The sequence below is a fragment of the Pleurodeles waltl genome, chromosome 3_1 (genome assembly GCF_031143425.1).
Source record: "Pleurodeles waltl isolate 20211129_DDA chromosome 3_1, aPleWal1.hap1.20221129, whole genome shotgun sequence".
Classification (NCBI taxonomy): Eukaryota; Metazoa; Chordata; class Amphibia; order Caudata; family Salamandridae; genus Pleurodeles; species Pleurodeles waltl.
In genome coordinates, this window is record NC_090440.1 from 1,608,414,402 (window position 1) to 1,609,567,834 (window position 1,153,433).

The 1,153,433-nt window shown below is 45.2% G+C and overlaps 1 protein-coding gene across 1 annotated transcript; it reads left to right on the forward strand.

Annotated features, from left to right (window-relative positions):
- The first annotated feature begins 29,826 nt into the window (after nt 1-29,826).
- Nucleotides 29,827-775,292, forward strand: LOC138285386 (sodium channel protein type 2 subunit alpha-like). Its single transcript, XM_069225255.1, has 27 exons — nt 29,827-29,957; nt 132,060-132,375; nt 136,420-136,538; nt 202,763-202,852; nt 233,413-233,541; nt 244,244-244,335; nt 245,381-245,653; nt 293,272-293,335; nt 294,461-294,602; nt 316,912-317,118; nt 335,103-335,405; nt 348,658-348,999; nt 365,593-365,725; nt 366,926-367,164; nt 380,845-381,018; nt 423,683-424,039; nt 446,347-446,826; nt 501,142-501,271; nt 529,052-529,206; nt 595,336-595,509; nt 622,901-623,023; nt 650,574-650,855; nt 670,886-670,939; nt 682,779-682,916; nt 711,259-711,363; nt 740,985-741,255; nt 771,524-775,292. Exons 2-27 carry the CDS (start codon nt 132,112-132,114, stop codon nt 772,717-772,719), a joined length of 6,036 nt encoding a protein of 2,011 aa, XP_069081356.1. The 5' UTR covers nt 29,827-29,957; nt 132,060-132,111; the 3' UTR covers nt 772,720-775,292.
- Nucleotides 775,293-1,153,433: the final 378,141 nt, after the last annotated feature.

Consider the following 1,153,433-nt stretch of genomic DNA (forward strand, 5'->3'; position numbering starts at 1 on the left):
CTGTTTTCCACCTCCGTAGGTGTTCAAATTGCTGTACTCTCTCTGCTTGCTCCACTGATACCAGCCATGATGTGGGAGCTGGACAGGAGCTCCACCAAGACCTGTCGACTTTGGAATCCAGCAAGCTCCTCCCTCATCAGCTCCCCATTTTAAACAAAGTATCTCTTCAGGTGAACCATTTGAAACCAAAAAATACTATAGCACTACATCAACTATAACATTTAGAACCCCCTACAAGAACACGATGTGAAAGTGAGTAGAATAATATAAACAGTGATACAAATACTGTAATATTCCCTCAAAAAAGGCACTTTCAACTGTTGCTAAAAGGTAACCATTGTGAATTAGGGAATATCATATATTATGGCAATATATCATCAGTAGTATATGGCATCTACATCCAAAAAGATATTGGAAACTACAAGCTAAAGTGCAGCCTGGAAGAAAAATACCATATTCACCTAGGCAACATCAATCCAGGCCAAACTATATCCCAGTAGGCGTTAACCCTTAAAATCCTATGAGATACCAAATATGATAGCCTTGTATGGACCATAATGTTTGGTATCTCCCAAAGGAAACAGGTGTGAAATCACATGGTATGATATAAAAAGTCCACAAAGATTTTGCAATCTATGGAATAAAAAGGAAATTCTACTGATCTGTGGCTTAATTTTACTCCTTGAAAGAAGGGCGTACCATATATTATAGCAGCATACCAGCCATAATATTTGGCATCCCCATACAAAACAGTATGGGAAAACACAAGAACAGGTGTAATGTGGCCATTCTACAATACTATATTAACACAGCCAACCTAAGGCCATGCCAAATTGTATTGTTCTAAGTGTTAACTCTTGAAACCCAGGTGATAGTGAATATGATAGCCCTGTATCAGGCATTATATTTGGCTGGCGTACCCTAGAAGAACTGGATGTGAAAGCTCATTGAATCGTGTTGTATCACACCCAAAAAAAACCATGCTAGAGTTCTTAAGGTGAACGAGCATTAAAGGTGACTTTAGATTTAGATTTTTATTGTCACATTTGCAGACCATTCAAAGACAGAGGTCAAATGTCAGTCTAGTCTTCTGACAAATTGCTGCTTATTCTTTTAATATGGAGGCTGGTGTTTTCTTTCTTTTACTGCAAATTGTGCTGATTTTGTACAGTCTACTATGTGACATTCTTGCTGGCGTAAAAGGAAAGACTGTAGGATGTCATTTTCTTCTAACACACAACAAAATTAAAATATCTATAACTCAACTGTACAAATATTTCGAAATGAATAAAGAATTAGGAAAGCACAAGTGAAAGGCGTTTTTAATTCAGGATTTATAAGGATCAAAACAAATCAAGACACTTTACTCAATGGTGTGAAGAAAACAAATATTGGCTGAAACTCAATTTTCACACATTATTGTTTGTGTGCAATACAGTTTTATCAGTAAAACTGCTTCTGTGCAAATCTAGTTGTCATTTCAATGGGGAATGTGCTGTCTGTAAATGACAGTGAGCTACTACATCATGCTTCATTAATATATCTGTGACAGGGTCATCCAAAATGCACCACTAGGCACATTCCACACCTGTACCACACTCCTGCTGAATTGGTGTGGCTCATGTGCGATGCTTGCTCCTTGTGTGACGCTTGAATTTTTCAGAATCCCTATGTGTTCAGTGATGTAACATTGAAGGCAGCACCCCAGTCTGAAAATTGTTCCAGCACCACTCAACGTGTGGAATTATATAAAAAGTGCATAAAGATACTGTTGTATCCTCCAAGAGAAAAGGTAGTTCCACTGGTCTGTGGCTAGAAAGGAACCCCTGAAAAGTAGGGGATACAAGATATTATAGCAATATATCAACTGGAAATTACAAGAAAGAATTTGGCAGAAAAAACTGTATTCACCCAGCCGACAAACAATCTGGTCAAATACTATCATAGTAAGTCTTAACAAATGAAAACTGTTGGCTACCACAAAATATAGCCCTGCATGGATGAATATATTTGTGATGTGAAAACATGACATAAGATTATGTTAAACTGTATCCAAGTAAGAGTTAACCGTGAAACCTAGGAGATACCAAATATGATAGCCCCTTATGCTCCATTATATTTGGTATACCCCATAATATAAAAATGTTGTAATAACATTGTAATCTCCATTTAAATAAAAGGCAACTTGAACTGGCTTATGGCTAAAAGATAACCATTAAAAAGTAGCAGATACAAGATACTACAGCAAAGCATGAAATATTATATTTGATATTCCCATAGAAAAGGGCACTGGAAAACACAAGGAAGAGCAGATGTTTGGCAGAAAAACACTATGGGGGTCATTCTGACCCCCGCGGGCGGCAGAAGCCGCCCGCCTGGCGGGAACCGCCAGAAGACCGTACCGCGGTCAAAAGACCGCGGCGGTCATTCTGATTTTCCCGCTGGGCTGGCGGGCGACCGCCAAAAGGCCGCACGCCCGCCCAGCGGGAAAGCCCCAGCAACGAGGATGCCGGCTCCGAATGGAGCCAGCGGAGTTGCTGGTGTGCGACGGGTGCAGTTGCACCCGTCGCGATTTTCAGTGTCTGCCAAGCGGACACTGAAAATCTCAATGGGGCCCTGTTCGGGGGCCCCTGCAGTGCCCATGCCAGTGGCATGGGCACTGCAGGGGCCCCCTGGGGCCCCACGACACCCGTTCCTGCCATCCTGTTTCTGGCGGTGAAAACCGCCAGAAACAGGATGGCGGGAAGGGGGTCGGAATCCCCATGGCGGCGCTGCTTGCAGCGCCGCCGTGGAGGATTCCCTGGGGCCGCGGGAAACCGGCGGGAAACCGCCGGTTTCCCTTTTCTGACCGCGGCTGTACCGCCGCGGTCAGAATGGCCCCAGAAGCACCGCCAGCCTGTTGGCGGTGCTTCCGCGGTCGTTGGCCCTGGCGGTCCATGACCGCCAGGGTCAGAATGACCCCCTATATTTGCTAGCCAATATACCTCTATGTCAAACTTTATACAAGTAAAAGTTAATCTTTAAAAATAATGGATTATCAAATATTAGAGCACCAAATGGGTCATCATATTTAGTATGTCCCTGAAATACAGGATATGCGAGATGTATTTATAGAAATAGTGATATGCAGAGCTTACCAGCAAAGAATTTATGACCGGATCTCCTCCTAAACTTTTTTCGCCTGTCATCTCCTGAACACAAACATTCAGAAATATTCTCAAGAAATTCCCATGCAGAAATGGCCATGAGCCATGCAGAAATGGATACATCGCTATGAAATTTGACTTTCAGAATTGATAAGAACACTCAAGAGTTAGCCAAGAGAACTGGACACAATATAGTGGAGCTGGCCTCTTGAATTTGAAATAACAGTGGTGACCTCTAGAACTGGCCGTAATAAGGCGATATATCCTCCAACACTCTCCACAATATTCCAGATGCGACTTTTAGAACTGGACACAATGTACCAGAATTTGGTTTTAAAACTGGTCACCGTACTCCAGATGAGACCTCCAGATCTGAACACAATATAAATGAGGGCTTCTCTACTGAACACATTTCAGATGTGTTCGACGAACCTGAACAAAATACTACGGTTCACGCTTTACCAGTGATTTGCATGCCATAGATCGGTATTATAAATATTGTATGGCTCCCTGTTTTCCGTTTTTACTGATTATTACAGAGAAATACAGACAGAAACAAAGTGTTTCATGTCTGTATTTATTTTTTTAAATAGAAAAATACAGAAAAATCTCTTTCTTTTGAGTGACTTTCCATACTATTTTCATCTGTTCCAAGCCCACTGCTAGGCAGATAGATGGCATGAAGAGTTAAAAACAAGATGAGATGTCCTTACATTGCAACATATGTCAACATGCATTTGTAGTATAGGGCCTTATTTATACTTTTTGGTGCAAAACTGCACTAAGGCAGTTTTGCCCCAAAAAGTTTTGCACCGGCTTGCACCATTTTTTAGCACCAGCTGGGCACCATATTTATGGAATGGTGCAAGCCGGTGCAAAGGGTAGGCTAGCTTAAAAAAAAATGACGTTAGGCAGTTTTGAGTCAAAATAAATGATTCTGACCAGATTAACATAATTTTTTGATGCTAAGGGGCATATTTATACTCTGTTTGCACTGAATTAGTGTCATTTTTTTTTACTCTAATTCAGTGCAAAACTAACTCCATATTTATACTTTGGTGCTAGACCCGTCTAGCACCAAATTTATGGAGTTAAAGTCATTTTTTGGAAGTGGAAACCTACCTTGCCTTAATGAGATGCAAGGTAGGCGTTCCCGTGCAAAAAAATGACTCTATGGCCTTAACACCATATTTATACTCCCATGTAAAAATGGTGCAAGGGAGGGAGGAGGGGTCAAAAAATGGGGCAAAGTTTGCTTTGCCCCATTTTTTAAGACCTGGGTCAGGGCAGGTGTTAGGGGACCTGTGGCCCTATTTCCATGGTGGAACACCATGGAATAAGCCCAGAGGTGCCCTCCCTAGGCCCTAGGGGCACCCCCACCCACACTAGAGGGACTGCGAGGATGGGGGACCCCATCCCAGGTAAGTACAGGTAAGTGCATTTTATTTTTGAAAGTGCCATAGGGGGCCCTGAAATGGGCCCCCATACATGGCACTGGGTGCAATGGCCATGCCCAGGGGAACCCTGTCCTCTGTGCTGGCCACTGGGGTGGTGGACATGACTCCTGCCTTTTCTAAGGCAGGAGTCATGTGGCATGGTAGGTTTAGCACCATAAAATGATGCTAATCTGGTCATTTTTTTTTACTCTAACCTGCCTAAAGCCATTTTTTGGTGCTAAACCCTCTTCTTCCATACTGCCAGCCCCACCCGACTAAAGTCATTTTTTAAAACTCTAGCCTACCCTTTGCACCGGCTTGCACCATTCCATAAATATGGTGCCCGGCTGGTGCACAGAAATGGTGCAAGCCGGTGCTAAACTTTTTGGTGCAAAACTGAGTTAGTGCAGTTTTGCAGCAAAAAGTATAAATAAGGGCCAATATTTTGTAAGTTTGCGCCACTTTTGTGTCATAAAATGACGTTAATGCGGTGCAAAAAAAGTTTAAATCAGGGCCTTGGTGCTAGATGGGTCTAGCACCAAAGTATAAATATGGAGTTAGTTTTTCACCGAATTAGAGTTAAAAAAAATGACACTAATTCGGTGCAAACAGAGTATAAATATGCCGCAGAGTATAAATATGCCCCTAAATATGGCGTTAAGGCCATAGAGTAATTTTTTGCACGGGAACGCCTACCTTGCATCTCATTGAGGCAAAGTAGGTCTCCACTTTCAAAAAATGACTTTAACTCCATAAATTTGGTGCTAGAGGGATCTAGCACCAAAGTATAAATATGGAGTTAGTTTTGCACCGAATTAGAGTAAAAAAAAATGACACTAATTCGGTGCAAACAGAGTATAAATATGCCCCATAATGCCTATGTTTACCTGCAGGTGGATTGTTATGTTAGATTAAGCTGCTTAATTCACTAAAACACAACAGGAGTCAAAGTATAGGCACATGTTTATTAGTTAAATAAATGTGGAAATATACCATTTTACACCTTCATTCACAGAACACAAAATAAATCTGCATAAATACTGATAAGATGGGCAAAAAATTAATATGGATAAACACAGACGGAAATGTTAAAAACATAAATACCATAAAACTGGGAGCCTTAATTATAAACCCCCTCTTATACAGGTAGTAAAACGCCATTTTTATGTGTAGTGACACATCGTGTGCATCATGCAGTCCTACTAAATGCATGAGAACACGCAAATCCGCTATAAGCTAATCATTAAAGTATACCCATTGACCCATTCATTCTAAATGGCGCCCGAACCTGATGAAAATCGAAGTACTTCGCAATCTTGCAGTTAGGTTGCGCTATATAAATAAGACAACCAGATCACCTGGAAAAGCGCTTTAGGCATTTACGTTAACTAAATAAAATATTTCATCACACGTTCTTCTAGATGTCTCCATTGCCACACCATATTACTTATCCACTTTAAATTCCTGCAAAATCTGGAATATTAAATGCTACAGGACAAGGAAAGAGAGTGATGTACCTAGTGGTGGTTCTAGACTAGCTGCCAAACCAAGCAGAAGAAGTATCTACCGACAAAACCCAATGACAGGTCAAGTCTAAGGATTTATTAATTTTTATGTTTTTTCAAATGTAAACGTTTCTCCTTTAATTTATCATGCACGTCACTTGGCGCCTAAGCAACTGCATAGTTCCTCTTTATTATGTAAGGGTGTCTACTGACAATAACTATTTTGTGAATGACTGAAGTTTGCGCAGTTGCTCCTCGAGAAGTATGATTCTCTGCGAGTTATTGAAGAATTTGCATTTTTAGCCACAACAGAACAGTGCTTGCTGCGATTTTTCAGCCCTTACTATCAAGCTTAAAAGAGAAACTACACGTCTTAGAATGTAAGGAGGTCTAGGCTAAAAAGTGAAAACTCCGGTCACACATAAAATACAGATGCTTGGTTATAGTGTTGCCATCAGAAAAAAAATCTATTTATTTTAACCGTTGCTATTCCGTGAGGGCTAACAAAGGAGGTAGGTGAAAAAAACAATTTGTTTAAAATTATTACTATTCATTTATATCATTGCAACCCCTCATTCAGCTTTCATAAACATTTAGCATTTATTTACAGAGACATTCAATACTTCGTGATTTTGCTATTTAAGATATTTTTTCATACATAAAAATAACAGGCTTTCATTGCTTTTGTATTTTTTTATATTGGTGCAGCCATAACAATATAGGGTACACTGTAAAACATCAGTTAGGTGGCAACATTAGTATTGAATGAACATATTGAAACATGAATTGCTGTTACACTTTCTGTACCAATTAAATGTTTGTTGATAAAACATCATCTCTTGATCTTTCTCTTTCCCTTTGTTCCTCGTCCTTTATTTTTTGTGCCCTTTAGACTATGTTTTTTTCCTTCTCGTCGTCTTCATCATTCGTTCCTTTCTTCTCCTTCACTGTCTTTAATTCGTGTTATTTCATTATTTAATTCCATTTACTTCGACTAATAATTTTCCTTCATTTTACTCTTTCTTTGTCACGCAGCCTCTGTTTACTTTCCGTTTGGTATCATACAGAATTGTGTATCCAGTAATTAATATATGCTGAAGGGGGTGGGGTGGCACGCGCGGGTGAGGAGGGACTGTGGGGCTGCTGGGGGGATAGTAATAAAATAAAAAAATAAAAAACTATTTTAAAACTTACCTTGGCTGCTGCGCTTCACGACGCTCCTCTGCTGGCTGGAGGCAGGCGCAGGCTCCCAGCCTGCCCTGCGGCCAATTCAAAGCAGCATCAGGATTGCCTGGGACTGCACAGCCGGGCTGCTCCCGGGCAGACTGGGAGCCTGTGCAGGCTCGATCCAGCCCAGCAACAGTGTTGCTGGGCTGGAGATAGCCCTGTGCACATGTGTGTTTGGCCGGCCCGAGACAGGCAGTTAAACACACATGAGCTCTGAGGGGGAGTGCTGGGCACTCCCCCAGCACTCCCCCTCAGAGCACGTCACCCCCGTGGCCCCACCCCTTTACAAGAAAACAATAACAAATACTGTTTGTTATCATTTCCTTGTACAGGTTTTGCAGCTGTCGTGGTGGTGGGGGGTGATGCTCCTCTGCCCTCATGGAGGAGCTGCCCCTGTATTACTTACTGGCACTCTTCATTACTCTGGACCTTAGTCCTACTAGTCACAGTCAAAACTGTTTAAGAAGTACCCACCTTCCTGAGACAGTCCTTTATTCACACAAACTAAACATATGCAAGTCTTTCTTCGGTGTTTATGCCAGTAACCATAAGGCCGTCCTCCTAGTCACAGTCAAAACGGCATAAGGATATACAAAATACTCTTTCATGCAATTCCTCAAATATTTACAACACAACTAACAAGCTTTTACAAAGTAAACAAATGAAACAAAGTTTAATTTAACACTTCCTAAGAGACTTTAACTCTTTAGACCCAAAATTAAGAATGTCTCCAAATTCTAATCAATAATGTTTAACAAATGTATTTGTGGATGCCCATGCTGCTGTCCTGCAAAGTTTCACCAAGGGAATACCATTCACCTCAGCCCACGTTGCAACTACCCCTCTTGTAAACTTCCAATGTATTCTACCTGGGACTGGCAATTTTCTGACTGCATAACCTTTAGAAATAGATTGTCTCTTGATAGCCCGTCGGGAATGCGGTGGACTAAGCCTTCCCTCGATCGAACACTATTCGTACGCGTTACATCTTTCACAAATGGCCCTCCTACTCCCGACTGTAATAACCCCGCCGCTATGGGTGGACGTAGAACGAGCCCTTACAGGGGCCCCCTACGGCCTCCAGCTATTATACGATACGAGCCAAAAATGCCCCGACCCACCAATCCTATGATAGGAGCCATGAAGAAAACCTGGCAGCGGGTACATCGGCTCCTTAAGATAGACCCCCACTTACATGACAGGGCTCCGTTATGGGGCAACAAAGGGTTCCAAATCGGAGGGAAAACTATTACCTGGAAGGATTGGGGTCAACGAGGCATCAGACGAGTGGACCAACTTATATCAGGGGAAACCTGGAAACCTTTTAGGGACCTACAGGTGGAATTCAACCTCCCCGAATACCACTCATGGCGTTACCTCCAACTCAGACATTGTCTTAAACAGAGACTAGGTGCCCTTCCCAGACATCTCCCGCGCTCTCCTATACTACACTATCTAGAGACATGGGGGAAGATGAAGGGTGCGATATCGGGACTCCAAGCATTGCTGAATCGCCACCTCTTCTCACTCCCACTCCTGACTTCCCTCAAAAACAAATGGCAGACGCACCTACAAACTGAATATGACCTGGAGGACTGGACTGACCTGATCGAAGCCAGGGACCGCGGAGCACGCGAGGCTCGTCTGAAATTTTGCCTCTTTAAGACACTACATGATTGGTATTGGACCCCACAAAAATTACATATGGCAAGACTTCTCCCCCATGCAAACTGCTGGAGGTGCCCACACACACACTGCGACTTACTCCATATCCTACACGATTGCGCAGCCGTACAACCTTTTTGGAGAACAGTGGAAACACCCTCCGAGAATCCCTACCCCTCCCACCACTCCTCACCCCATCTCTTCTATTGCTACACGACATGGGAGAACTCCATAAGATCACACGAACTCAAAGTAGACTCCTACACACCGCGCTAGCAACGGCCAAATTATGCATCCTTAGACACTGGCGTGCACCGACCGTCCCCTCCCATGATGAATGGTTGACAGCAATGTACCAAGCAGCCACACACGAACGACTTATCTATAGCTTATAGGACAGAACGGAGGTGTTTCTCCAGACCTGGTCACCCTTCATCTCCGGACACTAGGACCAGATTACCCCTAGAGAACTCCACAAAATACCACGTAGTGGGAATATACCATTCCTGCTATCATACCCATGCAGGTACATCCACCCACACCTAACACACCATCCCTCCCCTCCTGGACTCAGATGACCCCCCCCCCCAACCCCCCCAGTAGAAAGGTAGAAAGCTACCGTATAACCTATGATAAAAACCGCTGCTCACTATCCACTATTCATTGACCTTTTTGGCATAACCTATTCCATTATTCATATCCCAATCCTTATACATACTATTGCTGTTCATACCACCGTGTCATTCCCCGATCCATTCCCCCCCCCACCACACCCCCCTGCCCCAAAACATCTTATAACACTTTATAGTATGGCTCTATTTCTCTCTTCATATGGAAGCAGCCACTATAATGATTTGCCTTTTGAATTCACACGGTCCCCTCCCCTTGGTCACTATCGCTATCACTATCACTACTAATATCACTACTAATGTTAACATCATTATTATTACAGTGATTTTTATTGTTACTATCGTTGCCACTTCCTTATTCTTCTTCTGCCTATTAGACACCATGGACACTAATACAATCCATATATATGCCCTCTCTCCCCTTACCCCTTCCATACCCTCCCTCCCTACTCTACATTTTCTATACACTTAGATTCCTACCCAGACACCTCTCCCCCTCACCCGCCACCCCCCCTTCCTCCCCCGTTCTCATAACCCACACTAATCACTACTTTTCTTTATATCCCTCAATACACTTCTAATGGTCTCCCACTACCCTTGACCGTATCCCACCCTTATCACAAAACATTATGACTCACACTCTTTAAATGGACTAGCAGCATATTCCAGGGAGACTCAAGGAGATGGCAAATGGGACACCTGGTTAGTATTGACCACGACTGTTATTACAGTAGAATTGTATAACGAGGACATCATGGAGCAAATGGATCCTTGTTTTTTTTTTTTTTTTTTTTTTTTTTGTTCTCTCTCTTTTTTGTTCTCTCCCTCTTCTTTTATAAGTTGGTTTCATTGAATCGTTTACCATATCTCTGATTGTATATGCATTATTATAAGAAAAAAGCCACAACTATGGCAAATGGCATAGCAATAGACAAGAGAGATATAAAATAACAATTGTACATGTATGATGCCTAGTAAAAACAGACATGTGTATTGATAATGACTCATAGAATGTAAAACTGTACTTGTTATCTTCCCTATGAGAAAACCTGATTGGAAACAGAAATGGCTTAGGTTAACAGACTCTTCACTATACTATGTAATATGATGCAATTATCAATAAAAAAATACAACACAAAAAAAGAAATAGATTGTCTCCCTTAGGGGAGCTATTCATGTTTTTTACCTGTACTGGCCAAAAGAAACAAAGAGAGAATCTGATTTCTTAAAATCTCTTTTCTCTCCAAATAAATAAAGAGATATCTCCTCACATCCAGACAGCTTGGAACTTTGTCTCCTTCTTCAGAATAGTCGACTGGAAGAACAATCCATTGATCTAAATGAAAGTTAGTTTGGAGCTGAGGTTTAAATTTGGGATGCAATTTAAGAATTATCCTCCCTTCTAAAAATCTGATGTATGGGTGGGATGAAATATCAGCCCCTGAGATCCCCAAATCTCCTTGCTAAGGTGACTCTTACTAGAAAAAACAGTTTAGCACATGTTGGACCTGGCCCTTTTTGCAGGTTCATACCCAAACTTTTTGCTTCCTTTATCCTATTTTTCCTGACCAGTTTTTTTGTTGGTTTTAGGACTCTGGGCTCTTTACCACTGCAAACCAGTGCTAAAGTGCATATGCTCTCTGTGATTGGTGATTGGTTTATCCATGATTGGCATATCTGATTTACTATTAAGAACCAAGTAAAGTGCACTAGAGGTGCCCAGGGCCTGCAAATCAAATGCTACTAGTGGGCCTGCAGCACTGATTGTGCCACCCATATGTGTAGCCCTGTAAACATGTCTCAGATCTGCCACTGCAGTGTATGTGTGTGCAGTCTTGCACTGCCAATTCGACCTGGCCAGTGTACCCACTAACCACGCCCAAACCTTCCCTTTTCATACATGTAAGGCACCCCTACGGTAGGCCCCAGGTAGCCCCATGGCCAGGTTGCAGTGTATGTGAAAGGTAGGACATGTAGTGTTGTGTTTGATATGTCCTAACAGTGAAATACTGCCAAATTCGTTTTTCACTAGTTCAAGGCCAATCTCTCTCATATGTTACCATGGGGACTGCCTTTAAATAACCTTTAAGTGAGGTTTCCTTTGCAGAGCAGATAGACATATGGAGCTTGGTGTTTCTGAACTCACAATTTAAAAATACAACTTTTGGTAAAGTTAGTTTTTAAACTGTCAGTTTGAAAATGCCACTTTTAGAAAGTGGGAAGTTTCTTGCTTAAACCATTCTGTGACTCTGTCTGCTTGTGTATTCCCTGTCTGGGTCAGACTGACAGTTGGGCTGTGAATCTTCACTAGACCGTGACACAAAGAGGGCTGGTGTGCAGCCTGCATATCCTGATGAGCCATGTGGACTAGAGTGGACGGAGGAGTGGTCACTTAGACGTGAATGGGCTGTGTCTGCCCTTACACAAGCAAGTCTCCAACCCACTTGTGCATCTCTGGGGCCAGGCCTGAGCAAGGCAGGATCTTGCAAACAGCAGAAACTTTCCTTTGAGGTTTGGCTGCTTCAAAGGCAGAAAGGGGTATAAGTAGTAGACCCAAAACCCCAGATGTTTAGATAACTTCTGGAACCAAGAGGAGCCTCTGTCAAGGAGAAGAGCTGAAGAGCTGGAGGAGGAGTACTGCCCCTTTTGCCTGTGACTGTGCTTTGCTGGGTTGGCTTGCAGTTGCTGCTTTTGCCTGAAAGAGGACAAAGACTGGACTTTGTGGTATATTCCTGCTTGTGAAGAATCTCCAAGGGCTGGGTTTGAGCTTGCCTTCTGTTTTGAAGTCTCAGGGCCATCAAAGACTTCTTCTTCCAGCACTTGGACTCTCTGCTGAGACTCCTGCCCTGCCAAGTGGTGCCTTATTCTGTCCCTGGGCCCTTGTGAGGTGAAGCTGGCAGAACAAGGATTGAAATCCACACATAGAACACTGTGCGGGCAAAATTTAGATGCACCACCTGCAACGCAACTGAAAAACAACGCACCACCAGCTTCGCGGCTAAAGTCGATGCTCCACCTGTATCGTGGCTAGGGGTTGATGCATCACGGCTGAAGCAACAATGCTACTCCCGCTTGCGGCTGCTGATAACAACGCAAACCTCACGCAGTGCGGTTTTCCGACACCGTGCGGCCGGATTTCTTATGCATCATCACTGGACATCAAAAATCAACCCAAGCCGGTGCAGATCCGAGGTGCCCCATCCAGAACTCAACGCATTACTCTCTTGCAGGAGAGGAAAACGGCGCAAGGTATACCAGACCGAAGAAAAAACGACACACTACCTCACTTGCGAGTAAGGAATCGATACATCGCTGACTTTTTTGATGCACACTCACCCATGAGTCTTTATTTTTTACGCAAACCAGGTACTTTGTGTAACAACAACATTCCCATTGTTGTCTATGGAGTAAGACTCTTATTCTTTTGAAATGTCATATCTTGACTTGTGTATGTTGGATTTTTGTCGTTTTGGACTTGATTGATTTAGATAAATATTACCTATTTCTCTAAACTGTTGTGATGTCAATTTTGTCATATTTCATTGTATTACTGTGTGTGTTGGTTCAAATACTTTACACAGTGTCTCTGGTATAAGTCTGACTGCTTGTGCTAAGCTACCAAAGGGGTGAGCTGGGGTTATCATAGGTGTGTATCTCCATTACCCTGAGTAAAGTGAGGGACCCTGCTTGCCAACCAGAGATCCCATTTCTAACAAGCACTGGAAACTGGCTAACTGTAAAACACAAGGGGATACTGTTATAAAACTTCAAAAAATGTAGATAAATCACAAGGGAGCACTTTTGATGAACCGTTTTTTAAGCCTAAAATGTTCAATTAATCTTTTGACCAGAGGAATAACCTTACAGAAAACAGTCATGGACTCCTCTCAGTGGTTGACCTCTGGGCTGCAAGAAAGCAATGAGAGTCCTGTTTTTGAAAGACATCCTTCAAAAACTCAAGAAATTTAAAGGAACAAGAAGAGGTGATTATGTTTCTCACATAACACCACTTCTCAAAATTACTTCAAAGATTTGAGTATGATGAGTAATCTTCTCAACTCATGAATGGATGTTACAATATCTTTAGAGTGACCTAAACCTTGTAATCCCCTACACTCCACTTCCAAGCTAACAGATTTAAAACCTGCAGAGCCTTGGGAATTAAGGGAGAGTTCCTGATTGGAGTATGAAACAGTGAGAACCGAATACATAGTTGTTCAACTAATTGTAACAGATTTGAGAACAATGCTCTTCTTGACCAGAACAAAGCTACTCGGATTAACCACACTTTCTTCTCCCAAAACTTCTGAAGTACCTTTAGCAGAAGGGGAATGGGAGAAAATGCATACAATTGCCAGTCAGCCACATGAAGACCAGACCATCTGTTTCTTGTACTTGAAATTCACTCATCCCTCTACAAAAATGAGGGAGCAGAGCATTTGACATGGATGCTAAAAGATCCAGTCACAGAAGAATGAATGTCTCCACCACCAGCTGAAACGCTTGCTAATCCAGATGAAAGTTAAGCAGGGAAGCTGCATTTATGCTTAAGCTGTCTGCCTGATGATTCTCTTGACCCACTTTATACATCTCTGAGAGGGAGACAAGATGTACTTCTACCCAAAGAAATATTGTCTGAGCCAGGCTGCTATTGATTATATTCTGGTCCCCCCCCTTGTCTGCTTATGCTACCTGATTGTCCTCAGTTGCTTTTTATGAAAGGAGCAAGGAACTGAAGGGCCTGCCCTACTGCTGAAAGTTCCCTCCAATTTGACAAATGATGGACCTCTTCTTGGGTCTAACAGTGTTTCACCTACATCTCCTCGAAGGTTGCGCCCCAAACCCTCTAACTTCTGTCTAATGTTATTACTAGCTGGATTATAGGGACAAGGAATACTTTCTTCAACAGGCAGTCTGCATTCAACCACCACCAGAGATTTTGAAGTAACACCTGGGACAACTGCCACCATCACACCAAACTCCATTGAATCTGGAGACCAATGGTCTAACAGGTGGTGAACTAGCGGTTTGAGGTGGAGGCGACCCCATGGGACTATTGTTGTACTATCCGCCATTATACATTGGACCCTCAAAAACATCCCTACAGGGTCTTCCTGGCAAGACAGGAGGCCCTCAAGGTCTCTTGCAACATCTGTGTATTTGTCTCAGGCAGAAAACCTCAGACTCTTGCCATATCAAAAGTGACTCTTTGCTGGGAAGGAATTAGATGTGGTTTAATTCCAGAATGCAGCCTAGTTTAGACAGACACTCCAACACTCTTGCTGTATCTGACTGAGCCTTAGAAAGGCAAGGAAAAATTCATCTTGGTAATACATTATTATACCCTCTGAATGTAATTTGGGTACAACAGGTGACATTACCTTCGTGAACACGTTCAGAGGCGTTGATAATATGAATGAAAGAGCTCTGAACTAAAAATGTTGACCTCCGACTGCAAATCTCAACAGGATCTGGCTATTCCTATGAATAGGGCGTGAAAGTTAGCATCTTGGAAATCCAGGGTCATTAAAAAATCTCCCTCTGTAATCATTGAAATGACTGATCTAGCCATATCAAATCCAAAAGTGGCTGAAGAAATCTGTCTGATTCTGTAACCAGAGCCAAAATTGCAAACACCTAGTGCTTCCTTTGCAGATATATTGCTTTGATTAATTCCCCTTTCACAACCAGATTTGAAATGCTTTTTATAAGGTACTCTATTTTTCATTCCATTGCTTTGGATTCTATAGAATATCAATATTTTGTACTACTCTGAGTACTCATTTGTCTCTGATCAATTTATTCCATGCTTCATAGTGGTTGGAAATACTTTATCCCACCATCTCCACTTGATAGTTAGGATTTAGGAGCCTCATTTATTAGCCTGAGACTGCAGAGGTAGCTGCTGGGATTCATTTGGCAGTAGAGCTCCCCAACCTCAGGCTCGGCCTAGAAAATGACATTTTGGCTGCTGAGAAAACCTACTTAAATGCCTTTACATGAAAAACGTCTTTTGCAGAAAAAAGCCCTAAAAGGTTGACGGGTCTTTTTTTTGCATATGCAGTCCTGTGGATAAAATCATTAGGTTGTGCCCCAAGAAGCTTTTGCCCCGTAAAAAGGTAAATGATGAATGAGAGCTCACTGCTCAGCAGCATCGAACTTCCACATCTTGAGACATGCCACTCTCCTCGCTGTTATGGAGGTGCCTGCAGCAGTAATGACAATGATATGGGGTCAAAAGTAGTATCCAACAGATATTGTACCAGCAACTTCATATTACCTAAAATCCCTGTCAGATACTTTTCATCCAGCAGACAGTCAAACACAGACTGGAAACGTTTAAGCAGCCTCTGTTCAACACATTTTGCATTCAAACTGGTTCTAACTGAAAAATTTGATGCATTGTACTAACTTTTTAAAACACTACTTTTTTTATCTGCAGGATCATTCAGAAGGGGGAGCTAAGAGGAGAAGGATGCCGTACTGGATAGTACTGAATTCACTTTAGGCACATAAGGAAAGTCACATTTAAAGTTCTATAATGAACATCTTTTTGATCAAAAGAAAGGACAATCCATCTTGTTGCACCCTTTCAGCACTAAGGCCTCATTACGAATCTGGTGGTCTCATGACCACCAGGTTCACAGTGGCGGACGGACGACCACTAATGCAGCGGTCCGAATGCTATATTGCGAGTGCTGCAGTTGCATCGCGGTTGGACTGCCAGCACTGCCAGGATTAGTCGCCCCGGCGGTCGTGGGCACTTGACATGGACAGTGCAGGGCCCCCCCTGGCCAGCACCAAGGGGGACACTGCACTCTCTGCTTTGCAGACAGTGAACATTACAGGGGTGCTGGTGCACCCTGCGCACTACAACATTGCCGCCATCTCTATTATGAGCCAGACACAATGATGTAGACCGTTTCCCGCTGGGTCAGCAGGTGGAAACAGAGGTTTCCGCCTGCTGACCCAGCGGGAAACTCGTAATGGGTCCGGCAGGGAGGCAGCCACAATGAAGGCAACCTCCCCTTCGGGATTTCAGTGGATGGGCTTTTCCATCTGCGGAAATCGTAATAAGGCCCTATTTTTTAATATGACTTGAAAATGTACCTGGTCTGCTCTTTTGGGCACATAGGGGGTCATTACAAGCTTCCGCCTGCCAAGCGGTAACTGCCGTGCGGCCGCCAATGCGGCCGCACTCCCGCGGACCCCATTACGACATCCCCCCTGGGCCGGCGGGCGCAAACCAAGTTTACGCCCGCCGGCCCAGCGGGGATGAGGCCGCAACATAGGAGCCGGCTCCTAATGGAGCCGGCGGTGTTGCGGCCGTGCGACGGGTGCAGTAGCAGCCGTCGCACTTTTCACTGTCTGCCATGCAGACAGTGAAAAGCTGCTCGGGGCCCTGTTAGGGTGCCCCTGCACTGCCCATGCCAGTGGCATGGGCAGTGCAGGGGCCCCCAGGGGCCCCAGGACACCTCTTACCGCCAGCCTCTTCCTGGTGGTGCAAACCGGCAGAAACAGGCTGGCGGTAGGGGGGTCATAATCCCCAGGGCAGCGCTGCTTGCAGCGCTGCCCTGGCGGATTATCACCGCCGGGGCTAAAACGGCGGGAAACCGCCGGCCCCGGCGGTGCGACCGCGGCGCTACTGCCGCGGTCGTAATACGGGTCTCCGTACCGCCAGCCTGTTGGCGGTACGGATGCCACATTACCCCTGGCGGCCTCTGACCGCCAGGGTCGTAATGACCCCCATAGTGTGTACAGAAATATTCTTATGAATCCTACACCAGAGGATTAAAACTTAGTATCACTCTAAAGTTCACTAACATTTGCTGAAAATGTGCACCTTGCACATATTTTCCCTTTAAGCTGCTATCTTGATCCTCCTTATTTGTGAGGTTTAGCATTTTTAGTTGGAGTTTCATTCAAGGCGAGGACACAGCTTTCTGAATCATACATTGTAAGTCACTCCTGGAAAGAATAGTTACTTTCTCTTGTTTGTGGTATCTTTTCTGAGTACAACTAGCGTGTTCACTGTTAGCAGAAGAATGCTTAGCAGTGAACCTACTGATTCAAGGGGTTTCTTTATTAACCAAGTCTCGTCTTGCAAGACCAGTCAATAGAAAACCCCTTGAGTGCCCAGTCTCATACCTTTGCATGAAGGTGCATCTCCCCCACTGTGAAGGGGAGCACTACAGACATCTGCAACACCGCCCACATTTAAACCCCCATATCCCAGTCCAGCACATGATCTTAGGGTGCAGGTACATTACTGCATTTAATTAAGCGCTCACTAGAGAGAAATGCTAAAAGTAAGAATACTTTGGGCAAACACATACTTAGGAAAGACACTAGGCAGTGTTTATACAATTACTTACTGTCTGTGGAATCCTGCTGAAGGCAGAGGAAAATTACTTCTGTTTGTTTAGTATGTGTCAATCAAAGACTAGCTAAGGGAGGCGGGGGCTTTTCATGCTGTTTTGACTGTGATGGGGAGGACAGGTTCAGGGATAATGCTAGGGAGGAATTTATTTTCCAAAGATAACACAATTCCATTGGGATACTCAATATTACACAAAACTCATAGTCAAACAAAGGGTGTAACCCAGGATCCCGTAGACCTCACAGTATGGAGGAGCCCCCAGACTTTCCAACACTAGAGGAAGCCTCTTGCACCCACTGTGGAGTGAGTGCCACTGGCATAATGGCATGGTAGATCCAAACAAACAGCAATTTCTACAGCTTGACTTTTGAGAAACGGCAGCACACAAATATTCCCCAACAGAAAGAAACACAGGGCCTGATTTAAGAATCTGGATGCAGCGCCACTTTTCTAGCGCCCCTTAGTGCCCCCACTAACGCCACCATGTATGGGCCATATCTAAGATACGGTGCGCCATCGCGGTATTTAGGGAAACTAGCGTCAACATTTTTTACACTAGTTCGGAGCTTTGCAGGATTAGCGTCAAACATTTTGATACTAATTCTGCAAAGCCCATTGAGGCCCATTGTCACCAATGGTGTGCCTCCTGTTAACACCTGCTATGAAAATTCTTTGTGACATTTTTTTGGCCCCGCTAATGGGGGAACTGCTGCAGGCATAATGTAGCACAAAGGATTACAAAGTGGTGTGATGCATGCCTTGCGCCACTTTGTAAATTTGGTGCAGTGATTTTGGCTTTGTTGGGCCACATTAACGTAAAACAATATTACACTAACGTGGTGCAAGGAGGTGCTAGGGGCTTTAAATCTGCCCCAAAGTTGCAATTTGTAACATATGTTGCTGGCTGGGAGGAATGGCATCCAAGTGTCTCCATTTAAAAAAAATGAGCAAGTCAGAAGAGAAAGAAACATGCAAGAGGGTAGAAAGGAGGCAACCAGGAGAGGTCCCAGCAGCAGGTGAAATGGCAGAGGATTAGGCCACTTCAAAGAGATTGGTTAAAAAGAAAAGGTGAGAAAAAGACAGCTGTGTACACAAAGGTGTATTGAATTGAGAGAATGAGTGAGAGATAGAGAATTAGAGGGAACAACAGCAGAAATAAGAGAGTGAAAGACAATGGAGAGGGCAAAGAACACCAGTGCAAAGATAAAGCAAGAAAGAAACAGGCCATAACGAGGGAGTTACGGGACAGATTGGCTTTGAAAGAGAAAGGGGAGAAAAAGGCAGCTTAAAAAGAGATTGAGAGAAAAAAGTAAACAGATAACACAGTCCTTGGAGACAAGATGATACTGATAAATAGAGAAGACATTCAGAAGTAGGCTACCATAATAGGGATGAGAGGCAGCATGGTATATCAACCATTGGTGCATCAGATGGAGTGGCAAGAGGTCTCAGGGCTGGAAGACCCACAGGGTCACAGTAATAGCTATTTTTAGTGCTCAAAGCTCAAAGATTACACAGGGGTTTTCCTCTGCTTTTATTTGTGCCAGTGGTACACTTGCTATATCATTGAGGGCAGAGGAGAGGGGAGAAGATAGGTAATGCATTTTCAATAACAGTAAGACTTCAATTACGAGTGATATGTTAATTCTGATGGATCCGGTGACTGACGTTACCGGGCCTTCTGGAATTAGAAAGTGGGATTTTACATGGAGATTTTGACTACTAAAAGCTGGAAACAGTGGGAAACCATGCAGAAATTAGTATATGTACAGAAATTCCTGCACGTTATTCTCTAAAGATTTGTAATTCTCGTTATTTCTCCATCCCTGAAATTACCAGGACCGCTGGCGATGATAATTCTTGGCAGGGAAATCATGGGGATTATTCTGAGCAACTCGTAGAAGGCAAGGGGCACCTTTATCAAGACAGTGCACAGTGAGGCAAACCTGCACAAATTCTCGAAACAGTATTTAGTTTCCAGTGAAAAGTTGTTTTAACTGGCAAGCAGACCTTAAAGTAATGTAAATAATGCTCTACACTGATTTCCCCTGCTTTGCTGAGAAGTTCAAGCAGCCAGTGTATTTCAGGGATTAAATATTAAAATAAGTTATTTATTGTGGGCAATATGTTTAATAGCATGTATGTGTGTGTATGTGTTAAACTTGGCATTCTTTGTGTGGTTTCCCCTAACTTTATCTCTTCTGATTTCCTGCTTTGTTGCTTCATTTTTGCTGGCTTTAGGACTCCAGTCACTCTACCATTGCTAACCAGTGCTAAAGTGCATGTGCTCTCTCCTTAAAAGATGGTAACACTGACTTTATCCACAATTACCATACTTCATTTACTTATAATTCCCTCGTAAAGTGCACTACATGTGCCTCGGGCCTGTAAATTAAATGCTACTTGTGGGCCTTTAGCACTATTTGTGCCACCCACCTCAGTTGCCCCATTAAACATTCTCAGGCCTGCCATTGTACAGCCGGTGTGTGCAGTTTTACACTGTCAGGTCGACCTGGCAGAATACCCCATTTGCTAGGCCCAAACCTTTCCTTTTTTGCATGTAAGTCATCCCTATGGTAGGCTCTGGACATCCCAGAGAGCAGGCTGCAGTGTATTTAAAAGGCAGGACATGTAATAACGCCAAACAGGATAATTAAGCGGAGGACGACCTGACAGCTATTCCAGAAATAGACCTGGCACCTGAGTGTTAGCCAGACACTGCAGGGTGAACCAAGAGATAAACCCGGGGCACTTTAAGTGTGGAAATAGTGCCAAGGCAGGAAGTTCACGCGATCAGGCTGCTGGTAGGAGGCCAAAATCCAGGGGTGCCATGCAGCCAAAGATATAATCTTCATCCAATCCCATCTATGAGCCAAGCCCTTCTGGACTACTTCTGTCATTTGCATCAAGACAGGGCAAAGGACTCTCTAAAGTGGGGAGGAATGTAGGGCCAGATGTAGGTAGGGAAAAATTAGCGAGTCGGAAATTGCGAGTCGATGCGACTCGCAATTTCCGACTCGCTAAATGTAATGCAAGAAGAAAATGCGACTTCAATTTGCGACTCGCAAATGAAGTCGCACCGCAGATAGTGAGTCCACTGTTTGCGAGGTCGCTTTTTGTGACCGCGCTAAAAACGGACACGCAATTTGTGAGTGGGTGTCGCAAATTGCGATTGTGCTGCAAATTGAATGCAGGTGCTGCAGAACACTCTGGAAAACACTTCCTGGCACATGATGATGACATCACAGCCAGGAAGTTTACAAATACACCTGGGAGGAGGGAGGACCACACCCATTTAAACAGCAGAACTGCAAACTGAAAGAACAGCAGCTACCATGGCAGAGACACCAAGGAAGCGGAAACTCAAGTTTGCTGAGAAAGAGCTGGAGGTGTTGACCGATGAGTGTTGTCAGCACCATGACCAACTGTTTGGAAGGGCAGCCCTCACCGTGCCAGAGGTGGAGAAAAAAAGACTATGGATGGACATCCAAGAAAAAGTGAACTCCCTGGGTGTCAGCCACCGGAGCATCGAAGAACTCAAAAAAAGGTGGTATGACCTGCGCTCCCGGACCAAGGAGAGGGTGGGAGAGCGGCTCTGGGCGATGAGAGGCAATGGAGGGGGACTGTCTACATTACCACCACCCACACCCCTGGAGGAAAGGGTAGAGGAGACCCTTGAGCCTGAGGCAATATGCGGGATGGGAGAGCTGGACATATCTGAGCCAAGACCATCAACCGGTGAGTACCATGAGACATGCATGTACCCTCATTAATGCCATACCCCCACCCACCTTGTACACAGGAGCATGCACAACCAAAATAGCTCCATTTCAGATTAGCAATCACCAGAATGGTGCATTATGGGCAATGTAGTCAAGTAGGCAGTGTATAGGCAACAGTTTATTAGGAAGATGACAACAGATAGTAGATACTGACAGTGTGTTCCCTATGTCCCACAGGTCTCCCGCAAGACACACCCACCAGCCAAAGCAGCCAGGGGCCACTGGTCAGCCATCAGCCAACAGAGGCATCAGGACCAGCCACCACAGCGACCTGCACCACCAACACCCTGTCCCCTCATGAGACACCAGTTGGCATACTGGTGTGTGATCCTGCACCAGGTCCCAGCCACAGTGCCACGGTAGACGTAACGGAGCCTCCACTGCGTCGCAGGCGACGTGGAAATTTATCATCACAGCGGCAGGCAGAGTCAGGGGACGCCTCCATGTCATGTGCTGAGGCCACACTCCTACGGGGTCAGCGCCTGCAAACACAAGAGATCAGGAGGATTACAGGGGCATTGCGGCGCATGGAGCGCAATCAAGGCAACAGCATGCAGCTTGTGCATACAGAGTTGCAACAAATAAATACACACATGGGCGACCTTGCACTCTCCATGTGTCAACTTGTGGCTGGACTCCTCACGCAGACAGGGTGCACGGCGTAGGGACAGGCAGCTACTAAACCGCCTGGACAGAATGTCAGCATCCATAGTAAGGCTGGCCGTGAACACTACTGGTCTTTCTAGGCGCACGGTCAGCCTCCAAGTGGACATGGGCCACTTTGCCAGTGACGTGGCACATGGACTGGGCCGTCTCAGCCATGCTGTTGACTTAATGGAGGCACGGCAGGTGGCCAGGGGCGCGGGCGACACGCCGCAAGATAGCGAGCTGGCCTCCACTGTCAGCAGTGTCTCTGCCAGTGACACCAGGGTGCTGCGCAGTGGAAGCGCAAGGCAGGGCACTGCTGACCCCCCAAGTACCAGCCATGCTGTCCGAGGCCGGCGTAGGGTTTGAGCTCCACACTGTCCTGGGGTTGGGGCACATGAAGTAAATGTGTCCCATGCCAGGTGGACTTTGACAGCCCCTGAATAGTTCACAATGTATATAGTTTTTTGTTTGCACTAATTAAATCACTTGTTCTTTCCACTTCATACCTGGACTCTTTGTGTGTGACATTAGTGAGTATGGTGACAGTTAGCACGTACCCTCCAAAGTATTGGTTTGCAATGTGTTCCCGTCTCAGTCTGCCTTGATTTGCGATGCTTCTATCCCTATGATGGCGATGTGGTAGCTCTTGCTCTTCATCCTCCGAATCAGGGTTTTCAGGGGTGAGAGGTAGCCCACGTCTGGTGGCAATGTTGTGCAGTATAGCGCATGCGACAACGATCTTGAAAGCTGTAATTGGGGTATACTGGAGGGCACCTCCACTTCTGTGGAGACATCTGAATCTTGCTTTCAGCAGTCCAAAGGTCCGTTCAATGTTATTCCTGGTCCTCTTATGTGCACTGTTGTATCGCCTCTCTGTCTCATTGCTGGGTGTTAAGAACGGGGTAAGTATCCATGGTCGTAGTGCATATGCACTGTCACCTGTTTGGCAAAACATGTACAATGTTAGCTGGGCATGGATGGTTTCCACATTGACCTGTGTGTATGTCTGTAAGGTGTATTCAGCTATACCTAGGAGGTATCCGTCTCCAAACTCCCCACGTTCTAGGCGTTGGTGTATCCCACTGTGCCTAAAAATGTAGGAGTCATAACTACTCCCTGGAAATTTGGCAACCATGTCAGTGATGACATAATGGGCGTCACAAACAACCTGAATATTGAGTGAGTGTGTACACTTCCTATTGCAGAACAGATATTCCACGTTTGCAGGAGGGCATATTTGTATATGTGTCCCGTCTACACACCCTATGACATGGGGGAAGTTGGCAATCCTGTAAAATTCCAACTTGGTGCTGTTGATTTCTGCCTCATTCCTGGGTAGGTATATGTATCTGGACATGTGTGTGAGTAAGGCGTCTAGGAATGCCCTAAAGAACCGTGAGAGTGCACTTTGGGATACCCCACCTGCCACAGCAATGACCCCCTGATAGCTACCCGAGGCCAAGAGGTGCAGTGAGCAGAGCACTTGCACATGCGTAGGGATGGCGCAGCCGTGCACAGTCTGAGTTGTAGCTGTGGTTTGAGTAATTCTATTAAATCTAGTATAGCTGCACTGCTGAGTCAATATTAGTCATAAATCTCCTCCTCTGTTTGTTGGAAAAGTGTCTGCCTGGTTCTGTATATCTTCTCCTGTCTCTGGCTCCTCCTCCTCCTCTGCTGTTCGGCGTGGGCTCTCCTCCTCATTCCTATCACATATATCTCCGCCATCTTGAGTAACCCAGATGCCTTCTGGGTCTCCTTTTATACTTTGGTACTGGTTACCACCTGCTCTGAGTTAGTGGTAAATTGGAAGTGCAAAATGGGCTTTTTGCGACTAGTTGCAATTTGCGAGTTGCTATTGCATATGGTTTGCGACTCGCAAATTGCGACTTCCTATTTGCGGGTTGCAAAATGGGGTCGCAAAATTTGCGAGTTGGTAATGGCTCGCGTCGCTTTTTGCGAGTCGGAAATGGGATTTTTGCATCCCATTTCCGATTTTGCGGGGTCGCAAATTGCGATTCAGGCCATTTGCGAATCGCAAAAGTTTCCTACATCTGGCCCGTAGTGAGCTTCCTGGCTCATATGCTCTTTTGAATGCATCAAGCACCCCAAAGGTCACAGCTGAGGGAGTTAATTAACTGACAGATGACCGCCAGGGTCACTCCCACATACCACCATATGTGTGCAGCTTGTGTTTATGAGAACTGTGCTAGTGCAGGGTGTTAGTGCACCACAGCAGGTTCTTGGGGCAACCAAGACATTTTTCTCACTGTGCTAATACTTCTTGCACCATAATTGTTGATGTTGTTCAAATTATTTCAAAGTCCAAGAATAAAAAGAACGAGACAACACTGGATGCTGGGTGAGTTTTAAGCGCTGATAAGGAAACCAACATGCAAGCCACATACACATATGGTAGTACTGAAATGTTGTCAGTAATGTACATGCTACAGCCCACAAAAGACACAAGCATATAGTATATGCATTTAAACTCTAACGATACTACTATGCCAGTGGATGTTGCAGCATCCACCATTCAAAAGAAGGAATCACTTTCTCCTTAAACACTGTCTCCAGTACCATTGAACGGCTGGCCAGTACACACAGAGCCAGCTAGATAAGTAAGGGGCACGTTTAGGACACATAACTGCTGGCTGTTTTGCTTATTTCAGATACAAGTGCCAGTTGGAATATCTGCTCATAGCAAACAGAAATACTCAGGGCCCAGGCAGTGGGGAGGACAAAGAGCTTACCCTGGGAGTTGTTTAAATCCAACAGACAAGCCTGAAATTAGTTATATTAAAATTGGAGCTACTGGTGAGACCAGTGAGGATGAGCTGTTATGGGAACTCAGGGGAGTAGAATTAACTCCTATAAATGAAACTATGCTGGAGACGCGATTTGTGATATCTCATTTAGGCCTATTGAAAAATGAGAATGCCCCTCCTGGAGTACCGTCACTAGACCCCCTGCCCCACCCCAGACAGTTAAGCCTTGGCAGTCTGAGCCTGAGTCTGGTGTTACAGACTCTCCCTCTCTCGCTTCAATTTACAATTTCCTCCAACTCCACAGGGAGGAGTATAAGAAGGATTCTCTGGCTGTACAGACTTTCTACCTAAAAACACAGATGCTATTGTAAAAAATGTCTAACAACACGGATGTACTATACGGTTGCTTGAATGACATAGGATCTCAGTCTGCTAGTTTGGTGAAGTCAACATAAGCTATTCAAAACCACATGAGTCACCATGAAGGTAGACTACAAGTCAAGTCTCAAAAGTTGGAAGACATTGAAAATTGATGCAGTGAAATAATCTATGCATGTTGGGGATTCCGGAAGGGAATGAGGGGGATGACCTTAGAAGGTACATTGTTTATTTATCTCAGCAGTCATTCCCTCAACTCAGAGACTGAGCTATTGATTGTCAGATATAGAAAGCAAACAGATTTCCCTACTGCAAGCCAAATAAGGGTCAGGCAGCCCAGTGCCCTCATGCCAATCTGATTTTTGTGGAGAGTTTCATGTTTAGGCAGCATTTATTTTAGCTGGCTCGTCCAAGTAAGCCAGTTAAACCCTGTAGTGTCAAGTTCTTTGTCAGGTCTGACTTTTGTTGGGAGACAGTAGAGTGTGTTTGATGCCTACAGGAGTCCATTTCATATTTTCAGATGCTTGGCATGACTTTCTCCCTATTAGAGCCTGCTAATTTGAAGGTATGCTTTAATGGCCAAACAATTTACTGTCAAGATCCAGGGTAAGCGCACGACCTGCTAAAACAATGGGGGGAACTTAATGCTGAGTTAACTGTCCTTCAGTTCTGTTTGCACCTTGTGTTTGAATCATTAAGGGTTGAGCTTAGGAAAATCAGTTGCTGTTGCTTCAAACTTACACATGTCCTTTTCTGGCTACAATTGACTTAACAATGTGTCAGTAAAGGGCACATTACTTGTATGTGTGGATTCCTGTTAGAATGTTTCTTTTGTTTTCCTTTTCCTTTTTTCTATCTGAAGTTGATTTAATCTTCTTTTGCCTACTTTTTGCTCTTTAATTGCACTTGGGAAATCAGGCTGGGCATATTCATGTTTTTTGATGCATGTAATTTCCTTGGAGGGGCTCTGTTGTCAGCCGTGCTGCAATTCAACATAATGGGGGGTATTTGTGTGGGCTTACACTGTAGATTTCAAGGTCCTGCTTGGGAGAGTAGGATAGGAATAGGAATACACGTTGGTTGGTGGAGGAGAGCTAGGATGTGTGTCTTAGGAGGGTTGGTTGGTATGATGCTCGAGGAGCTATATGACGTGTTGGGTCAAAGTACAATAATTCTGGGGAGGCAGCAGGGGTATTTTGGGTTAAAAGGAAAATGTATAGCATCAATCAAGCCACTTGTGTTAATCGTGATGCTAAGTGTAGAAAAAAAATAGTTGACTGCTGATAGATCATTTTTTTTTTTTAAACGTAACCAGAAAGAGCACATAGTACCTGGAACATCAATGGTGTGCGCTTCGCTGCTAAGATTAGCTACATTAGAGATGAATTAAGCACTCCGAACCCCCATCTTCTCTGGATTCTGGAGAATCGTCTTACTATCAGAGAACATCATTAACTGAGTAGTTTAGGTTATTATACTCTTGCTGCAACCAAGATTGATGTCCAAAGAGGGGGGTGGCATTATTATTGAGGTGGAAGGAATGGGTTGCTCATCAGGTTAAGTTGGATAGGTCGGGGAGGTGGCTAATCACTTGTATAGGGAATGGTACCTTACAGATAATGATATGTGTGATTTAGACCGCAAATACAGATGAACCCACAAAGTTCAAACTTCTTCTTGGTGAGCTTAGTATGTGGCAGGATCCAGTTCTCATGTGTGGGGACTTTCACCTCATTATTTACCCAGGGGTAGATTCAACAACATTTTTTAATCAAGTCAGTGGTGCATGAGAAAGTACAGGGCAGCTATGAAACAAATTCTTGCAACGCATGCTCTTTGTGATGTCTGTGACTTGTCAATGAAATGAACTTGGTTTCACGTCAATGAAATGAACTTGGTTTCACTTTTCATTTCATTCTGCATGGGACATGCTCTAGTACATAGATGTTCTTCGCAAGTCAAAGTACTGCACCCGCTGTGACTATTATTTCAAATCCTATGAAAATATTGGAGCATAACCCATTGTCGCTATATGTCAAGTGAAGTCCTTTGGTTAGTCGCATCGAGGGTGCTGCAAGGCTGTTCGGGAAAGCTCAGAATATAAATTGAATATGGACAAGAAAGTAATAGCTAATGTCTATCTGGAAAATCCTGATGTTCAATATGTTACATCAGGTGGGTATCTGTGTGTTCATATCTCCTTTATTATGGAAACCATTATCACTCAATTATGAGGCACTACACAAGGAACCCCTTTCTATATTTAGAAACTGGGATAGACTAGATTTAGGCAAAATCATTAGTCTGGGATAGACTAGATTTAGGCAAAATCAGTAGATGTAACGTTATCAAGATGGTTATCTTAACACGGTATGTCTACTTGTTTATGTCTATTCCCTTGTATCTCTATAGGAGGTTTTTCAAAAAGGTTGAAAGAAGCTGGCAGAAATGTATATGGTAATTTAAAAAAACATTGATGTGCCATAGGATATATGCAACTTCCTTTTAGTGAGGAGGAGTTTGCACTTCCAACTCTTTGGAACTATTATATCTCCGCGTTTATTTTTGGACATTTGGAAATCGTTGGGTCAGGGAAATGAGACTTGAGTGTTTCAGCCTATTTCAAACACGTGCTGTTCAAGACTCTTCGGGTATATCATAAGATCTAGCAAGATATCTGATCCACTTGTCATATACCATTGTTTAATCAATGTACGTCTCTCGGATATAATCCTAATTTTCCACCATTTTACCAGGACTGCTACTTGAGGTGTTAGCGTGGATCACAATTCTTGACCTTGGGTCAGCTTTTTAGAAATTGAGATCTCCTGTCATTTCAGGAGACAAGTAATAAATATTGACTACCCAAAATTCGATCCTTTTATTACTTACAACTAAGAGAATTTGTATCACGTCTTTCTTCCAAAGAAATTAGTATGGATGGGAATGAATGTCTACAGACCTTTTAAGTATCAAGGTACTGTTTCATTCATACTTTTTATTTAATATCGGTGTGTCTGATAAATAGGACAAATACATTTGAGTTCTTGTCTGTAAACTGCTCACATAATATGCATTCCAATGTTTCTGTCGCTGAAATAAGACGTACTAATCTGATTGCTAACACCTTTCCAGGCTCCTTTAAAATCGTGTGACCTATACTACACACCATACCAGTTCCGAAATTGATATAAGAGGCCATCGGGCTGTTTTCGTTGTAGCAAGCCTAGTTCAAGCACTGTACATATCGTCGCAACTTGTGATATTATTGTTCAGTACTGGTGCGAAGTTTTTGTACTTATCAATCAATTGCTGAAGACAACTGCTATGTTCAATCCTAAAACTGTTTGATGGGGTTATGTGTCTGATGTTTCATCTGATGTTGTTGGGGCCTTTTTCTTGGCTATAACAATTGAAAGATTGATGATAGCTCAGATATTGCTTCAGAGGGAAGCTCCAGATCCTTTATCTTGGTGGTAGAAGTTTGTATTCCTTTGTGAGTTAGAATTGGCGGTCATACAAAATCACCCTAGGCGCAGTAATCTAAGAAACGTCTGGGGCTCTGTGAGACAGGAACTTTCAGATCGCACACCTGATGATACATCAGAAATATGAAGGAATATGGTTGTTAAGTGCTGTTATTGATTTTCTCATGTATTGTGGTCAATGGATTTCGCTTTCGGATTGTATTTATACTAGTGTGATGGTGTAATATTTGTGTTTTATGCTACGTTCCCTTCCAGTTATTTATATTGGTGTATTGCAATTGCTTCATTGAAGTGATATATCTTTTTAATTTTAGAAAATGTGCTTTACACGAATCGCACTAGAAGAGGCCAGCCTGGTTTAAAAGCGGAGCAGGAAGAAGGGGATGAGGGAAACAAGATGATCCTGAAACTTCTCTTGCACATGAAGACCAAAACTCTTTACTAACTAACTCCGGAGCCTGTGGGTATTTGCAGACTCAGTGATAGCTTAGCTCCATGAGGACTTATATGAGGAATTAAAAGATATCAATCGAAAACTACATCTTCTCAAATGTACTAAATGGGAGAGTATCCATACCTTTTAGAAACACTTACTTCATATCGTTTGGTTTATTCTACCATCTTTCAGTAGGTGGCGCTCCTATGCAATACGTTGTTTTACTTTTTTTTCAAATCGGTCTGGTATATTAGCTACCATAGGGTGAGTCTCAGAAAATGAAAAGGAGAAGATTCAGGAGAGGTCTCTTTGTTTTGTTTGCTTTTACGTACTGAGAATGAATTAAATAACGTGTCCGTCCTTCGCCGCGGGCGATCACAAGAACAGCCTTCATTCAACAGAGCACTGAGGCCTTACAGCCCTGAACACCGGTCTTTCCTGTGATGAGATTCCGCAGCCCCCGTGTGAGCAGGTAAGATGGTATGGCACTGCATTTCACATCATGGTGTATCTGCTGCGTTACTGCCCATCTTCACGTGTCAACCCGCACTGAATACTGCAGCTGCTGACAGAAGAAAAGGGCTAAGGTATTCTTTAATACAAAAAAAAAACGATTGGGTTTTACAAACCCTGATTACCGTATTATATACATCATTGCTTTAAGAAAATCGCACTGATGCTGTACCTTTCTGATTAAACCGCGACCTTGGCTCAATAGCGCTTGCTTTGCTCTCTACGTGTTGCAGTTGTTTTTTAATGTTAATCCTTTCGTGTTCTTGTTCTGCTGCTGGTGCTCTGTTGATTTTCCTTGCTCAGTCCCAGGTGGAATGGTAGAGCTGGTGCGTGTCTGCTGATAGCCTTCCCAGCGCTTTATAATTAGCACATTGTACTGTACTTCTGCGGAGTCAAGCGGCGGCGGAAAGCTTTCTTTCCCATCATCATGCGGCAGATTTGCAGCTTTGCTCTGCACAGCGACGAGGCGGCTCGTTCCAGTTCAAATGCTACATTCTCCAAGCCCTTGGCCGGGGTTTCTTACAGTAGGTGCGAGGAGGCCCTCCTTCACTCTCGTCCTGCCCTGTCATGTGCTGCCGTTCTGACCAAGCAGTATTTTTTCTTTAACAACCCTTAACCTCCACGAGAGACTGTACTCTCTGGATATCCAGCGAAGCGTGATTTCATGCCTCTTTTACATTAATTAGGCTTCTCTCTGGACCAACTACCAACTGTCGCTCTTGGTTACAGAGTTCGCCAACTGGGGACTACGAAAGCTAACGTTCGTCCAGTTCAGTGTTTTTGGTATTTTGAGCCATTAAAAGCTGAATGTTTTTAATTTGTGTGTGGTCGGGTCAGAAAACGTCCAGTATTTGATAAACAGAATAATAATATTTAAATTGCCGAAAAGAACCTTTCACCATGACAGGGCCTTTTCTATACAGCCACTGCCCCTCAATACAAAGGTTCTGTACTGAGTGGCAGACATGGAGGTACAGCTGGAGTACGTCGTGGGATCTTTTGAAAGGTCATCAGCAATGCTCCGGAAGTAATACGAACACCTTGATATATGAGCTGTTTGCTTTGGGCATATTTAAACACCTTTGTTTTGAGTGAAAGGTTATGCGGACTAAAAATAAAACAAAAATCGCTTGCACGGTCAAATATGATTCTGCGTTGCTGAGTGCACTTCTTTAAAAGAGGGTCTGTAGAGTAAATTTGCCAAATCCAATAAATTAATGGAGTGAATGTGCTAATGAAGTGCGAATCCCGAAGCTTGTCTCCAACAATTCAATTCTGTACTGTTCACGTTTTGAAAATGGGAATATTTACAAAACCCGTTTTTCGCACAAATGGGGATTTCCCCTAATAGGGCGTTTTCACAAAAATGGGAAAGAATTATGCACGTGTGTTCTGCAAAAGGGCGCCTTCCCCAGCTCACCAACGGCGAATGGCTGTTGGGCACCCCACGCCTGAAGCGTATTATGTTGCACCCATTCAATTTTTGTGAAATGAATTGCAGCGTCCATACTTAAGTGCAAGCCTTAGAATGTGAGGCTTACACTATCAGTGTGGAGCCGTCCCTGTGTCCGGCATGAGCAGAACTCCACAGTTCAGAGCAGGGGCTTGCATGTTTTACGTGGTGACCCTAAACACCTTTCTGCACAGTCAGCCCTTTGAGTGAGCTCCTGCATATTCATATGACCCTTCGGGACCATGCAGCCTGTTTCATATAACCTATCTCCAGCCAAGAAGAGACAGAAATCGTGAGAAAAAAACTTAAAAAAAAAACCCTTACTGAATCTTAAATTCATAGAAACATGCTTCCATTTTCTTACGATAATGGCATTACTCCTAGTCCTACTCCCTCGCCTTCCTTTTAACCAATGAGGCCTCCCGCCTCCCCTCTAGACCCTCCCTTCCCCTTTCAAAACCCCCCCCCACCCTTATCCCCTCCTGTACAAAAACCAAGCCCAAGCTGCAACTCGGACAGTCCGTACCGGGAGGGTGGGAGGGAACGGAAAAGGAAGGCGAGGGAGTAGGACTAGGAGTAATGCCATTATCGTAAGAAAATGGAAGCATTACCTCCCGTCCCTCCCTCGCCTTCCTTTTAACCAATGAGACATAGCAAGAAAACACACAGGAGACGGACATCGAGTTGCAAGACCTTTATTTAATATCCTGCACCAAGAACATCCCAAACATTATCTCATAGAGGATAAGACCCGGTGACCTAACACCGACTCCAAACTACCCAAGTCCGACAGCCTATAATGACGCACAAACGTCGAAGGAGAAGCCCAAGTGGCGGCCCTGCAAATTTCCACCACGGAAGTCCCCTGAAGCTCCGCCACCGTAGCCGCCATGCCTCTGGTAGATCTCCCCTGAATCCCTTGAGGAGGAACCACCTCTTTCAAGGAATAGGCCAACAGAATTAAAGATCGAACCCACCGACTCAAGGAAGCCGTGGAAGGTTTCTCACCTTTGCGAGCCGGACCAAAATTAACAAACAGTGAATCCCCTTTACGAAAAGGAGCCACCACCCGCAGATACTCCAACAAAACCCTGCGCACATCCAACGAATGCAAACGGACCTCCTCCCTTGAGGAGGGATTCGGACAAAATGAAGGAAGGATGACCTCCTGCCGGGAATGGAACGAAGAATTGACTTTAGGAATAAAGGAAGGTACCGGAACCAGAACCACCCGATCGTGAAAAATCTTACAAAAAGGAAAGGAACAAGCCAATGCCCCCAATTCCCCCAACCGACGAGCCGAAGTAATGGCTACCAAAAAGAATGTCTTCAAAGATAGATGGCGCAAATCACAGTCCCCCAAAGGTTCAAAAGGGGGCTCCGTCAACACATCCAAAACCAAGGACAGATCCCATGAAGGAAAAGAACGTACCGGGCGAGGAAATAAATTAACAAGCCCTTGAAAAAATCTCAGCATCAAGCGCCCTTCATCCTGAAGATTACGCCATGGTCCTCTGAATGCCTGAATAGCCGCCCACTGCACCCGAAGAGATGCCACTGACAACCCTAAATGAGCACCGTCCTGCAGGAACTGCATCACCTCAAAGATAGAAGCGCAGGTAGGATCTAATTCACGACTTAAGCACCATGACGAAAACACCTTCCACTGTCTACCATAAGAAAGTAAAGTGGAACGTCTCCTCGAAGCCAGCAATGTAGAACTCAAAGCTACCGGCACCCCCAGACCTGTCAATCCCCGTCGTTCAACTTCCAGGCCGTCAAGTGTAACCTTCTCAATGACCCCAATGGGAGGCAGGGAAACTCCAGGGGAGACGGACAAAGAGGCAGAGGCCACATCCTCCCGTCCGCCATCAGCCTCAACAAGGGGAACCAATTCGCCCTCAGCCAAAGTGGCGCAATTAGGACAACCCTGGACCCCAGATCCCTCACACGTAACAGAAACGCCCTGAGTAGTTGAAAAGGAGGGAATGCATACAAAAGGCCTTGCGGCCAAGGACATGACATCCCGTCCACCTCCCATGCTTGGGGACATCGAAACCGGGAGCAGAAGCGATCCACTTTCGCATTCCCTACTGACGCAAACACATCCAGCACTGGAAGACCCCAAAGCCGAACCAGATGCTGAAACAGAGACTTCCGGAGAGAGAAAAGTTGAGAGGAAGGAATCACTCTGCTCAGCCGATCCGCCCGAACATTCACCACCCCCCGAATGTACGTAGCCCTGAGAGAAGGAACCCACTCCTGAGCCCACACAAAAATCTCCCTGACTAGATTGAACAGAGCCCTTGACCTGGTCCCTCCTTGCCGATTGACATAAGCCTTGGCCACTAAGTTGTCTGTGCGAACCAGAACCGCCGAACCCCTCAGGGAATCCTGAAAATGGACCAGAGCCAGGAATACTGCCCGTAATTCGCGCCAATTCGACGACCGACTCGCCTCCCGATGGGACCAAAACCCCTGAATCTGAGCCGACCCCATCCATGCCCCCCAACCGGAGAGGCTGGCATCCGTCGTCACCACCACGGGTCTCAGAGGCGATAAAGAAACCCCTATCCTCAGGTGGTCTGCATCCAACCACCATTGCAACTCTCTGTGAATCAATCCGGACCCTGGAACCCTGTCCTTCAGAGAACCGGACCCTGGTGTCCACCTTCTCAAGAACCATGTCATCAAGCACAGGAGATGGAAACGTGCCCAAGGAACCAGAAATATCACCGACGCCAAATGACCCTGCAGACGCAACCATAGAAGAGCTCGGGGAGCAGACTGCAACAATACCTTCTTTACCAAAGCCTGTAGGACACCCAACCGTTTTTCTGACACAGTCACCAACCCAAGAAGAGTCTGAAACCGAGCTCCCAGAAAAACCAGATCCTGGGACGGCACTAAGTCTGACTTCTCCCAATTGATTAAAAACCCGTGGTTTTGCAGGACCCCCAGAACATGGACCACCTGCTTCTGCAAAAGGTCTCGTGATTGGGCATGAATCAAAATGTCGTCTAGATAAGGATGCAGAAATACCCCTTCTGAATGAAGCAAAGCCACTAGAGGAGCCAGCACCTTTGTGAAAATTCGAGGAGAAGATTTTAGACCGAAAGGCAGAACGCAAAACTGATAATGGTCCTGACCCACAGCAAACCTCAGGAACTTTTGAGAGGATCTTGCCACCGGTACGTGTAGGTAAGCATCCTGCAGATCCAGTGACACCAGAAAGTCCCCGTGTCTGACCAATGGAAAAATAGTCTGAATGGACAGCATGCGGAAATGCACTGTCCTGATCCAGGTATTCACCTCCTTTAGATTGAGCACCGGCCGAAATCCCCCTGAAACTTTCTGCACAAGAAACAAGACCGAATAAGTGCCCTGACCCCGCTCGTCTAGCGGAACGTGGGAAATGGCCCCCTTGACCAGTAAGTCCCGCACTCCGTCCAATAATGCTCTTCTCCGTGACCCCTCTGAAGGCAGAGGTGTGGGACGTACCCCTGAATCTGGAGGAACCACCACAAAATCTATGACATAACCATTGGCCACAATGTCTAGTACCCAATGATCGTTTACACTGTCCTTCCAAGCCGAAAGAAAGTGACTCAGTCTTCCCCCAACCGGCCCTCTGCCAGGCCCACAGTGATTGTCAGGACCCCTTCTTGAAACCACCCCGGGTCGCAGGAGCAGACTTCTTAGGTGAAAAACGCGGCTGAAAACGCCGTTTCCTAAATGAAAAGGATTTAGCATCCCTAGTAGGAGAAGATCTGGAATGTTTCTTCCACCCTTTACTCGAAGAAGAACCCCCTTTATAAGGTAAGGCATGCTTCCGTTCCTTAAAAGCCTTGGAAAGCATGGATGGCAATTGTTCTCCAAACAAGGTACGACCTTCAAATGGCAGTCTCAACAAGGCCGCCTTTTCCCCCGGATCAGCCTTCCAGGAACGCAACCAGAGGGACCTACGAGCCCCAATCAAAGACCCAGATGCCAGAGCCGAAGTACGGACCACATCCGAAGACACATCAGCCAACAATCTGGCCTGCTGCTCCATACCAGCCAGGAGCTCCGAACATTCCGCCCCTTCCTGTACAGCCACCGCCAGTTTATCAAAGTCTTGAACCAATGACTGTGACGCATATGCAGAATAAATCCCTGCCCTCAGCGCCAGATTTTCCGCAGCAAAAGCCCTCTTAAGACCCGAATCCACTTTACGGTCAGTGGCATCCGTAGGCACACAATCCTCCGGATTGACTGCCGTTTTGCCAATCAGAGTAGCCAAAATAGAGTCCAGGCGTACTGAAGGAGGCAAAACCTCCTCACCCTCAAGTAAGTAAAGTTTCTGAAGGAATCGTGGAACCTGAGCCTTATCCACATCCTTCCACTCACGAAACACCATATCCCTCACAGGTCCCTGAAAAGGCATGGCAAACTTTGAAGGTGTCTTATATTGAGGAAATAAATGAGAATCCGAGTCTGCAGGTTGAAACACTGGGAAACCCAAATTGTCCCGAACATGTGCCATCACTTCCCACATATCTTCTCTGGAAACATATTTCCCACCAGATGACGTCGATGGGGCCTCATCCTCACTCTCCGATGAGGATTTCCTAGTTGCTACCGATGAATGCTCACATTTAGACTGACCAGTCCTGGCCACGCCTGCTTGTAGTGCCCTGGTCACCGCCACCTCAATCATATCCTGAACCTCCTCTCTGGACATGAGGGGAGTACCCCTGCCAGGTACCTGTGAGTTCTCCGGCGTAGTAATGCTAGCCTCACCCCCCTCCTCCTCCGAGGAAGAAGAGATAATCCTACGTCTCTTTGCTGGAACTTTAGGCATGGTAAACAAATAATCACTGACTGGAACCCCAAAAAACTACCCTCTATATAGGCACCTGGTCCTCCCCCCAATCAGGGCTCCACCAATCCCTAAAGAGGTCACCTATTTCATCAAAATACATAAAAACCACGGGCCGAACGCCCGTCCTACCTGAGAGCATCTCAGAGTTGAAGTCCCTCGGTTCCCCGCGGCTCCGCGGCGCTGAAACCCGGAAATCAACGTCCCAGCCACAGAGGGCCGGCTGACCCCGTCAGCCGGCCTCCAGGCCACGCCTCTCGAGCAACCATGCTGCTCGTTCAAGACTCGACCCAGCCGTAGCACTCCTCGCGGAGCTCCGCGTCCCGAGGAGTGCCTCCATCGACGACCTCCAGGCCCCGCCGTGCAGGTAAGAAAAAGGGAAAGAAAACCGTCTAGCGTGGGCTAGACAAAAGAACAGGAGGGGATAAGGGTGGGGGGGGTTTTTGAAAGGGGAAGGGAGGGTCTAGAGGGGAGGCGGGAGGCCTCATTGGTTAAAAGGAAGGCGAGGGAGGGACGGGAGGTAATGTGTCTTACTTACTCCAGCTAAATACCACGAAGCCACAACAGGGCGTTGCATATTTACAAACTCTGCACAAAGTTGTTGAATGCATCTTTGAGTAGTTCACCCTAGTGTAAGATTGGGTATATCTGGCCCATTGTGCTTAAGTGTGTGAAGCCCAAGTCCCCTGGGATTTTTTGCTACATGATAACATCCTTTCATTAAATTGGAACAGAGGTTAAATGCGTGCTCATTGGAAGCAACTTCTTAACAGAAGTTAAAGAATTTTGAAATGTAAATGTAATCCAAAATTTGGAAGCAGTTCCTTGGCTGAAAATTCAAAATATACTCTTGTGAGGCATGATCGAGTAATAATAGTTATAACACGCGTGTTTGCAACCTCAGTTGTCAGGACACATCCCAGTGGAAAGACGCCTCTGTTGCGAAAGCATTGACAACCATTGACGTCGGTATTAGCTCTGGATTGTTAAAGGGACCCCGGGTACAAAACCACTTTTTTTTTTTTTCCAACACCTTGAACACAACACATAAGCAGGTCATGGAATATGCACTGTAGTTTCCCACCTGTACCTGATTTGATGTAAATACACATAAGTGTGTGTGCACGCACTCTCGTGCGCACACGTGTGTGCACGCACACAGATTACCACACCCGGGCAACGTCACCCTCATAAGTAAACACTCACTTTCGCTTCCAAATCCTCGTAGTGAATACATTCACAATTTAAAAATATGTTAAAAATACGAATTAAGACTACAAGATAAAACAGTAAGATCACGTAAAATCAACTTTTCCAACACTTTTAGCTTTCTTGATCAGTTTCTTTTTATTTGCCGGTGGAATATGATAAACTCAAGGACATTAACAAAGCTCCAGTTTCGGATAAACAAAATGATAATATCAGTAGTATGAACACATATTCAAATTATCACAGCATAGAAGGTGTTATTCTGCTATTTCTACTTCATCGTCACTTTGCATCATGGATGTACGGTTGTCCAATTTGGACATATAATGTTAGATCCACAGAACAAACGTTAGTTGCACAATTATTTAAAATGTGATTATTTACAGTTAAAATATAGAAACATACGAAATATTTACATAATTTGTTACACTTCAAGGAAGTTAATAAAAATGTCATACTGAATAACAAGACCATTTAGTGAGACTTATCTTCCTCTTTATCTTCAAACTCAGGTGTCACTCAAGTTGAAATGAACATTACCATAATCTGGTAAAAACGGATGAAAACTAAATGGTATAAGTTGATTCAATGATTTTCAAAAAAGCAACACATGCGCTAAGGGATCCATAGAGTTGCGACATAATCAGAAAACCTTTATCTGCTGGGCAAGCACTGCCACGTTCCAAACGCATTAGTGAGTTGATATTTTAGCCTGATTTACGCAATTTCGCATTTTGTTCGGATATTTCAATATTTTATCCTGGCTAATTAAAGGTTCTATTGTTCACAAAATCAATAGTATATTTTTTGCCAATGATCATAAATCAGCCTTAATTGACAGCTTCTGTCCTGCAATCTTTTTTGATAACCAGTTTATTAATTTTGAGATATTAACAGTTTTGTTTGCCAAGACATCCTAAGAACCCTTTCATACGCATGCAGAAGAACATACTTAATCAGTGAGACTGATAGCTCGAAGATCATAATGGTCCATCTAATTCCCCCATAATAATTCATTCTTGCTGGGGGAGCCCCGTGCCACGTAGATAGGTGCCGCTAAGGTCAGGTCACACACCAGTACATCCCTGTGCGTCTTTAAATTGGTGCGGGCAAGGTTGCCGCTTTCCATTTCCAAACAGTCTCCCTTTTGGCTATCATCACAGCTATCTCGATGAAGAACCCTTCTCCCCTCGTAGTACGAAGGCCGTACAATATCCCACGTAGGGCTTCTGTGGGTGTCAATGTAATCACATGTTCCAGGACTCGGGCCTGGGAGGACGTTATCCATTTCCAAAATTCAGCAATCAATGTGCATGACTATGCCTGAATCTAAAAAATATGAATCTGACTATGTCATGTGGAAAAGTACACTGCAATCCGAGAGGGTCATTTAGAGATTGGCGAATATGGAGCATCTGCCAGTAGAGTTGATACCCCATCTGACAACCTTATGGGTCCCTATCCAATTTCGAGGTAGAGGAACCACAGGAATTCTGACAGTGGTGCCTCAGTCACCTTCACAAGTGGAAATCCTTTGCCTGGTTCTTCTCCCACCATTGGACTGCCTTGTCACAGTGCTGATAGCACTGCCCTGTTTAGGAGAGGGCAGCCATAACAGGACTTGCCTGCTCAGAGCTGCAATGCAAGTTATGGTGGCACGGAGCCAGAAAGGACCCCTACTCACGGAGAAAACTGCACATCAGGCTTTGGGAGTTTGTGGAATACAACAATTATAATAATACTTCTGAAGTGGTATATATCAATAATAGGATTGTAGTATGGCATCTGCATCTACAATAGAAACATCACAAATCATTTGTTACCATACACAAATAATTTGTTTCAAATAATGTCCCTTGGTTATGCAACATTTCCTGATGCCCAAGGATAATGGAAGCCCGTGGAAAACAAAGGCTGATATAGTTTTTGGGATATCTATATCTAAGTGTTGAAGTGAAGGCTGGTCGATATACAGGCGAAACTGCTCGGTAGTCCGAGAGTAAGAATGCTTCCACATTTCAAAATTAAGCTGGTCAAATACTTTGGAGAAGTTAACAAATGAAGTGTGGTGGGGTAGCACGGCCCTGGCTCCATAGTCCCTCCTTTAAGGATGCTCAATGCTACTGCACTGTCCATTGGTGACAATCAGTGGTGGAAGCCTATCTGGGCAACCAGGAAAAGTAAGTTTATTTATTTATTTATTTATTTATTTATTTATTTATTTAATATTTATAGAGCACAAGTGATAACACAATATGGCATCCTGGCACTGACGGAACATATTGCCAAGAGGAAAAGCTTGAGTAGGTTGATAGAAATTGAGTTTCCAACATACATAAGATGGGCAGTAGTACATATAGAAAGCCAGTGAAGATGTCTGATGTGGCTGGATACATGAGAGAAAGCAGGAATATTTCAAAATAAGCTATGCCACAGCATGTATCGTTTGAAGGCGTTGTAGAAGATCATCAGCAATGCCATGATGCAGAGCTGTACAGTGGTCCAACCAAAATGTAATCCTGCTATGTGCTACTGTTTTTCTAACAGCCAGTGGAAACCAGGAAACATTTTTCAGAGCATTCTTAGGTTGAAAAAGCAGCACATGATAACTATGGTTACTTGTTTTTCCATGGAGAGATGATTATCAGTCACTACTCTCAAGTTGTCCCAATAGATGAATCTCTGCCTAACAAAAGGACCTCTGTCTATATGAGAAGTGAGTTCGAAACAGCTTCTCATCCTAAAGGATGTAACTGCAGACAGACACAGGTGAAAGTTAACTTGAATTGTAGCAATAACTTGAAAAGTAGACACTAATATTTGATGGTGATTGGCATATGACACTATGTCAAGGCTGAAAGAATGTATCAGAGGCGTAAAAAGCTGAACATATATGTTGAAGATGGTGAGACTGATTGTGGCGCATTGAGCGACTCCACAGGAGATGCTGTACAATCTGACAGAAACGGGGTTAGTGAAATGGCTGGAGAGCCTGAAAACTTTAAGAATTGAGTTTCAAAGAGCTGTTCCTCATCTAGGGTGCAACTGCGGAAATCCGAAGACAAAGGTTAGCTTCATTAGTGGCAGTTTGTGAGAAGTAGACAGTATTAGTTGAATGTTATTAGCATATGGTACTATGTGGATCATACCAGAGGGACAAAAGGCTGGATGTGTACATTAAAAATGGTGAGACTGCATGTGGATCCTTGAGAGACTTCATAAGAGATGGCTATAGTCTCAGCTTGAAACAGGGTCAGTGAAATGGCTTGGGCGCATGAGGATAGAAAAACACATTTATTTTAATGGCTTCAAACAGGACCCGGATAGAAAAAGGCAATGAAAGAGAATAGGAGGGAGACTGGGTTGGAGGCCACAGAAGAATCAGATAGGATCAGGGCAGCAGAACTTTCCTGATCCAGAATAATACAAAAGCTAGTAGTAGCAGCCAGTAAGGCAGACTGCATATTGAAAGAGGTCCAGAAACCAGACTGATTAGAATAAAGAGGCTTATGTTGTTCTACATAATTAGCTGTTTGTTGACCACTTTCATTACCAGTTTGGTGGGGGAAAGTAAAGCTGAAGTAGGCCTTTAGGTTTTGTAGGGTCCACAGGATTAGCACTCAGTTTTTTCAGTAAATGAGACATGGAACTATTGTCGGGAATGTTGGTGGAGTTAAGTGAAAAGTTACACAGATTAATAAGAACAGGGCCAATAACGTAAAAACGTAGAGGTAAGATGTGTGAAGAAAAAGGATTCCTTGGGGAACTTGGTTTCATAATACGAGAAATTATCTGGATCTCATAAAGAAGAGTTGTGGTTAATTCCGAAAAGGAGGTAAGATTGGGAGAGTATTTAGAAAGTTGTGGGTGTTCAAGATGCAGTTGGGGATTAAAACCTTCTTGAATGTTGGCAATCTTATTTGAAAAATAGGCACACAGTGATGAACATAGTGCTTGTGTGGGGTGAATGGAGTTATTGCAGGCTTTGGGCTACAAGAAGCTTTCAAGTATGCCAAATATGTCTGTGGAAGGATTGTAAGCATAACCTAATGTCTAAAGTAGCAAGTGCTCTGATGGAATGAAGGTATTCCTTAATGGCAGCTTTGTTTATCAGTGTCAAAGTAGGAATATCTCCACGGCCTTTCATAGGATTTAAAATGAAGCGTTTTTCTCTGAGCTCTTAGAGTATGAAGGGGAAGTGGGAGACTTGGAAAATGTTTTACAAGATTTCGCTGACTCAGTACTTTTTAAGGCATTGGTGATCCAGCTGGAATAATTATCCATGGAGCTGGCAGTATCAGAGTTGGTCTCCGGAAAGCATACCTCACCAGGCATGACTCGCTAGACCAATGTTGAGAATGAGAAGGACTTCTAGGAAGTCCTGTTGACCGACCATCATGTATGGACCTTAGAAATGGATAGCATAGTTGTCAGTGCTAGCCAAAAGCATGGATTCAAGCACTGTACTTGCCAAGATGGTTCAGCAGATGGCCCTCTACATGTGTGGGTTTGGTTACAAGTTAGAGCAGGGCAGATGGTACCATGTCTTGTAAAACAAATGTCATATCTAAATCCTGGCTTCTACGTTCAGTCCAATTTTGTAATTCAGCAACAACATCTTGAAAAACAGCTTAACATGGAGTCACAACCTAAATACATGTCATCTGATCTCTTGATTACTAGAGTCTACATCTTTTAACAATTGGTACTGAAAGCTCCTTCTCTAATCATTTGGAGTCAGTCCTGAGGACCACCAGTAACAATTCCGCTTTACTATATTAACTAAAAGACCAATAGGTGCCTTAGTAACAGAGGGCTTGGTTCTGTGACTAAGCCCACCAGTCTGAGCTTCTGTAGCCATGAGCATGGGTAATTTGTGAGTCCCCATATTTGAAACAGACATCGAGTCTTTTTATCAGGTATTCATGTGCATAAATCAGAGGTTAAAAGTGATTACCAGCCTTCTTTTCATAAATCCAAGTGAAACTAACTTCAGAATATCTTGGGATTTAGTGGAATTAACATCCTCAGTCATAGCTTCCATGTTTCCGTGTGCGTAATCTGCTTTTAAAAACTTCATTAAACTCTTCAGGTTTTATTTCTGATTTTTTAAAGATGTTATAGGCACATGTAGTGGTGTTCTATAGTCAATTCTAACATAGTTATTCATTAAGCAATTCTTCTGAGTATGATATTCTGAAGGACAGGACACTGTTTTGTTTCTCTTAGTCTATGTTTATGTGAGGGTGCATGAAATATTTTCATTACACTTTCATAGTAAAGAAAATCTGAGAGATATCAGTTTTGGAGAAGTTGGACCAAGTTTACATACTTTGACCAAGAGGTTGCAGGTGAAGTAGAATTGGGACCTGTAACCATAATTAGATTTACTCGCTCCATTATGTCCAAAGGTGCGTCACTGTGGATTAAGAAATTGTCAGAACCTGCACTTACTCTCACATTGCCCTGGTAGATGTGATGGGAGGTGTTGCAGAAAGTAATAATAGAAGAGGCAGTGTTAGCCAGAGGACCTCAGAGGGGCAATAGCACACAACTCCAGGCAAGGCAGCATGTCACTCCCGCCAATGCCTTGCAGAACTGGGAAGCATATGAGGGAGAGGCAGGGCGTAGGGTCTTTTTACGTGGGGAAGGGATCAAGAGGGCAGAACATCCAAATGAGGGGGTGGGGCACACCTTAGGGTGAGGCCAGACTATGTGCCATTGACCACATTTGTTTGTGGAGTGGTAACCAATAATTAGAGGCTCAAGCTCTTTGGTACAGATGAAGGGGATGCCAGACAGAGAACAGTGGGCCTGCCATTTGGCACTGACATTTCTGCTCCCGTTGACCTCAGAGGTTTATTGTGACATCAAAAAACGCTTTGACAGTGCACCAGAAAGCCTACTGGGACTCCCCATTATTTAAAATGTGCACAGTTCGTGTTTGTATAGATTCATTAAGGTAAAATACTCTATATTTGTCATATTAGTAGATCAGACTTGAATACATAAATGTCATTCAAACACGCGGACACCCTTTCTTGTGCACACAAATAATTGTTGGGTACTGTTAGAATTATTGAACTATTAAGGTTTAACTTTTTCCTCTATAAAACTCCTCCACACAGAATCTGCAAATTAGATGTAAAATGCTCCCTTTGGCTGCTTTCCCTCCAAAGCTTCACCAAGCCAGACCTGAAAAGAAGCACACAACAGTTGCAGTAAGAAGCACAAAACTTGGCACAATCACAATATGTACCTCAGTGTTTTGGGTCCCTGTTTTGAGTGATACTTTAATTCTCAGAGATGTTGGTTTTCCCAGATTTGCTCTTTATAGCTATGGTAACCGTAAGCATTGGACCCTACCTGTCTTTCTCCCCAACAGCTCCCAAGGTGAGGCAAGTGGCCTAACAATAACCCTGAAATTGCAATTTCTCCTGTACACTCCCTACTACTCAAACCATCTCTCACTTTTACTACTCCAATTAGCACAAGTGTTTGTGATATGAAGTTAATGAGTCCAAATCTATTATGTCAACTTGGCTTTGATATGAAGTACATATGAAAAGCTATTATACCTTAAAAATCCAAAAGTAAATAATACTTGGTCCTACACAAACCTGACTATTAGTTGAGTTTCTGTGTTTGCAGGGAATGGTGGGACACTATGTACAGGGGGTATTGAAGGATGAAAGTTATACTCTGATGTTTGGAGGTGTGGCTCCAGAATATTGAGTCCGGGATATCGTGGGGGCACTAATATTATGGACATATTGTCGAGGGACAAAATACCAAAAGTATTTATAGATTTTCTGTACCAAACTCCAGACATATGCATATATCTTCAATGCACATAGATTTGGATTTAAAAATAGTAGATTTACACTTCCAATTGCGCACTTACCTTTCAGTACTTTTTCTCTTGATATTTTGACCACAAGGTTAGTGTGTCACGATATTTCTGTGCTCGATATCCAAGAGTACAATCATTTTGGAGGTATGGCTCAAGGTTAGCTATGGGTTTGTGGTGTTTTGAGGCTATAGCAGGATACTAGTATAGAATGTAGATGTTTATGATTAGTGTAAGGTGCCAGATTTTTAGGATTTTTGATCCATGAACCCGATTTGGGACAATTTGGTTGCGGGGATCGTAGGACAACCAGATGTGTTATGTAAAGGTTGTAGTGGCAGGACATCTAGGTACAGGGCATTTTGGGGCTTGGAGAGTGGCTGGACATTTAGGTATGGACTATTTAGGGGTGGGATTGTTGTAGGACAACCATGTTTGGGACCGTGTGGGAATAACAGCATGAAACTCAGTAAAGACTTAAGTTATTGGAGTCATGCCCACTACCTTTCATATTTTGCTGTGCAGACGAGGTGATAGGATTCTAGGCATTGGCTTTTTTAGAAGCTTGGAGAGCGTAGCACAGATTGCATCGGGAGTGGACATAAGCCTAGTACTGCTGTTCTTGGATCGGCTTATGCTTTAGGATGTCACCACAAAGGGATGTATAACAAAATCTATTACTGTTTATATAAAGTATATCTTTTGGAAAGTGATGCATTCTGCTAGAATAGTCAACATCTTTTTAAGTCTGAAAACTATTAAAACCTTTGCGTTGTCATACTGCTTAATTTGCTAACCCATGCTGTAATAACCCAAAGGGTCTAATTAAAGTAGCATGCTGGCTCTAATAGAAAGACACTTTTGAGATATAGAAGGACACATGCTCATTTTATTGGCTGTTTTAGGATCATGCTTTTGTAATTAGGCACATCATTTGTATTCATAGACTGTCTTTGTGAGGTTAGGCGATACTTTCCTATATTTATTGTTACCGCCTTTGAATAATCACACCCAATCTGCTTTTCCAAGTGGGGGGGCTTTATAGAGCTGTTCATTAAGAAAAACACAATTATCCTAAATCGAAAGGGTGTGTAACATTGGTGTGAATACTTATTATCAAAGAGCCTAATTTTGACCCTGGTGAGAAGCCCATTATCCATCAGGGTCACCTCCTCTCCACCTCGGCCTTACTAATACCTTGCCACATTACGAAATCACCTTCATCCCTGGGGAGATCTCTGTATCTTCAGAGCAGTTATCACCACGGCATGTACCTTTCCTCCCATGGAGCAGGAATTTTGGTACCTGTAGATGTAATTTATTTTCAGATGAAAGAATAACAGTGTAAGAATTGGATTATTATTTGGAGTGCACAACTTCCCACTTCAAGGAATAATCACAACCCTTGTCACTATGAACTATCCAAATCACTCAATTAACATGCGCTCAGCCACCTGGTAGCTGTGGCACAGAGCAGACAGGCGTAACGCAGGGTAATGTTAAGTATTTATGCAGTGCAGAAATAGTAATACATTCAAAATGCAAAACAATGAAAATCAATAACTGAATTGTAATAACAGAGTAAACTTTAGAAAAATGAATCCAAAATGAAAAAAAACACTAAGCATAACTGGAGATATGATTTTTTAAAGTTCTAATTTGGCATAGCCGCCACAGTCACTAGGAGCACAGGTTTGAATACCCCAAGCAGGTTTGTCCCAGTCAAATAGTTTACCTTCTGACTATTAAGCCCTAATCTACAACAACTACACTGCTAAAGCCCCTACTACCCCACGGGTGGTGTGTACAGACTCACAGGGTAACATCCAGAAGCAAACATCAGGGTCCAGTGCAGTTCCATTTGCCACTGGTCAGCTGGGTACTTCTGGGAAAAGGCCTCTTGCAGCTTGTTGTCTATCTACAACCACACTTGACGTCAGCCAACTGACCCTAGGAGTCCACTTCCCTGTCCTGGATACAAGAGGGAGCGGGTCCAATCTTTTAGGGCTCCTCTCAGATCAAACAGTAGGTCCAGTCCACTTCCTATCTTCTGCAGTTTCAGGTAGTGTTCTGTTGTGGGTTCCTGGAGATGCCACAGTTATACCTGGCACGAACTAGTGGTTAGTGGTGGCTTCTGGCTCCTCCCTAATCAATGCAGTAAAACTTCCCAGGCCCTTACATATCTACTTATGTAATAGTTCATGTTTGCCTTACTGCAAAAGAACCCAAAATGCAATATATGGGGGCAAATCCAAGATGGTGAAGCCTTCGGCCGCATTCAACTTGGACTCTATGGTCCGGGTGTGTGTGTTGAGAGTGTACTATGCTAATCCTAATGCCCTCCCACATCTAGCACCAAAATCCAATTTGAGGCAGGCATTGTACCCTCAACAAACCCAGAGACAAAAGTCTTGTAGGACAAAAACAGGATCCTCCAGTAACCAGACAGTGAATACTTAACAACTTATTCTCTCCTTTTTAATTGTGTTGCAAGTATTACATGTGGCTCAAAAGACCTGTCAATTTGGATTTGATATTGTAGTGTCAAAAAGGATGCCCACAATCCAACCTTCATATTCTGAGGAGTTTAGAGGAGTCATCTCTGTCTCTTCAGTGCAGCCTATATTGTGTCCTGGGAGTCTTTTACACATATTTCTTGTCAGAGCACAGGCTGGGAGTTGGCAGAGGCTAATGCTAATTAGGTTTCAGATGGCTCAAGGAGTTGAAGGTACATTTCTAAATGTTATTTTTCCTTAATATGTTTTTTTTATCCAACCTCAGCATTGAATTGGATTTTAATAGTTATTGAAACATAATAGTGGTTTAAATATTTTTCTAGCTTGTGCCATTATAGAGATGCAGTATTAGCTTTTAATCTGCACTCTGGTTTTGTACATAGGACAACTAGGTCTTTTGGGCTTTTTCCCTGTAGAGACATGATCATATTATTAAGCTACAAGTTCACTTTCAAATCCCATGTACACTATCTTATGGGTTACAAGGCCTATACAGGGGTAACTCACTAATATTAAATAGGGAACTTTTTACCTGTCAAAAGGGTATATGTTGATAGGTCATAGCGCATGTTTTGCACTGTTCCCATTAGGCTACACAGGGTACACCTGAAGCCCTGTTTGCCGTGTCACACCAGTGCATAGCACAATAAGTGCTACAATCTACAGGAAACAATTAACGTCCTGGCGCTGGGAGCATTTTGTTTACCAAACACTAGGGTCTTATAGGCAAGTTAAATATACCATTTAGGACTGTGCCAATTCAACCATGTTTAAAAGGGGACAATAGGCACTGTACTACAGGTTTTGCAGGAGTAAACTCCACAGAGTTCTCAGATCAGCAAAAATATAGGGTCCAGCAAAAGGTGAAAAATCCAGGATGACCATGCAGAAAAGATGGATTTTCTACAATCAGAATTATAGAAACGTATTGCTCTGCTTCAAAGTATAGCTCATCTCATCTGTCATGAGGAATTGGGTCTCTAATACTAAGTAGACAGTTTACACATGTAGCATGACTTTAATATAGATTTCTGTTTGGTCAAATTCTTCTGCACCACTAACACAGGCGGATATCTGTCCACTGCCCAGATGGTCTTACTTTCCAAAGAACAGAACATCTCCCACACCCAAGGCCTTTGTCTCAGCTGTGGGAGTAAATTCAAACCTTATTCAGCTTCTGGGTGACAGTTAGAAGCTCATGCAAATGGGCTTCTAAAGGTTTTAGGCAAGTAAAAGATGTTTTTAAGTACCCTTTGCAGAATATTTATGACAAATCCAACTTTACCAATGAATTGGGTTTGAATTAAATATTTTAAAAAGCCCAAGAATTAACTTTGTTGCTGTTTCCTAGGTGGAGGTAACATTTCAACATTTAGTATCACCTTTAGTATCACCTCCCAGTGCTTTCATTTGGAACAGCTAACCTTGCTACAGTGAAGACAGTTTTTAATGCCTTTTACTGAATAGACATGTTTAACATTAAACCTTTACATGACCTACTTTTAAATTCCACGCACCTTGCCTCTTAAACATTTAAGGCCTCCTTAGGGGTGGCCTATTAATATTTACGAAGAGGGGTTAGGCCTGTCAAAAAGGGTTATTTTGACGGGTTGATTGCAATTTTAAAAATGCACATACAGGCTACAGTGATAGGCCTGCAATCATGTTTTGCACTGTCACTCTTGTGATGGCACAATATGTGCTGCAGTCTGCTAGTGACGTAACATACAGGCCATGGGTACACTTAGGTATGTCAATTATTCCAATTAGGAGTTTAGCAATTTCAGCATGTTTTATGGGTCAGAGCACATGTACTGGGCCTGGTTAGCTAAGTCCCAGTGCACAGTGTCGAAAAACAGCATTATCAGTCCAAAATAAAGGGGGGTGATCATGCAAACAAGGCATTTTCCTACACCTTTTAGGCTAAATAGTATTTTTATTTGCCAGATGTTATTTTGTGTACATTTGTAGTTTTCTGATGGTGTTCCAGATGGTTGCCTAGTGAGAGAGCTCAATACAGTTGGCTTATGTTGGTTATAGTGAATATCCTATATATACTAAGCGTTGTATGCCTGATGGGTTTACTGAAGAAAGTTAGGTTCAAAGCCATAGGACTGATCTGTGAAGAGTTATGGCAAAGGGAGTGGGCCTGACTTAATTACTATGGAAACATTTGTTAAAGTCAGTAGGCCTCTGAGTGTGTACGACACTGTTTTACAGGCTGTAGGAAGGTTTGTGGAGCATGTAATCCACAGATTACAAGTAGTAGCGATGGACTTTGGTACACAGCTCTGAAAAGCTCTAGAAGTAGACACTTTTCAGTCTTAAAATCCTTCTTAGGGTTTTTAGGGAGGGATTGTATATCATTTCTCCAAATGTAATTTTGTATGTATGTAGCATTTTATATCTGTGTGAATTATGGTTGCCACCTTATGCTCAATTCAGTAGGTCTGTATTAGTAATTGTGTCAAGCCAGTGGTAAAGGCTATAGGTATTATTCTTTTATTGGGAAAAGGTAGATCAGGCATGTCAGGTTCCAAAGATTTAGGCCCTCATTTCGACCTCAGTGGTCTTTTGGAAAGACCGCTGAGGTACCGCCGTGCTGAAGACCGCCAGTGCAGGCGGTTTTCCGCGCAGCGTATTATGACTGCTGGCAGCCCTCCGTCCTTTTTCGGACGGAGAGCTACCAGCAGCCATACTGGCGGTCGGCAGGGAAGTGGAGGCTGCTCCACCGCCACGTCATCAGAACACCGCCCACCGAATCACGTCCCATGATTCGGCGTGGCGGTGTTCTGGTGATGGGGTGCTGGCGGCAGAGCAGCCCCCATGGATCCCGTTCCCTCCCGGAGGATCACTGGACCAGGTAAGGTGATCGTCCGTTAGGGGAGGGGGATGAGGGGGTGTTGTGTGCTGTGTGCGTGCATGGGGGTGTGAGTGTTTAGAGGGGGGTGTGTGAGTGCATGTATGAATGCAGGGCGTGTTGTGTGTTTGGAAATGTGTGCATGTCTGTCTGTTGGTTTGTCTGTGAGTATGTGTGAGTGAATGTCTGTATGTATGTGTGCGTGTATGACTGTGTGTGTCTGTTGGAATGTTTGTTAGTATGTGTGCGGGTACGTGTGGTGGTGGTGTCTGTGTGCATGAAGGGGGGTGTGTGTCGATGTTGGGGGGGTGTGGAGGGGGTCCTGCCACCTTTGGGGGGGTGGTAGGGGTGTCAGGGGTGTGGGGGGGAGGACTCCGGGGTGGGGAGGGGGTGGGGGAGACCCCTATCAGTGCCAGGGAAGGAATTCCCTGGCACTGATAGTGCTTACCGCCATGGATTTCGGGGCAGTACAAAACCCCACGAAATCAAGGCGGTATGCAGGGTCGTGATACCGCCGGCGGTGTTGTGACAGCCGCTGGTCTGGAGACCGAAGTCTCCAGCCCAGCAGTCGTTACCACTCTGGCGGCTGGAGTGGAGAAATGGTGGTTTAGCTTGGCGGTCACCGCCATGCTTGTAATGCCATTTTTTTTCCGGCCGGCCTGTTGGTGGTATTACCGCCATTTCTCCACCGACCGCCTGGGGTGTAATGAGGGCCTTAATCTGTTTATAATTCAAAGTTATGACAAGGCTAACATGTCTGACTTACTTATTGTGAAAAGCATGTGTGAAAGGCAAACAGTTTGTAAGGGTGGATTGTTAATACACTGTTCTAAAGCCTGGCTACATGTATTTCGTGCATGGAATCCCCATTATAACCATAAGATACAACAGTTTTCGTGTTGATGATCAACTCAAAGAAACGGTGCGAAGAATATTTGAACCATGCTATTCCTTATTCAGACCCTTTAGGAGGCATTTTTATATTGTTTAGACATTGTAATTCTGTACATATTTGTAATTGTGTTGGTGTATATTTGAAGATTGACTTGTGTGAAAATGTAAGCTCATTTCAGTAGGGTTGAGTTGTATATGATGACAAGCCAGTGATAAAGGCTATATGCCTCATTGGTCCATTGGGAAAAGTTATTTCAGATGCAAAATGTCAGATCTTTTTATCATAAAAAGTTAAAACTAAGGCAGTAGGCAAATTTAATGTATTATTAAACACATATGTTAAAGTAAACAGGCCTATAATGGTGTATTGTTATTGTACATTTTTGTTGCATGAAATTTCAGAGGTTACCTTTGTAGTTATAGTTTTTTTTAAGTGATTACAGCATTAGATAAACCACAGAGGGAGATGATTTGCACTATAATAAATCTTATTATACTCCATTCAGAAGATCTGACAGGCTTAGTTTTCTGCCAGTATCTTGTAATGAAAAACGTAATATTTATATACAAATGGCAAACACCATGGGGCAAACACAGACCTTGAGTGTTTGTTGGCGTTTGCCCCACGGTGAAATGTCTGCAAATCATATACATGCATACCGTACAAACATACATACATACATACCTAAATACATAAATACATACATATGTATATACAAAAAGGGGTTTTGGGTCATCCATTTTCTGCCTTTGGTCATCTGTGAGTGACATTTTCACTCTGCATCTGTCTAGAAGAGCATACTGCATGTGTTAATGGATCAGTCCACTTCAGCCATTAACTCTTCTGCCCTGTGAGTGGTGGCATTTGTCTGATCACATATTCACACTGCCTGAAAATGAGTGTGCTTCAGTGTCAGGGCTGGTTGGTCGCCCTGCAGTTTTCCATTTTCTCCTTTTCTCTTTTTATAGGTATCCTTTAATTTATTTTCTCCCCTTCTTTTAATTTTCATTTTCAGAGCATACTACAACTTCCAGAACAGGGCTAACAGGCTCCTTGTTTGGCACTCATTTAATCTTCAGTGCTCCTCCTCCTTTAGGGCCACTGCCTCTAAACTAGGCAACCTTCACAAAATGGTCTTGTCAATAGTGTATCATTTTTTTACCATTAGGAGATGGCCAATAAGTTGGTTATAAATGTGGCTTCCATGCAGAAACTTTAAAAGATTGATACACAATGTACAATACAATTGCAAGATGGCCACACACTGCCAAGGTTCATTTTATTTGTTATCGTAAGCATATGTCCACCATGCAGCAGCATGTTTTCTTTTTTCTAATTGTATTCTTTTAACTTATCTCACATATGTTGTTGAGTTCATGTTTTATTGTGGTTTTGTAAATAAGTGAATGCAAAAATTAATCAGCGGCTTGATGAACGAAAGTATGAGTGTGAGGATGTGTGACAGAGTACATTTGTGATGACCCATTAAGTGACTAGACCTCATCAGTGTTTGAAGAGGCACTTTAATTTATAAGCCAGACCTGTTGGTATTACCAGTGCTTGTTTAGAGGCTTTGGTTTGTAATCATAATGCCTCTTGAACAGGAGTTGTTAAGTGATTTTTTTATGTTTTTAGTAATATATGAGTAGCCAAGAATTATGTTCCTTTAATTATTGTTTTCTATCAATTTCTTTACTATTTGTATGGTATCCATTGACCCTTGCTTACAGGACCTGCCGGGCATAGGGCATGGCCTTTTGCATCAAACCACAATACATGCTTGGCATGGCCAGCAAGTGCTGAGTAGACAGTGTGTCTTTCAGTCCTGTCCTGGGCCAAGAACAAATACATGTGCCTGTGCTCATAGGTCTCTTTTCTTGCCCCCTATTAGCCCAATCTGCAGTGCCTGCTCAGAACATCCTGTTCATGCTTTGTAATCAAAGACTGTACTATGCAGCTGCACTATGTATGTATGGATGGCAAGCAGGTTCTGAGTGCAAGTTGTTGATTTTAGCAATGCTTTGCTTATCACACTTGTCCGTGACAGTGGCCATCATGCTCTGTCCACATGGCTCTGTCCTTAACCCCTTCCTGCAGTGACTACTAGGAACAGCCTTTTTTTTTAATGAGTGTGCATTACATGCTTCTGATATCCCATCTGCAACACCAGCTAGCTGGACCAGGCATTTAATTCTTAGTGACCATAGAGTAGGCTTTCAGACACACACATTGCTTAATACCTCTGTCCACAATGAAGATGGTCTTTTGATCTGCGTGGAGGCATATGGTTTGACCTTTGGCCAGAACGTGCCCACTACCGTTATCATGATGCCATAGAGTACAGTTATGGTTAGCAGCCACGGGGCTAATGACATGGCTGCAGTAATACACAATACTCAGTACCACAGTCCTCAGGACCCCTTGTCATGGATATCAACCATGCTCAGCAGGCACCACATAGAGTTTTAATTCTCATGTCATCATCAGACAAAACATCTGATCTCTTTAAGAGAGCAAGAGCTTGCTGTGATTGACACATTTGGATGGTGAGCAGATGCTCTTGATTTCTAAAAAAACCCTCTCTTTTCAGTATAAATACACACACAGAAACTAGCCATTGCTACCAACTTTCACCTGCATTCCAGTATTCCCATCAAAAACATGTAATTCCTCAGTCTGGTGTTTGTTCTCGTGCACCAGCTTTGGCCCACACTTTCTGTCACAACTCTGCCATTTTTTTTGTCTCTGAAAGCCTACCTTCAAACTCCTCAAGTGATACTTCATTATGCAGCCGGATTGGTGTTGGATTGAAGGACATTGTATCCCTTAGTAGCAGCCATGATATTGATAGTCTCTTTAGAGTATTTCAAATGCACGTAATTTGTCACTGTTACTCCCTCATACTTTACCAATAAATTATAGCTCACTTGTGGTTCGAGCAGCCCAATTTTAGGAGTGTGTCAAACTCCATCTGGGTCCAGTCTGATGTATAATAGTGTGGAATTTCCTTATCTCTATGCAAATCACAATCCCTAATTTGACGTGTTTTAGGGGACATATTAAATCCTTTTTTGGTTAGTCTTTTTAGCTTCAATTGTCTCACGTTGTGTCTATCTTGCTGCTATAGTGTTGCATTTCTAGTCCTGGCTTGACAGCTCAGTAGCCCTGCCCCTAAAAATCTGACCCCCTACCCGTCCTAAATACAAAATTACTCCGCCCCCCACCCACCCCTAAAAACTGTCCTCTTGATGCTACTCCACTGAGCTACTTTTCCTCACCTCTGAGTATGCTTGACACCAGTTAGTCCTAAACTGCACAAACAATAGAGAAATGCAGAGCTTTAAGTGGGCAGGTTGTGCTGGGTCTAATGCCCGCCAATAAATAAAAATTGATAAAAACACTGATGGATTTTCCAACAATGACTGTAAAAACCCTTAAGGTATTCCTTGTAAGCAGTGCCGTTTCACCGTCAGGTTTTACTTTATCCCGCATTTTCTAGGAGTATTCGTTTTTTTGAAGATAGTGTGTTTCTGTAGACCTGGCTTGACAGCTCAGTAGTGGACAGAACTCTGGTAATCACCAGAAAAGACAAATCAGTTTAAAGCATTACAGAGAGAAGGGTGTTGGGTGCACCCACATATTGGTTCTGCAGATGGATGGATGATGGAACAACACATGCCCCCACCATGCATGCCTGAACAACTCGTTCAGAACAACGACTGTATTGTTTCCACGAATGCCTTTACCACGCCTGCCTTTACAACAATTTTATAAAGGCATGCCTAGTAAAGAGATGTGTGGAACAGCATGCTTGGTTTTTGCATGCCACCCACCCTATAAACACTACTAGCCCAAACCCCCCTCCCGCCCTAAACACAACTACCCCGACCCCCCACCCACACAATAAAACTACCCGACCCCCATCTGCCCCAAAAATAAAACCACCGACCCCCGCCCTCCCACAAACTACCCCGATACCCCCACCCACCCTGAGCCCTAAAACCTACCCCAACCCTCACCCACCCTAAAAACAACTGACCCGACCCCTAAAAATTAAAAGATAAAACTACCCCACCCCTAAAAACAAAATTATGCCGACCCCCTACCCATGAAAACCTGACCCCCTACCCGTCCTAAATACAAAATTACTCAGACCCCCCCACCCGCCCCTAAAAACTAAATTACCCCGACCACCCACCCCGCCTTAAAAACCATAGTACCCGACCCGAAACCCCTGCCCTAAAACAAAACCACCACGACCCACCACCCCTGCCCCTTAAAAAAAAAAAAAAAAAACTACCCCACTTCTAAAAACTGCTGCAGCCTTAAAAACGACCCCTAATCCTCTCCCATCCTCACTTACCTGACGGTGTGTCACCCCGACCCTCCACCAGCCCCTAAAAACAAAATTACCCTGACCCCCCACCCTTCCCCTGAAAACCTGTCCCCCCACCTGCCTTAAATACTAAATTACCCGACCCCCCCACCCCGCCCCTAGAAACAAAATTACCCCGGCCCCTAAAAACCCACCCCCCACCCACCCTAAATACAAAATTACCCCAACCCATCACTGTTCCTAAAAACAAAATTACCCCAACCCCCCACCCCACCCCTATAAACCCACCCCCTCACCCTCCCTAAATCCAAAATTAACCCAATCCCCCACCCGCCCTAAAAACCCACCCCCAACCCACCCTAAATCCAAAATTACCCGACCCCCCACCCCGCCCCTAAAAACAAAATTATCCCGACCCCCACCTGCCCTAAATGCAAAATTACTCCGACCCCCACCCCGCCCCTAAAAACCTGACCCCCCACCTGCTCTAAATACAAAATTACTCCAACCCACCACCCCTGCCCCTAAAAACCCACCGTAAATACAAAATCACCCCAACCCCTGCCCCTAAAAACAAAATTTGCCTGCCCCCACCCCATCCCTAAAAACCAACCCCCCACCCGCCCTAAATACAAAATTACCCCGACCACCCCACCCTCGCCCCTGAAAACAAAATTACCTCAACCCCCACCCTAAAAACAAAACTACCCTAAAAACTACCCCCATGCCCACTTACCTGACCGTGTCCTCTCCCAATGCTGACTCCATTTTTCTCTGGCTTAACCACACATGTGCGTTGTTCAGCATTTGCGTGGTTAAGGCAGTGAAAAGGGGAGTCGTTGTTCCGGTAAGCGTGGTGACGGCATAGAGGTAAATGCGTCTTGTTGCATTTGCCGCGTTGTAAGTGATGTTTCCCCTGCAAATTACATTTGATAGGGCATAATATGTATGATCCTGCTGAAAAAAACGTTGGTTGAGAGTAATATGTATGCTTCTGCTGAAAAGGGTAGGTTGCACTGCCATTACTTTGTGAGTGGTTTCCCCTTAATTAATTGAGATGGCCACTGCTTCAAATATAATGACGCAGGGGCATGTGAACCATAATGAGAACTCGTCACAGAGAGAGTCAGAGATTGTCTTTTATGTTTCAGCCCCACTCGCCACACATGAGGGGCTGGTGTAAAGGAATTCTGTGGGTTGGTAGGGGTGATGTACTATATTATCTCTTCCCAGCTGATACCCCCATTGACATGTCATCTGCTGTTCTTGTCCTCTTGATGCTGCTCCACTGAGCTACTTTTCCTCAACTCTGAGTATGCTTTACACTAGTTAGTTGTAAACTGCACAAACAATAGAGAAATGCAGAGCTTTAAGTGGGCAGGTTGTGCTGGGTCTCATGCCCGTCAATAAATAAAAATTGACAAAAATAATGATAGATTTTCCAACAATTACTGTAAAAACCCCTAAGGTATTCCTTGTAAGCAGTGCCGTTTCACCTTCAGGTTTTACTTTATCCCGCAATTTCTAGGAGTATTCGTTTTTTCGAAGATAGTGTGTTTCTGTAGGTTTTTTCACGCAACGTATGACTCTTGTTTAGTGCATACTACGAACTGAGTCGCCTATATGTGTCAGAGTTCAGGTTGTGGGTGTTTATAATGGTGCACCATTGAGTGCTCTGAATTTGAAGCACAAAGCTGTGCGAGTTTCTCGCAGTGACTCTCAGTGGTAAATGTGTACTGCATAAGAAAGCGCTGTGAAGAGAAGCACAGAAGTAACTGATACACTCCACAAATGACTATCCCTTCCATAGACCTTAGTATTGCTCAAATCAGTCTCGTATTTTCGGATCTGAAAACATTTTCCATTGTATTTATTCAAAGTTGTTATTTTCTTATTTATTTGATCTGATATTGCTAACCAGCACTGGCAAGCCCAATAGGCTGTTTGCTGTTTATTGTAGTTTGACATCTCCGAATGCCATAGCAGAAAATTCACAGAGAGGCACTCAAATACTGGTCAGGTAGCAGGGTTTTAGTTTACATGTTTTAAACCACACCCTTAATTACATAGGCCAGTGTTCCCAACCTGTGGTCCGGAGACCCCTGGGGGTCCGCGGAGCCTCCTCAGGGGGTCCGCGATTACTTAGAAAATTTAATAATTTTAACAAATTAGGTCCCCAGCTTTCAGTAATGACTCAGTCTGGGGTCCCCGGATTCCAATCATGATTCAGTGGGGGTCCCCGGGTTCTAGAATTGATAAAGTGGGGGTCCACAGAAGTCAAAAGGTTGGGAACCACTGACATAGGCCATAGCCCTTGGAAAGGATTCCAAGCCATGCTTCTTTGGCCTTGTACCTCTTAAAGACCACTCCACCGCCTCAAATACTTCCTCACACTTAAAGCACTGGCGAAATGGATACACATCCGCAACTGTTGGCACAATTCACTCAGTTTAGAGGACAGCGCTTCTTTTTATTTAAACAAACTCAAAAGCGCCATAAGTTAGGTAACTGAAAGGTCTGGGAACAACAAGCAACGCACAGAGAGGAAAACAGAGAGAAACTGGCAATAAAAGCACGCATAACTACTTCGGGAAGGAGGGACAGACACTTCCTGGGGAACAACAATTTTAACTGCGTGTAGCTTAAAGCCCACAATAATTGGCTAAACATGCTGTACTGCAGCACAGAACTCCACGGAAAATGTTCAGTTCTAAACCCACTCTCTGCAGCTCTGAATCCCCATTCCCCCTTCATAAATTGGGTAATGTTTGGGCAGACTTCCCTATAATCATTAGAGACCATTATATTGTGCAGGAGGGGGTCTTCAAACCTCTCAAAGAAACAGCGACTGAGGCTGCTGAAGGGACTGGGACACAGATTTAAAAAATACTGTAGCTAAACAATCAACTAACTCTGTGGGTCTGTTAATTTCCAACCCCTGCATAAACCCCTGTTTGCACAGGGATCGGAATTATGAGTTGAGTGTTATTTAACACATTGATATTTATAGGATGCATTAAATACCTCAAACCTGCTGAAATTTAACAGGGGAACTTCTATGGTATGTATTGTATCATGTGGATTTTGGTGTGTTAAATACCAAATCCTCAGTGGTTAATTTGAGTCAGCTGGGGGGGGGCAGCAACTATTTTTGAGGGCCGGCACTGCATCAGGCAATTACCGCGAGTCAAAGACACTAATGGGAAAGACTGAGTAAGAGAATGACGGAAAAGTGCCACAAAGGGAGAACAAAAAAAGCTGTAAGAGTGAGGTGAAGGGGGCAGGGCATGGGTGTAAATGGATTTAGGAGGCCCTAAGTGGCTTTAGGATTATGCTGCCTCAGTATTCTGTGTTCCCACATTTAAATACAGCAGCCACGTGTTTCACAGGAGAGCCTTAAGCACTGCCACGTTTGTTTTTATTTACAAATTAACCACTGAAAATCCTTATGTTATTCCCCAAAAACTTGTAATAGGTGTTATTTATCACATATAGTAAATATTGTTCCTAGTGGTATTGTTATTTAATACGTGTGATAAATAGCACCTATAGTCGTAATCTGGCCCTATTAGACTAGTTACTTTAGTCTTCGTTGTGTTCTTTCAATCCTAGGAATTGTAGTCTCATTTTTCTCAGTCTAGAACCAGAACTGTAAGTCTCAGAGTTCTATGATAAAAAAACACAAGTCTGGACTAACTAGTCACGCATGGACCTAGGACATTTGACAGCTGTGAAAGTGATGCACATGGACCAAGCTGCTTTTGGTGATCTGGTAACCACAGTGTTCACAAGAACGAGCAGTTGTTGCGGTACTAATGTATACTTTTCTCGGATACATTCATACAGTTTTCCACATTATTTCTTTGGCTAATTTTCAAAGTCACTGATCTGGCTATGGTCAGAAAAGTTGATCTGCCCTGCAAAATCCCCCTCGTGCAAACTCGTGCTAAGACCGCTCTGCCACTGCGTCCTGCTTCTCTGCCTGGCAGCCCTTCACTACATCTGGATGAGGGCTTATTTCCGTTGTGCTGGCTCTGTCCTTCCCTAATTGAAATGAGTTGCACACTTGGTTAATGAGACAACATAGAGCTGCACACACCGCTCAGGTATCACATACACATGCAGATTCCCAGTAGGGTTGCCACCGTTTTTAGAAAAAAATACTGGGCTTTCGTTTACCTTTTGCATTCTGGAACAGCAAAGAGCTGGTACATAAAAAATAATTTGTGTACAATTGACAGGATTCCTTTGTTACATGGCAATTATCCCACTGCTTTAATAATCATTCTGAAATGATTTAGACAGTTCTCAAATACTTATCAACAGATTGCTTTATTTGTTTGCTGTCTAAGGGACATATTTAAGAACCTCTAGCGCCACCGGAGCGTCACTTTTAGTGCACTGCACCGTATTTACAAGGTGGCATTAAGCCACTTTTTGTGGCTTAACACCACCATGTAAATACGGCCCCTTCACATGCAGCACTTTGCATGGAAGGGGCATGCAATGGGTGTTGCTGTGGGTGCACCACAGCAACATTCATTGCATTTTGAAGCTTTTGAGTCAAAATCTAACGCCACCCCGGGGATGGCGTTAGCATTGCTCAACGAGGAGAAATGCTTTTATTTTTCCTCGCTTTTTGCAGAAAGAGCAAATCAACTTTTAAGATTATTTTGTGCAGGAAGGTGTTCCTTCATGCACAAAAACAATCTCCCCCTCAACGCAGCCATCCTTGCACTCGGGTGCAAGGGTTGCTGCGTTGGTGCACAAATGCAAAAACAACAGAAGATGGATGGAATACAGAACAAATCAAACATTCACCCCCAGTCACAGATCTGGGTTTAATCTATCAGTTTTTTTGCTTGCCATGCCATTCCAGCTCAGACCCAGCCATTTGCAAATCAGTCTTGACCCTGTTCCCCATGGGAACAGTCCAGCCCAAACTGCCAGGCCAGGTCTTCCCTGGACCAGAAACTAGCATCCTGGGACCGGTTTCAGGGTATCACCCTTCATCAGCCAGGCAAGCTTGAATCTGGTGGCCTAGCGTTGGCGCACAGCAGCCCATTTAGCGCCGCCGCAGGGGGAAGCACAGGGGTGTGCCATAGTCTAGTAAATACGGCGCATCCCTGTGTTTTGAAAATGATGGTGCACGACGCTGCCAAATTTGGTGCTGCAACACGTGCCATAATGTTCTCTTAAATCTGGCCCTTAGTTTTATGCTTTAGAAGGCGGAAAAAACAGATTTTCCACTGCTTTTTCCAATACTTTAACTAGACTTAATAATCAAGGCCAGGCCAGTGAATAACATCCATATGGCAATTCTTATTCCCAGAGCCCAGGGGTTCAACACAGGCCCTTACAGTCATACATGCCAATAGACACAATTCAGGCAGGAGACTTACGATTTTGTAAGCCAAAAAGGGTATTTGTTTATCTGTCTCCCGCTTAAAATTGACTCTCCTACAATGTTAGCCAATTGTGAAAATATATTCCACCTCGATTTTATTTTGTACATCTCCCACTTCTCAGTTTGAAAGTGTTGCCATGTATGTCTTCAGCCCCTGCAACAGAGGGGGCTCCCCGATCTTCAGGGACCCCCCCCCCCAACCCATCAGTGGCCTCCATTCAGGCCAAGGTCAAAGGATATCAGTGAGATATGTGAGGCTCAGGGGCCCCTCCTCACATTCTGTTATTTTGTGTTATGCCACTGGCAGAACTCACTCTCGCCATTCTACCTGCTGCCTGGCATGAATTTGGGTTATTTTGGCTGCCTTTTGGGAGGCAGTGAGCCCGAATGAGTGCATCTGCACTTTTCATCTGAGATTCTGCGGTGCCGTCTGAGTTGTAGAGTAATGACCCCACTTAATGCGTACTTTGTGTGTGTATCTGTTAAGTAAGGGTGGTGCCCAACATAAAAGTAGCCATTTTGGGTAGCTAATTGAATATTAATGTTTTAGGGAGTAGATGGATAAGGCAAGGAGTCCATGGTATGGAATGCACTGGTTAAGGAAGAGAGTTTCCCGTCCCCACTTCAGTGCACAGCACAAAGTGTCTCATATTTTACAGTTTTCCTCGTAGATTAAGATACTTTTCTTTTAAGTTGGTCGAGCTAAAATTGCCCGTTCACATTTGAAAATCCCCATATTCTTCTGCCTATGCCTCGTTTCTGTCATTAAATCCTTTTTTTAAAAGCTATTCGAAAACGCTTGAAAAAGTCATTCTCTGAGTACCGAAGCGCAGAGATGCTGTAACAATGAACGATTATGCGCTTTGCAAATAGAAATTAGTGTTCCATTTTTTCTTAAAACATGATTTAGGAACAGACTGAAAGAAACCGTGGTTCTGCAGAGTATTAAACGTTTACAAAGATCATGTTGCACAGCTCAATGCCTCGAGGAATGTAATCCTTTTTATTTGGTGGGAGGGTGGCAGTAATGCTTGGAGGGTTTCATTTGGTATTATTGAGTACTCTGGTTTGTTGCAAATAAGAGTTTTCCGAGGTACAGCTAAAACAAGACATACAATAAAAGGCGTCTCTAACAGGGAAGAAGCGCCTGCCAGCAGGGGTGATGTGGTTTTTACCGAAATTTGGTGAATTCCAACAACAGTGCGGCTGAGTGCATGATTTGTGTGTACTGTAAGTTCATGTTGAGTAGGGTGCATGTATGTGTGCAGAAAGTGATCTGCCTCTGACTATGGAGTCGGTTGCGCCTTTATCAATGCAGTGCGATCAGCGTGTTTGATATGAAAGCAGGGGAGTGCATGCTGGCGTGAGAGCAGGGTGAGCAGTGTGGCTTTGATAGTGCAGGGTGTAGTACTCTAGACAAGTTGGCATTGCCAGAACTTGTTTCTATATTTAACATGATATTATTGTACTACGAACTGTGAACTGTTAAGTTAATATATTTATGTTTTATTTGTACATATTTTGGGCCTGCTTCACAAAGGAACAAAAGTCTAACTTTATGACTTTTCATTATTCAGAAAGGTAAGATACAAGTTGCATCTTTACGTCTGTCTTTGGGGCGGAATCATTGAACTCCAAGTTCTAAATCCACATATCTCGAAAAATCTACTCACCCACTTGCTGTGGTGAGTTATATTTGAACAGGTTGAGATATTTTTAGGACCTACTCACCCCTTCTGGGGAGTTGACAAAGAACAGGTGTTCTGTTCAGTCAGAAAGTGAAAAAGACGCCTTTAGTATTCTTGTCACATTTGCTCTGTGTTCAGAGACAGAAGTCAAAAGTCAGTTTGTCTTTTTTCATTCCACTGCAGAGTTTCAGGATTTTGTAAGGTGACCTGTCTGACCTGCTGTAAAAAGTGTCAAATGAAAGACTGTGTGGGTTTTTCCAACCCACAACATTTAAATAACTAAGTCAACTGTACAAATATTTCAAAATAGATGTCAGTAGCTGTGAAAGACCATTTTTTTGTTCTTCAGTGTGATGAATTTTTTTTTTTAATAGGATGAAAACAAAAAAGAACACTTTACTTGGTGATGTGCAAATGCTAAATATGTTTTCTGAAACCCAGTTTTCACAGATTATTAATCCACTACATAGTTTTATCAGTAAAGCTGCAAGTTAGTGGGAAGGTTTGTGGACATTTCTTGGAAATTTACTGCCTGTAAATCACAGTGTACTACCACATCATGCCTTCGTAATATTTTTATTAAAAGTGTTTAAACATAAACTGGGAAACACTTTTGCCCTGGTGGCAATACTATTAGTAAACTAAGACAAATCATGGATAATGTGTACCCTATAAGTGGACTAGATTCTTAATATACATGGAGCAAACATATGTCTATTTAATCAAACAAAATAGGTTTTTTGTACAGCAGAAATTCTGAACTCACTGAAGGTGCATTCATATGCAAAGATGAAGGAAAAGGTGACTCTGAAAAATAGAATATTTGCCTAGGATCACAAAGTTGGAAACCCGTTTACGGGTCAAGTACATTACAGTTAGGTCAAGTAGATTATTCAAGTTACTCAACCTGCGGGTCTAGTAACAATTTTATGATTTTTTGAGGCCTGATCCACTCTTGCTTTGCCTCTTACATCTTCATGTCCTAAGATGACTTTGTCATCACATTGGTGGTGCTACAAAAACTACCTGTCAGCTGTCCAGCAAGCAGGACCAAGGTGGGATAGAGAATCAGAATATTGCCACATTGTCTGGCATTCTTGACTTATTAAAACTCAAGAGACTTTCCCCAAAGCAAAGATGTAACTTGACTGCTGGTGACTGGCGGCAGGACTATGAGCCCCAGAGTGGCTGAGGGGAGAAAGGAGGCAGTAGTCCATTGCTGTACCAGCTGGCCACTTTAAAAATACAGTTTCCCTCTTTTAGCGTGGTCCAGGCTTTCTGTTGCTGGTGACTGGGGGCAGGACTACGAGCCCCAGAGTGCCTGAGGGGAGGAGGGAGTCCATTGCTTCCCCAGTCGGGCACTTTAAAAATACTGCTTCCCTCCCGCAGTGCCGGATGCCTTTTCTATTGCTGGTGACTGGAGGCAGGACTACAAGCGCCAGAGTGCCTGAGGGAAGGAGGCCAAAATCCATTCCTGTGCCAGTCGGGCACTTTAAAAATATGGCTTCCTTGCAGCAGCACGGGCATACTTCCTGTTGCTGGTAACTGGGGGCAAGACTACAAGCCCCAGAATGCCTATGAGAAGTAAAAATGGGGGAGTCCATCACTGTGCCAGTCGGGTGCTTCAAAAATGCTGCTTCCCTCCCCCAGCGTGGGAAGCGCATGGGATGTGCCAGGAGCTTTCCCTGGTGAAAACCAGGCCAAGAGCGGGCCTGTCTGCACCATTCTGCAGCTGGCTGAGGCTGGGCCATCCATCTTGACCTCTCCATTTGCCTCCATATAACAAGTTATCTGATCTCTAACAAACAATTTGCCCTGAAGGTAAGACTGAATGAGGGAAAGGAAGTCCAAAGTGTATCATCCAAGGTGCGCCTGCTAACTGCCACCATCACAAGTTTTCTCACAACTGCTATGGGAGCACTCATCAGTGAAATTAAGTGTGTGGACGAGAGGTTGGGGCCAGGAAAAAAGCTCTGTTAGCAAACTCGATTGCTGGTACCTTGGAGGGCCCCTCCACAGCAAGTCTCATTGTGAATAATGAAGTTGTCCCTGTAGATTCTAATCCATGTGTTTTAATGGCAACCTAGTGACTGAACCTAATAATACCCAGAATAATTGTAATGATAATAAAAGCCCTCCCCCACCAAAGGAAGTTAAGGATAATGCTAAATCTACTGCGACTTGTACTAAAAAACTAGCCACCAAGGGATTACAATGTGGGTCAATGCATGCATTGTGCCACTTTGTAAATATGGCGCAGCAAATTTGGCCTCGTTGGGCAACATTAGCTCCATAACAAATGACTCTAATGTGGCGAAACAGGCGCTAGGCCCTCTTAAATCTGGGCCCAAAATTCCAGCTCTGAGGATCATCTTATTGCCAATGTCATGTATTAAAGCCACAACAAATTTACAGTCAGCAATACAAGACCAACTACTTGTGTACTTTACAAAGTATTTGCTGCAGGTACTTGTTTATGTATTCTATCAATAGGACAGCTGTGAATAAATTCTTGGGAATACGTTCCACCTATGATCATTTTGTTCTGATTATAATAAAGTCTGCTTTGTCCAAAGATATCAAATTAAAGTAAATCTTAATTTGCCTGTGACATTAAATAGGCTCTGTTCAAGACAGTTTAAAGTCAGTAATTACTTCTAGGAAACATCACTGCAACTGCTTTATTTTCTCACAGATTAAACATTTAGGCTCAAATTTATGAAAAATGATGCACAACTGCACGAGCGCAGTTGTGCGTCAAAATTTTTAACGCAAGCTAACGTCATTCCCTAGTGCCATCCGTGCCCCATATTTAAAAAATGACGCACAATGGCACTAAGGAATGGTTAGCATAAAAAAAATGCTGCTAACCATTGAGACATGCCTTAAGGGAAAAATGGCGCTAATGCTGCAAAAGTGGCGCTAGACTGTTTTGCGGCACGTATTTATCATGCAAAACGGGTTAGCGCCATTTTGTACTGCGTAGCTTAAAAAAACAACGCACAAGCAAGAAAAACACAAATTGAAACACAAGACAGAGAACTCAGGCCAGGAGAGACCCCCTCCATTCACCCAACTACCAGCCAGGAGGGTCCAGCAAAGTCTCAGGAGAAGGAGAAGAGGAAGCACAAATATTACTTTAGTGAGGAGAAGAATGACATCCTGGTCAGAGAAGTGATGGAATACCAATACCAGCTCTTCGTCACCTCCAACTTGTCAGTCGGTCCTGCCTTCTGCGCTGCCTCTGTGTCTGCTGTGGTGTTGTTTGGAGTTGCTGCGGTGGTGGTGGTGGGGCGTGTTGTCATCGCTGACGACTGCGGCGTGTGCCAAGCTGGAGCAGTAACACTTCCATGTTGTCCTGGAGGTTGCAAATGCTCCTTCTGTGTGTTTTCCTTAAGTGATTGTGTGTGGGACTCTTTTTAACGGCTGGTCTGACCAGGCATTAAAATTTGATGCTAATCGGCCTTTGCATACTTTTTTGGGTCCGCTTCCTTAGTGTGCATTGTTTTTGCGTAGGGAGGGAAATATGGCGATGGAGAGCTGGAGACATTTTTGGAAGGGAATGCCTACCTTGCATATCATCGTCTCAATATGACGCAAGGTGGGTTGGTGCTCCCAAAAAATGACACAAACTCCAATATTTTGATGCTAGATGGGTCTAGCGTCAAAATATAAATGTGGAGTTAAGTTAGAGACGCTTAGCGGCGCTTTTGCATCAAAAAAATGATCTGTTAGCTGACATGTTCAGGTACAGCTTTAAAATCATGAACAGTGCTTCAATGACAGCCATAAACTAGAATGTATGAATTTCGAATTAGGGGGTTTACACCTGAGAGAGGTGTCTTTGTTTATTTGTGTCATTCTACTAAAATCAATTTATATCAACCTATAACCCTGCATTTTTTAGGTATGCCGCACATGTCCTCAAACACCAATTGTAAAGATGTATGTAGAAGGCCTCTTGGGGTTTGTTTAAGCAGAACTGTATCTCTCTCAGTTGACTATGTGTGACAGGGGGGTTTGTAGATGGATATGCTCATGCAATTGAGACCTATTGAAGGGGTATGTGCATTGAGGATTATTCCTAGATCATGGGACTCACAACTGGGCAGGCACGGCTCCTCCGTTAGGGCGGAGGAGCATTGCCCCCGGCAGCAGCAGCCGCTGCAAATGCTTTAACAAACGAAAAAATTATTAAACCATGTTTATTATCGTTTAGTTTGTTGAAGGGGCAGGGCACTGGGGATGATGTTGATGAGGGGTGTGCACTGTGCATGTATATTTGGTTGGCCGTCTCAGGCCAGCCAAACATTCATGCGCAGTAGGCTCTCTCCAGCCCAGCAACACAGTTGCCGGGCTGGAGAGAGCAGCCACAGGCTCCCAGTCTGCCTGAGAGCACCCTGGCTGGGTGCTCCCAGACAATCCTAAAGCTGCTTTGGGCAGCGTCAGGGTTGATTGCAGGGCAGGCTGGGAGTCTGTGCCTGCAGTGCAGGAGAGGAGCGGCACGGCGGCTGCGGCAGAGAAGCAGGTAAGTGATTTGTTTTTAATTAATTTGCCCCCATCACCCTCCCACCTGCACCCCCCACGCCGCCCCGCCCCAATAAAGCCCCACGAGCCGCTCTCGCAACGTGGTGTGGATATATTCAATGTAAAAAAAAACACCTTCTGCGTTCCTGTTCTGTTGAAAATCAGGCATGTTATTCTCTTCAAATAATGTACAAATGGGCCACTAAGTTAAAAACAGTTTCCTGTAGGGAACACTTGCCAAAAACCAGCTGAAAGATCTGCCATGACATGGATGCCAGCCCTCACATGATTTGTTGCTGAAAGTGTTTTCACAACGTCAGTAGGTGCACTTTGGGTAACAAGGGTGCAACAATGTGGCAATATTTTAAAATGTGGGACGTGGTATGCCACAGCTGTAGGTAAGGCTTCCACCATCCCAAGAAGATAGCAGAATACCTGCTAGGTTTTGTTAAATACCCCCTTTGTATGTTCGGGTCAGAACCATTTCTGAAAAGGATTTGTACTGCTCTGGTCATGGGATACAGTGTTTAGTTTCCTCATCCTTTTTATGCTAAGTACCATCTTCTCCTACCTCTTCCCTAAATATGAGCGCATTTACTTGAAATAGCTTTATCATTTGGTCACTACAGGTCTATCCTGAAACAGCTGCTGGTTCTGGATATTGGAATTTATAGTAATATATACATGCTTCTCCATTATTTTCTCTAAATGGACATTAACCATTTCAACCAGCTGTATGGGTTTACATTGGCTTGCGGGTGGTGTCAGAGGTGTCTATCTATTACACAAGCGGGTATTTCTTTTTCTAAGACTTTTCCTTAAGTAAAGTACTGACTTCATGGTATCTATTTCTTGAAGTCCTTTCTCTACTAGCTCTCTGTGTTAACCCTTTATCATACGGACTGCGTCTGTTTTTTCTTCTGTGTGAAAGTTATCTATTATCTGGCTTTCTGTGAATGTGGAGCTTTAAACTTCCCTCCGAGTACCAATAACAGGCTATATATGAAATTGTGACCTCACTGTGATGTTAATTTTATAAAGCATGACTACTACCCAAAAGGGTGTCCTGACGCTGAGAATGCTAGCAGAGCAGAGAGAGTAATATAGAGGGAGAAAAGTGGCATATCTGGACTAAATTGGGTAATATTACAGATTCTTATGTGATATTATAGAGCCTAATCATTTTTGAAAAGCCAGTCTTTTAAGGTCTTTCTGAATTTGAGAAGGGTGGGTGTGAACTGTAAAGCCACTGAGAGCTTATTCTAAAGCTTTCATGTAGTCACTGCTAAGGATTTACCCCTTGTGTAAACATAGTTTGTAGCGAGGAACCATTAGCACATTAGCTGTACTTGATTGTACATTTCGAGCTGGAATGTATTGATGGAACTTCTCTATCAAATAATCAGGGTCCCTTAGGTAGATAGTCTTATAGACTAGACAGAACAATTTAAACATCACCCTTTTGCTCACTAGCAACCAATGAACAGCTTTGAGTGCACCAGTTGAAGATGAAGAGCGTGGCCAACCAAGTGCTAACCTGGCAGACACATTCTGTATTCTTTGTTGTTTCTTCAAAGGCACTGCATCAAGGCCTAAGAACAGTGAGTTACAATAGACCAGGTGTCTCAAGACTGTCACCTGGATCCTTACCCAGTGAACTGACTGGGGAAGGAGGGGCAACATCTTTGTCAGGTGCTTTAAAATGAAGAAGCACATGGATGCATAGTGATTAAGCCGACTGTCTAAAAAGAGCTCTGGGTCCAGATGTATCTCTAGGTTTTTTACCATTTTTGCAGGTGATGGGGATGAGGTCCAGGAATTGGACCAAATGTCTTGTGACATAGTATCAGTGATAACCCGGATGTCCCACCCACAGCAATTCAGTTTTGTCTGAGTAGAATTTGAGTGAATTCAAAAGTAATCACTCTGATGCTGCAGCCATATACTGGTGAAATGGGTCAAGTGGGTTTACTTCATGCCAAAAAGCCATTCGTCTATTAAAGTGAAGGATAACTGGTACACTATAATATGCGGGAAAGTACAGCAGCATCACATCCCCACATTGGTAAGGCAACCAAGAAATCAGCAATTGAAAGTCTGAATGTCTCTTCAGACTATGTTTGTGTATCTATATTATGCAAACACCCAACAAATGCGTCAGTCAAAACCATAGGCTTTATTTGATTTCTTGACCAATAGAGTGTCAACTCCTTCTTGAAGCTCATTTTCCTTTAGGGGCTGTGAAGGCTATAACAAGCGTTGGTTTCAATGAGCTAGGGAGGGATGCAACAGCAGGCAACCTGATACCTATTTAAATATCATATATTTCTATCACCCTTCCCAATTATGGGAAGCTAGAAGTCGTTTGACTCTTCATCCTTTTTCTCTAATCTTTCTATATCACTTTAATAGTAATGGAATTATAGGGTGATCATCCGATGCTCCTTCAGACATCTGACTTGTTCTCATTTTGTCTGTTTCAGTACACATACATGGAACTTAAAAATTAAATCACCAAGGCAGTAAGCATAAATTGCTATATTACTGCAGTCACAACTGTTGTTCCTTTTGATGTAATCTGATTTTTAACTTTAACTTGAGCCTGCAACTTTACAAATGTACTCTCCCTTTATGTGAAAATGTGGTAGATGCCACTGGTTCACCCATTGCTGCCTTCAGTGAGACAAGTGAATGTGAATGAGTAGTACATCTGGGATTAAATGTGGACTATTTGTTTAACCATTGAAGAGTTCCTACCAGTACCTTAGGTGTTGCTGTTTTCAGCTTAGTCACTGAAGTATGTAAAGATCTTGTGCGATGAATTTCAGACCGCATAACACCCATGAGATTGTTGTTTGTGACAAGGATCTCCTGATAATATTTACATGCTACATGCAAGCCAGGTGTGATTGTATGTAACTTGAGGGACGCTAACTGGTTCTTCTGACAGAGTTGTCTGACTCATAACACTCTGAATCTGGATGAGTCTAACCCATCGTAGAGATGAGTTAGAGATACTTGTCAGTTCTTTGTTTCTTTCAAGGGACACTGACACACATTATCACTTTGAAGCTAAGGATGCCTAACTGGATGTGCTGTCCCCTAAATAGGTGGGTTCATGACCTTTACTTCATCACTTCCTCAGCAGACACAAATCTTGGGAGCACAGACACAAACTGTCGCCATCAGAGCTTCATCTTCTTTGGAAGCTTTGACCTCACAAGTAAATTTGTCAACACTTTACAATTTGATAATCACTCTGCATTCTCCCTAGTGTTAGACACATAAAGCATTACTTACTGAATGAAGGCATAGAAAAAATTAATAGAATCATCAAAAGTAGGGATATTAAGTCCAAGGTAATTTCAGGCTATTGTTTGTTGGTGCCTACTTTAGTAAGGGGTGAGAATGCGTACTGGTGTTCCCACACACCTCTGGGAGGTACAGGAAGCCACAAATGATGTAGATGTTTAGTGTGCTCTGAATTGGTCATGGCCACATTCTTCTGCTAGTGCTTCCTGCTCTATTTCTGACACAACCCTGGAAACCTCCACTCCTAGGCAGCCTCTTCTACAGTTTGATCTAGTGTGGTCTTTAACAATTTAATAATAATGATGTAAAGTAACTGCAAATGGCTAGAATTTGTATTTATAGGAGATCTGGTGACAATTCTGCTGTGCATTCCACACTGCCTACATCCGTGCCATGTAGGGAAATACTGATGGCAAAATATATTAAAATCTAGTTGCTCTTGTATGTTTTCGGTATACAAGTAATTTTTGAGGGCAGGACTAGCAAATTGCATGCAGCAAACTATGGCTTTCATGTTAATAAATCCTTCGTTATTAATTAATTATTGGATTTCAGCTGTGGGATTGTGCATCTGTAGTTGTAGGTAAGGCGAGGTAGAATATCCAGAAGTGTATATTACAAAACCTGCAGTGAGTGTATTTAGTCTTCAGTACTTCTTTTTTGCTATTTTTGGTAGCCATTTGTTGAATTAAATTCCATCGTAACTATTCCTCAGTCAACTCATGATAATCTTTGAGTGTCCATTGGACCTGCTATGATCCTGAGGAATGACTGATATAGATGCTATGGCTTAATTTTTACAGTTCCTTGTAGATGATTATTTGCGCTACTGAACTTAATGGGTGCAGCGGTGATCACTCGGATGCTTGGTCAACAAAGCCATGAAGGTACATACTCATTTGAGCATTAGGCCATGCTACGTCAAATATGGAGAAAGGAATAATAAAGTTTATGTGATAAACTCATAGGAAAAAAGTGGCAATCCCATCACTGAGAAAGAATCTCAAATGTTTCACACTCACTGGGGCTTATTGAAGATGCAAGTGCTCCACGGCCCACAAGAACCTTAAAGGGAACCCATTTTAGGTAAATGTGATCAATTGTACTACCTTCCTAATGTTTGATAACATTCTCAGACTGATAAAACACCTTCAGCATGTTATAACCGTCTTTTAATAACTATGCTTTCCAAGATGAGAGTCTTATGCCTTTTAGAGGTTGCGGGCAAATGAAATAGCTCACAGACCACAGAAAAAAAAAATTGAATATGTTTTTTGTAGAAATATGTGCAAGCGAAGTTTCAGTTTGCCATTGCAACTCATCTTGTTCCTATGGAAGCAGAACCTCTGGAATTTCTTAACTGAATGGAAGAGAAGTATGCGTCTGCATTGAAGTGGGTGGGGTCTAAAAAATGTAATCCATTATAACATTATTTTTAACGGTCTACAAAATGCCATATGTCAGAAGAGCCTACTTAAATTGTGGGCTACACGGTTTTACTGGAAGTTAGTGGAAAGGCATTTACTTCAGGCAGGGAAAAGAGTGTTAATTCAGATGCTGTTACAGTCATTAAACAAAAGAACACTACATGTTCTGAAAATTAGACGACATAGAAAATAACATAAAGTATAAGCATATTTAAGACATTATGGGGGTCATTCTGACCCTGGCGGTCATGGACCGCCAGGGCCAACGACCGCGGGAGCACCGCCAACAGGCTGGCGGTGCTCCCATGGGCATTCTGACCGCGGCGGTACAGCCGCGGTCAGAAACGGGAAACCAGCGGTGTCCCGCCGGTTTCCCGCTGCCCATGGGAATCCTCCATGGCGGCGCTGCAGGCAGCGCCGCCATGGGGATTCCGACCCCCTTACCGCCAGCCTGGTTCTGGCGGTTTTGACCGCCAGAACCTGGCTGGCGGTAACGGGTGTCGCGGGGCCCCCTAACAGGGCCCCACCAAGATTTTCAGTGTCTGCCAAGCAGACACTGAAAATCGCGACCTTTTGACTGCTCTGGACCCCACTTAAATTGATTACTGGAAACTGGGGACCACACCAAATAATTATTAGAATCCGGGGACCCCTCCACCCCCCACTGCACCACTACTGGACGCATGGGACCCAGCATAACCACCCAGCATAACCTATTTCAATCATTTGAACCACAAAACAATACACAAATGCTGCAATATTTTATTTAATTCACAAATATAAAATATATAAATTTATATAATATAACAATATAATAATAATAATTTTAGTGGGAAGTAAGAGCTTTTCTAAATCCAAATTAAGGCAACCCATCGCCCGTACTAGATTCTGTTTGATGCACTTGCACTATCATATGAATCAATTGTAGGATACAAACTTAATTTTTTTGCGTCCAATTTGAAATTTCTTTACATTTACAGAACGTTGTACAACTTTCAATTTTGCTTGTTTATTTATACACACTTTATTAATCTGTAAAAAATATGAAATTGTTTAAGAGTCACGCCCCCTACGAGCAGCTTTGCGGACCCCTAGGGATCCCGGGACTACAGGTAAAGACCCATTCACGTAGTCAATGATTATTTGCCAACATTTCAGAGAATATAATTGGCAAGCAAGCCTTGAAAGTTTCACATAGTACCAAGTTGTTTTCATAATCTATTACTTGATGCTCACTTACCTTGTACAATCAACTAACATATGTCTGGGGGTACCTTTATCTTGTTCACACCAAATGCCTAAACACAAGAAACCCAAGTTGACTCTCTGTCAAATATTGTCAATGCTTCTTTATGAACCTTCCTATTCAACTTTTAGTCCTTCAGAAATCACCACCCTTTCTACATTGAACCATTCTAATTAGGTTGCCCAAGATCAGCAATTCAAGATTTATAAAGAAAATATCACAATTCATCACTGCAACCAAAGTTAACAACCAAAGGCTACCTACCCAGTACTAAATCACTTCAAACCTGTGTTGTACAGTGCAGCACACATTCAATGAGTGAAATTTAAAAAAAGAATCTCCAACTTTGCGCCTGCCTTAAGAAGATGTTATTTATTGTAACTGATAACACGTCCCGCCCTATGTAATTTACTTAGTCTGGGACTCGTTTTAGGCCAATGAATCTTTTGACCCTGATTGGAGACTCCTTAAGACAAGATAACTAATCAACATGACTATCAATAGATCAATAACCTCATCAATGTTCACAACAGCAAATCAATCAAATTGGTTAGTGACATTAATGAAAACCGAAACACCCCATGACCTTTCAGTCATGAATAACCACTCAAAATTTAGTAAGATTTATGGTATTTTATTCCCTATTGATTACACTCTACTAGCACATTTATTAGTCTCAATACCAGAAAACACATTAGCTCTGTCACAATATGGCAACTCGAATAAGATTTCATCAAAGCAAAGATCATAAACATTAGAACAAAGCACGACATCAACATGGATTAACTTTAGCAGAGTATCATTAGCACATTATTCAACAAAGCATCGATTCAGTCATTTGTCTATTTGCGTCCGTTTAGTGAACCCCTTAACTAGCTCGAATTAGCATTGGCATGTTGGGCTTCATGCAAAACTATTTAGCAACACAAATTTAGAAAACATCTGACTATGGTCTTTATCAAAAGAAGCAGTTGGTACCTAGAAAGAAAAGGCAAACAGACAATTACAATTTCATCATCATATAGTTACCCTCCGTAATGGGTCAGCATACAGAGTCAGTCTTCGTCCTCAGGACATCAGTTGATTCGCCATCAGCCAGGAAACTCAGCAAAGTTCAGCAAGACAGGTAATAAAGAACACTTCCCTCATAAGGAGGAAAAAGTATGAAATGGGCTAAACAAGGGTAAGGATGGTTTGAAGATTCAAACAGCAAAGTCTTTAAGACAGAGTGACAAAGTGGCTAGGTGCTAGCAAAGATTGGCACGTAATGGCTGATTTCTCCTTGTGACACAGTGTTATATTAATCTTGTTATACAGTCTCCTAATTTCCAATTGGGCAAATTTTGGTGCATCATTTTCTCCAACCAATAAGTGGGTTGTCACCTCACTAGGGGGCATATTTATACTCCGTTTGCGCCAAATTTGCGTCGTTTCTTTCGACGCAAATTCGGCGCAAAACTAACGCCATATTTATACTTTGGCGTTAGACGCGTCTAGCGCCAAAGTATGAGGAATGAGCGACATTTTTTTGCGTGAACGCCTTCCTTGCGTTAATGAGATGCAAGGTAGACGTTCCCGTCCAAAAAAATGACTGCGACACAAATGCGTCGTATTTATACTCCCGGGCAAAAATCACGCCCAGGAGTGGGCGGGGCAAAAAAACCCGCATTTGCGCCTCTTTTTAACGCCTGCGTTAAGGGACCTGTGGGCTCAAAATGAGCCCACAGCTGCCCTCCCATGCCCCCAGGGACCCCCCCTGCCACCCTTGCCCACCCCAGGAGGACACCCAAGGATGGAGGGACCCATCCCAGGGACATTGAGGTAAGTTCAGGTAAGTATAATTTTTTTTTTTTTATATTTTTTATTTTGGCATAGGGGGGCCTGATTTGTGCCCCCCTACATGCCTCAATGCCCAATGACCATGCACAGGGGACATAAGTCCCCTGGGCATGGCCATTGGGCAAGGGGGCATGACTCCTGTCTTTACTAAGACAGGAGTCATGTAAATGGCGTCTGGGCGTCGTTAAAAATGGCGCAAATCGGGTGGAGGCGATTTTTTTGCCTCAACCTGACTTGCCCCATTTTAAGACGCCCTAACGCCATTTTTCCCAACGCCGGCGCTGCCTGGTGAAAGTGTTTTTTTTCCACGCACACCAGGCAGCGCCGGTCTGCTAGCGCCGGCTAACGCCATTCAATAAATACGCGCCTGCATGGTGCTTCAGAATGGCGTTAGCCGGCGCTAAACTTTTTGACGCTAAACTGCGTTAGCGCAGTTTAGCGTCAAAAAGTATAAATACGGGCCCAGGATTTTCACTTTAGTACAGTTCTCACGTAGTTCATTGGCTCCTGTAATTGACGTCTCCAACGGGTAGAATGTCAGGTACAAACTTTTATTCTCGCAGGCTCAGTCAGTAGTCCCATTGTCTTTACCAGTTCAGGCGACCTTGTACCTGTTGCAAGTTTACACTGTTGCATTCAGCAAGAATGTTTCCTTGAGCAAGTCGGGTTTCATGAGAAAGAATTTACTACGGTTACACACATCTTCTAGCTTCTGGAAAAGTACGGCTACATGTCCTTCAGCAAGTCAGCACATTGTACGTTAGAAAAACACATTTAATATGAGACCGCCAGCTAGGCCCCGACTCATGCTAACTAAGGACTAGTAATTAATTTTAGCAAAATCTTAACATGTAACTCTTAATACTAATACAAAACCACACATTAGTACATCAATAATTCATTATTAGTTAATTTCATTTATCATCGTATACATTGATGGCCACTCCCCATGGGCACATTTCAATCGCCTGTGTTAAAAGCACATTAAAACATTTTCTATGCAACATCATTATACATTAATTTGCAAACATTTCATGTTAAATTTTGATTATAATAACTACACTCCAACAATACAAAGTCAGGTCTGACATTGTTTGTAAATCTGTTTTTCATTAAAAAAATTTTTAACTCCCAAGTACCATCCTTGGAGTGCCCCCTTGATGCAAAGTGTTTGCACCATGTCTAAGAAGGGACTCTCACTCTAGTCAGGGTAAGGGAGTCACACAGCTAAGATAACCTTTGCTCACCCCCTTGGTAGCTTGGCTTAAGCAGTTAGGCTTATCTCAGAGGCAATGTGTAGAATGTTTGTACACACACACACACACACACACACACACAGAGTAACACAGTGAAAACACTACAAAAGTACTCCAAACCAGTTTAGAAAAGTAGCCAATATTTATCTGAGTAAAAAAGGACCAAACCAACAAAAATCCAACAAACCCGAGTAAAGATACGAATTTTCAAAGATTTAGGGCCAGATTTATACTTTTTGACGCAAAACTGGTTAGCGCTGACTAGCGCCATTTTTAACGCCACTCGGGCATCAAATTTATACTATGACGCTGGGTGGCGCAAAAAAATGTTTAAAGTAATTTTTCCCCTCTTTAACCATTGCGCCTTGTCGTAAGTCAAAATTACGTAGACGGAGGAAAAATGACTCTAATCTGGTTTATGACATAAACATGTCGCAAAAAGGAAATGTACCATTTTTGCCCGCAGTAGCTTCAAAAACAGACGCTAACCGAGAGAACAGTGCAAAGGAGCCCCAAAATGGATCTAGGAAGCCAGGAGAGATCCCAGGGAGACCCCATTCAACCAGGAACCAGCCAGGAGGAGACAGACAAGACCCAGGGGAGGGAGAAGAAAAAGAGGAAGTGTTGTTTCAGCGCAGAGGAGCATGATATACTGGTGAGAAATGACGGAGCACCCACATCAGATCTTCATAATCTCTAAATTACCAATTGGAAGGAGAGAGGTAATCTGGCAGCAGATTGTGGATAAGATCAACAGTGTGGCAGAGGTTAAGAGAACTGTGACTGAGTGCAAGAAACACTGGATGACTGCAAAAGAAGGACAAAGAAAAAAATGGCATGGAACAGGAAGGCAGCACTGCAAGCTTGAGGTGAGAGTCCAGCACCTCAAGAGGACTTGGAAGAGATGGGGGAGATGGTTGCAGCAGTCATCCCGGAGGAAATCGTCACAGGAATACAAGGACAGGGCAGCGCAGAATACCAGGAAACACCACAAATGCAGGGTAAGTTGCATGGGGGAAATATATGCTCAAATGTCATGTGCAAGAAGGGGGAGGCACATAGGACTCACACAATGCATATCAAAGGAGCTCAGAGGGACACAATGAACATTAAGCAAGTTGCACCATGCCAACGTAAGCTACACATGTACCTACGCCTTGGTAGCGCCATGCACCATTGACACATACACAACCTAGACATATTTAGAACACCACGCTAAATACCTACATGTACAAATGCAGAACATGGGATGGATGGCATGTATAATCACTGTGCCACTGGTTGTGACATAAATAGCAAACAGTACGTCACAACTGTCACAGGCTGAGCCCACAACTATTCTGACACAACCATGTCAGACACATGGGAATGGGGAAATAAACACACACATACAACACATGGGGTATGGCTGTGAACACAATGGCAGATAATTCCACATCAACGGGTGCATGGGCAAGCCCGGTGTTCATAAGACTGCCAGTGGAGTGTACCCTTTGCACTTGGCAGGAAGAGTCACACGTTGGGATGGCGACTGGAAATCTGTCTGCACATGGTAGCTCTGTGGGGCACTTAGTAAACATTTTTGATGGATCAAAAAGAGTCAGTGCCAATTTTGGCCTGCTTTAGGTGTAACAGGACATGCTGCACTCAGCCCTGCAAATCAGGCAGTGGAAAGGGCAAAGGGCCAAGGTATGGGAACCCCTGCACTGCCCATGCCAAGTGCATGGGCTATGCAGGGGCATCCAGGGGCACACCGCACCACATCACCAACACCAGCAAAGGCTGGTGGAAATGTGGAAAAAGACCTGGAGGGTAGTGTTGAACGTATCACTACTCTGGTGTCATAGGACAGATGCCATAGCCAGTCTGCAAGCTGATGGTAACCTGCCATGTCCAGGCCATTGGCCCATGGGGCATTCCACATTGACAACAGTTGCCACTACCACCTGTGCTGTTGGGGGTGGTCAATTACACAGTGGCAGTCAGTTGCTCCTTGGACTGATGTTCATGAAATTTGAACTTGCTTCAGGCCCTGACCTAAGTACAACTCCTGTGAAATGGCTATGTCCATAGACACATTTAACATCAGGCACTGTCACATACAGAATGATGTACACAGCAGAAAGTTCATACCCATTCTGCCCATCCCTGGGTTCAACCCTGTGCTTGTGTCACATGAGATGACCTGTCACCATGCTGCACTCATGTATCATAGTGCAAGGAGGGCTTTATTGAGGAGGAGGACATAGGTGTTTAGTAAGGCAAACAACCTACACAGACAGGAGTTGAAACTGAACTCTGCCAGGTCCATGAGTGCTATGCAATATATCACACAAACACAAATGACAACATGAGGAGCCATCAATGGCAACAAGAGCACAGTGTTGCGCCAATGCCATCCCTGGGGTGGTCCAAGGTCTCAGCACAGCATAGGTGTATGTGAAACATGTAAAACTGTGACAGGTGAAGAATGCCATGTGTGGTGCTGTAGCATGAGCACGGCAATACTCATTGCAAGGCCTCACCATGCAAATGGATGCAAAGGGAGGGTTGAACATGAAAAGACGGTGTCAAGCCACAAAAAGGATAGACAAAATACTTAATAGAAATGACTCAGCCAATTGTGCCAACTGGGCTTCCATTCATTTGACATGCATATGGGGCATAGGGCTGTAGACTGCAGCTTTGATGTACTGGAACAATCCTTTAGAACTAAGGGGCGCATGATGGGCCCCTAGCGTCACAGGAGCGTCACTTCCAGAGACGCTCTATGGCGCTAAGCACTGCGTCACATTGACAAGGTAGCGTTAAGCCACTTTTTGTGGCTTAATGTCACTTTGTAAATACGACCCTCCTGATCATCACTGTGCGTGGAAGGTGGTACAACGGGTGTTGCTGTGTGCGTGCCACAGCAAGACCCATTACATTTTGATGCTGGCTCAGATAAATGGAACATCGTCAACTTGAGGTAGGGCCAAAACTCTAATGCCAGCCACAGGGGTGGCATTAGCAGGGTGCAACGAGGAGGAATACATTTATACCTCCTCCTTTTCTGCTTTTCCAATGTGTGCTGCATTCTGCAGCATGTCTAGGAAGAGCAAAATGCCAGAAATGATTGTTTATGAGCGTGAAGGTGTCTCTTCCTGCATATAAACAATCATATGTAAATGACAATTTAGCTCTTCTGTGTGTGCTGCATTCTACAGCTCACTCAGAAGTGCCAAAGCGGCATTAGTGATTTTTATTGCGCAGTAAGGGACACCTTCACGCACAGTCACTCCCCTCAACGCATATATTCTTGAACAATGGTGCAAGGATGCCAACGTTGACACTGTCAGCTGAATCTTGCACCAGTGTAGGGGACAACACAGGGGTGCCCCGTATTCATTTGCATGCAGTGCATCCTTGTGTTACCAAAGTGACGCTGTGCGGCACTGACTATTTCTGCACAGCACTGTGCTGCACCACTTTTACATAAATATGGCCCTAATATGACAATGAGAATCAAATATCAAGTCAGTGACGTGACTTGTCAACTGCCACAACACAGATAGACTGATTGTACACCATCTCATTGTAGAGGATGATGGCTCTGCTATGGATCTGCCTGTCCTGGAGTACCCTGATGACCTGGATGACCAGCTGGCAACTGCCAGCCAAGAGATCCTTGGAGAAGTCCTTGTAAACTTGCAGATACCACCTCCAGTTGCAAGGAGGAGTACTGAAGTAGCACACATCCCACAGGCCCCACTTAGCACACCAATAGTACGACCTGCCAGCACTGACACAGCAGAGGTCTCCGAGGACCCAGGCACCAGCTTTGAGAGAACAGTGGTAGGAGTCCAGCAGGAGCTGGCCAAGGAGGTGCAGGTGGGGATGCAAATCAAAATGACTGTCACCTACAAATTTGTTGTTCCCACCACCTGTGCCTCAGGGGGTATGGCCATGCAGATCATCATCTCAACTTTCCAGGTCATCCACAATGCATGTCTACTCATACATGGAGTCAGGGAGTGGATCATATGTTAGGTGATGACAAAAATGAAGCTGGTATCCATAGGCCTATCACTTCTGCATTAATGTGTCCAGGTGTAGACACCCATCAATACCTGATCAGCCAATACCATTCCTCACACACCCATAACCATGCCAGCACACAATTGGACTTGACCTGCATGCACACCTATTACATTCCATATAAGTGTCACGTAAGTGGAGTACAAATTTAGTGGCACCATGCTGGGGGACAATTGCCCACCCAGTCCTACATGTACATTACAATACAGGGATGCACCAATTTGTATACAAAATGATGCATCACTGTGTTGTGAGAATGACGATGTGTTCCAGTGCCATTATTTACACAACGGTGCACATCTAAGCCACATATGGGCCTACATGTGGCTGGTAATCACATGTTTACAAAATGCTGCCCATTGAGTGCCACAAGCCTCACATGATATGACTCTCTGCACGTGCATGGGGAACCACTTCAATGTGACACAGCGTCACCATCCAGCCTACTTTGATTTCTAATCATTTTATAGCTCATCACTTCTACCATTGGGTGCAACACTCATAACTCACTCACACAAAACACTTCAACACTACACAGGACAGACAAAATCACACTTACTGGATACATCTGGGTCCTCAAATCTTGCCACTTCGCCTATGGTGTAGTGGGCAGGTCCACCTGAAAGATATGGATGGAAAACCATGGTTTGTATCATATCACTGTCACTACTAGTGGACAACATATAGCAGTGTGTACTATTTCAGATGAGTGAGGAAATTATCCAGGTTGTGGACAGTGCAACAGACACACCACTGCAAACTCACTATGAGACTGACACTCAGGTGAGTGAGAGCCACACATCTGCACTCTTACACTGGGCTTGAGACTCATGTAGTGCTACACCCTGCAACACCCGTTTGTGGCCAATCTGTAGAAGATGGAACTCCATTGAATGAGTGGGAGTTGGGTGACAGTTACATGACATTACCCTTGTGCTCTGCAAGACAACTGACTCAGGTATTCTGGCTTGTCCTGCAAAGCACACAGAGGCACTTTGTGGATGACAAGCATTGAGTAATCCATGACTGATGTGCCACAGTTGGCTGATGGCATTAAATACCCCAATACCAGTGCTCCCTAAGGCGGGTATGCCCCCTTTGTAAACATAATGGCACGTATGATGCATGTGTAAATCTGACAATGTTGCACCATACACAGATTGTCGTAATTTGTTATCACAATCCACTTACATATGGTATGCTGGCGGTGTCTTGGCTTATCATACATGACATAATGCTGTGGCACAGATATTGCCATGGCCCCTGAAATGCGTGACTGAGTGATGGATGTGCATGACTTACCTAACATCTGACTTGCATTGGTAAAATTGTAGGATATGTGAAGCCCATGTCTATACTGACACAGTGACACTTCATTCTGGTTGCATGCAACCTGTCCACAAGCATTGCATGCAGCACGCCAACACATCTGCTACTGTCATTCAAGTGCGGTGAACAGTAATTATTTTGCCAATGGGGGCTCACCAACAGGACCACCAATCACCACATCAAGATGGTCCAGAAGATCCTGCTCCCTGGCCACCAGATCAACCCAGAGATGCTTGAGCTGGTGGTCATTGCGACTGCTGTGGTACACCCTCTTCAGGTGGTAGAGCACCTTGCCCCACCGCAGCCGCCTCGCCTCCGTCCGGTAGCCCTGGATCAAACAGCCACCCATCTCCAACATCAATGGGAGGTAGTGGGCTACCAGCCACATGAAGCCTCCCAGCTCCTCCTCCCCCATTCTGGTCTGCCTCCCCCTGCCTGACATTGCTCTGAGGTACAGGTTGAAAAAGAAAAATGTAGTAGAAATAAACAGAAATAAGGAAAGGAAACTTAAGACCCAAAAAATAACTAACCCAACTAACCCACCTATACAACTAACCCAGAAAGACACCCCACAGCACAGGTACAAGGTAAAATACAGTTGAAACACAAAATCACAGACACTGGGATAAATAACAATCAAATAAAACAGAAAACACAACAGGATATCCGATTACATCACTTCCTGTGTCCTTGCATCACGTTTGCTGTTATGCGTTGATTTTGTTGACTCATCTGATATTTGCGTGAGTTTTTCTGACGCATTACTTGCGCGCGTCTTTTTACATTGACACATTACCTTTATGCATCTATTTTACAGTAAATCAGCATTGCGATGCATGCCAAGGTGTAAATCACGCTATGGGTCCAGGGGTCGTGTACTTTGCGTTTGCAGATATTTTCGACACATTTGCGTCATTTTCTTTGACTCAATTCCTGAATCAGTGATTTTGTCAATTGATAATGGATGCACCCTGTATCAACATAATAATTGAATGGGCTGGGCTGCAGCTTGGCATTTTGTGTATGGCCACGTGTGGTAGTCCATTGAGCAATGTGATTTGTGTGTGATTGGTCTGTTACACCAATGTGTGTGTTACAGAATCAACAGCATGCAAATGTATACATGTCATTCATATGTATGTATGTGTGACAATAGTGTATCCACATACGTATGGCACTCAGTACTAGGCAATATTCATGGTCTGTGATGGTGAATTGTGTTCACTTATGTGCTGTGTGTAGTTGTCTTACAGTGCATCACATTTCAGACGACATGCACAGCTCAGGCATTGTTGATGATGGCTGATGAAAGCAATCTTGCAAATGTTACCTGACAAATGTCTCCATATGTTCCTCTAGAGTATATGGATGACTTGTAAGTGGAATACACGCATGTTGGACATGTGTACATATTTGTTACATACTGTAATTGACACACTGCCTACATTCCAACCATATAATGAATTGAACCCAATAGACAGTTGAAAATCATAACATTTTGCATTGTGATAAAAATTATTTTGTGGTGGACCTGTAGCCCTAAATGCATATGTTCTCATCCATTCTGATGTGCATTCCACAGACGTGTCCATCCAAAGTGTGAGGTTATGTGTACCTTGTGATAGGATTGGACCCCATGGTAGTGGCAGGAGTGATTTCCGTGGATGTACTGCGCAGGATCCATTTCTCCCGTCGCTTGTCATACTTGGGCTAATCATGTTGAGCATTGTCACCAATGATTTCCCCCTCTTGTCACACATGCTTCATGCAGCCATTGCAACTCTCACACTGAGTTGTGCTAGTGGTCCGTGCAAACATTACAGTCTCACCATATTTTGACATCCACTGCCTCATGTGTGGCCTCCTTGTTTACCTCCTATTTGGACATGTTGTTGTTGTGTGTGATGAGCTATTGTTGTACAAGTTGGCAATGTGGATGTAATGCATATGTTGAGGCCCACAGACCTTGTCCTACAGTTGTCACATTCAAGTGATGAGCCTAATTGTGATGTGCGTGATGGTAACAGTTCACTCTCATGCTTCACATGTGATGTTGTTACAGTAATCTTCAGATTAATTAATGTTTGTGACATGCTCCTTGATGTTAGACTCCTAATTCTAAAGTATATTTTTAAGAGATTGAAGACGCCAAAGCCCAATTATGTGAATACGTGAGGTGTTTATTGACAAAATCTACAAGGTGAGTTATGTGATTATTAAGTGAAGAAGATATCAATAATGTGCAGTCTGCAGTGCATCCCAGCAGCTGTGTTGTTCTGTTCCCCCTCATTTTCTTCTCCACCATCCTCCTCCTCTTCCTCAGCATGTCATCTACCTGCTCATATAAGGGGACATTCATCCGCACACATATGTTGTGCAGGATGGCACATGTCATGATTATCGTGCAGACGATGTGTGGGCCATGTAGGAGGCTGCCTCCTGTGATGTCCAGGCACCTGAATCTGTCCTCTCTACAATAGCCTGTGTCCTCCGATGTCCCTCATTATATGCACGCTCTGCTGCTGTGCTTGGGTTGGGAAATGGGGCCATAATCCATGGCTGTATGTCATAGCCCTGATCTGCTGCAAAAGATTAAAGGTTTAATTTGTTGTTAGGGCTTGCAACAGGTATGTCATGTAGCATGGCAGTTGATATTAAGAGCTGGTTCTGGCTCATATGTATTTGTGGTTTGGTGTGAGTTCTTATTCTTGTGTAATCTTTCCTCAGCACTAAGATGTTGGACATGACAATCTTGTGTTTGGCTCACCTGGAACATATGATTTGGATTTCACACTGATGGTCATTATGTATGTACTATGCGTTGTGTAGTGCACCTTTTTATCAGTGTGCTATCACTAGAGAGGACATGACACATCCTCACAACACAATAGGGTCAAATGTGGTGGCATCATGGTAGCACTAGAGCCTGGACATCCCATCCCTTTTGACATGTGTCATTGAAGATGAGGTGTGACACTTAGGGCCTTTGAAATTGATTAGTGAGGATGCACTGCATGTCTCCGAAATTGTCTGCACTGTCCGGTAACATTTCAACTATGCAAGAATGCCCCATGCGTAACTTGTTACTTGGCAACCCTTTGTTGTCCCCTGCGCCAGTTGCTTATGTGCAGCCATGCACGAACACTACCTACCCTGCACCAGGATACTTTGCTTGTTGTCTTGTGGAGGTGGAAATATCTGTGCAGGGCGGTAAACCACCCTTTACATATGCTTTTTGAATGGCCAATTGGCTCTTTCTGTGTGTGCAGCAGTGTGCAGCATGCATTTATGTCACATTCATCTGAATTCATAGCACAGACCACTTCCTTTTTGCAACCAGCATACAGCACCCCTGGTGTGATATTTGTTGTTGGCACTTTCTCAGGTTTTAGGGGACAGCTACATGTGAGTCTGCATAATTATGCCATGTATCTTGTGGTGACAGACCTGCAGTGAGAAACAGTGCACACACCTTCCATGCTACATACATCATGGGAGGGTGGCCAATTTACAATGTGACTTCAAGTCATTATGAAATGGTCATCTGCCAATATGTACATACCGTGCTGGTCATGACTATGGAACTGTGGGCTATTACATTGTTCCCTTGGTGTTCCTGAGTGGCAGCTAATGTTTTTGTCAGCCATGAGGTGTTCAAGGGTGTGTATCCCATTGTCACAGTATGATCAACATAACTAGCAGTGCCTTTCCAATCTTCCTAAACATTAATGTGCATTTATTCTGTTGACACATGCACAGTGCAGGCTATGGGATGGAGCTCAGCTCAGATCAGCTACTTAGCAAATGTGTCCCTTGGCAGTGGCCAGTGATGTCCTGTTTTCTCCTACTGGGTCCCACTATGACATCCATGATCTGCACTGTCTGACTGTGTCTCTGCCCTGTGTTAGGCCATTTATTGTGTCTGGAACAGATATGATGGTGTTGTGAGTCAGTGAGCGTTGCATGTGAGATTGCACTACAGTAGGTTTGGTACCACTTCTGACACATCTGGCACATGGTATGTGATGGGCATTGATCTTGTATTCGTCTGTGTGTGAGGCAATGCATCAGGTAGATGTCTCTCACACTACAGGTAAGTTAGGTATGTGTTAATGAGATGCAGTTGATATAGGCACACGTTGTGTGGTGGTTGATATTTGTTCTGGCAGTGATTTGCACGGCATGACTTGAGGCATCTGTGCCTATTTGGAAGTCACATTACATGGGCATGGTGTATGCCTTTGACATTTCTGTGCTCGTCTTTCTTTGGTGTAGTGTGTGTGATGTGTATGTAGCGGGCATCCTGGTGGCACTTGTAGTGGTCTGTGTAGTTCTGCTGTTTTCAAAGGGTACATGTCTGCACCTGTCCTTCCTGTGGTGTGCCTGTCAAGTTGTGGGTGTTTTAGGTAAATGTGGGTGTATGTATTAGTGTTGTGCACTGATTGTGCTGTACTGCAGCATGGTGCATATGTGTTATCACCTGCACATGTGTGTTACCCTGGCCATATGTTACTGTAGTGGTGTGTCTTGTGAGTCCGACAGGGTTGGTGTGTTGTGTGTACATTACTAGATTTGTTGACTTACCAACAAGTAGGTCATTTCCAAATTGTTCATCCTGGAACTGTTCATTGATCCTGCTGTGCCTGAATATGTAGGCATCATGGACACTCCCAGGATACTTGGCCAAAATGTTTATGAATTTTCTGCAGTGGTCCACTACGCCCTGCACATTAATGGAATGCGTGTGCTTGCAATTCCAGTATAAGTGCTCTGTTGCTGCAGGTGGTACAAGCCCGACCTTGGTGCAGTTATTTGCACCTAGCACATGCGGAAAGCCATGGATTTGATAGAACTCCTGTTTGTTCTCCTGCTCCTTTTGCTGGGTGTTGGGGAAGCTGATGTGGCGGGGTGTCAGGGAGATGATAGAATCTAACACCTTTGGCAGGAATGCAGAGAACCATGGTTGTGAGACACCAGCAACCAGTACACCCATTGTTTGGAAGGAACCACTTGCCAGCATGTGCAGGACAGCAAGCAGCTTGGTCATAGGTGGTATGTTGTGTGGGGTCCACAGGCTGGCTGCAATTTGTGGCTCAGTGTGGTGCAGCAGGTGTAGTATGGCTTGCCGGTTGAGTCTGTAGGTCCTAATAATGTCCAGGTCCCTGAGGCCAAGAAGGGTTGCCCTAGTTCTGAAGAGCCTCTCCTGCCTTCTGTGTTGCCTTTATGGGGTGCATTGTCATGGTGGTGTGTGCAGTAGTTGTTGCTATCCTCTGCGCCATCAAGAAATCAGTATCACCTCCATCTTCTCCTGTAGGTTGTAATGTTGCTTCTGTGTGTTCTTCTTAAGTAGTGGTGTGTTTGCCTCATTATAACAGCTGCCCTGACCCAGGCATTACATTTCGAACTTCATTTTTTTGGGTCCGCCTCCCACCTGTGCGTCATTTTTGCTGCGGTGGTTAAATATGGCACTACGGTGTTTGAGTCATTTTTTGGATGGGAACTACTGCCTTGCATCTCGTTGATGCAAGGAGGTTTGACGCATCCCAAAAATGACGTTAACACCAAACCTTTGACGCTAGATGGGTCTAGCGTCAAAATATAACTTTGGCATTGGGTTTGAGCTGAATTAGCAAAAAAAAGAATTACGCTAATTCAGCGCAAAGCAAGTATAATTATAAAGCAAGTATAATTATGCCCCTAAATGTGGTATAGCACTTAGGAACACAATACCTCAAATTAGGGCTATCAAAACGGCTTTACAGTGTTGCTTCCAACATACTGGCACCACCCACAAGTGAGTGCAGTCGACCATGAAGTCGTGTAGACACCGGTTACAATACCTTGGAAAATGATGAGGAAACAAAGACATTGCAAGAGTCGAGTATGTGAGGCATCACTGGAGCCAGTGTGGCGTTGGTTCCTTCCTGCCACCGGGGAGGTGAGGCATTGGTTCCTTAATGTTAGGCTGGGGAGGTGAGGCGTTGGTTCCTTGTGGTTGCAGATGATGTGATGCAGCATTGTTAGTGAGTCGGCGGTTCCTAACGACAAGGAGGGTGTTGATGAATCCAGCAGGTTAAGACTCGAGGCGTCAACTTTGCAATGTCACAAGCACACCACGGGGCCAAAGAAGCTGTGGCAGAGTCTGGTGCCACAGAAGTCAGTGACAACACTCTGGACTCACTCTGTGGCAGGACTTCAGAGGTGCTGCAGCAGCATCGGGCCTGCGTTGTAGGTCGCGTTTGTTACACTCAGTGGGGACCACAGCTCTGGTGCAGGCACCGGTGCAGGGTCAGAGCATGGCGCGGGTTCCGAAGTTATTCTGGAAGTCAATGCACCACTTTTTTCCTTTTTGTTTGGGAATAACCCTGCAAAAAGGGCCAGGTCCAACACAACCCCTGTCCAGCCTAAAGCGAGGATAGATCAATCAATACCTTGATGGACTTCCCTGCTTATGACTATAGAAAATGAACCCTGGCCCACAGGAGCAGGGACACATTCCAGTTCTATGCCTTTCTGAACCCAGTTGGATTCCTCTGTCCATAATCTCAGGCCCCACTAAGCTAACCCATGGGGAATCCTTCTCCTCACCTGTGCGGCACCTAACCTTACTTAGCTCACAGATGTAACCCAGTAAGTGGACAGTACCACTTGGCCAGCGTAGTGGTGTGGCCCATTCCACCATCTTGGTGTGCCTCCTGTCCCCCACCCAAGGGCAGCTCTGTCCACAAGGACAGCAGGTCAAGGTGACCAGAGCCAGCTTTCAGTGATGAGAGCCAGGCCTCAGCCCTTCCAGGGGTCTCTAACGTCTGTGGTTTCTGAGCATGGGGGTGCTAGCCCCTGGTGACTGGCACCCTTTGTCCACTCTCCCTCCCACCAGTTTAGCGTTGGTATCCTGAGACTGGTCCTCCAGGGCAGGTTCTGTACCCTTAAGGAAAATAGGAGTCAGGAGTGAATCCATCCCCATCTTCTCCCCTTCTCAGGGCTCTGTACCCTCCTTTTGGGAGTGGTCCCCCAGAGTCCAGAACTGTCAGGGCGCTTCTGGCAGCCGTCCTGCACAATTCTTCCACCAGTTCAAGAGTGCTATCCTGCAACTGTCCCTCAACCCCGGGTGTACACTCTTAAACTGAGCATGTGCTTGGCAAGCCAGGGCTTCCAGGGGAGTAAAACCACCCCCCCCCAGGAAAGATATTATGCATGTGTTTTGTGAGAGTCTATCTAGCAGTGGTCTCCCAACCCCTGTTCCTTTGACGTAGCATGAAGCCCTCCCGGGCTGCAAGTGGTGTCACTAGGTTCATTCCTTGGGTGCTCTGACATTAGAGCGGGCAACCCCTGACCCACTGGTCCTCCCACTTGTGACTGTCTCCCCCTCTAACTTCTCTATCTGGGCTTCTGCACTCTCCTCTCCAGAGTGATGCTGCCACACACCATAACTGATGTGACACTTGTGACAACGGTCCCCCCACGTTCTCCTGACACTATGGGACTCTCATCAGTGGATGGTCTCCTGGTACAGACCACATCCCCCTGCCAGTGCCCTTTCTGGGAGCAATCCAAGCACTGGGGCTGAAGATAGGGCATCCTGGGCTTTCTCCCACTCCCACCCCTTCTACTACTCCTGAAAATGATGTGGGACCCTTCTCTCCCCTACTACACTAGGACCTGTCTGGGTCACTGCAACTCTCTCCCTCACTCTGTTGGGGAAAACCTAAGCCATTCTCTTTGGGATCACTCCCCAGTGCCATCCCAGACACTCTAGCACTCACCCGGAGGTCTGCCTCCAGTGCAAGCTCCCTGGGGTCAGCAGAGAACTCACACTCCACCAAGTGTTGGCATATCTCTGGAAAACTGTGACTGAACATATTCTCTCCAGCAATCAAATGGCACAGGCCCTCAAATGTGTTAACCATAATACCCTTAACCCAACCATCCAGTGCCTTGAAAAAGTACCCCACATCATTTCCCATCTGGTGTGACAGTATCTGACTGCCCTTCAAACTCAACCTACCCTCCTCTGGGGTGACTCCATACTCCCTAGTCAGGGCTTCCTCCATGGAGGTACACCTCTGTCTGTTACTCCCTTCTAGAGGCAGTAGAATGTCCCTTCCACAACTAGGACTATGACTTCCCATAGCAGTTCCCCAATCCTCCTCAGGGACCCTGCACACCTCTAGAGCTCCCTCATATGCCTGTTCCCACTGGTGTATGTCTCCTCCTCCTTGGATAGCAAGTCTCTGAGTATGTGGACCTTTTCTTCAGTACTGGACATGGTACTTTCACTGCCACCATCTGAGATGAACTCAGCCGTCCGGGCTTCCAAGTCCAGCTGTCTTAACTTCAGCTCATGAGCTGAAAGAGTCATTCTCATTTCTTCCAAAGCTGCTTTTCTTCCTTGCTTTAACCTGAGCTTTACAAGCTGCAATTTGAGCTTCCTGGCTCTCTGTCTATTCTCCAGCTCCTCTGGAGACAGACCTGGAGAAAAAACACTGCTGCTTGCCCCGGAAGGTGCCTTCTTCCCAGGCAGATTCTGATCCACAGAATCACCATGCAGACTTTTCTCCTCTCTATCCACAATAGCATTCTCCTCATCTGTGTGCTCACCAACCTTATTTGCTGACAACCAGGCCCTCAGCGCCTTTTGCCGCTCCTCGTTCCTAGTGAGTCCCTTAATAGGACATTTGAGCTCCTTGCAGAACTTTTTGAGCTGAGGTACCAAATAGGTCTCTAACCTGTCCTGCTCTATCACCAAATCCTCAACTGTAGCTCACCAGACTGAGATATGATTGCAATTAAACTCACAAGTTGCACAGAAAGAAAAATCAAACCAGTATGTTTGGGTGTAATGGTCTGAGATATTGAAGTAGTGTACACCAATCACTGTATGTAAAGTACAAATACAAGTCCTAGCACACCGCTGCCACCAATGTTAGAAATGGGGTCTCTAGTTGGCAGTAGTTTACACCGTGTCCACGTAGGGAACCTTACTCTAGTCGGGGTAAAGGAGTCACACTGCTGTGATAACCACTGCTAATGCCCTTGGTAGCTTGGACAAGCACTTATGCTTATCGCAGAGGCAATGTGAAAATTATTTGTACTCACACACACACAGTAACATGGTGAATACACTACAAAAGAACTCCACATCAGTTTAGAAAAATAGCCAATATTTATCTGAGTAAAAGAAGACCAAAACAATAAAATCCAACATACACAAGTAATGAAATGCATTTTCAAAGATTAAGGGGGTCATTCTGACCTTGGCGGTCCCATGGCGGAGTGCGGCGGAAGCACCGACAACAGGCTGGCGGTGCTTCCTGGGCGATTCTGACGGCGGCGGTAAAGCCGCGGTCGGAAAAGGGGAGCCGGCGGTTTCCCGCTGGCCCAGGGAACCCGCCATGGCGGCGCTGCTTGCATCACCGCCATGGGGATTCCGACCCCCTTCCCGCCAGCCTGTTTCCGCCAGAACCAGGATGGCGGGAACGGGTGCCGTGGGGCCCCTGGGGGCCCCTGCACTGCCCATGCCACTGGCACTGGCATGGGCAGTGCAGGGGCCCCCTAACAGGGCCCCACAAAGATTTCCACTGTCTGCTGTGCAGACAGTGAAAATCGCGACGGGTGCCACTGCACCCGTCGCACCCCTTCAACTCCGCCGGCTCCATTCCGAGCCGGCTTCATTGTTGAAGGGGCTGTCCCGCTGGGCCGGCCGGCGGTCTTTTGGCGGTCGCCCGCCGGCCCAGCGGGTAAGCCGGAATGGCCGCTGCGATCTTTTGACCGCGGAGCGGTCTTTCGGCGGGAACCGCTTGGCGGGCGGCGACAGCCGACCGCCGCGGTCAGAATGACCGCCTAAATGTAGTATAATGCTTAGAAATACAATAGCTCCAATTGGGGGCTATCAAAATGCCTTGACAGAGTCGCTTCCTATAGTCTGGTGCCACACGCAAGGGAGTGCGGCCGGCCATGGAGTTGTGTAGACCCCAGTTATAGTTCCTTGGAAAACGCCACTGGGGAGGTGAGGCATCAGTTTCTTCCTGTTAGGCAGGGGAGGTGAGGCGTCGGTTCCTTACGGTTACAGAGGAGGTGATGCGGCGTTGGCAGTGAAGCTGTGGTTCCTTATTACAAGGCAGGGTCAATTAATCCAGCAGGTCAAGACGTGGGGCATTGACTTCACAGTGTCACGATCACACCACAGGGCCACAGGTGCTACTGCAGAGTTGGGTACCATGGATGTCGGTGACACAGCTCTCTGGACTCACAGTGTGGTGGGACTTCAGTGGCATTGTCGCGGTGTCGGGCCCAGGATGTAGGTCACAATTATTGTTCTCAGCTTGGACAATAGCACCAGTTCAGGCAGCGGTGCGGGGTTAGAGAGCGGTGCCTGTTCCGAAGTTGTCCTGAAAGTCATTGTACTAGTTTCTTTCTTGTTGCACCAGAACTCACTCCCAAGGACCCAGAAACTTGATTTGGCACCACTTGGCAACTCAGGACTCTCACCAAGAGAGCCCAAGCGCTGGCAGGTGAAGACTTCTTAACAGGAGGCAAACTCAGTCCGAGCCCTTGGAGAACCTTTGGAAGCAGGATGTAGAAAGCCATATCCAGTCCTTTTACTCCTAGGACAGAAGCAGCAAACAGCAGGCCAGCCAAACAAAGCAGCAGACTGGGTGGCAGTCCTTCCTACAGCATCCAGCTTTTCTTTCTGGCAGAATTTCCTCAGTCCAGAAGGATTGTTACTATTTGGAGTTAGAGGTCCAGTACTTATACCCATTTCTGTCTTTGAAGTAGGCAAACTTCAAAGAGAAGTCTTTGTAGTGCACAAGACCTGGCCTTTCTCTGCCCTGGCCCCAGACACACTCCAGGAGGTTGGAGACTGCTTTGTGTGAGGACAAGCAGAACCCTATTCAGGTGCAAGTGTGAGCTTCTCCCACCACTCTAGCTCAGGAAAACACGTCAGCCTTTTGATGGGTTATCAGGATATGCAGGGCACACCTCAGCTCCCTTTGTGTGAATGTCTAGAGGGAATGCAAAAACAGCCAAACTGTCATCCTGTTCTAAATATGTATTCAGCAGACAGGCAGAGGCGCAGAATGGTTAAGCATAGAAATGCCCACTTTCTAAAAGAGGCTTTTTCAAACTCACAGTTCAAAAACCAACTTCACTAAAAGGTGTATTTTTAAATTGTGATTTCAGAAACTCTAAACACCATATCTCTATCAGTTCCCAATGGGAAATTACACTTAAAAAAAAATACTTCAAGGCAATCCCCATGTTACCTTATGGGAGAGATGGACCTTACAATAGTGAAAAATGGAATTAGTAGTATTTTACTATCAGGACATGTAAAACACACCAGTACATGCCTTACCTTTTAAATGTACTGCACCCTGCCCATGGGGCTGCTTTGGCCATAATCTAAGGGTGATTTACAGGCAATAAAAGGGAAGGTTTGGGACTGGCAAGTTGGTGCACTTGCCAGGTCGACATGGCAGTTTCAAACTGCACACACAGACCTGACACATGTTTGCAGGGCTACTCATGCGGGTGGCACAATCAGTGCTGCAGGTCCACTAGTAGCATTTGATTTAGAGGGCCTGGGCACACATAGTGCACTTTACTATGGATTTACTATTAAATCAAACTTGCCAGTCATGGATAAACCAATTCTCAGTACAATTTAGACAATGAGTATATTCACTTTAGCAATGGCTATCAGTGGTAAAGTGCCCACAGTCCTAAAGCCAACAAAACAGGTCAGAAAAAGTAGGAGGAAGAAGGCAAAATGTCTGGGGATAATCCTGGCCACGTCAAAACAAAGTATCACAAAATGCTAATTGCATTCCTTTAAGGGTAACTTTCCGGTGCAAAAAGAGGTTTTGCACTACAAAGTAAATACTGTTACCTAGACTTTGCGCTACTTTATGTTACTTTGTGGAACTTTGTGCCAGCAGAGAGTATCGATAAACTTTTTTCTGATGGAGCTTTCAAAACACCCTTTTGAAGCAAGTCTATTCATTTCAATCTTGGGTATCCTCGATATCTACTTCGTTTTTCCTCCTGACACCCTGACCCTGTCTTCTTCCAGAAATATTTTTCAGCTCCACCTCATGACTGAAGTCATTCATACCTACTAATGTTGTTTTTGCCAGTGTATAGTGCTTACCATATGCCCTTGTGTTCCCTTCAACTTAGTCAATAGTCACTTAGTCAATACACTAAGCGTGAGTAAAATTGGAAACTGCAACCTCTTACTAGTTGTTCTATCACTCTTCTCCTGTTCCCTCTTTGACAAAGTCATTAACTTCATTACTCAGGTTTTCTTTATACTATCTAGGCAAACTCCAAGCCTGCCATTTTGTCACCAAATCATGGCGGATGTCTGCAAAAAGCAAACTGACCCTCCTCTTCAAGACTGTCAAGGATCTATGACTTTTCAGAGTGGGAAGATTTACAAGTATGGCAGTGAAATCTACTTCAATACCATCTGTTTTAATTTTGAGAGGCAAGCCTCCAGTGAACCCCTCATGCTACATATCTTCAGCCACCCCAGGCTCATTGACCCCCCCTTACATTTGCCCTGTTTGATTTAATGAGTTGGGGCATACCAGAGCAGGGTTAATTGTGACAGGCTGTGCAGTCACAGAAGGTGTCAGAGACACAGATACAATGCCTTGTTCAGATTCCATAGTTCACCTGTCTTGTTGCCCTTCTACTTCTCCAGTCCATTTTTTGCTAGCTTTTAAATATGATGGGGTTGCCCCCGTTCTCTCACCTCATCTCTTTTATCACTGTTGTGCCATGAAGCTGCCTTTAGTACTAGTGCATTTTTATTTTAGTGCTGGAGGATCCAGCAGTGTGTTAACTGACAGGGACAAGCTAATGGTTAGATAACCACATGCTCCATAGCCCATCTGCATTCGTACCCGAAATACTTAACCGCTGCTCATAGCACACTGCCTATGCTGTGCCACTCAAACCTCATTGCACCTCAAGCCGTATTGAGCCATGTCCTGATTCCTGCTGGGACCTCTCAACTAGAACTCACTCCCAGCAGTGTTGTAAGCTACCGCCTTGTACCACATTTCTAGAACAATATAAAATCATACTTTCTCAAAACTGAACTTCCCACTCAATCAGTCCCAACCCCGAGCTTCCTCTTCTACCCTTTCCAAATACAGAAAGTTTCATTGGAACCAATGTATCAATGGTACAAAGATTGTGTATAAATTAAGGACAGATTTGGAAAGACTGTTGCCCTCACTACAACCCTGGCGGTCGGTGATAAAGTGGCGGTAATACCGCCAACAGTCTGGTGGTAATTACCGCCAAATTATGACCATGGCGGTGAGAACTCAGATAGACAGGCACTTTACCACACCGACCGCCAGGGCGGAAATAACAGCCACCACGGCGGTAGCTGCCTACAGCCAGGCGGAATTTCCCGCCCACCGTATTAAGACCCTTCAATCCTCCACCTTTTCTGGGGCGGTACCAATGACATCAAAAGCCTCGGGGAAACAGACCTTAGAAGTGAAAGGACTCACCATTGGAGACACAGGGAACAACCACGCCTCCATGGGGCCCGAGCTGCATGTATTTCCATTGATTTTCTACGTGATGCTCCACCACAAACACCAACGCCGGCAAAGACGACAAAGGTGAGTACAGCTGCCTAGCATGCAAGGGAGAGGGGGTGGAAAAAGAGAGTGACACACACACACACAATCAGATGCAGTAATAAACCATATATACCCCATACCTCAGATGAATAACGCAAGGACAAAACAAATTTACTAAAGTGAGAGTAATAACACAGTATAAATAAGAAATACGCAATGTAACTAGTATATACAAATGTACATTTCAAGGGACACTGCCCAGTCCTCAGTGTGCAGGAGCCAAAGGCCAAAGTCCAAGGCCCCACTTGTCACCTGCATCAACACAGAGAGAAGACTGCAGGGACATCGGTTGGAAAATAGGCAGGCACTCAGGGGGACAGGGGACGGGGGCACATCAGCCGGCAGATGGAACAACACCACTGGTTCTGGAGGGGGCAACATGGCCTGTGCTTGGTCCTGGGGAGTGCAAGGCCACAGTCTCTCAAGTGGGTGACTTGCCCACTTGCTCTGGAGGGGGCAGTATGCCCTGTGCTTGGTCCTGGGGAGAGCAAGTCCACAGTCTCTCAAGTGGGTGTCTTACCCAGTGGTTCTGGAGGGGGCATTGTGCCATGTGCTCTTGATCCTGGGGAGGCTGGGGTAGGTGGGTGTCTTACCCACTGGTTCTGGAGGGGCATCACGCCCTGTACTCTTGATCCTGGGGAGGCTGGTGATAGTGGGTGTCTTACCCACTGGTTCTGGAGAGGGCATCATGCTCTGTGCTCTTGATCCTGGGGAGTGCAAGGTCACAGTCTCTCAGGTGGGTGTCATACCCACTGGATTTGCTGGAGGCAGGCCGCACAGCAGGCCATGGATGCAGGAATACATACCATCCGCCGGCGGTGATGGCTGCCCAGTGGTGGTAGTGGTGCTGCTGCTGCTGGTGGGGGGAGGCTCCAGCCCATCCCTGCAGCCTCAGACAGCTGCCCACTGGTGGTGTTGTTGCTTCTGATGCTTGTGCGGGGAGGCTCCAGTCCATTCCCTGCAGCCTCGGACGACTGTCCACTGATGGTTGGTGGTGGGGGCTCCATCTGATTCCATGCACCAGGCCCCATGTCCTTCCTGCTGGTGCTGGCTCCTTATCCTTCCTGGCAACAGCTGGCTCCTTGCCCTTCCTGGCAGCAGCTGGGGCTGGCTCCTTGCCCTTCCTGGCAGCAGCTGGGGATGGCTCCTTGCCCTTCCTGGCAGCAGATGGGGCTGGCTCCTTGGTCTTTCGGGCCGTAGCTGGGGCAGACACCCTTTCCTTGAGGCTGCCTGATGCAGGCTCCTTCACCCTCTGGACATGTGACCTGGATCCTTTCCCCCACAAGTGGGTGTGGAGACTTCTGGGCCCGTGGACTGGTTGGCTGAGGTGCTTGCCTGGGTGTTTGCCACCATGGCCAGACGTGAAGGGTGGGGGGGAGAGGTAGGGAAGAGGTCAGTGGTGGAGAGGAAAAGCTGCTTAGGGACATTGGGGCGGGAGGAGGGAGAAGATTTGGGAGTGGAGGAAGAAGGAGTGGTTGTGGGAGGTGTCTGCTGAGTTTGGGTGCAAGTGCATGGGCTGGATGCTGTTGTGAGGTGGATGGCTGTTGGGTGAGTGCTTGTGTTTGTGTACTTTGGGATGGGAGGGGACAGACACAGTGGGAGAGGACACGGGACGTGTGCATGGCTGTTGTGGAGGTGTCTGCCAGTGAGGTGTGTGTTCTGCTAGGTGTGGTGGTGATGCTGGTAGTGGGTGAGGATGTAGTGCATGCAGGTGTGAGTGTAGACGGAACTGGGAAGGAGGTGGGGGAGGAGAAGGGGGACACAGTGGAAATTGGAATGTTGGTATGTCTGCATCTGGATGGTGTTTGTGTGAGTGCCTGTGGGATGAAGTGTAGTGCTTGTGTTTGCCTGTGCCACTCTTGTGGGTTGTCTTGTGTGCATGCTCGTCTGCCTGTGTGCTTGGGTGGGTTGGGGTTGAGGGGAATGGGATTGGGAAGAGAAAGTTGGAGGGGGGAGAGTGGAAACAGGGACAATGGCTGCAATCAGAGAGGAAGCCAGAGCCTGGATTAATCTCTGTTGGGCCACCAAGCCAGTGTGAATGCCCTCCAGGAATGCATTAGTCTGTTGCATTTGGGGGGGCAGCTCCTGGATGGCTTTTACAATGGTTGACTGCTCTACAGAGATGGATCTCAGGAGGTCAAAAGCCTCCTGACTCAGGGCAGCAGGGCTAACTGGGGCAGGACTTGAGGTCCTTGGGGCGAGGGAGATGTCCACCATCCTGGGTCAGCCGGCACGGGCAACTCGATGAGTGGCTGCTGGGAGGGTGGTGCTGGTATGGGGGTGGCAGCTGTACCTGTAGCCACCGTTGGCATACACACCACTCTCACACACAGGGAACAGCCCTACGCACTATGCACTGCCACTTATATTGCTAGCCACCAAGGCATGGGGAAGGGCACACACCACCAAATGCAGCACACCTGGGACCCACGCAGCCCTGACCAGTAATGGGTGCCTATGAGCTAGGTAGCAGGATTATCACTTCAGAACCCTGGCCACCATGGGACATACTATGCAATGTCAGGCCTGGGCTAGGGGAACCCCCTACCCGGATACCACCCTACCATGCGTAAGTTGTAATGATGGGAACTGTACTCACCCCCTTGTGGCTGCTATGATGCCCTCATGTGCCCATCCAGCTCAGGATAGCCCCCCCCAGTATGCAGGACATCAGGGGGGTCAGGGTTCGAAGGGCACCCCTTCCTCATTGGGAGGCCATCCCCAGCTGGGCCTCTGCCGTCTTCTGTGCCCAGCGTCTCAGGTCCTCTCACCGTTTCCGACAATGGGTGCTCCGCCTGCCATAGACCCCCAGGGTCCGCACCTCTTTGGCAATGGCACGCCATATTCCCTTCTTTTGATGGGCGCTGACCTGCAGAGGAAATACACACAGGAAAATGGTATCAGTCAGACAGTCCTGCCTGTTATACTTATGGCCCACCATACCACTTCACATCACAATTTGCACACACATGGCCCAGCACATGACCAATATGCCGCCCAGAGGACATCCACCCACCCCTCTTACACGAGGCCTTCACACACCCCTCCATGCATTCATGCCACATGCATTGTACCCACAATGTACTCACCTGTTGGTCTGGAGGCCCATACAGCAGTCCATACTGGGGTGGGACCCCATCCACCAGTCGTTCCTACTCCTCAGAAGTGAAGGCTAGGGCCCTTTCCCCATCACATGAGCCATGGTAGGTTCCAGACACAGGTCACAGCAGCACATGCAGTGTAGGTCCTCTCCTGTTGAAGGTCAGGTAGCAAGTGAAGGATAAGATAGAAAATGGTGGTCACGTCCGCGGCGGTGCATACCGTCACCGGAGTACAGCACCATAGGCCACTGTAACCCATAGGGCCCAATGTTAACCAGTGAGGAGTTGCACGCCGGTTCATGACCGCCTCCTGCAACGGCGCACAACGTCAGCAGAATTACCTCACTTCCACCTGTCCCTCCACAAAGGACAGGCGGATGCCGTTTCGGGGGGTGGGGCAGGCCCTGGAAAATAACTGTGTCACAGTTTGAATTTGGACATACAGGACAATTCCCACTTACCCATTACAAATTGACATCATGCATTGTACTGTTGTGGCTCCAATGTTCAGTTTGTGACCGTCTCATCACTCTTTTGTCCCTTAGACTGCTACCAAAGCAGATGAATGGAAGATGGAGACATACCCCCGTGTACAGACCCCTGGTGGACTTGGCAACAGTGGAGGACAGGGACATTATCCTCACTTACAGACTTGACATGGCCACAATCACAGAGATGTGTGCTCAATTGGAGCCTGACCTGATATCTGCTATCCATCACCTCACTGGGATCCCCCCTCTTGTGCAAGTTCTATCTGTGCTCCATTTCCTGACAACTGGTTCTTTCCAAGTGACAGTGGGCTTGGCAGCAGGAACGTCACAGCCAATGTTCTCAATAGAACTGACCAGAGTGTTGTCTGCCCTGATTAAACACATGTGCAGCTACATTGTTTTCCCCCAAGTGGAGGATTTGGCCACAGTGAAGGCTGATTTCTATGCAATGGGACATATCCCCAACATAATTAGGGTGACTGATGGAACTCATATTGCATTTGTCCCCCCCGACAGAAATAACAGGTGTTCAGAAATCGTAACAGTTTCCATTCCATGAATGTACAGATGTTGTGCTTGGCGGACCAATACATCTCCCATGTCAATGCAAAGTATCTTGGGTCGATGCATGATGCCTTTGTCCTGAGGAATAGCAGCATCCCAAATGTGATAGCCCAATTACAGAGGCACAGGGTGTGGCTAATAGGTCAATCAATCAATCAGTCTATTTGTAGAGCGCACTACCACCCGAGAGGGTCTCAAGGCACTGAGGGGGGAGAGGGGTGCTGCTACTGCTCAAATAGCCAGGTTTTGAGCCACTTCCTGAAAGTCAGCAGGCCTTCGGTCTGTCGCAGGGGCAAGGGAAGGGTGTTCCAGGTCTTGGTGGCGAGGTGGCAGAAGGATCTGCCACCGGTGTTCGCTCTTTGGATGCAGGGGACGGTGGCAAGGGCGAGGTCGGCTGAGCGGAGTTGGTGGGATCGGGTGTAGAAGGTGAGTCATCTGTTGAGGTAGGCTGGACCCGTGTTGTGGAGCACCTTGTGTGCGTGGGTGAGGAGCTTGAAGGTTATCCTTTTGCTGATGGGGAGCCAGTGCAGGTCTCTCAGAAGGGGTGTGATGTGGCTGTGACGGTGGGCATCGAAGATCAGGCATGCGGAGGCGTTTTGTATGCGTTGCAGTCATTTGAGGAGTTTGACCGGGGCTCCTGCATAGAGGGCGTTTCTGTAGTCAAGTTTGCTGCTGACGAGGGCTTGGGTGACTGTCCTTTTTGTACCTGTGGGGATCCATCTGTAGATCTTGCGGAGGGTGTTGAAGCAGGATGAGGTGACGGCGCTCACTTGCTTGGTCATGGAGAGAGTTGAGTCGAGGATGACGCCCAGGTTGTGTGCTTGGTTGGTGGGTGTTGGGACTGCTTCCTGAGCGGTCGGCCACCAGGAGTCGTCCCAGGCTGAGGTTTTGGCGCCGAGGATGAGGACCTCTGGCTTGTCTGAGTTCAATTTCAGTTTGCTGTTTCTCATCCATTTGGCGACGGCCTTTATTCCTTCGTGGAGGTTGGTTTTGGCGGTGAGGGGGTCCTTGGTGAGGGAGAGAATCAGTTGGGTGTCGTCGGCATAGGAGATGATGCTGAGGTTGTGTAGCCGAGCGACGTGGGTGAGCGGGGCCATGTAGATGTTGAATAGTGTAGGGCTGAGAGATGATCATTGGGGAACGCCACAGATGATCTTGGAGGCTTCGGAGCGGTAAGGGGGTGGCAGACGCTCTGGGTTCCGCTGGAGAGGAAGGAGGTGGTCCACTCTAGAGCTTTGTCACGGATCCCTACGTTGTGGAGACGTGTGCGTAGGATGTGGTGACAGACGGTGTTGAAGGCGGCCGAGAGGTCCAGCAGGATGAGGGCCGCGGTTTCGCCGTTGTCGAGCAAGGCCCTGATGTCATCGGTGGCGGCGATGAGGGCAGTTTTGGTGCTGTGGTTGCTGCAGAACCCTGACTGGGATGGTTCCAGGGTGTTGTTTTCTTCGAGGTAGTCAGTTGTCTGTTGACGATCTTCTCGATGACCTTGGCCGTGAATGGGAGATGGGACGGAAGTTCTTGAGGTCTCTCAGGTACGTCATGGGTTTTTTGAGTAGGGGTTTGATCTCAGCATGCTTCCAGCTCTTGGGGTAGGTCGCGATCTAGAAGGAGATGTTGATGACTTTGCGGAGGTGGGGTGCAATGGTGGCGCTTGCTTTGTTAAAGATGTGGTGCGGGCATGGGTCTGACGGAGATCCAGAGTGGATAGTGCTCATGGTTTCAATTGTGTCGTCTTCGTTCACGTTGGCCCAGACGAGCAGGGGGTCGTAGCTGAAGGTGGGTGGAGAGTCTGAGGAGCCGGTGATTGGCGGGGTGGTCTGGCTGTTGAGGCTGTCATGGATGTCTGTGATCTTGTGGTGGAAGAAGGCGGCGAGGGAGTTGCACAGGTCTTCTGAAGGTGGGATGTCGTTTGTGCTGGAGCTGGGGTTGGAAAGTTCATTCACGATGTTGAAGAGCTCCTTTCTGTTGTGTGTGTTGTTGTCCAGGCGGTCTTTGAAGGCAGTTTTCTTGGCAGTTCTGATGAGGTGATGGTGATTGCGGATGGTGTACTTGAAGGCGGTTTGGTTGTCCGGTGTCTGTTCGAGGAGCCATTTTCCCTCCCGTTTCCAGCAGGTTTGCTTGGAGGCTTGAAGGTCCGAGGTGAACCAGCTGGCTTTCTTGTTGGCACTTCTGTCTGAAGGTTTATTGAGCGGGGCGAGTCTGTTGGCGCAGTCGTCGATCCAGCGCCAGAGGTTGCAGGCAGCGAGCTCGGAATTGGTGGGTTCGGTGGGTGGTTTTCGGGCGAGGCTGGTGTTCAGCTGGTCTTGGCTGATTTTGCTCCATTTGCGGCGGGGGATCTGTTTGGGGTGGTGGTGCGTGGTGGGTTTCTGGAAGGTGAAGTGGATGCAGAGGTGGTCGGTCCATGGGAGTTCGGTGGTGTCGCTGAAGATGACGTGGGGGCTAGCGGAGAAGATGGGGTCCAGCGTGTGGCCAGCGGAGTGTGTTGGGGTAGTGACGAGTTGTATGAGTCTGAGGGTGGCGAGGTTGTCAATTAGGGTGGTGGAGTTGGGGTTGTTGTTATTCTCCAGGTGAAAGTTCAGATCGCCGAGGAGGACGTAGTCGGCAGAGGCTAGGGCATGCCTGCTGACGAGGTCGGCGATGGAGTCACAGAACTGAGGCTATGGTCCGGGGGATCTGTAGATGAGGGTTCCTCTGAGGGTGGTGTTGGGGATGGTGTGGATCTGGAACTGCAGGTGTTCGGTGGTGCTGAGGATGCCGTCGGTACGGGTCGTGACCCTAGTGGTGTTCTTGTGGACGATGGCGATTCCGCCTCCGACTCCGTTGGTGCGATCCCTGCGGGTGATCTTGTAGCCATCCGGAATGGCTATGGCGATGTCTGGGGCCGAGGAGGTGTTCATCCAGGTCTCAGTCAGGAAGGCGATGTTCGGGGTGGAGGTGTCAAGCAGGTCCCAGAGTTCAACGGCGTGTTTGCGTGCGGAGTGGGTGTTTAGTAGGATGCATTGGAGGTAGTTGCGGTCAGGTTCAGCAGAAGATTTGGCGATTTTGAGGCTGGTGAGGCTGCAGTTCTGGCAGGTGAAGGGTCCTTGGGTGTGCTCAGGGGAGGCCAGGAAGCAGGCGTGTGCTCGTCCGGTGTTGAGTGCGTGGAGGGTGCTGGCGGTGTAATGACATTGCTGGCCGTGGTGGTCTTGGGGACCAGGGTTCCTGTCGCTGGGCACGGTCCAGGCGCGGACGGGTGCAGACGGGCTTGCCTCTGGCGCAGCAGCAGGCGCCATTAAGAAGGGGAGGTTGGAGGGAGGAGCAGCTGGGAGGAGGGAAGGGTGGATCAATGGGAGCATGATAGGGGCGGGGCCGCAGGGGACTCAGTGCAGGGACGGGAACTGGCAAGAGCCGGAGGGGGAAACAAAGGCAGCAAGAACAGCAGAGAAAACAAAGCGGGCACAAAAGAGGGCACAATTACAATCAGAGGTCAGAACGAATTTCGATATGCAGCAAACGAAATACAGAGCAAGTACAGAAAATGGTAGAAGCTCCTACCACAAAGGGCAGCGGCAGCGAGGCAGCAAGGACAGGGTCAAGGACGCGAGGGCAGAATGGAGGCTCTGCCCGACGTGAGGAGTCTTTCCTGCCCTTAAGGCAGGTCAGGGGTCACTCATCGCGCCGCGCAGCGGCTGCCATTAGGAAGGGGAGGTGGGAGGGAGGAGCAGCTGGGAGGAGGGAGGGTTGGACCAGTGGCAGCGTAAGGGGGCGGGGTCGAAGGGGACGCAGCGGCAGGGACGGGAACCGGCAAGAGCCGGAGGGGGAAACAAAGTCATCAAGAACAGCGGAGAAAACGAAGCAGGGCACAAAAGAGGGCACAATTACAATAGAATCACAGGTCAGAACGAATTTCGATATGCAGCAAACGAAATACAGAGCAAGTACAGAAAATGCTAGAAGCTCCTACCACAAACAGCAGCGGCAGCGAGGCAGCGAGGCAGCTAGGCAGCAAGGACAGGGTCAGGGACACGAGGGCAGAATGGAGTCTCCGCCCGACACGAGGAGTCGTTCCTGGCCTTAAGGCAGGTCAGGGGTCACTAGGTCATAGGTGAGCCCTGGATCTCACCCAGTAGATGTTGGTGTATGGGTATGATGGGAGCCATATGGGATAGTGGTGGCCTAATGTTGTCCCTCGATATTTGCAGGTGACTCTGGATACCTCAACCTATCATGGCTACTGACCCCTGTGAGGAATGCTAGGACAAGGGCAGAAGAACGTTACAATGAGGCACATGGGCGAACAAGAAGGATAATCGAAAGAACCTTTGGCCTCCTGAAGGCCAGGTTCAGGTGCCTCCATCTAACTGGTGGATCCCTGTGCTACTCACCCAAGAAGGTCTGCCAGATAATCGTGGCATGCTGCATGTTGCACATCCTTGCCTTGAGACGCATGTGCCTTTTCTGCAGGAGGAGGAGGCTGGAGATGTCCGTGTGGCAGCAGTGAACCCTGTGGACAGTGAGGGTGAGGAGGCAGAGGATAAGGATGAGGACAACAGAACAGCAGTGATACAACAATACTTCCAATGACACACAGGTAAGACAGTGTTACTTCACATTTCATTGTCATTATTTAGGATAACTTTGACACTGGCATGCTGTTATTTCCCACTTCCGTGCCCACTTACTGTACCCTTTGGCAATTCATTTTGCAGATATTGGTGCCCCACTATCACTCCTGGTGTGATCACTGCAGGAAACTACAGGTCTTACCTATGTGGACAATTACTGTACAGCTGAATTGCAATGTTTGAACCTGGCTAAACAAATACATATTTTAAAAATTTAACATACACCATACTTGTATTTTCACAAAGTGTGTTTATTGAAGTACTATGAAGAAGAGGGGCTATTGCATTGGGATGGGGTGATGATAGAGGAAAGTCCAGGGTATTGTTTGAGTCTACTTGTAGCACAGGTGCATTGTCCAAGGGAACATAGGAAGGGGAGCAATGGCAGTTCAAGGTGGACAGGGTGACAGAGTGGGGCACAAGGGTGACATTTAGGAGAGTCTCATTTCCTGGCGGGGTCTTGGCAATAGTTTTTGGCTTCTGCCTGGATCGCAGAGAACATTTGCGGGGTGGTTCACCTTCTGCAGGGGGAGGGGTGCTGATGGCCTGTTGGTCCTGTGGCGGGGCCTCCTGTCCACTAGCAGCAGCGGAGGTGGAAGGCAGTTCTGATGTCTGGCTGTTGTGAGACTGCCTTCCTCATAATGTTGGCCATGTCAGCCAGCACCCCTGCAATGGCTACCAGGGTGGTGTTGATGGCCTGCAAGTCCTCCCTGATCCCCTGTTACTGTCCCTCTTGCAGCCACCTGTTCTACTGCACATTGTCCAGGATCTGGCCCATCGTATCCTGGGAATGATGGTAGGGTCCCAGGATCTTGGTGAGTGCCTCCTGGAGAGTCGGTTCCCTGAGCCTGTCCTCCCCCTGGTGCACAGCAGCCCTCCCAGTTTCCCTGTTGCCCTGTGCCTCTGTCCCTTGAACTGTGTGCCCACTGCCACTGACCCTTGGTCCCCGATTGTCTTGGGTATGAGGTGTGGCCTAGGGTCCCTGTAGAGGGGGATACACTGCTGATTGACATGTCCGGGGGACAGAGGTATGGGTTCGCTGGGTGGGTGCTGTGGTGGTGTTTCCAGAAGGGGGAGGCTCTGTGGTGGTGTGTCACTGTGCCTGGATAACCGACTGTCCAGAGGTCCCTGATGGGCCAGGTTGGTCATCCAGATCCAGGTGACCAGAGTTGCTGTCATCGCTGTGGGCCTCTTCAGTTGGGGGACTGGATAGTGCTGGCACCTCTTCTCTGGTGACATTGGCTGGGATAACTGTGGGGATGTAAATGATGGTTATTATTTCTGTGTGTGACATATTGTGCATCAGTGGGTTGCCCTATTTGGTTGTATTTGCCCTGGCAGCTTTCACTTGTGTAAGTTGGTATGCAGTGGGCTAGCTGATTCTCTCTAGTGTGCATGCTTTGGTGATAGGTGTCCATGCAGGGATGTGCCTGGTGTCCATGCATTGGTAGAGCATGAAGGGCTTGGCATTGGGATAGGTGAGATGTGATGGTGGGGTCTGTGGGAGGTGGTGGAGTGATGGGAGTGATAGTGAGGGTGAGGTTGGGGGTATGTGATGGCATGCAGGTAGGGGGTGTAATATTAGTATAGAGTTGATTTACCAGAGTCCAGTCCTCCTCCTACTCCGTCCAGGCCCTCAGGATGCAGTATGGCCAAGACTTGCTCCTCCAATGTTGTTAGTTGTGGGGGAGGAGGTGGGGGTCCACCGCCAGTCTCCTGTACAGCGAGTTGGTGTCTTGCTGCAATGGAACGCACCTTCCCCCATAGGTCGTTCCACCTCTTCTTGATATCATCCTTTGTTCTGGGGTGCTGTCCCACGGCGTTGACCCTGTCCACGATCCTCCGCCATAGCTCCATCTTCCTTGCAATGGAGATCTGTTGCACCTGTGCTCCAAATAGCTGTGGCTCTAGCCTGATGATTTCCTCCACCATGACCCTTAGCTCCTCCTCTGAGAATCGGGGGTGTCTTTGTGGTGCCATGGGTGTTGTGTGAGGTGTGTAGGTAAGGGTGTGTAGGGTAATGTGTTGGGGTGTGTGATGTGGCGTGCATGAGTGGTGTATAGGTGTGAGTGGTATGTGGCTCTGGTTGTATGAGTGGTCTTGCTGTCCCTCTCTGGTGGCAATTATTTGTGATGGTAAAGGGTTGTGGGTAATGTGTGTGTGTGTTTTACAGTGGTGTGGGTGTGTCGTATGTGTATGGGTGTCAGATGTGTGTAGTTTGAATTGTCCAATGTAGTGTTGTTTTGTTGGTGTGTGTGTATTTTGAGCGCAGCGGTATGTAACGCCTATGGTTTACCACGGTTGAATGTCTGCCGTGGTGATTCGTGGGTCATAATGTGATGGGCGTAGTTCTGTTGGCGTAAGGGTGTGGGTTTGATACCGCCAGTTTATCACTGACATTTGGTGTGGCGGACTTGTGTCTGTGGACTGAATAGTGACGGATTGGTGTGTGTGTGTCATAATATGGTGAACGGATATCAGCTGCCGTGGCGGTATGTTGGCAGCAGTCAGCATGGCGGTAAGTGGCATTTACCATCAATGTCATAATGAGAGCCTCTGTGCTTCAAAACTTTCAACAAATTGTTTTTCTTATAATTAGTGTTTTTAAATGTTCATTCATCCAAAGTATGTCATGCATAAGTGATGGTTTGGCATCCTTTATTCAGTTTTTAATGCAAACAAATCTACTCAAATTTAATTTTTTCATTTCTGCGTTGCCCATATATAGTATTCAAGTGAAAAAGAATTCCAGTAATAAGATGGACATGGAAATCTCTGAAACTTTCTTATGTTATTCTTATCACTACATTTTTTAAAATATGTAGATAAACGTTGATTTATGTCATGCACATCATCAAGAGCAAGATACTTATATAAAATGCGTTATGCTTCATACCTTAAATTGAAGCAGGCTTTGATATTAAAATGATCACATCTGTGCCTATTTTGTGGAACATAAGGAGTAGCAGAAAAGTAGGTTATTCACAGGTGTTACACAATAATGAACTTGTGTAAAACAAGGATTTCAATTATTTAGTTAAATTACAAATTATAATTATAATATTATAATTATGAATTAATAATTATGTATGGATTTTAGTTGATCGCCATTAAGAGGCACATAGTATAGGTAATATCTTAAAGGAAGGGCACTGGAATTTAACCACAGATGTTCAGTAGCAAGATAGATTAGCAATATGTTGTGGCTTGCATACTCATGAAGGAACAAATGGGCAAAACAGCTGAGGCAAGAAAGAGTGCCAAGATAACCATTGGCTAACGTTCAACTTATGTATCCTTTTACAAGTAGAAAGTGGAGGCTTAAGGCCAATGGCTAGAAATACATTTTCCACTGAAGTATGCAAAGGAGTGATAGATGGAATGCTTGAGCCAATCTCAGCCACTGGTAGTTAGGCTGCATCCAAGTCCATCATTACTGTGCACACCATGCCACCTCAGTTTTGACCCAGCCATATAAAAAATCAATATTGGCCCTGCTCCAATAGGAACAGTCCAGCTAGATCTGCCAGGCCAAGTCCTCTCTGAACCATAACACAAGCAACCTAAGACCTGTTTTGCACTTATTAGGGCCCATCAGTCAGTTATAGCTTGGTTTCAATGGTACAATGGTGCAGGACCCCCATTTGGGCATACTCGTCTTACATAGGGTGTCGCACTGAAATATACAAAAAAGTGATGGATGCAATGCTCAAATTATTTTCAGACACTGGCAATTACTCAATTTGCATCCAAGTCCTAGTCCATTGTTATTATGCACACCATTCCACCTCCGTGTCGACCCAATCATATCGCTTTTGGCCCTGCTTAAATAGGAATAGTCCAGCCCAACCTGTCAGGAGAGGTCCTCTCTAAACCACAATAGAAGCAACCCAAGACCCGTTCTCCCTTATTAGAGCTCATCAGCCCGGTATAGCTTGGTTTCAATGGCACAATGTGCACTGGACCCATGGGCATCAGGGCACGCTACACGAAGAGACCAAAAAGATGTTTATAAAGTAGGCTCAAGATATTACTACCCCACCTGGTCCAACACAGCACCGTTCACATCAACCCTACTAAGCAGTTCATGTGATAGAAGGCCTTAAAAGACAACCACGTGAGCTCATTTATTTATAAAATTAATATCCAAATTGTGTCCCCATTTAGATCTACAGTGGTTACTCTGAAAAAAGCAATTCAACACATCTGTTAATTGTTTTAACAGGATCAAGCACATTGAATGTCATAGTTTCCAATGTAAGTAGTCTTCAAAACTATGAAAAAGTAACCGGGATAAATGTCTGTATTATTTGCATATAATCTTTATTATACCTTTATGCTTACATTATTTCAAAAGATTAATTAATCAGTGCTTTTCTGTAAACAAAACCCATTTTCAGTCAGACAAAGCCTGCTATACTTTACTGGCATCTTCACCCAAGGTTGCTTTGTTATTTTTCTAGACATCTTATTCTGATCTGGGCTTGAGGGAAAGGGGTCACCAGTTTGCGGTGATTAACAGAAATTCTAGTCTAAAATCTGTCTGCAGGACTTTGCCATGAATACATTTCAAGTGTATAGTGTCACTGTTGGACTTGGTCCTCTCTGTAGAGTCACTCCCAAACGTCTTGCCTTCACCCTCCTGTTTTCTGAACCCATTTTATTGGCTTTTAGATCTATGTGAACTTTATCATTGCTAATCAGTACTAAGGAGCTTGTGCTCTCTACTTCAAACATCGTAAAATTGGCTTACAACAAATTGGCACATTCGATTTACTTGTGACTCCCTAGTAAAGTGGTACCACATGTGCCCAGTGCCTGAAACTGAGATGTCACTAGTGGTCTTGTAACACTGACTGCCACCAGTCTCAGTCCTGCCATCGCAACCTGTGTCTGCAGTTTTAAACTGTCATTTTGACCCAGCAAAATAAACCTTTTACCAGATCAAACCCTCCATTTTACTACATTTAAGACATCCCTAGTGTAGGTCCTAAATGCAGGATGCAGTGTATTTGTGGATTGCTCCTAGACCGTGAGACAAAGGGGTAAGGAGGTTTGCAGAATGGGCTATCTCTGACTAGATGAGCGGGACGGGGAGTGGCTGTCACCTACCACACTTGCACATCACAAAGACTCAGGTCAATACACCCAAAAGGGTTTTGACACTAGTCGTGTGTGTTGCACTTCTACCTTATTACCCGAGTTAAAGGGTCTGGACCTGCATCTTGATCCCAGGACCACCAGAGTGACTCCAAGTGCTTTTTGGATGGCCTCCTGATTAGAGCCTCAGGGACAGAAAAAGTTCTAACCATCTTGAACCCAACACCTGGACTCTACTTACTGTCAGCCTTGCCCTCCAAGTGGTGCCACCCTAGTCCTGATCCCTTGGAAGTTGACCTGAAAGTTCTCTGCCAGACCAGCAGTGATCACAGCAGAACTGAGGCAGTGCAACACATCACCTCGCAGCCCAGCATCGGAACCGCTCTGTGGTGTATCCTCAACGCAGGACCCCACAGCTCCTCAGAACCACTGATGCACGATGTTCTTGACGCAAGTCTTTACCGCTGTATGACACACCTCGACGCAGGTCTTTACATTGCAGCCCTGCAGCTAGTTGGAACTGGTGCTGCATGACTCACCTCAACGCAAGTCTTCGCTTCAAAGCCCTACAGCTCTTGGAACCACTGCTGCGTGATGCATCCTTGATGCAGTATCTTGGGATGTTCCACAAACCAAGATTTAAGGTACTTTGTTCAGTGGACCTATCTTGGTCACTTACCTGGCCCGAGCTCTATCACTGGTGACTTGTACTTGTGACTTTGTCCTGGTCTGGCAAGCCCAGATAAGCACACTTGGTGTTTTGTGCTTTTAGGCACTATTTTTATTCTAACCTTTAAAATCACATATCTCTGGTTCTATTGATTGGACTTTTGTAGTTTTGGTGTCAAATAATTTATTAAAATATACTCTATATTACTAGATTGGTCTAGGATTTTTATTCTGTTGTGTTTTCACTTTATTACTGTTTGACATGCTGTATAAATACTTTACACATTGCCTCTAAGTTAAGCCTGACTTCTTTTGAGCCACGTTACCAGAGAATTAAGCACAGGTTATTTTGGGGATTACTTGTGACATCACCCTGACAGGAATTGTGAAGGTGCTTCACCCCTTCAACTAACAACCCAAATTCTCACAGTCACCCTTTCAGAAAATGCTTTACACATTTCAACCTCCTGTGTGGGTGGTTAGGCAGAGTCTTTACCTGGACTGGGGTGGGATGTCCATGCGCCTTTTCTTGAAGAAACAACACAGATAATAAAATCTTATTTGGCACAGTTAGTTTTTATAAGTCAAAGAAACTACTTGTGATTGCACGTGTGTTGTCTGGTGGTGCCCACCTCTACGAGGTTTAAGGTTTAACCTAGTTTTGTACAGGATTTGCAAGTGGCTTTTGTGAAGAACAGACTGGAGCTATTAGATTTTAGCATTTGCATATATGGTAAAGAAATATGAATTAGAGCCCATATTTAAGGGCAATTGGCGTAGGGCACCAAAGCAAGTCTTCTTGCTGTGCTGCCCTATGCCAATTTGAACGGGCAGGAATGCACCTTATTTTTGAAATACAGTGCAGTCCAGTCCTTTCCCCCTGCGCTGGCACACAAATGGCTGCCTAGAATCAACACAGGCACCCTTTCACCATGGTTTCTGCATTGCATGCAGGATTGTTTTTGTGCAGGAAGTTGCCCCTTCCCGCACAAAAACAATCCAGAAAGGTGTTTTCCTCTTTCTATGTGTGCGAAATAATGCAGCACACATGGAAAGAGGAAAAAACGTGGAGTAATAAAAATATTTCTTCTTGTTACGCCACCCCTGGGGAGGTGTAAGGTTTTGGCGCTGCCCCCAGGTTACATCAGTAAGTAAATCTGGGGCTGGGTCAAAATCGAGGGGTGTTGAAAACCCACTGTAACACCCATGGAGCGCCCCCTGGTGCAGATTAAGGCAGCGCAGCAAGTTGCACTCCTTTGCCTTACTCCATATCTATGAGGCCATGAAAAGCCACACAAAGTGGCTTTGCAAAGTGGCTTTGCGTGGCCTCATAGATATGGTTGAAAGGCTTGCACCGCTGGAGCGCCAAAAAAAGTGACGCTGAGGTGGCACAAGCCTCTCATAAATATGCCCCTCGGTGTTCATTTGAAGGCGATATCTTGATTGATGTCAGCAGAAATCTGCTGTTTCACTGAAACATTTGGTGTGACTGTTTGGGTGTCTTCATGTAAACAAATTGTAGAGGGGATTACAAATGTCATACAACAATTCGGTCCTCATTTCAAATAAAGGTTCAGATATTGTTTTTTCCTCACGGTCGGATTTTAATAAATGAAGAATCTGAAATGTGTTGGTGTCCTAAAATCATATGAAGCTCTCCATGTCAGTCTAGCGCTTGCACATCGAAGAAGGCAACTGTGTTTTTGATGACCCTGGAAGAAGCTAAATGGGGACCCCATCACATATTCAGAAGATAGGTGAACACCCATTCAACTAAATATGCAGCCAGATATATTTAGCTGTGCTTCTTCGCTGACTGAGAATTAACAGACATATGGAATGTCGGTTTTGCGCGCTTGGCAGTATGGGACTTAAAGTATAAATGCATGATTCCACCTTAAAATGGCAATGGATGTGATATCTGACTACTTAACCATATCTTATATGAAAAAAGGAAAATATGGGTCCTGTTCTCTCTTTCTTTTTCAGCTTTTGGCTCAAAGACGCCGCTGGGCATTAGCACACTTTATGAATTGTATTTCAGTTCATTTCACTTCATGAATCTCTGTCCTGGGAAATAAATGTCCCAGGTGATAATTCTAATCTATTATTTTCTGGTACAGTGGATGAAGGATTTAGGATATATGGTTTCCTTTAGCACCAAAACATATTTGAGCAATTGGGCTGCATTACAAGTTAAAATCTAAACAGATTAAGTATTCCCATCACATTATAATGACGCTTTATTGCGTAACAGATCTGAAAACAACAGTTACTGTATAACCATGTTTAACAGATGTGGCAGTAAAAAAGAAGTAGTAAATTATAATACCCTAAGCCAATAATTAGCAAGAAAATGCACATATTAACAGAGAGCATTAAGTGTAAATATATCGTTGAATATGAATAAGGAATATTCATTGCATAGTGTATGGTTCCTTGTTTGATTTTCCTGAGGAGGCTTACAAACTAGTATTGAATGTGCATCAACAGGACAAGGGAAGACTACAACGACTGACTAAGGAATAGGGTTTCTGCAATAATAGAAACGAGAAAGCAATGGCTTAGTCTTGATTTATTTTAACCTTTTCCTACACAGCAATTAATGCACACTTGCAGTTACTGTGTTGTGCATTTTGAAGTATTTGTCAAGTACTGCTAGCATTCTTATTATTTGTTGGAAATGGACCTTCCTGCAGGGTTAGTCCCAAACTTTTTGTCTTCCTCCCTCTATTTTTCTGACCTTCTTTTTGTTAGCTTTAGGACTCTGTGCACGTTACCACTGCTAATCAGTGCCAAAGTGCATGTGCTGTCTCCCCTAAAACATGGTATGTGAGTGGCTTACCTGTTTGGCATACTTAACTTACCTGTAAGTCCCTTTTAAAGTGGTATACCATATACCCAGGACCTGTAAATTAAATGCTTCTAGTGGGCCGGCAGCGCTGATTGCGCCAACCATAGAAGTAGCCTTTCAAATCTGTCTCAGGCCTGCCACTGCAGTGCCTGCATGAGCAGTTTACTGCCACATTGACTTGGCATTTCAGACTACTTGCAAAGGCCTAAACTCCCCTTTTTACTATACCTAAGTCACCCATAAGGTAGGCCGTAGGAAGCCCTATGGATAGGGTGCCGTATAGGTAAAAAGGTAAGACATATACTTTTATGTTTTACATATCTTAGTAGTGACAAACATCCTATTTCATTTTTCTCTACTGTGAGGGATGCTCCTCTCACAGGTTAGCATTGGGAATTCCCTTATATACTTTTAAATGGCAATTTCTGTTCTGAAAGGAGTAGCGTTGGCATGTTTAATATTTTTGGAATGGTGGTGAGAAATCCTGCTTACTGGGGTAGTTCGACATTTCATTACTATTTTAGAAATGTCACTTTTAGAAAATGGGCATTTCTCTCTGCTTATAACCATGTCCTTCGCAGACTGACTCCAATCCACGTGTAGGGCAGACTGACAGCTACACTTTGTGCATACTTTCTAGACTGCCACAACACAGGAGGGGCTGGATGTGACAGCAGATACATCTGCATACAGATTGTTTTCCTGGGCTGGGAGAGGCCCTTCGCATCTTACATGTCAATAGGTTGGGTCCGACCCTCACACAAAGGGCTGATTAAGTCCCTACTGATGTCGGGAGCTAGGGCTGGGTTGAAAGGGAAGAAGAATATTACAGTAGTTCAATCAATGTAATATTTAAGAGTAGATGAGATTTTTGGCTATTTTGAAAAGAATAAGTGAGCATATCATCAGTTTGTTCTGGATTTTCAAGTATGCTGGAGACCTGTGGTGGAAAATAAGGCTTCAGTCTTCATGGATGGATTGAAGTGAACCTCAAGGTCTTTGTCCAAATTACTTTTCATGGTTCTCCCACGGTTTCTAGCGCATGGCATGGCCAGACCTAACTTCATAGGTTTGAAGAGATTGTTTGCCCTTGTGATAGCTCTGTTCTGTGTTGAGATTTTCTTTACCTAAATGGTAATAAAATTCTTTGCAGTTCCGTTTTATACCGTTTGAGCCAGATGTATCAAACTATTTTGAATTCACAAACGGTGCAAATTGCAAAATTCCACCTTTTGCGAATGCAAAATAGCCTTTCACGATTTATGAAAGGCATTCGCAGTGCAATTTTAAGGAATCACTAAGATAGTGATTCCCTAAAATTGCGATTCAATTTTGTGAATCGCAAATTGTGATTCCCTAAATAGGAAATCACAAATAGGCAATACCTATTTGCGATTACCTATGCACATGTATCTTGCATTTCCTAAATGCAAATTGTGCATTTAGGACACGCAATTACCACCAACTTGGTGGTCACCATGAGCCATTTAAAAAATTGCATTGAACATACATTTCAGTGCACACATGCTCATATGGCATGTTGCGCTTCACATGTGCACATTATTTTGGGGGGTGCATCAAAGGGGGCCTTAGGCCCCCAGCACCCTTGAATTTGCATTACCAAAGTTGTGAATTCCTAAAAGGAATTTGCATATTAGGAAATGCAAAACAATTCGTACCTGAAGGCCCATAGGGATGAATTGAGTCCCATTCCCTAACAGCGATTCCCTAAAAGCGGTTGAGAATTTTAAGAAATCCCTATTAGGAAATCACTATTTTCTTACATATTATTTTGCATTTCTCTAATGGCAAATTCTTAAAATTTGTTATTTAGGAAACGCTAAACTGTACTTTGATACATCTGGCCCTTAATTTTTTGATTGCATGATAGTTCTGTTTGCGATACATTTTCTTTCACAATCTTGCTGAAGGTTTGATCTGCATCCCATTAAAAAAATAGATCAGAGTACGTATTTTACATTTTTAAAATGTCATCTGTTTTTTGTAAGTATACATTTTTGAGTCTATCAGTTATTGTGTATGTTTGGTTAGTGATGCATATAAGTGCACAGTTCCAGTGTATATGCTGGTGCTTAGTATCTTTTGTGTTATGGAGTTGTTTTTCTTTACTGTGAGTGAGTTAGATGACTGTCTGGGATGTCAACTGTTAGTATTTGTGAAGTGTCTACTTTACTGATGTAATTTATCTTTTAAGATAGGTAAATAGTGTTTGATAGTCAGTAATGCACTTACTTCCTGTTGTGGTTTTGTGGCAGGCTATAAATATGCATTCTTTGCATGAGTATGGAATAGATAAGTGAATGTGTACCGTTTGTAGTAGTGCTTTATTGTTGATATGACAGTCTGTAGTACAGTCTGTAGTACCTATTTATTTTATAATGACTGTTATGGAGTTTTTGACATGTTGTTACTTAGAATTGATATTAGGACACTGATTATAGCTTTGTCAGTGTTTTTGAGCTCTGCACAAACCCCTGTTTGTGCAGGGTTCAGTTTTCTGAGTTGGGTGGAATTTCTGCACCTGGTAATTATCGGGTGTGTGACATATCTCATTCTTCATTAAACTTCAGCAGATCTAGCCTGCCTGAATTTAACAGGGGAGAAATGTACAGTATATACTGTACCTTGTTGATTTTGGTGCCATAGCTTCCAAACTTTGAAAGTCCTGACCTACAAACTCAGAATACATGCTACTTAATACAGATAAATAAAGTACCCAGTGGTTGTGTTATTTAGCAGGCGTGATAAATAGTATCTATTCCTCTGACTAAGTTGGAATCAGGACTTTAGTATTACTATTGTGCAGTCTTCAACAACATACATTATACTTTTTAATGAAGCGGTGGATAAATGTTAGACCTGGCAGCTCTTGGTGTGGTTTCCCTGTACTTGTTGCTTCTGACCACCTGTTTTTGGACCCTGTGCTTTAATTTGCTTTTGCTGGTTTTGATACTCTGGGCACTTTACCACTACTAACCAGTGCTAAGGTGCAAGTGCTCTCTGTTTAAAGGATATTGGTAATTGGTTTTCCAAGATTGGCACATTTGATTTATTGGTAGGTCCCTAGAAAGGTGCACTAGGGGTGCCCAGGGCCTGTAAACCAAATGCTACTAGTGGACCTGCAGCACTGATTGTGCCACCCACATGAGTAGCCCTGCAAACATGTCTCAGACCTGCCACTGCAGTGTCTGTGTGTGCAGTTGTGCACTGTCAATTCGACCTGGCAAGTGTGCCCACTTGCCAGGCTCAAACCTTCGCTTTTACAACATGTAAGTCACTGCTACAGCAGTCCCTAGGTAGCCCCATGGTCAGGGTGCAGTGTATTTAAAAGGTAGTTCATGTACTGGTGTGTTTTCATGTCCTGGTAGTGAAATACTGCCATATTTTGTTTTCACTATTGCAAGGCCTATCTTTTCCAAAGGTTAACCTGGAGACTGCCTTTAAATATCCTTTAAGACCAGTTCGCCATTGGGAGCAAATAGAGACATGGAGTTTGGGGTCTTTGAACTCACAATTTAAAAATAATTTTTTTGGTAGAGTTGGTTTTTAGATTGTCTGTTAGAAAGTGGGCATTTTCTTGCCTAACCATTCTGTGCCACTGCCTGCCTGTTAAATCCATGTCAGGGTCAGAATGACCGTTGGGCTGTTTGTGACACGAAGGGAGCTGAGGAGTATCCCGCATATCCTGATGAGTCTCTTCGGCTAGAGTGGGGAGGGTTTTAGATTACTTCTGGATCAAGAGGAACCTCTGCCAAGGAGAAGAGCTGGAGGAGAAGTACTGCATATTTGCCTGTGAGTGTGCTTTGCTGTGTTGGCCTGTGGTTGCTGCTTCTAGCTAAGAGAGGGCAAAGACTGGACCTTGCTGTGTTTTCCTGCTTGTGAAGTGTCTCCAAGGGCTTGGACTGAGCTTACCCCCTGTACTGAAGTCTCAGGGCCATCGAAGACTTCCTCTGCCAGCACCTGGACTCTCTTGCTGAGACTCCTACTCTGCCAAGTGGTGCCCAATCCAGTCCTGGGCCCTTGAAAGAAGAAGCTGGTGGAACCAAGACTGGAATCCACGAGCAGGAACCGAGCGTGAGCAAAATCAACTGAACACCTGCTTCGCAGCTGAGAACTCAACGCACCACCTGCATGGCAGCTGGGAAATGGACGCAACACCCGCTTGAGGCTGCCAAAATCGATACATCACCCACGCAGCAAGGCTCTTCACCACCGTGCGCCAGGATTTCGCATGCATAGTCGCTGGGAGTCAAAACCACAGTGAACCTGTGCAGATCCAAAGTTGCCCGTACAAAAATTGATGTGTTGCTCTTCTGCGGGAGAGAAAAATGGTGCATCGCTTACCTGACCGGAGAAGAAATGACACACAGCCTCACTTGCGAGTCAGGAATCGACGTATCGCAGATTTTTCTGACACACAGTCACCCGTGCAGCTTTATTTTTAACCCAAACCAGGTACTTTGTGTAAAAACAATGCATCCATTGATTTCAATGGATTAAGACTCTTTTTAACTTTAAAAATCCATAACTTTTGTTGTGTATGTTGGATGTTGTCGTTTTGGTCTTGTTTGATTTAGATTAATATTGGCCATTTTTCTAAATTGTTTTGTATCCCTTTTGTAGTGTTTTCACTGTATTACTATGTGTGTTGGTACAAATACTTTACACATTTCTTTTGAGATAAGCCTGACTACTTGTGCCAAGCTATCAAGGGGTGAGCAGGGGTTATTTGAGCTATGTATCTCCACTATAAAGTATTCCACTCTACGCAACTACACTCTATACCACCGAACTCTACCTTATTTAACTATATGCCACTCCACTGTACCCCACCCCACTGTACACTATTCCACTGCACCCTATTCAGAGGAAGCTATTCCACAGTACCCTATTTCACTCTGCACCACTCTGCACCACTGCATTGCACACCACTTCACTGTATACTATTCCAGTGTACACCAATGCAGCGTATGCCACTCCACTGTAAGCTTGCTACTACACTCTACACTCAACCTCATTCAACTCTATGCCACTACACTGCACCCATTCCACTGTATGCTGCCCCACTGTATGCTATTACAATATAAACTACTACACTGCACCCTTCTCCACTCTCTGCCAGTCTATGCCACTGTACTGTTCAGTCTATGTCATTTCACTGTACGCCACTATGCTCTATGGTAGTACATTGTACCTTACTCCACTGTATACCCCTTCACTCTTTATGACTCCACTCTACCGTGCTCCACTGTATGCTGTTCTACTGTAAGCAACTCCACACCACTACAGTGTACAAGGCTCCATTATACTCTATTTCACTCTACACCACTTCAATGTCCACCACTCCACTTCACGCTACTCCACTGTATCCCACTCTAGTATACAGTGCTCCACTTTAGGTTACTCCCCTGTACACTACTTAACTCTACATTATTTCACTCTGTGCCAGTCTACTCTACCCCACTCCAATTTATACATCACCACTGTATGCTATTACATTGTAAGCTTCCATGTCCTTAGGACATGTGCAACACTCTCTGAATGAAGAGCATAACCTGTGATTACAACTTGCACCTAGTTCCTTGCCTTATGGCTATGTGCAGTAGGATACTCAGGCTCTTGGCAGGCTCTTGGCAGGCTCTTGGCAGAGGACATGGATTGTGGCTATATGGACCTATGAGGACTCTTTCTAATAGATCCTTATGCACCTGACCATATGCTGTGTACAGTGGTCTGAGACTCCAGGAAGTGGTGTACAACCATGATCTACAACTAGTCCCTGCTCCTCCGAACTGGCTTTGCATGGCCTTCAGATTGCATTCCAGATCAAAACTGGTTCTCAAACTGAAGAAGTCCTCGAATCTGTGGGCTCTGGGAACAGATGCACTGTGTGCACGGTTGAACCAAAGGTTGACTATTTCCAGGTACCTTGGCTAGGCAGCTCTTTGGAAAGGTGATTAAATACAGCACACGCCTGAAGGCCACCAGTTTTCCCAACTGATCCAGGGACAGGCAAACTAAACAGAGTGTGTAGCCGAAGGCCACACCCTTTGTGCTCTGGTTAGGTAAATTGGAGACAAAAAAAAATGATCCTGTGCCCAGAGGCTTTGCAGAATGGCTATCAGCCATGCCCCAGGTCCTTTATGGGCATAGAATTGAGTGCTGGTTATGGTCAAAGGGTATGCAATGTGGATGTGATTTATTGCAGCTTTAGTCACATCTTGTGCGATCTGGCTGTTGTGGCAGTGGGCTTAGACACTCATGGATTTTTTCCAAAAGTGTGGCCTAAGACCAAAATATTGGCCCTGCATTCAGAATCCTGGGAAAATGTTTGTTTTTTCGAGGGCAAGTGAGGATGTAGTGAGCAAGTCCTGACCTGGGTGCCCAGACTGTACAGTAGAAGGAAGGAAAACACCCCTTTCCTGATGTCATCATGCATATTTTAATAACCAGGCTTGGAAATACATATACAGATGTGTGCTTTGGACTATACATTTAAACTTAAGATGCCAAAATTGGTGTGAATTATTTTTTAGACTGTGAAAAATAAAATAAAGTGAAGTTGGCATGAATAGTGGCCACAGATTGTGCCTGAAAGCCATACTTTGTGTGTGATTGGCATGATCTCTGGCCACACCAGTTGTCAGGTGGGCATGGCCACAGGCTGTATCGAGTAGGCACTCAGGGTGAAGTAGAAGGCTCAATGTCACTCTCAATGCCGATTGGACCAGTCTCAGGCAGAGGACAATGGACATTTGGAGGAGTGGTTGTTATGGGATGTGGTCGACGTTCATTCCCAGTACTCACTGAGTACAACCTCAAGCTGTACAAATGCAGAGTGGACTGGGGTTAGCAACCACTGATAGAATGGGTGGTAGGTGCACATCACTGTCGAGGATATGCTCCATGCTCTTTTGGTACAGGCAGATGCTACAACAATTAGGCACTGGGGCATGGTGTAACAAATACATAGAGAGGGTCAAGTTTACACTCTGGTGTTCATTTTGACTTCGGCGGTCTTTGCAAAAGACCGCAGAAGCAGTGGGCGCCAAACGACTGCCATATTACAACGTTGTACTGGCAGTCATCCACCTGGCGACAGGAATCTCCATTCCTGCCACTGGCAGACCCCCCCTCACAACCACACACCTACGTTGAAGCACCCTGCTCACTCATGCATTCACTAACATACACCCCCACACACTGGCACCCAAACACGCTCAGATACACCCATTTACTCACACACACGCACTCAGACAAATACACTTGCATGCACGCACTCAAACTGACACCCCTCTTCCCCCTCGACATACACTCACTCGCACACACATACACAACAGACTCGAAATGAGGGCCTCTGTGTCCACTGGACTTTTCCAAAGGCATTATAAAGTGGGCACTTTGGTACAGGTAGCATACACAGGAAATGACAAAAAGTGACACTTTGATCATCACCCATCGCCTACACAGTGTCAGTTATTTGTGATTAGTGGACACAGTGTGCAGCAGTAGTCCCTGAAATGTTCACTCTGACATAGCCTAACAGAGCAGTGGGGATGGCCATGGGCCGTGTTCAGCAGTCAGATGGCATGGCAGTTGGCTGTACTCTTTGGCCAATGGGAATGACTGTAGACTATCCCCAAAGCATATTGTGCAAAAATAGTAAGCATGCTGAAAACACAGGTTGAAGATGTAGAGCGAACTGAGTCAGAGGTGGTTGGCACGTCATATGGTCAAAAACATTTCCTGCATCTACAATGCTTGACCATAGACCTTGCTTTCCTGTGACCATGTGGTGAAATAGGGGCAAAGGTGTTGACCAAAGTCATGCCTTGTGTAATCTGCAAAAATAACAGTTGATGGACGGAATGTAGACCAAATCAAACATTCACCCCCAGCCACAGACCTGGGTATAATCCACCAGTTTTGTTGCTCACCTTGCCATTCCAGTTTTGGCCCAGCCATATGCAAACCAGTCTTGACCCTGTTCCCCATGGGAGCAGTCCAGCCCGAACTGCCAAGCCAGGTCCTCCCTGGACCAGAAACAAGCATCCTGGGACTGGTTTCAGGGTATCACCCCTCTTCAGCCAGGCTAGTTTGAATCTAGTGGCATAGTGAGTACGGGACCCACGTCTAGGTATACCCTTCCCACTTTAGGCAACAAATGCAAAAAGAAGTGTAATCTGGGCACAGGAAAGCAGTATCTGGCAAACAGCTAGTCAAACATCATTCCCTATGCCCACTGACCACTGCCACAAGTTTTGACTAATGGGAAGTGGTCAAAGAATAGTTGACTGAAGTGCCGCTGCTATGCCATGTGCCTCCTGGAAAAGACTTGAGGCTATGCACACAGGACAGATCCTTCAGCGGTATCAAGCACTAGTGTGTAGGCATAACAGGCAATAGCTGTCGGGGTAGTGAGCATGTCATACCCACAATGCAAGACTGAATGTCACACTCTACGCTAAATAAAGCTTGGATAACCTAGATAAAATTTATTTTCATGGTGCAAAAGGCTTACCACCAATTTGACAGAACATCTGCGTTCATCTCCTTATGTTGTATCAGCAAGTAGGCTCCTAAGTTCAGCTCATCCATGCCCACTCAAAATCACGAGAATCTGTAAAAGTCAATTGAAAGCAGGACTTTCTTAGTGCTCATGGCTCAACCTTGCAGTTTTCTTTTCCTTCTACTTAACTGCTTGAGGCTCATTTGTTCTGTAGAAAAAAGGCTGAAGGATCAGCCTTTCCCAAATTGACAGAAAATGTATGTTTTGTGGTGGATGACCAGCTCTCTATAAAGCACTGAGAGACAATATGTGGAACACACAACGCTCGAGAAATGATTAATGGACAATATAACATGAAATGACGAAGTGGAAATTGATGTAAGGGTAGCATGTAAAGGTCAGGGCAGTTATCGTTCGTAAATATTTTTTTTGCCCCAAAAAATATACAAATTACAAAGCTTACTCGCGGCTGTGAGAGAAGTGAATAAATCCACACAAACAAGCACAAAGAATGAACACGTTTTATATATGAAAAACAGACGGTATTTGATTTATTCATGAATTTCCTCAATTTAGAATTGGTGAAGGGTGGCTGCCGATGTGAATAATTGTGCACATACATATGTGTGAATAAACTGCAAACCTACCCAACGAAGTTACATCTGTAAGTTCTTAACTTCTGCATGGAAATTGTAGCACCCTTCCTTTAGTTTGGGACCAATTGGGGCAGTTATTTAAGAGGATCTTTTTGGTTGAAGTTGTGAAAGGGGGTGAAGTGATAGAAAACTGAGGAGGGTGCTGAAGGATGGATTTAAGTTATTTTTCTGGATCATCAGGGTTATATTGCTGGTGTATTTTGCCTGTTGGCATGTGGAGGTAGCTAATCACCTCTAGGTGCAAGTGCTCTGACTCATTAATACGGAAAATAATGTATTAAACCCTAATTAACATACCTGACCTTTTAAAAAGACATGGTAAATTTGCTGGGAAAGATGTTCTCTAGGCATAAAAATCAAAAATTACATGCGGGCTACAATGTGAATGATCACCACCCAAATGAGCGACTTTAAATACATGGCAGCGAGCGGATATCAGAATACACCTTTGTGATGTGTTTAAAGCCTGCATCTAATATTAAGACACTAGTGAAATCTGCCTTGGAATTCAAAGTGTCTAGGTACATAATGTATAGAGGAAAGGCTTGCTACACACGAGGCAGACATTTTTCTACATTAACAGAACTTAATCATGCTTTCATAATGTGAAGGCTGCGGCCCTTCTCATCAGGCTGTTTTAAACATAGAAATATATGTAAACAGATTGAGCTAGAAACATCATAATTCCATCTTTACAGCGATGTAATACGTATTGCAAAACAATTATTGGGGGACATAGATCTGTAGTATAAATGTCCCATATGTGATCGTAGAAAATTGTGGCATTTCTGCTACATGGACTTAGGCTAAGGTGATTGAATCAAGCAAGCCTGTGGCCTTTGGGGTCCTTGTAAGGCAATAGGTTAGGAACTTTTTTTAGAACCAAGAGTTTTGGTCTTGCAGAAACTGAGCTATGACTATATAAATGCTCTGGAGCATGTTTGCAAATTGTATTTAGTAGTATGTTAATTAGTACTACAGTAGTATTACTCACTAATACAAACTGCTACTCACAAACCTATCTGCAGAGGTCTCGGCCTCTCCTGTATTTTCGGTGTGGGGATCTCCATCAATGTAACGGAGATCTCCACACACATGGATATACGCTTCAATAGTAAATATGGGAGGGCTTGGGGATGGGGATGGAAAATGGGAAATGTTTACTATTATATGAAAGGTGTTTTAGAGAGGAGTGAAAATGGGTTTGGGGAGGGGCAAGGTGGGGTTTAAAGTGGGACATACTAATGTAAGTACCAACGCACCATTGCTATTCTACACTTCTAAAGTCATGAAGTCACTGTGACCCAAAAGGTTACTAAACAATAATAAATGTCCTCTAACCCAGGCTTCGAGTAGGTCTAGAGCCCTGAAACCGGTCCTAGGATGCTTGTTTCCAGTCCAGGGAGGACCTGGCTTGGCAGTTCGGGCTGGACTGTTCCCATGAGGAATAGGGTCAAGACTGATTTGCATATGGCTGGGTCCAAACTGGGGTGGCATGGTGAGCAAAAGAACGATGGATTAAACCCAGATCTGTGACTGGGATGAGTGTTTGCATTGTTCAGTACTCCGTCCATCATCCCGTTTGTGTTGCTAGAACCACTCATGGCCAATAACAGGTATTGCAACTCATTCCCCTGGAAATTAACGGAGACAGGGACTTAAATTATTCCAACATTTAACATATAAGCAGTTATAGTTAAAGTTAGTTCAAGTAACTATAACACGCCCTAAGGTAACTATAACTCGCACTCCCACCATGGACATTTTTTTCTTCAGTAGTTTGACAGCTAATGTTTCATTGATGTTTTTATTAACATTTTAAAAGTTGTCATGAGTGCTGTAATATCTGGGGTAATTAGCAGTGCATGGCGAGGATGTGAGTTATAGTTACCTTAGGGCGTGAGTTATAGCTACTTGAAATGAGTGTCAGAGTGCATCTATGAGTGAATGAATTACTGTGTGAAGGAGTCTGAAAATGTTTTGTTTCAGCATTATTTGTGAATTAGTCGTCACATTTTATGGGACGGGCCGCACTGAGCATTGCAATGTTTTTGCAAATACTGCGCATAATAAAAAAATCCTTTAAAACTCACAATTTTACCCTCATATCATCCCCTTGGGTCAGGGTACCTCCACCCTGACCCCTTACACCACTTTTTAATTTATTTGTCAGCCCCGGGGACTGTGTCCCCAAACCTAAAACAGTGACCGCAACTTTCTGCTCAGGTTGCGTCCAGCCAATCACAGCATACCTAGTGGCGTGTGCATTCGTGATTTCCCCCCCGAGCATCGTGAATTCGTTATGATGGATCCGTGGCCGTAGATATAAACATTTATTTTCCCCTTCATTACCTTGAAAACTGTTGAACTGATTTACACCAAATAAAAACAAAAAGCACAATCTGCAGAACAAAATCTAGCTTATCTCCAGATTTGGTGTAATTCCGTCCAGCGGTTCAGGCTGTAGTCGTGTTCAATTCTCCTATGGGTATTAACATGGGAAATGCACTTTTTTGACTCCCCCCTTTCTTTTCCCCGCTTGACTGATCACCCTGAAACTCTTCATATGCAACAAGACTCACCGGCACACTTTTCGAAACATTTGGTGAAGATTCGTCAAACGATGACCTACTGGTGACTGCCAGCAGGTTTGATATGAATGCAGTTAGATATATACACGCACATATATGATTTAGAAATTGAGGAATTGAGGGATGGAGGACAGTATGTCAAGGTGGCAGAGGACAGGACCTCTGCCACCCTGAGATTCCGGCCAGCACAATGGTTCCCTTCAAGGTATGAAAGGCTGATTATAATGGCTCTTCACCAATACTTTTTTGTTTTCCAGAAAGCAGAAGTTGTTTCTAAAAAAACAAAAAAATATTGACCCCCCCGCCACCCACCTTAGGAGTTTTCTCTTGTGGTGTTAGAGTCATTATTGTTTTTTCCTGTCCCTTACCAGCAGGCTTTTCCAAGCGGTGGCGGAAAGACAAATAAAATATCACATCGTCTTCTCTAAATAAAGTGGGTGAATTGATGGGTTTACTTCCATACCTCCTGCTCTGTCATGCTGTTTTAGCAAACTTTCCATGAACGTAACTAATAGGGGCTTCTCCAGCGGAAATATTACGGTCCGTCCCTCTCTAAATGAGACAGGCATACCACAACACTCTAAATCAGCAGTTAAATATTTCATAATTTTATATTTTTTAATGTAATACTTAATACATTCTTCAAAATCATTTCAACTATTTTAAAAACATTTTAATGCAAAGGTAAATTATCTTTAATTCATATAAAGTACACAACTTCAAATGTAATTTCTAAAAAATAATTCAATATTAAATGTTAGTGAAGGTGTTTTTGATAAACAAAATATACATATTACTCATTATATTTATATTATATTAGAAACATTTAATTGGATGAGTTAACTTACTGCAACATTTTATTTAATTAGTGCTGGATCAAGAAAACATTTACAAATGGCAGAGATATCTGCCAATGTGTGAAAAGTTACTGTCAGTAAGTTTACCCTTGTTAAATTCTGTTTTAGAAATCTCCAACTTCCGATTTCTGGGGTAGAGAACTATAGGCCTCCAGATATGTGTAAACATTCCATCAGAAATGGTGAATAGTGAAAACATGTAGACATACATAAGTGCAAGAGTATATTTACATGTGAGTAAACCTACACATGTAAATTTACCTTTGAGAATAGGAACAAGAGAGCATTCGCAAGGATCTACCAGACAAGATGAGCTAACAAAGATCCCCTTCACTTTACAATGACCAGGTGGGGGGGGGGGGGCATGATGCATGTCTCCCTTAAGACATCTGGGACATAGCACTCAGGGTGGTGAAGCAGGGGTGTTCATCTGGAGGGAATAACATGAAGGAATTAACACATTAGTCTTTAGACCCAACTGCTCGCCCCCACCACACATACACTGCTTGTGTAGTCCTATAATTTGTATCTCCCATATCTTGTAAATCATATTGCTATGCAATAAGGAGAGAAAAGAAACAGGAGAAGGAGTCTGCTTGCTGCCTTAGAGAATAATGAGGCCTTGCAGCCTAGATGTGCAAAGTTGTTTTCAAAGTGTCAGGCCAGATGTCTTCTTGAGGTCCAAAAAATAAAATCTAGGACATGATTGACCATGATGGAAGAAATCATCAAACCAGTTGGACCAATTCATCAAATCTCATTCAATCTGGCACTTGTCTAGTCTGCTTAGGTTGTACAGAAGTCTGTATCCGCCCCTCCACATTCATAGGTGAAGCTTGGATCCCCAAGAATAGGTCCTCAACTTCTAGGACTACTGGGAGTTTCCATAAAGGACTTTTGCAACTTTTTAAAAAGTTTCCACTGGACATTTTGGCTGTGGCCTTGTAGCAGAGAAGTTCAGAAGTCTGTCACCCAGAATTCGTGACTGGGGTCAGCCCTAAAATTCTGGAAATTTGGAAGCATTGGATTGAACTAACTTGCATCGTATCATACTCTTCTTCTGCTCGGGCAGCTTGTGAGGCAGAGCAGTTTGGTGGTAGATGATTTTCATATTCATCGACAAAATTGCATTCATTTTTAATAATGCAAATATATTAATATTGACCTTGGCTTCCACAGTGGCTTCCATTGCCAGGTTTTTCAATAAGAATTCAAAATGTCTGATTCTGTTTGGCAAATAGCCATTGTTATATCATTTTTAACTATTCATTCTAAATGCTTGTAAGTATTTAAGTCTTCTAAGTAATTGCCTCTGTCCCAGCTGTCAGCTTGTGTGAAGCAGAGCAGTTTGCTGATAACTGATTATCGTTTTTGGTGCAATAATGGCCTCCAATGTCAATTTTTTGATAATACAAGTAAATTAACATGGATTTTGTTTTTCACATTTGTTTCCGCGGCCGCATTGTGCATTTTCAGTAAAAAGTCATAACGTATGATTCCTTTGAACAGCAGTAGGTAAACATTACCTATTTTTAATAAACTGCTTTGGGTATTTTACAGTTTGATTCTTGCTTTTAATCTTCTTTGGGTGCTGGTAAAATGCTTTACATGTATTTTCTCTGAGAGAGGCCTGTGACTTTCAGCCACTGCTACCTGGTTTGATCAGAGGCTTCCTCACTGAAAACTTCTTTTTACCCCTTAGAGACTTAGAGCCTGATTATAAGTTTGGCGGGTGGACAATCGGCCTGCCAGACCCGTGGGGAGGAGACCGCACCCTAGGAATGTGCACTCTTTGCTGTAGCACACAGTGCGCATCCCGAGGGTGTTGAGCATGGGGGCCCCTGCAATGCCCACGACATGGTCTTGGGCAGTGCAGGGGCCTCCCTGTGGCCCCCAGCACTGCCTTTATGCCAGCCTTTTTATGTCATAGGTCCCGCCATGAAAAGGCGGAAAGGGAAGTTGTGATCAGCACGGCAGTGCTGAACTGAGCACCGCCGTCGCTGACCATGACTTAGACCGCCGCCAACCCATCAGGTTTCCCTGATTCTGGTGATGGCAGGGGTCCGACTGCCAGGGTCCTAATCTGGGGGTCAGACCACAAGGAGTGCAGCAGTCCGACCTCTACTATGAGTTTGGCGGTCACAAGACCGGCAAACTCGTAATTAGGCCCATAATTTTTTTATGGGTGCTCATCCATGGATCTTCCCCTAGATAATAATCTTGGTTCTTAGAACTCCGATCGCCAAGCAAAAAATAGGATTCCTGAAATGTTTATGTTGGATCACCTTTCATATTTTATGGATAAGGGATTCTTATTTTATTAGAAGTGCTCCATGCCCCATGCAAAATAATCACCAGGATTTTCATGCTGCCTTTTGTGTTAGAGTGACAGGAGCAGTTTCCATCTTCCTGAGGCTCAGGAAAACTGATGGTATTCCCTGATTTCTAGGGTAGGTGAGACGTTGGCTTCCAGCAACTCTGACTGGTTGACCCAACAACCATCCTTCCACCTGAGCAGGCTTGTAAAATCAGTTGGCAAATATCACTGTCTGATCCTTACATGTCAAGGATTTGGCAAGCCACCCGCAGTGCAGGGCAACGTTTAGGCATTTGGCTGGCAAATTACTGTTAAAGCATTCATATCACATAATTATTTCTATTATATTTACATCAGTAAAGCTACAGGTGTAAGCTGCTTTCCTTAGAACTTTGTACACAGTACAGTCGAGTTTTATTTCTAGATTTGTTAAATGATTTCTTCCCAGATGAAATCATGGAATTTCTTTAAACAGTAAATTGCAGTGCATAGATTAAGGGGGTCATTCTGACCCTGGCGGCCGGTGGCCGCCAGGGCCACCGACCACGGGAGCACCGCCAACAGGCTGGCGGTGCTCCCACGAGCATTCTGACCGCGGCGGTTCAGCCGCGGTCAGAAGCGGAAAGTCGGCAGTCTCCCGCCGACTTTCCGCTGCTCGGGGGAATCCTCCATGGCGGCGGAGTGCGCTCCACCGCCATGAGGATTCAGACACCCCCTACCGCCATCCTGTTCATGGCGTGAAACCCGCCATGAACAGGATGGCGGTAGGGGGTGCCGCGGGGCCCCTGGGGGCCCCTGCAGTGCCCATGCCAACGGCATGGGCACTGCAGGGGCCCCCGTAAGAGGGCCCCAAAAAGTATTTCAGTGTCTGCTTTGCAGACACTGAAATACGCGACGGGTGCAACTGCACCCGTCGCACCCCTGCAACTACGCCGGCTCAATTCTGAGCCGCCGTCCTCGTTGCAGAGGCATTTCCTCTGGGCCGGCGGGCGCTCTTTTGGAGAGCGCCCGCCGGCCCAGAGGAAATGTGTGAATGGCCGCCGCGGTCTTTTGACCGCGGTGCGGTCATTTGGCGGCGGGACTATGGCGGACGGCGGCCGTCCGCCATAGTCAGAATCAGGCCCTAAATGTCTTTGTAAGCAGGACTGTAACAAAGTGCAATACATGGGTGAATTGCAGATGACCCTAATGCCTGTGTGTTTATACACTTAGGGTTTGATTATCAGTTTGGCTGTCTTGCGATCACCAAACTTGCGGTGGCAGTCAGAGCGACACACTCCTGGCAGTCTGACTGCCAGATTACGACCCTTGCGGTCGGACCACCACGGGATCACCACCACTGCCAGAATTAGGGATGCTGATCACAACTTCCTTTTCTGCCAGCCTTTTAATGGTGGAGTTCCCACCATGAAGAGGCTGATGGAAAGGCAGTGGTGGGGTCCACAAGGGGGGTGCCCTACACTGCACACAACCATTTGTGGGCAGTGCAGGGGTCCCCCTGCCCAGCACCATCGGAATGTGCACTGTCTGCACATTCTGAGGGAGTGCACATTCTGAGGGAGCTGAGGGCACCCTCTGTGCAGCAGCATTGGCCTCTGCCCCCCTGAGGATCCGAGGCCAATGGCGCTGCACTGTTTCCACCGACTTGACCAGCATAAACCTCCTAATATGGAGGTTTCCGCCAGTCAGCCAGGTGGAAACATTGTAATTGGGCTGGGGGGAGACCTCCACCTCTGCTGTGGTCTCCTCATCAGGCTCTTTGATTTTTCCACTATGCCCATCACATTTTCAAACTGTGTATTATATTTGCAGGGTTTGCACTCCCTGTTTTGATTAATTGGCTTGTTTAATTATTTGATCCATTAATTGATAACGTTATTTATTAAACAGTTATTATTTATTTGATACGTTTGTTTACTAAATGAGTTTTAGTTTGGGGAAGATATAAATCGATTAATTCTTTGGTGTGCTTTCTTTATGCAGTTGTGTTACTATCTTGTATTAATTTACTTTTGCTTTTTTGAGGACTGTATAGCCATTCCTCTTTCCAATAGAGGGATTAATGATGCCCACTACCTTCAGAGGGCTTTCAGTACTTTACATTTCAGGGATCAGTCGAACAAATAATTAATTGAATAGCTGCAATATCTATTTTACTTTTTGTGTACAGCCCGTCACTAGGAAGTCACAGACAAGTACAATCTCAGTATTTAATGTATATTAGCTACATTAAAGTTGGCTATTGTCAACTATGTATGTGAAATTCTGCTGTAATGATGTAGGCAGTGTAATTGTTCTGAACACTAAAGTCCCAATGATTCGTATGCCAATCTCTACATTTTTTGTGCTTTTTGGATTCAATTACAGGCATTAGCTTAGAAAATAAATGATTAGAATAGATTCTGTTTTGAAACAGATGACCAAGGTTTGCTAAAAATTTGACAGGAAAGTTAATAGTTAGGCCCACCAGACAGTCTTCCAGAGCTTGAAGATGTTCTAAAATGGTACTTTTCTACTTCACATGGATGGTGCTATCTGATTGCTCGCTAGCAACTTTAACTGGCAATTAGCAATGTTCATGAGTTAAAAATACTTTTCTCATCTTGCAGCTCCTACTTTACTCAGCTGATGAAAGGCAGCGTTTATGCAAATTTGAAGCAGAGAAGTAGGCTAATATTTCATATATTTTTTTCTAAAAGAAAAGCAATGACAAATATTTGTGGTATGAGGAGAATGGGCCTTTCTATGACAGTACGAATTATTTCGTCATGCAAGGAAGTTCCCATATGTAGATGCATTTTAGTAGACACGACACAGTAATCAGACTCAGTAGAATTGTGGCAAAGGTAACGGATATTTCAATTGCTGACATGTTTACTGCTGTCATTAATATTCATCATTATTTTATTACAGAACACAATAACTTAACATCTCGAAATTCTAAATGTTTTTGTTCAGTCCTTTATGTTTTATTACTTACTTTCTATTAATCTGAAGCTGCTGAACTATCCATAGAACCATTACATGTCTTTCATTATTAACATAAAGCTCATATTTTTAACATGTCACATGTTCTCTTCCTTTATATACTGACTGATGTATTGAGGTTGTATGCCATCTCTCTCTTTCTCGAGTTAAAGAAATTTAAGTCATTCTGATCAGGAATCATATCTCGTCCGCTGTGACTTTTGTCATAAAACGTGTGTTTGTATATGTGTGTGTTTTGAGTAGCTCATATGCAAATTTAAATCTTGAGAAGACAAGCTGTATATTTTATTTTCATTTGTGACAATATCCCTGATGTAAGCCTTAATTTATATTTTCTAAGAACCAGGGATTTCTTGAATAAGACTTGGTGGAAGTAAGGTAGAAAAGGAGTCTTCTGTAACCAGAGTCCTTCTCCCTTTGGTGCTCCGATGGAATGTCTTGCAATCCTCCTTGGTTTACCCACAATGTACCCTGTAAACTGCAAGGTTACACACTAAATGCAGTGAAAATCTCAGTGGGAGCAAAGGCAGTTTTCAACACTGATTCTGGTCAGCAATACTATAACAAGGGAATTCTACTCAGAACATACTCACACTGCTCTCTTAGTTTGGTATCCTGTTGTCAATAGAATGCTGGTCCTTGGATCTGAAGCAGATGTACTTTGATTGTATATATGCTATTAGAGCAATTGGAGGATATCTTGCTCCTTCCTTTACTACTCCCTCAAAGGTTCCTAGAGGTTGTCTGTAGTCCTAGAGACTAGTGTTCATTTGTTGTAAAGAGATTGATTTTCTCTAGCAAAGTACAGCAGATCTCTGCATCTTGTAATGGAATGGGATATTAGATTTGTTACAGTCCTTAACCCCCAAAGGAATATCAACATTTACATCAAGTCAGTGATACGGTCAGAAAAGAGGAGAGTCTGAATTAGCTTTCGAGTCTCACTTTATTTCTACTAGGTGGCAGTGATCACCCTAACAAGAGAGCAAAGAAACTGCATGGAGCAGTTGCTGGTTCAAACTATAGGCACATAGCGGAACAAGATAAGCCCCAAACCCATCAAGATGACTGCCCTAGCATCCCGTCATAAGCAATGGGAAGTAGTCAGGGAAGAAAGGGAGCTCCAGGGAGAGCTAGACTATAATCGTAAAAAGCATTTACTCCTGCACTGTCTCCACATGCACACAATATCTTCACATAAAGAAAACCACTTACTGTGGGAAGAGTAGCTATAGTGGCCACCACCTGAAAAGAGACCCTGGGACAATCATCACACAAATACTGTACTACTTTCAAAAGCAGGGTCCTTGCCCATATTCAAGTTAAACCTTCAGCAAAAATAAGAGGTACTATGGGAAGATGGAACTATCACAACCTATCTAATGTTTAGGCGTGTTACCTTGGGAGCTCATAGTTTCTACATCCCATGTGATTCCATGATGACATCTCTTGCAATGTCTCTTGAGCACAAAAATAGTAATGTTGCTGGCGACCATTTATAAAATTGCATGAGCCTGAAATGTATAATTGGCATTGTGATACTGCTTGTTTTTATAGGTGAATAGCTTTCACACTGCAGATAATCCTGGAGACTCTCTTAGTGCTTAAAAAAATAGCTTAAGAGATAAAAATGTCAAGTTGATATTAGGTGCAGTGCTTCACATGGTTTGGAGCTCCCAAATGTGGAATACAAGCACTTATTGCTTACTAGAGGACTGCTGCCTGCACTTATTAGCACATTGGCAAAATGTGAAAAGTGATGGTTCTTGCATTATATAAGATTTGCTTAGAACGGAATAACTGCTGATTGTGTTCAGGTAATATTGAAACTAATTGTTTACAGCTCCACCTACAGAACATGCATGCCATTATAAGTTAGATATAGAATTAAAATGATACATTAATATGCTGCAATAATTTGATCAGGCAAGTGTCCTTTGTGGATTTCTGTAACTAATATGATTGTGTCTTCTCCTTTTGTTAGTGTTTTGTTATGAAAGGAGCAAAGCCATAATTAACAAGTGCAGGATGAAAAGATGGCGCAGCCACGGCTTGTACCACCAGGACCTGACAGCTTCCGCTACTTTACCAGAGAGTCTCTTGCGGCGATCGAGAAGCACATTGCCGAAGACAAAGCAAAGAAACCCAAACAGAATGAAAGACCTGATGATGAAGATGGCCCAAAGCCAAATAGTGACTTGGAAGCAGGGAAATCACTGCCATTTATTTATGGAGATATACCTCAAGGAATGGTTTCCACGCCCTTGGTGGACCTGGATCCCTACTACAGCAATCAGAAAGTGAGTGCTAGAAATAGCTTCCAATAAATGTGTTGTTGAGTGCTTAACAAATGGGTTCAAAAGGTGTGTTTGAGAAATTAACACAATTTCACCAAAAGTGTTATTAATAATTTGAAGCAATGTTCTAATTACATTTGATTAAAATATTTTTTCTTGTTTTTATTGTATAATTTTCATACTTTGCAAGCTATATTTTTACTAGTTACATGATCCATTCAAGGGGACTAATTTAGAGTTTGGCGGATGGGTTACTCCATCACAAAAAAGACATGTATCCTGTTGGTCTTATTACAAGAAAGGATATAATGCACATGTAATAAGACAAACAAGATAGCAGTCACATTTATGACAGAGTAACCAGTCCACCATTGACTTCAACATTGAATCAGGCCTTTAGTCAATTTTTACTTTCCTTTTTACATGCACAACATATGTTATATCAACAGAACAAAAATATTTTGATTATTTATATATTGTATACATTTTAACAGTTCAAATCTTGTCTCTACATTGGTACAGCAGTGACAGGTACACACACAGCATGTGATACAAAGATTCGCAATATAGGAAGACAGAAAACTGCCCACAATATATTTACAGTCTTGGGGTCATATTTATACTTTGTTTGCGCCGGATTTGTGTCATTTTTTTAATGCAAATCCAGAGCAAACTTAACTCCATATTTATACTTTGGCGCTAGACCCGTCTAGCGCCAAATTTAGGGGGTTTCAGTTATTTTTTTACTGTGGAAATCTACCTTGCGTTAATGAGATGCAAGGTAGGCATTCCAGGGCAAAAAATAACTCTAAGGCCTTTGTGCCTTATTTATACTCCTGTGCAAAAATTACACCTGGGATGGGGAGGGCCTTAAAAAATGACTCTAAACCAGTTTAGAGTAATTTTTTAACGCCTGGGCCAGGGCAGGCGTTAAAGGACCTGCGGGCTCATTTCCATGATCTCTGACCATGGAAGCAGTCCACTGGTGCCCTTCCCTGCCCCCAGGGACACCCCTTGCCACCCTTGCCCACCCCTGGAGGACACCCATGGATGGGGGGTCCCATCTACGGTAAGTAGAGGTAAGTATTTTTGTTTTATTTTTTTAAGTGGCATACATGCCATTGTGCCCAATGGCCATGCCCAGGGGACAGGGTCCCCTGGGCTTGGCCATTGGGCGGGGGGCATGACTCCTGTCTTTGCTAAGACAGGAGTCATTTCCATGGGGTTTGTGCATCAAAAAATGACGCTAGTCAGGTTTGAGTCAATATTTTTTACTCTAACCTGACTTGCACCATTCTTTGATGCACAACCACCATTCTTCCCTATGCCTCAGCTGCCCGGTTAGAGTAATTTATTTTGATGCTAACCAGGCCGCAGCGCCGACTAACATCATTCCATAAATAAGGCGCCCGGCTGGTGCGTTGGAATGGCGTTAGCCAGCTGTAAACTTTTTGACGCAAATCTGCGCTAGCGTTGATTTGCGTCAAAAAGTATAAATATGGGCCTTGGTATTTTAATCTGCGGAACTCACACAAGCCATGCATCAATCTTGCCCCGACTTGTGCATTATGAATGCTTTCTAAATCTTCCTGTTTATTAAGTAATTTGTTTTCTCCATTTTCCATCCAAATGTACTTCTCCCATACACAATCACTGTCGCCTGCAAGCCACTATCCCTGTGATGGCATTCAATCATAGTGAGTTGTAATTTGTGACTTACCGGTGGATATTGATGAGGTAACTTGGATTGGGACCCACTATATTTCAAAATTGAACCGACCTGCTATTACATAGATCGGTCGTCAAAATTCCTTTCTATTCACAAAAAATCTGTGTGCTATTTGTGACCACTTTTTACAAATGCTAATCTCACACATCAGGCCCAAAATTCTATAGTAAAAGTATCTCAATTTTTCAGTCACTTTTAGTTTACAGGGCATGACTGATACCTCAACATCACCTCCTCAGAACATTTCTGGACATGGGAAGAAACACCCTGAAGGACAAAGGCCCTTCCTCACTAAAAGAGGAAAGTCTACCCAAGGGCTTTTGACTCATGCTGGCACCCGGGGAAAGGAACTGCTCCACTTATACTCTACATTACAGAGCATGATTTCTACCTGCTGCTTTTGGCCGGTGGAATTGTGCTTGGGTTTTACTACATCTGGTAATACTGGGTGTAATACTGGATGTAGAAAAATGTAGACATTTATAATCCAGTTTTAGCCAGAAATGGTCATTCACTGTTGGCATGATAATTACTGCTTCACTATAACATGCAATTTCAAAGGGTTCCAGGACTTTTCAAAACAGGGCATTCACTGACCCGTGTTTTAAGCAATGTCTGTTATTTAGTAAATTCCCCAAATGTGAATAACTTGCACAGTTCACTCATAGATATTTTTGCCAGTTTTTTCAGGTACCACCTAAAATAAAATGACAAGGGGTCAGTCTCTTCTCCTCTCCGCAGCCTGCGCCCCCAAATTGAGTCCTTTTTCCTTTTTACCTGGGTTTTTCTACAGATGTTCTTCCCTCCTGTCTCTCCGATGGGATACATTTTCTTTAAGGTTCTGCTATTGGCCCTTCCCGTCCCTGTTCTTCCCCCAGGTTAAAGAGCTGACTCTCTCTCTGTTGCCATTTTGATAGATGTGGACCCCATCTCCACTGCCTAGGAGTACTTGTTCCCACTTCTAGGAGCTCCCGGCTCGGCGTGGCAATACTCCATCCCCGTCATCACAGAGGATTTGCCTCCCGCTCTATACTCCTCTCTTCTGTCAACATACTCCCACCACTCAACTATCAGCAGGCCCTATCAGAACTATAGCGTCCTGAGGCAGCTTGCTTTGGGAGTGACTGTCTTCATCTGCCACCTACGCACAGATGCAGACCCTTTAACTGTTGCAAAGCTGCCAACTTCTTCCCTGCCTTATCCAGTCTGGTCATGGAAAGGACTTCAGATGCAGCTGCCCTAACTTGTCTTCTTTCCATCTTCACCAGCCTGATCCTGGATGCAAGTCCACCATCTCCCAAAAGTGCTGATCCCTTGCTGCAGACAGCAATCACAAGTGTGACAGTACAGTGTGCCCCTTATCGTTGACCATCCACGCTGCATGGCTCAGCCCCTCAATTTCTCGCTGAACCTTGCCTGGACGACATCCAGCGCCTAAGTTCGCACACCACCTAATATCTGTTTGGGCCCCCTCGCTCTACCCTAGATTCCTTTCTGTTCACTCTACTTAACCTTTATTTTGGGCCACTTCTGTTTTTGTGTTTAGGGATTAGTGACGTCACACCCTTTGTCTTTTCTAAGGATACTCAACATTAATCTTTTTCTTTTTTTACCTCTGTCTCCCGTTTGTGTCAATAGTTTTTTTCTTAACTGGTTGCCTTCGGACCCCTTTTAGTTTATTTTTAGTTTACGGGGTTCCCTCTGCCCCCACCTGACTCCACTTCTCTCTTTTTCTTATTTTGCTACCAGCATCTGCAGTGGTGTCTAATTCCACGACGTGGTGCGGGTGGGAAAAAGAGCGCATGCAGCAGTCTGCATACTGTTTGGAAAGAATAGGGAGCGGAAGTAAATATTTCAGAAACTCTTCTACATTCTCACACACTCAATAGTCTCTGTTATTATGTGTTAATGCCGTAGCCTACTGCTCTACCAGCAAATATCACATAGCTCCTGTGGTTTAACAGTATTTGAAATGAAATGGAAGCATATGTTGGTAAGTAATTAAATGTATTTACTGTAAGAGTGTATGCTGCTCAGGCCTGGAACAGCACAGATTATCGTGAATTAATTTGTTTGGCTGCCATAACTAGACCGATCTTTTGCAATCTGCATTGCAGCATATTGCTCAGTCCAACATGTCATTAATCTGTGCCAAAATGAGCGTGTCTCTAGGGTCCTTTAGAAATGTAAATGGACTGCTGCTCATACTGCTTATCACACAAGTTACATATAGTTTCGTGCTGTGAAGAATGAAGATTGTTTAGTTTGACGATTCTGGCTCTTTCTAAATGTTGTTTTATCTTATGCTTGCTTTACAGACATTTATAGTATTAAACAGAGGGAAGGCAATCTTCCGCTTCAGTGCCACTTCTGCCTTGTACATTTTAAATCCTTTCAATCCGGTTAGAAAAGTAGCTATTAAAATTTTGGTACATTCATATCCTTTTCAAGTATTTGGCATTAAATGTGTGTGTATTACAGTGCATATTTTACGTGAAAGAAATTACGTTTTGCATATGCTACATTTGTTCATGTATTTAAAAATGTAGTGTTTGTATGTTCTATATTCCTTGGCAAGCCTGATTCCTTACTTCATGTTTTGCACACTGGATCTACTTAGTGGTGAATGTCATCTTGGTGCATTGCTTTTAAATCACACCAGCTGCCAGGTCTCACAACAATGAGTCAAAACAATGTAACATCCTAAGTGTACTGTACCATGTACACTTTACAAGACTGCTGGAGAGGTAGGAGTTTAAAAAGATTTACTCTAGAGGTGACCCTCTCGACGAGAAGCATCAGTTACACCCATAAAAATCAAACGATGACCTTCTGCAAGAAAGAAGTGTATATGCTTTTTTGGAATACCCTTCAGCTGAGCTCAGCCCGAATTTATTCAATATTTTATAATTTCAATGAAGTTGATATAATTTAATTCACCACTGGGCTTTTCAGCCTGCTAGAACTATGTGCTGCAAATATGAGTTAAAAAGCACTTTCCATCCACATTTATAATTTAATGTCTTATTATATTTTATTTAGATGGCGATATGTCCTCTCACAGAGGCTGCTTGGAAAGCATGCAAAATCTGAAATCACTCATCAGGTTTTAGAAGAATGCTAACCTATTACTCAACAGCATGCACTGTCCTCAAATACAGTTTCTGATTACATCAAAATGTAGCTTCTACTGTAAAAACATCTAATTCACCAAAAATAACTATTGCATAAAATATATTGATTGTCACCTGCACCTTGACCTTTCAATAGGTTTTAAAAGATAGGTTTCAAAACATGGCAATATGGCTTAATGATTTTACAGCTGCCACTGACGTGCAGTGATCTGTGAATAACATCATCAAGTCCTGACAAGGTTAACTCAGCCTCCAAGATTCCCAGGTTGGTAATTCCAGTCTACTATCCATACAGATTCTTTTGTCAGCCTAGCAGGGCACCTGAACACAATCATCTGCTTTATCACACTGATCAGCAGCTTTGGAAATAGAAATGTATTTTCTTTTATGCACATCACATACATGTAGTTGGACCACCAGACTTGTGTCTTAACCAGTCTAGGCCAACATCAGAAGATAAATTTGTCACATCAACAGTCTATTTAGGTGCATGTATGTACATTCATTTGGCACAATAAAAAGATGAAATTGGTTGAATATCTGTCTGACCAATTGTAACATAATCAACATTACCTAAAGTTTCCTAAATATTGCTTAAATTTCTCCATAAATTTCGTGTTCTTCCTTTATTGATTCCTAAAGTCTTTTTTCAGTTTATTTATTCTGCTGTAAATATGGGGATATAAAAAATAGGTTGTGCCAACAGATTTCTGAAAGTCTTACTATTGCAGGGTGGTTTAACTCTTTCTGACTTTAAATTGTATTATTTGGCATCACTTGGTGAATACGTTGCCCATGCACTAATCCCGTGTTACGACTTAAGGCCTCTACATACATTATTCCTGCAATAATTCTTAGTAAGGATTTTCTATGTTTAACTGATCAAGTTTACTTCGCAAACACTCAAATTTAAAACTCGTCGGAGGTTTTATGCATGCATTATTTACCTGGGTAAGATACTTTGAGGTTACAAATACACCATGTGTACTAAACTATGGGAACGTGTTACCATCTAAGTTTGAGTTAAGGATTTCTGTACAACTCCTTGGTATTTAATTTCCTTGCAGTACATGGGACAGCTACATAATAATAGCAATTTACCTTGTTTTGGAACCTTCTGTTAAAAATAAAACGCAACACACCAAGAACCTAAAAGTCCAATCAGCATTTATTGCAAAATAAACAAGCAGCGCAGCAAAATGCCAATGACAATTTGTCATTTCAACTGACCAGGGCTCTCGCTAAAAAACAGTCAGTTGGAGCACAGAGCTAAAGTTCATAGAAAATCAACCTAGTATAAATGTTTTCTCCCAATACAGGTCAATGAAGCTTAATCAAATGACAGAAACGTGTTTGTTTCAGAGAAAAATATCTAATGTATGTGTGGCAAGATCCTCCCTCTGAAGAAGCAGTGAATGGCCTTGAGGGGAAGATATCATTCATTTTTTTTTCCAAGTCTTTTTATTGAACATGGTGAGATTTGGCAGAACAGTTGGCCACCCAAGTGGGTGGGCATGTACATACATATATATTTACTTATACAGTAAAACAGTAAAACAGACATGGGTTTACTGTGTGGTAGTGTGTCAAAAGAACTGTGCCACATAAGTAGCGATCACTGTGGTTACATTTCGTGTGGGGTGGTAAGATTTAACCCTTCTCTTCTTAAGGGACATATGGATGCATTTAATTATGTATATATGCCTGCATACATTGGGTACTCATTGGTGCCTCATTTTGCATCACTAAACATGGTAAGGAAATATGTCAGTCGGGGGATGCCCTGGTCTTGGCCCAGTCAACACCTTTTATGGGGGAGCAATGTCATAAATAGTGATCCGTGTGTACGGCGGCTTCTACTGCCCCTTTTAACGTAGCAAGCAAGACATGTAAGTGATTCCTATCAGGGTACAGACAACCCGAGGATAGAGGGGAGTCATTTGACTGTCTAATACCATGTGGTATATACGCAATTCAAGGTGGGTGGGTGTCATTTTTGGCCTCCATGGTGACAATAACAGCGTCCCAAATTTCAGACCCTCCCTGGGTTAATCCCCTGTATTGTAGCTGATGTAATGTGTGCGCCTCTGCGTAGGAGCATTGTATCAGGTCACGCAACCAGTCCCGGAGTATGTGGAGCATTCCAGTGAGTCCCTATTAGGTGCTTAAACACTATGAAGGCCAAATCAATAAACCTGTGTAACTGTTTATCCCCTTTGGCATGATGGCGTAGGCCTAGCAGGCATAATTCTGTTTCCGTATGTAGCGTATAATCTGTAATATCGGCTATGGTGTCAGTAATGCGTTGCCATGCTATGACTAGTGGGGGACACGCCCATACCATGTGGTAAAAATCTGCTGATGGCTGTGCACATCTAGGACACACCAAGTCCAAGCCAGGGTACATTTGTTTTATGCGGGCTGGAGACAAATAAGAGTGATGCACGTAATTGAACTGAGTGTAGTGAAGTCTGGTGTTGCGAGAAACATTTTTGACAGCGGATAATGCCGCCGTCCAGGCGTCTTGCGACAAGGGAGAGGGGAGCACCTCATCCCATCTGGCTTTGGTGCGCATCAGTTCGGGGCATACCTGAGCTAATAATATCGAGTATAATCTTGAGATTGCGCCCCTTGTGTTTCCAATCAAAAGAATCAATGTGGGCAATTGTGATTATTGTGGTTCAGCGCTACCCTGTTCCCACGTGGCTCCCAACAAGTGTTTGATTGCGCAGTATGTGATGAAGGTGCCGGCCTGAATCCCCACTGTCATCATAAGTTCGTCGAAGGACCTCAGTGTAGAGCCCCCATAGAGCTCACCTGAGTTTGCAAGGCCCGTTTCGCGCCACGGAGACACGTCATGATGCTTTATTAGAGCTTGGGCCCTAGGCAACTGAGTCCGTGGGAGCACAGGAGAATATGGCATTGGGGCACCTCTACCATGGACATATCGCTGCCAGCACAACTTTGCAGCTTCCAGTAAAATGGAGCCATGCGGTGGAGGGTGTGAGCCATCCAGCAGCCAAGTGAGCACCGAGAGCGGTGCCAGCATCTCTATTATCGCTGTACACTCCACTGAAGGGGTCTCACGAGCCATGAGGCCGGCCATTGTAACTGGGCTCCTGCATAATACAATTCGAAATTGGGCATGCCCAGTCCTCCTTTCAACTGTGGGTATTGCGTTATGGACAGCGCCACTCTGCGCCTGTCCCTGCCCCATAGTAAGTCAGTCATTATGGATTGTAAGGCCTTGAAAAAAGAGCGAGGCAGGGTAATCGGGAGCGCTGTAAAATAGTATAAAAATCTTGGGAGGATGAGCATTTTTGCGATGGGCATCCGCCCCATAGGTGACAGAGAGAGAGCTACCCAAAATGGTAAAGAGCCTCGAACTGAGTGAAGAACCCTGTCTATGTTGCCCTCTCTGAGGTCATCTATAGAATGATAGATCTGTATGCCCAAATACTTAAAAATGGTGTGGCACCACAGTAGTTGATAATTTGGAAGAACCGAGCGGAGCTCCAATGGTACAGGGAAGAGAGGAAAGATGCAAGATTTAGAACAGTTGACTCGTAGGCCAGATATGGTTGCAAAAGTGTTGAGTGTTTCCATTACCTCGACCATGGAAGTAGTATGATTACACAAATATATCAGAGCGTCATCCGCATACAGAGAGATAATATGATGTGTATTAAGTTCCAGGATCCCCCATGTAGCTGCCTGCGTGCGCAGCTTGGCCGCAAGCGGCTCCATGGCGATTGCAAAGAGTAGGGGAGACAGCAGACACCCCTGTCTGGTGCCTCTACATATTGGGAAGGCCTCCGAGATAACTTGCCCTGTTTTCACACGGGCCATGGGCTTAGCATACAATGTCTTAATCCATTGAATGTATCCAGCCCCAAATCCCATCGCTTCTAGCGTGCCGATAAGAAAGTCCCAGCTCAGCGTATCAAACGCCTTTTCTATATCCAGGGACAAGGCCACTGCATTGGTAGGGGACTCAGAGTTGGTGCTGTGTATTATACGAAGTAATCTTCTAATATTTAGGAAGGTGTTTCTACCAGGTATAAACCCTGTTTGATCCTCATGGATCAGATGCGGAAAAAAGGAAGACGTCTGTTGGCTAAAATTTTCCCCAACAACTTACAGTCTGTGTTGAGCAGGGAGAGGGGGCGATATGATCGGACATCTAGGGGGTCGCGGCCAGGCTTTGGGAGCACAACTATAAGGGCCTCATTCATCGAGTCAGGTAATTGCGCCCTATCATATGCCTCATTGAACACTTGAAGCAGCGGCTGTAGGAGATGATTGGTTTGAGATGTCAGATATTCCACTGGTAGGCCATCTGAACCAGGTGCCTTGTTGCGGGCCATCTGTGATAGCGCTGAGCGGATTTCCTCTGTACTAATTGGACCATCTAATGCGTCAGCCTGCTCAGGCTGTAAGCGTCTCTGAGGAGCTGACACTGAAAAACCAGCCATCTGCGCTGCAGGTGGAGGAGGAATGGATGAGTATAGGGACCGATAGTAATTGTAAAAGGCATCATTGATTTCTACCTGTGAATTTACTATCCGCCCTGAAATTAACTGGATTGCTCCTATGGGTGAGGGTTGAGAGGACTGTCGGACAAGCCAGGCCAGTAAGAGGCCTACCCTATCTCCCTCTGCATATTTACGTGTCATATAGTGTCTATAAACATGTTTGCTCAATCTAGTATCCGCTTCTCTGTGACTTGCCCTCAGTGATTGTAGCTCCTCTACTGTCATCTCATTGCTTGCCACTGCGATCTCCGCCTCACGCAACCGGGACTCCAGACCCGCAGTCTCCCTTATCAACACCCGTCGGACCCCCATCGAGGCAGCCATACAGTGGCCTCGAACCACCACCTTGTGGGTGTCCCATTCAATAGCACGGGTAGACGCTGTGTTATAATTTATAGAGAAGTAAGTGGATAGACACTGGGCAAGTTCAGTACAAAAGGGGGGGCAGACAGTGCTTCTACCTGTAGGCGCCACGTAGGGATCCGTGTGCGCGGCTTACCCCAAACCAGTACTGCATGTAGAGGGCTATGATCTGATATAGTGTGAGCCAGGTAGTCCGACGCATGGATTTTTTGTATTACAGCCGGCAATGTGAGAATCATGTCTATCCTGGTGTGTAGAGCGAGGACGGGGAGTAAAAGGAATATTCGTGCTGTGTCGGATGCCGCAGTTGCCAAACATCACACATACCGTTTGTCGACTTCCAGGTAGTCAGCTTGCGCAAGATACGACTGCTCGGGCAGTCGGGCGTGGTGGAAAGGACCTATCTATGTGGACGTCCATGACACAGTTAAAGTCTCCACCCCAGATGCTGCTATCTACTGCTGGATCTTGGACCAGTCCTGTTGATAATGTGTATAGAAAACCAGGTTGATTAGTGTTGGGAGCATACAGCGCCACTAGTGCCAGTGGTGCACCATCCAGGCTTCCCTCCACTACCACATATCTGCCATCAGGATCAATCCGTGTGCTAGTGACCACATAGGGCACCCCCGGAGTGATCCAGATCGCTACCCCATGAGCAAAAGATGAGGATACCGTGCCTAACAATTGCCCCTTCCAATTTGTCCGAGTTTTATCCAGAGTAGCGTCCGACAGGTGTGTTTCCTGAAGCATGGCAAAATGTACCTGGTGACGTTTTAAGTAGGCGTGTATGCGCTGCCCCCTACAAGGATTCGCCACCCCCCTTACATTCCATGTAAGCACGTTATATCTTGGAGTATGCGATTTTCCATACACAGTCATGGAAATATGGGAAGGTAGAATGGTGGGGGAGTGCAGAGATCCCAACCCACGATGACCATAAGGATTACCTGGAGCATCCTACCCCAGACACGCTCGCCCCCAAGAGCCCACAGCATACTCGCCACCCACTAGGATAAGTGTAATGTGTGGCATTGATGTAATAGTCCCATGTAAAAACAGAGGTATAACCCCATTGAAGAAAAATAAGAGAAACAACAACACTAATAAACAATAGCACTGAGTGTGCAAACACAAAACAATTCCTGCAAGCAGGCATAAGTTCGATAAGGTCCATATGGAATGGGGCATGGATGATGTAGGCCAGCTTTAGAGGTGCACATTCCCAGCCCAACGGATGGACTTACTCAACCCGCCTCACAGTGCGCCAACAGGGGAGGCCCCAGGGCGTGCCCCACTCTCCACACTCCTCATCTCTGTCAGATCTCCAATGGCACCTCCGGCCAGCCGCGTGGAAGTCTCAGGGACTCAGTACATACACAGTCAGCTAAATATAGGTGCGAGTCAAATGTCATCTGCCGAACGCGGGGTGAGAAGCGGACCCAGGAGGGAGTCTTCAGAGTCAGAATGAGATTCATTCTCAGGTTCGGTATCACCTTGCTCTAATGTCTCCGCTGGAGGATCGGCCACAAATCGCGTCATCTCACGTAGTAGCCGAGAGCGCTCCTCCGCAACCTGCTCCACAGTTGGTGTGAACCTTGAACGCGGCCGGCGTCTGCGTTTCTCCTTGGGGGACGACCATCCCTCCTCCGAGTTTTCCGAGCGTGTAGACCGGGCAAGACCCTTGGCGTGGAGCCAGGTCCAGGCATCATCTGGAGAGGTGAAGATATGCACCTTGGGCCCGTCCTGTACACGTAGTTTGGCAGGGAACAAGAGCGCATATTTGAAGTTATGTTCACAAAGGCGCTCTTTCACCTGGTAGAAGGAACTACGTTTCTTCTGGACTTCCACAGTGAAGTCTGGATAAGCTGTGGTTGATGCATTCTCAAATTGCCGTGGTCCCAACTTGCAAAACATTTGAAGTATGAGGTCTCTGTTCCGATAATTAAGCAACCTGGCTATTATGGGGCGCAGATGTGCTCCCAGTGGTGGTGGTCGGCCCAGGACTCTGTGAGCACGTTCAATCGAAAATCATTTTGGGATTTTGTCCCGTAAGACAGTCTCTGCCAGCCATTTTTCTACAAACAGTTCGGCAAAAGGGCCCTAGGCTCTCTCTGGGAACCCCACCAGGCGGATATTTTTCCATCTTGATCTACCTTCGGCATCATCGGCTCTGCGCTTCAGCCCATCCACCTCTGATGACAAACGTAGTACCTTTTCTTGTAACATTTGGACCGTTGGGGCCAGCCCAACCAGGTCCTTCTCCGCATCCGAGACCGGGTCTGCCAGCACGCGTTGGTCAGCCCTGAGTAGCCCGACATCCGCCACTACTTCTCCGATCTTTGATTCCAGGGTGGTCTTGGTTTCCACAATGGCCTGCAACACTCTCTCAAACTACGAAGTATGGTTGCGCAAAGTGAGCTCCATCAGCTGCAACGCCTGGATAGTCGCATCCTGCTCCTTAGTTGGGGCATCTGGAGCGTCCATAGCCCCGAGGGTGCTTTCGCCATCTTTGGCTTGCCCATTTTGCCCCCACAGCAGCAAAAGAGGCTGCTAGGGGAGAGCCTTCTGATGAAAACCGCCCGGATTGCATCCCTGTAGATCAATGACGTGGGAAAGAGATCATCCGGCGCTCAGGTTTTTAACTGACCACCCACAACAGCAACAGGTTTCCGCATCCATGTATCTACACTTTATTCCACTTGGTATCCCCATGGCATGTGGTGGTAAATGCAAACCACAGGATGTAGAGTTCAACTGTTCCTGCGAAGGCAAATGGAGGCGCCCAGCACTTTTTCTGCTGCTCCTTATGTTGGAGGCAAACTTTGTCCGTAGTGGGGACAGATGTTATGCCCCTCCTCGTAGGCTCAGGTAGCATAGGGGCCCAGGGCCGCACTCGTTCAGGCCAGAGACCCGGCCACTATGTAGGTTTTATCTGATCCTATGTCTTGTGGTGCGATGCTGTAGCGCGGCACCTCCGCGTTATTAGTTTCTTCCTAGCATCGTGCGTACAGCGGCCCCAAAAGGGAGCGCACCCATCTACAGGCCCCCAGGACCAATGGCAACGGGGTGGCGTGGCCCGATGTGCGCCGCCGACCAGCCGCTCACAGTGCACAGTACCTTCACACGGCCGCGCGCAGCCTGCTCAAGCCCGCCCACGACCCGGACTGGGTAAGCTCACAAAGGCTTGCGGCCGTGCCCCAGGCCTCAACTCCATCCGGTCCGATTCGGGACAAGCGCCCCTTTGCTCGGCCTTCTTAAGCGTTCACGTGCCGATCACAGCCAAGGCACCCCCAACTGCGCCAGGTCTGCGGGGAGACATGTGACCCGACGACATGGATCCGGGATCACTTATTAGCAGGAGATTTTGTACCGCCGGGATCGGACCTGCAGATTATGCAGCCACTCCGGTCGCCATCTTGGCCATGCCCCCGGAAGATATCATTCATATGTATAATAATAATACTAGCCTGATTATTCTCACAAAATCCCCCTTCCATTTGAAAACATGGTAACTTCATTGGGAAAGGTGCACAGTTCTACCCGGAGGCTTATGGCTTCTTGGCCTACTAGAGTTATGAAAAGTAACAAGCGTGTTCAGTGCCACAGAAAGCCCCGAGCTAATTTATGGTAACATCCATACATGATTCAAACATTTGTGCTGTATGTGCAATTATTAAAACAACCATATATGAGGGTACATTTGCATTGTACAGCCAACATTACATTCATTTTCATAGCCCTACCTTTCTTCAAAGAGGAGAAAGGGCAATTTACTATAGTTCAGTAAAATCTAAACTCACTATTTCCTTATCATTATATCTTTCCTCACCACCATGGAAAGAAGAATGCGAGAAAGGGTTGGCAGTGGCATTATTTCTGCAAGTGCATTGGATGATGCACAATATTAGCGTAATAGTATATATGGAATAACCCCGATCTGAACAATACTAATAATGGATCCAAATATATATACCTCAAGGGTAGAAAACTTCCCTCAACCGTTTCCAGAACCTGTAATTTCTTTACACTCTCTGTAATATTATCTATTTTCTCTTGCATGCCAAGGATAATGTTGGGAAGATGAGCGCCGCATTCGTTCACTACAATTGCACAAACACCCCTTTGACTGCTAAGAGAAAATCTAAAACCATTCTGTTTTCGATCAGCATCTTGGTGTGGGCATCTAACAATTATGTCACCAATCCTAAATCTATTATCATGGATTTTGCTATTTTCTCTAATATTTCAGCATTTCTTCTGATCTCCTCTAAAGCAGTAGTCATTAACTAAAGCTGAAAAGAACCTAGAGCTTAATGAAACAGCTCACCTGTCCCTCTTTTACTCCAAAGTGTTGATCATCAACATGCTTTATGGCTGTAATGATGTACCCTCAATAACAAGTCTCAATCCATTGTAAAGCCAGCCAGGGGCATTCTTGTGATCCACAAAGGAACTATGCATGTTCTCCTTGAGGGTGGCTTTGGAGATACAGTAGTCTGCGGGGAAGGTACTATTCAAAAGGAGGTTGCTTCAAAGAAATGCATCCCACTTTTAAGTCACATTTGCTGTGTGCAAAAACGTACTAGATACATTCGCTCCTTGGTACTCACAAATAAGTCCTTGCTTGGTCATTGCAAGAGTCACATCTGTCATTTTATGGTTGAAAGAGTTATTGAACGTTTCAAGGGCATGGGAAAGAACATGGGGAAATGCTAGCACACTCTGGCAATTTATGCCCAAAGTGGAAAAGCTGAAGGCAAGTGTCATTTAAACTGATGGGCACTTCCACCAAAGGGATGGTCTCTCTCATATTACCAGGCATGTGTGTGCATATCCAACAGGAGTAAAAGTTAATGGTCTGCTTCCACTTTTCCAGGAGCAATGAACAGAAATTAACATTGTAAGCAGAGCTGCAGCTCTATGTAAGGGAAGGTGCAGTACAGTTTGGTTTGGGAATAATTTCCCATTCTGCAACAAGGATGCACCCCCCTTGCCAGAGGTTCAAAGCAGCAAGGAAGATAGCAGGCCACTCCTAGAGGGAGATTTGGTATCCAGGAGGAGGCTTCCTAACTCAGATAGACGTAGTAGTGATGAGAGGCTGTGGGGCAGCATACATCATGTGGTAGTGAAGAAGGTGAGGAAGGTGAGCACAGAGACTTTTAACCACCTGCAGGTGAGGAAACTACTGCAGAAACAGTTTAAGTAAATGATGTGGGACCAGGCATAGGCCATGTTGTAGCAGCAGGAACACCATTGTCTCTATGAGGAGTGATTAGTTTGCATTGGGAAGAGTGGTCCAAGTTGCCAAGCCACAACAAAATAAACAGCCGATTTTGTGATGAGCAGAATTTGGTATGGTCCATGTCTGCGGTGCTATAGTGCTGCCTTCATCATATATATATATGTGTGTACATATATATATAATAATAATTGGGCATTCTTGGGCATAAGGCTTTTCTGTGAGCAGATAGAGTCCTCCTTGCACTGATCTAGAGTAACAGATCTTCATCTTTACAGGTTCTCTCAAGGAGATGAATCACACATCATTGGCCCCTGTGGACCACCATGTGGCCAGTACCTGTGAAACTAATACTGTTAAATCAGTGGACATTGCAACCGGCTTTTCAGCACAGCTCAAGCTTTGACATAATAATCCAGGTATCTGGAGTACAAAACACAATGCAATTTACTTTTCATAGTACATCTGACTAATACGTTTGTCAGAGAAGTAGGACTAAGCATAAAAAGTGTTTATCACTAATGGGTCAACAGAGATGGACAATGGGCCAGTAATGTAGTCGGGAACTCTTTGACTGAAAATACTGACTGCATCTATTTTCATGACTCAGAGAGGTAAAGAAGGGACTTCAGATGTGTTTAGTGCGAAACAGCATGCTTCCATGTCTATAAGGAAAGTGGTCCATTTACCGTTAAAGGAGCTTCCGATCTACAGGTTTCAAGGGATGCCTAACACATTTGGAGCCTCTTGGGCTGTCCTGAAATTCGGGGTAAAGGTTCTGAGTGATTTGCTGATACACAGATTAATCTCGGAGTCCTGGCACATTAGAGGCAGTGTTCGGACATTCTTGTTTCCAGTGCTTTTGCTGACTACATGCCAAGCAGCATACTACTAAGCCTGGGTCCTCTTCTCAACCCGTTTCATTTTCTCTTCCAATTCCCCCACATCCCTTGCCTTCCCATCTTTGTTGATCCTCTCACCCCAACCCTTTTAATAACTTACTGCATATTTTGTCCACATTTTCTTTCTTTTTCTTCATTTTTCTCCTGTTTTGCAGTACAGTGGTTCACAACTAACTCTGCTAGCTTCTTAGTGTGTCAGACAGCATATATGGTAGTCAATTGATTCTTAACATTTGGCAACAGTTCCTGAACAAACCCAGGACATACAGCTCACTGAGCCTTCAGCACCAGATGAGCTGGAACCAAAACATGTGTCAAACACTCCACTTAGTCTGTTCAAATAATCAGCTGGCATCTCACCTTAGTTTCCTTAAAATTAGAAAATTAAGTCCATTCAATTTTCACACTGCATATCTCCAGATTCGTGTTTAACAGTGCATCCTTCTCTGCATTCAACTCCACATCACTCTCACGGGCCACTCTCAGCCATGGCGCATTCCCCATCAGTCTTTCTCCCACTTTATTTGGCACTAGCAATCACAATAACTAATTCACATTTTCTCAATTGGGTCTGTACACCTCAATTACACTCTGCAGTTCCCCCCTAATGTGAGTTGGATGTTTCTAAATGTTGGGGAATTGTTTTTTATGCTCATTAGTTCAGAGGCTGTTCTAAGAAAAGTTGATTATAACTCTGCCACTTGCTTCTGGGAAGTCCCTCAGAAGTCTAAGGGTGGAAGAGGTTTGACCCTCATCATCAGCATCACTTGAATAGATACAAGAGAAAATCCTTTGAGACAGCTGTTCTACAGTTTGTCTCAAGATTTCAAGAGTAATAGTAGGACTTCACTCTCATCAATCCCCTTGCCCCAGGTAAATAGTAGAATCAGCCTCTGACCTGGTCCCTTTGCTGTCAGCCAAACGCATCATATCACAATGCTCGTTGTACATTATTTCCTTGCGCTCCAGTCACGGGCAGTCTCACAGGCACTGCACTGTTTCCAGGTGCAACACTTGCTACACCCCTAGCTCCTTTGGTCACCATGGGGAACATGTCTAACAGATCCTTTTCCCTCTAGTCCTCTCTTTCTTTCTCTTCTTCCTTTGGTTCAGTGATATAGATAAATAGATATAGAGGCAGCAGAGCAATATCAGAGCAAGCGGTGACTCTGTCCCTAAGGTGGATAATTTGATATTCTGGCTTTTCCTGAGTATCTTTCTTACTCCAGACCTAGGATTCATGTTTTCAGTTTTGTGTCTCCTTGTGCCATTGTAAGAGCGGCCACTGTTTGGCATCTATTCTAATCTTGTGGTCTCTCAGTTTATTCTGCAACAGATAATCCTCCTATGCCATAGGTATCATGCCCTGGAAAGGATTTCTTTCAGTGCTCACTAGTAAGTCCCACCCTCTCTCTTAAGAATTTGCACATGCATTTGCCATTTTTTTGTACATAGTATGAGCTGAAGTCCCTTTAAGGGGGGACTCACTACCTTTAGACTATCCAGGTCCTATGGTGATTCATTATAAGCCACTTACACTCAGGTAAAAGGGAAAGTGTCTGTGGGTCTTGTGCCCACCAATCGCCTTGTGGAGGGCATAGGAACAGAAATTGAATAAATACTGGCTGGATAAAAACCCCTGTCCCTTGGACATTGGTGAAATTCTTACTTTGGTCATGGGAATATGGAAACTACCAGAACTGCCAATAAAGGTGATATGGGCAAACTGGTTTATGTTTGTGGACTGTTCATTGAATTGTATTCAAATATTGGATGGGCAGCAAGTGACCTGAATTGGTAATAGTACTTTTTCACATCCACATTAGGCAGTATTGCTCACTACTTATCTTTATTATTCTCACTGTACTCTAAGATGAATAATGCATTTTATGTTGGGTAATATCATTTAAATGTTGTGTAGCATCTTCTTTGTAGCACTTGATTCTGCTTGAGGACATTTTCTGCTGAACTCATTATGTACCCATATATTCCAATGAAAAGGAAAAAAATGGTCTAGGATGCAGCCTAAAATATGCTGACATAGAAATTGGCTACTTTTCAAATGGAGCATGATCAACAGAAGCAGCCAATATAACTTGTTATCCATTGATTGTGAATGTGGACTAGTCAATTCATTTTGTAACATATATTATTTTTATAAAATATTGATGAAGCTCACTACGAAATCTGCTATGGTGTGTTAAAAGAGGGATTGTTTCTGAATATAGTCTTTGGATGCAGCGGTGGAAGAAATTTATTTTGGATTACATTTGTTTACAACCATGTCACATGTTAAATATGCTTATTTAGATTTTCTGTTTGCTATTATGATAGACTTAGCTCCTCTACAACTTGGTGGTGGACAATCCAACCCATGTTAGGGACAGGATACATTATGTTGGAGTTAAACACTGAAAGTTAGGGAACCCGATGGTGGACCCACAGTCTTTTCTGCTGCTAGAATGTCTGCTACCAGGGTTAACCCAAATAAGATGGACCGAGAAGAATTAGCCATTTTTGTGGGAATTATCCTATACTACCTTCCTCTAAGCAAGGCAGTTCATCTTCTTTTTGGGGTATTTAAATGATTATAGTTTCATGTACTGCAAATAGTTGTAGTCCTTTTACCTACTTGAGATATCAAGATGCATTTCTGATTTGAGTCTGTGTTTTCACAGAAAGGTTTGTAGACAGTTTGAGAAATATTTTTATTGTGTAATATGGGAGGCCTTCATTATGAGACACTTGTAATTCCCTACAGGGCTGGTTATTGTCCCTACTGGGAATTATGAGGTCTGGAACGTTGCTGAGGACTGGTCATGTTTTCCCCAGAGTTTCGGATGATAGAAGCAACCAAAATTTCTGGGGGAGGAGAACGAGGCATTATCTAGAGAATCAGACCCGGAGTTACAGATTTCCCAGTAATATCTCTTTTTTCAAAGGATTCTTATGATTCAACTTTTAATTCCTGTTTATTTTACATTTATTTCCAGAGTTAATGGTAAACCCCTGTATTTTTAACACTGTGGCTGTTAAATTAATACTCGCCACACCGAGGCACTTGTAATTAGGCTTTAAGATGTATGCGGAGGCCCAAAAAATAATTCAAAATACTATAGAATGGGCTTTATTTCTTTCAAAATTTGTAAATACTGCGAATCAAAAATAATGCATTCATTCTCACATTAACATGTTCATGCATTATGAATGACAAAATACTGTTATTTCCTTTCCTTACAATTACACAGCCTGTAGTTGTCATTTAACTCAATGTTGGCACGTCTTTAACTTTCATATTTTTCCAGTGGTGGCACAGAGGGTCGCTGGACACTCTTTCATGCCTGGCTATTTGATGTCTCCCTTTCATCGTCAATCCATGTTCCTAAGGTCACATTTTGATCTGATCTAACATACCCTTTGGTAAGCGAGTTGCAACGCAGGCTAGGTTTTGAATTCGCTTTTTCTCCTGCAAGCAATTAGTTTTAAATCACTACAGGAAGGGCAGATCATCACCTCTTGATCAGAACATGACAAAATGGTTGAAAACCGGAAATACATTGTTTTATTTTACTGTCTCCTACAGGCAAAGCATAGAGTGAAATGTTGTTGACAGCAATGTAGCTGTGTCGCTTTCCAACTTAAATACTAAATATGGATTTCTCCTCACACAAATTAAGCCTGACCGCTAATGCAACAGCTGATCAAAAGCGGGACAGTGGTTTTGCAATGTGCCTGGTTGGGAACATTATCTATGACTAAGCTCCGACTGCAACCTTTGCTACTCTGAGCTTCCTTAAAAAAGTATCTGTTAAGGAGATATGTTTTTATAATTGAAGGGCCTTACTTGGAACATGACAGATATCCTGCCCTATCTAGGGAAATGACTCAAAATTGTTGACAGCATCCCTTCCACCAAACTCTGACTCCCGATTCAAGGCGAGTGAAATAGGTTCACCACAATAAAGGCAATTCTTCCTCACTCAGTAGCAAAATATAAGTGGAGAATACGGCCCAGATTTATGGTGGCCTAGCGCCATTCCAACGCCACATTAACGTCATTTTTTGGAAATGGCATGTTGGAATTTTGGCATTGGAAGGCCAAAAATGCCACGCCATATTTACAAAGTGGCGCAATGCTTGCATTGTGCCACTTCGTAACCTCTTGCACCACATTATGCCTGCGCCAGGCAAAATGTATGCAAGGGGGGGGCGTTCTGGCGCTCGGGGGACATAAAAATGGGACAAAGGAATCATCTACGAGATTCCTTTGCGCCATTTTTATCAGAATTTTTTTATGCCTCCTAAGTGCAGATGTTAAAAACAGCCTCTCATTGTGTTCAATGGGCCACTGGGTGCTTTGCAGGATTTGCGTCATAATTTGTGACGCTACTCCTGCAAAGCGCCAGACTAGCGCCCAAAATTATGCCGCTAGTCCACCTGACTACCACCATGGTGTCCCGTATTTTAAATACCGCGCATAGATGGTGGCGTAAGGGAGGCGCTAAGGGGTGCAAGAAAAGTGTCACTGCACTAAATCTGGGCCTAAATGCGTTAATAATTAGGCTCTAATTAAATGCAGGAAAGTAATGCTGTATTTGTCTCACCTGGTACATTCCAAGTAACATAATAGAAATTTGAACACAACACCAATATTGACAGAGACACATTCCTAACTCTCTATTACAGCTTTCAGACCTTACATTGCCTATCTGGTTGAAGGTGGTGGGCACTGCAATCATTTTTGTGAACTGGGACTTATTTGTAATTACAGATGAGTACCAAGAGCAGGAGAGAAAAAGGCAGAAGGAAGGAGGATGGAAATCATAGGAAATCAGTGACAGAGAGGGAAAGCAGATAAAAAGAAAAAGGGCCGGATCGCAAAATATTGCTAGTCTTTAGGTCCAAGACATTATTATTGGCATTTAGATCAGTGAAACAGGCGAACAAGTCCTGAAAATAACAATCCTCCACCCAACAAAACCCTCCTCCCTCAGGCCTGTCCATCTTTCACAATTTGTAAAATATATAGTAAGTGAGAAAACAGCATTAATATTGTTGGTATAATAAAGGCTGGGAAGGAAAATACTAGAGGGTGCATGAAACAGTCTACATCTGAGAGGTATTTCCTGTAAATGGGCAGATAGAGTAGTAATATGTCTCTATTTTGGATTCTTCTAAAATTGTCAGGACTCTGAGTCGATTCAGGCATGTCAACTCCTTATAGTCTGAAGTGAAAAAGTCCAGTAACAGCCACCATAGATTCACACTCACACACATTCTTCAGTAGTGCCCATAGTCTCACTGGTGACTTTTTCCATAACCAGAACTCACCATAGCCTCTCAAACCAACGAAGTTCAGCTAGGGGTACTGGCTGACCCAGAGGGACAGGATAGATTTTTTGGCAGCTAAGAGCAGATGCAAGAATAAACACAGGGGATACATCTTGTCATCTGGCAGACCCATAAGAATAATCACAGGGCATCTGATGACGTCATCCCCCTGTGATCTGCTGGATGCTGATAAGAACAGATTCCCAGAAGGTACCAATGACTGGGCAGGACTCTAACAAGTGCAGCAATGTTCCTCTTCCCCACAACTTCACAAGCAGTGTGGGTACCTTCCAGTCTTCATTTTAACTTGGTGGCTAGGAGTATAGTATGGGAAACACACAGGACGACGACTCCGGAACAACGATTACGTTGACAACGCAAGCGTAATCACGCTTGCGTGAACAAAGACTTACTTTTTCTCTGCCTTAACCACGCATGTGCTGAACAATGGATGGTTAAGGCATAGAAAAAGAGAGCGTATCGGGAGAGGACATGGTAAGGTAAGTGGGGCTGGGGGTAGTTTTTAGGGGTAGGGGAGGGTAGGTTATTTTTTTTAGGGGCAGAGGTGGGTGGTCAAAGTAATTTTGTTTTTAGGGCGGGACTGGGTAGTATGGTTTTTTATGGGAGGTGGGTCGGGGTAATTTTATTTTTGGGGGTAGGGTTGGTTGTGTTTAGGGCAGATGGAGGGTCAGGGAAAGTTTTAGGGCTCAGGGTGGGTGGGGGTATCGAGGTAGTTGTTTTTGGGGGGTGGTGGTGTTGGGGTAGTTTTGTTTTTATGGGTGGCGGTCAGGGTAGTTTGGTTTCTAGGGTGGGGTGGTGGGTTGGGGTAGTTTGGTTTTTAGGCCTGGGTGAGGGATGGGGTAGATTGTTTTTTAGGAGCGGGGGTGGTGTGGTCGGGTATTTTTGTTTTAAGAGGTGGGGGGTCAGGCTAGTTTGGTTTTTAGGGTGGGGTTTGGAGGGTGGGGTAGTTTGGTGTTTAGGGGCAGGGGAGGCGGTTTGGGGTAGTTTTTTTTATAGGGCTAGGGGTTGGGGTAATTTTGTTTTTAGGGCAGGGGGGTGGGGTAGTTTGATATTTAGGAGTGGGGTAGTTTTATTTTTGGGGGTGGGGTTGGTTGTTTTTAGGGCGGCTGGGCGGCGGGAAAAGGTTTTAGGGCTCAGGGTGGGTGGGGTAGTTGTTTTTAGGGGCAGGGGTAGGGGGTCAGGGTAGTTTTGTTTTTAGGGGTGAGGGGTTGGGGTAGTTTGGTTTTTAGGTCGGGTTGGAGGGTGTAGGAGGCTGGCCTGGTTTGTAGTGGGTACCTTCGGTACTTACACCTTACACCAGGTCCAGGTATCCCTTATTAGTGAAATGTAGTAGTGTTCCAGCAGCTATAGCAGATCAGCTTAGGCTGAACTAGGAGACATGCAAAGCTCCTGCAATACCACTTATAGTCACACAGTACTTATACACAAGTAAAGACAATACTCAGTGTTACCAAAAATAAAGGTAGTTTATTTGGGTGACACAGAACCAGAAATATCTTAGAGGCAATACTCCTTCTGGAGGTAAGTATTATACATAATATATACACTAGACACCAAAATAAGGTAAGTAATTAGACATAGGATAGTGCGAAAAATAGGAAATGCTATAGAATGCAATGGGAGAAAATAGGTCTAGGAGCAACACAATGCATATACTAAGAAAGTGGAATGCGAATGACGAATTCCCCCCTAGACAAGTGTAGTGTGTGCAGAATCACTGGGAGAGTAAGAATTCAGTAAAGGTAAGTAAATTACCCCACCCCAGAGCCCAGAAAAGCAGGAGTAAAGTACTGCAAGTTTCCTTAGGACATACTGCAAGTCGTGATTAGAGTTATTGCAAGAACCAACCAAGTCTGCAAACAACAAATGGTGGATTCCTGGACCTGAAGACCTGCAAAGGAAGGCGACCAAGTCCAGAAGTCGAAAGAAGTTCCAGGAAGGACAGGAGCCCCTGCCAACCCAGAAGAGGGTGCAAAAGAAGAGTCCCCGGTTGGATGAAGACTGCAGAAATGCACCCTAGGAAGGTCCCAACGGGTTTCTGCATGATGCAAAGGATGTCCCACGTCGTGAAGTTGGATGCAGGCGAGTTCTGGTGCTGGATTCCTCCAATAAGCCTTGGTTCCGGCAAAGTCGCGTTTTGCGTCAAGTAGGCACTATCTGGACCCAGGAGGGACGTAGAGACGTCCACTCAGTGTGAGGAGGAAGAGGGGCATCTCAGCACTTCAGAGAGCCCTGAGAGCACCAGATAGCACCCACGGGAGTCCAAGGACACGGGGACAAAGGAGGTGCAAAATGCAGTTGGTGCAGCACTACAAAGGGAGGTCCCAAGCCACTGGAGAACAACTCAGCGAGTTGAGCATCGCAAGACAGAGTGCTGAGGACCTGGGTCAGGCTGTGCACAAAGGAATTTTGCAAATAGTGCACAGAGGCTTCAGGAGGTGAAGAAGACGCTGTGCACAGGGGTACTGTCGTTCAGGGGGAAGGCAAGGTCTTACCTCCTCCAAATTGGTACAGCAGGACCTCAGGACAGCCTGGTTGATGGGGTCCACCCTCTTTGTTCCAAGGAGCACGTTCGTCACCAGGAGAGGAATTCAAGAGAACCGGTCATTGATGTAGAAGGTGCCTGCATGAGCAGGGGAGTGACTCCGTCACCCCACAGGAGATTTCTTTGGTCCTTCTGGTGCACGGTGAAGACAGCGAGTCCTCAGAGCATGCACACCGTGGAAACTGTTGCAGTTGCTGGCTGGAGCAGAAGTTGCAGAGTAAAAGTATCCCTTGTGGATACTTTGTTGCTGTTACAGTGGTTCCTGGAGCAGGCTGCGGTTGATCTGAGTTCAAAGGATGAAGCAGTAGTTGCAGAGGATTCCTGCTGGAAACTTGCAAGTAGAATCTGAAGAGAACCCACAGGAGAGACCCTAAATAGCCCTGGGAGGGTGTTTGGCTACCTTATCAGGTATGGACCTATCCAGAGGGGTCTCTGGCCTCACCTGCTGGCACTGGCCACTCAGAGGCCTCCAGAGTGTCCCCACACCTTGCAAAGCAAGATGGCTGAAGTCTGGGACACACTGTAGGAGCTCTGGGCACCACCCCTAGGGTGGTGATGTACAGGGGATTGGTCACTCCCCTTTCCTTTGTCCAGTTTCGCGCCAGAGCAGGGACAAGGGGTCCCTGGACTGGTGTAGACTGGCTTATGCAAGGAGGGCACCATCTGTGCCCTTCAAAGCATTTGCAGAAACTGGCAGAGGCTACCCTCCCCAGCCTGTAACACCTATTTCCAAAGGGAGAGGGTGTAACACCCTGCTCCCAAAGGAAATGCTTTGTTCTGCCTTCCTGGGACTGAGCTGCCCAGACCCCAGGGGGGCAGAACCCTGTCTGTGAGGTGGCAGCAGCTGTAGCTGCAGTGCAAGCCTCAGAAAGCTGGTTTGGCAGTACTGGGGGTCCATGGTGGAGCCCCCAGGAGTCATGGAATTGGCTCCCTAATACCAAATTTGGAATGGGGGGACAATTACATGATCTTAGACACCTTACATGGCCATATTCTGGGTTACAATTGTGAAGCTGCATATGGGTATTGACCTATATGTAGTGCACGGGTGTAATGGTATCCCCGCACTCACAAAGTTCCGGGAATTGGCCCTGAACTATGTGGGGGCACCTTTGCTAGTGAAAGGGTGTCCTCACACTTAGTACCTTTGCATCTAACCTTCAGTAAATGAAGGTTGGACATATAGGTGACTTATAAGTTACTTAAGTGCAGTGAAAATGGCTGTGAAACAAGGTGTGCATTATTTCACGCAGGCTGCTGTGGCAGTCCTGTGAAAGGGTTTGTCTGAGCTCCTTATGGGTGGCAAAAGAAATGCTGCAGCCCATAAGGATCTCCTGGAACACCAATGCCCTGGGTACCTAGGTACCATGTACTAGGGGCTTATAAGGGGTGTCCAGTGTGCCAAATGAAATTGGTAAATAACGTCACTAGCCTATAGTGACAAATTTAAAAGCAGAGAGAGCATAAGTACTGAAGTTCTGATTAGCAAAGCCTAAGTGACACAGTTAAGCACTATACAGACACACACATAAGGCCATACACTATGAGCACTGGGGTCCTGACCAGCAGGATCCCAGTGAGACAGGCAAAAACATACTGACATACAGGTAAAAAGGGGATAACATGCCAAGAAAGATGGTACTTTCCTACAGGGGGTCGGGTAGCTTAGTTTTTAGGGGTGGGAGTTAGGGTAATTTTGTTTTTGGGAGGCAAAACAAATGCTGCAGCCCATAAGGATCTCCTGGAACCCCAATGCCCTGGGTACCTACGTACCATATACTAGGGATTTACAAGGGGGTCCAGTGTGCCAATTGAAATTGGTAAATAAAGTCACTAGCCTATAGTGACAAATTTAAAAGCGGAGAGAGCATAAGCACTGAAGTTCTGATTAGCAGAGCATCAGTAACACAGTTAAGCACTATACAGACACACACATTAGGCCATAAACTATGAGCCCTGGGGACCTGACCAGCAGGATCGCAGTGAGACAGGCAGAAACATACTGACATACAGGTAAAAATAGGGGTAACATGCCATGAAAGATGGTACTTTCCTACAGGGGGTCGAGGTAGTTTGGTTTTTAGGGGTGGGGGGTCATGTTAATTTTGTTTTTGGGAGTGGGGTAGTTTTATTTTTGGGGTGAGGTCGGTTGTTTTTAGGGTGGGTGGGGGGCGGGGAAAGGTTTTAGGGCTCAGGGTGGGTGGGGGTATCGGGGTAGTTGTTTTTAGGGGCAGGGGTGAGGGGTTGGGGTAGTTTTGTTTTTAGGGGTGAGGTGTTGGGGTAGTTTGGTTTTTAGGTCGGGTCGGGATAGTTTGGTTTTTAGGGGTGGGGGTTGGGGTAATTTAGTTTTTAGGGGTGGGGTGGGGGTCAGGGTAGTTTGGTTTTTAGGGGTGGGGGGTCGGGGTAATTTTGTTTTTAGGGGCGGGGCAGTTTCATTTTTGGGTGTGTGGGTCAGTTGTTTTTAGGGTGGTGGCGGGTCGGGGAATGTTTTAGTGCTCAGGGTGGGTGGGGGTATTGAGATAGTTGTTTTTAGGAGTGGGGTAGGGGGGTCAGGGTAGTTTTGTTTTTAGGGGTGGGGGTTGGGGTAGTTTGGTGTTTAGGGTGGGGCTTGGGATGGGGTAGTTTTGTTTTCAGGGGCAGAGGTGGGTCGGGATATGTTTCAGGGCTCAGGGTGGATGGGGGTATTGGGGTAGTTTTTTGGGGGGGTGGGGTGGGGGTTGGGGTAGGTTTGTTTTTAGGGGCGGGGGTTGGGGTCCAGGGTAGTTTTTTTTCCAGGGGTGGGATGGGTTGGGGTAGTTTTGATTTTAGGGTGTGTGGGGTGTGGTTGTTTTTAGGGCGGGTGGGGGTTTGGGGAAGGTTTTAGGGCTCAGGGTGGGAGGTGTTAGGGTACTTTTGTTTTTAGGGGTGGGGGTTGGGGGATCAGGGTCATACTGTTTTTAGGGTGGGTGAGGGGGGTCAGGGTAGTTATGTTTTTCGGGCGGGAGGGGACGGTGGCATGCTAGAACGAAAATTCATTGTAAAGACATGTGTGGTAAAGGCGTCCGTGGTAACATCGCGTTCATTGTTCTGACCGCGTTGTTCAGGCATGTGTGGGTCACAAATTAGTTGTTCCATCATACAATCGTATAGTACCACTGGTAGAGAATCTTAGCCAATGTTTCCCTTCCCCCTGTGTGTTGTGTGACATGATATGTGCAGATAAGTAGGTTGTCCAAGGCTATGCCTGTAGCCTTTTCTCAGGCCTGTAGAAAAGAAAATCTATGGGTGTGGCCCTTGATGTTTAGCATATTATAGATCTTAGATGGGTTGTGGGTATCGTCAGTGCAATGGAGTAGGTATCTCTCAAAGGGGGTGAGTGCTTGGGGAGCATCCTCCCAGATCTCTGGGGAGAGGGCCCAGTGCCACAGCCGGAGGAAGTGAAATCTCTTTGTATCCAGTTGGCCATATTCAAGCTGAAGCTGGTCAAAAGGTTTAATGGAGCCCCCTCGAAGATATCTCACAGCGATTTGCGGCATTTTGCACCACCCCCCAGTAGATACGTCTTATAGGGTTGTCTTTCCAGGCCTGGAGAATAGTTGATAGTTTATAGTCTGCCACTTTTTTGCTGGTGAGCAGAAGTATTAGCCTGGGTACTTGGGAGATTTAGGACAACATTGGTCTTCTTGAAGGAGGTAGGTCTCCTAGATCAAACCTATATCTGCAGATCACTTAACCCAGAGCACCTTTTAAGTGGATTATTGAGCCCCAGTTAAGTGGATTATTGAGCCCCAGTACATTGTGTGTGGTTATTTTAAGTGGAGGCAAGACAGGGCATGGTCTATAGGATGAGATGTGAAAAAGCATGATGCCAAGCTATGAGATTTGGGGGGCAAATATGAGTGGACCAAAATCCCTCCTTTCCTAAAGCAGCCCAGATCTCACAAATCCCCAACAAAACCAACAAAAAAGCAACCTAACTATTAGTGTCACTTTGGGCCAGATTTACAAGAAACTGGTGCATCAGTACTGATGCGCCAGTTTGCTTGCATCGCTGTGCCCCACCTAGTAACACCATGTGTGCGCCATATTTATAATACTGAATACATGAAATGAGGCAAAACCCCATAGCCCATGGACCTGGGTAATTAAATAAAGTAAAGTAACAGTGGTCCTAAGGGGGAAGTAAGACCCTTGTCTTCTGCAAAAAATATTTAAAACATTTTTTGAATAAAGTATAAATAATTTATAATAAACTTCTCCTCTGAGTATAGTTATTTCGACAATTCATACCTTTTATTTAATAAATCCATCTTCATTGCAAATAAAAACAGTCAACTCAGTATATTCAGGTGCTCCTATTGTGACGGCTTAGTGAAAGTGAATTGTGTGAAAAAGTGCTGAGGTGCTTTATACAATATATACACAAGGTGTGGGTAAAAAACAAGGTTTTGTGATCTTCTATTGGACCCTTTTTCTTTATGGTGTCTAGAAGTCACTGTTTATCTCTACAGTAATCCACAACATCAATATGTGGACGTTTTGACCCATATATAAAGACAAATCGATAAGGGTCTTCATCAGGACTGATAGTCTTTATATATGTACCACCTACAATAAGTAAGTAAGAAAACCTCCATTAGTCACTGTTCTAAAGTGTCTAATTTAGATTTGTGCTAAAGGTGGTTCTTACTCCCACCCATGACTAGATACAGTCAGATGTATTTACTTACCCACCAATCAGTCAGTATTGGTTTATTCAATGTGATTGTCTTGAGGATCTCTCTAATTTCTAGTTGCTGTTATTTTAACAACAGCCTTTTCCTCCTACGTGGAGAAACAAAAAACTTCATATATTGACTCTCTCATGGAGAAAAATCCCTTATACTGATAAAGATTATATCTTCAGAAAGATCTTTAATTAAACGTAACTCACCGTGAGCCATTAATTTTATCTGCTCATCACTTGTATGCAGTGTCTCTTCACATGATCTAAAAAACAAATATCAAATGCTGTTCTTAGGCCTGTGTGATTTACTTAAATAAAAACAATTATTTTTAAGAATTCTTTATTTTCGGGACTATGGGGGACACTGGCTTTATTTCATCGCGCCGCAACAACAGAGCTTATGCCGCGCGTAATTTACACCAGTATACCAATATCGAAGTACTTCACTTCCAACGGCACTATATATTTGAAGTTTGTTAGGACTGCTCATATAATTAAAGAGCCTACAGTACAAGTGAACTTGCCCCCCAATTCACAACGAAACAAAACTTACTTGTTTTGACGCAACGGAGGATGCCCCCTTGCATACATTATGTCTGACATAGGCATAATGTGGCACAAGGGGTCGCAAAGTGGCGAGATGCATTGATTGCGCCACATTGCACTTTATAAAAAATGGCATGATGAAAATTACCTCAATGAGCCACATTAGCGTCAAGTGGGGGAGGAGAGGAGGGACTCCCTACTTCCTGAGCTTGTGGCAGTGCCATTCTCCAACACTCCAGGATCTTTTCCTTGGTAGCGTTTCCACACTGTGGATGGCAGTGCACTTTCCTTCATTCAGGCTGGCTGGTCTAGGGAGGTCTGTCTGGGTTCCCTTTCCTGCTTATGGGTGATGCAAATCTAAGATGTTACAAGCCTCCTGCAGAGATACAGTCACCCATTTACAGCCCTGCCACCCAAAGCGGAGGCAAAAAGTATGGCCCCACCGGTAAGATTGGCTATGTATGTGTAGAAATTAGGTCACAGGGCAGAAAACCCGGCATTTAGCTAGAGTAATGGGGGAACATCCTCAAAGATCTGGAGCTCACAGCCATCGTAGCAAATAGGGTTTCCTCACCTACACGCCACTAGCATGGCTTCCTTGTTTGAGTAGTTATGGAAACAAACCAGAATATCCACTGGGGAGATGGGCCTCCCACTTGATGGCCCAGCTCTGTGCGCTTGGTCAATTCGAAGTCGCTCTAATCCCAAGTCACCTAGTAGGGTCTCCACAGGGCCCTGGCTAAAGTCCCTACTCACCTTGCCTTGCTTGCCAGTGGGGCTTCCCCTGATAAGGAATTTAGAACACCGAGACCGGTTTTCAAGGTCTTCCTGTTTCTCATGTAGGACAATGACTTGCTTACTCAGGTCTGTGATCTGTGTTTTGTATTTTTCTAGGTCCAGGCATCGCTTACCTTGGGTTTCCTCAAGGGAGTCCACTCAGTTGCCGAGATCACCCACCTCTTTACACACCTAGGATAGTCCATGTTGGAGATCTGCTCGGAAGGCACTGATGTCATTTTTGAGCTCAGGGAAGAGTTGCATCACAAAGGTCTTGGTCAGCTGTTCATCGTCAGCGATGGGGGTGGTGGGCAATGCCTCCCCTGCCCTAGCCTTAGGCAACGGTGCCTTAGTGGCTCCTTCATCTGGCTTCTCAGAGGCTGCTTGTAGCATACCATTGATCGTGCTCTCCTTTCTTGCCTTGCCGCTTGCCATGGCGAGGGGGTTTAAACACTGGTGATGACTAACTGAACATAGGGCATCGATCAACTTAGCATCCAAAGGGTTTTCTCTGATGACCCTCAGTCCCACAGGTGGGGCAGATGATCTGCCAGACAGAAGCCAAGCAGGGTATCACTGTGGTGCCCCCCACATGCTTATGGCCTCGTATCTGTAGAGCAGTGCCTTAAGAGCCCGGAATACAGGAACCGCCAAGATGCCCTCCCCAGGGGTGGACCAGTGATGTGGTTGCCCCAGAAATCTGCTCTGAAGGGGGGAAGGTGCCAGCAGTCCACTGGACTTACTGTTCACTCAGTGAGGGAGGGTCTCAAAGGGACAGTCCCAAGGAAGTCCAGTCCTTGATACACCCACTGAAGACTCCCTGGCACTCACCCCTCTTACAGTTTCACAACATGCCATTTCTGGAGGGCCAAAAGTAAAAGGAAGAGTGTCCAGCTGGCCCCCTAGCGTCACCATGCTCAGCCTAGGCCCCATGGGTGATGGCTCCCATTCAGTTTGGGCGCGTCACATCTCAACAGACTATCCTTCAGGCAGTGTCCCTCAGTGGCATGGGGCTGCAGCATGGATGAGTTTGGGGCCGACTGCAGGAGCTCTTCACCTCATGTAAGAGGTGAGGCCCACCTGGGTACTCACTGAGGTCAACATTATGCGAGGCCGGGTGGTGGCATTTTAGGTGGGCTCTCAGGCCCCGCTGATCTGGTGAGTGGCACCCCCACGGGAGTCCATGGCACCGCCTTCCCTCACATGGATGCTGCTGGGGGCTCACCGCATGGGGGTGAACTGGGTAGGCCCAATATTGCCAGTTTTTAGGTTGATAAAATAGGGCAGCTGCAGCTCTTCAGCCACTGAAGTCACCAGTGAGCTTAAAACTGAGGCCTCTCATTCTTTAGAGTCCTCAAAGTCATTCTAGTTTGCCATGTGAGTGAATTCCCAGGTCTTTCTACCTAAGGTAATGTGCATACAAGCAGGGTCCAACAGTCCAAAAGTAAGGTCCCAGCATCATAGCCTGGGCCTGAGAGCAAGGAACTTCTTGTGTCTGATCCCAGTAGCCAACGAGTAATCCGCTGCAAAGGTCCTCAAAGGGGAATGGGAATGGTGGCTGCTTTGCCACAAGAGGATGACTCTAACATGCTGGTGACGTTTAAGGCAATCAATTATTGGTCTTGGTGGCTGGCTGGGGGCTTTGGAGCATGATAGTACCCTGTGAGGCAGTTGAAACTCAAGGGGTTCAGTGAGGTGAATGTCCAGTAGCTTAGGGATAAAGCCCCCTAAAAAAGATAGTGTGTTTTTGCTCTTTGCCCCTACAGTGACTCCAAAGATGCAAATATTGTGTCATCGGGACCTGTCTCCTGTGGCCACAACCTGATGGATGTGAAAGTTAATGTCTCGGTTACAGTCCGGTTGAGCCACAAATTGCATGTGCGCGTGCTACATTCAATGATCAAGAGTATACCTACATACGTTTGAAAGGGGGTCCCTCTTAGTCGCAGTGACTTAACTTCTGTGGTGAGATCAGTCATTTTTCCATCCACAGTGGAGAGGGTGGCCCAAGTGAGGCTGAGGGGTTAAGCAGGGCTGGCTGAAGATTTGGAGTGTGGTACTGCTTCCAAAAAAAGTCATTGTCGGGTCGCCGGTTTAGGCTGCAGCATGTGGGGTACTTCCACTGGCAGGTGGGAGGCCTATGAATCCCTAGAGGAGCAGCTGAACCTGGAGGCCACCCGGGCATCCTAAAGTGGTTGAGGTCCGGGTCTCAGAGCAGCAGTTCACTCACCGCAACCTGTCCTATGGGTGTGTGGGAAGATGGACATCCACTGCTCATCCCCTGATAGCACTAACCGCTTTCCAGCTGGTGTCAGATGGAGGAAGGAGCAAGGACATATTGGGGCATACAGGCAACAATCTTCTCTTGTTGCTAAGCAACCCCCACCACACTGTCACACTGTTGTCCAGTTGAGGGGGGTGATGTGATTTGCAAGTTGGCCAACAAAAGTTAAGAGCTAGGGCTGTGGGCAGGAAAGTCTCAAGTTCACCATGATGTAAGAATGTAGGAGAGGGTGGGAGCCCCAAAATGCAGTTTGCTGTGAAGCGGAGCCTCCCCCAAGGCTCAAAATCAGTTTGGGCAAGGCCTGTGGGGAGGAAAATGTGGATCATGGACTTTCCGAGTAAGGTGCTAAGCTCAGGGTGTAGCTGCCTCTGGGAATGGCCCAAACCCTGGTAGTGCTGTGGGGACGTCATGGCAGGCCAGAGAGGCTGCACTGGTCTCAGTGTATGCTTCGCGGACCGGCATCCCTTGGTATCAGAACAATGATGTCTCCTGAGTTCGGGCGGCTTCTGTCAGAGTCCAGTTGGGCAAGCGACTTCACTCGCTGTCGGCTCGGCATGGAAGGGCTTTGGCAATCTATTGATTTCTTCCTTCAGAGCACGCACGTTTGGTGCTGGCTTCAGGAATCAAGAGATCTCACACTTGCCTGTGGAGGGTCCTCATGAGTGGCGCAACACCCCCTCAGGCAGAGGAGACCAGGTCACCTCCTAGTTTCATAGACAAGGGAGTTCGGGGAGCAGTGCCAGACAGGAGCTTTAGAAAAATGTGGTCATCTTGGTCAGTACTTAGCCCTCATGAGCAATTTACTTCTGCAGCCCCCACTGGGACATTTAACTTTCAGTACTATCAAATAAATAAATTCAGCAGTGCAATGTGTGTTCTTTAGAATACATCATAGAACGAAAACAGAAAAATGCACATTTTTAAACAACTTTAAAAAAAATCATGTTTCATTAGTATCATTACACTAAAAATAATATTTCAAACACAATCTTCATTTCTGTGATTTCCATGAAGGACAGTGCTTATTAAGTGATCATAAGTTAAAACTAATTGAGAAATATAATGAGTAACTGAAGCCAATTATATAGTTAATGTTGGGTATATGGTCCATATAACAGAGGTGGGCATTACCGCTATTGTTTTTTAAGTCTCTTTTGTGTGAAACTCCCTGTGATTTTAGCAATACTTTTTTCTCTTTGAGATAGATAATATACTTCACTTATGTCAATTATTTTGATGATATCATGATCAACATCATGTGGCATCACATCTGGGGATTCAGGGTCAAGGCAGTTTTCTTAAATCTCCCCCATTACAGTTCCAGCCCCTTTGCAGGTACACGCTTCAGTTCCACGTCTCCAGACTATTAAAAAGAACAGAACGTAAATTGGGACCTGCTGCCACCCTGAATGTGTGGCAAAGATAAACTTATTTTAATGAATTTAAATGGCGCATTTTCGACTCTCCGAGAGTCGACCAAGAGGATAATTTAAAAGTCTAAAATGTGAGCATTTTCTTTTGTGAGTCAAATGTTCTCAGAGTCCTGGCATGATTCAATTAACCTGCTCAGTGGATTGCCGCTGTCCACATACACTGGAGCTTTTGATAGCCACATAACAAAAGAAATGAAATCATCGAGAAAAAGCCTTGCAGAACAACTTTCTTTCTAATTTGTTAAAAAGTGACAATTTATCTCCGCGTTGTCTGTTCCCAAGCTGCCTGTTTTACGACAAAGGTCAGTTCCCACAATAGAAGCTGTGGATGGGGCAAAAGATGTAGAAAACTGCCAAACATATCAAGATGCCGCACATTTTCACACACACCCACACACTCCGACACCGTTTGCTGATATGCTGATATAAAATACTTGGCCTTTCACTCTTAAAATAGTGTATTTGTAAGCTATTGGAAGAAGGGAATTTTCAAGGGCTTCATGGAAAAGGCCTGCAAACAAACCGTTTTTGACTCGGAGCGCCTGTTTTCCTAGTCTGCCATTTTCGCGAGGCTCCTCACAAGAAATTCTGTCAAAAATCTGGTACTTACGTTGAAGGGAGCCGAATCACCCTCTCTGCCCCTCTCCTCAAGATTGGAAAAGGTCCTTCCGGTTCTCTATACAAGAAGAAGGGTCTTGGGATACATGATGTTGCAACTGCATGCTCTACCTGCATTTAGATCAGTAAAAATATTTTGTCAGATTGTTGGAGATTGAAGCTCTCACAGTGGAGGTTTTTCTACAATGATGTGTTATTAGTACTGAGGTTATGATAAGTGGGGCCACATAAGTGGGGAAACGCGCATATTCTAAATAGCGCTTACTTCGCTTTTTGACCTGCTGGCCTCTACAGGTAGAAGCTACTATTAGCTACGATTTCCAGCCAGCAGAAGATTCTGCCTATCATGGATCAGCTTCCATAACAGGGCAGTAGATTCTTCCCTTTTATATCATCTGGCCGGAGGAGTACATAGTAGGTTGCCAAGTGCATAAATTAGCAAGCTCATCGAACAAACAGGTATTGTAATTGTATTAGCCTGTGTATTTTAAAAACAAGGAATCGTAGTAAATTTGTAATCTTAATTAATTTGTCTGTGATGTGGTTGTGGATCTGTATCTATTCAAGAGCATCAATATCAATAGGACAGTAAATTATAAAGACATTAAAATGTTAATGTCCTTGTGACTTAAGGTTGCAACAAAGATAGGGCTTTGTTGCTGAAGCCCACGTCAAACTCATACAGTTATTTAATCTTCAAAGCTTGTAGAATCAGTGGTTCATAAAGCAGGCGTGATGAAATGAATTGAAATGGTTCCAAGTGGCTAAGGTTTCAAATGAATTACTATATTTTTCAACTAATTAAAAAAAAAGCTTCTTAATTGACACAGCAAAAAGACTATTTGGACAGCTCTCAGTAGCAAACATTCGAGGGCGAGACCCCGAGTAACCAAGGTTAATTGTTTTATATTAAGATATACCAAGAGCAACTTCAACAAGCACACTTGCAAAATGTGAATATTTTGGAACGTTACAAAAATGTCCACGCACACTGGGCCTGAATCACAAAACCTTGATCTCTCTCTATTCAAGTATGGATTGGAGAAAACAGTCACAGAAATAACTGAACAAGCACATTCACAAATGTGCTTGTGTGTCCATATCTGTGTGTATGTAAACTGAGTACACATACCTGTCATGCCTCAATTAAAAAAAAACCTACTGCCTTCCAGTACAGCCCTCATTTATAGCGAACTTCACCATCACACTAGCCTGCGAAGGCCAGAACTATTGCCTTTGCAAATGCTTGTTTTCCTATGTCACTAAATCAGGTGCAAAAACCAAGTGCTAATCGAGCACAACCAGTAACTCCACAGTGGAATTTTAGCACCTGATTTTGAACTCAACCTTGAAAGACCCTTAACCTATAAGCTATAACTACAACTTCATCTAGCACAGACAGTAATAATGTATAATCTTTGGCAGTGCTTAATTTGTAAATAAAAAAGTGCTGGTGCCCAAAGCTCTCCTTTGAGACGCGGGGCTGCTGCAATTAAATATGCAAGCACAGAATACTGAGGCAGCATAATTTTAACATCATCTTGGGCCCCTTTAATCTGTTTACAGCCACTCCCTACCCCTTCAGTTCACTCTTGCAGCATTCTGCTATCTCCCTTTGTGACACTTTCTAGTTTTTTTCTTCCTACGTCTTTCCCATATGTGTCTTTTGCTCGCAGTGAATGCTTGACGCAGAAAAAAAAGTGGCTGCCCTGACAAATAAGTGACAGTGCCCGCACCGTAAACCACCTGCTCAAATTAAGCACTGATCTTAGGTTGTCTTGTGAGACCATACATAGATAAGACCAATAACAAGAGGGGAAAAGTTACACACAAATTAAAAAGCTATGTATTTCCAGATCTAATAAAAGTGAAGTTGAAAAAAGACAGTAATAGGGATGAAAAATAATCAATAAAGAAATGAATACGGCCCCTGATACTCATCCTAAAATATGGGAAACCCAGCAATAGGGCAGGCCAAAAGAATAATATTTCAGAAACTTCTGAAAGGCGCTGTAAGCCAGACTTATGGACGTCAAAACGTCACTCAGGGGCATCCCTGTCTTATCCTTTGGGACTCATGGCCTCAGTTGTGACAAAATTAGAGCCAAAAACACACGTCTCTGCATTCCTTATTTTCAGGCTGTTTTTCTTTATGCTAACAGTGAATAATATTATATTGTTAACTAGTGTAATAAAAAATGGAGCACATTTAGCTTGAATGGGACCTTTAGTGGCAGCTGTAGCCAATAAAATGTTTTTAAATGTATGTTCTGAGTACGCTTGTGGGTGAGAGTGTTTTTGTTTGCTAGAGTGCATGTATGCGTGAGCATTTGTCTATATGTGTTCATGGCTGTGTGAGTGAACGTAAGAGACTTAGGCCCATATTTATACATTTCTTGCGCTGCATTTGCGTCACTTTTTGATGCAAAAGCGGTGCAAACTGACAAAATACAATTATATTTTGTACGTTCACACCGCTTTTGCATAAAAAATTACGCACATGCGCCACAAACAAATTATAAATATGGGCCTTAGTGACAGGTAGTGAGTGAGATAGTGGCTCAAAGTTACTATTCTTTGATGTCGGCAAAACTGCACCAAAGATGCTGCTCTGTCTTGCGCTAAAGAGAGAGAACAATGCACCATATCTATTAATATATGATGCATTGTTTCTCTTCCTGTGCTCTGGTGCACTTGAGACAACCATGCAACAACACACACATCCTTACGCCATAGTGCAAGGGTGTGTGCATTCTCTGAAGCATAGGTTTTGCACTGAAAGGAGTCCCTTCCAGTACAAAAACTATGCTTTGGGGCTTTTCCCACATTGTATGTGTACTGCGTAATGTAACACATAGGCAAAGTTGGAAAAACAAGGAGAAATTAAAACATTTCTCCTCAATATGCCTGCCTCAAGGAGTGATAAGATTGTGATGTAAAATCCTCTGTACTAGTGTTTATAGATGGGGCTTCACTTCAAAACTCATGGGCTTTTGTATGGTAACGCCCATGCACAACCCATGGAACTCCCACGTAATACAAAATAATGCAAGGCAGTGCATAGCACAAAATTGTGTTTCTTTGGAAAACTGTGTAACGCAAAAGAGGATTTACGGTGATTCTAATTTCAACGCTAGAACTTTGCACTGGGTTTGCATAAAAAATGTACACAAACATGGTGCAAAGAATTAGTAAACCTGAGCCTGAGTTTCACTAAATGTGAGTGAGGTGAAGAGCGAGTGTGAGTGCAAGTGAGTGAGGATGAATAATGGTAAGTGGGTGTAAGAGAGAGTGAGTGTGATGTTAGGGTCATGTGACATGCCTTCTGGGAAAGGTTAGGGTAAAGGATCATACAAAATCACTTCCTTTAATATCACTAAGGTCAAAGGGTATTTGTTATCACTTCCGCTACCCCAGGCATTCTGATGAATTGATGCCCATCGCCATACTTGGAGAGCATAACATGGAAACCTTTGAAAATACACCTAAAGATTGCATTACATTGTCTGACTGACAGGATAGCAGTGAAAATTGTCAGTACACATGCAAGACAGCTCCAGAAATTAATTCTAGTTTTCGGTTTAGTAGTAGTGTACAGAATAATGTGTAACAGACTACAGCTGCATCAGATTTCTTAAAACTGAACTAGGGGCCAGATGTAGGAAATAATCAAATTGCGACTTGCAATTTGCGAGTCTGTGCGACTCGCAAATTGCAAGTCGCAATTTGACATGCAGAAAGGTGTCTCAGACACCTTCTGCAACTCGCAATGGGGTCGCAAAGACCCACCTCATAAATATTCATGAGGTGGGTCGCAAATTGCGGCCCCATTGCGAGTATGGGCACTCGCTAACATGGAGGCCTGCTGACGTCAGCAGGCCTCCATGTTAGCGACCTGCTTGTCAATAAAGCAGTTTTTTTTTTTTTGAAGTGTAGCCCGTTTTCCCTAAGGGAAAACGAGCTGCACTACAAAAAAAAAACGAAACCTATAGTTTCGGATTTTTCAGGGCATGGAGTGGTCCTTTGGACCACTCCCTGCCCTGAAAAAATATTTTTGGGTGCAATCACAAACTGTAAGGGGTCCCATGGGGACCCCTTCCAATTTGCGATTGGGTTACCATCCACTTGAAGTGGATGGTAACTGCGATGCCATTTGCGACCGCATATGCGGTCGCAAATGGTATTGCATCCCAATGCGACTCGCAAATAGGAAGGGAACACCCCTTCCTATTTGCGAGTCTGAAATGCATTTTGCGAGTCGGTAACGACTCGCAAAATGCATTTCTGCATTGGGATACGCGTTTTGCGACTCGCAAACGGCAAATTTTGCCGTTTGCGATCGCAAAACATTTCGTACATCTGGCCCTAGATGTTTAAAAATGTCAGTTCAATCTGAGACCATAATCGCTAAACAAATAAACGTAGTACTGGAACTCAATTTACAACTTGGGCAATCCAGGAATATGTTGGGTCTGCAAACCTTGAAATTGTGAAATGAGAACTAAGCCTTACATGTAGTGGTGCATCACATGGAACCTATGAACAGGGACATAGAAATGGACGTTATTTTCTGATTGCTAAAGGTATATTGCAAACAATAGCTCCTGTGTGGCTATCAGTAAAATATCTGGTTTTTGAAAACACTATGGGGGTCATTCTAACCCTGGCGGTCGACGACCGCCAGGGCTAAAATGACGGGAGCACCGCCAACAGGCTGGCGGTGCTCCAATGGGCATTCTGTCAGAAAGGGGAAACCGGCGGTGTCCCGCTAGTTTCCCGCTGCCCTGGGGAATCCTCCATGGCGGCGCTGCAGGCAGCGCCGCCATGGGGATTCCGACCCCCTTACCGCCAGCCTGGTTCTGGCGGTTTTGACCGCCAGAACCTGGCTGGCGGTAACGGGTGTCGTGGGGCCCCTGGGGGCCCCTGCAGTGCCCATGCCAATGGCATGGGCACTGCAGGGGCCCCCTAACAGGGCCCCACTAAGATTTTCAGTGTCTGCATAGCAGACACTGAAAATCGCGACGGGTGCAACTGCACCCGTCGCACCCTTCCCACTCCGCCGGCTCCATTCGGAGTCGGCATCCTCGTGGGAAGGGGTTTCCCGCTGGGCGGGCGGGCGGCCTTCTGGCGGTCACCCACCCAGCGGGAAACTCAGAATAACTGCGGCGGTCTTATGACCGCGCAGCGGTATTCTGGCGGTTCCTGTTTGGCTGGCGGCGCCCGCCGCCAGCCAAACTTGGAATCACCCCCTATATTTTTTTTCTTAATCCTGTTCCTCTCTCCTTAACAGAAAATGAGAATTAGAGAGCTCTTTGAAACACTGTGTGATTAGACAGACCATTAAGCAGATAGAGGACCACGCAGCATTTAAACTGGAACCCTTAAGTTTCAAAAAGACAAGATCAACAGCACAACATGAACTCTTATATTTCTGTTTGAGAGCAATGAGTAACTTTCTATTAAATTTTATGAAAATATATCAGATAATTTTTCATGTGGCTGGAAAATCACCTCCACCAGCTTTACATATAACACATCATGCGCTGCAGTGCTTGTGCATTGCTGGTAGCTCAACTCAGTAACTTCATAGTCATCATCAATCAACACAAGACTACACAACCAAACAATAACAGCATTCCACAGTTTATTCCTTCCACCAGTACTCAAAAAGAATAACTGTTAAGTTCAAGGTTTGCTTTGAAGATCATCTTTATCATTCATGACTCAATCATGGATCAGGCTACTCGCCTTCTCGCTTTGACATAGACATAGATTAACAATATCTTTTCTCAAGATTCCCATGGCATACCATATTCCTTCCAGTCACCCAATACGTCCAGAGCAAAAATAAGTTGAAAGGAAGATGGGAGAGTCAGAAAACCGTTAATCCAAAACTACTCAATCATCTACAGAGAAATGTCGGGCCCAGAGCACTATTCCTTTGAATGACTGTCAGCCAAATGTTATACCAACCAGTCTCTGTGCTTTTCTACATAAAATGGATTGCCACTGCTTGAGTCAAAAGATCAAGAAACCCTCATTTAGCAGATACAGCCTTGGGCTTTTATTGTCCCTAAGCCTTGAACTGTAAGTGTAAACCTGTCAGCCTCTCTCCTGGACGGATTGCAACCTGGTAAACTTCCACTTAAAAGCTGAGCTTACCATCAAACGCAGGGGTACTCCTGAGTGGACCTCCTTTCTCACATACACAAACTTGAAATTCACTGATTCTAATTTTCATATGCAAACTTTCAAAACAACAAAGCTTTCATTCATGAAAAACCCCAAAGTTAACTTTGAGCATCTGGAAATATGTCACTGCAGCTAGACTGCATACCCACATGCAACATAAACACAACTATCAAGGGCAAAAAATCACAAAGAGCTGGTGCACCACTAAACTCCAGTAATTTAAATAAAGCAATGGCGATCATGAAAGTATGTGAATAAGACCCGCTATGTCCTGCTGAGAGCACTGTCCATCAGATAAAATGTAGAGGCTACAAGGCTGCTTGCACATGAACTAATGAAGTATTTCTCTCTTTTTATTAGCAGATTTTGGGTACAGAAAATGCAGCATGTATTAACCATTGTCAAATAAATTAAAAAGGAAAAGTGTATATTTAAAATAGCATAACTATTGGTTTGGACTGTTATGTTGCTTTTATCAGTCAAATTGAAATAAACTGCTTTGACTGGTCGTGGGTGAAAATACTAATCACTCAAAATTGTAGATGCCCATGAAGTTCTCTTTTTCATTATCTCATGATGTCTTTCCTGCAAACTTTGAATAAACCTAAGATAATGACAACAGTGTTAAGCTGTATATTGGTGCTACTCACTGAAGATTCTTAGTATCAGCTCACCAATTGACATGTAGCAAATAACGTCTACCGGGTTTGTAGCATGACCCCTTCTGGTTATTCAGCTACCAAAGTAGTGTGTTTTTGGCAACATTGAAGGGAAACATTGGTCTGTAGTGCTCTCATGCATGTTAAGTGTACAGAAAGACTAAGGGGGTCATTCCTAGATTGGCGGGCGGCCAAGCGGGAACCGCCAGAAGACCGTACCGCGGTCAAAAGACCGCGGCGGTCATTCTGAGTTTCGCACTGGGCTGCGGGTGACCGCCAGAAGGCCGCCCGCCCGCCCAGCGGGAAACCCCCTTCCACAAGGATGCTGGCTCCGAATGGAGCCGGCGGAGTGGAAGGGGTGCAACGGGTGCAGTTGCACCCGTCGCGATTTTCAGTGTCTGCCACGCAGACACTGAAAATCTATGTGGGGCCCTGTTAGGGGGCCCCTGCAGTGCCCATGCCATTGGCATGGGCACTGCAGGGGCCCCCAGGGGCCCCACGACACCCGTTACCGCCAGCCAGGTTCTGGCGGTGAAAACCAGGCTGGCGGGAAGGGGGTCGGAATCCCCATGGCGGCGCTGCTTGCAGCGCCGCCGTGGAGGATTCCTTTACCGCCGCGGTCAGAATGCCCCCGGAAGCACCGCCAGCCTGTTGGCGGTGCTTCCTCCGTCACCTACCCTGGCGGTCATAGACCGCCAGGGTAGGAATGACCCCCTAAGTTAAGAAGACATGTTATCCTTTAAAAAAAACTCTTCTTAGTTCTTCTAATACAATACATAATCCAACAAAGGGAGCAAAGAGGGATAAGGAAGTTAGGGCACTCCCCACCCAAAAACTTGATTAACTCCAAATATTTGTGTGTTTGTTGGAAATTTGTGGTTGCACAAGTCTACTTAAAAATTCGATTTAGACTGTTGTCAGTCAACATCTTTAGCAATTCTCAAACTGAGTCCAAAGTCCACAGTGTTCTGAGGAGACACCTTACACCACTTAGGGCCTGATTTTGAGGGTCATCCTGTCTGCCGAACTTCCGAAGGGGAGGCTGCCCCCAAACTGGCTACCTCCCTGCCGGGCCCATTACAACTTTCCTGCAGGGCTGATGGACAGAAACCAAGGTTGCCACCTGACAGCGCAGCGGGAAAGTGGGGGGCAGCATTGTTGCCGGCTCATAGCAATCCTGCCGCCCACAGGGTGCATAGCAGACAGTGAGCATTGCAAGGGTGCTGGGCAGGGGTATCTCTGCACTGCTCATGGCAAGTGCATTGCAGTGCAGGGGCCCCCTGTGGCCCCTGCACCTGTTCTCTGCCAGCATTTTCATGGCATTGAAACCAGCATGAAAAGGCTGGCAGAGAACCATTTGTAATCAGCAAGGCAGCGCTGACTTCAGCACTGCCCTGGCTGATTGCGACCTCCGCTCACGTCAGCCTGTCAGAATTGACGATCCCAGTGGAGACGGTGGTAGGTTGGCGGGGTTGCCTGCTAACCACGCAAAGTGGCGGTTGGACTGCCGCAACAGCGGCGGTCTGACAGCCACCGCAAGTGTGGCAGTTAGAGGACTGCCACACTCGTAATCAGGCCCTTAGTGTGTCCTGTTCTCATCATTGCTACCTACCCCAGCACAAAGTTGATTGTCTTTTCCCAGCTGTCCAGGTTTCTAGGACTTTTGTGTCTCTTCTAATACCATCACAAACAATCTTACAAAATGGTTGCTGAAATCAGAGAGCCTGCAGTAGCACTGCAGTTCATGTGAGGCCAAGATCAATTGGTATAATTCCAAGGGTAACTCTAATCAGCTTACAAAACAGATGCTGAAAATGTGGTCTTTTAAAATCATAAATTCCTGAATGTATGCCAATATTATGGATAGCCCATTCAATCAATAAACAAATTGTACCCAAGGCAGACTGCACTGCAGTAAAAAAACGGAAGGGGAAAGTTGAGTGTCTGCAGATCAGCCACACACATTATATATGTGTATTTTGTAATATTGAACTATATGTCAGATACTACCTTGTTACAGCACGATATTTGCTTCACATGGCTCTGCGAATCACAGCAGATGATACCGGAAATACTGCATTAAAACATCAGTGCGTGCTGAAAACCTTGATATTTCTTCAATTTTTAACAATTGCATCCCTGGGCCAAAATTAAATGAGGGGCATTACTGAGCCCCTAGGACAAAGGGAACTGTATGCACAGTAGCTGGAAATGGAGTTACTACAACACCTTGTAGGATTTCCTTGGGCCCATATGAATGACAATACCAGTAAGTAAAGTTTTCTGAAGACGGATAATGAAATGGAAGTAGGTAATACCATTAAAAGACGAAGGGCCTCATTACGACTTTGGCGGTCCCAACATGGGCCTGCCCAAGCTGTGGCGAGTATGGCACCATAATGCCCGTGGCACCCCGTCATATTACAATGTTTCCGCCAAGCTGATCATCGGGAACATTGTACTAGGACATTCACTCCGGGCTGATTGGTGGGGACAGTCCTTTGGTATTGGCCTCAGCTCCCTTCAATACCGTAGCACCCCAGCACCTTTGGAATGTGCACTGTCTGCAAAGTAGAAAGTGTGCATTCCAATGGTGCTTGACAGGGGGGCCTCTGCAGTGCCCACCCCATAGGCATGGGCGGTGCAGGGGCTCCCCTGTAGCCCCCAGCACTGGCTTATCGCTTGCCTTTCCATGGCGGGGTCCCCACCATGGAAAGGATGCCAGTAAGTGGAATTGTGATCAGCATGGCGGCTCTGAGTTTAGTGCCGCCATGGTTGAGAGCAACCCCAACTGCCGTCAGCTCGTTGGGAACCATGTTTCCGGCGGTGACAGCAATCCCCTGGCGGACTGACTGCCAGGGTCATAATGTGGCAGGGCTGCTTGGAGTGCAGCGTTCCAACGGGCACTGTGAGTCTGACTGTCCTTGGACCGCCAGACACATAATGACTCCTCCAAAGTAACTTGGAAAGAATTATTGTCAGTGGTGATACAGGGCGAGTAATTATTTTTTCAATAATTGAGTACAATCACTAATGAAAGGATTTATCTTTGAACCACACATTTGCGTGTACTGACTTGACCATATGTGTAAAATGGACACATTGTGCTGTCAGTGTTACATTGGGGCCTTCCAACGAGGTAAAGCTTGTTTCATTCTATTGAGCAAAGCCAACCACAAATAGTGTGCATCCTCAAAGCATTCCCTATGTAAACTAAAAACATCCTGATAAAAAAAAAAAATGATTAACAAACATGCAGTAGGGGTCTGGTATAGAGTTTTCACCCAAGCAATACACTTACTAGGATTCTGTGTCTGGTCATTACATTCCACACAAATACACCTCTAGCAAGTCAAATCACTTTCTGCTATGTGTCACCAATCAAGCAAGTAGTGTATGAACAAATATGCATGTCCCATACACCTAGACTGGTATAACCCTAGAGCAAGGAGAAATAATTCCTGTAAATTTACACTGGAGATAGGGAAAAGAGAGGCAGACAGTTGAATAAGGCTTTAATGCACAGTGTGTTCTTCAAGGCAGTGGCTCAGCTCAATGGTAGAAATCTTAGCAGGAGGGGAACCAAGATGAATTGAGCAACTGGAGATGGGCAGCTAGAAAGTAAACACAAGTTAACCAAGTAGTAGAATCCTAATTCAAGGATATGAAAAAACTAAACAACGATGCAATAAATCTAAAGCTGAGTGCTAGCTCTCAAAAGCAGGAACCTTACAACACAACGTTGCTAGGAAATGTTGAGTTTCTTCTGACTCTGCATATATTGACTTGACTTGGAAAGACTCCTCTGACCTTTGTGAGTGCATTGTTCCACCCTGCTAGTGTGTTTTAGCTGCCACAGGCCCAGGTGTCCACACTCTCTATTGAGATCTGAGGCAAAAGAATCTATGACTTTCCCCCTTCCGAATTTGGCCTTCACTGCACCAAATATGGACCTTTTGCGAGATAACTGACTGTACACTCCCTGAAGGTTACCCTCTCAAAGATAAGGTTGAGAGTTTGCATGGAAATGTGTGATAGAAAGCGAACACTAAGTTGGGGGCACGGACAATTGTTGGTGTGTTCCTTGATGTGCTACATCATATCTCTTCCAGTTAATGAGATACTGTAACTGACCCCATAGGACTGGTGAGTCTAGTATACCCTCCACGTCATACTCCTTTGCATCCTCATCTACTACTCCAAGATTTGGATTATGAGCAACTGCATGGATTGGCTTTTGTCTTGAGAAATGCAATTGTGGATGCATATGCCATGACTCAGGAAGTCTAACTCAACTGCTGCAGTCCTGCTCTACTCTCCCAGTTATTACAAAGGACCTTAAAGACTTGAGAGCAAACTTAGAATAGATATTGGGGAGAGTAAGATGCTTGGAAGAGAGCTAGACTGAATCTCCTTTTTGATTTAAAGTGCTGGTTGTTTGTGTCAATCTGCACATTTCTTCTGGTCAAGTTTAGCCTTTTGCAGATGACAAGTTCCAGACTTTTGGACGTAAAATCTCATAAGAGCACCAGTACTTGAGGATGGAGGTACATAATCTTGTATGAATGCCATACATACAAAAAAGCTGAAAACTCAACTGCACAATGCAACATTATTATACCTAAGTTCTGAAATAGCAATCCATTTGTCCTAACCTTTCATGAAAAAAACATTGAATATATTTTTGATATCTTGATTCACTCTAGCAGTTTATACATCTGTCTGTAGATGTTGATTAGTGTATTTAGAATTGACTGGTAACAGTTCATTCTAAAATCTTGATATAAACTGTGCCACTCTATAATCTATAGTAATGATGTCAGAGAGTCTATCACTAACTCTGGGCCTGATTTAGAGTTTGGGGGAGGGGTTGCTCCATCACAAACATGACGGCTATCCCATCAGCAGTGTTACCATCTCCATTGGCTATAATGGGATCGTAATATGACGAACTGCATATCCGTCATGTTTGTGACGGACTAACACCCTCTGCCAAACTCTAAATCAGGCCCTCCGTCTTTAAAGACTAACCTGGCTGATTTACAGCTGATGGGAGCTTTTTGATTAGTGTAAAATGGGCGATGTTTGTGAGAATATCCACTACCACTAATAAAGTGGTAAGACTACTGAAAGGAGGAAGTTCCACAATGAAGTCTATCGAGAATGAGACCATTCTATGCGGGTACTGGAAGAGGTTGCAGTATACTTATTCTGGTCTGTCTTGGCTTTATCACTTGTGGCATGTATGTGCTCTTCCACCCGTATTTGTATATTTGGCAACCTAAATATATGTGTTGGCAAATCCTCTATGCTTGTCACTCTTGGGCATCCTGATACTGGTGTAATTGACGTAAGGTAATCCGTTTTTCTTGTATTATTATCAGTTTGTGTACAGAAAGCTGTGGGAACGTAAGAGCAATTATTTATGAAAATCTTGTAAGCCAGTAATCTCGTATGTCCAAACTTTAGCATCCACCTGTTGTCGAGGTTGACGTACCTCTTGTAATGTCTACATAGCTTGCCTGTTGACTATGCAATGCTGCTAAAATAAACTGCATCTGGTTATTTCTGTCTAGAAAGACCTTCTCCCTTCCCATGTGTATTCCTAGGTCCATATATAATATCATAGATGATTCGAGAGAAGAACAAAGGCAATCTAGTATTTCTTGCATATACAATTTTAAAGATTGGAGGAACCCATGCGTATGTGATCTGTTCATGCTAAAAACTTAGATATGCCTTCATCTAACTAATATCTTCAAAGGGAAAACAGGCCCTTTTTAGCCAATGACTTTCTATGATAAATCAGATATTTCCTTTTATGACTGTTCTTATCGGTGCCGGATGAAGACTGGTTTGCATACGGCTGGGTCCAAACTGAGGTGTCACGGTGGGCAAAAGAATGATTGGTTGGAATGGTACCCCGAGCTATTGTCAGTGGTTAGCATTATCTCCCGTCCCTACCTCGGCTTTCTTAAACACTAGTGAGGCCCCTGGCCTCCCCTAGATCCCTCTCTTCCCAATATAAAACCCACCCCTGCCCCCCCCCACCCCTAACCCATCCTATTCTTTTTGGTCTCACCCAAGACTCACCTCTTTGGATCCTCCATGGCGGGGCATGGGGGTCTTCGGTTCCTGGATAGTGGTGGGGTGTGGTGCTCCTGGGGGCAGATTCCCAGCTGGACAGCATCTTCCTGGGACAGTGTGGCTCTCCCGGCGGACACTGCCTGACAGAGTCAGGCGGCTCTCAGGTGTCTGAGGCTGAGCTTCCGGGCCAGGCCATCTCTACATGGCAGGATGCAACTCTGGCAGCATTTTCTTGGAATGTGGTACAGTAAGAACTAGGTTTTCTGCCATTTTTAATGGCCGTGACACTTGAGCTGGTGTTTTTCGATTGGTGCATGTTTTTTTTTATTTAAAAAGGGGTCTCTGTTGTTTTGGGGCATTTCCTGACTGTTATGGAGGGGAAACGCTCTGCGAAGCGGCAACATGTTCTGTCCACCACTTCTTCCTCAGCGGAAGAAGAGGTTGCGGCCCCACAGAAGAGATCTCGGGACTCTTGGACTGCTTGGCAGGTCTTTCACCTCTCATGGCCAAGAGAGAAAGTTCAGGAGATGAGTGAGGTGGAAGTATCGAGGGCTCCGCAAACTTGTTTGGCGCAGCCTAGGAAGTCCTTTGGTTCTCACGTAGTAGAGGCTGCTGCGGAGTCCTCTTCCTCTGGTTGTGAGGCTCCATCTACCTCCTCTGGCGGAAAGTATGTTTCCATGGAGGAGATGTGGGTCATTATAGCTCATGTTCATGAGAACCTGGGGTTTCATTCCTTTCAGTTTTTGGTGATGGACTCTACATTGTTTCTACAGCATGTTACTCCTTCTCACTTTACCATGCCTTTCCAGGGTCCCGTCAAGGATATGCTTTTTCGAGAGTGGAAGGAGGTGGATAAGGTTCAGGTCCCTCGGCTTCTTCAGAAGTGATATTTGTTGGAGGGAGAGGAAGCTTTTCCTCATTCTGTGATGCTCGATTCCAAAAGGGCTACTTTAATTGGAAAAACAGCTGTCAATCCTGGGGACTGTACCCCGGCTTATGCTAACGATAGGACTCTGAGTTTAAGAGAGCTTTTGCTGCAGAAAATGTGGCTCTGAGGGCTTTTATGTTCTCTGCTTATTCTGCACAGTCCTTGGTGCAAGACTTTCATAAGCTGGCGGTCCAGAAGGAGTTGGAATGCTCGGACTTGTTGGCAGTGATGGAACAGCAGGCGAGGTTGCTTGCTGACATTTCATCTGATGTTCTTCGCAGCTCTGCCCTGGCGTCTGGGGCTTTGATTGTTGCTCACCTTTCCCTGTGGTTGTGGCACTGGAAGGCAGACCCTGGGAGAATGCCACTCTCATGCAGATTGCATTTGAGGGTCAGGTGCTCTTTGGGGACCAGTAGCTGGTCATACTCTCTAAGGCTCTTAAGGAGAGGAAACATGCTTTGCCTGATAAATGGGGTTCCTCGTGGGCAAGGGTTGGAAAAAGTTTTATAAAACCTCCCCTCACTTTGACTCCAGATCTTCATCCCCTAGGAAAAGGAGGTTTCAGGCCCGTTTTCCTCCCAAACGTGCTGGTCAGGATCGAAAGGGGGCCTCTAAGAAGGGCTCCTAACTGTCATGGTGCCGGGGGTGCCTTGCCAGTTGGGGGGAGGCTGCATCATTTCCTTCACGTATGGCTGCAGGATGTTTCAGACCAGTGGGTTCTGAACATTGTGTGAAATGGCTTCACTATAGAGTTTGACCAGACTCCTCCAGATACTGGTGTTCAGCTGACCCTGCTTGCGGTCTCCGGTGTAAAACGATTGGCTCTTCTTAATGGAGTTGGGGACTTGTTGGTAAAAGGGGCCATTTCCAGGGTGCCGGTGGTAGAAAAAGGACAAGGAACCTATTTGGTCTTGTTTCTGGTTCAGAAGGTGTCAGGGTTTTTTTGCCCTATGCTGGATCTCAAGTGGGTCAATTCTTGGGTCAAGACTGTTTATTTCTGAATATTGACTATTCACGCCATTATTCCATTCATTGGTCTAGGCAATTTTTTGGCATCCATGAATGCCTATCATCAAGTCCCTGTAGCTCTACCATCTCAAGAAATTCCTCCGGTTTGCGGTAGGGGACGAACATTTCCAATGCTGTGCTGTTCCCTTTGGGCTCAAATCCTCTCCCCGGGTGTTAACAAAGGTGTTGGCTCCTCTGATAGCACTACTTCATGCAAAGGGGTGTTCATGCATCCTTACCTGGGCAAAATCTTGGTTTAAGCCTCAGACGTGGCCCAGTTGCAGGTCCATGTGTCCAGGATTTAACAGGTCATGCAGGAGCACAGATGTTTGATCAACTGGGATAAGTCAGAATTAGAACCCCCTCAGAGCCTGGTGTTCATCAGGGCTCGCTTTCTGCCTCAGGAAGTGTTGATGGCCTTATCAGAGAGGCATTTGCTCATCCTGTACGGGCTGGTTCTGTCTTTTCTGGCTCAGTCGGCTCCCAGAGCTCAGGATTGGTTGAGGGTGTAGGGTCTTTTGGCATTGGTTGTGTTTCTGGTTACATGGGCCAATTTTCCAACTCCAATGTGCAGAAAACTGTTCTGGTGGTTGGAGACAGCTCATCTGGTCACAGGGATTCTCCTCTCTCCCAAAGTTCCTGTGATTCTCACAACGGACACCTGTCTTTTCGGGTGGGGCGCTTGGCTCGGTTCAGAGCAGGTTCTGGGGTTCTGGTCTCTCCGGGAGTCTTGGAGGTTCTCAAATTGGAGGGAGTTGCAGACTGTCCTGATAGCTCTGGTTCACTTTCAGGGGTTCCTGCAGGGGAAAGCAGTGCTAGTGTGGCCGACAACCCTGTCCCCAAGGCATACTTCAATAGGCAGGAGGGTACCAGGCCCTGTCTCTGATGTGGCTTGTGCGAGCCATTTTCTTGTGGGCTCAGGTTTAGGTTCTGCCCCTGCAAGCTCTGTCCATTTGTGCGTGGACAATGTACGGGTGGATCTTTTGAGCAGGAAAATTCCATCCTCCAGGAACTTAGCCCTGAATCCGTCTCTGTTCAATATGCTGATACGGAGGTGGGGCCTTCCAGTGGTGGATCAGTTTGCTTCCCCCGGGGATGCAAAGTAGGGAGGGTCTGTTCCCAGGGTCGTTGTCCTCTGGCCTGGGAGGTGGACGGGTTGACCTGTCGCTGATCTCGGGGTCTTCTTTATGCCTTTGCTCCCTTTCTGTTGATTCGGTTTTCCTGGTGCGAGTCAAGAAATAGGGGGCTCAAGTGATTTTGGTTCCTCCACGTTGGCCTCGGGCAAATTGGTTCCCTTGTCTGCTGTTGTTGAAGTGCGAGCCGGAGTGGATGCTTCCAGAACAGCAGTCTCCTCTGGTTTTTCCAAGTCTGTCTCTGGGCTCCTTGAGGTGGCTGCATTTGACGGCCTGGTGGTTGAACAGAGTGGTCTGATGGATTCCGGAGACACTTGCTGTCGCTTTGCAGGCCTCTTGGAAGTCGTCCACTCTGCTTTCTTAAGCCAGGCATTGGAGAGTCATTTCTTCTTGGAGACTGGAGAAACAAGTGGATCTTACGATAGCCTCTTTGTTTTTGGTGATGCAGTTTCTGAAGGATGGGGCCAGCATGGGTTTGTCAGCGCCCACATTGTGGGTGCAATGGCTGGCGATTCAGGTGGTCCTTGGTGGAATTTGAAGAATGAGGGTGGACTGATGCAGAGGTTTTTATAGGTTTTTTCAAGGTCGGGGGAATCTCCTCACTGGACTGGTGCAGTCTTTCCCTAGTTGGAATCTTCACTTAGTGTTGGATATTTTGACTGTTCCTCTGATCGAACCTCTGGAGAGTGTTGATTTGAAGCTTTTGGCCTTTAAAACCTGCTTTTTGTTGGCCATTACATCTGTCAGACTTTTGGGGAAAATGGGGCTTTATCCTGTAAGTTCCCTATCTACAAGGTCTTTCCAGATAGGATTGTACTGGTTCCGGTTCTGCCTTTCATCTCTAAGGTCAATTCCTCCTTCCATGTGAGTCAGGTAGTGATCTTCCCTGCATTTTGTCCTGAGCCTTCCTTGGAGGAGGACCACGGATTGCATTGTTTGGATGTGAGGCGAACTTTGCTATGGTACCTGGATGTTGTTAAGTCCTTTCATAAGGAAGACTCTTTGTTTGTTAACTTTGGACCTGCAAAGTGTGGGGAGAAACCTTTGACTGCTACTCTGAGTAGGTGGATCTGGTCTCTGGTCCTGTTGGCTTATGAAGTGAAGGCGGTGATTCCTCTTCAAGAGGTTCAGGGATGGTCCACTTGTGGTATGTCGGCCATGGTTGCTAAATTGCAGAGGGTTTCTGTGGTTGAGATTTGTAGGGCTGTGACTTGGTTTACTCCCTATACCTTTGTCTGCCACTATCGGATTGCTGAGTTGGAACGTTTAGATACTGTGTTAGGTAACACGGTTGTGTCCTCTATGAAGGACTAGAGTGCCTTTTGTGTCAGTTCCCTGAGCTTCATCAAAGTTTTGTTGATTGTAACTCAGTTGTCTGTTCTGTTTTATTTGCTATGTCTCATTGTGTTTAAGGAAGGCGAGGAAGGGACGGGAGGTAATGCTACCATTACTTACAGATAATGTAATTACTCCTAGTCCTACTCCCTTGCCTTCCTTACAGTTCCCTCCAGCCCTTCTAGTATGAGACAACTGAGGTTCTGGTTGGCTTGTTTACGTGCAAGAGGGGGTAAGGGTGGGGGGTGCTTTATGTTGGGAAGGCCAGGGGCCTCATTGGTGTTTAAGGAACATGAGGGAGTAGGATTAGGAATAATGCCATTGTCAGTAAGTAATGGAACCATTTGAAAGCATTCCGCCCATCACCTTTTGCATGTTTGTTTCAATTTTAGAAAACTGCAGCTACGCTAGATAGTTTATCAAAGAAAATGCAGGAACATATGAATCTGCTGTGAAATTGGATGGAGAGCTATGTGAATATGTCAGTGTTCTACTTTAATATTGACTCAAGAACACAATTGGTGTGAAAGTATTGAAATGTTCAGAACATTGTTGGACTTAATATCAAAGGCAAGAATATTTTATTTTATTTTGTAAAGAAATATGGTTGTATTTGATATCATTTTATTTAATATTGTACATAATATCTGTTTGAGTTTTAGTGTTTTATTACTTTGAGTGTTATTATTATTATATTGTTAATTATTGAATTATTTTATTGGGTTTTTTTTTTATTTGGAAAAATATTTACAGTATTTTTATTTTATTAAGTTTGTGGTTTTTTTTTAGCTTTTCGTGTAGGTGATTAGGGTGGGAAGTGTCCTAAATAATATTACTTTTGTATTGTTAATCTAATTATGAATTTTCATGTGGCTAATTAGATTATGGTGCAACTTGCAAATTTTTCATGTAACATTTTGATTATTTGTTTATTTTCTTAAAGCCATTTCCAATTATAAGTTTAATTAGCATTTTGTGCAATGTTAGTGCATTTTATATACTATGGAATATTAGGATTTGTTTAATATTATTTTGTATCTTTCTGGTGGGTTGTTAGGTTTGGAAGACAAGGTGGGAAGTGTTTTAAAGTATATATTTTCACAATTGTTAATTGGCTTAATATGAGTAATTGGTTAATTTGTTTTTTACTTATGGAAATAATGTAATTAATTTATACAAGGAAAGGTTTTGATGATTTGGATATTCTTTAATAGTTTGATTACCTACATTAAGGAATATTTGTAATTATTATGTTTTTGTTCATGTATAAAAAACTATAATGTAATTATTTTCAATTTTTACAATTATTTTGGTAAGTTGTTGGTTTGGTAAGGAAGTTGGGTAGGGTGCAGTTTTGAGTATAGTTTCATTTATTTAATGTATTTATTAAGTAGACATAGTTTATTATCATACTTTTGACTTGAAATATCTTACAAAACATTTGTAATTTGTGTTCAGTTTTAGAATTTTATTTCATATTTATAATTTCAATAGGTAATATTTTCATAATACATTTTGATCATTCATATATTTATAATGCACATATTTAATATCTTATTTTTTTATTTTTTTTCTGAAGTAAATTCAAACGTTTTATTTTTTATATTTAATAAAAATATTACTTTTGCAATATGTTTGATAATTTAGTAATTAAACTGATTGCAATATTTTTATTTCAATATTTACATGGGTTTTGTGTATATTTAATTAGTTAGGTTGTATGTATTTTTTTTTTCTTTTCAGTGTCTAAAGGAAATGTAACTAATTCACAGCCCTATATTTGTTTATTGATGATTTGCTGGAATGGGAATAGTAACTCTGAACCCTATAAAGTCCACCAACTTCCTACTGCTTCAGGCTATTTTTATAATAGGGTACTAGTATACAAAGCTATCGACAGTAAAGTTACATGTTAATGGTGTTCCTCTTGAGGAATCACACATTTAGGTATTTAGGGCCCGATTTATATTTAGGTGGGTGGCCCGTTTCCCCAACAGGGCGACATTTCTCCCTAATGGAAATGCTGCCTACCTAATTTAGAAATGACCACCATCAGCCCTGTACCAAACCAGTTTCTTTTTTATTTTCAAAAGAAAATCTAAACACAGGATTTCCTTTTTGAAAACAGAAAGGAAAATGCTCCCCTCGCCATGGGAGTCATAAAGATTTTCCTGGAGGTGACAGACAGTGAAAAGTGACCTTTCATTCCACCTACCTAAATCAGGGGGACGGAATTAAAGGTTTGTCTCCATGCCCCTTACTCCACAGGGCCCTCAGAGGGGTTTAATTACAACAGAAGCAGAGTAACCTCTGCCGTGAATAAACCTATGGTTCTCCTGCATTTAAATCAAGCAGGCTGGCCACTATGTTGGTCGGAAGGGAACACTGTTGCCATTGCTGTAATTCAACCTTTAAATAATGTGTGCAAATCTAACGCTTACAAAGTGAATAACACCATTAGAAATTAATTTGTTAAATGAGACAAACATTACTTAACATTTGTGACAAGGGCAGTGCTTGTAACATGATGGTCTTGCTGTCACCGAACTTGTATCAGAGTATACACAATCTACATACCAGGCATCATTTTTGGGAGTAGGACTTGTAATAGGCAATTATCATCACCCAATAAATAACCGAAGCCCGAACTGTTGAATTTTATAGGGTGCAATTTTGAACGACATCGCGGAGACTTCTAATGAGAGTGATTTTGCAAGAGTGGCACAAGTGTAAAATATACTGGGCTGTACGATATAGTGTAGTGCAGGCAGTGAATCGCCTTCTTCTTCCAACAATTTACTTCCAAACGCCACCACACCACACCCCACTGAAACACTGATAGCTTGCCCCTCCCCTCAGAATTTTCCTAAACTCTCCAAAGCTCTCATTAGCTCCTTTAATAGATACTGCTCATCAACAACACTCCTCTCTCTCCAAAGGCCTAACTACAGCCCACACAGAGATTGCAGAGCTATTTATACTGCCGCGCTATAGCAATTTTGCAAAAAAGAAAACGAATGTGTGATTTCAACCCTGTGTAAACATTTTAATGAAATCCTTTGGGTAAAATTAATACAGTGAAAAGGTATAATGTGCTAAAATCTAAAATATAGTTCACTGGCATTCTTGCTCTTCAATCACCTCTATGTTTAGTTAGGTCTCTAAAGCAGTTGTTCCAAGCTTTACTTTTTGTTTATTCATTGTGACATCTGCTGAAAAGGAGTGAACTCATTAGAGCTGAAAATTAAGGCAAACACTCTTATGCTTTGCTGGTTTTCCTGCAAGAGACCCTCGTAAGATTCGTGTACTTGAAATGTTCTGCTTGTCAAAAAAACGATTTGTGATGGGCTGTTTGTGGGAGGGGTGTAAAGCATCTTTATTTTGCCCAAATAGTGTATTGCAAAATAATATTGCTGAAATATTGTCATAATATGGAGGCTTTAGACGAATCTCACTGGCATAGGTAAAAAAACAACTACAGCAACGTAGTATCAGGAGCAAAAACAATACTTGTCCAAAAATGTTCTGGTGCAGATTTTTCACACAAAATGTATACAAAGAAATTAAATTTGTGTGAAAGAAACACGCCCATTTTTAGGGAATAAGAACTTACATATCATATACAATACACCAGTTCAGATACCAGCTGGGGCACCCCTAGTATCTGAAGTACACAGTTTTTCATTTTCTCCAATTATGCGATCCTCCAATTGAATTGTCACTCTATCCATTATCTACAGATTTTCAGGAGTCGAAAAATCGTGCTAAAAATTGATAAATTGTTTCCCATGCACTTAACACTTTTTTATAGTTCGACAAAAAAAATGATTAGTACCCCCAAAGCAGTATAATTTCACTGCATGACAAATCAGTGGCACTTCATATCTGTAAAGCGTAGTGATAACTATGCAGATTTAAATATCGAAAACATGGCGACATGTTGTTTGTGCCTGTGCTTCCCCATTTAATCCAAAATTTGAGGTAGTGTCACAAAAACCGATTGCAATACTCACGTGGAAATCATAGGTTACCACAACTGACCTGGCGAGTGAAGATGAGGGTTCTTGGTATTGCGTAAATGATGGACAAACTAAACATTTACATTAACTAGTATTTTTTTTAATTTGTTTTTTGATTGCTTGACCATCGTTTCTTGCCTTTGTTCCATCCTCTACCTTGCTACCATGATTTCTTTTTTTTTTTTGTTGCTTTATTTTACATATTGCGAATACAAATTTTCCGAGTTATTCACATGAGACAGAATGGTGGTTACAACAGAAAACAAAGAGTATCCCAACTGTTTGCATTCTTATCTGGCTTGAAGAAAGCTCTGGGTCCTGTTATAAGACAATTAGCACCCAGAAATGGTTGCTATCTGCCTTATTGTGAATGTTATGTTAATTAATAATTAGGAGCTTATTTACCAGCCCCGTGGTGCTGGGCGGCGCATCAAGTGCTTTGCTGGGCCGCCCTGCGCCAAGGGGAAAGGGCAGACCTGTGGCTTTGCGAGACCTTGTAAATATGGGATGGCAGACTGCTTAAAAAAAATGACGCTTTGGTGGCGCAGTGTGCGGATAGGACCCGTAAATAAGGGCCCTCAGTCTGTTGCTCAGACCTTTTCTTTATCTGATGCAGCAGAGGTCTCAGGGGAAGCTAAAGGACCGTCCATCGAAGATTGTGTCTCGTTATTCAATTATATGCTTCAGAGTGGATTTATTTTGCAGCCACAACCAGACGCTAGGCGTCAAACAGCCTTACCGAATATTTGAAATGGCAGATATCATTGAATAGAAAAAAAGGTTTAACTGGTTCATATGTTTAGAAGTTACTCCATTTCAAATATTATTATTACTGTAAAGCATCTTGAGTGCGTGGAACACTTGATTTTCTGCTACTTATGCATGAGTTCCATAAGAGAAAGATTGTGAAAAACTGGTGCAGCTCTATAATAAAACCTGCAAGATGTAAGTAAGGCCTAGCATTGTTCTGTCATTATATCCCATTTTAAGAGAAGGTATACCTTTGGAAGTTAGAATGGATAATAAATATTAGACCTGCGTGGTAGTTCTAATGTGTGATTTTGGAGTTGGTATCCCAGAATTGTTTTCTGGTTAAGTGCACTCCTAGGCTACTAAGAAGTCTCGTTTGCTATAGTGTAGCGTTTGTGGACACTATTGTGCTATTTTTAAGGACTTACTGGCAGTAAATAGGACGTATGTACTGCTAAGGGTCACTAGTCTGCAACGTTGCTGTAATGAAGGACTTAAACAAGATAGAAGAGATGCTTGAAAAGAACAACTGTCTGCCCACAGATCCATTACATTACGCCTTTGCACCTTTAGTTGAATCTTTTGGCGCCTGCATATCAGGTCTAAACTCAGAATGGCAAATAGATATTGAATGCAGAAGAGAGACTTCCACAAATGGAGGTCTAGGAGGAGAAACTGCCCTCCTACCAAAGAAATATGCATTTGAAGAAATAATGTCGATACATTTATCTGGCTCAGAGGTCAGTTAATTAGCCCAGGGGCTTCCAAGCACTTCGGTGATGAGAATAGAAGAATAGGGTTTAGATGTTCAAAGCAGCAGCAGCTATAAGGAAATGCGTTTCTCAGCAGATTCCAGTCCATATTGCCATGGTAATTGTAAACGTTAGGACAAAGGATTTTCAGTATTTGATTAAGGGCAGCAACCAAGCCCTCAAATCATAATTATGGAAAAAACCCATCTCAGAGACACATCATTTTTGCATGATCGACATTTCATAGATAGGACCAATTGAAAAAGTTACGAATTTCGTCGTTTGTAATCCATGGAACGAGTGCTTCTGACTTGCACTCTTCTCCTTTATTTGAGGAAATTCCTTCTTACATTTTTGGCCCTTAGACTGCATCTCAGGATTGTCTCAAAAGCAATATAAGCACAGTTCGAATAGCGAGATAAACAATAGGACTGTATAACCGTATGTGCATTTATGGTAGATACATTAAGTGGAAAATGAATTTAAATGAAATATGACATTTCTAATATGTTTTCATAATACTTTAGCCTTGAGCTTGTCTGAAAATGTTATCTTTTGCATTGTAAACTTATTAACATTTTGTGGCTGCTTAAAGGATTTTTGTGGCATTAAAAATGAGGGTAAAATAAAACAACATTTGATTTACAATAAAATGTTGCTTTGATAATATGTAGTAAGACTTTGGGCTTAACATTTTTAATGAATCAAACATATATGTATGATCTTATAAGAGACATGACGTCATATCCACAACTCAAAATCTGAATTCTGAGACAAATCTCTATATTCTAAATAAATTTATAAATGTAATGGATTGAAACCCTCGTCAGGTTGTAGGGTTTGTATTCCATGTTGGAGTGGTAGTTGGAATACATGTGATGCCTACAGTTAGTATGCTGGACATGGCAGCATTGAGAATATGGATTATCCCTCACTTCCTATCCTAGTAGAATGGGCAAAGGCCTAAATGCACATTAGAGGGCGGAAGTGAACTCTTGTGCATATCGGATTGCCCCTGCTTCCGTTGAAAATGGCATTTTATTTGGTACATTCTGTAACTTATTGATGAACACGGAGATACATTTGTTTTCAGAAATATGCCAACTGTCAACAAAGTGCAAATGACAAATCTGATAGAGACTCCTAGTTGCAGATTCCTTGCCTTTGAATTTCCCCCAGGCATCAGACTGGATCAGATTTTTCTTTGAGCAGTACCCTTCCCTGCCATCAGGTGGCATCGGGCAATCCACGTCCATCGTTGGCATCGTGGTTGCGTGATGATGTCGTGGTCATATGTAGGTGGCACCCTGGCACGCTGACGTCAGTTCTTTTCTTTCAGTGCCAGCCTACACACAGATCTGGAAAAAAGCAACCCTCAATAGTTTTTTGAATTACTTTTCAAAGTTTTGTTAAAGTTTTTGACCACCTGGTGCATCAAGATGTCATCACTGAAGACTGGATTCAACCCATGTGACTCCTGTCACTGTATGATTTTGGTGATGAGTCCGCACCCCGTTTGCTTGTGGTGCCTGTAGCGCGACCACAACCCGAAGTCGGGCTCATAGTGCTGGGCCATGAACTCGAAGGATTTGAGGGAGCAGTACATAAAGCTCATGGTGGCCCGGTGCTCAGCTCTGTGTCACTTTTGGTCTCGCTTGAGAGGGAGGACACAAAACCGCTTGTGGAGCCATCACCATTCGTCCTCGACCCACTCCAAATTGCCAGGACATTCGGATCACAAAAAAAAGAAGTCGAAGAAGAAGAAACGTTCTTCGATTTCACCCCATTGCTCAGATGAGGCAATGCTGGAGGAGCATCTTTGCTCTAGGTCTCCATCCTCTGAACCTGCTTTTGGGTCAGCTCCACACCTCCCTGAGTTTCCAAGAGCTGGAGCCACCCCACCCTGATCAGGGAGTTTTATGAGGCCATGCACTTCATATTTGGGCAGTCTGATCCTCCTGTGACGCCTTCTGGCTCATTAGGGTGGGTATGGGCCCCCTCGAGTTCCACAGCAGCGGCTTTGGCCTCGGCTCTGGAAGACATCCCAGGATCTGTTACTGGATCCAAGCTGTTACCAGTCTTGCTATTGTGACCTTCCCTGGCCCCAGTACAGAAGCTGACACTCCCGACGTCAGTCAGGCCCGTGGTGGATTTTGACCCTATGCTGATTCCTTACTCCGAGCTGGAATGACGTTGCCTTACGCTGATTCCAACTTTTATAGGGATCTCACTCTCCAGGTTGGATTCTGACCCTTATGCCTAATGGTATGAGTTTGGTGAGAGTTTGGAGGGGTCGCTGGACCCTTTGGAATACCAGCTACATCGTGCTGATGTAGACTGGGCTCAGGAGTTGGGTGAAACCAGTGGTCTTGACACCTCCTCTGATGCTGGCATGCTTTCTCTCCTTACCATGGCTACAGAGGTGGGAGCCTCATATTCAGTGGTGGTGAGAAGAGTGACTGAGATCCTGGGCCTCGAGCTATCTTCCACGGCTGTCAGGACTAACCTCCTGTCTGAGGTGCTTCAGCCTGGGGCTTCTATGTCTGAACCCCTTTTGTCCTTCAATTAAGCTCTCACTGATGTCCTGCTGGGGACATGGTCTAAACCTAGCACAGGGGCTCCTGTCAACAGGACTATTGCCCGCTGCCATAGGCCTGTGCTTAAAGACCTTACATTCCTGACCCAACATCCTAAGCCTGATAATTAGGTCATCCCGGCTTCTTTCTCTTCTGTCACATTCCCTTCTGCATCCCCGGACAGGGAATCAAAATGACTGGACCAACTTGGGAAGAAGTTATTCTCTTCCTGCAGTCTGGCGTTGCAGTCTGTGAACACCGCATGTCCTTTGGGCTGCTACGTCCATACTTTACAGGATACAGTACTGCAGGTACTGCCACAGGTCCCGAAGGAGGCCCGACAATTCTTTCCCAAGCTGTTGCTGATGGGAGGAGTACAGCCAAGTTCACAATACATTGGGGCTGGATAGGACTGACTCACTATGTAGATCGGTTGTGTAAATGGTGGCCGTACGGCGCCATGCTTGGTTGAGGACTTCTGGCTTTTTGGGGGATCTCCAGCAATTGCTTATGGACATGCCCTTCGATGGCACACGTATCTTCGGGGACAAAGCGGACTCAGTGCTCAAGCACCTTAAGGATTCCTCGGCTACAGCTTGGTCCCCTGAACTTGCAGCTGCTCTTTGCCTCCCTCAGTCTGCTTTTTGCTCCTTATGAGCTATGGAAGGGGCACCCAACCAGGTCCATTTTCCTCCAGCCATGTGCCATGCAAGCTGCCCAGCCTCTGTGTGGACGAGGACTCAGGATCCAACGTTCCTGTGGATCAGGGAGCAAGCTGTTGGCCCAGTCAACCATGCCCCCACTGCAGCCTACAAACCTTCCTAGTCCGTCGCTCCATCACGGACCAGTTGGGGGCAGGATTCACCATCACCTGCCCCTCTGGGAATCCATCATGACGGACAGGTGGGTTTTGCAAACTGTCCGAAAGAGTTACTCCCTCCCCTTCTAGACTAACCATCCGGCTATACCACCATCCTATGATCGGATGAAGGAGGATCACTTGGCACTGCTCTGTGAGGAAGTTACGCTCTCTTTGCCAAGGGAGCCATAAATATGGTCCCTGTGCCAAAGTAGGCCGTAGTTGTTATTCCTGCTACTTTCTGGTGCCCAGAAAGGAAAAGGGGCCCGCCCTATCCTAGACCTCAAGTCCCTCAATCTCTTCCTCAGAAAGGAGAAGTTCCAAATGCTCACTCTGGCTCAGGTTCTATCTGCCCGGGAACTGGAGACTGGATGTTAGTGTTGGACTTGCCGGACACCTACTTTCATATTCCTGTACTGCCTGCCCACAGATGTTGCTTGTATGCGTAGTAGGTCACGAGCACTTCCAGTGTACTGTGCTACCCTTTGGCCTTACCAGTGCCTCTCAGGTGTCCAAAAAAGTGATGAAGGTGGTCGCAGCTCATCTACGCCAGCTAGAGGGTTCAGTCTTCCCCTACCTCGTCGACTGGCTGTTGAAGACGGGCTTGCCCCAACGCTTTTTTTAACCACGACTCCGTTATTTTGTGCCTTAACTACGTATGTTCTGAACAACGAACATGCGTGGTTAAGGTACAAAGAAGGGAGTTGGCGAAGGAGGACGACGCAGGTGACAAGGGGTCGACTAAGGTAAGTGGTGGGTTTAGGTTTTGGGGAGGGGGTGGGGTTGGGGGGGTGGGGCGTTTTTGGTTTTGGGGAGGGGGTGGGGGGTTAGGGGGTTTTAGGTTTTGGGGTGGGGCCGGGGGGGTGGGGCGTTTTTGGTTTTGGGGAGGGGGTGAGGGGTCAGGGGGTTTTAGGTTTTGGGGTGGGGTTGGGGGGGTGGGGCGTTTTTGGTTTTGGGGAGGGGGTGGGGGGTTAGGAGGTTTTAGGTTTTGGGGTGGGTTTGGGGGGGTGGGGCGTTTTGGTTTTGGGGAGGGGTGGGGGGTCAGGGGGTTTTGGGGTGTGGGTGGGGGGGGTGGGGCGTTTTTGGTTTTGGGGAGGGGGTGGGGGTTAGGGGGTTTTAGGTTTTGTGGTGGGGTTAGGGGGGTGGGGTGAGGGATGTAGGGTGAATGGTGCCTATTACTAATGCTTTTATCAGGAATGCCTTTACAACGAAATATCGTTGTTAAGGCATTCGTGGTAAAATCATTAGTAGTAAGAACGAGGTCGGTATTCCGACCTCGTTGTTAAGGCAGTAGTTATTTTTAAAGTCGGTGTTCCTTCGTACAATCGTGGGGAGAGCTTTGTTTAGATCTGTTTGCCTCCACAGAGAACATGCAATGTCAGCTGTTTTGCACATTGGAGTTTCCAAGGTGCCACTTGCTCAGCAACGCTTTTCGTCTTGAGTGGAACTCAGGCCTCCTATACGTCTTTCCGCTAATACCCCTTCTGCCCAGATTTCTCAAGAATGACTGGGCCAAGTAATTCTTGCGGCTCAAGACTGGGCACGTAGTGTATGGTATCCCAAGCTTCTGAGCATGGCCATCAATCCTCTGCCTCTTTGGGAGGATCTTCTGTTGCAGCAGCAGGGAATGGTTTTCCACCCGAACCTGTGAAGTCTCCACTTTCTTGCATGGAGATTGACAGCTTTCAACCTTCTGCCTGAAGTCTGTAATGTTATCTTGGCAGCCAGGCATTCCTCCACCAAAATGGTATACCCCTGTTGTTGGAATACATTTGTGGCATGATGCACCAACAAGTCTGTTGATCCCCGTTCTGTACCTCTGTCTGAGGTTCTATTGTTTATACTCTCTCTTGCCCAGCAGGACTCTGCTTTGACCACCTATAAGGGTTATCTGTTTGCCATCTCTGCTTTTCTCAGACTACCTGGTCAAACCTCCTTGTTTAAATCTCCATTGTTGGGAGAGTATTCAAAGGTCTTAGCCACATGGTTCTGCCTACGCCGTTCATTATGCCACAGTGGGATTTGAATCTGGTACTCACTTTCCTCATGTATGTTCCTTTTGAGCCTCTTCCTAATTGTCCTCTTCAGCTTCTTTCTTTAAAAACAGGCTTACTTGTATCCATCACCTTTGCACATAGAGTGCATGAGCTGCAAGCTCTTTCTTCGAAGCCACCCTTTATCTCTGTCCATCCTGACAAAGTGGTACTCCATAACAGGCCCTCTTTCCTACCCAAAGTGATCACATCTTTTCATGTAGGCCAATCCATCATCTTGCCTTCTTTTTACACCCCCCCACATCCTTCTCTTAAAAAGGAGGGACTCTGCTGTCTAGATCCAAAAAGAGCATTGGTGTTCTACCTTAATCGTACCAAAGACCTGTTGTTGGATATGTGGGTACAAAGAAAGAAGGGGTTGTGCAGAAAAGGACCATCTCTAGATGAGTTGTTCTCTGCATCTAAAAGTGCTATGCTTTGGCTAAGGAGCAACCCTGAGGGTTTGCATGCTCACTCCATCAGAGCAACTGCTGCAATCACTGCATTAGCATGCAGAGTTCCAGTCTTGAACATCTGCCAGGCAGCAACATGGGTGTCCCTGCACACATTCACTAAATACTGCTGCCTGGACAATCAGGTCAGCCAAGATGGCTACTTTGGCTGTTCGGTCCTGCAGGACTTCTTTGTATGATCTTAGTTCGCAGACCCACCTCCAGGGATGGTATTGCTTGGGTATCTATTCTATGGTAAGGAATCTGCAACTAGAAGTCTCTGTCAGATGAACAAGTGACTTACCTTCGGTATGGTAGAGACATATTCTAGTTGCAGATTCCTTACCGACCCACCCGTCCTCCTTGCTCTGTGAACTGATTCTAGGGACATGGATTTCCCCTTTTTAGGGCCCTAGTTCTGGCGCACCAGGATCAGTGTTCTTCATTGCTCTGCACTTCTGGCATGGAAGGTTGTGAAAAGACACTGACGTCAGCATGCCCGGGTGGCACCCGTATTGAACCATGATGTAATCACGGCAACCGCAACGCCAACGACAGATGAGGACTTGACCAACACCACCAGACAGCACACAAGGGTACTACATGAAGGAAAATCTCTGGATCCAGTCTGTCACATGGGAGAAATTCTAAGGTAAGGAATCTGCAACTAGAATATTTCTCTACCAGATAGTTTGTTACCAAAGGTAAGTAACTTGTTCGACAGGCTGTTGAATTCTGTGAATTAGATAAAAATGTTTACACTTAGACAATGTATTATGTGTTATAACATCAAATGTATGTTGCCACAACACGAATAATGATGTTAACAATAATAATTAATCAATTAATGTGGCACACATTATTAACTGAATAATCAGTAGGTGCTTGAGCACTGGCATTTGTTATTAATTACTATCCTTGTAAGAGAAAAGTGTCTACAGTTCAATATTCTGTTTAAATAAGCTAAATCCAATCACTATGCATTGATCTTTCGGAAGGATGTCCTGCTAAACATTATAAGTTGCCAGTCAGTAGGATGTAAGCATAGTTGAATTATATAAATTTCGATCAGACCACCAGTAGGATTACCCACATATTGATTAAATAGAAAAATCAATTTGGGCCCTGGGACAATGCTATTCTAATTTTGAGTCCTAATACTGAAACCTCTTCTATCTCTGAAACTGAAGTTGAAGTATACTTGTTTACTCTAAACATGTATAAGTCACAGCCATGTCAGACTAATGCATAATGTCCACAAAATGTGATATGGATAAACTGTCAGCACTCTAAGACTTAAAAGTAGCAAAACATTTTTGTACCTTTGTTATCTTGAAATTGCATTTGCGTTTGACACAGCATACCAATTAGACCACACACACAATTTTTTGTAAAAGATCAGGCACGAGATTGTCATTATAACGTGACCATCTATTACTGACTTATTTTCAATTTTTGTGTTAATTAAACATTTCCTTTAACTGGTTTCTTTCTGATTGTTCCTGATTATCATATTGATTGGTTAAATGTATAAATTACACCTATCGTTAAACATCTGTAGGCACTGCAATACTTATAAAGAATACTGAATTGTAACTCTACTCTCTGCATTCTTTGTTGACTCCTAAATGCCATATCAATTGTACTGTTATTTTATAAAAATAGGTAATTACCTGCAGGTTTTGGAGGGCAATATAAGCAATCCTGAAACACCGCATGAAAGGATTAAAAGTTGGCAATTCATCCTTTCCTGTAAATACAAAACTTTACCATTTAGATCCCTTTGTCAGCGATTCTTATAAACAGCCTTTTTTATGAATTCAATAGTAGCTATGTTGCTACTGTTTAATACTAGTCTTTGAGATTTAGTTTAGGACACCAATGGCACCTTATAAGAGCTAACTCCAAAGAGCTTCTAGATATGCTTGCTTTTTTGTCTTGAGTTGTAAATGGGAGGATAATCTGAATAAATGATTAATGTGGATACCATGCTGGAAAGTAACCAGCTATTTACAAATAGCGGTGCTTATCCAGCCTGAAGTAGACTCAAAAGAGTCATGTAGGGCCTGACTCCAATAGAGCTGGTAATCCCATTTTCAGCCAAAATGGTGTTCTAACTGCCTCTGTATTTATGGTCACACATCCAGCTGTTTTGTTTTGCCCTCAAGAGTATCCTGGTGCTGAGCTTTGCCTATGGTAGGTTGATTAAATCAGGTCTTCAGCTTCTTGTTGAATTCTAGTATTCTAATAAGTTGCTTGATGATTCCGATGTGGAGTGTGTTTCCATATTCCGAATTGCTAGTGACTAGGGCATGATTGACAGTTTTCCTAGTGTTGCTTAGGAGCCATTTGAAGATCTTCTTCAGCATCTTCAGGTAGTAGAAGCAGGAAGCAGTGTTGGCATTGACTTGTGCAGTCATGTCCAGTTTGCTGTCAATGAATATTCTGAGGTTCCTGAAGTAGGTGCTGAGTGTGGGTGTGGGTTCTAGATCAACCAGCCAACCGTTGCAGTCCCATGTTGAAGTGCTGTTGCTGAAGATCACTAATTCTATCTTGTCTGTGTTGAGCTTCAGACATTGGTGTTCATCCAAATAGCAACTTCTGTCATGCAGGCAGTGAGCTTGGTTCTTGTGCTTAGGGTCTTGTCTGGGAAGGGGAGTATGAGCTGCGTGTTGTTGGCATAGGAGAGGATGTTGATGTCATGTGCCTGGATGTCATTGGCCCGAAGCATCATATATGCATTGAAGTGGCTGAGACTGAGCAAAGAATCTTGAAGTACTGCTTAGATAAGTTTACAGGAGCAAGGTAAGGTGCCAGACTGACAGCTTGTGTTCCATCTGCTAAGAAGGAGCAGATACACCAGTGAGCGGATCCCTGAATGTTAATCTCATGCAAGCACTTGATAAGTATGGAGCCTGTGTCAAATGCTACAGAGAGGTCCAGGAGAATGAGGGCCATGGTGTCGCCTCAGCCAAGGATCATGTGGATGTTGTCTGTGATGATGATGACTGCTGTTTCTGTAGGCAGCTGGACCTGAATCTAGACTGTGTGGTGTTGAGGAGCGGGTGGTTTCTGTGGTGGTTGGTGAGACACTGGTTGAATAGTTTCTTTAAGACCTTTGCCGGGTTTGGTAGGAAGAGATAGGTCTGTAGTTGGAAAGCGAGGTTACTTGAGCAGGGGCATGGCAGTGATATGTTTCCAGATGTCCAGGAATGTGACTGAGTGGATGGAGGCTTTGAGGATGCATGTTAGTGCTTCGCTGATTGGTAGGAGTCCTTTGGTGAAAGTGTGGTGCGGCCATGGTTCATATAGGGCACTGAGTGGGTGATCTTTATGGTAGCAGTGATTTTGATGGTGCTGATGGCGGGTCTGTTTTTCGGCAATGATGGGAAGTTGAGTAGTGACAGAGTCCAGTTGAGGGGCGAAGTTAGGGTACATAGAAGACATTTTGTCACAGAGGAATTCCGAGAGCTTACTGCAAAGGTTTTATGAGGGTATGATGTTGCTGGTGACAGGAAGTACGGTGAAATCTTTGACGATGGCAAAGATTTATTTGCTGCTGTTAGCACTTACTTCAAGCTGATCTGCATGAGCTGTGCACTTGGTGTTCCCTATCTGGTAGTGGATGTGTCTTAGGGCTGATTTGAACGTGTCTTTTCTTTGGTGACCTGACTTGTTCTCCATTTGTGATCCAGTTACTTGATCCAGTTACTTGCAGTGGCATTTCATCAGACGGAGTTCCTCTGCGTACCAGCTGGCCTGTGGGCAGGCCCTTGCCTTTGAGTTACATTTGAGGGGAACCACGATGTTGGTGCATGTGGTGTTGCGACTATTGTGGTACTGGATGACTTTCAGAAAGTTGCTTGTATGCTCAGGCCATTGGGCTGAGAGGGTGGAAGCTCACTCCTAATCTGTGATGCTTTTTCAGCTTCAGCGGTTGGTTACAGTGGTGGTAAGTCTGTGGTCATGCGGAATGGATATGCTGAAACTAACATGCAAATGGTCTGCCCAGGTCATAGTTACTGGCTTATCAACTGTGATATTGCTAATTGAGGAGAAAATCGGGTCCAATAGGTGTCCAGCAGTGTGGGTGGATTCCGTATTATTCTGGATGAGGTTTCCAAGATTTTACACACGGACCTTAGAGTTTGGGTTAGAGCAGTCTTCTAGGTGAAAGTTAAGGTCTCCAAGAAGGTAACCAAGGAGGATGAAGGTGCTGGTGTTGATAAAGAGAGTGCAATGAAGTCCAGGATGACAATGGAGTAATTGGTACGTGGGCTCTCTCCAAACAGAAGTTGGCTGTAATGCATATTTTGAACGTGAGGTGTTCTGTGTAGCTTGTGGGGTGTGTCTATATAGGTGGTGCAGCTGATGGTATCTTTGTATATGATGGTGACTCCATCGTCAGGCTTGTGCTGACAGTCTAGCGTGGAATCTTGTAGTCAGCAGGGATGGCTGTTGTGATGTCTGGTTCAGAGGTTGGGTTTACCCAGGTTTCAGTAAGAAAGAGCAGATCCGGAGCATGGTTGTGACCAAAAGGAGAAGGCCCTGTCTCTTTTTGGTGTGTTTTATGTGTGAATGGGTGTTGAGAAGCATGCATGCTAGTGTGGCACGTTGCATGGGTAGTGTTTGGTCTGTGTGAATGGGTTGCTGGTTAGTGTGAGTATGAGCGAGTTGAGTGCCAGGTATGGTTGGGGCTGGAGCAGTGGTGGGTGTAGGGTGTGGGTGAGGTATAAGACCTTTCAGGAGGGAGGTGTGAACTTTCCTGCAAAAACCGGATGCACATGTGCCCTGGAAATTGCCAGAATTTAAGGCAAAACATGGAGAAAGCAGTGATGTAACACCTCATTCCCCAATTTAGACTCCATTCTAGGTGTGAAAATTCATAATGGTCTGGTAAAAGATAGATAATACCAAACAATTTTGTGTGTGGCTTTACCATGTCTTATCAGTGGGCCACTTTTAATCAACCCTGTAGGATTTTCCATTGCACCCCTTACAGAACAATGTTGTGTACCTGCCTTTTCAAGCCTGTAAATAAACAAAAAATGGTCATTGTTAGACCTGGCAGCTCTTGGTGTGGTTTCCCCTGTCTTCTCGCTTCTGACCTCCTTTGCTGAATTTCGTTTTTGCTTTTTTTTTTAGGACTCTGGGCATTCTACCATTGCTGACCAGTGTTAGAATACAAGTGCTCCCTGTGTAAATTATATTGGTGATTTGTTTATGATTAGCATAGTTGATTTACTAGTAACTCACAAGTATAGTGCCTGAAATCAAATGCTGCTAGTGGGCCTGCAGCACCGATTGTACCAATAACATGAGGTGCCCTACAATCATGTCTCAGGCCTGCCATTTCAGTGCCTGTGTGTGAAGTTTACAACTGCCAGGTCAACCTGTCAAGTGCACTCACTTACCAGACCCAAACGTTACCTTTTATTGCCTTTAAGTTACCCCTAAGGTAGGCCCAAGGTAGCCCCATGGGCAGAGCTCAGTGTATTCAAACGGTAGGACATGTACTGGTGTGTTTTACATGTCCTGATAGTGAAAAACTACTAATTTCATCTTTCTCTATTGCAAGACCTATCTTTCCAGTAGGGTAACATGAGGATTGACTTGAAATATATGTTAAGTGTAAATTCCCATTCGGAGCAGATAGAGATGTGGTGTTCGGGTCTCTCAGCTCAGCATTTAAAAAAACATATTTTGATGAAGTTGGTTTTGAATTGCAAGTTTGAAAATGCCACTTTTAGAAAGTGGGAGTTTTCTTGCTTAACCATTCTGTGCCTCTGCCTATCTGCTGAATACACCTCTTGGTCAGGATGACAGTTGGGATGTTTGTGCATTCACTCTATACATTCACACAAAGGGAGCTGATGTGTGCCATGCATATGTGGATGGCCCATCACCAGGATAATGAATCTTCCTGAGGTAGAGTTTGCTTTGTTATGCTGGCCTGCTGCTTCTGTTCTAGGAGTGAAAGGATTGGATTCTACTTTACTGCTTCCCAAGGTTCTCCAAGGGCTTGAACTGAGCTTGCCTCCTGTTAATATGTTTAGGGCCATAAAAGACTTCATCTGCCAGTATGTGGGCTCTCTTGCTGAGAGTCCTGACTTGCCAAGTGGTGCCATATCCTGTTCCTGGGGCCCATGGGAGTGAGTTCTGGTGCAACCAGGAATAAACTGCTACAACAACTTCCAGAACAACTTCGGAACTGGTGCTGCTCCCAACTCAGCACCACTGCGTGAAACGGAGTTGTGGTCCCCGCTGAGTGCAACGAGTGTGACATTCAAGGCAGGCCCGATGCCTCCACCATGCCTCTGGAGTTCTGCCACAGTGTGAGTTCACAAAGGTGTGTCCCAGACCTCTGACTCCGTCGCAGCACCTGTGGCCCCGTGATGTAATCGGGACACAGCAAAATTGATGCCTCACACCTTGAACTGCTGAGTTCATCTACCCTGCCTTGTTGTAATGGACCAATACCTCACCATCAATGGGGTATCATCTCCCCTGCAACCGTAAGGAACCAACGGCTCACCTCCCCTGTGGCAGTCAGGAATCGACAGCATCCGGCTCTAATGACGTCTCACCTCCCCAACATCATGCAACATCTTTGTTTCCTCATTGTTTTCCAAGGTACTGTAACCGATGTATACATTACTCCATAGCCGTACCGCTCTTCCTCGTGGTTGGCACCAGACTGTTGGGAGCAACTTTGTCAAGCCATTTTGATAGCCCCAGTTGGAGCTATTGTGTTTCTAAGCGCTAAACTACATTTAATCTTTTACAATTTGTATCTTTACTTGAGTATGTTGGATTTTTGTCGTTTTGGTCTTGTTTTACTCAAATATTGGTCATTTTTGTAACATGGTGTGGAGTCCTTTTATAGTGCTTTTACTGTGTTACTGTGTGTGCGTGTGTGTACAAATACTTTAAACATTGCCTCTGAGATTAGCCAGACTGCTAGTTCCAAGGTACCAAGGGGGTGAGCAGGGGATATCTTAGCCATGTGACTCCCTTACACTGACTAGAGTGAGGGTCCCTACTTGGACAGGGGCAAACCACTGCCAGCTAGAGACCCCATTTCCAACAGTCATTATGGTATACGCTTTGTTTTGGCTAGATGTTGTTGGAGGAGGTGCCTTATAAATGATACTTACTCCTGAGTTTTGACCAAGATAAATTGAGCTTTGATAATATTTAAGAATGTGCAGGAATTATATTTTCATGTTTACAGATATTGAATGAAAATGTATAAATGTGCCTATTTCAGATAGGTAACATAGAAGTAAAACTGAATTTGAAACATTGCATTTGTAATGCTTATTTGAATGCTACAAAATTATGGCTGTTGTACAGGTATGCATGTTGTGCTTTCAGGGAGCTACAAGATATTACAAAATGTACATATCATTTTGCCAATATTTTCCTTGACTAAAGTCCACATTATTCAGCATGCTCATCATGTGCACTATTTTAACCAACTGTTTTTTTATGACCATGATTAACCCACCGGAATGGACCAAGAATGTAGAGTAAGTGAACAAATTACTACAACTGCAAAAAGACTAACATGCTTTTTCTGTTCTACAGTTTAAAATGTACTTAAGTATTTCTCGTTCTTTTAGTATAGTTAGTTTTATTTTTATCATATCTTAATGTAAATGATTTACAATACAGGACAAGGGTCATTGAACATGAAAATTGGGTGAAAATATGGAAAACATTTCACGATGTTCACTTCAGGCAATTCCAAGGGTACATCTCATGTGCATACTGAACAGTGCATAAACTACCTGTGGAATTGTTCACGGCAAGATGGGACAGCAAAGAACATCCTGGCAGCAATATTTTAATCATACCCCTGATGACACCTCCAACAACCCCATATCTTTTCAAGTTTGTGGAGACAGCAATGACTTTAATCTATGGATTTTTTTGGGTCCCGAGACTTATCTAAGTCTTTGCTCCACTGTTTAAATGATGGCGGATGGGGCATTCCTCATAACTAATCAATGCTTCGCCAAGCCACAACAAGGCCCACAGTCCAAAACAGTTTTTGATACCTGGGCCAATATTTATACTGTTTGACGCAAGCCATTCCAATGCGCCAGCCGGGCGTCATATCTAAGGAATTACGGTAGCCGGCGCTGCGGCCTGGTTAGCGTGAAAATAAATGTCTCTAACCGGGCAGCGGAGGCGTAGGGAAGACTGGGGGTTGTGCGTCAAAGAATGGTGCAAGTCAGGTTAGAGTAAAAAAAAATTACTCTAACCTGACTAGCGGAATCTTTTGACGCACAACCCCCATAGAAATGACTCCTGTCTTAGCAAAGATGGGAGTCATGCCCCCCTGCCCAATGGCCATGCCCAGGGGACTTCTGTCCCCTGGGCATGGCCATTGAGCACAGTGGCATGTAGGGGGGCCCAAGTTAGGCCCCCCTATACCACCTAAAAAAAAAAATACTTACCTCTACTTACCGTAGATGTGTAGCCCCATCCATGGGTGTCCTCCAGGGGTGTGCAAAGGTGGCAGGGGGTGTCCCTGGGGGCAGGGAAGGGCACCTGTGGACTGCTTCCATGGTCAGAGACCATGGAAATGAGCCCACAGGTCCCTTAACGCCTGCCCAGGCATGAAAAAATGGCGCAAGTTCAGCTGGGTGCCATTTTTTAAGGCCCGCCTCCTCCTGTGCGTCAAAATGAAGTGGGAGGATAAATAAGTTGCACATGTCTTAGAGTCATTGTTTGCATGGGAACGCCTACCTTGCATGTCATTAGTGCAAGGTAGATTTTAATGTACAAAAAATTACTCAAACTCCATTACTTTGGCGCTGGACGGTTCTAGCGCCAAAGTATAAATGTGGAGTTAAGTTTGCGCCGAACTTGCGTAAAAACAAATGATGGAAATCCAGCGCAAACAGAGTATAAATATGGGCCCTGGTGCTTTTTTTCTCTCCCGTATTCCAAGGACCCATAGGCCCGCATTTATACTTTTTTAGTGCCGCATTTGCATCATTTTTTGACGCAAAAGCGGCGCAAACCTGCAAAATTCAATGGTATTTTGTAACTTTGCGCTGCAAACTTTGCTAGTGCAGATTTGCATCAAAAAGTTTACAGCCGGCTAACGCCTTTCCAACGCGCCAGCCGGGCGCCTTATTTATGGAACAACGTTAGCCAGCACTGCGGCCTGGTTAGCGTCAAATTAAATGACTCTAACCGGGCAGCTGAGGCGTAGGGAAGAATGGGGTTTGTGTGTCAAAGAATGGTGCAAGTCAGGTTAGAGTAAAAAATATTGACTCAAACCTGGCTAGCGTCATTTTATGAGGCACAGCTCCCATGGAAATTACTTTGCTAAGACTCCTGTCTTAGCAAAGACAGGAGTCTTGCCCCCCTGCTCGACCCCGGCATTAAAAAATGACTCTAAACTGGTTTTTAAGGCCCTCCTTCTCCCATGTGCCATTTTTGAAGGGGAATATAAATAAGGTGCAAAGGCCTTTGAGTAATTTTTTGCCCTGGAACGTCTATCTTGCATCTCAATAACGCAAGGTAGGTTTCCACAGCAAAAAAATGACTCAAACTCCATAAAGTTTGCGCCGGATTTGCGTAAAAACAAATGCGTCATTTATTTTTGCGCAAATTCGGCGCAAACCTAACTCCATATTTATACTTTGGCGCTAGACCTGTCTAGCGCCAAAGTTATGGAGTTTGAGTCATTTTTTGTATGTGAAAACCTACCTTGCGCTAATAACATGCAAGGTAGGTGCCACTGGATTCAAGCTAGCCTGGCTGATGAAGGGTGATACCCTGAAACCAGTCCCAGGATGCTTGTTTCCAGTCCTGGGAGGACCTGGCCTAGCAGTTCGGGCTGGACTGTTCTCATGAGGAGCAGGGTCAAGACTGATTTTCATATGGCTGGGTCCAAACTGGGGTGGCATGGTGAGCAAAAGAACGATGGATTAAACCCAGATCTGTGACTGGGAGTGAGTGTTTGCATTGTTCAGCACTCGTCCATCATTCTTTTGTGTTGCTATTATTACTCATGATCTGTAAAGAATCAGAAAGCAGAAGAAATTTTAGGAAAACTTGCAGCAAAAATAAAAAAATAGACAACTCTTCTTTCAGCAGTTCAGTTTCACTTCCAGGATACCTTGTCAAAATTGGTTAGCAGCTTTGTCAAAATTAGGTTTCAAAAAGTCAACTCAAGTTATCAATGTCTTTTCCGGTTACTTTCAACAGTCTCTTTCTCAAAAAAATGTATCTTCAGATTGTTCCATCAGTTAAGTTCTTCAGCATCCTTCAGATGCCAAAATACTGACCCGGAACTTCTCTATCAAAACAGAAAGACAAAAACTCTTGCTGCCATTCATTTGTAGTTGCATACACCCATTCAGGACCTGCATATCTTCAACTTGCTATTCTCTTTCTTTTCAATTTTCAATCACCATTCAGTTCTCCTTCACTTAGATCTTCTCTCCTCGTTGTATCTATTTTTTCTTCGATTGTTGGTTCAACAACCACCTCTTTCCCTTTCTCCACTTGTGACTCTGGCCACTTATCTCCTTTCAGTGAACCCTTTGTCAGCGTTCTCTTCAGAGTCAAACTTGAATTTTTTCCTTGTTCTGTGGTGTTTTCTCTTGACGGACCTGCAACTGGTTCAGGAAGAGTCAGATCACATTGCTTTGATCCACCTCAACTGCTTCCCTTTGTGGGTCCTGTCAAGTGTGTTTCTCATTGACATCAACACTAAAGGTAATGCATCAGGCCATTTCAAAATAGTGGACGCACACATCTTTGCAACTCATGACTTCAATGTACCATTCATCTGTTCCACTAGTCCTGATGCTTCAGGGCGGTAACTACAATGCAACTTCTGCTTAATGTTCAATGCTGTACAAAGTAATTTAATTACTTCATTGTTGAAGTGACTTCCCCTATCTGATTCTAAAGAGATCGGAAACCCGAAATGCGGTATCAGTTCCTTAAGCAGCAGTTTCGCTACTGTCATTCCTTCGTGTAGGGTACGCTTCAATCCCGTGACTAAAGATGCATACAATCACCAACACAAATCTCAAACCTCCACACACAGGCATCTCAATAAAATCCATCTGCATTCTGCTGAATGGATCTCCTGCTCTTCCAATATGGCTCAAATTAACCACTGTCCCTTTCCCTGCGTTTAGCTGTTGGCAAATGACAAATCAATGGCAAACTGCTTCAGCAACATGTCTAAACTTTGGGTTGAACCAATCAATTTTGAATAAACAAATCATTTCATTCCTCCCAATATGTGCTTGACCATGATAGTACCTCGCCATTTGAGACACAGACTATTTGGCAAAACCAACTGACCCTCTTCTGAAACCCACAATTCATCTTGTCTTTGCACACATTTCATTTTGCTCCATGAACGTTTTTCCTCCCTGTCAGCATTATTCTGCAATGCTTTTAATTCTTCCAAAGTTACAATTATTTTCAATGCATAGCTTGTACAAGTTTTGTCTTCTTCAGTTAACAGTTCCCGCTTCTCTTTGAACGATATACAGTTCAATGTGCAAAACCTTGCGACTTGATCAGCATATCCATTTCCCAATGATACATAGTCCTGCGACTTCAGATGTGCTCTGCATTTCACCACGGCAATCTTTTCAGGCATTTGAATAGCATGTAACAATTCTTTAATCCTCCCACCATTTCTTACTGGTGAACCAGAAGAGGTCAGGAAACCTCTCTGTGACCACAACCGACCAAAATCATGGACTATTCAAAATCCGTACTGGCTATCCGTATAGATTGTAACTTTTAGCTGAGCAGAAAGATGGCATGCTCTAGTAAGGGCTACCAGTTCCGCTACTTGGGCAGAATACACTCCTTGAAGCCAAGAAGCTTCCAAGGTACCTGAAATTGTGCACAGCGCATATCCTGCTCTTAGTGTCCCTGTATTGTCTCGCAGACAGGAACCAACAACAAATATAATTTGGTAATTTTCTTCCAATCGGTTATGTGTAATGTCAGGTCTTGGTTTTGTGCACAAATCAGTTACTTCAAGACAATCATGCTCAGTATCTTCCTCTTTTTAAATGTCAGCATTTTCACTTGGACGTAAGGTTGCTGGGTTCAGCACTGTACATCTTTTCAATGATACATTTGTTGACCCTAGAATACTTGTTTCATATCTAGTCAACCTTGCACCATTCAAGTATTGGGTTTTTGTCCTTGTCAGTAGAATCTCAATGGAGTGAGGGACCATTACAGTCAGGGGATGTCCCATCACAATGCCTTCACACTGTGTAAGACTATGATCAACTGCGGCAACTGCACACAAACAACCTGGTAAGGCTGCTGCAACTGGGTCCAAAGTAGCTGAAAAATATGCTACTGGGCGGTTTACACCTCCATGGACCTTTGTCAAGACAGTCAAAGAGCATGCATCACGCTGATGACAAAGCAATGTGAACGGTTTTGTGTAATCAGGCACACCCAATGCTGGAGCCCTTCACAAACTCTCTCTCAATTCAGTGAACGCTTTCATTTCATCCTCGTCTAACACTATGGGATCAGTGACTTTCTTATGAGTCAGCTTCTGCAATGGTCCTGAAATGACTGAGAAATGTGGAATCCATTGGCGACAATAGCCCACCATCCCCCAAAACATCCTGACATCTCTTTGTGCAGTCGGGGGATTTATCTGCAATATGGGTGTAATCCTTTCTCTGGATATCTTTCTTGAACATAGGGAAAAACTCAGTCAAAGGGTACTCCTCATTTGTAGTTTCACTCTCTACCTCTGGGGCTTGTTCCTCTTCATCATCACTATTCGTCTGAATCTCTTTCCATTATTTGAACAAGTATTCAAACACCTTGTTTTACATAGCAAGTCTCTTCCACGTAGGGATACCGGACTTGAATCGCAGACTACACATTTATTCAATCCCTGAAAATTGCCAACCTCCACTTGAACTGGATCTGTAATCGGGTTTGTCAAATACTGGTTCGCTACTCACACAACCTCAACTGTTCTTCCCGGAAGGGGCAAATTTTGAACTTCTGAGCTTCTTACTGTAGAGTGTGTAGCTCCCGTGTCAACCAAAAATTAACCTATCCCATAACCTTTCCCTTCACATAGGGTCCTCTTTGATCTACTTCTCAGGAGGTCACAAGCACACATGGCTCCTTTTCCAAACTGTCACTCGTACATTCATCATTTATTCCATTCTCACTATGTAACTATTTCTGTTCTGCCGCAGACCTGTGACCTGCTGAGAAAGCATCGTCTGTTGCTGCTCCATCGGCGCTTGAGGTATTTGAATTTGCTGTCTAGGTACCATGGGAACCTGCTGTTGTATCGGCTGCAACTGTGATACTTGTGCACAGGGCATTTGCACCTGCTGCATGGGCTGAAAATTCTGCATTTGATTCACATTATTCAAAAAAATTGGATTAGGACCTCTCACTCTCGGTTGTCTCATATTCTGGAATAAATTGATGTAATTACTCTGGTGAACAACACCTGCCTGCACCATCATTGGACACTCCCGTTTCCAATGTCCAACGACTCTGGAAATATGACATGGCAATAGCTTCTTCATTCCCTTCACATCATTCTGAACCACTACAGTATTCAAGTCTGGACCGCAATTCATATTGTCTCCATAACCTCTACCTCTCATCTGAGGCTGAAACATCATGTTTCCCTGCTGCTGTTGTGGTAACTGCTGTGAAACATTCCCTTGCACTCCTGTATGAGCGGCCTTGATCTGCATCACCATCGCCTTTTCTTTCACCTTTTTCTGCTTCAACTCATTCTCATCACTACAGTATTTTGCATACTGCAACACCTCACCAATCGGCTTTGCTTGCCAGAAAATCAAATGACTCTTAATCATCTAACTAATTTCAGGTCTTAATCTTTCCACAAATCTAAACACAAAGTGAAACGTCTTTCACCTCAATTGTCTCTGTTCCACTGTAATGCTTGAATGCCTACAACAATCTCTCATAATACACATGTTTCGACTTCTTTGCTTCCTGAGCTGCCCTCTCAATCCTCTGCCAATCAATATTCTTGGGTGAAATTCTCAATTTCAAAAACTCAATCACCTTATAGTAATATTTAATTACCTCTGGAGATGGTGCACCTGTATTCTTGTCTATCTCTGGTTCACTTGTTGGCCAATCTACACTCCTCTTACATTTGATCCGCAAGTCAGCTGGAACCACTATCTCTAGTAATGTGTTTAAGTCCTCCCACAAACACTTCGCAAGTTTCACAAACCTGTCCGTCTGCTGATACCATTCTACTGCCATTTCTCTCAATTTCAGATAATCATTTGTAAATGACAGAATGTCACTTCTGCTCCAAGGGACATGAACACAATTTCCCCCTGGAATCTTTCTCATTGGTAAAATCTCTACCGGATCTTTATCCTGCTGCACATTTTCAGTCAGCTCCAGAGAATCCATTTTTCTCTTCTCTCTTTTCTTTACCCACCTGCCTTCCCATTTGTCTAATGCTCCCCAGGTCTGAGCACTTTGAAGCAATTCTGTGGTGTGCCTTCATCCTGGCAGATCTCATGTGTTCAAAATCTTTCACCTCAAAATCTAATCTGTAACTCCTTTTCAAATGCTTGGTTTTCTCTATTTCTATGCCATACTTCTCCCCCAAGTCTGCTAATCTTTGATGCACCTTGCTCACTTCTCTTGTAATCTTTAGGGCACAAATATCTCAATTGTGCCTCTGTGTAGGATTCTAACCTATTCAGCCTCATAGTTTCTTCAATGAGTTCAACTGCCTCCATCTCCATGCTTAGCCTAGCAAAATTCAAATACTCCTCTCCTTTAGGGGCACTCTGTGGGGTATTCAGCTTGTCTAACCATTCAGTTAATTGCTGAGCTGTCAGTCCTTGTAACGAAATGTTACTTGCTTGGACGGGTGGCACCTGCTGTGCAATTGCATTTGGAGTCTGCTGTATCAATAATTTCAAGCTCTGACGAACTTTTGGCCCTGTCCTGTATCTGGAAGTGCTACAAATGGACTAAGGCCTAACAATGATCTTGATCCGTCAAAAGTCTGTCCCACAGGAGAGATTACCTGGACATGTTCATTATGTCCTCCCCTCTTTAGGTTCTGGGGCATTGCTCCTTGTTCACCTACAGTCGGGTCCTTTAGAGCAAATAATGGTACAGTTGGACCAACAGTAATAGGTAGTGATATAGCATCTGGGGCTGCTCTGTCTCCTACGCTTTGTGGGAGAGTAAATCCCATATTCTGATTCATCATCGGAGTCACATCCAACTGTGTTCCTGTCACTGGAGTAAATCTTGGCATTACCTGCACCTGTACTTGGGACAATATATTTGGAGTTGGCTCAGTCTGAACCAATATCAGTCTCTGAAAGACCTGTTCCATTTGTACCACTAAGTTCGAATTCGTTTCCATAATGGACACATCAGGATAAATTCTCTGCACCTTTAGTGGTTGCATCTGGGTCTGCACTGCAGGAGTGGTAGGCACATTAATACTACTTTGCACCGCATTCTGTGTCAGGTTAGCATTAACCTGCACCGAACTCCCTGTCCCATTAACCTGTGTCAGAGCTGTCTGCTCAACACTGGTACTTGGGCCGCTCTCATGTACTGTATATGGTGGTGGTCAATCTCTCAATAGCTGTGTAATAAACTCATCATCGTCCGATTCCTCCTCTACGGTTGAAGACTTTCTAGCCTCCTTATCCTCAGATGGACTTTTACTAGTTTTCCTAGTAGCTTTCTTTCCCTCCTTCTCATTCTCTTACGTAATTGCCGGAAGCAACTTAATTCCGTGCAAAGTCTCCATTCTCCATGCTTTCTGAACACAGTCCCATCTAGCCTCCGCTAGAGTCTTTTCTGCCTTTCTCATCCTTCTGCCAAATTTCTGGTGCTGTCTGGCTACCAACTCCCAAATCGCTAATACCTCAAACTGTGCTGGTCTCGGAAGGGGCTTTGATTCATATCGCACCATCCGTAAATGCTCCAAAACCCTCAAATTGAACACCCCATTTGTAGGAAACAATATGCTCCCATCTTTCTCTGTAAATTTCCACCATTGCTTTATCCAAAGACATGGCGCGACACCCTTCTCTTCCATTACAATGTTAGCCAGTGTACCTTCTGGCGGTGTAGCCTCACCTACACTCGCTGTAATGTACATATCTCCCCTTTCGGCCCTTTTTAATGCTTTGAAAAACTTCATCTTTTCGACCTTTTTTCAATTTCAAATCAAATCAAGAAATGACTTTTAATCCCAAGATTCCTTTCATCTACGTTCTCAATCAATTGCCTCTCACGGACGGCTGCCAATCCATGTGCGACCTTTCTCACTAACCAACCTATCCCAGCGCGGCTCCAATGACATCACACTCACACATACTGCTGCTGACAAAGTCTTGCGGCTTGTCCTCCTTCTCTCCAATTCACACAAACTAATGCAAATATTGCGAGCATTAATCAAAAATCAAAAACAAATCTGCTGGTTTACTATAGGAAAGATAACACAATCGCTTCAGAAACATTACGAATTTTTCACTGATGGCTCTTTCCGCACTTACAGCTACTCCTTCTTTCTCGGTCTCTCACATTTGCAAGCAAAATTCGACCCGCAACTGATCAATGGGTCTGTCCTGGTGCACATAGAACTCGCCAATTCTCAGTCCAAATTTTCTTACTCTCACTTGAGCTCACACTCCAACTTGTTGACTATGCCTGATCTAACTACTAAACCAGACATTTTACAACATATAACCAAGTGTCTCATACACTTTTCAATATACTCTAGAGTCTTAGACCACACAGAGTCGGTACATCAACAACCACGTGGACAATTTGTTAGCACAAAGCGCTACACTCACGTGAAGTTCGACAACTTCCCTGCTCTCACACTGTGGAGTATGCACACTCCTATTACAACTTCATTTGGAGTACACAAACTCCCTAAAGCCCTTACAAACCTCACAATTCACCTGCGATTTGCATAAGCTGTACAAGCGCAACTTATTTCACTCACTCCATCACTAGAACGCCGGAAACATCCTCAAACACCTATTAGCAGGATCCAGGATTTGGGAAAGTCATTTCTTGCCTTAAGGGAACATCATCTTTTCTCCAATTATCATTACTGAAAAATGAAATCCAAATCTCAATAATAATGAACTCTCAAAGGACCACCTCATCAAGCTGCTACCATCTCTTGGACCACCGTACCAGGCTCTTAGGGAAATGACCCTTCACCTCTCTTACCAACATTGTTTGTCTATACCGGACGTCTATGGTAAGCTCTTAAGGAGACAAACCATCAGTCTGCTACCATCTCTGTTAGTGAGTCTCACCTTAATAAGTAAACTTACAAGGGGACGCAAATAGGTCGTTGAACCTTTTGACTCGCAATTAAGATGTTCTTACCATAGATCCAACACATAATCAATAATCAATACACAATAATCAATAATCATTAGCAATCAATAACATCCATAATCAATGGAGTCAGTAATTGTCACACACCATGACCTTTCAGTCATGAATAACCACACCTTTTAGTAAAAGTTTAGAATATTTATTTCCCTACATTAACAGTGCCAAAGTCATGTAGATTAACCTCAAATTCAAATAAAACACATACAGAAACAGTATTGTTGTCCAAATGCAAATTTAATCAAAGCTTGAACTACAACACATTCTAAGGTTATGGGTCAAATCAATAACAAAGTCAGCTGGGTCAACGTTATAACATACATGTAATTCAGCAGAGAAATTAATCAAGTATAAGTCCCTGTTATCGTAAGTCATTAGTGAGAATCCTTAACTATTATCAAATTAGCATCAGCATGTTGGGCTTCATGCAAAACAATTTAGTATCACAAATTTGGAAAATCATCTAACTATGGCTCTATCAAAACAGTGCAGTTGGTAGCTAGAACGAAAAATCAAATATGCATAACAATCACAGTTTGGGTATACCTATCCTCAGGGTGGATCAGCAAAGCAGAATCAGTATTCGTCCTCAGGACATCAGTCGATCAGTAAACCATCAGGCTTCAGCATCAGAATTTAAAAAGGCAAAGTCTTTAAGCATTTAAGTTAAGCACGTCTCTAGTAAAGACGCATAAGGAAATTAATAACCTTTCGGTCAGGAAAATGGGCAGTAAGCTCTCTTCTCTCAGAATGAGCTCTCCTCCTTCTTTGCAGTGTCGTTAAGTTAAAGTCACCTAAACAACCCCCCCAATCCCTATTGGTCAGTTAATCATATGTTCACACTCTGTCCAATAAAACTAATATCCCAAATCTATGAATTCTTCTATTACTCCGTTCTCATGTTGGTGCTTGGTTCATCTTGCGATGTCCTCATCATCCGGCTTGTTAGGTAACAATATTGTTGCAGCTTCTACTCTAGTCAGTATCTTCATTGTTCTTGTCCTGGGAAAGTCAGTCTCACACACATTACACATTATAGCATTGGTGGTAAAACCGCCTACCACCGTGGCGACGGCCGCCAAAAGACCATTGCCGCAGCTACCAGCCGTCTGCCCTAATATGACCACCAGACGGATTTCCACCACAAGAATGGCAGAAATCCGGGTGTGGCCATACTGGCGGATGGTGGTAAGGTGGCACTGCTACCACCAGCAGCTCTATGCCAGTAGACTGCCGCCAGCCATATTACGACAAATAATACGGCCTGGTGCTGTTCTGCTGGAGGGCGCTGCTGGCAGTAGCAGCCCCCGTCCCGTCTCCTGCCGAAGGACCCCCTGGATCCAGGTAAGTCAGGTCTCCGACAGGGAAGGGGGGTGTTGTGTGTGTGTGTGTGTGGGGGTGTGTGTGCATGTATGTGTGTGTGTAGATGCGGTTGTATGTTGAGTGTTGAATGCATATGTGCATGTACGGACATGTGTGTGCATGTATGTTGTGAAATGTGAATGAGTGTATGTTTGGAAGTGTGTGCGGATGTGTCTGTCATTGAATGTATGCATGCGTGTATGTATGTGTGAATGAGTGTGTGTATGCGTGTGTGTGTATGTGTATGTGTGTGTGAAGGGGGCGTGGATGTGGGGGAGGGGGTGGGGATTTGGAGTGGTGGGGGAGCGTGGGGGTAACCGGAGAGGTAGAGGGGGTTAACTGAAGAGGTGGGGGGGATTCCCTGTCACTGATATGGCCTACCGCCATGGTTTTGCTGGTGTTACGAACACCATGAAAACCATGGCGGTAGGTGGGGGTCATAATCCTGCAGGCGGCACAATGGTGGCCAGCGTGCTGGAGATGGATATCTTCAGCCTGGCGGCTGTTACCCCCGTGGCAATCGGAGTGGTACATTGGCGGGTTAGCTTCAGCCAACCCGCCAATGTCATAATGTGGCGGTAGTACCGCCAGCCTGCTTGCGGTACTACCGCCGCATTATCGCCAACCGCCGGGGTCATAATGACCCCCAAAACGTTGCATTAGCAAGAACATCATCTCCTAGCCGTCGGTTCACACAAAAAGCTTCCTTTATGAGCACATTTAAACAATACAATAGAAATTTCACAGTTTAACTCACTTGGTCAACATTTTATTAAACACTAAGGAAAACGGCTTTACATGAGGCCTGGCAAATAGGGCAAAACACTCGCTAAGTTAAGGCCTGCAATTAATAAAGCTAAAGCTGAATTCATAACCCTTAATATGACATACTACTGCATTAGTCTAATATATTCAACATTTCATATAATTTCATCATTAATTTAGTACACTTTGTTAACATTGGTAATCACATTTTCAAATGCGTGCATTATTTTTCTAAATTTTTATATTTTTCTACATAAACTTATTATTCAAAAAACATAAACACTCATTAATAATTTTTATTCAGAACACCTGCGCTAGCACCACCTCCCATATAGGACGCAGGTTACCCCATCGGCCCCATCCACAACAGATTGTGTCCCACTGATGGCTCCTCCTAAGGCGCAAACACTCAGCCATTGATAGCTATCAGTTTGGCAGCCCATCAATGCTTTATGTTCTAGAAGGTGATGCCTCCATTGTAAACCCCCGCAATCGCTCATTCAAGGTGATTCTATGAGTTTCATCATTCCACAGGAATAGCCTTAATTTCCTGTCCACATTTTGAAAGAATTCCTTTGGTACATGGTATGACATGTTTTGTAGTAGAAGGATGAACACAATAATTCAAAACAAGGCCACCCTGCGCTTCAGAGAGAGTGCTAAATGTTTCCAGTAACATAATTCATCTTTAACCTTGGAAAGGATAGTATATAGGTTCTCCATAAAGAAAACTGTGTGGGCTTTCGTAATATACATAAATGTCGTTGTAGTATTTAAGTGGTGAGCCGTACAGCCGTTTTTGAGTCGGAGCTAGTATTTTAAACCTAATTCCGATCTATAAGATTTCACAAAGAGCCCATGAAGTCACCTTAAAGTGAGTGAAATGTCAATCGCTGTCCCTCATTGAAAAGCAAGCTGTATTTCCGCCTGCAAAGTGTAAACCAGAACTGCCTTCCCTGCCTTTCACTAACCTGCTCCCTATTGGACGGGCACAATTATCGTCTTTTTTGGGGCAGCACATTAACTGTGATAGGTCTGCACCTGGTGCACCTATTTAAAAGTGGCTGCTTCCTGTACAACCGCGGTGTGCTTTTTCAAGAAAACGTGACTGTTCCCTTTAAAATAAAGCGATGATGAGAAGATGACCCTTGGAGCTGCACGGTTTGAAGGGAAAATGTGAAATCCCGAAAGTAAACAGGAAAACCAATGCATGGAAGTGGGGTTTAGCAATGACGCATGTAGTTTTTAAAAATAACATCAGTCAGCCTTTGCCCTGAGGTTAAAATTCCTAATAATACAAAATATATTATTTTATACTAGGTAAACAAAGGAGCAGTGGCTCAGGAGGAGATGCCACAACAACAGGCTTTATCTTGTTCTTATGTAAAGCAATTGCATTTCATACAAAAGTCTGGGGCATTAAGTCAGCAAACGACCTGTCACAATAAATGTTACTTTGACTCTTTTAGTGCCATATAAGGCATAACTTATTTTAGCCAGCTTTCATGTGCCATTGGACGTTTTACAAATCTAATTCGATTGACTGGAGAGAGAGTGGCACTGTAATTAAGATTCAAATTCTGATTAGCATAATACTAGTTCCCTGGTAGTTTGCAAGGGATACTAAAAGGTTTTCCATACGTTTTTAATGTGGGAAGGAACACATTCAAAGTAATAATATTTTTCTGCTGAATAGCACTGTTAGCCCCTTTGACTCCCTTAACAGTTTTTTTCATTATACTCTGACATGCAAAACATTAAAGAATAGTGAAACATAACTTTTTAAAACAAAGCAGCTCAATGGTTTGCTCTTCCCTTCCCATTTCTTGATGTGAATGCGAATCATTCTAATGTATTCAGTGATTAAAAACAATGATTGAGTTTGAAGGCGTTCAGTTCTCATCCATGGGTTAAGTTCTCTGTGACGTGTCCAGAACATACAAGAAAAGAAAGAGATCAAGGTATATAAGGACACAATTGCGGACGTCTGGTAGTTATCGGTTTTACATTATGGGGCTGCAGTGCTTAGGGCTGACACTAGGGTGTAAGGAATCAATTACTTTACCTAGATTCTTCATCTAGGCTTCTTCTCCTTAGTCCCTGTCAACAGTTATTTCAAGTTAGAGGGGAGAGGAGGTGCACAGACTAACTATCCCAAGCATCAGTTTCTGAATTCTATGCTGCGTCCTCCCCGAGAGTCTTGAATCCATCTCGTGCAGCACCTATATATCAAGGCCAAGATTTACTAAGGTGTCATGTAAGGACAACACAAGTCCTTACCTGTTATTTACTAAACCACACAAGGTTCGATTTGTGCCACCTTGAGTGAGTTTGCAAAGAAAAAAGAAATGCAAAGCAGCCCCTTGTTTTGCATTTCGTTACAGTACACCTGGGAGGTAGTCCAATGCATTCACCCATGGTTTTTGGTGCACTCCTAGGTTTACTAAAGGTAATAAACCTGGGAATGTGTCAAAATATTACGGATTCCCCAGTGAGGCGTAACAAGGAGAAATATCTTTATTTCATTATTACAGAATGCATCACGCATAGAAAGAGGAAAATGCCTATAAGGATTGTTTTTGTGGAGGAACGTATCCTGTCCCTTACTAAAACAATCATAGCCATAAGGCATTTTTCTAGATATGAGAAGCATTGTAAAACAAAAGCAGCACGAGGCCACAGTTGTGTGCAATTTATTTCCTGCCCATTTTTCTGGCAGGAAAAATTGTGTCAGGTTGTTCTACACCCAGTAACTCTAGGTACAGAAATCCCTAACCACTAAAAGTCAGATGGAACCACTAATAATCAGGTGCCTGACTTGTAATCAAGCCATTGAACTATAGTGACTCATAATAAGTGCAGACTCATCCTAGCACCTAGTATAATGGCCTGAAATGCAGTCCAATGACCGCTGCCTCCAAACTGTGCATAGACTATCACTTTGTAAACCATGGAAACAATTTACGGAGAAAAAAACGAAAGAAGCAAAAGCTTAAAAGGAGGGATTGGTAGCTAGACAGAGGCAACTTAGATGACTGAGAAGTCACCTGGTTAAAAGTCCGAAATTGTGGCAAACAGTATTACCAGAGTAATTGTTACCTAGCTCTGCTACCTAAGTGATCTTGAGAGTTAATGCAACAAGCAGTTTTTGTATTAGAAAGCAATATCTAGTCCACAAACAACGTAATTGTTCACCAAGTCATATACTATTCTCTCTCCCTAGAGTTAACCTAGTCACTCCTATCCACCGTAATTAAAGCTTCAATCTTATTCCAGATATTACTCACACCAGTAAATGATGGTCTTTTTGGTGTGCAGTGAAAGTAGCTTGGCAATCAGGTGTATGAGCAACTGCCTCAGAGAGTAGACAATTCCCATGCAAGTTTAAGGCATGGTTGTACCAGCACACTTTCATTGCAGGCATGGAAAGTGAAAGGTATAGAAGACAGACTCAGTTCACAGCAGAACAGGGATAACGTGAAGTGAGTGGGCAGGTGAACCTAGAACAATAAAAGAAATTCAAGACAGGTTACAAGACTTCAAAAACGAATACAGAAAATTTGGGCAGACATGGATGCAGGTCATAGGCCATGGAGTTACTGGGCAAGGCAAGGGAATCCATGAAAGTTGAAGAAGGTACATTCTGCCCCATGGTTATAAGGTAGGTGGGCGGTTGGGCAAACAGCCAGATCTGGACAACATGAGATAGATAGATAGATACCTGCCCCAGATTAGTTTCTACTGGAGCTCAGTCTGATTGACCAAGTATTACCCTTTGGTCTCTGTGCCATAAGCATGATCTAGGCTGTGCACCTCTGTGCAATTTAAGGGACATCGATTATCATTCCTGTGCCCCCCAATGAATTGCATGGGGATGTCATTACGTCCTCTTAATGATGTACTGCTGTTGCCACTTTTGTAAGTGCAGGAGACCTTATATTGCTCCACCCACCCACACAAAGTACTCCTGAAATGGCAAGCGTGGAACAAAGTAGGTAGGGATTATGATTGTACACCCCAAACACTGATGATTACAGTGACTAATGAAGAAGCTTATTCGGCTTCTGTTTGATATCAAATCATAAGAAACAATAGGGTGTTTCAATTAAAAAATATTTAACTTCAAATCATAAATCATGGGTGTTAGAAACTGGGTCTTTAGTTGTCAGAAGTATGCACCCTGCCCAAGTAGGGACCAGAATCCTAGCCAGGGTAAGTCAAAACACAACCTATATTTTTCTGTGCTCATCCTCTGGTAGCTTGGCACAGATCAGGCAGGCTTAACTTAGAAGGCGATGTGTAAAATATTTGAGCAACAGCTCATACAGTAACACAGTGAAAACACCACAAAAAGTACTCCACACCAGTTTAGAATAATAGATAATGTTTTATCTCAATAAAACAAGACAAAAACAACAAAGTCCAGTATACACAGGTCAAGATATCACTTTTTAGGGGTGTAAGTAAGTCTTAATGCATAGGAATCAATGGATTTATCTCTTTAGCACAAAGTACTAGTGATGCATCAAAAGCAAACATGATGTGGGCCGCATAGGAGGTGAGGCACCGGAAAGCAAAGCGATGCACCGATGTTTCCGGCGCAGCGGAGGTTGTGAATCGATTTGTCCCTCGCAGGAAAGGCGCTGTGTTGATTTCAGGACACACACACTTGGTTTCCTACTGCGGTGTTGGGTTGATGACAAATTGACCCCCAGGGATGATGCCTGGAAAATCCAGACACACTGTTATGATGGAACTGTAGTGAACAGGCACTGCCTCGATTCTGCTGGTGCTGCATTGATTTTACCTCAGCAGGGCAGGCGCTGCATCGATGTTTCAGCTGCAGCACATTGAGGCATGGATTGTCTCTTTAAGTTGAAGTCTTTGATGGCCCTGAGACTTCTTAACAGGAGTCAAGCTGACCAGCCCTTGGAGATCACTTGTGGTGGGAAGGCAACGTCCTTCCAGAAGAGTCAGGGAGTAGCAGGCAGCAGTGCAACAAGCAGAAGAGCAGTCCTTCCAGAAAAGCAGTCCAGTTAATTCCTTTGGGCAGCACTGCAGTCCCTCTGACAGAGTAAACTTGGAGGTCCAGAACTGTCTGACATAAGGGGTCACAGACCCAGTATAAACACCCAAATGTGCCTTTGAAGTGGAAGAAACTTCAAAGAGTGGTTTTGAAGTGCACTAGTTCCCCATTCAACCCAGGCCTGTCTGTCAGGAGATAAGTGGGGGGTTATCAGTCCTTTGTGTGGAGTCAGGCATGTCGCCTTTGAAGTGTAAGTGAGATCCCCTCAACCCTCTCTGCCCAGGAACACCCATCAGTATGCAGATGAATGCAGATGCAGCTGAGTGTCCTGTGTTTATGGCTGGTTGGGTGGAATGCACAATGGGATTTGTCAACCATCACAGGCCAGATGTGGATTGGAGACAGGCTATAAGGCACAGAGAGCAGTAAGTGCAGAGAAATGCCTACGTTTTAAAAGTGGCATATTTAAAATAGTAATGTTAAATCCAACTTCACCAATAAGCGGTATTTCCCACTACCATTCCAACCATACAAACATGACCATGCCACTCCTTTCAGATCAGAAATTACCACTTAAAAGTATATAAGGGAATTTCCAATGCTGGCCTATAGTGAAAAATGACTTTGGGAGTTTTTCACTACCAGGACATGTAAAACTTACAAGTACATGTCCTGCCTTTAACTTACATAGCACCCTATCCTATGGGCTACCTAGGCCCTCCTTTAGGGGTGACTTATGTGTAATAAAAAGGGACGTTTAAGGCTTGGCAATTACTTTTAAATGCCAAGTCAAAGTAGCATTGAAACTGCACACAAAGGCCTTGCAATGGTCGGCCTGCAACATGGTTAAGGGACTACTTATGTGGGTTGCACAATCAGTGCTGCAGGCCCAATAGCAGCATTTAATTTACAGCCCAAACAAGGGACTTATAGGTGAATTAAATGTGCCCATTGAGTAGTAGCCAAGTTACTATGTAGGGGGGCGAGCACAATCACTTTAGCAATGGTCAGCAGTGGTAAAGTGCACAGAGTCCTAAAACCAGCAAAAACAAGATCAGAAAAATAGAGGAAGACAGGCAAAAGGTTGGGGGAAGACCACCCTAAGGCTGTGAGGTCTAACAATGGGAATGAATTAAATTAAAAATATCACCCCGTTTTTAAACATGAAGAATATGAATTTTGATCAAATGTATGTAATGTTCAACCAATCCTCCCCTATAGGTCCTCCACTTGAATGGTGTTTAAGTGACTCTTTCATCTATTCTCTACCAAACTATTTGTCATCCTTACATCCAGCAATCAAAGTCTAAAAATATTTATAGACAAAAGAAAACTAAGCCTATGAATGTTTTCCTGGAATGTTTTGGAATGTTTTCCCAACACCCCAAATAAGTATAAGCTGCATAAGCTTTTAGGATTATGTATGCAGGACTCCAATAGAGATCATGTGTTGAGACTGAAGCAAAGGTGTTACACAGGTGCAGGATTCTGAAGTTGATAACGCGTCCGGCCTTATGTAATTTACTTAGTCTGGGACTCGTTTTAGGCCGATTAATCTTTTGACCCTGATTGGAGACACCTTAAGACGAGATAACTAATCAGCATATCAATCAATAAATAAATAGTCTCATCAATATTCACAGCAGCAAATTAATCCAATTAGTTAATGACATTAATAAGAATCAAAACTCACCATGACCTTTCAGCCATTAATAACAAGATGAATTTAATGAGGTTTATGAGATTTATTCCCTATTGATTACAATCTACAAGCAAGTTTATTAGTCTCAACATCAGAAAACACATCAACAATGTTATAATGTGGCAACTCAAATAAGATTTGAGCATAGCGAAGATTATAAACATTAGAACAAAACACGGCATCAACATGTATCTATTTAGCAGAGTATCATTAGCGCATCTATTCAACACAGCAAAGATTCACTAATTTTGTCTGTTTGCACCCAAGATTAGTGAACTCCTTGACTAACCTCGAATTAGCATCGGCATTTTGGGCCTCATGCAAAACAATTTAGTAACATAAACTTGGAAAACGTCTGACTATAGTCTCTGTCAAAAGCAGTTGGTACCTAGAAAGGAAAGGCAAGCAGACAATTACAATTTCATTATCATGTAGTTATTCTCCGTAATGGGTCAGCATACAGAGTCAGTCTTCGTCCTCAGGACAGTAGTCGATTCGCCATCAGCCAGGATAGAACAGCAAGTCTCAGAAACTAGGGCAAAAAGGTTCTTCCCTCTTAAGGAGGAGAAGAAAAGGATACCGGGCAAGACAAGGTGAGGATGGTTTGAAGAATCAAAGCAGCAAAGGTAAAGACGGAATGCCAGAGTAACAACAGGGGTGTCCCTCTAACGGCTGATGTCTCCTTGTGACCCGACGTTAAATTGAATTTGCCAGACAAGTCTCTAATTTTCCATTGTTCAGTATTTGGTGCACCACTATCTCTATCCAATGGTTAAGTGGTCACCTTACTAGAATTTTCACCTAAGACAGTTCTCATACAGTTCATTGGCTCCTGTGATTTACATCTTCATCGGATGAGATGGCAGGTAGGAAAAGTTACACACACGGATTCAGTCAGTAGCTCCATTGTCTTTACCAGTTCAGGCGACCTTGTACCTGTTGCGAATTACACTGTTGCATTCAACAAGAATGTCTCCTTGAGCAAGTCGGGTCTCATGAGAAAGAATTTACTACAGTTACACACATCTCTAACTTCTGGAAAAGTACAGCTTTACGTCCTTCAGGAAGACAGCACATTGCACGTTAGAAAAACACATTCAATATGAGACCAGGCAGCTAGGCCCAGACTCTTGCTGTCTAAGGCCTAATGATTTATTCAGCAAAACCTTAACACAATGCTAAAACAGAATCATATATTAGTACATTAATAATTAATTATTATCAATTTCATTAATCATCGTATACATTAGTGGCCACTCCCCGTGGGCACATTTCAAGTGCGTACATTAGAAACATATTAATGTGTTTTCTATGCAGCTTCATTACACATTATTGCAAGCAGTTCATGTTAATTTCTAATTATAAAGCTACGCGCTAACAAATTCTTGAGAAAGAACTCAAAAGATCAAAAACGCCTTCAAATAGCTACAGAAATTAAAGCTGTTGCTACTGAGCAACCTAATCAGAAATGTCTGACCTCAAATGGCAAGCATGGAAATTAGGCTTTACTCATCACAGGCGAGTGCAACTTTAAGGCATGATTTTAATGAGCAGAAATATGGCTGCAGCAGTCCAGTTAGACTAAGGCAATTTATTTTAAATCTAACACTCCCTAGGTTCAGCCAGAGATAAGAGAGGGATTGAAAAAGGCAAGTAAGAACTCTGGGTGAAGGATGATTTAGGAGAAGAGCAAGTCAAATGGATCAACAGTGGGATTAAGGGGTCAGCATATAGGCATAGGTTGTGTACGAGATGAAGGAGAAAAATCGAAAATTTGACTAGATGATATAAGAAATTTAAAAAATGGTCAGTGGGGACTTTGACAGTGTATTGGATGTGAACGTGGACCGCTCCTTTCCTACTCTCCCTCGTACAATGGCCCTATCTAATGCCCAGAGCTAACCGCCTGGCCTAAGTACTGGAGAGTAGCTGATATATACGGAGAACCCATTATGCACATACTAGAGTTTACTCCTTCTACTCCAGCCCCTACAACCTGCACTTCTGGATAGACCGCCTAGTAAGCAGACCAGACATTCTCCCCCATATAGCCTATATAGATTACTTAGGATGCACCCACTCAGACCATAATCCCCAGCACTTACTCTTGAACTGCACCCTCCGCTATACCTACCTGGTGACTGCAACCAACAGCCCTACATGGCCCCTGTTTCGGTCCTCTCTAGGAATGGCAACAAACTAATACTTTTACCTTAATGCCACACAACTTTGTCCTGTTTACTAGAATGAGACACTTTTAAGTCGTCATTAGGGGTAATAGTTTAGGATTCATGTGGAATGCAAGAAGAGCACTCGACAGGGACATCTCCCGCATCAAACGGAACCTGTTGAGCCTTGAGTCATGAGCTCTTCTACCTCCGGAATGCAGGGAGAGACTCCTCTCAGCACAGCGCAGGCATGCAACACTCCTAGAATGCTTACAATGCCTCAGTTATGCTGCACACATAGCCAAGACTCATGCTGAGTCAGATAAAACAGGCTCACTTCTAGCATGGCTTAGTCACCAAGAGCATCCTAGGCATCCCATACTGGCCATTCGCTCATCCACAGGCACCCTTCTTCATACACAGACAGTGATCCACCTCAAAATGACAAGATATTACACCTTCATGTACGCCTCAACTGTGTTGTCCGGTCCGGATACCATTGACTCCTTTCTCACCTCTACACTCCATAACCCCTGACCAACAACTCAAGCTGGATTATGCCATTACAGCACTTGAGATCCAGGAGTCCATACGCGCCCTTTCCACACTAATGACCTCAGGGCCGGACGGTCTCCAGTCTAAGTTCTATAAAGCATACTAACCGTTCCTGGCTCCCCACTTTCTGACTCTATATAATGAGGCACTTCAATCTGCCTGCCTACTACCCTTGCTTCACGAGGCACTACTCATCTCTCTACCCAAATAAAACCGCAGTCCCTCTGTCCTGGGCTCCTATCGCCCCCTCGCATTGCTCAACACAAACTGTAAAATAAAATATTGGCAAAACTGTTGGCAGACCACCTGGCCTCTCTGGTGCCCATGCTTATACATTCAAACCAAAATGGGTTTGTTCCAACATGGAACACTTCACTTAATTTTTGGAGTCTCTTTAGGGTAATGGAAAATGCTCCCTGTGTCTGGCCATGCTCTGGATGTTTATTAGTAGACTTGGAGAAGGCGTTTGATTTCTTAGAATGGGAATGTTTATCCACGGTCCTGTTTCTCTATGCACTGGGGCCCAGATTTGTTAACCTGTAGAAATTACTCTATACCAGGCCTACAGTACAGGTAAAGACCAGCTCTTTGATAGCCGACTCAGTTGCAATACATAGAGGCAACCAACAGGGATGTCCTTTATCCCCCTTACAGTTTGCTTTGGCCATTGAACCGCTAGCGTTTGCCCTCGTACATACAGACAGACTTGGGGCAAACCATTGGGAAATGGATTACACGCCATATCACTTTATGCCGATGACTTACTTTTATATCTACGCAACATACACAAGATTCCTTCAGATGTATTATTCCATCGGTTTGCCATGATCTCTAGACTCAGGGTGAACTGGTCAAAATCATGTCTCTTTGATACCACTGTCCCTGACCCTACTTATCATCTTGAAGGCGCCCATTTGGTCTAACAGACATAGACATTCCGATACCTAGGTATCTGCATTTATCGTGACCCTGTTGACCTGTTTGTTGCTAACCTCACCTGCACTATGCCATCGATTTGTGCACAATCTGCCTTCTGGAAATCATTCCTGCTCTCGGTTGCTAGGTGTGTGGCCCTCATTAGGATGGACATGCTACCCCACCTGTTATATTTGTTTGCCACCCTTCCCCTGTATATCCCAAAACCCTTTGTCTGTACACTCAACAAACTGACAAGAGACCTAATTTGGTATAGCATGAGATGTAGTATAGCGTTTCACAAATTACAATTACCAACTGCTGAGGGCGGACTCACAGTGCCAAACTTTGAGCAGTACTACCCATCCTTACAATTGTAATGGATGTCCAAATGGCTGTCTGGTTTACACTTATCAGACACTGCCACAACACCAGCTTTGAGCCACTTACATGTTCTGCATCTGTTTCATCTGTGTGCCAGATGTCAGACCCCATATCCTGTGCTAATCCACTTGGCAACATCAATGCTTCAAGCGTATGTTCCTAATTACCAACAGTGTCCAGCCCTATGCCCCTGTGCTGCAGCTACTGGGCAACGTTAGGGGTGCTCAAATTACCTCTGCCAGGGAACTTGCCACCTGGCATGAAATCGGTCTACATATACTGGGGGGCCTTTACAGAGATGGCTCCCTTGTACCATTTGACCCCCTAACGACTGAAGGACTCCCGTCTATCCATTTCCTTCTTCATAAAAAAGCCATTGTCGAGACATTTGATGCATGCTGGGATGGCATGTAGCAAGAACACCTAATACATCTCACCGTTCATATCTCTGTGTCATGGACACTGCCCGTTGCCTGGTCCGCTGGTTGCCAGAATCAATGCACACAGACGCTGCTGCGTCATTGACCCTATTGCTCTGGCACTGGGAAACTGACTTAGGCCGCTTCTTCATGGATGCGGAATGGAAGGCCATGGTGAAATATCCTTTCCTTATACCGTGCAACACACATTCTGCATTATACAATGTTATTCACTACACAGGGCCTGTCATACTGTGGAAAAAGTAAATCGCTCTTTTCAATGAACTTACGCTACCTGTCTCTGCTGCACACTCCCTAATGCTGGTTTAGTGCTTTAGTGCCATGCTATGGGACTTCCCCTCCCTTCACCATTACTGGTAGGATGTAGCCTTAAAGCTGGCACTCTGTGCAGGGAGGTCAATGTCCCATATGTGGGAGGCCTGCTTGCCAATCCTCATTCACCGAGATAAGAAGTATCCTCCTTGCAAAACTCCTGATAAACCATGGGTGGCGATCTTTAACGGCACCTGCGCTACCCGCTTGGACACTTTCCATGCAGACATGGGCTTGAGCAGAAGATGCTGCATTGCACAGGGAAGACACACAGGGCATACGCAAATAACTGCTTGCCACCAGCTGGGACGCTGTCATGGCCGACTTCCAAGTGGACTCAATGCCTACTGCCACACCACCCGAACTGCCCACATCTCCAGCACCCATGCCTCCAATGCCTGCTACACTCCCACCAGGCCCTATGCAGTGTCTGCAACACCTGCCGCCCCCCCCCGAGACTGTTCCACTGTGATAAAGTACTTTTTAATACACCCTCTTGTTTATCTATTAAAGACTACTGGTGTATAACACTTCTCCTACATTTGTCCAGTAACTGTGCAGATCCTTTTGTTGACACTCCTTAACTGGGAACATTCTCCCTACCTGTTTATTACCCTGTATCGTTTCTGTTTTCTATCATGTACATTGAATCTCCTGCTCCTAATACTGATGCCTTTTTGCTGATGCTATTGTGCTTCACGTGAAGCATGAGCTTCTCTCATGTAACTATAATGAGTATTGTGTGTACATTTAGAAATGCAACAAATAGAAAGATTCAAACTAAAAAAATGAGGAATTTGAAAACGATACGTCTAATGGTGGTAATAATCAAGGAAAAGTAAGATGGAAAGTCACTGGCAGTGACATTAGACAGAGTAATGATGAGATAGGAGCTGAAGGAGCAAGCTACTGGTGATGGTAGATACAGGGTGAGAAAATAAAGAAGATCCTGGCCATTATAAATCTCAGTAGCTTCCCATGACTGAGATCTATGGAGTTACATACCAGCAACACTAAGCCACAGTGGTTTAAGTTTGTTTAAACATATTTCACCTTATAATTCCAAAATTACCACCAGTCCGCAGTGAACAGTTAGGATTTTTAAAAACCAATAATTGCCCAAAACTCACCTGTTGCTCTCACCATCATCCAAGTGCCAACTTTCCTTCAGTGAAGCCATTGATCTGCCGGTGCCATAGGAAAAGGAAGTCAGAAAAGGCCACCAGCCCTTTACCACCTCCTCTATCTCTTATCCTCCACCACTTCCACCCTTAACACCACCACATTCACACTCTCCACAACACTCTCAGGGTGATTCTTTAGACATTACACCTGAGGGTCCCCACGCTCATTTGTAGGTGGGCATGGAACAGGGGATGATACATGCGGTACCACACCTCCATCTCCTGATCCTTAGACAGCATAAAATATTGACCCCCAAGGGGACATTGATCCTGAATTATACCCTGCTAGACCTTCTCCTCCTAATGACTCCACCTTATGTCAAGAGCTTATTGGCTCAACATATCATGACGTCAAACTGCACAAATATCCTCTGAAGAGAATTTCCTCTTCGAGACTCTCTACAACACATAGGGCAAACCAATATCTCCCTGTGCTTAGAGGTATGCTGCAACAGGTTTTTAAACACCCTGCAAGAGTTATAATTATCACTCCCAGAGTCAACAAAAAATACAAAGCCTCTCCATCTGACCCTATTCACATCAGGGGACAAATTCCACCATCTTACTAGTCATTACTAATGCTTTTATGAAGGCTCATTCTCAAGCTACCAGTGATGCTCCACCTCCTGACAAGGAGAGTAAACTGATGCCTCTGTTAAGAGGGTAGCATGGCAGTCCGCCAATCATTGGCATATTGTTAACTCTATGGAGCTGCTGGCATGATGTGACCATGCCCACTGAGACAAAAAGGAAGAACTCCTCTAATACCAATGGGAGCACAAAAAGAGAGGGCAACAGCTTGTTGCAGAAGGCAAGTTGATTCCCATCACTTCTATCCTTTGTGCGTTGGATACAGCCTCTGTTAGGGGTATCAATATTAGCACATTACTGTGGGGCCATGCTTGGCTCTGCATATCTGGCTTTAAGCCTGAGGTCCAACAAACCCTATTGAACATCCCTTTTGACAGGAAACATCTTTTTGGGTCCCTGGTTGACTCAACCCTAGAAAAACTGAAAAAAATATACTGAGACTGTAAAAGCTATAAGTGCAGTTCAAACACCTATTCCTTGTGGCTTCTTTTGCTGCTCCATCTACAGAGCGTGCTTCAAAACCACAGCCTCAGAAGCCTCTAGCTCATATCAATCTGGACAGGGTCACCACTCCTCTCCCTGAGGTTACCATAGAGGCTCCTATAGGGGCAACAATGCCAGGGGTGGAGGCAAAGGCACTTCCCTACGTGGTGCTATAACCACCTCAAAACAGTGACTTTCTTCTTCTTTCCCCCGAACCTTTAACACCAGTCGGGAGATGATTATGGGATTTTCTCCCCACATGGAAGTCAATAATATCAGACCAGTGGGTGTTGTATAGTATCCAACATGTTTATTGTCTGGGGCTCATTACTACACCTCCAAACATTCCACCCCACACTCAAAGAATCTCTCTGGAACACCAAACACTGCTCAAACAGGAAGTTCAAGCTCTCCTGCTCCAAGGAGCTATAGAACCTGTCCTTCTATAACATCAAAGGTCAGGAGCATATACCCTAAACTTCCTAATCCCCCAAAAGGACAGATCTTTAAGGCCAATCTTAGTTCTAAGGCCTTTAATTCTTTCAGCACTTTCATATGATCACTCTTCAAGGCGTGATCCCACTTCTCCAACAAAGTGACATCCTCTCAGCCCTAGACTTACAGGACGCATATTTTCACATTCTCATAAATCCAGCACATTGCAAATACCTCAGATTTGTGATAGCAGGCAACCATTACTAATTCAAAGTCCTTCCATTCGGGGTGACTACTGCACCTCAAATATTCACCAAATGCCTGGCAGTGGTAGCAGCACATTTATTGAGACAAAACATCATTTTCTTTTCCCGTATCTCGGCAAATGGCTTTTCAAAGCCAGCACTCTCCCTCTATGTCAACAGCACACTCAAACTACAACAGATCTGCTCTATCAACTAGGCTTGACTATCAATTTTCAGAAATTTCATCTTCAACCTTTACAGATTCAATCATTTCTGGAGTATATTCTAAACCCACATCTGGGATTAGCCTATCCCAATGTAGCACGAATATAACATTTTCAAACTCTACTACCATGCTTGCAAGCCAGTCAAAGACTGACAGTCAGAACTGTCATGTGTCTACTGTGTATGATGGCCTCATGCATCATCACAGTGCCACATGCATGTCTACAAATGCGTCCACTGCAGGAATGTCTAGCACAAGCAGTGGCCTCAGTCAGAGGGTCAATTAGAGGATGTAGTGTTGATAGACAGCTGCAGTCATTTCTCTGTGCAGTGGTGGAAACTTACAACCTGTTAAAAAGGGCATCCTTTCATCAACCCTGTTCCACTCACCATCCTGACAGTTGGTGCCTCACAGACAAGCTGTGGTATTTAGGTACAAAATCTCCGGGACACCAAGCACCAGAGTCCCCACATCAACTACCTAGAGCTTGAAGCTGTTCACCTTACGTTGAAAGCGTTCACACTGCACCTGATGGGCAAGGTTCTGTTAGTCCGGACTAACAAATGACAACCATGTACTATTTACAAAAACGGGGGGGATGCACTCTCTATAGTTATTGCGCCTATCGCAGACCATTTGGCATTGGACTCTCCATCACAGCATTCATCTTTTTGTGGGATACCTTGCCAGAACTCACAACTTTGCAGACCTCCTCAGCAGAATGCAGCAACAAGCCATGAGTGGGAACTCCACCCCGAATCCTACTTCCTTATTTCCAAAAGTGTGGGATTTCCACAAATAGTTCTGTTCGCAACTGCAGACAATGCAAAATGCCCAAACTTTTCCTCAAGGTTCAAACACCCGCTATCCAAGGGCAATGCTCTATGGATGAACTGATCATGGATGTTTGCCTACGCTCTTCTGCCTCTCCCTCTTCTTCCATTTCTGGTTCAAAAGCTCAGGCAAACATTCCTTACACTAATACTAGTGTCTCCCACATGGGCCTGACAGCCCTGGTTCACAACATTACTAGACCTGTCAGTAGTTCCTCACAAGAAGCTTCCCCTCAACCTGGACCTTATCACTCGGTACCATGGAGAAATCAGGAACCCAAATCCCAGGGAAGTCAACTTAGCAATTTGACTCCTGAGGTTATGGAATTCTCAGTCTCCCACCTGAATGTATGACCATTCTCAAAGAAGCTCACAAGCCTACTACTTGAGCATGCTGTGCGGCTAAATGGAAAAGATATGTTTGTTACTGTCATAATAAAAGAATCAATCTATTTAATACAACAACAGAAGACATTGGCCTAATTGAAGAAAAGTGGTGCTGCACCCAGTGCAGTGTCACTTTCCTTGCGCCCCTTAGCGCCCTCCTAACGCCACCATGTGTGTGCCACATCCAAGATACGGTGCACCATGGCAGTAGTTAGGGGACCTAGCGTCACAATCTTTGACGCTAGTTTAAAGCTTTGCAGGACTATCGTCAAAAATTGTGATGCTAATCCTGCAAAGCTCATTGAGGCCCCCTGACACAACAATGGTATGACTCCTTTTAATGCCTGCTATGAGCAGGCATTAAAAGTGCCGAACAAAATGATACAAAGAAATCTCTTAGATTTATTTGCTCCATTTTTTCTGCCCCCCTAATGGGGGAACACCCACTTTGCATACATTATGCCTGGCGCAGGCATAATGTGGCACAAAGGGTTGTATGCGTTGCTCCACTTTGTAAATCTGGTGCAATGATTTTGGCCTCCTTGGGCCACATTAGCGTAAAAGAAACGAGACCCATTGTTTCTGACCTACTACCTCTACAGCGCTCTGCCCTTGCATTCACATCCATACACTTACATCTGGCAGCAGTGGATGCCTATCTCCAAAATAGACAACACCTGTCTTTATTTAAGCTACCAGTCATCAAAGCCTTTATGGAAGGTCTTAAAAAAGTGATTGCACTGTGGGTTCCTCCAGCACCTGAATGGAATCTTAACATTGTTCTAACCAGACTTATGGGTCCACCATTTGAACCACTACATAATTGCTTCCTTCAGTTTCTGTCTTGGAAGATCGTCTTTTTAACTGCAATCACTTCACTCAGTTGTGTCAGTGCACTCAAGGCACTAACCTTAGAAGAACCTTTATTCCAGCTACACAAGGATAGAGTAGTCCTTCGCACAAAACCAAAATTCCTTCCAAGGGTGGTCTCCCATTTCTACCTTAATCAGTCAGTGGAGTGCCTGTATTCTTTTCTCACCCAGACTCAGTTGTGAAAAGGGCTCTCCATACATTAGACGGTAAGTGAGCTCTTGTGTACTACATTGACAGAACTAAGGATTTCACAAAACCAAACAACTTTTTGTTGCTTTTTTGCCTCCTCACAAGGGAAAGCCCATTTCCAAATCAGCCATTGCTAGGTGAATGTATACAGACATGTTACCTTAAAACAAAAAGGATCTTATCTACACCTCCTAGGCCATGTTCTACTTATAAAATAGGGGCTTCCATGGCTTTCCTGGGCAATATCCCTATAGCTGATATATGTAAAGCAGCTACATGGTCTACATCACAAACCTTCACTAACCATTATTGAGTAGATGTTCTAGCATGCTAACACGCTAATGTAGGCCAGGCAGTGCTAGGGACACTTTTTCAAACAACTGCAACACCCATAGGTTAGCCACCATTTTTGGGGGGAACTGCTTTACAGTCCATGCAAAGCATGTGTATCTACAGCCACACATGCCATCAAACAGAAAATGATACTTACCCAGTAAACACCTGTTTGTGGCATGTAGTGCTGCAGATTCTTATGTGCCCACCCCTCTCCCTGGACACCTGTGGCCGCTTCAGTTTCCTGCACCTTATCATTTGCATGGACAGCTCTTTACTTACATGTACTTTATGCTCCATTTTCACCTGCCTGCATGGAAACAACCTAACAATGGAATTCATGGCCATGCACATTATCACCAAGGGGAAAAGTCACTCTACCTCATGACTTGAAATACTTTTTCGAAGAAAAACAATTTGCACGCATCTATATCCACCCCTAAATGGCAGGAGTATGCAAGCCATGTGAATCTATAGCACTACATGCCACAAACAGATACTTAATGGGTAAGTAACATTTTCCTTATCATAACTTTTATTCAGCAGAGTGTGGTCAGTAATGAAAAATCCTTCAGTCATTCGCCAAAGGCAAAAAATAGTTTGTTTTCATGATCATGTTGGTTGCTAAGCAGATTTTCAGTCTGTTAATTGGCAGATGCTGTCAGAAAAGAGTAAAATGTCCTACCTATGGAATGAAATGCTTTAATTCAGATTCACCTCTCAAAAATGTAAAGCCTTTTCCAGCAAATATATTGTTTCTTTCTTGATTTTTATGTGCATTTCAACATTTAGAATATATCTTATGTTATATTTGTCATGAACTGAATTTAGTTGTTCCGCAGTAGCTATTACGTTCACGATTTTTCTTTAGTTTTTTTTTTATCTTTTGATCACCCCCGTCCTCCTACCGTTTCGCTCCTTTGGTTTCCTATTGCTTTTGTTATAATGTGTGTCTTTTATTTTTTTTAAATGTTCCTTATTTCTGTATTGTTAATGGGCCTGACTCGAGTATCATTGTGTGCGCTTTATTGCGATGTACTCATGTCAGCACTTTTTTAAAATATTTTAACCGTGAACTACTTATTTCCTTATACGTTGGAACGATGTTTGAGCTGTGTGCTTGGTTGTTCTTATGTTTGCATTTACAAACGTTTGCCAAAATAATGCTTTTTGTCTTCTCTAACCTGTTACTTAAATTAAAGCAGGAACATGGATCCGATTAACTGTTTCATGGTTCCTTTTTTTTAGGTACACATTCACTGGAATCTATACCTTTGAATCACTTGTTAAGATTCTAGCTAGGGGCTTCTGTTTAGAAAAGTTTACTTTCCTTCGAGATCCATGGAATTGGCTCGATTTCAGTGTCATTTTGATGGCGTAAGTATCATAAAATATAAAGTAACACACAGTAGAATTTTCTTTTTGACCCAGTTGCAGTAGCAAATAACAGTTCTATATTTGTATGGCTACTTGGAGGCATAAGGAGGATTTTAGTTCAGCTTTAGAAAAGATGATTTTTCTGTTTTTATTTTTATAATACAATTTTAGTCTTGAGCTGCCACATTAATAATTGCTTCATGTTGCTCAGTGATTGGCATGCATTGATGCATAATATACATCAGTAAGATGGATAGTGTGAGGGAGCACAGTGCATGACGTTATAAAGGCGGAGGAAACCAAAGGCAGTTGCTGAAGGAAAACTAAGCATTATCATGATTGCATTGATAATGGTTTTTATGCAGGAGGAGGAAGGGGAAACAAGTCTTCGCGGACGGGTATGTAGTGTCCACAGTAGAAAAGTTAGAGCTACTGAATTGAAAGTGAAAATGAAACATTCTGAACACGAAATGTATTTATTTCTAGAACAGAGGGATAATCAGCAAAAACCCTATTTTACAACACTTTTCTTCGCAATATTTTCATATTTTGAGGCTTAATTTGCCATGGCGTTTTTCAATTTGGGTGTATTTCAAGGATCTTGGCTTACTCACCCAGTTTCTTTGGCATAATTACCCGTGGATGATATAGCGAATCCTAACATATAATTTAAGAAGGAGTCTGTATGGCACTCTGAGAGTGTGGGCTTTGTGGATGAATTTCATCTGTGCTTTGAATAAGCAAGCTTCTTTGATACTGGGACAGTATATTGGGACAGTATCTAACAATTCAGTGAGCAAGAAGTTTTCCTGTCCATCTGGAAAAGGATGAGCCTAGGTGGATGCCTAGATACTAAGTGCCAAGCGATAGAGTTTCATCTTCTAAAGAGCAGTAAGTTGTCACCAGTTAGTGTGGGACTTTTTCTAAACTGCACTTAGGAAATGTGCGTTGGTTTTTAGAATCCACAGTATTAGTTGCAATTTGAGCGGCAGGAGATGAGGTTATCCCGGGCCATTATCCACAACCAAAACCAGCATTTGGCATTTTATATTTAAGGTATATCAGTTTGAGTTAATTGTGTGGAGATCAGCTTTAGAAAAGAAAGACCAGTAGCGAAAAAATGGAGCGTTGTAAATGCCTCAGCGGACAGGCAGTCAGAGTGAAGGACTTTCTTTGTCTTAGAAATTAAATAAACCATGGCCAGCATCTTTTGGGTCTGGTTAGATGTGGTGGAGGGCCTCATGAGTGACAACAACAATGGCCACAACGAGTTCAGGAACATTGGTGATCTTTGAAGGTGATTTAGGGAGCATAAACTACTTGCATAGCGGCCATTTTGATATTTCAGTTAGTCGGAAACGACTGTCAAATTGTATCATGTTGCTCATTAAGGTTTGGAAACCATGACTATACTGCTCACTTTAGTACATTTCTCAGCAATAAGGTGATTGATATTGGAGACCTTTGCAAAGTAGTGAGTACCCGACCTCTCAAAATGTGCCTACTTGGATGCATGTGGCAAAAACATTTATCTCCGCTGCTTGTTTTATAAAAAAGCTAGTGGAAAGGAACATAGCCGCAGGAGTGACTAGGTGATGACTCAGTGAAATGTAGATAGAAAACCTATTTTACACTGACTAAAGAAAATTGTGTCATGGATGCTATGCCATCAACATTTGCAGCAATATTCATTTTCAAAGTAAACAGAGTTTATGTATGTTTTATATCTTTATGGTTGTTGTAATGTTAAATGAGCTACTGATGGCCAGATAAATTTAAAATGAACTGGAAAGTACAGCATGAAATGGTGCCACTGTTGCTTGAGAATGGTAATTTTATGCCTGTCTTTTTGTTCATCTGAATTAAAGGCATGCACCTATCATCATCAGAAGAATGTCTTGAGGCAGTGCCTCACAGAGCATGCAGGCTTTGCACATTTTGAGCATGTTAAGCATGATGTGTCAGGCAATGTTACATATAGTGATTTGGGAAAAAATCGTTGTCTTTAAGCTAACTTCTTCAATGCTTGTCTCCACATTTTCTTGAAACTTTCAACACACAGTAGGTTCCTATTTACATTTTTCCATATTAGGAGTCTTTCAGTGTAGGTGTACTCTAAGGATATGGATGCTAAGTGAAAGAATGGTGCATGCTGATGGCATATGAAGAAACACTCTCCGTGTGCATGGACTTTAGACTTTGACAGGTCCTTCAATTTATTTGACCTATTCTTATCATTGTGGTGGTTCTCGGTGGAGATCTGCGTTTAACTCATAAGTGCACTTTGTAATTGAGTACTCTAGGTTTGGCAGTTAGTGGAGTAAGTTACAATCCTAATAGGAAGAAATACTTAGCACCACTATTCATTTGCTTGGAACGTTCAAGGTAGCTGTTATGCCCTTTGTGAAATGCCGTGTTCTTATTGATTCCATTGTTGCTGGCAGGCAAGGTGATAGACCTTTTCAAAAGTATGCTCCACTAGCAAATCTGGGTATCTAACATGCATCTAATATGCATTGTTTGAAGAGTCTGTATTCCTTGATAGTATTCTGCAAGGGATATCTGTGATATGCTCCTAGATACAACACAGATGTACCCTTGATATACCATGGAATGAGAAATGTTTTTTTTTGTGTGATCCTCATGAGCAATACAGTATCTCTCTTCTGTCAATCTATGACACACCGATTTGTAACTCAACATATTCATCTAGGCGTAAGTGATAGAGCTGATGTCACATTTTCATTTACCCTCATTGAGTTCTATGATCGGCACAGCTCTTCTTTAGGCGAAGTGTCTTTTAGGTGGTAGGATGTCACACAGATGTACAGTGTAATTCCCGTCTTTGTACATTCACCTCTTGGTCTGTGTTTAGCAGGAACTGGCAATTGGATCTAAGATCTTAACACAATGGGCGTGACTGAGTATGAGCTATTTGTGTCTCATCATGTGGCCAGATTCAGCCACAAAACGGAAATTGTGGTTATAATGTGTAAAATCGGTGCAAAAATGCATGTGCACTTAATTTACTAATTTCGTGTTACAAATCAGAGACCAAAATTTCCTGAGAACACATCATAAGTAGTATTTGTGTTGCTAAGGTTTTGGCTGTTTTTAGCATCGAGGTCTGAATTGTATTGCTTTTTTAGCGATGTCTTCATTTTTATAAAATGTGAACTGCCTTGTGATATTAATATGTGAACTTGTAATTCAATCTTAAAACTTTAGATTGCCTTGAAATGTTTTTTTATTTAGACCTGACGCAGCATTTATTCTGAAACTGACAATGTTTCTATTTGTCTCAATGACTGCTCTTCCAAAATAACTTGATTTTGTTTTACTTGTGCTAATATGTTACGCAGTAACCAGCGAGGCAGCATTTTGGATTCTTTATATTCCGTTCCGTTAATAACAAAATTGGCATTCTAACAATGTGCTTAAATATCTGGCATATCTTAGAAAGCCAGTTATCATGTAAAAATCCAGCCTAGTTTTACTGATCTATGTTAATGGTCAATGTACCTTCTTTGTCACTTTACAATTATTGCTAGCAGTACGTTAAACAACCTTTTTTTTCCATAAACAAGTTCCATGTAAACTGCTGTTTGCCACAGCTGCATACATAAAACTTCCAACACTTACGTAAATCAAATTGGAAAAAAAAGATGAAGCAGGAACATATAATACCCATCTCCTGATTTTTTTATCTTCTCAGTCTGAAATCGCATTCAATACTTTTGGCCTCTTATGGCTGACTTAGAGCTGAGTGCATGTTGCCCCCTACTTTACTACTAACTAGGCTTTAGCTGTTAAGGATGAATGCAAAATACTCAATGAGATAATAAAACTTGCAGAATTAATGCAAAAAACTATTTGAGCATGAAATGGCCTAGTTTTTTGCTCCATGCTGTAAATCAAATACTCTTGCCAGGAGCTTTGTGTCGGCAGCAATTGAACATCAAAATATAACAGGTAATTTTAGCACCAGGATCCAAGTGTCCTTATTTGAGTGTCTTGTTTATGGAACTGTTTTTCTTGTGGAGCTATAAGGTTAGGTTCTGTGTATGATTGCCAAGAAGATTCACTGTAGAGTATGGCAACACAATATGGGTACACTATACTATAATGTCTATATTTTTGTAAAATACGTGTACTGCCTTATGACTGCTTAAGAGCACTTTCCAGCGAGTTGAGAAGACTGCTGGCAAACCAATGTCACATCTTCGAAGAGCCTTTGAAATTCATCCCCATCATCGAGTTGCGGCTGTGTGCCACAGGACCCTTCGTATTCAGTTTCTAATGCATCTTCACACAGTGGAAGAAACACCATGCCAAGTTTCAGGGTGTGCCTGATGTTTATTGTAATATTTTCTCACAAGACCGCCCATTCAGATAGGATACTCAGCAGACATCGCCACAACTAAAAAAACTGCTCTCTTCATTTTGAAATGAGAAAACTTCTGTTACAAGTGACATGCTTGAAGCAGTAGAAGCGCCTTCACAGTTCCTTCTGCTGGCATCCGTGATGAGGAACACAGTTACCAGTGTACGTAGGTTGGCACACTGTGAAAAATGTGAGATATCTAGCCACTGGCAAAGACTGACCAGGAAGTCAAGATCATTAAATATACCCACTGACATTGGTGCAAAGTCCAGAGTTAAAGAGCAGAGTGGACCACAAACTTGGAGTGCAACTCCACTCTACAATCTCAGCTGGACAGGATGCTGCATCACACCACTAGGAAACATTGCTAGTGTGGGAAATGGGGTCACTGGTTGGCAGTCAGTTTGCACTCTGTCCAAGCAGGGACCCTTACTTTAGTCAGGGTAAGTGAGTTACACTCCTAAGACAACCCCTGCTCACTCCCTTGGTAGCTTGGCACAAGCAGCAAGGCTTATCTCAAAGGCAATGTGTAAAGTATTTGTACCAACACACACAGTAATACAGTGAAAACACTACAAAATGGACACAAAACCAGTTTAGAAAAATAGGTCATATTTATCTAAATCCAACTACCAAAATGACAAAAATCCAATATACACATGACAGGATATGAATTTTCAAAGTAAAAAGAGTCTTACTCCATAGAAAACAATGGAAATGTTGATTTTACACAAAGTACCTGTGTTGAGTTAAAAATTAAGGCGAACAGGCGAGCGTGCATCGGAAAAGTCAGTGTTGTGTCGATTCCTCCTTACTCGCAAGTGAGGCCATGCGTTGTTTTTTTTCTGGTTGGGTAGTTGCTGCATCATTTTCCTCTCCCGCAAGAGAGCGATGTATCAATTTCTGGACAGGGCACCTCGGATCCGTGCAGGGTCACAATGACTTTGACGCACAGCGATGATTTGTGAGAACTCCGCTCACATGGTGTTAGAAAACCACGCTGCATGGGGTTTGCATGGTTATCAGCAGCTGCAAGAGGGTGTTGCATCATTTCTCCAGCCCTGATGCATCAATCTCCCAGCTGTGATGCATGTGGGGTGTTGATTTCAGCCTATAAGCGGGTGGCGCGTTTTTTTAGCCACATTGCAGGTGGTGCATCGAAATTTTCCCCACACGGCTTCCTGTGCGTGGATTTCTATACTTTTTCTATTAGCTGCACCTTTCAAGGGCCCAGGGACTGGATGGGGCACCACATGGCAGGGCAGGAGTCTCACCAGAGAGGCCAGGTACTAGCAGGGGAAGTATTTGAAGGTCCTGAGACTTCAAAACAGGAGGCAAGCTCAATCCAAGCCCTTGGAGATTCTTCTCAAGCAGGAATATACCTCTAAGTCCAGTCTTTGTTCCCTTTCAGAGACAGAAGCAGCAACTGTGGCATAGCCCAACAAAGCACAGTCACAGGCAGGGGCAGCACTCCTCCTCAGCTCTTCTCCTTGACAGAGGTTACTCTGGAATCCAGAAGTAAACTAAAAATCTGGGCTTTTAGGTCCACTACTTATACCTCTTTCTGCATTTGAAGCAGACAGACTTCAAAGGAAAGTCCCTATTGTTCACAAGATCCTGTCTGGCCCCAGACACACACCAAGGGGCTGGAGACTGCATTGTGTGAGGGCAGGCACAGTTCATTCAGATGTAAGTGACCACTCCTCCCACCACTCTAGCTCAGATGGCTCATTAGGATATGCAGGCAACACACTAGCTTCATTTCTGTCACTGGCTAGAGGGGATTCACAAACAGCCCATCTGTCTGTCTGACCCAGGCAGGGGATACACAAGTAGGCAGAGTCACAGAATGGTTTCAGCAAGAAAATGGCCACTTTCAAAAAGTGGCATTTTCAAACTAACAATCTAAAAACTACCTTCACTAAAAGATGTATTTTTGAATTGTGAGTTCAGAGACCCCAAACTCCAGATCTCTGTCTGCTCTGAAAGGGAAACTGTACTTTAAGGATATTTAAAGGCAGTCGTCTTGTTAAGCTATGAGAGGGATAGGCCTTGCAACAGTAAAAAACGAATTTGACAGTAGTTCACTGTTAGGACATGTAAAACACATCAGTGCATGTCCCCCCCTTAACTTACACTGTACCCTGCCTATGGGGCAACTTACCTTAGGGGTGCCTTATATGTATAAAAAGGGAAGGTTTGGGCCTGGCAAGTGGATACACTTGCCAGGTCGAATTGGCAGTTTAAAACTGCGCACACACACACACACACACACTGCAGTGGCAGGTCTGAGCCATGTTTACAGGACTACTCATGTGGGTGGTACAAACAGTGCTGCAGGCCCACTAGTATCATTTGATTTACAGGCCCTAGGCACCTCTAGTTCACTTTACTAGGGACTTACTATTAAATCAAATATGCCAATCATGGAAAAAAGCCATTCACACATACAATTTACACAGGGACCACTTTCATTTTAGCACTGGCCAGCAGTGGTAAAGTGCCCAGAGTACCAAAAACAGTAAAAACAGAGGCCAGCACACAGTCAAAACAGGGGAAGCAGAGGCAAAAAAAAAGGGGAGATCACACCAAGTATGCTAGGTCTAACAGCCAGCAGTGCTCTTAAGTTAGACTAGAGAATGATGTCTTGTGGGAAAGATCAAAATACTAAGAGCTGGTTAGACAAGACTATACATACTTATCACAAAAGCTAAATATTATAAAGAATTTTCATGCATCTGGAGTAATCAATGTGTGGTCCAACAGTGATGTGAGATGCACACATCAGTGATCCAAGTAGAAATGACCTTGAATCCTACTTACATAAAGCCGTTCTACCAGGAACACTGGGACTTTTGTGCCTACAAATTACCCTCCCACACACTTGCATGAACTTACATTACAAGAGATACCAGAATTTTTGTACACAGATTTTAGTCCAAATGATAAAAACGTAAAAGAGAAATGCCGATTTGTCCCATGTAATCACTAAAATCTCTAGAGAGGCCACAGATGTATGTTGAAGTAGGTGCTCCAACCCAACTGTGGATTTATCATCTAGAACATTTCCAACTTCAAAAAGCAGAGTTCTCACATTGCGAACAATGGGGACCCTTTCGCAACTGCTTCATATTCCTTAGAAGTCATGCACACGGGATTCATCAAGATGGCAGAAGCTGAGAGAACAAGATAGCGTATATCCCTCAGGAAGCTTGGTACCCCAATGGAGGGCAGCAAAATCAGCATGATTTTTGAGCTGATGATTGCGAATTTCTGTTCAACCTGTGACATTACAAAATGTGTTTCAATTTCATAATTTAGCTCCATGCACCATTGCAAAGAGAAACCAGCCTATTAAAATCTGACTTAAGCCACACTTCTGAGTATGCCCAGACATGACTCAGAGAGCTCACTGTCCAAAGAACCTCTGCTTAATTTCACTGATAAGGCCAAATAAGGCTGAAAATTGTCTTGGGATAGTTGTAACTTGTGATTCCCTGGAAAAGGTAAGTGAAATAGCAATTCAAACGTAACTGTCTATTTGGGGAATGATATGTGTTTATTTGCATACGGTCAGTCCCTGTAATGCACAGTCACGAAAAATATAATGAACTAGAATGCAGCGCAAATTCGCTCTCAGTGGCTGAGATTAATTCAAACTTTTTGTTGTCTTTTCTTTTTCAAACTGTAGAGGGACATTTTGAGTATTTTGGAGGAGATAAGGATTGTCTAATCACAAAACTTGATGGCCTTTTAAGGTTCAACCCTCATCCTGCTCCAGTCACCAAATAATGCAGGGGAAATATCAACATCCTACTTGCCAATGATTTACATCTTCCCTGCCTGAAATGAAACAGTTTAACTTATCAAGAAAGAGATTTGCTTCAGGGATCATTCGTAAACACCTTATGAGGATAACTCCACCACATATAGTTGCTAAAGTCCAACAAATGTCTGAATGGCATACTCGCGTACTATGCCCTCTCTGAGGAATCATTATTGTTTAGATGTACTTCACTGGTGCTTCCTCTTAAGTTTTTCTCCTGCATCTCCAGGTACAGCTGTTGCATGCCTCACTATTAATGTCAGTTGACCATTGAATGGTTGACTCAGTCCTGGAGATGAATGAGCATATACATTGATAAACATCTTACCTAGCAGGGACAGTATCTATTGCTGTCTCAGGGCAAGAACTTTAAAGATGTTTTATGTGACCAACCTATCCTTGGGCAGTGGGATCTCACTTGATGTTTTTAGGTCCACTCTGGTGGTCCAGATGTTAAAGCACTAGATTGTTGTCTATTCTTGTGCAATAGCACCAATCCTGGGTTTGCTCAGTCACAGTTTTTATTGGTTCTATAAGATTCTAATTCCTTCACAAAAGATGAAGTGCTTGACGAACCATAGGAAGTGAACCAAAATAAAGGCTGATGTGTAAGGACTATACTTTAATCCTGAGCTGAATCTGTCATCCTGACCTCATGACGGATACTTAGTCCCTGAAACATTAACCTGATTGACTTTAGTCGTATGTTTCGCATAACACCTTCTCTGTGCACCAGATCATGTGCTCACCTGAGCTTGATGATTTTTTAGAACTGTAGGTGATCCTACTGGTGTAATGTCCATGGAAGTGGTGCTCTCACTCAGCATGGTGTCTTTCTCTGCTCCTCAAAAATATTAGGTTTTGAAATAGGTCAATGATTAATATAGGCAGCAGTGGTGTTATGCTTGCATGGCATGAACAGTACCCACCACTCTCTCACTTAGCTTAGACCTGCTCCAAGTCCTGAGTATGCTTGAGTAGGTTGAAACTCGAAAGGCTGTGTGCTGACTGTGTAAGGCAAATATTGCTCTCCAGGAAGTGTGTTTCCACAATTCCTGGGCTTGTCCACAGACTTGGTTCATCAACTAATGGAAGGCAGTGTTGATCTCTATAGCATTTCTCAAGCGTGGTCAGCTAGTAAACATTGTGCTCTGAGGCCTGTGCAAGCCAGAGCTACTTTATTCCAGAGCTGAGTATGCCTGCTTTTGCAAGATGTCTTTGGCAAAATGGTGCATCTGCTTTAGCATGGTGCTCAAGTATACCTGATGGACGGTAGATCTCAGATGTTTGCATAACTTCTGTTGAGCAGTTTTCATCCACTTTCATGGAGCACCTCTTGAGAAGTTGTGTGTTCCTTTACACGTGGCACAGTTCATTTGATCTTATGGTGGTCCATCCCAAGAAGGCCAACAAGATACTGTGTCCACCACAGAAGAAGTACTGGGATACCTTAACATGCATTCAGATCCATCCACTTCAGCGTGTCAAACGACAACTAAAACAGTAATGAAGATAAATAAAGAAGCTTACTCATATGCAACAAGAACAACAGGGGATCTCCTATTGAACAATTGTACATAGAACATTTAGCTAGTTGAAAGCAATAGGGTGTCTGACAAGTTTGCCTCACTATCATTGTTTAAGAATATGTATGGTGTGGAAATAAATTAGATTGTTTCTTTCATTTGTCATGGGGAGAACCTGATAGGCCTGTGTTTTTCCTAGAATGGGTGGAAATAAACAAAATATGAGGACTCAACAGGTAGTCAGAGAAGTAATGATGTAGGCCCAGATTTATCAGGTCTTTGCATTGTCTTTGCGTTGTGCAGGGTGACGCAAGGATAATACAAAGGTTTCAGTAATGTCTACAAAGCCATGCATGGGGCTATTCGCGCCATCCTGTCTGGCTTTGCGAAGAGGTGTAATGCTTCATCACGGCTTGCGCTGATTTACGTTACATTTCAAGCTGGGAGGCATTCCATGGATAGAGAATGAGCATTCCCATTTAAATGAGCTAGTACACCAGGAATGTGTCAAAATGCTAAGCCTTCCCCAGTGAGGTGTAGCAAGGAGAAATATCTTGATTTCTCCTTATTATTTATTCTTTTCACATGCACTGCATTCTATGGTCCACATAAAAAGAGGAAAATGCCACTAAGGATTGTTTTTGTGTAGAAGGCCTGCAAAAATGCTCCACATCCTTGTAAATTTGCAGCATGTCTCCTCTCTCCCTTTCACACAATACAGCCACTACATGTTCTTATGTGACTAAACTTAGCATTCATTCATGAAAAACAGGTGAAGTATATAACTTACTTTGAATGTTTTTAAGGTGTTTTAATAGAAATTATTCTTTTTCGCTTATAGTTCCTACTGACTGTTAGTAATAAACTAATTTGTGAGCATAACTAATTAATCTTGACACCACGTCAACGTAGATAAAGCTAATGTCTGTTGTGATAATTCTGAACAATTGTAATTTAATTCTACAGGTATGTAACAGAATTTGTAAACCTAGGCAATGTTTCAGCTCTTCGAACTTTCAGAGTATTAAGAGCTTTGAAAACTATTTCTGTGATTCCAGGTAAGAAGTAGTGATTGGTGTGAGGTGTTAAATACATGTCTACGTCCAACTGTTTTCTTGTGTCCTCCTGCCATTGTGTTTGTGAGTGAAACTGTCTGTTACATACACAATATTTTTGCAGAGGTTTTGGACCAGGGCAATGTGACATCGACAAGAACATTCGGGGTTCTTTCTCCGAGCATTGAAAACAAAATTTGGCATTCCAGGTGAGAGCCAGATTAAAACTTTGAGCTGACCCTTGTAAGCTTACAAATGGCCACTAACATATGAACGCAAACGTAGAAATACAAGCCGTTGTATTTCCAGCTGGCCTCAAAAATGAACTAATGCTTGCATGAAATACTACAATTGTCATCCTCTCTTATGGCTTGCAGCTTTGGATGTTAAGTGTGTTTTTTGCACTTTCTACATACAAAGCTCATTACCATTTTGGGGTTAACTAGTGCTAAGAATCATACCAGCAAGGTCAGTGACGTAGTCTGCCATCAAACGAGGCACGTCCGAATAAAATATGACTTCACTTTTGGCATTCAAATTATGACGTCATTGAAATGGCGCCTTGCATGCCTTTATTGATACTTGATTGTGTTCACCATTTAAGAGGATGACTAAAAATAACAGCATGGGATTGAAAATGACATTCCGGGTCGATTTAAAAAAAAAAAAAAAAAAAAAGAAACAGGAAGTATGTCACAAAAGCATAACAGATTACAATGCGTTTTGGGCCCTTACAGTAAGCTGCACCCTACTAACAGTACAAACTATAGATAGCAGAGCATGGACAATCAGCACAATTGCTATGTGAACGCGACGACTTCCTCCCATAGTGCTCATGTCCCGACTGAATGAACCAATTGCTTGCCTTTTCCTTATAGCTTTTTGGAGTGTGTGCCGTTCGTTTTCAGCGTTTGTCAATATTTTTTTTTAACATTTACGTGAACTGAATCAGTGATGCTGCTGCATGATATTTTGGAGCAATTTTTTTTTTTTTTACCTTTCTAACTCACGTCCTTTCGGAATACCTAAATGTGCGTTCTCTTTCTAGGGTTGAAGACTATCGTGGGAGCCTTGATTCAGTCAGTGAAGAAGCTCTCCGATGTCATGATTCTGACTGTGTTTTGTCTCAGTGTATTTGCCCTAATAGGACTGCAACTGTTTATGGGCAACTTGAGAAATAAATGTCTACAGTGGCCTCCAGGCGATGACGCTTATGAAACGAACGTGACTTCCTATTTTAATGCGACAATGGAAGCAAATGGTACAATTTACAATAGGACAGTGAGGACATTTAACTGGAACGAGTATGCAAGTGATCCAAGTAAGTAATGGTAACACAACTGCTACGATAGTACATATCCTGTTTTAATAATGTAAACATCTGACGAGGAAAAACACTATTCTGTGCCATACATCAGACTGTCGATCACAAAGTTTAATGTTTTTTTCTGTAAAAATGGCTCTTCAGTCCATAGGGTTCTGAAGGACAAATCAATTTCGCTGAACTCTTCAGCATCTTTTTTTCATACTGAAGAAGTAATTTAGGGTTAGGCTGGTGACTCCTGGAGGCGGAGGACCACCTTCAAACTGAGGGATCCCCATCTGTCTGCTGGGGAACTCTCTGCCTTCAGTACATCTAACAGATGCACTGAAGGCAGAGCTGCCTTATATTTTTCACACGCTCTGCATTCTGTTTTTGTTTTCCAGAAACAAACTCCCACTCGCAGATCAGTTCCAGTGATGTTGGGACCGAAAAGCCTTAGATGGCAAACACATGCAGGGAAATCCAAATGAAGGTAGCCCTGACCCAAATGGACTGAAGTGAGAGTCACTCTGACCCTATATCCGATGGCCCCTTAGGTGAATAGTGTTTGCTGTCAGAGGCAACTGTGACTCGACAGGAAGAAACGCTACAGTTCCAGCAACTCATAATGGGCAACATCACTGTGAAGTTGGTGGACGAGACATTTGTCATATTTTGGTGATGCCCCACATCTGGAAACCTCTAAATGACCATCCAGATTCCTTTTTGTCAAGAGGAGTTGTCAATCTTGCTCCTCCTCCAGATTACGGATAAAATGAATTGAAGAAACGCCAACTTTTTTCTAAATGCTCATTTAGCCTAGTAAAAGGTGGCTAACCCTTTATAGCACAATAATTATGGCCAGTCTACCCATCCATTCATCCATCCACCCATCTGTTAATCCATCCATTATTACTATCATTGCTGAGACCACCCTTTCACAACACTTAACTGTTAGGGCTTGATTTAAGTCTTGGTGAAGAGAAACACTCCGTCACAAACATGCCTGATATCCAGTCCGCAGTATTACGATTCCATTATCTCCTATGGGGATCATAATATGGCGGACTGGATATCTGTCACATTTGTGATGGAGTATTTCCTCCGCCAAGACCTAAATCAGGCCCTTAGTCTCTTTAAAAAGGAAAGTTCCATTGTTTAAGACATGGGAATTCAATGTTTCAACAAATCTCGAACCTGCATTTTTAGAAGACCCAATGGAGAAGGTTAACACTGTTCATTTGATGGTCTCCTATTATGGGCAAGGAGGTGTAGGCCTATTTTAGATCTCAGACAGATCATTCATATCTGTGTTCATCAGCATAATATGCAGTCTTAGAGTTCTTTAGCCTCATGATCTGAAAGTTAGAATTGAGTGCAAGATAAAATGCCCTTCACAATGTCTTCATTGTACTGGTTCAATATAATTTTAACATTTCAATGCATTAGAAGTCACAGGATACTTTCAGATATCACTTATCACAGCACAAATATAATTCCAGGTGTGCCTGCCTTATCACTGGTGTTAGACTATGTGGATTTGTAAAAACTGACCCCACTTTTGTTGTGGTCCCCTCATTTGGCCTGTCTGATTTTGCTGGTTATGACCCTGTGCGCCTTACCACTACTAAACAGTAGCAAGCCCCTGTGCTTCGACTTAAAACCTATTGTGTACAGTGCAGCTTTCTGTTTGGTTTATTTAACTTCCCTATATGTCTATTATAAATGCTGGCTAAAATACATCTATGATATGGAAGTTTAAATGTTGTATTTGGGTTACAGTATGTATTTCCACCTCCCGTATATTTGCCAAAAGTATATGCGCGCAGGGAGCATCATTGTACCCTGGCTGGGCTGAAGTTTAAATGCTCTGCAGAGCCATGTGTCACGAGAAATTTCATTTTCCATGTAGGACAAGTCTGTTTTTATATCTTCATAGGTCACCCCCTAAAGTGTGCCTTGCAATTCTACATTGCACAGTTCTAATGCGTAAAAATAGTGCACAATACATGTTGGCTTTAGTGTGTTCTCACAGTGAAATAAAATCTGGAAGCTATTTTACAGTGAAGGCTTTACTAGAATGTTCACTGAACAAGTATAGATAGGATTAACATCTGTATTTCCTAACACTACCTGGGAAAATGCTAGAAAAATGATTCCAGTTTTTCTTGCTAAAGTTTAAAATTTTTATTCAATGATGAGATCCATTCTGGAATAACCTAGGTAGAAGAGTAACTTTATAAAAATGTACTGTGTGCTGCCTGAGGCAACTGACCTAAAACCAGAGTTGTCACTTGTCTGTTTCAGAGCTGAAATGCCCATACTTGACTAGGAAGTGTTAATGACCCTGGCTCAGAATACAATAGCCTGACTCTGAGTCCAGGAAGAGTGGATGAGTGCTATTTGCCAACCACTTGATAGGCATTAGCTATCTGGGAGTGGACCAGGTCGGGTGGCAGAAACAGAAGAAGCCTTAGAATTATGGGGGTCATTCTGACCCCTGGCGGTCGACGACCACGGAAGCACCGCCAACAGGCTGGCGGTGCTTATTGGTCGCCCAGCCGGGTCCGGCGGTTTCCCGCCGGATTACCCCTGGCTGGGAGAATCCTCCATGGCGGCGCTGCTTGCAGCGCCGCCATGGGGATTCCGACCCCCTTCCCGCCAGCCTGTTTCTGGCGGTTTTCACCGCCAGAACCAGGATGGCGGGAACGGGTGTCGTGGGGCCCCTGGGGGCCCCTGCACTGCCCATGCCACTGGCATGGGCAGTGCAGGGGCCCCCTAACAGGGCCCCAGAAAGATTTTCACTGTCTGCATTGCAGACAGTGAAAATCGCGACGGGTGCAACTGCACCCGTCGCACCCATGCAACTCCGCCGGCTCCATTCGGAGCCGGCTTCATTGTTGCAGGGCCTTTCCCGCTGGGCCGGCGGGAGCTCCTTTGGCGGGTTGCCCGCCGGCCCAGCGGGAAAGCCAGAATGGCCTCCGCGGTCTTTTGACCGCGGAGCGGCCAAGTGGCGGTTCCCGTTTGGCGGAATGAGGGCCTATGTCTGTTTACTTAGAAATGCCAGTCAAGGTGTTTTCTGTTTATTCCCAAGAGCCTCCTAGACTACAAAACTCCAGTCACAGAAGGGGAGAGAACCCGTTTGGACCCTGTCAGATGGGGGGAGAGCTCATCTAAATAGGGGTTTGGTAAAGGAGCTTAAGACAGCCTGCCTGGTAGCCAAATAGGGTTTGCCAAATTCAAAAAAGGCTCCTGGTGAGTTTCACAGTAAGGCAAAGAGGAAGTGGTCAAAAGGAGGTGGGGTACTAATAGAAAATATGGAGGAATGTGTGACAGATTTTCTCCAGTCAGTGGCTAATGCACAGGATAACCAGGCACATTTTACACCACCTCCTTAGAACATTCCTGGACCTGGTAAGACTCCACCTGACCAAAAAAGTCCCTGCTGGAAGAAAAAAGGCCCCCTAATTTCTCCAGGCACCCAGGGACTGGAGTTGCTGTCCAAGTATGGTGTCCTGTCTACCTGCTTCAGGGAGACAAAAAGCATATGGACTCCTGGCTCTAAGAATGCCTATCTGACTATCAAGGACTGGAAATTGCATGATGTGAGCATGAGGGACTCTCCAATTAGGACACCCTAATTTTACTTCAATAGAATTCCATGAATCGGAGACAATGTTAAACTTCAGTTTCATGAGAAAAAGAGTGCCCGGGATTAGGCACTTCCCAACACATGAAAAAGATCAGAAATTCAGTCAATTAAGTAAATGACCCACTCAGTCACTGAGTTCTAGATCACTGGAGTAGCTTACAAAAACTTTCAAAATTCGGTACAAGTTAATGACCATGTAGACCCCTCGCAAACAGAACATTACACAGAAATGCACCAAATAAACATTTTGAAAGTCCCAGGTGAATAGCAAACCCAGGAGAGAAATGAATAGCATCTCTAACAGAACAGGCACATTTCTGACTCACCACCAGATTCGAAGATTTTATATATTATTTTTGCATATGAAATTAGCAGACTGCAGATTCATAATTGTATGATCGAAAATGTTACATTCATAGCAAATCCAAGCATACGGCTACATGTACAAAGGTAAGTGTTTGCAATTACCAAATAGCAAATTTTTGTGATTCGCTGTTTGGTAATCACAAAGACTGTTGGACTTTTGCTTTTGCAGGGTCATCCCCAGACTTTTTTGCCTCCTGCCTCCTATATTTTTCTGACATGTTGCTGTTGGCTTTTCAACTCTGAGCACTTTACCACTGCTAACCAGTGCTAAAGTGCATATGCTCTCCTGTTTAAATTGTATGTAAGTGGTTTATCCATGATTGGCATATTTGATTTACTAGTAAGTCCCTAGTAAGGTGCACTAGAGGTGCCAGGGCCTGTAAATCAAATGCTACTAGTGGGCCTGCAGCACTGGTTGTGCCACCCACATAAGTAGCTCTGTAATCATGTCTCAGACCTGCCCTTGCAGTGTCTGTATGTGTATTTTTACACTGTAAATTCGACTTGGCAAGTGTACCCACTTGCCAGGCCTAAACCTTCCCTTTCCTTACATGTAAGGCACCCCTAAGGTAGGCCCTAGGTAGCCCCAAGGGCAGGGTGCAGTGTATGGATAAGGTAGGACATATAGTAATGTGGTTTATATGTCCTAACAGTGAAATACTACCAATTTCGTTTTCACTGTTGCAAGGTCTGTCTCTCTCATAGGATAATATGGGGGCTACCTTTAAATATGATTAAAGTGTAGATTCCCCCAGAGAGTAGATGGACATGTGGAGTTTGGGATCCCTGAACTCACAATTTAAAAATACACCTTTTAGTAAGGTCGATTTTAAGATTGTGAGTTTGGAAATGCCACTTTTAGAAAGTGAGCATTTTCTTGCTTAAACCATTCTGTGACTCTGCCTTGTTTGTGGATTCCCTGTCTGGGTCAGTTTGACAGTTGGGTTGTTTTTCACCTCACACCAGACAGTGACACAAAGGGAGCTGGGGTGTGATCTGCATTTCCTGATTAGCCATCTCTGCTAGGAGGGAGGGGTGGAGTGGTCACTCTCATCTGAAAGGACTGTGCCTGCCTCTGACAATGCTGTCTCCAACCCCCTGGTGTGTGTCTGAGGCCTTGCCTGGGCAAGGCAGGATTTCACAAGAAGGTGTGAGTCCCCTTTGAAGAAAGGTGACTTCAAAGACTAAAATGGGTATAAGAAGGGCACCCAAACTTACAAACTTTAGAAACACTTCTGGAATCAAGGGGAACCTCTGCCTGGAGAAGAGCTGATCGCTGAGGAACAAGTGCTGCCCTGCCTGTGACTGTGCTTTGTGGAGCTTTCCTGCAGTGCTGCTTCTGCCAGAGTAAGAGGGCAAAGACTGGACTTTGTGTGCCTTCCATCTTGAAGAAGAAATCTCCAAGGGCTTGATGTAGAGCTTGCCTCCTGTTATTGAAGTCTCAGGGATAGCAAAGACTTCTTCCTGCCAGCACCTAGAGTCTCTGGAGAGACCCCTACTCTGCTCTGTGGTGCCCTTCCAGTTCCTGGGACCCTGAAAGGAGAGGCTGGCAGCCTAAGGACAAAAATACACGCACCGAGCGCCGTGCGGAGAAAAGATCGACGCGAATCCGATCGCGGCTGAGAAAACGACGCGACGCCGGCTCCGCAGCGGAGAAACGACGCCGCAGGAAACGCGACCGGAGAATCGACGCCCGGAGCAGGAGAAACGACGCGCAGCATCGCTGACGAAGGCTGAGAGATCGCAACCTGCGCCGCGGGACTTTCGGACCGTCGCGTGGCTGGCTTTTTCGACGCGCACCGCCGTGCCGAGCTGTTTTCGACGCATATAACCGTGCAGGGTTATTTTCGACGCACACCGCCCGTGCGGGGTTATTTTTGACGCAAACCAGGTACATTTACACGCTAGCAGCGCTAGTGTGTTGTTACAACTACCTAAAGACTCTTTTTATTTTAAACCTTTAAAAAAATCATAACTTGACTTGTGTATGTTGGATTTTTGTCGTTTTGGTCTTGTTTTGTCTAGATAAATATTTCCTATTTTTCTAAACTGGTGTTGTGTCATTTTGTAGTGTTTTCATTAAGTTACTGTGTGTGTTGGTACAAATACTTTACGCCCAGCACTCTGAGGTTAAGCCTACTGCTCTGCCAAGCTACCAAGGGGGTAAGCAGGGGTTAGCTGAGGGTGATTCTCTTTTATCCTAACTAGAGTGCGGGTCCTTGCTTGAACAGGGGGTAACCTGACTGTCAACCAAAGACCCCATTTCTAACATTGGTGACCAGCGGTCGGGATTTGGACTTGTATTTGTACTTGACATACAGTAATTAAGTGTACACTACTGTTTTGATCTCAGACCACTACGTGACCACATACTACTTGTTTGGTGATCTTTTGATTTTTCTCTTAAGGACTCTTTTTATTCTACTTCCATGATTTTGCTGATCCCTTGACTGATTCTTTTTTCATTGGGAAATTATTTTCTGCCTTTGGAACTTTGCACTTGTGACCATCATGTCTCAATCTGGAGATGCAACAGCTGGAGCTGTGTTTGAAATGGAGAAACTGAAGGAGTACTCAGTTGCTCAATTGAAACAGTTCCTTAAAGATCTTGACTGTCCCACTGAGAGCTCCACCAGGGAGGGGGAGCTGCAACAGGCACAGAGGGCTTGGGTGACAATCAAGAAGGCTGGAGGGCACACAGAGGAGGAGAATATGGGTGGGGAAGTGCAGAGGATACACAGTGGTGTAGTGGAGGAACCTGTTACGCCTGGGGGGAGGGTCCCCAGGAGGGATGGCAGGGTGTCACCCAAGGGTCTGACTCCTGAAGAGTTACAGGACAGACAGGCAGAGAGGGAGTACCAATGGGAGCTGAAAAAGCTCGATTGGGAGTTGGAAGAAAGGAGGAGGAACTTAGAGATTAAAAAAATGATTTATGCTTACGAGCTTAAATTGAAAGAGCTGGAAGTCATGAGGGCTGAGTCCAGCTGGAATGGTGGCAGCAACAATTGTATATCCAGTGATGCTGCAGAAGTGCACATGCCCAGAGAGGTGGTGCCCTACTTGAAGGAGGGAGTTAACACACGCCAGGAGGTTCAGGGGTATGAGGTAGCTCCAGTGATGCACAGGGTCCCTGAGGTGGATTGGGGAACTGGCATGGGGAGTCATATTCCTACTGGTGGGAGGGACACTCTACTGACTCTAGGTGAGAGTGACAGGGAGAGGGGTTCCCCCCAGGTAGAAGTCCTGGTTATGGAGTGTGAAGACATCCCAGAAGAGTGTGGGTTGAGTGTCAGGGACAGTCAGGTACTGTCTCACCAGTCTCAGGAGGGTGATGTGGGGTGCTTTTTCAAAGCAGAGTCACTGGATGGTTGGGTGAAGGGTACTTTGGTTAATTCATGTGAGGGGCTGAGTGATGTAATTGCTGGAGAGCATATGTCTAGTCCTTATTTTCCAGAGCTATGCCAACACCAGGTGGAGTGTGAGTTCTCTGACCCCAGGGAGCTTACAATGGAGGCAGACTTCTGGGTGAGTACCAGAGAGTCTGAAGAGGCATTTGGGGGTGCTCCTGAGAGGAGTGGTCTAGGTAGTTCCCAACCAGGTGAGGTAGGGAAGGATTGTAGTGTCCCAGGTAGGTCCCAGTGTAGTGGGATGGGTGAGGGACCCCATGTCCAGTCTCAGAGGAGAGGGAATGGGGATGGGTTGAGGCCCAAGGTGCCCGAGATCCGGTCCCAGGTCCTGGAGGGTTCCCTGCGGGAACCCCAGGAGGGGAGCCTAGCCTGTACCATAGGGCCATCTGTTGAGGGAGACCCCACAGTGTCAGGAGAACTTGGGGGGGCGGCTGTAGCCAGCGTCCCACCAGTTCTGGTGTCTGGCAGTACCACTCCTAGTGAGGGGGTGCAGAAGTCCAGACAGAGGGTTGAGAGGGGGTTGCGGACCCCAGTGGAGAACCTGGAGGGTCAGGGGTCAGCTCTGAGAGCAGAGCCCCCCATGAATGACCTTGGTGAGACCATTTCTGGGCTGGGGGGAATCCAGACTCTGTCAGATGGGCAGAGGTCAGGAGACCTGCGCCAGCCAGACTCTTGTGTGGCCCTTCGGGACAGTGTGTCCCTTGAGGGGGGTAAGTGTGCCCCCCTGGAAGTCCTGGTGTGCCAGGCAATGGTTCAACCGCAGGGTGGCGACTCTGGGTTGAATAATCAGGTTCAGGGGGTAAACTCTGACCTGATGGGGGGTAAGTGTGCTCCCAAAGAAGTCCTGGTGTGCCAGGCAATGGTTCAACCGCAGGGTGGTGACTCTGGGTTGAATAATCAGGTTCAGGGGGTAAACTCTGACCTGATGGGGGGTAAGTGTGCTCCCAAGGAAGTCCTGGTGTGCCAGGCAGTGGTTCAACCGCAGGGTGGTGACCCTAGGTTGGATGACCAGGTTCAGAGGGTAAACTCTGACCTGGTAGGGGGTAGGTATGCCCCACAGGAAGTCCTGGGTTGCCAGGCAGTGATCCAGTCTGTGGGTACAGACCCTGGATTGGGAGGCCAGGTTAAGGGTGTCTCCCCTGACCTGGAGGAAGGGGCTACTGCTAACAGTGCCCCTACCATGTTGTCTTCTGGGGGGGCCACTCCTAGTTGGGTGGTTCAGGACCCCAGAAGAGAGGGCAGGGGGAGGGAAGCCTCACCCCTGGCCCTGGTCCAACCTGAAGGTACAGACCCCAGGTTGGAGGATCAGTTGCAGGTTAACATCCCTGCACTGATGGAAGAATTGTGCAGGACTGCTTCTACAAGCACCCTGACAGTTTTTGACTCTGGGGGTGCCGCTTCTGCAGGGAGGGTACAGAGCCCCAGAGGGGAGGACCAGGGTCAGGTTGTCATCCCTGACCTGGTGGAAGAGAGAGTGGTCAAAGGGTGCCAGGCACCTGGGGCTACCACCCCCCACTCTCCACAGTCACAGTGGTTAGAGAGGCCTGAGGTCGGGCTCTCATCCCTGACAGTTGTCTGGGGCCACTGTGGCTTGCTGTCCTGGTGGACAGAGTTGCCCCTGGGGGGGGGAGGACGAGAGTCACACCCCGGGGGTGGAGTGGGCAACACCACTGTGTTGGCCCTGGTGGTACTATCTGCCCATTGCAATACATCTGTGAGCAAAGTAAAGTTAGGTGTTGCACAGATGGTGTCTGTAGATGTGGAGAAGGGTTCCCCATGGGTTAGCTTAGTGGGCCCTGAGAGTATGGACAGAGGGATCCAACTGGAGTCAGGAAGGCGTAGAACTGAAACATGCCCCTGCTGTTGTGGGCCTGGGTCCCTGTTCTATCGCCCCAATCAGGGAAGTACATCAAGGTATTGATTGTTCTCCCCTGGCTTTAGGCTGGTAGGGGGTCGTGTTGGACTTTTGCTTTTGCAGGGTCATCCCCAGACTTTTTTGCCTCCTGCCTCCTATATTTTTCTGACATGTTGCTGTTGGCTTTTCAACTCTGAGCACTTTACCACTGCTAACCAGTGCTAAAGTGCATATGCTCTCCTGTTTAAATTGTATGTAAGTGGTTTATCCATGATTGGCATATTTGATTTACTAGTAAGTCCCTAGTAAGGTGCACTAGAGGTGCCAGGGCCTGTAAATCAAATGCTACTAGTGGGCCTGCAGCACTGGTTGTGCCACCCACATAAGTAGCTCTGTAATCATGTCTCAGACCTGCCCTTGCAGTGTCTGTATGTGTATTTTTACACTGTAAATTCGACTTGGCAAGTGTACCCACTTGCCAGGCCTAAACCTTCCCTTTCCTTACATGTAAGGCACCCCTAAGGTAGGCCCTAGGTAGCCCCAAGGGCAGGGTGCAGTGTATGGATAAGGTAGGACATATAGTAATGTGGTTTATATGTCCTAACAGTGAAATACTACCAATTTCGTTTTCACTGTTGCAAGGTCTGTCTCTCTCATAGGATAATATGGGGGCTACCTTTAAATATGATTAAAGTGTAGATTCCCCCAGAGAGTAGATGGACATGTGGAGTTTGGGATCCCTGAACTCACAATTTAAAAATACACCTTTTAGTAAGGTCGATTTTAAGATTGTGAGTTTGGAAATGCCACTTTTAGAAAGTGAGCATTTTCTTGCTTAAACCATTCTGTGACTCTGCCTTGTTTGTGGATTCCCTGTCTGGGTCAGTTTGACAGTTGGGTTGTTTTTCACCTCACACCAGACAGTGACACAAAGGGAGCTGGGGTGTGATCTGCATTTCCTGATTAGCCATCTCTGCTAGGAGGGAGGGGTGGAGTGGTCACTCTCATCTGAAAGGACTGTGCCTGCCTCTGACAATGCTGTCTCCAACCCCCTGGTGTGTGTCTGAGGCCTTGCCTGGGCAAGGCAGGATTTCACAAGAAGGTGTGAGTCCCCTTTGAAGAAAGGTGACTTCAAAGACTAAAATGGGTATAAGAAGGGCACCCAAACTTACAAACTTTAGAAACACTTCTGGAATCAAGGGGAACCTCTGCCTGGAGAAGAGCTGATCGCTGAGGAACAAGTGCTGCCCTGCCTGTGACTGTGCTTTGTGGAGCTTTCCTGCAGTGCTGCTTCTGCCAGAGTAAGAGGGCAAAGACTGGACTTTGTGTGCCTTCCATCTTGAAGAAGAAATCTCCAAGGGCTTGATGTAGAGCTTGCCTCCTGTTATTGAAGTCTCAGGGATAGCAAAGACTTCTTCCTGCCAGCACCTGGAGTCTCTGGAGAGACCCCTACTCTGCTCTGTGGTGCCCTTCCAGTTCCTGGGACCCTGAAAGGAGAGGCTGGCAGCCTAAGGACAAAAATACACGCACCGAGCGCCGTGCGGAGAAAAGATCGACGCGAATCCGATCGCGGCTGAGAAAACGACGCGACGCCGGCTCCGCAGCGGAGAAACGACGCCGCAGGAAACGCGACCGGAGAATCGACGCCCGGAGCAGGAGAAACGACGCGCAGCATCGCTGACGAAGGCTGAGAGATCGCAACCTGCGCCGCGGGACTTTCGGACCGTCGCGTGGCTGGCTTTTTCGACGCGCACCGCCGTGCCGAGCTGTTTTCGACGCATATAACCGTGCAGGGTTATTTTCGACGCACACCGCCCGTGCGGGGTTATTTTTGACGCAAACCAGGTACATTTACACGCTAGCAGCGCTAGTGTGTTGTTACAACTACCTAAAGACTCTTTTTATTTTAAACCTTTAAAAAAATCATAACTTGACTTGTGTATGTTGGATTTTTGTCGTTTTGGTCTTGTTTTGTCTAGATAAATATTTCCTATTTTTCTAAACTGGTGTTGTGTCATTTTGTAGTGTTTTCATTAAGTTACTGTGTGTGTTGGTACAAATACTTTACGCCCAGCACTCTGAGGTTAAGCCTACTGCTCTGCCAAGCTACCAAGGGGGTAAGCAGGGGTTAGCTGAGGGTGATTCTCTTTTATCCTAACTAGAGTGCGGGTCCTTGCTTGAACAGGGGGTAACCTGACTGTCAACCAAAGACCCCATTTCTAACAAAGACCCTTGCACAAATGTGTGTTTTACACATTTTGTGAGTCCCAGTGGGCTGCATATAGACCTACCTCATGAATATTATTGAGGTAGGTCTCGGTTTTGCGACCTATTGGGAATCGCAAACATTACAATAATGGCGGCCTGCTGGGGTCAGCAGACCACCATGTCTGTGATTGCTTTTCAATAAAGTAATTTTTTTATTTATTTTAAATGTAGTCTGTTTTCCATAAAGGAAAACGGTATGAGTTTAAAAAACAAAAATAATGAAAAGATTATTTTTCATTTTTTAGGAGAAGGCAGTGGTTGGTGGGACCAAGGCCAGGTCTTAAAAAATGTATTAACATGCATTCTTAACAGGGAAGGGGTCCCTTGGGGACCCCTGCCCATTTGTGAATGGGTTAAAACCTACTTGAAATAGGTGGTAAAACGCAAATGTTTTTCAACTGCATTTCAGTCACAAAACACTCTTACATACCACTGCAACTCGGTATTAGGAAGGGACGCCCTAAACACGGCCCTTCCTAATACCGAATTACAAACCCAATTTGTGATTTGGGAATAGGTTACCAATTCACAAATAAGGCCTTGCAGATTTCAAAAAGCCTTTCTGCATTTGCAAACGGGTCGATTCTGCAAATTTCCCCATTTGCAAACACAAAAACACTTTGTATGTGTGGCCCATTGTTAGAAATGGGGTTCCTGGTTGGCTAGGGTATGCACCTAAGCCAGGCAGAACCCACCCACTCTAATCAGGACAAGGGAGTTACACATCCAAGATAACCCTGCTCACCCCCTTGGTAGCTTGGCAGGAGTGGTCAGGCCTATCCCAGATGCAATGTGTAAAGAGTTTGTACAACACACACAACACCTGGCGTACTATCCCCACCACAAAGAAATCACAACACCAAGTTATATGAAAATAAACTGTATTGTACACAACATAATTATTAGACCAAACACAACATGTCAGTAATATCCTGCTACTCAAGCAGTTGTCAGAACATTACACAATAGTTACTCTGCAGAACCAGCAGTAGTCACACATAACACACAAGTTACTTATTATTCTGCAACATAAGCAGTAGTCAGGAATCACATTACCCGTCCACTTCTCCTTCATGAAACCCCCCATCCACCACCAACAACACACTACACCCTACCGCAAGTGGAACAAGATCTCCAAGAACACCTGATCGCCAACCTCACACAAGCTCCACCTCCCATCACCAACGATCCCAACACCGCCGCCCACAACCTCACACAATGGCTAACAACCTGCACAGACTCCCTTGCCCCATTGAAAATTAACAACAACACCCGCACCGTCAAGACCGCCCCCTGGTTCACTACAGAACTCCAAGCCTCCAAACGAGAATGCCGTAAAATTGAGAAAGCCTGGCGCCAAGAACCCTCAATGAGCAACTTCTCCGCCCTCAAAACAGCCATGCACAAACACCACCAACTCATCCGGACCACCAAACGGTCCTTATACAAAGAATGCATAGGCATCAACACACACAACAGCAAGGAACTCTTTGCCATCGTCAAAGAACTCACCAAACCCAAATCCAGCACCATCGACCCTCCACACTCCCAAAACCTCTGCAACTCCCTCTCCAACTACTTTCACCTCAAAATCGCAGACATATACACAGCATCAGCACCCACAATCACCACCACAGACACAAACAACAACACAACACCCTCCCACGCCAACCAACTACACACCTGGACCCCCACCAACGACGAAGAAATCGGCAAAACTATGAATTCCATCCACTCAGGCTTCCCTACAGACCTCTGCCCCCACCACATTTTCAACAAGGCCAGCCAAATCATCGCTCCCCAGCTCCGCGCCGTCATCAACAGTTCCTTCGACACCGCAACCTTCCCAGACATTTGGAAGCATGCCGAAGTCAACGCTCTTCTCAAAAAACCCAAAGCAGACCCGGAAGACCTCCTGAACTACCATCCCATCTCTCTTCTCCTCTTCCCCGCAAAGGTCGCTGAGAAGATAGTCAACGCCCAACTGTCTCACTTCTTAGAAGAAAACAACATACTCAATGCCTCCCAGTCTGGATTCCGCAAGAACCACAGCACTGAGACCACCCTCATCGCCTGCACAGACAACATCAGGACCAGAGTGGACAAGGGCGAAACCGTCGCCCTCATCCTCCTAGACCTCTCTCGCAGCATTCAACACTGTATGCCACCATACTCTCCATGCACACCTTTTTGATGCCGGAATTTGACACAAGGCCCTGGACTGGCTCATCCCCTTCCTCGCCGAAAGGACCCAAAGTGTTCGCCTCCCTCCCTTCGGTTCTCCAGCCACCAAGATCATCTGCGGGGTCCCCCAAGGATCCTCCCTCAGCCCCACCCTCTTCAACATCTACATGGCCCCTCTCGCCAACATCCTCCGCCCCCACAGTATCACCAGTATCTCATACGCAGACGATACCCAGCTCAGCATCTCCTTCACCTGGAACCCAGCCACCGCCAAGATAAACCTGCACGCCGGACTCCTCGACATCGCCAAATGGATGACAGCAAGCCACCTCAAACTAAACTCAAACAAAACAGAAATCATCATCTTCGGCCCCAACAAGATGGCCCACCACCCTCGGACCACCCCCAACGCCTACCGCCCACCGCCCACGCACACAACCTTGGCATCGTTCTAGACTCATCGTCCAGCAAATCAACACCATATCATCCTCCTGCTTCAACACCCTTCACATGCTACACAAGACTTTCAAATGGATTACTTTAGAAACAAGAATGGTCACCCACGCCCTCATCATCAGCAGACTAGACTACGGCAACGCCCTCTATGCAGGGACCACAGCCAAGCCGTCTCATCCTCAACCTCCCTCGCCACAAACACATATCCACCCACCTCAGATCCCTACACTGGCTGCCCATCAACAAAAGGATCATTTTCAAACTCCTCGTCCATGCTCACAAAGCCCTCCATGACACTGGACCGGCCTACCTCAACGAACGAGTAAACTTCCACATACCAACTCGACAGCTCTGCTCCACCGAGCTCGCCCTCGCTACAGTCCCCTGCATCCAACGCACCACCTCTGGCGTCAGATCCTTCTCCCACCTCGCCGCCAAGACCTGGAACTCCCTCCCCACCAACCTACGCAAGACCCAGGACCTCCTAACCTTCAGAAAACACCTTAAAACATGGCTTTGTGAGCAGTAACCGGCATCCCCCCCACAGCACCTTGAGACCCTACCGGGTGAGTAGTGGGCTTAAGAAATTATTTGATTGATTGATTGATTACTAAATAAATGCACTTGTCATAGAAATATCATAAATGGCCATACCAGGAACATTATAAAACATGTGGTAAGTCATGAAAACATATCAGCAGGGAATGTCCATAAAAGGAACATCAGCAATCATATATGGTACATCATCAGAAGAGACAGAAAAACGTATGAATCCATAATGTCCATATTAGGAACAATTGAAATCATCTGTCCACAAAACGAGTACCTGTTTAGTGATGTAATGGCACCTCTAGTGCCGCGAAGAACAAGGGGCTCCCGGCGCTCCCTCTGCTCCACAGGGGCCTCACGCTGACATTAGGCGGGAGGGGACAGCACGCACCCCCTTCGGTGTATATATTGGGCCCCTCCTGGGGCCTGCGATCTCTGCTCCCCCACAACTGGCCCTCCAGAGGGGGGGCCAAAGCCAGCACAACACTATGGGGCCCAAACAGTAGAGGCCTCACCTGACTCTTGCGGGGTCCTAAAACAACAAGAAAGGACCTCGTCGTGCGGGGAGCCTCTGGTGAGGCTTCCACCCCGCATGTGTCCTGCAAAGGGCAATTTGGAGCTCTTTAGGGGCAGGGGGGAGCCTCCGATGAGGCTTCCTACCCCCTGCCCATCCACACAGCAGCAAATTGGGCCTGGGGGCAGGGAGCCTCCGAGAAGACTTCCTTTCCTGCCCGGCTTCAACAACTTCAGGAAGGCCGGCCCGGGCCGCAGCGGTGAGCAGGCACCAAAGTAGATACCTGCTTGTGCCCGGGGGTGCTCCTCGGAGCATACTTCACCCCGGAGGCACGGTAGGAGCGTGCTCGCTCCTTTCTCGATTTCAGTGGTGCCCCAGGGGTCCCAGGGGTAGCACGACTCTGGTGCCCTTGCAAAACAAAGCCTGGTCGCGGTGGTGAATCCCTTGACAACAACGCTTTCTTGAGCGCTGGGGGCAATTTTACAGCACCTGGTTCACGCCAGTGATTCTTTACATTGGAAAAACGCTTTCAAACCGCTAACCAAATAACGCAGAAGCTCTCACCTGGTGCTAGGGGCATGAAGAAAGGCACTCTCAAGGCACTATGCCCATTGACAGAAAAGCGCTTCTTGTGCGCTTAAACAGTGGGATCTCACAGGTTGCAGAGTCAGGGGCCACAGCACCTAGCCTTTGGGGAACAACAGTACAAAGGAAGCAGAGGGCAGCAGGGCCCAGAAGCAGGCCAGCACAAAGTCAATGCAGGCAGTTGGCGGTTCCTCCACATGACCAAGCAGGTGACAGGTCAGCACAGAAGCAGAAGTCCATGGCGGTTCCTGGTGAGTCCCTCCAGCAGCATTCTGTGTCCAGTTCCAAAATGTCACCAAATAGTGGGGAAAAATCCCCTGTACTTATACTCAGATTTGCCATGTTGTAACAAAGAAGGGGAAAGGAGGCTCCAACCAGTTACAACTGGTTCCAGGATTGCCCCCTCTCTCCTCCTCACGCACAGGCTCCAAACATCAGTTCAGAATAAACAACTCTTTTGTGTGAGGCCAGGGCACAGCCTTTACAGATGCATGTGTGCCCCGCATCCCCCTTCTCTCAGCCTAGGAAGACTATTCTAAATGCAGATGCATCTCTGTAACACCTCCACCCTCCCTGTGTACAGGCTGTCTGAAAAGTACGCACAAAGCCCAATATCACTCTGCCCAGACATGGATTGGAGTCAAGCTGCAAAACACCAGAGTCATAAGCCCAGAGAAATACTAATTTTCTAAAAAATGACATTTCAATAATAGTAATAAAAAATCCACTTACACCAGTAAGCAGCATTTCTCACTACCATTTACAAACATACCAAACATGCCTACGCTACCTCTCATAAATCGTGCAATACCCCCTAGACATATGCTTGAGACAGGTTTGAAAGGCTACTTCAGTGGGTGGTGCAATCAGCTCTGCAGGCCCACTGGTAGAATTTAATTTACAGGCCCTGGGTATAGAGATACTACTGTACAAGGGACTTGCAGGTAAATTAAATATCCCAATTAGGTATAAGCCAATCATACCAACTTTAAAAGGGAGCGCACCTGCACTTTAGCACTGATCAGCAGAGCTACAGCCAACAACAAGAGGTCAGACAAAAATAGGAGGAAGGAGGCAAAAAGTCAGGGGATGAACCTACCAAAAGGGCCTGGTCCAACACCCATAGTCTCATAAAACATCATATTGCCTTAGAATCTAAGCACTATTCCACTACATGAATAATTATTCTGCCTCCTCTATGCTAATGTCGCATGGAGATAGTGACACAAGCTTGATAAATGAGCAACAAAAAACTATTGTGAATCTATTATGACTGAATAGGGTACAGTGAGCTAACAGAAGGACTTGAAATGTAGTCTCAGTTTCTGACTGACCCTGGGAAAGTTAATTTAAAACTATATGAACAATATGATTCATCCAGCAGTTCATATACTTTTGAATGGAAGTTATGTGGTACTGAACAAACAAAGCTGTTGCGGTATAAGACCAGGAATTGCCTACAGAATTGCAGTCTCTAAGATTGTAACATGTTGCGGACATGTTTCCCCCCCCGCCTCCACACAAGAGATAGGAGCAGCAGAAATGTGGCCTCACATTGATACTTCTAATGTAAATTATGACAAGCTGAGCAGACTAAAGATGCTACTGTTCCAGAAACAAGTTATGTTAACATCAGCTAGAAAGACGTATGCTCTCCAGATAGGAAGATCGTCAGCCGAGATACAATCCCTATTAAATACTAACTTCCCCAAGCACCTTGGATAGCTGGTATCCAGAATATTCAATGCTTCAAGCACTACAGGGATTGTGCACTTCTTTAAGGCTGTCGGGTCTGGATTCATATCCATCTTCCAGACTCTCTTTGGAGTCATTCCTTCAGCCATTCATTCACTCTTTTCAATTGTGTTTGGCAGTTTTTCAGTGATTTTGGTATTGATCGTCAGGATACTGCTGCTGTTGTTCCTGATACCCAGTGGTTGTGCCTTCCCATCTAAGATGAGTGATGGAGCTACTACCGCCTGTCCAAGTGTGCCGTGATCGCATGGTACAGTTCTTTGGTGCGCTGTTGTTGGAAGATTTGAAGTATGATTGGTCACAGTCATTCCAACCAGTCTTATGGCGTGTGCAACCAGTCTTTCATTGCCCCTGGTGCCTCTTTGAACATCTTCCTTCGGTGTGCCTTGCTGTTTCTCCAGTGCCTCCTGTGGACCAAGAACTGATGATGTTCCCGATGAGGGTTCATTCACGATCATGCCCCATGAGACTGACGCTGATTCGCAAGGCCACTTATGAGCCACCTTTGGTGGACTAGCTGGCTCCCTTAGGCACTTTGGGTGGTGCTGGTCTTGTGGGAGATCCCTGGTGTGAGGCTACTGCACACTACTGCTCCGTAGATCCATCTGCCATACTGTCATCGATCTAACATCTGACAATATAATTTCCTTTCTAGATGCTGTTCCTTTTGATGGCTTCCAAGACATTCTTCAAGATCATTGCTAGTGTTAAATGAATTTGACCATTGGCTAATTCCAAAGTTTCAAAGTTTTGCCAACATTGTCTTCAACTTTGGCCTGCTGTGGGTGTCATGGTCAACATTTTGGGGGTCATTATGACCCCGGCGGAAGGCAGTAAAATGAAGAAAAGTACTGCCAACAGGCTGGCGGTACTTTTTCCCATATTACTACATTGTCAGTGTACCACACCATCCACCACAGTGGTAACAACTGCCGGGCTGGAGACTTCAGTCTCCAGCCAGGCGGCCATCACTAGCCTGCCTGCAGGATTATGACTCTGCCTACCGCCATGGTTTTCGTGGCAACCTTACCGCCACGAAAACCATGGCAGTAGGCACCATCAGTGACAGGGAATTCCTTCCCTGTCACTGATAAGGGTCTTCCCTGCCCCCCTCCCTCCCCTCAGGTTTGCCCCCATCCCCTCCTCTCCAGACCCCCATGACATACATGCACCTTCACTCACCAACATGCACATGCACACACACACTGATACTCACATTCATCCACTCATGCATACATCCATTCACACACACTGACATACATACATGCACACACACACACAACACAAATACACACACTCACACATTCATACACACTCACACAGACAACACGCATCACACATCAGCATTCATGCACACATAGACCTACTCACACACCCACACACACACACACAACACCCCCTCCCCTGCCGGAGCACCTGATTTACCTTTTGTGAGGGGGTCCTCAGGCAGGAGACGGTACTGGCACTGCTGCCAGCAGCAGCGTCCGCCAGCAGAACACCGCCAGGCCGTATCATGGGTAATGATACGGTCTGCGGCGGTCTACTGGTGTGGCGCTGCTGCTGGAAGGAGCGCCACCTTACCGCCGGCATGACCACAGCCGGATTTCCTCCATCCTTCTGGCAGAAATCCAGCTATGGTCATAATCCAGCTGACAGCTGGTAGCGACGGCGACGGTCTTTTGGTGGCCTTCGCCGTGGCGGTAGGCAGTATATACCACCAATGTTATAATGTGGGCCTTTGTCTCTTTGTATGTTTTAGCGATTTTACATTTTTTAAATAGATTTTATTAGTTTTTAATCTTTTAGCTTGTTTTCGTCCAGAGCATTTTAGCTTGGGTTCATGCACCTTCTCTGGCATCATTTTAATGGGGTCATACTTGTTCTGGCAATGAGCAGGGTGTAGTGGATCCTATTTGGTTTTATTGGGAATCAGGAGATAGCTTAGCCTTCTGGCTTTCAGGCCAGTGCCCCCGTCATCTTGTAACTTTTACCTACCTAGCCTGCTCTGTTTTAGCACATTTATTTCTTCCAAGATAGCTGCTATACTTGTAGTTAGGAAGATGTTTTAATTTCACGTTATCAGTGCCACTCTGTGAAGGCGTCACTATCAGCCTCAAAGGTAAGCATTATACGTAGGTATTCACATCATGTACTTTCCCACTTACGTGTGACAGTAACATAATGTACCTTTTGTTTATATGATTGCCAACCCTAGCATGCCTTCTTATCTATTGTTTGGGAACATACCTTTATCAGAGGTCCTACAAGATCTATATAAATACATCTCACGCAGACAGGGTTTTCAGAGGGATTCCTACCAGATGCCATCAACGCTATCTACACTACTCGTTGCCTTGATACAGACCCAGCCTTCGTGTCCCCAGGGAGTCTGATCTAGAGAACTCATTCCAAGGAAACAAGGGTTGGCGGGCTCTTCCCATGGACATGGTACTGGCAGATTAGGTTTAGCACACATGGCTCGCTTTAGGTTAGAGATTAGGTGTATCGTGCTAGGGTTTTAGGGCTCATTTCATATTTCATGTTAATGCAAGATAGTGGAGGTCTTTATATTCACAGCTCTAATTTTCACAATTTTGTTTCTTGCATTGTTCATTATCCTAATCATTGCAGTCCATGCATTTTACAATAGATTGCAGGCTTGTTAATAAAAGCTATTGAAAACTTTACTGCATCTCCTTCATTACCTGTGTATGACTGAGACTTGTTGCTCATGTAAGAAAAGAGTAATCTCTGTTTAACTCAACTCCCCTGAGAAGTCACACTATCGAGTCCATGTGTAAAGCCTGCCACAAATCACCTTTTACAGTTTTTTTGGGTGAGGCACTGCTTGTCAGCCGGTAGGGCCGGGCCGACAATGTCGACTTGTTGTAGGATTGGCCTACTCGCCTACAACCAAAAGTGCTGTCATCTGTAAAACAGCAGTCTTGCCTACAGCAAGAGTCCAACTAAGACACCAACATGAACCTTGCTTCTACGAATGCTGCAAAATAATAAACAGTGACGTGAATGAGGGGGGAAGTGACAATAAGTGTGAGAAGGGTGACATCCGTTTAGAAAAATATGGCTTCCATGCCCAAATTGGGGCCAATTTAAAGGTCAGGAAAAACGCATATTTGCATATCATAGAAAATTTGTTCTAAAAGTAACAGTACTAAATGAGTGTGTATATGTGCAATCAAGTAAGAACCTTTATTCTGCATATTGTTAATGATGCACAAAAATATAAATGCACAAAAATCTTTTACAAGGACACCTGGCTGGAGAGAGACCTAGGCCCTCATTACGACTCTGGCGGTCGGTGATAAAGTGGCGGTAATAGTGCCAACAGGCCGGCGGAAATAAATATGAAATTGTGACCACGGCGGAATCCGCTCAGATAGACAGCCACTTTAACACACTGACCACCAGGGCGAAACCAACAGGCACCACAGCGGTAACTGCCTACAGTCAGACGGAAGACAATGTTCCGCCCACTGTATAATGAGACACCAATCCGCCACCTTTTCCTGGGCAGTACAAGCAACATCAAAAGCCTGGCGTAAACAGAACACAGAAGGGAAAGGACTCACCTGTGGAGACTCAGGGAAGAACGACACCGCCATGGAGCCCGAGTTGCATGTGTTCCCCATGCTCTTCTACCGTCTGCTCTATTACGAACACCAATGCCACAGTGAGTACTGCCGCTTAGCACACAGGGGAGAGGGGGGGGGAAAGAGAGTGACACACACATGCAACACACACACACCCAAGACCATACACACAAACAGATGCAGTAGCATTACATATTTACCTCCTACCCCTCAGGAATAATGCAAGGACAAAAATAATTGATTAAAGTGAGAGTAATAAGATAAAATAGGATAAATATGTGCATCCAAATCAAAAAGTACATACATATTTACAAATGTAGGAACACTTCCCAGTCCTCAATGTCCGTGGGCCACAGGGGCACATCACATAGTCCAACTCCACACCTTACTCCTGCAACAATACAGAGAGAACACTGTAGGAGCATCAAGTCGAAAATAGCCAGCACCTCGGATGGATGTGGAATGGGGGGGCACCTCAGCCAGAAGATGGTACAACGCCACTGGTCCTGGAGGGGCCAACATGCCTTGTGCTTGATCCTTGGGAGTGCAAGGCCACAGTCTCTCAAGTGGGTGACTTGCCCACTGGCTCTGGAGGGGGGAAACATGCCCTGTGCTTGATCCTGGGGAGTGCAAGGCCACAGTCTCTCAAGTTGGTGATTTGCCCACTGCTTGGTCCTGGGGAGAGCAAGGCCACAGTCTCTCAAGTGGGTGACTTCTTTCATTGGTTCTGGAGGGGGCATTGTGGCCAGTGAGCTTCATCCTGTAGAGGATGGGGAGTGGATGGCTTCTCCAATGGTTCTGGAGGGGGCATTGTGCCCAGTGAGCCTCACCCTGTGGAGGATGGGGTGAGTAGATGGCTTCTCCACTGGTTCTGGAGGGGGCGCTGTGCCCAGTGAGCTTCATCCTGGGAAGGATGGGGTGAGTGGATGGCTTTTTCCACTGCTTCTGGATAGGGCATTGTGCCCTTTGAGCTTCATCCTGTGGAGGATGGGGTGAGTAGATGGCTTCTCCACTGGTTCTGTAGGGGGCATTGTGCCCAGTGAGCTTCATCCTGGGGAGGAGGGGGTGAGTGAATGGCTTCTTCCACATGGTTCTGGAGGGGGCATTGTGCCCAGTGAGCTTCACCCTGGGGAGGATGGGGTGAGTGGATGGCTTCTTCCACTACTTCTGGAGGGGGCATTGTGCCCAGTGAGCTTCATCATGTGGAGGATGGAGTGAGTGGATGACTTCTCCACTGGTTCTGGAGGGGGCATCATGCCCTTTGATGCAGATGTTGGGGAGTGCAAGATCACAGTCTCTCACCTGGGTGTCAGACCCACAGGATTTGCAGGGGCCAGGCCGCACAACAGCCCATGGAAGTAGGACTACACACTGTCTGCCTGCAATGATGGCTGGTCAGTGATGGCAGTGATGGCAGTGGTGCTGCTAATGGTGGAGCTGGCAGTGGTGGGGGAGGCTCCCGCCCATCCCCTGCAGCCTTGGATGGCTGAACCACCATGGTTGGTGGTGGGGGCTCTGACTGAGTCCCAGCACCAGGCCTCTTGTCCTTTTTGCCTGCTGGTGCAGGCCCCTTACCCTTCCTGCCAACACCTGGGGATGGCTCTTTGCTCCTTTTGGCAGGAGCTGGGTACTGCTTCATGCCCTTCCTTTCATCAGCCATGGATTGCTCCTTGCCCTTCCTTTTAGCAGCTGGGGGTGCCTCTTTGCCCTTCCTTGCAGCAGCAATGTCTTAGGGACGTTGGGGTGGGAAGAGGGAGATGGTTTGGGAGTGGAGGAACAGGGAGTGGTTGTAGGAGGTGTCAGTCTGCTGTGTTTGGGTGCAGGTGTATGGGCTGGATGCTGTTGTGAAGTGGATGGCTGCTGGGTGTCTGAGTGCTTGCGTTTGTTTACTTTGGGAGGAGGGGGCACAGACACAGTGGGAGAGGACATAGGGGACATGTGCATGGAAGTGGGGGTTGTGACTGCCAGTGAAGGGCGAGTGCTGTTAGGTGTGCTGGTGATGCGGGTAGTGGATGAGGCTGTAGTGCATGCATGTGTGACTGGAGACAAAACTGGGAGGGAGGTGGACGAGGAGGAGGAGGGGGCCACAGTGGAGGCAGTGGATGTTAGTATGTCTGATTCTGAATGGTGTTTGTGTGAGTGCCTGTGTGATGAAGTGTGGTGCTTGTGTTTGCCATGTCCACTCATGTGTGTTGACCTGGGTGCATGCTGGTCTGACTGTGTGCTTGGGATAGGTTGGGGTTGAGGGGAATGGGATTGGGTAGAGGAAGTTGGAGGGGGGAGGCTGGAAACAGGGACAATGTCTGCCATCAGAGAGGAGGTCAGAGCCTGGATTGATCTATGTTGGGCCACCATGCTGGTGTGATTGCCCTCTAGGGATGCATTTGTTTGTTGCATTTGGGCTGCCAGCCCCTGGATGGCATTCACAATGGTTGACTGCCCAACAGAGATGGATCACAGGAGGTCAATAGCCTCCTCACTCAGGGCAGCAGGGCTAACTGGGGCAGGGCCTGAGGTGCCTGGGGCGAAGGAGATGCCTACCCTCCTGGGTAAGCGGGCACAGGAAACTCACTGAGGGGCTGCTGGGAGGGCGGTGCTGGCACAGGGTTTGGCGGCTGTACCAGTAGATGGGGTGGGCACAGAAGTGTCCACCACCACCAGGGAGCTCCCATCGAAGGAGGTATCCGTGCCCGAACTGTCCCCTCCTGTCTCCACTGTGGTGCTCCCCTCGCACTCCATCCCAGTGGTGCCCTCACCTTTGGTGGATTCGGCCTCCTGGATCCTGTGGGATGCAGCTCCCTCCATCGCCGGTGCATCTGCTCCTCCACCAGATGATACTAATGCACATAAGGACAGGATGACAAAACAAAAAGGGGGGGAGACACAAAGGATACACTTGGTCAATGGCACCAACAACGCCACCGTTGGCATACACAACACACTCACACTCACACACAGGGAACAGCCCTACGCACCAGGCAATGCAATACCAGTCACAATGCTAGTCACCAGGCCATGGATAGGGACACCTAACGCCAATTGCAGTATACCTGAGACCCACAGACCCCTGCCCAGTAGTGGATGCCTACTAGCTAGATTGGAGTACTTTCACATCAGAACCCTGCCCAACATGGGACCAACCCTGCAATACCAGTCCTGGCCTAGTGGCACCCACAGGGCTCACACCCCCCACCTGGATCCCACCCTACCAGGCGCAAGTTGTATATTGGGGCACTGTTCTCACCACCTTGTGGCTACTGTGATGCCCCCAAGCGCCCATCCAACTCCGGATAGGCCACAGCCAGTATGCCGGCCATCAGGGGGGTCAGGGATCGATGGGCACCCCTTCCTCGTTGGGAGGACATTCCCAGCTGGGCCTCCGCCATCTTCCATGCCCAGCGTCTCAGGTCCTCCCACCGTTTCCAACCGTAGGTGCTCCGCCTGCCATAGACCCTCAGGGTCTGCATGTCCTTGGCGATGGCACGCCATATACCATTCTTTTGATGGGCGCTGACCTGCAGGGAAATGGACACAGGGAAAGGTATTAGTCTGACCGTCCTGCCTGTTACACTCATGGCCCACCATGCCCCTTCCCATCCCCATTAGCACAGACATGGCCACCATACATGCTGCACGCTGCCTAGGGCCCATCCACCACCCACCCCCCCACGTGAGACCTTCACACACAGCACTCCATGCATTCACGCACCATACATCGTACTCACGGTGTACTCACCTGTTGGTCTGGAGGACCATACAGCATTAGGTATTGGGGTAAGACCCCATCCACCAGTCTCTCCAACTCCACTGAGGTGAAGGCAGGGGCCCTTTCCCCAGTCACACGAACCATGGTCAGTTCCAGACACAGGTCACAGCAGCACATGCAGTGTAGGTCCTCTCCTGTTGAAGGTCAGGAAGCAAGTGAGTGAACACATAGAAAATGGTGGTGACGTCCGCAGTGGTGCATACCGTCACAGCTGGCGTACATCGCCAATGGCCACTGTACCCCATAGGGTCCAATGCTAACCAATGAAGAGTTGCACAGTGGTTTTCGACCGCCTCCCGCAAAGGTGCACAACGCCAGCGGAATTACCTCATTTCCACCTGTCCCTCCATACATGACAGGCAGACGCCATTTCAGGGAGGGGGAGGCCATGGATCCTAACTGCGTCACAGTTAAAAAATACACCATTTGGACATCTCCAACAAAATATTGTTACAATCACAACATGCATTGAACTGTAGTGGTTGGAACTAAGAGATAATGACCAGCTGATCACTATTTTACCCCATAGTTTGCAACTGCTGCGGATGAATAGGAGATGGAGACATCCCCCCGTGTACAGACCCCTGGTGGCCTTGGCAACAATGGAGGACAGGCACATTATCCTCACATATAGACTTGACAGGGCCACAATCACGGAGCTGTGTGCCCAATTGGAGCCTGACCTAATCTCTGCTATCCGTCACCCCACCGGGATCCCCCCTCTTGTGCAAGTGCTATCACTGCTCCATTTCCTGGCAACTGGCACCGTCCAAGTGACAGTGGGCTTGGCAGCGGGAATGTCTCAGACAATGTTCTCAATAGTGCTGAGTGTTGTCTGCCCTGATTAAACATATGTGCAGCTACATCGTTTTCCTCCAGGTGGAGGATTTGGCCACAGTGAAAGCTGATTTCTATGCAATGGGACGTATCCCCAACATAATTGGGCCTATCAATGGAACACATATTGCAATTGTCCCCCCCCCGCCCGGCGAAATGAACAGGTGTTTAGAAATCAAAAGAGCTTTCACTCCATGAATGTGCAGATGGTGTGTTTGGCGGACCAGTACATCTCCCACGTCAATGCAAAGTATCCTGGGTCTGTGCATGATGCCTTTATCCTGAGGAATAGCAGCATCCTAAATGTGATGGCTCAACTCCAGAGGCACAGGGTGTGGCTAATAGGTGAGCCCTGGTTCCCACCCAGTATATGTTGGTGTATGGGTATGGTGTGGGCCCTAACGGTTAGTGTGTGGCTAACAGTTGTCCCTCAATATTTGCAGGTGACTCTGTTTACCCCAACCTCCCATGGCTACTAAGCCCTGTGAGGAATCCCAGGACAAGGGCAGAGGAACGTTACAATGAGGCACATGGGCGAACAAGAAGAATTATAGATAGGACCTTTGGCCTCCTGAATGCCAGGTTTTGTTGCATCCATCTAACAGGTGGATCCCTTTGCTACTCACCCAAGAAGGTCTGCCAGATCATCATGGCACGCTGTATGTTGCACAACCTTGCCTTGCGTCGCAAGGTGCCTTTTTTGCAGGAGGAGGAGGCTGGAGATGGGTGTGTGGCAGCAGTGGACCCTGTGGACAGTGAGGATGAGGATGAGGACAACAGAAGTGCAATAATTTGTCAATACTTCCAATGACACACAGGTAAGACAGTGTAACTTCACATTTAATTGACAGCTTTGTGTTTGGCATTGTCACTGGGAGTCGGTGTATATAGCCACTCACTGTACCCTTTGGCATCTCGATTTGCAGGTATTTGTGCCCCACTATCGCTCCTGGTGTGTTGACTGCAGCCAACTACAGGTCTTCCCTATGTATACATTGCAATATTTAAACCTGGATAAACGAATACATACTTAAATCATTTGACATACTCCATACTTGTATTTTTTCAAAGGGTGTTTATTTAAGTGCTAAAAAGTAGAGGGGGTAGTGGAATGGGCTGGGTTGATGATGGAGGAAAGTCCAGGATAGACTCCAGTCTATTTGTATCACAGGTACATTGTCCAAGGGGGCATAGGAAGGGGAGCCATGACAGTTCAAGGTGGACAGGTTGACAGAGTGGAACATAATGGTGACAATCAGGAGAGTCTTATTTCCTGGTGGGGGTTTGGGCAATAGTCTCTGGCTTCTGCCTGGATCACAGGGAACGTTTGCGGGATGGTTCTCCTTCTGCAGGGGGAGGGGTGCTGGTGGCCTGTTGGCCCTGCGGCGGGGCCTCCTGTCCACTAGCGGCAGCAGAGGTGGAGGGCTGTTCATCGGTTTAGCTAGTGTCAGGGGTCCGGTGGTGTGCCACTGCCTCCCTCATAGTGTTGGCCATGTCTGCCAGCACCCCTGCACTGGAGACCAGGGAGGTGTTGATGTCCTTCAAATCCTCCCTGATCCCCAGGTACTGTCCTTCCTGCAGCCGCATGTTCTCCTGCAACTTGTCCAGTATCTGGCCCAGCATATCCTGGGAATGTTGGTATGCTCCCAGGATCGTGCTGAGTGCTTCCCGGAAAGTCGGTTCCCTGGGCCTGTCCTCCCCCTGTCACACAGCAGTCCTCCCAGCTTCCCTGTTGTCCTGTGCCTCTGTCCCCTGAACAGTGTGCCCACTGCCACTGACCCCAGGTTCCTGATTGTTCTGAGTTTGTGCGGTAGCCTGGAGTCCCTGTAGTGGTGGCACACTGCTAATTGACGTGCCCTGGGGACAGAGGTATGGGCCTGCTTGGTGGGTGCTGTGGTGGTGTTTTCTGAGGGGGGAGACTGTGGTGGTGTGCAACTGTGCCTGGGTAACCGACTGTCCGGAGATCCCTGATGGCCGAGGTTGGTCATCCAGGAGACCAGAGCTGCTGTCATCACTATGGGCCTCTTCTGGGGGGGACTGGATGTTGGTGGCACCTCTTCTCCGGTGACAGTAGCTGGGGTACCTGTCGGGATATAAATGCAGTGTTATTGTTTCTGCATGTGACATATTGTGCATGGGTGTGTTGCCCTCCGTGGTTGTTGTTGCCCTGGCACATTTGCCTCTGTGTGAGTTGCTATTTGGTGGGCTAGGTGAGTCTCTCCAGGGTGAATGCAGTGGTGATAGGTGACCATACAGGTCTGTGAGGGGTGTCCATGCATTGGTGTTGCATGCAGGGCTTGGTATTGGGATGAGTGGGTTGTGATGGTGGGGTATGTGGGAGGTGGTGAAGTGATGGGAGTGAGGGCAAGGGTGGGGGTTTGTGATAGCATGCAGGTAGGGGGGTTGATAGTAATAGAGATTTGACTTACCAAAGTCCAGTCCTCCTCCTACTCCTGCCAGGCCCTCAGGATGCATGATTGCCAGGACTTGATCCTCCATGTTGTTAGTTGTGGGGGAGGAGGTGGGCGTCCACCGCCAGTCCTCTGTACAGCTAGTTAATGTCTTGCTGACACGGAACGCACCTTCCCCCGTAGGTCGTTCCACCTCTTCCTGATGACATGCCTAGTTCTGGGGTGCTGTCCCACGGCATTGACCCTGTACACGATTCTCTACCATAGCTCCATCTTTCTAGCAATGGGTGTCGCCGCACCTGTGCTCCAAATAGCTGTGTCTCTACCCGGATGATTTCCTCCACTATGACCCTTATCTCCTCCTCTGAGAACCTGGGGTGTTGTTGTGGTGCCATGGGTGTAGTGTGAGTGGTATGGGTGAGGGTGTGTGGGGTGATGTGTTTAGGTGTGTGATGTAAGGTGCGTGGATGGTGTTATATGGCTCTGGTTGTATAGGTGCTCTTGCTATATCTCTCTCTTGTCGCAATTATTTCTAGTCGTAAAGGGATACAGGTAGTGTGGGTGTGTGTTTTATAGTGGTGTAGGTGTGGTGTGTGTATGTGTGTCTGGTGTGTGTAGTTGTCCAATGTGGTGTAGTTTTGTTTGAGTGTGTGTATTTTGAGCACGGCAGTATGTACACCAATGGTTGGCGGTTATCTCCCACTGCGGTATTATGTTGGAGGCAGTCGGCATGGCGGTAAGTGGGATTTATCACAATGTCATAATGAGGGCCCTAGTACCTAGGAATCTGCCCTGAGAAGTTAGGGTATGCTATGGCCAGATGGAATTTTCCTAGCAGTTAGGGAAAAATGTGACATTTTTCCACAAAGACATGGGTGCTGATGCTTGCCCGGGAAGGTTGCACTCAAGTCAGGTGTTGGACGTGGCCCTTTCACAGCGTTCTTCCCCAGAATTTTTGCCTCCTTATTTTTCTGACCTTTGTTGGCTGACATTATGACTCGGAGCACTTTATCACTGCTAATCAGTGCTAAAGTGCATGTGCTCTCCCTTGTAAAATTGGTTTGATTGGCTTATACCTAATTGGCACATTTAATTTACGTATAAGTTCCTTGTAAAGTGGTATCCCTATACCCAGGGCCTGTAGCGCTGCCACTAGTGGGCCTGCAGCGCTGCTTGCGCCACCCACTAAAGTAGAGTTTCAAACCTATCACAGGCCTGCTAGCACAGGGCCTGTGTGCGAAGTTCTCTGCCACAGGGACCTGGCATCTAAAGTTACTTTCCAGGCCCAGAACTCCCCTTTTACCACATGTAAGTCAACCCTAAGGTAAGCCCTAGCTAGCCCTATGGGCCAGGAACCATGTATGTAGAAGGCGGACCATGTGCCAGGTTGCGTGGCCTGTCCTGGTAGTGACAAACAGCCTAAATTGGTGTCTCACTGCTGTGAGTGCTGCCTTCTCATAGGATTACATTAGAAATGCCCTGCCTTATGTGTAAGGGATACTGTCTGATTTATGAGGGGTAGCGTAGGCATGTTTGGTACGGTTGTAATGGTGGTAGGAAATGCTGCTTACTGGTGTAGGTTTATTTTTTATTACTATTACAGAAATGCCACTTCTAGAAAATGAGCATTTCTCTGTGCTTATGACTCTGGTGTTTTGCAACTTGACTCAAGTCCACGCTTGGGCAGACTGACAGTTGGGGCTTTGTGCATACTTTTCAGACAGCCTGTACACTGGGAGGGTGGAGGTGTCACATAGGTGCGTCTGCATATTGTATGGTCTTTCTGGGCTGAGAGAAGGGAGAGGCGGAGCACACCTGCATTTGTAAAATCTGAACCCTTGGCCTCGCACAATAGGGTTGTTTACTCCCCACTGATGTTTGGAGCCTGTGCTGGAGGAGAGAAGGGGCACTTCCAGAACCAGTTGTAACTTGTTGAAACCCCCCTCTCCTCCTCATTGTAAGAGATTTTGCAAACTGAGTATAAGTACAGGGGAATTTTCCCCACAATTTGGACATTCTTGGGACTCCATAAGACACTTCCTAGAGAAGAAACTGGAACCAGAACCTGCATCCTGCCAAGAAGAACTACCTGGCTGCTCAAAGGACTCACCTGTCTGCTTTCTGTGAAGGACTACTGCCTTGCTGTTGCCCTGCTGCCTTGCTGCTCTCTGGCTGTGGTGAAGAAGTTCTCTCTAAGGGCTTGGATAGAGCTTGTCTCCTGTTCCCTGAAGTCTCAGAACCAAAAAGACTTCATCTCTACAAGAAGGACTCCTTGTGCGGCAAAATTCAAAGCACAGCCTGCCAGAAACAACAGTGAAAAATTTCCTGCATGCCGAACTGGAACGATGCAACCCGACTTCGCATCAAGAAGATTGATGCAGCGCCAGCGTTTTGACCAGAAATTCACTGCACGGCCCACCGGATCGAAGCACAGCCGAGCTGGGACGACGCAGCCCGACTTCCAGTGTAGTAGAAAATTCAACGCAACGCCCACCAAATCGAATGCGGCTACTGTGACTTTGTCCTGCCAGCACAGGAAATCCACACATCGTTCCCGGGGCATCTAAAAACCCGTCCCTGCGTGAAAACGAAATGACGAATAGCCTTGTGCGGCCCGAGAAATTGACGCACACCCCTTTATCTCCACGCATCTCTTCCTCTGTGGTTCTTTGCAGAGATTTTGCACGCGAACCAAGTACTTTGTGCTTGAAAGAGACTTTGATTGCTTTTAAGAGACTTAAGACACTTTTTAGCACTTTTACAGTGATATCTGAACATATACTTATTGTATATTTATTGTTTTGACCTGCATCTTATCAGATAAATATTATATATTTTTCTGAACACTGTGTGGTGTATGCTTGTGGTGCTATATGGTGTTATTGTATGATTTATTGCGCAAATACTTTACACATTGCCTTCTAAGTTAAGCCTGACTGCTCAGTGCCCAGCTACCAGACGGGGGGCACAGGATCATTTGGATTGTGTGTGACTTACCCTGACTAGAGTGAGGGTCCTTGCTTGGTCAGTGGGTAACATGACTGCCAACCAAAGACCCCATTTCTAACAGCATGCAAAAGACCAACTTTTTCCTCCTCTGAGCTTTTTGAAGTGCTGAAAAAAACAGATTCAGTAAGACCTGTCGGTAAAGAAATCATGTAATTGCTGCCTGGCTACAGCTTCCAATATTGCCCCGCTGGACGATTTCAGCTCCCAAAAAATGCCAAAGGCCTAAAATCCGGCTTTGACTCACTTAGAGTTCTTGGTGCCAAATCAACAGCTTCAGTAGGAGCTTGACATATCTTACTTCAAAGGACCATCACCATCCATACCCCTGCCTGCTAGGAGAGTTGGACCTCCATTTCAGATACTAGGGGCTTGATTTAGAGTTCAGTGTACAGGTGAGAAGTGCCCCTCAATATAATGCACTTGTAAAACGGCAGATGGGGCTTTTGTGACAGAGTAACCCATCTGCTGAATCTCAAAACACACACTAAGTCTGAAGTCAAAAACATTAAACAGCAAATCTCGTGTATCTGACCTCCACTCCATCTTGGTCAGCCTGAAATAGCGCCAGAGTCCCATTAACCCCAAACTGTTGTTTTCAATTTCGCTGTTCTTGTTGTAGGAACTATTTCCCCTGCTTTAAAAAATCCATTCCTATGGTTCCCTTAACTTATTTCAATTGTTTTGGTGCTTTTTGGCTGATTACATTTTTCTAAATCGGTTTGGGAATTATATTGTGTTGTGTTCTCTAGTTCAACGTTGTTAGTACTGCTTTAGCTTAGCGCACACTTCTCTGTAGATGTTTAGAAAAAACAGCTCAACTTCAGGAAATAAACACCATACATAGCCCCCAATTTAAACTTGATGTAGACACTAACTATGCAGGCCAAAACCATGCCACCACTGGACCAAAAATAATGGAATTCAATAATAGGGAAGGCTGGCGTTAGCTAGAGATTGACTGAGCTTTGGTATTAAGAAATGCATATATCCAGGTTGAAAGAGCTGTTAGTAGGAGAGAAACTGATGAGCCATCAGTGCCCCAAGTATGAAGCAAAAAGAAACCCACAGGTTGAGATAGAATATGGTGCTACTCTTCTCAGTTCCCTCCATCCAGAGGGCAAAGAAACAAAAAACCCTCAGGTCCAATGGACTGTGAGGAAATGAATGCAGAATATCAGCAGCAGGTAACAAAAAAGGTAAGATCCCCATCTTCTGTTGAGTAGCCAAGTGCAGGAAAATTGTCCCCCACAATGTGGCACTAGACAAAAAGATGTACTGTGCATGACTGCTCCTATCCCCAGTCACGAAATGAATCATCATCTTTGATAAGACTACACTGATAACTCTGGGATTGTGGACAGTCATGTGACATTTCCTTGCCCATGTTTGGTGTTTTCTGAATGTCTTTTTTTTAGGATAATTGACGCTCACTTTTCATTGAAAGTTTAACTAAAACTCTTGTTTGTAGACTTGTAATGCTCACATATTATTTTACATTGTTTGCAAGACTCCTGGAATGAGAAATTGTCGATATTCATTAATCCATTGTCCATTGCTTCACCTATCTAATAAGTTCCATAATTATTGACAATCAAGGGAATTCTACCATTTGCTAGCTTGTTCTCACATCCCACATGCCCTATGTAAATGCCTCAGTCTACTAATGCTGCCATTAGTACAAGACCTGCAGTTGCTTTGGCTTATCTACTGGCTGCACATTTTGAAAAGTTGCTGAAGAGGTGAGCCTTATAGACTCCCTACCTCATTTACCTTCCTGTGCAAATCTAGGTCTTCCACCCTTTTAGGAACTAATAGAGCAATAACTTTATCATAATGGGATTGCATTTACTTCTGGCCTTGCATTTTGTGTAGCTCTTCCACTGACTTGAAATAACTATTATTCAGTAGGCAGAGATTTTTATTAAACACATTTTTTATTATATTTTCAGTTATTAAATGATTATATAATCTTAGTGTGATACAACATTTTCAGCACAATGGCTTAGCCTATTCAACTCTTGTTAAGTACACTACTGTGCTGGGTCCTTAAGAGCTCGCCATCCTCCCCCCATCCTTAACCACCCCAACTTCTCCCCCCGAGTGAGTCAAAATTCATGGTGCGGGATGAACATTGTGCAGTGAGGTCACGTGTGCACTGCCATCCCTTGTGTGAGGCAGTATCATGTTCCTACTCAGCAGGGATGTCTGCTGTCAGGTGCGATGTGGTTGGGTTTTCTCAGTTTGTCTCTCCTTGAGGGGTCAGGGCAATCGGGGTCACCTCTTCCATGGCTTCCATTACCATGTCCCACCCCTTGCTACCTCTAGGGATCCCATCCTTCTTTTGGTCTCCCTGAGGAGGGCATCCACCTCGCATCTAGCCCATTTTTCCAATTCCCTTTTCCATTGAGATGTCCTTGGGCCTGTCAGGTTTTTCCAGGTCATGGCAATCTCCCTCTTGGCCAAGACATAGGCCAGGTCCTGGAATCTGCTAGTGACCTTTGTTTTGGACATATGTGGGAACCATCTGATTAAGCAATGGCCCATTGTACAGGAAATCACGCAGTCCAATGCTCTTGCCACTGACTGGCTCACCTCTTCCCAGAACATCCCTAGTGTTGGGCAATCCCAAAACATGTGTTTGAATTCTGCACTGAGCAGCCCACACCTAGGGCATTTCGTTCCGTCCGTGCTGAAATGCCTATTAATCTGACCGGGGGTTAAATAAGCTTAATGCAACACATAAAAGTTAACATGCTTGAATCTGGCATTTCTAGTTATCCTGGGGAAGCCCTCCAATATTTGCTCCCCAGCCTTGTTAGGGATAGTGGCACCCAGATCTCCTTCCCATTTTAGTCTAAGTTGGGCTAATCGGAGAGTCTTATCTGACCATATTCTGCCATATAAATTTATCACCGCTTTTATCTTACCCGTCGAGGTCATCAGAATGGTACAAGTTGTCTGTTTTGGGGGCACCCCTAATCCCACCCACCAGTGACGCCGAATACCGGCAAAAAGTGACCCCCGGTAGATCAAACTCCACTCTGAGGCCATCTAATGTTGTCATTGTTCCTTCCTTAAACAGGGTACCCACTGTTTGCACCCCCGCCACATCCCAGGCTTGGAGCCCCTCCCAGTTACCCCTATGCGGTAGCATCTATATGGACGACCGGGTAAGGTCTGGGGAGTAGGGGGTCTTTAACTTAGTTTTGCATAAGCAGCTTGTCCAACATTGAATCATGATTTTCAATTCAGGAGAGTCACCCGCCATGTTGTTTCGAATCCCCAATAGCACTGACGTCCCTGGAGTCACTTCCGGTCCCGTCCCATCTGATGAGCGCGTTATATCTGAGTTTTGATCCGATCCTGAATGCTCCATCTCCTCACCCACCGCCAAGGGGAAGCCGGGGTCTGGTCTACTGAGAGAGGCCATCGCTTCCATTACCTTTTGGCGTTCTCTTTGCACCTCTTTGTTGGAAGGAGCCGTTAATTTGTGGTTCATGCTATGTCAGGATCTCCTTTAGTGCCATGGATGCGGGTCTCCTGTGAGATGGTTCTCTTCTGGTGAAGACCGAGAGTCTATCCACTGCCATACTTCTTCTGCTGTGGTAAAGAACTGTGCGCCCCCTTGGCCATCACCCTCAGTTTTGCTGGGAACATCATTCCATAATGTATCCCCATTTGCCGCAGTTTTTGTTTAGCATCTCGAAAAGTGGCCCTCTGTTTCTGTACTTCCAACGAAAAGTCTGGAAAAATACAGACCGTGCGATTGTCCATTGTACAGTCGTCGTTCCTCCTGTCCCAATAATGCAGCAAACAAGCTATAACCGGCCTTGGAGAGGCCCCCAGGGCTGGAACCCTATGCGCTCTCTCGAGTGCGAAGAAGGGTGAGAGCCCATCCTCCGCGACTTCCTCTTTAAGCCAGCACTATAGAAACTCCACCTTGTTATTCTTTTCAATACGCTCTGGTAAGCCAATCACACTGATATTGTTTCGTCAGGAACAATTTTCAGTGTCCTTTGCTCGTATTTCCAGGTTGCGAATTTGCTTCTCCATCTTGCTCATAGTCTTGTTTGTGTCACTAAGCTTTGGCAGGATCTCTTTGACTTGTTTTTCAGCTGTAGACACTTTTGTGGCCAAGCTACGATGGTCGTCCCTGAGTATAGTTAAGTCTGTGGTCAGGGCATCAATTTTCCCTTCCAATACTCCATGGGAGGCTGTTATGGCTTGTAAAATGTGCTGAAAGGTGGGGTCCCCAGTCCCTTCCACAGGGTGGGTGTTCTTGGTTCCTCGTGGCCCTGTCATGGCGTTTATCGTAGTGTTGTCTTTCACTTCTGCATCTTTCTTGCAGATTACTTTTCCCATATCTGGGTCTCTGTCATCCCATGCTGTCCTTTTCGACAGTGAAGGCCAAGTCAGTTGAAGGTAAGGAAGCAACAAACTCCTCACCTGTTAGCGATTCTCCAGGCCCTCAAGATCCTAGAGGTTTCCTAGCTGCTTCTCCACTAGTCTTGTGGTTTATGGAGTCATCCTTCTTAGGCGCGGTCCAGGATCCCCACCTGCCGCATCTCTCCTGTGACTGCGCTGTGGTGGGCTCACAATGCTCCTCACGCACAACTCCTTCCCCTGGGCAATGTACTGGTCGGAGCCCAGTGGCCCCCACTCATAGGCGCCAGCCATCTTCCCGGGCTCTCTGCGGCCCTCGCAGCTCTAGTGAATCCAGGCAGGCCTCCTATTGCCGCTTGTGCTGGGGTCTCATCTGTTATGCAGCATCCGAAGCACTGTGATCCATCCACCCTCACCTCTGAGGTGGCATTGCTGCACGTTATTCAGGGCCAGGGTCAGAGATCACCTCTCCTCCCCACCCCTCTCGGCGCCCTGTTCTGACTTGGAACCCGGTCCCCTTCCCAGAGGGCCGGATGCTGTTTCTCAGGATTGCTACTGTCGTTAGGGCCTGCCCGCTGCTCAGCACCTCCGTTCACCGTCACCACAGGGAGGCGTAAGGCCCTCCCCGGCTCCTCACACTCCGCAACCTCCACGGGGCACCTCGCCAGTCCAAGCTGTCTTCTGCCCTCCACCACGCCCTGGGTACTCTCTGTCCGACGAGGCAAGATATCCACAGTTGGCGCTTTGTGCATTTTCACTGAAAGCTTTAAACCTGCATATCTCTGGTTCTGCTGATTTGGATTTTTTTTAATTAAGTCTTGGGTCCATGTGGCCTGCTCTGCTGGCACCACCCCATCACCACAACACTGCCATGCCGATTACAAAGTTGTAATACAGCGGGTGGTGTTGTGATGACTTGGCGGTGCCAGTGGAGCAACCTCCACTAGGCCGCCGACTGACAGTATGGCTGCTGGCGGCTCTCCGCCCAGTTTATGTTGGAGAGCTGCCACGATGATAATATGGCATGGTTTTAGAACCTACATGTGTATCCTGGAGAAACATGGTGCAAGTCATTTTTCACCTAGAGAAGTGCAGCAGTTGCAGAGAGGCTAATCTATCCACACTCTGTGATGCATTCTTCCTATTGCAGAACCACCGTCTTAGGGTGGTGGCTGCTCCTGGGATATAAATGAGACCGTACTGGGACAGATGAGCAGATGAGTGGCTACTCAAGAAAGTTGTTTCATTTTTTTGTCTCTTCTCACTCCATCTGTTTTGGGCTGCAGAACATAGCTCCATACAGATTTTATTAGATAAAGGTGACAGTCATATTCTCTTTCCTTCACTATCATTAGTTATAGTATTTTAGTTTCAATACTTCAATTCAAAACGATGCTACAGGTTTGAAATCAAGTTGGTCCCAAATTTCTAGCTGGGAGCTACATGGAGGGTACAGTGTTGGATTGTGTGCTTTCAGACTGCTGCTCTCTGGAAAAAAAGCACATGGTAGGGAGTGATGTGAAAACTCCTGGTGAGGTTTGAAGTTGTTGAGCACAGGCCCCAGTAAGGCATACGAGATAGGAAAACCAACCTAGGGGGTTTCTCCAATATTTGCCCTTTTTCTCCTGTGGCAATATCCACCAGGTTATATCATCTTTTGACCCCATTTATGCAGGCCTATTTTAAGAGCCTGAAAACCCGCGTCTGAGCCTCAAAATCCTGAACACTGCTCTTTTCACAGCAGTCCATAGCCCCATTTCATTGCAAGACTTCCCAAGGTGATGATACTATATCACGATTACTTGAGTTGAATGTTATCTTTTCATATACTCTTCAGCCCATGAGTTACTTTTGTTGAACAACCCCTGGAAGATCACGGAATTTTATGTGCAGTCATTCCAATGAAGAGTAAGAAGGATAGAGGGCCTGACAAGAAATCAAAAATAGGAATGGTTAGCATCTCAAAGGATGGGACACTTGTGTCTTGGTGCTTAGTCATGATTTCCCCTCCAGTTCTTCTCTTTCTGTGATCATAGTCAGTGCCTACTTTCAGTTTTCCCAGCCCACACTCCAAATCACAGAACATCAGCCCTTGTAAATGTTTGATTTTGACCACTTTCCAGATTCTGATGCATTCCTAGGTTCTCTGGAGTAAAAATGATGAACTACCACCTCAGATGATTGACTTAAACTTGAGGGAGAGAGGCACCAGAGAGTCCCCGATGTTTTATGAAAAATGTAATTTTACTAACAGGCCTCTGTAATCTATGCCAATCAATACCATATTATATCCCAGTTATCTACTGCAGTTTTCTACTGATCAAGTTATTTGCTCAGATCTGGGTGCTTTTTCCCCCTCATCTGGTCTTGAGAAACATTTCCATCTCTATGATTTTGATATGCACCAGAATAGTTTGTTAAATTTGGGGAAGTTTAGGCAATGGCATAAGAAGCCACAGAAGCATTTCTCAACTTTCACGATCATTGAGAAAATGAGTCAGAAGTGGAAGACCCAAAGACTGATTTTTGCACTGCATTGAATTTTCCTGAACAGGTGCATAATGACCTGTTTGCTGCCTAAAAGGTAAACTGATCATACTTCTCGTCAGTATGCAACATGTGATTTTAGTATGGTTTCTCCCATATAAAGTCATTTAATTCACATGACAGAAAGTAAGATAATAAGCCCAGAAGCAACTTTCTCTTTCAACATACCAGATGAACTGTGCTAAGTGCCTTGTTTAGCCATTACCTTCTATACCCATTAAAATAGTGTCCTCTTGATTTGCATTTTTTACACATTGTAATGATATTTGTGTTTTGACCACTGACTCCACGTTGCACTTAGCCTACCAGGGCACCGTCATATTAGTGACAACCAACTTAATTTTTGCCTATTGACTTTATTTTAGCATTAGCCACTGCCATGTTAAAAGCTGCAAGGATTTTTCCATGCCCATGTTATACAATATGCTTTTTGCTCATGTTTTTATTCTGCATGTCTGTGTGTTGTTTCTCACCAAGGGCTTAGGCTGATAAGATTGTACTAGGGTAATGTTTATGTCACAGCAGGGAACGGTTTTGTTTTGAGAGAGGACATCTTGGGATCTTGGCCAGTTCCAACATGTTCTTTTCAGAACTGACCAGAAGTAGCCAGCATTGTTGAATAATAAACTTACAGAGTGGGAGGGGGTTTCTAGAATTCTTGACTCTGGTTTGTTTAAAGTATTTAAGAGGCCAAGACCAGATGGACCGGAGAGTGACTCAGATCTCGGACATGCTCAGGACGCTGAGGTGTGTCATCTTCCCCTTGTAGATAATTGATCTCTCTCTCCACGATCGATTCTGGGATCTGGCAGTCTGATGCTGATAAGGAAGGAGATGACGCAGATTTACCCATGCCTCATGGTGATACATTTTTATGCATTTTTAATTCTAATCTGCTTTGCATTGTGACATATATATATATATATATATATATATATATATATATATATATATACATATATATATATATATATATATATATATATATATATATATGATGTGTATATTGCAGTGGGGAATCATTTGTACATGTTTTTATTTCATTGATTTGACCATTTTTAAATGTGTGCTTTCCTCCACGGACCTTGCAGAGTGGTTTAATAAATGTATTTCTCAGACTAAGAGATGCATTCCAGAGATTTTTTTGTCAGTGCATGAGTGTTTCATCTTGGTCCGTAGTGAAGCAAAACACTTGTTGTGATTTTTCAAAATTGGGAACTTTATTTTTGTATCTTTACTTTTCATTATGCCTGTTACTTTAGTATCATGTAAATCTTTCAGATTCTTGTATGAAACACCAACAAGGGCAAATATTTTGGAAACAAATCTTGGTGCTGGAAATGCATGATAGAGTTTACCTGATCGTACTATGACTTTGCAAGGCATTCCTACACCATTGACTTTCCAAGGACTTTCAGCACCTACATAAGCCACTTGAAACATTCAATATGCGTGTATCTTTTCTCAAGGTGTGCAATATCCCTCCGAGGCTGACTAGATTCTCTAGAATTAAATTATACCGAAGTATTAACATTATCCACAAAGGAGTTCCATCAGCATTTTGACATTTTGTTTTGTTCTCCACTGCCATACATTATGGGAAATAGAATACACCTGTTTTTTATTTCCCATGTCTAAAACCTGTTTGAATCGTTATCCCTATTACTGTCCATGTTGAAATAGTCTTGCTTGTCCTTCTTCATGATTTTATTGGTTTCTAGTTAAAAATCCTAGTGATTATGTGAGATACCCTCTTTTGAAAACATAGGCTGCCAACATACCGTCGCCGTGGCTACCAACTGTCCATGCCATCATGACCGTAGCTGGAATTCCACCAGAAGGCTGGCGGAATACCAGCTACGGTCATGGCAGCGGACGGAGGGGCGTTGCTGCCAGCAGGAGAGCCACGCCAGCAAAACACCGCCTACCGTTTCATGTTCCATGACACAGCCTGGCGGTGTTTTGCTGGCGGACACAGCAGCGACGCTTCCCGTCTCCTACCGGAGGACCCCCTGCAAGCAGGTAAGTTGGGTTCTCCGACAGGAGAGGGAGGTGGGAATGTGCGTGTGTGGGGGGTGTGTGTGAATGTGTGTGAATGCGTGCATGCATGTGTAATGTGTGTGTGTATGAGTGGGTGCTGTGTGCCTGGATGTATGTTCGTGAGTGTTGCTGTGAGTGTGTATGAATGTCTGTATGCGTGGGTGAATGTGTGTATGCGTGTGTATGGGTGTGTATGTATATGTGTGTATGTGTGTATATGTGGAGGAGGACTCTGGGGAGGCGGAGGGTGGTGGGGGAGACCCCTATCAGTGCCAGGGAAGGAATTCCCTGGCACTAATAGTGCCTACCGCCATGGTTTCCGTGGCAGTACAGAAACCACGGAAAACATGGCTGTAGGTGGGGTCAAAATGCCATGGGCGGCCTAGTGACAGCCGCTGGGCTGGAGATGGAAGTCTCCAGCCCTGCGGTTGTTACCGCCATGGCGATCGGTGTGTTGACTTGGTGATTTGGCTTTGGCCAAACCGCCAATGTCATAATTGTGGAGGAAGGTACCGCCAGCCTGTTGGCAGTAATACCTCCACTGTAGCACCGGCCGCCGAGGTCGTAATGACCCCCATAGTGTTCTTTATCTATTATCAATTCTACTCCTCTGCAGGGTGAAGTGTCCCACTCCGCCCGCCTTGGCCATCACCCTCAGTTTTGCTGGGAACATCATTCCATAATGTATCCCCATTTGCCGCAGTTTTTGTTTAGCGTCTCGAAAAGTGGCCCTCTGTTTCTGTACTTCCAACGAAAAAAGTCTGGAAAAATACAGACCGAGCGATTGTCCATTGTACAGTCGTCGTTCCTCCTGTCCCTATAATGCAGCAAACAAGCTATAACCGGCCTTGGAGAGGCCCCCAGGGCTGGAACCCTATGCGCTCTCTCGAGTGCGAAGAAGGGTGAGAGCCCATCCTCCGCGACTTCCTCTTTAAGCCAGCACTATAGAAACTCCACCTTGTTATTCTTTTCAATACGCTCTGGTAAGCCAATCACACTGATATTGTTTCGTCTGGAACAATTTTCAGCGTCCTCTGCTCGTATTTCCAGGTTGCGAATTTGCTTCTCCATCTTGCTTATAGTCTTGTTTGTGTCACTAAGCTTTGGCAGGATCTCTTTGACTTGTTTTTCAGCTGTAGACACTTTTGTGGCCAAGCTACGATGGTCGTCCCTGAGTATAGTTAAGTCTGTGGTCAGGGCATCAATTTTCCCTTCCAATACTCCATGGGAGGCTGTTATGGCTTGTAAAATGTGCTGAAAGGTGGGGTCCCCAGTCCCTTCCACAGGGTGGGTGTTCTTGGTTCCTCGTGGCCTGTCATGGCGTTTATCGTAGTGTTGTCTTTCCCTTCTGCATCTTTCTTGCAGATTACTTTTCCCATATCTGGGTCTCTGTCATCCCATGCTGTCCTTTTCGACAGTGAAGGCCAAGTCAGTTGAAGGTAAGGAAGCAACAAACTCCTCACCTGTTAGCGATTCTCCAGGCCCTCAAGATCCTAGAGGTTTCCTAGCTGCTTCTCCACTAGTCTTGTGGTTTATGGAGTCATCCTTCTTAGGCGCGGTCCAGGATCCCCACCTGCCGCATCTCTCCTGTGACTGCGCTGTGGTGGGCTCACAATGCTCCTCACGCACAACTCCTTCCCCTGGGCAATGTACTGGTCGGAGCCCAGTGGCCCCCACTCATAGGCGCCAGCCATCTTCCCGGGCTCTCTGCGGCCCTCGCAGCTCTAGTGAATCCAGGCAGGCCTCCTATTGCCGCTTGTGCTGGGGTCTCATCTGTTATGCAGCATCCGAAGCACTGTGATCCATCCACCCTCACCTCTGAGGTGGCATTGCTGCATGTTATTCAGGGCCAGGGTCAGAGATCACCTCTCCTCCCCACCCCTCTCGGCGCCCTGTACTGACTTGGAACCCGGTCCCCTTCCCAGAGGGCCGGATGCTGTTTCTCAGGATTGCTACTGTCGTTAGGGCCTGCCCGCTGCTCAGCACCTCCGTTCACCGTCACCACAGGGAGGCGTAAGGCCCGCCCCGGCTCCTCACACTCCGCAACCTCCACGGGGCACCTCGCCAGTCCAAGCTGTCTTCTGCCCTCCACCACGCCCTAGGTTCTCTCTGTCCGACGAGGCAAGATATCCACAGTTGGCGCTTTGTGCATTTTCACTGAAAGCTTTAAACCTGCATATCTCTGGTTCTGCTGATTTGGATTTTTTTTAATTAAGTCTTGGGTCCATGTGGCCTGCTCTGCTGGCACCACCCCATCACCACAACACTGCCATGCCGATTACAAAGTTGTAATACAGCGGGTGGTGTTGTGATGACTTGGCGGTGCCAGTGGAGCAACCTCCACTAGGCCGCCGACTGACAGTATGGCTGCTGGCGGCTCTCCGCCCAGTTTATGTTGGAGAGCTGCCACGATGATAATATGGCATGGTTTTAGAACCTACATGTGTATCCTGGAGAAACATGGTGCAAGTCATTTTTCACCTAGAGAAGTGAAGCAGTTGCAGAGAGGCTAATCTATCCACACTCTGTGATGCATTCTTCCTATTGCAGAACCACCGTCTTAGGGTGGTGGCTGCTCCTGGGATATAAATGAGACCGTACTGGGACAGATGAGCAGATGAGTGGCTACTCAAGAAGGTTGTTTCATGTTTTTGTCTCTTCTCACTCCATCTGTTTTGGGCTGCAGAACATAGCTCCATACAGATTTTATTAGATAAAGGTGACAGTCATATTCTCTTTCCTTCACTATCATTAGTTATAGTATTTAGGTTCAATACTTCAATTCAAAACGATGCTACAGGTTTGAAATCAAGTTGGTCCCAAATTTCTAGTTGGGAGCTACATGGAGGGTACAGTGTTGGATTGTGTGCTTTCAGACTGCTGCTCTCTGGAAAAAAAGCACATGGTAGGGAGTGATGTGAAAACTCCTGGTGAGGTTTGAAGTTGTTGAGCACAGGCCCCAGTAAGGCATACGAGATAGGAAAACCAACCTAGGGGGTTTCTCCAATATTTGCCCTTTTTCTCCTGTGGCAATATCCACCAGGTTATATCATCTTTTGACCCCATTTATGCAGGCCTATTTTAAGAACCTGAAAACCTGCATCTGAGCCTCAAAATCCTGAACACTGCTCTTTTCACAGCAGTCCAAAGCCCCATTTCATTGCAAGACTTCCCAATGTGATGATACTATATCACGGTTACTTGAGTTGAATGTTATCTTTTCATATACTCTTCAGCCCATGAGTTACTTTTGTTGAACAACCCCTGGAAGATCACGGAATTTTATGTGCAGTCATTCCAATGAAGAGTAAGAAGGATAGAGGGCCTGACAAGAAATCAAAAATAGGAATGGTTAGCATCTCAAAGGATGGGGCACTTGTGTCTTGGTGCTTAGTCATGATTTCCCCTCCAGTTCTTCTCTTTCTGTGATCATAGTCAGTGCCTACTTTCAGTTTTCCCAGCCCACACTCCAAATCACAGAACATCAGCCTTTGTAAATGTTTGATTTTGACCACTTTCCAGATTCTGATGCATTCCTAGGTTCTCTGGAGTAAAAATGATGAACTACCACCTCAGATGATTGACTTAAACTTGAGGGAGAGAGGCACCAGAGAGTCCCCGATGTTTTATGAAAAATGTAATTTTACTAACAGGCCTCTGTAATCTATGCCAATCAATACCATATTATATCCCAGTTATCTACTGCAGTTTTCTACTGATCAAGTTATTTGCTCAGATCTGGGTGCTTTTTCCCCCTCATCTGGTCTTGAGAAACATTTCCATCTCTATGATTTTGATATGCACCAGAATAGTTTGTTAAATTTGGGGAAGTTTAGGTAATGGCATAAGAAGCCACAGAAGCATTTCTCAACTTTCACGATCATTGAGAAAATGAGTTAGAAGTGGAAGACCCAAAGACTGATTTTTGCACTGCATTGAATTTTCCTGAACAGGTGCATAATGACCTGTTTGCTGCCTAACAGGTAAACTGATCATACTTCTCGTCAGTATGCAACATGTGATTTTAGTATGGTTTCTCCCATATAAAGTCATTTAATTCACATGACAGAAAGTAAGATAATAAGCCCAGAAGCAACTTTCTCTTTCAACATACCAGATGAACTGTGCTAAGTGCCTTGTTTAGCCATTACCTTCTATACCCATTAAAATAGTGTCCTCTTGATTTGCATTTTTTACACATTGTAATGATATTTGTGTTTTGACCACTGACTCCACGTTGCACTTAGCCTACCAGGGCACCGTCATATTAGTGACAACCAACTTAATTTTTGCCTATTGACTTTATTTTAGCATTAGCCACTGCCATGTTAAAAGCTGCAAGGATTTTTCCATGCCCATGTTATACAATATGCTTTTTGCTCATGTTTTTATTCTGCATGTCTGTGTGTTGTTTCTCACCAAGGGCTTAGGCTGATAAGATTGTACTAGGGTAATGTTTATGTCACAGCAGGGAACGGTTTTGTTTTGAGAGAGGACATCTTGGGATCTTGGCCAGTTCCAACATGTTCTTTTCAGAACTGACCAGAAGTAGCCAGCATTGTTGAATAATAAACTTACAGAGTGGGAGGGGGTTTCTAGAATTCTTGACTCTGGTTTGTTTAAAGTATTTAAGAGGCCAAGACCAGATGGACCGGAGAGTGACTCAGATCTCGGACATGCTCAGGACGCTGAGGTGTGTCATCTTCCCCTTGTAGATAATTGATCTCTCTCTCCACGATCGATTCTGGGATCTGGCAGTCTGATGCTGATAAGGAAGGAGATGACGCAGATTTACCCATGCCTCATGGTGATACATTTGTATGCATTTTTAATTCTAATCTGCTTTGCATTGTGACATATATATATATATATACATATATATATATGATGTGTATATTGCAGTGGAGAATCATTTGTACATGTTTTTATTTCATTGCTTTGACCATTTTTAAATGTGTGCTTTCCTCCACGGACCTTGCAGAGTGGTTTAATAAATGTATTTCTCAGACTAAGAGATGCATTCCAGAGATTTTTTTGTCAGTGCATGAGTGTTTCATCTTGGTCCGTAGTGAAGCAAAACACTTGTTGTGATTTTTCAAAATTGGGAACTTTATTTTTGTATCTTTACTTTTCATTATGCCTGTTACTTTAGTATCATGTAAATCTTTCAGATTCTTGTATGAAACACCAACAAGGGCAAATATTTTGGAAACAAATCTTGGTGCTGGAAATGCATGATAGAGTTTACCTGATCGTACTATGACTTTGCAAGGCATTCCTACACCATTGACTATCCAAGGACTTTCAGCACCTACATAAGCGACTTGAAACATTCAATATGCGTGTATCTTTTCTCAAGGTGTGCAATATCCCTCCGAGGCTGACTAGATTCTCTAGAATTAAATTATACCGAAGTATTAACATTATCCACTAAGGAGTTCCATCAGCATTTTGACATTTTGTTTTGATCTCCACTGCCATACATTATGGGAAATAGAATACACCTGTTTTTTATTTCCCATGTCTAAAACCTGTTTGAATCGTTATCCCTATTACTGTCCATGTTGAAATAGTCTTGCTTGTCCTTCTTCATGATTTTATTGGTTTCTAGTTAACAATTCTAGTGATTATGTGAGATACCCTCTTTTGAAAACATAGGCTGCCAACATACCGTCGCCGTGGCTACCAACTGTCCATGCCATCATGACCGTAGCCAGAATTCCACCAGAAGGCTGGCGGAATTCCAGCTACGGTCATGGCAGCGGACGGAGGGGCGTTGCTGCCAGCAGGAGAGCCACGCCAGCAAAACACCGCCTACCGTTTCATGTTCCATGACACAGCCTGGTGGTGTTTTGCTGGTGGACACAGCAGCGACGCTTCCCGTCTCCTACCGGAGGACCCCCTGCAAGCAGGTAAGTTGGGTTCTCCGACAGGAGAGGGAGGTGGGAATGTGCGTGTGTGGGGGTGTGTGTGTGAATGTGTGTGAATGCGTGCATGCATGTGTAATGTGTGTGTATGAGTGGGTGCTGTGTGCCTGGATGTATGTTTGTGAGTGTTGCTGTGAGTGTGTATGAATGTCTGTATGCGTGGGTGAATGTGTGTATGCGTGTGTATGGGTGTGTATGTATATGTGTGTATGTGTGTATATGTGGAGGAGGACTCTGGGGAGGCGGAGGGTGGCGGGGGAGACCCCTATCAGTGCCAGGGAAGGAATTCCCTGGCACTAATAGTGCCTACCGCCATGGTTTCCGTGGCAGTACAGAAACCACGGAAAACATGGCTGTAGGTGGGGTCAAAATGCCATGGGCGGCCTAGTGACAGCCGCTGGGCTGGAGATGGAAGTCTCCAGCCCTGCGGTTGTTACCGCCATGGCGATCGGTGTGTTGACTTGGTGATTTGGCTTTGGCCAAACCGCCAATGTCATAATTGTGGAGGAAGGTACCACCAGCCTGTTGGCAGTAATACCTCCACTGTAGCACCGGCCGCCGAGGTCGTAATGACCCCCATAGTGTTCTTTATCTATTATCAATTCTACTCCTCTGCAGGGTGAAGTGTCCCACTCAGTTTAGTTTCCAAAGGAAAGCTAAAAGCATCCTCAGAAAATGATAGTTCAGACATGGTTAAGTAGAAACTATTTCCACCTGGGCGGTGACTTCCTCATCTCAGAGTCCTTAGTTACTTTGAGTTTATTCTTGGATTCTTAATCTCAGAGTGGTTAATGTCTAAATCCTATCTATTTTTAATATACTTATTGGCAATATATTTGGGAATTCTGAACATATTTTTGAATATAATTTCTTTTATATTATATTTTTTAATTAATGTTTGGGGGAATATACACATGCACAGCTCTATTCATTAAACTAATCCATTCCTTAGTCACTCAAAAACCCACCATTTCTATTTTATTTACTGCTCCCTATTTTTCATTTATACTTTCTTCTTTCTGTGACCCTATTCCCTTACTCTTACAGTTATCTGGATTTTTGGTTCCATTATGTTTTGCTGCACAGTTTAATAACCGCAAATATTCTTAAATCCTGAAATCCGTAAACCAAGTACTACATATCTGAGCATTTCCACAATGATCTAATCATTAAACTGGTGTTGTGATAGAAGTTAGACATTTAAAAATACAGAGAGGGAATCTGTCTAAATATAAGGTCGATTGTTTTGCTCAGGGTGTGGTGGTCCTGTATTTCAGCCTGGATTTTCATATTAAGAGTAAATATCTGTTATTCTGGAGTTACTATGTGGTGAATGAATAAAATACACTTGTCTTTAGAAACGAAAGGCAACATGTATGAATAGGTGTTAAACTTGGAAAATGTGTTCGTAAACATAGACTGAGAAAAGTAAACCACAACTGCAACATTTTGACGAGAATCACTCAGTATATTAGTTCCTTTTGATCGGTTGTCTATCTTTCATTTCCCTTTAGGCCATTTTTACATTTTGGAAGGACAAAAGGATGCTCTTCTCTGTGGAAATAGCACAGATGCTGGGTAAGGACCATTTCAAGTACCGTATGCTGAATTATTGGTAGCACCATAGGAGGGGTATGCTCAACAAAATATTAAAACATTTACAAGTTAACTTTGGCTTTTTCTCTCAACATCGTGTATTTGTTTAAATATTTGGTAAATTTTCAAATGTATTACCTCATTTGAGTTTTCATTTTGAATGGTATCACCTGCCATTCATTGCTATTAAAAAAAAATTTCTTATTAGATTCTGACCACTTAAATTTTAGTGCAATGAGACAACTATATTTAATTGACACTTATGTTAAAGAACGCTCATTATGAATTTGGCTTCTGTTTCTTGTGCCTTCGGAGTGGCTATTACAATTTCTGATTCCCAGATACCCTTTGATAGGTGAGAGGGAAGACCCCAGTGGACCTTTAAAATGTGACTGTTCATGTTTGGTGCTAATAAGTTAGTGAAATTGTCTGCATGATGTAAATGAGAGTGTTGTTTTGTTTTGTAAACCTTAGTGAACCAGATGTATCTGTGCTAACCAATTCACAGAAATGAAATGACAATTCCCAAGTACCCTTACTTAGAGTAGTCGACTGTCACCCCCCAAACAGTTTATGAAAATATTATTTTGTTATACATTTGCATGTTTGTGGCTGTGTAGAAGGAGGAGCACAATCTCAGTTGCATTGTGTGTGAGTTTTCACATCACTGACCAGAGGTTCCCGTAGGGACCAACATAAAGGTAAATGTTGCCTTCTTTTTTATAATTTAGAGTGACCAGAAAGTTTACACATCAGGCATATGCTGGGAGTATGAAGAGGTAACCACACTTTCAAAAACAATACAGTTAAGAAATAAAGACATCAAAAATTCAAAGCAAGTTGTTGTAAGTAGCATAAGATTGTATTAACTATTTGCCATAAAATACAGTGGCTATGATAGAAACTGCAGGCGTTACTAAAAGATATACAGCATCTCCATTGAAACTAATGACAAAAACCTAAAAATCTCGAACACTTGCAAAGTCCACATGTAACATTTCAATGCCATTAAAGGCTAAAATGGGGCTGAGCCATGAGTGCATGCATTGGGATTGCAGTGGAAGCAGAAATAGTATTTGAATATGAGCTTTTTCTCTTGTTTTCTAGTCAATGTCCAGAGGGATATGTCTGTGTGAAAGCTGGCAGAAACCCCAATTATGGCTACACAAGCTTTGACACATTCAGTTGGGCTTTCTTGTCCTTATTTCGATTGATGACTCAGGACTACTGGGAGAACCTTTATCAACTAGTAAGCAATCTTTTAACTATTCTTTTATGGTGTTAGTTGTTTAATGAATGAACACATAATTGCAAACAGAACAATTTAAGAATAAAATGCAGCTATACCAGCTAAGGGCTGATTTTAAGTTTGGTGAACAGAGAGCATTGCATTTTGAGAAACCTCTGATCACCAAACCTAGAGCTGTCAACCAGCTATGGAGACAACTCTTAACATTAAAAAGAACCCCCATCATAGGGGTTCCTATTAATGTAAATGTTTGACAGATGGCTCATCAAAATTTTACAGAGGTTTATATTTTTCAAAAACAAACTCCCAAAGCAGGAATATGTTACTGTAAAATGTAAACATAATGGCTCCCATGCCATGGGTGGCTTGTCCCATGATGTGTGGGGGTCATATTTTTTCATTGTGGCTCAATGTGGTAAAATCCGGTGGTGACAGACAGGTCGACAAAAGCACGTTCTCTGTCTGAGGATTGTGTCAGCAAACGAGTCAGAGTAAACTTTGTCATCGACATACTTTTGGTCCGACAGCCGCTAAAAAAAGGGGGCGGACCAACTAGATAGCAGAAAGGGTGCTTTGTCCCCATTGTAATGGAGGACCTTCTCTGCCAAACTCTAAATTTTCTAAATACTGCTAGGTCTGTGTTAGGATTTGTGTTGCTTAAATTCATAGTTAGGAGAATGGGGAGGAAGTGGGATTCTGGAGTGTAATGAAATAAAATTGGAATGTTTACATGAATTTTTGATGGCAGTTCCTCTGATGTTTCCTTCCTGCTGGTTGTGTACTAAATCTTAAATTAATATGTTTTATTTGCTTGTCAAACTCAACTGGTTTTCACTGGCAAAAAGTTTGTCGACATGATTTGCCTCAAGAAACCCGTTTCCTTCGGCTGCTCTGTTAAAGGTTTAGCAGAAACTGCTGCCTTCCTTACAGTGCTCATCATTGCTTTCAAGTCGGGCGTGTAGAAACATTTGGACTTTTGTGGTGTATGCTGTCGATTATGCTCTGGTGCTGTTGAGGAGACTCATGATGTGTGACAACCAGGTTGCCCAGCCTACACTGCAGCTCGGCAGCCCCTCACGACAATGGGCTCAGTGGAAAGTAGTTGCTTCACGCCCCTGAGGGACATTGACACATGGCACTCACTACGTGGCAGCATGGCATAAATAAATTGCCTCCACCATTTTGGATTGGGCCTTAGCTCTCTGTGCTTATACAGTGAGTTGTAATGGCATTAAACACATACTAAGCAGCAGATAAACATAATGAGGTAACACACCACCATCTTGTTTTGGATTTTCTCTGCACACTTTTATGAGAGAAATATGTGATGGTTACGGCCATGCGGTAGAGACATGCAAATACAAAAAAGGTTACTAAACTGTCAAACTTTAGCTCTTGATAAATGGTAAGACTTCCATATATCCTGACCCAACCTGGTATTTGTCTGTAATCTGTAACTATCGTACCTCCATCCTCTTAGTATAATATATTTTTTGTGAAAATCTTACCCTAGAAATCGATAAAATAACTTTTGGATACTTTATATACTTTTGAAAAGATTATTTTGGTATCTTTCAGTTCAGCAAAGTGTTGTGCCTCCTTCTGACTTCTTTAACCGAGGTATCTCAGAGTTGGATGGGTGCGAGGGAAGGGAGTTTTGAGTTCTAGCTGGATGCGATAGAAGGACCTGTTTGTGCACAAAATAAAAAGTGTGCTTTTCTGTAACATTGCTTAGGCCCAGAAGGCAGAACATTTCGAACGCATTACCTAGAGAAACTATATTGGGAGAGTGGGAGGCAGTGGATGAGTTGCTTCAGCAATAAAGATTTTGGATATTTGGTTCATGCCATGAAAGAACGTTTTTAGGGAAAGACCCATGGTGTTTTTTCTCAAAATTGTTTATTGGTAGGTAAAACTAAGTGTGGCAGGATCATCAAATACATTATATAATGATAGGAGATCAGGTGATATTTGACATATATATAGTGTGCGAAGGCAATAAGCAGTTAGTAAAACACAAGAGCGGTGGCAGATTGGTATATGATTAAATCATCCATCATATAGTGCACTGCAGTACAAATGAAAAGGAACAAAAAGTCACAACAGCAACAGGAGAAAACAATAACAGGTCAATACAGTCAGCCGGCAGGTCGACACCAGAATCAGTGGCCTAATGTAGCTCGAAGTGTGTGCCTCTCCCTCTAAGACAGTAGGTGACTGGTGCTAGTAGCAAGGCTTTGGTAGAGGGATCAATCAAAGAGTTACAAGGCCCTTAGTTTCAGTGGGTTGAAGCAGGAAAACTCCAGATGTGTCAGATATTGGAGCAGTGAGCACCATATAGTCTGGAATTTGGGCTCAGTCCAAGTTAAATTGTGAGAGAGATGATCCATCAGCAGGACATGCCACAGGCAATAAAATCACTGAGCTATGGGGAGATTCTTTTCCATGCCAATTTCATGAGTTGCCGTGCTGCATGAAAAATGCAACTGATAAGCTTCCAATCAACATGGGTCATCACTTCTAAGTTGAGGGGCCAGATGCCAAAGATGACCATGAGGTAGGAGACAGGGAACGGTAGCCTCACAGTGGTTTTGATGTGACCTAAGGTCTCCTTCCAGTATTTAGTGATGAGGCTGCAAGGCCAACATACATTGCAAAAATCCCCCACTGGCAGCCCGCAATGCCAACAAAGGGAAGAGTAGAGGGGTAGATAGTGGTGAGGCGGGCTGCAGTATAATGTCATGGGAACATACGCTTGTATGATGTTTCCCTAAGAGCTATGCTGCGATATCTTCTAGGTATATCCTTTGACAAGGCCTCCTATGACAAGGACTGAAATGCCTTTTGTGGTAGTAGCTTGCCAAGTAGCCTGGCATGATTCAGTAGAAGAGGACACTGAGTGTTGGAGTGTTTGGTATGTGTTAGTGATGAGCCAGAGTACCATTATATGCACTCTCTAGCTTCTTAAAAGGAGTATAGGGTCAAACAACTCCAGGATAAACAGAGGGGTGTAGCACCCAATGTTGCAGCTAGCAATATTGCAGTCTTACAGTCTCCGGTAGGTTGTAGTCAACCGTGTACAGGTCAAAGGACTTTAGGGAGAACCCTGCAAAGAGATCAAGTAACGTTCTACATTCACCCTCCCTCCAGCTGGGAAAGGACTGCGGTGACAATGCAGGTGCAAAGTCAGGATTACAGGCAATGTGTTTGTTAAGATAGGGTAATGTGGTAAGTCCTATTTGAAGCACCAGTTTATCCTGTATATCAAGCACCATTTTAGTGGAGGTAGCAAAGTAGGCACTGCATGGTCAGGAATGCTTTGGTAACCAGGCTAGAACCCACAGAGGTTGACAGGCTACGGCCCTGTCCCTGTTGAATCAGTGTTTTTGACTCTCGCACATTACCCATTCAGAGATGTATCATGAAATGGGTAGCTCACTAATACTCAAGGAGATTAGGGCAGGCCAATCCACCCCTGTCCCGAGGTTGTGTCAGTAATGTATTAGCAATCGGCAATCACTTCCCGTTCCAGATGAAAGAACAGATGTCCTATTGTAAGTGCATGATATCATCCTGCAGGATCGGAGTGGGTAGGGTCTAAAAGAGATAGAGAGCCTGTTGGAGTACATTCATTTTTATAACATTAATTCGGCCCAGTGAACAGACGTGGAAGGGCTTCCATTGCCTAAGGTCTATTAAGATGGAATGGCAGAGATGTGGTCAGTTAGCACATGTTCAAGATGCAAGCGTGGGGGTAAGATTGAGACCCAGGTACCTGATCTTATCTGAGGACCATTGAAACAGTGCCAAGCTTTGCAAAGCAGGGATGACTTTATTGGTGACACTCAGGTTGATTGTGCACGATTTGAGCATGTTGATCTTAAAGCCCAAAATTGCCTCAAAAGCGGTCACACAAGCAACAACAGCTGGAAAGGAAACTGTAGGCTGCGAGATAGTGAGCTAAAGGTCATTGGCAAACATACTGATCTTGTGGTCCCGATCGCAAAACAGGATGCTTATAATATCCTCTGTGTGGAGGATGGTGATGACTAGAGGCTCCACCACAAGAGCAATAATGGGAGACCCTGCTGCCGACCCCTCTGAATAGCTATGGGTGCTGTATGTTGTCTGTTGACATGAATTAAAGCTGTCAGTGCTACTTAGGAGGCTGTAATTTTAGTAACCATGCCTGTTCCCAACCCCACCTCGATAACTTCCGCTTTGAGAAAACACCACTTGACCCTATCAAAGGCCTTCACCGCGTCAAGCGAAAGGAGGCATGCTGGGATATGGTAGCAGTGAGACATTTCAACAAGATGAGCTATACAGCATACATTGCTTGCCCCCTTCCTGTGTGGATAAAGCACACCTGGTCAGGATCAATAAGGCCTGGAAGGTACCTTTATAGTCTCATAGCAAGATCTTGGTGAATATTTTTGCGTCCATTTTAAGAGGCGCTATGGGGCAGTAAGAGAAGTAACAAGAAACGGGGTCCTAGCCTTGGTTTGAGAATGAGAGCTATCTTCCCTGCTGCCATAGAAGGCATAAGGCCTATATCTTGAGTAAGAGAGTTATATAGCTGTAGAAGTTGATCCCGCAGATGTGGGGGAAACACCCCATAGAAGAGGACAGGGAGTCCGTCTGGTCCCAGCATCTTGCCAAGCTGGAGGGCCTGTACAGCACTGTGAATTTCAGCAAGAGTGATTGGGACGTCAAGGAGTTCCGTGTGTTGGGGATGAAGAAGTTTCCACTCACAGTGCCTCAGGTATTATTGAAGGGGAATGCCTTCACAATCATAAAGGGCTTGATAATAATCATGAAACACCCATTGCTTGTCCTGTTCAGTGATTGCCCATCTTGAGTCCCCAGTCTGAAGTTTTGAAATATGTGCTCCGGCCTGTACCTGGCGTAGCCTTTGAGCTCAGGGCATACCCACCTTTTTGCCTCCCTCGTAGTATTTTTGCTGTAGTGTCAAAAGGATGCATTCAGCCCTAGTGGTTCTTTGAGCCCTCAGTTGGCCAAGCAAGATAGCAAGATAGCAAGTTGTCTTTGTTGTGGTATGAGGTGGCAACTTGGTTTCCATTAAATGGGTCTCCCTCCCAATGGCAATAGTTATAGGAGATTGCACTCCCAGACAGTAGTCTTAAAACCATCTCATGTGTTGAGCGGTGTATCCGGCAAGGAGTTTAAAGCAAAACACTTAATGATCCCTTTACAAATTTTAGCCACGTCTTCCAGATCTCGAAGGAGTCGCTGGTGTAAACACCTGTGCAGTGAACTCTTACGAGAAGGGGTGGTGTCAGACCAGAACATTACTATGTGGGCACGGCCAGAGATAGAGATGTCAGAGATCTCCACCATGACTAAGTTGCGGAGGAGGGAGTGAGTGATCAGGACGTGGTCCATGCGAGAGTAGGATACGTTGACATGTGAATAAAATGAGTAGTTTTGTGTCTGGATGTTTATAGCGCCAAACGTCAATGAACCCCAAATGCACAATATTCCTCTTAAGCGGGGCTGACAGACCTCCTGCACCCTGATAGGTGACCACATTCCTGTCCAGCTGTGGGTTTCACACCAAGTTAAAGTCGCCACTGATAATAATATCTCCTTCCATCCCAGCTAACTGCTTGCGCAGGACGCATCAAAGAAAGGAATCTTGTGTGGAATTTAGAGCATAAATGTTGAGAAGGTTGAGCTGTTGCTTGTCCCTGAGCATATGGAGTGTCAGAAAACAGACCTCCCTATCCCTCTCCTTTTAGTGTACGCCCAATAGGTATCAGGTATTTCGAGTGTTCCAAGCCAATGTCTGTCCGCCCCCCCAGAAGGTGGGTCTCCTGGAGGAGGACAACAATGATATCATGTTGTAGTATGTACCCCAGACCTGCTTGTGCTTATTTGAGGAGTTAAGGCCACAGATATTAATGGAGAGCAGTCTAGTGCCTGTTAGTAATGTTACGGTTTGTGTGAGCGGGGAGCTGCCACATAATGTACCAACAACATCGGAGAGGTGAAGTATGGAAAAAGAGAGATGGAGGCCTGACCCCTCTATACCCCCCAGCAGCTGTTTGAAAAAATGAGGAGTTTGTCCACCCTCAAAAGCAGGGTGGGCTGACATGCTGGTTGAGTAGGTAGGAGTGGCATTCTATCATCTGCATGGTTCGACTGCAGCAGTTACTGGCACTGGCTGATCAGAAAGTAAGAACACAGACAACTAAATAAAGAAAACAGACCAACAGGGCCCAACTGTTTCATCTGCTTCCTGCAGAAACCGGCACTGACATGCGCAGAACCAGCTGGAGGAGTCACCATCCTGGGGTGTAAATCTTGGGGAACTGACCATCAGATGAAGTATGAGTTTCAATGTGGGAAGCAAGTTTGATGGTCTCGCTTGACCCCACGGCCCAGCACATCCGTAGTCCATGATAGCAAGAGTCATGGTGGTTCCAGCCTTGGAATAAGGATGCATGTTTGTGAGTTATGGCTGCCACTGTTACAGAGAGCCTGAGATAGATGGAACTGGAAATGGGTCTTTCCCCATATTTCGTATGTGCTGTATAATATCACGTTTGGTTTTCCTTAACAAGGCCTTGGTCTGTTGTTTATCTGGTCACTGGGGTTTCACCATGGTGCAGGTGGACCACAGTTTATCTCTGGATGACCTGCGAGGTAGAGTAGTGTCTCCGTCTCATGGGTCGGCAGCAAGTCCTAGCTGTTGTTTGGCCTCAGTCAAGGAGCGCAGTGAGCATCATCTGCCCCCCCCAGATATACAGAAGGGCAAAGGGATGACCCCATTGGTATCGAATGTCTATTTCCCTAACTTTGTCTGTGAAATATCATCACCTGCGTAAAGTGACAGGGGAGAGGTCCTGATAGAGCTAAATGGTGTGGCCCTAAAACATCAGGTCTGTCTTGCTCTTGGATGCCCATAGGATGGCTTATTTCTCTGTGAAGCAGTGCACTCATGTCAGGATATCTGGTGCTGAATCTGGGTGCCACAGAGCTGACCCCACAGGGTGCGCTCTATCCAGGACCCGGGGAGGTCCTCCTTGTCACCTTGGATCATATGCAGAAGCGCAGCAGTAAATGTCATGATGTTTTTACCTTCCACCCTTTGGGGGCCTCCCTTTGCCTATATTGTTTTGATGGCTCTGATATTCCAGGTCCTCCTGATTGGTTTGTAATTTTATCTGCTGCTCCTCGAGTGCGGAAACTCGATGCTACAGGATCTCCTGATCTTCCAGGTCGTCCACACACCCTCCTATCTCAGAGACATCTCTCTGAATGCCTTAATGGCATGTTTTAAAGTCTGTCTCAAGGGAGTATTTCAGAGCAATCTCCTGCAGGCAGTGGTCCATGTAGCCTTGTGATATAGGCACCGTAGCTGCACTCCCCGGTGCAGGTGCTGAAGAAGAGTCTGTTGTTTCAGAGTCCGTGGTGGGGAGTTTGCTCCATAGGATGATCACGGATTGTCCCTGGCAGATTTATTGTGTGACATGATAACCAAGAGTACGGGGTCAGGCGCACGAGACTCAGGTCTTCTCCACACTACCCTCCAGCCTCCCCATCAAGCATGCAATTCGGAGCCAATCTGGGTAGGCTCTGCCCGGTTCAGGGGGGTCCAGAAGAAGTGACAGGCGAGGGGAGGGTGTGCTCATCCCACTTGAGGGTAAATTAATCACCCCTAAGTGTCATGGGTAGAAGAGGAGAGAGGTCCATGATACAGGGCTGCCGCTTGTGGTCAGGAGCACGCCAGAGAACCCAAATAACCACATATGTTCACTTACTTTCAAATTTAAAATGTCCTTCTCCTTTACATATTGTGTGGGCCACACCTCTCTCATTTATTCACTTTATTGTGTAGTCTACTATCAACTGCCCTTCAACTATACAGAATCAGATGATACAAATATCATTAGTTTGAGAATTTCTAAATCTCCTAATGGGAACATGTTTGCTCTCCTCTGACATCTTTAACTTTCCATTTGTTTATAATAAACCCATAGCAGGAAGGCATATATAGTCTCACACTGGTGGTTGGTAACATACAGGAGTCACAATACTATATATTTTGCAAGGCTGTACAAAAACCTTCTGGAAATGAACAAATTAACTATAGCTCAGCATTTGCTTAGTTTTTGCTTGCCTCAGCATTTATAAAACTTTTACACTAACTCGTAGTGCAGGTATTTTTGTGTGAATAAACTTAATAGCCCAGATGGGCATGGAGTTTTCTCTATTCATTTGGATGCAACTGATGGATTACCCTTCCTGGGACTACCTAAATAGGGAAGGGTGCTATCAATGTGACTTGGCAGCTTAGTGACAGATAATTCACCCAATCAAACGTTTCCACCACTGAAGCCAGCTGAGGTTCTACCGCTGGAAAGCCTGTGTTTTGCACACCCCTAAAAGAGGCAGGCAACCAGCCATGCTAATTTATGTTAGGGCTCATATTTTGCCAAATTCTATATGACCTGGAGTCTTTTCTTAGGTTTAGGAAGTGTGAGCCTGAGGGCACTCTATTGATTGCCTCCAAGCTTTCAGCTGTGAATTAGTACTGCATACAATCTCCATATATTTTGCCATATTCTTAAAGGCCTTTATAGAACAAACATGGGCAAATGTAAGACACTCCTTACGTTTTGTCAGCAAAGTGAAAGATTCTTCATTCAGTGGTCTAATGTCACATTGGATGCAGAGTCTCAATACACAAATGTACCTCAAGAGGGGGACCTCAAAGTCATCCAAATCTGTAAAGAGAGTAAAGACAAACTAAACATATTATTTCAGAATCAAACTATTTAAAAGTTAAAACATTTGGTTTGTTGAATCAAGAAAGAGGTAGTCAGTGGTGGCTGGTAATTTGAGTAGGCAGAGAGGGACAGACTGCACACACAGATATACTCACATCCATCTACATGCACACTCACTCACACCCATACGTTCACAAACATGAACACATACACCCACCATTCACAAGCACATGCTCATGCCCACACCCATTCACAGCACACATACACACTCACTCACACACACACACATTAATACATATACATTCATATATGCCCACACTTAACTTTACAAAACAAATACTGGGCTGTAGCAGTGATCTAGGGTGGTGGGGGGGAAGTCTCAGTGGTTCCTGGAGGATTGAGACTGCTGTCTGACTTTGTTATGAGCCAGCGAATGAGAGGAATTGTCAGTCCTTTACTACTGACCCTATCCCACTCTGTGACAAGTAAATATCACATTGGATGTGGAGCCTTTATACACAAATGTACCTCCAGAGGGGAACCTCAAAGTCAATAAGATTTGTCATGAGAGCAATGTCAAACTAACTATATTGTTTCAGAATCAAGCTATTTAAAAGTTCAAATGTTTAGTTTGTTGGAACAAAGGAGGAGGTAGTGGCAGCTGGTAATTTGAGCAGGAGGAGGTAGAGGCAGACAAACAACACATGCACACACATATGTACTCACACTCACACATCTATGTGCACACTCACTCACACCCAACATTCACATACATGCACATATACATCCACCATTCACAAGCACATACCCATGCCCACACCCATTTACAGCACACACACACACTAATACACATACATTCATATATGCACAAACCAAATGTAGGAAGTTGACTCTGTATATACTATCTCAAAGTGAGAGATAGTGTGCACAGAGTCCAAGGGTTCCACTTAGAGGCTGATAGTGGCAAAATTAGATAATACTAATTCTCTATTTTGTGGTAGTGTGGTCGAGCAATAGGCTTATCAGAGGGAGTGTTAAGCATTTGTTGTACACACACAGGCAATAAACGAGGAACATACACTCAAAGACTTAACTCCAGGCCAATAGGTTTTTTATATGGAAAAATATATTTTCTTAATTTATTTTTAGAACCACAAGATTCAAATTTGAGGTAAGTACATAAAATGCAAGGTAGTTCTCACAGGTCAGTATAGAACTTTGATTTAAAACAGTAGTACACACAGTTTTGATTTAAATGGCAATTAGCTATTTTAAAAGTGGACACACTCATCAACAATTCCTGGGTAGGTAGGTTTTGGTTAGTTTCTCAGGAAAGTAAAGCACTTACACAGTCAATCTCCTGGGCATAGGCAGCCCATCATTGGGGGTTCAAGGCAACACCAAGGTCGCCACACCAGCAACACAGGGCCGGTCAGGTGCAGATATCAAAGGAGGGCCCAAAACACATAGGCGCCTATGGAGAACAGGGGTGCTCCGGTTCCAGTCTGCTAGCAGGTAAGTAACTGCATCCTTGGGAAGCAGACCAGGGGGGGGGTTGTAGAGCGCTGGGGGGGACACACACAGGCACACAAAACATACACTCAGCGGCACAGGGCCAGCCACCGATTGGGCTAGGATGTGGGCCACCTGCTGGTCACTCCTGCACTGGTAGGTGGTTCCTCTCGGTCATGGGAGCTGGGGGTGCAGTGCTTGGTCCAGGCGTCCGGTACCTTTGTTACCAGGCAGTCGCGGTCAGGGGGAGCCTCTGTATCCTCTCTGCAGGCGTCACTATGGGGGTGTAGGGGGGTTGACTCAGGGTGTCCACGTTGTTGGAGTCGCCTGGGAGTCCTCTCTGCAGTGTTTGTTGTCCTGAACTCAAGCCGGGGGCGTCGGGTGCAGAGTGTGAAGACTCATGCTTCTGACGGGAAGTGAGGGTCTCTTTAAAGTTGCTTCTTTGTTGCAATTTTGTTGCTGTTTCTGGACAGAGCCGTTGTCCTCAGGAGGTTCTTGGTCCTTTAGGTGCAGCTCAGTCTTCTGAGTCCTCAGAGGTCGCTGGTCCTGCTGGATGAGTCACTGTGCAGGTTCTTTGAGTCTGTAGACAGGCTGGTAGGGCTGGGGCCAAGTCAGTTGTTGTCTCCGTCTTCTCCCTCGGGGGCTTTCAGGTCAGCAGTCCTTCTTCTTGTTGTTGGTTGCAGGAATCTGATTTCCTGGGTTCAAGGTTGCCCCTAAATACTGAATTTAGGGGTGTGTTTAGGTCTGGTGGTATTAGCCAATGGACACTGTCCTTGAGGTTGGCTACACCCTCCTTGTGCCTCCTCCCTAAGGGGAGGGGGGCACATCCCTATTCCTATTGGGGGAATCCTCCCAAACCAAGATGGAGGATTTCTAAAGGCAGGGGTCACCTCAGCTCCTGAGCACCTTAGGGGCTGTCCTGACTGGTAGGTGACTCCTCCTTGTTTTTCTCATTATCTCCTCTGGGGTCAGAAACTCATCTCAGTTGCAGGCTGGTTCAGACCAGTCAGTCCTGCACTGACGGATTGGGTATAATACAGGGGGTATCTCTAAGATGTCCTCTGTGTGCATTTGTTAATAAATCCAGCACTGGCATCAGTGTGGGTTTATTATTCTGAGAGGTTTGATACCAAACTTCCCAGTATTCAGTGTAGCCATTATGGAGATGTGGAGTTCGTTCTGACAAGCTCCCAGACCATATACTTAATATGGTCACCCTGCACCAATGTTCAAAAATGGATTTAAACATTGAAGGGGTAAATTGCTCATGCAGCTATGCCTTCACATGTGTTATAGTGCACCCTGCCTTAGGGATGTAGGGCCTGCTAGAGGGGTGACTTACCTATGCCACAGGCATTATTTTGTGTGCATGGCATCCTGAGGGGATGCCATGTCGACTTTGCCTTTTTCTCCCCACCAACACACACAATCTGCAATGGCAGTGTGCATGTGTTAGGTGAGGGGTCCCTTAGGGTGGCACAACACATGCTGCAGCCCTTAAGGACCTTCCCTGGTCACAGGGCCCTTGGTACCACTGGTACCTTTTACAAGGGACTTATCTGTGTGCCAGGGGTGTGCCAATTGTGGAAACAATGGTACATGTTTAGTGAAAGAACACTGGTGCCGGGGCCTGGTTAGCAGGGTCTCAGCACACTTCTCAGTCAAGTCAGCATCAATATCAGGCAAAAAGTGGGGGGTAACTGCAACAGGGAGCCATTTTCCTACACCAGACATTAAACAAAACTTACTGGACTGCACCAGTGATCTGTGGTGGATCGGGCGGTCTTGGTGGTTTCTGGAGGATTGGGACTTTCGTCTCCTATCACTGACTGACCTTTTTATGGTTCAGCAACACAAAAGGATGATGAAGGGAGAGCTGAAACTTTTCAAACACTCTCTCCCCATTCACAGATCTGGGTGTAATCCATTGTTCTTTTGCTCACCATGCAACCCAGTTTGGACCCAGCCCTGTGCCAGATCCTCCCTGGACTAGAAGCAAGCATCCTGGGACTGGTTTTGGGGTATCACCCCTCATCAGCTAGGCTAGCTTGAATGCAGTGGTACAGTGAGCAAGGGACCCATGTCTGGGCATACCCTGCCACTTACGGCAATTTTAGCAACACAAAAGGATGATGGACGGAGTGCTGAAACTTTTTAAACACTCGGCCCCAGTCACAGATCTGGGTTGAATTTATTGTTCTTTTGCTCTTCATGCCACCCCAGTTTGGTTCAGCCAATGAGAGCAATTAGCAGTCCTTTTCCTCATCAGAGTGGGATGGTGTCAGTGAAACTACTTAGCCCATCCACTCTGTGGCGAGCATCACTGATGAACAGTCGTCCCTGGGCATTTCAGACCTTAAAACTGAAGCAACCAGGTCCAAATTGATCAGTGACGCAACCCCTTGTCATGAGGGGGGGACATCCAAGCTCTTTCCAGGCTGAGGAGGTAACACCCATACAGCTGTGAGATCTTCATCCCAGCAAAGTTTAGCAGAGGCGATCAGGCACCTGAGCATTTAGTGCATGTATATTGCCTAGTTGTCTGACCTCAACATGAAGAGTGTCTGTCAGGCTGACCTTTCCTCAGACACTCATCATGTTTGCAAAATGGTATGGGGTGTTTGTACGTATCAATTTTTGACATGCAGCGGAAGGTGGAACCCAATAGAGCAGTGCCAAATATTTGGACCGGATTTGCTAAAAATTATACAGGGTAGCACTGTATGAAAATCTTCAGCACTGCAATGCGTGAAAAGTAAAACATTGTGAGGAGCCATAGTTATAGAGTTGTGGATGTGATGTCATTATAGATGCTTGTCCAACACCATTGTTGAGTGGTGCATTGCATGAGTTTGTACTGAAGGGACACCCTCCAGTCTTTGTGTGCATTAAAATGTGAACAAGCTACTCTGCTGTAGTCAATGCATCCTCCTTTTCTCAGGCACAGGTAGGAATGATGAATCTGGGAGTATATTTGTGTGCCTAAGTTAGGCAAACACAGGACTGACTATAAGAAAATGTTTACTGAATCCTCCCTTCCAGTGTTGTAAGTACTTCTAAGGCTTCTTGTTAAGCATTTTAGCAATGGCAGAGGTGTCCGCATATGGTTCCTGTAAAGCATCTCCTGCGGGAGCAATGTTGTCTGTTCTACACTCAAACTTGACTCAAACTCATAATGACATGGACATTCAGAGTTATCTGCAGAATCTTGGAACACTTCTCATATTAAGAGATGCAAGTCTGTCCCAGTCAAAATTCTCTTTCTATGTGGATGTCAATACCTCTTGTTGTGACGCAGAGATTCTTAGCAATGCAAATGATATAAATGGCTGGTTGTCTGCTCATATCTATAGGACCTTTTCATCAAGTTCTTGTGAACTTGGCTTTAATAGGTGTAAACTGTTACACAGCTGTTCTTGAATGAATCCTTACTTCCATTATTTGCTTGTAGTGCCTCACCAATTGGTCACTCAGCCTTCTTCTTTTTTTATCTTTATTTAATAGGTATTAAAAATCATTATACACCTAGTTGAATAAATAGAACTGTTTAGAAAAATCTAGATTTTAAAAGGCTGATTAAAAAGCGGTACTTAGCATGTAAATCTTTCAGAGTTTTGTCCAAAAAGCAAACAGAAAATAAAAAAGGGAGAACCTTTTTAATCATATAATGAGTGTATGTAACCCTGAATTACTTTTCAATGTGAAATGTTTTTGATTTATAAAGTGCAATGTAGAAAAATAAAAATGAGATAGTACAGTCAAGCTTTTGCTGCCAGCATATGAATGGCATGCCCAATGAATTTCACAAATTTACAGTTCAGCTGCTTGAGATGGCCATTCAGATTGTGGATTATTGGTTACCTGCAAAGTCCTATGTTCAAAGTAGTGATGTTAGGTCATAGAGACATTTTGCAAGCCTCACTTAGGATGGACATGCAGATAGTATGTGGCAAATGGCTTTGTTTTTGGACCTACAGAGTCTGTCATTTGGAGTTAACCAAACCATTTCACATTTAGGTGTTAATTCCTTTGTTGGGAAGTCAACCATTCTACATGGCAAGCGTGAGTTTCAGGTGGTCAGAAAATTTAATATTCAAGCATGTTTACTGAGTTATGTTTTTGTATGTGTTTAAACCCATCCAGATGTGGGGTTTACTACTGAGCTTGTCCTGCAGGTAAGAAATGACTTTTAGAGATTTATTTACTATTGTTTTAACACTCTGAGTTGTTGGCAATCCCCACAAGGTGTTCAATGGGAACACATCTAGTGTTGACTTTAGAAACATTTGCCTCATAATGTGGGTGATGGATCTAGTAATCTGAACCAAAATTAGATTTCTTAAAATGTATTTTAGAGCACCTCACAATTTTTTACAGATTTTAAGAAAGATCCTTTGGTGAACAAATTGTTGTTTTAACAAAGTGAACTCTGAGTGAACATGGGATTGAGACATAATTTACTAAACATAAATAGCTGTCTGTATAGGTTAGCGTATAAAGCGTGCTACATCTTGGCATCTCTCCCTCAAAGGATTTGAGATCCATAGGTTAGTAAGTGTAGTAGTTTGCTATTTACGACTTAAAAAAGGGGCTCCAATGATAGACTGTGGAATTTACTTTGTAACATTCTGAAAGTGAATATCAAAGATCTTGTCATTGCTTTTAAAGATAGAAGTTGGTCAGAAAGTTACCTTGTCTGTCCTTGATCACACTGAGGTAAGCAATTTTCTCCTTTACGTCGCAACTACCTATTTCTTTTTAAATTGAAGGCCACAGAACATCAATTTTGTGTTCTTGACGTTTATCTACATTCTGTTTGTTTTAATATAAATTGTGACAGAAGTAATTAACCTCTGGAGACTAATCAGTGTTTTACTCAGTAAAACAATGGGCCGTATTTATACTCTGGTTGCGCCGAATTTGCGTCGTTTTTTTCGACGCAAATTCGACGCTAAACTAACGCCAACTAACGCCATATTTATACTATGGCGTTAGACGCTTCGGGCGCCAAAGTGCCCGGAGTGAGCGTCATTTTTTAGCGTGAACCCCTTCCTTGCGTTAATGAGATGCAAGGGAGGCGTTCCCGTCTAAAAAAATGACTCCCAGGCCTTTACGTGGTATTTATACTCCCGGGCAAAAATGACGCCCGGGAGTGGGCGTGGCCAAAATCGGCGCATTTGCGCCGCTTTTTAACGCCTGGGTCAGGGATGGCGTTAAGGGACAAGTGGGCTCAAAATGAGCCCACAGTGCCCTCCCCTGCCCCCAGGGACCCCCCCTGCCACCCCTGCCCACCCCAGGAGGACACCCAAGGATGGAGGGACCCATCCCAGTGAAGTACAGGTAAGTTCAGGTAAGTATAATTTTTGTTATTTTTCAATTTTTTTTTGTGGCATAGGGGGGCCTTATTTGTGCCCCCCTACATGCCACTATGCCCAATGACCATGCCCAGGGTTAGCCATTGACACAGGAATTTTATCTGCATTCAGTGCCTTGGCACTCTTATTTTATTGTGTTTAAGTGAATATTTATTGACATCGGGGACTTTGCACCATCGGTCCATGTTCAGAGGCCGTGGTTGCAAAGACACATAAGGGAATTTTTCAATACCCTCCCCTTTCCCTTGGGACACCCTATATTAAAGTGCGACCATTAGTGGGGACCCCCTCCTCTCTTATGCTTGAATAAGATTGTATTCAATTTTGTAGACAGTTGCCATTTTTACCCCTCCTTCCTGGCACAGACACAGCTGCCATCTTGGAGGTCAGCAGTCTAGCTGCTGACTCTCCCTGACTTACTTAAACCCGGCGATGCAGCGGATGCGCAGCGTAATCTCCACATCGAGAGTATCAGGCGACAGTTTCTAGGTTAGCCATTGACACAGGAATTTTATCTGTATTCGGTGCCTTGGCACTCTTATTTTATCGTGTTTTAGTGAGTATTTATTGGCGTCAGGGACTTTGCACCATTGGTCCGTGTTCAGAGGCCGTGGGTGAAAAGACACATAAGGGATTTTTTCAATACCCTCCCCTTCCTCCCCTTTCCCGTGGGACACTGTATATTAAAGTGCGACCATTAGTGGGCACCCCCTCCTCTCCTATGCTTGAATAAGACTGTATTCGATTTTGTAGACAGTTGCCATTTCTACCCCTCCTTCGTGGCACTGACACGCCCGCTATCTTGGTGGTCAGCGGTCTAGCTGCTGACTCTCCCTGACTTACTTAAACCAGGCGATGCAGCAGACGTGCAGCAGAATCTCCACATCGACAGGATCAGGTGACAGTTTCTAGGTTAGCCATTGAAACAGAAATTTTATCCGTATTCAGTGACTTGGCACTCTTATTTTATCGTGTTTTAGTGAGTATTTATTGACATCTGGGACTTTGCACCATCAGTCCGTGTTTAGAGGCCATGGGTTCAAAGACACATAAAGGGTTTTTTCAATACCTACCCCTTCCCTCCCTTTCCCTTGGGACACCCTATATAAAAGTGAACCCATTAGTGGGGACCTCTTCCTCTCCTATGCTTGAATAAGATTGTATTTGATTTTGTAGATGGTTGCCATTTCTACCCCTCCTTCGTGGCACAGACACAGCTGCCATCTTGGTGGTCAGCGGTCTAGTTGCTGACTCTCCCTGACTTACTTAAACCCAGCGATGCAGCAGACGCGCAGCAGAATCTCCACATCGACAGTATCAGGTGACAGTTTCTAGGTTAGCTATTGACACAGGAATTTTATCTGTATTCAGTGCCTTGGCACTCTTATTTTATCATGTTTTAGTGAGTATTTATTGACATCAGGGACTTTGCACCATCGGTCCATGTTTAGAGGCCTTGGGTGCAAAGACACATAAGGGATTTCTTCAATACCCTCTCCTTCCTCCCATTTCCCTTGGGATACCCTATATTAAAGTGTGACCATTAGTGGGGACCCCCTCCTCTCCTATGCTTGAATAAGATTGTATTACATTTTGTAGACGGTTGCCATTTCTACCCCTCCTTCCTGGCACAGTCACGGCCTCCATCTTGGAGGTCAGCAGTCTAGCTGCTGACTCTCCCTGACCTACTTAAACCCGGCAAACCGGCAGACGCGCGCAGCGAGCACTCCAAAGGCACGCCTAAGGCAAGCCCATCTGCACCCGTCTGCACCCTTCCGTGCCAGAGCAGGCCAGGGGCCAGCCTCTTTGCCCATTTCAGCACAGACAGGATAGTATATGATGCTGAGTTTCTTCATTCATGTAGATTAGCCCTGCCAGAGACTTATTAGGACTGGGGGGAGCCCATGGGAGTCACTCCTCCACTCACTGAAAGTCAGAGACACTCACAGGCAGGTCCACAGAACACCTCCTTGCTTGCTCGGCATCAGAAAGCGTTGGCAACCATGCTGCTCTTGGCAAACTGTAGATCTTTAGTGGCTCATAAATTAGATATAAACCTTCTTTTGAGCACGCAGAGACCCACAGTATTATTCCTGACAGAGACTTGGCTCCATGAGGACCCAGGCCAGATGTGGCGCTGGTCCTGCCTTGCGATTATTTAATAATGAGGCTAGATATACCCTCAGGGAAAGGGGAGGGGGAATTTCCATCATTTTTAGGGACACGGTCAGGGTTACCTCCTGCCCCCTTCAACTCCCTGACTGTGAGAGCATGTTCTTTTCTATTCTTTTAGACCCTCATTATACCTTCTCTGGGGCCCTAATATATTGTCCCCCTGGCCCTGTACAACACTTCTTAGAAGCTCTCACTGAGAACGTTGCTGATTTAATCTGCACTAGACCTAATTTTACGATCCTTGGGGATTTTAATATTTATGCAGAAATTCCAGATAATGCGGCAGCCAAAAGCCTCTTAGCTGACATGAAGGCATTAGATCTTACTCAATTGATCAGAGGGCCCTCCCATAACAAAGGGCACACCATTGACCTTGTTTTTAGCAACATAGTTGACTTTACTGCCCTACCCCCTTAGCCTGGTCAGACCACAGGTTAATCTCTTTGAATATCACCACCATAAAACCAGCCAATACCTCCCAAACCACATCCCAACCATATAGGTGTTGGCATTCGCTAAACGCTAAACGCTAAACGCCGAGGAGTGGATTGGCATCTTAGAGAATTCCAAACCTGCCCTTAATGGAAACATGGCTGACTCTCTAGAAGCACTCAATAAATGGATCACCAATAGCCTGGACGGGATGGTAATTGGAAAAAAGGGCCCCCTGGTTCTCCACTCATCTTCAATCACTAAAAAGAGACTGCAGACGCTTGAAAAGGAAATGGAGGAAATCCTATGACATCCTACTTAAAGAAGATTATAGGGCGGCCATCAGACTGTTTCATGTAGAAATTAAAGCAGCACAAAGTGCCTATTATGCGGTCAAAGTAGAACAGACCGCTATTAAAGAAATGTTCCGTATATTAAAGGAAATTGTATGCCCACACACTCAAACTGAAGACTTAGAAGCTTCCTTCTAACACAGCAATGAGCTAGGCTTCTTCTTAAATCTCAGACATCTACTCAGGTTTTCCAACTCAGTTGCATAACTCCCAAGAGGTAAGCGTGCAATATGTTGGGGACACTGTGAGCCTAGCAAGGATTCCGCCTCTTTCCTTAGAAACAACATCGCCATTACTGAGCACGCTTAAATCCGGATCTCCCTTAGATCCTGCACCTCCATCAATCTTAGTCCGAGGAGCGCCAACAATAGTCTCCATCCTGACCGATCTGTTGAATCAGTCACTGGCCAGCAGCTCCTTCCATGCAGAGTGGAAGCATGCAATCATAAAGCCTCTGCTCAAGAAACCCAACCTAGATCCATCTGTACTAAATAACTATAGACCCACCTCGATGCTGCCAACCTTTGCTAAGATTCTTGAAAAACATGCCAACACTCATATTTCCACCTTTCTGGAAGATAACCACATTCTTCATCCTTCCCAGATGGGTTTTAGACCCTCTCATAGTACAGAGTCAGCCTTGATCGGAGTTACGGAAGAAATCAGGAAGCAACTAGACCAGGAAATGGTCTCTGCAATCGTGCTCCTTGATCTCAGTTCTGCCTTCGACTCCGTGGACCATAGTATCCTACTCTGCAGAATGAGCGAAACTGGTGTCATAGGGCATGCCGTAAAGTGGTTCACTGAGTTCTTAGATGCAAGATCCTTCCAGGTACTCAATTGCTCCTTCTACTCCAGTCGTTTCAAGAGCCACTGGGGAGTGCTGCAGGGCTCATCTTTGAGCCCTACGCTATTTAACATTTATATGCTACCATTTTAGATAATGGAGCCATATGGCCTCTCACTGATATTTTACACAGATGTCACTCAGCTGGTGGTATCCTTCTCCACCTCGCATAACTCCTTTGATTCTTGGCTTTCCCATGTACCTATAGGCAGTCTCCAATTGGATGTCGGAGTGTAAACTCAAGCTGAATGGAGACAAAACAGAGGTCATGATCATGGGTCATCACTCCCATCCAAACCTAGTGACACCCATTTTGCACTTGTTAGGAGATCTTCCACTGCCCAACAGTCACATTACCAGCTGACCATGGACTATCAGGCAAAGAAAATATCTTCCACCTGTTTTGGGATATTTAGACTCCTTAGGAAAGTCTTTAAAGTACTCCCATTCATTGCAAAGAAACTTCTTGTACAGGCATTAATCATTTCACGTCTGGACTACGGGAACGCCCTGTTTTTAGGGTCCCCAACTTATGTCAAAAAATAAATTGCAGGTTGTTCAGAATACGGCTGCTCGTCTTCTCTTCAACTTTCCCAGGCACCATTCGGCCAAACATGCCCTTTTAGCTTTACACTGGCTCCCATTGGAACAACAATTAACGTTCAAGGCACTCAGTTGTATTCATAGAGCTCTTTATGTCAAAGGCCTTCCGTACTTGCGTACTCTGGCTACTTTTCATAAGCCAGTCAGACTTCTTAGGTCATCAGCAGCAGCATTAGCAGAGATTCCGCCAATAAAAAAGGCTAAATGGGGCGTAAGATCTATGGCCTATCTCGGAGCCAAACTTTGGAACTCCCTACCTATTTCCCTTCGGCAAACCTGCCACGAATTATCTTTTCATCTGCTTTTTAAAATATGGCTTTACTAATACCTGTTCCCCTATGCTTAGTTGTTGGTAGAATTCTATGTAGCGCTGGGAGGCCTCAGGGTAGCTATGCGTTCTATAATATAACACAACATAACATGGGGGCCCCTGCATTGCCCATGCCAAGTGCCCCCTGCACCCCAACTCCGCCAGCCTTTGCATGGCGGTGCTACTGCCATGTAATCGCTGGTGGAGAAGGGACTCGTAATCCCCAGGCTACCCCTGATGGATTAGGACCGGCAGCACCGCTAACCCCTCCAGTAAAGGAGAAGCGGCAGTCCGACTGCCAATGCGGGCCTGGCGGTCTTAAGACTGCCAGGATCGTAATGAGGCCTTAACTCTCTAGGTAAGTCTTGTTAGAAAACTAGCAGTATCTCAACAGCATGTCTTTCAATTTATGGATGTCTAAAAGGCAATCTTTAGTTCTTTTATTTTTCCATGAACCAAAATGTTCTTATCAACGTTGATGTCAACGTTTCAGCGAAATCTGGCTTCATGTATTCATCAAGATATACATTAAATTGCTGCTTCATTTAAAACATTAATCTTTCATTCTTTGTATTTATATATGGTGTTTCCTATCAAATCAAGTTATTCAAATCCTCTCTTGATTTTTTTGGGGTTTGCTTGCTCTTTATAATTTCTTCAATTCTATTCCTCTGTTTATTGTGTAGTGATATTCCTTGATTTACTTATGGGTCTTGTCTATCCATGTTACTCCATTTATACACCAATTATGGTATCATTAAAATCGTTATTCATTTTACTTCTTTCATTTGATGGTATTCAATACAGTTTTCTTTGAAAACATGCCTTTGGTGCCAAATTAGGTCCAATAATGCTTCTTGTTTTTATTTTATTCACATGTGTATAAGCTTGACAAAATTAAGGAGAGAAGGAATTTGATAACATGTCAATGTACTCTCACTTCCAGCAAATATTATTCAAGATAAGCTATTTCATTATGTTATTTGTTGTGAATCTCCTACAAAACTATATCACCTAGTCTTGCAGCCTATATCTGTATTATTGGACACATGGCTTTGAGAACAGCAATGAATGCATGTTTACTTCCTTTGGTAAACTTATATTCACCCCATCTGCTTCCCTTTTCCTTTCTCCTTGTTTCTTCTCTACACTTGCACTAGTTGTACTACAATCTGTTCTGGTTCCGTGGCTACCTTAATTCAATTCCATTCTTGGTTTTACCAATAACAATCTTCCTCACAGTCTATGGATGATATTGAGTACTATTTGATGCTATTTGTTGTTTTTGAATGATTTATTTATTTGTCTTACATTGCAAGTTATAATGAGAAAGGGTTAGAATCTCTGTTGCAGACTTATGTTTTATAATTAGGGAAACTCACTTTGATAGGGCACTATATAATGAAGATGAAAGCAGAAGACCCTCAAGAATAGTTGACTGATTCCCTCAACCCCATGAAAACTAGACAGCCTATGCTTAAAGTGAGATTGCTTAGGAAGTGGCTGTCTGTATTAAGCCCAGTACTGAGCTTTCTGGGGATTAATGGAGAATGAAAAATGTTAAATATGTGATCAAAGTTTCATAGCACACGTAGCACATATAGCTCTACACTGTAACAAGCCTATGCTACCGGGAAATGAAGTATTTGACTTGCGTTTAAGGCATGGGTGTTGGCACATAATTGAGCCTTGCCATTGTTCAGTGCTTCAAAGGTTGTAAAGGGAAATTCTATAAATTCTAAAATTAATATTTTGACAGCAAATTGAGATCTTACCAATCAAGTCTAACAACACCTCACAACCATACATAAACCTAGGCCATTGTAGTTTTGTGACACTGGAGCAAAGTTTAAATCTCTCAACTACTTGCTTTGCTTCCACATGAAGAGAAGTTTGCATTTCAAACAGAATGCTTGAAAAAATAACCTTGGACGTCTCTCCCACAGACTCTTCGCGCTGCTGGCAAAACCTACATGATATTTTTTGTACTGGTCATTTTTCTGGGCTCATTCTATCTGGTGAACTTGATCCTGGCTGTGGTTGCCATGGCTTATGAGGAACAAAATCAGGCTACATTAGAAGAAGCAGAACAAAAAGAGACAGAATTTCAACAGATGATGGAACAATTAAAAAAGCAACAAGAAGAAGCACAGGTACGGAGATGTTGAGATGAAGATGTGGAGGCATGATTCAGTTATTGTATGTGTGTTTGTTCTCCAAGGCTGTGTTTGTATTGTATATGACTATTCTTCACAGTTAAGGGTGTCACATATCGACATGTCTTGCTTTCTCTGATGTGTGTGACTAGTTGACTGCAGTGCCCTCTCTGTGTAGTCTAATATACAAAAACTGTCTATATGATTAGACTACCAACCATGTATAAAAGCAATACAAACATATCCATTGAAAGTGCTATGTTGTTATGTCATGTGTATTTGTAAAGCGCACTACCACCCGCAAGGGTGGTCAAATCTTACGGAGCATGCGGAGGGTGAGGAAGCAGGCAGGGGAGACTTCGTTGATCTGGTTCTTCATGTTGAGTTTGTTGTCAAGGATGATTTCACTTTAGCCTTTTTGGAAGGTTTTGCAATGCACTGAATATTTTGTCCCTTTTCAATAACCCTGCCGTGTTTAGTTATTTTTGTTTAACCTTGACAAGGAGTAGGAAAGGGATTTAATGGCAATGATAATAGTGATACCGCCTTCCTGTTTAACTTTTCGAAATTATGTTTTGGTGCAACACACCCTACAAGATTGATAATGCCTGTAATACCTCATGAAATTAGTGTTGTCACTTTTGTTGGCTTCGGTCATGGTGTATGTAATGCTATTTATGTTATCTTGAGTGGCAAATTAATAGGTTCATTTACTAGGTGTACCTAGATAGTTTCTCATTATGACCATCATCTTTAGCACTTCATGCTTTACTCCCCTCTGCAAATCTGTTACCTTCACCTGTGAAAGAGAAGGGAGGGTTATCACAATATGCCTGCTTTGCTTCAGTGGCCAACCACCTTATCACTTCTCCTTTTCACTCCCGTATCAGAACCTAATACACTTTCCTCCGAAAAAGAAAGGAAGGTTGCTAGAATACATCTGGATTTCTGAATGACCAATCCCCAAATGACTGAGAGCTCTCTTAAAAACATATCACCAAACTAATCTCCTCCAAGTTCCTTTCACTCCACTATCCTGTAGATGGTGGAAACCTGTTTTATATGTGTTCTGTCAATTCTCAGTGGAAAATTCATTATGGCTAGCTCAGGATCGCTGCCTGTGGGCCAAGACCCTGTTAACGGTGAGGCACTACTAGGGTCCATCGGAAGCCTATGCATAAATCTGTGCAGACAGGGGTAATATCCACCCATTGAAATCTAGAGTAATGGTCTCTGGAGCGCAGGACAGGTCAATGTAGCTTTATGGTGGACCAATCCTATCATGTGGCCTACACACCCTGGAACTGACAAACTGATATAATGTCAATTCTACTACTGTAGGCATTCTGGGTACATATTTCCTCCAGCTCATACTCTCAATTGAGCATTTTGAAAAATTAGAGCGAGTCGAATGTAACTGTCTCTTATGAAGATCCACGAGGTTATGGAGTACTTAATTAAGCCACCATCAGAAGACAAGGACCCCAAAAGAATTTACAAGTAAATACTTTACATGCAGCTGCAACTGTATAACCGTTACGGTATTTAGAAAGAAGAGCATAAAATTGTGACTACCAGTCCGACGATTCGTCTGGCTGATAATTTTATTGTTTTATACCATTACCAGCAGTTTATAGTGACACACTCATTTGAGATACATGATTCTTTTAGTAGCAGGGGGCTGGTCAGAAACCTACAGAGTTAAGCATAGTTCTTGATGTAACACAGATTGCCCTGCTGACAGAGGATACCCTGAGCTCTAAAACAATTTACTAATCAGGGTCCAGATCATCTAGGAGAAGAAGGGTGTACTTTGGTCACTGGTTTGTACTATAGCACACAGAGTCTACATCCCTGCCTTGCGCTGGTAAACATTCATGTTCTTGAGTGGCATATCCCAACACTGTGTGTGAAGAGAAATGTCTTGTTGTGTGTATAAGGCTGTAGTTATGTTCTTCAATGTACTTTTAATTAGTTATCAATTAAGATGTGCACATCTTTGTCAAATTAGGAGCTGTCCCATGCAATAGTGGTGGAGCCCAGGATGAGGATCTCCGTCTTGTCCGAGTTGAGCTTAAGGCAGCTGTCTCTCATGTATTATTGACGTGGGCTCCTCTAACTTTTTGCCTTCTGACCTCCTGTGTTGTTAACCTGTTTTTCTGCCCTTTAAGGATCTGTACACTGCTGAAGTGCAGGTTCTTTGCCCTTTAAAACATGATAACATTGGCTTCTTCACAATTGGCATACTTAATTCACTTGTAAGTCCCTAGTCAAGTGCGCTACATGTGCTGAGGGCCTGTCAACTAAATGCTATTAGTTAGTGGGTCTGCAGCACTGATTGTGGCATCCACTAGCGTAGCCTTTGAAAAATGTCTCAGGACTGCTGCTGCAGGACTGGTTTGCAGTTTTAGGCTGACGTTTTGACCTCGCAAGTGCATCCACTTCCCATGCCAAACCCTTCCTTTTTATTACAAGTAAGTCAACCCTAAGTTAGGCCCAATTTAGCACCAGGGACAGGGTGCCGTATATTCAAAAAGTTGGACATGTACTTTTAAGTCTAACATGTCCAGGTACTGAAAAACTGAAAAATTTGTTTTTTCACTCTTCCAAGCCTATCTTTCCCATAGGATAATATTTGAGTTGCCTTAAAAAAACTTTGAAGTCTATCTTCCAAATAGGAGAAGATCGAAATATGGAGTTTGGTGTCCCTGGACTCACCATTTAAAATCACAACTTACAGTGAAGTCAGATTTTTAACTGTTAGTCTCAAAATGCCACTTTTAGAAAACTGGCATTTTTTACATTGACCATTCTGTGCCCCCATTCTGTGCCTCTCCAAGTCCATGAATGCACATCTGGGGTAGATGACAGCTGGGATCTGAGCATTCGCATTAGACAGGCACACATTGTCAACTGTCCGCTTTCCTCGGAATCTGCATGCTGCTCAACAAGAGGCCCACCTCCAGGCACCACCAACTCAGAGGGCTATTATAGCATTTAGTTTTCGAATTGCCAGGTGAGGGGAAGGGAAATTAGGAAGGGGACTGCAGGGCAGGAGATCTGAAAAATAAAACGTTAAAACAACATACAAACAACATTCATACAGAGAAAACTTTGTTTTGAATTATGGCTCGCCGGGTCATCTAACGTCTTTTTTGTGTCAGCAAGGACTGTTTCCTTATATGTGATAATATCCTTCCTTTCTTTAAGATAAATTAATAATTATTGGTAAATACAACTCTAAATGCCAGAACTAAACATGTTGCGGCCGCCTTGGCCAAGCGCAATCTCACACAGAAAATATTGCTTCCCAACTACGAGTTTCAAAACACAAAGTTTCACTGCAAAGATAATGTTTTCACTCTTTTCACAAGATGTCCCAAATTGCAACAGTATCAACTGATACAACTACTTTAATGTTTGAAACATAAACACTTTTCTTAATTGTATCTAGTAACAAAACAATGTCTGCAGACAAGATTCCAAAAAGTTAGATACATTCTGAAAAGAAAGGCTTTCCCCAAATTACCTTACTGTTACGAGTACGACCTACTCGTTTGTACCTGCCTTTCACTTGGGCAGTGAAAAGGAGACGCCTCTGCAAGAACAAGGCAAAACGAAAATCCGGATCCCGAAGGAAAAAACTATCTGGTCCCCTTCTCCGGAACCAAAAGTATCCAAGGACCTGCTCGAGATCAAACCCCAAATAGTGAGCACGTTTCCAGGATGTGGCTGGCTTTTATAGACCTGCCACATCCCAAGATGCCCGCCACCTATGGAATCCTAGGAGATGAAGTCCTCACCTTCAGGATGAGTTATACTGAAAGTTACCACATTGGTTCTTTGTGACATAAGAACATCACGTGCACCAATGTCCCAACCCCGCAGTCTCATGAGTTTTGCCACATAGAGGTCTTCTTCTGATGGCGTGTCTGTAAACACAAGAGGGGACCATCAGAGGAACAAGAGAAGCGCCAAAGGTCTGTGGCACAGTTAGGGGCATTAGCATATTGATGGCCCATCATCACGCTGAGTAGAAGGGAGGAATTGACACTTCCCTCCGAATCGGCCGGTGCCTCTTTTCACACAAAGGGCTGCATACCCCCTGCGTAGTGTCTAGAGCCAGAGAGGGCAAGGAAGGGACCCTGGGAACTTTAAAGCAAGATCTGGAAGTTTCCCCAGCCTTCCAGCCTCTGGGCACCAAGGTATAAATGCTGGACCACAAATCCCACAAATTTAGCACACTACTGGGACAAGGACACGCTGCCAGGAAGAAGATGTTTTGGGATTTCAGGAGGGACTGCCACTCTGCAGTGCCCTGTGTCTAGGCCTGCTGCCAATACTTCTGCCCTCCAGGAGAAGGACTGGCTGCCCTGACTGTCCTGTCCCACCAAGAGGCTCCAAGGGCTTTTTGGCTTGCCCCAAGATTTTCTGCGAGATCCCCAGGACATCAAGGACCTCACGTCCCCTTCTCCTCCTGCTTGCTGTGAATTTCAAACCAGGAGCGTGCCTGGACGCTGAGAAGAACTCAATGTAGGGCATCTCCCCACCTTAATCATGCACACACAACTGGAGAGATTGTGCCAGGTGAATAATCCTCTCAGAGGCTGCCACAGGCTGCCAAGTTTACTTTGTAGATCAGATTTCCAATAGCTTGGGAAACTACTTAAGCACAGCTTCACTATCTCACCCAATGAGTGGTGACCCATGACCCCCACCTGCACGACTTCAGGACTTGCTGTGTGTTGGACCTGGCTTTTTGACAGGGACATCCCCAAACTTTTTGCCTCCTTCCTCCTATTTTTTCTGACCTGTTGTGTTTGGCTTTTGACCTCTGGGCACTTTACCACTGCTAACCAGTGCTAAAGTGCATATGCTCTCTGTGTAAATTGTACTACTGATTGGTTTATCCATGATTGACTATTTAATTTACTTGTAAGTCCCTGGTAGAGTGCACTACATGTGCCTAGGGCAGGTAGATTAAATGCTACTAGTGGGCCTGCAGCACTGGTTGTGCCACCCACCTCAGTAGCCCCTTAACCCTGTCTCAGGCCTGCCATTGCAAGGCCTGTGTGTGCAGTTTCACTGCCACTTCGACTTGGCATTTAAAAGTACTTGCCAAGCCTAGAACTCCCCTTTTACTACTTGTAAGTCATCCCTAATGTGTGCCCTAGGTAACCCCTAGAGCAGGGTGCTGTGTAGGTAAAAGGCAGGACATGTACCTGGGTAGTTATATGTCCTAGTAGTGTAAAACTCTTAAATTCGTTTTTACACTACTGTGAGGCCTGCTCCCTTCATAGGCTAACATTGGGGCTGCCCTCATACACTGTTGAAGTGGCAGCTGCTGATCTGAAAGGAGCAGGAAGGTCATGTTTAGTATGGCCAGAATGGTAATACAAAATCCTGCTGACTGGTGAAGTCGGATTTAATATTACTATTCTAGAAATGCCACTTTTAGAAAGTGAGCATTTCTTTGCACTAAAATCTTGTTGTGCCCTTCAATCCACGTCTGGCTAGGTTTAGTTGACGGCTCCTTGTGCATTCACTCAGACACACCCCAAACACAGGGTACTCAGCCTCACTTGCATACATCTGCATTTTGAATGGGTCTTCCTGGGCTGGGAGGGTGGAGGGCCTGCCCTCACACAAAGGACTACCACACCCCCTACTGGGACTCTGGCAGACAGGATTGAACTGAAAGGGGGCTTGGTGCATTTCTTAGAGACTCTTTGAAGTCACCCCTACTTCAAAGGCACAACTTAGTATAAAACAGGGCCTCTGCCCTACCTCATCAGACACTTGCTGGAGAAGAAACCTGAACCAGAAACTACATCCTGCCAAGAAGAACTGCCTGGCTGCTCAAAGGACTCACCTTCTGCTTTTCTACAAAGGACTGCTGCCTTGTTGTTGGCCTGCTGCCTTGCTGAACTCTTGACTGGCTGTAAAAGTGCTCTCCAAGGGCTTGGATAGAGCTTGCCTCCTGTTCCCTGAAGTCTCAGGACCAAAAAGACTTCACTCTTCCTCTTGGACGCTCCGTGCGCCGAACTTTTCGACGCACAGCTTGTTCCGCGGCAAGAAAAACGCCGCACACCGACGCTGATCAACGCGACGCCTTCGGGACGACCGAAACTTTGACGCACGGCCTCGCAAGGACAACGCCGCCCGACTTCCCGGGAGAAATCGACCCGACGCCTGCCGTGAGATCGAAACTTTGACGCACGGCCTCGCAAGGACAACGCCGCCCGGCTTCCCAGGAGAAATCGACGCGACGCCTGCCGTGAGATCAAAACTTTGACGCACGGCCTCGCAAGGACAACGCCGCCCGACTCCGCAGGAGAAATCGACGCAACTCCTGCCGTGAGATCAAAACTTTGATGCACGGCCTCGCAAGGACAACGCCGCCTGACTCCGCAGGAGAAATCGACGCGACGCCTGCCGTGAGATCGAAACTTCGACGCACAGCCCCGCAGAACGACGCGCAGCCGGAAAACAAGCAGGAAAATCCACGCACAGACCCGGGACATGTGGTAATCCCCGCGACCCACAGAAAGAGACTGTCCGCACACTGGAAAACGACGCTCGACTTCCCCGCGTGGAAAATAACGACGCAAGTCCGTGTGTGCTGGGGAGAAATCGACGCACACACCCTTTTTCCACGCATCTCTTCCTTTGTGGCCCTCTGAGGAGATTTTCCACCAGAAACCAGGTACTTTGTGTTTGAAAGAGACTCTGTTTACTTTCTAAAGACCTAAGACACTTATATCACTTTTCGGTGATATCTTTACAAATTCATATTGCAACTTTGATCGTTTTGACCTGAAGATACCCAGATAAATATTATATATTTTTCTAAACACTGTGTGGTGTATTTTTGGGGTGTTATGCTATGGTGTTGTATGATTTATTGCACAAATGCTTTACACATTGCCTTCTAAGTTAAGCCTGACTGCTCGTGCCAAGCTACCGGAGGGTGAGCACAGGCTGATTTTGGATTGTGTGTGACTTACCCTGACTAGAGTGAGGGTTCTTGCTTGGACAGAGGGCAACCTGACTGCCAACCAAAAACCCCATTTCTAACACTGTGCAATAAGAGGGCTGTGCTCCCCACTTTGCAATCCTGAGCACGCCCGCAAATTTCCCCCATGCAGACCGGCACACATCGGCTGTACTCTCTGCCTGCCAGCGCTGCTGCAGGACTCACCAGGCCTTTTTGCGCCCAGCCACTGTACAACATCTTCTGCTCCAGTTGGCCAGTGCTCACTGCTCAGGCAGCCTGCCCACCTTACCGTCACATAGGATCACCACCAACAAGGCCAGGGCTACAAGGAGAGCGCCTTCCATTACATTCCAGGAAAAGCTTCACACATCTGATGCATTTCACCTAAAAAAAGTGCCCGCAGCTCTTTGGCCCAAAGCCCTGTCAACAGCATCATTGTCCCGGGCAGTGCCAGGCTCACCAAAGGAGTCTGCAACTTGAACACGGGGGAAGCACACACATTTTTCTGACCCCATAGGGAACTCTACAGAATTATTTCGTGATTTTTGTGGCATCTAGGCCCAGAAACCTAGTGGATCAGATTCACTCACAAACCCCTACTCCTTTATGATTAATTGGATTTTTGTCATATAGGTCTTAACTTAACCAAATATATATCTTATATTGTGTAGTCTTTTTGTGGTGTCATTCACTGTGTTGTGTTAAAGTGCTGCACAAATGCTTTACATATTGCCTTCAAGGTAAAGCTTCCTTGCTCTGTGCCAAGGTACCAGGTGGTGAACACAGGTGAATCCGCATCGACTTATTGAGTGCTAAATAAGAGGGGGAGACACCCCCTACTTACTGAGGCTGGGCCACTGAAACCTCATTCCTAAGATGGCGACCACTGAAGAGGAGGTCCTTGCTGAACAGTAGTGTTCTGGCCTGTACATATTCTTTGGGCCTGAGAACTGGTCGTGACTGAAGCAAGGAGGTGCTGTGCTGCATCCCTGTACCTGACCGTCACGCTATGCGGGCACGTGTGGAGTGCAGCTTCGTGTGGGGGCCCTCTGCACCTTGCCATGGTAAGCTCCAGTGGTGCCAGTTGCAGGGCCCTCACTACGGCATCACACACAACAAAGGAGCTGTTGCCATCAGTGACCAAGAAGTGCACGCAGAGGTGCCCTGGGGCCGAGCTGAAGGTAAATGGGGCCCCACATTGTGGTGAACAGAGGCGCAAGCAGAGCCCCCACTGGACCCTCGATTGCTGGAGTAGTATGGACAATGAAGTGGACCGATGATCTGCGCCCCTGGTGGAGAGGCTGCTGGCTGGGGTGGCCTGATGATCTGGCAGCCTGCAGTGCTCATATGGCACAAAGGCAACACAGGATCCTGGGAAAGGAAAGTGTTTGGCCACAGCTGGAGGAGGGCAGCTGGCTTGGCCTGTTGATGTGGTGGCAGGCAGGGCCCATTACCCAAGATTAGGGCAGATGATGCATGGAGAACTGACTGGGCTTTGCAATGTCAGATTGTACATATCTGCTGCAGGGGAGACTGCTGCACATCAGGGGATGGGGCCTCAGCACTCCTGCATCCCCGAATAAATATACGAAGGATACAAAGGATTCAAGAACCAAAACGTGCACCACTTCCCACCAGCACCACCACAGACCTTAAACCGTGCCAAACCCTAAACCATTGGGCCCCCATAACCACAGAAGACACAACGAAACTCATGAACTTCATCTACTCAGGGGCACACTCAGACCTGTGCCCACATCACATCTTCAACCTGGCCAGTGCCACAATCGCACCAGAACTCTTCCAGATTATCAACCATTCCATAGAGACCACCAACTTTCCATCTGACTGGAAGCACGCAGAGATCAACCCCCTCCTAAAAAACACCTCTGCTACCCAAGGGAATTAAAGAGCTACAGACCCATCTCTCTGCTCCTCTTCCCAGAAAGGTAACGGAAAAGGCCATCAACCTGCAACTCACAGAATTCCTCAAGGCAAACCAGATCCTAGACCCCTCCCAGTCCAGTTTCAGAAGCAACCACAGCACCGAAACAGCCCTCCTGGCAGCCACCGACGACATCCATGGCATACTGATCTACGGAGACACTGTTGCCCTCATCCTCCTCAACCTCTCTGCTGTGTTCAACACAGTTTCCCACTCTACCCTGTACACCAGACTCCACGACGCCAACATCCGCTGTAATGCACTGGAATGGATCTGATCCTTCCTCACAGGAAAAACCCAAAGTCAGAATCCAGCCATTCACCTTGTCGCCCAAAGAAACATGCTGCAGAGTCTCTAAGCCCAATACTCTTCAACATTTACATGGTCCCGCTCGCTAAAATGGTCAGACATCACAGACTAAACATCGTCTCCTACGCTGACGATACCCAACTGATCCTCTCTTTGACTGATGAGCCATCAACAGCCAAGAGAAATTTCCACAATGACATGAGAACAATCGCCACCTGAATGGATCCCAGCTGCCTCATGCCTAACTCAGACAAGACAGAGATCCTCATACTCGTCTCCACCCCCTCTGCCTGGAACAACTTCTGAAGGCCAACCGTCCTAGGAAATGCTCCCACTTCCACTGATCATACTAGCAATCTGGGCATCATCTTGGACTCCATGCTTTCCATGACCCGTCAAGTCAACGCTGTCTCATCCTCATGCTTTCACATCCTGCGCCTCCTTTCGAAAGATTTTCAAGTAGGTCCCCACTGAGACAAGAAGGACGGTCACCAATGCACTTGTCAGCAGCAAACTGGACAATGGCAACACATTCTATGCCAGCATCACAAAGAAAGCTCTAACAAGACCTCTAAGAATCCAGAACGCAGCAGCCATACTCATCCTGGTTATCCTCCACCACAGCCACATCTCTGCCCACTTCAGAGACCTGCATTGGCTCACGGTCGACAAATGCATCACTTACAAGCTACTGACCCACACGTACAAGGCAATGCACAACCACAGCCTGACCTTCTACATCCCAACCAGAGAGCTCCGATCCTCCTAACTTGCCCTTGCTGCCATCCCCAGAATCAGGAAGAGCACAGCTGGGGGCAGATCCTTCTCTTGGCTCCCAGCACAGACCTGGAACAGGCTCCCTCTCAACCTCAGACAGGCTGCCTCATTGAAGCAGTTCAGGAAAGACCTCAAGACCTGGCTCTTCAACTGAGCTGCACACCCACAGCAGCGCCTTGAGACCCCGCAGGTGATAAATCACACTCCATACATCTCAGATTGAACTATGGGATCTGCAGACAGAAGACAGAAGAGGTGCTTGGGTCCCCACAAGACTGGGCTGGCGGTGTGTGTGTGGGCCACATGGGATCCAGCTTTCTGGACAGAGATTGGTACACCTGCCCTATTTTGACTGTTGTGACTGGTGTTATTAACCTAGGCTGAGAAGGCGCCCAAAGTGGCAGCTACTAGGTGTCAAGGGTGAAGACCATGTGAGATTAGCATTGAGGTTGTTTTTAACCACTGGGCCTGTCCCGTTCTGTGGGCCAAGTGGCTGAAGGAGTGCCAGTCTAGCATCACCTGAGGAGCAGTGCAGGCAATGGGGGGGGGTGCTACCCTCCACCTAGCCCCCACTATAATGCTGAATTGAGTCTGCCAGGTGAAGACTGAAGTGATCTCAGGGGGAACAGGAGGTGCAAAGTGTGAGCCACCCTCCTGTTTGTGGGCATTGGGTTGCCCAAAGAGTGCTACAGAGACCAATGACTGAAGCAAGTGCAGATAAGCTCCAGATAGAATAGGGAAAGACATAGGTTCTAAAGCTGCATAGGTGAATATAATTGACCAATACACTGTCCCAGGCCCTGGTCCACAAGGACCAATGGAGGAGGAGCATCACAGTCTGGAACCCTGAAGCACAGGCGGTAGCTACAGCCAAAATCTTGGCAGCTATACAAAGCACCAGAGCTGTACTGGAATCTAAGATGGACAACTTAACAATTGATGTTATTCATCTGTGCTTGGACTTGTGTAAGGTGGCCAAGTGAGTTACAGGTACCGAGGTCGACATCACCATCCTTAAACAGGAACTCAAGATTCTCCCGGCCACTGTGATGGGCTTCAAGTGCAGTGCCTCACAAATGGAGGACCGCCTGAAGGACAAGGAGGGCCATTCTAGGCAAAATAACATATGCCTCATTGGCTTTCTGGAGCGAGTGGAGGGTTCCTCTACGAAACTATTCCTGGAGGACTGGATTGTAAACACTCTTAAATCCAAATGTCTCTCCAAAGTTTTCATGATCGAGTGTACACACCGGGCTTTTGCAGTGGAAACATAGCCTGCCACGCTCCCCCAGGCCTATATTGCCCTCATGTTTAACTATAGATATTGGAATGCAATCCTCCAGCATGTGCACACTCACAGCCTCCTGAGGTCCAAAGAAAAACAAATACTTAATTTTCCAGGCTATTCTCATAGATAGTAGGATCTTCGAAAGACGTTTATGGCAATTAAAAAAACTGCTTTCAGAGCATCACATTAAATATAGTCTCATGTATCCAGAAAGCTTAGAATACATCAAAATGGCAGGGTTCAATTCTTCTAAATGCCCCAGAACATGGTGGCCTGGTTTGAATCGCTGGACATCAGAAGGGTGCGTCAGTCAACAGAGGGGAGAGAACAAAGACAGTGGGGACTGGGCCACTCTGATGGAAATAAGGCAAAGTTGCAGAATCCCTTTAAGACTCTTGATGGGGCTGTTGGCAGACGCATCCTGGTTTGCCTGGATGGGACAATACTGAACGAGACCACAGATATGCTGACCCAGAACTCCTTTTCCCAGACTCGAAAAGTGCCTGACATGCTGAGTGAGAGCACAGATGCTTGGTGAACAACGGCCAAATAAATGTTTATGCCCCAAATGTTGATGATGGCACATTCTTTGGTAGTGTGCTTGCAGCTCAAAACAGAAGTGTTAATGGCAGGGGACTTTAACTGTGTGTTGGACCATGAGCTAGAGAGATCCCACCTGCATCACAAAAATAAACCTAATATGACATTAGTCCTTGCACAGAAACAGACATGGATTGGTTTGGTTGACATTTCCCATTTTCCATACACCAAAGGGTATTAATGCTACACCCCTGCATCGGGTACACATAGTAGACTTGATTACATCCTAGTATAATCCATGGCAGTACAGAGGGTAATGGATACATTCTATTTGGGACGATACATCTCAGATCACTGTCCTCTATTACTTACGTACTTGCTCTATCTGACCCCACCTACAATGGCGTCTTCGGGTGGAGGCATTGACATACCCAGTATTTCTGAACACAATAAGGGAAGCTGTTGATCAATATTTTGACACTAACTGGGACAGTGTGAGCTGAAGGGCTATAGAGTGGGATGCAACGAAGGTCGTATGTGTATGTCTACATTGGTGAGTATACATCAAACACTGGAGAGGGAATTGACACAGGGTGAGATGCCATTGGCGACTTTAGAGCAGGCACCGTCTGAAGCACTGGGAGCAATTACTGAATTGGATAGATAGAGACATCCGGTATGCGAGCTGTAAGACCAGTTGGGTAAACATGTTCGAGCTACAAGCAGTCATAGACTGAATATGGAGAAGGGCAAATTATCTAAGGGATGTGTACACAGCGCCATTCAGTAGAGACCAGCACACACTCCCTAGCTGCTTGGCGGGACTACCACTGACACGATTAACCTAAGAGGACCGTGTGACACTGAGGACCACGTTAACCAAACAAAAACTACTGGGAGCTATCAACGCAATAAAAACTGCTAAGTCACCTGGAGGGAATGGGCTACCAGCAGAGCCTTATAAAGCTTTTTTGTTACTCTAATAGACAAACTCCTGCTAGTGTATGCGTAGGCCTTGGAGAGAGGCATACTCCTTGGCACTATGACGGGAGGCCTCATTGTACTGATCCCAATACCAGTAGGTGTTGGATGCAGTGGGGCTGGGTCACAATTACATAAAGTGAGTCAAACTGTTATATGAATGTCCAATCGTGACACAGTGGCCATTATGTTTCATCTGAAATTTTTCTACACTGGGGCATGCAGCAGTGTTGCCCATTGTCACCCCTGCTGGTCTCCATAGTGATGAAATCCCTGGTGTGCCATCTCTGACATGATCTAATGGGGTGGGGCATATGGATGGATTACACAGAGCATATAGACAAGCTCTAATTGGATGACACGATGATCTATCTCTGTCAACCCCACCTGGCAACCCCCGATCTTGCTAAACGTCATGCAAGAATTTAGAGAACTCTTAGGCCTTCTGATTAATAAAGCTAAGTCGGCTTTGTTCCCAATAGGATTGTTGGGAGTGGTGCCAATTGACCAACTGCCAGTGACTGGTATTCTGTGGAAGGCAGATAAAGTCAGATATTTGGGTGTCTACATCATGCATGGGTCACAACAAACCCACAAGTTAACTCTAGGCCATCAATAGAGATCTTGAACACATTGCACCTGTCCTAATGGATAAGATAGCCCTTATTAAAATTGTCGAACTGATCAGATGATTATACGTCCTGCAACGTGCCATTTATGAGATCCCTCATCAGGTCTTTAGGGACTTAGATTGGCTTCTAGTGCAGCTCCTGTGGGCTGGGAAGTGGTGTAGGATTGGGTTGGCTCCCCTTAAAAGATAATGGGATGAGGAAGGTATGGAGGTTCCAAACTTGGAGCTCTGTTATCTAGCTGCCCACCTCCAGCATGCAATTCACTGGCTAGAGTGTGAGGAAAACTTGCAGGGGTCACTGCTAGCTGGTTCCCACAATGGATACCTATTGGTGGGCCCCTGATGAGGGGCAGAAATATCCCAGACACAATAGGCTGACATGCTGTCTGTGGGACAGAACTGTGAGACGGGTGATATAACAGGTACCGTATGCTCTGGATCTACACAAATGGATATCACATCCCTTTGCTCAAAACGCCCAAATGAGGTCGACTGATAAATGGCGAGAGAATGGCGGTATTATATTATCTGACTCATACCCAGAGAACTGCTTCATTTCCATGCAAGACTCCTTTGAGTCATTCTGACTTGGACATAGGCAATTTTGCAATATGCAAAGCTAGCCGTCACTACCAGACAACTTTGGCCATCCTCTCCTGAGGCCCCAGAACCCACACAGGCAATGTCGATTATGCCTAGCTGAGACACGTAAGCAGATAACTCACCTGTATAGAGCACTGCGAATGAATAGGCAGATAGCGCCAATCCGCGTAGAAGAGGCATGGCAGAGGGCTAGTGTTGAGCCCATTACCTCTAAGGAATGAAGGAAAGTATGTGGCGTGATAAGAGGTGTTTCCCTCAATGCACGTTTTAAACTGATACAATGTAAGTAAGTTCCCCTGTGTTCTCAAACAGTGCCTGATAGGTTTACTTCTGGAAAATCCCAAGAAAAAGTTGAGCAGGAACTTCACGGTTTTGAGGTTGATAGTAGCTAAACAAAGTATAGCAATAGATTGATTGAGTGCTAGACCCTTCACAATTGGCTTCAGGCTTGGAGGAATGACTTTGTAGAATGAGCAGTGGCAGAGGAGGCACATATGCCACACACTAGAAGTGACAATAGGGTGATGAATGATCTGCTTTCACGGGGGGCAATGATGCACACGGACGTTGACGCCGCTATTGGAGAATACCATGCACACTTGAGTACAGGATCCGCATGTTAAGTGAAAAATGGTACCAGCAGACTAGAACAGACACTGTCTACAAACACTCTATAAACTCCACAGATCAGGTCACATAGTGTACCACTTGTGTAGCCTTGTTAGGGTTGTTCTTTATGCTTAAAGTCCAACTGTGTATGGGAGGATGGGAAGGGGTGAAGGTGTCATTCTGGGCACACAAACTCTGATTTCAATGTTTCTACGGACTATTAATGAACAATTATTAATATCTTTGTCGAGTACCTGTCAATCTACACAGGATAGCAGGAGATTCAACTGGGATTGATACATGATGTGTGAAGACAAAAAAGGTACTCCGTTGTTAGTGAATCCTTGCCACTTCTAATAATATTGTGTGTTGGTCGCAATTGATGAAATGCTAATACAAACAATTTAAAAAAAAGGTAAAATTAGTGCCCAATAATGTAATTTGATGGGAGTTTCAAAATCATAGTACAATGTAATGAAATGTGAAAAACCCATTGCGCTTAAGGCCACTGTTTATCAGGACCAGCAGCTTAAGGTGACCTAATTACTAGACAGGAGATTGTTATACATTTGAAACAACTCTCATCTGGACCATGACACAAGCATACCTTAGTGTATGTCTGTCTTGTTTGGTGTGATAACTTACCCTTGCTCTTTTTTGAGTGTCAGGCTTGCATGTGTAAGTTTGTTCTTTTAACTTGTTCATTAATAAACTGTATTTGAACACTGTAAATGAATCAGTGTTAGAACAGATACAGTTTTAAAGTTTGGGTTGTCTGTACCCATACACTAATGATTCATGGAAAACTATTTGTTTCTAATAAAATCCATAGAGACTTTTAGCCAGGACTAAACACTCAAAAGGCTGTCCTACTTGTTATTAAGCCAGAAAAAAAGACAGTATATATTTATTTTATCATTTACTTTTTGTTTTTAGGTAAGGTGCTTAAGTTGTGTGACTTGTTTTTATTACAGGTGGGATTTGTGGTTCTATTCTGGGATCCACAAAGATGTATGAACAAAAGAGAACATTTTCCGAAATGATTTTAATGTTTATGATAGATTGTATGTAAAGATTTACAAATTGATTGTATAAAACAAACATAGATATTTCTTTGTACACAGTAGTATAGAGTTTATGTTTTTCAAATAAGTGGCATTATATGGCATATGAGTGGAGAAATTACTGTCTTGGTGCATTCTCATTTGTGCCGAGTGAGTAAACCTAATCCCAGTTTAGTTAGGTGCACAAAAGGGAATCTCTTTTTTGTGTGGATCTGGATTGACCCTGTCCATTTTGACAGTCTAGGTTGCCTCTTCCGGTTTGTGGGGCTATTCTTTATTAAGATACTCTCTGTAACATGTTCTGAAGTGAAGTACTTTCTTTCATTGAGGTGGCTTTGGAAAGATAAAATAAGTTTGGTTAAATGACAATAAACCATCAACTGGATGAAAACTGGAACAATGGAAAAATGTTTATAACTTAAGTGCAGATCACATCAATTATTGATGGTTGTAAATGGTCTTGCGCAGTCAACCTGGATTTTTTTTTTGTGATTGACATTGATATCCATTTATCCAGAAGGATATATTCTAAAACAAATAATACATTTCACACATATATAGGGACTTATGGAGGCAGCAATTATATTTATTTATTTTCTTTCCATAAAACTTGTGTAACCGCTGTGCTCAGGAAAGGGTGGTACTGTGTTTTATGTTACAAAAAGCATAGAATATGCTTTCTCATTACAATTTGAAAATCAACACACAAAATAATGAGAGAGTTATTTTGATTGTCCACTTGCTAGAAACCTTAAACTACGTCCAAATCTTCACAAACAAATAGTATATTGGTGGTAGCCGATAGATAAGAATGGTAATTGAACCATGCAAATTTGGTGCAAACGCTGAACTCCGCTATGTCCACTTGGGTGGACATTTTTCTTGAACTGATGCTGAAATCACAGATTCAATAACATTTCATGTAAGTAAAGCAGATTGTGCCCCATGATAATGACAGAGAGGAGTAAATCATGAAGGTTTATTAGCAAATAAGTAAAGTGACAATTTTAAATCAAATTAATTAGGCATAAATACGTTCCATCTTAATATGGCATGTATGAATATAATCCAGGTAATTCAAATTGGCGAATACAAGTACACATTATTAAAGACAGCATTTGCAATATAAGGTTAAATTCAGTTCCCATAAAAGCAAACACTTTAATGCTAAGCAAAGGTTGTTCGTGTGTCAGGGAGATTAGAAGCAACATATGTCAGCAAATATAGCATTGAAGAAGACCCAAATGGAGGTTCTGATTAGAATGAAAATGAATATGCTTGCTCTCAAAATTGACTCCAGGAACAAAAATCATAAGGAGCATTTGGTCTCACAAGAGGGAAAAAAGACGTCTACCTGCAAAGGTGGAGAAGGGCAAGTTTCCCAGCTAACTAACAGGCTTAATACAGTTAAAAATTAGATTTCATTCAAGTAATACATTCTACAAGTTCCCACCAAGTAAGAACCAATGAAAAATCAGCGCTCCCTCTGTATGCGGTATCGGCCTCCTTCTCACAAATAAGACAGTGCCAACTTCTTCAATTGCCTTGACATTAACAATATCACACAATATTCACTTCCTCTGCATCTCCTCTCATGCAGGTGTTAAGAAACATCGTTAAATTAATCAGTGAAAGCAAATATGACTTTTGTGCAGTAAGCTAACAGAATACAATTTTAAATTAGAACAAAGGGACTCCTCTGCCTGTAACAAAAACGAATTAGGCGCACCAAGCAGAAATGCAACGCTTACTTTCCAAAATGGAGCTAGGTCCCTAGGCCCACTCTTGTCAATGTTAAAATGACTATATCCTGTGTATAGTTAAACAAACATATAAATCACTCAGTTGTCTAAATCTAAGTGTAAAATAACATGTGTTCTCACGTAAGTAATGGTTATGCGTGATATAAGTTAACATTTTCTTAAGCTCAAATAAATGGTGGTGATTCTGGGTCATCATGGGCAACAGCATATCTTCAGCGAAGTGTAAAGGTGTGTAGGAAAGATTGGATATATTTCGTCTTTTTACAGCCTCAAAATGTTTACAATTGGTACTAGAAGTCAGAAAGAGTCCATTGGTAAAAACATTTCTATCTCAAATACATTTGTTTACATAGCCTTTACTTTACTTAAATCTTTCAACTTCCTAGCACATAATGCCCCACTATGAGCAAAAAAGTGAACAGACTCCTGCAGTGCTGTTAATTCTAAAAAATATTTTATCTTATGATGTTGCAGGCACTTGCAGCTGCAGCTGCAGAAGCATCAGCTGAGTCAAGAGACTTCCTTGAGGACAGGGAATTAGAACGACTTTCAGAGACGTCTTCCGAAAGGTCGAAACTGAGCACAAAAAGTGCAAAAGAAAGAAGAAATAGAAGAAAGAAAAGAAAACAAATAGAACAGTCTGATGGAGAAGAGAAAGGGGACAACGAAAAGTTCTACAAATCTGAGTCTGAGGACAGTATCAGAAGAAAAGGCTACCATCTTTCCATTGATGAAAATCAAATAGAATATGAAAATAAATACTCTTCTTGCAACCAGGTACCATAGATCCTCATCAGATAAAACCAATGGACGATTAAAACTTGGTAAAGTCTGTGAAAATATGAATAACATGTTTATGTTATAACTTGAATGAAAATAAAGGTTTTGATTTTCAAGCCACTGCAATACTTTTTCTGAACATACAAAGGCTGTGAGAGTGTCCTGTTGCTATATTGATCCTCTCCTCCTGGGAATTGCTGATACTGGGAGCCCCAGAAGTTATAGGGGAAAGGGATGATTTGGACAACCATGTGCAGAAATTGGACTTCCGATGGCCGATATCTGCTTTTTAAGTGGCATTTTTGTGGCATTTCTTGTGGAAACCCCCCTTTAAAGCTCTAGACATACAGGGGGTCATGGACCGCCAGGGCCGGGGACCACGGAAGCACCGCCAACAGGCTGGCGGTTCTTCCAGGGCCATTCTGACCGCGGCGGTAAAGCCGCGGTCAGAAAAGGGGAACCGGCAGTTTCCCGCCGGTTTTCCCCTGGCCCAGGGAATCCTCCATGGCGGCGCTGCTTGCAGTGCCGCCATGGGGATTCTGACCCCCTTCCCGCCACCCTGTTTCTGGCAGTTCTTACCGCCAGGAACAGGATGGCGGGAACGGGTGTCGTGGGGCCCCTGGGGGCCCCATGAAGATTTTCACTGTCTGCTTTGCAGACAGGGAAAATCGCGACGGGTGCAACTGCACCCGTCGCACCCCTGCAACTCCGCCGGCTCCATTCGGAGCCGGCTTCCTCGTTGCAAGGCCTTTCCCACTGGGCCGGCGGGCGCCCTTTTGGCGGTCGCCCGCCGGCCCAGCGGGAAAGCCAGAATGGCTTCCGCGGTCTCCTGACCGCAGAGCGGCCATTTGGCGGTGACCGCATGGCGGGCGGCGGTCAGAATGACCGCCACAGTGTTCTCAACTAAACTTTTTATTTCAAAGGGACCTGTAACTTCTATTAGTGGCCCCTTTGGGAGTATCAGGCATTTGTAATGAGGGCATGACACTGGTCTCTATAATATACCTCTGTTTCTGTTTTTTTGTCGTTAAGTAAGCATTTTATTGTTTTCCCATGATGGTGGCTTGAATGCATAGTGTGTGCAAGGGGCAATTACCTGATGGTAATTTCTTCTTAAATGTTTATTATTTCTATAAGAGCAATGTTGCTTGGAACAGGAGGGGCTGCTCAATGTACTTTCTGAAATGCCAGTCAATCAGCAGTTTGTTGTGCCATCATAAGGAGGAAAATGAAATCAAAACTTGGCTGTCAAGTATGCAACACCCTTATGAAAATATAATTTCAATCTCTGTTTTCGTTTATTAGATGTGGGAGTTCAAAACTTTGAAATTTTTCTGCAATGGATAAACTATTGGGGTAATTAAACGTCCTGATTGAAGACAAAAGGAAGGATGAGAGGGTGGAACTCCAGAAGAAAAGACCTGCCCTTAACATAAACCTGCGCAGAGTACTTTTGTCCAGCCAAACTCCCTATGGTGCCTGGACGTAACTTGTGGTAGCTTCAGCGCAATGGCATTCAGGGGTGGAAAGTAAGGGTTGAGCTTTGTCCTCAATGTCACAGTTGAAAACATGCACAACTTTGAGTTTCTCTTATGGAAGTGACTTGGGAAGGTAATATTGTCAAACAGCACTCTGGCAAGAAAAGAACTACATCACACTCTAGGAAAGGAAGGAGGTAGTGAGTGAGAAATTGTGGTGGATAGATTCATGTTGAGGTCCCAGACAGGGAGAACCAGTGAAAATGACCCCACCCTAAATAGGACAGGATGACTCCTCATTATGCCATGGCAGTCCAGTGGCAGACCAACCACCAGGTCAAGGGTTTACAGGGGCAAAGCCAGCTGATGCTCTCATCGTGGAAACCCTGCAGTTCACCGACCTCTGAATGTGGCAGGGTACCACGAGGTTGGAAGTCGGGGCATCTGACATTTTTTGACAGACTTTTAAACAATGTCCATAAGCTGCAGTGGAGTGCTAGACCCTTCATTGCAACCTATTTTCTCAGGCTTAGATGACCTGCAAATTGAAAATATCTTGCATCAAAGATAGCCTTCTGTCAACTGGAAGAATCCCCACCTAACTAGTTTGCTAGAAAGGACTTTTGCGGCTTCCTTCCAATGAAGGAAGCCCCCAACAACTTTATTCATGCCCTACTCTGAAGATTCCAGGTGAATACCATGTGGGAATAATTGTTTTATCTTAAAATGTTAATTTTTCAGGACATTTTAAAGTGAGGAAATATTTATGGAATCCAGGAATGAACCAGGAGAATATATCTAGCAAACGTTCAGCCTTGTTAACTAAAGCCACTTGTTAAATATAGCCACACAGGCTTTTGCCTCTTGGAACTTTTTTTCTAGTGTGTAAAAAGTGGTGACTGAGGTACAGCATGGTCTCATTGACCACATGGAACCCACCGTCCTTGGGTTCCGTCCTTGATATTGTCTAACAAGACCATTTAAAGCTCTAAAAAGCTTTCAAAGCTCAAGCCTGTGAAAAATAGGTTTTCAACACATTTAGCCCTGATAGGTATTTTACTTTTGCACACGCCTTTTTCTGGATCTCTGCTGTGAGTTAGACCCACTAACTGCATCTCACTCACTTTATGCTGTGGGGAAATGTTTTTGACTGCTAACCACCAGTACCCACCTTTTAAATCCAGGTCTACTTCTGCACAATTAGGATAAGAGGCTGTGAGCTGGTTGCACATGACCATGCATGCAGAGTGAGTGGGACTAACTGTCTAACGCAGCGCTTTGTTCTATTTTTAGTTCTCAAAATCTGAGGATGATTTTGCTTGTTTGCAGAGGCTGCTCCGATATGGAGGATGGGCGTCATCTCCCTGCCAGCAGCAGCCGTTGAAAACCTTTTACAATATAAACTATGGTTTTATTTTAAAAGGGGCAGGACCACGGGCAATGACAGGGATGGAAGGGGAGTGCACAGCACTCCCCCTTAATGCATGTGTATGTTTGGCCTGCAGGTTCGGGACGGCCAAACACATGCGCACAGGGCTCCCTCCAACCTGGCACTGTGTTGCTGGGCTGGAGAGAGCAGCCAGAGGCTTCCACTCTGCCTCAGAGCACTAAGCCAGGGCACGCCGACCAATCCTAATGCTGCTATCAGGCTGCCAGCAGCATGAAAGCAATGTTAGGATTGGCTGCATGGTAGGCCAGGATCCTGTGCCTGCAAGTACTCGAGCCAGAGGAGCAGAGAGGTGCAGCGTGGCGAGGAAGGTGTGTTTTTATTAAAAAACATTTTGGGGTCATCCCGCCTGCCATGCACCGCCCTGCCCCTTCCTGCCCCCCGCACAAGCCTCAACTACTTGTTTGTAGATCTGAAAACAGTGGACAAATATTGGAATATTATCCATGAAAAAACAGACAACTTGCAAACAAATGTTTGCTTGATTTATTCCATTTAGTTGTCTTGTATCTTTTAACAGTGCCATTACTCTCACATACTCCAGGGGGTCTCTGCTTCTAGCTAAGAGTGTAATATTTTAAATGGCCCACACACAGCTCATAATTTCTGCCCCCATTAATAGGGATAGCATACCTCAATAAAATTATGCTAGGCCTTTATGTGGATGAATAGCTGATGCATTCCATATGTGAGTAATAGGTAGGACAGGACTCCACCAGTATTGGTTTACTCATCAAGCAAAGAAAGTCCCACCTTGTTCGATACCCCAATGTGAAATGGACAGTTGCTCAAACAGGTGCCCGTTTGGACAGAATGCGCTCTGATCCAAAAGTAAGGAATTGCCTATGTTAATTATAAGCATCTTTGTCTTCTGAAATTATATTTTGATGAGGGTTTAATTTTTGATCCCTTTAAGCTTTGAAGGCAGCAGCTGTCCCTTTGAGTCTGACAAAATTTATGTTAACCTAATGCAACATTATCTCTGCCTCATGAAATTATTGTTTCTCTGTGGACTTGCCCATACAAAATCCTAGCTGAGGATCCAAGTTGTTCTGTCATCTCCTACAGATATTTACATTGATGCTGTGGTGATCAGTGAGGATTGCCCCTAAGACAGTGTTCTGCTCATGGGCACAGGTCCCCAACTAGAATAAACTAATTATATTCCATGTGCTGCAGGTGTTCACTTAAGTGCCTTAGGAGTGTGCAGCTGTGCAAGAAAATGACAAGCTTGTAATCAAATTGTAGATCAAAACAGAATGCAGTTAAGGTTAGACTGTTAGATCTGCTCCCAAGGGAAGCAAAATGTATTGGCTGTGTTTGCAAAATACAGGCTATAAAACTCTGGTACAGAACTTCAGCTGAGTGTTCTGCTCTTCGGTGAATTATTGTCTTTCCTAGAACAACATTTGCTATGAAAGGGAGTCATAGTACCTGCCTGAAAATCTATGTGGCACTGTGATATTTTGATATACAAGTTACTTAACTTTGGCAAACCTCTGTCTGGTCGATACTCTATCTAACTGCAGATTCATCACCTTATAATATCTGAAGAATTTTGTAGCAGTGCACCCATGCTCAGATAGGGGGGCACTGTGTATATCACCCTTAGGCACTGATGTCATTTTCTTGTCATTAACCTTTCCTCTCCCTCAAATGGGGAGCATGAGTAACTGTTGGTAACAGTGTGCTGGTTACTAATGTGAGACCTATGCAGATCTTAAAAAAAAGATCTTAAAAAAAGGTCTGTCCACACAATGGGGAGAAGGGAACAATTTTAAACTGGAATTGTGGGCTATTTGTTATTCCACAAGAGCCAACTTGAAAGGACCAGTTTGAGGCCTTTGTTTGGTCCTGTGGGCAATGATGGGACCAAATAAAATACCTCCCACACATTTGCCATTTCAAACTAAATTGCCGAAAATGCCAGTCCCACACTGGGTGGGAGGGCTGTGGGAAATCTGTGGTTAGAGCATCCATTATGAACAGCAATTTGTTCTTTAGCTGGATACTTCTAACTACAGAGTCCTCACCATAGAACAGATGCCAAATCAGTACCTTCCAAAGGAGGGTCTGTGAAGTGGACTCAAGCCAGAACGTTTTGCGGAATCCAGCAGGCAAAGTGTCCCTTCCAGCAGCTGTGATTGTGAGTGCAGCAGTGCTTCATGATTATATCTACTGACACCCACATCAAAGTCTGGCAGCTATCAAGGGCAGACACTCCTCACACCGATGCAGTCCTCTTTTGCACAGCCTTCCTTTTCATTGTTCCAGAAACTACACAAAAATCTCAACACCCACCAGATGGCCTTTTGTATTATCAGTGTAAAAGCCTAATAGTCTCTTGTGGTCCAACCAATGGAGTCAATCCTCCTCTTACAAGGGGTGGGTGGGAGCAAGGAACACTGGCTGAGTAAGCAATGGCCAAATAAGGAAAGGAGTCTCAACTTTATGTAAGAAGGCCATCCAAGTCCTCAGCACCAGTTTGTCTGGAAAGAAGATGATGCAGAGCAGTTGCTCCCTCTTGTGATGAACTGATGTGATCCTAATGAGAACTGAGGCCAACGGGGTTGACAAATAACCTTGTTCAGTGTGTGCTGCAAGGCCTTGCTACAATGAAAACAAACCAAGTGAAAGGTTGTCTGACTGCTTTGCCTGGAAGGGGTTAGTGTCCTGTACATTCCACCAGGATACAAATGTATCCAGGCACCCAGAGAAGATTGATTTAATTGTGGGGGGTTGTATTGCTACAAGGATGACATCCACCACTTTGTATGGCAAGGCTGATGCTCATGCTCAGGAGTTCCAGGTACCATACTATCCTGGCCCAACTGTGAAAATTAGGATCACTTGGGACTGAACAACCTTGAACTTCTTCATGCCTGGGGAATGAGTGGTAGTGGTGGAAAGGCATTTAGGAATCCCTTTTTCCATTCCAGCTGCAATGCATCTCCTAACTAAAGATTGCGGAGACTCCAATGTGCAGACTGCACATTCTCAACTGTGGCAAAAAGATCAAGCCAGGGCTTTCCCCTCGGGTCAAATAAGCCCTGCGCCCCTTAAGATTATAGTTGCCACTCATGATCTGCTGGATGACAGCTACTCAGTTCATCCACTCTGACATTCGGGGACTCTATCAGGTGTTTGGAAACCAGGAAGAGGTTATTGTGTTCCAGCACCTCTAAAGCCAGAGAACCCCCTGCATTAGGGTCTATGACTTCACTCTGCTCTGCTTGTTCTAATACCATGTGGCAGTACTATTGTCCATAAGAACCTGAATCTGCCCCACCCCTGACCGATAGCAGGAAAGCCTTCAGTGCCAAACTGATGTCGAGCCTACCTTCCACTGGAGACCATAGGTCTCTGACCTCCTCACATAGTGGGATTGTTTTTCAGTAGTCTCGTAGTCATTGCAGAAGGTGGAAAAGCCTTGAACTCCACTGTGTCCAGGAATTACCAAATTAATGGAAGCCTCTGGGATGGGACTAGCTGGGGCTTCACCTTGTTTATGTACACCCGAAGAATGTTAGGAATACTGCTGTTGTTCAGATGTGGTCCACTACTGCCTTTGGCAAGAGCACCTTGAGCTGCCAATCGTTGAGTTAGGAAAACACTAGAACTCCCGGCCTGCATAGATGGGCAGTGACCACTGCCATCACTTTTGTCGGACCCAGAGGAATGTCTGTAGAACTGCAGAATGGGTGTATAAAAATATGCATCCTACACATCCCAGGTCACCATCTGGTCTCCTGGGACAGAGAGGAAAGAATCTGAGCCAATGTGATCACTTTGAATTAGTCCTTCTGCAGAAAGGCATTCAGCTGGGAAAGGTCCAAGCTAGGTCTGATGCCTTCATTCTTTTTGGGGATATGGAAATAGAGGGAATAAGATCCCCAGCCATTCCTCCAATTCATTACCCACTCTGTGGCACTCTTGAGGAGGAACATGCATATTTCCCCCTGCAGGATGGACAAATGCATCTCCAAAACGTGTTCTGGTATGGGAGGAATATTGGGTGGGGAGGATAGAAAAGGTAATGCTTAGACTTTTTGAACAATCTGCAAGACCCATCTTTTGGACATGGTGGCTCGTCACCCTGAGAAGTGTTGAATCCTGCCCCTCACTGTTTGGCCATGCGCGGTTATGTACCGGTGTAGCAGGGGAAGTGGAATTGGAGGACCGATGACACTGTTGGCCTGGATACTCTGCAAATTCAACATCAGTGACCCTGAAAGGACAAAGCTACTTGCTGCATTACTTAAATACATTTGGCTGTCATTGCTTTTATTCCAGACCCCTGAAGTAGCTCCCAATTTTGTGGAACTATTTGGGAAATTGCTTTCCATGCATCACAACCCTGAGGAAGTGCTATAGCGCTAATATCTTTTAAGAGTACAAGAGCAGGTTGATCTCATCCGTGCATATCTAGGATGACTGGTACCGACCGCCCTGCCAGCTCAGTCCGTGCTATCCAAGCCTGCACGGATGATATAGATTGCAGTGTTCTGTCTGTCCTGCACTGCCTAAGCCAAAGGTGCTATGGGACTGCTTGCAAGATGCTGCTTGGGAAAGTGTGTATGTAAGTCTGCCCAACAAACTGAATGCATATATAAACCTTGGTGCCAGAATGGCATAGAGAAGCATTTACTTGGCACAGGTATCAGTCATTTTGGAATGTCTATCCGTGCGATTGAACATAAATGAATCAAGTTTAATTTTAGTGGATGAAGCCTGTACAATGAGTCTTTTTGCAGTCGGGTACCAGCCTAAATCGCCTTTCCATCTCCCGACTGACAGGTAGGCAAGAACATGGTCTCAGCCAGTGTAGGAAAGTCCTCCTTTTTGCCCTGGTCACCCCCACACTTTTTGGACAGGTACTGGTGGTTACTGACTCTTGGATGTGCTCTGGGCACTGCTTACCAGTCCCAGGGCCAGTGCTCTGTGTAAAGTCAACCTACCTATAAGTCCCTAGTATATGGTAGGGCATGTAGGTTTAGGGACCACAGCATAGGTATTGCACCCATAGGTGCACTGCTGAGGTGACCAGTGTCTTTTTAAAGGCAGGCCTGCCTTGCTGGCTGCTTTTAAATTAAAGTTATATGCAACAGGCTGGTGGTGCTACATGGGCAATCCGCGGTCAGAAAAGGGCAACCGGCGGTTTCCCGCCGGTTTACCCCTGCCCAAGGGAATCCTCCATGGCGGCGCTGCTTGCAGTGCCGCCATGGGGATTCCGACCCCCTTCCCGCCATCCCTCCCCTGGGGGCCCCTGCACTGCCCATGCCACTGGCATGGGCAGTGCAGGGGCCCCCTAACAGGGCCCCATTAAGATTTTCAGTGTCTGCCTTGCAGACACTGAAAATCGCGACGGGTGCCACTGCACCCGTCGCACCCCTTCAACTCCGCCGGCTCTACTCGGAGCCGGCTTCATTGTTGAAGGGGCTTTCCCGCTGGGCCGGCGGGCGGCCTTCTGGCGGTCGCCCGCCGGCCCAGCGGGAAAGTCGGAATGACCGTCGCGGTCTTCCGAGGCCGCCCGCCAAAGTCGGAATGACCCCCTATGTCTGTTTAAAGTTAGGTAATCTGTTTCAGGTCCTTTGGGTTGTTTTCTTTGCTACTGCATCAGCAAAAGAATTCCCCTTCCCCACATTATCCACAATTTTCTTATGAGCACTGCATTTTATAATGGCCACATGCTTTCCGAAGGCTAAAACATTCAGCAATTTTACAATTAAGATTCCTGGTTTTATTTTCAGTCCTTTAGAGACAAAAAATCTTCTCTCCTTCCACAGTTTTCTGAAATTGTGAGCTACACAAAGACATACTTGCTATCAGTTTAAATGTTCACCATTAGTCCATTACTTAACTCTAGTCAATGCAATAATCTTGGCATCTCGTGCAGAAAATTGTGATACACTTCATGTTTCCACCACAGTCTGAGGGGTGGTAACGGCATATGCTGCTGTTGTGCCCTCTGGTGAAGCAAGAGCCATCTACCCACAGGTCTTCATCTTTTTGTTCTGATTGGGTATCAGTTAAATAGACCACCTCTCTCGTTTTTTTCTTTATTAGCAATTCACAATCATGGGGTACTTCACAGTCAGATGTTGGCAGAAGTAACAGTGTGGCGGGGTTCAGAGTGTTGCATCTGTGCAGAATTACACTGGGTGCATATTGGCATAATAAATAATATGTCAATCTTGCATTTGTTAGGTGTTGATTACCAGTTTTGTTCAGAATATGATCTACATAGTTTGGTACATATACATGACTCATTTCCTAATATCAAAGTCTCAGCTTGCTGAAGGAAAGTGGCAGCTGCTACTGTAGCCCACAGACACGTGGGTAGGCAATTTGCCACTGAGTCCGGTGTTGCAGAAAAGTAAGCACATGGCTGTTTCTGGACCCCATGTGTCTGTGTCAGCATGTACATATAAGTGAAAGTCCTATGTTTAGTCAGACAACTCTAGGGCTGGTTCATCACACAAGGCTCATAGAATAGCCTTGAAATTCAGCTGACATTCTTCATTCCACGGGATCATCTCTGTCATGTTTTTCTGGTCAGCATTTGTAAGGGTGTGGTGAGAAGGGAAAGATGTTGTATTCATTGCCTGTAGAAGTGGACCCCAACCTTCTGGCTTCTGCGTCCCCCCACTTTATCATTAAGGGAACCCAGGGACCCCCAATGAGTCATTACTGGAATCGCCCCCCCGCTGAGTCATTACTGGAAGTCGGGGACCCCAGCCTAAACATCGTTGATGATTTGAAACGCAAAACAACACACAAAAAATACAGAAACAAGCCTTCATCAAACATACACAAATGATAACACATTGTATTTGAAACAATAAAAATGTAATTTTATTAGGAAGGCTGGAGCTTTTCTAAATACAATTGAAGCCACACATCGTCTATACTATATTCTGTTTGATGAACCTTCACTGCTCCCAAAATCAATCTGAGGATACTTATTTAATTTTTTGCCCACAATCTCGAATTCCTTGACATTTACAGTACATTTTAAACATTTCAATTGTACATTTAGCCACTTTATTTATATACACTTAATATTGTTTAATTTTCTAATCAGTGGCGGACCTCCTGAGGAGGCCTTGCGGACCCCCAGGGGTCTCGGGACCACAGCTTGGGAACCAATGGCCTATAGTATCCCACTAGGCCAAAAGATGTCCTAACTTGCTGCTGAGTGTGTGGTGCAGAAATCCGCAATTTTGTTCCATGTATTTGTCTCTTCGGAGAAGGTGTCATTTCTTAATTCTGTTTCTTTATTGTCAGTGACCCTTGTCAGTGAACCCCGTCTCTTCCTTTATTACAGTAAATTTATAGGGTTAGGTCCTCCTTGAGCCTTCCAAAAGGTCTCTACTATTGGATCCTTTTCATCTGGAGATTTGGAGGGGCTAAGGGTATGGATGGGAAACAGCCTACCTCTTCCAGGCCAGCCACTCTGGTTGAATCCTGGCATTTAATTAATCTGTCTTTCGTGCCCAATAATTTATTAAGTGTCCTTGTACTTTTGACACTGCTTCTTTGATTTGTCTTTCTCTGGTGTAAACTTCCCATTCATTCAATACATTCAAACTGGGCTAATCATATTTTCTTTTTACCTTATTCAAGTAGTCTCTTTCTCAGAAACATCAGCTTAAAAAAATAAAAAAGTTCCTTTGAAAGGAAATTGCAACTTAGAATCTGCTTTTCGATTTTCATTCTATTCATCAAGAAACATTCCCATTTGAAAATCCTTCTTTCGCATTATTTCATAGACAGGCGAGTCTTTAGGAGGCGCCGGCCAAGCCTGATCAGGTCTTTTGGGTTTTGACAACAATTTCCCCATCTTGTTTCTAACAGTGATCTCCAAGAGGTAAATTATTGAAACTTCATCATCCTAAACATCATTTTTTTAGGTTCCTCCATATATCAGTATCATTTTGCTTCATCAGCTATTTTCTAAACAACGTTGTATATTTTGCCCTATTAGGTCTCAACGACTTTACCATGACATGGAAAATGGCATTCAGTGCTCACTCAATTTTGGATTCAGCCTGGTCAGTCTGATGTCTCAAGGTCAGGCCAATAGGACTCCCTCGGGTGCTGACTACGGTAAATGCACTCCCTTCTGGAGGTGTACACTTCAGGACCTCGGAGGAACCCAGTTGGTCCCCTCAAAGGCAGTCCTTCTGTCCGGCTGGACTAGCCATCGTGAACAATAGCAGTGTGTCCGTTTAAAAAAATAATAACTTCTTTCATAAAGAAAGGAAATACGTACAAGTTCAAGGTTCAAGGTACAATTGTGGATCTTCATCCGCAAGCTTGAGCTGAGAGTCACAGAAAAACTAGCTCCCAAGTAGCTCTGCTTTTTGTAGACAGTCTCAGGGTATCTAAACATTCTTGAATACTTAAGTTAATATTACACAAACTGGCTCATCATCAAACCAGACAAGTTCAGTCTTATTGACACAAAGATGCACGAACATGCTCAACATGGGACATCAGTTAAAATGCCTCCCTCAAAGTTCACGAGTTGCACTTAGATAACAGAAAAACAAGCGATAAATCTTTCCAAAAACCTCGAGGACAAGCAAGGGTGTACGTTTGCAATAATTTGGCAGCTCATAAGATGGAGGCCACTATACAAAATGAATTCCAATGTATGTATTTTACAATATATGTATTTGCAAATGCAGTACTCTTTCTCAGTAGCAAAACATGAATCAAGTTCAGGATCCATCTGACATAAGCTTCGTCACTGTATTACCAACCGGTGCCAGTGGAATTAGTATTGGCATCAAGGCAACACGGACTGGCGTCCTCCTTTACATTTAATACTGCCCAATAATAGTAGAAAATATGTGACTTTACAAGTGGACTCCATCCTCCAAGCCATTAAAGTTAAGTGTGCACTACTTCAATCCAAGAAACTTGGGCCCATATTTATACTCGGTTTGCGCTGACTTAGCGCCATTGTTTTTATGCTAATTCAGTGCAAACCTAACTCCATAATTATACTATGGCGCTAGACACGTCTAGCGGCAAAGTTATGGAGTTAACATCGTTTTCTAGAGGGGAAAACATACCTTGTGTCAATGAGATGCAAGGTAGGCGTTCCCGTCCAGAAAAGGACGATATGCCCTTTGCAACATATTTATCCCTGTGCTAAAATCCAGCACGGGGAAATGGGGGCCTTAAATAAGGGCGCTAAGCTTGCTTAGCACTGTTATTTAACACCTGGGTATGGGTAGGACATAAGGGGACCTGTAGGCATATTTCCATGGTCAGAGACCATGTAAATTGCCCACAGGTTCCCTTCCCTGGCCCCAGGGACACCACTACCCACCCCCACCCCCACCAGGAGGACACCTAAGGATGGGGGACCCATCCCAGGTAATTCCGGGTGAGTATTTATTTTTTCCCAACACCGCTCGGGGGCCCTGACTTGGGACCCCCTGCACGGCGCTGGCCCCAGTGGCCAGCCAGGGGACATTTGTCCCCTGGGCATGGCCACTGCGGTAGTAGGCATGGCTCCTATCGTTACTAAGACAGGAGCCATGTCCATGGGGGTTGTGTGCCAGAAAATGGCGCACACTGCTTACAGGCTATTTTTGTGCCTCTAAACAGTGTAGCACCATAACTCGGCTAACAAGCCCCAGTTCCCCCAATGGGCCAAGGACGCTAGCAGGGCATTAGTGCCGGCTAGTGCCATTCCATAAATATGGCGCCCGGCCAGCATCTTGGAATGGTGCTAGCCGGCACTATACTGTTTCACGCAAAACTGTGCGAACTCTAAATCTGCCCCTTGGTCTCTCAATGTCTAAAAGAGAACACACCAGAAACAAATGTACTTACTAAAGTGAGGGTTGTATAAGCCTTCATTAAAAGTGAGATGGAGTAAGTAGATGTGAAAATAGTAAATCCCATGTAGTTAGTACTTGCAAACTTAGTCAATATTTGAAATGAGAGGGCGAGGAACTCTTACCATTGATGCCCACATATTTTCAGTGAAAATCATAGAATGGTCGTACAAAGGATTTTCATGTGTGTGACATTTAGAAGTAATGTTTTGTCTTAGTTCTTGTGAAATTCATATTTTTACTTACCATCAGATGGACATTTGCTGATTTACAACTCCTCAAAGAAAGCGAACCTTAGTTGACTTTGTATGTTATATCAATTATACTAAATATGAATTTGCAATAAATAAGTATTTTAACAGGAGGTAAATGATTTTATTTAGTATTTTTTCTCAAGCTTTTGCTCTCCTATAAAGTGTGATTTGTTTACTTACATTTCAGCTAATGATATCCTTTTTTTGTAACAGTCTGCCTTGAATATCCGCGGCTCCCTGTTCTCCCCAAGACGCAACAGTAGAGCCAGCTTTTTCAGCTTCAGGACCCGAGTGAAAGATGTGGGATCAGAGAACGACTTCGCAGACGATGAACATAGCACATTTGAGGATAACGACAGCAGAAGAGATTCTTTGTTTATACCAGGAAAACATGGAGAACGTCGTAACAGTAATATTAGTCAGACGAGCAGATCATCCAGAATTCTGCCACTCTTTTCAAGGAATGGTAAGATGCACAGCACAGTGGACTGCAATGGCGTGGTCTCCTTACTAGGTGCATCATCAGCTCCCCTTGATGGACGGCTTCTCCCAGAGGTAAATGTGCATGTTCATGAATATTGGAGCAGCATGGTTTGTGTTAATGTAAATTCAACCAAATGTAGCAGTTGGTCATATCTCTTTTAGGGCTTAACGATGTATTCACAAACCTCTTCAATACAACCGAGCCAGGTCTTTTTGTTGTGCCCGATGTTCCAATCTGGCACAGCACAGAGAGGCAGGTTGCAAGAATTCAAAATAATCCTGCTTCACAAATATTCATGAAGCCAGATTCTGTTCTGAATCCTTTTGACCAATTACAAAATACAGAAATAGTTTCCCTAGTTGGATAGGTACCTCCGGTTCTATATTCTGATATACAGAATTGGGTCTCTTGCTCCAAAATGCCAATAAAAAGGGCACTTCGGGACATTGAGGTGACATGCAGAAGTCCATGGACCACTGTGTGCTCCTCAAAAGCTTGCAGATGTCATTTGCACCAAGGATAAGTTACTTAATGATCAGCTTCTTATACGAGAGTGGTCATGCGACTGATTGAGTACTTGGTACCGTTTGCTGGTGCGCCCGTGGAAGTCCTATTCTGACCTCGGGTTCAGAAACCACAAGCGCGCAAGTGAGACACCATTCCCTATCTCACCTTTTATACACAGTTAGATCTTTGGACTTAGTGAGGAGCATAGTAGTCAGGTTCATTCAACACAAATCAACAACATAAAACCCTAAACAAATTTGAACACCATGAGCAATTTCACAGTACATCAAACTCCAAATCGAATACAAATTTCAAAGCTTTATTACAATCCCAGTATTGATGTAACATATATAGTGCACAAAACTGAGTTATAAACAAACATGAAAAACATAGGCTGTCCGAAACATCTAAAGAGATTTTGCCTACTAAACATAAATACTATTAAACACTAAAGAATGACTTAAAGTAGCGAAACCACAATATGCACATTAATATCAGATTTCAAAGCAGATGATGGTGGCATCAGTAAATCATCAAAATTCAGTTAATAACATTTAGATTTCAGGCTGGGCCATTCCTATCATTAACGCAAATTTAGACTTGCATGTGTGGGAACGGGCTAACAAATGCGGGCAAAAGCAAAAGGGAAAGCACAAAAATAATTTGGAAAAATCATCTAACTAGGGAGACTCATTATAGAAATATGGTGGTGTAAGTATGTAAGCTGAAAAGGAAACAAGAAACCACTTTTCGTTAGACCTCTCCTCATGGTGTAGCAGACAGGAATACTTAATCAATTAGAGCATTCACCTTCTCCCGGCATCAGCAGATGGCAGCATTAGGATGGTGCAGAACAGGGGCTGCACATAGGACAAGTCAGCAGTTCAGAATTAGTTGGACATATTAGTACTGAACAGCATAAGCAAATAGGGCAATTAAGACTAAGAGAAAACTTATTAGAAAGGCTTGGAGGAGGACAGTGGTGACAGCGGCAGACTCAACGCAGGAATAGACTGACTCTGGCAGAGTTCACAGCAGACTAGTTGAAGCTAACAAACTCAGGGTAATAGACGGACTCTCCCTAAGTACCAAAGTCTCTCACTAATTACAAATATCCATGGTCCTCTTGATTGGTCCTTCAGGGGGGTTCTTCTTGCGCACAAGATTCGATATCCAATAGCTGCTGGTGATACCATCAAGTTTGCAACTATTCTGGATTTTCTCAGAAAAATATGCTGTCATTTCAATGATTTCATACAGTTCTGACAAAATATAACATTTTCTAGTTGTTTGTCACTTCAGAATCCTTTCTCCTGATACACAGGATGGGCTAAACATTTCTCACATGGGAATTATGAGTTTTCGGTCTTGTTCAACAATCAGAACAAATATTGGTCCTTAGTTATAATTGAAACATTTTCCTCACCTTCAATACAGTAGGACATTTAATATCACATCAGCAAACTAGAGAAAGAATTCAGGTCAAAGGGAGCAGAATTAAGCAAATCATTTTCCTCTACTGCTGGAAGAATGAATCTCTCAGGCCTAGTCAAGCTAAGAAAGCCTGCATACACATTATTATATTTAATACATTTATAAACCTATTGCACATTTTACAATTTGACTCAAATATGCAAAGCAAATTATTTAATTGCAAAGATTATTTATGACATGTTAGAACAATTTAAACATGCATTTATTTTTCTGTACACATATAACTCATGTTAATAAGTTCCATTTAAATTGATATAAATGATTTTAATTCATGTTCTTTTAATATTCACAATATGTTTAATTTCTACTGTTTCTCTTAAAATAATACTGTCCACACTAATTCATATTAGTATAACACTCAACTATAAATGTATATCTTTTATGTTAAAACGTGATGTCAAAATCCGTATGGCGGCCACATTGTCCACTATAATTTAAACATGCACATTTTACATTTACACGTTAATTCCTCTGTTAGGCATTTTAACGAAAGATTTGTAAGTCACCATATGCTAACTTCTATGCCACTAAAGTATTAAGAAAATTTGATCTCTCTCACCTTTTAATACCTTGTGACAGATGGTGAATTTGCAGAACATTAAGAAACTACCTCATGATGTATATGGACAAGAGGATACTCATTTTCTATCCTCTTTCCACACATTTCACACAGAATCACATTGCTGTAATTTTCAGCCACAAATATGTTTGTTTCACAGTGCCTTTGATTGAGCGAGTTTTTCCTTTTGACCATGGCAAAGCTAGTCACTTTACATAGTTGAGACTTTGCGAGGGTGCCAGCAAGTTTGTAATTTAAATAATCTGTCATTCATTTTTGAAAGATGAGATCCTTCTCCAAATGCTAGTGAATGAGTTCTTTAAATCCAAGATAACTCACCTTTTTATCTGCCCAATAAGGCTGCTGTGTTACTTTGCAGCCTAAGAATCAGTGCCGTCAGTGCACAGTGCAAAGTGTTGTGGCAATACTTAGGGGTTCTTAGAGTATGTCATTGTCATTTGCTACACTACTGTGTCCCATTTGGCAGCAAAGGTCATTTTTGTCCAAAAGCTATATTATTCATTGCCATTGAGTTAAAGGTTAAAACAATTAAAGAACGTAGCCAATTCGTGGGCATTAAACTTAATCTAAATTAATTTGGAAAAATAACAAGGTAATGCTCTGCAGGGTGGTAGAAAAGTACAAACTGAACCAGCATTTAAATGGTAGAACCTGGAAAATGTTACAGTGTATAACTAACATAGCACTGAACTATGGAAAATTTGACAGCTGGAAGCCTGGTTGTCTGAGGTTTCTTCTGAGTATCAATCCTAACATGTTGTCATAGTTACAATTACAGAGCTAGATGCACAAAGTTGTTGAGAAAATGTAAAGACCCAATGAAAGCTTGTCTGTCTGATTTGTATCAGAGGTGGATAGGCAATCCGATTGCTAGGATGTCAGGCATAGCTCCCTTTATTCAGATGCAGCATTCACAATAGACAATTGGGGGCATATTTATACTCTGTTTTCGCTGGATTTGCGTCATTTATTTTGACACAAATTCGGCGCAAACTTAACTCCATATTTATACTTTGCCGCTAGACCCGTCTAGCGCCAAAGTTATGGAGTGTGTGCCATTTTTTGTACATGAAAATCTACCTTGCGCTAATGACATGCAAGGTAGGCGTTCCCGTGCAAAATTACTCTAAGGCATTTGCGCCTTATTTATCCTCTGGCGTCAAAATGACACACAGGAGGAGGCGGGCCTTAAAACATGACACCAAGCAGATTAGCGCTGTTTTTTAACGCCTGGGTCAGGGCAGGCGTTAGGGGACCTGTGGGCTCATTTCTATAGTGGGAGACCATGGATGCAGTCCACAGGTGCCCCTCCCTGCACCCATGGACACCGCCTGCCACCCTCGCCCACCCCTGGAGGACACCCATGGATGGGGGGACCCATCTACGGTGAGTACAGGTAAGTGAAGGTAAGTATTTTTTTTTATTTATTTTAAGTGTCATAGGGGGGCCTAACTTGGGCCCACCTATGCCACTGTGCCCAATGACCATGCCCAAGGGACAGAAGTCCCCTGGGCATGGCCATTGGACAGGGGGGCATGACTCCTGTTTTTTCTAAGACAGGAGTAATTTCCATGGGGGTTGTGCGTCAAAAGATGACGCTAGTCAGGTTAGAGTCATAACTTTTGGAGCTAACCTGACTTGCACCATTCTTTGACGCACAACCCCCATTCTTCCCTAAGCCTCCGCTGCCCGGTTACCGTAATTTATTTTGACGCTAACCAGGCCGCAGCGACGGCTATCATCATTCCATAAATAAGGCGCCCAGCTGGAGCGTTGGAATGGCGGTAGCCGGCGTTATACTTTTTGACGCAGTATAAAAATGGGCCTTGATATTTTAAACGGAGGGGAGATGCTGGGTGGTGACAGAGTGAGCACATACATATACTAATAGCATTACTGATCTTTAAGCCTGTGAATAATACTAGATTTTGCAGTCTACCCTCCTTGTGGACTCTGCCCTTTAGCCCACGTCTAGTACTAGATGAGAGTCAATAATTAAAATTATTGAAATGCTCCATGGTTACTAAAGCTATAATGCATTACAGGCACCCGGAGCTCAAATGAGACAGTCAGTTACATATGAGTAGGAGATTGTTCTGAGGCAAATAGCAGTGCCGTAACAAAACTGGACCCCCGTGCAAAGAACATGAAGGGGCTACCCCTGGGCTCACTCAGACCAGATGCTGTGCTTACGGGAACCCTCTAGAGCATGGAGCTCGCCCACTAAGTGAGGGCTGCGGGGACCTTTGTTAAACCACTGACAAGTATTTTTTCAACTTGGAGTGGTGAAGTGTACTCTTCTTTTCATTCTTTCTATCCTAGCAAACCTGATATCCACATCCACATCTCTAAATTCCCCAAAGCATTACATCAGAAATATCACTATTCCTACAAACTCTTCATGCACACAAATTTCACTACAGAGAAGACAGTATCAGCCGTTGATACACGCTATAGCCAATTGCTACAATTCTCACATAGGAAAAGCATCAATGTGAATGGTTAGAGAAGTAATAACACAATCACCTACACATAAATCGCTATGTACATAGTTTCCTTCATTGTCCTCTGGATGTGAGCGGTATAAAAAAATAATATGTAGCAGGACAAGAAGATCGAGGGTTTTGATACAACAAATCTACCTTATTGGAATAACTGATGATCTAAAGGTGTTGTTTGACCGGTAGAAGTCATAAATTCAAAAGTAACTCGTTTACAAAGTTGTTCCCGTCTATGTGAAATTCGTGCAGTGCTCTCTGTATGCACTGGTATTTATATGGAACAAAACTATGTGTGAAACAAATGAGCATTGCATGTGTGTGTCGGGAGACAAGCCACAAAATTAGGTACATCAAGTGTGGATTACACAAACACACATTTAGAATAACTGATTTGCTCAGAAACAAGCAACATTGAGTCAAGCACGAAGGCCAGGATTCAAACCTGGGTCCCTAGATACCAAAGACAAAAGTGAAACCCACTAGGCCACATAACGTTCTTGCATTTGATGATGCATGGAGGCTTCCCGAACAAGCTTCTAATTTGTCACAAACTATACAGTGCAGATAAAAGCACCAAAGCACCGATTATTTTCAAAAGAGAAAATAAGGATGCCCAATCACAAAAGAATACTGACATTGAATTATACCTAAAATTGATAATGTCCATACACAGTTTCGAGGAATCTACATTACATGAAGATTACACAGTGATGGTTGTTTGCTGAGTATTCAACTTGCATAACCAGGGAGGCGCAAAATTCACATAATTTGCTTTCATATAAAGACGAGAATTTTCTTCAAAATTACACATAATTCTGTAAAATGCAAATCCGTCATTTAGTGCTATATTTTAGCACAAAATGTGCCCTTGCGTCAATTCCGGACACAGCAGCTCATTTTGTGGTTAAAAATAATTGCAACAAAAGTACTGCAAACAACAGTCACTTGCATTCACAATAGATTTTTAACACTAATAATGTGTTTGAGGTAATTTCTTACTGCAGATGACATGCAATTACGCTATATGGCATAAATTCACGAACAACAAGCATACTGATAATTTTCTGAAATTACACAAATTACACAGGTGTAATTTTGTCCATCCTAATCTCCACCCACATATTTTGCCTTTGCTGAATTTACAACTTTTTGAAGAAACTTCTGATAACATACAGACTGCTATTTGCACGGAGGCAATGCACATTTCACCCCATGACCTCTATTTTCAGCAATCCTAAGCATAACACTTACCAACAGAGGCTCAAATTTGATTGAACTAACTTTTGCAAGGAAAACAACATTTGTTTCTGATTGTACAGTAACGGAAATAAGGGGGTCATTACAACCCTGGCGGTCGGTGTTAAAGCAGCGGTAAAACCGCCAACAGGCCGGCGGTAAAAAAAAATTTAATCACGACCATGGCGGAAACCGGCAACATAGACAGCCACTTTAACACTCCAACCGCCACAGCGGTACAAACAAATACCGCAGCAGTAACCGCCAACAGACAGGCGGAAGACAAAGTACCGCCCACACTATTACAACAGGCCAATCCGCCACATTTTCCGGGGCGGATTCACCGCGAACAAAAATACGGCGGAAACAGGACTTGAAAGGGAAAACGCTCACCTCTACACACCCCATGAGGAACCAGGACGCCATGGAGCCAGAACTCCATATTCTACCTGCCTTTGTCTTCCTGCTCCTCTACCAGGAGCACGAACGCCGGTGACAAAGACCACGGTGAGTACTGCACCTACGATACAGGGGAGGGGGAAGGGAAAAGAGAGTGATACACACGCAACATGCAACACCCCCACCCCCACCCACTACAACACACACACAAATACATGTTGATACATTACAGTTACACCCCCCAAACCCCCTGGAAGAATGCAAAGACAAAAGGAAATGATTGTAACAATTGTAATCAATTAAAATCCAGTACTCAAAAAAATATATATACACTATTAAAAAATATATACACCAAGAATTCAAGTCCATGTACTGCACATACATAGTCTGTGGACCACTGGGCCCAAAATTCATGGGCAAAGCCCACACAAGATACCCGATCAAAAGGGAGAGAACACTGCAGGGGCATCACATCAGATAGAAATACAACAGGCACCTCAGGGGGAAGGGAAGGGGGGGCACCTCAGCCGGATGAGTGCACGACGGCAGATCCACGAGGGGGCTCCATGCCCACTGCTTTATCCTGGGGAGTGCAAAGCCACAGTCTCTCAAGTCTCTCCAGTGGGTGGTTTGCCCACTGCTATATCCTGGGGAGTGCAAAGCCACAGTCTCTCAAGTCTCTCCAGTGGGTGGTTTGCCCACTGCTGCATCCTGGGGAGTGCAATGCCACAGTCTCTCAAGTGGATAACAGTCTCCACTGGCTCTGGAGGGGGATTGGTGCCCAGAGTGCTTCATCCTACCAAGAACAGAGGTAGTGGATGTGAATCTCCACTGGTTCTGGGGGGGGGCTTGGTGCCCAGAGTGCTTCATCCTGCTCATGGCGGCTTCAGTAGTGGCGGTGCTTGCAGCGCTCATTGGCCTGCGGTGCTGGTGGGTGGCTCAGTGAGCGTGCTGGTGGCGGCGGTGTCCTTGCCAGTGGTGCTGGTGGCGCTGGTGTCCTTGGCAGCAGTGCTGGTGGCGGCGGTGTCCTTGGCAGCAGTGCTGGTGGCGGCGGTGTCCTTGGCAGCGGTGCTGATGGCGGCGGTGTCCTGGGAAGCGGTGCTGGTGGTGGCGGTGTCCTTGGCAGCGATGCTGGTGGCGGTGATGTCCCTGGCAGCGGTGCTGGTGGAGTCAGTGTCCTGGGAAGCGGTGCTGGTGGCGGCGGTGTCCTGGGAAGCGGTGCTGGGGGCGGTCTTGTCCGCCGTGCAGGTTGGCAGCGACTTCCCTTTCTTTCTGTGCCCCTTCCCCACCTTGGATGGTGGCGCAGCTGTCTTCCCACTCCCAACTGTAGTCCTGGGAGAGCCCTTGGTGGCAGGTGTTTTGCCCTTCTCCCTCCGGGCAGTGGCCAACTTCTTATGCTTCTGAGGTGGGGGACTGTCCGTGGTCTGGCTTCTTGGCACACTGGCTGCCCTGCTGCTTGGCGCACTCCAGAAGCCGGATACTGCTGGCACCACTGTTCCCGCTGAAGTGGAGACTGAGGTGCTGGGTTAGGACCTGGAAAGGCGTGCCCTAGGGGACTGAAGGGGTGGGGGAGGTGATGGGAAGAGGTCAAGGATAGATAAGAAGGTGGATGGCTGTTGGGTGGGTGTGTGACTGCGTTTGTGTACCTTGGGAGGTGGCCTCACAGACACACTGGGAGAGGACACAGGGGATGCGTGAATGGTAGTGGGGTGGTGAGTGCACGTGAGCGGTGTGTGGTGATGGGTGTGCTGGTGATGGACGTAGTAGCTGGAGATGTAGTGCATGCAGGTGTGAGTGAAGATGTGACAGGGAGGGAGGAGGGAGACGAGGAGGACCGGGACACAGTGGAGGCAGTGGATGTTGGTATGTCTGCATGGGTATGATGCTTGTGTGAGTGCCTGTGGGATGTGTGGTGTTTATGTTTGCCAGAACTTCCCTTGTGTGTTGAGGTGTGTGCATGCTGATCTGATGGTGTACTTGGGATAGGCTGAGGTACAGGGGTTTGGGTCTGGGTGGAGGAAGTTGGAGGGGGGAGGCTGGACACAGGGACAATGGCTGCCATCAGTGCTGAGGCCAGAGTCTGAAAAGCTCGCTGTTGGGCTGCCTGACCTAGAATGAATGACCTCCAGATATGCATTTGTCTGTTGCAACTGCCTCTCTACACCCTGGATGGCATTCAGAATGGTAGACTGCCCAACAGTGAGGGATCTGAGGAGGTCAATGGCCTCCTCACTGAGGGCAGCAGGGCTGACATGGGCAGGGGCTGAGGTGCCTGGGGCAAAGGAGATGCCCACCCTCCTGGGTAAGCGAGCACGGGGCACATGCTGAGGAGCTGCTGGGAGGGCAGTGCTGGTAGGGGGGTTGGCGGCTGTATCTGTAGATGCGGGGGGCACAGAGGGGCCCACCACCGCAAGGGAGCTCCCATCAGAGGAGGAGTCCGTGTCGCTGGCCTCAGCTCCTGTCCCCTACTTGGAGCTCTGCTCGCCCTCCGTCCCACTGGTGCCTTCAGACTCCGTTGTCTCGCCCACCAGGGCCATGTGGGATGCAGCTCCCTCCTGCTCCTGGGCCACTGCTCCTCCGCCTGATGATGCTATTGCACACAAAAATAGGGAGACAACAAAAAGGGGGGGCAAGACAGAAGAAAGACATGTTCAGTGCATGCAATACCGCTACCGTTGGCGGACAATACAGACACAGATGCACTCTGCACTATGCCGTGCACTTAGAGTTCCCTAATTAATCACAGGGACATGGGGTACAAGGCCTATGCCCGATTGCTGCACACATGGAAGTCACACGAGCCTGACTAGGTGTATTTGGCTCAGAACACTGGTGGGGTGGGGTGCCACATGGCCTGCCTTACGAAGGGACCTTGCCTACAAAACTCACCATGGCCTAGGGGTATCCACAGCCCACCTCCCCCACCCAGACACCTCCAATGCGTGCTGATTCAGCTGAATGAGAGTGTACTCACCGCCTTGTGGCTGCTGTGATGCCCTCAAGTGCCCATCCAACTCCAGATACGTCACCGCCAGGATCCGGAACATTAGGGGGGTCATGGTGCGACGGGCAGCCCTCCCACGTTGGGAGGCCATCCCATCTTTTACGGCAGTGGGTACTCCGTCTGTGGGGGACCCCCAGGGTCCAGACTTCCTTGGCGATTTCACGCCAAATATCCTTCTTCTGGTGGGCGCTGACCTACAGGAATAGTACAGGGGAAAAGGAGAAGATATAACCGTCCGGACTGTCACAGTCATTGGCCCGCGTTCCTACCCTTGCCATGACGCACATGCACTCACCGTCATTTCATGCACGCCTCATTCCCCCCCCATCTTCCATCCACACCACTCCACACAGGCATTGCCCATACAGCATGCTCACAGTGTACTTACCTTTTTGTCTAGAGGACCGTAGAATAGCGTGTACTGGGGGAGGACCCCATCAACTAGTTTCTCCAACTCCTCCATGGTAAAGGCAGGGGCCCTTTCCTCAGACCCATGAGCCATTGTCTCTTCCAGACTGAGGTCACAGCAGCACTTGCAGTGTAGGTCCTCTCCTGTCGAAGATCAGGTATCAAGTGAGTGAACAGATAGAAAATGGTTGTCACGTCCGCGGTGGTGCGTACCGTCACCGCCGGCGTACATCGTCATTGTCTCCTGGGACCCATAGGGTCCAATGTTAACCAATGGAGGATTGTGCTGCGGTCTTCGACCGCCTACCGCAACGGTGTACAACGCCAGCGCAGTTACTTCATATCCCCTTGTCCCACATTACAAGTCAGGCAGCCGCCATTTCAGGGGTCCACATGGCATTATTTTAAAATGCGTCACACATTTCTAGGCCTTGCATACACACTAAGACAGGCACATAGCGGATTTAAAAATGTGTGCAATAAAGTTGTGTTTTCGTACCTCAGTGTTGGCTGACCCTCTGCTCGCTGTTCTCCTAATAGAGCACGTCCGCTGGGGCAGGTGAGGAGATGGCGGCATCCTCCGGTGTACAGACCGCTGGTGGACCTGTCGACAATGGAAGAGCGACATGTAATTGTCACCTACAGACTGGACCGTGCCACAATCCATGAACTGTGTGCCCAGTTGGAGCCGGACCTGATGTCAGCCGTCCGCCATCCCACAGGTATCCCCCCTCTAGTGCAGGTCCTGTCAGTACTCCATTTCCTGGCAAGTGGGTCTTTTCAGATGACAGTGGCCATAGCATCAGGGATGTCCCAGCCTATGTTCTTAAATTTGTTGTCCAGAGTGTTGTCTGCCCTGCTGAAACACATGCGCAGCTACATCGTTTTCCCTCAGGTGGAGGATTTGCCTACTGTGAAAGGTGACTTCTATGCCCTGATACATATCCCCAACATCATTGGTGCCATTGATGGGACACATGTGGCATTGGTCCCTCCTGCAGGAGTGAACAGGTGTACAGAAACCGGAAGAGTTACCATTCAATGAGTGTGTAGATAGTGTGTTTGGCCGACCAGTACATCTCCCATGTGAATGCCAAGTTTCCTGGCTCAGTGCATGACGCTTACATTCTGAGGAATAGCAGCATCCCTTATGTGATGGGGCAACTCCAGAGGCACCGTGTGTGGCTATTAGGTGAGGACATGGACCCCATACAGTGTGACTAGGTGTCTGGGTCTGGGGTTGTCCCTAAGGGTTAGTGTGTGTCTAACAGTTGTCCCTCGACATTTGCAGGTGACTCTGGGTACCCCAACCTATCATGGCTACTGACCCCAGTGAGAAATCCCAGGACAAGGGCAGAGGAATGCTACAATGAGGCACATGGGCGAACTAGGAGGGTTATAGAGATGACCTTCGGCCCCCTGAAGGCCAGGTTCAAGTGCCTCCATATGACAGGTGGTTCCCTATTCTACTCACCAAAGAAGGTGTGCCAGATCATCGTGGCCTGCTGTATGCTGCACAACTTGGCTTTGCGACGACAGGTGCCTTTTCTGCAGGAGGATGGTCCTGAAGGAGGTCTTGTGGCAGCTGTGGAGCCTGTGGACAGTGAAGACGAGGAAGCAGAAGAAGAGGATATCGACAACAGAAACACAGTGGTTCATCAATACTTCCAGTGAGACACAGGTAAGAAGACATCACTGCCTGCTACATCTGATAAACTTGTTCTACCTCTCATCTGTCTGTCACTTTCACCCAGTGTATGGACCCTGAGTTGTCACTTTCTCTTTCGATTTCACAGATGTGGGTCCCACTGTGTGGCATCTGCTTTGTTTCCTCATGGACTAGAGCTGTGTGACATTGGTATGTTGACAATACAATGGATATTGCATCTTTACCCAGTTATTGCAAATACACATTTGCGAAAGCACAGACTGACTCCAGATAGTTTTGTGATTTAAGGGTGTTTATTTAAGTGCTAAATAGTGGAGGGGATTGTAAAATGGCCAGGGGTGATGGTGGAGGAATGTCCATGGCAGAGTCTATTAGTCTCACAGGTGCATTGTCCAAAGGGGCATAGGAAGTGGAGCTGGGGCAGGTGATGGATGTACAGGGTGACAAAGTGGGACAAAAGGATGACATTCAGGGTGGTCTCATTTCTTGGAGGGGGTCATGGCATTGTTCTCTGTCTTTGTCCTGGATCTCAGGGACCGCTTGCGGGGTGGTTCTCCATCTGCAGGGGGCGGGGTGCTGGTGTCGTGGTCCTGTGGCAGGGGCCCCTTGTTGTGCCACAGTGTCCCTCCTGGTGTTGACGAGTTCCTTCAGCACCCCTACAATGGTGCCCAGGGTGGGATTGATGAATTTGAGTTCCTCCCTGAACCCCAAATACTGTTCCTCCTGCAGCCGCTGGGATTCCTGAAACTTGGCCAGTACCGTTGCCATCGTCTCCTGGGAATGGTGGTAGGCTCCCATGATTTTGGAGAGGGCCGCGTGGAGAGTGGGTTCCCTGGGCCTGTCCTCCCCCTGTCGCACAGCAGCCCTCCCAGTTCCCCTGTGTTCCTGTGCCTCTGTCCTCTGAACCGTGTGCCCACTGCCACTGCCCCCAGGTACCTGCTGTTCTTGGGGTGGTGGGTTAGCCTGGGTTCCCTGTAGTGGTGGACACACTGCTGTTTGACGTGTCATGGGGACAGAGGTATGGGCCCGTTGGGTGGGCGCTGTGCTGGTGTTTCCAGAGGGGGAAGGCTCTGTTGTGGCTTGTGCCAGTGTGAGGGAAACCGACTGTCCCGAGGTCCCAGATGGGCCGGGCTGGTCATCTAGATCCAGTTGGACAGAGCTGCTGTCATCACTGTGGGCCTCTTCTGGTGGGTGAGTGGACACGTTTGGAACCTCCTGTCCGGTGACGTTGGGTAGGGGTCCTGCAGGGGTGTAAAGGCAAGATTATTGCATCTGTGTGTGCCATGGTGTGCTATGGGTGGGTGACCCTGTACCCCAGTGCTTGTATTCTTGTGTAGGACCTTGTGTGCTAATTGTTTAGGGGTCTGTGTGGGTATATGTAGTGGCCATGCAATGGTGATGGGTGTCCATGCTTTGTTGTTGCATGCAGGGCTTGGTGTTGGGATGTGTGGTTTGTGATAGTGGGACATATGTGAGGAGTTGGAGTGATGGGTTGAGGGCGAGGGTGGGGGGATGGGATAGCATGCAGTTACGGTGGGGGATATGGTAGTTAAGATTTGACTTACCAGAGTCCATTCCTCCAGCTACTCCTGCAAGGCCCTCAGGATGCAGTATAGCCAAGACCTGCTCCTCCCATGTTGTTAGTTGTGGGGGAGGAGGTGGGGGTCTGCCGCTCCTTTGAACCGCGATGTGGTGTCTTGAGACCACGGAACGCACCTTCCCCCGTAGGTCGTTTCACCTCTTCCTGATATCATCCCGTGTTCTTGGGTGCTATCCCACTGCGTTGACCCTGTCCATGATTCTGCGCCATAGCTCCATCTTCCTAGCTATGGAGGTGTGCTGCACCTGTGATCCGAATAGCTGTGGCTCTACCCGGATTATTTCCTCCACCATGACCCTGAGCTCCTCCTCAGAAAACCTGGGGTGTCTTTGCGGTGCCATGGGGTGGTGTGGGTGATGTGTGAGGTGGTGTGTGCTGTGATGTGTGGGGTGATGTTTAGGGGTGTGTGGTGTTTTGTGCGTGGATGTGTATGTGTGATGGTGTTGTGTGCCTCTATATGGTGGTGTAGTCTTTGCTGTGCTGTCTCTCTGCCTTTCATCTAAATTTCTGGTCGTAAGAGTTTGTGGGTGATGTGGGTGTGTGTTTTATATTGTATTGGGTGTGTGGGAGTGGTGTGTTTATGTGTAGCAGGTGTGTGTATTTCAAATTGTCCAATGTGGTAGTGTTTTGTAAATGTGTGTGTATTTTGAGCGCAGCTGTGTGTACCACCAATGGAATACCGTGGTTGAAAGACCGCCGCGTGGATTCATGGGTCATGATATTCTGGACATATTCTTGTTGGCCTGACGGTGGAGGTTTTGTTATTGCCAGTTTATCACTGATCTTTGGTGTGGCGGACTTCTGTGGGTGTCTGGATTTTGGCAGATTCCGAGCTGTGGGTCGTAATAGCTGTGGCGGAATTCAGCGGCCGCGGCGGTGTGTTGGCGGTCTTCTGCACGGCGGTAAGCGGCATTTACCGCCAATGTTGTAATGAGGGCCTAAGTCTTTGTGTTTTGCCAGAATCCATAATGCAACAATCTCTACCGTATTTGGAGTCTAATTTAGACTAATGCTCCCAATTCATGTATTGGAAGAGCATCACCTGGGTTGAGACTTATTTGGTGACTCTGGGGCATCCTGACGTTTTTGAACAGAGAATATAGGATGTCATCACATGGGGTTCAAATATAGTAATGCAATCAAAATGTTTCTCAGTACTCCCTGCATCACCAAGCCTGCAAGTTTACTTATGGCTGTCAAAGAGACAACAAAAAACCTAAAATAATTTGAAAATGTCTTAAATAATTAAAAAACTAACAATCTGCAAAGGTTTGCCTCAACCATCGATGGATGATGTGACACTTATGTCACCTATTACATCGATGTAAGACGATGGTGCATTGTAGACAACATAAATACACTGTTAGTAGTTGTTTATGCTATTAACAAAATGTTTAAATAAAACACTGGTTGCCTCAACACCTGCATTCAGGAGTGTGATATCCAGGGTAATATTAGAAGTACCAGGAGCCAGATCGAGGTTCGAAGTGAAGAGCTACCATCCTATTTTACAGAATCAGCCATAGATGACTAAGATTTGTCCATGCGTTTACATTTGACTTGCTGCAACCATGAAACAAATTCAGTGTTTGTAGAACTTGGACTGGGCACTTACTGTAGTAACAAGTGCTTGTTGTTCCAGCAAGTGAAATAAGTCTCTTCCTCTCTGGCGATTTAGAACCTCAGCCTGGCACGTTACACAGGTGAGAGATCTTATTAAAGGCCACAGAAGAAGTGGGCAAGGGGCTTTCATGATTGCAGCTAAAAGTGGATGTAATTGTAGGTTGTTGACCCCGTCCTGTTCTTTATAGTGACCATGAAACAGGTTGAACGTTAAAAGATCAAGCATAAATGTATTGTGCTACTTAAATATCGTAGCCAGAATTTTGACTTCCACAATATTGTGAAGGTAAAGAGTTGTTGTTCATAACTCTACATTTCTGTAGCATGAAGTTATTCATATATTGTCAAGGTGCATCTCTGTGGAGTAACGTTTAGTAAATCTACATCTCTCTATTTATATATACTATCACAATATTTTGTTCTGGCTGCAGTAGTTTTGTAGCACAATATTTAAACTTCAGTGTTTTGGCACTACACCCAAAGAGCAGAGAGATGAAAGGGAGACCAGGTGTTATGTAAAGATTAGATACAGTACAATACACGAGAGGACAGTAGGACGCAGAGCATTGAACAAAGTGAGAAAGAGAGAAAGGGGTAGAATGTAGGGAGGAAGACAGAATTGAAGGACTGTTAAACTTTTGGAGCGGAAGAGACCAGGACAGCGTGAGTCAGGAAGCGATAGGAAAAAGGGAGAAACGCCTCAAAGCATGACTTAAGAGAACTAGGAAAACACATTGATGGGCTAAGGTGACTGAAACACATACCAAGAAAAAAGATGAGATACACACATAGGGGATTAAAGGAAAGGGGAAAGATTAAACAAGTCTCAGGAGAAGGATAACCGAGAAGAGGGAAGGCCTTAACATGGAGATAAAAGAAGCTGTATTCCTTCCTTAAGACAGCGAAAGATGAGGCACGTTGTTGGAAAGGGAAAAGATAAATAAAAGGGGGTGCCCTTTAACAATGAAACACTCAAGGGCACCTTGTCCTGTGCATTCTGGGGCTGCTGCAGGTTTTCCAGTAGCCAACTCAATTGACATCAGTATGTTTGAGCTATATCTTGAGCCGAGGAGGGAGGAATGGCTGACTTGAATCTGAAGTCCCACTCTAAGCACCGCAGGCACTTGAAGGCTCATGTTGTAATGTTATGTCCCCAGAGGCTCTCGTGTTATTTTTTAATTTTAAACAACCATTATTCAAAGGGATGTGTATGTAACGAGAGAACAACATTGGGCGCGATACAACATGTTTTGTTTATGGCATTCTCTGTTTCATAGTCTTGTATTTCACACAAATAAAACCCCATTTCCGAAGAATCACAGTGGCATTTGTTCTTTCGAAACTCTTGGCACTACATTTTAGAGTGAATTGCGTTCTTGTGTCCTCTTTGGACGTGACAGTGCCATTCACACAAAAACAGCTGATTGAGTTCTGGTCATTCATGTAGTTCATGTGCCCTCACACCAAATACTTGCAGCGGAGGTGGCCTAATAGCATAATTTCAGAAATTTTACGCAACAACCTTAATGCAAAATTACTCAAGATTATGCTAGTGTACTAGATAATTCGTTCAGGCATGGTACCGAATGATCCTTGTGTAGATGATGATGCAGTTTCAATGGCTGACTTTATTTAATTTGCAGGGCACAACAACAGAGACCGAAAAGCGAAAGAGAAGGACCAGTTCCTATCACATATCGATGGATTTACTGGAAGATCATACTATGCGGGGAAGAGCCCAGAGTATAGCGAGCATACTAACAAACACAATGGAAGGTACTCCTAACACCAGCCTTTCTGCAGTAACTTTACGAAGGTTAAATAAGAGGGCATGGATGTGTTCGTACGTACTTTATCTTTTTAAACGTTATGTGAGAAATAAAGGATGGGTACCATTGAAATAGGATTTGAAAGCATATTTAAATATTTATAGTACATTAGCTTTTTTGCATATACTAAAAGGTGAGAGCTGTGTGTGTGTTCATTTAGCTCTCATTAATCAAGATATTTAAAATTAGCACAATGTGCAAACAAGCGCAGAATTGCTTTTAACCCCAAGTATTAGATTGATTTTCCTTGCCCTTGATGAAATCAGCCCTGTTTATAATATATATGCAAATCGAGGTTTTGCAATTAATCTTTGTATATCAGTACAGTCGTGCAGACACCAACCTTGCCTTAATGGGGCATGATGGAGCGCATGCCTGACCAGTCTTTGCCTGATTTTGTTGACATTTAAGCAGAACAAGCTGACGAACTCCATCTGTGAGGAGATCGATTGTGCATTTATTTTCCTTTTATCCTCATCAATGTCAAATTATCCACAATATAAGAAGATGCTTATATAAATTCATAGAAACTTGCATAATAAATCGCCTGCATTGAAATGGAAACCAGTGCAGGTGCCCAAGGACGATCCTCAGTTCACGTAATGGAGTCCAGATGGAAGAGTTGAGTGTCAAGAGGGATGCAGTTGTATTAGCCACTCTGACTAGCACGACTTTTCTAAAGTGTTGGGCAGTAAACCTAGGGCCATACTGTATTTACAAGAAAGTGGAGCATCACTAGAGATGCACCACTTTTCTTGCGTACCTCTTGCGTCCCCTACTGTCACCATGGTAGCGCTGTATTTACAATAAGACGCACCATGGTGCATGTTAGGGGCAATATTGTCATTTCTTTTATGCTATTGTAACACTATACTGGATTAGTGTAAAAAAAATATGCTAATCCAGTAGAGTGTTAAGAGGCCTATTGAAATCAATGGAAGCCTTATTTTAACGCCTGCTTTAAGCATGGTAATGGCCGTTAGCGTCACATTTGCGGCAACACATTTGCAACAAATGTGGCACTAAGGGGCACTAAGGTGCGCAAAGGCCTTGTAAATCTGCCCCCTAGTGTCTGATAGCAAAAAAAATATTTTACATCCATATCATGTTGTTTAGTAAGCAGTGTACACATCTGTTTTGTTTACAGAACTTGAAGAATCCAGACAAAAATGCCCACCATGCTGGTATAAATTTGCCAACTCCTTTTTGATCTGGGACTGCTGTGAGCCTTGGTTGAAAATCAAAAAGATAGTCAAATTGATCGTGATGGATCCATTTGTGGATCTTGCTATAACCATCTGCATTGTTTTAAACACATTATTTATGGCCATGGAGCACTATCCAATGACGGATCATTTCAACACTGTCCTCACAGATGGAAACTTGGTAAGTTAAAGTTCTCCAGCGGCTCAGATGGTGAAAGATTTCTATTGAGTAACTTCCTTTGCAGTGTATAAGTTATTTTGAAGCAAGAATAATAACTGTAGCCCCAATTGAGTTTTACTAAGATTAAGTATCCGTGGTGATTTACAGTCAATTTTGCTAAACAAAGGCGTTTTCTTAGGGGTTAATATAAGTCTATGATGTCTTAAAACTGATTAGATTATCTTGGGATGAGCCAGCCATGGAAGGGACCTAGACCACCCATGGCCTTTTGACCTCAACATTTATTTTGTGGTAACAAGCATTCACTAAGCAAACTTGCAGGTTTTGCAACTGCAAAAACCGATATCACAGTGCACTAAAGTTATAGATCTATTTGCACACTGAAATGTACACATTGCTACTCTTTGTGATACCCAAGGAAATTTTTGTGTGATAGAGGTTTCCCTCCTTGTTAATCTCAGTGAAGTGTATGTATGCTTTAAAGCACCAATTGTGGTTGGAACACATTGGGCCAAATTCACAAGGCCCTAGCACCACTAGAGCATAACTTTTTGTGATACTCCGGTGGTGCTGTGCAATGCGCCACATTTACAAGACGGCATTAAACCACTTTTTGTGGCTTAACGTCCCCTTGTAAATACTAGCCCCTCTGATGCAGTTTTCTGCATCAGAGAGGTGTGAAATGGGTGTTGCGGTGGACGTTCCACCGCAACACCCATTGCTTTTGACACTGCCCAAGGTTGACCAGAATGTGTAAATCTGTGGCAGCTCCAAAACTAATGCCACCCTAGTGGTGGCCATAGCATGGCACAACAAGAAGGAATACTTTTATTCCTCCTCATTTTTGCTTTTTCCATGTGTGTTGCATTCTGAAGCACACATAGAAGGAGCTAAAGGTCATCAATGATTGTCTATGTGCAGGAAGGTGTTCCTTCCTGCACATAAGCAATCATTCAGAAATTACGATTTGGTACTTCTACGTGTGCTGCGTTCTGCAGCACACATAGAAGTGCCAAATTGCCATTGCAGATTGTTTATGTTCAGGAAGGGACACCTTCCTTCACATAAACAATCAATCACCTCAATGCAGACACCCTTCCACTGTGGTGCAAGGTTGCCTGCGTTGGTGCTGGCAGCTAAATTTAGCGCCTACACAGTGGGAAACACAGGGGTACGCCAAATTTGAGTAAATACAGTGCACCCCAGCGTTCCTAAAGTGACGCATTGCAGTGCTGCAAATTGTGGTGCAGCACCACACTGCTCCACTTTTTAGTAAATTTGGCCCATAGTTTGGATATTAACACCTCAAAAGAGCTTAAACGTATTCCCAAACTGGAAGTTGTTCATAATAGAGAGCGTCCTTTTCACAAGTTGGCATCAGGGAGCAGACAGTGGTCCAGCAGGCTCCGGAATTTTACCATTGTAGTTCCTGCCCCTTTACGGGACAAGGGTTATCATATTGGCACTCTATGAATGTAAATGTAAATGTAAATTTTCTGAGTGTGGGAACAATGGACCCGGGTTATTACCATGCAATACAGGTGTTTTTAGGGATGCTGAGCTCTGATTTTCCACCCTTCAAGTACTCTGTACCTCGTAATCAGGGCCTTGGAGTTGGTATGTACTTTACCTTTATCCATGTTTATCAAGAGGTGGCTCATGCATATGCTTCTAACATGACTAGTGAAGTTTTCAATCCAAAAGGTGTATTTTACAAAAAGTAATCTTCATAAAGTGAACAATTTATGCACTGGTAATAGAAAAAATATTTTATTAGTTAATAAAAACCATAAAAACGCATCTGAAAGATACAAATACAAATAAGCATTAACCTAAAATATATACAAACAGTAAAATGCGAGCAGGAAACAAAAGCTGAAACGAGATCCTCATGATTAGGGCAAAGGAAACCCAAATGCAATTCTGGAACCTAAAAACCTGTGGTTTTAATGAAATGGACGCAATAATAAAAAAATCACTATGAGGATGTTTAAGGCTTCGGCATCTTTTTTGGGCAACGCAGCCTATTATCTAAAGGATGCATTTGAGGTATACAAAACCCCTACATCACCAATAACTAATGTTTATGAGATGAATTCTGATTTTATAGGACTAGACAATTAAATTTTGTACCTAAGGGGTGCTAGATGAGCTTGCTGGGGGCGCTATGGCAGTAAAAAGTTTCAGAAACTGAATTAATCTGGTGTTTAACTTTTCATTACTTGGGTCAAGAGCTGTTATGACAACCGACCTACAGGACCGAACTCCCAGGATGTTAAATTCTTTCCTCAGGAGTTCCCTTCTTTGGCGTCTCAAAGCTGGGCAAATGCAAACCACATGGATTAGGGTCTCCCTAGTCTGATGACATAGTCTACAAGCCTGTGATTGCCATCGTGCCTCTCTTTTCCATTTCGGGAGGAAATCCAGAGTTGGTAGGTCTCACAACCTCATCTGTAAAAGGGTTTGCTTAGTTTTTCATGCTAATGTAGCGGATAGGATACGGGGTTCCTTATCCCGCACATAGAATTTAGGACTAACCATCCATGAGATCGATTTCATAGAGCCTCCACGTCTTCCAACGGCTTAAGATCTTAGCCAATTTGTTGACTCCTTTTCTGAAGGCTGGTGCTGATAGTAAGCTGCATCTCAAATCACCCAGTTTAAGGTGGGCTATGCTTTTTTCCCAGTAATCCTTAATTTTTTTTTTACCCCTCTCAAGATTGATTTCATGCCAGACTAGGTTTGCTAAAGTCCCTTTGAGAGCTAAATGGAGTTTGTAGCAGCCGTTGACAAAAGCTGCCGGCCTTACCAATGATGGCTTTGTTAGTGAAAACTCTAGTCTGATTTGGGCTGGGGAGGCTGACCTGGGTAGTTGGGAAACTTGTTTATAAGATTTTACTAATAGATTATCCAGCATGACTACCTCTGCCCCTGCATTATTTCTGTCCCATATGCGAGGGTTGAAAGTAATTTCGCTCTCATAATCATGGTCATTGGTTTTAGGGGCCGCCCAAGAATGGACTTTGCCAGGTTGCCGAAGGCCGGGTTTAAGGCTTATGCCTTCCCCCTTATTACTTTTTTGTGGGCTGCAAATGTGCCTCTAGAGTCAATCCTGACCCCTAGGTATGTGTATGTTACTACTTCCTCAATATGCTGGCCATTGGCTAATTTCCAGAGAACCACTTAGGACGTAAGGTTGGTTTGCTGGTAAAGGGGATTATTTCAGATTTCCCATAGTTAATTTCTAACTCATTAGCTATCGCATATCTTCCTAAGTAGTTCAAGAGTTTCTCTAAGCCTACTCTGGAGTTACTGAGCAGCAACAGGTTATCTGTATAGAGTAGGTTGGATACTTGAAGACCCCCTAAACTTGGTGGATGGGGTGGCTGCTTTTCCAGGGCTAGGGATAGATCTGATATATACAGATTGAAAAGAAGCGGCGCTAGAACACAGCCCTGTTTCAGACAGACAGTGGTTTTGATAGGCCTGGATAGGAAGGAGCCGTCACCCAATTTGATTTTAACCCAAGTATTGGAATAGAGCATAATAATAGCATTTAATAAATACTCCAGCAGCCCATAGTCCATAGTTTATCTCTGGGGACAGAATCAAATGCAGCTTTAAAGTCTACAAAACACATGTAAAGGGATGTCCCGGTAGCCCTTGCTCTATTCATTACCAGACTTAATGCCATGAGATTTGTTAGCGTGCCCTGTTTTTTTGTAAAGCCTGTTTGGTTAATAGGGAGACTTCCTTTGTCCATGGCCCACTGTTCTAAATGCTGCAGAATTCCTATGGAAAAATATTTTAGGTCTGCATCTAAAAAGGCGATTAGATGATAGTTGGAAGTTATGGAAGCTTTTCCCCCCCTTTATATGGGGTGGAATATCGAGCCCTTCCGATTGTCTAGGGCGGAACCTGTTATTAAAATATGATTAAACATTATAGCGAAAAATGCCTCCCATCTATATACACACTATTTAAATAGGGCCTGTTGTAGGCCATTGGGACCGGGAGCACAGTCCTGGCGCATTTTTTCTACTATCTTAGTTGTTTCAAGAGGAGTGAATGTGATGGGCTCCTCAGGCTCCCTATCAACCTTCATTGTCTCCCATTGAGTTATACTGGTATCTGTCAGGGATGTTTCTTTAAAATGCCTCCTCTGTGACATTTGCATTATTCGCAGCTCTGGGTTCTTTCTCAATGTTATTAATCAGGCTCCAGAACCGATTGGCGTTTGTCACCGTCAATGCATAATGTAGTTTTGCCCATAATGTCTCCTGTTTTGCTCATCTAAAAAGCCAAATGTCCCTCTTTCGTCGTTTTCTTTTTTGCCGTAGAGTCTTTAAAGTTCATTAATCAGTCGGATGTTTCCATAATTGTCTCTGAAGCCTATTCACTCACGATTTCCTCAGTCGTACAGCCGGTGGCATGAGTACGGTCTTTCTTTTCCGCAGGTATGCCCCCCTTGCCCTGCGCCTCCCTGAAGATTGCTTGCTGAAACTTTCTGTGAATGACTCCCATATAGCAACTAACCTTACTGGATCATTAGCCATATTTTCCAGTTTTCCAGTAGCTTCCTCTGCTTGAGCTGTGATCGTAAATGAACTCCATTTTAGTCGCTTTAATTTTTCAGAACAAAGTTCCCATTGAGGAGGTTTGTTTCTTCCTGGTTGGGCACTTGGCTCCAGATCGTAATTATTTGTGGATTATGGTCACTTTCTGAATGATCTTGAACTCTAAAGTCTCTCATAAATTTGAATAGAGGGGCATTTACCAGGTTGTAATCTATATATGAAACAACCCTTTCCATGGCTCTTGTCCAGGCTGGGGGTGTATCCGACAATAGCGGCCCATTTAGTGCAAAGAGGCCTGCTAACTCACAACTCTTAGTTAGCTTAGCCCCAACTTTGTCTTGCTTTCTCCAGAGTGGTAGACTTTGAATGGGCAGTGGAACCACTAATTGTACATGGTCCTCACTTGGTATGTGAAATAAGTTAAGATTAAAATCTCTGGAAATTAGCCAATGGGCAGAATTGTATGCAATTTTATGTGTAGCAGATGTTTTAGCAGGATGTTGGCTTCCAAATCTTTCTTTTTCGGGTTGATGTACACATTGACCAGGATCAGAAGGTCATGTATGTTTTTTGCCCAATTGTCCAAACGAACCCATAAAAGGGTCTGATCTCCCTTCTGTCCTCCGGATGGTTTCGCCACGAGCTTAGAGTTTATATAAATTGACAAACCTCCTTTTGCTCTTCCAAATGTGTTGTGTTTAACTGCAGATTTATTAAACTCCTTGTAACCAATTAGAGGAAGATTCGTAAGTGCCCATGTTTCTTCCAGCATTATGATATCGAAGAAGCCCAGGAATTTGATGACCTCTGCATCTTCCAGCTTTGAATGAAGACTCCCTGTATTCCATGAGCAGATACTTAATGATCCTTGCGTCAAAGATGTTTGCTAAGCTGTCATTCAGGCTTTTTGAGGTGGTCTAGGGGCTAACACCGTTAGGAGCCAGGACCAATTGTCTTGTGGATGGTCATCTCTCGGGGTTGTCTATCTGTTATCCTTCTCCCGTACTCATCTTCCCTTATTTCAATCGGTAAATCTAGTGGCGCTGCTGCACCTTGTCCTGATAGATCTTGGTCAGGTTCTCTCGTCTGTGGTTTCCCAGTTGATCCTCATAGGACGGATCATGTGGCTACTTTTTTCCTGTTCATATAACTTCTCTGCATTAGCAGGTGCAGGTATCTTTCTCCTCTGTAGAAGCATACCTTGATTACCCAGTCTTTCAGGATGCTTCTTTTTTCTATGATTTGCATTGGTAATTCTGGAGATGCAAATATCACCAAGTGAGGTCCGTGTACTGGCTACCCTGCGCTTAAATACATTTTATGGAGGTAATGTCATCAGAACTCACTGCTGCCATGTCTGGCAGTGCTTTTATTAACTTGAGAATAGTGGAGCGATTGAGCACATCTTGTGGGCTTCCGGATTTATACTGTGGAATCCATAACAGCTGCAAGCCACGATCAGGCATGACCTGGTTTCAAGCTGTCTGGCAGCTTTGACTGTGCTATTGTAATCTCCGCCAAATCTGATTTCACTTCTGCGGACCCACCCAGAGTGGGCCTCAGCTTAACCTGGATGGGTGCATGGGACAATGATGTGATGGTTGCTTATCGGTACCGGTGGGGCCATGCCCTTCCCAGCGGCTCTGGCCCTTCCAATGCTTTGCAATCTGAAGAGCGAAGCTGCGCTGTCAGTGGGGAACTTGTTCTCCCGACATCCTCTTCCTGCACTACATGGGGTAGAGTTTCTGTGTCATGTCTGGGCGCCATCTGGGTGTTTTTTGTGCCTTTTCTTGCCCGCTTCCTCTCTCTCTCTTAGTCAGTCGGTAGCCGGGCTGCCTTTCTGGATCCCGAGGTTCTATCCTTTGGGAAGAATGGTCCAGAGCACCTCCTTGAGTGGTCAGAACTATTTTACTACTTGTGTTCCACTCTAAGTTACTTAACCTCATAACTGGGGGGTCTTGCGGGCTACTCTGGTTCTTCTCCAAGGATGTGGGAGGTTTAGGGTTTATAGGCAACCCCAGTGGCAAGGAGGACTCCATGTCCATGCCATCTTCTTTACTTGAGCGGCGAATCCTCTTCAAAATATCTTTGAAGATTACTGCCAGTTGTCCCATACCATCGACTACCTCCTTACAAGAGCAAATGGTGAAGTCCTTAAGTTGGGATTTTTGTATTCTAGTTATTAGTCAACTTAATTCTTATAGTTTGCCATTGATTCCTCCGACAAAAACTGCCAGGGTGTTTAATAGATCTACCTGATTACCAGTCCATTTTGTGAGACTGTAACTGTAGAGCTGTTACTGTTCTCTGCGTCGAATTGAAGATTGACGCCCATATATCTATTGCAGGTGCCAAGGTAGCAGCGGGCTTGTTAGAGTCTCTTCTGAGGGGTTTTGGTGATCTGAGTGGGTCGCCATATATCCCCAGCTTCTTCTAGTGTCCTTGACGCTGGTTCCTCCTGGACTGCGTTTTCAGACTAAGGACAGGGAAATGATAGTATTTAGGTCTAGAGCTCGTTGGGGGTCGCCCCTCTCTCTCCACCCCCCCACATCACCTGAGTGATTAGTTGGGCTACACTGCCCAGAGAAGGCAGGATGCTGTTTGGTCAAGCTTCCCCACTCCAGGGGATATAGTGCTGGTTCCTGGCCACTTGTGGAGGTCAATGACCTTCCTGGTGTAGGAGAGCGATCTTTAAGAATTTTGGTGTCTTTGGAATCCTTGGAGCTAGCCCTTGTAGCTCTGCCCTCCAGGATGCTGATGATAGGGGAAAGCGGTAGAGGCGGAGGACTGTTTCCTTTATCTTCCAGGCCCCTTCTCTGATTGTAGATCTGATCCTGAGCCAATAAGGTAGGGGAAAATGTTTGGTACTTGGTAATTCAGCTTGTAGCCCCCAAAAAGTCTGTTATTTTGCGGGGTTTAGCTGGTGCCAGGACTGGGGAGACTGTACCCCGGCCTGGTGGCTAATAACCTCATTGAATGGCTTAGCTATAGCCTCTTCAATTACTAAGTCCTGTATTGACGAAGGCTCCGTAGGTGAATTGGAGGGGCTTTAGCGATTCCTGGAGGGGGCCCTAGGGGATCTTACAGGATAGACTCTTCTGTCTACTCCTGCTCTCCTTTTTATTTGAATTCCAGCGAGCTGTAGCTCCCCCTTTCTCTTTCTCTAGCTTGTGAGTGAAGTCCTGCCTTGTAATTTGCCTGATCACATCTCTGCTGTCCGCCTGTGGGGCAGATGTGGGCAGTATGGCAATATAAGCAGTAAAGAATAATAGAAGGAATCTCAGTCAGGCTGGGTTATTGCGGGACTGAGTTGGTAGATGGCTAGGTAACTGATATAACCTAGCAGGTCCTAGTCCTAGTCTGGACTAGGCTGGGTACTGGTTGTATACTTGTATGCTTGTTTGCTTGCTTGCTTACTTGCTTGCTTATTTTGTAAGGGTATGACCAACCGAGCAAGGGAATATGGGTGGGGGTGAGCAGAGGCGAGCGGGACCCTCCAACCAACCCCACAAGCTGCACCCAACCTAGCCGGCTTGCTACCGCAGGGAGGCGGGGTACACACTCTGCAATGGTGACTAGACCCACTGCGCTCGCCCCACAATCTCACAGCCCCCTTACCGTACACTCCTGAGCTCCTGGGCCAAGTCCGATTATATTCCGTTGTCTGTAGTCTCCTGTCCAGGGTCCAAGTCTTGAGGTCCAATGTCGACCCCTATCTCCTTCCCTCTTTCTCACCTGCGCGCTCTGCGTCCTGCAGGCTGGGCTGGACAACAGCCAACGGTCAGCAGGCAGACAGGGTGGTGTGGGGGGGGCCCTCTGCCCCTTGCTGCACACACCTCCTCTCGGCATCTCTCAGGCATCTTAGGTGTCTCTCACCAGCCCCCCCGGACTCTCGTGGGGAGCACCAAACAGCTGTGCATGGTTGGCACTCGGTTGGCAGCAGGGTGCCGCACAAGAGCAGTCCGGCAGGTAGCGGGTGGCGGATCGTGAATGGGGCGGCAGAAGAACCACAGCACCATGCCAACAAGCAGGGCAGGCACCACGAGGTTAGTGGCTGGAGTCAGCCATGGAAGGTGGTGTCGGTTCATCTGCTTGGGGCTCGGGGCACAGAGTGAGAGAAACTGGTGGCCGCGTCTCTTCACTCCTGGTTACCCACGGCTCTCGGCTGGCAGTCAGCGGCAGTCAGTGGCAGTCAGCTGCAGCAGCATGACTCCCGCCACTCCTCCACTCCACCGAGCCTTCGCTAATTCCACCTCGCAGAACCCGGAAGCACTGTGTTCACACCTTCAGTGGGAAGAACAGCAAGAATATCTGTTCAATCTGTTATACCATGTCAGAGAATATTAAATAATATTTGTACAAGCATATTCCAGTATTAGCCTATCACAATATGTAATGTCAGAGACCCATCAAAAGTGTCCCTTATGTTAGTACATATATTGAAACGATATTTCACTAATAAATTTAGTCAGGTAAAATATATACCCGTTTATTAAAACTTTACCCACCACTTAGCGCTATTTAGTTAGAGTATAATTTAAAATGACCAAGAAGAGGATTTGCAAATATTTTTCTCCAGACACCATGCATAGAAATAAATCCATCAGGTTCGGTTCAATTCTGGATCAGTTAGACCCCTACCAAAGAGATTAGCGGACCCCTCCCCTACTCACCTCTGGCAGACTACCCACCACATTTTGTGGTGGACATTTTTCTCCTTGTGCTTAAGGGGCATTGACAGATATAATTTAGAAGGCCAGCTCTGAAAAAGCCTGGTATTCTAGGGCATAATAGCCACTAGCCTCAAGGTGGATGTATTTTCTGTTCATTTCCAGCAGTGGAGCTAGTTAAAGAAATCTAGATTCTCCCCGCCTGTAAATGAGGCGTGGAACTATATATGTGACTCCCACAACACTTGACATGAGGCACTGATATTTGAAAAAGCATTTGATGTTCTTTCTGCTTCCACTGCTCAGGATACTGGTGACATGGAATATTTGACATATATAAATACACACCTTAAACAGGATTGCTTTTTGTGTTGAACTCAGCGGAGGTACCCAGCAATTGGAGTGCACCAAATTACTTCCATTACTTAACCCAAATATTTCTATCAAAACATCCTGGTCACACTACATAGCCACACTTTTTAACACTGAACCACAAGCCAAACAATGTTAGTCAATTGACCATAGTCAAACTATGATTTTTGTCCTTATAGGTGATCAGAAAACATGTCACATGGAAATTGCCACGCCACTGTGCCATTGTCCTAATTAGTGCATTCTAATATGGGGAATCGATTATGTGTAACCAATGATAACATGATATTCTCATTACCCTCTGATGGCAGAGGAAATATGAAAGAAAAAGTGGGGAAATTAGCCCTCTTCCTTGTTCTCTGCAGGCAGGAGCCATTCCCCATCTTGCATTGATAATGAGTGCAAAATATCCTCCATGTCCACACAGTGTTAGTGAACATTACTGCAATATATAATCACATATGCCTAAAGTTTGTCAGAATATTTGTAGCAATCGAGACAAGTTGTGCTGCAGCTTAAAGGGAAAACTTGAGTGGATCAATTGTGAGAATTATTGATTTTCCTTCAGAACTGTAACAGATGAGAAACAGCTTTTCCAGCTATCTGAAAGTTCAATCCAGTTGAGGTTGGTATCAATTGTAAAATCTAGTGTTTTTACAAGTGACTCTTCTATGGGGGTAATGCCCCATGGAAAAAGGGCGTTGAGCTATTTTTGGAGCTGGAGGGGAAAATGAAGAGTAATAGCATGGCATTTTTAAGGAGAAGGCTAGAGGCTACATGTACAAAACATTTTTGCAGATGGGGCAATTAACAGAATCGCCCCATCTGCAACTGGAAAAATGCTTTTTGGGATGTATAAAGCCCCAAGTGCAATTCAGTAATTTGTTACCAAACAGCAATTTGGGTTTTGCTATTTGGTAGTAAGATGGGGTATGTTGATGGCGTCCCTTCCTAATACTGAATCAGAAAGGTAAGTATGAATGCTTTGTCACCGAAATGAGGTTGCAAAACATTTGTAGTTTACCACCAATTTTAAATTTGTGGTAACCCATTCGCAAATGGAAAGGGATCACATAGGGACCTCTTCCCCTTTGAGAATGATTAGGAAATATTTAATAGGAGCAAGCAGTGGTCCTGTGGACCACTGCCTACTGTTAAAAATTGAAACTTAAACATTTCATTTTTTTCTTTTTAAACAATGCCCATTTTCTTTTAAGGAAAACGGGCTGCAAAAAACAGACTGCTTTATTGCAAGCAATCACAGACATGGTGGTCCGCTGACCCCAGCGGGCCACCGTCCCTGTGATTTTTGTAATTCTCAATGGGTCGCAAGGAAAGATCTACCTTATTAATATTGATGAGGTAAGTCTATTTATGACCCACTGGGAATTCTGAATGAAACTTAAGAGTTTCATACATTTGCAATTGTGTTTTCCTAATTGCGATTCACCTGAAATCGCAATTAGGAAATCCCAATTTCAAATCTTAGTGCATGTAGCCCCAGATCTTTATGGATGTAATGTTTAAAGGGTTCAAAGTGTATGATGTCCAGCCTGTTAGTATATAAACTGCTGAGGGGTACCATATAGAGGTGGAAATGTTGAGTTGAAAGGACTGAACCTTAAGGAATGCTATGTTTTAACTGGAAAGGTTGCAGATTTAAGTGTGTCCATTTGTATGATTTTGGTTCTCGCTGAGCAAAATGTTAAATACTTTGTTCTCTATCCGAATTTTTGCCAAGAGGACATTGAGAAAGGAGTTATAGCTCATGGTGTTGAAGGCAGCCAGCACATACAGTAGGACCAGTAAACACTTGTTCCATCATCTGTGATTCCCAGTATGAAATCAGGCATTTGAAAGGCTGCTACCTTTGCACTGCATTTAGGTATGAAACCAGAAAGAAAGTTGTTCAAGAGTTTGATGTAGCAAATGTGTGACAGTAGTTGATTGATGATGATCTTTCCAATAATTTTCCCAGGAATGGAAGTTTGGAGACTGGTCTGATGTTTTGAAGATTATTTGAGTAATGATTTTATTTTTTGGGTAAGGAAGATACCTGACTGGATTGGGGTGCTGATGAAAATGCCTTGATCTAATGAGATATGTACTGGTTTGAGAATTAGAGTTGCACTGTCTTTAGAGCATATTTGCACTAGATTATGTGGTTTTGGGTCTTCTAAACAAGCTTGTATGATCTTTTGGAGTAAATCTATATTCCACAGGTGGAAGGGCAACCAATCAGTAAATTATTTTTTTGACACAGGAAAGGGAGAAAGTAAATGGGAGAGATCATTGTGCTAATTTTTAATATTCTCTGTAGCTAATTTAGCAAGGATAATAATTTCAGGTTTGTTGACGGGGTTTGTACTTTTTTATGATTTGTATAAGGGCTCTTCCATGATTAATTTGTTGATCCAGCCCTTACCTTTATTGGCTATATTTAGGAAAACAAGGTTCTTGTGGATTTTTCTTTTCTTCTTTAAAGCTAGGGGGGTTTCAGCATTAATAGATTTTTTCACGATTCTTCAGTAATGGCGTTGATCTTTTACTGACATCCTTTTTGGAAATTGTGAGTTGAGACGAGGAAGAGAAGTGTGTAAGGATCAAGGTGAATCATGCCTCATAAAGACATGAGGTTCAGTTTGATGATTATGAGATCAAGAGATCTGCCTTTCTTACAGGCTGATGTAGAGACATGATGGGTGAGGTTATTGTGGGCAACTATCTGACAGTTTTAACATTGGGATTGCTAGTGAATGACATGAAAAAGGGTGTAGTAAAGGGAAGGCCCTCATTCCTCCCTACTTACTAAGAAATGTATCAGTTGTTTGCAGTTTCTTCTCATGTCAAAAACCATTCAACTATTAGCAAAGTCAGAGAGCAGTTGGATAAATTTACAAAGTGGAATCTCTGCATGAGGCAGCCATTCACTATGAAAATAGCAGCAGGAGCTTTGGGGAAGCCACAAGTGGCCTCAACAGTTGCTGCCTGTTTACCCAATGTCATTTTACATTGTACCATATAAATGTTGCCATTAATATTTTTGTAATTGTTGCCCCTGTCCTTGAAATGGACATCATTTGCAATGACAGCACTTTAAAGATACAAATGAAGAGCTATTTGCAAGTACATTCCTTCCTCATGAATAATAATGAGGCAGGCTTTCCGTATTTTTTTTAATGACCTTTTGCAATGTGTTCGATTCATAATGCAAAACTTGTCATGTCAGATTGGAGGCAATATGCAAACACTGCACCAAGGTCCAAAATGCAGAGGCGTACACCTGGCCCTTACAGTTATGGTGTCTCTTATAGCTAAATCTTGAATAATGCACTTGGTGCCAGAAGAGAAAGTAGACAGCCAGGTCCCAAAATTCCTAGAGCTGTTACAGCACAAAACCGTGGCAAAGGGTAGGGCTGACTTGAGTGAATACCACTCGAACAGGTAAAATAGAAGCAAATGAGTAACTGAAATACATTTTTGCAAGGTACAATTCTGCCTGCATCTCACACATATAGCAACTCCCGCCATAATATTTGAAAGGGCTATGTGTGACTCTGCAAGTCCCATAGTGGTATTTTCTTTATTCCTGTGTATGCATTAATTTGACTATTGTCAACCTTAATAGAAGGGTGGCAAAAATATGTGATGAATTTGTCTGCCAAACCATACGAGTTACCAAATTTTAATCTTATTTATAAAACTCATCCACTAGCAGGTGTTCATCTTAGTTCCATTTAACTGGCTAAAAGTGTGAAATTGATTTTACACCCTAAACAAGCACAGTCTTAAAGTGACTATATAAAACCCTCTTAGAAGTTTAATTTATAAACTTAAAGATTTGAGGCCTGTTAGCACCTGTTGTCACATTTCTGCATATAGACTGGGAAACAGTGATGTTACAGTAGTAGGAGAAAGATCATATTGCCTGATGGATGATCACTAATCGGGCAAAGGGGATATTTCCAGTTGCTAGTGCAATCAAAGTAACTGATAATTTACATTCCTAACCAATCAATATTTGCTATAGTAGTAAATTAAGTGATTTTGTTTCTCTCTAGATTTTCACTGGGATCTTCACAGCAGAAATGGTCTTCAAGATAATTGCACTGGATCCATATTATTATTTTCAAGAAGGTTGGAATATCTTTGATGGAATCATTGTCAGCCTTAGCCTCATGGAGCTGGGACTGGCCAATGTGGAAGGATTATCAGTTCTAAGATCCTTCAGATTGGTAGGTATTGCATTAAAATAATCTAGGGTGTACTTCATTGATGCTGAACTATCCTTACTCACTCAATCTGCTTAGACATAGAATGCATGGAGTTTGCTAGCTTTTGCAAACATATTTGCCCCATGCTTAATGTGACCCATTTCAATGTTTTTTTGTTTTTTGTTACTAGTCTTGGTGTAATACATCTGCCAAAATGCTACATTCAACTGTTTTTCACATTTATTTTCAAAGTCTGAGCACTGTAGCCATCCATATGGTAGAATGACAATAAATGTGCACAGTGAAAGAAAAATCATTACATAAAAGGGAAAGCAGTTCCTGAAGGACTGAAAGTCCCAGAAAAAAAAGTAAATGTTGTACACCAGACGTCAAGCAGTCAAATGTATTTTGTACAATTGCTGTAATTGTGAATTACCTCTTGTCCAAAAATCTTTTTTTTGTTAACCCTGTATAAGGGGCACTACCAGACTCAACATCACCCTTTGGGCTTCATACTGCTCATTCTGCATTCAGCAACAACCAGTTTATTGCTACCCAGCTGCCAACTGTTGTAATATCCTAAACAGTAAGACTTTGTGTGGTGTGCTGAAAGGAAGACTGGCAGGAAGTAAAAGCATTTATTTGCTGAGGACCCCACAATATCCTGCAAGAATCCCAACCCCATCCCCCATCTCACCACTGATCACCTTTCATAAACTGATACAACACGGATACCTGTTGGTGCTGTATTGCTGTCCTTGGAGTCTGCCACGACCTGTATGGACAGTTGCAGATGGCAGTGTTCTGGAAGGATGGAGGCATAGTGGAATAAGTTACATTTTGCAGCACCTGAACTGGGAGCTTGGCTTGCCCTGAAGAGGAACCTAACAATTCTAGCCAACAGTGGGTGGACGGATGCCACAGTTATTGTATAAGGGATGCACTGGTGAGAAGTCCACTCCTTCCCTGTAAAGAGGCCCTGATTGGTGCTGGTACAACAGGCTCACTCCTGGATGTGGTCACTCTGCCTTGACAGCTGGAACACTGTTGAACCTAGAGATGTTTTAAGGTCTAGGCAAAGTTGACTCTGGCCCAAGGCCCACACCATTCAGGGGGCCCTATCATTAGGGTTTTTAGGACAGTGCTAGACTGTGGAGGGGTTTGAAGTAACCCTTTTGTTTACTTAATTTATTGTTTTGAGCCAGACCAGGCTGTCCGGCTAGCAAGCCTCCACCTGAGAGACAGAGAGGGATTGAGACACAGAGAGGGATCAAGAACAATACCAATTAGATTCTGGCTAGATCCAACAAGCACTTTAACTTAAAGCCCAGCTACATAGGCCTTTGCCTTTATGCTGCATGTGAAACTTACTGTGCAGTAAGCATTGGAATTGTGTGGTCCCTCTGTGACTGTATCATCCTTGTGGAGCTGCAGCCAGACATGCACAACAGTTGCCACCTATCTCCTAATATTGGTCCCATTGAGCATAGGCAGTGGAATAAATAAAATAACTCATAAGCAACATACACCTGAATGGTGCTGATAGACTATTTACACCACACATTGTGGATATGCTTGCTTGGTCAGTCCACTAGTATTTGTGTTTTTCTGGTACAGTCCAGCAGGAGACCACATGTGCTGAGGTATAGCCTAATGAAATGCCATTCGTCAATGTGCAGTGCTGAGTGGCATTGTATGCTCCTTCCAAAATTACTCTGCCCATGTGGAGCCAGTGTGATCACAGCCTTGGTGATCTGACTCAGATTCCGTGTTCCCAGAGCAGGGACCGATGTCCAGTAAACAAAACACACTCTCTGAATGCACAGACTGAAAAGGTTAGGCACCAGTCCATTGCACCACATGTAGCAGACTTGTTCAGGCCACTCATTTTTCAGCTTCTCTGGTACCAGTCGGCCAGAGAGAGTCTGCTTGTTCCAAGCGTGGGACCAGATGCAGGCTGGCTAGAGAAGCTGATTGTCAATGATTCAACCATAGTTGCAGAGGGTGTGAATAGACTGAGAATGGTTAATACATTCTGAGTTGTTCTGCGCATGGGGCCCAAATTATATTTGGCTTGGAGCCCCCCCCCCCCAAAATCCTTAAGATGTCCCTGGTTGAACCCACAGGTCCAAGTTGAAAAGAATATAGCTGTGGCATTGGAGGCATGCCAGGCAACCCTCGACAGGAGAATCAGTCTTTTTGGATGGGCTGGAGCACTAAACCTCCTTTGCTAAAATAACCTAAGAAATTAGGCTTTAACCCCTTCTCACTCGTAAGTGGAAATTATGGGCTAAAGATTAAGTGACAGATAATACAAAGTTCATCATTTAATTGCCTTGAACATTGTAGTTGCTCTGAGTAGCTACAACGTGAAGTACTTAGTTGGGGTCTTTGAATCACTACAGGGCCCACTAGACTGTGTCTGTGCTTCTGCTAAAGCGGGGGTCCTCAAATTAAAAACTAGATTGTGTTGACCTCTTATTCTTGCTCATTTGACCCTATATGAACCATATTGGGATGGTAATCTGTAAGGAATAATAGGATTTGATAAAGGAGTTCACCAGGTTCAAGCTAATAGGAATGAGTCTACCATGAAAATTTCGGGCCCTGAGCTTCTGAACCCGCGATGCATCAAGAGAGGGACTTATTGTGAGTAATTAAGCTTTCTAGAAGTGCACTTGAGATGAATATTATCACTGTGTTCAATTAAATATTGCTTAGAAGATGAAAGCCGCTAAGGACGCAGTTGAGACAATTGCAAAGATTGTATCTGAAATACAAACTTCCCTACTAGGACTTCAAAGAGTAAAAAGGTCACTGAGGTGAGAGGCATGGTTGTGACATACTAACCTCTGCTTCATGAGATTTCTAGAAAGGGTGAAGGGCGCCTCTCTTGACCTAGTTTTCGAGAAGTGGAAACTGAACACCCTGTAGCCCAAAGGCATCTCTAAATTGTTGTCAGTTGGGTGATCACATAGTGCATTGGTCTGTATTCCAAGACCAGGACCCCCCCACTGTGTGCTTCCTAAATTATGAAAACATATATATATATATATATATATATATAGTGAGAGAGAGAGAGAGATACACATTTATATATATATATATATATACATTTATATATATATATATATATAGATATATATATATATATATATATATATATATATATATACACATACATATGTACATACACATATATTTATATATATATATATATATATATATATATATATATATATATATGTTTGATGGCATGTGTAGCTGCAGATACACATGAGATTTTTTATGGGATTCTGTGATTATAAACATTGGTTCCGGACTAGGATATTGTTTATTTTTAGTCAATAGATATATATTTATATATATATATTTTTTTCTTTTTTACACCTAAATTATTATTTTTGTACTATATTGAAATTATTTCTAATCAGCACTTTTGGGGGAGTATTAAGCGGTCTATATGTGTATCCATGTCCTTGGATCAAATAGGTTTTTTCCTTTATACTTCTATATTTATAGAGATCCTGTGTTTGTGTCACAAATATAACTTTTTCAATTGATGTATGACCTATATTTAAGAAGATTTTAATCCTTTTAGTGGATCATTCAAATTTCAATCTACACATGAATTTGGCATTATTGTTATGATGAATTGAGATATTTAAATGTTGGTACTAATTATGATAAGATTTTCGGTTATGTATGTATATTAACTCAGTATTTATCTCTTTTAAACATCTCTTTTATCATCATTTTTTATATATACAGGTTGGAATTATTTATTCTATTTATAGCATGAATGTACTAATTGTATTTATAAATTGATCGATGTTTACATTACAGTGCATATAGTTATTTGTACATAATGCATTTGGAATAGTAAAGTCATAATTTGACATTATCTACATAAGAAAACATTCACATGTGGGTTGTTCTTTTCTCTATAATTCTTCATTAACAACTGGAAGAACATTCATCATTAACTGAGAATATTATAATATGATGCCACAGGGGACCACATGAGACACATGGAGGGTAATGTTTTAAACTTGAAATCTAACCCAAGCACATGGACTAAAAATTGATAGTTTGAATTCAAGACTATTATGTCACAAAATGGCCGCTCCTTTTGCACATTTCTTTAGCTGTGCTGCAAAAATTAAAGAAGGACTATAGGATTTAAATAGTGAGGTGTAAAAATGTCCGCCAATGTCCAGTTGAAGGCTGTTGCCGAAACGCGTCGACATTTGGCTGGGACAGCGTGTGTTTGTTGTTCATTGTGGGCACATTACGGATTTCGCATTGGATGTAATTTTTGGATGTGCCATTTATTAAATTTTGCTTTCTACATGAACTTTTTCAATAAAATGCAGCCGACGATTCTGCATATGAGTGATTTTTAATTATTATATTCACTCTCTACTTTCCACAAGCCTTTTTGGATATTGTGCAGCCTTTTGGTGTTTTATCGAGTTGCACCGTCTTTTTGAGAATTATATATATATATCTATATATATATATACATACATATGTACATACACATATATTTATATACATATATATATATATATGTTTGATGGCATGTGTAGCTGCAGATACACATGCTGTGCATATATCGCCATCTAGTGTTGGGCTCTGAGTGTTACAAGTTGTTTTTCTTCTGAGAAGTATTTTTTCGAATCACAGGATCGAGTGACTCCTCCTCTCGGTGGTAGTGCGCATGGGCATCGACTCCTTTGTTAGATTGTTTTCTTTCCGCTGTCGGGTTAGGACGTGGTCCCTCTCGTTCCGGGACACTCGGTTCAGAAATTCTATAATCTATCAAACTTTTCTCATACCGTCCGTATTGTTTCGAACACGGTTTATTTCTGCACTCCATCCAATAGTACCGTCTGGATCAAGGAAACGCCCATTCGGGCGCTTGCACCCTTTTTGGGCCTGGTTGACCCCACTGCGTCATAGACTAATGGATCGGACTCCATTCTGATTCTGTCCTCGGTTCCACGCCAAATTTCCATACACTGACCAGCACTTGGTCTGTAATCTCTTTCTTTCTCTAGAACATCGAGAGACATGTTGGTCTTTTCAATCGAAGAAAATGTTACGCAATCAAAGGGCAAGAAGACTGTAGATGGCGTCCAAACTCACAGAGTCCACCACCGACACCCTTGAAGAGTAGCAGACACAAACCGCAGTTTCAATCCCAGACTCAAACTCCGAGCAGGGTTCAGACGATGGTAGCCAGCCAATAGCAGCAACGCAGTACATGAGTACACCTGCCCCAACACCAGCTTTTAAGAAATTAGGCAAGGCCTTGGGTGCATCACTACTGTCAAGCCATGGCTCCACCTGGAAAAAATTAATCATCGACTGACCCTTGAGTTTGGTGCCGAAAAAGGCCAAAGCACTTCATCAAAAGGTTTCCACGCCTGTTTCGGTGTCGGTGTCGAGCCATAAAATACAAGCCTCAACCTCCGAACTGAGTCGACGCCCAACATCATCGGATCCAAAAAGAGTAAGCTCTGCTTCAAAGCCGAAACCTCTCGGTCCAAATTCGGAGCCGAAAAAAGCATTGTATGCAGAGGAGACAGGGATTTCAGCTCAAATGAGGAATGTGCCCAAAACATTTATTGAACATTCCTCTAAGGACACAAAACATACCTCTGAACATCAAATGGAGGAATCGGACATTCAAACCCATTTTGGAGGTTATGAACAGCAAGCAAAGGAGAATCCAAATCCAGAAAGAGACTGGAAAAATTATTACTTCTCTGCCTCCACAGAATAAAAGTAAGTTAGCATTTCAGGAGACTCTTGATACTACAAAACCTCTTGAGCTTTCTCTGCCACATTAACCGCAGCTTTCTTTTACACCACAACCTCTCACTCCACCACCTTCACTATCACACTCTCACACTTCCTCACAAGAAGAAGAAAGGGGTGATTCCAGTTACACTGTAGAGCCATGGGACATGTATGATTCGGATGCTATCCCATCTAACGATCCGGATCTCTATCCTACCAGACCATCTCCACCAGAGGATAGTACAGCATATAACCAACTTATATCCAGGGCAGCTGCAGACCATGGAGTACAAGTGCATGCAGCACCTTCAGAGGAGGATTTCCTTTTTAACACACTATCCTCAACCCACAAGCAATACCAGTGTTTACCAATGCTTCCTGGTATGCTTAAGCATGTAGAAGAAATCTTCAAAGAACCAGTTAAAGCTAGGGTTCTAACACCGAGGTTTGACAAAAAATAAAACCCTGCACCTACAGACCCAATATATAACACACAAAAATTATCACCAGATTCTGTTGTGGTCAGTGCAGCCAGGAAGCGCACCAATAGTCAGTCTTCTGGGGATACCCTCCCCCTCAGACCCCCCACCCCCGGAAAAAGAAAGCTGTATATTTGATACAGCGGGGAAAAGGGTGGCATTGTGTATTGCCAATTCCCAGGCCCTGTTAGCAAGATGGGATGAGATGCAAGAATTCTTGCAATACCTCAATAAAGAACATTAAAAGCGGACCTAGCAAATTGTAGAAGAAGGTCAAGCCATCAGAAATAACCAAATTAGGTCTGCTCTAGATAAAGCTGACACTGCAGCTAGAGGAATTAATACCAGCATCACTACTAGACGACATGCATGGTTGAGGTCCTCACGTTTCAAACCAGAGATACAGCAGGCGGTCCTTCATATGCTGTTTAACAAACAGCAACTTTTTGGACCAGAGTTGGACACAACCATAGAAAAACTCAAAAAAGATTCTGACACAGCAAAAGCCATAAGAGCTCTTTATGCCACACCATTTCGGGGTTCCTTTTGATAATCAGGATTTAGGGGAGGTTTTATACCCTAAACTACAGAGGCTTCCACCTCCCATTCCAAACAAGGCCAGCAGTATTACCCAAGGGGGTCATTCAGAGGCTCTTACAGGGGACAACATTTCAGGGCCACAGGTAAATTCCCAGCCTCAAAGGGTACTTCCAAATCCACAAAACAATGACTCCCCAAACAATCCACAATTCCATATGTCTCCTGTGGGAGGAAGACTGCAACAATTCCATTCTCACTGGCAAAAAGTTCCCACAGATCAATAGTTACTTTCAATTATCCCCAATGGTTATTGCCTAGAGCTCATCTCTGCTCCACCAAACATTCCATCTTGTTCTCACAGACTCTCTCCAGAACACACTATTCTGCTAAAACAAGAGGTACAATCACTACTACTCAAAGAGGCAGTAGAAATAGTTTCCATCTCATAGCAGGGAACAGGAGTATATTCCCTATAGTTCCTCATACCAAAAAAGGATGGTACTCTCCGACCCATTCTCGATCAAGGCCTCTAAATCTACATATCCTGTCAGAGCATTTTCACATGGTCACTCTACAGGATTTTATTCCCTTGCTACAAAAACAAGATTACTTGACAGCATCAGTCTTAAAGGACGGTTACTTCCACATTACCATTCACCCAGCTCAGTGCAAGTATCGAAGGTTCGTAATCGCAGGCAATCACTATCAATTCAAGGTACTCCCCTTTGGGTTAACAACAGCACCAAGAGTGTTCACAAAATGTCTAGCTGTAGTAGCAGCATACCTCAGAAGATAACACATACATGTCTTCCCTCATCTAGACGATTGGTTAATAAAATCCAGCACTATTCTAAGATACCAAAAACACACACAATACACAATAGATACTCTACACAAGTTAGGGTTCAATCAATTACCAGAAATCTCACCTTCAGCCAGCACAAGTTCAACCTTATCTAGGTGCAATTCTGAATACTCAATCAGCATTAACCTACCCAAATCAACAACAGATACAAGCCTTCCACTCCCTTATATGCCAACTGCAGGCCAATCAAACGTACACAGTAAGATTTTTCATGAAACTATTGGGAATGATGGCATAATGCATAGCAATAGTGCCAATTGTATGCCTAAAATAAATATGAGACAACTGCAACAGTGTCTCTCGCGACAGTGGTCTCAGGCACAATGTTACCTATAGAATCTAGTGTTGTTAGACTGTCAAACTCACAAATCTCTGCAATGGTGGAATCACAACAACTTAGCAAAAGGGCCGCCATTTCAGGACCCTGTGCCACAGACCATAATCACAACAGATGAATCAATGACATGCTGGGGACCCCATCTCAAAAATTTGACAATACAAGGGGAATTGGACTCAATAAAGCAAATTTACCACATAAACCACTTGGGATTGCTAGCAGTCTTCTTAGCCATCAAAGCATTCCGACCACAAACCATACTCAAAATAGTCGTAGTAAGGACAGACAACATGACAACAATGTATTATCTAAAAAAACGGGGGGGGGGGGCACTCATCCCATTGTCCCTTCTGGCATAAACAATATGGAAGTGGGCAATTCACAATCACATTCACCTGCTAGCTGAATACATCCCAGGGATACACAACCAGCTAGCGGACCTTCTAAGCAGGACGCAGCAACCAATACACAAATAGGAGATTCACCCACAAGTAATTCAACATTATTTTCAAATGTGGAAAACACCAAACATACACCTTTTCTCAACAAGCGAAATCGCAGAATGCCAAAAACTTTACATCCAGATACCCACACCCTCAACCCAAGGGCAATGCTCTATGGATCAACTGGTCAGGGATATTTGCTTACGCTTTTCCCGCTCTCCCGTTAATTCCACTTCTGGTCAACAAGATGCGTCACACTTCCCTCAATATGATACTCATAGCTCCCACATGGGCACGTTAACACTGGTACACAGCACTGTTAGATCTGTCAGTAGTACTACATCACAAGCTTCCAAATAGACCAGATGTGTTAACTAAAAACAGGGGTCAAATCAGGCATCCCAATCCCAGTGTGCTCAACTTGGCGATTTGGCTCCTGAGGTCATAGAATTTGGATACCTACAGCTTCTGTTGGAATGTATGGACATTCTAAAACAAGCATGTAAACCGACAACTAGGCAGTGCTATGCAAATAAATGGAAACGTTTTGCATATTACTGCCAATCTTAAAAGATTGATCCATGTAAAGCATCAGTACAGGATATTATGTGTTATTTGCTTTATTTACAAAAAGCAAATCTTGCCTATTCGTCTATTAAAATTCTTTTAACAGCAAATTCAGCCTATCTACAAAACAGACAACACACCTCTCTGTTTAGAGTTCCTGTCATTAAAGCATTTATGGACGGGCTTAAACAAATTATTCCACCTAGAGTTCCACCAGCTCCTACATGGAATCTTAATATTGTGCTCACAAGACTCATGGGTCCCCCATTTGAACCCATGCACTCTTGCACTATTTAATTTCTAACATGGAAGGTTGCTTTCTTGTTAGCAATTACTTCCCTAAGAAGAGTAAGTAAAATTCAAGCATTTACTTTAGAAGAACCTTTCGTCTAAGTACACAAACACAAAGTAGTACTTAAGACAAATCCAAAGTTTTTACCTAAAGTGGTTTCACCCTTTCATATTAATCAGTTAGTCAAATTGCCAGTCTTCTTTCCAAAGCCAGATTCTACCTCTGAAAGAGCTCACCACGCTCTTGATCTCAAAAGAGCTCTAATATATTATGTAGACAGAACGAAAGACTTTAGAAAAATGAAACAACTTTTTGTTGCTTTCCAACAACCTCATAAAAGTAATCCTATTTCAAAACAAGGATTAGCTAGATGGATTGTAAAGTGTATTCAAATCTGCTATCTCAAGGCGAAAAGGCATCTATTAGTAACTCCAAAAGCACATTCCACTAGAAAAAAAGGGTGCCTATATTTCATTCTTAGGGGATATACCAATGGCAGACGTATTCAAAGCAGCCACATTGTGCACACCACACACATTCACTAAACATTACTGTGTGGATGTGCTATCTCGACAACAAGCTAATGTTGGTCAGGCGGTATTAAAACACTATTTCCAACTACTTCAGCTCCTAAGGGCTAACCACCGCTTACTTGGGAGGAGAACAGCTTTTCAGTCTAAGCACAGCATGTGTATCTGCAGCTACACATGCCATCGAACAAAAATGTACGTGGCATGTAGTGCTGCAGATTCACATGTGCCCTCCCTCCTCCTTGTTGTAGTACTTAATCATGTAAATATGTATATACATTGCATGGACATCTTCTTTACTTTCTATATATATATTTGTACATACACAATTCTTCACTCCTTATTTCACCCTCCTGCGGGAAAACAATCTAACAAACGGGTCGATGCCGATGCGTGCTATCACTGAGCGGAGGAGTCACACGATCCCGTGACTCGAAAAAAAGACTTATTTGAATAAAAACAACTTGTAACACTCCAAGCCCAACACTAGATGGAGATATATGCACAGCATGTGAATCTGCAGCACTACATGCCACGAACAGATGCACACTTTCCATATATATGTGTATGTATATATATATAGATATAGATATATATATATATGTACATATATATATATATATGTATACTGTTTATCATGTTATCCCACGTCCGAATCAGAAGATGAAAAATTCCATTTATTTCATAATTTCTTAAAGTGCAAGGTGCTAAACAGGAACATTGGCAAATATATATATATTACAGTGGGCAAGGAGTGGAAAGTCTATGAGAGCATGTGGGTGTTCCGAAATTACATGCATTAGGTGCTACACGACAACAATCCTACGAGGCTTTGAAGCTTTGACTCCGGCAAGCTGGAGTGAGTCAGTGTTGCTCTTCGCAACAAAGCTGTTGGTGATCAGAGATGGAAAGTTATGCTTCTTCCTCTCACCTGAAACTGCATATGACTGACTGACAGAAACCAAAAGGGGCAGGTAATCGAAGGACGTACTAATGCCCTGGAGATGACACTAAGTATAGGTAAAGTGGCAAAGCAGACCGATCATCTACATTTTACTTGCAGTGTATTGGTGAATAATGATGGCTCCCTGCCATAGGCAGAAACTGAGCTGCAAAGTAGTAGACATTGTAGTCCACTCAAGTAGATAGTGACACCGTTGATACGAATCGTTAACTGGTGTTTTGAAGTAGACAGTGACATTGTGGATATGAATCATGGACAGGGGTGCTGAAGAGGCCTACCAGAAGTTATGTTCTCTTTTTTTGATTATGAGAAGGGTATGACACTACTGCTCCTGGTTGTGCTTTATATTCTAAATACACGGACTAGGGCAGTGGTTGTTGCACTTCACTACTGTTGTGCCTGTTTTCAGTATTTGTTTTCATAGGTAGGGTCTGGCATTCTGATGGTGAGACATATAACTGTTTAGTATATGTGTGTAGGGTTGTTTTTAGCTGTGCATCTGGGGTGAGGGTTGAACGAGCAATGCGGTTTTCTAGGGGGGCCTAAAAAAGTGGATGTTTGTGGATGTATGTCGGACTGGTACATTGCGCTGATTCTGGGGCGGATGATCAGAGAACCACGTGGCTGAGATTTGCATGAATCTCTTGATTATTACAAATGTGGAGCAAATATAGAATGAGCTTCTTGAATGTCAGGGAACTTAATGACCATTTGAAGAAACACAACAGAGTACTGTCATTTCTGGGAAACAGCCATTACAGCGCAGACATTACGATGCATGACTGTCACCACGGCGCAATTACATAGCATATGCCTTTACCACGTATGCCTTTACCATGCATGCCTTGAACAGGAATATACCTTTACCACACATGCCTTAAGGTCGCACCCCACTCAGTGAATGTAATAATTCCTTTATTATACTGAATGTGCAACCAACCAATGTGTTTCGACCAAAGCAGTCAAATCCGGTCGGATGGCAGCAGTACAGGTCATGTAACCACCACCAAGTGTCTATTGAGCACAGCACATGCACCTGCCCACTTCTGCTAATTAATCTACAACACTGGCTAAAATCCACCTTCATCGTCGACGGGATCCGCTTATGCAGAAGTGCTGTGATTCATTCCCTGCAAGCCACTGACCTCAGATTAGCTACTCGATTAATTATATTTATGGGCTATTTGGCCAAGAAACTAAAGGTCCCACTAGCAGCATCCATCTAGCCACTGACTTGCAATAAATAATAAGCATGGCCAGGAAGTCATCCCAAGACTTCCAGAAGTATGTGAATAGGATGAAATATTTAAATGAGATAACTCTAGAGTTATCACAGAAGCTACTCCAGAGCAGGTTCCTGATTACTCCAGTGGAAAATACTAAATGATCATATACCACAGCAGGATGATCCCAGGATGATTTCAGGATTTGGCAGGATTATGCCAGGATGGTTCCTGATTACTTCAGTGGAAACCATGTGATGATCATTTACTACTGCAGGATGATCCCAGGATGATTTTAGGATTAGGCTGGATTACTTCAGGATGATGGTAGGAGTTTTTCAGGATGGGGCTGTATTATTATAGAATGATCTTGTGATGACATCAAAATGAGGCTGCATTACCCAAGGATAATCCCAGGATAATTTGAGAATATATAGGCTATATTAGTCGATGATGACTTCATGATGGGGATGTGTTACCCTATGAATGGATCTGGCTGCATTACTTCATGATGATGATTTCAAGATAGACGGGGATTTATTACTCAGTGACAGTAGTTATTACTCTTTTGACTTCTGTGGACCCCCACTTAATCATTACTCGAACGCAGGAACCCGTACTGAATTATTGCTGGAATCCGGGTCTCACCACTGAGTAAATACTGGAAAATGGGGACCCCTCCTAAGCATTTTCAATGGTTTGAACCGCAAAACAGGACACAACAAACACAGAAACGGACATTCACACAAACACACAGATGATGAAACATTTAATTTAATTTAATTCCCAAAGAAATATAAACAAAATCAGCATTTTCATTTTAATAGGAAATCTGTTGCTTTTCTGAATTCAATTGAGGCCACTCCTTGTCCATGCAATTTGCACTGCTCCCATTAATCAATCAGAGGATTTACAATTGTACATTTTGCTTATTTATGTATATAAACATTATTAATCTGTTGATATTTAAGTTTTTCAAGCTTCATGGAACACCAGGGATTCCCTGGACCACAGGTTAAGAACCACTGCTCTAAAATGATCTTGAGTAGTATTGGGTAAACCTTGTCTGACATACTGTGGATGTTAAGAATTCCTCTTGTTTTTTATTTTGTCTGCAGAGCAGATCATGGCTACAAAAAACACAAATACCTGCTTCAAGGATGTCTCCAAATTTTAAAAAAAGAGTATATTCATAGCCTCACCAGAAACAAAACACTCACAAGCTGTTCAATAGAGGCATGCGCTGCCCATTGTTACTCTAAATGGGTACCTGGCATCCAATCTGAACAGGTTAACCATAGAGAACTATTCTGAATGCCTAAAAGCAGCAATTCAGAATTAATGCAAGAAAGGGCTGTGGTTAAATTCCTCTGTTTGACTTGTAGGAAGTCATTCACCATAGCACATTTTGCTCATCAATCACGGACTGTGATTGGACGGATGGGCAGGTATTATCTCAGCAGTTCATAGATCACTATGGGATACTTTTAGCTGTTCACTATGTTACGTGTGCACAGAAAACAGAAGAAGAAACAGGAAAAGGGAACTTGGCTTAGAATTCAAATCAGGTAACCACAAAACTTGAGGATATGTTTAGGTTCTTCAAGGGCAATTTCACAATTACTATTTTATGAGTGTTCTGTGATAAACTTAATAGCACATGTGTGTTAAGCTATTACACAAAGCAGAAACCAGTAATAATAATATTGTACTCCTTTTAATCCTGTCTCACCTCAACAGTCACTGTAGGGGTAAGCACCATTAGTGCAGGAGTGGCGTTGAGGGAGTCATTGTGAAGGCATTAGACTGTTTTGATGGGAAAAAAATGGTGAATGGCGTGGCAGTGCTCTTGTGAGGCAAATAGAGATATGCAGAGCTGTTAAGACGTGACTGAATGGCTCATGTGAATGATTACATTGGTGATTGGTAGCAGAGAATGGTGAATGATGTCAGCAAGTTAGACATTAGGTGAGTGGATGCAGCTCATTGCTGCTGTGAGCGAAGCATGTGATTGTGACTAGTGTTGCTGGTGTGAATGACTGGTGTTCCTGACTAGTCGATAATGAATGAAGCCTGTAGCTAAAGGGGAGTGGTTCCTCTGAAGAGTGATTTAGCAACTGTGCAGTAAAGTGGGTTTGTCAAATGAGACAAATGCCAGAGTAATGTGGGGAGTAGTTATAGTTAGTGGTTGAAATGAGAGGTAGTTGTGAGGTTGTTATTGAGTATTTGGGTAATAGTGTAAGTGTTTGGCGCTAAAAGAAGATGCTTTTGCAACTGTCTAAAGACAAGTGAATGGAGTGAGTCACTGGTGCAGTAAGTGGTGCAGGGAGCATGTGTCATAATGCTGTACTGAAGGGATAAATGGTGTTAGATGCAACAGAATGTGTGTTGGGAGGTGTCAGTGAAAGGGTGATGGAGGAAAGTGCTTTCACATCTTGTATGTGTTTAGTGTCTCAACTTATGTAATTAGATGATGAGAGTCAATGGTGTAAATCAGCACTGTTGAGTGGGTTGCTGATGTTGCTGTGTAGTATTGGAAGTGGTTAAATGGTGCTTTTATGAGAGTGTTATGGTAAATTAGTGAGATGAGTGATTAGTGTTGTGCGACAGTTATATGAGTAGTGTTATAGGTGAGTCGAATCTGTATTAACATGTGGAGGACTGAGCATTGTTGCAGGTGGCTAAATGACATTATGGGATGAATGCTTTGAGCAGGTGGTTGCATGTACAGTTATAATGGAGGGTTGTTGTAGAAGACTGATAAGTGAATTTTGTGAAACACTAATTTTGTAAGAGGTGGGTACTGATGGTAGTGTGAGGACAAATGATGCTGCCTAGTTGTGCTGCATGAAGCCGAGTTGTGGTACTAGTGGCTCAGCCTGAAAAAAATGGCATGGCCAGTGGGTTCTGAGTGGTAATGAGTGAAGAACAGCAAGCAAAAGGTGTGGCTGCTGTAATGAGTAGATTATTGATCTATATAGGAGGTAAGACCGATTAGTGAGTCAGCAGTGTCAAGGGTGAACAAATATTGATCTAGTAGTATTCCGAAGTGAAGTCTAATAGTTTCCATGATGCTATGTGAGGGGTGATAAAAGGGATGTAATAAAAGATGCTAGTGATGCAAAAATGTCTGGCTGACTGGTGTGGTGAAAGTGTGGTGGTGACTGGATGTTGAGAAGTAGTCAGAACATCTTAAGAGTTGCTGTGTGATAGAAGTAATTGGTATCGAATAGCTTAGTGTATTATGAGTGGCCGTGGCGATATGTCAGAAGGTATAGCAAAATGAAAAGTAAAGCTGTGAGTTGTGTAAAGTGGCTGAAGGTGTGTGGTTGTGTGAGTGAAGGGCAGTCACCTCACTTCATGTTGTCAAGGGCATTTACTTAGTCCTCACTTCATGTTATCATGGGCATTTCCTCAGTCCTGAGCTTTTAACGTACAAATAATTGCTAAAACATGCATTGGTTTTGTTCAATGGAAGCAAAATCTGACTGCAAGTCATATGATATCAGAGCACTAGAAACTGAATTTATGATAACATAGAATAAATTGGCCAAAATACGTAGATGACTTTAGGCAAGTGGTGATTCAAGTGACTGTAGGTAAACAGGGGTGTTGTGTAAAATTGTGAGCATGTAATAAGTGAACCGTGGATTGAGTACTGTAAAAAGCTGTGGTTCATCACATGACACACGTGGCAAGCACTGCATGGCTAGTGATAGCATTTTGAGTGTGTGGCGTGAGGGTTGTTGTAACTGCAATATGTGGATGAATGGGGTAGCGAGTGAGAGGCTCTGAATGATATGCCACTCCACACTGTTCCTGCAATGGCCGCTGATAAGAACTTTGTGTTGTGAAAGTTGCATAATTGCAAAACCTAGATACAAATGTAAAAAGCATTTGTACAGTTGCAAATGGTCCAAATCAGCATTTGCAACAGTGAACGTGTTTTTTAAGAGCAAAAGCAAAGCCAGGAGGGAGACTGAAGAGTAAAAAAGGAGTGGAAGTGAGAAGGGGAGGTAAAGGAGCAGCTAGTGAGGGAGAGCAAGAAAGTGTGTATCTCTCCGCTTGATAATGCCTACAATTATATATATATATATATGTATTTCTATTTATCTATATATATATTTAGAAGGCTCTCAGACACAAAATCCCGCTGCCACGTCTTTAGAAATGAAGTCCCACACTCAGATAGGCTCCGACAGACTCACTTTTGCATTAACAGAGCATGAAATTCAACTGTGTCTGCTGCCCTGCTGTTGAGAGGCGAGGAGCTCATACACCCCCTTAATAGTGAGTGGGACAGCCACTGGCGATTCGAGGCAGGCTCAAGTCAGATAACTGCTCTGGTTCAGATCAAAGTCTGCTTGCAGCCTGGACCGGAAAGGAGCTGAGCTTTCACATGAAGCGATGTGGTCTAGCGGCTAAAATGCCTACTCTGGTAGGTGGGGGGGAAGCAATGGCGTAGCCAGTGTGTCCAAAGCCCTAGTGCAAGGAAAGAAGGTCCTCCCATGGCTGCGGTTTGAATTGTAAAATACAGCACCAATCAAGGGTCAGGGGTCCCCTCAGGTCTATGGGCCCCAGTGCCGTTGTACCTGCTGCAACAATGAAAGATAGGAAGCAGGTTCTAATCCCAGCCTTGGCTGAACATCCTGTGAATTTAGCCTAATGCCCCTGTGCTGATAAAAGAGGTGTAACCATCTGTGTTGTAAAATGCTCAGATGTCATTAGCCATGGTTTGCACTAAATAAAAAAAATAAAAAAGGGGTTTCTGACAGCCACCCAGGCTCGAATCACATTTGGCAACAATTAAAGGCAAGGCATTACTTCTGATGGGAAAATGAGATGCCCATCTAGTGGCTAAATTGCTCAGTGTGAAATCATGAAACTGGGATAAACCCCAGCTTCCCTACTCGACCAAATTGTGTGTGATCCAGGGCAAATACATCTGTTCCTTATCTCACACATGAGAGAGCGCATCAAAACTGGACTTGTGCTGCACAAAAACTGTAAGGTTTCTCTGTGTATAATAAGTATCAATGCCACATATACGGTACGCATGACAACAGACTTGCCTTATAGCTCACTAAATAGGATTCTCATAAGGGAGGAGGCTGGACTGTTTCTTAATTTATGTCACTTTTTAATAATACTGCTCAATGCATTGATATAATTTGATGTTCTAATGGGAAACACTTTTGCATGTTTAAGAAGTACACTTATCTCGATATTGCAGACTCCTTATCTCACTGTAGCACAATTGTTGCATGATTTACATACACTCATTTTCAACGCTCGACTCCAACATGAGTTCTAGCAGCCAGACCATCTCATCTCTCAGCCTTGCTCTGCGCTCCCTTTGATAGCTCACCCCGCTCTACCCCTCAATGGAAATGCCTCCTTAGAAAAGCCGTGCAAGGCTCCAAACTATAGCACAATGATGCAGGCCCACGGGTTTTGGGGTCCTATCCCACTGTCTTAAAAAGAAAGCACAATTGTTAAAGATCACTACCGACAGCGGGACCTTGCTGAGCATCCGAGCATATTAGACCCTGCATCCACGTCTCCCAAATAAAGCTACTTTCAATGCTAAATGGCAAGCTCTCGTCTTTCAAACAAAGTGCCACACTTGCCAAAAAACCCAAAGGGTGGAAAAGAGGCGGGAAATCACATATGCCTCTCACCATTTCCATCCCCCTGAAAAAAATAGCGAACAAAATTGAATGTTTTGTTCTTCCCCTCTCTAGTGAGCACGGCACCGAACACGCACACTGGCACCACTGTTTCTCTGCCCCTTGTCTCGGTCACTTTTGACCTGTACTTCCGCTTCGGTTCTGAAGTAATACATGTAGATACAAGAAACAAACAAGCATTTGCAATGCAACGGGTCTCGCATTTTCTCGACTTAAAGCCATTAGCGTTGTAAAGTCCTACTCGAACTAAATTGAAAATGAAAAGTAAAACTGTTTCACATAAGAGATTTAAAGCACCTCCCCATGAGCGTGAAGCACGAAGGAGAGACACAAAAGGAAACAGAAGTTCGCTCGCAGTCTAACCTAAAGGAAGTTATGCAATTATCGAAGTAACAGGGTCTATGTCATGCAAGGCGCTCGACTATTGCCCAGCGAGATCACACTGCCTACGAACTGAAAAGAAAAAGTAGTCCAGAAGCCATGCAGAAAACACTGAGCCTCGTATGTTTTCAGTAGTTGGTCGGTGCGCTTGAGGGGGGCTAAACACCAGAAAAGGCATGACGTATTTGTGCCTTCCACTAATGAAATCAAGCTAATTTTAAAAGGCAAGCCCATGAACCAACCAACTCATGGGCGTGGTTAAAGGCCCACAGAGAGATTACAACAGGGGCCAGAGCGTTTGCGCGCGCACAAGCCCTAAGAAGGAACTACCTCAAATGCACAGTGCAATGATTAACTTGCCATCCTTCATGCATTGGCAGAGACAACATGTTCCTAACATACCTACAATCTCTCTGCAGATGTGCACAACTTCTTTAGAAGCCTTTATTTTTCTTGTGTCAGCTAACTATTGTAGAAGGAAGCGTGACATCGCACACATGTTAATTTGTGTTGAAAGTAAAGTGTTTAAGTGCAGTTTTATATAGCACAAACTTGGCCAAAATTTCATCATAGCCATTAGCTCCCACGTTTTCAGAATGCTTATGCGTGACATGTCCTTGTTTCCTTCTATGTGAAATTGTTTGTGTGACACTTTATAGTGGGTATAACTAAGCCATAATTTCCATGTTTAAGGGGATGAGGATGCGGCCCAACAGCCAGAGAACCTGACCTTAGAGATGGGGGTACCATACTTGAGTCTCAGCATCAGCTCAGCATTCTGTGATTCTGGGCAAATCACTTAATATCCCATGTGCCTACCATAAATGAATATGGCCTTGTGTAACGTAACCAGTGCTCATGTAAAGTGCTCCAATTCCTTTGTGTCGAGTTTGCGCTATATAAAACTGAAAAAATGAAACTGCAACTTTAGGTATAGTAATAGCTTGAAACAATGTCAAGGGACTGCTTCCATTTTTCCATCTCTTCTTTGATTGTGTAAAAAAATTGGACCAGGGGAAGAATCAGCTCATGCTAAGGTCTTCTGCAGTCTTTAAATATACCAGTCCAGAATCCCATATTGGGGTCAGTGTGGGAGATCATTCAAGTGGATCCATCAATGATTTTCCCCCAAAGCTTGGGAAATGGCCACAAAAGGTGGGTATTAGCTGAGTAGGACATAGCTTCCTGCAGGTGCAAAAATACACACTGCAGGGGAGTGGGGTTTTCTCTATCTTTGCTGAAAGCTGTGAAAGATTGTGAGCTCGGTTGGGCTGCTCTCACTTGCAGTCACAGCATGGATGCAGTTAAATGGCTCTTACCATGCAGGGACTCAGGTCAGCCTGAGCTTTCAGATGGGGGCATCTAATACCTCCCTAATAAAAATGTATTTGTATCAGTTGGCAAATCTCATAAGATTTACTATGTTTGAAGACAATTTTTTAATAGAATATTATGAGAAGACATCCTGGAAAATAGAGTATTCAATAGTAGAGCAATGGACACATCTCGAAGATGAACTCAAAAGATCCTGCTTGATCACACCTTCCGCAAACTAAAGTTTAATTCCACGGTCTGTGCTTGACAGAGCTCGACACATATGTTTTTCCTCCTGAGAAGTGTAGCTATTTTTCAGAGTCTCCCATCTTGGCAGGCTGCTTGAGCCCACTGCTAATTGTGTACTGGGGCATACATTCCATCCCTCCCGATTCAGGTGGGAGACTACCGATTTCGAGGCTAGTCTCCTGAATCACGATTCCTGCATGCTAAAAACAGATTCCTCAGCAGGGTTCTGCCAACAGGGAATGGTCTTCTGTGGCCGGAGTATGCACTGCCAGTTAAATTTAGCATGCGGCCACTCCCACTCATAAATCAACAGTTCACACTTGATACGTTTAGAAGTTGCTGGCTGCAGCTTTTATTTCACTTATTTAGCATAATCCCAGTAGTTCTCAGTGCCAAAATCAAGGCATACGTAGTGACAACAGGTCATAAATCAAGTCACAAATAATTTAAGCAGATCCATTAAATCATAAATCAAATTGCCGCATTGACACATGATCATAAATCAAATCATAAATCAGTCCAGTGGGTCATTAGGTCATAAATCAAATGACCAGACACTTTTATGATGATTAATAGTCAAATGAGTATCTGTATCACTCCCGCATTTATTGTTGATGACTAGGGTACTTGAGCTGGAGTTTCACCGTTTGTGCAGGGGTGTTGGTATTCTACCATCTCTTTACTTTAGGCCTAACTCACTACCTTGGATTATCCTGTGTGCTTTGCTGAACGGCGAGCCGGCTGTGAGTGCCGTGTTGTGGGCCTCTTCCCCTCTCTGACCGCTTTACCCTGCCGTGAGGCATCCCAATGTAAGTACCAGGTCTCCCACCCCGTGGTGGTCTTTCAAAACTCAATAAAGCTCCATTTACTGCCTCTTTCACTGCCACGCTGCACTTGGGCTTACGTCTTCAGGCAATTCTCCCAGGCAAGACAGCAATCACTCTACTAACAACTGGCTCCTGCCATGGTTACCCAGAGCCAATCACTCTACTAACAACTGGCTACTGCCATGGCTACCCAGAGCCATACCTCCATCCCTGCATCTGTTAGGTGCACCCCATCCTGTGTGAAATACTCCGGGTGCCTTAAGTTGATCAATCAATCAATCAGGAATTTGTAAAGCGCACTACTCACCTGTGAGGGTATCAGGGTGCTGATATATAGTGGAGAGAACTTGTGTGGGTTACCACACAGCAATCTTAAAACTAAGGAAGATTTATATTGTGCTGAATTTACCCCTGCAAACACTATAGGTGACTCTCCCAGAGCATGGACTCAATTGTTCCATTGCAAAAAGTGGGGTAAGAACACATTTGAGAACAGTTCATAATTCCTTAAGGCTACCTCAGAGTGATACACCACCTGGCATCTTTTAAGAATTTGTGTACATTTTACAACCCACTTTTCCTCCAAACAAGGCTTGAATCACCTGACAAAGCTGATATGCAATGGAATGGAATGCTTAAAAGTGGTCCTACAATCTCTAACCTGAAACTGTGCTCCCATAGGTGTTAGCCATTTATGTGAACAGACCAATGAAGATACTTAGGTCTACTGCTGTCTGCAGTCTGCTTTCTGCTAAGGAACCCTCCTTATTATCAACTGAGAAGGTCTTTGAACCATTTGGAGACATGTCACTTAACTGGTGTGTTTCTTTAAAGACCGTCTAGCCCTTTGCTAATTGTGGGGCTCCCAAGAACATTTACCATGGCCTAACTCGGACTACTTATAACTTAAGAGTACACCAACAAGATGAAAATAAAAACATGACATTATGTGTAATCTTAAAGGTTACAATTTGCATGTCGTTCTGCGTTGCTCTCCACAAAAGAATCTCCATGGGAGAAAAACGAAGCTTTTCAAAATGGGTTCAGCATCTTTGGACACAGAAATCGCCTCATGCAGTTAAGCTTTTTCATAAATTATGCAAAACCAGCTATCAGGATCTCTGAAGATGCAAGGTGAAGTTGTAGAGTTTTGATCAGCTATAAGTCCCCTATGATATTGCTGAAGAGATGCAAGCTCCAGGAAGTCTATATACAAAAAAATGACTTAGAGAAATATCCATATCATCTCCTTCATTATATTGGTGTCAGACATCATAAGCAGAATCAGCCTGCTAAGAGCATTTTTACACCAGAACTTTTCCAGAACTTTTGATCTCACTGATGGCTCTTAATAGTGTGTCTAAGGTTCTGGAGCCTTTCCTAAAACCTGTTACTGACTCGCAAAATAGGGATTGCGACTCGCAATTAGAAAGGGGCATTCCAAACGCGTCCCTTCCTAATTGAGACTTGCAGGCCTAAGTATGATTGTTTTGTGATCGTGAATGCGGTCGCAAAACAATCACAGTTACCACCAATTCAAATTGGTGGTAACCCATTCGCAAACAGGAAGGGGGTCTTCAAGGGACTACTTTCCCCTTGTGAATGGAGGCGCCAACATTTTTTCAGAGCAGGCAGTTGTCCCACAAACCAGTGCCTACTCTGAAAAAAATTAAACTGAACGTTTCATTTTTATTTTTGAAATGTATCCCGTTTTCCTTTTCCATAAAAAAAAAACAGCTTTTTCTAAAAAGCAGTCACAGACATAGTGGTCTGCTGACCTTAGCAGGCCACCATCCCTGTTAGTGCACCCATTCCCAAATGGGTCGCAAATTGCGACCTGCCTCATGATTATTTATGAGGGAGGTCCCTTGGGACCCAGTTGGGAATCGCTAACAGAGTCTTAGACACTGTTGTACATTTTGTTTGGTGATTTTCATAAAAAATCACAAATTGTGAGTTGCAAAATTTGGCTGATTTCACATGAACTTCTCATAAATACCCTTTTCCCATTGATTCCAATCGAGTAATTTCCCTGCCCATTAACCACTTACTTTCATTTTATTCTTTTTCGTGTTTTGTCTTTTTAATTTAACTTAGTTTAGACCTTTAAGCATTTATTCCATTTTCACTAGTATTGTTGGCTGATTTTTTACACTCAACACCTTGCAAACTTTGGCCCTCATCATGAACACAGCAGGAATCCCTGCCTTGTTCATGCTGGCAGTCTGAACACAGACTGCTAGCCTGTTGAGGACCCCGCCGGTCGTATAATCAACAGTCTGCTGGGCCGGCGGGCGGAAACAGTGTTTCACCCGCCGGCCCAGCGCAATGCTGGGCCTGGACATTGCCGATGGCTCCACATGGAGCTGTTGTCAATGCCGCAGTGCGGCGAGTGCAGCAGCAACCGTCGTGCAGATCACTGCCCGTAAATTGGGCAGTGATCTGCGCGGCTGGACTGTGCACAGGGGCCCTTGCATTGCCCATGGCAAGTGCATGGGCAGTGCAGGGGCCCTCAGGGGAAACCACCAGTGAAGACTGGAGGAACAAGGGTTCTCTGTCCTGAGGGCAGCGCTGCTTGCACTTTTAAGTACTTTATTTACTAATTCTTTAGTTGGTCATTTGGTTGTTTTTTTACATACCTCTCACACATTTAACCTGAGTACTATCTTGCTTCTCAGGTCAACTTACTAAAGGAGAGATGTGGGTGGAACTATCGTAACCTGGTTGCTTTTGTGTGCCCTTCTGTTTAGGCAGTGAGGGAGCTTAGTTTGAAGCTCATATCAGGACAGCGATCTCTCTCACTCTCATAGTCTATCAAACAGAGTACCTCCACTTTTCATTTTCCGCTGCACTAAGAGATTTTTATGTTATGGACCAGTGGAACTGCTTTTGAGAGTCATTCTGTAAAGTATGTTATTGCAGATGTGATGTTACATGATTAGATGTGCCAGTTTACAGTACCTGACAGATTAATATGATGTACAGTCTCACAGAGTTGCTAGTGCTGAGGAAGACTTCATTTCATATTGTACTAGAATTTTTTTTTCCCAAGATCTTTGAAGTTATGGGGGCAACCAAACAAGATCAAATGGTGAGAGTGAATATGTTCACTACTGACAAAGATAGTGATATAAAATGTCTCATTTCTGGCTACCTTGAAACTGAGGTGCTGTTTATATCATCTGTTATAATTCAGTGCCCTGGGGTTCAGAATTTTAGGGTGTTATAATTGGAACCTATTATGACTTATGTGCTTTAATAGGTGACATATCTTGCAGAATTTGGTGGTTTGCACACCAAAACCTACATTCCTCTGTATTTACAGAGACTTTTTATTTCTTACATTCAGACAGTTTTGACCTGCCAAAATCAGATTTATTGTATTTGACACAGAGCAGGCATTTAAAGGAGGCACTCCATTATTTATAATGGGCCTCAATGTGCTTTGCAGGATTAGCTTCAACAATTTTCATTCTAATCCTGCAAAGCGCCAAACTAGCCTCATAAATGTTGACACTAGTTCCCTAACCACTGCCATGGTGCACTATATCTTAAATATGCACACATGGTGGCATTGGGGGGGATGCTAAGGGGCACGAGAAAAGTGGTTCTGCATTGGATGCAGAGCCATTTTTCTTAAATCTGCCCCTAATTATTCCAAATGTCTTAGCTTAGGCTCTCATTCCAAGATCGGTGAAACATAGGCTGCTGTAATTTCACACCTGGGTCTTCTGATACCGTGGGAACTGGTATTTCTGGGAAGCAGAATTTCTGGGGGTTATCAGATTTTTACCATGGAAAGTGGTGTGGCTGCACTAATTTGAGCAGCAAATCCATCTACTGAGTCGCTTTACATAAACAAATACCACTAGTTTTGAACTAGCAAAATATGACCTGGTTCATTTTCTATGCAAATTCGGATCTCAATGTGTCTTCGAATGAGGGGCTAACCCAGTAGTATGGTGTGGCTGTTGTACCTTAAAGAAAATATTCAGAGAAATATAATGAACCTTGATATTAAACTCCAGTACCACATTATTTCCAACTCTCATGGACAAGCAGTTGTTATGAGATTGTTAAAAGTGAATGTGTTCAGGCTTTCTCTCACAATTTTACTTCTAATTTATTTAGGTGTTTATTTGCTAAGCCCTTGTGTCTTTTTATTGACTCTGAGTCAATGAAAGTCAAAAATATATTCTAGGGTGCCGCAGCTTCTACATTGTCTGTCAGATGAGTGGTGGGTCTGTCAGGGTTGAAAAGGATTCTCACCCTAAGTACCCTTCTAGTTGTCCCATTCCCAGCTGTTTGAGAATTCCGGTTTTTACTCATCACAAGAGACATACACGTTTGAAGTAAACATGAAAGACCTGGAAAATATGTAACCATATGGGAAATTGTACCAATGGATTACATGCAAACATGTAGGTCTCTTGCCTTTCCATTGTGTTTTACATTTGTCACTGATGGTGTCATGTATATTTTGGTAATTTGAAAACTTGTCTGAGGAGGTAAACAGTATAAGGTATACATGAGGGGTATTTGTCAGTGTAGCATTAAGGTTCTCATCTCACATAGGTCTTAATGATAATCACTAGTATAAGGTACATTGTTATGGAATGTGATGATTTGCTTTCGCTTGAACATAAATTACTTGGCAGAATCAAGGGTAGAGTGTCAGAATAATTATCATTGTTTCCTGTTCTCCAACTTGTCCCTGGAATATAGATAAAAATTGTAACTGGTGGATTTTGCTAGCTCAGTTTCTTTTAATTCGTTCAGCCTAGAGTCAGGCCCTGTGCCTAACCCTCTGTGGGTGGCCACCCCCTACTCTGCACTCCTGAAGGTTGGACATAGCGAGTGTTGGTTTCGAGGCCTGGCACAGCGAGGCTCTGTGCCTAATGCATGATGGGCAGCTAACCTCTTTGGGTGACTGGAGAGCATTGCCTTTGCCCTATATTTTTTTGTTAATGTTTTGAGGTTTGGTGCACCCTGACCTGGAGAATATGGAATTCACATCCACCCTGGAGCTGTGCCAAAAGGCTGCATGCAATAATATTGGTGTCCTTCCTTTTCCCTAATGGTGTCTTTGCATAGCGTACTGATGGTGTCATGCATAGTTTGGTAATTTGAAAACTTGTCTTTGGAGATAAATAGTTGAAGATATACATTAGGGTTATTTTCCCACTTCTAGCTTCTTAGAAAATGAGTACATTTCTAATGAAAAACTGTTTTTACAACATTTTTCCGTGTCTCATAACATCAGCACTGTAGCATTAAAGCTCTGATAAAGCTCTTAAATACCAACCCAAGAACAGAATGGTTTAATCATTTCCTATGGTTCCTGTTCTCCAACTTGTCCCACGAATATTGTTAAGAATTAGAACTGCACAAGCTTTATTTCTCATAATCAATTTAACCTACAGTCAGGCCCTGCACCCAATCCTCCATGGGTGGCCAAGATCGTCAACACACAGCCCTCATCATGGCCTGTGACCTGGCCCTGTATTTTATGTTAGGTTTCTTGAGTGTCATTGCCCCTTGATTTAAGATCCGTAGACCCACAAACTCTTGAACCCTTATTTGGCATCTTTCACATGCTATTGGCAAAGTGTTACACTGAGCAAGGTGGTGGAGTGAGTTATGGTGTGTTGCAAGCCATAACAGATCTATTTTGAGGTTTAACTTTAACTGATGTTGTTTAAATGAATTTTGTATGATGTAACCCATTTACCTCCATGTACCTACAGCTGCATGAAGCATGGGTTGGCTGCAGGGTCTAAACTAGCATGCACCCTCCCATCACCCTAGCTGGGCCTTCAGAAAACATTCCAATTTTTATGTTTTTTTACTTATAGAATTGGTGATTTTCAAAATGTGAATGCACGTGATCTTTTTTGTGGAAATCATGAAAAATGATTTTTAGTGTTTGTTTCCGAATACAGAATACCTGCCTGTTCTTCATTCACCGCTAGTCTAGAACCTAGAATTCTTTTGGTATTTCTTTACTGAAAAAAAAGATGTCAATGTGGTAGGACCTGAATTTTTAACTCCATGACACAAAAGCACACCCTACATACATCCATACTAAGCATATCAGTGAAGAAATAGCTTTCTTCAGTCTAGCTTCTACTTCAAGTACCTTCTGTCCTGCAACACAAACCCACCTTCCGATATTCTTTGGTTCCACAGGTATTCGGTAATTCAGTTGTACCTTAATATTATCCTGCTAGTTTCAGTACTCCTAGATCATTTCAAATATCACAGTTCCATATATTTTCAACAGTTCCACAAAACAACTCCATAACTCCACGAAGGGTGTTACAAATACCCAATGTTCAAAGACTCCTGACCTCTAATGCACATTTATTCTTAAGTACAAAACATTCAAGGCACTGGTTACATTTTTGTAACTTAAAATATGTGCTTATTAGACACACTCCCTGTTATGTATTGTGAGTATGTAAAATGGAACCTTTTTAGATCCTGAAAGACTCTGTAGAATGATGACATAAGTTTTAGAATGTGGTGAATTGAATGCAGGTTTAGAATGTTGATTTTGCGGTTACACACTGAAGAATAAAGATGAATAATACATGGTTCAGAGTGGCGTAGTCATTGGCGGGTAGCAGGCTGGGTAGGACACTACAACTGGCAAAGAGATAGGGGATAAGTAACCTGATGATTGCCAGTGCTCTCCCAGAGAGTTTGCCATGGTCTAAGGAAAATAATTGTGTGTGCCACATGTGCCTTTGTCGAGATGCTGAATCGATGGTTGGCGTACGTGGAGTCAAAGCACAACTCCAACCGATGTAAAGCAATAGGTGATAAAGAAAGCTTAATTGAGAAGTCTACGCATCAGTGGTCGTGAAACTATGATCAAGGCCATACAGAAAGGTACCACACTACTTTGCAATATGAAGCTACACAGTGCATAGAGTGATAAAGCTAAAGGTGGTCAAAAACAGATACAGAAAAGAGCACTGGCTGACAGAACAATTGAAAATGAAGCATTTAGTAGTTACATTTAACTGAGACTCAAAAAGAAGAGCTTTACAGCCTCAGCAGCCGGTGAGGAGACCCAAGAAGAAGCACAGGGTCTGTGAGTACAGAGCTGTCCAATACTTGAAGCGGCACACCACCAAAGCTCAGAACAACTCAAGAAGTCTCCAGAAAGTGAAGGTATCTAATGGAGACCAAGAAAGAGGCTACAGCTTCACAGACTTTGCGAAAGACGATTCAGAGGCCAGCATGCCATGAGGCCTCAGAGATCGTGTGCATAAACCAATTCACCAATACCGCCAGGTGGAGATGGAGAGAGCTCCAGTCGCAGTGTCAGCCAATCCTGTGAACATTTACAATGCTGCTGCCTTCCTGAAACCACCACCTCCCTTTGATACTACCAGAAAGCAGAATAGATGGACTACTTGAATAGAGACATTTGATGATTTCATTGATGCGCTTAAAAAAACAGATAACAAAAAGATTATGAAATACCTCAAGAATCTTGCTGGTGATGGTGTAAAAGAAGTCATAATTAAAATGCAGCAAACTGATGAAGTTATGTACTGTCAAATTAAAGAAGCCTTGAATCTCAAATTCAATCCAGTGCTGAATGTAGATTACAAAAGGTACATTTTCAGTCAAGGTCGACAGAGAGCTGGTGAAACCACAGATGAATTTGTCGGGAGATTGGATATGTTCATAAAACACTACAGATTCAATGAGTTTATTGATGAAGAAGCAATACGTCTCAGAGTTATTAATGGATGCTTGTCAGACTAATTCAGACAATGAATGCTGAGAGAAACTCTTATTTTGGAGGGTGTCCTCATGGCTGCTAGTGCTGAAGAGTGTGCTGATTGACAAGCTGCTGAAATGGAGGTTGTGTCTGCGCAAAGGGAGTCAGTCATGAACATGGAAAGCGTGGAGCAACAAAAAGCTGAAAGACACAAGGTGATGTCGCCACTGAAAAAGAAGTTATGTTTCAGGTGTGGATTTCCACGTGGAGGTAAATGTCCTGCCACTGGACAGATATGCAATGGCTGGGGTAAAGAGAACCATTTTGCGATCATTTGCAAGGCGAAAGAAAAAGTACGTGCGTCATGGGGCAAAGACAAAATGGCCAACCGAACGTTCCAAAAGCAACTCTCAATGCACACCTGTGAGTCCAAGCGGCAGCATCAGTTATGACAAATCAACACCAAACAATCATCATCTAAATTATCAATTAAAAGTTCATCAGTATAAGTATTGAGTGAAAGCAAAGAAGATGATAGTGAATTGTCAGTGCTTACCTCAAAGAAATGCACACATGGACTGGCTGCATGTGAAGAGAAGTACCAGTCAAAGAAAAGTCGACATGAGAAAGCATCCAAATCATTCAAACACTGTCCAAAGATTACACTGAAAATAAATGGTTGTGCAATACCTTTTATCATCGACAGCAGTGTGTCAATAAATATTTTGCCTGAGGAAAAATGTAATGAACTATCTCCACTACCATGGCTGACACCATCAAAAACAAAAGTGTACACATGGGCTACATCGATGCCTTTGAAAGGTAAAGGCTCATTTTTAGTGTAGGAAAGTCCTCCTTTTTGCCCTGGTCACCCCAAAACTTTTTGGACAGGTACTGGTAGTTACTTACTCTTGGCTGTGCCCTGGGTACTGCTTACCATTCCCAGGGCCAGTGCTCTGTGTAAAGTGGATATGCAAATTAGGCTAATTATAATTGGCAAAGTTAACCTACCTATAAGTTCCTAGTATATGGTAGGGCATGGAGATTTGGGATCCCAGAATAGGTAGTGCCCCCATAGGTGCACTGCTGAGGTGCCCAGTGTCATCTTAAAGGCAGGCCTGCCTTGCTGGCTGCTCTTAAATTAAAGTTACATGCAAATTGGACTTTGGAATTAAAAGTAGTTCCAAAGTCTTAAACTACCGTATTTTTACATATACGTCACCCCTAAGGTGTGCCCTATGTGCCCCTAGGGCTGGGTGCCATGTAACTATAAGCAAGGACCTTATAAAAATAGTTTTATAACCCCTAGTGAGGTAAAACAGCCAAATTCGTTTTTCCCTCATTGTAGTGAATGGCCTCCATAGGCTAGAATGGGGAGACTTTATTTTAATTTTAAAAGTCCCCTTAAGTAACAGATACCAAGAGTTTGGTATCAAATTAATTGTTATAATAAATCCCACAACTTCCAGTTGTTGGATTTAATATAACTTGTAAGGTAAAGAGTTTTAAACTTGACCTGAAAAGTTGCCAACTTCAGCCCTGCAGTGTTTTTGCTGCTGTGCTTTGATTGGCCAGCCTCTAGTAGCCTGGCCAGGCTGCTTGATGAGGTGTGAAGTGGCCTGGCTTCACACAAAGAGATGTGCTTGTGGGAGGAGCTCTCCCCTCAGCAGATGGTGAGGCAGGAAGGCGAGGGCTGCCAATTGGTCTTCAAAGGCAGAGAAGGACATTTGGAGCAACCCAGCAACACCCCCACATCCTGCAAACCCAGACAGTTAGGTGCCCCCTTGATTAAATTAGGAGAGGGCATTAGAGGGGTGTGTTTAGGATTTTTAGCCACACCAGTGGGTGGGCTCAGTCAGATGTAACCTCCAAAAATCACTTTCAGACATGATGGTTTTTTGAGAAATGTTGCTTCCTGGGATTGTTTTTTGCCACACTTCCCAGGAAGTGGTCATCACAGGGGGAAGGACCCTGCACCTGATTGGAGAACCAGGACCCCCTGTTCTTCACCCAGGAGCAGGGATAAAACTGGCAGACCTGCACCCACACCTCAGATCCCCAACAGATTCCAACAAGGAAGAACTAAAGGAGAAGAAGGACTGCTGTGCTGGACCCCTGGCCTGCACCTGGACCATGCACTCTGAAGGACTCCACAAATTGCACACTTGGGCTTCACCACAAGAAGTACTTTGCCTGGCTTCAACTGTTTCAAGGAAGGTCTCCCTGTTTGCTACAGGTGAAAACTTGCTAACCAGAGTCCCCTGCACCAACTCCTGAAGAAACCAACCAGCTGACCACTGTCCAGTGGCCAAAAAGGAGTTTGCACCAGGTGCATTCTGGGAATTGTAGTCCACACCCCGAAGGAGCATCTCAGATCTTCTGGAACCTTGGGATGAGCTGTGGACCCCAAAAGAACCTTAAAGGAACATCTGGAAGAAGATCCAGAAGTTTGGAGAACATTGGAGAACTTTTGGAAAAAAGCTCCATAGAGGGACCGACCCGCCGCGGCAACTCTAGCCGGCTTGCCTCAACCGCAACCCGGCCTGACTTGCAGGTTCATCCCAGTGATGAAAATCTCCAAAAAAAGAGAATAAATCCGAACGTGGGAAGTTGATCAAGATCCAGGTTTGCCCCGGTCGAAGGATTTTCTCCTGCGGCGCGTATCCGAAGAAGAGTTCCAGGAGGTCGGATTGGACTGGCAGATTTGTCCCGCTGAAGAAAATTTTCAGAAAGACGACTAAGTCCTAAGGTAAACTTTTGACCGAGGTCTCCCGCAGGCTGGGCTCCATCGCGGTCGGCCTTAAACTTTGACTTCGCCCCGGTCGAGGTGCAACCAGATGACCAGATTGGCGCTTTTTGTTTCTATGCGCTAGAAAGCAATAATTCTTTAAAAATGAATATCTCCAGTTCCCATTATCCAATTTTATTTATTTGTGTGTCATTTTAAAGATACAAATATAATCTATTTTGATAAACTGATTTCGGATTTTAAAACTGTTTCCTGTGTTTTATTTAATTACTGTTTTGTGATATTTGAATGCTTTACACTCTGTCTCCTAAGTTAAGCCTTGTCGCTCGTTGCCAAGCTACCAAGGGTTGAGCTGGGTTTAATTTACTGAGACCTAACTGGACCTAGGTGGAGGTTAGTGGCCTATTGCTAAGTGTAGGTACTTACCTGCCCTTACCAATAGCTCATTTTCCAACATTTTTGGTGCGCAGTGGTGGGATCCTGTACTTGTGTTCAGTATCACATTACAGTTTTAAGTAAAACAAATTAAAAATCCTTTAAATTGTCCTAGTGCAAAAAATGTTTTTAATTTTTAATTTGGATTAATTTCAATTATTGAATTTTTGTGATTTTTCTAAATTTTTGTTTCCAATTTTTGCAAAAAGTTTTTGTTGACACAAAACTAGGGAACCATGGAGCTTTATCTGGCTAGCCTACCTACACTGACAGTAGTCCAGCTTAGGGGGTTGTGTACTGCAAGGGGGTTGCCTGCAACCACTGACCTCAGGAAGCATGTCCTGATTAAATCCCCGACAGCATGGGCTGAGGCCCAAGAAGTAGGCCCAGAGGAAGCTCCAGAGGAGGAAGAATCAGGGGAGGAAGCTAGCTCCAACCACTCAGGGGAGGGAGGGCATCTGAGCCTAAGTGAGGAGGAGGAAGACCGGTCCTCACTACACACAGTCACTAGGGGCATACCCAAAGCTAGTTGGGGGAAGGGGGTCCCTTCAGGAGGAGAGAACCTGTCCCTCAGGGAAAGAGAGCTGGAGGCCCAGCTAGCATTCATAGCTTTGGAGGCAGAGAAGCTGGCCCTAGAAAAGAAAAAGTGGGCAAGGGAAGAGAAAAGAGATGGTGGCAGCAACGGAGAAGCTGAGGTGTCCATGGGTGGGGCGTTTTGCCCAAGATTACCCAAGGGGATGGTTCCTGCCTATGTAGAGGGGGATGACATAGATAAGTGGCTGGGGGCCTTTGAGAGGGCCCTCCAGATGAGGAGAGTCAAGCCTTAGTACTGGGGTCCACTTCTTTGGGAGTTGGTCCCCAACTCTGGGAGGGATAAGCTCCTAACCTTAGAGAGGTGAGGAGGCAGATTCATACCCCAGTATGAAGAGATGCTTGATTAAAAAGTTTGGTCTGACCCCAGAGCAGTATAGGCTCAAGTTTAGGGACACCCAAAAGAAAAGCACCCAGTCCTGGGTGGACTTTGTGGACATCTCAGTTAAAGCACTAGAGGGCTGGATACAGGGCAACAAGGTAAGTACCTTTGAGTGGCTGTACAATTTGACTATGAGGGAGCACCTTCTAACCAATTGTGTCCAAGAGAAGCTCTGCCAGTATCTAGTTGATTCTAAGTTGGCCAACCCCAGAGAGCTGGGGGAGGCAGCAGATGACTGGTTAAGAACTAGGGTTAACCATAAACCCCCAGGGGGTGATCAGAAAGAGGGAGGACATGGTTCTTCTCAGGGGAAGAACCAAGGGAAAGATGATAAAAAGCTGAAGGAGTCCTCACAAGAGTCCCCAAAAACTTCTCAGGGTGGGGGAGCCCCAAGCCTTTCCACTTCTAAGGGGAAAGGGTATCAGGGGAAGCATTATGATCCTGTTAAAGCACAAACGTTTCAGGAGCTTGCTAAGGCCGGCAAGTGCTTTGAGTGTCATCAACCTGGACACAAAAGAGGAGGTGCTATCTGCTCCAAGAAGCCCCACACTAGTGGGCAATCACAGGGGATTGCTAGTGTAGGGATGGGGGTGGAAGTTGGCCTAGGGCTTGGATCAGGGCACACAGAGGTCACCTTAGTATCCGTGGGTGGGGTGGACATTGCAACTATGGCCACCTTACCTTCCAGCATGGAGAGGTATAGGCAGAGACCTAAAGTCAATGGGACTGAGGTGGAAGCTCTGAGAGATACAGGAGCCAGTGTGACAATGGTCACAGAGAAGCTGGTTTCTCCAGAACAGGTCTTACCTGGTGTCTTTCACCAAGTGACTTATGCAGCTAGCAGAACCAAACTCCATCCCATGGCTATGGTGAGCCTGGAATAGGGAGGTGTGACTGGCCCTTAGAAGGTAGCTGTAGCTCCTGCCCTCCCAGTAGAGTGTCTGCTGGGAAATGATCTTGAAGCATCTGAATGGTCAGAGGTGGAGAGAAGGGTCCATGCACAGATGCTGGACCTCCCTGAATGGGTGTGTGCTGTGGCCAGGTCACAGGCAGCACAACAGGGAAGTGCTGGACACTTGGACCCTGGAACAATGGGCCAAGCCTCCAAGAAGAAGAGAAAGGGCACTGGGTCTGGCTTGCCAGCCCCCACAAGTACAGAGGATCAGGAGGAATCCAAACCTGAGGGGAAGGATCTGACCTCTGAGGGAGGGCCACTTCCCCTGCAAGCTCTGCCTGACTTGGCAGAACTGCAAGGGGCAGGTGGGCCCACCAGAGAAGAGTTGTGCCATGGATAAAGCGAGTGCCCCACTCTTGAGGGCCTAAGGCAGACTGCTGCCAGGCAAGAACAAGGGGATACCAGTAGGACCCACAAGGTTTACTGGGAGGATGGAGTTCTCTACACCGAGGCAAGGGACCCCAAACCAGGGGCAACCAGGAGAGTAGTGGTCCCCAGAAGTATAGATAATTCCTCCTCACTTTAAGCCATGATATTCCCTTAGCTGGACATTTGAGACAGATCAAGACCTGGAACAGGCTGGGCAAACATTTTTATTGGCCCCAAATGTCAGAAAGAGTCAGGGAGTTTTGCAACTCCTGTGTTACCTGCCAAGTCAGTGGCAAGGCAGGGGGCAAGCCAAAGGCTCCCTTGATACCACTACCAGTGGTTGGGACTCCCTTTGAGAGGGTGGTGATTGACATTGTTGGTCCCCTAGACCCACCAACTGCCTCAGGCAACAGGTACATTTTGGTGGTTGTGGACCATGCCACCAGGTACCCTGAGGCAATACCCCTCCGGACAGTCACTGCTCCCACAGTGGCTAGGGCCCTACTTGGTGTGTTCACCAGAGTGGGATTCCTAAAGTCGGTGGTCTCAGATAGGGGCAAAAATCTTATGTCTGCCTATCTGAAAGCCATGTGGGATGAGTGTGGTGTTACTTATAAGTTCACCACCCCCTACCATCCACAGACCAATGGTCTGGTGGAAAGTTTTAATAAGATCCTGAAGGGCATGATCATGTGTTTGTCTGACAAACTCAGGAGGAGATGGGATGTTCTCCTCCCATGCCTGCTGTTTGCCTACAGAGAGGTGCAACAGAAGGGGGTTGGATTCATCCCCTTTGAATTACTGTTTGGGCATCCTGTAAGAGGCCCATTGTGCTTGGCGAGAGAGACTTGGGAGAAGCCTCTCAAAGAGTCCAAGGAGAATGTGCTGGATTATGTGCTGGGCCTGCGGTCACGCATGGCTGAGTACATGAAGGAGGCAAGCAGAAACCTGAAGGCCAGCCAAGAGCTCATGAAGCTGTGGCATGACCAGAAGGCTACCATGCCTGAGTATCATCCAGGACACCTGGCGTGGGTTTTGGAGCCCATGGCTCCTAGCGCACTTAAGGCCAAATGGACTGGGCCCTATCCAATTGTGGAGAAAAAGGGTGAGGTCACCTACTTGGTGGACCTTGACACCCCCAGGAATCCTCATAGGATCCTGCATGTCAACAGATTGAAACCCCACCAGGACAGGGCAGACATGACCATGCTGATGGTCACTGAAGAAGGGAAGGAGGAGGAGAGTGAACCTCTGCCAGACCTCCTGTCCTCAAATGAACAAGATGGGTCAGTGGAGAGAGTGGTACTCTCTCCCAAGTTGACAGACCAGCAACAAAGATACTGCAGGAAATTTTTGGAGCAGTTTGCTAGTCTGTTCTCCCTGACCCCTGGACTCACCAATTGGTGTGTCCATGACGTTGGCACTGGTGACAGCCTACCTGTCAAGAACAAGCTGTACAGGCTGTCTGACCAGGTCAAGGCCAATATCAAAGCTCAAGTGGCTAAGATGTTGGAGCTCAAGGTGATTGAGCCCTCAGCCAGTCCTTTGTCCAGCCCAGTGGTACTGGTGCCCAAACCCAATCCCCAAGGTGGGAAGAAGGAATTGCGATTCTGTGTGGACAACAGAGGTCTAAATGCAGTCACTAGGACTGATGCTCACCCCATACCTAGAGCTGATGAGCTCATTGATAGTTTGGGGGCTGCCAAATTCCTGAGCACATTTGATCTGACCTTAGGATACTGACAGATTGCCTTAAGTCCAGGAGCTAAGGAGAAGTCCGCATTTTCTACACCAGAGGGCCACTTTCAGTTCAAGGTGATGCCCTTTGGCCTGAAAAATGCTCCTGCCACCTTCCAACGGTTGGTGAATAGAGTCCTGTCTGGGTTGGAATCTTTCAATGCAGCTTATCTGGATGATATAGCTATATTTAGTTCCACCTGCAAGGACCACCTGGTCTACCTGAAGGAAATGCTGCAGGCCTGACTATCAAGGCAAGCAAGTGCAAGATAGGGCAAAGCTCAGTTGTGTACATGGGCCACCTTGTTGGTGAAGGCCATGTACAACCTCTCCAGCCCAAGATCCAGACTATCCTGAATTGGGAGGCTCCTAAAACCAGACTCAGGTCAGGGCCTTTCTTGGCCTGACTGGGTACTACAGGAGGTTTGTTCAGAATTATGGGACCATAGTGCCCCCCCCCCGGACTGAGCTTACCTCCAAGAAACAGCCCAAGAAGGTCATTTGGACCCCAGAGTGTCACAAAGCTTTTGACACCCTAAAACAGGCTATGTGTTCAGCACCAGTGTTACTGGCCCCTGACTATAGCAAAGAGTTTATAGTGCAAACAGATGCTTCAGAGGAAGGGATTGGGGCAGTGTCAGCACAAGTTAATGTAGAGGGCCAAGATCAACCAGTTGCCTTCATCAGCAGGCGACTACTCCCCAGAGAGAAAAGATGGAGTGCCATTGAGAGGGAGGCCTTTGCTGTGGTCTGGTCCCTGAAGAAGTTGAGGCCATACTTGTTTGGCACTCACTTCAGTGTACAAACTGACCACAGACCTCTCAGATGGTTGATGCAAATGAGGGGGGAGAACCCAAAACTGTTAAGGTGGTCCATTTCCCTACAGGGGATGGACTACACAGTGGAACACAGACCTGGGACTGCCTATACCAATGCAGATGGCCTTTCCAGGTGTTTCCACTTAGCTGATGAGGACTACCAGGGTGTAGGTTAGTACCCATCACCTTTCATCTGGGGGGGGGGAGTGTAGGAAAGTCCTCCTTTTTGACCTGGTCACCCCCAAACGTTTTGGACTGGTACTGGTGGTTACTGACTCTGTGGATCTGTGAAAAGTGAATATGCAAATTAGGCTAATTATAATTGGCAAAGTTAACCTCCCTATAAGTCCTTAGTATATGGTAGGGCATGAAGGTTTAGGGACCCCTGCATAGGTAGCCCCCCCCCATAGGTGCACTGCTGAGGTGCCCTGTGTCATTTTAAAGGCAGGCCTGCTTTTAAATTAAAGTTACATGCAAATTCGACTTTGGAATTAAAAGTAGTTCCAAAGTCCTAAACTACCTTATTTTTACATATAAGTCACCCCTAAGGTGTGCCCTATGTGCCCCTACAGCTGGGTGCCATGTAACTATAAGCAGGGACCTTATAAAATAGTTTTATAATCCCTGGTGAGGTAAAACAGCCAAATTAGTTTCCCCCTCATTGTAGTGAATGGCCTCCATAGGCTAGAATGGGGAGACTTTATTTTAATTTTAAAAGTCCCCTTAAGTAACAGATACCAAGAGTTTGGTATCAAATTAATTGTTATAATAAATCCCACAACTTCCAGTTGTGGGATTTGATATAACTTGTTCAGGTAAAGAGCTTTAAACGTTACCTGAAAAGTTGTGAACTTCAGCCCTGCAGTGTTTTTGCAGCTGTGCTCTGATTGGCCAGCCTCTGGCAGCCTGGCCAGGCTGCCTTGATGAGGTGTGAAGTGGCCTGGCTTCACACAAAGAGATGTGCCTGTGGGAGGAGATCTCCCCTCAGCAGATGGTGAGGCAGGAAGGGGGAGGACTGCCAACCAAATTCCGGCAGCCTAGAACCTGAACAAGCAAGTTTGTCAGCTACTTTTTTTCTTTCCCTATTACGGTCCTGATTTGTAGGCAATCGGTTCTACAGACCTGCAGCTTTAACTGTGAAGGAGAAGCCTCCTTCACTCCTAACCGCTCCCAAAGAGTTTACCTCCCTCCGTTTCGCTCAGAACCCACCAAGATCATCTGCGGCGTACCTCAAGGCTCATCGCTCAGCCCGACACTCTTCAATGTCTACATGAGCCCCCTCGCCGACATCGTACGCAAGCACGACATCATCATCACCTCCTACGCCGACGACACCCAACTTGTACTCTCCCTCACCAAGGACCCCGCCAGCGCCAAGACCAACCTACAAGAGGGTATGAAGGACGTCGCAGATTGGATGAGGCTCAGCTGCCTAAAGCTGAACTCTGAAAAAACGGAAGTCCTCATCCTCGGCAACACCCCGTCCGCCTGGGACGACTCCTGGTGGCCCACGGCCCTCGGCACCGCACCGACCCCCGCAGACCACGCCCGCAACCTCGGCTTCATCTTGGACCCTCTTCTCACCATGACCAAGCAAGTCAACGCCGTGTCCTCCGCCTGCTTCCTCACTCTCCGCATGCTCCGTAAGATCTTCCGCTGGATCCCCGCCGACACCAGAAAAACCGTGACCCACGCCCTCGTCACGAGCCGCCTGGACTACGGCAACACCCTCTACGCCGGGACCACAGCCAAACTCCAAAACCGCCTGCAACGCATCCAAAACGCCTCGGCCCGCCTCATCCTCGACGTACCCCGCAACAGCCACATCTCCGCACACCTGAGACACCTGCATTGGCTCCCAGTCAGCAAAAGGATCACCTTCCGTCTTCTCACCCACGCACACAAAGCCCTCCACAACAAGGGACCGGAATACCTCAACAGACGCCTCAGCTTCTACGTCCCCACCCGCCCCCTCCGCTCCGCTGGCCTCGCACTTGCTGCCGTCCCTCGCACCCGCCGCTCCACGGCGGGTGGGAGATCTTTCTCCTTCCTGGCGGCCAAGACCTGGAACTCCCTCCCCACCAGCCTCAGGACCACCCAGGACCACTCCGCTTTCCGGAGACTCCTAAAGACTTGGCTGTTCGAGCAGCGATAACCCCCCCTTTCCCCCCTAGCGCCTTGAGACCCGCACGGGTGAGTAGCGCGCTTTATAAATGTTAATGATTTGATTTGATTTGATCCTATGCATTGCCTTTTTAAATGGGGAACCACAATGAGACCAGCATTACCAGACCACAAAGGTCTCCCGGTTGGTACTCCTTGATCCTCCTATTCAGATGCTAGGGCCCCTTACTATCAAAAGCATGATTTGTCATAGTCAGAGCCTTATACATTATGGTTTGACGCACTGGCAGCCAATGTAATCTTTTCCAGAATGGGGACAGTGAGGAGTGTCTTGGAATTTTAAACAATAGGCAGACCTCCATGTTCTGCATAACCTGTGGTCACCAGATCACATAGTCTGGCAGCCCTAAGTGTAGAACATGGCCCCAAGTATAGAAATTGACATATTGTAGCCCATGCAAGTAAACTTTTGTCCAGACTGAAAATACGTATTCATAACCAGAAAAGGAAACTTCAGCAGTGGTGTGGGCTTGTGAATATTTACATGTGTTCCAGTACGGAAAACTTTTCACACTTGTGACAGATCAACAAGCATTGCTGACTATCTTTGGCAATCCAAAAGCCAAGATTCCTCCACAAATTGAATGCTGCTGTCTATGAATACAAGATTACAACTGCACAATTGTGCATCATCCAGGGAAAGATCCAAACCCTGCTGACTACTTCTCAAGAGTGCCTTTACAATGTCAAGGTATCCCATCTAAGACTGTTGAAGCCTACATAAATTTCATTGTGAAATCAAACGCACCAGCTGCCATTTTGTTGGCACAAATTGTCTCTGCTGTGAGTCCAGATCATGACTGACATGTTAAAATTAAAAGACATTATTACACATCAGTCATGGAGTCAACATACTTGACCTCTTACCAGTGACAGCGAGTATCAGAAGTACAAAAATGTCAAAGATGAACTGCCCATGACGCAAGAAGGAATTATTCTGAGGGGTTCAAGAATTTTCATTCCATAGAGTCTGTGGCAGCAAGTGATTGAAGTGGCCCATGAAGGATATTGTGGAATTGCTGCCACTAAATGGGCTCTCTGAGATTGAGACCCTCATTAAGAGTGTGGCGGTTTTAGGACCGCCACACTCGCGGTGGTGGTCGGACCGCCACCATAGTGGCTGTCCAAGGGCCACATTACAACTGTGGTGGAGCCGCCACGGTCTCACTATCAGCACTGCCAGGTTGCCGCAAGTCTACAGCCTGGCGGTCTTGGCAGTCGTAATCTGCCAGGGCAGTGCTGCAAGTAGCGCTGCCCTCCGGCTTACAAGTCCCCTTTCCGCCAGCCTTTGCGTGGCAGTTGGACCGCTATGCAAAGGCTGGCAGAAAGCCCCATGGACCGCACTGTCATGCTTTTCACTGCCAGAATTACATGCAGTGAAAAGCACGATAGGTGCTGCTGCACCCGATGCTCTGCAATATTGCCGCTGGCTCGATTACGAACCAGTGTCAATTTTGTGGTGAGTTTCCCTCAGGGCCGGCGGGCGGGCGGGCGGGCAGGCGGAAACTCTAAATAGGGCCCGAGGAAGAACAGCCGCATAGGCAGTCATCCTGATTCTGGACTTTGGCGGGTGGCCTCCACTGTCCGACAAAGTTTTAATGAGCCCTCGTGTCTCCATCCTAAAAAATCTATCATAAGGATGAGCAAAATGTGCATAATTTACTTTTGTAGTTCATGTTGTGTTCTGGTTGTTCATGTTGCTCCTGTGCACTCACAATACATTTTTGGCACCAGTGGCACATAATTATGTGGTGTGGAAAAATAACAATTTTGAGAATTTTGCGTAGCAAGCATAACACCAAATTACTGAAATTGTACAAGGTTTTATCAACATATTATATGTTTCAGTTGTGGTTAGTAATTATTCGAAACATATAATGATATTAAGAAACAACTATTAGATACTTCTTCCCTTACTCCCTTAAAAAAAAAACCCTCTTCCTTCCAAACACTATGGTGCATAATTATTGCCCTGGCACCACACAAAGGTGTGCAAAGGCAATGCAAAATGTAAGTCAGATTTATCAAGCTACGCAAGGCTGCCATGCGTGGCCTGAGTAGCTTGATAAATCTGGAGTAACGCAAGGAAGCGCAATTCACTGCCTTGCATTACTCTTCCCCAGGGAGGCGTTTCTAGGGTGGAGCATGGGTGTTCTCACGCATCCACCAATGGATTTTGGCGCATTTCCATATTTACCAACACTGGTAAACCTGAGAATGGTCGAAAATGCTATACCTTCCCAGGGGAGTCGCAGCGCGGAGAAATATCTTTATTTCTCCTCATTGTTTCCTCTTTCTAAGTGTGCAGCATTTTGCATTGTGCAGCACACTTAGATGAAAATGCCTCTGATGATTGCTTTTGTGCAGGAAGGTCCCCATTAGTGCACAACAAAACCTTTCTGCTTGCAGTGCAGGCACCCTTGCAGCATTGATGCAAGGGTGACCTTGTTGGTGCAAGGCAGCACATTGTGAGCCAGAGCAAGGAAAAGACAGGTATGTACCACATCATGTTAAATATGGGGAAATCCTGCCCTTTCCCTTTCATGCAGCGCAGCAACGTGGCTGAAATTTGATGGGATACATCAGCTATTTGCCATATCTGTGACAGTGTAGCTCATCCACAGGAACTCTAAATAAGTCCTTCAGCCTGTCCTCAAAAGCTGGTGTGAGTTGAATTACTGAATACTATATTACCATTATTATATATTGAGTGCATTATCATTTACTCAATTCCTTGAAGAAATATTGAAATAGACCTGCTTAACAATATGAGATTTGCACTTATTCATATTTCAAAACTTTTAATCACCCTCATGCGCCAATTCTGAATGGACACTTAATCCTATAGTGGCCGGTATTAGGATCTATCAGCTCTTTAAGATCAAGACATGCTGTTTTTTTTTCCAGAGACTTTGGTTGCTGAAAGCAGCATGATCTCTGAGTGAAATACAGGACAACGGCATGCAGGAATTAGAAACTAGGGGCATTGGTAGCTCCAGAGGTAGGAGGATTATCGTGTAGAGGTTTTCAACCTCAGAATGAGGGACATAATATCTAGAACTGGAAGTATCTTTGACAGATGCACTAATTACTGGATGCAGAAATCTGGTCTCAATTTACGGCCAGTATTTTTGGAACTAGTAAAGAATTTGAAAAACAGACATACAGACTAACAGTTTTGTTCACTAAATTCTCACTTGGACTGGGTTGCAATCCAACCTACCTCATGAAAGTTAATGAGGTACGTTGCAAATTGTGACTCACTGGAATTGATGGTCCTCACAGGGATTGTGGTGTTCTGTGCTCAGCAGGCTACCAAAAAAAGCAATCTGACCACGCACTTCAAATTGGATCAAAGATCAGATAGCTTACTTCTGTAGGTCAGTACTCCATCAGGCCGTTAAGGAACATGTAAGGAACAAGACTGGAGTAGGCTCCGTTGTCCACATACTGTTGGTCTGCCCAACCCTAAATCGGGTGGGGGGACCAGTTGTTTGGCAGATAGTGTACTTCATTGTGACAAACTACTCTCTCTGCCAAACTCTAAATCAAGCCCTAAGACACCCATTCAAAGTCTGTGGAACCCCTGACACACACCATATCAGAATCACAAGTGAAACTTGTCTCCTCACTGGGTATTCAGGGAGAAGAGCTTTGCAGGTGCACCGTCGTCCATTAGTGTGTCTATCCTGTGCATATGCAAAATTCTTTCTCCTAGATTCACTTTTGGCTATCTATCCCTTTTCCTGTTGACGTCAACTATAAGCCATTCTATTTCAGAATATGTTTGGTGCTGCATCCCATCGAACAATATCCAGTTTTATTGTTAGTAAACCATGTTCATGTTTTTTCTGATGTTCTTTTGGCCTTGCTAATGACTTGCTATTTTGTGTGTATGTGTTATATGTTATTATTGGAAGTACCTTATGTATTTTTGTTTACTGTAGATTGTGTTTTGCTCTGTTTTTAAAATTATTGTACAACTCTGATTTCGATTTCTTGGTTAGATTTGTATTTTAGTATGTATTTACAACAAGAAAACAAAGGAAATATACTTCTCCACTTAATATAGGCACCTTTTTTAATGTCTTTGTTTTAACTAATTTGCCTAACTTCAACCAATCGTTTAAAGTAGTCGTTCTTCAAAACTAGATTTTTCAGAACTATGTCAGTAGCCTCAATAAATTTAATTCTGATCTGTTTATATTTCTGTTACAGCTTCGAGTTTTTAAGCTGGCAAAATCTTGGCCAACGCTTAACATGCTAATCAAGATTATTGGAAACTCTGTGGGTGCTTTGGGAAATCTAACCCTGGTACTGGCGATCATTGTTTTCATTTTTGCTGTGGTCGGTATGCAGCTGTTTGGTAAAAGCTACAAGGAATGTGTCTGCAAGATTTCTGAAGATTGTGAACTTCCACGCTGGCACATGAATGACTTCTTCCACTCCTTTTTGATTGTGTTCCGTGTACTGTGTGGAGAATGGATAGAGACCATGTGGGATTGCATGGAGGTTGCAGGACAATCAATGTGCCTCATGGTTTTCATGCTGGTCATGGTGATTGGTAATCTTGTGGTAAGTAACAAGTGAAGTTAAAATTTAAATATATATATATATATATGTATATATGATTGTGACAGTCTTTTATATTATTATTGTGAATCATCTAAATTTACTTTCAGGAAGTCAATTCTGGTAGCTGCTAGCAGAATATGCAAATGTCAGGATAGCTGCATTTTCAGTGGTCTTTGTTATCCATCAATTTAATCAGGAAGATATTAAAAGGGTATGTTTCTCAAAACATGCCTAGAATAAAATGGGTTATGTTGTCCTGTTGCATTTTCATGGTGACCCAAATTCTTCTGGTAGTTGTAAATTAGCAGGGACCATGAAAACACCTATTGAGTATGTCCAGTTAACAAAACAAACATTTTAAAGATAAACTTTCTAAAATAGTTGCCAGGGTAGGCAAGCACCCTTACATGAAGGATACAAATGGATGGCAAAGTAAGAATTAAGATCACAAAAACATATTAAAATGCAATGGATGCCAAAGTAAGAATTAAGATTACAAAAACATATTATAGTCCAAGCGAAAATGGTGCCACAAAACACTTGCAAATCAATACCCAACACCAGTAATGCAGACCTCTCATCATAGATAGCTATCAAACCAAAATTTCAAATTTTAGGTCGAGCCTAGACAGCGCTTGGGTTGTCACCTAGCAACATGTTGTGTGAGCTTTTATGGTTTAACCCCACCCTTTGCTTTTCATTTATCTATGTCAGTGTCCTCTAAAGATCCTTGCCTGCCAGTGTTCAGTTCTGCCTCTTTGTCTCTCCATTTCCTATTCCGTTCCTTCCACAGTGCAGGGACTTAGGGGGTCATTCTGACCCCGGCCGGCGGCGGAAGCCGCCGGCCTGGCTGGAACCGCCAGAATACCGCTGCGCGGTCAAAAGACGCAGCGGTTATTCTGGGTTTCCCGCTGGGCTGGCAGGCGACCGCCAGAAGGCCGCCCGCCAGCCCAGCGGGAAACACCCTTCCATGAGGATGCCGGCTCCGAATGGAGCCGGCGGAGTGGAAAGGGTGCGACGGGTGCAGTTGCACCCGTCGCGATTTTCAGTGTCTGCATAGCAGACACTGAAAATCTTGGTGGGGCCCTGTTACGGGGGCCCCTGCAGTGCCCATGCCATTGACATGGGCACTGCAGGGGCCCCCAGGGGCCCCATGACACCCCATACCGCCATCCTGTGCCTGGCGGCCAAAACCGCCAGGAACAGGATGGCGGTATGGGGGTCGGAATCCATGGAGGATTCCCGAGGGCAGCGGAAAACCGGCGGTACACCGCCGGTTTTCCATTTCTGACCGCCGCTGTACCGCCGCGGTCAGAATGCCCAAGGGAGCACCGCCAGCCTGTTGGCGGTGCTCCCGCGGTCGTTGGCCCTGGCGGATTTTACCGCCAGGGTCAGAATGACCCCCTAAGTATGGTATCATTACGCTTTGGTTGTTTATCTAGTTTCCTGCTCTGTTACTATTTGCCTGTGCTTGCATGTTAATGCAACATTTGTCCCTACCATTTGCTTGTTTGGTGACTGCGTGTTTTTAAAAAACTTTTTTACTTTTGTCCCGCACTCCGTAGGTGTCGACGCGCAGACTCGAACACAGTTCCCGAACTTCAAAGTCAGCCACTCTAGTCGTTACTCCATATACTCTTCATTGCCCCTTTCCCTGCTCCCTCCCCCCCTCCTCCCCTGCACCAATCACATGATGTTGAGCCTCCTGTCAGACTTGAACCCTATTCCCCAGGTTCATTGCCCTCACCAGCTCCATTATATTTATATCTCCCCGTTGTTCTTTTAAAATCTACCCCACATGGCCTCCCGCTCTCGGTTATTTTTTTTTAAACAACTCCTTCTTTCCATTAGTTTTAATCTGCCCACCCACCGGTGTTGGTTTTGATCCTCTTCCCCACCGCCTTTGTTTACCACTCTCCTCCCTCTTGTTTTGCTTCCCCCCAATGGTTTTACCTCAAACAGATTCCAAAGTTATTTGAATGCTTTACATGTGCTCTGCGCATGCTCAAAAGAATAGTGTTCACTTCAAAAACACTGCTCCTATGTTGAGCCTTCGGTGGCGTGGTAGTTTCTTGTGACAAAGAGGTAATGGCGTACTGCCCCACATGTTCCATATAGTTATCATTTGTCCGAAGCACCTTATAACAGGTCATACCAGAGAACCTCCAGAAAACATTGTTGCAGTTATGTGAAATCTGAAAAATACCTTTCAGTAGAAATATCTATTTTGATGTTTTAAAACGCACATAAACATTTATCACTAACCTTGCCCCACACTATTTTAGTTTACTCTTTCCACACTAAGAGCCTGATTACGACCTTGGCGGAGGGGATTACTCTGTCCCAAATGTGACGGATATCTCGCCCGCTGTATTACAAGTTCCATTATATCTTGGAACTTGTAATACGGCGGACACGATATCCGTCACATTTTTGGACGGAGTACTCCCCTCCGCCAAGGTCGTAATCAGGCCTTAAGTACGGTTCTTGGTTAAAAAAAAATGACCTGTCCCCCTCAAACACAGTTCATTCATCACTTAAGAATACCACACCCATCGGGCCTGTTCCTCCCCTGAACCAGAAGAGAGCTGCTTGTGGCCAAGAAAAGCATTTCCCAGCTGCACTTGAGCTGGGGCTGCAGGTGGCGCAGCTTCCATTCATTCCACTACTAACGTGCGGGCAAACTTATCAGAATCGTGAAACATGACTGGGAGCTGAATCAGCTGTAGAATCCTTTACAAAATGCAGCACATGTACTTTTTGTCAGCAAATAAATGTATTTGTGGTTCCCATACAACAATGATGTTGCTTTCCAGTGGCAGTGTTACATTGATGTACAGGAGCAGCATAACCCTAAGAGACCAGTGTCAGGGTAATGTCATCTCATTGTGAGGTGGAACTTTGGAATCAAGGTAGCGTCATGTTAGATGGGTTAGTGTTTTGGACGGTATTTTTTTGTTGATGTTCTGGGGGTGGGCATTAAAGACTGTAACCTATCAGGGCGCAGAAAATAATTGAATAAAGTGTATCAGTGTTCTGAGGGGTGGGGTCTGGGGGAATGATAACTGCAAGAAGGACTTCCACTTACCTTCTGTGCTGTAAGTCTGCTGCCTACCTTGGGCTAGTGGTCTCAGGAGGAACCGCCTACACTTGGGTGAGTGAAGTTAGGACAGGCTGTGTACCTAAAAGTAGGTTTGCAGTTTGGCATGGGCTGGATGCTGGAATGTCGTGACAGACGGCTTTAGCACTGGTGGTGCCCGGTGTGGAGTACAGCCTACCCCCTCATGACTTCTTTCTCTGTGGATTCCCTCAGAATCAACCTCCAAAAGTGCCCCTCATCTCTTCCCAACCCCTCGCTCACTTGAATTTCATTTGTTTTATAGCGCGACTCATACCAATGTATGGTGTTGAAGCACTTCACATTACACACATTGTTCAGTTTAGTATTAATATCCATGCATGCAACATATTTACACTACACAAATATCCGCTCAATTCCAAAACACATGATTACACTCCACAAAAATAATTCAACTTTGCAGCATCTCACATAAATCCACACCACATAATACTACTCTACACCATGCCATATAATACCACTACAAACCATGCCACGTAATTCCACACCACACAATTCAAGGCCACACAATTCTTCACCATAACACATACTTACAGGCCACATAATACCAGTCATCACCACATAATTACACTACACATAATTAAACTTGACTCAATGTAACATAAATACATCCCACGTGTTAGACTTTTCATCCTTGGCGTGGTCTCCCTTAACTTTTTGCCTCTGTTTCCCAGGTTGAAGTAATTGGCTTATACATGATTGGCATATTTAATTTATTAGTAAGTCCCTAGTACAGTGCACTAGAGATGCCCAGGGGCTGTAAATCAAATGCTACTAGTGGGCCTGCAGCACTGGTTGTACCTCCCACATAAGTAGCTATGCAAGCATGTCTCAGACCTGCCACTGCAGTATCTTTGTGTGCAGTTTTAACTGTAAATTCAACTTGGCAAGTGTACCCACTTGCCAGGCCTAAACCTTCCCTATTCTTACATGTAAGACACCAGGCCCTAGGTAGCCCCAAGGGCAGGGTGAAGTGTATGGTTAAGGTAGGACATATAGGTGGTCATTACAACCCTGGCGGTCGGTGTTAAAGCGGCGGTAAGACTGCCAACAGGCCGGTGGTAAAAAAAATTGAATTACGACTGTGGCGGAAACTGCCAACAAAGACAGCCACTTTAACACTCCGACCACCACGGCGGTACAGACAAACAGCTTGGCGGTCACCGCCAACAGACAGGCGGAAGACAAAGTACCGCCCACAGTATCACAACGTACCAATCCGCCACCTTTTCCGGGGTGGATTCACCGCGGATAAAAACATGGCGGAAACAGGATTTCGAAGGGAAAACCTCTACACACCCCACGAGGAATACTGACGCCATGGAACCAGAGCTGCACATCCTGCCAGCCCTCATCTTCTTGCTCCTCTACAAGGAGCACGAACGCCAGCGGTGCAGACCACGGTGAGTACTGCACCTACGACACAGGGGAGGGGGGAGGCAAAAAACAGGGACACACACATGCAACACCCCCACCACCACCCTCACCCACTACAACACACACACTAATACATATGTATACATTATAGTTACACCCCCAATCCCCCCGGAAGAATGCAAAGACAAAAGGAAATGAGTGTAACCATTGTAATATATTAAAATCAAGTACGCAAAAATATATATATACCCCAGAAAAAAAATATACACCAAGCTTAGTAATCCAGGTAGTGCTCCAATGAAGTCCATGGAACACTGGGCCCACACGCTATGGGCGAGGCCCGCACAAGATCCCCGACCATGACGGAGAGAACACTGCAGGGGCATCAGAGAGCAAGAAAACAGGCACCTCAGGGGGAGGGAAAGGGGGGGCACCTCAGCCGGTTGAGTGCACGACGCCAATTCCACGAGAGGGCCACATGCCCACTGTTCAATCCTGGGGAGTGCAAAGCCACAGTCTCACAAGTCTCTACAGAAGGTGGATTGCCCACTGTTCCATCCTGGGGAGTGCAAAGCCACAGTCTCTCAAGTCTCTACAGTGGGTGGGTTGCCCACTGTTCAATCCTGGGGAGTGCAAAGCCACAGTCTCTCAAGTGGATGTATCTCTCCACTGGTTCTGGAGGGGGCCTTGTGCCCGTAGTGCTTCATCCTGCTAAGGACAGAGGTAGTGGATGTATCTCTCCAATGGTTCTGGAGGGGGCCTTGTGCCCAGAGTGCTTCATCCTGCTAAGGACAGAGGTAGTGGATGTATCTCTCCACTGGTTCTGGAGGGGGCATGGTACCCACAGTGCTTCATCCTGCTAAGGACAGAGGTAGTGGATGTATCTCCCCACTGGTTCTGGAGGGGGCCTTGTGCCCAGAGTGCTTCATCCTGCTAAGGACAGAGGTAGTGGATGTATCTCTCCACTGGTTCATGGGCCAGCGGTGCTTGGAGTGGCAGTGCCCTGTCCAGCGGTGCTTGGAGGGGCGGTGCCCTGTTCAGCAGTGCTTGGAGCGGCGGTGCCCTGTTCCGCGGTGCTTGGAGCGGCGGTGCCCTGTTCAGCGGTGCTTGGAGCGGCGGGGCCCTGTTCAGCGGTGCTTGGAGCGGCGGGCTCCTTTGCAGTGACTCAGCTGCTGGCGGTCCTCTCTGTCCCAGCGGGGCTTGTGCTGGCAGTCCTCTCTGTCCCAGCGGGGCTTGTGCTGGCGGTCCTCTCTGTCCCAGCAGGGCTTGTGCTGGCAGTCCTCTCTGTCCCAGCGGGGCTTGTGCTGGCGGTCCTCTCTGTCCCAGCAGGGCTTGTGCTGGCGGTACTCTCTGTCCCAGTGGGGATGATGGCTGTGGCCTCCTGGGCAGCGGGGATGATGGCGGTGGCCTCCTGGCCAGCGGGGATGATGGCTGTGGCCTCCTGGGCAGCAGGGATAATGGCGGTGGCCTCCTGGGCAGCGGGGATGATGGCTGTGGCCTCCTGGCCAGCGGGGATGATGGCGGTGGCCTCCTGGCCAGCGGAGATGATGGTGGTGGCCTCCTGGCCAGCGGTGATGATGGCGCTCTCATCCGCTGTGCTGCTCTTCCCAGACTTTTCTGGTTTCTTGTTGCCCTTCCCCACCTTGGAAGGTGTCGCAGTTGACTCCACACTCCCACCGGAACCTCTGGGAGCGGCTTTGGTGGCTGGAGTCTTCCCCCTCTCCTGCCGGGCACTGGCCAACTTTTGATGCTTGACAGGTGGGGGAATGTCCGTGCTGTGGCTCCGTGTCACACTGGCTGCCCTGCTGCCCGGTGCACTCCAGAGTCCGGTGACTACAGGCACCACTGGTCCCGGAGATGTTGTGGCTGAGGTGCTAGTTCGGGACCTAGGAGACGGATGTGGTGGGGGAGGTGTGGGATAGAGGTCAAGGTTGGACAGGAAAAGTTTTTGGGAGACACTGGGACGGGTAGCTGGAGGGGGTTTGGTAGTGGAGGAAGAGGTTGTGGTTGTAGGAGGTGTTCGTTTGCTGACTTTGGGTGAAGGTGCATGGGCTGGAGGCTGTCGTGAGGTGGATGGCTGGTGGGTGGGTGTGTGCCTGTGTTCGTGTATCTTGGGAGGTGGCGTCACAGACACACTGTGAGAGGACACAGGGGACGTGTTAATGGTAGTGGGGGTGGTGACTGCACGTGAGCGGGGTGTGGTGGTGGGTGTGCTGGTGATGGCAGTAGTGGCTGTAGATGTAGTGCATGTAGGTGTGAGTGTAGATGAGACTTGGAGGGAGGAGGGAGACGAGGAGGAGGGGGACACAGTGGAGGCAGTGGATGTTGGTGTGTCTGCATGTGTGTGATGCTTGCGTGAGTGCCTGTGGGATGTGTGGTGCTTATGTTTGCAGAGCTTCCCTGGTGTGTTGACGTGTGTGCATGAATGAAATGAAATGAAATGAAATGAAATGAAATGAAATGCTGCCCTAAGGCGTCCAAGCGCTAAGTAGAAAAAAACGGTTCACTGAGGGAGTCAATGGGGAATTAGCTCCTGAACAGGAAAGTTTTTAATTCCTTGCGGAAGGAAGGGAGGATGGGATTGGATCTAAGGGATAGGGGAAGTGAATTCCATAATTTGGCGGCGTTGAGGGTGAATGCCCTGCCTCCTGCTCTTGACCTCTTAATTCTAGGTACGGTGGCTAGAAATGCGTTGGATGAGCGCAGCATTTTCCCGGTGAGATAGGGAGTGAGAAGAGAATGATTGATCTCTGGGTTTGCTCTGTGAAATGCTTGATGGGATATGCATAGGGCTTTGTATTTTATTCTATCCCTCACCGGGAGCCAATGGAGTGATCAAATTCCCGTTTTGGAAGATTCTCTTCTCGGTATCTTAAGTAGCGTACGTGCAGCACAGTTTTGGATTTGCTGTAGTTTTTGCAGCACGAATTCAGGGGATCCCAGATAGAGAGCGTTGTTGAAGTCTATCCGGGACTGGATGAGGCCCTGAATAACCACCTGTTGGGCTTCGAAAAGTAGGAGAGGCAAAATTTTCTTCAGCATCCGGATGATGCCGAAACAAGTTGCTGAAGTTTTAGTGGCCTGGGTGTTCAGAGTGAGTGAGTTGTCAAGCCACACTCCCAGGCTTTTAATATTCTCCTTCGGAGTAGGTGGTGGGCCTAAACTAGGGGGCCATAGCCGGTCGAAGTCAGTGAGGGTGGAGGGGCCGAGAAGCATGACCTCGCTTTTATCCCCGTTTAATTTTAATGAGGATGCTGTCATCCATTTCCTCACCTCTTGCATGCAGGCCGCCAGATTGTCCCGAGGGGACCCGCTGTTCTTCTGTGCCAGGGAGACCACCAGCTGGGTGTCGTCCGCATAAGGAATGATTTTAATACCATATTGGCGGACAACCCCAGCCAGCGGTCTCATGTACACATTGAACAGCGTGGGGCTTAGGGAGGAGCCCTGGGGCACCCCACAATCCAGGGATCTACTGGTGGAGCAGGAGTCGCCATCGAAGACCTGAAAAGTCCTTCCGCTCAAAAAGGAGCTCAGCCAGTCAAGGGCGGCACCGGCGAGTCCCAGATGAGATAGCCGGCAAAGAAGAGTTTTGTGGCAGACAGTGTCGAACGCGGCGCTTAAGTCCAGGAGGACCACTGCCACTGATCCCCCCTGATCCAGGATCCTCCTGGATTCCTCCGTCATGGCTAGGAGGGCTGTTTCTGTGCCGTGTTTGGGACGGAATCCGGTCTGGGTGCATGCTGGTCTGAAGGTGTGCTTGTGATAGGGTGGGGTACAGGGGATTGGGTCTGGGTGGAGGAAGTTGGAGGGGGGAGGCTAGAGAAAGGGACAATGGCTGCCATCAGTGCTGAGGCCAGAGTCTGAAAAGCTCGCTGAAGGGCCGCCTGACCAGAATGAATGCCCTCCAGAAATGCATTTGTTTTTTGCAACTGCCTTTCTACACCCTGGATGGCATTCAAAATGGTAGACTGCCCAACAGTGAGGGACCTGAGGAGGTCAATGGCCTCCTCACTGAGGGCAGCAGGGGTGACTGGGGTAGGGGCTGAGGTGCCTGGGGCGAAGGTGATGCCCACCCTCCTGGGTGAGCGGGCACGTGGCAAAGGCTGAGGGGCTGCTGGGAAGGCGGTGCTGGTAGAGGGGGTGGCGGCTGTACCTGTAGATGGGGGGCACAGATGTTGCGCCACCACAAGGGAGCTCCCATCAGAGGACGAGTCTGTGTCGCTGGTGTTGGCTCCTGTCCCCGCCGTGGAGCTCCCCTCGCCCTCTGTGTCGCTGGTGAGGTCCGAGTCCGTAGTGTGGCCCTCCATGGCCATGTGGGATGCAGCCCCCTTGCGCTCCGGTGCCACTGCTCCTCCGCCTGATGATTCTAATGCACACAAGAACAGGGAGACCACAAAAAGGGGGGACGACAGAAGAAAGACATGTTGAGTGCATGCATTACCGCTACCGTTGGCGTACACAGAAGCCCCCTGCACTATTCTGCGCTCTTGGGCTCCACTGTTCAATCCCTGGGAAATGGCCTACTAGGCTATGCACAACATGTGCACACATGGATGACACAGGGGCATGACTAGGTGTACTTGGCACTCTACAGAGGTGGGCTGGAGTGCCACAGGGCCTGCCTTACTGGAGGGACCTTGCCTACTAAACTCGCCCTGGCCTAGGGAAACCCACAGCCCACCTCCCCCACCCAGCCCCCTCCACTGCGTGCAAAACCCGCAGGATGAGAGTGTACTCAACCCCTTGTGGCTGCTGTGATGCCCTCAAGTGCCCATCCAACTCCGGGTACGCCACCGCCAGGATCCTGAACATCAGGGGGTCATGGTGCGACGGGCACCCCTCCCACATTGGGAGGCCATCCCCAGCTGAGCCTCCGCCGTCTTCTCGCTCCAGCGGCGAATGTCCTCCCATCTTTTCCGGCAGTGGGTGCTCGGTCTGTGGTAGACCCCCAGGGTCTGGACGTCCTTGGCGATGGCACGCCAAATATCTTTTTTCTGGTGGGCGCTGACCTACATGAATTGTACAGGGGGAAGAGAAACTTATTACCAACTGCACTGTCATAGTCATTGGCCCCCATCCCTACCCTTGCCATGTGGCACATGCACTCACTGTCGTTTCACGTGCACCGCAATCTCCCCCCCTCCTACATCCGCCCCACTCCACACAGGCATAGCCCATACTGCATGCTCCCAGTGTACTTACCTGTTTGTCTGGAGGACCATAGAGTAGCGTGTACTGGGGAAGGACCCCGTCCACGAGTTTCTCCAACCCTCCAATGTGAAGGCAGGGGCCCTTTCCCCAGACACTCGAGCCATTGTCTCTTCCAGACCGAGGTCACAGCAGCACTAGTAGTGTAGGTCCTGTCCTGTCGAAGATCAGGTATCAAGTGATTGAACAGATAGAAAATGGCGGTCACGTCCGCGGCGGTGCGTACCGTCACCGCCGGCGTACATCGTCATTGGCTCCTGGGACCCATAGGGTCCAATGTTAACCAATGCAGCATTGCGTCGCGGTCTTCGACCGCCTACCGCGACGGTGTACAACGCCAGCGCAGTTACCTCACATCCCACTGTCCCACTTTAGAGGTCAGGCAGCTGCCATTTCAGGGGCCCAATTGGCTTTATTTTTAACTGCGTCACACATACCTAGGCCTAGACTCAACACACATACAGGCCACTTTTTGGATTATGATTTGTGTTCTGTGTAAGCTGTGGGTATGTACCTCTGAGTTGGTTGACTCTCTGCTCGCTGTTGTCCTTCGTAGGCACCGTCCGCTAGGACATGTGAGGATATGGCGGCATCCTCCAGTGTACCGACCGCTGGTGGACCTGTCGACAATGGAGGAAAGCCATGTGATCATCACATACAGGCTTGACCGTGCCACAATCCAGGAACTGTGTACCCAGCTGGAGCCAGACCTCATGTCAGCTATCCGCCATCCCACAGGAATCCCCCCTGAAGTGCAGGTGCTGTCAGTGCTCCATTTCCTTGCAAGTGGGTCATTTCGAACAACTGTGGCCATTGCATCAGGGATGTCCCAGCCTATGTTTTCCAACGTGTTGTCCAGAGTGATGTCTGCCCTGCTGAAACACATGCGGAGCTACATAGTTTTCCCTCAGGTTGAGGGTTTGCCTACAGTGAAAGGTGATTTCTATGCCATGGGACATATCCCAACATCATAGGTGCCATTGATGGGACCCATGTGGCTTTGGTCCCCCCTCAGGAGTGAACAGGTGTACAGAAACTGGAAGAGTTATCGATGAATGTACAGATGGTATGTTTGGCAGACCAGTACATCTCCCATGTTAATGCCAAGTTCCCTGGCTCAATGCATGACGCCTACATCCTGCAGAATAGCAGCATCCCTTATGTGATGGGTCAACTCCAGAGGCACCGTGTGTGGCTATTAGGTGAGAACCTGGAAGCAAGACAGTGGGAATAGTTGTCTGGGTCTGGGGTTATCCCTACAGGTTAGTGTGTGTCTAACAGTTGTCCCTCGCCATTTGCAGGTGACTCTGGTTACCCCAACCTGTCATGGCTACTGACCCCAGTGAGGAATCCCAGGACAAGTGCAGGGGAACGCTACAATGAGGCCCATGGGCGAACACTGTAGATAATCGAGCGGACCTTCGGCCTCCTGAATGCCAGGTTCAGGTGCCTCCATATGACAGGTTGATCCCTATTCTACTCACCAAAGAAGGTGTGCCAGATCATCGTGGCCTGCTATATGCTTCACCACTTAGCTTGGCGACGACAGGTGCCTTTTCTGCAAGAGGATGGTCCAGATGGCGGTGTTGTTGCAGCTCTGGAGCCTGTGGACAGTGAAGACAAGGAAGCAGAAGAAGACATGGACAACAGGGACTCAGTGATCCTGCAATATTTCCAGTGAGACACAGGTAAGAATACAAAACCTGCCTACTACATGTACTTTAACACTACTACCTCTCTACTGCCTGTCGTTTTCACCCAGTGTATGGTCACTGAGTTGTCACTTTCCCTTACGATTTCACAGATGTGGGTCCCACTGTGTGACTTCTGCTTTGATTCCTCATGGACTAAAGCTGTGTGACATAGGTATGTTGACATTACAATTGAAAGAGCTTTTTGCCACAGTAATTGCTAATACACTATTCTGAAATCACAGACTGACTCCTGATTGTTTTGTGCTTCAAGGGTGTTTATTTTAGTGCTCAATATTGGAGGGGTGATGGTGGAGGAATGTCCATGGCAGAGTCCAGTCTATTAGTCTCACAGGTGCATTGCCCAAATGGGCATAGGAAGTGGAGCTGGGGCAGTTTAAGGATGGACAGGGCGACAAAGTGGGACAGAAGGATGACATTCAGGGTGGTCTCATTTCTTGACTGGGGTCTTGGCATTGGTCTCTGTCTTTGTCCTAGATCTCATTTGCGGGGTGGTTATCCATCTGCAGGGGGTGGGGTGCTGGTGTGGTGGTCCTGTGGCAGTGCCTCCTGTCCACTAGCGCCTGCGGAGGTGGTGGGCAGTTCATCATCCAGGCTAGTGTCAGGGGCCCCTTGTTGTGCCACAGTGTCCCTCCTGGTGTTGAGTACTTCCTTCAGCACCCCTACGATGGTGCCCAGGGTGGAATTGATGGATCTGAGTTCCTCCCTGAAGCCCAAATACTGTTCCTCCTGCAGGCGCTGAGTCTCCTGAAACTTGGCCAGTACCGTTGCCATCGTCTCCTGGGAGTGGTGGTAGGCTACAATGATGTTGAAGAGGGCCTCGTGGAGAGTGGGTTCCCTTGGCTTGTCCTCCCCCTGTCGCACAGCAGCCCTCCCAGTTCCCCTGTGTTCCTGGGCCTCTGTCCCCTGGACCGTGTGCCCACTGCCACTGCCCCCAGGTCCCTGTTGTTGTTGGGGTGGTGGGTTAGCCTGGGTTCCCTGTAGTGGTGTACACACTGCAGATTGACGTGTCCTGGGAACAGAGGTATGGGCCCGCTGGGAGGGTGCTGTGCTGGTGTTTCCAGAGGGGGGAAGCTCTGTAGTGGCCTGTGACTGTGTAATGGGAACCGACTGTCCTGAGGTCCCCGATGGGCCGGGCTGGTTATCTAGATCCAGTTGGACAGAGGTCATCACTGTGGGCCTCTTCTGTTGGTGGTGTGGACATGTGTGGACCCTCCTGTCCGGTGACGTTGGGTAGGGGTCCTGAAGGGGTATTAAAGGATGTTTATTACATCTGTGTGTGGCATGGTGTGCAATGGGTGGGTGACCATGTACCCCAGTGCTTGCATTCCTGTGTGGGACCTTGTGTGATGATGGTTTAGGGGGGTGTATGGGTTTGTGCAGTTGGCATGCTTTAGTGATGAGTGTCCATGCTTTGGTGTTGCATGCAGGGCTTGGTGTTGGGATGTGTGGTTTGTGATGTTGGGACATTTTGTGAGGAGTTGGAGTTGGCCCTGGCAACGGGAAGCATACAAGAGGCCTAATAACGCGGCTCCAATAACGCGAGCCTGCATTGCGTGCGCAGCCAATCGTCCAAGCCAGATATTGTTGAGCACCAATTCAATTGGATAATAATTGCGGACTCCATACCTTGCACAGTGTTATCCTTGTCTAAAGAGACTTTCTTCTACATTGGAGTATAATAAGACTTACAATTGCAAGTTTTACTATCCTGGTTCTTCAACAGATCCTCATTACCTTATTGTATACACGTTATGGCTACTCCTACAATGTCTCAGCCTCCTCCTTTCCTAACGGATAAAGGTGACCCGATTCTTCCGTGGAAACATTGGAAGAATCTTTTTGATTCCTATTTAATAGCGACAGGAGGGGAAAAGTTCTCTCCTGCCAGGAAACAAGCAGTCTTGTTGCACAATTTAGGAATTGAAGGCAGGAATATCTATGATAGTCTTGAGACCTTGTCTATTGGAGGGGCAGAAGGCGAACCCAGAGACTGCTATGAAATGTCTGTGGCCATTTTAGGAGCACACTTCGAATCCAAACTCAATGTTGTTCTTGAGAGACACAAGTTTTTTGCACGCTCACAAGGGAAGTCTGAAAGTGTGGGTAATTACGTTGCTGTTTTGCGCATGTTAGCACGCACTTGTGATTTTGGTGACATCACAGATTCCCTGATCCGTGACCAACTCGTCCGATGTACTAACAACAAGAGAGTTCAGGAAAAATTATTGACGAAAAACCCTGACTTAAGAGAGGCCATTGCAATTGTTGAAGGGATGGAGAGCACCAATAGTTGGATTAAGGAGATGAATGGCCATGGAGAGAACGATTTGTGCATGGTTCAAGCACCGCATCTTCGGTAGGAAGTCTTGAGGGTTAGCAGTGACAATGACAGTGACAGTAAAACCCCAGGAATTACCCAAGAGAGGAAGAAGGAGCCTAGCCTTCAACGTTGTTTCCGTTGTGGCAATACAGGGCACACTGCGAACAGTCCTAATTGTTTCGCTCGGAATTCTCAGTGCAGGAAGTGTGGGAAAAAGGGGCACTATGCTAGAGTCTGCAATAGTGACAAGAGCAATATAGATGCTGTCACTGAGAATGTTAACAAGATGATCCTATGCATTGATTCAGATACCAATAACATTGTGAATGATTCTGGAATGGTAGATGTAGGACCTGTAACCATGCCTGAGTGTGCTATTAAGCTTGATGGAAAAATTGTGACAGTATTGGCTGACTCAGGTTCTCCTTATACCATGGTGGGTGACAAGAATTACCAGGCAATTTTTGGGGAGGATTTCCATTTGTTAACAGTACCCGATATCAACCCTGTCAGTTATGGGGGATCTAAAATAGAAGTGATTTGCTATAAGATCATGCGCATTCAATTCCAAAGTAAGGCCACTGTAGGAAAGGTTTATGTAGCAAAACGAGGGAACAATCTACTAGGTTGGCGTCACCAACGTGATATGGGGATTAAATTGGACCCTAATGCCAAGAGTCAGGTTATGGTAGTGAATGATAGCAACATGGATCTTAATATTGTGAAGGAGTTCCCTACTGTGTTCAGAGAAGAACTAGGTTGTCTGTCCAATTTTGAACACAGAATTATTCTGAAGAACAATGCCATTCCTTCTGTGCATAAAGTGAGGAGAGTTCCAAAATTAATGTTAGAACCTCTCAAGGTGGAACTTAACAAGCTTTTGGATGCTGGTGTGATTGAGGAGATAGAGTCCTCTGAATGGTTGGCTCCCATTGTTCTAGCGCCAAAGGACAATGGGAGACGAATTTGCATGTGTGTGGACCTCAGAGACCTTAATAAGCATATTTGGGTTGATCGCCAACCCTTGCCCAATATTTCTGAGGAGTTGTCAGGGCTGGGTGGTTCAAAAGTATTTAGTGTACTAGATTTGTCGTCAGCATATCACCAAGTTGTTTTACACCCAGATTCTAGACACCTCATGTCATTTGTGACACCGCTAGGGGCCTATCAATTTCGTAGAATGCCTTTCGGGTTGGCCTCCGCTGCTGCCTGTTTCCAACGCATTATGAGGAAGGTTTTGGAGGGGGTCTTGGGAGTCCTATTCTTTCAAGACGACATTTTGGTTCATGGCAAAACTTTAGAGGAGCATGACAAAATCCTTAGAGAAGTATTGTGTAGACTGGCTGGTTCTGGCCTCACGGTAAAGAAGGAAAAGTGCAAGTTTAGAGTTTCTTCTGTAACTTTTCTTGGTCATACTATTTCCAGTGAAGGGATTAAACCCAAGGTTGAGTTGGTTGATTCTATTGTCAGCGCCCCTGAACCCAAAGACAAGGAGGGTGTGAGATCCTTTTTAGGGCTGGCAGAGTATTATTCTAAATTTGTTGCCAACTTTTCGAGCGTGACCCAACCCTTGAGATCCCTGTTGAAAAAGGGAAACAAATTTGCCTGGACTATTGACTGTGCAACTGCTTTCACCTTTGTGAAAGACTGCATTGGGAAGATGCCCACCTTAGGCCATTTTGACACACACGCTAAAACCTTTTTGTACACTGATGCCAGTGTAACTGGACTGGGGGCGGTGTTAATCCAAAGACTGAGTCAAGAGGAGAAAGTCATTGCCTTTGCTTCCCGTTCCCTGAAGGGGTCTGAACAACAGTATTCCGTTATTGAGAGGGAGGCTCTTGCTTGCTCATGGGCAGTCAAGCATTTCAGGTTCTATCTGTGGGGATTACCCTTTGTTGTGAGAACTGATCACAGACCCCTCGTACAAATGTTCTCTTCAAAGAAAAGTGAGGGATTGACACCCAGAATAAAAAGATGGGTTGAAGGATTAATGGAGTATAATTTTTCTGTCGAGTATGTACCCGGGCCGAAGAATACAGTAGCAGATTTCTTGTCTAGGAGTTCAATTGATAGTAATGACGAAAGCGAGGATGAGAGTGTCATTAGCTGGGTGAATGAGTTGGCTATAAATGAAGATGAGTGGAAGTCTGCTGTGGATCAAGATTCCATTAGACATGAGCTTGCTGGTTTCATTGTAAGAGGGTGGCCGGACTATAAGGGAATTCCTGAATCTTTGAAGAGTTACTGGAATATTAGGGATGAACTGTCTTTAAGTGGTTGTGAGGTATTAAGGGGTACTAAATGTATACCTCCCGTTGGTTTAAGAAGTAAGATCATCAATTTGGCTCATGAGGGTCATTTGGGCAGGAATCTGACCAAATCAAGGTTGAGATTGATATATTGGTGGCCAGGGTTGGATCGTGAAGTCGAAGCAGTGGTTAAAGATTGTGTGACATGTGCACGAAATGACAAGAGTAAAGTGGTATCGAAACCCCCACTTTCCCCAGTTGCCGTGCCTGAGAGGCCCTGGGTGAAGCTAGGTCTAGATTTTATGGGCCCTTTCCATCTTCTCCCTGTTAGTGAACGGTACGTCATACTCATGGTGGACTACACTTCAAGGTGGGTAGTGACCAAGTGTGTTAACTCCATAGATACCAGGATGGTGATTGAGTTTTTAATGGAAGAATTCTCACAAGAGGGTGTACCCAGCCATTTGGTTACAGATAACGGGGTACAGTTGACATCTGTGGAGATGAAGTCCTTCTTGGACTCTTTAGCTATTGTGCATTTGAGAACTGCCTTGTACTTACCCCAGGCCAATGGTCTTGCAGAACGTATGAACAGGATGGTGAAGTACTGTGTCCAGGAAGCAGTTGAGACTCGGGTTCCTCTTGGGAATCTCCTGAGAGACCAATGGTGGGCATATCGTAGTACTCCCAATAGCGTTACTGGAATCGTCCCTTTTGAGTACATGAGGGGAAGGTTGGGCTGCAGCAAGATGTTCCCAGCGTGGTTCAGAGATAAATTGGGATCATGTGTTTCAGTGCGGGAGAAACTTGACCAGGAGAAACTTGGTAAAGCGTCCATGCGTAGGAGCAATTATCAACAAAAGTACAAACTGCAGTATGATTCCAAATCTTGTGTGTCCGATGTTGCATGGAAGGTTGATGACTTGGTATTGCTGAAAGACCCTAAGGAAAAATGTGGTTGTGCTGGACAATGGTGATGTGTGGAGTATGTCTAGAATTGCAAAATGGAACAACCTCAGGATTGATTCCGATAATCTGACTAACCGTGGAACAAACCACACTGCAAGGGATGAGTCCAAGGTAACACCATACAAGAAAACTCCTTTCAGACTCCGTTCTAAACCATTGTGGAGGAAGGACTATGGGGGTCATTCTGACCCTGGCGGTGATGGGCCGCCAGGGCCAACGACCGCGGGAGCACCGCCAACAGGCTGGCGGTGCTCCCATGGGCATTCTGACCGCGGCGTTACAGCCGCGGTCAGATACGGGAAACCGGCGGTGTCCCGCCGGTTTCCCACTGCCCAAGGGAATCCTCCATGGCGGCACTGCAAGCAGCGCCGCCATGGGGATTCCGACCCCCTTACCGCCAGCCTATTTCTGGCGGTTTTGACCGCCAGAACCTGGCTGGCGGTAACGGGTGTCGTGGGGCCCCTGGGGGCCCCTGCAGTGCCCATGCCAATGGCATGGGCACTGCAGGGGCCCCCTAATAGGGCCCCACCAAGATTTTCAGTGTCTGCCAAGCAGACACTTAAAATCACGACGGGTGCAACTGCACCCGTCGCACCCCTTCCACTCCGCCGGCTCCATTCGGAGTCGGCATACTCATGGAAGGGGGTTTCCCGCTGGGCTGGCGGGCGGCCTTCTGGCGGTCGCCCGCCAGCCCAGCGGGAAACTCAGAATTATCGCGGCGGTCTTTTGACCGCGCAGCGGTATTCTGCCGGCGGGACTTTGGCGGGTCGGCCTCCGCCGCCCGTCAAAGTCAGAATGACCCCCAATGTTTCTTGAATTCTGACGCTTCCTTTTCTGCATACTTCTGTGCAATATTAATTTCTGTTATTACTGTGTTAATTTCTGCCATGATATTGTCATATTGTTGCTTATTTGTTTTTTATCCACACACACATATATATATATATTTTCTCTTTTTTTGGGGGGGGGTTTCTCCTTTTCAACTTATGTATTCCTTCTTTAGTGTAATAAGGGGGATGTATTGTGGCTGCTTAAGAATGTTGGGCACAGTCTAGAATCTCTGCCTTTCAGATTCTGGATGAGTGGTCTCGAGGTCAGAATCTAGCAGAGAGATACTGGACGGTTGAAGGGATGGGAGCTTACGCTGCTGTCGGGTTGGTGGTTTCTGAATAAAGCTCTTTTTACTACATTACCGTGTCAGAGCTTAACACTGTGGCTCTACCCGGACGATTTCCTCCACCATGACCCTGAGCTCCTCCTCAGAGAACCTGGGAGTCTTTGCCGTGCCATGGGGTGGTGTGGGTGATGTGTGGGGTGGTGTGTGTGGTGCTATGTATGCTGATATGTAGTGGGGTGTTGTGTGAGGTGCGTGGAAGTTCTGTGGTTGATGGTTTTGTGTGCTTGTGGATGCTAGTTTTGTTGATGGTGGTGTCTCTCTCTGTGCTTCTTTCTCAATTGTGGTCGTAGGGGTTTGTGGGTGATGTGGGTGTGTGTTTTATATTGTATTGGGTGTGTGGCAGTGGTGTGTGTATGTGTATCAGGTGTGTGTATTTTGAATTGTCCAATGTGGTTGTGTTTTGTATGTGTGTGTGTATTTTGAGCGCGGCGGTGTGTACCGCCAATGGAATACCGCGGTTGAAAGACCGCCGTGTGGATTCGTGTGTCGTGATAGTGTGGGCATATTTCTGTTGGCATGACGGTGGAGGGTTTGTTTTCGCCAGTTTATCACTGACCTTTGGTGTGGCGGACTTGCGTGGGTGTCTGAATATTGGCGGATTCCGTGCTGTGGGTCATAATGGCTGTGGCGGATTTCCACGCGCGTGGCGGTGTGTTGGCGGTCAGCTGCAAGGCGGTAAGCGGCTTTTACCGCCAATGTTGTAATGACCGCCATAGTAATGTGTTTTATATGTCCTAACAGTGAAATATTACCAAATTTGTTTTGCACTGTTGCAAGGCCTGTCCCTCTCATAGGTTACCATGGGGGCTACCTTTAAATCTGATTAAAGTGTAGATTCCCTTTGGGAGCGGATGGACATGTGGAGTTTGGGGTTTCTGAGCTCACAATTTAAAAATACATCTTCTAGTAAAGTTGATTTTTAGATTGTGTGTTTGAAAATGCCACTTTTAGAAAGTGACTCTGCCTGTTTGTGGATTCCCTGTCTAGGTTTGACAGTTGAGCTGGTTGCACCTCACACTAGACAGTGACACAAAGGGAGCTGGGGTCTAGTCTGCATTTCCGGATGAGCCATCTGTGCTAGGAAGGAGGGAGGGAAGGAGTGGTCACTTACACCTGAAAGGGCTGTGCCTGTCCTCACACAATGCAGTCTTCAACCCCCGGGTGAGTGTCTGTGGCTGGGCCTGGGCAAGGCAGGATTTCACATTCAAGAGAGACTTTGCTTTGAAGTAGGCCTACTTCAAAGGGCAAAATGGGTATAAGAAGGGCACCCAAAACCACAGACTTTAGAACACTTCTGCAAACCAAGAGGAACCTCTGCCTGGAGAAGACCTGAAGAGCTGAGGAAGAAGAGCTGCCCTGCCTGTGACTATGCTTTGTTGAGCTATCCTGCAGTTGCTGCTTCTGCCAGAGTACGAGGGCAAAGACCAGACTTTGTGTTCCTTCCATCTTGTGAAGATCTCCAAGAGCTTGATTTAGAGCTTTCCTCCTATTGTTTCAAGTCTCAGGGACAGCAAAGACTTCTCTCTGCCACCACCTGGAGTCTCTGGAGAGAGTCCTACTCTGCCAAGTGGTGCCTATCCAGTTCCTGGGACCCTGAAAAGAGAAGCTGGCAGCTTAAGAGGAAGAAATCCACGCACAGAACTCCGTGCGGGGAAAAGATCGATGCGTCTCCGATCTGCGGCTGAAATATCTATGCGCCGCCAGCTTCGCGGCTGAAAATCAATGCTCACCTGCAACGCAACAGAAGAATCGACGCACGGAGCTGGAGAAACGACGCGCAGCATCGCTGACGGAGGCTGGTGAGATCGCAACCCGCGCTGCATGGTTTTCAGATCATGCGGCTGGATTTCTGATGCAAGTACCGCTGGGCGTGTAAAAACAACGCGAGGCCGGGCCAGACCCGAGAGTGCTGACCGGATCGACACATCGCTCTCCTGCAGAGAGAAGAACGACACGCCCTGACCCGACGAAAGGAGAAACAATGCAAGGTCTCGTTCGTGAGTGAAATTTGATGCATCGCAAGCACTTTTTGACACACACTCAAGGTACATTTTCACGCTAACAGTGTTAGTGTGTGTTTAAAACTACATAAAGACTCTTTTTGCTTTTTAATTGATGACTTGTGTATTGTGGATTTTTGTCATTTTGGTCTTGTTTTGTTTAGATAAATATTCTCTATTTTTCTAAACCTGTGTTGTGTCATTTTGTAGTGATTTCATTAAGTTACTGTGTGTGTTGGTACAAATACTTTACACCTAGCACTCCAAAGTTAAGCCTACTGCTCGTGCCAAGCTACCAAGGGGATAAGCAGGGGTTAGCTGAGGGTGATTCTCTTTTACCCTGACTAGAGTGAGGGTCCTTGCTTGGACAGGGGGTAACCGGATTGCCAACCAAAGACCCCATTTCTAAATACCACATAAATGCACTCTTTGCCACATACCAACAATACACATAAATGCACTCCACACCACAACACATAATTCCAATAAGCATAATTTTGCTCAACGCCACACAGTTTCCATGCCACACAAATAAACTCCACACAATCCCATGACTAACAATTCCAGTACAAACTCACCTATTTCCACTCCACAACACATACATCCACTACACTCCAAACTAAAACATATAGGTAAAAAACATTGTCATTTACAATGTCAATAGCTCAAACTCTCGCAAATGTGAGGCTGTCATTGTTGTCATTTGTTATACTGTGCTCTGTGTTCTCACTAACTTCCCATTGACTTTAGCTCAGTGTTCCAGACACAATATCAGAACTTTACATGAATCGTGTTTGTCTACTGTCACTTTAATGGATATAAATTAGAACAAAATCGGTGATTTGTCATGTCAAATGCGCACTTGGCCAGTGTAGTGACCTGCAACGATATCCGTTTAATGATACTAACCAATCAACATCATAAATACCACTTTCAACGAACCAAGTAACCAATGAACCAGGTTTTAAGGCATGTCTAACCAAAGAAGTAATGTTTTTCAATCTTGAAACTCTAGAATGAAACATTTAGCCTGCCTAATATCATGTGACGCATAAACACAGGCACAGAAGTGATGAGAATAGCTATGTGAGTGGGCATACACACAGATTAAAGCCCTAGCATCAAGGAGATAGATAAATCAATGTTCACAGCTCCAGAAGGAGGTTGATTTATTTACATATATCAAAAACTCTAGCAAAACTCTACATTTTATTCTCAATTTAGAATTGCTGTTTTTCACACACACACACACATTTTCTTTCTCTTCCTTTTTTTCTATCTCTCTACCTCTTTCTTTATCCCTCTCTTTCTCTCTGCCGCTCTCTATATATCTCCCTGCTCGCTCTCTATCTCTTTTGTAGACATTCTCGCAAAACTTTGGCAGTGTATGTCAGATCCAGAATGGGAAGGCATTCACAACAGAGCTCAGCCCTAGAGTGGTAGAAGACAGTCATGACAATGGAAAACCTTAAGATATGAGAAAGTTCCTACTGTTGTCTCTGTTTCAATATAAACCTTCTTGATGGACTCTTCCATGCAGTCCAAGTAGCAAGTGGTCTTCATTTCGAAAGGAAATACAAAAAAAAGTTAGAATTAAAATGCAACTGACAGGGCTGAAGACCCTCGGTCCAATTCACAAAGCCATTTGAACTAATATCTTAGTTTTACTAGTGCAAATGGTAGGAGTTATGACTGCACAAGGTGACTTAGCAGTTGAAAATCCTTTTACTCCCATGCAATATTATCCCATAAGAGTATAATATTATGCAAGGATAAATCCCACACAAGTGGTGGAGAGTGGATTGGTCAAGCCATTTTCAAGCTTGAAGGTTTGTGAAGAACCCACAAATATATCAGTTTGTTGCATTCACAAACCTTTCTCTGGCTGTATCCCATCCTGACAATTGTCGAAGATTTACTGCAGGCAAGGGGGGAAATAAATAAATTTCCTGAGGGGGAGGGGAATGGAACCCCGGACTTTCCTGGTGGTGTAGGGGAAGGGCTTTCTACAGAGGGAAGATACCGCAACTCTTAATTGATAGGATCTCTCTTCTCAGCTTTAGGTTTAAAATTACATCTACTCTAAAACCATCTAATAATACGTTTCTTTGTGAATGTCTGTAATATATTCTCTATTGACTTCCTAGGTATTGAATCTGTTCCTGGCATTGCTGCTCAGCTCGTTTAGCTCAGACAATCTTTCGCCGACAGATGATGATATTGAAATGAACAATCTTCAGATCGCTGTTGGCAGGATACAGAAGGGAATAGATTATGTCAAAGCAGCCTTACATGACTTTGTTCAAAAGTGCTTTTTCGAACCCCAAAATGCATTAGATGATGTTAAGCAACTGGAGGAAGTCCATAAGCAAGAAGTCTTCAATTATAATCACAACGCTGTCGAAATGATCAGAGAATGCGACTATTTGAAAGATGGAGCTGGCAGTGACTTTGGAAGCTGTGTTGAGAAATACATACATGATGAGAAAGACTATGAGACATTTCTCCCAAAGCCCATCCGCCATGGAGTAGTGCCGATTGCTGTTGGAGAATCAGATTTTGAACATATCAATACAGAAGATTTGAGTAGTGAGTCCGAATTGGAAGAAAGTAAAGAAAGTAAAGAGGTAGGATGCCTTATTTGCTATTTAGTTATGATATATATATATCTACATATGTATAGTTATAAATATATTTTGCCCGCAGTGCCCATTTCACAAAATGTTAACAAAGGTTGAAGATACATGTATGCAGTTTGCAAACATTTAAAGGTAATGATAGGAAGGGGATGCCGTTTGCAAGCTTTCTAAGTGTACTTTAGGAAACATTTTTTGACTTCATGCTAGGCCTGGTCTTTGGAATTAACATTAGAACAATTGTGCCTGGGAACTGTAACACCTCCTGAAGTGCCCGAGTCTCCTAAGTGGTACATTGTTTTCTCCAAGAGAGAAAATATTTTTTTCCAGAAGGAGAAACCTCTAACCCTATTCATCCCCAAACAAAGTTTGGAGTGTTCCAGTTCCCTTTCACACCCCACAATCGGAATAACTCGTGTCCTTGGTTGAAGTAAATTGCCAACTAATTCCAAGGAGGAAAGGGACGGAAGAGAAATTTGAAAATACCAACAAACTCACAAGTTCGTTGGTGTTCACATACTTTCCAGGAACTCCACACACAAGAACAACTGCACTGACCCGTGAGTGTCATTTACTAATGCGCAGTATTATTTGTGTGTAGACTAACATTTGTGGCTGAGTAAAAGGATTTATTAGTGCAATAAAACCTTTTTAAAATTTCTTGGAGTTGTAAATCTGGCCATTTTTTTTTTTTTTTGCCTTGTCTTTGACTCTACCGAAGGGTGTCAACGTGCTTTACTTATTAACAGCAGAAAGGAGAGTAAGGGTGTGAACTTCACTAAACTTGGAGAAAACAAATCGCAAGCCAAAAGTGGTTCAACTGAACAAGTTAATTGGGACAGAGTAAGGGAGATTGTCCTAATGACAAGGGTGTCAGGAACACATTTGGGGTCCACTTGGGGACAAAGTGGAGAGGGGTAATAGAGGCAGTGTGTAGAGTAGAGAAAAGTGAGAGGAATAAGGGGCAGTAGAGGATAGTAGAGCATTGTGAAATTCAAGGTAGCAAGAAAGGTGCAGGAGTGATAAACAGGCTGGGGTGGGATGTAGTGGGACAGAGGGGAAGGGGAAGGTGATAGGAGGTGTGGGGAAGTATCAAAGAAAAGATCTTGACAATGATGAAAGGAGGTGATGATGGAAAGGAATGAGGGGGAGAACAGTATGGAGCAGGTGGGGGAGGGATATTGAACAGGGTGGAATTGGGTGAAGAGGGTAACAAGGGGAATTAAGAAACATGTAAGAGGGAGGAGAAATAGATTCGGGAAGGGATAGAAAGGTGGAGGAAGACGGAAGAGACAATGGTGGAGATTGAGGGGGTTGGCAGGAGATGAAGAATGGAAGGACTCATGAAGGGAGTAAGTGGCAAGAGATGAAGGTGCATAGATGCAGTGGTGAGTATGGTCAAGCTGGAGCAAGGGAGGTGAGGGAGATAGGAAGAAAGAAGTGCGATAGTAGATCACTGAGTGAATGGGAGTTAAAAAGGTCATTTCCACTTGTAAATCAGCTTAACATATGCCCCCGGATTTATCATTTTGCTGGCTTAGTCATTCTGTAAAATGATCCGTGTGGCAAGTTATGCCAATATTATCAGTGTTTTGTTATAATATTTGCTTTTCAAAAATGTGCTCTATATAGTATTTCCAGAATGTCTGTCAGATCCAGTTCTTGAGAGTTGGCGACAACCACAAAGAATAATACAAATGTATGAACATTTTATGAAATGCATATGCATTCCTTAAAATTTCACTTCATAATTTTGAGGTGGAAACTGTAATGTGTTGGTCAGTGGGCAATATCATTGGTCACCAGCTATATCTTTTTTGCTTCTGAGGACTTGCGAGTAGATTGAATCATTAAGTTAAATTAATGCATACATTGATCCAAGACATACCTTTAAAAACCTAAGGTCCGATGTTTTAAAAGACTGCTGCAAAAAGTGATAAAAAATTACATACCAACATTTTTTTTTTAAATCACCCTATGACTTAGCAGTGCAAAGTCTGTACTAATAGGACACTGTTGGACCTGGCCCTTTTTGCAGGTTTATCCCCAGACCTTTGCCTTTAGCCTCCTATTTTTCTGCCCCTCTTTTTGTTGGTTGTAGTTCTCTGGGTACTTTACCACTGCTGACCAGTGCTAAAGGGCTTATGTGCTCTGTGTATATTGTGATTCTGATTTCTCATCCCTGATTGGCATATTTAATTTACTAGTAAGTCCCTAGCATAGTGCACAATATGTGCCCAGGACCTGTGAATCAAATGCTACTAGTGGGCCTGCAGCTCTGATCGTGCCACCCACATAAGTAGCCCTGTGAACATGTCTCAGACCTGCCATTGCAGTGTCTGTGTGTGCAGTTTTGAACTACCATGTTGACCTGGCAAGTGCACTCACATGCTAGGCCCAAACCTTCCCTTTTAGTACATGTAAGGCACCCCTAAGGTAGGCCTAAGGTAGCCCCATGGGCACAGTGCAGTGTACTTAAAAGGTAGGACATGTTTTACATGTCCTGATAGTGAAATACTGCCAAATTCATTTTTCACTATTGAAAGTCCTATCCCTCCCATAGGTTAACATGGGGATTGCCTTCAAATATCTCTTACATGTAATTTCCCATTAGGAGCAGGTGGGGATGTAGAGTTTGGGGTCTCTGAACTCACAATTTAAAATACATCTTTTAGTGACGATGGCTTTTAAATTGTGTGTTTGAAAATGACACTTTTAGAAAGTATGCAGTTTTCTGCTTAATCATTCTGTGCCTATCCTGGCTGTGGAATACACGTCTGGGTCAGGATGACATTTGGGCTGGTTGTGAATTCACTCTAGACAGTCATACAAAGGGAGCTGAGATGTGCCCTGCATACCCTGATGGGTTTTCCTGGGTTAGAGTGGTAGAAGGAGCAAACTGAATAGGGCTGAGCCTGTCCTTACACAATGCAGGCTCTAACCCCCTGGATTGTGGCTGGGACCAGGGCAGGAAAGACGTGGCCTAGTGCACTAGACTTTCCTTTAAAATTTGCCTATTTCAAATTCAGAAATAAGTATAGGTATCGGACCCAAAACCCCAGACTTTTAGAACACTTCCGGATCAAGAGGAGATTCTGCCAAAGAGAAGAGCTGAAGAGCTGCAGGGAGGACTACTGCCCCCTTGCTGTGTGTGCTTTGCTGGGTTGGCCTACAGTTGCTGTTTCTGCTTTGGAGAAGACAAGGACTGGACTTTGGTTTGTATCCTGCTTGTGAAGTTTCTCCACGGGCCTGACCTGAGTTTACCTCCTGTTGTGAAGTCTCAGGGACATCAAAGGCTTCATCTGCCAGTGCCTAGGCTCTTCTGCTGAGAGTCTTGACTTGCTAAGTGGTGCCAAATCCGGTCCCTGGGCCCTTAGAAGTGGAAGCGGGGAACCTGTGTGGGAAAATCCACGCACTGCTTTGTGTGCATTAGAAAAATTGACACAGCACCTGTCCCACAGCTGAAAATTTGACCAAGCGCCTGCCTCGCAGCTGGAGAATGAACACATCGCTTGCTTTCAACACGGACCCTTGGCACAGCACGTCGGAGATTTCCATGCATCGACCCTGGGCATCAAATGTTCAACGTCGCAGCAAGGACCTAAGGCTGCGTGTCTGGAAATCAATGCATTGTTCTCATGTGGGGGTAAAGAATCGATGCATTGCCTACCCGGTGGCCAAAGAATCGACATACGGCCTCACTTGCAAGTAAGGAATTGACGCATCGCTTGCTTTTCTGACACATCACCTCTCCTGCGACTTTATTTTTGATGCATACCAGGTACTTTGTGCTAAAACAACTCATTGATTATTTTTTTTGGACTAAGACTCTTTTAACTTTAAAAATTGATATATTTTCTTGTGTTTGTTGGATTCTTGTAGTTTGGATATTGTTCTACTTAGATAAATATTGGCTATTTTTCTAAACTGGTGTGGTGTCCATTTGTGGTGTTTTCACTGTGTCACTGTGGGTGTGGGTACAAACACTTTACACATTACCTCTGAGATAAGCCTGAGTGCTTGTACCAAGCTACCAAGGGGGTGAGCAGGGGTTATCTTAGGTGTGTGACTACCTTAACATGACTAGAGTGAGGGTCCCTACTTGGAAAGGGTGTAAACTGACTTCCAACTAGAGACCCCATTTCTAACAGTCACACTAAAAAATATCCTGTCACAGGGGATCACAAGTTGACTCAGATAATGGATGTTAATTAGGCATACCACTATTTGCAAACCCTTGTGATGAGCTGCAAGCACCAGCAGGCCACAATCCCTGCATTTGCATTCCTAAATTGGAAACACTTTTTAAAACAGACCATGGGCCAGATGTAGCAAAAATAAAAATTGCGACTCGCATTTTGCGAGTTGATGCGACTCGCAAAATGCCAGTTGCAAATTGGTATGCCAGAAAAAAAAGCGATCCGATTTTGCGACTCGCAGCCGGACTCGCAACGCTGTGTGCGAGTCCGCAGTTTGCGAGGTCGCTGTTTGCGAGTGTGCAAAAACGAACTCGCAATTAGCGAGTGGGTGTCGCAAATTGCGAATACCTTCAAAATTGCTTGCAGATGCAGCAGAACACTCCAGAAAGCATACCAGAACACCCTGGAAACACTTCCTGGCACATGATGATGACATCACAGCCAGGAAGTTAACAAATACACCTGGGAGGAGGGCTCAACAGTGAGCAGTGTCTCTGCCACTCACAGTAGGGTGCTGAGGAGTGGTAGGCACAGCACCATGGACGCAGCAGGGACCAGCCAGGCTGGCAGGAGGGGCAGGAGATCATAGATAACAGCCAGGACAGATTCATGTGGCACATGGCGTTAATGTGCCACATGAATGTTGGCATTTTCCTGCCCATGGACAATTTCAACTTGTATATAGTTTCTTCATGACATTAATAAAACAGTTATTTTTGTTCCACTTAACAAATGGTTAATAGGTGAGTATGGTGGGAGTTGACACGTACCGTCCAGAATATTGCGTTGCAATGTGGTCCCGTCTCAGTCTGCCTTGATTAGCTAGACTCCAATCCCCATGATGGCGATGTGGTTGTTCTTGCTCTTCATCATCAGGATCTGGGTCTGCAGGGGTGAGAGGTAGCCCACGTCGGGTGGCTATGTTGTGGAGGATGGCGCATGCGACCACAATTTTGAAAGCGGTAATGGGGGTGTATTGGAGGGCGCCTCCGCTGCGGTGGAGGCATCGGAATCTTGCCTTCAGGAGTCCGAAGGTGCGCTCTATGAGGTTCCTGGTCCTCTTATGCGCACTGTTGTATTGCCTCTCTGAATCATTGCTGGGTGTTAAAAATGGAGTCATGATCCATGGCCTTAGAGCATATGCACTGTCACCTGTTGGGCACAAAAGCACACTGTTAGTAAGTCCAGATAGTCGTGCACAGTGACCTGTGTGTATGTCTGCAAGGTGTATGCAGCTCTACCTAGGAGGTATCCGTCTCCAAACTCCCCACGTTCCAGGCGTTGATGTATCCCACTATGTCTAAAAATGTATGAGTCATGGGTACTGCCTGGAAACTCAGCTACGATGTCCGTGATGACGTAATGGGCATCACAAACAACCTGTATGTTGAGTGAGTGGGTGCACTTTCTGTTGCGGAAAATATGTTCCAGATTAGCGGGGGGCATATTTGAATGTGTGTCCCATCTACACATCCAATGACATGGGGGAAGTGGGCAATGCAGTAAAAGTCCAGCTTCGTGCTGTTAATTTCTGCCTCATTCCTTGGTAAGTATATGAACTGAGACCTGTGCGCTACTAAGGCATCTAGGAATGCCCTGAGGAACCTTGACACTGCACTTTGGGATACCCCACCTGCCACGGCAATGACCCCCTGATAGCTCCCTGAGGCCAAGAGGTGCAGTGCGCATAGTACTTGCACATGCGTAGGGATGGCGCAGCCACGCAGAGTCTTGTGTTCTAGCTGTGGTTTTAGTAAATCTATTAATTCTAGAATGGCAGCGCTGCTAAGGCGGTATTTATCATAGATCTCCTCTTCAGTTTGCTGGAAAAGGGTCTGCCTTGTTCTATATATCTTCTCCTGTCTGTGGCCCCTCCTCCTCCTCTGCTGGGCTGCGTAGACTCTCCTCCTCACTGCTATCAGGTATATGTCTGCCATCTTGAGTGACCCAGATGCCTTCTGGGTCTCCTTTTATACTTTGGTAATGGTTACCACCTGCTCTGAGTTAGTGGTAAATGCGACTTGCAAACTGGGCTTTTTGCGACTAGTCGCAATTTGCGAGTCGCAATTGCATAAGGTTTGCGACTCGCAAATTGCGACTTGCAATTTGCGGGTCGCAAAATGGGGTCGCAACGGATGCGACTCGCAAACGGGTCCCATCGCTTTTTGCGAGTCGGAAATGGGCTTTTTGCATCCCATTTCCGATTTTGCACTGTCGCAAATTGCGAATCGGCCCGTTTGCGAGTCGCAAACGTTTGCTACATCTGGCCCCATGTTCCTTACAGGAACTGGTGCTATTAAATAAAAAAACATCTGTTTGTGAACTGCTGATGATCCCAATGGAAAATTAATGTGGGACTCCCAGAAGATCACTGTGACTAAAATCAGGGACTGCTTTCAAATATTTAACTTAATGGCCATGGGCTGGCTCTAAAATGTGATTTACTGCCAGCAAGCCAATGCTGAAGAGGTCTCCCCAAATCAAGCCAATGGCTAAAGAGGGCTGACTTAAAGTCCTTTTCTGTATGTGTATGTGTTTGCTGTGTTTTGTGTGGAGAGTGGTGTGATGACATGAAGTGCGCTAGACGACTAAAGCGATCTCTAGTCAGACCAAAAAACAAATGACTTGGTGAACACAGAGCAATTAATTCATAGGGGTTGATGCATTTCTCACAAAATACAAAGCAAGGTAATGCCAACTGAGAAACAGTGTATTGAGTCCACATTTTCATAGAGTGGACCAGTTTGAATACCTCTGAACTTAGATTAGACCTGCAGAAGCTTCTGTTTGCTCAGATATGGCATATTCCCCCACACCTAGGACAAGGGCTTTCGGCTACTGTGATTTCCTCTTAAATAATCTAACGTTTGGAGGTCCGTAGAACAGCTGTCTTCCTAGCTGTTTGATATTTTGTAATCAGTTCTCTGCAATCAATGAAATGAATAAAACAAAGTTTCTTTCAAACATACTTTGTCAAATGGGAACAAGAGGTTTGTTAATGCCTTCACCGTAATGCAAAGTATTATCTACATCAACCTAACTACCTTCTCAGACAACCAAAACATAGGCCCTCATTCTGACCCTGGCGGTTCCCTACCGCCAGGGCCAAGGTGGGCGGGAGCACCGCCGACAGGCCGGCGGTGCTCCCTTGGTCATTCTGACCGCGGCGCTTTGGCCGCGGTCAGAACGGGAAAACCGGCGGTCTCCCGCCGGTTTTCCACTGACCCTTAGAATCCTCCAAGGCGGCGCAGCTCGCTGCGCCGCCGAGGGGATTCTGACCCCCCCTACCGCCATCCTGTTCATGGCGGGAAAGCCGCCATGAACAGGATGGCGGTAGGGGGGGTCGCGGGGCCCCTGGGGGCCCCTGCCGTGCCCATGCCCATGGCATGGGCACGGCAGGGGCCCCCTAACAGGGCCCAACTAGGCTTTTCAGTGTCTGCTATGCAGACACTGAAAAGCGCGACGGGTGCTGCTGCACCCGTCGCACGCCTTCCACTCCGCCGGCTCGATTCCGAGCCGGCTTCCTTGTGGAAGGCGCTTTCCCGCTGGGCCGGCGGGCGATCTGAATCAGATCGCCCGCCGGCCCAGCGGGAAAGTCAGAATACCCCTCGCGGTCAATTGACCGCGGGGCGGTATTCAGGCGGATTCCGACGGTCGGGCGGCAACCGCCGCCCGCCTAGGTCGGAATGACCACCATAGTCTCTCCAAGTCTTGCAATCTTCAGGGGTTACCAGTAGAAAGGCTGCTTATTGTTACTTCGTTCTTCTTTTGAAATCTCACAGTAGTTCAGTTAATCTTATTTAATTTTAATAATGACAAATATGTTTAAAGGTCCCAATACCATTTTTTCATTTCACAGTTCTTGTTCTAACATTATCTCCTTCAGAAATCATTCTTCATGGTCAAAATATTCCTAGATAAGTGTGGCATAACCAGTGTGTAAAATTTAAAAACAAACATAAGCGCCCGGGCCGCAGGTTTTTCTTATGTGCCCAGGGGTATTGCTTCTCAGTGCTAGAGTTGCTGAATACCAAGACATGCCGAGTCTAAATTTAATCCCTTCTCTCAGTTCCACAATTGTAGGTTTGTGTCTCCTTATCACACTCTTGCAGTCTCCTACTTATCCCTGCTTTCCCCCCCTTTGTCACTGTTTTTCTAGTCTCTTCATCCCTTGTCTCTTTCTACCTTTCTCTCTCTTGCTCTTAGTCCAAGTTTGATGATGGAAAATGAGTCTGGACCCCAAAAATGAGTGCGGTGCCCACCACCTGCAAACACTGGCACATATAAAGCACTGGATAGGTCTATGAATTCTCAGCATACTTGATGTTTCCATTTTACTGCTGCTAGAAAATGTATGAGGAATCACACAAAGGCTGCCAATAAAAAGTTATCCTATTCACTTAATTGGTCTGGCATTTCAGCACAGTACAGCTGAGCAGACTGCCGAAATTCATACTATGGTTTGGCAAACTCCCATGAGTACATTTACAATGGAAAGCACTTTGCAAGCAGTTGATTAAATGGGGTATGTTCTTTTTAATTGCAAAATTAATTTCTGTTCACAAAATCTAATCTACGTAAATTCCCAGGGCATACCAGTTGCTACCTTTCGAGTACCAAATATACCAATTCTTCTGTAATTCATTTTTAGCAATTTACATTAATATGTGATAAGGACTGTGACACTGCACTAAGCTAATAGGTGTTTCATAACAAATTCTGTCTATTCCTGTTGATAATACTGCACCATCAACAAACATTGCAAGTTGAGTAAGAGGTCTCTATTTTTGTGGTGTACCTCACTTTGTTGAAACAGCGTTCCTTTGAATTTACAGTATAGCAGTATGTACACAGTAAAATACAATGTAATTATGTCCCCTTTAAGACTTTGTAATCATACCGTTGGCATAACACAACTACAAGTCTCTATTGAAGATCACTGGTGCACTCTATTCCCATGCACAATAGTGTACATCCCTCGCACAGAGAACATGGAATAATCTGTCTTCCGTATCTAGCTTGCCTTTGATATACGGTCAAAAACCAGTGCAAATGCCACTTTATCTACTACAAGAATAGAGCAACCTTGACATGCAGTTATGTGAGTAGAACCTCTCCTTCCCTTTCTGCAGAGTCTTCCCTGGTTCTTGAAGTGATGCATCCATCTAGACAGATGAAGGGTCTCATGCCAGTTGACTTAATGACACATACACTCAGAAAAGTGTACACTAGACATGACTGCAACACTTATATCTCCAATTGCCCCCCGGGTGACAGAGTCTACCCCTTGAAGAAATAATTAAAGAAACCGTACTACAGTTCAACCACTGCTCATCATGATACATCATGTAAACCAAGCAGATACTTAAATAGAGATTCATGTGCTCTCTATCGAGACTATGTCATGTACTAGTCCACTAAAAGCTTGGAATCTGCTGGAGGCCTGCTTTTTGCTACATAACATGGCTAAACCTAATCCAACGACTACACTGGCAAAGAACAATCAAGCAAACACCAATCCATTAGTGTCCCAGAATTGCAATAGAGAAGAGGCACTAAGGAACAAACTAGAAACACTACACTCCAAAAAGCATGGTTCATATATGGAATCCTGCAAAGGGTCCTCAGTATTTCTACCAGTTAAACAACCACAACTCTGCCTCTATTTGCAGGCCCAATGCCCTGGAGCCTCATCAATAGTACTAGTCACATCCCTCACAACCTGCTTTGACGCACCAGGGAAGCCAGAGATATGTGCAGTGAACACAGCACACTCCTGTAAATACCAGGTGGGTGGAGTGTTGCTTAAAGCCAATGCAGCCTGTACAAGGTGTACAGTTAAAGTACTAGAGAGGCTCACCCAAGTGTGTCAGAGCACCAGGACAAATTCACTAACAGACTGGCCGTTACTTGTGCCTTCACCATCATTACCCAGGTAAGGCTCCTATGATAAAAAAAAAAAGCAAACTCCCTTCTGCTCCCCAGTCACACTTATGCTCAGTGTCAGTCATTACCTCAGTGGATTCTATCTACTTATTCATTAACATCTTCTTCCTCAGCATCCTAAAGGTAGCTTTGCTAGTCCAAATCATATGTATTCACCTGGGATCTGACCTAGTATCAATTTTACATATGGATTCAATTACAGCAGTGACATGAGGTTGTGGCACCCTCATGGTTATTATCACTGCTGTGCACACATTTCCAATCAAAGATCCTATACCTTTAATTTAAGTTTACAACAATCATAGGGGATGCCATCAAATTCCAGGTTCATTCCAAATGAGGAAGAGCCTGATTTAAAAAATGGCATTATGTCCTCTGACAAACAGGGTGGCAGCGGAACTTACGTCCTCCACCCAGATAGACAGACGAGTGCCATATTTGGGGATCACTGATGGCCCTGCAGTGATACCTGTAGCTTCAGGTGAACCACGGTCACTGCAGCTCCTCCAATGGTACCAAATGTCTGGTGGGCAGCCTCTAACAGTTTTGATGGCCACCCACCAAGCTTTTTGTTTTGTCTTCAAAAACTAGTCACTAATGACACACAGGCTAAGGGAGTTTCTTCCCCTGGGTGGTAGTATCATTAGTTGTATTTTTCTGTTCATCAGGACCAGGTTTTCCCTTATGGTGATGGAGGGATAAAAGAGGACATGAAAAAGCCTAGGGTGAATAAGGTGGGCAGTGAGATGCCCTTAATATGATGACCTGCCCTCCACCAAGCCATAGGAGTAAGCTTCCCATCGACAGAGCCAATGGCGGCACCATAGTTGGATACCTGACTGTCCACGTGTCTCTGAACGCGGGGTGGATCAAGAGTTTTGCAGACAGGTTACTATGTCACATTAGTAACAGAATACAGCACCAAACTTAAACATTAGGTCATTAATTCCTCTTTGTTTCTACTGCATCTCTACATAATATCACTTTAGGTAAATCACCCAAAGGACCAATGGTAAGAGAATAGTTTAGTTAAAACCCAGGAGGAAGGGGTGGTTGACTGCATAATGTCGGAGAATGACACACCCAGAAATCCCTATTCTCGAGAGTATCTTCTGACCCCTTAATCGTGTTTGCAAACCTAATTCACTGTGGACCACTTCATGATCCAATTCCCATCTTCTCCATGTTTTTTGAGTGTCATTAACTACTACTCTGTCCCACTTCCTTAGTACAGTCATTAAACTTTGAGGTGTTCCATTGCCCCATGACAGGTTCTTTTTTAATCAATAAAATCTTGTAAAAGAAAAAAACTGTGAATACACTCCCCCAACTGTAGCTTTAACAACAGTGATTCCAAACAGGAAATTATTTCTTATTTCCTGTATAAGTTGTGTTAGGTTTCCGGTTGGCATATGTTACTTATATTGAAATATCGCAAACAGTTTTTGAAATTGTTTTGAAGAAGGAGGCTGCTATGCAAGCCACTCCTCTGCTCCTCTCTTCCATAATAGCCTGCTAAGGGAGGAATTCTTCTTGTGATGTGAAGGCATACAGATAAATCAGCTGATACCACCAAAGTTTGCTTGTCCTGGAGCGGTCCTTTTTCTTCCTGACATAACTTCTGACTTCTCTCTGAGTCGAGAAGTGAGTTTGAACATTCCAGAGTATTACTGTCAATCTTCTCTTATGTAAATGTGGCTGCTGTGATCATGTTGAAAACTGAGCACTCTTTATCTCTCCACAAGTATGCCACTGTATCCCAGATGAGCAGAGCTCAGTGGATACTAAACATTGCAATCTGATGGGACGCGCTGGATGAATCTAAAGTATAAAATGCAGTTGACCACCCACCAATGAAAATATTTCACCCATATTAGGTAGAGGGTAAGAATCTACCCACACACAATTGTTTAAATAGCCCAACTCCATGCAAAGTCCCATAGTTCCATTGGGTTTACTACAACTGGAGACAACCATTCGGATGATTCTGTTTCCTCAATTACATCCAATTCACAAAACGTGTTCAATTCTTCCTTTAATGTGACATGCATCTATAAAGGCACATTTCGGATTTTATGAAGGTTGGAGATCATGTTCTCCTTCAGAATGATTTTGTGTGTAAAGTTTTTTTTAATAAACCCAAACCACAAGCAAAAACGTTTGTAAATAATTCTGCCCATTCCAACGCTTTTTGATTAATATCCTGTAATACTAAATCATCATACCCTAAAACTTGGCCTGGATGATTAGATTTTAAAGTTATCATTACATCCCTTTGTTGTTGCCATTCTAGGAGGCATGATCCTTCCTTAGCTACATAAATCTTTGCATCAATGCATTTTCCTCTATAGCTAAGCGTTGATTCAAAATAGCCCTATTGGCACCACTCGCATCAGAGAAGATTATGCCAAGGGAAACAGAGGAGATAATACCATTCTCAGCTATCCAGAAGGAACAGCCTGCTGAATTACAGCTAGTACAGATATGAGCTGAAATTCTGAGTCTTAGGGAGTACCTTACATCCTTTTGCCATATGATATATGAGAAGTTGGATGGCATATCTGCAGTAATTGGAGATATAAGGCAGTCATCATTAAAATCTGACTCTAACTCCCTGGCGAAGCCAACCTTATTAGCTGAAACATCCATGTCAGGGAGAGGCGTAGGGATAAAAGGGCTGAAGAGCGGAACATTCACGGGGGCGATAGCGTACCTCCTGTAGTGGGCGCCTCTAACAAATGCGATAAAATCTTGACTAAGGGGGCCAACTGTGAGGTGCACGGAAATGAACCCTTAGATAAGAGGTCTATATGCCCTTTGAGAAATGCCCCCTCAAGTCAGCTCAGACATAGTGATTACGATATATACATGATAAATGTCCCCAAGCTAAGTAATGGTCAACAAGAGCAAGGGGATTCTCTTAAAAATAAAGTAATCCATTGGATAAAGGGGACAAAGAAGTGCAGCTCTATTATAAGGGATGACATAGTCACCGCACAGATATACACAAGAGTAGGATTGACAACAGATTTTATAGGGTTAAAATTGACCAGCCAGAGCCTAGTTAAGGGCCTTCTGGCACTTGATGTAAGAGTGAGACCCGGTGCCTCATCCCAAGTGTCACTTGCCCATAAACACCCTCAATCACTGACAAATTTGGGTTTTCAAGAGAGAAGTAACATCCCAGCGGCTCAGGATATATGTACCCATAGAAGGGATCAAATGAACAGCCCAACTTCAGCCATAGACTGACGTGAAGCCCCCACGGTGAAGACTGGGAGAGACGGTATACCCAGTCGTGATCCCTTTACGTTAAGTAACCAGATACCATACACCCTGGGAGCGGAGTCAAAAGTATATTGCAGTGATGTACTAAAGGAGAAGGACCTGGGAGCAACGCCTTGTCTAAATGAGACTAGAGAAAAGCCGTCCGATATGGGGGATGGTTCTGAACTACCGATCAGGTTTCTACCTTGGAACGTGGCAGGGCTGCTTCAGAAAACAGCAAACCCTGCAGTTTTATAGCTCAACACCATATTATTTTATTGCAGGAGACATGGGCTTCATCTGTAATTAACAGAGAAGGTTATTGGACCTTCCAGAAGACCGCACTTCCATCATCATCTGGCAGGGCCTCAGGGGGTTTGATAATCTGGCTAAAACATGATTTGTTCCCTAAGGTGAAGGAACTAGCAACCCCCACAAGAGATTTACTAGCTGTTGAGGTTGAAATTAGTACCACTAGGGGTCCTGTTAGCATAATAATTGTAAATATATATGTCAGACCGGGTATCCAAAGGACGCAGACTGTTCTGATGAGTATGCTAACAGACTTCCTTAATTGCCTTCCCAGAGGGCGGGGTTTAATTGTTGCAGGAGATTTTAATATGCAATTGAATTGCAGAGACGACAATCAGCAAAGAGGAATCAAGTTAGCAGATCCATGGGATAGATCTGGGCCGGTGCAAGTTATATCTAAGAAAGAAGGAGGAGCATTAGACCTACTTGAAGATTTAATAAAAATAAAGGGATTAAGAATAGTAAATGGAAACACCAGATCAGACACCCCGGCGTCCCCTACATATAGGAGAGGTCTATACTCTATCCATCTGGACTATGTTTTAGTAGATGACGCTCTCTGGAAATCTCTTATTGACATGGTTGTTCTCCCTCGTTATGATAGTGACCACCAAGGTCTGAGTACCACCTTTTCTACTATTCTATTTAGTTGCAAATCATTGACAACATGGGCCCAAAGTAATGTCTTAACTATGACCAATGATTATAAAAATGTGAAATGGGATTGATTGGAGAATGACGTAAACTTCCAGCAATTAATTTACAGAATAGTTGTAACAAAGCTCTCCCCACTGAAGCATATAAATACGACATTGGTGGATTTGATCAATCTGCATAGTATCTTGATCATCCGGCTAAAACCACATTTCCAAATATCAAGAAGGCAAACAGAGACTGGGACTAGAACATGGAGGTGGTTCTCTAACTCCTGCTGTCTGGCTAAAATACAGCTATTGGGAGCACTTAAGGCAGGGAACTGCCGAGAGATCAGAAAATTCAGGGCTGCATACAAAGTGGTACTTAAAAACGCAAAAAAAGAGTGGGTAACTAAATATTGGAATAGGATGGTTGATGCACTTTATGAGAAAGATTTTAAATTATTCTGGAAATTAGTGGCAGACAAAAGTAGTTCTCAAGGTGTGGAGAACTTTCCCGTAATTCAGCCTGAAACTTGGGTGACGTATTTTAAAAATGTATACAGAAAACCTCAAACTAGTAGCACCACTATTCCTTTTTCAAAATCTAATGAAACTTTTGCCAATACTTTTATGGACGGGAGAGTTATATCACCCAAATTCGACCTGTATCTTTTCTCCCTAAGTGAAACAACTCTGGCTCTTCGAGCAATAAAGAAAGGGAAGGCCCCTTTTCTTGATGGCATCCCAGGTGATTTATATTTGTCCTGACCGATAACTTGGTCTCTGTATCTAAATGTGCTCAGCAATGAGATACTGAGGGGGGGAGGACTTCCTACCACGTGGCAAGGAGCAATCATAGTCCCTATCTATAAGAAAGGGCCAAGGGAACAACCTTCCAACTATAGGCCTATTAGCCTAATTGATGTTAGTCAAAAGATACTTAGCAAGCAGGTATTGAACAGACTACAGGCTTGGATAGAGGATTCTCATATTCTCTCCGACTTCCAGGCAGGTTTTAGAAAAGGAATTAGTACAATAGATCAGGTATTCAGGTTTAACCTTCTCTGCTGGAAATACTTGTCACTTAATAAGAGCCATCTATATGTAGCCTTTATTGATTTAAAAGCTGCCTTTGACATGGTACCTCAGGATTTATTATGGAATGTCATGGAGAGCTACCAACTTGAAGGAGAATTACTAAGATTGATTAGGTACCTACATGAAGGGACTTACGCTCAAGTACGTTGGTCACAAAGTGGAGATCTAACGGAAGCTATACCTGTCAATAGGGGGGTCAGGCAGGGGTGCATTTTGGCACCAACATTGTTTAATCTTTACATTAATGGTGCGGCGGACCAACTGCTACACTGCAACCATGATGCCCCAAGGCTAGCGGGATCCCCTGTCCCCATTTTTATGTTTGCGGACGACACAAGAACACCCATGGGCTTACAAAATGAACTGGATGCCTTTTATAACTTCTGTTTTATCAGAGGTCTTGAAATAAATCCAACAAAATCAAAGTTCATGGCTTTTAACCCACATAAATCGTTTAGGGGGAGAATGACCATAGCAGGCCAACCAGTGGAGAGAATCAGCCAGTTTGACTATCTGGGGATCAGGCTAAGTGATGACCAACAATGGTCGGTGCAGATTGGGAAGAGCCTGACAGTACTCAAGCAGAGGTCAACAGCGATAGGGAGGAAAATTGCCAATACCTTGGAAGGGGAGATATCACCCGCCATTACTGTCTATAAAGCAGCTGCAGTTACAGCTTCAATCTATGGCGCTGAGCTCTGGGGATACACTAACTCTAGGTGTTTGACTACGGTAGAAAACCGTTTCATACGGAATTTCTTGCGGCTACCGATGAGTACCCCTCTCACCCCCCTTAGATTTGACCTAGCCTTAAACGAGATCCATAACTAAATTGCACTAAGACCACTCATGTATTGGGTTCGTACTTGTCTACCCTCCATGTAGCATTAGATGAGTTTCTCGTAGGTGATTGTGCATTAAAGATCCCTTGGTTTAGACACATCAGAGATATGTGTAAACTCCTCAAGATGGAGGAGGTGTGGAGTACTCCTCCTAATTTGACCAAGGAAGTAAAAGAGCATTTAAAAAGGTGTTATTGGGAGAATATTTTGGTTCAAACCTGGTCTAAAAAGCAAGGCAGTCTGGCCCTACAGTTCCTAGACCATAAATGTAGCCCCAAATTTGAGGCCTATATGGACAATGTAAATCCTCCCTACACTAAAACACTTTTCATCAAATTCAGACTAGGGATCCTCCCGCTCAGGATATTTACAGCGCGATGGAGAGCGGAGGATAGTAACTCTATATTCTGTCATTATTGTCAAAAGATAATAGAGTCACTCGCGCATTTTATGTTTTTTTGCCCTAGATATTTGGTACCCAGGAAGAAGTGGATTGCTCCGTTATGTAGGTCAGTGGGGATTAGGGAATGGAATACAGCATTACTCTTTTTGACAACTGACACAAATGACAAAATAGTTTTTCCAGTTGCAAGATTCCTGCAAAGTGCATGGGCTATAAGAACCAGAGAATTGTTATAATTGCGTGTTTTAACATATTGGTCTTAGATTATATTTATTCAACACAACAAGTTTTAACTGTTCGGAGTTAAGACATAATGGCCTAATAATTGTATATTTAATATTTTAGGACTTCTAGATTTTAAGAATTTTTTTTGTTTTGCACTGTTTTCAATAACTATGTGATCTTATAACTTATTTATCTTGCTTAATTATGATATGGTGTTTTATTGTTTACTTTTATGGCTTTTAGCCGAAATAAAGCTACCATTTGGTATTTGGGTGGATTCAAAATAGCCTAATACCTCAATAGATGTATTACCATAACCCATTAACTTTATATCTGGCGGTAACAGTGTTGCTTCTGGAAATAATCAGCACTATTCAACATATGTTTAGCACCAGAGTCAGCCATAAGGTTTACACTCTTGTCTCCAATAAATACTTTTATATCTCCCCAATTTCATACACATCTAAAATGAATTCTTCGGCAACGTAAAGTCATGTTCACTTTTGATTTCATTAATTGGGTTACTGTCCCCCAGAATTGTCCTGTTTTTGTTTGTGTCTCTACCTTTACACATTCTAGTGTAATGTCTGCTACCTTACACAATCTGCAAGTTTGACCTATGGCAAAACACACAGTATAACTTGCTAGATGTCTCTTTAAGCCACATTTAAAGCAAATATATTCTTTCCTTTCAAACTCTGCTCTATTATGATTGACAGCTTTTGAATTTCAAGCTGATCCTCTCTTACTTTTTACACCTTCTTTCTTTTTTACAACCTGTATTGCATCCACATCATTAAGGGCTAGCTGTTTCAGACCTCGCTTCATCTCTTCAAATTGGCGAGTAATATCAATGGCTTTCTCTAGTGACAAATCATCCACTAAAAGTAATTTTTCATACAATTTGGGGTGCAATGTTTTGTGTACCATTTGGTCACAAACATTCTGGTCCTGAAGCACTGCATGATTACACTTAGTTGCTAGAACTCTACGATTATTTACAGAAGCATCAGTTAGCTCCTGGTTAATTGACTCGTTCCCAAGAATTTATGCTGTGCCACTACTTTGTTAACTCTTTTTTAATAATGTAAGTCTAATTTTTTTTATGGCTGTATCATATACATCAGGTTCCTCATCTTCTACATTTAATGGATGAGGATAATTCAAATTACATCTTCTTTCATGACCAAAGCAATGTTTTAGCAAGGCAAATTTACATTCATTCGTATACACGTCCCCTGTAATTGCTTCCAAATATAACTCAGAGCCATCCTTCCGCTAGTACCAGTCTAAAATGGGTTCCTCACATTCTTCTAAAAATGCTGGTGGTGGTGATATTCCCTCCATTCTGAGCGCTCTACACTGTCAGTAATACTACATGATACTAGCTTAAGTTAAATATCCTACCAAATGTATAGCACAGAAATTGTTCATTATCTTCTTAACAGCTAATATTTGATGGCTCACAGATTATATATGTATTTTGGCATGCAAATCACTGTACACTGTTCGCTTGTAGCTGGATGCACATCACCTCAGTTAAAGTTTGAAATTGCAATGAAAATATATGTAATTTGGTGTGCGAATCATCATACAGTATTCGTTTAAAGCTGGTGTGCAATCATCAAATGTGTTCTGTACAGATTGACAAAGGTGAGCTGACAAAGGCAAGCGTATCACCGCTCATAAAACTGTTAATGTTCATGGTCACCAGAGTACTTCTTGGCCACTCTCACTACCTCCAATACGGTGGCCACTGTGCTGTTTGCTTAACCTGCACCACAACTCCTGCTACAACAGCAGTCTCACACAGATGCTCGCAAGGTAGATTGCATGCACCACTCCTTCTGCCACACAACAGTCTTGCACAGACACTTGTGAGGTAGATCGTGTGCGAATGTTTTTAGTATTCGCAGCATAGCAAATCTTTTCCAAGTCTGTCCTCAACCAGCCACAGCTGTACCAACTTCTCTGCAAATGTCTGACATCTCCAAAGCACAAAAATCACTGAATTGGCCAAATCCCTAAGTTAGCTAATATATGATGAACGCGACTCAATGTTCTTCACTCCGTGGCCTCCTCATCACAAGTATTATGTTCTGTTCTCCTGGAATGAGAACTCCACACGTGCAGGTTGGTTAATACATATTTATGTATGCAGCATATGAAAATAAATCTGTACAGGAAGAAACCCAGGCCAACTGTCACAGTGAAATCTTGGTGTTCGTTTTGAACCTAGGTTCTACACCAGGATTCCAACTGAGATGCCACACTTTTTTATCTGTGGGTTCAGTGTATAATGTGGTGGAAAGAAGCCCATTGATAGTGGTGACTGTCACATTCAAAAAGTGGATCTGCTCTTTGTTAGACGTCAAGTTGGACTTAATGTTGGGTGATCTATAATGTAACCAGTGTGAGAAGTTTAGGAGTTCAGTTGCATCACCAAACCAAACGCAGACAACGTCATCTATCAACCTATAGTAAAGGGATATCCTTTTGGCAAATGCATTGTTCTGGGGCAAAGGGACAGCCCATTGTGGTTCTTTTTATTTGTAGATAGAAATCGCCATTGAATAAAAAGTTGCTTTTAATTAATGCAGTCTTTGCCAATATTAAGAAAAATTCCATAGAAACACAACGGGCCATTCTGTTTTGTACAGATAGAGTTGAGTGATTTCTAATTCAGCTTCTTGGGGGTCACAACTCCCAGAGTCACCAGGATTTGTTTAACATTGTTAAATGACATCCCTTCAATGTGATTAACGAAAACGGTGGTATTCTGGATGAATGCCTTTCTTATATTCAGAAATGGTTAAAGAAAGAAATCAACATATTTAGTAAAAGTCCCAAAATGTAATCACAGCCCCAGATAATTGGTTTTCCTGGTGTTTTATTGGGGTCTTTATGAATATTTGGAAATAGGTACAGGGCAGGTATTCTCTGAATCTTGTTATTTAAAAATTAAATTATTTAAGCCCAGTCCATCCCTCCATATGTCCGTGGTCATTGATTTGTTCCATATGTTGTCTTGTCAAGTCTTTCTTGAGTCTTTTGTAGTGAGTGGGTTCAGAATTCTTCTTAGACCTTCTGCAATGTATTCATCTTTGCCAACACCACAATGGCACCTGTTTTACCTGCTGGGTTTATAATCAGATCAGCTTTTTATTTTTTTGCCGTTCCAAGAGGTCTTTATGAGTGACTGGTGTAAATTTGGTGTAAAAAATTTGGAACTCTTTTCCAAGTTTCTAATGACAGAGAGTACAGTTTTTTCAAACATGAATATGGCATCTTGTATTTGCAGGTTTGTAGGTATGGATGTAGATTTATTCTGCTGCCCAGTGGTTGCATTTGTGATGTTGTGTTCCTTGCCCTGGAACAAACCCTCGAACAAGTCCTGCAATCTAATTTTGAGTTTTGCAAAATCTGTATATACCTAAAGAAACAAAGGTTAGGCTTCTGAATAATAAAGCTAATCGGTCATATAATAATGTGGTTTGTAAAATGTTGTGAACTAGCCTCAACTTTTGTAAAACCTGTGTCATGTCTGCATTTCTCATGGTTGGTCTCCTCTTGTTCTCCCTCTGCCTCTTCCTAAAATGATTGGGAAATAGAATATCTGTTAACATTTTTACTGAAAGTCCCTTCAACAAGGTCTTCATCCCAGTTGGATTCAGATGAAAAACTATCTGAGAATGTGATGAATCGCTGCCATGGTGGTCCTCTGTAACCTGTAAGATACCTTGTAGCTTTATGTCTCAAGCAAGAGTGTGGAATTTAATAAAATATCTATGTTGCTTCATAAATCTACTTGTCCTATAAATAATCTACTTGTCGCTTCGGCGCCAAGTAGCGCAGCAACAAATTATGGCAGCAATCTCATTATATAAATGCTCTGATAATAGCCTCTCTGTTTATGCCAGGTCTAATACTAAAGTAGCAGTTTCCTTATTTTGTCACCTTTCAGCAGACCTACCTACTGGGGCTGGAAGTAGCAATAAGCAATAGCTCCAGGGTTAGGATGCCCTTTTGAGTCTGTGCAAATGTAAAAATGTGCATGTTTTAAGGGGTTGTTTAGCTCTTCTCTAATCATTTACTGACAAAGGTTGGAAATTTGCCCCTAACAAGGATACAGAGTTGGGAAAAAACATGGTTAAAGGGAAAGTGAGCTTGTAAACGCTCAACAGATTTTTGCATGAGCAAATCTACACCTTCCTATTTCCTCCTGCTAAAATATAGTTCACACAAATTTTCTAGGGGTACCCTTTCCTGGTCTATTTCTGTAAATTCTTGTGATTTTATGATATACGTATATCATATTATGATATACGTAATGGAAATACATATACCATATACCATACCTTGTGACTTTTCTAAGAATTGACCCATTAATTACATGTAGCGTTAACCATGACCTTTTGTTTTATTAAAATTCTATCTCTCTCTCTATCCATCCACCAGCTGACTTCACTGTGACTGGTGTTACTTGCAGAACCCCCTCCTACTCAGTGAATGGATACCCTCATTGGTGAAAAGTTCTGTGATCCACAAATCCATGTTACATTACAATGATAGCAATCTGCTCTTTTACAAGGAACATTTTGGCACACGAAGTAGTTTTGTTCAGTCCAGGAACTACTCTGGCAATGTGTGCTTTTGCACCCAAAACATATTTTTACTTTTTGCTAATATTTGCTACAATGGTGAGGGCCCAGCAGCTCCCACAACAATAAATGTTTACAAAAGCCATGTCAAAACAAGACACACATTGACAAAACTAACAAGACTGACCACCAATTTTGGATCTAGTGGGTTTGCAAATGTCATGTTTCCTGTAATCTTGTTGAAACTAGTTACACTGACTTTCTATTATGAATATTTTTTGGAAACAATCGTGTGCATCAGCACATTTTACTAAATGATGCTTCAAAGAAATGGTGCCTAAAATTTCACAGCATTTTAGCAAAACGTTTTTTTCCTAGTTGTATTTTTTGGTGAATATTTTATTTTGAAATCAAAAAATCATCATTCTTGCTTTCCAAGCTTTTGCAAATATTTCCATTTAATCAGAGAGCATTCTGGGAGCATTATATGTTGCTTCATATATTTTAATTTTGCAAACGTGTGTGCACATTCTTTTACTGGAAGCACTGTCAGTAGTCCAGTCCAAGCTTGCAACATTTATTTAGAATGCTCACCCTAATAATAAAGGCTTTGTATTAATGAACCATAAATACAAGTTTGAAAAGTATTAACTTACAGATGCAATTTTACCTCAAATGCAGACAGCTCTTTTCACTGTGGTATGTAAATAAGCAGCCAATGGTTTTGTGCTGCATTGGGTGGAGGTTGGGCCTACTTGTCCCAAGAAGAAAATAAACCTGCAAACATATTGGGCCAGATGTAGCAAACATTTTGCATGGTGCAAACTGCGAAAATCACAGTTTGCGTCATGCAAAATGCCGTTTGCGATGCACATTCACAATTTGCGAGTTGGTACCGACTCGCAATTGTGAATGCGACTCGTAAATAGGAAGGGGTGTCCCCTTCCTATTTGCGACTCGCATCGCTATGCTAAATTGCTTTGTGACCGGGAATGCGGTCGCAAAGCAATTCGCAGTTACCACCAGTGTCACACTGGTGGTAACCCATTCACAAAAGGTAAGGGGTCCCTCGGGGACCCTTTCCCCTTTGTGAATGTTGCCAAAAAGGGGTTTTCAGAGCAGGCAGTGGTCCAATGGACGACTGCCTACTCTGAAAAACCGAAACCAAATGGTTTCGTTATTTTTTTTATTTTGCAACTCGTTTTCCTTTAAGGAAAATGGGCTGCAAAATAAAAAAAAAACTGCTTTATTTAAAAAGCAGTCACAGACATGGAGGTCTGCTGACTTCAGCAGACCACCATCCCTGTGAGTGCAGGGACTCGCTATGGGGTCGCAAAATGCGACCCACCTCATTAATATTAATGAGGTGGGTCTTTGCGACCCCATAGCGACTCACAGTCGGTGTCTGAGACACCGTACTGCATCCGATTTTGCAAATCGGAAATTGCGAGTCGCACCGACTCGCAATTCCTGATTCGCAAAATCGGAAAATGCTACATCTGGCATATTGTCCATTACCCCAAACAATGTCATGGGTGTTGGGAAATAGGCATTCCACACCCCTGATCAAGTAATAGTCTTGCTTCATGTAGGGGTAACTTACTTCTAACCTAAAGATCTTTTTGTCTCTTTCATGTTTGGTGAGGTTCTGGTTAAGTGTAAACTCTTTTAATTCCTCTATTTGCTTCTCAAATCTAGCTATGAGATCCTTATTTTTGGATTAGAATTCTTTAATTCCTCTTTTAGCTTCTGGGTACGAATCAGTTTAGCTTGACTTTGCAAATTCTTTGTGGGGTTTCTCTGGAGAGGACCATCTGTTCTGTGCTTCATTAAGTGTTAATGCCGCGTAAAAACCTTCTTATAGATGGAGCCAAGTCCGTTATAGATGGGATCATCGGTGAAGACCAAATGGAATTGTTCTTTCTTTAAGATATTCAGGAAGAAAACGGACATGCATGCAAAGACAAAAGTGTTTCTTTTTGCGACTCAATGGTTTATCAGCCTTTTCTGTGTTTTAGCTGTAGTAGATGATTTTGAAAAGAGGAAATGGGTGGCAAAAAGTTTCTGATTGTGTTCTTTTGAAAAGTACAATGTGCCCTTTTCTGTCATTGTTCACCAACAGGGAGAGAGAAACAGTTGCTTCCTTATGTGTGAAAATTCATCCAGGACAATCTGGCGTGGATCAGCAAAAAGGTAGCAACTACTGCAGTAACTTGGGGGAACCACCAAAAAATACTAATTTGAGTAAAAACTCACCCTACATCTGTATCAACGACAGGGTTGATTTCTGTGTAAAGCTGAGGAGGTTGGACCTCCAGTCTCATGAGCTTTATATGGACCCAACCCTGTCGTTGATATCATAGAAGCAGCTCAACACAACTCTGTACAACTTGGCACATTCTGGTGGTTCCTAAACTAGAGATGCTTACATAGGCTGTTCAGTCTCTTCCCATCTAACACACAGAGTTGATCAGCATTTATGGAGTCCACAATTTGGAGTTAGCATGCTTGTGCCTTTTTACCTCTGCCCCGAAGCCCCTGGGACCCCTCAGATCTCATGGCCATTGGACACTGGAGCATACCTGTTAGCTATCTGTGAAGCCAGGCAATAATTAGGTAAAGAGATTTTTGTGAATTTTGTAAGCTTGATGCTGGTTGTGGAAATAACCAAATCGCAATACAAGGTAATTATTAAACTGTAGGAAAGCTGGCTCCATTACAGCAAAGTCCATCATTAGTAGTATTGAAGTACATATTGACTACCTATCAAGTTACCGCTTTTTTCTGGACTGCATAGTGTGAGACAAATTGAGCCACAACACCTCTAATATTAAAAGTGCAGCATTTGTGAAATCTCTTTTTGATCCCAGGTGACAAAGATCAAAAAGAGAGCATGTCATGAGAAAATCTTTCTGTGACCTGGCAGCCACCTGGACACCATCAAATAGGCAATGCCTTAAGCTCCAGTTCTTCCGTGCTCCTATACCAACTGGCCTTAACAGCAGCAAGATGAGAATTGGTGCGGGGGATCCATGAAAGTGATCAACAAACTAGCAGATTCTCTCATGAAAAGCTCCTCCATACCAACCACCACTTCTAATTTAAGCCTTTCAACCATGACCAATAAATTTAAAAACCAGCAAATAAGCTCTCAAGAGTTATTATACCCCGCTGAAGAATCTAGTGCAAAGAACAGAGAGGTTAAAGAAATTGTGACATTTTACAGTAGAGGAGCAGATACAAGCAACAAGGCATACCTTAGCAATCACCTTTCCTATATCACCAATCTCCTCAGTCTCTGAAGTAGACCTAAATAGCAAGCAAACAGAAATCTCTGAAAAGCAGGAAAAGGTGGTGAAATCTCCATTCAACTTTTTGAAAGCCTCAAACTACCCAAGCTTCCTTAAATCTATTAAGAATTTGAGCTTTGTATCTTTAAAAACACCCCTCAACTACGATGCCAAGCTACAAATCTGATTCAAGGATTCCAATCAAATGAACAGATGGCTACCAGTCCTGCAAGCAGGAGCAAAACTAGAGCTACTGACTTGAACAGGTCTACCAAGTTCCTTGCCTACAAATTCAATGCAACTCTTCAGAATAAACTGAGCAAAAACAGTCCAAATAGGACATAGACCATTTATGCAAAAGTGAAAGCTAAATAATTGTTACACAAGGTTTCGGTGAAAGATGGCAATGCTCATAGATGCACAGGACATCAGACAGACTATCTTTCCTGTACCCTGTAAAGTGCAGGCAATGCCCTACAGAATGTATGTTTAATACATATAAAGTACTCTCCCCACCTCATACTATACTACTAAAGAAGCACCAGAAATGCCTTATGCTTCTTTCTCAATTAGCAGGCACCCTTCAACTCCATTATCTTCTAGCTCTGAGGATTCCGCAGAATAGAGAACCAGCTATCCATCTGAACATCAAATAAATCCATGTTCTGGGGTATTCTTAAGGAAGTTTGCACCTCTAAGAAAAGTCAAGCTCTAGTACACTGTTGGACTTGGCCCTCTCTGCAGGGTCACCGCCAAACCTTTTGCCTTCACTCCTCCTATTTTTCCAAATTTGTTTTTTTGACCTTAGGACTCTGTGCACTTTACAACTGCTAACCAGTGCTAAGGTGCCTGTGCTCTCTCCTTTAGACATAGTAAGATTGGTTTATGCCTGTTGGGTATATTTAATTTACTTATACGTCCATAGTGAAGCTGTATACTGTGTACCGGGGGCCTGTTGATTAAATGCTATTGGGGGGTCTGCAGCACTTCTTGTGCAACCCAGGTAAGTAGCCACTTAAAACACATCCTAGGTCTGACATTGCAGCCTGAATGCAGTCTTAAACTGCCAATTCGACTTGACAATATAGCCCTCTTTCCAAGCACTAATCTCCCCTTGCATTGCATATACGTCATTCCTAAGGTAGGCCCTTAGTAGTCCATAGGGCAGGGTGCATTGAAATCAAAGGGTTGGACTTGTAAGTTTTACTTGTCTGTTAGTAAAAAAAACTTCTAAATTAGTTTTTCACTACTGGGGGGGTCTTCCTCTTACATAGGATAACATTGGGTTGCCTTATTACATTTTATAAGTGCTAACCCTTGATCGGAAATACGTAAACATTTCATGTGTGGTGTCCGAGGAATTGTACTTAAAAACCCTCTTTAATGGTAAAGTCTCATTTTAGGTTACAATTTTGAAAATGCCACTTTTAGAAAGGTGGCATTTTCCTACTCTAACTAGTCGGTGCCTGAATTCTGATCCTGGGCAACATGACTCTGTGTAGTTGGCAGCTGGAAATTTTTTATTCCTCCAGACAGTCAAACATTTGAAGGACTTATGTGCCTGAATGGGCCATCACTGGCAGGATGGGTGGGGGCAGAGCTGTGCACAGCCCAGCTCGCAACTGAATAGGCTTTGTACTGCTTTCACACAAGGACTTGGTACCACTATATTGTTCATGCAGACAGCCAGAGGTCAGGGCAGTGGAAGCAGGGATATTCAGGCAGCTCAACCTTCTTGAAATGTCTCTTACTTATGCACCAGGCATAAAAATAGGACCCTCAGACCCACTCCTCAGTTCACTTTCTAGACCTACAGAAAGACTGCCAGAGGACTGCCTGCTGTTGCGGCCTTCTGTGCACTCCAAAAGACTGTTTCATTGCCCCTGGGAGCACTCCTTTGCTGCCTGTAGTCTGCCTTGAAGCATCAGGGGGCTGCTCTGCTACTTGACCCCTGTTCTACTAGTTGAACCGTGGACTACCAGAGTGACTCCAAGGGTTAGCTGGCTGGCCTCCTGATCAGAGCAACATGGACAGAAAAGGCTCTAACCATTGTGACCTGCATTTGGACCCAGCCTGAGTGAGTCCTCATCACCAAAGTGGGTTCTGTCCATTCTGGGATGCTTGATGGCGAAATGTGCCCTGATGGCCAAAATTCAAAACCTGGGGCCTAGCATTTTTTGGGCTACAAACTACTCTAAGAACATATAGGAGACCGAGACCAACCTGATTGTCTGTTCTCCCAAGGTGCATCGCAGTCAGCCTGACTTTGCCCTAGCTCCTGCTATGTCCCACGTAGCAGCAGATCATATTCAGCGGTCCTTTGCCATAGGGGTATCTGGCCTTATGGAACTCTCAGTGGCTACAGCCTCGTTCCCCTGGAAATGTTTGACTTCCAAAAAAGATTAGGTCTGAATGTAGTAATTTTCATAGGAACTTCATCCAACAGCTCCCTGGCAATGACAGACCTCCTCAGACAATGCCTGCAGCCTTGCATCTGACTACCCTCTCAAGACTTTTTCTTCAGATATCTTCTAAGTCCGAAGGTAAATGATGACCAGGCCTAATCCACTTTTTGTATCCAACTTGCACTCTATCGAGGCTGGCCATATTTACCTAAACCCTTAAAAATTCTAAACACTGGTTCTACTGTTTGAATTTTTGTCAATGTAGTGTTAGATAATTTACTAAAAGTTACTTAATTTTTCTAAATTGGTGTGAAATTTTCATTGTGTTGTGTTTTTCCTGTATAACTGTTTGTGTGCTGCATAAATATTTAAATATTCCATCTAAGTTAAGCCTCACTGCTTTTGTGTCAAGCTACCAGAGGATTAAACAGAGGTTAATTTAGTGAGTTTAGTGATTCACCCTGACAGGGAATATGGCTGTTGTTTGAGCAAGATTGACACCCCATGAAACCTACAACCCAATTTTTCACAATTACTTTTTTATTAAAGGCCTTAAGAAAGTGGCAACCAAAGTGGCTAAGAAGGAAAATAAAATGAAAGCATATCAGAAAAACAACTGCAGTTTAAATATTTAGTATGCAAATTTGAAGAACTGGAAAACTGAGCATGAAGAGAAAAGCTTTGGAGGTATATCTGAGGTGGTCTAAGATGCCAATTCGATTCAGTGGGTCATGAATTTAATCAGAATTTATATCTTAGGCCAAAACTCAGGATATGTGTCACAGTCTTAACAGACCTTTTTCATAGCTGAAGCAGACTGAGCTTTATTCTCCCCATCCACAAGACTCCTCCCCGCCCCCATAACTTTGCATTAAACACTAAATCATAATTATTTTCTTTCAAGATTTTAACATAAAGGAAAAGATCATAGATATTAGCCAGAGAGCATCACTGAATTTCCCCCTAAGAAAGTTATGTTGTGATGGAATTTCTGGAATTAGCCTGAGAAACCACCTCACAAAATCAAAAAAGATGAGAGCTCTGATCCTAATCTTGGTGTTTCACCCTCTTTCTATCCCAGCAACTTTAACAGATGGAGTCTCACTGAAACTCAATTGGCAAGGTGTTTCCAAATGTTCACTGAACCTTCCCAAGCCATACTGTTCTTATCAGCACACTGTTAATGATATGTAAATTAAGGCATTTAGGGCCAGATGTAGGAAAGCATTTGCGAGTCGCAAACGGCAAAAATTGCCGTTTGCGACTCGCAAATCGCATTTTCCTATTCAGAAATGCATATTGCGAGTCGGGACCGACTCGCAAAATGCATTTCAGAATCGCAAATAGGAAGGGGTGTTCCCTTCCTATTTGCGATTCGGAGTGGTATGCAATACCATTTGCGACCGCATATGCGGTCGCAAATGGTGTCGCAGTTACCATCCACTTGAAGTGGATGGTAACCCATTCGCAAATTGGAAGGGGTCCCCATGGGACCCCTTCCTGTTTGTGAATGGACCCCAAACTATTTTTTCAGGGCAGGTAGTGGTCCAAGGGACCACTACCTGCCCTGAAAAAATACCGAAACTAAAGGTTTCGTTTTTTTTTTTAAGTGCAGCTCGTTTTCCTTTAAGGAAAACGGGCTACACTGAAAAAAAAAAAAACCTGCTTTATTTAAAAGCAGTCACGAACATGGAGGTCTGCTGACTACAGCAGGCCTCCATGTTTGCGAGTGCCTATAGTCGGTATGGGGCCGCAATTTGCGACCCACCTCATTAATATTAATGAGGTGGGTCTCTGCGACCCCATAGCGACTCGCAGACGGTGTCTGAGACACCGTTCTGCACTGCAAATTGCGACTTGCAATTTGCGAGTCGGAAGGACTCGCAAATTGCAAGTCGCAATTTGCAATTTTCCTACATCTGCCCCTTAGGCCCATATGTAAGAAATTCCCAAATAGTGAATCCATACAAATCGCTATTTGGGAATCGCAAAACCGAATGTATGTAATTTGCAATATCCTAATAGCGATTCCTACTGAGTCATTTTAGGTTTCAGAAATTTAGCTTAAGTGCCATGGGCGGAGAGATACATGCAGTTAATACACTCTACACTAGTTGTAAATGTTGTAATGGCATAAAGTCTGTACTCCACTGCATTCAGGTCCATGTTTTATTAAGAAACAATTGATGTAAAAGACCACTTCTTACTACATTGCTTGAATGACTGTTCAAAATCCTCCAGAATATAGATGTGGGATTCCTGTCGCCATTGCAACTGTTCCCTGGAATAAGCCCTTTGCACAAAAATCCAGCACTAATGAACACAAGTTACCACTGGAGGCATAGCTGTTTGATGTTGTTACATTACTGCAGAATAGGTTGAGCATTCTGCAGTATTTCCACAGCTGCAGATTTATACAAAGTCATTGGTAAAACCTGTCCAGTGGAGATTAAATTAGCAAGGAGTAACTGCATGATGCTCATAAGCAAATAGAAGGAGACCTCAAGGACCTCAGCCATGCCTTATCCTCACAGGCTACCACATGTCACTATGATACACTATTGCCAAGACTTCCATGCCTCACTCCTGTTCCCCAGACTGAATATAAATATTTTGAATGCCTGGATGGCATAGTTTCATCTTTATTGCACAAAGCTCTATTATGCTCAGCAACCATGGGTATTTACCTTTAGAGACAGAAGCGGGAACGGACGTAGTTAACAGTCTTTTTGTGAGACACACACCATTGATGCTGTAAAAAAAAAGATATATCGAACTCAGAATTTGGAATCCTAGCTGGACTACGACCTACTAATTTTCATAGGTCAAAATTATGGTCTGCATCTCCACTTACTCAGCCTGACAGTAGATGATATTGGGGGTTATTCTAACTTTGGAGGAGTGTTAATCCGTCCCAAAAGTGACGGTAAAGTGACGGATATACCACCAGCCGTATTACGAGTTCCATAGGTTATAATGGACCCGTAATACGGCTGGTGGTAAATCCGTCACTTTTCCGTCACTTTTGGGACGGATTAACACCGCCTCCAAAGTTAGAATAACCCCCATTGTCTCTATATGTCCTATCTAAAAGTGTAAAAAAGCACTGCGATGGCTAAGAGGTCTGGCTTTACAATAATGTTGTATGACGATGTAAAGCATTACTAATAAATACCATGGGAACGAGTATGTATTTTTGTGGAAGCAAAGAATTGTAGAATAATATTTGTGTAGGTTAAAAGTTCAGTTGACAGGTGCTGAAGGCACACCAAAGACAAACCCGTCGGCACCTGTTCACACCTGGACCTCGCCCAGCACCAGGAACCCTGGCCGTCAGACCACTCATAGATACTCTGCCGCCAAACTCGGGCAACTTGACCCCAGACACTGCAACAACTGCTGCCTCACTTCTCCTCGCACAGTGGCAGGGCCAGTCACCTGTCACCTATCACCAACAACTCAGGAACTCCCGCCTTCACAGGTACCCACGATGCTCTTCCTTTGGTGAGCGCAACCCCCTTAACCTCTCCGATGACTCCTGCTCAACGCCCGATCTCTCTGCAAACACACCACCGAAGTCTGTGACACCATCACCACCTTGCCGCTAATGCGATTTTCATCACAGAAACCTGGCAAAACCCCTCCTCCGCAACCGACATCGCCACCACAATGACCAGCGTTCAACAAGATGGCACACCAAAACCACAAACACAGTGGAAGTGTCGGCATTATCCACAAAGAAACAATTCAATGTACCACCACTGTCACCATCATCCACAAAGAAAAAATCTAAAGAACCACCTCCCAGGACAACACCACACTGACCATGAAACACCTCAATATCCAAATCCACACTGATGACAGAACGACCATCAGTGACACCCTCACTTACAGTCCCCGAGGACCATGCACCAGTTTCTGCAACGCCATCACTGACTTCATCACCCCCAATAGCCATCCAGTCCAAGCACTACATCTTCCTCTGGGACCTCAACTTCCACCTGGATGGCCCCACTGACACTAACCCCACCAACCTCCTGGAACACATTAGCAACATTGGCGTGACTCAGCTGGCCACCGACCCCACACACAGAGCAGGACACACACTGGAATCTAATTTCACGGTTAGCAACAGAGTCAAATACAGCCATGCCACAGTACTCACCTGGATCGACTACTCCATTGTCTACTTCACCATCACAGGATCACCAAGACCTGCCACTAGCCTCCCCACAAAAAACCCCTTTCATAGCTGGAACACAGTAACACAGACTCATTGAATAGGTGCCCTCAACAACACCCATCAGACCCCACAACCAACCTGGAACAAGCAGTCCAGAACTTCACCACCTTGATCACCAACGGCACCGACCAAGTCGCCATCATCAAACAAGCAAGGACCCACAGAGCTACCAAACAAGCCAGCTGGTACACTCTAGAACCCAGATATATGAAATGCAGCTACAGACAACTGGAGAGAAGATGGCGCACCGGCAGAGACACCACAGACCGAGCCACTTTCAAGTTGAGCTCAACAAATACCACCAACAACTCAAAGACGCAAAAAGAAGACGCCCTGATGAGGTGCATAGAAGCAAGCACCAAACACACCAAGAAACTTTTCAGTAATATTAGATTTGATGCAGGAAACTGCTTTGCTAGACGAATTTTGTTTTTTTAAATGAATAATGTTGTATGACGGAACCACAAATGCCATTACTACACAAGTCTTTGCCACAATTATGCCTATACCACGCATGTCTTTACAACAAAACTGTGAGTTTTTTTACAGTGAAATATAACCCTATGTATGTATATATATATATATATATATATGGGGTTATACTTACCTATAAAATACTTACATTAACATAGTTGATCGTTGTAAAGGCATGCATGGTGAAGGCATGTGCATGGTAAAAACATTTAACAGGTAAGAATAATCCCTATATATATATATATATATATATATATATATATATATATATATATTTATATAAATATATATATATATATCAATTATATATTAGCTAGTTGCAGTCGCAGAACAAAGGTAACAGGGACGTTATAGGTAGAATCTGAATTTACTTGTACAAAACCATTGAAATTCAGCAGTTATAGTTAGAGTTATTTCAAGCAACGATAACACGCACCCTAAGGTAACTATAACCTGCGCCTTCACCATGCACAGCTAATTCCTCCACATATTATATCATTGATGACATCTTCTATGGCAACTTTGATATTATCACTGCAACATTTGCAATAAAATCCTTGAGAAGAAAGCTGTGCATGGCGAGAGCGCGAGTTATAGTTACCTTATGTTGAAAGTTATTGTATAGTTTGTTTAGTAGTGCCATTTCACCACTGGGGATCACAGGCATTGGCAGGCTCTGGATCTCCATAGGTTGATAGTAACTTGAGACTCTATTTAACTGAGTCTTCTTGGGAAGGATGTAGAGGAGAGTCGCCACACCATTAGGAGATGTACTAAAAAAGGGGAAAACCAGGAGTTATTGAGCTGTGTACCAGGGGCGATGTAGGGTTTAAAATAGTGATCAGTGTGCCATGTTAACCCTAATGAATAGCGGAGATACCCAAATGTGGCTTGCTTCCAGGTGTCTTGAAGTTCAGGATGCTCCAGGGCCAGGAGGTGTGTGGATTCATTCCTCTCTTCAGCCAAGTAATGCTTATTGGGGAACTGTCTTGGAGCCGCCAGTCTGCTAGTGCGGCTATTCCCAGGGAACTAGCAGTCAACTCTTTCCCTATACATCTTGGGAACCATTTGACACCGCTGGTGCGTTCCCTCAAGAAAGTTAAGCTCAATGCATTGGCTAGCATAGGCTTAATATGCGGTGAAATCAAACGATTTCTCCAGATTCATGATTTTTATTGTTTTAGACCTCTGACAAATAATTTCAACTTACCGTACACATACATTACACATGACCAGTAGAAGCAATAAGAGACTACAACAAGGGCAAAATAAACTCTTTCACTGCTCTTCAGGGTTCTTTGAGACTTTTTTTAACCCCTCAACGCTATGAGCCTGTGAATCCCCACTATAGATTGCCACGGTTGAGCCTGATGGCTATGACCTAAAAAAGCTAGAGGGGCTACGTTCAAAAGCGACTGCTGCAGGCCTACAACGTTCCCCTCTGCTGATACATACACTGATGGCTGGGGCTCCTCCGGGGTTAATGGAAACCTGAGGTGCAACTCTTGGTGCTGCTTTTGTGAGGCTGAGGGGAAGTGGATAGGAGGGCTCCAGTGACTCTCTAGGGGGCTCTGAGGTGGCGTCAACTCTTGAGGGAACACACCAGCGGTGTCAAATGGTTCCCAAGATGAATAGGGAAAGAGTTGACTGCTTATTCCCTGGGAATAGCCGCACTAGCAGACTGGCGGCTCCAAGACAGTTCCCCAATAAGCATTACTTGGGTGAAGAGATGAATGAATCCACACTCCTCCTGGCCCTGGAGCATCCTGAACTTCAAGACACCTGGAAGCACGCCACGCCAGTATGCGACCCCCCATCCCCCTGAAACAGCCATGGCCCCTCACCCTCCAAAACTCCATGGACACCACCCATCCCCGAACCTCGGACATAACCCCTGCCCCCCATCCATGTATGCACACACCACACACACACACTCACACAAACATCCTCCCCTCCATTCATACACAGTCACAGCCCAATCACGCACACAACACTCAACACCCTCCCTTACCCCCCTCCCTTGTCAGACAATCACCTTACCTGCTCGCGGTAGGCATCCGGGAGGGAACAGGGTCCATATGGCCTGCTCTGCCAGCACCTCCCCGTTGCCACAAAGCTGTAATATGGCCAGCTGTGTTGTGATGACGTGGCAGAGCCAGCGGAGCAACCGCCACTAGGCCACTGACTGCCAATATGGCTGCTGGTGGCTCTCTGTCCAATTTATGTCAGAGAGCTGACAGGAGGCATAATATGGCAGTCTCAAGACTGCCCTCACTGGCTGTCCTCTGGCCGGCGTGACTTCGGCGATCAACTGTTTTTACTACCGAAGTCATAATGAGGGCCTTTATCTTTTTTGCTTACTTTTTTAGTTAACTAGTGTAATTTTTGCTGTTTGATTGCCTCAACTACACACATTTTTAGGTTTGCTTCTCTTATCAGTCTCCCACGGTCCAAGTACTTATTCTCATCCGCCCGCTTTGATGGGAACTTCTTTTATTTGCTTAAGGCTCCACAGTGTTTATTTGCGTTGCCGATAATGAGACTTGAACCCAGTTCCCCAGCTCTGAAATCGGCAGTTATGGCAGCTACACCACATCCTCTGTCATGCCCCTTCTCTCTATTTTCATTACCTCGAGTTTAGTTTGAATATCGCTGTGTTTCTTTAACAGTGTGAGTATTGATAAAGATGAAAACTTATGAAAACATTTCTGAACTGTTACTTATTTTACTTTTTTATTATAACATACTTTCCCTTCTGTGTGTATGTGTAGGGGGGGACATATTTCAGTGCGCTACATTTCTGGCTAGAGAAGACTGAGTAGTTTCTTTCACTCCCTCATATGTGAGTCAGTAATTAACACATTAAAAGCCAGAAGGTTTTAGCTTGACCGTGAGGTTATTCAGTATAAGACACACAACCTCAGCGCATGTTCACTTCAAACCTTCTCTTCCTCAGTCAGTGGTCAGACGTGTTATACCTAACTCGCATGCAGCCGGTCAGCTGCAACTGCAAACCAGTTGCCCAGTGTGCAGCCTTGTGTATGCACTGTCCAGTTTGCATGGTCATGTGTGCATTGTCCTGTGCACACTGTCCTGTGTGCAACATCAGGCGTGCAACATTACACAGACATGCGTGCGCACACACAGAGACATACATACACTATTTAATATGCATGCGCCTTGTATTAGAAGGAGAGAGGAACTTTGTAAAATTCTGGAGCCGCTTCTAAATAACAAATAATAATATAAATATGATATTTAAAGCATGTTTGTAAATATATTGCACACTTAATGGTCCAATTTACAATGTCAGGAAAAACACACATTTGAAAGAGTGTGCGTGTTTAACATATCCACAGAGAGAGGCATTGTTACAAGGCTACGACCGGGGCTGCGGCCGGCGCAACCTGATATTTCACTCTGCACAGACTGGCAAGGGCCTGAGACAAGTGTCTTCCTGGCTCACATTAATTTTTAGGTTTCGCCTGTGTTGGAGTGTGTCTTTAAAAAGCAACATTAACATGAAAAGCTTGCAAAATATTGTGTGATGAATCTGCATAGAAAGTGTGTTAACATAGAAAATAATGCACATGTCTGAAATCGGCCCATGGGGAGTGGCTACCAATGTATACGAAGACTAATGAAAGCTGTTAATTCTGAATTAATTATGTACTAATGTTTTGAATTTGTGTTAGCATATCATAATTAGAGTTATGTATTACAAGTTGCTTATAAATTAAAGGGCCTTAGCTTAGCAAGGGTCTGGGCCTAGCGGCCTGGCCTCATATTAAACTGTATTTTTCTACAGTGTAATTTGCTGTTTTCCTGAAGGACACGAAGCTGTACTTTTCCAGAAGTTATGTGTGTGTGTAGCTGCAGTAAATTCTTTCTCATGAGAACCTACTTGTTCAAGGAGACGTTCTTGCTGAATGCAACAGTGTAATTTGTAACATGTGCAAGGTTATCTGGAGTAGGAGAAAACAATGGAGACACTGACTGGAGCGCAAAGTGTAACTTTTCTTACCTGACATTTCAACCGATGAAGACGTCAATACCATGGACCAATCCGCGATATGAGAACTGTTGTTTGTGGAAAATTCTGGCAAGATGTGTGAAGGATTATTGGACAGAGATAAAGATGCACCAATTATTATCCAATGAGGAGTTAAGAGCTAATTAGACAGTTTTGATTTAACAGAACGACCGAAGGAGTTTGGGCGCAGAAACTTTGAGACTCCACTTACTTCACAGAGACTTTAACTCTTTTGCTTTGTCCTGATACTTTAAACCATCCTTTACCCCTTCTTGCCTGATACTTTCTTCTCCTCCATATGAGGGAAGATCCTATTCCTTAGCTATGCTATATCGAGACTTTGCCCCGTCCTATCTCTGCTGATGGGAACCGACTGATGTCCTGAGGACGAAGACTGACGCTGTTTGCTGATCTGTTGGATTGGTAACTATCTGATGCAAAATTGTAATTGTCTGTTTGCTTTTTCTTTCTAGGTACCAAATGCTCTTTTGATAGAGGCCATAGTGTAGATGTTTTCCAAATTTGTGTTTGCTAAAATGTTTTGCATGAAGCCCAACATGCTAATGCTAATTAGAGGTTAATTAAGGTGTTCACAAATATCCTACGCAAATAGATAAATGACTGAGTTCTTGCTTTGTTGAATCATGTACTACTGAGACTTTGCTAAGTTGCTTCACATTAATGACGTGTTTAATACTGAATTAATATTCTTTATGCATTGATCAATTGCGTTCTAATTGCAAATCTGAAGAGTTACTAATGAGATGAATTGCTAATGAGATTAACAGTAATGGCATTAGATTGTAACTAATAGGGAAATAAATATCCTAACACTTAAGTAAATTGGTGTTGTTATTCATGACTGAAAGGTCATGGTGTGTTCAACGTATTGATTCTTACTAAATGTTATTGATTGGTTTGCTATTTAGTTATTGAAATTACTGATTGGTTTATTGATCTATTGATTTGTGATGCCAAAAAGACATCTCCTACTGGGATGTCCCTGAACGTGGTCCAAAGGTTCGTCGACCTAAACGCGTCTCCTTGTAATTTTACTTATTAGGACTCCAACGCGCTAACAGTTTTTGGTAGCAGAGGTAATGGTTTGGCCCTTTGGGGCCCTAGTACGAAGGATCACGGGGTTGGATAATTAACAGTTTTTTGGTAAGTCACTTTCCTTCTCTGCTGGTCAGCTTGCGACTAATGGGACACCTCATTTGAATGACCATAGATACCATCATGTCTGAAAACAAAAAATGCTTCGTAAGAATCACCCCTTTTTGTGATTTCTGGTAATTTGTGCTTCTATTGAAGTCAGCATTGGCAATGCAAATAGGTCGGGCTTATACCTGAAAGTGGCTCTCTGTCTCTGTTGAATTCACTAGTGAGTTTAGGCAATCAGTAATTCATCATTCATGCACTCTTATACCCATCTTTGCAGTCTTACTTCCATCATCAACCCATTGACACATTCTTGCATTCACCCACTTACCCATCCACAAAAATACACATACAAAGCCAAAAGGTATGTGCAAGTACATGGAAAATAAGTAAAATATTAAAAGTATAAATCCAAAGATTCAGTTGTATTGGCATGGTAGGCCTATACTTGCAATACAAAACAAGTGATATATGAAACATAGCAATCGGTTGCCTTTTTGGAATGGTATTGGTTTAAAAGACTAATGTCGCCACTGCATATATAAAATAAACCTGTTGTCCACCTTGGGAGGGAAGAACGTTGACCCACAATGGACCATGCCATTCCAAGATGGCTGTCCATTTGAGAAGTAACGGCTGTACAGTTACCATACATGCCATTACCATGGGTGACTTTATCACGCATGTTGTCGAGGGTAACTCATGGTATTACATGCGTAATAAAAGCTTTTGTGGTAATGGCAAGCATGGAAACATCATACACTGTAGTACACCATATTATTAAAAGACAGTGTAGTACAATGTATTTATACTTTTTTAACAATTTTGTTTTTTAAATTTTTCAATTATTACGAGAATTTGAAGATATTACCACAGTACTCAGTAGACTTAAATATGCAACACATTTAAAATGAGGTGACCTACTCTATATCTGTGAAAAAGTGTAGTATAGAGAATATATCTGATAGAGACATCTAGTTGTAGATTCCTTAAATTAGAATTTCCTGAGGCGTTAGTCTGGATCTGGAGATCTTTCTCAAGCAGTACCTATGTGCTCCGTTAGGTGGTGTTGATCGGCTCCACGTCCATCGTCAGAGTCGTCCGCACTGGATATGATGTCATAGGTCCTATATAGGTGTCACCCCGGCATCAGTTGTTTTCTTTCCGCAACAGCCAGCGCTGATCTGAAGAAGAGCTGCATTTTTTAACTGGTCTTTTTTTACTTTTTGATGAAGATTTTTGAGTGTCTACACTGTCATCGGGTGATGTCCAAGACGGATCCACACCTCATAGGCCTGTGGTGTCTGGAGCGCAACCATGACCCAAATTTGTGCTCTGCGTGCCAAGCCATGAATCAGAAAGCTTTGAGGGAGCGATCCCTAAAGCGTCTTGCGGCCTAGTGCCCGGCTCCACGTAGGTCCTGATCTCGGTTGAGAGGAAGGCCCCCAGATTGGTCACGGAGTGCCCCCTCATCATCATCCCACTGCAAGTCCTCGGTATGATCAGGTAAGTCGAGGCACAAAAAGATGTAATAGAAAAAAAAACGTTTTTCGACTTCACCCTGTCCATCAGCTGATGAGATGAGGGAAAAGAAGCATTGTTGCTCGGTCTACAGAGCTTGCGTCTAGGGTGGCTCCATCCCTCCCCGAGTTTCCGGGAGCCTGAGTGACCCCTGCCAAACTCAGAGAGTTTTATGAGGTCTTGCACCTCATTTTTAGGTTGCCTAACCCCCCTTGGGCGCCCTCAGGATCCACAGGGTTGGAAGGGGTCCCTCGGATACTGTGCTGGCAGCTTCGGCCTCAGCTCCAGGGGGCACCCAAGGATCCTTTCCTGAATCTGAACTGGCGTTGGTCGTACCACCTTGGCCTTCCCTGGTGATGGTTCTGACGTCAGCGATCCCAATGCTGGCCGTGCTTCCGGGCGGCATTGAACCCATCTTCATTGCCACCTCTGACACAGAGTTGGATCTGCGTCATGTGATGCTGATTCCAACATTGACAGGGACCTTGTCCCCTATGTCAGATCCTCACCCTTATTATTGTGGGTTGGGGTACTTGAGGAATGGGAGGGGTTGCTTGACTCTCTAGAATGCCAGCTCCAAGATCGTATGGACTAGCGTATGGACCTAGGTGAAGTCAGTGGTCTGGATACTTCCCCTGACACTGGCATGCTTTTTTCCCCCTACCGTGGCTAAGGAGGAAGGGGCATCCTATTGCATGGTTGTGCGAAGAGTGGCTGAGGTTCTAGGCCTCAAGCTGCCTTTGGTGGCAGACAGGACTAACCTCCTGATAGAGGTGCTTCAGCCTGAGGCTTCATCCTCTGAACCCCTAGTGCCCTTTAATGAAGCCCTTACCGATGTCCTGGTGGGTCCCTGGTCCAAACCCAGCACAGGATCTTATGCGAAAGGACTATTGCCCAACGCCATCGACCTGCTCAAAATGACCAAGCATTCTTGACACAACACCCCACCCATGAGAGCTTGATTATCCAAGCCTCTACATCCCAGGGCACATTCCCATCCAAACCCCCGGATAGGGAATGCAAGAAGTTGGATCAACTTGGGTAGAAGAGGTTTTCTTCCTCCAGCCTGGCATTGCAGTCCCTGCACACCACAAGCCTTTTGGGCCATTCCTCCCACACGCTGTGGGATACGCTAAGGCAAGTGCGGCCACCGGTCACCATGCCAGCCACCATCCCACATGCTACTCCATCTCTGCGAGGTTGAGGATGTCGGATCCACTGTCCTCTTGAATCAGGGAGCCAGCAGTCTGGCCAATCCATCCCATCCCCTGCAGGTGCCTCCAAACATTCCTAGTCTGACCATTTTCCACTTCAGACCGGTCAGAAGCAGGATTCACCCTCACCTGCTCCGCTGGCAGTCTCTCACGTCAGACAGGTGGGTTTTGCAGATAGTCCAAAGGGCTACTCCCTCCCCTTCGAGACTACTCAGCCATCCATGCCACCAACCTACGATCCGATGACATAGAATTACTTGGCACTTCTCTGCAATGAGGTTGTGGCTCTCTTGGTCATAGGAGCCATACGGAGATTCCCTCTACCAGAAGTAGGTTGTGATTGCTAATCCCGGTACGGTCTGGTGACCAAAATGGACAAGGACCTCCACCCTATCCTAGAACTTTGATCCTTTAATCACTTTCTCAAGAAGGAGAAGTTCAAAATGCTCACTCTGTCTCAGATTCAGTCTGACCTGGACCTAGGAGACTGGATGGTAGCATTGGACTTGCAAGCGCTTACTTCCACATTCCTAACCTGCTTGCCCACAGACGTTACTAGCGGTTAATCGGTAGGCCACAAGCACTTTCAGTTCACCGTGCTCCCCTTCGGCCTTACCAGGGGCCCTCGGTGTTCACCAAGGTGATGGCGGTGGTCGCAGCTCATCGCAGATCAGGGGTTTTAGTCTTACCATATCTTGACGACTGGCTGTTGAAGACGGGCTCGCTTCAGGGTGCTGTTTCCCACTTCCAGACTACGGTGGACCGCCTGCATTGTCTGGGGTTCACTATAAATGGGCAGAAGTCACACCTGACTCCCTCTCAGACGCTCCCTTTCATCTGAGCTGTTCTTGACACAATGAAGTTTTGGGCTTATCCTCCTGAGCAGCGAGTCTGGGACATTCAGGCTATTATACTGATGTTTCAGCCTCTATCCTGGATTTCAGTGAGGCTGACTCTGAGGCTGCTGGACCTCATGGCCCCATACATCCTGCTGGTGACACATGCCAGATTGCATATGTGGGCTCTGCAGTGGGACCTGAAGTTCCAGTGGGCACAGCATCAGGGCAATCTCTCCGACATGGTCCAGATCTCAGAGGGAACTGTGCAAGATATCCAGTGGTGGCTAACGAACCGTGATTGGGTCTGAGGCAGTTCCCTCTTCTTTCGCCAACCAGATCTGATGGTAGTGACAGATGGGCCACTCCTGGTATGGCGCGGCCCCCTGGGAGAGGCGGAGATCAAAGGCCTCTCTTCTCCGGCAGAGTTCAGCCTCCATATCGACCTGTTGAAGGTCCAGGCAATCAGACTAGCATTGAAATCATTTCTTCCTTCTCTCAAAGGGAAGGTAGTGCAAGTGTTCACGGACAACACCACCACCATGTGGTACTGCAACATGCAAGACTGGGTGGGTTAGTGTACCCTTTGTCAAGAGGCTCTGTGCCTCTGGACGTGGCTGGAACAATAGGGCATTTCCCTGGTGGTTCAGCATCTGGCAGGCTCTCTGAACACCAGAGTGGACAAAATGAACCAACAATGCTTGGTTGATCACAAATGGCGTCTTCATTGGAAGTGGCACAAGGTCTCTGTCAGCAGTGGGGAGAGCCTTGGTTAGATCTGTTTGTCTCCCTAGAGAATGCGCAATGTCAGCAGTATTGCACTTTGGAGTTTGCAAGGCGGCACTTGCTCAGCAACGCTTTTCATCTCGAGTGGAGCTTAGGCCTCCTGTATGTCTTTCCGCCCATACCACTTCTGCCCAGAGTTCTCAAAAAGGTCAAGAACGACTGGGCCCAAGTAACCTTTGTGGGTCCGGACTGGGCACAAATAGTCTGGTGTCCCAAGCTATTGAACATGGCCATTGATCCTCCCATCAGATTGCTCCTTCGAGAGGATCTACTTTTGCAACAGCAGGGGAGGATTCTCTACCTGAACCTGTTGAGTCTCTGTCTTCTTGCGTGGAGAATGAGCGGCAGTAGTTGACAGCTTTTGACCATCTGCCTAAACTCTGTAACCTTATCTTGGCAGCCAGGCGGCCCTCCACCTAAATGGAATATGCCTGTCGGAAGAAATTTGTGGCATGGTGCATAGACAAGTCTGTTGACCCCCCTCTGTTCCCCTCTCCCTGAGGTTCTATTGTTTGTACTTTCACTGTCCCAGCATGGCTTTGCTTTGGGCACTCTCAAAGGTTATTTGTCTGCAACCTTTGCTTTCTTACGACTACCGGATCAGCCTTCTTTGTTCAAATGTCCTATTGTAAATAGGTTCCTTAAAGGCCCTACTCATGTTTCATCCTTCTCCATTCATTTTGACCCAAAGGGTTTTGAATTTGGTTCTAACATCCCTGATGTGCATTTCCTTTGAGCCTCTCCACAATTGTCCTCTCAGGCTTCTCACTTTGAAATCAGCCTTCCTTCTGGCCTTTACATCTGCCCGCAGGGTCAGTGAGCTGCAGCCACAGTCATCTATGCTACCCTACCTTTCCATCTATCCTGACAAAGCTGTGCTTTGCACACAGGCCTCCTTAGTCCTGAAAGTGCTTGCACCCTTCAATGTAGGCCAATCCATCACCTTGCCTACTTTTTAAGCATCCCCACATCCTTCTAAGAAAGGGGAAAGACTCAACCCCTGGACCCAAAAAGAGGGTTGGCGTTCTACCTTGATTGTACCAAAGAGTTCCTGGTGGATGATCAACTTTTTGTTGGTTATATGGGTGCGATCAAAGGTCGGGCAGTGCTGAAGAGAACCATCTCCAGATGGGTCTTACTCTGCATTAAACTGTGCTACTCATTGGCTAAGAAGCAACCACTTGAGGGCTTGCGTGCTCATTTTCCCATAGCTAAAGCTGCAACCACTGTGTTGTGCAGAGTTCCGGTCCTGGACATATGTCAGGTAGCAAGATGTGCATCTCTGCACATGCTTTCCAAACACTACTACCTGGACAGTCAGGTCCATAGGGACGGCACTTTGCCCATTCATTCCTGCAGGGCTTTCTTTGTTGGCAGACTCGCCTCGGGGATGGTATTGCTTGGGTATCTATTCTAAGGTAAGGAATCTGCAACTAGATGTCACAAACAGATGGACAAGTTACTTACCTTCGGAAAACGCCCTTACCTGGTGAAAACAATATCTTGTTGCAGATTCCTTACCAACCCACCCATCCTACCTGTTCTGCAAACTGATTTGTAGAGACAGGGACTCCTCTTTCAGGGCCCTAGGTTTGATGCAGTAGTAGTCAGTGTTCTTCATGGCTCTGTGCTTCCGGTGTGGAAAGTCATGAAAAGAGTTAACGTCAGCGTGCCCGTGTGGCACCTATATAGGACCTGCAACATCATATCTGCCTTGGACGATGTCAACGATAGACCCGGAGCCGATCAATGCCATCCAACGGCATGCAGAACTACTTCTTGAGAAAAATCTCCATATCCAGACTGACGCCTAAGCAAATTTCTAAGGTAAGAACTCTGCAACTAAATATTGTCTCTACCAGATAAGGCATTACGGAACATAAGTAACCTGTCCTTTACATTTTTTTACATATATTGTTTGCACATTTTTGTAAGTACCACAGCATTTCCGCAGAACTTTATATTTATTTTAAATATGTTGAAACTTATAAATAATTTCCCCTACCTATTATTATTTTAATGTGTGCTAATAGGTAGTGAGAAAATATAGAACCTGATACTTCTAAAGCCCAAACCCAGAACAGAGCAAATGTGCACTTAAAACAACATGGCTGCCTTTAACTCTTGTAAAGATAGTCATTAACCAATCACATAATGCCTAGTAATCAGCATGTACTGCAGTTCTTTCATCAATTTTCATGAAACTACTGTGATCACTAAATAAAAGTTTCTTATAACTTGAAAAATACTTCAAAAACACTTACATAACTTACCTTTACTACCAAAAAGGATCATCTGCACACCATATCTCTATTCATGCCACATTTCATGTAATATGACTGGATGTTTGGCCACTACGCATGAGTACAAAGTCTATGGAAAATGCATTGGTGCCAAAACTTGTTTTGGGACCCCCTTTTTTTTTCTTTGCACCCTCTTGATGAATCTCAATGAAACGTGCCATCATCCACCAATGTAGTGAAAGCTATGGGTCTAGAAAGTTTTATGGAGATTTGTGAAATGGGGGCAGCATTACTAGAGAGCAAAAATCGGAGGCATTCCTAATTCGGGAAATCCTAACTATAACTTCAGAGTGGCCACTACCGCTCTACAATGCACTTTATTCTGAGAAATTGTGTCATTTCAGGTGTCATAAGTCTTATTATAACTACTATTATTTCATACGTTATAAGTTATATATATTCAAGGGTATTACCAGTGCATGGAGAACCAGCGATTTATAGTTAATTTAGTGTGGTGATTGATGTGGGAAGAATGTGTACGTAGGTGCGCAACATATAGTAAACTAAAGGTGGTGTGTGAATTATAAATGTTAGTTCTATCTAGTTGTGCATAAATTAGGATGAGCGGGCAAATATAAACCATACAAAGTTTTGTTTGACAATGTTAAAGATCTAAATATGAAATAATGCCCCCAGAAGTATGGCACTGAAATAAATATCTCTGACAAAACTGTTTCTGAAGGTAAGATCTGCAACCATTGCTTTTACGCTTAGAAATAAGCTTTCAAAACCCAATTGCGACCAAAAAGAGATTCCATGAATTGAATTCTGCAAAAAGGTAATTGCCATTGATTCTTAAGATTTCCATTAAACAGTTTAGATGTTTTTTCAGTAATGGTATTCCACAAAAATGTTTTCTGTGAAATCACATACAGCCCAATGGTGTGTAAACTATAAATGTAAGTTCTATCTAATTATGTGTAAATTAGAACTTTAAATTATAAGTATAGCTTTATCATTTCTCTAGTTTGTAGTTTTCATAATTATAACACTATAACTTAGTTTCAACCCTTGGCTTTTCTTTATATATATATATATATATATATATATATATATATATATATATATATATATATATATATATATATACATTTATATATATTGTTAGACTTTTCATCCTTGGCGTGGTCTCCCTTAACTTTTTGCCTCTGTTTCCCAGGTTGTTGATGTGTGCTGGACTCTGTTTTTGCTGTTTTTGTTACTCTGGGCCCTTTACCACTGCTAACCAGTGCTAAAGTGCAAGTGCTCCTTTACAAAATGTGTATGTAATTGGCTTATCCATGATTGGCATATTTGATTTACTAGTAAGTCCCTAGTAAAGGGCACTAGAGGTGCCCAAGGCCTGTAAATCAAATGCTGCTAATGGGCCTGCAGCACTGGTTGTGCCACCCACATAAGTAGCTCTGTAATCATGTCTCAGATCTGCCACTGCAGTGTCTTTGTGTGCAGTTTTAACTGTAAATTCGACTTGGCAAGTGTACCCACTTGCCACGCCTAAACCTTCCCTTTTCTTACATATAAGACATTCCTAAGGTAGGCCCTAGGTAGCCCCAAGGGCAGGGTGCAGTGTATGGTTAAGGTAGGACATATAGGGGGTGATTCTCACCCTGGCGGGCGGCGGAGGCCGCCCGCCAGTGTTCCCCCCTCCAAAATACCGCTCCGCGGTCGAAAGACCGCTGAGGGTATTTTGGGATTTGCACTGGGCTGGCGGGCGACCGCCAAAAGGCCGCCCGCCAGCCCAGTGCAAATCATCCTTCCCACGTGGACGCCGGCTCAGAATTGAGCCGGCGGAGTGGGAAGGTGCCACGGGTGCAGTGGCACCCGTCGCGTATTTCAGTGTCTGCAAGGCAGACACTGAAATACAAAGTGGGGCCCTCTTACGGGGCCCCTGCAGTGCCCATGCCATTGGCATGGGCACTGCAGGGGCCCCCATGGGCCCCACGCCCGCCAGGAACAGGATGGCGGTATGGGGTGTCAGAATCCCCCATGGCGGCGCAGCAAGCTGCGCCGCCATGGGGGATTCCCAGGGCAGCGGAAAACCGGCGGGAGACCGCCGGTTTTCCCTTTCTGGCCACGGCTGAACCGCCGCGGTCAGAATACCCTGTGGAGCACCGCCAGCCTGTTGGCGGTGCTCCCTCCAACCCTGGCCCCGGCAGTCAATGTGTTTTATATGTCCTGACAGTGAAATATGCTAAATTCGTTTTTCACTGTTGCAAGGCCTGTCCCTCTCTTAGGTTAACATGGGGGCTACCTTTAAATCGGATTAAAATGTAGATTCCCTTTGGGAGCGGATAGACATGTGGAGTTTGGGGTCTCTGAGCTCACATTTAAAAATACGTCTTTTAGTAAAGTTGATTTTAAGATTGTGTGTTTGAAAATGCCATTTTTAGAAAGTGAACATTTTCTTGCTTAAACCATTTCTGTGACTCTGCCTGTTTGTGGATTCCCTGTCTGGGTCAGTTTGACAGTTGGGCTGGTTGCACCTCTCACTAGACAGTGACATAAAAGGAGCTGGGGTGTAGTCTGCATTTCCTGATGAGCCATCTGTGCTAGGAGGGATGGGAGGAGTGGTCACTCACACCTGAAAGAGCTGTGCCTGCCCTCACACAATGCAGTCTCCAACCCCCTGGTGAGTGTCTGGGGCCTGGCCTGGGCAAGGCAGGATTTCACAAACAAGAGAGACTTTGCTTTGAAGTAGGCCTACTTCACAGGGGAAAATAGGGCACCCAAAACCACAGACTTTAGAACACTTCTGGAAACCAAGAGGAAACTCTGCCTGGAGAAGAGCTGAAGAGCTGAGCAAGAAGAGCTGCCCTGCCTGTGACTGTGCTTTATGGAGCTATCCTGCAGTTGCTGCTTCTGCCTGTGCTAGAGGACAAAGACTGGACTTTGTGTTGCCTTCCTTCATGTGAAGAACTCTCCAAAGGCTTGATTTAGAGCTTGCCTCCTGTTATTTGAAGTCTCAGGGACAGCAAAGTCTTCTCTCTGCCAGCACCTGGAACCTCTGCTGAGACTCCTTCTCTGCCAAGTGGTGCCCATCCAGTTCCCCGGGCCCTGAAAGGAGAAGCTAGCAGGACAAGAGTGAGAAATCCACGCACAGACCACTGTGCGGGGAAAAGATCGACACAACGCCGATCTGCACCTGAAAAAGCGATGTGCTGCTGGCTTCGTGGCTGAAAATCGACGCTCTCCTGCAACGTGACCAGAAGATCGGTGCCCGCGGCTGGAAAAATGACGCACAGCATTGCTGACAAAGGCTGGTGAAATCGCAACCCGCGCTGTGTGGTTTTCGGATCATCATGCGGCTGGATTTCCGATGCAAACACCGCTGGGCGTGTAAAAATGACGCAAGGCCTGCCTGGACCCCAGAGTGTTGACTGGATCGACGCATCGCTTTCCTGCGGAGAGAAGAAACGATGCACGCCGACCCAACTGAAGGAGAAACAACGCAAGGTCTCGCTCGTGAGTGATATCAACGCATCGCAAGCCCTTTCTGACGCACACTTGACCATGCAGGGTTATTTTTGACACACCCAAGGTACATTTTCACGCTAACAGCAATAGCGTGTTTAAAATTATCTGAAGACTCTCTTTGCATTTTTAGTGATAACTTGACTTGTGTAATGTGGATTTTTGTCATTTTGGTCTTGTTTTGTTTAGATAGATATTTTCTATTTTTCTAAACCTGTGTTGTGTAATTTTGTAGTGTTTACATTAAGTTACTGCATGTGTTGATACAAATACTTTACACCTAGCACTCTGAAGTTAAGCCTACTGCTCGTGCCAAGCTACCAAGGGGGTAAGCAGGGGTTAGCTGAGGGTGATTCTCTTTTACCCTGACTAGAGTGAGGGTCCTTGCTTGGACAGGGGGTCACCTGACTGCTAACCAAAGACCCCATTTCTAACATATATATATATATATATATATATATATATATATATATATATATATATATGCACCTGTAGGTAGAGTTAGAGGGAAAGGAAGTTAAGGATGCATTTACGGTTAGAAGTAAAGGGATATAAGTATGGATTTAGGGTTCAGTGGCATTAGAGGTAAAATCACCCTACTTCACTTTACTTGATTTCACCCCTTAACCCTGTGCGTATCCTTACCTTACCTCCCTTTACATCTACCCACTCCTAAACCTTACATTCACCCTTACCTCTCTGTATCTCTACACACCTTAAAGCCTAAAACCACCCATACATTTATGGGATGTTAAGGCACCGCTAAAGTGCCTTTTTACACGTGCCATATTTACAAAATGGTGCAATGCATGCATTGCGCCACTTTGTAAACCCGTGCGGCACATTATGCCTGCACCAGGCGTAATGTATGCAATGGGGACATTCCCCCGTTAGGGGGACCGAAAAAATGGCACAAGGAAATCTAACCGACGGTTCTGAGTACATCAATAGCGTCAGGAATTCTGAATTCCAGCCATCCCCAATCACCTCACCATAAAATGGACCTTCTACTTCCGTGTTTGACACATGACTCTCTCCAATATCCTAAACTAACTCAAAGCAAACTCCTATGAAGAAGACACCTTCATTCTTTCATCATTAAATCATTCAACTTCATATGCCTCCTTCTCATTGAAAGGACATTTATAAGCAAATAAACATCCCACAATGTCCTTAAGGCAGGGCAGAAAATTCCCCTGCTAAAGAAACCATCCCTGAAGCCAGTAGACCTCACCAACATCTTGACTGGAATTAAAGGAACATGTAGCAAGTTGTCACTAGATCAATTTTGTTTTTTGGACAAGGTTATTTAGGACAGCATCTCTGGCAGACTGACTTGAGGTGACTGGAGCACTGGAGGTGAAGGACATATATGGTTTTGCATCCAAGTCAAGGGGCAGGACTCCTGGATTAACAGAGATAAAGAGATATTTAGGACAAAAAATGGCATTCGTTGGCACCTGGCATACGCTTCGTGTTGCACAGCGTCTCCCCTGTGACACTAATCATTTACCAACCTTCATCCTGCACCTTTTTGGGTTATTTTCCTTTACTGGTTCCCCTGCAGTTTGATCTACTTGTCCTTCACGGTTCCCTGCAAATTCCCCAATTGCTTAATGTGGCTGCTTTCTACCTTCCTTCTATTGATCTTGTTAAACTGACCTTTTTTAAGTGAGAGAAACTCCATTTACTGAAGCTGTTGTATCCCTGGACTTGTGTATGGAAGAACTGAGCTGTCGCTCTCTCTCGTTTTCTCTCTCTCTAACCCCTTCCTGTTTCCCCTTGGGAAATATCTCAATAGCTAGCCTACAGTGATTGTAGGTGTTAACTCATATACCAGGGAGCAAGCAGGATTATCATCAAACTCACTTAATACCCAATACCTAAGACGTCTTTCCTATTACCTTGCTTTCATTCATAGGGTAAATCGTTGTGTAATCAGTCACCATTCAGCTACAGGAGCACATTATCAAGAAAAGTTTTACAGGACTATTACTTAGGTTTCATGCCATGCTGCAGCAATGTGACAGTCATACTCCAAGTAGTAGACAGGGGCTGTGTCACCCCACTGAAATGCCCCCAGAGACAAAAAATAAAATGGTAATGAAATTAATTCATTACCAATTTATTTTTCCTCAAACCATTCTGAACCGAGTGTCAGGACAGGGCGGGATCTGCTGAGTGGCAGCAGCAGCAGGGAGGAGTGGTGGGCCAGCCAGACATGCGCATCTGAAACCTCTCTAACCCAGCTGTCTAAGACAAGCCCCCAGTGCTCTCGAGACTGCCGTGAGAGGTAACTGCTTCCAAATTTGGTGCTGCTTTCAGCATGAAAGCAGTGCCAGGATTTGTTAGGGGTATTTGCTGGAGCCTGGGAGCCTAGAGGAGGCAGAGCAGAATATGGACTGGAGCGAGGACGTCGTGCAGCAAGCAAGGTAAGAGGCTACTTCTTTTTTTATTTACTGTCACCATTCACTTTGCATGCATGCACCCACCCACTACCCATTTCCTGCCCCCCCACGCCCAACTCTAGGTGCTTGCCAACTGCTGGTAGTAGAGGATGCCCTCCTCATTGACAGGAATGACCCCTGCCTCCTGTTCTGCTTGGCCTCTCTCTAACCTTTCAACCATTCAGCTCCGATGAACACTGTTAATACACACATGGGATTTTTAGGCTCCTGCTTGAAATGGCTAATCTCCTGCCTCACCAACGAATGCTAGCTTGTGCAAATAGGTTCCACATGGTCATAGACACTCCCTTTCTCCATCAGGGTATGCCATGGCTCCATTCTCCCTCCCATCATCTTTAACCACTATATTAAACTCTCAGAATCTATTTTTAGAGATAGCAGCATCAAGATCCATCATTAAGAAGATGATATCCGACTCTACTAAAAATATCCTCACTAAATTTCACAAAGAGACTCAAAACCTGCCTCAGACTCATCCAATAGTGGTTGTCAACTAACGTCCTGAAGCTAAACCTCATGAAGACTGAAATCTGCCACCAGCACCAAACAACCACAGTTTGAAACCTGGCCCACCAACTTAAAGTTCTCCGACTTCACACACCTGCTGACAGACCATGTAAAACTCTTGGGTTCATCTTCAGTACATTGCCAGGAATAATAAGACAGCTTTGTTCCTACTCTCCTTCCTGAAGAAGATGAAGCTTTTCCCCTCAGGAGATGACTTCAGAATAAACATTCAAGCATCAATCTTTTTTTTGTTTTGTTTGTTTTTTCCAGTCTTCTCCATTTGCAATGGAAGCAGCTTTGTGCTCAGCAGTGTGTTTGGTATCACCTTACCATCCTGAAAGGTATTCTCTACAAAGCAGCACTTCTTATCTACATCTCATAGAAATTTGACAATATCACCCCATATTGGAGGACCTATACTGGTTTTCCCTTCTAGCCTAGAGCTTCTCCAAGTGCAGCTGCATTATTTATAAAGTTATCAACAGTAAACCACGAGCTTTCCTAGCAATCAATCTTGCCACGTCTGGGAACAATGCCCAACTAGTAGCCTGTCTCAGACTGGAGACAAAATTGAAATGGGTTGGTCAGCGCACGCCACTGTTCATCAATAGAATGGCTTATATAAACCACTGTTTGTAGTGTGCAAATGGGTATCACCTTCTGATCCTAGGTGTGATTATGACCAAATGTTGCGTTGCCCCTCACATGGGAAGCGTCCCCAGATTGCTCAACTGGTTGTCCTGGAAGAAAAACTGGGTATTCACCAAATTATATCAAATAATGTTCCACAAAGTGCTTCATATCTTTCAAAGCAATATTCTTCTTTAATTATATTTTCAAAACCGATTTTTCCAATGAATGCATATCTTCGTAAACTGAATAGAGACAAAACATCACAAGAAGGAAAAACCCAAAGGCAAGCCTTCTTTGTTCATTTTCCAGGGATTTGGAACAGCCTCCCTCTTCAGAAGACATCAGAGGAGAGGAGCACCAACTCCCCCTTCAATTCAGAAAAAAAGTTTGATAATCCTCTTCTAGAAGCATTATATCAGGACCTGCAGTCTACCCTTGGCCTCCCCAAATCATTATAACTTCCCGGGGCAGGTCTCCTGTTCGGCACTCCATTGCTCTGAGAAACGTTTGTTCTTTACAGATATCAAAACATACCTTTAACACTCCCAGGGGCATATTTATACACCATTTGCGCTAAATTTGCGTCATTTTTTTTTAACGTAAAGTTGGCGCAAAACCAACTCCATATTTATATTTTGACGGTAGACCAGTCTAATGTCAAAATATTGGAGTTTGCACTATTTTTCGGATGCGTGAACCTGCCTTGCATCAATGAGATGCAAGGTAGGCATTCCCAGCTAAGAAATTGTGCTAAACCCATAGCCTCATAGTTATACCCCCGTGCTAAAATTACGCACTGGTGGGAGGAGGGCTTTGCACCATTATTTGATGCCTGGGTCAGACCATGCGCTAAGGAACCTGTGGATCCATTTCCATGGTTAAGCACGTGGAATGGGTCCATAGGTGCCCTCTTCAAGCCCCAGGAAAACCCCCACCCACATCAGAGGGACACCGGAGGATGGGGGACCCCATCCCAGGTAAGTAGGGTAAGAATAGGTAAGGTTTTTTTTTTTAATTAACCTGCTATTGGGGGCCAAGCTGAAGGCTCCCTGCATGGTCCAGGGCGCAATGGCCATGCCCAGGGGTCACTGGTCCCCTGTGCTGGCCATTGGGGTGGTGGGCATGACTCATTTTCTAAGACAGGAGTCATGTGGTATGGATGGTTTCGCATAAAAAAATAACGCTAGGCTGGTTAGAGTCATATTTTTCTACTCTAACCAGCCTAACATCATTTTTTTACGCTAGCCCACCCTTTGCACCAGCTTGCTCTATTCCATAAATATGGCACCCGGCTGGTGCTCAGGAATGTCGCAAGCCAGTGTTAAACTTTTTGGTGAAAAACTACATTAATGCAGTTTTGCACCAAAAGGTATAAATATGCCCCCAAATGTGTTTTAAGTGAGAAACACTTTCTAGAAAGCTGGCAGGCTCTCCAAAAAAGACCAGAAATTACAAAAAGAGGCTTCTAATCTGTTTATATGGAACAATCTAAAATTATCTTTGATCAAAGCAATAATATTAAAATGATAGTCTTCCTTTGTTGTTATGCAAATTTGCAGGTCCACTGGAAGAAAATAAGAACATTGTAAAGAATCCAACCAATAAAAGTAACTATTTACACATACTGTGAATCCATTAAGAAGAGCCAACCACCACTCCCCACCACCCCCACCCCTCAACAGCAGTGCTAAACAAACCCTTATTTATTAACAGTCAAGGGTGGGGCATTTTTGCATATGTAAAGCTCCATTTGTGATGGTGCAGATTGATCAAACTGTATTTATCAAGTTAATTTGTAATATGTATGAATGTGAAAGAATGTTTGCATGCCTCTTCGTACCCTTGGGTTTTTGCAGCCGATATAACGCTGCCATTCAATGTTGTTCAAGGCTTTTTGCTTTGAATAATCTAGTCACAAGGGTGGAACACTACGGAAGGATTTATTGGTTACTATGAGTTGTCAAGAAGTGTTCTTTTCAATATCACCCTTGAAAATGAGCTGTTCATTCAACCATGATTATTGATACTCTATCCTTCAAATTTGGAATGTCATGCCATGGTTGCATGCCAAGGGTAGCCAGAATATTGATATTTGGCCAGCCTCAGATGGCCGGCCAAACACACATGTGGACTTAGGTGCGCACTCCCCTTTTCCCTTCTCCCCCCCACCTCCTGTGGTCCCGCCCCTCCATGCACTGCTGGGTGGCTATTTTTCTGCTTCTGGCTCAGCCAGTGGTGTGACGCTCCTTCGCCATATCGAAGGACCTGCCCCTGAATTTTCTCCAGTAAAGCGTCTTAATATCTATTACACAGAAAGCCTAGGATGAACACTGTGGATTTATCATTCACTTTATGAGATGTGGTAAGTTGACCAGATATTTGCAATGAATTGTTCAACTTGCAGAAAATGTGTAAGTGCCTTTAAAAAGTAAGAAACATAAAAAGCTAATAATTGCACTAACATCACAAACGTGCAGTATTTCATGATTTGGGGTTTCTCCTTAAAAATCTCTGGTAGAAGATTAGAAGCCTGCTGGGTTTATTGTTGAAACTTGATTTTCTAAATTGACTCATCACCCTGCACATGGGTTATATGCCAATGAGTGTGCAGTTTGCAATGATCTATGTAATTATAGGTTGCACTGCAAATGGATCATTTACAGGAGGGTGCTAAATGACCTGCCTAATGTAGGTAATTTGCTATTTCACCCCCTGTGGTTGACAGCTGGGAATGAGACCTGCAAGGTGCAGCGCACCTTCGTCCTTAGAATTTGGATTACTAAATGGGAAAAGTTTTAACAAAAACCTGTGTCTATTAAGGAAACAGGTGAAGCTTTTAGTTTAAAAAAAAAAAAATCTCACGTGCATGGACACAGGTGGAGTACATAGTGGTCTGGATCATTGTCTCCTTCCTTGAGGACATCCGACATGCTTCACATCAGCAAACCCGTATCACGAGGGTAGCATACCCTTTGTGAATCAGTTATCATCTGACCTGTGGATCAATTACTGAACAATGGTTTGCGACCACAGTTCTGGTCACAAACTATTAAGACAGCATTCTGACTCTTTATGAAGAGGTGGATGCCCCTTTCATGTCTTCTCCTGTTTTTGGTTTGGAAAGGGTCGCAAAATCCCTTATACAAGTCAGAAAGACTTTTGGGGCTTACAAAAGGGCTTTTGATCATTGGCAAAAGCTTTTTTGCAGTTTCAAACCCTGTGTTTTTCCAAAGTGCACGGTTTGCGACCACAAAAGGGGCTTGGACAGCAGGCCCATAAAACAAATCTTGCATTACCTATTATTTTTCTGTTGACCTAAACATAAATGATTGCAAGTATGACAATATATTTGAATTTATAAAGAGAAATAACTCTAAAACAAAGCAGCTGCCGTTTTAAGAAACAGCATTGTCGGATTTGTGATTTACAGAAGATAAAGCCTCCAAGCTCGTCAGAGTGCAGTACGGTTGATGTTGGACTACCCGGTGGAGAAGGAGAAGGAGATTTAATTGATCTTGAATTTGAAGAATTGCTTGATCCGGAAGACTGTTTCACTGAAGGTAAGGAATGACTGGTTGTTTTCAGCATAACGGCTTCAAGTTACAGCTTGATGACTCCGATCTTAGCAGCCTTGCAAAACTGCAGTATTCAAATTTCAGGCCCTTTGTGTACCATGGAATGCTCCTGTGTACGATATCAAAATGGTAACTTCACAATGTAACTCTCTGAAGTTCATAAGCGTATGCCATAGTTAGTGGAAGGCACACCACCAGTCATATTACTACATTGGTGGATCTGCAACAATAAATTATCTTTAAGAACTAAAGACTAACATGCTGAAAATTGTGACCGTAAATTTTATAGGGTATGTGAGTTTGTATATTGCCATGTATGAAAATCTGCTTATAATTTTTCTAAATTGGTGTAATATTTTTCTTGTGTTATGTTTTCACTGTATTACTGTTTGAAGGGCTTCATAAATACTTTACGCATTGCCTTTAAGTGAAGCCTGACTGCTATGTGCCAAGATACCAGAGGGTTGAGCACAGGTTAGTTTGGGGTTTGCTTGTGACTTCACCCTGACAAAGATTGAAGTTTCTGCTTGAGTAGGGTTTCACTCCCATAAAAACAGTAACACCATTTTGTATAGGTACTAAATTTTACATAGAAGAAAAAGTCAAAAGACTTAAAAAGAGATATAAGATATAAAAATAAAATCTTCATTAGTAGGTGGTCTTTGTAAGGGGAGAAGAACCATTGGTAATGTTTGAATGTCACAGCAAGATCACTGCACATCACATCATAGTGGATTAAGAACAGCCACGTCAGATGTTTTTGTGTTGCCCTAATCAAGAAAGGTAATTGAGGGCCCCAAATAGCCCGACCCCCTGTATCTAAGTTTTAAAAATATACTCTCTAGGAAAAGAGAAAACACTACAACTCCAGCATCTGCCACCATTGAGTGGTAAGGATTTGTCAGATGCCACATTATTATTATACAGGGCTGACTTGCTCCAAAAGCTATAATTAAAATTTCCAGCAAAGTCCTTGAAAAAGCACGAAGCCTGCTGAATAATGCCTCTCTGTCCCTGCTTGTGATAGCCCTGAATAAGAAGCAGGTATACAGAAGCAGGTTAGACCAAATCCTAAGCAGATAAAGGTGCAAGGGACAGAGACAATTGGAGAGAAGGACCTACTGATTTTAAAATTAAATTAAAAGAATAGCCCTGCTACTTTTATGCAGAGGACCAAAGCCCAAATGACAGAGAGGAGATTGATCTATAAATTGAGCTTATGAAATTGTGCGCACTATCAGAAAAGAACTACTGTATAGTTGTAAGGAAATGCCTCCTTGGCATGGTTACCCCCTGACTTTTTGCCTTTGCTGATGCTATGTTTTGAATTGAAAGTGTGCTGAGGCCTGCTAACCACGCCCCAGCACCAGTGTTCTTTCCCTAACCTGTACTTTTGATTCCACAATTGGCACACCCTGGCATCCAGGTAAGTCCCTTGTAACTGGTACCCCTGCTACCAAGGGCCCTGATGCCAGGGAAGGTCTCTAAGGGCTGAAGCATATCTTATGCCACCCTAGGGACCCCTCACTCAGCACAGACACACTGCTTGCCAGCTTGTGTGTGCTGGTGCGAACAAAACGAGTAAGTCGACATGGCACTCCCCTCAGGGTGCCATGCCAACCTCACACTGCCTATGCAGTATAGATAAGTCACCCCTCTAGTAGGCCTTACAGCCCTAAGGCAGGGTGCACTATACCATAGGTGAGGGCACCAGTGCATGAGCACTGTGCCCCTACAGTGTCTAAGCCAAACCTTAGACATTGTAAGTGCAGGGTAGCCCTAAGAGTATATGGTCTGGGAGTCTGTCAAACATGGACTCCACAGCACCATAATGGCTACACTGAAAACTGGGAAGTTTGGTATCAAACTTCTCAGCACAATAAATGCACACTGATGCCAGTGTACACTTTATTGTAAAATACACCCCAGAAGGCACCTTAGAGGTGCCCCCTGAAACCTAATCCAACTACCCGTGTAGGCTGACTGGTTCTAGCAGCCTGCCACACTCGAGACATGTTGCTGGCCACATGGGGAGAGTGCCTTTGTCACTCTGTGGCCTGTAACAAAGCCTGCACTGGGTGGAGATGCTATCACCTCCCCCAGGCAGGAGCTGTAACACCTGGCGGTGAGCCTCAAAGGCTTACCCCCTTTGTTCCAGCACCACAGGGCACTCCAGCTAGTGGAGTTGCCCGCCCCCTCCGGTCACGGCCCCACTTTTGGCGGCAAGGCCGGAGGAGATAATGAGAATAACAAGGAGGAGTCACCGGCCAGTCAGGACAGCCCCTAAGGTGTCCTGAGCTGAGGTGACTCTAACTTTTAGAAATCCTCCATCTTGCAGATGGAGGATTCCCCCAATAGGGATAGGAATGTGACCCCTCTCCTTGGGAGGAGGCACAAAGAAGGTGTACCCACCCTCAGGGCTAGTAGCCATTGGCTACTAACCCCCCAGACCTAAACACGCCCTTAAATTTAGTATTTAAGGGCTCCCCTGAACTTAAGAATTTAGATTCCTGCAACTTACAAGAAGAAGAGGACTGCTGAGCTGAAAACCCCTGCAGAAGAAGAAAGAAGACACCAACTGCTTTGGCCCCAGTCCTACCGGCCTGTCTCCTGCCTTCCAAAGAAACCTGTTCCAGCAACGCTTTCCCCAGGACCAGCGACCTCTGAATCCTCAGAGGACTGCCCTGCTTCAAGAAAGACTAGAAACTCCCAAGGACAGCGGCCCTGTTCCAAAAAGACTGCAACTTTGTTACAGAGGAGCAGATTTAAATACCCCTGCAATCCCCGCAAGAAGCGTGAGACTTGCAACACTGCACCCGGCGACCCCGACTCGACTGGTGGAGAACCAACACCTCAGGGAGGACCCTCCGGCGACTCCGAGACTGTGAGTAACCAAAGTTGTCCCCCCTGAGCCCCCAGAGCGACGCCTGCAGAGGGAATCCCCAGGCTCCCCCTGGCCGCGACTGCCTGACTCTAAAATCCCGACGGCTGGAAAAGACCCTGCACCCGCAGCCCCCAGCACCTGAAGGATCGGCACTTCAGTGCAGAAGTGACCCCCAGGAGGCCCTCTCCCTTGCCCAGGTGGTGGCTACCCCGAAGAGCCCCCCCTTGCCTGCCTGCATCACTGAAGAGACCCCTTGGTCTCCCATTGATTTACATTGGAAACCCGACGCTTGTTTCTACAGTGCACCCGGCCGCCCCAGTGCCGCTGAGGGTGTACTTTTTGTGTGAACTTGTGTCCCCCCCGGTGCCCTACAAAACCCCCCTGGTCTGCCCTCCGAAGACGCGGGTACTTACCTGCTGGCAGACTGGAACCGGGGCACCCCCTTCTCTCCATTGAAGCCTATGTGTTTTGGGCACCACTTTGAACTCTGCACCTGACTGGCCCTGAGCTGCTGGTGTGGTGACTTTGGGGTTGCTCTGAACCCCCAACGGTGGGCTACTTTTGGACCCAAATCTGAACCCTGTAGGTGGGTTACTTACCTGCAAAAACTAACAATACTTTACCTCGCCCAGGAACTGTGAAAATTGCACTGTGTCCACTTTTAAAACAGCTATTTGTGTTTTATGTGAAAAGTATATATGCTACTGTAATTATTCAAAGTTCCTAAAGTACTTACCTGCAATACCTTTCAAATGAGATATTACATGTAGAATTTGAACCTGTGGTTCTTAAAATAAACTAAGAAAAGATATTTTTCTATAACAAAACCTATTGGCTGGATTTCTCTCTGAGTGTGTGTTCCTCATTTATTGCCTGTGTGTATGTACAACAAATGCTTAACACTACTCCTTTGATAAGCCTACTGCTCGACCACACTACCACAAAATAGAGCATTAGTATTATCTCTTTTTGCCACTATCTTACCTCTAAGGGGAACCCTTGGACTCTGTGCATACTATTCCTTACTTTGAAATAGTGCATACAGAGCCAACTTCCTACAATAGTGATAGTCATTAAAATCCAGTTTGAGTACAAGACACACTGAGGCACATAATGTGCCAATTTCCTCAAAAAGAACAGGTACTGACTCTTGCGTGACTTAACAAGCCAACTGCTTGTGAAGACCTGTGTCTGATTTGTCCCAGGATAACCTAATCAAAGTGGGCATTTACAAAGAATTTCAACAAACATGGAGTTTGTTCGGGGTGAGATGACTCTTAGTGAACCTTTGATGGTTCAGTTTGATGTAGACGAGCTATGATTTTCAGTTTCTTTATTATTCAGACATTACTCTGATCATTTGCTAGGAGGTAAACAGTTTTTTGTCTAACATTTAATTTGAATAGCATAACATAAAGAATGCCAAGATGGTGGGGATTAGGCATCTACATTTCTATCTTAAATGGTTATGGTAGAGATAGGAGGAGTGGGTGAATTGGCGGATGTTTTCCCCCAGATATAACAATGTTCCTTCTGGGGGAGTTATGTGGGAGAGCAATACTAAATTGAGTTATGTAGCTGGGTGAGTTACACAAATATTTAATAATGCACTTATATGAGTAATTTAATCATGCATTACACTTGATTGAGAACCCCTGGTTATTTTAGGGTTGTCCTATAGGGTATATCTGTGTAATGTCAAAGTGTAGTTTTGGCTAAAAAGGACCCGATTTGTTGCATATTTGAGAAATTACCTAATTCACGGAACACACCTAGTTAGACTGTAGATAGTCCTTGTTTGAATCCAATGGGTGGGAGAACTGGATGCATGTTATGCTCATGCAGTGGTTTGCAGAGGTGCCATACTGTTTGTAGGATCCCCATTCCGAACAGTCCACTGCTGTCTCAGTACCTACCTACCCCTACAAACACTCTTTGACTGTATCTTTACTTTGTAAAGTGCTCCTCTGCCTTTCACCTAACTTTGTCCTTTAGAATTACTATGTACAGACGTAATTACATAGGTATATACATACATACAAACCTCTACATACTTACATCTTCATATCCTGCCAGCTACAAATAACAAATAAGTGTCAGTGTCTAGACGATCGCTGATTATACCAAATTGTTGATTCATTTAAAGAATTAATTTGAATCTCTGTAGAAGATTATTGGAGTTTTGAAACCGATACGATTCGTTCATTACAATATGTGACCTAGTTTGACTATGGCAAACGTTGCTCTGAAAGAGATATTACCAAAGAAAGTCCCTGCATGAGTGTCTCAGTCATTAATTGAAGTTAACACTATCACTAACCTCCATTCTTGGGTAGAGCAATGGATGGTTATGTGGCCTTCCACTTGACTCGGTGGGAAAACATCCGCACTTCTAATGTTTAGGTCTTTACTCCATGGGGGAATATACCTCAGTTCCACCAAAACCTCTACACTTCCTGTGCTGGACGACTCATTGCTCTTACTAGCCTAGTCCTCAAAAAGCGTGGTACAGGGATGGGGCAGAGTCTTGTTTTTTCCTGCAGAGGCATGAGGCTTCACAAGTTGTCGTTCTGTCCCCCTCTGTAGAGTCAAGGTAGGGCCTCCAGGACTCGCTTTGTGTGCTTTGTGTGCTTTGTGTGCCACGCCAATAATACTCAGGACACTTGTTTAAGTTAACTCGGCTGCGAGCAGGACGGTGTATTCAATCTCTCACACTCTGTTTTCCTAGCCCCGCCTGCTTGCACCGCTTTATTTATCCACCTCACCCCTGGTTCCAACCACCACCCATGGTGGGAAGAGGGGGAAACCCGTCTCTGGCAAACTACGTTGGTAATGGCTGTGCGCCAGTTCTCGTCAATGGTCGCAACATTACATTCCTCCAAAAAAATCAAACAATAACGACATATAACTCAGAATACATTCAGTTCAGTCACACCAGATGTTGGGCCATCACTCAATTAGACCTCCCAAGGATTAGGCCACAAAGTCTTGGAGCTTGACAGACAGCAGAGGGCTGTGCCTCAGACCATACCTCGTACGGACAGATCGATCTGGGATTCCGGCAGCTTGGGGCTCTGATGGCTCACACTCAGAGTCCTGGCGGGACAATGAAGGAGCAAGTACTTGGTCCATGACGTCCTCAGCCGTGTCAGGGAAGCTGTCATCAGTGGGGGTGTTAAATGTTCTGCCCACAGGTGAGATGAACGTTGACGTTGGTCCAGACGATGGAGCTGAGGAATGAAAACGTTTGAACACTGACACATTGCGGGTGAGTTCTTCAGATCCTCTGCGAGTTACCACTAGGGAGCCCTGGCGCTGCACAATTATCCAGGGGTGAGGGTCAAATGGCAACCTGAACTTACTACCCGGGTTCCTGTGTCTCATGAACAACTTGTCCCCTACTCGAAGATCTGACACATAGGTCTGGTCATCATTGATAGAACTGGGTGTCCAGTCTGGGTGGTGTGGAATGGAGTCTTCCATTACTCGTCCTATAGACAGATGAGCAGGGGCGCACTTTGTCATTGCATGGGGAGTCAGACGATAGTTTTGTTGGAATGAGTAGATGGCCAGTTCAGGTGATTGATGAGACGCACTGACAATTCTAACAAGCTTGTTGAGAGTTCTCATGAATCTCTCCACTTCGCCATTGGCTTGTAGCCAGCAAGGTGTTATCTTCGTGTGGATGATTCCCATGGACGTCAGGTAGGATGCCACCTCTCGACTTCGGAATGGTGGTCCATTGTCTGTTCGCAACTCCTTTATGAGGCCGTGAGTAGCTAGAATTTTTTCTATTTTGGGGATCACCTCAGTGGCTGTTAGGGCCATGAGGATCTCCACCTCTGGATACTTCGAGTAGTTATCAATTGAGACTAGCATGTGCCGACCATCCAGCAGACTACCGAAACCAAGACTCACTACCTCCCGTGGCCGACTTGGTCCACGTTCAGTGTTGATTGGGGCAGGAAGACTGGGACTCCCTGCTGCTTGGCACCACTCACACGATCAGATCATGATTTCCACCTTTTCATCCATCATGGGAAACCACACTTTAGCCCTCAATCTATTTTTTGTCTTTACCATGCCCTGGTGACCCGCATGGGCTAACAGAACAGCCTGATCTATAAGGCTGGAAGGGACGACGAGACGGTGGCCACGGAGGAGGCATCCGTCAGGATTCGGGTTGAGTTCTTCTCGGACTTGGTGTAAGCTCTCCATGATGAGCCTGGATTGCATCTTGAGTTGGCCACTTGCCACTCCAGACGGCGGCAAGTGCCTTCTGGAGATACTCGTCCTGTTCTGTAGCTTGACGGAGCTCTTCATTCGAGATGGGTCGAGGGCGAGATCGTTCTGCCACATATCTAACATACTCGTCTGCTTCCTGCGCCTCTAACTCTTCCTCTTCAGTAGCTGATCGAGGATGGTGCAAGAGGTAATCGGCTGGATTGTTGGATCCTGGCCGATATTCTATTCGACAGTTGTACTCCTGGAGTTGGAGCAACCACTTCTCAATTCGAGGAGGTGGGTTAGATGCTGTCCTGTGAAAGAGGGGAAGCAAAGGCTTGTGATCTGTTAACACTGTGAATGGATGTCCCTACACATATAGGTGGAAGTGCCTACATTCCCAATATATCGCAATGGCTTCCTTTTCTATCTGTGAGTACCTCTGCTCAGTCGGGATGAGAGACCTACTGGTGTAGGCAACGGGAGACCAGTCCTCTTGATCTGTCTTTTGTAGTAGCACTGTACCTAGTCCCTTCGGGCCCGTATCTACAGCTATGGAGGTGTCCTTGGAAGGGTCGAAGTACCTTAGTATGGTGTCTGCAGACAGCGCGTCCTTGGTATCTTGAAATGCTGCATCTTGGATGGGCCCCCACTCCCATGGTGTTGCTGATTTGGTGAGGTCCTGTAGTGGTTGCATTAGGAGAGTGAGTCCTTTTATGAAACAGCCACAGTAGTTTACCATTCCTAGGATGCTGCGGACTTTGGTTACTGTTGTCGGGGGAGGTGCATCTCTGATGTCTTGGACTTTGGCCGGATCAGGAGCAACACCTTCCTATGAAAATACATAGCCAAAGAAGTATAACTTTCTCTTGAGGAACTCACATTTGTTGCGATGGACTGTCAAACCCTATTCCTGGATCCTCTGGAGCACCTTCCTTAGGTGATTCTGGTGTTCTGACAGGGTGCGAGCATGCACAAGGATGTCATCACTGACATTTAGAACACCAGGGAGGTCAGCCAGAAGTTTGTGGATGGTGTTTTAGAATACCTCAGCAGCACTAGAGATTCCAAAATTGAGTCGGCGATAGCGACGGAGCGCTACATGTGTCAAAAATGTTGTTATGGAGCAGGACTCTTTGGCAAGAACCAGCTGGTGGTATCCAGACCTCAAGTCTAGCTTTGAGAACCAACAGGCTGCACTGATTTCACCGATCAGGTCATCTATGGTTGGGGTGAGATGCTGTTCTCTCTTGATGGCTGCATTGGGTAGCCTCATGTCGACACAAATCCTCACCTCCCCTGGCTGCTTGGGCTTCCAAGCAATCACGATCGGGGATACCCATGGTGTTGGACCAGTGACTTTTTCAATTATGTCGGCTGCTTCAAGGTTGTCTAGCTCTTTTTCAACCTGTGGTCCTAGGTGAAAAGCGATGCAGCGATGGCGAAGGGCTACTGGCTGGATGGTCTTGTCAATATGCAGCTTGATCTCCTTGCTCTTCAAACAGCCAATGCCTTCGAAGATGCCAGGGAAGTCTTTTAACATGTCTGCGATGGACTTTTCATATACTCCAAAAATAAAAGACACTATGGGGGTCATTACAAGCTTGGCGGGCGGCTACCGCCGCACGCCAAGCGGTAACCGCCGTGCGGCCGCCAATGCGGCCGCACTCCCGCGGACCCCATTACAACATCCCCGCTGGGCCGGCGGGCGTAAACCTAGTTTATGCCCGCCGGCCCAGCGGGGAAGCAGCCGCAACATAGGAGCCGGATCCTAATGGAGCCGGCGGTGTTGCGGCCGTGCGACGGGTGCATTAGCACCCGTCGCGCTTTTCACTGTCTGCTATGCAGACAGTGAAAGGCTGCACGGGGCCCTGTTAGGGGGCCCCTGCACTGCCAGTGGCATGGGCAGTGCAGAGGCCCCCAGGGGCCCCAGGACTCCCCTTACCATCAGCCTCTTCCTGGCGGTGCAAACCGCCAGAAACAGGCTGGCGGTAGGGGAGTCATAATCCCCAGGGCAGCGCTGCTTGCAGCGCTGCCCTGGTGGATTATCACCGCCGGGTGTAAAACAGTGGGAAACCGCCGGCCCTGGCGGTGCGACCGCGGCGCTACCGCCGCGGTCGTAATACGGGTCTCCGTACTGCCAGCCTGTTGGTGGTATGGACGCCACATTACCCCTGGCGGTAATGACCCCCTATGTCTAAGGCTTTGGTGGCTCCACGTCCTAGCAGCATACCATGACCGTCTTTTGCCACGCATACTTGTCGTTTGATTGAGTGGGGTCCGTATGCCAATGTTGTTTTGAATTTTCCCCTCATGGCAAGTGGGGAAGATTGGCTATAGGCAAATACTCTAATGGTTGTTGGGGTCAGACATGGGGGTGGATTCATCTCCTCGTACGTGTCGGATGACATGATGTTAATTGAAGCACCCGTGTCTACCATCGCTGGGGTTGTGTGTCCTCCGACTTGTATGTTGCATCTGGGTAGTTCTTGTGTCGTGCCAGACGCTGAGCCAATCGTGAAGATGGAATGAACGGCATGTTCCTCATTGTCATCATCATCCATGTCGCTGGTATGATTTTGCGGATTGAAAATGGCATTGGCCCTAGAGTTCAAAGTCTTTCCTTTCGTTTACCTGCACACCTTCAGGAAGTGATTAAGTTTCCTGCACCCTGCACATGTCTCTCCTGTGGCCGGGCAGTCTGACGGGCGGTGAGAGGGTCCTCCGCAATAACCACATGTCCTGGGTGAGGCGTATCGCTGTTTGGGTTTCGGTTTGTTGAACATCATTGTGATTGCATTCAGGGGTTCTTCCTTTACATGTCCATGTAACGCTGCTTCCATATGCGATGCTCTAGTTTTGGAGAGTTCCTTTGTTCTCCCCAGGGTGAGTATGATGGCCAGTGATCGTCCAGATTCTTCTAGAATTCATTCTCTTAGCTTTGTGGACACGCATCCTTGTATTATTTGCCCTCTGATTTCCTCTTTCATTTGCGAATTGGCAGGTGCTGGATAGTTCTTTCAGATGCATGTGAAATGAGTCTATAGATTCTTCCGCCTTCTGTTAGGCCTGGCAAAATACAAAACGCTCATAGTCCGTGTTAAGCATTAGGTCAAAGTGGGCATTTAGGGCAGCAATTAGCGTGAGGTGGGTCTTTGGGGCGGCTTCCTTGATGGTTTTTGAAATTCTGTGAATATCTTTCCCTCCAAGGTGGAGTAGCATTGCTCTTTTCTGGGCGTTGTCTACTTTGGTTGCCTCAAAGAAGAGGAGGACTCTTTTGACCCAGTCTTTCCACCTGGAAGCCTGGGCCGACGGTGCACCCTCAATGATGAATGGCTCAATTGCAGGTATGGTGGCCATGTTCTGGAATATGAGTGCGTGAGGCGATGTCCAGAATGATTCACTTGCAGCACGCGTGACAGGCGAAGTGCTGGTGTGCAGGGGCCAGACAGGGGGGTTATGATGTATATCCTAACTGTACTTCCTTGTGGGTTTAATTTTTGGAAACCTCTGACATCAGCAGTGCAGGACGGGGTGCAGGACCTTGGGAGACAGGCACTTTGCACTTAGTATGTTCAAATGGTGCTGCAGTCCTTCATTTGGCCAATCTTTAATAGTGCCAGGGGATAGATGCAGGCAGCAGGCAGCAGTATGTGGGTCTCCACAAGGCAACAGAGGGCTGGCAGGGATCCAGTCTATCCCGAGGCAGCAAAGGGGGCAGGCGGGGGAGCACGCATCAGTGTGCTTACTAGAAGTAGCTGTGCGAGGAGAAGGAGGAGATCCTCAGGGCAGTGGAACACAGGCCACGCCCACTGGAGCCACTACAATGAGGTGGTCGGCAATCGGCAATCATGGGAGAGCGAGCGGATGACTCCTGCGGCGGTGGAGAGGCAGGCGGGGTCCAAAGTCGCTAGTCGCCAGTGTAGAGTCGAGGTAGGGCCTCCAGGGCTCGCTTCACGCGCCATGCCAATAATACTCAGGACACTTGTTTAAGTTAACTCGGCTGCGAGCAGGACGGTGTATTCGATCTCACACACTCCTAGCCCTGCCTGCTCGCACCGCTTTATTTATCCACCTCACTAGTCACCCCTGGTTCCAACCTCCACCTGTGGTGGGAAGAGGGGAAAACGGGGCAGAAGGATGAAAACCCCTCTCTGGCAAACTACGTTGGTAATGGCCGCGCACAAGTTCTCATCACTGGTTGTGACATTACACCCCTCCCAATTATTTAACCTGTAAACGTTGTAGGAAAGTTCATCTTTTTGTATGGCCCCACCCCACCATAGTTCCAGTGTTTCTGGATTGTGTTTTGCCACGTTGGGCATAATGACACTGCCATTCAGTCTCAAAGTGCATGTGCTCTTCACCCAAGACATGAGGTAAAATTAGCCAACCTGCTTATTAAATAGCAGTACTAATTATCGTTTTTATACAGCGACCTCACATTTATTTGTTGATATCGGCACCAGTAAACTGGCCCTCTGAAAAAATATAAGTAACAAATAAGTAACATGCAAGCTGTGTGCCATGATGTCGTCCCAAGATCAAATCTCACTATGATTGTCATGATATTATGCCAGTCTCAAAATAGTTTTGCCATCATTTCTTAGCACAACAATGTCAAATCCAAGATGGTAAATATATTCTGCTATTCTACTGCCATGCCACATGACCATGTTATGCTTTCAAATACTGGACATAAAAAGTGTCGGTCACCTTTTTCTCTTTTACAATTTATTTTAAAAAATGTCGGAAAACAATGCAGGAGTTATCATTTCTCTTTTCCAAATTGTAAGTACAGGTCTATCAGTTCACGTCATAGCACAGAACACATGATCTAGAGACTGGGGGGCAGATTTATCAAACTTTCATGCAGCGTACTGCAGAAAGTCAATTTGCAGTGCTGCGCTGTGAGAAAGGAAAAGGACAGGAATGTGCTGTATTTAACATTATATGGGGCATTCCTGTCCTTTCTATGAGCTAGCACACTTTTGTCTGCGCATCGCCAGCACAGGCACCCTTGCGTCATGGTACAAGGGTGCCTGCATTACAGAAAGAATTGTCTTTGTGCATCAAGGGACACCTTCCTGCACAAAAACAATCCTTAGAGGCACATGTAGAACACCCCCCAGACTTGTGAGAGGCTATTAGCCCGAGGCCCTCACTTTGGGGGATGCTGTCCCAAACCCCTTTTACGCCTCGAAGTGTCCATTGCCGCCACGCCTGATTGGCAGCTTTAAACCATGCCTGCCAATCAGCATACCTCACTTTTACGGGTTTGGGCCATGGCCATCTGGTCCTTTCCTCAAAAAGCGTTCCTCGCAGGCTTCAAACTGGCCTGCTTCTCTGACCAGCCCAGGAACAAACCCCTTCCAGACATGGGAGAGACCATCAGCCCCCTTCCGTCCGTTCCTTGTATACCCCGCCCCCCCTCCTGTAAAAAAAGAAGGGGAGACATTGCTAGGATATACAAGCTGCAATTTTATTACATTACACATCAAAATGCACATAACTACATTGCAATCTCTGATCATATATACATTCTGTTAGAAATGGGGTCTTTGGTTGACAGTCAGGTTACCCCCTGTTCAAGCAAGGACCCTCACTCTAGTCAGGGTAAAAGAGAATCACCCTCAGCTAACGCCTGCTTACCCCCTTGGTAGCTTGGCAGAGCAGTAGGCTTAACTTCAGAGTGCTAGGTGTAAAATATTTGCACCAACACACACAGTAACTTAATGAAAACACTACAAAATGACACAACACCAGTTTAGAAAAATAGGAAATATTTATCTAAACAAAACAAGACCAAAACAACAAAAATCCAACATACACAAGTCAAGTTATGAATTTTTAAAGATTAAACTCAAAAATAGCGCTTAGAAACAAAAATGCTTCGATGAGGTGTTAACACGGCGTCGTGACGGAGTCGTTCCCAACAAGCCGACACCAGCGGCGCCAGACACGGAGTCGCGTAGACCCCCAAGTACAGAACCTTTGGTGAAGATTGAAAACAAGCCGATGCGTGAAGTCGGGGATCGCGGCGTCTGTGCGAAACATTGAATCCGCGTACTTCGAGCGGCGTTGGTTACGACGTGGTGCAGCGACTTCCACGGAGTCGCGGACTTCAGCGGGGCTGCCGCGGCGTGGGGCCTGCGAAGAGCGTCACGTTCCAGCGAAGGTCACGGCGTCGGGTGCAGGCGGCGTCACCGGATTCAGCAGCAGCGTCGTTCCGAAGTCGTCCGAAGTCGATTTCCTTGGATTTCCACCAGCTTTCCTTTCAAGGGCCCAGGGACTGGATAGGGCACCACTTGTCAGAGCAGGAGTCTCTCCAGAGACTCCAGGTGCTGGCAGAGAGAAGTCTTTGCTGTCCTTGAGACTTCAAACAACAGGAGGCAAGCTCTAAATCAAGCCCTTGGAGATTTCTTCACAAGATGGAAGGCAGACAAAGTCCAGTCTTTGCCCTCTTACTCTGGCAGAAGCAGCACTGCAGGAAAGCTCCACAAAGCACAGTCACAGGCAGGGCAGCACTTCTTCCTCAGCTATTCAGCTCTTCTCCAGGCAGAGGTTCCTCTTGGTTCCAGAAGTATTTCTAAAGTCTGTGGTTTTGGGTGCCCTTCTTATACCCAATTTCTCCTTTGAAGTAGGCCTACTTCAAAGTAAAGTCTCTTTGGAATGTGAAATCCTGCCTTTGCCAGACCAGGCCCCAGACACTCACCAGGGGGATGGAGACTGCATTGTGTGAGGGCAGGCACAGCCCTTTCAGGTGTGAACGACTGCTCCTCCCCTGCCTCCTAGCACAGATGGCTCATCAGGATATGCAGACTACACCCCAGCTCCCTTTGTGTCACTGTCTAGTGTGAGGTGCAACCAGCCCAACTGTCAAACTGACCCAGACAGGGAATCCACAAACAGGCAGAGTCACAGAAATGGTATAAGCAAGAAAATGCTCACTTTCTAAACGTGGCATTTTCAAACGCACAAAATCTCAAAATCAACTTTAGCAATATTTCACTGTCAGGACATATAAAACACATTACTATGGCGGTCATTCTGACCGCGGCGGTCGGCGGTCGCCGCCCGCCAAGCGGTTCCCGCCGAAAGACCGCTCCGCGGTCAAAAGACCACGGCGGCCATTCCGGCTTTCCCGCTGGGCCGGCGGGCGACCGCCAGAAGACCGCCGGCCAGCACAGCGGGAAAGCCCCTTCAACAATGAAGCCGGCTCCGAATGGAGCAGGCGGAGTTGCAGGGGTGCGACGGGTGCAGTGGCACCCGTCGCGATTTTCACTGTCTGCAAAGCAGACAGTGAAAATCTTTGTGGGGCCCTGTTAGGGGGCCCCTGCACTGCCCATGCCAGTGGCATGGGCAGTGCAGGGGCCCCCAGGGGCCCCACAGCACCCGTTCCCGCCATCCTGGTTCTGGCGGTGGACACCGCCAGGAACAGGCTAGCGGGAAGGGGGTCGGAATCCCCATGGCGGTGCTACAAGCAGCGCTGCCATGGCGGATTCCCTGGGCCAGCGGGATACCGCCGGGAAACCGCCAGCTCCCCTTTTCTGACCGCTGCTTTACCGCTGCGGTCAGAATCGCCCAGGAAGCACCGCCAGCCTGTTGGCGGTGCTTCCGCTGCCCTCCGCCCTGGCGGTCATGGACCGCCAGGGTCGGAATGACCCCCTATGTGTCCTACCTTAACCATACACTGCACCTTGCACTTGGGGCTACTTAGGGCCTACCTTAGGGGTGTCTGACATGTAAGAAAAGGGAAGGTTTAGGCCTAGCAAGTGGGTACACTTGCCAAGTCGAATTTACAGGTAAAACTGCACACACAGACACTGCAATGGCAGGTCTGAGTCATGATTACAGAGCTAATTATGTGGGTGGCACAACCAGTGCTGCAGGCCCACTAGTAGCATTTGATTTACAGGCCCTGGCACCTCTAGTGCACTTTACTAGGGACTTACTAGTAAATCAAATATGCCAATCAAGGATAAACCAATCACATACACATTTTGTAAAGGAGCACTTGCACTTTAGCACAGGTTAGCAGTGGTAAAGAGCCCAAAGTAAAACAAATAGCAAAATCAGAGTCCAGCACACATCAACAACCTGGAGAACAGAGGTAAAAAGTTAAGGGAGACCACGCCAAGGATGAAAAGTCTAACACATTCCATGTATGATATAGGGCTTCTGTCTCCTTCAGGTAATCTTTGGGTTTGCTTATCAGAATTGATTGCTGCTAGTGTTTCTGCACAGACTTTTTAACAACAGCACTTTGGTCAGGTAGTCAGCACTTTGGAGGCTACCAGGCTTCCCCTTCCATCAAATCTCAGGAGGTGGCCCACCGGCCTTGACCGGGCTGATGACTCTTGCTGGCCCTTGTCTGCTCCCCGTGTCCCTGCTGTGAGGCATCCCAAGGATACTAACCGAGCAGCTCTTCTTTAGGCTATTGTGCTATCTGGCTGTCTGTGTTTTGCCTCTACCACGCTGCCTGTGATTTCCTGACCGCAAGCAGCTCCCCCTTTTCTTTTGATCGCCCTATGAGAAACCTTTTTTTTCTAGTACTCCTGCTATGTTTAACAAGAACATATCTATGCCTACCTTGGTCAAGTGGACGATATCTGACATAATACCCCAGTGTTCTGAGGCTGATGAACCTGTGCCTCATACAACTCAAAGAGCTTGCCCAGCATACTTTTGCCGTGGATATATTCAGTTTCCTCCTAGATCTCTCCACTGCCCCATGATGCTTAGCCCCTCTCCACTCTGGCCTCGCTATGACTTCACACCACAGGTTGTCAGCAGGGAGTAACAGCCATGCTAGAGTTGGGAGCCCAGATACCATTGCCCCCATAGGTCCTTCCTCCCCACACAGGTTAAGTGGTTTCCTCCTTGGTGTATTACCATAGCATCTGGCCTCCCTTCCCGAAGCAAGGCACTCTAAACCGTAGGGAGTAGCTGGGTCCACCTGATACCTGGCTGTCCCAATCACATCACTGATGTGTTCCACAACCAGATTCCTCTGTAGTTCTTTCGTGCTTAAGCCCACCGCTGTACACGCGTAATGTACGAGTGGTCTACAATCTATATTCTGCAACCATTGCCAGGGGGGCCAGGTGTGAAAAAAGAATATGGCTTAGGAACCCATAGGTCAGATGTAATCCTTGAATGCACCTGATGCCCAGCGGCCTAACCTTTTTATCCATCCTTCACTTAGCCCTCTCGATGCTGCTGTCGTGGCTGCACCTATGCAGAAAGCGTGAGACCTGAACCTGTCAGGTGGAAGCCCAGCTTTGGCGACAGTCATCTTAAGTACTGCTATGAATTGAAAGATGCTGAGGCAGGAACCGTCCTCATGCTGGAAAAGCAGTAGGCCATTCGGAAAACCTATCCCAATGGGTGCCCTCATCTAAGCAGTCTAAGCGTGAATATTTCCCTTTCCCCCCTTGGTCTGTGTTTGACCTTTGCAGGTGGATTAACATACCAGTTCGCATACGTACCTCCTGGCCCTGAAGGTATGCCTTCTCTAAGTTTGTCTTGGAGAGTGCAACAAGCTCACTAATGCTGTAGGCCCGAAGAAAGCCAGCGTGAACTCTGCCTTAAACAGTACGCTTTTGTGCCCCAGTCGGCATACCTTAGTAGTGCTGCTATTAACTTTCCTAACACAGAAAATTCAATGATGAGGCCCCTGGGATGCAGCTGTCCCCACCCTTTCATGGCTGCCCCAGAAAAGAAGGAGTTGGCAGGATCTGTCGCAAGGGACAGCTTTTGCATAGAATGAGACTGCGCTGAGGTGGGCCAATGCCCATGCCTTGCTCTTATCCCTGTGAAAGCACAGTGTATAAACCTTTGTATTTCTTCACTAGTAACCCCACCCCACCCTCTCGTACCGGTGACTTTCTGGAAGACCTCCCAACACTTCATGGACCTTGCAGGTGTCTTGGGGACAAACGTGTTTTCCACTAGCATCGTCAGGATGGGTCCATTAGTCATCACAGCTGTCCAGGAACCAGAGTCATGTGCGGGTCCACATGAGAAACCAACTCACTGAACATCCGTCATTGGAAACAAAATATTGCATCAGCTACTGAGTTCTCACAACCTAGTATATGCCTTTATAAGGTATATATAGGTATATGCCTAGACCTCAATACAATGTCGTCCCTCAGCTGGCATCATGTTAGGTTAGGTGGTGAACAGGCACACTACAAGGTAGCATCGGGCTGTCCAGAGGTTAAGCGTCTGCACCACCGCATGATTGTCTGACAATAGCGTGGTCTGTCCCCCCATATGGTGAAGGCGACGACTAAGGAGAAGAGTTCCAGCACCGTAATGTTCTTGGTGGCACGCCCACATGCCATGAGCTGGGCCAATGTGCTGCTGTCCAGGTTGATCCTAGGACCACCCTGTTACCCTCGCCTTCATCCGCATCTGTGAAAAGTTCAAGTTGCCTTGCGGATGCCCAGGGTTCCCTCCAAATTAGTGTTCTATTAAAGTTGCGTAGGAAACTCTGCCTTTGCTCAAAGTCCTTCCTTACTCCTTGTGTGAGGAATACCCTGTGATGTGTTTCCTTGAGCCCCTTGCTTAGCCAAGCCAAACGCCTTTCAAATGGCCTGCCAGCCGGGATCACCCCATTTGCAAAATTGAGACTGTCTAGGAGTTGCTGTAGCTCACCTAGCGTCACCTTCTTCCCCGCAAGCATGGATTCAATGTTCTGCTGCAATTCTTTTACCTTGGGTTGGTGAAACCTAACAGGTGATAGCTATCTGGGTGTACCAGCAGGAGGCGGAAGGCGGACTCAATATCAGTTTTTGCTAGTAACGCACCCTTTCCTGCCACTTTTATCCAATCCACTGCATTGTCAACTGTGGCGTAGGACACTGAGCAGCTGCCTGGGTCAAGCCCATCGTTCCCAGAGTCTCCCAGGGGGTATGACAGGTGATTAATTAGTCTGAATTTCCCTTCTTCTTTCTTTAAAACAGCCCTAAGAGGGGACACTATGACGTTTTCTAAAGGGGTTTCAGAAAGAAGCCCGCCACCCTCCCTAAAGAGCACTCATTTTCTACCTTATGATTAGCCACTGATGGGTTGTCTCTTACTGATTTCAGGTGCTTGCACATGTGGTGAGCTTGAGGATTCTGGTACGGGATGGTGAATCCTACCATAAATCCTTCTGCCAACAGTTTCCCCCTCCTTCTTTTTGGGGTAACTACTGAATAAGTGTAACAGCTGTCCTAAGTGGATGGCAGTGGGAGAGACACAGGGGGTTCTGGGGTCCCCGTCTCAGGTGACCTACTTCCTTTTGCTGCTGTCCTTCCCTACGCCTGCTCCTTTTTGCCCTTCAGCACTTGACTGCTGGATGTGACCCCCCCCAACAATTACTAAAGCTAAGTCTAAATTTTCAGGCTTACCCTCATTTACATTTTTCTTTGTCATTTTTCCAACATGTTGTTGTGTGGGGTTTGCCCTGCTTGCTCCCAGGCTGACTCCTTGCCCTGCCACAGTGTGTGAACCCTTCCTGCTTGCCCTTACCCCGAGATGGGTGAAAATGATGCTCCCCCTTGCTCATGCCTTCCCTCGCCGTCACCATGTGATTAGTGAAACCCCCAATGTCCTCCTGGTCCCGCTCAAAAAATGGCCAACTCTGCATCTTTTCACTGAACTCTGCATCATAATACAGCCATGTGTCCCTTGGTACTTCAACTGTGCTGCATGCACTCTCTGCTCATGAAGGAATAGCGCTGCCACAGTTTCTGGAAAGTTTTCAAGAAACATGCAGGCTAAGGTTTGGTATGCTCGCAACCATTTTTCTATAGATCTCTCAGGCCTCGGTCTGCACCTCTCTATTTTGTCCTCATCTTTTTTGTTGCTCGTGGTTAAGTCTAACCCAGCCTGGCCTAACTTGAGGAGGGAAAGTATACCTATGAAGTCCTTCATGGCCAGTGGGATGAGGCTGGTAAGGCCAGGTTCCCTGGCTGTTATGGATGGGTCGCCTGGGGATGGTCTAATGTACTGACTTGCTGGCTTCCCTAACCCTGTCCCTTGGGTTGCCCCTCCTGCCCAAGCCTTCATTGGTTTGGTCCCTTTTGAGGGACTGTTGTCCTTCTCTGTCACACGGCCATTCTCCCTGCCGTCTTGCTTGGCCTTGCCTTTTTGCCCCCAGATGTCTGCACCTCCCTGTTATCAGCAGTTGACAACCCTGACTCTGCCCCCATTTGCTTGCTCACTCTCACTGCCTGCTCTGTGGCAGCTCCTTCCCCAACTTGGACCTGCCAGGGGATCATACCTGGCCAGTATAATGGTGGAAAGCCTGGAGGAAAGACGGCTGCCGAGCCTGGCCAAGCCCACCATTAGTTGCCTGCAATAGATGTCAGGGGGTATGTTTTCTGGGGTGACGGTCCCAATCCTACTTGCCCATGGGCTGCTTGGCTGGGGTGAGCTTGGTTGAGGATACCCTGCTGCCTTGGGGGATCCTGTTGTGTGGTGTTCACAACCCCACCTGCATGCCAAAGTTCGCTATGCTCCCATTAGACAGCCCCATACTGTGCTGCATGCAACTTTCTCACTGTGCTGGCTGCTCACCATCCTGCGCTGTCCATTGCTCCTGATTGGGTCCCGTGTCCACTGCCATACTGGCTCCAGGCACCCCGCTCTGACCCCTTTCCAGATCAATATCAACTTGTTCCTTAACATTCCAGTGGGGTAGGAGGGTGTCCCCCGCGAGTTGCCTTGTTGTGGTGTGAGTCTCCATTGATGCGCTGGGCCCTCTATGTGCCTCTGCTGCCCCTTGGACTCCAGGCCGCTCTATACTTAACAAAGGGGTGCCATGGTGGCTGCAACTGCTCTGTGCCCTGAGCCTATGGGAGAGGCACTGTTCTTATCTCATTCCACTCCCTTTGCTGCTTCCTTTGCTTTTGCAGTCCTCTGCCGCTTAGCCAGGCCGGGCACAGCTGGTCCTAGCTCCTTTTCATTGCCCCAGTCTCTGCGCTGCCTGGCCGGCAGCTGCCTTGCTCTCATCAATAGCTCCTCCAGGTCATCATCCAATTGTGGCTCTCGGTTGTTTCTCTCTGCTGTCTTCCCCATTTGAAACCTAGTTGATGTCTCTGTTGCCTCGCAGTCATTCCTGTAGCATGCGGGGCACTTTTTCTCTCTTCCCCTCTGCTCACCTGTTTGCTTAGGTCATTCATCACGCCTCCAGTACTCGCCAGAGGTACATAGCTCGGCTCCTAAATATATATATATATATACCCAAAATAAGTATAAAATAGGTACAAACATGTAAATAGTAATTAGATATATCATATTGTAATTGTGCAATCATACTCACAATGAGAACGGTCCCAAAGCACTGGTAAATAAGTAAGTAATCCTGGAGAAAATAAAGGTGTATAAATGGCAGGAAAGGTAGCCTGATTTTTTAAAGTATGTCCAATGTGAAAGTCTTCAACCAAAGTAAGAAAGTCCTACAAAAAACTCATTTTTATGAAGCTTTCACACAGTGCAGCAAGAAACCGATTTGCCCTGCTTTGTGTTACACCAGATTTAGAAAATCAAGCAAGGCCACACAAGGTGGCCTTACATGGCTGGATAAATCTTACTTAGTAGTTGATTCGACTTTGCGCCCCATTGAATGGCACAAGGGCGACACAACCTCTCTATTTTGTCCTCATCTTTTTTGTTGAGCGTGGTTAAGTCTAACCGAGCCTGGCCTAACTTGAGGAGGGAAAGTATACCTATGAAGTCCTTCATGGCCAGTGGGATGAATGATAAATCTGTCCCTAAGTAATTACATTAACAGGAATAATAACAGCTTCACATAAAAGTGAGTTGAAAGTCTGAAACATGATAAAAATAAAGATAAACACTATAGGCATATTTACAAGAAAGAGGTGCATCATACATGGTGTCCCAATTTTCTTGCACCCCATTGCGCCCCCCTAGCGATACCATGTGTGTGCCATATTTACAATACGGCGCACCATGGTGCACATTAGGCAAATAGCGTCAAAACTTTTGACACTATTGCTTAGTGGCTTAGCGCCAAAAATTATGGTGCTAATCCACCAAAGTCAAGGGAGGCCCATTGAATACAATGGGAGCGTCAAATTATCGTCTGCCTAAGGCAGGCATTAAAAAGTATGTTAAAAATGGAGCAGTGAAATCTTGTAGATTTCACTGTGCCATTTTTGTGGGCCTCCTAAAGGGGGAACTCCCCTCTTGCATACAATATGCCTGGCGCAGGCATAATGTGGCGCAAGTGGTTACAAAGAGACGCAATGCTTGCATTGTAAATATGGCACAACGAAAATGCCTCCTTAAAGCCACATTAGCGTATAAAAATGATGCTAATATGGCACAAGGAGGCGCAAGGGTCTTGGTAATATGCCCCTATCTGACTGCATACAAAACAAGCATTTGCAATGCAATTTCTCTCCCATTTGCTTTTCTTGCCACAGAAATTGGTTAACACTGCCTCATAATTTGGGCTTTTCCTGCCACATAATACAGTGGCCCTGCATAAAACTAAAGCACTTCCATTTACCTTCTTCCCGTATCTGCAGCAAAAAATGAAAATGTTGCAATTTAGCATCCTAATTTAAATAGGCCATGCTAATTCCAATAGAAAACTACTTTCACCACCCCACCATCAGTGTTGCTGGCTGGCTAACGCAATTCCCAAAATAAGACAGCCACGGAGGAGTAACAAGAGAAATAGTCTAGAAGGGTCACCCAAACATATCTAGAGTTTTCAAACAGTCATAGTATAATAAGGATGTTAGGTTGGCTAGAATCATGGTCTTAATTGCGAGAAGGAAAGACTAATAAAACATATACAATTATCATATAAACCCAACAAAAACCCTTATCAGAAATAAATGTTTGATATTAGAATATAATGCTCAGAACAGCCCCAAGAGGACACCACAAGGAAAATAGCATTAGTAAGAAACATGGTCATGTTACCATATAGTTAGCCCTTAGTGGGCACAACCACATGAAAAAAATGACTGAATGTATTGCAGTGTAACCATATATTTAGCCCCTTGAGAGCATACATCTTTGTGGGGCTAGCAAGCCTACTACAATGATGTTACAAACAAGACCCTCAAAACACAAGCTACTCTCAACTGTAAAACAAAGGTTTTAGCCATGAGAGAGTCTAAAAAAGCGCTGAGTGGAGGGATGGAATATTATTTTGGGCCCCCCACTAACCCAGTGTGGGGACCTAGAGATGATCTAGACAGAAAGAGCAGGTTGTGGTGAATGTTTTGAAGGTGGTCCCATTGTCCTAGGACCACTACAGGCTGAAATTTGAGCAAACATGTTTTGTAAAAGAATGCCCTGCAAAGCATTATGGGATGACCGAGTGCAGCAAATATTGTAGTATGTTGACTGTAATGCTCAGAACGTCACCTAACTAACACCACAATAAAATTTCATTTCTAAGAAACATGGTCATAGAACCATATAATTAGACCCTAGAGGGCATGACCACATGAAAATAGAATGACAGAAAGTAATTGTTTCTCTTTTCATCCTTGGCATGGTTTCCCTTAACTTTTTGCCTCTGTTTCCAGGTTGTTGATGTGTGCTGGACTCTGTTTTTGCTGTTTATGTTACTCTGGGCACTTTACCACTGGTAACCAGTGCTAAAGTGCAAGTGCACCAATACAAAATGTGCATGTAATTGGTTCATCCATGATTGGCATATTTGATTTACAAGTAAGTCTCTAGTAAAGTGCACAAGAGGTGCCCAGGGCCTGTAACCCAAATGCTACTAGTGGGCCTGCAGTATTGGTTGTGCCACCCGCCTAAGTAGCTCTGTAATCATGTCTCAGACCTGCCACTGCAGTGTCTGTGTGTGCAGTTTTTAACTGTAAAATCGACTTGGCAAGTGTACCCATTAGCCAGGCATAAACCTTCCATTTTCCTACATGTAAGACACCCCTAATGTAGGCCCTAGGTAGCCCCAATGGCAGGGTGCAGTCTATGGTTAAGGTAGGACATATAGTAATGTGTTTTATATCTCCTGACAGTGAAATGTTGCTAAATTCGTTTTTCATTGTTGCAAGGCCTGTCCCTCTCATAGGTTAACATAGGGGCTACCTTTAAATCAGATTAAAGTGTTGATTCCCTTTAGGAGTGGATAGATATATGGAGTTTGGGGTCTTTGAGCTCACAATTTAAAATTAACATCTTTTAGTAAAGTTGATTTTGAGATTGAGTGTTTGAAAATGCCACTTTTAGAAAGTCAGCATTTTCTTGCTAATACCAATTCTGTGATTCTGTCTGTTTGTGGATTCCCTGTCTGGGTCAGTTTGACAGTTGTGCTGGTTGCACCTCTCACTAGACAGTGACACAGAGGGAGCTGGGGTGTAGTCTGCATTTCCTGATGAGACATCGGTGCTAGGAGGGAGGGAAGGAGTGGTCACTCACTCCTGAAAGGGCTGAGCCTGCCCTCACACAATGCAGTATCCAACCCCCTGGTGTGTGTCTGGGGCCTGACCTGGGCAAGGCAGGATTTCACAGACAAGAGAGACTTTTCTTTGAAGTAGGCCTACTTCAAAGAGCAAATCGAGTATAAGAAGGGCACCTAAAACCACACACTTTAGAACACTTCTGGAAACCAAGAGGAACCTCTGCCTTGAGAAGAGCTGAAGAGCTGAGGAAGAAGAGCTGCCCTGCCTAAGACTATGCTTTGTGGAGCTATCCTGCAGTTGCTGCTTCTGCCTGTGCTAGAGGACTGGACTTTGTGTTGCCTTCCTTCTTGTCAAGAACTCTCCCAGGGCTTGATTTAGAGCTTGTCTCCTGTTATTTGAAGTCTCAGGGCGAGCAAATACTTCTCTCTGCCAGCACCTGGAGCCTCTGCCGAGACTCCTACTCTGGCAAGTGGTGCCCATCCAGTTCCTGGGACCCTGAAAGGAGAAGCTGGCAGCCCAAGAGTGAGAAATCCATGCACCAACTGCCGTGCTGGGAAAAGATCAGCGTGACTCCAATCTGCGGCTGAAAAATCACTGCGCCACCGGCTTCGCAGATGAAAATCGACACTGGCCTGCAACATGACCGGAAGATCGACAGCCGCGGCTGGACAAACAACGCGCAGCATCGCTGACAGAGACCGGTGAGATTGCAACCCGCGATGTGTGGTCTTCGGATCATCTTGCATCTGGATTTCTGACTCAAATACTGCTGGGCATATTAAAACAACACAAGGTCTGCCTGGACCCGAGAGTGCGGACCGGACTGACGCATCGCTCTCCTGCAGGGAGAAGAAACAATGCACACCAACCCGACCTAAGAAGAAATGACTCAAGGTCTCGCTCATGAGTAATATTGACGCATCGCAAGCCCTTTTTGACACACACTCGCCTGTGCAGGGTTATTTTTGATGCGCCCAAGGTACATTTTCACGCTAACAGCCTTAGCGTTGTGTTTAAAATTACATGGAGACTCTTTTTTTCATTTTTATTGATAATTTGACTTGTGTATTGTGGATTTTTATCGTTTTGGTCTTGTTTTGTTTAGATAAATATTTTCTATTTTTTCTAAACCTGTGTTGTGTCATTTTGTAATGTTTTCATTAAGTTACTGTGTGTGTTGGTACAAATACTTTACACCTAGCACTCTGAAGTTAAGCCTGCCTGCTCGTGCCAGGCTACCAAGGGGGCGAGCAGGGGTTAGCTGAGGGTGATTCTCTGTTACCCTGACTAGAGTGAGGGCCCTTGCTTGGACAGGGGGTAATCTGTCTGCCAACCAAAGATCCCATTCCTAACAGTAATACAGTGCAACCATAGAATTAGCCCCTAAAGGGCATTGTGCCTCACTCATATTCAAGCCTAATGTCCTTAAAACACAAACTACTCTAAGTCGTAAAACAACAGTTTCAGTCATCAGAAGGTTTAAAAAGGGACTGAATGGTGGGAGTGGTAATTATTTTGGGGTCCCCACTAACCAGTGTGGTGACCCAAAGATGACCTAAACAGAAAGAGTGTGTCATGCTAAATATTATGGTGGTGGTCTAATTGTCCTAGGACCTCTACAGGCTGAGTTATGGGCAAAAGAATGCTTGCAATGTATTATCAGCGATTTTTCTGACTGCAGTGAATATTGTAGAAACGGCTCTCCCGCTGTTTATAGGATTTCTGTGTTTCTGTGTTTTTACTAAAGCATTTATAAATTATACGTTTATATGGGAAGGCTATGGAACGTGAAGGGGAGAGCCAAAAGAAATGACTCTAATTAGGTAACAGTGTGAACAATGTGACCAGCTCTCCAATCCCGCTGATTAAGTGTGCGCTGTTGGTGCTGCACGTGCTGTGAGTGCCATATCTGCCATGGAGCATGAAGGAGAGACCAAATAAAAAAAAAGTTCACCCATGCTGAAGTATATCGGCAATCGTGCAATTATCCATGTAATGGGGTCAGTCTGCAAGGTGAGACAAACGTAAAGCATTTACCAATGATATCAAGGGATTTTTGAAAGACAAGCCCATGCACTAGTGAAAGTGATGGGTGTGAGGTGGGCGTGGTTAAAAGTCCACAACACTTGCAACAGGTCAAAGTGCTTGCGCAATCGACCTAAAAGTGGCTAGTGGAGATCGAGTTAGTTGTGTTTTAACCACCACCAGCTATAAAAGAGGGCTATGATAGGCCCATCCTCACCTAGAGTAGAAAATTAATAAGAGGATAAAATAGCTCTATAGCTAGAGACACTGTATTATGTCTATTAAATATGTTCACGAAGGGCTAGGTCCAAGAGCATAATTAGAAACTGATCTGCTAGGACACAGGGAGATTATGCTGTCCATGCCGAAGGCAGCAACGTGAAATGGCGTTGTTGCAGTAACTGCTACCAGATCTTCTGTCGATATGTAGAGAAATGTGGGTGCCATAGTGTCAGTCTCTCAGTTGAGCCAGAGGTTGTGGGCTCCACCAGGTTCAGGTTCTTCTCCAGAAGCTTCTCTTCTCATAAATGTCCCATCACGTATGCTCAAGTTGTTTTGCCGGGACAGCCTGAAAGGATATCTGAGTTGTCAGGTAACTCATTGTGACGGAGCTCAGTAGCAATCAGATTTTAGGAAGCGTCTACCCTTTGTGTTATTCTCTGAGCTTTATGAGCAAGCTGCTCTATTGCACAGCAGCAGCCATGTTAGATGAGTCTCACCCTCCTAGGAATGTTCCTAACAATGCTGTGAGTAAACAAGGTAATAAAAAAATTAGTAGGGCACCATCAAAAGCATTTTACCAATACAATTGGGGCTTACAATCATGCCACCTGAAGGTGATCTTCAGTATAAAATTGAAAAAGTTATTGTGAGAAATAATTAATAGTAGATATTACAAGGCTCAGTGGGGTAAAGGTTTAAACTCAACATAGAATGTTCTTCTGTATTTGCCAGAATAAAAAAAAAAGGAAAGAATTTTTTTTAAACACCCCTCTACTTCTCGTTATCTCAGGTAAAAGGATGTTGTAAACAAAGCTGTCAAGGAGATTCATCTTATTGTATTTATGGCTAATACTAGCTTTAGCTTCTATGTCTGAGTACTGTTTTCAGCATCCTAAGTTAGCCCATAGTGCTGCTCAAAAGCTGTACATTTGTATAGCCAGATCTATGTTTTATAGGAGGCATTCCTCTATTACAGTTCTGGACTTTACATATGAACACAATGTTACTTTATGCATTTATGTATAGTTGTAGTTTTAAGCTGACAGTTTGTATATCTGCACTGTATGTTTATGTTGTTCTTCTGTGTAGTGGTATTAGTATGTTTATGTGTTGATAGTTATTCCTTTAAATTGCATTTCTGTATTGAGATGGCTAGTTCTACTAATAAATATAAAAGAACATTAGTAATAGTTATATTGTAACACAGATATCTTACCTATTGAAACAGAAAGGAGAGGGTCAGGATATCACTGTTTGTTAAATATGGGGGTGGGAGAATCAATACTACTTTTTCCCCTCCTCCTTCTGCTAAATCAATAGCCTTGACCCATCTTTCTTTCAACCTGCTGACTTTCTAAAGGATCTATATGTAGAAGGGGAGACAGGATTATGAACAGGACAGCAGCGTGAGTCACCATGGTCTTTGTAATATCATTAAAGTTACCATGCCCTCCTCCATTGTAAGAATGATGTTCTTTATGTGAGAGGTTTTTTGTGAGGAACAATCACACCATATGCCATCAAACTGTTGAAGTGATGCTGCTCGAAAAGCTGATCAGAAATTTTAAATGACGCAATAAAAGGCAGCTGGTGTTTAGGATAACTTAAATCTGGGTGTGTGCTAAAGCTTTGTGTCAGTAATTAGAAAGAAGCTTAAACAGCTACATTAATTGTGTAATTAATGAACTACTCTGTGCTGAGTGTTTTGTCAGTTGAGTTTTGTGCAAACATATGTTTTGTGTAGTTACAAGTAAATTTCTCTTTTTTTTAAATGGCTGACTTCCTATCATAGCTTAATGAGTTACTTATGAAGCTCATTTCTAGAAGGAAAGATGGCAACATATAATTCTCACATGATTCAGGTAAATTAATCTACCCTTTAAACGTACTTTAAAACTAGATAATGTTCCCTCAATGAATGCATCACAAAATAAGTCCAGCAATGTAACGTGTGACGTTGTAGCTATGTGATACTTTTTCTTGATGTTTTTGTTCCAGATTGTGTACAGAAGTTCACATGTTGCCAAATTGACATCCAAGATGGCAACTGGAAACTCTGGTGGAATCTTAGAAAAACCTGCTACACCATAGTTGAGCACAATTGGTTCGAAACATTCATTATCTTTATGATCCTCCTAAGTAGTGGTGCCTTGGTAAGTGTCTTCGCTTTTGGTTTCCCTGGCAATTTGGTCACAATAAATAATGTGAAATACAAGGATATAGATGTTGATAGTAATTGGATTGGCCAGGCCCAGATTAGGTAATGTTGATGCTTTTTAGACCCAACAGACAAAGCTAATTAAATGAAATGTGGAGAAACAATCCACTGCAAAATTATAATCCACTCACCTATCTTGTCCACTGCCATCCTCTTCATTGCTCTGAGACTATCTATTCGAGCAGTTTGTAGCACTAAAGAAAAACTGTGAATACAATAAAATAAATATTATATTACATTATGTTTATGCTGACCAAATAATGACCCTTGAAATGTTGTGGCCAATAAATATATGATGATTATGTAATTATTTAAACATTTCTACAGTACAACTAAGACTGATATGTATCAAAGCACTTTACATCAAAATATGTAAACATATATTTTTTTCATCACTGTATGCATGATCTGTTACTTTTGAGATAGCGACTGTTGAAATTGAGACACATGGGGCCTGGGTTGCAAAGTTTAGGTATTGCCTGCACAGGTAACTACCATTACCAAAGAGTGGATATCTACTGGCATAAGTAATAACTCCATTCCTAAATTGTTAATTGAAAATTAAGCAGAACATGCAGAATCCATGTTTACCACCATAGATTCTGCATGTTTTCCTTTTTTTGGGTGCATTTCTTCTGATAAAGTTTGACATTTGACCTACCAAAATCTGTTTAGGGAAATCAGCTGTGCATGGTAATTATCACGCAGGCTGAAATTATGTCTGGGGTCTAGTAATTATCACAGCATTAGGCACGGACTATCAAAGGCAGAATATCGATGGGTCACAATATTGCGACCAGAATGTTGAGAGACAAAATGTCAAAAGGTAAGTTTGGATAGATTTTCTATATCTAAATACTAATACACATACCTACAAACCTTGGTGATATAAATCTTTAAGGTTCCTGGGGGTGGAGTTAAGAATTCTGAATCCATACCTTCTTCTGTGCACTTATGTATTCAATAGATTGTCCCACAATATGATGGTCACCATATTGTGAATTGCTGAGTAGTTACTACTACCATCATTACCAAGCACTCCACAAATTTCAGTCTACACTGGGATAGTAATTCCCCTTCCACTCTAGGTCGTAATTAGGGCAAATGACTGTAGGATGCTGGTACACCACTAACCAATATAAAGAGTACCAGGTGAAACATAAGGCACTCATGATACTTCCAGGATTCACACAGGAAATGCAGTTGAAGAGATCATTCATAGTTTATTGATGTACAGTGGTTCCACTGAACATCAGGATCAGCTGTTCTCATTTCTGTATTAGTAACACAACCTGTCATCATCTATTTTTAATTAGTTACACATGAGAAATAGTCGTATGGAGTGAAAAACAATGTATTTCATAAAACCTGTCATATGATGATTGTAAATTTCAATATGAGCTTAAGAATAGTGTTATCTAACTTACCAATTGCTGCATAATTACTGTTTCTCTATCTCATGAGCTCGTCACCAAACGAGATCAGTGCTGCAAAAGGCATACTTCAGACAAAAAGATGGTTAACATCACAGTCATTTCAAAGTGCTTTTATCAGCTGGTACCTCTACATACATTTGAAGGAACTATCTGAGTGTGTGAAGGAAACTAAACTATTCATAACTGAAGAGTTTCTTCATGGCATCTCTTATATTGCACACTAGATTAATATTTGTATTAAAGGTTCAGGTAGGGCGCATCAAATGTTTTCCTAAAGTAGATGTCATTTTATTCCTTAATGTGAATCCTTGGTGGTTTGAACAGGGGATTTGTTTAAAAAGGGGAATTTACTTCCTTATGTGGACATTCCTCCTAGATCAGGATTTCATTGACACTGAGAAAATGTAAATACCTTTCATGGAGGGCCACACCACTGATGATGGTGTTAGGTAAATGTATCTTTATATGTTCTACTTCTTAACCACTCTTCTTTTAAAGGATCAAAGCTGCTGATGGACCACTGGTAATACCAAAGACCACATCCAATAATATGGTGTCTATATCACCTTTCATGTGATATGCAAGTTGTTTCTGCCTCTGCATTTATGTGAATTATAACTTTCAATTTTTAGTGATTAACACTTTGGTCATGTTCTTGATCTCCATAACCACAATGGTGCATTCTACAGAGGTAATTCAAAATTATTCAATTCCATCTTTTTGACTGTCACAGTTTCAGGAAGCACCCACATTTATGCGTAGATGGTGTTGGTGGGTACACTTGAAAAAATGCAATCCTCTGCAGTAGCGCTGCCAGGAGTTTATTACGCTTAACTCTATATTCTGCCCTAATGAATGTATGTAGATGTCTCAGTCATATCAAGGTTTATGTTCTAATATCTTAAAATGTCCAATTGCAAAGAACATATTTTATCCAGCCATACCAGTATTGTCTGTGCTTTCTGTGGTGCCATGCAAAGCACAGTTGGACATCTTTCCTGACTTTGTTGATGTTACACTTTCTATGGAGCAAGGGCCTGATTCAAAGTTTGGCAGACATAGTACTATTCCACGAAACATAGTGGAGTACCGTGTTGACCAAACTGATGGTCTCCTGCTCTGTTTGGAGTCAGGCAGACCGTGTTTCTGACAGCAGGGCCTGCTGTCAGACACCCTACAATGACAACACAACTATAGGGCAGATTTAAGGAAAGTGGCGCTGCACTGAGTGCAGCGCCACTTAACTTGAGCCCCTAGCGCCCACTCCCCACCACCATGTGTGCACTGTATCTAAGATACGGTGCACCATGGCACAGGGTAGGGGGCAATAGCATGAACAATTTTTGACACTATTGTACTTTTCAGTGTTAGTACCAAAATGTTGGTGCTAACCCTGAACAGTACATAGGGGCCTATTGTATTGGTGTGTCCCCTTGTAACGCCTGCTCTGAGCATTAAAAATGATGCAAATAAATTTCTTAGCTATTTTTGCACTATTGTTTCGGCCATCTAACAGGGAAATGCCCCCTTTGAATGCATTATGCATGGCTCATTCATAATGTGGCGCAAAGGGCTACAAAGTGGCGCAATGCGTGCATTGCACTGGTTCGTAAACATGGTGCCAGGAAAAGGCCACCTAATTGCCACCTTAGCATAAAAAAACATGACACTAAGGCAGCGCTGAAGTGGCACTAGGCCCTCTTAAATCTGGGCCTAAGTTAGGGCCATTGGTGGGAGTGCATCAGACCATCCACCCCTTTTTAGAGTGGCTGGTAAGATGTATGTTTCTCAGTTTGGGACTAGCTGGTAAAACAGTCCCAAACCAGGATCTTAAGGCTGTTAATTTTTTGTTTTTCAAAAACAAACTCCCACTTTGGGGGTCTGCTTTAAAAAAGAACAAAAAAGTTTTCTGATCGACCACCTGGAACATGGAGGCCAATCAAGCAAACTTTCTGTGCCTTCAGAAAAGCCACAATGGTGGTGGCTTCACTGAAGGCATAGTATCCACAGGGTCGATAGAGATCTCTCAAGAAGGTTGGGGTTAATCGAGCCAGGGTGGCAGAGTAAATGCCTCTGCCACCCTGACTGACTGTGGGCCACCCACCATTCCATAAATTAGGACCTAAGTTTTTTCAAGGCCTGAAACATAATCATGGGCATTTTCATCTAGTTCATCACTAGAGAAACTCTGTGTTCTAAGAAGAATTATTGAAGTACGTGCGCTTTAATACCTATGATATTTTGCTTGCTACTGAAAGGCGAGATAACGGTTGCTTCCCATAAAAACTGGATTCACGGAGAATGTTTTCTGTATCCCTGTCTTGGGGAATTGTTTTCCTAAAACAATAGTTAATTCCTTACCATTTGCAAGCATTCTTTCATGGATTCTCTTCCTTCTTTGCATTCATTTTTTTTATGATTTCTAAATGTCACTTTGGTATTGATGTTGCAGGTAGTAAAATAAGCTTAAACACTTTTTCCTGATATATCATCATTGTACTTGGCACTGAGCCAATTCTATGCTTAAAGATTTTGCTGTACAAATGGCAAAAGACTTTTATCATTTTCTAGCTTGGCGTGCTTGGCACTGTGCCAACCCTATGCTTAAAAACTTTGGTAGAGAAATAGACATTTGAAGTGAGCAAATCCAGAGTGTTGCTGGTGTTGCAGGGTGCTCTTTATTGGAGCTTCTCTCCATCTAAACTTGGGAACTACCTGCTTAGTACTGCTGCATACGATAAAGGCTTCAGAGATCTCCGTGGGCCACTGGATCCTTGTACAGTAAGCCTATGCAATGCAATATTTTAGGCCCCATACCCATTCTCTTTAGCACTTCCAGTAGGTAGGGCCACTCCAGTCTTTTCTGTCTCTAGAGTTAAGGCCTTATGTGGGGGTTTGCTTGAGAATTTTCAGCTGTGTGGAAGGAAAGGCATCTCAGGTTAAGGAATGTATTCCTCCCTGGAATTAAACCATTCTGGTTGTGTTGGATCAGTGTAGTAAGACATGGCATTAGTCTGGTCGCAATGACCTTCCTGAGGATCTTATATTCAGTGTTAAGGAGGGACATCAGTCTATAGGAGCACACCTCCCATGTGTCTCTTTTGGCTTGGAAAATACCATGATTAGAGCCTCTTGCATAGACACAGGCAGAGTGCCCCTGTCTCTGGCTAGCTGAAACATCTGATGGAGCTTTGGGGTCAATATCGTCCTCTAGGTGTAATAGAGCTCCACTGAAAGTTCATCCATCCCAGGTGTCTTATTGCACACCATCTGATAAATTACAGTATAGAGGGTCAAGTATTGGGTTTGGCAACTTATCTAGATATTCCTGCCAGGAATGGCCCCAGTCCCTCAATCCCTCATATAGTGAGCTATAGTAATCTAAGAAGGCTTTGTTGATGTTGGCCTGCATGATAGGCATCTCCATGTCTTGGGACCTGATAGTTGTTCATGTAGGACTTAGGGGCCTTTGATCTAAAAAAAAAACATGCCAGTATGTGCCCTGCTCTATCCCCTTCTGTTGTTTAGCTACACAATACACGTAGTGCAACTTATCAAGTATAGTCACCAAGACTCTGTGATCTCACCTAAGGGGTTTGATATTGCTGACATTCCCTGTGCCCTCTCCCACCTGCACCTCAGCATCTTGCATGGCACACTCCAGGTCTAATATCTGTGTGTGTAACATACGTTTTATGCCATATGTTGTATTGATACATAGACCCTGTATGTCTGCCTTAAAAGCAACCCATTCTGTCCTTCTGTCTGGAGCGGTCCCATCATTGTTCTTAAAATAGTAATGTGTGTACCAATGGTTTTGGAGAACAGGCTATCTTGCAGTGCTTGCAGTTTGTAGTTTCCAGGTGGGTATCGGTGCACCCGGCCTGCCCCACTGTATTGTCATCTTATGAAGGTTATGGTTAGAAAGAGTATGGTCCAAGTAATCGGTAGCCGAGACATAAGATGCCATGTTTGAGTTGCAGAGGAAGAGATAAATTCTGGTGTGCAGTCGGTGGATTGGTGAGGACAAATATTCTCTTGAGATGGAGTTCATGGAATGCCAGATATCATGCAGCCGTCTATGTCTGAGACAGTCTTTGAAGGTGCGCTTGTTCCTAGATGCAAATGTGCCCCACAGTGGAGGGGAGTGAACTGTTCAAGGAAATATTGTGTATGCAATTAAAATTAAAATCACCACCCAATATATTCTATGTGGTTATATCATGTAGCACTGTTGGGGATAGGTTTGCTATGAATTGCTCTTGGTTACTGTTTGGTGCATATAGTGCCATATAGCAGCACTAGGGCAATCATTGTCTTATCTAGGACCCTCTCAATTACTGCGTAACAGCCCTTGGGCCCACTTTATTGTGGTTATCACCAGAAGCACCACGGGAGCCAATCAAGCGAGTACTCCCCTCGCATATGCCAAGTAGAAGTTACCAACAAGTTGGCCCCTAAATCTTTTATGTAGGTTTGAGAATTCTGTGGTGATCATGTGCGTTTCTTGCAAATAAGAAATGTGTGACTGTCTATGTGACAAGTAGAAATATATTTGGTGTCAAGGTCTAAGGCTGGCTACTCCATAAACATTTAAGACCTAATATGATACATAAAAAAGGAAACATGCTGCCACATGGCAACCAAAATTCTTGCTGAAAATGCTGCCACATTGTGACCAAAATCCATCCCACAAGCCTCCTCTTGTGTTGGTCCCCCCAGCCCTGTGTGTAAATGAGGCCACTAATTGATATTGGTAGTTTGATGCTGTTGTTTCACAAAAAAAGATTTAGGACCTGTACTTATCTTTTTGGGGCCCCCTGAGATTGGTTTCTCCTGCCTGCTTTAACCAAGAGGGTTTATATCTGTCGAGATTGTTGCGTAGAACACAGAATCTGGTAGGAATCCCCAGTGAACTGCCCTATGATCTGATGGTTTGGGGGGACACCTAGTGCCCGCTCCCCCAATTGGTATGTGGTGCAACTACCTCACTTTTGGTGAGGAAGGTGTGTGGGGCAAACTCCAAAGTCAACTCTGGGACCCACCAGTATGTGGCAGCTGGGGTTGTCAACCTACATATAGCTGGAAGAAAGAGGCAAGCTCATATCTGCAATCCCAGCCCACGATGGTGATTCACAATGGTGATGGGGAGGGGCAACCCCCAAGTTAAGCGTTTGGCTGGGCTGCCCCATTCATGCTCACTCAGCAGTTGGGAGTCACCACTGGCTCCTGCCCCTAGTGTGATTAATGAAGGCGAGGTAGGGAGGGTAGTGTGGCACCCTTTGGGTTTGTTTAATATATGGCCTACAGGGGAATGGTGACCGGAGTTGTTAGGCTGTGCGGCACTGGCAGGTGGGTGATCTATGTGGGACTGCAGCCTCATTGTGTGATAGGCCATGGTCTCGCTCTCAGCTGTCCTCACTGGGTTTATGCCCCATCGGGTGGCAGCTCTGAGCCATATGGAAATGGGAGGATCAGAGCCAGGCCTCTATGCCGCGGGAGGGGGGTGGATGACAGGCAGGATGGTGTAAAGCAGGTTATTAATGTGAAGCGCTGTATTCGCAACCTACTTCACCACCATCCTAACCATGACCCCCAAGTAACATCAGGTTTGCCAGTACATATGGATAAAACACCTTCATGTTTTGTAATTCTGTAGATTACTGAGAATACATTTCTCTCTTTTTTCATAAGTAGTACGAAATTGAGCATACCAGCAATAAAGTATTTGATAACATTATTAAACACAACTTTTTCATTAACAAACAAATCTACAAACCTTAAAAAGGCGTTTTGAGTAATAAGTCCTCTGTGTAAATAGTGACTCCAGTAATATAACTTATCCATTTTCTCTATGCAAATGTTTGCATATGTGTAGATTTAAATTTTTGCTGAATTAGAAACCATGCAACTGACATTGCTATGATTAGAAATCTTCTTTTTGCACTAACTAACTTACTCAGGTGTAGCAAAGCTAGGTGTAGCGAAGCTATTACTATATAGGGCTCAGCTGTGAAATGCTTATCTGTTATGGTGTTTATAAACCTTAAAATTATTGAGAAGAATTTAACCATCGACATGTTGCAGTCACATTCCACCAATCAACAGTATTATTTTGGCATCTAAAACATGTGGATGACACAATGATATAATAATCCTGGCCCCCGTTATACCACCATAAAAAAAATGTTGTCCCGAGGTTTACATTTTTGTTTTGTGCTTTTGGATTATTAGAGAAGCAACTCAGCTTGGGTAGAAATTGCTGATCCGGGCTGAATTTTTCTGGACTACATTTTTTTAAATGCCGGATCTGTTGCAGTGATTATGTAATATTTCAGGAAACATGAGACCTATATACTTAATTTTGGTGGCAAAACATAGGTTGTGTGGGTCATGTAGGCTTATTGAGACAGAATATACCTCCTCAGAGCAACCCTTCTGCCATTTTCCAAAATGGTGGCTATAATAGAGGAAGAGGAGACATATGTAGAAATTAAGCAAAAAGTTATGGTTTTTAATCCTTTTATGTATACACCAATCTTTATCATCTGAATATGAAAAAATAATGTTTATCACTCCTGTTTTAGACACATTTTCATAGTTCACTTTATTTACATCAGCAATCACTCGTGGTACATTTGCAGAATGTTGAACATTTGAGAAGAGTATATCATCAGGTATATCTTTTTGTAGAACAGGTTTTGCAAGTACATGTGCGTGTAATTTCTGTGAGTAGAGGCTTTAGAAATTTCATAGGTTTTAGAACCCCATCAATATCTTCCCAACCAAATTCACATGGATCTTTCTCTAGATATGCATGATCCAAAATATTTACACATCTTCTGATCACATAGAATGCTCCTTTATTGTGTCCATGAACAGAATATGATGTCTGTGGAAGGTCAATTAGCGGGACTGATCTCTTGAACCCACTTTTCCAAAAACCATCAAATGTGTCACAGTCAGAACTCATTTTCAACACATGCACCTGGTATTTTAGTATATCTTTGAAGTCACCTTGTTCTTCTGTCTCATCAAATTATTTTCCAAACTTCACAGCTCCAGCAGTTAAAGCTCCAAGCTTTGTTCCAATTTTGCTTATAGCATCATCACCCATAAGAATATGTGCCTTAATAAGAACACTGGGCATCTCTGGGTCAAGTTTGTTGTACAGAATATAAAGCAGGATTAAGTGTCTTTTCTCACCTGTTCCATAACCTATCCATAACGCTGGCAAATCCTTGACTTAAGAACATTGAAACAATCTGAGTAGCACAAGAATACCACGTTTTACAGTACAATGACACAATTGGAACCATTTTTAATAGCCCACTGAACATGTGGCACAACACAAAGGTCAGCTTCCTCCAATTTGCTGTTAAGTTCTTGAAAAAAAAGGGCTGTACCTTTTGAATATGTCTCTGCAGGCACCAACTCCTCATTGACAATCAGTCCACTAGTAATATTTGGAAATTCAGTATTCACTGAAGCGTCGGCAATGTTTTGACAAGTTAGCAAGTTCATCTTGTTCGATGTTGATGACCAGAATGTATCAAGTTGCACAAGTATAGTTGTAACATTTTTGACACAGGCAAGGTCAATTGTTCAACTTGTAGCATTCGTCTGATTCTCTCACATTCTTTGACAGATATCTCAAGATAACTGTCAAAGACAATGTGCATTTCTTGCATGGTGCACACTGACTTTGATATCTGTAGAACAGTCTGAACGAGTACTCCAAAAGTTTTGCATGGATGAAATCTTGACCATTCACAATTGTGACATATAGTCCACAACAACAGTAGTTTTCAATGAGGACACCTTTTTGAACTGAAATTCTTCAGGTGAAAGTTTTTTTAGCTCTTGTATAAGTTTGAGCTTCCCTGGTTTGGTTGCAGCATCTCCATCAAATAATGTGTTTGTTGGAAGAAGATCATATGACAGAAAGTCCTTGATAAATTCACCCCTTTCTTTTGCTACATGCATCTCTCTATGTGCTTCTGAAAGTTGTTTTTTTATAATCTGTTTTGTAGTGGCTGGTTGGACGAAACGCTTACTATGGCAATTAAAGCGTGGAAGTTTAGCTTTAGTGATTAGCTTTTTCTTTTTCAATACAAATCTCTCCTGCTTCAGTTCTGTGTATAGTTTTGATCCTTGTTACAGGATCTCCAGTAGACGTGTCTTTATATCGTCATCCACATACTATTTGATCACAAAGTTGTGTAGTCGTACAGGCTCAGTCATTTCAAATGGGATTCCTTGCTGTTGCATGAAATGAAAAAGGCTGTCAACATGTTTATTAAAACTTTCCCCTCTCTTTCACACAAGTTCTTGGTGAGCACCAGTTTCACGATGGTCCATTGATTTTGAATTTGCCATCTCTCTGAAAACATTGCAAACAGAGAGGAGTTCATGGTAAACTAGCTGCCATTGAGCAACATATTAACTTTTACATGTGTGACCAACACTTCCCTTGGAGCTTTTCTTTGCTCGCTAGATCGTTTGTTCCAGTTTCATATCTGGAGCCACAGCAGTGAACCTTCCCTCTTTGTCTTCACCAAAAAATGCCTTTGGATGAATTTGCTGTTGGGGTATTTTTTTTCCACTGCTAGCTTCTTTACTCTTTCCAAATACCAGCACCCATATCTTAGGTAGTTTATGCAATCAAATTTGGGAAACACAGTAATCAGTGACTCCACAGTCTTCACATCCAGCTCCCAATCATCTTCCCGATCAGCATGTACCAAGTTTTTTACTAGAGCTATCATGTGTAAAACATTTCCTCAGTACTTGCAAAGTTCTGATTTTTCTTCACATTTTTGACAAAATCTACAAACTTGTTTTTCAGGTTTTCTGATATTGAACTGAGTGTATCAAACTTTGCCTGGCTTTGAATTATGTCTTTTGAATGAAGTGCACCTTGTGCCTTGCTTACTTCTGAGATAAGAAATGCAAAACTTAGTTTGTCATTCTTGTTCCAGAAAGCATTCCAATGCAGTGCTTCTATAGCCTCAGATATGATGAGCATACCTTGTAACAAACAATTATAATGAGTCATGCTCAATACTGACTGGACAGTTTTGCTTCTAAAGATTTCAGCCTCAATAAGTGCATTGCGTATGCCACATCCACTGAGATAACTTCCTTCACACCCCAACACAACTTTTGTCATGTGGAAAACTCCCATCATTGGATAAAGATGATCAGATTCTACTGGATTGCTCATACAAATGTCAGCTAGAATATGGAAAATGCCTTCATTGCTGAAAATTGACAGGATAAGCTGGTCTTCAAGCTGAGCACCCACATTTTGGAATTCTTTTAGAGCTATATATACTATTGTGTAGCTTGTGACTGCAGATGGTATTACTAGTAAAATCCCAACCTTCTTCAGTGGGATGATATTTTGGGAGATCAGAACATGAATTCCAGCCCACAGATGAACTGGCTTTTCTTCATCCTTCAGTCTGCACCGAGTATGCTAAATTATAAATTCAGTTAGATCAACTTTGTGGACTGCAGCATCAGGTATAAGAAGATATATGCCTTCAGTCACTTTGAAACTTTCTGGTAGACTGGGGCGTCTTGATGGCTTGTAGTGATTTTGCAGCAGTTGGCAAGGCAGTTGGGTTATAAGTTTTCAGCTTCATTTGTTTATGCCTACAGCTGACACACCTTGTTTTCCAGCAGCTACTTCATTGGTACAGTCTTGAAAAAAGCACCACGGCAGAGTCATGTGTGCTGGATGTTCCGGACAAACAAGAGCTGTCTTCGACATCAAAATTATCAGGAGCAGCAATTGTAAATCATTTCCTGATAAAGTGACTTGGAAGTGGTGTGCTGTCTGAATCACAAGGTTTTACAGCATAGGTTGCTGACAAGTTCCTGCTCCATACTATGTCATTATACCTTGTTGATACACCAATCCTATTCATTGAAGTGATTAGCTCTCTACTTTTGCACTTGTCATAGAGTGCCTGGGCAGTCATCATGTGTAGCGTAGTTTTCTTTTTGCGGGTGATGTAATTCATAAAACATGATTTAGAAACAACAGCATATATGCACAGTATAAGCCTTTCGGTTCATGGAATTGTTTTCCACTTCTTTGCTCATATCTTCAAAGCCATCATCAATAATGTCGGTGTCTGTTCCAAACTCAAGAACTTTAGTTTGTAACAGTTTTGCAATGATGTAAAAAAAGTTAAGTCAAAATCAGGCATTTTTGTTGACTCCCATGATCTGAGGATATTTGGAGCATCACAAAATTTGTCATTAAGTCCAAAATCTAAATCTTTCAGGATGTTTCTTAAGATGTTTCCTGCTGATTTTACTGCATCCTGTGATCTTATTTTGGAAGCAAGTACTTCAGGAGTCAAACCAGCTGAGAACACCATAAGTGGCTCATTCTTTTTCTTAGTCTGATAAAAATGAATTTTGTCATGTACATTCTCATCAGAAAAATCTCAATTTCATTATTATGGATCAATACAGTTTCATCAATGTTGAACATTATTTCTCTGAGCGTGAACCCGTAGCCAGTACTCAAGTATGGCTTTAAAACTTCATTTGCTTTTTCAAAGAGTGCAAATTTAACTGAAGGTTGGCAGTTACGTTGCTGCTGGGAGCTCATCGTACATTTGTTTTTTCGAATGTATGCACACATGCAGTTCGAGTGGACATGCAAACCCGCTGCAAATATATTCACCTTGCTGTTTAGATCAGCTACTCGGCTGAAAACTTCATCTTGGAAGAAACTAGCTGCAGATAAGATCATTTTTAGACTCATATATTCTGTACTTTGTTCTTTCATCAATCTCTTTATCCCTTGTTCTGGCTAAACCACAGATAACACATTGGAGATTCTCTGCTTTCTGATCAGTTCTGGGAGGTGGACGAGGGGTAGCCATCGATCAAGTGGATGGCCATTGGGTTTGGTTGTCATCGTTTTCTCAGAAGTCTCATATTCTGTTGCGTGTAAGCCGCAACAGGAGGAGGAGCGGTGATGAACGATGAGGAGAGGCAAGCAGGGAGCGCGAAGAGGGAGACACGAGGAGCGACCTGCAGAGCCTGAAAAGCACCAGATGAGGTGCATGGTCTGCAGATCCGATGAGGTAGAAGACTGAGGCCTGAAGAGCAACCTGAAAGCAGCCAGAAAGTCAGAGCAGCCTGAGCAGCCCAAGGTGAGGCCCCTGGTGAAGCCCAGTTTAAGGTCTGTGTAAGGACGTACGGAGAGACAGAGACAGAGAGTGAGTGGGCGTGGGTCCATCAAGGCCTGAAGAGGTCTGGGGAGTGGCCTGAGGAGTGACCCACAGTGTAAGAACCCGAGGAGTAAGGTCCTGGGGAACAGGGTGTTGGGTGCAAGTAAGGAGCTGGGAGTGAGAGGCAAGCAGCAAGTGGCAGCGAGAAGTAAGCAGCCTGGTTCAGCAGCTGTATTACTGGGTTGTTGATGATTCTACCAGGTACTTAACAGGTCTTAAAACAGATTTGAGCAGCGGTCATAAGTGTGAGCGCACAATAGCACGGAAAAGATTGAGACCGCGATAGAGACAGAGTCTGAGGTGACGGGAAAAGTGCTTACAACAGACAGCAGTCAGCCAGCAGTGAGTGGTCGGCCTTGTAGCTAGACATGGGGGGTCCAATATTTTAACCAGCTGGCCCAGCCCAGGACTGCTTAGACTGCTCAGACTGCCAGGACCGCCAGGATTGCCCCCGATCCTCTGGACCCAGCTCCTGCCCCCATGATTTGAGCAAGTTTGCCTATTTCCTGTTACTTACATGATCTATATGCTCTCTGCGCATCAGTCATAGAGGATATCTCTGCATCACTGTGTTACTGTATTACCCTGCATTGCACTGTGAGAGTTTTTGAGGCCTTGTCGACAGAAGCAATAGAGTAATTGAATCAGACAAGAGTTGAGCGACGGCTCTGAAAAGGGCCTGAGGTGGAGGAGGTGCAGCACTGTGAAGCACCATGCAGGGGGCCACAAAGCCCTTGGAGATCTCAGAGCCCTCAGAGTTTGTAGGGTGCGAAGTTTGAGGAGCCAGGAGCTAATTGTGAAGTGCTTGAGGCTGTGGTTGCGGAAAAGGCTCTAATTGAAAGGGTGCAGCTTGCGACCAGAGGGGGTTTAAGAAGGGTCAAGAGGGAGAAGCATTCTCATCATTTTACCTCTATATTACTTCCATCTTCCCTCTATCCCCCCTCCACTCGGCCTCTGTGTGCTCATGCCCCTCGACTATTGAAGTGAGGTGAGGCAGCACATTCTTCTCCCCAGTGTCACAAGCCTGTAAACTGCCCACAGCAGGAAACACAGGGGCACGTTTATGGAAAGTGGCGCTGCACCGAGTGCAGCGGCACTTTCCTTGTACCCCTTAGCACCCACCTATCGCCAATATGTGCTCACCGTATTTAAAATATGGCGTACCATGGCGCAGGGTAGGGGGCGGTAGCGTAATCTTTCATGACGCTATTGATGTACTCTGCAGAAGTAGCGCCAAAATGTTGGCGCTACTCCTGCATAGTACATAGGGCCCCATTCTAAAGAATAGAAGGCCCCTTTTAACGTTATTGCGCCCCTTGAGCAGATGTTAAAAGTGCCATAAAAAATGGCATAAGAAAATCTCATAGATTTCCTTACGCCATTTTTCCAGCTCCCCCAAGGGGGGAACGCCCCCTTTGCATACATTATGCCAATCTCAGGAATAATGTAGAGCAAAGGGTTACAGGGTGGTGCAATGCTTGCGTTGCACCATCCTGTAAATACGGCGCAGGGATTTTGGCCTTGTTGAGCCACATTATCATCAGAATAAATGACTTTAGTGTGGCACATGGTGGCACTAGCGACCTATAAATATGCCCAACAGTATCCAAGGATCAAGCTCTCCTATTTGGGAGAATGCGGTCAGGAAAAGAGAGGCTATCTCACCAAAAAGAAGCAAAAGGAAACAAAAATCTCCAAATTTGCAACCAGCTAAGTTAAAGCGGTCAAAACATAACGAGGAAGAACGTCTGACCCTGATTTCTCCTATATCTCATATGTATGGCAAAGCAGCAAAGATGTCATATAAATTCGACTTCTTGCTGAATCTGATGGAGGCGATATTCTCTACCTCCAAGGACCAAACAGCTCTTCTCCAGCCTATTTCCCCAATAAAGAGCAAAAATAGTTTAATGTTTGAAAAAGGGGAGAAAGGGATAAAAACGGGATCAGTGGAGCAATGTGAGTCACGTAGTGCCCCGGGTGAGTTTATCATCTCCTCCATTCCAATGGCCCAAATTGCTCCTCAGATTCAATCTTCCCCAAATAAAAGTGAAGTAAGTGGGAGTAGCTTGAAATCTTATCTGGGGAGCCAAAATGGTCTAGAAGTTGAGGTGGAGGGGACAAAACTCTAGCCGGGTATTCCTAACAAGTCATCAATAGAAAACACCTGGTGCTCAGTTACAGATCTGGAGTTATTCACTTTAGAATCACCTTCTCCATTACAAACCCCAACAATAACTAACGGCCCGATCAAGAGTTGCATCGCGATGAAGGTCACGATAAATACGGCTTTTGAAAACCCAAATATGATAACAAACCAAGCAGCTCAGGGGGGTAATGATCAATGTAGCAACTCTTACCCGTTGATTAACCCTCAAGCTCCGGAAAGTAAGGACCCCAGCCTAATAAGAGTCAGTGGACGCACAGGTAACGGGAGTCAAGGTGTTCCCCATCTCTGCCCTACCAAATGCTACCCCAATGTCCCTGAAGAAGGTGGATTGTTTGAACCAGCGAGTATATCTCAAGCAGCGCAGGTCAGTCGACTGACCAATCCCAAGAACATACCAAGGGAAGATCAGCAGAGGCCATAGCAACAAGTAGTCATGAACTAGTTAGCAGACAGACACAACCCACAGGGCAGGTGTTACCCAGGGCCTTTTACAGACCATCCAAAGACAGTTAGCACTGATATAAGTGTTAATCAAACCCCATAGGCAAGAATAATCCAGGAGAGGACCCCTCTTAATTTAAATAAATCCCAGCATGGTCAATCGCGTGAAGCCAACCAGGATTCCATGACATAATTTTGCCAGGGGGATTGCCCTGGGGTTGGAAATAAGTTAATTTGTTCGCCACAGTATCAAACCAGGGGCCCACGCAATATACTAAATCGTGGCAATATCCTAAAACTCTTGAGAGCATAATGTTCGCTGGAGAACATCCAATCTGTAGATATTGACTATATAGAATTCCTGACTGGGGCTGAGGTAGGAAGTAGACCCACCTGAGAATCCACCATGGTGACCTGGGCTGCACCCGAGCTTGTTAATAGGGTTTTTGAAGTGTTTTTCTAAAATGGGGGATTGAGCTTGGAATCCCCCAGTAGATTGGTTATCCAGAACCTTTAGAAATTGATAATAGGACATTACAAATTACACGAAACAGCGACATTCAAAAACCCTATTCAATTCCTAAAACTCCAATAGGGAATTCTACTCCAGCTATTTATCATCCGATAAGCCATTCTCTGAATAATGGACAGGAGTCTGGGCAACTTAGTTTTGGATGGCTCTCAGATGCTTTTCACAAATGTAGGATACCCTGGCAGACTTATCCTACATCACTAAGATTGACTATGGCTATAGATAGTTGAAACTCCCTAAAAGTATACTCCTGGAATATAAATGGGCTTAGTGCTAATCAATCAAAAGACCTAACTCTAATAAAAATATTTCAGATCAGGTTATTACAGGAGACCTGGGCGTCTAAACCATTTTCTATTGATGGCTATATAGGGGTTTGTTTCCCCATCATATAAGGTGAAAATGTTCGGCCGGCCGAAGGGTAGCTTGGCGACCTTTTTTGCAGCAGGGCTAAAAAAAGCATTGTGTATGCAAATAAAACCTTTTATTTATAAATTGTGTAACTGGCATAAAATGATAAGGAGTCCCCTCCTGATAATTAATGTTTATATTCATCCTGACCATCATTCCAAGAAAATTATAACCTCAAAAGTAGTAGAAGAAATTCTAACGGGTTTGCAAGAAACAGATGCTCCAGAGCTCTTAATTGCAGGGGCTTTCAGTATGAAATGACTCAACACTTTGAAAGAGAGAAACAGATTGTGCACCAGGACCTTATGTGGTCTGTCCCTCAACAATTCCTAGGGAACAATGGTACAGGCTCAATTGATGTTATTGGGAATCGTTTGTTAAGAACTTGGAGGCACTAGGCCTTAGATTCCTGAATGGAAGATTCCATCAGGACATCCCCCTCTGCAACTACTTGCTACGCCTTTGGGAATAAATTCCTAAATGACTAGGTAGTGGTCACCCTGTCACTGTTAACCCTAGTTGCTACTTACCATATAGTTAGGACAGATTTAAGTGATCACGGTCTACAATGCATGGAAATTAACTATAGTTATCCAATGCATAAACTTGCTGCTACTCATCCCAGAAATATTACCATGACAAACTATAAAAAGCTTTGATGGTGTTGTGACTTGATTGAAGTTATTGGTACCAATTTAGAATTGCTGTTAACCCAACTTATTTGTGAACCGGCTGGTGTCCCAACTGATGATCCTATCTTTCAATGGTCCGCTTTCTTGGAAAAATGCGCACATTGGCCTTCTCTCTGAATACCATCACAAGTTTCATCAGCATATTGCATTGGAAAAAGCAAGAAATAGAGATAAAATAAAAATAACAGATGTTATTGCCTTATTGAGGAAAAAGAGGAATAGGTTACTAAGACTTGCTAAGGAGAAACCAACTGATCCTTATGTTCAAAAAGGTAAAAGAAACAAATAGCATATACAGGAAACATATGTGGGATTAAAAAAAGGAAAAGGCAGGATTTTTGGGCAAAGGCCTTATTTCTAATTTAAAAAAAGAATTCCCAGGCATTTTGGAAAATAATACACAACTTAAACAAACCCCCTACGATCCTGTCTAGCCTTATATTTCTGATTTGTCTTGGTACGATTTCCTAACTCAATATTTGAACCAAGCAAATGATAGTAAAGAAGTGGTGCCGAGCCAAGGGGGGTTAATAGGTGTTCATGATCAGGGTACCGTAGACATTTTAACCAGCCCCAAGCTCAATGATGGAAACGATAAATTGTTTACAGCTGTCCAGATCACTAGACCTATTAACAAGAGTAGGCAGGCTAGTGCCCTGGGCCCAAACGGAATCCCTAATGCCTTATGTAAGACAAACCCAGGTTTTTGGCCAGAGAAGCTGGCAGTAGTTTTTAATAATGCACTGGAACTTGAAGTTATTCCAAACTCCTGGAGGGGCGCCATCATTCACCCAATTTTTAAAGGTGTGACACAAGCCTAGCCCGAGAACTACCGCTTGATCACCCTAACTGATTCAGAATTCAATACGCTGGTTCCTTTTTGGAGGAACTCAAGATCTGGGCAGATGAAAACAACATCATTCTGGCCAATCAAACAGGTTTCATCAAAGGGCCGGGAACAGTGGTAAATATTTTATCCCTCACAACCATTATTGATAAATATAGTAAAAATAAGTGACCTTTGTACGATGTTTTGTGTACTTTAAATCTGCATTTGACTTGGTCCAGCGTAGCCAGTTATGGGAAAAATTAACCCAATGGGGTATTCCAGCACAGTTATTAAGAGGTATTCAGATGTTATACTCTGACACTGGGATTAGGGTGAAAGTAGGGGATGGCTCATTTCTATCTAGAAAAATGAAGACCAAACGCGGTCTCAAACCTGGTTGTGTGCTAGCCCCCTATCTTTTTAATCTATTTGTATCAGATTTATCAACTATGTTAAACGGGGTTAATGCGTGCCCCCCAAACAATAGTGAGCTCTCTATTTCAAATCTGCTATATGCAAACTATGCAATCCTATAGTCACACCAAAATAGTATTACAGCAATTAATAGTGAAACTAGCAGATTTTACCGAACAAAGTGGAATGGTTATAAACAAAAAGAAAACAAAGACATTGGAAATAAGTAAATAAATACATAAAAGGTATAAGTGGTATCTTCAAGGGCAGGAACTAGACCAAGTCAAACACTATAGATACCTGGTGGTAATATTTGTTGAGAAGTGGTCTTTTACTCCCGATAAAACTGTCTTAATGTGAAAAGGGAATGCGCTGTTACTTGCATTTCACACCCTGCAAAGATCACTAGATGGTCCTAGCTATCGCCCTTTGCTTCAAGTGATATCAGCTAAACTCATTCCTAGTATCACCTATGCTAGTGAAGCTTTGAGGTGGAGAGATGCAGTTACCCTGAATGTGATAATTGATAACATTTTTGGAGCTCTTTTTTATCTTCCAGTAAATGCATCTGGGGCTCAGATCAGGTTGCAATTTTGGTATATGAACCAATTAATTGCAAGGCACGGTGCCTATATAAAAGTTTGGAAACAGGTTCAACAAGCAAAGGGGAGTGGGTTAAGTCAAGCACTCTGGCAGGAGATGAGTTCTAATTCACGAGCCCCATCCTGGCTATAACTAGACTAAGCCTTAGACGATTTGGGAGCGAAGTCTTTGTGTGATGAAAACATAGCTCTCAATAATTAAAAAAACAAAATTAATCAAATTATGAATAAATAGTCTTTGGCTATGGACAAGTGTCTTCTGGTTGACAGATTGCACTCCTGGGTTATAATATACAAGTATAAAACTATGAAATAAGAGCAGTATCTGGAGTCAGACTGGTCAAAGAAAGAAAACGATCTATTCATTTAGTATCGATTTGACCTTCTCCCAGGAGGTTCTGCTACTCCCCCTTGGGAATGTTCTAGTTCCAATTCCCCCTGTATCTGACACAGGAGTGGAACTGGGAACCTTATACATTTGATCTGTACATGCCACGTTCTAAAGCAAGATCGCAGAAGATATCTTAAGGAGGCTTTTAACCTGAGGAATATACGCACATGTAGGCAAGCGGTTATTGCTAGTTTTAAATCATCCAATATTATCTTCAATGCAAGACTAACAAAGTCTTTAAGTCAGATCTCCAAAAAAATGGATGTTTAATGTAAGATGAAATTAAGTGAGGGTACAGTATGAGGTTGTGGTCTTTTAGCAGGTTAATTGATATTGTATAAATTTATACGGGCGAAATGCAATAAGGTCAAGGCAGCCTGGAAGCAGTCCCTTACAGTATCCGGTGCCAAATCAAAGTTATTGGTAAAGTGTACCTCTTACGAAAAACATTAGAAGTTACGTTTCACGTGAACAGATGAAGCCCGGGAAACTTATATTTATAACCTGAAATGATTTTACACTGAAAAAAGTTTAAGTGTTTTTCAGGATTTTATTTATTTAGAATTAGGTATTGAACTGACATTTTTTTATGTGATTTCATGGTATTTATGAAATGTGTATTTGTGTATTGTGAATTTTATCTTTTTATGAATGGTGTGAAGGTTTTTATTAACTATTATGCACTTTAACTAATAAAATCAAAATCAGGGTCAATAAAATCAAATCAATAGTTTCTGCTATTTTGTGATGTTTTGTTTCACGATTTCTTACATTGTATATGACTTGTAGCACTTGTTGTTACAATGATAAAATACTTGATCCTCTTCCCCCATTAGTTTCAATCTTTTGTGAACTTCGTCTTGCCATATTTCTGTAGCATATCGAACTCTCCTCTGTCTAGCCGCAGTAGATGCTAGCTCTTCTTTCGCATCAGTTTGGCATAGGACACATTTTTTTGGGGTTTAAGTAGTCATCAGATTTTGTAGTTAGCAACACTCTGTCAGGAGGAAAAGATCCTCTGTTACAACCTGCTTCGCTCATGTTTACCAATTTGAATCAACGGAAACCTGAACCAAAATGAACAAATTAATCCTATGTGTCATAAAATTGTGAGATGTAGAGCTTGCCATCTAATAAATAGATTTTTTTTTAAATTCTTTTTATTGAGTTATTATTTGTTCAATCCATGCACAGACATTAACATACTCCCGTAAGTCGAGAGGGACATGAGTCTGGATTCAAACATGTATGCAGTAGCATATCTTCAAAACACAAGTAAGTACAGCATTACAATCTGTGTGGAGGCCGGTGTCAGTGCTTAATCTGAGACGGTGGTTTCTGGTGTGGGGCACCAGCACTTATTTTTGAGGGCCGACACCTATTTTTCTGCCTCAAGCATTTGCTGCAAGCAAAAGATACATATGAGAAAGATGGAGGAAGAGAAAAACCAAAAACCGTCACAAAAGGAGAAAGCAGAACGCTGCAAGAGTGAGCTGAAGGGGCCAGGGAGTGGCTGTACATGGATTAAAGAGGCCATAGATGGCTTCAGGATTACACTGCCTCAGTATTCTGTGCTTGCACATTTAATTGCAGCAGTCGTGTGTTTCAAAGGAGAGCTCTGGGCACCAGCGCATTTTTATTTACAAATTAAGCACTGGCTGGTGTTTTAGAGCATTACAAGGAAATAATCAGACAGCAATAACAGGAGACAATAGCATTTGGATCGCACGTGTGAGTAGGACACTAATAGCTATTTCAGTGAGATGTGTCGATTTCCGGGTCATCCAGGAGCAGAAGGTAGTCTCTCATTGGCTGCCATATGTCCTTCGGTTGGAACATAGGTGGTTGCACGGAGGCATACAGTTCACCAGTAGTATCACAACATATGTGGCTTTTCAGCCAGGCTTTCCTTGTGGGTAGTAACTTGAAGCCCCCAGTGCAGAACTATCCCCCACTTGGCTAACAGTAAGGGAATAGCTACAAATCACCTCTTGGGTTTAGGGATGCCTTTGACATAGCCCAGTTCTGCAGTCAAAAGGTCAGGTGAGAGGGGGTGTCTAGCATCAAGGTAAGCTGGTGAAAAACATCTCCCAGTATGTTGCTGTAACAACACAGGTCCAAGTCAAATGTGCAAAGTCTGCAGTGGGTATTTTACATTAGGGGCAGGCAGCAGAGCTCTTGGGGTCTAGTTTGACAAAGGCTACTGGAGTCATATAGACTCTATGCAGGAATTTATAGTGTGTTATTATAGGACAGTGTTTGAGGGAGACCGAGCGTGTTTGAGCTCAACAAGCATACCACACCTTATCTGATATTGGGTACCCCAAATCCATCCCCCATGCCATCCGTAGTCTTTGATTGTGAAATGGGGGAAGGCCAAACGTGTGATATAGTTTAGATATCAGCCCAGCTCCCACATCCTCTGTAATGATCAATGTAAGGAGCGGGAATTCCTCCGGTGCCAACGGATAGGCGGCTAGTAGGGCACGCAGTGCATTCTGGAGGCGGTGTAATATAAAGTGATTCATGTAAGTAGCGGAGATGAATCGTTTATACTCTTCTCATGAGAGCACATGGCCATCAGGAAAAAGGTCACCTAAAGTATGAAAATTTAAAGAGGAAAGAGTGCATTTAGCCAGCTTCTCCCGCATAATTGGAAGTCGGGGTTATCTGCCAATGGGACTGGAGGAGAGTAGAGCAAGCGGCACGCCAACAGACGAGCCAATTTACTCTAGGTCTAGCTGGTTGTAGCGAGTGTTTTTTTATGCTAGTTGGATCCATAGGCTGTCAAGATGGGAGCAGCGCATGCAGATGTGTGGGTGCAGCAAAGTCTTTCTCAGGTATGGTAAACTAGCATCTGTATGATACCAATGATATGTGTGGTGGCACTGTGCTGCCAAATAGTAGAGCTGAAAATGGGGAACCCCAAACCCACCGCACTCATATGGGATCGTCAGACTCTCCCAGTGGATGCGAGGGCCCCCCACCCATACCAGTTGCAGGAGTGAGCTCCTGAGGGTTGCAAAAAATGACTTGGTCAGAGGGATTGGAATATTAACAAATAAGTACAAGAAACGCAGCAGGACTACCATCTTGATAATGGCAATACGGCCAGCCTTAGAGAGGGGGAGGCAGTGCTTAATTTGTGCTTGTTGTTTCCGGTGCTGAGCACCGGCACTTATTTTTGAGAGCCGGGGCTTACTCTTCTGACTCAAGCATTTGCTGTGAGCAAAAGACACATATGGGAAAGAGGGAGGAAGACAAAAACGAAAAAGCATCACAAAGGGAGAAAGTAGAAAGCTGCTAGAATGAGCTGAAGGGGCAGGGAGTGGCTGTAAATGGATTGAAGAGCCCCGAGATGGCTTCAGGATTAAGCTACCTCAGTATTCCATTTTCCCACATTTAATTGCAGCAGCCGCGTGTTTAAGAGGATGGCTTTGGGCACCGGCACATTTTTATTTACAAATTAAGCCCTCGGGGGAGGTATATCCAATGGGTAAACTGTGTGTTTCATTTATCGATGGCGAGCCTGCCATTTAATCTGATTACTTGTTCTCTATCTCTGTGGATATGTTTTCCCAGATACTTAAAGTGGTCACTACACCAGGTAAGGGGAAACTCGCAGCTCACGGGAGTCGTTGCCTCCGTGGGGCAAAATATTTCTGACTTAGTCCAACTGATATGCAACCTGGGAAAAATGCCAAAGAGGATAATCTACCATAGAACCGCCACCAAGTTATTTGCTGGAAAAAAAATAGCTTCTTAATTTTATATAGCATTGGTGTATATTCAAATTAATTAAATGAGCATGTCTTGCTTTAATGAACATACTCCAGTATCATATTGCGTGATCGAACATAAGTTGTCCTCAAGCTTTCTGGCTAGCATTCAACGGATGCATTGAATAAAACAGTTTCTATTCTAATCATGTTGGTTCCGATGTTTGAGAATTCTGTATCAAGTCTAAATCTATCGTTTATCCTCATTTAGCTGTAAAATCAAGTCATCCATATACAGCTTTAGTTGGATCATACATGAAATAGCTGGGCATTACATGTTGTCTGACTGAATTTTAATTCTACAGAGTGGTATAAATAGTGCAGAAAGCACCAGTGATTTTAATTATGTAGAACTCCATAAATAGTGCAGTAAGCACCAGGGATATGGGGAACCTCTGGTGAGTCCCCCTCGAAACCTGGAATTTCTCATCCTGCACCGGGCTCGTTATTATGATAACAGAAGCTTTCCAGTGCAGTTTATTCAGGATTTGTGCAAACTGGTAAGGAAAACCAAATCTATTCCAATTTAGCAAATCAACAGCCTTTTTCTGCATCCAAAACAAAAGTGGCATCATAACTTTTTAATGAAAAATAATCAGTTGCTTCTACCTAATGTTTGTATTTAATCTGTTCTGCATATTGGTTAGAAAGGAGCATTAATCTGAATGAACCATATTCTGTGCTGCATTTGTAACATGGGTTGTGAGAAATGTTGCTAATTGTTTATGGTCCTCATGTGAAAGACTGACCAGTATTTACAATCCCGGTTACTCTTTTTTATTTTTTTTTGTAAAGAAAGGTGCTACAGTGCCATCAAAGAGGGTGTCGGGTATGGAGCCAATATGCTACTTTCATTATAGAATTTGTTCAATATTTATTTAAATTGTGGAGAAACTAGATTATAAAATTCTGACGGTAGCCAATCATATCCAGAAACCTTTTCATTTTTAAATTTCCGTAGGGTGGACGATAATTCCATATCCGATATAGGTCTCAGCAGCTCTTGCGCGTGTTCAAAGTTAATTGGGGAATCTGTACTTCTTCCAAATAATCAGTAATCTGCTGTTCTGAGATATTGTCATTCACTTGATAAAGCACTTTATACTGCTTAAGGAAAATGTCTCTTATGCCCTGTTTGTTCTTAATTAACTGCCGACATGCTGGATCGCATATGGCATTAATGCGATACTGATTAAATGTGACTTTAGATGCTCATGCTAGCAATCGCATGACATGCTCACTTTCTTCATATTTCCGAGGACCTATTATTTAATCATTAAACATTTGTTCCTTCAAATTGTAGTTTTCAAGGAAGTTGCTGGTGTTTTTCCCATTTGACCTTGGTTTCCTTAGAGCCTGATATTAACATAGCAGGTGTTTTTTTAGCTAGAAACTGGGGAATTTGGTGAATTGTCGCTGATGAAGTTGAACTGCTTGAAACTTTTCTAAGGATTTTTTTTTATATATGAGACGTTTTCTATTAACTTGGGCATATGCACTGAGCTCTATTGGGTTGGGAGGAATAAAAAGTTGTGCCTTGGTATTTGGCCCCAGTCTGCTTGTCATTGCACGTGGTGTAAATTTCTCTTGGGTAGCGTGGCCATTTTTCGTAGTGGAGGTTACCGCTCTAGACTCACGCAACCGCTGAGTGGCCAGTTTTTAAGGCTATTTAATGAGAGGGCCAGCAAGTCCACACAGTGGGCATGCACCAATGATGTGCAAAAGACACACCAGGGGCAAGCCGTCTGTGCCCATCCACACCTAGAAGGGACCAGGGGCCAGCCATCATGTCTAAAATAGGACCTGTACATTGACAGAACTGCATGAGTTAAGGTTAAATTTCAAATTACTTCCAAGCTGGCATCAGAGTTAAAGGCACCAGAGCTGATTAGATCGCCCTTCTACCTACCTAGAGATAAAGGTTATAAACCTTCCAGCAGTCAAGGCGTTTTTTTGCCAGACAAGGTAAGCAAGAATTTCTGGGCTCAGGAAATCAAATTGGCTTATTTAAACACTTGCTCCCTGGTGAAACTCAGAGTTGAAGTACATGGTTACTTTACTCACTATAAACCCGACATACTTCTATTAAGAGGGTCCTGGTTGACAGATGACTCTTCTCCAGCAATACTAGATGCAATTCCTGAGGGTTACATTCTCTAACATGAAAATAGAGGGGGAAATAAGAGTGGAGGAGGAGTACCAGCCATTATTAGCAACCAATTGCTTGCTGCTCAGCCTCTCTGTAAATGTATTGACTCAATGGACCTTTAGCTGTTTAAAATAGATTTTAACTTAAGTTTAATGGTATGCCTGCTGGTTTATTGCCTGTCCGCCACCCCCAATTATATTGCACACTTTAATCAGCAAGTGTTTCAGCTGATATGTCCCTTGGTTCTACAATATTCTCAATTATTAGGCATTGGGGATTTTAATTTTTGGATTAATTCTGGAGGAAAGGCCAAAAGGTCCAAAAAAAATTGGAATCTATGTTGACCCTGAACCTTGAACAACATATTACTGAATCTATTCAAACTAAGGAATATATTTTGAACCTAGTTTGGTTACAGAATATTCAGGTGTCTGACATAAAAATAAAACCATGCATTTAGTGTGGCCATCACTTGATTAAGTTTGCACTGCCTAATTTGGGGCCCTTTCCTACTCAGCCATGGGTGACCATGCTAGTACATAAGTGGCACTGAGTAATTAATGGTGATGTGAGCTTACGCTCCAGCAGGCTAACCCTGATTAAAGTGATTCTTCCCCAGAGGATGAATGCATATTTACAAAATGGGTGATGGCAGCTGCTAATCTCCATGCACCTAAATGTAGCCACTGGACATTTATAGGGGCTAAAACAACTCCCCTGGTTCACAAAATAGTTTGAGGAGGACAAACTTAAATTAAGGCAGTTAGAGCACCAATGGTGTACAATGTATGATGAAGAACTTAAGGTGCAATGCAAAGATGGGTTAGCAAAATATAAACCAGTGCCAATTTTGAATAAACCTAAATACACTAAGAGGATTATGGAAGCCTCAAATAAACAGACAGAAACATTTAAAATACTTAAGGAACTTACCTCCCCTGAGGGTGGAGAAGTGTGGCTCAATGGTTAGAGTGGCAGACCCTGAAGCAAAGATCTGGCTCAAGACCAGGGTTCAAGTCCTGCTTCGGCAGGTCTTGGGCTCAATTCCCCTTGACCAGATAATTCTCGCCTCGGTGCCTAATCTAATTCATGGGTCCCACTCTGCAACTCTGGGCAATAGCTTGCTTAATCTCCACATCATCCCCAACAGTGCTTGGATGCCTGGCTTCACCCTGGGGGTGCTCAGGAGTGGGTTCCTCACAGGGAAAAAGCCAGGAGGGGTTCCATAGCGGTATGAGTACAGTGCCTTGAGACCCTAACGGGTGAGTAGTGCGCTATACAAGTGCTAATTTACAAACTGCAAAAGCTAAGTTAACCGCTTCTCAGGAATTCTGTGAAAAACTCAATAACTACTTCATTAATAAGATTCAGCTCATCATAGAGAGCATTCCTAGGTTTAACATTAGATGAGTTAAACATGGAAGGGAATAAGGAAATTATAAAATATTCCCCTAAAATTATTAAATAAGGATTAGTTACTTTATCTGTCAAAGTAAAAATGGGTTCCCCTAGGGACCCTTGTCCCCAAGAAGTGTTGAAGAATTTCAGGGACATAGTTTATCCACCTTTGTTAGATATCCTGAATTTATCACTCACACAAGTGGTAGACACATATACTTTTAAATGAGCAGAAGTTAATCCTCTTTTGAAAAACTAGGTATTGTACCCGATGGGTAAAACAGTTATAAGCCTACATCTCACCCCCCTTTCCTGGCTAAGTTACTAGAGACACATGTTTCTTCTGAATTGTGCAAATATCTACAATATACTGAATTTCGGCATCCTGTTCAGGCTGGATTCCTTCCCTTGAACTGATAACGCGTCCCAATCTAGATAATTTATTCACTGTGGGACTCGTTTTAGGCCGATTAATCTTTTGACCCTGATTGAAGACACCTTAAGTCGAGATAACTAAACTGCATGTCAGTCAATAGATCAATAACCTCATCAATATTCACAATAGCAAATCAATCAAATTAATCAATAACATCAATACAATTAAAACCCACCATGACCTTCTAGTCATGAATAACCACACAGAATTTAGTAAGATTAATGATACTTATTCCCTATTGATTACACTCTACTAGCAAGTTATTAGTCTCAAAACCAGAAAACACATCAACAATGTCATAATATGGCAACTCGAATAAGATTTCATCAAAGCAAAGATCATGACCATTAGAACATAGCACGACGTCAACATGGGTTAATCTTAGCAGAGTTTCAATAGCGCATTATTCAACAAAGCATAGATTCAGTCAATTGTCTATTTGCGTCCGGTTAGTGAACTCCTTAACTAACCTCGAATTAGCATTAGCATGTTGGGCTTCATGCAAAACAATTTAGCAACACAAATTTAGAAAACATCTAACTGTGCTCTCTATCAAAAGAAGCAGTTGGTACCTAGAAAGAAAAGGCAAACAGACAATTACAATTTCATCATCATATAGTTACCCTAAGTAATGGGTCAGCATAAAGAGTCAGTCTTCGTCCTAAGGACATCAGTTGATTCACCATCAGCTAGGAAACACAGCAAAGTTCCGCAAGACGGGTAATAAGGGATACTTCCCTCATAAGGAGGAAAAGTAAGTATCAGGTAAGGAATGAGCTGAGGATGGTTAAAGTATCAGAAGAATAAACAGCAAAGTCTCAAAGAATAATGGCAAAGTATAGCTTAAGACAGAATAATGGCTAATAATGGCTCAGTGGAATGGCAAGGAATGGTGAAGAATGGCATATAATGGCTCGGAAGGGCTGCTTTCTCCTCAGGTCATGCGGTTATATTAAAATTGTCGAACAAGTCTCTAATTTCCAATTGGTCAATATTTGGTGCATCATTATCTCCATCCAATAGTCCAACGGTCACCCCATTAGAGCTTTCCACTTTTGACAGTTCTCACACAGCTCATTGGTTCCTGGGTTTGACACCTCCAACCAGTAGAATGTCAGGTGAGGAATAAATTACATTTGTTACTAAAGTCAGTAGTCCCATTGGCTTCCCTAGTCTAAATGACCTTGTACCTGTTGCGAATTACACTGTTGCGCTCCACAAGAATGTCTCCTTGAGCAAGTTGGGTTCTCATGAGAAAATTTACTACGGTTTCACACACATCTCTAACTCCTGGAAAAGTACGGCTACATGTCCTTCAGCAAGTCAGCACATTGCACGTTAGAAAAACACATTTAATATGAAACCGGGCAGCTAGGCCCCGACTCATGCTAACTAAGGCCTAGTGATTAATTAGCAAACCTTAACATATAATTCTTAATACTAATACAAAATCATACATTAATACATTAATATTTCATTATTAGTCAATTTCATTAATCATCGAATACAATGGTGGCCACTCCCCGTGGGCACATTTCAAACACACGTTTAGTAAAAGCACATTAATACATTTTCTATGCGGCATCATCAGGCATTAATTCATGAACATTTCATGTTAATTTTGATTATAAAACTACACTCCAAAAATTTCTCCTCTGATGACACTTGTCATCACACAAATCCACTCTTTACTTTTCTTTCACTTTCTTAGTTTCTTCATTTCAATATGTTCCCCCATTTTTGATTTATCATATTTTGCTTTGAATATTTTCTCCCTTTTGTTTTCTTCCCTCCTCATATTGCATTTTGCCAATTTGTCTCTAATTCTTTTACTAATTGTGCATGATAACCATAGTCCGAATAAACAAGCTAAAACAATCAATATTCCCTCTATTATTTTTGCAAATATCCCATGCCAAATATTACTAAACCAACTTCCCACTTTAGCAAGTCCCTTTCCAACCTTTTCCCAAACTCCTGGTTCCTTCAGTTCCTTCAAATCTATACTATCTCTTGTTAGGTTAATAAGCATACTTCTAATCTTATTACTATTGTCGGGTATATAGGCACAACAATGCCCCTCATTTAGCATCTTACAGACTCTGCCACTTTTCGCTAACAGAATGTCTAAAGCAAGCCTATTTTGAAGAGTCATAGCCCTCTCCGCAGCAAGTTCAGTATCCTTCAGGAGTATAGCTCCTGTGAAGTTTGTCAACATGTTATCCACAATAGTAGACAACTTTCAAATCGTTATGGAATTTAAGATAACTCCCACTGAAGGAATTATTGCTCCAAATATATCACCCACGACAGCAGCAGCTGTCTCTCTCTTTTCTGTCTAGTATGATGTAATTCAGACACTTTAGGAAACTTCCTTAAGTCATCAAATTGGTAAATCTTTGGAAAAACTATTCCCAAATAACATGTCCTATACCATCCCTTTGGAAGACGGTAATAAGCATTAAGTCCACATATGTAATAGATCCCTGGGATCGCTGGATCCTGTCTATTTAACATGAACATCCACTTACTCTGAAACAAAAACACATATCTGCACTCGTACCCACAAATAAAGTGTCATGGTAAGTTTTTGGCCTATATATACAAAGCTTTCCTACGTGTAATGCATCTAAAGCTAATTTGCCTTGTGTCTTCATTGCACTCTAAGCATAATCATTTGCAAACGTTCGTTTCTCTAATCCCTTTTCTAGCTTTTCTTTTAATGCTTTTCTTCTATCATCAGTGTGATCTAAAAAGCTCTTCTCTACAGGCGTTAGTAAGCAGGTTAGATTATTGCGATGCACATAAGCTGTACCAAATGTCAGTGTGAGCTCAAAGAAACCCCTAACTATTTTTATACTATGATCTCTAGCTACCTTACTCAAATATTCATTTATAGGCACAAAAGAAAACACTACATCTAGATTAGAATAAAAGTACTGAATATATTCTTGATCATAAAACCTTGTTAATAACAAACTACAACTTATCCCGTAGGTTAACAGCAGACTAAGATAGGTAACCCCTTCTTGTACTGACAAAGGAATGTTTGTGCACATATAACAATTCTTCGCATCCAGTGTTTCAAAATACTCATTCAACAAGCGATAGAAAACATTAGTAGATAGCTCCCCTTTTGTGTTAGTTCCCTCATGCAAATATTTCGTATCCTGCTCAAATCTCTCCCATGGTGTTAGTGTAGCAGTCTCAGGAACTGTAGCATTGTTAGTCTCACTCTTATCCACCAATGGCATTCCCACAATCACAGCTATGATTACTATCGCACACACAACACCCAAAATAATACTCAACCACCTACAAATCCTACTCCCCTTATTATTATATCTAGTGTTAATCATGATCTGTAAAGAATCAGAAAGCAGAACAATATAAAGGCAATCAACTGAGGAAAGGTCTAAAGCTCTTTTTTTTTTTTTTCTCTCAAGCAAAGTCTTTCTTTAGCAACTATTTACAGCATTTTACTCACTCCCAGGATCCTTGTCAAATCAGATTAGCAGCTTGTCAAAATCGTTTTTTCGAGTCAATTCAGGGTAATAGCGTCACATCTGGTAATTTATCAGTCTCTTTTTCTCTCAGCTTTCCAGCTTTACTTCAAATTTTACCACAATCTCTCTTCTCTGTGGTCAAGTTCAGGTGCCGTAGTATTGACCTGGAACCTCTCGATCAAAACAGAATGCCAAGATTTCTTGTTGCCACTCAGCTGATGTTGCATAAGCCCATTCAGGACCCGCGTATCTTCTGTTTGATATTCTCTTTCTTTTCAATTTGCAGCCACCCTGCAATTCTCCTTCACTCAGATCTTCCTTCCTTGTGGTATCGACCTCTTCCTCTATTGTTTCGGTGAAGACTACTCTCCCTTTTCCAGTGTGCGATTCTGGCCACTTATCTCCCTTCAGTATCTCTTCGACTTTTTGTCTCTCTTGTGGCTGTTTTCCGCCCTCCTCCGATTCTATGGTGTCTTCTCTTGATGGACCTGCAATTTGCTCAGGAGGAGTCTGGCCGCTTTGCTTCTCTCCTGACTCTTCCCCTTCGCCTTCTGGGTCTGTCACGGGTTCTACTTCAAACCCGTATCCGTCTGCTTCTGGGAGAACCTCTCTTTGCGTCGGTCCTCCTGGTGCCTCAGTTGAGATAGGCTCACTGTCACCCCTCCGGGTCTCAGCTCTTGCTGGAGTGACCAAGCCATCCTCAACAGGCTCTCCTTCTCTCTCAGTTCCCCTTTGATTACTCTCCGGCCCTGAGACTTCCTTTTCTGTAGTTGTAATTTTTGACAGTTCAATCTCCTCATCAGTTGGGCACGTCACCTTCTTTGTGTGACTGGCATGGATCCAGTTTGGAATTCCCAGCACATTTCACAGCAGTAGTAGTTGTCAGTATCACTTGATACGGCCCTTTCCAACGTGGCTCCAAGCACAACTTCCTCATGTGTTTCTTGACAACAACCCAGTGAGAGAAAGAGCAGACCACGTCAGCCAGACCGTTGCAGTAGTCCAACACCATATCATCCCTGATATTCACAAGAGCATTTGCAGGCACTGCGGGCAATCTCATAGCTAGGCCCATGAGAATTTCATGAGGAGACAGTCCTGTTTTCTTGTTAGGTGTTTTTCTCATTGACATCAGCACTAGGGGCAACGCATCTGGCCATTTCAAATTGGTAGCTGCACACACCTTTGCCATTCTCGACTTCAAGGTACCATTCATCTGCTCCACTAGTCCTGAGGCTTCAGGACCGTAGCTACAATGCAACTTCTGTTCAATGTTCAGTGTAGCACACAAGAGCTTAACCACCTCATTGTTGAAGTGACTTCCCCAATCTGATTCTAAAGAGATCGGAAACCCGAAACGTGGTATTAACTCCCTAAGCAGCAACTTCGCTACTGTGAGACTGTCATTCCTACGTGTAGGGTAAGCTTCGATCCAGTGACTAAAGATGCACACAATCACCAACACGTATCTCAACCCTCCACACACAGGCATCTCAATAAAATCCATCTGCATCCTGCTAAATGGACCTCCTGCTCTCCCACTGTGGCTCAAATTTACCACGGTCCCTTTCCCCGCATTCATCTGCTGACAGATGATACACCTGTGACAAATCATTTCTGCGGCTTGTCTGAACTTCGGGTTAAACCAGTCAATTTTGAACAATCTAATCATGGCATCTCTCCCAATATGTGCTTGCCCATGGTAAAACCTTGCAAACTGTGACAAGAGACTGTTTGGCAAAACCATTTTCCCCTCATCTGAAACCCACAAATCATCAGGTCTTTGTACACATTGCATTTTAACCCAAGCGCGTTTCTCATCTTTGCTGGCACGTCCCTGCAACAATTTCAACTCTTCCATTGTGTCAACCACCCTCAATGCATAACCTGTGCATGTTTCATTTTCAGTTTCCGATAACAATTCCCACTGATCCTTGAACGATATACAGTTCAATGCACAAAACCTTGCGACTTGATCTGCATATCCGTTTCCCATTGACACAAAGTCTTGCGATTTAACGTGAGCACTGCATTTCACCACAGCAATTTCAAGAGGTAACTGAATTGCGTGCAAAAACTCCTTCATTTTTTCACCATTTTTCACCGGAGATCCAGAAGAGGTCAGGAAACCCCTCTGTGACCATAGCTGGCCAAAATCATGGACAATTCCAAATCTGTATCTGCTGTCAGTATAGATAGTCACCTTCAATTTATCAGCGGCATGCCATGCCCTAGTAAGAGTAACCAATTCAGCCACTTGAGCAGAATACACTCTTTCAAGCCAAGTGGCTTCCAGAATGCCAGTAATTGTACACACGGCATATCCGGCTATCAGTACTCCTACTGAGTCTCTTAGACACGAGCCATCAACAAAGATAATGTAATCATTTTCCTCCAATTGGGTATTCTTAATATCAGGTCTCGGTTTGGTGCACAGTTCCGTTACCTCAAGACAATCATGTTCTACTTCTTCAGCATCATCAACATCTGTATTCTCATTGGGAAGTAAAGTTGCCGGGTTTAACACAGTACATCTTTTGAGCGATACATTGGGTGACCCCAATATAATCGTTTCATATTTGGTGAGTCTCGCATTTGTCATATGCTGGGTCTTAGTACGAGTCAACAAGATCTCGACTGAGTGTGGGACCATGACTGTTAAAGGATGTCCCGTCACTATGCCTTCACACTGAGTAAGGCTTTGACCAACTGCTGCAACTGCTCGCAAACAACCTGGTAAGGCTGCTGCGACTGGGTCCAAAGTAGCTGAAAAATATGATACTGGGCGGTTTGCACCTCCATGGACCTGTGTCAGGACAGACAAAGAACAAGCATCACGTTCATGACAAAACAGTGCAAAAGGCTTTGTGTAATCAGGCATACCTAAAGCTGGAGCCCTGCACATGCACTCTCTCAGTTCAATGAAGGCCCTCATTTCTTTCTCGGACATAGTTAGGGTATCCGGGCCATCCTTAACTTCCTTGACAGTCAACCTCACCAAAGGCTTAGAGATAATTGAGAAGTTGGGAATCCACTGGCGACAGTAGCCCACCATTCCCAAAAACATCCTCACGTCTCTCTTAGATGTCGGGGGACTCATCTGTAATATGGCTGTAACTCTTTCCTTGGATATTCGCCTTGACCCCTTCTCAATCAGGTGGCCTAAGTACTTCACCTCTTTCTGACAGTACTGTAGCTTCTTTGGGGACACTTTATGTCCGTTCTTTCCCAAATGATTCAGTAGGGCAATAGTATCATACCTGCAGTCATCTTTCGTTTTGGATGCAATCAACAAATCATCAATGTACTGCACTACAGTCAAATTAAAAGGCAGTTCCAATGACTCCAAATCCTTCTTCAATATCTGATTGAAGATGGGAGGTGATTCTGAAAACCCTTGAGGAATTCTACACCAACTGTAAACCTTGTCCAAGAATTTGAAACTGAGGAGAAATTGGCTATCCTCATGAAGAGGCACAGAAAAGAACGCTTGAGACAAGTCCACAACCGTGAACCACTCTGCATCACATGGAACCTGCACCATGATCACGGCTGGATTTGGCACTATGGGGCAACATTTTACCACTATCTCATTAATTTTTCTCAGATCTTGGACAATTCGAACTTTCCCACAAGGCTTTCTCAGTCCCATTATTGGCGAATTACATGGGCTGCTCATCACTTCTTTTAAGACCCCTTGCTTCACAAAGTCCGCAATTATCTGCGTCACTTGTATGAGGACATCTTGTGCCATGTGGTACTGTGGTACCTGGGGAAACACAGCATTCGGCTTCACATCTACCTTGACTGGTTCTACTCCTTTGATCAGTCCCACTTCTTTTCCTGTCAAGTCCCACACCTTCTCTGTCACTGTTCCCTGTGATTCTGTTGGCAAATCGGTCACTGTGAACATCGGGAAGAAGCTTATCAAAGAGTACTCTTCATCTGTGGTCTCCGTCTCAGGGTCTGAGATCTGACCATCGTCCCCTTCATCATCACTGTTTGTCTGCACCTCAATTCCCTCATTGGAACAGGTGATCAAACACCTCGTTTTACACAGCAAGTCTCTTCCCAGTAGGGATACGTGACTTGAATCACAGACTACAAACCTGTGCAATCCCTGGAAGGTACTAATCTCAACTTGGACCGAATCTGTAATTGGATTAGTCAAGAGCTGATTTGCTACTCCTACCACCTTTATGGTACGCCCCGAAAGTGGCAATTTCGGAACCTCTGCACTCCTGACTGTAGAGCGTGTAGCTCCTGTGTCAACCAGGAACGAAACCTTGTGACCCATCACCTTCCCCTGCACATAAGGTCCCCTCTGATCTACGTCTAGGGACGCTTCAAGCCTGCACTCCTCACTATCTGAACAATAATTCCGACCATTCATCGTTTATTCCATTCTCACCACGCAATGGGAACTGTTGTACTGTATTATTTTGACTCATAGTTTGGCCTGTGACCTGTTTAGGAAGCATCACCTGTTGCTGTCCCATCAGAGCTAAAGGCAACTGCATTTGCTGTCTAGGTACCATGGGAATCTGTTGTTGTATTTGCTGCAACTGTGGTGACTGAACGCGTGGCATTTGCATTTGTTGCATAGGCTGGAGACCCTGCATCTGAACCATATTATTATCGAAGTTCGGATTTGAACTCCTCATTCTTGGACCCCTCACATTTTGAAATGTACCAAAATCATTGCTTTGTTGAACAACACCATCCTGCACCATCATTGGGCACTCCCGCTTCCAGTGTCCCACGCCCCCGCACACATGGCATGGTAACATCTTTTTCATTCCGTGCACGTCATTTTGAACCACAACAGTATTCAAGTCTGGTCCACGGTTCACAAAACCTACCCGACCTCTGCCTCTTGTCTGCGGCTGGAACATTCCGTTCCCTTGAGGCTGTTGCTGTAGCATCTGCTGTACTCCATTTCCCTGCATCCCTGCCTGAGCTGCCTTAATTTGCATCACCATCACCTTCTCTTTCAGCTTTCTCTGCTTCAATTCAATCTCATCGCTACAGTATTTTGCATACTGCTACACTTCATCAATCGGTTTCGCTTGCCAACAGATCAAATGATTCTTAATCATCTGGCTAATCTCTGGCCTCAGTCCTTTGACGAACCTGAACATAAGGTGATTCATATCTTTCGGTTCTATGACCTCCGTGCCACTATAGTGTTTGAATGCCTTTAACAACCTCTCATAGTAAGCATGTATCGACTCTTTGCCTTCTTGTGCCGTTCGTTCGATTTTCTGCCAATCTGTGACTTTCGGCAACACCTTTTGTTTTAGAAACTCAATCACCTTATAGTACTACCTCATCACCTCAGGAGACGGTGCTCCAGTAATCTTGTCCCTTGCCGGTTCCTCTGTCGACCAATCCACACCCCTCTTGCACTCAAGCCATAAATCAGCTGGAACTATAATCTCAAACAGGGTGTTCAGGTCTTCCCAAAGACACTTTGCATGCTTCACAAACCTATCTGTTTGCTGATACCACTCTATTGGCTTTTCCCTCAACCTGGGATAATCATTTGTGAATGACAAAATGTCACCTCTAGACCACGGTACATGGACTAGAACCCCTCCAGCTGTTTCTCTCTTCGGTAACATCTTTATTGTTCCCGTGTCTGGTGCAGCTTTCGCCTGCTGCTGTTCCAGGCAGTCACTTTTCCTCTTATCTCTCTTCTTTGCCCATCTGCCTTCCCACTTCTCTAAAGCTCCCCAAACTTGAGCACTCTGCAGTATTTCGTTAAGGTGTGCCTTCATCCCAGTAGATCTCATGTGATCAAAGTCTTTAGATTTGAAGTCTAATCTATAACTCTTCTTCAAATGCTTAGTATTGTCTAAGTCTATACCATATTTGTCTGCTGCGTTCACTAACCTGTGGTGCACCTTACTCACTTCTTTGGTTATTTTTGGGCACAAATATCTTAATTCTGCCTCAGTGTATGATTCTAATCTGTTCACTCCCATAGTCCCTTCAACTAGCTCAGCTGCTTCCACACCTAACCTCACAAAATTCAGGTATTCCTCTCTCTCTGACCGCTCTGCTGTTGCAGGAGTAGTCTGTGGAGTGTTAAGCTTGTCTAACCATTCATTCAGTTGTTGTGCTGTCAAGCACTGCAACAAGATATTTCCAGCCTGCACCATCGGTGTCTGTGACGTGTTTGCACTCATTACCTGTGGAGTCAATAGACCCAAACCTGCTTGTCTCATGGTCTCTAAAGGAACCCCCATCTGGCTGAAGTCCAACAAGGATCTAGATCTCTCAACTGTCTGTTCTCCCGGTGTCGTCCCTTGGGAACTTCCCGTGAACCCTCCTCTTATCACCTCTTGAGTCATTACCCCTTGGTCACACACACTAGGCTTCGCCTGCGCATAGAACGGTACTAGCGGACCAACAGTAATCAGCAATGATATAGCGGCTGGTGCCTGTCCGTTTCCCAATCCCGGTGGAGCATTAACTCCCATAGCTTGATTCATCATAGGTGCTGTAACTGACTGCGGTCCTGCGACCGAAGTGTAATTCGGGACCATCTGTTGCTGCGGCTGGGGCAGCAAGTGTGGAGTTGGCTCAATCTGCACTAACTTTGATCTCGTGTACACTGAATCAGGTGGCACCATCAAACTCGAAGTTGTCTCTAATCCTGGGCCATCAGGGTAGAGCCTCGGAACTGGTGGTGGTTCCAACTGTATCTGCATCTCGGGTGCAGTGGATACACTAGCACCATTCTGTATCGGAGCTGATGTGATAACATTATTAGGCTGTGCTGCGCTTGTGGTTCCCTGATTTTGTGTCGGATTTACAGGACCTGCACTAGTACTCGGTCTGTTGTCATTTATGACATATGGTGGCGGTCGATCATGTATAACTGATTTAGAAACTCATCATCATCAGAATCATCTGCATCTGCCCAAGACTTCTGAGTCTCCTTCTGCTTGCTAGAGCCCTTGTCTGTTTTACAAGTGGCCTTTCTTCCCTGTGTTATTGCCGGAAACATCCTAACTCCGTCTATTATTTCCCTTCTCCACATCCTAGTCTCACTATCCCATCTAGCCTCTGCTAAGGTCTTTTCTGCGTTCCTCATCTTCCTCTCAAATTTCTGTTGCCTCTGTCGTATGGCCATTCATTCCCAAATTGCTAACGCCTCAAACTGAGCTGGTCTCGGAGGTGGCTTCTGCTCATTTAGCGCTTTCCGCAAATTTTCTAGAACCCCTATGGTAAATGTTCCATTCTCTGGAAACGCCAAACACCCATCTTTCTCTGTTAATTTGCACCAATGCTTTAGCCAAAGACATGGCGCGACTCCCTTCTCCTCCATTACGGCATAAGCCGGAGTATCGTCTGTAATGTACCCATCTCCCCTCAAAGCACTCTTTAAAGCCTTGAAAAACTTCATTTTTGCGTCTTTTATTTTGTTTAGAATCGAATCAGGAAGTGACTTTAATTCCCAGAACACTCTTCGCCTACCTTCTCAACCAATTGCCTCTCACGAACGGCTGCCAATCCGTGCGCGACCCCTCTTGGCAACTGACCTATCCCAGCGCGGCTCCAATGACATCACACACACTGCGGCTGACAAAGTCTTGCGGCTTGTCTTCCTCACTCTCTATTCACACAAAGCTAAAGCAATATATTGCGAGCACCTTAACAACAAAACCCAAATTTGCCGGTTTACTACAGGATGGGTAACACAATCGCTTCAGAACTTTACAGAGATTTCACTTGAAGCCTCGGTCACTACTCTCTCCTTCTCAGATCCCGCACTCGCAAGCAGAATTTGACCTGCAATTTCTACTCTCGACTTGTCAATGGTTTGTTCTAGTGCACTTTAGAACTTGCCAAATCACCATCGAAGGTTTCACTCACACAATTTGACTCAAACACGACTCGTCAACCACGCCCGATTGATCTATTAAACCGCACAAATTACGACATAAACCAAGTATCTCATACACTTATCAATATACTCCGGAGTCTTAGACCACACCGGGTCCGTACATCACCAACAACCACGTGGATAATTTTTTAGCACAAAGCACCACACTCACATGAAGTTTGCTGACTTCCCTACTCTCATACTGCAGAGTACGCCCACTCCTACTAAAACATTACCTGGCCTAAATTCTCACAAACCTCACAATTCACCTGAAATATGCATAAGCTGAGCAAGCGCAAATTCTACATCATACATACTATCACTAGAACGCCGAGAACATACCCAACTCACTTCGGCAAGCTCCGAGATTCCGGGAAAGTCATTTGGGACTTAGGGGCACATCATACCTTCAATTTGCATTATTTTTAAAAAACAATTCCAAAACAATGGTCCCTCGTCGTAGGGCCCCAAAGGGCCTAAACCATCCTCTGCTACCAGAACTGATAACGCGTCCCAATCTAGATAATTTATTCACTGTGGGACTCTTTTTAGGCCGATTAATCTTTTGACCCTGATTGAAGACACCTTAAGACGAGATAACTAATCTGCATTTCAGTCAATAGATCAATAACCTCATCAATATTCACAATAGCAAATCAATCAAATTAATCAATAACATCAATAAAATTGAAACACACCATGACCTTTCAGTCATGAATAACTACACAGAATTTAGTAAGATTAATGATATTTATTCCCTATTGATTACACTCTACTAGCAAGTTATTAGTCTCAAAACCAGAAAACACATCAACAATGTCATAATATGGCAACTCGAATAAGATTTCATCAAAGCAAAGATCATGAACATTAGAACATAGCACGATGTCAACATGGGTTAATCTTAGCAGAGTTTCAATAGCGCATTATTCAACAAAGCATAGATTCAGTAATTTGTCTATTTGGGTCCGGTTAGTGAACTCCCTAACTAACCTCGAATTAGCATTAGCATGTTGGGCTTCATGCAAAACAATTTAGCAACACAAATTTAGAAAACATCTAACTATGGTCTCTATCAAAATCAAATCAAATCATAAACATTTGTAAAGCGCGCTACTCACCCGTGCGGGTCTCAAGGCGCTAGGGGGATGGGGTTACTGCTGCTCGAAGAGCCAGGTCTTGAGTTGCCTCCGGAATGCGGAGTGGTCCTGGGTGGTCCTGAGGATGGTGGGGAGGGAATTCCATGTCTTGGCCGCCAGGTAGGAGAAGGACCTCCCACCCGCCGTGGTGCGGCGGATGCGAGGGACGGCGGCGAGAGCGAGGTTGGCGGAGCGAAGTTGACGGGTGGGTGTGTAGAAACTGAGGCGGCGGTTGAGGTATTCGGGTCCCTTGTTGTGGAGGGCTTTGTGTGCGTGGGTGAGGAGTCGGAAGGTGATCCTTTTGTTGACGGGAAGCCAGTGCAGGTCTCTCAGGTGGGCGGAGATGTGGCTGTTGCGGGGTATGTCGAGGATGAGGTGGGCGGAGGCGTTTTGAATTCGTTGCAGACGTTTCTGGAGTTTAGCGGTGGTTCCTGCATATAGGGTGTTGCCGTAGTCCAGGCGGCTCGTGACGAGGGCGTGGGTCACGGTCTTTCGGGTGTCGGCGGGGATCCAACGGAAAATATTTTGGAGCATGCGGAGGGTGAGGAAGCAGGAGGATGATACGGCGTTGACTTGTTTGGTCATGGTGAGAAGTGGGTCCAGGATGAAGCCGAGGTTCCGTGCGTGGTCTGAGGGGGTTGGTGCGGTGCCAAGGGCCGTGGGCCACCAGGAGTCGTCCCAGGCGGTCGGGGTGTTTCCGAGGATGAGGACTTCCGTTTTGTCTGAGTTCAGTTTCAGACGGCTGAGTTTCATCCAATCTGCAACGTCTTTCATTCCGTCTTGCAGGTTGGTCTTGGCACTGGTGGGTCTTTGGTGAGGGAAAGTATCAGCTGAGTGTCATCGGCGTAGGAGGTGATGATGATGCTGTGTTTGCGTACGATGTCGGCGAGGGGGCTCATGTAGACATTGAAGAGAGTCGGGCTGAGCGAGGAGCCTTGTGGGACGCCGCAGGTGATCTCGGTGGGGTCTGAGCGGAAAGGTGGGAGGTAGACTCTTTGGGAGCGGTTGGAGAGGAAGGAGGTGATCCAGTCCAGGGCCTGTCCTTGGATCCCGGTGGAGCGGAGGCGGGTTATTAGGGTGCGGTGGCAGAAGGTGTCGAAGGCAGCCGAGAGGTCGAGGAGGATGAGGGCGACTGTTTCTCCGTTGTCCATCAGGGTTCTGATGTCGTCTGTGACTGAGATGAGGGCGGTTTCTGTGCTGTGATTGGCTCGGAATCCAGACTGACAGGGGTCGAGTAGGTCGTTGTCTTCAAGGGAGTTGGTAAGTTGCTTGTTGACGGCCTTCTCTATGACTTTGGCAGGGAAGGGGAGGAGCGAGATGGGGTGGAAATTCTTCAGGTCGCTTGGGTCCGCCGTAGGTTTCTTCAGTAGGGCGTTGACTTCAGCGTGTTTCCAGATCTCGGGGAAGGTGGCAGAAGAAAAAGAGCTGTTGATGATGGTCTGGAGATGCGGGGCAATGATCTTGTCGGCTTTGTTGATGATGAAGTGTGGGCAGGGGTCCGATGGGGCCACGGAGTAGATGGAGTTCATGGTGGCTTTGGTCTCTTCCGTGTTGATGTGAGTCCAGGCATTGAGGGTGATGGCTGGGGTTGTAGGTTCTGTGGTGGTTGGCTGGGTTTGGTGTCCGAAGCTGTCGTGTAGGTCGGTGATCTTACGATGGAAGAAGGTGGCGAGGGAGTTGCAGAGGTCTTGTGAGGGCAGGATGGCGTTGGCGTTGGCATTAGGGTTGGAGAGCTCTTTGACGATGTTGAAGAGTTCTCTGCTGTTGTGACGGTTTTTGTCCAGTCTGTCTGTGAAGGAATTTCTTTTGGCGGCGCGGATCAGTTGGTGGTGTTTGCGGGTAGCGTTCTTGAGGGCAGTCATGTTATCTGCAGTGTGGTCCTTGCGCCAGGCTTTCTCGAGGGTGCGGCAGGTTTTCTTTGATTCCTTAAGGGTGTCCGTGAACCAGAGAGGTCTTTTGGTGTTGGTTTGCCTTGGGAGGCGTCTGAGGGGAGCGAGGTTGTCTGCGCAGTTGGTGATCCAATTCGTGAGGCTGAGGGCTGCGTCGTTGGGGTCGGAGGAGAAGGTGGGTTGGTTGTTGCTGAGAGTGGAGAGAAGCTGTTCCTCAGGGATTTTGTTCCACTGTCGGCGTGGGATGGGTTGTGTGCGGAGGTGGCGAGTCTCGCATCGGAAGGTGAAGTGGACACATCTGTGGTCGGTCCAGTGTATAGCGGAGGAGTGGCTGAAGGATACGTGGTTGCTGGAGGAGAAGATGGGGTCGAGCGTGTGTCCAGCGATGTGGGTGGGGGTGTTCACCAGTTGTTTGAGACCGAGGTTGGCGAGGTTGTCGAGCAGGGCGGTGGTGTTGGGGTCGTTGTTCTGTTCCAGGTGGAAGTTGAGGTCACCGAGGAGGATGTAGTCCGGCGAGGCAAGGGCGTGCGGGGAGATGAAGTCAGTGATAGAGTAGCTGAAGAGGGCGCGTGGTCCAGGGGGTCGGTAGATGAGATTTCCTCTGAGGGTGGTCCTGGGGTCAGTGTGATCTGGAAGTGCAGGTGTTCGGCGGCGAGAGGGGTGTCTTCGGTGGAGGTGGTGACGTTGATGGAGTCCTTGAAGACGATGGCGATTCCTCCACCTACTTGGTTGGTGCGGTCTCTCCTGGTGATCTTGTAGCTGTCGGGGATGGCTATGGTGATGTCGGGGGCCGAGGAGGCGTTCATCCAGGTCTCAGTGATGAAGGCAACGTCCGGTGCGTTGGAGTCCAGGAGGTCCCATAGTTCGGCGGAGTGCTTGTGGACGGAGCGTGCGTACCTAGAAAGAAAAGGCAAACAGACAATTACAATTTCATCATCATATAGTTACCCTCCGTAATGGGTCAGCATACAGAGTCAGTCTTCGTCCTCAGGACATCAGTTGATTCGCCATCAGCTAGGAAACACAGCAAAGTTCTGCAAGACGGGTAATAAGGGATACTTCCCTCATAAGGAGGAAAAGTAAGTATCAGGTAAGGAATGAGCTGAGGATGGTTAAAGTATCAGAAGAATAAACGGCAAAGTCTCAAAGAATAATGGCAAAGTATAGCTTAAGACAGAATAATGGCTAATAATGGCTCAGTGGAATGGCAAGGAATGGTGAAGAATGGCATATAATGGCTCGGAATGGCTGCTTCCTCCTCGGGTCATGCGGTTATATTAAAATTGTCGAACAAGTCTCTAATTTCCAATTGGTCAATATTTGGTGCATCATTATCTCCATCCAATAGTCCATCAGTCACCCCATTAGAGCTTTTCACTTTTCACAGTTCTCACACAGCTCTTTGGTTCCTGGGTTTGACGCCTCCAACGGGTAGAATGTCAGGTGAGGAATAAGTGACATTTGTTACTCAAGTCAGTAGTCCCATTGTCTTCCCTAGTCTAAATGACCTTGTACCTGTTGCGAATTATACTGTTGCGCTTCACAAAAAATGTCTCCTTGAGCAAGTCGAGTTCTCATGAGAAAATTTACTATGGTTCCACACACATCTCTAACTCCTGGAAAAGTACGGCTACATGTCCTTCAGCAAGTCAGCACATTGCACGTTAGAAAAACACATTTAATATGAAACCGGGCAGCTAGGCCCGACTCATGCTAACTAAGGCCTAGTGATTAATTAGCAAACCTTAACATATAACTCTTAATACTAATACAAAATCCTACATTAGTACATTAATATTTCATTATTATTCAATTTCATTAATCATCGAATACAATGGTGGCCACTCCCCGTGAGCACATTTCATACACACGTTTAGTAAAAGCACATTAATAAATTTTCTATGCGGCATCATCAGGCATTAATTCATAAACATTTCATCTTAATTTCGATTATAAAACTACACTCCAACAATACAATACAGATTTTGTGGAAAGATTCTGTGCTGGTTCTGCTTGACTTATCTGAGGCCTTTGACACAGTTGATCATAAGATACAGATCGACGGTGTGAAGGATGCACAGATACGAGGCAGCAATTGTGTTATTTCTTGTAGATCGTACACAGTCTGTCAGAATAGTACCTTTTGCTTCACAGGCAAAACAGCTGGAATGTGGGGTCCCTCAAGGATCCTCACTCCCCCTCGTCCCCATTTGTTCAACCTTTATATAAGGCCTCTCATTGGTAAACTGGTTAATATAGGTTGTAATGTCTACAACTATGCCAATGACTGCCAGTTAGTGTTACATCTGGATGGTACTTCTATGGCGCATGCGCCCTTTAAGGATGCCATGAGATATATTTCTCGCTGGTTGGAAGTAAACCAACTAAATGAACTAGAGGTATTCTTATTAAACAACAAGATTTGTGATTGCAATCTACACTATTGGCTTAATGAACTAGGTCCGCTATCACCTCCCTCACCGGCATTTGAGTGCCTGGGTATTGTGATTGATGGTAATCTCTCGGTGCAGACCCGAGTGAGCTCTTTGCTATCCTAATGCCCCTTTCTGCTGAATATAATGAGGAAAATACCACCTTTAATTACATTACCAGTAGTTAAAGTGATAGTGATAGTACTCATACTATCCAGGTGGGACATGATGCAGAATGAGGTGGCTAAGCTGTTCTTCTGTGTTCTGATATATACGAATGTCACATCTCTGCTGTAGAAGCTCACTGGCTTTCAGGAGAACAACTGGTAGAGTTTAAACTTTGCAAAATGGCCTTTAGGAGTGCAAACAACATAGCAACGAAATCTATTACAGACAAAATGTTACCTCTCTTGACTTAAGATCTGCCCGTAAAAACTGTTCCCAAATATTGGAAGTTCAGGACGCGAGGCAGAAGGATTTCACTGATAGCTCCCACCACTTGGAACTCTCTGCCTATGACAATCCACTAAGTTGCAAATATTTTTCCTTCTGGAAAATCTGAAGACTTGTCGGTTCGAACAGGCTTACGAGGCTCAGCAGACCACAAGCTCTCTAACAAAGCTTTAATTTAACTCGCAGAGACCTATGGTGGACATGCACTCAATGCATTTGCATTAACAGAACATAAGAACATAACATTTGTGATGCAGCTAACTCACTGGTAGACAATTCTGTAAATGTAACAGTCTTTGCTCTCCTTAGACTAGATAAATAGGCTATAGCTCTAAAAGCAATCCTATACAATGGCTAACGTAGCTCTAGCTATATTGGTGTCAAAACATTATTTATAAAAATGTGTATTCCGGGAATCTGAAACCACCCATTCTTCTGTACTAGCGCCCTAATAAATGACCATCTAAACGTGGGGCAAATGGAGTTCAACGTGATTTCCCTGTTAACAATGGCCAATCCTACCAACTCCGCTTATGAGTCAACTCACAGAATGTCTCTAACTCCCAGAACCATGAAGGAAACCCAGAGCCAGGGGCAAAGAGTAGTGTGGAGGAAAGAGAGAGATACTCATGCCTACAGGCTGAATGGTGAAAACCCTAAACATTCAGATTATAGGTGGCACAATGTAACACATTCACAGCACCACAGCAGTAGTAAACAAGAGTGACAGATGTGGAGTAAGTAGAGCATCATATGAAAATTGATAAACAATAGAGAGACAGAACATAAATGCTTACCCTGTCGGTGCAGGAGTTTCACTGAAACTAGCCACAAGACAAACCTGAACTCATAAAGAAAAACTGAAGATGATTGAACTATGGCAGTTCGGGAAAATGCTGAGTGATGCTGAGATGCCAAACATGACTGGCTGCAGGAGAGGTTTCATGATAAGGCACACATCACAGCAGAACTTGAGGAAAGTACAATCAGACTCAATGTGAGGAACTTAGCAAGTGTGTTAGAAATGGGATTTTTGGTTGGCAGTCAGGTTGCCCTCTGTCCAAGCAAGAACCCTCACTCTAGTCAGGGTAAGTCACACACAATCCAAAATCAGCCTGTGCTCACCCTCCGGTAGCTTGGCACGAGCAGTCAGGCTTAACTTAGAAGGCAATGTGTAAAGCATTTGTGCAATAAATCATACAACACCATAGCATAACACCACAAAAATACACCACACAGTGTTTAGAAAAATATATAATATTTATCTGGGTATCTTCAGGTCAAAACGATCAAAGTTGCAATATGAATTTATAAAGATATCACTGAAAAGTGATATGAAGTGTCTTAAGTCATTAGAAAGTAAATAGAGTCTCTTTCAAACACAAAGTACCTGGTTTCTGGTGGAAAATCTCCTCAGAGGGCCACAAAGGAAGAGATGTGTGGAAAAAGGGTGTGTGCGTCGATTTCTCCCCAGCACACACGGACTTGCGTCGTTATTTTCCACGCGGGGAAGTCGAGCGTCGTTTTCCGGCGCGCGGACAGTCTCTTTCTGTGGGTCGCGGGGATTACCAGATGTCCCGGGTCTGTGCGTGGATTTTCCTGCTTGTTTTCCGGCTGCGCGTCGTTCTGCGGGGCTGTGCGTCGAAGTTTCGATCTCACGGCAGGCGTCACGTCGATTTCTCCGGCGGAGTCGGGCGGCCTTGTCCTTGCGAGGCCGTGCGTCAAAGTTTTGATCTCACGGCAGGCGTCGCGTTGATTTCTCCTGGAAAGTCGGGCGGCGTTGTCCTTGCGAGGCCGTGCGTCAAAGTTTCGATCTCACGGCAGGCGTCGCGTCGATTTCTCCTGCGGAGTCGGGCGGCGTTGTCCTTGCGAGGCCGTGCGTCAAAGTTTTGATCTCACGGCAGGCGTCGCGTCGATTTCTCCTGCAGAGTCGGGCGGCATTGTCCTTGCGAGGCCGTGCGTCAAAGTTTTGATCTCACGGCAGCCGTTGCGTCGATTTCTCCCGGGAAGTCGGGCGGCGTTGTCCTTGCGAGGCCGTGCGTCAAAGTTTCGGTCGTCCCGAAGACGTTGCGTTGATCAGCGTCGGTGTGCGGCGTTTTTCTTGCCGCGGAACAAGCTGTGCGTCGAAAAGTTCGGCGCACGGAGCGTCCAAGAGGAAGAGAGAAGTCTTTTTGGTCCTGAGACTTCAGGGAACAGGAGGCAAGCTCTATCCAAGCCCTTGGAGAGCACTTTTACAGCCAGACAAGAGTTCAGCAAGGCAGCAGGCCAACAGCAAGGCAGCAGTCCTTTGTAGAAAAGCAGACAGGTGAGTCCTTTGAGCAGCCAGGCTGTTCTTCTTGGCAGGATGTAGTTTCTGGTTCAGGTTTCTTCTCCAGCAAGTGTCTGATGAGGTAGGGCAGAGGCCCTGTTTTATACTAAGTTGTGCCTTTGAAGTGGGGGTGACTTCAAAGAGTGTCTAAGAAATGCACCAAGCCCCCTTTCAGTTCAATCCTGTCTGCCAGAGTCCCAGTAGGGGGTGTGGCAGTCTTTTGTGTGAGGGCAGGCCCTCCACCCTCCCAGCCCAGGAAGACCCATTCAAAATGCAGATGTATGCAAGTGAGGCTGAGTACCCTGTGTTTGGGGTGTGTCTGAGTGAATGCACAAGGAGCTGTCAACTAAACCTAGCCAGACGTGGATTGAAGGGCACAACAAGGTTTTAGTGCAAAAAAATGCTCACTTTCTAAAAGTGGCATTTCTAGAATAGTAATATTAAATCCGACTTCACCAGTCAGCAGGATTTTATATTACCATTCTGGCCATACTAAATATGACCTTCCTGCTCCTTTCAGATCAGCAGCTGCCACTTCAACAATGTATGAGAGCAGCCCCAATGTTAGCCTATGAAGGGAGCAGGCCTCACAGTAGTGTAAAAACAAATTTAGGAGTTTTACACTACCAGGACATATAACCACACAAGTACATGTCCTGCCTTTTACCCACACACCACCCTGCTCTAGGGGTTACCTAGGGCACACATTAGGGGTGACTTATGTATAGAAAAAGGGGAGTTCTAGGCTTGGCAAGTACCTCTAAATGCCAAGTCGAAGTGGCAGTGAAACTGCACACACAGGCCTTGCAATGGCAGGCCTGAGACAAGGTTAAGGGGCTACTGAGGTGGGTGGCACATCCAGTGCTGCAGGCCCACTAGTAGCATTTAATCTACCTGCCCTAGGCACATGTAGTGCACTCTACCAGGGACTTACAAGTAAATTAAATAGTCAATCATGGATAAACCAATCAGTAGTACAATTTACACAGAGAGCATATGCACTTTAGCACTGGTTAGCAGTGGTAAAGTGCCCAGAGGTCAAAAGCCAACAACAACAGGTCAGAACAAAATAGGAGGAAGGAGGCAAAAAGTTTGGGGATGTCCCTGTCAAAAAGCCAGGTCCAACAAAGTGTAACTGAGGGGAATTTAGGAAGAGAAAAACAAGGAGGGAATGAGGTCAGATGCGCACTGATAGGAAAGCAATAGCGAGTCGTAACAACTGCTGTTGCCAAACAACTCCTCTCTAGTCTCCTGAGATTTTATATGGTTATGCCTATTGTGACCTGGAACTATCAGAATGGCCCACAATTCCTATATTGACTGGGAAAGCATGCAGTTAGCACGCCCTGGTAGTGCGTGTCCTCATGAGTTCCATTTCCGCTGTCCTATCTTCCACCACCCCATGTGTGAAGTTTCCTGTGCTCATTCTGCTGAGCTATTTTTATGGATCTGACAGTAGATCAATTTTGGTAAACGTGATACAGTGGCATACAGATGTATCAAAGGGTTTTACTTATTCTGTGTTTATCGGAAAATCTGTTTGTCCATATGACCCCTGTATCTGATTCCTGCATATCAGATGGGTTGCACAGTCGGGGCATGTCACCCTAAACTTTAGTAATAGATGGACACAATGTGGAAGAAGGCCCATTTGCAGTGAAAAGACTTACAGAAGACTTTAGTAATGCTTACATATCTGAAGAAAGGAGTGTTGTCAATCAAAGAGGAGTAGCTGACCCGTTAATTAAATAGCAAACCAGTAGAAATGCTTCATTTTGCACAATAGAGCTTATACTAGCTATGTCGCTAAGTACCCTTTTAAACCAGTCCATACAAGAGAAGTAGCTCTCCGTTGGACTCCATCATTCCAAAACCCACTGAATAGTAGAATAACTACTTGTGCCCAGCAATATGATATGTACAAACAACTTACATCTGCTCAGTAGTGTATACTTTATGGTCGTTCTTACTTCTAAGGAGCTTTGTCAATGTAACCACTTTAAGATATGTGACCGTTGGTGTAAATCGCTCACCAAGAGGTAGTGCTGTTGAAGGTGACCAGTGGTATTTGTACAGTGCAGAATATTCCTTCATAAATTAGCTGCACCCAGCCAACAAATTGGCACACAGGTTCATATGAGGATGATGCATATTTGTTGTCAATTAATAATAACTGTGATTCCTAAAGGATCAAAGGCAGAAAAACCTAAAGTAACCCAATCAAATGAGCCTTTATGATGTCCAGAATTATTTACATGGATTAATGAGAATGTCAGTACTTTCTCAAGATAATCAAAGGTGAACTTCACAATGTATTTTGGATCCAAGCAAACATTCAAAACAGTCCAAATAGCACAAAATAAATTTAATTATAGACATTCATAAATACCCTTAGATAATAACATCACACATTTTCCCCAGAGAACGATGCTTTTACACACTCATAAGGGTATCACATAATTACACTGGTTCTTGGGACAAAATATTTCCTGGTGTTCATTTTGGTAGAGCAGTAAATTGTGGTTTGAGTTATATGATGTGTAACACACATGAGAAGGTATGTGTGACAATGAACAAAGTTTTTGATTGACTCACGCTGCAAGTGCCTACACTGTCCTATGCATCAGAAATGGTTTGGCATGGTCCTCTTTTTTGATTGTCCTCTCCAGGCTGCTTTTCACACACAGCCTTTGTGTAGTGGTCTGCTCACAGAAGGGTAGGCTCTGGCCCAGAGCACCCCCGACAGAGGGCCAAGAGGTGTGGTGTTTCTGCATCAACCCAAAAGAAAGTGTGATCAAGGAAGACAAAAGGCTGGACCTCACATAAAGGATCCCTTCACCTTGCACAATAGAATCTGCATTTCCGCCCTCACCCCTACTTTCAACCAAAAGGGCCTTCATTGAATTTCTAAAGAAAACCCAGTCATCATTTACTACACCTCGGTGTCTGGATCTCCACCCTCCAACTCCAGGGATGCAGGTTATACACTTCATCAGTCTGAAGTGCCCTTCATCTTATCCTTGTGTACTTGTACCATGCCAAACCAGACACCACCAGATGGATCCCACTTTGCCTATATAATTAATTATCTGACCAAAACTTGAGGAATATTTTCAATGTTTGCATTTGCTAACCATATATTTTCTTACCTTGCTATGATATTGAGTTTACTGCTTCCTTTGAACCCAACCTAAATGCTCTCCATATTTCTCTACACAAGCACCCAACCATCACTTTTAACATTCAAACCCTGAACTCATCAGCTGACCTGGCTGGAGCATTGGCATAGTGGTTCCCTAGCAGCATCCTAGGACTGCTTGCCCGATTCTGCCTACTACAGCACTATCTACACATGCACATTAAGTTGTTTCTTTCTACAGTTTTTCACCCCTAATTTGCATGCTATTTCCAAAAGGACCCTCTATACCCCTAAAATATGGCACAAGAAGCTGACCTTTATTTAGAACTTCTGTCACTTTTCCTTTATTTCTTTCAACCGGCCCTCTTCATCCCTTCCATCATCTGCATGCCTTCTCTCCCTGAGTGCAATTTACCCTGTCACATGCATGCTTGCCTGAATCTGTATTATTTTATTTCTTAAAACTGTCCTCATCCTATTTACAATATCTCAGCCTCTCCTTTTACGAAAGCCATACCCTTGCAGCCTAATAACGCCTAACATCATCTAGCTCATCTATTGATGCCACCAACCATGTGCATGTGCAACATCCCCCACCAATGATCCCAAATAATGCCTACTAATTTAATCACCACAAGAAACTGGTGTGCATGCATGAATGGTTTGCCTGGGCACACAGGACTTATCCCAGTGGTCAACAATCATACAGGACTAACAACTAACCTTGAGTTCCAGAGTAGCATGCTGCCTGGTGTAAAGTGATTGAACGCCTTGTCAAAGGTAGTAAGAACTATTTAAATGTAAATATAAATTACAAAATAAGTAATCACAAAACATTTGGACAAGCAACTAATACTATTGCATATACATGTTGTGGCGGATTCATAACCTTGCATGTAAATAAATTCATGCGTAAAGCTACTTTAACACTTTTGAGTAACTTCACCACTTTTGGCTGTTCACCATTTACCAGTGTAAAGTTACTAAAAAGTGTGGATTTACGTGGCCTACCCCCTAAAATAGGAGGTGGAGTGAGTTAAATAGTTAAGTACTCTATGACTATATTTTTGCTGTTGAACACACTTGGAAATCTCTACAATCGGCGTGGCGGTCTCCCTCTAGAAAATTCGAGACTTTATTAAAGTTTAAAACAAAAGAAAAATGTGTGTGTTCAAACATTTTTAATGTCACATGGAACTTGCACAAGTGACTGCTGCCCATACGTTTGTGATTTTTAATATATTTTAATATATTGAATTAAATTACAATTATGTTTTAAAACATGTTTTTAGAAAATGAAATCCACCTAAAGTGAAATGTTTAAATTGATATAGTCTATGTTAAAAGTTACTAAATGTTTTGGGCAACGTGAGGTTACAAATAATTTCTGTAAAACATTGAAGTTTTATTATTTTATATTGAAAAATTATTGCAATATTTTAAATGAAATTAAAGTATATTTTTACTGTTTATAAATTTTTAACAGTAATATAGTTTTAGATATATATTTAAGTTTTTAAAATTAGATAATTTATTTCCTTTGGGGTTTTATATTAAGTTGATACCTCCAGTTTTTTCTATAAGAGGGTGTTGCAGTATATGTGAGTGGCGATTGGGTAGTGCTGGACTTACACCAGCTCTGGATAGTGTACATTTACAACTGTTTGGGTCTTTTTTTGCATTAGCAACTTTAGAAGTGCAGTTTGTAAATAACAATGGACTTACTCCTTTGTAGGTAGCGGCATGTCCCTAGCTAAATGCTTTACTAGCCATGGTCCTCCCCAACCCCCTTCCTCTTGGTTGGAAACAGTCCAGATTTTCCAACCATTTCCCCCACCTTTCCCACATTTAGCACACATACTTATACCTACGTGTACAGAGACCTCAGCAGTCAGTGCGGAGATCTCCATGCTTACAAACCTGGAGAGATGGAGACTTCCGTATGTAGGTTTGTGAATCGCATTTTGTTGCATGTTGATAGTACTATTGGAGTACTACTAAACATACTACAAAATGTAGTCTTTGAATAGGCCCTAATGTGTTCACAATACAATCCATATCAGAATATTGTTCTTTAAAACAACAATATGCACATTTTTAGAACACTCAAAGGTCGTGACCATCACATTTGTGGGCATGCTTCCAGTCAAGCAGTGCTCAATGTGGGGAAGTATTGGCAAGTGGGGCCCACCAGCACTTATTTTCGGGTACCGGCACCCGATTGTACACATCAGATACTCCCCGAGAACAAGAGAGGGAAAACAAACATATCGGAGAGATGAACAAACTATTTCAAGGGACAAAGCAGGAACTTGCAGGAGTTAGATAAATGGGCTGGTAGTGGATAAAAGAGGCTTGGGGTGGATTTAGCTTGCTTTAGATTGCACCGCCTGCAGGCAACCGAGCAGAGCTTCAGGCACTGGCACTCTTTCTTCTACAAATTAAACACTGCTGTCAAGTACACAGACAAATAAATATCTTTTAGAGAGCAGTCCATTTGCACATATGTCACATTTCTGATTTGCATTAGAATTGTGGCCAGCGCTGGATTAAATCTGTTCTACATCGGGCAATCTGTTTATACCTCGTACATGTTTTCTTTCTGTCTGTATATTTAATATTGACAGGCCTCTTTTGGCAAGATGAACTCATAGATCACAGTTTTTTCGTTTTCAATGTGCGCCATACAACGCACCACTTATTTCTGAAACCCACAAGACAAATTTTTGATGCATTTTGCCTCACCGACGGGTGCCTTCATTGGAATTCAGGAGTATTTCACTACTAATACATAAGAGGGCATGCGATTTATGGCTATATCCCTTCTTCCTGTTTCATTTTGGGTTGAAAATTTTGAGATTGGAATGCACAAAATTGAGTTTGGTCACACAGGTATCATTCAAAGTCTGTTTTATCAGAGTGTGCCTTTTATTTTCTAAACAGGAAATTTATTAGCGAATGGTAGGGTTGGGTTCTTTGTTGGGACACAAAAAGTGAGACCTTACATACACTGGTTTTGGGGGGGGGGTTTCTTTTCCTGGAATTTCTTGTGAGAATTTCATGTCTAGTAAAAAGAGGTGTGTCAAGCACTTATTTTGAGAGGCATTCGTGAATTATTTAAACTAAAAAAGCAATGTGTGTCATTTCATTTGCTTTGTAAATGAATATATACACAGACAGAACACTTGCGGTGAGGAGGCCTGCTATTTTTGTTTTTCTCAAATTTTATAATGTTTTTAACAGGGCATTGTCTCATACCAATACTGTAAATTTAACAAAGGTCATGCTATATCATATTCAGTGTGCAAAAGATAGATTAAATTGCTAGAAAAAAAACAAGACATGTTGAGCACGTCAAGCAAGGCCAATTATGGTACTGATAACAAGTTATCGTGAAATTGAGTCAGTCCATTGCCCAACTGATCCCCACCCCCCAAAAAAGAAAACAAAACAGAAAACCATGACTGAGTAAAAGAATAAAAGGATTTTTATAGTGTGCCATGGGTAGGAAGCATGCTTGCCGGCATGGGGCAGTGAAGTGGCAGCTATCTGAAATCCGGAGGGGGGTCTGTAAGCCTCCAAAGAGACCTTCTATTGGAAGAGGTGGACTGCTCTTGTGTGAGTAGGACAAGTGGTAAGGTGGAGGCCCTCCGACAAGAACCTGACGATGGGTCCCCACTGGTAATCAAGGTTTTTATAATTATCTGATAGTATGTCTGCCATTCTTTCTACCGTTAGTGCTTGCCAGAGCCTGGAGTGCCACTGGGAGAGGGATAGTTTTAAGTTTAATAGTAAGGATTTGCAGTATGTGGGTCCTTTTCGTGGTTTATAGATAACCGTAATTAGTGCCTCACTCATTGAGGAAGCAACCGTTTTAGTGGATGCTATAAAATTAAATAGGAGAGGGATGTGAGGTGTTAGTTTGGAGCTCAGAGTTTTATAAAAGTGGGCTGTAAACACATCAGGTCCTGAAGATTTGTGAGCTTTAAGAGTTTTAGTAGCTCCCTGAACACCTTTCTCAGTATTCGGGCTGCTTTGTTCTTCATTTGATAAGTCGACACTAGGGGTAGTTCGGCCCCCTTTACATAATCAAGTTGTGTCTTTTCGCTTGGTGTTTCAGCTGGGTAGAGGGTTTTGTAAAAATTACAGAAAGCTTTCGCTTTATCTTGTGCAGAGGTTGTCACCTCTCATCTCTCTGTGTTGATGTGGCCAATATAATCTTTCTCGTGCTTGACTTGTAATTGTTGTGCTAAATGGGTGCTAGCGCGCCTGGTCCTTAGTAAGTAAACTTACAAGGAGACAATGAACCTTTTGGATCGCATAAAGTATCCTAGCTATGTAGTAATCGATGAACCTCAATTATCAATGTAATCAATCAACAATCACAAAGAGAATCTTTAAGCATGAGACAATATCTCAACATTTCATGAATAACCACAACTCAATTATACGTTTTATCAATTTTATTTCCCTATTAATTACAATACTAAGTCATAAGGTTAATTCAAACTTTATTCATTCAGCTCAGAATTAGTTCATTAATGACCACCAATAACACACTCTAATCAGAACATGTGAAAACATATGCTCGAATGCTTCAGCATAAGCCAACAAGGATGAATATAACAGCATTAATAGCAGAGTTCAGCAATCAGTTTGTCAATCATTTGTGGCTGTCAGAGTCACCCAAAGATTCCTTACCTAACCCAGATTAGCATTTAGCAAGTGGGACTTCATGTGAAAACAATTTAGGAACATGAATTTGGAAAACATTTAGCTAAGGAAAAAAAACTATTAACAGAGCAGTTGCTACCTAGAAAGAAAAGGCACAAAAGTTAATCAGTCTCATTGTCATAGCTACCTGTCTACGAAATGGATCAGCAACAAAGTCAGTCTTCGTCTTCAAGTCATCAATCGATCAGTAACGCATCAGGCTCTCAAGAGCATGAGCCCAATGACAGAATCTCGAATCGCGTCTTCTGGCATCATCAATTCTCCCCTCACATCTCGCATCTGAAGTTTTAGCTCCTTGTCATGACTTTTTATTAGAGTTTTTCAGTCCATCCCCCTAGTTCCTAATTGGTCAGTCAATCAGCAGATATGACTCTAACCTATAATATTAATTTTACAAATCTATGAGTTCTAATATTTCTCCATCCCCAATTAGTTGATTGGTCTGCTGTACGATGGCCTCATCATCCAGCTCGTCAGGTATCAAAAATGTAGCATCTTCTTCTCCAGTCAGTGCTTCTGTTGTTCAAGTCCTGGGTAAGTACGTCTCGTCTACTCTACACATAATTGTTTCAATTTGATTCCATCATCTCCTGTCCGTCAGTGCTATGCAGAAAATTCTAGCTAAGCATCAGGTGGTTCAAGGTCAGTTTAGCATCTCAACTTCACTCCAGCATGCTCTAATAATTCAGCTTCTGCATGAGGCCTGGCAAAACTAGGCCACAACTTCGGCTAATTTGACTCTACAATATAATGCAAAACATAGGTTATACATCTCAATATGACATACTACTACATTATTATTATACGTTTTCATTATTTCACACATTTTTAATCCTTTTAGTACAAGTTTGTTTAAGTGGCGGACATACCCAGTGGGCACATTTTCAAACATGCACCTTAATTTCTTCTATGATTAATTTCTCTATGAACTTTTATAAACCATAACATATAAGCATTTATAAATGATTTCTAATTAGCATATCTGCATCAACATGGGTTTCCACTTTGTTGCCCTGGTCGTATTAGCATATCTGCATCAACATGGGTTTCCACTTTGTTACCCCGGTCGTATGTCATGTGTTTGAGGCAGAGTAGGGTGAACTACACTCCTTTTGTGTAAATCATATTTAATTTCCCACACAGGGCTGTAAACTTTCTCTAGTGTTTTAGTGGGAGGCATCCTTCAGGGCTCTTTCTGCAGATTAGAGTTCAGCTTCAAGGGCCAAACTTTTTGGTGCTTTTTGCTCAGTTTGTGCTGATGAAGAGGGAGATACATTCCCCCCTTATCAGGGCTTTGTAGGGGTCCAATGTTGTTGCTGGTTTAATGTCTTGGGGTGGGGGGGTTAGTTGGAAAAATTCCCAGATAGTTGTACGCATGTCATCTCTAAAAAGGCGGCCTCTGGTGAGAGAGTTTGAAAATAACCAGTGACGAAGTTTGGGTGTAGGGACTACCAAGAAAGTGTTAATTCCACTGGGGTATGAGCAATAGGATGAAATGTGATTGTCATGATGGCATGTTCCCGGGATTGGGTAACAAATGTGTAGTCTAGTTTTGAGTATAAGTAGTGGGAGTGGGAGAAAAAAGTATAGTCTTGAGGGGGGAGAAGAGTTGTCTGCTAGGAATTAGTCTTGAGTGGTGGGTAGAGTTGTCTGTGAGGCATCAATCAACCCAATAGAGTGATTAGCCTGCTTTAAGGCTTTAGTGAAACTTCCTGTATGAGTGCACTGGGGATGGGTGCTGTCTAGATCAGGATCCTGTAAGTATTATATCTCCTTCTGCGAACCCCCCAATAGAGTGTGGAATGAGTGCCCAAATGTAGCTTGTGCCGAATTTAGGGTATAAACTGATACTACCATGCACATTCTGACTCATAGGTTCCCCTTTGCCATCACTATCCTGCCCTCTCTATCCTTCTTAGTGCTTAGTGGTTGAAATTTTAGAGAGGAGTGGAAAAATAGGGCAACAGCATTGTGCTTAGTTGGCGCAGAGGAACAGTATATCTGAGGGTAGGCTTTAAGGCTTCGTTGGAGTTCATTGCTTCGCTTAAGGTGGGTCTCTTGTAGCGCCATAATGTCATGTCTCTTGTTAAGGATTTATTTCCACAATTTGTGTCTTTTAGCTGGGGAGTTCTGCCCTTTGACGTTCCAGGTCAGTGTAGTCAACACCATTATAAGGTTTGGTTATTAGCGTTATAACTGGAATTCAATCTCACATCTCACTGCTCTTTGTAGTTTTGGTGAATCTCCCCCTTCTGATCTCCCTTCAGAGCTCCCCCTCCAGCAGCAGTGTGCTAAGGGCCCACTCATGAAATAACAATTTAAATATAAAACAGTAACATCCTGGAGCCTAGTTCCCCAACAGCTGTATAATAATAAGGTAGATTGTGTTTGTGGGTGCGAGTACATCATATACCAGATATTGCAACAATGCTTACATATCAAAATATCGAGTTAAGAGAGGGCAGACCAATACTGTGCTGTGGCCTCCAGCTAACACTGGGCTCAGTATACAATGATGAATCCCTTCACAGGGATGAGGCATGGTGCAAACTGATAAAAGACAAAAATATATATATAATCTCCTGCATCGGGCCTACTGTATATATGCATAAAGGTAACAGTAAGTTCACTCAGAGGCAGAGAGTCAAATATCTGTTATATAACAGGCCATAACCTTGCACTCATACCTTGGATAGCTGTCTCATCCTGGGACCCAATGTTTTCCCTGTAATCTAGGACGTTGCTGTGGGAACTATTGTCCCTGATCGGACCTGGTCTTGGAGTTTGTGGTCGGTTCTTCTTAGTGTCCTTCATGTTGCTCCCTGGTCGGGGATCGTCACCTCAAGGAAATTCACCACCTCTCACAGGTTGGAGATATGGTGTGCTTTATGCTTGAAGGTAAAGGCAAGGCAAAAAGGGTATGTTCATCTGTATTTAATGTTCTCATGGTGTAATTTGTTGGTCATTGGCCTGAATTGCATTCCTCCAGTTAAGGTTGCTGGTGCAATATCCTGATATATTGAACATAAGACCCTTTGAAAAGACACTTCTCCTACTTTCCATGCTGCTTGTAGGAAGGATGGTGTCTTTGACTTTGAAAGAGTGCACCTTTGCCGAAACATTTCTGGAGCGCAGCCCTTCTCCCGGGGGTGGTGAATTTGTGGACTCTGTCCATCTTAACGCTGGGAACCTTCTCACCCAAAAGCTCAGAGATACCACAAAGGCATCCCAGTCCGGACCCTCCTGTAGGTTCCACAACCTAATGTTGTAGCATCTGGAATGATTCTCTAGGTCCTCACGTTTAAGTAGTGTTACTTGGAGATATTCTTTAAGATATTCAGAAGAGCTCTCTAGGTGACTCACCTTCTGCTCCAGAGTCTGACATGTAGTGACAAGATCAAAAGGTTGTGCACCTATGGAATCTACATCTTATAGTAAGGTAGTGAGTTTGGAGGTTAGGTCTGTATGGGGAGCCTCCAGTGAGGCAGCAAGGTGTGTTTGAAGTTCTTTCCGCAAATCTTTTTTGAAGTCTTGTTGGGAGGAGAGAAGGTCTTCTTTAGTTAAGGCCATATTGCTTTCTGCGGGCACCAGAGAGTGTGAGGTTTGTGCTTCTGCTGGTTGAAAGTAGCTTATTTGTTTGAGGTTTTTTCCACAGCATGTACATTAGGGCTGCTTTCACACGTTTAGAAGTGCCCATGTAGCATTTCCAGGGGTCTTCTCAGGATTGTTCTGAAGAGCCTCAGTGTGATGTGTTGTGTCCTCAGTTGTGTCAACCTGCTTCTATAACGGCCGGAGGATATTAATGAAGTCACAGTGAGGCTGGTGGATCTCTTTGGAGAGGGACTATGGGACAGTGTGCCTTGAGTATCCCGTCCTGCTGGGTATAATATACCTCTATGTCAGTAGTCTCATAGCAGAGATCTGCCCATCTAAGCGCTCTTTAATGTAGAACAAGGGCAAGGCTCATCTCTCGATATTACGTTGCATAAGTGGTCTGGTACTCACTGTGGTGAACGTAGTCTGTCCTGAAGGGTTTGCGTCAAATGCAGAGTCCTCATGGAGGTGTTGGGAGCTCTCTCGTCAGATCACCACATGGCACGTCCGCCATTGCGAAGTCAGGCAAGTAAGGAAACCTTATTTGGTGCCCTTGGGTCACCAGTTCCGTGACTGCTGCAGGGATCCAGCAGTGTGGTTATCGGAAAAGCCCTGCTTTTGGGTAGGTCTGGGTATAGGGAACGGGCCCACTAAAGTCCCCACATCGGCAAAGCAGGCGCGTGTACAGCCAGTCGCGCTGCTGGCTCACAGCTCCACAGCATCCCAATGGATGATATCCAGAGAGCTGCGATGGGGTGTCAGGTCTTCCCCAGAAGCCTCCAGCTCTTCCCCTCGGTGACAATCGGGGAGGGGAGTATGTCCAACTGTTTACGGCCTCAGCAGATCAGCGCGGCTACTGAGCTGCAGGCCTTCGCAGCCCAGGCAGGAACAGCTAGGAACAGCTAGGTCCCACCTCGGCACCTAGGAAGGTCAGGCTGATGCCCCCCCGGGGCACATCATTCTTGGTCACTTCTTTAGTAGGAGGGGGGCCGACAACAGTGGCTCAGGGAGCCCCAGTGCCTTGGTTATGTCCATGAACGCTGTGGAGCTCGTAAGGATCACATTGGTGCAGCCATGATGGTTGGCCACACTCCCCAACGCCTGCTATTTTTGGCAAGCCATTGCATTTATGTTATACTATGGCTATGAACAACACGTCTACCGCAAACAAAGAGCCATAGCCTCAAATTAGCAGGGTAATGAGAATCACCACAAACATGGGTGCAGGATAAATGTTCTTTGTAAAAGCATATCATTGTTAACAAAATCAACACTTCTACAATATTAGTGATGACATATACCTACATTAGAAAACAAGTTTCAAGTGTATGGATGCAACTGACTACTGGTTTCAAGAATCTCATATTTTCTATATTTTATTCAGCGTTTAAATTATCTTTCATGATAACATGTTCTGTCAAGTCCAGAGACACATCCCACACACACACTGATTTCAAATGTACCTCTTAATTAGATTCCCCCAATTTTTCTCAAGTTTGACAACATTTTATTGAACACCCAGATGAGCTTTAAACACTTATTTTGAAATTTGACAGTTTTATATACTCTAAGCAGAAATTTCAGGACTAAGGGCCTGATTTAGATTTCGGCAGATGGATAACCCTATCACAATAGTGTCAGATAGCCTGCCCCCCAAAATATAAATCCCATTGCGCTGCAGTAATTTGTCTGCCGAAATCTAAATCAGGCCCTAAATTCAGGGGCTAAATCTAAAAATAATAACTTGTTAAAGTCTGCCTACAATGTATATATTTTGGTCAAGATATACATGAATTACAAACTGGCAAATCTTGAGATATTGAAGAGCATTCCCTAGTCAGTTTATTCTGGGCGCTGAGCTGAATCTGAATGGGCATGTTCCTAAAATATTTAATTCCTGTCATTATCAGCTTTATCTTTTGTGTCAAATTAGGACTTTCATCTCTGCCAATGATTTTGGCTCAGCAGTCCAGGCTGTGGTATACTCCAGATTTGATAGAACAAATGCTCTTCTCTTGGGCACTTCATTGTCAAGTTTTGCATTCTTGAAGTTAGTCTTTCACTGAGGTGCAGTTTTGTTGGTAGATGCTAAAATATCTGATCACTTGACCCCCAACCTGTTTTCTTTGCATTGAATTTCCCTTCTTTTTCATATTCAATTTAAATTAGCCCGTAATGTTTTCAAGGAAAGCTGGTATATCTTCGACAGTAGTTGAGGAATAGTGAACCTTAATATAGTAACCAAAATAACATCTCACAGAAGTATTGTGTACTAAATATATTGTTTACAAGAATATTGCACTTTTGAAGTTAATAATAGAAAATCTACACCCAATAGGATAACACTTTTGTGCACAATTTTTGACATGCAATATTAACATTTTTGGCCAGTGATATTTTCATTAACAATATTCTTATGTACAACCAGTTGAGAATGGCAACTTTAAATATCTTGCCCCAAAGATCTGGAATACTATGCGGCTCAACCTTCAGAAAAGCCTTTTCAAAGCAATTTTTAGAATGCAGAAGATAACATGGCTTTTTAAATTCAATCCGCTACATTTCGGTTCTCTTTTGAGCCAGGGGTACACCTCATATAGAAGCAGCCAAAAACAACTGCTTTGAGGCTACCCATCTGCAAGCCTATTCTATGGTTGGCGATAATATAGCATAGGATTTAAGTATGCAAATAAATATCATAATAAGACTCTTGCTCAATGAACATTATTTGCAAGAATTTTATTATTTATAAACGTGGCTAACAATGAATATTTTTCCTAGGTGATCCACCTCCCAAAATTAGTTTTTTTCACATACAACTACTGAATTGGGTCTAGAGTTCCCCCAGTGCATATGGTTGGTACTCCAGACCCTTAAATTATAAATATCAACAAAAGTGGCACTGTGCATGGGGAATTGAGATCATGCATAACTGGTCTTATATTTTCTCCATCAGCTTTGAATTAAACTGAATGAAAAATACATAGTTCTACTTTGTATATAAAGACAACTGTGCTCAGGACCTGATTAACCAAACATATTGTTTCCTCCATTCTCAAAAAGCGCCTCTATAGGTCCAAGGCTTTTAACATGATCAGAGTAGGAATTTAAAGCCATCTTGGGCCATATTACAGAAGTGCCCCAGGTGTGCAACAGGAGTTTGTGGTCGCTTTGTGTGCCCTATGGGCACTTTGGTATTACAGAAGGGGCTGCAAATGCTTGTGCAGCCCCTTATGTGATACAGATAGTGGTGGCTCACATGTAGGGCCACATGCAAAAAGAACAGATGATGGATTGAATGCTGAACAATTCAAACATTAACCCCAATTCACAGTTCTGGGTTATATCCACCATTTTTTTGCCCTCCATGCTATTCCATTTTGGACCCAGCCATATGAAAATCAGTTTTGACCCTTCTCCCTATGGGAATAGTCCAGCCCAAACTGCCAGGCCAGGTCCTCCCTGGACTGAAAACAAGCATCCTGAGACCAGTTTTGGGGTATTACCCCTCATCATCCAGGCTAGCTGGAATCCGGTGGCACAGAGAGCATAGGCCCCACATCTTGGCATACCGTTCCAACTTAGGGTGTCAAAAGCAAAAAGAATAGGTGATGGCCGGAATGCAAGGGTAGGTGCTCAGGGCATTTTTAGGTTTTAGAGTGGATGTGGGTTTTAGGGTGGTAAGGGTATTTTTAGGGTTCAGGGTGGGTTTGGGTTCTGGGTGGCAAGGACATTGACCCTCTAGACATCCCCTTGAAGGCAGGTGCAGGGCATATGTCCTAAAAACTTAAGGGCATTTTTATGAGAGGCTTGCGCCACCGGTGCATCACTTTTAGTGTCACAATGGGGGTGCAAACCTTTCACCCATATCTATGAGGCCACGCAAAGCCACTTTGCATGGCTTTCAATGGCCTCATAGATATGGAGTAAGATAAGGCAGTGCAAATCACTGAGTTGCTCTACTCTGCACAAGGGAGGCATTCCATTGGCATTGCAGTGTGTGTTCCTAAGCAACACCCATGAATTTAACACATCACCAGATTTACTAACCCTCTTAAACCCTTGGATGCGCCAAAACCTTACGCCTCCATAGATAGGCACAATGAGGAGAAATATCTTTATTTCTTCCTGTACTTTCTCTTTCTGTGTGCTGCATTCTGCAGCACACATAGAAGGAGGAAAAATCCTCAGAGGATTGTTTTTGTGCAGGAAGGTGCCCCTTCTTGCCAAAAACAATCCTGCATGCAACGCAGACACCATAGTGCCATGAAGCCAAGGTGCCTGCATTGGCGGTAGGCAGCCCATTGTGCACCAGCACAGGGGGAAACGACAAGAATGCACTGTGTTCCATAAATATGATACATTCTTGTCCTGTCCAAGTGATGCAGTTCAGTGCAGCAAGGTGACTTGCTGTGCTTCACTAAGCCACTTTTCCGTAAATCTGGACCTTAATACGAGCAGACTTATAAAAAGGAGAATCCATAAATGCATGACGAATGAACAGGGACCGTTTATCTCCTACACCCATATACCTTTCAGATCTAGAGACTATTGGATTGTACGCCTTCATCACTTTCAGAATTTACATAAGTAGCTTAGGATCGGGCAACTGAGTCAAATTTAGAAAGACCTTTTCATGGCTTAAGGTATTCAATGTGAAGCTTATTGATGGTTTTTCCAACAGATAAGCCATACCCCATCTATAGGACACCTTCAGGGCCAACTCTTAAATCTTGTTTGCTTGGGGAGGAAGTCCACGTTCTTACTGAGCCCATCAAATTGTGCATATACTTTATTTTACGTATCCTATCAAGTGTTTCCCTGGCCCACTACCTTTCAATAACAAGAATTTCTTCCTAGCATATCTTCAACATTTTTTAGGGTTCTTCATCATAAGATAACCTATTCAAGAACCCCAGATTGCAGAAGTTAGCAAAAATATACCCTGGTACACAATTTAGTTCCCTCATACCCTGCACCATGGTTCCTAAAGGGAGGCTGAGTAAACGTTTGTGCACTGCACTCTTTACCAGCTCCCAAATGGAGATAAAGGCGAAGGAAAGAATGTGTGCCCCATACGAGGCATGAGGGGCAATTTTTCTTCCATATGCTTTCATGAGGGGGGTGAGCGACATCCCCCATATATATGGTTGAATTTTCAAGATCACCTGGGCACCATTTCCAAGGCCCTAATGGCACACTGCGCAACCGGAGCGTGATTTTTTTTTTACGCTCCGGTGGCGCAGTGTGCCGACCCCATATTTGCAAGGCCACTCAAAGCCACCTTGAGTGGCTTTTTATGGCCTTGTAAATATGGCCTCCTTTCATGCATTACTCTGCGTGAAAGAATCGTTCTGTGGGTGTTGCTGTGGGTGTTTCCACGCAAAACTTACAAGTCTGAGAATGCATTAGACTCCTCTGCCACCTCAGGGTGACGTAAGATTGACGCAATGGGGAAAAATATCTTTATTTCTCCCTGCTTTTAACCTCATTCTTCAACACACATAGAAAGAGGAAACACCTCTTGTGATTGTTTTTGTGCAAGAAGGTGCTCCTTCCTGCACAAAAACAATCACCCCTGCAATGCAAGCACCCTTGCAGCAATTTGTGCACCAGTGCAGGGGTAGAGAACAGTAATGTGCTGTATCTTGTAGATACAGTGCCTTTCTGCCTTTTCCCGGTGGTGCAGGATGGTGCAGCAAGGCACTTGTTGCACCACCCTGCGCCACAACCCTCGTAAATGAGGCCCCCTGTCTAGCAAAGTTCTAGTCTTCACATTCTCTATGTGAAGGTGTCTCATCCCTGCCAGCTGCGGCAGCTGCAAAACCTTTAAAAGAAAACAATAATAAACTTCGTATATTTTTGTTTTCCTTTAAAGGGGCGGGCCATGGGGGTGACGAGCAGTGAGGGAGAGTGCACAGCAAAGCACATAAGCAGTGTGCCCTCTTCAGACCAGTAACGCAGTTACCAGGCTGGAAAGAGCCCTGTCTGGGCACTCCCAGCCAATCCTGACACTGAAGTAAGCATTGTCAGGATTGGCTACAGGGCAGGCTGGGAGCCTGTGCTGCCTGCAGCAGAGGAGCTGAGTGGCGCGGCTGTGGAGGAGAAGGTAACTGTTTTTTCTTTTTATTTACTCTAATGTTTATTTCCCTCCCGCCCACGCCGCCCCGCCTCTTACGCGCCAGAGAGCCTCTCCCATTTAAGGTTCCTAGTGAACGTCAATCCTAGGTATCAACAAACGATGACTAAGATATACTGAAATACATCTGAGTTGTCCAATTGTTTCCACTGCACACAACCTTATTCTGTAATAGAACAATCACTAATGCAGAATTCTTGTTTTCTCCTCACATCAAGTAACAAATACAACAGGAATGGGATTACTATGGTATGTTTCATCCAAGAATCACTGCGAACAAACAAATAATTGAATAAAGGTACTTTGCAAGAGAAATAGTACGTGCTGCAGGTGTTGACATTTTTTCTAGACTGAAAAATAAATACCAATATGTTATTGTTCATTAGATTTTGGAACCCGTTGTACGTTTTCACATTTATTTCCAGTGAGAAGGGTATTTAAAGTACTGACTGCTAATGAGTTTGTATTGGTTTGCCTAATAGTAAAATAACCTGAAATATGCATTTTTATTTCATAAATCAACATGATAATAACAGCAACCTACTGAAATAATAAGTTAAACGTTCTACAGTGTGAAGTTCCGTAGACTCCAAAATCATCACATTGCCTTTGAAGTCCATAAACTTAAGCAAAAGTCCACCGTTAGTAGCAATTTACTGGTCCTGGAATTTTTTCTTGCTGCATCTAAGAGACGTGCATGGCAGCGGATGGACTGCTGCTCCATCCCCTGTTCTTGGTTCCAGGCTCCCCTCCGGTGTCCTTTACAAAAAGGTTTCCTACCTGGGTTTCAGTAGTCCAAGGCACACAACTGGACCAATGAAATGCTCTGCTATCCGTGGCCCTCTGCCCCATCAATAAACGAGCAAGTCCTGACTCCCATAGGCCCCTCACAGTAACAACCAAGCAGTCCCTGGCTGCTCCCTGGCCGCTCCCTGGCTCATTTCTCCATTTAGACCAAGCAGCCCCCAACCTCTCCACACACGACACTCACTCCTTCTTCACCCCATCCACTGGCCCCACACTATTGGTTCCACTCCCTTCACCTTGTACCGGACCTAAGAAGAGGTTCCTGACTGCTGCCACAGGTTTCATGTGGAGGAACATCTTGCAGCAGGAAATTCTGTCTTGCAGTTGGCCAACTTAGTGAAGCTGCCATTTTAAGCGAAGATCTGTGAAGCAAAAATATTTTGCTTGCTTTACCAATTAAACTATTCTGATTTCCTGTCACTTACTCAGCTATTTTTTGCCTTCCCTCACCCTAAATAAAGTATCTCCAACATAATACATAATAGTTTGCTTATTAAAATCTAAACAATGAAACAAGATCAGTGTACTCTATTACCGTCTTTTTAGCCAGATAAATGGCTAGATGTTTGCAATAAAAATAAGGCTAAACTGAGTTTGCAGAAACACAATTTTATATACACAATTCAAACCAATCTGCTTTTCACCCGAGATCAAAGAAAAAAGGCAGGAAAAATGTCTGCAAGTTTCAAGGAAAAATATAATTTTTACTTCTGGAGAACTCCTTGCAAAAGAGACAAATTTCTAGCTTATGTCCAATGATTTAACACCACCATTGGTTGTTGCCTTGTCTTGTTCTATATAACTGTCTGCTTTCACTTTATGAGCATATACATTTTGCTTGAAATGCAGGATTTCAAAAATGAAATGCATGAGTTGCATTCATGATTGGGTACAGTGACTGGAGGAAGAGGATGTGAGGCAGGGAATATATAATATGTTCCAAAATTCAGGTATGTCGTTTGGAATCATGAAAGGTGTAAAGTCCCAAGAATCATTTGTGTATCAGATCAGTGAAGAAGACTAAAGCCACCCAGAAACTGTAAACCAACATCTTTGAAAGGTAAATCATGTTATTTCTGTTTTCACCCTCAGGCTTTTGAAGACATATATATTGAACAACGAAAGACTGTAAAGACAGTGCTGGAATATGCTGACAAGGTCTTCACTTTCATCTTCATACTGGAAATGCTTCTTAAATGGGTGGCCTATGGGTTTGTCAAATATTTCACCAATGCCTGGTGCTGGCTGGACTTCTTGATTGTTGATGTAGGTTGAATTCACTACCTCTAAATTATTTTCGTTTATCTTTTACATTATTTTGGATGCAAAGTTTTAATGTTTAACTAACGCACTTATTAATGTCTTACAATTACATGTCGATTAACCCATGGTCTAATTTCTTGAAATTCTAACTATCTTAGGTTAAATATATTATGTTTCACAACATTTATTATTAATACAGATTTACAGCAAAGGCTGATTCAGCAAATTAAAATGCAAATTGAATTTACATTTGTATTATTAAAGTCTTCACAAAACTGTGGTAGAAACAAGTGCAAGTGACATTGCGTCATAGAAAGCATGTTTACTAAGAGCTGTGTACATTGCAAAGTATTGTGCTGAGGTCATACAGATACTACAGGATCCCTTCAGTTCTCATATTTACAATCTGGCAGCCATGTTGTCGGATTGCCTAAATACACGTAATCTGCGAGATAGGCTCCTTACTGAAGATGCAGTTTCACTAGGGCAGGTGCTTTGGGTGCTGTGAAAGATACAGATCAGAAACTTGGCATGCATCTGATAGTAGGCTCTTGTTATGCCACTTCAGATCTCTGAATCTTGTGGTTCCTTTTATGTAACCCTCACCTGTGTGGACAGGTGCAGCCTAGTGCTATATTTTGCGGTTGGCAGCGACAGCGCTTTTATCACTGATTCGGGATGCTATCTCATTAATTAACAGCCCATTGCGCGTATGCACAAGAGCACAAATGGTGATCATGAATGGTATTGTTACATTTATATTTTAGAGTGTGAAAGGGAAAGTTCACTTTCACAATTTCAGGTCAATTGCATGTACTATGTATCATATGTGTGCCTGTGTGAGTTTCTCTTTGCCGTTGCTTGGTAATTCTACCTGACAGTGTGCTAAAATTGAATTATCTATACTGGCGTGATCATTAAAGGTAATCAGGCAACTTTTGTATAGTGATTTTGTAACACATTGTCATGTATTCCTTATAAATATATTAAACAGACCCATGTGTGATCTGAGGTTTAACGACCATGAATCTGTGTTATATGCATGAGCACGGATGATCGGTAATTCAAAGTGACAACAATATGGCCTGAAATAGTAATAGCTGTTTATTATGTAATGATTTCTGTACAACAGTTTAAATGATCGTGGTTTACACATTCATGTAATTACAGCTCATTCTATGACTGCATTCTCGTTCGTGTGTTTTTCATGAGAATGTCTGTGATCCAACAATGATTTATGTTTATGACAGCAGTTGATATAGGATAGGAAAATGCTCTTTGCTTAATTTTTTTTAATTGATTGATGAGTGATGATAGGCTCCAAGCGCCGAAATACGTGGTTCTTTGGCCTTATTTATTCTTTTTTCCTAAAAAATTTAAATTATCATTATTGCATCAAATTCAAGGGACAGAAAGCATCAACGTTTTTCACCTTGATCAATTGGTCTTTCCACATAATCAACAGATGTCGATTCGAAATGTCGAAACTGGGGTGTTTAAAGGAACTTTGCACATTGTAGAATAAACAAAATTGATCTGTTTTTTTTTATTCACCTGGGGAGTTAAATTGGGCTATAAAACCAACTAAATGTGTTCCTCAGCAAACCTGAGAAATTGACAGGTTTTGGGGCAGTTTGTGTGGTTTTCCATGGCAAAAACGAGGTCCAGAGATAACAGCAAACTACAGGAATGCCCTTTAATCCAGTTACTTTGCGGACTGTTGCAGGATGACCAATTGTCATTTATTTTATATTTTTCTTTCGTAGTAGGCAGAAGCTAATCAGATAAATTGTGGTGATATGTTTAAATTGCTTCCAGTTACCAGGGAACAAGACATGCGAACTGTCATCAAACCATTGATATATTGCCGCATTCACCATATACTGAGGTTTGAATAATCCAAATCCCTCCCACTTACCCTTAGTGAATTACTCCTCATTTATCAATATAAAAAAGTTGGTTAAATACAGAATTGTCACTTTTAAATAGGTGCTAGTCAATGCTCTCTCACTCTTATCACCCACGTTAACGTCAGAATCTGACAATGTGTGTGAGAAAAATACAGTTTTTTAAATATGATATCCTACTTCCTTCTTGCAGAGCCTTGTGTCTCTTTCTAGTTTCTGTCTGTTTCTCGTATGTTAAAGTCGTGCATTTGCTTATTTGACAATTTTCTATCAGATTATTTTGCAGTAGGGAGAACCATGTGTTTCCTGGTTCTCCTCTCACGCTTTTTTTGTGGCTCTGCCACTAGCACCTTTGTCGTTTGGCATAGCCACCTCTATAATGAAAACCAAGTTGTTCAAAATAAAATAGAATTTGACTTTAGGTTTGTCAATATCCCTAAAAATATGTTTTTTAAACTGCAGACCAAATGAAACAATGTTAGCACTGCATGCACACAAACAGGAATTCGGTATGTGGTTTTATACAAAGCAGTTTCTTTTTAAATTTTTCAAAATTATCAAATAACATTTTTACCTATGGCGCCATCCTCTAATTGATTACTTAGTAAATAGGGACTTCCTGCTATCTAACCAATGTAAACTTAGAAGAACTGAGGGTTATCCTCCATTTCAGTCCAACACAACATCCACGAACGCATCACAAGTGTTTCAAAACACAACATGTTGTTCATGGGCCACTACAAACATCTTGAAAAATTCTGGTGTTGCATATACTTTCAGAAAACAGCCATTGCAGAACAAATGTGCACTAACTCCATTACCCATATATAGGGTAGCTCTATATGCATTTGAGACTTAATGTATATAAAGGTAGCACAACAAACCACTCTCAAAGTACCAATTCAATTGAATACTTCAGTTAGATTTTGTGGCCTCCAACGAAAGACACTGGTACTTCAAAAACATTCCTTTTAATTATAAAAAATATATTTTATTTCTATCAGTCTGAGTAAAGAAACAATTTCCACTATGCAACAATCAACAAATCAGGGAACAAGTCTCAGCATAAAGCACACCAAGACAGACTCCTAAGTGCTAAACATGTATTCACAATCCTGTGTTCACGGAGTCAAAACAAGTAACTATTTCCCATATTCAATTAGAATACTATGAGATCTCATTTGTTGTAGGAAAGCAGTTGCATCCTCCTGGAAATGTATATTTCTATATTTTTTTTAAACTGCTGTTTTTGAAACCCTTTCTCATAAAAAATCAAAGAACAATCCAAGTGAAAACACAACTTTGAAAACAAAGACTTAAAAGGATATACATGTTTATCAATATTGGTACTTATCCATTTCCTAAAATCTTTGGTCTTTCAGCCAGCTCTTACAGCAATTCTCCTTTTTAGCAATTGGTACCATAAAGAGTTATTAAGGAATTCATATAAATATTGTTAGACTTCTGTATTACCCAAATGATCTCTAGTTTGTACCACAGAAAATTCACCATGAAGTATGCCTTTTGGAAACTAGTACTTTTGAAGGTAATATCTTTTCATGCAATGGTCTTTTTCAGAGTTTCTTATAATTTAGGGCCAGATGTAGGAACCAGTTTGCGACTCGCAAACGGCAAAAATTGCCGTTTACGAGTCGCAAACCGGAGTTTCCTATGCAGAAATACATTTTAAAATGCATTTCTGACTCGCAAATAGGAAGGGGTGTTCCCTTCCTATTTGCGACTCGCAGTGGTATGCAATTCCATTTGCGACCGCGTATGCGGTCGCAAATGGAGTCGCAGCTACCATCCACTTGAAGTGGATGGTAACCCACTCGCAAATTGGAAGGGGTCCCCTTGGGACCCCTTCCCCTTTGTGAATGGACCCCAAAAAAAAAATTCAGGGCAGGGAGTGGTCCAAGGGACCACTACCTGCCCTGAAAAAATACCGAAACAAAAGGTTTCGGATTTTTTTTTTAAGTGCAGCTCGTTATCCTTTAAGGAAAACGGGCTACACTTGAAAAAAAAAAACTGCTTTATTAGCAAGCAGTCACGGACATGGAGGTCTGCTGACTACAGCAGGCCTCCATGTTAGTGAGTGCCCATAGTCGCTATGGGGCCGCAATTTGCGACCCACCTCATTAATATTAATGAGGTGGGTCTTTGCGACCCCATAGCGACTCGCAGACGGTGTCTGAGACACCGTTCTGCATAGCAAATTGCGCCCTAAGTTCTGTTGCACCAGAATTGAGAAGTGCTGAGATACATTCTACTAGAAGCAGACAAAACTTGCTCTGGTAATTTGCTGAGGAATTGCAATAAAATGTAAGGATCAAACGTTAGTCAAAAGATCCCAAACATATAGGGCCAGATACAGCAAAGGTTTTTACCCATTCTGTGTCTATGGGAAAAAGTGTTCGTGCATATGGCCCATAATCCCAACTCCAATCTTACCACTCTTGTCAGAGGCAAGGGCTCTCTCGCACAACCTGGTTTTCAATTTTAGAAAATGTATCCTCCAATCTAATGCAAAAATTGCACAGCAAGTTGTTCAATTTTTCTATTTATCACTTCAATGAAATATAGCATTGAATGGCCGGACAATTTGGTTATTTTATTAAATATCTATGGCACACATTGCTTTAAATTAAATGCTTAGCCATTTAAGTTCTCAGGACGGAAACCAGGTGGGGATATGCCCAAATGTTGATGTTACTCACAATTTCAAACATTTTTTCAAGCTGCTAGGAAGCTCTAACTCATTTTCCAAGCCCTAATACTTTTGTTTATTCTTTGTTGATCTTTAAAATATTTTGTGGAAAATATTTTACAATGCATTTATTTTCGTCTGAAGCCCTCAAGTAACATTTAACATGGCTGAAATGTCTGTGTACAATAAAGTGCCTAAATGTATGGGTAAAAATGAATTATGCTTAATAATAGCTTGGGGTAGATTTACTAAAACCAAAAACAGACCAGAACGGGTGCTTAATTCTTCCCTGCTTTTAGCTGTTATTTAGCTGAATCTCTCATGAAAGTGTGCCAGTACCAGATATCTCCATCTTTACCATGGTTTCTCAGTGTTCAACTATTGATAGGAATAGCGGGGGGAAATTACACACTTTAAACTTTCTCTAAAGCTTCTGCCTGTCAACCAAATTGAAAGTTGACCAAAGTTGGCAAAGCAGTTATATAACACAACCAGTCATTCACTCTGCCTTCCTCTAGAGCCTTGCAGCAGTCTGTCATGGGATGATTATACTGAACGACCAGGTGTTAGATAGGCAGCATCTGTAATACTGAGGACCATTTTTCACACTATCAAGATTAACTTAAGAAAACGTTTACTATTTTTCAAGTAGAAAAATAATTCTGTGGCACTTTCATATGAGCCTTTCTCAAATAGTAATTCATTTTAGTTACTAAGCAAATCTGTGGCACTTTCACATGGGCCTTTCTTAAAAGGTAATTTGGGCAAAGCACCATGTTTACTCCAGCAGATCTGCTGCTAACTCTGGTGATGTAAACCGTAGGCCTGGCAACCTATATTCAAAGGCATCGCCAGGCTAACAATGATGGATGCCCACCCTTCGCGCTCATTTTACCATGCCTCGCATCATAGACAGTGGCATGGAAAATCAAGAATGTCCCCCACATGCAGGGAGAAAGCTTTCTACACATGAGGGTCATTAGCTTTTTCTTCAGTGAAAGCAAACATTTGCAATAGAGAGCTTTAAACATGACACCTGCTCGGCAAACCTACAGTGCTGTAAAGGGTGCTGCCATCCTTCAATTACCCAGAGATCCATGTCATGCAAATGGAGATCTTTAAATTAGGCAGACAGCCTTCATCAGATCACCTAGTAGACCGGCGCACCATCTGCTAGGGTCTAAATGAGGCCAAAGAAGCTTTACTCATCATTTTGAACTAAGTGTTACTGTACACCCAGCTAAATTATCAGTAACTGTGGCTTAGCTGTGATTTATTTTCTACATCACTTTCTCTACATTTACATCTATGATGAAAATGTATAAAACCTCTACCACCATATATGGAAGAGCTTTGTTACTTATCAGACTGGTGCAAGTGTTGGGCAGATAGTTGATGAAGTATACAAGCTCAAGTGCAGTCACACTAGTTTTGGGGTAAACGTATTAACCAACTGCCAGCATAGTCTACTATCCTCAGATTTTTCACATATTCCATTTGTTGCCAATTTCTCACAACAACCATTGTCTTTTTCTTTTTTGTAACTTGATTGTACTTTGCCGTTCATACTGTGTACTCCACTAAATAATTAAAATGCCTGTCTCTTCTGAATAATTTAAGGGTTTTCCTCATACTTGCTATCTGTTTATAACACTCCCAGTTGAACCACCCATCAAGACATTTTCTCCCCTAACTTTGTCACAATTTTCCACACGATTTAAGAGGAAACTCTTGTCTACTTCCCCCTAAAAATAAATAAGTTAAAGCAGTTTACCCATCTAAATCAAGTAAGAATTTTTATACATAGCCTCTGTGGACTCTCAACCATTAATTTAGATGTTAGACTCTATCCATTTAAACTCGAATAGTGGCTTGTAAACCATACTGGTATTTATGTAATCTCTTTTGAACATTAAAATGTGCACATTCACTAAACAAATACAAGGATAGTGACAAGTAATCTGTTTGAATTTCTTTTTTTCTGAACAGAAATGTTTTTGCCTTTAGATAATCAATTACAAACTTTCCGTTTCCCATTTGAATCTACAATTTGGTTGTAAAGGAACATATCACATAGATCAAGGATACATACCAGCTCCCAGAGAATATCAAAAGCATCTAATGTGAACCTGATAAATCCTCTTACCTCTCAATGTCAAAATTTTAGTTTACACCTTCCCCAAATACAAATTGTGCAGTGAGTTACACAGACCTAAATGTATGGAAAATTAGAGGACTACCTATTGGTCTGTACCATGGTACACAACATGGCGGTCAACAGGGGCTACCAATCTTGAATAATTGAAAACATCCCTCACCATGGACTTCACATCTATTCTGCCTTGAACCAGTCATGCAATTGTCTCTAAACATTATCTTGCAATTGCTAACAAGCATAGGAGGGGAGAACTACCCTGGGGTTGTATCAATGACATGCACAAGTAAGGGTACTGCAAGTCTCAGAGACTGCAGGGAATACTGCAGGCCACTGAAGACCCCTAGCTAATGTCAGCACAACTTAGCCTTTGCCTCCTACTACTGATGCTACCCCCCAGAGATACATCACTAGGCTCACTCACCTTCATTGCAATCCACAAAGGGAATGAAGGAACCCAAACACTAGGTAGAGTTGATCTTGCCAAATGATTAAACTTACAAATGATGTTCAGGAACAGCATTAGAGATGCTAATTTCAACAGTCTTCGAGGGGGACAGGGCAGTCAGGGACATATTTGTGAATTTACCATCAGTACTCAAGGGGCATGCCTCAGAATGAATGTGATAACTCATTCATGACGCTGTGCTCTTTAGCCTGGTTGCAATATGTTGCTGAGTCATAAAATCATGCACTTCACAAGGCACTCCCAACACAGTGTTAATTACCCTTCGTTTATTCTATATAGTCTTTTATCTCATAGTGATATCCTTTATGGCGCGTTGTGCACTCCGTCTTCCAGCTACTTTGTGTTAATCAAGCATGAGATCCTGTCAGCATGTAATTGCACACATCACTCTTTCTATTCTCAGCATCCAATCAACTTCAATCTACTTTTCTTTCCTGCCATCACTTGTGCTGCAGGCCCGTGACCTCTGCCTGGAAATCACATCTCTCAGTACGGTTTACCTACAAATGAGCCAGTGGTATTTGTGTCCATGGACTCCTACCCCTTCCTTAGGCCGATGTGACTTGTGAGTTTTCATCCACCCACATGCCCCCATTGTCATAGCTTACCTCACAATCATTCACAACTTCCTGCTCATCATCAGCTGATAGCATCATAGAATGCCCTGCTCCATGGCTGCCTGTGATCCACGTCTCTATAGTGGTGATGGAAGAAATGTTTCTTCCTTGTGGTGATAGTAAGTTTGAATGCTGTCAGCAGTACATGGACTCCATGCACGTAGAGGCAAGGAGCTTTGAGAACCAACGCTACAGTGGCACTGAGAGAGTTCATACAGCCACAATGCTAAGCAAACTACCTTGCTTCTTTTAGGAAACATGTTTTCTAATACATGTTGCTGACAAGTCAAGGAGAAACAAATGCCCAATTATACACAACGAGGCAGCTCTTAATCTGTGCCAGGGCCCTTGTGCGTGAAAACCAAGTATGACAATTCATACTATTCCAGGCCCCAACGATATAAGAATGGCTTGGGAAGCAGGTGCTAGTCATTGTCAAGGTATATTGAATGAACAAACACCTTTTCTTGTGCTGATCCATAAACAGCACCATCATGGGCAAACAATCATAAGTGATGGTGTTGACAGTTAAGTGCCAATGCTAAGCACCAGAATCCACAGGCTCAAACTAAGCACTGCAACAAGGTCTGCAACTAGGTCTTTTAAGTTGAAAAGATCAGTGCACGTCATTTATGACATGGTAGTAATGAACCACGATATGGGCCTAACGGGTACGTCAATGTGAAGTTGGATTCCTACGTGACTCCTGCCACTCTCTGAGAATGTCAAATAATGTGGCATGTCAGGAAATATAGTGTATGATTAGCCTAAACATACCTTTCTATATTCCAGCTGTATGGCACCCATAGAGTGTTATTAATAAGGCCATGTGCGACAAATGTTTGGTTCTAGAATCTAGAAACATATATGATGCAGCTGGCTTCTATAATCAAATTGTGATGACTTAAATCTCCAGCTTTTGGTGTGTTTCCTTTTTTTGAACTGTCCATTGTTTAACACCATTCCAGACAGTTGCAGAGGCACTTCCTTACTGGTTCTTGGCAGAGATTTGTTCGGATGCAGCCTCTTTAGTGTGTATTTTATTGGGGGGGTGGGGTGGTTATGGCCTGCTTTACACGATCTTGCTTAGTTGCAGGCCTGGGTTGTGGACACTTCGACTGCCAGGTGAAAAGTATTTTACGTTTCAATATCCTGTGATGGGTGTGAAATAGTTGCTGGATTTTCGTCATCACATCTTCAGTGAGTCCTTCTTTTGTATGGTTCTAACCTTGCAGGAATGGAGCTGGCAGTAACATTAGAATCAGGACATTGTGTAACCTCCAGGATGTGCAGTGTATTGTTGCTAGGTAGGTTTTGTCTCCAGTGTATCGATAGAAAGGTCATGTACCCAGGTGGCTAGATCTGCTTGTTGTAATGGTTAGAGCCTTTCATAGCACATACTTTGAAGGAGTGTCGTCCTGCAGTCTGGGGCCCGATTCACAGAGGTAAACTGAGACCAAAAGTCTAAGTTTAGACCAAAAGTCTAAAGTTAGACCTGTAGTCTAACTTTGCTCATGGTAAAGTTAGACTTTTAGTCCAAACTTAGACTTTTGGTCTAAGTTTATCTTTGTGAATTGGGCACTTGGAGTCAGTATAAAGATCAGCAGATGGATGACAGTCCCTATTTCCTTAAATTGTGGTACAATCGGAAGAAAAGGAAAAATGTATATTGTTATGACTTGAACACTGGCATCTTGCACAATATTATGCAGTCAAAGTGGGTCATTCCGTGCGCCACTTTATCGTTTGGCTCTAACCCATCTGTATGCCTTAGTTAGTAGTGGCAACATTTGAACCATGTGATCTTTTGGACCATGATTGTCACGCTTGATGCACTTAGGTTTTTAATTCCTTTTATTCTGTAGGTGGATTCTTGTTAAAGATGAGAGAATATGTATGTGCTGTGTGACATTTATGTTTTCCTGGCCTGGACTGCTCATCCTTGTGTGGAATGCCACCTCCAACTGATGTCCTCCCAAATAGGTTTTTGACCATGCTCCTTCCAAGGCCTCAAGAACTCAGTTCGATCCCACCTTCACTGACTTGTGCTATGAATGGTCTACCCTCACCACTGCACACACATATCTCACAGCGTCCCTGTATTTATGTTCTAAACTCCCCATTTCTCCTCCACGCACCAATCCACCACAAATCTTTTACACCTTTTTGACATTTACCAGACTCATGCTGCTCTCCTCTCTGAGTTAATGGCCAAATCTAACCAAATCTCCCTAGAATTAAATCTATTGATCCCTCTTCCTCTTATTATGATCCTTTCAGTTCACAAACTACCAAACCTCTTGCTCTCTCTTCTGACCTTCTGTTAGAAATTGAGTCTTTGGTTGGCAGTCAAGTTACCCCCTGTCCAAGCAAGGACCCTCATTCTAGTCAGGGTAAGTCACACACAATCCAAATTATCCTGTGCCTACCCTCTGGTAGCTTGGCACTGAGCAGTCAGGCTTAACTTAGAAGGCAATGTGTAAAGTATTTGTGCAATAACTCATGCAATAACACAGTATAAACACCACAAAAATACACCACACACGTATACAAAAAATGTAGAATATTTATCTGAGGAGAATAAGGTCAAAATGATCAAGATTTGATAAGTACAAGTTGAGATATCACTTTTGTAAAAAAAATAGAGTCATTAGTTCTTAAAAAGCAATCCGGTGGGCGACGCGGGGAAATTTCTGTTGCACAGCAGGTGCTGCGTCGTTCTGCCTCGGCTATGCCTCGATCCAGTTGGCCGTGCGTCGAAGTTCTGGTCACAACGCTGGTGCTGCGCCGATCTCCACTCGGGGAGCCAGACTGCATTGTTCCATTTCGGCATGCAGTGATTTTCTCACTGTGATGCAGGCTGTGCGTCAATTCCGGCTGGCTGTGTGTCGATTTTTCACAACCCATGGAGTTCTTTGCAGAGATAAAGTCTTTTTGGCCCAGAGGCTTCAGCAAACAGTAGGCAAGCTCAATTCAAGCCCTTGGACAGTACTTCCCAGCAGTGCCAGAGGACAACAAAGCAGCAGGGCAACAGCAAGGCAGCAGTCCTTTTCAGCAAAGCAGTCTGGTGAGTCCTTTGGGCAGCCAGGCAGTTCCTCTTAACAGGTTGCAGCCTCAGATCCAGAAGTGTCTGAGTTGTTAGGGTCAGAGGCCCTCTTTAAATACCCAAATGTGCCTTTGAAGTGGGGTAGACTTTAAAGAGTGGCTTAGAAGTGCTCAAGGTCCCCTTTCAGTTCCATCCTGTCTTCCAGGGTCCCACTAGGGGTTTGGCAGTCCACTGCATGAGGGAAGGGAACTGTCCTTTGACATGTAAGTGTCTGGCCCTCCACCCTCTCAGTCCAGGATGACCCATTCAGTGTGCAGATGTGTGCAGGTGTGACTGAGCATCCTGTGTTTGAGGTTGTCTGAGTGAAATGCACAAGGGAGCTGTCAACTAACCCAGCCAGATATGGATTGTAAGGCACAGAAGGATTTAAGTGCAAAGAAATGCTCACTTTCTAAAAGTGGCATTTCTAAAATAGTAATATTAAATCCAACTTCACCAGTCAGCGGGATTTGTATTACCAATCTCGTCATACTAAATATGACCTTGTTGCTCCTTTCAGATCAGAATCTACCACTCAAACAGTATGTGAGGGTAGCCCTAATGCTATCCTATGAAAGGAGCAGGCCTCATAGCAGTGTAAAACGAATTTAAGAGATTTACACTACCAGGACATATAGAACACACATGTTCATGTCCTGCTTTTTACCTACATAGCACCCTGCCCTATGGGCTACCTAGGGCCTAACTTAGGGGTGACTTATATGTAGGAAAAGGGGAGTTTAAGGCTTGGCAATTACTTTTAAATGCCAAGTCGAAGTGGCAGTGAAACTGCACACAGTCCCTGCAGTGGCAGGCCTGAGACATTGTTAAGGGCTACTTATGTGGATGGCTCAACCAGTGCTGCGGACCCACTAGTAGTAGTTAATTTACAGGCCCTGGGCACATGTGGTGCACTGTACTAGGGACTTACAAGTAAATTAAATGTGCCAATTGGGTATGAGCCAATGTCACCATGTTTTAGGGAGAGAGCTCATGCACTTTAGAACTGATTAGCAGTGGTAAAGTGTGCAGACTACGAAAGGCAGCAAAAATGAGGTCAGAAAAAGAGAAGAAGCAAGGCAAAACGTTTGGGGGTGACCCTGCAGAAAGGCCATTTCCAATGCTTTCTCTGTGCAATACGTCTCTCCCCAGCTACTCAGAGACATTAAAAGGCATTGGTAAAGTGGGCCCTGGCTCGGGCCCCTGCCTTTCAGAATGTCCCTGATGGAGCCAGCTCTGTTCTTCACCGACCTTGAACAGTAATTAAAAGGATGATTCTAAAGACAGTTTTCTTTTAATTATTTTCTAATATGGGAGGCGTAAGGAAGTCTATTGCAGACATTTTCACGAGAAATGTTTATGTTTTTCAACACTATGCCACATCCATACAAAAGTTTCTTTTAGTTCAAAACAGGACCTTATATATTGGAAACAGGAGGGGATGACAAAGATTATTTGCAGTAATATCAGTGAGGTGCTGCTGTGTTATAATGTTAAAGACAAACATCCCTATACCTAAATTTTAGATGTAAACACAAGGGCCCCTAAAATCCTTAACATATCCCTGCAGCTACTCACTCATATCTGACACCTACCTACACTGCTTCAAATCCTTGTTTTAAAATACCCTTACTAGACCATTCCTCTCCCCCCAACTACCTCCCAGTATCTCTGCTAATATACTGGAACAATTTGAGTCAACGACCTCCCCATGCATCCCTTCTCTAATAACTGCCAAAATCCTATTTAATCTGGCTTCTGTTCACTGCACTCCACTGAAAGAACAATCACACTTGTTTATTTAATCGGAAAAGCCCATTATAATCATCCATCAGCTAAACCCCTTTGATCTTTTTGAAGCATTTGACCCTGTTGATCCCTATACTTTACTTTCCAGGCATCAGTTCTAGAGGCATCGTCAGCTCTGCCATCAACCGGTTATTATCCTACCTCTTTAATTCCTAACTTTCAGTTAGCTGGCATTCTAAGTCATCATTAACCACAACCAAGCTAGCTTGCATCTATCACACCACTGTCCATGGCTCACTCTTTCCTTTCTAAAGTTCCCACCCCCTGCCCGCCATTGCAACTTGATTATTGTAGCAGTTTGGTTGAGGGCTTCAGTCATTTCCACTTTTCCCAGTGGACAAGGGATTTGCAACATGCCACAAGTTGGGCCTTTACATGTTATTTACACTTGTATTTATACCTCCTCATGACTTGGCACCTATGTCTCTACCATCTATTATATATATATATATATATATATATATATATATATATATATATATATAAACACTTCGTTTGGCGCTTCTCTCTCTGCACCTAATCGCCGATGGTGCTTGGACTTAGACGCACGCCACCTCGTCTTGTACTTCAAATACACTTCCTTAAATAAACATTAAGGCTCCAGCACTCCACGAAGGTTAGAAAGGTTTATTATAACCGAGCAGGAACGCGTTTCGGCGTGACCGCCTTCTTCAACCTGCGGGCCGCCATTTTGGCCCCCTTTAAATATCCTTAGTAGTAACATTGATTTAAAGCAATACACTCCCTTTGAAAATTAAATAACCACTACATTATACTCCATTTGAGAAAAAATTTGTGAATTATATGCGAAAATATATAAACCTAGTGCCCCAATATGCTAATAAACATGACAAAATGAACAAGTACACACATAAGGATATCAAAGAAACAATAATAAAACTTTACACATCTTAGTAAATATTAATATTTACTAAGATGTGTAAATATTAATATTTACTAAGATGTGTAAAGTTTTATTATTGTTTCTTTGATATCTTTATGTGTGTACTTGTTCATTTTGTCATGTTTATTAGCATATTGGGGCACTAGGTTTATATATTTTCGCATATAATTCACAAATTTTTTCTCAAATGGAGTATAATGTAGTGGTTATTTAATTTTCAAAGGGAGTGTATTGCTTTAAATCAATGTTACTACTAAGGATATTTAAAGGGGGCCAAAATGGCGGCCCGCAGGTTGAAGAAGGCGGTCACGCCGAAACGCGTTCCTGCTCGGTTATAATAAACCTTTCTAACCTTCGTGGAGTGCTGGAGCCTTAATGTTTATTTAAGGAAGTGTATTTGATATATATATATATATATATATATATATATATATATATAGACAATTCCTTCGTTTGGCGAAAGGAAGGACCGCACTCCAAAGGTCTTCCTTTACAAACTCATTTAATACTGGGCTCAATCAACATAAAAAGAAAAATACAACCGCCCGACGCATTTCAGTCATTGCGACCTTGTTCACAGGCATTTCCGGTCATGCTCCTTTCTCAGTGTTTATATACATATTCAAACCCTTTTAAAGGGACAGGAATTTTTCCAACACCCACTTATAAATGTTTGTTAAAGCCACCTTATTAACACTACAAAGCTAAGTTGGGAGTATGCACAAATGTCATCATGCACACCAGTTTGAATTACAACCCTACACCGGTAAACAATATGCAGCGGTATGGGTATGGTAGTTTTTGATATTAGTTGTTAAATAACGAATAATTTTTCTTAATTAACTATGCTTAATTGCAAATTGTAATCCTGCATACCCATGCTTCATTATCACTCATTATATATACATATACATTGATTGAATTTATGTGATTCTTACCAGATACGATTAGAACCTCCAAACAGTGAGCGATATGTTGCATTGTGGGTATGGTAGTTTTACCCATACTCCATGTTACAATACAACTTGTAATCATATATTACCAATGCTTTGTGTGCAAATGGGTAGTTAATTTCCTTATTAGATTTTTCACTCATACTAGCAAGGGATAAAATTATATATCATTCTGAATAACTGAATAACTCATGAATTTTCATACACTCCAGTGTGTATATCATCATTGCACACCGAGAATCATCCTCACAGAGTTACACCGGAAATCTCATAAATAAAGCAGCAACAAATGGCCATATTGTATGTTAAATAATATGTCCATCTTAGATCTTGTTACTGATGCTGAAAAATTAGAATTTAGCATTATAAATGTACAAATAACTCTTTGTCCTGATTCAATCCCAGTGGAGTCAAAGTGCGAACCTCTAAAATGTATCTTAAATCCAACTGACGTAACTTCCTTTCTCTATCGCCACCTCGTTCATTAACGGGCACTTGATCAATTGCGTAAAAATTCCTGTCTCTTTAAAGGGTTTTGAATATGTATATAAACACTGAGAAAGGAGCATGACCGGAAATGCCTGTGAACAAGGTTGCAATGACCGAAACGTGTCGGACGTTTGTATTTTTCTTTTAATGTTGATTGAGCCCAGTATTAAATGAGTTTGTAAATGAAGACCTTTGGAGTGCGGTCCTTCCTTTCGCCAAACAAAGGAATTGTCTATATTTCATAAGGGCATGTACTACCGTGAAACCAGCACCGCCGTAAAACAAAGCGTGCCAGAACACGCCATTGCAGGACGAACGCTGTTTGGATCAATATATATATATATAGATATATATATATATATCACCAAATGGCGTGTGCCATTAAGGCAATGCTCGTGTCAGGGACAGGCCAACCCTGTAAACAATTCTCCACCAAATGACACAAAGACATACACGGCACACAGAGGAATTCTGTTGTTTGATGTTTATTCTCACAACAGAAACAAGTAACCCAAACACCACCAACGCGTTTCAACCACCAAGGTCTTGAACACGGTGGATAAGTGATCCATTTACAACATAATTTATAGTTTCTCCTATTACATGCCATTATGGGGCATTATGGGATATGTAGTCACACCAAATTTCCAATTTTACACCCCTACATAGTGAGGACAAATTACCCTTATTCCAATCCCCATCTACCACATAAGATACACAAAACTAAATCTCTATATAACAAATGTTAAACCAAATTTGTGACATTTTCCTATTTACACGCACCAGTTCCAAATTATTGAGATCTCAAATAACATTAAATAAAACGAAATAGGGGGCGGAAAAAAGAAAGGAGAAAAGAAAAGAAGAAATAAGAAGAAACAAGGAAGGGAAGAAAAAGGGGGAGAGGGAGGAAAAAGAGGGAAAAAATAAAAGAAAAAAGGGAAGAAAAATGTATATATATAGGGAAAGAAGAAAAAAATCAAGTAAGTAACATGAATAAAATAAAATGAGGATAGAGGAAGACAGGAAGAGGAGAGACTCAAGGAAGAGAAGCTAATGGCATTTTCTCTATTTGAGGCTATGTCTCATATATACAGGCCAGATAGTCTTCTGGCAGTCTGATGCTTATAATGGGATTTCTGCTTCTAGAACTCTCCCTTCTTTTTTGACTGACCTCTCTTCCTATTCTTTACAATATTGAGCATTTTTTCAAAGTGAAAATCTTACACAATTCCACACATGTCAAAAGCCCAATCACAGTAACCATTAGACCAAAAGTAAAAGTTCTGGATGTTAGATTTAGAAATTCTGGGAGAGGTTAGAGATGACACTTCATCTCCATTGATCCCATATGGGGTCTTAGTTTTAGGCCTAATTATAAGCCTGGATTCTAGGTGTCTCAATCGTTGTACTCTGTCACCTCCTCTTTCATGATTTTTCACCACTGCAATGCCAAAGAATCTCATATGTAACCAATCAGCTCCCACGTGGTTTTTCAAATGTTTAGTCATTGCATAGTTACTGTCACCATTTTGTACTGCCCTTATGTGTTCCAGAATTCGTTTTTTAAGGGACAAATAGTACTACCCACATATTTCATGCCACAGAGACATTCTATCACATACACTACAAACGTAAAATCACATGTGATCCTTTCATCGATTATAAAGTCTCTGCCATGGGAATCCTCTATTTTCTTTCTGTTGCTACCAATTCTGCAAGCTTTACATTTGTTGCAACAGAAAAAACCCTGTTGTGAAGTTGTTAGCCAATTTGCACAGATGGTGTTTCAAAATGACTTTTCACTAGCTTATCTTTCAAAGATGGTACTTTCCTATACGTTATATAGGGACGTTCTCCCACTCTTTGACCAACATCCATATCTTTTTTGATCAGATGCCAGTGTCTATTTAAGACTTGCAGAATTTGTGCATTTTCTTTGTTGTAATCGAAGATTAATCGTATCTTGTCATCTTTCCTCACTGATCTTTGATCTACCACTTGCACCAAACTCTGTTTTCTAGTTTTTTGTCTTGCTTTTAGTTTTCCTTGTTTTACATCTCTGGTCTTGTACCCTCTTGCCAAAAACCTTAGGTCCATTTCTTCAAACTTCATCTCCATGTCATCTACTCTGGAACAGTTTTTCTTCATCCTAATAAACTCCCCATATGGGATTTTTTTGAGGAGTGATTTAGGGTGGAAGCTTGGTCCATGTAGGATGTTGTTCCTGGCTGTTGGTTTACAGTACAGTGTTGTTTGCAGTCTGTTCTCTTCAATATACACTTTAACATCCAAAAACTCTATAGAGACCTTACTCATTTTGTAAGTGAATTGGAGTCCTATGTTGTTACTATTTCATTTGTTAAAGAACTCCACAAATATGTCTTCAGTTATGTTCCAAATTATGAATAGGTCATCTATATGCCTTAACCAGACTAAGGGGGTTATTCCAACTTTGGAGGAAGTGGTAATCCGTCCCAAAAGTGACAGTAAAGTGACGGATATACCACCAGCCGTATTACAAGTCCATTATATCCTATGGAACTCGTAATACGGCTGGTGGTAAATCCGTCACATTTGGGACGGATTACCACCTTCTCCAAAGTTGGAATAACCCCCTAAGACTTTCTCCATGTAATGTTTGTTTTCTTCCCCCCAAGCTATGGACTTCTCCCACCAATGCATGGTTAGATTCGCATAGCTTGGAGAAAATGAAACTCCCATAGCTGTCCCACAGATTTGTTGCTAAATGTCATGGTTAAAAATAAATACATTGTTATGCAAGCATATTTCTATAATTTCTGCTAACATTTCTGAATGTTTTAAAAAATGAATATTTCTCTGTTGTAAAAAATATTTCACCGCTTTCATACCCAAATCATGAGATATTGATATGTATAGAGGCACAACATCTATGGTAATTAATGTATAATCCGCCTGCCATATTATTCCTTCCAAACACCTTAGAAAGTCTCCTGAGACTTTTATATGAACTAAGGTCCCTTACCATTGGAGCCAAAAAATAATCTACATATTCAGATACTTTTTCATATAATGAACCACAACTAGAGTTAATAGGTCTCCTTGGGGGGTTTGTTTAGTGTCTTATGAATTTTTGGTAGGAAATACAAAGTAAGCAAAATTGGATTGTCATTCCTCATGAAATTGAGTTCATCTTTACTGATCAGACCATCTGCACACCACTTTTCCAGTTTCTCATTTAGATCCAATACCAGATTGTTCATTGGATTTTTACTCAATTTACAGTAATTTATATATATATGCCTGGACCTGGCCCTATTTGCAGGGTCATCCCCAAACTTTTTGCCTCCTTTCTCCTATTTTTTCTGACCTCTTGCTGTTGGCTCTAGGACTCTGAGCACTCTCACACTGCTGATCAGTGCTTAAGTGCAGGTGCTCTTCCTACTAAAGTTGGTATGATTGGCTTACACCTAATTGGCACATTTTATTTACCTGTAACTCCCTGTACAGTGGTATCCCTGTACCCAAGGCCTGTAAATTAAATGCTTCTAGTGGGCCTGCAGTGCTGTTTGCGCGACCGACAGAAGTAGCCTTTCAAACCTGTCACAGGCCTGCAAGCCCAGGGCCTGCAAGCACAGTTTGCTGCCACAGGGACCTGGCATCTAAATTTAATTGCCAGGCCCAGAACTCCCCTTTTACTACATGTAAGTCACCCCTACAGTAGGCCCTAGCTAGCCCTATGGGCAGGGTGCTATGTATGTACAAGGCAGGACATGTGCCTGGTTGTGTGGCCTGTCCTGGTAGTGACATACAGCCTATTTGGTTTCTCACTGCTGAGAGCGCTGCCTTGCTCATAGGATTGCATTGGAAATGCCTTGCCTTTCACACTAGGGGGTATTGTCTGCTTATGAGGGGTAGCATAAACATGTTTGGTATGATTGTAATGGTAGTGAGAAATGCTGCTCACTCGTGTAGTTGGATTTTTTATTACCAGTAGAGAAATGCCACTTCTAGAAAGTGAGCATTTCTCTGTGCTTATGACTCTTGTGTTTTGCAGCTTGACTCCAATCCATGTCTGGGGCCGAATGACAGCTGATCTTTGTGCATACTTTTCAGACAGCCTGTACACAGGGAGGGTGTAGGTGTCACAGAGGTGCACCTGCATTTTGAATGGTCTTCCTGGGTTGAGAGAGGGTGAGGCAGGGCACACCTGCATTTCTAAAGGCTGTGCCATGGCCTCACACAAAGGGCTCATTTACCCCAAACTGATGTCTGGAGCCTGTGCTGGAGGAGAGAGGCGACACTCCTAGAACTAGCTGGAACTGGTTGGAACTTCATCTCTCCCTCTTTGTGAGTTCCTTTGAAAACTGAGTACAAATAGAGGGGGTTTTCCTTATGAAGTGTGCACAAGAAACATCTTAAGGATGTGAACACAGAATGCTGTTGGAGGGACTCACCAGGAACCGCCTTTGACTGTTGCTGCTGTGCTGACCTGTGACCTGCTGGGTCACTAGGAGGAACTGCCACTGACTGCATCCCCCCTGTGCTGTCCTATTGCTGGGCCCTGCCGCCCTGTGCTTCCCTTGTGTCCCCAGAGGCTGGGTGCTGTGGCCCCTACTCTCTGAAACCATTTCCTTGCCAGCGTGAAGACAGCAATGGATTTTGCAGATCCTGTGCTGGACCATAAAAGCCTGAGTATTGCTCTAATTATTTCCCTTAGCACCTTAAGAACACATTGTTTTCATTTCCTAAAGCGCATGGAAAGCGATTTCTTTTTTTCTGCAAGGGAGAATCACCGCTGCAGCTGGACATCTTGTTTTCACCGAGCGGTCTGAAGCTCGCTGTGTTTTGTGCCCCGGGGCTTGAGAACACAAAGCCTGGAGCAAGCACGCTCCTAGAGGTGCACCCAGAGTGAGGCGCACTGAGAAGGATGCCCTAGGGCACCATCCACTTTTGTCTAAAATCACTGCTGCGGCCCAGGACTACCAAGACACTTGTGCACCAGATCGGGTACGGGCGAGTGTGTCAGAGCAGCCCAGGAAGGAGGGAGACCTCACCAGAGGTCCCTCATACTCCCAAGGCCACCCCAGGATCTGCAATGTTGGCTCAGGGCATTTGGGGGAAGACGGGTGGTCCCCGGAGATGCAAGAGGCTGCCATAGCCTCTCTCCTGTCACTGGGCAGCAGGAAGACCTCATCGGAGGTCCCGCCCGATAGAGAGGGTGTGCACCATGCCCCTAGATGAGGAGGGGGCACCCAAGGAGTGGGATACGGGGAGGTGAGGGTAAGTCCCTTCTTCCCCGGTCGCTGCTTGAGGAGTGTTATGCTTCAACCTTTGTTTGATGTTTTGTTTTAGTAGACCTGCTCCAGTAAGGGCGGGTCATGGCCCCGGTGGGTCCCCGGGAGAACTTGTGCCCCGGATTGAGCATAGTTTCTGGTAGGGGACTCCCCAGGAAATGAAGGGGGGGTGTGCTGCCCCCTCTCTCACCCATAGTCAAACGGCTCCCTTTTTAGCGCAGAACGAGCACTGGAGCCCACTTCCCCTTTCTGTGCCCACAAGGACTTGGCCTATAAACCAGCAAGGGATGCTTCCTTGTTATGGGCATCCCTGGTGTTTTGGGTGACATTTGCTCAAGATGATTTTCACTGTGCATTACCTGATACTGTTTTTACCTTGTTGGTGATGTATGTTTTCATGGCATGCAACCCTGATGTTTTAGTGATGTTTACGCAATGTGAGCACTACAGTGTACATTCATGACTTGCCATGTGTTTTCTGATGTTCCTTTTATGAGAATTTATAATCATATTATGACGTGCATTATTTTAGTAACGTTTTCCTGACTACTGCTTATGTTGCAGAATATTCAGTAACCTATATGTTTTATGTGACTACTGCTGGATTTTGCAGAGTAATAGTACTGTGTAATGTTCTGACAACTGCTTGGGTAGCAGGGTATTACTGACATGTTTTGTTTGGTCTAATGAGATTGTGTACAATACAGTTTATTTTCATATAATTTGGTGATGTGTTTCCTTTGGGAAGGGGATAGTGCGTCATGTGTGTTGTGTGTTGTGCAAAAACCTTACACATTGCCTCTGGGATAGGCCTGACTGCTCGTGCCAAGCAACCGAGGGGGTGAGCAGGGGTTATCTTGGGTGTGTAACTCCCTCACCCTGACTAGAGTGGGTGGGTTCTGCCTGGCTTAGGTGCATACCCTAGCCACCCAGAAACCACATTTCTAACATATATATATATATATATATATATTACCTACTGGGCTTCACCACTAGGTAGTTAAAATTTGCCAGCCCCATCAGCTGCGACCTGGAAAGTTTTGAGGTGATCTGTCGATAGAGAGATGAGAAAAAAAGGAGGTCCCAAAACACGTGTTCCCCATTCATTATTCCATAGGGATTTTGACCAGCAATAGCACACAAACTACTGGACAGAATTACACCAAATTTGGCATCAAGGTAGGTCCTGGACCAGAAAGAATGCTTTCTTTTGTTTTGGTGTAAATCCATTCAGTAGGTTTGGAGAAAGTAAAGAATATCCAAATTTGTATATCTAGGGACGCAAAGGATTTGCAACACCTACCGATCTGTTGCAGAGATCTGATTGGCTGATAACACTTCAACAACAGACATCTCACTCTCGTTCTTCATCAAAGCTCTCTGTAGGGATGCCTTCTCAACACTACTTTGTCAATATGTCCCTTACTCAAATCATATTCTCATAAGCTACAAGGGACACAAATAAAGTAAAACTGTTTCCTCCAGAAAGTGACTACAGAACTACTGTTCAAGCCCTCGTACTCTGGATCTGGATGGTGGTAACACCCTACTCTATGGTCTCCCAGACTCCACACTGGCACCCCTTAATGGAATGCTACATGCAACAACAGTTTCATCTAGGGCCTGAAAAAATATGATTATGTCAGCTCCATGCAGATAAAACTCAATTGGGCTCCTAAACAATCTAGAATGAGAAGGGTAGTGTGATGGGGTTTAAACTTAGTTCACCAAAACACAAATGATGGACGGAATGTGGAACCATTCAAACATTCCTGGACCGGAAACAAACATCCTGAGACTGGTTTCAGGTTTTCACCCTTCATCAGCCAGGCTAGCTTGAATCCAGTGGCATAGTGAGCCCGAGACCCACGTCTGGGCATACCTGCACACTTATGGCGGCAAACGCAAAGCAAAACACAAATGATGGACGGAATGTGGAACCAATCAAACATTCACCCCCAGTAACAGATCTGGGTTTAATCCATCGTTCTTTTGCTCACCATGCCACCCCAGTTTAGATCCAGCCATATGCAAATCAGTCTTGACCCTGTTCCTCATGTGAACAGTCCAGCCCGAACTGCCAGGCCAGGTCCTCCCTGGACCGGAAACAAGCGTCCTGGAACCGGTTTCAGGGTTTCACCCCTCATCAGCAAGGCTAGCTTGAATCCAGTGGCATAGTGAGCCCAGGACCCACGTCTGGGCATACCCAGCGCACTTATGGCGGCAAAAGCAAAGCGAAACACAAATGATGGACGGAATGTGGAACCAATCAAACATTCACCCCCAGTCACAGATCTGGGTTTAATCCATTGTTCTTTTGCTCACCATGCCACCCCAGTTTAGACCCAGCCATATGCAAATCAGTCTTGACCCTGTTCCTCATGACAACAGTCCAGCCCAAACTGCCACGCCAGGTCCTCCCTGGACCGGAAACAAGCATCCTAGGACCAGTTTCAGGGTTTCACCCTTCATCAGCCAGGCTAGCCACGCTAGCTTGAATCCAGTGGCATAGTGAGCCCCGGACCCACGTCTGGGCATACCCGGTGCACTTATGGCAGCAAAAGCAAAGCAATACACAAATGATGGACGGAATGTGGAACCAATCAAACATTCACCCCCAGTCACAGATCTGGGTTTAATCCATTGTTCTTTTGCTCACCATGCCCAGACGTGGGTCCCTTGCTCCCCATGCCACTGGAGTCAAGCTAGCCTGGCTGATGAAGGGTGATACCCTGAAATTGGTCCTAGGATGCTTGTTTCCAGTCCAGGGAGGACCTGGCTTGGCAGTTCGGGCTGGACTGTTCCCATGGGGAACAGGGTCAAGACTGATTTGCATATGGCTGGGTCCAAACTGGAATGGAATGGGTGGCAAAAAAACAATGGATTTAGGCCCAGATCTCTGTACTGGGGTGAATGTTTGACATTGTTCAGCATTCCGTCCATCACTTGTTCTTTTTGCATTTGCTGCCCCCAGTGGGAAGGGTTTGCCCAGACGTGGGTCCCTTGCTCCCCATGCCACTGGAGTCAAGCTAGCCTGGCTGATGAGGGGTGATATCCTGAAACCGGTCCTAGGATGCTTGTTTCCAGTCCAGGGAGGACCTGGCTTGGCAGTTCGGGCTGGACTGTTCCCATGGGGAACAGGGTCAAGACTGATTTGCATATGGCTGGGTCCAAACTGGAATGGCATGGGTGGCAAAAAAACAATGGATTTAGGCTCAGATCTCTGTACTGGGGGTGAATGTCCGTCCATCACTTGTTCTTTTTGCGTTTAATCTTAGTTCACCATGTTTTACTGGGGCAATAACATCTTTATAGGGAAAACATTTTTTAATTCTACAGGAAATAACATTTTTCTGTTTCACAGGTATGGTAGTGGTGAAAAAGGATGATGAAAGACTATTATATAAAAGAGAAGTAGGAAAAGTCCTTAACTGAGTGGAAGAAAATGAGAAGGGTGTGTCATTCGGCACAGACAAGAATAAAGACGAGTAAAGAAAAAAGACTGCGCCCTATTAAGGCATCCACAACCATTATTTATAAGTGGACACTCAAATTGAAGAATAAGGCAAGACAAAAATATGACTTAAAGAATGAACAAGCATAATACTCAAAGTAGACTGTGAAGAGAAGGAATGTAAGACAGCTGACGACTCGTGGCTTAAAGGATTCGACCTCAGTGTTTGCTACAATCACTCAGAAATGTCAACAGTACAAGGAAAGTAATAGGGATCGAAGATTCAAGGCACCATATTTTGAGTTAAGAATCACTTTTCAGTAAGCAGTTGCAAGCTAAGTGTGAGGACTGCATTACAGCTTCTAGAAATGAAAAGTCATTTGCCTTTCCGTGTTTCCTATCTTCCTACAGGCCCGTCACCTCAGCAACAGAGATTTATTTTAAGCAGGAAATGTGTGGAGATGTTCCTGTTTCTCTGGAGCGATTCAATACAAATCCTTCTGTAACTAAATCTTATTCGTGTATTTTAAATAGGAGTGGTGTGTGTATAGGAGAATACATCTTTCTATGGTGAGCAGTTTGATTGTGGGTATTTTTCTACTGCGTTTTTATCACAGAACCTAAAGATTTAGGGCAGAGGTCTTCAAAATTGTTTGCACTGGTATTTTGATATAGAAATTGTTTCGTGCTGAAGACCACAGGACCTGGTGCTCGACTTTATACCTTTATAAGTATTTGTGGATAATATGATTGACGTTGTGACCAGGAAGAAAGGAAAGCTATACAATTAAAAATTGGGGCCCAGATTTATGCTAAAGTGGTGCAGCGCGGTGCTGCGCCACTTTTTGAAATGCAGGAGTGCATCGTATTTAGAGAAATATGGCGCACCCCACCATTTCCCCCTGCGCTGGCGCTGAATTAAGCTGCCTAGCGCCAACACAGACATTCTTGCACCATAGTGCAAGGGTGTCTGCATTGAGGGGATAGATTGTTTATGTGCAGGAAGGTGTCCTTCCTGCATATGAACAATCTATAATGGCGATTTGACACTTGCAAAATGCAGCACACATAGAAGTACCAAAGCGTCATTTTGAATGATTGTTTATGTGCAGGAAGGTGTTATTTACTGCATGTAAACAATTGTCCATGGCATTTTGCTTCTATGTGTGCTGCAGAATGCAGCACACATAGAAAAAGCAAAAAACGAGGAGGAATAAAATCATTCATCCTCATTTTGCCATGCTAACACCACCCCTGGGGTGGCACTAATTTTGGGCTCTGCCTCAGGTTTACAACAACTCGTAAATCTGAGTCAGCGTAGAAAGCAATGGGTGTTGCAGTTGAACTGCGTCAGAGGGGCCCATATTTACAATGAAGTTACACCGCCTTGTATATATGGAGCAGTGCTTAGCGCCACTGGAGCATCACGAAAAGTGTCGCTGTGGTAGTGCTAGGGGCTCTTAAATATGCCCCTTGGTATCAGATTATTTTATATTTTTTAGTGAGTTGGTGTGGACTACTGCTGTACTTCTGAATGCGAAGGAGGAGGTCAATCCTACTTATGGAGAAATTATTTGCAAATTGAGCAATTATCTTCTGTTTCTCCAGGAATCACTTCCCCACTTAGAAGAATGGTGAAATGTGTAACTGTCAAGGATAGCATAGGAGAATGATCATTTCATGGAATTAATATTGATATGATATGATACTGAGCAGGGGAGTATGGATGGTGAGGTAGTTGGTAAAGCACAGAAGTATGGGTGGTTTGCATCAAATTGTTGATGATGTTAGAAAGATGAGGTCAAGGATGTGTCCTTTGGATTGCGTTGGCTAGGTGATATGCTGTATTATGTTAAGTGAGACAGTGTTTGAGGATAGTGTCTCTTGTGTTTTTAGCTTGTGTTCTCTGACAAGTTCAAGTCACCTAAGAGGGTAGCGTGGGTGTGTTAGATGAATGAGGTGGCAAGGAGGTCTGAGAATTCATTGCTTAAGTCCTTGTTCTGCCCAGGAAGCCCGTAGATAAGATGGAAGGTAACACTAAGGCTTCCTGAGAGTGTGAAGTGGCATTTCAGTAGCTCCACCAAGTTGAGTGTCCCTTGTTTGACTAGGGTGCAGGACAATAAGGATCCACAAGACGGATGCTGTTGCATATGGGGAGAAGAACATCTAGGATATGTGAGGATGTGGTGTTGGGCTATATTTTTGCGATGAAGAGAGCATCAAGCTTTTGGTAGGTGATGATGTCTGTTATGGCTAGTGCATAGAGTACTGCAGAGTGAGAAATAATGAGTGTTATTTGGAATGTGTGTTTTGTGTTTTGGGGATATATGGTAGTTAGTGGGGCATGTACAACGTGAAATTTATGTATTGTGAAGATGCTATGTTAGTGTTTGTGTCATCATGGCCTAGGTGTCATTGTGGGGATTGGCAATATGGGTTCCTGTGAGAGGCACCTAATTATATCTAATTCTTGTAGGTTTCAGTAGATCAGAGGTTCTGCCCAATGCATATATTGGCCCTAACATGCCCACATAGGCACTGCCCGTGTCTGTGACCACCCTTTGGTGCAGAAGATCGGGTTGTGGAATGCCCTGAATAGTTAATGTTTCAACCCCAAGGTCATACATTTGACAAGGTTATAATGTGGACATCTTCAGGACTAGGAATGTCCAGGATTCATTGCCAAAACAGGTGAAAGTGTTGTGAAGAATGTCAGCATGGTCGTAATATAGAAGTGAGCATCTACATGCAGGTTATAGATATATGGTCAGATGTTTGCAAAATCAGTTAATGTCCTGCAGGAAAATGCCTTCAATGAGCAAGACCACATTTTTAAAAAACGAAAATGGGACCGTTTACACATATAGAAATAGGAATACAAGTTTGCATCCACTAAGACTTAGGAGACACTGATCACCAACGTAGAATGTACAGACAGTGAAGTGCCAAGGGGTTATTAAACGCAATTTTTACAAACAATGTCATTGGTAATAAGTAAATTACATTATGATAAGGGCATCTAGCTAGTTTTGCACCGGAATACACGAAGACTTGCTCCGCTTTGTGTTCAGTCAGCCCTCTCTGAAAACTGGGACAAGCGTTCAATTTAATGCCATTTTCCAAGACAGATGGTGAAACGTCGGAACTGTCCTCTGAAATGAGGGACGCCTGGTCACCCTGCATCAATCACAGGAAAGCTGACTCAGCTAAATCTCTAGATTGGTGGTCTTTAACTATATAGCACTTAAGGTACACAGTCCTGGATGAAAAGGTGGCTTTCTAAGCCCTGCTACCTCTGAGTGCAGATGTGGGTAAACGGTCAAGGTCTATCTCCATAGACGTGATGCAGGATGTGCCAGTCTTTTACATAATCCAATTAAACAAAAGTAGGCCGTACAATGCAACACAGTAGTAGGAAATGCGGGTACAAAGGGAAAACGGTGCGGGTGTTTTGGAGACAGGCTTTTCAGAACAATTATATGGACTATAGTTATGATAACTTGTCTTTTTTTTAATTGGTCTGACCTATGAATGAAAATAACTTATGTTGCTTTCACTTTTTGCAGGTATCTTTGGTTAGCTTAATAGCTAATGCCTTGGGCTATTCGGAACTTGGTGCTATTAAATCTCTCAGGACACTCAGAGCACTGAGACCTCTAAGGGCCCTGTCACGATTTGAAGGGATGAGGGTAAGACAAAATGCTTGTACTTTGGGTCTTATTAATATTCACTTTTCGCAAACAAGAGGGTACAGGAGGAAAGAGGAAAGCTTTTGATGTGCATCAAATCTCCATGAAGATCACAGCCATGTCTTCCTGCTTTTCCCATGATGGTAGAGAATTAGCCGCCCCTTCTTGCTAGAGTTTAGAAATGTGAGTATGCAAAGGTACAAAGAGTAATAGACATGCAGTGGCGTAGTCAAAATCATTGTTAGTTTTACTGACAAGGGATACATTTGCAGAGCTTCTGGCCTAAAGCTATGTTGTGTTATTTATCATCACAGAGAACATTCTGTACTTAATAAAATATGTCGCTGCATTTTGCTGAGGTCAAACATGGGTATGCCACATAAATGAAAGATTTAATATGTGGCTCTTCGTATGTTGCCTAAAACTGCTTGCTTAATAATGTGACTTCAGGACTAAATAAAATCATAAAATATATAATAAAAGCACACGGAAAACTGCACTTCATTGAACTTTAAGATCACTGTGCAATCTCCAGGCAATCAAACAGTTCCAAACGTGGCCTGTGATTTTTTACTGACCATCTCGGTTCGGTTCGGTATGGTGCCGTGAGAGTTACAATAATGTTTCAAAACATATCTGCAAAACGAGTATTACTTGCATGGAGAAACAGGTTGCTTGAATCAGAAACCGTTTGCCTATTAAGTTAGACGTAGGGCCTGATTACGACCTTGGTGGATGGCATACTCCGTCACAAACATGACAGATATCCCGTCCGCCGTATTACAGGTTCCATTACATGCTATGGTACTTGTAAAACGTCGGGCGGATTATCTGTCATGATTGTGACAGAGAATCCCATCCGCCAAGGTCGTAATCAGGCCCTTAGACATGCAAATGGATTGATTTACGAGCACAACTTAATCACAAAAGATGATCCTGAACTCTGTTTTTCACTTTTGCACACTATTACACCTCAAATGAGTAATATTGTAAATGAGTAAATCCTACTTAATGGATTGGTGAGTGAGCTTTCCGGATAATGATGACATCACAGGAAGTCACATGATGTAAGCTTTATCATGGAAATTTCATTACAAGAAATGAATCGTGTGACTCGTGATGCAGGTTAAATCTCAGGAAACTGACAGAAAATAAAGCCATTAAGGCAGTTCGGAGGGTCAACATCCCAACTGCAGAAGGTATACCTTTTAGCCCAATTAATTCTGCTGAACTAATACTACAACTCCCAGGGCCCATATTACTGATACAGCACACTGACCTTGTGTGTGCCACACCGCACTTTTAAACAGGTGTGTTGGGCACAATCAGAAACAGTGGCCTCCAGTGGCATAACAAAGGCTCCCTCAGCCCCTGCAGTGCGGAAGTCCCCAGGGGCCCCCTCAGCACAGTACACTGTGCACCGGCATCAGTCCCCTGAATGGGTTCAGGGGGGAAGGGGCCTTCTCCAGGTATTTTGCATGGGGCCCCCTTAAGTTTAATTATGCCACTGGTGCACTCTCTTACAATGAATGTGCTGTCTCCAGGGCTTTCAGTGAAATACAGAGCAGTTGCTTGAAAGCCACTCTGTGTTTCTCCGTGAAGGCGGCAACCCACCTGCACTATGAAGAGAAGTTAGAGATCCCCCTGCAGGCAGGTGTAGTGAGTGACTGAACTCGCCTGTTGGGGAATGTCTGGGGGGTGTCTATATGACCCTTTTTTTGCCCTTCCAGAGCGCTTTCCCGAGACAGCACATTGAGAGTGCACCATCTTTTTGTGGGGCACAGTCAGTGTACCTCCTGAGACAATGTTGCATCTTTGTCCATAACACGGCTCTGGCACATGAAGGAACATCCTTTGAAGATAGCATGGGCGCTATATGCGCACAAGCTCTATCAGTATTATACAGGAGGCTGCACAAGTGTCTGCTGCTCCTTGTGTAATTCCATAGTGCCCCATTAGCACAAATAGCAGGTACACATGCCGATTGAACCCCTGGGTTACTATCTGTAATGTGGCCCCAGAATTCAATAATTTTGAAGTTGCTGTGAACTACATATAGGAAGTGGCTAGCCTAATGGTTTGAACTTTAGCCATATTTTTACAGAAAAAAGTATAGCATAACTGTTGGACTTGACCCTTTCTGCTGGATCAGCTCCAAACTTTTTGCCTTGACTCATTCCATTTTTCCTGAATATGTTTTGGTTGGCCTTAGGACTCTGTACACGTTACCAACGGTAACCAGTGCTAAAGTGCTTGTGATCTTTGCTTAAAACATGGCATAATTGGCTTATACCCAATTGGCATAATTAATTTACTTGTAAGTCCCTAGTAAAGAAGGCTCTAACTGTGCCAAGGGTCCTGTAAATTAAATGTTACTAGTGGGTCTGCAGCACTGATTGTGCCATCCACTTGAGTGGCACTTTAAACATGTCTCAGGCCTGCCATTGCAAACTCTGTGTGTGCAGTTCTAAACTGCGAGGTCGACCTGGCAAAACAAACGTTTCACCAGAGCAGAACCTTCCTTTTTAATACATATAAATCATTCCTAGGGTGGGCTCAAAAGGCAGGGGGCAATGTATTTAAAAAGTAGGACATACATTTCTAAGTTTTACATCTCCTCATAGTGAAAACACTTACATTTGTTTTTTACTACTGCAAGGCCTATCTGTCTGAAAGGGTAACATGGGAGCTACCTTATTACATTTTATAAATGTAATTTCCCAAGGGAGGAGATCATGTTTGGTGTCTCTTGAATCACAATTTAAAACCCTAACTTATAGTAGAGACAGATTTTAAATTGCAATTCTGAAAATGCCACTTTCAATTGTCACTTTCTTGCTGTTGTCATTGAAAGCCCTATTACAAGTCTGGCAGTCCGAAGATGGCCAGACTTGTAGTGGAGGTCAGATCCCCGTGGCTTTGGTGGTCTGATCGCCACTTTACGACCCTGGTGGGTGGTCCGCCAAAAGACCGCCATCTCCACCAGGATCTTTGAGCCCCACTGGATGAAGGCAATTGTGATTGTAATCAGCCACGGCGGCGCTGAAGTCAGCGCCACTGTGTTGAGTACAACCATGTTCTCCCCCAGACTTTTCATGGCGGTTCAACTGCCATGAAAAGGCTGGCAGAGAACAAATGCTGGCTCCCCCCCTCCCCAGCAATGTCGGAATGTGCACTGTCTGCTCAGCAGACAGTGTGCATTCTGAGGATGCTAGGGAGGCTCCCTGTGTGACGGCATTGGACTGGGGTCCATGTGGAGCTGAGTTCAAGGTTTCCGCTGGTCAGCTCAGTGGAAAACTTATAATAGGGCCAGTGGGGAGCCTGCTAGCACTGTGGTGGTCTCCTCATTGGGAGTTTTGGTGATCGCATTCTTTCCAACTGCCAAACTCGTAATCAGCCCCTTAATGCCTGTAGCCTGTCTCTGGGTCACATGTCTAGGTGTAGCTGCCAGTTGAGCTGTATGAATTTCTCTTAGATAGCCACACACAATTGGGAGCTTGGGTGTGCCTATATGGCCATCACTGGCAGAATGGGAGAGAGTAGCAGGGTACAGCCCCACTTACACTTTAATACACTGTGTCCTTCCTCAACACAAAGGGCTGCATATCCCCTGTACTTAGTTGGGAGCCAGGGCAGGGGAGGCAGGATGCCTGGGGACTTCAAGGGAAACCTCTAGAAGGTTCCCCCCCACTTCAAATGCACACTTGGGCATAAATACTAGACCTCAGACACAAAAACGTCAGTACACTTCAGGACCTGTGGATACTCTACAACGAAAAAGGGCTGCTGTGCGGCTATATGGACTGCCACTCTTCTGGACTGCTGCTCCAAAGGAACTACTGCCCTGCTGCCTGCTATCTTCTTGCATGGGAAGGAAGTACTGGACCAGCAACTTCATCTTGAACCGAGGACCACAGAGTGACTCTAAGGGCTAGTCGGCTGGCCACATCATCTGAGCCTGAGGGACATAAATGTCTCCCCAACCAGCTAATGAATCTAGCTGCTGCAACTTTATCTTGAACCCAGGCCACAGAGGGACTCTAAGGGCTAGTCTGCTGACATCCTGATCTGAGGCTTAGGCACATAAAAGTCTCCTTTACCAGCTCATGGATCCAGTTGCAGTGAGTTCTTGACCTTTAAAGTGGTGCCCATCAGGTCCTGGACCCTTGGTGTGGCTTAGCAAGCATAGGTCAAGCTTTTGGGCTATTTGCGACTGTGACTGGGCCCGTTCACACTCAGATCATGCCCCTCGCACTTAAAGCAGCAGGAGCTGCTGCCAGTCTGTCTATTCATACTGCAACATCGACCACTTGCAGGGGACCTCCAACATGAAGCTCCAGCCTGCTCATCCTCGATGCCTGGCCTGCTCTTTGCACCATGCTGACAGCCTCCCGTGATGCTCTCCTTGCTCCTCATGGCCCACTCCAACACGAGCGGGACTCTTGGCACAAAACTTGAGAAAGGTAAAACTTCAGCAGGACTAATCTAAGACTGTATCTGATCTGCACGTCATTGCAGTTGGCCTGACTTTTGACTTTGACCTGGTCCAGCACGACCAGGTAGCTTCTTTGTGCTTTTAGGCACTATTTTACACTTCATCCTTTAAAAATTCATAACTCCAGTTCTACTGATTGGATTTTTTGTCATTTTGTTCTTGTTTTATTTATAAATTTTTACTCTATTTTTCTAAATTGGTGTGGGATGTTTGTGTGGTGTTTTAATTGTTTGAAGTGTTGCATGAATACTTTACACATTGCCTTTAAGTTGAGCCTTACTGCTCTGTCCCAAGGTACCCAGATTTTTGAGTGTAGCTTAGTTTGGGGTTTGCTTGCACCTTGCCCTCACAAGGACTGTGGTTGTTGCTTGACCAGGGTTCACACCCCAGTCAACCAGAAACCCAACTTCTCAGTTTGGTGATCAGCGGTGAGGATAGGACCTGTGTTTGTGCAGTGCCATATAGTGATATGGTGTAGACTACCATTCCATATTTTAGACCGTTACAAGTTTTTGTAAATTCTCCTTTTTCTCTCATTTGGTCATTTTTCAAAATCTGACTCCAGCTTTGCCTTCATAGACTTGATACTTTATTTTGTTACCACACCGGAGATATCTTGCCAGAATGATCCTGGATCTCAACTGTCTAGCGTACTATAGTGTAAAGGAGCTGAAGGAGTTCTGCAAGGAGAGGGCACTGACTGTGAGATGGGGGTACACAACACTGACCTTCAGGCACCCCTATATGCTTTTGAGGAAGCAAGCTGGGTGGAGGCTTCAACAGAGAACCAAGAGGGTGATACTCCTGAGTAAGAGGCTAAGGAGGGCTGCTTTGCAGACCCGGGCTAGAGAGAATAGATCCATTTCTACTCATGGGCCAGGAACCAGGGCACAAATAGGGTGATGACCCTGAGAAGGATGAGGAGAAAAATTAATTGCCAATAGCTCGAGAGGAGAGTGGAGGACACACAGAGGTGGAGCCCCATGCTGAATCCAGTGAAGGAAGCAGTGCACCTACCATACACCGCCGCCTCAGGAGTTGAAGGGCAGACAGGCTGAGAGGGACCTGAGACTGCAGCTGGCTGCTGAAAAGAGACAACTGAGGTTGAAAGAGCCCTGGCAGAGGAAAGGAGAGCTGAGGCAGAGAGGGCCTGAGCCAAGGAAAAATTGACCATGGATGCAGAACAAACGAAGACTGAGAGAGCCTTGGAAAAGATAATAATCTTGTTGGATTAAGAACCGAGTCTTTAAAATCAGGACTTGAAGGCCAAACAGCTGTTAGAGTCCAGCAGGAGTAGGGGCAGCAAAAATAAGAGGGTATATTTATGAGCTCCTTTGCCTCGCTCCTTCACCACGCAACGTGGTGCAAGAGCGCCACAAATGAAAAATGAGATTTATGAAGCAATGCAAGGCCATCTGTATGGCTTCATAAATCTTGAATAATGTAATGCAGCACAAATTGTTGTGTCACATTACTCTGCAGAAGGGAGGCATTTCCATGGGTGTTGTGTGGGTGTTCCCATGCAACATCCATGAATTGTGATCTATTCCCAGCAGCAGGTAAACCTGCAAATATGCCAAAAATTTACAATATCTTTATGTCTTCTCGTTATTTTCCTCTTTCTATGTGTGCTGCATTCTGCTTCCTGCAGCATACATAGTAAGAGGAAAATGCCTCTCAGGACTGTTTTTGTGTAGGAAGGTGCCCCTTCCAGCACAAAAACAATCCTGCATGCAACACAGGCACCCTAGTACCATGGTACAAGGGTGCCTGCATTGCCGCTAGGCTGCCAAAACAGTACAGAGGGAAAGGACAGGAATGCACCATATTGGATAGATACAGTGTATTCCTGCCCTTTACCTATGACACAGGGCAGTGCATCAAAGTGACTTGCTGCACTGCCCTCTGCCACAAAGACCATAAATATGAGGTGTGGATTCTCCCCAGAGGAGTACAGGTTGAGGTTCAGGGACAGTCAGAACCTGTCTCACCAGTCTTGGGAGGACTTTGTAGGTTACTTGTGTAAGGCACTGGTTGTTTGGGTAAAGGTTAGTGAGGTAAACACCTAGGAGGGCTGTACAATCTGATCACCAGACAACACATGCTCAGTCACTGTTTTCCAGAGCTACACCAACGCCTGGTTGACTGTAATGGTTACTGACCCCAGGGAGCTTGCAAAGGGGGCAGACCTCTGGGTTAGTACCAGAGTGTTTGGGAAGGCATTGGTGAGTGATCCTAAGGAGGGTGGTTCAAGTTACCCCCAACAAAGTGAGGGGGAGGTACACAGTGACCCAGACAGATACCAGTATAGTGTGGGGGTAAAGGGTTCCTGTTGGACTTTTTTTTCTTATGCAGGGTCATCCCCAATCTTTTTGCCTCCTGCCTCCTATTTTTTCAGACCTGTTGTTGTTGGCTTTTGAACTCTGCTAACCAGTGCTAAAGTGGATATGCTCTCTGTGTAAAATTGTATGTAATTGCTTTATCCATGATTGGCATATTTGATTTACCAGTAAGTCCCTAGTAAAGTGCACTAGAGGTGCACTTGAGGTTCCAGGGCCTGTAAATCAAATGCTACTAGTGGGCCTGCAGCACAGGTTGTGCCACCCACAGAAGTAGCTCTGTAATCATGTCTCAGATCTGCCATTGCAGTGTCTGTGTGTGCATTTTTAACTGTAAATTAGACTTGTCAAGTGTACCCACTTGCCAGGCCTAAGCCTTCCCTTTTCTTACATGTAAGGCACCCCTAAGGTAGGCCCTAGGTAGTCCCAAGGGCAGGGTGCAGTGTATGGTTAAGGTGGGACATATAGTAATGTGTTTTATATGTCTTGACAGTGAAATATTGTTAAATTTGTTTTTCACTGTTGCAAGGCCTGTCCCTCTCATAGGTTAACATGGGGGCTACCTTTAAATCTGATTAAAGTGTAGATTCCTTTTGGGAGCGGATGGACATGTGGAGTTTGGGGTCTCTGAGCTCAAAATTTAAAAATACATCTTTTAGTAAAGTTGATTTTAAGATTGTATGTTGAAAATACCACTTTTAGAAAGTGAACATTTTCTTGCTTATACCATTTCTGTGACTCTGCCTGTTTGTGGATTCCCAGTCTGGGTCAGTTTGACAGTTGGGCTGGTTGCAAATCACACTAGACACAAAGGAAGCTCCGTGTCCGGCGCCGATGGTGTCGGATTGTTGGGAACGACTCCGTCACAACACCTCATCAAAGCATTTTGTGTTTCTAAGCGCAATTTTTTAATTTCATCTTTAAAAATTCATAACTTGACTTGTGTATGTCAGATTTTTGTCGTTTTGGTCTTGTTTTGTTTAGATAAATATTTCCTATTTTCTAAACTGGTGTTGTGTCATTTTGTAGTGTTTTCATTAAGTTACTGTGTGTGTTGGTACAAATACTTTACACCTAGCACTCTGAAGTTAAGCCTACTGCTCTGCCAAGCTACCAACGGGGTAAGCAGGGGTTAGCTGAGGGTGATTCTCTTTTGCCCTGACTAGAGTGAGGGTCCTTGCTTGAACAGGGGGTAACCTGACTGTCAACCAAAGACCCCATTTCTAACAGTTCCCATGTCCCTTCTAAGCTTAGAAGGGGAGGTTGTGGTGGGCAGAGACCCAGGGCACCATATTTCTAACCCCAATGCTTAGATTGCTCCAAGTGGAGGCACAAGCAGGGGGACCTGGTCTGGACCAAGAGACCATCCACTGGTGGGAGCTCCACAGTGTCAGGGGGTTTGGGTGAGGTGGCCCCCCAGGCACCCCACCAGTTACATTTTCTGGAGGTACCACTCCACAGCAGGGGGTACAGAGGCCTAGATGGAGGGGCAAGAGGTGGAAGCAGTGCACAGTGGGAGGACCAGTAGATTAGGGGTTGCCAGCACTAATAACAGAACACCTAAAGACTGACCCTGGTGAGGCCACATCTTGCATGGGGCATCTTTCTGCACTGTCACAGAGAAAGAGGGCAAGTGGCATGCAGCAGGCAGATCCCTGTATAACTCAGACAGAGTGTCACTCTTGAGAGGGTGGTGATTCTCTCTAGACACCCTGGCTCCCTAAGCAAATGTTCAGCCTCATGGTACATTCCCTAGGCTGTGTGACCAGTCTCACGATACCACTCTTGAACTGGTGGGAGGTAGAGTGGAAGTAGCATGCAAGACACCCGGGACTACTGCCCACCACTCTGAGAAACCTCAGAAGACCCTGAATAGCCTGGGGCTTGGCTTCTTAACACTGACTGCTATCAGTAGCTTTTGTTGGTTACTGCCCTTATTGGCAGAGATTTCCTTGGGTTGGGGATAGTAGTCTGATTCAAGGGGTGGAATGGGTCACATCACTTAGTTGAACATGGTGGTACTGTCTGCCTCCTGGGATACATCTGTGAGCAAGTTAAGGTTAGATCCTGCAGAAATGGGTTCCACGCATGAGGAGAAGGGTTCCCCAAGAGAGAATTTTGACAGAGGGATCAAACTGAGTTCCGAGAGGCATAGAACTGACAAATGCCACTGAAAAACAGGGCATTCGTCCATGTTCTATTGCCTAAGCAGGAAAGCCCATCTAGGTATTGATTAGTATACCAAGGCTTTTGGCTGGAGGTGGGTCGTGTTGGACTTTGCCCTTTTTGCTTGGTCATTCCCAGACTTTTTACCTTCACTCCTCCCGTTTTTGCTAAGTTCTTTTTGTTGGTCCAGTGCTAGAGTGTTTGTGCTCTGTACTTAAAGTAAAACATGGTAACATTGACTTATACCCAATTGCCATATTCAACCTACTTTTAAGATCCTAGTAAAGTAGCACTACTTGGCCCAAGGCCTGTAAATGTAATGCTACTAGTGGCCCTGCAGCACTTGAGTAGCACTTTAAATATTTCTCAGGTCTGCCATTGCAGCATGTGAGTGTGCAGTTGTAAACTGCCATGTCGACCTGGCAAAATAGCCCTTTTGCAGGGCTAGCTCTTCCTTTTTAATACATATAAGTTACCCCTGGGTAGGCCCTGCCAGAGGGCAGGGTCCAACATATTAAAAAAGTAGGACATGTACTTTTAAGTTTTACATGTCCTGACAGAGAAGAAAAACTCTTACATTTGTTTTCCACTACTCCAAGGCCCATATCTCCCATAGGATAACACTCAAGTTGCCCTATTATATTTTATAAGTGTAATTTTCCAATGGGAAGGGATGACAGATTTATGTTTAGTGTCTCTGGAATCTCAATTTAAAATCCCAACATGTTGAAGTCGGAATTTAAATTACAATTCTGAAAGCTCCACTTTTAGAAAGTTAAAGTATGCAAAAAAGTGATGGTTGGAATATTTGAATTAATCTCAGCCACTGGTAATTACTCAGGGCCGAATCCCAATCCAAAGTTATTTTGCACAGCATGGCACCTCAGTTAGGACCCTGCTATATGCAAATCAGCCTTGACCATGCTTCAGTCGGAGCAGTCCAACCCAAACTACCAAACCAGGTCCTCCCTTAACCAGAACACAAGCAAGCCCAGGACCGGTTTTGTCCTTGTTATGGGCTCATCCAATGGGTACAGCTTGATTCCAGTGGCACAGTATGCATGGGACTCACATCTGGGCATACCCATCCCACTTAGGGTGACAAACTAAAGTATTCAAAAAAGTGGTGGATGGAATGCTTGAATTCATCTCAGCACCTGGTAATTACTTGGGCTGCTTCCTAATCCATTGTTATTTTGCACACCATATCACCTCAGTATGGACTCAGCTATATGCAAATCAGTCTTGACCCTACTCCAATCTTAGCAGTCCAGCCCAAACTGCCAAGACAGGTCCTCCCTGAACCAGAGCACTAGCAACCCAGGACCGCTTTTGTTGCTTATGTTCTGATTCAGGGAGGACCTAGGTTGGCAATTCTAGCTAGACTTTTCCTATTGGAGCATTGGCAAGGCTGATTTGCATATAACTGGGATTGTGGTTGCTGCTTGACCAGGGCTCACACCCCAATCAACCAGTAACCCAAGTTTCTCACAATTACCATTTACATTTTCTTCTGGGGGAACCATACCAAAATACACAATGCAGCTGCAGCTGCAATTTGGGTATTTATTTGAAACAAAATGGTTACCCTCAAAATATTTCTGTCTATCCCAGTGTTTTGACTGCTTCCACTTGTACCACCCACTATCACTGCAAATCCCTCTGCCTGCCATAGCGGGCGTATTGCAGGGGCATAATGTTGGAGGAGTCTGGGGGGGACAGTTAGGGTGTCACACCCACTAACATATGTATTGAATAGTTAAAAGTTGTGTCCAGAGTCTCTGAGTTGACTTTGGTAGCAACTGTGTTGGGTTTCCCTCAGGCTCATCATAGCAGAGGCCCATGTGTTTTTGACCCTGGGAAGCACTCTCTCTCTCTTTCTGTTTCTTTCTCTCTCTCTCTCTCTCCCTCTCTCGTTTTGAAACCTTATGGGTCTCATATGTTTGAATCCAGTGCATCCTATGAAAGCATAAAACTGTACTTTCTCCTGAAGAGAAAACGGTTTCACTATTTTTGGATCGGGTATTTAAGGTCTCATAGGCCACGTCATGGTGGATACCAAGGCCCATATTTAAACTTTTTGACGCAAACCTGCGCTAGTGCAGGTTTGCGTCAAAAAGTTTAACGCCGGCTACCACCATTCCAATGCGCAAGCCGGGCGTTATATTAAATGAATGACGGTAGCCGGCGCTGTGGCCTGGTTAGTGTCAAAATAATTGACGCTAAATGGGCAGCGGAGGCGTAGGGAAGAGTGGGGGTTGTGCGTCAAAGAATAGTGCAAGTCAGGTTAGAGTAAAAAATATTGACTCTAACCTGACTAGCGTCATTTTTTGATGCACAAACCCCATGAAAATGACTCCTGTCTTAGCAAAGACAGGAGTCATGCCCCTACCCAATGGCCATGCCCAAGGGACTTCTGTCCCCTGGGCAGGGCCATTGGGCACAGTGGCATGTAGGGGGGCCCAAGTTAGGCCCCCAATGCCACAAAAAAAAAAGAAAAAAATGACTTACCTCTACTTACCTGTACTTATCGTAGATGGGTCCCCCCGTCCATGGGTGTCCTCCAGGGGTGGGCGAGGGTGGCCGGGGTGTCCCTGGGTGCAGACCATGGAAATGAGCCCACAGGTCCTCTAATGCCTGCCCTGACCCAGGCATTAAAAATTACTCTGAACAGGCGTACAGCCATTTTTTAAGACCCTCCTCTTCCCGTGCGTCATTTTTGCACGGTAGTATAAATAAGGTGCAAGGGCCTTTGAGACATTTTTTGCCCGGGAATGCCTACCTTGCATTTCATTGATTTCATTGATGCAAGGTAGGTTTCCACAGAAAAAAAATTACTCTAAGGCCCATATTTATACTTTTTGACGCAAACCTGTGCTAGCAAAGCACCCAGAAGCCCATTGTAAGCAATGGAACCCTCCTTTTAACGCCTGCTCTGACCAGGCATTAAAAGTGCAGAAAAAAATGTTGCAAGGAAATCTCTTAGATTTCCTTGGGCCATTTCTTTGGCCCCCCTAACGGGGGAATGCCCCCTTTGCATACATTATTCCTGGTGCAGGCATATTGTAGCACAAAGAGTTACAAAGTGGTGCAATGCATGCATTGCACCTCTTTGTAAATAAGAAGCAGCATTTTTGGCCTCATTGACCCATATTTGCGTAAATAATTGATGCACATGTGGCACAAGGAGGAGCTAGGGGTTCTTAACTATGCCCCAAAGTGTTACACATTTGGCAGTAGAAAGTTACTCATAAGCACACTGGAACAACAGAACTATCACACATAAGCTAAAATCATAGAACTATCATACATAGGCAATCTGAAAACTCAGCAGCTATGTCCCAAAGAAAATTAAATATTATTTCACACCCTACAATGTACCTTACATGCCCATTTCAAAAGTAAATGTATGATTATTATTGTGTTTTAAGATGACCGTCAAATGGTTGGTAACTTACCATTACCTTGCAGGTTTGTAGGTGTTATTCAACTTTTGCTGATTGTCAACAAGTCTACACAAAGCTGCATACCCCACCATTCTAGCAGAATTTCTCTTTGTGCAAATCTCATTTCCAAGGGAAAACTATCCGAATTACAAGTGATACTTTTCCTCTATATTTTTGTGGGTCCGTAACTTGTACCAAGGTGCACAGAACTCTTGAATATTGGGGCCTTATAAGATATTAGAATGTGGGGCTAACATACCGAGAATTGTGCTACGTGAAAATCTGCAACTTTGTGAAATGCGATAGCAAAACCTTGGCCAACATTTATAGATGTTTAGTGTCGCATTAGCGCCATTTATTTTGGCGCTAAAACGGCACTAACCTAACTCTTATATTTTGATGATAGACCCATCTAGCGTCAAAAATTGGAGTTAGCATGATGTGTTGGATGCGCAAATCCACCTTGCATCAACGAGATACAAGATAGGCATTCCCGTCCTAAACATGACGCTAGCACCCCAGTGCCATATTTACCTCCCGGTGTAGAAACGACACACGGGTGGGAGGCGGACCTCAATAATGGCGTTAAGCCCGCTTAGCACCATTATCTAACGTCTGTGTCAGACCAGGCGTTAGAGTGTAGGTAGGCCCATTTCCATGGTGAAACATCATGGAGTGGGCAGAAAGATGCCCACCCCAAGCCCCAGCAACACTACACCACCACCCACCCCACAGGGACAGTACAGGAGGAGAGACCCCATCCCAGGTAAGTTTAGGTGAGTATATTTTATATTTTTTTAAAGTGCCATTAGGGGGCCCTTACATGGGCCCTCCTGCCTGGCGCTGGGTATTTTTGGGCTTGCCCAGGGGACACTGGATCCCAGTGGTGGGCATTAAGGTAGTGGGCATGACTCCTGTCAAATTTTGACAGGAGTAATTTTTTGGCTGCTTATGTGTCAGTAAATGATGCTAGGCTGACTAGCGGCAAAACTTTTCCCGCTAACCACCCTAATGTCATTTCTGATCCCCTAGCTCCATTCCCCCTAACTCCCCACCCCTTCTGGGCTAGCATCTTTTTTTTTTACGCTAGCCATTCCTTAGCGCCATCGTGCCTCATTTCATAAATATGGCACATGGATGACTTTGAGGAATGGTGTTAGCCGGCTTTTAGAAACATGACGCACAACTGCATTAGCACAGTTTTGCACAATATTTCATAAATATGGGCCCTTGTGTCTTATTTATAATGTGTTAGGTGAAGATGATGAAACAAGTCACACAAATACTAATAATGGCATTTTTGCATGATGTTTGAGTAAGCAGTGTCTTCAGGCAGACTACCCCCCCAAGGAGCACTTACGTTTTATGTTTAATTTTGTCTTCAGGCAGACTACCCCCACAAGGAGCACTTGCGTTTTATGTTTAATTTTCATGATAATTACGTGTATTACACTTGGAAATATCATGCAGTATACTTTTGTTCATTGTTTGAGCTTGTTTCCATTTGCCATTACTATTCCACACAACACTGAGAGGGATCATGTCTGCTCTGTACCAGAGAAATGGTTACGATGGCCCCAAATGCAGGGGCAGCAGAGACCTCCCAGGCCTCCCCGTTATTCCAGCTGGATTATGGAGACTCATCAGGGTCAACAGAGCACAACAAAGAAAAAAATGGTCTACTTTTTGGCACTGCACTGCCTTCATCTACCAGGTTCATAATAGCGAGTTACCAAGGCTCTGAAAGTGTAACAGAGCATGATCTCATTAGCTTGAGGACACTGCCTTACAATTGGAACCCCACCCAACTGCCCATTAGCAGGGTTTTAAAGCAAGCAGAAAATTCTGGCAGTGATTACCAGGGAAATATGCCAATGTCCAAATCCAGGCAGAATCACACCACACATGTGTAATTTACATTCAACGATTAACATAGTAGAGTACATCATAATCTTATAACTAAACTAGTACAGTATATCAGTGGCAAGAGCTTTCTCAAGGCGTGCATGGAAAGACAATGCTCCTATAAGCTGAGGACTCCGTGATCTGCACAAGAGAGAAGGTATACTCATGGCTTAGGCTGTGCGGGAATTTTTGCAGTTGCCCAGAGTTGTTTTCCACAACTTGCTAAGACTGTCAAGTGAGAAGAGGAGAGGCAGGACTGCGAGTGTGCCATTGGTCAAAAGGTGACAAACTTCATCTTCTTTATGTGCCTCACTGAGGCCATATGTGGAAGCAATGGGAGGGCCTATGCCTTATGAACTGCCCTTTCCACGATGGTTGTGTGTGTAGAGATTACTGTGTGAGCTTATCAATTCAGAATGAAGGGTAATATTTTCCTGTGATGTCAGTTTCTGTTTGTTTCACAGAATATCCTTATATTTCAAAACTCACTTGTATGTATTGTGACTCAGTTCAGAGTGTTTGGGAATGTCTACATATGAATGTGTGTGTGTGTTAAGCTAAGGCTGTGTAGTACAAGATCCAGAGTCCCGCACAGAATTCATGCCATTACTCATGTACACCCACCTTTAGGCCCTGCTCACAAGATGAGAGATACCCGAAGTAGGTGTTTTTAATGTATATTCAAAAACATACCTGTAATAGGTTTTTCATAAGTGTTCAGTGGTGGGATTGGGTGAAGGTAAAAGTGTGTATTGTGAGGATCAAAGTTATACGTTTCCTACGAGTGTGGTTGGGACAGTGATACCAGTGAAGCATTCCTGGCTTGGTGGCAGGGATGCGTTCAAATGTAGAGCCCGGTTCTCACATTGCTATAGGAAGGACTACTGCTGCTTTATCTGTTCCAAGTAATGAACATGGGGCCTATAAAAAGATAAGTTAGAGGGCACCAACAATAGTTCTAAAAAGGGGAAGCCATGAATGAGGTACATGTAGGTAATGTGTACCTATCTTTGAGGGGGATGTGGGCTATTTTAAGGAAGTGCCAAGTCAGTTAGAATACATAATCTAGTTGAAAGATAGAATTGTTTTGTTCTTACCTAGCTTAAAGTTGAGATTCCCTGAAAGAGCCAAGCCAAATAGCATGTCTGGATGCATCGCTGAGAGGAAAAAGAGTGAGAAGGAGCCAGGATCTTGGTTTGACACTAAGAAGAGCCTGCAATGATTTGTGGCCCGCTTTCATCTTTTTGCGCTTGGCAAGCACTCTAGTGCAGTTCTTTGAACTGGCAGAACTTGCATGCAATGAGAGGAAGATAAGTTTTTCAGTGCTTGCGAGTACTGGTACAGCTTGAAGAGTGGCTTTGCATCTTTGAAGTGCAGACTTTGCAAGGTGCTCAGCAGTGGCGGCTGGTGAAATTTGAAAGTGGTGGGGAGTAAAACCAGTGAACCAATTGTTGCGTGAGCGAGGACAATGTTTATTGAATGGGAGAGGAAGGTCCGAGAAAAGTTTTAAAAATTGGTGGGTTAAGGTGCAATATTCAATAATATTTCTGTGATAAATGGACAAAAAACAGACTTCTTATACTGACTTTATCCTGCCACTCACCCTCTTCCCAGGATGTGGTGTTACAGCCAGAGCTGCTGTATGAAGAATTGGGGAACCAGGCTAAATTCCCATACTGTGATTCTGGGCAAATCACATAATCTCACGTGTCTATAAAAAATTGAATGTGACAAGGTGCAATGTAATTGATGTTCATGAAAGCGCTTAAATTACTTTGGGTCGAGTTTGGGCAAGATACAAATTATTTATAAAAACTGCACAAAGAGGTTAAAAACAAAGCCTTAGCATAATGAAAGACAAATAGATACCCATTTAGTGGCTGATTGGTGCAAAGTGAAACCAGAAAATATTGATAAATCATGGCTAGCCTACTTAAATTGTGTAATCTTAGACAAATATTTTATTTCACCAAAACTCAATTTTCTTCATATATAATACTTTATGAAAGTCTACTACTTAATGCACTGCAGACCTCTGCGTGTAACCAGAGAGCTACAGAATTAAATCTTAGTTGGTAAAGTGAAAAATAGTGATGTGAATTTTCAGTGTTGCAAGGTCACTGATATGACAGAAAGCACTGTGAATATGGAAGTCATTATTTTTTACTTGAACTACACACAGTATTAGATAGACTGCTACAAAATGCGCAAAAGGTTTTCAGAGAACATGGTGACTCCAAAATAAGGAGCATATTTAGGAAAAGTGGTGCTGCACCCAGTGCAGCACCTCTTTTCTTGCACTCCTTAGGGCCTCCACTAACACCACAATGGTAGTGCCATATTTATAATACGGTGTACCATGGCGGTAGTTATGCGCTTTGCAGGACTAGCGTACAAAATTATGACGCTAATCCTGCAAAGCACACCGAGCCCCATTTTAATCAATGGAAGCCTCTATTTAACACCTGCACTTAGCAGGCGTTAAAAAATGCCAATAGAAATGATGCAAAGGAATCTCATAGATTCCTTTGTGCCATTTATTTGTCACCCCGTAGTGCCGGTACACCCCCATTGTATACATTATACCTGACGCAGGCACAATGTAGCGCAAGGGTTTACAAAGTGACGCACTGCATGCATTGTGCCACTTTGTTTTTTGTAAATGTGCTACAGCGTTTTTCCGCTTCCAACGCTATATCAGCGTAAAAAAAATAACACTAATTTGGCATTGGAATGGTGCAAGGGCTCCATAAATCTGGCCCTAAATATTTTAATATTACCAAGACTGTACTTAATCGAATTTACTGTCCCTTCAACACACACCTCACCTCGGGTAGTAAGGGCTATATAATTAAAATCACAATTAAAATCACACACTTTACAGCTCAGTTAAGTCTTTGCCAACTGTAAAACAATAAATCTTTGTCCTCACAAAGCGTCAAGTGGTTTCATCAATTAAAGCCAGTACACACTCCCAATCATCCTTTACATTTACAGATTACCCTTAACATTTGCACATTAACTCATAGTGCACATTTGAATTTCTTTCAGGCAGCAGCACCCTGGCAGGAGGGCTTGATTAGCTGTCCGCCCCCACCTCGGTTTCACAGCTTAGGAGACTCATTGAGTGAGACTTTAAAACTGAAGAATTTAATTTAACATATTGTAATTATTGAAGGACACAGGAGAGAAAATAGCAGGAAAGGGAGAAAGTGACAGGCCTAGGACAGTGGGAACCGAAAGAAAGAATAGAGGAAGATTGGAAGGAGTTAAAGGAAGGGAAAAGGAACCCAAAAGTATAGGAGAGATAACACCACCCACCCCAGTACTCTTGTAGTCCATCTGGTGTTCCAGTGACAGTCCACGTGCTTCCAGTGAGGCCCAGCTGCTGCTCCTCTAAACGCCTCTGCTGGAAAGCTCTAAACAGAATACACGAGGTGCAGTGTAACTGTTTAGAGCACATGGCGATCAACGTCAGGCCATCTTGCTAATGCTACAACCCGCCCCTTTCCAAGTCGTAATCCTGTGATGACTTGAAGAGGGCGGGGTGGTAAAAAGCAGCTGGGGGAAGACAAGCAGCCCCAGGAGTACAGGGCTGATAATTTAGACACCCGGGGCTGCTTCAGAATGAGACGCTTTTAACTGTTGTTTGTGGCCAGTCCCAGAGGACCCCATTTATAGCAGAATCGGGCTGAGAGCTTGTCAGCCCTTCTGTTTTCTTAACTTTCCCTGCTGTCAACTGACACCTGTGCACTAGCACTTGTTGCCAACTAAAACTGCCTGACGTCCGTTTTGCAGAATACGGACTGGGCAGGTCAAAGCAGTGAATGCTTTTACCATAGTTTTAAAATGTCGGATGGTAATTGCTTTTTGCAATTACCATCTGTCACATTTAACTGCATGGGCGTAGCTCCTCGGCCCCCTCCCAGAAACCGCCGCTTGTGCTCAGGTAGAATCCAGAAAACTACAGTTCTGATGTAGCCCAAAAACTCTCAAGATATTTCAAAATATTAGCGGCCATTTTAAAATTAAGGGGCATATTTTCAGGAAAGTAGCGCATCGGCCCAGGTGCGCCACTTTTCTTGCGTCAACCTTGCCCCACCTAAGGACACCATGGTTGCACCATATTTACAACATGGTGCACCATGGCAGTCGTTAAAACAATAGCGGCAACATTTTTGATGCTATTGTGGCGCTTTGCTGCACAAGGGTCAAATATTTTGACGCTAGTACAGCAAAGAACAGGGAAGCCCATTGATTAAAATGGGTGTGTCATTTTAACGCCTGCTCTGAACAGGCGTTAAAAATGATGGGAAAAATGCATAATGTGACACAGGGGTTTACAAAGTGGCGCGGTGCAAGCATTGTGCCACTTTGTAAATACGGCACAGGAGACAGGCCTCCTTAACGTTGCCTTAGAGTAAAATAAAATGACACTAGGGCAGCGCAAGGTGGCACTAGGGGCTTGTAAATATGCCCCTATGTTCCTTGTAGTCCACAGTTCCTTTCTATTCCTTGTAGTTTGTTTGTTATTGAGGTTGAAAGTCACTAAAGTGCGAACTCAATACTGAGAAGTATTTTTAGAAATCTGAATATATTGTGGAAACAAACGCAGTACTGTTTCAGAGGTATTCTTAGAAGAGTATAAACTCATATTCTCTTTTGCACATCTTTACTTTACTTACTTAAGGGAGGGATGGAAATGAAGGATCCTCATCTCTTTAAAAGAATTGGGGCCTGATTTAGATGTCGGTGGATGGGTTACTCTGTCACAACGGTGACAGATATCCCATCCGCCCAAATATAAGTCCCGTAGGAAATATTGAGATTTATATTTTGGGGGATGGGATATCCATCACCGTTGTGCCTGAGTACCCCTTCCATTGAAATCTAAATCAGGCCCTTAAACTTAGATACTTTTCTCATGATACATGTATAGTATTTAGTAAAGCAATGAGATTAGGGAAATGATTATTTGTTATCTGCAATCACTTTAATTCTGATGAATATGGACTATATCACAGTTTTAGAAAGTAACCTTAGAAATCTATTCAAACCAAAAATCATGTACCCATAATAGAGAAGTTAGTTACCTTATCAGTGAAAAGGAGTAAGATAATTATAACCTTTTATGACTTAGCTCCGTCTATATTATTTCTGTTTTCAGTTTTAGGAAATTCCAATTTCCACCTCAAATAGTCTTATGCATAACAATATTCTGAAGTTATGTGTTAGAATATGTTAGATGCTGCAATACAGTGACATAATACTAAAGAACCTATTACCTGATGTAGAGTTTGGTGGATGGGTTACTTTGTCACAAACATGATAGGTATGCCATTTGCTCCACCATAAGGACATCTTATTGTGCTGCACTTGTAATAAGGCGGATCGGATACCAGATTTTTTGACGGAGTAACCCATCAGCCAAACTCTAAATCAGGCCTTTAATTTTGTCTTTAGGTGCCTACTAAGACCCAGTAGATGTCAATGCCCTTAAGAGTGCTAGTAAGAGCTCTAATATCCAGTGTCTCTGTTTTCTCCTCAAACCCATTTTCCTTCCCCCACGTCTACTGCTAACCAACATATTTCTGTTTTGTATGGTTTGTTATGTATTTGGGTAGATGGGGGAACATTTATCACTCCTGTTGTATATGGAATATAAGGTTAGTGACTCCTCACAGAGCTTCTTTGTCAGCATAGTGTGATTTATTAAGGGGCTTAAAAATCCAACCACATCACCCGTGTGCTTGAGAGTCTATACTGTCTACCGCTGCAAGCTCAGGTCATCTTCAAGATCATCAGCACCACTTACAAGGCCCATTACACAAAGACCCGTCTTTAACTGGTTAACAAATTAACAATATGTGCAGGTCAACACCAGCTGAGGGTATCGCCAGGGTAGAGACTAAACACTGCAGGAAGAAAAAAAATCCTTTCAGTCTTACGCTGCGCCCCACAAGAGCTGTAGCAGCATCCCCTCTTATACCAGAACTGCACAAACCTTCCTTCTGTTCAGAAAGAAAGGACAAGTCAGTTACTTGTGGAGCATTTTCTCAGATAGGCTCATTTCTCACCCCTTCCACTTTCTCACCCTCCTCACCCTCTTACCTTTCCACCATCTATCCCCCAGAGCTCCCTATAGGGTGCTCTGCAGGTAGCCAGCTAGGTTCATGCTTTAGAAATACTAAAACATACATACATGGCTGTATCCAGGAAAACTTGGTCTTCACTGCTTTGTTTATAAATCCTACAGTGTGTACCTTGACCACCAATGCACCACCCTGTCAGTGACCTCCTGCCATGTGGCAGCCTTCTCTGCTACACTAACTGTGTGTAGTTCCCTTTAGTGATCTACTACAAAGTTAACTACAAGCTCAGTCTCCTTCTCAGTGAAGTTATTCTTCCTCTTTAGTCAAATGGGTATCCTCTTGGCTGGAGCTGGTGTCTGGTATCTAACATTTGACATATCTGTGTGTGATTTTCTCAGGTGAATGCAGTTGCCCTATTCTCTTACATTCCTAGTTCTACTTACCTCAGTGTGGGGTCTCCGCTTAAGTTGCGTGAAACTCGGCATGCAACTGCATCCTTGAAATCCAGTTATAAAGTTACTTGTGGTAACTTCAGGGTCATAAATTGAGTCACTTGTGTCTCCCCCCTCAGGCAAGAGTGTGGTGAAATATACTCCTACTACTGGGAGGAAATATCCACCCAGACCTGGGGAATTCCATTTAGGTGGAGGTAGAAACCTATAAATGTGGAGATCTCTTCATGCAGATTTCCCTACATGAAGTGGGCCCAAAGGGGTTGCATAGATAGCATATGAAGATCATGTAGCAGCAATAGATAAATTAGGGATAAGTTTTATACTTTTCATTTTTTTGCTAAAGACAGAACAAAGATACAGAGGTGCAGGACCTTCACACAATGTCAATTAGTATTTGACTGAATTAGGGGATAATTCTGAGTTTGTACTGAAGGGAGAACTGCTGTACATCAGTGGTTTTCCTGTCACAACAACTTGCGGTTTCCCCAAATCAAAGATGAAAGAACCCCAAGACAGCTGACATCCCATCCTCCATCATGTCGCCAACTTCAAGTATTGGATGATACCTTTGTTTAGATCATGCTTTCCAGTGCTCCTTAGGTCTGACACTAGACAAGAACTTTTGGGGCACATTTACAATAAATTGGCACAGGGCAGCACCACAAGCATTTTTGCTGCGCTGCCCTACACCTATTTGAAAGGGCAGAAATGCACCATATTTATGAGATACAGTGCATTTCTGTCCTTTCCCCCTGTGCTGGTGCACAATTTCCTGCCTAGCGCCAATGCAGGCACCCTTGCACCATGGTACAAGGGTGCCTTTATTGCATGAAGGATTGTTTTTGTGCAGGAAAGGGCACCTTTTAGCACAAAAACAATCCATGGAGGCGTATTCCTCTTTTTATGTGTGCTGCAGAGGAAATAATTAGGAGACATAAAGATTTTTCTCCTCGTTGTCCCTGCCCTGGAGAGGCGTAATATTTTGACATAGTCCCAGGTTTACATTACCTTGTGAATCTCGAAATGCGTCAAAACCCATGGGTGTTTTTTGGGAACATCCATGGAATATCCCCCTGACACAGGGTAAGGCTGCAGCGGCTTGTGCTGCATTGCCTTACACCATATCTACAAGGCCATGAAAAGCCATGGAAAGTGAGTTTGCGTGGCATCATAGATATGGGTGTGCACTATGCACCCTGCCACTGCATCAAAAAAAGTGACCCACCTGTGGTGCAAGGAGCTTGTAAAAATACCCTTCTGATTTTACCTAAATGTGTATAATATACTTCCATATAGGTGCTTTCAGCCACCTCTCATTATCCATTGGTCTGTTATTGTGTCATTCATATTTTGCTGCAATCCACTACAGCAGACGGCTGGGGCAGTGGGTCAGCCTACTTAGGCTTCTGGTTAACTTCACTTTGAGTGACTTTGTTTTGCTCTCTCACAAGTATCCCATCCACACACAAGCTAAATCCCTTGAGTGCCAGTGTTTCTTTTTTTTACTTCATTGTTACTTTAGTTTGATATGTAAGTTTGGAGCCTGATGTAAGTACAGGACGCTCCTGATGCACATTGGGGACATTTATACAAAGCGTTTTTCTGTTCTCAAACAAGCCAGTTCACCGAATCTGGCCAGTTGCGGCCAGAAAAAGTACTTTTGGATGTACAAAACACCATTTTACGATTCAGTGATCTATTACCGAATCGCAAAATGGGTAGCGAATCGGTATTAGGAAGGGGCATGTCAAGGGTTTCTCTTCCTAATAGCGACTTGCATTGGTATGAATGTATGAATGTATGAATGTTTGAGACCAAATCGTGGTCGCAAAACATTCGCTTGTTGCCACCAAATTCAATTTATTGGTGACACACTCGCAAAACAGGGGACTCTAAGGGACTCCTTCTCCTTTGTGAATGCATGAAAAAATGTTTTTGAAAGGCAGGCAGTAGTCCAACGGACCACAGCCTACTCTTGAAAAATGAAACTGAAATGTTTAATTTTTCTTTTTAAAATGCATCCCATTTTCCTTTAAGGAAAACAGGCTGCATTTCAAACAAAAAAACTGCTCTATTAAAATGCAGCCACAGACATGGTGGTCTGCTGACCCCAGCAGGCCACCACCCGTCTGAGTTCCAGCCATTCCCAACGGGTCACAAATTGCGACTTGCCTCATGAATATTAAAGAGGCAGGTCTCTTGCGACCCATTTGGGAATCTCAAACAGTGTCTCATACACTTGTACTTCAGAGACAGTAACTCACAATTTGCGAATTGCTAAAATTCGCAAATTGCGAGTCGCAGTCTCTGATTGTTATACATCTGGCCCTTAATCTTTATCAGATCCCATCTCCTACCAATGGTGTTGTAAATTCCTTTTGGAGTGTTTTGCCTTCCTGGCTGTTGCTATTACACAGCATGCCAGATCGTGTCTATTTAAAAGTATACTTTCTTTCTTTCTTTCTTTCTTTCTTTCTTTCTTTCTTTCTTTCTTTCTTTCTTTCTTTCTTTTCTTCCTTCCCTCTCTTTTTTCTCTTATTTCCTTCTCTTTACTTCTCTCTCCTTTCCTTCCTTCTTTCTCTTTCCCTCATTCTTTATCTCTTTTCTTTTCCTTCTTTCTTGCTTCCTTTCTCTATACTTGCCTTCTTTTTTTATTTAGCTCCTTCCTGTTTTCTTCTTTCTTTCTTTGTTGCGTTTTTTCTTTCTTTGTTTTTTAACTTTCTTTCTTAAAGCCAATGCCAGATTGGCTTTTTAGGCCTGTGTTAGCCAAGACCTTTTGATCAGAGAAATATTATGTGCATAACATAGTTACTTACGGGGGTTTCAGCCAGATTTCATCCGTTAGTCTGTGAATGATACCATGCACATGTTTTCTTCCACCCACTGCTGCATGCATTAAGAGACAATCTATCAACCGACTTTAGCTATTGGATGACTTCACTACGAGTTGCAGCATGCTGCTCTTTCACAAGGAAGACATCCACACAGAAAGTATTCCCGTCAGTACCAGGGAGTACTATGGTAATGTGCTTTTATCTAGCTCAAAAAAACTTTTTTTGCTTGTAGCAAATAATTTTTTTAGATTTATGAAGGCCCAGCATATTCTCAAACAATAAGATTTTGCAAAACTCATGACAGAGCTAAACAATAATTGCCAAAAGGCTGGTGGCCAGTGCCAGACTTATTGGTTTTGCCAATGGTCATTGACCACTTTAACAAACATAACGATGAAAAACAAATCTCTGCACATCAGGTCCAATCATTTTTGAATTTGCAGAAGGAACCACCTATTGTGTAGGGTTGTTTCTTCAAAACAAAAAATAATGCCAACAGGTGGTATGATATTGCAGCTATCGAGCATTTCACTTGTGGTGAAAGTCCTTCTGATGTAAGTGTAGGAGCACTTCAGTCAAAGCGGTCCCCACCAACATAATGGTGTGCTCTACATATAACAGTCTTCACTAGTAAAGGCAAAGATGATGTTCTCAGCTGCCTCAGCTGGTTGGCAGACCATATGCCATACTCTAAATGAGCTCATAAGGAAATCTCAGGAGTAGAGATAATGATACTGCAGCCACACAGGGGTTCTCAAGGTTTTTGCTTGGGTGCGATACTCTTCTTGTCCACTCCTTTTGTCTAAAAAAGTATGGCAAAGACACTAGGTGTGGTGTTTAAATGGTGAGTGATAGCCTATTAGATTTCGAAAATATGTTTGCACTAGTGTCTCTACACACTTTATTCATTATGTCAGTGGTTCCCAACCTTTTGACTTCTGTGGAGCCCCTACTTTATCATTACTTTAATCCAGGGACCCCCACTGAATCATTATTGGAATCCAGGGACCCACCCCACTGAGTCATTACTTGAAGCCAGGGACCCCGGCCTAAACATTGTTGATGATATGAAATACAAACCAATACACAAAAATAAAGAAACAAGTATTCATCAAAAACGTGCACAAATGATAACACATTTTTCTAATTTGCAAAAAAAAAATAATAATAGGAAGGTTGGAGCTTTTCAAAGTTCAACTGAAGCCAAGCATTGTCCATACTATATTCTGTTTGATGCACCTCCTCCCACAAATCAATCTGTGGATACTAATTTAACGTTTAGCCTCAAATTTCAAATTCCTTGACATTTACAGTATGTTTTAAAATGTTCAGCTGTACATTTTGCCACTTTACCTATATACACTTTATTAATCTGTTAATATTATTTAACTTTCTAAGCAGTTGTGGACTCCCTGAGGAGACTTCATGGATCCCCAGAGGTCCCCGGACTGGTTGTATGACTGAACTACGCATGGTAGAACCATGCGTGGCAAAACGATGCGTTCGAAACCATGACTACGCCTTTATTAAGTATGCCTTTACCACACATCTGTCACAACAAATTTTGTTGTAAAAGCATGGCTAGTAAAGATATGTGTGGTAAACACATGCATGGTTCAACCATAAAACCCTCTCCCTTAACTTAAAAAAGTATCATAAACCCCCCCACCTCCCCAAACCAAAGCCTAAGCCCCTCCTTGCCCTAAGCCCTAAAACCCACCCCTGCAAAAACAAAGGTGCCAGGACCACCCCCAAAACCCTTAATAAAAAAAGACCAAGACCCCCCCAAAATTGTCTCTTCCCACTAGATCTCTGACGGCAACCTGTTGTTAAACCCTTCCCCTACCCGCCCCAGCCCAATTACCCGGCCGCTGCGTTGTTCTCCCCGCTGTGTGCCTGAACCACGCATATACATGGTGCCGTAACCATACATTTGCGTGCCTCAGGCACATGGGTGGTTCAGGGCAAGTGTGGTAACGCTTGCATGGTTACATGGTTGCCATTTAGCACTCTAAAAGGACTGTCATCCATGTTGAAACAGTAAATTCTAAATGTCAAAAAGGGTGCCAGTGCATCACATGCATACGTCCACACGCAAGCAATCTTGGAAAGGTCTTTCTTATTTAAAAAAAATTCCAAGGTAAGTGCCATGTGCATTTAAATTAAAATGAAAGTGCACAGAGGCACTAAAATTAAAAGCAGCAGCTTAGTAGCACTCTGCAGATGTTGGTAACTCAAAAAAAGTACTAATTTGTTTTAAAAAAGGGGTTGGAGCGATGAGCGTGTGGAAGCATTTAATTCCTCCCATCTCCTCCTATGTCACTGACATTTGTTTGGGCTTTATTCCAGTGCTGTCCTCGTTTACCTCTGGCTCTTAAAATAATTTTACAAAAGAAACACCTGGTCATTTAGCTCACTGCTCATGAAAGCCACATAATTACCGTTCTGGTAGAATGTAGCTAAACCTAGAAGCAATGATGTGAAACGTGCTTAGCCTCACATGGCATCTCAAGTCTCTTTGTCCAGGGGGAGTCTCTTTTTCCAGGGCCCCTCCCTGCTAGCACTCACGAAATTGGGGCATTGCTTATCTTCTTTATTGGGGCCATAAATCTTCTCAGGCTGCTCTGCTTGTGGAAATGCAAGGCAAGAATGCTTGCAAGACTTTTCATTCTGTTAAAATAAAAGGAAAATACTTTTCCATCCTTGTTTTCCAATTTCTGTCCAGATGTTTGCACAATGCACAAGAGCATGTGAATTCTGATGTCAGTAGCTGCCAGTGACCACCAAAACATGGCAGGAAAAAACGAAATTATGAGACAGGGTTGACCAGTTTATGTGGCAAGAAAAGTCCAGTTCTGAATTTCCAATGCCAATAGCTCTAACTCAAAAAATGCTAGACCTATTGCATTGCAAATGCTTTTTATATTTCATCCCTGTACATTTAAAGTCGAATAAAGCTTTAAAGATAGAACCATCACAGTCTTAACGTATTAAAATGTTTTCTTAATTCGACGTTTGCTGACTGCGCTGAATAACCAACATTGTTTTCTGATGATGATATATGTGCATTATTGTTCCGTTTAACAAATGGTCCTTCATTATAGAAGGATAATGTCCTACTCGGTGGATTATATTTCTTTTTCACAATGTCCAGGCTAAAAGGGTTTACACGCATTAGTACCCAAATTAATAACGTCCTTCGTAGTTGGTTGATAAAACTGGCAGATACAACATAATGTGATGTGCCTCAGGTGAAAGCTGCACTTTTCCTCACAAAACCGTTCACATTTAGACCAGTAAAATAATGATCTAAATGTTGCTAATGTTTCTTATATCACCCCACAGTATGGCATGCCAAATTAGTTTTGGTGTCTGACTTTGACAGCGACACTACCATATTTTCGGGGGAATGCCTGCATACAAAAATGCCAGCCTCTACCCACTCAACATTTTGTGGTCACCGTTGGAAATGCCAGTAGGTAGGCTGCCGTCACTAGTGGGGTCCTCTGACGAGGTGGAAAATGATGCCTAGCAAAAGCCACTTACTGCCAGGTGGAGGCTTCTATATAGAGGCCTGTGGTATTTCCTTTTCCTGTGATCACATTGCCTGGCTTCATCTTGCTGATATTAGCTTTTTCCTCATAAATATGTATTTTGTTTTCTAATTAAGTCATTTTTTGTATTACCGAACTTTATAATGAGTCTTTGGGACATTGGTCCTATCTTAAAATTTAGCTAATAAAAACATGAAATGCCCCCGATCTTAGAGCAATTCATACTTCTTAGACACTGTCGTTTGTTTTTACTTTTTACGCTAGGTGGTTGTAAATGCCCTTATAGGAGCCATCCCATCCATCATGAATGTGCTTCTGGTGTGCCTCATATTCTGGCTAATATTCAGCATCATGGGAGTAAACCTTTTTGCTGGTAAATACTATCACTGTGTGAACACCACATCTGGCGAGATGTTCTTAGACACCGAAGTGAACAATGAAACAGAGTGCTTTGCACTAATACATCAGAACGAAACAGCCCGGTGGATGAATGTGAAAGTAAACTTTGACAACGTGGGAGCTGGATATCTTGCTTTGCTTCAGGTGGTAAGTTCTTATTCATTCCATATTTTACATTATTTTACATGTACAGGCGATATAGTAAGAGGCTCAATTAGAATAGCAGAATGGCTGCAAATTGGGACTGGAGGTGCGGGCACCACCTCCACCGACCCGCAGTCCCACAGGTGGTGGCCCGTCATATTTAATGTTTACCCATGTGGTAGGGTGTCCATTAACAACTATTTCTTACTGATCTCCCAAGCCTTAGAAGACGTAAGCCAAATAAACAATTTTGTCAAGAGAAATCTTAACTGTTTTTTAGAATTTAACAGTGTTCATGGGGGGGGTCATCTGCAGATAAATAACTGTGAAGAACATTTTATAGACATTTCAAACTCTAAATTTGTGAATTTCAGTTCTCTTGATAGTATTGTATAAAAAATAATATAATATTGTAAGCTTTAAAGTTGCATACAATGGATGGATTTATTAACTTCGTGTTTCTTCTAATAAGGTTATAGATTTGAAAATGTCCACCTCTATGTCTGCATACCTATTTATCTATTTACGTGCCCGGCAGTCTATTGGTCATTTATTTACCTTACCTATTTGTTTGTCTGGCTGCTCGATCTGTTAATCCACATAGTTTGGTTTTTGAAATATTAAAATACTTTCTACCACTCTTGCATAAATACTTACATAGGTATGGAAAAGAAACTGTATTTCAATTCAGTGATTTCAATTACCCTTAGGCCATCCACAAATTGACCAATCCTCTATTGTGGGATTCGTTTTGCTCATACAAGATTACATTTTACAGTAGTTTTTCAATGAAGTTTTAAAATGGCATTTTCCATTAAGTCAAGATTGACATTGGTTTACCTGGATCTAAACAATCTTCACCAAATATATAGAGTTTGCCCTTTGATGGAGAGCACCTGGTTAGAATGTGCACCTCCCACATACTGGTCCATCTCAGCAGCATGAGGCATGAGGCTGCCCTGGATTTTCATAGTCATCCTGCTTCCTTCCTCCATAGCATACATCATGGGACAATAGATTATCCCATTAAGCCATTACCTCTCCTTGCTGTGAATGATGGCATTTTGCTATTGCACCTGTGCACTTTCTTCAAAACATAGGGCCTCATTTACAAGGTGCTTGCGCCACCCCTGCATCAATTTTATTTTATGCATCAGCAGCGTATTCAGTGCTCCACACTGCTCCATAACTACAAACTGACGCATTGGGCCCAATGTGTCAGTTTGTAGAGGCCTGCTTCACATTATACCTGCTCCACATTTAGTGTATGCAGGGTAGACGGTACCACGTAAAAAGCCATGCGTAAGTGACACAGTGAACTTTACAACCTTTCACTGCAACAAAGTTCTAACACCTGCTCAGACCAGGCGTAAGGATTGACGCGGGGCTTTTACAATGGAACTCTCATGTGTTCTGACACAGTGCTGGAGTTGCTTCAGTTTTACAATGCAACTCCAGCAATGCGTCACTTTTGCACCAACAGATGCTTCAGAATTTCTGATGCATTTATGAAAACTTGCACCATGGAGCTCTGTTTTGTCAATTCTGTGCATTCATCGCGTTGCTAGAGCATTTGCGGCAGGTTCAAGAAATCTGATGCATCAATGCCGATGTGTCAGATTCCTGTAAATCAGGCCTACAGTATCCTTCACCAGGCCGAGCAGTGTTATGCTACAAAACAATAATGATATGGTATCCTTTAACTATATCATTACCTTTGGAAATGGTGCTAAGTGGACTTGAAACTTACAATCACTGCAGAGACTTGGAGACAGACATTTTCTATACATATTTTGCTTTACTTTTCTGACAATCACAGACTATCCCAAACAGCTTTAGAGAGAGATGGGTCAGCTTGCTGCACCCATCAAGTAACTTTCTGTTATCTTTTTAACAATGCTTATTTAAAAACAGGGTCTGAATTTATTTTCTTCATTTCATTTATAAAAGTAAGTCAAGCGTAGGTGAAAAAACAGGTTATCCTGGCAACTGGTTTTCCTTTGCATATTTTGTTGATGCATAGCAATAGCATTTGTCTTTTTAGATCTTGGCACATGCACCCATGGTGGCCGTCTTTTAATTCATTTCTAATCTTTGAACAAACCCTTTTAAATTTTAAAGATGGCTGCCACCGCTGTATGCGCATGCACAACACACTGGGCCAGGAAAACCGGTTTCTGTGCTGAGACCTATTGGCTTTGCCAGTGCTTGATTTTTATTGTTGCCTTCAGAGTTGAACGATTTTGGGTGACATATGATTAACTGACAATTAGATACCACTTGATTTTTTATGATCATTTCTGTGCTTATCTTGTAAGTCAGCTTTTTGTGTCAGCCAATAAATGTTTCTTATCTGCATTTTTTTTAAATTGTTAACAACACAATGAACTCCTGTGGTGCTCTTCAGTACTTGTAATGTACCCATCAGCTGTCATGACCTGGTGCTTTTCCCCGATACACGTGCACTTTTATAGCATCTGTACTTATGACGTTTTGGTTTATAGCATGTGTACTCTTGTGAAACAATTTGTAATTCACACAAAGAAGATCTGTATAATTGTTCCGATGGATACTTCTAAATGCAGATTTGTAACCTTAAGAATGTTCCAATGCGCCAAACTGGATCCCCAAATTTTCACAGCAATGGTCCTGCACACCTCTATGTGGGGCTATGCGGCTCTGCCTTGTCTTCTTTCTGCCCCGGAAATGTCAGCGTGGAGTGGAGCCACATATAAGTGCAGATATGTTTTGGCCAGGTGAAACACTCCCTGCGCGCAGAGCACCACCGAGCCATAACCGTGTCTCCCCCTCCCCGCCCTCGCTGCTTCTAGGGATCGAGGCCCTCTTGGACCCGATCCGCTAGAGTGTCTCTCTGGTTTTTCTCCTCTTTTTCTGTTGGTCTTTCTGCCTTTTCTCAGCTTTTACTCTTTGCCTCTTTCAACCTTTTACTCTTTGTCTCTTTCAACCTTTTACTCTTTGCCTCTTTCAACCTTTTACTATTTTCCTCTTTCAACCTTTTACTAACTTTTTCTAACTTCGGGCCTTTTTGCCCTCTTTCACTTTTGCTATTTTTGTGCCTTTTTCCCTGCTCCCCCTGCCCCGCACCCCCATTCGCCCGCACCTTCCGCCTCCCAGCTGCTCCTCCCTCCCCCCTCCCTTCTTAATGGCGGTCGCTGCGCGCTATGGTGACTGTCTCCTGACCTGTTTTGGCCAGGTGAAACACTCCCCAAGCGCACAGCACCACCGAGCCGTGCCCATGTCTCCCCCTCCCTGCCCAAGCTGCTTCCAGGGATCGAGGCCCTCCTGGACCGGTTCCGTACTGTCCGGACAATATATAATCGCTTGATTATATATTGTCCGGACACTACGGAACGCCGCGCAATTACTTGAACGCGGTTGCCCTGTTCTTTTCTACTTCATATAGAATAGGTTACTCGGTATTATAGGTTGTTCAACTACCTGCTATTTCTCTCTATCACAGACACCACAAGTTTCAGATCTCTGGGATTGCTCAGGAGTACAATATTGATAGATGTCTTGACTGTAGCTCAGCCCTGATGAAGTCTTTGAGATTTATCTCTCATAAGACGAAACACGTGTTGGCGTTTGTTGCTACATGACTACTTATCGGCTGTTATGGTCACAGATGTGCTGACCTTAAGGAGTGTTTCCTATAACTGTGATGTAACTTATCTTTCAAGAATAAATTGAAGGTTCCTGTTTTCATGATTCCCGGTCTTACAACGAAATTCTTTACTAATACAATATGGACTCTAAACACCTCTAACGTATTTTATTTTGACTCATGAGTGCCCTGGCTTTCGACTTATCTGTGTTCAGTTTCTTCGGAAACTCTAGAGGACAAGGGAAGATCCTCTTGCCAGGAGCACCGTGCCTTACCTGCTATGTTTATCTGTTACTATGTGGATTCACTGTGAGCGCCCAAGTACTATGTCCTTTCTTCCTGGTTGCTAGTGTCTTGGGCATGCCAGAGGCAAGCCCGTCTGCGCCCATCCGAGCCTGGATCGCGCCCAGCACCAGAACCCCTGGACCGCGCAACAGCCACATCTCCAGCCTCCGCTATGACGCCGACACCCTCCTCGCACTCAACACTGGCCGAAACACCACCTGCCTCCAGGCCACTCCGAAAAGCACACACTGGCCTTTCTCCTGCCACAACTGCAGCTTCACCTGCGTCAGAGCCCACAAACCTCCCAGGACCAAGACCAACTACCTCCGCTGCATACTCCTCAACACTCGCTCCGCTTTCAAGCACGCCATTGAGCTCTGGGTCCTGCTCGACTACACCACCCCGGACGAAGCCTTCCTAACTGAAACCTGGTGGAGTGACTCCTCAGCTCCTGACATCGCCATAGCCATACCGGACGGGTACAAGATCTCCTGCAGAGACTGCACCAACAGAACCGGAGGAGGCATAGCCATCGCCCACAAGGCCACCCTCGAAGTTAAGACCCACCTGGACGACTCCCTCAGCTCCACCGAACTCCTGCACTTTCAAATCCACACCGACCCCAACATTACCTTCAGAGTAACACTCATCTATAGACCTCCTGGACCCAGGGCACTGTTCAGCAACGCCATCGCCGACCTTGCCAGCACCCACGCACTCGCCTCCACGGACTACATCCTCCTCGGGGACCTGAACTTTCACCTCGAAAACAATAACGACATCAACTCCACCACTCTGATTGACAACCTCGACAACCTCGGCTTCAGACAGCTCGTCAACGCACCCACCCACACAGCCGGTCACACTCTTGACCCCATCTTCTCCACAAGCGACGACGTCACCTTCAATCGCACCACCGAACTCTACTGGACTGACCACCACTGCATTCAGTTCACCTTCAAGAAACAAACCAAACACCACCTCACCGAGCAACCACCCCGCCGACGCTGGGGCAAAGTCACTGAAGATCAGTTATCCAACGCCCTAGCCCAGAAACCACCCACCGGCCCCATCGAACCTGACATCGCCGCAAACAACCTCAAGCTATGGATCAACGACTGTGCCACCCGCCTTGCACCACTCAAGAAACCCTCCAACAGCCAAACCAACAAAAAAGCCACCTGGTTCACCAACGACCTCCTAACACCTAACAAACACCTAACAACCACACAGCACTCAAGGACGCCACACGCAGCCATCACCAACTCCTCAGGCTAGCAAAAAGATCCTCCTTCAAAACTCACCTAGAAAACAACGCTCATGACTGCAAAGAACTGTTCAACATCGTGAAGGAGCTCTCCAGCCCCAGTGCCACGTCAACGACATCACCCCCTCCCAAGAACCATGCGACGCCCTAGCCACCGCCTTCCACCGAAAGATCGCAGACATCAACGACAGCTTCAACACCCCTCCCATCTCCGACTCGCCTGTCCCGCCCTCCACAAACTCCACCCGCACCAACCACCTAACCTCCTGGACCAGCATCAACGACGACGAAATTCGCAAGACCATGAATTCCATCCATGCTGGATCACCATCAGACCCCTGCCCACACCACATATTCAACAAAGCCGATGCAGCCATTGCACCACACCTACGGAAAATCATCAACATCTCCTTCAAAACTTTCCCGGAAAGTTGGAAACACGCCGAAATTAACGCCCTACTCAAAAAACCAAAGGCGGACCCAAAGTCCTGAAGAACTTCCGGCCCATCTCCCTGCTTCCATTACCGGCAAAGGTCATTGAAAAAATCATCAACACACAACTCACATGGTACCTCAAAGACAACAACATCCTCGACCGCTCCCAGTCTGGCTTCAGACGAAACCACAGCACCGAGACCGCCCTCCTTGCTGCCACAGATGACATCAGAAGCCATCTTGACAGTGGAGAAACATCTGCCCTCATCCTCCTAGACCTGTTGTCTGCCTTCAACACAGTCTGCCACCACACTCTGAAAATCCGCCTCCACGAAGCAGGGATCCAAGAGCAGGCCCTCGACTGGACCACATCCTTCCTCTCAGGAAGAACCCAGAGAGTCTACCTCCCACTGTTCCAATCCAAAGCCACCAACATCATCTGCGGCGTACCCCAGGGCTCATCCCTCAGCCCGACGCTGTTCAACATCTACATTGCCCCCCACGCACAAGTGGCCCATCAACACAACCTCAACATCATCTCCTACGCCGACGACTCCCAACTCATCCTCTCCCTCACCAAGGACCCACACACCGCCAAAACCAACCTCCACGAGGGCTTGAAGGCCGGCTGAAACTGAACTCGGACAAAACTGAGGTTCTCATCCTTGGGCCCACCCCCTCCGCCTGGGACGACTCGTGGTGGCCAGCCTCGTTGGGCACCCCTCCGACACCAACCGACCACGCACGAAACCTCGGCTTCATCCTCGACTCATCCCTCTCCATGTCAAAACAAGTCAACGCCATCTCCTCCTCTTGCTACAACACCCTCCACATGCTTTGCAGAATCTACAAATGGATCCCAACCAAAACAAGAAAAACAGTAACTCAGGCCCTCGTCAGCAGCAGACTCGACTACGGCAACGTACTCTACACAGGCATCCCGTCCAAACAACTGCAACGCCTCCAACGCATCCAAAACGCCTCCGCCCGACTCATCCTCAACATCCCTCACTGCAGCCACATCACCCCCCACCTAAGAGACCTACACTGGCTCCCCGTCGACAAGAGGATAACCTTTAAGCTCCTCACCTACGCACACAAAGCACTTCACAACACCGGACCAGCCTACTTGAAGAGCAGACTCAGCTTCTACACCCCCAACCGGCAACTCCACTTCGCCAACCTCGCCCTCGCCTCCATCCCCCGCATCCGTTGCAGATCCTCCGGCAGCAGATCTTTCTCCTACCTCACCGCCAAGACGTGGAATACCCTTCTGTCTGACCTAAGACAGATCCAGGACCTGCTCACCTTCAGAAGACACCTCAAGACCTGGCTCTTCGAGCAATAGCAGCACCCACTCCCCCCGCGCCTTGAAACCCTCACGGGTATGTAGTGCACTCTATAAATAGTCTGATTGATTGATTGATTGATTGATATCAGTTCATTTCTTTCTGCATCTTTATACAAGGATCCGGAGCTCTGGTCCCATTTTCCGCAGTTTTCAACACCGCTTCAAATTTAAATCCAGTGTGCAAGGTAATGATGTCACCACCAAAATGACAATGTTGAAGCCATGCCATGACCGTCTGAAGCAGATGTCAATAATGGGCCTGAACTAGGTGTTACTTTAGTGTCTGGACTTGAGGCACAACTCTAAATCATGTGAAGAGTGTGCACTCATGCACCTGAAAGCAATCCAGTATTGTGAAACAAAGCTTTAGGTTGCCAGAACATCGCTCCAAGTCGAGGGTGTTGACCTGTTTCTGCTGTTGAGGCCAATCCTAGGACAGATCCTCTTCACAGTCTAATTCAACAGGTAAGTCACAGTCCAAGTCGATAAAGGAAACACCAGAATGTGCCACTCTCTTTTGAAAGACAAGTTGTGAGGGAGTCAAGGTGCCAATCAGTCTAACTCACAAACCCTGCTATAGAAGCCCATTCTGCAATTGACCTAGATGCACCCGAGTTCTCTGGGCCATTGATGATGCCACAGCAGGACGAGGCCTTCAATGAGGCCAGGTTGCATATTTTGACACTCTTTTAGCTGCCTTCGGCACCTCTACTGCTCCCATGAACCCACAGGGGCCTCCAGTTGGGTTAGTGTACGTGGATCCATGCTTAGTGCCATTTGTAACCCTCTCACCCACTTTGAGTTCACACCAATTCTGGTGCTGACTTTTATTCCGGCTTCGAGATGTGTGCCAATCCCTCTTTCATCAATGATGATACTGATGTCGCCCATACCGGAGGGGGATCAGTAGCCGACTCCACTGTCCAACTTTGACCAGAATCCATCTTGATCACAACTGAGGATCCACTCCAGTGCACCTGTTTCCTGTGGACCCAGATTCAGGTACCATAATGCCACTGCCACAGAGCCACCCTCAAAGGCTCCATCATCTTTTGTGTTCTGATTTGAATCAAAGTTTACCTCTCAGAGATGACAATGGGGATGATTTGCCCACACACTATGATGATGACATTTTTTATTTATGGACCTTCAGGAGGCAAATGGGCTTGAAACTTCCTCTCTGAAACAAGGTTGTTGTCACCCATTGGGCCTTCTAAATAAGGAAGTGTGTCCTTTGTTGAGGTGATTTGACATGCAACTAAGGTCCTGGATCTACAACTGTTTTCTATTAGAGTTAAAAATAATGTCCTTATAGAAGTCTTACAACCTGGACCTTCTTCTTCTGAGCCCATGCTTCCATTCAAACAAGCCCTCGCTGACACGGTGATAGGCACCTTGTGTTGCTCTTTCTCTTTAGTGAATAGGTAGATGTTCAGATGCCACAGACCGGAAACAGTCAACCAGAGTTTTTGATGCACCATCCTACTCCAGAGAGCAAGTGATTCAGGCTTCCACCAGTGAACCCCAATGCTTCCCCTACAACTACCCTAGTCAGGGAATCAAAGAGGATTGAGGCATTCAGGGAACATATGTTCTCGTCTGCCAGCCTGGCCTTGAGGTTGATATTCATACACCCTCTGGGACATGGCCAGTGAAATCTTGCTGGCTGTTGCCCAAAAATATGTGGTTTCCCTGACTCAAACCATTTAGGATGGTCATGATGCAGCCAAGTACATCATCCATGCTGGCCTGGCTATGATCTATTGCTTAGGGTGAGCAGTGAGCACCTGTGTGGTACTCTGTCACCATGCATGACTGCGCTCTTTGGAGTTTTCACGAGATATCCAGGCATCCCTTTTTGATGCGCCTTTTGATGGATCCCATCTTGTTGGGGAAAAGCTGACCCCGTATTAGAACATTTTAATGAAAGCAGAGCTACAGTATATTCTCTGGGCCTTAATGCTCTTGAAAGACTGTTCTCCTACCAGATTCAGCCTTTCTGAGGATACTCAAGATGGTAGGCTTACAGGCAGCACCAGGCCCCTGCAACACCTGCCCCAGTCCTTTCATAGCCATGGATGGGGATCTAGCAGCTACCATGCATTCCACCATTTTTTCCAATCCCCTGCAGTAACAGCCTCCAAGCTAATTTAGTTTGCCCTTAGCAGCGCACACCTATCTGGTGGGCGGCAGGATACAACCCTTTGTCCCAGGATGGCATTCTTTCACATCTGGGAAATGGGTCCTTCAGATAGTCCAGTAGGGCTGAGCCCTTCGATTACTTTCTGACCCATGGGAGCTTCCTCCCGCATCAAAGCAGCTCTCAGAAACGCACCTTTCCATCTTGCTGTAAGAGGTGTGGGATCTGTTTTCTGATCCTATGAATACCTTCCTGGAGAAGGACAGATTCAAAATGCCCTTGCTATCCCATGTTCTCTCTTCCCTGGATCCGGGCTACTAGCTGGTAACCTGCAGGATGCATATTTTCACATACCCTTCATACAGTCCCTCAGAGGTTACCTGCAGTTCAAGGTGGGCCAGGAGCATTTTCAATTTGCCATGCTTCGCCTCAGACTTTCCAGCGTCCCTCAGGTGTTCACAAAGGTGATTTCAGTGGTTGTTGCCAATCTTTGGAGGTTGTGGGTACCAGTTTCCCTTACCTCAACAACTGGCTGTTAAAGGCGGGCTCACCACAATCAGTCAGGGCCACCTCTAGATGAGAGCAAACCTCTGGTCATTGTTGGGGTTCTCGATCAACATGCTGAAGTAGCACCCGACTCCTTTGCAGAGACTTCCATTCATAGGAGCTGTCTTGGATACAGTGCAATTCAAGGTCTAACCGCTGTTAAAACGAGTCCAGGACATTTGGGCTCTGATCCTGATGTTTTAGCCTCTGTCCTGGGTCTCAGTGAGATTGTTTCTGAGACTTCTTGGCCAGGTTGCCTCTTGCATCCTGCTTGTTGACCATGCTAGATGGCATATGAGGGCTCTGCAGTGAAATCTGAAGTCTCAGTGGTACCATCACCAAGGAAACATGTCAGATTCTATATTGGTTCTGAATGAAACTGCATGAGATCTGCACTCGTGGCTGTTTGACCTCAATTGGACTAGCGGTAGACCCATCTCCCTACTCCATCTACTGCTGACTGTAGTGACATATATGTCACTTATTGGTATGGGAGGTTGTCTGGGGAAGGTGGAGATCAGAGGGCACTGGTTTCCAGTAGAAACCCAGCTCAATTTCAGTGAGTAGGAGTTGCAGGCCATTTGTCTGGTGCTTAAAGCTTTCCTGATGTCCATCACTCAGATGGTGGTGTAGGGTCTCATGGACAACACTACTGACATGTGGTACTGCAACAAGCAGGGCAGAGTGGCATCCTGGGGCCTGCACATCTGAGGTTTGCAGGACTGTCAGGACATTTCCCTGATTGTGTACCATCTTGCGGGATCTTTAACTGCCAGAGTGGGCGAGCTTAGTTGAATGTGCCTGGTGGATCATGAATGCAAAAACAACATGTGATGCTTGAATTGATCTCAGCTATCAGCAATCACTCTAGGCTGCACTCCAGACTATTGTTTTTCACCAACTGTGCCATTGTAGACAAAGACCTCCTTAATGTATATCAGTTTTGTTCATGCTTTAATAGGTCCAACCCGATCTGCCAGGCCTGGTTCCCTCCAGATGGGAGCACAAGAAACCCCAGTCCGGTTTTGTCCTACCTAAGCCTCATTAGTGAGGTCTAGCCTGAGTCCTACGGCACAGTGAGCACAGGACCTATTTCTGAACATAACTGTCACAGTTAGGGCATCTACTGCAAAAACAATGATGTGATGGAAGAAATTCTTGAACGAATCTCAGCCACTGGTCATAGCTCTGGGCTGTATTCAGACCATAATTTGTCACCCAGTGCCATTTTAAATAGAGACCCATCTTATGCAAATCAGTCTTGGTCCTGCTCCAATAGGTACAGTCCATCCAGACCTGCTAGGCCAGATCGCCTCCAGATGGAAACACAAGGAACCCCAGACCTGTTTTGAGCTACTTAGGTTTCGTCAGTGTGGTATAGGTTGTGCCGTATGGCACAGTGGGCATGGGACCCATGTCTGGACATACTTATTTGATTTGCACATGGCTGGGTCCAAACTAATGTGGCATGGTGTGCTACATAACAAAGAACTGGATGTGGCCTGAGTAATAACCAATAGCGGAGATTAATTCAAGCATTCCCTCCATCACGGTTTTGTATACTTTGGTGGGTCACAAATGGCGGTTGCACCCAAGGTGGCACATGGCATCTTCCAACCATGGAGACAACCCTTGCTGAATCTTTCCACAACCATTGTGAACGCTCAGTATCAAAACCTCTGCACAGTGGAGTTCCTAAGAAAGCTCTGTCTGGGAGATGCATTCTGGCGACAGCGGAGGACACGACTCCTGTTCATCTTTCTACTTCTTTCTCTCATGCCCAGACTTCTGAAGAAGATTAGAAACAACAGGGACCAAGTCATTCCACTGGATCTGGATTGGCCTGGAGAGAGTAGTACCCAGAACTTCTGGGCATGAGCATCTGTTCTCAGTTCAGGCTGCCATTTATATTTTGTTACAGCAGCAGGGCAGGGCCCTGCATTTGAACCTGTACTATCTACATCTCCAAGCTTGGAGATTGAGTGGCAGCAGTTGACTGCATTCAATCTGTCACCTGAAATTATGGAAGTTAGCCTTGCTGCCTGTCACCCTTCTACAATGTCCTTCTACTCCGGGCAGAGGGACAAATTTGTTGTCTGGTGTGTAGTCTGCAATACAGTCCAGTTACAAGTCAAACTGTCAGACGATTTATTGTCTATTCTGTTTTTTGCCTACCAAGGTCTTGCTGTGAGCATTACTAAAGGTTATTTATCTGCCCTTTCAATTTTGATGTCTTCTGACTTTCAAGACTGTTTTCCTCATTGTGATCGCTTCGGTTTTTGGCATGAGTGAACCCCAGAGACTGTTGGATCAACTGCCCTACCACATTTTTTTTCAGACAAAATGGTGCGGAGGTCCTTGGCAGCCTTTTTGCTGAAAGTCCTGACTCCTTTTCATATTTGAAAATATTCTAGCATTTTTTGTCTGGCATAAGGAGGAGAGACCCCATTGTCTGGAACCCAAGAGAGCTTTAAACTTGTACACTGATTTTACCAAAGACCATCAGGTGAATGATTAGCTTTTTGTGGGGTTCGGTGAGGCAAAGAAATGCAATGTGGTGCAAAAAATTCTCTGTCAATGTGGATAGCCCTTGGCATTGGGATCTGCTACATATTGGCCAAAAGACAGTCTCCAAAAGTTCTAAGATCCCAATCAACCAAGGGTATGGTTCCCCCTACTGCATTGGGGTACAGAGTACCTGTCCTGGACATCAGTCAGGTGCATACTTGGCATGAGTGCACACATTCACAAAGCACAACTTCCTCGACAGCTAGGTCTGACCTGCTCGGTCCTGCAAGACTTTTTGGTTTGATCCTACCCCATATCCCTTCCACAGTGAAAGTTACTGTTTTGGTAGCTATTCTAAAGGTGAGGAATCTATGGTTAGAAGTATCTGTTAGAAGAACAAGTGTTTTATCCACAATAATGTTCTTTCTGGTGGATACTCTCTCTAACCACAGATTCCTCACTGTCCTCCCATCTTTCCATTCTGTGGAGTAGTCTCTTTTTACCATCTAAAAAGGTCCTAATTTAAGGATCTGCATACTGGTACCTGAAATTTGTATTCTGCGTCTGAGGACATGGAAAGAGTTACACAAGACACTGACTTGGCTCGCAGGGACGGCACTTACAGGTGGCTCCCCTCTGTTACTTATAGGGTGGATTGAAGCAAGCATGGAGCCACACAGTGCTAACTAGTGCCGTGCTGAAGCACTGCTGTAGGAAAGTGGTGTTTAATGTGGTGTGGTGGTAAGTCCTCACTATATAATACTCTCACAATACCCCAGAGATGGTTCTTGGAATCACACTAGTAAATTCTCAGCTCAGTCCCTGTGGTATGGCAAAGAGCAGACAGGCTTTACTTAGAAGAACATATGTTAAGCATTTCACAGCACAAACATGGACAATAAGCAACTGACACAACTCAAAAGAAATATGACACCAATTTATAAAAATAGAGCTTATTTTTATCCAAATTTATACACCAAAATGAACAGTATTAGTTCAGGAGAACCGGAGATAGCAACAAATGTTTGTGCACAGACTGGGCAGCTCTCTCTGGAGGTGTGGTCAGCCAGCTAGGGTGTGCACTTTCCTGCATATCTAATTTCCTACCTGTCTATGACGCAATGTGCCTGGGGGCGGGGGGCTATTTTCTTGCTGGAAGAAAGCTCTGATGGCTGTCAGGGGCTGTGTAGCATTTGAAGCTCACTACCTTGATGGCCCTATTCACTATCCCATCTGAGGGGCTGGAGGTGTGACCTCCTACTCACCTCAGCCCTTTGTTCGAACCTCTGGGAGCACCTAGGCTGCCTGGCAGGAGGTCAGAACTCTGTCTTGGTGGCAGCAAGTGCGTGAAAAAGCACAGGCTGCTTAACTAGGTAACAAAGAAGATAGGTTAGCAAGCACTAGCGTGCCACTTGGGTGCATGCCAGCCATGCCTTGACACGAGAATTGAGTTGGGGGAGAGAAGGCAAGTTGTTTGACATCAAACTCAATATATCTAGGTGGTACCATAATGGAGTTAGCAGCCCTGGTCAGCCACGGCTTAAGTCCTATGTTATCCTATTGGACCAGCCTGTACTTACAGTGTACCTTAATGGAAAGGACACTATAGAGCTATAGAAGCTTGTTCTTATGTGTCTGTACCTTAAATATAATGCATCCTGCCTTCTGGGTTGCAGGGGCCTACCTTAGGGGTGTCTGACACATATGTAAGGCAGTGCATGGGACTGTGCCACCCTTGGCAAGGGCGCAGTTGAACCTGAGCAGTTTTCTCCACTCTGGCAGTCTGCAATGGCAGACCTGTCATCAGAAGTTTGCATGGGTCACTCAGAATGGCACAAGCTCATGCTGCAGCCCTGGGGACCCCTTTACCACTGATGCTCTAGGTACCCTGGGTACCATTTACCAGAAGCTTACAAAGGGGTAAAGCCTTTGCCAATCAAGTAATGACCATGTTGACAATAATTTAGGGAAAGAACACCTACACTGTGGCCTGATTAGAAGGTCTCAGTGCACTACCAGGCTCAAAAAGCCAACATCCAAGGGTTCAAATGGGGGCAAAAGGTGGGGGGCATCTGCAAAGGACCCAGTTTACTTACAACTGCTGTGAAAACTTTTGTATCCAGTGTGGCACCTTGATAAATTAAAGTGGTGAGGAATATATGGTTGGATAGGGAATCCATAAGAAAGAATGTTACTGAAGGCAAGTAACGTGCTTGTTTGTGGTACCACAGCAGTGTTAGTTATGCTGGGAGCCACTATTTCTTTATCAAGTAAATAGCCTAAGGTGACCAATGTGTAACTTAATAAATGTAATTTTTACATTGTGCACTATGATGTGCTACAGATACCACTCAGCATACATTTACTGCTCTGCGGAACTATTCACCAGTTGGGCGGACGCTTACAGATGATTTCCTGTGAACTCTGAAAGGTTCCATTGCGGAAGTTTCAGTGGCAGTACATTAGCTAGCAGTTTTTGGTTGTAGTTTGGTTTGACTTTGATCATTTCTTTTTACATAACAAAGTGGCTGCATAGATAACCATGGCTTCAGTTGTGTTGTACATGCAGGATTTCTAGCTTCATAGTTGTTTGTTAAGCTGCCCATTATGACCGAATATTTGTATTATCACTCTGTGCATGTTTATTCCTCTAAAAATCTCTTTGCATTCCAATTGAGTCCTCAATATTTGTAAAGTAATAGACAGCTGTGTGGAATTATATAGCTTCTCTTCGTCTCCCTTAAAGCATTTATTTTGAAAGTCTGCATTACAGTTTTCCTTTTACAAAAAAAAAAAAAAAAAAAAAAAACCTGATTCAGAATTTGTCGAAATCCAGGTATTTTCTAATCACACTAGATACATAATCATACCTTGGGGTATTTTATTTAACAGGAATAATAAATAGCACTTATTACTATTTTTTTTAGAAATAACATGAAGACTTTGATGCTTCGCGCTTAGAGACTAATGGTACGTTAAATACCATACTCTTTCTCTCAGTTATATTCCAGCAGGATTGACATGCTGAAATTCTTTGAAGGTTGAGATATTCAATGCACCCATTAATTACCAGAAGCAGTAGATATCATCCAAATTGTAATTCTGACCCCTTGGACTAACGGGTCGTAAAACACTATTCGACTCGTAATCAGGGCTGTGGTGGGGTTTATCATTTTAAAAAATCTGACGACACTGTGTATTCTTCTTTTCTTTTCTGTGAATAAATACTTGTATTTTGGACATTTGCAATATTATTTCTCATTTAAAACACAGCATATTCGTGTCAATCTGCGATAACCAGACATACAATTCATGTACTGCTGATCACTGTTATTTACATACATGAGGGCCATGTGCAGTCTTTCTGCCATTCACCTTGTGTAGCAACTCACTAGGTAACTTAATACATTTATAGTAACAGAGTGTGTTAATATTCATGAACAACTCCGTACAAGTGTCTGCCTCTCTGTCATTATATCTTCCTTACACCCACTGTGTATTAGTATGAAACATGAGATGGGCCAGTAAGATCTATCACCAGTTCTGTATCACCTACTTATGCACTGATTCAGGCTCTGAATATGTCCTTTATTGTTAGTATAGTATGCTAGCAGTTTTTACACAATTGTATGCATTCTCTACTCCTGCATTGCTATTTGCTTACCCAGAGCAAAAAGGTAAACGTGTTATTCCTTGGTCCATGCATACTTGTTTAAGCATCTTGCTTTTTATATAGCTTGGGTTTTCTTCCATTTCTTCAGGTATGTGACGTCCTACTTGGTACCTGGTCCAAACCCAGCACAGCGGCTCCTGTGAACAGGACAAATGACTGCCACCGTCGTCCCACAACTGGGGGCCCAAGTTTCTTAACGCAAAAGCCCAGCCCTGAGAGCTTAGTGGTCCAAGCCTATACCTCCCAAGCCATGTTCCCTTCTGCTCCAGCGGAAAGGAAGTCCAAAAGTTTGGACTCACTTAAAAGAAGATGTTTTTTCTTCTGCCAGCCTTGCATTGTGGTCTGTGAACACCACATGACTTTGGGCTTTTATTCCCATACGCTGTGGGATATGGTTGCACAAGTGATACCACAGGCCCTGGAGTACGCTGGGGCTATACTCTCTCAGGATGTTGCAGATGAGAGAGATGCGGCAAAGTTCACATTTCATTGCAGACTTGACACAACCAACTCACCAGGTAGAGTGTTTTTTTTCTTCGACAGTGGCCCTGAAGCACCATGCCTGGCTGAGGATTTCTGGCTTTTTGGGGGATGTCCAGGCTTCTTTGATGGACATGCCCTTTGATGGCACCCATCTCTTCAAAGACAAGGCAGACTAAGCACTCAAGTGCTTCAAGGATTCTTGGGCTGTGGCCAGGTCCTTGGGCCTCGCGACGGCTCCTTGTCCCCATCAGTCTGCCTTTTGTGGCTTCAGAAAGGGTCTCCATCCATGCCCATTCCTGGTCAGCCACCATGCCACGTGTGCTGCCCAGGCTCTATGTGGCCAAGGGCATGGGACCCACTGACCTCGTGGTTCAGGTGGTCTGGCCTACCCCCCCCGCAGCAGCCTCTAAACCCTCCTAGTCTACCCCCCACAAAGGGCCAGTTGGTAGCAGTATTTGCCATCAACTGCCCCACTGGCACTCCATCTCCTCAAACAGGTGGGTTTTAGATAGTCCGAAGAGGCTACTACCTCCCTTTCGAGACTACCCCTCCCTCCATGCCACCATCCTATGTTCGGATGATGGAGTTCCTTTTCCGGGAGGAATTAAGGGCTCTTCAGGCCAAGGGAGCCATTCAGAGGGTTCCAGTGCTAGAAGCAGGCTGAGGCTGCTATTCCTGCTACTTTCTGGTCCCCAAAAAGGATAAGGGCCTTCACCCTATTCTAGACCTTCGATCCCTCAATCTCTTCCTCAGGAAGGAGAAGTTCAAGATGGTCAAGTTGGCTCAGGTTTTGTCTGCCCTGGACCCACAAGACTGGATGGCAGTGCTGGACTTGCAGGATGCTTATTTTCATGTCCCCGTCCTGCCTGCCCATAGACGTTACTTGCTGTTTAAGGTAGGCCACAAGCTCTTTCAGTTCACCTGACTCTTACCAGCACCCCTCAAGTGTTCACCAAGGTGATGGCACTGGTTGAAGCTCATCTGTGGAGATCAGGGGTTTCAGTCTTCTCCTATCTTGACAATTGGCTGTTAAAGGTGAGTTAACATTAACCCCAGGCTGTTGTTGCCCACCTTCAGACTACGGCAGACCTCCTGCATCCAGTGGGGTTCACTATAAACATGCCAAAGTCACACCTGACTCCCTCTCAGATGTTCCCTTTTACCAGAGCTGTTCTGGACACACTGCAGTTTTGGGCTTTTCCTCCCGAGCGGCAAGTCCAGGATATTCAGGCTACGACACCGATGTTTTTGCCTCTATCCTGAATTTTGGTGAGAATGACTCTGAGGCTGCTGGGCCTCATGGCCTCCTGCATTCTAATGGAGATACATGCCAGGTGGCATATGCGAGCTCTGCAGTAGCAACTGAAGTTTCAGTGGTTGCAGCCTCAGAGGAATTTTTCTGACAGCGTTCTAAACGCGGAGAAAACTGCAGAAGATCTGCAGTTGTTGTTAAGGCACCACGATTGGGACAGAGTGAGATCCCTCTCCCTTCCCCAACAAGATCTGACAGTAGTGACAGATGTATCACTCTTAGGATGGGGGGCCATCTGGAAGAGATAGAGATCAGAGGCATCTGGTCTCCATCTCAAACGGGACTCCACATCAACATTCAGGAGCTCGGTGCGATCCGGCTGGTCCTGAAAGCCTTTCTTCCCTCTTTCAGAGAAAGATGATGCAGGTGTTCACGTACAACACCACCACCATTTGGTAGTGCAACAAGCAGGGTGGGGTGGGGTCGTGGACCCTTTGTTCAGAGGCTGTGCGCCAATCCCTGGTGGTTCATCCTCTGGTAGGCTCTCTGAACGCCAGAGCAGATAAACTCAGCCAAAAATGCCTAGCGGATCATGACTGGCATCCTCATCGGAGGTGGTGCAAGGTGGGGAGAGCCTTGGTTAGATTTGTTCGCCTCTGCAGAGAATGTGCAATACCAGCAGTTTTGCACATTGCAGTTTCCAAGGCGGCAATCGCTCGGAGACGCTCCTCATTTCGATTGGAGTTCAGTCCTCCTGTATGTCTTTCCGCCAATACACTCCTACCCCGAGTTCTCAAGAAGATCAAGAACGAGTGGGCCTGAGCTTCTGAGCATGTCCATCAATCCGCCAATTAGACTGCTGCTTTGTGAGGATCTTCTGCTGCAGCATCAGGGGAATGTTCTGCACCCAAACCTGTCCACTCTCCACCTTCTTGCATGAGTGGCAGCAGTTGACAGCTTTTGATCTTCCTCCTGAAGTCTGTAACATAATCTTGGCAGCCAGGCATCCCTCAATCAAAATGGTGTATGCCTGTCAGTGTAAGAAATGTATGGCACAGTGCACACACAAGTCTGTTGACCGCCTTTCTGCCCCTCTCTTTGAGATCATATTGTTCATTCTGTCCCTTGCCCTGCAGGGCTCTGCTCTGGGTACTCCTAAGAGATATTTGTCTGCTATTTTTGTGGTTGCCTGATCAACCTTCTTTGTTTAAGTCTTGTATTGCACATAGGTTCATCATTGGTCTTACACATCTTTCTCCTCCATCCCCATTCATTATGCCCCAATGGGATCTGAATTTGGTTCTGACTTTTTTGAAGTGCGCTCTTTTCGAGCCTCTCCACAATTGTCCTTTCCAGCTTCTCACATTGAAAACAGCCTATCTTGCGGCAACTACATCTGCTCTCAGAGTGAGTGAACTGCAGGCATTGTCATCTAAGATGCCCTACCTTTCTATTCTGACAAAGTAGTGCTTTGCACTAGGGCCTCTTTTCTGCCATTAAGTAGTTAGACCCTTTCATGTAGGCCAATCCATCATCTTGCCTACTTTTTATGCACCCGACACCCTTCTAAGGCAGTGGAGAGACTCCACCACCCTGACCCAAAAAAGAGCATTAACATTCTACCTTGATCGTACAAAAGAGCTCCAGATGGATGACCAACTGTTTGGAGGGAATGTGTGTGTGAAGAAAGGTCGAGCAGTGCAGAAGCGGACCATCTCTAGATAGGTCATACTCTGCATTAAGATCTGCTACCCTCTGGCCAAAAAGCAATCCTGAGGGATTGCACGCCCATTCTACCCGAGCTAAAGCTGCGACCATTACATTAGCACATGGAGTTCCAGTCCTGGACATCTGCCAGGCAGCAATGTGGGCATCTCTGCACACATTTACCAAACATTGCTATCTGGACAGTCAGGTCCATAGGGGTGGGCACTTTGCCCGTTTGGTCCTGCAGGACTTTCTCATTTGTAATTGGTTCACAGACCCATCTCCAGGGATGGTATTACTTGGGTATAGATTCAAAGGTAAGGAGCCTGCAGGTAGAAGTCTCTATCAGATGGACAGACTACCATGGCAGTATGAGTGGAGATGTGGCGTTGGCAGAGGCCAACCTGCCACACTCATAATGTGGCGGTCTTCACCGCCAGGCAGTTGGCTGTGGGACCGCCACATTTACCCTGGCAGTCGGAAGACCGCCAGGGTCAAAATTACCCCCATAGTCACTACTGGATAAGGCACTACCAGAGGTAAGTGACTTGCCAATTAGGGATTAGTATTGCAAACTGGTTGTGCTGATTATTCTAAATTATGCCACAATTATACATGGTCAAAAAGGTTTGGGTTTGGCAGAAAATGTGTATCATATCAAAGAGTTTTGATGTACTGACTGGAGGGTTGAAATTATGCATTTAACAAGTAGACATTTCCGATAAACATGGACATTAAAATGTGTTTTTTAATTTTTTTAGGCTACTTTTAAAGGTTGGATGGACATAATGTATGCTGCTGTTGACTCACGTGACGTAAGTTTGGACTGTCAACCTTCATTTTTATTAAGCTGAATGCTAATTTGCTAGTGCTAACCTTCAAGTTTAATCTACTAAAGGTATTTCCTGCTTTAGATTGATTTCAGATGTGAAATGTTACTCAGCAGCTTAACTATTATGAGTTAACCTGTTTACTATACTGCATATATTTATTTTGTGACATGATCTACTGCCTTAAGACATGCAGCACTCCTGCAACCTACATATCTCAGGACTCCTTGACAATTAGGTCTCCTGAATCTTCCATTCAAATTATTAGTCGCTGACTGCGAGTCATGCAGTATCGCCAAAGCCAAATGTATCAGTAATTACTGAATCTCCTGCTTGGTCCTCTCGATTACCAGTCTGAAAATCATATGCGCTAATTTCCACATGCGATAAATGACAGTGGGTACTTACTCATACAGTAAATAGCTTTTTGCATGTAGTATTTCCCTTTTTATGGTAAATTTCACATGCAGTAATTCAAATGCAAATACAAGCCTAATGGTTTAGTGAAAAAAGGGGAATTTATCATTGAAAAACTCCACTGAAAAGTGATTTATTTTGCAAGCTCATTTTTAAACATCCCCAATTCCACAAACACGTCAGAAAGTAGTGTGCAACACGTACATTAGCAATCCATGTATAGCACTATATATATATATTAATATAGATCTAGTTGAGATACACATGTAGTGTCACTCAAATGACGCACACCTGATCAAATTCTATCATCAAAAAACTCAAGCACATAGGGCCATAGACTCACTGGCATCAGGGACTACATCATCATGAGTTAACACTGATCAGCTAGACATGACAATGTAACACTGCACGTCAGTAAAACTCAAAGCACTAAATACTACAGGGTATATTTTGAAAAAGTCACACATATCTACTAAGCTGTGGCTTTCTTCAGCTCTCTCCCTATGGTGGGGCACTAGAGGCTGTCTCTCACCAATGCAGACACCCCTGTACCAGTGTGCAAAGGTCCCTGCATTACGAGCAGGATTGTTTTTGTGCCGCAAAACATTCAAAAGTGGCATATTCATACAAAACTCATCACACATAGAAAGAGGAAGTAACGAGGAGAAAAAAAAGACATTTTGTTTTCATTAAACCTCTCTGTGGTAGGCTTACGGATGTCACACAATTCCAGCTTTACGAACCTTAGTTAATCTGGAATTCTGCGAAATCCATGGGTGGATGCATGGGAAACAGCCATGCTCCACCAAAGAAACACCTACCACGAATAAATGCAATACAATGCATCTCAAGCAGATGCGTTGCTTTACATTTCTATACAAAGTCATCAATGGCCATGAAAATCAGGCCTAGTGTGGCTTTGTAATCGCAAACAAGCCTTTGCTTGCCCTGCATTGCCTTGCATGACTCAAGGGCAACAAAAAAGCTTAGTAAATGTGGGCCTTAGTCTTCAACTTTTGACTGTGCAGTCTGCATTTCACCATCAATCATCTAACTCCTTTGCCACCAAAAGATTTGTTCAAATGATAGAAATGAATTGCCTGCAACTCCAGCTTGACAAATACTTATTCCCCGTTTTTGGGGGCATGCTTCCAAGCAGACTTAGTGAGTTGTCCTAGATAGGCTTAGTTTCTTCTTGTCCATTTTGGGGAGGCCTGTGTTTTTGGGGAAATGGGAGAGGTGGCTAGTGTGTTGAAGGACACGGCCCTTGCTGAAAAGTGGATCATGCAAAGTAATGTAATTTTGTGTCACTCAAGCTATACCAGCTTATTCAATACCAAAAGAATTGATTACCCTCCACCATCTGCCAACCCATGGTGCGTATGGGTGTGGTCAGGAGATTCAGAATGCAGGTGTCGTAGAGGGTGAAGTGGGTCTGTTCTGCACTGTGATGCTATGGCGATACTTGCCTCTTGTCCACCAATTTCTCTTTAAATATGTCCTTGATCTCAGGAAGGTAAGAGAAGCATTGTGCCTGTTTCCCATGTGTCACCCTGGTGGAATTTCCTGTCCTTCTTCTAGATTCATCAATTCTGACTCAACTCCTTCTGAATCAGCATAGTGTCTATAGGTGGCTGCCCACCATAGTGCCATGCCAGTTGCTTGTTTCACACCCAGTGGCTGAGGTGTACTCCAAAGTTCATGGTTTTCTTATGACTTCGTCTTAACAGCAGCCCTGCTTTTGTGCGACCTGACAAGATATTATATCCTCTAGCAGGATTAGAGGCATGAGCTTATCACTGATATCAATGGGCACTAAAGAGGTTGGTGAAGAGGGCTACACACCAGCAGTAACACTGGCCATAGTGTGATAAGCAGTGCATGTTATCGTGACAGGTGGTGTGGCTTTCATAATGATGATAAGGTATTAGGGAAGCTGATGGGGCAGGATTGGATTTGGTAATAGATAGTTGTGGTTGCAGCTGATACAGTAGAGGTCGTTGCAGATGTAGTTCCAAGACTGTTTGCTGTAATCTGGGCTGCAGCGCTTAACGTGTTTGGATTGTAATGTTAGGTACAGTTGTAGCAGCAGAGCTGAGTGCTTTTTTAGCTTGAGTGGCAGGGATAGTCTAGATAGCAGCAGGATGTGCACCCTTAGATGCAGTGCAGTGTAGAGGTCATAGCTATACTGGCAATGGCAATATGTGTTTGCACATATGGCTCAACATAGTGTCCAGATGGATGCCATGGCTCAGATGAGGAAAAGGAGCTGCTGATGGGAGGCAGGTATAATTTCTTCATAGTTGCTAAAGTATGGTGACCAACTCAGCAAAGTTGCATTTCAGTACTTGATAGCAGCTGGTCCTTGGAACATGTGATAGAATGTAACCAAAATGGTATTTAGAACATGTGGTAGAATGTTACCAAAATGACAAATGAAAGAGGTGGATAAGTGACAGCTGGGAAGCCCATGTAGTGGTGGCAGGATGAAAAGAGTTGTGACAAGACAAAGTTGAAAAAGGTCTTTTTGGCAGTTGCAGTGACCTGAATGGGGCCAGTAACGCATATCTAACTTGTCCTCTTGAGCAAGCTGTATGCAGTATCATCAATAGTTCAGATACTCATGTTATTCCCTAACCTTCATGTACCCATGTTTCTATCTCAGTCTGTATACCTTCCTCCTCTCTCCATGTCTCAATAACTCTATGCTGTTCTCACCCTCTCCCATCTATTTTCCCTTTTCTCTCTGTCCTATTTCTCTGCCTTATCACTTTATGTAGTTGTGTCATGGAGAACCATGCTATAGCCCTTGCATACAACCATGTCAAATTACTACATGACCACGTGTACATAGACAAATGACCTTGAATGCATGTCTCTCAAACATTTGGTTACAGGAATTTGGTGGTAGACATCAATAAATTCTATACTATTGGCAAATATTTCAAACTCTGTCTCTGTGGGTGATTTCTATGAATGTGTGTGCTGCTAAAAATCTACAGTGTACTACATATATTTTCTTAACATCCAGCAATTTCCATTGAAGTTATGACCTGACTCAAATGCATTACTCATCCATGGTGGTACAGCTGTTTAGCTAGTGTACAATCTACTGCTCCAGGAGGTATCTATCAATCAACTGGAGAACTTGGATAACACTGACATGTCACATGTGTTCAGCAAGGCCAGAGAAGACACATAATAATCCATGGCAACCTGGCCTGCATCAAACCTTTTCTGGATACAGTAGATACAACCATCACAGCTCAATCATATGATTCTTTTTTCAAAGAGGCAAATGATGTGAGCTGCTACTCCACACATTTTAGCCCCAAAACTGTCCCTTTTAATTCCCAATAAGGGCTCACCTTGGGATACCCAGCTGACACAACAGGTAGCACAACTTGCACTCTTCTGTATCAGCACTCAGCAGTATAACAATTCTTCGCAATCTAGAGAAATGCATGGTGGTGTTGGCAGAGGTGATGTCTGTAATGAGGAATTCCACATATAGCATGTGTATCTTATTGAATCCTAATTGACAATACAGAAGAGATGAACAAAGACCTGTTGCATGGCAGAAAGCCTAAGACTATTTTTAAAAGTTATTAAAAATTCAACTCAATTGATAAGTCAGATATTTAAATAAATAGTAAGGAGAAGTAACTTGTAAAAGGTTACTCTTTACATGCCTGAAATTTCTAGACTCTCCAATTTCTCCCTTCCTGTACTTGGCCTGAATAAGGTGTGAAATTCCTCCCTGGAGCTACACAAAAGGTTGTTATGATTGACAGGTTGACCTGAATGGGCAGGGATAACTCCCTTGAGCTCAGCAGAAGGGTGAGGGCCTGCCATCTTGTCGGTGCCACAATGTCAGATCCTTCCTGACATGTCTGTTTGAGCTAAATGTAACACTTTGGCACATTTGAAAGGGAGCAAACAGAATGTCAGCACAATTCATGTCTATCTCCTCTCTTGTTGCTAAAGGGCAATGCTTTTTTCCTTCCAGACTTCTGTCTCCTGGATTGTTATAGGTACAGAGCCTGATTCAAGCTGGATTTTACCATTAGTTGTGATAGGCACTGGGGATTTCCAGTGCTAACTCCTCAAGCACTCACAATTTTAGTGTGACTAAAGACTTTGTCCATCTAGGCATTATGGGACTATTTGCTGTAAAGCAAACAAGAACGGCTGAAAAAGTTGGTAGGATTACCAAAGTTGGAAGGGGTGCTCAGGAGTTCCTCCACCCACTATCTGGTACAGGCATAAATGCCGCACACAAGACACCTCCTTAGAACACTGCTGGACTTGAAAAAAGGTACCAAGCAGCTGCATGTGGCATCTGTGACTTGTGGGAAGGACCTGAGGAGGTTGGGCTCATTTCCACTAGAAATCCAAGGACAGAAATATCTCTGGGTGTCACAAGGCTGATTGCCTGGGCAGCTACAGGAACATAAAAAGCTAAATATGACATTTCTATGAAGAATCCCAGCTAACCAGTGGCAGCTGGCCCTGGACTACACATTTTGATTGCCATCTGAAAGCCTCTACGTGTTCCCTTGAGGTCCCAGGGACCTTGTAAGTTTACTGCTGTAGATGTCTTGACACCAAAAGAAGTTTGGAAACTTTTTCCAAACTTTTGCTCCAGTGCTCCAAGGGGACACGGTACAAAAAATATCTGACTGGCAGTTCCACTGCATTAGATTGAATTTCAAGTTTGTCTTACATGGAGTGAAGGAAAGACCCTTTCCAGACTGGCACTTAGAAACTTTTTCAATCTTCCTAACCATAGCGAGGCCAATGTGCTTGATGTATTTCACCAGCGCTACCTCACGGTCAAACTCAAATCATGGCAAGGTCCTGGTCTACCCTGAGCATTGACAGCCATTAGGGCATTCCATTTTTTTGCTCTATTTTCACTTAAATATTATTAAATTTCTGTGGTTTTGGTGTCACACCACAACTAATAAACCACTTTCTCACAATGGTGTTCAGCGGTGGGATCCAGAACTTGTGTTTAGTAGTACCACTTACTTTTAGAGCTTGAAATTAAAAATATCTAACTTTAATTGACAGCAAAAAAGATGCTTGATGTTTAATTGGCATTAGGTCTTTGATTGGTGCATATTCAATTATTTTTTATTTCAGTTTTCCACCTTTAATGTACATATAGTTTCATCTTGCTACTCTGGCTAGTTTAATAGAAGTGGATGCTAAGGACCTATGCTGAGAAAGAAAGCTGAAAATGGGCATGAAGAACAATAACAGTGCTTAATTTGAGACTGTGGTTTCCAGTGCTCCGCAATGGCACTTAATTGTCATCACCAGCACTTATGGGAGTCTGCCACATGGTGGTGCGGTCTAATTCTGTCTCATTCTGAACTGAGCACAATAAGTCATTTATTAATTCAATGTACATTAAAACTGCCGCCCAAGCCATTCTTATAGTGTTGAGTACCTGGAATAGTCTGAATTGTCACACTTGTAGGAATGTGGAGGTTAAACTGCTGGTACGGTGATTGGTAGAGCTGGTAGAAGCAGTGGATGGAGCAAGCTACTATGAGCTCCCGACGAGGGCCCTGACACGTATGTTTTTTTTTTTACAAATTAAGCACTGGCCAGGTAGGCAGACTACAAAAAGGCTAGAAGATGTCCTCAAAGTACAGATCCTCTTTAGGGTAAAATAGATTGCAGAAGCCCAAGAAATCAAGGGGTAAGGGCATAACCTCTTCCAACATGGATATTGCTTTGGACTTTCCAGTTCTGAAAGTGATGTAGGTTCTCATAGCCTAAGCCCTTCTAAGCTGGCCATCTACCAGATGGAGTATATCAGCAAGCAGCCAGCAACTGAGTTGTAGGCCAAATTGGCACCCATAGCCCTGGAGGAAAAGAAGCTTGCTCTGGAGGAGAAGCTGGCCTTGGAGGAGAAGAAAGCCAGATTGGGACGAATGCAGTTCCCTTAAAATGATTGCAGCAGTGCTGAGGTGTCCACAGGGAGTCACTCAACCATCATTTAAAAAAAAGTATTGTGCCTAACTTTGAGGTGGGGGAGTGACACGGACAAAGGGTTCACCTCCTATGAAAGGTCATTGCAAATGTGTACGGTAGAGAAGTAGCACTAGTGTACCCTATTGTGGGATTTGAAACCAACTCTGGGGAGGGATACAATTCTGACTCTAGAAGAAAGGATAGCTGACTCATACACATACTTAAAAGATGCACTAGTGGAGAAGTTTGGTCACACTCCTGAAGAATACAGTAAGGAATTCCAGGACACCTAAAAAGAGTCACAGCAAACTTGGGCAGATTTTGTAGACATCTCCTTGAAATCACTAGTGAACTAGATGAGTGGCAATACAGTGGATATTTATGATTGCCTATACAATTTGATTATGACAGAGCACATTTTGAGTAACCGTTCTTCAGAGTTACACCAGCATCTAATGGACTCCAAACTGACTGATCCTAAGAGCCTCAAAGAGCAGCTGATGTGTGCATGTGCTGGTGTTGATCCCAAGAAAAGGGGAGTGGGACAGGTCAGCACCAGTGAAAGGAGAAAAGCCACAGATATAAAATCCCTTAGAACCCCAAACTTCTGAAAAGGGACGGGAATCCCAGCCAACTTGTGAAATGCAGAGAAGTGGGAATCCAGGTGAGACAAAGCCCCGGGGAAAAGGGTAGGTTCTTTGACTGTCTGCAACCACAGCACTGAAAGGGAGACTTATCATGCTCCAAGAGGAAGGCCAACACTAGTGGGCACTCCACAGGAGTGAATAGCATATCTTTGTTGAGTATTACCCTGAGGAGTCCCTAGTAGCTCTTTACTGGGAGGTAGACGCAGAAAGAAAGCTGGTGATCCTGTAGGGTTCTAAGAAGTACTTCTGTAGGGAGAAGGCCCTGAGGGATACCTGCACAAGTCATGCCATGGTGGTGGATAGACTTGTTTCCTTAGACCAGTATCTTTCAGAACAGCCTTGCAGGATCAAGAATGTCCATGGGTGGGAATCTTTCTGCCCCATGTCCATGATATCCTTGGAATGAGGTAGGGAATTTGTTCAGATGAGGGTGATTATATCAGTCCCCACCTGCACACATACGGAATCCTTGCAGTGAGATCCTATAAGTGAGAAAAGGGCCCAGTGATGCAAAACTGTTGAATAATACTTTTAATGATTTTTGATGATCAAATGATCAATTGTCTTGATCATTTTCTGAATATGCCACAGTAGTGATGCTCACAAGAGGTAGCCTTTCTTGGTTCAGATATACTAAATGGGCCAACCTCCCGTGTTTAAGAACCCATCCCATCCCCTCTATGGATTATTGTGCATTCTGTCTGAACGAGGACAGAGTTCTTTTTCCTAGTAACTCTTTTTAGGGAGCCTGCCTTTATGTGACTGGCATTGAGTGTCAGTGATCTGTGTGATTAGATTTCTAGTTCTTTTAGCTGCCAGCTTTCCTTGTGGCCATAGTTGATTATGTTCCTGGAGGACACAATATTTCCTTTTAATGAAAATACAAGTGGATGATTTGATTTCTGCAGTCAGCATGCCTTCCTAAGAGTTGTTCAGAAATCCGGGTTCCTGAATTTTGTGGGCATGAGGTCCGGCGCATATGTTTTGTTATATCGTGTCTGGCGCTTGTTGAAATAGTCTTTTTTGTGCTTATTATTCTTATTCTTCTTATTATTATTAGTAGTAGTAATAGCAGTATAGTAGTAGTAGTAGTATTTGCACATTCCTATAGATAAACTCTGTAAGGCAGATGCCCCACCAGTCAGGCAAATCATATTGTTATTATGCAGGTGAGTGTATTATTATAATTCATAGTATTAGTAGCAGTAGTAGTGTAGTAGTAGTAGCAGTAGTGTTACAATAATTAGCTACTTTTCTGGTATTTTGAAAGACTTTAAATACCAGTTGGTATTATACTCTGCTCAGTACTAAAATGTTTATAGACTTTGGAAGGATGAAACCTGGCCCTTGTAGCGAACCTTGCACTCACTCAGTTATCATAGAGACTTACACTATAAATGCAATTAAGTGTTTTTATTCCTGTCTCTCTCAAGCTTTCTAGGAAGGTACAAAATGGTCCACACATCTGGACTTTCTGGCACCTTTGCTTGGAAAAAGAAAATGTCATCAACCTTTCCACCATGAAGCATCCATGCAGGAGCTCCCATCTCAATGAGGGTATGGGTATTCATGTGTTCATCTTAGGACACTCCACCTTCTGTTGTAGCTTCAACACCGTGGGATAATAGGAGGTCAGGTGTGAGATGTGGGCACACAGGTATGTTATGGTAATATTACTGATGTTGCACTCTACTCACCTCAGAAGGGGTATCACAGCACCAGATTGATCGCCAACCAGGCATCAAGCAGTTATGCCACAGTAACCCATGTTCTGCTTTGTTAGGTGGAATCAACCCTTATGGGCTTCTGGCTACACAGGTTGATGTGATGTAGGCCATAAACCTCGGATTGGAGGGAGGAGTCCTCACAATTGAGGACATGCCGGCCATGCTTCCTTCTTGATCTTGTCCTCTTTAATAAAGGGCTTTTCAACTGCCTTTTTGGTGACCAGGGCTTAGTCTCCATATATTGATCCTATGATGCCTGATTTGAAGAGCGAAGATGGGCACATTTTTGTGATTTCTTTCTGTAAAGGAGTATTGTTTCTTTTCCAACCTATAACGTCTTGGAAGCTTAGCACATTTCCGTGATGTATTTTTCCTTGGCTTTGCGCTTTCTTAACGCACCCCCACCAAAGATTTTCAATCTGATCACCTACAATACATGCTATTGCCAGATTGCCAATTCAATGTGTAATTTCATTACTGTGGTATACATTATTTGACTAGGTAGTATGAGGGAACAGGAGGTAATTGTCAGAATGCCTACCTGTGATCTTTATTAGTCCAAATTCAACTCTTCTTCATGCGAGCCCTTATGTCCCTCCCTTTTCCTGTAACTCTGATCTTGACCTTCTAAGTGGGATTGTGCTTTGGTAAATGGCACCAGAGAAATATGATAAGGCTGATCTTGGTTTATATCACCTTGGAAGGGAGCGGTGTCAACAATCCAATCAACTAATTAAGACGGTCGATGCGCAGGACTGGGATTGTTTGAGTTTTAGTAAATCTCAATGAGTCTTCGTAATTCTTAGTCCAAGGCTAATAAACACTCCTGTGCAAGACAAGATTCCAGGTAAAAGTTCATGTTCACTAACTTTAAACAATGTGATTATTACAGAAAGCAAAAAGTAAATAATTAGTCAATTATGGAATTAGCATGTTCAAAATAGTCAAAATGTAACCCTGCAAGCGGTCCTTCTCTTTGGGTTATCTGAAGAAAACAAAAAAAAAACTAAGGGCCTAATTATGAGTCTGTCAATCCAAGAACCACCAAGAACAATTAGTCTCACGCTCGGGTGGCTCCCACCAGGCTGTCAGACTGCCACATTACAACCCTGGTGGTCAGACCGCCAAGGGATTACAGTGCCCACCAGGAACATTGTTCCCCGTGGCATGATGGCAGTCTGAGTTCTGGTCAGGCACGGCGGTGATGCTCTCAGCGCCGCCGTGCAGATTACAACTCAGCTTTCCACCAGCCTGGTCATGACTGGGATACCACCATAAACAGGCTGTCGGGAAGCCAGTGGAATGGGCCACAGTGGGGACACCACACTGCCCAGCCCAGGGCATGGGCAGTGCAGGGACCCCCCTGTCCAGCACCTTCCAAATGCACACTGTCTGCTGTGCAGACAGTGTCCATTCCGAGGGTGATAGTGTGCTGCGGTATTGGCCTCGGCTCCCTTAAGGGTGCCAAGACCAATACTGTTGCGTTGTTCCCACCATTCAGGCTTGCGGGAACATCATAATACAATGTTCCCGCCGTTGAGGAGGAACATTGTATTACGATGGGGGGCGCTCCTCCCTGCAAGTTTGGCGGTCGGCTTGTGCAACCACCAAACTCATAATGAGGCGGTTAGTATAGATCAGTAAACAGTCTGAAATAGAATCTGCCTCCAAAGAAATACGCCAAAAGACTAAGCATAAATCAAATAGTCAGAATGGAATAGAGTCTGCTCAGTTAGAAAGCCTAAATCAAATAGACTGACATAGAGTCCGCTTCATAGGAAAGTAAAAAAGAGTCTGGCTCATATCCAAAATAAGGCAGCTTCTAAATATTTCCGGATAAAGAAGCCACACACGTTTTATAGTATGATATGATATAACAGGTTTGGGCTACCAATGGTGCAAACATACAAGTCAATAAATACTTAGAAAACAAGATACTTATAGAGACACCTACTACTTCATCTATTTCATTAGTTAAGCTATGCATAATAAATTAATGAAGCAAATTAACATTTTTTGTAGCAATGCTATAGAATGATTTGCTCAGCTGATTAAAGGACAGCAGCAGGCAATCTTGGAATGTTACAAAAGAAAGGAGCCTCCTGAGAATTACTTCCTCAAGAAAACACAAATATTACATTTCTCCGCTCATACAGACACCACATCTGAGGCTACATTTTAGATAATTTTCCTGAAACAGAAAAACACACAAAAAGAGAGCGCGAGAGAAAGGCTTGCACAGTTATTGGCCAAGTATGAATCGCTGTCAAAGCAAGCTGTCTGCGGCCTAATCATGCTAACTGAAACACGTTTAGGTTAGGCATTATTTTCTAATGTGTAGAAACTTGCCTCTGGGATTTTGTTTCAAACGTATGGTAGACTAGCAAGGTCTCTTTGTCCAAGGTTCAGTGTACACCATGAAGTAGGGACTAATAGTGAGGAAGAGTTGTTTTTAGGGTACTAAACAAGTCAGGTAAGTAAATTAATCCTTCTAAGCCATGGTTCTCACATCAATGGCAAGTTTTGGAACATTGGCCATGAGCTGCACTGTACAAGTGGACATCGTAGTGCCCCACATCAGTTAGGAAGTTGAGTATGTAAGTATATTGTCTCTACTTTCATATGTTCAAACACAGTTGCAAATTATTTAATGCATAGTGTGTGAGGTTTAGCTTTGTTTGGTGAGAAAATATTTATACAAGTACAATTCCGATAACCCTTTGCTCCTTGTGCTGTAATATGAAACACACAATTATGGTTTTCTGCTATATACATGTACGTAAGGGTCTTAGTGCACTATGAAGTTATCTTTTCTTTCAATTGAGTGGTTTCTCACACAAATATCTGCAAAAGTATTGTTTCTGAGTTTGATAATAGGGCCTTGCACAGTGAAAAGACCTGTTGACATGTCAACATTATGCAATGAGATGCTGAAATAAATTTACAATAAAATTGCAAATGTTGTGGAATGCAAAATGTGCATTGTTTTGCAATAACCTACGTTTGAAAGTGAAGAAAACATACCTTTTTTCTTGCATTTTGTAGTTACATGAACAGCCAAAATATGAGGAAAACCTCTACATGTACCTGTATTTTGTTATTTTCATTATCTTTGGATCCTTCTTCACCCTGAACCTCTTTATCGGTGTCATCATTGATAATTTTAACCAACAAAAAAAGAAGATAAGTATTTATGTTTTGCTTTTTTTTACAATTGCATACTTTCATGTATATTACTAATGTACTTAATATGTGTTTTCCGATACAGTTTGAATTGTTTTTTTCCAGAATATTTCAAAGCATATGCCTGTAAACGTATGGGTATACATATAGCGCAAACCTAGCTAGAAAGCAACAGAACTCTAAACATTATATGGGGAGTTTGGAGACAATATAAAAAATTGTGTACAACAAGTGGGGATTATACAAATACATATCACATTTTTAGGCACAGGGAGATTAAGTGAATTACCCAGAATCACACAATGTTGGGCAAAGCACTGAAGAGAGATTCAAAGGCAGTCACTAAGCTCCATACTCTCCTAAGCTTTTACAGTACATTTAAAATGTGCATCTGATAATAAATGCAACATATAATAGTAAGAATATACAACACTGTTTGCAATTGCGAGCACCACTTGAAAAATGTATTCTTTTAGAGGATTTCAGACATTTATTTTACCACTATAGATATTTTGGGGCTACTTTTGCTTGCAGCCCAATTTTGTATGTATGTATATGGTACTTCTATACTGCAAACCTTTACAAAAGTCAGTGAAGCATGGTCAAAAACAAGCATAAAATCAACAAGTAATAGGAGATGTAAAGGTTGAAGATGTCATGAGACAGTATAGAACCCTGGGGGACTCCACAGGTGATAGGGTCATTTATGACCAGGAGGTGCCCATGTGAAAAAACCTGTATTGTTTGGAAAGGTAAGAGGCGAACGGGTGAAGGACATTGTACATGTATCTCTTTCAAGACTCTAAGGTCCATATGAGGGTAGGAAGGTCGAGTGTGTCAAAGACAGCTCAAAGTTCCAGCAGTATCAACAATTAGGGGCCATCTTCATCTGTAGTTAAGAGAGCATCATCTACAATGTGTAAAGTAACAGCCTCCCTGCTGCAGTAGGATCTAAAGCCAGATTGGTAGTTATGCAGGAGATGGTTAGCATTGATATGATCTTAGAGTTGAACATACACTGTTTTTTCAGTGATCTTGTTGATAAATAGGAGTTGAATGTGGGCCAGTATTTGGTGAGGACAACAGGGTCTAGTGTAGGTTTGTTTAGTGGGGGAATCAGACTTGTCTTGAGATCTTCATGAAAGATGCCATCAGTGAAGAATACTTTGTCACTGGTAAGCAGCTTTAAGACAGTATCTCCAAAGAGAGCTTTGATGAAGGACCATGGTAAGGCATCATCTTCATAAGAAGTTGTATTAAGTGGTTTGAGAATATCAGCAGGATCTGGGAGAGAGAGGGATTTGAAGGTTTGCCATCGTTGGATTCCACAGGAAGGTGTGGGTGTAAGGGACGAAGCAGCCTTGGTGTTGTTGATGTGCTGTTGGATCTTCTGTGTTATTTCACTGAAGGAGAGTTTGATGTCATTGAGCTTCTCTGTGCAGTGAGAAATCAGTGGGTCTGACACGGGGTTGATATAGAGCTTGATTGTCTTGAGTAGCATTCTGCTCCTGTTCGTGGCTAAGGTGATTGTGTTGTTATAGTACTTTGCTCTAAATGTTGTATTGAGCTTTTTTGTGTGTTGCTCAAAGGGACTTCAGTATAATAAGGGCTTCAGGAATTCTATTTCTCTTCCATTTTCTTTCCTGCCTTCAGATGGGTGTTTATTGTCACCAAGGTCTTTAGAGTAGCAGTGTGCTGAAAGCTTTGACTTGCATTTGCATGTTGTAATTGGGGCTGGATTTTCACATTGCTTTCAAAAACCTGTTGAAGTTATTTAGAAGGGAGTTACCATAGAGTTTAAAGGGTCACAGAACAGTTCAAGGATTATATTGGCTTTGAAAAAGTCTTTGAAGGATCTGAAAGTTTGGTCTTTTCTTTTGTGTTGACCTTGATTTGTTGATTGGACACTGAGAAAGGAGTTAGAAATGCCAAACTGGAAGGGTCAGTCCAGGGGTATGGGTGATTTGCACTGGACTTTGGGTGATATTGACAAGACAAGGTTGAGGATGTGACCTTGAGACTGTGCTGGTTGTGTGAAATACTGTACTATGTTGAGTATATCAATGAGGATTACCGCTCCTGTGACTTTCATTGAATGTTGAAATTGCATTCAAGGCAAGATATTGGTTTTCCATTTCTGTCATAAACTTCCAGTCATTGCAGGGAATAGAGTCCATGAGAAAGCAGACAGTTTGAGAAAGACTAGGGGAGCCAAATGTTATGAAAGAGGTTGCCTATTGGAATGTTGTTGTTTTAAATTTTTGACTTATTCCCCTCATAAAATGAAAACGTGGGCTCACTGAGACCACTGCAATTTTAACTGCTTGATGCATGTCAGTGCTCTACCTATGAACAAAGTGCTGTTTAGGTGCAATTGTTTGTTATCCTCTTTAAGACAGTGTTGTATTTGCACAAATAAACATATAATTTAAAACTATGCAAGTACTTCAAAATATCAATATCAGAATAAATGAACCATATTTTCCCTATTTCACTTGACTGCCATCTAAGTTTTACATCAAGTTCACAGTTGTGCATATGGGGTGTTTCCAGTTGCTCTCAGCTTAAATGGAAGCCATGTACTTCTTTCACAAACTAACATGGGAAGTAATCGATGGAATCATTCAGAAGGTCATGCTGTTGAAAATCTATTCATGTCGAATTTTTTGCAACCAAAAAAAGAAAATTGATATGTACAATAGTAGATTGATGTATCATTTCAAATTCTTAAATAATTGTTTTTGCCCACAATATTAAATTGCAAAATAAATCACTGCTTGTTGTTTATTACACACCACGTTGTGCTAAAGATGCCACACAAAGCCTTACAGGTGCATTTGTCACCATCTGTCTCATAAGTTTATTTGAGACATGATTTGTCAAATGTTAAGCAAGTCCAAATCTGATTCTCTCATGCATAACAAGGTATAACTCTTTAGTTGATAGTTGACCTTCACAAATGTAACTGCTATAGTTTTACTTAGTTTGTAATAAGGGTTTATCATTTAAAAGTAACACTGATAACTGGCTGAAATGGGTATGCATTATTTCCTGAACCCTGCTATTGTCCTTTTGTTATTTTATTTTCCCAAAAATGTTTGGAACGTTTAGTACATATACTTTCTAATGAGATGCACATTGTCAAACACACGTTTTATGCAGAAGAAGTTATCCTATTTGATATTATTCAAATCAGACTTCAGAACATTTTTTATGTAATCTGAATTAATTTTCCATGTTTCCAATGTTTACTCAAAGAGCAAAATATTAATTTTGCTAAAGAATAAAAATTATATTAGCATGAAAAATATGTAAGCATACATTTCAGTAAATAACCATTTGTTTTAAGGGGTAGTGCATATTAAAAAAAATATAGTAAATTAAATATTAAACAACAAACATTGGAGTATTTTTCACAGAAACAAAATGTCAAATATAAAGTATCTGGAAAAAAGTATGCATTTCACCTTTTGAAGGACTCTGAGGCAAACATTCATGTAACTCTTTTATTTGATGGTGAAGATATGTCTTATGCTTGCTAATCATAATTGTATAAGGTTTAAGGTAAAATTCATAAGTCCTTATTTTCCAGTAGTAAGAGCTGGAAAATTCAAGGCTAGTACTATGAATGTCAAATGCTTGTTTTGTAGCACTAGCAGCTAGCATGAGGTTTGACTACAGAATACAATCCCCTCCTGAGAATAGTTTACAGGCTTATGTCTGGATGCACTTTTGTCAAATTCCACACTAGGGCAAAATGTAAAGGATACACAAGTGGTATATCAGTTAAATGGAGACGAATTATATGTTTGTCCTTAAATTCTTCAAACGTAATTGCGAAATAAAAAAAGCAGTAAAAAGGTTAGTTTTCGGTACTGATATTTCATATTGCATTTATTAAACAAACCATTGTTATAAACACACCATGGCAGACCACAGTACTGTTCTGCCTTATTGTATGCAGTAGAGGGCCACATTGCAGAAGGGGGTTAAAATTTAGGGAACAGCTTTCTGTTTGTAAAAATGAAATGCAGTATCTTGAGCATGTTTCTTAGTACGTCCCAATCTAACAGTTTATTATAAGATTAACACATTTGTTTCTTGAATATGAAGAACTTACAGTGCATGATGGAAGCAATTATATTCTACCACCATCTCCTCCTAAGTGTTATATAATTGAAACATTTTTTAAAGTATTTTCAGTTAATTGTTTAGCATAAAAGTGTTTTGTAGTATTAAGATATTTTTTGTAGGTCTCTAGCCTAACACCAGTATTGAAAATAAATGAATAAACTTGCCTTGACTACAAAAAAATTTACTGGCACTGCTCAGCAAGATCTTTGTACCTTTCAAATCACAGTTTGTAAGGAAACAGAGTGTTAGTGTTTAGGATTTATAGGTAGATTGCTGACCATGTCAAACATATTGTCTTATTTTGCTAGGACTCAATAAAACATTAACAAACTCTTCAAATTAAAGACAAAACGACAGTCACAGGTGCTTTGGAAAGCTGAGTAAATATTACCACATAGATTTGTGTGGCATCATTCAGAACGCCTCTTAAATATTCATGTTCTCACTATTTACTATTAATACAAATCAATTGGTATTGAATTTCCAGTTAAAACAAGCATGAAGGTAAAATGAATATGTGAAAATAAATTCATGTTCACCATAATTTAACAGGCTATATACACATTGAAATAAACAAATATTTTATAAAGAATTTTTAGTCATCATATTAGGAATCAATTTGCTTTCTGTTCAGCAGCGTTTGATCTCTCTCCTGACATGCATAGCAATTTGTCAATCAATCAATAAATAACTTTATTTGGATGCACATAACATCCATAAAAACACATACAATATTCAAAGCATAATAAGACAGAGTAATATTAATAACACTTTTAAAGAGCATTATTCCACGAGCACGTACAACATGTATTAAGAACTCCCCCATAAACAAAATCACTTCAGCATCAGGTTACTGCAATAAAAATAAGGATGCAATCCTACATTGGTTTAAATTAAACAACTTCTATTTCAGAAGTGGTATTATAAAGAATGTAGTATACCTACTCCAGATTTTCCTTTATAAGGGCAAAGCTTATTATCAAGGTTCTGCATAAACCACTGGGAAACATAATAAATATTTAACAATATCAGATCTAGAACGGAACAGAAGAGAACAAACCACACAGCCTATCCCACCAAAGATAATTAGAACAATAAAATTCGAACAATAAGAATCTGTTATATTTAAACATGCAGTAACACTGCTTTTCTCCCACATTTCTCTTAAGTGTCTCAAAAACAAAAGGTCACAAAGTGCATTTTCAACCTTCTTTTTACATGGGCTTTTACAAGACAAAGGGTCCAGAAAGGCAAGACATTCACCTATCTTGCAGAGCTCAGACTTTGCATATGCCAGCCATGGGATATGGAGTCCTCTATCAAGGGACAAACAATCCCTAACTATATCCCTTGTTAAAGTGGCCTCCTCATTTCTCCACATTGACAGACTCAGTAGCATAGGGTGAACTTTAATCCTCGATATATGAGAGCCCAAGCTCACTGTGACAAATAAAATGCCATGCAGATATCAGGACTGATATTAGTTTTCTGCAAAGCCTGTTTTCTTCTAGCTGAATAGGCCCACATTGTGCCATCCCCCACACTTCAGCCTCGTACATAGCAATTGGAATACATTGGTACTTATATATTTGTAACAGTGGGGCAAGAGAACCACTCCTAGGAGGTTGCGGCAAACTACACAGAGAGCCTATTGCTCTTGACAGTTTCATTCGATGCTGCACAATGTCTTCCCCCGGGAAGACTCTCTCCTGAATGAGCCCTATCTCGGAAGCGTTAAGCAGGGTCGGACCTGTCTAGCACTTCCAAGATCAGGTGCATTCCGGACTCCACGGGTCACAGAACTCCATCACTGTGGAATTCCATGGAGTTTTTTTCAACTCAGTGGAATTCCCTGGAGTCGGACTCCATCAACTCCTTACAGGTGTAGTCAAAATGCAAGAAAGCATACAAGTACTGCATCCAAACCTAACTGGATTAACAATTTCCATAATTTAGAACTATTCACGCAGTCAGAAGCAGACCAGAGGTCCATAAATGCCAGATAAAGAGGGGACGGTTTGGCTACTGTATATTTGCCCAGCACTAAATTCAAATTTAGACACTGTTCAATCTTCCAGACTTTATTCCTGTATCCATATTGACACGGATGTACGACTGGCTTTGCCTCAATTCATTCTTTAATCCTCCTATAAATTACCATCCGCAGGATTTGAGCTGACATGTCTATTAATGAAATAGGCCTATAGCTAGCCGGAAGGGAGTTATCACCATTTTTAAATATAGGGACAATTATAGAAGTAGTTCATGAGTCAGGTATCTTCCAACGCACAATATTTTTAAAAACAAAATTGTGAGAAGGGAGACCCAAAAAGACACAGTGCTTTTTATCAAGTCAATAATTTTATCAAGTCAATTGGCACTCCATCCGGACTAGGTGCCTTGTTCCCAACACTCAAATTGATGGCAGTCTCAACTTCAGCAAGGGCCACCTGAAAACCCAGTATCTAATCATTTGAAACTGGTGCAGAATATATTATAGCAAAATGTTCTTCCTATGATTTGCTGTTCGTATAACAGGTAATAAAATTTACCTGTTGACTAATCTGCCTCATCTGCGAGTCAGCGGAACAGAAGGATTTGCTATTTTTTTGATTTGCAGCCTGCACTAATAGGCATCATTGTGAGGTTATTACCTCCTGCAGGTGAGTTGGAGTGACCTTTTTATAATGTTTATGTAATAAGGTCACTAAACCAACATCCCTAGGTTAGCAGTCAGAGCTATACAGAAGACCCTTTAATCACTATGGGCCTCATTACAACGCTGTCAATCTTTAGACCGCCATGGTCGTGGTGGCGGTCTGACTGCCACCAGAGTGGTGGTCCGACTGCTTTGGCAGCGGTCTGACCACCACATTATCACAATGTGGTGGTTGGGCCGCGGTCAGACCGCCAGCACCGCAAGTTTACCTCCACACGAGGGACTGGCTGTGCTGGCGGTGCTGGCAGTTCTAATCCTCTAGGTCTGGGGATCCCCTCTCTCTGCCATGTAAAGGCTGGTGGAGATGGGGGGCCAGTCCCATCACACTGTTGACTGTCTGCTTTGCAGACTGTGAACACCGCGACGGGTGCTGGTGCACCCTACGGACTGCAGCATGGCTGCAGGCTAAATTATGAGTTGGTGTCAATATTGTGGGCTGTTTCCCACTGGGCCAGCAGGCGAAAACAGAGTTTGCCTCCCGGTGGCAAATCTTAATGGGGCCAACGGGAAGGCAGCTGCATTGGCGGCAACCTGACTGCTGGAAGTTGGCTGACTGACTTTTCCGCCCATCAAACTCGTAATGACCCAGTGTCTTCTAGTAGGTTGCTGATATAATTAAACAATGTGGGGAACTTAGTGTTTGAGACACTAGTAAAGTAAATGTTGTAAAAATGATCCAGGTACAAGCGCTAGTTATTCTTTATCATGGTAACCTGAAAACTATTGTCCGAAGTTTCAAACTGCTTCACAGTGTCCCCATATGTTGGTGTGACGCATGCGGCTAATCCACCGAGGGCCCGCCCATGCCAAGGTGAAATAGCAGGAGCATAAAAACATTGGTACCCATCAACAGCTATGGGAAGTGTATTCCAAGTTTCCTGGAATAAGACCATATCATAGTCTTTGATAAATTTGAACCGATCAGGTATGTTGGTCTTCGTTCGTGGAGCAGCTACGTTCCTGCTAAGTATTTTCAATGGCGCAAACTCTGCCTCTATGCAACAACCCTTGATAGCAATTTGTTAGTGGCAGCAAATCTAAGCAGTTTCCATTATTGCTATACAGCCTATTAAAATGCACTTTCACAAGATTAGTAGGTACTTTATTTCGGTAGCACCTATGGGCATAGTCATTTTATTATTCAGAGGAAATATTCTACTGCTGATATAAACATTTCCAACTAATATGAAAATGACACTTTATCAAACAATTAATGAAATCAGAAATCCTAAGACTTTCTCTTATTACATTGCCAAGGTACTGAAGCCATTATGTTCTTTTATATGACTAATATTCCACAGTTTATGCATCTTTTTTCTCAGACTTTTGTTTTGATAACGGTTGTACATGATACGCTTTGGGAACATATAACGGTTGGAGGAAGCTATCCATTGACCAGTTCTCAATTGAAAAGACATCAGCTGATGCCAATATGCCTGATCATATGTAAATCGCTTGTGCTACTAGGGTACTGTGTAGTTTTTGGTGCGATTAGCATCTGAAACCATATGCTCCTTCAGGGAGTTCCTGCTCTATTATGCTTAGAGATTAATTGTGGGGCTCACAGTAGATACAATGGAACATGTGTGACTTCATTGTCACCAATTCCTTTAGGCGCCTGCCTTGACCAAAATACTGCATTGAAATGCTCCATATTGCAGTGTACTCTGCAGGTATGTCAGGAAAATGAATGTGTGTTATCATCCTAACCCATAGACAGTGAGACACAGGGAGTACAAAAATACTTTAGAAAAACACCTGGTAGGTTTGCAGGGACCTGGTAGCTCCCTGAGGTTAATCAGTGTTATGAAACCAAAATCTGTATTTGTGCTGTGGCATGATACACTCTTAACCATGGCCCATTATGGGGTCAAGCTATCTTGAGATCATGGAAATGTGTCTTGTTGATATCTAGTCAGACAACATAAATTTGTTCCTAAAAATCCTCCTGATCTTTCTTTGAGTTTTCTGCGCAATAAGAATTCACATTAATCTCACTGTTACATACAAGCCTGTAAATTGATTAATGCTGTTTTTACCTTCTTTCCACTGGTGTACCTGATTCTAGTTGATGGAAAAATAGTAATTTTTATCTTTTTAGCAACTATTCACTAATGTTGCCTTTGATGTACATGTCATATGGGATTAGTAGTAGGAATGGAGTAGCCAACTCACTTTGTGAGGTGTAATGTCACTTGCTCCACAAAAAAGGCTAGCATTTCTTTGTGCTGCATATTGCCATGCATGCTGCTATTGTATATGGTGAATTCCCTGAACTTCTTTTTCTAAACATTTTACAACGTGTATGTGTGTATTCACAATGTTATAATGGAGCAACATTGATTTTCTCCTCTCAAAACATCCATGAGAGATGAGGTACTGTGACTCATTCTCAACACGCGACCCAAGGGTTCTTCATTTTTCAAGTAAGAAGATTCTCTTTTGGTTTTGTCTAGATAGAAGAGTGTTGATTTACAGAGTGTAATTTTTGGACAGATTCTATGTGCTGTATGTAAGAATTGGTGAGGTCATTCAGATGTGTTGTGTTGATCCTGTTGCCACACTTAGGCATAGCATAAAGCTGAGATACACACAAAAGGAAGAATTTAAGTTGCATATACGTATTATCCTTTAGCTAGAGGTTATTTCATTTGTTGGTCATGATTGATAGATTGTGAGGTCCTAAAGAGATCTATGTGTTAAAAGTTGATGCTCCAACTCAATTAACATTAATGAGGGTTAATTTGTGGAAAAGGTAGAATCATGAACTTAAGTAATCTGCCAAGACCATTAAGGAACAATATGCACAACTATGATTCTTCAAATTCTCAGTTAGTACAGGCCTAAAAAAAAAAAAAAAGTTACTCGACCTACAGGTCAAGTAACTTGAATAATCTACTCGACCATAACTGTAATGTACTTGTCCTGTAAATGGGTCTCAAATTGTGTGATCTTAGGCAAATATTTTAGTTTGCAGAGTCACCTTTTTCATCATTCTCACATATCAGTATACTTTCAAATATGTGAGCTCAACATTTCTGCTGTGCAAAAAAATGTTGTTCCATGTACAAAAACAATGTACCCACAAAAAGGGGACATATGATCCATTACTTGCCTCTTAGTTTACTAATAGCATTGCTACCAGGGCAGGAGTGTTTCTAGGTTTATGTTTAAACACTCACTTTTAATAAATATATTACTAACGTATGATATGGTTGCACACTGTCATTTATAGACAGCAAATTTCCAAGAAATATACAAAAACCTTCTCTCTAACTGCAGCTATAGTGATAAAATTATATAATGTATTAACAAACGAGGACAATCGAATTTCAGAAAACATTTATTCTTTGCACATCACCAAGTAAAGTGTTCTGATTTGTTTTCATCCTATTAAAATAACTTATTAATAGGATGAAACACACAGAAGTACAAACAATGGGCTTTCACAACAATTGAAATAGATTTTTAAATATCTGTACAGTTGACATAGCTATTTCAATGTTGTGCGTTAGGAAAAAACTGACAAAATCCTGGAACTCTGCAGTCAGAAGGAAAATTAATTGTAAGACAAACTAACTTTTGACTTCTGTCTCTGAACACAGAGCTAATGTGACAAGAACAAGATTTAAAGGCAGAACATCTGTTCTTTGTCAACTCGACAGAAGGGGCGAGTAGGTCCTAAAAATAGCTAAACCTGATAAAATATGACTCACCAAATTGAGTGAGCGAGTATAGATTTCGAGGCCTGTGGTAGATTTATTCAAATAATAAATTAATCACTACAGAGAATAAAAAGTTAATTCAAAGCAGAAGCCAATTGGTTAATAAATGCAACAATGCAGTGTGCTGTTAAAAAGCCAAGTAGCCGCAGCACTTGGCTTTTTATGTTTTTTAATGTTTCAGACGATGAAAGTACAGTTTCATTGCATGACATTACATAAAATGGCAGCAATAAAATATTCTTTAAACGGAAAACCAATCAAATTATTAGCTTCCATTGTACCACACACAAAAACACCTCCTTGTACTTGATTTTCATTGGTGTTAACTCACATTATTTAGTTGAACACCTAACTATAGATTAAGCCTGATCCATATTAGGTTTATGCATAGGCTGCACCACACTCCTATTTACCTTATTACAAAAATTAAAAGGTTGTAGAACAACTCCAGCTCTTTGCGATGCAGTGCAGGAGAAGCTGATTTTCTCACCTTGCCTGGGTTGCTTGCCTGCTTTGAGTTTGTCAGGTTTTAGGTCACAGTTTGTAAGTACATTGAAGAGATGGCAGGAGGTACAGTGTCCGCGGTAAAGCCGCGGTCAGAAAAGGGCAACCGGCGGTTTCCCGCCGGTTTACCCCTGCCCCAAAGAATCCTCCATGGCGGCGCTGCTCGCAGCACCGCCATGGGGATTCCGACCCCCTTCCTGCCATCCTGGTCCTGGCGGTAAAAACCGCCAGGAACAGGATGGCGGGAACGGGTGTCGTGGGGCCCCCTAACAGGGCCCCATTCAGATTTTCAGTGTCTGCAAAGCAGACACTGAAAATCGCGACGGGTGCCACTGCACCCGTCGCACACCAGCAACTCCGCCGGCGCCATTCGGAGCCGGCTTCATCGTTGCTGGGGCTTTCCCGCTGGGCGGGCGGGCGGCCTTTTGGCGGTCGCCCGCCCGCCCAGCGGGAAAGTCAGAATGACCGCTGCGGTAATTTGACCACGGTGCGGTCTTCTGGTGGTCTCCTCCCGGCGGGCGGTGCCCGCCGCCCGCCGGGGTCGGAATGACCCCCTTAGTCTTGTTTTTGATTGGTTGAACGTATTAGCTTAATACACCTGAAAACAATGATTGGTAGGTGAGAAGTTGACGATCACGAACAGTGTCCATAATAACCTGGAGTGAAGTAGTCATGCTATTTTTTTATGTTATATATGTGGGACATTGGTGCTCCTATTGGCTTCCAGTGAAGTCATTACTGCACTTAAACAAAGTTGAATCAGCAAGATATGAAGGCAATACAGTTGTGGTTGATTACACCTCTCGCACCTTTGGGTGATTTTCAAGTTTTTTTCGGGATGGGTAGTATTGGTATAATAAATGTGCACTTCATGAAAGTCAGTGACATGTGTATGTGAATGTGTGTGGTGTGTGTGTGTTCACTCATATGGGGACATGTGTATGTATCCATTCACCAGCTTCATAGCTTCATCACCCTTTTCTCCTTATGAACTGTTCTCTCTGTCCCTCGGCTAAGGATAAATGGTGTTTTGGAAAAGATAAAGATTCACTGTCTTTCTTCTCGGCAACTGAGGTTCCAGCCTCTTTGTTTCTGCTTCAGTCACTTTGTTCCAGGGGAGGATGGGTATTGTTGCTGGCAGAAAGCGAGGGAAAGTAAGGTTGCTTCTGCTCCTCATCTCTTTCCTTTCCAGTTCTGTGAGCCAAGAGGAAGATGAATTACTGATTGGTGCTTTAATAGGCTTAAGGACTACACCAGCCTCTCTTCCCATTTAACTATTGATTGCTGGAGTCTGGAAAGCTTTTCCAAATTTACCAGCAATTCAGTCAGCATTTGAGCTGAAGATTAAAGTCAGGATTACTAATGTCAAGTAGAAACCTCCTTCAAAGCCCTGCAGGACGAGTAAAAACATTTCGCACCCAACACCAATGGCTCATCCAGGGTTATTATCTAAGATATAAATATCAGCATTTACCTGCAACCTAGGTTTCTCCACAGTTATAGCACTGATAATCATCCAGATAGGTTAGAAGCCTGCTTTGCTTTCTCAGAATCATTGGTAACACACTTGTTACTTTTTCTGGAGCTTATAAAGCCTGAGTAAGATTACTGAGGTTTAGGACAAGAACACATCTGATAGATACATTTAGTTGCAGATTCCTTACCTTAGAATTTCCCCAGGCGTCTGTCTGAATCCAGGGATTTTTCTCGAGTAGTACCCCTGCATGCCATTAGGTGGCGTTGATCAGCACTGCGTCTGTCGTCGTGCACGCCAGATATTATGTTGCAGGTCCTATACGGGCTCCACCCGGTGCGCTGACATCAATTCTTTTCTTTCTGAGCCAGCCACTGCTGATCTGAAGAAAGAGCTACCCCTCAGTCATTTTTTACTCATCTTTTCAACGCTTGTCAAAGCTTTTTTGAGTATTTTTCTCCTGGTGTATCGAGGGATGTCTTTGCGTAAGACCAGGTTTAAGCCCTGCGGATCCTGCTATTGGTAATGTCCGTGATGGATCTGTATATGCTTTTGGTGTCTGGAGCACGCCCACAACCCAAAGTCATGCTCCAAGTGACGGTACATGAATCTGAAGGCTTTGAGGGAGTGGTCCCTAAAGCTGATGCTTGTCTGTTGTTCAGCTCCGCATAAGTCCCAGTCTCAGGTCAGGAGGAAGGTCTTGGGATCGGTCACGGAGCCCCTCCTCTGCGTCGTTCCACTCCAAGTCCTTGGGACTATCGGTTAAGTTGAGGCATAAGAAGAAGTCAAAGAAAGCAAAACGTTCTTCAACTTCACCTCTTCCGTCAGCATATGAGACGAAGGAGCTGGAGCATCGTCGATCCAGGCCTCCCTCTGTGGACCCTGCCTCTGGGCTGACTCCACAGCTCCCTGCCCAACTTAAGGAGTTTTATGAGGCCACCCCCCCTCCCCCAGTGCGCCTTTGGGCTCGGCGGAGTCAGGTTCCACTCTGACAGCTTCATTCTCTGCTCTGAAGGGCACCTCTGGATATGTTCCTGGATCCGGACCGGTGCCGGAACCACATCGATCTTCTCCGCTGCTGGTCCTGCCCCCATCCTCATTACGGACTCGGACACGGAGCCAGATGGGCATTGTACGATGCCGACTCCCGTGCCAACAGGGGCCTTGAGTCCTATGTCCGATCCTGAGCCTTAGTCTGATGGGTTAGGTTACGATGAGGAATGAGAGGGGTCGCTGGACCCTTTGGAATACCAGCTCCAAGACCCAATGGACTGGTGTACAGATCTCGGTGAAGCCAGTGGACTGGATGCATCTCCAGATATTGGCATGCTTTCTCCCCCCACTGTGGCTATGGAGGAGGGTGCTTCATATTCAATGGTATAGAAAGCATCCAAGGTCCTGGATCTTGAGCTGCCTTTGAAGGCAGTCAGGACTAACCTCCTGACAGAGGTGCTCTGAACCCCTGCTTCCCTTTAATGAAGCCCTTACGGATATCCTACTGGGCACCTTGTCCAAACCCAGCAGTGAACAGGACTATTGCCCACGGCCATCACCCTGCACCGGGTGACCCAGGTTTCCTGATGCAACACCCCACCTCTGAGAGCTTGGTTATCCAAGCCTCCTCTTCAGACAGGGAATCCAAGAGGCAAGACATACTTGGGAAGAAGATGTTTGCTACCGCCAGCCTAGCATTGAGGTCTGTGAACATTGCATGCCTTTTGGCTGTTTTTCCCTCATGCTGTGGGATATGGTTGGTAAGTGCTGCCACAGGTTCTGGAGGAGGGCCGGGCTGTACTTCCCCAAGCAGTTGCTTATGGGAAACAGCAAAGTTAACAATCCAATGTGGATTGAACACAACTGACTCACTGGGCAGAGCAGATGGTTCGATAGTGGCCTTGGCGCACCATGCCTGGTTAAGGACGTCTGGCTTTTTGGGGGATGTCCAAGCTAATCTTATGGACGTGCCTTCTGATGACACCTGTCTCTTTGGAGAGAAATCAGAGTCGGCCCTGGAGTACTTCAAGGATTCTTGTGCTACAGCCAAGTCCTTGAACTTCGCGGTGGCCCCTCGTCCTGCTTAGTCTGCTTTTCGCCCTTTTCGTGGCTACACAAGGGCCACCCAGCCTTGTTTGTTCCCCTCCAATCCTCACAGACAGGTAACTTCAAGATAGATATTTATTAGGAGAAAAGATGATCCCATCCACAAGGCAACAGTTCTTCTAAGCAACAGCTAATATTCAGAACATCACATTCCATGCTTCTAGTGATGACATATACAGTGAACCATATCTAGCTCAGAGCCAGATACCATAGGGCTTTTGCAGATAGTCCGAATGGACTACTACCATCCCTTTGAGACTACCCGTCCATCCATGCCACCAATGATGGAAGATCACTTGGCACTTCTCTGAGAGAAAGTTACAGCTCTCCTGGCCAAAGAAGCCAGTGAGAGGGTCCCTGTGCCAGAAATAGGCCGTGGTTGGTATTCCCACTACTTCCTGGTGCACAAAAAAAGGCCTTTGTCCTATTTTAGACCTTTGGTCCCTCAATCTCTTTCTCAAGAAGTAGAAGTTCAAAATGCTCACTCTGTCTCAGGTTCTATCTGCCCTGGACCCAGGAGACTGGATGATAGCGCTGGACTTGCAGAATGCGTATTTCCATATCCCTGTCCTGCCTGCCCACAGATGTTACTTGCGGTTCACGGAAGTCCACGAGCACTTTCAGTTCACTGTGCTTCCTTTTCGCCTTACTAATGCCCCCTCAGGTGTTAACCAGGGTGATGGCAGTGGTCAGAGCTCACCTGCTCAGATCAGGGGTTTCAGTCTTCCCCTATCTCAACGACTGGCTGTTGAAGGCGGGCTCACCTTAGGCTGTCGTCTCCCACCTCCAGATTATGGCGGACCTCCCACATTCACTGAGGTTCATTACATGCTAAAGTCATACCTGACTCCCTCTCAGATGCTCCCTTTCATCTGAGCTGTTCTGGACACAGTGCAGGTTTTCTTATCCTATTGAGCGGCGAGTCTAGGATATCAAGCTATGATACCAACGTTTTAGCCTCTGTCCTAGATTTATGTGAGAATGACTCTACCCATTCTCATGGCTTCTCGCATCCTGCTGTTGACACATGCCAAGTGGCATATGTGGGCTCTGCAGTGGGACCTGAAGTTGCAATGGGTGCAGCATCAGGGAAATCTCTCCAACACGGTCCAGATCTTGGGGGGATCTCCAAGAGATCCACAGTGGTGGCTAACTAACCACAATTGGATCAGAGGCAGAGCGCTCTTCCTTCCCCAACCAAATCTGATGGTAGTGACAGATGCATCACTCCTGGGATGGGGCGGCCACCTGGGAGAGGTGGAGATCAGAGGCATCTGGTCTCCGGGGGAGTCTGGACTCCACATCAACCTGTTGGAGCTCTGGGAGATCAGATTAGCATTTAAAGCATTTCTTCCCTCTCTCAAAGGGAATGTAGTGCAGGTGTTCACAAACAACACCACCACCATGTGGTACTGCAACAAGCAGGATGAGGTGGTGGACCCTTTGTCAAGAGGCTCTGCTCTACGGGAGGTGAAGGGAACAACAGGGCATTTCCCTGTGGTTCAACATCTGGTGGGCTCTCTAAACATCAGAGTGGACAAACTCAGCTGACAATGCTTAGTTGATCACAAATGGTGTCTTCATCTGGAGGTGGTGCAAGGTCTCTTTCAGCAGTGGGGAGAGCCTTGGTTAGATGTGTTCACCTCCACAGAAAATGTGCAATTTCAGCAGTTTTGCACATTGGAGTTTCCAAGGTGGCAATCACTCAGAGACGCTTTTCATCTGGAGTGGAACTCAGGCCTCCTGTCTGCCTTTCTGGCCATACCACTTCTACCCAGAGTTCTCAAGAAGATCAAGAAATTCCAAGCCCATGTAATCCTTGTGGCTCCAGAATGGGCATGAGGAGTTTGGTATCTCGAGCTACTGAGCATGGCTATCGTTCTTCTGATCAGACTGCCCATTTGGGAGGATCTTCTATCACAGCAGCATGGGAGGGTTCTCCACCCGAACCTGTCCAGTCTCCTCCTTCTTGTGTGGAGATTGAGCTAAGACAGTTGACAGCTTTTGACCTTCTGCCCGATGTTGTAATGTAATTTTGGCAGAGAGGCGTCCATCCACCAAAACGGTACACACCTGTTATTCTGAGAAATTTGTGGCATGGTCCACAGACAAGTCTGTTAACACCCTTTCTGACCCTCTGTCTCAGGTTTTGTTGTTTATCCATTCTCTGGCCCAGCAAGGCTCTGGTATGGGCACTCTCAAAGGTTATCTGTCTGCCATTTCTACTTTTTGCCATTGCCTGATCAACCTTCTATGTTTAGGTCCTCAATTGTAAACAGGTTCTTTAAAGACCTCACTCATATGTTTCCTCCACCTCCATTCATTACGTTGTAATGGGATTTGAATTTAGAGGCTTATTTAGGAGCCCCTAGCACCTCCTTGCACTACATTAGCTTTTTTAAGGTAATGTGGTCCAACAAGGCTAAAATCACAGTGCCAAATTTACAAAGTGGAGCAATGCATGCATTCCACCTTGATCGTACCAAAGAGTTTCAGGTGGATGATCAACTTCTTGTTGGGTATGTGGGTGCAAAGAAAGGTCGGGTAGTGCAAAAGAGAACCATCTTCAGATAAGTTGTACACTGCATTAAAATGTGCTACACACAAGCTAACAAGCAACCCTCTGAGTGCTTTCATGTTCTTTCTACCAGAGCGAAAGCTGCGACCACTGCATTAGCACACGGAGTTCCAGTCCTTGACAGCTGTCAGGCATCAAAGTGGGCATCTCTGCACACGTGTACCAAACACTACTGCCTGGACAGTCAGGTCCATAGGGTTTGGAACTTTGCCCGTTAGTTGCAGCAGGACTTACTAGTATGATCTTAGTTTACAGACCCGCCTACGTGGATGGGATTGCTTGGATATCTATTCTAAGGTAAGGAATCTGCAACTAGATGTCTCTATCAGATAGACATGTTACATACCTTTGGTAACACCTTATCTGCTATAGACAATATCTAGTTCCAGATTCCTTACCGACCCACCTATCCTCCCTGCTCTGCAAACTGATTTCTAGGGATAGGGATTCCCTTTCAGGGCCCTAGTTTTGACACATTGAAAGTCAGTGTTCTTAATGGCTCTGCGCTTCTGGCATGGAGAGTCATGAAAAGAAACTGACGTCGGTACACCAGGGTGGTGCCTTCATAGGACCCATGACATCATATCCGGTGCACAGGATGCCGCTGATGGCCCCCAGGGGTACTGCTCAAAATCTCTGGATCCAGACTGATGACTGGGGAAATTCTAAGGTAAGGAATATGCAACTAGATATTGTCACTACCAAATAAGGTGTTACCAAGTAAGTGACTTGTCCATTTGTGTACTTCAAAAGTGCAGTCACCTGACTTTTGCAGGCAACTCGCAGTGCTTGTTTACTAGCAGTATTTCAGGATCCTCAAAATAATCGCACCATAAAGCAGGCCACATCTCCTTCATTGTGTTCATTAAGTTATCCACACCGATTAAGATACCCCAGAGTTAAAATACAACTTTGTGTTGTAACCTAGTAAGTGCCACCGTAGAGAATTACTGGTAACACACATACTGCTTAGTCAGAATATGTGCATTCAAACAAGGGACCGCTTAACCCAGCACCTATATGCCTTGGACCACAAATATACATTTGTAGAGTGGTGAAAACATCCACCACATTTGCATGCACCATTCCATGTGGAAAAGAGACTACATGGGTCTTCCTGGCTTATTTTTAAAGGGTATGTAAACATGTGACAGGCTCAGTCGTGGAATACTTCACAATGAGCTGTTTTGCATTCAACATGGGTCCATTTTTCTAGAGCAAACCAGTGAGTCAATTGAAGATTTTTGTTCCAGAGAACATTGCTGAGCTTAACTAGAGATATTTCTATGAAGTATCCAACAAAAGTACTGTTTAGAACATCAGGATGCAGTGGCTTGCTCTCATTTGCATTTAACATTTCCGAATATTGTGCCATGGAGGTTAATTCCAATGGCTTGTGGGGGTGTCAATTAAGATGAAAATCATTAAGGATAGCAAAAGGCTAATAAATAACCCATTATGGGAGCAAATACAGTTCTTCTTTGTTAATTAGTCACAGGATCACAAAATATATTTGAAAGCAAAATGTAAGTGCAATAGTAAAGGACAATTTGGCTTAGTGCCCTAGCGCTTACATAGTAGTGGTAATAAAGTGCAGCATATTTATAAACAAATGAAACATTGGATCAATACGATTTTTACAAAGAAAATTGTAAAAAAAAGCTAATACGGATATCACAATTGATCCCTTTATAGTAGTTCAACCCTTCTATTTAATTTCGTGGTCATCAACAGCACTGAAAAGTAGTGGGACTAAACAGGTCCCGATTCTAAAACATACATTTTTCTGAAAGTTGTTCATATTGAGAAAATTAGGGTTGTGCCACAAGGTGCAAACATTTATGTAATGGGTGAGTGAATTAGCAAGGGGCTTGTGCCAGCCAGACACACCAATCGAAACAAAAATGTGTAGATCAGGTGCAAAAAACAATTTGTACAAAATGTGGTGCATATGGTAGGACATTTATGTGATCAATTACCTATGGTGTGTGAAGACGTTCTGAGAAGCTGAAAAAATGGAGGGTCTGAATTAGAGTAGAAAAATTCACGCAGCTACTTTTAAAGCCCAAAGAAGATTTACCTATATGAGCAGGGCATGAATGTCCAATTTTGTAGTGCAGAAATTCTTGTAGTGGCCCCCTGTTGAAGGGGAATATTGTAAAATATTGAATTAGAAAAGAGTCCAATAAAGGAGGAAGTAAAGGGGGTTGGCAGTGGGAGGGGGCAAGTAATGGCCTAATAGGTCCTGCTCAAGTCAGCAGGGCTTTTAGCAGCCAGTACCAAGCAATGGACCATCTTCATTGTGGTAGGCCAGACAAATGAGGTAGGTGACGGTATTGTTAATTTGGCCTCTCTATAGACGTTAATGTCTCAGGGCCCAATATTTGCTGAGGCGCAGATCACCCACCTCAAAGCGTGTGCTGGATTCAATCCAAGATTTTCATTATGAAATGTGAAACAGGACAGGGAAGCTGAGGTCCTTCCCTCACTTTGGGTAGGGTCATTGAGTGATTTGAAGGCTTTGAGGAAGACAGTACAGCAACACTTGTGATCACCAAAGGTTTTTACTAAACAAATTTATGAGAACTACTGTGTAAAACTGAGCAGGCTACCTATTAGCTGGCCACCATCTTCATAGATGTAAAATGTAACAGCTGTTGGATGTTTGGCTGGCACAGTACAGGGGCTGTGGAGAAACAGTGGCAAGAAGAAAAACCTCTCATGGCTTGAGAAAACTGTGGCAGTTCAGAAAGGGGACACTTGGAATGAAACAGCCAGTGCTGTCATCTGAACGAAAAAATTGCTAAGCAAAAAACTGTACAGCAGAGACATACACAACTTGAGCAGTTTTGAAAATATTCTAGTGTGCGCAAACGTTACCGTTTCATAAAAGCGAGTGGTGAGGTAGTGATGATATTGGGACTCGGGGAGCTCGGGAAGTCTGAAATGGGTCGACTTCGATACATAGCCATGTTTGGGTATTCAAGGATTTACAGTAGAAGAGACCACGTAGTGCCACTGATTGACTCACTATTTTTTTAGCAGATTCTATCTGGGCCAAAAATTAGGAGAGGTGTGAGACATAGACCACGTCTGAGATATTCATAGAAACATTATAACTTTAAAGCAGTCAAAGTCAATTGCCATCACATGTTTTCCCTACCCCCATCAGATTTAGGCCGGGCAAACCCTCGTACCTTCTTTAGCCCACTAACATTAGTCACTTTCATAGTTCCTCCTCTTTAAACCAACTTCACAGATATTTTGGCCTCTTTTAACCTTCAGTTTAAATGTCCTTATTTGTAGTCTGTAATCCTTTGGAGTCCCACCTTTTCACATGTATCAACCTTATTGAAGGGGGAGAGGGTTATGTGGCTCACCACCCCTCACTTGTGAAGATTAGAAAATGTGGACAGCTGCAGAGGCGTGCTAATTGAGTATACCTTATGCTCTCGTCATTCTTTGAGGTCCACTAACATGGTCATGGGCACATTGCGTTAATCTATACTTCAACATTGATATCTGAGGCAGCCATTGTAGCTAGAAGTGAGCCTTATGGATGTGGGCATGGTGACTTCTACATACTAAGGGTTTGATATTGTTTTGTGTGCTTTATATAGTGCAATCTTAATTGTTATAAAAAATAAATTCGGACACCACAATCTTTTCATCTCCTCCTAACATCAATAATATAAGCAAAGTATGAAGTCCTAAAATGTACACTATTGCAAGTACAACTTCAACATCGGTATACCCTTGCTCATCCTTTTCCTCTTACAACTAGATAATGAGTTAGAAGAATAGATTAACACAGTATACATCCTTAAACATCACCATCTGTTCTCGTCATTCCCTCATCTTACTTCTCGCTAAAGTAGAATGATCCCCGTTCATTAACGATGATGGAGTGAGGAGGAAACATGTGGCACAATGGCTTAGAAGTAGTAAGTCACCATTCCCCCATCTCACTTCACACTGAAGTAGGACCATCCTCATTTATCAGTGATGGTGGAGGGGCGAGGAAACATGTGACAGAAGGGCGTAGAAGTGAAAACATCCTTTCCTCCACTATAAACTATGTGTTAGGAATGTGATCTCTGATTGGCAGTCAGTATGCACTCTGTCCAGGCAGGGACCCTTACTCTAGTCAGATTAAGGGAGCTACACTCCTAAAACAACCCCTGCTCACCCCCTTGTTAGCTTGGCACAAGCAGTCAGGCTTATCTCAAAGGTAATGTGTGCAGTATTTGTACGAATGCACAGTAATGCAGTGAAACCACTACAAAATTAACACAATACCAGTTTAGAAAAATAGTCAATATTTATCTCATCCAGGTAAGACAAAAACATCAAAAATCCAACATACACAAGTCAAGATATGAATGTTTAAAAAGAGTCTTACTCAATAGAAAACAATGGAAACATTGCTGTTACACAAAGTCCCCAGTTTGCTCAAAAAATAAAGTTGCACGGGCGAACGTGCGTCGAAAAAAGTCAGCGATGCATCGGTTCCTTACTCACAAGTGAGCCCGTGCGCTGTTTCTTCTCCCATTGGGTAGGCGATGCGTCGTTTTTCTCTCCCACAAGAGAGTAATGTGTCAATTTCTAGATGGGGCACCTCAGATCCGTGCAGGTTCACAATGATTTTGACGCCCAGTGACGATGCATGAGAAATCCGGTAGCACTGGGATGGAAAAAATGCGATGTGAGGGGTTTGCGCCATTTTCAGCAGCCATAAGTGGGTGTTGCGTTGTTTCTCCAGCTGCGATGCAGGTGATGCATCGATTTCCCAGCCGCGATGCAGGTGGTGCGCCAATTTCAGCCATGAGGGGGGTGGCGCGTAGTGATGCGTCAAAACTTTTCCCACAGGGCTTCCTGTGTGTGGATTTGTGTCCTTGTTCTACCAGCTTCACCTTTCAATGGACCAGGGAATGGATATCGCACCACTTAGCAGGGCAAGAGTCCAAGCAGAGAGTCCAGTTGTTGGCAGAGGAAGTCTTTGAAGGCCCAGAGACTTCAAAACAGAAGGCAAGCTCAATCCAAGCCCTTGGAGAGTCTTCACAAGCAAGAATATACACCAAAGTCCAGTCTTTGTCCTCTTTCAAGTATGAGCAGCAAATGCAGGCCAACCCAGCAAACCACAGTCACAGGCAAAGGGGCAGTACTCCTCCTCCAGTTCTTCAGCTCTTCTCCTTCGCAGATGTTCCTTTTGGTTCCAGAAGTAATCTGAAAATCTGGGGGTTTGGGTGCAGTACTAATACCACTTTCTGGCTTTGAAGTAGGCAAACTTCAAATAAAAGTCACTGTTGTTCACAAGATCCTGCCTTGACCAGGCCTGGGTTCAGACTCACACTAGGTGGTTGGAGACTGTATTGTGGGAGGGCAGGCACAGCCCATTCAGGTGTAAGTGACCACTCCTCCCTCTACTCTAGCCCAGGTGGCCCATCAGGATATGCAGGCTACAGCTCTGCTCCCTTTGTGTCACTGTCTAGAGGGGTTTCACAAACAGCCGAACTGTCGGTCTGATCCAGACAGGGAATACACAAGTAGGCAGAGTCAAAGAAGGGTTTAAGCAAAAAAATGCCCACTTTCTTAAAGTGGCATTTTCAAACTGACAATTTAAAAACCAACTTTACCAAAATATGTATTTTTAAATTGTGGGTTCAGAGACTCCAAACTCCAAACTCCAGACCTCAGTTTGCTCCCAAAGGGAAACTTCACTTAAAAGATATTTGAAGGCAGCCCCCATGTTAAGCTATAAGAGAGATAGGCCGTGCAACAGTGAAAACCGAATTTGGCAGTATTTCACTGTTAGGACATGTAAAACACATCAGTACATCCCCCACCTTTAATATACACTGCACCTTGCCCATTGGGCTACCTAGGGCCTACCTTAGGGGTCCCTTACATGTATAAAAAGGGAAGGTGTCGGCCTGGCAAGTGGGTACATTTGCCAGGTCGAATTGTCAGGTTAAAACTGCACACACAGACACAGCAGTGGCAGGTCTGAGCCATGTTTACAGGGATACTCAAGTGGGGGGCACAACCAGTGCTGCAGGCCTACTAGTAGCATTGGATGTACAGGCCCTGGGCACCTCTAGTGCTCTTCACTAGGGACTTACTAGTAAATCAGATACGTCAAGTATGGAAGAGCCAATGACACATACAATTTACAAAGGAGCACTTGCACTTTAGCACTGGTCAGCAGTGGTAAAGTGCCTAGAGTACCAAAAAAAGCAAAACCAAAGTCCAGCACATAGTCAAAACATAGGAAGCAGAGGCAAAAAAGACAGGAGAGACCACACCAAGGATGCCAAGTCTAACACTATGGGCCTCATTATGAGTTTGGCGGGTAGCGGAGGCCGCCCGCCTAACTCATCACTCCACCCTATTTTGAGTTACCCCCCGAGGGCCGGCGGATGGAAACAGTGTTTCTGCCCACTGGCACAGCAGGTAACAGGAGCAGCAGCACCCATCCCGCATTCCACTGCCCGTAGTCCGGGCAGTGGAATGTGTGACGGGCTGTGCAGGGGGGCCTCTACATTGCCCGTGCCAAATGCATGGGCAATGAAGGGGCCCCGGGGCCCCCCCGACATCCCCATTCCACCAGCCTTTCCATGACTGTGTAAACCACTATGGAAAGGCTGGTGGATGGGGACTCATAATCCAGAGGGCAGCGCCGGCTGCAGTGCTGCCCTGGCAGATTACAACCACCGAGACCACCAGGCTGCCGGCTGCCGGCAGCCTGGTGGTTTCGGCAGTCAGACTGTAGCGGCTCCGCCACAGTCCTAAATGGCGGTCGGACCCCCACGACCGCGGGGTCCGATCACTACCGTGAGCCTATTGGTCTGAAGACCGCCAGACTCATAATTTGGCCCTATGTGTTGAAGTTTCATAAAGGGCTAACTCCATTAGTCAGTTTCACTTGCTGATTTTTAGGTGTGAATCCAAGTATTTTTCCTTATGTTATGCAAAAGTACACTCTAATTGCTTGTTATAAGTTGTCTGTTTTCTAACAAAAGAGAGTGAAAAACTTTTTCAAAATGTGCCAGTACATTTAACATTAGAGACACTATAGGTTGCTTACTGATCAGATTACAGTATTTAATAATCAAAATGCATTGTGTCATTAATAAGCCCTTTACTAAGGTGTGATCCGCATCTTTTTAAAAGAACACAGTGATCCTATTTCCAGAGAAATTAACAAGAGAGGATATAGCCAGCAGCTGGACAAGATGGTGCTGCTTTCACTACCAACATAGCCACAAAAACTTTGTCCTTAGAAGTATGGGGCCCAGGTTCATGCAGTGAAGGCGCTGCATCGCTAGATTCTGCAATTTGCATCTTCCAGTGGGTAAGATCAAAAAATTGAGAAGTGCTCTGCCTTCCATCATCCTAAAATGACCAAAGTGGGAGAGATGGATGATAATGCAAGGTAGAGACAATTAGCACTTCTAGGATAGTACTCCATCTGTTCCATTCTACATGTGCAGTGGTGAAGTTGATAAGATCCTTTCTCAGTGCAGATCTGATTAAAAATACACCCAGACTCTGTCATATCCCACCCTTCTGAGCATTTTGTAGAGGCATAGCATTGGTGGTGTTTCTGCTCCTTTCATGGAGTGCAGTGATGAAACAAAACAAAATACTGTGGTAAAACAGAAAAGAGCCTCGATGTGGCGGGAATCAATAGAGATGGACTGGGGTAAAACACAATTTAAAGAGCCTAGATGCCTACAAGCCAGCCACCATGAGGCCAAGCAGTCCTTTACAACTGATTCCATGGGAATGCTCTGAGACACTAAGATGGTGGCTGAGAGCTCCCTCACTACTTGGTGACTGTGAGAAACTAATCATGGTGCAGAAACCTATGAAAGACTGCTAAAATGTATAGAGAAGGCTATGACGAGGCAAAACATTTCTTTACTCAAAACAGGTGTGACACAAACAAAAAGCATGACACCTGTATCAACAAGTGACCCTCTACAGGGAGGTCCTGGAATTATATGAGTATCCGTTAGTAGGCATAAAGAGAAAATGGACAATCTCAATCTAAGCATGGGGGAAACGGAGGAGAATACTGTCAATATGGGATCTATAATCAGGAAACTTGAAGACACAGGTGTGCTGTCAGATTATGAGTTACATTTTAATTATGAAAGAAAATAAATAGTTGAATCAAACAAAATGCATCCTCATCTTCAGACTGGAGTATTTAGAGAACTTGTGTAAATGACACCCACTCAGAATTCTGGGTTTACCAGTTGATGTTCAAAGACACAATTGATGGCCTTTATTGTCCACTGGATCGCCAGGTTGGTGGTTCTCAAAGTTGAAGAAGACCCTCACTACATGGTAAGATGTCAAAGAATCAACAGTTTCATTGGTGTGACTACCTCAGAAGAAGGTAAAGGGCTCTACACTACATAGAGCAACTGATTGACTCAATTGAGGTCTGAAGGCAACAAATTAGGGAGAAAACTACACCAATGATGCCAGCTCAAACAATAACAATCTTGGTTACATATTGGATCTCTTTACCAGCATTCAGTGGCTCATCCATTAAAATCTCTTAACATATAATTAAATTATCATTGTGCTGGACGTAAAAGTCATGGTTTGTCATGTATACAACCCTAAGAAACAGTAGGCACCATTATAGGCAGAAACAAATATATTACCTGGCTACCATGATTCAGTTGCTTGGCCAAATGTGACTTCACAACCTGTCCTGATTATATCTTACATATAATGCACCGCCTCAATCTTCAAGTTGGATGCTTTGAAGTTCATATAGAGACTGTGTTGCATTTCTGATTTTTACATTGATCTATGAACGAGGTACACACTATAACTTCTGTTAATGGTCAACAAAACCCCATCCGTCCTAGCTCTGCAGGAGCTAAATAAATGTGCTACTGGTTTCATTTCTGTTAATATGGATTGGCATTACCAATTAAAGACTATTTGCAGGTGGATTGCTCAATTTGAATGTAGTAACTGACTTTCTTGTGATGGAGCATTTTGTATGCTGTAATTCGAGGCTGACGATCTTGGATTCCATGCAAAGTGTTTACCTAGGAATCAAGTAAAAGTTAATCAACATTTAATTTACAGTTTAGCCAGTTTGGCCCCACAATTAAAACCCAAATCAGAAATAAAGTTAAAGGGTTTTATTACACATTAACACTCAGGTTCATGTAAACAAATCTCAATAATATACTGTAAAGATTCAAAAACACCATAGGGGAGCCAAATCTTCTATAGAAATGTAGTCAAGTTAACATAAGACAACCCAGACACTCAGTAAAAGTAATACAAAATATCAGTAATAGGATTTGGTGCTCTGAAAACAAACGCTAGTCACATCTTTTACACATTAGCTCAAATTTAATCATCCAGCTAAAATTAACTATGTGCAGTTTGGGTGAGCTCCTTAGAGCCTAAACTATCAAACATGAGAATCTAACTAAAGAACATTAGGGCAAAGGGTGAGAAGCAAAATCTTGACAAAAAGATTTGGTAAAATGAATAAGAAATTGGAAAGGAAGGTAAAAGAGAAGGTGCCAGCATTTCAGAGGCTCAATCAAGTGTCTTTGTACCTCTCAAAGTCCAAAGCAATCTGCTGCACTATCAATTAGGGTATCTCAACTTCAGAATCCAGTAACATTGGTGATCACACCATCACATGTTCATGGTTTTCATCTGGTTCCACGGGGCAACTCGTAATATTGTGCTGTGCTTCCAAGGCTGTCTTCTGTTTCCAAACTAACAATTAGTGTGAACATACCTGCAATGAAATAACACATTAGCAGAAAAGGAAAACAATTTTTCACATTAAAGAAATTTCAGACTTAGTCAAGCTAATGTTAAGCAAGTGCACATTTCAGGTTGTACTATACAAATGTTTAACTATAGACCAATGTGAATATGAATTACATTTGATACATTGAGTAGCAATTCAGATTTTACTAATACATGAGGATAGGTGAGATGTATACATACATTTTAAACATTAAACTTCAACATTAGTGCACACATCACATAAACTGTTATTGTTTTAAATACAAATATATTCAGATAATATAAGGATGGTTTTAAAGATGCATTCAATGATTATATTTAAGTTAATAACATTAAAGGCACTCATGATACAAATTCTCCTAACACTATAGTGAATGCACTTGAGTATTGAGTTTGAGTGCGCCACATGACATTAGATGACAGTTAAAACACACAGGCCCTGATTTTTACTTTATTGCGTCACATTAGCATAATTTGTTTATGCAAAAGCGACACAAACTTACAAAATACAATTGTATAAATCAGGGCCACAGTTCGTTATAAGTCATAAGTACATATTAGTACTTAGTGTTTATGACATCAAGGGTGGCAGCCAGTTCTCCACTGCACCACATACATACTTATTGTAAGTTGCAGTGGAAAGCAAGGGCTTATGATTGGGCACTGTGGCAGCCCATGTCCTTGTTGACAGGGCACTTAGGGCCACATTATACGGTTCACTATCCCCCCCTGGTAAATATGCTCTACTTTTCACAGTTACCAATACATGAAGCATCAGTAATTCTCAAGGGCCGAGTCACCAGGGATTACAAATGAGACTCTCATGACACCTTTAGAAATTAGAAATTTCTGGGAGAATCAGTAATTTTGGTCTTGATATTACAGACCTTACCTCATTTTTCAAATAAGAGTGAAACACCACAGATCTGCAGGGTTACAGTGGTTCTGGGAATGCAAATTTTGAAAGGGATTTCCATTACTGTCCAAAATGTGTTTATCCGGTGCCTCATAATAAAGCCATTAAATCAGCTTTAGATTGTCAAAACAAACTTCAATTGAATTTCAGCGTTGTTAAGTCAGAAGTCAGAAGTATAATTTGCTATTTTGATGGCCTTATATTATATTGTAATGAAAATGTTTTTAAAAACATTGACTCAGATTGTAGTGTATTGTGTAAGCATTATCTTAATTGTGTCTGTTGTTTCCTTTCTGTCTTGGAGTTCAGAGCTAATTAAATCAATAATTGCACCTACATTGTTCTGCATGTGGTCATCTTATAATCAGTTGTTATCTATTTACTTTACTTTGGAGGTCAAGACATCTTTATGACCGAAGAACAAAAAAAATATTACAATGCAATGAAAAAGCTTGGGTCCAAAAAGCCACAAAAGCCGATTCCTAGGCCGCAGGTAAGAATGTGTTTACTTAATTATGTGACCTGCAAATCACAGATTCAACCTTCAATAATACGTGTATTGTTTTATATTTATAATACTGCAGTGAAATGAGAGAAACTGTTGTAAATAGCTCCGCTACCACTTTCTTGCAATTTCACATTACACTAAGAAAAAGTTTTTACTATTGTTACATGGTTCGTATAATTTTAATTGGACTGTGTATTAGGTCAACAAAAAATCAGAGATTGAGTCCACTTATATCATCAATAAACATTCACAGTACCACATCTAAACTCCTAACCTTTCAGGGTGATACATTTTGACGGTAACCTCCAACGTGACCATTCTGATTCCCAAAGAATTCGAGGAAACAGGTATCGCAAAGAAAAGATACGAGAATACATTTTCAAATATTTATTGAAAAGATTTTATCTTTGTAAAAAAAAGCACAAGCTGTGATAATTGAGCAGATGAGACACATCATTGTAATAAACATTATTAGAATGGTGAAAAACACAAACAATTCAACCATGTTAATTAGTCCTAATATTACTGCTTTCTGTCGCTAATACCTCTACACTAGAGAGAACATAGCTTGAATACCCTTCTGCCAGACCTGTCAGAATGATCTAACCCCAATACCTTGGCATTATGTGTCAGGAAGTCGACCTCAGTGTATTAACAAATGCACTTGTATAAGTGTACAGGCCTGCACACTTCTCTTGCACAGCTATCTTCTTTCTCAGGATGAAGGTTGGGCCAGCATGGCTGCATCTCAGAAACAGCTGCTTCCATGATAACTTCAGCGCAAAGCACCTCTCCACGAATTCAGCATGGATGCTGTTTAAATGCTAAAACATCATCCTTATTGTACTGTGCAGGGACGCAAAACAGCGTCTTTAGTTAGTCTGGAGAGAAAGAGTAATTTCATATGAGCATAAAAATATAACAAGGGTATCGCGTTCCAAATATGTTCCAAATGTGCGACCCTGGAACTAATTGTGCAGACTATAGGGTGACAATGCCTACCAAGAATAAGTGCATGTGTGGCACATTCTTGTTTTGGGAAAAACCTGCAAACTACTGTTAGAAAAAGATGCTAAAGAAAGCTGAACTGGAGGCTTCATGTAATGTCTACATACTATTACTGAAATCACTTGTTTTTGTGTTACTAACCTTGAAACAATGAAAGGCTGAATGAGCTCTTCTGTCAACATATGTGTGGTCCAGCAGTAACTGCCTCTGCTACAAACCATATTATTTACACAACACTGTGATAACATTCTACTCTTATTAAAGTGACAAGACACAACAGTCACACACAGATACCAGCAGTTAAACTCACTGAGCTATCTCATTAGTTACTACCTACATTTGTTGACTGAGTATTGCATTCTAATGAGAGTTACTACAGTCCCTGTGATCAGTAGCTACCATTTGTTCTACTAGCTTTTTTTGTCTCACTATAACATCTTGAAATAATAGTGTGCCCAGACTCATGGGACCCAAAAAAAGGAAAAAAACAACAAGCAGGGGAAGCCTCACTCTAGTGTTAGTCCATCACAGTGATAATACTGACTTTAAACCTCTCCCACATGCCACCAATTATCTCAACTACAGTAAATGTATGCGAGGTTGCCCCACTTTCACATGCGAGTACAGGAAGAGGGGAAAGCAAAACAGCAGTGGTGGAACACAGTGGATGAGCTTCGAAGGAGCCTCAGCTGAGCAAACAGTTGCACACACAGCTCACCTACCAGTGACATCACCTGCTGCAATCAGTGAATTGACTGACCAAGTCACCACGGCCCCTAGATGGAAAACATGGGTGTCTCAATAACTACTTTTGAGTCATGAGAGAAACAAATGATACAGGAAAGATGTCCCTCCTGCTACACTTTACGGGTAGAAGAAATGTATAAGATGTTCTACAAGCTCCTGGGAACCGGGGCTGACCACGACTACAATACAGCAATAGCTGATCGCATTTTGACCCCCAGCTCTAGACTACAAGCGAATCAAGTTAAAACTGTCTCACCAGAAGAAAGGAGGAACGATAATGATTTACACCCATCTAAGAAAGTTAGCAAGTACCTGATGACAACAAACCAAATTAAGAGAACACAAATCATACAGGGGGCCGGTCTTCAATACTACAAATGCCTAATCCTGCCTCAGTCATGGAGCAAGCTGGAAGACATCTTGATTCTGGTGTGATTCCTCTAACTGGCAGATACCCAGAGATGGGTGTCTCGTGTGGGGAAATAGTCTTACTATACAACAAGCCCTCCAGGAATAAGTATTAGAACTGGTGCACCAAGGGGACCAAGGATTCGGCAAAACAAAATCACACCTCAGAAAAAAGGTAAGGTTCTCAATGCTTGACAAGGATTTGGGGATTGCAGTGATAACATGCCCACCATGCCAATTGACTAGACAGGCGCACCCATCAACGGCACTCATTAAATTGAGTCCTCCTGGACAAAAGTCAGTCTAGACTGTGGTAGGTTCTTGGATGTATGACCTGACACTTGTAATGGTGGATGGGCACTCTGTTAGACCTGGCATCCTTGGTGTAGTTTCCCCTAACTGCCTTCAGACAACCTGTTTTTGCTGACTTCGTTTTTACTGACCTTAGGATTCTGCACGCTTTATCACTGCTAACCAGTGCTAAAGTGTTTGTGGTCTTTCCCTCAAATGTGGTAACATTGGCTTATCCCGAGTCGGTATATTTAATTTACTTATATGCCCCTAGTAGAGTGCACTACATGTACCCAGGCCCTTTAAGTTAATTGCTGTTAGTGGGTCTGCAGCAAAGATTGTGCCACTCACTTAAGTAGACCTTTAAACATGTCTCAGGCCAGCCACTGTAGAGCATGTTTTTTGCCAGGCCCAAACTTTCCTTTTCAATAAATATGTTGCCCATAAATGTGCCCTAAACAGCTCCAAGGGCAGGTTGCAGTGTATTCATAAAGTTGGGCATGTACTTTTAAGTTTCACATGTCCTAGGTGTGAAAAAATCTTAAATTAATTTTTCACTACTGCAAGTCTTGTCTTTCCTTTATGATAACTTTGGGATTACCTTATTATTATACTTTATAAGTGCAACTTCAAAATGAGAAAAGAGAAGCCTTCGCCCAAATGTGGTGTCTCTGGAATCACAAATTAAAATCTTAGCTTATGTTGAAGTCGGAATGTAAACTGCAATTCTGAAAATTCCACTTTTAGAAAGTTGGCATTTTCTTTAGCCTTATGGTGCCTACTGCCTGTCTCTGATCACGTGCCTGGGGTGGTGTGACAGCTGGTCTTTGTATATTCCTCCTAGACAGTCACACACAATGAGAGCTTAGGTGTGACCTGATGGGCCTTGATGAACCACCCAGGGCAGGATAGGAGGGGGGAGATGGGCACAGCTTCACTTACACCTGAAGAGTCTGTGTCCTTTCCCCACACAAATGGCTAAATAACACCCTGTAGTGAGTCTGGAGCCAGAGCAGGAACTCTGTGCACTTCAGAGGCCCAACTGGGTTTAAATGATGGACCTCTGACACCAACACTTCAATATACTTCTGGACCTCTGGACACTCTGCTAGGAAGTAGGACTGCTGTGCTGTTGAAGGCCCGGCACTCTTCTGGACTGTAGCTTTGCTGGACTCCTGCTTTGCTGTGACTGCTACCTCTTTCCTGGGAGTGAGAAGGACTGGACCTGAATCTCTCCAACCCAGAATGCAGAGGGTTAGTTGGCATGCCTCCTGATCTAAAATCTCAGGAACATAAAAGACTTCCAACCACCCTGCTCCTGAACCTGGACTCTGCCATCTGTGTTGCGGGAGCAGAACCAACATAGCGCCGATGTTGCCTGAAACAAAACTGCTGATGCGTAAGTCGGAACAGACGAAACAGACCCACATCCCCACATCTTGGCTACACTGCGGTTGGCCTGAGCTTTTGACTTTGTCTTGGTCTAGCGCAACCAGATCCCCCCATATGGCGCTTCCTGCTTCTAAGCAAAAAATCATAACTAATGTTCTGCTTACTGGATTTTTCTAATTTTTGTTTGTTTGCTTGTTTTATTAAATTAAGTTCTATTTTTCTAACCTCGTGTGGGATCTTTTTTATGTGGTGTTTTCACTGTTCCACTGCTTGACGTGTTGCACAAATAATTTACACATTGCCTTCAAGTTAAGCCTGCCTAGTCTGTGGCAAGCTACCAAAGGGTGTGCACAGGTTAATTTGGTGTTTGCCTGTGCCTTACCCTGACAAGAACTGTGTTGTTGCTTGACCAGGACTTACACCCCAATCAACTAACACCCCAGTTTCTAATACACTCCAAATATCCTATAGAAGATCTGACATTGCCGTTAGCATCACACAACATCCACCCCATACTTGAAAAAGTGTTTGCCATATTCGGCCTACCCATTGAAATTCAGCCTACCCACAGAAATCTGAGCAGAAAATGGACCCCTGTTTCAAGGAGTGAAATGTCGGGAATATCTAAGGTAGCTGGGAATCATCACCCAGAAGATCATGCCCCAATGGTAGGAAGCAAACTGAGATGTGAAACGCTTTAAGTGTACACTTAACCGAGCCCTCCAAGTTATGGTTGATCAGGGTGTAGATTTGGACTGGAGTTTGCACCACTTTCCCTGACTATACCAGACACCTCGCATAGCACCCCCAAGTGTTTCCCATGGTCCTCATATTCGGGAGGCCAGTACAGGACAGTATACCACTGGGCCTGGTTGACAGCCGGCCACCTTAGACATTTCAGGGACCCAGAAAAGGTGGATGAGAATGAATAATCAGGCCAGCAGCACCCAGGGGGGCTGAGATTATGTGCTAAAACCTGGTGACTAAGTGCTAATTCATGATTGAAATCCTGGGTGTAAGTTTCAGTTCCCTTCTGAAAAAGGATTATGGAGTGTACACCAGGTCAAAGGCCCAATCGTTTCGGCCCACAGTGGGAGTGAAATAGTGACCCGGAATATCTTGTGGTTCAAAAGATCAGACCTTAGGAAGACTAATAGGATAGGGAAGGGGCAACACTTGATGTTCCAGCGAGCTAAACGACTAGAGAAAACAATGTGAATGAGTCACTGTCAGACACCAATCTAGTCCCAACAGGGTCGGATTGTATCGGGCAGAGTCTGGGGTGAATCAAAAGCCAGCCCAAAACAAGAATTAGTGATGTAGTAAGAGGTCCAACCTGGCTCCAAGCCAAATAGTTAGGGTCATATTTACAAGAACGTGGTTTATCATAGATGAGGCACCACTACTCTTTCACCCCCCCGACCAGCCACTAACCACACCATGGTTGCGCCGTATTTACAATGCAGCGCATCATGGCGGTGGTTACCATAATAGTGTCAAACTTTTTGACGCTTGCTAGCGCAGATGTTTTAATTTTTAAAATGTATGCGTGTTTATGTATTTTGAATAATAAGTTCATGGAGACATTGTAATAACATAGAAAAATAATGCACACATTTGAAAATGTGATTACGAAGAATGGCCACCAATGTTAATGAAGTGTACTAATCAATGATTAATACTTATGAAATATTGAATATATGTTAGACTAATGCAGTAATATGTCATATTGAGGGTTATGAAGTATGCTTTAGCTTTATTAATTGTAGGCCTTAACTTGGCGAGTGCCTTGTCCTAATTTGCCAGGCCTCATGTAAAGCTGTATTTCTTAGCGTTTAATAGAAATGCTAACCATGTGAATCAAACTGTGATATGTTTATTGTATTTTTTAAATGTGCTCATAACGGAAGCCTTTTGTGAGAACCGACTGCTAGGAGATGATGTTCTTGCTAATGCAACATTTTATGTGTAATGTGTGTGAGACTGACTTTCCCGGTACAAGAACAAATGAAGAAACTGACTAGAGTAGAAGATGCAACAATATTGTTACTTGACAAACCGGATGATGAGGACATCACAAAAGTAACCAATCAACAATATGAGGACAGAGAAATATTAGAGTTCATAGATTTGGGATGGTAGTTTTATTGGACAAAGTGCGAACGTACGATTAACTGACCAATAGAGAATTAGGGAATAGTTTAGGTAACTTTAATATAATGACACTGCACAGTGAGAAGACGGACAACATTCTGGCTCATTCTGCCCATATTGCCTGATCGAAAGATTACTAATTTCTTGTGCGTCTTTACTAGAGACGTGCTTAACTTAAATGCTTAATTACTTTGCCCTTTCATAATTCTGATGCTGAAGTCTGATGCTTTGCTGACCGACTGATGTCTTTCAGACGAAGACTGATTCTGTTTTGGTGATCCACCCTGAGGAATAGGTATATTCCGAACTGTGATTACTATGCATATTTGCTTTTTCTTTCTAGGTACCAACTGCGCTATTTTGATAGAACCATAGTTAGATATTTTTCCAAATTTGTGTTACTAAATTGTTTTGCATGAAGCCCAACATGCTGATGCTAATCTGACGATAGTTAATGATCCTCACTTATGATAACAGGGACTAATGCTTGATGAATTTCTCTGCTAACCTTCATGTACTACATTTCATTGATGGAGTTGACTTTGTTATTGATTTGCACCATAACTTTAGAATGCGTTGTAGTTCAAGCTTTGATTAGATTTCATTTGATTAATATACATGACCTTAGCATTGTTAATCTAGGGAAATAAACATTCTAAAGTTTTACTGGAGGTGTGATTATTCATGACTGAAAGGTCATGATGCATGACAATTACTGACTCCATTGATTACTGATTTTGATTACTAATGATTGTTGATTATTGCTTATTGATTATTGATTATCTACTGGATCTATGATAAGAACATCTTAATTGTGAGTCAAAAGGTTCATTGACCTATTTGCGTCCCCTTCTAAGTTCACTTATTAAGGTCAGGCGCGCTAACCCGCTATTGTGGCGCTTTGCTACACTAGTGTCAACATTTTCGATGCTAGTGCAGCAAAGCACAGGGAAGCCCATTGCATAGAATGGGTGCATCATTTTAACGCCTGTTCTGAGCAGGAGTTAAAAATTATGCAAAAAATGGCGTTGTGAATTCTTGTAGATTTCACTGTGTCATTTTAGGACCTCACAGCGCTGGAATGCCTCCCTTGCATATATTATGCCTGGCACAGGCATAATGTGATGCAAGGGGTTATAAAGTGGTGAGATGCAAGCATTGCACCACTTTGTAAATATGGCATATCGGAAATGCCTACCTAATGCCACATTAGCGTAAAAACGTTTACACTAATGTGGCACAAGGAGGTGCAAGAGGCTTGTGAATATGCCCCATAAGGACTATGGGCCTGATTACGACTTTGGCGGAGGGGATTACTCTGTCCCAAATGTGACGGATAATACAGCGGGCGGGATATCCATCACATTTGGGACAGAGTAATCCCCTCCGCTAAAGTCGTAATCAGGTCCTATGTGTGCTCCATGAGATGGATGGAACTGGAAGGAAGGGATAATACAGGCATGAACTAAAGTGGGGAGGGATATGGGAGCCACATGGCCCCTGTGTAAATGAATGAGCACTGGTAACACCGCTATGGCCGAGCGCAGCAAAGAGGTTAAATAATGGGGAGGTGGTCCCATAAGGCTAACTCCCATACTGCCACCTGAGTAGTATGTGTCGCTTTTATTTATGTACTCTCTGTATTTGCCTCCACTTGTCATAAGACTCTACTCTAGGGAAATTAGTCTACCATCCCTGCATTCCAAATTGCAGCTAGCCAGTATTTTTCTATTGTAGATCCTATGCCTTGAAGGGACAGCACTGTAGTAGGAGTAGGGGCTGCATCGGAATGAAAATAGACGTGCTGGGTAGTACATTGGTGGATGCACGTAGCTGTCCCAAAACCACTGTGTGAACTTCCCAATGCCTACAGCCGGCATTCACCAAGTGGAAACTGTTGATCTAGGAAAGCTTCCACTTTGCAAGTTGTTACACCTCTCTTTCGGATGTTGATATTTATTCAGTGGGTTTTCTTTGTTACATTTTATTTGGTTACTCTATTTATTTGACTATAAAGTAACACTTCACATGGAAGTTTTTCATAAAGTCAAGTATGAGCTATGTAATACGTAAGGCAAAAGATGGATGTTATGATCATTTGTAAAGCTCATTATCACCCACGAGGGTATCCTGGTGGTTTGGAAATTGTAAAATAGGCTGCTGTTTGTGGAGCAATAAAAGCAAGGAAAACAGGTACCTGAAACGTTGTACAGCAGAGGGATTCAAGCCAAAAATAAAGATAAACATATTTGCATTCGGAAGCCCGTCTATCTAAACATTTAACAAACTTTACATGAGGATCTTTTCGGTCCCTCTATTTCTAATGTTTTATATTGCATCACAAAGTTTGCATTGAGGGTTGCAAAGGCACTTACGAACTGCAAGATGCATTTGATGCATTGTGATTTTGGATTGTTCTGTCTATAAGCCTGTGATTCTGCAACTACAAATCCATGTGTACGTCAGTCATGGTTATTAAGTTGGTGTGCTTTTTTCCTTGAGAATATGAGATATTTAGATAGAGCTACTGATCAGTACATCTAATGAGAGCAGAAAATCTCACAGACTCGTAATAGCCTTTGAGCACACAGGAAATCAGGCGTTTCATGTATGTAGCCAATGTTTCTGCTTCAATAAAAATGTAAACCCGATTTAGATGGATAGATCACCTGCCCCTAGTGGCACACAGGGGAGTTTGGCCTACATGGGCCTCTGTCCCCCTTTTTTCAGCAAAAATAGTTTATTTTCCTCAGTAATTCTTTTTTACTGTTAAAAAATCAAGATTCACTGAGGGTAGAACTTAAAAGCATTCACCCTCAGTCACACTTTATTCCTTTTGCAGGTGGACCGTTTCTGTTGTTGCACATGTGCAGCTATCAGAAAGCAGATGCCATCAATCACCATTTGCCAGGCTGACGAGCTCACATCCCTGACACCTGCCTGAGCATCAACTATACCAAATCCCTGCCTCAGGGCTGATCTGTACCCGCTGAAGCTGTTTGTTTAAAGTTAGCCCCCTGGTGCATTAGTCTGAAGTCCTGCAGCGCCTGGGGCTCCACATAAGTGACTGGATCCACTCCACTCCACCCTTTTACATTTCATCACTTTCAGCAAACCTCATTGAACCCGTCCCACACTGTCACGAAGAGTGAAGAGTGAGATTAGAGGCTGGAAACGCAATCTTGGCATTGAGGTCTGCACAGCTGTTTTCATTAGAAGTTTTAATGACACACTGGACAAGTTCCAGTATTCAGCTTCCTATGCTATCTTTTACAGTGCGTTGCTGTCCTGGGTGATGGCACTGCGCTCAGTTCGCTCAGCAAGGCAGATTTACATCCTGCAGTGGGAGTCGTGCAAGTGCGAGGAGAAAAATAAAAATGTCGAGAATATGTATTTTTCAAAAGAAGCGAGCTTGCAGATGGGCTCTGTTCTCGTACAACCTCTTCTACCCGTCCCTTCACTCCCCCATTCCCTTCACCCCCCCATTCTCTGTTTAAAGTCACATGTAATGTGATTTTCAAATTGAACGATGCTTCATTCCTGTCGAGCTGCAAGAACACAACTCTTTAAGCATTTAAAATAAAGCAGTCATTTTGCTCATAGCACATTAGACCGTTGACAGCAGGGTTGCAATCTGTGCTTTTCAATTAAATCAATTAAACTCTTTTGCACAGAAATCGAATAAAAGCAGCCATTGCTGTGCAAACATGAAGATGTGATAGATTATCTCTTATTTGTTCCAAAATATTGACTGTGCCAGAAGCAGAACAGCACAACAGACCTACGAGCTTAACAGGGAACGCAAAACTTTGGTGCTATGTGCCATGTTTAGCTGCAGTACAACATGGTGGCCCTATGATCACTGTGAGCCCGATTCACAAAGGTAAACTTTGATCTCAAGTCTAAGACTTGAAGTCTAGGGCCCATATTTATGGGTTTTGTGGTGCAAGGCAGTGCAGCACGTCGCCTTGCTGCGCTGCCCTACATCACAGGGAAAGGGCAGGAACGCGCTGTATTTATCCATAACGGCACATTCCTGTCCTTTCCCCCTGTGCTGGTGCCCTTTTGGCAGCCTAGCCCCAATGTAGGCACCCTTTCACCATGGTGCGAGGGTGCCCACATTGCATGCAGCATTGTTTTTGTGCAGAAAGGGACACCGCCTCACACAAAAACAATCCTGAGAGGTATTTTTCTCTTTCTGTGTGTACTACTTAAAGCAGCACACATGGGAAGAGGAGAAACAAGGAGAAATAAACAGTCTCTCGTTGTATCTTTATTGGGGCTGATGAGAGAGAACTTAGGCCCAGATGTAGAAAGCAGTTTTGCGCATTCTGTGTCCATGGGAAAATGTGTTTGTACATATGGCCCTTAGTGCCTAAAAATGGTTGTAGCTGCCAGATAACAAAAACAAAGGTGGGGCTGGGAATGGGTTGGGGAAAAACTGTACCTAAGCTAGGATTAAAACCAGTTATTTCTCCCCCTAGGATGGTGACAAACCCCTTCCCATTAGATCCAATCGCGCCCCATGCAGAGGGCAGAGGGCAATCAAACCGAACCTGCCCAGGGGGGGTGTTTACACTGCAGTATGACCTAGCCCTGGGGAAAATGCACTTGAGGGGGCTGTTACATCTTGTGGGTTAGATGGAGCAGCTGGCCTCCATGGGACCCCCATTGGCTCTGTAGCTCCACAACGGGTACCCCACGGCTGGTAAGACAGGCACAACACCGGGGCCAAACAAGTAGAGCCAGTGTTCTCTTTTTGACTAATGCTCCAATTAGGTTATCCACTGGTTGCGCTTTAGATGTGATTGTCTCTCGGTTATTGGTTCTGATATCCGTGAGGTAGGAAGATATAGTCAACCAGGGCTAAAGTATGATTATATCTCTGTCTGCTTTTTTAAAAAAACCACAGTGGATCATCTCATGGAATTTATAACCCGAACACGTGATCTGTGGGTCACGAAAAGGGTTAGCATTAACCTTTCTTTAAAAACACCTTGCATTTATACAGGAAGGATTACTAGTGAGTTAGCCCCAGCCCTGAAATGTGAATCCCCCGTGGACCACAAGTCCTCCCATTCTTTGAATGCAATTGATTGACTAAATATTAATCGGGATGTGTGGCCAGATGTTATTACTGGGGATATTCATATGGAAGAGGGACCTAGCCCCAATAACGATAATGACCTAGCCAATCCCGAGTTTTTGCTTTTAACATGGAATGTAGCTGGTCTTCATAAGAAGCTGGGGGACTTGGAGTGGGCTACCTTTATTAATGATTTTCACATTTGCTTGTTTCAAGAGACCTGGGCTGATGAGCACATTTTTATTGATGGGTTTCTTTCATATAATATTCCTGCCCAGCTATCAGAGAAGGGTCAAGGCCGTCTTAAAGGGGGCTTACTAATGCTTATCAACAAGGACTTGCAATGTGAACATTGTAGGTTAAAAATAGACTCTGTGGATCTAATGGGAGTTCAATTTACCCTGCATCGGGAATTAAAAATTATTGTTATTAATGTATATGAATATTAATCGGGATGTGTGGCCAGGTGTTATTACTGGGGATATTCATATGGAAGAGGGACCTAGCCCCAATAACGATAATGACCTAGCCAATCCCGAGTTTTTGCTTTTAACATGGAATGTAGCTGGTCTTCATAAGAAGCTGGGGGACTTGGAGTGGGCTACCTTTATTAATGATTTTCACATTTGCTTGTTTCAAGAGACCTGGGCTGATGAGCAAATTTTTATTGATGGGTTTCTTTCATATAATATTCCTGCCCAGCTATCGGAGAAGGGTCAAGGCCGTCTTAAAGGGGGCTTACTTAAGCTTATCAACAAGGACTTGCAATGTGAACATTGTAGGTTAAAAATAGACTCTGTGGATCTAATGGGAGTTCAATTTACCCTGCATCGGGAATTAAAAATTATTGTTATTAATGTATATGCGAGATCTGCTCCTAGAGGGCTTGAGTCTCAAACTCTGATACAGTTGATAGAATTTCTTGACTCCCTAAATCCCCCATTTTATTTAATATTAGCTGAAGATTTTAACTCTGCTTTTGAGCCCTCCGATATGATCATTGGTTTAACAGAAGAGGAAGACGAGATGTGGGGAATCCCACAGCTAACGAACAACTACCCGTGCTCTCACTCTCATGTAGCCCTCCAGCTAGCTATGTTATGTTTAAAGTATGGTCTTAGGGCTTGCAATGGACGCGCACACTCAGATTTAAATCTGGCACCTACTTTTAAACGAGGGATGTCCACAAGTGTAATAGATTATATTTGACTTGATATCAGGTTATGGCCTCTACTACAGGACATGAAAGTGGAATCTCGATGTGAAAGCAACCATAACCCTTTGTTATTGTCTATGGATGGGGATGTTTTTAGGAGAACCTCGAATTTACAACGTACAGAGGTTCCCTCCCCTTTGTTGAATAATAATTACACTAAGGTTTCATGGCCAAAGGTCTGTCTAGTTCTTACTCGTTGGCTGGGATTTACAAATTGTTTGTAGAGGAGTTGGCAATTTATGAGGAACACGAAACTGATAACATCCCTATCCTAGACATTCAACAAGGAATGCTTAAGGGATTGCAGAGGTTCTTTCATAAAAAGACTAGAGCCAAAGGGGGTGATGTTCTTTCCAAGGGCGACAGAGGATGGTATAATGAGGACTGCAGTAGGGCCAAATTCGAATTAAATGGTGCTTTTAAGTCAGGCTCCCTTGTAGAGATTCAATCAGCTAGGCGATCATATAAGAAGGCTCAAATATTAGCGAAAAAGCTGTGGGAAGATTAGATCTGGCAGGGTTTGATTCTTGCCTCGGTAAACAATAACAATGCAATGTTTTGGGAACTACTGTCCAGAGGGCCAGGAGGGGGCAGGAGGCACATAAGGAATCATATTCAACCTGAGATGTGGGTAGATCATTTTACCCATCTCTATGCTGCCCCTCAAATCCCATTAGTTGGAGATCCCCCAGCACATGATTTAACTACCCCATGGCTGGGCAACCAGGGTGACTGCTCTGAACCACTCGTCTTCTCCTTAGAGGAAACTAAAATTGCAATTAATTCACTAAAATCAGGAAAAGCGCAGGGACCTGACAAGATACCAGGTGACGTATATAAATCAGAAATAACTTTTTGGTCCTGGTATATTAATTTGATTTCAAATAGAATTGCTGTTGGTGGTTCAATTCCAAGCACTTGGAAGGGTGCTGAGATAATCCCTGTTTTTAAAAAGGGTAATGCAAATTCCCCTGCAAACTATAGACCTATTAGTTTGATTGACAATTTGCAGAAAGTTTATGCCAAACAACTGTTAGAGAGGTTAAAAAGTTGGGTCCAAGGACATCAGGCCCTTTCCATGTTAAAGCGGGCTTCCGTTCCAAAACTAGCACGATAGATCAGGTTTTTAGATTGACCCTCCTGTATTGGAAATATGTGGTCCTCGCAAAACAACCTCTTTTTGTTGTCTTCGTGGACCTCAGATCTGGCTTTGATTTGGTTTGCAGAGAAAAGCTCAGGGAAGCACTACTCCAGGTGGGCGTCCCCACCAATCTAGTTCTCCTGTTACAACGGCTACATGATGATACATATACACATGTGAGGTGGGACAATCAAAGAGAATTGACTGATAAGGTCCCTATACGGAGGGGAGTTCGCCAGGGCTGCATTTTGGCTCCCACACTATTTACGCTATTTATAAATAAAGTGGTACAAATCTTGTCCTCATGCACCAATGACTCTCCCACTCTAAACAAGCAGAAGATCCCAATACTGTTGTTTGCTGCCGATTCTCTTCTTATCTCCAAGACTCCTATGGGCCTCCAAATCCTTGTGGATAGATTCAAGTCCTTCTGTGATGACCATGGCTTGGAATTGAATGTTAACAAAACAACATTGATGGTGTTTTCCTCTGGCAGTAGCCGTAGATGCACCATCAATTTGGATGGGGCCCTATTAAGTAGAGTTAAGATCATTGACTACTTAGGTGTGAGGTTCTCAAATAACTTGCATTTATCTTTCAAAGGCGCAGGGTGCAGCCACCTATGGCGCTGAACTATGGGGAGTCTCTGAGAGCAAAAGAGTAGCAGTAGGAGAAAACAACTTTGCCAGGGTCCTACTTGCGTGTCCCCTTAGTACTCCTCTGATACCCGTGTCTTTGGACCTAGGTTTTAACCGTATAACCAATTTGATAGCTCTAAGACCCTTGTTATATTGGGTAAGGATTTGGACTGTTCCGGAACTTATTGTATACAGAAATTCAGTACTTGATATTTTAAGGAGGCCAGGAGCGGCTAACATACCCTGGGTTATGCATGTATCTAATTGATTCTCTGCTCTGGGTCTAAGAAGGTTTTGGAAAGAGCCACATAACTTGGAGAGAGCTGATAAGACCCTCCTAAAGACAGTATATTGGTCCCATATAAAGAGTGATCTGGTCCATTGTACATCCCATGGTAGACTGACCAATTCGTTCATCGACTTCAAGTGGAATCCCCAGTTTGAACAATATCTTGACCTGATTCCTGACCTGCTGGGGAAGGGTCTTTATGCACGCTTCCATTTTGGAAGCCTCCCGTTGTTATCTCTAACTAAGAATTGGGGCGGGGCTTCATCTACAGATCTTTGCCCAGCTTGGCTTGCCTGCACAGAAACTATTGAACACTTTATGTTCTTTTGTCCTGCTTATACGATTCCCAGATCAAAATGGATCTGTGCAACTTGCTGAGATCTGGGTCTGAGGCAGTGTTTTACAGATATCAGGATTTTAAAGAGTGACAATTCCAAAAATGTTATCCACGCTGTCAGCAAGTTCCTTGTGACAGCTTGGCGTATACGACATCACTCACTGAAATAAATCTTTTATTCTATGTTAATATTTTTTTTAGGATTTTGGATTTAGAAGGTATGAAGAAAAGGGACGTATTCCTCCTGTTATGTATGTACATCGAGATATTAAGTTAATTTTATCTTTTATTGCCTGCTTTTAAACTTTGTAATTAATGTATTTCTTTATGCTTTGATGGCCTCAATGACCGAATAAAGCTATTATTATCAATGGTGGAGAAATAAACATATTTCTCCTTATTACACCTAGCCTAGGCAGGGGTATCCTTTTGGCTAATTCCCAGGTTTACTAGGTGGGGTAAATCTGGGAATACATAAAAAACCAGGAGAGTTGCATCGGAACACCTACGCAATGCCCATGGAACAAATCCCTTGCGCAAAGTAAGGCAAGGCAGCGATTTGTGCTGCCTTGCCTTACTCCATATTTTTGAAGCCATACAAAGCAACGCGAAGTGGATTTGCGTGGCTTCAAAAATATGACTTAGTGGTTGCGCCATGCATGTATCACAGTGCGTTGTGCAAGCATGGCACAAACTGCTCATAAATATGCCCCTAAGTTTAGACCTGAATTCTAAGGGTCTGATTAACAATGATAAACTTAGACTTCAGGTCTATACTTGGACTTCAGGTCTAAACTGAGACTTGAGGTCTAAGTTTACCTTTTTGAATCAGGATCTGTGCATTTGAATGTGTGCGTGTATGCACAAGGAAGTCAAATTGAGTGTTCGCTTGAGAGTCTTGCAGTCCTTTTTATGTGAGCGATATGGAAGACGTGCTGGAATGAAGCCACACGCAGGCAGCTGTGGTGTGGGAATGGTGATTGAGGTTGACACCGGGTGAGGTAGAGGAGTCATGGATGGAACAAAAGGTGAAATAAAGCTTGTTGTGCTGTTTATTGGAGGTTTACAGCACAGTTATTCAGCAGCTGCAGTTCAGCTGGCAATGGATGTCTGCCTTATCCAGTAGAAAATGACAGCTGCTCAGCTGTAAGGAACCATTCACCAGCTCAGTACTTTGCTCCAAGATCAAAGGTCAAAGGATTATGGCATTGCATTAAATTCAAATCTCTAATGGCTATGCATGTTTCTTTTATAACACATTTTATGGGTCTTTGATCACATCTTTCTGCAAAGCCAAAAAGTACAAAAGGATAAAACAGGTCACTCATGGCATGGCCCCAGTACTGCTTCTGTGGCCAGTGAGTTTCCTGCAGCTGCTCATGCTTTTTGTCTCAGGCTATTCTTTAGGGTCGAGCGCGCAAGCGCTCTCTCCTTGTAATCTGTCTGTGGATTTTTAACCCACAGACAGATTACAAGCCCATCACTTTTATTGGTTTGTGGGCTTGCCTTTTAAAATTTGCCTGATTTCTTTAGTGAAAGGCATGCACACGTCATGCCTTTTCCGGTGTTTATCTCTCCTCGAGAGCACCGGTAAACTACTGAAAACATACAAGGCTTTATGTTTTCGCATGGCGTCTGGACTCCTTTTTCTTTTTATTTCGGATGCTGCTAAATCTGGCTTGGCACTAATCGAGTGCGTTTCATGATTACCAGTTTAATTCTATTGTTTATCCTAGTGATCCTTCGTGAATTCAAGGTTTTACACAGCTCCATCTCGCTGGGCAGTAATGGAGCCAGCAAAGGCGAAACCGGACCAGTCTTTTTGGTGTGATTAGTCCCCTTCATATTCATAGCTTTGTTTTGAATCACTTCCTTTGTGAAATTCATGTGTGTAATATTGTTTCTGACGACCCCACTTTGCCGGCTAAATTGCTGCAAAAATGTAACTCCTTTAAGAATGTGTGCATGGTACAACTAAGTGTGTTTCCCCGTGTTTTCATTTGTGTGCAACCAAGCCGGACCATTTACTCTGTATGGGAAAAAAAAAAAATCATGGAAGCTTCTAACACACTGAGCAATAATGGCAGCTGGCGAACAAGTCCTTGCATCTTCAAAATAATCTCTGTGTTCCCACACGACTTATAGCCCACCGCATGTTGTAGTGTATTGCCAAGTGCAGCTCCAGTGCATTCGACTGCTTAAATAGTCATCGTCTGATTCATTTATTTGTATCTATAGGCCTATTAGCTTAACGGTTGCAAAGTGCTGGGATCCCACGCCGAGGAGCTATTTCACTATACCCCGAGGTATTGGAAAGAGTGAAAAGTGGCAGAGCGATCAAAAGGGTTTCAAAGAACTGAATGCAAACACAGGTCCTAATTTAGCGATAATATCACAATTCCTGTAACTGCCTCACCAAACCTGCAAATCATTGTGTTAGTGTGGAATCTCACACAAGCAGTGATGCCACATATTTCTCTGCATTTAAAGTTGTGGAATTGGCTCCAGTTTTTTTACTGTGGCTAACGGGCGTGGGTTTCAGTTAGATACAAGTCCTATTACTGCACGTCTTGAGGCAGTAACATCACTTTTCTCCTAGTAAAAAAAAAATATGATCAACGGGTGGAAAACTATTTTCCACATGTTCACTGTGTTTTTTTGCCCCACCTAACAATCTCTAAATGAGGGTCACTTTGTCCTTCAAATAGCGTTTAAGTTGACACTAGCACATCTCCAGAACTAAAGTTGATTCAGAATAATTCAAGTTAATTTTACTGATGAAAATAATAGATTGCAAGCCACGTCTGCATTAGTGATCACACTTCGTAGGCAAATTTGGATGTCTGGGTTGCACAGCATATCTTGGGTGGCATAAGTGTCAGTTGGCCCATGAAATCTATGATACATTAAGCTTTTAAGGCAAAAACTAAGCACTTTTTACTGGTGTAGTTTTGGTTGATAGAGGTGAGTGAATTTTTTATTACACAACTGAAGTTTCACATACTTCTAAATTGTTGGCAATCATATACTTCACAGTTTTACATTTCACTTCACCTAATCTTAAGGGTAGTTTTTAGGGTCAAGCACACAAGCGCTCTGGCCTGTTGTAATCTTTCTGCTGGCTTTTAACCACACCCATTCTTGCTATACATTCTTTGTTGTGCTTGTTTTAAATGCTTCATTTTTATTGGTTCATTTTGTGAAATGTCCCTTGTTGGACCTGGCCCGTGTGGCATGTTCATCCTCTGACTTTTATCCTCCTTCTTCTTATTTTTCTGACCTCATTCTGTTGGCTCTAGAGCTCTGAGCACTTTATCACTGCTGATCAGTGCTAATTCAATTTACCTGTAAGTCCCTCGTACAGAGGTATATCTATACCCAGGGCCTGTAAATGAAATACTACCAGTAGGCCTACAGCGCTGCTTGCGCCACCCACTGAAGTAGCCTTTCAAATCTGTCTCAGGCTTGTTAGCGCAGGGCACAGTTTTCTGCCACAGGAACCTGGCATCTAAATTTACTTGCCAGGCCCAGAACTCCCCTTTTACCATATGTAAGTCACTCCCAAGGTACGCCCTAGCTAGCCCTATGGGCGGGTGCTATCTATGTAGAAGGCAGGACATGTGCCTGGTTGCGTGGCCTGTCTTGGTAGTGACAAACAGCCTATTTGGCTTCTCACTGCTGTGAGTGCTGTCTTCTCATAGAATTGCATTGGAAATGCCCTGCCTTATGTCTCGGGGTATTGTCTGATTTATGAGGGGTAGCATAGGCATGTTTCTTATGGTTGTAACGGTAGTGAGAAATGCTGCTTACTGGTGTAAGTGGATTTTTTATTACTATTACAGAAATGCCACTTCTAGAAAGTGAGCAATTTTCTGTGCTTATGACTCTGGTGTTTTGCAGCTTGACTCCAATCCACATCTTGACAGACTGACAGTTGGGCTTTGTGCATACTTTTCAGACAGCCTGTACACAGGGAGGGTGGAGGTGTCACAGCGGTGCATCTGCATTTTGAACAGTCTTCCTGGACTGAGAGAAGGGGGAGGTGGGGCACACCTGCATCTGTAAAGGCTGTGCCCTGTATTCACACAAAAGGGTCGTTTACCCCCAACTGATGTTTGGAGCCTGTGCTGGAGGAGAGAGGGGGCACTCCCAGAACTAGTTGAAACTGGTTGGAACCTCCTCTCCTCTTCTTTGTTAACACACTGTAAACCTTAGTATAAATACAGGGGAGTTTTCCCCACCATTTGGGAACTCTTTGGAACTTACTTTGAACTGGACACAGAATGCTGGAAGGACTCAACAGGAACGGCCATGGACTGCTGCTGCTGTGCTGACCTGTGACCTGCTGTGTCACTAAGAGAGACTGCCATCTGCCTGCATCCACCTTGTTCTGGCCTTCTGCTGGGCCCTGCCATCCTGTGCTCCATTTTTGTGTGTCCCCCAAGGGCTGGGTGCCATGGCCTCTGACCCCCTGCAACTTGTTGTTCACAGCGCACGAGGAGTGCTGTCTGTGCTGTACTGGCTGGACCCTAGCATCTTGGGAATTGCTTTTACCGGGTCCCTAGCACCTTGTGAACACTGGTCTGTGCCCCCTGCACCTTGTAGCTCATTGCCATGAAGGAGATTCACTGCTGCAACCAGGGCATTCACAGCTGTTCATGGGTGCTTGAAAGTGCGCTGTCGTGTCGATTTCACCACGGCACCCAGGCTGTCCAGAAGCCTGAGCACGTCGAGAGCGCGCTATCTGGCGTGCCCCCGGGGCACCAGAAGAAGGCGGAAAAAGTGGAATTGGAGCAATCGCGCTCCTATCGGTGCCTCCGGGGCGAGGTAGGCCTATTCACCTCTGTGGCCCGACCAGGAACAAAGACATTCACGCACCAGATCGGGTGCGGGCGAGTGCTCAGTGACGGCCCCAAGAGGGAGACCTCACGGAGGTCTCCTCCGGATCCCAGGGCTGCCCAGAGAGCAGGATGCAGAGGAGGTAAGGGGAGGACCCCTCCACCCTTGTCGCTGCCACAGGAGCGTGAAGCTCCAGTGATTCTTGGGCTCTGTAAAGGGCAGGCAGGGTGGAAGCCTCAACAGAGGCTCCCAGCGCCACCGGGCCCCCTATTGTGTTGTTTGCTGGCTTTGGTCCCCCCTATCTCTGGAGGGTCAGTTGCAGTCTCTTCTATTCATTCATATGACATTCACCCACCTGGGTTTTGCTTGTAAATGAAACGAAAAGTCAATTTGGCAGCAATTAAAAAAAACAATAAATATATTACAGGAAATTAAGAAAAATAGAAAATGCAATAAAAGTGAAGAATCAGTCATATCTAGTTACTAGTCAAGCAAATGACTGTCTAGGTCTAATATGTAGTGGAAATAGAGAAATGGGGCAGGACAGCAGAGAATACAAAGATCTTGGTTTAGGTTGAGTGGGATTTTATCTTAAACCCTATGCTCAAATGACAATGCTGAGTCCATCTGAAATGGACCTGATATGCAGTGGGATGCTTTGCAAGTTCATTATATCATATGACACTTGTGATACCCCAGACAGGATATCTCTCACGTTTGTGAAGGAGTAGCCCACAAGTCAAACTCTAAATCAGGCCTATTGTGTCTTTTCAATCCTATTCTCCATTAAAGTATATGATTTTTTTCTCCTTTCTTCAATGCATATTGTGAACAATAGGAAGCACTAACTTCTCTCTCTCATTCTTCCTGGATGGGGCCTTCACTGTTTTGTTCACCTCCCACTTTCCTAATGAGTATCCGAATTGTCTGTGTTTTGGTCTGTTGCAGCAATTTTAAATATAAAGGATTAGGTCATTTTGCTTGATCAATTTATTGTACGCAAGCTCTATAAGTGGGACTTCTTTGTTCACCTTGTTATTGCATTGACCTTTGGGAAAATGTATTATTTCCTGTCTCCAGTAGGTTAATTATTGTACAAACTGATTTTTCATCCACTCATTTGGAATCCTGAAACTTGTACATATGAAGAATGGAGGTGATATATTGAGTTTGGAGGCTTCAGCCTTGATTGCTTTCTTGATATGATTATTTGGTAAATCTTTTACAATTTCTTTCCAACATTGTTATGACTATTTGTATAGCCCGCATCTCACATGGGAGGGTATCTAGGTGCTATATAAGGAAGTAAGGCCCATATTTATACTTTTTAGCGCCACATTTGCATCATTTTTTGACGCAAAAGTGGCGCAAACTTACAAAATACAATTGTATTTAGTAAGTTTGTGCCGCTTTTGCGTCAAAAAGCGGGGAAAATGCGGCGCTAAAAAAGTATAAATTTGGCCCTAAGTGTGCTTGCTGAGTCTGTGGTCTAGAAGAAGAGCCAAGCCTTCAGTTTCTTGTGGAACTCAAGGACTGACAAGGCAGTTCTGATGTGCAAGGAGATGTCGTTCAAGCCTTTGGCTATTAGATACACGAAAGCATGACTGGCGACTCTGCAGATGCGAGAGATGTGTGCAAGCAGAAGAGCAGTCAAGTGTAGCCTTCTGATAAGGATCTGGAGATGGATGTAGCTCTTGAGGTAAGAGGGACATATATATTTAGCAAAGTTTTGTGTGTGAGGAGCTTGAAGAGTGCGCATTTGTGGATGGGAGCCAGTGGAGCTCTTTGACATTTGAGGTGATGTGGGTGCAGGGTGGGAGCATGAGTCTGGCTGCTGCATTTTGTATGACATTGGTAATTTGGAAAGAGATGCCAACATAGAGTGCATTGCTTTTGTCCAGTTTGCTGGTGATAAGGGCCTGGGTGACATTTTGTATGAGGATTTTTAGGGTGTAGAAACAGGAGAAGGCGAGAGCACTGACTTGGTCATTGAGAGTTGATTGTCCACCACCATGCCTAAGTTCTTGCCTTGGTTTGCCAGGTACGGTGTAGGTCCAAGGTCTGCTGCCCATCAGGTAGGGTTCCATACAGATATGTTGTAGCCAAAGAGTCACTCTTCCATGTTGTCTGTGTTGAGTTTCAGACAGTTGGAGACTTCTGACATGCAGCAAGTAAAGTTGGTCTGGGTGTTGCATGTTTCGTAAGAAAGGGAAAGAATGAGCTGTGTGTGGCATCAGTATAGGATATGATGTTGATTCCATGAGATCGGATGATGTTGGTGAGCGGTGCTATGTAGGTATTGAACAACCTTGGAGGGGAGAGATGATCCTTGAGGTACTCCACAGTTAAGGTTAGCAGAGGATGAGTTGTAGGGAGCCAGGCTGACCACCTGCCTGTGTCTGATCAGGAAGGAGCAGATCCAGCGAGACGGACACTCGTACACCAGCTTCATGGAGACATCAAATAAGGAAGCTGTGGGAGATGATGTTGAAGTTGGCAGATAAGTTGACTAGAATGAGAGCTGTGGTGTCTCCTCTGTCCATGATCAGTTTGATGTCTTCTGTGGGGTCAATGTGGGCAATCTCAGTGCAGTTGTTAGACCTGAATCCGGATTGCGAGGGGTTGAGGAGGTGATTGTTGGCAAGGTGGTCGGCTGCCAGTTGTTTGTTGATAACTTTCTCCAGGACTTTGGCAGGGGAAGGCAGCAAGGAGATTGGGTGTATAGTTAGCCAGCATCTGTAGGGGTAAGGTCTCATGTTTCCGTGCATCCGGAAAGTGGCTGTACTGATGGAGTTGTGGAGTATTGGGTTCAGGGCTGATGGGGTCCAATCATTCGGTGAAGATGGAGTGTGGACAGCAACCCAGTTGAGCTCCTGAGTGGATGGATTGCATGGTCGCTACCATTTCTGAATGGTGGTGATGGGTCATGAGATCATGACAGGGTCTGGGGGTTTGTCTCCCCAGGAAGGAGTGCTCCAATGGTGAATGGGTCTGGCAGTTGGTAGAAGTTGTTGTAAGTGTTGCTGATTTTGTGACTGAAACAGTGAGAGAGCTATGTGCAGAGGTCCTGGAATGGAGTGAAGGTTGTGGAGCTGGCGGTCTTGAAGGTGAAATCTTTTACAATGGCGAAAATCTCTGTGGTGCTGTTTGTGCTGTTTTCAATGCATTTAGTCAGTAATGATTGTTTGGTGGTTCTGATTTGCTGATTGTACAACCTGACGGCTGCTTTGTAGGTACTTTTGTGAGTTTCATTGAGGGTCTGTCTCCATTTGCATTTGAGGTAGTGACATTTGGTGAGTCTAAGTTCTTCCATGTACTAGCTCACTGGCAGCCTGCTCCTGGTGGCAGTGGTGATTAAGAACAGGCCAGGGCATCGGTACAGAAGGTTATCCATTTGCTGAAGAAGTTGACGGATTGAGAGGGCCAGTGGTGGTGTTGTGGTTGGCAAGCTTGGAACACTGCAGCCCATGTTTCTTCCAAGATTCTGTTTAAGTTTTCTCTGGTAATTTTGGGATGTTCAGTTTGGCGCCAGTCGGTGATGGGCAGGTGAAAGTGGTTGGGGTATGGTCAGTCCAGGCAAGGATTTAGCCTGGTCCACCATTATGTCATTGAAGTCAGTGAAGATGAAGGTGAAGAGATGTCCGTCACCATGGATAGGGCCCTTCCCTTGTTGGGTGAGTTCAAATGTGTTCAGGTTCTCCAGTAGGTTGTTGGTGTTAGGGTTGATGAGGTCCTTCAGATGGTACTTGAAGTCGCCAAATAGGATGAAGAAGCTGGGGTTTAGCTCCAGGGAGATGATGAAGTCCAAGATGAAGTTGCAAACTTTGGTATGTGGGCCAGGAGGCAAGTAGGTGAGGGCACCTCCCAGGGTGGAGTTGTTGGAAATATGCAGTTTAACGGCCAGGTGTTCAGATGGTTACTATTGTTTGCTGGCATAACTGAGCAGTGGATGTTCTATTTGAAGATGGTGGCTAGTCTTCTGGTTCTGCAGGTTCTGTCCTAGATTATAATTTTTTATCCAGGGGAATCGCTGTGGCAATATAGAGGGGGCAGGATTAGGTCAGGAAGTGAAGCGCTCGTTAGAAGTCATGCAAGAGGTCCCAGGCTTCAATGGTGTGTCTGATAAGTGAGCACGTGTTTTTTTCTAACCAATTTTATTAAGCATTCCAGGCATATACAATGACAAGTAATGGGTATGTATATGGTAAGATACATGGGCATTGCATTCTAAGCGATCAGATCATATGCAATGTATACACAGAATATGTGCGGCAGGGTTCATCAATTGATTTTAGAACTTGACCAGTGAGTAAATTCAGGAGTCAAACCAGTTACATAGTTTAGAATATAAAAAATTGTAATATGTGCAACAGTTGTTGTTTTCATCCCCCTTCATTGCAGTCACCTGTCCTCATTTAACAATTTCAGGAAGGGACTATGTACGATAGCTGTGGAATGGCCTAGGTCATCAATATGCTCCACAGAGGGATTTGGGCAAGCTGGGGAACCCAAGAGGTTTAAGACTGAGGGTAACACACTAGAAGGAAGGTCCAGTGGGAGGATCAGGACCGAGGCTGGGTGGTCCTCTTTGTATGTCTGCAGATCATGCAGATGACACCTCCCAGTCTGCTGCGATGGAAACTCTGTGATATCCCTGCGCCACCTCCTGCTTGAGTGCTACTGTTTTGGCCTCCTCATTTCAGCAGCACTGCAAACCAGTAGTGCAAACCAGGGAGAGTGTGGGCCATCCAATGCATGGCAGTGGTTCTGCGGCCTATCAGCAGTCTAAGATCTATAAAGCGATTGGACAACTTTGCTCCTTTTGGATGTTTAAAGAGGCAGAGCAGGGCACCCTCAACGGTGCATATGTCAGTGCTTTCTGTTAACTCTGTGATGACAATATCATTCCAAAAACATTCCACCGTCGGGAAAGGTCCAAAACATATGAGCCAATACAGCGGCAGGGCCCTGGCATCAGGGACATTCCGGAAAGGAACCAAACATAATATGCTGGGATTCTGGAGTGAGATAGGCCCATGCAATATGTTGTGTTGTATATACTGAAATTCCGCATTTCGCTATACTTTCTTAGGATATATTATTGTTCTTTCCCCCTCCTTATTTGTGAATTCCCTGCCAATATCTCACCCCCAGCATATGGGAGTCAGTAGTAGGGGGGTCGCGAACAGTGTGAGCTAGTGCTCAGGTAAATTGGTCAAAGGGTATGGGTACTCTGTCATGAAACAGAGCTCCCAGAGTGCTTACCCATGAGGTCTCCCAATGTTGTAGACCAGCTCATCCCAGCATTGCCTGAAATGGGTTAATGGCAGCTAGCCTAATTTACGGAGACTTCTGCGTGACGGAGGACCTAAGTCTAAGGCTTGCCCTGTAATTATCATATGCAACTGTTAGTAAAGTACTGTAATGGTGTGGGGGTGTGGCTTGAGGGAGAAATGTTTCTTGTGGCACTCATTGCGCGCAACTAAGCAAGGTTTGTCCCAACTCTTCCAGTAAATGGCCCGATAGCCAGAAGTTGGGCCACTGACGCTGGGCGTCCAGGTAGTAATGTTCTAAATTGATAGTCCCTAGACCCCCCTTTTCGACCAGTAGTTGGAGCTTGCACAGTGAAATGCAGTATCTACCTTTGTTCCAGATAAAACGTCCCAGTACGGCATAGAGCTTATGGAAGACACTCCTGGGATGTGTACTGAAAGACTATGGAAATTGTATAGTAAGCAGGGGAGCATAACCATTTTAGACAAGGAGATTCTGCCCTGTACCATGTGCGGGAGTGTGCCCCAAAAGGCCACCTGAGGGTGGAGGGAAGAGATGGCTCTGCTGAGATTACCATCCATGAGGTCCTGAGTGCTATGGTAAATGTGGATTCCTAAATATTGGAAGGTGCAGGGTTTTCAGCGCAGCCCATGAGCGTCTCTAGGAAGTACTGTGGTGGACAATTGGGATGTAGAGGGAACCAGCATGATTTGGCCCAGTTAACTCCCAGGCCTGAAGCTGCTCATAATTCTGAGAAGATAGTTGTTATATTATTGCTGCCTTGCCTAATGCTGCATATATAGATTAAAACGTCATCGTCATACAGGGAGGCTGCGTGATTTTCTCTATCTAATAGTATACCCCACTCACCAGCTTGTTTGTGATGCCTTTCTGCCAGGGGCTCCATAGTTAGGGCAAAGAGGAGGGAGGTCAGGGGGCAGGCTTGATGGGTCCCCCAACTCACCAGAAATGGAGAAGAAATGCATTGTCCAAACTTCACCCGTGCCGTTGGGTCCACATACAAAAGATGTATAAGGCTTTTCAGGCGGTCTGTGATTCCCTGTTTAGTGAGAGTGGAAAACATGTATTCCCAGTCCAGCGTATTGAAAGCTTTTTGTAAATATAACACTATACAAGTCGCTTATGGTCACTGGGCGGGGGAACTTTCCATGACCTTGTGTAATTGTGGGATGTTGAGCATAGTGGACATAGTGGACTTGCCTGGGATAAAGCCATTCTGGTTCATATGAACCAGCATTGGCATATGCTCCAGAAGCCGAGAGGGTATAATTTTTTTCAGTATTTTGTAATCGGATCCAAGCATGGAAAGTGGACGTTGTGAGGTCAATTCCAATGGGTACTTCCCAGGTACTAGCAGGTAGATCAGCAGTGATTCTCGGAGTAAGGGAGGGAGTTGTCTTTCCTCCACTGCAGTTTGAAAGAGTTCAAGGAGTTTAGGGGCTAAAGAGAGTATATAGGCTTTATAAAATTCTATAGTGAACCCGTCAAGCCCCGGGGTTTTGCAAGTGGCTGCATCTCTGATTGTTCCTAATATTTCTTGTCTCGTAATGGGCATTATGAGTTCTTCTCTGATTAGGGCACAATAACAGGCAAAGGAGGGGGAAGAAGAAGCTCTAGGGCAGTGGGCGGGGCTGAAATGAGTAGTGGGAGTGACAGGAAAGCAGATGAGAGCGCAGTGTGGGGGAAAATGTGGGAAGGCCACTTATGGGGAAAAGGTACATAAGAGGAGGGGAAAGCAGGTAAAAAAGGCTGAGAAGAGGAGACAAAAGGAGACAACATATAGAGAAAAAGAGGCAAAAATTGGAGACAAAAGAGGCAGAACAGCTGAAAAAAAGAGGAAGAGTGAGAAGAAAATGGACAAAAGGGAGAGAAGTGAGTTAAGAACAAGAGGCGAAATTCTGAGCAAAAGTGGCGAGCGTGAGAGGAAAAACGGGGAAAAAGGCAACAAAGCAAAACCGCTGAGCAAGAATAGAGGAATGAGAGTTAAAACGGACAAAGAGACAAAAGAGAACTAAGAGGAAAAGGCTTCAAGCTAAAAAAAGAAGTACGTGACAGAGGAGAGAAACAGGAGACTGGGAGCCTCAGGACAGCATCGGAGCTGGGTCTGCAAGGGCCAGGCCTGGTATGAGGACCGGGCACAGGTAAGGGATGTAGCAGGGACTGGCCATGCCTACTTAATAACGTTACTCATGGCTAACCTTTTTTTGAAAGTGTAAAGAATTGCCGCCTTTTTCTCGCCCATCTCAGTGGGCTGATTAGTCACATTCAGCTTACAGCGAGGCCAATGGAGCTGCCATACGAATTTTAAAACCTTTTATCAGAAACAATTCTCGGGGTACTCCTCTTCTCCGTGTTGCGGCTGGCAATCCAATGATTTTAGAACCATAGTCCCTAATGGACAGCAAGATAGTTCTGTACTCCGTTCTTCGATGAATAATAGTATTGATAACTGTTTTCCCTAGGTTCTTTACAATGTTTTATTTCACAGATACAAAACAGAAAACTCAAAGTAAAAAGAAGGGAAAACTATGAATTGGTCCTCCGAGCTAAAATATCAAAGCTCATGACTGCATAATGAAAAGAGTGCGAAAAAAAGTTATCAACACCGTTAGAAGTTATCTGTTTCACATGCATTCACATGAAATACTGCCAGGTTAAATCTGGATAATTCCATGCTAAAGCAGAAATAGAATGCTATGTAGCATCAAGGCGCATATTTATAAAGCCCTAGCACCACCTTGCGCCACATTTGCGGCATTTATTTTGACGCAAATGTGGCATTAAGGTGGCATTTGCTATGCGCCATATTTATAAAGTGGTACAATACTTGCATTGCGCCACTTGTAAACACTTGCGCCACATTATGCCTGCACCAGGCATGCAAGGGGGGTGTTTCCCCATTAGGGGGGCTGAAAAAAGTGCAAGGTAATCTGAGTGATTTCCTTGCACCATTTTTTAGTACTTTTAATGCCTGCTCAGCGCAGGTGTTAAAAAAGGCCCTGCCCTCATTTACAATGTATGTAAGAGAGAACTTATTTTAGAAATGACAACAGACGTTTAGCCTTTTTACACAAATCATAAACAATAATAAACACACATGGGGACAAAAAAGTGTGCAAATATAATGTCAACAGTTTGGGATTGCGGGGGCGATGGCCACGGGTCCTAAATTACTTTGTTTCCAGGATGACTATTTATAAGAAAGTGATATGCAGATTCATTGTTATCAACAAGGACAGATGGCAGAATTGCAAGGTGGTTTATGACATTAGGGATATCAGTTGCATCCTCTCAGCTACCTCCTTGACACACAGGTGGGGCTTAACTTTCCATACTGACCAAATGACGGATTTGTGCGCATCCATGTTGAAGCTGACTTTTCTGGAAATGGGCCCGCCAGCACCACCTGCAGACTTGAATGGAAATCAGGAAATCTGCTTGAAAAAAACTGATGTGTTCACCGTCTTTACATTGGGTGTCAGCCATTGGAACCCTCTTTGATCTGCTCAGGTGTTTACACACTAGATGGTCCTGGATCAGTAAGAGCTCGTTCTCAGAACTTGCAGGGTCCTGGATCTCAAATATAAATACTCAATTAAGAAATATGTTATTTAACAGATTTTTGTTCTGGAAATTATTCTAAGTTCAAACCAAGCCTCCTCATCAAATCCACATGCATGCACTTTCATGCTGGTCTTCCTTTGCTCGTGTCTTAGTAGCACTTCATGAGTACATTGTGCCATTAACAGCTATTGAATGGCTCTGTCCTACTGGACCATCTGGGGATCATTTTGAATTTTATATACATGATGATTGTCCTTTGCTAATAGTGTACTTTTGGCATTTCATGATTTTCATCAAACAAGTTTTGAATCTGGAAGTTGCTTACCCCTCAGCTGCATTTTGTTGAGAATTTGTTGCATACAACACTCATAGAAATTTCTCTGAGGAGTGCAGAATTATCAAACTCGAGCTAAGGCTACCCTGGGAGAAATCTAGTTTACCTCTGAGTCTTTCTGAATTGGCAGTGTGAATGCTTCGTCCTAGCTTGCATCAAGTCGGTGACCTCGCTCCCCTACATGTTAATTTCCCCACACCAGGGTTGCAAGTTATGTTGAAAGAGCTAGCCTTTTACGCTTTCCTTGACTCTTCAGAGTTTGATTTACTTTTTTTTTCTTTCAAGCAGTTTGAAGGAGAAAGGCTCCTCTTCTTTTTCTTTCTTGATCTGCATTCTTCTTAGTGAACAGCTCTCAAGTGTTGATTGACTAGATTTGGTTGCATTCATTAGTTTAAGAGTTCAATTTTGTAATAAACTGTTTTCATGTTTTTCTTGGAAGATTTTTTTTTTACGTTGTAGGTTGTAATACTCTCAACCATCAAAGAAAGAGGCCTACATGGCCCCAAGAGTGCGTGTAAATTTATACTTCATATGCAGAATCCCATTCAGAGTTTGGCTAAGTATTGAAAAGAGACAGCATGCACGTGAATGTTAAAATATGACTGAAATATTTCTTGTGATTCCCTGATTATGCAATCCCATGAGCATCAGTTGAATTGAGCAAGGCACACGTCCAGTGATCACAAGCTAGGCTATTGAACTGTTCACCTATTCCTGGAGATATGCATCTGAACGTCCAGTTATAAAAAAGTGCCAAAAGCCTATTATCAATAATATTGTTTTGTTTTTAGGCTAAATTACCTTATTTCCTGTCAATTAACACACATGTATTTGAAAATTTTATTGCCTGATTTCTTTTTCTTCCAGAATGCATTCCAAAGCATCATTTTTGATGTGGTAACAAAACAAGCTTTTGACATCACTATTATGATTCTCATCTGCCTTAATATGATAACCATGATGATCGAAACTGATGACCAGAGTAAAGACATGGAGAACAATCTGTACTGGATAAACCTTATCTTCATTATCCTATTCACAAGTGAATTCTTGCTTAAATTGATGGCACTTCGCTATTATTACTTCACAATTGGCTGGAACGTTTTTGATGTTGTTGTCGTCATTCTTTCCATCATAGGTAAGAATACATTTTTCTTTGAATATGTAGATTATTTGAATGAAACTTGGATCCCATTAGCTACTTAAATAAATCCTTCTTGTTTTAAATGTGGTTGATAGCATTTCAGCCAGAGGATGAAGATAACTCTGCAGGGCATTGACACATCGATATCCACTTTCCTGTTGCAGTCTTCCTAATGAGTAGCTCCACATTTGTTTTCTTTCTAAGTCTCAGTGTCTTGTGAGGGCCCACATACGCATTCTGTGTTGTCTCTGTAACAATTTGGCAGAATCCAGCTGGTCAAAAGAATGAAGTGGTTGAAAACGTCTCTCATACATTTGCTAATAAATTCTCGGTGTTCCTCAAGGATGAAAAATGAATTAAATTAATGGTGAGTCCAATTATTATGGTCATTTTGCTTGATGAATGTTTGCCTTATTCTGAGTAGTGCAATAATTTCAGAAATCGGAACAAACACTGGAGGAATTTGTGATACTAAAACAGTGCTCACAATGGAATACTGTGAAGAAATACCGGTGGCACAGCCCTTAAAAGCATCGGGGAAAACTTAAAATTAGGTGGTATAACCAGGTCATGGTAATTCTTTAGAGCGTTTTTAAGTCAGTGTTTCATAAGTGACTTAAAAAGGGGGACTCATTAATCCATGATGGAGAGAGAAACATTGTTATACCTAGACGAGTAAAGGAAAGGATACCATTTAACAGGCATTCTCCTTCCATGATTGCCAATGGACACATCCTGTTAGATAGTTACCTTTCTTTCAGTGTTCAGTTATGCAGATGCATAACATGGCTGTGTTTGATATAACAGAAATTCAGAAATGTTGATACTCGTCTGGTTAATCTTTTCCAACAAACTCATTTCTACTACTTCTTCACAATATGTGGCATTTGCTGGGATGTTGAAAAACATATGATGAATACTTCAGTTGCAAGTGTTCCACGTATCTGTTTATGGATACAGACGTGCCAGAGAGCATTTTTTCTAAATTTTGAAACTGCCAGAGACGTATTGGAAGTCCAGAGAGAAGATAGTGCCTCCTACCACGGGTGCCTTGAAGACTGTACAATTGCAGTTTCATTAGCAGCTCCAGTGATGAGTGGGTGATTACATAGTTCACTCACTCAAGAATGTCATTATCAATGGTATGGACACCCTGGGGCAAGCATTTGAGCCCCTTGGAGGTATGTCGTAGACATTCTGCTGCTAGACCAGTGCATTAACATTATAGTTCATAACCTCTCCAGAGCCTCACTGAAAAACACTGCTTCACCTCACCTTCTAACCACTGCCTCCTACCCTTTGCAAAATTGAAAATACTCTATCTGTGATTCAACTTTGACGTTGATTGTGATCATTTTCCATGTTCACCACTAAAGATCACAAATGCAGACCCTGTCATGGAAACCATTGAGTGGGTATAGCTTTGAACAAGGTTCACATTGCTATTGACAGTAGAAAGACAGAGACTACTTTCCTCATCTTGTTTACCCACATCTAATAACGCATTTAAGAGTTTCTTTCTTGTCAATTTTTTAAAACAGCTTGATTCGGCCTGTGGAATAATCCTTTGGGCTGTACTTAGTCGCACAGTGACTACAGACATATCCCATCGAAGGTTCTGGCCCTCAAATCTTCTACTACACTAATCAACATTCTATCTGCTGATGGTCACTGCAATCATTTTCATTTCATTAGTAGGGCTATTGCTTTTGTGAGTTTTGGTGGCAGCTTTACGATGCTCCCTAATGGAAGTGTAAACGTACGACAGGAGGTGTAATCATTTCCTTTTTAAGTATAAGATTACTTCAGTTTTTCCTGGAGCGCTGAATATTATTACACCATTGTTAATGATTTGTCATATTAAACACTCCCTTGCTCTGGTTTGGAATCAGTCATGATTCCCAGCTGATACTTGACAAAGGCTAAAGCCTATTGTGCCCAAGCAAAGTCTGACCTATGTTTACTGGCACCTTGTGCAGTCTGAATTTATTTACTCTTCTAACAGCCCAAAGAAAGACAGCATTTCTCATTTCTGAGCTATGGTAATGGCTGCCAAGCCATGCAAATGCGTATATAAATGCCCACAAATGCCATGGGCAAGCAACAAAGACAAAGCGCTTGGGTCAAAAACGTAAAGTTACACTTTTGTGTTTACTTTTTTTCAGTATTCACAAGCTACAATTTAATAGTAAGTTTATCACTGTAGAGACTCAGCAGCCAGGCGAAGAACTCCACACATTAAAAGATAGTCCTCTCGTATCTTTTTATGTGCAGAGTTCTCTGCCCAGACTGCAGAGTCTCTGTAGGCCTCTCGTATCTTTTTATGTGCGGAGTTCTCCGCCCAGACTGCAGAGTCTCTCCAGTCATAAAGTTACTATTAAATCGTTGTTTGTGAATTACTAAAATAGTGCATTTCCACAAAAGTGTAAGTTTACCTTTGTGACTCAAGCTCAATAAATCCACCAGTCTTAAACTCACTTCAGCCAACATCCTTATACTTTCACCACCTATCGAGGACAAAAATAAATATTCACTATGGATAAAAGTAGTGATGAAGGTACTGGCTTGCATGTGTGAGTAAACGAAATCAGTTGTCACATAAGATCACTGTTTTGAATAATACTTAAACTGCAAGAACGAAAGTCTTTAAAAAAAAACGGTTTTGTCAGAATAGGTGACTAGGACCCGTAAAAACACAAGCAGGAATCATGATGTACCCTTGGAAAAAACAACTTTGAATTTAGAAAGAGACATATTAGAGAAGGAGAACAGAGATTTTAACTTGAACTAACTCAAACGGAAAGGCGTAAAAACACGTAGAACTCTACAAAGCTGCATACATTTTTTTAAGGGAGTACAAAAAAAGAAAATCAAGTTGAAATTCACCATTGAAATAAAAAGTGTGCATGCTTTTTTTCCTCACTTAATCAAAATTAATAATGCCACATTCCAGTTAGCTATGATCTTTTGGTAGTTTTTTTCCCGTGTGGCAAAGTAGAGCATGGCTCTTACAATGCACAGCAGGAAAATAATCAAACAATATCTAAAAGGACTCTTGAAAGAAGGCCTCTGACAGAAGTTTGAGTTTCACAGCAGAAGTTTCAAAGAGCTCTCAAGAGATTGTGTAACTTGACTTTCAAGCTTGTATGTGACCCAAGTAAGGTTCAATTATGATACAAAGTTTGTGAACTAGGTTGCCTGGTCCAACCTTTTATTTATCAATATTTGTAACAGCAGAAATGAAGTCAGTGGTGACATAATTAATGACATCACTTATCAAGTTTTTTGCAAGTTTTTATTTCTGCACTTTTCAGCTCTTTGATGTATTCTTCCTACCAAAATAATATGTTGTAGGAAAAAAGGTGAATCAAACAATCCAGGCCTAGCAACAACATACTGGGGCAATAAACTTTTAAAAGGAAATTGTTTTAATATGGATTCTGTACAACGATGAAGCCACAGTGGCATACTGAGGATGTTGAAAAAAGGTCATTAAAATAGGAGAGAGAATGTAAGGAAAAACACTAACTGAAATGATAAAGAGATACAAACTATAGACAATTTAGCTATACATCCATGTTTCTTTTCCGTCAGAACCTATAGAGAGAATGAACAGACCAAATTGTACATGCTTCAGTCTGTTTTCCGACAATTTTGCACAATCTCACAATCTCATTTTTATCCTCTTCCAAAATTATGTGGTATCTCTTAGGCACATGCTTGACAGGAATAAGCTATCTGCACACGTTTTAGCTAAACAAAATTCCCACTCTCTAGTTACCATAGATTTCACAGAAGGTAGCTTCATGTGGTCCAAAGCTCATCAAGTTTGGGACCTGTTGCTTACTCAGCCTGACTTAACTTTTGTTACTGAGTGCCTCCCAGCTTCTTGGTTTGATACTTTAGAGAAATGGGAATCTTTCTCAAAACGTTATGCATCAAATATCACATCAACATCATCAATAACACCTCAGAAGTCACAAGAGATTAATTTCTTCCACATCTGTTTGCTGGTAGTTGATTATTTTCTATATATATTTTGGCCAAAGCCATCAAGTTACTGAAATTGATACTGCAATCCTCAGATAAAATAATATCAATGAGGATATATATTTAGGCTATCGAGTGCAATAGCTGCGATCCTTAGTTTGTACTTACCCTTATGACTTAAGTCACAAAAGAAATAGAGCACAGGCATTAAACAGTAATTATTAGTGTCAGGTCTCAAACAATCCTTTTGTTTAGGGATCAAAAACTCGTTCAAATCCTACCTGTGTTAAATTTGGTTAGAAATAATTCAACCAGCAGGCACATCCACCACCTAAAGTAAATCAGTATTTTATAATTCGCTCAAATATTAGAGTAAGCAGAATGTAATTTCCTTGAAGCACACGCTTGATCCTCGTTCTTACAAGTTTGTTGGTAGTTTTGACCCCCATATGTTAGGGAAAGTACTTTTTATGTAATGTTTATGCTGCAGCTTTACATGCTCAAATCCATATGGTCTCAAATATTTGTATTTCATTTTCGTGACTTGTATTTGCACCCTCCGTATAGAACCAAACTTAAAAAAGGTTCTAGCATATAGTTCTTTTCATTAGTAACTTTTCATATTTAAATTATTTCAGACATTTGTGGCTTTGTAACAAACAATGTGCTCTCAAAGTAAGGAAAAATTATTGAATGCTTCGCTCTTAGTGTTAGGAATCAGTTCACTAATCTCTGTATCTTTACTGCAAAATCAAACTTGAAAGCTGAGTTTCTTCTTCCTATACTTATACCTGTGTTTTTTGCAGGTGGCCATCTTAATCCCAAATCTGCTCTATAATTATTAAATATCAAAATCAAGCCAATTAATGAAACTACCTTCATAGTCGTCTCTGCCTTTCATTGTTTGGTTTAAATCCTTACACTAATTTTGAGTTGTTAGCATTTGAAAAAGGTGTGGGTTAGGCTTCAAAGGGTTAACCCTTTTTATATTGCGTCAGTTTAGTGAACCCCTCACCTAACCTCTAATTAGCATTGGCATGTTGGGCTTCATGCAATATAATTTCGTAACACCAATTTGGAAAACATCTAGCTATGGCACCTGTCAAAAGAAAGCAGTTGGTACCTAGAAAGGAAAAGCAAACAGACAATCACAATTTCATTGTCATATAGTTGCCCTCCAAGTTTGGTCAGCACTCAGGTTCTGTCTTCGTCTTCAGGACATCAGTTGATTCGCCATAAAAAGAGATTCAGCTCCAGCAAAAATTAAAAGGGCACTTCCCTCATGAGGAGGTAAAGTGTAAATGGGCAATCTAAGGACAGAATGGTTTTAAGAACCAAACAGCCAAGTATCTATGCAGAGTGACAAAGTGTCTGGGTCATAGCAAATAGCATCGGCATCTCCCCCTCTCCTAGTCTCCTGCTCCCTAATTCTAATTCACTTCCTGGTGACAAGGGTTTTTATCCCCTTTCCGTTGTACATTCCCCTAGAATCTAATTGGACAAGGGGTTGCACCCCACTATCTATAACCAATTAAAAATACATTAGCTCATCAAATTTGTTACCCCATAATAGTTCTCACGTATTTTATTGGTTCTTATGATTGACGTCTTTAGCGGGTGGAATGTCTGGTGTGATTTCATTGTCTTGTGGTCCTTTGCACATCTTCGGTCAGTGTCTCCATTGTCCGTACAGGTTTAGGCGACCTTGTTAATCTACACTGTTGCATTTAGCTAAAAATGTTACTATAGGCAGGGTGAATTTCATGAGAACGGAACTACTACAGTTACATTCAGCTTCTAACTTTTGGAAAAACAAGAGTTCATGTCCTTTAGCAAGTCATCACACTGCACGTTAGAAAAATACATTTAATATGAGAGTCAGGCAGCTAGGCCTCGACTCATGCTAAGTAAGGCCTACTGCTTTATTAGCAAAAATCTAATACATTCAGCCTTTCAACATTAACGTAAAAGCACAATTTAATAAACATTTCACCCTTATTAGTCAGTTTCACGAGTCCCCGTATACATTGACGGCCACTCCCCGTGGTCATATTTCAAGTGCCCGTTTTAGCAAAACATGTTAATACAGTTTCTATGCGACATTATTATACATTAGTTCATAAACATTTCATGTTAATATAGATTATATAAGCTATGCGCTCTCAGTCCCTCCTCCGATGACCTTTGTCATCACACAAACCTTTCCCTTTCAACCTTTCACTTTCAATTTTTCACTTTGCGCATGATGCGCATTTCAACATCTTGCCCTTTGTGTGAGCTTTCCCAAATTTCATTAAACATTTTCTCCCTTTCATTTTCTTCATTTCTTTTGCTTCGTTTTGTCAAATTTCCTTTAATTCTTTCATTACTTTTGCATGCTCCTCATAAACCCACTAGACAAATCAGAACAATTAATAGACCCCCTAATATTTTTGCAAGTACCCCATTCCAAATATTACTAAACCAGCTCCCTACTCTGGTAATTCCTTTCCCAACTTTCTCCCAAATTCCAGGTTCCTTCAGCTACTTTAAATCTGCACTATCTCTTGTTAGGTTAGTAAGCATACTTCTAATCTTTTTGCTATTATCAGGTATGAACAAGCAACAATGACGCTCGTTAAGCATCTTACAGACTCCGCCACTCTTCATTAAAAGAAGGTCTAAAGCAAGCCGGTTTTGAAGAGTCATAGCTCTTTCCGCAGCAAGTTCAGTATCCATCAGGAGTATAGAAGAAAACTACTAATAGAGCTACTCAAATAAGTATGAAGATACCATCATCTTCATATACCAACACTATGGTTTAGAATGATGCTAACTATATATAACTGACCAGTTGTATGCTCATGATATCAGGCTACTATACTTAGGTGCTTGGTCTCAGATAAAGTAATCCTATTGCATAATTAATATAAACTTATTTTATATATACAAATATTTTACTGTTCAATAGTAATACAATTAAAAAGAATATACATTACATCAAAAAAATATAGAAAAGACATACGAAGCACCTAAATCAAGCATACCACATGCACACTAAACTATACAAATGAATAAACGTGTCTTATTTACAAGTGAAACAACACATCAAGAAACTAGTCTGAATAACAAAATAAGACTAAAACAATTTTCAATAATAGGAATATTGAAATATAGATCGTTATAATGTGTTAGCATTAATAATCTGATACACAAAAAGGAAACAATGCTGACATAGTTCTATCTAAATGGTACCGTAGGGACCGAAGGCCTACGCGCGTTTCGGTGTTTCAGGATATTATGAACAACCTTCCTCAGGGCCGTTCCCAGTGGTACTGTTCAATGATGCTCAAGTCTTAGCAGCCAAATCTTCTGGTCAGATTGATTACAGGTTTGTAATGTTCTTTTTGATAGTGTAGTCAAAAGATCTTACTTGAAGAGTCTTGTCTAACGTTTTTATGGGGCAATAGTTTTTCCGGCCGTTTCTGCTCCCAGCGGGAAAGTCAGAATGACCGCTGCGGTCTTTTGGCGGGCGGTGCTCGTGCATGGGCATGAGGTCCGAGGCCTAAGACCAATTGCTGCACACCTGGAAGTCACAGGAGCCTGACTAGGTATTGATGGCTATTACCACTGGTGGGATTCGGGTGCCACATGCCCTCCCTCACAAGGGACCTTGCCTACCAAGTTCGCCCTGGCCTAGGGGAACCCACTGTCCACCTCCCCCACCCAGACACCTCGTAATGCGCACAGAATCAGCTGAATGAGAGTGTACTCACCCCTTTGTGGCTGTTGTGATGCCCTCAAGCGCCCATCCATCTCCGGATACGCCACTGCCAGGATCCGGAACATCAGGGGGGTCATGGTGCGACGGGCACCCCTCCCACGTTGGGAGGCCATCCCCAGCTGGGCCTCCGCCGTCTTCCTGCTCCAACTGCTCAGGTCCTCCAATCATTTCCGGCAGTGGGTGCTGCGTCTGTGGTAGAACCCCAGGGTCCGAACGTCGTTGGCGATGGCATGCCAAATACCCTTCTTCTGGTGGGCGCTGACCTAGAGGAATGGTACAGGGGGAAAAGAAATTACTTACCCGTCAGGACCGTCATACTCATTACCCCGCAGTTCCCACCCTTGCCCTGACGCACATACACTCCCCATCCGCACATGCAGGCCTCAGCCCCCCCATGTATCTTCCATCCACACCACTCAAAACAGGCATTGCCCATTCAGCATGCTCATAGTGTACTCAACTGTTTGTCTGGAGGACTGTACAGTTGCATGTACTGGGGGAGGACCCCATCCATTAGTTTCTCCAACTCCTCCGAAGTGAAGGCAGGGGCCCCTTCCCCAGACACATGAGCCATAGTCGCTTCCAGACACAGGTCATAGCAGCACTTGCAGTTTAGGTCCTTTCCTGTTGAAGGTCAGGTATCAAGTGAGTGAACAGACAGAAAATGGCGGTCATGTCCGCAGCGGTGTGTACAGTCACCGCCAACACGTACCCTCACCGCCGGCGTACATCGTCATTGGCTCCTGGGACCCATAGGGCCCAATGTTAACCAATGCAGAATTGTGCTGCGGTCTTCGACCGCCCACTGCAACGGTGTAGAACGCCAGCGCAGTTAACTCATATCCCCTTGTCCCACCTTACAGGTCAGGCAGCCGCCATTTCAGGAGTCCACATGGGATGGATGTTAACTGCGTCACACCTATCTAGGCCTGGAATATAGACAGATACCGGCAGATTGCAGAATAATAACGTTTCTGCAAATAACACATTGTGCTACCTTAGTGTTGGATCTGCTCGATGTTCTCCTCCATAGGGCACGTCTGCTGGGGCAGGTGATGAGATGGCGGCATCCTCCGGTGTACAGAGCCCTGGTGGACCTGTCGACAATGGAAGAGAGACACATCCTAGTCACCTACAGACTTGATCGTGCAACAATCCAGAAACTGTGTGCCCAGTTGGAGCCGGACCTGATGTCAGCTATCCGCCATCCCACAGGAATTCCCCCTCTAGTGCAGGTCCTGTCTGTACTCCATTTCCTGGACAGTGGGTCTTTTCAAACAACAGTGGCCATGGCATAAGGGATGTTCCAGCCAATGTTCTCTAATGTGTTGTCCAGAGTGTTGTCTGCCCTGCTGAAACAGCAGTTACATTGTGTTCCCTCAGGTGGAGGTTTTGCCCACAGTGAAAGGTGACTTTTATGCCCTGGGACATATCCCCAACATCATTTGTGCTATTGATGGTACACATGTGGCATTTGTACCCCCCCGCAGGAATGAACAGGTGAACAGAAACTGGAAGAGCTACCATTCTATGAATGTGTAGATGGTGTGTTTGGCAGACCAGTACATCTCCCATGTGAATGCCAAGTATCCTGTCTCAGTCCATGACGCTTATATTTTGAGGAATAGTAGCATCCCTTATGTGATGGGGCAACACCAAAGGCACCGTGTGGCTAATGGGTGAGCCTAAAGTCCCCACACAGTTTCATTTGCTGGCTGGGTATGGGGCTGTCCCTAAGGGTTAGTGTGTGTCTAACAGTTGTCCCTCGACATTTGCAGGTGACTCTGGTTACCCCAACCTGTCATGACTACTGACCCCAGTGAGGAATCCCAGGAAAAAGGGCAAAGGAACGCTACACTGAGGCACATAAGCGAACTAGGAGGGTGATCAAATGCACCTTCGGCCTCCTGAAGGCCAGATTCCAGTGCCTCCATCTGACAGGTGGCCCCCTATACTACTCACCAAAGAAGGTGTGCCAGATTATTGTGGCCTGCTGTATGCTGCACAGCCTGGCTTTGCGATGCCAGGTGCCTTTTCTGCAGGAGGATTGGCCAGATGGTGGTCTTGTTGCAGCTGTGGAGCCTGTGGACAGTGAAGAAGAGGAGGCAGAAGAAGAGGATATCGACAACCAAAACAACATCATCATGCAATACTTCCAGTGAGACACAGATAAGAAGATGCCACTGCTTCCCACATCTCATTCTATTGTTGAAACTAGCATAAGTCTGTCATTTTCATTTAGTGTATGGACCTTGACTTGTCACTTTGACTTTCCATTTCACAGATCTGGGTCCCACTTTGTGCCCTCTGCTATGTTTACTGCTGACCTACAGCTGTCTTACATTGGTATGTGAACAAGTACATTGACATTGCTATATTCCATAGTTATTGCAATTACACATTTGTGAAAGCACAGACTGACTCCAGATTGTTTTGTGATTGAAGTGTGTTTATTCCTGTGCTAATAAGTGGAGGGGGTTGTAAAATGGGCTGGGGGATGGTGGAGGAATGTCCATGGCAGAGTCCAGTCTATTTGTTTCACAGGTGCATTGTCCAAAGGGGCATAGGAAGTGGAGCAATGGCAGTTTAAGGATGGACAGGGTGACATAGTGGGACAGAAGTGTGACATTCAGGGGGGTCTCATTTCCTGGCGGGGGTCTTGGCAATGTTCCATGTCTTGTTACGGGGTCTCAGGGACCGTTTGCAGGGTGGTTCTCCATCTGCAGGGGGTGGGATGCTGGTGTCCTGTTGTTCCTGTGGCGGTGCCTCCTGTCCACTAGCCGCGGCAGAGGTGGAGGGCTATTCATCGTCCAGGCTAGTGTCAGGGGCCCCTTGTTGTACCACTGTGTCCCTCCTGATGTTGACAAGGTCTGCCAGCAAACCTGCAATGGTGATAAGAGTGGTGTTAATGGACTTCAAGTCCTCCCTCAGCCGCTGGATCTCCTGAAACTTGGCCAGTAATGTTGCCATCGTCTCCTGGGAATGATGGTAAGCTCCCATGATGTTGGAGAGTGCCTCATGGAGAGTTGGTTCCCTGGGCCTGTCCTCCCCCTGTCGCACAGCAGTCCTCCCAGTTTCCCTGTTATCCTGTGCCTCTGTCCCCTGAACCGTGTGCCACTGCCACTGCCCCAGGTCCCTGATTTCCTTGGGTTGGTTGGTTTGCCTGGGTTCCCTGCAGTGGTGGACACACTGCTGATTGACGTGTCCTGGGGACAGAGGGACGGGCCCGCTGGGTGGGTGCTGTGCTGGTGTTTCCTGAAGGGGGGGGGCTCTGTGATGGCTTGTGACAGTGTCAGCGGAACCGACTGTCCCAAGGTCCCTGATGGGCCGGGCTGGTCATCTTGATCCAGGCGTGCAGAGCTGCTGTCGTCACTGTGGGCCTCTTCTGTGGGGGGCTAGATATGTCTGGCACCTCCTGTCCAGTGACGTTGGGTAGGGGTGCTGTTGGGGTGTAAATGCATATTTATTGTATCTGTGTGTGCCATTGTGTGCAATGGGTGGTTGACCCTCTACTCCAGTGCTTGTATTATTGGCTTGGTCCTTGTGTGATTGGTGATTTTGGGGCATGAGTGAGTCTCTGTAGTGGACATACTTGGGTGATGGGTGTCCATGCATTGGTGTTATGCAGGGCTTGTTTTTGGGATGTGTGGGTTGTGTTGGTGGGGTATCCTTGGGTTGTTGGGGTGAAGGATGTGAGGGTAAGGGTGGGAGTATGTGATGGCATGCAGGTGGGGTGGGGGGATAAGGTAGTAAAGATTTGCCTTACCATACCAGTCTTCCTGCTAATCCTGCGAGGCCCTCAGGATGCAGTATTGCTAAGACTTGCTCCTCCCATGTTGTTAGTTGGGGGGGAGGAGGTGGGGGTCCACTGCCAGTCCTCTCTACAGCAATCCTGTGTCTGGGGACCACGGAACGCATCTTCCCCGGTAGGTCGTTCCACCACTTTCTGATGTCATCTCGTGTTCTTGGATGCTGTCCCACTGCGTTGACCCTGCCCACAATTCTGCACCATAGCTCCATCTTCCTAGCAATGGAGGTCTGCTGCACCTATGATCCGAATAGCTGTGGCTCTACCCAGAAGATTTCCTCCACCATGACCCTGAGCTCCTCCTCAGAAAACCTGGGGTGTCGTTGAGGTGCCATGATGTGGTGTGGGTGATGTGTGAGGTGGTGTCTGTTGTGATGTGTGAGGGTGTGTGTTGGTGTGTGTTGTTTGAGGTGCGTGGATATTGTGTAAGTGATGATGTTGTGTGCCTGTGGATGCTAGTGTTGTTTTAGGTAGTGTCTCTCTCTGGCCTGCTTTCAAATTTCTGGTAGTAAGGGTTTGTGGGTAATGTGGGTGTGTGCTTTATATTGGATTGGGTGTGTGGGTGTGGTGTGTGTATGTGTATGTGGTGTGTGTATTTCGAATTGTCCAATGTGGTTGTGTTTTGTATATGTGTGTGTATTTTGAGTGCGGCGGTGTGTACCGCCAATGGATTACCGCAGTTGAAAGACGGCAGTGTTGCTCCGTGGGTCGTGATAGTGTTGGCGTATTCTTATTGGCGTGACGGTGTCGGTTTTGTTATCGCCAGTTTATCACTGACCTTTGGTGTGGCGGACTTGTGTGGGTGTCTGTATTGTGGCCGATTCCGGGCTGAGGGTGGTAATACGTGTAGCGGAATTCCATGGACGCAGTGGTATGTTGGCGGTCTTCTGCGCTGCGGTAAGCGGCATTTACCGCCAGGGTTGTAATGAGGGCCTTAGTGTTGTTTAAGGTGAAATCATTAAGTGCTACTACACATTCATTCATGTAAAGTGTATGTGTGAACCTTCAACATGCAAAGGATACCCCCTTAAAAGTATGAATGCAGTTATTATCATCTGCGTTACTATTACCTTGACATAACTTATGATGCTCCAACCCCTCTTGCAAGTCAGAAGGGATGGGTCCAAGCTGAAAATATGATTAAATGTACATATCTGAATACATGTGTAGAAACATAGGCCAAACAATTTAGTAAATGATGCTTGATACTTTTATAATGTGTCATGTAGTTTATTGTGCAGAATATTTTTAGGTACGCAATACAACATGAGTCATTTGAATACATTTGAATACTATGGTTCAACAAAATCTTGAACCATAATCATCTCACCTGGCAAAAATATATAGTGAAATTTGTAAGGCATCAAAATATGTAAAAAACAGAAAAGGTAATCGAGAAGGAGACTATGTGCTGTATGCTGGATTAGGCGGTCAAGTTTGCAAAAAACTAGTGAGGAAACCCTTGTCTCAGCTGTATGACAGGGAATGGTTGAGCCTATCTATCTATTTTCTGTATATTCAATTATTGAAAGCTGGCTTCTCTGGACATGTTCATTATGAATGTTTCTATTCTCATTGAAAGGTAGCCTGGGTTTGCTGCCAAGGATGCCGGAGTAAGGCTGTCCTGGGAAATGAATAGGGTATGGGAGTGAGACAAGTGATTGGGAGGCCAGAAAACACTTTATTTCTGATATGGGCGAGTATACCATAAGATAGTGAACTGACATCCAGCACTGGCAGGATGTAAGGCATTCAAAGATGTGTGTCTTGAAAATAAGGAGTGAAAGCAGGAAATGGTAGAAAGATTTGGAAATCATCCACTTAGAGATGTTATGAGAAGCCAAAAGATGATTGCCACAATATGGGGTCTAAAGGGAGAAGTTGAGTGTGCCTGGGGCTGAAAATTGAGGAGTACTTACTGGTAGTGATATACCAGGGTGAATGAGGTACACCACGAGTCTGAAAAGGACTGTTTAGAGTAACAAGTTTTGAGCAAATACTTTGATCTCAAAATTGGTTAGAATGGAAAGCAAGGTGTGGTTATTGAAATTATTGCATGGTGCAGAGACGTGGTCTGGGTGAGCAGAGGTTCTGAAGCTGGTTATGATACTATGAAGCGCACTGCCCTTAACATAAAGAACTAAGGGAAGGAGAGATATGTTGAGTAAAGGAACATGTTTGTTCTCTCCCTTTCAATATCCACACACTGAAAAAATAAACATGCCCTTGCTATATGCTCTCCATTTTGAGAGCCAAACACCCTTAGTACTGAGTAACTACTCTATTCCAGATGATACCTCTATCCCAGGTACTATGGTTATGACCCAAGGGGTGTTTGCCTAAAAAAGAGCCCTCTGGGTGTCATGTTTCATCCTGGTCCCTCCCACTCTCGCCAGAGAATCCTTTAGGGGCAGACGGGGCCTCATTATAAGCTGATTGATTATTCAGGGAAGATCCAGGGGGTGGATAATTCAAATAAAAATCCCTATCACCTGCCTAAGCAGAAAACTATACTTTTATTAAGGAGGTAGTGAAGGGGTGGTTAAAACAAACAACAGGACACATGAGGCTTTACTATGTGACTCATGTCTACATAGGTCAATATTTTTCAGCCCTGAAAGGCCCCATCCATGGTCTGGGGCTTTCCTCGGGACTAAAACCCTCCTTATCCCTATTTTAATCTCTGTCTTTATGCTCATACACTCAATCAGTGCATATGCATATATACAATACATGTTGCTAAATAGTGGTTGCACCAAAAAGGTATTGTTCTCTTTTAGTATAGGGGTCCTAAATAGAAAAAAACATGTATATACAGTTATACACACCAACACTATAACAGAAGACAAACCAAATATACCAAATTAATATAAAACAGACATTGGTAAATAGTAGCTGGAATGTATCTGTTAAAATCCAAGGCCCCGCTGTCATGTGCTGACCTCAAGCTGTGCCACTCATGTGATCATACAGCTAGCTTAATAAAATTCATGCATGGGTAGACCCATTCTCAAAACATATGTTGAATGCTTAGTGGAGGAGTGACTTGGTGAAATCTGCACACATGCAAGGTTACTAAATCCATCTCTTACCCTAACTACAGGACATTCACACCACAAGAAGTAGCAAGAAGAGAGGGGAGCATTGTACCCTGAGGACGTGTTAAATCCACCCAATTGGCTCAATAAGGCGGAATGACTTACTTTGTCAAAGGTTTCCCACACGGCTGCACCTAAATTTGTTTCTCCAATCTCCTCCCAATGCTGCCCCCTGGAGGAGCAGCTCAAGTATTTGTGTGTTAGTGATGCGTGCTTAGTGACGCAATGATCGCATAGCAGTAAGCATGCTGGGGAATGTAGTCCTCCAACTGCTCCCAGTCGCTACTATTAGGAACCACTGAATAGGATTCCCTGTTGGTGCAGTTAAAACCAGATAAAGCACCAAAAAGTTGGCATGGCACCCTGACATGGTTTTTTCAATGTCATCGAATGTTCACCAAACAAATTACCCAAGCAATTGCTGCATGAAGCGCGCTTAGTGTTGTGGCAGTCGCATATTGGTAAGCATGATCAGGAATGTACTCCCCCAGCTGCTACCATTAGGAACCATGGAATACCCTCTGTTCAGGGTTGCATAGCAGGATTACCTGTTGGCACATCCAAAATCAGATAATGCAACAAAAGGTTTGTATGGCACCCTGACATAGTTCTTTCAATACCATTGGATGTTTGTTAGAAATGGGGTCTCTAGTTGTTAGAGGTATACACCCTTGCCCAAGTAGGGACCACAATCCTAGTCAGGGTAAGTCACACACAATCCACATTATCCTGTGCCCACCCTCTGGTAGCTTGGCACTGAGCAGTCAGGCTTAACTTAGAAGGCAATGTGTAAAGTAGTTTTGAACAAAATCATGCAATAACACAGTGAAAACACTACACAGGTTTAGAAAAATATAAAATAATTATCTGAATAACGTAATGTTAAATGCTCAAGATTTGATAAGCACAAGTTGAAATATCACTTTTGCAATTTTTAAGAAGAGTTGTAAGTCTTTCAAAATCAGCAATTGTCTTTTGTGTGCACAAAGTACCTAATTTGCATAAAGATTACACACACAGAGACTGCAGAGGAGAGGATGCATGGAAAAAGGAAGGTGTGCATTGGATTTTCTGGCATAGCACAGACGATGAGTTGTTTCTTCCCATGCTGTACGGGCTATGCGTCAATTTCCAGCGTGCAGTCTTGGATCTGTACTCTTTTGACATCCAGGGACAATGCGTGGAAATCCTGGGTGTGCAGGACAAAGTCACAGGTGCTGCGTCGATCCAGTGGGCAAAGCGTCAGACTTTATGTCACATGGAAGGCGTTGCATCGATTTTTCACTCTGGAAGTGTGGCTGCATTGTTCCGGCTCAGCTGTGCTTCGATCCAGTATGGCTGTGTATCAAAGTTCCGTCACTGGGTGATGCTCCACTGTAAAGTGCATCCCCTGTAGGGAAATGGACCACTCAAGAGTTTAGGATTTTCAAACCTCATTTGCATGACCCATCTGAGGGGCCTGTGGTCTAGCTGAACCCATAAGTGAGTCCCAAACAGGTATAGCCTCAGCTTCTTCAGTGCCCAGACCTCATTAAATGTTCAGTACCACTCCACCTCTGTTCCAGTGGTAATAGTCATCTGCTAATAAAGACTACTAGTTGGTCTAAGCCTTCCTCATTTAGCTGTGCTAGAACTGCTTCTCTGCCATGCTCTGAAGCATCTGTCTGCATGATGAATTCTTTGGAGTAGTCAGGGACCTTGAGCATGGGTGCTGTGCACATGGCTTCCTTCAGGGATTCAAAGGCTTTCTGACAAGCCTCTGTCCAATTCACCAACCTAGGTTTCTTCTTGGATGTGAGTTCTGTTAAGGGGGCCAGTATGGTGCCGTAGCTCTTAACGAATCTGCGGTAATATTCGGTGAGACCCAAGAAGGCTCTCACCTCTGTCTGGGTTCTAGGTGGTTGCCAGGCCTTGACATTCTCAACCTTGGCCTGGAGGGGCTGCACCTTTCCACCACCACGGAACCCTGCCCAATCAAGCACGTGCTGGCCTTGATGGTCAGGCCTGCCTGTTGCAGGGCCTGAAGCACCTCCTTGAGGTGGAGCAGGTTGTCCTCCCAGCTGGAAGTATAGATGGCTTTGTCGTCTAGATAGGCTGCCAGAACGCACCCTTGCCAGCTAGGATCCCATTAATCAACCGTTGGAAGGAAGCAGGGGCATTTTTCAATCCAAAGGGCATTACTCTGAACTGGTTACGACCCTCAGGAGTAGAAAAAATAGATCTCTCTTTAGCCCCCTCAATCAAGGTGATCTACCAATACTCTGACGTGAGATCAAAGGTACTGAGGAACTTGGCAGCGCCTGGCCTGTCTATGAGCTCATCAGCTAGGAGGATGGGGTGAGCATCTGTCTTTGTGACCCAGTAGTCCATGCAGAACCTAAGCTCTGGCTTGGCACCGGGAGCAGCAGCCTTGAGAACCAACACCACTGGGCTGGACTAGGGAGTGCTGGACTTCTCAATCACCCCAAGAGCCAGCATCTTGGCAACTTCCTCCTTGTTGCCAGCCCTCACCTTGTATGACACTCTGTAAATGTTGTTCTTTACAGGGGGGACTGCCTCCTGTGTCAGTGTCATCGACACACAAGTGTGTGAGTCCAGGGGTGAAGGAGAACAGGAAAGAGTACTGTTCCAATAATTGGTAGCAGTCCCCTCTCTGATCTAGGGTCAGGGAGTCAAAGAAATTGACACCCTCCACTGACCCGTCACCTTCCTTGGCAGAGAGGAGGTCATGGAGAAGTTGTTAAAAGAAGAAAATAAATCCAAGTGTATGTCTGATTTGGTCCTTTATTGGAGCATCTCATCCACAGCACGACAAACAGCTACCCTTCTCTCAGCTCTGCTCAAACCTCCCTCAACACTCCACATTCTATATGATGTCAGACCATGACATCAGGACAGAGCAGAGCAAAGAGAACATTCTACTTTGAACTTACAACAGGTTATATACCACAGAAGTTCCCTCTCCTCTTCCATACCCTCATCTGTAACCAGGAGCATGCTTACCTCAGACCTTTCAAAATGAGGCTTTAGTTGGTTCTGATGGAACACCCTTAGGGGGTTTCTAGGGGACTTGAGGTCCACTAGGTAATTAGCCTCCCCCTTATGCTCCTTCATCTCAAATGGGCCAGCCCAGCGGTCCTGGAGAGCCCTAGGCTCTACTGGCTCCATTACCCAAACCTTGTCTCCAGGTTGAAACTCTATCAGGGTGTCCTTCTGGTCATAGTATTGTTTCAAAACCTCTTGACTGGCCTCAAGGTTGCTCTTGGCCTTCTTCCAGAAAAATTGCATCTGATTGCAGAGGGTCAGCATGTAACTGACCACATCCTGGGAGGGTTTCCTGGGAGCTTTCTCCCACCCCTCTTTCACTATGCTTAGAGGTCCCCTGACAGAGTACCCATAGAGAAGTTCAAAGGAGCTGAACCCCACCCCTTTCTGGGGCACCTCTCTATAAGCAAAGAGAAGGCATGGCAAGAGGACGCTCAACTTACACCTCATGGCCTCAGGGAGGCCTCTGATCATACCTTTCAGGGTCTTGTTGAACCTTTCCACAAGACCATTGTGCTGAGGATGATAAGGGGTGGTTAACGGGTAGGTCACCCCATACGCATCCCACATGCACTTCATATACACAGACATGAAGTTTGTGCCTCTGTCACATGCAATCTCTTTGGGGAATCCTACATAAATATCCCCATTAGAGCTCTGGTCACCACCGCTGCAGTCACTGTCCTCCGAGCAATTGCCTCTGGGTAGTGGATGGCATGGTTCACCAAAACCAGGATAAACCTGTTGCCTAGGGCAGTTTTGGGGTCCAAGGAACCAATGACATTGTGTCCACCCTTTCAAAGGGGGTGCCAATGACAGGGAGTGGGAACAGGGGTGCCTTCAGCCTTTTCCCACTAGTCTGGCAGGTTGGGCAGGACCTACAGAAAGCATCTGAGCCACCCACATTCGGGCCAATAAAAGTGGGTGACAAGCCTGGCAAAGCTCTTGTCTTGCCCCAAATTTCCCCCAGGGGGATGTCGTGAGCAAGAACCAGTAGGAAGGCCTAGTAGCACTGGGGGACCACCAGCACACATGCTGCCCCAGCCTCTGGCACCTTAGGCTCACTGTAAAGGAGATCATTCTTCCAACAGATATGTTGATCGCCAGACCCTCAAGGGTGGGGCACTGCTTCTGCACCTTGCAGAATTCCTCCCTGGTTGCCCTATCCGCAACTTTCCAGCCAGCAAGCTCAGGCAGGTTACCCAGGGCAGCAATATCCTCCCCAGTTGGCTCAGGGGCGTCCTTCTCAGGGACCCCGTCAACCACCGTGGGAACTTCTGGGATCGGTAAACTGCACCCCTTGCCCCTCTCCTTGGCAGCTGTCTGGACGATTGTTCCAGGCTCCGGATGCCCTTGGCTCCCTTCCTGGGCAGCCATGGACCTTGTGGTCATGCAGACCCACTCAGGCAAATCTAACATCTCCAGGTGGCGCCTTAGCTCTACCTTCCTCCAGGCAGTATGCTCAAGGCCATTGCTTAACAGACAATCTACAGGCATGGCAGGACTCACAGCTACTTTCAGAGTACCAGAGGACCCCCCACTCAAAGGGAACCAGAGATACCGTTAGGTGGCTCTCGCGATTGTCAGTGACTGTGACCCTTTGGAATGTATTGGGGATGACCTGCTCTGTTGACACCAGCTGACCCCTTACAGTAGTTATGCTGGCTCCTGTGTCAGGCAGAGCCTCCACCCTTTGCTCATCAATGGTGACCACTGCCTATACTTGAAAGTATTAGCAGGCATGTGGGCTTTTGGCACCATTTCCGCATCTCCCAGGGACACTAGGGTTGCCTCTATCTGTCCCCCAACACTATCTGGGACTACCTCCTCCCTGAGCACTACACTAGCCTACCCAGGTGTCTGCCCTCCAGTGGGGGGCTGTGCCCTCTTTGGACACTTGGAGTCGCCCTTGCAGTGACCATACTTGGTGCACTCTATGCATTGGGGTACAAACCTCCCTTTCTTCTTGTCAAAGAATCCTGGCTTCTTCTCAGAATCAGGTTGGGACTGGTTACCACTACCTCCCTGGGAATTATTTTGGGGGCCTTTTGAGAACTCCTTATTTTTAAGTTTTTCTCCCCCCCTCTTTCTTCTGGTGGGAATCCTGACCACTTTTGTGGGTGTGTCCCACCCAGATACCTTTTTGGACACTCTGGTGCTAGCCCAGAGGTCCGCCTCCTCAGCAAGCTTCTTCGGATCAGTCAGCATACTGTCAATCAAGTGCGGGGGCAACTCTGTAAAGCAAACACTGAGCATATGCTCTCTCAGGATCAAATTATACAACCCCACATAATCATTTACTTTATTGCCCCACACCCATACATTCAGTGCCTTGCTAGAAAAATCTGAAAAGTCTACCCAAGTGTGTGTGGAGAGTTTGGTGCTGTTCCTGAACATCTGAGGGTATTTCTTAGGGGTCAGCCCAAAGTTGGAAATTAAAATGGCTTTCGTGAGCGGGTATGTGTTCTGGTCCTTTCCTTCTAGTGTGAGAAATGTGTCCCTCCCAATTGCAGGTACATATTTCCACAAGCCCACCCCCCATTGGTCTTCAGAAACCCTATGGGCCCTTAGTGCAACTTCATAGGCAGAAAACCATTTGTCAATGTCATCTTCCACCACCTAACTTGTCACCACATCTTTGGACAAACAAACCTTTTTTTTCTAGCAGGTCCTGTATGTATACTGCCACCATCACTGCCGGATTCAGACTGCCTAGACTTGAGGTCCAGCTCCTTTAGAATCAGTTCATGATCCAGAAGTAGTTTCTTTTCAGCCAAGATTCTCTCACCTGCAGCCTCAGCTTGATTGGCTTTCCTCGCAGCCTTTCTCTCCTCTGCCTCCATGTTTAACCTTGCGAATTGCAGTTGGAATTCTCTCCTCCCTCCTTTCCTTTGTGGTCAGGCCGTGACTGGAGACACTGCTTCCTGGTTTAGCAGGGGCCCAAATCCAGGGGTGTCACCCCCCCTGCCATTGGCGAAACCTCTGGGGAGCAATCATATTGCCCCTCCACGCCAACATCCTCTTGTGAACGGACTTCTGCCCAGGCCCTCAGTGCCTTTGGTACTCCTCCTTCCCGGAGGCACCCCGGGTACGTACTCCCATCCCCTTGCAGCTGGTTGACAGTGTATATCTTCAGCTTGGCTAGGTCGAATTCTCCAGCTCCTCGAGACCCAGCAAGAGACATGTTGTCGGGGATTAGATTAAAATATCAAGCAGGGAAAAAATGCAGCAAAAAGGGAAAAAATCTGATTGGCCTTTCACTGTGAGTAGGTAGTTTACACGTAGCTATTGTAAGTTACTGCACAAACACAAGTCCTATCCTCACTGCTGATCACTAATGTTAGAAATGGGATCTCTAGTTGGCAGAGGTATACACCCTTGTCCAAGTAGGGACTACAATCCTAATCAGGGTAAGTCACACCCAATCCAAATGATCCTGTGTCCACACTCTTGTAGCTTGGCACTAAGCAGTCAAGCTTAACTTCGAAGGCAATGCATAAAGTATTTTTGCAACAAATCATGCAATAACACAGTGAAAACACCAAAAAAATACACCACACAGGTTTAGAAAAATATAAGATATTTATCTGATTAAATTAAGGTCAAAACAATCAAGATTTGATAAACACAAGTTGAAATATCACTTTTGCAATGTTTAAGAAGAGTCTTAATTCTCTAAAAAGCAGCAGTTGTCTCTTGTGTGCACAAAGTACCTGATTTGCATCAAAATTACATGAGCAGAGACCGCAGGGGAGGGCATGTGTGGAAAAAGGAAGGTGTGCATCGGATTTCCTGACGTGCACAGACAATGCGCTGTTTCTTCCCATGCTGCAATGCGTAGATTTCCGGCATGAAGTCCTGGATCCTCACTGCGATGCGGGGTCTTTTGACGCCCAGGGATGATGCATGGAAATCCTGAGCGTGCAGGATGAAGTCACAGGTGCTGCGTCGATCCGGTGGGTGATGCATAAGAGTTTCTGTTACACAGCAGGCTCGCGTTGATTCTTCATCCAAGAAGTCGGGCTGCGTCAGCTGTGCGTCCATCCAGTATGGCTGTGCATCAAAGTTCTGGTCACAATGGAGGTGCTTCTTCGATACCCCACTCGGGAAGTCGGGCTCCTTCGTTCCAGTTTGGCACTGCAGTGATTTTCCCATCGCTAGGCAGGCTGTGCGTCGTTTCTGGCAGGCTGTGCATGGATGTTCGCCGCAATAGGAGTTTCCTTGAAGAGAGGAATTCTTTTTGGCCCTGAGACTTCAGAAGCAGGAGGCAAGCTCAATCCAAACCCTTGGAGAGCACTTCTCAACAAAGTCAGAGGCAAGCAAGGCAGCAGGGTAACAGCAAGGCAGCAGTCTTTCACAGCAAAGCAGTCCAGGTGAGCAGCCAGGCAGCTCCTCTCGACAGGCTGCAGGATGTGGTCCAGAAACGTCTGATCTGGTGGGGTCAGAGACTCAGTTTATATACCCAAAAGTGCCTTTGAAGTGGGGGAGACTTAAAAAATTGGTTTTGGAATGCACAAGGTCCCCTTTCAGTACAGGTCCATCTGCCAGAGTTCCAGTAGGGGATTTGGCAGTCCATTGTGTGAGGGCAGGCCACTAGCCTTTGAAATGTAAGTGTCAGGCCCCTCCACCCTTCTAGACCCTTTTAGTATGCAGATGAGTGCAGGTGTGACTGAGCATCCTGTGTTTGTGGTTGCCTGGGTGAAATGCACAAGGGAGCTGTAAGGTACATATGTATGTTAAGTGCAGAGAAATGCTCACTTTCAAAAAGTGGCATTTCTAAAATACTAATATAACATTCAACCTCACCAAAAAGCTGGACTTTCTATTACCATTCTGGCAATACTAAACATAACCTATTTACCCCTTTCTGATCAGAATCGACCACTCAAACAGTATATGAGGGTTTCTAATGTTAACCCATAAGGAGAGCAGACCTCACAGTAGTGAAAAACGTACTTAGGAATTTTCTACTACCAGGACATATAAAACACACAGGCATATATCCTGCCTTTTACCTACATAGCACCCTGCCCTATGGGTTACCTAGGGCCTTCCTTAGGGGTGACTTATATGTGGATCAGTGATGAGAGAAAAAGCTATTTTTGCAGCCTGGGGAATACAATTATCATTACCCCCAAAAGACATGTATCCAGAATCTTTTGTGATAGTAAAACCCAACCAACAATGGGGGGGGGTCAATTATACTCAGTTCTTAGAAACGCTGGAGGAATAATAGAAAAGCCTGAGGAGAGTTAACAACCACAAAGCCTAGTGGAAAAGGAAAGAGCATAACTAGTAAATGTAGGTTAGATAACCGGGGCACTACACAGAAAATGTAGGACATGAACTAATGGGTATAATGAGGCAAATAGACGGCATGATGTTTTAGCCATTAGCTCATGGAACATCAACTGAGCCCCAACCAAGTTGCAGAAGAAAGATTTAGCCTCATTGCTAAAAGAAAGCCAAATAATATGCCTCCAGGAAACATGGGCGATTGAAGCTTTCGATATAGTAGGGTATGCAGGACATTACAGACCGGCAATTTATACAAAACAACAAAGTAGACCAAAAGGAGGCTTAGCAATTTTTATAGAAATAAGAATAGAAGCAGTCCAGGTACCCATGGTAAATAATAATATTCTGTTACTAAAACTGAATAATTGGATAGAAGATACAAACACTCCTTTATATATAATGAATGTGTATATTCCCCCAAATGAAAAAATAAAGTCTACAATAGTACTTGAACTTTGTGAGGTTATAATGGGCGTGCTACAGGAACCAAATTTACCAGACATAATAATAACAGGAGATTTTAATATGGATTTCATGCACATTTCTGAGTGCTAAGAACAAGTAATCCAACAAGATTACGTATGGTCAATTCCCCCCAAAGGAACAGGGACCTCTTGAGAAGAACATACGATAAAAGGGCAAACTCCTTAATAAAGGATTTGGAGTCCCTAGGTATGTGAACCCTAAATAGGAGATTTCAATCAGATACCCCACCGGAGTGGACTTATTACTCACCTACGGTATGTTCTATAATAGATAACACAATGGTAACGCTAACTCTCTGGGATAGGATAAAATCCTTTAGTATAAAAAAAACATCATGTAGCAATCATTGACAACAAAGAATTGTGCTCTCAACACAAATACAGTATCACCAACAGGTACCCTTGGGGGCCGGGGAAGATACTACAATAAACTAATGAAGGCTAATATTGTCTAGTGAAGTGAACACCCAAGCAAAGGAGATAGCTGAAAGTTTAGTAAAAGAAACCATAGTAAGAGGATATGGGAATAAAGTCAAACAGTGGGGGAACTTCCTTAACAGAATATTAGAAAAAGGAGCAGGAAAGAGGCCCCATAAGGGCCCTCGAGAAAGGCTAGTGGAGGGAAAATGGGGAAGAATACAACTATCCATATCTGTTTAGAAGCTACGAAAAGAAAGGAGCAAACTGCAAAGGAAAATTAGGAAAGACCCACAAAATAGAGATCTACATCATACCTTCCGTAAAGTAAATCCGAGTTTGCAAAGACTGGTCTGGGAAGAAAAAATTGAAAGAAATGATGGTTTCTGGGCAAAAATGCTATATTTGGCAAAACCATAAAAATGCAAGGCAGTTCTGGAAGCTGTAAATGGAATAAATTGCTCACAAAGACCAGTAGTTAATTCCAACATAGTAGAACAGACATGGGTACAATTTTTAAATGCAATATTTAAACCATCAGCAATCGCGCTTAGAGAGGAAACGCCTATAATTGAGAACATCAGGAAGGAGGGCTTAGAAACCAAAGACAACATTATAGACAGCTTCCCGGAGAATCAAAGAAGTAAAATAGTATTAAATTCCAAGAAGGATGGTGCTCCAGGGCCAAATGGGCTTCCTCAAACTTTGTATTCATCAAATATAGATTCATGGATACCAGTACTAGCTACAGTTTATAACTGTGTGCTACAACAGCAGATAGTGCCAAATTAATGGTGGGCTCTATAAGAAACCCCATATATAAGAAAGGTAATAGAGATGCACCTGAAAACTATCAGTTGATAACGCTACAAGCTATAGAAGCAAAGTATTTTGCTAGACTACTACTAAGTGAACTACGAGAATGGGCAATGGATAGAAAGATTGTTCCACTAAATCAAACTGGATTCACACAAGGAGTAGGAACATAAACTAATATATTAGCATTATCCTTGTTAATGGATAAACAAACCCTGAAGAAGCTACCCATGTACCTTTGCTTTGTCGACTTTAAATCAGCCTTCCACTCTGTGAATCAAAATTTGTTATGGAGTAAGCTCACAGCATTGGGCTTCTCAAAGCTATTCAGCTCCTGTACACTGATAGTTGGGTGAGGATACCGATAGTGGACAGATCTGTCTTGTCAAGAAAAATAGATACCTTTCGAGGACTAAAGCAAGGCTGTGTCCTGGCACCCTATCTTTTTAATCTGTTCCTAGCAGACCTATCACAAGAAATAAAAGTAGTAAACTCACATGCACCAAGACTAGGCCAGATATTTATATCTAATCTGCTATATGCAGACAATGTTGTTCTTATAAGCCAAACACAGATCGGGCTACAAAGATTACTAGGAAGGCTATCAAACTACTCGAAGGAAAATGGTCTGACAGTAAATTTAGAAAAACCCAAGGTAATGGAATGTAGCCAGAGGATACATAAAAAACATAGATGGTTCATGAAAGGAGACCAGGTGGAGTTGGTCCAATCCTATCACTACCAGGGAGTACGGTTTGATGAACGGGGATGCTTTACCCAACATAGGGAGGAGTTAAAAAGGAAAGGTCTAACACCGCGCATAGCCCTCTCAACCCTAAAAAGAACCTTGAATGGCCCTAGTCAACCATTATTAAGGGTGATATCAGCCAAATTGGAACCTAGCTTAACGTATGGCAGTGTTGCACTGCGAGGGCGCGATGCACTATGTCTAAATACAAGTACAATAAGATCATATAGACAGATATTCTGCTTACCTCCAAATGCATCGCCAGCACAAATACGCTAGGAGTTTGGGCTAATAAACCAGAAAATAGCTAGAAAAGGGGCCTGCACAAAAACTTGGTACAGAATGAAAACAAACAAAAGGAATGACATGTGTCAGTTTTTGTGGAAAGAACTCCAAAGAAATAGTAAGCATCCCACTGCACTTTATTTGGACAAAGCAATAAATGATTGAGGGCTGCATGAAAGCTGGGAAAGTAACCTATCTGTAGCATGTTTCTATTTTTAGGAAATGAGTGATTAGAACGATGCGATCAGGAGGGGAACCAATAAAGACTGAGGTCATGGATAAAATCTGCCTTTTAAACTGTATTTTCATGTAAGAATTGTGATATTTATGCATTTTATATGTTAAAATTTTGATTTTATACAGGCAACATACCGCATACTCTTGTAATGGTTTTTATTAACTGTACAATAAAGATTATTAATTCATTCATATATGAGAAAAAAGGTGAGTTTAAGGCTTGGCAAGTACATTTAAATGCCAAGTCGAAGTGGCAGTGAACCTCACACACAGGCTTTGCAATAGCAGGCCTGAGACATGGTTAAGGGGCTACTTATGTGGGTGGCACAATCAGTGCTGCAGGTCCACTATTAACATTTGACTGACAGGCCCTGGGCAGAGGCTATCCACTTTACCAGGGACAAGTAAATCAATTATGGCAACTGGGAATGAACCAATGTTACCATGTTTATAGGAGAGAGCATATGCACTTTAGCACTGATTAGCAGCAGTAAAGTGAGCAGAGTCCTAAAACCAGATAAAACAGTGTCCGAAAAGTGGAGGGAGGCAGGGAAAATATTGGGGGTTGACCACACTAGGGCTGTCAAGTCTAACAATGTTCATCAAAAATGCCACAAGCAATCGCTTCGCGACGGGTGAGGCTACTGGTAAATGTAGTCTCACCATCGCCTCTGGCACTGAAAGACCCAATCAGGATTTGTTTACACATAGTTAAAGGGGAAAGGTCTTCCTGTCTAGATAGGTAAACGTAGCCAATACTGGCATCGTTCAACATGATGTATCTAGCTTGCCACCCCCTCCACACTTTCATTCACTGGAATCCTGATAAAAAGGTCCTTCAGACACGTTAGAGGAAAGAGTCCAAGATACAACCCATGGAATCATTGTACTCCCTGCATAGGAGGTATGCCAAGACATGTTGTTTGCTGTAAATTCAACTCTTTAGGTGTAACTAAGGTATTTCATCATTCAGTCCGTATACATGGGTTTTAAGGCTCTACACCCACCGCTGCTACTTTTCCAAGAGTATAGAGGATATGTTGGTGAAAGGGCAAAGCTAACTGTCTCCAGTATTACCCAGGTCATATCTTTGTGTGTTGTTTATCAAGGTAATTGTTGATCCTTTGGGTAACACGTTTCCTACACCAGATCGTGCACCAGTGCTCACTAATCGTCAAGTGGATTTTCCAAGTTGTCATCCCGACATATCTTTGATTGCAAGGTCATATAATCATGTAAACTGCATTTTCTGTGTTGCAGTTTGTATGGTGTTTGATAACCCAGGGACAGTCAGTGCCTACATCAACTTCTTTGTAGTGCTTGGTAAAAGTACATTCTGAACAGTTTCCACATGGAAAATAACCCGTCACCGGTGGTAACCCCTCATAAAGTACCAGAAGGTTTTGTTATGGTACTGCTGCATGCAATACGTGTGTGTAGTAGCCTGTCTCTAAGGCTTGTGCTCCAAATGACAGAAAAAAGTGGTAAAGGCCAATCATTCCATGTTTCCTTGAATGCATTCCAGTGTTTGGAAACTATTTTTTTCACAGTCTTGCAAAAAGGTGTAAATGTGGTGACAAATCTAAGTCTATCACCCTGCTCTTTGGAATATGTCTCCAGAAGCGACTGATATTACTACGAGCGTGTTTCTTGGCAGGATATCTGTGTGCTCTCAATCTGTCCATTAGTCTTTCTGCTTGTCCATTGAAAGTGTTGATATAAGAGCCATTATGCATGAAGTGCAAAAACTTCCCAGATCTTCCCTCAGGGAATTTGAATGGTGGCTATCTAATAGGAGACTGATTTTATCAGTTGACTTTTCATGAACCATCATGACTGCCCTATTGTCTGTGATCCTGATATTTAGATCTAAAAATGTAATGATGTTTTTAGCAATGTTGTTGGTGTGTTGTTCTAATGTGGAGTTATCTTAAATAAATGAAAGACAAGAGGTGCCTGGCAAAGCAAGAGCAGTCTGTTTAATTAAACTCAATGGACAGCAAAGCTCAGTACAGAGTAGGGGTCTGATGCCTGTTTCCCAAAGTTACAGACTTTTGAGCGTCTTTTTATGCATTGCCTTATGGTGCAATAAAATGATTGAATACATTCTTTGAAAAAAAAGAATCCATGCCTAATGACAAGGCATAAATCCAACCTTCTGATAAAGTGTGCAGGTGGATCTCGACCTAGCGTGGACATGGTGTGGGCCAGTAGGTGACATGCCCAGATGTCCTGCATGGGGAGCGCGTGATTACTACGTGTTGTGTGTGTGTTGTGTTGTGATTGGCTGTGTGTTCCCAACCTTAAGTAGCATCTAACTATATGGTGTTTTGGAAACGCGTACCTCTCCGGCCAAATGTGTTTAGTGGGGGCCAACTTCCTAGGTTCTTTGTGGTGTTGCTGCCTATCTGGGGAATCGATCTGGGTCTTTCCTGTTTTGCATGTTTGTCTATGGGGTATGTGTCACCCCACCTGTGATATGTCAATCAGTTGCTTCAGGCCTAGGTCGCAGGATCTGCTTGACCACGTACTTCTGGCTTGGGGTTGACGGGGAGGTCATGCAGGGTGGAATCGACAATAGCAAACTGAGTTTGTTGCCGTGCTGGCTCATATCATGGTGTATATTGACATTGTTGTTATGCATATCAACAGGTGAATTGAGGAAAAAGTGTCTCTCATGCTGACTTGTGCAGAGAAGTCCATTGCAGAATACCATGTCATCTATCTAAACAATCAAAAGATCATTGATGTATCATCGCCACAGCCTCATATTGGCCGAGTGTGGGTTTGTGTCATTGTAGATATGATCAAATTAAAATTGGTGGACATAAAGACATGCCAGACTTGGGGCGAAGATGCTTTCCACTTGAAGTGCCCTTCACTTGATAGTATAAGGTGTTATCATACACAAAAAATGACTGTAGGGCACAGTCTAATACAAGTTGAGTAGGTGTGATAGTGGCTATGTCAGTGTCTTTGAGCAGGTTCTCTATGACCTGATGGGTTTGTATCTGGAATATACTTGTGTATAACGCTTCAATATCCAATGAGAGATCTGTATTTAAATCAAAGCTCAGGTTGTTTAAGATGCAAAGGACATCTTTTGTATCCTTTAGAAAGGATGGCAGGACCTTGACCTATGGCCACAAGAACCGGTCACAGAACTGTGAGACCAGTTCATTCAAGGATATATGTAGACGAGTCACATACTGATGCCTCATGTGTCCGATTGTTTGTTTTAACTATTCCCTCACTACCTTAGTAAAAGTATAGTTTTCTGTTTAGGAGGTAATAGGGATTTTGATTTTGATTCTCCATTCCTCAGATCTTCCCTGAACAATCCCTCAGCTTATGACGATGGCCTGCCCACCAGTAGAGGATTCTCTGGTGAGCGCGGGGTGGCCAAGGATGTAGCAAGACACCCAGGGGTTATGAGAGGCCATCCCGTTCCTTTTAGGCAAATGTCCCTTGGATCCTAACCACAGTATATGGGATAGACATATCATCCGGAAATCAGTTTGTTGCTCAGTACTAAGGGTGGCTGCATATAGCAAGGGCAAGTTTGTTTTTTCAGTGGCTGGATCGAGTGCACTAAATCCCGATCGAAAAGTGTAAAGCGGATCATGAGTATTGAGGAAGATAATTAAACCTAAGCATTTATTTTTTTAGAAGAATGGAAGAAGACAGACTGTGTGGATGAAGGGTCAGCATTGGGTTATTTTAACATGGGCACAATGACTCTGTCGATTTGAAGCAGAGAGGAACTTTGCCTGCATTTAAAGAGTGGTTGAGGATAAGGTAGAATGATACCCATGAAGTATAAACAGCCCTGATAATGGACTCAGCAGGAGATGTCTGTGAGGATGTTGAGTGACACAGAAGGGGTAGAAAGTGTGGAATGAGTAAAAGATGAAGGGGGGCTTGAAGGCACTTCCTGCATTCATTAGGATGCTTGAGATATTACTAAGTGGTATGAGGAAATGTTAATGGCTGAGAGTGAAGGATAAGTAAAGTATGCTTGAAGGGTAAAACCCTCAAAGGCCCTCATTGTTATTTTTGATGTGTACATAGGAAAGTTCTCTAATGTTAACATTTTAACAAAATATGTTATTCATTAAGTTAAGTCTTTGTTAATTACATATTAATTAATTATGCATTAGCAAAGTATATGTCTTAATAGTCAGTATCAATAATTAAAAGATAATATTTGTTATTAAAGTAACAGTACATACATTGTTTGTGCTAATGATATGATCTTCCTTTATCTTGCAGGTATGTTTCTAGCTGACATGATTGAAAAATATTTTGTGTCCCCTACCCTATTCAGAGTTATACGATTAGCAAGAATTGGACGAATATTGCGACTAATTAAAGGTGCAAAGGGAATTCGAACACTATTATTTGCCTTGATGATGTCCCTTCCTGCTTTGTTTAACATTGGCCTTTTGCTTTTCCTTGTGATGTTCATCTATGCCATATTTGGAATGTCTAACTTTGCCTATGTTAAGAGAGAAGGTGGAATTGATGACATGTTCAACTTTGAAACTTTCGGTAATAGTATGCTTTGCCTGTTTGAGATCACTACTTCAGCTGGCTGGGATGGCTTGCTAGCACCGATTCTGAACAGTGGGCCACCAGACTGTGACCCAAACATACTTCACCCAGGAAGCAGCACGGCCCGAGGAGATTGTGGGCATCCATCGGTTGGAATTTTCTTTTTCGTCAGTTACATCATCATTTCCTTTCTGATAGTGGTAAACATGTACATTGCTGTTATTTTGGAGAATTTCAGTGTTGCCACTGAAGAAAGCGCCGAACCACTGGGCGAAGATGACTTTGAAAGGTTCTATGAGGTCTGGGAGAAGTTTGATCCGGGTGCAACTCAGTTCATAGAATTCAGTAAACTGTCTGATTTTGCAGATGCACTAGATCCTCCTCTTCGCGTTGCCAAACCCAACAAAGCCCAGCTCGTAGCGATGGACTTGCCTATGGTAAGCGGTGATAGAATTCACTGTCTTGACATCTTATTTGCTTTTACAAAGCGTGTTTTGGGTGAAGGTGATGAAATGGATGCTCTTCGCCTACCAATGGAAGAACGTTTTATGGCGTCAAATCCATCAAAAGTTCCGTATGAACCAATAACTACCACTTTACGACGGAAGCAAGAGGAACTCTCTGCCATTTCTATTCAGCGATGTTACAGACGGTACCATCAACGAAAAATAAGAAAAGAAGCCTTATGTGCAATTCAAAAAGAGAAAAGACGCACAAACTTAGTAGTCGTCAAAGAACGGATTGGTTTTGATAAATATAATGAACATTCAACAACAGACAAATCAGATATTTCTACTAGTACCGTTTCCCCACCTTCGTATGACAGCATAGCCAAGTCAGAGAAAGAGAAATGTGAAAAAGATAAAGGAGAACAAGAAGACAAAAGCAAAGATGCCAGGGAAAGAAAAAAATGAGTTGTAACCACAAAACCTTTCATTTTGAGTGGCACATTGTTTACAGCCTTTGAAAGCAACCTGCGTATGTTACAATGACTTCTCTCATTGCATAGTTATGGTCAGTGCCTATAAATAGACAGAGGTCATTGGTCAAGGGACCTTATCTGTAAAACAGGAAAATCACCTTGGCTGGAGATTACTGTTTCCCCTCCCAGCTTACATGGCTCAAGAGTCTAGAGTCAACTACTGAGCCTGTGGAGAGAACAGAAATGACACACATCTATACCTGTCTGTGCATTAAGCTGTTGAGCGTGATTAGTATATCCACTGCTTGCGTTATTATATATTTTGATGCTTTTAAAGAGGCAAAAAATCCGTGTCTGAAGAAACATTCAGTTTAAACTCTTTTTTTATTAGACGTAACTATTTTTGTAACTGGATTTTATGTTGGTAAAAGCGACTACTTAATGCTTTAAATGTACGGGGAACAGAACTTTACTTTTCTGTTGGGTATGCGCTAAAGTAATTTGCTAAATGTCATGGTGCATTCATGGCGACAGGCATGGTGGGTACAAAGCAAAGGCCTCCATGTACTGAAGTTTTGCCTAACGGTGTATGAAATTGGCATACTTTGCATTTGCATAATTATGTGAAATTTTTGACAAATTATGCAAGATCACACATAATTGTATGAAACGCAAAAGCGACATTTGATGCTATATTTTAGGTGCAATAAAAAGTCTGCATTTTGTGCTAAACAAACAAACAAAAACACAATCACTGTAATCAGCAGGCTATTCCATTGTTGCCAACCACTGACATAAGAGGCATATTTACATGCCCGGTGGTGCAGGGCAGCACATTAAGTAACCTTGCTGCACTGCCCCGTGCCACCTGGAAAGGGCAGAAATGCACCCTATTTACAAGATACAGTGCATTTCTGTCCTTTCCCCCTGTGCTGGTGCACAAATTGCTGTCTAACACCAACGCAGGCACCCTTGCACAAAAACAATCCTGGGAGGCATTTTCCTCTTTCTATGTGTGCTGCAGATTGCAGCACACATAGAAAGAGGAACATAGAAAGAGGACACAAAGAGGAGAAATCAAGATATTTCTCCTTGTTGCTCCTGCGCTGGAAGACATACAGTTTTGATGCATGCCCAGGCTTACTGATTCTTGTAAATCTGGGAATGTCTCATACCAATGGGTGTTGTATGGGAATACCCACCGCAACGCCGATGGTATGCCTCCCTGACGCAGTGTAAGGCAACGCAGCGCAAGCTGGAGCGTTGCCTTACCCCATATCTGCAAGACCATGAAAAGCCACGCAAAGTGGCTTTGCGTGGCCTTGTAGATATGGGCCTGCACTATGCGCCGCCAGTGCACCACAAAAAGTGATGCACCGGCAGCACACGGGCTTGTAAATATGCCCCTAAAACTTTAGCCTTGAACACTGCATAATTATGTGAAATGACATAATAGTGCAGTTTCAGGAATTTCACGTAACAAGTGCAATCTGAAATTACACAAGAATACACATGCATAAAGGAAATTTCGCCCATACCAAGTTTTGCATAGGTGCTGTCGTAACACAATGCAACTCAAAAGATACCATGAATTTACTTCATTTTAAAACCTTATGTGTGCAGCAACAAACTGCATAGAGTTGTGCAAGCACTTGTGCAAACTTCAGTAAATGAAGGCTATAGTCACTAAAAGCAACACGTGGCTTTCATGTGCTGTGGTGCTTTCGGGTAGAAGATGTCAAAAATGAAGGTTATGCCATGCCCAAACAGATCTTTTCACTTAATGTGCCTGCAATAGCTCATGTTTCTTTTTCACAGCTACAAATTGTGTATGTACACTCAGTCAGCGCAAGCTACAATCTTAAATTCTAGAGGCACAGATGCAATGTTTTTGTCCAAGTGCTCTTCTGTATAAAACACGCAGAGTTACTCTGTCCTAGGATTCTTATGTGACCAAATATCAACAAAATAACCTTCACAAATACTGTCCGGTTTTATCTCGCAGTATTCTTCGGATATCTTCGCCTTTTAGCAGGGTTGACTTCATTTGTGTCAATGAAATCGCTTCTCTCATGTAAATATGTATTTCACCACATGGTGAATGTTTGAGCAAATAATCAAGGATAAGGGCAAAGTCTTTATTGTGTTATATATGTGACATAGTGATTAGAGTTTGCAAACTTAGAAGGGTAAGATTGCACCAATATACATAGCTTGAAAGTCATCACAAATGCATGATGATGTCACCCGTGCTGCTATACCAAGCTTCTTCCACTGGTCTGAAGCATTTTAGTTTGAGAAGCCATATGTCACTGCTACAGTTAAAAAAAACGAAAAATCATATAATTTGTTCATCTTAAGCAATAGTTCTGCACTATTAAACAACTTCTGTTTTGCATTTACACCATTTAAGTGATACTGTTTGGCCACCAGCCAGACTGGATAGTTATGTTACAAAGTGCTCAACTTTTGAAGTACATGTTTAGAATTTTCAAAGAAAATATGAATATTGTATAAAATCATGTAATTTTATTTGTAGCATTTTGTTAAAAAAATATAAAAAGACTGAAGGCTAATAGCGCAGTTTTTCCCTCTGTGGTCTATGCATTTACTTTCTGGAATCACTGCAGGTGGGTGGGCTGAATGAACAAAGGATGACATTTGCTGCTTTAGTACTTTTTCATTTATATTTACTGGTTAAAGTGCAAACAGCGTCCGCATTAGTGATTTCTTGCACAACAGATCTGCACCGACAACATCGATACTTTAAAGACAACTGATTTTCTCTGCGTCATCACAAAAATCAAGATTTGAATTTGTAAGTGTTGTTTTAATCACTAATAGAAGTAGTGGTGTTAAAAACCTTGAAATCTTTTTTCAATAATTGATGTATTATGATCAAGTAATAATGGCACAGTAAGACACAATAGTACAGTTAGATTCAGAAATAGCAATGTATTACTGGTTCCTAAGTCTGACCATTCTGGAACATCTCACCTCAGATTGTCAAGCAAGAAAGGTAAGATTTCTGGTTACTCCTATTTACCATGAACAAGTTCATCTACAGACTAGACTGAAACTTTAATTTTATTGCTTCATCCGCATTAAATATTTGTTCCGGGGAGGAGTGCCCGTAGCTGTTCCTAACTCCTATCCAGACCTTTGAAGTCCAGACCCCTGACCTTTGATAAATTATATCCTAATAAAGTACAGCTATCCTATCACTCATACTACTCAAAAGTCAGGAAATATTTAAACACGGCAGTAGCTGTAGATGACTCATACTGTACTTCTCAGTGTTATGCTCTGTAGAGATACAGAGACCACAACAGAATTAACTGGGCAGCCACATAATTAATTCTGGAAATCTTCCTAAGGGAATCACTAAAACTGAAGTTATTGACACAGATCACTCTCACTGGTAATAAAACATCCAAAGAACCAAAGTGCACAGCTGAAAAGCCGGAACCCCATTCTCAATTATAACTAGATCTTGTCAAATTGTAACCCATTTATTTATAATACCTTCCTTCCTAGAACCCAATCCCCTCAATTATGATATAGAAAATTGACAAGAAAGATAAACAACTAACATCCTGAGCGTCCGACCACAACCCACATGACAAAAACAATCACTGTAACTCAACATACCAAAGACAATAAAACATACTACACTCTAATCTCATAAAGACCAGATCAATGGGTGTTCAACAAGAAACCTTATTTGATGATCAATCCAAAACAACTGTACTATAAAGCTTGCATTGTTATTAGTAAACTGTGTGGGCCTCATTTACAAGGAAATGACGCAGTTTGGTGCTGAAAGTCAGTTTGCTGCACCGTGCTGCATCATTTTGAAAGTGCAGGGATGCGTTGTATTTACAGAAATACGACACATCCCTATACTTTCCTCAGGACTGGTGCACAAACTGCTGCCTAGCACCAACGCAGGCACCCTTGCATAATGGTGCAAGGGTGCCTGCATTGCAGGGAGGATTGTGCTTGTGCAGGAAGGGACACCTACCTACACATAAACAATCATTAATGCTGTTTTCCTCTTTCTATGTGTGCAGCACACATAGAAAGTGAAAAAATGGGGGGAAACAATATTAATGTTGTGCCACTTTAACGCCACCCCTGACACAGTGGAGAAATCTGACGCATTCCCGGCCTTGTAAATCTTAGAATGCATCAAATTCCATCAGGTTCTATGGGTGTTGCGTGGGAACACCCACAGCAACACTCAGGGATTGCCCCTTTCATGCATGAAAGGGGGCCATATTTACAAGGCCATGAAAAGTCATGAAAGGTGGTATTGCAAGGCCTTGTAAATATGGGCCAGCACACTGCGCCAACGGAACATCAAACAAATGATGCTTGGGTGGTGTAGTGTGCTGCTAGGGCCATGTAAATGAGGCCCTGTACTTTTATAAGAACTGCTTAAACCTAATTTCTCCAATTAAACATGAAGCTAAGGAAGTAATGTTTGTTTATCTATGAAACATGGCCATGCTCACTATGTATTCTACAAAGTATGGAAAAACATTTGAAGAATGATGTTCATTGTGGACATTTGGTAGACAGGCATTATCCATAAAAATCCTAATCTCTTTGTTCTAACTTTATGTGAATGATCCTCAGCAAATGGTGTTTGCTTACATGAAATACTGATATTATTCACAACAACCACTTAACCTGCATCTGACAACAAGGTAATGGACTATGCACTTGATGTTTGCCTGCCTTACTACCTTACTTCTCTTCCACAACACTCTCTATTCGGCCTCGAAAGGCACAATCCAATGTTACACAAATGTACAAAGAAACACTGGTTTTGGACAATAACTAATTTTTCCATGACTTACATCAGAATCCAAAACACAATAACCACAGAACCCTGCAACCAATAAATCAAAGGGAGAGCTTTCCACACACACATTTGGTTTTAATTGGATAACCAGCAACACTAAGGCCCTCATTACTAACATGGCGGTTCAGACCACCATGCTGGCGGTGGCGGAAAATACCGCCACCGGTATGGCGGTCTGAACCACCATATTATGAACAAGGCCCTCCGCCACCGCCAGGCTACCGCCGACAGGCAGCCTGATGATGGCGGAATACTTTATCCGACAGGGCGGATAAAGAAACCTTGTTCCTCCAGCCTTTCCCTAGCGGGTTCCCCCACCAGGGAAAGCTGAGGAAAGGGGTGCTTAGGGGCCCCGTGCAGTGCCCCATCACGCAGGTCACTGCCCGATTTACGGGCAGTGATCTGTGCGATGGGTGCTGCTGCACCCGCCGCAACGCGCCATTGACGACGGCGCCATGTGGAGCCGTCGGCAATATCCCGGCACTGCATTCTGCTGGGCCGGTGGGTGGAAACACTGTTTCTGCCCGCCGGCTCAGCAGAATGTCTATTATGCGTCCAGTGGGGTGTCAGGGGGCTGGCAGTCTGTGAAAAGACCAACAGCATGAACAAAGCAGGGTTTCCCACCGTGTTCATAATGACCCCCTACAGTAACACCAGGCAGCATTATTTCAATCTCAACCGAAAAATGTCATATTCAAATCTTACATACTGCAGAGACCTCCCTCACTATCATACACACAAAATGGCACCGACACCATTCAGTTGGCAACAACCTGTTAAATCAACAACACTGTCATGCACCACACCAACATATGCCCTAGAAACATGCAGATAAACTAGTATAGACATACCACACCTTATCACTCACAACAATGCATCATAAGACGCTGACCTGAATTGTGAAGTATATTTATGAAGCACCATGCCTCAGCCAGGTGATGACCAACCAATTACCTGATCCAGAGGTTAGGAGATGTATAGGACATCTCCCTATACATAAGAAAATCTTCCAAGTAGTTCCTAAAATTAGCTCATTTTGCTAAACATTCACCAAGCTCACTTCTAATTACGCTCAACAAAGCACCAAAAGCAGCATTCATTAGCAAATTATAGATTCTCCAGGTCCACATGAAAGGGTGCCCAGAGTTCCACATGAAAAGGTGTCCAAATGACAGAAGACCTATGTGCCATAATACGTATACAGCATCATAATATTGACTGGAAGCACTATAAAATGCAAATAACTTCATAATTTAGCATAACAAGACAGGACTGGGTGATGTGCAGGCAATGCTTGAGCACTGGCTGTTGGATATGGAGAAGATTTTGATGTAAAGTTGTGTGTATTCTGTACATTGGTGAATTGTAAAGGCGGTGCCACTCAGTAGTGTTCCAAAGTGCTCCTTATATAGGTCGAAAGTGACAAAGGATCGGATGGATCTCTGGAAAACTCCCTGGGCTACAAGGAGCTTCTCAGATCTGGGGGCACCCACATGGATGTATTATGGTTAAATGGCCAGTTAGGAGGAGAATGAGTAAAGGACATTGTAAGGGATCCCATTAGGGACTTCAAGCTGTGGATGAGGGCAGGATTGGTTGATGGAGTTGCATAATGGGCCCACAGTATCAGCAAATAGGGCACATCTTTATCTGTGGGCATCATCTAAGCTTAGTAATGGTACTGTTTCAGAGTTACAGCATGATCTGGAGTCAGATTAGTTATCATGCAAGATATGGTGGCTGTTAAGGTGACCTTGCATTTGTGCATACACTGCTTTTGCATGTCCTTTCAAATTAATGGAAGATGGGAGATGGATTGGCAGCTGGCAGCCTAATCTGCAACTACTTCTGGGACTAGTTTGTGCTTCCTCAGAAGTGGAAGAAGCAGAACTTCTGGGAAGATTCCAAGGAGAGACTGTTTGCTTTGCAGGGAGTTTCATGAAGGATTATGTTAAGATTGCATCACATGATGTGCCCTTGAGGGCACGGAGTATTTCAGCAATGTCTATGAGAGAGAAGAAGTTGAAGTAAGCTCATTTCTGGTTACTGGGACAAGTGGTGGATGGTGGTGGGGAAGCAGACTTGGTTTTGTCAGTGTATTATTGTTTCTTCTGTTTTTTCAGAAGTGGTTGAGGAATTGGCATAGAGTATGGAATTGAGGGATTAAGTGTGTGGGGGGGGTGTAATGTATTGCTTCAATTCTCTAAAGAGTGTCATGTTTCCACTGTCTGTTTGAAGTGAGGTTGGCAATATTGAGAAGCTGAGGTTGAAGATGTGTCACTGGAAGTGGGTTGATTGGATGACATACTGTGTCAGGTTGAACAAGTCGATGAGGTTGAGAAGAGTGTCTCTTATCTATATCATGCTTGAAAATTCTGAGTGCTTGAAGTTAATGTAAGGGGTAGTGTTTATGTCCAATAAATAATCATCTATAAAGCCTTTGCTTTATCACGGAGACCTGTAGATGAGTTGGATGGTGGAAGACTGCGTAGAGAGGATTGGAATGTGAACAGCTTAATGCATTTAAGTGCTGCTTCCCTACCCAAAGTGGAGGAGTGTTGGACCTGGCCCTTTTTACAAGGTTATCCCCAACCTTTTTACCGTCTTCCTTCTATTTTTTCTGACCCTTTTTTGTTGACTTTAGGACTCTGGAAACTTTACCACTACTAACCAGTGCAAAGGTGCATATGCTGTCTGTCTAAAATGTATTGGTGGCTGTTTTATCCATGATTGGCATATTTGATTTACTAGTAAGTCCTTAGTTCAGTGCACAGTGTCTGCCCAGGGCCTGTATATCGAATGCTACTAGTGGACCTGCAGCATTGATTGTGCCACCCACATGAGTAGCCCTGCAAACATATCTCAGACCTGCTTTTGAAGTGCCTGTGTGTGCAGTTTTAAACTGCCATTTCCACCTGGCACGTGCACCCACTTGCCAGGCCCAAATGTTTTCCTTTTATTACCTGTAAGTTACTCCTAAGGTACTCCTAAGGTAGCTCCATGGGCAGGGTACAGGGAATTTAAAAGGTAGGACGTTTAATGGTGTGTTTTACATGTCATAATAGTGAAATACTGCCAATTTAATTTTTCACTAATGCAAGGCCTATCTCTCCCATAGGGTAACATAGGAATTGCCTTGAACTATCTTTTAAGTGTATTTTCCCATTGGGAGAAGATGGAGATGTGGAGTTTGGGGCCTCTGAACTCACAATTTAAAATACATGTTTTGGTGAAGTTGGTTTTTGAATTGTAAAGTTGAAAATGCCACTTTGAGAAAGAGGCCATTTTCTTGCTTAACCATTCTGTGCTTCTACCTGTCTCCTGAATACACATCTAGGTCAGGATGATAGTTGGGCTGTTTGTGCATTCACTCTAGGCAGTCACACAAAGGGAGCTGAGGTGTGCTCTGCATATCCTGATGACCCATCACCAGGCTGATGGGTCTTCCTGAGCTAGAGTGGTGGGAGCTGGGAAAGGCAGGGTCTTGTGCACTAAAGAGACTTCTCTTTGAAGTTTACCTACATCAAAGACAGAAATGGGCATAAGTACTGGACCTCTGACATCACATAGTTAGAATCTTTCTAGACTGAGGAAGTTCTGCCAGGTAGAAGAGCTGGATGCCCTAGGAGGGACTGACACTCTGCCTATTGGTTTGTTTTGCTGGCCTGCTGCTTGCTGCTGAGAGTGAAAGGATAGGTTCTCCAAGGGCTTGGACTGAGCTTGCCTCATGTTAAGTATTCTCAGGGACATCAAAGTCTTCGCCTGCCAGTGACTGGGTACTTCTGCTGAGAGTCCTAACTTGCCAAGAGGTGTCAACTCCAGTCTCTGGGCACTTGGAAGTGCAAGCTGGTGATCTGAAGGAGACAATGTATGTATCAACAAGCTGCGCTTTAAGAATCGACACAGCGCCTGTCTCGCAGCTGAAAAATCAACACAACGGTTGTCTTGGGGCTGCAGAATCAACGCAGCACCAGTTTCACAGCAGGTCCGATCAACACAGCTCATCTGGATTTTCCACACATCGTCCCTTGGCACCACTTTTTCATCAACCCCGCACAACAGTAAGAAACCAAGGCTTCATGTCCAGAAATCTCTGCATTACATTTCCGGTGAGGAATGAATCGATGCGTCACCTCCCCTGCCAGTAAGAAACCTGTGCATTGTCTCACCTGCAAGGAAAGAATTGGCACATCATCTCCCCTGCACAGTACGGAACCGACACATCGCTTTTCTTCTCTGGCGCCTCACCTTCTCTGCATCCCAGGTAGTTTGTGCTAACGAGATACATCCATTAATTCCTATGGATTAAGACTTGATTCAACTTTTAAAAAGAGGTATTTTGACTTGTGTTTGTTGGATTTGTGTTGTTTTGGTCTTGTTTTACTCAGATAAATATTGGCTATTTTTCAAAACTGGTGTGGAGTATTTTTGTGGTGTTTTAACTGTTACTGTGTGTGTACAAATACTTTACCCATTGCCTCTGAGATAAGCCTAACTGCTTGAGCCAAGCCTCCAAGGGGGTGAGCAGGGATTATCTTAGCTGTGTAGCTCCCTTACCCTGACTAGAATGAGGGTCCCTACTTGGCCAAGGTACAAACCACTGCCAACTAGAGACCACATTTCTAACAAGGAGCAATAATACTTATGAATGATGGTGAGGACTCCATCTTTCCTATGAGTGTGGTCAGCACACTAACTGCTGTAACCCCTGGGAACAAGGACTACTAGGATATTTAAGGATCTTGAGGTGATCCATGTTTCTCTGATTGAGTATGTCAAGGTTGTGATTAAGCCTGCGATGTGTAGAGCGCAGAGTTCCGCAATGCATGCATTGATGAGTCTGAGTTGGAGTGTGTGCTTTGTAGTTGTGGATCTGTGGTGGTTAGAGGGATGCTTTTGAGACTGGATATACATTTGGATATGGTATGATTGTTAATGTGGGTTTCTGTGTAAAAGTGGAGATTGGTACTGGGGGTTCTGGGAGAGGCACTTGACTTGCATTGCATATGCTTGATGCGGCTGGAGGTGGGCAAGGTTTCTGGTCCTAGGTCTTACCAGGCTAAAACAGGAGATGCCCTTGTCTTCAGCAACTGTTGTCAGGATGTCCTTGGGGTTAAGACTTTAATATAACATAGCATAACATGACACATGAATAAAACACATCCAATAACACATCATCAATGTACTTTATTAAAGCTTAGAAAATAAAACATTCAAAGCACTCAAAGCACAATACTGTATAATACGGACATTGACAATTTTCTGATTCACTTCAGTTCTTGAAGAATGATCTGTGAAAATGTTTTTAGGATTGTCACTCATGATTGAGATGTGAGATACTTCAGGTATCTGATTTTCATCTTTTCACATAAACTTGCTGCTAGACTTGTCTTCCCCAAAACCTTTTGACTTCACCCCGCTATTTTTTGCTGACATCATTTTTGCTGGCCTTAGTACACTGGGCATTTACCATTGTTATCCAGTGCTCACTCCTTAAAACATGGTAACATTGGCATATTCAATTTACTTGTAAGTCCCTAGTAAAGTGGCACTACCTGTGCCCAAGGCCTGTAAATTAAATGCTACTAGTGTGCCTGCAACACTGATTGTGCCACCTAATTGAATAGCACTTTAAACATGTCTTAAGCCTGCCATTGCAGCCTGTGTGTGGAATTTTAAACCCTTTTGCAGTGCCAAAACATCCTTTTAAAAGAATGTAAGTCCCCAAAGGTAGGCCCTGGACAGTCCAGATGGCAGAGTGCAATTTACTTAAAAACTATGACATGCATCTTTAAGTTTTCCTTGTCCTGGTAGTCAAAAACCATTTAATTAATTTTTCAGGGCATGGCCTGGGCAGCCAAGATGGCGGGTGAGTTTCAGTGAACTCCCGCTTGACAGTTCCAGGGGACCATCTTTCCCTAGTGCTGGGGTGCCCCAACAAGTTGGTGTGGGGATTCTGAAGCTCACCAATCAAACGAGAGATCCCCAGCGGGTCTACAGTGCTGCAGGTTGCTAGAGAACAGAGATCTGAGTGGCGGAACTAGGGATCCTTGGTATTCCAAGATGGTAAGCCGGGGCTGAGGCACAAGCCCGACCCACTCCCAGCACGCAACAGCTGCAGCTGCATCTGTGCTGCTGTGGCCCAATATGAACCCTGACTCCAGCCCCCCACTCCTGAAATCAGGCCGAGGAGATATGAGCTGGGCTTGTGAAATGGTCATTTGGGGGGCGTGCAAGCTCTAGAAGGTGGCACAGAAAGGAAATGACCCCCCTGGAAGGTAGGCTGTGCCTGCAGACTGAGGGCCATGGAGCTTGTGATCACAGCCCCATTTGGAGAAGACAGGAGACATGAGATGAGGGCATACAAAACCTCAAAGCAGCCACTCCCATGCTTATGCAGGACTGCAGTGCAGAGAAGCAAGACCTGTGGGCACGGGGCCTCCAAGTGGGGGGTGGCCTTGGCTTAATCCACAAGTGCAGCAATTGCGGTGTGACCAAGGAGATAGACCTCAGGAGGGATACTCAGGTAGGGGCATGAGTCCAAGAAAGAAAAGTGGAGGATCCATTTCTCCCCAAAATGCCCCTCCCCCACCTCCACATTTTGTATCATCCAGAGCATTCAGAAGTAGCAGTCCTGGAGGGGCCAGGCTATGGGGCCAGCGACCACAGTGGGGTCTAGCACTGGTGAAGAGAGTTAACTGCTCACCCCTTTTTCCCCACATTGGGCAGCACCTCTACCCGGAGTCACATGAAGGAACCTACAGTGGCTTGCAGAAAGTTGCATTACACATTGGGTGCTGGGGTCTGACTGCTATTGCTGCCCAGGTGGCCTCCCCTGGAGCAAGCATGTTGGACCCCCCTTCATGGATATTGGTGATAATCCACAAGGCTGTGGGGACTACTGCAGCTATATACTGACCCCACACGCCCCCCACAAAAAGCCAGTCTGAGGGAACCAATGGAGTGGTATGGGCCATGGCAGGGCCTTACAGGCCCAAACTAAGATAGACAAATACACTGCACCATTGGGGGAAGCAAAGGGAGCCAATAAGGATGAACAGGAAGCTGTGCCCCCATCTTCCGGAGACAACACAACAGTGATACCACAGGCCATTCAGGACTCCAAGGCAGCACTAGAGACAAAAATAGGCAAGGTGGGCATAGATATGGCCCTGCTGCACTAGGCTCTCTGTCAAACTGTGGACCCTATGATGTGAAGCAAAAGTTGCAGGCATTGAATCCGTTGGATGTGATTCTTTTCCTGGCCAGGTTGCGTATAATCCACATCTGCAAATCTGTGTTCTTTGATTCACAAAGGAGACCTGGGCTTGGCTTACTGAACAGTGACCATTGACTAAGAGTCAACGCCCATGGTGGCAGTTGGCAGCACCCTCAAAATCCAAAGTCCATGAGCTGCCAGGGACAAAAGAACAGCGACATCAGAAACTATTGTGTAGGAGGCCAGTTAGATGCAAAGCATCTATGGAATCTGAAGGGGAGCAAAAGGACCAACTGATGGACGAGGAACATGTGGAGGGCGAGGGGCTCTGGCATGGGTCTGCTGAAGGCCAGGAATGGTCCCTTGAGACGGAGCTCGAGAGGTCACAATTCATCAGGATCAGACGTTCTATTATCGCACAACAGCACCACATATCCTTGCTCAAAGTTTGTTAGACCTGGTCCCTTGGGGAAGCAGGGGTGCATGTTTGGCCCACCTGGGTACATTGCCTACGAGTTAATTTGCTGTGTATGTTGGGATTGGGTGAGAGATGCTTCTTCAAGGTGGGAAGTATAGGGTGGAGGACATTACAGGGCTGGGGTTATGTTTTCTGTTTTGGTTCCTTTTCATCAATACAGTTGCTCAACAATTTGAAATGTAAAGAAAAGTCCTTATGTGCTCACACAAATGTATGTACAGTAATGCCCATAGATTCCTTAATGTGGCCACTGCAGGCAGAAATGGAGGCCACTACAGCAGGAGATCCTATTAGGTATTCCACACTCATCCCTATGGAGCCACTGTTGATCATGACATTGAATGTTAACAAGCTCCTGGATCAGATTAAGGTGGGGCATACTTCAATTTGCTCATAGAACCTGCCTGACTGTTTTGATGCTCCAAGAAACTCTCCTGCAGGGGCACAGTTGTCAGTTTTTGGCCCGCAGGGGGTATGACAGAGTGTTACATGTGGGTTAGCCCAAGGATCAAAGTGGGTTGCTATTCTGTTGCACATAACCCTACCCCTGGTGGTGACTAAGGTCACAAAAGATACCTCAGGTAGATATGTGATTCTGGAAGGATCCATGGAAGGTGCCCCCTAGAACATGGTTAGTGTGTATGTTCCGCCAGCAACACATCAGTCCACATTGCAGACCCTTAGAGAGTTGCTCAGGGCCTTGCTACTGGCGGTGACAATAGTGGGGGTTTACCTCAATGACATCCTAGATGAGCGGGACTGGTGTAGGACATCAGGTGGTCCCCTGCAACAACGGAAGGGGTTCATGAACTGGGCAACGGGGCTGGGTCTCAGTTACTCCTGGGGCATCTGGAACCCTGATGGACATGAATATACTCACACCTCAGCTGCACATGAATCATTGTCTCACATAGACTACTTGTTCCTCCCTGACTCAGACCTTTTGCACACCATGGGGCCACAGATCCTTCCCTAGTGGATCTTAGACCATGCCCCAGTGGTGCTTCTCTTCGGGGCACAGGTGCAGGAGAGGGAGGACCTGAATACCCACACAAACCTGATGCAACGCCAACTCACAGTTATGCCTGGAGGAAGCCCACAATTGTTGGAAGTCATCTGTTCAGAGGGTCTATAAATGAAGAGACAACTTCAGTAAACTCCTGCACTGGCCGGCCACCAACAAAACCAAGTCAAGGATGGTCCCTCACATATTGGTGGATTACAGCGGTCTTAGCCCAATATTAGGAAGGGTTACTTGCATAACAGGTACGCTCAGACTACCAATCCACTACCCCCATTAGATGCCAACCTTCCACTGTCCCATCTGACCAGAGTGGAGAGTGCGGCATTCCCACAGGAAGAAGCGGGTGAAGGTATTTCAAACCTCAGTTCATAAAACACACCTGGCCCAGATGGGTTTCCAGTGGAATACTACCAGCGTCACTGACCGGAGACCGTTCCCCCCATCCTGGGTTTATTCATGGAGGCAACTGAGAAATGCCATGTCCCTTCAGATATCGACCTGGCCTCTCTGGTCACCCTGCCCAAACTGGGAAGACCTCTGCATCATTGTGCCACATGTAGGCATATTTCTCTCATCAATACAGAGGTTAAACTCTCTGCTAAACTACTTGCTAATCAACTTCTGCTAGTAATACCCGAACTGATCCACCTGCCTGGATCAATGTGGATACATCTCTCATCAAACTACAATACACTGCATCCAGGGTGTACACTTGACACTAACCTGTATGTGCATGGGGGGGGGGGAGGTAGCAGGTATGCTGATGACAGACTCTGAAACAAAGTTTGACTCCTCACTGGGCCTTTTTCGATGAGACTGTAATCAGAATGGGGCTGGGGCCAAATTCCGGGATTACACACAGGTCCTCTACCCTTCCCCACAAGCTCAGGTGTGCATAAACAGGGTTCTGTCCCCTAAATTCCTGATTCAGCATGGGACAAAAATGATGCAATGCCAAATCACAGCTATGCCTGGAGGAAGCCCACAATTGCTGAAATTCATCTGTTCAGAGGGTGTATAAATGAAGAGACAACTCCAGTAAACTCCTGCACTGGCCGGCCACCAATAAAACCAAGTCAAGGGTGGTCCCCCGCATATTGGTGGATTACAGCGGTCTTAGCCCAATATTAGGAATGGTTACTTGCATAATAGATATGCTCAGACTACCAATCCACAACCCCCATTAGATGCCAACCTTCCACTGTTCCATCTGACCAGAGTGGAGAGTGCGGCATTCCCACAGGAAGAAGCGGGTGAAGGTATTTCGAACCTCAGTTCATAAAACACACCTGGCCCAGATGGGTTTCCAGTGGAATACTACCAGCGTCGCTGACCGGAGATCTTTCCCCCCATCCTGGGCTTATTCATGGAGGCAACTGAGAAATGCCATGTCCCTTCAGATATCGACCTGGCCTCTCTGGTCACCCTGCCCAAACTGGGAAGACCGCTGCATCATTGTGCCACATATAGGCATATTTCCCTCATCAATACAGAGGTTAAACTCTCTGCTAAACACCTTGCTAATCAACTTCTGCTAGTAATACCCCACCAGTTCCACCTGCCTGGATCAATGTGGATGTATCTCTCATCAAACTACAATAAACTGCATCCAGGGTGTACACTTGACACTAACCTGTATGTGCGTGGGGGGGGGAGGTAGCAGGTATGCTGATGACAGACTCTGAGAAAAAGTTTGACTCTGCACTGGGCCTTTTTCGATGAGACTGTCATCAGAATGGGGCTGGGGCCAAATTCCGGGATTACACACAGGTCCTCTACCCTTCCCCACAAGCTCAGGTGTGTATAAAAAGGGTTCTGTCCCCTAAATTCCTGATTCAGCATAGGACAAAAAAGGGTTGTCCCCTGTCCCCCCTACTGTTTACACTGGCTATTGAACCACTGGCGGTCTGGGTCCACTGCAACACCCAGGTGTGGGGCTTCAACTTAGCGACAGAAGGCTGGATAGCTTCATATGCAGATGAGGTCCTGTTGTTCTTCTCACTTCTGGCCGAGACATGACCATGCCTATTTCGTATGAATGAGATCTTCAGAGTGGCTTCTGGCCTAAAAGTCAATTGGGACAAATCCCTCTTGGTTCCAATATGGGGGGACCACCAAGATGAGACCTGGCATCTGGGGTTTCCCATAAGTAGACTAAGGCCCTCATTATGACATTGGCGGTAAATCCTGCTTACCGATGCTGTGACGGCCGCCAACATACCGTTGCGGAGGCAAACATCCATTCGCAATATTATCACACACACACAAAAAAACAGACAGAACACTGCCACAAACACATATCCGCCAGTCCAAAGGTAAGTGGTAAAGTGTCAGTAGGAACACCCATACCGCAACGGCAACAAATCATCGCGCTCCACATTATGACCCATGAATCACCACGGTGGACATTCAACAGCGGTAAACCATTAGCGGTACATACCGGCACGGTCAAAATGGCCGCCCAAATACAAAACAACACAACATTGGGCAAAACCAAAAACACACACCTGACACTGATACACACACTCACATTACTTACAACCCTTTACAAAAATGAATATAGGCAAGAGACAGCCACACAAATCACAGCAACAACTACACACCACTAACACCCAGCCATCCATCACGCACCCCACACCCCACCACACCGTACAACACCCACTGCACAACACACACCACAGAACTCCCATGTCCCCACAAAGGCACCCCGGTTTCACAGATGAGTATTTGTGGGTCATGGTGGAGGAAATAGTTAGGGTAGAGCCACAGCTGTTTCTAGAACAGGTACAGCAAATATCCATTGCAATATCCATATGGCTGAGAATTGTGGAGAGGGTGAACGCTGTGTAACAGCATCCAAGAACAAGGGACAACATCAAGAAGAGGTGGAACGACCCACGGGGAAGGTACGTTCCATGGCAGCAAGGCACCAGCTCTCTATCCAGAGGACTGGTGGTGGACCCCCTCCTCCTCCCTCACTCCCCCACAGCTGACAGCATAGGAGGAGCAAGTCTTGGCAATACTGCATCCTGAGGGACTCACTGGAGTTGCCGGAGGACTGGACACTGGTGAGCCAATATTTACTACCTATCCCCCCACATACCTGCATGCCACCACCACCCCTCACCATGACACCCACCACTCCATCCCACACAGTGCACCTACACAATTGACCAACCCCAATGCCAAGCCCTGCATGCCATACCCAGTGCATGTACATCCCTACCAGCCCTGCATGTACACCCACCACCAATGCATGGACAGCATGGAGAACTAAGAATCCCACAATACATCACCATACACAAACAAAGGTGGCAGGGCCACAGCAACAATACAGGGGAAGGTAGGGATGTAGAGTTTGTCCCAGACATGTAGCAAAATACATCACTTACATCCCCACAGGTATCCCAGCCAATGTCAGTTGCGAGGAGGTGCCACGGCTATCTAGTCCCCCAACAGAAGATTCCCCCAGTGATGACAGCAACTCTGGACTTCTGGATCTGGATGAACTTCCTGACACATCAGGGACCACTGGTCAGTCGGCCATGCCCAGCCCAGCCCACTCCCAGTCCACCACAGAGCCTTCCCCCTCAGTATCCAGCACCACTGCACCTCTGTCCCCAGATCACGTCAATCAGCAGTGTGCCTACCTGTACCGGAACCCCAGTCCACACCTCACAGCCAAAACAATCAGGGTCCTGGGGTCAGTGGCAGTGGGCACACCGTTCAGGGGACACAGGGGGACAGGAACTCTCGGAGGACAACTGTGCGCAAGGGGGAGGACAGGCCCAGGGAACCGACTGTCCAGGAGGCACTCACTAATGTCCTGAGGGCTTACCAACAATCACAGGACAAGATGGGCCATATTCTTAACATCATGCAGAAGAACCAGTGGCTGCAGGAGGTACACCATCAGGAGATCAGGAAAGATTTGTAGGCCCTCTACACCACCATGGTCTCCATAGCAGGGGTGCTGGCTGATATGGCCAAAATCATGGGGGAACATACAGCACACCAGCGGGCCCCTTCCACTAGCCAGTCAAGTGACCAGCCCTCCACATCTAGCTGCAGCTAGTGGACATGAGGCCCTGCCAGAGGGCCCACAGGCCACAAGCACACCTCCCCCATTAGAAGATGAATCACCCCGCAAATGTTCCCTGTGACCCAAACATATGCCAGAAGAGACACTTGCCAAGGTCAAGACCACCAGCAGGAAATTAGACCCTCCTGAATGGCCCCCTTGTGTCCCACTCTGTCACCTTGTCTACTTTGAACTGCCATTGCTCCCCTTCCTTTGGCCCTTGGACACTGGACCTGTGTTACAAACAGACTGGACCACTACACTGGACTTTTCTCGACTATCACCCCATTCCATTGCACTATTCCATCTATATATTTCACGACAATAAACACCCTTGAACACAACTTGAGTGATAGTCCTTTATGTGATGAAAATGCACAATTATGTTAACAGTTACATCTTGTGCAATTGACCTGAACTTTGTGATACCATACACATAATGACCTGTAGCTCTCTGTAGTCATCACATCAGTACACAGTTGTAATAACACCAACATCTGTAAATGAGAAGGCATAGGTGACAGTCAATTGAGATGCAAAGGAAGCAAATGCCATCTTGCTACAGCCACACTGAAAACATAAATAATCAGAGGAATGGCCGGTTCCACTGTGTTACCTGTGTGTCATTGGAAGTACTGCCGTGTTATTCATGTTCTGTTGTCCACCTCTTCATCCTCACTGCCACAGGAGCATTTCCAACCTCCTCCTCCTGCAGATAAGGCACATGTCATCTGAGGGCCACGTTGTGCAACATGCAGCATACTACAACTATCTGGCAGATCATCTTAGGGGAGTAGCACCTGTCAGATGGAGGCATCTGAACCTGACCTTCAGGAGGCCGAAGGTTCATTCTGTTATCCGCCTGGTTCACCCATGTGCATAATTATACCGATTCTCAGCCTCTGTCCTGGCATTCCTCACAGGATCAGGAGCCACGACAAGTTTGGGTAGCCAAAGTCACCTGCAAGAATTGAGGGACAAACATTAGCCTTACACAATGGTATGGGGGATGACTCCTGAAGGCATACACTGACATGCATTGGGTGGGGACTCAGGCTCATCTATTAACCACACCCTGTTCCTCTGTAGTTGTGCCATCACATTTGGGATGCTACTATTCCTCATAAAGAAGGTGTGATGCAGCTACCCAGGATACTTGGCAGTGACGTGGAGATGTACTGGTTCGACAGGCACACCATTTGCACATTGAGTGAGTGGAAACTCTTACGATTTCTGTACACCTGTTCATTATGTCGGGGGGACATACGCAATTTGTGTTCCATCATTCGCCCCAATAGTATTAGGAATATGTCCCATTGCATAGAATCCAGCCTTTACACTGGCCAAATCTTCCACTTAGAGGAAAGCTATTTAGCTGCACATGTGTTGGAGAAAGGCAGACAAAACTGTTGCCAGCACTATTGAGAACATTGGCTGTGACATTCCTTCTACCAAGCCCATTGTCACTTGGAAAGAACCAGTTGCCAGGAAATGGAGCACAAATAGAACTTGCACAAGAGGGGGGATCCCAGTGGGATGACAGATAGCTGACATCCGATCAGGCTCCAATTGAGTACACAGCTCTGTGATTGTGGCCCTGTCCAGTCTATTGGTAAGTATTATGTGCCTCCAGTGTAGCCAAGTCCACAATGGGTCCGTACACAGAGTCTTGTCTCCTCCTCCGATTCCTCTGCACCGGCAGGTATCTAAGGGAGACAGGAGTGAGAAGGGTGTCCCAAAGTGAAAAATGGAACCAGCACCTCAGTGTAACTGAGCATGTATGTAATTGGACAATGTGAATTGCAATGTATGTGCAATGTACAGCAATGACGCAGTTTCCAATTTCTGATTACTGTCCACCACCATAAAATGGCAATCGCCTGTCCTGTAAGTATGGACAGGTGGAAGTGCTGTAACTCTGCCGGCATTGGGCGTCATGGCGGAAGGCAGTCGTGCACCGCTGTGCTATTCAACATGGGCTAAAATGGGGCTCCATGGTGTATTGTCCAATAGGGATCACTGGTGGCAGTGACGGTGTACACCGCCGCAGACGTTACTGCCATTTTCTGTCTATAGCCTCACTTCATTCCTGACTTTCCACAGGACAACAGCTACACTGTGTGTGCTGCTGTGACCTGTGTCTGGAACCTGCCATGGCCCATGTGACAGAGGAAAGAGCCCCTGCCTTCACTTCAGAGGAGTTGGTGCGCCTGGTAGATGGGGTCCTACCCATCTATGAACAGCTGTAAGGGCCTTCAGACCAATAGGTGAGTACACCATGGGGACAATGCATGCAACAAGGTTACATGGAGATGTGTGTGCTGGCAGTGTGTCATTTGGGTGGGGGGTATGTCTGGTGGTAGTGTACATGCAGTGCTCCGGGTGATGTGTGTGCCAATGGAGATAGAAATGGTATTTGTGGGCCATATAGGTGACAGGCTGGATTGTATGGTTAATGGTGTCCTCCTGTCTGTATTACCTCTGCAGGTCAGTGCCTATCAGAAGAAGGGTTTGTGGCGTGCCATCACCAAGTAGGCATGGACCCTGGGAGTCTGTAGCAGGCAGAGCACCCACTGCAGGGAAAGGTGGGAAGACCTGAGACGTTGGGCCTGGAAGACTGCAGAAGCCCAGCTGGGGATGGCCTCCCAACGAGGACGGAATGCCTGTCGGAACCTGACCCCCCTGATGGGCCGCATACAGGTGGTGGCCTACCCAGAGCTGGATGGGCGCTTTAGGACAGCAGCCAAAAAGGGGTGAGTACATTGAGCGTGACAACCATTTTTGTTGGCTGGCATGGAATCCTGGTGGTGGGATTCAGTTAATGGCCACCCCTTAATGTCAGCTCAGACAACTGCGTAGTCCAGCTCAAGGTAAATAAGTGTATAGCAAATTCTTGTAACCCAGCTAGGTGGCATTCCATGTCAGACAGGTCTTAATGGGTCCCAGGAGGGGTGCAGTTGGCGGTGGTTGGCTCTCATCTTGCTGTGGTACCTAGCCAAAGGAATGCCAGTACAGTGCGGTGCACAGTGCTCAATCCTGATCCCTGTGTGTGATGGTAATGTGTATGCCATGTGTGGTGTTGGTGCGGTATTTGACCCAGTGCTACCTTTCTCTCCCCCCTATTTTCTTCTGTCATTCTGTCCATGTGTGCATTAGCATCATCTGACAGAGGAGCAGGGGCACCGGTGACTGAGGTAGCTGCATCCCACATGACCCAGCAGGCAGAGCCCACCGACGCCGAGAGGACCAGTGGGACAGAGGGCAGGAGAGCACCACGGCGGAGACAGGAGGTGACAACACTGACTCTGATTCCTCCTCCGATGGAAGCTCCCTGGTGGTGGTGGACACCTCTAGAACCACCCGAGCCACAGGTATAACCGCCACCCCCGTACCAACAGCACCCTCCAAGGAGCCCCCCACCGAGTTGGCTGTGCCCGCTCACCCAGGAAGGTGGGCATCTCCTTTGCCCCAGGCACCTCAGGCCGTGCCCCAGTGAGCCCTGCTGCCCTCAATGAGGAGGCTATCGACCTCCTGAGATCCATCTCTGTAGGGCAGTCAACCATAGTGAATGCCATCCAGGGTCTGGCATCCCAGATGCAACAATGCAATGCCTACCTGGAGGGCATCCACAGTGAGTTGGCGGCCCTACAGAGATCGTTTCAGGCTCTGGCCTCCTCTCTGATGGCAACCAGGGTCCCTATTCCTACTGTCCCCCTCCAAATAAAACTTCCCAGTCCTAGTCTCCTCAACCCCAACCCATCCTATTCACACATACAGACAAGCATGCACACAAAACATCACACAAGTGTAGCACAGTCAAACACAGGCAGCACACTTCAGGCAACAAATGCACAAACAACAGACAGTTGCACACACAACATCCACTGCCTCCACTGTCTCCCGCTCCTCCTCCTCCCTCACTCACATCCGCACTCACACCTGATTGCACTGCATCAATAGCCACCACCACCATCACCACATCAAGCAGCACACACACCTAACTTGCAAACACCTCAACAACATCCATCCACTTGTCCCCTTTGTCCTCTCCCACCCTGTCTGCCCCCCTCCTAAGAGACACAAACACACACACTCAAACTCACAACAGCCATCCACCTCACACACCCACACTGTCCATGCACCTGCACCCAAGTCCAGCAGATGTACACCTCCAACAACAACTCCCTCAACCTCCACTCCCATCTCTCCTCCCACATCCTGCCCCAGCGTCCCTAAGAAGCTTTTCCTTGCCCATCTTGACCTCTTCCCTCCCCCTTCATCCCCTGTCATGCCCGTAACAGCTGGGTCCCAATGACCCAGCACAGCACCTCAACCAAACAGTCTGCCACTGCTCTCATCAAATCATCAGCTGCTGGCACAAAGGGGCTCCTGAGTGTGACCACTGCCGCTCCTACTGAGAGCACACCTCTGTCTCAGAAAGGGATGACTAGGGTGGTGAAAACCAAAGGACAAGAGAAGGGGACATTGCAGGCACCTTCTAGTCCTGGAGGCAAAACAAAACAAGTGACATGTCGAAGGCCAAAGGGACCCATCACAAGAGGGGACACATGGATCCCACTCCACCACAAATGAAAGGGAAGGTTCCCCCTCCACCATCAAAGAAAGGGAAGGTTTCTACTCCACCACCAAAGAAAGGAAAGGCTCCCACTCCGCAACCAAAGAAAGGCAAGAGGCCCCCTCCACCATTAGAGGGCAAGGAGCCCTCACCTCCAGCAGAGGCAGCCAGGGTTACACCTCTACCAGCAAAGGGCAAGGAGCCCTCGCCTCCAGCAGAGGCAGCCAGGGTTACACCTCCACCAGCAGAGGGCAACCAGCCCTCACCTTCAGAAGAGGGCATGTAGCCCACCCTCTAGAAACTGTTGGGCAAGAAGCCACCTCCAGAGCCAGTGAGCATGTTCCCCACTTCAGAGACTGTGGCCTTGGAGTCCCCCACAGGGACAGTTGGGCAAGGAGCCCCCTCCAGAACCAGTGGGCATGTTCCCCACTTCAGCTGAGGTGTCCCCCCACCCCCCATTACCCCTGAGGTGCCTGCCCATTTCGAACATGATGCCCCTGAACAGTGGATTCCGGATTGTGTCAGGAGTCAAGTTGGGCCTTGGACTGTGCCCTGTGGCCATGTGGCCCTTTTGTGCTTTGGGCTGGCCATCAGCCCATTCTGGACATTGACATCTGCATTTGCTTTCGACATATCATTATGGTGTCTGTTGGCATCAAATTACTGTGTTCCTTCATTCTCATTGTGGTCCTTGGTAGAGCATTCGGGAGACTTGAGGTTCCGGTTGGACATACCATGGCTTCAATAGATGAGGCTGTAAAAAACTGGCATTTTCATTTCTAGCCGGATCTGGGCACAACTAACAGGAGGGGTAGGACGTGTAGGAAAGACCATATGTGTATTGCTTTTTCTGAAAGAGCAATGGATTGTAATGCTTGTAATGAAAATAACAAAATATTTGTATTTAAAAAAAAAAAATTCACCACTGCAAGGCATACCTCTCCTACAGGATAACTTTGGAGTTTCAAATGGGAACAGGTAATCATATCAAATTTAGTATCTTTGGGATTGTAATGAAAAATACTAACTTATGGTGAAGTCAGATTTTAAATAACAATTTTTAGAACATTTACATTTTCTTGTCTTAGCCAGTTAGTGCCTGGAGCCTGCCTCTGGATCATATGACTGGGAGTAGTTGGCTGTTGTGTATTCCTCTTGGACAGTCACACACAATAGAGAGCGTAGGTGTGAAGGAAGGGCCATCACTGGCAGGATGGGAGGGAGGAGTTGGGCACAGCCCTAATTACACTTAAATAGGCGTTGTAGTGTCTCCACACAAAGAGCTGCAAAACCCCTGTAGCTAGTCTGGTACCAGGAAAGGGGAGTCAGGTCAAAGGTGCACTTCAAAAGAAGAAGCCTCTAGAAGCTTATCCCTCACTTCAAAGGCAGAACTGGGTATAAATATAGGATCTCAGACATCAATCTTTCAGTACACTTCTGAACCTGTGAAGGCCCTGCCAGGAAGAAGTCTTCTGTGCTGTTGAAAGGACTGTCACTATGGTAGCACGGCTGCTCTGAAGGACTTCTGCCCTGCTGTGCTGACCTGCTGTCTGCTGCCCTCTTGCCCAGGTGAGAAGGACTGGACCTGCATCTCTTGAACCCAGAACCCTGCCTACGTAGACAGTCACAAAATTGCTGGTGGGTGTGTGTGTGATGTGTGCAACAGTAAAAGTCATTCACCTTACCTTCGCTTCTTCCCTCAATCAGCACGTTCTCTCAAGACACTCAAAAGAACAAAAAAGACACACTATTATGTGACCTTGTCACATACCAATCGTCACAGTCTTTAGCGCCTCTGACGCCCAGTCCAACAATCATTATTGGTGCTCTCACTCCCATGACCTCCTCCTCGGATTCCCTCACTAACACCCAGCAAAAGTGCCCTTCATCTCTCCATAGCCCCCCTCGCACATACATTTCATTTGTATTACAGTGCAGGTAATGGCTGGCTTTACTAATCCACTCAGCTATTTACATAAAATACAGATTTGATCTTTGCAGTAGGCATATAAACCTTCTGCGCTACTTTATGGCATCAAAACTGCCACTAGACAAAAGTCAGATCCTTTTTTAGCAGAAACATAATCACATGAATCACTTGACTTTTTTATTGCTGCCTAAAAGCTACACTTGAAACGCGTCATTTGAAGTATGTGCATTGGTTTGAAGATACAAGCTGCAACTGCAAGAGAACCTGTGGTGAATATATATATATATAACCTATATATATATATATATATATATATATATATATATATATATATATATATATATATATATATATATATATATAAATATATATATAGAGATCAGAGGTTTTCCTGGGGGGCGATCGCAGCTCCCCGGGAAACCACACACACATCAACAAAAGTGATCTCCCTCTCTCTCTACATATATATGTATATATATATATATACATATATATATATATATATATATATATATATATATATATATACATACATATATATATATGTATATATAGATAGATAGATAGATATAGATATACATATCTATATATAGATATATCTACATATATAGATATATATGTCTATATACATATATATACAGATATATTTAGCTATATAAATATATCTATATATAGATCTATATATTCACTCGCCTCCAAGAGCCACAAGAAGGAGAACGACACTCCAAGAGCACTGGCAATTAAGTTTATTGACGAACTACGCGACGCGTTTCGGCATTAACCGCCTTTGTCAACCTCATGGTCGCCATATTCACATTCATATTTATACCTCGTACAGACTCACGTGATTCAAAACACAATCTAAACACTCTGAAAAGCAGCACAGATAGCATACAATATGCAAAAACAACTTGAAAAGTGATTGGGTCATAATGCACCCATATCCAAGCACCAAATAATTGATAATAAATCACATAGTGATTCCAACCACTTGCACAATAAAAGAAAAAAAAGAAAAAACTAACCTAAAATTCAAGGATTGAAAAATGAATAAAATTCACAATGTCTTAAAAACAACACCTATTCCTACTGCACATAAGTTAGCTAGTTATAATAGGAAGTAACAGAACATTTTGACCATATAGTGTCATTATGTAACAGTAGAATCTGGACAACATGCAACTCCTAATACACAAATGTATATAACATATGGTAGAACATAGTCTGTCCATATGTTTAAATACTATATTTAATTGATATGTATGGATAATTCTTCATGAATATTTAATCAATTAGGTTCCTTAGTATTTAATTTAATGATGTGCCTGGATTCTAACTTACGTAATTTCAATTCTCTGTTGCCACCTCTGATGTCTTTGGGAATACCATCTATGATACTGTATCTTATGTTTTGAATATTATCTGCATGACAGTAGTGCATATGACGTGCAACCGGATATGTATCATCATTATTTTGTATAGCTCTCAAATGCTGTAAAATACGTTTATATGCTTGTAATTTGCTGCTGCCTACATATATTTTAGCACAACTACATCTTAAGACATCTATAACATACTCACTTTTACACGTGTAATGGCCCTTAATAGTGTGTGCAATTTTCTGTCCCTGCTTTAGAAATCGCATATTTTCTCCATTTTTACATGCTTTGCATTTGAGGCATTTAAAGAAACCATCTTGTTGTTTAAGCCACCCTGGTTGCATATCGACAGTTCTGATGTCACTTTTAACTAAAATGTCACGCATAGATTTACTCCTCTTGTATGTTATTGACGGCGTATTCGACCTTGCCTATGACTGGATCACTTTGTAATATATGCCAGTGCTTGCGCAATAAATTCCTAATCTGATAATGCGCTGCAATGTATGTCCTAATAAATCTTAGAATATTAGATCTTGTATCTTTCCTTTTTGCCTTCTCAACACTGGAACTAAAAAGAAGGGAGTCCCTAGTTCGAGCATTAACTTTCCTTTTTGCCCCTTAAAGGGTTCTCTCTGCGTAACCTCTCAATTTGAGTCTTGCAACAATTTCACTTTGGGCATTCTCAAAGTGCTCTTGGGTACTGCAAATTCTTTTGGCTCTCAAGATTTCCCCAAATGGGATACTCTCTTTTAACGGGGGGGGTGCAAACTTGTTGCATGTAATATGCTATTACCTGCAGTTGGTTTTCTGTACATTGTGGTCTGTAGTTTGTCTTTGTTGATAATAATCTTAACATCTAAAAACTCAATTTCACAGGTATGTATATTACCAACAAATTTCAAATTCAAGTCATTCAAATTAATCTGTTGTATGAATGATCTTGCACTCTCCTCATTGCCTTGCCATATGACAAAGATATCATCAATATGTCGCAGCCACATGACAATGTGTTCATTCCATTGATCTAAAGTAGGGTTATTAAGTACCTGCTCTTCCCACCATCCCATGTACAGATTTGCATAACTAGGAGCAAAGCAACTTCCCATCACCGTCCCTCATTGTTGTTGGAAGATCTCATTATTGAAAAAGAAGATATTATGGCACAAAAACCAATTGATCATTTCAATCAACATCTTACTATGTTTAGATGATTTGACCGGTCTTGCTCTTAAAAAATGTTCTACTGCTCTAATACCCTCATTATGTGGAATACTAGTAAAGAGGGGAGATACACCCAAAGTTATGAGAAGCATATTGGGTTCCCAGCTCACATCAAATACCCTTTGTAAGAATTCTGTGGTATCTTTGAGGTATGAGGGCAAACTTGTGACCAACGGTTGCAGAAACACTTCATTATATTGAGGTACAAACTCAAGCAAACTTCCTTGTGCGGCTACTATAGGTCTACCTGGCGGCTTGAGGGCATTTTTATGGATTTTGGAAATTAGATAAAAGACAGGGAGTCTAGATTAATCTACTTTTAAAAAGTTATATTCATCAATATTGATTAGTCCCTGTTCCTTCCATTCCACAAATTTGTATCAAACTCCTTTTTGACATTGATGGCATAATCCATATCAGCACGCTTATAATAATAAACAATATGATTTAACTGCTTATTTACCTCCTACATATAGGGGGTCATTATGACCTCGGCGGTATTGCAAAAAGACCGCCGAGGCCGCGGGAGACAGAATACCGCCATTGCCGGCGGTATTCCTGGCTCCCTATTATGACATTTCCGCTGGGCCAGTGGACGTTAACAGTGTTACCGTCCACTGGCCCAGCGGAAATGTCACATCAACATTGCTGCCGGCTCATAATAGAGCCGGCGGCAATGATGATGTGCAGCGGGTGCAGTAGCACCCGTCGCGCATTTCACTGCCGAAATTCGGGCAGTGAAATGCGCGACGGGGCTATGCCTGGGGGCCCCTGCACTGCCCATGCCAAGTGCATGGCCAACTGCATGGGCAGTGCAGGGGCCCGCAGGGGCACCCCAAGTCCCCTTACCACCAGCCGTTCAATGGCGGTGTTTACCGCCACGGACAGGCTGGCGGTCGGTGATTATGACCGCCAGGCGGAATCCTGGCGGGATATTGGAGAGGCCGTCGGTATGGCTGTGGCAATTCCGCCACGGTCATAATTGCTGGCGGAACACCGCCAGCCTGTTGGCGGTGTTACCGCCACCTTACCGCCGGCCGCCAGGGTCGTAATGACCCCCATAATCTTTAATTGCCCAAATCACAACATAGCCGCCCTTATCGGAACTTCTAATGATGATTTCTGAATTGTTTGAGTATGAGTATAGCGTGTGTCAATATATTTACGTTTGTCAATACTTTTACTTCTTAGCCGCTTAAATTCTTGGAAAACATCTAACTAAGGTCTCTGTCAAAAGAATCATTTGGTACCTAGAAAGGAAAAAGGAAAGGAAAAGCAAACAGACAATTACAATTTCATTGTCATATAGATACCCTCTGTATTGGGTCAGCATACAGATTCAGCCTTCGTCCTCAGGACATCAGTTAATTCGCCATCAGCCAGGAATTCAGCAAGACGGGTAAGAAGGGACACTTCCCTCGTAAGGAGGTAAAGTATAAAACGGGCAATATAAGGGCAAGGATGGGTTGACGAACCAAACAGCAAAGTCTCTAGGTAGAGTGACAAAGTGTCTGGGTCATAGCAAAGTTCGCAATAGCATTTCCCTAATGGCTCCTTGTGTCATTGTTTTTATCCCTTTTCTGCTGTACAGTCCCCTAATTCCTGATTGGGTGAGGTTGTCACCCCACTATCTGCATCCAATGGGTTTCCAGTAAGTTCATCAAAATTGTCACCCCATTGCAGTTCTCACGTAGTTTATTGGTTCTTATGAATGACGTCACCAGCGGGTAGAATGTCCGGTATGATTTCATACTCTCGTGGTCCTTTTCGCATCTTCAGTCAGTGGTTCCATTGTCTGTACCGGTTCAGACGACCTTGTACCTGTATCTAGTCTATACTGTTGCATTCAGCAAGAATGTTTCTTTGAGCAAGTCGAATTTCATGAGAACGGATCTACTACAGTTACACTCATCTTTTTGGAAAAGTACAAATTCATGTCCTTCAGCAAGACAGCACACTGTACGTTAGAAAAACACATTTAATATGAAACTGGGCAGCTAGGCCTCGACTCATGCTAACTAAGGCCTAATGTTTTAATAGCAGAACTTTAGCATGTAACCCTTAATATTTAGTGTAAAACCATACATTAATACATTAATTCTACATCATTAGTCAATTTCATAAATCATTGTATACATTGGCGGCCACTCCCCGTGGGCACATTTCAAGCGCACGTTTAGCAGAAACACATTAATACATTTTCTATGCGGCATTATTACGCATTAGTTCATAAACATTTCATGTTAGTTTCTGAGTATATAAGCTACGCTCTCTCAGTCCCTCCTCTGATGACACTTGTCATCACACAAAACCTTTCCCTTCACAACCTTTCACTTTCTCAGGCCATTCATTTCAATTTCTTTTCCCCTGTGTTTTTTTTCCCAAATTTCTTTGAACATTTTCTCCTTTTTCTTTTCCTCTTTACTTTTATTGCGTTTTGCCAAATTTCTCTTGATTCTTTCACGAATTTTGCATGATTACCATAGTCCGAATGAACAAGTTAGAACAATTAATATACCCCCTATTATTTTTGACGTACCCCATTCCAAATATTACTAAACCAATTCGCTACTTTAGTGATTCCTTTCCCAATCTTTTCCCATACTCCAGGTTCCTTCAGCTCCTTCAAATCTGTACTGTCTCTTGTTAGGTTAGTAGGCATACCCCTAATCTTATTACTATGATCTGGAATAAATGCACAACAGTGGCGCTCATTAAGAATCTTACGGACTCCGCCACTCTTCGCTAAAAGAATGTCTAAAGCAAGACGGTTTTGAAGAGTCATAGCCCTCTCCGCAGCAAGTTCAGTATCCATCAGGAGTGTAGCCCCAGTGAAGTTCGTCAGCATGTTATCCACAATAGTAGACAACTTTCGAATCTTTATGGAGTTTAAGATAACCCCCACTGAAGGAATTATGGCTCCAAATATATCACCCACAACAGCAGCCGCTGTCTCTCTCTTTTGTCTAGTATGATGTAATTCAGATAGTTTAGGAAGTTGCTTTAAGTCATCAATTTGGTAGATCTTTGGGAAAACTATTCCCAAATAACATGTCCCATACCATCCCTCTGGAAGACGGTAATAAGCATTAAGTCCACATATATAATAGATCCCTGCAATCACTGGATCCTGTCCATTTAACATGAACGTCCATTTACTCTGAAACAAAAACACATGTCTGCACTCACTTGTTCCCACAAATAAAGTATCATGCTCAGATTTCGGTCTGTATATACAAAGCTTTCCTACGTGTAATGCATCTATAGCTAATTTACCCTGTGTCTTTATTGCAGTGTAAGCATAATCATTTGAAAACGTACGTTTTTCTAATCCTTTTTCTAGTCTTTCCTTTAATGCCTTCCGTCTATCATCAGTGTGATCTAAGAAGCTTTTCTCTATGGGCATTTATAAGCAAGTTAGATTATTGCGGTGCGCATAAGCTGTTCCAAATGTCAGTGTCGGCTCAAAGAAACCCCTAACTATTTTTATGTTATGTTCCTTAGCTAATTCAGTTAGAAACTCAATTACAGGCACAAAAGAAAATACCATGTCTAGATTAGAGTAGAAGTATTGAGCATGTTCTTGATTATAGAATCTTGTTAATAGAAAACTACTGCTTATTCCGTAAGTAAGCGGCAAACTATGGTAAGTAACCCCTTCTTGTATTGACGAAGGAATCTTTGTGCACACATAGCAATTTTTCACATCCATTGTGTCAACATACTCATTCAACAGGCGATAGAAGACATTAGTAGATAGTTCCCTCTTTGAATTAGTACCCTCATGCAAGTACTTCGTATCCTGCTCAAACCTCTCCCACGGTGTTAGTGTAGCAGTCTCAGGAGTTGAAGCATTGTTAGTCACACTTTTATCCACCAATGGCATTCCCACAATCACACCTATAATTATTATTGCACACATAATTCCCACACCAACAATCAAACATGCACGAGTCCTATCCTTATTACTAATATCCCTAGTGTTACTCATGATCTATAGAGAATCAGAGAGCAGAATAATACAAAGCAAACAATCTCCTTGTACAAAGTCTCTCTCTTAGCAAGTGTTTATAGCGTTTCACTCACTCCCAGGACCCTTTGTCAAATCAGGTTAGCAGCTTGTCATTAATCATTTGTTTCAGAGTCAATTCAGGTTATCAGTGTCACATCCGGTAATTTATCAGTCTCTTTACTCTCAGCTTTTCAGCTTATTCAATTTCAATTTAACACGGTCTCTTTCTAAGGTCGAATTCAAGTGCTGTAGTACTGACCTGGAATCTCTCGATCAAAACAGAATGCAAAAAATTCTTATTGCCATTCAGCTGATGTTGCATACGCCCATTCAGGACCTGCGTTTCTTCTGTTTGCAACTCTTTTTCTTTTCAGTTTGCGATCACCCTGCAACTCTCCTTCACTGAGATCTTCTTTCCTGGTTGTATCAACTTCTTCCTCTATTGTTTCGTTAGGGATCACTTTCTCCCCTGCAGCTTGTGGCTCCGGCCAGTTATCTCCTTTAAGTGTTTTCTTTCCGCTCAGCCTTTCAGGATGTTGATCAGTGCCCTCCTCTTGTGCTATGGTGTTTTCTCTTGATGGATCTGCAAGCGGCTCAGGAGGAGTTCAGAACACTTTGACCTCCTTCTGTCTCATCTCCTTTGCCTTCAGGGTCAGTTATGGGCTCAGCTTCAAACCCGTATCCGTCTGCTTCTGGGAGAACCTCTTTTGGTGTCGGTTCCCCTGTTGCCTCAGCTGAGATAGGCTCACTGTCACTCCTCTGGATCTCGTTTACTGTTTGAGTGACTAAGCCGTCCTCAACGGGCTCTCCTTCAGTCTCAGTTCCCCTTTGATTACTCTCTGGCCCTGAGACTTCCTCCTCTGCAGCTGTTGTTTTGGACAATTCAAGTTCCTCATCAGTTGGACACGTCACCTTCTTTGTGTGACTGGCATGTATCCAATTTGGAAGACCTGCACATTTCACAGCAGTAGTAGTTGTAGGTATTACTTGATATGGCCCCTTCCAACGTGGCTCCAAACACGACTTCCTCACGTGTTTCTTGACAACAACCCAGTCACTGGCTCTCAAGGTGTGACCTGGATCACTTATCGGTGGCAATGTGGTAGCCTCCACCTGGTGATAGAAAGAGCGGACCACGTCAGCCAGACCCTTGCAGTAGTCCAACACCATATCTTCCTTGATATTCACAAGAGCATTTGCAGGCACTGCGGGCAATCTCATAGCTCGACCCATAAGAATCTCATGAGGAGAAAGTCCTGTTTTCTTGTCAGGTGTGTTTCTCATTGAAGTCAGCACTAAGGGCAATGCATCTGGCCATTTCAAATTGGTAGCTGCGCACATCTTTGCCATTCTCGACTTCAAGGTACCATTCTTCTGTTCCACTAGTCCTGATGCTTCAGGGCGATAGCTACAGTGCAACTTCTGTTCAATGTTCAATGCAGCACATAAGAGCTTAATCACCTCATTGTCCAAGTGTCTGTCCCTATCTGATTCTAAAGAGATCAGAAACCCGAAACGTGGTATCAGTTCCCTAAGCAGCAGCTTCGCTACTTTGAGACTGTCATTCCTACGTGTAGGGTAAGCTTCAATCCAGTGACTGAAAACGCACACAATCACCAACACGTACCTCAGACCTCCACATACAGGCATCTCAATAAAATCCATCTGCATTCTGCTAAATGGACCTCCTGATCTCCCAATGTGGCTCAAATTTACCCCGGTCCCTTTTCCTGCATTCATCTGCTGACAGATGATGCACCTGTGACAGATAACCTCTGCAGCTTGTCTGAATTTCGGATTGAACCAATCAATTTTGAACAACCTGATCATTGCGTCTCTCCCAACAGGTGCTTGACCATGGTAAAACCTCGCAAACTGTGAGAAAAAACTGTTTGGCAAAACCATTTTTCCCTCCTCTGAAAACCATAAATCATCAGATCTCTGTACGCATTGCATTTTTAACCAGGAGTGTTTCTCCTCTTTGCTGGCACGTCCCTGTAATGATTTTAACTCATCTAGAGTATCAACCACCCTTAATGCATACCCTGTTTCATTTTCAGTTTCAGGTAACAATTCCCACTGGTCTTGAAACGATATACAGTTCAATGCACAAAACCTTGCGACTTGATCTGCATATCCATTTACCATTGACACAAAGGGGGTGATTCTAACTTCGGCGGGCGGCGGAGGCCGCCAGCCAAAGTTCCCCCACCAAAATACCGCTCCGCGGTCGAAAGACCGCTGAGGGTATTTTGGGATTTGCCCTGGGCTGGCTGGCGGCCGCCAAAAGGCCGCCCGCCAGCCCAGGGCAAATCAACCTTCCCACGAGGACGCCAGCTCAGAATTGAGCCGGCGTAGTGGGAAGGTGCGACGGGTGCAGTGGCACCCGTCGCGTATTTCAGTGTCTGCATAGCAGACACTGAAATACTTTGTGGGGCCCCCAGGGGCCCCGCGGCAACCCCTACCGCCATCCTGTTCCTGGCGGGAGACCCGCCAGGAACAGGATGGCGGTAGGGGGTGTCAGAATCCCCATGGCGGCGGAGCGCGCTCCGCCGCCATGGATGATTCTGAATGGCAGCGGGAAACCGGCGGGAGACCGCCGGTTTCCCGCATCTGAACGCGGCCGAACCGCCGCGGTCAGAATGCCCTGCGGGGCACCGCCGGTCTGTCGGCGGTGCTCCCGCCGACCCTGGCGGTCTCTGACCGCCAGGGTCAGAATGACCCCCAAAGTCTTGTGACTTAACATGAGCAGTGCATAGGTAACTGAATCGCATGCAACAAATCCTTAATTTTCTCGCCATTCTTCACTGGTGAACCAGAAGAGGTCAGGAAACCCCTCTGTGACCATAGTTGGCCAAAATCATGTACAATTCCAAATCCGTATCTGCTGTCAGTATAGATAGTGACTTTCAGGTTCTCAGCTGCATGGCATGCCCTAGTAAGAGCAATTAATTCAGCCACTTGAGCAGAGTATACTCTTTCTAGCCAGGATGCTTCTGGGATACCAGTGATTGTACCCACGGCATGTCCAGCCCTCAGTACTCCTACTGCGTCTCTCAGGCATGAACCATCAACAAAGATAATGTAATCATTTTCCTCCAATTGGGTATCTTTAGTGTCAGGTCTCGGTTTGGTGCACAGATCTGTTACCTCAAGACAATCATGCTCCACTTCCTCGGCATCATCAATGTTCACATTTTCAGTGGGAAGTAAAGTTGCCGGGTTCAATACAGTACATCTTTTCAGGGATACATTCGGTGACCCTAGTATAATTGTTTCATTCTTCGTTAAACGTGCATTTGTCATATGCTGAGTCTTTGTTCGGGTCAACAGGATTCCAACTGAATGTGGGACTGTTACTGTTAAAGGATATCCCATCACTATACCTTCACACTGAGTGAGGCTCTGACCAACTGCTGCAACTGCACGCAAACAACCTGGTAAGGCTGCTGCGACTGGGTCCAAAGTAGCTGAAAAATATGCTACTGGGCGGTTTGCACCTCCATGGACCTGTGTTAGGACAGACAAAGAACACGCATCACGTTCATGACAAAACAGTACAAAAGGCTTTGTGTAATCAGGCATACCTAAAGCTGGTGCCCTGCACATGCTTTCCCTCAGTTCCATGAATGCCTTCATCTCTTTCTCGGACATGGTTATGGCACCTGGGCCATCCTGAATCTCTTTGACAGTCAATCCCACCAAAGGTTTAGAAATGATCGAGAAGTTGGGGATCCACTGATGACAGTAGCCCACCATTCCCAGGAACATTCTAACATCTCTCTTTGTCGTCGGGGGACTCATCTGCAGTATGGCTGTCACTCTCTCTTTAGATATTTTCCTAGACCCCTTTTCAATCAGGTGACCCAAGTACTTCATCTCTTTCTGACAGTATTGCAGCTTCTTTGGGGACACTTTATGTCCATTCTTTCCCAAATGATTCAGTAAGGCAATCGTGTCATACCTGCAGTCATCTTTCGTTCTAGACGCAATCAGCAGATCACCAATGTACTGTACTAGAGTCGAACTGAAAGGCAACTCTAATGATTCCAAATCCTTCTTCAATATCTGATTGAAGATGGAAGATGATTAGAGAACCCTTGGGGAATCCTACACCAACTGTAAACCTTGTCCAGGAATTTGAAAGTGAAGAGAAATTGGCTGTCCTCATGAAGAGGCACCGAAAAGAATGCTTGAGACAGGTCCACAACTGTGAACCACTCTGCATCACACGGAGCCTGAAACATAATCACTGCTGGATTTGGTACTATGGGGCAACATTTTACCACAATCTAATTTATTTTCCTCAAGTCTTGAACAATTCGAACCTTCCCACAAGGCTTTTACAGACCCATTATTGGTGAATTACACAGGCTACTCAGTACTTCTTTCAGAACCCCTTGCTTCACAAAGTCCGCAATTATCTGCGTCACCTGTATAAGGACATCTTGTGCCATGTGGTGCTGTGGTACCTGGGGAAACACTGCATTTGGCTTTACCTCTACTTTGACTGGTTACACTCCTCTTATTAGTCCCACTTCCTTTCCTGTCAGGTCCCACACCTTTTCTGTCACTGTTCCTTGTAATTCAGCTGGTAAGTCAGTCACTGTGAACATCAGGAATAAGGTTATCAAAGGGTACTCCTCATTTACGGTCTCCGTCTCTAGCTCTGAGATCTGACCATCGTCCCCTTCGTCATCACTGTTTGCCTGTACCTCAATCCCTTCATTGGAACAGGTAATCGAACACCTCGTTTTGCACAGTAAGTCTCTTCCCAGTAGGGATACGGGACTCGAGTCACAGACTACAAATTTATGAAATACCCTGGAAGTTACCAATCTCAACTTGGACCGGATCTGTAATTGGATTTGTCAGGAACTGATTTGCTACTCCTACCACCCTTATAGTACGCCCCGAAAGTGGCAATTTCGGAACCTCTGCGCTTCTGACTGTAGAGCGTGTAGCTCCTGTATCAACTAGGTACGAAACCTTATGACCCATCACCTTTCCTTCTACATAGGGACCCCTCTGATCTACTTCTAGGGACGCTGCAAGCCTGCACTCCTCACTATCTGAACAATCATCCGACCATTCATCGTTTATTTCATCCTCACCACACAATGGGAACTGTTGTACTGTATTATTTTGACTCATTTTTTGACCTGTGACCTGTTGAGGAAGAATCACCTGTTGCTGTCCCATCGGAGCCAATGGTATTTGCATTTGCTGTCTAGGTACCATGGGAATCTGCTGTTGTACTTGTTGCACTTGTGCTAGTTGCACACGCAGCATTTGTATCTGTTGCATGGGCTGGAGACCCTGCATCTGAACCATGTTATTCTGGAAGTTTGGATTTTGACCCCCTCACTTTTGGACCCCTCACATTTTGAAATGTACCAACATCATTGCTTTGTTGAACAACACCATCCTGCACCACCATTGGGCACTCCCATTTCCAGTGCCCCACACCACCGCACTCGTGACGTGGTGACACCTTTATCATCCCTCATCCCACATCGTTTTGAACCACAACAGTATTAATATCTGGACCACGGTTCACAAAACCTCCTCGACCTCATCCTCTTGGTTGTGCCTGAAACATTCCATTTCCCTGTGGTTGCTGCTGTAGCATCTGCTGTATTCCATTTCCCTGCATCCCTGCTTGTGCTGCCTTAATTTGCATCACCATCACTTTCTCCTTTAACTTTTTCTGTTTCAGTTCAATCTCGTCACTACAGTATTTTGCATACTGTAACACCTCATCAAACGGCTTCGCTTGCCAACAGATCAAATGATTCTTAATCATCTGGCTAATCTCTGGTCTCAGCCCTTCAACAAACCTGAACACAAGGTGATTCATGTCTTTCGGTTCTATGACCTCAGTGCCGCTATAGTGTTTGAATGCCTTCAACAACCTCTCGTAGTAAGCATGTATCGACTCTTTGGCCTCCTGTGATGTTCGATCAATTTTCTGCCAATCAGTAACTTTCGGCGACACTTTCTGTTTTAAAAACTCAATCACTTTATGATAATACCTCATCACTTCAGAAGACGGTGCTCCAGTAACCTTATCCCTTGTCGGCCAATCCACACCTCTCTTGCACTCAAGCCATAAATCAGCTGGGACTATAATCTCAAACAGGGTATTCAAGTCTTCCCAGAGATATTTCGCAAGCTCCACAAACCTGTCTGTCTGCTGGTACCACTCTATCGGCTTCTCCCTCAACCTGGGATATTCATTTGTAAATGACAGAATGTCACCTCTGGACCATGGTACATGAACTAAAACCCCTCCAGCTGTTTCTCTCATTGGTAACATCTTTATTGTCCCCATGTCTGGTGCAGCTTTTGCTTGCTTTGGTTCCGGGCCGACACCTTTCGCTTTATCTCTCTTCTTTGCCCATCTGCCTTCCCACTTCTCTAATGCTCCCCAATTTTGAGCACTCTGCTTCTCTTTAAGATGTGCCTTCATTCCGGTTGATCTCATGTGGTCGAAGTCTTTAGGCTCAAAGTCTAACCTATAGCTCCTCTTCAAATGTTTAGTGTTTTCTATGTCTATGCCGCATTTGTCCACCAAGTTTGCCAACCTCTGATGCACCTTGCTCACTTCTTTGGTTATTTTGGGGCATAGGTACCTCAATTCTGCTTTCTTGTATGACTCCAATCTGTTCACCCCCATTGTTCCTTCTACTAGTTCCATGGCTTCTACACCCATTCTCACAAAATTCAGGTATTCTTCCCTTTCTGACCTCTCCGTGGTCACTGTAGTAGTCTGCGGAGTGTTGAGCTTGTCTAACCACTTGTTCAATTGTTGCGCTGTCAAGCCTTGCAACAAGACATTTCCAGACTGCACCATTGGTGTTTGTGTCGTATTTGTACTCATTACCTGTGGGGTTAGTGTACCTAACCCTGCTTGCCTCATCGTCTCCAAAGGAACTCCAATTGGACTTAAGTCCAACAAGGATCTAGACCTTTCGGTTGTCTGTCCTCCCTGTGTTATTCCCTGCAAGTCTCCGGTAGACCCTCCTCTTATTGCCTCTTGGGTTATTACCCCCTGATCGCATACACCAGGCTTAGCTTGCGCATACAGCGGTACTGGTGGACCAACAGTAATTGGCAATGATATAGCAGCTGGTGACTGTCCAATTCCCAAACTCTGTGGAGCATTAACTCCCATAGCTTGATTCATCATGGGTGCTGTAGCTACTGACTGCGGTCCTGCAACAGAAGTGTGACTCGGAACCACCTGTTGCAGCGGCTGAGGCAGCAATTGTGGAGTTGGCTCAATCTGCACTAACTTTGATCTTGTGTATACTGGATCAGGCGGTACCATCAAACTCGTAGTTGTCTCCAATATTGGGACATCAGGATAGAGCCTCTGAATTGGTGGTGGTTGCAACTGTAACTGCGTGTCTGGCTCAGTGGGTACACTGACACCATTCTGTATCAAAACTGTATCACTCGTCTGCACTGTATTCATGATTCCCTTATTTTGTGCCAGATCTTCAGAACCCACACTAGTACTTTATGCATTATCATTTATGGCATATGGCGGCGGGCGATCATGTAACAATTAATTAAGAAACTCTTCATTGTCTGAGTCATATTAATCTACCCAAGACCTCTGAGTCTCCTTTGTCTTACTAGAACCTTTGTCTGTCTTACAAGTGGCTTTCTTTCCCTGTGTCTCATCTTCTTGAGTTATTGCCGGAAACCTCTTAATTCCATCAACTATTCCCCTTCTCCACATCTTGGTCTCATCATCCCATTTAGCTTCTGCTAAAGTTTTTTCCGCTCTTTTCATTCTCCTCATAAACTTCTGCTGCCTTTGTTGTATGGCCATTAAATCCCAGACTGACAATTCCTCATACTGAGCTGGTCTTGGGGGCGTTTTTTGCACACTTAACATCAATCGCAAATTTTCCAGAATTCTTATATTAAACGTTCCGTTTTCCGGAAACGCCAAACATCCCTCCTTCTCTGTCAGTTTGCACCACTGCTTTAACCAAAGACATGGCGCGACTCCCTTCTCCTCCATTACGATATAAGCTGGAGTACCCTCAGGAGGTGCAGGCTCCCCTACACTCGCTGTAATGAATGTATCTCCCCTCAAAGCACACTTTAGAGCCTTGAAAAACTTCATTTTTGCGTCTTTTATTTTGTTTAGAATCTAATCAGGAAGTGACTTTAATTCCCAGAACACTCTTCACCCACCTTCTCAACCAATTGCCTCTCACGGACGGCTGCCAATCCGTGTGCGACCCCTCTCAGCAACTGACCTATCCCAGCACGGCTCAAATGACGTCACACTCACAAACACTATGGCTGTCAAAGTCTTGCGGCTTGTCCTCCTCACGCAGAAACAAATGCAATATATTGTGAGCACCTTTAACAACAAAAACCCAAATTTGCCGGTTTACTACAGGAAGGGTAACACAATCGCTTCAGAGCTTTACAGAGATTTCACTTGAAGCCTCGGCTGCTACTCTCTCCTTCTCAGCTCCCATATTCGCTAGCAGAATTCGACCCGCAAATCCTACTCTCGACTTGTCAATGGTTCGTTCTAGTGCACTTTAGAACTTGCCAAATCTCCATCGAAGGTTTCACTCACACAATTGACTCAAACTCGACTTGTCAACCATGCCTGATTGACCTATTAAATCGCACAAATTACAACATAAACCAAGTGTTTCATACACTTGTCAATATACTCCGGAGTCTTAGACCACAACGGGTCCGTACATCACCAACAACCACGTGGCCAATTTTTTAGCACAAAGCGCCAAACTCACATGAAAATCGCCGACTTCTCTTCTCTCATACTGCGGAGTACGCCCACTCCTACTAAAACAACATTACCTGGCCTAAATCCACACAAACTTCACAAATCACCTGCAAATTCTACACCACACATGCTAAAACGCCGAGAACATACCCAACTCACTTAGGCAAGCTCCAGGATTCCGGGAAAGTCATGGGGAATTTAGAAACACATCATACTTCCAATTTGAATTATTTGGAAAAACAATTCTAAACAATGGTCCTTCGTCCTAGGGCCCCCAAAGGGCCAAACCATCCTCTGCTACCAGAACTGATAACGCATCCCTTTATGACTAATTTATTCACTCTGGGACTCGTTTTAGGCCAATTAATCTTTCGACCCTGATTGAAGACACCTTAGGACGAGATAACTGATCAACATGTCAATTAATATGTCAATAACGTCATCAATGTTTACCATAACAAAACAATTCAAATTAATCAATTACATTAATAAAACTCAGAAACCACCCTGGCCGTTCAGTCCTGAATAACCACACCAGTTAGTACGATTTTGTGATGTTTATTCCCTATTGATTACAATTCTACTAGTAAGTTTTTTAGTCTCAAAACCAAGAAACACATTAGCATCGTCACAATATGGCAATTCTCATAAGATTTCATCAAAGCAAGGATCACGAATATGAGAACATAGCACGAAATCAACATAGATTATCCTTAGCAGAGTATCATTAGAGCATTATTCAACAAAGCCTTGATTCAGTCATTTGTCTATTTGCGTCTGTTTAATGAACCCCTTAACTAACCTCGAATTAGCATTGGCATGTTGGACTTCATGCAAAACAATTTAGTAACATCAATTTGGAAAACATCTAACTAAGGTCTATGTCAAAAGAAGCAGTTGGTACCTAGAAAGGAAAAGCAAACAGACAATTACAATTTCATTGTTATATAGTTACCCTCCTTATTGGGTCAGCAAACAGATTCAGGGGGTCATTCCGACCCTGGCGGGCGGCTTCCGCCGCCCGCCTGGCGGGAACCGCCAAAAGACCGTACCGCGGTTAAATGACCGCAGCGGTCATTCTGACTTTCCCGCTGGGCGTCGGGCGACCGCCAGAAAGCCGCCCGCCGGCCCAGCGGGAAAGCCCCTTCAACAATGAAGCCGGCTCCGAATGGAGCCGGCGGAGTTGAAGGGGTGTGACGGGTGCAGTGGCACCCGTTGCAATTTTCAGTGTCTGCACAGCAGACACTGAAAATCTTTATGGGGCCCCCAGGGGCCCCACAACACCCGTTCCCGCCATCCTGTTCCTGGCGGTATTTACCGACAGGACCAGGATGGCGGGAAGGGGGTCGGAATCCCCATGGCAGTGCTGCAAGCAGCGCCGCCATGGCGGATTCCTTGGGCCAGGGGTAAACCGGCGGGAAACTGCAGGTTGCCCTTTTCTGACCGCGGCTTTACCGCCGCGGTCAGAATGGCCCTGGAAGCACCGCAAGCCTGTTGGCGGTGCTTCCGCGGGCCCCGGCCCTGGCGGTCATGGACCGCCAGGGTCGGAATGACCCCCTCAGTCTTCGTCCTCAGGACATCAGTTAATTCACCATCAGCCAGGAATTCAGCAAGACGGGTAAGAAGGGACACTTCCCTCGTAAGGAGGTAAAGTATAAAACGGGCAATATAAGGGCAAGGATGGGTTGAAGAACCAAACAGCAAAGTCTCTAGGTAGAGTGACAAAGTGTCTGGGTCATGGCAAAGTTCGCAATAGCATATCCCTAATGACTCCTTGTGTCATAGGTTTTTATCACTTTTCTGCTGTACAGTCCTCTAATTCCTGATTGGGTGACGTTGGCACCCCACTATTTTCATCCAGTGGGTTTCCAGTGAGTTCATCAAAATTGTCACCCCATAACAGTTCTCACGTAGTTAATTGGTTCTTATGATTGACATCTCCAGCGGGTAGAATGTCTGGTATGATTTCATACTCTTGTGGTCCTTTTCGCATCTTCAGTCAGTGGTTCCATTGTCTTTACCGGTTCAGGCGACCTTGTACCTGTATCTAGTCTACACTGTTGCATTCAGCAAGAATGTTTCCTTGAGCAAGTCGAATTTCATGTGACTGGATCTACTACAGTTACACTCATCTTCTTGCTTTTTGGAAAAGTACGAGTTCATGTCCTTCAGCAAGTCAGCACACTGTATATGAAACCGGCCAGATAGGCCTCGGCTCATGCTAACTAAGGCCTAATGTTTTATTAGCAGAACTTTAGCATATAACCCTTAATATTTAGTGTAAAACCATACATTAATACATTAATTCTACATCATTAGTCAATTTCATTAATCATTGTATACATTGGCGGCCACTCCCCGTGGGCATATTTCAAGCGCACGTTTAGCAGAAACACATTAATACATTTTCTATGCTGCTTTATTACGCATTAGTTCATAAACATTTCATGTTAGTTTCTGAGTATATAAGCTATGCTCACTCAGGACAAAGTGTGAACATGCGATCCCTTGACCAATAGAGAGTTGGTAAGTAGTTTTGGGGAATCTAACTTAGTCAGACTGCACTGTGAGGAGAGAGGCCATTCTCCCCATTCCTTTATCATTTGCCAATTTCCTATCTCGCCGAAAGGCCATTACTTTCTTGAGCCTCTTGAGAAGAGACATGCTTAACTTTAATGCTTAAAAGACTTTGGCCCTCATTATGACATTGGCATTTAAATGCCGCTAACCACCATGCTGACGGCCGCCAACTTACCCCCACTCTGGTAAATATCCGATCATCATATTATGACGCACACACTCCAATCTGACAGAATATAGCCACATAAACAAATCCCCCAGACCAAAAGTGGCGGTCCCAAAACCCACATCGTTATGCCAACATGACAACGCCCATCACATTATGACCCACGAATCACCACGGCAGACATTCAATGGTGGTAAACCATTGGCGGAACATACCGATGCGCTCACAATGGACACCCACAGACAAAAACAATACCACATTGGACAATTCAAACAATGCACACCTGACACCCATACATACACCACACCCACACACCCACACCACTATAAAACACACACCCACATTACCTACAACCCTCTACGGATACAAATCATTGCCACCAGACTGACACCAAGACCACTGCGACAACTAGACACACACACCACTCACACCCATACACCCCTCACGCACTCCACATCACACACCGCAACACACCCTCACCAACACACATCACATAACACCCATGTCACCACAAGGCACCCATGTTTTACTGAGGAGGAGTTAAGGGTCATGGTGGAGGAAATTGTCAGGGTAGAGCCACAGCTATTTGGAGCACAGATGCAGCAGATATCAATAGCAAGGAAGATGGAGCTATGGTGCAGAATCGTGGACATGGTCAACGCCGTGGGACAGCATCCAAGAACAAGGGACAACATCAGGAAGAGGTGGAACGACCTACGGGGGAAGGTACGTTCCATAGCAGCAAGACACTGCTCGCTATACAGAGGACTAGAGGTGGACCCCCACCTCCTCCCCCACAACTCACAGCATGGGAGGAGCAAGTCTTGGCAATACTGCATCCTGAAGGACTCGCCAGAGGTGGAGGAGAACTGGACACTGGTAAGTCAACTTTTAACAATTATCAACCCCCATACCTCCATGCCATCACACAGCCACACCCTCACTCCCATCAGCCCACTCCATCCCACACACTCCACCATCAAATCACACTAATCCCAATGCCAAGCCCTGCATGCTATACCAATGCATGGACACCCCTCCCAGCCCTGCATGGACACTTATCACCAAATCATGCACTATCATAACCACTATACACTAACATACACAAGCAAAAGCTGGCAGGGGAACAACAACCATAGAGGGGAAGCAACAGAAGTACAAATGTCAGACACCTGAAGCATAATACATCATTGACAACCACACAGGTACCCCAGCCAATGTCACTGGAGAGGAGGTGCCACTACTATCCAGGCCCACAGTGATGACAGTAACTCTGGACTTCAGGATCTGAATGATCTACCTGGCCCATCAGGGACCACTGGACAGTCGGTCACCTAAGCCCAGTCACAGACCACCACAGAGCCTCCCTCATCAGGAACCAACACCACAGCACCCACCCAGCATACCCACACCTCTGTCCCCAGGACCCATCAATCAGAAGTGTGCCCACCTGTACAGGGACCCCAGGCCACACCTCATACACAAGACAATCAGGGACCTGGGGTCAGTGGCAGTGGGCACACCGTTCAGGAGACAGAGGCACAGGGCAACAGGGACACTGGGAGGACTGTTTTGCGCCTGGGGGAAACACAGGACTAGGGAACTGACTCTCCAGGAGGCACTCTCTGAGATCCTGGGAGCCTACTAACATTCCCAGGACACGATGGGCCAGATCCTAGTCAACGTGCATGAGAACAGGTGGCTGCAGGAGGGACAGTATCAGGGGATCAGGGAGGACTTGCAGGCCACGAACAACACCCTGGTCTCCATAGCAAGAATTCTGTCACACATGGCCAACATCATGAGGGAGGCCGTGTCACACCTGCGGTCCCCTACCACTAGCCAGTCATCTGAACAGCCCTCCACTTACGCTGCCGTTAGTGGCCAGGAGGCCCAGCCACAGGACCAACAGGCCACCAGCACCCCTCCCCCTGCATTCCTTGCAAACCAGACAGAAGCCAGAGACACTTGCCAAGACCACCGATCAGGAAATTAGACTATCCTGATTGGTCCCCTTGTGTCCCACCCAGTCACCTTGTCCACTTTGAACTGCCATTAATCCCATTCCTATGTCCCCATGGATAATGCACCTGTGCTACAAACAGACTGGAACAATACCCTGGACTTTCCTCCATCATCACCCCATTCCATTGCACTTTCCCCTCTATATTTTAGCACTACAATAAACACCCTTGGACAAAACTGGACTACTAGTATTTCATATATTGCAAATTTGTATTGATAGAAACAGCTACAACCATTGCAATTGAACTGTACCTAGAATGAGCATAGAAGTAATGACCTGAAGCTGGCTGTTGTGATGACACCAGGAGAATGTGTCATATAACCAACATTTGCAAAATGAATATCCAGAGGTAACAGTAAGTAGGGCAAAGAACTGGGTAATGCCAGCATGGCAATGCCACACAGAATACAACAAAAGTAATAGAAATGTAAAGTTGCACTGTCTAACCTGTGTGTCATTGGAAGTACTGACGTATCACAGATGTTCTGTTGTCCACATCCTCATCCTCTGCCTCCTCATCCTCATCCTCATTGTCCTCAGGGCCCACTGCTGCCACAGGGACATCTCCAGTCTCCTCCTCCTGCAGAAAAGGTACATGCCGTCCGAGGGCCAGGTTGTGCAACATGCAGCACGCCACTACTATCTGGAAGACCTTCTTGGGTGAGTAGCACAGGGATCCACCTGTGAGATGGAGGCACCAGAACCTGGCCTTCAGGAGGCCAAAGGTCCTTTCAATGATCCTTCTGGTTCGCCCATGTGCCTCATTATAACGTTCTTCTGCCCTTGTCCTGGTATTCCTCACAGGGGTCAGCAGCCATTATAGGTTTTGGTAACCAGAGTCACCTGCAAATATTGGGGGACAACATTTAGCCACACACTATCCTATATGGCCAACACCATAGGCATACACCAACATATACTGGGTGGGGGCCAAGGCTTGCCTATTAGCCACACCCTGTGCCTCTGTAGTTGGGACATCACATTTGGGATGCTGCTATTCCTCTTGACAAAGGCATCATGCACTGACCCTAGATACTTAGCATTGACATGGGAGATGTACTGGTCTACCAAGCACACCCTCTGCACATTCATGGAGTGGAAACTCTTACGATTCCTGAACACCTGTTCATTCTGGCGGGGGAGGGCCACAAATGCGATATGTGTTCCGTCAATTACACCAATTATGTTGGAGATATGTCCCATTGCATAGAATCCGGCCTTTGCAGTGTTTTATCAGTGCAGACAACACTCTTGTTAGCACGTTTGAGAACATTGGCTGTGACATTCCTGCTGCCAAGCCCACCGTCACTTGGAAAGAACCAGTTGCCAGGAAAAGGAGAACTGATAGCACTTGCACAAGAGGGGGGATCCCAGTGGGGTGACGGATAGTAGATATCAGGTCAGGCTCCAATTGGGCACACAGCTCTGTGATTGTGGCCCTGTCCAGTCTATAGGTGAGTATTATGTGCCTGTCCTCCAGTGTAGCCAAGTCCACCAGAGGTCTGTACACAGTGGTATGTCTCCATCCCCTATTCATCCGCAGCGGTAGGTCTCTAAGGGACACAAGAGTGAGTAGGCTGTCACAAACTGAACAATGGAGCCACAACAGCAGTCTGCAATGTGCAAACATGTTATGGGACAGTTTAATTAGTGAAGTATGTGCCTATTGATCCTGTGACGCAACAATAATCGATAGGTCTGTTCAGCCCCCCCCTGAAATCGAGACCGCCTGTCCTGTGTGTAGGGACAGGTGAAAGTGAGGTAATGCCACTGATGTTGTGCGCTGTGGCGGTAGGCGGTTGTGAACCTCTGTGCAATTCCTCATTGCTTAGTATTGGGCCCTATGGGGTACAGTGGCCAATGGTGGTCTACGCCGGCTGTGACGGTATACACTGCCGCGGACGTGACTGCCATTTCCTATCTGATTCCTCACTTGTTTCCTGACCTTCCATAGGAGTGGACCTACACTGCACGTGCTGCTGTGACCGGTGTCTGGAACCTCCCATGGCCCGTGTGACTCGGGAAAGGTCCCCAGCCTTCACTTCTGAGGACTTGGAGCGACTGGTAGATGGGGTCCTACCCCAGTGCGGACTGTTGTGTGGGCCTCCAGACCAACAGGTGAGTACACTGTGTGCACAATGCATGTGGCATGAATGCTTGGAGTTGTGTGTGAAGGCCTCGTGTAAGGGGGGTGGGTGGATGTCCTCTTGGAGGTGTACATGTTGTAGGCTGGGCTATGTGTGTGCCAATGGTGATGCAAACGGGTATGGTAGGCCATTTGTGTGACAGGCTGGACTGTTTGTCTAATGGTGTTCTCCTGTCTGTATTGCCTCTGCAGGTCAGCGCCCATCAAAAGAAGGGAATATGGCGTGCCATCGCCAAGGAGGTGAGGACCCTGGGGGTCTATGGCAGGCGGAGCACCCACTGTCGCAAACAGTGGGAGGACCTGAGGCGCTGGGCACAGAAGACTGCAGAGGCCCAGCTGGGTATGGCCTCCCAATGAGGAAGGGATGCCCATCGGACCCTGACCCCCCTGATGACCTGTATACTGGCAGTGGCCTACCCTGAGCTGGATGGGCGCTTGAGGGCATCACAAGGGGGTGAGTACAGTGGCTATCATTACAACGTACGGCTGGTGGGGTGGTATCTGGGTAGTGGTTGTGTGCCCTTGGGTGCCCTTAGGCCAGGCCAGACATAGCAGCATAGGCCCTCGGGTGGCTAAGGGTTTGGATGGGAAATACTGCTTATCAAGTTTGTTAGTATTCACTCATGGGCAGGGCTGCGTGGGTCCCAGGTGTGCTGCAGTTGGCGGTGTGTGCCCCTCCTCATTCCTTGGTAACTAGCCATTTCACTGGCAGTGCCATGCATAGTGCGTAGGCCTGTTCCCTGTGTGTGAGGGTGCTGTGTATGCCAACTGTGGTGTTGGTGCAGTCATTAACCCTGTGTATCCTCTGTCTCTCTCCCCCCCTTTCTTGTTTTGTTCTCCTGTCCTTGTGTGCATTAGCATCATCTGGTGGAGGAGCAGAGGCACCGGTGACAGAGGGAGCTGCATCCCAGAGGACTCCTGAGATCCATCTCTGTGGGGCAAACAACCATTGTGAATGCCATCCAGGGGCTGGCAGCCCAGATGCAGCAATCAAATGTATTCCTGGAGGGAATTTACAGAGGATTGGCGGCCCAACAGAGATTGATTCAGTCTCTGACCTCCTCTCTGATGGCAGCCATTGTCCCTGTTTCAACCGTCCCCCCTCCAACTTCTACTTCCCAGTCCCATTCTCCCCAATCCCAACCCAACCCAAGCACATAGGCAGATGAGCATGCACACAAGACAACACCCAAGAGTGTCACAGGCAAACACAAGCATCACACTTCATCCCACAAGCACTCACACAAACACCATTCATTTGCAGACACAACAACATCCACTATCTCCCCCTCCTCCTCCACCTCCACCTCCCACCCAGTTGCGCCCACACTCACACCTGCATGCACTATATCAATATCCACTAGCAGCATCATCCCCACACCAAGCAGAACACATACCTCACTGGCAGACACCTCCACAACATCCATACACGTGTCCCCTGTGTCCTCTCCCACCATGTCTGTCCCCCCCTCCTAAAGTACACAAACGCAAGCACTCAGACACCCAACGGTCATCCGCCTCCCAACAACATATAGCCCATTCACCTGCACCCAAATCCAGCAGACAAACACCTCCAACAACCACACCCGCATCCTCCACTCCCATTACCTCTCCCTCTTCCCACCCCAACATCCCCAAAAAGCTTTTCCTTTCCACGATTGACCTCATCCCTACCCCTCCCCATCCTGCAAGTATGGGCAGGGTAGCAAGGACCCAGCCAAGCACCTCAGCCAAACAGTCCACGGGCCCAGTGGTAGCACCACCTACTCGTGGTGGTAAGGATTCCAGGCCAACGATACTGAAGAGGAAGGAGCCTGCACCAGCTGCAAAGAAGGGGAAGGAACCTGCACCAGCTGCATAGAAGTGGAAGGAGGCTGCACCAGCTGCAAAGAAGGGGAATGTGGCTGCACCATCAGGCAAAGAGGGGAAGAGCCCATCCACCAGTGCCAGGAAGGGTAAGGGATCCCCAACCCATGAGCAGAAGGAGAGGAGGCAATCTACGCTAGCGGAAGCTGACAGCCAAACACTGCCACCACTACCAGCTGTCACAGGGCCCCCACCGCCAGCTGTGGTTGTGCAGCCATCAGAGAGTCCAGCGGCTGAGCCGGAGCTTCCCACAACCACCACCACAGTGCAGCCATCGGAGGGTGCAGGGGCTGAGCAGGAGTCTCCAACACCCAACACCACAGTGCAGTTATCGGAGGGTGCAGGGGCTGAGCAGGAGCCTCCCACAACCACCACCACAGTGCAGCCATCACTGCCGGCAGACGCCATATAGTCCAGCCTCCAAGGGCTGCTGTGCGGCTTGCCCTCACCAGAACCAGTGGGCAAGACACCCACTTGAGATACTGTGGCCTTGTACTTCCCAGGACAAAGAGCAATGGGCATGTTGCCCCCTTCAGAACCAGTGGGCAAGACACCCACTTGAGAGACTGTTGTCTTGCATTCCCCAGGACAAAGCACAGGGCATGTTGCCCACTCCAGAACCAGTGGGCAAGACACCCACTTGAAAGACCTGTGGCCTTGTACTCCCCAGGCAAAGAGCAATGGACATGTTGCCCCCTCCAGAACCAGTGGGCAAGACACTCACTCAAGAGACTGTGGCCTTGCACTCCCCAGGACAAAGCACAGGGCATGATGCCCCCTCCAGAACCAGTGGGTAAGACACCCACTTGAGAGACTGTGGTCTTGCACGCCCCTTGACAAAGCACAGGGCATGTTGCCCCCTCCAGAACCTGTGGGAAAGACACCCACTTGAGAGACTGTGGCCTTGCACTCCCCAGGACAAAGCACAGGGCAAGTTGCCCCCTCCAGAACCAGTTGGCTTGTTCCCGCATCCGGCTGACGTGTCCCCTGCACTCCCTCTGAGGTGCCTGCCTATTTGATAACTGATGCCCCTGCAGTGTTCTGTCCGGATTGGTGAAGGATTCAAGTGGGTCCTTGCACTGTGCCCTGTGGCCATGTGGGCCCTTTGAACTATAAACTGGGCTGTGTCCCTTTTTATACAAGTGTACAGATCTGTTTCATGGCCAAATTGGATTTTTCATTGTATTGTTGGACTGAATACAATCATTTTTGTAAATTCATGTTGCCTTTGCATTATTCTGCAGATTTTCCTGGTCAAATTGTTTTTGTAATGGATATTGTTGTGTGCATGTCGGGTGTGTGTGGTGCGTGTGTGTGTCACTCTCGTTTTCCTCCCACCCTCCCTTGTGTGCTAGGCGGCTGTACTCACCGTTGTCATCTTTGCCAGCGTTGGTATTCCAGGTGGAGCATAACGTAGAAGATCATCGGAAAGACTTGCAGTTCGGGTTCCATGGTGGTGTGGGTCTTCCCTGTGTCTCCAATGGGGAGTCCTTTCTCTTCTATGATGTGTTTCCACCAGGTTTTTGATGGCGTTGGTACCGCCCCGGAAAAGGTGGCGGAATCGTGTGTCAAAATAAGGTGGGCAGGACTTTATCTTACGCCCTGTCGGTCGGTGTGGTACATTGGTTGTCTATCGGAGATATCAACGCCATGGTCGTAATTTGGCGGTACTTACAGCCAGCCTGTTGGAGGTATTACCGCCACTTTATCACCGACCGCAAGGGTCGTAATGAGGGCCTTTGCCTTTTCTGAACTTTGATGCTGACCGATCTGATCACGAAGACTGTCACAGCTTACTGATCCAAACTGAGGATAGGTATACTGACTATAATGTTGTCTGCTATGTCTATTTGATTTTTCTTTCTAGGTACCAACCGCGCTATTTTGATAGAGCTATAGTTAGATATTTTTCCAAATTTGTGTTGACTAAATTGTTTTGCATGAAGCCCAACATGCTAATTCTAATCTGATGTTAGTTAGGGAGCTCACTGATGAAGTCTGCTACATGTAATAACATTTGATGTCTTCTCTTTGCTGCATCTAAATGTATGTAATATCATTTGCACAATTATTCTTGCTATTAATTTGCACTGTAACCTTGGAATGTGTAGCAGCTCAAGCTTTGATTAGATTGTGAATCTTTCATTGCTTTGGACAGCCAGTGTTGTTTCTGTATGTTTATCATTTGATCTTGAGATTATTTTACGTGACGTTAGCATTGTTAATATAGGGAAATTAATCTTCAAACTTTTACATAAAGGTGTGGTTATTGATGATTGCAAGGTCATGGTGTGTGACAATTACTGACTTCTATTGATTACTAATGCCATTGATTGTCATTGATTATTGATAATTAATTATCGATTATTAATTTGCATGTATAGGATATATGGTGGGAACATCTTAAGCACAGTCAAAAGGTTCATTGACCTATGGGTGTCCCCTTGTACGTTTACTTATTAAGGTCAGACGCTCTAACAGAGATAATAGCAGAGATTGATGGTTTGTCTCCTTAAGAGCCCATCATTGATGCCCAAGTACAGGTTAGTCTCCTTAAGAGCCCATCATAGATGCCTGTTACAGGTGTGTCTTTCTAAGAGCCCATCATAGATGCCTGTTACAGGTGTGTCTTTCTAAGAGCCCATCATACGGTCCAAAAAGAGAGGTAGCAGAGTATTTTGTCCTGGAGATAGTAGCAGAGAAATAACAGGTGTCCCCAGAAATGATAGTAGCTTGATGGTCTTGTCTTTTTGAGCGGTTGTCATCACTGAGATTTGGATTTAATTTTTCAATAATGCAAATTGGAGAAAAAATGTGCCCCAAAATCCTTATGATAACTTTCCCAGAATCTTGGAGCTTGCCAATGGTTGTTTGAGGATGTTCTTGGTGTTCTAGTGACAGTGTGAATGAAGTAGGTTTTGTGCTTGCACAGTTTATGCATATCGCAGGTGAATTTTGATGTTTGTGAGGTTTAGGGAGTTTTCTTGCTCCAAATGAAGTTGTAGAAGGAGTGTGCGCACTCCGAAGTGTGAGAGTAGGGAAGTCGTCGAACTTCACATGTGTGTATGTGTGTGGGGTTTTGTGCTAAAAAATTGTCCACGTGGTTGTTGATATATGGACCCTGCTTGGTCTAAGACTCCGGAGTATATTGAAAAGTGTATGAGACACTGGGCCCTCATTACAACCTTGGCGGCGGGCTCTGCCGCCCCGCAAGGGTGGACCACCAAGCGGCCGCATATGCGGCCACAATCCTGGCACAATCCCGCCGGCCGCATTACAACATCCCCGCTGGGCCGGCAGGTGGGAAAAGAGTTTCCGCCCGCCAGCCCAGCGGGCATGTCGGCGTAACATTGAAGCCGGCTCCTAATGGAGCTGGCAGTGTTGCAGTCGTACGACAGGTGCGGCTGCACCCGTCGCACTTTTCACTGTCTGCTGTGCTGACAGTGAAAGGCAGGGTAGGGCTGTGCCTGGGGGCCACTGCACTGCCCATGCCAAGTGCATGGGCAGTGCAGGGGCCCCCAGGGGCCCCGCGACTCCCCTTCCCGCCAGCCTTTCCATGGCAGTCTCTACCATGGCGGTATACGGAAAAGTTTACTGCCAGCCTGTTGGCGGTACAATCACCAAAACAACCCTGGCGGTCTTTGACCGCCAGGGTTGTAATGAGGCCCTAGGTTTTGCCTGTTGGCGGTACAATCACCAAAACATGACCGCCAGGGTTGTAATCAGGCCCTAGGTTTTGCCTGTTGGCGGTACAATCACCAAAAGAACCCTGGCGGTCTTTGACCGCCAGGGTTGTAATGAGGCCCTAGGTTTTTGTTGTAATATGTCTGGTTTAATAGGTTGATCGGGCGTGGTCGACGAGTCAAAGTGAGTGAAATAATTTTTCGACTGAGATCTGGCGAGTCCTATGTGCACCAGGACAGACCCACTGATCAGTTGAGAGTAACATTTACAGGTCAAATTTTGCTTGCGAATCAGGGAAACTGAGAAAGAAAGAGAAGCTGTTAGAGTTGAATGCTGTCAGTGAAAAATTCATAAAGTTTCTGAAGCAATTGGGTTACCCTACCTATAGTAAACTGACAAATTGGGTTTTGATTTTGTTTAGTGCTAGCAATATTTTGCATTAGATTTGTGTGAATCTGAATTTGGGATGGCAAGCCAGAAGACTTTGTCAGGCGCAGTACGTGTAAGGGTGACGTCATTGGAACCGCGCTGGGATAGGTTTGTTAGTGAGAAGGGTCACGTGCGGATTGGCAGCCGTCGTGAAGCACAATTGGTTGAGAAGTTGGGTGAAGAGAATTCTGGGATTAAAAGTCACTTCATGATTTGATTTTGAATAACATAAAGGTCGAAAAGATTACATTTTTCAAAGCTTTAAAGAGTGCCTTAAGGGGAGATATGTACATTACAACAAGTATAGGGGGAATTGCACTGCCAGAAGGTACACCAGCCTACATTGTAATTGAAGAGAAGGGCTTTGTGCCATGTCTTTGGCTAAAGCAATGGTGCAAAGTGACAGAGGAAGATGGGAGCCTAGCATTTCCTGCTAATGGAACATTCAATTTAAGGAGTTTAGAGAATCTGAGGAAGGTGCTGTATGATCTGAAACCCCCTCGGAGACCAGAACAGTTTGAGGCATTAGCGATCTGGGAGTTAGTAGCCAGACAACAGCAGCAACAGAAATTTGAGAGGAGAATGAGAAAGGCAGAAAAGACACTAGCAGAGGCTATATGGGACCATGCTCAGAAATGTTGGAGAACTGAGACTTTGCAGGGGATTAAGTTATTCCCAGCAATTACGCAAGATGGTGAGAAAGAAAGAAGGAAAGCTACGGGAAAAACTAACAAAATCCCTTCCGAGAATAGGGAGGCTAGAAAATCTTCGACATATGAGGAAGAGTCACATGATGATGAGTTTATTTTTCAGTTATTAAGAAATCATGCACTACCATATGCAGCACATGTGAGTGGTCTGAGTACAAGTGCTGATCCTTCAGCTCCAGCACAGGTTGATGGGACAATGAGTCCAGTGAAGATTATTCCTAGCCTGACACAGAGTCCGATGCAGAGCAGTGTTAACGTACCTACTACTCCAGTAGTAGAAAATCAGGTGCCACAGTCAAATGCCCAGAGAATTTACCCTGATGTACCCATTGTGGAAACTGCCACAAATCTAATAGTGCCTACAGAACAGGTTGTACTGAGACCGATATTGGTTCAAACAGAGGCAACTCTACTTTTACAGCCTCAGGTGCAGCCACAGGTAATGCCAAGATATACCCCGATAACAGGGACCTAGACAGATATGTTTGTACGAATGAGACAGAATATGGGAACTACGCAACCACAGAACCTAGGTGTTAGAGGAAGCCCAGATGCTGTATCTTTACCTGTTACTTTTGGTCCGATTGTGCCATTGTTTGCACAAGAGACACCCAGTGCAAGGGGACAGGGAGTCCTAAGTCAGAATTCAACGAGGGGAGGACTTAATGAGAACATTCAAGTGATCCCTCATGTGGGACAGACCTTTAATGCATCTGGATTCTTGCTGGACCTTAGTCCATTAGGAGTTCCTCCGGGTACTATGATAGGGTCAAACATTAGTCAGGGCTTGAAATTACTGACACCACAGACCCCGAATACAGTTGTGCAACAGGTACCACCTCTCCAGGCCAGCAACATTTAGTTTCAATTGACTGAATGGCCAGACCAACTGAATACCCCGCAGAGTGCCCCTAAGGGAAAGGAGTACTTGAACTACACTAGATTAAGCATGGAAGCGGGTGAGCTTTTTGAGGGAACTATTGGTGTGAACAGACTAGAGTCCTATACAGAAGCCAAATTGAGATATCTGTGCTGAAGATTTCAAGGGAAGTGAGCAATGTGCATCAAAAGCTAGCAGACCTGGCAGAGAAATACAGCATATAAATAGAGAAAACAAAACATTTGAAAAGGAGTTACAGGTTAGATTTTGAGGCTAGAGATTTTGAACACATGAGATCTGCCGGAATGAAAGCACACCTTAGGGAGTTACTTCAGTGTGCGCAGACCTGGGGAGCATTAGACAAATGGGAAGGTAGATGGGTAAAGAAAAGAGATTAGAGAAAAAGGGATTCTGCAGAGATGATTGCAGGACAAGTATCCAGTGAAAATGTGCAGCAGGACAAGGATCCATTGAAAATGTTACCAATGAGGGAGCGTCCATGAGGGAATTTTGTTCATATCCCCTGGAGCAGAAGTGACATTCTGTCATTTATAAATGGTTATCCCAGATTAAGAGAGAAGCCAGTGGAATGGTACCAGCAGAGAGACAGGTTCGTGAAACTTGCAAAGTGCCTGTGGGAGGACTTAAACACTCTATTGGAGATAATAGTTCCAGCTGATCTGTGGAAGGAGTGTAAGAGGAGTGTAGATTGGCCAACAAAAGAACCAGAGAGAGATTAGGTTACGGGTGCGCCGTCTCCTGAGGTAATGAAATATTACTACAAGGTGATTGAATTTTTTTAAACGAGAATTTCGCCCAAAAACATTGATTGGCAGAGCATTGATAGGACAGCTCAAGAATCAAAAGAGTCGATACATGCGTATTATGAGAGATTGTTGCAGGCATTCAAGCATTACAGTGGCACTGAAACAATTGAGCCGAAAGACATGATTTATTCTGTGTTCATATTTGTGGAAGGATTGAGACCTGAAATTAGTCAGATGAGTAAGAGTCATTCAATTTACTGGCAAGCAAAACCGATTGATGAGGTGTTGCAGTATGCAAAGTACTGTAGTGATGAAATTGAATTGAAGCAGCGAAAGCTGAAAGAGAAAGCGATGATGATGCAGATTAAAGCTGCACAGGCAGGGATAAAGGGACGTTTTCCACAGCTACCACAACAGCAGCAGGGAAACATGGTATTTCAAAATCAGATGAGAGGCAGAGGTCGCAGAGGTAATGTAATCTGTGATACAGAAATGGCCACTGTAGTGGTTCAGAATGATGTGCAGGGAATGAAGAAATTGTTGCCTTGTCACGCTTGTGGAGCAGTCGGACATTGGAAACACGAGTGTCCTATGATGGTGCAGGAAGGTGTCGTTCAGCAAACTAATGACATCAACTCGTTTCAAAATATGAGAAGACCAAAAATGAGAGGTCCTAATCTGAATTTTCAAAATAATGTGAATCGAATGCAGAATTTTTAACCCATGCAGCAGGTGCAAATGCCACGTGTATGAATGACACAGTTGTGGCCAGTGCAACAGCAGGCTTCCATGGTACCTAGATAGCAAATTCAAATAACTCAATCCCCAATGGAACAGCAGCAGGTGATGCTTCCTCCATAGGTCACAGGTCAGAGGCTTAACCAAAGTAATAGCACAGTTCACCAATTCCCGTTACGCAGTAAGAATGGACTAAATGATTACTGGGTGAGTGAGAGTTCAGATAAGGAGGAATGTGTGCTTGCAGCTTCCTTAGAAGTAGATCACAAAGGTCCCTATGTGAAGGGAAAAGTCATGGGTCACAAAGTTTCCTTCTTGGTTGGCACAGGAGCTACACGCTCTACAGTAAGAAGTGCTAAAGTCCCGAATTTGCGTCTTTCAGGAAAGACAGTCCAGACTGTAGGAGTAGCGAATCAGCAGCTGACCAACCCCATTACAGATCCAGTACAGGTTAAAATTGGCAACTTCCAGTGACTGCACAAATTTGTAGTCTGTGATTCAAGCCCGGTATCCCTACTGGGAAGAGCCCATATTTATACTTTTTTTTAGCGCTGCATTTGTGGCACTTTTTAATGCACAAGCGGCGCAAACTTCAAAATGCAATTGTATTTTGTAAGTTTGCAATGCTTTTGAGTCAAAAAATGACGCAAATGCGGCACCCAAAAAGTATAAATATGGGCCTTGCTGTGTAAAACGAGGTGCTCGATTACTTGCTCAAATTATGGAATCGAGATGCAGATGAATAGTGATGATGAGGATGGCCCAGTTCCAGAGACCGAGTGTGAAACCACAAATGAGGAATACCCTCTGACTGATTTCTTTCCAGTGTCCACAGTAAAAGAGCTTCACCATAATTTACAGGGAACGGTTAAAGTGAAGGTGTGAGACCTGACAGGGAAAGGGATAGGTCTGAAAAAGGGAGTTGAGCCAGTTAAAGTTTCTGAGAAGTCGAATGCAACTTTTCCTCAAATTCCACAGTACCAAAAGCCACAGGATGTTGTTGTAAAGGTTTCCCAAATAATTGCAGAATTTGTGAAGCAAGGAGTTTTACAAAAGAGGTGTTGAGCAGTCAATGTAATTCACCGATAATGGGTTTGAAGAAGCCCTATGGGAAAGTTCAAATAGCCCCAGGATCTGAGAAACGTAAATGACATTGTGATCAAATGTTGCCCCATGGTGCAAAATCCAGCTGTGATTATGTTTCAGATTCCATGTGATGCTGAGAGGTTCACTATCATTTGACTTGTCATAAGCCTTCTTTTCTGTGCTTCTTTATAAGGACAGCCAATTTCTCTTTTGTTTCAAATTCTTAGACCGAGTTTACTGTTGGTGTCAAACTCCTCAAGGGTTTTCAGAGTCACCTTCCATATGCAACCAGAAATAATTTGGAGTCGTTGGAATTGCCTTTCCAATCGACCTTAGTACAATACATTGACAACCTGCTGATTGCGTCCAAAGCAAGGGACGAGGGCAAGTACAACACAATTGCCTTGCTGAACCATTTGGGAAAGAATGGTCATAAAGTGTCTCCACTTAAATTACAATACTGTCGAAAAGAGGTCAAATATTTGGGTCACCAGATTGAGGAGGGATCAAGGAAAATATCCAGAGAAAGGGTCACAACCATATTGCAGATGAATCCCCCTACCACACAGAGAGATGTCAGAATGTTTCTAGGGATGGTATGCTACTGCCGCCAATGGATTCCATATTTTTCAGTCATTTCCAAACCTTTGCAGAAGCTGACACACAAGGAGTTTACTGATCCCACTGTGTAAGACCAGGCTTGCATGAAAGCATTTACTGAACTGAGAGAGAGTCTGTGCAAAGCTCCGGCTTTGGGTATGCCTAACTACACAAAATCTTTCACAGTTGTTTTGTCATGAGCGTGATGCATGTTCTTTGTCTGTCTTGACGCAAGTCCATGGAGGTGTAAACCGTCCAGTAGCATATTTTTCAGCTACTTTGGACCCAGTCACAGCATCCTTACAAGTTTGTTTGTGTGCAGTTGCAGCGGTTGGACAGAGCCTCACACAGTGTGAAGGCATTGTGATGGGACATCCCTTAACTATTATGGTCCCTCACTCCATTGAAATCCTACTGACAAAGACGAAGACTCATTACCTAACAAGTGCGAGGTCGACCATATATAAGCCGAATAAACTAGGGTCACCAAATGTGTCATTGAAAAGATGTATAGTGCTGAACCTAGCAAACTTAAATCCAAATGAAAATGTTGAAATTGAGAAACTGGAACACATTGAGCATGAGTGTCTTGAAGTAACTAATTTGTGCACAAAACCAAGACCTGATATTAGAGACACATTATTGGAAGAGAATGACCAAATTATCTTTGTTGATCGATCTTGTCTAAGAGACAATAAAGGGACACTGAGAGCAGGATATGCCGTGTGCACAATTACGGGTATACTGAAAGCATCTTAACTTCGAGGAATGTATTCTGCACAAGTAGCAGAACTGGTAGCCTTTACTAGAGCGTGCCATGTTTCTGCTCAGCTGAAAGTTACCATGTATATGGAAAGCCAGTATGGATTTGGAATAGTTCATGATTTTGGCCAGTTGTGGTCACAGAGAGGTTTCATGACCTCTTCTGATTCCCTAGTGAGAAATGGCCAGAGAATTAAAGAATTGGTGCATGCTATCCAAATGCTTGAAAAGATTGGCGTGGTAAAATGCAGTGCACATCTGAAACCACAACACTTTGGCGGTACAGCCGCGGTCAGAAACGGAAAACCGGCAGTGTACCGCCGGTTTTCCGCTGCCCTGGGGAATCCTCCATGGCGGCGCAGCTTGCTGCGCCGCCATGGGGATTCCGAGCCCCATACCTCCATCCTGTTCCTGGCGGTTTTGGCCGCCAGGCACAGGATGGCGGTATGGGGTGTCGTGGGGCCCCTGGGGGCCCCTGCAGTGCCCATGCCACAGGGGCACCACCAAGATTTTCAGTGTCTGCCATGCAGACACTGAAAATCACGACGGGTGCAACTGCACCCGTCGCACCCCTTCCACTCCGCCGGCTCCATTCGGAGCCGGCATACTCATGGAAGGGTGTTTCCCGCTGGGCTGGCGGGCGGCCTTCTGGCGGTCGCCCGCCAGCCCAGCGGGAAACCCAGAATACCCGCGGCAGTCTTTTGACCGCGCAGCGGTATTCTGGCGGTCCCAGCCAGGCCGGCGGCTTCCGCCGCCGGCCGGGGTCAGAATGACCCCCTTTGTGTTAATGGGAAATGGATATGCGGATCAAGTCACAAGGTTTTGCGCATTGAACTGTATATTGTTCAAAGACAAGTGGGAACTGTGACCAGCAGAAGATAAAACATGTCCGAGTTTTGCCTTGAAAGTAACTGATACATTGGAGTAATTAAAAACATTACAGAATAATGTTGAGGAAAAACGTTCATGGAGCAAAATGAAATGCGTACAGAGACAAGATGAATTGTGGATTTCAGAAGAGGGTCAATTGATTTTGCCCAATATTCTGTTGTCTCAAATGCCTAGGTATTATCATGGTCAAGCACATGTTGGGAGGGATGCCATGATTCGTTTGTTCAAACATAATTGGTTCAACAAGTTGCTGAAGCAGTTTGCCTTTGTTGCGTCATTTGCCAACAAATGAACACCAAGAAAGGGACAGAGGTTAACATGAGCCACATTGGAAGAGCAGGCGGTCCATTCAGCAGAATGCAAATGGATTTTATTGAGACGCCTGTGTGGAGGTTTGAGGTATGTGTTGGTGACTGTCTGCATCTTTAGTCACTGGATTGAAGCGTACCCTACACGAAGAAATGGCAGCCTCACAGTAGCGAAACTGCTGCTTAGGGAACTGATACCACGTTTTGGGTTTCTGATCTCTTTAGATTCAGATAGGGGAAGTCAGTCCAACAATGAAGTAATCAAATTACTGTGTGCAGCATTGAACATTGAGCAGAAGTTGCATTGTATTTACCGCCCTGAAGCATCGGGACTAGTGGTACAGATGAAGGGTACCATGAAATCAAGAGTGGCAAAGATGTGTGCGTCCACGAATCTGAAGTGGCTTGACGCACTGCCTTTAGTTCTGATGACAATGAGAAACACACCCGACAGGAAGACAGGATAGTCAGAGCATGAGATCCTTATGGGCAGAGCCATGAGGTTGCCAGTGGTGCCTGCAAATGCACTTGTCAACATTACAGATGATATGGTGTTGGACTACTGCAAAGGTCTGGCTGATGTGGTTCGCTCTTTCTCTCAGCAGATGGAGGCCACCACACTGCCACCAATTCATGACCCAGGGCACAACCTGGGAGCCGGTGACTGGGTTGTGATCCGGAAACACGTGAGGAAAACGTTTTTGGAGCCTTGTTGGAAAGGTCTTTTCCAGGTAATTCTGAGGACTACCACAGCTGTGAAGTGCGTTGGAATTCCAAACTGGATCCACGCCAGCCACATGAAGAAAGTGGCATATCCTTTGGACAATGAAGAAGAGTTGTTGAGAGTACCAACATTGTCAGGAATCCCCAAGGTGCCTCCTGCGTTATCTGTCAGCATCCCCAGGGATTAGGGTTAAATCATATCTCGGTTCTTCGTTAAACCTTCATGTTTCTAAGTAAACATAATGTGCTGTGCTACACAATTGGTTTTATCAATGCTTGTTTTACCAATGCTCGTTTGCTAATGTGAACAGGTGTAGACATGTGCTTCTAATTGGGTGTGGTGTAGACGTGCTTCTAATTGGGTGTGGTGACTCATCCACATGTGGAAACTTAACTGCTTTCCTGATTGGCTATAAATAGAAGAGCAAGCTTGGCTTTGTTTTGCTTCCTGATCTCAGCATCTGATTTGGCAGTCCAGCCCCTGCTGTCATCCTCGTATTCGGGACTTTTGAGGCAATTATTTTCTTTGATCCTGAACCAGCTGACACCAGGCATTCGTCCAGCACTCCGGAAAAGACTGCAGCTAAGTGACTAGTATTCTCCAGGGTGTTTGTTCTTTGAGTGCCGCGCTTTCCTAGAACAGCTGGTGTATTTCAGACGTTGTATTTTGGCAGAGTGCTTATCTTGAAGAGACAAATGCATTTCTGAACATTCTACATTATTAGTGTAGTTACTTGCTTAAATGTGCTTCAGGAAATCAGTTTGAGCTCAAGTACTGCAAAAAGTGACAGTGCAATTTTAAAAGAGCATTTACGTGACCTTTCTTTCTCTGATAGCATAACTCTTGGATTTAAATTGTGTCATTCATGCCTGTGTTTCAGGTTTGATTAATTTGCTTTTTGAAGGGTTTTCACACAAGGAGTGAAACCAAACCAAACTGCCACCCTAACTGTTTGAACCCAGAGTGGACATTTGTATTTCTTGGATTGTTTTTGCTCCTTTTAGTTTAACACTATGCATGCAGGAAAGTTACTTGTGATATAATTAATGCCCTTGTTTGTCTTTCTTGTGCATGATAACTGTAACCACAGTTCTAATTGTAGTGTGCAACAGTGAATCTCTGTGAAGCCAGCCCTAGTGTTGCAGTACTTATTGTTATGGTACTCAGTTTGGGTTTTTGGTGATGCAGTGTTAGTAATTGTGCCAACAGTTATTATTATCCAAGAAAAGTGCAAGAGCATCCCGATGTTCTTCTACCGCTCCCGTGCCCATATCAGAAGGAGAGATTCAGTTTCAAGGAAGTTGAGTGCACTAACTTTACTATCATTCTGTCAACAACGACCTGCCCCCCGAAGATACAGGGTGCCCGGCTGGACCGGCAAGACATGGCAGTGTTTTGTCTCTTTCTCTTCCACTCCTCCTTTCCTTTTGGAACACCTGCCAGGGTTTCTGTGTCCACCAGGAAGTGCCAAAAGGTGTTCCAGGAGGTCGGGGGCATACCATTGCCCCTGCAGACATCCTGCTTTTCAGGGGAGTGGCCCATCTCGACGTAAAGCCAAGCCACAACATACAGGGCTGCCTGGGCGATGGATTCCTCAATAGGTGCTTTCAAAGGTTTAGCACAGGCTTTACCAGCTGATCAGGATGCTCCATCTTTATTAGATTTAACTAGGGCCATAGCAGGATTACAGAAGGAAGTTCTTTCCTTAAAGCAAGAGAACCTGAAGTTGCACACTGAACTACAGTGGTAGAAACCACAAGACACCCCCTGGGGAGGAGTCAAACTCAAACAAAGATCTCCAGTACTACAGGCCCCTCGGTTTGACCTGTCTAATCATGTTCCTAGACCCGCTTCAGGCCCAACGACTTCCACCACCCAACCCATGCAGGTAATGATCATAACACCAACTCCTGTGCCCTTAGCTCCTTCAGAAAGTTTTTGGGGAGATAGTGCCAAGTTCAACATTTTTCTTAAACAGTGCCAGCTACAGTTTTTGTGTCTGGCAGCTGCATTCCCCAACGATGTTGCAAAGGTATCTTTTCTTATCTCTTATTTGGGAGGCAATGCAGCTAATTGGTCTATTCCGCTGGTGGACCCTATACTGTATAATTTCAACCAGTTCAAGGAAGCCTTGCGAAAACTGTTCGCCAAACACCTCTTTGTGCAAGCCAGCGACAATGAGTTGCTGAATTTGCGCCAGGGAAACAAGGATCTACTGTCCTATATCACCTCTTTCAATCGGTTGGTGGCAGAGTCTGAGTGGCCCGAGGAGAAGAGGACCTCCCTCTTCTATTGTGGCCTTTGGGACGATCTCAAGGATGTTCTAGCCCAAATTGTGGAACCTCCTACGGAGTGTTCCAAGTTCATTGACCTGGTGGTACGATTGGATCACCGCTTGAGTGAACGTAAGGGAGAAAAATTCTGGGGTGACACACGCTTAGAGGTGCTCAAAACTGAGAAAAAGGAGTCCATCATTCCCACTCATGATACACCTGAGCCCATGCAAATTGGCAGTGTGCGGGGCCCACTATCTAAGGAAGAGAAAGAACGTAGGAAAAAATTTAAACTGTGTTTATACTGCGGTAAGGCATGGCATTTAGCTCGGGAATGTCCTAACAAGCCTACTGCTCCAAAGAAAGCCATCAGAGGAGTAACAGGGCCTGAATTCTCTCTTCCTGACCAGGTGGAAAACTAACTTGCTTGATAACTTCTGAGACCATTTTATCGAGCGCTTCTTTCAATATGGTCTCACATCTTCTGGCTAATATCACCAGTCCAGTACCTCGACATCTAACTCTTTTTGTGATGTTAGTGTTGTCCCTTCAGGTTCGTAAGGTCATTCCTATATTGCTTGACCCTGGGGCTACCAGAAACCTTTTAGACTTGGGCTTGGCTAAAACCCCAAATATTATGACTGTCAGAAAAGACGTCCCAGAACAAGTCAGAGCCTTGGACGGCTTAGAATTGTCCTCCGGGCTTATCGTTTATCAAACAACACCCTTGTCCATGCTTTGTGCAAACAACCATACAAAACAAATTCAGTTTGACCTCATAGATACCCCAGTATTTGGAGCCATTTTGGGGATGCCCTGGCTTCAGATACACAATCCCAAAATTGACTGGGCAGCAAGTACAGTGACATTAGACATTGTTGGCACTCTTGTGACCAAGACAAGCCATTACTAGTGACACCCTTGCATTGCAGTTCCACACATAGAACGGCTCTCAAGCCGGACGACACACTGGCCATTATTGCACTGTATAAAGACTTCCATGATGTCTTTAGTGAATAGAAGGCCACCCAGCTGCCGCCACATAGGTCATACGATTGTCGTATAGACTTGATTCCAGGGGCAATGCTACCATGTAGTAGGGTGTATGCTCTTTCTGAGCCTGAGAATCGATACCTGCAAGACTACCTCGATGATCTATTGGCCAATGGTTTCATTTGTCATTCATTGTCACCAGTATCGTTGTCTTTGTTCTGCGTGCCCAAGAAGATTCGCGAGCTACGCGCCTGTATAAATTTACGCGCAGTGAACAAAGTGACCATAAAAAATTGGTATCCACTTCTGTTGATCCCGGTACTTTTAGATCAGGTACGTCAGTCGATCATTTATACTAAACTAGGCCTCCGGGGCACCTACCACTTGATCCGAGTGATGAATGGGGATGAGTGGAAGACGGCGTTCTGAACTAAATTTGGACTCTTCGAGTACACAGTGATGCCCTTTGGGTTGCGTAACGCTCCTGCAACATTTCAATTTTTCATCAATGAAGTGCTGCTGGAGTTTCTGGATATCTGTGTAGTGGTATACATAGACAACATTTTGATCTATTCGTCTTCCACTGAGGAACATACAGGGCATGTAAGAGTGGTTTTACAACGGCTTTGTGAGCATCATCTCTTTGCCAAGCTGGAAAATGTTTTTTTCACGCCACAACTGTAGAATTCCTGGGACATATGATCACTCCCGATGGAATTTCCATGGATAGGTCTAAGGTACAGGCCATCCTGGATTGGGTAGCCTCAAGATCCATTAAGGAAGTGCAACAGTTTTTGGGCTTCGCAAATTTTTATCAGAGATTTATACCCCACTTTTCTACTGTGGTATCTTCCATAACTCGTCTCCTAAGAAAGGGGGTTAAGTTCCTCTGGGATGCAGAAGCTGAGAAAGCCTTCCAACATCTTAAAAACACATTCTCTGAAGCACCCATTCTCCATCATCCCGACCCGGCTCAGCCATTTTTCGTAGAAGCAGATGCTTTCCAAATGGCAGTGGGTGGTGTCTTGTCCCAACAAGATCCTGAGTCTGGCCATTTCCATCCAGTAGCTTACTTCTCAAAGAAATTGCTACCCTCAGAGCAAAATTACACAGTGGTGAAGTGGGAACTTCTGGCCATCAAGCTTGCCTTTCAGGAATGGCGTCACCACCTACTAGAAGCTAGACACACCGTAACTATTAACACAGATCACCATAATTTACAGTTTTTTTAAGTGACCAAGGCCCTGACACCTCGTCAATTATGCTGGCTTCTATTCTTTAACAAGTTTGACTTCGTAATCACCTATCGGCCCGGTACTGCACAACAAAAGGGAGACACGTTGTCTAGGATGGGTTTCTCCTCTGATGTTGCGCTAGAACAGGTCAGAAGCATTATACCCCCAGAAAAAAGTGGGGCTGTGTGCACTTTCCAAGAATTACTTGAGAAAATACGGGTAGCCCACCACAAGGTTCCCTGTTTAACTGATGTGTATGAAAAAGAGGGTTCACTATACCATGCTGATCAGTTGTACATCCCTACCAAAGAATTACGGGATACAGTGTTACATTGGGGACATGATTCTGTCCTCGCAGATCACCCAGGTGAGAAAAAGATGTTCGATATCTGTCAAAGATGGTTTTGGTGGCCCACACTTGTGCAGGATGACAGAAGCTACGTCCAGACTTGTTCCACCTGTGTTCGGGCTAAAACCCCACATACTCCAGACACAGGATTGTTACTTCCCATGCCAATTCCGGTGGCCCCATGGCATACCATAAGTATGGATTTTATTTCTGATCTCCCAGCTTTCAATGGACACACTGTCATAAGGCTGGTTGTAGATTACCTAACTAAAATGGCTTATTTTGTTCCATTACAATGCCTCCCTACGGCTTCCAAGCTCTCTGATTAGTTTGTCCAACACATTGTCCGGCTTTGTGGGTTGCCCACCACAATTGTTTCCGATCGTGACCCCCAATTTATATCATGGTTTTGGCGTAGCTTCTGTTTCTCTGTCGGTATGGACGTCCGCTTGTCCTCTGCATATCATCCACAAACAGATGGGCAGATGGAACGTGCCAACCAATCGCTGGAGCAAATCCTGAGATGTTTCATTAATACATGGTCTACTGAGTGGAATAAGGCTCTACCTCTTGTCGAATTTGTATATAACAACAGTGTCCACATGGCTACAGGAGTATCCCCATTTTACTGTTTGTTTGGTCTGCACCCAAGAATGCTACCTATAAATGGGTTCCAAACATCCACAAAAGTCCCATCAGTACAGACACACCATAAAGAGTTACAGGAGATTCAAAAGCAAGTACTACACCATTTAAAACTCTACCAACCTCAAGTAAAAAAAACAAGCAGACAAAAGAAGGAGACCTGCTTCCTCTTATCAGATAGGAGATCAGATGTGGCTCTCATCAAAAAATCTCCATCTTGCAAGATCCACAAAATTAAACCCCCGATTTATAGGCCCCTTTCTTATTGCCAAAATCATCAATCCTGTGGTAGTAGAACTGACATTTCCAGATGATTTCAAGGTACACCCCGTGTTTCATGTGCTGTTACTCTGTCCCTATTCCCCTGTTACCCGCAATGCCCCACCACCTCCCCCGGTAAAAGTACACGGGCAATGGGAATTTAAAGTGGCCACAATTCTTGACTCCAGGCACGTCCATGGTGTTCTACACTATTTATGGGCTTTGAAAGGCTATGGGCCTGAGGACAATTCCTGGGAACCCGCGTCCACAGGTCATGCTTCACGTCTTACTAAAAAATTCCATCTCATGCACCCTTCCAAGCCCCGCCCTTTGAGAGAGTCCTTGGTGGGGAGGACTGTCAGAAATCCCCAAGGTGCCTCCTGCGTTATCTGTGAGCATCCCAGGGATTAGGGTTAAATCATATCTCTGTTCTTCGTTAAATCTTCATGTTTCTAAGTAAACATAATGTGCTGTGTTACACAATTGGTTTTCTCAATGCTTGTTATACCAATGCTTGTTTGCTAATGTGAGCAGGTGTAGACATGTGCTTTTAATTTGGTGTGGTGTAGACATATGCTTCCAATTGGGTGTGGTGACTCATCCACATGTTTAAACTCAACTGCTTTCCTGGTTGGCTATAAATAGCAGAGTGAAGCATGCCTCCCTGCCTGGCTTTGTTTTGCTTCCTGATCTCAGCATCTGATTTGGCAGTCCAGCCCCTGCTGTCATCCTCGCATTTAGGACTTTTGAGGCAATTATTTTCTTCGTTCCTGTACCAGCTGACACCAGGCATTCCTCCAGCGCTCCGGAAAAGACTGTAGCTAAGTGACTAGTATTCTCCAGGGACTTTGTCCTTTGAGCGCCGCGCTTTCCTAGAACAGCTGGTGTATTTCAGACCTCGTATTTTGGCAGAGTGCTTATCTTGAAGAGACAAATGCATATCTGAACATTCTACATTATTAGTGTAGTTACTTGGCCAGATGTGCTTCAGGAAATCTGTTTGAGCTCAAGTACTACATAAAGTGATAGTGCAATTTTAAAAGAGCATTTACGTGACTTTTCTTTCTCTGATAGCATAACTCTTGGATTTAAATTGTATCATTCATGCCTGTGTTTCAGGTTTGAGGAATTTGCTTATTGAAGGGTTTTTCACACACGGAGTGAAACCAAACCAAACCGTGCCACCCTGACTGTTTGAACCCAGAGTGGACATTTGTATTTCTTGAATTGTTTTTGTTCCTTTTAGTTTAACCCTATGCATGCAGGAAAGTTATATGTGATATAATTAATGCCCTTGTTTGTCTTTCTTGTGCATTATAAGTGCAACCAGAGTTCTAATAGTAGTGTGCAACAGTGAATCTCTGTGAAGCCAGCCCTAGCGTTGCAGTACTTATTGTTATGTTACACAGTTTGGGATTTTGGTAATGCAGTGTTAGTAATTGTGCCAACAGTTATTATTATCCAAGAAAAATGCTGGAGCATCCTGGTGTTCTTCTACTGCTCCTGTGCCCATATCAGAAAGAAAGATTAAGTTTCAAGGAAGTTGAGTGCACTAGCTCTATTATCACCCTGTCAACAACGACCTGCCTCCCCCCTGGCTGGACCAGCAAGGCGTGGCAGTGTTTTGTCTCTTTCTCTTTCACTTCCCCTTTCCTTTCGGAACACCTGCCGGGGTTTCTGTGTCCACCAGGAAGTGCCGAGAGGTGTTCCAGGAGGTTGGGTGGCATACCATCGCCCCTGCAGACATCCTGCTTTTCAGGTGAGTGACCCCATCTCGACAAACATCGACCAAACAAGTCTCAGAGCCAGAAGGAGAAGAAAGAGGAACTGAGACCAGATCTGAGCCCGTTGAGGATGGTTCAGTCACTCCTGTGAGAGACGAAGGAGAAGACCTCCAGGAGGGTGACAGTGAGCCGATCTCAATTGAGGCAGCAGGAGAGCCTAGTCAGAGGAAGGCTTTCCCAGAAGTAGACAATTTTGAGAGACAAATAGAGCAGTTGCCAGACCCCAAGGGGGAAGAAGTCGAGGCAGATCAAAGCCTATGCGATCTAACTCCTCCAGAACCAGTTGCAGGTCCATCAAGAGAAAACACCGCAAAGCAAGAAGTTACTAGTTCAACACTGAAAAGGGCTCTGACCAAGGGTCCACTGAAAGGAGATAAGTGTCCGGAGTCACTAACAAAGGGAAAAGAAGATGTTGTTGAGACAACAATTGAGGAAGAAGTAGATACAACGTGGAGAGAAGATCTAACTGAAGGAGAATTGAAAGGAGATCGAAAGTTAAAAAGAAAGATAATAGCAAGTCGAAGGTACACAGGTCCAGAATGGGCGTATGCAACTACAAGTGAATGGCAGAAATAATTTTTGTCTTTTTGTTTTGATCAAGACATTCCAGGTCAATATTTTGGCATTTGAAGGGAGCTGATGAACTGAATTGTTGAAACAATCGGAAAAAAGTGCAAAGAGAACAGAGACTGTTGAAAGTTACAGGGAAAAGACTTTTGAAAACCTAATTTTGACAAGCTGTTAAACCGATGTTTGGCAAAGGATCCTGGAAGTGAGACTGAAAGCTGTAAATAAGTGCTGAAAGAAGATTTTTATTTTTGTTTTTGATTTTTGCTGCATTTTTCCTAAATTTTCTCTTCTGCTTCCTGATTCTTTACAGATAATGAGTAACACTAGTCAGCAGGGTAGGAAGAACAGGTGCTGTAAATACATGATCATTGGTTGGCGATTGTGTGTGGGATATTGTTTGTGATATTGATTGTGGGTATGACTTTTCTTGACAAGGGTAAAGCCAACCATAGAGACAACTACTACATTAATAGCAATAGAGAAGTTTAGGTTAGATGAGAAGTATCTGCATGTAGGTAGTAATGCCCAAGGGGAACTTTCTTCTAATGTCTTCTATCACTTATTGAGTGAGTATGATGAGACGATGGTTGCGAAGAATTGTTTTGTGTGTACGCAGATTCCTTCATTAGTCGAAGAAGGAGTAACTTATCATAGTTTACCCCAATGTATGGGATATGTTGTAGTCTGCTCCTAACAAGATTCTATAATCATTCTATAATACATTCAGTATTTCTATTCCAACTATGATGTGGTGTTTTCGTTTGTCCCCATAATAAGGTATCTGAGTAGAGTAGCTAAGGATAATGACACAGTATTAGAGGTTTCATTGAGCCTACATGAACTTTTGGCACAGCTTACGCTCACAGAAATAACTTGACATGCTTGCTTACACCTTTGGAGAAGAGCTTCTTAGATCACACAGATGACAGGAGAAGGGCATTGAAGGAGAAATTAGAAAAGGGCTTAGAGAAAATGACTTATGCAAATTATTATGCTTTTAGTGCAATAAAAACACAAGGGAAATTAGCTTTAAATGCGCAACACATAGAAAAGCTTTGTGTATATAGGCCTAAATCTCGGACTGACACTTTATTTGTGGGAACGAGTGAATGTAGACATGTGTTTCTGTTTCAGAGTGAATGGACATTTATGTTGAATGGACAGGATCCCGCGATTCCTGGGATACATTGCATCTGTGGTCCTAATGCTTATTACCGTCTTCCAAGAGAATGGTATGGGACATGCTATTTGGGGATAGTTTTCCCAAAGATTTTTCAACTTGACGACTTTATGAGATTTCCAAAAGTGACTGAGTTGCATCGTATTAGAGAAAGGAAAGAGTCTTCTTCTAGTATAGTGGGAGATGTATTTGGAGCAATGATACTTTCAGTGGAAATTGTTCCGAATTTCATAAAGATTCAAAAGTTGTCTACTATTGTAGATAACATGCTGACAAATTTTTCAAGTGCCACACTCCTGATAGATACCGAATTAGCTGCTGAAAGACCTATGATTCTTCAGAACCGCCTTGCGTTGGACATTCTTTTAGCAAACGATGGCAGAGTTTGCAAAATGCTTAATTTTAGGCATTGCTGTTCGTTCATTCCTGACAACAGTAAATAAATTAGAAGCTTACTTACTAATCTGACTAATGAAAGTGCTGATTTGAAAGAATTGAAGTAACTAGGTGTTTGGGAGAACGTTGGCAAAGGATTTGCTAGATTGGGAAATTGGCTCAGCAACATTGGGAAAGGGATACTATTGAAAATAATACAGGGAATATTGATTGTTGTGATTTGCTTAACTGGAATATGGGGAATATGCAAATTGTGTAAATGGATCGAACTGAAGAAATTAAGGAATAATAAGAGGAGAAAAGAAAAGGGAATTTTTTTGGAGGGAAAACTCAAAAAGGGAACAAAGATTTGAAGAGGTTGAAATGACAGAATGTTAGCTGACGCAAACATTTGTGAAAGGTAAAGTGTGATGGCACATTTAGTCATCAGAGGAGGGATTGCTAACGCCAAAGTTTTTAATGAGATTATTAATTAATATTAATGTATTTTGAGTGTTGGATTTGCGTAGAAAATGTATTAACTTATAGAAAATAATGCACACATTTGAAAGTGTGACCACGTGAGTGACCGCCAATGTCCACAAAGTGTACTTATTAATAGCTTATTAGTATGAAATGTTGAGCTTTTGTTTGATAAATGTAGTAATATGTCGTATTGAGGGTTATGTATTATGTCTTAGCTTTATTAATTGTAAGCCTTAACTTAGCTGAGGTCTTGGGCTAGTTGCTCAGCCTCATGTCAAGCTGCATTTCTTAGGCGTTCTAATAAAATGTCTTCTTTGATAATTAAATTGTGATTTTCCCCTGTGCTGACCTAATGTGCTCATAGCTAAAAGTATTTTCCATGAGAACTGCTTGCTAGAAGATGCTGTTCTTACTAATGCAGCATTGTAAATGTAATGTGTGTGAGGCAGACGTTTTCAGTCGAGTACAATGAAGACACTGACTGGAGTATAAGCTGCAAAATCTTGTTACCTGATGAGCCGGAGGATGAGAATGGTACGAAAGGACCCAATCATCTACATGTGAACCATATACTTGTAGAAGTGTAAATTTGAAGCTTTAGTTTTATTGGACAAAGTGTGAACATGTGATCCCTTGACCAATAGGGAGTTGCGTACTCGCAACACGGAGAATGTTTCAATTTTGACATACAGGTGAGCAAAAGATGATACTCCGTTTAGTATTAGGTATTCGTTTCAAATGGTGGTTATCCGCGTTATGGATGGAGTTGGTAATTATTTATTTTTTATTTAGGGTAAATTTATAATCGTTAAGACTTATGCATTCTATGTGGAACCACAGAGTAATAGAGAGGTGAGCAATAATAGAAAAGGAACGATAACGGGAAATACTAATAATTGAAGTAGCCAAATAATTATAAATTACGAAAACCTTTATTCCACTGATTACTTTGCTTTAGGTGAAGACGGAACTTGTCATCCGTTACAAATCAAAATAATATTTTTCCTGAATTATACAATATGATATAAATGAAGACAGGATACAGATTAGAGGATATATCAATATATCAAAAGGACCATTAGAGAGGTAATAAAAGAATATATCACAAATAAGAAGGGTGCACTGCATGGATTCTGCAGGTAAATATATACATAAATTGCCCACAAATGGGGGTAATGAGTTCAGTGAAGAGTGATTGTATTTGTCACTGAGGTGATTGCATGTAATGAACACACTATAATATAACAAAAGGATTTTATGTATATAGCACAAATGGGAATGTATGATAATATTTAAATACCCATTAATATTAACTGGTCTCCACCTATTGTTAATTTGACTTCATATATAGCACAGTATTACACAATGGCAACAATCTGACAATTCCTTAAAAAATCTTTTAAAACAAGTTTTTTTTTGGTGATAAAATAATATGTGGGTATTAAGCTGAAAGTACATTGTTATGTATTGTTATCAGCCTATAAAAGCCCTGAGGAAGTCGTGGGATGACACCCCCCAGATCAAACACGTGTTGGCTTTGGCTGGAGTGATGTTTACATAAAGAAATAAAGAAGACATATGAGAACTCTTATGGGACTGGATATTATATTATGGATTGATATGCTTGGAAGACTTGTGCATTGTGTAGTATTATATATGTATTTAACAATCATTTTGATTGTTTTATTTAAGGTACAATAGGGAGAGTACCTTATATGTGAACTGTCTGCGGATTGGAGGCGTTAATGATTATATATATTGAATAATTTCAGCAGGTGAGCGCCATATCTCCTACTTACCCCCCCCCCCAGTGGGAGTCTATTGGAGTTGGGAAGTAGTTTTAGGGAATCTAACTCGGACTGCCCTGAGAGGAGTGAGGCCATTCTCCCCATCCCTTTAGATAGCTTAAACTCATTTGCCCATATCCTATCTCACCAAAAGGCCATGACTTTCTTGACAATCTAGAGAAGAGACATGCTTAACTTTAATGATTAAAGGACTTTGGAACTCATTACAACCCTGGCGGTTGGTGATAAAGTGGCAGTAATACCGCCAACAGGTTGGCGGTAAGTGCAGCCAAATTATGACCATGGCGGTGAGAACTCAGATACACAGCCACTTTACCATACCGACTGCCAGAGCGGAAACAACAGGCACCACGGCGGTAGCCCCCTACAGCCAGGCAGAAGCCAATGTTCCCCCCACTGTATTAAGACACAAGGAACCGCCACCTTTTCCGGGGCGGTACCAACGACATCAGAAATCTGGCTGAAACACTGCACAGAAGGGAAAGGACTCACCTTTGGAAACACAGGGAAGAGCCACACCGCCATGGAGCCTGAGCTGCATGTCTTCCCAATGATATTCTACATCCTGCTCCACGACGAACACCAACGACAGCGAAGACGACGATGGTGAGTACAGCCGCCTAGCACACAGGGGAGGAAGGGAGGAAAAAGAGAGTGGCACACACATCCAACACCCCCACCCCCACCTCCAACACCCTACACACATACAGCTGCAGTAATGAAACATATATACCCCGTGCATCAGATGAAAAATGCAAGGAAAACATGAATTTACAAAAGTGAGTGTAATAAGATCAACACAGTAGAAATAAGAAATATGCAATATAACTGGTATATACAAATGTGTAGCTCAAGGGAAACTGCCCAGTCCTCAGTGTGCATGGGCCACAGGCCAAAGTCCAAGGCTCCACTTGTCACCTGCATCAACATGGCGAGAACACTGCAGGGACATCAGTTGGAAAATAGGCAGGCACCTCAGGGGGACGGGGAACGGGGAGCACCTCAGCCAGAAGATGGAACAAGACCACTGGTTCTGGAGGGGGCAACATGCCCCATGCTTGGTCCTGGGGAGTGCACGGCCACAGTTTCTCAAGTGGGTGACTTACCCACTGGCTCTGGAGGGGGCAACATGCCCCGTGCTTGATCCTGGGGAGTGCAAGGCCACAGTCTCTGAAATGGGTGACTTGCCCACTGGCTCTGAAGGGGGCAACATCCCCTGTGGTGGTCTTGGGGAGTGCAAGGCTACAGTCTCTCAAGTGGGTGACTTGCCCACTGGCTCTGGAGGGGGCAACATGCCCTGTGCTTGGTCCTGGGGAGTGCAAGGCCACAGTCTCTCAAGTGGGTGACTTGCCCACATGCTCTGGAGGGGGTATCTTGCCCTGTGCTCTTCATCCTGGGTAGGCTGGGTTTGGTGGGTGTCTTACCCACTGGTTCTGGAGGGGGCATCGTGCCTTGTGCTCTTGATCCTGGGAGGCTGAGGCTGGTTGGTGTCTTACCCACTGGTTCTGGAGGGGGCATCGTGCCCTGTGCTCTTGATCCCTGGGAGGCTGGGGTTGGTGGGTGTCTTACCCACTGGTTCTGGAGGGAGCAACATGCCACATGCTTGGTCCTGGCGAGTGCAAGGCCACAGTCTCTCAAGTGGGTGACATACCCACTGGATTTGCAGGGGCCAGGGCGCACCGCAGCCCATGGAGGCAGAACTAAATACCGCCTGCCAGCAGTGACGGCTGCTCAGTGGTGGTAGTGGTGATGCTGCTGGTGGGGGGAAGCTTCTGCCCATCCCCTACAGCCTCAGACGGCTGCCCACTGGTGATGGTGTTGGTGCTGCTGCTGATGGTGGTGGGGGGAAGCTCCTGCCCATCCCCTGCAGCCTCGGACGGCTGCCCACTGGTGGTGGTGGTGCTGCTGGTGGTGGGGGGAAGCTCCTGCCCATCCCCTGCAGCCTCAGATGGCTGCACAACCATGGTTGGTGGTGGGGGCTCCGTCTGAGTCCCTGCCCCTGGCTCCTTGCCCTTCCTGGCAGCAGCTGGGGCTGGCTCCTTGCCCTTCCTGGCAGCAGCTGGGGTTGGCACCTTGCCCTTCCGGGCAGCAGCTGGAGCAGGCACTGTTTACTTGACGCTGCCTGGTGGCTCTTTCACCCTCTGCACAAGTGTCCTGGATCCTTTCCTACCATGAGTGGGTGTGGAGACTACTGGGCCCGTGGACTGGGTGGCTGATGTGCATGCCTGGGTTTTTGCCACCCTGGCCAGACGTGAAGGACGGGGGGAGGGGTAGGAAAGAGGTCAATGGTGGAGAGGAAAAGCTTCTTAGGGACATTGAGGTGGGAAGAGGTAGAAGGTTTGGGAGTGGAGGAAGAGGGAATGGTTGTAGGAGGTGTCTATCTGCTGATTTTGGGTGCAGGTGCATGGGCTGGATGTTGTTGTGAGGTGGATGGCTGCTGGGTGTCTGAGTGCTTGCCTTTGTGTACTTTAGGAGGGGACACACACACAGTGGGAGAGGACACAGGGGATGTGTGCATGGCTTTTGTGGAGGTGTCTGCCAGTGAGGTGTGTGTTCTGCTAGGTGTGGTTGTGATGCTGGTAGTGGATGAGAATGTAGTGCATGCAGGTGGGAGTGTAGACGCTACTGGGAGGGAGGTGGAGGAGGAGGAGGGGGATACAGTGGAAATTGTGGATGTTGACATGTCTGCATCTGGATGGTGTTTGTCTGAGTGCCTGTGGGATGATGTGTGGTGTTTGTGTTTGCCTGTGCCACTCTTGTGTGTTGTCTTGTGTGCATGCTCCTCTGCCTGTGTGCTTGAGATAGGTTGGGGTTGAGGGGGATGGGAAGAGGAAGAGGAAGACGGAGGGGGGAGGGGGGAAAATGGGAAAATGGCTGCCATCAGAGAGGAGGCCATTGCTTGGATCGATCTTTGTTGGGCCGCCAAGCCAGTGTGAATGCCCTCCAGAAATGCATTAGTTTGTTGCATTTGGGCTGCCAGCCCCTGGATGGCATTCACAATGGTTGACTGCCCCACAGAGATGGATCTCAGGAGGTCGATAGCCTCCTCAATCAGGGCAGCAGGGTTCACTGAGGCACGGGCAACTCAATGAGGGGCTGCAGGGAGGGCAGTGCTGGTACGGGGAGTGGCGACCGTACCTGAAGCTGGGGTGGTCACAGAGGTGTCCGCCACCACCAGGGAGCTTCGATCGGAGGAGGTATTGGAGTCTGAACTGTCCCCTCCAGTCTCTGCCGTGGTGCTCCCCTCGCCCTCCGTCCCACTGGTGCCCTCAACGTCCTGTGGGATGCAGCTCCCTCCGTCGTCGGCGCCTGTGCTCCTCAGCCAGATGATGGTAATGCACATAAGGACAGGGTGACAAAACAAAAAGGGGGGGAGAGACAAAGGATACACCTGGTCAGTGGCTGCACCAACACCACCGTTGGCGTACACACCACTCTCACACACAAGGAACGGCCCTGCACACTATGCATTACACTACCAGTTATTTAGCTAGCCACCAAGGCATGGGGAGGGGTACACACCGCCGAATTCAACACACCTGGGACTCACGCAGCCCTGACCAGTTGTGGATTCCTACGAGCTTAGTAGCATGATTATCCCTTCAGGACCCTTGCCACCAGAGGACCTACTCTGCAATGTGAGGCCTGGGCTAGGGGAACCCACTGACACACATCCACCACCTGGATACCACACTACCATGCGTAAATTGTAATGATGGGCACTGTACTCACCGCCTTTTGGCTGCTGTGATGCCTTCAAGCTCCCATCCAGCTCAGGATAGGCCACAGGCAGTATGTGGGCCGTCAGGGGGGTCAGGGTTCGATGGGCACCCCTTTCTCGTTGGGAGGCTATCCCCAGCTGGGCCTCCGCTGTCTTCCATGCCCAGCATCTCAGGTCCTCCCACTGTTTCTGACAGTGGGTGCTCTGCCAGCTGTAGATTCCCAGGGTCCGCGCGTCCTTGGCAATGGCAGTCCTTATACCCTTCTTTTGATGGGCGCCGACATGCAGAGGGAATACACACAGGAAAATAGTATCAGTCAGACAGTCCTGCCTGTTACACTTATGGCCCACCATACCCCTTCACATCATCATTTACACACACATGGCCGAGCACACAACCAATATGCCACCCAGATGACATCCACCCATCCCCTTACAATCAATCAATCAATCAATCAATCACAATATTTATAGAGCGCACTACGTGCCCGTTAGGGTTTCAAGGCGCTGAGAGCGGGGGCTGCTGCTACTGGTCGAAGAGCCAGGTCTTGAGGAGTTTCCTGAAGGTGAGAAGGTCCTGGGTCTGCCGCAGGGGGGTCGGGAGGGTGTTCCAGGTCTTGGCGGCGAAGTAGGAGAAGGATCTGTCGCCGGAGGTCCTGCGTTGGAAGCGGGGAACGATGGCGAGGCCGAGGTTGGTGGAGCGGAGTTGGCGGGAGGGGACGTAGAAGCTGAGTCTGTTGTTCAGGTAGGCTGGTCCGGCATTGTAGAATGCCTTGTGAGTGTGGGTGAGGAGCTTGAAGGTCATCCTCTTGTCCACGGGGAGCCAGTGGAGGTCTTTAAGGTGGTGGGAGATGTGGCATCGGCGGGGTACGTCGAGGGCCAGTCGGGCGGAGGCGTTTTGGATGCGTTGGAGGCGTCGGATGTCTTTTGCTGGGATGCCTGTGTAGAGTGCGTTGCCGTAGTCTAGTCTACTGCTGACGAGGGCCTGGGTCACCGTTTTTCTGGTTTCCATTGGTATCCATTTGTAGATTCTACGGAGCATGCGGAGGGTGTTGTAGCAGGAGGAGGAAACTGCATTGACCTGCTTGGACATGGTGAGGGCGGAGTCGAGGACGAAACCCAGGTTGCGTGCGTGGTTGGCTGGCTTTGGAGGGAGTCCCAGCGCAGTGGGCCACCAGGAGTCGTCCCAGACCGAGGGGGTGCGTCCGAGGATGAGGACCTCCGTCTTGTCACTTCAACTACACAAGACCTTCACACACATCACTCCATGCAATCATGCCACAGGCATCGTGCTCACAGTGTACTCACTGGTTGGTCTGGAGGCCCATACAGCAGTCCGTACTGGGGTAAGACCCCATGCATCAGTCGCTCCAACTCTGCTGAGGTGAAGGCAAGGCCCTTTCCCCAGTCACACAGTCCAGGGTAGGTTCCAGACACAGGTCACAACAGCACATGCAGTTTAGGTCCTCTCCTGTTGAAGGTCAGGTAGCAAGTGAGGAATGAGATAGAAAATGGCAGTCACGTCCATGGCGGTGCATAACGTCACCACTGGCATACATCACCATTGGCCACTGTACCCGATAGGGCCCAATGTTAACCAATAGGGCGTTGCATGGCGGTTCCCGACCGCCTCCCGTAACGGCCCACAACGTCAGCGGAATTACCTCACGATCACCTGTCCCTTCATACAGGACAGACGGACGCCATTTCAGGGGGTAGGGCAGGCCCTGGATAATAACTGCATCACAGTTAAAGTCTGGACATACAGGACAAATCTCACATTTACTCAATACAAATTGACTACATGTTTGTACTGTTGTGGCTCCAATGTTCAGTTTGTGACTGGCTCCTCACTCCTTTGTCCCTTAGATTGCTACCGCTGCAGATGAATAGGAGATAGAGACATACCCCCGTGTACAGGCCCTGGTGGACTTGGCAACACTGGAGGACAGGCATATCATCCTCACCTATAAACTTGACAGGGCCACAATCACAGAGCTGTCTGCCGAATTGGAGCCTGGTCTGATATCTGCTATCCGTCACCCCACTGGGATCCCCCCCTCTTGTGCAAATGCTATCAGTGCTCCATTTCCTGGCAACTGGTTCTTTCCAACTGACAGTGGGCTTGGCAGTAGGAATTTCACAGCCAATGTTCTCAATAGTGCTGACCAGAGTGTTGCCTGCCCTGATTAGACACATGTGCAGCTACATTGTATTTCCCCAGGTGGAAGATTTGGCCACAGTGAAGGCTGACTTCTATGCAATGGGACATAGCCCCAACATTATTGGGGCGATTGATGGAACTCATATTGCATTTGAGCCCCCGTCACAATGAACAGGTGTACCGAAATTGTAAGAGTTTACACTCCATGAATGTACAGATGGTGTGCTTGGTAGACCAGTACATCTACCATGTCAATGCTAAGTATCCTGGGTCGGTGCATGATGCCTTTATCCTGAGGAATAGCAGCCGCCCAAATATGATGGGCTAACTACAGAGGCACAGGGTGTGGCTAATAGGTGAGCCCTGGTTCCCACCCAGTAGGTGTTGGCGTATAGGTATGGTGTGGGCCATGTGGGATAGTGTGTGGCTAAATGTTGTCCCTCAATATTTGCAGGTGACTCTGTTTACCCCAACCTATCATGGCTACTGACCCTGTGAGGAATGCCAGGACAAGGGCAGATGAACGTTACAATGAGGTACATGGGTGAACAAGAAGGATCATCGAAAGAACCTTTGGCCTCCTGAAGGCCAGGTTCAGGTGCCTCCATCTAACAGGTGGATCTCTGTGCTACTCACCCAAGAAGGTCTGCCAGATAATCGTGGCATGCTGCATTTTGCCAAACCTTGCCTTGAGAAGCCATGTACCTTTTCTGCAGGAGGAGGAGGTGGGAGAGGGCCGTGTGGAAGCAGTGGACCCTGTGGACAGTGAGGATGAGGAGTCAGAGGAATAGGATGAGGACAACATAACAGCAGTGATACGACAATACTTCCAATGAAACACAGGTAAGACAGTGTACCTTCAACATTTCATTGTCAATTATTTGTATATCTTTGGCACTGGCATGCTGTTTTTTCCCACTTCTGTGCCCACTTACTGTACCCTTTGCCAATTCATTTTACAGATGTTGGTGCCCCACTATTGCTCCTGGTGTGATCACTGCAGCCAAATACAGGTTTTTCCTATGTGCGCAATTACTGTACTGTTGAATTGCAATGTTTGAACCTGGTTAAGCAGTACATACTTAAAACATGTTTTTTCCAAGGGTGTTTTTTGAAGTGCTAAGAAGAAGAGAGGCAAGTGCAAGGGAATGGGGTGATGATGGAGGAAAGTCCAGGGTATAGTTTCAGTCTATTTGTAGCAGAGGTGCATTGTCCATGGGGACATAGGAAGGGGAGCAATGGCAGTTCAAGGTGGACAGGGTGACAGATTGGGACCCAAGGGTGACAATCAGGAGAGTCTCAATTCCTGGCAGGGGTCTTGGCAATAGTCTCTGGCTTCTGCCTGGATCACAGGGAACGTTTGTGGGGTGGTTCTCCTTCTGCAGGGGGAATGGTGCTGGTGGCCTGTTGGTCTTGTGGTGGGGCCTCCTGTCCACTAGCAGCAGCGTAGGTGGAAGGCAGTTCAGATGTATGGCTAGTGGCAGGGGCCCCCTGTTGTGAGGCTTCCTCCCTCATAATGTTGGCCATGTCTGCCAGCACCCCTGCAATGGAGACGAGGGTGGTGTGATGGCCTGCAAGTCCTCCCTGATCCTCTGGTACTGTCCCTCCTGCTGCCACCTGTTCTCTTGCACATTGTCCAGGATCTCGACCATCGTGTCCTGGGAATGTTGATAGGCTCCCAGGATCTCTGCACGTGCCTCCTGGAGAGTCGGTTCCCTGGGCCTGTCCTCCCCCTGGCGCACAACACTCCTCCCAGTTTCCCTGTTGTCCTGTGCCTCTGTCCCCTGAACCGTGTGCCCACTGTCACTGACCCCAGGTTTCTGATTTTCTTGGGTATAAGATGTGCCCTGGGGCCCCTGTAGAGGTGGACACACTGCTGATTGACGTGTCCTGGGGACAGAGGTGTGGGTACGCTGGGTGGGTGCTGTGGTGGTGTTTCCAAATGGGGGAGGCTCTGGTGTGGTGTGTGACTGGGCCTGGGTAACCGATTGGGCCAGGTTGGTCATCCAGATCCAGGCGACCAGAGTTGCTGTCATCACTGTGGGCCTCTTCAGTTGGGGGACTGGATAGTGCTGACACCTCTTCTCTGGTGACATTGGCTGGGATACCTGTGGCGATGTAAATAAAGTGTTATTGTTTCTGTGTGTGACATATTGTGCATCAGTGGGTTGCCCTCTTTGGTTGTATTTGCCCTGGCAGTTTTCACTTGTGAAAGTTGGTATATGGTGGGCTAGCTGATTCTCTCTAGCGTGCATGCTTTAGTGATAGGTGTCCATGCAGGGCTGTGAGTGGTGTCCAGGCATTGGTATGGCAGGCAGGGCTTGGCATTGGGATGAGTGAGATGTGATGGTGGGGAGTGTAGGAGGTGGTGGAGTGATGGGAGTGAGGGTGAGGGTGGGGTATATGATGGCATGCAGGTAGGGGGGATAGTAGTAGTATAGAGTTGACTTACCAGAGTTTGGTCCTTTTCCTACTCTGGCCAGGCCCTCAGGATGCATGATTGCCAAGACTTGCTCCTCCCATGTTGTTAGTTGTGGGGGAGGAGGTGGGCGTCCTTCGCCAGTCCTCTGTATAGCGAGTTGGGCCTATATTTATACTTTTTTAGCGCCACATTTGCGTCATTTTTCGACGCAAAATTACAAAATACAATTGTATTTTCTGAGTTTGCTCTGCTTTTGCGTCAAAAAGCGGCGCAAATGCAGCGCTAAAAAAGTATAAATATGGGCCTTGGTGTCTTGCTGCAATGGAACATACCTTCCCCCGTAGGTCGTTCCACCTCTTCCTGTTGTCATCCATGGTTCTTGGGTGCTGTCATAGCTCCATCTTCCTAGCTATCGATATCTGCTGCACCTGTGCTTTAAATAGCTGAGGCTCGAACCTGATGATTTCCTCCACCATGACCCTTAGCTCCTCCTCTGAGAATCAGGGGTGTCTTTGTGGTGCCATGGTTGTTGTGTAAGGTGTGTAGGTGAGGGTGTGTAGGGTAATGTGTTGGGGTGTGTGATGTGGGGTGCGTGGGTGGTATATAGGTGTGAGTGGTATGTGGCTCTGGTTGTGTGAGTGCCCTTGCTGTCTCTCTCCGGTGGCAATTATTTGTATTTGTAAAGGGTTGTGGGAAGTGTGGGTGTGTGTTTTATAGTGGTGTGGGTGTGGGTGCGTATGGATGTTAGGTGTGCGTTATTTAAATTGCCCAATGTAGTGTTGTTTTGTATGTGTGTGTGTATTTTGAGCCCAGCGGTATGTACTGCCAATGGTTTACCGTGGATAAATGTCTGCCGTGGTGATTTGTGGATCATAATGTGGTGGACGTTGTTCTGTTGGTGTAACGGTGTGGGTTTGGATACCACCAGTTTATCACTGACCCTTGGTGTGGTGGAATTGTGTCTGTGGCTGAATAGTGACCGACTGGTGTGTGTCATAATATGGTGATGGATATCCGCGGCGGTATGTTGGCGGCAGTCAGCATGGTGGTAAGTGGAATTTATCGCCAATGTAATAATGAGGGCCTTTGCCTTTTCTGAACTTTGATGCTGAATCCTGATGCCTTGCTGACCAAACAGATTTCCTGATGACGAAGACTGTCACAGCTTGCTGATGCAAATTGAGGATAGGTATATTGACTATAATGTTGTCTGCTATGTCTATTTGATTTTTCTTTCTTGGTACCAACTGAGCTATTTTGATAGAACCATCGTTAGATGTTTTTCCAAATGTGTGTTGACTAAAATGTTTTACATGAAGCCCAACATGCTAATTCTAATCTGATGGTAGTTAGGGAGCTCACTGATGAGGTCCGCTACGTGTAATAACATTTGATGTCTTTTCTTTGGTGAATCTAAATGTATGTAATATTGTTTGAACAATTACTCTTACTATTAATTTGCATGGTGACCTTGGAATGTGTAGTAGCTCAAGCTTTGATCAGATTGAGATTCTTTTGTTTCTTTGGACAGCCAGTGTTGTTTCTGTATGTTTATCATTTGATCTTGAGATTATTTTACGTGACATTAGCATTGTTAATATAGGGAAATAAATATTCAAACTTTTACATACAGGTGTGGTTCTTCATGACTGCAAGGTCATGGTGTATGACAATTACTGACTTCTACTAATTACTAATGCTATTGATTGTCATTGATTATTGATGTTGATGATTAGTTATTGATTATTGATTTGCATGTATGGGATATATGGTGGGAACATCTTAAGCGCAGTCAAAAGGTTAATCGACCTATGCGCGTCCCCTTGTAAGTTTACTTATTAAGGTCAGATGCTCTAACAAGACCACATGGCTCGCTACTATGAATTCCTCTTCCACCATCATTGTGGGGAGGCACAATCAGAATCTCCAGCAAAATTTGTACCATTCTGAAGAAATACCCCTGAGGCAAAGAGAAACTCTCAAAAGATAACTATTTGGTGCTAAAGATATTTTAAACATCGAATACCACTGCTTCTTGGGTCTGATGTCCTAGCATTCTGTTCTTTGATCATCAGGTTGGAAGGCATAATGCTACTTTTCTGCTCCCTCACTGGCAAATGAAAGAAAAGTGAGGCTCAAATTTAGAAACACGTTGCCTTGGTTTAGGTTACTTTTTTAACGCAAACCATACGCAAAGTGTTGTGGTAGGATTTACAATCCAATGTAAATTGTGTTTTTCTTTGGATTCTAACCCATAGCACCACAAAAGTGTGCAATCTGCTGCCTTGTGTCAGTTTTCATCGATCAATCAATCAGAAGATTTGTAGAGCACTACATGTCACACATGAGGAAGGTAGGTTCATTACACCCCATTCCAATCACCCTGTTTTTAACTATACCGCCACTAAGCCAGTTATTAAAACATTAGTTTACCTTGGAGGCGGGTACTTTTAATCCTTTTTATGACCCCCCCACTCTAATTACACACTATCATAGTGGTTTATGTATGAAGTGCTCCCATATAATTAGTTGGTCGCAGCACACCTCATTTCCGCAGAGGAACAAGAAGGACCCAATGATGATGCATGCCACCAAGGAGCAACCATGGTGGGTGAGTGCTTTCTAAGGAAACTAATCAGTTTCCTAGAGATATTTTCTGGAGGGTTAACCCTGTAGATAAGGATTGGGCTTTCGTTTGGCTTAAGACACATGAGAATATCCAGGTGCTGGCAGAGTCCAGTTGATTAGCCGAATAGCCAGGTCTTTCAGAACTATGGAAGAGCTGGGGGGGTCCATAGATAAAAAGGTAGTTTGCTCCATGTCTTCGTTGCTATGTAGGAGAAGGAAGGACCTCAAAATCTTCTACATCAGATGCAGGGAAGGTGAGACTTAGAGAAAGGGACGCAGAGCAGAGGTGTCTAGTGGGCTGATGGAAGTTCAGGCAGTGGTTCAAGAGGTGGGTCAGGAGCGTGAGCTGGCATCTTTTCTGTACAGGGAGCCACTGAAGTGCCCAGAGGTAAGGGGTGATATGGGTTTGTCAATGCAGATCCAGAACAAGTCTGGCTGCAGCCTTCAGTATGGTCTATATTCAGAGAAGGAGGTGAGCTGTGATCCCTGCATTGAAAGCATTGCCGTAGGTCAGTCGGCTGGAGATGTGGGCCTGGGTGATGGGCTGTCTGGAGCTTTGGGGTAGCCATTTGAACATCTTATGAAGCATGCTGAGGATGAAGAAGGTGGAGAAGGAAATTAAATTGACCTGAGTAGTCATGGTTAGCTTGTTGTCCAGAATGATGCCTAGGTTGCTAGCGTGGTCACTGGGGGTAGGAGTTGGTGTGAATCCTGAGGGCCATCAGGATGCCTCTCATGGGGAGCTTTTGTTTCCTCTGTCTTGTCTTTGTTGAGATTCAGGCAGTTGTCCTTCATCCAGTTGGCGATATCTGTCATGCAGTTGTGGAAGTTGGTCTTGGTGCTGGTGGTGTCTTTGGAAAGGTAAAGGATGAGTTGTGTGTATTCGGTATAGGATATGATGTTGAGTTAGTGGATTTTGGCAATGCTGACATATAAGCGTTGAACAGGCTGGGGCTGAGTGAGTATACTTGGGGTACACTACAGATTATTTTCTTGGGTTCAGAGATGAAGGGTGGAAGGCTGACTTTTTGCATTCCTGCATTGAGGGAAGAGGTGATCCATCTGATCTTGAGGGCAGCTCCTTGGATGCCTATGTTGTGCAGCTTTGTGATGAGTGCGTAGTGGGAGACTGTACTGAAGGCTGTTGAGAGATCTAGGAGGATCGGAGCAGCAGTTTCTCTTCAGTTGAGTAGGGCTCTGATGTCGTTGGTAGCTGTGATGAGGGCTGTCTCAGTGCTGTGGTTGCTGTGGAATCTGAATTGGGAGGAGTCGAATAGGAGGTTCTGTTCCAGATGTGAGGAGAGTTGTTGGTTGGTGGCTTTTTCTAATACTTTGGTCGGGTATTTGAGCAGGCAGATGGTTGATGGGTCAGTAGTTGTTGAGTTTGCTGGGGTCTGCCGATGGCTTCTTTAGTAGGGCATTGAATTCGGCATGTTTCCAGTCCTTGGCGAAGGTGGCCATGGCAATTGAGGTGTTGAAACTGTAGTGAGTACTTAGCTGATTCTGGCTTCACCTGGTTGAAGATGTAGTGAGGGCATGGGTCAGTTAGTGCCCCTCAGTGGACCATTTTCATGATTGAGGCTGTGTCCCTGGGGTGAGCTGGCTGCATCCATTTAGACAGATGTCTGTGGTGGTAGCGAGGATGTTGCGTTGATTGAGGATGTCGGTGGTCTTGGGCTGGGGTTTTACATTTCTGTAGATGTTGGTGATCTTGCTGTTGAAGAGGTGCTGTTGAAGAAGTTTGCAAGGTTGCCACAGAGTTCCTATGAGGGGTAATGTTATTTGTTGCAGCTGATGGGTTGGAGAATTCTTTGATGATGTTGAAGAGTTCTTTGCTGTTACTGGAGCTTGATTCAATGGATTAGGCTAAGGCTTTTTTCTTTGATTCTCTCAACTGTCTGTGGTAGAGGTTGAGGGCTGTCTTGAAGGTGGTCTTCTTAGTCGTGTCCTTGCTGGGGTTCCATCTACTTTCCAGCTGTTTACAGTGTTGTTAAGTGGCTCTGAGGTCTTTGGTATACCAATGAGCCTGCTTGGTGGACCTTCAGTAGGTGTTGTTGCTGATTGGAGCAATGCTGTTGGTGCAGTTGGTGATCCAATTGTTGAAGTTTCTGATGTTGTGGTCTACGTTGTTGGAGGACATGGGGTGGGTGATCTTGAGGGTGCTGATCCATGTTTCCTTTAAGACTTTGCTCCAGCTGCGGTAGGGGGCTTTGGGCAGACTTGAGGCTGAGGTCCTTGAGATGGTGATGTTAAAGTGGATGATGGAGTGGTAAGTCCAAGTGAGTTCCGTGGTATGGCTTTACCTTATGCAGTCGCTGGAGATGAAGATGGAATCTAGCATGTGGCCTGTGGTGTGCATGGGGTCATAGATGAGTTGAGCGAGTCCAATGTTGTTCATGCTGTCAAGGAAATCCTTAGAATTGATATCATTTTGGTTGCCGAAATGGAAGTTGAGATTGCCGAAGAAAATGTAGCTGTTGGAGTCTATGGTGAGACGGTGATGAAGTTGCAAAAGGCTGGACATGGTCCTAGAGGACAGTAGTGGCAGAGTGTCCCTGATGGTGGTTTTACTATCTGCTTGGAGTTGGAAGTTGAGGTGTTCCATGACTGGGGTGATGTCATTTGTGGTGGTGCATTGGATGGATTCCTTATGTATGATTGCAATCCCTTTGTCAGGCTTGTTGATGTGGTCATGGTGGGTGATCCTGAATCCTTTGGGTATTGCGGTGGCGATGTTAGGTGTGGGAGTGGGGTTGAGCCAAGCCTCGGTGAGGAAGAGGACATTGGCTGTGAGGGGGTATGTGAGGTCCCAAATCTCGGTGGTGTGTTTGCAAAGATTACTGGAGTGTTTGCATAGGTGTGACTGCATTCCTTGGGTGGTGCAGGGGGTTCCCATACTACCAGCCATGGATTTTGCCACAAACCTCTAGCTACAAAGAATTGTAGACAGGAATTTTCACCAAACTCCTGCACGTCCTCGAGGTAGGTGTATCAATGAGAAATATGTTGATTTCTCCTTGTTTTTCCCACTTCACATGTGTGGCATTGTACAGCACACATAAACATTGGGAAATGCCTTAACGTTTAGCTTTTGTAGGGGAAAGGCAACCCACAAGCAAACATCCTTGCATAATAGTGTGAGGGTGCTTGCATTGGTGCATGGCAGCTTAAACTGCACAAGTGCAGGGGGAAAGAAGAACAGCAACCACATCTTCATAGATACGGTGCTGTTGTGCCTTCCATGTTACACAGTGCCGCAACCTTATTTGCTACACTGCGTTGCATGACCCCACATTGATTAGGGACTAAGGGGGTGATTCTAACCCTAGCGGTCGGTGATAAAGCGGCGGCCAACCCGCCAACAGGCTGGCGGTCAAAAAAAGAGGAATTCTGACCCTGGCGGGAACCGCCAACACAGACAGCCACTTTAACACTCCGACCGCCACGGCGGTACAAACAAACAGCGCGGCGGTCACCGCCAACAGGCAGGCGGCAGACAATGTACCGCCCACACCATCACAACTCACCAATCCGCCACCTTTTCCGGGGCGGGAGCACCGCCGATAAAAACACGGCGGAAACAGACTACGAACGGGAAAACGCACACCACTACGCACTCCAGGAGGAAGGAGGACAACATGGAACCCGAATTAAACATCCTACCTGCTCTCGTCTACCTTCTCATCTACCACGAGTACGAAGTCCGGCACAGACGACAACAGTGAGTACTGCACCTACGACACACGGGAGGGGGAGGACGAAAGGTTACGGCCACACACATATGCGACCCCACCCACCCCCAACTATGTACACACCAATGCAGAGCAACAAGTCACAGTGACACCACCCAAACACCCCTGAAAAATGCTATGACATAATCAAATTTGGAATAAATATTTATGTACAAAAAAGCTCCTGAAAATTATCGTACAACCATGAAAGATATTTACAAGAAAACAAATGATATACACATCTGTGTATAACTGAAGTAACAAGTCCTGCACATCCTACGAATTCATCATGTCCGTGGGCCAAAGTTTTGAGAAACAAGGGCAAAGCCCACACAGGAGACCTGAGTCCTTTGGAGAGAACACTGCAGGGGCATCAGATGTAAAAACTACAGGCACCTCAGGGGGAAGGGAAGGGGGGGGCACCACAGCCACATGAGTCCACGACGCCAGATCCACGAGGAGCCACCATGCCCACTGTACCATCCTGGGGAGTGCAAAGCCACAGTCTCTCAATGTCTCTACAGTGGGTGGGCTGCCCACTGGACCATCCTGGGGAGTGCAAAGCCACAGTCTCTCAATGTCTCTACAGTGGGTGGGCTGCCCACTGGACCATCCTGGGGAGTGCAAAGCCACAGTCTCTCAATGTCTCTACAGTGGGTGGGCTGCCCACTGGACCATCCTGGGGAGTGCAAAGCCACAGTCCATCAGGTGGATGACAGTCTCCACTGGTCAAGGAGGAGGCATGGTGGGCACAGTGAACCATAAACAGTGCTTGAGACGGCGGTGCCCAGCGGAGCAGTGCTTGAGAAGAAGGGCCCAGCGGAGCGGTGCTTGAGATGAAGGGCCCAGCGGAGCGGTGCTTGAGATGGCGGTGCCCAGCGGAGCGGTGCTTGAGATGAAGGGCCCAGCGGAGCGGTGCTTGAGATGGCGGTGCCCAGCGGAGCGGTGCTTGAGATGGCGGTGCCCAGCGGAGCGGTGCTTGAGATGAAGGGCCCAGCGGAGCAGTGCTTGAGAAGAAGGGCCCAGCGGAGCGGTGCTTGAGATGGCGGTGCCCAGCGGAGCGGTGCTTGAGATGGCGGTGCCCAGCGGAGCGGTGCTTGAGATGGCGGTGCCCAGCGGAGCGGTGCTTGAGATGGCGGGGCCCTCTTCAGCGGTGCCTATCTTCACGGCGGGGCCCTCTTCAGCGGTGCTCTTCTGCACGGCGGGCCCTCTTCAGCAGTGCTCTTCTGCACGGCGGGCCCTCTTCAGCGGTGCCTATCTTCACGGCGGGGCCCTGTTCAGCGGTGCTCTTCTGCACCGCGGGCCCTCTTCAGCGGTGCTCTTCTGCACGGCGGGCCCTGTTCAGCGGTGCTCTTCTGCACGGCGGGCCCTCTTCGGCGGTGCTCTTCTGCATGGCGGGCCCTCTTCAGCAGTGCTCTTCTGCACGGCGGGCCCTCTTCAGCGGTGCCTATCTTCACGGCGGGGCCCTGTTCAGCGGTGCTCTTCTGCACGGCAGGCCCTCTTCAGCGGTGCCTATCTTCACGGCGGGGCCCTGTTCAGCGGTGCTCTTCTGCACCGCGGGCCCTCTTCAGCGGTGCCTATCTTCACGGCGGGGCCCTCTTCAGCGGTGCCTATCTTCACGGCGGGGCCCTCTTCAGCTGTGCCTATCTTCACGGCGGGGCCCTCTTCAGCGGTGCTCTTCTGCACGGCGGGCCCTCTTCAGCGGTGCTCTTCTGCACGGCGGGCCCTCTTCAGCGGTGCCTATCTTCACGGCGGGGCCCTGTTCAGCGGTGCTCTTCTGCACCGCGGGCCCTCTTCAGCGGTGCCTATCTTCACGGCGGGGCCCTCTTCAGCGGTGCCTATCTTCACGGCGGGGCCCTCTTCAGCGGTGCCTATCTTCACGGCGGGGCCCTGTTCAGCAGTGCTCTTCTGCACCGCGGGCCCTCTTCAGCGGTGCTCTTCTGCACGGCGGGCCCTGTTCAGCGGTGCTCTTCTGCACGGCGGGCCCTGTTCAGCGGTGCTCATCCAGCAGTTCAAGGGAGCCAGACCTGTGCTGCACTCCCTGCTCAGTCGCCCTCGGACCGTGACGTTTCTGGACCCTTCGGGGACGGACTCCTGGCCTCTTTAGTGTCCTCCTTCACAGCTGGGATGTGACATGTGGGGTCCACCTTCTCCGCGCTCCTGCTGCCCTTCCGCTCCTTTGATGGGGCTCTCGGGCCCTTGCCTCCCCTAGATGGTGTGGCTGGTGAAGTGGCTGCACATTGCTCCTTGGGGGCAGCCCTGTCAGTCCTCGCACGGTGGCCCTGGTTTTTGCGGGTCCTCTTGCCGGGGGGGGGCTGGACGTGTCCTTGCTGCTGATCGATGTGTCACTGCTGGCAAAGGGTGGACTCCAGAACCCATGCACAACAGTGACACTCGAAGCTGGGCTGGTGGTGGCTGCGGTGCTCTTGGGACTCTTTGCAGATGGAGGGGGGAGCTCATCGGAGGGAAAGAGGTCAAGATTAGCCAGGAAAAGCTTTTTAGGTCCAAGGTAAAGGGTAGGAGAAGTGGTGATGGGAGTGGAGGAAGAGGATGTGGTTGTAGGAGAGTCAGGTGTGCTGTCATTGGGTGAAGGTGCTGGTGCTGTAGGCTGACGTGAGGTGGATGGCTGTTGGGTGGGTGGCTGCCTGCGTTTGTGTGTCTTGGAAGAGGGGGTGACAGACACAGTGGGAGAGGACACAGGGGACGTGTAAATGGCAGTGGGGGTGGTGACTGCACGAGTGTGGACTGTACTGGAGGGTGAGGTGGTGATGGAAGCACTGGCTGATGTTGGGGTGCATGCAGGTGTGAGTGTAGACGTCACAGGGAGGGAGGAGGGAGACGAGGAGGAGGGGGACACAGAGGTGGTTGTGACTGCTGGAATGTCTGCATCTGTGTGTTGCTTGGGTGAGTGTTTGTGGGATCTGTGGTGCTTGTGTCTGGATGAGCTGCTCTTGGGTGTTGAGGTGTGTGCAGGCTGGTCTGATGGTGTGGATGGGATAGGCTGAGGAACAGGAGACAGAGACAGGCTGGAGGCAGTCAGAAGAGGGAGGCTGGAAACAGGGACAATGGCTGCCGTCAGAGCTGAGGCCAGAGCAGTGAACGCTCGTTGATGGGCAGCCTGACCCGAATGAATGCCCTCCAGGTACGCATTGCTCTGTTGCACCTCCCTTTGCATTCAAAAGGGTAGTCTGCCCAACAATGAGCGTCCTCACCAGGTCAATGAGCTCCGCACTGAGGGCAGCAGGGGCAACAGGGGCGAAGGAGACGCGCGCCTTCCTGGGCGAGCGGGCACGGAGCGTAGGCTGAGGGGCTGCTGGGAAGGCGGGGCTGGTGCGCTGGGTGGCGGCTGTACCTGTAGAGGCGGGGGTCCCGGATGTTTCCGCCACCGCTAGGGAGCACCCATCCGAGGACGTGTCTGAGTCGCTGGTCTAACCACCGGTCCCCGTTGTGGTGCTCCCCTCGCCCTCCGGATCACTGGTGCCCTCGGTGTCTGTTCCTGGGCCCACCGGGGCCTTGTGTCCTGCAGCTCCCTCATGCTCCGATGCCAAATCTCCTCCGCCTGATGATGCTAATGCACACATGCACAAGAAGATGAAGAGAAAGGGTGGGGGGAGAAAAAAGAAGACCAGGTTGAGTGCATGCAATGTCAACACCGTTGGCGGAGAGGACAGACACAGGAGCCTCATGCACTAAGCCGCGCATTCGGGGTACACTATTCAGTACTACTGACTAGGACAACAGGCCAAGAGACGTCAAACGCGCACATGGGTGATGCTGGACCATCAATGGCTGTACTTGTCACCCTACAGAGGTGGGGGCCGGGGGCACAGGGCCATGCCTAAGGGAGAGGACTACACTACAGAAAGCGCCCTGGCCTAATGTCACCCACAGCCCTCCTCCCCCATCCAGATGCCTCCACTGCGCAGAAAGATATGAGAATGTGCTGATACTCACCCCCTTGTGTCTGCTGTGATGTCTTAAAGCGCCCATCCAATTCAGGGTAGGCCACCGCCAGGATCCGGGACATCAGGGGGGTCATGGTGCGACTGGCACCCCTCCTAGGTTGGGAGGCCATCCCCAGCAGTGTTTCTGTGGTCTTCCTTGTTCCGCGGCGGATGTCCTCCCACCTCTTGCGGCAGTGGGTGCCCCGTCTGTTGTGGACCCCCAAGTTCCAGATTTCCTTGGCGATGGCACGCCAAATCTCGATCTTCTGATGGGCGCTGACCTATTTGACATGTACAGGGTGGAAAGGAGGAAATCATCAATGACCTGCATGTTAGATGTGATTGCCCCCCCCCACCAACTTTGCCATATGGCACATGCTCTCATCTGTTGTGCGTTGCACTCCTCATTCGCCCCCCCCCACCAACTTACATCCACCCCAATCCACACAGGCATAGCCCATTCCATGTGCACCCGGTGTACTCACTTGTTGGTCTGGAGGACCGTAGAGTAGCGCATACTGGGGGAGGACTCCATCCACGAGCTTCTCCAACTCTTCAGACGTGAAGGCAGGGGCCCTTTCCCCAGTCGCAGAAGCCATTGTCACTTCCAGACCGAGGTCACAGCAGCACTTGCAGTATAGGTCCTCTCCTGAGGATGATCAGGTCTCGAGTGATCAATCAGCTAGGAAATGGCGGTCACGCCCGCGGCGGTGCGTACCGCGACCGCCGGCGCACATCGTCATTGGCTCCTGAAACCCATAGGGTTCAATGTTAACCAATGCGGCTTTGCGCCGCGGTCTTCGCCCGCCTACCGCCACGGTGTGCCCCGCCAGAGCATTGACCTCACATCCCATTGTCCCACTTCACAGGTCAGGCAGCCGCCATTTCAAGGGCCTACATGGCTTAATTTTGACTGCGACACACAGGCCTAGGCCTTGCATTGCCACACATACACGCCTTTCAACCCATTGCCATTCTTTAACTGTGCAAGCTGTCTGTACGTACCTGTGGTTTGCCTGACTCTGTGCTCCATGTTGTCCTTCCTAGGCACCGTCCGCTGGGACTTGCGATGAGAAGGAGGAATCCTCACGTGTACCGACCGCTGGTGGACCTGTCGACAATGGAAGAACGCCATATAATACTTCGATACAGACTTGACCGTGCCACTATCCATGAACTGTGTGCCCAGCTGGAGCCAGCCCTGATGTCCCCCATCCGCCAACCCACAGGGATTCCCCCTCTGGTGCAGGTTTTGTCAGTCCTCCATTTTTTGGCAAGTGGGTCATTCCAGACAACAGTGGCCATGTCATCTGGAATGTCTCAGCCTATGTTTTCAAAGATTTTGAGCAGAGTGTTGTCTGCCCTGATGAAACTCATGCGGAGCTACATCATTTTCCCAGAGGAGTGTGACTTGCCTACAGTGAAGGGTGATTTCTATGCCCTTGGACATATCCCCAACATCATTGGTGCCATTGATGGGACCCATGTGGCTTTGGTACCCCCAAAAGACGATGAGCAGGTGTACAGAAACAGAAAAAGTTATCATTCGATGAATGTCCAGGTGGACTGTTTGGCTGACCAGTACATCTCCCATGTAAATGCCAAGTTCCCAGGGTCAGTGCATGACGCGTATGTTATGCGAAATAGCAGCATCCCCTATGTGATGGACCAGCTACAGAGACAACGTGTGTGGCTAATTGGTGACTCTGGTTACCCCAACCTGCCTTGGCTACTGACCCCAGTGAGGAATCCCCGGACCAGGGCAGAGGAACGGTACAATGAGGCCCATGGGCGAACTAGGAGGATCATCGAAAGGACCTTTGGCCTCCTGAAGGCCAGGTTTAGGTGCCTGCATATGACAGGGGGATCCCTGATGTACTCACCAAAGAAGGTGTGCCATATCATTGTGGCCTGCTGTATGCTTCACAATCTGGCATTGCGACGTCAGGTTCCTTTCCTGCAGGAGGATGGTGCAGATGGTGTTGTTGAAGCAGCTGTGGAGCCTGCGGAGAGTGAAGAGGAGGAAGACTCAGAGGACGACACAGACAATAGGGACAGAGTAATAGAACAGTATTTTCAGTAGCACACAGGTAATAATCACCCATGCCATTTTACATTTCCTGAAAGCCTCCTGCTTCTCAACTTTGTCGATTTCCCCCCAGAACTATAAACATGATGTTTGATTTTCCCTTCCCTTTTCTGTGCTGTATGAGCCACTGCGTGACCTCGGCTTGGTTGGCCCATGGACTAATGCTAAGTTACCTCGGTATGTGTAATTCACAATGTTAGAAATACGTAATTGATATGTAATGTGTCATACATTTGTAAATAAGACAGGCTGAGTCCTGATTGATTTCAGTGCAATGTGTGATTTATTATTAGTGCATAGATATTGGTACATGATAGTGAAACAGTGATGGGTGGGGGTGGAGTAATGGCCATGGCAGAGTCCAGTTCTCAGTCTCACAGGTGCATTGTCCATATGCCTGTGGCAGGATGGAGCAGGGGCAGTTCAAGGTTTGACAGGGTGGCAATGTTGAACAGTGGGAGGACTTCAGGGGGTATGTGATGCTGGCGGGGGTCTTGACATCCTACTCTGTCGTTTTTTTTTATCTCAGGCTCCTTTTGCGGGGTGGTTGTTGTTCAGCAGGAGGTGGGGTTCTGGTGGGATGTCGTTGGGGTGGGGCCTCCTGTCCACTAGCGCCGGCAGAGGTGGTAGGCTGTTCCTGTTCCTGGCTAGTGACAGGGGCCCTGTGTGATGCCACATGGTCCCGAAACGTGTCCTCTATACGGTTCAGGGCCTGGACTATGCTCCCCATAGCGGTTGAGATGTTGGTGAGTTGGTCGCTGAACCCCATGTAGCGTTGCTCCTGCTGTGCCTGGATCTCCTGGAACCTGGCCAGTACCGTCGCCATCGTCTCTTGTGAGTGGTGGTAGGCTGCCATGATGGTGGTGAGGGCCTCTTGGAGAGTGGGTTCCCTGGGCCTCTCCTCCCCCCCCTGTCGCACAGCAGCCCTCCAAGTTGCCCTGTTTCCCTGGGCCTCTGTCCCCTGGACGGTGAGCCCACTCCCACTGCCCCCAGGTCCCTGTTGTTGTTGGGTTGGTGGGTTACCCTGGGTGCCCTGTAGTGGTAGACACACCGCTGCTTGACCTGTCCTAGAGACAGAGGCATGGGCCTGCTGGGTGGGAGCTGTGCTGGGTTTCCCAGAGGGGGTTGGGTCTGCAGTGGCCTGTGTCTGGGTGAGGGGAACCGACTGCCCAGAGGTCCCCGATGGTCCGGGCTGGTCATCAGGGTCCAGGTCGACAGAGCTGCTGTCATCACTAGGGGCCTGTTCCGGGGGTGGGATGGACATTTCTGGTCCCTCCTGACCAGTGTGTTGTCGTTCGGGTCCTGCATGGGGTAAGAGGGTATGGTTATTGTTTCTGTGTGTGCATTAGCTTGCGTTTTATGGGTGCCCTTGTCCCCCAGTGCTGGCATTCCCTTGGGGGAGGTGTTGTGAGGGTGTTTTGTGGGGGGGGATGGGTATGTGCAGTGGTCATGCTTAGGTGATGGGTGTCCATAGTTTGGGGATGGCATGCAGGGGTTGGTGTTGGGTGGGTTGTGCTGGAGAGACATTCTCAGGGAGGATGTGTGCTGGGGGGTTGGGGGTGAGGGTGGGGGTTAGCATGCTGGGGGGGGGTGAAGTGGTTGGGCTTGTACTTACCAGAGTCCATTCCTCTGTGTACTCCAGCGAGGCCATCAGGATGCAGGATGTTTAGTACCTCTTGCTCCCATGCTGTGAATTTGGGTGGAGTGGGTGGGGGTCCCCCGCCAGTCTTCTGCACTGCGATGTTGTGTCGCGAGACCATCGATCGCACCTTCCCCCGTAGGTCGTTCCATCGTTTGCGGATGTCATCCCTATTTCGGGGATGCTGTCCCACCGCGTTGACCCTGTCCACGATCCGCTGCCAGAGCTCCGCCTTCCTTGCTATGGTGGTGTGCTGAACCTGTGAGCCGAAGAGCTGGGGTTCCACTCTTATGATTTCCTCCACCATGACCCAGAGTTCTTGGTCCGAAAAGCGTGGGTGCCTTTGTGGTGCCATGGGGTGGTGTGTATGAGGTGTGGGGTGGTGTATGTGATGATGTGTGTGTTGGTGTGTGGTGCTTTGTGCTTCTATGTGGTGTGTGTGATGTTGTGGTGTGCCTCTGTGTGTCTGGCTCTCTATTCTCTGATGTGTCTCTCTCTCCTTCGTCTCTGGTTTTTGTTGGTAGGGGTTTGTGGGTGATGTGGGTGTGTGTTTTAAATGGTATTGGATGTGTGGGAGTGGTGTGTGTATGTGTTTCAGGTGTGTGCCTTTCAAATTGTCCAATGTGGTAGGGGTTTGGAAAGGTGTGTGTATTTTGACCGCGGCGGTGTGTACCGCCAATGGAATACCGCGGTTGAATGACCGCCGCGTGGATTTGCGGGTCATAATGGGATGGGCGTATTTCTGTTGGCGTGGCGGTGGAGGTTTGGTCTTCTCCAGTTTACCGCTGGCCGCTGATATGGCGGACTGCAGTGGAGGGCGGATTTTTGGAGGTTTTGCAGTTGTGGGTCAGAATGTCCGTGGCGGCTGACCGCGGCCGCAGCGGTATTGTGGCGGCCTTCTGACCGGCGGTAAGCGGCTTTTACCGCAGAGGTCAGAATGACCCCCTAAATGTGCTAAGATTTTATAGCCATATAAATTGTTTACGTACTAGGATGTCTGTTAGGCCTGTCAGTCTTAGGGTGGTCTTGCTGCAAACATTTTTCCTTACTCCTCCATTTTTTGCTGATCTCTGTCACCCTGTGCATGTGCTCACTCCCTAAAAACATGGTAACATTGGCTTACGCCCCAATGAAACATGAAATTCCTTAGTAAAGTGGTACTACCTGTATCCAGGGCCTGGACATTAACTGCTAATAGTGCGTCTGCAGCACTAATTGTGCAATCAACTTAAGTAGCCCTTCAAACATGCCTAAGACTTGCCATTACAGCCTGTGTGGGCAGTTTTAAACTGCCATTTCAACCTGGCAAAATAAACCTTTTGCCATGCCTAAACCTTTCTTTTTAATACATATAAGTTGCCCTTAGGGCAGGCCCTACACAGTCCATATGGCAGGGTGAAGTATATTTAGAAAGTTGGACATGTGCTCTACACCAGAGCTGGCCTCATCCATAGGATAACATTGGGATGTCCTATTACATTTATTAGGTGACAACTGTAAAATGAGAGCAGGTAGGAATTTCAAGTTTGGTGTCTTATGAATTGTCATTTAAAATACTTTTAGTGGTAAGTAAATGTTTTCAGAAAGTTGACATTTTCTGGTCCTAACCATTTGCTGCCTGCAACCTGTAACCTGGGCCACATGACTTGGTGTAGTTGTCAGACGGTGTTTGTGTATTGCTCCCTGACAGTGAGACAAAAGAGAAATAGGGGTTGGTTAAATGAGCCAACTCTGACTTGATGAGGGGCAGAGCCGGCAACTACCATACTTCCACATCACAAAGCCTCAAAGCAAAACTGCAAAGCCAGGTCCTCCCTGGACTAGAAACCAGCATCCTGGTACCTGGGTCCATCCTTTTATTTTGTGATGTTGCTATGTGTGTCCTAACTGAATGGCCAGATGTGGGCCCCTTGCTCGCTGCACCATTGGATTTAAGCTAGCCTGGCTGATAAGGGGGTGATACCCCAAAACCAGTCCCAGAATGCTTATTTTCAGTCCAGGAAGGACCTGGTTTGGCAGTTCAGGCTGGGATGTTCCCATTGGGATTAGGTCAAGACTGATTTGCATATAGCTGGATCCAAACTGGGGTGACGTGGAGAGCAAAATAACGATGGATTAAACTCAGATCTGTGACTGGGGCTGAGTGTTTGACAAGTTTCAACACTCCACCAAATCAATTTATTTTGTGATGTTGCTATGTGCGCCCTAAGTGGGAAGGGTATGCCCAGATGTGGGTCCTGTGCTCACTGTGCCATTGGATTCAAGCTAGCCTAGCTGATGAAGGGTGATACCCTGAAACCGGTCCCAGGATGCTTGTTTCCAGTCCATAAAGGAGCTGGCATGGCAGTTCAGACTGGACTGTTATCATGGGGATCAGGGTCAAGATTGATTTGCATATGGCTGAGTCCAAACTGGGGTGGCATGGTGAGAAAAAGAACAATGGATTAAACCGAGCTCTGTGGCTGGGGTTGAGTGTTAGAAAAGGTTCAGCACTCAATCCATCATCCTTTTGTGTTGTTAAAATTGTTGTAAGTGGGAAGGGTATGCCCAGACGTGCGTCACGTGCTCACTGTGTCACTGGATTCAAAGTAGCCTGGCTGATGAAGGGGGATAACCTGAAACCAGCCCAGGATGGTTGTTTCCTGTCTAGGGAAGACCTGGCCCAGTAGTTCGGGCAGGACTGTTCCCATGGGGAACAGAGTCAAGACTGATTTGGATATGGCTGGGTCCAAACTGGGCTGTCTTGGTGATCAAAAGAACAATGGACTAAACCCAGGTCTGTGACTGGGAGGTGAGTGTTTGGAAAGTTTCAGCACTCCATCCATCATCCTTTTGTGTTGCTAAAGTTGTCCTAAGAGGGAAGGGTATGCCCAGTTGTGGATCCCATGATCACTGTGCCACTGGATTCAAGCTAGCCTGGCTGATGAAACTTAATACCCTGAAACCAGTCCCAGGATGCTTGTTTCCGCTATAGGGAGGGCCTGGTCTGGCAGCTCGGGCTGGCCGGTTTCCATGGGGAACAGGGCCAAAACTGATTTGCATATTGGTGGGTCCAAACTGGGGTGGCCTGGTGAGCAAAAGAACAATGAATTAAACACAGATCTGTGACTGGGGGTGAGTTTTTGAAATGTTACAGCACTCCATCCATCATCCTTTTGTGTTTCTAAAGTTGCCCTAAGCGGGAAGGTTATGCCCAGACGTGGGTCCTGTGTTCACTGTGCCACTATAATCAAACCAACCTGGTTGATGAAGGGTGATATCCTGATGAAGGGAGTCCCAGGATGCTTGTTTCCGGTCCAGAGCGGACTGGATCTGGCCTGGCAGTTCAGACCAGATCTGTGACTGGGGGGTTAGTGTTTGAAAAGTTTCAGCACTCTGTCCATCATCCTTTTGTGTTTCTACTTCAAAGCTGGCACCAAATATAAATATGGCTTCTTCAAACCCAACTCTTCAGTATGCTTCTGGATCTGTGGAAGACTCAGAAGGACTGCTGTGCTGCTCTACTGCAAGAAGGACTGCTACTCTGCTTCCCTAGTGAGAAGGACTGGACCTGCATCTTGAACACAGGCCCACCAGAGTTACTCCATGGGCTAGTTGGCTGACCACCTGATCAGAGCCTGAAGACCAGAAAAAGCTCCAACCACCTTGTACCCTGCACCTGGACTCTCTCTGCTATAAGTCTTTCCCCCCCAAGTGGTGCCACACCAGTCCTGGACCATGAGATGTGGGCCTGAAGGTGCTCTGCCAACCAACCTGTTGTCTTGTGAGCAGAACTGATACAGTGCAATACATACATTCGCAGCCCCATATTGGACCCACAGCTGCATGACGCAGAACCTAGCATTGCAAGCCTTATGGGCAGGTTCATCGGAACTGCTGCTATGTGACACATCTTTGATGTAGGACCCTCCATCGCACCCCACAGTTTTTCAGAACTGCATTTGTGAGATCCCTCCTCAACAGGGGATCTTGCTTCACCTTACAGCCAGGATTAAAGGTACTTTGTTCAGCGGGCATAACTTGGTCCTTGTATCCGGCCTGCGCTCCATCAAGATCGGCCTTAACTTGAGGCTGTGGCCCAGTCCTGCATGACCAGATAACCACAGAGGGCGCTTTGTGCACCTATGCACTATTTTCACTGCATGTCTCTGAAACTGATTGCTTCTTTGTTGTTTTGCTATCAAATAATTTATTACATTTTACTCTGTTTTTCTAAATTTGTTTTGATTTTTTCTTGTGTGAGGTTTTCATTGCCTTACTGTGTGAGATGCTGACAAAATTATTTTATGCATTGTATCTTTCTGCCAAGCTAATAGAAGGTTGAGCACAGGTTAATTTTAGTTTTGGTTGTGTTTCACTCTGACAAAAATTGTGGCTGCTGTGAACTCACCAAACCCAAATCCAGCGCCATCGACCCTCCTCACTCGCAAGACCTCTGCGACTCCCTCTCCAGCCACTTCCACCGCAAGATTGCAGACATACATGATAGCTTGTCCCCCACCATCACCACCACTGACACGGCCAACCCCACCACACCCTGCCGCACCAATGTACTGAGCACCTGGACCACCGCCAACGATGAAGAAACCACCAAAACCATGAGCACCATCCACTCAGGCTCTCCAACAGACCCCTGACCCCACCACATCTTCAACATGGCCAGCCAAATCATCGCTCCCCAGCTCGGGTCCATCATCAACAGCTCCTTCGAGACCACCACCTTTCCAGATATTTGGAAACACGTCAAAGTCAACGCCTTGCTCAAAAAACGCAAAGCAGACCCCGAAGACCTCACAAACTACTGACCTATCTCTCTAGTCCCCTTCCCCGCGAAGGTCATAGAGAAGATAGTAAACAAACAACTCTCCCGCTTCCTGGAGGACACCAACATACTGAGGCCCATATTTATACTTTTTGAAGCACAGCGGCGCAAACCACAGGTGTAAGTCATTTTTTTTTACGCACACCGCAGCGTCAAGTCGTAAAGCAAAACGACATTAACGCAGCGGAAATGACTGTGGGTCGATTTACGACACATCACACCAGATATGCTGCGTTTTTTGATGCAATAGCGTCAAAATTCTCCGTGAACACAGCCATTTCAGCAGAGGAGAGCCAAAATGGATCCCAGATGCCTGTACAGACCCCAGGAAGAAGACAACAGACCAGGAACCAGCCAGGAGGACCCACACAAGAACCAGGACACTTTTAAGAAGAAGAAAAAGTGTTGCTTCAGTGCTGAGGAACAGGAAATTCTGGTTAAAGAGGTAACGGAACACCAGCACCAACCAGCACCAACTGTTTTTCACCTCAAAGTTGCCAATCAGTAGGAGAGAGGCAATATGACAACAAATTGTTGACAAGATTAACAGTGTGGCAGAAGTACGCAGAACAGTCATCGAGTGCAAGAAACGCTGGCATGACTGCAAGCACAGGACCAAGGAAAAGATGGCCAGGAACAGGAAGGCAGCACTGCAGACTGGAGGTGGGAGTCCAGCACACCAGGAGGCCCTGGACCACATGGAGGAGGTGGTCGCAGCTGTCATCCCTGAGGAGATCGTCACAGGGATTCAAGGACAAGACAGCGCAGACTACCAGGAGACAACGCACATGCAGGGTAAGTTGCATGGGGAATTAAAATGCACTAATGTCCACTGTAAGCAGGGCGGGGGTACCGACCTCAAAATGCATGGAAGTCATCATATACATGGAGTGGCATGGGTAAAGGGGTAAGGCATGGGGGCATGGCCTGCACAGAGAGAAGCTGGGGCACACCATTACACTACACCAACAACAGTCCCATGGGGGCATGCTGCCATGCCAATGATGGAGCAAAGGTAAAGCCATGCCAGGAGGGAAGGGCACAACGTCAAACTGACATCCCGGCACACGTCAGCCACTATACCCCCTACATTAACTAGGGCCCAATTAACAACCTCTAGTCACACTGACAACTGGAATGTAACAGTGACACCAGTTGCCACTACCACCTCCGCTCTGTGTGCAGCTCAAGTAGCCAATGGCAATAACTTCTCCATGGATCATACACACCTAAATTAGAGGGTTGAGGATGACAACTCCAATAATCCCCTGAAACCAGACAAAGGCTCCAGTCCTGTCAAATGTCAATGCCCATAGTTGCCGCAAACATCAGCCAATGTCATCAACATTAGGAGCTACACAGCACTAAGGTCACACCCATGCTGCATATGTCAGGGTCCATCCTGTGCCTGGGTCACAATGTAACATCCCAAATGTCATACTGCTCAGACAACAGCATTGAGGGGGAGGACACGTGTAACTGGTCACTGAAATACACCTGCACAGTCAGAGGAGGAAATAGGACACTGCTACGACTATCAGGGCAATCCAATGTACCACACATTCCCTAACATCAGCTGTACACATTTCTAATGCCAACATCCATATCGTGCCATAACAATGCTATGCATAGGATACGCTACATGTCAACTACATATAAGTGGATGTGAAAGATCAGAGACTGGGGCAGGTCCAGATTGTTAAGTGTGCTGCTAGTGCCATCAGAGCCCCACAGCCAGTGAAAGGTCTCACCATGAGAATGGATGTAGATGGAGGCCTGAGTTGGACAAGAAGGTGGCAATTCACTATTTGGCCTAAAACAAGACTAGAGGAGATGATGCTGAGAAGTCCAATAACTTAATACAATACATGTGACATGCAGGTGGGCCATAGGCCTGGGAGAATGCCCACCTGAAAGACTGGAGCAATGAACAGGAAAAAAGATCACAATGTGAAATCATCACAAGGCAGGCATGTCACATCACAAAAGCCACAACACACACACACACTAATTGCACCCCATTTCATTTCAGAGGACGATGGATCTCCTGCGGATATGCCTGTCCCGGAATACCCTGATGACATGGATGACGAGCTGACAAACATTCCCCAGCAGACCAACCAAGATGTCTTTGGAACCCTCCAGACCCCACTTTCAGTCACAGAACAAGCAGCCATCACAGAGGATCCACGCACCACCCCAATTGTAAGACCTGCCAGCTCCAATACAGCTGAGGACTCAGACGACACAGGCACCAGCTTTGAGAGAACTGTAGTTGGGGTACAGCGGGAGCTGGCCAATGAGGTGCGGGTGGGGATGCAAACCATGGCAGCCAGCCTAGAGGGGGTGCATTTGTGCATGATGTCATCTGCAGATCAGGCAGCAGCTATGCAAGCCCTAACATCCATCCTGCAAGGACTACAAGAAACTGTCAAGGAATTCACCACTGCAGTAAGGGAGTTGCCACAACACCTCGCACCCCAAACCTTCTACTGCATGCACAAATGCAATCATGACCCCATCAGGGCCGACCTGGCTGCCTACCATCGTGATGTGGCTGCTATTCTTAAGAATCAGCAGATCTTCCTTGCAGCAGTACTGCTGTTAAGACCTTCACAGGTAGCAGTGACCGGGATGTCTGACTCCACATCTTCTAACACTGAAGTGTGTGTTGCCCCTTCACAACCACCACCACCAAGGACAGAGGAGGCAACACACACATCAGAAAAAGAAGACATGGAACAGATCACCTTCACAAGGAAAAGTACCCGGAAGCACTAGTCCCTGCCACATGGCCAACTATTACCAAGGTCCAGCGTTTTGTAACATGCCAGTGCCAACAACTGCACTCAATGACTGTTCTGCAAACCACTGTATATCTTGTCAGCCTGCCCAGTGCTTGTCTCTCTCTCACTCATTGGCAAATCCTGTCCCTCTGCACTGTCTGACACATCACCCCAGCATGTCAAAAGCATTTTCCTTTACCCCTTGTGTAGGATCACAATGGAAGATGTCACTATAATGGACTCACAATCATGGACAATGTACATATAGCACTACAGCACTTTTCAATAAATAGCACTTACACAACAAATTTGTCTCTGTGTAATGTGACACATCAACTGTGCAGTAGATAACTGAAATGTGCCTCCTGTCAAATAACGTAGCTTGTCAATACAACTGTCCTGAAATTATCTAGTCAGATAAATTTGCACACTGGCCAGGATTGCATCATACTCTGCCCTTCCTGAGGGTAAAATCTGATGAAGTGAAAAACCATACACCATCATGCTGTGTTGGACAGAATAATGCTTCCTCAAGGGATATCGAAGTCATCAAATAGTGGTAGCAAAATGTTGTCACCATGCAATAATAACACATTTGACAGTGCACACAAATCTAAGCAAACACTCCAAAAACTGCATGAATGAAGGTGTCTGAGTTTACATCCAAATAGGTAATCATGCTGAACAGTGTCACAAATGATCTATGTGAGTCATGAAGACGATACTACAAGAGTGCTTACGACAACTCACCTTATAAGGGTGTCCTTGAACATCACACTGCAGTCAGACCTAAAACTGTTCCCCCAATACCAAATCTGGAAGCACCGTTTGTGACTTAGAAATCATACTTATTGACAAAAACATGTTGGGATCCATATTAACTGTGATTGGTGGTTGCAACGAATGGTAGGATCTTTGCAAGGTAGCTCTGGGGTAGCTGCCAATCTTACAGCTCAGTTGGGATTTGTTCGTAGCATAGGACACAAATGTAATAGAACCAAATTCATGAACACTAATGCCAAGGCCCTGATCAACAAGCATTTAACACATACTGTAAAGGGTTCACTATATATTTATTAAACGGTAATCACAGAAGACGAAACTGAGGGAAAAGTCTTACCTACCCTAATCTACTCTGACTACTCTTACCCACAACTGTCCCTAACTAACCTAACCTAAACTTACTTATCACATGTAACGAAACGTTCTAAACATCAACCCCCCCTTATGAGACGGGACACATGGAGGACAACAGATACTAACACATACTATACTATCCTAAACAAATATATATTTTTTTGTATTTTTTTTATATTTTGTTTTAATGTTTTTTTTTTTTTAAACACAAGAACCCCAACATAGACCCCCACCCACCCACCCACACACTTAATAAGTAAAAATAGAAAGATTCAGGAACCCCCACCCACTAACACTAACTAAACTAACAGCCTATACTAACCTAACACTAAGCCCCCTAAGACCACTAAGTATGAAAACAAGGAAAGAGGAGGGAGGGGAGGGAATCATGTCCATATCCAAAAGTCTAGAGGTTGGCCCTCCGGACGGTCCGCTTTATGGACCGCACACGCCTGTTCATATGTCGAACATCACGCTGCAGGTGACTGATTTTCCGTAGCACACAGTCCATTTTACGTTCCATTGCCTGGAAAGCTGCAGGGTCAACTGTAGCTGCTGGGGCAGTCTGGGTCCCGGCAGAGGATGTGTGGGGGCGTGTAGAGCCAATGCCTGTGGGTTGCCCTGAAGGTGTTGCACTGCTGGGGCTTGGAGCAACTGCAGACGTTGGGACAACAGTCCCAGCTGTGGGTGGTGTCACCTGGGTGGAACTGGTGGTTGTGCTGGTGGTGGCTGTGGTGGGCAAAGTAGGGCTACCCTGTGGGAAAGCCCTCCATGCTCCGGAGGCCCTTTCATTCCGGTATCTTCGGGCCATTCTTCTGAACCCCGACTCTACCAGCAGGATATGTTGGTACCTCATGGCCCGCCTCTGGAACTCACGGACCTGGATGGGTGTCATGTTCGCAGCTGTGAAGACAAAGGCAAACAATTTACATTAGGAACTGCATTTTGTGAAATGGCACAAGAAGTAAATCAGACAGTACATCTACTGTACTTGTAACAGCTTATATCACCATACAGATCATTGAATGTCCCTGAGGAAGTACATGGCAGGCCAGCCTACAAAGTACAAAGGTCAAATCACACATAGCACATCCAAACCCTACAAGATGGGTAACAACTGGCATTGTTAACTTGGCATCTGAGTTCTGCCAGTTGTCAGCTAACAATCATGCTGCACATCCTCCGCCAATGCCTGGGCTACAGATGTCAGTGTACGGGATGGAAATCTAAAGCTACATGGTCTGCTAGTTGAAATTGGACTTGCTAGTATAGTACTCATGTGCCATACCTGCGTGTGTATACTAGGTTCCAACCCAACATTCACTTATTCACATGTATGTGTAACATACTGGTAGCATCAGTCCTAGGTACCCTATTCACAAACCCATGCCTGTGTTTGAGGGGGGGGGAGAAACAACGAACAATTCCAAACAACATGGACACCCAGGAGCGTATAGAAAGCTTGACACGTGTTTGGCCCTACACACACACCACAGTTAAGGTCTATCAACAATGAGAAGACAGCAAACCCTTGACCAATCCTAGCGCCACACATGTCAGGAAATGCAGATCTTGGTCCACATCATATACTTCCAGTAAGGCATGACTTACAACAGACACAGAGTTTCAAGAACACCCATGATCATGATTTGCATGCACACCTAGGCCATTGCACTCAAGTGCCACATACTTGTAGCACTACATGTGGAACTACATGCTGCTAGGAAGTTCAACCTACATTTTAATAAGTACTTTGGTGAATAGGGAAGTAGAAGTCTGTTGGAAAGCGATTTGCAGTACCAATCTGGGAGAATGTGTGTCTGACAGGCAGACTAAATCTGAGATGAGTTCCAGTGCGACTCTTGTTGATACAAGTGTTATCCACATGACTCACCCCAGTTCTCATTGCAGGGCCTACAGGAATGACCTACAATCCCTAGATAATGCAATAGGATAAGCATTGGCCAACTCAAAAATGGTGAGAAACTGAAATCCCACTCATGGAACAAGACAAATGATTGGCCAGCGCATCACACTTTGCTATGTGTTCAACACACAGGATTCCATCACACATCACCAGCAAACAGAACACATAACAGACATATCAACACTTACTGGAGTGGTCGGGGTCCTCAAATGTAGCCACCTCTCCCACAGTGTAGGGTGCTGGTCCACCTGTAAGGCATGGAAGGAAGAAATGTGCTCAGAATCTGTGCACTGACCAACAATTTGAAAGACAAAAACAATATGTAAGCTGACATAAGTAATGAAAACCATTCAGACATGCTGATACTGCATCTGATATATCACGGCCAACATGTACATAGCATGGGTCTCCTGTGACAATTACACACATATCTGTACACATGCAGTGGCCCTAACTATCATGTGGTGGCAAACATGCTCCTTCATTAGTGAGCAGAAATAATAATGGTGTGTAATCGTCTCATCATGTGCATCCAAGAGAGACATCCAAAGCCTGGTTACTTGAGAACTGCATTACCAGTCAAACAGCTTATGTGGCCATGACACATTTATGACACATAGGTACAATGTACAGAGGGTCAGGGACTTTTGTAAGCCCTCGTGTTGTTACAGTTTCTTCATTTGATGTGGCCCAGCAATGGTGATTTGCACCAAACATAGAGATATGAACCCATGTGAATACCTTTGGACTGCCATCCCTAATTGGAATGTGGCACAACAAACTCCAAATACCAGTGTAAGATGTTAGCTGAGGTCACCTTACACCTTTTACCGATGTTTTCAAATCCAGATCTGACATGTAACCAAAAAGATGAAGGACCACAATAATCCCTAATATTCATAGAACTTCCAAAAACGCTTTCCTTACACACTCACCAGACACACATGAGACATATGTCTGGGCCACATTGCTATCATCAATTGACGTGAAGCCAGCACTAATTTTCGGCATCATGTAGTGTTTCTAAAGTCAGTCTAGCTATTGCGTCAACAAAGGTTGCCAATATTTTAGTAAATATATACTTCACTGGCAAATGTAACCTATATAGACATAATTGGCTCCTATTTTGTGTTGCTGTCTGACACAAAGGCGGCACCAAATTACATTAAGCAAAAGTATTCTGTAAGTTTGCAGAGCACGTGCTTCCTGACAGCTAGCAATTGTGGTCCTTCACATAGTGCATTAATGACTCTGTATGTTTCCGCAGCATTCCACACAGTCAGCAACTTAGCCGCCGGATATTGTACAAATCATCTGATGTCACTACAGAGCTTTTAATTGTGCACATTTACATGATTTGTACTCACCAACAGGGCCACTAATCACTATTCCCAGGTGGTCCAGCAGATCTTGTTCCCTGGTGATGAGGTCAGCCCAGCGGTGCTTCAGCTGGTGGTCATTCCTCTGGCTCCCATACACGCGCTGCAAGTGATGCAGCAGCTTTCCTGACCGGATTCTTGGCGCCTCAGTGTGATACCCCTGTATCACCCTGGCCCCTGCCTCGATCATGAGTGGGAGGAAATGGCACACCAGCCATATAAACCCCCCAAGCTCCTCCTCACCCATCCTGCCAAGACGTGGCCTACCCAACATCTCAGCACTGAAAAGGGGAATAGGGGATAAAGAAGAAGAAAGGAGGAAAGGGGTAAAGTAAAAGTACAAAGTAAACTTAACAACTAAAAGAGCCCAACTATCCCCATACTAGCACTACCCACAACAGACTCCCACAAACAACAAATACACTACAATACCGGACAATTGTAAACAAAACACACTCAGACAGTATACAACAACAATATTTATTTCACAAAGTAACAAGTAAGATAGCACACAGGACACCAAAGCACAAAATCACTGGACAACACTCTGAACACAGTCTAGAAGATTCACAGACTGCAAAGTGAAAGTGAAAGTAGACCCACTGTACATAATCTGTAAACAGGATATCCTATTACATCACTTTCTGCATAAAATGGCCACCATTTTTATCGCTATGCATCATATTTTTTCACGCATACAGATTGTGCGTCATATTTTTCGACGCACAGGAGTGAAAATTAGGCCGCATCCAAATAATAGTAAATAGTCTTTAAAATTATTTGGATGCTGCCTAATTTTCACTCCTGTGCATCGAAAAATATGACGCACAATCTGTATTGGTGAAAAAAATATGACTCATAATGCTAAAAATGACAACATTTCAGTGCATGAACTGGTTTTGGGGATTTTTTCTATTTTAATGTTATGTTACATTTGGGACACAACTGAGATAGGCTGATTGCACCCACTTTGGTGTTGATGGTGTATGTTCACATGGGAGACATCATACTGCAGAGGACCATGACCCGCTACTTCCTTAACAGGATTTTGACGCTTGGCTGACGCACTAGATAGCCATATGTGTGGCCTACATATATGTATTGCACAATTTGGGCATGTTTGGCATCAGGAGAAGATAGCAAGGTGACGCACATAAGTACAATACCTCAATGCCTATGGCTCAATGTGTGTGCAGTGGCTACTAATGTAGTTGTTGACCCAGTGTGTGTGCATCACAAGATGTATTATTGCAAATATGCTTGTATGAATGTGAAGTCAATGTGTCCAAACCTTAGATGCAAGTCATTGTGGAAATGAGAGAGGACATGTGTTAGTCATACATGCAGCAACATCCGTTGTGTGCACTTCCAAGATTTTGGGTAACGTAGACACCACAAATGGAAAAGCATGCACCAGATAGATGGCAGACGCTTGTTCATGTCAATGGTCCATAATTTCACCATGCCATGTCCTAGATTTTTGGTAACTGCTTCCTAGGCACTTGTTGGTGAATCCCACAGTGAGTCAGGCACATGCATAGACGAAGTGGGTACCATGTAATTGGCCCAGACAGCCAAAGGTGAACCATAAATGTATTATGACGCCACAGTTGAGGTCATATAACTGAGCCACAACTCTCCAGTGGCTGTGGTGGACCAGCAGACGAGGCAGCACGTGTCCACATATTTCCAGTGATCAATTGCACAGAGGTGTCTTGTTCATGTGTGTGCTCCAATGTTGCTCCTGTATATTTTTAGAGGTGTATGTTGTCACAGTTACGTCCAGGTCTCATCATGAGTCAGTGGCAGCTATTCCTGTATCTACTGAGTATCCTTCGGAGATCAATGTGAATAAAGTCATTGAGGACATGGGAACCTACATGGGGATGGTCCCACCCTGTCACTGAAGACGTGTAATGAGACTGTCAACAGGGCAACCTTGGTGTGCTGAGTGAGATAATGTCTCAGGTGTCATGTTCCGGCAGGTGTCATTACAACATTTGTACACAGGTTGGCCTCTGAAATTCCCACTGGATCTGGGAAAATCATAGCCTCTGTGCTGATTATTCTTGCAGCTATTCACCGCGCACGGCCCATCAATATGTTGTGAGCAATGTGATTCAGCGTGTGAACTGTCAGGGTCCTAACATGTGTGGACTTTTCATGGACATTATCACAGGTTGCTGGTTCTGCTGGAGGCACTGTACTCAATCCCTGCATACGGCCCTGGGACACTATCGCACTTTGTCGTTCATGCATACATGAGACCCAGACAAGGGATGGGCCATGATTTTGGTATTCAAAGACAATTTAACAAATATGGTACAATTAAAAGGCAGATGATGCTATACAATGTATTTGGGTATGTATTGATGAAGCACATGACAAAATACCCTCTGAGGAATGAGAGGTTTGGTAAAGCACGTGTGGTACAGATGTAGCCACAGGGAATCTTTAGGTTAACGCACAGACAGGTGCCAGTCAGGCTGACAGGATGCAGGGTCAATCAGGATCCAGCAATTTCACAAGTTACATAATCAGTGGTCTGACTAAAACTGGTTGGAGGAGGAACAAGACAGTTGACATTTAAAACTGTGTATGTCCTGTGTTTTTGAAGGTGACACATGAACCCAAGGGCTGTGTTACACGGTTTCATTACTAGCAATGCATAACGGTGTATTTGACAAAATGGCAACTTCTATGATGTTCCAGGCATCAGCAGGGGCAGTGCATGTTGAAATGGGGGGTGTGCATGGAGGTGATCACAGGTGTGTGCTGCATCAGTTTATCACAAGTCCTGTAGGTGAGATTTGAATTCAAATGGCCAACAGTACCTTTCACAAGGGAAGCAATCTACAGGTGATAACAGGGCTTAGAAACTACAAAACAGTGTATTAATTGACCTGATGTCCATGCAATCAGATGTACTATGACAATGGTATACCATAGGAAAGGGTGTAGCACACTGGATTACTATTGTTAGTCTGTGTGTGTAGAGGAGGGAATATCGGGGTACACATATTACTATTCCAGGGACATCTTCAGACAGGTGGGTTGTGACCAGTTGCATGGGTGTGTCAGGACTTAGGAAATGGGCTGACATGTACATGAAATGGTATGTGCGCAATGCTTGTCATATGTGTGGCACTTGTGCTGTCTATGTTCTGCTTATATGGAACTCTAGTCACAGATAGTCCTTGCAAAGATTGGATGCAGTTGGACTTACTGCTCTCAAGGGTCTGGTCATACATTCCTGTTACCGATGCAATAGCACATCAACTGCCTCATGTATGAGGCTTGTTTTCCCCTTATTGAGTGATGGTGTCTTAGTTGTGTGCCATATGTTGCGATGAACCATGTTGCCAACATGTATGTGTGAAATAGGTGTGGTCCTCTGCTATTGCCCTTCAAAGGTGAAATGTACAGGATATATGTCATTTACAGTGTGTGTGTATGTGACTGTTGTATGATACGCATCACAATTGCTCTGGGATTTTCTGTGTCCTGATCAGTATATCATCTATGCTCCATGAGGCAACACTCTTATTCTGATAGTTAGAGATAAAGGTGAGCACAAATGATTAGCCAGACCATGATATGGTGATTATTATTGGTGTTTATTTACATTAGTTAATAAAGTGGTGATGGTGATTATTTTTAAAAGAAATTTTTCACGACATGTCGGCGCCTACGCACTCCAGCAGCCGTGTTTTGTTGTTCCCCCTCATGTTGCAGGCCACCATCCTCCTCTTCCTCCTCTTCAGGCATGTGTGGCTCTGGTTCCAAGAGGGGAATGTTCCTTCTTATGCAAATGTTGTGCAGGATGGCACATGTTAGAATGATCTTACAGACCATTTCAGGGGAATATAGGAGGCTACCACCAGTGATGTCGAGGCACCTGAATCTCGACTTGAGGATGCCAAAGGTCCTCTCGACTATGCTGCTTGTCCTCCTATGTGCGTCATTGTAGGCATGCTCTGCTGCAGTGCTTGGGTTGCCAAATGGTGTCATAATCCATGGCTGGATCCCATACCCCTGATCAACTGAAAGAGAAAATGAATGGAATCATGTTGATGTAGCTTGCCCCATTGAAATCACCTTGCATGGCAGTAGTTGTCTTGTGTTGTCTGTGACTCTTTTGTGTTATTGTGTTGCATCCTAGGCTTGGAGGATGTACCATCTGCATTGTGTTGTTTCCTTGGCTGAACGAGTGTTTGGCTGCTGACCGGTTGTCAGCAGTATGTTTTGGGATTTGCAGTACAGTGTGCACTCCCTAGCATTGTGACTTGTGATACAGGTGTCCCTGTGTCTTCACTGGGGGTGAGATGATAGTTCCATACACAGGTTCAATTTGACAGTGTTGTTAACACGTTCATATCAATGTACCCTGGACATCACATACCTTTAGACTTATACAATTGATTAATGTAAACATATTTGAGATGCTTACATTTTGCAAGGTGACATTTAGGCAACCCACTCCAAATGTTGTGACCATTGACGTCTTAACATTAGGCTGTACACTAATTTCAGATGTGTGACAGGTTCAATGGTGACCTATGAAACATGGCTAGCGATGTCACGACCTCAGTGTGTTCCTGTCGACATGTTGCTGTTGTGGTGTATGTGTTGTGTGTCCTAGAGGGTTGCTGTGCAGTGTGTATATAAGTAGGTTTTTGTACTTACCAACAAGTACTCCATTGCCATACCATCCATCCTGGAAGTGTTCATTGATGGTGCTGTGATGGAAGATGAATGAGTCATGGACACTCCCAGAATATTTTGCCACGATGATGGTGATCAATCCTTGGTGATCGACAATGGCCTGCACATTGATGGAATGTGTGTGCTTCCTGTTGAGGTAGAGGTGTTCAGTTGCAGCAGGTGGCACAAGGCGTACATGTGTGCAGTCGATTGCACCAAGGACGTGTGGGAAGCCACTAATGAGGTAGAACCCCTGTTTTGTTTCCTGCTGCTTCTGCAGTGTGTTAGGGAAGAAGATGTGGCGGGGTGTGAGTCCCATGATGGCATCCAGTACTTTGGGCAAAAAGGCAGAGAATGATGGCTGTGATATTCCGGCAACCAGGGCACCAGTTGTTTGAAAAGAGCCACTTGCCAGCATGTGAAGTACAGCTTGGTTTCTGTTGAGATGGTGCGGGGTGTCAGCAAGTGGGTGGCAACTGTGGCTCAACGTTTCGCAGCAGCTGCTGAATGGCCTGCCAGTTCAACCTGTACCTCTGGATGATGTCATGTTCCCTGAGGCCATGAAGGGTTGTTCTGGTGCGGAATATCCTCTCCTGCCTACTGCGCTGCCTTTGGGGTCCCTGCTGGTGTTGTGGTAGCTGCGGTTGTTGTTGCTGGGCCCTGCATCTGCGTGCATGCTGGATGAGAAGCACCTCCATGTCTCCCTTTTGCTGCTCTGCTGCTCTGCTGTTGCTTCTGTGTGTTCCGATTAAATACAGGTGTGTTTGCCCCATTTTAATGCCTGCCCTGACCCAGGCGTTAATTTTTTTACGCAAATCGGGCTGTGCGTCATTTACCGGCTCCACCTACCGACCGTGCGTAATTTTTGCCCGAAAGCATAAATACAACGCACAGGCGTTTAAATCATTTTTTGGGCGGGACCGCCTACCTTGCATATGATTAACACAAGGCGGGTTGCCACATCCAAAAAATGACGCACACGGCGGGATTTTGACGTCTGCGGGCTCAGGCGTCAAAGTTTAAATATGGGGCAAGGTTTGCGCTGAATGTGTGTCAAACTTTTTGATGCACATTTGGCACAGAAGGAGTATAAATATGCCCCTTAATGTCTCCCAGTCTGGATTCTGCAAAAACCACAGCACGAGACCACCCTCATCGCCTGCACCGACGACATCAGGACCAAACTTTACAATGGTGAAACCATTGACCTCATCCTTCTCGACCTCTCCTCAGCCTTCGACACCGTATGCCACCAAACCCTTCGCACACGCCTCTTCGACGCCGGAATTTGCCACAAAGCCCTCGACTGGCTCACCTCCTTCCTCTCCAAAATAACCCAAAGAGTTTGCCTCCCCATTCTGGTCTAAAGCCACCAAGACCATATACGGAGACCCCCAGGGATCCTCACTCAGCCCCACCCTCTTCAATATCTACATGGCTCCACTCGCCAGCATTGTCCGACCCCGCGGCCTCAACATCATTTCCTAACCCGACGACACCCAACTCATCCTCTCCCTCACGAGGAACCCCTCTACCGCCAAGAACAACCTCCACACCAGACTTCTCGCCATCGCTAATTGGATGACAGCAGGCCACCTCAAGCTGAACTCAGGAAAAACCGAGATCATCATCTTCGGACCCAACAAGTCAGCATGGAACGACTCATGGTGGCCGGCCGCCCTAGGACAACCCCCATCACCAACCACCCACGCACGCAATCTCAGCTTCATACTAGACTCATCTCTCTCCATGACCTAGCAAGTCAACGTCATATCGTCCTCATGCTTCAACACCCTCTATATGCTCAGCAAGACCTTCAAGTGGATTCCAGTAGAAACCAGAAGAACGGTCACCCACGCCGTCGTCAGCAGCAGACTGGACTTCTGCAATGCCCTCTACCCGGGGACCACGGCCAAGCTCCAGAGAAATCTTCAGCGCATCCAGAACACCTCAGCATGTCTCATCCTCAACCTCCCTCGCCACAAGCACATCTCCGCCCACCTCAGAACCTTACACTTGCTACCCCTCAACAAAAGGATCGTCTTCAAAATCCTAATCCACTCTGACAAAGCCCTCCACGACACCGGACCGGCCTACCTCAACGAACGACTTGACTTCCACATCCCGACACACCTGCTCCGCTCCGCTGACCTCGCCCTTGCAACAGTCCCTCGCTGTCACGACTCACGTGCTGCTTACGCCTGCAATCCGCAGATCGAGTGGCGTGGGTCTTGAATGTTCGGCTTTGGCCCAGAAAGGGGCGACTCTTTCTGGTAGCCACGGTGCTGTAGGCAATGGAAACGCCAAGAACAGACCGTGCCCTTCAGAAATAGCGCCAGAGGGGAAAAACCCCTAAAAGGGGAAAAAACCTCCAAACAGAAAGATTCCTGAAACAGGAACAAAAGAACAGGAATCAATAGAGGCAAAATGTAGGTATACACAGAATTGACGAGATCCAGAACCGAAAGGCAAAGAATCAGGAGAGAAGACACTATCAAAACAGAAAGTGTTGCAGCGCAAGGAAAGGAAGAAAACACATCCCTTAAATACCATCAAACAGGAAACGACCAACAGGAAGTAAAAGGACACCATCTTAGATAGGGAAAAGTACATAGAACAGAATAGAATAGGAACCATAGAGAATAGGGAACAAGGACTGGTGGGAAAAAAAAGGTAACATGGGAAGGGGGGAAAAAACATAAAGGAAGGTACAACCAGATGACCCAGGAAAAGAAGAAAAGAAAAGAAAAGAACAGGTAAGAGGGGTCAGGAGGGACAAGAAACGCGGTGCACAGAAGCAGAGCGAGGCCTCATGCCAAATCTGGGGCCTCGCAAGGTACACAGTAGACTTGGGGCGCGCCGCGTCCTGCAGACGCGTTGTGCGGCCCGAGCCGAATGTTCGGCTCACGCCGCACCACGTGGCGCGACAGTAGGTCCCCCCCCGAAGGTCCAGGTTTGTGTGGAAATAAACGGTGAAAACGATGAATCAGAAGAGGTGCGTGAACAGAAGAAGCATCTTCCCAAGAGCATTCACTGAGAGGATAACCCTTCCAATGAATCAGATACTGAAGACGTTTGTGAAAAAAACGAGAGTCACAAATTTCTTGTACCTCATATTCAGGTACATCTTCCACTAACACAGGAGGAGGACAAGGAAACTGACGAGAGTAAGGGTCAGGTACGTAAGGTTTGAGCTGGGAAACATGAAAGACTAGATGAATTTTCCATGTACGAGGCAAGTGAAGACGGACAGTGACAGGATTAATCAACTGAAGGATACGGAAAGGCCCGTAGTAGCGAGGTGTGAACTTATTCTGAGAAAGGCGTGAGGGCAAGAATTTGGATGAAAGCCAGACTTTATCTTGAGGGTGATAGTCTGGAGTGTTCTTACGTTTCTTGTCTGCTATTTTCTTCATATATCTCTTGGTGTTTAATAAATTGGAACGAATTAGTCTATGGATTTGTAGAAGTCGTTTGGAAAGGGAAGTAACCGCAGGCAGAGGAGAGGTAGACTGAGGAGAAGTAGGAAAAGGGGTAGGATGATAGCCATAAGAACAGAAAAAAGGAGTGACCTTGGAGGCACTATGGACAGTATTATTGTAGGAAAATTCAGCAATAGGGAGATAAGTGTTCCAGTTGCTTTGGGTAGAATTACAAAAACAGCGAAGGTATTGCTCTAATCCTTGGTTCAGGCGCTCGGTCTGTCCATTTGTCTGAGGATGGAAACCCGATGACAGTGCTATATTGATATTTAGTGTCCTACAAAAATATTTCCAAAACCGGGAAATGTACTGAGGTCCTCTGTCGAATACAATGGTATGTGGAAGTCCATGGAGACGGAAAATATGGTCGATAAATATCTGGCTTAGTTCTTGGGATGTAGGTAGCTTTTTCAGGGCAGTGAAGTGAGCCGTTTTAGTAAAGGAATCAACAGTGACCATGATAACCCGGTTTCCTGCTGATGGTGGGAGCGAACACATGAAATCAGTAGAAATGGTATGCCAGGGAGCTGGTGGAACAGGCAAAGGCTGTAGTAATCCTGCAGGTCTGGTACGGGGAATCTTGACTTGAGCACATATGGGACAAGCCTGAACGTATTCTTCAACATCCGGCTTCCAGGTAGGCCACCAGAAAAATCACGAGAGAAGTTCTTGTGTGGCCTTGATGCCTCTATGACCAGCAACCGGCGAATCATGGCACATTTGTAATGCCTTTTCTCTAACTCTGTTGGTAGGGAGGAACAACAGATTCTGATAATAATAATATCCTTGTCTTTTACATATAAAGGGTTTTAGTTTCTCTGCTTCGCGGTATTCCAGTTGTACCTCTTCCAGGAAAGACTGAGCTACTCCAATGATCTTACTAGGTTCAAGTAGATACTGAGATGGGGTAGGAGTACAATCTGGATAACGGCGAGACAGAGCATCAGCCAGAATGTTTTGGGATCCAGGAATATAGGTGATGTAAAAATCATACTGACTGAAGAAAAAGGCCCAACGAGCCTGGCGACTATTCTGGCATACAAAATTACGTAAACATTGTAGATTACGATGGTCTGTTCTCACCTCAAAAGGCTCCTTGGAACCCATAAGAAACTGTCTCCATTCTAGGCAGGCTGTTTTCAGAGCTAATAACTCCCTTTCTAATACTGAGTAATGTTGTTCTGATGTGGAGAGTACATGGGACAAATAGAAAACAGGATGTTCAAGACCATCATCTTCTTGTTGTTGGAGTAAGACAGCTCCGATGGCTCTTTCGGAAGCATCGGTAACTACAATAAATTGTTTGTTGGTATCTGGGTGTCTCAAGATGGGGGCTTGAGTGAAGGCCTTCTTTAAACCTTGAAAAGCTGTTTCAGCCGCCTTGGTCCAGACAAAACCTTTCGTTAAATTTTCCTTCTTTAAAGTGTGAGTTATATGGCTGGTTTGTTTCGCAAAGTCTAAGATGAACTGCCGATAAAAGTTTGCTAATCCTAGAAAACATTGTGTTTCCTTAATAGAAGAAGGAGAAGGCCAATCTAGAATGGCTTGTACCTTTTTTTGGTCCATAGCTATGCCGGTGGGACTTAAATGATAACCCAGATATTTGACTTCCATCTTGTCGAACTCACACTTTTCTGGTTTACAAGATAGTTGATGTTCCCGGAGTCTTTGAAGGACTTGTTTCACGTGGGAAGAATGGAGCTCGGGACGTCTAGAATAAATAAGAATATCGTCTAAGTAAATTACAACTGTCTGGTTCAAAAGGTCAGAAAACACTGAGTCCATAAATCTTTGGAAGATTGCGGGGGCATTAGTGAGACCAAAAGGCATAACCTTGTACTCAAAATGACTAAATGGGGTCCTGAAAGCTGTTTTCCACTCGTCTCCTTCTTTAATACGTAAAAGGTGGTAGGCTCCCCGTAGATCCAGTTTGGTAAAACGTTGAGCCCCTCTGACTGCCTCTAGTATATCCTTGATGAGAGGCAAAGGATAACGATCTTTTATAGTTATCTTATTCAGGCCTCGAAAATCCAGGCAAGGACGAAGTTCCTTTGTCTTCTTGGGTACAAAAAAGTGAGGAGCCCCTGCCAGAGAAGACGATGGAACAATAAGACCACTCTGTAAATTTTCTTCCAGATACTCCTTTAGAACTTCCTTTTCAGGTTCCGTGAGGGAATACATCCTCCCAAAGGGAACGACAGTTCCAGGTTCCAAAGGAATAGCACAATCGTAATCTCGATGTGGAGGTAACACAGGTCTGGATGGTTTTTGGAACACATCTTGAAATTCTAAATAGTGTTCAGGGACTCCTTGGACAGTATTGATGGAATATCCGGTAGTACTTTCAGTAGGTGTTAACCTTTTCGGTGACCAATATTTGTCGGAAGCAAAACAGTTCTCATGACAAAACTGGGAAGACAAGGAAATAGTCCGGGTGTCCCAATTCACATACGGATTATGTCTTATGAACCACGGAATTCCTAGAATGATGGTATGGTTGGGGGATGATATAAGATCAAAAGAGATGTGTTCTTGATGGTTACCAAACTGTAAACTTAACATCAGGGTAGTAGTATCGACTGGACCAGAGGATATCAAGGATCCATCCACTGTGTGCACTTGTTTGGGAATTTCTTTGGGTTGTGTTGGAATTTGTTGAGTAGTGGCCCAAGTTTTATCCATGTAAATACCACTAGCACCACAATCTAGTAAAGCCATAGTTCTTTCTTGACGGCCGTCAGGTAGCTGTAACATGACAGGTAACATGAACAAGGATGTGGTATTGTCCTTAAATGAACTGATGGAAGGTATAGCCGATGATCCCGTCCCCTCCCTTCTTACAGAGGACGGGAAGTGGCGTTTCCCGATGGCCTTTGAGGACGTACAGGGCAGGTACGAAGCATGTGACCAGCAGCACCGCAGTACAGGCACAATCCTTTCTTGCGTCTGTCTTCCCGCTCGCTACCGGAGAGCGGGCCTCGAGTAGTATCCACTTGCATGGGTTCCCCCTCTATGTCTCTAGCAGGAGGGCGAGGTTCCTCAGAACGATGCAGATAAACCTGTGAAGTGCTTGACTGGGAAGACTGTCTACTCTTTCTCTTCTCCAATCGTCGTTCTTGAAGACGGTACTCGATGGAAAGTGCTTGATCCATCAGACCACAAAGATCTTCAACTCTGGTGGAGTGTACTAACTCATCTTTTATTTCTTCTTTAAGTCCTCTGCGAAACAAAGTCACCAGAGTCCGTTCCACCCAGGTGGTCTCTGCCGCTAGCTGACAAAAATGCGTAATATATTGAAGGACATCTTGTGAGCCTTGGTGGATGTCACATAAGGCTTCTTCCGCCGAGGCCTCCAATCCTGGACGACTAAACATTTGTTTGAAGCGATTCACGAAGGCGGAATAGTCCGACAATACCGGGTCGTTGGATGATACCATCGGGGTTGCCCAGGCCAAGGCAGGACCAGATAAGGCTAACCCACCTTTGTCCTGTCATGGGAGAATTGAGTAGGTCGGAAGGTGAAATACACCGTTAGTGCATCAAGGAATTCACGTAGTTTGGTTGGTTCACCGGAAAAACGAGGAGTAGAGGCGGAGATAGTCGGAACATCGCCACTGCGGAAAGCCAAAGCCTGTCGTAATGCAGCATTCTCATTGCGTAGTTGTTGCAATTCCTGAGCTTGTTGCTGAATTGTTGTCAGAAGAGATTGATCAGAATCTGCAGCAGCCGCCACTGTATCATCCATGGTGTTAGAGGACGTCGGGAGGATTTGGCGCTGCAATCTGTCACGACTCACGTGCTGCTTACGCCTGCAATCCGCAGATCGAGTGGCGTGGGTCTTGAATGTTCGGCTTTGGCCCAGAAAGGGGCGACTCTTTCTGGTAGCCACGGTGCTGTAGGCAATGGAAACACCAAGAACAGACCGTGCCCTTCAGAAATAGCGCCATAGGGGAAAAACCCCTAAAAGGGGAAAAAACCTCCAAACAGAAAGATTCCTGAAACAGGAACAAAAGAACAGGAATCAATAGAGGCAAAATGTAGGTATACACAGAATTGACGAGATCCAGAACCGAAAGGCAAAGAATCAGGAGCGAAGACACTATCAAAACAGAAAGTGTTGCAGCGCAAGGAAAGGAAGAAAACACATCCCTTAAATACCATCAAACAGGAAACGACCAACAGGAAGTAAAAGGACACCATCTTAGATAGGGAAAAGTACATAGAACAGAATAGAATAGGAACCATAGAGAATAGGGAACAAGGAATGCTGGGAAAAAAAAGGTAACATGGGAAGGGGGAAAAAACATAAAGGAAGGTACAACCAGATGACCCAGGAAAAGAATAAAAGAAAAGAAAAGAACAGGTAAGAGGGGTCAGGAGGCACAAGAAACGCAGTGCACAGAAGCAGAGCGAGGCCCCATGCCAAATCTGGGGCCTCGCAAGGTACACAGTAGACTTGGGGCGCGCCGCGTCCTGCAGACGCGTTGTGTGGCCCGAGCCGAATGTTTGGCTCGTGCCGCACTACGCGACACTCGCATCCAACACACCACAACCTGGAACTCCCTCCCCACCAAACTATGCAAGACTCAGGACCTCCTAGCCTTCAGAAAGCACCTCAAAATATGGCTCTGAAGCACCCATCCCACCCCAGCGCCTTGAGACCCTACCGGGTGAGTAGCACGCTTAACAAATTATTGATTGATTGATTAAGTCGGATTTCACCTGCCTCAACCAGTAACCCAATTTACTATAATGTCCATATGTTTACAGCTCAACCTGATGGACTGAATATTGCACCAATTACTGTATAAGTGTGTTGCGCCCTCACACGAAAAAAACACATATCATCAACCCATTTCACTTAGTGCATAATCACCATCACAGAAGCCTACACCAAAGCAAATTTGTGTCTAAAGCAACAGAGCACTGAGTCAATCCACTGTGAGTCCCCCTTCGGTTCTGTCAGTAAATTGATCACACTGCCAAGCTACCACCTATCCATTTTTCTTCCATGTGATGCTCTCAGTTAGAATACCTTAAACACACTTGCTGATACCCAACTGCCAGACTCAGAGGACTTGGCAGCACAGATAGAAAAAAAAAGGGAGGAATTACAGGAACCTGACGATACAAGAGTCACAAGCACTAGACATGGTCAAACAGTGCAAACTGTATGAGACAGTGAATAAGGCTGGGAAACTTCTGAGATGGGTCACATGGTGAGAGGAGGGCCCAAGGTGTGTGCAACAACTGATAAAGATATTGCAGGTTTCTTGAAAGACATATATGCCATGCACTGACAGTTCGACAGGGGGGAAACTGGCTTCCTTTGTTAGAGAACTGCAGGTTCCTAAGCTAGGGAGGGAGATGAAGAAACTCTTAGAGGAGGACATACAGGAAGGGGAAATAGCAGAAGGCTTTCACAGAACAAGAGCGGAAAGGCACCAGGCCCTAGTGGCTTCCCGCCAGAATTCATTAAATGCATCACGAATAAAGTGGTAAAAGCCAATACATAACATGCTAAAAAAAACTGAAGACAAGGGCGAGGTACAGAGGACTCTTCAGCAGGTAACTACCGCTCTCATCCATAAAACTAGGAAACTGCTAGACCAGTGTGCTTCATACAGGCTGATCTCCCTGCTCAACATCGAGACGCAGGTCCTAGTGAAGGTATTGGCCAATCACCTCATGTAGGTCATTCACACTATCATGGCAGCAGACCAATTGGGATTTATGCACTACAGATTGACCAATCACAACCTAATGAGAATTTTGGGGTGCCTGACCTGGGGGTGGGGTGGTGAAACCAGCTGTGTTTATTAGATGACAGAAAAAGTATTTGATTGAATAGATAATCTGGTGGCATTGTTAGAGCAGAAGTCTTCACCCGCTCATTTGGGATCTGGGTGCAATTGTTATAAACACAACCCACAGCGAGAGTCTGGGTTAATGGAACACTGCCATAAGAAATTGCAGTGTGGAGGCGCACCCATTAGGGATGTCCCATCACTCCCTTGTTATTCGTGGTGGCCAATTGGATTCATCAGGATGCCCTGATTCGGGGACTCCAATGGGACCATGACTGTTAGGATATCATCTCACTTTATGCAGATGACAAACTGTTGTTAACTGATCCAGAGTAGTCCATCGCAAGGATCCTGGAGATTTTAAAGACTTTTGAGAAATACTCCTGCATCTGTTAACCAGGGGAAGTCCATAGCTTACCCATTGACAAGGTAGCAGCCCAGGCAGGGATGGCAGTGCCCGATCATATGGGAGGACAAAGGTTTTTAGCTATCCAGAGGTATATATTATGACTGACCAGAAACTCTTATACAATTGAAATCTAGGTAGACTGGCGAGATGTAGCCCACTACAAATATCTCGAAAATTACCAAATGGACTTGCAGCAATCCATGAAAAAGGCCTGTTCTGTGCAAAGTTCTTCCTATATGCCAAGTGTGATGTCGGTTTTACTTTAGGAGATAACAAACACATCCCAAGGGAAATACATTTAAAACACGACTACTCTCCACCCACCCACCATTTATCTTGACATCCCTTGATTAATCTGGACATACTTTGACGAGTCATCACTAGTGACACTATAGCTATTGTCGGCACTAGTAATCCATAGGAAATACTGCTTGTTTTTTTATGCCAATATCTTTGGCCATATTTTACACTCTGCACAAAATGCTCCCCAAAATATGTGTTCATTCAGTATCGAGTTTAGAAGGCTTTCTGCCCATTGCTAAGGAGGAAAACAGTTATTGCGAGTGTCCTAAAAATACTTTTCCAGTTCCAAGACCCATGGAAATTCATGCTAAACTCACAGCATGTTACACCAAACATGACAGGAAGAAAAAGCTCGTTTCAACGTGATTTTTTTTTCTTGAATGCTTTGTAGTGTGGGGTAACTCTTTACAGTAATTTTTTTAATATTTAAATTCAAAAATATTAATGATAGATTCAAAGCGTAATGGCAATGTTATAAATGGTTCAAGGACTCTGATTTGAACGAAAAGTATTTTTCCCCTTTGACCATTTTTTAAATTGAAACAACTGCACTCACAGTCATAAAACCATGTTGTGTTTTTAATAAGCACACTTCAATTCTTTATACTTATGATGAGGGGAAAAATAACTTGTGTGCCAGGCTAATTGACTTGTGGATCAGAAATAGTGAAAATGGGACTTTGGGTGTCACCTGCCTCACCCAGGGGTTGGGGGCCCACAGACCCCTAAGTTCAAAGCTCACTTCACAGAAATGAAATGATGAATAAATTGGTCCACCCCTTACGCTCCCCGATTTGCCTAGGAGCTGGGTTTAATGATCCTCTGTGGAACCTGTGCCAGGAACCTGGAAAAAGTGTATATCTTGTGAAAACTCTGTCACTGGTCAGCAAACTGGCCTTAGTCAAGGCTAGGGAGCAATATTTGTGGGATCCTCACCTCATCCTTTCCCTCTCCTATTGTCAGTTGAACTAGAGCTGCTATCATCTACTCCATAGCAAAAACAACAAGTGATGGACGGAATGCTGAACATTGTCAAACACTCACCCCCAGTCATAGATCTGGGTTTAATCCATCGTTCTTTTGCTTACCATGCCACCCCAGTTTGGACCCAGCCATATGCAAATCAGTCTTGACCCTGTTCCTCATGGGAACAGTCCAGCCCGAACTGCCAAGCCAGGTCCTCACTGGACCGGAAACAAGCATCCTGGGACCGGTTTCGGGGTTTCACCCCTCATCAGCCAGGCTAGCTTGAATCCAGTGGCATGGGAAGCACGGGACCCACGTCTGGGCATACCCTTCCCACTTAGGGCGACAAAGCAAAAACAACAAGTGATGGACGGAATGCTGAACATTGTCAAACACTCACCCCCAGTCATAGATCTGGGTTTAATCCATCGTTCTTTTGCTTACCATGCCACCCCAGTTTGGACCCAGCCATATGCAAATCAGTCTTGACCCTGTTCCTCATGGGAACAGTCCAGCCCGAACTGCCAAGCCAGGTCCTCACTGGACCGGAAACAAGCATCCTGGGACCGGTTTCGGGGTTTCACCCCTCATCAGCCAGGCTAGCTTGAATCCAGTGGCATGGGAAGCACGGGACCCACGTCTGGGCATACCCTTCCCACTTAGGGCGACAAAGCAAAAACAACAAGTGATGGACGGAATGCTGAACATTGTCAAACACTCACCCCCAGTCATAGATCTGGGTTTAATCCATCGTTCTTTTGCTTACCATGCCACCCCAGTTTGGACCCAGCCATATGCAAATCAGTCTTGACCCTGTTCCTCATGGGAACAGTCCAGCCCGAACTGCCAAGCCAGGTCCTCACTGGACCGGAAACAAGCATCCTGGGACCGGTTTCGGGGTTTCACCCCTCATCAGCCAGGCTAGCTTGAATCCAGTGGCATGGGAAGCAAGGGACCCACGTCTGGGCATACCCTTCCCACTTAGGGCGACAAAGCAAAAACAACAAGTGATGGACGGAATGCTGAACATTGTCAAACACTCACCCCCAGTCATAGATCTGGGTTTAATCCATCGTTCTTTTGCTTACCATGCCACCCCAGTTTGGACCCAGCCATATGCAAATCAGTCTTGACCCTGTTCCTCATGGGAACAGTCCAGCCCGAACTGCCAAGCCAGGTCCTCACTGGACCGGAAACAAGCATCCTGGGACCGGTTTCGGGGTTTCACCCCTCATCAGCCAGGCTAGCTTGAATCCAGTGGCATGGGAAGCACGGGACCCACGTCTGGGCATACCCTTCCCACTTAGGGCGACAAAGCAAAAACAACAAGTGATGGACGGAATGCTGAACATTGTCAAACACTCACCCCCAGTCATAGATCTGGGTTTAATCCATTGTTCTTTTGCTTACCATGCCACCCCAGTTTGGACCCAGCCATATGCAAATCAGTCTTGACCCTGTTCCTCATGGGAACAGTCCAGCCCGAACTGCCAAGCCAGGTCCTCACTGGACCGGAAACAAGCATCCTGGGACCGGTTTCGGGGTTTCACCCCTCATCAGCCAGGCTAGCTTGAATCCAGTGGCATGGGAAGCACGGGACCCACGTCTGGGCATACCCTTCCCACTTAGGGCGACAAAGCAAAAACAACAAGTGATGGACGGAATGCTGAACATTGTCAAACACTCACCCCCAGTCATAGATCTGGGTTTAATCCATCGTTCTTTTGCTTACCATGCCACCCCAGTTTGGACCCAGCCATATGCAAATCAGTCTTGACCCTGTTCCTCATGGGAACAGTCCAGCCCGAACTGCCAAGCCAGGTCCTCACTGGACCGGAAACAAGCATCCTGGGACCGGTTTCGGGGTTTCACCCCTCATCAGCCAGGCTAGCTTGAATCCAGTGGCATGGGAAGCACGGGACCCACGTCTGGTCATACCCTTCCCACTTAGGGCGACAAAGCAAAAACAACAAGTGATGGACGGAATGCTGAACATTGTCAAACACTCACCCCCAGTCATAGATCTGGGTTTAATCCATCATTCTTTTGCTTACCATGCCACCCCAGTTTGGACCCAGCCATATGCAAATCAGTCTTGACCCTGTTCCTCATGGGAACAGTCCAGCCCGAACTGCCAAGCCAGGTCCTCACTGGACCGGAAACAAGCATCCTGGGACCGGTTTCGGGGTTTCACCCCTCATCAGCCAGGCTAGCTTGAATCCAGTGGCATGGGAAGCACGGGACCCACGTCTGGGCATACCCTTCCCACTTAGGGCGACAAAGCAAAAACAACAAGTGATGGACGGAATGCTGAACATTGTCAAACACTCACCCCCAGTCATAGATCTGGGTTTAATCCATCGTTCTTTTGCTTACCATGCCACCCCAGTTTGGACCCAGCCATATGCAAATCAGTCTTGACCCTGTTCCTCATGGGAACAGTCCAGCCCGAACTGCCAAGCCAGGTCCTCACTGGACCGGAAACAAGCATCCTGGGACCGGTTTCGGGGTTTCACCCCTCATCAGCCAGGCTAGCTTGAATCCAGTGGCATGGGAAGCACGGGACCCACGTCTGGGCATACCCTTCCCACTTAGGGCGACAAAGCAAAAACAACAAGTGATGGACGGAATGCTGAACATTGTCAAACACTCACCCCCAGTCATAGATCTGGGTTTAATCCATCGTTCTTTTGCTTACCATGCCACCCCAGTTTGGACCCAGCCATATGCAAATCAGTCTTGACCCTGTTCCTCATGGGAACAGTCCAGCCCGAACTGCCAAGCCAGGTCCTCACTGGACCGGAAACAAGCATCCTGGGACCGGTTTCGGGGTTTCACCCCTCATCAGCCAGGCTAGCTTGAATCCAGTGGCATGGGAAGCACGGGACCCACGTCTGGGCATACCCTTCCCACTTAGGGCGACAAAGCAAAAACAACAAGTGATGGACGGAATGCTGAACATTGTCAAACACTCACCCCCAGTCATAGATCTGGGTTTAATCCATCGTTCTTTTGCTTACCATGCCACCCCAGTTTGGACCCAGCCATATGCAAATCAGTCTTGACCCTGTTCCTCATGGGAACAGTCCAGCCCGAACTGCCAAGCCAGGTCCTCACTGGACCGGAAACAAGCATCCTGGGACCGGTTTCGGGGTTTCACCCCTCATCAGCCAGGCTAGCTTGAATCCAGTGGCATGGGAAGCACGGGACCCACGTCTGGGCATACCCTTCCCACTTAGGGCGACGGAATGCTGAACATTGTCAAACACTCACCCCCAGTCATAGATCTGGGTTTAATCCATCGTTCTTTTGCTTACCATGCCACCCCAGTTTGGACCCAGCCATATGCAAATCAGTCTTGACCCTGTTCCTCATGGGAACAGTCCAGCCCGAACTGCCAAGCCAGGTCCTCACTGGACCGGAAACAAGCATCCTGGGACCGGTTTCGGGGTTTCACCCCTCATCAGCCAGGCTAGCTTGAATCCAGTGGCATGGGAAGCACGGGACCCACGTCTGGGCATACCCTTCCCACTTAGGGCGACAAAGCAAAAACAACAAGTGATGGACGGAATGCTGAACATTGTCAAACACTCACCCCCAGTCATAGATCTGGGTTTAATCCATCGTTCTTTTGCTTACCATGCCACCCCAGTTTGGACCCAGCCATATGCAAATCAGTCTTGACCCTGTTCCTCATGGGAACAGTCCAGCCCGAACTGCCAAGCCAGGTCCTCACTGGACCGGAAACAAGCATCCTGGGACCGGTTTCGGGGTTTCACCCCTCATCAGCCAGGCTAGCTTGAATCCAGTGGCATGGGAAGCACGGGACCCACGTCTGGGCATACCCTTCCCACTTAGGGCGACAAAGCAAAAACAACAAGTGATGGACGGAATGCTGAACATTGTCAAACACTCACCCCCAGTCATAGATCTCTGTTTAATCCATCGTTCTTTTGCTTACCATGCCACCCCAGTTTGGACCCAGCCATATGCAAATCAGTCTTGACCCTGTTCCTCATGGGAACAGTCCAGCCCGAACTGCCAAGCCAGGTCCTCACTGGACCGGAAACAAGCATCCTGGGACCGGTTTCGGGGTTTCACCCCTCATCAGCCAGGCTAGCTTGAATCCAGTGGCATGGGAAGCACGGGACCCACGTCTGGGCATACCCTTCCCACTTAGGGCGACAAAGCAAAAACAACAAGTGATGGACGGAATGCTGAACATTGTCAAACACTCACCCCCAGTCATAGATCTGGGTTTAATCCATCGTTCTTTTGCTTACCATGCCACCCCAGTTTGGACCCAGCCATATGCAAATCAGTCTTGACCCTGTTCCTCATGGGAACAGTCCAGCCCGAACTGCCAAGCCAGGTCCTCACTGGACCGGAAACAAGCATCCTGGGACCGGTTTCGGGGTTTCACCCCTCATCAGCCAGGCTAGCTTGAATCCAGTGGCATGGGAAGCACGGGACCCACGTCTGGGCATACCCTTCCCACTTAGGGCGACAAAGCAAAAACAACAAGTGATGGACGGAATGCTGAACATTGTCAAACACTCACCCCCAGTCATAGATCTGGGTTTAATCCATCGTTCTTTTGCTTACCATGCCACCCCAGTTTGGACCCAGCCATATGCAAATCAGTCTTGACCCTGTTCCTCATGGGAACAGTCCAGCCCGAACTGCCAAGCCAGGTCCTCACTGGACCGGAAACAAGCATCCTGGGACCGGTTTCGGGGTTTCACCCCTCATCAGCCAGGCTAGCTTGAATCCAGTGGCATGGGAAGCACGGGACCCACGTCTGGGCATACCCTTCCCACTTAGGGCGACAAAGCAAAAACAACAAGTGATGGACGGAATGCTGAACATTGTCAAACACTCACCCCCAGTCATAGATCTGGGTTTAATCCATCGTTCTTTTGCTTACCATGCCACCCCAGTTTGGACCCAGCCATATGCAAATCAGTCTTGACCCTGTTCCTCATGGGAACAGTCCAGCCCGAACTGCCAAGCCAGGTCCTCACTGGACCGGAAACAAGCATCCTGGGACCGGTTTCGGGGTTTCACCCCTCATCAGCCAGGCTAGCTTGAATCCAGTGGCATGGGAAGCACGGGACCCACGTCTGGGCATACCCTTCCCACTTAGGGCGACAAAGCAAAAACAACAAGTGATGGACGGAATGCTGAACATTGTCAAACACTCACCCCCAGTCATAGATCTGGGTTTAATCCATCGTTCTTTTGCTTACCATGCCACCCCAGTTTGGACCCAGCCATATGCAAATCAGTCTTGACCCTGTTCCTCATGGGAACAGTCCAGCCCGAACTGCCAAGCCAGGTCCTCACTGGACCGGAAACAAGCATCCTGGGACCGGTTTCGGGGTTTCACCCCTCATCAGCCAGGCTAGCTTGAATCCAGTGGCATGGGAAGCACGGGACCCACGTCTGGGCATACCCTTCCCACTTAGGGCGACAAAGCAAAAACAACAAGTGATGGACGGAATGCTGAACATTGTCAAACACTCACCCCCAGTCATAGATCTGGGTTTAATCCATCGTTCTTTTGCTTACCATGCCACCCCAGTTTGGACCCAGCCATATGCAAATCAGTCTTGACCCTGTTCCTCATGGGAACAGTCCAGCCCGAACTGCCAAGCCAGGTCCTCACTGGACCGGAAACAAGCATCCTGGGACCGGTTTCAGGGTTTCACCCCTCATCAGCCAGGCTAGCTTGAATCCAGTGGCATGGGAAGCACGGGACCCACGTCTGGGCATACCCTTCCCACTTAGGGCGACAAAGCAAAAACAACAAGTGATGGACGGAATGCTGAACATTGTCAAACACTCACCCCCAGTCATAGATCTGGGTTTAATCCATCGTTCTTTTGCTTACCATGCCACCCCAGTTTGGACCCAGCCATATGCAAATCAGTCTTGACCCTGTTCCTCATGGGAACAGTCCAGCCCGAACTGCCAAGCCAGGTCCTCACTGGACCGGAAACAAGCATCCTGGGACCGGTTTCGGGGTTTCACCCCTCATCAGCCAGGCTAGCTTGAATCCAGTGGCATGGGAAGCACGGGACCCACGTCTGGGCATACCCTTCCCACTTAGGGCGACAAAGCAAAAACAACAAGTGATGGACGGAATGCTGAACATTGTCAAACACTCACCCCCAGTCATAGATCTGGGTTTAATCCATCGTTCTTTTGCTTACCATGCCACCCCAGTTTGGACCCAGCCATATGCAAATCAGTCTTGACCCTGTTCCTCATGGGAACAGTCCAGCCCGAACTGCCAAGCCAGGTCCTCACTGGACCGGAAACAAGCATCCTGGGACCGGTTTCGGGGTTTCACCCCTCATCAGCCAGGCTAGCTTGAATCCAGTGGCATGGGAAGCACGGGACCCACGTCTGGGCATACCCTTCCCACTTAGGGCGACAAAGCAAAAACAACAAGTGATGGACGGAATGCTGAACATTGTCAAACACTCACCCCCAGTCATAGATCTGGGTTTAATCCATCGTTCTTTTGCTTACCATGCCACCCCAGTTTGGACCCAGCCATATGCAAATCAGTCTTGACCCTGTTCCTCATGGGAACAGTCCAGCCCAAACTGCCAAGCCAGGTCCTCACTGGACCGGAAACAAGCATCCTGGGACCGGTTTCGGGGTTTCACCCCTCATCAGCCAGGCTAGCTTGAATCCAGTGGCATGGGAAGCACGGGACCCACGTCTGGGCATACCCTTCCCACTTAGGGCGACAAAGCAAAAACAACAAGTGATGGACGGAATGCTGAACATTGTCAAACACTCACCCCCAGTCATAGATCTGGGTTTAATCCATCGTTCTTTTGCTTACCATGCCACCCCAGTTTGGACCCAGCCATATGCAAATCAGTCTTGACCCTGTTCCTCATGGGAACAGTCCAGCCCGAACTGCCAAGCCAGGTCCTCACTGGACCGGAAACAAGCATCCTGGGACCGGTTTCGGGGTTTCACCCCTCATCAGCCAGGCTAGCTTGAATCCAGTGGCATGGGAAGCACGGGACCCACGTCTGGGCATACCCTTCCCACTTAGGGCGACAAAGCAAAAACAACAAGTGATGGACGGAATGCTGAACATTGTCAAACACTCACCCCCAGTCATAGATCTGGGTTTAATCCATCGTTCTTTTGCTTACCATGCCACCCCAGTTTGGACCCAGCCATATGCAAATCAGTCTTGACCCTGTTCCTCATGGGAACAGTCCAGCCCGAACTGCCAAGCCAGGTCCTCACTGGACCGGAAACAAGCATCCTGGGACCGGTTTCGGGGTTTCACCCCTCATCAGCCAGGCTAGCTTGAATCCAGTGGCATGGGAAGCACGGGACCCACGTCTGGGCATACCCTTCCCACTTAGGGCGACAAAGCAAAAACAACAAGTGATGGACGGAATGCTGAACATTGTCAAACACTCACCCCCAGTCATAGATCTGGGTTTAATCCATCGTTCTTTTGCTTACCATGCCACCCCAGTTTGGACCCAGCCATATGCAAATCAGTCTTGACCCTGTTCCTCATGGGAACAGTCCAGCCCGAACTGCCAAGCCAGGTCCTCACTGGACCGGAAACAAGCATCCTGGGACCGGTTTCGGGGTTTCACCCCTCATCAGCCAGGCTAGCTTGAATCCAGTGGCATGGGAAGCACGGGACCCACGTCTGGGCATACCCTTCCCACTTAGGGCGACAAAGCAAAAACAACAAGTGATGGACGGAATGCTGAACATTGTCAAACACTCACCCCCAGTCATAGATCTGGGTTTAATCCATCGTTCTTTTGCTTACCATGCCACCCCAGTTTGGACCCAGCCATATGCAAATCAGTCTTGACCCTGTTCCTCATGGGAACAGTCCAGCCCGAACTGCCAAGCCAGGTCCTCACTGGACCGGAAACAAGCATCCTGGGACCGGTTTCGGGGTTTCACCCCTCATCAGCCAGGCTAGCTTGAATCCAGTGGCATGGGAAGCACGGGACCCACGTCTGGGCATACCCTTCCCACTTAGGGCGACAAAGCAAAAACAACAAGTGATGGACGGAATGCTGAACATTGTCAAACACTCACCCCCAGTCATAGATCTGGGTTTAATCCATCGTTCTTTTGCTTACCATGCCACCCCAGTTTGGACCCAGCCATATGCAAATCAGTCTTGACCCTGTTCCTCATGGGAACAGTCCAGCCCGAACTGCCAAGCCAGGTCCTCACTGGACCGGAAACAAGCATCCTGGGACCGGTTTCGGGGTTTCACCCCTCATCAGCCAGGCTAGCTTGAATCCAGTGGCATGGGAAGCACGGGACCCACGTCTGGGCATACCCTTCCCACTTAGGGCGACAAAGCAAAAACAACAAGTGATGGACGGAATGCTGAACATTGTCAAACACTCACCCCCAGTCATAGATCTGGGTTTAATCCATCGTTCTTTTGCTTACCATGCCACCCCAGTTTGGACCCAGCCATATGCAAATCAGTCTTGACCCTGTTCCTCATGGGAACAGTCCAGCCCGAACTGCCAAGCCAGGTCCTCACTGGACCGGAAACAAGCATCCTGGGACCGGTTTCGGGGTTTCACCCCTCATCAGCCAGGCTAGCTTGAATCCAGTGGCATGGGAAGCACGGGACCCACGTCTGGGCATACCCTTCCCACTTAGGGCGACAAAGCAAAAACAACAAGTGATGGACGGAATGCTGAACATTGTCAAACACTCACCCCCAGTCATAGATCTGGGTTTAATCCATCGTTCTTTTGCTTACCATGCCACCCCAGTTTGGACCCAGCCATATGCAAATCAGTCTTGACCCTGTTCCTCATGGGAACAGTCCAGCCCGGAAACAAGCATCCTGGGACCGGTTTCGGGGTTTCACCCCTCATCAGCCAGGCTAGCTTGAATCCAGTGGCATGGGAAGCACGGGACCCACGTCTGGGCATACCCTTCCCACTTAGGGCGACAAAGCAAAAACAACAAGTGATGGACGGAATGCTGAACATTGTCAAACACTCACCCCCAGTCATAGATCTGGGTTTAATCCATCGTTCTTTTGCTTACCATGCCACCCCAGTTTGGACCCAGCCATATGCAAATCAGTCTTGACCCTGTTCCTCATGGGAACAGTCCAGCCCGAACTGCCAAGCCAGGTCCTCACTGGACCGGAAACAAGCATCCTGGGACCGGTTTCGGGGTTTCACCCCTCATCAGCCAGGCTAGCTTGAATCCAGTGGCATGGGAAGCACGGGACCCACGTCTGGGCATACCCTTCCCACTTAGGGCGACAAAGCAAAAACAACAAGTGATGGACGGAATGCTGAACATTGTCAAACACTCACCCCCAGTCATAGATCTGGGTTTAATCCATCGTTCTTTTGCTTACCATGCCACCCCAGTTTGGACCCAGCCATATGCAAATCAGTCTTGACCCTGTTCCTCATGGGAACAGTCCAGCCCGAACTGCCAAGCCAGGTCCTCACTGGACCGGAAACAAGCATCCTGGGACCGGTTTCGGGGTTTCACCCCTCATCAGCCAGGCTAGCTTGAATCCAGTGGCATGGGAAGCACGGGACCCACGTCTGGGCATACCCTTCCCACTTAGGGCGACAAAGCAAAAACAACAAGTGATGGACGGAATGCTGAACATTGTCAAACACTCACCCCCAGTCATAGATCTGGGTTTAATCCATCGTTCTTTTGCTTACCATGCCACCCCAGTTTGGACCCAGCCATATGCAAATCAGTCTTGACCCTGTTCCTCATGGGAACAGTCCAGCCCGAACTGCCAAGCCAGGTCCTCACTGGACCGGAAACAAGCATCCTGGGACCGGTTTCGGGGTTTCACCCCTCATCAGCCAGGCTAGCTTGAATCCAGTGGCATGGGAAGCACGGGACCCACGTCTGGGCATACCCTTCCCACTTAGGGCGACAAAGCAAAAACAACAAGTGATGGACGGAATGCTGAACATTGTCAAACACTCACCCCCAGTCATAGATCTGGGTTTAATCCATCGTTCTTTTGCTTACCATGCCACCCCAGTTTGGACCCAGCCATATGCAAATCAGTCTTGACCCTGTTCCTCATGGGAACAGTCCAGCCCGAACTGCCAAGCCAGGTCCTCACTGGACCGGAAACAAGCATCCTGGGACCGGTTTCGGGGTTTCACCCCTCATCAGCCAGGCTAGCTTGAATCCAGTGGCATGGGAAGCACGGGACCCACGTCTGGGCATACCCTTCCCACTTAGGGCGACAAAGCAAAAACAACAAGTGATGGACGGAATGCTGAACATTGTCAAACACTCACCCCCAGTCATAGATCTGGGTTTAATCCATCGTTCTTTTGCTTACCATGCCACCCCAGTTTGGACCCAGCCATATGCAAATCAGTCTTGACCCTGTTCCTCATGGGAACAGTCCAGCCCGAACTGCCAAGCCAGGTCCTCACTGGACCGGAAACAAGCATCCTGGGACCGGTTTCGGGGTTTCACCCCTCATCAGCCAGGCTAGCTTGAATCCAGTGGCATGGGAAGCACGGGACCCACGTCTGGGCATACCCTTCCCACTTAGGGCGACAAAGCAAAAACAACAAGTGATGGACGGAATGCTGAACATTGTCAAACACTCACCCCCAGTCATAGATCTGGGTTTAATCCATCGTTCTTTTGCTTACCATGCCACCCCAGTTTGGACCCAGCCATATGCAAATCAGTCTTGACCCTGTTCCTCATGGGAACAGTCCAGCCCGAACTGCCAAGCCAGGTCCTCACTGGACCGGAAACAAGCATCCTGGGACCGGTTTCGGGGTTTCACCCCTCATCAGCCAGGCTAGCTTGAATCCAGTGGCATGGGAAGCACGGGACCCACGTCTGGGCATACCCTTCCCACTTAGGGCGACAAAGCAAAAACAACAAGTGATGGACGGAATGCTGAACATTGTCAAACACTCACCCCCAGTCATAGATCTGGGTTTAATCCATCGTTCTTTTGCTTACCATGCCACCCCAGTTTGGACCCAGCCATATGCAAATCAGTCTTGACCCTGTTCCTCATGGGAACAGTCCAGCCCGAACTGCCAAGCCAGGTCCTCACTGGACCGGAAACAAGCATCCTGGGACCGGTTTCGGGGTTTCACCCCTCATCAGCCAGGCTAGCTTGAATCCAGTGGCATGGGAAGCACGGGACCCACGTCTGGGCATACCCTTCCCACTTAGGGCGACAAAGCAAAAACAACAAGTGATGGACGGAATACTGAACATTGTCAAACACTCACCCCCAGTCATAGATCTGGGTTTAATCCATCGTTCTTTTGCTTACCATGCCACCCCAGTTTGGACCCAGCCATATGCAAATCAGTCTTGACCCTGTTCCTCATGGGAACAGTTCAGCCCGAACTGCCAAGCCAGGTCCTCACTGGACCGGAAACAAGCATCCTGGGACCGGTTTCGGGGTTTCACCCCTCATCAGCCAGGCTAGCTTGAATCCAGTGGCATGGGAAGCACGGGACCCACGTCTGGGCATACCCTTCCCACTTAGGGCGACAAAGCAAAAACAACAAGTGATGGACGGAATGCTGAACATTGTCAAACACTCACCCCCAGTCATAGATCTGGGTTTAATCCATTGTTCTTTTGCTTACCATGCCACCCCAGTTTGGACCCAGCCATATGCAAATCAGTCTTGACCCTGTTCCTCATGGGAACAGTCCAGCCCGAACTGCCAAGCCAGGTCCTCACTGGACCGGAAACAAGCATCCTGGGACCGGTTTCGGGGTTTCACCCCTCATCAGCCAGGCTAGCTTGAATCCAGTGGCATGGGAAGCACGGGACCCACGTCTGGGCATACCCTTCCCACTTAGGGCGACAAAGCAAAAACAACAAGTGATGGACGGAATGCTGAACATTGTCAAACACTCACCCCCAGTCATAGATCTGGGTTTAATCCATCGTTCTTTTGCTTACCATGCCACCCCAGTTTGGACCCAGCCATATGCAAATCAGTCTTGACCCTGTTCCTCATGGGAACAGTCCAGCCCGAACTGCCAAGCCAGGTCCTCACTGGACCGGAAACAAGCATCCTGGGACCGGTTTCGGGGTTTCACCCCTCATCAGCCAGGCTAGCTTGAATCCAGTGGCATGGGAAGCACGGGACCCACGTCTGGTCATACCCTTCCCACTTAGGGCGACAAAGCAAAAACAACAAGTGATGGACGGAATGCTGAACATTGTCAAACACTCACCCCCAGTCATAGATCTGGGTTTAATCCATCATTCTTTTGCTTACCATGCCACCCCAGTTTGGACCCAGCCATATGCAAATCAGTCTTGACCCTGTTCCTCATGGGAACAGTCCAGCCCGAACTGCCAAGCCAGGTCCTCACTGGACCGGAAACAAGCATCCTGGGACCGGTTTCGGGGTTTCACCCCTCATCAGCCAGGCTAGCTTGAATCCAGTGGCATGGGAAGCACGGGACCCACGTCTGGGCATACCCTTCCCACTTAGGGCGACAAAGCAAAAACAACAAGTGATGGACGGAATGCTGAACATTGTCAAACACTCACCCCCAGTCATAGATCTGGGTTTAATCCATCGTTCTTTTGCTTACCATGCCACCCCAGTTTGGACCCAGCCATATGCAAATCAGTCTTGACCCTGTTCCTCATGGGAACAGTCCAGCCCGAACTGCCAAGCCAGGTCCTCACTGGACCGGAAACAAGCATCCTGGGACCGGTTTCGGGGTTTCACCCCTCATCAGCCAAGCTAGCTTGAATCCAGTGGCATGGGAAGCACGGGACCCACGTCTGGGCATACCCTTCCCACTTAGGGCGACAAAGCAAAAACAACAAGTGATGGACGGAATGCTGAACATTGTCAAACACTCACCCCCAGTCATAGATCTGGGTTTAATCCATCGTTCTTTTGCTTACCATGCCACCCCAGTTTGGACCCAGCCATATGCAAATCAGTCTTGACCCTGTTCCTCATGGGAACAGTCCAGCCCGAACTGCCAAGCCAGGTCCTCACTGGACCGGAAACAAGCATCCTGGGACCGGTTTCGGGGTTTCACCCCTCATCAGCCAGGCTAGCTTGAATCCAGTGGCATGGGAAGCACGGGACCCACGTCTGGGCATACCCTTCCCACTTAGGGCGACAAAGCAAAAACAACAAGTGATGGACGGAATGCTGAACATTGTCAAACACTCACCCCCAGTCATAGATCTGGGTTTAATCCATCGTTCTTTTGCTTACCATGCCACCCCAGTTTGGACCCAGCCATATGCAAATCAGTCTTGACCCTGTTCCTCATGGGAACAGTCCAGCCCGAACTGCCAAGCCAGGTCCTCACTGGACCGGAAACAAGCATCCTGGGACCGGTTTCGGGGTTTCACCCCTCATCAGCCAGGCTAGCTTGAATCCAGTGGCATGGGAAGCACGGGACCCACGTCTGGGCATACCCTTCCCACTTAGGGCGACAAAGCAAAAACAACAAGTGATGGACGGAATGCTGAACATTGTCAAACACTCACCCCCAGTCATAGATCTCTGTTTAATCCATCGTTCTTTTGCTTACCATGCCACCCCAGTTTGGACCCAGCCATATGCAAATCAGTCTTGACCCTGTTCCTCATGGGAACAGTCCAGCCCGAACTGCCAAGCCAGGTCCTCACTGGACCGGAAACAAGCATCCTGGGACCGGTTTCGGGGTTTCACCCCTCATCAGCCAGGCTAGCTTGAATCCAGTGGCATGGGAAGCACGGGACCCACGTCTGGGCATACCCTTCCCACTTAGGGCGACGGAATGCTGAACATTGTCAAACACTCACCCCCAGTCATAGATCTGGGTTTAATCCATCGTTCTTTTGCTTACCATGCCACCCCAGTTTGGACCCAGCCATATGCAAATCAGTCTTGACCCTGTTCCTCATGGGAACAGTCCAGCCCGAACTGCCAAGCCAGGTCCTCACTGGACCGGAAACAAGCATCCTGGGACCGGTTTCGGGGTTTCACCCCTCATCAGCCAGGCTAGCTTGAATCCAGTGGCATGGGAAGCACGGGACCCACGTCTGGGCATACCCTTCCCACTTAGGGCGACAAAGCAAAAACAACAAGTGATGGACGGAATGCTGAACATTGTCAAACACTCACCCCCAGTCATAGATCTGGGTTTAATCCATCGTTCTTTTGCTTACCATGCCACCCCAGTTTGGACCCAGCCATATGCAAATCAGTCTTGACCCTGTTCCTCATGGGAACAGTCCAGCCCGAACTGCCAAGCCAGGTCCTCACTGGACCGGAAACAAGCATCCTGGGACCGGTTTCGGGGTTTCACCCCTCATCAGCCAGGCTAGCTTGAATCCAGTGGCATGGGAAGCACGGGACCCACGTCTGGGCATACCCTTCCCACTTAGGGCGACAAAGCAAAAACAACAAGTGATGGACGGAATGCTGAACATTGTCAAACACTCACCCCCAGTCATAGATCTCTGTTTAATCCATCGTTCTTTTGCTTACCATGCCACCCCAGTTTGGACCCAGCCATATGCAAATCAGTCTTGACCCTGTTCCTCATGGGAACAGTCCAGCCCGAACTGCCAAGCCAGGTCCTCACTGGACCGGAAACAAGCATCCTGGGACCGGTTTCGGGGTTTCACCCCTCATCAGCCAGGCTAGCTTGAATCCAGTGGCATGGGAAGCACGGGACCCACGTCTGGGCATACCCTTCCCACTTAGGGCGACAAAGCAAAAACAACAAGTGATGGACGGAATGCTGAACATTGTCAAACACTCACCCCCAGTCATAGATCTGGGTTTAATCCATCGTTCTTTTGCTTACCATGCCACCCCAGTTTGGACCCAGCCATATGCAAATCAGTCTTGACCCTGTTCCTCATGGGAACAGTCCAGCCCGAACTGCCAAGCCAGGTCCTCACTGGACCGGAAACAAGCATCCTGGGACCGGTTTCGGGGTTTCACCCCTCATCAGCCAGGCTAGCTTGAATCCAGTGGCATGGGAAGCACGGGACCCACGTCTGGGCATACCCTTCCCACTTAGGGCGACAAAGCAAAAACAACAAGTGATGGACGGAATGCTGAACATTGTCAAACACTCACCCCCAGTCATAGATCTGGGTTTAATCCATCGTTCTTTTGCTTACCATGCCACCCCAGTTTGGACCCAGCCATATGCAAATCAGTCTTGACCCTGTTCCTCATGGGAACAGTCCAGCCCGAACTGCCAAGCCAGGTCCTCACTGGACCGGAAACAAGCATCCTGGGACCGGTTTCGGGGTTTCACCCCTCATCAGCCAGGCTAGCTTGAATCCAGTGGCATGGGAAGCACGGGACCCACGTCTGGGCATACCCTTCCCACTTAGGGCGACAAAGCAAAAACAACAAGTGATGGACGGAATGCTGAACATTGTCAAACACTCACCCCCAGTCATAGATCTGGGTTTAATCCATCGTTCTTTTGCTTACCATGCCACCCCAGTTTGGACCCAGCCATATGCAAATCAGTCTTGACCCTGTTCCTCATGGGAACAGTCCAGCCCGAACTGCCAAGCCAGGTCCTCACTGGACCGGAAACAAGCATCCTGGGACCGGTTTCGGGGTTTCACCCCTCATCAGCCAGGCTAGCTTGAATCCAGTGGCATGGGAAGCACGGGACCCACGTCTGGGCATACCCTTCCCACTTAGGGCGACAAAGCAAAAACAACAAGTGATGGACGGAATGCTGAACATTGTCAAACACTCACCCCCAGTCATAGATCTGGGTTTAATCCATCGTTCTTTTGCTTACCATGCCACCCCAGTTTGGACCCAGCCATATGCAAATCAGTCTTGACCCTGTTCCTCATGGGAACAGTCCAGCCCGAACTGCCAAGCCAGGTCCTCACTGGACCGGAAACAAGCATCCTGGGACCGGTTTCGGGGTTTCACCCCTCATCAGCCAGGCTAGCTTGAATCCAGTGGCATGGGAAGCACGGGACCCACGTCTGGGCATACCCTTCCCACTTAGGGCGACAAAGCAAAAACAACAAGTGATGGACGGAATGCTGAACATTGTCAAACACTCACCCCCAGTCATAGATCTGGGTTTAATCCATCGTTCTTTTGCTTACCATGCCACCCCAGTTTGGACCCAGCCATATGCAAATCAGTCTTGACCCTGTTCCTCATGGGAACAGTCCAGCCCGAACTGCCAAGCCAGGTCCTCACTGGACCGGAAACAAGCATCCTGGGACCGGTTTCGGGGTTTCACCCCTCATCAGCCAGGCTAGCTTGAATCCAGTGGCATGGGAAGCACGGGACCCACGTCTGGGCATACCCTTCCCACTTAGGGCGACAAAGCAAAAACAACAAGTGATGGACGGAATGCTGAACATTGTCAAACACTCACCCCCAGTCATAGATCTGGGTTTAATCCATCGTTCTTTTGCTTACCATGCCACCCCAGTTTGGACCCAGCCATATGCAAATCAGTCTTGACCCTGTTCCTCATGGGAACAGTCCAGCCCGAACTGCCAAGCCAGGTCCTCACTGGACCGGAAACAAGCATCCTGGGACCGGTTTCGGGGTTTCACCCCTCATCAGCCAGGCTAGCTTGAATCCAGTGGCATGGGAAGCACGGGACCCACGTCTGGGCATACCCTTCCCACTTAGGGCGACAAAGCAAAAACAACAAGTGATGGACGGAATGCTGAACATTGTCAAACACTCACCCCCAGTCATAGATCTGGGTTTAATCCATCGTTCTTTTGCTTACCATGCCACCCCAGTTTGGACCCAGCCATATGCAAATCAGTCTTGACCCTGTTCCTCATGGGAACAGTCCAGCCCGAACTGCCAAGCCAGGTCCTCACTGGACCGGAAACAAGCATCCTGGGACCGGTTTCGGGGTTTCACCCCTCATCAGCCAGGCTAGCTTGAATCCAGTGGCATGGGAAGCACGGGACCCACGTCTGGGCATACCCTTCCCACTTAGGGCGACAAAGCAAAAACAACAAGTGATGGACGGAATGCTGAACATTGTCAAACACTCACCCCCAGTCATAGATCTGGGTTTAATCCATCGTTCTTTTGCTTACCATGCCACCCCAGTTTGGACCCAGCCATATGCAAATCAGTCTTGACCCTGTTCCTCATGGGAACAGTCCAGCCCGAACTGCCAAGCCAGGTCCTCACTGGACCGGAAACAAGCATCCTGGGACCGGTTTCGGGGTTTCACCCCTCATCAGCCAGGCTAGCTTGAATCCAGTGGCATGGGAAGCACGGGACCCACGTCTGGGCATACCCTTCCCACTTAGGGCGACAAAGCAAAAACAACAAGTGATGGACGGAATGCTGAACATTGTCAAACACTCACCCCCAGTCATAGATCTGGGTTTAATCCATCGTTCTTTTGCTTACCATGCCACCCCAGTTTGGACCCAGCCATATGCAAATCAGTCTTGACCCTGTTCCTCATGGGAACAGTCCAGCCCGAACTGCCAAGCCAGGTCCTCACTGGACCGGAAACAAGCATCCTGGGACCGGTTTCGGGGTTTCACCCCTCATCAGCCAGGCTAGCTTGAATCCAGTGGCATGGGAAGCACGGGACCCACGTCTGGGCATACCCTTCCCACTTAGGGCGACAAAGCAAAAACAACAAGTGATGGACGGAATGCTGAACATTGTCAAACACTCACCCCCAGTCATAGATCTGGGTTTAATCCATCGTTCTTTTGCTTACCATGCCACCCCAGTTTGGACCCAGCCATATGCAAATCAGTCTTGACCCTGTTCCTCATGGGAACAGTCCAGCCCGAACTGCCAAGCCAGGTCCTCACTGGACCGGAAACAAGCATCCTGGGACCGGTTTCGGGGTTTCACCCCTCATCAGCCAGGCTAGCTTGAATCCAGTGGCATGGGAAGCACGGGACCCACGTCTGGGCATACCCTTCCCACTTAGGGCGACAAAGCAAAATCAACAAGTGATGGACGGAATGCTGAACATTGTCAAACACTCACCCCCAGTCATAGATCTGGGTTTAGTCCATCGTTCTTTTGCTTACCATGCCACCCCAGTTTGGACCCAGCCATATGCAAATCAGTCTTGACCCTGTTCCTCATGGGAACAGTCCAGCCCGAACTGCCAAGCCAGGTCCTCACTGGACCGGAAACAAGCATCCTGGGACCGGTTTCGGGGTTTCACCCCTCATCAGCCAGGCTAGCTTGAATCCAGTGGCATGGGAAGCACGGGACCCACGTCTGGGCATACCCTTCCCACTTAGGGCGACAAAGCAAAAACAACAAGTGATGGACGGAATGCTGAACATTGTCAAACACTCACCCCCAGTCATAGATCTGGGTTTAATCCATCGTTCTTTTGCTTACCATGCCACCCCAGTTTGGACCCAGCCATATGCAAATCAGTCTTGACCCTGTTCCTCATGGGAACAGTCCAGCCCGAACTGCCAAGCCAGGTCCTCACTGGACCGGAAACAAGCATCCTGGGACCGGTTTCGGGGTTTCACCCCTCATCAGCCAGGCTAGCTTGAATCCAGTGGCATGGGAAGCACGGGACCCACGTCTGGGCATACCCTTCCCACTTAGGGCGACAAAGCAAAAACAACAAGTGATGGACGGAATGCTGAACATTGTCAAACACTCACCCCCAGTCATAGATCTGGGTTTAATCCATCGTTCTTTTGCTTACCATGCCACCCCAGTTTGGACCCAGCCATATGCAAATCAGTCTTGACCCTGTTCCTCATGGGAACAGTCCAGCCCGAACTGCCAAGCCAGGTCCTCACTGGACCGGAAACAAGCATCCTGGGACCGGTTTCGGGGTTTCACCCCTCATCAGCCAGGCTAGCTTGAATCCAGTGGCATGGGAAGCACGGGACCCACGTCTGGGCATACCCTTCCCACTTAGGGCGACAAAGCAAAAACAACAAGTGATGGACGGAATGCTGAACATTGTCAAACACTCACCCCCAGTCATAGATCTGGGTTTAATCCATCGTTCTTTTGCTTACCATGCCACCCCAGTTTGGACCCAGCCATATGCAAATCAGTCTTGACCCTGTTCCTCATGGGAACAGTCCAGCCCGAACTGCCAAGCCAGGTCCTCACTGGACCGGAAACAAGCATCCTGGGACCGGTTTCGGGGTTTCACCCCTCATCAGCCAGGCTAGCTTGAATCCAGTGGCATGGGAAGCACGGGACCCACGTCTGGGCATACCCTTCCCACTTAGGGCGACAAAGCAAAAACAACAAGTGATGGACGGAATGCTGAACATTGTCAAACACTCACCCCCAGTCATAGATCTGGGTTTAATCCATCGTTCTTTTGCTTACCATGCCACCCCAGTTTGGACCCAGCCATATGCAAATCAGTCTTGACCCTGTTCCTCATGGGAACAGTCCAGCCCGGAAACAAGCATCCTGGGACCGGTTTCGGGGTTTCACCCCTGATCAGCCAGGCTAGCTTGAATCCAGTGGCATGGGAAGCACGGGACCCACGTCTGGGCATACCCTTCCCACTTAGGGCGACAAAGCAAAAACAACAAGTGATGGACGGAATGCTGAACATTGTCAAACACTCACCCCCAGTCATAGATCTGGGTTTAATCCATCGTTCTTTTGCTTACCATGCCACCCCAGTTTGGACCCAGCCATATGCAAATCAGTCTTGACCCTGTTCCTCATGGGAACAGTCCAGCCCGAACTGCCAAGCCAGGTCCTCACTGGACCGGAAACAAGCATCCTGGGACCGGTTTCGGGGTTTCACCCCTCATCAGCCAGGCTAGCTTGAATCCAGTGGCATGGGAAGCACGGGACCCACGTCTGGGCATACCCTTCCCACTTAGGGCGACAAAGCAAAAACAACAAGTGATGGACGGAATGCTGAACATTGTCAAACACTCACCCCCAGTCATAGATCTGGGTTTAATCCATCGTTCTTTTGCTTACCATGCCACCCCAGTTTGGACCCAGCCATATGCAAATCAGTCTTGACCCTGTTCCTCATGGGAACAGTCCAGCCCGAACTGCCAAGCCAGGTCCTCACTGGACCGGAAACAAGCATCCTGGGACCGGTTTCGGGGTTTCACCCCTCATCAGCCAGGCTAGCTTGAATCCAGTGGCATGGGAAGCACGGGACCCACGTCTGGGCATACCCTTCCCACTTAGGGCGACAAAGCAAAAACAACAAGTGATGGACGGAATGCTGAACATTGTCAAACACTCACCCCCAGTCATAGATCTGGGTTTAATCCATCGTTCTTTTGCTTACCATGCCACCCCAGTTTGGACCCAGCCATATGCAAATCAGTCTTGACCCTGTTCCTCATGGGAACAGTCCAGCCCGAACTGCCAAGCCAGGTCCTCACTGGACCGGAAACAAGCATCCTGGGACCGGTTTCGGGGTTTCACCCCTCATCAGCCAGGCTAGCTTGAATCCAGTGGCATGGGAAGCACGGGACCCACGTCTGGGCATACCCTTCCCACTTAGGGCGACAAAGCAAAAACAACAAGTGATGGACGGAATGCTGAACATTGTCAAACACTCACCCCCAGTCATAGATCTGGGTTTAATCCATCGTTCTTTTGCTTACCATGCCACCCCAGTTTGGACCCAGCCATATGCAAATCAGTCTTGACCCTGTTCCTCATGGGAACAGTCCAGCCCGAACTGCCAAGCCAGGTCCTCACTGGACCGGAAACAAGCATCCTGGGACCGGTTTCGGGGTTTCACCCCTCATCAGCCAGGCTAGCTTGAATCCAGTGGCATGGGAAGCACGGGACCCACGTCTGGGCATACCCTTCCCACTTAGGGCGACAAAGCAAAAACAACAAGTGATGGACGGAATGCTGAACATTGTCAAACACTCACCCCCAGTCATAGATCTGGGTTTAATCCATCGTTCTTTTGCTTACCATGCCACCCCAGTTTGGACCCAGCCATATGCAAATCAGTCTTGACCCTGTTCCTCATGGGAACAGTCCAGCCCGAACTGCCAAGCCAGGTCCTCACTGGACCGGAAACAAGCATCCTGGGACCGGTTTCGGGGTTTCACCCCTCATCAGCCAGGCTAGCTTGAATCCAGTGGCATGGGAAGCACGGGACCCACGTCTGGGCATACCCTTCCCACTTAGGGCGACAAAGCAAAAACAACAAGTGATGGACGGAATGCTGAACATTGTCAAACACTCACCCCCAGTCATAGATCTGGGTTTAATCCATCGTTCTTTTGCTTACCATGCCACCCCAGTTTGGACCCAGCCATATGCAAATCAGTCTTGACCCTGTTCCTCATGGGAACAGTCCAGCCCGAACTGCCAAGCCAGGTCCTCACTGGACCGGAAACAAGCATCCTGGGACCGGTTTCGGGGTTTCACCCCTCATCAGCCAGGCTAGCTTGAATCCAGTGGCATGGGAAGCACGGGACCCACGTCTGGGCATACCCTTCCCACTTAGGGCGACAAAGCAAAAACAACAAGTGATGGACGGAATGCTGAACATTGTCAAACACTCACCCCCAGTCATAGATCTGGGTTTAATCCATCGTTCTTTTGCTTACCATGCCACCCCAGTTTGGACCCAGCCATATGCAAATCAGTCTTGACCCTGTTCCTCATGGGAACAGTCCAGCCCGGAAACAAGCATCCTGGGACCGGTTTCGGGGTTTCACCCCTCATCAGCCAGGCTAGCTTGAATCTAGTGGCATGGGAAGCACGGGACCCACGTCTGGGCATACCCTTCCCACTTAGGGCGACAAAGCAAAAACAACAAGTGATGGACGGAATGCTGAACATTGTCAAACACTCACCCCCAGTCATAGATCTGGGTTTAATCCATCGTTCTTTTGCTTACCATGCCACCCCAGTTTGGACCCAGCCATATGCAAATCAGTCTTGACCCTGTTCCTCATGGGAACAGTCCAGCCCGAACTGCCAAGCCAGGTCCTCACTGGACCGGAAACAAGCATCCTGGGACCGGTTTCGGGGTTTCACCCCTCATCAGCCAGGCTAGCTTGAATCCAGTGGCATGGGAAGCACGGGACCCACGTCTGGGCATACCCTTCCCACTTAGGGCGACAAAGCAAAAACAACAAGTGATGGACGGAATGCTGAACATTGTCAAACACTCACCCCCAGTCATAGATCTGGGTTTAATCCATCGTTCTTTTGCTTACCATGCCACCCCAGTTTGGACCCAGCCATATGCAAATCAGTCTTGACCCTGTTCCTCATGGGAACAGTCCAGCCCGAACTGCCAAGCCAGGTCCTCACTGGACCGGAAACAAGCATCCTGGGACCGGTTTCGGGGTTTCACCCCTCATCAGCCAGGCTAGCTTGAATCCAGTGGCATGGGAAGCACGGGACCCACGTCTGGGCATACCCTTCCCACTTAGGGCGACAAAGCAAAATCAACAAGTGATGGACGGAATGCTGAACATTGTCAAACACTCACCCCCAGTCATAGATCTGGGTTTAATCCATCGTTCTTTTGCTTACCATGCCACCCCAGTTTGGACCCAGCCATATGCAAATCAGTCTTGACCCTGTTCCTCATGGGAACAGTCCAGCCCGAACTGCCAAGCCAGGTCCTCACTGGACCGGAAACAAGCATCCTGGGACCGGTTTCGGGGTTTCACCCCTCATCAGCCAGGCTAGCTTGAATCCAGTGGCATGGGAAGCACGGGACCCACGTCTGGGCATACCCTTCCCACTTAGGGCGACAAAGCAAAAACAACAAGTGATGGACGGAATGCTGAACATTGTCAAACACTCACCCCCAGTCATAGATCTGGGTTTAATCCATCGTTCTTTTGCTTACCATGCCACCCCAGTTTGGACCCAGCCATATGCAAATCAGTCTTGACCCTGTTCCTCATGGGAACAGTCCAGCCCGAACTGCCAAGCCAGGTCCTCACTGGACCGGAAACAAGCATCCTGGGACCGGTTTCGGGGTTTCACCCCTCATCAGCCAGGCTAGCTTGAATCCAGTGGCATGGGAAGCACGGGACCCACGTCTGGGCATACCCTTCCCACTTAGGGCGACAAAGCAAAAACAACAAGTGATGGACGGAATGCTGAACATTGTCAAACACTCACCCCCAGTCATAGATCTGGGTTTAATCCATCGTTCTTTTGCTTACCATGCCACCCCAGTTTGGACCCAGCCATATGCAAATCAGTCTTGACCCTGTTCCTCATGGGAACAGTCCAGCCCGAACTGCCAAGCCAGGTCCTCACTGGACCGGAAACAAGCATCCTGGGACCGGTTTCGGGGTTTCACCCCTCATCAGCCAGGCTAGCTTGAATCCAGTGGCATGGGAAGCACGGGACCCACGTCTGGGCATACCCTTCCCACTTAGGGCGACAAAGCAAAAACAACAAGTGATGGACGGAATGCTGAACATTGTCAAACACTCACCCCCAGTCATAGATCTGGGTTTAATCCATCGTTCTTTTGCTTACCATGCCACCCCAGTTTGGACCCAGCCATATGCAAATCAGTCTTGACCCTGTTCCTCATGGGAACAGTCCAGCCCGAACTGCCAAGCCAGGTCCTCTCTGGACCGGAAACAAGCATCCTGGGACCGGTTTCGGGGTTTCACCCCTCATCAGCCAGGCTAGCTTGAATCCAGTGGCATGGGAAGCACGGGACCCACGTCTGGGCATACCCTTCCCACTTAGGGCGACAAAGCAAAAACAACAAGTGATGGACGGAATGCTGAACATTGTCAAACACTCACCCCCAGTCATAGATCTGGGTTTAATCCATCGTTCTTTTGCTTACCATGCCACCCCAGTTTGGACCCAGCCATATGCAAATCAGTCTTGACCCTGTTCCTCATGGGAACAGTCCAGCCCGGAAACAAGCATCCTGGGACCGATTTCGGGGTTTCACCCCTCATCAGCCAGGCTAGCTTGAATCCAGTGGCATGGGAAGCACGGGACCCACGTCTGGGCATACCCTTCCCACTTAGGGCGACAAAGCAAAAACAACAAGTGATGGACGGAATGCTGAACATTGTCAAACACTCACCCCCAGTCATAGATCTGGGTTTAATCCATCGTTCTTTTGCTTACCATGCCACCCCAGTTTGGACCCAGCCATATGCAAATCAGTCTTGACCCTGTTCCTCATGGGAACAGTCCAGCCCGAACTGCCAAGCCAGGTCCTCACTGGACCGGAAACAAGCATCCTGGGACCGGTTTCGGGGTTTCACCCCTCATCAGCCAGGCTAGCTTGAATCCAGTGGCATGGGAAGCACGGGACCCACGTCTGGGCATACCCTTCCCACTTAGGGCGACAAAGCAAAAACAACAAGTGATGGACGGAATGCTGAACATTGTCAAACACTCACCCCCAGTCATAGATCTGGGTTTACTCCATCGTTCTTTTGCTTACCATGCCACCCCAGTTTGGACCCAGCCATATGCAAATCAGTCTTGACCCTGTTCCTCATGGGAACAGTCCAGCCCGAACTGCCAAGCCAGGTCCTCACTGGACCGGAAACAAGCATCCTGGGACCGGTTTCGGGGTTTCACCCCTCATCAGCCAGGCTAGCTTGAATCCAGTGGCATGGGAAGCACGGGACCCACGTCTGGGCATACCCTTCCCACTTAGGGCGACAAAGCAAAAACAACAAGTGATGGACGGAATGCTGAACATTGTCAAACACTCACCCCCAGTCATAGATCTGGGTTTAATCCATCGTTCTTTTGCTTACCATGCCACCCCAGTTTGGACCCAGCCATATGCAAATCAGTCTTGACCCTGTTCTTCATGGGAACAGTCCAGCCCGAACTGCCAAGCCAGGTCCTCACTGGACCGGAAACAAGCATCCTGGGACCGGTTTCGGGGTTTCACCCCTCATCAGCCAGGCTAGCTTGAATCCAGTGGCATGGGAAGCACGGGACCCACGTCTGGGCATACCCTTCCCACTTAGGGCGACAAAGCAAAAACAACAAGTGATGGACGGAATGCTGAACATTGTCAAACACTCACCCCCAGTCATAGATCTGGGTTTAATCCATCGTTCTTTTGCTTACCATGCCACCCCAGTTTGGACCCAGCCATATGCAAATCAGTCTTGACCCTGTTCCTCATGGGAACAGTCCAGCCCGAACTGCCAAGCCAGGTCCTCACTGGACCGGAAACAAGCATCCTGGGACCGGTTTCGGGGTTTCACCCCTCATCAGCCAGGCTAGCTTGAATCCAGTGGCATGGGAAGCACGGGACCCACGTCTGGGCATACCCTTCCCACTTAGGGCGACAAAGCAAAAACAACAAGTGATGGACGGAATGCTGAACATTGTCAAACACTCACCCCCAGTCATAGATCTGGGTTTAATCCATCGTTCTTTTGCTTACCATGCCACCCCAGTTTGGACCCAGCCATATGCAAATCAGTCTTGACCCTGTTCCTCATGGGAACAGTCCAGCCCGAACTGCCAAGCCAGGTCCTCACTGGACCGGAAACAAGCATCCTGGGACCGGTTTCGGGGTTTCACCCCTCATCAGCCAGGCTAGCTTGAATCCAGTGGCATGGGAAGCACGGGACCCACGTCTGGGCATACCCTTCCCACTTAGGGCGACAAAGCAAAAACAACAAGTGATGGACGGAATGCTGAACATTGTCAAACACTCACCCCCAGTCATAGATCTGGGTTTAATCCATCGTTCTTTTGCTTACCATGCCACCCCAGTTTGGACCCAGCCATATGCAAATCAGTCTTGACCCTGTTCCTCATGGGAACAGTCCAGCCCGAACTGCCAAGCCAGGTCCTCACTGGACCGGAAACAAGCATCCTGGGACCGGTTTCGGGGTTTCACCCCTCATCAGCCAGGCTAGCTTGAATCCAGTGGCATGGGAAGCACGGGACCCACGTCTGGGCATACCCTTCCCACTTAGGGCGACAAAGCAAAAACAACAAGTGATGGACGGAATGCTGAACATTGTCAAACACTCACCCCCAGTCATAGATCTGGGTTTAATCAACCGGTCCCAGGATGCTTGTTTCCAGTCCAGGGAAGACCTGGCCTAGCAGTTCGGGCTGGACTGTTCCCATGGGGGACAGGGTCAAGACTGATTTGCATATGGCTGGGTCCAAACTGGAATGGCATGGGCAGCAAAAAAACGATGGATTAAACCCAGATCTGTGACTGGGGGTGAATGTTTGACAATGTTCAGCATTCCGTCCATCACTTGTTGTTTTTGCAATTGTCGCCCTAAGTGGGAAGGGTATGCCCAGACGTGGGTCCCGTGCTTCCCATGCCACTGGATTCAAGCTAGCCTGGCTGATGAGGGGTGAAACCCCGAAACCGGTCCCAGGATGCTTGTTTCCAGTCCAGGGAAGACCTGGCCTAGCAGTTCGGGCTGGACTGTTCCCATGGGGGACAGGGTCAAGACTGATTTGCATATGGCTGGGTCCAAACTGGAATGGCATGGGCAGCAAAAAAACGATGGATTAAACCCAGATCTGTGACTGGGGGTGAATGTTTGACAATGTTCAGCATTCCGTCCATCACTTGTTGTTTTTGCATTTGTCGCCCTAAGTGGGAAGGGTATGCCCAGACGTGGGTCCCGTGCTTCCCATGCCACTGGATTCAAGCTAGCCTGGCTGATGAGGGGTGAAACCCCGAAACCGGTCCCAGGATGCTTGTTTCCAGTCCAGGGAAGACCTGGCCTAGCAGTTCGGGCTGGACTGTTCCCATGGGGGACAGGGTCAAGACTGATTTGCATATGGCTGGGTCCAAACTGGAATGGCATGGGCAGCAAAAAAACGATGGATTAAACCCAGATCTGTGACTGGGGGTGAATGTTTGACAATGTTCAGCATTCCGTCCATCACTTGTTGTTTTTGCATTTGTTGCCCTAAGTGGGAAGGGTATGCCCAGACGTGGGTCCCGTGCTTCCCATGCCACTGGATTCAAGCTAGCCTGGCTGATGAGGGGTGAAACCCCGAAACCGGTCCCAGGATGCTTGTTTCCAGTCCAGGGAAGACCTGGCCTAGCAGTTCGGGCTGGACTGTTCCCATGGGGGACAGGGTCAAGACTGATTTGCATATGGCTGGGTCCAAACTGGAATGGCATGGGCAGCAAAAAAACGATGGATTAAACCCAGATCTGTGACTGGGGGTGAATGTTTGACAATGTTCAGCATTCCGTCCATCACTTGTTGTTTTTGCATTTGTCGCCCTAAGTGGGAAGGGTATGCCCAGACGTGGGTCCCGTGCTTCCCATGCCACTGGATTCAAGCTAGCCTGGCTGATGAGGGGTGAAACCCCGAAACCGGTCCCAGGATGCTTGTTTCCAGTCCAGGGAAGACCTGGCCTAGCAGTTCGGGCTGGACTGTTCCCATGGGGGACAGGGTCAAGACTGATTTGCATATGGCTGGGTCCAAACTGGAATGGCATGGGCAGCAAAAAAACGATGGATTAAACCCAGATCTGTGACTGGGGGTGAATGTTTGACAATGTTCAGCATTCCGTCCATCACTTGTTGTTTTTGCATTTGTCGCCCTAAGTGGGAAGGGTATGCCCAGACGTGGGTCCCGTGCTTCCCATGCCACTGGATTCAAGCTAGCCTGGCTGATGAGGGGTGAAACCCCGAAACCGGTCCCAGGATGCTTGTTTCCAGTCCAGGGAAGACCTGGCCTAGCAGTTCGGGCTGGACTGTTCCCATGGGGGACAGGGTCAAGACTGATTTGCATATGGCTGGGTCCAAACTGGAATGGCATGGGCAGCAAAAAAACGATGGATTAAACCCAGATCTGTGACTGGGGGTGAATGTTTGACAATGTTCAGCATTCCGTCCATCACTTGTTGTTTTTGCATTTGTCGCCCTAAGTGGGAAGGGTATGCCCAGACGTGGGTCCCGTGCTTCCCATGCCACTGGATTCAAGCTAGCCTGGCTGATGAGGGGTGAAATCCCGAAACCGGTCCCAGGATGCTTGTTTCCAGTCCAGGGAAGACCTGGCCTAGCAGTTCGGGCTGGACTGTTCCCATGGGGGACAGGGTCAAGACTGATTTGCATATGGCTGGGTCCAAACTGGATTGGCATGGGCAGCAAAAAAACGATGGATTAAACCCAGATCTGTGACTGGGGGTGAATGTTTGACAATGTTCAGCATTCCGTCCATCACTTGTTGTTTTTGCATTTGTTGCCCTAAGTGGGAAGGGTATGCCCAGACGTGGGTCCCGTGCTTCCCATGCCACTGGATTCAAGCTAGCCTGGCTGATGAGGGGTGAAACCCCGAAACCGGTCCCAGGATGCTTGTTTCCAGTCCAGGGAAGACCTGGCCTAGCAGTTCGGGCTGGACTGTTCCCATGGGGGACAGGGTCAAGACTGATTTGCATATGGCTGGGTCCAAACTGGAATGGCATGGGCAGCAAAAAAACGATGGATTAAACCCAGATCTGTGACTGGGGGTGAATGTTTGACAATGTTCAGCATTCCGTCCATCACTTGTTGTTTTTGCATTTGTCGCCCTAAGTGGGAAGGGTATGCCCAGACGTGGGTCCCGTGCTTCCCATGCCACTGGATTCAAGCTAGCCTGGCTGATGAGGGGTGAAACCCCGAAACCGGTCCCAGGATGCTTGTTTCCAGTCCAGGGAAGACCTGGCCTAGCAGTTCGGGCTGGACTGTTCCCATGGGGGACAGGGTCAAGACTGATTTGCATATGGCTGGGTCCAAACTGGAATGGCATGGGCAGCAAAAAAACGATGGATTAAACCCAGATCTGTGACTGGGGGTGAATGTTTGACAACGTTCAGCATTCCGTCCATCACTTGTTGTTTTTGCATTTGTCGCCCTAAGTGGGAAGGGTATGCCCAGACGTGGGTCCCGTGCTTCCCATGCCACTGGATTCAAGCTAGCCTGGCTGATGAGGGGTGAAACCCCGAAACCGGTCCCAGGATGCTTGTTTCCAGTCCAGGGAAGACCTGGCCTAGCAGTTCGGGCTGGACTGTTCCCATGGGGGACAGGGTCAAGACTGATTTGCATATGGCTGGGTCCAAACTGGAATGGCATGGGCAGCAAAAAAACGATGGATTAAACCCAGATCTGTGACTGGGGGTGAATGTTTGACAATGTTCAGCATTCCGTCCATCACTTGTTGTTTTTGCATTTGTCGCCCTAAGTGGGAAGGGTATGCCCAGACGTGGGTCCCGTGCTTCCCATGCCACTGGATTCAAGCTAGCCTGGCTGATGAGGGGTGAAACCCCGAAACCGGTCCCAGGATGCTTGTTTCCAGTCCAGGGAAGACCTGGCCTAGCAGTTCGGGCTGGACTGTTCCCATGGGGGACAGGGTCAAGACTGATTTGCATATGGCTGGGTCCAAACTGGAATGGCATGGGCAGCAAAAAAACGATGGATTAAACCCAGATCTGTGACTGGGGGTGAATGTTTGACAATGTTCAGCATTCCGTCCATCACTTGTTGTTTTTGCATTTGTCGCCCTAAGTGGGAAGGGTATGCCCAGACGTGGGTCCCGTGCTTCCCATGCCACTGGATTCAAGCTAGCCTGGCTGATGAGGGGTGAAACCCCGAAACCGGTCCCAGGATGCTTGTTTCCAGTCCAGGGAAGACCTGGCCTAGCAGTTCGGGCTGGACTGTTCCCATGGGGGACAGGGTCAAGACTGATTTGCATATGGCTGGGTCCAAACAGGAATGGCATGGGCAGCAAAAAAACGATGGATTAAACCCAGATCTGTGACTGGGGGTGAATGTTTGACAATGTTCAGCATTCCGTCCATCACTTGTTGTTTTTACATTTGTCGCCCTAAGTGGGAAGGGTATGCCCAGACGTAGGTCCCGTGCTTCCCATGCCACTGGATTCAAGCTAGCCTGGCTGATGAGGGGTGAAACCCCGAAACCGGTCCCAGGATGCTTGTTTCCAGTCCAGGGAAGACCTGGCCTAGCAGTTCGGGCTGGACTGTTCTCATGGGGGACAGGGTCAAGACTGATTTGCATATGGCTGGGTCCAAACTGGAATGGCATGGGCAGCAAAAAAACGATGGATTAAACCCAGATCTGTGACTGGGGGTGAATGTTTGACAATGTTCAGCATTCCGTCCATCACTTGTTGTTTTTGCATTTGTCGCCCTAAGTGGGAAGGGTATGCCCAGACGTGGGTCCCGTGCTTCCCATGCCACTGGATTCAAGCTAGCCTGGCTGATGAGGGGTGAAACCCCGAAACCGGTCCCAGGATGCTTGTTTCCAGTCCAGGGAAGACCTGGCCTAGCAGTTCGGGCTGGACTGTTCCCATGGGGGACAGGGTCAAGACTGATTTGCATATGGCTGGGTCCAAACTGGAATGTCATGGGCAGCAAAAAAACGATGGATTAAACCCAGATCTGTGACTGGGGGTGAATGTTTGACAATGTTCAGCATTCCGTCCATCACTTGTTGTTTTTGCATTTGTCGCCCTAAGTGGGAAGGGTATGCCCAGACGTGGGTCCCGTGCTTCCCATGCCACTGGATTCAAGCTAGCCTGGCTGATGAGGGGTGAAACCCCGAAACCGGTCCCAGGATGCTTGTTTCCAGTCCAGGGAAGACCTGGCCTAGCAGTTCGGGCTGGACTGTTCCCATGGGGGACAGGGTCAAGACTGATTTGCATATGGCTGGGTCCAAACTGGAATGGCATGGGCAGCAAAAAAACGATGGATTAAACCCAGATCTGTGACTGGGGGTGAATGTTTGACAATGTTCAGCATTCCGTCCATCACTTGTTGTTTTTGCATTTGTCGCCCTAAGTGGGAAGGGTATGCCCAGACGTGGGTCCCGTGCTTCCCATGCCACTGGATTCAAGCTAGCCTGGCTGATGAGGGGTGAAACCCCGAAACCGGTCCCAGGATGCTTGTTTCCAGTCCAGGGAAGACCTGGCCTAGCAGTTCGGGCTGGACTGTTCCCATGGGGGACAGGGTCAAGACTGATTTGCATATGGCTGGGTCCAAACTGGAATGGCATGGGCAGCAAAAAAACGATGGATTAAACCCAGATCTGTGACTGGGGGTGAATGTTTGACAATGTTCAGCATTCCGTCCATCACTTGTTGTTTTTGCATTTGTCGCCCTAAGTGGGAAGGGTATGCCCAGACGTGGGTCCCGTGCTTCCCATGCCACTGGATTCAAGCTAGCCTGGCTGATGAGGGGTGAAACCCCGAAACCGGTCCCAGGATGCTTGTTTCCAGTCCAGGGAAGACCTGGCCTAGCAGTTCGGGCTGGACTGTTCCCATGGGGGACAGGGTCAAGACTGATTTGCATATGGCTGGGTCCAAACTGGAATGGCATGGGCAGCAAAAAAACGATGGATTAAACCCAGATCTGTGACTGGGGGTGAATGTTTGACAATGTTCAGCATTCCGTCCATCACTTGTTGTTTTTGCATTTGTCGCCCTAAGTGGGAAGGGTATGCCCAGACGTGGGTCCCGTGCTTCCCATGCCACTGGATTCAAGCTAGCCTGGCTGATGAGGGGTGAAACCCCGAAACCGGTCCCAGGATGCTTGTTTCCAGTCCAGGGAAGACCTGGCCTAGCAGTTCGGGCTGGACTGTTCCCATGGGGGACAGGGTCAAGACTGATTTGCATATGGCTGGGTCCAAACTGGAATGGCATGGGCAGCAAAAAAACGATGGATTAAACCCAGATCTGTGACTGGGGGTGAATGTTTGACAATGTTCAGCATTCCGTCCATCACTTGTTGTTTTTGCAATCATCTACTCCATATTCCTCTATCTTGACCGTTAGGCACTCAGAATGACGAGGGAGGCTGGCAGCCTTTTGTCCTTATAGGAGGTCACAAAATGTTCAGCAAGAGGCTGGTTCGGTCTTAAGAAAAAACATACAAAAAAACGAAAACGCATGCAGAGTCCCGCCTTTTTTATGTAGGTGAGAGAAACAAGATCTGTCATTATCTACAACATCACTGCTGACATGGCACATTATTATTCATCTCATCGGCAGCATCAGTCGTAGCAAACAATAGCTCTTTTCTTTTTTCTGTTTGCTAAGGGGAATACTATACTTAAATATAGCCCTTGCGATGACAGGTACAACTGGAGGAATACAGGGGTTCTGCAGCCTTACAACTATAACTATATGAAAATAAGTCTGGCTAGATAATTCAATCAGCCTTTATTTTCTATATATATTGATGACTCTAGAAGTTACATCTACAATGACATCACTGATTAAGTTACTATTCAAATCATATCATCAATGTATTGCTATTTTCTATTTTGTTTTGCTTACAGTTGACAAACAGGCCCTTTTTTACATGCTATTGCTAGCGCAGGTGCTTTAATAAAAAATATTAATGAAGTGTTTGTGTATTTTGAATAATAAGCTTATGTAGAAAATGAAATAAAGTAGAAAACAAAGCACGCATTTGAAAATGTGATCACGAAGAATGGCCACCAATGTTAACAAAATGTACTAATTAATGATTAATACTAATGAAATATTGAATATATTTTAGACTAATATAGTAATATGTCATACTGAAGGTTATGAATTAAGCTTTAGCTTTATTAATTGTAGGCCTTAACTTAGCGAGTGTTTTGGCCTATTTTGCCAGGCCTCATGTAAAGCTGTATTTCTTAGCACTTAATAAAAATGCTGACCAAGTGAATTAAACTGTGAAATGTCTATTATATTGTTTAAATGTGCTCATAACAGAAGCCTTTGCATGTGACCTGACTGCTAGTAGATGATGTTCTTGCTAATGCAACATTTTATGTGTAATGTGTGTGAGACTGACTTTCCAAGGACAAGAGCAATGAAGATACTGACTAGAGTAGAAGCTGCAACAATATTGTTACCTGACAAGCCGGATGATGAGGACATCACAAGACGAACCAATCAACAATATGAGAACGGAGAAATATTAGAATTCATAGATTTGGGATATTAGTTTGATTGGACAGAGTGCGAACATGCAACTTACTGACCAATAGGGAATTAGGGGATAGTTTAGGTGACTTTAATATAACAAAGCTCATTCTGAGAGAAGACAGCCATTGCCCCTATTCTTTCTGACCAAAAGGTTATACTTTCTTATGCGAGACGTGCTTACTTTAATGCTTAAATGACTTTGCCCTTTTTGTTAGTGATGCTGAAGCCTGATGCCATACAGTACATATGAGTGGTCCGAGTACTAGTGTTGATCCGACAGCCCCGATACAGGTTAATGGGACAGCGAGTCCGATGCAGATTGAGCTAAACTGACACAGAATGCGTTGCAAAGTGGTCTTAATGTACCTACTACTCCTGTAGCACAGACTCAGATGCAACTGCCACAGGTGCAGAGAAGTTACCCCTATGTGCCCATTGTGGAAATGACTTTGAACTTAGTGGTGGCCTCGGAGCAGGTCTTCCTGAGACCAATTCTGGTTCAGACTGAGCCGATTCCTATTTTGTTGCCTCAAGTGCAGCCGCAGGTAATGCCAAGATTTACTCCAGTGACATGGACACAGTCAGACATGGCTCTGATGATGAATCAGAATATGGGAGTTACTCTCCCACAGAGTGTAGGTGCCAGAGCAGCCCCAAATGCTACATAGCTACCTATTACTGTTGGTCCAGCAGTACCATTATTTGCACAGAAGAAACCAACAGTAAGTGAACAGGGAGCAATGTCCCAGAGCCTAATGAGGGGAGGACATAATGAACATGTCCAGGTAGTCTCTCCTGTGCGTCAGACTTTTGACGGATCCAGATCATTGTTGGACCTTGGTCCATTCGTAGCACCTCCAGATGCAGTGACAGGGCCAAATGTTAGCCAGAACACGAAATTATTAACACCACTGACTCTGTATGCAGTTGCACAGCAGGTACCACCGGTCCAAGCGGGTAACATTTCATTACAAGGGCTGACAGCTCAGCAATTAACTGAATGGTTAGACAAGTTGAATACCCCACATAGTGCACCTAAAGGAGAGGAGTATTTGAATTGTGCCAGACTAAGCATGGAAGCGGGTGAACTCATTGAGGGAACGATGGGGGTGAATAGGTTAGAATCCTACACAGAGGCAGAGTTGGGATATCTGTTCCCAAAGGTTACGAGAGAAGTGAGCAAGGTGCATCAGAGATTAGCAGACTTGGCAGAGAAATAGGGCATAGAGATAGAGAAAATGAAGCATTGGAAAAGGAGTTACAGATTAGATTTTGAGGCGAAAGATCTTGAACACATGAGATCTGCCGGAATCAAGGCACACCTGAAACAATTGCTTCAAAGTGCTCAGACCTGGGGAGCATTAGGCAGATGGGTAAAGAAAAGAGACCAGAGGAAAGGGGATTCTATGGAACTGACTGAAAATATGCAGCAGGATAAAGATCCAGTAAAGATTTTACCAATGAGAGAGATTCCAGGGGGAAAGTTTGTTCATGTCCCTTGGAGCAGAAGTGACATTCTGTCATTTACTAATGATTATCCAAAATTGAGAGAAAAGCCAGTAGAGTGGTATCAGTAGACAGACAGATTTGTGAAACTTGTGAAGTGTTTGTGGGAAGACTTGAACACATTACTAGAGATAGTGGTTCCAGCTGACTTGTGGATCGAGTGCAAGAGGTGTGTAGACTGGCCAACAAGTGAACCGGAGAGAGACAAAAATACAGGTGTACCGTCTCCTGAGGTAATGAAATATCACTATAAGGTGATTGAGATTCTGAAATCGAGGATTTCGCCCAAGAATATTGATTGGCAGAGAATTGACAGGACAGCTCAGGAAGCGAAAGAGTTGATACATGCATATTATGAGAGATTGTTGCAGGCAATCAAGAATTACAGTGGTACAGAAACAATTGAGGCGAAAGACATGCTACATTTTGTGTTCAGATTTGTGGAAAGATTGAGACCTGAAATTAGCCAGATGATTAAGAATCATTTAATTTGCTGGCAAGCAAAGCTGATTGATGAGGTGTTGCAGAATGCAAAATACTGTAGTGATGACATTGAATTGAAGCAGAAAAAGTTGAAAGAGAAAGCAATGGTGATGCAGATTAAAGAGGCTCAAACAGGAGTGCAAGGACATTTTTCACAGCAGTTGCCACAGCAGCAGCAGGGAAATATGAAGTTTCAGCCCCAGATGACAGGCAGAGGTCGTGGAGGCAATATGAATCGTGGTCCAGATTTGAATACTGTAGTGGTTCAGAATGATGTGCAGGGAATGAAGAAGCTATTGCCATGTCACATTTCCAGAGCCGTGGGACATTGGAAACGGGAGTGTTGCATGATGGTGCAGGAAGGTGTTGTTTAGCAGAGTAATGACATCAATTCATTCCAGAATGTGAGAGGACCGACAGTCAGAGGTCCTAGTCCAAATTTTCTGAGTAATATGAATCAAGTGCAACATTTTCAGCCCACGCAGCAGGTGCAAATGCCCCGTGAACAAATGTCACAATTGCAGACACTGCAACAGCAGGTTCCCATGGTACCTAGACAGCAAATTCAAATGCCTCAAGCCTTGATGGAGCAGCAACAGATGATGCTTTCTCAACAGGTCACAGGACAGAGGCAAAACAGGAATAGTAATACAGTGCACCGATTCCCGTTAGACAGTGAGAATGGAAGAAATGATGAATGGACGAGTGACAGTTCAGATGAGGAGCTGTGTATGCTTGCGACTTCCTTCTTGGCTGACACAGGAGCTACACACTCTACAGTGAGAAGTGCAGAGGTTCCGAATTTGCCCCTTTCAGGTAGAACAGTTCAGGTTGTGGGGATAGCAAACCAGTATTTGACAAACCCGATAGCAGATCCAGTTCAAGTGGAGATTGGCAATTTTCAGGGATTGCATAAATTTGCAGTGTGAGACTCAAGTCCAGTATCCCTACTGGGAAGAGACATGGTATGTAAAACGAGGTGTTTAATTACTTGCTCAAATGATGGAATTGAGATTCAAACAAATAGTGATGATAAAGAGGAACAAGCCCCAGAAACAGAGTGTGAAACGACAAATGAGGAGTACCCTTTGATCGAGTTTTTCCCGATATTCACAGTGAAAGAGCTCTGTGCTGATTTGCAGGGGACGGTAAAGGATAAAGGAGAAAGTGTGGTATTTGACAGGAAAGGAAGTATGTTTGATAAAAGGAGTGGAGCCAGTCAAAGTTACTATAAAACCAAATGCAGTTTTTCCTCAACTTCTGCAGTACCATAAGCCACAAGATGTCCTGATAGAGGTGGCTCAGATAATTGAAGACTGTATAAATCAAGGTGCTCTGAAGGAAGTATTGAGCAGCCCATGTAATTCACCAATAATGGGTTTGAAGAAACCCTGTGGGAAGGTTCGGATTGTTCAGGATTTGAGAAAAATAAATTGGATTGTGGTCAAATGCTCTCCCGTGGTGTCAAATTCAGCTGTGATAATGTTCCAGATTCCATGTGATGATGAATGGTTCACTGTTATCGATTTGTCAGAAGTATTCTTTTCTGTGCCTCTTGATGAGGATAGCCATTTTCTCTTTTGTTTTAAATTTCTGAATCGAGTCTATTGCTGGTGCAGAATTCCTCAAGGGTATTCAGAGTCACCTTCCATATTCAATCAGATCTTGAAAAAGAATTTGGAGTAGCTGGAATTGCCTTTCCAATCGACCTCAGTGAAGTACATTGATAACTTACTGATTGCGTCCAAAACAAAGGACGAGTGCAAGTATGATACGATTGCTCTGTTGAATCATTTGGGAAAGAATGGTCATAAAGTGTCTCCGCTGAAGTTACAATATTGTCAGAAAGTAGTGAAGTATCTGAGTCACCAGATCAAGATGGGTTCAAGAAAGATATCCAGTGTGAGGATTATAACGATATTGCAGATGAGTCCCCCAACCACACAGAGAGATGTCAGGATGTTTCTCAGAATGGTGGGATACTGTTGCCAATGGATTCCACATTTTTCAGTCATTTCAAGACCATTGCAGAAGCTGACTCATAAGGGAGTCACTGATTCCATAGTGTTAGACCAAGATCAAATGAAAGTGTTCACTGAACTGAGAGAGAGTTTGTGCATGGCTCCAGCATTGGGTATGCCTGATTACACAAAACCTTTCACATTGATTTGTCATGAGCGTGATGCATGTTCTTTGTCTGTCTTGACACAGGTCCATGAAGGTGTAAACCGCACAGTAGCATATTTTTCAGCTACTTTGGACCCAGTCGTAGCAGCCTTACTGTGTTGTTTGAGTGCAGTTGCCACAGTTGGTCAAAGCCTTACACAGTGTGAGTGCATGGTGATGGGATATCCCCTGACTGTAATGGTTCCTCACTCTATTGAGATTCTACTGACAAGGACGAAAACCCAATACGTGACCTGTGTGAGGTTGACTAGATACGAAACGAGTATTTTGGGGTCACCAAATTTGTCATTGAAAAGATGTGCAGTGCTGAACCAGGCAACCTTACTTCCGAGTGAAAATGCTGACATTGATAAAGAGGAAGATGTTGAACATGACTGTCTCAAAGTAACTGATTTGTGTACAAAACCGATACCTGGCATTAGAGATATCTGATTGGAAGAAAATGACCAAATTATTTTTGTTGATGGGTCTTGTCTGAGAGACAGTACAGGGACACTGAGAACAGGATATGCTGTGTGCACAATTACAGGTACCTTGGAAGCTTCTTGGCTTCGAGGAGTGTATTCTGCAGAAGAAGCAGAACTGGTATCCCTTACTAGAGCGTACCATGTTTCTGCTCATTTGAAAGTTACCATCTATACGGATAGCCAGTATGGATTTGGAATAGTCCATGATTTTGGTCAATTGTTGTCACAAAGAGGTTTCCTGACCTCTTCTGGTTCAACAGTGAGAAATGGTGAGAGAATTAAAGAATTGTTACATGCTATTCAAATGCCTGAAAAGATTGCCGTGGTGAAATGCAGTGCACATCTGAAATCGCAGGACTATGTGTCATTGGGAAATGGATATGAGGATTAAGTCGCAAGATTTTGCGCATTGAACTGTATATCATTCAAAGACAAGTGGGAACTGTCACCTGAAGAAGATGAAACTTGTACAAGCTATGCACTGAAAATAATTGACACTTTTGAAGAATTGAAAATGTTACAGAATAATGTTGACAGGGAGGAAAAACATTCATGGAGAAAAATGAAATGTACACAAAGACAAGATGAATTATGGGTTTCTGAGGAGGGTTAATGGTTTTGCCAAATAGCCTGTTATCTCAAATGGCAAGGTACTATCATGGTCAAGCACATATTGGGAGTGATGCCATGGTACGTTTGTTCAAACATGATTGGTTCAACCCAAAGTTTAGACAAGTTGCTGAAGCAGCTTGCCATCGATGTGTTATTTGCCAACAGCTAAACGCACGGAAAGGGACGGTGGGTAATTTGAGCCACATTGGAAGAGTGGGAGGTCCATTCAGCAGAATGCAAATGGATTTTATTGAGATGCCTGTGTGTGGACGTTTGAGATATGTGTTAGTGATTGTATGCATCTTTAGTCATTGGATTGAAGCATACCCTACACGAAGAAATGCTAGTCTCACAGTAGCGAAACCACTGCTTAGGGAATTGATACTGCGTTTCAGGTTTCTGATCTCTTTAGAATCAGATAGGAGAAGTCACTTGAACAACGAAGTAATTAAATTACTGTGTGCAGCATTGAACATTGAGCAGAAGTTGCATTGTAGTTACCACCCTAAAGCATCAGGACTATTGGAACAGATTAATGGTACATTGAAGTCAAGAGCTGTAAAAATGTGTGTGGCTACAAATTTGAAATGGCCTGACGCGTTGCCTTTAGTGTTGATGTCGATGAGAAACACACCTGACAGGAAGACAGGACTGTTGCCACATGAGATCCTCATGGGCAGAGCAATGAGGTTACCAGCGGTGCCTGCAAATGCACTTGTCAACATTACAGATGATATGGTGTTGGATTACTGCAAAGGTCTGGCTGATGTGGTCCGCTCTTTTTCTCAGCAGGTGGAGGCCACCACACTGCCACCGATCCCTGACCCAGGGCACAACCTGAGAGCTGGGGACTGGGTTGTCATCTGAAAGCACGTGAGAAAGACACGTTTGGAGCCTCGTTGGAAGAGACCATACCAAGTGGTCTTGACAACTACCACAGCTGTGAAGTGTGCTGGAATTGCGAGCTGGATTAATGCAAGTCACACGAAGAAAGTGGGATGTCCACTGGATCATGAAGAAGCATTGTTGAGAGTACCAACAACAGGGAAACAAGTCTCAGGGCCGGAAGGAGAACAAAGGGCAACTGAGACCAGATTTGAGCTCATTGAGGACAGTTCAGTCACTCCTGTGAGAGACGAGGCAGGAGACCTCCAGGAGGGTGACAGAGAGCCTATCTCAATTGAAGCAGCAGGAGAACCTAGTCAGAGGAGGGCTTTCCCAGAAGCAAACAATCTTGAGAGACAAAAAGAGCAATTGTCAGACCCAGAAGGGGAAGGAGTTGAGGTGGATCAAAGTCAAAGTGATCTGACTCCTCCTGAACCGGTTGCAGGTCCGTCAAGAGAAAACACCACTGAACAAGGAAAAAGTTCATGTTCAATTCAGAAGAGAATACCGACAAAGGGTCCAATGAAAGGAGATAAGTGGCCGGAATCACAAGTGAAGAAAGGGAAAGAGGTGGTTGTCAAACCAACAATCGAGGAAGAAGGAGGCACAACAAGGAAAGAAGATCTAAGTGAAGGAGAGCTGAATGGTGATCAAAAATTGAAGAGAAAGAGAATAGCAAGTCGAAGATAGGTGGTCCTGAATGGGTGTATGCAACTACTAATGAATGGCAGCAAGAGCTTTTGTCTTTTTGTTTTGAGAGAGAAGTTCCGGGTCAGTATTTTGGCATGTGAAGGAAGCTAATGAACTGAACTGTTGAAACAATCTGAGAGAAAATTTTTGAGACAGAGACTGTTGAAAGTAACCAGAAGAGACATTGATAACCTGATTTGACTTTTGAAACCTGATTTTGATAAAGCTGCTTACTGATTTTGACAAGGGATCCTGGAAGTGAAACTAAACTGCTGAAAGAAAGACTGGTCTATTTTTCATTTTTGCTGCTAGTTTTTCTAAAATTCTTCTGCTTTCTGATTCTTTACAGATCATGAGTAACATTAGCCAACAAGGTAGAGATTCTAGGCGCTGTAAATGTATGAGCATTGGTTTGGCGATTATGTGTGGGATATTGTTTGTGGTGTTGATTGTGGGTATGTCTGTTCTTGATTAGAGAGAAGACAACCATACTTCTGCTTTTGAAATTACTTCTGCACTAATGGCATTGGAGAAGTTTCGGTTAGATGAAAAACATTTGCATGAGGATACTAATGCGCAGGGAGAACTTTCTTCTAATGTTTTTTATCGCTTATTAAGTGAGTATGTCGAGACAATGGAAGTGAAGAATTGCTTTGTGTGTACGCAGATTCCTTCATCAGTCAAGGAAGGAGTCACCTATCATAGTTTGCCTCTAACATACAGGATGAGTTGTAGTCTGTTACTAACAAGGTTTTATAACCAGGAGTACATCCAGTATTTCTATTCTAATTATTATATTGTGTTTTCGTTTGTTCCTATAATTAGATATTGGAGTAGAGTAGCTAAAGATAATGACCTAGACATAGTTAGAAGGTTCTTTGAACCTACATTAACGTTTGGCACAGCTTATGCACATAGAAATTATTTGACGTGCTTGCTTACACCTTTAGAGAAAAGCTTCTTAGACCATACAGATGAAAGGAGAAAAACATCAAAAGAGAAATTAGAAAAAGGCTTAGAGAAAAGGCCTTACAAGAATGACAATGCTTATAGTGCAATTAAAACGCAAGGGAAATTAGCTTTAGATGCACAACACGTAGGGAAACTTTGTATGTACAGGCCTAAATCGCGCACTGACACTTTATGTGTGGGAACGAGTGAATGTAGGCATGTGTTTTTGTTTCAGAGTAAATGGACTTTTATGTTGAATGGACAGGACCCTGCAATTCCAGGGATTTACTATATTTGTGGAGTTAATGCGTATCACCGTCTTCCAAGAGGATGGTATGGGACATGTTATTTGGGGATAATTTTCCCAAAGATTTATCAAATGGAGGATTTGAAAAAGTTTCCGAAAGTGACTGAATTACATCATAAGAGGTAGTAGAGGGAGTCCTCTTCTGCTATAGTGGGAGATATATTTGGAGCGGTGATTCCTTCAGTGGGAGTGATTCTGAATTCGATAAAAATTCGAAAGTTGTCTACTATTGTGGATAACATGCTGACAAATTTTTCAGGGGCTATACTCCTGATAGATACTAAATTAGCTGCTGATTGAGCTATGACTTCAGAATCATCATGCTTTAGACATTCTTTTAGCGAAGGATGGTGGAGTCTGTAGAATGATTAATTCTAGGCATTGTTGTTCGTATATTCCACACAACAGTAAGGACATAAGAGACTTACTTAATAATCTGACTAATGCAAGTGTTGATTTGAAAGAATGCAAAGAATCAGGTGTTTGGGAAAAAGTTGGCAAAGGGTTTGCTTCAGTGGGAAATTGGCTCAGCAACATTTGGAATAGGGTTCTATTGAAAATATTACAAGGGATATTAATTGTTGTGGTTTGTCTATTAGGAATATGGGGATTGTGCAAATTATGCAAAATAATTAAAAGAAAAAGGTCAAAGAATAATCAGAGGAGGGAAGAAAGGAAAAGGGAAACATTTTACAGAGAACATTCTGGGGGAAAACGAAATTATGAAGAAACTGAATTGTAAAAGTATTTGCTGGTGCGAAAATCTGTGGGTAATAGTTAGTGTGATGGCATATTTAGTCATCAGAGGGGGGATTGCTAGCACAGGTGCCTTAATAAAAATTATTAATGAAGTGTTTATGTATTTTGAATAATAAGATTATGTAGAAAATGAAATAACGTAGAAAAATAATGCACACATTTGAAACTGTGATCACAAAGAATGGCCACCAATGTTAACAAAATGTACTAATCAATTATTAATACTTATGAAATATTGAATATATGTTAGACTAATGTAGTAATATGTCATACTGAAGGTTATGAATTACGCTTTAGCTTTATTAATTGAAGGCCTTAACTTAGCGAGTGTCTTGGCCTATTTGCCAGGCCTCATGTAAAAGTTGTATTTCTTAGCGCTTAATAAAAATGCTGACCAAGTTAATGAAACTGTGAAATGTCTATTGTACTATTTAAATGTGCTCATAACAGAAGCCTTTTTGTGTGAACCGACTGCTAGGAGATGATGTTCTTGCTAATCTAACATTTTATGTGTAATGTGTGTGAGACTGACTTTCCCAGGACAAGAACAATGAAGATACTAACTAGAGTAGAAGCTGCAACAATTTTGTTACCTGACAAGCCGGATGATGAGGACATCACAAGACGAACCAATCAACAATATGAGAATGGAGAAATATTAGAATTCATAGATTTGGGATATTAGTTTTATTGGACAGAGTGCAAGTATGTGATTAACTGACCAAAAGGGAATTAGGGGCTAGTTTAGATGACCTTAACATAACAACGCTCATTCTGAGAGAAGACAGCCATTGCTCTTACTCTTTCTGAGCAAGAGGTTATACTTTCTTATGCGAGACGTGCTTACTTTAATGCTTAAATTACTTTGCCCTTTTAATTTCTGATGCTGAAGCCTGATGCATGCTGATCAAACTGATGTCCTGAGGACGAAGACTGATTCTGCTTTGCTGATCCATACAGAGGATAGGTATATTCTGAAATGTGATTATTATGCATATTTGCTTTTCCTTTCTAGGTACTAACTGCGCTGTTTTGATAGAGCCATGGTTAGATGTTTTCCTACATTTGTGTTACTAAATTGTTTTGCATGAAGCCCAACATGCTGATGCTAATCCGACATTAGTTAAGGATCCCGACTTATGATGACAGAGACTAATGTTTAATGAATTTCTTTGCTAAACTTCATGTACTTTATTTTATTTATGCAGCTGACTTTGCTATTGATTTGCACCATAACTCTAGAATGTGTTGTAGTTCAAGCTTTGAATGCGTTTCTTCCGCCGCTTCAGACAACCAGTATTGTTTCTATATATGTTTTATTTGATTTTGAGATTAATTTACATGACCTTAGCATTGTTAATATAGGGAAATAAACAAACCACAAAAGGTGTGTGGGGGTGTAGGACTGAAGGAGACTGGACCGTTGGGTCCAGCCCAAGGGATGCTGGATAAGCGTATAGTTTCTGGATCGGAATAAGGGAGGGGGGAGATGAATGTGGTTGAAGCTGTGCCACCGGGAGGGAGTTCCCTTTACATACTAGGTGGTCTCACACACTTTATAGTGTCATGCTTCATCATTTGACCACCTAGCCCCATCCAGGTAAGATGATACTACCTGGGCGGACTCAACCTCATTGTTAAAAGAACTACTGAGGGAGTGCTGAAATTTAATTTTAATTGGAAAGATACAGGGATCCAGATAGGATGTAAATAGATAAAATTACCTTGCAAGTCACCTATTATGATTAGGAAACAATTGTAATGTAGGTGTATGCAGGTAAGGCAAAAAAATTAGGCTAAGGACTCAGTTGAGATTAAGGACTCAAGGAGTCTAAGATCAGGGACCAACATGTTTCTGCCCTCACTATGAGCTGGAAGGTCTGGGGCATTCGTCAGGGTCAAGGATCCCCTAGAGGGAGAAGCATGGTAGCATGCTTAAAGGTAAGTGAAGAAAATTGGGCCTACCTGAAAAGTTAATTCTGTGAGGGTAGGCCTGAATGGGGGAATAAAAAACAGTGGTGAAATTCAAAGTGCCACTGCAAACGTAACACAGCACACTAAGTGAAAAAATTCGTGAAAATCACTCAACCACAGACATGCAATATGGAACTAGGCACAAGAGCCCAGTAATAGGGACTTACCCTAAGCCACAAGGCGATTTGCCTCTGGTCTGGGAGGTTACGGAAAGGGGATTCCTTGTAGTCACACTCTGTTGGGGGATTACATTAAAAACCTAGAGAAACAGTAGCTGGAAGGACTCTGCATGGAGAAGCTGGACAGCGTAAATTAGGGGAAAACATTTATGTATAAACAGGGCGCTCAGCCCAGGGGCGCAATGCTGTGTGCAGGCGCTAAATGTCAAATAGATCAAATATTCTGTCGAGTGGCTGGACCGGGTGGGGTCACCAGGGATACTATCCCAGATACTATAGGTCTCTCAGGGTAAGTCCCTATTACTGGGCTCTTGTGGTGCCTAGTTCCATATTGCATGTGTGTGGTTGAGTGATTTTCACTAATTTTTTCCCTTAGTGTGCTGTGTTACGTTTGCAGTGGCACTTTGAATTTCACCACTGTTTTTTATTCCACCATTCAGGCCTACCCTCAGAGAACTAACTGTTCAGTTAGGCCCAATTTTCTTCACTTACCTTTAAGCATGCTACCATGCTTCTCCCTTTAGGGGATCCTTGACCCTGACGAATGCCCCAGACCTTCCAGCTCATAGTGAGGGCAGAAACATGTTGGTCCCTGATCTTAGACTCCTTGAGTCCTTAATCTCAACTGAGTCCTTAGCCAAATTTTTAGCCTTACCTGCATACACCTACATTAAAATTGTTTCCTAATCATAATAGGTGACTTGCAACGTAATTTTATCTATTTACACCCTATCTGGATCCCTGTATCTATCCAGTTAAAATTCAATTTCAGCACTCCCTCAGTAGTTCTTTTAACAACGAGGCTGAGTCAGCCCAGGTAGTATTATCTTGCCTGGGTGGGGCTAGGTGGTCAACTGATGAAGCATGACACTATAAACGTGTGAGACCACCTAGTCCGTAAAGGGAACTCCCTCTCGTGACACAGCTTCAACCACATTCATCTTCCCCCTCCCTTATTCCGATCCGGAAACTATACGCTTAGCAAGCGTCCCTTGAGCTGGGCCCAACGGTCCAGTCTCCTTCAGTCCTATACCACCTTTAGTGGTTTGTTAACTTCTCATTCTAATCGGGGGTTAGTGTGGGGTTGAACCACTCCCGTTACTCTCTCTTTGTGTTTAAAAAAAAAATATTGTGAAATAAACATTCTAAACTTTCACTAAAGGTGTGGTTATTCATGACTGAAAGGTCATGGTGCGTGACAGTTACTGACTCCATTGAATATTGATTTATTGATTGCTAATGATTAATAATTATTGTGTATTGATTATTTATTACTTATTGGAGCTATGGTAAGAACATCTTAATTGCGAGTCAAAAGGTTCATTGACCTATTCGAGTCTCCTTATAAGTTTACTTATTAAGGTCAGGCGCATTAACACCATCAAGAGTGACTGTGCCCAGTAGTCTATAGTTGCATAGGGTCTTAGTGTAGAATATGGCTAAAAGTAACACCATTTGTCCAATGGCCTATACATTACGCAGGCTGGGAAAATGATAGCCAAATTCCAGGCCCAGCATGATGGGCCCATTAGCCATGGCCCAGGTTTATGTGAATATTGGAGAGGTTGTGTCTGTGCATAGCTGAAGGCCAAGCACTCTGGGCTCTTGAATAGGGAGTCTAACCCCAGGGGTCAAAGGTAAAATCCCACCCTTGGAGCCTGCTAGGGTCTTCCAATAAGGGACTGCATGCAAGGAGTGGCTCAAATCCATACCCTGCACAAAACACCCTGCTGGGCACCACACAGTCCAGAGGGACCTGACACACAGCTTGTGCAGAGCTTGTTACTAATGACTGAAGACCATGCAAGGCATGGCTGAAGCCCATGTGTTGTATTTAGATTGGGCTGGGCATGACCCAAACTTCACTGGCTCTGGGGTTGAGGGGACTGCCTTTGTGTGGGTAGAAGGACGGCCCTAAAACCAGGGCAGCATTTTTCTGTTCCAATGTTTTGTGATTGTAACATGTTTATGTATGTTTCTCTAAAAATATAAGGAATTGCTTAAATGATACTTTGGGCCTGATTACAAGTCTGGCGGTCACAAGACTGTCAGACTCATGGTGGTTGGACCACAGTGGCTGTGGCAGTGCAACCGCCACATTATGAGGTTGGCAGGTGGACCTGCCGTCAGACAGTCGTCGCCACCAAGATCTGAGATCCCAACAGGTTGATGACGGTCCTGGTTGCAATCAACCAGGGCGGCGCTGAACTCAATGCTGCCCTGCTGATTACAACCTTGTTCTCCCTTCTTTAAGGGAGCTGAGTGTTATCTCGTAGCACTGTCAGCGGGAACACTCTATTTCAAGGTCAGACTGGCAGAAATCTTGTAATAGGGCGGGGCCTCTTTGCTTCCGTTTAAGAGTCCTGAATATGGTGGAGGAATGGGTGTGAAATATTCAGAGAAATTTGAAAGGTTCTTTATCTAGTCCACACTGACTGATTCACATGTCTCAATAACTAACTTTCTAGATTTATGGTAAGTGGTGCATCGTGGACGTTTACAGTATTAATCGACCCTCCTCCATCTGTCATAAACTGGATCGAACCCTGTTCTGTAAAGCCCAACCAGCTGAGGGCAACCAAACCCCTCTCTGCACTCCCCCACTGTGCACAGATTTTGGCTCCCACCCTGTCTGTCACTATTTCTCTGGCTCTCTCCGAGTCTCTCTGCCAAACACCCTGCTATGTTTCTCACATTTTTAAACCTTTTAGAAAGTGATAAAGTTTTTCCACAAAATGGCCGACAAATCCACTACTTAGAACAAGCATTGGCAATGCCAATAGATTTTGCCTTTGTTTTACAAAGTGGATTGTAAAATATTAGAAAAATGTTATACTAATTTTTGTTTTAAATTTGATAAAATGTTAATGGTTTACACCAACCTATGTCATGATCGAGGGAAGGAACACCAGTAGACACCAACAGGTCCCCATTTCGGACTGAGGGTTTGGTCCCAGGGATGGACCCCAGCTTGCCACCACCGCTCAGGGATTTCTTTTTTTAAGCTGGTAGCACTTGCATCACTGGCAATGCTGCTCATGGAGGATGCCATCTTTTTGTGCAATGTTGACAGTGATAAATGCTGGGGATTAGACTACTGTGACTAATTAGAGAACAGATTTCAAGAGCCTGTGGGATAATGCGTTTTTTCAAAGGTAGAAGAAACGCTCGTCAAAACCAACAATGGTGATTGTTGAAGCATGTTTGGGTACGGAATTTTTCTTCTTTTCCTCCACAACTCAATGTTAATTCCAAGAAGAACTTTTCATTACCCGTTATGGTCACACATGTACCCTAAAGAGGTTTTTCCTTAGTCAGCCTATCTCTCTTGGTGGGAAACTGTGCCATCTGCATGCTGACCTTTGCCATGGTTATGAGTGATTCTCTGACATAAGCTGCCAATGTCCCTTATCTCTGTCTCACACCTCTACATAGTTCTGGGTATTTAGCAAAAACCAGTTTCGTCACTGTGATTTTTATGCGCTATAGTGTGGTTATTCGAAACGGACCGCAAGACTCAGAATTAGGGCTTAAGAGCTAGAATAGACTGAAGATGACACTTACAATGTGTAGAATGTGACAGTCCTCGCAGGATTATGGTTTATCATCCACTGAAACAGTCACCCATCTCACTCAGGGTGAAGTTGCCAAAACCCACTGTTTTACCTTTAGATGCACAGCTATAAGTTTTTACGTTATTAGATCATGCATTGAGTAACCCATCCATCTATTTGTGTGTTTCCTTTTGCTTTTCATGTTGCAAATCGGGAACTCAAGCACTGAAAACCTAGAAAAAACATGGCCAGGCGAACACCGCAGAAGACAGAAAATGGAAGAATACAGAAGACAGCAGAAGACAGAAAGCATGAAAAGACAGAAGGTGTGAGAAGACAGAAGGTGCAGGAAACAGAAGTCATGAGAAGAGAAAAGACGGCTGAGGACAGAAGATAGAAGAAAACAGAAAATGGCAGAAGTCAGAAGGGTAAGAAGACAGACGGCATGAGAAGGCAGAAGTTGGTTTAAGGCAGAAGGAGTGAGAAAACAGAAGACAGCAGAAGACAGAAGACGGAAGCGAAGACAGAAGATGGCAGCAAAGGCAGAAGAAGGCATGCAATAAAGAAGACAGTTAAGACGGCATGCGGGAATGAAGCAAGAAAACAGCGAAGAAAGAAAACAGCAGATGGTACACAGAAAGAAAAAAGAAGACAGACGGCAACAAAGAAAGAAGACAGCATGCAAGCAGAAAAAGAAAGATGTACCTTCAGGATCACCATCAGAGGAAGGACACTGACCAGTGTCCAGTAGGAAGTGACCAGTAGGAGTACTTGAGCCACAGGTAACTCAACAGCAAGATGGGTGAAAAAGACGATGACAGGAAGTGACGTGAAGAGAATGCGCCGGCCAATCCAAAGCACAAAAATCAGAGCGACGTTGGAGTACGCTAATGGTAAGTTCTGGTAAGTAAGGGGCTGGCTCTAAGCCCCTTTTAAGTGTTTTTACAAACAAAAGATTTTTCAAGCATGCGCGAAACCTAAAAAGAGGGCTCCTGCGATCATATTTTCACTTGATAGTCACGGATTATTTTCAATATTTTGGCCCTCATTACAACTCTGGCGGTAAATCCTGCTTACCGACATGCTGAAGGCCGCCAACATATTCTGGCGGTGGAGGAAATCCGCTACAAGTATTACGACCCACATCTCGGAATCCGCCACAATACAGACACCCACACAATTCCGCCACACCAAAGGTCAATGATAAACTGGCGATAGCAAAACCTACACCGTCACGCCAACAAGAATACACCCACACTATCACAACCCACGAATCAACGTGGTGGTGTTTCAACCGCAGTAATCCACTGGCGGTACACACCGCCGCGCTCAAAATACACACACACTTACAAAACACAACAACGTTGGACAACTCGAAATGCACTCACCTGATACACATACACACCACACCCACACACTCACACCACTATAAAACACACACCCATATCACAAACCCTTACAATGACATTTTTTTGAAAAAGTAGAGAGAGAGAATAGCAAACACAACACCAGCATCCACAGGCACACCACAACATCACTCACACAACATCCTCGCACCTCAAACAAGACACCCCAACCCAACACATCACACAGCACAACAAACATCACCTCACACATCACCCATACCGCATATGGCACCTCAAAGGCACCCCAGGTTTTCTGAGGAGGAGCTCAGGGTCATGGTGGAGGAAATCATCCGGGTAGAGCCACAGCTATTCGGATCACAGGTGCAGCACACCTCCATTGCGAGGAAGATGGAGCTATGGTGGAGAATCATCAACAGGGTCAACGCAGTAGGACAGCATCCAAGAACACGGGATGACATCAGGAAGAGGTGGAACGACCTATGGGGGAAGGTGCGTTCAGTGGTATCCAGACACCAGATTGCTGTACAGAGGACTGGCGGTGGACCCCCACCTCCTCCCCACAACTATCAACACAGGAGGAGCAAGTCTTGGCAATACTGCATCCTGAGGGCCTTGCAGGAGTAGCAGGAGGACTGGACTCTGGTTAGTCAAATCTTTACTGCTACTATATCCCCCACACCCTACCTGCATGCCATCACATACCCCCACCCACCCTCTCACCCCATCACTCCAACACTTCACATATACCCCACTATCACAACCCACACATCCCAATACCAAGCCCTTCTTGCAACACCAAAGCATGGACACCCATTGGCAAAGCATGTCCAGTACAGATACCCACACAGACCCCAAAACACTAATCACACAAGGGCAAACACAATAATGCAAGCACAGGAGTAGAGGTTAACTCCCCCAATGCACAAGATGGCACACACAGATACTAAAACTCTGCATTTACACCCCGACAGGACCCATAACCAATGTCACCGGACAGGAGGTGCCAGACATATCCAGTCCCCCCAAAGAAGAGGCCCACAGTGATGACAGCAGCTCTGCATGCCTGGATCAAGATGACCAGCCCGGCCCACCAGAGACCTCTGGACAGTCGGTTCCCCTGCCACAGTCACAAGCCACCACAGACCCTCCCCCCTCAGGAAACACCACCACATCACCCACCCAGTGGGCCCATGCCACTGTCCCCAGGACACGTCAATCAGCAGTGTGTCCACCACTACAGAGACCCCAGGCAAACCCACCAACCCAAGACAATCAGGGACCTGGGGTCAGTGGCAGTGGGCACACGGTTCAGGGGACAGAGGCACAGGACAACAGGGAAGCTGGGAGGACTGCTGTGCGACAGGGGGAGGACAGGCCCAGGGAACCCACTCTCCACGAGGCACTCTCCAACATCATGGGAGCATACCACCATTCCCAGGAGACCATGGACACAGTACTGGCCAAGTTTCAGGAGACCCAGATACTGCAGGAGGGACACTACCTTGGGATCAGGGAGGACTTGAAGTCCATTAACACCACCCTGGTCACCATTGCAGGGGTGCTGGCAGACCTGGCCAACACCATGAGGGACACAGTGGGACACAAACGGGCCCCTGACACTAGCCTGGACGATGAACAGCCCTTCACCTCCGCTGGCGCTAGTGGACAGGAAGTATCGCCACAGAAACAACAGGCCACCAGCACCCCACCCCCGCAGAAGGAGAATCACCCCGCAAACGGTCCCTGAGATCCAGGAACAAGACAGAGAACATTGCCAAGACCCCCGCCAGGAAATAAGACCCTCCTGATTGTCACCCTTCAGTCCCACTTTGTCATCGTGTCCACCTTAAACTGCCATTGCTCCACTCCCTATGCCCCCATGGACAATGCACCTGTGGGACCCACATCTGTGAAATGGAAAGGCAAAGTGACATGTCAGGGTCCATACACAGAGGTAAAAAGGCAGATTTATGCTATGTCCTACAGATGTATGAGATGTGTGAAGCAGTGCCATCCTCTTACCTGTGTCTCACTGGAAGTATAGCATGATGATGTTGTTTCGGTTGTCTATATCTTCTTCTTCTGCCTCCTCTTCTTCACTGTCCACAGGCTCCACAGCTGCCACAAGACCAGCATCAGGCCCATCATCCTGCAGAAAAGGCACCTGGCGTCGCAAAGCCAGGTTGTGCAACATGCAGCATGCCACGATTATCTGGCACACCTTCTTGGGTGAGTAGCACAGGGATCCACCTGTTAGATGGAGGCCAAAGGTTCTTTCGATTATCCTTCTGGTTCGCCCATGTGCCTCATTGTAGCGTTCCTCTGCCCTTGTCCTGGGATTCCTCACTGGGGCCAGTAGCCATGACAGGTTGGGGTAACCAGAGTCACCTGCAAATATCGAGGGACAACTGTTAGACATCCTCTAAACAGTATGTAATCTCCCATAGCCAGACACCTATTTAAACTGTGTGGGGACCTTGGGCTCACCTATTAGCCACACACAGTGCCTCTGGAGTTGCCCCATCACATAAGGGATGCTGCTATTCCTCAAAATGTAAGCATCATGCACTGAGCCAGGATACTTGGCATTCACATGGCAGATGTACTGGTCTGCCAAACACACCATTTGCACATTCATAGTATGGTAGCTTTTCCGGTTTCTGCACACCTGTTCATTCCTGCGGGGGGGACAAATGCCACATGTGTACCATCAATGGCACCAATGATGTTGGGGATATGTCCCAGGGCATAAAAGTCACTTTTCACTGTGGGCAGATCCTCCACCTGAGGGAAAACTATGTAGCTGCGCATGTGTTTCAGCAGGGCAGATAACACTCTGGACAACACGTTAGAGAACATTGGCTGTGACATCCCTGATGCCATGGCCACTGTTGTTTGAAAGGACCCACTTGCCAGGAAATGGAACACTGACAGGACCTGCACTAGAGGGGGGGATTCCTGTGGGATGGCAGATAGCTGACATCAGGTCTGGCTCCAACTGGGCACACAGTTCCTGGATTGTGGCACGATCAAGTCTGTAAGTGATAATGATGTGCCTGTCTTCCATTGTCGAAAGGGCCACCAGGGGTCTGTACACCGGAGGATGCTGCCATCTCATCACCTGCCCCAGCGGGCGTGCCCTATGGAGGGGAAGGGTGAGCAGAGGGACATACACTACATAGGTTTCACAAGGCTGTTTAGCACAATCATGAAATAATCTTTGTGTGCCTTTATCTGTCCGTATTCCTGGCCAAAGTAGCTGTCAAGCAGTTAGTTTGCCTGCCTGCCATGTGGCCCCCTGAAATGGCGGCTGCCTGACCTGTAAGGAGGGACAAGGGGAAATGAGGTAACTGCACTGGCGTTGTGCAGCGTCGCGGTAGGCGGTCGAAGACCTCTACGCAATTCAGCATTGGTTATTATTAGGCCCTATGGGTTCCAGGAGCCAATGACCATGTACGTCGGCGGTGATGGTACGCACCGCCACGGACGTGACTGCCATTTTCTATCTGTTCCCTCACTTGATACCTGACCTTCAACAGGAGAGGACCTACACTGCAAGTGCTGCTGTGACCTTCGTCTGGAAGAAACAATGGCTACAGTGTCTGGGGAAAGGGCCCCTGCTTTCACTGCGGAGGAGTTGGAGAAACTGCTGGATGGGGTCCTCCCTCAGTACACGCTACTTTACGGTCCTCCAGACAAACAGGTGAGTGAACTGTGTGCATGGTGGATGGGACATAATTGTATGGAGTGACGTGGATGGGAGAGACGGGGGGACAGGCCAGCATGTGAGGATGGAGAGTGTATGTTTTTCTGGGACAGGGTGGGAGGCTTGTGGCCAATGTGTGAGAAGAACTGTACGGGGGAGTAACATTCATTTTTACTTCACTATTCCTGTAGGTCAGTGCCCACCAGGAGAAGGGTATTTGGCATGCCATTGCCAAGGGAGTGCGGACCCTGGGGGTCTACCATAGATGGAGCACCCACCGCCAGAAAAGATGGGAGGACCTGCGCCGCTGGAGCAAGAAGACAGCGGAGGCCCAGCTGGGGATGGCCTGCCAGCGTGGGGGCATCATGACCCCCCCTGATGTACCGGATCTTGGCCGTGGCATATCCTGAGTTGGATGGGTGCTTGAGGGCATCACAGCAGCCACAAGGGGGTGAGTACACTCTCATTCAGCTGACTCTGCACACTTGACGAGGTGTCTGGGTGGGGGAGGTGGGCTGTGGGTTCCCCTAGGCCAGGGCAGACGTGCAAAGGTAGATCCATTGATTTGCAGGCTCAGTCCCACTCCAATCCCAAAGGTGGTATTTGCCCTCTACACCTATTCAGGCTCCTATGGGTTCCAGCTGTGCATGAAATGGGTCTAGACAAAGTCCCCCATGGGCATATGCTTTTCCCCTGCACTGTTAGTGCATGGCTTAGTGCATAGGGCTGCTCCCTGTGTGTTGTGTCCGCCAACGGTAGTGGTGTTGCAGGCATTGACCATGTGTCTCCTCTGTCTTTCCCCCCCTTTTTGTTTTGTCACCCTGTCCTTGTGTGCATTAGCGTCATCTGGCGGAGGAGCATTGGCACCGGAGCAGGAGGGAGCTGCAACCCACATGGCCCTGGAGGGTGAATTTACGGAGTCAGAAGGCACCAGTGGGACGGAGGGCGAGGGGAGCTCCACGACGGCGACAGGAGCAGACACCAGGGACAGCGACTCCTCCTCTGATGGGAGCTCCCTTGTGGTGGTGGGCAACTCTGTGCCCACCGCAACAACAGGTACAGCCACCACCCCTCCTAACAGCACCGTCCTCCCAGCAGCCCCACATTGAGTTTCCCGTGCCTGCTCACCCAAGAGGGTGGGCATCTCCTTCGCCCCAGGCACCTCAGGCCCTGCCCCAGTCAGCCCTGCTACCCTCAGTGAGGAGGCTATTGACCTCCTGAGATCCCTCACTGTTGGACAATCAACCATTTTGAATGCCATCCAGGGTGTTGAGACGCATTTGCAGCAAACAAATGCATACCTGGAGGGCATTCATTCTGGCTTGGCGGGCCCAACAGGGAGCATTTTAGGCTCTGGCCTCAGCACTGATGGCAGCCATTGTCCCTGTGTTCAGCCTCCCCCCTCCAACTTCCTCTACCCAGACCCAATCCCCTGTACCTCAGCCTATTCCAAGCACACCATCAGACTAGCATGCACACTCATCAACACACAAGAGTGGACATGGCAAACATAAGCACAACACATCCCACAGGCACTCACACAAGCACCATCCCCATGCAGACACACCAACATCCACTGCCTCCACTGTGTCCCCACTCCTCCACTTCCTCCTCCTCCCACCCTGTCTCGTCTCCACTCACACCTGCATGCACTACATCTTCATCCACTACCTCCATCACCAGCATGCCCAACACCACACACAGCTCACATGCAATCACCACCCCCACTACCATTCACTCATCCCCTGTGTCCTCTCCCAGTGTGTCTGTGAGCCCTCCTCCCAAAGTACACAAACACAGGCACACACCCACCCAACAGCCATCCACCTCACAACAGCCTCTGGCCGATGCACCTTCACTCAAATTCACACCTCCTACAACCACTACCTCTTCCTCCACCCTCAAGCCCCCTCCATCTTCCCGTCCCTGTGTGTCTAAGAAACGCTAACATTGACCTCTTCCCTACACCTCCCCCCCGTCCTTCCCCTAGGGCCAGGATGTCCAGGTCCCAGTCCAGCACCTCAGCCACCAAATCCTCCAGCACTGTGGTCTCAGAAAGTCCTGTCACATCGCGGGAGGCACCCATCAGGGCTGCCAGTGTGCCACCTAGCGAGGCCAAGGATCAGCCCATTCCGCCACCTGCCAAGGTGAAGAAGCTGCCCACATGCCATAGGGAGAAGCCACACCAACCACCCAGCAAGGGCTCCTCCAAGCCAAAAGGGGACAGTGCCAAGGGACCAGCAGTGACATCAAAAGTGGGGAAGGGACACAAGGTGAAGGGCAAGTCAGGAAAGGGCACGGAGCCTCCGGCTGAGGGACCGGAGTCACTCCTTCTGGCAACCAGAACAGCAACCTGCATGGCGGTGGACACCGCCACCTGCACCTTCACCTGCACCGCCTTCTGCATGTCTGCTGCCTCAGCAACAGTCCCCAGGATCATCCCCAGTGGGCAGCCATCCGAGGCTGCAGGAGACATCCTGCTGTGTCCCTCCACAGGTGCTGACACATTCACCACCGCCAGCATCTCTGCCACAGACACCGCCGCAACCACCGCCACCAGCCCCGCGACGTGCTCAAACAGTGCCACCACAGCTGACATGGCTATCATTCCCAGTGGCCAGCCGTCCGAGGCTGCAGGAGACATCCTGGACCCTGCACAGTGTACATGAGGCATGACACCCAGCACTGTTTGTACCTGCAGGTGGCAGGCGAAGTCGTAGCAGGGTGGAGTGTGTCTCTGCTTCCATTGAGTATCATGCTACCTGTTCCCAGGCAATCTCGTGGCACACACACCCATGTGAGGGAATGGGACCTTCCACACTGCATGTGAAGCACTCTGGGCACAATGCCCCCTCCAGAACCAATGGAGAAAAGCATCCACTCACCCTATCCTTGGCAGAATTAAGCACTCTGGGCACAATGCCCCCTCCAGAACCAGTGGAGAAAAGCATCCACTACCCCAGTTCTTGGCAGGATGAAGCACTCTGGGCACAATGCCCCCTCCAGAACCAGTGGAGAAAAGCATCCACTACCCCAGTCCTTGGCAGGATGAAGCACTCTGGGCACTCTACCCCCTCCAGAACCAGTGGAGACTGACATCCACTTGAGAGACTGTGGCTTTGCACTCCCCAGGATAAAGCAGTGGGCAAACCACCCACTGGAGAGACTTGAGAGACTGTGGCTTTGCACTCCCCAGGATAAAGCAGTGGGCAAACCACCCACTGGAGAGACTAGAGAGACTGTGGCTTTGCACTCCCCAGGATATAGCAGTGGGCAAACCACCCACTGGAAAGACTTGAGAGACTGTGGCTTTGCGCTCCCCAGGGTATAGCAGTGGGCAGCGCACCCACTGGAGAGACTTGAGAGACTGTGGCTTTGCACTCTCCAGGATATAGCAGTGGGCAAACCACCCACTGGAGAGACTTGAGAGACTGTGGCTTTGCACTCCCCAGGATAAAGCAGTGGGCAAACCACCCACTGGAGAGACTTGAGAGACTGTGGCTTTGCACTCCCCAGGATATAGCAGTGGGCAAACCACCCACTGGAGAGACTTGAGAGACTGTAGCTTTGCACTCCCCAGAACCAAACTGGAGGCATGGAGCCCCCTCGTGGAGCTGTGGCGTCATCCGTTCATCCGACTGAGGTGGCCCCCCTTCCCCTGAGATGCCTGTTTATTTTCGATCTGATGCCCCAGTAGTGTTCTCTCCGTTTCGAGTCAGGTATCATGTGTGGGCTTCGCCCATGCATTTTGGGACCACTGGACCACTGGTCCAAGGACATTGATTTCATTGCTATCCGGACTTGTGTAGTTGGTGTACATATTTGTATATACTGATGATTTTAATTTTGGCCTATCTGATTTTTTTATGATTACACTCGTTACAATCATTTCATTTGGTCCTTGCGTTATTCCAGGGGGTGACGGGGTATAAATGTAATGTTGATGCATGTATTTGTGTGTATGGTGCTGTGGGTGGGGGTGTTGCGTGTTGCATGTGTGTGTCACTCTCTTTTCCCTCCTCCCCTCCACTCCCCTATGTGCTAGGTGCCGTACTCACTGTGGTCGTCTCCGGCGTCTTTGCTGCTCCTGATAGAAGAGGAGGTAAACCAACATGGGCAGGACCGGTAACTCGGGCTCCATGGCGTGCTGGTTCCTCGTTGGGTGTTGAGAGGTGAGTGGTTTCCGTTCCACAGATTGTTTCCGCTGTGCTTTTGATGGCGTTGGTACCGCCCTGGAAAAGCTGGCGGATTGGTGCCTTGTAATACGGTGGGCGGTACACTGTGTTCCGCCTGTCTGTTGGTGGTTACCGCTGCGCTGTTTGTTTCTACCACAGTGGATGTCAGAGTGTTAAAGTGGCTGTCTATGTTGGCAGTTTCCGCCATGGTCGTGATTCAATTTTTTTTACCGTCGGCCTGTTGGCGGTCTTACCGCCGCTTTTACACCCACCGCCAGGGTTGTAATGAGGGCCTTTATGTCTTGTATTTTCCATGCCTCTCAGTCTCCACAAAGCTACCCGGTGCCTGCACCTCTCACGGAATGGTGCTCCCTCATTGCTTGTAGAAAAGAAATCCCCAGAGTGCAGGAGTCACGAATCAAAATTGATTGGCAACTTTCAAGATAGGAAAAAAACGTTTATAGGTTCCTTGTCCAGACAATCACATTTGTCAAAAAATTCTAATTTGATTCACGAGTCACAAATCAATCAATATTTCAAATGGCAAGTATATACATGTTTGTGAATGTGTTCCTGCTCACCTAGCACCTTTTTAAAGCACTTATATCTTAAAAACGACTAAACGGATTTAGAACCTAACTAACAAGTACACTTTTTGAGTAAAGTTCTACTTTCTAGCGACGTTTGGTGTAAATCCCTTCACCAGTTTTTTCCAATTTCATATGCGAGATAAAATGGGAAAACACGCTAATGCGCTAATCCTCTTGGGATTCACTAAAGTACTTGTAGTTGCAGTTCATTTTACTTGCAATTCTGTTATTTCAGGGTTCATTTCCTCACATTTCAATTGTTGTAGAGGCCAGACACCAGTACTGGAAATTTCTACTCGTGGCTTCCATTGTTTTATTGGAGCTAATACAACCTGCCTAGGAGCAACCCAGAATTGGCTACTACGTGCCCTCGCCAGTCCTCACTTGTGCTGATGGAAAAAGCTTCCTGTTGGCAGCCAAGAGAAAAGGAAGAATTACAATGGTCAGCTCCAAACTGTGTCAGCATACAATTGCTCCACTTCCTTTGTAACTGTGTTAATAGCAGTTGCAGGCCACCACCCAGGGCATAAATACCTTTCTGCCAAAAAGCCACATTTAGGCCCATATTTATACTTTTTAAGTGCCATATTTGCGTCATTTTTCGTAGCGAAATCGGCGCAACCTTACAAAATACAATTGTATTTTGTAAGCTTGCGCTGCTTTTGCGTAAAAAAATGACACAAATTCCTCTCTAAAAATGTATAACTATGGGCCTTAGTGGCCCCACGCACAGCATTTACTGGTCACATGATACTAGGGGCCATACTTATAATTTTCAACGCAAAACTGTGCGAACGCAGTTTTGCATCAAAAACTTTAACGCCGTTTCTTTGCACCACCCGGCATCAAATTTATACTTTGACGCACCGTGGGGCAAAGCACAGGTTACAGTCATTTTTTTTTACTCAAACCATTGCGCCACGTCGTAAAGCAAAACAACGTTAACGTGAAGAAAATGACTCTAATTAGGTTTACGACGTCTCAAACCGGATAGGTGCCATTTTTCCCCGCAATAGCGTCAAAAAGCGGCGCAAACACAGCAAACAGTGCTAAGGAGCCCTAAAATGGATCCCAGAAGCTAGGAGAGATCCCAGGGAGACCCCAGTCGACCAGGAACCAGCCAGGAGGACACAGACAAGACCCTGGAGAGGGAGAAGAAGAAAAGGAAGTGTTGTTTCAGTGCAGAGGAGCAGGAAATACTGGTCATGGAGGTGACGGAACACCAGCATCAACTTTTTGTCACCTCAAAACTGCCAATTAGGAGGAGAGAGGCAATTTGGCAATAAATAGTTGACAAGATCAACAGTGTGCAGAGGTCCAGAGAACAGTCACGGAGTGCAAGAAATGCTGGCATGACTGCAAGCGCAGGACCAAGGAAAAAATGGCAAGGAACAGGAAGGCAGCACTGCAGACTGGAGGTGGGTGACCAGCACCGCAGGAGGCCCCGGACCAGATGGAGGAGATGTGGCAGCTGTCATCCCAGAGGAATTCAAGGACAGGACAGCGCAGACTACCAGGAAACAACACAGATGCAGGGTAAGAGACATAGGGGACAAAAATGCCTAAATGTGAACTGCAAGCAGGGGGAGGTACATACCTACTACACATTACATGTCAGCCATGGAAATCAGGCAGTGGAAAGGGCAAAGGGGCACAACACGGGTGCATGGGCTGTGCAGGGGAAACCAAGGGCACAGCACAACACTACACCAACAACCTTTGCATCGGGGTACTCTGCCATGCCAATGCTGCTGGAAAGGCAATGCCAGTTCAGGAGGGTAGGGTAGAACGTAAAACTGGGCTGCTGTCACAGGACAGCTGGTATTGTCACAACATGAACTAGGGCTCAATTTCCAGTCTCAGGCCATATCTGCAAGTGGCATTTACCATTGACAACAGTTGCCACTACCACCTGTGCTGTGTGTGCTGGTCAAGTAGCAAATGGCAGTTAGGTGCCCATGGATCAAACACACCCAAAATAGAGGGTTCAGGATGACATTATCAATCCCATTTAATTCCTAACAAAGTGTAAATACAGTCAAATGCTCATGTCTGTAGGCGCAATAAACATAGGGGGTCATTCTGACCTTGGCGGTCCCTGACCGCCATGGCGGAGTGCGGCGGAAGCACCGCCAACAGGCTGGTGGTGCTTCCTGGGCGATTCTGACCGCGGCGGTAAAGCCGCGGTCAGAAAAGGGGAGCCGGCGGTTTCCCGCCGGTTTCCCGCTGGCCCAGGGAACCCTCCATGGCGGCGCTGCTTTCAGCACCGCCATGGGGATTCCGACCCGCTTCCCGCCAGCCTGTTTCTGGCGGTGTCCACCGCCATAATCAGGATGGCGGGAACGGGTGCCGTGGGGCCCCTGGGGGCCCCTGAACTGCCCATGCCACTGGCATGGGCAGTGCAGGGGCCCCCTAACAGGGCCCCACAAAGGTTTTCACTGTCTGCTTAGCAGACAGTGAAAATCGCGACGGTGCCACTGCACCCGTCGCACCCCTTCAACTCCGCCGGCTCCATTCCGAGCCGGCTTCATTGTTGAAGGGGCTGTCCCGCTGGGCCGGCCGGCGGTCTTCTGGCGGTCGCCCGCCGGCCCAGCGGGAAAGCCGGAACGGCCGCCGCGTGCGGTCTTTCGGCGGGAACCGCTTGGTTGGCGGCGACCGCCGACCGCCGCGGTCAGAATGACCGCCATAATGTATTGTTACTTACATTATGAAGCACACAGCAGTAATGTCATACCCATGCTGACCATTCCAGGGTCCACCCGTGCCTGAGGTACAATAGCTGCAATGCCACCTTGCAACATCTCAATTGTCATACTGCTAAGACAACAGCATTGAGGGGGAGGACATATGTGTCTAGCTAGTGAAACACACCCACACAGTCATAAGAGGAAATGGAACACTGCCAGGCCCATCAGTGCAATGCAATGTAGCACACATTGGCAAACATCAACATGACACACTACCAATGCTGACACCTGTATCCTGCCATGCCAATGCTATACATAGTATGTGCTTGGTCTCAGCAACGTATAGGTGTATGTGAAATATCAGAGACTGGGTCAGTCCCATATTGTTAAGTGTGTTGCAAGGGGCATCAGAACACCCATAGCCATTGCAAGGCCTCACCATGCTAATGGAAGCAGAGGGAGGGTTGAGTAGGACAAGAAGGTGACAACACACAATTTGGACAGAACCTACACCTAGAGGATGTGACACAGACAATTCCCCAAACTAACCACAATACATGTGACATGCAGGTGGGGCATAGGCCTGTGAGAATGCTAATATTATAGACAGGAACAATGAACAGGAACCAAGATTACAATGTCTCACTAATAGTAAGTCAGTGACGTCCCATTTCAACTGCCACAACACAGACACACTAATTGTACAATATCTCATTGCAGAGGACGGTGGCTCTCCTGTGGATATGCCTGTCCTGGACTTCCCTGATGACATGGATGACGAGCTGACAACCATTAGCCAGCAAACCCTCCAAGATATCCTTGGAACCTTCCAGACCCCACCTTCAACTGCAAGGAGGAGCACACATATAGCAGCTATCCCAGAGGACCCACCCACCACACCAATAGTACGACCTGCCAGCTCCAACCCAGCTGAGGACTCTGATGACACTGGCACCACCTTTGAGAGGATAGTAGTGGAAGTACAGCGGGGACCTGGCCAAGGAGGTGCGGGTGGGGATGCAAAATATGGCAGCCAGCCTTGAGGGGATGCGCATGTGCATGATGTCATCTGCAGAACAGTCAGCAACCATGCAAGTGCAATAATCCTACTGCAAGGACTACAACAGTGTGTGAGGGATTTCACCACAGCAGTTAGGGAGTTGCCACAACACCTGGCATCCCAAAGATTTCACTGCGTGCACGACTGCAATCATGACCCCCTCAGGGCCGACCTGGCTGCCTACCACAGCGATGTAGCTGCTATACTCAAGAACCAGCAGCTCCTCCTTGCTGCAGTAATGCCCTTAATAGCCCCACAGTTGGCAGCTACCGGGAATTCTGAGTCCACTTCTTCAAACACTGAAGTGCGTGTTGCCCCTTAAAACCCACCACCACCAAGGGCAGAGGAGACGACACACACATCAGAAGATGAAGACGTGGAACAGATCACCTTCACCTGTAGGAGTATCCAGTAGCACCATTCCATGCCACATGGGCACTGATTTCCTATATCCTGTGCTTGTTAACATGCCAGTCTTGCTACAGTTGGTAACATGCACTGTTCTCCAGCACACTGTTTACCTTACCACTATGCACCGCAATTGTCTCACACTACCTCATTGGCAATTCATGGTCCTCTGTACTGAATGACACTTCACCACATCATGTCCAATGACATGTGCCTCACCATTGCACTTGTGTTGCGTCACAATTGAAGGTGTGACACTAATGGACTTACAATCCTGGACTATGTAAATATTGCACTACAGCACTTTAAAATAAATCACACTTACACAACCACTTTGACTCTGTGTAATGTGACACATCAACTGTGTAGGAGATTTGTGATACATGTAACATGTCAATGGCCACAGAATGTCAATACAACAGTGTAGAAAGAATGTGGGCGGATAACTATGCACAAGGGTCTGGATTTTATCATCATCTGTGCTTCCTTAGGCTTATTTCTGAAGTTAAAAGATCAAAAACAGTATAATGCTGTGTAGAACTGAATATGTCAGGTCCAAAGAATGTACAAGATGAAACTCAATGTGGCCCACATTCCCTTCAAGACAATCATTATGTATGTGACATCTGCCTTTAAACTTTAATCACACACACACACCATACAGCAGGAATGGATGTGTACAAGTGTATGGACAATTATGTAACCTGGAAGTACAATGCAAGAAATCATAGGTGTGAGTTATGTATACTGAACTTCATAAGATTATGACATCACTCAGCTTATCATGGTTCACATGAACCTCAGGCTGCAGGCAGACGTCCCACAGTGCCCAAGATTCCAACACAGGACTCAGACAATGACAGATTTAAAATCACACCAACCTTTACAACACATTGGGAACCATAGTTGCCGTGTGTGGTGGGTGCAATGGATGGCAGATGCATAAAGAAGTAGTTTTGTTGTAGCTGCCAATGTGAGAGCTCATTTGGAAGTGGGAATAACCATGTCAAGAATGGGATTTGGATGCAGGATGTAACACAACTGCAAATATAAAATTGACAGTGTACACTCATGAAAAGGCCCTGATCCCCAAGCATATGACACATACTGTAAAGGAGTACATAAAACTTTATTATATCAGTATGAAAGGAAACTTAAATTATGGGAAACACCTAAACTAACCTAACCTATCCTAACTTTACATTACCCACAACTGGCCCTAACTACCCTAAGCTAAACTTACTTACCATATGTAACTAAACACTCTAAACATCAACCCCCCACCCCTCCTTATATGATGGGACACGTCTATGACAACATATACTAACCTAAACACATACTAACTTATCCTGAACAAATATATATTTTTTTGTATTTTGTATTTTATATTTTTTTTATACACATAAACCCCAACATCATCTCCCACCCACCTACCCACAAACAAACATGTAATAATATAACACCCTACACCCCCCAACCCACTTATCCTAACTAAACTAACAGCTTACTCTACCCTAACACTAAGCCCCCTAAACCCACTAAAGAAAAGAACGAGGAAAGAGAATGGAGGGGATGGAATTATGGGTGAGGATCAACAAGTCACAAATTGGCCCTCCTCAGGATCTTCTTAATCCCCCGCAGTCTCCTGCTATTGCAGGCCACCTCCTGCTGCAGCCTGTCCATCCGGCGCAACATACGTTGCATGTCACATGGTAATGTCCTGAATTCAGTCATGTCCAATACTGCAGCTGGGGTTGTCTGGGTAGCACTTGTTGAAGCTGGTGCTGGTGCCGTGGTTGGAGGGGGAGGTGCAGAAGGTGATGCTTGTGGGCCTTGGGCTGATGAGGTCGAGGGACCTGCTGGAGTGGCTGTCATCCCTGGGGCCACTGTGGTCTGAGCTGTGGTGGTGGTGGAAGTTGTGGGCAATGCTGGCCACCCTTGGCTAAATGCCCTTCCATACCCCTGTGGCTCTTTCATGACGATATCTCCTAGCCATATTGCAGAACCCAGCCTCCACATCGAGTATGTGGCAGTACCGCACTGCCCGCCTCTGAAATCCCAGTATCTCCTGGGTATTCATGTTGACAGCTGTAAAAAGAGACAGGCAAAATTAGTGACACCATTGTGTGATACATGTACAGATGATATTCTAACACTTCATCAAAAATAGAACATGCAGTCCAAATCACAGTACAGATGATAGAATGTCCCTGAGGAATGACATGCCAACACAGCCTACCCATCAACTATCTAACAATACGGCAATGCACAACAAGGTGTGTACTTAATTAAATGATCTGTGCATATTTTTACTGCTATCAGTCACATAACAAATGCTGCAAGTACTCAACATGTGCCAGGCTGACTAATCACTATCTTCTGGATCAAATTCAAGGCACACAAGACCTGTGATTTGTATATGGAACTGCCAGGACGGTATGCAGTTGGTAATCATGAGGGGGCATTGTAGTTTGGAACACATGAATGCTTGAATTACATGTCTGTCATCTACTCTGTGACCATCACATCTAGCTACACATATTTTCTACCCCTAACCCTGTGCCTCAGGGGGGATGGACATGCAACACATACTTTAAAACATCAAGGACAATCACAAAGCTTTAGACAGCTGTCCATGGGTTTAGTCAGTCCACCAAAGGTAAGGAGGCCTGCCAACTAGGATTGAGTCAACCATTGGACAATCACATCTACATTACTTTTTCTATTTGCGGACAATTGTCAACATCATTAGATCTCACTGACACATTTCCAAAATCTAGCACATTGATGCAAGCACCCATCTGGCCTTGACCTGCATGCACCCCTATGACATTTCACTCAAGTGCCACGTAAATGGAGTACAACATGTGGAGCTAGATGCTGCGGGACAGTCACCCATACAGTCCTACATGTTCATTACTAATCAGGTATGCGCAAGTCTGTGTGCAAAACTGATGCATCACTGTTCTGTGTGAATCAGGGTATGACTTGCTGACAAAATTATGACACTGGCCACCTCCAAATCAATTTTGGGCATACATGTAGCAACAAATCACCTTGTTCACCTGCCCATGCCTATTGCACAGCACTCGACTCCTAATATATGACTCTCCGCCGTTGAATGTCTAACTCTTCCATGGAACAATATGTCAACCTCCAGTCAAGTCACATATCAGATCACGTGCCATCACATCATATCTTGCAATGAGTCCAACACACAGGAGTCAATCACACAACAGCTGCAAACACAACACGTGAAAAACATATTAACACTTACTGGATATGTCTGGGTCTGCAAATCGAGCCACTTCACCTATTGTGTAGGGGGCTGGTCCACCTGTAAAACATGGAACGGTGATATGTGCTCAATGTCTGCTCACTGTACAAAAGTTGGAACAACAAATCACTGTGTGTGACATTTTATATGATAGAGCTGCACATCAGGCATGTAGACACCCCAACAGACATACCACTGTAAACATGCATTGACACTGTCACTCCAGTGAGTGATAGACATACATATGCACACATGCACTGGCCCTAACAATCATGTGGTGCCAAACATGAAAAAAATGTTGTGCTCAATTCATTCCAGAGTATACTCTATTTCATCATTTGTAATTAGGAGACACATGCAATGCCACATTCCTGGTCCACTGCAATACCAGTGACTGAGGCATTGTGGCATGTGCATCAAGGGACAATGAGTAACTGTGTGATGCTCATGTGGGTTGATCTGCGTTCATCAATTATTGTGCTTTCAGAGGTCCATAATAGGTATGACAGTGTTGTATGTAGGTTACATTTGCCACGTTGGTAGTGTACCCTAAGCCGTATATGCCCCCTATGACAACATGATGGCAGGGATCCTGTGTGTTACTTGATGACAATGCTAAACATGGATTGGCCACTTTTCTGATTCAAAACAACAAAAAGATGTTTGCTGACAGTGTCTTAGTTGATCATCCTTGACAGAATGCATGGGCACAGGTGTAGTCATTGCACCTGAAATGCGTTACTCTGGGCCCTGTGTACCTATATCAGGTGTTGTAAATCACACTTTGCCAGAATCAGCAACTCAGAGTTGCCACGTTGGGTGATCAGTAGTAGTACAACCGAACTGACACAGTCCGCTAATAAAAACATGGGTTAGAAAATGTCCTGCTTCTGCAATCATGATGAGGTAGGTCTCTGTTTGAAAGCACCTTGGGAATGGCAGCACTCACAGGAATGCTGGCCTGCTGATCTTAGCATACCACCATGTCTGTGACAGCCTTCATACTGAGAAGTTAACATTTGTACAAATGCTGCACTATATCAGCAGGGGTGTACCAAAAGTAAAATAACAACCTATTTCGTCACTAAAATAGTATAATGGAAGCAGTCAGTGGTCCCTTGCACAACATTATGCTAAAAAATAGTTTGTGACCATGCATTCACAAAGAGCAGGGATCCCATGATGACCCATTCACTTTACAAAATAGTTTGGCACTAAAGTGACACAGATGGTAACTGCACTAGCTCAGTACCAGCAATTGCGTCCAAGCCAAAAATGTGGTTGGGCCCTCCAACTCAATGATAGGATTTAAATGCCTACTCCGAAAAGCCACAAGATTAACCTGTTGTGCGCTACTGCAGTCTGGTAGCATCCTGGCACATTTGGTTTGGCCATGTGAAAGATTATCTGTCCAGATGTAAACACACAGAAACAGTGAACTTAAAGCCAGATGTGTCATTTTTTTGTGATGCATTTGCTTCATTTGTTTACACTACAGCTATGGAAATTAGAAAAATAAATTTGATTGTAGCAAGTGTGCTATACTATTGTGTCCAGAAATAACGCAAATGCACCACAAACAAACTAGAAACATGAGCCTAAGATAATAGCAGAGGTTAGGAAGAGCTTGGTACGTATGGCCATGAATACTGTTCGGACATGGTTAAAAAAACTAGAGACTACATTGGTTCCCTGTATTACCATGTGAAATACATCCCATTCCTGATACACTCACAGGCCCTGATTCATAATTTTGTTTTTGCCGCATTACCATCATCTATTGACGCAAAAGTAGCACTAAATTACAAAATAGATTTGTCTTTTGTAAGTTTGCATGGCTTTTGCGTCAACAAATGACGGTAATGCGTTGCAAAAATTGTATAAATCAGGGCCTCAGTTTGTTCAACTTGCGTTCCACATGTCCACAAACATTGCATGCAGCATGTCACAAAATCCACTACTATCACTCCAGAGCATTGTACTGTACACATTAGTCAATCAATCAATAAATAACTTTATTTCGCCTAAAAACCATAAAAGTATCCAATAAACAGCAAACCATAATCATGCAATCAAATTATAAATAGATAAAGGGAAGAGTTCCACGTGATGCATTAAAAAGCACTAAAAATTATTCTGGGTTAAATTGTTAAAACACACATTTGTAAAAACAATGCAGGGCAGACATCAAATTTTGGAATCCTGTAAACCAATCTATCTTAATTCGACATGGTAATCTATTTCAACCTAAGGTAATTTAGTCCAGAATAAATTATTAAAACACAGAATTATAACAGCAATACAAGGCTGACATCAAAGTTTTTTTTTTTTAATGCCGAGCCTTCCATTCTGGATTACACTTAATGATCTTCTTTTGCCTAAAGTGATTATGGCTATGCCAATCAATCAGTAGAATTTTCTCTAATTCTTATAGCCCATGCGCTTTGTAGATACCTTGTGACTGCAAAAACTACATTAGTCGATTTTGTACTCACCAACAGGGCCACCAATCATCACACCCAGGTTGTCCAGCAGGTCCTGCTCTCGGGCCACCAGGTCAGCCCAGCGATGCTTCAGCTGGTGGTCGTTGTGCTGGCTGTTGAATATGCACCTCAGGTGGAACAGCACCTTTGCCCACCTGAGCCTTCCTGTCTCCGTGTGATACCCCTGTATCACCCAGCCCCCAGCCTCCAACATCAGAGGGAGGAAGTGGCACACCAGCCACACAAATGCCCCCAGCTCTTCCTCACCCATTCACCCCAGATGTGGCATTCCCAAAATCTCAACAAAATAAGGAGAGAAAAGGGTAAACAGGGAAACACAGGGAAAGGAGGTAAGAAAGGGAAACTTAACTAACCCACAGACAGCCCAACATTACCCCAACTAACAATACCCACAAACAGACTCCCAACAGTACAAAGACAAATCTAATTACAATAAATGACAAAAAAACACTTACACAGTATACCACAGACACTTACAAAACACCAAAATACAATATCAATAGCACACAGGAGACAAAGGGGGTTATTCTAACTTTGGAGGAGTGTTAATCCGTCCCAAAAGTGACGGTAAAGTGACGGATATACCTCCAGCCGTATTACGAGTTCCATAGGATATAATGGACTCGTAATACGGCTGGTGGTAAATCCGTCACTTTTCCGTCACTTTTGGGACGGATTAACACCTCCTCCAAAGTTAGAATAACCCCCAAAGTCACAATATTCACAGAGACAAGTCAAGACACAGCCACACAGTCTAGAATAATCACAGACTGCAAAGTGAAAGTGAAAGTACACCCACTGTACCATTTCTGCCAACAGGATATCCTATTACATCACTTCCTGTCTCAATTGCGAGGCGTTTTTTGTATTGCGTGTAATTTTATGACGCATACGAGGTTTGCGTCAATATTTTTTGATGCATATGCCTGAAAATTCCCCTGCATTCAAGGATCAATACATTTTAAATGGATAACCGCATTCCTGGGGTGCGGTGGGGGAATTAACGCTAGGGAACAATTGATGCGTGTGTGAGCGTCATTTTTAACGCATATGCGTAATATATTGATGCATATGCGTCTTTTTGGACGCGTTTTCGTCGAAAAATCTGTCTTAAACTGTGTTTGTGTGATTTTTCAATTTTTAACATGCATGCAGCCTATAACTCTACAAAGATAGGATGGTATGACCTGCAGTGTGCGTCCCATATTATTCATGTTGTGGTGCAGGATTAGCTCTCTTAACTGACGCAACAGCAACACAAACTTTGGAAATAAAATAGGAATTTTCTAGTTTGAGCAGGTGTTGCATCAATAGAGGACAGCAAGGCTACGCTACTAAACAAATAGACTCATGGCCTGTGTGTTTATGTCTGTGAATTGTCTGTTCAAATTATTGATATGCCTCTGTGGGAACGTCACAAAAAACAATTGGCGTAATGTGCATGTATGAATGTGTTATAAATGTGTATAACCATTGGATGCCATTCTTTGAGGTACATCAGTCATGATATGTGTTTGTAACTTCTGTTGCGTCTTATGCTGTGTGTACTTGCTTCAGATTGAGGACAAAACATTTCCCATGACTAACTATACACAGGAAAGATCGAGGATGGTTGATAATGGCTATGTCAGATATGTTACCCCTCACATGTAATGAAATGTTGGAAAACACTTCATGGTCACTTGTGTGTATATTACCCATGAGTCAGGCATTTGAACATGCTAGGTAGGTACGGTCTTTGTGACACAGAGTCTCAAATCCAATCCTAAAATTGTTATGTACACCACAGGTTGAGTCATGTAAATGACCTATCTTTCTCCTGTGGCTGTGGAGGACCAGAGGACCATGCTGCACGTGTTCACATATTTCCAGTGGTTCATTGCACAAAGGTGTCCAGTTCTAGTATGTGGCCATGTGTGCCCTGTGTCAGTATCGGCCTCCATGTTGTCACAGTTACGTGCAGGTCTAGTCATGAGTTTGTGGAGCCAACCCTTGAATTAACAGAGTATCTTTCAAAGCAGATTTGACCAAAAGCCAAAGATCAACTAACTGCACACATGGGGATAGACCAGCTATGGCACAGCAGAACTTTTAGAAGGCTGACAACAGAGCAACCTTGGTGTGCTCTAATACGTTATGGATCAGTAATGTTTCATCACAACATTTGTACACAAGGTGGGCTCTAAAATTCCCACTGCAACAGAGAACATCAGTGCCTCCTAGCTGATTAATCTCACAACTAGTCACCACGCAAGCCCCATCACAAGGTGGCGGCAGAAGTCAATCTGTGTCTGAACCATCAGGGCACAAACATGTTTTGTCCTTACATACACATTAGCAAACCTTGTTTGTTGTGCTGGAGGCACAGTACCAAATCCATGCATACAGCCATAGCACACTGTCACTGCTAGGCACTAATGAATACATGCAAAACCAGACAAGAAATGGGGGCTGGATTAGGCCATTTGAATAGATGTCCCAGGACAGAATACGATAAGTAAACTGATTAAACTATACTATACATTTGAGGATTCATCGTAGACCTACCAGACACAATACCCCAGGAGGAAACAGAGGGAATGGAAAGCATCTATGAGACAAATGTAGCCACAGGGAGCCTCTATGGTTAACGCAAAGACTGGAACCAGTCTGGCTAACAGGATGCATGATCTGTCAGGAACAAACATGAACAAGGCAAATACACAGTGAACAGACTCTGACTGGGACAAGCAGGAACAACACTATGGGAACAAAAAACAGTTTCTGCTGTGGTCTGCACTGTTACACAATCCCCCAAGGGCTTTGGTACACAAGTGATTTGTATGCCAATGCGCAACAAGGATATTCAGAAAATGGCAGCTTCTAAGCAGGTTCAGGCAGCAGCAAGGGCAGTGCAGGTTCAAATGGCTGGTCTGCATGGAAGTGCTCACAGGTGTGTGCAGCTTCAGTCTCTCACAAGTCCTGGAGTTGAGAATCAAGTTCAAAGGGCCAACTGGACCTTTCACATGGGAAGCAATGGACAGCTGATTACAGGTCTTCACGACTACCATGCAGTGCATTATCGGACCTGAAGTCCATGCAGACTGATGAGTTATGACTATGGCATGCCATACTGAAGAGGGAAGCATACAGGAGTCAGAATGGGAGTCTAGGTGAGTGTAGATGAAGATTCTCAGGGTACAGATAGTTCATTTACAGAGCCCCCTAGAGAAGGCTGGGGAGAGACTTAAAACATCGCAGTGGCAGGACTTATTACCTGAGATGGACTGCGGAGGGCATGTCTTGTGAGCAATGCTTGTCATACCTGGGCCACTTGCGCTATCCATTTTCAGGTTTGATGTACTTCTTGTCACACATGCTGCTTGCAGAGATAGCTGATGTCACCCTTACTGCTGTAAATGGTCTGGTCATATATTCCTGTTAAGAATGGAATTGCACATCCACTGCCTCATGTATGATGCACTTTTTTACCTTATGATTGATGGTGTCTTAGTTGGGTGTCATATGTTGCAATGGACCATGTTGGCAACATGGATGTGTCTCATAGCTGTGGTCCTCTGATATTGCCCTTCAAATGTGAAATAGACAGGATACACGTCATTAACACTCTGTGCGATGTTTGCTGTACATTCATACCCATCAAACGTGAGGTGGCTTTTGCAGTATGCAAATTTGTATTTCTGCATTGCTCCATGAGGCAAAACTCTGATTATGATTCCTAGAGATCATGTGATGCATAAATAATTACTCAGAGCATGATTGAGTGATGAAGTGAGGTGTTTAATTAAATATGATAACAAAGTGGTGATGGTGACTATAGTTAAAATAAGTTTTGTACTATGTGTTGTCTGCGACGCAATTCTGCAGCTATGTTTGGATGTTCCCCCTCATTTTCACAGACAGCATCCTCCTCCTCCTCTTCAGGCATTTGTTGATCAGGTTCAAAGAGGGAAATGTCCCTCCTCACACAAATGTTGTGCAGGATTACACAGGTCAAAATGATCTTGCAGACCATTTCAGGGGAATATAGGAGGCTGCCTCCAGTGATGTCCAGGCACCTGAATCTGGACTTCAGGATGCCAAAAGTCCACTCAACTATGGTGCGTGTCCTACAATGTGCCTCATTATAGGCACGCTCTTCTGCTGTGCTTGTGTTGGCAATTGGGGTCATGATCCATGGTTAGATCCCGTAACCCTGATCAACTGAAAGAGAAAATGAGGATAAGTATTTTGTTGTTGGTTGCACCGTGATTGTCACTTTGCATGGCAGTTGTTTTCTTGTGTTGTCTGTGACTCATCTGTGTTTGTGGTATTGTGTGGTATCCTAGGCTTCTGTGATGTCCTTTCTGCATTGGGTTGTTTGACTAACAAAACTGGTGTTTGGCTGATTGACATGATATCTGTGGTATATTTAGAAACTTGCTGTTCAGTGTGTATCTCCAATGCGTTGTGTAATGTGAAAGAAGTGTCTGTGTGTCTTCACTGGAGGTGACATGATACTTCCACACACACAATCGATTCCACTGTGGTGGTAACATGGTTGCACTATATGGCCTGAACCTCCCATCCAATTCGACATATGTAATTGCAGTTGAAATGCAACAGTGAGGCTCTTTGATTTGGCTAGGTGACAATGCATAACACATCTCCATAAGTTGGCAGCACTGAAGTATTCGCAATTGACAAGGCACAATTATCCCATGTGTTTCAAGTTCTATGCAAACCTATTTTTGTTCCCTCACCGAGTTGGCTCATGTGCAAACGTGCACCTTCACTACTGAACTTACTCCAGGTAAGCTGGCTAACTTGGTTGTGGGGGTGAAGGTTTTAGTGTAGAAAGGTCCATCTGCCTGTACATCTGTTATGTATATGGGGAATTGTCTCAATCCGTATGTGTAGCAGTGTGCACTTTGTACTAGTGCCACATCCACATGTTTTCATAGCACAGTCCACTTCCTTATTGCTAGCTGGCAATGTCAATCCAGGAGTGATGTGAGATGTTGGTACTGCCTCAAGAATTCCATGTCACCTTCATTAGAGTCAGCCTCATCATGCTATGTGTCACATGGTGTTTGACCTGCAGCAACACACATTACACACCCCTTACATAGGACGTATTGCTGGGAAGGGTGTGGGATTGAGTGTTATTGATGTGATATTGAAAGGTTCATCTTCCAAGTTATACAGCCAGTTAAGGCCATGTCATTATCACTGTGTGGTATTAAATTGGTCCTGTGTGGCTCTAGAGTGGCATCTCTTGTTATTTGCATCTGTCAAACATGACTATCAGTGTCACACCTCAGTGTCTTCCTGGCCACGTGTCAATGTAGTGGTGTATGTGTTGGGTGTCCTGCAGGGTTGCTGTGCTGTGTGTAAATTACTAGGTTTCTGTACTTACCAACAAGTAGGCCGTTGCCATATCGTCCATCCTGGAAGTGCCGATTGATGGTGCTGTGGCGGAAGATGAATGAATCATGTACACTCCCAGGATACTTTGGCATGATGTTGGTGAACAATACACGGTGACCCACAATGGCCTGCACATTGATGAGTGTGTGTGCTTCCTGTTGCGGTATAGGTGCTCGGTTTCAGCAGGTGGCACAGTCCGGATATGTGTGCAGTCAATGGCACTAAGCACGTGCGGGAAGCCATGAATTTGATAAAAACCCTTTTTGGTCTCCTGCTGCTTCTGCTGTGTGTTGGGGAAGCTGATGTGGCAGGTTGTGAGGGAGATGTTGGCATCAAGTACCTTGGGAAGGAAGGCAGAGAATGAGGGCTGTGAGATCCCGGCAACCAGGGCACCAGTGGTTTGAAAAGAGCCACTTGTCAACATGTACAGGACAGCTAGCAGCTTGGTCTCCGGTGTAATGATGTGGGGTGTCTGCAAGCTGGCTGCCAACTGTGGCTCAATGTGGCACAGCAGCTGCTGTATGGCTTGCCAGTTTAGTCTGTACCACTGGATAATGTCATGTTCCCTTAGGCCCTGAAGGGTTGTCCTGGTCCTGAGTATCCTCTCCTGTTTTCTGCGTTGCCTTTGGGGTCCATGTTGGTGTGGTGGTAATAGCTGCTGTTGGCCCTGTGCTCTGCGTCTTCGAGCATGCTGCATGAGTATCACCTCCATGTCTTCCTTTATGAGCAATGATGTTGCTTGCTTGAGTTTTCCTTAAGTAGTGGTGTGTTTGCCCCATTTTAACGCCTGCCCGGACCCAGGCGTTTAAATTTGGCGTTTAAATTTGGCGCAAATTGGGATTTCCCTACCAGATGTGCGCCATTTTTGCCCAGTTGGATAAATATGGTGCATGGGTGTTTACGTAATTTTTTGGGCGGGAACGCCTACCTTGCATCTCATTGACACAAGACGGTTTCACGCATCCAGAAAATTGCGCACACTAGGATATTTTGACGTTAGACGGGTCTAGCATCAAAGTATAAATATGGTGTTAAGTCAGCGCCGGATTAGCGTCAAAACAAATGATGCTAGTCCGGCGCAAAGGGAGTATAAATATGGGCCTAGGTCTATTTTTGCCCGATGCTTCTGATTTCTTCTAAGATGAGGCTTGTTGGAAAATGGGTTATTGGGAAGGGCAGGTAGGTACCTACACTTAGCAATAGGCCACTAACCTCCACTAAGGTCCAGTTAGGTCTCAGTAAATTAAACCCAGCTCAACCCTTGGTAGCTTAGCAACGAGCGTCAAGGCTTAACTTAGGAGACAGAGTGTAAAGCATTCAAATATCACAAAACAGTAATTAAATAAAACACAGGAAACAGTTTAAAAATCCAAAACCAATTTATAAAAATATATTATATTATTATCTTTAAAATGACACCAAAACAAATGAAATCAGATAAGGGGAACCGGAGGTATGAATTTTTAAAGAATTTTTTTTTTTTTAGCGCCTAGAAACAAAAAGCGCCAATCGGGTCATCTGGTTGCACCTCGACCGGGGCAAAGTCAAAGTTTCAGGCCAACCGCGATGGAGCCCTGCTGCTCGGCTACAGGCTGCGGGAGGCCTCGGTTAAAAGTTTACCTTCACACTTAGGGGGTCATTCTGACCTCGGCGGTAAAAGGCGATTACCGCCGGTCAGAAGACCGCCATAACACCGCCATGGCCGCGGTAAACCGCCACGGTCATTCTGACCCGCAACTGGCAAACCGCCAAAAACCTGACATCCACAAAAGTCCGCCACACCAAAGGTCAGCGCAAAAATGGCGATGAACAAACCTCCACCGTCACGCCAACAGAAATACGCCCATACCATTCCGACCCACAAATCCACGCGGCGGTCTTTCAAACGCGGTATTCCATTGGCGGTACACACCGCCGCGGTCAAAATACACACACACATAGAAAACTCAGCCACATTGGTCAGTTTGAAAAACGCACACCTGATACACATACTAACACCACTCCCACACACCCAACACAATATAAAACACACACCCACATCACCCACAAGCCCCTACGACCCAAAATTATTGACGAAGGCTAGAGAGCGAGCACAGAATAGACAATCCCACAACACAGGGGCACACAACACCATCACCCACACAGAATCCACGCACCAAACACCACACACCACCACACGCACCACACTCATCACCACAAACGCCACCCCACACCTCATCCACACCACCCCATGGCACCCCAAAGACACCCCAGGTTCAGTGACGCCGAACTCAGGGTCATGGTGGAGGAAATAGTCCGTGTAGAGCCCCAGCTCTTCGGGGCACAGGTGCAGCACACCACAATTGCCAGGAAGATGGAGCTAGGGCAAAGGATAGTGGACAGGGTCAACGCGGTGGGACAGCATCCACGCAATTGGGAGGACATAAGGAAGAGATGGAACGACCTACGGGGGAAGGTGCGTTCCATGGTATCAAGGCACAACATTGCGGTGCAGAAGACTGGCGGCGGACCCCCACCTACTCCCCCCGAATTTACCGCATGGGAGGAGGAAGTCTTGCACATCCTGCATCCTGAGGGCCTCGCAGGAGTAGGCGGAGGAATGGACTCTGGTAAGTCAAATCTTCACTACTGCTTCCCACCCCACCTGCATGCCAAATCATACCCCCACCCTCACTCCCACCCCATCACACCAACACCTAGCAAAAGGCTCACCATCACAACCCACCCATCCCAACACCAAGCCCTGCATGCGATCACAAAGCATGGACACCCATCACCAAAGCATGCCCACTGCACACACACATCACCCCCACAAGCCACCCTCACAAAAGCCCCCACAAGGAAATGCCTGCACTTGGGTACACGGACACCCACCCATCACACGAAATGCCACACACAGAAGCAATAACCATACCTTTATACCCCTGCAGGACCCGAACGCCACCACACTCCCACGGAGGGTCCAGAGATGTCCATCCCACCCCCAGAAGAGGCCCCCAGCGATGACAGCAGCTCTGTCTCCCTGGAGCCAGATGACCAGCCCGGCCCATCGGGGACCTCTGGACAGTCGGTTCCCCACAGACAGCCACAGGCTACACCAGACCCAACCCCCTCTGGGCACACCAGCACAGCTCCCACCCAGCGGGCCCATGCCTCTGTCTCCAGGACACGTAAATCAGCGGTGTGTCCACCACTACAGGGCACCCAGGTTGACCCACCACCCCAACAACAACAGGGACCTGGGGGCAGTGGTAGTGGGCACACCGTCCAGGGGACAGAGGCCCAGGAACACAGGGGAACTGGGAGGGCTGCTGTGCGACAGGGGGGGGACAGGCCCGGGGAACCGACTCTCCAAGAGGCCCTCTCCTCCATCATGGGAGCATACCACCGCTCCCAGGAGACGATGGCGACGGTACTGGCCCGGTTCCAGGAGATCCAGGAACTGCAGGAGGAACAGTACATGGGGTTCAGGGAGGAATTGAGGAACATCGGTTCCGCAATGGGGACCATCGTCGTGGCCCTTTCCCAGATCGTCACCACATTGCAGGACCATGTGGCACCCCAAAGGGCCCCTGTCACTAGCCCAGGCCAGGAACAGCCTACCACCTCCGCCGGCGCTAGTGGACAGGAGGCCCCCACACAACGACAGGCCACCAGAACCTGCAGAAGAAGAACCATCCCGCAAGCGGAACCTGAGATCTCACAAGAAGACAGAGTAGGATTGCAAGACCTTCGCCAGCCTAAGATACCCCCTGATGTCATCCCACTGTCCCACATTGTCACCCTGTCCAACCTTGAACTGCCCCTGCTCCATCCTTCCCTAGGCATATGGACAATGCACCTGTGCGACTGAGAACTGGACTCTGCCATGGACATTACTCCACCCCCACCCATCACCGTTTCCCAATCATGTACCTATATGTAGCACTTAAAATAAATCACTTATTGCACTTAAAATAACAGGAGTCTGCTTGTATTCTTAACAAATGTATTACACATAACGGTGCAATAATGTCCAGTTACTTTGTGATGACAACATACCAATTTCAATAAGCTTTAGTCCATGGGCAAACAAAGCTGAAGTCAGGCAGTGGGTCATACAGCTCTGAAAAGGGAAGGGAAAGTCACAAATCAGTTAACAGGAACTGGGGGGAAACACAGACAGTGGAGACGCATGAGGCCTTAAGTAAATGTAAAATGGCGCGGGTGATTCTTACCTGTGAGCTACTGAAAATATTGTTGTATGACTGTATCCCTGTTGTCCGTGTCGTCCCCGTCGTCTTCCTCCTCTTCACTCTCCACAGGCTCCACAGCTGCTACAACACCACCATCTGGACCATCCTCCTGCAGAAAAGGCACCTGGCGTCGCAAAGCAAGATTGTGAAGCATACAGCAGGCCACGATGATATGGCACACCTTCTTTGGTGAGTACATTAGGGATCCCCCTGTCATATGCAGGCACCTAAACCTGGCCTTCAGGACCCCGAAGGTCCTTTCTATGATCCTCCTAGTTCGCCCATGGGCCTCATTGTACCGTTCCTCTGCCCTGGTCCGGGGATTCCTCACTGGGGTCAGTAGCCACGACAGGTTGGGGTAACCAGAGTCACCTATTAGCCACACACGGTGTCTCTGTAGCTGTTCCATCACATAAGGGATGCTGCTATTTCGCATGACATACGCGTCATGCACTGACCCAGGGAACTTGGCATTTACATGGGAGATGTACTGGTCAGCAAACAGACCACCTGGACATTCATCGAATGATAACTTTTTTCTGTTTCTGTACACCTGCTCACTTTCTTTGGGGGGAACCAAAGCCACATGGGTCCCATCAATGGCACCAATGATGTTGGGGATATGTCCAAGGGCATAGAAATCACCCTTCACTGTAGCCAATTCGCCCACCTCAGGGAAAATAATGTAGCTCCGCATGTATTTCATCAGGGCAGACAACACTCTGGACAAAACCTTAGAAAACATAGGCTGAGACATCCCAGATGATATGGCCACTGTTGTCTGAAAAGACGCACTTGCCAAAAAATGGAGTACTGACAGAACCTGCACCAGAGGGGGAATCCCTGTGGGTTGGCGGATGGGGGACATCAGGTCTGGCTCCAGCTGGGCACATAGTTCATGTATAGTTGCTCTGTCAAGCCTGTATGTAAGTATGATATGTCGTTCTTCCATTGTCGACAGGTCCACCAGCGGTCGGTACACGGGAGGATTCATCCTTCTCCTCGCAAGTCCCAGCGGACGGTGCCTAGGAAGGACAACATGGAGCACAGAGTCAAGCAACCCACAGGTTTGTTCACACAGCTTGCACAGTACACGAATCGCTATGCATTGAAAGGCTTGTATGAGTGGCAATGCAAGGCCTGTGTGACGCAGTAGAAATCATGCCATGTGGGCCCTTGAAAAGGCGGCTGCCTGACCTGTGAAGTGTGACAGTGGGATGTGAGGTCACTGCGCTGGCGTGGCACACCGTGGCGGTCGAAGACCGCAGCGCAAAGCAGCATTGGTTAACATTGAACCCTATGGGTCTCAGGAGCCAATGACGATGTGCGCCGGCGGTCGCGGTACGCACCGCCGCAGACGTGACCGCCATTTTCTATCTGATTAATCACTCGAGACCTGATCATCCACAGGAGAGGACCTATGCAAGTGCTGCTGTGACCTCGGTCTGGGAGATACAATGGCTGCTGCGACTGGGGAAAGGGCCCCTGCCTTCACTTCCGAAGAATTGGAGAGACTGGTTGATGGGGTCCTCCCCCAGTATGCGCTACTCTACGGTCCTCCAGACCAACAGGTTAGTACACAGGGTGCACGTTGAATGGGCTATGCCTGTGTTGAGTAGGGTGTATGTAAGATGGTGGGGAGGGGAGCGAATGAGGAGTGCAACGCACGAAAGATAAGAGCATGTGCCACATGGCAAGGTTGGGGAGGGGGGGCCACTCACATTGACCAGGCAGAAAACTGATGCGATTTCCTTTACCACCCTGTACATGTCACATAGGTCAGAGCCCATCAGAAGATCGATATTTGACGTGCCATCGCCAAGGACGTCCGGGCCCTGGGGGTCCACAACAGACGGGGCACCCACTGCCGAAAGAGGTGGGAGGACATCCGCCGCGGGACCAGAAAGACCGCCGAGTCTCTGCTGGGGATGGCCTCCCAACGTAGGAGGCGTGCCAGCTGCCAATTGACCCCCCTGATGTCCCGGATCCTGGCGGTGGCCTACCCTAATTTGGATGGGCACGTGAGGACATCACAGCAGACACAAGGGGGTGAGTATCAGCACATTCTGCTATCTTTGCGCGCAGTGAAGGTGTCTGGGTGGTGGAGGAGGGCTGTGGCTATCTTCAGGCCAGGGCGCATTCTGTAGGCTAGGCCCCTCCGTTAGACACGGCCCTGTGCCCCCGCCCCCCACCTCTGTAGGGTGCCAAGTACAGCTATCCATGGTCCGGCCTCAACCATGTGTGCATTTGTCGTCCATAGACCTGTAGGCCTAGTCACAATAACTGAGTAGTGTACCCCGATTGCGCGGCCTAGTTCAGGGGGCCTCTGTGTCTGTCCTCTCCGACAACGGTGTTGCCAATGCATGCACTCAACCTGTCTTCATTTCTCCCCCCCCCCCATTTTCTTTGTCTTCCTGTTCATGTGTGCATTTGCATCATCAGGCGGAGGAGAAGTGGCATCGGCGCACGAGGGAGCTGCATCTCACATGGCCCCGGAGGGCCATACAACAGACTCCGAGTACACCAGTGAGACGGAGGGCGAGTGGAGCTCCAAGGGACCCGTGGAGACGTCAGCGACACCAACACGTCCTCGGAAGGGACCTCCCTAGCGGTGGCGGCAACATCCGTGCCCACCGCCACAACAGGTACAGGCGCCACCCAGCGCACCAGCCCCGCCCTCCCAGCAGCCCCTCAGCCTTCGCTCCGTGCCCGCTCGCCCAGGAAGGCGGGCATCTCCTTTGCCCCAGGCACCTCAGGCCCTGCCCCAGTTACCCCTGCTGCCCTCAGTGAGGAGGTCATTGACCTCCTCAGGACACTCATTGTTGGGCAGTCTACCCTTTTGAATGCCATCCAGGGTGTAGAAAGGGAGGTGCATCGGAGCAATGCATACCTGGAGGGCATTCATTCGGGTCAGGCTGCCCATCAGCGATCGTTCAACGCTCTGGCCTCAGCACTGACGGCAGCCATTGTCCCTGTCTCCAGCCTCCCTTTTCTGACTCCCTCCACCCAGTCCCAGTCTCCTGTTCCTCTGCCTATCCCATCCACACCATCAGACCACCCTGCACACACCTCTACACCCAAGGGCAGCTCATCCAGACATAAGCACCACAGATCCCACAAGAATTCACCCAAGCAACATCCAGATGCAGACATGCCAACAGTCACTACCACCTCTGTGTCCCCCACCTCCTCATCTCCCTCCTCCCTCCCTGTGACGTCTCCACTCACACCTGCATGCACACCACCATCAGCCAGTACTTCCATCACCAGCACACCCTCCATTACAGTCCGCACACGTGCAGTCACCACCCCCACTGCCATTTACACGTCCCCTGTGTCCTCTCCCAGTGTGTCTGTCACCCCCTCTTCCAAAGCACACAAAAGCAGGCAGCCACCCACCCAACAGCCATCCACCTCATGACAGCCTCCGTCACAAGCACCTGCACCCAAAGACAGCACACTTGACTCTCCTACAACCACATCCTCTTCCTCCACTCCCATACCCACTACACCTACCCGTCCCTGTCCTTCCCAAGTCGTTTTCCTTTCCAACCTTGAGCTCGTTCCAATCACTGACCCACCCCCTCCATCTGGTAAGAGTAAAAAAAGCACCTCAGCCACCACCAGCCCTGCATCTACTGTGACCATAGTGCAGGGCTATTGGAGTCCACCAGCTCCTAGGGCAGGAACATCGGCCAGCAGCAAGGGGACAGCCAGCCCACCCCCTGGGAAGAGGACAAAAAAAAAAAGGCCCGGCGCGACAACACTGAGACGGCTGCCACCAAGGACAGTAGCCTTGCCCCGTCACCTGCCACATCATCCAAGGGAGGCAAGGGCCACAGAGCTTCAGCGAAGGAGGGCAAGGGCAGCAGGGCGGAGAAGTCAGGCAGCAGGCGAGCTGCCCAGGAGGGCCCCACCAGCCCCATTCCGGTTGTGACGGACGACACCCACGGGCCCAGGACTCCATCACAGGAGGGCCCCGCGACCGCAAGGTCGGATGGCGACTGAGCGGGAAGTCTTGCCCAGGTCTGGCTCCCTAGACACACAGGACAAGCACCGCTGAACAGGGCCCCGCCGGGAGGAGCACCGCTGAACAGGGGCCCGCCGGGAGGAGCACCGCTGAACAGGGGCCCGCCGGGACAAGAACCTCTGAACAGGGGCCCGCCGGGACAAGAACCGCTGAACAGGGGCCCGCCGGGACAAGAACCGCTGAACAGGGCCCCGCCGGGAGGAGCACCGCTGAACAGGGGCCCGCCGGGACAAGAACCGCTGATCAGGGGCCCGCCGGGAGGAGCACCGCTGAACAGGGGCCTGCCGGGAGGAGCACCGCTGAACAGGGGCCTGCCCGGAGGAGCACTGCTGAACAGGGGCCTGCCGGGACAAGAACCACTGAACAGGGGCCCGCCGGGACAAGAACCGCTGAACAGGGGCCCGCCGGGACAAGAACCGCTGAACAGGGGCCCGCTGGGAGGAGCACCGCTGAACAGGGGCCCGCCGGGACAAGAACCGCTCCGCTGGGCCCTTCATCTCAAGCACCGCTCCGCTGGGCCCTTCCTGTCAAGCAGCGCTCCGCTGGGCCCTTCATCTCAAGTACCGCTCCGCTGGGTCCTTCCTGTCAAGCACCGCTCCGCTGGGCCCCGCCGTCTCAAGCACCGCTCCGCTGGGCCCGTCCTGTCAAGCACCGCTCAGCTAGGCCCTTCCTGTCAAGCACCGCTCCGCTGGGCCCTTCCTGTCAAGCACCGCTGTGCTGGGCCCCGCCGTCTCTGCACCGCTCCGCTGGGCCCTTCATCTCAAGCACCGCTCCGCTGGGGCCTTCATCTCAAGCACCGCTCCGCTGGGCCCTTCCTGTCAAGCACCGCTCCGCTGGGCCCCGCCGTCTCAAGCACCGCTCCGCTGGGCCCTTCCTGTCAAGCACCGCTCCGCTGGGCCCCGCCGTCTCTGCACCGCTCCGCTGGGCCCTTCATCTCAAGCACCGCTCCGCTGGGCCCTTCATCTCAAGCACCACTCCGCTGGGCCCTTCCTGTCAAGCACCGCTACGCTGGGCCCCGCCGTCTCAAGCACCGCTACGCTGGGCCCTTCCTGTCATGCACCGCTCCGCTGGGCCCTTCATCTCAAGCACCGCTGGCCCATTGACAGTGCCGGTTCTGTGTCGAGCAGGGCTTCACGAAGCACTCTGGGCACCATGCCTCCTCCATTAACAGTGGAGTCGGTAATCCATCTGATGGACTGTGGCTTTGCACTTCCCAGGATGGAACAGTGGGCAAGCCACCCACTGTAGAGACTTGAGAGACTGTGGCTTTGCACTCCCCAGGATGGCACAGTGGGCAAGCCACCCACTGTAGAGACTTGTGAGACTGTAGCTTTGCACTCCCCAGGATGGGACAGTGGGCAAGCCACCCACTGTAGAAACTTGTGAGACTGTGGCTTTGCACTCCCCAGGATGGCACAGTGGGCAAGCCACCCACTGTAGAGACTTGTGAGACTGTGGCTTTGCACTCCCCAGGATGTAACAGTGGGCAAGCCACCCACTGTAGAGACTTGTGAGACTGTGGCTTTGCACTCCCCAGGATGTAACAGTGGGCAAGCCACCCACTGTAGAGACTTGTGAGACTGTGGCTTTGCACTCCCCAGGATGGGACAGTGGGCATGGAGGCCCCTCGTGGATCTGGCGTCAAGGACTCATGTGGCTGAGGTGCCCCCCCTTCCCGTCCCCCTGAGGTGCCTTTAGTTTTATCATCTGATGCCCCAGCAGTGTTCTCTCCAATGGTATCTGGTCTCCTGTGTGGGCTTTGCCCATGTGTTTGTGCACATTGGCCCACGGACTATGGAACTTTGACGGAATGTGCAGGACTTATTGCCTATGTATAAATTGTTAACTATGTTCATTTCTTATTTTTGTATCTTTCATATAGCATATTTCCCATACCTTTAATGGAGCTATTTATACATATAATTTATAGATCATTTTAATTGTGCCTTTGCATTATTCCGGTGGGTTTGGGGGGTGTCACTCTGACTTGTTGCTCAGCATTGGGGTGTAGGTATTTGTGGTGGGGGGGTGGGTGTATGGCGCATGTGTGTGCCCGTAAGCTTTCCTCCTCCCCCCTCCCCTGTGTCGTAGGTGCAGTACTCACCGTTGTCGTCTGCGCCGGCGTTCGTACTCCTGGTAGATGAGCAGGTAGACAATAGTTGGTAGGATGTTTAATTCGGGTTCCATGCTGTCCTCCTTCCTCGTGGAGTGTGTATAGGTGAGCGTTTTCCCGTTCGTAGTCTGTTTCCGCCGTGTTTTTATCGGCGGGGCTACCGCCCCGGAAAAGGTGGCAGATTGGTGAGTTGTGATAGGGTGGGCGGTACATTGTCTGCCGCCTGCCTGTTGGCGGTGACCGCCACGCTGTTTGTCTGTCCCGCCGTGGCGGTCGGAGTGTTAAAGTGACGGGCTGTGTTGGCGGTTCCCGCCAGGGTCAGAATTCCTTTTTTTGGACCGCCTGCCTGTTGGTGGGTTGGCCGCCACTTTATCACCGCCCGCCAGGGTCAGAATGACCCCCTTAGTCTCTTTTTCGAAGATTTTCTTCAGCGGGACGAACCTGCCAGTCCAATACGACCTCCTGGAGCCCTTCTCCGGATACGCGATGCTGGAATCCTCGGTGGAGATTTTTACCTTCGGACTTAGTCGTTTTTTCGAGGTAAACCTGGATCTTGATCCGACGTCCATGGAGCCCTCCTCAGATACGCTGGCTGGGAGGTCCCGGTCAACTTTTTACCTTCAGACTTAGGGGGTTATTCTAACTTTGGAGGAGTGTTGATCTGTCCCAAAAGTGACGGTAAAGTGACGGATATACCACCAGCCGTATTACGAGTGCCATAGGATATAATGGACTCGTAATACGGCTGGTGGTAAATCCGTCACTTTTCCGTCACTTTTGGGACGGATTAACACCTCCTCCAAAGTTAGAATAACCCCCTTAGTCTCTTTTTCTGAGATTTTCTTTACCGGGACAAACCAGCAAATCAGGGCGGGTCGCGGTTGAGGCAAGCCGGCTAGAGTTGCCGTGGCGGGTCAGTCCCTCTATGGAGCTTTTTTACAAAAGTTGTCCAAACTTCTCCAAACTTCTGGGGCTTCTCCCAGATGTCCTTTTAAGGTTCTTTTGGGGTCCACAGCTCACCCCAAGGGTCCAGAAGTTTTGAGATGGTCCTTGGGGGGTGCGGACTACAACTCCCAGAATGCGCCTGGCGCAAACTCCTTTTTGGCCACTGGACAGTGGTCAGCTGGTCGCTTTCTTCAGGAGTTGGTGCAGGGGACTCTGGATAGCAATTTTTCACTTGTAGCAAACAGGGAGTCCCTCCTTGAACCAGTTGAAGCCAGGCAAAGTCCTTCTTGTGGTGAAGACCAGGTGTGCAGCTGGTGCAGTCCTTCTGAGTGCAGGTACCAGGTGCAGGCCAGGGGTCCAGCAGGGCAGTCCTTCTTCTTCTGTCGTTCTTCCTTGTTGGATGTGGTAGGAAACTGAGGTGTGGGTGCAGGTCTGCCAGTTTTATCCTTGCTCCTGGGTGAAAAGCAGGGGGGTCCTGGTTCTCCAATCAGGTGCAGGGTCCTTCCCCCTGTGATGACCACTTCCTGGGAAGTGTGGCAAACATCAATCCCAGGAGGCAACATTCTCTAAAAATCCATCATGGCTGAATCTGATTTTTGGAGGTTACATCTGCCTGAGCCCACCCACTGGTGTGGCTAAAAATCATAAACACACCCCTCTCCTGCCCTCTCCTAATCTAATCAAGGGGGCACCTAGTTGTCTGGGGTTGCAGGGTGTGGGGGTGTTGCTGGTTGCTCCAAATGTCCTTGGCTGCCTTTGAAGACCAGTTTGGCAGCCCTCCCCCTTCCTGCCTCACCATCTGCTGAGGAGAGATTCCCTCCCACAGGCACATTCCTTTGTGTGAAGCCAGGCCACTTCGCACCTCATCAAGGCAGCTTGGCCAAGCTGCTAGAGGCTGGCCAATCAGAGCACAGCAGCAAAAACAATGCAGGGCTGAAATTGGCAACTTTTCAGGTAAAGTTTAAAACTCTTTACCTGAACAAGTTATATTAAATCCCACAACTGGAAGTTGTGGGATTTATTACAACAATTAATTTGATACCAAATTCTTGGTATGCATCATTTAAGGAGACTTTAAAAATTAAAATAAAGTCTCCCCATTCTAGCCTATGAAGGCCATTTACTACAATGAGGGAAAAACGAATTTGGCTGTTTTTACCTCACCAGGGCTTATACAACTATTTTTATAAAGTCCCTGCTTATAGTTACATGGCACCCAGCCCTAGGGGCACATAGGGCACACCTTAGGGGTGACTTATATGTAAAAATAAGGTAGTTTAAGACTTTGGAACTACTTTTAATTCCAAAGTCGAATTTGCATATAACTTTAATTTAAAAGCAGCCAGCAAGGCAGGCCTGCCTTTAAAATGACACTGGGCACCTCAGCAGTGCACCTATGGGTGCACCACCTATGCGGTGGTCCCTAAACCTACATGCCCTACCATATACTAGGGACTTATAGGTAGGTTAACTTAGCCAATTATAATTAGCCTAATTTGCATATCCATTTTACCCAGAGCACAGGCCTCGGGACTGGTTAGCAGTACCCAGGGCACCATCAGAGTCAGGAAAACACCAGCAAAGAGTGGAAAATGGGGGCAAAAAGTTATGGGGCCTCTGCAATCAGCCCTGTTTTCTCACAAGGCTGCATTGAATTACAGTTGTCTTTGCTTCCAAAGAGGAAGGCTGCAACACAGGACAATAAAAAGCTGCCTCTTGCTTCCATTTGACAGTGAGGGTGGTGGAAGGTGTGCAGGGTGTTTTGCGAGTAATGTATATCACTAGCAAGTGCAATGGTGCCAAGAGTTAGATATCAGGTTTCCCTTTCTTCATCTAGTAAATACATCATTTTCAGTTTAACACCCAGAATAAAAAGAAAATGCAGGCAGTTGTGAGATATTTTTATGAATTTTTACTGTTGTGCATTATTAACAATGGGCAGAACGCATTTTCACACTTGATTTCACATGTACATACTTATATATTGCTGTTACTTTTGAAACAACATTTCTATCATCTGTAGAAATGTATATTCCTAGCTTGTATTAACTAGGCTTCAGATGAGATAAAAATGCCTTCTTGTCCACGATGGAAGTCAACCCTGTCACACATATTTCTTTCCTCCCTGCCCACCTTCTCTACTTGCAAACTCTGCGGCATTCAGTCAAGCTGAGATGTATTTGGTTTATTTCCACTGTTATTGTTGTCCTGCTTTCGATGAACTTTCAGACAGTTTGAAACATCCCAAGGTTCACTGCAGTCCATTCATTCATAAAACACATTATTGTTCATGTATCTAATAATGTTCTAGCATCTCCAGATAACAATAGAATATAAGGTGCTGAATAATTAATTATTCATGTAGTGGGTTAGTGCTTAGTTGTTAAGGCAATGTGATGTTTATTTTTCATGTGCTCTGATTTGCTTATGAAATGCTGTGTTTGCTCACACCCGGGTCAGTCTGCAGATTTTGTAATTTAATATGTGAAAATAATGTACAAAAACACTCAAATTTGGGGGGTGAGCTAGAAGACTTTTGTATTCTCCTAGGGATACTTCCCATTTCTTTCCCGAGTTTACTTCCCACTTTGGACTTCGCATAATTTCTGATTACTTGAATTCTCTGTATAACTCTGCATGAAGGGCCTTAATGGGATTGACTCTATGTCACTGTATTTGTGAATTCCATTATAAATCCTTTACCTTTTTATTGATCAGAACTCAGTTATTGAGTGGGCCCATAAAAGACATCCCACTTAATTAATCAATATTATTTCGGATTTTTGATTGCTTTGAGAGGTTCCTTAACGTAAGTACTAATTGCCTCATGAAAATAACATTTAAGACTGTCTTCGAATGAGTGAATGTAGGAACTTTGGGATAAATTATAGGGTATCTAACTTTTGCGGTATATTTGCTCCCACTCAATGTGAAACATTATTACATCCAAGAAAAGAAAACGATCAATATCAGTGCACCATGTCGGATGTTGTTGCTATTGCTTCGATGTCCTTTGAGTTAGCACACATTCCTTTTAGAACCAGGCTGCTATACAGCATTGTGTCAATAAAAGACTAGCGACCCTAGCGTTTTTCAAGCCATCCAACGGGGCACAAGATTGCACTGCCTTTAATAGTAATGGAAGTGCCTCTGGATGATAATGCTTCTGGGTGGGTCTGTGCCCGTTCTGATTCCTTTCTTCTCTCTCCGCGATGCGAAATTTCACTGGACCAGACACGGGGACTGCATTGCTACCATCCTGCAGTTAATCTACAGGATTCTTGGGGCCAGATTTACAACAAACTGGTGCAGTGTGGTGCTGCGCCAAAATCAGCAGCACAGCACTTTACCAGATTGGAAACGTAAAGGTGCGCTGTATTTACAAGAATACTGTGAATCCCTGTGTTTCCCTCTGTGTCAGTGCTAAATTTATTTCCCAGAGCCAAAGCAGGCATCCTTGCACCATAGTGCACGGGGTTTCTGCATTGAGGGGATTGATTGTTAATGTGCAGGAAGGTGCCCCTTCCTGCACATAAACAATCTACAAAGGTAATTTGGCACTTCTGTGTGTGCTGTCTAATGCAGCACACATAGAAGTACCAAACGTCATTTTTGAATGATTGTTTATGTGCAGAAAGGGACACCTTCCTGCTCATAAATAATCATTCATGGAGGTTTTGCTCTTTCTATGTGTGCTGCAGGATACAGCACACATTCAAAAATCGAAAACGATGAGAAATGAAAGCATTTCTCCTCATTGCGCCATGCTAGGTCCACCCCTCGGATGGCGTTAGTTTTTAGAGCTACCACAGATTTACAGGTTCTTGTAAATCTGGGACAGTGTCAAAAGCAATGGGTGTTGTGGTGGAATGCCCACAGGAACACTCATTGCACTCCCCTCCGCCACAGAAAACTGTGACAGGGGGGCATATTTACAAGGTGGCGTTAAGCCACAAAAAATGACAGCGCCGCATGATAAATATGTGCAATTCACAGCGCTACTGGAGCTTCACAAAAAGTGACGCTCCAATGGCTCTATGGGGCTTGTTAATATGCCCCTTGGATTCTTCCACCTTCACACCGCCCTCCTCTTGGGCCTGGAAATTCAGAAAAGGTGGACTGGTGGATCAGTCTGCAATCCAAATATACCAGGCTGCAATCTTAAATACATGATTAAATTATTCTCTAAATTAGAATATATTAAAAAATGAACAACCTGGACAGCTGTCTGAAATGTACAGGTTTGATAGTACTGGGTGTTGTTTAATTGTTTATCATTTTAAGAACATAGGTTAGATTTTACAATGTAAAACTCCAAACTCATCTCCCATTAATCGATGGTTTTGATTCAGTAGCACAGTGCATACCCTTGGCGCCCTTAAATACTCTGCAGTTATGTCAGCAGAGTATGCAGGGGCACCGAGGATTATGCTCTGCTGTGGTAACTGCAGTGTAAGTAAGGGTACCAAGGGGTGTGCACAGCAAATTATATAGACATAATAAATAAATATAATTTTATTTTAACTACCTGTTTCTATATTTTAACACGACTTTAAGTTTATATCTAAGGTAATAATTAAAATAATTGTAGTTAATTATTTACATACCTTTTCATAGCTGTTGATATATAATGAATAAAGTAAAGCATTTTATTTTAGATGTGTATTTTTTAAAATAAATATTTAGAACAATCATTTTAATTTTATTAAATATATTTAAATTAATTAAATATTTATTGTAAAATTGAGTTAATAGAGCTGTCGTTTTTTTATTTTGTTCTACATTTACAGTTACTCTATATTAAGATTTAACTTAAAAAAATTTCATTTCTTTTAAAGTTTAATACAATTGATTCACTTTTCCATATATTTTCAAATAAGGAGATCTCCCCCAAAGTGGAGGAGACCTCCACCTACATATGGGAAGTTACTAGTAGTTACTTTACCATCATAAATTAGACTCCAGCCCCTAACTTCAAGTTTACACTTTGTAGAAAATGTACACTTGTAATGGTGAGGAGTCAAAATGTGTTTATTTACTGCAAGTGTAATAGTAAATTTACATGCATAGCTTTACTCATATGTAAGTTTACCTTTGTGACTACGCCCAAAAGGTCGATATTTACAAGAAAATTATGCAGTGTGGCTCCACAGGCCAGCTTGCTGGACTGCACTGCATCATTAGGAAAGTTCAGGGATGTGCTGAATTCACAGCAGTACGACTCATCCCTGTACTTTCCTCTGCACTGGCACAAAATTGACTGCCTAGCGCCAATGCAGACACCCTTGCACCATGGTGCAAGGGTTCATGCGCTGCCGGGATGATTGTTTATGTGCAGGAAGGTACATTATTGGTGTTTTCCTCCTTCTATGTGTGCTTCAAAATGCAAAGAAAGAGCAAAAAACAAGGAGAAATAAAGGTACACAGCAACACCCGAAGAATGCCCATTTTGTGTAGAGTTATGCGTGAAATGGGCCATATTTCAAGGCCATGAAACCCCATGCAAGATGGCTTTACATGGCTTTTCAAATATGGGCGGGCACACTGCGCCACCAGAGCATGACAAAAGTAACACCCTGGCGGCATTATTGTGCCTAATTTACTGCTGGGTGCAAAAGAAAATTCCTTTGATTTCTGGAACAACTGACACATCCAGAGTGGAATCCAGTGAAAATATTTCCAATCCTCAATCACATTTACATCTTCTATTAACCAGTTGTAGTGTAACTCAAGAATGTGTCAAATAGCTTTTGCAGATGATCCATCCCTTCCCTGATACTTAGTTGCCCTACATATATGAATAAATGATGTTCGATGTAAGTAAGATTGGAGAGCTGGAGAGCAGTGGTAATGTTTTTCTGTTAACTATCATTTTCCAGCCATTAATCATTAAAGAACTGTGATCTATGTGTTGTCCCATGCATCAAGGAGCAGCACACAAGGGTAGAAGGTTTCTGTTAGTGCAAATGAGATTAAAGCTCTGCACATTTATTTTGTACTTGTCTAGCTTCCTTGGCCTATTCTTTATTGTGCAGTCTTGTAAATGAGACAGGTTGTCCTAACCTAATATAAACCTAGGGGGCTATTTAGAGTCTGGCAAATGATGCACACCTGTAAAAAATAAGCAGATGCAAATATGCTACAGATGGTATACAACACGATAAGGGAACTCCAAACAGAAACAAGGGCTGAGAGCCGGAGGGCTCGGATCACTACCAAACATCTACAGGGTGCGATACGCAAAGTTGTGAAGTCCTGCACAGAAATTGAGGAAAAATTAAGTGTAATGGAGAACAGAACGGCTGCTGTGGAGGCGGATATCGAGGCCCTAAAAGAGCAGACGGAAACACGCAAAGGGCAATTAACTGACATTATGTGGAAACTAGAAGATTATGAGAACCGGCAAAGGTGAAAAAACTTGTGTTTTTTGGGCGTTGAAGAAGGGGTTGAGGACAACGATATCAGGGCATATATGGTCAAGCTCCTGCAGTGTGCTTTTCCAGAGCTCAATAAGTGGGACTGGGGGAGGGAGATTCAAAGGGTACATAGATTCCCATTAGCTCAACGGGAGGGGGGCCGCAATGTGGAATCTAAATACCCAAGAGCTATATTGGTGTTTTTTGCCAATTATCTGTTAAGACAGGCCCGGATGCCGCACGCCATGTGGATAATGTTACTTTCTTTACTCGACCAGACTACTGTCACGTCACCGTGGAACGAAGGTGGAGGCTGCAACAACTGATTAAACCTTTCAGGATAGGGGAGGGGAGGCTTATTTGCTGGCCCCCGCTCGGCTGAAGACTGTGGTAAATGGGAAAGTTAAAATGTTTACCTCTGAGATTCAGGCAAAAGAATACTTGATGGAAGTTAAAGCCCCGTAGAAATCAGGGCAGTGGTTTAAGGTATCTCTGTGGTAAGGATGACAGGGGTAACTAAGTATGTAGGCAGCTCGGCAGCCTAGGGCTGGTCTACGGCTGACATCGGGGGACTCCACCATTCAGGCCAGAGGTGGTCAGATTGCTCTTAGGGATGGGGTTAGGGGAAGGGAGGGTGGTTGCTGGCAGGTGAGGGAAGCAAGAAGGGGAGGAGTAAGGGTAGGAGTAGAGGTGAGGGGTTGAGGGGTGGTAGGGGGTGGGTTGGTGTTGGGGGGGTCAGGGAAGATGGGGGTGGGTCGAGATGGAGGGTTTGGCAGATGGGACAAAAAAAGAAAAATGGTTACTTGAGAGAAAGCAGATGAAGTGCAAAACAAAATGCAGGCTGGCCTAATGCCCAGTGGTTTGGGCAGGAGGGCTAAGGTAACGGACCACAGGCGCAGCTATAAGAATAGGGAGTTTATAGGGAAATATGATGATTCTGGGAGAAATCTGTTGGAGGTTTATACATGGCAGTATTCCGGATAGCTTCCATTAATATATGTGGTTTAATGATCCCCACAAGAGAAGGAAAGTGGCGGAAGACTTCAAAACATTGAAAGCAGACATATACTGCCTGAAAGAGACGCACATTAAATATTCTGGCCAAGCATTGATGGAGTCTCTTGGCTTGCAGCTTCTGGTATGTACCGAACAGAGGACTAAAACGAAAGGGGTGGCTATCTTAGCAAGTAATACTAAATGTAAAGCTAGCAGGCTTGATGGGCTAGGAAGGTGGGTTGTAGTGGAGTGCCAGTTGGATAAAGAAAAGTTTACACTTTGTTCGTTGCATGGCGCTTTGTTTGACGACCCATCTCTGCTAGACTTCATTTCAGTGGCATTAGCAGTATGGCCTGCCACGTACATTATGTGCTTGGATCTGAATTTTAAATGGGGCATGGGATACGTCACATAATGTAAAGGATGCTAAGACTGAAAAGTACTCGGGACGCAAACCAAGAGTATTTCAGGCCCTTAGGAATTTGCTAAAGGAAGTGGGTCTGGTAGATGCATGGTCACCAATGAAGGGGATGGATTTCCGATATATTTATTTTTCCGCTCCTCACAGGAAACTGGCCCGGCTAGATTACTTTCTTATATCGCCTGAACTCTTGGAGGGGGCGGAAATCAAGTTATACCCACAATTTATGTCAGACCATAACCCTCTACTTCTGGAAGTTAAGAGCGTGGGTAGGCAGAGTGATAGGAAAGGCTAGACATTTGAGAGAGGACTGTTGAATAACCCCGCATATTTACAGCATTTGGAAACATGGTTGAGGGAATTTTTGGAAGTCAATAGGGGGTCTGCCCCAGCTGAAATAGTGTGCGATACATTAAAAGCTGGAGTAAGGGGTGAAACACTCAGCTTTAGTATAAGGCGACAGAAACAAACAGCAGGCCAGATACAGGAGCTCCTTAAAAAGCTTCACGAGGCAGAAAGACAACCTATCATGGCAGTTTTAATATATTACAAAATGAACAACCTGGACAGCTGTCTGAAATGTACAGGTTTGAAGATGAAGGTGTTGATAGTACTGGGTTTTGTTTAATTGTTTATCATTTTAAGAACATAGGTTAGATTTTACAATGTAAAACTCCAAACTCATCTCCCATTAATCGATGGTTTTGATTCAGTAGCACAGTGCATACCCTTGGCGCCCTTAAATACTCTGCAGTTATTTCAGTAGAGTATGCAGGGGCACCGAGGATTATGCTCTGCTGTGGTAACTGCAGTGTAAGTAAAGGTACCAAGGGGTGTGCACAGCAAATTATATAGACATAATAAATAAATATAATTTGTTAAGGACGCCCAAATATAAGATGTTAAGGACGCCCAAATAGCAATAGCAAAAATGTTAATGGAGGAACGTTCTGTTGAAAGTGCGGCGGAAAAATATCTAGCAAGGCAGAAGGAGTGCTATGAAGTCAGCGAGAAAGTGGGTCATTTATTAGCTGTACAGGTTTACCAAAGGGCTACACTTAGCTTAATTTTGAAGATTAAAAACACGCTGGGGAAGGTAGTCACAGACCCCGATCTAATCAGGGAAGTTTTTCGGGAGTGTTATGCTGAGCTCTATAAAGCCACTCCTACAGGTGTGGAACAAGCTCATTGCGGTTGGTTGAACAAGAAAACTGGGGGTAAGATCACCTTTGAGGAACAAGAGGCATTGGGCAGAAAGAACAATAGAGGAGTTGGAGGGGGCGGTGTGCGGGCTCCCAGGCTGTAAGGCGGTAGGGACGGATGGTATTCCATTAGAATTATATAAGCATTTTAAGACATTGCTGCTACCGGTGATGCTAGAACTTTTCACCCAAGTGCAGCAAGGGGGCAATCCTCCCCCATCCTGAAGAACTTCTATTATAGTAGTGTTTCCAAAGAAGGGTAAAGATCCCCTCAGCCCGGGCGCATATAGGCCCATTACTCTCATTAACAGCGATGCGAAGATCTATGCCAAAATCCTAACGACTCGTTTGTCTTCTTGCATATGTAAATTGGTTACTCAGAACCAGCATGGGTTTGTCCAAGGGAAAGATACAACCGATCACATCAGAAGAGTCATAGCTTTGTTTGATGCCACCTACGTTGCAGAGGAGCCTATGGCAATGATTCTGTTAGATGCAGAGAAGGCATTTGACAGAGTCAGCTGGGAATATATGTGGGAAATACTGTGGGTCTATGGTCTGGGAGATAGCTTTATTATAGCACTCAAGGCCCTGTATAGACACCCAAGTGCTAGAATCCAAATGTTAGGTGGCCAATCCAGTGATATACGGATTGAACGTGGTAATAGACAGGGATAACCTTGTTATTCACTATAAATAGATCCATTTTTTCGGCAGCTCGAAAAGAATATAGCCATACAGCCTGTGATTTTCAAAATACTAACATATGCTGATGATGTTGCAGTTGTCATTGCCAATCCAGATGAGGCCCTCAAAGAAATAGAAGAGGTTGCACATGTTTTTGGGATGGCATCTGGTTATCAGCTTAATAAAGACAAGACCTAGATAGTGGTAAATGAGTACGCTAACAACTGATATTCGAAGGGTCGACCACGCAGTATACTTAGAGATTGATTTCAGACCCAAAGTGGAGCAGATAGTTCAGTCCAATCTATTGCTGATCGCAAAAAAAGCCAGACACAATTTTGGTAGATGGAATAACTTGCATATGTCAATTGTGTGGCGGTGTAATTTGGTGAAGATGATGTTTCTCCCCAAGGTTTTATATCTATTGTGGGCTATTATGTTGGAGTTTGGGAAATCTTAGTTCAACATGCTGGATCAAATAGTGATGCGGTTCATCTGGTCGTACGGTAAGATCAGGAGGGCAGGCAGATATATGACATTATCCAGGGAGAAGGGGGGTTGTCCCTTCCAAACTTTAAATTATACCAGTTGGCGGCTACACTACAGTTCATGCATCCTCTGTTTAACGTTAGAAGACCTACGAGTAGTGAAGAATATCTCCTGGATATATACAAACTGTTAATCGGATCTTCGGCTAATGGTGTACTCTTGACATTTACGGAACCCAGCTGTTATAAGAAGACGTGGTTTAAGGTCTTAAATGCTGCATATAAATGTTGGGATCCTTGGTGGAAAAGAATGGGACTTGGTAGATATAATTATTACACGATGATTGTAAATAATACATAGCTTCCTGAGATATTTAGGGATAAATACATAGAGCGGTGGATTCAACAAGGGGTACAAAGGCTAGGGGACCTCTTTGTGGGATCCACAGTAGGCACATTCAAGAACTTACGGGAGAAATTAGGTCTAGAGCAAAGAGGATTCTTCAAATATTTAAAAGTAAGGGATTTCATACATAAGAAAACTTGGGTAGGGGGGTGGGGGAGGGGGGGGGGGAGGGGTTAGCAGGATTTTCAAAATGCTCCACGATGGAGATGTTGGTAAAAGGTGATAGGTTAACTATAAGGACAGCTTATGCCAGTCTGAATGATGAGTTGCCAGATGATCTACAGAAGCACTGCAAGGAGTGGGAAGCCCAACTTAATGTAAGTGAGGTCGAATTTTACGAGTCTTTCGGACTGGGGTGTAGCATCTTGTTGTCTGCAGCACTTCAGGCACAATGTTATAAAACAATTTTTGATTTATACTTCACCTCAGGGAAAATAGCTAAGTGGGGCAGGGCAGAGGGGGCAAATTGCCCAAGATGCCAGTTATACAGTGCAGATTTAATTCATATGTTTGCTACATGTACAGAATTAACAACTTTGAGAAAGGATATCGGACAGTTTATCAGGGAAGTAGTTAATTAGGAGGTGGAATTGACCCCCGGAGTGATAGTGGTTGGGGTTTTGGATGTAATCAGGCCACGAGTGTCTAGGTTTATTTTTGTATCTATGGCCGTGTATAGACTTTGCATCGCCTCAGCGTGGCTCGACCAGAAACCTCCAACATTTCAATCATGGCTGGGTCAACTTTTTTCGGTTTATCAGCTTGAACATACACTATATGAACGCAAGGGGAGGAAGGCGAGATGGAAAGGTCAAGCCATTTGGGGAGAACTGGGCACATGATTAGCCAATCGATAATAAGGATTTATGTGTATGCTGCACCTCCTTTGTTTAGCACGTGTGTCTATGTTTGTATCCAAAAAAAGAAATGGAAAAAAAAATAAGCAGATGATCCTTCTGCCTTTTTTAGACCTATGAACACACTCTAAATCAGGGTGATGAGTGGTCTGACAATTTTCGTCTGATGTTTTCCATCTGCTCATCTCTAAATAACTCCATAGAGTCTCCCCCTCTTGTACGAATCTATGAAGGGCTCATCCCCTACCTACCATCATAAAGGGCATCTGTACGGTTCCCACACCTTGAGACATACAAAGCACCACCTCTGGGCGGTAGCCAAATGGGCACAGAAGAGAGGAAATCTAGAACTCTGAGGAAGATCTAAACTCGGTGTAATGAAGTTCACTAAGAGTTAAGTGGGTTTAAGAAAGACAGAATAGCCCAATATTCCATGCGAGAACTGACTATATATATATGTATATATAAATATATATAATTTTTGACTGGACATAATGATCTGTAAGGATTAATAAATCAACATTTCCATAATTAAAAATCACAAATGGTGTGGCCTGAATTATGTGTTGTAACTTTGTGATCTAATAATGATGTTCTATTATTTTTTAAAACACATCGGTGAAGATGATGGGAGCAACATTTTGACTGCCTGTCTCATAAATAGAACACGGTCACCTCCATAAGAAGAATGGACCCATATAGCCACCATTCACATTCACAGTTGCAGTACAGTTATAGATGATAGCAATAAACCTGTAAGTGAAAGCAAATACAAGGTCCTATTTACACAGATATTCCTGATCTTACGCAAAGACGCTACGGCCCTGATGCCTGCGTAACCCCCTTGGAGTTCTCAGCTGCATTAGATTTACCCCACTTGGTAATTAGCAGCTGCAATAAACATGTCACCCTTCAGTACATTTCATCAGATCGTTCCTGTCTGATTTTAATAGGGGAGAACAGAACAGTATTTAGCGTAACATGTTATCACCCCAAAACTCAGAATAGACGCCAATTATTGAATCCGATAAATACCGAACACCTCACTGGAGGGCTTTTATCTCATGCTCAATGCTTGTCTCGGGCTACTTGCAATCACGTCCTCTGAGTGCAAATACCACTCAGTCATAGTCTGTTACGAGATTTATATAACTTCCTATAATGAAAAGTTATGAGACATATTGCAGGCCACATCATTTGCATTTTGCAATTCTGGGAATGTTAATTCATCAACACTGACAGATTTCAAAGATCAGTCAAACATTTAACTTTAACTGTGCTCATAAATGCATTTTCCATGTGAACGTTGTCTTTATCGTAAGTAATTAAGCCATTAATCAAGCAATAATTTAAACAGGTCCCATATCTTCAAAGTAGTCAGGATGTATAAAATATGGTCTTTAGAGGGAAGTACGTTACGGTTCCAAGAATGGTACACAACACATTCCACAAGATATGTGCTGCACCTTTTCTTTGTGGCAGAAGTTATCCTACATAAATGTAGCTTCAGTTGGGTGAAGGCGTCGACTTCAGTTCTCCAAAATGTGAGGAGTAGTGGAAGTGACGTTACCACACCCTTTGACCATATTGGCATCACAGGAAGTGACACCTTATGACCTTTGACCAGACATTTTCCCAGGATGTGATGTCACTTGACCTTAACCCAGATAACATCACAAGAAGTGACATCACTGAAATTACAATTTAAGCCTTTCATTAATATAAAAATATAGAACAAATGTTTATTTTAGGTACACCTATATTATGGTGCTCATATAATCTTTGAAATTGGTGGGAATGTAATGCAATACTTGCCTTAAATTGTACTGGACAAGGCGAATGAACCAGAGCTCTTTTGAATAGGTTGGGGGTGAAGGCTTTTCATCACAAGAACATATTCAAGAAATTGCTCAAGTAGTGCATTTTAAAGCAAACATTTTACATAAATCTGCTAAAAAGTCATGAGCTATGAAAGGGCGCATGGTAAATATATAAGTAATGTCATGGCGTTCCACAGGAATTGACCCATTTTTTTTTTTTAAATGTGCTATGGAGGCACCAATATGTCAAAACAATCTCTATTATGCCAGAACCAGCGTTCTGCCATGGATGCCCCGTTATGCCAAAGATTACATGCAAAATGCCGTTCCTGGAATTTTGCTATAAATGTTATCCATGCATCATAGGTGACCCTTATGCCAAAATGTACCTATGGTATGATAGGGCCAGCATTTTGTCAGGTTGACCCCCCACCCATTTGCCACAGTTGTCCTCCTTTATACCAACAATCAACAATGTGGTAGTTGCCAGCATTTTGCCATGGGTGTCTCATACCAAGAATTACCTCCAGTATGCCTGTGTCAGCCTTTTGTCATGCATGTCTCATATATCAACTAATATCGCTAGTATGCCAGATCCCTATCTGTTAAAAATTGTCTCTAGTATGCCAAAACAAGTACTTTGCCAGGGGAAAAAAGCAGACTCGCAAGCACAATACCACATTTTCACTCAAATACCATACCATGAAGTTTTACTCGTGATTGCACAGTAATGGGGCGATTTCACTTTACGGATAATAGTAAAATCCCGGACTATGCAATTCACAACTAGTGTCACAGGGGTTTACTACTAACATGAAGTTTTTTTGAAAATCGAGGGCTGGAGCCATCGTTACAAGAATGTTTTAAGCACTAGAAAATCTAAATCGGGGTAGTAAGTGCCACTTTTCAACTCGCCACTAGATGTCAGTCTATGAATGACGATGGCCCACGGGCGAGGTGTATAACATGAAACTAAAACATGTCATCTGTTTCGATTACTCTCATACACTTGTGTGCGCCTCTAAGTGATCTTTTACCTAAGCTCCAACAGGAGAAGCAATGCTGCATTTTTCTGTGTACGTATTGTTCTATTTCTTTCTCAGATATTCATCTTTGATAATGAAAAGCATTTTATGTGTAAGTTGAGTTGACTAATCATATTACAATACGCTGAACGGGTATATATTGTTTATGCATTTACTGAAAAAGAAGTTGCGCCATCTATTTCATCAAGCAATGCTGCTTTCTCTCATTGTTCCTGTTCAATCCTTGTACACATTTCTTTCAGAGATCCTGTGTGGCAGATTTATAAAACTTGCAACAGCAGCGCAACAGCCAAAATGCTGCGTTGGTGGCAGGGAGGGATCAGGAGAACGCCATGCCTGCAGAGATTGGCCCTCTTCTCCCCTCTCCTTAGCGCTGGTGTTGATTTCAGCTGCTGTGCGCTACTCACACACCTTTGCGCCTTAGAGCAAGGGTGTGTGCGAGAGTCTAGGATAGGTTTTGTACTGGAAAGGTACCCTTCCAGTTCAAAATACTATGCCTCGACAACTTCTAAAACTTCTAAAACTTTTCCTACTTTGTATGTGTGCTGCATAGTGCTGCACACAGAAATGACAACATTTCTCCTTTTAATGCCTGGTTTTAAAAGGCTTTATTTTTTAACGCAAAACCTTGTCTTACATTTTTGGTAGATAGGGATTTGCATCAAAATGGATGGGTAGTTGCATGGGAATGTCTAGGTAACACCACCTTGATGTTAAGTAGGGCACAGCAGTGCTTTGTGCTGCTTTGTGATACTTTTGGTGAATTTCCATTGAAAAACAAGTTTTGCACTAGAAAGCAAATAATTACAAAAAACATTTTGCTCTCGTTTATGTCACTTTTATGATGCAAAGCAAGTGCAAAATATTAGTGAATCACTTACTCTGTGGCCATATTGATACTTTTTGCTGCAAATCAGCGCTTGGGCTGATTTGCGCCAAAAAGTTTACCGCCGGCTAACGCCATTCCAACGTGCCAGCAAGGCACCTTATTTATGGAATGACGTTAGTCGGTCCTGCGGCCTGGTTAGCGTCAAACTAAATGACGGTAACTGGGCAGCGGAGGTGAAGGTAAGACTGGGGATTGTGCGCCAAAGAATGGTGCAAGTCAGGTTAGAGTCAAAAATATTGGCTCTAACCTGACTTGCGCCATTTTTTGACGCACAACCCCCATGGAAATTACTCCTGTCAGCAAAGACAGTAGTCATGTCCCCATGCCCAATGGCCATGCCCAGAAAAACCCCTTCAGTACTTTGCTCAGAGTGGTAGCAGTGATGTGCAGTCTCAGGTTTCTCAAGGAAGTAGTGTGGGAATGCTCAAGCTAAGAACCCAACAATCACACAATAGAACAATAATGGACAGTCCAACACAGTACTTGAAGTTGATGGAAGAAAATCATTTCGTACAAACAGAAACCTCAATAATCCACAGAACAGGTCACAGGTACAAATGCTTCACTGGCATTGGGACAACTCCACTGGTGTCCTGGTCCTCCCCTCTTTCCTCCCTCCGACTGCGTGTCCCTCCTGCTTAGACTGGGTAGGTCCTCCCCTTTCTGGGTTTGAGTTCGGCCTGGAAAGGTGCAGATTACTCCTTTTAACTAGTGTGAATGCTCTGTTTGCCCAGCAGTCCCTAAATGTTATTTTTTCACCACAGCAGTCACTCATCCTTCTTCAGAGGCTGGCGAGGATCCACAGCACACCTCTTGCTCACCCCTTCTTCCATGAGTAGTGTTAGACCTGACAGCCATAGGGTGCTCACCCCCCAACTTTTTGCCTGCCTCCCTCTATTTTTCTGACACTGTTTTGCTGGTTATAGCACTCTGCGCAATTTACCACTGCTGTCCAGTGCTAAAGTGCATATGCTCTCTCTCTCCTAAACATGGCAACATTGATTCCTACCCAATTGGCATATTTAATTTACCTGCAAGTCCCTAGTGAAGTACACTACATGTGCCCAGGGCCTGTTAATTAAATGCTACTAGTGGGGCCACTGCACTGATTGTGCCACCCACAAAAGTAGCTCTTTACCAATGTCTCTCACCTGCCATTGCAAGGCATGTGTGTGCAGTTTCACTGCCACTTTGACTTGGCATTTAAAACTACTTGCCAAGACTTAAACGCCTGTTTATCTATATATGTCACCCCTAAGGTAGGCCTTAGGTAACCAATGGGGCAGGGTGTTATGTAAGTGAAAGGCAGGACATGTACCTTTGTGTTTTAGATGTCCTAGTAATGAAAAACTCATACATTTGTTTATCACTACTGTGAGGCCTGCTCCTCTCATAGACTAGCATTAGAACTGCCCTCGTATACTTTTAAGTGGTAGATTCTGATCTGGAAGGAGTAGCCATGTCTTGTTTGGTATTGCCAGAATGGTAATAGAAAATCTTGCTTACTGGTGAAGTTGGATTTCATATTACTATTTGAGAAATGCCACTTTTAGAAAGTGAGCATTTCTCTGCACTAACTACCATCTGTGCCTTAAAATCTGTCTCCAATCCATGTCTGGTATGTGCTGATTGACAGCTCCCCTTGCCTATCGGATTGACGCAGCAGCTACTCCTTCTACCAGTGCATCAAGGATTTTCAAAGCTTCGTCCCTGGGTGTCACAATTTCCTCTCATGGCAGTGAGGAACCAATACTGCACACCTGAAAATGAAACAACCCCTTGCAGCATGGAAAGAAACAACACATTGTCTGTGCCTCTCTGGAAAATCGGACTCAACACCTTGTTTTACCACGCATCTCCTATCCGTGTGTCGTTATTTTTTACGCATCCCAGGTACTGTGCATAACAAAGAAACAACTATTGATTTCTAAGGATTAAGACATTTTTAAACCTTTTAAAATTGATATTTCAACTTATGCTTATTGGATCTTTGTTGTTTTAGACCTTATTTTATTCAGATCAATATTATCTATTTTTCTAAACCTGTGTGGTGTATTTTAGTGGTGTTTTAACTGTGTTACTGTATGATTTATTGCACAAATACTTTACACATTGACTTCTAAGTTAAGCCTGACTGCTCAGTGCCAAGCTACTAGAGGGTGGCCACAAGGGAATTTGGATTGTGTTGTGACTTACCCTGACTAGGATTGTGGTCCCTACGTGGACAAGGGTGGTATTCCTCTGCCAACTAGAAACCCCATTACTAACAATGAGACACTCCAGCTAGTGGTTCTCCCACACTCTTCCCATGACCACAGTGGGGCTAGTCACCAGGAGCCTGTGCAGGTCTGGAGGGTTCCAGGATGAATGTAGGCCTCCTGCTGATGATAAGCCCACTTTTAGACTTCCAGTGATATGGTGGATTGGGCCACAGAATCAGAGGCGACAGTCCACCTCAGTGCAGCCCCAACAATATAGAGGCATATATTTTGTACATAACATTTTAGCAAAATCAAAAGGTCTTGACAAACACCATACCTCAGAAAATGTAAAAATCTGTAAAATCTCACCTATAAAAATACTCAAGATGAGAGAAACAAATTGCAAGCCAAAAGAAACCAAGGGCAATAATATCACCAATATATAATGAGACGAGAGGCACATCCTAGTTACTTATGCTGTGATGATATTTTTGTTATGAGGTTCTATTATAATGTAATCTCTGCCATTTACATGAGCCTCATAGTGCAGTTGGCTGTCATTGATTTCTAAAGTAACTCATGCAGGCATTTGCTAAGATTTGGGGTACCCTTGCACGGGAGTGATGTTTTACAATCAAAATAACACTCATGTAAATGTAGTTAAGTAAATGAGATGCATTTTCTGAAGTATTTTTGCCCATATGTTATGCAACTGATGAGTGTCTCATTTAGAAGTGGCGTTTCTTGTTGTTTTTTCTATAGGTGTGACATTGTGAGGGTGTTGGGTCTGTAAGGACAACTAAACTCCATGAAGTTTGTGTCTGAATGATTTGTGCAACTAACCCCTAAACTTCGGGGCCTGACGTGGCTTTCGGTGGGTGACCACAGACTCCACTCCCCTTAAAAAAAGAAAGGTCCTGGGCATGGGGTGCTTGGGAGCCAGAGTGGCTCTGGGGTTTCTTTATACCCACCCCTTTAAGTATATGTTTTGACCCCAAGGGATGGAGTCCCTGGGGCCACTATTGGCTTAGATGGAGGGGTAAGCACTCCCATCTCCAATATTACAAATAAAAAAAGATACTGGCGCCTTCAGATCCTGGGATGGGTGCTGGCAGCTGAGCCGACTGGACCACAGGGGCCCTGGGTCTCCTCCTGTAGGTCCCACCAAAAGAAGGGAATCTGGGTGTCCTGGCAGGCACTGGGACACTCAACATTATTAAAAGAAAAGATTGAATGATAAATGAGCGGCAGGAGCTGCTCATTTATTATTTACTGCTTCTAAGAAGGATTCCCCATAATACCCAAGGGCATTTTAAAATTGCAGGATTTCATGCCGTTGCTGCCTTTAGAAGAGGCTGGGGCACCACTAAGCATTTTTGTTCATGTTATGGGGTGCTGCTGGAAGTGCAGCAGCCCTGAAATAACAGACAACAGTAAATCTGCTGGGTCATTAAATCTATGACTCCATGCTGGAACTCTATGGTCTTCAGCTGAAGTGCAAGGCTCTCTTGTGGTTGTTTTTATGATTGCATGTTGTGGGCTAAAATTTTAAAAGAAAGACTCAGAGACATGTAAGTTTTGTTAAAAAAACAAGCCTAAGTGTTTTTAACATTCTTCAATCTATCAAATACAATCATAAAAATTCAGAAAAGAGAGACTCACAGACATGTTGATTTCTCTTTTTTTAAAACCTTTATTAAATGTTTTTACAATAATCACTTTATTAAACAGTGCATTGCATGAATGGCTAAAATATTGGTTTGATTAAAACTACAGATGAGTTTTGGAGAAAGGTGATACATTTGCTTTGTATATATTGGTATGCAAGTTGGCTGCTTGTGTGGGGGTGGCCAGCCCCATGTCATGCATGCCCTATGGTTGGCTGCCTTCGTGGGGTTGGACGATGGGCCTGGCTGAAGGGCTGCCCTGTGGCCAGCCCCCCACTGTGCATGACCAAATGCTGTGTGCTCCAAGGGGTTGGCTGCTTGCGGGGATTCAGATGCAGGGCTGCGGCCAGGCGCAGTGGCCAGCCACACACTATGCATGGCCTATGGTGTGGGGTTGGATTTTGTATGGCAATAACATATTACTTTATGTTTTAAAAAAACCTAGAAATCCACAGAAAAAATAATAATTTGACAATACAGTTTGGTATAGTAATAATAATATAATTATATCTTCCTTTCCAATAAAATAAGTGTTGGAAAATGCCCCTCTCTGAAGGGTCACCTCAAACTTTTTGCCTTCCTCTTCCTCTTTTTCCTACCTTGATTTTGTTGGCTTTAGGACTACTAACCAGTGCTAAAGTGCACGTGCTCCCCCCACCGGAAAACATATTGGCTCATGCACAATTGGCATTTTTAATTTACTTGTAAGTCCCTATAAAGTGCACTACATGTGCCCAGGGCCTGTAAATTAAATGCTACTAGTTGGTCTGCTGCACTGATTGTGCCACTCACATAAGTAGCCCCTTAAGCAAGTCTCAGGCCTGCAATTGCAGAACCTGTGTGTCCAGTTTCACTGCCACTTCGAAATTTAAAACTACATGCCAAGCCTTAAACTCCACTTTTATCACATATAAGTCACCCCTAAAGTAGACCCTAGGTAGCCCATAGCGCAAGGTGCTACGTAGGTAAGAGGCAGGACATAAACTTGTAAGTTTTGCATGTACTGGTAGTGAAAAACTCCAAAAGTCATTTTTGACTATTGTGAAGCCTGCTCCTCTCATAGGCCACCATTGGGAATTCCCTTATATACTGTTAAACTTCTGATCTGAAAGGAGTGGCATTGTCATGTTTGGTACAGTTGGGATGGTAGTGAGAAATCCTGCTTGCTGGTAAAGTTGGATTTAACATTACTATTTTAGAAATGGCACTTTTAGAAAGTAGGCATTTCTTTGCTGGGTAACAGCTCCCCCTTGTGCATTCCATCCAGACAGCCATAAACACAGGACTCTCAGCTGCATCTGCATTCATGTGTATACTGATGGGACTTCCTGGGTAGGAAGGGTGGAGGGGCTCTCACTTACACTTCAAAGGCCAGTGGTTTGACTCCACACAAAGGACAGATAACCCCACCACAGATCTCCTGGTGTCAAGTAGGATCTCATTATCCTAACGTGGCTGATGGATTCGGGTGGAAGAATCACCTGAATTGTGGTAAACAGTCCAATCCCACACCATGTGATGACTGTTGGCCTAATACGGTGTTCCAGCAAACTAGAAATGCCTTATCTCTGTCCAAGAGCAGGGATGATTGTGCAACCGGGCGCATGGCAGAAATGACTCCTCAGGGAAATCATGGTCGATCAAATCTCATCCTTTTATCTCAGTTGCATTAGTCTCACGTATGCAAAGACAGAGGCAGAGAATGGTTCAATAAGGTTTATTGAATTAGCTGTGTCTTAGAGAAAACGGCATGAATTGCAATATCTAGGATGATAAAACACGCTAAAAGCAAAATGGTGACAAGAAGAGTAGGAAAAGCCCCACCATACTATCACTTGAAGTAATATATGTGGTTCCTACCTAAACTATGTTAGAGCACAGCGTGACAAGCCCTAATCCGCTCTTCCGGTTTCCATCCTGGGAAGATATCATCCCCCATACCTTAGCAAGGAAGCCTGTTGTCTAGAAAGACACCATCCCCCTGCAGGCCAGGGATCCGGTAGTCTAAGCAAGCAGCTGTAGCAAAGGCAATCAGCAGTCAGCATGCGGTCGTGATCATCCGGCTGGAATCACCGTCCAAGGTGTATGGGACAGAGAAGTGTTTTTATAATAAAACAGCTGATGTTCTGAGAAAATGTCCCTACGTAAGGATATGTATGTTTCTGTGAATGTTGGAGACACAGCGTACCACTTTGTCGGCAACTCTATCTGGCTGCAGCCTTGAGGAAAGCACAAAGTGAAAAGAATGTCTTGCTAGAAATGCAATGCTTTACTAGGCGAAAGAACAACTAGATAAAAAAAATAAAACAGCTCCGTACATGTGGCCAGTGCTAAAATAATAAAATTAAGCTGAATAAAATGTACCTGGGCTAAAGTGTACAAACGGCAAGCCTAGTTGGTAAAATAACGTGTCTAAAAACATTGGTAAAATAGCTATACAACACTTGCAGACAGGGCTGGGCAGAAAGGGGATCTGGTGCACTTCAAAATCACTGTTTGAAGTCTCCCCCACTTCAAAGGCACATTTGGGTATAAGTACTGGGGCTCTGATGTATTCAAATCAGACACTTCTGGACCTACAACTGGACTCTGTTAGACTGACTACTGGGCTACTCAAAGGATTTAACTGGACTGCTTTTCTGGAAGGTCTGCTTTTCTGATTGCTGCCTGCTGCTCCCTAACTCTGCTGAAAGTACTTTACCCTCCCACCACAAGTGATCGCCAAGGGCTTTTTAGCTTGCCTCCTGTTCCCAAGTCTCAGGGACAGCATCTGCTCCTGAACTCTACAAGCTGTGAGTCTACCCTGCATTGGAAGTGGACCTAAGTAGCTCTACCTTTTGTGGTATTCATCGGAACTGCTGCGAAGCAACAGGAAGTAATGCGAGGCCTCGCAAACCCTCACTGTGCAGCTGCCAGCCTCACCGGACTCAATGCTTGGTGGTGCGAAGCCCTGCAAAGCCATGCTGTGCAGCTGCCTGCCCATGGGAATTAAAGCACAGCAACACCAAGCCTCCAAAGCCTTACTACACAGCTCCCCAGGATCGAAGCAAAGAGATGTCAAGCCACACAAAGCCTCGCGGCAGCGCAAAGTGACACCAAGCCATGCAAAGCGTTGCTGCACAGCTTCTCTGAACCAACGCCAGACAACTCAAAGCCTCACAAAGCAACACAGCGCAGCCCGCGCCCCAGCATTTAAGGTACTGTGTTCAGGGGGCCCAAGTGGGTCCCGGTAGTCAGCCTGCGCTCTTTCGCGGTCAGCCTGAACTTGTGACTTTGTCCAGGTCCAACGCAACCAGATAACCATAGTTAGAGCTTTCCACTTCTATGCACAAGGTTCAAATAAATCTTTAATATTGCACATCTCAGGATCTTCAGATTGGATTTTTGTCACTTTTTCTGGTTTTATTTATAAAATCATAATCTATTTTTGTACTGTGTTACTGTATGAGTTATTGCACAAATACTTTACACATTGTTTTCTAAGTTAAGCCTGCCTGCTCTGTGCCAAGCGACCGGAGGGTGAGCACAGAAAAAGTTAGGTTGCGCTGTGACTTACCCTGACTAGGATTGTGGTCCCTAGTTGGACAAAGTACATACCTCTGCCAATTAGAGACCCAATTTCTAACAATAAGCCTTCAAAATTCACTGAAAAAACCCCAAAGTTAAAGCAACATTATAGTTAGATTAAAATGTTAGATAAAACATTCCATATTAAATACACAAAACCAATGAAACTCACCAGTTATAGTTATCTCAAGTAACTTTAACTCTTGCCCTAGGGTAACTATAACTTGTGCCCTAGCCATACACTGCCAATTATCCCAGGTATGACATCACATATGACATGTTCTATGACAGCATTGATAATATTACTGCAACATTTGCTATGACATAATTGATAACAAAATTGTTTATGGCGAGGGTGCGAGTATTAGTTACTTTAATAAACGAAATACAAGTAATTATTGGTGAATTTTTCACAAAGACAATAGGTCTGTTTTATATATATAGATATGCTAACCCCTTGATAAAGCCAATAGGGCCATTTTTATATTTTGATTGTAGGAAATTGGGTTATTAGTTGTACAGGTGGTGTGTAAACTTTGACTCTTGCTTAGCTCCACAAGGTTTGTTTTCACACCCACAGGTAACATGGGTAAACTTAGGTCAAAGAAGACATTTTTGTCAGTATCCTATGTTTGTTTTGGGGAGTCATGTGTGGCAGACCACTCCAGCTGATTGGTCTTTCAAGCCTCCAGAAGGAAATGCATCTTAACTATGACAACATTTTTAATCTGCAAACCAATGAACTGTACCTGTCCCAGAACTGCTGGTCCAGTCGCAAGAGCTGGTTTAGAGTTAATGATATGCAGTACAAACTGTTCAATTCACCTGTATAAGGCAGTTGTAGAATTTAAAAGGCCCGCAGCATCAGTAAGTGCTACTGTGTCAGAAAGTGGAAAGGGTGTTGTAACCAACTAGTACTGAGTACATAGCTCCTTCATTGCTCAGGAGACCCAAATGAACATTCTTGAGTGTATGTGGTGACTGACAGAAAATCAGTTTTGGTGTTCCAGGTAGGGCAAAAAGATTTCCACATCCTGGTATGCCGTATAATGTGCAAGTGGTGCTACAGCTTTGAAAGCCTGAAACTGCCCCGAGACAACGTCTATAGCCTCAAACTGTACCTATGAGTAAAATTTCTCAAAGGGACATGTACATGAACAGCTATTATAAAAGTAACTGCCTCTTGCATTGGAGAGAGCTCAAAGTTTGAGATGCTGAGTAAATGCTTCCCAGTAATTTGCTCCTCTCACAATAGGAGCCGCAATGTAAACAAATGGATTCAATGAATTGGACTCAAAGAATTAGAAAATCCATAGATGGGTAATAACTTTTTAAAATCAAGCTTGATAACCTATGGCAATAGATGCTCCCTTACTCCCTGTATGGGTAATCATAATTACTCCCAACGTCTCTGTAATGATGATTAATTTCTGTGTATATATTAAATGAAACTACTCAAGGTTTAAAAAAAAAAACATGCCTGGCGATGGGCACCAATGTTGCGTAAACAAAGACTCTGGCTTAGCTTGAAACATATGTTTTCACAGCCACGGTTGACAAAGTTGAACTTAGTTCAACTTAGTTCAATGAACCAATGATTGAATGTGAAAACAGGTTACTATAGCCCACAGGACCCCACTCAACACATAGTTTAAGTGACGTAAAATGCTTTTGGTTTGTAACAACCCTTAAGCACGGGACCAGGGATTATTTGAATAGTCTCATCCTGTTAATTTGTACTTTTTGGAATAACCACACCGAATAATATTAAAATAGCACAAAAACATGTTCCGAGCAATGAGAACAGAGTGAACATTTCTACCATAGTTAAAATGTTGTCTGACAACCTAACGCCCTATTACCTACTTCTATGTTTTTACAAGTAGCATAAATTGCATATAGAATTTCTTAGAGAGAATCAACACACTATATACCTATTTACAGTAAAGCATTGTAGTTATTAGAAGTTGGGGAGGCAGTGTTCCTTTTGAAAGGAAAACACACATCGCCATCAGCTTCTCTCCACCCGGACTTGGCTCTGTATCAGATTTCAGCAAGTGTGATGCAGCAGCATCTCTGGCAGTCAAGATCTTCTTTGAAAGTATCTTGCATAATAATTTGAGGCAAAAGACCTGTGCTGACAAGTGGTCATGTGGCAGCCCCTTTACACAGTATATTATTTGAGACAGTGATTTCTCACTTATCATTCATTGTGTCTGACATAGCCTATGTGCAAGAAGATGCTATTTCTAGACACATTATTATAAACAGATAAGATAGATAGATAGATTCTTGAAAGATAAGAATAGAAAACAAATGTGTCAAAGGAGGACGTACTGCAAGAATAGAGAAAATTAGTCTCAGCCGGCTCAAGAAGGAGTCTGGCCTTATAGACTTTATCTCACAGGCTGTAAGGCCTGCACATGTAATAGGTCCGCAACTTCCTCTTAGTGGGAACCAAGCACCTTGTTAGAGCACTTGACTTTCTCGGGATAATGAAGCAGAGCAGTCCAAGGCCTTTTCAGGGGAGGTGGTGTGGGCTAGTAATCACAATTCACTGGCACACAATAACAGTCAATAAATGATTGTCAAGTCAGTGCTTTATCTTTAGAAAAGAGAAATCACTTATATTAGACACACACACTACTAAATAGTACTCATTAACTTACAAATATATGCATAAGACAGATTGAAAATACCTTAGATGACATTGTGAAATTACCTTTGACCCATAGAGGGCAATGATCCCAAAAATCACAGAACCCCCACCTATAGTGGATAGCACAAAACAATATGGGGGTATCACTTTAAAGAAAACTATTGGCTTTATCAAGAGTCATCACAGCATATAAGATAAGCCTGTTTGGCTTTACCAATGGTTCACAATATTAAAAACCAACAAACCACGTGTTACATATAACATCATTGCATGTAATCAATAATACCCATGTACAAAATGCAATAATCATTGTTAGTAAAGCATTTCAATATTGCTCAACAATCATTATCAACATAAATGATTAATAAAGCTTTGAAATTAAAGATAGCATGTGTCTTCTTATACATTTTCAGCCCACACAAAAATGCAGCCCCTAGAGAGGACCACACTCCTAGCTGTACAGTAAGAGCCACAGCCTTCAGAATGCTTTGAAAGTAGTGGAAAGTCCTGCAGAGTCATAAGTTTTAGGACACCCCCCCAAACAAATAGGGTCACTTTTAGAGATCATTGAGGTATGGCTGCTGCACCTCCTCAAGCTCCACAGACCACCATCCCACAACATTGTTGATGGTACTCCTGCCTGTTATGTGGCCACCACAATCCAGAAAAATAAGCACATATGAAGGTCCTGTGGGGCATTAAGGGACATTCCTTCCCAGGAGAATGCATTTTGTATTAGCGGTTACCGCTGTGGCACTGCAACTGCGTGCACCTCCTCGCTGCACACCTTAAGGGTTTCTCCTGCACTGCTCAGTTGGTTCCCTGCTTGGCCAACACAGAGTAGACATTCTGGTTCTTCTGCCTGTGGGAAGCACAAGCAGGTGCTGAGCTCTCCATCCCCTTCACTTCGTGGCTCAGAGTGGCTTGGGATCCTGGGGCCCAAACTCTGCATCAGGGCCCTAACTTGGCCTGTTGTCAGTGCGTCAGCCCCCGAGAAATAGGAGGCCCCCGGGGGGCAATCAGAGACACAGAGAGGGGTTCACATACACCCTCCATGGAGAATTAAATATTTATGGGTCCTGTGCTGACCCCTAGGTTGACCACTGGACCCTAGCCCACCCCAGCGATGATTCCTGGAAATGCAGAGGACCCTCACAGGCTCCATCACTTGGGAAAGGTCATAAATCAGGCCCCCTCAGGACAAATGTGACAGACCCAAGCTTATTTAACGCCTGGTGGTGAACTCTAGGAGTAGTTTTAGTTGACATGCTCACTTTCAAGGTGATGTACTTTGCAGGGAGCTGGTTCCACTAGCCCCCTGAGTCAGCTTTTCACTTGGTCATTGTTCTCTGGTGCTCCTCTCCTTTTTTGGGGCACAAACATACAGATCTTTCCCTCAACTGGTTCTTACTGGGTGTAAGAGGCCCAGTCTCACTGGCCCTTGGAGAAACCCACTTGCCCTGGGGTCAACTGGGGGTAGAGTAATTTGTCCCTCAGGGAATCAGGGGGTTTCCCCTTCCAGTTTTCCATGGCTACTGCCACCATCATAGCCCCTGTGTGCAGAGTCCAACAGCAAAAATCACAAAGGCACTCTCCCTCCTTTATGGAAGAATTTTTAAATGGAGGGTGGAAGGTTCTAGAAGCCAGGCACCCCTGGCCATTCATGGGGTGCCACATCACCTTTTCACCTCTGTCCCAATCCTCCGTGCACAGCATGCAGGGACAGTCCAAAATGGCACCATTGAGAAGTGACTGGTCACATCTCCTCTGGGAGCCTCAGCTCTGCCCCTCATTGACATTACTCCCAGGGCCTTTCTCATCAGAACTTGTCTCCAGTTGTCTGGGTTTTCACCTTTTTTCAGTATGACAGCTAATTAACAAATGCAGATTTTCTTCTTCACCCCTTCCTCCTTAGGAACTTAGAGAAGCACTGTTAATTACTCCTTTTGTATGGGGAGGACTTTGTTCCCTCTGATGGGCAGAAGTGTAATTAACTAGGCCTTGCAGGGTGACAACATGCCTGTGCCCTGACCCTGAGGTGAGCCAAGCAAATCTGAAAATTCTGGGGGACCCATAAAGTGCCCATTTATAATATGGGGACCTGCTTATAAAATTGGTGTGCCCTTTCCACCCCAGTTTAATTCCTCACAGGACTTTGTACACCTAAGGGACATGAAACTGCACTCTAAGGAAGATTTCCTGCATATGTATCATAAAGTGTCATAGCAGACAAAACAGTGGTCGAGATTTAAGAGGGCCTAGAGCCTCTTTGTGCCACATTAGCATCATTTATTTAGGCTAATGTGGCCCAACGAGGCTACAATCGCAGTGCCAGATTTACAAAGTGGCATAATGTATGCATTGCTCCACTTTGCAATCCTTTGTGCCACATTATGCCTGCACCAGGCATAATGTTTGCAAGAGAGGCATTCCTCCGTTAGAGGGGCCGTAAAAATGCCACAAAGAAATGCACCATTTTTTTTGCCATTGTTAACATCTGCTTAGAGCAGGCGTTAAAAGAGGGCACACCATTATTTATAATGGGCCCCTAAGTACTGTTAAAGGTTAGCGCCAACATTTTGGTGCTAACCCTGAACAGTACATCAATAGCGTCCTAAATTTTTGTGCTATTACCCCCTACACTGTGCCATGGTGTGCCATATTTTAAATACAACGCACACATGGTGGGGGTATGTGGTGCTAATGGGTGCAAGAAATGTGGCACTGCACTGGGTTCAGCGCCACTTTTTCTAAATATGCTCCAGTAAGTCATACTGACTTTACCTATGAATGCCCACTACTATTAATAAGCATATCCCAGATCACCACCTAACCTTTCAGAGTCCCCTCATCACCAGGCTACCCATGCGCAGTTACCGGGATGCGCACAACAGTAATCTCATGCACACAGCCCACTCGTGTGCTCACATGTTCACGTGTAACCAACCAAGTGCCCCTTACCTTTGCTGCATCATAGCGGCCTTATCTTAAAAGGTGGATGTAAATATGCGCAGTCCATTTACCATGTTATTACTGTGGTTAAGACACATGTAATAAGACTCACCCAAAATAAAAAGTCTAAATCTGGGTGATCAAAAAATCGAAACATCGGGGTGTTTTAAATGGGTGGAACCTAATTTGCAACATTGGTGTTCTCTGTTCAGTCTGTGCAGGTCAGGCCCTGCACTCAACAGCATACTGCTCACTGCCAAAGGCTATGCGCTGCGGTGGTAGGAAGCTGCTGAATGTCAAGTGGATGGCCAAGTCCTGTGTGCAACCCCACACCACGCTTGGCAATTGACATCTTACTTTAAGTAAAAAAAACAGAAATTCACTGAAAATAACAAAGGTTAAAGTGGTGTTCACCTTTGACCCTGCTACTGCAGGCAGGTCGCTCCCCGCTCCACCTTTCTGCGCTCCATCCCATTTTTTCACTGCTCCTTGAGCCAGTTTCCCGCCTCTGCGTCCCCTGCAGCCCATCCCCTCTCCTTCTCACCGCTCCTTGAGCCAGTTTCCCGCCGCTGCATCCCCTGCGGCCCCTCCCCCCTCCTTCTTACCACTCCTTGAGCCAGTTTCCCGTTGCTGCGTCCCCTGCGGCCCTTCCCCCCTCCTTCTCACCGCTACTTGAGCCTGTTTCCCACGGCTGCGTCCCCTGCGGCCCCTCCCCCCTCATTCTCACCGCTCCTTGAGCCAGTTTCCCGCTGCTGCATCCCCTGCCGCCCTTCCCCTCTCCCCCCTCCTTCTCACCGCTCCTTGAGCCAGTTTCCTGCAGCTGCATCCCCTGCGGCCCCTCCCACCAGCCCTCCCATTGGACAGGCCCTCCTGCCTCCCAGCTGCCACACCCACCCTCCCCTCCTCTTATGCCAGCCGCGGCGCGGTGACAGGGAGCAACCTTTGACCCTGCTACTGCAGGCAGGTCGCTCCCAGCTCCGTCTTTCCGCGCTCCATCCTGTTTTTTCACCACTCCTTGAGCCAGTTTCCCGCTGCTGCGTCCCCTGTGGCCCCTCCCCTCCTTCTCACCACTCCTTGAGCCAGTTTCCCATCCTGCTGCGTCCCCTGCGGCCCCTCCCCCCTCCTTCGCACCGCTCCTTGAGACAGTTTCCCGCCGCTGCATCCCCTGCGTCCCCTCCCCCTCCTTCTCACCGCTCCTTGAGCCAGTTTCCCACCGCTGCGTCCCCTGCGGCCCCTCCCCCCCTCCTTCTCACCACTCCTTGAGCCAGTTTCCCGCCACTGCGTCCCCTGCGGCCCCTCCTTCTCACCGCTCCTTGAGCCAGTGTCCCGCCGCTGCGTCCCCTGCAGTCCCTCCCCCTCCTTCTCACTGCTCCTTCAGGCAGTTTCCTGCGGCTGCGTCACTTGCTGCCCCTCCCCTCTCCTTCTCACCGCTCCTTGAGCCAGTTTCCCGCCGCTGCGTCCCCTGCGGCCCCTCCTTCTCACTGCTCCTTGAGCCAGTTTCCCACCGCTGCGTCCCCTGTGGCACCTCCTCCCTCCCCCCTCCTTCTCACCGCTCCTTGAGACAGTTTCCCACCGCCACATCCCCTGCGACCCCTCCCCCTCCTTCTCACCGCTCCTTGAAGCAGAACCCAGAGAGTCCGCCTCCCCCCCTTCCGCTCCAAAGCCACCAACATCAACTGCGGCGTTCCCCAAAGCTCATCCCTCAGCCCAACGCTGTTCAACATCTACATGGCCCCCCTCGCTCAAGTGGCCCGACAACACACCCTCAACATCCTCACCTACGCCGACGACACCCAGCTCATCCTCTCACTCACCAAAGACCCCCACACCACCAAAACCAACCTCCAGGAGGGAATGAAATCCATCGCCGATTGGATGAGAAACAACCATCTGAAACTGAACTCGGACAAGACGGAGGTCCTCATCCTTGGACCCACCCCCTCCGCTTGGGACGACTCCTGGTGGCCCACCGCACTAAGAACCCCGCCGACACCGTCCGACCACGCTCGCAACCTGGGCTTCATCCTCGACTCCTCCCTCACCTTGTCTAAACAGGTCAACGCAGTTTCCTCCTCCTGCTACAACACACTCCGCATGCTCCGCAGAATCTACAAGTGGATCCCGACAGAAACAAGAAGAACAGTGACACAGGCCCTCGTCAGCAGCAGGCTGGACTACGGCAACACACTCTATACAGGCATCCCAGCAAAAGACCTACTATGCCGCCAACGTATCCAAAACGCCTCCACCCGGCTGATCCTCAACGTACCCCACCACACCCACATCTCCCACCACCTGAGAAACTTTCACTGGCTCCCCGTGGACAAAAGGATCACTTTCAAGCTTCTTACCCACGCTCACAAAGCGCTCCACAACACCGGACCAGCCTACCTAAACAACAGACTCAGCTTCTACACCCCCACCCGTCAGCTCCGCTCCACTAACCTCGCCTTCGCCGTCGTCCCCCGCATCCGAAGAAAGACCTCCGGCGGCAGATCCTTCTCATACCTCGCAGCCAAAACCTGGAACACCCTCCCCACCAACCTGCGACAGACTCAAGACCTACTCACCTTCAGAAGACTCCTCAAGACCTGGCTCTTCGACCAGTAACACCAGCTCTCCCCCCCCCAGCACCTTGAAACCCTCACGGGTACGTAGCTCGCTTTATAAATTCAATGATTGATTGATTGAGTGTTATAGTTAGGAGTTGTAATAATATGTTACTTTACATTTAAAAAAACCTTACAAATTCACTGCAGAAAATCAAAGGTGTCAGTTAAAATATACTGGACCTCATTACAACCTTGGTGGAGGGGATTACTCCATCCCAAATGTGATGGGTATCCCGCCCGCCATATTACAAGTTCCATTATATCCTATGGAACTTGTTACGGCGGACAGGATATCTGTCACATTTAGGACGGAGTAATCCCCTCTGTCAAGGTGGTAATCAGGCCCTATATGTTAAACTAACAAAACCACTAAAATCCACTGGTTACAGTTATCTAGCCATGCGCTGCTAATGAACGCACATTTTATATCATACATGACATCTTCTATGACATCACTGATAATATCACAGCAACATCTGAAATAACATCATTGATGATAATAATGTGCATGATGGGAGCGTGAGTTATAGTTACTTAAGATAATTATAACTGCTGAATTCCAGTGCTTTTGTTCGTTTAAATGGTATGTTTTAACTGGCATTTTCACCTAACTATAACGTCCCTTTAACTAAACCACAATGTTTCCTTCAGGTATACCTGTATGTCTTTTTGTGCCCAAATAGATAACAGATCTAGTCATGAAAGACAATTTGTTAGGTTGCTCTTTTGCACTGGGTGCGCTTGTGTTTTTTCTGAAAAAATTATCTTAAAATTGAATTGAGTTTCCTTTGCTCCTGGGAGCCTGATGAGGTCACAAAGGTTGGAAGTGCACATGTGAAAGAGTGCAGTGCCTACAACATAAGCGATGGCAGTTTTGTCCCTGGAGGATTAGGAAGTTATTGTGTTGCTTCGGTTGCAATGTAATGAAGTGAATAGTTCACCCAAGTAGCCTTTGACTCCTCTATTCCCAAAGACAGCAATAATAAATGGGCCTTTCACAATGCCATATTCACGCGTTAAAAATCCAAAATAACCGCGTGTTATATTTTCTTGAAAGTGTTTATTTTTATATTCTGCGTTAGTCTCTTGAGTCGTTTAATAGGAAAGTGTATACAAAGCTGAAAAAAGGGGAGCAGGCAGTAGTACAGAACCGCTGTGAGTGGCCCCTGCACCAAGTTAAGGCCCTTAATTACTACTGAACATTATCACAAGACTTAGGGCCTAATGTAGAGTTTGGGGGAGGGTGTTGCTCTGTCACAAACTTGATGGATACCCCGCTTGCCATATTACGATCTCATTATAGCCTATGGGAATCGTAATAGAGGGGACGGGATATCCTTCACATTTTTGGCACAGTAACCCATCCGCCAAACTCTAAATCAGGCCCTTAATGAAGTGGGGGGGTTGAGAGTTGGGCCAAAAACAGTATAAAGTGGACCAGTTTGAGCCATCAGTCTGTGTGAGAAACAAAAGAACATCTATGCTATGATGTATATGTTTTGCTGTACTTTGCATTATTTAGTCTGGGAAAATTCAAATTATTGTCTCAAGCTGAACTTGAAACTTGATGCTTTTAGCAATTAAACCACACACACAGACTCAGTATTCACAAGGGCAGCAGCTGAAGGTAGAGTTGGTGTGAGAGTGACAGTTCTGTTGCAAATTCCATCTTGCATCTGTTTATCCTCTTCACACATGTAAAGAAAAGTTACAGTCTTCGTCACAGCATAAATTTCTGATTCAAGTCGACCATTTTGAAGTCTTCTTTGAAAGACGATAGTGGTAAATTAGTTAACTTCAGATATCTCGGTGATCAACTTTGCAGATTATAATACACTACAAAGGTATCTGCTATAATAAGATTTAAAATGCCTTGCCTCAATATTTGTTTAGCTGTTATTTTGTAGTATTTTGTTATGGACTGCTACAATAAACAATCTCTAATCATTATGAATGGGTATTTTCAAAGACTGATGCCCTCATTACGAGTTTGTTAGTCCGAGGACCACTGCAGTGGAGGTGGCTGTTGCACCGCCACAGGGCCTAGCAGAGCAGACCGCCATATCATGACCATGGCGGTGTTTAGACCGAAACACAGACAAGTCACCACCAGTACCACCAGTCCGGGTGGGCCGCGGCAGCTGGCAGTAGGCATCTCCAGGCCGACGGGGAGCATGTTTCCGCCTACCATATTACAAGGTTGCACACCGCGGTTGCCCTGCCATGAAAAGCCTGGCAGAAACTAACAAAATAAAAGGGGACATTCACCTTCTGGAACACAGGCAAGTCCACAGCTGCCATGGAACCCGAACTGGAAGCCTTCCCAATGCTCCTGCTGGCCATACTCCAGAACCAGTGACAGCGACGAAGACACCAACCGTAAGTACACCTGCCCAACACACACTGGAGTGAAGGCAATTAGAACACACACACACATACACCACACATACCTGGCATGGCTGCCATGCACACATGCAAACATACACCAGTACCAACCCACACACACACATACCCACACTCACACACAAACCACACACAGCAAATTGGACATATGCAACACATACATGTGGAAGGAAAGCCAGGACAAGTATGTAACCCTCGACACCAAGGGGTCCCTGATGCAGATATATTGAAGAGCAATATCAATTAATAATAAAATAATAAACAATAGAGGCCTGCTGGCCAGTCCAACTGGAACGTGTGCCTAAGACACACAGGCAAAGTCCATGGCCCCAACTTGACTCCTGACTGCAAATTGGCCTCCACATGGCAGGTGCATCGATAAGGCAGGCAGGCACCTCAGGGGTGATGGGGTGGGCTGAGGGAGGACTTGGTTTTTCAGGGGGGTCCTTAGGTTTGGGTTTGGGGGGGTCCTTTGGTTTGGGTTGGGGTGGGTCTTTAAGTCTGGATTTTGATTTTGGGGGAGGGGGCTTGGCTTTTGCTTTGGGAAGGTAACCTTGGGCTTGGTGGGGGTAGATGCCTTAGGTGGGGAGGGGCCTGGCTAGTTCCAGGTAGACTATATGAGGACTGGGAGGTGGAAGGCAGGGGTTTAGGAAGCGGAACAGGGTGCTTGGGGGAAACAGGGACTGGGTCAGTGGGAAGGAACAGGGAAAACTCAAACAGGGTATGGGTCAGTGGGAGGGAACAGGGAAAACTTGTGCAGGAACCGCTTTTTTAGGGACACAAGGTTGGACATGGAAAGAAGGTTTGGAGAGTGGAGGGAGAGACTGTGGTTGTGAGGTGTGTACGGTGAGGTGCCTTGGGTGCAGGTGCGAGCATGGATGTCATGTGTGTGCTGTGTGATTGTTGGGTGTGTGAGTGTGGGCATTTAGGTGTAGTGGAAGGAGGGGGGAGATGCAGGGAGATGGCAGGGTGGATGTGTGAATGTATGTTGTTGTGGTATCTGCATGTAGTGTGGATGTGCTGCATGTGGGGATGTTGACAGTTGTACTGAGTGCGCATGTGGTGCACGTGGTGCATGGGGTGCATGAGTGGTGATTGCAGGTATGAGTGGTGTAGTATCTGTGAGGGGGAGGTGATAGGGGAGTCCGTGTAGGGAGTGGATGTTGTTGTGGCTGCATGTGTCTGTTCTGTGTGTGCATGGCTGTGGTATCTTTTGTGGTGCTTGTACTTGTCCTTGTGATCTGAGTCTGTTGATGTGGATGTATGTTGGTATGAGGGTGTGCCTTGGATGGGTGAGGGGAGAGGGATGTGGAATTGGGAACAGGTAGTTGGATGGGAGAAGGAAGAAGAAGGGACACTGACTGCCGTCAATGAGGAGGCCAGAGCCTGAAATGATACCTGCAGGGCAGACAGGGCACTGTGAATGCCTTCCAGTCCCTGTATGGCATTCACGATGGTTGACTGCACCACAGAGATGGACCTCAAGAGGTCAATAGCCTCCTCATTGAGGGCAGCAGGGCTGCCAGGGGCAGGGGCAGAGGTGCCTGCGGCAAAAGAGATCCCCATCCTCTGGACGCACCTTGGCGGTGCCGGACCCATCTGGGACCATACCAGCACCATCCTTATCCACAGGCAACTGGGTGGGGAGCTACAGGTAGGGTGGTGCTGGTAAGGGGGGTGGATAAGGATGGTGGTGGTATGGTCCCAAATGTGTCCGGCACCGCCAAGATGCGTCCATCGGAGAAGGAATCGGAAGATGTAGTCCATGATCCTGTCTCCCGTGGCACTCTCCTCACCCTCCGTTCCACTGTTCCCCTCCGCTCCGCTTGTATCAGCCTCATGGGTCCTGTAGGCGTCATCTTCCCCATTCACCAGTGTCCCTTCTCCTTCTCCTGATGATGCTTATGCACACAAAGACAGAGGTGGAGAGGGAGGGAGGGTGGCAGAGAAAGACAGGTTGCAATGGGTCAATAACACCCCTACATAAACACAGAGTAATAACATCATTAAGTGCTGCTATGCCATGACAGGCCATGCCCTCACATATATATGCTACAGCAGTAGGGCACCATGGGGGTAACTACAGCAATGCTGAAGTAAACTGCTAATGGTGGGACAGTAGCACTCATGTATTTGATGAGGGACATCCTAGTTACACTTGCCCAGTACCTGGTATGATTGTGTGTGAATACATATCCTGTACTCCTTACTCAACAGAATCCTGCTTGGGTAGGTAGCATGCTCACTAATCCATTGACAAGTAGCCCAGTGACATCTGACCCCATTGTACCAATCTACACAAACAGTGCATGGCAGCTGATTGAGGACACACTAATTACCTCTGTCACAGTGGGAGGCTGATACTAATGGCAATGCCCTGACACCTCACTTCTACTGATGCTGATGGTAGGAGCTTGGCTCCCAAACCTTGTTAAAGGTGACCACACAAATCTCAAACTGAAAGTATATGGCTGATACCAATAGTCGGTGTGCCACTAAAAATGACCTACACTAAAATGTATCACTAGTAGTAAACTCAAAGTCATACAGGTATAACATCTTCAATGTGTCAGTGTGTACTTACCCCCTTATGGCTGCTTTGCTACCCTCAAGCGCCCATCCACCTCAGGGTATGCCATCACCAAAATGCAGTCCATTAGGTGGATCAGGGTCCCACGGACACCACTCCCTCACTCTGTGGTCTTCCGGCCCAACGTCTCAGGTCCTCCCACCATTTTCTGCAGTGGGTGCTCCGCTGGCTATGGACTCCAAGGTCCGCACTTGCTTGGAGATGGCAGGCCAAATCCCCTTCTTCTGATGGGTGCTGACCTGCATGGGTGACACAGACAGAAGGCCAAAGTCATGTAGATCGGCATTACAGGGTCAGCAGTTGACATCACACATCATACACTTTCATGACCACACTCATGTGTCACCCATCTCCATGCATCCACTCCATCTGCCTCGTCCAAACGCCTTTCATCCTCACACACATCACAGTCACACATGACAGTGCCTCATACAACTGTCCATACAGGAGTAGCACCCCATCCACAAGCTTGTCCAGTTCTTCCTGGGTGAAGGCTGGGGCCCTGTCTACTGCAGGACATGGCATATTTGCTTCTAAAGTCAGAACACAGCAGCACGCGCAGTGGAGGTCTTGCACGAGTGTCAGGAGTCAAGGGAGCTATGTAACAGTAAATGGCAGTTACGCCTGACACGTACATGACCGTCACTGCCATCGGTGATCACAATTGGACCCAGTCTCCCATAGGCAACAATGTTTTCCAATGAGGTGTTGCACGCCAATTTAGATCACCTACCGCCATGACGTCTAACACCGGAGGAATGAGGTCACTTCCAACTGTCCTGTGCATGCAGAACAGGCAACTGCCATTTTACATGCAATAAGTGAATAGCAGATTAATTTTATGTGCCTCATGGATGACATATAGTGAATACTGCATAGATTGACAATGTCAACACATTGCATATATCAGATTTTGACTTCTCCGCTCTCCTATTCCTAGGTATGGTGCAAGGTGATGATGAGACATGCCCCTGTGTACCGGCCTCTAGTCAACCTTGCTACCCTGGAAGAGAGACAGGTAGCCCGTTGGAGCCTAATCTGTTGCTTCAGATACGTTATCCCTATGCCATCCCTCCCATAGTGCAGGTGTTGTCAGTTCTCCACTTCCTTGCCTCTGAGTCATTTCAGATGATAGCGTGTTTGACAGCACGGATGTCACAGCCGATTTTCAGCAATGTGTTGAAGGATGTACTGTGTGCTTTATCAAACGTTTGTCCTGCTATATTATGTTCCCTCTACGTGTGGATTTGACCACTGTTAAGGCTGCCTTCTACGATTTGGCACATGTCCCTCAAATGATAGGGGCCAAAGATGGCACCCACATTACCTTGGTTCCACCCAGGATAAATGAACAAGTGTACAGGAACCGGAAAAACTTTAATTCCATAAATGTGCAGGTGTGTGTCTCGCTGACCAATATGTCTTGCAGGTTACTGCCAAGTTCCCTCGTTCTGTACATGACTCATACATTTTGTGGAACAGCAATGTCCCACACATGATGGCATAACTACAGAGGGACTGGGCCTGGCTCATTGGTATGTATCCAATAGCATGTGTGCCCCTGTAATCTCACCTCTCTTCACAATCTGCCCTGTGTCCCATCCGGTATTGAGATGTGCCCTACTCTGGGTACCCTAACCTTCCCTGGTTGCTGACACCCGTGAGATAACTGACAACAGATGGTGAAAACTGTTTCAATGAGGCTCACAGCAGGACGTGGCGTGTCATCAAGAGGCCAGATTCCGCCACCTACATGTCTCTGGAGGTGCCCTACTCTACAAACCACTTAAAGTCTGCCAGATCGTTGTTGCCTGCTGCATGCTGCACAATTGGCCCTGAGGCGTCACATCCCATTGCTGGATGTAGAGGAGGTGGTCGCTGTACCAGTGGCTGATGAAGGGGATATAGTGAGTGATGGGGAGCAAGATTATGAGGATGCAGCTGACTCTAGTGCAGAGTTAATACAACAATACTTCCCATGAGAAACAGGTATGTGTCACTTGTTATGTATGTTATCTGTACTCCTGTCTGCATTGTGCCATAGCTCCTCCTGGTGTCTGTCATCAGTGGAGGTGTTGAGTGCAGCTCACACTCTGGGTGGGCTTGGGGGGGGTGACTTTTGCCGACCAGAGCAAATGTGAGTGCTATTATCACTCTGCTGTTGTGAAGCATCACTAATGAAATTTGTTGTCCCTGTGCTATGTTCCCTGTACTGCTTTGCCAAATGCAATTTTCATGCCAAAGATAGTGGTGTCAGCAGTATTGCTATTCATCCTCACAGTCCACAATGGGAGAATGTGTGACTTAACTGTTACTGACTGTGGAACATACCTTTAGTTGAGATTTGACAGCTGTGAGGCAAGGACAATTAGGTCTAGATGTTTTGAAAATGTAGATCTGACATGGACGTATAGGCCCTCATTACAACCCTGGCGGTTGGCGGAGAAGCAGCGGTCTTACCACCAACAGGCTGGCGGTAAAAAAAATGGAATAATGACCATAGCGGTTACCGCCATGGTCATCCGCCACTTCTCCGAACCGACCGCCAGGGCGGAGACGACCACTGGGCTGGAGACTTGGGTCTCCAGCCCAGCAGCCGTCACAAGACTGCTGGCAGTATCATGACCTGGCTGACCGCCATGGATTTCATGGGGTTGGAAACCGCAATGAAATCCATGGCGGTAAGCACTATCAGTGCCAGGGAATTCCTTCCCTGCCACTGAAAGGGGTCTCCCCCATCCCCAACCCCCACCCGGAGTCCTTCCCCGACACCCCCACCCACCTGCCACAACCAAAGGTGGCAGGACTCCCCTCCCCACCCCCACCTCCACCCCCAAAATCACTATACAGACTCACACCGACACGCACGCAGACACCACCAACACACATACCCGCACACACATCAACAAACATGCCAACAGCCACACACACAGTCATACACGCACACCCACATTCAGACATACACGCACACATCCATACAGACATACATACAGACAGACACGCACACATTTCCAAACACACAACACCCCCTGCATGCATACACGCACTCACACACCCCCTCTACATACACACACGCACACCCCCATGCACGCACACACCACACTACACCCCTCCACCCCCCTCCCCTAACAGACGATCAACTTACCTGGTCCGTTGATCCTCCGGGAAGGGACGGGATCCATGGGGGCTGCTCTGCCGCCAGCACCCCATCAACAGAACACCCCCACGCTGAATCACGTAACGTGATTCGGTGGGTGGTGTTCTGTTGACGGGGCGGTGGAGGTGGAGCAACCTCCACTTCCCCGCCGACCACCAGTATGGTTGTTGGCGGTTCTCCATCCGGAAAAGGACAGAGGGCTGCCAGCAGTCATAATTCACTGAGCGGAAAATCGTCAGCACTGGCGGTCTTCAGCACGGCGGTCCCTCAGCTGTCTTGCGAAAAGATCGCCGAGGTTGAAATGACCACCATAGTTTGTGATTTCACCTGGAAAATCACACTAGGGATTGAGAAATTGCACAGCATGTCTGTTGAGTGGCCTATACTGACCCTTATCATGATAGTTGTCTCAGTCTACTTGCAGGGCATTCGTGTGGTGCTACTCTGGTTCTTACCTTGCCTGGTGGATCCCTTGACACATGTATCTAGAATACGTCTGCTCTACCATCAACCTTGCTGCATATTGCACCCCCTTCTGTCTATCTCGCAGACATTTGCAGAACAATGGTTTGTCTGTAATGCCATGTTATTCAAATGGAAATCTTCCTCATTACAACAAAGACACATAGACAGTAGTTGTGCTCAAAGGTGTTTAATGTTATCCACAAGTGCAATGGGTGATGAATGGGGCCTTGGTGGGTGTAATCATCAGAATAGTTGTCCCAGCTGTAGGTAGTCCAGGTCCAGTATCCAAGGGGCCGTGGGAAAATGGAGGCATGACAGTGGATAGTCAACAGGGTGTGTCAGTGGCAGAAAAGGGAGAATGTTCAGGAGAGGCTCACTTCCTGGCAGTGGTCATGGCATCAGGTCCTGCAGGATGTCTGGATGGACATCTTCACTTACGTTTGGATTCCTCAGCTACAGGGGGAGGGGTGCTGGTGGCCTGTGGGTCCTCTGGCAGGGCCTCCATTCCACTTGCTTCTGCAGATGTTGAGAGCTCTGTTGGAATGTGGCTACTGGAAGGCGCATGCTTGTGGGTGGAGGATGTATGTGGTCAGTTCCTTCAGTACCCCTGCAATGGAGGCCATAGTGGTATTGAGGGTCTGCCACTGCTGCATGGCTTCCTGGTGGTATTCCATCTGCAGCTTTTGGTTCTCTTGTACGGTTGAGAGGATCTTGCCCACAGTGTCCTAGTACTGGTGGTATTCTCCCAGGACTTGGGTGATGGCCTCCTGGCCAGTCATTTGTTGTGGGTGCCCCATCCTTTGGCCCATAGGTGCCCTCCCACTGCCCCTGGCTCCTGTGCCTGTGCCCCTGGCACAGTGTGCCCACTCCTGGTTGCACCAGGATCTTCATCGTCTTGGTGTTTGGCCTTGACTCTCGACCCTGTACTGTGGGGCACACTGTTGATTGACCTGTCTTTGGGACAAGGGTGTGGGGATGTAGGGTTGGCTGTACTGTGGTAGCCACATGGGTGGGGGACTCTGATGTGTCCAGGGTGGAGCTTGTGGTGTTGGACTGGCCAGTTGTGGCAGAGGGTCCAGGCAAGTATTCAATATCAGACATCCACTGGGGCGTTCATCCTGGGGAGGGCTCTCTGGCATCAGCTGCCGGGCGGCAGTGGCAGCAGGACCTGTGGATGGAAAGGGAGGGTGTTACGTTGTGGGGATCGACTTGTTCGTATCATCATCTGATGCATGGAGTAGCTTGACTTGCTTCCCAATGATGAAAATGCCAACTGAAGCACTGCAGACATTGCTTGCATGTGACATATTGTGGCATTGTCTCAATTCAGCATTGAGAGTTGGGGATTGTGGATAGCATTGCTGTCATTGACATGTGTTAGTATACAGTTGAAGCATCCAGTTGATGTGACATGTGCTATAGTTTTCCATGCAGGTGTTCCACTGTGAAGTGAAACTGTGAATTCTTGATATGTAGGGAGTGATGCATTGTGGGAGTTGTGGTGCTTGGCATTGTGATTGATATCTGTGCATTAGGGAGGGACTGTGTGGGGATAGTAGCAAGGGGTGGTGTGCCATGCAGGGGAGGGGAGTGGTGAGATGGGGGTGTAAGTGTAAGATGATGTAGATTAGGGAATGATGGGCGGTGGGGGCACATGCTGTGGTTGGTGTCTGGGGAGTGTTGTTGACTTACCAGAGTCAAGTTCTCAAATGATTCCAGGATTCCCTCAGGATGCATAATGGCCAAGACCTTCTCTTCCCATGATGTGAACTGAGGGGGAGGAGTTGAGGGCCCACCAACAGTCTTGTTGATGGCAATCTGATGACATGATGCCATGGAACGCACCTTCCCACATAGGTCGTTCCACCTCTTCCTGATGTCCTCCCTTGTGCCTGGATGGGTGACCACCCAGTTGACCCTGTCAACGATCCTCTGACAAAACTAAATTTTCCTGGATATCGAGGTTTGCTGGACCTGAGCTCTGAACATTTGTGGCTCTACCCTGGCAATTTCATCTACCATGACCCTCAACTCATCATTAGTGAAACGTGGGTGCTTCTGACGGAACATGGTGGTTGTGTTGTAGGTGGGGGTGTGTGTTGTGTGTGTAGGGTGGTTGGTGGGGTTGGAGTGTTTGGTTGTGTGTGCTGGTTGTATATGGTGTCTGTGTGCAGTGGCAATGTGTTGGTGGTGCAGTTGTGTAGCGTGTGATGGTTGGAAAGTGTGTTTGTGCCTATGGTATTGGCGTGCAGTATCCCCCATTGGTCTGCTCCTCGTTCTCCCTGCTGGGAGTTGTGGTTGCAAAGGATTGTGGGGGTGTGTGAGGGTGTGTTATGTAGTGCAGTTAGCAGGTGTGTGTCAGGAGTGGGGTGTTCAGACTATCCAATGTGGGGTCAGGTTCTGGTGGAGGTGATTTGTTGACCTCGGCAAATTCGAACCGCCAATGGTTTTCCGTTGTGTAATGATCGCTGTGCTGATTTGTGGGTCCTAATATGGAGGGTGGGGTGTTGTTGGTGTGGCAGTGCTAGGACTGTCTGTCTCCTGCCCTCGGTCAGCCTGGAGGTTTGGGATTTGTGGCTGTATTCGTACTGTCTTCAGTTTGTGACTTGTAATACGGCTGTCACTGTACCACCATCACCACCAGTCTTTGGCCGGCTGCGAGCGCAGTGGTCTTGGCAAAATACCACCAAACTCGTAATCAGGGCCTGAGTCAGGATTAAGGTAGTGAACACTGCAAAATAATAGCATGCGTCTCAGATTAAGTTTAACCCGTTAGCTTGTGATTCTCTCCAACTGCCAGTGCAAAGCCCTTTTATTCATGTTTTGAGCACTTCACTCTTAAGCCTTCATAACTATTCCACAAAGGGTATCTGCACCAAATTTGAGTCCTTTTTTCCCACATCACGAGAATTTTAAATATACCCAGAGTTTGTGGATTTACACAGAGAGAGCACGATGAAAAAAAATGTATACACAATTGTTTTCTTTTTTACAAAAATGTGAAAAAAGAGTTACGCAAGAAAGCATAGTTTTTCTAAAAACAGCATCAACTAAAGGATAACAGTGCTGAGATCATTAACTTCCCAGATTTCATAAACTTCCCAGATTTCATAAACAAGCTGAGTTGTAAAAAGAAATGTTGCCACCGTTTTTTAATTTTCTAGGTGGTAGTAAATTTTTCCTATTTTTGGGATTTCAACCTTCTTGCAGTTTCTGGTGGAAACAGGTATGAAGCCCATGGGTGAACCTGGAAAGTTATACATTTATGAAAACTAGGCAAAATTCAAAAAGGGATGATTTTTGTAGATAGCTCATTGGTGTGCTTAAGAAACAAGTAGTTACATTAAAAACAATGAAAAAATATGGGAAAATAGAAATGGATGACAACATTTTTATCTGTAATTTTTGTGCCCGACAGATGATTTCCAAAAGAATTATACAGTTACATCTGTCAGATCCTTGTGGTCACAGGGATATTTAGGCCCATATTTATACTTTTTTAGCGCTGCATTTGCGCCGCTTTTTGGCGCAAAAATGGCGCAAACTTCCAAAATACAATTGTATTTTGTAAGTTTGCGCCTCTTTTGCGTAAAAAAATGACGCAAATGCAGCGCTTTACAAGTATAAATATGGGCCATAGTGTCTGATGGTTGTCTGCAAACATGATACCCAGAGCCAACAAATGAGCTGCAGGTTAGAATTATATTTCATTGTATACCGACCATGCATCAATTCTTAAGGTAAAATGTATTGAATGAAAATGGGTATGAAGGAAGCCTACGCATTTTTTAAATGTGTCCTAGATACGGATTCTAGAAACAGTGGTTATTTGTTCAACTCTGAACGTTTGGTTACTGATACTATAGTTATTCAGAGGGTAATTTCAAAATGTGATCTTTCCTGCAAACTGGCTTACATTTGGAAGGCAATAATAAAGAGAAACTCAATTCATAATAAAATGAATTGTGCTACTGTTTATTTCAACACTTCTTGCTACAACAATGCTGCCCCACTTTTGTGTCTGGACCTACCATCCGCGGTCAAAAGGCCCCCAAAATTCAATGTTGGGACTTGAGCATTTCCTATAAAAAAAATTGCAAATGTTGGTGGTGGGGTAACAGGTATCAGTCACCACACTCTGATTTCTACCAAATTGAGACATTTTAAAAAACTGGACATCAAGGTGAGTCCAGGGTGATGTGACTTGCATTGAGCACAGCCTGATGCATAGGTGGGCTGCCCTTCCTTTTTTTGTACCTATCGCCCAAGTACCAAATATGAATAGTAGATAATTAAGGTAGGCAGTTTGGGGGCAAACCCTACTCAAAAAGAAGTCCATGGAGTCTTGTAGGCCGTCTATACCCCCAGGGGACAGATGGGAGACAAACACCTCGATCTGCCACCCAGAGGGGCAGAAAGACTGTATGGCACGCCTGGCGTTTGGGCATGGCCTGAAGTCAGACTGGGCTGGCTCCACCACTTTTGTTTACCAATCTGTAGAAATCCTTGGTGTGTAGTGGGCTTTCTAACCCCGGGGAGGCAGATTGAGGCATATCGTAGAGGTGAGATTGTTTTCTCAGACAGAAGAGACAAGACACCTTCAGAAATTCAATTAGGTACTTTGCTGAGAGGAGCTGCTGATTGGTTTTCCTGTAGCACTGCCATTTGATAGAAGGTGAGGGCAGAGGGTGGGACTGCAGTCTCTGTTGTTCACCATGAAAGGAACCCAATTATGTAAAGCCACCCTTTTGTCTCGTCCCTGATCTTCCCTGCTAAAGTTCAGTGTGGCTCTTGATAGGCAGGTGCATTAAGCTCACATTTTTTGTGCCTCTTTTGGGTATCAAAGCAAAAACAACAAGTGATGGACGGAATGCTGAACATTGTCAAACACTCACCCCCAGTCATAGATCTGGGTTTAATCCATCGTTCTTTTGCTCACCATGCCACCCCAGTTTGGACCCAGCCATATGCAAATCAGTCTTGACCATTGTTCCTCATGGGAACAGTCCAGACCGAACTGCCAAGCTAGGTCCTCACTGGACCGGAAACAAGCATCCTGGGACCGGTTTCGGGGTTTCACCCCTGTAAGGAAATGCCTCCTTGGCATGGTTGCCCCCTGACTTTTTGCCTTTGCTGATGCTATGTTTACAATTGAAAGTGTGCTGAGGCCTGCTAACCAGGCCCCAGCACCAGTGTTCTTTCCCTAACCTGTACTTTTGTATCCACAATTGGCAGACCCTGGCATCCAGATAAGTCCCTTGTAACTGGTACTTCTAGTACCAAGGGCCCTGATGCCAAGGAAGGTCTCTAAGGGCTGCAGCATGTCTTATGCCACCCTGGAGACCTCTCACTCAGCACAGACACCCTGCTTGCCAGCTTGTGTGTGCTAGTGAGGACAAAACGAGTAAGTCGACATGGCACTCCCCTCAGGGTGCCATGCCAGCCTCTCACTGCCTATGCAGTATAGGTAAGACACCCCTCTAGCAGGCCTTACAGCCCTAAGGCAGGGTGCACTATACCATAGGTGAGGGTACCAGTGCATGAGCATGGTACCCCTACAGTGTCTAAACAAAACCTTAGACATTGTAAGTGCAGGGTAGCCATAAGAGTATATGGTCTGGGAGTTTGTCAAACACGAACTCCACAGCACCATAATGGCTACACTGAAAACTGGGAAGTTTGGTATCAAACTTCTCAGCACAATAAATGCACACTGATGCCAGTGTACATTTTATTGTCAAATACACCCCAGAGGGCACCTTAGAGGTGCCCCCTGAAACTTAACCGACTATCTGTGTAGGCTGACTAGTTTTAGCAGCCTGCCACAAACCGAGACATGTTGCTGGCCCCATGGGGAGAGTGCCTTTGTCACTCTGAGGCCAGTAACAAAGCCTGCACTGGGTGGAGATGCTAACACCTCCCCCAGGCAGGAATTGTCACACCTGGCGGTGAGCCTCAAAGGCTCACCTCCTTTGTGCCAACCCAGCAGGACACTCCAGCTAGTGGAGTTGCCCGCCCCCTCCGGCCAGGCCCCACTTTTGGCGGCAAGGCCGGAGAAAATAATGAGAAAAACAAGGAGGAGTCACTGGCCAGTCAGGACAGCCCCTAAGGTGTCCTGAGCTGAAGTGACTCTAACTTTTAGAAATCCTCCATCTTGCAGATGGAGGATTCCCCCAATAGGGTTAGGATCGTGACCCCCTCCCCTTGGGAGGAGGCACAAAGAGGGTGTACCCACCCTCAGGGCTAGTAGCCATTGGCTACTAACCCCCCAGACCTAAACACGCCCTTAAATTTAGTATTTAAGGGCTACCCTGAACCCTAGAAAATTAGATTCCTGCAACTACAAGAAGAAGGACTGCCCAGCTGAAAACCCCTGCAGCGGAAGACCAGAAGACGACAACTGCCTTGGCTCCAGAAACTCACCGGCCTGTCTCCTGCCTTCCAAAGATCCTGCTCCAGCGACGCCTTCCAAAGGGACCAGCGACCTCGACATCCTCTGAGGACTGCCCCTGCTTCGAAAAGACAAGAAACTCCCGAGGACAGCGGACCTGCTCCAAGAAAAGCTGCAACTTTGTTTCCAGCAGCTTTAAAGAACCCTGCAAGCTCCCCGCAAGAAGCGTGAGACTTGCAACACTGCACCCGGCGACCCCGACTCGGCTGGTGGAGATCCAACACCTCAGGAGGGACCCCAGGACTACTCTGATACTGTGAGTACCAAAACCTGTCCCCCCTGAGCCCCCACAGCGCCGCCTGCAGAGGGAATCCCGAGGCTTCCCCTGACCGCGACTCTTTGAATCCAAAGTCCCGACGCCTGGGAGAGACCCTGCACCCGCAGCCCCCAGGACCTGAAGGACCGGACTTTCACTGGAGAAGTGACCCCCAGGAGTCCCTCTCCCTTGCCCAAGTGGAGGTTTCCCCGAGGAATCCCCCCCTTGCCTGCCTGCAGCGCTGAAGAGATCCCGAGATCTCTCATAGACTAACATTGCGAACCCGACGCCTGTTTCTACACTGCACCCGGCCGCCCCCGCGCTGCTGAGGGTGAAATTTCTGTGTGGGCTTGTGTCCCCCCCGGTGCCCTACAAAACCCCCCTGGTCTGCCCTCCGAAGACGCGGGTACTTACCTGCAAGCAGACCGGAACCGGGGCACCCCCTTCTCTCCATTCTAGCCTATGCGTTTTGGGCACCACTTTGAACTCTGCACCTGACCGGCCCTGAGCTGCTGGTGTGGTGACTTTGGGGTTGCTCTGAACCCCCAACGGTGGGCTACCTTGGACCAAGAACTGAACCCTGTAAGTGTCTTACTTACCTGGTAAAACTAACAAAAACTTACCTCCCCCAGGAACTGTGAAAATTGCACTGTGTCCACTTTTAAAATAGCTATTTGTCAATAACTTGAAAAGTATACATGCAATTGAAATGATTCAAAGTTCCTAATGTACTTACCTGCAATACCTTTCAAACAAGATATTACATGTTAAATTTGAACCTGTGGTTCTTAAAATAAACTAAGAAAAGATATTTTTCTATAACAAAACCTATTGGCTGGATTTGTCTCTGAGTGTGTGTACCTCATTTATTGTCTATGTGTATGTACAACAAATGCTTAACACTACTCCTTGGATAAGCCTACTGCTCGACCACACTACCACAAAATAGAGCATTAGTATTATCTCTTTTTGCCACAATCTTACCTCTAAGGGGAACCCTTGGACTCTGTGCATGCTATTCCTTACTTTGAAATAGCACATACAGAGCCAACTTCCTACATTGGTGGCAGCGGTGGGATACAAGACTTTGCATTTGCTGGACTACTCAGCCAATACCTGATCACACGACAAATTCCAAAATTGTCATTGGAAATTCATTTTTGCAATTTGAAATTTTTCTAAATTCTTAAAAGTCCTGCTAGGGCCTTGTGTGTTAAGTCCCTGTTTAGCATTGTCTTTTTAGAGTTTAAAAGTTTGTTAAAAGTTTGAAATTAGATTCTAGAAACAGTTTTAGATTCTTTAAAAAGTCTTCCAACTCTTAGCAAAATAATGTCTGATACAGAGATGAATGTGGTGGAACTCGACACCACACCTTACCTCCATCTTAAGATGAGGGAGCTAAGGTCTCTCTGTAATATCAAAAAAATAACCATTGGCTCCAGACCTACCACAATTCAGCTCCAGGAGCTGTTGGCAGAGTTTGAAAAAGCCAACCCCTCTGATGATGACCTCACAGAGGAAGAAATTAGTGACTTGGAGGCCAATGTCCCTCCTCCAGTCCTAAATAGGGAGAACAGGACCCCTCAAGTCCTGTCTCCAACTGTGTTAGTCAGAAATAGTGAGTCCCTCACAGGAGGGTCCCACATTTCTGAAATCACTGAGGATGCTCTCAGTGAAGATGACCTCCTGTTAGCCAGGATGGCCAAAAGATTGGCTTTAGAGAGACAGCTCCTAGCCATAGAAAGGGAAAGACAAGAGATGGGCCTAGGACCCATCAATGGTGGCAGCAATATAAATAGGGTCAGAGATTCTCCTGACATGTTAAAAATCCCCAAAGGGATTGTGACAAAATTTGAAGATGGTGATGACATCACCAAATGGTTCACAGCTTTTGAGAGGGCTTGTGTAACCAGAAAAGTGAACAGATCTCACTGGGGTGCTCTCCTTTGGGAAATGTTCACTGGAAAGTGTAGGGATAGACTCCTCACACTCTCTGGAAAAGATGCAGAATCTTATGACCTCATGAAGGGTACCCTGATTGAGGGCTTTGGATTCTCCACTGAGGAGTACAGGATTAGGTTCAGGGGGGCTCAAAAATCCTCGAGCCAGACCTGGGTTGACTTTGTTGACTACTCAGTGAAAACACTAGATGGTTGGATTCAAGGCAGTGGTGTAAGTAATTATGATGGGCTGTACAATTTATTTGTGAAAGAACACCTGTTAAGTAATTGTTTCAATGATAAACTGCATCAGCATCTGGTAGACCTAGGACCAATTTCTCCCCAAGAATTGGGAAAGAAGGCGGACCATTGGGTCAAGACAAGGGTGTCCAAGACTTCAACAGGGGGTGACCAAAAGAAAGGGGTCACAAAGACTCCCCAGGGGAAGGGTGATGAGACAGCCAAAACTAAAAATAGTAAAGAGTCTTCTACAGACCCCCAAAAACCTGCACAGGAGGGTGGGCCCAGAGCCTCTTCACAAAACAATGGGTACAAGGGTAAAAACTTTGATCCCAAAAAGGCCTGGTGTCATAGCTGTAAACAGCATGGACACCAAACTGGAGACAAGGCCTGTCCCAAGAAAGGTTCCACTCCAAACTCCCATCCAGGTAACACTGGTATGGCTAGTCTCCAAGTGGGATCAACAGTGTGCCCAGAGCAAATCAGGGTCCACACTGAAGCTATTCTAGTTTCTGAGGGTGGGGTGGATTTAGCCACACTAGCTGTCTGGCCGCCTAACATGCAAAAATACAGACAGCAACTCTTAATTAATGGGACTAGAATAGAGGGCCTGAGGGATACAGGTGCCAGTGTCACCATGGTGACAGAGAAACTGGTTTCCCCTGGCCAATACCTGACTGGAAAAACTTACACAGTCACCAACGCTGACAATCAGAGAAAAGTACATCCCATGGCAATGGTTACTTTAGAATGGGGAGGGGTCAATGGCCTGAAACAGGTGGTGGTCTCCTCAAATATCCCAGTGGACTGTCTGCTTGGAAATGACCTGGAGTCCTCAGCATGGGCTGAGGTAGAATTAAAAACCCATGCAGCAATGCTGGGTATCCCTGAACTGGTGTGTGTGAAAACAAGAGCACAATGCAAGGCACAGGGTGAACAAGTAGAGCTGGAGTCTGGAAGAATGGCCCAGCCTACCAAGAGAACAGGAAAGTCAGTTGGGAAACCAACTACAACACAGCAAAAGAAAGGGAACCTCTCTTCTCAGGAAGAAGTTCTGCCCTCTGAGGGAACTGAGCCTTTGGAGCTTGAACCTTATCAGGTTGAGCTCTTAGGCCCAGGGGGACCCTCAAGGGAGGAGCTGTGTAAGGGACAAGAAACCTGTCCCTCTCTTGAAGGCCTTAGGCAGCAAGCTGCTGAAGAGTCCAAAGGCAAGAAAAATGGAACGCATAGGGTCTATTGGGAGGATGGACTCCTGTACACTGAGGCCAGAGACCCCAAACCTGGTGCCACTAGGAGAGTGGTAGTGCCTCAGCTGTTCAGGAAGTTCATCCTAACATTGGCCCATGACATTCCCCTTGCTGGACATTTGGGACAAACCAAGACGTGGGAGAGGTTAGTCAACCACTTCTACTGGCCCAATATGTCCAACATGGTTAAGGAGTTTTGCCTCTCCTGCCCCACCTGTCAAGCCAGTGGTAAGACAGGTGGGCATCCAAAGGCCCCCCTCATTCCACTCCCAGTGGTGGGGGTTCCCTTTGAAAGAGTGGGTGTGGACATAGTTGGTCCACTAGAACCTCCCACAGCCTCAGGAAATATGTATATCCTGGTAGTAGTGGATCATGCTACCAGGTATCCTGAAGCTATTCCCCTTAGGTCGACTACTGCCCCTGCAGTAGCCAAGGCCCTCATTGGTATCTTTACCAGAGTGGGTTTCCCTAAGGAGGTGGTGTCTGACAGAGGTACCAACTTCATGTCAGCATACCTAAAGCACATGTGGAATGAGTGTGGAGTGACTTATAAATTCACTACACCATACCATCCACAAACTAATGGCTTGGTTGAGAGATTCAACAAGACATTAAAAGGCATGATCATGGGGCTCCCAGAAAAACTCAAAAGGAGATGGGATGTCCTCTTGCCATGTCTGCTTTTTGCTTACAGAGAGGTGCCACAGAAGGGAGTAGGATTCTCACCCTTTGAACTTCTGTTTGGTCATCCTGTAAGGGGACCACTTGCCCTTGTTAAAGAAGGCTGGGAGAGACCTCTCCATGAGCCTAAACAGGACATAGTGGACTATGTACTTGGCCTTCGCTCTAGAATGGCAGAGTACATGGAAAAGGCAACCAAAAACCTTGAGGCCAGCCAACAGCTCCAGAAGTTTTGGTATGACCAAAAGGCTGCACTGGTTGAGTTCCAACCAGGGCAGAAAGTCTGGGTTCTGGAGCCTGTGGCTCCCAGGGCACTCCAGGACAAATGGAGTGGCCCTTACCCAGTACTAGAAAGGAAGAGTCAGGTCACCTACCTGGTGGACCTGGGCACAAGCAGGAGCCCCAAGAGGGTGATCCATGTGAACCGCCTTAAGCTCTTCCATGACAGGGCTGATGTGAATCTGTTGATGGTAACAGATGAGGATCAGGAGGCAGAGAGTGAACCTCTCCCTGATCTTCTGTCATCAGACCCAAAAGATGGCACAGTAGATGGAGTGATCTACTCAGACACCCTCTCTGGCCAACAGCAAGCTGATTGTAGGAGAGTCCTACAACAGTTTCCTGAACTCTTCTCCTTAACCCCTGGTCAGACACACCTGTGTACCCATGATGTGGACACAGGAGACAGCATGCCTGTCAAGAACAAAATCTTTAGACAATCTGACCATGTTAAAGAAAGCATCAAGGTGGAAGTCCACAAGATGCTGGAATTGGGAGTAATTGAGCGCTCTGACAGCCCCTGGGCTAGCCCAGTGGTCTTAGTCCCCAAACCTCACACCAAAGATGGAAAGAAAGAGATGAGGTTTTGTGTGGACTACAGAGGGCTCAATTCTGTCACCAAGACAGATGCCCATCCAATTCCAAGAGCTGATGAGCTCATTGATAAATTAGGTGCTGCCAAATTTCTAAGTACCTTTGACTTGACAGCAGGGTACTGGCAAATAAAAATGGCACCTGGAGCAAAAGAAAAGACAGCATTCTCCACACCTGATGGGCATTATCAGTTTACTGTTATGCCCTTTGGTTTAAAGAATGCCCCTGCCACCTTCCAAAGGTTGGTGAATCAAGTCCTTGCTGGCTTGGAGTCCTTTAGCACAGCTTATCTTGATGATATTGCTGTCTTTAGCTCCACCTGGCAGGATCACCTGGTCCACCTGAAGAAGGTTTTGAAGGCTCTGCAATCTGCAGGCCTCTCTATCAAGGCATCCAAATGCCAGATAGGGCAGGGAACTGTGGTTTACTTGGGCCACCTTGTAGGTGGAGGCCAAGTTCAGCCACTCCAACCCAAGATCCAGACTATTCTGGACTGGGTAGCTCCAAAAACCCAGACTCAAGTCAGGGCATTCCTTGGCTTGACTGGGTATTACAGGAGGTTTGTGAAGGGATATGGATCCATTGTGACAGCCCTCACTGAACTCACCTCCAAGAAAATGCCCAAGAAAGTGAACTGGACTGTGGAATGCCAACAGGCCTTTGACACCCTGAAACAAGCAATGTGCTCAGCACCAGTTCTAAAAGCTCCAGATTATTCTAAGCAGTTCATTGTGCAGACTGATGCCTCTGAACATGGGATAGGGGCAGTTTTGTCCCAAACAAATGATGATGGCCTTGACCAGCCTGTTGCTTTCATTAGCAGGAGGTTACTCCCCAGGGAGCAGCGTTGGAGTGCCATTGAGAGGGAGGCCTTTGCTGTGGTTTGGTCCCTGAAGAAGCTGAGACCATACCTCTTTGGGACTCACTTCCTAGTTCAAACTGACCACAGACCTCTCAAATGGCTGATGCAAATGAAAGGTGAAAATCCTAAACTGTTGAGGTGGTCCATCTCCCTACAGGGAATGGACTTTATAGTGGAACACAGACCTGGGACTGCCCATGCCAATGCAGATGGCCTTTCCAGGTTCTTCCACTTAGAAAATGAAGACTCTCTTGGGAAAGGTTAGTCTCATCCTCTTTCGTTTGGGGGGGGGTTGTGTAAGGAAATGCCTCCTTGGCATGGTTGCCCCCTGACTTTTTGCCTTTGCTGATGCTATGTTTACAATTGAAAGTGTGCTGAGGCCTGCTAACCAGGCCCCAGCACCAGTGTTCTTTCCCTAACCTGTACTTTTGTATCCACAATTGGCAGACCCTGGCATCCAGATAAGTCCCTTGTAACTGGTACTTCTAGTACCAAGGGCCCTGATGCCAAGGAAGGTCTCTAAGGGCTGCAGCATGTCTTATGCCACCCTGGAGACCTCTCACTCAGCACAGACACCCTGCTTGCCAGCTTGTGTGTGCTAGTGAGGACAAAACGAGTAAGTCGACATGGCACTCCCCTCAGGGTGCCATGCCAGCCTCTCACTGCCTATGCAGTATAGGTAAGACACCCCTCTAGCAGGCCTTACAGCCCTAAGGCAGGGTGCACTATACCATAGGTGAGGGTACCAGTGCATGAGCATGGTACCCCTACAGTGTCTAAACAAAACCTTAGACATTGTAAGTGCAGGGTAGCCATAAGAGTATATGGTCTGGGAGTTTGTCAAACACGAACTCCACAGCACCATAATGGCTACACTGAAAACTGGGAAGTTTGGTATCAAACTTCTCAGCACAATAAATGCACACTGATGCCAGTGTACATTTTATTGTCAAATACACCCCAGAGGGCACCTTAGAGGTGCCCCCTGAAACTTAACCGACTATCTGTGTAGGCTGACTAGTTTTAGCAGCCTGCCACAAACCGAGACATGTTGCTGGCCCCATGGGGAGAGTGCCTTTGTCACTCTGAGGCCAGTAACAAAGCCTGCACTGGGTGGAGATGCTAACACCTCCCCCAGGCAGGAATTGTCACACCTGGCGGTGAGCCTCAAAGGCTCACCTCCTTTGTGCCAACCCAGCAGGACACTCCAGCTAGTGGAGTTGCCCGCCCCCTCCGGCCAGGCCCCACTTTTGGCGGCAAGGCCGGAGAAAATAATGAGAAAAACAAGGAGGAGTCACTGGCCAGTCAGGACAGCCCCTAAGGTGTCCTGAGCTGAAGTGACTCTAACTTTTAGAAATCCTCCATCTTGCAGATGGAGGATTCCCCCAATAGGGTTAGGATCGTGACCCCCTCCCCTTGGGAGGAGGCACAAAGAGGGTGTACCCACCCTCAGGGCTAGTAGCCATTGGCTACTAACCCCCCAGACCTAAACACGCCCTTAAATTTAGTATTTAAGGGCTACCCTGAACCCTAGAAAATTAGATTCCTGCAACTACAAGAAGAAGGACTGCCCAGCTGAAAACCCCTGCAGCGGAAGACCAGAAGACGACAACTGCCTTGGCTCCAGAAACTCACCGGCCTGTCTCCTGCCTTCCAAAGATCCTGCTCCAGCGACGCCTTCCAAAGGGACCAGCGACCTCGACATCCTCTGAGGACTGCCCCTGCTTCGAAAAGACAAGAAACTCCCGAGGACAGCGGACCTGCTCCAAGAAAAGCTGCAACTTTGTTTCCAGCAGCTTTAAAGAACCCTGCAAGCTCCCCGCAAGAAGCGTGAGACTTGCAACACTGCACCCGGCGACCCCGACTCGGCTGGTGGAGATCCAACACCTCAGGAGGGACCCCAGGACTACTCTGATACTGTGAGTACCAAAACCTGTCCCCCCTGAGCCCCCACAGCGCCGCCTGCAGAGGGAATCCCGAGGCTTCCCCTGACCGCGACTCTTTGAATCCAAAGTCCCGACGCCTGGGAGAGACCCTGCACCCGCAGCCCCCAGGACCTGAAGGACCGGACTTTCACTGGAGAAGTGACCCCCAGGAGTCCCTCTCCCTTGCCCAAGTGGAGGTTTCCCCGAGGAATCCCCCCCTTGCCTGCCTGCAGCGCTGAAGAGATCCCGAGATCTCTCATAGACTAACATTGCGAACCCGACGCCTGTTTCTTCACTGCACCCGGCCGCCCCCGCGCTGCTGAGGGTGAAATTTCTGTGTGGGCTTGTGTCCCCCCCGGTGCCCTACAAAACCCCCCTGGTCTGCCCTCCGAAGACGCGGGTACTTACCTGCAAGCAGACCGGAACCGGGGCACCCCCTTCTCTCCATTCTAGCCTATGCGTTTTGGGCACCACTTTGAACTCTGCACCTGACCGTCCCTGAGCTGCTGGTGTGGTGACTTTGGGGTTGCTCTGAACCCCCAACGGTGGGCTACCTTGGACCAAGAACTGAACCCTGTAAGTGTCTTACTTACCTGGTAAAACTAACAAAAACTTACCTCCCCCAGGAACTGTGAAAATTGCACTGTGTCCACTTTTAAAATAGCTATTTGTCAATAACTTGAAAAGTATACATGCAATTGAAATGATTCAAAGTTCCTAATGTACTTACCTGCAATACCTTTCAAACAAGATATTACATGTTAAATTTGAACCTGTGGTTCTTAAAATAAACTAAGAAAAGATATTTTTCTATAACAAAACCTATTGGCTGGATTTGTCTCTGAGTGTGTGTACCTCATTTATTGTCTATGTGTATGTACAACAAATGCTTAACACTACTCCTTGGATAAGCCTACTGCTCGACCACACTACCACAAAATAGAGCATTAGTATTATCTCTTTTTGCCACAATCTTACCTCTAAGGGGAACCCTTGGACTCTGTGCATGCTATTCCTTACTTTGAAATAGCACATACAGAGCCAACTTCCTACATTGGTGGCAGCGGTGGGATACAAGACTTTGCATTTGCTGGACTACTCAGCCAATACCTGATCACACGACAAATTCCAAAATTGTCATTGGAAATTCATTTTTGCAATTTGAAATTTTTCTAAATTCTTAAAAGTCCTGCTAGGGCCTTGTGTGTTAAGTCCCTGTTTAGCATTGTCTTTTTAGAGTTTAAAAGTTTGTTAAAAGTTTGAAATTAGATTCTAGAAACAGTTTTAGATTCTTTAAAAAGTCTTCCAACTCTTAGCAAAATAATGTCTGATACAGAGATGAATGTGGTGGAACTCGACACCACACCTTACCTCCATCTTAAGATGAGGGAGCTAAGGTCTCTCTGTAATATCAAAAAAATAACCATTGGCTCCAGACCTATCAAAATTCAGCTCCAGGAGCTGTTGGCAGAGTTTGAAAAAGCCAACCCCTCTGATGATGACCTCACAGAGGAAGAAATTAGTGACTTGGAGGCCAATGTCCCTCCTCCAGTCCTAAATAGGGAGAACAGGACCCCTCAAGTCCTGTCTCCAACTGTGTTAGTCAGAAATAGTGAGTCCCTCACAGGAGGGTCCCACATTTCTGAAATCACTGAGGATGCTCTCAGTGAAGATGACCTCCTGTTAGCCAGGATGGCCAAAAGATTGGCTTTAGAGAGACAGCTCCTAGCCATAGAAAGGGAAAGACAAGAGATGGGCCTAGGACCCATCAATGGTGGCAGCAATATAAATAGGGTCAGAGATTCTCCTGACATGTTAAAAATCCCCAAAGGGATTGTGACAAAATTTGAAGATGGTGATGACATCACCAAATGGTTCACAGCTTTTGAGAGGGCTTGTGTAACCAGAAAAGTGAACAGATCTCACTGGGGTGCTCTCCTTTGGGAAATGTTCACTGGAAAGTGTAGGGATAGACTCCTCACACTCTCTGGAAAAGATGCAGAATCTTATGACCTCATGAAGGGTACCCTGATTGAGGGCTTTGGATTCTCCACTGAGGAGTACAGGATTAGGTTCAGGGGGGCTCAAAAATCCTCGAGCCAGACCTGGGTTGACTTTGTTGACTACTCAGTGAAAACACTAGATGGTTGGATTCAAGGCAGTGGTGTAAGTAATTATGATGGGCTGTACAATTTATTTGTGAAAGAACACCTGTTAAGTAATTGTTTCAATGATAAACTGCATCAGCATCTGGTAGACCTAGGACCAATTTCTCCCCAAGAATTGGGAAAGAAGGCGGACCATTGGGTCAAGACAAGGGTGTCCAAGACTTCAACAGGGGGTGACCAAAAGAAAGGGGTCACAAAGACTCCCCAGGGGAAGGGTGATGAGACAGCCAAAACTAAAAATAGTAAAGAGTCTTCTACAGGCCCCCAAAAACCTGCACAGGAGGGTGGGCCCAGAGCCTCTTCACAAAACAATGGGTACAAGGGTAAAAACTTTGATCCCAAAAAGGCCTGGTGTCATAGCTGTAAACAGCATGGACACCAAACTGGAGACAAGGCCTGTCCCAAGAAAGGTTCCACTCCAAACTCCCATCCAGGTAACACTGGTATGGCTAGTCTCCAAGTGGGATCAACAGTGTGCCCAGAGCAAATCAGGGTCCACACTGAAGCTATTCTAGTTTCTGAGGGTGGGGTGGATTTAGCCACACTAGCTGTCTGGCCGCCTAACATGCAAAAATACAGACAGCAACTCTTAATTAATGGGACTAGAATAGAGGGCCTGAGGGATACAGGTGCCAGTGTCACCATGGTGACAGAGAAACTGGTTTCCCCTGGCCAATACCTGACTGGAAAAACTTACACAGTCACCAACGCTGACAATCAGAGAAAAGTACATCCCATGGCAATGGTTACTTTAGAATGGGGAGGGGTCAATGGCCTGAAACAGGTGGTGGTCTCCTCAAATATCCCAGTGGACTGTCTGCTTGGAAATGACCTGGAGTCCTCAGCATGGGCTGAGGTAGAATTAAAAACCCATGCAGCAATGCTGGGTATCCCTGAACTGGTGTGTGTGAAAACAAGAGCACAATGCAAGGCACAGGGTGAACAAGTAGAGCTGGAGTCTGGAAGAATGGCCCAGCCTACCAAGAGAACAGGAAAGTCAGTTGGGAAACCAACTACAACACAGCAAAAGAAAGGGAACCTCTCTTCTCAGGAAGAAGTTCTGCCCTCTGAGGGAACTGAGCCTTTGGAGCTTGAACCTTATCAGGTTGAGCTCTTAGGCCCAGGGGGACCCTCAAGGGAGGAGCTGTGTAAGGGACAAGAAACCTGTCCCTCTCTTGAAGGCCTTAGGCAGCAAGCTGCTGAAGAGTCCAAAGGCAAGAAAAATGGAACGCATAGGGTCTATTGGGAGGATGGACTCCTGTACACTGAGGCCAGAGACCCCAAACCTGGTGCCACTAGGAGAGTGGTAGTGCCTCAGCTGTTCAGGAAGTTCATCCTAACATTGGCCCATGACATTCCCCTTGCTGGACATTTGGGACAAACCAAGACGTGGGAGAGGTTAGTCAACCACTTCTACTGGCCCAATATGTCCAACATGGTTAAGGAGTTTTGCCTCTCCTGCCCCACCTGTCAAGCCAGTGGTAAGACAGGTGGGCATCCAAAGGCCCCCCTCATTCCACTCCCAGTGGTGGGGGTTCCCTTTGAAAGAGTGGGTGTGGACATAGTTGGTCCACTAGAACCTCCCACAGCCTCAGGAAATATGTATATCCTGGTAGTAGTGGATCATGCTACCAGGTATCCTGAAGCTATTCCCCTTAGGTCGACTACTGCCCCTGCAGTAGCCAAGGCCCTCATTGGTATCTTTACCAGAGTGGGTTTCCCTAAGGAGGTGGTGTCTGACAGAGGTACCAACTTCATGTCAGCATACCTAAAGCACATGTGGAATGAGTGTGGAGTGACTTATAAATTCACTACACCATACCATCCACAAACTAATGGCTTGGTTGAGAGATTCAACAAGACATTAAAAGGCATGATCATGGGGCTCCCAGAAAAACTCAAAAGGAGATGGGATGTCCTCTTGCCATGTCTGCTTTTTGCTTACAGAGAGGTGCCACAGAAGGGAGTAGGATTCTCACCCTTTGAACTTCTGTTTGGTCATCCTGTAAGGGGACCACTTGCCCTTGTTAAAGAAGGCTGGGAGAGACCTCTCCATGAGCCTAAACAGGACATAGTGGACTATGTACTTGGCCTTCGCTCTAGAATGGCAGAGTACATGGAAAAGGCAACCAAAAACCTTGAGGCCAGCCAACAGCTCCAGAAGTTTTGGTATGACCAAAAGGCTGCACTGGTTGAGTTCCAACCAGGGCAGAAAGTCTGGGTTCTGGAGCCTGTGGCTCCCAGGGCACTCCAGGACAAATGGAGTGGCCCTTACCCAGTACTAGAAAGGAAGAGTCAGGTCACCTACCTGGTGGACCTGGGCACAAGCAGGAGCCCCAAGAGGGTGATCCATGTGAACCGCCTTAAGCTCTTCCATGACAGGGCTGATGTGAATCTGTTGATGGTAACAGATGAGGATCAGGAGGCAGAGAGTGAACCTCTCCCTGATCTTCTGTCATCAGACCCAAAAGATGGCACAGTAGATGGAGTGATCTACTCAGACACCCTCTCTGGCCAACAGCAAGCTGATTGTAGGAGAGTCCTACAACAGTTTCCTGAACTCTTCTCCTTAACCCCTGGTCAGACACACCTGTGTACCCATGATGTGGACACAGGAGACAGCATGCCTGTCAAGAACAAAATCTTTAGACAATCTGACCATGTTAAAGAAAGCATCAAGGTGGAAGTCCACAAGATGCTGGAATTGGGAGTAATTGAGCGCTCTGACAGCCCCTGGGCTAGCCCAGTGGTCTTAGTCCCCAAACCTCACACCAAAGATGGAAAGAAAGAGATGAGGTTTTGTGTGGACTACAGAGGGCTCAATTCTGTCACCAAGACAGATGCCCATCCAATTCCAAGAGCTGATGAGCTCATTGATAAATTAGGTGCTGCCAAATTTCTAAGTACCTTTGACTTGACAGCAGGGTACTGGCAAATAAAAATGGCACCTGGAGCAAAAGAAAAGACAGCATTCTCCACACCTGATGGGCATTATCAGTTTACTGTTATGCCCTTTGGTTTAAAGAATGCCCCTGCCACCTTCCAAAGGTTGGTGAATCAAGTCCTTGCTGGCTTGGAGTCCTTTAGCACAGCTTATCTTGATGATATTGCTGTCTTTAGCTCCACCTGGCAGGATCACCTGGTCCACCTGAAGAAGGTTTTGAAGGCTCTGCAATCTGCAGGCCTCTCTATCAAGGCATCCAAATGCCAGATAGGGCAGGGAACTGTGGTTTACTTGGGCCACCTTGTAGGTGGAGGCCAAGTTCAGCCACTCCAACCCAAGATCCAGACTATTCTGGACTGGGTAGCTCCAAAAACCCAGACTCAAGTCAGGGCATTCCTTGGCTTGACTGGGTATTACAGGAGGTTTGTGAAGGGATATGGATCCATTGTGACAGCCCTCACTGAACTCACCTCCAAGAAAATGCCCAAGAAAGTGAACTGGACTGTGGAATGCCAACAGGCCTTTGACACCCTGAAACAAGCAATGTGCTCAGCACCAGTTCTAAAAGCTCCAGATTATTCTAAGCAGTTCATTGTGCAGACTGATGCCTCTGAACATGGGATAGGGGCAGTTTTGTCCCAAACAAATGATGATGGCCTTGACCAGCCTGTTGCTTTCATTAGCAGGAGGTTACTCCCCAGGGAGCAGCGTTGGAGTGCCATTGAGAGGGAGGCCTTTGCTGTGGTTTGGTCCCTGAAGAAGCTGAGACCATACCTCTTTGGGACTCACTTCCTAGTTCAAACTGACCACAGACCTCTCAAATGGCTGATGCAAATGAAAGGTGAAAATCCTAAACTGTTGAGGTGGTCCATCTCCCTACAGGGAATGGACTTTATAGTGGAACACAGACCTGGGACTGCCCATGCCAATGCAGATGGCCTTTCCAGGTTCTTCCACTTAGAAAATGAAGACTCTCTTGGGAAAGGTTAGTCTCATCCTCTTTCGTTTGGGGGGGGGGTTGTGTAAGGAAATGCCTCCTTGGCATGGTTGCCCCCTGACTTTTTGCCTTTGCTGATGCTATGTTTACAATTGAAAGTGTGCTGAGGCCTGCTAACCAGGCCCCAGCACCAGTGTTCTTTCCCTAACCTGTACTTTTGTATCCACAATTGGCAGACCCTGGCATCCAGATAAGTCCCTTGTAACTGGTACTTCTAGTACCAAGGGCCCTGATGCCAAGGAAGGTCTCTAAGGGCTGCAGCATGTCTTATGCCACCCTGGAGACCTCTCACTCAGCACAGACACCCTGCTTGCCAGCTTGTGTGTGCTAGTGAGGACAAAACGAGTAAGTCGACATGGCACTCCCCTCAGGGTGCCATGCCAGCCTCTCACTGCCTATGCAGTATAGGTAAGACACCCCTCTAGCAGGCCTTACAGCCCTAAGGCAGGGTGCACTATACCATAGGTGAGGGTACCAGTGCATGAGCATGGTACCCCTACAGTGTCTAAACAAAACCTTAGACATTGTAAGTGCAGGGTAGCCATAAGAGTATATGGTCTGGGAGTTTGTCAAACACGAACTCCACAGCACCATAATGGCTACACTGAAAACTGGGAAGTTTGGTATCAAACTTCTCAGCACAATAAATGCACACTGATGCCAGTGTAAATTTTATTGTCAAATACACCCCAGAGGGCACCTTAGAGGTGCCCCCTGAAACTTAACCGACTATCTGTGTAGGCTGACTAGTTTTAGCAGCCTGCCACAAACCGAGACATGTTGCTGGCCCCATGGGGAGAGTGCCTTTGTCACTCTGAGGCCAGTAACAAAGCCTGCACTGGGTGGAGATGCTAACACCTCCCCCAGGCAGGAATTGTCACACCTGGCGGTGAGCCTCAAAGGCTCACCTCCTTTGTGCCAACCCAGCAGGACACTCCAGCTAGTGGAGTTGCCCGCCCCCTCCGGCCAGGCCCCACTTTTGGCGGCAAGGCCGGAGAAAATAATGAGAAAAACAAGGAGGAGTCACTGGCCAGTCAGGACAGCCCCTAAGGTGTCCTGAGCTGAAGTGACTCTAACTTTTAGAAATCCTCCATCTTGCAGATGGAGGATTCCCCCAATAGGGTTAGGATCGTGACCCCCTCCCCTTGGGAGGAGGCACAAAGAGGGTGTACCCACCCTCAGGGCTAGTAGCCATTGGCTACTAACCCCCCAGACCTAAACACGCCCTTAAATTTAGTATTTAAGGGCTACCCTGAACCCTAGAAAATTAGATTCCTGCAACTACAAGAAGAAGGACTGCCCAGCTGAAAACCCCTGCAGCGGAAGACCAGAAGACGACAACTGCCTTGGCTCCAGAAACTCACCGGCCTGTCTCCTGCCTTCCAAAGATCCTGCTCCAGCGACGCCTTCCAAAGGGACCAGCGACCTCGACATCCTCTGAGGACTGCCCCTGCTTCGAAAAGACAAGAAACTCCCGAGGACAGCGGACCTGCTCCAAGAAAAGCTGCAACTTTGTTTCCAGCAGCTTTAAAGAACCCTGCAAGCTCCCCGCAAGAAGCGTGAGACTTGCAACACTGCACCCGGCGACCCCGACTCGGCTGGTGGAGATCCAACACCTCAGGAGGGACCCCAGGACTACTCTGATACTGTGAGTACCAAAACCTGTCCCCCCTGAGCCCCCACAGCGCCGCCTGCAGAGGGAATCCCGAGGCTTCCCCTGACCGCGACTCTTTGAATCCAAAGTCCCGACGCCTGGGAGAGACCCTGCACCCGCAGCCCCCAGGACCTGAAGGACCGGACTTTCACTGGAGAAGTGACCCCCAGGAGTCCCTCTCCCTTGCCCAAGTGGAGGTTTCCCCGAGGAATCCCCCCCTTGCCTGCCTGCAGCGCTGAAGAGATCCCGAGATCTCTCATAGACTAACATTGCGAACCCGACGCCTGTTTCTACACTGCACCCGGCCGCCCCCGCGCTGCTGAGGGTGAAATTTCTGTGTGGGCTTGTGTCCCCCCCGGTGCCCTACAAAACCCCCCTGGTCTGCCCTCCGAAGACGCGGGTACTTACCTGCAAGCAGACCGGAACCGGGGCACCCCCTTCTCTCCATTCTAGCCTATGCGTTTTGGGCACCACTTTGAACTCTGCACCTGACCGGCCCTGAGCTGCTGGTGTGGTGACTTTGGGGTTGCTCTGAACCCCCAACGGTGGGCTACCTTGGACCAAGAACTGAACCCTGTAAGTGTCTTACTTACCTGGTAAAACTAACAAAAACTTACCTCCCCCAGGAACTGTGAAAATTGCACTGTGTCCACTTTTAAAATAGCTATTTGTCAATAACTTGAAAAGTATACATGCAATTGAAATGATTCAAAGTTCCTAATGTACTTACCTGCAATACCTTTCAAACAAGATATTACATGTTAAATTTGAACCTGTGGTTCTTAAAATAAACTAAGAAAAGATATTTTTCTATAACAAAACCTATTGGCTGGATTTGTCTCTGAGTGTGTGTACCTCATTTATTGTCTATGTGTATGTACAACAAATGCTTAACACTACTCCTTGGATAAGCCTACTGCTCGACCACACTACCACAAAATAGAGCATTAGTATTATCTCTTTTTGCCACAATCTTACCTCTAAGGGGAACCCTTGGACTCTGTGCATGCTATTCCTTACTTTGAAATAGCACATACAGAGCCAACTTCCTACATTGGTGGCAGCGGTGGGATACAAGACTTTGCATTTGCTGGACTACTCAGCCAATACCTGATCACACGACAAATTCCAAAATTGTCATTGGAAATTCATTTTTGCAATTTGAAATTTTTCTAAATTCTTAAAAGTCCTGCTAGGGCCTTGTGTGTTAAGTCCCTGTTTAGCATTGTCTTTTTAGAGTTTAAAAGTTTGTTAAAAGTTTGAAATTAGATTCTAGAAACAGTTTTAGATTCTTTAAAAAGTCTTCCAACTCTTAGCAAAATAATGTCTGATACAGAGATGAATGTGGTGAAACTCGACACCACACCTTACCTCCATCTTAAGATGAGGGAGCTAAGGTCTCTCTGTAATATCAAAAAAATAACCATTGGCTCCAGACCTACCAAAATTCAGCTCCAGGAGCTGTTGGCAGAGTTTGAAAAAGCCAACCCCTCTGATGATGACCTCACAGAGGAAGAAATTAGTGACTTGGAGGCCAATGTCCCTCCTCCAGTCCTAAATAGGGAGAACAGGACCCCTCAAGTCCTGTCTCCAACTGTGTTAGTCAGAAATAGTGAGTCCCTCACAGGAGGGTCCCACATTTCTGAAATCACTGAGGATGCTCTCAGTGAAGATGACCTCCTGTTAGCCAGGATGGCCAAAAGATTGGCTTTAGAGAGACAGCTCCTAGCCATAGAAAGGGAAAGACAAGAGATGGGCCTAGGACCCATCAATGGTGGCAGCAATATAAATAGGGTCAGAGATTCTCCTGACATGTTAAAAATCCCCAAAGGGATTGTGACAAAATTTGAAGATGGTGATGACATCACCAAATGGTTCACAGCTTTTGAGAGGGCTTGTGTAACCAGAAAAGTGAACAGATCTCACTGGGGTGCTCTCCTTTGGGAAATGTTCACTGGAAAGTGTAGGGATAGACTCCTCACACTCTCTGGAAAAGATGCAGAATCTTATGACCTCATGAAGGGTACCCTGATTGAGGGCTTTGGATTCTCCACTGAGGAGTACAGGATTAGGTTCAGGGGGGCTCAAAAATCCTCGAGCCAGACCTGGGTTGACTTTGTTGACTACTCAGTGAAAACACTAGATGGTTGGATTCAAGGCAGTGGTGTAAGTAATTATGATGGGCTGTACAATTTATTTGTGAAAGAACACCTGTTAAGTAATTGTTTCAATGATAAACTGCATCAGCATTTGGTAGACCTAGGACCAATTTCTCCCCAAGAATTGGGAAAGAAGGCGGACCATTGGGTCAAGACAAGGGTGTCCAAGACTTCAACAGGGGGTGACCAAAAGAAAGGGGTCACAAAGACTCCCCAGGGGAAGGGTGATGAGACAGCCAAAACTAAAAATAGTAAAGAGTCTTCTACAGGCCCCCAAAAACCTGCACAGGAGGGTGGGCCCAGAGCCTCTTCACAAAACAATGGGTACAAGGGTAAAAACTTTGATCCCAAAAAGGCCTGGTGTCATAGCTGTAAACAGCATGGACACCAAACTGGAGACAAGGCCTGTCCCAAGAAAGGTTCCACTCCAAACTCCCATCCAGGTAACACTGGTATGGCTAGTCTCCAAGTGGGATCAACAGTGTGCCCAGAGCAAATCAGGGTCCACACTGAAGCTATTCTAGTTTCTGAGGGTGGGGTGGATTTAGCCACACTAGCTGTCTGGCCGCCTAACATGCAAAAATACAGACAGCAACTCTTAATTAATGGGACTAGAATAGAGGGCCTGAGGGATACAGGTGCCAGTGTCACCATGGTGACAGAGAAACTGGTTTCCCCTGGCCAATACCTGACTGGAAAAACTTACACAGTCACCAACGCTGACAATCAGAGAAAAGTACATCCCATGGCAATGGTTACTTTAGAATGGGGAGGGGTCAATGGCCTGAAACAGGTGGTGGTCTCCTCAAATATCCCAGTGGACTGTCTGCTTGGAAATGACCTGGAGTCCTCAGCATGGGCTGAGGTAGAATTAAAAACCCATGCAGCAATGCTGGGTATCCCTGAACTGGTGTGTGTGAAAACAAGAGCACAATGCAAGGCACAGGGTGAACAAGTAGAGCTGGAGTCTGGAAGAATGGCCCAGCCTACCAAGAGAACAGGAAAGTCAGTTGGGAAACCAACTACAACACAGCAAAAGAAAGGGAACCTCTCTTCTCAGGAAGAAGTTCTGCCCTCTGAGGGAACTGAGCCTTTGGAGCTTGAACCTTATCAGGTTGAGCTCTTAGGCCCAGGGGGACCCTCAAGGGAGGAGCTGTGTAAGGGACAAGAAACCTGTCCCTCTCTTGAAGGCCTTAGGCAGCAAGCTGCTGAAGAGTCCAAAGGCAAGAAAAATGGAACGCATAGGGTCTATTGGGAGGATGGACTCCTGTACACTGAGGCCAGAGACCCCAAACCTGGTGCCACTAGGAGAGTGGTAGTGCCTCAGCTGTTCAGGAAGTTCATCCTAACATTGGCCCATGACATTCCCCTTGCTGGACATTTGGGACAAACCAAGACGTGGGAGAGGTTAGTCAACCACTTCTACTGGCCCAATATGTCCAACATGGTTAAGGAGTTTTGCCTCTCCTGCCCCACCTGTCAAGCCAGTGGTAAGACAGGTGGGCATCCAAAGGCCCCCCTCATTCCACTCCCAGTGGTGGGGGTTCCCTTTGAAAGAGTGGGTGTGGACATAGTTGGTCCACTAGAACCTCCCACAGCCTCAGGAAATATGTATATCCTGGTAGTAGTGGATCATGCTACCAGGTATCCTGAAGCTATTCCCCTTAGGTCGACTACTGCCCCTGCAGTAGCCAAGGCCCTCATTGGTATCTTTACCAGAGTGGGTTTCCCTAAGGAGGTGGTGTCTGACAGAGGTACCAACTTCATGTCAGCATACCTAAAGCACATGTGGAATGAGTGTGGAGTGACTTATAAATTCACTACACCATACCATCCACAAACTAATGGCTTGGTTGAGAGATTCAACAAGACATTAAAAGGCATGATCATGGGGCTCCCAGAAAAACTCAAAAGGAGATGGGATGTCCTCTTGCCATGTCTGCTTTTTGCTTACAGAGAGGTGCCACAGAAGGGAGTAGGATTCTCACCCTTTGAACTTCTGTTTGGTCATCCTGTAAGGGGACCACTTGCCCTTGTTAAAGAAGGCTGGGAGAGACCTCTCCATGAGCCTAAACAGGACATAGTGGACTATGTACTTGGCCTTCGCTCTAGAATGGCAGAGTACATGGAAAAGGCAACCAAAAACCTTGAGGCCAGCCAACAGCTCCAGAAGTTTTGGTATGACCAAAAGGCTGCACTGGTTGAGTTCCAACCAGGGCAGAAAGTCTGGGTTCTGGAGCCTGTGGCTCCCAGGGCACTCCAGGACAAATGGAGTGGCCCTTACCCAGTACTAGAAAGGAAGAGTCAGGTCACCTACCTGGTGGACCTGGGCACAAGCAGGAGCCCCAAGAGGGTGATCCATGTGAACCGCCTTAAGCTCTTCCATGACAGGGCTGATGTGAATCTGTTGATGGTAACAGATGAGGATCAGGAGGCAGAGAGTGAACCTCTCCCTGATCTTCTGTCATCAGACCCAAAAGATGGCACAGTAGATGGAGTGATCTACTCAGACACCCTCTCTGGCCAACAGCAAGCTGATTGTAGGAGAGTCCTACAACAGTTTCCTGAACTCTTCTCCTTAACCCCTGGTCAGACACACCTGTGTACCCATGATGTGGACACAGGAGACAGCATGCCTGTCAAGAACAAAATCTTTAGACAATCTGACCATGTTAAAGAAAGCATCAAGGTGGAAGTCCACAAGATGCTGGAATTGGGAGTAATTGAGCGCTCTAACAGCCCCTGGGCTAGCCCAGTGGTCTTAGTCCCCAAACCTCACACCAAAGATGGAAAGAAAGAGATGAGGTTTTGTGTGGACTACAGAGGGCTCAATTCTGTCACCAAGACAGATGCCCATCCAATTCCAAGAGCTGATGAGCTCATTGATAAATTAGGTGCTGCCAAATTTCTAAGTACCTTTGACTTGACAGCAGGGTACTGGCAAATAAAAATGGCACCTGGAGCAAAAGAAAAGACAGCATTCTCCACACCTGATGGGCATTATCAGTTTACTGTTATGCCCTTTGGTTTAAAGAATGCCCCTGCCACCTTCCAAAGGTTGGTGAATCAAGTCCTTGCTGGCTTGGAGTCCTTTAGCACAGCTTATCTTGATGATATTGCTGTCTTTAGCTCCACCTGGCAGGATCACCTGGTCCACCTGAAGAAGGTTTTGAAGGCTCTGCAATCTGCAGGCCTCTCTATCAAGGCATCCAAATGCCAGATAGGGCAGGGAACTGTGGTTTACTTGGGCCACCTTGTAGGTGGAGGCCAAGTTCAGCCACTCCAACCCAAGATCCAGACTATTCTGGACTGGGTAGCTCCAAAAACCCAGACTCAAGTCAGGGCATTCCTTGGCTTGACTGGGTATTACAGGAGGTTTGTGAAGGGATATGGATCCATTGTGACAGCCCTCACTGAACTCACCTCCAAGAAAATGCCCAAGAAAGTGAACTGGACTGTGGAATGCCAACAGGCCTTTGACACCCTGAAACAAGCAATGTGCTCAGCACCAGTTCTAAAAGCTCCAGATTATTCTAAGCAGTTCATTGTGCAGACTGATGCCTCTGAACATGGGATAGGGGCAGTTTTGTCCCAAACAAATGATGATGGCCTTGACCAGCCTGTTGCTTTCATTAGCAGGAGGTTACTCCCCAGGGAGCAGCGTTGGAGTGCCATTGAGAGGGAGGCCTTTGCTGTGGTTTGGTCCCTGAAGAAGCTGAGACCATACCTCTTTGGGACTCACTTCCTAGTTCAAACTGACCACAGACCTCTCAAATGGCTGATGCAAATGAAAGGTGAAAATCCTAAACTGTTGAGGTGGTCCATCTCCCTACAGGGAATGGACTTTATAGTGGAACACAGACCTGGGACTGCCCATGCCAATGCAGATGGCCTTTCCAGGTTCTTCCACTTAGAAAATGAAGACTCTCTTGGGAAAGGTTAGTCTCATCCTCTTTCGTTTGGGGGGGGGTTGTGTAAGGAAATGCCTCCTTGGCATGGTTGCCCCCTGACTTTTTGCCTTTGCTGATGCTATGTTTACAATTGAAAGTGTGCTGAGGCCTGCTAACCAGGCCCCAGCACCAGTGTTCTTTCCCTAACCTGTACTTTTGTATCCACAATTGGCAGACCCTGGCATCCAGATAAGTCCCTTGTAACTGGTACTTCTAGTACCAAGGGCCCTGATGCCAAGGAAGGTCTCTAAGGGCTGCAGCATGTCTTATGCCACCCTGGAGACCTCTCACTCAGCACAGACACCCTGCTTGCCAGCTTGTGTGTGCTAGTGAGGACAAAACGAGTAAGTCGACATGGCACTCCCCTCAGGGTGCCATGCCAGCCTCTCACTGCCTATGCAGTATAGGTAAGACACCCCTCTAGCAGGCCTTACAGCCCTAAGGCAGGGTGCACTATACCATAGGTGAGGGTACCAGTGCATGAGCATGGTACCCCTACAGTGTCTAAACAAAACCTTAGACATTGTAAGTGCAGGGTAGCCATAAGAGTATATGGTCTGGGAGTTTGTCAAACACGAACTCCACAGCACCATAATGGCTACACTGAAAACTGGGAAGTTTGGTATCAAACTTCTCAGCACAATAAATGCACACTGATGCCAGTGTACATTTTATTGTCAAATACACCCCAGAGGGCACCTTAGAGGTGCCCCCTGAAACTTAACCGACTATCTGTGTAGGCTGACTAGTTTTAGCAGCCTGCCACAAACCGAGACATGTTGCTGGCCCCATGGGGAGAGTGCCTTTGTCACTCTGAGGCCAGTAACAAAGCCTGCACTGGGTGGAGATGCTAACACCTCCCCCAGGCAGGAATTGTCACACCTGGCGGTGAGCCTCAAAGGCTCACCTCCTTTGTGCCAACCCAGCAGGACACTCCAGCTAGTGGAGTTGCCCGCCCCCTCCGGCCAGGCCCCACTTTTGGCGGCAAGGCCGGAGAAAATAATGAGAAAAACAAGGAGGAGTCACTGGCCAGTCAGGACAGCCCCTAAGGTGTCCTGAGCTGAAGTGACTCTAACTTTTAGAAATCCTCCATCTTGCAGATGGAGGATTCCCCCAATAGGGTTAGGATCGTGACCCCCTCCCCTTGGGAGGAGGCACAAAGAGGGTGTACCCACCCTCAGGGCTAGTAGCCATTGGCTACTAACCCCCCAGACCTAAACACGCCCTTAAATTTAGTATTTAAGGGCTACCCTGAACCCTAGAAAATTAGATTCCTGCAACTACAAGAAGAAGGACTGCCCAGCTGAAAACCCCTGCAGCGGAAGACCAGAAGACGACAACTGCCTTGGCTCCAGAAACTCACCGGCCTGTCTCCTGCCTTCCAAAGATCCTGCTCCAGCGACGCCTTCCAAAGGGACCAGCGACCTCGACATCCTCTGAGGACTGCCCCTGCTTCGAAAAGACAAGAAACTCCCGAGGACAGCGGACCTGCTCCAAGAAAAGCTGCAACTTTGTTTCCAGCAGCTTTAAAGAACCCTGCAAGCTCCCCGCAAGAAGCGTGAGACTTGCAACACTGCACCCGGCGACCCCGACTCGGCTGGTGGAGATCCAACACCTCAGGAGGGACCCCAGGACTACTCTGATACTGTGAGTACCAAAACCTGTCCCCCCTGAGCCCCCACAGCGCCGCCTGCAGAGGGAATCCCGAGGCTTCCCCTGACCGCGACTCTTTGAATCCAAAGTCCCGACGCCTGGGAGAGACCCTGCACCCGCAGCCCCCAGGACCTGAAGGACCGGACTTTCACTGGAGAAGTGACCCCCAGGAGTCCCTCTCCCTTGCCCAAGTGGAGGTTTCCCCGAGGAATCCCCCCCTTGCCTGCCTGCAGCGCTGAAGAGATCCCGAGATCTCTCATAGACTAACATTGCGAACCCGACGCCTGTTTCTACACTGCACCCGGCCGCCCCCGCGCTGCTGAGGGTGAAATTTCTGTGTGGGCTTGTGTCCCCCCCGGTGCCCTACAAAACCCCCCTGGTCTGCCCTCCGAAGACGCGGGTACTTACCTGCAAGCAGACCGGAACCGGGGCACCCCCTTCTCTCCATTCTAGCCTATGCGTTTTGGGCACCACTTTGAACTCTGCACCTGACCGGCCCTGAGCTGCTGGTGTGGTGACTTTGGGGTTGCTCTGAACCCCCAACGGTGGGCTACCTTGGACCAAGAACTGAACCCTGTAAGTGTCTTACTTACCTGGTAAAACTAACAAAAACTTACCTCCCCCAGGAACTGTGAAAATTGCACTGTGTCCACTTTTAAAATAGCTATTTGTCAATAACTTGAAAAGTATACATGCAATTGAAATGATTCAAAGTTCCTAATGTACTTACCTGCAATACCTTTCAAACAAGATATTACATGTTAAATTTGAACCTGTGGTTCTTAAAATAAACTAAGAAAAGATATTTTTCTATAACAAAACCTATTGGCTGGATTTGTCTCTGAGTGTGTGTACCTCATTTATTGTCTATGTGTATGTACAACAAATGCTTAACACTACTCCTTGGATAAGCCTACTGCTCGACCACACTACCACAAAATAGAGCATTAGTATTATCTCTTTTTGCCACAATCTTACCTCTAAGGGGAACCCTTGGACTCTGTGCATGCTATTCCTTACTTTGAAATAGCACATACAGAGCCAACTTCCTACATTGGTGGCAGCGGTGGGATACAAGACTTTGCATTTGCTGGACTACTCAGCCAATACCTGATCACACGACAAATTCCAAAATTGTCATTGGAAATTCATTTTTGCAATTTGAAATTTTTCTAAATTCTTAAAAGTCCTGCTAGGGCCTTGTGTGTTAAGTCCCTGTTTAGCATTGTCTTTTTAGAGTTTAAAAGTTTGTTAAAAGTTTGAAATTAGATTCTAGAAACAGTTTTAGATTCTTTAAAAAGTCTTCCAACTCTTAGCAAAATAATGTCTGATACAGAGATGAATGTGGTGAAACTCGACACCACACCTTACCTCCATCTTAAGATGAGGGAGCTAAGGTCTCTCTGTAATATCAAAAAAATAACCATTGGCTCCAGACCTACCAAAATTCAGCTCCAGGAGCTGTTGGCAGAGTTTGAAAAAGCCAACCCCTCTGATGATGACCTCACAGAGGAAGAAATTAGTGACTTGGAGGCCAATGTCCCTCCTCCAGTCCTAAATAGGGAGAACAGGACCCCTCAAGTCCTGTCTCCAACTGTGTTAGTCAGAAATAGTGAGTCCCTCACAGGAGGGTCCCACATTTCTGAAATCACTGAGGATGCTCTCAGTGAAGATGACCTCCTGTTAGCCAGGATGGCCAAAAGATTGGCTTTAGAGAGACAGCTCCTAGCCATAGAAAGGGAAAGACAAGAGATGGGCCTAGGACCCATCAATGGTGGCAGCAATATAAATAGGGTCAGAGATTCTCCTGACATGTTAAAAATCCCCAAAGGGATTGTGACAAAATTTGAAGATGGTGATGACATCACCAAATGGTTCACAGCTTTTGAGAGGGCTTGTGTAACCAGAAAAGTGAACAGATCTCACTGGGGTGCTCTCCTTTGGGAAATGTTCACTGGAAAGTGTAGGGATAGACTCCTCACACTCTCTGGAAAAGATGCAGAATCTTATGACCTCATGAAGGGTACCCTGATTGAGGGCTTTGGATTCTCCACTGAGGAGTACAGGATTAGGTTCAGGGGGGCTCAAAAATCCTCGAGCCAGACCTGGGTTGACTTTGTTGACTACTCAGTGAAAACACTAGATGGTTGGATTCAAGGCAGTGGTGTAAGTAATTATGATGGGCTGTACAATTTATTTGTGAAAGAACACCTGTTAAGTAATTGTTTCAATGATAAACTGCATCAGCATCTGGTAGACCTAGGACCAATTTCTCCCCAAGAATTGGGAAAGAAGGCGGACCATTGGGTCAAGACAAGGGTGTCCAAGACTTCAACAGGGGGTGACCAAAAGAAAGGGGTCACAAAGACTCCCCAGGGGAAGGGTGATGAGACAGCCAAAACTAAAAATAGTAAAGAGTCTTCTACAGGCCCCCAAAAACCTGCACAGGAGGGTGGGCCCAGAGCCTCTTCACAAAACAATGGGTACAAGGGTAAAAACTTTGATCCCAAAAAGGCCTGGTGTCATAGCTGTAAACAGCATGGACACCAAACTGGAGACAAGGCCTGTCCCAAGAAAGGTTCCACTCCAAACTCCCATCCAGGTAACACTGGTATGGCTAGTCTCCAAGTGGGATCAACAGTGTGCCCAGAGCAAATCAGGGTCCACACTGAAGCTATTCTAGTTTCTGAGGGTGGGGTGGATTTAGCCACACTAGCTGTCTGGCCGCCTAACATGCAAAAATACAGACAGCAACTCTTAATTAATGGGACTAGAATAGAGGGCCTGAGGGATACAGGTGCCAGTGTCACCATGGTGACAGAGAAACTGGTTTCCCCTGGCCAATACCTGACTGGAAAAACTTACACAGTCACCAACGCTGACAATCAGAGAAAAGTACATCCCATGGCAATGGTTACTTTAGAATGGGGAGGGGTCAATGGCCTGAAACAGGTGGTGGTCTCCTCAAATATCCCAGTGGACTGTCTGCTTGGAAATGACCTGGAGTCCTCAGCATGGGCTGAGGTAGAATTAAAAACCCATGCAGCAATGCTGGGTATCCCTGAACTGGTGTGTGTGAAAACAAGAGCACAATGCAAGGCACAGGGTGAACAAGTAGAGCTGGAGTCTGGAAGAATGGCCCAGCCTACCAAGAGAACAGGAAAGTCAGTTGGGAAACCAACTACAACACAGCAAAAGAAAGGGAACCTCTCTTCTCAGGAAGAAGTTCTGCCCTCTGAGGGAACTGAGCCTTTGGAGCTTGAACCTTATCAGGTTGAGCTCTTAGGCCCAGGGGGACCCTCAAGGGAGGAGCTGTGTAAGGGACAAGAAACCTGTCCCTCTCTTGAAGGCCTTAGGCAGCAAGCTGCTGAAGAGTCCAAAGGCAAGAAAAATGGAACGCATAGGGTCTATTGGGAGGATGGACTCCTGTACACTGAGGCCAGAGACCCCAAACCTGGTGCCACTAGGAGAGTGGTAGTGCCTCAGCTGTTCAGGAAGTTCATCCTAACATTGGCCCATGACATTCCCCTTGCTGGACATTTGGGACAAACCAAGACGTGGGAGAGGTTAGTCAACCACTTCTACTGGCCCAATATGTCCAACATGGTTAAGGAGTTTTGCCTCTCCTGCCCCACCTGTCAAGCCAGTGGTAAGACAGGTGGGCATCCAAAGGCCCCCCTCATTCCACTCCCAGTGGTGGGGGTTCCCTTTGAAAGAGTGGGTGTGGACATAGTTGGTCCACTAGAACCTCCCACAGCCTCAGGAAATATGTATATCCTGGTAGTAGTGGATCATGCTACCAGGTATCCTGAAGCTATTCCCCTTAGGTCGACTACTGCCCCTGCAGTAGCCAAGGCCCTCATTGGTATCTTTACCAGAGTGGGTTTCCCTAAGGAGGTGGTGTCTGACAGAGGTACCAACTTCATGTCAGCATACCTAAAGCACATGTGGAATGAGTGTGGAGTGACTTATAAATTCACTACACCATACCATCCACAAACTAATGGCTTGGTTGAGAGATTCAACAAGACATTAAAAGGCATGATCATGGGGCTCCCAGAAAAACTCAAAAGGAGATGGGATGTCCTCTTGCCATGTCTGCTTTTTGCTTACAGAGAGGTGCCACAGAAGGGAGTAGGATTCTCACCCTTTGAACTTCTGTTTGGTCATCCTGTAAGGGGACCACTTGCCCTTGTTAAAGAAGGCTGGGAGAGACCTCTCCATGAGCCTAAACAGGACATAGTGGACTATGTACTTGGCCTTCGCTCTAGAATGGCAGAGTACATGGAAAAGGCAACCAAAAACCTTAAGGCCAGCCAACAGCTCCAGAAGTTTTGGTATGACCAAAAGGCTGCACTGGTTGAGTTCCAACCAGGGCAGAAAGTCTGGGTTCTGGAGCCTGTGGCTCCCAGGGCACTCCAGGACAAATGGAGTGGCCCTTACCCAGTACTAGAAAGGAAGAGTCAGGTCACCTACCTGGTGGACCTGGGCACAAGCAGGAGCCCCAAGAGGGTGATCCATGTGAACCGCCTTAAGCTCTTCCATGACAGGGCTGATGTGAATCTGTTGATGGTAACAGATGAGGATCAGGAGGCAGAGAGTGAACCTCTCCCTGATCTTCTGTCTTCAGACCCAAAAGATGGCACAGTAGATGGAGTGATCTACTCAGACACCCTCTCTGGCCAACAGCAAGCTGATTGTAGGAGAGTCCTACAACAGTTTCCTGAACTCTTCTCCTTAACCCCTGGTCAGACACACCTGTGTACCCATGATGTGGACACAGGAGACAGCATGCCTGTCAAGAACAAAATCTTTAGACAATCTGACCATGTTAAAGAAAGCATCAAGGTGGAAGTCCACAAGATGCTGGAATTGGGAGTAATTGAGCGCTCTGACAGCCCCTGGGCTAGCCCAGTGGTCTTAGTCCCCAAACCTCACACCAAAGATGGAAAGAAAGAGATGAGGTTTTGTGTGGACTACAGAGGGCTCAATTCTGTCACCAAGACAGATGCCCATCCAATTCCAAGAGCTGATGAGCTCATTGATAAATTAGGTGCTGCCAAATTTCTAAGTACCTTTGACTTGACAGCAGGGTACTGGCAAATAAAAATGGCACCTGGAGCAAAAGAAAAGACAGCATTCTCCACACCTGATGGGCATTATCAGTTTACTGTTATGCCCTTTGGTTTAAAGAATGCCCCTGCCACCTTCCAAAGGTTGGTGAATCAAGTCCTTGCTGGCTTGGAGTCCTTTAGCACAGCTTATCTTGATGATATTGCTGTCTTTAGCTCCACCTGGCAGGATCACCTGGTCCACCTGAAGAAGGTTTTGAAGGCTCTGCAATCTGCAGGCCTCTCTATCAAGGCATCCAAATGCCAGATAGGGCAGGGAACTGTGGTTTACTTGGGCCACCTTGTAGGTGGAGGCCAAGTTCAGCCACTCCAACCCAAGATCCAGACTATTCTGGACTGGGTAGCTCCAAAAACCCAGACTCAAGTCAGGGCATTCCTTGGCTTGACTGGGTATTACAGGAGGTTTGTGAAGGGATATGGATCCATTGTGACAGCCCTCACTGAACTCACCTCCAAGAAAATGCCCAAGAAAGTGAACTGGACTGTGGAATGCCAACAGGCCTTTGACACCCTGAAACAAGCAATGTGCTCAGCACCAGTTCTAAAAGCTCCAGATTATTCTAAGCAGTTCATTGTGCAGACTGATGCCTCTGAACATGGGATAGGGGCAGTTTTGTCCCAAACAAATGATGATGGCCTTGACCAGCCTGTTGCTTTCATTAGCAGGAGGTTACTCCCCAGGGAGCAGCGTTGGAGTGCCATTGAGAGGGAGGCCTTTGCTGTGGTTTGGTCCCTGAAGAAGCTGAGACCATACCTCTTTGGGACTCACTTCCTAGTTCAAACTGACCACAGACCTCTCAAATGGCTGATGCAAATGAAAGGTGAAAATCCTAAACTGTTGAGGTGGTCCATCTCCCTACAGGGAATGGACTTTATAGTGGAACACAGACCTGGGACTGCCCATGCCAATGCAGATGGCCTTTCCAGGTTCTTCCACTTAGAAAATGAAGACTCTCTTGGGAAAGGTTAGTCTCATCCTCTTTCGTTTGGGGGGGGGTTGTGTAAGGAAATGCCTCCTTGGCATGGTTGCCCCCTGACTTTTTGCCTTTGCTGATGCTATGTTTACAATTGAAAGTGTGCTGAGGCCTGCTAACCAGGCCCCAGCACCAGTGTTCTTTCCCTAACCTGTACTTTTGTATCCACAATTGGCAGACCCTGGCATCCAGATAAGTCCCTTGTAACTGGTACTTCTAGTACCAAGGGCCCTGATGCCAAGGAAGGTCTCTAAGGGCTGCAGCATGTCTTATGCCACCCTGGAGACCTCTCACTCAGCACAGACACCCTGCTTGCCAGCTTGTGTGTGCTAGTGAGGACAAAACGAGTAAGTCGACATGGCACTCCCCTCAGGGTGCCATGCCAGCCTCTCACTGCCTATGCAGTATAGGTAAGACACCCCTCTAGCAGGCCTTACAGCCCTAAGGCAGGGTGCACTATACCATAGGTGAGGGTACCAGTGCATGAGCATGGTACCCCTACAGTGTCTAAACAAAACCTTAGACATTGTAAGTGCAGGGTAGCCATAAGAGTATATGGTCTGGGAGTTTGTCAAACACGAACTCCACAGCACCATAATGGCTACACTGAAAACTGGGAAGTTTGGTATCAAACTTCTCAGCACAATAAATGCACACTGATGCCAGTGTACATTTTATTGTCAAATACACCCCAGAGGGCACCTTAGAGGTGCCCCCTGAAACTTAACCGACTATCTGTGTAGGCTGACTAGTTTTAGCAGCCTGCCACAAACCGAGACATGTTGCTGGCCCCATGGGGAGAGTGCCTTTGTCACTCTGAGGCCAGTAACAAAGCCTGCACTGGGTGGAGATGCTAACACCTCCCCCAGGCAGGAATTGTCACACCTGGCGGTGAGCCTCAAAGGCTCACCTCCTTTGTGCCAACCCAGCAGGACACTCCAGCTAGTGGAGTTGCCCGCCCCCTCCGGCCAGGCCCCACTTTTGGCGGCAAGGCCGGAGAAAATAATGAGAAAAACAAGGAGGAGTCACTGGCCAGTCAGGACAGCCCCTAAGGTGTCCTGAGCTGAAGTGACTCTAACTTTTAGAAATCCTCCATCTTGCAGATGGAGGATTCCCCCAATAGGGTTAGGATCGTGACCCCCTCCCCTTGGGAGGAGGCACAAAGAGGGTGTACCCACCCTCAGGGCTAGTAGCCATTGGCTACTAACCCCCCAGACCTAAACACGCCCTTAAATTTAGTATTTAAGGGCTACCCTGAACCCTAGAAAATTAGATTCCTGCAACTACAAGAAGAAGGACTGCCCAGCTGAAAACCCCTGCAGCGGAAGACCAGAAGACGACAACTGCCTTGGCTCCAGAAACTCACCGGCCTGTCTCCTGCCTTCCAAAGATCCTGCTCCAGCGACGCCTTCCAAAGGGACCAGCGACCTCGACATCCTCTGAGGACTGCCCCTGCTTCGAAAAGACAAGAAACTCCCGAGGACAGCGGACCTGCTCCAAGAAAAGCTGCAACTTTGTTTCCAGCAGCTTTAAAGAACCCTGCAAGCTCCCCGCAAGAAGCGTGAGACTTGCAACACTGCACCCGGCGACCCCGACTCGGCTGGTGGAGATCCAACACCTCAGGAGGGACCCCAGGACTACTCTGATACTGTGAGTACCAAAACCTGTCCCCCCTGAGCCCCCACAGAGGGAATCCCGAGGCTTCCCCTGACCGCGACTCTTTGAATCCAAAGTCCCGACGCCTGGGAGAGACCCTGCACCCGCAGCCCCCAGGACCTGAAGGACCGGACTTTCACTGGAGAAGTGACCCCCAGGAGTCCCTCTCCCTTGCCCAAGTGGAGGTTTCCCCGAGGAATCCCCCCCTTGCCTGCCTGCAGCGCTGAAGAGATCCCGAGATCTCTCATAGACTAACATTGCGAACCCGACGCCTGTTTCTACACTGCACCCGGCCGCCCCCGCGCTGCTGAGGGTGAAATTTCTGTGTGGGCTTGTGTCCCCCCCGGTGCCCTACAAAACCCCCCTGGTCTGCCCTCCGAAGACGCGGGTACTTACCTGCAAGCAGACCGGAACCGGGGCACCCCCTTCTCTCCATTCTAGCCTATGCGTTTTGGGCACCACTTTGAACTCTGCACCTGACCGGCCCTGAGCTGCTGGTGTGGTGACTTTGGGGTTGCTCTGAACCCCCAACGGTGGGCTACCTTGGACCAAGAACTGAACCCTGTAAGTGTCTTACTTACCTGGTAAAACTAACAAAAACTTACCTCCCCCAGGAACTGTGAAAATTGCACTGTGTCCACTTTTAAAATAGCTATTTGTCAATAACTTGAAAAGTATACATGCAATTGAAATGATTCAAAGTTCCTAATGTACTTACCTGCAATACCTTTCAAACAAGATATTACATGTTAAATTTGAACCTGTGGTTCTTAAAATAAACTAAGAAAAGATATTTTTCTATAACAAAACCTATTGGCTGGATTTGTCTCTGAGTGTGTGTACCTCATTTATTGTCTATGTGTATGTACAACAAATGCTTAACACTACTCCTTGGATAAGCCTACTGCTCGACCACACTACCACAAAATAGAGCATTAGTATTATCTCTTTTTGCCACAATCTTACCTCTAAGGGGAACCCTTGGACTCTGTGCATGCTATTCCTTACTTTGAAATAGCACATACAGAGCCAACTTCCTACATTGGTGGCAGCGGTGGGATACAAGACTTTGCATTTGCTGGACTACTCAGCCAATACCTGATCACACGACAAATTCCAAAATTGTCATTGGAAATTCATTTTTGCAATTTGAAATTTTTCTAAATTCTTAAAAGTCCTGCTAGGGCCTTGTGTGTTAAGTCCCTGTTTAGCATTGTCTTTTTAGAGTTTAAAAGTTTGTTAAAAGTTTGAAATTAGATTCTAGAAACAGTTTTAGATTCTTTAAAAAGTCTTCCAACTCTTAGCAAAATAATGTCTGATACAGAGATGAATGTGGTGGAACTCGACACCACACCTTACCTCCATCTTAAGATGAGGGAGCTAAGGTCTCTCTGTAATATCAAAAAAATAACCATTGGCTCCAGACCTACCAAAATTCAGCTCCAGGAGCTGTTGGCAGAGTTTGAAAAAGCCAACCCCTCTGATGATGACCTCACAGAGGAAGAAATTAGTGACTTGGAGGCCAATGTCCCTCCTCCAGTCCTAAATAGGGAGAACAGGACCCCTCAAGTCCTGTCTCCAACTGTGTTAGTCAGAAATAGTGAGTCCCTCACAGGAGGGTCCCACATTTCTGAAATCACTGAGGATGCTCTCAGTGAAGATGACCTCCTGTTAGCCAGGATGGCCAAAAGATTGGCTTTAGAGAGACAGCTCCTAGCCATAGAAAGGGAAAGACAAGAGATGGGCCTAGGACCCATCAATGGTGGCAGCAATATAAATAGGGTCAGAGATTCTCCTGACATGTTAAAAATCCCCAAAGGGATTGTGACAAAATTTGAAGATGGTGATGACATCACCAAATGGTTCACAGCTTTTGAGAGGGCTTGTGTAACCAGAAAAGTGAACAGATCTCACTGGGGTGCTCTCCTTTGGGAAATGTTCACTGGAAAGTGTAGGGATAGACTCCTCACACTCTCTGGAAAAGATGCAGAATCTTATGACCTCATGAAGGGTACCCTGATTGAGGGCTTTGGATTCTCCACTGAGGAGTACAGGATTAGGTTCAGGGGGGCTCAAAAATCCTCGAGCCAGACCTGGGTTGACTTTGTTGACTACTCAGTGAAAACACTAGATGGTTGGATTCAAGGCAGTGGTGTAAGTAATTATGATGGGCTGTACAATTTATTTGTGAAAGAACACCTGTTAAGTAATTGTTTCAATGATAAACTGCATCAGCATCTGGTAGACCTAGGACCAATTTCTCCCCAAGAATTGGGAAAGAAGGCGGACCATTGGGTCAAGACAAGGGTGTCCAAGACTTCAACAGGGGGTGACCAAAAGAAAGGGGTCACAAAGACTCCCCAGGGGAAGGGTGATGAGACAGCCAAAACTAAAAATAGTAAAGAGTCTTCTACAGGCCCCCAAAAACCTGCACAGGAGGGTGGGCCCAGAGCCTCTTCACAAAACAATGGGTACAAGGGTAAAAACTTTGATCCCAAAAAGGCCTGGTGTCATAGCTGTAAACAGCATGGACACCAAACTGGAGACAAGGCCTGTCCCAAGAAAGGTTCCACTCCAAACTCCCATCCAGGTAACACTGGTATGGCTAGTCTCCAAGTGGGATCAACAGTGTGCCCAGAGCAAATCAGGGTCCACACTGAAGCTATTCTAGTTTCTGAGGGTGGGGTGGATTTAGCCACACTAGCTGTCTGGCCGCCTAACATGCAAAAATACAGACAGCAACTCTTAATTAATGGGACTAGAATAGAGGGCCTGAGGGATACAGGTGCCAGTGTCACCATGGTGACAGAGAAACTGGTTTCCCCTGGCCAATACCTGACTGGAAAAACTTACACAGTCACCAACGCTGACAATCAGAGAAAAGTACATCCCATGGCAATGGTTACTTTAGAATGGGGAGGGGTCAATGGCCTGAAACAGGTGGTGGTCTCCTCAAATATCCCAGTGGACTGTCTGCTTGGAAATGACCTGGAGTCCTCAGCATGGGCTGAGGTAGAATTAAAAACCCATGCAGCAATGCTGGGTATCCCTGAACTGGTGTGTGTGAAAACAAGAGCACAATGCAAGGCACAGGGTGAACAAGTAGAGCTGGAGTCTGGAAGAATGGCCCAGCCTACCAAGAGAACAGGAAAGTCAGTTGGGAAACCAACTACAACACAGCAAAAGAAAGGGAACCTCTCTTCTCAGGAAGAAGTTCTGCCCTCTGAGGGAACTGAGCCTTTGGAGCTTGAACCTTATCAGGTTGAGCTCTTAGGCCCAGGGGGACCCTCAAGGGAGGAGCTGTGTAAGGGACAAGAAACCTGTCCCTCTCTTGAAGGCCTTAGGCAGCAAGCTGCTGAAGAGTCCAAAGGCAAGAAAAATGGAACGCATAGGGTCTATTGGGAGGATGGACTCCTGTACACTGAGGCCAGAGACCCCAAACCTGGTGCCACTAGGAGAGTGGTAGTGCCTCAGCTGTTCAGGAAGTTCATCCTAACATTGGCCCATGACATTCCCCTTGCTGGACATTTGGGACAAACCAAGACGTGGGAGAGGTTAGTCAACCACTTCTACTGGCCCAATATGTCCAACATGGTTAAGGAGTTTTGCCTCTCCTGCCCCACCTGTCAAGCCAGTGGTAAGACAGGTGGGCATCCAAAGGCCCCCCTCATTCCACTCCCAGTGGTGGGGGTTCCCTTTGAAAGAGTGGGTGTGGACATAGTTGGTCCACTAGAACCTCCCACAGCCTCAGGAAATATGTATATCCTGGTAGTAGTGGATCATGCTACCAGGTATCCTGAAGCTATTCCCCTTAGGTCGACTACTGCCCCTGCAGTAGCCAAGGCCCTCATTGGTATCTTTACCAGAGTGGGTTTCCCTAAGGAGGTGGTGTCTGACAGAGGTACCAACTTCATGTCAGCATACCTAAAGCACATGTGGAATGAGTGTGGAGTGACTTATAAATTCACTACACCATACCATCCACAAACTAATGGCTTGGTTGAGAGATTCAACAAGACATTAAAAGGCATGATCATGGGGCTCCCAGAAAAACTCAAAAGGAGATGGGATGTCCTCTTGCCATGTCTGCTTTTTGCTTACAGAGAGGTGCCACAGAAGGGAGTAGGATTCTCACCCTTTGAACTTCTGTTTGGTCATCCTGTAAGGGGACCACTTGCCCTTGTTAAAGAAGGCTGGGAGAGACCTCTCCATGAGCCTAAACAGGACATAGTGGACTATGTACTTGGCCTTCGCTCTAGAATGGCAGAGTACATGGAAAAGGCAACCAAAAACCTTGAGGCCAGCCAACAGCTCCAGAAGTTTTGGTATGACCAAAAGGCTGCACTGGTTGAGTTCCAACCAGGGCAGAAAGTCTGGGTTCTGGAGCCTGTGGCTCCCAGGGCACTCCAGGACAAATGGAGTGGCCCTTACCCAGTACTAGAAAGGAAGAGTCAGGTCACCTACCTGGTGGACCTGGGCACAAGCAGGAGCCCCAAGAGGGTGATCCATGTGAACCGCCTTAAGCTCTTCCATGACAGGGCTGATGTGAATCTGTTGATGGTAACAGATGAGGATCAGGAGGCAGAGAGTGAACCTCTCCCTGATCTTCTGTCATCAGACCCAAAAGATGGCACAGTAGATGGAGTGATCTACTCAGACACCCTCTCTGGCCAACAGCAAGCTGATTGTAGGAGAGTCCTACAACAGTTTCCTGAACTCTTCTCCTTAACCCCTGGTCAGACACACCTGTGTACCCATGATGTGGACACAGGAGACAGCATGCCTGTCAAGAACAAAATCTTTAGACAATCTGACCATGTTAAAGAAAGCATCAAGGTGGAAGTCCACAAGATGCTGGAATTGGGAGTAATTGAGCGCTCTGACAGCCCCTGGGCTAGCCCAGTGGTCTTAGTCCCCAAACCTCACACCAAAGATGGAAAGAAAGAGATGAGGTTTTGTGTGGACTACAGAGGGCTCAATTCTGTCACCAAGACAGATGCCCATCCAATTCCAAGAGCTGATGAGCTCATTGATAAATTAGGTGCTGCCAAATTTCTAAGTACCTTTGACTTGACAGCAGGGTACTGGCAAATAAAAATGGCACCTGGAGCAAAAGAAAAGACAGCATTCTCCACACCTGATGGGCATTATCAGTTTACTGTTATGCCCTTTGGTTTAAAGAATGCCCCTGCCACCTTCCAAAGGTTGGTGAATCAAGTCCTTGCTGGCTTGGAGTCCTTTAGCACAGCTTATCTTGATGATATTGCTGTCTTTAGCTCCACCTGGCAGGATCACCTGGTCCACCTGAAGAAGGTTTTGAAGGCTCTGCAATCTGCAGGCCTCTCTATCAAGGCATCCAAATGCCAGATAGGGCAGGGAACTGTGGTTTACTTGGGCCACCTTGTAGGTGGAGGCCAAGTTCAGCCACTCCAACCCAAGATCCAGACTATTCTGGACTGGGTAGCTCCAAAAACCCAGACTCAAGTCAGGGCATTCCTTGGCTTGACTGGGTATTACAGGAGGTTTGTGAAGGGATATGGATCCATTGTGACAGCCCTCACTGAACTCACCTCCAAGAAAATGCCCAAGAAAGTGAACTGGACTGTGGAATGCCAACAGGCCTTTGACACCCTGAAACAAGCAATGTGCTCAGCACCAGTTCTAAAAGCTCCAGATTATTCTAAGCAGTTCATTGTGCAGACTGATGCCTCTGAACATGGGATAGGGGCAGTTTTGTCCCAAACAAATGATGATGGCCTTGACCAGCCTGTTGCTTTCATTAGCAGGAGGTTACTCCCCAGGGAGCAGCGTTGGAGTGCCATTGAGAGGGAGGCCTTTGCTGTGGTTTGGTCCCTGAAGAAGCTGAGACCATACCTCTTTGGGACTCACTTCCTAGTTCAAACTGACCACAGACCTCTCAAATGGCTGATGCAAATGAAAGGTGAAAATCCTAAACTGTTGAGGTGGTCCATCTCCCTACAGGGAATGGACTTTATAGTGGAACACAGACCTGGGACTGCCCATGCCAATGCAGATGGCCTTTCCAGGTTCTTCCACTTAGAAAATGAAGACTCTCTTGGGAAAGGTTAGTCTCATCCTCTTTCGTTTGGGGGGGGGTTGTGTAAGGAAATGCCTCCTTGGCATGGTTGCCCCCTGACTTTTTGCCTTTGCTGATGCTATGTTTACAATTGAAAGTGTGCTGAGGCCTGCTAACCAGGCCCCAGCACCAGTGTTCTTTCCCTAACCTGTACTTTTGTATCCACAATTGGCAGACCCTGGCATCCAGATAAGTCCCTTGTAACTGGTACTTCTAGTACCAAGGGCCCTGATGCCAAGGAAGGTCTCTAAGGGCTGCAGCATGTCTTATGCCACCCTGGAGACCTCTCACTCAGCACAGACACCCTGCTTGCCAGCTTGTGTGTGCTAGTGAGGACAAAACAAGTAAGTCGACATGGCACTCCCCTCAGGGTGCCATGCCAGCCTCTCACTGCCTATGCAGTATAGGTAAGACACCCCTCTAGCAGGCCTTACAGCCCTAAGGCAGGGTGCACTATACCATAGGTGAGGGTACCAGTGCATGAGCATGGTACCCCTACAGTGTCTAAACAAAACCTTAGACATTGTAAGTGCAGGGTAGCCATAAGAGTATATGGTCTGGGAGTTTGTCAAACACGAACTCCACAGCACCATAATGGCTACACTGAAAACTGGGAAGTTTGGTATCAAACTTCTCAGCACAATAAATGCACACTGATGCCAGTGTACATTTTATTGTCAAATACACCCCAGAGGGCACCTTAGAGGTGCCCCCTGAAACTTAACCGACTATCTGTGTAGGCTGACTAGTTTTAGCAGCCTGCCACAAACCGAGACATGTTGCTGGCCCCATGGGGAGAGTGCCTTTGTCACTCTGAGGCCAGTAACAAAGCCTGCACTGGGTGGAGATGCTAACACCTCCCCCAGGCAGGAATTGTCACACCTGGCGGTGAGCCTCAAAGGCTCACCTCCTTTGTGCCAACCCAGCAGGACACTCCAGCTAGTGGAGTTGCCCGCCCCCTCCGGCCAGGCCCCACTTTTGGCGGCAAGGCCGGAGAAAATAATGAGAAAAACAAGGAGGAGTCACTGGCCAGTCAGGACAGCCCCTAAGGTGTCCTGAGCTGAAGTGACTCTAACTTTTAGAAATCCTCCATCTTGCAGATGGAGGATTCCCCCAATAGGGTTAGGATCGTGACCCCCTCCCCTTGGGAGGAGGCACAAAGAGGGTGTACCCACCCTCAGGGCTAGTAGCCATTGGCTACTAACCCCCCAGACCTAAACACGCCCTTAAATTTAGTATTTAAGGGCTACCCTGAACCCTAGAAAATTAGATTCCTGCAACTACAAGAAGAAGGACTGCCCAGCTGAAAACCCCTGCAGCGGAAGACCAGAAGACGACAACTGCCTTGGCTCCAGAAACTCACCGGCCTGTCTCCTGCCTTCCAAAGATCCTGCTCCAGCGACGCCTTCCAAAGGGACCAGCGACCTCGACATCCTCTGAGGACTGCCCCTGCTTCGAAAAGACAAGAAACTCCCGAGGACAGCGGACCTGCTCCAAGAAAAGCTGCAACTTTGTTTCCAGCAGCTTTAAAGAACCCTGCAAGCTCCCCGCAAGAAGCGTGAGACTTGCAACACTGCACCCGGCGACCCCGACTCGGCTGGTGGAGATCCAACACCTCAGGAGGGACCCCAGGACTACTCTGATACTGTGAGTACCAAAACCTGTCCCCCCTGAGCCCCCACAGCGCCGCCTGCAGAGGGAATCCCGAGGCTTCCCCTGACCGCGACTCTTTGAATCCAAAGTCCCGACGCCTGGGAGAGACCCTGCACCCGCAGCCCCCAGGACCTGAAGGACCGGACTTTCACTGGAGAAGTGACCCCCAGGAGTCCCTCTCCCTTGCCCAAGTGGAGGTTTCCCCGAGGAATCCCCCCCTTGCCTGCCTGCAGCGCTGAAGAGATCCCGAGATCTCTCATAGACTAACATTGCGAACCCGACGCCTGTTTCTACACTGCACCCGGCCGCCCCCGCGCTGCTGAGGGTGAAATTTCTGTGTGGGCTTGTGTCCCCCCCGGTGCCCTACAAAACCCCCCTGGTCTGCCCTCCGAAGACGCGGGTACTTACCTGCAAGCAGACCGGAACCGGGGCACCCCCTTCTCTCCATTCTAGCCTATGCGTTTTGGGCACCACTTTGAACTCTGCACCTGACCGGCCCTGAGCTGCTGGTGTGGTGACTTTGGGGTTGCTCTGAACCCCCAACGGTGGGCTACCTTGGACCAAGAACTGAACCCTGTAAGTGTCTTACTTACCTGGTAAAACTAACAAAAACTTACCTCCCCCAGGAACTGTGAAAATTGCACTGTGTCCACTTTTAAAATAGCTATTTGTCAATAACTTGAAAAGTATACATGCAATTGAAATGATTCAAAGTTCCTAATGTACTTACCTGCAATACCTTTCAAACAAGATATTACATGTTAAATTTGAACCTGTGGTTCTTAAAATAAACTAAGAAAAGATATTTTTCTATAACAAAACCTATTGGCTGGATTTGTCTCTGAGTGTGTGTACCTCATTTATTGTCTATGTGTATGTACAACAAATGCTTAACACTACTCCTTGGATAAGCCTACTGCTCGACCACACTACCACAAAATAGAGCATTAGTATTATCTCTTTTTGCCACTATCTTACCTCTAAGGGGAACCCTTGGACTCTGTGCATGCTATTCCTTACTTTGAAATAGCACATACAGAGCCAACTTCCTACAACCCCTCATCAGCCAGGCTAGCTTGAATCCAGTGGCATGGGAAGCACGGGACCCACGTCTGGGCATACCCTTCCCACTTAGGGCAACAAAGCAAAAACAACAAGTGATGGACGGAATGCTGAACATTGTCAAACACTCACCCCCAGTCATAGATCTGGGTTTAATCCAACGTTCTTTTGCTCACCATGCCACCCCAGTTTGGACCCAGCCATATGCAAATCAGTCTTGACCCTTTTCCTCATGGGAACAGTCCAGACTGAACTGCCAAGCTAGGTCCTCACTGGACCGGAAACAAGCATCCTGGGACCGGTTTCGGGGTTTCACCCCTCATCAGCCAGGCTAGCTTGAATCCAGTGGCATGGGAAGCACAGGATCCACGTCTGGGCATACCCTTCCCACTTAGGGCAACAAAGCAAAAACAACAAGTGATGGACGGAATGCTGAACATTGTCAAACACTCACCCCCAGTCATAGATCTGGGTTTAATCCATCGTTCTTTTGCTCACCATGCCACCCCAGTTTGGACCCAGCCATATGCAAATCAGTCTTGACCCTGTTCCTCATGGGAACAGTCCAGACCGAACTGCCAAGCTAGGTCCTCACTGGACCGGAAACAAGCATCCTGGGACCGGTTTCGGGGTTTCACCCCTCATCAGCCAGGCTAGCTTGAATCCAGTTGCATGGGAAGCACGGGACCCACGTCTGGGCATACCCTTCCCACTTAGGGCAACAAAGCAAAAACAACAAGTGATGGACGGAATGCTGAACATTGTCAAACACTCACCCCCAGTCATAGATCTGGGTTTAATCCATCGTTCTTTTGCTCACCATGCCACCCCAGTTTGGACCCAGCCATATGCAAATCAGTCTTGACCCTGTTCCTCATGGGAACAGTCCAGACCGAACTGCCAAGCTAGGTCCTCACTGGACCGGAAACAAGCATCCTGGGACCGGTTTCGGGGTTTCACCCCTCATCAGCCAGGCTAGCTTGAATCCAGTTGCATGGGAAGCACGGGACCCACGTCTGGGCATACCCTTCCCACTTAGGGCAACAAAGCAAAAACAACAAGTGATGGACGGAATGCTGAACATTGTCAAACACTCACCCCCAGTCATAGATCTGGGTTTAATCCATTGTTCTTTTGCTCACCATACCACCCCAGTTTGGACCCAGCCATATGCAAATCAGTCTTGACCCTGTTCCTCATGGGAACAGTCCAGACCGAACTGCCAAGCTAGGTCCTCACTGGACCGGAAACAAGCATCCTGGGACCGGTTTCGGGGTTTCACCCCTCATCAGCCAGGCTAGCTTGAATCCAGTGGCATGGGAAGCACGGGACCCACGTCTGGGCATACCCTTCCCACTTAGGGCAACAAAGCAAAAACAACAAGTGATGGACGGAATGCTGAACATTGTCAAACACTCACCCCCAGTCATAGATCTGGGTTTAATCCATCGTTCTTTGCTCACCATGCCACCCCAGTTTGGACCCAGCCATATGCAAATCAGTCTTGACCCTGTTCCTCATGGGAACAGTCCAGACCGAACTGCCAAGCTAGGTCCTCACTGGACCGGAAACAAGCATCCTGGGACCGGTGTCGGGGTTTCACCCCTCATCAGCCAGGCTAGCTTGAATCGAGTGGCATGGGAAGCACGGGACCCACGTCTGGGCATACCCTTCCCACTTAGGGCAACAAAGCAAAAACAACAAGTGATGGACGGAATGCTGAACATTGTCAAACACTCACCCCCAGTCATAGATCTGGGTTTAATCCATCGTTCTTTTGCTCACCATGCCACCCCAGTTTGGACCCAGCCATATGCAAATCAGTCTTGACCCTGTTCCTCATGGGAACAGTCCAGACCGAACTGCCAAGCTAGGTCCTCACTGGACCGGAAACAAGCATCCTGGGACTGGTTTCGGGGTTTCACCCCTCATCAGCCAGGCTAGCTTGAATCCAGTGGCATGGGAAGCACGGGACCCACGTCTGGGCATACCCTTCCCACTTAGGCAACGAAGCAAAAACAACAAGTGATGGACGAAATGCTGAACATTGTCAAACACTCACCCCCAGTCATAGATCTGGGTTTAATCCATCGTTCTTTTGCTCACCATGCCACCCCAGTTTGGACCCAGCCATATGCAAATCAGTCTTGACCCTGTTCCTCATGGGAACAGTCCAGACCGAACTGCCAAGCTAGGTCCTCACTGGACCGGAAACAAGCATCCTGGGACCGGTTTCGGGGTTTCACCCCTCATCAGCCAGGCTAGCTTGAATCCAGTGGCATGGGAAGCACGGGACCCACGTCTGGGCATACCCTTTCCACTTAGGGCAACAAAGCAAAAACAACAAGTGATGGACGGAATGCTGAACATTGTCAAACACTCACCCCCAGTCATAGATCTGGGTTTAATCCATCGTTCTTTTGCTCACCATGCCACCCCAGTTTGGACCCAGCCATATGCAAATCAGTCTTGACCCTGTTCCTCATGGGAACAGTCCAGACCGAACTGCCAAGCTAGGTCCTCACTGGACCGGAAACAAGCATCCTGGGACCGGTTTCGGGGTTTCACCCCTCATCAGCCAGGCTAGCTTGAATCCAGTGGCATGGGAAGCACGGGACCCACGTCTGGGCCTACCCTTCCCACTTAGGGCAACAAAGCAAAAACAACAAGTGATGGACGGAATGCTGAACATTGTAAAACACTCACCCCCAGTCATAGATCTGGGTTTAATCCATCGTTCTTTTGCTCACCATGCCACCCCAGTTTGGACCCAGCCATATGCAAATCAGTCTTGACCCTGTTCCTCATGGGAACAGTCCAGACCGAACTGCCAAGCTAGGTCCTCACTGGACCGGAAACATGCATCCTGGGACCGGTTTCGGGGTTTCACCCCTCATCAGCCAGGCTAGCTTGAATCCAGTGGCATGGGAAGCACGGGACCCACGTCTGGGCCTACCCTTCCCACTTAGGGCAACAAAGCAAAAACAACAAGTGATGGACGTAATGCTGAACATTGTAAAACACTCACCCCCAGTCATAGATCTGGGTTTAATCCATCGTTCTTTTGCTCACCATGCCACCCCAGTTTGGACACAGCCATATGCAAATCAGTCTTGACCCTGTTCCTCATGGGAACAGTCCAGACCGAACTGCCAAGCTAGGTCCTCACTGGACCGGAAACAAGCATCCTGGGACCGGTTTCGGGGTTTCACCCCTCATCAGCCAGACTAGCTTGAATCCAGTGGCATGGGAAGCACGGGACCCACGTCTGGGCATACCCTTCCCACTTAGGTGGCAACAAAGCAAAAACAACAAGTGATGGACGGAATGCTGAACATTGTCAAACACTCACCCCCAGTCATAGATCTGGGTTTAATCCATCATTCTTTTGCTCACCATGCCACCCCAGTTTGGACCCAGCCATATGCAAATCAGTCTTGACCCTGTTCCTCATGGGAACAGTCCAGACGAACTGCCAAGCTAGGTCCTCACTGGACCGGAAACAAGCATCCTTGGACCGGTTTCGGGGTTTCACCCCTCATCAGCCAGGCTAGCTTGAATCCAGTGGCATGGGAAGCACGGGACCCACGTCTGGGCATACCCTTCCCACTTAGGGCAACAAAGCAAAAACAACAAGTGATGAACGGAATGCTGAACATTGTCAAACACTCACCCCCAGTCATAGATCTGGGTTTAATCCATTGTTCTTTTGCTCACCATGCCACCCCAGTTTGGACCCAGCCATATGCAAATCAGTCTTGACCCTGTTCCTCATGGGAACAGTCCAGACCGAACTGCCAAGCTAGGTCCTCACTGGACATGGGAAGCACGGGACCCACGTCTGGGCATGGGGGTGAGTGTCTGTCAATGTTCAGCATTCCGTCCATCACTTGTTATTTTTGCTTTGTCGCCCTAAGTGGGAAGGGTATACCCAGACGTGGGTCCCGTGCTTCCCAAGCCACTGGATTCAAGCTAGCCTGGCTGATGAGGGGTGGAACCCTGAAACCGGTCCCAGGATGCTTTTTTCTGGTCCAGTGAGGACCTGGCTTGGCAGTCCGGGCTGGGCTGTTCCCATGAGGAACAGGGTCAAGACTGATTTGCATATGGCTGGGTCCAAACTGGGGTGGCATGATGAGCAAAAAAACGATGGATTAAACCCAGATCTGTGACTGGGGGTGAGTGTCTGTCAATGTTCAGCATTCCGTCCATCACTTGTTGTTTTTCCTCTTTTGGGTATTCCATGATGGACACTACCCTGAGGAGCATCATTCTGCACAAAGGTTGTATTTGGAGACACTTGAAAGAAAAACTCCACCCAAGCCCGTTCTGAGTTCTGAGTGTTGAGAGAGAACCCACATCTCTGTATGTTTTGTCTGAATAAAAGTGGCAAACACTGACCCAACTGTTCCAGTTCCAAGTTCTTTTTTGTTCAAGGGAGAGAGTGATCCACAGAGTACTTTCACAAATGTTGGGAAAGAGAGATTGGTCAGTCAGTCATACATCCACTCAAAATGTACCTCATAAAACCAAAGAAGGTTGTCTGTTATGAACAGAACAGTGCAAAAAGGCATAGGGTATAGTCCATAATGGGCAGGAATTCCTTTGTAGGGGTTTTCTGCAGGGTCTCCCACCACAGGTTTGGTTACGTGTGGTAATAGACTCTGCAGGCAAACCCTACTATGTACAATCGAAGGCCATACACAGCAGGAGCTAGTCTAGATGTATAAATGCAGTGTGCAATAGGAGGTTGGCTGCCCTCACTAGGCTGTGCATGGGGCGAGGCTGAAGGAGCTGCATCCAACACCTATTGTGCAGAGCCAAATGGCATGAAAAGCAGACCTCCTTCAGTGGAATGGCCACAGTATCTGACCAAAAGAATGACCTTGAGACCAACTCCTGATAATCATTCCTGAGGGGTGTGTGTGATGGGAAAGGAAATCATTTTAAAGGAGATGTAAGTAGTGAATCATCGCAAAAACAAACGTTCACTGAAAAAACTGCAGTTAAAGTACAGTTATAGCTTTTGTGCAGGTTTTGTATTACACAGCTAACTATAACTGACGAACTTCAGTGGTAACCATAACACTTAACTTTACCTGTGAACAATATATGTGCAGATTTCGTATTGCTTATCTATGTTCTCTAGTTACCTTAGGATATTATATTTTTTGTCAATGAACACACCCAGATGCTGATGCAAATGATTGAAATTTACATTTATAATATCATCTCTTTTCTTGATAAAAGCCTTTATAATCAATTTAGCCACAGCTATGTGAATCTTTACATGGACTAATAGGAGGAGCAGGTGCTGTGGACAGAGAGATATGAAAACCAAATTTAGCCTGTGCTAGTGTGGATGTGTTATATAGACAATTTGTTTATCATACAGAATGGACGGAAGACAGTAGCATCTAGCTTCATAAATAAATTAAACATGAATTCTCTGAATCTCAAACTGAACAAAACTAAATCTCCCAAAACAAAATGAGTTTTCCTGATTTAGATATACAAGCTAGACAAGGCACATTGGAAACAGCTGTTAAAGATTTAAAGAAAGAGGATACCCTAATCAAGTATTTAGAGCAGCCTCCAAGAAAGCAGAAACTAAAAAGGGGAAATGTTTTGTTTGGACAAACAAGAAAGAAAAGTGAGCAGCTTAGAAATGCAAATGATTAAGACATATAGGGCCTCATTCTGACCCTGGCGGACGGCGGAGGCCGTCCGCCAGGGTACCGCCGCTGAATGACCGCACCGCGGTCAAAAGACCGCGGCGGCCATTCAGACATTTCCTCTGGGCCGGCGGGCGCTCTCCAAAAGAGCGCCCGCCGGCCCAGAGGAAATGCCCCTGCAACGAGAACGCCGGCTCAGAATTGAGCCGGCGTAGTTGCAGGGGTGCGACGGGTGCAGTTGCACCCGTCGCGTATTTCAGTGTCTGCTTAGCAGACACTGAAATACTTTTCGGGGCCCTCTTACGGGGGCCCCTGCCGTGCCCATGCCATTGGCATGGGCACGGCAGGGGCCCCCAGGGGCCCCGCGGCACCCCCTACCGCCATCCTGTTCCTGGCGGGCGAACCGCCAGGAACAGGATGGCGGTAGGGGGTGTCAGAATCCCCCATGGCGGCGCAGCAAGCTGCGCCGCCATGGGGGATTCTAAGGGCAGCGGTAAACCGGCGGGAGACCGCCGGTTTGCCTCTTCTGACCGCGGCCGAACCGCCGCGGTCAGAATGCCCTGCGGGGCACCGCCGGCCTGTCGGTGGTGCTCCCGCCGACCCTGGCCCCGGCGGTCTTAGACCGCCGGGGTCAGAATGACCCCCATAATTGTCCAATTGCACAAAGGAATATTAGAACACAGACCAATTATACAAAAATACAGACACTTCATATCCTGTGGTTAGACATTGTGTAAAACAGAATTCAAACAATCTGGACTATTGGCCTTCTGTGAAGTAAAAAATGTAACTTCTAGCATTAGGAGAGGTCCTAGAACTTTGGAAATGGGAATCTATATATATCATCAATTTAGACTTGGGGATATATTTAGGAGAGCTTTGTGTCATGCTTGCACCATGCAACATGGTACATGCGTGATGCAAACCTCTAGGTCAGATTTTTAAAGTCATGCAAAGCCACTTTGCATGGATTTGAGTGGCGTAAAAAATCTGGAGCAATGCAACGCAGTACAAATCGCTGCGTTGCATTGCTTTGCTCAAGGAAGGCATTACATGGGCATTGTGTGGGTGTTTCCACGCAAATACCATAGTTTTTTACACATTCCCGGGTTTACCAAACCTGGTAAACCTGGGAATGCACCAAAAAGCTACTCCACACCAGGAGAGGCATGACAAGCAGAAATGCCTTTATATCTCATCCTTACTTCCTCTCTCCATGTGTGTTGTAAATTGATGATATATTTAGATATTGATTCAGACAAATAACAATTTTCCGATTGCACAAAAGAATATTAGAACACAGACGAATTATACAAAATACAGACACTTCAAATCCTGTGGTTAGACATTGTGTAAAACAGAATTCGAACAACCTGGACTATTGGCCTTCTGTGAAATAAACAATGTAACTTCTAGTATTAGGAGAGGTGATAGAACTTTGGAAATGGGAATCTAGATATATCATCAATTTACAGACTTGGGGGCATATTTATGAGAGCTTTGTGTAATGCTTGCACCACACAACATGGTACATGCATGATGCACACCTCTAAGCCAGATTTTAAAAGCCATGCAAAGCCACTTTGCATAGCTTTGAGTGGATTAAAAAATCTGGAGCAATGCAACACAGTGCAAATCACTGTGTTGCATTGCTCTGCTCAAGGGAGGCTTTCCATAGGCATTGTGTGGGTGTTTCCGCGCTAATCCCATTGTTTTTGATGCATTCCCAGATTTACCAAATTTGGTAAACCTGAGAATGCACCAAAAAGATACTCCACCCCCGGAGAGGCATGACAAGGAGAAATGATTTTATATCTCCTCCTTACTTCCTCTTTCCATGTGTGCTGCATTCTGTAGCACACGTAGATAGAGTAATGTGCCTCTAAGGATTGTTTTTGTGCAGGAAGGTGCCCGTTCCTGTTCCTGCACATAAATAATCCTGCATGCAACGCCGGCCAGGTACCCTTGCACCATGGTGCACTTTGCCTGCATTGGCAGCCCATTGTGTGCCAGCGCAGGGGGAAAGGACAGGAATGCACCATATGCCTTAAGTATAGTGCATTCCAACTTTTTCCCAGTGACATAGTGCTGTGCGGCAAGGTGACTTCCTGCGCTGCACTGGGCCACTTTGCCATAAGTATGGCTCTAAATATCTGGATAGCCTGAACATCAATGAAGGACTTTGGGAGCATATCTGGCATGGGTAGATATTCGATTGGATGATCATTTGAGTTTCTTGCCATCTTTTTCTTCTTTTAGGTATAAATAAAGCCTTTAGATCCCCTGTACAAGTTTGCTCACAACCAAATTCTATGCGTCCTTTGAGGGCTTTATTATGAGATCATAAAGTATAGGAATTATGCTGCTGCAGAAGACTGAGTGCAAAGGATAATAGGCTGCTACCTGCAATTTCAATTTGCCTACTATGAGCTATATTCTTAGATAGTATGTGAAACTTCATAAATTGTGCCTACAGAGCTCATACTGGTGTTTTTAGTGATAGTATACTTAAAAAGATTGAAACTATTTAGAGATTTTTTAATCAGGTAATGGAGAAGATCGAATTTGCTAATTACTTTTCCACAGCAAGATGCAGCTGATTTTGATACACAAATTTCGGTCTATTGATTATGTAAGATTCACATAACTTGATTCAGACATTATTTTGTACAATAAACATATTTTAATGATTTCTATTTGGGGAAAATGTAAATAGAAGATAAATCATAATCTGTTTTCAATGTCTATACATATGATGTGATTGTATGATGTATAGATCAGAGATTGACTGTATCAGGTGATGTGACCAAGGGCAGTTGGCTGAAACTGGTTAGTACCTATCAAATGTGCTCAGTCCTTGATTGGAGTGGATTTTTGTACTTAATGAAAAGGCAGTTTCCTCGTACAGCTTATTTTATGCAGGGGCAGTTGTAAAGGCAGTTATAGTTTGGTCAGATTTTCCACATGAAGGTATGTTTGGTTCCTTTAATACTTTGGTGCCCTTTAATGAATCTGTATGAAATTTTCAAAAATGCCCTTCCAATTTGGCTCTGTCATGGAAAGTTGTATGCAGATACATTAAGTGGGAGCGAGAAAAAGGGGAGGTCCCAAAAGTGTGATTTCCAGTTTTAATACCCTTTGAAAACTGTTCTCCGGTACTGAAAGAACTGATCCACAACATCAAGAATATATTGTTAGGCAACCATTAAAGGACTCCTGAAAATAAAAATGAAAGACCACATAAGGGGCAGGGTGGGTGCACAGTAACCTTCCAGGTATGTCGGGATGGCCAGGAGACTTGAAGGCATCCCTCATTGGTCCAAACTGGGCAATCAGGAGCAAAAGGACAGCAAAATCACCGAAAGTACCTCCCTTGGGGCAGAGAAAATGTCAATTGAAGCTTGAGCAACTGAGGTGACTTGCTGGGAATGGAGCAAGTAGTGCTCTTCTCCTGAAAGCTTCTCGACCCCCCACAGAGGGCCTAGCCCCCATGTGTTGGTGCACTAAGTATAAAAAGAATATAGACTCTGGAGGCAGTGTGCATGGAAACCCCCACAAGTCTTCTAACTCGGGTTGCCATATCTCCAGGAGAAAATGAGTGCTGCTATGCTCTTACAACATCTGGTCCTAGTGACTCCCATCTCACTGGGAACCAATCATCTGTAGGGTGATTCTTCCACACCTGTGCCCATATATGGTGCGCAGGCGCACCCAGCCTGTAGTCTCCCACCCGATGTAACTGCGAGTGAAAAGACTGCTTTGATCCTGCTCACAACTGCAGTCAGCACAGATGTGGAGCAGGAAAGCATGCCAGCTCCTGCACTGTGTAAGAGGGGAAACTGGGCCTTCTCCACAGATCCAGTATTTAAAACAAGCATTTGCAATGTGATAAGTCTCACATTTGAAAGAGCTAGATCTATTGGCATTGTAAATGTCAATGGCCCTCATTACAACCCTGGCGGTCGGTGGTAAAGCGGCGGTAAAACCGCCAACAGGCCGGCAGAAAAAAAATTGGAATTATGACTATGGTGGAAACCGCCAACATAGACAGCCACTTTAACACTCCGACCACCACAGCGGTACAAACAAACAGCATGGCGGTCACCGCCAACAGACAGGCGGAAGACAATGTACTGCCCATACTATTATGACAGGCCAATCCGCCACCTTTTCCGGGGTGGATTCAACACAAACAAAAACATGGCGGAAACAGGACTTGGAAAGGAAAACACTCACCTCTACACACCCCACGTGGAACCTGGACGCCATAGAGCCTAAACTCTAAATACTCCCTGTGATAGTCTTCCTGCTCCCCTACCAGGAGCACGACCGACGGCGGCGACGACCACGGTGAGTACTGCACCTACAACACAGGGGAGGGGGGAGGGAAAAGAGAGTGACACACACAAGCAACACCCCCACCCCCACCCTCACCTACAACAACACACACACCAATACATGCTGAAACATTACATTTACACCCCCCAACCTCCCTGGAAGAACGCAATGACAAAAGGAAATTATTTGAACAATTGTAATCATGTAAAATCCATTAGTCAAAACTTTATGTACACTATAAACAAATATGTACACCAAGAATTCAAGTCCAGGTACTGCACCTATATAGTCCGTGGACCACTAGGCCCAAAATACATGGGCGAGGCCCACACTCGATACCCGATTGAAAAGGAGAGAACACTGCAGGGGCATCAGATCAAAATAAAACAGGCACCTCAGGGGGAAGGGAAGGGGGGCACCTCAGTCGGATGAGTGCATGACACTAGCACCACGAGGGGGCTCCATGCCCATTGATGTATCCTGGGGAGTGCAAAGCCACAGTCTCTCAAGTCTCTCCAGTGGGTGGGTTGCCCACTGCTTTATCCTGGGGAGTGCATAGCCACAGTCTCTCAAGTCTCTACAGTGGGTGGGTTGCCCACTGCTTTATCCTGGGGAGTGCAAAGCCACAGTCTCTCAAGTCTCTCCAGTGGGTAGTTTGCCCACTGCTTTCTCCTGGGGAGTGCAAAGCCACGGTCTCTCAGGTGGATGCCTTTCACCACTGGTTCTGGAGGGGTCCCTGTGCCCCGAGTGCTTCATACTGCCAAGGACTGAGGTAGTGGATGTGATTATCCACTGGTTCTGGAGGGGGCCTTGTGCCCAGAGTGCTTCATCCTGCCAAGGACTGAGGTAGTGGATGCCTTTCTCCACTGGTTCTGGAGGGGGCCTTGGGCCCAGAGTGCTTCATCCTGCCAAGGACTGAGGTAGTGGATGTGATTATCCACTGGTTCTGGAGGGGGCCTTGTGCCCAGAGTGCTTCATCCTGGCAAGGACTGAGGTAGTGGATGTGACACTCCACTGACGATGGGGCAACATCGAAGCTGCTCAGGCCCCTGGAACTGACCACCAGCCTCGTACGAATTACCACTGGGGCTGGCAGCCATGTCTGCAGTGGTGCCACTGGCTAAGGATGTTGCGTGGCCGCTGGCAGTTCTTGCGGCGGGGTCAGTAGCGGCAGTGCTTGCAACGGTCATTGGGGCGGCGGTGCTTGCGGTGGTCATTGGGCCAGCGGTGCTGGTGGCGGCCTCACTGACTGCGGTGCATGTGGCTGGCTCACTGACTGCCGTGCTGGTGGCTGGCTCACTGACTGCCGTGCTGGTGCGGTGTCGGTAGTGGCGGTGCCGGGCTCACAGACTGCGGTGCTGGCGGCGGTGTGAGTAGCGGCGGTGCTGGTGACGGGCTCACTGACCGCGGTGCTGCTGAAGGGCACAGTTTCTGTGGTGCTGGTGAAGGGCTCAGTATCTGGGGTGTTGGCATCAGTGTCTGTGGCGGCAGTGCATGTGGCGGTGCCGGTGGCGGTCTTGTCCACTGTGGAGGTTGGCGGCGACGTTGACTTGCCTTTCTTTTTCAGGCCCTTCCCAAACTTGGATGGTGGCGCAGCTGTCTTGCCACTCCCAACTATTGTCTTGGCTGAGCCCTTGGTGGCAGGAGTTTTGGCCTTCTCCCTCCGGGATGTAGGCAACTTCTTCTGTTTTGGAGCTGGGGGAATGTCCTTGGACTCGCTCCTTGGGACACTGGCAGCCCTGTTGCTTGGCGCACTCCAGAATCCGGATATTGCTGGCACCACTGTGCCCGGTGATGTGGTGGCTGATGTGCTGGGTTGGGACCTGGAAAGGCGGGCCCTAGGGGACGGACAGGGGTGGGGGAGGTGTAGGAAAGAGGTCAACATTTGAGAGGAAAAGCTTTTTTGACACACTGGGACGGGTAGATGGAGGGGGTTTGGGAGTGGAGGAAGAGGTAGTGGTTGTAGGAGGTGTTTGTATGCTGTCTTTGGGTGAAGGTGCATGGGCTGGAAGCTGTCATGAGGTGGATGGCTGTTGGGTGGGTGTGTGACTGCGTTTGTGTAATTTGGGAGGAGGGCTCACAGACACACTGGGAGAGGATACAGGTGATGTGTGAATGGTAGTGGGGGTGGTGAGTGCAGGTGAGCGGTGTGTTGTGATAGGCGTGCTGGTGATGCAGGTAGTGGCTGAAGATGTAGTGCATGCAGGTGTGAGTGGAGATGTGACAGGGAGGGAGGAGGGAGACATGGAGGAGGTGGACACAGTGGAGGCAGTGGATGTTGGTATGTGTTCATGGGTATGATGCTTGTGTAAGTGCCTGTGGGATGTGTGGTGCTTATGTTTGCCAAAGCCACCCTTGTGTGTTGAGGTGTGTGCATGCTGGTCCAATGGTGTGCTTGGGATAGGCTGAGGTACTGGGAATTGGGTCTGGTTGTAGGAAGTTGGAGGGGGGGGCTGGACACAGGGACAATGGCTGCCATCAGTGCAGAAGCCAGAGCATGAAAAGCTCGCTGTTGGGCTGCCTGGCCAGAATGAATGCCCTCCAGGTCTGCATTTGTCTGTTGCAACTGCCTCTCTACCCACTGGATGGCATTCAGAATGGTAGACTGCCCAACAGTGAGGGATCTCAGGAGGTTAATAGCCTCCTCACTGAGGGCAGCAGGGCTGACTGGGGCAGGGCCTGAGGTGCCTGGGGCGAAGGAGATGCCTACCCTCCTGGGTGAGCGGCCATGGGACACACGCTGAGAGGCTGCTGGGAGGGTGGTGCTGGTAGGGGGGTGGCGGCTGTACCTGTAGATGCGGTGGGCACAGAGGGTGCCATCAGAGGAAGAGTCGGTGTCACTGGTCTCAGCTCCTGTCCCCGCTGTGGAGCTCCCCTCGCCCTCCATCCCACTGGTGACTTCAGACTCCGTTGTCTGGCCCTCCAGGGCCATGTGGGATGCAGCTCCCTCCTGCTCCGGTGGCACAGCTCCTCCGCCTGATGATGCTAATGCACACAAGAACAGGGAGACCACAAAAAGGGGGGTGGAAGAAAGAAGAAAGACATGTTCAGTGCATACAATACCGCTACTGTCGGCGGACACTACAGACACAGCAGCCCTCTGCACTACGCCATGCACTTAGAGTTACCTAATTATTCACAGGGACATGGGGTACATGGCCTATGCCAGATTGCTGCACACATGGAAGTCACAGGAGCCTGACTTTGTGTAGATGGCTCTTACCACTGGTGGGGATGGGGTGCCACTTAACTTGCCTCACAAATCATCCTTGCTTATGAAGCTCGCCCTAGCCTAGGGCTGCCCACTGCCCACCTTCCCCACCCAGACACATCCAATGCGCGCAGAGTCCGATGGATATGACAGAACTCACCCCCTTGTGACTGCTGTGGTGCCCTCAAGCGCCCATCCAACTCCGGATACGCCACCGCCAGGATCAGGAACATCAGGGGGGTCATGGTGCGACGGGCACCCCTCCCACGTTGGGAGGCCATCCCCAGATGGGCCTCGGCGGTCTTCTTGCTCCAGCAGCAGGGTCCACCCATCTTTTACGGCAGTGGGTGCTTCGTCTGTGGTGGAGCCCCAGGGTCCGGACGTCCTTGGCAATGGCACGCTAAATATCCTTCTTCTGGTCGGCACTGACCTAGAGAAATAGTACAGGGGAAAATGTAAACTTTTACCATCTGGATTGTCACAGTCATTGTCCCACGTTCCCACTGTTGCCCTGACGCACATACACTCACCGTCCGATCATGCAGGCCTCATCTCCTCCCCCGTATCTTCCATCCACACCACTCCAAACAGGCATTGCCCATACAGCATGCTCACAGTGTACTCACCTGTTTGCCTGGAGGACCGTAGAGTAGCGTGTGCTGGGCGAGGACCCCATCCTCTAGTTTATCCAACTCCTCCGATGTGAAAGCAGGGGCCCTTTCCCCAGACACATGAGCCATAATTGCTTCCAGACTGAAGTCACAGCAGCACTTGCAGTGTAGGTCCTCTCCTGTCGAAGATCAGATATCAAGTGAGTGAAGAGACAGAAAATGGCGGTCACGTCCGCGGCAGTGCGTACCGTCACTGCTGGCGTACATCGCCATTGGCTCCTGGAACCCATAGGGCCCAATGTTAACCAATGCAGGATTTTGCCACGGTCTTCCACCGCCTACCGCGACGGTGTACAATGCCAGCGCAGTTACCTCATTTCCCCTTGTCCCACATTACAGGTCAGGCAGCCGCCATTTCAGGGGCCACACGGCATAAATTTTTAATGCTTCACACATATATAGGCCTTGCATGTACACAGAGACAGGCACATAGCGTGTTGGCAAATGTGTGCAATTAATTTATTTTTTTTACTACCTCAGTGTTGGCTGACTCTGTGCTCGCTGTTCTCATCCATAGGTCACGTCCGCTGGGGCAGGTGAGGAGATGGCGGCATCCTCCGGTGTACAGACCGCTGGTGGACCTGTTGACAATGGAAGAGAGACATGTAATAGTTACCTACAGACTTGATCGTGCCACAATCCAGGAACTGTGTGCCCAGTTGGAGCCAGACCTGATGTCAGCTATCCGCCATCCCACAGGAATCCCCCCTCTAGTGCAGGTCCTGTCAGTACTCCATTTCCTGGCAAGTGGGTCATTTCGAACAACAGTGGACATAGCATCAGGGATGTCCCAGCCTATGTTCTCCAACGTGTTGTCCAGATTGTTGTCTGCCCTGCTGAAACACATGCGTAGCTACATCGTGTTCCCTCAGGTGGAGGATTTGCCTACAGTAGAAGGTGACTTCTATGACCTGGGACATATCCCTAACATCATAGGTGCCATTGATGGGACACATGTGGTCTTGGTTCCCCCCGCAGAAGTGAACAGGTGTACAAAAACCGGAAGAGCTACCATTCAATGAATGTGCAGATGGTGTGTTTGGCCGACCAGTACATCTCCCATGTGAACACCATGTTTCCAGGCTCAGCGTATGATGCTTACATCCTGAGGAATAGCAGCATCCCTTATGTGATGGGGCAAGTCCATAGGCACCGTGTGTGGCTAATAGGTGAGGACAAGGACCCTATACCCTGTGAATACACCTTAGGTGAAAGACTATCTACAGCGATACAGCACTTGCTGCACCTACTTAGGGTGAATCATTTTTGGAAAAATTCTCACTATTTATATTTAAATGACTGCATTTACCATGATGCCTTGGGGCTATTTTCCGCTTGAATCCAAGGCAGTGTGCTCCCTTTTTCTTTTTGGATGTCTAAATGACTGCTCCCGTGAGCCTCTTGCTGACGAGCACTGGCGATGCACCTGTGCACCTACTGAGTGGTACAAAAACCTGTGAAGACGTTTGGCGGCATTTTAAGTGACCCCTTCAGTTATTTACGCTCTCTGCTGATGATGGCCGAAAGCCAGAAACACGTGTCCAGAGATACGGCACTCGCTGCACCTACCTTAGGTGAAAGACTATCTACAGCGATACGGCACTTGCTGCACCTACTTAGGGTGAATAATCTTTGGAAAAATTCTCGCTATTTATATTTAAATGACTGCATTTACCATGATGCCTTGGGGCTATTTTCCGCTTGAATGCAAGGCAGTGTGCTCCCTTTTTCTTTTTGGATGTCTAAATGACGGCTCCCATGAGCCTCTTGCTGACGAGCACTGGCGATGCACCTGTGCGCCTACTGAGTGGTACAAAAACCTGTGAAGACGTTTGGCGGCATTTCAAGTGACCCCTTCAGTTATATACGCTCTCTGCTGATGACGGCCGAAAGCCAGAAACACGTGTCCAGAGATACGGCACTCGCTGCACCTACCTTAGGTGAAAGACTATCTACAGCGATACGGCACTTGCTGCACCTACTTAGGGTGAATAATTTTTGGAAAAATTCTCGCTATTTATATTTAAATTACTGCATTTACCATGATGCCTTGGGGCTATTTTCCGCTTGAATGCAAGGCAGTGTGCTCCCTTTTTCTTTTTGGATGTCTAAATGACGGCTCCCGTGAGCCTCTTGCTGACGAGCACTGGCGATGCACCTGTGCGCCTACTGAGTGGTACAAAAACCTGTGAAGACGTTTGGCGGCATTTCAAGTGACCCCTTCAGTTATATACGCTCTCTGCTGATGACGGCCGAAAGCCAGAAACACGTGTCCAGAGATACGGCACTCGCTGCACCTACCTTAGGTGAAAGACTATCTACAGCGATACGGCACTTGCTGCACCTACTTAGGGTGAATAATTTTTGGAAACATTCTCGCTATTTATATTTAAATGACTGCATTTACCATGATGCCTTGGGGCTATTTTCCGCTTGAATGCAAGGCAGTGTGCTCCCTTTTTCTTTTTGGATGTCTAAATGACGGCTCCCGTGAGCCTCTTGCTGACGTGCACTGGCGATGCACCTGTGCGCCTACTGAGTGGTACAAAAACCTGTGAAGACGTTTGGCGGCATTTCAAGTGACCCCTTCAGTTATATACGCTCTCTGCTGATGACGGCCGAAAGCCAGAAACACGTGTCCAGAGATACGGCACTCGCTGAACCTACCTTAGGTGAAAGACTATCTACAGCGATACAGCACTTGCTGCACCTAGTTAGGGTGAATAATTTTTGGAAAAATTCTCACTATTTACATTTAAATGACTGCATTTACCATGATGCCTTGGGCTATTTTCCGCTTGAATGCAAGGCAGTGTGCTCCCTTTTTCTTTTTGGATGTCTAAATGACGGCTCCCGTGAGCCTCTTGCTGACGAGCACTGGCGATGCACCTGTGCGCCTACTGAGTGGTACAAAATCCTGTGAAGACGTTTGGCGGCATTTCAAGTGACCCCTTCAGTTATATACGCTCTCTGCTGATGACGGCCGAAAGCCAGAAACACGTGTCCAGAGATACGGCACTCGCTGCACCTACCTTAGGTGAAAGACTATCTACAGCGATACGGCACTTGCTGCACCTACTTAGGGTGAATAATTTTTGGAAAAATTCTCGCTATTTATATTTAAATGACTGCATTTACCATGATGCCTTGGGGCTATTTTCCACTTGAATGCAAGGCAGTGTGCTCCCTTTTTCTTTTTGGATGTCTAAATGACGGCTCCCGTGAGCCTCTTGCTGACGTGCACTGGCGATGCACCTGTGCGCCTACTGAGTGGTACAAAAACCTGTGAAGACGTTTGGCGGCATTTCAAGTGACCCCTTCAGTTATATACGCTCTCTGCTGATGACGACCGAAAGCCAGAAACACGTGTCCAGAGATACGGCACTCGCTGAACCTACCTTAGGTGAAAGACTATCTACAGCGATACAGCACTTGCTGCACCTAGTTAGGGTGAATAATTTTTGGAAAAATTCTCACTATTTATATTTAAATGACTGCATTTACCATGATGCCTTGGGCTATTTTCCGCTTGAATGCAAGGCAGTGTGCTCCCTTTTTCTTTTTGGATGTCTAAATGACGGCTCCCGTGAGCCTCTTGCTGACGAGCACTGGCGATGCACCTGTGCGCCTACTGAGTGGTACAAAAACCTGTGAAGACGTTTGGCGGCATTTCAAGTGACACCTTCAGTTATATACGCTCTCTGCTGATGACGGCCGAAAGCCAGAAACACGTGTCCAGAGATACGGCACTCGCTGCACCTACTTAGGTGAAAGACTATGTACAGCGATACGGCACTTGCTGCACCTACTTAGGGTGAATAATTTTTGGAAAAATTCTCGCTATTTATATTTAAATTACTGCATTTACCATGATGCCTTGGGGTTATTTTCCACTTGAATGCAAGGCAGTGTGCTCCCTTTTTCTTTTTACCCTGTGAATAGTTGTCCGGGTCTTGGGTTGTCCCTAAGGGTTAGTATGTGTCTAACAGATTTCCCTCGACATTTGCAGGTGACTCTGGTTACCCCAACCTGTCATGGCTTCTGACCCCAGTGAGAAATCCCAGGACAAGGGCAGAGGAACGCTACAGTGAGGCACATGGGCGAACTAGGAGAGTGATAGAAAGAACCTTCGGCCTCCTGAAGGCCAGGTTCCGGTGCCTCCATATGACAGGTGGTTCCCTATACTACCCACCAAAGAAGGTGTGCCAGATCATCGTGGCCTGCTGTATGCTGCACAACTTGGCTTTGCGATGACAGGTGCCTTTTCTGCAGGAGGATGGTCCAGAAGGAGGTCTTATGGCAGCTGTGGAGCCTGTGGACAGTGAAGAAGAGGAGGCAGAAGAAGAGGACATAGACAACAGAAACAACGTGATCCATCAATACTTCCAGTGAGACACAAATAAGAAGACATCACTGCCTCCTACATCTGATAAAATTGTAAGACCTATCATATGTCTGTCACTTTCACCCAGTGTATGGACCCTGAATTGTCACTTTGCCTTTCCGTTTCACAGATGTGGCTCCCACTGTGTGACCTCTGCTATGTTTCCTCATGGACTAAAGCTGTGTGACCTAGGTATGTTGACAATAGAATGGACATTGCTATTTTCCTCAGTTATTGCAAATACACATTTGTGAAAGCACAGACTGACTCCAGATTGTTTTGTGATTCAAGGGTGTTTATTTAAGTGCTAAATAGTGGAGGGGGTTGTAAAATGGTCAGGGGTGATGGTGGAGGAATGTCCATGGCAGAGTCCAGTTATTAGTCTCACAGGTGCATTGTTCAAAGGGGCACAGAAAGTGGAGCGAGGGCAGTTTAAGGATGGACAGTGTGACAAAGTGGGACAGATGGATGACATTCAGGGTGGTCTCATTTCTTGGTGGGGGTCTTGGCATTGTTCTCTGTCTTTGTCCTGGATCTCAGAGACCGCTTGCGGGGTGGTTCTCCATCTGCAGGGGGCGGGTTGCTGGTGTAGTGGTCCTGTGGTGGTGCCTCCTGTCCACTAGCGCCGGCAGAGGTGTTGGGCAGTTCATCGTCCAGGCTAGTGTCAGGGGCCCCTTGTTGTGCCACAGTGTCCCTCCTGGTGTTCACAAGGTCCTTCAGCACCCCTACAATGGTGCCCAGGGTGGTATTAATGGACACGAGTTCCTCCCTGAACCCCAAATACTGTTCCTCCTGCAGCCACTGGGTCTCCTGAAACTTGGCCAGTACCGTTGCTGCCGTCTCCTGGGAATGATGGTACGCTCCCATGATGTTGGAGAGGGCCTGGTGGAGAGTGGGTTCCCTGGGCCTGTCCTCCCCCTGTCGCACAGCAGACCTCCCAGTTCCCTGGTTTTCCTGTGCCTCTGTCCCCTGAACTGTGTGCCCACTGCCACTGCCCCCAGGTCCCTGCTGTTCTTGGGTTTGTGAGTTTGCCTGGGTTCCCTGTAGTGGTGGACACACTGCTGCTTGACGTGTCCTGGGGACAGAGGTATGGGCCCTTTGGGTGGGTGTTGTGCTGGTGTTTCCTGAGGGGGGAGGCTCTGTGGTGGCCTGTGACTGTGGCAGGGGAATTGACTGTCCCGAGGTCCCAGATGGGCCGGGCTGGTCATCTAGATCCAGTTGGACAGAGCTGCTGTCATCACTGTGGGCCTCTTCTGTGGGGGGTGGGGTGGATGTGTCTGGAACCTCCTGTCCGGTGACGTTGGGTAGGGGTCCTGCAGGGGTGTAAAGGCATGATTATTGCATCTGTGTGTGTCTCATCATGTGCAATGGGTGGGTGACCCTGTACAGCAGTGTTTACATTCTTGTCTAGGACCTTGTGTGATAATTGTTTTGGGGTCTGTGTGGGTAACTGTAGTGGACATGCTTTGGTGATGGGTGTCCATGCTTTGTTGTTGCATGCAGGTTTTGGTGTTGGGATGTGTGGTTTGTGATAATGGGACATATGTGAGGAGTTGGAGTGATGGGGTTGAGGGTGGGGGTATGTGATGGCATGCAGGTAGGGTGGGGGATATGGTAGTTAAAGATTTGACTTACCAGAGTCCATTCCTCCTGCTACTCCAGCGAGGCCCTCAGGATGCACTATAGCCAAGACCCATGTTGTTAGTTGTGGGGGAGGAGGTGGGGGTCCGCCGCCAGTCCTCTGAACTGCAATCTGGTGTCTTGAGACCACGGAACGCACCTTCCACCGTAGGTCGTTCCACCTCTTCCTGATGTCATCCCTAGTTCTTGGATGCTGTCCCACTGTGTTGACCCTGTCCACGATTCTGTGCCATAGCTCCATCTTCCTAGCTATGGAGGTGGGCTGCACCTGTGATCTGAATAGCTGTGGCTCTACCCAGATTATTTCCTCCACCATGACCCTGAGCTCCTTCTCAGAAAACCTGGGGTGTCTTTACGGTGCCATGGGGTGGTGTGGGTGATGTGTGAGGTGGTGTGTGTTGTGATGTGTGAGGGGATGTGTTTCTGTGTGTTGTGTGATGTGCGTGGATGTTGTGTGGGTGATGGTGTTGAGTGCCTGTGGATGCTAGTTTGTTGATGGTGGTGTCTCTCTCTGGCCTTCTGTCGCAATTCTGGTCATAAGGGATTGTGGGTGATATGGGTGTGTGTTTTATATTGTATTGAGTGTGTGGGAGTGGTGTGTGTATGTGTGTCAGGTGTGTGTATTTCGAATTGTCCAATGTGGTTGTGTTTTGTAAAAGTGTGTGTATTTTGAGCGCAGCGGTGTGTACCGCCAAATGGTTTTCCGCGGTTGAAAGACCACCGCGTAGATTTGTGGGTTGTGATAGTGTGGGCGTATTCCTGTTGGCGTGACGGTTTCAGTTTTGTTATCGCCAGTTTATCACTGACCTTTGGTGTGGTGGACTTGTGTAGGTGTCTGGATTTTGGCAGATTCCGAGCTTTGGGTCGTAATAGCTGTAGCGGACTTCCGCGGCGGTGTGTTGGCGGTCTTCTGCATGGTGGTAAGCGGGATTTATCACCAGGGTTGTAATGAGGGCCAATGTCTTTTATTTATGTGTTTTGGTTTGGAATGTAGGGGATGTATGACGAGTGGAGATTTGTGGTTTGTATTTTAATTTACTTGTGGAATTGTGTGGTACAGAGTGTATTTGTGCAGTGGAATTATGTGCTATGGTGAATATATATGGGTGAGAGCTGCATAGACTAGATAGAAAGGAAGCTAGAGAGGGATAGGTAGTTTATTTAGGAACTGGTGCAAGCTTCCCTCACAGACCCTCACACAGAATGTACAATGCAATCTTCCCTCTAACAAAATGTACAATGCAAGCTTCCCTCACAGGGAATGTACAATGCAAGCTTCCTTCACACAGATGGCACAATGCAAGCTACCCTCATAGAGAAGGTACAATGCAAGCCTCCCTCACACAAAACGAACAATGCAAACTTCCCTCACACAGAAGGGACCATGAAGGCTTCCCTCACACATAGCAGATACAGTACAGGCAGAAACAGTGCATGCTTCCCTCACACACAGCGGATACAGCACAAGCAGTAGTGCATACTCCCTCACAGAGAAGGTACAATGCAAGCTCCACTGGGTGGATCTTAAAGGCCATATTCTAAATACAACACGTCTCGAGAGACAGTGCAAGCACTGTCTAGGCGAGACCTAAAAATGCTGTGGGTGCCCCATGTGGGACCAGGGAACCCACTATTAAAAAACCTTTCTCTGTGGTGGCTGCATCACATGGTTGCTGCCGGTATAGGATCAGCTCCTGCCTGGAGCTCCCCATAAGCCCTTGCAAGTGCTTTTTATACTTTGTATATTGGACTTGTGGTGCCCAGGGAGATCAGAGGGACCACCAGCATGTTCCTAAATATCTTTAGGTCTGGCAACAGTGTGACAACTTTCTTAGGAGCCCCACTAAGGTTTTCTTTTATTTTTTTAAAGCCACACTCAGTCTCCTAGGGGGTTAAATTTGTGGCATCTTGAGTGTTTCTATACAGCAGGTATGTTTCTGCTTTTATGAAAAGGTCTGCCTTTTGTTAGCTACTGTCCCTTTTATTCTGTTTACTATATGCCGGGGTTATCATGGTCTTAGGGTTCAGGGCTTCCCAAGGATGCATACTGTTAGGAGGGTGTGACCATTGGTAATTCCACCAGCCTACTTGTATGTATTTGTATTTTTTTGCAAAGTGTTAAGCAATTCACCTCATAAACCTTTGGGAGTTTTGAAATTTGCATATGCTGCTTGTGGTGCCCAAAAGAGGGCAGGGGCATGAAAAGCACGTTTCTAATTGTTTGTTGGGCTGCCAAGAGTGATGCAGTCCACACAGGAACTTCACTAAAGATTTTATTAAAGTCACCCTAAGTCCTCTTGGATTTCAGTTATTGGCCCCTGGGAGAGTTCCACACACTTTCAAGATCATCTAGAGCTAGAGATTTTGTTCAGAGTGTTTTGGGGATATACTTTTGTTGTGGGCTTTAAGGCTGTGCTTGTAGCCTGTTGTCAGTAAAAGAAATAGTTATGCTCACATTTTGCTCAAATCTTAATGCTATATTGACAAAGTTGATAATGATGCTTTATATTATAAGATACTGGAACCGAATCACCACAGAACAACTCGCAGCAACGCTCTCCCTGAACCAACCCACCAGCACCAGCAACCCCAACGAGGCGGCCAACAACCTCACCAACTGGATCTCCGACTGCGCCATCCTCCTGGCCCCTCTGAAGACCCAAACCAACACCAACAACCACAAGAAAAACTCCTGGTTCACCACCGAACTCAAAAACTCCAAGAAAGAATGCCGCCTCCGCGAGAAGACATGGCGCCTCAACCCGACAGAGGAAAACCTGACAGCTCTCAAGGACACCACCCGCCAACACCACCTACGCCTCCGCACCGCACGAAAAACAGCCTACCAGAACAGACTTGACAACAACACCCACAACAGCAAGGAACTATTTGGCATTGTCAAAGAGCTCTCTAACCCGGACGCAGAAACCAACCCCATCCCTCCCTCACAGGACCTCTGCGACTCCCTCGCGACCTTCTTCCACCGTAAGATTGCCGACATCTACAACAGCTTCACGACCACCAACATGAACCCGCCCCCGGAAGCCGCAAACAACATCTCCACCATCCTCGCCTGGAACCCTACCACCACCGAGGAAACCACCCGCGTCATGAACTCGATCCACTCGGGATCACCCTCCGACCCCTGTCCTCACCACATTTACAACAAGGCCGACAACATCATCGCACCCCACCTCCGAGACGTCATCAACGCCTCCCTCACCACTGCTACCTTCCCTGAAAGCTGGAAACACGCAGAACTCAACGCCCTCTTAAAGAAACCTACAGCAGACCCCACCGAACTCAAAAACTTCCGGCCTATCTCCCTCCTACCGTTCCCCGCCAAAGTGATTGAGAAAATCGTCAACGCTCAACTCACCGCCGCCCTGGAAACCTCCGACTCCCTCGACTCCACTCAGTTCGGATTCAGGGCCAACCACAGCACCGAAACCGCCCTCATCGCAGCCACGGACGACATCCGAGCCCTGACCGACAAGGCTGAAACCGTGGCCCTCATTCTCCTGGATCTCTCTGCAGCCTTCGACACGGTCTGCCACCGCACCCTGATAGACCGCCTTTGCAGCGCCGGCATCAGAGGCAAGGCCCTGGAATGGGTCATCTCCTTCCTCTCCGGAAGGACCCAGAGAGTCCGCCTCCCCCCCTTCAGATCCGCAGCCACGGAGATCATCTGCGGCGTACCCCAAGGATCCTCCCTCAGCCCCACCCTATTCAACGTCTACATGACCCCCCTGGCAAACATCGCACGCAAACACGGACTCGACATCATATCCTACGCCGACGACACCCAGCTCATCTTATCCCTCACCAACAACCCCACATCAGCAAGGACCAGACTGCACGACGGCATGAAGGAAGTAGCGACCTGGATGACAGACAGCCGACTGAAACTGAACACAGATAAAACGGAGGTCCTCATCCTCGGCCCTACCCCCTCCGCATGGGACGACTCCTGGTGGCCCCCCGCCCTAGGCAGCACTCCCCAACCGACCAACCACGCACGCAACCTCGGCTTCATCCTGGACTCCTCCCTCTCGATGACCAGACAGGTCAACTCGGTGACCTCAGCGTGCTTCAACACCCTCCGCATGCTCCGCAAGATCTTCCGCTGGATCCCCATCGACACCAGGAAGACCGTCACCCACGCCCTCGTCACCAGCCGCCTGGACTACGGGAACACTCTGTACACCGGCATCACCACCAAGCTGCAGAGGAAACTTCAACGGATCCAGAACGCCGCAGCACGACTCATCCTGGACATACCTCGCCACCACCACATCTCCGGACACATGAGAAAACTCCATTGGCTCCCGGTCAACAAGAGGATCACCTTCAGACTCCTCACCCACGCACACAAAGCCCTCTACAACCTCGGACCCAAACTCATCAACTCCCGCGTCTCCTTCTACACCCCTCCGCGCACTCTGCGCTCCACCGGTCAGGCCTTGGCAGCCGTTCCCCGCATCCGCAAAACCACCGCCGGAGGAAAATCCTTCTCTTTTCTGGCAGCGAAGACCTGGAACTCCCTGCCCAGTCACCTTCGCGCCATACCCGAACACCTCCCCTTCAGAAGGCAGCTCAAGACCTGGCTCTTCGAGCACTGACCCCCTCCCCCCCAGCGCCTTGAGACCCTTATGGGTGAGTAGCGCGCTTTATAAATGTGATTGATTGATTGATTGATTGATTGATTGATATTTCTTATTGAAGTGCGTTGGAATGTTTTAATCAATATCATCAGGTTGACAGTGAGTCATGACAAGGTCTAATGAATATTACTGAAATGTGGTTTCATCTCTATTATTATTACTAGAGTTGCATTTGTGTGTTATGATATGTTTCTGCTTTTACACATGTGGAGATGTCCTGCCAAAGTCAGTAGTGCAGCCTTTATTTAGCTACATCTCTTTATATTGTGTATATAAATGTGGGGTGTATCATAGTATTAGTTTTCAGGTAACTTTGAAATTGGGTTACTGGTTGCCTGGTGTGTGAACCCTGGCAGCAACCACAATCCTAGTCACGGTAAGGTACGAGCAAACCTTATTTTAACCTGCCCTCACCCCTTGATAGCTAGACACAAAGCAGTCAGGCTTAACTTACAGGCAATGTATAAAATATTTTTCCAACATTTCAAACAAAAAAACTGCAAAAACACCACACTAATATATTTCACACCAAATTAGAACAATAGATCTTAATGTAAGAAATAAAAGAAGACCAAAACAACAAAAATCCAATTAGTAGAACCAGAGATATTTTTACACTTTTTATAGTAATAGTGCCAAAAGGCACAAAGCGCCAACAGTGGAAATCTGGTTGCGCCTGACCAGGACAAAGTCACAAGTTCAGGCAGAGCACGATGGAGAGGGGGCTGGCTACAGAGACCCTGTTAGGCCCACTGAACAGAGAACTTTGAATCCTGGTTTGCAGAGCATTGCATAGATCCTTTCTAAAGATGTGCCGCACAGCCGAGGCAATGTATCAGTTCTGAGATGCAGTGAGGTAGCGGTGCAAGGTTCTGTTGCGTCATCATCAAGGATCCCATCAATGACTGCTTGCAATGTGAAGTCTAGAATCAGGGATGTGTCGCATAGTTGGAGTGCTGTGTTGGTTCCAAGAAGCTGTGGGGCTGCAATGAGAAGCCTGGTGTCATCATTGCAGCTGTTGTTGATGGGTGATGCTAGGGCCTGAGCTGGGTATGCATCATGGAGCTGCAGCACCAATGTGCCACCATGCTGTGATGGATGTGGATCTTTTGCAGCAGTTCCGATCCACGCAGTGCAGCAATGCATCGTTTCTGCTTGAGATACGTCACCTCTGCTCGATCCACAGAACCTGGCAGAGCACCTGAGGCCCACTTTCAAGGGTCCAGGTCTGGAATGCACCACTTGGCAGGGACGACTTACAGATGGCAGAGTCCATGTGCAGATGCAAGGTTGCTGGATGCCTGTTGTGTCCCTGAGGATTCAGATCAGGAGGCTAGCCAACTAGCCCTTGTAGTCACTCTGGGTTTCTGGGTTTAAGTGATGCAGATCTAGTCCTTCTCACCCAGGCAGGAGGTCAGCAGGTAAAAGGTCAGTACATCAAGGCAGCAGTTCCTTCAGAGCAGCAGTCCAGCTGAGCGGCAGTCCGTGTAGCAGTACAGCAATCCTTCTTCCTAGCAGACTATGCTCAGGTCCATAAATGTACTAAAGTGGTGGTGCCTGAGGACCTTCTTTTATAAAGAGTTTGCCTTTGAAGTGGGGTGCAGCTTCTAGAGGTATGCTTTTGAAATGCTCAGATGTCCTGCCTTCCCTGGCTGACTAACTACAGAAGTTATGCAGCCCTTTGTGTGGAGATAGAAAACAACTTATTAAGGTGCAAGTGAGTCTGGCCCCAGTTCTTCCCTCCCATCCTGTTAATGATGGCCCATTCAGTCATACCTAAACTCCCTTTGTATTTGGCTGTCTAGGAGGAATACACAAAGCCCAACTGCCAACTACACTGAGTCTTGTGACCAGAGACAGACTGTGGGAACCAAACAGTTACAGTCGGCTGAGCAAAGCTGTCGGGTCAGGGTGTAGAAGGAGAGACGTCTGTTGAGGCATTCTGGTTTGGTGTTGTGCAGGTCATTGTGAGCGTGTGTGAGGAGTTTAAACGTGATTCTCTTGTTGACAGGGAGCTAGTGTAGGTATGGGTTGCAGTCTTTTCTGGAGCTTGGCCCTGGTTCCTGTATAGAGGGCATTGCTGTAGTCCAATTTGCTCCTTACGAGGGTTTGGGTGACCATACTTCTGGTTTCAGTGGGGATCCATTTGTAGATCTTCCGAAGCATGCAGAGGATGTTGTAGAAGGAGGAGGAGATGGCATTGACTTGCTGGGTCATTGACAGTGATGAGTCCAGGGTGAATCCCAAGTTGCGTGCGTGGTCAGTGGGGGTTGGTGCGGTTCCCAGTGTGCAGGCCACCAGGAGTCATCCCATGCAAAGGGGGTGGAGCCAAACATGAGGACTTCAGTCTTGTCAGAATTGAGTTTCAGACAGCTGTTCTTCATCCATTCGCGATGGCCTCCATTCCTTCGTGGAGGTTGGTCTTGGCGATGGTGGGGTCCTTGGTGAGGGAGTGGATCAGCTAGGTGTCATTGACGTATGAGACAATGTTGAGGTTGTGCGATCGGACGATGTTAGCGAGCAGAACCATGTAGATGTTAAAGAGGGTCGGGCTGAGGGACGATCCCTGGGGTACGTCACAGATTATTCTGGTGGCTTCAGAGCGGAATGGAGGGAGGCAGACTCTCTGGGTTCTGACGGTGAGGAAGGATGTGATACAGTCCAAGGCTCTGGCCTGAATTCCTGCATCATTGAGGCATGTGCATGGTTGCAGACGGTGTCAAACGCGGCTGAGAGGTCCAGGAGAATGAGGGCCGAGGCTTTGCTGTTCTCAAGTATGGTCCTGATGTCATCGGTGGCGGCGATGAGGGTGGTTTCGGTACTATAGTTGCACGGAATCGGGATTGGGATGAGTCCAGAGTGCTGTTCTTCTTGAGGAAACGGGTCAATTGTTTGTTGACAAGTTTCTCCATAACTTTTGCTGTGAAGGGGAGCAGGGAGATGGGCCGGAGGTCCTTTGAGTCCGCACTGGGTTTCTTGAGGAGGGCGTTGATCTCGCATGTTTCCCGCTCTCCGGGAAGGTGGTGGTCTCGAAGGAACAGTTAATGATCTTCCAGAGTTGAGGTGCGATGACAGAGCTTGCAGGTGTTGTGAGGGCAGGGGTCGGATGGTGAGCCGGAGTGGATGGTGTTCATGATTTAGATGGTGTTGTTGTCGTTGACATGGGTCCAGGAAAGTAAGAGGCTGGTGAGTGGTGAGTCTGTGGTTGGTGGGGGGGTCTGACTACTGAAGCTGTCACGGATGTCTGCGATCTTGTGGTAGAAGAAGGTGGCTAGGGAGTCGCAGAGGTCTTGTGATGGTGGCATGTCAACGACATGCCGCCATCACAAGACCTCTGCCGGGGTTGGAGAGCTCCTCCACAATATTGAAGAGCGCCTTGTAGCTGTGTGCGTTGTTGTCGATACGACTTAGGGAAAGGGATAGTATTGAAAAAAATACAAGGAATATTGGTTATTGTAATTTGCATAATTGGAGCATGGGGAATGTGCAAATTGCATAATGTGATTAAAATAAAGAAATTGAAGAATGATCAGAGGAGGGAAGACATTAGAATGGAAAAACTGTTCAGGGAAAATTCGAAATAGGAAAGAAGAAATAAAAGTTATAAGGAGGACAAGTTTTAGGTGAACAAAACTTTGGAAGATGTAAGGTATGATGACATATTTAGTCATCAGAGGAAGGATTGTGAATGCTGAATTTATCACTAATGATTTTTATGTAGTTTGGATCATGAATCTGCATAAAATTTGACTAATGTAGAAATAATGTGCAACATGGAAAATGTGCCCACTTGAGTGGCTGTCATTAAAGTATGAAACATTAATAATAAATGCTTATTAATATTAATTGTAGTGCCTATGTTTAGGTTATTGTAGTAATGTGTTATATTAATGATTTTGCATTATGTATTTGCTTTATTAATTATAGGCCTTAAGATAGCGAAGTTTTGGGCCTAGTTTGCACAGCCTCAAGTTAAGCTACCCTACTTATTAAAATCGTGGGAATGTATGTCTAGAGAAATCAATGCATGTATTATTTTCACTGTGTTGACCAAACGTTAGCAGATGTCTTTCACTTTCTCATGACAGCTGTTTGCTAGAATGTCTTGTGTTAGACGTTGACACATTGTATAGTTTGATGCGTGAGACAGCGATGTTCCCAGGAGCTAACAATGGATGCACTGACTGGAGTACGGATGGATACAAAAATTTTACCTAACGAGCCCGGCGATGGGAACAGGAGAAGAGGAGCCTATCGTCCACATGTGATAGACAGTTTAATTATATCTTAGATTTGAAATTTTATCCTTATTGGACTAGTAGTAAACGTACGATCCTTTGACCAATGATAATGTAGGAAGTTCTTTAGGTGATTTTGACTTAGTCTGGCTGCACAGAAAGAAACATGCTCATTCCTACTTGATTTCCTCCGCACAGTATTCTATTTTTAACTTTATTGCTTAAAATTCGGATGCTGAATTCTGATCCTTTAGATATTGCTTCTTAATTGTTCGGATAGCTTAGAGTCCCCGTATCTGAGCCATCCCCTTTCATGGTCCATTGCTGATGCTGACTGAACTGATGTCCAACTGATGAAGATAATCGCAGCTTGCTGATCCTTATGAGAAGCGGTATAACAAAATGCTTTTGTGCTTGTTATGAATCATGTCTTTTGTTTCTAGGTACCAACCTCTATTTTGATAGAGCCATTGCTAAATGTTTTCCAAATTTATGTTGACTAAATTGTTTTGCATGAAGCCCAAACATGCTATTCTAATCAGAAGGTAAGTAAGGGAAACCTTGACATGTTAACTGGGTGCTATTAACTGATAATTGACATTGCTCAGCTGCTGAACCTAGATGTATGTTATTTCTGTTTTGCAGTTATTCTTGCTATTGATTTGCACTGTGTCTCTCAAATGTTATGTGATCAATGCACTAGTTGAATTGAGATTCTTTAGAAGATTTGGTCAACCAGTGTTGTTCTTGTATCTATACCAATTGGTTTTGAGACTCATTTAGGTGACATTAGCATTGTTAATATACGGAAATAAATGTTCTAACTTTACATAAAGGTGTGGTTATTCATCGCCAAATGAGTCATGGTGTGTGACGATTTCTGACTACAAAGGTATTTGATGTTTTTTATTGATGTTGTTGAGGATATTGTATTGTAATTGGGATTTATGGTGGAATCACTCCAAGGATAGTCAAACGGTCCATCAAACCTATAATGCGTCCCCTTATAAATTATTAATAAAAGAACAAATACGGACAGATGCGTTAAAATAGGTTAACATGGGGACTGCCTTTAAATATTTTTTAAGAGCAGTTTCCCATTGGCAACAGATAGAGATCTGAAATTTGGGGTCTCTGAACTCTAAATTTAAAAATACACCCTTTGCTAAAGTTGGTATTTAGATTGTCAGTGTGAAAATGTCACTTTTAGAAAGTAGGCATTTTCTAAAATCAACTCTTTTGTGCCTCTGCCTGACTGTGGAATCCACGTCTGGGTCAGACTGAAAGTTGGACTGTTTGTGAATTCCTTTTAGACAGTAACACAAGGGGAGCTGGGGTATAGCCTGCATATCCTTATGAGTCTCCTGGGCTAGAGTGGGGAGGAAGGAGCTGACACTTAAACCTGAAAGGCCTGTGCCTGTCCTCATAAAATGCAGTCTCCAACCACCTGGTGTGTGCCTTGGGCCAGGCCTGGGCAAGGCAGGATCTTGTGAACAACAGAGACTTTCCTTTGAAGTTTGCCCACTTCAAAGGCAGAGAGAAGTATAAGTAGTGGACCCAAAACCCCAAACTTTTAGATTACTTTTGGATCAAGTCGAACCTCTGCCTAAGAGATGAGCTGAAGAGCTGGAGGAGGAGTACTGCCCCTTTGCCTGTGAGTATGCTTTGCTGGGTTGGCCTGCAGCTGCTGCTTCTGACTAAGAGAGGACAAAAACTGGACTTTGCTGTGTTTTCCTGCTTGTGAAATGTCTCCAAGGGCTTGTATTGAGCTTGCCCCCTGTTCTGACGTCTCAGGGCCATCAAAGACTTCCTCTGCCAGCACCTGGACTCTCTTGCTGAGACTCCTACCCTGCCAAGTGGTGCCTAATCCAGTCCCTGGGTCCTTGAAAGGAGAAACTGGTGGAACCAAGGCTGAAATTCATGAACAGGAGCCGTGCAGGAGAAAAATCAATGAAGAATCTGCTTTGCGGCTGAAAAATCAACGTACCACCTGCATAGTGGGTAGGAAATTGACGCAACACATGTGTGCAGCTGCCAAAATTGACGCATCACCCATGAAGAGCAGCACTTCATCACCGTGCGCCGGAAGTTCTCATGCATCGTCGCTGGGCATCAAAATCATCACGTATCTATGTGGACCTGAGGTTGCCTGTCCGGAAATTGAAGTATTGCTCCTCTGCAGGAGAGAAAAACAACGCGTAGTCTACCAGATCAGAGCAGAACCTTTGCACAGCCTCACTTGCGAATAAGGAATTGATCCATCGCTGACGTTTCCATTGCACACTCACTTGTGCGGCATTATTTTTTATACAAACCAGGTACTTTGTGTAAAAACAATGCATCCATTGATTTCTTTGGATTAAGACTCGTTTTACTTTAAACATGAATAACTTTGTGTATGTTGGATTTTTGTTGTTTTGGTCTTCTTTCATTTAGATAAATATTGGCTATTTTTCTAAACTGCTGTTGTGTCCCTTTTGGAGTGTTTTCACTGTATTACTGTGTGTGTTGGTAAAAATACTTTACACATTGCCTTTCAAGATAAGCCTGACTGCTTGTGCCAAGCTACCAAGGAAGTGAGCAGGGGTTACCCTAGGTGTGTATCTCCCTTACCCTGACTAGAGTGAGGTTCCTGCTTGGACAGAGGGCATACTGACTGCCAACTAGAGACCCCATTTCTAACAACATACTCATTGGATTTCCTCACTACCACTGAGCAAAAATGCCCCTCTTCTCTCCATAGCCCGTCTCTCACTGGTAAAGGCTAGCTTTACTAATCCACTCAGCTATCCACATAAAATATAGATCTGTTTTTAGCTGCAGGCATATTAACCCTCTGTGCTACTTGATAGCGTCAAAACTGACACTAGACAAAAGTCCGATCTCTCTCTCTAGCAGGAACATAATCACAAGAATTATCTTGACATTTTTATTGCTGCCTGAAAGCTGCAAAATTAAGTATAGATATAAATATATACTTATATATACATATGTGTGTATATATATATATATATATATATATATATATATATATATATACATTTTTTTCAAATGTTGCCGTTTCTCCGTATGGCCAAAGGCCTTGATCACACATGGGGAAACATAGTGATGGAAACATTTAAATGCTCATGACTCCAAGCCAATCATGACATTGCTGTGAAAACATAATAGTGATAGAAGATGGACTGAATACATGTTGATATTATTGAGTTCGCTGAAAACGTGTTGGCCATCTTACTATGTTGAATTGTTCATTAAGGAACATTAGAGACCATCATACAAACATTTAAAGGTCCATTGTACCAAACGAGACTGCCAGGAAAGCGGACCAAAATTACAAAATAATTCACAATGTCAAGTTGTAAAATGTACACCTGGGATAAGCATTCTTCAAAGTGCAATGTCTACAGTATCAAATATATATAGTCCACCTGGGACAGATCCTGCAAAGAAAATATCAGTTCAATTACCATCATTTCAAGACAATTGTCAATGACATGTTAAGTAGTGAGCATACATCAGAATACTAAAGTACTAAAGTACTCAATATGCAAAAATTGCAATGTCAAAATTACAACGTACCCTTGGAGTGTGTCCTGAAATGGTAGAGTCACATCATTACCAATCATTTCAAATAAACAGAATATATTTATCCCAAGGTCACTTCTACTAAGTGAAAAAATCACAAATGAAGCTCATGCCTATGTCCACTATCCCAGAATATGTTTTGCATGGGTAACCTCGCAATATGTGCCAACATTGGGTGAAAACATGCAAATAATACAGTAAGCCCCACTAAACAAAGGTTATGATAATCCTATGGCACTGAAAGGCAGAGATGGATAGTTTTAAATCCAGGCTCCACTTGGCAGGGACATGACTATTTATATCTTACAGGACCCTTTGTCAAAAATAGGTAGCTTGTCAAAATTGGTTTAGCAGCTTGTCAAATCAGGTTATCAAAAATCTTTTTCAGTTAATTTCAAAAGTCTCTCTCCTGCACTTTTCCCAGGTTTACAGTTTTTCAAGATTCAATTAATTGATCTTCTTCAAGTGTCAAAATATTGACCTTGAATGTCTTGATCAAAGCAAAAAGATAAAAATTCACTCTGCCATTCACTTGTCGTTGCATACACCAACTCAGGACCTGCGTACCTTCTATTTGCAATTCTCTTTTTTTTTCAATCTTTGATCTCCATTTAACTCTCCATCAGACAAATTTCTGCTTGTTGCATCTACTCAGTTGTTGTCACTGTAATTGCTTCTTTTCTCTTTGCTTGTGACATTGCTTACTTATCTCCTTTCAGTGGACCTTTTGTTAATGCTCTTTTCAATGCTGGATTTGCAACTTCTGCAGGATTTTCTCTTGACGTACCTGCAACTGGTTCACAAGGAATCAGATGGTTTTGGCTTTGATCCATCTAAACTCCTTCCCCCTCGGGGTCTGTAACTGTTCTGTTTGCCTTTCAAGATCATCTGCTTCTGGGAGTGCCCTCCTCTGACTAGACTCTCCTGCTACCTCAGTTGAGGTTGGTTCACTTTCACTCTTCTTTATTTCTTCTGCTTCGTCTCTTACAGGAGTTTTTGAACCACTTTTAGTTTGCTCAGATTCAGTCTCTGATTTTCCTGCTTCTTTCTCTGAGTCTGGGTTTCGCCTGGAAGTTGTTGGTACTCTCAACAACTCTTCTTCTTGTCCAATGGACACAGTACTTTCTGAGTATGGCTGGCATGGATCTAATTCGGAGCTCCAGCGCACTTCACACCTGTAGTAGGAATCAGTACTACTTGTTAAGGGCCTTTCCACAGAGGCTCCAAGCACGTCTTCCTCACATGTTTTCTGATCACAACCCAGTCTCCTGCTCTCAGGTTGTAGCTTTGATCCAGTGATGGCTGCAATGTGGTGGTTTCCACCTGATGAGAGAAAGAGCGAACCACATCAACCATACCTGTACAGTAGCCCAACACTACATTATCTGTCATGCTCACAAGAGCATTGGCAGGACCGGCGGGCAACTTCATTGCTCTGCCCATGAGGATTTCATGCGGTGACAGTCCTCTTTTCCTGTCGGGTGTATTTCTCATAGTCATCAGAACTAATGGCAGTGAGTCTGGCCATTTCAGATTCGTGGCTGCACACATTTTTGCCATTCTTGTCTTCAAGGTACCATTTATCTGCTCCACAAGTCCTGAGGCTTCAGGGCGGTAACTACAATGCAACTTCTACTCAATGTTTAAAGGAGAACATAGTAACTTAATTACTTCATTGTTGAAGTGACTTCCTCTATCTGACTCTAAAGAGACCGGAAACCCAAAACCGTGGGATCAGTTCCCTAAGCGGTAACTTCGCTACTGTAAGGCTGTCATTTCTTCGTGTAAGGTAAGCTTCCATCCAATGACTAAAGATACAAACAATCACCAACACATACCTCAATCCTCCACACACAGGCATTTCAATGAAATCCATCTACATTCTGCTAAATAGACCTCCTGTTCTTCCCTTGTCTCTCAAATTGACCACTGTCCCTTTACCCACATTCATTTGCTGACAGATGATGGATTGATGGCAAACTGCTTCAGCAACCTGCCTAAACTTTGGATTGAACTGAGATTGTTTAAAGGTATGGCCCATTGCATCTCTCCCAACATGTGCTTGACCATGATACTATCTAGCCATTTGAGTCAAAAAACTATGAGGTAGAACCACTTGTCCCTCCCGGACACCCAGGTGTCATCTTCATGTTGAACAAATTTGAACTTTATTCAATTCTTTTTCTCATCTTTGTCAACATTATCCTGTAACACTTTCAATTCTTCCAAGGTATCTATAACATGTAATGCATAACTTGGACACTTTTCTTCTTCAAACAACAATTCCCATTTATCTTTGAACGAAATCCAGTTCTATGCGCAAAACCTTGGAACTTGATCTGCATATCCATTTCCCATTAACACAAAATCTTGTGATTTCAGGTGTTAACTGCATTTCACCATAGCAATCTTTTCAGGCATCTGTTTGTGTGCACAAATAAGTTATCTTCCAGACAGTCATGTTCAACTTCTTTCACTCTGTCAACTTCAATGTTTTCTTTTGGAAGCAAGGTTGCTGGGTTAAGCACTGTACACCTTTTTAACACCACATTAGGGGTACCCAGGATGACAGTTTCATAGCGTGTCAGCCTGGCATTTGTCAAGTGCTGAGTCTTGGTTCTGGTGTGTAAAACTTCGGTGGAGTGAGGGACCATGACGGTTAAAGGATGTCCCATCACAATGCTCTCACTCTGATTGAGGCTCAGTCCAACCGCAGCAACTGTTTGCAGACAGCCTGGTAAAGCTGCTGCGACTGGGTTCAAAGTAGCTGAAATATATGCTACTGGGCGGTTTATACCACCAAGGACTTAAGTCAAGACAGACAAAGAGCATGCATCATGCTCATGACAAAACAACATGAAGGGTTTTGTGTAGTCAGGCATTCCCAAAGCCGGGGCTTTTCACAGACTCTCTTTCAACTCAGTAAAGGCTTTTATACAGGGTTGATCTAGCATTAGGAGATCAGTGACTTCTTTATGAGTCAGCTTCTACAATGGCTTTGAAATGTCTGAAAAGGTGGGAATCCACTGATGGCAATAGCTCACCAATCCCCAAAACATCCTGACATCTCTTGGTGTTGCTGGGGGATTCATCTGCAATATGGCTGTGTCCCTTTCTCTGGAGATCATCCTAATTCCTTTCTCAATCAAGTGTCCCAAATATTTCACTTCTTTCTGACAGTACTGTAATTTAGCTGGGGACACTTTATGCCCATTTTTCCCTAAGTGATCCATCAAGGCAATAGTATCATATTTGCATGCCTCCCTTGTCTTTGATGCAATCAACAAAGCATCAACGTACTGTACCAATGTCGATTGGAAAGGCATTTCCAACTACTCTAGGTTCTTCTTCAGCATCTGGTTGAAAATGGATGGTGACTCTGAAAACCCTTGAGGAATTCTGCACAGTAGACTTGATCCAAAAATGTTAAACAGAGAAGGAATCAGCTATCTTCATTAAGAGGTATGGAAAAGAATGCTCGTGACAGGTCTACTATGGTTAACCATTCAGCATAACATGGAACCTGAAACAAATTCACTGCTGGATTTGGCACTATAACATTTAATCACAATGTCATTTACTTTCCTTAAATTCTGAACAATTTGGAATTTCCCACAGGGCTGTGGCAATCCCATTGTCAATAAATTACATGGACTGCTGAATACTTCTTTTGAAACACCTTGGTTTACAAATTCTTCAATTATGGGTGCAATCCCTTCAGTCGTTTCTTGCGTCATATGGTATTGAGGAATCTGGGAAAAAATTGCATTTGGCTTAACTGGGACCTTAACTGGCTCAACTCCTTTTATTAGACCAATGTCTTTTCCTGTAAAATACCACATTTTAATTGTAACTGTTCTCTGTAAGTCAGAAGGAAGATCACGCACTGTAAAGAATGGAAAGAAACTAATCACTGGATACTCCTGATTTACTGTGTCACAATCTTTTTCTGAGGACAAGGCATCTTCATCATCACTGTTTGTCTGAATGGCAATTCAATCATTTGAGCAAGTAAATGAACAACAAGTCCCTTCCTAATAAGGATACTGGACTTGAGTCACAAACTACAAATTTATGTAGTCCTTTAAAGTTGCCAATCTTAACCTGAACCTGAACGTGTTCTGTAATTGGGTTTGTCAAATACTGGTTTGCAACCCCTACAATCTGGACTGTTTGTCCTGAAAGTGGTAGGTTTGGAACTTCTTCAGTTCTCACTGTTGAGCATGTAGCTCCTGTGTCAACTAAAAATGCGACTTTGTGACCCATTACCTTTCCCTTGACATACGGATGCATTCTTCATCCAAACTCTCACTCACCCAATCATCAGTCGCTTCATTCTCACTGTGTAACGGAAATTAGTGTACTGTGTTATTACCCTGATTAAACATTTGAACCTGTGACCTGCTGAGGAAGCATCACATGCTGCTGCTCCATTGGGGCTTGAGGTATTTGATTTTGCTACCTAGATACCATTTAAACTTGTGGTTGCATTTGCTGCAACTGGGGCATCTGCAAAAGTGACATTTGTATCTGTTGTATGGGCTGAAAACCTTGCACCTGATTCATATTGTTTTGAAAATGTGGATTGTGACCGCTCATTCTTGGTCCTCTCATATTTGGGAAAGAATTGATTTTGCTTATTTGCTGAGCAACACTTTTCCAATTCTACCCCGACCTCTACCTCTTGCTTGATTCTGAAACAATGCGTTTCCCTGTTGCTGCTGTTGCGGAAAACTTCCATGCATGCCTGTTTGTGCCACTTTAATCTGCATCACCATTGCCTTCTCTTTCAACTTTCTTTGTTTCAACTCAATCTCATCACTACAGTATTTGGCATACTGCAATACTTCATCAATCGGCTTCGCTTGCCAACAAATCAAATTAATCTTAATCATCTGGCTGATTTCGGGTCTCAATCTTTCAACAAATCTGAACACAAAACAAAACATGTCTTTTGGCTCAATTGTCTCTGTCCTACTGTAATGTTTGAACGCCTGTAATAGTCTCTGATAGTATGCATGTACTGACACCTTCGCCTTCTGAGCTGTCCTGTCTATTCTCTGCCAGTCAATGTTCTTGGGCGAAATCCTCGTTTTCAAGAATTGAATCACCTTATAGTAATATTTCATCACATCAGGAGATTGTACACCTGTTTCTGGATCTCTCTGAGGTTCTCTTGTTGGCCAATCTAAACTCTTTTTACACTCCACCCTTAGATCTACTAGAATTACTATCCCTAATAGGGTGTTCAAATCTTCCCATAGGCATTTTGCGAGTTTCGCAAACCTATCTTTTTGCTGGTACCATTCTACTGGTTTCTCTCCTAATCTGGGATAACCATTTGTAAATGACAATATGTCACTTATGCTCCAAAGGATGTGGGCAAAATTCCCTCTGGGAATCTCTCACATTGGCAGAATTTTAAGTGGACCTTCACCCTGCTGCACATTTGTGGTAAGGTTTGCAGAATCCCTTTTTTTGTTGTCTCTTTTCTTCACCCATCTGCCTTCCCATTTTTCTAAAGCTCCCCATGTTTGAATGCTCTGAATTAATTCCCTAATGTGAATTTTCATTCCTATAACTCTCATGTTTTAAAAATGTTTTGAGTTAAAATCTAATCCGTAACTCCTCTTCAAGTGCTTTGTTTTCTCAATCTCTACATCATATTTCCCTGCTAAGTCAGATAATTTCTGATGTGCTACTCTTGCTTTGTTAGTAATCAGTTTGCACAAGTAACACAACTCATCTTCACGGTATGAGTCAATTCTGTTTAACCCCATAGTTCCTTCAATCAGGTCTTCTGCTTCCAATCTAAGCCTAGTCAAATTCAGGACACTTCCTCCACTACGATCTCCTTGACTGCTACCCAACTTCTCTTACCATTCGGTCAACAGCTGAGCTGTCAAACCTTGTAAGGTAACGTTGTTGTGGCTCACACCTGGCACATGCTGTAATGTTAGGTTTGGTGTCTCTGGTGTCACCATACTTGCAAAAGTAGAAGTGTCGATGAATGAGTCCCACAGGACATTTGTTTGTTTTATCACTGTAGAGAATTTAAGTGGTATTCCCCAGCATGTCTGCTTTAGTTTCAACTGTAGATATGCTCCTCCAGTTCGAGGAATAGACCTCAGAAGGCATACTAGAACACTACCCGACTTGCATCGACAAACAGGAAGGATTTGGATTTAGCACAGTAAGTGCACTGGTGGCACATGAAAGACATGTTTCCTTGATCTTCAAGTAGCTACAGATGGAAGGCATTAGTATAGGTTCACTCAGCAATTTTACAGGATTAGTCAGAACTCTGATGAGGACAGAGACATGAATGTGTAAGAAAAACTTACTGTAGGTGTGCTTTCCAATAAATATTGCATAGATTGAAGGCAGATAGTAAAGGTAGTACAGATACATATACCATGATTTCATCTTCACCTATGGATTCAAACCCATTGGTGCCGCACTCGCACTGAATTACTGTGACATGTATGGGTCAATTCTTGACCTGCTTGCCATGTTCATCCACCAAAAGAACTTAGTACATGTTCAGTTTGCTGTATAATAAGTGCATTACAGTCACAGCACTGCACATAATGGTGGATGGGACATATGCTACGTACTCAGGGACTACCCTCTGTGTCAAAAACTACCATTCTTGATAGTTTATGACGTTCTCTTTAGGGAACTTCGTGAAGTTTCCTCAGCATGTCTGCCATAGTTTCAACTGTAGATATGCTTGCTCAGTTCGAGGAATAGGCCTCACAAGGCATCTTTGGACACCCCCCAACTTGCATCCACAAACTGGAAGGAGTTGAATTTAGCACAGTTAGTGCCAGGTTTACCAGTTTGTATTGGAGCGGAGTGGAACAGCTGCAAATGCTACACTGGGCTGCATGAGAAGGAGAGAGCTGGAGAGCTCCATACTTACAGAAATATGGAACTCTTCTCCCATCTCCCTAACCCTAAAACAGAAATGTGAGGCTGTCCACTAAGGACACAGTGCAAGGGTGTCTCCGTGAGTCTAGCATAGGTTTTGTACTGGAAGGATACCCTTCCAGTACAGATTTCTATGCTTAGACTAACTTTAAATATTTTCCCACTTTGAATGTGTGCTGTACAGTGCCGCACATGGGCAAAGTCGGAAAATAAAGGAGAAAAAAAACATTGATACTTCGTAGCGCCTATCTGAAATGGCCACTAATTTCTGATGCTAAACCTCGTCTACTTTTTTAAGTAAATAGGGCTTAGCATCAGAAACCTTGTGTGGTTGCATGGGAGCGCCCATACACCATCCATGGTATGCCCCCTTTGCGCAATGTAATGCAAAGCACCGCTATGTGTTGCTTTGCACTGCTTTCAAGTGAATTTCCAGTACTAAACAAGTTTATCGCTGGAAAGTAAATTAGTGAGAAAAGATTAACATCATTTTTTTGTCACTTCTGATATGCCAACACAACACTAAAACATAGTAAATAGACCCCTAAGTGCGCAAAAGGCGCATGAAAGACATGTTCATGAGCCTCATGTGGTTGTTATGGGAGCCATTAGTAAAGGTTCACTATGCACGCATTTGGTAATGGAGAAGGAGGCAGTTACTTGACAGGTGGTAAAATGTAGTCAAATGTATTCTGTGCTGTGGTGTATAAATGTGATTTGCCCTTGTTTGTGAGTGCACTGATCAGTTGGATTGGGCCCGTGGCTGGTGGTATGAAAGTCTTGAGTGCTGTGCATGAATGGCATGTGAATGGACCATAAGGTGGTTAGTGCCGTTAACAGGCTTTATGGCTCACCTTCAGAAGGCTTGATTTCAATATTCAGATACTTTGATAAGTATTTATGCTTTGAAACCATAATTTCTGGAGGTGTTAAAACCAACCAGTGTGAGTGGTAACTTTAACAAATTAGTACTAGATGTATATCTGTGGCAGTAAAATGGCTGTCACTAAGAACTCCTTGTTTTCTTTTTTTTTTGCCATTATTGGTAGCTGTGGATTTTGGGCCCGAGCTCAGCCAACACCTAGGCAAACCATCACTTTTTAAAAAATAGACAACCAGGGGAGTCCAGTGGTGCATGCCCTGCATGGCTCTCATGCAGGGACTACTATTGACCCCTGTGTGATTCATTCCTGTCGCGGGCACTAGGTCCAAGCACACCCCTGGGGTAGCGTTTTTATCAAGACAAGTTGGGGAATGCTGGGTGGTAAGAAGGTTGTGGATCCCTGCTTATTCCTGTAGTTTACATCACAGAAATGCACCGAATAAAAATAGTATTTGTATTCACTGTTTTACATTTGTATGGTGTTCTAAGTAAGAAAACTTGGGGGATCCCCAGAGGCAATACCTCCCTGGACTCTCCTTGATGTCTACTTCTCAGACTTTTCGAGGTTTGGTAGGTTTCCCTATATGGTTGCCTATCCCAAGACTAATTAGTACACCAACCATAGCTATAATTATTGCCACAATTCATTTTTGGCCCTTCCCTGTCGTGGGTACTTGTCCCACCCACACAAGTTTCTCAGGAGACTCAGGGAAACAGTGAGAAATTTGTGACTGCCTGCAGATTGCAGAACTTACCATCTCAGCAAAGTGAGGAAAATGTGTTTTTTTAGTGAAAGTTTGAGGTTTGCAAGGGATTCTGAGTAAAACATGTGGTGACAGCCATGCGAGTTAGCCCACACTGGATACCCCTAGGTGTCTTGTTTTCAAAATGTACAGGTTGGCTAGCTTCCCCTAAGTGCTGGCTGAGCTATGTTCCAAAATCTGGAGCTACCCACATTGGTAAAAAGGGTCAGTTTGGGTGAAAAATGCACTGCTTCCCTGTTGTGTTTTGGAGCGTTTCCTGTCCTCGGCTCGCGGCCTATCCAAACAAGTGACGTATTTTTATCAAGAGATCTGAGGGAATGCCAAGTGGAAGGAAGTTTGTTGCTTCCCACAGATTTTTGAACTTTCCATCACAGAAGTATGAGGAAGATATTTTTTTTAGTAAAGGTTTGAGGTTTGCAAGGGATTCTGGGTAAAAACACATGGGGAAAGCGATGTAAGTTGGCCTATCCTGGATACCCCTAGGTGTTTAGTTTTCACAAACGTACAGGTTGGCTAGGTATTCCTATGCACTGGTTTTGATAGGGTCCAAAATCTTGAGCTACCTACATATGAAGAAAGAGTCAGTTTTCGGTGGAAAAATGTGTTGCATCTATGCTGCGTTTTGTGCCATTTTCTGTCGCGTGCACTTGTCCTATGCACAAAAGTGAGGTACCATTTTTATCGGGAGACCTAGGGGAATGCCAGGTGGAAGGAAGTTTGTGGATCCCTGCAGATTCCTGAACTTTCGATCACAGAAATGTGAGGAATGTTTTTTTCTTAGTGAAGGCTTGAGCTTTGCAAGGGATTCTGGGTAAAAAAAACATGGTAAGAGCCATGCAACTCAGCTCACCCTGGATACCTCTAGGTGGCTAGTTTTAAAAAATGTACAGGTTGACTACGTTTCCCTAGGTGCCGACTGAGCTGGGGTCCAAAATCTCAAGCTACCCACATTGGTAAAAAAGGGTACGTTTTAGGTTGAAAAATGTATGGCGTCCCTGTTGTGTTTTGGGGTGTTTCCTGGCCTGGGCACTAGGCCTACCCACACAAGTGAAGTATCATTTTAATCAGGAGATTTGAGGGAATGTTGGGTTGGGGGGGGTTTGTGGCTCCACACTGATTCCAGCACTTTCCATCACAGACATGTGAGAACATTTGGTTTTTAGTTAAAGTTTGAAGTTTGCCAACAGCCCACTCTGGATACCCGTAGGTGTCTAGCTTTAAAAAATGTACTGGTTGGCTTGGATTCCTTAGGCTGCCGGCTGAGCTAGGGTCCAAAATCTCAAGCTACCCATGTTGATAAAAAAGGATCCGTCTTTGGTGGATAAATGTGCTGCATCCATGTTGCGCTTTGGGCCATTTGCTGTTGTGGGCTTTTGGCTTATCCACACAAGTGAGCTACCATTTTTATCGGGAGCCCATGGGAAATACCAGGTGGAAGCATGTTGTGGCTCCCCGCTGATTCCAGAACTTTTCATAATAGAAATGTGGAGGAAATGTGTTTTTAAGGGAAAGTTTGAGGTTTGTAAGGGGTTCTGGGTAAAAAAAGAAAATGTTGTATAGGCCATGCAAGTCAGCCCACCTTGAATACCCCTATAGGTCTAATTTGCAAACATGTACAGGTTGGATAGATTTCCCCAAGTGTCTGCTGAGCTAGTGTCTAAAATCTCAAGCTCCCCACATAGGAAAAAAGGGCCAGTTTTTGGTGGAAGAAAATGCTGCATCCAGGTTGTGTTTTGGGCTGTTTCCTGTCACAAACACTAGGCCTATTCACACAAGTGAGGTACCATTTTAATCAAGAGACTTGTGGGAGCATAGAGTAGTAGAACATTTGTTATTATCTATTGGATTTCTCTGCACCTGTGCCTTTCAAATGTAAGCCAGTGTATAAGAAAGATGACATTTTGAAAACAAAACTCAAAATCATACGCCAGTACAGGTACCCACAAATTCAGTAATGTAAAAATAACCACTACTCCTAAACTCTATGGCCCTCATTTGGACCTCAGCTGTCTTTTTTCAAGACCGCCGAGGTTCCGCCGGGTTGAAGACCGCCAGTGCAGGCGGTCCCCCGCCCAGCATAATATGACTGCTGGCAGCCCTCTGCCCTTTTTTAGATGGAGAGCCGCCAGCAGCCATACTGGCGATCGGCGGTAAAGTGGAGGCTGCTCCCCCTCCACCGCCACATCATCAGAACACCGCTGACCGAATCACAACCCAGGATTTGGCGTGGCGGTGTTCTGGTGACGGGGTGCTGGCGGCGGAGCAGCCCCCATGGATCCCATTCCCTCCCGGAGGATCACCGGACCAGGTAAGGTGATGGTCCATTAGGGGAGGGGGGTGGGGGAGATGTTGTGTGTTGTGTGCATGCATGGGTGTGTGAGTGTGTAGAGGGGTTGTATGAGTGCGTGTATGCATGCGGTAGGTGTATTGTGTGTATGGGAAATGTGACGAATGTCTGTGTGCATGTGTGCGTGTATGTTTATGAGTAGTGTGAGCATGCCTGTAGAGGTGTGTGTGTGTGTGTGTGTATCTGGGGTGGGGGGGTCCTACCACCTTTGCCGGGTGGTAGGGGGGGTTGTGGGTGTTGGGGAGGGGGGACCCCAATCAGTGCCAGGGAACGTATTTCCTGACACTAATAGTGCCTACCGCCATGGATTTTGTGGCGGTACAAAACCCTTGAAATCCATGGCGGTATGCGGGGTCCTGATACCACCGGTGGTAGAGTGACGGCCACTGGATTGGAGACCGAAGTCTCCAGCCTAGCGGTCGTTACCACCCTGGCGGTCGTAGTTTTGAAGTGTCCGTTTGCCATGGAGGTAACCGCCAAGGCGGTAATGACATTTGTTTTCCACCGGCCTGTTGGCGGTATTACCGCCACTTTTACTCTGACCGGCAGGGTTGTAATGAGGGCCTATGTCTTGTGCTCATTTCAGAAACACAGACGTATTATTGATACCCATTTTTCACTCTGCCTATTTTGCTGTAAGAACTGGTCTTTAGTTCGTACTCAGTGAAGAAGCATTTTACAATGTAGCTCAGTTGTTGCCTTGGGTTCCTAGAGAACCTACAAACCCTATATACCTCCACAACCAGAAGGATCTAGCGGATGTACTGTTATATTACTCTGGCACTCCGCCCATCGTGACAAAAAGTTACACATGAAAATATTGTCACAAATGGTCGTTTTCTTCCTACTCATTTTCAATATTTCTTTATTTCAACAGTTCTTTTCCTTGGCAAAACCTTGAGGGGTCTACACATATGAACACTGGCTGAATTTGGAATTTTATCCGCTTTTCAGAAATGTTTTTCTTTTCTGGATCACCCATGGGTTTCCACCACGAACTGAAAGTAAGTTGAGAGCACAAAAAATAGGGAAAATAGGCTATCTCTTAGAAACATGCCAAAACTGTGGTCGAAAATTAGGTTTTTGGATTTAGCTCTGCATGTTTTTGAAAGCTGGGAAGATTTTAACTTCAGTACAGCAAACCGTCCGTGAATACCATTCTTAAGGCACAAAACTGACAAGCCCCTTGCGCCACTGTGGCATAATTTTTTCTGATGCTACGGTGGCACAGAACAGTCACGCACCCCATGCCGTGTTTACAAACTGGTGCAGTGGGACCATTGCGCCAATTTGTAAACCCTTGTGCCACATTATACCTGCACAAGGTATGATGTATTCAAGGTAGGCATTCCCCTGCAAAGAGGCCCTTAGGAATGGAGCAGTAAAATCTGGAAGATTTCACTGCGTAATTCTTGAATCTTTTTTTACCACCTGCTTAGGGCAGGCGTTACAATGATGCTGTGCTTTGTTCTATGGGCTTCCTTGCACTTTGCTGGACTAGCGCCAACATTTCTTGATGCTAGTCCAGCAAAGCACCACAACTACATCAGAAATTCTGACCCAGTTGTGCTAACAAGCACCATGGTGCTCTGTACCGTAAATACAGCTACCTTGGTGTTGTTAGGGGGCAGAAGGCAGTGCAAGGAAACTGGCGCATCATGAGCGATGCCCCAGTTTCTCATAAATGAGGTCCATAGTATTATCACCTCAGTAAATAGTGACCAGTTGTGCAAGTTGATCACTGCCCTCCCTCATGTGATCACAGGTCAAACTGCAACAAGTAGGAGAAGAAAGCAGATACAAGAAGTGTGACAATTGGGACCACGGGCATGGCTACCATTAGGGCAGCAATTCACTTGGACGGGCATCTTGGAGTTTGAGGGGCACACCGTGGGCCAATTATGGCTGTCTTTTCCAATCCAACTGGGCCAGGGAATTAGAATTGATATGCAACATAGGCTTGGTCCACCTCCAAATTACTGAAAACCCTATTTTGAAGAGCTATTCACTTTCTATGAATGAATAGGTGTCAGATTATTAGATGCTTCTATATGCTTTGCGTCTTTACTAAATGGTGTCTAAACCTCGATTTTCAAATTCGCAGAAAAATGTTGTCTTGTTTTTTTTATCAAACCACTGAAAAAAGAAATAGGCACTAGACCTAATGGCATATTCTCACACTAATGCAAAATCGAATGGTTTAGTACTTGGAAAAATGTGCCTTAAATGCCAAAAATTACAAAGCCTATGTCTCACTCTACAATCCTGAATGCACAAGTAAATGAGATATTACAATTTACAATCAATTAAAGGGTTTGCACAAATAGGAAACTCGATGCTATGGTAATGGGAGCAAATTCATATTTATAAATTAACATGATCTTCTTTTAATGAGTAAAAAGCACAAATGATAGACCCTTTAGCGGTTGTTGAGCTCTGCATCATGTCCAATATTTGGTGGCTTCATAGAGGAAGACATTGTTTTCAGGATGTGCCCTAGGTTGACAAACTGACTGTCCAATCCCTTACAAATTATCAGCTGCTGCTGGTCATTAATGGTGAAGAGACCCATCCCTCTACCTTTTTCAGATGCAGAAAGAATGTCTATCAGGCTGAGCAAAGGTCAACCTGATAGACTCTCTTCATGGGCTGAATGCACAGGCACCTGGATGCCTGAGCCAACATTTGCCGAGCTGAAGATTTCACAGCATGGTGAGCATGACCTCAACAGCCCGGCAAAGTTTTTGTGAGTATACGGAGGGGGAGCATCAATGATAGACTCAGACCTGGGAGCTTCAGTTTTAAGCCCTGAGGTGTCAAGGGCAGGGTGTTGCTCGCCACTGAGCTGGCTGTAGTCAGAAAAACTCACTGATCTTATCTCACTCGAGGCGAGGGAAGAAATGCCCTCCTCTCATTTGCTGACCTTTAACAAAGACAGCCAATCAGAGGATGTGGTTGGATCTTCCTATCACAAGGAAATGACAGAGGCTTCCCTCTCGCCACCCAAAATCACGAGTGTGGACTGGTAAGTATTTTTCAATGTTGGGTTCATGACTGTGCATACATGTATTTTTGTATATTAGAACAGGCATGCATGCTGTGTGAAAGGGTGTGTACATGTGTACGTGCTGCATGAGGGTATGTGTGTGCATTTGTGGAAGAGAGTGTGGATGTGGGTGCCCACCCCACCCCTGTTGCACATTATGGGTCGCCACTGCATATCACAATGGCCCCAAGTAAATGGAAAGGTAGAAAGGTTTATGAGGATGCTCAACTAAGTGACAGGGATTGCTGAACTAGGGAATGAGCGAATAGAATGGGCCACATATCAGATTCTAAGGGTCTACTGCAACACTCCTCACACTTCAAACAAGACCTCTTCAGTCCTCATAATAGGGTGACAGGAAGGTGACAAACATGAGAGCTCATCCTGAACCACTCGTCCTACACTCCCCACATAAACAGCTGTGAATCCATTAAAGCGAAAGGTGACACAGTAATGACTTACCAAGTTAGTGTTGACATGCTAAACAACCATCACTCAAAGTGGGAGATGCTGTACTGTTACAGTCCAGCCCAGTGGGTGGAAATTTCAAACCTAAGTTTAAACCTACACATCTGTGAGTTATCAAAACAATGGCTCCATGATAACTCCCAATCAAGGAAGTCACAACCTCAAACACAATTTGTACTACTTCAAAAAGATTTTGCAACAACCCTTGCAACAAGAAAACATACTCACTAGCTTGAGATTCTTGACATTCAGTCCATCGATCAGCCTTGAACTGGGCACCCCAGCATCTCCTGTCATGACCCAAAATATGTCCACCCAAGTGGAAGGAGAAGCAACACTATCTTCCGATAATCATCTGAAGTGTTTGGGCCTAGAGCTGCCATCAGACAACACTAATCCGTCGCAAAGACTTTGGGCCTGATTTAGATGTTGGTGGTAACAGTTTTGCCATAGGTTTTCTGACTAAAAACCCGTCTTCCACCATGACAGTCCGCTCGCTGGATTTAGAAGTTGGCGGTCCCATAAACGATAACTCCCCCTGAGTCCCACTGAGGATTCCCATCTGCTGCACTGGTGCCATAGTAAAGAGTGGCTGATGGCTGAGCTCCAGTCACATTTACTGTCGAGGAGATTTGGATGTGGGGTGTGGGGTTCAGTCTTGGTGACTGAATTGAGACCTCAGCAGTCAACACTGAACTGAAGTTCTGCTTTCGCACCAAGTGGGACAAACTTTGGTACCAGAACAACCGGGTTGGCCCACCAACTGTTAGGGGTTTCAATCACCCCTGAAGCTAGCATCTTGGCAACTTCATCCTTGATGCTGTCCTTCACCCTATCTGATAACCTGTAAATTTTGTTCTTCACAGGGGGACTGACTCCCATGTCAACACCATGGACGTACTGATGTGTGAGTCCAGGGGTGAGGGAAAACAGGTAGGAAAACTGTTCCAACAACTGGTAGCAGTCACTTCGCAGGTCTAGGGTCAGGGAGTCAGAGAGGTTGATACCCTTCACTGACCCATCACTTTCTTGTGCAGAGAGGAGGTCAGGAAGAAGTTCACTTCCATACCCTCATCTGTCCCTTGGGGTTGACTTCTGACCTCTGAAAGTGAGGCGTTAGTCTATTTACATGGAACACCCTTACGGGGTTCCTAGGGGTCTGGAGGTCCACCAAGTAAGTAGCCTCCCTCTTATGCTCCTTTATTTCATATGGGCAGTCCAGTGGTTCTGGAGAGCTCTGGGCTCTAATAGTTCCATGACCCATACCTTGTCGCCAGGTTGAAACTCCACCAGAGTGGCCTTCTGGTCATACCAGCATTTCATTAACTCTTGAGTGGCCTCAAGATTGCTTTTGGCCTTTTTTCCAGAAGCGGTGCATCTGGTTTGCGGAGGGACAACATGTAGCTGACCACATCCTTGGAGGAGTTCCTGGGTGCTTTCTCCCACCCCTTCTAGACAATGCTTAGGGGCCCCCTGACAGGGTAGCCACAAAGAAGCTCAAAGAACCTGAACCCTACCTCTTTTTGGGGTACCTCTCTGTAAGCAAAGAGAAGGCATGCAAGAGGATGTCCCACATATGCCTCATGGCCTCAGGTAGGCCTGTAATCATGCCCTTCAAGGTCTTGTTGAATCATTCAACTAAACAGTTGGATTGAGGGTGATAGGGTGTGGTAAACCAGTAGGTTACAAAACACGCATCCCATATGGACTTCATGTACGTGGACATGAAGTTAGTGTCTCTGTCAGACACTATCTCTTTGGGGAACCCCACACAGGTAAAGATTGCCATCAAGGTTCTGGTCACCACAGGTACAGTCACTGTCTCAGAGGGATTGCCTCTGGGTAGCGTGTGGCATGGTCCATCAAGAGCAGGATGAACTTTTTGCCTAGGGCCATCTTGGGGTCAAATGGACCAATTATGTTGATGCCCACCCATTCAAAGAGGGTGCCAATGATGGGAAGTGGAATCAGGGGAGCCTTCAGCTTTTTCCCTGACTTCCCACTGGCCTGGCAGGTGGGATATACCTACAGAATGTATCTGAGGCTGTCTTCATTCAGGCCCAATGGAAGTGGGTGACAAGCCTGGCAAAGATCTTGTCTTACCCTAAATGTATTGCCAGGGGTATGTCATGTGTCAAACCCAGTAGGAAGACCCTGTAACACTGAGAAACCACCAGCAGGCAGGCTGCCCCAGTACCCGGAGCCTTAGGCTCACTAAATAGAGGATCATTCTCCAAGTAAATTAGGTGATCCCCAGAGCCTTCACCTGATGCATGAGCTGCGGTCTGTTGCCTAAAGCCCTCAAGAGTTGGACACTCTTTCTGTGCTTTGAAGAATAACTCCCTGCTAGCCCACCCTCGACTTGCCAGCCAACAATCTCAGGTAGGTCACCTAGGGTGGCAATGTCCTCCCCGGTTGGCTCATGGGCCTCCCCCTCAGGGACCCTATCGATCTCCACTGTGGGAACTCCTGGGACCAGTTTCACATACCTCACAGCTACTTTCAGAGTACCAGAGACTCCCCCGTCACTCAAAGGGAACCAGAGCCACCAGCTCTCTTGACATTCAGTGACTATGACTTGGTAGAATGTGTTTGTAAGGACCTGCTCTGCTGACACCAGATGACCCTGGGCAGTAGTCATGCTGGGTCCTGTGTCACGCAGAGACTCCACCCGTTGCCCAATAATGGTGACCCACTGCCTATACTTAGAAGTATTGGCAGTCATGTGTGCTTTTGGCACCATATCTGCATCGCCCAGGGACCCTAGGGTTACCTCTGTCTGCTCCCCAAAGCTAACTGGGACTACCTCCTCCTCGAGCGCTACACTAGCCAACTCAGGTGTCTACACTAGTGGGCAGACACCTGGGTTGGCTATTGTAGCACTCGGGGAGGAGGTAGCCCAGTTAGCCTTGGGGAGCAGACAGAGGTAGCCCTAATTACTTAGGTAATGTGCTCTCTTCGGACATTTGGAGTCACCCTCAGAGTGACCATACTTTGAGCACTCTGCACATTGGGGTACAAGCCTCCCTCTCTTATGATGAAAGAACCATTTATTTTTAGGACCAGACTGGGACTGGTTACCACTATTCCCTTAGGAATTATTTTGGGGGCCTTTAGAGAACTCCTCTTTCTTCTGTTGGGAACCATGACCACCTTTGTGAGTGCCCCCCACTCCCCAAATACCTTCTTGCACACTCTGGTGCTAGCCCAGAGCACTGCCTCCTCAGCAAGCTTCCTGGGATCAGTCAGCTTACTGTCAACACTGTGCTGGCACAACTCTGCAAAACAAATACTGAGCATATGCTCGCTCAGGATTAAACTGTTCAACCCAACATAATCACTAACTTTGCTGCCCTGCACCAAACCATTCAGTGCCTTACTGGAAAAATCAATGAAGTCTACCCAGGACTGGTTAGGGACCATGTTACTGTTTATGAATCTTTGGCAATATATTTCAGTGGTCAGTCTAAATTTAGCAATTAAAATGGTTTTCATAGGAGTGTACTTGTTTTGGTCCCAAACCTCTAAAGTCAGAAGTGTGTCCCTCCCAAGTGTAGGCATGTGTTTCCTTAAAACTGCCACCAAGTTCAGGAACCCCATGGGCCTTTAGTGTGACTTCATAACCAGAAAATCACTTGTCAATGCCATCTCCCAAACCACATAACTGGGCACCAAATCCTTGGGTATACGAACCTTCTTGTCTCCAGCAGGTCCTGAATGTTTGCTGCCACCATCACTGCTGGATTCATATTGCCTAGCCTTAAGTTCCAGCTCTTTCACACTCAGTTCATGAGCCAAGATACGTTTCTTCTCAGCTAAAGCTCTTTCAGCCTCAGCTTTTCTTTCAGCTCTTTCAGCTTCCCTCTTCTGTGCTTCCATCTTTAATTTTGCCAACTGTAGCCTGAAGTCTCTCTCCTCCAACGTTTCCTCTATGGTCAGGCCATCATTGGAGACTCGCAGGAGGAACACATCCAGGGATGTCATCACCTACTAATGCTGGCAGCTCCTCAGAAGAGCCCTTCTCAGATTCTCCCCACTCATCATTCTCTTGGATGCATGACTCTGCCCAGGCCCCCAGCGCCTTTTGAAAATCACCCTTCTTTGAAGCTCCATGTGTAGGTACCCCCATATCCTTGTGAAAGCCCTTCAGCTGTGGATACTGCGAGGGAGAAATCCACTGGAGCTTGGTGAGCATTTTCTCATGGGGGACCTCAGCTACAGCCCACAACTGTGCAGGCCACATCGGGGAAGAAATCTGGGGTGAGGGGGGCCTCTACTGATCTTACACCCTCCACATCTATTGCACCTATCCACAACCAGGCACCCCAACAGCCACCTACTCCAGCCACAACGTCAACCTTTGAGGCCAACATGAGATGGGACATGGCAGCCATGATGGCAAGATTGGATAAGGTAGAAAGAAACAATGCCAGGAATTACAAATTACATAAATACTGCAAGAAGAAACTGAAGCAGATGTGAACTATTTGTGGCACAGCCTCCCAGTTCCTTCCCTCTTCCTTTGACTAATTTTAACTTTTTTAGTGGGTTCTAGGTGGGTAGTGTTAGGTTAGTAAAATAGTATAGGTTAGGTGTAGGTTAGTGTAAGTATAGTTGGAGGGTGGCATTTAGTAAGGTTTTTATTTTGGGGTGTTCAGTGGGGGGCTATGATGGGGTGCCTATGCTAATAATAAAAAATTACAAAATCTAAAAAACTTACAGAAAATATATATATTTGTTTAGGATATAGGTTAAGTTAGTTCATGTGTAGATTTAGTTTATGTTGTCATACTTGTGTCTTGTCTCTTAAAGGGGAGAGGTTCCTTGTTTAGAGTGTGGCGGGGTGTTCTCATGTGTGTACTGGCCAATTAGGAGGAATGGCTTTTGGTATGCTTTCTTTCTTTATTTCCATGGATGACCATGTGCATCCCCATGACCAAGGAGCTGTCAGATTGGCTGCTAAATGACATCAGCTACACAAAACATTTGTCATCCACAGCTCTAGCGATTAACATTGTGTTTGTATACAGAATGTTGGACAGGAAAGTATGGAACTTCAACTGTCATCACTGGGGTCTGGCAAAATTATTGGTGTAAAGTATGGTACATACGACATCAGCCATTTTAAGGTCTATATCCTGCCACACTGACAGCTGCCCGTCACTGATTAAATTTGCTTCTTCTGAAACACACATATTGGTTGTACTGGTGCTCTCATCTGGGTAAATTACCATACACTTGGTTCTGACCCATGCATGCCATATGTCAACCTCCATGGATATCTGTTCAATACATGTATTTGAGGCTCTGTAAGTTGGTTGTAGCCCATAACACCATCATTTACCTTTTTCATGTTAGGATCCTAGTGTGTGGCTTTGTGTCTGACAGTAATGCACACATGTAATTAAGCTGACATGGCTTCACACAATGCATACATTTAGCTGAATTGATGGATCACAGTAAACGTTGAAATGATACATGTGAAAAAAGAGAGTTATTTACAGGCGCAAGTGTATTTTACAATGCAATATAATGTCCAGTTCACACACCCCATGTGGGATCCTGAGCGATTTGTTATACATTCAGTGTCCAAGTGTGAGGAACATGTCATGAGACATGGTTCGGAGAAGTGTACATTAGTGAGGAGTTGTCCAAATTGCCAATAGGTATGATTGGAGTCAATGTAGCATAGCAGACAAGTCAACAGTGTTTGAGTGAAGAGGGCACATTGCCAGCTGTCACAACACTGGTATCATCTTCAGCACAGAACTGAGGAGATACTGTCATGTGGCACAGACTGGTTCTACTAAGTGTTTTTCAGGTGAATGTTGTTCCTTCCACATCTTCATCCTCTGATGTGTGTGGTGCCTCCTGTGCCCTGGGTGGTGCTGTTGTTGAGGTTGAGGGGGTCACACACATATCAGGGAATAGAGATGTGAAGTTAAAGGTCCCGGCAGCTGCCATTTGTGGGAACACATTAGGCATCACTGCAACAAGGAGGAACTGCTGATTTCTCAACACCACAGCAACATCACGGTGGTAGGCAGCTATATTTTCCCTGGGGGAGGCCACTTTCCTTCATATGGACTCCAGGGTATTCTGTATACCCCCAGCCTGTTGACTATCATGCTGTTGCCACTTTGGGAGGGCAATTGTTGAAGTCTCTGCCTCTTGACAGCAGGTATGTCAACCAGGGACTGCTGGAGTCCACGTAGTGGGAAGTGGGTGCCTCTGATGGCAGCTGAGTTGTCTTTATTTGGACTGAGGCACCTCTGCACTCCCTCTAGGCTGCCTGCCATGGTCTCCATCCCCACCCGCACCTGCTTAGCCAACTCCTCTTGGACTCCTACCACTATCCTCTAAAAGGTGATGTCATGACTGGCTGGTACTGTGTGTTGGTAACTGGGTGGTTCATGTGAAGGCCCTGCAACGCTGTGTGTCCTCCCTGCCACTTGAGGTGGTGTCTGGCGGGAACCTAGGACATCCTAGAGAGTCTCTTCATTGATGGTCGGAGGCTGGTCATCCATGTCATCTGTAAAATCCAGGACGGGCAGGTCGGCAGGAGGTAAGGCATCATCCTCTGCAATAATATAGGGATATGTCAATCTTTGACTCTGGATATGGCACACCATTTCCTTGCTACTGGAGGCTCAGTGAAATTTTACAGACCCCAGGTTGTAGTTGTAAATTATGTGTTGCATTGTGCATCACACATGGGGCAACCTTTCAAGGTATTTTGTGTTTTGATCCCACACCACCAACTTCCTTGCATGCTCCTTGCCCCTGCCACTGACACCATGGTGGTACGTAATTTACCTTCCTATTCACCATGGTGGATATTTCCACAGTAGTGTAATGTGTGCTGTAACTCTTTTGGTACTATAATGCATTAGTACCATGAATGATTGGCACAGGTAGGTCTATTGCTTACAATGCTTGTGTTACTTTCTCATCTGTCTCTAGCAGGCCCCACACATGTGCTAATTGGAAGAGCCAGTCCAACCATTAGGGATTGTCTGCCCTATTAATTTGTCCCTCCCCACATTTGGGACATTTCCTTGTATGCAGCATATCTGCCACAGGCATATGTTGTGCTAAGGATGTGGAATGTGGATCAATGCATGCATTTTGATACATTGTTGATGTGGCACAAGGGGAATGTACAGCTTGGATCTACTTTTGCCAACTTGTTTGCATCACAGGCTAGTGACATTGTGGTGGTAGTGCAACTTTGATGCCACTTATGCCAGTACTTACGCATGCATATTTCCCGTTAAGCAGTACATCAACCCTTCACACAACACAGTCAACCTTGTTACATGGTGTGATTGCAGCTACTTGTACAGCTGCACAAATGATGGTCACAGACATGCCCCATGTGTTGTATGAGTTCACTTTTGTGCCCATTCCCAAATGACTCAGGGAGGTATGTATTGTATTGTATTGTATTGTAATCGTATTTATATAGCGCTTACTACCCCTGACGAGGCGTCGAAGCGCTTTTCGATGAGTAGCACGCTACTCCAGAACCCAACAAGAATTAGTGATGGATTAGTATCGTTTAATAATGAGTACAGTTTTAGTATTATTATGAGTTAATTTGAGCCGCGGATATGAGAGTTTGTTAGTTAGATTGACTGGAGTAATGGAGGGGTGGAGGAGGAAAGAAATCCAGAAGTGTTAATTGGGAGTATATTCTTCATTTACTCAACCCAAAGGCTTGGGATGAATAAAGGGGGGCAGAGGGGGAAGAGTATGTGGAAGGGTTAGGGAGAGCATAGTAGCAGGGTGAGATGAATGCGGGAGAATTTAGTATGGTTGTGTGGGAGGTCACAGAGTTAGAGTGAGGTTTGGTGAGTTAGATGTGGAGGTGGAGGGAAGAGCTTAGGCAGAGATATTTAGGAGATGAAAGTGGAAGAAGGGATTTGGGATGAGTCAGAGTGAGAATGGAGGATAGTTTGATAGAGACATGACATAAGAGTGATGAGTAGATAAGTGTGATAAGATGAGAGCAGGAATTCATAGATATTTAGTATAACAACCCAAAACCAGGAGCCATGCAATGATCCACGAATATGGCAAGCACAGAAACAACATATACACATACATACACATATAAATATATATATATACACACACACACATGAATATACACACACATATGCACATACAATACATAATTAGAATAATGGGTAAAAAATACTTAGTCAGACAGGTTTAAAGAGTGTGTGTGTGTATTTTATTGTTATGACAGTAGCAATACATATTTTCCAAAGAAACTATAAATAAATAGAAATATACATATAATCTGAAAAAAATATTTATCCACATAGGCAAATGCAGTTCATAGTTGTTTGAAAAGGGTGGTTATGAAGGAAAGAGCCAACTCTTGAGTAGTTTTCTGAAGACAAGAAAGTTATCTGTGGCTCTTATAGTTGGGGGTAATGAATTCCATAGTTTGGCTGCTTGGACGGAGAAGGATGTACCACCTATAGTCTTTTTCTTGTATGGTGGTGTTCTAAGGCGGGGTGCCAGTCTTGAGCGGAGGGTTCTTTGTTGGATGTATTTGGTAATTTACTTTCTGATAAAAAGTGGTCTTGTTCCATGTATAGCTTTGTGGGTGATACAAAGCAGCTTGAAAGTGCATCTTCTGGCAACGGGTAACCAGTGTAGTGCTTTCAAGGCAGGGGAGATGTGGGCTTGCGGCTTTATATGTAGTAGTAGCCTGGCTGCGGGATTCTGGATACGTTGTAGTTTTTTCATAACAGATAGAGATGATCCATGGTAGAGGCTATTGGCATTATCCAGTTTGGATAGTACAAGCGAGATAGTAGCTTGCACCTTGTGGAGTTGTTGTTGGTATACCCAGTGCAGTTTGCATTCCACAGGTTGCACACTTAGGGCCTGCTTTTTTTCTCAAGTGGTACAGCTCAGTGAGGCAGCAATATATGTTGCACAGCGCTGCATCAATTTTGAAATGCAGAGATGCGCCATGTTTACTGGAATACGGCACACCCCTGTGTTTCCCCCTGCGCAGATTTGTTCTCCCTGAACCAACTAAGGCATTGTTGCACCATGATGAAGGGGTGCCTGCATTGAGGGGATAGATTGTTTATATGTAGAGAGGTGTCCCTTCCTGCACATATACAAGCAATTATGGCAAGGTGGCATTTCTATGTGTGCTGCAGGATGCAGAACACATGAGAATGGCAATGACATAAGGAGGAAGGAAAGCATTTTGCTTTGTTGCGTCATCCTGACACTACCCCTGGGGTGGTGTTGGCTTCAGTCACTTTCTCTGATGAACATGATGTGTTGGATCTGAGGCAATCACAATATGCAATGGGTGTTGTTGTGGCACAGCCAAAGTAATTGCACATCCCTTCCAGGCAATGTGCTGCATATTTACCAAGTGATGTAAAGCCATAGTAAGTGGCTTATGTCCACGTTGTGTATATGTCGGAGTGTACTGCGCAACCAGAGCGCCACTACAAGTGTGGCTTGAGTGGCGATAGGACATTTTGATTCAGGGCCTATGTGTCCGGATGAAACCCTTTGGCATATAATAAGTATGTCCTATGTGCCTCCCCCTTCTGCCATTTGTGAGTTTTCAGATAGTTCTCCCTGCTGCATTGTCTTGTCCTGTGATTCCAGTGACCAGTTCCTCCAGAATGATCGCTGCCACCATCTTCTCCAGCTCATTCACATCCTACTGTGGTGCGGACTTCCACCTCCAGTCTGCAATGCTGCCTTTCGGTTCCTAGCCAGTTTCTCCTTAGTTCTGCACTTGCAATCTTGCCTTCGCTTCTTGCAATCGGTGACAGTCCTCCTCACCTCTGCCACGCTGTTGACTTTGTCTACTAATACCTGCCATAAGGCCTCTCTTCTACCCATTGGCAATTTGGAGGTGACAAAGAGCTGTTGTTGGTGCTCCGTCAGCTCTCTGACCAAGATGTCATGCTCCTCCTCACTAAAGCGACACTTCTGCTTCCTCTTCTCCTTCACCTGGGACTTTTCTGGAGCCTCCCGGCTGGTACTTGGCTGATTGGGATCTCCCTGGGGTAACTCCTGGCCTGCATTCTCCATCTTGTCTTCCCAATTTTTGTTTCCTGCTCACGTTTTTTTTTTTTACGCTAATACAGTTAAATATGGCGCTAACCTGTTTTCCGTCAAAAAACGTGCCACAAAACAGTCTAGTGCCACTTTTGCAGCATTAGCGTAATTTTTTCTTACGGCAAGTTGCAATGTTTAGCATCATTTTTTTTCAGCACTAACCATTCCTTAGTGCTATCATGCATCATTTTTTAAATATTGTGCACTGTTGGCGCTAGGGAATTATGTTAGCTTGCGGTAAATATTTTGATGCACAGCTGCGCTAGCGCAGTTGTGCGTAATTTTTCTTAAATCTGGGCCATTGTTTTCTGCTTGTAGAGGTATGTCCTGTTGGGTAGTGAGAGGGAGCAGGTACTACCCAAGTGACTTCATAGTCTACTATGCAGGATTGGCCACATGGTGCAATTTGAAGTTGTCAACAGAGATTCATCTGTTCCCTTGGAACCAGGCAGCAGTGGTAGGATGACAGTTCTGGTACAGTGTATTTCCAGGACTGGAACCAGTGCTCTATAGAATGGGCCAAACTCCTTCTTCACAACAATCTTTTCACAGACCAGATCCTGAACTTTAGGAATCCAGCCTGTAGATGTTGGTGGCAAATCCCTTATTCCCAAGGTGGCGGTACACGCAGATGAATTGTTATCTTGAAGTTGTTGTAGCTCCTATAAACCAGCAACACATTCATTCATGTCAAATGGTGTGTCTGCCGTTACTACACCAGGGCCATGAGGATCTGGGACATATATAGGTTTCACAAATCGTTTAATGCTTTCTGGACCCCATATAGGTGATGAAGCCAACTATGGGCTGAACCCAATACATTTGCTGTTAAGAATTGCTTTAAGTCTCAATTCCTCCTCTCCACAAGCAAATTATCCTCAGGATGATAGGGGAGGAGAAATGGAGATTAACACCGATCATCCTCATTGTGTCCCTGAATGCCCAGGAGGGAAAATCAGGGTCCTGGTCCGAATGGAATACTGTAGCCGTATATTTACTGATATAGACCTACAAATCTTTCATAACAGTTCGAGCATCAGCTGATCATTTTGGCCATATCTACATGAATCTAGACCAGGAATCAACAGCAACTAAGATGTATTTATATGCACCATCAGGTTGTAAAGGATCACAATGGTCCAGGTACATACACTGTAGTGGTCTGTTTGACAGTAAGAGGGATGTCTGTGCTGGACGTTTAATGGTGGATCCTTTTATATGTTGGCAAATGTCACAACAAAGGACATATTTCTTGGTCTGTTTCTAGAGACCTGGCCACCAAAAGCATTTTTGCAAAAGACAAATTGTGGCCGCCACACCTGCATAAGCAGAAGAGACACCCTCATGTGCTGCTTTGATGAAATCTAATCTCTGATTTTGGTTACTGATCACACGATCTCCCACTCCTGGTATGGTTGCAAATGCAACGATGTGAGCATTAACATGGTAGGAATATACTGTAGGGTATGCTTTTGGTAAAGGCTGGACCTCAGCCGAAGCTTTCACAGCAGCCAGCACCTCATTATCCTATCTCGTATGAGAACGAGTTATTGCAGCAACAGAAGTCGTGGCTACTGCGGATTTGGCAACTTCATCAGCCACAGTATTTCCTACAAAGTGTACTCCGACACGTTAATGGCCCAATGTATGTACTACATGAGCTTTTGATAGTCTGTCCCATATGTCAGCTACCCTCCCACACAATGTTCTGTGCTTAATAGTGTTCACTTTGGAATCTGTGAACCCATTCAAATGCCAGTGATTAAGATAATCATTGTAGGCCTGGACACAGTAATACGAATCGCACACAATTAGTGTGAGCTGTTCTGGATCTGTATGTTCCAAGGCCAAGATAAGAGCCCTAAGCTCTGCCAGCTGTGCAGTGCATTTGTCAAGGGTAGAGCATCCCGTGGTCTAGGACCCATCCCCACTAGCGTTTCCATAGCGACCACTCACAATGCCCATATGATGTCACCAGTTATAATCCCTTCTTGTGCAAGGTCGCGTTCACTGCGCTCCCAGTGTGGCAGATCACATTGGGCTGCGGGAACAGGTCGATGGTGGTTATGTTGTAACACCATCATGCATCATATGAGTACTGAGACTTGAACTTTTGAGGAATGAGACTTGAACTTTTGCAAACACTATTGCATCATATGAGGACTGAAACTTGAACTTTTGCAAACATTATTGTTTTCAGTTCCACAGGGGTGGCAGCCATCTTTGGGTGTGGCCACTCTATAAATAGCAGCCACACCCTTCTAGGCTTGCTCACTATTCTGCATCCAGTCATGGAGCTGGAGCGTTTCTGCTCCGCATACTCTTTGCTATTCTCGGCAAAGATTTAACGAGTAGGTCGTACTCGTACAGGTAAGCCTTTTAATGGAAGTGTTCTTCACTCGTCTTTCATTTGGAATACTTTATATCCTCGGTCTGTTGGAATCTTCAGGCGGCACCTGTGTCACTGGTGTTTCTGTTTTCTGGAATCGAGGGTGAGCGTTTTGTTTATTCATAGGCTTTTCCTTTGACACAGTTTCAGCTGACAATGAGATTTATTGGTTTCTCGAGAGGCAAAAGTGAAACATTGTATTTTCGTTTAATTTAATCTAAGCGCACGAACGATTCCTAACCTTTGCTTCATAATTATTGTCAAGAGATCATTGCTTTTCAACGCCTACTTTTGGCTACAGTTTTTTCTTTATTATTTCTAATGAAGGCCTTCTCGTTCTAGTTTTAGCTTGTATTATGGAAATTAAGTATTTCGACATTCATAGAGTTTTTTAGGGCTCTAGGTTGTTTGTAAAAAGAAATCTTTATTAGGAAAGTGACATATAATTATATATGTATATATATAATTTCATTGCAGTGACATTGGAAAGAATTGGACTGTGATTGTTTGTTTCAATACTCAAACATTTTCTAAATTGCACAATTTGATGATGATAATCATTGTTTAAGTTGAAGGATAGCAATTGAGTCATTGCATTTGTGTCTGCACTAATTTTTGGTGCTGCCAGGAGGTGGGCAATCTTGTTCAGCAACCCGCAGATCCCGAGGAAAGGGTGATCTCGACAGCATTCCCCTAAGGTCTGAGTATAGGTATCTTGAGGGTGGAAAGCACCATCTCTCGTTACCCCGCTTACGGCTGCACAAGCGGCTGAATATGGATGTTTTGTGCCTACAGCTGGTTGTGCTGAACCGTCAGTGTAAATGATAGTTTGGTATTGATCCAGTGGTAGTATATTAGTAGGTGTGGGGTACACCTGCTTATATTGGAGAAATTCTTGTGTTTGTAATTTTGGGTCAAAAATGTAATCAACATCAAAGGCAGTCAGAGAGGTTGCCAATTAAATCCAGGGTGGATATAATGCTTTAGCTTCAGGAACGCTTGCTTTGGTAACAGCCTCTAACTGGAGTAACAACAATAATGCCTTTCCATTGGCCTAATGGCCTCTCCTTAATGACAGCCATCTGTACAGCAAACAGAATCTTTTCTTTGGGTGCAAAATGTTGTTCAGCATTCTTCAACAATGTTCTCAGGATTGCTGGCATGTTTGAGGTAAATTGCTGCCACTCTTTTCTTTTTAAATTGGGCTTTTGTTGGGGAGGCTTGTCCTCTTTTTTAACGTAAGCTTCTGAGGAATGTTGTGAGTCCTTCTTCGGCTTTGTATCATCAGTGCAGTGTTCTGAGCAGCACACTATCTCCATCCGTTTATCCAGCATGTCTGAAAGGAAAGAGTGGGACATTTTTCAGTATACTGGTATCTATCAGAGGTTTTTAAAGATTTTCTATTTCGGAAATTATATCTTCTTTCAGAGGTCTCCGGTTGCGGGGATTCTCCTCTCTGAATTCTTTTGTCTTTATTTTGTTTATGTTTGTCTCAGTATTTTTTAGAACCCTCTTGTGCTTGTTTCGTACCTAGGGGTGGTACTCAGAATTTGTGGTTTTATTGGTCTGGCCCCAGACTACCCGACCTCTACTAGTATACATTTGAGAGATAACCTTTGACAGCTCATGCTCCTGGTTCTGTTGAGGAATCTCTCAGAACCGCTGGCGAATGGCCAGTGCTGCTGATTCCCCTTTAATATTTCTTAAGATGATTGAGGAGACTGTCGAAATTAGGCATCAGTTTCATTCCCAAGTCCAGGGCCGGGACTGCCTCGTGTTCATTTTGAATTTGTTTGCCACTTCTGGCAAATTGGCAAGTGTTGGGGTAACATGTGTGGTAGTGTATATCACAGTGAACGCTGTGCCTCAAGTGGCGCAGTACTTTATTGGGGGAACCATTCCGAATGGCAAGCACATTGTGAGAATTCTATGTTTATCTTGGGGTCCCGTATGGGAAAACACTGCTTCCAGCTGATTTGTTTTCTGTGCTACCCAGAACTGAATCTTCTCCCATTCCGTGGGTGCATTGCCCATTATTGAGGGTACTGTTTGAGGATTACTTCCTGCAGTGGGAAATTGATGGACAGATGGAGCAGCCCTCACTGGGGTGGCATTCAAAGTCTGCATCACGAACTGTATTAGTCATCTATATATTGCTACTAGCTCATTGTAAAGTGTACGTATGTCAGCTACTTGCATAGCCTGCACATTGGAATGTGGTGTGCACATAGCAAACGTGGGCCACGTTGGTGAGTCATTACTTAAAAGACCTAATCTCACCGGTTGTATTACATGTGGAAGGGCACATTTGAACCAGTTTTGGTGGTCTTGAAAAAATAGATGTATTTCTAGTTGTTGGTAAGCTTGGTACTGCGGTGGTATGCTCGCTATTCTGTAGGTGTGAAATGTATTTGAGTTGTCATTTACTTCAGGAAAAGTGACCCAAGAATAAAATGTTTCTGTTTCTTATGCTCCATGAGCTTACACGACAAATGTGACTTCCCCGCCCTTGTCTGTGAAGCCATTGGCTAGAAGAAACTGCATAAGTGCTTGTCTGTAGTTCTCTGCGATGTTTACGGCTTTTGCATTGTTATGGGAGGATGCATCAGAGTTGGGAACACCAATAGGGAAATATATCCTATTTAAGGTTCAAGCTTGAACAACCCACAGTCTAGATAGGTGCTTCCTAGTCAGCTGAGGAGGATTGTCCCTAAGACCACGGACATCTCCGTATAATGGCACTTAGGGTACCTTAGTGTATATGAGACAGAGGTACTCAGGAGACTCATAAATTAGTGCTTACACCATCTTTGGTGGTGCCATGTCGTAAGGACTCTCGTATCTCTATGATATAGCTGGATTATTGGTGGCAGCACCACTGTTTGTAGCGACTGAGTCACTCTTATACTGGTTGGCAGCTGTCGGCCCAATGCTTCCAGCTCTCTAAAAGCACCTCACGAAAACCCAAATAGTAAAGGTGATTTCTGGCAGCCTAGCGCATGGACTCAGAAAACCTCTCAAGGAAATTATGGTGGAACAATTCCTACCCTTTCTCTCATTATCAATAAGTCTCTTACACACACAGGCAAGAAAGAAGATGCAGGATAGTTTTCAATACATTTATTGAAAAGACTGCAATCTGTTATAAAATGCATGAGCTGCAATGATTAGGATAATGACGAGTAACAAAATTAGAATTGTGAAAGTGATGTGAATATGAACAACCCCAACATATTGAGATAAACATGAATATTTAAATTCCTCCCTAAACTGTACTTTCTACCCTAAAGAGAGCAAAGCGTGATCAACCTAATCTGCCCAGGCCATGTCCTAATAAGCACCCCAACCCCCGATACCTTAGCACAAGGTCGGTCTCCAGTTTCCAAATCAGGCTTCGTAGAGACACAAAGGCTAAGGTCTGCTACAGAGTGAAGTACAGTATAGATGGAATTTCCCTCTAGTGGCCTTCGTCTCACAAGGTAGTTTTATAAGGCACATGTTATTGTTCATGCAGACATCCTGGCGTGGGTATGCACTTAAACGTTAGATTATGTAAACAAACTTGTATCAGCAATATCATAACAAAATGCCTGACATGTTCACATTCTGTTTTTGTCAAACATACAGTTAAAGAACATGATGACAATCTAATACGTACATTACTGATAATGACACTTTCCTGGAATGGCAACTGATTTAAAAAACATTAAAAAATCTTCTAAAATGCAAGCAATGCTAAAAAGAAACCAAAACAATAATAAAAACAGAGCATGTTATCTAGGTAAAAGGGCACAGGCCTGAAAGCCAAAGCTAATCTACACTCAAATACCCAAGCAAACTGAAATGGATCCACTACAGTGTGTCCGATGCGATTGGTTAGGTGAAGTGGAGGGAGATGTAGTGGGTAATGTGGTTGTGTCAGTATGTGTGTGCTAGACTTGGCATCCTTGGTGTGGTCTCCCCTAACTTTTTGCCTCTGTTTTCCAGGTTGTTGATGTGTGCTGGACTCTGTCTTTGCTGTTTTTGATACTCAGGGCACTTTACCACTGCTATCCAGTGTGAACGTACAGGTGCTCCTATGTAAAATGTATGTGTAATTGGCTTTTCATTTTTGCCATTTTTGGTTTACTAGTAAGTCCCTAGTACAGTGCACTAGAAGTGCCCAGGCCCAGTAAATCAAATGCTACAGCACTGGTTGTGCCACCCACATTAGTAGCCCTGTAAACATGGATCAGACCTGCCACTGCAGTGTATGTGTGTGTAGTTTTAAACTGCCAATTCGACTTGGCAAGTGTATCCACTTGCCAGACCTAAACCTTCCCTTTTCTTAAATGTAAGGCACCCCTAAGGTAGGCCCTAGGTAACCCATGGGCAGGGTGTAACGTACATTTAAGATAGGACATATACTAATGTGCTTTATATGCCCTGACAGTGAAATACTGCCAAAGTCGGTTTTCACTGTGCAAGGCCTATCTCTCTCAAAGATTAACATGTGGGATGCCTTTAAATATTATTAAAGTGCAGATTCCCTTTGGGAGCAGATAGAAATTTGGAGGTTAGGGTCTCTGAACTCACAATTTAAAAATACATCTTTTAGTAAAGTTTGTTTTTAGATTGTGTGTTTGAAAATGCCACTTTTAGAAAGTAGGCATTTTCTTGCTTAACCCATTCTGTGACTCTGCCTGTTTGTGGATTCCCTGTCTGGGTCAGTTTGACAGTTGGCCTGTTTGCAACTCTCCTCTACACAGTGACACAAAGGTAGCTGGGTGTAGCCTGCATATCCTGATGAGCTACCTGTGCTGGGAGGGAGGAAAGGAGTAGTCACTCACACCTGAAAGGGCTGTGCCTGCCTTCACACAGTGCAGTCTCTAACCCCCTGGCATGTGTCTGGGGCCTGGCCTGGGCATAGCAGGATCTTACAAACAAGAGAGAATTTTCTTTGAAGTTTGCCTACTTCAAAGGCAGAAAGGAGAATAAGTAGTGGACCCAAAACCCCTGAAAATTAAGGCCCTCATTATGACATTGGCAGTAAATACCACTTACCGCCACACTGACCGCCACCAACATACCGCCGCCGCAGAGGATATCCATTCACCATATTATGACACACAAACACCAATCCGTCACTATTCAGCCACAGACAGAACTCCGCCAAACCAAAGGTCAGTGATAAACTGATGGTATCCAAACCCACACGTTACACCAACATTATGACCCACGAATCACCACGGTGGACATTCAATGGCGGTAAACCATTGGCGGTACATGCCACCACGCTCAAAATACACACACTCAAACAAAACAATACCACATTGGACAATTCAAACAACACACCTGATACCCATACACACACCTGACACCCACACCCGCACACCACTATAAAACACACACCCACACTACCCACAATCCGTTACGATTACAAACAATTGCCACTACATAGACACAACGACCACAGACAAGACCAGAGCCACACACCACCATCATCTATACACCACCTATGCACCTTACAACACACACACACCCCAACACATCACCCTACACACCCTCACCCACACTACTCACACTACACCCATGGCACCACAAAGACACCCCAGATTCTCTGAGGAGGAGCTAAGGGTCATGGTGGAGGAAATCATCAGGGTAGGGCCTCTGCTATTTGGAGCACAGGTTCAGCAGATATCCTTTGCTAGGAAGATGGAGCTGTGACGGAGGATCGTGGACAGGGTCAACGCCGTGGGACAGCACCCCAGAACAAGGGATGACATCAGGAAGAGGAGGAATGACCTTTGGGGGAACGTACATTCCATTGCAGCAAGACACCAACTCGCTGTACAGAGGACTGGCGGTGGATCCCCACCTCCTCCCCCACAACTAAACACATGGGAGGATCAAGTCTTGGCAATCATGCATCCTGAGGGCCTGGCAGGAGTAGCAGGAAGACTGGACTCTGGTAAGTCAACTCTATACTACTACTACCCCCTACCTGCATGCCATCACATACCCCCACCCTCACTCCCATCACTCTGCCACTTCCCACAAACCCCACCAACACATCTCACTCCTCCCAATGCCAAGCCCTGCATGCCATACCAATGCATGGACACCACTCACAGACTTGCATGGACACCTATCACTAAAGCAGGCACACTAGAGAAAATCAGCTAGCCCACCACATACCAAGTCACACAAGTTAAAGCTGCCAGGGCAAATAGAACCAAAGAGGGCAACCCATCCATGCACAATATGTCACGCACAGTAACACCAACTCTGCATTTACATCCCCACAGGTATCCCAGTCAATATCAGTGGAGAAGAGGTGCCAGCAATATCCAGCCCCCCCACAGAAGAGGCCCACAGTGATGACAGAAACTCTGGTCGCCTGGATCTGGATGTCCAAACTGGCCCATCAGGGACCTCTGGACAGTCGGTTATCCCACACAGTCACACACCACCACAGAGCCTCCCACCTCAGGAAACACTCATTAAATACAAGAGGCACTCATTATAACATCAAAAATAATAGTACTCACAAGTCAGTGTACATAAACAGTGTTACATGAGTCTCTATCCTACCATTTCTTTATAGTGGTGGAGGTCTTTATAATTAGGAAGTATGGATACATATGCAATAATAGGCACTTATATAATTACAGCCCTGATGAAGTCATTGGGAAATTCCCGGTCGAAACACGTGTTGGCTGTTAATTGGGATGCAGCTGTTAAAATTTGAATAAAAAGTTGTATTGCCTTTGAAGAATATGATTGAACTTTGACTGGAGAAATCTGGACCTGGACTTTGGATCGTAATAAATTTGGAACAACAGATCTATTAATTCTCTTAACTTGGATTTGGACATTGATATTTTATTGAGGATAATTTTGGAAGTAATTTGGTTAATTTTCAGAAATATATGAAAAACACTGTTTATGTACACTGACTTATGAGTATTATTATTTTTGATGTTATAATGAGTGCCTCTTGTATTTAATGATTGTTATAGTGCTTGAGCACATATTAAGACTTTAGGGTGTGGTCTTCCAAGGGTGCACCATTACGGGATTTGACCCTTTTGATATTTACCTTGTTACCTAGAGCGCCTCCCAGTACAGTACACCCACACATAGTTAAAGTTTTTACACCTCAGGAAACACCACCAAAGCACCCACCCAGCGTTCCCCTGCCTCTGTAACCAGGACACATCAATCAGTAGTGTGTCCACCACTACAGGGACCTCAGGGCACACCTCGCACCCAAGAAAATCAGGGACCTGGGGTCAGTGGCAGTGGGCGCACGGTTCAGGGGACAGAGGCACAGGACAACAGGGACACTGGGAAGACAGCTGTGCGCCAGGGGGAGGACAGGCCCAGGGAAATGACTCTCCAAGAGGCACTCACCGAGATCTTGGGAGCATACCAACATTCCCAGGATACGCTGGGCCAGATCCTGGCCAACGTGCAGGAGAACAGGCAGCCACAGGACAGACAGTATCAGGGGATCAGGGAGGACTTGCAGGCTAGCTGGTCTCCATTGCAGAGGTGCTGGCAGACATGGCCAACATTATGAGGGAGGCAGCCTCACAACAGTGGGCCCCTGCCACTAGCCAGACATCTGACCTGCCTTCCACCTCCGCTGCCGCTAGTGGACAGGAGGCCCCGCCACAGGACCAACAGGCCACCAGCACCCCACCCCCTGCAGAAGGAGAACCACCCCGCAAACGTTCCCTGCGATCCAGGCAGAAGCCAGAGACTATTGCCAAGACCCCCGCCAGGAAATGAGACTCTCCTGATTGTCACCCTTGTGTCTCACTCTGTCACTCTGTCCACCGTGAACTGCCATTGCTTTCATTTCTATGTCCCCATGGACAATGCACCTGTGCTACAAATAGACTGGAACAATACCCTGGACTTTCCTCCATCAGCATCCCATCCCAATGCACTTCCCCCTCTTCTTTTTAGCACTTCAATAATCACACTTTGAAAAAAATACAAGTATGGAGTATGTGAAATGATTTAAGTATGTATTCGTTTAACAAAGTTCAAACATTGCAAATCAACTGTACAGTAATGTTCACATAGGATAGACCTGTAGTTGGCTGCAGTGAACACACCAGGAGCGATAGTGGGGCTCCAACATCTGTAAACAGAGTTGCCAAAGGGTACTGTGAGTGGGCATAGAAGTGGGAAAGCACAGCCTGCCAGTGACGATGTGAAACCAAAAAATGACAATGAAATGTGAAGTTACACTGTCTTACCTGTGTGTCATTGGAAGTATTGACGAATCACTGCAGTTCTGTTGTCCTCATCCACATTGTCTGCCTCCTCATCTTCACTGTCCACAGGGTCCACTGCTGCCACACGACCATCTCCAGCCTCCTCCTCCTGCAGAAAAGGCATATGGGGTCTCAAGGCAAGGTTATGCAACATGCAGCACGCCACGATTATCTGGCAGATCTTCTTGGGTGAGTAGCACAGGGATCCATCTGTTAGATGGAAGCACCAAAACCTGGCCTTCAGGAGGTCAAAGGTACATTCAATTATCCTTCTTGTTCGCCCATGTGCCTCATTGTAACGTTCTTCTGTTCTTGTCCTGGGATTCCTCACAGGGGTCAGTAGCCATGATAGGTTGGGGTAACCTTAGTCACCTGCAAATATTGAGGGACAACGTTTAGCCACACACTATGCCTTATGGCCCACACCATACCCATACACCAACATCCACTGGGTGGAACCCAGGGGTCACCTATTAGCCACACCCTGTGCCTCTGTAGCTGGGCCTTCACATTTGGGATGCTGCTATTCCTCAGGATAAAGGCATCATGCACGGACCCAGGATACTTAGCATTGATGTGGGAGATGTACTGGTCCACCAGGCACACCATCTGGACATTCTTAGAGTGAAAACTCTTTCGATTTCTGAACACCTCTTCACCTCTTCATTTTACTGGGGGGGGGGGGTAATGCAATGTGTGTGCTTTCAATTGCCCCAATGATGTTAGGGATATGTCTCATTGCATAGAAGTCTGCCCTAACTGTTGCCAATTCCTCCACCGGGGGGAAAACAATGTAGCTGCACATGTGTTTAATCAGGGGAGACAACACTCTTTCCAGCACTATTGAGAACATTGGCTGTGACATTCCTGCTGTCAAGCCCACTGTCACTTGGAAAGAACCAGTTGCCAAGAAATGGAGCACAGGTAGTACTTGCAAAAGAGGGGAGATCCCATTGGGGTGACGGATAGCAGATATCAGGTCAGGCTCCAGTTGGGCACACAGGTCCGTGATTGTGGCCCTGTCAAGTCTGTAGGTGAGGATAATGTGCCTGTCCTCCATTGTTGCCAAGTCTACCAGGGGTCTGTACACAGGGGTATGTCTCCATCTCCTATTCATCCACAGTGGTAGCAATCTATGTGGTAAAAGAGTGAGGAGCCGGTCACAAACTGTACACTGTAGCCACAACAGTACAATACATGATGTTAATTTGAAATGTATAAGTGGCATTTGTCCTGCATGTCCAATTGTTAAATGTGACGCAGTTATAATCCAGGGCCTGCCCCCCCCATGAAATGGGACAGGTAGAAGCGAGGTAATTCCGCTGCACCGTTGAGGGTGGTGGTTGGGAACCGCCGTGCAACGCCTCATTGGATAATATTGGGCCCTATGGGGTACAGTGGCCAATGGTGATGTACGCCGGCAGTGACGGTATGCACCGCCGCGGACATGATTGCCATTTTCTATTTGTTCACCTACTTGCTACCTGACATTCAACAGGAGAGGACCTACACTGCATGTGCTGCAGTGACTTGTGTCTGGAACCAACCATGGCCCGTTTGGCTGGGGAAAGGGACCCAGCCTTCACCTCGGTGGAGTTGGAGAGACTGGTGGATGGGGTCCTACCCCAGTACGGACTGCTGTATGGGCCTCCAGACCAACAGGTGAGTACACTGTGAGCATGATGCATGGGGCATGAATGCATGGAGTGGTGTGTGTGAAGGCCTCGCATGGGGGGTTTGGTGGATGTCCCCTGGGCAGCATGCAGCTTGTGTGCTGGGCCATGTCTGTGCAAATGGGGATGGGAAGGGGTCTGGTGGGCCATGAGTGTAACAGGCAGGACGGTCTGAATAATACTTTTCCCTGTGTGTATTTCCTCTGCAGGTAAGCACCATTCAAAAGAAGGGTCTATGGCATGCCATCGCCAAGGACATGCGGACCCTGGGTGTCTATGGCAGGCGGAGCACCCACTGTCAGAAACAGTGGGAGGACCTGAGACGCTGGGCACGGAAGATTGCGGAGGCCCAGCTGGGGATGGCCTCCCAACAAGGAAGGGGTGCCCCTAGAAAGCTGGCCCCCCTGATGGCCCGCATACTGGTGGTGGCCTATCTGGAGCTGGATGGGCGCTTGAGGGCATCACAGGAGCCACAAGGGGGTGAGTACAGTGCCCATCATTACAACTTACGCCTGGTGGGGTGGTATCTGTGTGGGGAATGCGTGTCTGTGGGCGCCCCTAGTCCAGGCCTGATACTGCAGAGTAGGTACCATGTTGGGTAGGGTTCTGATGTGATATGCCTCTTACCTGGCTTGTAGGCATCCACTACTGGGCAGCGCTGTGTGGGTCCAAGGTAATGCGCAGTTAGCGGTATGTGTCCCTCCTCATGCCACGGTGACTAGCATTGTTACTGGTAGTGCATTGCATAGTGCGTAGGCCTGTTCCCTGTGTGTGAGTGTGCTGTGTACGCCAACTGTGGTGTTTGTGCAGCCATTGACCCAGTGTATCCTTTGTCTCTCCTCCCCCTTTTTGTTTTTTCATCCTGTCCTTATGTGCATTAGCATCATCTGGTGGAGGAGCAGAGGCACCGGTGACGGAGGGAGCTGCATCCCACAGGACCCAGGAGGCAGATTCCACCAATGGTGAGGGCACCAGTGGGATGGAGGGCAAGGGGAGCACCACGGCGGAGACTGGAGGGGACAGTTCGGACACAGATACCTCTACCGATGGAAGCTCCCTGGTGGTGGTGGACACCTCTGTGCCCACCCCAGCTTCAGGTACAGCCGCAACCCCGTACCAGCACCGCCCTCCCAGCAGCCCCTCAGTGAGTTGCCCATGCCCGGTGACCCAGGAGGGTGGGCATCTCCTTCGCCCCAGGCCCCTCAGACCCTGCCCCAGTTAGCCCTGCTGCCTTGAGTGAGGAGGCTAGTGACCTCCTGAGATCCATCTCTCAGCAGCACCAGCACCACCACCACCAGCAGTGGGCAGCCGTCCAAGGCTGCAGCGGGTGGCCAGGAGCTTCCCCCACCACTACCAGAAGCAGCAGCACCACTACCACCAGCAGTGGGCAGCCGTCCGAGGCTGCAGGGGATGGGCTGAAGCTTCCCCCCACCACTAACAGCAGCACCACCACCACCAGCAGTAGGCAGCTGTCCGAGGCTGCAAGGGATGGTGGTAGTGGTGCTGCTGCTTCTGGTCATAATTTGGCGGTATTTACCGCCGGCGTGTTGGCGGTATTACCGCCACTTGAGCACCAACCGCCAGGGTTGTAATGAGGGCCTTAATCACTTCTGGATTCAAGAGGAACCTCTGCCAAGGAGAAGAGCTGAAGAGCTGAGCAGAAGTGCCTGTGAATGTTCTTTGTTGAGCTATCCAGCAGTTGCGGCTTCTGCCTGTGACAGGGGACAAAGACTAGAATTTGTTGTGCATTCCTGCTTGAGAAGAATCTCCAAGGGCTTGAACTGAGCTTGCCTCCTCTTGTTGAAGTCTCAGGACCATCAAAGACCTCCCCTGCAAGCACCTGGACTCTCTGCTGAGACTCCTGACCTGCCAAGTGGTGCCCTACCTAGTCTCTGGGCCCTTGAAAGGTAAAGTTGCCAGACAAGAACTAAAAAAAATGTGCACATAACTCTGTGCGGGGAATTTTTTTGACGCACCTTCCGTAACACGGCTGATAAATGACGTGCCGCCAGCTTCATGGCTAAAATCGACGCTCCACCTGCATCTGGAGAAAAAACGCATAACACCAGCTTACGGACGCGAACCCCATGCAGCGCAGTTTTCTGATACTGTGCGGCTGGATTTTCCACGCATCTCCCCTGAGCATCCAAGTCAATCCGACTCTGCGTGGATCCGAGGTGCCTCATCCATAAATCGACGCATCGCTCTTTTGCGAGGGAGAAAAATGACACATCGCCAACCTGACCGGAGACAGAAACAATGCACGGCCTCACCTGCGAGTAAGGAGTCAATACATCACTACCCTTTTCCGATGCACGCTCCCCAGTGCAGCTTTATTTTTTACGCTAACCAGGTACTTTCTGTAACAACACCCTTCTCCCTGTTTTCTAAGGATTAAGGGGGTCGTTCCGACCCTGGCGGTCCATGACCACCAGGGCCGGAGACCGCGGAAGCACCGCCAACAGGCTGGCGGTGCTTCCTGGGCTATTCTGACCGCAGCGGTAAAGCTGCGGTCAGAAAAGGGGAACCTGCGGTTTCCCGCCGGTTTTCCCCTGGCCCAGGGAATCCTCCATGGCGGCGCTGCTTGCAGCGTCGCCATGGGGATTCCGACCCCCTTCCCGCCACCCTGTTTCTGGCGGTTCTTACCGCCAGGAACAGGATGGCAGGAACGGGTGTCGTGGGGCCCGTGGGGGCCCCTGCACTGCCCATGCCACTGGCATGGGCAGTGCAGGGGCCCCCTAACAGGGCCCCACAAAGATTTTCTGAAAATCGCGACGGGTGCCACTGCACCCGTCGCACCCCTGCAACTCCGCCGGCTTCATTCGGAGCCGGCATCCTTGTTGCAGGGGCTTTCCCGCTGGGCCGGTGGGCGGGCTTTTGGCGGTCGCCCGCCGGCCCAGCAGGAAAGCCAGAATGGCCGCCGCGGTCTCTGACCGCAGAGCGGTCATTCGGCGGTAACCGCATGGCGGGCGGCGACCGCCGCCGCCGCGGTCGGAATGACCGCCTAAGACTCTTATTCTTTTGAAAATTCATATCTTGACTTGTGTATGTTGGATTTTTGTTGTTTTAGTCTTGTTTAGTTCAGATAAATATTACCTATTTTTTTATACCAGTGTTGTGTCATTTTGTAGTGGTTTGTTGAATTACTGTGTGTGTTGGTACAAATAATTTACACATTGCTTCTGAAGTTAGGCCTGCCTGCTTGTGCCAAGCTACCAAGGGGATGAGCAGGGGTTTACTGAGTGTGATTCTTCTTTAACCTGACTAGAGGGAGGGTTCTTGCTTGGACAGGGGGTAACCTGACTTCCTACCAAGGACTCCATATCTAACAGTGTGCCACTTGCATATGGCGTGGATGTTGTTGTGTATGTGCGTTGTATTGCTGTGTACAGAATTCAGGCAAGTGTTGTGTTGCAGTCGCTGTTGTGATGTGTGTAGTGCATGTGTGTGCATGTAGTTGTGTAGATGAGTGTGTAGTTGTGTTGGTTGTGTCGTGTGTGATGCAGGGGGATGCATATGTGAAGGGTAGTGTGTGTGTGCGTGTGTGACTTACCTGTATTCCGTGTCTGATCACATTGTCTGATTTCCATTGGTCCAGCGATGTCCTCCCTCTGTCAGAAAACTTCCAGCAGAACACCGCCTGTCCAAATGTAACATCTAAATATGGCCGGCAAGAACGAACCTGTCTGGGGACTAGGAAGAGCACTCCGTCATGCCATCTTCAGCTCAGCCCCAATACACCCAAATACGGTGGGCGAAACACCACTGACTTGATGGCCTTCTTGGGCCCGCCACTCATGAGATTTGGCGATAACACCGTCAAGATCTAAATCAGACCCTCTGTCACTAGTCTCTGAGGCCTCATCCTCAGCCTTCACAGAAGTACAATAACTATGACAGCGTATGATGGCTATCGCTATCGCTCTAGCCATCTCTCTATCTACTATCGCTCTAGCCATCTCTCTATCTATATTTTCTCTCTCTCTCTCTCTCTCTCTCTCTTCCCCTTCCCCTTCCCCTCTCCCTATTACTAGAGTTCTTTCTTCTCTGTCTGCATCCTGTACTTGGTGCTAGTGGTAAGGTTTAGAATCTTTATTTGACTCTAAACTTTGGATGGAAGGTAATGTTGTTAGTGGTAACATTCCTGCTACCCTACACTGGCAGCACACTTGGTACCACCCAAGTGCAGAGTCATCATTTGATTAAATAAAGAATGGACGCGTATGTAGACTACTATGCAACTTGATCGCAGCAAGTACTTACTGTGTGTGTGTCTAGTAATACAGTGTTGCTACTGTCTGCCTGCTGAAATTACCCCTGGAAACACAACAATTAGTTTTTGGCAGCAGGGAGAGAAAAATGAAATATTTACTGAGCATCACGTATGCCATAATCTATAAGGGAAAATTTAAAAATAGTTTCTCAGTGTCATGTGTGGCCAAATAGAAGGAAATCTAAAAGTTCAGGTTTCGGGCCCCAGTGTTTTTCTGATCATGAATTCTTTTTTATAGAGTTTCACTGTTCAATTATAAGTTTGAGTACATTTGGACAGAATCCTCTTTTATCGACCCTGGATGGTCTCTTGCCAACACCAGATAATTTGCTCATCTAACTCAAAGACCATGTGCCTGGCCTTTACCGTCCGTTGAGTGTTTTCCTGATATATGAAGCAACATGGAGTCTGCAATTTAGTGTGCCTGCACTGAAATCTGTGTATAATCAGCGAGTCAAACACTAAAATTAGGACATGAAAGGTTGATATTCCAGCTGCTCAGAACATTTCATCATTCCAAAAGGCATGTGGCACTTTAAGAGCCTAAGGGCCAGATGTATGTACCTATTTTCTGCTCGCAAACACCGAATTCGCCATTTGCGACCAGAAAATAGCATTTTGCTCTGTATCAATACTATTTTGTAATTCAGTAATCTATTTACAGAATTGCGAAACAGTTCTGCGTGTCGCTATTTAGAAGGGGCATGCCGCGGGTGTCCCTTCCAAATAGCGAGTCGCAATGGCATATATGACTGTTTTGCGACAGAGAATGTGGTTGCAAAACAATCGCAGTTACCACCAACTTAAAGTTGGTGGTAACACATTCACAAATGGGAAGGAGTCCCCAATTGACCCTTTGTGAATGGGGATACCAAAAATATTTCTGAGCAGGCAGTGGTTCCTGAGACGACTGCTTACTCTGAAAACATGAAAAAGGATATTTTTTAAGGAAAACGGGCTGCATTTAAAAAAAAAACTGCCTTATGTAAAAAGCTGTCACAGACATGGTGGTCTGCTGTCCCCAGCAGGCACCCATCCCTGTGAGTGCGGCCATTCCCAATGGGGTCACAAATTGCAACCTACTGCATTAATATTAATGAGGTAGGTCATTTGCGACCCTATTGGGAACCGCCGCCCGCCAGAGTCAGAATGACCGCCTTAGTGTTCGCTAGTTTAAGTGCAAAAGAACCCATGGGTGAACAGCACAATATAGCCAGACAACTGTTATGCTATAGTTTATCTTCTTGGTATTCATTCAGTGACAATGAATGCATGTGAGTGTATAAATTTTACACGTTTGCTGTTTTAGGTCCTCTCAGTCCTTTCAATCCTCTGCACGTCATACCTGTGCAACTTAATGATAAGTAAAGACCATATTGTTCATCTATTATTACTGCCAACCATGTACATAAGTTAACATACCACCCTCTGTGACTAAAAATCAAACTTAACTCCTATTATTTTTAAATACCCCTTAGAAACCTGAGTAAGTGCATGGAATGCTTTACTTAAGATCACAAGACTAATCCCAATAACTAGCAATAACCATTGGGGAAAAACACTATCCTAGTGTGCTGAAGCAGCATGTTGTCTGGCCTAAAATGCTTTGATGCCTTGTCAAGGTTTATAAGTGCTATGCAAATGCAATTACAACACACTACAATATATAACCTCCTGTCTCTCACTAATATTAATGTTATAACACTCAGTGGTCAGGCAGTTAATTGTAGTTCATAGGAGCTGCCTAATAATTCCCTTATTTCACATGACACTCTTACGCTCACATAAGACACAACTGCTATAGGTGATGTTTATTGCCCAGTAGTATACCAGTCCACTTCATTAAACCACTTCTCAGCAACTGAAAAACATGAAGTAACTGTACAGATCTGCCACTTGCTGCTGGTCATTGGAAGACTTTAATTCAGTCCACCCCTACACGTCCCAACAAGCTACACAATATGAATGCTTCTTTACACCTCACAGTGACAATTAGATATGGGATGATATTAAGAAAGTCAGATCTCTCCACCATTTCTCCGTCCAACCTATGCCTGCTTAAGATCATAAACCTTAAACAAAATATCTCAGAATGGACAGCCCAGTGAATCAAACAGCTAAATGGACTGTAATCATAAGAAATTCTTAAAGGGGCCTGCAGATTTGATCAAAGCTGCCAACTTATTGAAAACCACAAACTTTATGCCTCTCTTTTAAATTTCTTCCTCCATTATACTGCTAAGCATTGAGTCCTACAACATGGTAATTGCATTTCAGTGGGCATCTCACAGAAAATAGAAACACTGGGGGTTATTACAACTTTGGAGGAGGTGTTAATCCGTCCCAAATGTGACGGATATACCACCAGCCGTATTACGAGTTCCATAGGATATAATGGACTCGTAATACGTCTGGTGGTATATCCGTCACTTTACCGTCACTTTTGGGACGGATTAACACCTCCTCCAAAGTTGTAATAACCCCCACTGTCTTGATAAAATCAAATCAAAGACAACACATTTCCAACCGTACACACTACAGGGTGTAGTAAAGCAAAGACAGCTCACTTTCAACCATGCAATCTACAGAGTGTAGCATGTAACTCATATAGGCAAGTGCTTCACTCCCCACATAGAGTTAGTAAGCACTATATAAATATTGTAATACAATATGATCCTGAGCGGAGGGTGCAGTTAAATACATGTTTTGCTCGGTCACAACAGCCTAAGAGGTGAGCTCAGTGGATCAAGAGGGTGTGAGGTGTCCCTGTACTAGAGGTGCATACATTTTATCCCCTATAATACTCCCCATCAAAATAGCTGTTAATGTCATGGGAAGACCGCTGTTCACTTAGACCCCATTTAATGAGTCAGCATAATATCATTATACCTAAACTCTGGTTATCTGAGCCTGCTAAAGGCACCAGAGCTTGCGGGTCTCTGTATTCCCAGCTATGTTTAGCGCCCTGCCATCGAATTTGGGTGGTACTTGCAAGTCAAGACAGAGAGAGTTACCTCATTCTCACAGAAATTGGAGTTCAGGACAGTGCAATACGTAGTAAACATCTAGTTTTAGTTTTTTTCTTTGCTGCAATCATTCATTTCCATGTGAAGAGCCCCTAGAAGACTTTAAAAAACAGGGGTAGAACAGCTAGGTGGTGTGTGTGATTTTAGGGTTGAGTGCGCAAAGCGCTCTGTCCCTGGTGTAATCTCTCTGTGGGCTTTTAACCACGCCCATGTCACGCCCATCACTTTGGTTGGTTCATGGGCTTGCCTTTTAAAATTCGCTTGATTTAATTAGTGAAAGGCATGCATATGTCATGCCTTTTCCGGTCTTTAGCCCACCACAAGCATACCTACCAACTACAGAAAACATTCGAGGCTCCATGTTTTCGGAATGGTTTCTGGACTACTTTTTCTCTTTATTTCATAGGCAGTGTGATCTCACTTGGCAGTAGTTGGGCGCTTTGCATGACATCGACCCTGTTACATGGATATTTGCACTTTTGCCGTTACATGGATAATTGCACTTTGGCCGACATGTTTTACTGCGAGCGAACTTCTGTTTCCTTTTGTGTGTCTCCTTTGCGCTCATGGTGGTCATCTGCTTGCTTATATGAAACTGTTTTCTTTTTCCTTTTCAGTTTATGTGGCAAAAAACTCCGATTAGGAGTTTACAACGTTAATGGCTTTAACTCGAGCAAACGCGAGACCCATTGAATTACAAATGCTTGATTGCTCAACATTCATTGTTCTTGGGCACAGGGAGTGGGAACGCCAACAGCAGTGATCCCAGGTCCTGCAACATTGCATCTTAGAGGCCACTTGTTGACTTTCCATCTTTTCACAGCGGCCTGCTAAATGTATGTTGTGCTGAATTACATGGCATTCATACCTAGAAGGGTGAGAGTCAAAGGGGTGACTTTACTCGTTTAATAGCCGTGGCTACCAATATGATGTGAGTTTAAAACATTTTAAATAAACTTAATTTTATTTGCTAGAACTCTGTTTATTGTTTTTTTTCCCATTAATCAAAATAAAATACAACACGTCACGGATAGCATCGAGGCATCATTTTTACTGCCACAATTTGCAGTATTACAAAAGTAGTTAATATGTGACGCATTCGACTGGAAGTGGACAAATCCACAGAGTCATGGGTTGTTCAGCAAGGGATCCACGCAAGGTGTGGCATTTGTGTGTTTGTGTCTACAGTAGAGTAGCAAATATAAAATAGGTAAACGGTGTAACTAGAAAGGTCTGAAGGATTCGTTGCATAACCACCAATGACTGAGTATGTTTTGAAGCTTGGTGAGAAGAATAAATCTCAGGCAAAGGTGGTGTTGAGGGGGGAAGGAGTGGTAGCCAGGGTATCAGCAGGCCTGTAGGTAGGGAGTCTAGTCAAAGAGTTGAAATGCTCTGATCCTGGGTGGCATGAAACAAGAGAAATCCATGTGGGTGAAATAATCAATCAATGGTTGCCAAATACTCGTTAATTTAGTGTCAGTGTGTGCTATCCTATGGAATAAGAGCTCCATGATCATGACCTGCCAATGGTGGACCAACAGGCTATCTTGTTAATCTTGATTTTATTGGTTAGGTGTGAGATTGACTCTTCTCTTTTCTTCTTTGACACGAGCACTCGTTTATTGGGCACTTCTTTCTGTCCTTATTTTTCTTGATAGGGGAGTTGAGATGTGAATATGTAATTTAACTTTGTATGTAAATAAAAGAAGGTTATTTAAGTATTGTCTAATTATGCTGCATGTTAATGTTATTGTTTTTGTATAGTAGGTCCACGAGTGGGCAATGTAGTCTTTTGATAACAACCACTAGGTGCAGTCAGATTTCTCCACAAGGCAATCAGACTAGCATGTTGTCAAGGTCCTCAGAGTGTCCCGTCCCCTGTGGGCAGTAAAGGCCAGGGCCAAGGTTCACAGCAAAGTGTGGCTACATCAGACTTGTGTCTGAAGCCCCCAAGTTCAGAAAGCTGCTGATCGAAGGAAGTGGGAGGCTTTTAGGGCCATTGACAGTGTGTCAAGCCTCACACTGGCAGCGGAGGCCCATGCTACCCCCAGAGAGCTAGGTAGGAGGTATCCCGAAGGGTTCCCTCTAGGAATGGGGGACATGAGTTGCAGTGTTCGAAGGGACCTCGCCTTTCACTCCACAGTATGGGCCTGGTCATGAAAGAGAGTAAGAGATACAGAAAACAGTGGGGGTAGGAGCCGGGAGGGAGCCCCTAACCATGTTTCAGAGGTGTTGAATTATATATCTTTTGGTTTCCTGGGAGGCTGCAGCTCTGCAGTGTTTGTCCGAGCGACAAGACCACACCTTGGTCCATATGGGGCATGGTAGCTCTCCATTTAGTGAGTAGGGTGGCATCGAAACATCATCCTGTGGGTCAGGCAGGAGTCCCAGGAGCTGTCTTTCCTCTGTCTGGGATTGGATGGAGCAGTGCCTGCCCTCCCATTGAAACATGATGGTGAACGGGGTGGCCCAATTGGAAACAGATATTGAGCTCTCTTTTGAGTTTGTCAGTGACGGGCTAAAAGTCCCTGTCGCTGGGAAGGGTGACTGGAGAGACAACTTGGAGGAGCTGAATGGTGTGTGCGCAGAAGGTCAGATCTGCCTTGCCCTGTGAGGCCCGTAAGGTGGCTTCTTTATCTATGAAGTGGTGCACCCACGTCAGAATGTCCAGTATGGTGTTGGCGTGCCCTTGTGCAAATGTCACATAATGGACTCTATCTAGAGCTGGAGGTGGGGCGTTGCTTTCACCATGGCTCGTCTGCAGGAGCTCAGTGGTGAAGGCCAGGTTGGCATAGCCATCATGTATCTGTTGTCTGAGGCGTGCTCTACAACCACTTTTACTGTGCCTGAGATGTGCAAGGGAGGGTCACATTGCTACCGTTCATGGCTTTTATTGTTTTGTGCAAGGCAGGTGTATACAGTGCTTGCTGTACCTGGTGGTACGGGTGACTTTGGTCCTGATGTAGAGTTTGGCAGATGAGGTTACTCCATCACTAACATGACGGATATCCCGTCCGCCGTATTACAATCACTTAATAGCCTATGGAGATTGTAATACGGTGGGTGGGATATCCGTCACATTTGGAACTCACCTGCCAAATTCCAAATCAGGCCCTTAGACTGATACTTCAATCCCTGCACAATTTCTTTGTAAGGGAGGCATGCCCTGTTACATTCTGTACTGTAAACATTTTGCTTTGTACAAGAGGTGCCTGCTTTGCTGTTTTATTGTTGTGCATATTCTACGTGAATGAAGCTTGCATTGCTGTTGGCGCTGACCCGGTGAAGTACAAGTGACTATTTGGCTGCTGCTCCTAAGCTGTACTTATATTCTGCGCGTTGTGCATGTTGAAATCTTATACTGCTATCGATGTTGTACTTAGTTCTGCGATTGCATGAAGCTTTTAATGCTGCTACATGTGCAGTAGTACTTGTGTCCTTTGTGAGTGAAACTTGTACTACTAACTCTTCCCTGAGAGAGGTTTGTTCTGTTATCGCCTTTTCCTGCTGCAAGTGCTGATGCGATCACGCTGGCCCTTGCCCCTTCTCTTTCCCTGCTCACACACACACGCCTCTGACCACAACAATCAGCCAAAGGATATTAAAAATTCTTTGGGTGAGACTGAACAAACAGGGTTGACGACCAGTGAGAAAATCACTCAACATGTTGAAAAAAAGCAAGAATGCACATGCACAGGGGGGGAAGAAAGAAACATTACGGGAGATTGAATGAGGAATAAAAGAAGCGAGAGAAAGAACTAACAGGCCAGGGGAAAAAGGTAGTGAAAATAAAATGAGATGAAGGAGAAGAGGAAAGGGAAATAAAAAGAAGGGCAGGATAAGGTAAGAGAGAATGGAGGGAATAATACCCAAGGGAGAAAGATTAAGATCGTGGGAGTTGGTGATGACGCAGAAAAAGAAGAACCAACATATATTCATATATCATGTAACCAAAATTGTATAATATAGTGTGATTTTAGTAAAGAAAATAATGTTTGTGGGAAATTGTGCCCTCGGGGTAGTTTGCCATTATTATAAACGAGCTTAATTAATCACGAAGAACTGAAAATTGTAGTAATCCGTCATAATTACAAATATGTGCTATGGTTTCTTGTTGGAACTGTTTTATGCTTAGCTTAAATTTAGTAGAGGCTTCGGCCTAGTTGCCTGGTCTCAAATTCTAACTGCGTGGCTTTTGCTCGAATTAATAAAACGTATATTTTACTTTAAGGTTGTATTTTTCCAGTAGAGATGATTAATACATTTATCTCCAAGGTTTCGTGCTAGGCCGGTTACATCCCCTTTGATACAAGGTCAGTTTCTGCAGGTGCGGACAATAAAAGTACTGATACCAAAATAATTGGCAAACCTTGTTGAAACTTGTGTTCCAAGGCTCCAAGGACAATGTATGTATAAATGAGTACTAGGAGAAAGACACTATTCATTGGTCAAATTGAAGCCACCCTATGAACCCTCCAATGGAAGACCCTGCAGAATTTGGAATGTTTCTTACTTAAACCCACCGGACAAAGAGAAGTCAGCCATTTTCCTTGATGTCATTCTGAAGCCAAATGCCAGATGCCATCTTGGATGACATTTTGATGCCCTTTTCTCTATTCCAGGGAAAGAGACTTTAAGAATTCTCACCCTAGAGACTTTAACTTTAATTTTGCCCCGTCTTGCCCATGCAGTAACGTTGCCCCATTCTCCTTGCTGCTGCAAGGAAACTTGCCCTTAATTTTGCCCCTTTAAATCTGCCCCATGCTGATCGAACCGGTACCTGAAGGACGAAGACTTTCTTGAATGCTGATTGTATTTGGTAATTATGAAAGGATAACTGTATTATAAATTGTGTTTTTCCTTTTAGGTACCAACTGCTATTTTGATAGGGCCCAAGCTAGAAGTTTTCCAAATTTGTGTTGACTAAATTCGTTTTGCATGAAGCCCCACATGCCAATGCTGAGTAGAGGTTAGTCGAGGTATTCACTTGACGCACCATGTTGAATTGAAATCTTGTTATGCTGACCGATGTATGCAAGTAGTCAAATTCAATTACTCATATTAGTGATTTGCATTGCCGTAACCGAGTGTATTATAATTCAGATTTTGCGTAGATTGCGTTTCTTCCGCCGTTATGGACAGCTAGTAATGTTCGTATATATATATCATTTGATTTTGAGACTCATATATATTGTTTTAGCTTTGTTAATATAGGGAAATAAACTCATTAACTTTTAATAAACTGGTGTGGTTATTCATGACTGAAAGGTCATGTTGCGCCGAAATACCAACTGTTATTGATTCCTAATGTGTTATTTTGATCTAGAAATAGAGTATTGGGTATCGATTACAATAGTTATTGATTATTGAATTAAGTGATCCGACTATTCTAGGATGAGGAGAGCCCAAATCGGCTAAAAGGTTCACCGACCTCCAACGTGTCCAGGTACAGGTAATTTATAAGGGCTGGACGCGTTATCAGTAGATGGTAGCAGAGGGTGGTTTTGCCCTTTGGGACCGCATCCGAACAATAGACGGAGTCAAGTTAGAATTTTCTTTGATAAAACAAGTTGGAGAGATGATGATGCCCTAAATCCCCAATGACTTTCCCGGAATCTCAGAGCTTGCGAATGGAGGAAATGGAGGTGTGAGAATGTTTCAGGCGTTTCTAGTGACGGTATGAGAGAAGTTAGGGTTTTGCGCTTGCACAGCTTATTGCCGCAGATTAATTGAGAAGTTTGTGAGGATTTTTAGGGGTTATGAACTCCAATTAAAAGATTTTAGAGGAGTGTTACTCCAAAGTGTGAGAGTAGGGAAGTCGTCGAACTTCACATGTGTGTAGCGCTTTGTGCAGGAAAATTGTCCACGTGGTTGTTGATGTTGAGACGGGCCCTGCGAGGTCAAGAGACTCCGGAGTATGTTGAAAAGTGTAAGAGACACTTGATTGATGTTGTAATCTGTTCGGTTTAATAGGTTGATCGGGCGTGGTCAATGAGTCAGTATGAATATTGAGGAATGAAAGAACATTTTCGACTTTGAGATTTGACGAATTCTAAGGTGCACTAGAATAGTTCATTGATCAGTTGAGAGTAAAGTTTGCGGGTCAAATTTTGCTTGCGAGAGCGGGAAACCAAGAAAGATGGAATAACTGCTGAGGCTAGTGAAAAATCCCTAAGGTTTCTGAAGCAATTGTATTACCCTTTCTGTAGTAAACCGACAGATTTATTTTCTTCTTTTTGGTTAGTGCTCGCGATATATTGCGGAAATTAGTTTTTGAGTGAAGTTGAATGAAAGAGGACAAGCCGCGGGACTTTTTCAGCCGCAGTGTGTGAGTGTGACGTCACTAGGAGCCGCGCTGGGATAGGTTGGTTGGTGAGGAGGGTCACGCACGGATTGGACGCAGTCCGTGAAGCGCAATTGGTGGGGAAAGGCAAGCGAAGAGTATTCCGGGAATTAAAGTCACTTATTGATTACATATTTTAGAAAAATAAAAGACGGAAAGATGAAATTTTTCAAAGCATTTAAGAGTGCCATGAGGGGAGATGTATATATTAAAGCAAATGTAGGAGAAGAAACACCGCCTGAGGGTACACCAGCTTACATCGTGATTGAAGAAAAGGGTGTCGCACCAGGTCTTTGGTTAAAGCAATGGTGCAAATTAACAGAAAAACATGGAAGTGTAGCGTTCCCTATCCATGGGTCGTTTAATCTAAGGGTTTTGGAGAACCTAAGATTCGCGCTATACGACATGAAAGTACCTCCAAGACCAGCACAGTTTGAGGCACTAGCAATTTGGGAGCTAATAGCTAGAAACCAACAACAAAAGAAATTTGAGACAAGAATAAGAAAAGTAGAAAAGTCACTAGCGGATGCTAGATGGGATAGCACACAAAAGGTTTGGAGATCAGACATACTGCAGGGAATTAAATTGTTTCCAGCAATTACTGATGAAGCAGAGACGGAAGGAAGGAAAGCTACCTATAAAACAAACAGAAATCAGTCCAGAGATAGAGAAAACAACAGAAATTTGAAAAGATCAGATGAGTCAGACGATGAGGAGTTCATTATACAATTGCTAAATGATCGCCCGCCACCATATGTGAAAAGCGAAAAAGGCTCAAGCATTAGTACTGCCCCTCCAGAACCAATACAAGGTAATCTGACACCGAATTTGAGAATATTACAGAGGCAGAGCAGTTCCGATATGCGCTTTGCACCACAAATACCACAAATTCAAAGGATATATCCTGACATGCCTAAATTGAATCCTGTCGATAATTATCAGCCGCAGGTTCAAAGGCGCTACTGTGATGAGCATAATATGGGAATGACTTCTGATTTAATGGCGCAGGGAGGACAGAATTATCAAAGACCGACATTGATTCAAGCCGAATCAACACAAATTTTGATGCCCCAAAAGCAGGTACAAGAAGTGCCGAGGTACACTCGAGTAACAGAGAGCCAGTTAGGTATGCCAGCAATGATGAACCATAATGTGGGGATTAACATGCCACAGAATTCAGGGAACAGACAGAATCCAGATGCAATATCTCTGCCTATCACTGTAGGTCCACCAGTACCATTGTATATACAAGCAAACCCAAACGTATGCGATCAGGGGCTTATGACACAAAGTGAGACAGAGAGGAGATGCATAGAAAACACTCCAGAAACGACTCCGGTAGGAACACTGCCAAATGGATCTGGGTCCTTGTCGGAATTTAGCCCAATTCCAATTTGTGCTCCGTCAACTGTGGTAAGGTCAAACCCAACACTAATAATACTGTTGACTTCAAAAACTGAAACGTTGCAGCAACCATCAGTAGCAGTTGATGTAAGCGCTACACTGATGGGACTGAACGCACAACAGCTAACACAATGGTTCAACAGTCTGAACTCCCCACAGAGTACATCCAGCGGGAAGGGAGAGGAATACCTGAATAAAATAAGATTGGGCATGGAAGCAGATGAACTAGTAGAGGGAACGATGGGTCTGAACAGGTTAGAATCATACACAGAAGAAGAGCTGAGATACATGTGCCCTAGGATTACAAGAGAAGTGAGCAGCATACATAAGAAGTTACAAGAAATTGCAGACAGAAACGAGATCGATATAGGTAAGACTAAACACTTGAGCAGAAGTTACAGAATAGACTTTGAGACAAAAGACTTTGAACACATGAGATCTGCAGGGATGAAAATACACCTTAAGGAGATACTGCATAGCGCACAGGTCTGGAGATGTTTAGACAAGTGGGAAAGTAGATGGGTTAAGAAAAAGGACAAAAAGAAAGAAAGTACCCCAGATTGGAATGAAAAGGCACAACAGAATGACGACCTGATAACCATGTTGCCAATGAGAGAAACAGCAGGGGGAAAACTTGTGCATGTACCGTGGCACAGGTGCGATATTCAATCCTTTATGGACGATTTCCCTAAATTAAGAGAGAAACCGATTGAATGGTATCAACAAACAGATAGATATGTGAAGCTCGCAAAATGTCTTTGGGAAGACCTGAACACCTTATTCGAAATTGTGGTTCCGGCAGATTTGTGGGAAGATTGTAAGAGGGCTGTAGGTTGGCCAACAAGTGAACCAGAAAGAGATAGGGACACTGGTGCACCATCTCCTACGGTAATGAGTTTATACCATAAGGTGAATGAGCACTTGAAAACAAAGGTTGCGTCGAAAAATGTGGATTGGCAAAGGATTGACAGAATGGCACAAGAAGTTAAAGAGTCAATACATGCATACTATGAAAGATTGTTGAAAGCGTTTAAAAATTACAGTGGCACGGAAACGATTGAGGCAAAGGACATGCTCCATTTTGTGTTCAGATTTGTGGAAGGGTTGAGACCCGAGTTCAGCCAGATGATTAAAATGCATTTGATTTGTTGGCAGTCAAAGTCGATTGATGAGGTGTTGAACTATGCAAAATACTGCAGTGATGAGATTGAGACAAAGCAGAAAAGGTTGAAAGAAAAGGTGATGGTGATGTAGCTTAGAGCAGCTCAGACAGGTTTGCAAGGTTTGCAAGGGTTCCAACAACAGTTGCCGCAGCAGCAACAGCAGGGAAATGCTATGTTTCAGCCACAAATGAGAGGCAGAGGCCGAGGAGGTTTTGTGAATAATGGTCCTGATTTAAATACTGTTATGATTCCGAATGGTATACAGGCAATGAAGAAGGTGATGCCATGTCACACGTGCGGAATCTTCGGGCATTGGAAACGGGAGTGCCCAATGATGGTGCAGGAAGGTGTAGGTCAGCAAATCAATGATGTCAATGCATTTCAGAATATGATAGGACCGAAATTGAGAGGTCCAAATCAAAATTTTCAAAATAATGTAAATCAGATGCAGGGTTTACAACCCATGCAACCGCAGCAGGTGCAAATGCCCCGTGCACAAATGGCACAGTTGCAGCCTATGCAACAACAGTTTCCTATGGTACCTAACCAGCAAATGCAAATACCTTTAGCACCAATGAATCAGCAACAAGTAATGCTTCCTCAACAGGTCGCGGGTCTAGGGATGAACCAAAATTACACAGTACACCAATTCCCATTACACAGTGAGAATGGAATAAACGATGCATGGAATAGTGAAAGTTCAGAGGAGGAGGGAAATTGTATGCTTGCAGCATCTTTGGAAGTTGATCAAAAGGGTCCGTATGTGGAAGGAAGAGTTTTGGGTCACCGCGTTTCATTCTTGGTTGACACAGGAGCTACACGCTCTACAGTTAGGAGCATCGAAGTACCAAATTTGCCACTTTCAGGGAGAACAGTTCAAGTAGTGGGAGTAGCAAATAGGTACCTGACAAACCCAATCACAGATCCAGTGCAAGTCAGTATTGGTAACTATCAAGGGTCACATAGATTTGTGGTGTGTGACTCAAGCCCGATATCACCATTAGGGAGAGATCTTTTGTGTAAATTGGGATGCTCGATTATGTGTTCAAATGATGGAATTAAAATTCAGACAAACAGTGATGGGGAAGAAGAGGACAGCGTAGGAGGGGACAAAGTGGAAACTGTCAATGAAGAGTATCCCTTGATTACTCTTTATCCAATGCTCACTGAAGCAGATATTCCTGCTGAGTTACAGGAAACAGTTGGAAAGGAAGTGTGGGATATGACAGGGAAAGAAGTAGGATTGGTCAAAGGAGTAGAACCAGTGAAAGTGACTGTAAAACCCAATGTAAATTTTCCCTAGAACCCACAATACCATATGGCACAAGACACCCTCATGAAAGTCGCCCAACTCATTGATGAGTTTGTAAAACAGGGAGTACTAAAAGAAGTATTAAGTAGTCCATGTAATTCACCAATCATGGGACTAATAAAACCGAGTGGAAAGGTCCAGATTTTTTCAGGATTTGAGGAAAATAAATGACATAATAGTAAAATGTTGTCCCGTGGTACCAAACCAGCTGTGATAATATTTCACGTTCCCTGTGATGCTGAGTGGTTCTCAGTCATCGAATTGTCACAAGCATTCTTTTCTGTGCATCTTCATGAGGACAGCCAATTTCTCTTTTGTTTCAAATTCCTAGACAGAGTCTACAGTTGGTGTCGAATTCCTTAAGGTTTTTCGGAGTCACCATCAATTTTTAATCAGATTCTAAAGAAAGATTTGGAATCATTGGAATTACCATTTGAATCAACCTTGGTACAGTACATTGACGATTTGCTGATCGCATCCAAGACAGAAAGTGACTGTACAGCCGATACCATTGCCCTATTGAACCATTTGGGAGGGAACAGGCACAAAGTGTCCCCTTCAAAATTACAGTTCTGCCAGAAGAAAGTGAAATATTTGGGTCACCAAATAGAGAAAGGGTCGAGAAGAATTATGAAAGAGAGAATAACAAGTGTGCTTCAAATGAGTCTACCGAAAACGAGAAGAGAGGTGAGAAAGTTTTTGGGAATGGTGAGCTACTGTCGCCAATGGATTCCCAATTTTTCAACTCTAGCCAAACCTTTGTTGAAACTGACCCAGAAAGATGCGCTGGATGAAATAGAGCTGAAAAGAGATGAGATGGATGCTTTTATTGAATTGAAGGAATGCATGTGCAGGGCTCCAGCCTTAGGTATGCCTGATTACACAAAGCCTTTTACATTGTTTTGTCATGAACGTGATGCATGTTCCTTGTCTGTCTTGACTCAAGCCCATGGTGGCGTAAACAGACCAGTAGCATACTTTTCAGCTACTTTGGATCCGGTCGCAGCAGCACTGCCAGGGTGCTAGCGTGCCGTAGCAGCAGTTGGTATCAGCCTAAATCAGAGTGAAGGAATAGTGATGGGACATCCTTTAACAGTCATGGTCCCTCACTCAGTTGAGATACTTTTGACACGTTCCCGAACACAGCACATGACCTGTGCTAGGCTTACAAGGTACAAGACAATAATTTTGGGTTCACCTAATGTGCAGCAGAAAAGGTGCACTACGTTGAATCCAGCAACATTGTTTCCCAGTGAAAATGTTGAAATTGAGAACGCTGAAGACATCGAGCCCGACTGTCTTCAGGTGACTGAATTTTGTACAAAACCAAGACCTGATATCAAAGACACCCGATTGGAAGAAAACGATCAAGTTATTTTTGTTGATGGTTCATGTTTAAGAGATGCATTAGGAATATTGAAAGCAGGATATGCTGTATGTACAATAACAGGTGTTCTGGAAGCATCTTGGCTTCAAGGAGTTTACTCTGCACAGGTAGCGGAACTGGTAGCCCTTACCAGAGCTTGCCAACTTTCCGCATTAATGAAAGTCACCATTTACACTGACAGCCAGTACGGATTTGGAATAGTACATGACTTTGGACAGTTGTGGTCACAAAGAGGCTTCATGACCTCTTCAGGATCACCAGTGAAAAATGGTGAAAGAATAAGAGAATTGTTACATGCTATCCAGTTACCAGGAGAAGTAGCAGTGGTAAAATGCAGTGCACACTCCAAATCACAAGACTATGGTGGTCATTCTGACCCTGGCGGTCTTTGACCGCCAGGGCGGAGGACCGCGGGAGCACCGCCGACAGGCCGGCGGTGCTCCAATGGGGATTCCGACCGCGGCGGTAAAGCCGCGGTCGGACCGGCACCACTG

Coding starts and splice junctions, on each gene's coding strand:
- LOC138285386 (XM_069225255.1), top strand. CDS start 132,112: ATGGCGCAGCCACGGCTTGTACCACCAGGACCTGACAGCTTCCGCTAC. Junction 349,000..365,592: donor ATGGACGGCTTCTCCCAGAG/GTAAATGTGCAT, acceptor TTTAATTTGCAG/GGCACAACAACAGAGACCGA. Junction 529,207..595,335: donor TCCTAAGTAGTGGTGCCTTG/GTAAGTGTCTTC, acceptor TTTCACCCTCAG/GCTTTTGAAGACATATATAT.